Here is a 928654-nt window from a genome sequence, read left to right on the forward strand (position 1 = left end):
AAAAAGAAAACAAAAGTGGAAGGACTTCTTTTACCAGATTTCAAGACTTCTGAGTCACTTATTAGGACGGTATAATATTAGCACAAGGATACAAATATATCAGTGGGATAGAATGGCTTGCCTAGAAACAGATATATGGGCACATAATTTATGAGAACAGTGATACTAAATATAAGAGAGAAAATATAAATGGTGGTGTTCAACTGAATATCCATATGGAAAAATAAAGAACTTGACTCTTACATATACCCAGACACAATCAATTCCAGGTAGATTATAGATCAGAATGGAAAAGGCACAGCAATATAGTTTCTAAAATATAACAAAAGACAACATTTTCATGTTTTCCATGTTAAGGAGAGATTCCTTAAACAGGATACAGGTAATAATAACCATACGGGCAAAAGATTGATAAATTTCACAACATTCAAATAAGGAAATCATGTTCATGAAAACACATAATTATGATGGTTAAAGGCAAGTCACATACGTGGAGAAGATATTAATGATACATTTAACCAAGAATTGTTCATATTTAGAAAAATCATTCAAATTTATATGAAAACTGTAGTTAATACAAAAATAAAACGAACATTAGCTTTGAACACAGACTTCAAAAGAGAGGGTTATCAAGTGACCTACTAGCTCATGAAAAGTTGTTTGAGCTCATTAATAATCAGGAAACTAAAAATTAGAACCACAATGAGATAGATTACATGTCCATCAGGATGGATAAAATATATACATATTGACTGACCATACCAAGGATGTGGAGGCACTAGAACTTTTGTACACTGCTAGTAGTAGTTCAAAATGGTACAACCACTTTAGAAAATATCTTGGCACTGATCAAGTAAAGTCAAAGAATTTCTTATGATTTATTAATTGCACTCCTAACTAAATTTATGCACGTTTTTTCTTGTGTTAAGAATGCCACTGTAACATTATTCATAATTTCCAACCCAATGTCCATTAATAACGAACTATGGCATATTCATACAATAGAATATCATATAACAACCAAATGAATCAATAATACATATCTACATAAATAAACCTGATTAAATCTCAAAAACATAATGTTGAATGAATAAAACTAGAAAAAAAAGAACACAAATAGCATGGTTTTCTTTACACGAAATTTTAAAAAATTAGTGTTGCAAGTTATATGTAAAATTGTAACAAATTATATGTAAAACTGTAAAAAATAATATAAGACAAGGAAACAATTACCATATAATAAGAATAGTGATTATTTTGCAAGGGAGAAACTCTCTAGTTATTAAGAAAAGGTAATATCTTATTTCTTATCAACTGAAAGGTATACTGGTGTATGTATTAAGATAAATTAAGTTATATATCTTTTTTATTTGTGTTTTCCTTTTTTTTCTTATATATCATAACTAGAAAAATAAAAAGATGGTGTGGGAAAAAATTTCTGCTCATAACCTTTCAGCTTTAGTCTATATACCCAGCGGGAAATGACTTACCTAAAAATGACTTATATGACTTCAAAATCTCTCTAAATCTCTTTCAGCACAACCATTCTTTGTTTTTCAACACTTGACTCCCATGAAAAGCAAATCCAAGATGAATTCTACCCAGAACAAATGACTAGACAAAACCAGGCTGTATCTGTTTCCACCCATTATTATAGGATTACAGACTGCAGAGTGCTGTTTGTACCCATTATTATAGGATTACAGATAGTAGAGTGCCTAGAAATATGATTGGAAAAGTAAGCAAGGGTTACATTATAAAAGTTTTTTTTTCTTTTTTCTTTCTTTCCTTTTTTTTTTTTTTTTTTTTTGCTAGGTGTATAAGGACATATGCTTCACCTTGCTCACCTATCATCTGTGGGATATACCAAATATTGCTGAAGAAAAGAATGAATAAATGTATCTGAACTTTAAGAATAATGGATTTCATCAACTTACCTCAATGAGGTCTTGCAGAGGCTAAAATAAGAAAATACATGTAAAGGCACCAGCATGATGCATGATATATAGTATACCCAATGCACATTATTTTTAATTTTTTAAATTAACTTATAGTTTTGAGCAAGTTATTTTTATTTAGGCCATAATTCTAAGTTTAGTAAAATATAAAGAAACTGTCTTAATTTGCTAGGGCTGCCCTAACAAATTACCACAGACTGAGTGACTTAAATAAAGAAATGCATTTTCTCACAGTTCTGAAGGCTGGAGTCAAGGATCAAGTCGCCAGTAGGGTTGGTTTCTCTCCTTCGCTTGCAGGTGCCTGCCTTCTCTCTGTGTTCTCATACAATCTTTTCTCTGTACACACACAACTGTGGTATTTCTTTATTTTTTCCTGTAAGACCAGTCACAGTGGATTAGCACACTGCCATTATGAACTCATTTAACCATAATTACTTCTTTAAATACCTTAAAGTTTCAGTATATGAATTCTGGGGGGACATGATTCAGTCCATCATGGGGACCAAATTAACTTGAAACTTTCTTCCAGCTACAATTTCCAAAGAATCTTTAAAATAGAAAACCATAGATTCACTCAGACTTGCAAAGATATTGTGAAAATAAATATATCTTTCTCCTACATAAAACACTCTCCAAGTCAAACTTCAGTTTATAGATTCACATGTTAGTTGGTATCTCCAATCTCTGACTTTTGTTGTCATTATTATCAGAGAATTTTTAATAAATAACTGCATACATTTAGTTCTATGGTAGGCTGAAGAAGAGTTTTTTTTTGTTGTTGTTGTTTGTTTTTTAACGTGGACCATATATAAGATCCTTAGGGAAAGAGGAAGAGAAAAAAAATTGTGAAGGATATAAAGACTAAGAGATGAATGGATTGGTCTGCAGATACTTCCTAGCAAGGGAAGTCTTTAAAACATATATACACAATTTAACCATGTACAGACATATGGCAAATCACCCTCTTTTTCTTCCTGTGCCGATCCACTAAACCAGATATGAGGTTCTGCCTCTTATGAGCTCTGTGATATAAAGCAATTTTAACTAAGACTTTCTGAAACCCTAGTTTCTTCTACAAAATAGGAATAATTGTATTTAACCTGCAGAAGAGTTGTGAAGATTGAATGTAACAATATGTATGAAAGACCTAGAATATTATAGCGTGTGAAGTTGTTAATAATCTTACGCTATTGAATTTTAGTAAAACCCACATAGCATTTTCATTCACTAATTGGGTGTTCATTGGAAACCAACTGTTGTATCATTCTGACATATTTGTCGTAGAAATAGTCATTAATCATCATAGACGACTTCATACCTGATGGTATCTCTCACTCATCAGCTACTGAAGAACATCTTTTCATCCAATGAGAAAGCATCACAGGGATAAGATACATAAAATTTTTCTTGTTGCTATGTTTAATGCTAGTTTGTTTTAAATAAATGCATTATTATCATTTTAGGTATTTTTAAGTCATCCTTTTATTTTCATACTCGAAGGGAAAGGATCAAGATGCTTTTTAAGTTTTTAATGTATTTCACAATGTTACATAGGTTAATCACTTGCCCTTCCTCATTAAGGAAACCAACTAAATCATAAATTGATTAAAATATGCCAGCAATACTATGAAGTCTCTCAATAATTATGAAAGGGAAAACATAAATAAATGTTTGTAATTCAAAATAGAGATTGAGGTCTGAAGGAGAGAGCAAAATCTATTTACGAAGAGAGGATCCATGACTGCTGGAAGTGGTTTTTCTTTTGGGGTTTGATGGCTCAATTCAATCTAATTTGGGAAGTACAGTAGTCCCCCTTTCCAAGACTCCCAGTGGATGCCTTGAAACCACAGGTAATACCATACCATATATACCTACTATGTTTTTTCCATACATACATATCTATGATAAAGTTTAATTTATAAATTAGGCACAGTAAGAAATTAATAATAATTACTAATAATAGAACAATTTCAACAATATACTGTAATAAAAGTTATGTAAATGTGGTCTCTCTTCTCAAAAATCTTATTACACTGTAGTCACCCTTCTAGTAGTAATGTGAGAGAGAAAATGCCTACACGATAAGGTGAAATGAGGTGAATGAGGTAGGCACCATATTGTAGCATTAGGCTACCATCAACTTTCTGATACATCAGAAGGAAGATCATTTGCTTCTGGACCACAGTTGTCTCAGGTAGTTGAAACCATGAAAAGTACAACCATGGATAGGGGGGTGAAGGGGACTACTGTATTGTGAGAGATATTCTTTAATGGGACATAAGCCATTGGTGAACAGAGTGATGCCTTTGTGACATATCGAGAATCATTTCACAATGAGTATATGGATATGCCTCATTCTAGTTCATGTGTAATGATGTGTTTGTTGTTACCCTGCTGTGACGATTAGATTCTAAAAAGATATTAAATGAAAAGCTAACTAACTAGAAGTTTAGCTCATATCTGTGTTATTGAGGAAAGAATGCCTTTGCCATGCTGTTGTTTTCAGTACAGATTTTTTAAAATTCCACAGTGACTTTAGTTAAACCTTAAGTACTCTCACCTTCATTAAAAATAGAAAGAAAAAAAAAAGCTAGTATTGATTGTTGCATTTATGTATAAGAGTTAAGCTAGGGAGTTAATTTATATAGTGTAGTCCTTAAGAGCTCCTCTCAGTAATTAGAGCCTGGGTTCCAAGCCTGTTTCTGCCGCTTGCTGGCTGCATGCCCTTGTGAAAGATGCTTAACCAGTCTCTGCCTCAGGGACATTTTCAATAAAATGAGGCTAATAAAAGTACTAATCTCAAAGAGTTCTTATGAGTGTTAAGTGAATTGATTTATAAAGCACATAGGCTAGTCACTGGCCCCCAGTAAACTTTAATATGCTTTTTTCCCCATAAACATTAAGGAATCAATATAGGCATGTTCTTAAATCAAAACATGTTTTATTAACAAAAATGTAGTTTTTTTTAAATACAAACTCATTATTTTAAATACTTTGTACAGTATTTGCATTAAGAAATGTTTTTCATATTTTTGACATGTTTATTATCCTAGACTTCACAAGAGCTGTGGTTTGGAATTTGCAAAGACAGTCTACAACTGGGTATGAAATGACTGAATAACAATCTTATTTGCTTGGTGATTTTTATCACTAAAACCAGTTTAATAGAGCCACAATAAATAGTGAAAGTTGTTAATATAGTAGAAATGATTAGTTTAACCATCAGTTTTCTTTATGATTGTTTTACATATACTATCAGTAAAATCTCTTCTTAATCTACTCAATTGTGTATATATGGAGTTAATAAACAATGTTCATAGTCAGAATTTAAATAAAGTTATAAGCTTTGTGTCTTGAGCTCCTAGTGTTTTTGTCTTGTTTAGTTTTTGCCTCTTGTTTCTGAGAATAATAAAGGTTTTCACATTGTCAAGGCTCAAATTCTTAAATTAAACCATATGCCTACCTTTATTCTTACCTATAATGTCATAAATTGCACCAAATTTATAAATGAATTGAATGCAGTTGTATCATTGGGCTACCACTTTATGGAAATGACTTTTAGCACTTAAATCTCACAAGTGCTCTATAGAGACCCACACTTTCAATCTCATAAGTTGGGGTTTTTTTTTGTTTTTTGTTTTTTTTTTTTCTCTTCAGCTTTTAAAGCTCTTTTGTTTGGAAAAGAAACTTTATAATAAAAAAGAAAAGCCCACAGTTGCCTGAAAGTATGTTTCTAGTTTCTTTTTCTTATATAGTGGGATTTCTCAAAGGGAAAATAAGAAGGGAAACAATAAATTTATTTACTGAATAACTTGACTGAAAAAAAAAATTAGGAGATGACAAAATTTACCTAATATGGGTCATAGTATATGACCTAGTCAGTTCACTTGTAGGCATTTACCCATGAGAAATGAAGTATACGTTCACACAAAGACATGCACATGAATGTTCATAGCAATTTGTTTATAAGAGCCAAAACATAGAAAAAAACCCAAATGTTCATAAAAAGGTAAATAGATAAACAAATTGTGGAATATAAAATAAAATACAACTCAGCAATCAAAATAAATGACCTACTGCTACACCCACCAGCGTGGATTAATCTCAAGATAGCTACTCTCCGTGAAAAGAGCCAGTCAAAAACAGTACATACAGTGTGAGTTCATTTACATAAAATTTTAGAAAATGCAAATTAACCTATAATGATATAAACTAGATCAGTGGTTCACTGTGGATGGGATGAGAAAGACAGGAAGGAGCAAGAGAAAAGGATTTCAGAGTGGGACAAGGAAAATTTGGAGATAACGGATATGTTCATTATTTTAATTGTGGTGATAGTTTCATGGGTGTATAAATTTGTTAAGATTATTATATACTTTAAATATGTGCAGTTTATCATATGTCACTTGTGCCTCAGTAAAGATGTAAAAAAAATATATTGGGGAAAAAACAAAATTAACTGAAATTCACCTCTTTGTTTCAATCTACCTTTTTCTAGACTGATTATCTAAGATGGATATCAGAGTGGCCTGAGTGCTCTCAGTAGACTCTATTTATCATCCTGGAATTGCTAGCATATCATTTGACTTGTGGCAGATTATGATTACTTAGCAAAAAAAGGGAATTTTGAGAAGGGAATTCATATCTAACCAGGCCTCACCAAATTTGAAAGGATGTTGGGAGAGAAAGAATAAAAGAAAAGTGAGCACGATCAACTTCTTAAGAAACCATCTGGATAGATTTACCTAGAAAAAATCTTTTGGGGACTTTTCTTAAATGAGAAAAACAAGGGAAAACACTGGCTTTCTTTCAGGATCTTATTTTTTTCCACCAAAAATACCTCTATGCTAAATATTATCGGTATTTTATTTTGAACTATATAAACTAGACCCCATATTAATATAAAGCTATTTAGGAATTGTGTTTCCCTATTAAGCTCTGTCTTGTTAAAATAGATATGTGCCTCATTACAGGGTTCTTCAGGCAGAGTTCAGACTTCTAAGTGATACTTTCCAAAATTCTCTACTATAATCATTTGGTTTCTCTTGACTTCTCATTATCATATTCTAATTATTTGATAAATAATTTCATTAATGTAAACTTGATGCTGGCCATTGTTCGCTATCATTTTAAAAATAGGTGCCCAATTACTCAACCCTCTGTTACAATATGGATATGTGAATTATAAGGCTATCTACTTAAGAGTTTTGTTTTGTTTTGCTTATTGTGTTTATAACACATATAACAAAATATATGCTTTTAACCATTTTTAAATGTACAGCTTAGGATTTTTAAAAATTGATAGATCAGGAGTTGGCCAACTATAGCTCATTAACCAAATCCAGCCAGTCTGTTTTTGAAACTATATCTCATTGGAATATAGTCATGGTTATTTTTACTCATATTTTATATTGCTACAGAGTCAAGAATTTGCAACAGAGGCCATATAGGCTGGAAAGCCAAAAATGTTTAATATCTGGCTCTTTATTAAAAAAACAAACAAACAACTTTCCCACCCTTAGTCTTAAGTAAATAAGTTATTGCTGTCACTTAAGAAAATCCAAAGATTGCTACATTGTTGGTCAAAAGACAGACTCTTGAGCCAGGTCTACCATTAACTGATTATGACAACTGGAAAGCCTTATCACATTTTGGTCTTCAGTCTCCTCAAATTGCATATGTTGGATTAAATAATTTCTACAGTCCCTTCTAACTGAAAATATGCTCACTAAAACATTTAATTCTCTGGTAGAGATGGCTAGTACTTTTGACTCCACTGATAGTGTCTTAATTCTTTGTTCCTTGAATCTTTTGGATATTGAAGAATGTATTCATAAATGAAAATTTCATAATGCAAATTATTGACATTTAAATTATTCATTGAAGTTTACAATATCGATGAGCTAAATACATAATGTTAAAATTCTAATATTCTATAATTAGCTTAATCTTAAAAACATGCTAATCACAGCTGTATTCCTATGCTTTCAGCAGCTCAGCTGAGCTTTATTCAAATACCGTTGTAGGTAAAAACAAAGATTTGGCATGTCTAATGTTTAGAATTACTTCAGATTATCACCCTCACTCTGCATCAGTTCAAACCAAATGGTATCTGATAAGTTAATAGGAAAAATAAATGAGTCTTTTGAAACATGAGAACAAAAGACCCTCTCAGTCATATTTAGAATAGAGGGCAAGAGTAAGAAAAGAACATTGATACCATCTGAAGCAGAGCATTGTTAAAAATATTAAAAGAAACAGAAAACTGGAAACTATGTAGGTATGATTTTATTTTCATGTTTTCTGCAAAGGAGAATGATATTTAAACAAAACTGGAATGTTTATAGGGAAGATGAAACCACAATAAGTGGAACAATGGAGAGAAAGTACCTAGCACTTTAATTTAACTCACAAGTCCAGTTATTGACATTTAAGATACTGAGGTAAGTTCCAGGAGGAACCACAGGAACACTCTTGGCAATGGTGATTTCTCATATAGCATAGAAAATAGAAAGGAGACAGAAGATGGGAGAAGTTTAAATGTTTTGATTTGCAATAAGAAAATTCTAGAAGTTGTCAATCAGACAGTTAGTTGTTTCTCCCTGTCAAAACGTAAAATGAAAGAATGGATGAATTACAGAGAAAACTCTGTTTTTTTTTGTTTTTTGTTTTTGGGGTTTTTTTTAGATTTTATTTATTTATTTTGAGAGAAAGAAAGAGCCCATGCTCAACTGGGGGGGTGGGGCAGAGGGAGAGAGTCTCAAGCAGACTGCATGCTGAACCCAGAGCCCAACACAGGGCTTGATCCCACAATCCTGAGATCATGACCTGAGCCAAAATCAAGAGTTGTACGCTTAACTGACTGAGCCATCCAGACGCCCCTGTATTCTGTATTTCTATGTGCACTTAGGAAGGGTAAAGAAAACCATAATATCCAAATTTGTGAGAATATGTCATGGTCAAATAACCTCATATTCTACTTCAATGGAGTTATCAGAACAGGAGAGCAAAGGACATTATGTTGCTTATATTCAGAACAATATAGAAAAATATCTTAACAGCAAAAGAATGTTTAATAAAAAGGTTTGTAGAAATATACACAAACATCTCTAACCCCTACGCAGCAGCCTGCGTATTCAACAGCAAACATGAAAACAGGAAACACTGTAAAGGTCTTGAATAGCTGAGTAACCTGTTATTATCCAGAAAAATTTTTAAACACTGTTCTTCCACTATATTTGTGAATATATATGCATTTCTTTGATAATACATAAACTATTATGCTATTGGTAATATATTATATTAAAATTCCTTTAAAAATAAGCTGCTATGGACATACATTGACTCTATTGACTCAAAACATGAAAGTCATCCATAACAAATATAAGATTTCTGAAGGTATAAAAAGACTTATAAAACATTTAATAAAGCCACATTATTATAACACTCAAGAAAGTAAGGCTTTATAGGGTAAAGAAAATTCTCCAAGTTCCCACGGATAGCCAGGCCAACTGGAATGCCATCTCTACGTCTAGTCCATTTAATCCTTTGTATTGAATTTGCTAGTTCATTATCACATCTAAACTACAGAACATACTTAGGTAAAAGAATCAAAATAATTCTATATTCATTTGCTCTCTTTTCTATACCTTTATACATTGAAAAGATTACATCAGTAAAAACAGATATTCTTCCCTCCTATTCTACTCATCTTATAGTGTGCATGTTCTAATTAGTCAAAACTTTTCATCACTAATGGTAACTAAAGCTGTACCTATATGTCAGCAGGCAAAAGATGCCTAAAAGTTATGGAAAGAGATATGACATAAAATAATTTTAAATTCAAATTTAAACCCACTAGACAGAGGGTTCAGAGGATTGTTCACTACTTATCAAAGTCTTTGAGGTTTTACTCTCAGGTCTTTTTTTTTTTTTTTCCTTAAGACTACTAAACACTGGAGTAAAATTAAAAACTAAAGTTAGAAAGTAATCAACACTGTGTTTTCTCTTTTAATTGAAAAAGAAAATGCAGTTCTGGTTCAGCAACTGTGGCTTAGAATTTCTTTTAATTCCTCTCCTACCCCTTTCTTTTCAACAAGGTTCTTCATTTAGCTGGTGGAGATAACTAGTAATGCAAGCTTGAGTTAACAAACAAAAAAGGCATTAATAAAAAAGCCTGCATCCTCATTTCTGATATCAGAATTATATTTTTTCTTTATTCAAATAAGAACAAAGGTCTTTACCCTTTCCAGGAATAGAGTCATTATAATCTGTCTTTGTATATTCTTTAGGATTACCTAGATATTTTCTTCGCAGTTCATTAGCTTCATAGTAAGTTTCCCTATTCTTTTATAATTATTCATTTCACTACAGAAAAATGTTTTATCTTGATAGCTAGCTTTAAAAAACTAGGCATTTTAAATATCTCTGGGTTTTGCTCTGTGTTTTTAGAGATAGTTTTCCTTTCTATCAATCAGTGTCCTATCCTTCCTTCCCCACCAAAGGGAAAAAATATGGAGAAGAGATGCATGAAGGTCATCACTGAAGAGTCATAAACCATTGTGAATAATGTCAGAACTATAATTTAATTAGTGCCCCATCTGTCACTTTCTGTTTGACGAGCACTAAATGTCCAATTATCATTTAATATCTGCTCTAATCAGTTCTGGCAAATTTTGCAGGCACACAAGAGATGACATTAATAGATGAAAGTGAGGCTACTCTTGCCACATTATCAGAAAGAAATCTTGAACAGCACTGACTTACAATTGGGAAGGTAAGAATTCATTCCAATTAGTCGTAACGACATTTTATATCAATGATGTTGTGGGGTGTCTACAAAAGAATTTTCTTTGTTCTCACAAGAAGTTAATGAAATAGCTCTATGATTCTTCAAGAATTATTTTATGGATTCTAAAATAAAAAATTAAAATATCATCTATGCACACAACCATCCTTGATGCAATGTCTTTGAAAACCATCTTACTTCTGGTTTAGTCATCTACCTCTTTTAACCTAGTTTTTCCACAAACAAAGGCATTATTAGGCTGCATTGGATCCACACAGAGTTTTGTAAGCAAACCATATGCTTAATGCATTTGGGATATTGTCTTTTGTAAAATAGAAATGTGAGTCAGTAAGGGAGCATAGTTATATAATAGTGAAATGAATAGAAATGTTACAAATTGGTTTCCTATTGCCAAAAAAACAAAAAAAAAATACATCAGCATTCCATTTGGGGCTACTACTGATTATTTTGGTTTAATTTTTCAAAAATTGGAATTATAGACTGAAGACTTTTAATTGTTGTCAAATTATTAAAGGCATGTAATAATTCATGCAACATTCTCATCATCATTACTAACATTTTTCCTACTGATTCTTCCCCATCTTTTGCTTACTTGTAAGATGAGGAAAAAAAAGGCTTTTATTATTGATTGAAAAGGTGAAAACCATCAGGAAATTTCATACTTTTCAGAAAATAATTGCAGCAGAAAAGATTATTTTAAATATAAAAGAAAACTGAGGCCAAGAGAGTTGTTTAACTTGCTTAACACTGGAACAAAGAGTTTTTTTTTATCTTTTTTTTTTTTTAAGATTTTTATTTATTTATTTGATAGACAGAACACAAGCAGGGGGAGCAGCAGAGGCAGAGGGAGAAGCAGGCTCACCGCTGAGACCCCAGGTTCATGATCTGAGCAAAGGCAGACGTTTGACTGAGCCACCCAGGTGCCCCCAAAGAGTTCTTTTTAAATTACTTCTTTCTACAATATTTTATATTAACTACAAATATCTCCTTAAGCAGAATTTAGTATGAGGTACATATCCTCAAGACAAATAAAGCTAGACTCTATTGAACCAACAAGTAAAATTATTAAACTTATCTATTTTGTGCCTGATATTCTAGATACTGTAACCAGAGAGGAAGAATAGAGTTAATTTCACTTAGATTCAAAATAGTAAAATTTTGAGTTTGAGTTATTGGAATTATGGTCTAGCAGAGGAGCTTCTGAAAATAAAGGAGTTTTAGATCATACAGGTTATTTGTATATGCTGATGAAGTAAATATCTAATATTTGACATTTTCCAACACATGGTCTATTCACTGTAGTCTGTTGTGCCTCAACTTACTCCAGCCATGTTTCTCTTCTTTTGCCCAATAATGTATAAGCTGGAATGAAAAAGGACCAGTAATTTATGTCTGTCTGCCTAAAACTTGAGCAATAGTAAAAAGCAAATTCTCAAATAAAACCTCAGGTGTCCCCAAATGTAAATGTTTATAGTCAGTCACAAGAGAGATCAAAGTTCCTTCCTCTTAATTCAAAGATGAATTATTACTTTTTCCTAGTACATGTTTTCATTAACAATCAGTAAAGGCTTTCTTTGATTGGCTGTTCCCTTTAATGAGAAAATACATTTCACACACAATTTGGGGCCCAATTTAAATATTGTTCCTAAATGAAGTGACTTGTATTTGCACAACTAGTTATCTTTCCCATGAAATGCACTCAGGAAACTGAACTCTACATGCCTTCTCGTAGTTGCTAATAAGACAAAGAAAGGTTTTTGATAGGTCCTATCCAGTCATCATGACTAGAAATTTAAAATAAAGCTACTTCCCTTACATTGTATATTTAAACTATATTCCTAGTAGGAAAAAACATCATTACTAATGGATTTATATTCTTATACGATTGAAGCTGAGATTGAGCTGAGTGTGGCTTGATTTTGGCAAAAAATTTGTTAGGCTATTGTGCTTCTGTTTGAGTCCTAATTATCCTGACCACCCGAAAGCACAATTTGACTCAAAGTATTTAGAGAATAGAATCTTGCTTTCTGCACCTTTGGCAAAGAAAGGAGAAAGGGATTGTACCACTACTGTATATGAGGGTGAGTTCTCATTTTGTGTGTCTCTGTGTGTATCCGTTGGCCTATAACTTGTAAAAACCTGTTGAGCATATGAGCCAGAACTTTAATTGTCAGATTTTTAAAACACTAGCAGGGAAATCCTGAGTCACAACTTGAGGAAGTTCTGTTGAGTGGGGGGGGGGGGGGGGGGGAATCAAGCAGCAAATTTAAAACCCAAAGTAATCATTCCCGATAGGAATAGATCATATGAGCCCTTTCCTAGGAGATGGTATATTATTGATTCCAAATACCAGTGTTACAGTGCATACTTCAAAGAAGAGCCTTAATTTCAAGAACAGTACAAGACTCTATAAAAAATGTTTCTGCATTCTTAGCCCTATGTAAACGAAATATTAAGGGTTTTTATTTTTAGTGTTTGGAGCCAAGGGGCTCATTAAGCTATCCCATCAGTATTTGTTCATTGACACTCCTTAACTAAGTAGCTCTAGTGACACATGGTTCATTTTATCCCAAATACCTTGAAGAACCAGTAGCACTTTCCTAAATAGAAAAAAATAAAATAAAATAAAATAAAATAAAATAAAATAAAATAAAATAAAAAAAAGACATGGGTTTCATCTTGGTTTGGAAGACGTGATGCCAGAAGAAGCATCACCTTTATAAGCAAAGAAGGGCTGTCAGAGACTTGACCTAAAGATAGAAACCTGATTTCTCTACTGGTTTACTCACTAGCTTTTATACTCAACTCCTTAGTGGCAACTTCATGTTCATCCCTACTTTACGAAATTCACTTAGAACTAGATGCGTTACTTACAGGAAACTAGACAAAATATTTATGGTACATTGGAGAGCTGCTAACTTCTAGGAAAGGAATATATGGTTTCTGCTTTCTCTGATCTCAGTGGTTCTAAGGAATGGTGAAGTCCTGGGGGTTATCATGAGGGATGATAAGCTTTAAAATAGGCCAGAGCCCTTTAGTCAACAATCTTTTATTTCCCTTGCTCTAAAACTGCAAAATTGCCTCACAACCAGAGGGCATTCACTCCAATTCTATCTAGGCTATTTCATACTAATACTAATTAATTAAACACATATTTAAATCAGATAATCAAATAACAGGAGATGAAGTGTCAAGAGAGGGCATTTCTCAATTTTCTAAAGTTCTGTGAGCTTTAATTAAGACTTCTGAAAATCCGTATCATTCTGTAAATTTACTCTTTTCCCTTAATGACTTGAACTTTGTGTGATTATGAAAGGAAGTCTCTAAGGGCAACAGAGAACTTGGTGGCCACCCATCTTATGATACGCTCCAGTCAGTTTCTAAACTTTCTGCCACTCAAAACAAACATTTAACCAAAAACAGTGCCATTATTCTTACAGATTGGAAAATGTTCTATCAACTCCTATATTTCAGGGAAAAATGGTAATCTGAAATATCCAGATTATAATGTATTCCTAATGTGACTTGTTCTAACCAAACAGGACAGTTGTAAAAGAGCTGGGTTCAGCTAACGTGTATCAAGTAAACATATTTCACAGTAACATTATTATTGTTGAATACAATTGTTATTCACTATGAATTTGGATTAACTCTTTAAAGTCCATAACTGCTGTTTATTTCTGCTTCTTTAAATATAATAATCTCCAGGAGCCTGAAAGAAGTAATAAAACTGCAGGGGAAGCTCATCTACACTATATCCTAAAGGTATTTTGGTGGGCTGAACAAATTGGGTTCCTTGTTTAAAATCTAGAGTGCGTCACTTTGGATTTGTAAACATTAAGCTTCACAACCCTGAGCCTCACTGATTGAGTGCTAACACTTATTTCCAAGTTTTTCAGACAGGCAAAGGTAATTTGACCCATTCATAGGCAGAATCACCAAGAAAGAGCAAACACTGGAACATTTGCAGGAATAAGTACAGTAAATAATATTGTCTTATTAAAATTCAAGCTGTGGCTTCTAAACCAGATGGGTTAGCAGAAATTTTTACATAGCTCATGAAAGAAAATCGCTTATTTGCATTAAAAAAAAAAAAAAAACACTGGAGTTTGGACAACATTCTGAAAAACAAAAATATAGGTGATAATCATGAAAATGTATCTTAAAGAAACATAAGCTGCATTTCTTTTAATATAAATTTATTCCTTTGAATTTAATATAATTTTATCAGACAGAAAAATTGTTTACTTTGCAAGAAATAGGACATGAATAAAAATGTAAAAAAGCTTTTCAATATTAATTTCAATGATTAATGAATTTCAATGTTAAATGAATTTAACATATGCAGGTAAAAAATAAACCAAATGGATAAAGGATATTGTACTTTATTAAAGTGCAAAAATCTTAATGTACCTAAATAAGCATAAAGTGAGATGCTTTTTATTCAGCATGCTCATCAACAACTACTTTATACCCAACAATGGCATGCACAATTTGTAGAAAAATTTAGAAAGAAGAGATTGGTAATTTTTGGAAACAAACATAAGAACAACTGGAAAATGAGACTTTCTCCTCATATTTACAGTAAAAAAACTACATTGGTGACTTTTATATTGTCAATATGAAAAAGCATGTATGGGAATTATAAAAACTATTATTTTTAAGTTTAAAAAAAGGTTTTATGGGTTTCAGAAACAAGATCCACTCTAAGCTTCTTTTTATAAGATGCTTTACACACATAAACATAATTTTAAAACATATTTTAATAAGGTGATTTTAAACATATCACTTTAGTGAAAGACATGGGAGGACAGATAAAATCAACATTTTAAGCTATACTTAGAATACTTCCAAATCACTTATTTGGGTATTAAATCACAATTGAATCAATGGTATGATAATGTGGATATGATTTTAACAGCTAAATGGAATAACAATTTTTTGTTTCTTCAAGTATGTATTTTATCTCCTTGTGGAAATATCTCTTATCCCCCCCCACAGAATAAACAACATGATACAGTGCTGATACAAAATAATTTTAAGTGAATATAGCTTATTGATTTATTAATAATTGCCAACCACTCTGAACTAGACACTATTCTAGACAACTAGGAATTCAGCAGTGATTGAGAACAATTCCCCTCCTTCATAAGGCTTACCGTCAAGTCTCCAGTATTAATTTCTACTTCTCTTTACATTAAGAAGGCACTTTTAACACCAACATTTTCATTATTCACCCCAAACAGTGTTTTGTTTAGTTGTTATTAGTATTCAACTTAAAAGCAAATTGTAATAAAAATTTTGTTCAGGTGAAAAAAAAATAAGTCATTTTTAGTCATTTTATTTCATTTTATTTATTTATTTTTTATTATTTTTTTTATACTTAAGTAGGCTCCATGCCTAGTGTGGAGCCCAACACAGGGCCCAAACTCACGACCTAGAGATCAAGACATGAGCTGAGATCCAGAGTCAGTCACTCAACTGACTGAGCCACCCAGGCGCCCCTAGTCATTTTTATTTTTAAACTGAACCCACCAGAAAATATTTATGACATAGGCAGAAATGTTTATTTTAAGACTAACATGATTGCTCTTTGTAAACTGACTTACTCTATATAAATTAACATAATAATTTTTCCTCTTCACAGTTAAGAAAATTACTTATTTTGGGAGGAGACTAGAATTCCTTGCATACATTGTTTCTTCATTTCATTTTACCATAAGGGCAAATGATTTTACATCCAAAAAGCCTGAGACACGGAGACAACTCAAAAATAACATGAATAAGGTAAAAGAAAATGTACCCAAAGCTCAAGTGTGAGTTATAAAGGCTATGGGTTCCCAACATGGAGAATTATCTCACTCTTCCAAAAGCAGCGGGAGATCTTTCAATTGAATGAAAAAAAATATCCACAATCAACCTACCTATTAATAACAGCTGTCAGTCTTCACATTTTAGAGAAAAATGGCAATGAAGATATAACACATACATATTAAGGGAACTATTTTTGGTTTAGGAGCCTGTAATTTTTGTGTAACAGTTAAAGTGTGCATCTGTTCTCTTATTTCCAATGAGGGAAAAACATGGTCATCATCTGAAACCATTTCAGTGTATTTTTTTTTAAGCAAATGTGCTTTTTACCCAACAATAATTCACTAGACTAGGCATAAAATGAAAAGGAAGAGAGACACATGAGAATTTACAAATTAAACATTATGGCAAGTTTTCTACTTTCCTACGTTTACAAAACAGTTAGCCATTTGTGTGAATCTAGGCCTGCTATTGGTCTGTAAATGCATTACCATGTTCAGGAGCCAGTGTTACCTAAGAAAAAAGCCCTCGAAGCTGGCCTCCTGAAAAAATAATAATAAGGGTATCCTTATCTCCTTTTATTTATCTTATCTCTTTTCTCATCTTTTGTTTCCCTCCATTTATACTGCAGTGACAGCATCAAGTAGCACTCGTGCTTCCAAGCCCTTCCATACATTCTCACCTTCGAACTTCTTTAATTCCGTACATCAGAAAAATACCTGGCCGATCTTTCATTCTCTTTCAGTCTTTAAAATGACTGATATGCTAATATTGTTTACATTATAGAGGGAATGTTCTACAGAGTTATAGAACAGGCTCTGAATTCTGTTCAATGTCTGGAATTTGCACAAAGTACCTCATCGTCCCTCAAATTATTGCATCATTAGAGAGAGGTGAAAGTAATGCTTTAATTTTTAAACAATCTGCAAATCCTTAGAAATGAAATCCAAGCTATCTGAGGTTACCTTGTGAATTCCATATAAATACTGTGTCCTACATTCTTGGTTGTGGATATGCAGAAAGTTATAAAGAGGGCAGGATTAAAAAAAATAGAATGAATTCTAATTTGTCCCTTGAACAATTACAGTAAGGAGTTTTGGCTTTCCAGTTTCCAGTTCATCTTGACTTTTATTTTATTTATTTATTTTTTAATTAATATAATGAGAGTGTATTTGCTTATGTAGAAGGCCTTATCTTCTGAAAACGGTTTCAGAAAAAAGATAGTATAATTGTCCTGATGTCCCCTCCTCCTCCTAACTATATCTTTTAATTAAACATATATATTCAAGTGCATAAAATTTTAAATGTATGAAATTTGCATTTCAATAAAATACTTTAAATTGGTCCTACTATAGAGTCAATGAAAAAATTTAAATCATCCAATATATTATTACAATAGGAAGTTTCCCTTGGGAGCAGGTGACATTAAAAATAAGAACAATTAGGATTAATTGAATTACTGAGCATTAAGGCTGAGACAGGCAGATGATCTGAACAAAACACAAAAGAGTAGCAATATAAATACACCCTCCTGAAAGGAGGCTTTGCTATCCAGAAACACAAGATCCAGCTCAAAGCATGCACATATAATTTTTTTAACAGGAAAATATACATTGTTTTGGTAGATCAAATGAGTTGTGAAGAAGGTCACCAAGATAATCTAAATATCTTTAAATATTACCTTAACTTCATTGGTGTGGTATCTGAGGGTAAGATCACAACACCAGAGATGATATTCAGACAATCACAAGACTGTTTTCTCAGGTTATTGACATTCACTGCATTCATACTATATCACTGAATAAGTTTCCATGGGATAAAATGTTGCTGTGGGTTGGAAATTTTTAAAAACCCATTTAATGTCATAATTTGTAGAGATAAGAAATAAAATATTAAGCACTTATATACTAAAAGAGTAAGGTTCTGGTAAATGTAAAAAGAAAAAAAAACATATGCCCTTACATTTCACAAAGGAATTTCCCTTATTTTACTACTAATATAAACACTCTGCTCAAAATATAAGGATCAATATCCAAGTGCTAAGAAATGTATGGACTAGGACTGCCATAAGCAACAGGTTCTGATAGTTTTCTGGACACTTTCTTGTACATCTTATTGTGTACTACAATACAGTCAGAACTAGTCATCAGGAAAGTTTGCTTATAAAGCTCGTCTCATGGTAAGAAAAAAAAAACTTAGACAAAATAATGAAAATGATGACTGCTGAACCATTTACATACACAGCCATGTGCACTACTTGATTATTTGCCAAAGTCTTGATATTTTTATTGTACAGAATAAGGACAAATCAATATAACATATAAATAAACGATAGCTAACTATATTTAGCAGTTGTTATTTTAGACATTTTAGATTTCATAGAATGTTCTTTTAGTGTGAAAGGGAATATTTACATTATGGAAAACAAGAATTTATAGCTAATAGAATAAATGATTTTTCTAATAGAAATCTGGATAAAATATGGAGTAAAATATCTGTAAAAATAAATTAGCAAGAAGTCAGAATCAAAGGAAAAAGAATGAGTGCATGATAAAAGAAGGAGGAATTATTAGTAGCAAATATCTATGTAGTACTTACCATATGGCAAGCCATGCAACAGGCTTGTTGGTGTGTGTGTGGGTGTTTGTGTATGTATCCCTGATAACAATCCTATTATTCCCACTTTACAGTAAGGAAATTAAGTATAGAGATACTCACTAACTACCCATCATTGATGCAGATCTGGGTGCAAACCCAGGAAACTGATTCCTTAGATGTGATCTTATGTGCTATAAAGCACTGCCCTTTGAGTAATGCTATTAAAGAAAATGTGTAGAAGAGAATATAGAAAACCAAGGAAACAGAAACATACAAAAAGGTCAAATATTACTTTGGGATTAGTTATTGAGACAAGAAAAATAGTTAATATCCCTCCCCATAAATTAATTCTAAAGTTGCATTACTGTCAAGGAAAGGACAGGCAATTTTGTCCTTTCCATTCGAAATCCAATTTATGATGTCCAATGCTGTAAATATTCAGCAATAGCTGTGATCTATAAATATTTAATACAAATGAGGTCATAAGTATAATTCAGACTAAATGCTAATTAAAAAATATAAAGAAGATTGGTAGTTACTTTCCTCCCCAAACTTCCAGATGGTGTTTAATCAGTATACGTGACTATATTTAAGAATAGCATAATTTAAATAATAATTGAAAAGCAATTTGTCAGTTATAGGAAACAGCACTGGTAAAGATTCCGTGACTTTATCACAGTCCTTTTACTACATAGTTCTTCTGCAATTATCCACTTTACTACCAACTTCCTTGCCTCTAGTTTAATAATTCTAGCATATTTTGTCTTTAAAACCTTGAGAAAACAAGTAATATATAAACCACTCAGAGCTTTAAGTAAGCTAGACATATTTAACTACAAGCAATGTAAGAGGACTCCAATCATTTTAATATTCTACTTATGTTAAATAATAATTCCAAAGACAGCAAATCATCTCACAAAGAATCTCAAATGGAAGACATAGGAAAGCATTTAATTGGTTAAATTAAACATCCAAGAACTATTATTAACTGATATCAATAACTTATCCACACACGTTCAACATAATTGAGCAGAGATTAATCAAGTGTTATTGATTTTTGATTATTCCTGTTCAATTAAGTATTATGAATGTTGCATATACCTATATATGCAAATATGCATAGATCTATGCAAATATGTATTATGCATGTGTTTCATATTCCTCAACTTTTAATATCAATTTCATCACTAGCTAAGCTTGAACCACAAGCATAAAAAAGTAATTAATGACAACTTGTGTATATATTTCAACTAATGTCTACCCATTTGGTTCAGTGCAAATTAAATTTCAACGTGTAAGTTTTCATATATAATGCAATGCTGTATTGGGGGAGGGGACTAGACAAATTCACTCATTCATTCATTTACTCATCATTTGAGATAAATGGTTGAGCTTAGTATTCTGAGTCTTCTATCTCAACTGTAACTAAAATCGTGAAAATTCTCATTTAAAAAAATAAGGGGTTGTAAATGTATAAATGCTCCAATAGAGTACTTTGTGTTGTGGTTAAGAAAATGGTGTCTGAGTGTTTCAAGAGTTTAAAAAAAGTCCAGGAATCACCCATGCAATGATTTTATTACGCAAATGAAGAAACTAAAATTTAGAGAGAATAAATAATCCACCAAAGTTTTTCAAATGAGTTTTTGTTAGAATTAGAACTAAATTCCATGCTCTCTGAACCACAATGTATGGCCCTTTAAAGCACTGAAGATTTCCTAAGTTATATTCTCTGGAACAGTAGGGTTCTGATAGATATTAATAGCTAGTCTGAAGAAGAAAAATAATAAATTATATTTCTATATATCCATTAATGCATAATCAGAAATCAAAATTCAAAAATATCCTTTACAATAGCAATAAAATATGGCATACAAAAAGATGCACAATATTTGCAAATCAAAAACTATAAAACAACAAAGACCTATGCAGTAAAGGAAGAGAAATGCTCTATTAATGGGTTGTTAAGATACCAATTTTCCCTAAACTGAGGTACGTTTTCAATACAAACTCAATCCAAATTCCTGAAAGTTTTTTTGTTTTTAAAGCAATTCACAAAGATATTCTAAAACACACATGAGAATGCATAGGTCCTAGAATAGCCAAAATAATTTTTCAAAAGAGGAGCAGTGTTGGAGTACATATTGAGTTCCATATATAGAATGAAATCAAGATTACTACCCAATTTCAGGGGTTTATGTAAAACTGTAGCAATCAATATAGATGGTATCATCTCAAAGATAGACAAATAGATCAACAGAGCTGAGTAAAGGTTTGGTAAGAGACATACATATATGTGGAGAACTTATTTTTGACAAAGATGCAAAGACAATTCAGTAGAGGAAGGATAGTCTTGTCAAAATATGGTGTTAAAATAATTCGGTATCTGTAGGTTAAAAAAAAGAAAGAACTTACTTTATCTTTGTACCACATACACCAATGATCTTAAAACAGATCATAGCCATAAATATAAAACTCAAAACTATAAAATGTGTAGAAGACAACTATGACAAAGACTCTTCAACCTTGGGTTGCACAAAGATTTCTGAGATATAACATCAAAACCATGATTCAAAAAGAACAAATTTAATTGGATTTTATCAAAACTAAAACTTTTGTGCTTTCAAAGGCACAGTTAAAAGAATAAAAAGATGAGCCACAGATTTGGAGAATATATTTGTAAAGCATGTATCTGATAAAGGAATTATTTTCACAATATATAAAAAGCTCACAAAACTCAATATTTAACAACAACAACAACAAAAAAAACACACAACTAGAAAATGAGCAAAATACTTAAACAATTACTTCATCAAAGAGACACAAGTGACAAATAAACACAGGAATGATGGTCAAATTATTAATCATTAGAGAAATGCAAATTAAAACCATACTGAGATGCTGTGAGTAAACACAGTTAGTAAAATGGCTAAGATGAAGAAAGAACAACCATACCAAGTGTTAGTGAGAATACGGAGCAACTAGAACTTTCATACAATGTTGACGGATGTTTAAAATAGCAAAACTACCTTGGAAAAGAGTTTGGCAGTTTCTTAAAAAGTTAATATATCCTTTTAAAATGATAGAGCTATTCTACACCTAGGTATTTACAGAGAGAGAAAAAAAAGCATAATCCCATGCAAAGACTGACACATGAAAGTTTCTACCAGTTTTATTTATAATAGCTAAAAATTGGAAACAATACGAATGTCCCTCAACAAATGAACAGATAAACAAACTGATATATCCCTGTAATGGAATACTACTCTTCAAGATGAACAAACAATTGATACATGCTATAGCATGGATGAATTTCAAAATGTGTGCTGAAAGAAGTCAGACCAAAAAGAGTATGCTCTGTGTTAATCCATTTATACAAAATTCAGGAAATTAAATCAATGTATAGTGACAGAAATGCCAGGAAAGGGAGGTGTAGGAACCAAGGATTACCAAGGGGCATGAAGAAACTTTTGGGGTGAAGTATATTTTTTTTGTCTTGACTGTGGAAAAGATTTCATGGATATTCACATAAATCAAAACATATCAAAATATATACTTATTATGTTAATTTTATCAATTAAGCCACTAAAAAGTGGAAAAGAAATTAAGAATTCAGATCAACAAAAACTGAGAGAGAATTCTTCACTAGCAGATATGCCCTAAAAGAAATAGGGAGTCTTTCATCCTTAAATGAAAGGAAACTAGACAATAATTCAAATACACACAAAAATTATAAGGAATGCTAGTAAAGGCAATTTCAAACTTAAATGTACCAGACAGCATAAATGTATGTTGTTTGTAAGCCATTTATTCTTCTACATAACTAACTACAGAACCTCAAAATACATGAAGCAAATTGACAGAATTGAAGGGATATATATTCAACAATACTAATTGCAGACTACAATGTCCAATGTTTAATAAATGACAGAACAACTACAGAGAAAATCAACAAGGAAATATAAGATTAAATAACACAATAAGCTGATTAGGCCTACAGGGTATCTATAGAATAATTTACCCAATAACCATAGAATACACATTCTTCTCAAATAAACACTAAACATTCTCCAGGACATACTATATGAAATCTCAATATATTTAAAAGTGTTCAACTCATAAAAGGTATGTATGAAATTAGAAATCAATAACAAGGAAATTTAGGAAATTCACAAATATTTAGAAGTTAGACAAAAACTCCTAAATAACCAATGGTCAGAGAAGAAACCACAAAGCAAATAAGAAAATACACTGAGATAAATGAAAAGGAAAGTATAATGTAACAAAATTTATGAGATTCAGTGCTCAGAAGGAAAATTATAGCTATCAAAGCCTGTGTTAAAAGAGGATGTCAAGGCACCTGGGTGGCTCAGTCATAACTCTTGATTTCAGCTCAGGTCATGATCTCAGGGTCGTGGGACTGAGCCCTGGGTCAGGCTCTGTGCTGGGTGTGGAGCCTGCTTAAGATCCACTCTCTCCCTCTGCTCCCCCACCTCTCCATTCTCTCTCTCAAAAAAGAATAAATAAATAAATTTTAAAAATAAAAAAAAGACGAATCATCTCAAATGAATCCCTAATCTTTCTCCTTAATAAACTAGAATAAAAGGGCAAATTAACCCAAAGCAAGCAGAAGTAAATTAATAATAAAGATAAGAACAAAATTAAAACAATATAGGTAGAAAACATGTAATCTGAACAAATTAAAAAATTGGTTCTTTGAAAAGACCATCAAAATTGACAAGCTTTAGCTAGACTGACCAAGATAAAGACAGAGCAATTGATTTACTAAAATCAGGTATAAAAGAGAAGACATTAACACTGCCATCACAGAAATTAAAGGGATTATAAGGAATACTTTGAGCAACTGTTTGTCATCAAATCACACAACTTAGATGAAAGGGACAAATTTCTAGAAAACTGTAAAGTTCCAAAATTCACTCAAGAAGAATTAAAACCAAAGCCACCACATTATACATTAGATCCTCAGAGCTTCTTCATCTTATTAAACGTTCTCACATACACATAAAACAGGTAAATAGGTGACGGATGTGTTAATTAACTTCACAGGGGAATCCTTTTGTAGTGTGTATGTACATCAAATCATCACATTGCACTTTAAATATCTTACTAAAATAGTAAGATATTGTATTTTATTTGTCAATTACACCTCAACAAAGCTGAAAAAAGGAACAAGCAGAAAATCAGAATATATATATATATAACAAATAAAGAGATTGAAATAGCAATCAATTTTTTCCACAAGAATTAGCCCAGGAGTAGATTGCTTCACTGGTCAATTTATCAAACGTTTAAGGAAGAATTAACAACAATCCCTCAAAACTCTTACAAAAAATAGAAGAGAAGGGAATAGTTTCCAAATTATTCAATGAGGTCAGTATTATCTTGATACAAAATCAAACTAAGATATTACTAAAAAACTGCAAACCAATGTCCATTACATATATAGATGTAATAATTCTCAACCAAAACTACCAAATTGAATTCAGCAAAACATGAAAAGGGTTATATACCATGACCAAGTCCTTAACTATGAGAAATTGCATGCTTTCTTCTCTACAATCCAGAACAAGGAAAGGATGTCCCCAGGCATCACTCTTATTTAATATTTGATTGGAAGCCATAGCTTTGTAATAATACAAGAAAAGTAAGTAAGAGGTATACATATTGCGTAGAAAGAAATAATACTGTCCCTGTTCACAGATAACATAATTGCTAATGTAGAAAATTCCCAAGCATAAACAGCAACAATAACAAAGTTCCTGGAACTAATAAGTGATTATCTCAACAGAATACAAGGTTAATATACAAAAGTCAAATACCATCCTTTATATCAGCAATGAACAATTAGAATTTGAAATTAAAAATATAATACCATTTATATCAACACCAAAATAAAATACTTAATTATAAATCTAACAAAAAATGCACAGGATCTGTATGTGGAGAACTATAAACTCTGATGAAAGAAATCAAAGAATACCAAATAAATGGAGAAATATTTCATGTTCATGGATTTGGAGACTCAATATTGTTAAGATATAAGTTCTTCTCAAATTGGCCTATAGATTCAATGTAACTTTAATCAAAATCCCAGGAAAATATTTCATGGGTATCAACAAACTGATTCTAAAGTTTTATAGAAAAGCAAAAACCAAGAATGAGCAATGCAATGTTGAAGAACAAAGTTAGAGAACTGACATTGCTCGGCTTCAATACTTACTATAAAGCTACAGTGATCAAAACAGCATTAGTATTGGGGAAAGAATAGATACATAGATCAATGAAACAGAATAAAATGCCCATAAATAGATCCACACCAGAGTATGTAGCTGATCTTTGTCAAAGGAGCAAAGGCAATTCAGTTGAGAAAGGATAGTCTTTTTAACAAATAGTGTTGTTACAACTGGATGTCCACATGCAAAGAAAAAATAAATCTAGACACAGACTTTATACATTTCATAAAATTAATTCAAAATGAATCATAGACCAAAATATAAAATGAAAACGATAAAACTTTCAGAAGAAATGATAGGAGAAAAATCTAGGTAACTTTGGGTTTTATAATGAGTTTTTAGATACAACACCAATACAAGAAAGAAAAATTGATAAGCTGGACTATATTAAAATTAAAAACTTCTACCCTGCAAAAGACACTGTTGAGAACGAAAAGGCAAGTCACGGACTGGAGAAAATATTTGCAAAGGATATATCTGCTGAAAGACTTGTATTCAAAGTACACACAGAGCTTTTAAACCTCAGCAGTAACAAAACAGACAATTTAAAAAATGGGCAAAAGATATGAACAGATCTCCCATCATAAAGACATACAGATAACAAATAAGCATATAAAGAGGTACTCAACATTATCTGTCATTAAGAAATTGTAAAACCACAACTACAATGTCTAAAATCCGAAAATGAAAAAAAAAATGACATGTATGTGAGGTTACAGAGCAACAGAATCTTTAATTTACTGTTGGTGGGAATGTAAAATGGGAGAGTCACATTGGAAGACAGACAGTTCGGCAGCTTCTCACAAAGCCAAGCAAAATCTTACTAGACAGTGCAGCCATCCTGTTCTGATTGGTATTGCATTTTGATCCAGTTGAGTAAAAAACATATCTATACAAAATTTTGCACATTCTTTTTTTTTTTAAAGAGAGAGAATGCATGAGTTGTAGGGGGGAGGCAGAGGGAGAGAGAGAATCTTAAGTGGGCTCCAAGCTTAGCAAAGAGCCTGACGTAAGGCTCCATCTCACGACCCTGAGATTCTGACTTGAGCCAAAGTCAAGAGTCAGTCGCTTAACTGATTGAGCCACCCAGACCTTGCACCTGAATTCTTATGGTCATTTTATTCATAGTCATAAAAAAACTGGAAGCAACCAAGATGTCCTTCAATAGGCAAGTGGATACACAGGTATGTGCATCCCTATAATGCCACATTATTCCATGATAAAAATAAATGAGATATTAAACTCAAAAAGACATGGAGGAACTTTAAATGTTTATCACTAAGTAAAGGAAGCCAGACTGAAAAGGCTAGATATTACTGCATGATTCCAAATACATGACTTTCTGGGTTAGGCAAAACTACTGGGATATTAAAAAGATCAGTGGTTGCCAGGGATTTAGGGAATAAGAGAGAGATGAACAGGTGAAGCATGGGGGAATTTTAGAGTGATGAAACTATTCGATTTGATATTATAATAGTGGATAGTGGATACATGCCATTACGCATTTGTCAAACTGATAGAACCTGCAGCGCTTATACTATAAAATCTATGCTCTTACACATGTATATTGCAACTGAACAATTATGTAAATAGATGGTGAAAGGTGGGAGGCAGGTTTCTTACTCTTGGACTGGGCATTTATATATTAGCAAAGAGAAAAAGTTAGAATGATCCATGTGGTAATGGATTAGAGTTGAAGAAATCATTAAGACTACACATTTAACTAAGATACAGAAGGTTGCATATAGAAATATTAATAGATATATGCACATACATGTATTAGTATACACATATATTTCCATTCTTTGTCAGTTGAGAGAGTCTAAAAGCAATGATATTCCAATAGCAACAAGCACAACTGGTCCCAAATCTTTGGTCTCTAGTGTCATTCCTTAACAAAAGGAACCAGGGCTCCTTGGAGAAAAGGCTGATTTCAGCTGACTGAATAAGCTCCCAATGGTAAAGCTGGAAAATTGAGCAACCAAATAAGTAACTTAGTATTGGTTTGTAACCTAAAGTTAAAATAAATATCCAAAAGTCCATACTTACATAAATGAATGATTGAAGTAAATTAATAAATAGGGAAGAGAGACAGATTTCCCATGCAGAAGAATTCCAATTAAATTATGTAGATACTCCACCCTGAAGAAAGGGGAGCATAACTCCCCTCCCCACTCCTTAAGTGTGGATTGTGCATAGTGACTTCATTTTCAAGAGTAGAGGTTGGAAAAGGGAAAAAAAGAAGGTTTACAGGGAGAAACCTGACAAACTACTCTAGCCAAGTAATCAAAGTCAACATCAAGTCATAAATCATGTTGATAAAATGTACCCTTGATAGAATGTGATGAAGATAGCACTTTACCTCTGATTTCTTCCTCAGTCTAGTAATGAGAAAAACATCTGAAAAAAATTCAACACAGAGGCATTCTACAAGATACCTGACAAGTACTCCTCAAAATTGCCAAGGTCATCAAAAACAAAGGAAAATCTGAGAAAATGTCACAACCAAGAGGAGCCTATCAAGGTATAACAACTAAATGCAATGTGGTATCCTGGGTGGGATCCCAGGACAGAAAAACATTAGATTAATACTAAGGAAATCTGAATAATATATGGATTTTAATAACAATGTCTCACTATTGGTTCACTAATTGTAATAAATGTACTTTATTAAAATTAGGTGTTAATAACAGGGGAAACTGTTGAGGGATGGTATATATTGGAGCTCTATGTATTATCTGCTTAATTTTTCAGTAATTTTAGAATATTTCTAAAAATAAAGTCTATTAATTAAAAAACCTGTATGAAACCATTTACATAATATTCTTGAAAAGACAAAATTATAGAAATGGAGATCAGATTAGTGGTTGCTGTGATTAAGGAGGAGGTAGGGTTAGGAACAAAGTAGGTGTGGTTATAAAATGGCAACATGAGGGCTGTTGATGGTGACAGAGATGTTCTATACCTGCCAGGATCAATGACAATATCCTGGTAATGATACAGTACTATGCTTTTAGAAGTGACCACTGGAGAAACCCGAGTAAAGGATATAAGGGATCTCTCTTGATTACTTTTTGCAACTGTACAGGAATCAGCAATTACTTCAAAATTAAAAGATTATAATTAAAAAAATAGTCTAGTTAGTATGTTTGTGTAGATATCTTTGTACTTAGGGATTATCAACATTAAATGGAAAATACTTATATTTATTTAAATACTCATTCTTCTCTTTCCCGGCGTCTATTTTGTAAAAGCCCTGTCCTTCCTTCTGTTTTATTTGAAACTTAGAGACATAATTATTCCAAAGGAAGGGTCTTATTTCCATAACAAATTGAGAGCATATAAATAATTAGTCCAAATCCCGTTCTTTTATCCTGACATAAAATTCTTGTCTCTTCTTTGTTGCTGACTCATGGGTACAGCTCCCCACTGTTATGCAGAAGTTGGGCAGATTCCCAAGACTGACTCTTTTGTTCCCAAACCAAACCTTTTCGAAGGCCTCAGGAGGTTGGATCAAGATTCTTGCAGATATTGGCCAACTCAAAATAGCAGGATCCTCTTTTCTTCTTTCAGAATATAGGGCCCCAGAGATTTTACAGCCTTCATCTGAAACACAGGCTGGTCTGATCATATATTCTTTAAGGGGCCGAGAGTACTGCAACTTCCACTCTGCTCTGCTGGATGTAGATGTGTTTTGATAACTAAATTTACAAAATGTAATAGGCTTTAACAAGCACCAAGTTTAGTTAGCTTTGAGAAAGGATAAAGCACAGGCTATATCACAGCATGCACAGCAATAGCACAGTAGGGGTGTGTGATACCTAGGCTCAGCTTCTGATGTCCTAGTGATTTCACACTCAGAATTTGCTTTGGCCACAGGAAATGAAGCTGTATATATGCAGAAAACCTTAGCTCAAGGAAGCCAGTAAGCTGTAGAGTCCCATTAGCCTTCACTACTAGTCACATAGCCTCTTCAGATGTGTATGTCCAGCTCTCATCCCCAAATGCAGTTGCATATCATCAATACTGGATGTCTTTATTCAATAAACAATGCTGCCAGTAAATTTGGTTCAGTAGATATCACTGGCCAGTTCTTATCTATCTTGTATATGGTATAGTAAGTTTTTAACAATTCTGTAGTTTACATTGTAAGGAGAATCCTCAAACATCCCCAAAACTAGAGGAAAAAGCACAGAGCAGAGATTTATCTTTTTTTGGGGGGCGGGCATTAGAGCAGGCTTTAAGGGGCTGTTGCCCTCAGTGCCTGCAGGAGATCCTTTATTTTCTAGCATGTGATGTCAGGGCCCCTATGGAGATGTAGCTCTGGCATGGGATCTAAAAGCCAGATTAGGGTGAGGACAGGGGTGGCCCAACATGGTATGTCAGAGGCCAGGTGAGTTGCAGAGAGTGTACACATGAAGGGGTATTCCAGCATGGTGTAAAAGAACCCAGGTAGAGGAAGGAGGAAATGCATGGAGAAAGGCATCCCAGCTCAGGTTGTCAGAGCCTGAGGGGAAGGCAAAGAGGGTATTCATTATTGACACATAAGAGGTGTCAGAGACTGAGCAAGGTGAGGAGAGCATCAGTGTGGCAGGCAACCTGACAAACGGTTATGTGGGTGCTCTGTCCACTGAGAGGGCCGGACAGTAACAAAACCTTAAGAGCGATGAGCACCCCTACTGCACAGTGTGGCTTCTACATATCATTCTTCACTAAAAGAAACCAGGAATCCTCAGAGAAATGCTGGTTTAAGGGCTGGGGCAAAAAAACTACAAGAAGAGCCTGGCCATCTTGTGCCAGAAAGCAAAGCAGTCCTCAAATAATGCAGATATATTAAAAAGACACTATGCCCAGTGAAAGGGCTTCCCTATGACCAAAACATTTTCTTTTTAAGATTTTATTTATTTATCTATTTGAGAGAGAGAGAGAAAGAGCAGAGGGAGGAGTAGTGGGAGAGGGAAAAGCATGGAGCCTGATGCACGGCTTGATCCCATGACCCTGAGAGCATAACCTGAGCCGAAACCAAGAGTTGGACTCTTTAACCAACTGAGCCACCCAGGCACCCCTGCAACATTTTAAGGATCAAAATTAATAATGACAGTAATAGATCTTAATCCATTGACAAAATAGGAAACCCTGAATCCATTCAAATATAAATAAATAAAAGATGAAAAGTTCGATGAGAAATAAGATACTCATATATTTTCAATCTACTTCCCAACAGAGTAATTATTAATTACAAGAGGAATAAGAGTAACTTTACCCTGGAGAAGTCTCACAGGTACCACCTTAAGCAAATGATCAAAGTGAACATCATCAGTAATGGGACAAAGTGGAACAATGTGCTACCTCATAGGTTGCATTTAAAAAGATAATGAGGTCACCTCTGTAGTATATGTCCCAAACATGTACAAACTGAATCTGATCATGAGGACGTATCACATACATCCAAATTAAAGAACCTACTGAAAATAACTGATCTGTACTTTCAAAATCATGAAAGTTATGGAAAGTTTGAGAAACTGTTTGAGTAAGGGAAACTAAAGAATTATGGTAGGGGTGACTGGGAGCTCTGTCAGTTAAGTATCTGACTCTCGGTTTTGGCTCAGGTTATGATCACAGGGTCCTGCTATCCAGCCCTGAGTGGGGCTCTGTGGCCGTGCAGAGTCTCCTTGTCCCTCTCCCTCCCCCACTGCTCCTCTGGGCTCTCTCTCCCTCTCTCAAAAAAATAAATAAAATCTTTAAAAAAAATAGTATGGTAACTAAGGTCATTATCTCTGATTGATGAAATCATAGATGATTTTAAAGTCTTTTTTAATAATTTTACTCTAACTTCTAATTTCTCTACAAAGAGCAAATAATAAGGCATATTTCATAGGAATCAACAGAATAAAATGCATACAAATAAACAATGTTTATGAATAATTTAAATAGCAGATTAAACTTAAGTAAAAATAAAAACTGTATATTTTAGGCTGTTTATTTATATGTGAATTGTAGTAGTAGGTTCAGAAACCTCAGTGACATTGACATTTGAACTCCTCCAAGCTCCTTCTTCTGTCACATCCTGGGTGAAAGGTAAATATTTTAAAAATTAATTTCTTCCTAGTTTCCTATGACTTGTACAGTGGTAGAGTGAGATGGGTATTTAAACCTGACATTTTACAGGTCATCGTAATAGAGACCAACAAGTAGCATAATGTCTTAAAGAACTGAAGGCCATGATGATGACACTGACTCTGCCACTCACCAATTCAGTCCTCGTGTGCACGATGTTTGATTTCTCTGCATCACAGTTAGTTATTTATCATTTAAAATTAGTGGATGGAACCATGGTTGCTAATGGAATTTCTACATAGAAAACTGTTATTCAACTTTTAATATATGCCCATGCTGTTTAAAAATATTTATACTGCTATATTTTGAAATATGAGTGTATAAATAAGATTAGGAAAAATTTTATTATTTCATAATCAAGTTAATATTTCAGCATAATAAAATTATGTCTCAAAATAAAAGAAGACATTTTCTCATACAGAGTTAATATTTTATTGACCATTACTGATGACCTGGATTCTCTCTTTCATCCTGAAGAGTCTAACTAACCTTAATGTAGTGTAACTAGTTGAAATGTGTTGTGTCATTGCAAATGATCCAATCACTGGATTAGGATTTCTTAACCATATATGAAAATCTTCCTGGTGAAAGGTTCAATTTTCTTGCTGTAAAATGCCTCCAATAATTTAGACATTTGCTATTATTAATAGGCATGTATAAAAGAAAAGAAAAAGAAAAAAGGTATAACTGAAAGATCTATATAATTTTCTATCACCAGTCTTTTTAAATGAGCTTATTTCTCCTATAAAATATGTACCAGGGATATAAAATATTAGCACTCTACCTCTGTTATAAATACTGATGATATCCAAATTTCCTGGCCCAACCGTCCTTCCTCGTTAGATTTCCGGGCTATTTGGAATTCTTTGCTTTACAATAAATACACTCTGATCAATGTCCTTGGGCCTTTTTCAACTACATCTGAATTTGTTTTGCTAACTTTGATTTTCAAATTCCTTTCAGGATATTATTTTAGATTATTGTGCATTCACTTTACATTCTTAAATGTGGTTAAAGCTCCAAAAAGCTCTTCCTAAGACCACCCTCCCCCCACTCCAAATATTGGCCAAATCTACCAAATCTATCATTTGGTATTTTTGGCAATTTTCCATTGAAGTATCTTTATCCTCCATTTTCATCCTTCCTGTCCAAGGAGTTTTACTTATCTCCTTCTTATTCTTTGAATGTTGAACCATCCTTGTAAAACCCAGAATAAATAACACTTGGTTGTAGGGTACGATTCTTTTGATATATTTGTTGGTTTTGATGTGATAATCTTTTGTTTAGGATTTTTATATCTATGTTCATGAGAGGTATCAGTCTGTGATATCGATTTCTTGTATTTTATTGGTTTGTTTTGGTATTAGGGTAACTCTGGCCTCAAAGAACATGTTAGGAAATGTTCCCTCTGTTTTTATTTTTCTGAAAGTGATTGTAGAGCATTGGTTTCATATCTTCCTTAAGGTTTTGTAAATTCACCAATGAAAGCATCTGGGCCTAGTTCTTTCTGTTTTGGAAGGATATTATTAAGCGATTAAATTTCTTTAACAGATATAAGCCTATTTAAATTATCTATTTCTCTTCATGTAAGTTTTGGTAATTTGTGTCTTTCAAGAAATTGGTCCACTTCATTTATCAAATTTGAAGTAACAGAATTATTCATACATTTTTTTATAATCCTGATTATTCATGGAATGATTAAAAGGTAGCCTGTGATGTGGACTGAACTGTGTTGCTTTTAGTTTTGGCAGTTTCTCCTGACATGACTTTAATCTCACTAATTCTTTCCTCAGCCGTGTCCAGTCTACTTATGAGTCTGTCAAAGTCTTTTTTTTTTTTCTTCTGTTACATTTAATTTGATTCCTAAAAATTTTTCTTGATTCTTTCTTGGAGATTCTACCTCTCCTTACATTACCCATCTGTTCTTTAATCCCCCCCCCCTTTTTGGTAATTAGAGCTCAGTGTATTTATCATAGTTTTTATAAATTTCTAGTCTGATAATTTCAACATCTCTGCCATATTTGAGTTTGACTCTAAAGCCTGCTGTTTCTCTTCCAACTTTTTTTTTTTTTTTTTTTTTTTTTTTTGCCTTTTAGTATGCCTTTTCTTTTTAATTCAATGTTGGACATGATGCATTGAGTAAAAGAAACTGAGATAACAACCTCTAGTGTGAGATTTTATGTTTATTGGGCTAGAAATGGGGCTATGTTTACTCTTTGCTGAAACTACAGGTATCAGAGTATAAAATTTTCTCTAGTGCCCTTATTTTTGTCTTTATTATCTTTGTATTTCTCTAGAGACTCTTTCTTTTAAAAGCATGATAGAGCTCATAGAGCACGAACCTTGAAGTTCTTTTCAGATGTATTCCCCTATTATGATACAGGGACCTTGTTGATATCAAGGTAAGATATTGGGGGAAGGGAAACATTCTATATTTCTGTAGAAAGATTTCAGTCTTTTTGTGGGTCTATGGGCCTTGACTGTGGCATCCACAACTCTTCCCAGATTTTTGTCTTCCCTTAGATGAGACAGGAAGTCTAGAGAGGCTTAATCGAGGTATTTTTATTCCTCCACATTGGGTAGGTTCTGGTAAATCCTACATTGGCTAGGATCTGATAACATAAATTCACTTGAGGAAAGTATTTTGTTAATGAGAATATAACACTTTGGATGCCAAATTATTATTTTCCCCTCCCTCTGCCAGATGCATGAAGGGATTTTCTTCTAATCCTTACCAGCCTCCTGGAGGTAAAAACTGACACAAATGTGAGGGTCTCCTAAAGCTAGGTCTCAAGGACGTTTTTTCTCTCAAGTTGGTCCATACTTAGTCTCTAGTAATTAGGCAATTACCTTTTGATTGTCCCTACCAGGCTCCAGCTGCAGCTTCTGTTTCTGGTAACCTCTGATTCTCTGTATACAACTAGCTCTCTAGTTTTTGGGGCAACAAATTGTCTGGTGCCCTCATTCTCTAATGGATGTAAGAATGGTTGATGATCAGATATTATGATTATGGTTTCTAAAACTGGGGTTCTAGTTTAGAGATGAGTGCCGAAGTCTTTACAGATGAATAATATTAAGTCTAGGGGCGCCTGGGTGGCTCAGTTGTTAAGTGTCTGCCTTCGGCTCAGGGCGTGATCCTGGCATTCTGGGATTGAGCCCCACATCAGGCTCCTCTGCTGGGAGCCTGCTTCTTCCTCTCCCATTACCCCTGTTTCTCTCTCTCTCACTGGCTGTCTCTGTGTCAAATAAATAAATAAATAAATAAATCGTAAAAAAAAATATTAAGTCTAGAATTTACAAAATATCCAGTAGAGTGGGGAGGAGGGCAGAATGTGAAAGCATACAGGTGAAACGTGAGTTGATAGTAGTTGTATATGGATGTCCAACACTCTCTACTTTTGTATGTGTTTGAAATTTTCCATAATAAAACTAAATTTTTTTTTCAAATTTCAGGGTGCCTGGGTAGCTCAGTTGGTTAGGCATCCAACTCTTGATTTTGGCTCTGGTCATGATCTCAGCATCACAGGATCAACCCTGCACCTGGCTCTGTGCTGGGCATGGAGCCTGCTTGAGATTCTCTCTCCCTCTCCCTCTGCTCCTCCCCCATCCCTCTCTCTCTCTCTCTCTCTCTCTCTTCCTCTCTCTCTCAAAAAAATGTTTCAAATGTCAAGATACAAAAAGATATAAACAACAGAGAGAAAGAATATATTTGTAAAAGACATACACGATAAAGGACTATTACAAAAATATACAAAGAATACTTAAAGTTCAACAACAAGAAAACAAATAATCTGATTAAAAAGTGGGCCAAAGACTTTAACAGACACCTCAACAAAGAGGATATACAGATAGTAAATAAGCATAGGAAAAGGTGTTTCGCATTATATGCCACCAGGGAAATGCAAATTATAACAACAATGAGATACCACCACACACCTATTAGAATGGCCAAAATTTGGAACACGACCACCACCAAATGCTGGCAAAGATGTGGAGCAACAGAAACTCATTTACTGCTGGTGGGAATGTAAAATGGTACAGCCACTTAAAAACAAAAAATCAGCAGCTTCTTCCAAAACTAAACAAACCCTTACCATATGATTCAGCAATCACACTCTTTGATATTTATCCAAAGCAGTTGAAAATTTATGCTCACAAAAAACCTGCACATGATGTTTATAGTAGTTTTATTTATACTTTCCAAAACTTGGAAGCAACCAAATGTTCTTTAGTAGGTGAATGGTTAAAGAAACTATGGTACATCCAGACAATGGAATATTAATCAGTGATGAAAAGAAACGAGTGAACAAGCCATGATAAAGAATGGAGAAATCTTAAATGCATATTACTAAATGAAAGAAGCCACTGTATGATTCCAACTATATGACATTCTGGAAAAGAGAAAGCTATAGAAACAGTGAAAAAAGATCAGTAGTTACTAGAGATTAGGTGGGAAGGAATAATAAATAGAGCATAGGGATCTTTTAGGACAGTGAAATTAATTATTCTCTATGATACTATAATGGTGAATACATGCCATTATGAACCCATAAAAATACAACACCAAGTGTAAATCCTAATGTAAACTATAGACTTTGGATGATAACGGTGTGTCAGTGTATGTTCATCTATTGTAAGAAATGCCCTTTCCACTCAATTTTGCTGTGAATCTAAAACTTCTCTAAAAAATAAGGTGTGTTAATTTTTTTCTTCAAATTTCTTGTACTTTAACTCATATTGCAACCAACTCATATTGCAACCTCAATATGAGTTTGGACCCAAATAATCAGAAAGGAAAAAAAAAAGAAAGCAACATATGTGTTGGTAGTTTCTTCACTAGTATTCAAGAATCCCAGCTCATTCCACTACTGGATATTTACCCAAAGAAAAGAAAAACATGAATTCTAAAAGGTACATTCACTCCTATGTTTATTGCAGCATTATTTACAGCAAAGAAGCAACCGAAGCGTTCATTGCGATGAATGGATGAAGAAGATGTGGTATAGATATTATAGAATATTACACAGCCATAAAAAGAATGAAATCTGGGTGAAATAGGTGACATGGATTACGTAGTACACTTGTGGTGGTGAGCACTGAGGGATTAAAATAAAAACTTAAAAAAAAAAATGACATCTTGCTATTTACAACAACATGGATGGTCCTAACGGGTATTATGCTAGGTGAAATAAGTCAGAGGAAGACAAATGCCAAATGATTTCACTTATATGTGGAATTAAAACAAAACAAAAAACTAATAAAAAGAAGAAACAGATCTATAAATACAGAGAACAAACTGATGATTGCCAGAGGACAGGTAAGTGTAGGGAATGGGAAAAAAAAAAAATGGGTGAAGGGCAGTGGAGGTACAGGCTTCCAGCTATGGAATGAATAAGTAATGGGGAAGAAAGGTAAAGCATAGGGAAACAGTCAATGATACTGTAATAGAGTTGCACGGTGACAGGTGGTAGCTACACTTGTGGTGAGCATAGCATAAGGTATAGACTTGTTGAATTACTGTGCTGTACACCTGAAATTAATGTAAGCTTGTGTGTCAACTATACTTCAATTAAAAAAAAAAAAAAAAGAATCCTAGTTCAAGTACACAGGTGCTCCTTGGGAGCTGTTTGAACTAAATGCACCAACCAGGGAAAAATCAATAAAGCTGTTTAAATGGTTTCCCAGGGACCGTTGTGATGATGGACTACTACTTTTCTATCAAGACCAATAGCTGCACATATTCTGCATTTTTATTTTTTGGTCCAGGAACAGTAACTAAAGCTATTCAAACACAGACAAATTTAGGACCTAGAGAAACTATAAAGCAAAGCTGGGTATATTCTTTTATTGTCATATCTGGCTGAAAAATAGCTTTAATTTCTGTTTTACTTATACATAATAAATCATTAAAACTCTGAAGCCAGCACCTTTCAAATGTAGGGGTTTGTTTTGTTTTGTTTTTTAATGCAGGAGAACCTGTAGACACCAATGTTCTTAGAAAACTAAGTAACACAGGGGCGCCTGGGTGGCACAGCGGTTAAGCATCTACCTTCGGCTCAGGGCGTGATCCCGGTGTTATGGGATCGAGCCCCACATCAGGCTCTTCCGCTATGAGCCTGCTTCTTTCTCTCCCACTCCCCCTGCTTGTGTTACCTCTCTCGCTGGCTGTCTCTGTCTAATAAATAAATAAAATCTTAAAAAAATAGATTAAAAAAAAAGAAAACTAAGTAATACAGTGTTCCATGTGATGTGGGATGTTACAGTAGATTAGATTGTACTGAATCTAGAGTAATCATTTTAGTTACTAGTCTACAAATTATTTGAAAGTCTGGATGATGTAAGGATGAATTTTCTATTCACAATGAAGGTTAGAGCCTAAGTCATATGTTTTTAAATACTGCCTTCTGGTGAAAATTTAAATGATGGGGCACCTGGGTGGCTCAGTCAGTAAAGTGTCTGACTTCAGCTCAGGTCATGATCCCAGGGTCCTGGGATCGAGTCCTGCATTGGGCTCCCTGCTCAGTGCCTCTCCCTCTCCCTCTGCTCCTCCCCCCTGCTGACTCTCTCTTAAATAAATAAATAAAATCTTTAGATAAAAAGAAAAGAAAAGAAAATATAAATTATGAATAATTTAACGGGTTTTATAAAAGCAATAAATTTAAACACATCTACAGAATTCTTAATCATGGAACTTCGTTTTCCTTACTTAAATGAGTGACCAAGAAATGTTCCCTGATTCACAAATCCATTTTGTTATTTCAAATGGGTAAAAACAAATGAAATAAATCAATTAATGTCATTTTTATACGATTACATAATTTGCAGACTGATCAGATAATATAAAGGAAGATATTATCATGTTTTTAATATTTTGTACTCTTAACAGTTCTAGATTTTACCTATATGATGTCATTTGAAATCAAGGGGCACAAAAAAAATCTATTAGCTAGAGGTGAGATGAATTAAGTATATAATCCACAGTAATCCATTTATCTTTTTATTTAATAAGCATATATGAAAGAGTTATGGTATTCAACACTGTGGCCAGTTCAGTGGTAGATACAAAAGAAGTCAAACGCATTGAGATCTGGAAAGAAAGCAAGAGAAATAAGGTTTGCAGAGCACTGATTCTATGCCAGGTCTTGCTATGAAATTTAAATGTACAACTATACTTAATTTTAAACAACAGTTAGTTCTTATTTAAGCAGAAAAGGCATTTTAAGTTACTCAAATCAAAACAAACTGAGGGCTTCAGGCGGGGTGGGGATGGGATAGGCTGGTGATGGGTATTAAGGAGGGCACGTATTGCATGGGGAACTGGGTGTTATACACAAGTAATGAATCATGGAACTTTACATCAAAAACTAGGGATGTACTGTATGGTGACTAACATAATATATAAAAAAAAACACAAATAGGCATACGTACAAAAGAGAAAAATCTCAGCCTAAATAAAATAGAAAAACATTGGTAATATATAATGTAGGTGGGAAAACTAGGCTGGGGAAATAGGTAGGATGTAGAGAAACTAAACCAGATTTCCTATGGGTGTCAAATTACAGAGTCTATTTGAGATCACTGGCACTAGACACTGGATGTTACCACAAATACCAAAATTATTTCTGCTTCTCTAACTCAAACTGTCCCCAGATTCAAAGTGTCAAGGAGAGAATAAATTGGCTAACCCTACGTCATGTGTCCTCAGCCCTGCTGTCAGAGCTCAAGGAGCATAAGAACTTGGCCTTTGGCTTTTAGAATCAAAGTATGGCCCTTCCTTCTCTGTAAAATTCAAAGGTTACCTTCTTATTTTAAATTATATTAAAATTAAGTTCCATTAGATCTCTGCTTTGATCAGTCTGTAGAAGGGCATGAAATACCTTCACTCCTAAAAATACTAGATAAAATGAAAACCATATATTCTATGAGATAATCAAAAACAAACAAAAAAGAGGATGTACAGTTAATTCCACTGAGAAACCAGTGTTTTAATAGAGCTGAGAGCAATAGCAGTTTTCAAACCTGGGTCCATTACACAGTCTGGGTATAGATGGATGAAGGGACAATCCTGCCAGAGAGAGAGAGAGAGAGAGAGAGAGAGAGAGAATTCTCAGGGACAAGAACAAATCAGTTGAAATTCTGGTAACAGTAAGAGCTGATGAAATATATTGGAAAGAGAAACAACCCAAATACTACTACAATAAATTTCTCAGACCAACAAGTCTTCCTCTACCATTATCCTAATTATGCCAGGGGATAAAATGGCAATGGGGAAAAGGCTAGAAAACACAGAGAAATTACATACCCTTGCATATCATTGCAATACTTGAATTTAGGAGCCCTGCCAGAATTGAATACATAAGTGAATCAAAATAATCTGAAACAGTGTGCCCAACTAATTTCCAGACCAAAATGACAAAGTCAAATGGCAGGGAGATGGGGATTCTAAGTTGGAAAAATCACAGGTAAATTCAATCTAATGTAAGCTTTGGTCCAGTTTCAGCTCAACTTCACTCAAGGACAAATCTAGATGGTTTGATACCCTAATCACCCCCTGGAAAATAAAACAAAATGAAATTTTACTTAGATATCCACTGTTATGTATAATTTCAGAAACATGATAAAACTTAAATTAGTAGGTATCTGTGACCCATAAACAATAATAAAAACAGTCAACAGAAAGACACCTCTAGATGATTCCGTTTTTGGAAAATTAGCACAGAAGAATTTGAAAAGAAATATAAATATGTTGAATAATTTATGGAGAAAGATAGATACAGAAGTAAAGAGATGAGATGTACATGGTATGAAATGGAAATTAAAAGAATCAGAGGAATTACAGAACTGAAAAATATAATATACAAATTTTTAGAAAAGTTATTAAGATATACTTAAAAGAAGATTGGACACTAAGTAAAATATGATACACAAACTCATAGGTCAATCAAAATTAAACAGAGAAAAGGAAATTACTATTTAAACCATAGGTAATAGCAATGCATAAAAAATGAATAATCACAATATAGCATATATTAAAAAACAGGTAAAATGATGGCACAAAGAATGAGGGGGTGACACTAAATACAAGTAGAATATTGTCAAGTTCTTACATTATATGTGAAGTGGTATAATATTTCAATGTAGATTGTGGTAAATCAATCAAACATATAGTAACCCTGTAGTAACCTCCATATTGAGTTAAGATGCCAAGATTCAGAATTAAACTAAAAAATATACGAAATATGCATTTCAGGTTCTTACTAAACTGCATTTTTATTCCTAGTTGTATTTGGTGAATGCTCTCAAAATGTGTCATCTCAATTCTAAACACATCTAGAAGTTGCACTGGGTATTCCCTATGCACATATTTATTAGGGTACACATTACCACAGAAATTTTCAGGTATAATAGCATTTTAAGTTTCAATTATTTAACAATTCAGTATTTGACAAGTTTCAAATACTGTCCATTGAAAAGTTAGATAATTGGAAGGAATTTAGAGGAATTAAACACTTAGTGGGTACTTATCAAAATTTACAATTTATCAACATAGATAACACATTCCCTATTGCCATTACATTGGGGACATAATTAAAATATTGTTCAAGGAAATGTGTAACTACTACTAAAATGATTGGAACTCCAATCATGCTACACAATTGGAAATAGAAAGAAATTACTAAAAAAAAAAAATTTCTGAGAAGATTTGTGTATGTGTCTGGGGATGGTAGCTGGTAAATGTGTCTTTGAAAAAGCTAAAATTTAATGAAACAATGGGAAATGGGAACAAGGCATTCCAGATCTAGGAAAAACAACAATGACAGCGATTGTAAGGACGATGATGACTAGGATCATGAAGATGATGACGATGATTGCTACTTATGTAGTAAAATTTACTTATTTAGCATCCAGAAGTTCCTAATATTACCTTAATGGTTCTTCTAAAACTGAGAAAAATTATTTAATTGTGTACATACAAACGGCTGGTAAGGGATTTCATCTTTAAAATATAGATCACCTTTTTTTTTTTTTTTTCCCCAAACTTTGGTTCTGCTTTTTGAATCCTTACTCTCTGGTGGAAAAATTGGTGCTGGCTTCAAAAACGAAGGCTGATGCCTATAAAGGGATGACTTAGAGAAGTGGCCCAGGAAATAAAAATATTCCTAAGAGACTGGACACAAGCAGGACTCTATAGGGTTATTCCTCCAGCAAAGAACCAATGTTTGATTTAAAGGAGAGAGAGGGGCCCCTGGGTGGTTCAGTTGGCTAAGCACCTGACTCTTGATTTCAGCTCAGGTCATGAGCTCAGGGTCATGGGATTGAGCCCCAGGTCGGGGTCCTTGCTCAGTGTGGAGTCTGCTTGTCCCTCTCTCTCTGTTCCTCCCCCTGCTTGTAATCTCTCTCTCTCTCAAATAAATAAACAAAATCTTTTAAAAAATAATAGAAAACATAAAAAAAATTTCAAAGTCATTTGCATATGCTTCAGAATTTCTGCTTCTATCCTCCATGGAATCAATTCATTGATTTGTTCATTCAACAATCATTGCACAAGTGCCTCCTACATGCAATTGTGCCACCAGGTACTAGAAATACAGACATGATCAAGAATGGCAAAGTCCCTGTCTTCATGAAAATGATGGTTTTGTTCATGTATACATTATATTACTTCAGATTCATTTTAATTTATAATTTATTAAATAGTTTTGCCCTAGGCTAGACTGATTACTGACTCTAATTGATCCAAAATCTGAAAAAAAAAACCCTCTTATAACAAATTGTCTTCATATTTTTCTACGGTAATAGCACATATTCTGCAGAGTGAAGTCACTCGTGAATCATCAAACATGCACTTATTTACATCATCATCACTTTTGTGCAAATGGGTTATATTAAAATACAGTCTTTTATATAAGTTTTAGCTATACACCTTCAATTTTTCACAATAGTTTATTCCAAGTAAATGAAAATTCATTTATTAACAAAATATCCAAGGATAAACCTCTAATTTAGTCAAACAAAACTGTTTTAAAATGTGTTTTTCATACAGTAGGCATTGAATAAATATCAGTCATTGTTAATGATGCAATTCTATATATGTATTGGGATTTTTAAAAATGAAGTAGTTTTGATTATGCTTCTGATTTTTGTCTGTAATAGCCTACTTATCAGCTTATAGAGACTATTATTAAGATACATTACTTTTTGAAAGTGAAATTCTGATGTCAGTATAAATGTACCACTTTTTTTTTTTTTAAAGATTTTATTTATTTGACAGGGAGAGAGACAGCCAGCGAGAGAGGGAACACAAGCAGGGGGAGTGGCAGAGGAAGAAGCAGGCTCCCAGCAGAGGAGCCTGATGTGGGGCTCAATCTCAGGACTCTGGGATCACGCCCTGAGCCGAAGGCAGACGTTTAACGATGGAGCCACCCAGGCGCCCCTAAATGTATCACTTTAATCAAAGGATCTGGCACAGAAAAATATTATGGGATTATTTTGTCTAAGAGGCATGTTTATCTCTCTTATTATAAGGCATACTATCTAGAAATTGTCTCTTTCCCCATGTTAGAGTCAGCCCAACTCTGTGTTGTACACTATGAAATTGAGATTTGGTAACTGAGTTAGGTTATCAATGAATTAACACAGCCAACACAAATGCTTTGTTACCAAAAATTCATGTGAAAGGCTGCATTATTCAAATCAGCCCCAGTTTAGCCATCAACACTGATCAAATTAATTGGGTAATTGCTAAATCACTACTCTGTTTTGAGCTACAAAGACACATTTAGAGCCCCTCTGCTGCATATTTCAAAGCACTGAGAACATTTCTAATCTAAGCGGTACCCTAGAGCCAGAAAGACTTACTGCTACCCTAGAGGGTCATCTACAACCTGGGAATAACACAACTAATAAAAATTTCCTCAGTTTGACTTGAAAATATAAAATATTTTTCTATTTCTCTGGAATCCTTAAGATATATTCTTTCTGAAATCTTATCTCTACAAAATATTCGGAGCCAAACAAATAAACAGTTCAGAAAGCAAAGAAAGTCATTTTAATTAAAACAAGTGCAGGTCTTTTGTTTGTTTTCCCTTTTGAAAAATTCGAAGACTCACAATAAACCTTAATATCCAGATTGTCTTATATATGACATTTGCTTTCATAAACCATGCAGTTATCAAGAGCTAATCCTGTAGAGAAAGTAATCAAGGAAGGTGTTACACAAATGCAAAACATATGATTAAAGAGAGGGAAGGCAAATCTCATGCAAAGAATTGAATATTATAATGAAATTGCCACTGAATGGAGATGTGAAGACTTCAAGCTCAGTTTAATTAGGCCACTGAGTGGAATCCCCTAAGACCAACAAGAATTGAACAGCTAATAATCAGTTTGTTCTTTGCTGATTACCAGTAAATCATGTCCCAAACACAACCCTGGTCCCTTCTCTAATTATGAATACATTTTCAGACCTCTCCTTTAATCTCTGCACTTTTTTATGGGTGCACAAATCTTAATCAGCTATCTGTAAGAGTGCCTACAGCCCTTAGTGTCTTGAAAGGCCTTCCTACTGTTTAGGAAGTAAATATTTGCATCCTTTTGTGCCACAGTGGTAAACATTAGCTGATCTTATGAGGGAAACTAGGAGCATAGGAGGGAAGTGCACATCAATGTAGGGCAGATTCATTCTACATAAAGATTATTTTTCTTTATAAAGTGCTTACTCTTTACGGAAATTTGGAACTTCACACACACACACACAAACACACACACAAGCAGAAAGAAAAATTGCCCATGGTTCTACCATGAAAAAAGAATCACTGATAGTATTTTCATTTTTTCCCTTCCACGTATATTTGGGGGAAGAAATATATGTGTCTCCTGTATGTGTTTATATATACTTATAAATAATATTGTATCCTACTATTAAAAGTTAATAATATATGTATTCTCCAGATATACTTCGTAAATATTTGATAACCACATACTTTTTTCTAAAGTGGTATAACATCATTTATTTTAAAAGTCAGTTATTAGTAATCATATAGTCTGTTTCTCCATTTGATATTATGAATAACTGTTTGATGCCTGAGGATTTAAAAATAATTTTATATTTATGATTATATCCTACAGATATATTGAAAAGAAATGAACTTAATACTTGTTTAAATTGCTTTCCAAACACCAAATTCAAAGAAGCACTCTACTCTCTGGGCTCAGGTTATTTATTTGGTTATAACGATTTCCATTTGTAGAATTCTATTATTCTTTTGCCATTAAAGTTTTTTTTTTTTATCTTTCTGGAGTTTCTTTAATAGCTCAGTTGTGTAGATTCTGAACTCCATACCTGCCACCTTTTTTAAGTATTCTAATGCCAATTTTCTGCTCATCTTCATTCTGGAAATCACTTCCATGTGAGTACATTTCTTCACTAGTTCAGTCTTTGGTGGTGACAATGCTGCTACTAAATATATGCAAAATAACTGTCAATATCTTTATTGATAGCAACAGCTATCATTTATTTATTGAGTGCCCATTATGTACTAGAAAGTTTACAGTGACTTCCTATGAGGTAGAGGTTATTGCCACCATTTTTTTTCCCCCAGAGGAAGAAACTGAAGCTCAGAAAAGTGAAATAACTTGCTTACTACCACCAGCTACCATATAGCAGAGCTAGGTTTCAAACACAGATCTGTGAGTCCAAAGCTTAAGTTAATTTTATTGCATGCTATATCCTCTTAGCCAGAGAGTTAACAATACAGTGGTGCAGAAAGATGGTAAGGCATGGGGGATGTTGAAGTAGGGCATGATGAGTTGGTTAAGAGGTGAAGTGGTAATTCACAAGTTGCCTGAGAGAGCAGACTCTGTAGATGTGAGTCAACCCACCTTCATTCAAGTTCTGTTCTGCTACTTACCAGCTTTATAATATTAATTTAATCTTCCTTGGTCTCACTTTATCTACAAAATGGGGATTATGATAAGCACTTATAGGACTGTCAAGAGTAAGGCATATAAACTGCCTAGTCCAATAACTCCATATCCACCACCATCATCCTCATCCTCATCACTGATGTTGTCATTTTTATAGTCATTACTGTATCATTGATTAAAAGTTCCAAATGCAAATAAGCCTGTGTCAGAAAGCAATTAGGAATGAACAGTTTGTTAGGAAAAAAAAAAAATCCAAATTTTATGCCCATTAATGCTAAATGCCAAGAGGACACAAACCCCATAGGACATGTAGTCCAAAACTCCTGAACTAATATTTGATGATGAAGTTAAAGAAATGTGTGAACTTAAAAATAAAATCTTCCTTTGTTAACAAATGAGATTTGAATAGGTTAACTACGTTGTACCCTTTTTTTCCCCCAAAATAAAATCTTCCTTTGTTAACAAATGAGATTTGAATAGGTTAACTACATTGTACCTTTCCCCCCCCTTATTTACTACTGTATTTGGAAAATCACTTTAATTTTTTAGAGTTTATTTTCTCTTGATTCTTCCAAAAGGAAATTTCTGGTGCTTATTAGATAGATGAATAAGTAAGTGCATTACTATATGTTTAAAGATGTATAAGGCAATAGAATGGACCCTGTGATACACCCCCCAGTTCCCCATGCAGGACAGAGACCCTCATTCCCTCTGCTTCCTGAAGTGTTGAAGTTCAGTATCTCAGAGCTGAGTCCCACTCCAAAAATTGCCCTCAACCTAAGGAAGCTGTCTTGCCCAAGGGTATATCCTCTCCCTGGACACAACCTGCCTCATATGATTGATCCATGGGGGTGGGGAAAGGGTATACGCAAAAGCCTAACTCCTTTGCCTCATTTGGAATACCTCTGAAGACCACCCCAGTTCCAGAGTTCCCTATGGGATTGGTCACAACCTGTGTGGCAACTGCACAGCTATGTATGTTTTCCCTCTGTTCAATTCTGCTTCCCTCACTTCTCACAGATGTTGTTCCCAAGAGCATTCTCCAATAAAATCCTTGCATGCAATCTCAGAGTCTGTTTCCTGAAAATCTAACCTATAGCAGGTAGTTTGCAAAACGTAATTTTTACTTTTTATAACTTCATACTTCTATTAAAGATAAAGTTACTTGTGTATCTAAGCGTATTTAAGATATATCATCACTCTGAGATTGTAAGGGCAAAACAAAAATACTGGAGGCTTAATTCTCACTCAGTCTTTCCTAAGGAAAGATTCACCTCCTCTCTTTTCTTATAGCATTTACTTTAGAAAACGTGTAAGTTTAACTCCTTTATCTGTCTCTTCTAAATGTATGGAAAACTATTCAAAAGGTAAATAACCCTCTCTCGTCTGATTTAAACCAGGAATGTCTTTCTCAAAGACCTGAGAGCCACCTGTTTGAAGTATAAGAATCAGGGGAGATAGCACCCTTATCTCCCAGTTACTAAGGGAAGACAGCATCCTTCTCTCCCAGTTACAGAGGGAAGGTAGGGACCTAATTTTAATGGGCCTCTTGCTCCAAATCACAAAACTATCTCCTGTCATAAAGATTTGAGATGTTTATTCTTCCTTTGGATAAAGCCAATTATCATATAGCATAGATATTCACTCCATTACTAAGTGAATTTAGGATGAACTGTGTGCTGTCAAATCCTTTTCATTGAGGACTAGTTGTTGTGTATCTTGAGAACACATATGTAATGGGCTGGCTTGGCTTGGCTATATAAAAAAGTGAGTTTTCCTTCTGTCATGCAATCTCTTTAACAAATGACATGTGATGAGCATCACGTTGTGGTTTAATGCTTATTCAACAATATTTTTGTTTTGTTTTGTTTTTTGTGGAGAGGTTTTTCTGGGTTGTTAGAAAACTTTGTTTTTAATTCTATTTCCCTAATGATATTACACGATCTTTAATGGGATAAGGCAGAATAATAGTGTTTGCTGTTATGCTTGAAGGAGGGAACTGGCTACAGGAAGTCCTTTAGATATTACAGAACTGGACTCGTCTGAGGCTGGTGACCTAGCCATTATGGTGCTGTTTTTCCATCCAGGCTCAAATTTCCAAAACTGTCAATATTTGTTTTTGAATAAAATAAGAGTATTAGCTCCAGAAGTCCCCACCAGTCAAAATGTTTACAAGATAAGAGGAAGACACCTTCAAGTCATCTCATGACAGACTTGTTTATGGAAGGCTTCAAATACTGATCAAGAGGCTGTTCTCTCATGGCCATGGCAAATAGCACCAAGTACTCACAATTATCTTTGTTATTGAGTTGGGATGTGGCCTCAGAACCATTCTTAATATAGTATCACAGGCACCCACTCCCAATAAATCAGCACTGCCTCTTGAGACAAAACTTCCGTTTTAGTTATAATTTGTGGGATTTGTTAGTTGTGTACTAGAGAAAGTATACAAAGTCTGGGATTCTCTGCTAATTCATGGCAGCAACAGAGATGAAAGAACAGTTAGCCAGCTTGATTGAATCATAGAATATTAGAACTAAAAGCAGGGTGAGGGGACCTGTATGATGTAAAATCTGTGTGCCTCTCTTTCCAGCTTCACAATCAACGATGTCAACTATTTACCCCATGGAAATAGCACACACTACCAATCAAACGTTATTTATTTTGTTGTTGCTTGCTTGTTTGTTTTCCAGAGAGTCAGTTTTCAAACTTTTACAATCATATCATTGGCTGAAAGCTACCAGGCTAAGAAAATTTGAACTAGTGATTGTTAAGACACAGAAGATAGCCTTGGGTGGCTAGATTATACAAATTTGTTAGAATATAGTCAGCATAAAAGCAGGTTTTCTTTTTGTCCTATATCATTTTCCCATATCAGTCTTTTAAAAATATATATATATATATATATATGATTCTTCTGGTAATATTATTTTAATCATCACTAATGAAAATTGGAGTAATTGTTCAAGATACAATGGCTAAAATAATTATTAATATTTTAATAAGTTCTAACAAGTGTTGGTTTCATTTTGTTCAATGAACTCGTACTTCCACATTAGCCATTTCAAATGCTTTCATAAAGGGCTCTTAAGAAGGTCTTCTAAACCCCATTAAAAATGGAGGAAAAAACTAACTCCTCAGGTAAGGGAGGGAGGGACCTGTCAGAGGTTACAGAGCTAAATAAGTTGGTAGAGACTATGGTTCCAACCTACTTTTGGTTCCATGTAAGTGATTTTTTTCTTACACACCAGGCTGATCTCACCTTCAACATCCTTAGATTATAAAAACAGAGAAAGGCATAGCATTACTGGAGGAATCTCTTGAAAGAGTACATAAAGTACTTGGGAAAAAAAAAAGAAAAGAAAAAAGAAAATCCTGTACAACGATTACATCTAGCCACATTTGGTCTATGTGTCTTTCGTTTTAATATTGCATCTTTTGAATGAACTTTTTCATATATTTAACAAAATAAGATATAATGTCTAAAGAAAAAAGAGGAATTAATAGGAAATATAAAGTAAGGCAAATAATATCTAATAATATTGTACTCTTATTACATGTTTGGGTATTGTACTAAGGTGTTTTGTTTTTTTGGTTGTTTTTGTTTTTGTTTTTGATAGAGACAGAGAAAGAGAGAGAGAGCACGCACAAGCAGGGGGAGCAGCAGGGGGAGAGGGAGCCCCACTACGACGTGGGGCCTGATCCCAAGACAGTGGGATCATGACCTGAGTCAAAAGCAGATGCTCAACTGAATGAGCCACCCAGGCACCCCTGGATACTGTGCTAAGTTTTTAACACAACCTTCAACCTGTATTTCTTGAGCTTCCATTTTGAGTCAGCCATTTTTCCAGGTGCTTGGCTAAAAAGTGATCAAAAAAAACTTAAGCCCCTGTTCAAACAAAGCAAAGATTTTGTGTTTTTGTTATACTAACATAAAAACACCGAGACTAAAACTTGAGAAGTTAAGTAAATTGCCCAGGTTCACACTTTTATTTGCAGATCCAGGGCTGATAGAAAGTTTCTTCATTGTTTACAATGCTCTGCTCTTGGCAGGAAAAAAAGGAAGAGAAACTACTCAACATTGTTAAACTACACAGCCTCCAGGAAATGCATATTTCAGTTAAGGCCATATTTAAGAACATATTGATAAAAATGTTATTCTAAAATAGAAGGGCGTGGGTAGAAAGAGAGAGAGAGAGAGAAGGTAGTCTCAAAACAGTATGAAAAAGTGGTTGTAATTGCCAAATTTTTTTACAATTTTTTTAGAGAAGTTTTATGTTCATAGAAAAATGGAGAGGAAGGTACAGAGATTTCCCACATAGCTTATGCTTCTACAGATACATAGCTTCTCCCTTTATCAACATTCCCCATGAGAATGGTAAATTTACGATAATTGATGAATTTACATTGATACATCATAATCATCCAAAGTCTACCAAAGTTTACCTTAGGGTTCACTCTTGATTTTATACATTCTGTGGCTTTGGATAACGTGTAATGACATGCTTCCAAAATTATAGTATTGTATAGAATAGTTTTCTTCACTAAAATCCTCTGTGGTCTGCCTATATCCTTCTTTCCCTCCCCCATCCCTGGTAGCCACCAATCTTTTAATGTACCTATAGTTTTGCCTTTTACAGAATGTCAAAGAGTTGGATTATACAGTATGTGGCCTTTTTAAATGGTCTTCTTTCACTTAGTAATAAGCATTTAAGGTTCTTCCATGTCTTTTTTTTTTTTTTTTTTTTGAGGAGTGGAGGGGCAGAGGGAGAGAGAGAGAGAATCTTAAGCAGGCTCCATGCTCAGCACATAGCCCAATGAAGGACACGATCTCATAACCCTGAGGTCATGACCTGAGCCAAAATCAAGAGACAGATGCTCAACTGAATGATCCACAAAAGCACCCCTCTTCCATGTCTTTTCATGGCTTAATAGCTCATTTCTTTTTAGTGCTAAGTAATTTTCCATTTCCCAGATATACCACAGTTTACCCATTCACCTACTAAAAAACATTTTGGTTGCTTCCAAGCTTTGGCAATTATGAATAAAACTGCAATAAATATTCCTGAGCAAGTTTTTATGCAGATGTAAGTTTTCAACTTCTTTGGATAAAGACCAAAGAGTGCCACTGCTGATTGATATGGTAAGAGAATGTTCAGTTTTATAAAAAATTGTCAAAATGACTTCCAATGCATCTGTACCATTTTTTATCACATCTGTAAAGAATGAGAGTCCCTGTTGATCCACCTTCTTGTCAGCATTTGGTGTTGTCAATATTCTGGATTTTAGCCATTTTAATAGGTGCGTAGTGGTATGCCATTGTTGTTTTAATTCACATTTCTCTGATGACATATGATATGGAGCATGTTTTCATTTGATATATGTATATCTTCTTTGGTGAGGTATCTGTTAAGGTCTTTGGCCCACTTTTTAATCAGGTGTTTCTATGTTTCAGTAAAATTTTATTTATAAAACAAGTGGCAGACCAGATTTAGCTTACAGGCTATAGTTTGTTGACCCCTGTCCTAGAGAATACACAATAGAAACTTGAGGATTATATGACCACACACAATCATAATGTGGCAATATTTTTTGAAACTTAATTCAATACTGCATCTTAATAGACAATGAAATTACATTAGGAATTAAAATTGTTCCCCCCATAAGCTTTGAATTAGAGAACTGGTTTAACAAAAATTCATATATTTTGGAAATAAAATTCCTCTGTAGAATACATAATAATTTAAAATAATAAATAGGATGGAAGTGACAATGCAAGCTTTTTCAGAGATTATATCTCCCAGAGGAAGTTGTGAGCTTTCAGGCATTTATTGAAAGCACATAATTACCTCCTGTGTGCCTCCATCATTTGTCGGGCTCCTTTCACTTTAAAGGCTACTTAAGTATTGGGTTAATTATACAGGAAATACCAGCACAATTCCACTTGTGACTTTTACACTGTCTTGCTCATTCTCCTTAAAATAAACTAAGGCACAAATACAGTAACGTCCCTCATTCACCTTTCTCTGAACAGAGATGAATTTTATCTCTGAGTTTTATCAACAGGACTAACTAGATTAAAAACAGACTGTTTTTAACTTTATAAAAATAATGTTCAAGATATATTTTTTCCAGATTTTGCCTTTTTTAATATGGCAGAAAATAGAAAGAAAACCTCATCGTTTTTTTTTTTTTTTCTCTCATTCTTTCTTCATGCTTCAATAGTTTCACAGTTCATTTCTGGTAGAGGGAGAATAAATTGCCCACTTCTTGGATGGAGGTTCTTGTCTGAAAGGCAATATATCCTCTTTCAGGGACATGTTATGTCAGTAAAAAGTCCTATAAATGAGTTCAGGTAATAGAAAACAGTGCACAGATGACATGTTACAGAGGTGCCTTCTGGTTCCACTTCCTCCCCATATGGTTCTGGAGGTCAAGAGTGGTCTGAGACGAAGTTGTATAATAAATAAAGATCAGAAACTTAATCCTTCATTCTATGCCTTTTCACTACTTAAACTCATTCACAGAAAGAGGCTTTGGAAAGATTCTTCTATTCTTTCCAAAAATTCTTCTATTCTGTAGCTATGTGACCTCGAACAAGCTATTGGTACTCTGAACCATAGGAATCCTCATCTACAAAACACAGCTAATGATACATTCTGCATAGTTCCTTTAGTTATCTTCTCTCAGTGATAGACTCATCTTAAATATCCTCTGCTCAATTTATGGGTCTGGGAGTCAGTACACATTCCTATAAGGCTCCTCAACCAGGGAACCAACCAGGTTTCATTAAGGTTTATCAGTACTGGCAAGAGATAAGAAGACAGAAATAGAAGAAAAGTTTCCTGTTTCCGACTTTTGCTATGATGGCAGTGAGACTGGGGTGATCCCAGAACCTGGCTACCCTGACAAAGGCAGTAGCTTTTCTGAGGTTATAGCCTTTTTCAAGAAGAGATGTCTTTTAGAGAATCCAGGGCCAAGTGACACAGTAGCTCCAACAGCAAATTAGCAGGTAGGCAGTTGTGAGATTCTTTGCACTAGTACACTAGTATCTATTGCTATGTAACAAAGTACTTCAAAACTGTTTTTCACAGCTAAAACAAGCAAAAAAAATTATTATCTCATAGTTTCTGATGATCAGGAACCGGGAAGTAGTTTAGCCAATTAACAGTTCTGCCTCAGTATATCTTACAAGATCATAGTCAAGCTAAAATCAGGCTATGTCACCTGAAGGCTTTACTTTGGTTGGAGAATCTACTTCCACGGTGAGTCCCTCCCTCCCATGACTATGGTCAGGGGTCTCAGTTCCTTTCAGGCTGTTGAGATAACACTTCACTTCCTCATTATGTGAGCCTTTCCATAGGCCTGCTTGAGTGTCACCACAACATGGCAGCTGGCTTCCCCCTGGAGTGAGTGATAGGAGAGACAGAGAGAGGCAGAAGCCACAGTATCTTTTCTATCCTAGTCCAGAAACTGATATATCATTGTTTTGCAATAACTTCTTGGTCACACAGACCAGAAAAGATCACTCAAGGGCATAAATACTTGGAGGCAGGAATACTGGCTTAGATGCTGGTCATTAATTTTCTCCCTTCTGTTCCTAAAGCCTTTCTAACACCTTTTAACTTTCTCCTCCTCTCCCACTTCCTCTTCCTCTCTCCCTCTCTGTCCCTGTTGCACACCTGGAGTGGTTTCTGTTTTCCTAACTTGTCTACAAATCCTTCCTAGCACTTGCACAGAAAGTATAATGTGAGAATGGACAAGGTGTCAAAACCTGGCCTACTGGATGACACTTAATAGGCACTATATTACTCCTACTTTAATAAAGTGAAAAGCATACATCTTGGCCTCCTATAATTCCCCTAGAAGACTTAGACCCTTTATCTTTTATGGCATTCAAACAATTTAGCAGTACCTCCATTATAACTCTTAAGGTGCAGTGTTAAAATTAATCCACTTACACATCTGCATCCCCTTTTAAATTTAAGCTCCGACATGGCATAGAATCTTATTCTATGTTTCTCTATGTCTACAGCACCTAGCACAGTGTGTGACTCATAATAAGCACTCAGCAAATGAGGAGTGAGGAATGTGTGGGCTGAGGGTAGGGAGAGGTGGGGAGGGGTGGTGCTTCTAATCCCCTCCTAAATGAAAAAGGAATAGATGAATTGAACTGAAAATGTGGAGATCACTTAATGAACCATTTGCAAGAGAGTAATATTTAGACACTTTTTAATCTTTGCACCATAAAGGGAGGTGGAAATATTTTGTTCCGCTTTCTATTCTAAAACTTAAATGTGCCTTTTCAAAATTACTTTGATATGCAATTATGCTTATAGAAAGATAATTTTTATTTCAGATAGTCAAGTAATAAAATGTTGGAGTGGGAGGAAGGCAAAAACAGGACCTAATTTTTAAAAATCTTATCATAAAGCAACCTAGAGATTGGAGCTCCCCTTGAAACCATTCATTAGTTCTGAAATACCTGGAGCAAGGTGGGGGATAGCAACTGTGCGAATAAGGACGGGCTGGTTATCTTTTTTGCTTAAATGCCTTTCTTCATAGACAACTCAACTCATTCTTTTGTCAAGGACTGAAGAGGCCAGATCAAGAGCTTCCTAACATCTCAGTGTGGATATGTGTATGTATGTGTGTCTGTGAATGTGTGTGTACATGTTTGTGTGTCTATGTATATCTGTGTATATGTGTGTGCATGTGTATGTGTGTCTGCGTGCGTGTGTGTGTGAACCCACACATACTGGAGGTAGAGAATAGTGAGAGGATTTGACAAGCACTGTGGAAGAAGTAAAGGAGACATTTTCACTATTTGACACACTCCAGGAAAGTATTTCTCCCTCACTTTCACCCTGCAACTCGTAACCACACCTAACTTTGAGGAATTAAAGTGGTACCTAGAACTTTAGCTACAAAGCAGTTTGATAAATCTAGTCCTATTTTTAAACATTCTAATCTCTGCAGCACAGGAAGGCACATAGAAGAAAGTGGGATTTGGATTCAAGTACCATATCTAGCATACTTTAAATTCAAAGTTAAACCTTGTAACTATAAAATTTTGTATTCTAAATTCAGATGTTTTGTTTCTATCTGGTTATACAACTATAATTAATTAACAAGCTTAATTCACATCTTGACATAGCATTGCATCTTTTCTAAGGGTAATTAATTATTCAGGAAAAATAGTATTTAGTTCTCTGTAACTTTTTAAATTTATATATAATTAGAAGGTTTAAGTTGTCTACACTTGAGTAAAAAAAATAACAAAGAATATTCTCTCCAAATTTGTATGCAATTGCATCAGAGAAGCTTAACTCAAACACATTGCTGCTTACCCAGAGACCACATCAGGCTCCCTTGCAGCTGGGCATAGTCATATCTGGTCGGTGAAACAAAGGTGGAAATATATAATTCTTCCAAGGTGTGGCCTTAGAAAGGAGAGAGTGTGTCATTCTCTGCACTCTATCTAGCTGCCTGGAACTTGAATGTGACCATCAGAGGTGTCTTAGCAACCATATTGGACTGTGAACCTCAAGATCACTCCATGAGTCTCTGATGATGGGAGTAAGGGAGGCTATCTGTTTTTCTTTTTCTTTTCTTTTTTTTTTAAAGATTTTATTTATTTATTTGACAGAGATAGAGACAGCCAGCGAAAGAGGGAACACAAGCAGGGGGAGTGGGAGAGGAAGAAGCAGGCTCATAGCAGAGGAGCCTGATGTGGGGCTCAATCCCACAACGCCGGGATCACGCCCTGAGCCGAAGGCAGACGCTTAACCGCTGTGCCACCCATGCGCCCCTGTTTTTTATTTTGATATTCTCAACGAAAGAAACAGGCATAATCTTTGAAACTTAAATCTTGCTTTCGTTCTCAGTTCTGAGCCCAACATAAAATCTCTCATATCACGTTATTCTTGGAAGCTAGCCCAAATTGAGTGCTTGTTGAAGGCTAATCTGACCATAGGACACTATCCAAATGAACAGCCACATACCTACATATTAACATCACCCCATTCATTCATTCATTCATTCGTTCTTTCATTCAGCAACTGTATGTCAAGTGCATCAGTATGTCAGGCATTGCACTGGGCTGTAGTCATCCATACATAATTCAAGCATGCACATGGAAACCTATGACCTCACAAGGCTACAATAGTTTTCTGAGCTATCAAGTCAAATATGTAACCCAAGGCTGCCAAACTTATTAGGACCACAGGCAGCCATTTCTGTTTTATAATGGGAAAGGCATTAAAAGGCTTAGGATTTTAATTTTTTGAAATAGGGATGGGGGAATCATAAAGAGAAAAAATGATTCCTAAGGTTTTTTTTCTTAATTACTTAATTGGTATTCTATTATCATTTACTCTATTAATAATTATTGCTAATAGATACTAGTACTACCTAATTAGCACTCTAAAATTCAAATTAATGTCAGAAATATATTTCCCACCTTATGCCTAGAACCTCAAAATCCCCTTCCACAAATTCTGTTTCCTGGGACAAATATATTCATTGTTACACTACCTCAAAAATTAATAATGAGTGAGATTCTAAAAAAAATGTGGTAAATCTGTGTGTCAGTTCCAGGAGACGCTCGGAAATTGTGGAAGCAAAAGCCTGATCTGGTGGTAAAAGTGGTAGCGGAAATGCAGAAAGGGCAGACTGACTACAAATAATGCAACAGAGAGGAAGAGGCAGCCAAAAATTTTCTGAACTTTGCAATTGTGTCAATGGCTGATTGCTGCATTTTTATATATAGTTAATTTCTGCAAAGTGAAATTTGAGGATGGGGGCTCTTATCCTGGGGAAAACCCATATGCTTGAGGGTAGGGAGCATTAGTTCTTAATTTTGGGGGGGGGAGATTAAAAGCTGTATGTGTCTCAATGGTTAGGTGCCTCTTAGGGGTCTGTGACTCCCCAAATTATGAAAACTCCCTTTATACAGATCTTTTATGTACTCAACACAGGAATGATACAGCCTTCTCTCTTTCATTTGCAATGGCCTCATGTCAAGATCTTCAGAACTACACTTAAACTATTTTTGAGGTAAATAATGTTAAAAGCTGAGGGAGATTCTAGAATATAAATGATCTCCAAGGAGAGTTACAGGAGGCATTATTCTATCATAGAGTTGACAGGATGCCTCTGCTAACTAGGAATGACATGCAGAAGGAGAGGTTTATAACACACAGTGAGCCATAGCCTGTAAGGTCACTGATACAGGGACAACTTAAGCCTGATGAGACAGAGCCTTTATGTAAGTTCAAAGCTAGATCCTCCCAGGATTGCTTTTCATATTGACTGACACCTGAAACACGGGGATCAACGGTGGCACTTTGTAGAGATGAGAAAGAAAGGCAGAGGGGAAGCAAAATGACAAAATGAATTAGTGGGATGTGCCACATATTCAGCTTCTTGGAGACACAAAATCCTTGTAATACAGGATTATAAACCTTTAGCCCTGAAGAGAGGAGATTTATGCAATTGTTATGGGGGGGGAATAAATGATTCAATGCAAACAAACATCAGAACACTTACTATACAAGCACTTTTCTCAGTACGTTGAGGGTAATCTTGCTCTAAATATAGGAAGCCTTTACAAAACATGTGTCTTAACTACATTTATTTTACCTATTATTTTTGCAGCTAACATAATAATTCGTATCCTTTGGTGTCACGTAACATATCGCTATTCCACTTACACTTTATGGGCCTCAACAAGTCACATAGCCATGTCTGAATTCAATAGACAAGTAAACAGCAAACCTACCACATACCTGGAAGGAGACATAGGACAAAATGTGAAGAAAAGAAACATAATAGTTACTGCAAACTGTATCTAAATTTCAATTTAGAATGAAAAGCTAGCACCAAAAAATCAAAACAGAAAAACGAAATAAATTATTAATTTTTAAATGATTTTTCCAAGTTATACCTTTTTTAAAGGGAATTGTATAGGATGTATGTGTACTATATACAGAGAGAGAGGAAGAAGGAAAAATTACCTATAATACCACTCTATTTATTTGAGAGAGAGAGAGAGCGAGAGAGCACAAGCAGGGGGAGTGGCAGAGAGAGAGGGAGAAGTAGACTCCCCCTGAGCAGGGAGCCTGATGTGGGGTTCTATCCCATGAACTCTGAGTTCAGGACCTGAGCTGAAGGAAGACGTTTAACTGGCTGAGCCACCCAGGCACCCCTTGCCTATTGATCTTTAATGACATTCTCATCTACCCTACTTCATTAAAAAATTGTCACATTCTGACTCCACTCTTCAAAATCAACAACTCTCGTATCCCTTTCATTGATCAAAGTATCCAATCCTTTATGAAAAATTACTGAAATTCATTGAGGCCTACGAATTCACCAGAATGTGAGCATAAACAAAACTGGGGTCATTTATTGCTTGCCAGTGTAACCCCAGGTGCTGGGGTTACAGAACAGTGCTGGCACTATTAAGCAGTACTAGATGTTTAATTAATATGTATCATAAATGACTAATGAATGAATGAATGCTTTGGTTCACATCACTGAGCACAAATTATTTGTTAATTCTCTAAAAATTTTCTGTGGTACATTGTTAATGATGAGTTGTTATAATCAAACACTAACAACACTATATAGTCTTTTTTAAAAAGTATTAACCATTTATATAAATGTAATCAGTGTGAATGACAGTTTTGTGACATTTACTGCAATAATAGGTATAATATTTAAGATGTTTTTCCAAAATATTTTCAGTTATATAAAGTGTTGTTTCAATTTTAAAAAGTTAATTAACTTTTATTTCAAAACAACTGAAATTAAGCCTTGTTTCACATTATTTGTTAAAGTTTGTATTTTCCCTGATATAAATGTTTGCTCTCTTTCAACCAATATCTTTGCATTATCTTTTGCCTTATATTATTTATATTAGTCTTTAGTATCTTCTCAAACTAAGGAAAAGAATTCTTAAAACAAAAGAAACATGTCTTCTTTTTATTTTGCTTTGTGTGGGCTTTAGGATATCTCTTAATTATACACTGAAGTAAAATGAAAACTCTATTTGTACAAAAAGTGACCATTTTCAGATGCATTTCAGTTCCTTTTCTACCTTTTAATATACTTCACTAAAATAATGTCAGTAGTAATGTCTTGCATAAAATTTCAGGAAAACATTAACATTAGAGAAAATTTATAATACACACTCTATTCTTTGGGATTTCAGTCTATGGTAATTATTTTCAGGATAATTCTGTCCATACCATAATTATTTTCATGAGTGTTAATGTTATTTATTTAGAAGTACATAATCTCTGTCATTGTCATGGGGATATAGATTTATGAAAGAATATAATAATTCATTAGCTTGAAATGAGTGACAGCATTTATTATATAAAGAATCCAACTTCTATCATTTCAGAACTTAACAAATTCTGAACACATTTTCTTTTTCTTTTTTCTTTTTTTAATTTAAATTCAATTTTAAAGAAAACTTTGAACACTGACTAAAACATAATTTAGCTACAGCTCAGTTGCTCCTTTCCTCTATTTAATTTGCCTCAATTATGTCACTTGCATTGAGGTAAATAGTGTAATTTATTAAAAATGTCAAACTTCACATTTCATGTCCTTGATTGATTTCAGCTATTTTAGAAATTACGGCATTGTACTTGTTGCCACATTTTAGCAAACACCACAGCTTGAAGGACCTCCATTTTTTAGTCTTTATTGTATTTTTTTAATGAAAGCATGGACACTTAAGGATATGTTACTTTCATTGCTATAAATATTTATAATTTTTAAGAGGCCAACAAATTGAGTTACCTTTAATGATTTTTATTTCCTTCATCTCTGCTCACTGTCAAGTAATTCTTTACTACTGAGGGGCTATTCAGATTAGACAAAGTCAACTTTTTTTTTGTTTGTTTTTTCCATATTCAGAATTTGGGGGATTGGCTAATAGAATTTGCCTGGAGAAAAGAAACCAGTTTCTATGTCCAAATACTTTATGAATGCAAGACACAGAAATTATCCTTTCATTGTACAGGACCCAATGTCTGCAGAAGAAATAGAACACACAGGAAGTAGCTGCCTTAGAAACTTAAATATTTTTCATTGCATGTCAATAGCCGAGTTACAAATCAGAGTTTTAACATTAATACAGGATCTTTCTCCATGCACCTAAAAAATAATCATACTTAAATATAAAATTGCAAACATAACTCTATAAATTTATAAATTATCTCATATTCAAAATAGCAACATCTCTTTGAGCTAACTGTCGTAACTGGTATAAAATAATCATTTTGATAACTTAAAAAGACCACACCATTCACAGATGAAGTTTGACTAATAGTAATGGTGATGATGATGATGATGATGATGATGATGATGATGACATTAATATCTCTAAATAGTTCTCAGTAAGTTTGATAATAATGAAGGAAGAGTTGCAATTTATCCTTTCTTTTATTTGTATGTGCCCAATAATTATTAAAACTTTTGGAAGTGGTTAGTTTTATCAGTCTGCTGAGATACTGTTATCTTTGTAGAAATACCTTTTAAATATTATTATTTAGCCTAGCCAATCCTGAGACTTCTACTGGCAACATGCAATTACCCTTCACTTTGAATTCATCATTTAGATAATGAAATATCTACAGTGAGTGTTCCTCTACAAAATGTTTGTCTGCTAGGGAACTTTCTCTGATTAGAACAAGATTAGATTAAAAGATAAAAACTTTTCTCACTGCCTCACAAATAAAAATGTCCTACTGTTAATGCTGTCTTTTCCAAAATACCAACCTTGGCAGGTACTATGGATTAGTTCACTCGCAGTACCCTTTTGATCCTTTCCCCCCATTGCCTTCTTTATGGAGAGACAGAAAATGAAGTACTTGAATTTCCTGTGTCCCTACAGCTTGCAGGGGTGTAAAGGTCTGTGCAACAAAATCTGGCCAATGAAGACAGAGGCTTAAGTCCCAATCTCCTGAGCAGACATCTGGCCTCATTTTTCTCTGGCCTCCTTCTTCCTGCCTGAAATACAGATTTGATGTATGGAATTGTAGGAAGCACCTTCCACTATTAGAACAAAGATAGCAAGTAAAGAGGGAGCAGAAAAATCAGTCTGCATCTTTGATGAATATGTTAAGCAGCTACATAAACTCTGATCTATCTACTTCTGATCTTTTCATTACAGCAGGAAATAAACTCCTTACTTTGTTAAGCCATTTTTTTTTTCAGGTATTCTGTTACACCAACTGGAATCCCAGCCAGTGCACTAGCCCGTCTAAAGGGATGACAAGATGATAAAGGAGAGGAAATGAAGGGATGAGGCACCATCCACAAGAATTTCTGACTTGAACAGAGCTATAAAGAACTGAAAGAGGCCTTAGAAATATTATCAAGTCTTCTCATTTCATAAAAGAGAAAACTAATGCCTGTGGTGGTGAGAAATTACCCACGTTCACCTAGCTTAGTTAGTGACAAAGTAAAACCTAGGTCTCTTGACCATCAATCTTTACCATTCCCTGTTTTACCAAGTTCAAGTGCACCAAGAGCTAGTGCAGATGTCCTCAATGACTCTCTGCCTATTAGTGTGGTCTCTACCCCTCCATTTCACACACAGGAGTGGTGTGATATTTCTCAACACACAGACAGGTGCAGCACAAGGGACCTGGGGAGGATGATTGTGGCACTAGGAAATTTTATTACTTGGAAAATATTTATCTTACACTCCCAATCCTGCCTCCCATCCCCACCCCCAATAAATCTCTTTGGTTTTAATACTGCATAAGTTTTGCTAAAAACTGTAAGAAGAATAAAATGGAAATTAACTTGATCTATTATTCCACATTATGGAAAAAGAGAAGCCCATCTCGTTTAAACAATAGTGATCACCTTAACTACATACATGTATATAGATGTATCTAGATATATGTAAAGACAGATGAAAAACAGAAAGAGAAAGAGACTGTCTCCTAACTGTCACATTTCAAAGTCAAGGCTATTGAAAAGCTCTAGGTCTCTCTCCTTCTACTTTAAGGTTGGTTATCATATAGGAGCCAACAAAGGGTAAAACTTCTGAGTGAACACATGACAAGCAGGACACTAAGTTCCAGGCTTAGGTTCAATGTTGTAGTCCCTGAAAGACTAGAGAAACAGGACAAAATCTAGCTATAGTCCTCAAGAAACTGGGAGAGTAGGCAGGTCATTGAGGCTAGACATCCAAGCACAAGGTGATGAGATGGGCACCCCAATGTAGAATGGGGCTATTTTGTTCTCATAATCAAGGCACCTACTAGAAGCAGGTATAAAACTGCTCTAAATCTCAACTTGATTGTGCTACAAAATGTTTTATGTATTTCCAAGTATTTGCTATTTCTTTTTTTTTTTTTTTATTTTGTTTTTCTCTTTTGGATAGTCTAGCGCTTTGTTTGTCTATTTTGGAACTGAAGTACTATATGGGCTAGCCAATGCTAGTAGTGCCCAATCTACATCTTCTCGACCCACCCTGGAAGCTACTTGTAGTTGTGGTGAGCAATGCTGTTTAAGCTCATGGCTTCCTAGTTCAAGCACCCAGGTCTTTCTGCCTGAAGGCCTTCTCTTGTCACAGGATACACAGAAAATACTTTATAGGTGGGGACCAAATTGTTCCAGCTGTGATAGGAAATTTCTGGATGCAGTGGTTCAAGCAGGACACAGGTGAGGCAAAACACCTTACAGTATAATTACTTTTCTAAAAGGTGAGGTAAGAGAGTGGGAAACAACTGCATTTTTCTCTTTACTGTCGCTGAGTTCAGAAGGTCAGGTTAATTAATGCAAAATATCATCTGCTAGAGCAGAGGGGGTGGGTAGGAGAGAGGATGCAAAAGGGGATCAAGATTTGTTGTAAAGAGCAAAAGGCAATTAATAATTAGCTTCTGACCCTTGGTAGAACCAAGCTCAACACAACAACCTTGCAAACTAGGCTATTAAATAATGAGAGGTTTCTAAATATATTCCTTTAAAGATATCAAAAACTAGGACTGGAAGACTCACAACTAATTTTCTCTTTGGAAAATAGAAACAAAACAAAACAAAACAAAAACAAAAACAAAAACATAAAACCTTTGTGTACCACAGAAGCTCTACCATTAGCTTCACACAGGAAGACAGGGGTAATGATAAGATGGAAGTAGAAGAAAAATAAATGGTAGTTTGTTGAGAGGAAAACAAAAGAGAATGAAGAAGTAAAATATGTAGCCACTTTTCCATTCTCAAAGTTTTAACCCAGAAAGACAGAGATGAATCTGATAAGTGAGGTTGGCATTGAAGTGGAGAAGCGGGATTGGCTTTTCATGGGATTTCAAGCTTTTTCTGATTTATTTCAAACTGTGGCTTTTGTTTCTGATTTGACTCTTTAATATGATCTCTTTCTGCAAAGAGCATCCTTCCCAAATATGCAAAAGGCCTCAACACTATTGGTCATGGTTATCTCTTTTAGAATTGGACTGCCCTATCAAAAGTGGTTCAGACTAGGCAAATCTGTGGAAAGTGGATCTTCAGAAAATAGAACAGTGGTTATCTAAGGCTGAGGAGAATGGGGAAGTGACTGCCAGTGGGGGTAAATGGGTTATTTTGGGATGATGAAAATGATCTAAAACTAGATTGCGATGCAAGTGCACAACTCTGTAAATTAAAAAAAAAAATACATTGAATTATACACTTTAAATGGGTCAATTTTAGGGCATATAAATTATATCTCAATGAAGCTATTAAAAATGCAAGGTCTACAATAGTAGTTTTCAACTATGGGCATTTTTGTCCTCCAGGGGACATTGATTGGTGTATAGACACATTTTTGATTGTCACAATAAATAATTATCTATACGCAAATGTCAGTTGTAAAAGTTGAGAAACACTGGTCTAAAGAAGGGGCCTGAATGAAATTTTATTTTGCTTCTTCTGATACTTTATATTTGCTTCTGCGTTTCCCACAAGTTAGTGCCTTGTGGTCTCCACAATAAATAGGTGCTCTACTCTTTTTTTATGACCCAAATTTTAAGTAATCTATCTTCATGTGTCAACATCTTTTATTTTTTATTTTAGCTTGTTTCTTTAAAAAAAAAATTAATAGACTTTATCGTATGATCCAGTAATTCCACTACTGGGTATTTACCCAAAGAAAAATTAAAACACTAATTTGTAAAAAAAAAAAAAAAATATTATTGCAGTATTATTTACAATGGCCAAGATATGGAAGCAACCCAAGTTTCCATCAACAGATGAATGGATAAAGAGATAAAGAAATATATACAATGGAATATTACTCAGCCATAGAAAGGAAAGAAATCTTGCCATCTGCAATAACATGAATGGATCTAGAGGTTATAATGCTGGCAGAAATAAGTCAATTAAAGACAAATGCTGTATGATTTCACTCATCTGTACAATTTAAAAAATAAAACAAATGAACAAAGAACAAAGAGGCAAACAAAAAACAGACTCTTAAATACAGAAAACAAGCTGGTAGTTTCCAGAGGGGAGGTGGGTGGGGGTTTTAGTGAAATAGGTGAAGGGGATTAACAGTACATTTATTGTGATGATCACTGAGTAATGCACAGAATTGTCGAATCATTATATTGTATACCTGAAACTAATGTAATACTGTATGCTAACTATAATTGAATTTTAAACCAAGTTTTAATAGACTTTAATTTTTAGAGGACTTGTCTCTATATATTCAGTCTCCCCACTATCAACATCCCCCACCAGAAATGAACATTTGCTATAATTGATGAACCTACATTGACACATCACTGTTATTCAAAGTCCATCATTTACATTAGGGTCCACTCTTGATGATGTACATTTATGGGTTTAGATAAATTCCATTTATTCCATTTATAACGGCATCTTCCATTACAGTATCATAGATAGTGGCCATAGTCTCACTGGCTTAAAAATTCTCTATGCTGTGCCTATCTATTCATCTGACCCTCCCCTCTTCCCTCTGGTAAGCACTAATCTTTTTACTAACTGAATAGTTTTGCCTCTTCCAGAATGTTTTATAGTTGGAGTCATACAATATGTAGCCTTTCAGATTGGTTTCTTCTACTAAATAATACACATTTCAACCAACATTCTGCTCTCTACTTCTGTGAGTTTGACTATTTTAGACACTTCACATAAGTGCAATCTTGCAGTATTTGTCCTGTGACTGGTTATTTCACAAGCGTAATGTCCTCATTGTACTCATATTGTTATAACGCTATCACATTTGGAAGGATTTCCTTCTTTTTTATGGCAGAATAATGTTCCATTGTATGTATGTGTACCTGCATGTGTATGTGTGTGTGTGTCTTTTGGTGTGTGAGTGTGTTACATTTTCTTTTTTTTCTTTCTTTTTTTTTTTTTTTAAGATTTTATTTATTTATTCGACAGAGAGAGAGACAGCCAGCCAGAGAGGGAACACAAGCAGGGGGAGTGGGAGAGGAAGAAGCAGGCTCATAGCGGAGGAGCCTGATGTGGGGCTCGATCCCATAACGCCGGGATCACGCCCTGAGCCGAAGGCAGATGCTTAACCGCTGTGCCACCCAGGCGCCCCTGTGTTACATTTTCTTTATCCATTATCTGTTAATGAATATTTAAATTGTTTCCATGTCCTGGCTATTGTGAATAATGCTGCAATGAACATGAGAGTGAAAATATCTCTTTGAGACTTGTACAGTGAATTAGAAAACACTGATGAAACAAATTAAAGACAACAAAGGAATGGAAAGGTATCCCATGTTCATGGATTAGAAGACTCAATATTGTTAAAATATCCATAGTACCAAAAATGACCTACAGATTCAATGCAATCTATCCAAATCCCAATGGTATTTTTTATAGAAATAGAAAAAAAGTCCTAAAATTTGCGTGGAAAGAGAAAAGATCCCAAATTGCCAAAATAATCTTCAGAAAGAAAGACAAAGCTGGAGACATCACATTTCCTGATTTTCCCTGTTTTTTGTAATCAAAATAATATAGTATTGACATAAAAACAGACACATAAACCAATGGAATAGAGGAGAGAGGCCAGAAATAAACCCCCAGTCAACTGATCTTCCACAAGAATGTAAACAATGCACAATGGAGATAGGATAGTCTCTTCAACAAAGTGTTGGGACAACTGGATATCGACATGCAAAAAAAATGAAGCTGAACTCTTATCTTACACTATACACAAAATCAACTCAAAATGGATTAAAGACTTAAACATAAGACCTGAAATTATAAAATTTCTAGGGAAAAAAAAATTGGAGAAAACCTCTTCAACATCAGTCCTAGCAAAAATTTCTTGAATATGACAACAAAAGGAAAAGTAGAAGCTTTTGCACAACAAAGGAAACAACTAAGAATGAAAAGGCAAACTGGGAATCCTGTAAATCAACAGCGAAGAAACAACATAATCTGATTTTAAAATAAGCAAAGGACTTGAATAGATATTTTTCCGAAGAAGATATATAAATGGCAGATAGGTAGATGAAAAAAAAATGCTAAGCATTAATCATCAAAAAAAATGTAAATAAAAAATACAATGAACTATCATCTCACATTCTTAGGATGACTATTAACAAAAAACAAAAGATAAGTGTTGGAGAAATGGAACTCTTATACACTGTTGGTGCAAATGTAGAATGGTACAGCCTTTATCGAAAACATGGCCATTTCTTCTAACTTGCCTGGCACATCAGAGTGTAGAGGTCTAACATGGCTGTCAACTCATGCATGTGCACATTTTTTCTGTAAGTACAAGGTACTGAATATTTTGGGTTTTGCAGGCCCTAAGGTCTCTGCTGCTACTACTCTACTCTGTCCTTATAGCTGGCTGAGAAAACTGGCAGTACCCTGAGTATCACCATAGCTAATACAAAAAGAAGGAGTGGAGCCCCAGTAAAACCTTATTTGCACAAACAGTGTGCCAGATTTGGCCTGTGGGCCATAGTTTCCTGAACCTTTATCAGAAGTATCCACCTCTGGAGATAGCATCTACTTGAGAGCAATGCTTGCTTTATTCCCATGTTATTACAACTTGTGGACATTGACGCTGCCACTTTACCTGGCTTGTTGCTCTAGGACAGGAGGCCCTCACATGAGCAATAGGGAAGCAATCACCGTAGTGTGTGCTATTTTTCATCTCACTTCCAGTTAGCCTTTCCCACTCTGTTTGATTATCCCGAGATTGAAATCCTAAGCACATAATTAAACTCCTTTAGAGTTCAGGCTCTATGACAGACCACTTCTTGGATTATACTGCTTTTTTGTCCTTACTATTTTTTTTTTTTTTTTTTACTCTAAGAATTAAAAACTAAAGCGCCCTCCTCTTTCCCTTCTCCCTATTAGTGGTAGGTCAGAGACCACCACCAATCTTGTCCATTAACTTTCCTATTGCTCTTGAAGCTAGCTCAGCATCTCCACCCACAGTTCATTCAGCAGATTTTGTGTCAAAGCTTTTGCTATAGGATCACTTTTCAAGTTTCTTTTGAGTTGTGCAAGAAACCACATGACAGGAATCTAGCCTGAGAGATCTAGCTTGAAATTCCTGCTCCCATGCTAACAGAAGCTAGGGCAGACCATCAAGGTGAGTGAGGAATACAGAACAATTTCCCAGGGCTTATTTATGTTTCTTCTTCTTTATTTAGCTGCAGACAATGGCATTTTCAATCTCTGAAAAGGCAAAATATATGTTTCCTTGAGTTAAGCTATTGATTGATTTATATTAATCAGTCCATGAGGAAGAATATAAGGCCCAGAGCAGCTGATAGAGGATGAAGGCTTACACCCCTTACAAAAATGTCTGAAAAAGGTTAGACTTTTCTAGCTTTCAATATTGTCTTGGATCTCTAATTTAAGCATTCCAACACCAGGGTACCTTGACATCTAGAGAGAGAAAGATAAAATTATCAGGCACACATGATAACATATGATGCATTCTCAAATGCACCCTGGAAAACTCATTAAATATCCTCCAGTCTTCTCTAATTATCCCAGTGGCCTACCAGGAGTTTCTTGTAACATCATAATAAAGAAGATATTTTTAACTGGCAAATGTAGAAGCTTTCATCAAATTATTTGGGGGCAAGAATTCCATTTCTTGTTAAATAAAAAGATTTCATGTACAGGAGATTCAACATAAGGTAGCAAAGAGCTTTGATTATTATATTTCAGAGCCTGGGAGTCAAATGTAAAAGCTAAAAGAAAATTCTGTTCCTCTGTGGGAGAACACTCCACAGAACAAAGACCTTTTACTACCCAGGACTTTTCTGAGTTTTAGATGTTGATTTTCCTCACTTTTCTTTTCAAGATCAGAATGTCTCTATTAGTGCCTTTTAGACAGAAATCTCATGCAGAGAATTGAAAGGGTACCACAGACTGAAAAACATGACTTATTGTATAGATTACATGCATCACAATTTATTTAATTATAAAGTTATTCCAATTCATGTATATTTTGCATTGGCTAACAGTATCTGTTAAGAGCCTCAAAACTGAATAATAAAAGTGAAAACTGAGTTGATCATTTGCTTAAAGACTGCATTACTGAGCTTTCATTCCTAAATGAGGAAAGGAAAACACAAAGAGAAGGAACATAATTTTATATGGTACCAAATGTATATGTGTTACATATCTGTATATGCATGTGTGTGTGTACACACACACACACAGGACATATATGTATGTGTCTGTGTTTATAAAACTATATACATATATACTTCTATATTTGTATAGAAAGATACACAAAGACTTTTCCTGGTTTTGTAGAGTTTATGGCTCGAGCATTTAAAATTTTCTAGTCTAAGTACAACTGAGACATTATAAGCAAATCATATGTAAAGAAAAATAGAAGTGTTTTATGGAAGCTCCAAAATCTTGAACATAAGTGAAAATTTCAGTTAGGTGCATAGATATATTTTAATATATCTGTATTATTGACTTGCTGAGTATAAATTTAAATAGAATATGATAAAATACTAAATTCATTCTTTCCCCTAGGTAGGGAAACTATTATCAAGCCTCTGATTTGTATTGAATTTTGAGGGTCAATAATAAGGATGGTGGCAAGATAATACTACAGTGTTTTAGTAGATTTTGTTGTGCCAAACTCATCTCTCATAAGAAACATCACATGTTTCCATAAATCATAAACCACTGGAAGCCTCCAACTGTCCAAATCAGGCTCCCTAGGAGTTAGTGTTGAATGAAAATATGACAGAGAATCCCTAATGATCGCTGACTAAATTTAAGAAACTGACACACTGTCAGGATATGTGAGATGGGTGTTGCTCTGGCTGCCAAGAAAAATGTAGTCACGGAAAGAATGACTTTTTCTGTTTGTGATAATGGTTTGTGTGCCATAGCCAGGAAAGAGACACAGTGCAAGGACACACCAAAATGTTCCAGAACATTTGCTCCCAGACAAAAGCAAAATCCACGGGATCTACCTGCCCTGACTCTGAGAGCCATTGAAAAAGTGAAGGTACAGGGAAGGAGTAAAAGTAATAGGCTGATTAGTCCTAAGGAGGAAATATTTCCATATTTTCACAGAGAAGAATAAGGATTTCTTCCCATGTGCCATGCTTGGGGACTGTGAGAGGATAAAGCTCCCTATTTCATTACCTTGATTATGAAAACAGAAGCCTTTTAGACTGAAGACTATCTGTTGGAGCTCTCGACAGCTGCTGTTGGAAAAAGCAAGAGGAAAGCCAGCTGAAATGTGAATCCTTCCTATAAACCCAAGAGATTTATTTAGTTCCCAACCATGATCCAACTGTAGTGAAGTGAAAGTTCAAACAACAGAAGAAATCTTTTTTTTTTTTTTTTTTTTTGAGAGGGAGGGAGGGAGAGAGAGAGAAAAAAAGTAGGAGAGAGAAAGAGTTGGGGTGGGCAGAGGGAGAGATGGGAGAATCTTTAGCAGGCTCCACACCCAGCGTGAAGCCAGAGGCAGGGCTCAATCTCACAACCCTGAGATCATGACCTGAGCTTAAAATCAAGAGTCAGACTCTTAACTGACTGAGCCACCCAGGTGCCCCAACAGAAAATTTTAATTAATTAATTTGAGAGAGATCTCATCTCTCTCACCCCTCATCTATGTGGGGTGAGGGTAGTGAGGAGCAGTGGGAGAGGGAAAGAGAAACTCAAGCAGCCTATGGACTGCGCTGAGCATGGAGCCCATTAAGGGGCTCGATCTCACAACCCTGAGATCAAAATCAAGAGTCAGACACTTAACTGACTGAGCCAACCAGGCACCCCCACAACAGAAGAATTCTTAAGGGTCCATTATATTCAGGAGAAAAATTATTATGGTGATTAAAAACATAAGCTCTGAAGTCTCACACCTGAATTGCTATGGAGCCTCAGACAAATAACTCGGCATTTCTACGCATCACATTCTACATCTGTAAACAGAGTATAACAGTAATATCTAAATCATGGGGATGTTGAGAGAACAAAATGAGTAAATGCACGTAAAGTTTTCAAAAATATGTTTACCATAGAGTAAGCAGGTAATTTTAAACTTAGTAATTTTATGACTACTGCCGTTTCTGCAAAACAGTAAATGAGTAGGCATTTAAAATCACTAATACTTCATGGGAATGCAAACTAGTGCAGCCACTCTGGAAAACAGTATGGAGGTTCCTCAAAAAGTTAACTATCCTACCATCCAAAAATTGCACTATTAGGGATTTACCCCCAAAATACAAAAACACTAATTCTAAGGGATACACGCACCCCAATGTTTATAGCACCATCATCTACAATAGCCAAATTATGGAAGTAGCCCAAATATCCATTGACTGATGAATGGATAAGAAAGATGTGGTGTGTATTTATTTGTTTGTTTGTTTATAATGGAATATTACTCAGCCATCAAAAAGAATGAAGTCTTTCCATTTGCAATAACATGAATGGAGCTAGAGAGCATTATGCTAAGCAAAATAAGTCAGTAAGAGAAAGGCAGATACCATATGATTTCATTCATATGTGGAATTTAAGAAACAAAACAAATGAGCAAAGGGAAAAAGAGAGAGAGAGGCAAACCAAGAAACAGACTGTTAACTATAGAGAACAAATTGATGGTTACCAGAGAGGAGGGGTCAGGAGGATGGGTGACACAGGTGATGAGGATTAAGGAGGCCACTTGAGATGAGCACCGGGTGTTGTATGTAAGTGTTGAATCACTAAATTGTATACCTGAAACTAATACTACACTCTGTTAACTAACTGGAGTTTATTTATTTATATATATATTTTTAAAGATTTTATTTATTTATTCGACAGAGATAGAGACAGCCAGCGAGAGAGGGAACACAAGCAGGGGGAGTGGGAGAGGAAGAAGCAGGCTCATAGCGGAGGAGCCTGATGTGGGGCTCGATCCCATAACACTGGGATCACGCCCTGAGCCGAAGGCAGATGCTTAACCGCTGTGCCACCCAGGCGCCCCCTAACTGGAGTTTAAATAAAAACTTTAAAATATCAACAACACTTCAATGAGAATAGGAATTCGGGTAACAATGGTGAAGGGCTTCATGTTTGATGTCTTCTTCTTCTTCTTCTTCTTCTTCTTCTTCTTCTTCTTCTTCTTCTTCTTTCTTCTTCTTCTTCTCCTTCTTCTTCTTCTTCTTCTTCTTCTTCTTCTTCTTCTTCTTCTTCTTCTTCTTCTTCTTCTTCTTCCTCTTCCTCCTCCTCCTCCTCCTCCTCCTTATTATTATTATTATGTTAGTCACCATACAGTACATCATTAGTTTTTGATGCAGTGTTCCATGATTCATTGTTTGCATATAACACCTAGTGCTCCATGCAATACATGCCCTCCTTAATACCCATAACCCCAACCCCCCTCCTCTCTGAAACCCTCAGTATGTTTGATGTCTTAATCTAGAACCCAAGAAAATAAAATCACTATTTCAAATGCTTTCTCACCTTGAATAATCTCCTTATTAATAACAGAATACACCCAATAGGATATCGGTGTCAGTTTTTACAAAAGAGCAGTGATGGGGAATTAATAAAAACAAGTAATGCAGTTACCATTTTGATCGCTCCTCATCTCCTCATATATTGATAGGTTGACTATAATTTCTGACATGCACACACATACACCTCAACACATTTTGTGTACCTCTTTTCTTAATCTAATGTCCTTTACCTAAAATTACAATTTTAGATTCCATTGACCACCTATCCTATTGCTATGATTTATGTTCATTTTTAAAAGATACCTTTGAACATCTCCAAATCGATCTTTCTCAATAACAATGATTTTGTTTTCTTGAGCAATTTCAATTACTTCATAACGAACTGTGATATTTTATATTTTTCCATAACCAATCCATATAGTCTGTGACCTCACTTCATGAGAATTTGTGAGATTTCTTTTTACATGAGACACCATGTGTGAGGTCACTTGTAATAAATCTCTCCTACAAAGTATCATTATGTATCAGAGTAAGTCTGACAACTGAAACAAAGAAGGTGTGGCTCTCTTTAGATGGATTTTTGTTTACCTTTTTCCCTATTGCCTGCCTCTTTAAAACATGTGACCTATCTGTGGCTCTTGGAGACATGATCACAAATAATGTGTAAAAGAGAGGTTAATTTTTTTCTAAAAGGGGTAAAATTGTGTCCTCTATTCTTGCATTTCCAATAATTTCCAAATATATCTGTATCATATCATCTAGGAAATGGAGCCTTACATTTACAGCATATGCCACAGTCTCTAGCATAAAACCTTTGAAAAGAAGGTGTCAAAAAATCAACTTCAGAAAGATGCTCATTGACTGTTTTCAAAGGCCAAAAAAAGAAAAAAGAAAAGAAAAGAAAAGAAAAGAAAGACAAACTTCCTTATTTTTAGAACTTTAGATCTTTGTATGTAGAATAAGCAAAATGAGTGATATTTCCCAGGATGGTTCTATTTTCTAATTTTCTTAGCCTTTTCCCGTAAGTACACAGTAGTCAGGCTCTGTACTCTAAGCTTTACTTTTACATGTTGTATCAATTAGTGTAACTGTGGCTTAGGTAGCACTGTACTTTCATTTTCAACACCTTGATATGTAACTTTTTGGTGCTTAGACCACTAAATGAATATATAATCAACTCTTTCTCAGTCAGATTTTCACCACAAGTAGGATTTTTTTTTTGGCTTTGCTCTTCTCTTTTAGGTTGAGTCTATCATAGAAAACGAAGCAGGCAACTTTTTCTCATCCTACTTTCCCTAAAACCTGACAGCAAGAAAAAGACAGCAAAAGATCCCAGGGATTGGGTAGTTCTTTTTTCCTCTGCTATGAGACAGGTAGAGAAAACGTATAGTAGAAAATAAAAAAGTCTATTTGTTGGAAGCACAGGGAATGTCGTCCTGGTTCTAAACAGCTTTCAAGATCTTAGGTATCTCAGCACATTAAGGTTCACCTGGAGCAGCAAGGCCAGCACTGCTTCTGAGGACCATCTGAGCCCTCTGGCCCTTCTAATCCACTTTCTCTTCATTGGTGGGCAGAAGAGAATGGGCGGAAGCAGGGAAGAAGAGGCTGCTCCACTCTGGGGTACCACCTTCCCTATTAAGGTTCCAATTCTCAGCCACTGAGTGAGTTTTAAACAATTTTCTGAGGATTGCAGAAATTTTGTTATATTTTTCCACTTCCTAGAACACAGAGAGCTTCAACTTCATGACATCGAGCCTGTCGAGTATAACAAAGGCAGGACATATTTAACACGTGAGGAAAAAGCTGCTCTATCACAGGCCTACACCAAAGTAGATGAAACAATAATAAAATAACAGGTGTCATATAAGATTAAACGGGACATGTATACCTCTCTTAAAATGACCTCAGCTCACTGCTACCAGAGGGCTCATAAAAGCTGCATCAGAAATATGGAGAAGATTCCATGGTTCAAGCACAATTGTATAGCCTTCAAAGAAACCTTAATTAAGTTTCAAGCAACAGGATATGTATCAGCAGATTTTTACATTTATTTATTTTTATCAAGTGAAACCTAGTTACCATGTCCTCCTATGCTAGCACACCGTCACTTTGAGTCATATGAGGTGTGTTCCCTTTCTCCTCAAAAGCAGCTCTCACCCATGTCAAAGCGTACATTGTCCTCGTCAGTAATGTGAAAGCCTATTCAGGCATAGTGACTCACCATGGTCATACTCCATCATACTCCATTACGCCAGCACTTTACTTAATCATTGTCAGCCAGGTCCACCCATTTTTGCTCTTGTCCTGCTACCTTCACACCCACAAATGTAGCAGATGCAAGCATGTCATTAATGACGGTCAATTTTTTTCTTACTTTGCACAGATGGCCGAGTTATTTTTATTCATGAGGAAGCCTCAAATTTCAGATTTTTTAATGGGTAAGAATCTTCCATCGTAAAAGGATCATCAAATTACCTCTTATTTATTCATCATTTTAACCTGTGGTTCTATCCAATAAACTTTTAAAAAAAGATTTGAGTGGAAAGTGTTAATATTCCCATTCTCTAGACTTAGCTATTGTTTTAAGACCATCTTCTTACTTATCAGAAATAAGGAATCTAAGTATAAATACAGTACTACAGTATTATTAACTACCGTACATTAGATTGTATTAGTTATTGCACATTAGTTATTGAATATTAACTATTGTACATTAGAACTCCAGAACATATTCATCCTCATAACTGAAACTTTGTAGCCTTTGACCAACACCTCCCCCTTTTTTCCACCTCCCTCCCCCCAGCAACCACCATTGCACTCTCTGCTTTTAGGAGTTTAAGTTAGACCACTTTTGATTTCACATATAAATTAAAATATGCAGTATTTGTCTTTCTGTATCTATTTCACTTAGCATAGTATCTTCAAAGTTCATTATTGCTACAAATAACAGAATAGATCTTAAATGTCTTAACCACACACACACACACACAGAGGAAAAAAAGGTAACTATGTGAGGTGATGGCTATGTTAATTAGCTTGACTGTCATCATTTCACAGTGTCCAAGTTTATCAAAACATTACATTATACACTTTAAATATATGCAATTTTAATTTTTTTTTAAAAGAAAGAATCTCCTCTGAAGCATGTGTTGTATTTTTTACTTGCAAAATGAGAGTCTCAGCCTGTGTCTACACCACCAAGTACAAATAGAAAAATGTACAGAAATACTTTAAGTTTTTGCTAGCATGTATTCAGTATTTAGTGTGCTTCTCAGTGTTCTAAGAAATTTATATGATTAGCTTACCTTCTGAGGTAGGTGTTGATATCATTCCAATTTTAAAGATAAGGAAACTGAGAATTACAGGGGTTAAGTTGATTTAAGATTGAATTCTGTTTAATACACCCAATTTTGAACTGCAACAGTAACATTTGCTTGCTGGGTGACTTTGAGGAAACTATGTGAACTCCGAAGTTTAGTTTTCCTTCTCTAAATATTGCTGTAGGAATAAAATAACATCTGTAATATGTCTGGTGTACAATAAGCACTCAACACATGATAAATATAATGGTCAGAATACTTACAGAGGGGTATAGTGGGAGAGACTATTATGTGAGTGGCCCTGCATTTATCTACCCCACATCTATTACCACCTAAAATCAACCATCTTCCTTTAGAGCTAGCACTGAATAAATCTGCCTTTCAAGTGTCATATGTAACCATTTATCTCATATACCTCATGATCAGAAGGTGAAGTCAGTGTCTTGTTCACTCCCAGATATGGCTTCCAGAAAATTATATTCTATATTAAAAATAAAATAAACCTACAAAATTCTCCACTACTCCTTTAAGGCATAACCTATCCAGTTACACCACCTTCCCCTCTTTTTAATACAGTTCCGTATTGTTCTTCAGTTATGAATTTTCTCTTCTGGGGTATGTGGCTTAATATCTTCCTTATTATCCTCTTCCATTATCATAGGGGCCTGGGATTTTCTAAAGCCTTCACTAACAACTATTTTGCCTATTCATCTTTTTTTTTTTTTTTAAGATTTTATTTATTTATTTGAGAGAGAGAGAGAGAGCGAGAGAGCACAAGCAGGGGAGCGTCAGAGGGAAAGGGAGAAATAGACTCTCCCCTGAGCAGGGAACTTGATGTGGGGCTCTATCCCATGAACCCTGAGTTCATGACCTAAGCTGAAGGCAGACGCTTAACTGACTGAGCCACTCAGGCACCCCTTGCCTATTCAACTTTAATGACATTCTTATCTACCCTACTTTATTAAAAATTTGTCACACTCTGACTCCACTCTTAAAGTCAACAACTCTCATATCCCTCTCATTGATCATAGCATCCAATCCTTTATGAAAAATTACTGAAATTCATTGAGGCCTTGAATTTATTTTGGTTCCAATTACACTGAATCCTGTAGCCTGTTCCTGGCTAAACGTCCTTCCTTATTCCTCATGCATTTATGATCCATCACCATTGTTACTCTCTTGGAAACACCCTTAACTCTCTGACACTTATGTCCCACTTCCATAGCCCCATCTCACAAACCCAAATTGAGTGTTGGTTGAGAAATTATAATGGACAGAATGTTTTCACTATAAATTCATGATCGGTAACCCACAAGGGAATCCTCAGAGTTGCCAGGCCACCTTGCCAGGTTTTTCTATACATATGGATCTTTCATAGTCCTTACCAACTATCTAATAACTGTGCTACCTTCCTCAGACCTCCACACTGTCCTCTCTTTCCCAGTCTCAATACATCGTCCTCACTTCATAACTCACAGAGAAAACAAACCCCTCGCACTGGCTTCTTCCTCAACTCCCTGCCACCAATTTCCAAGTCTGCCTCCATTTGTACCCATGTTCTCCTTTGTCTGTATTTTTAAAAGGGAAGAGGTTCCCCTCCACTTCTCAGTAACTACCTCCTTAGTGTGTGATCGGTATTTCTTCTTTTTCTATTTCCTCAGGAATCTTTCTCCTTTGATTATACACTTATGATCTTGTCTTCTCCATAATCACTTCCAAATGTGATTTTGTCTTCTCTATAATCACTTCCAAAACAAAAGAAACAAAAACTCTCTTTAAACTCTGTGTTATCTTTCCAGTCATATTTCTATTGGATTTTCCAGCTAAATGTCTTAGGAAAAATTGTTACTTAATAGAGTCCCTTTACCTTCTGAGCCATCTTTCAAGCTTTACTTCTAATTACAAATGAGTGTCCAATGCCCAGCACCATAAAAATCCCTCTGAATTTCTTATATTTTAAAATTATATATATATATATTTTAATACTTTGTATTATATATTTAAATAAATAAAATAAAATAACTTAAATACTTAAATAAAATAAATATGTATATTTCAATTCTAGTCTAATATAACTTTCCATGAGCATTTGACAGACTTGCTTACTTTAACCTTATTGAAAACCTCTTCCTGTTGCCTCTATCTTCTTTAGCCATTTCATTTCTATCTTTTCCTTTACCAAACATCTAAATGTTTGTGATTCTTTGTCCTGAGTCCTCCTCTTTTCTCAATCTGTATTATCTCCTTATGTAATCACATCCTTCGCTAACCAGTGACTGGAAACTAGATGCCACAAATAGCAAGTGGTTGTAGGCTGTAGCTTCTATGGTTGAAGGGTAAGAATCAAAGCCCAAAAGCTAAAAGCTGCTCCTGTCGAGGGATTCGAGCACAGAAGAGCAGTGCATTTTTAGAATGACCCACTACTGTGAGATATTTGCATTTATTAAATCTTTTCCTGAACGTTAAATGTGATTTCATATTTCAGTTTACCAGGTGAAAGCTCTACATCTACTTTTTCGATAATATTCAAAAAATCCCCAGTTGATAATGCTTCAAAGCCATTTAACATGAGACCTCATCCTGGGGATAAAGATATTTTATTAAACTCAACAACAAAAGTACGTAGAGATCATCAAATACCTCAGATTATCATAACCATCCAGCTTTTTGACTTTCAAATTTTGAAAAACTGCATAAAAACTTAACAATAAGTTTAACAACTGTGTGTGTATATATACAGTCGGAGGAAAATAGGAACAAAAGAAGCACTTTTCAGCCTTTCTCATTTAAAAATATTTTCCTGTCCCAAATTCTTAATTTAATACATCTATTTTTTTTGCAAACTAATGAATGGCTCAGATAATAAGATAAACCAATAAGCTTTGGAAATAATTACATAACATCAAATGACTCCCATTTTTCAAGAAAGGAAATATGCATTTTAAAAATAATATACAACTGGGGACGTTTTTCCACATTGAATTCCAGAAATATGCCTGTGTCCAAATAAAAGGAGAGGGGAAGTTTGAGTTCAACAAAAATGTCCTTTCTAGTAAGTTGACTTTACTTTTGCTTATAATTATGAAATAGGGAAGCTGAAGGGACTCCATTTTAAAAAGGCTCAGTCTCTAGATTTTCCTCTAGGCCCTATTTCTGAATAAGTCAAAGAACCTATGTTCCTACTTCAAGAGGGAATCAAGAAGGTGAATCATTTTCTAAGCTTTGTCCTAGACTCCAAACACCTGATAACATCTAAGAAGAGTCAGATCCCAAACATGTTCCAGAACATTAGTTTCAAACAAACCTCAGCTAATGCTGGCATAGATAGTCCTTACCTTCAGTGATTTATGGAAATAACATCTATTATTCACCTGACACTCACCTTTGATTGGACCCTACCCTGAATTCTTGAAGGAACAAGTATCTTAGATCCCTTTCCAATATAAACCCCAAAGCTCAAACGATTATGAGACTCATTCTCCTTTCTTTCCTGAGTCTCCCAGACACTCTGTCTGCTATGCTCTGTCATTCATACTACTCAATAAACACTGCTTTCACTTTCTTCAGCTCACATTCAATTTCTATGTTGCGTGAAGCCAAGGACCCCCAGGGCTGGTCCAGCAGGACATCCCTCTAGGTCCTCGGATCCACACTACCTGCATCAATTAAGCTACTGTATTTTTGCTGAAAGAAGCTGCATATGCTGTGAATAATATCTTTTCATACGATATAGATATGACTTGAAAAGAGCATGCAGTCTATTGTTCTCAATTCTAATCTTAACTCCTATTTTTTCCTAGTGTGAGAATCTTAGAGATGCTAGACATTTGATCAAAGGGTATTAAGATATTAAAGTATGAAGCACACATTTAAGTCATCCATCTTCACCTCTTCTCCAACATCTATAACAAATCATCTCAGCTTGGGCATTTTCAGTGAGGATCTCTCTACAAAGTAACAATTGCCTACATTTATTAATTGCCCATTATGTGCCAGTAAGTTTGCTGAGAGATTTTACATGGGTTATAATAACTGATTTTCTAAACAATCTTTAATTTCTTTAATGACAAATCACCAAAAAAAAAAAAAAAAGGCCAAGAAATGTTGTATTATCCACCTAACATTATAGTGCATTTACTAAGATGTTGTGTCATGATGACCTCATCCTGGGCCCATCTCATTCCCTTCTTAAACCAACATTATTTCTGCAATGCCACGTTGTGTTTTTAATAGTTTGAATTGTTCAAGTTTATACTAGAATAGCATCAAGTATGCTTTTAGATGACCAGTACTTACTGACCTATTTCTCTATTATGAAGCAACATAAAATATTTGTCTTTTAAATCATCATAGCCAAGAATAACAAAGATTTAACCATTTCTTGAAGGGTTATTTTGTGTCTGGCACATTGCTATGTTCTAGACAATTAAGACTGCCTGGGTTGTGTTTCATTAACCCATTTATCCAAATTGTCATATTATTTATCTTTCCATTTAGTCAAATTTTCTGAAATAATCATGCTTTTATGCTTTCTATACTCTTTTTAAAATTCACTTCCTTCTTAACCAATTGCAGTTGTTAAAAACAAGACAACAGACCCAAAATGGAGTTGTATCACCAAACCAAGATTTCAGGTCTAAAATGGAATCTTAAACCAGTCACTCAGGAATCACCTGATCAACACTAGTTAGGTAATCTGCCTGATAGACCCTTATCATTCTCTAAAGAAAAGTGCCTTTGCAACAACAAGCCCTCTTTTTTTGCTAACGTAACTTCCTTGTTCCCTCTCTCTTCTGCCTGTGTAAGTCTTGCATTTTGTATAGCTCTTTAGAGCTCCTTTCTATCTGCTAGATTGGGTGCTACCTGATTCAAATAGATTTTTGCTCAAATAAACTCTTAAAATTTTAATATGCCTCAGCTTATCTTTTAATAAAATCTAACATCTACTTTCACAAATTTACTGAAATTACTTTATCAAATTTATCACTGATGTCCCAAATCAAATAATTTATTTTTTATTCGTACTTTTGTTGATATTTGAAAATACTTATATTTATTTATCTTAAAGCATTTTATGATCATCTTTAGACAATGCACAAGTGGAAAGGTAGTATATCTCATGTGGAATATTCAGGGAGGAAGGATAACGTAATGACCGATGTATTGTGCAAATGACCATTACATCAGTGGAGTGTTCTCAAATGAAGGACAGCCGTGGAGTGGCACGGATTCATGTGTAACATCACTCTTTAAATTTCCCAAAGATCAGAATCATGCCACATTCCTTCATCTTGTACATGACAGGTATTTGCTAAATATTTGTTAATCAATTAATTTTTCCCCTATCTTTTTAGCATAATGTTGGTTTAATTTTTACTACATTAAAGTCAGATACATTAAACCAAAATTTACTCTATACCCAAACTAGATATTCTTCCACATATCAGCATAAGATAAAAAATAATGCTGATTTGCTAATAGCGATATAGGAAGAAAAGTCCCTTTTTTATAGGCTCTTTCTTTATCCTCTGCTTTAACCATTATATTGTACTTTTCCCAAAGCAAGTAAATTTCTAAAAATATGAGGCATTACTTTAGTTTCTTCATTCCTAGAAGTCCCTTGAAGTTCATGAGTGGGATATTTGATAATTATGCAGATAGACATGGATATAAAGTGCTCAATTTGTGCCCTAATCTGTTTCCAATTTCTTAATGCAGTCACTGCCCAGTACATTAGATTATACAGAATTACTACAGCATCTAGTGCTTATAGATTCATAGCCTTAGGGCATTTTTCTGTACCATTTATTAAGGGTGAAAGTAATTAGGAGACAGAATTGATAAAATGGTTATTGTCTCTCTGGTTAAATATCTAGAGTTTTTCCGAGATGAATGCGAAACAAACCAGTGAGAAACAACCCAGGTGATATATTTGGTACATGCTTGCTACAAGTGATGAAATTGGCTTTTCTGGCACCAAGCCTAAATCCTGATGGGGTACAGGGTGTCCTCAACTCTCAATGTCTGCTCTTTTGTTTCCTCCTTCTATAAACACATACGTGCATTTTCCTTTCATGGTATTAACTTTGACACAGAAATATGGCTCTCATTTTATTTTCACAATGCTACCTTTAAAAAGGCAGTATTTTCCACTTAAAAAAATTAAGAGAAATTTTATGTCATGCTAAGAGAAAATGTAGATAGTTTTTTAACATTAGCAGCCTTCCTTGTTGGAGAATTGAACTATTTAAACTAATGAAGCATTGTTGATATCTCTGAGTTTCAGCATGGAATCCAGGAAATATCAGTGATTTATGTCTTGGCTGTCTGACTTTACTACAACAGATGTCATTATGGTACATAATGGTACAGAATAAATTGCCCTAAAAGTGAAACAACATATATATTTCAGGAATCATACGGAAAATACAGCATTGTATCTAACACTGAGCTGAAGGATATATTAATTGGAGAATTTTGTTAGAGTATAAAAAATATTTGAGAAACACTTTCAGAATGATGGTATAAGTACCTCCAAAAAAATCTGCCTCTCCATAAAAGCATCAAGAACACTGTCAAGCATTGTCTGCATCAAATTTTCAAACTCTGGAAATTAACCAGTCTTATAATAATTCAAGGACTGTTTGTGCAAGGAAAATAGCTTTCCCTCAGAAATAACAAAGTTTGGTGGTATTTTAACTTGTGCTATGCCTGTTACTCTTTCCCAGCTCCATAGTAGCCTTGAAGATTAATGGCCTTTTATCCGTGAATTCTAGCAGCCTGGGAACTAGTATTTCCCTCAGCTGAGAGGGATGATGTGTTTGGAAGTCTCCAAAAAGTGCCAACCCAGAAAAATGTTCATTATTTGACATATATGAAAAGCCTTATACTTAGAGTTTGTCTTGACTTGAGCTGACTCAGAGCTTAAAATACAAAACAAAACAAAAAACCCTTATATTCAGAGTAATTGTTGAAATAAAATTAGAGACAATTGTTTAATAAGGCAGATGCCCGAGTTGGTGAAAACAGTTGGAATATAAGAGGTTAACAAAAAATTTTAAAGGTCTGAAGAATGAAATGTCCATAAGGGACTTTGAAAGTCTCTGACATATTCCCAACATCTAGAAGCCTGCACAAAACTACAGAACAATGCCAAATATGTCCAAAAAGGACTTCAGAATATCTTAATCTCTCATCTTCTATTGATCTTCACAAGGAAAAAAATGAAGATTAAGGCAGGATTGTAAACTGTCAAAGTATTGAAAATATGCCCCCAAACATACACAGACCTCTGCTGCAATGGTTGGTAGATTTATTGGTTCAAAGAATTAAAAGAAATCTGTTTCTAATCATTAAATGAATACTAAGCTAAGTCAGCAGAGATATCAGTTAAACACCTATAAACACAAACTTTACAGAATTATTCCAAGAAAGTCACTAAGCAAATAAATAGCAATAACACTAACAAAAAATTCTGGAAGATGAGAATCTAATTTACAGATTTGTTACATTATATTCTTTTAAGAGTCCAGTTTTTAACGAAAATGATTGAGAAATGCACAAGGAAACAGAAAATCATGTCTCATACCTGGGGAAAAAAAATAGTTGGAATTATCACTGAGAAAGTCCAGAGATCAGAATTGCTAGACAAAGAATTTAAATCAGTTCTTATTTCTTTCTTATATTCAGAGAAATCAAGAAAACTATGTCTAAAGAATTTAAAAAGTGGGAAAGTTCTTTCCAAATAGATAATATTATTAAAAAGATAGAAATTACAAAAACCAAACAGAAGTTCTTGAGTTGAAAAGTATAACCTATGAAAAATTTTCTATCTCGGCTTGAAATCATATTTGAGCTGGTTGTAAAAAAAAATAAGTAAATTTGAATATAGAACTATAGAATAATAGAGATGATCTAGCCTGAGGAACAGAAAAAAAAAATGAAGAAAAATAAAAAGAGCTTCAGATCTTCAACTGCACCAACATATGAGCAATGGGAATACCAGAATATAAGCACAAAGACAGAAAGGAAGGAAAACAAACAAACAAACAAAGGAATAATGGCTGAAATTTCCTAACATTGATAAAAACGTGAATTCATACATGTAAGAAGCTCAACAAAATCCAAACAGAATAAATTCAAAGAAGTCAACATTAATATGCATCATTGTCAAAATGCTGAAAGTCTAAGACAAAGAGAAACTTGAAAGAAACAACACAGAAGCGACTCATCACATAAAGTGATTTGCCAATAAGGTTAACATCTGAGGTCAGATCAGAAATCGTGGTGGCCTGGGGCACCTGAGTGGCTCAGTCAGTTAAGCAGCTGCCTTTGGTTCACGTCATGATCTCAGGGCCCTGAGATCAAGACCCACATTGAGCTCTCCGCTCAGCAGTGAAGTCTGTTTCTCCTTCTGCCTCTGCTCCTCCCCTCCCCTCCTCCTGGCTTCATGCTCTCTCTCTCTCTCTCTCTCTCTCTCTCTCTCAAATGAATAAATAAATAAAATCTTAAAAAAAAAAAAGAAAAAAGAAATCATGGTTGCCAAAAGGCAGTTGGATGACGTATTCAAAGGGCTCATAATGTAAACCAAGAATTCTACTGTAAGCAAAGATGTACTTCAAAAATGAAGGAGAAATTAAGACATTCTCAGAAAAGCAAAAACTAACAGAATTCTTTGCCAGAAGACCTGCCATTTGAGAAATATGAATGGGAATCCTTCAAGTCGAAATGAAAAGACAGTAGAAAGTATTTCAAATCCATGTGAAGAAATGAAGAGCATTAGTAATGTTAACTATCAAGGTAAATATAAAACAATATAAATGTATTTTCTTTTAAAATATTTTATTCTATATAATTTAAAAGGCGATTGAATAAAAGATTAAATTTTAAATTGTGTTGATGGGATTATGATGTATAAAGATGCATTTTGCTTGACATTAATAGAACAAAGGATGGAAGAAAAAATGATCTGTATCGAAGCAAACGTTTTGTATACTACTAAAATTAAATTGTATTACAATAAATTAAACTATTTTAAATTAAAATGTTAATTGCAATCCCCAGGGCAATCACTTAGAAAATAGATTAAAATTTTACTAAAAGAAAAAACGAAAAAATTAGTGATACAGTAGAAATATTATTATTTAATCTTATTTAACACAAGAGAAGGAGATAATGGAGAAGATAATCTAACATGATAGAAAGCAAATAGCAACATTGTGTGCATAACCCTTACTTTAAAAATAATTACATTAAACATAATTGGATTAAGGACACTAATCAAAAGACAGAGATTAACAGAATGAATTAAAAATCGGATTCAACTATATAATTTCTTCAAGAGACATACTTAGATTCAAACATAAAATAGATTAAATGTAAAAGGATGAAAAAAGATATACCAAAGCACACAGAATTAAAAAGAGCAGAAGTAGCTATAGTAATATCACATAAAGCAGACTTTAAGGCAAAAAGTGCTGTTAGGCAGAAAGTATGGCATGTATGTATCATAAGAGTCAAATAATCAGGAAAAAATCACAAGTATAAATGTCTATGAACCTAGCAAAAGGATAAAAAAAATGCAAGAAGCAAAAAGTGACAAAACTGAAGGGAGAAATAAATAATTCAATAATAATAATTGGAAACTTCAATGCTCTAAGTTTCACAGTGTTTACAGTTATGTAGAAGAATAAATGACCTACAAACAACATGAACTTATGCTGTCTGGCATAGTTAAGTTTGAAATTACCTTTACTGGTGTTCTTTACATCATTGTGTGTTATTTGAATTACTGGTTAGTGTCCTTTCATTTTAGCCTGAAGGACTCCTTTTAAGTATTTCTTATAGGGCAGGTCTCCCAGCAAGGAATTCTCTCAGCTTTTGTTGATTTGAATGTCTTAAGTTCTCCTTCATTTTTTAACAGCTTAACTGATTTATGACAAGCATACAATAAGCTATACATATTTAAGGTGTACATTTTGTTAAGTGTATTTACACACACACACACTCAAGACTGTGGGGAGGTTTGCACAGTCAACAAAATGAACAGATATTTTATATCCTATTACTAGGATAGCCATAAAATACAGACAGTAACAAGCGTTGGTGAGTATGTGCAGAAACTGAAACCCTCATATATGATTGGTATGACTGTAAAATGATGCAGAACCTTTGAAAACAGTTTGGCAGTTACTCAAAATAACACAGTTACCATATGACCCAGAAATTCCATTCCTATGTATATGCCCAAGGGAAATAAGAAAATATGCCCATGTAAATTATATATATATATATATATATATATAATAAATATATAATAAGTATTAAGTAATATATAAGTAATATATAATAAATATATAATAAGTATTATTCGCAATAGCTCAAAACGTGAAACAACCTAACTGCCTATCAACTAATAACAAAATGTGATTTATCCATACCATGGAATATTATTGAACAATAAAAGCAATGAGTCACTGATACATGAATGGATACTACAACATGATGCACCTTGATAACATAGTAATTGAAAGAAACCAGGCACAAAGCATCACATATTGTATGGTGCCATTTACTTAAAATATCCAAAATAGGGAAATCCTTAACAAAAAGTAAAGGACTAGCTACCAGGAGCTGGGGGGAGGAGATAATTGAAAGTGATGCTAATGTTTTAAAATTAGAGAGTGTAATGGTTGTACATCTCTGTGAATATACTAAAAACCACAGAATTGTATACTTTAAAAAGGTGAATTATATGGTATGTAAATTATGTGAATTATATCTCAAGAATGGTATCATGAAACAATAATTTTTACTCAGCTTCTGAGACCAAGGGACAAAAAAAGAACTCATTCAAGATCCAAGAATTAAATCACAGCACACCAAATAATTTCAAATATGTGTCAAAAATAAAGTCCTCGATTAGGGAATTAAACTTCCTGACTAATAAATTTAGGCCAGCTAAGGTATTCCGGAGAACAATAACATGTGAAGAAATAGTAATAGCCAAAGTATTGAACAATTAAAATGATGGTGGCTGGAAACAGATCTCTGTATTTGGATAGTTTAAATATATCATAAGGATACGTAAGTATTTTCAGAACAGTTTTTATTAAAGTATTTGATGAAGTTAGCCTCCTTTTTGGAGAATGGAAGATCTCTACCTTGAGGTGGGTCATAAGTTTTTATCAATTTCACTAAATTGATATATTTCATGATCATCAAAACCTGGGGGACAGAATTTCAAGGAGTTAAATAAACAGGTTCTGAACAATGGAAGCATTCTTTTCAAAGCTCTAGAACTTTAAATGGAAAAACAGGATCAAGCCACAGGATATTCTTCTACTCTTTCCAAGTTGAATTATTTGTTTCTGCAACTAAAACAGACTTAAGAACTAAACACTTTTAAAAATAAAATAAATGATTGTTATAAAATAAAATTCATGCATGAGATAATTCTTTAGAATGTTTAAAAATTTAAAGGCAGATGGAATTACAATTACTAAAAATATTTTTTCACCTACTTTCAACTAGTACTCATTGTAATCAAAATAAACCTAGAACATGTAATTTAAATCTCTGCACTGTTCACTATTGAACTTCTCATTTGTTTCTCAGCAATATCATGAAAAATCAGAATACAGGTAGTCATTGTGTTTATCTTATATTTTTTTGCTCCAAATATAGTACAGATATGATAAATAATTTTTGCTTATCCTTAGAAACTGATCACCTTGCTTTATTCTGTTTTCTATATGGTAATAAAACTGTGTATTTATCAAATAAGATTTCCACAAATTAGCATGAAATAAAGGACTTTGATGATCTGCCAATCTTTATAATCACATCTCTTAAAGATCAGTCCCCACCTCCACCCTACAGACCCTGAGCTCCCAGCATTTGAAACTACCTCTCTAATGTTACTGCCTGTCATAGCCCATTCCTGGCTTTTGAGTATTCTGGAATGCTATTCCTTCCTGTACACATTAGGTTCCCTTCTTACTCATGATTCAGGGCCAATTCAAATGCTACCTGGCAAAAGAATCCTCCTTTGACCTTGTCAGTAAGAAAAATTAAACATTTCCTCTGTCTGTGCCAATAGCATTTGAATGTATCTTTAGAATACTTATCACATCATTGGGCTTGTTTATCTTTCTGATTAAACTGAGAAAAGAACAGTAACTTTCTATTTTCCTGGAACCTACCCCAATGTCTAGCTCTTATTAGATATTAATGCATATTTGTTGAATGAATTAAGGATGAACAAATTCAAACCAACAAAGGTATGGAGATATATATATATATATATATATATATATATATATATATATATATATATATATATAATTGTCCTGTCTTGTCCAAATTGAGAAATATATAAAATGGGTTGCTTCTGAGAATAAATGAGGAAAGGAAACAGTCTTCTAGTATGTCCTTTATGCCCACAAAACATGAAAAAAATCAGAAAATAATATCTGCAGAAATACAGTCTAGTTACACAAAAAATTTTAAGAAATCACCCATAAGTTTTTTGCATTTTATTTTCCCTTACCTGTGATTAACAGTAACTCCAGTTTGTGTACATGTATGTGTGATAAATATATAAATATATATATATATTTATAAATATATATATTTGTGTTTATAAATATATATACATATTTTACATGTGCATGTAAATTTAGGCTGAGAGGTAGAGAAAGAATCATATTTTTAAAACATGTGAAAACTTCAGGGCACCTGGGTGGCTCAGTCAGTCAAGCATCCAACTCTTGATTTTGGCTGAGATCATAATCCCAGCATTGTGAGATCGAGCCCTTCATTGGGCTATGTGCTGAGCTTGGAGCCTGCTTACGACTCTCTCTCCTTCTCCCTCTGCCCCTCCCTGCTCAGGCCCTCTCTCTCCCTCTAAAATAAAATAAAATAAAATAAAATAAAATAAAATAAAATAAAATAAAATAAAATAAAATAAAATAAAAACATCTTTAAAAAATGCAAAAACTTCAATTTTTATGCCAAACTGTTTCTGCAACCAAGGAGGCATTTTTCCCCATAAATATGCAAATGCAAAACTTGCTCATAAATACGACACTTTTGGGTTATTTCGCCATAGGAATCTGGATAGCATAGAAAGGATGTGTTTCCCCACCCTTCAATTTGAGAGAAATTTTTCTAGAGGTCTCCTGAATATAAAATGTTTGTCAGTACCCAGAGAATTATAAAATATCTGAAACACATTTGAGTATATAACATGTTACACAAAGCTCGGGGAAATTATCCAAATAGTTAAAAATTGATAACATGAACAATTATCTCCCTCCTAAAGTTCATTTCAAAATTAAAAGATTAATTATTTTTAGGATTTAATTTGCTTACATGGCTTGGAATTTAAATGCACTGTAAGAACATTTTTTTCTCCTTAAAAACTAACTTTGGAGTAAGTCATAGGACAAACTGCTACCAACTTGAGTTCAAATTTTCAGTTAAAAGACTTTCCAGAGGTTTCTCAGGAAAATGCCTTTTTAATGAATCAAGCTCAACTCAAACTTTCACACCTAGACAGAGAAATCAGAAGGCTCAATTTTTAATCAAATGGGTTCACAATCTCTATACCCTTATTCTCGTTGTCATATTTGGTACTCTTTTACTTACTAGGTGGGCCAGCAAATATGAAAATGAAGAGAACCTTAAAAGTCAGAAGGCAATGTTTCCAAAATTAGAAATACCATTTATTTTTCTATTTAAAGAAACAACAAGATGTTTATAAGCATAAAATATATGATACATATGGAATAGAACTCTCTTGGCACAATGACATTTAATAGACATGTGCTAAACTCTTACTATATTCTGGGCATCGGGACAGAATAGTAAACAAAGTCAATAAAAGAAACTCTGTCCTCTTAGAACTTATATTCCAGATAGGAAAAACAGGCAACAAACAAATAAATTTGAAAAATATATGGCATATTGTGTAACATTAATTTTATGGGCAAAAATAAAGCTAGGGAAAAAGATATGAAGTGTTGGGGGAAGAGATGGGTTTTTAAATAGAAGGGGCATAGAAGAGTGTATGAGAGAATAATATGTGAGTGTCAACTACAGGAGATTTTGTGGGGGAAGAGCATTATAAGTAGAGTATCAGCAAATGCAAAGTCCCTGAGGTGAAAGTGTACCAAGTATACCAGAAGAACTATAAGAACCAAAATACAATAAATTATATCACAAATATAATTTCAGAAAAAGTGGTGAAGTATATGTGTGTTTAAGAATTTCAGAGATATATTTCCTTTGTCCTAAAATATTAAAATTAAGTCATCTTAATCTATAAATTGACAAATTATTTAATCAACAATTAAATAGGGAGATTGGAATTTTAGTAGCAGTTATGCCACTTAATAACTCGATGACTTTGGGTCAAATAAACTCAGTTTCCTCAGTTATGACATGACGTTGGATATACTTTAAAATTTCTTCCATCTCATACATTACATGAACTGGAAATTTTGAAGATCAATTGACCATCTATCCTGAATAGCTAGTGCAGACGATGTAGTGGGTAAGATACTGTTGTATAAAGTGTGCAGAATTCCTCATGTTTAGGAGCATACCTTGGAGAGGAGAGGAGAGATAGGGAAAAAAGAGAGAGACTGATACTGTGCGCACAGTAAAAAGTGATGTCCTGAAAGCACTGCTGGCAGTGAGGGCTTTAGGAGTTCAGAGCAAGGAAAGATCACTGCAGGTCAGTGATCTAGTAAGTCTTCACAGAAAAGATATTGTATCTTGAGAAATGGTGGACTTGGGCATACATTAACAAAAATTCAAGAGCTGAATGTGATGAATCAATAAATAAATGATAGGATCAGAAAGTTAGTGGTATTAAATCAAGGAAGTGGGCCTCATCTTAATAAAAAGAAAGAACATTGGGCAGCAATTAAGGGGCAGGAAGTCATTTAGTACATTTAGGATCAACTGGATGAAGGCTTGCAGATGGTAGAGAGATTATTGATTGTGAGCAGAATTACAGAGCCCAAACTCTTTCAAAATAATGAAGTTATCTGGTCAAACTCCAGGAAAATCCTGCCCAGACCTATCTGTCCTGAAAGGAGACAAATTCCATCAGATTAGAGACTTCAAGATCTTGGTAATGACCATGACATAATTTTAAGGAAGATTTTAATAAGTGACTATATATTGTTTCAAGCTTAATTTTGATAAATCACCATTTAAATAATAGTTCTTTAAAAATTATAAAAATTTCATAATCTTCATTTTTCTTCACTTTTCACTAATCTTCAATTTTTATAATTGCACCATTCTCATAAGGTTTTAATGTCTAAAAGAGAAATTTGTGTTTTCTTTAAAGATTTTATTTATTTATTTGACGGAGAGAGACAGCGAGACAGGGAACACAAGCAAGGGGAGTGGGAGAGGATGAAGCAGGCTTCCTGCTGAGCAGGGAGCCTGATGCAGGGCTCATCCCAGGATTCCGGGATCATGACGGGAGCCGAAGGCAGACGCTTAACGACTGAGCCACCCAGGTGCCCCAAGGTTTTAATTTCTAAAAGACAAATTTCTTTTTTTCTTTTATCTTTTTTTAAAGATTTTATTTATTTATTTTTGAGAGAGAGAGCGCGCGCACGCGCGCGAGCATGATGGGGGAGGGGCAGGGGGAGAAGCAGACTCCCCGCTGAGCAGGGAGCCTGATGCAGGACTAACCCCAGGACCCTAGGATCATGATCTGAGCGGAAGACAAAAGCTTAACCAACTGAGCCACCGAGGTGCCCTAAAAGAGAAATTTCTAAAAGAGAAATAACTGTTGTTTTGTCAGTTTAGATAAGTTTATTTATACATGTTTATTGAAAAAATAAATAATGGAGTATAGAAAGCACTTGAGAAAAGAAGTAAAAATCTTCCAAAATCACACCAGAGAAAACTATTCTTAATATTTCAAAGCATAAGTGTTGAGTTTTTTTTTTATTCCTGCATATTAAGAACTCAAATTACAATGAATACAGGAAAGGTAAGGTCCACAAAGGTATAAACAATTTTCCAAGGGTTTATATCAATTAATGTTTTCATCTATTTTATTTAAATCCTTTTTGCTTCTGTTTGGCTCTATACCCAAATTGCTGATTTAACTAAGTGCTTCATTTCTGTGCAAGAAACATTGCTTTATATTTTAGAACTTATTATATATTATATAGACCCTTTCTTTTTTGCCATGGATGTCTTGACTTAAATAAGATGGTCAAAACAGAAATGTAGAAAACATGAATATATTGTTATGGGATAAAAATGATTATAATGACCTTTGAAAATGAGAATGCCAATGGAGGGACAATTTGCCACTCAATCATAATGAGTGCATTTGTTGTAGAACACAGACATATGGCAAGTGAAAACTTATTTCTAGAAAACCATACTTATTATGTCTCTTATTCTTTGTTCTAATAAAGTAAGCCATATGGAAGATGTTCTATGTTAAAAGATAAAGTGAGGCATATTAAATATTTTAAGAGTTTATTTGAGCAAAAACTTATTTGAATCAGGGCACATCCAGTCTAGCAAATGGAAAGAAACTCTGAGTAGCTGAAAAAAATGAAGATAGGCAGAAGGGAGCAGGAACAAGATAGTCATAGTAGGCAAAAAAATGGGTTGGTTGTTACAAAGTTATTTTTCCCTAGGTAATGGAAGGAATCTATCAAGCAAGTTACTTAACTAGTGATCAGGTGATTCTTGATTGACTGAGTTAAGATTCCATTTCTGGGAGAACCTAAACTGTACTGAAATTAAGTCTTAGTTCTGTGGACCTGGGCTGCGCATCTGTGACTCCATTTGGGGCCTGCTGTCTTGCTTTTAACTTCTGGTAAGCCAACTTGAAGTCATATATCGTTTAAATCCTGGTGAAAATTAGCCCAATGATTCAGGTAATCAATATTATAAAATTAAAATCTAGAATACCATAGGTGTGAGGTAAATATTAAATGTTGAATGAATGGAAGGGGGATTTATGAATTTGTTCATTGGTCAACATATATGGAGCTCATGCGATAGACCATATGCCGTACTATTATTGGGAAACAGTGATGAACAAAACAATCTTTCCTTTCTAGAAGTTCGCTATATAGTGGCGGAGGAAAAAAAGCAAAGAAACCGTTAAAAACCAGTGTGTAAGTGCTATTAAAAAAGCATGCATGGAAGCACACATTTGCCTGGGTTGTAGGTGGAGTCAACAGTGCTTTGAGTGATGACACACTGAACTGATTTATGAGGGATAAATACAAATTTACTGTAATTGTTACTACTGTAATTTCAATTTTATAAGTGAAGAAAACAAATTTCAGAGGAGTAATTGTCACAGATCTTGCAACTAATAAATAGGAGTTAGAAATAAAAACTTCTGTTTTCTATTTTACAGAACTTTAGTTATCTCATTATATCATACTAACTGATGTAGAAGCAGAGGCCTGGAAGTTTGCTTGAGATCACATAGTTAGGGCAGGGCAACAAAAGACATTTTACATCTAAAGGTCTCCATTATTACTATTTTTTTCTAGACACACAGAGCAGTGGAAATACTTAGACACAAGAATCTATATAATTGAATTAACAGCACCTGTAGCAATAATATCTGGTTAATATCAAAAGTGGGAGAATTGTAAGCCTGTCTCCAGTGTGTGTTCTTACCTCAACTGTGTCCCAAACTTTCACTAACTTTTGGGAGTATCCACCAAATATAACCAGTTGTCATGGACAGATATGGCCTGGAGACCATAGGCCCAGAATGGCCAAGGATATTGTACTGCTGTGGTTTTCTATATGACCTTAGGCACAGCAATCACTTATTCCTCAAAATACAGCCAAAATACATTAAGTACCTACCCAGGAAATGAGACCACACAAGTTGGAGATACCATAGTACACCTAACGAAGCTTTTATGATACAAGGCCCTCTTCTAGTCACTCAGGAACTTTGTTTAAAAAAAAAAAAAATAGGCAATTTCTGAGGATATTTCCAGTCCCAATATTTTATAATTATATATATGAACCTTGCCTTTTTAAACCTCTCTATAACTGAAATGCCATTTTTGGCCAGTAATAAATAAAAGCTGACTAAAAATAATTCTGAATATATCCTTTTATTCTAGTATTTAATCTGTAAAAGTTATTTTGATAATTTGGTGTATCTTTTTTTTTAATCCCATGTGTAGTTACTCAAATGACTTCGTATACCAGAAACTACATGATATATAACCTTTCATAACACTTGAATGTTGCATTTTTCTTAGAAATGAATTTCATCTATTCTGACAGTCTTTTTCTGAAATCTGTAAGCATAAAATTAAAATATCAAACACCAATGAAAATGGTTCTGTGCATTGGAGAAATTTATGCTATGCATTTGATGGGACACTAATGAGAATATTTCTTACTATGTTTGAAATATGTATCTTTTCTGTCCCTTGATTTTTTAGTTAAAATGATACTGAGAAAACAGGAAAATAATCTTAATGAGAATCCAGAAGAAATGCTTTTAAAGTTTATGCCAAACAAACAAAAATCAAAAACTAAAAACAAAAATAAAGAACAAAAGAAAGAGAGAATAATTCAGAATACAAAAGAATCAGAAATTTACAGGAACACTAGAAATCAACTACTTTTTATATCTTCATGACCATCTGTATTTCTTTTCTGATTCCCAAAAACGAACCAACTAATCTTAGAACTATATTTAACACTTCTTCTAGAGTAATATAATAAATCATTTAGATGTAAATTATCTGTTTCTGAAAATATTATTTGAATCCTGCAGTTCACTTTTAGAAGTTAACGTTAACAGTCACATCTCGGTCTCCTTACCTCTATGGAACCTACAAAAGAGTCACTAAATACTTGAGATTTTTTTTTAAGTTTTTGTTTTACATCTGTTTATCTCTGTGTAGATAGTCTAAGTTAAGAATAAATTAATAAAAACTAAAAACTATTTTTTTTTTACATAGGGCCTAAGAACTACAGATACTGTCACCTAGGTAGTAATGTGTAAATTATTTCATTAAACACAATATGTATGTCACAGGCATTTATATTTTCAGGGTATGTATCTGTATCTTCTAAAGTGAACATGAAGTGCTTTTATAAATAACAAGTAATATAAAGGGAAATTGATGTACGCATGTGAAAAAGTAAACCTAAATTCATGGCGGATTTCAAAATCTTTTTTTCCTTTTATGAGAATCAGAGCTCTCTGTCCCCCAATTCAGAACCTTAAATTGAGATTGAGGTGGAGTAGTGCCTTATTCTACACAGGTATAGAAATATGATAATATCCACCACAGACTGGGCAATTACTCTTTAGAACATATTTGTTATTCTCCCCCAAGAAAGCTGAGGTTGAAAAGGTTACCTAATTGTCCATGACCAAAAATCAATAAATGTGGGAGGCAGATTTGACTTTCCACCTGTCTGATAAGAAAGCCCCTACTTTTTCTCTTAGAAGGCTTCTTCCCAGGTGGGAAAATCCTTTTCACATGGAGATGCAGCAGAGAATGAAAAACCTCTTACAAGTGTAAAAAGGTATCTTTTGCTATTGGCAAGCCCACCTTTGTCTAGAAAGGTTTTCTCCAGCACAAATTCCCAGAAATTTACCATCTGTAGGCAACCTTTTTAACTGGGGCTACCGCTGGGGAGATCCTTTCTGCTTGGGTAATTTAGGGACGCATCTACAGACGAGGAAGACGTGGCCAAGAACATCTGCTGTTCTTACATATGAGGGAGGTGAAGAGAGAATCAACAAGAAAGGAGGGCAATGGAACTGTGCTAACTTAGCAATTTGCTTTTCTATTTGGCAGAAAGAACAAATAAATGAACGTATTTTATTTCCTTTGTCACATTTATCAAAGAGCTAAATTAGGATTTGCTGAATAATAGGACAAGTGGCCTAGAGAAGTGATCAGCAGCCTGTCCCTATTAACACCGTGATATATATTCATGAAAGCAGAGGCCGGGTGTCTACCTGTCAGAGGCACTCTAGAAAAGAGTCTTATATTGGTGGGACTTCCAGGTCCTTCCATCTCCTAGATTCAGTAATTCTAATTTTAAAATATGTTTTCATGAATTTTTTTTATTTAGGGCAAAGACGTGGTCGTGGGTAAGAAAAACAACATTTGAATGTAAATGCATTTTAATACATGATGCCCATCAATTCCCTGCCAAAATATTCATTTTATATAGTTAGCATTCTTGTTGTCTAAATATAGTAAGCTTGAATTGGGGGGAAACAATATATTTTATTTTTAGCATGCAACTTAAATGTTAAATTTCCTTTGGTTGATATGAAATACTTTTTATTGCAATAAAATGACACTGGAAGTTCTATCTAAAAATAAATTATGTGACTATAAAATGCATTCATCAGTTATTTTTTCCCTCTTTCATCATTTAATTGCCTGATTTTCCATAAATATGCTAAAAAGGAACAGAATGGATTAGTTGAGCTCAATTTACTTCTCTGGACAAGATCTGAGCAATTAAAGAGATCAATCCTATTTATAATATTTTCTGATTCTAACATTTCCCAGGTTAGAATGTCTTTCTCTTTTTTTTTTGGAATATAAAAGTCCCACATATCACTTTACTAATTAGAAAAGTTTTTTTTTTTAATTCCACTAGCTATGAATATATCTTTCATTGCCATATCATTGAACAAAGTAGGATACTTAAAAAGCAGCTTTAAAGTTAAAGAAAATAACAATAAGCCCCCATATTAACTGTAATCTGCTGAAACATCTTGGTTGGCATCGTGCTATGATAGAGATAAACTAAATCAAAACAGATCTGTTCCAAACTATTTTCAACTTCAGCACATCAAGTAAAATGGCTACTCGTCCCATATGTTGTTTATTCTGAAAGTGAAGGATATTTTATATTAAACATCTGCCTGCATATTGCTTTCATGACCACATTCATCTGAGAAAAAAATTCACAAACTTCATTGACAGCATTTTATGACCTTTAAATATACAATATAATAACATTTTGTTTAGATTGACAATAAACTAGACATTCAGCTTTGATGTAATTTTCAGAGGGCTTATGTTGCCAGGATCCATTGTATATCAGTGTAGAGAAGTCTGAGTGACTACAAACAAGGGAATCAATGAGAGTTTCTTCTTATTTCCTTTACATATTTAAAATTTTAAAAAGCTTTTCAATTCCCCCCTTAATTAGAGGTAATTTTCAAGCTCTTTACCTGACATCTAAAGCCTTTTACACACTGACTCCTATATGTGCTTCAAGGAAATCCCAAGTAACATTTTTAAATCTTTTTTTTTTTTTTAATGAGCTATTCATTTTTCCTTGAGTGTACCTGGAACTGTCTAGCTTTTGCACTTGTTTTTCACACTGCTTCTCTTTCAGCCGCTATGTCTTGCCTTCTGCCTTCTTCTGCCAAAGGAGAACATTCAAAACCTAATCATAGGGCATAGTCTTCCTTGTTTTATAAATCCTATGAAACACTCACAAACTATTGTAGTCCCTGATGATGTTTCTATTCTGTGTATTCCTACAACATGCCTCATTTCTTCTCTCTTTTAGATGCTAATACTGCGGACTTCTTAAAATAATTTTTAATAGTATATATTATAGTATACATAAATTTTATATATTAGTAAATATTATTTACTGTTACACTATCTTATATCTATACACGGAATTCTTAAACAGAGTGTTAACTCCTTGAGGGCAGGAACTACCCAGTATTTTTTTATATCTTTCTTACAGTTTCTAGCTTGGTTACAGTTTCTAAAAATTGGTTAACTTGACATCATAATCTAAGAGTGCAGTTTTCACATTTGGAGAATCAAATAAATTGAGAAAAAAGAAAATTCATTTTAAAAAAAGAAAAAAAGTAATTGGGACCCTCAAAGCAGATTTTACTTATCTCTTAAATGTTACCAAGAAAGGAAAGACCCAGTGTTAGGGGAAGGGCTCTATCTGTGTCTAACAATCTATTCTTAAAAAGTACAATGTTTCTCATCCATATAAATATATATATATATTTGGATCAATTTATTAAATAGTTGAAATGAAATACGTTCAATGATTCCTTTATTGCCAAACAAAAGCATTTCCCCAACAATACAAAGTTCCTCAATATTGGCTGCATGTGAAAATCAGCTATGAAACTTTTTAAAAGGCAGAGAAGCTCAAGTTCCTATTGGAACAATTAAATTAGAATCAGCAGAGATGAATCTCAGGCATCCATATTTCCTTTTAAGTTCTCCAAGTGATTTTAATATGCAGCCAGGGTTAAATGCCAGTGGTTTAAAGGGAGGTATGATGAAGGAAGGAAGGAAGGAAGGAAGGAAGGAAGGAAGGAAGGAAGGAAGGAAGGAAGGAAGGAAGGGAGGAGAGGGAAGGGAGGGGAGGGAGGAAAGAGAAGAAAGAAAGAAAAGAAAGAAAGAAAAAGGGAAAGAAAGAAAGGAAGAAAGAAAAAGAGGAAGGAAGGAAGGAAGGAAGGAAGGAAGGAAGGAAGGAAGGAAGGAAGGAAGGAAACAGAGAGGAAGGAAGGGAGGGAGAAAAAGAGGGAGGGAGGGAGGGAGGAAGGTAGCTGGGAGGGTGCTAACAAGTGAATGAGCTCTGCCTTAAAGACTGATTCAGAGAAATATGGGTACACGCTCTATTCCCATTCTGGAACACAGATTAGAATTTGCCTGTCTCAGATGTGCATGCAACTGCCTATTGGCCCAACCCCATGCAGCATATAAATTCCTATAAATTTCAGTTGCCTCTTCAGCCCAGTGACACAACTCAGAAATATGAATTATTTCTGGACTGTGAGGTAAATAATGATCATTCAATTAAACTCATTTCACTAAAATAAACAATATAGTCTATTCCTAATGCCTCCATATTTTGTTTGATTATTGGTCTCTTGGGTTTGCCTTTATGCTTAAACTGTGTTTTCCTACCAGAAAATGCCTGTGGTCTCTGATTCCACTGATTTCCAACAATATAGAATATAGTTGCAAGAAGTGGACATTGTATAGGTTGATCTCTGTAGGTCTAGAGATAATATAAACAAGGCAGAAAATGGACTGCTATGTAAGGCAACAGAAGCAAAGCCTTATTACTATTATCAGCCAACAAAAGGTAAATTTAACTAAGTCTACCTAAAACAGTGACTCTGGGGATGGGAATAATCTGAGGGTCCATTCTTTTTAATTTGGCAAATTTGGAGAGGTGCCTTGGATAAATATGATGGAAGTGTTCCCTGAACTACTCCTTGCCAAACATTCTCACTTTTGGTTATACATTTAATTATTATGGGATACTTTTAAATAACACTATGTTATAGATCCCATACAGAAGTAAATCAGAATCACTGGGAATAGGGCCTTGCTATCTTTTAAAAGCTCCGTAGGAGATTTTGAGGCACAATAGAGCCAATGACTAGGGTCTGGATATGAAGAATTCTCAGATCTCACATTATCAGTAGATTCAATTTTATTCAGAAAGTGTTGATTAGAAAAGAAATACACCTTTCTGGTAAATTATTAAACAATAATTATAAATAACAACAAGCATTTCTCTAAATTGCATTTGAATTCTGAGCAGCTGAAAACAAAACAAGAGTATATTAGTTAATTTGAAGGCAGAGCAAAAAGAGGTTTCATATTTAAGTCTAGGTCTTTCTCTGCTTTAGTGTTGCCCCTGCCAAGATCCACACTTCCTGAGATTACCTGCACAACTAGTTGTTGTCACTAACATATGACAGAGTCAAGTCAAACAGTTGGGCTGACAAGGTAGACTGAACAACAGTCTTAGTTGATCATGTTGTAGAAAAGAAAATGGTTAAGTTGAGTGACTTCACAATTCTATCACAATGACAGAATTAAATGTTTGGTTGGGTTTAATGGGAAGGGAAAAGGACAGAACTGTAAGCAATTAGTTATCCTTTTTGAATTCCTCATGATCTTTTCGAATCCTCCTATAAACTTTGTTCATTTATTAAACTCTTCAAAAGACTGAATGGCTCTGTGTGTGTGTGTGTGTGTGTGTGTGTGTGTGTGTGTGTTTGTGTTTGACAGATACTCATTGGAAGTTTGAGATTAATATCAAAGATATTTTACCTTTCTATGAGAATATGGGATTGCTAACAAAGATAATACATGAAACAGAACACAGATATCCCCCCAATATAATAACCAGTAACTTTTTGATCATAGCAACATAGAGGACATAGTGCCCAGGATACAATTCCCTCTACTTCCTCTTCTATTCTCTTACATCCATTCTCTTAAACATATGTGAACAGATAAAGCCCTAGACAACCCTGCTAAGCATGTAAATTTTCTTTGTACCTCTTATGCATTGTTTTCTGAATTCATTCCTCTCTTTCCATGACGAGAAGAAATTATTTATTACAAGGAAAATAGCAGAAATTCCAGAATCAGGAGTAGGTCAGTAGGGAACTTAGCTTAAATTAGGGTGGCTATTGAGCTTCTTCTCAGATCACATTTATTCATTATAATAATATAATATAATTATAATAAAATATAATGTAATATAATAATAACTCTGAGTGAGTTAATTCACTCACTCAGAAAACATTAATTGTCCCATGGCATGTGTTGGATTCTGCAAAAACAGCCATGATTTCAGCCACCAAGGAATTTATATCTTCTGAGTAAGGCAGGTTTATAATCCTTAAAATGAATTGTGAAAGATGATAAATTCTATGAAGAAAAATTAAAAAAAATTATCTGAGAGAAATAAGGTGAAATATAAATCAGAATGGCAGCTCCAACCTTTAAAAATTGGTAGAAAAATAAGGAACTAACAATGAAGAATAAAGAGAGAATAAAAAGAATAAAGAAGAATGAAGAAAGGTAGGAGAAAAACCAGAAAAGGGAGAAAAAGAGAAGAAAAGAAAAGGTATTAAGATAAAAGAAATGGGCAATGGTGTTAATAATGTTGGAAAATCAAATAAGCACAGTGTAAAGCGCCCACATGGTTTTACAACCTGAAATCCATCAATGAAGCCAGTTTCAGTGAAATCATTGCTATTGGGCCAATTTACAAAGATGAAGAGTAAATACACAGAAAGTAGATATAGATGTATCTTAAACGAAGGAGGAGGAGGAGGAGGAGGAGGAGGAGGAGGAGGAGGAGGAGAAGGAGAAGGAGAATGAGAAAAAGAAAAGAAGGTGAAGACAAAAATGAAGAAGAAGGAGAAGAAGGAGAGGAAGGGAAAAAGAAGATGGGGAAGGGGGAGGAAGAAGAGGAAGAGGAGAAAGAGGAAGAAGAAGAGGAAGAAGAGGAGGAGGAAAGTATGGATGGATATACTGGGAAGTTCTATAGTAAAGTAAAACATAAATTTGTAGTAAATCCTGAAGGAAAATGTAAAATCACATTTATTTTGGTTTTCTCTTAGAGTTTTTTTTTTTGTTTGTTTGTTTGTTTGTTTGTTTTAATGGCAGATATTAGAACAAGTTTTAATGCTGCTGGGAATAATTTACTAGAAAAGGAAATAGGAAAGATGCAGAAGAGAAAGGAAAAGAGGGAGCATGAAGAATGTAAAGGTAGATATAATCCAGAATCTAGTTGGAAGGACTATCTTCTGAGTCAACACATTTGTTATAACAGAAAACAGAATATGCAGAGAAAAACACAGTGGAATGTCCTTGCCTGATTGTTGCAACTTTTTTAAGCCAAGAATGAGAGTGGGGAGGAGGAAAAAGAAATGAGAGATTTGAGGAAAGAAGAGAAGGTAGGAAAGAATCATATTGAAAGACAAAAGGAAATTCACTAGGAAAATTTAACTGATGTATAAGGTAAAAACATCAGCTGAAAGAGGGATGAGACAGGGAAACAAGGCTGGATGTCGCAGTAAAGATGGTCAGAAATAGTCATTGCTGAGCATGAAAAAGAGGATTCCTAAAATCTTAGACATTGACTTTCCCATTCTAACATATGATAGGCCAATCAATGATCTACAGTAGTAGTTCTCAACTGGGCAACTTCTCCCCACCTCCCATAGATGATATTTGGCAATGTCTAGAGACATTTTCATTGTCATAGTAGTATCTAGTGGATGGAGGCAGAAATGGTGCTAAATATCCTGCAATGTGCATGATGCCCTCTGAATTATCTGACCGAGAATTAGTTGACCCTGTCAATAGTGTCAAACTTAAGAAACTCTGGTCTAGGGGAAGATGATTTTAAAATTTAGAATTTTCTGCTACTGTATGCTAAGATGTTGAAGAAATTTATCATCTTTAGTAGAGATTTTGGTTTCTTTACAAACCTGTAAGTCAAGAAATTTTTCTTAGTTCCTAATTAAACATTTTCTAAAGCAATTTAAGTTCATTTTATTTTATCTCTCCTCAGAGAATTTGGAAATTACCCCCTGACATTTTTAAAAACAATGTTAATAAGTACAACTTGCTAATCACCTCTGCTTCCTTATTCATATATTTTCTAAAACATAGTTCACTTTTTAATCATAGAGGTTTATGTTTTGGATGCAAAAGCATCCCCATGACAATGACTATGAACATAGTCTGGCAGTGTCCCAAAGGCATTCAGGAAAAAATGTAAAGGTCAGTGAGGAAGAAAGTAGTTTCATAAGGTCAACAGCAAGAAAGAGGGTGTTCTAAATAATATTGTAAATGTTTCCCTTAGAATTCTAAATACAAATCCCTATAACACAATGTTAGTATTATGGTAAACATTTCTTAAAGTGAGTGTATTCTATATTATACTTGCCAAAGAACCTATAATTCATCTTGGCTTTGAATAGAAGCTATCGTTATGAATAAGCCAAGAATTAAACACAAACGGAATGAAATCATACAGCCTTACTGTGCTGAGAAAATAGTAAAGGGACAGTCTCAGGGGAACACTTGATGTGAGCTCTGTATTGTCCGTAGGTCAAACTAATAAACATTTAAATGCGACATGCATTTAAATGGGACAATTGTTCCATAAATAAGTTTGAGATTAAAAGGAGATAAAATAAAAATACGTACACATTTGAATAAAAAAATTATATGCTAAAGCTATCTTATTAATAGCAGTAATTAAATTTATTCCATGAATCATCAGTTTCCGACAATTTAAAATCATAGTAATCATGTTCAAAGGAGTTGAAGACTTGAAGATTTCAACAAATACATAGAAATTTTGGTGTCTTGGGATCAAGCAAAACAAGGATTATTTTATGTTTTGAAAATTTAGATAATTTTACTGTAAAAACTTATGAACAGCTCATCCCCTTACCAGTCGCCACATGCAACTAAATGGAATAGAAGTAGATTTAAAAAAAAATCAAACTTTAACAGAAACTGAGTTTTTACTCATAAAGTATTTCTATCGATATTTAAATTAAATGTTTTTAAAAATCTGAGATAATTGTAGCCTCACACACAGTTTAAGAAATAATTACAGAAAGACCTTATGTACCCTTTACTCAGTTGCTCCCAATGTAAAGTCTTCCAAAATTATATGCAATACAGCCAGGAGATTGGCAATAATACAATAAAGATACAACAAGATAACCATTTCTATCACCACAAGTATCACTCATGTTGCTTTTCCATAAGTATACCATTGCCCTACTGCTTCCACTTCCTCCTTAACTGGTGACAATCACTCATCTTCATTTCTAGGATTTTGTAATTTCAAGAATATTATATTAATGGAATCGTAAAGTATGAAAGCTTTGGAAATTGAATCGGTTCACTCATCAGAATTCTCTGGAGATTCATTCCAGCTGATGCATGTATCAATACTTTGTTCATTTTTTATTACTGAGTAATATTCTGTAGTAAGATTATACCAGTTTGTTTAACCATATCCCTGCTGAAAGATATACAGGTTGTTTGCACTTTGGGCTATAATAAATAAACCTGTTATAACATTCAGGTACAGGTATTTGTGTGGACATAAGTTTAAGTGCTGATCCATATGATAGTTTCGTGTGTATTTTTTGAAGAAACTGCCAAACTGTTTTCCATAGTGACCATCCCACAATATAATGAGGAATGTATGAATGATTCGGTTTCTCTGATTCTGCCAGCATTTGGTGCTGTCACCGTTTTCTTTCTTATTCTTTCTTTCTTTCTTTTTTTTTTTTTAGTCATTCTGATAGGCATGTAATGATACTCTGTTATGGTTTTAATCTCCATTTCCCTGATGGGTGATGATGTTGAACATGTTTTCACGTGCTTATACGCCACTTGTATCCTCACTGAAATGTCTCTTTGTGTTTTTTCTCAGTCTCTAACAGATTTGTTTTACTATTGAGTCTTGAGAGTTCTTTATTCTATACATAACCATTTGTCAGAAATACGCAGTTTGCAAATATTTTCTTAGTCTGTAACTTGCACTGCTATCCAGCTGACTGTCTTTATAGAGCAAAAATCAATTTAAATGAAGTCCAATTTGTCAATTTTCCCTTTTATGGATCCTGCTTTTGGTGTCAAGTCTAGGACTTCTTTGGCTAGATCTAGATTCCAAAGAATTCTATTTTTTTTCTAAGAGTTTCATACATTTATATTTTACAATTAAGTCCGTGAAAAAATGTTTTGTTAATTTTTATGTAAGATGTTAGGTTTTGGATGAGATTTCCCCCCCCCCTTATGAAAAGCTATGTTTCCTCCACTGAATTGGTTTTGCAACTTTGTTAAAAATCAGTTGAACATATTTGTCTGGGTCTATTTCTGAGTTCCCTCTTCGTTTCATTGACCTATGTAACTAATTCTCCACCAGTACCACATGTCTTGGTTAGTACTGCTACATGATAAGCCTTAAAGCGAAGTCAACTGAATTCTATTTAATTCTTAATTTTCAAAACAGTTTAGCTACTCTGGTTCCTTTGTTTTTCTATATAAATTTTAGAATAATTGTATCTATGCCTATAGAGCATTTCGCAGGGATTTTCATAGGTACTGTGCTAAAAGCTGCATATCAATTTAGGAAGAATTAAAATCATTACTATACTGTGTCTTCCAACCATGAAGAAGTGGCTCTACATTCATTTAGATCTTCTTTTATTTATCAACATTTTGTAGTTTTCAACATAGTCCTATACAGGTTTTGTTAGATTTATACCGTTTTTTTTTCCATTTTTGAGCAATTGTAAATGTTATTATAATTGTAACTATAATGTTTCTGTGTCCACCTGTTCATTGCTAGTATATAGAAGTACAGTCGATATTTCTATGTTATCTTGTATCATGTGATCTTGCTGAAATCACTTATTAGTGCTAGGATTATTATTTTTTTTTTGGTAGATTTTTTTGAGATTCTCTAAATAGATGATGATGTCATCTGCAAATAGGAACTTTATTTCTCTTTTTCCAATAAAAAGCCTTCCTTCCTTTTTAAAATGTTTTGCCTTGTATTTGCCATATATTTGCCTTATTTTTTGCCTTTTTTTGCCTTATTTCACAGTGTAGAATTTGCCACACTATGTTAAATAAGAGTGGTGAGGATGAACACTCTTACCTTGTTTCTGATCTTAGCAAATAAGTGTTTTCTTTGGCCTGTTAATATGGCGGGTCACAAGATTGAATTTAAAATAATGAGGCTTGCATCCCTAAAATAAACCCCTCTAGGTTTTGAGGCATAATTCTTTTTATACATTACTGAATTCTATTTGATAATGTTTGTGAAGGATATTTGAATTTATGTTCATGGGGGCTATATGTCTGTAGTTAGCTTTTTTGGTACTATCTGGTTTTGTATCAGAGAAATACTCTCAACCTAAAATGAATTAGGAGGCGCTCTTCAATTTTCTGAAAGAGATTATGTAGACTTAGTGATAAATTTTTAATCATTTGGTAGAATATTTCATTTCCAATGAAACTGTCTGAACTTGAATATTGATTTTGGGAATGTTTCCATTGCAGATTTAGTCAATAGCTTAAGAGCTTTCAAACTATTGATTTCATATCGGCTAAGTTATGGGGCATTGAGTTTTTAAGGATTTCTCTATTTTATGTAAGTTACTACACTTATGTGTGTAAGACTGTTTATAATATTCCCTCATTATCTTTTTGATGTCTGTAGAGATATCCTTTGTTCCATTTTTAATCCTGGTAATTTGTGTCTCATTTTTTCTTTGTCAGTTTTGCTAGAAGCTTGTCAATTTTATTAATCTTTTCAATGAACTAGCTTTTGTTTCATTAGTGTTTTGTATTTATTTTGTTTTTAATATAACTGATTTCTTATTCTGTTTATAATTCCCTTTCTTCTGCTTCCTTTAAGTGTATTTTGATTTTTTTTTTTTTTGGTAAATTCTTATGGTATTAACATATTTTCACTAGACGCTTTTCCTCTTTTCTAATGTATGCATTTAGTGCTATAAACTTCATTCTTAACAATGCTTTAGTATGGCCTACACATGTTGTCATGTTGTATTTTCACTATCATTCAGTTAAATATGTATTTTTTAATATTCCCAGAAAGTTCTTGTTTGACTCATGGATTATTTAGAAGTATATTTTTAGTTGTCAATTATTTGGATATTTTCATATAGTCTTTTTTTTAAAGAATAAGTGGCTCTACATTTATTGAGCTGATGGACATTTTAAAAAGCTGAATATTTAACATACACAACTTGATGACTTTGGAAATAATTATAAACCCAAAAATATCACCACAATGGTATTCTTTGACTAACACCGCCCTGCTTTTCCCTCCCACCAGCCTCTGGTAGCCCCATTCTACTCTCTACTTCTATGAGTTTGACTCTCTTAGATTCTTCATATAAGTAGGATCATGTACTTTTTTTTTTTTCATGTCTAGATTATTTCACTTAGCTTAATGCTCTCCAGGTTCACCCAGGTTATCACAAATGGCAAGATTTCCTTCTTTTTAAAGGTTGAATAATATCCCATTGTATTTAAATACTACATTTTCTTTATCCATCATCCATCAATGGAATTTAGATTGCCTCCACGTCTTGGCTATTGGAATGGTGCTATCATGAACATGGAATGCATATATCTCTTCAAGATCCTGATTTCAATTCTTTTGGGTATATAGGTAGAAGTGGGATTGCTGAATCATACTGTAGCTCTATCTTTAATTTTTTTGAAGAACCTCCATACTGTTTTCCATAGTGGTTGTACCAATTTACATCCCCATGAACAGTATGCAAGGGTTATGTTTTCTCCACATCCTTGCTTATCAATGCTTATCAGGTTTTGTTTTGATAGTCATCCTAAAAGGTGTTAGGTGGTACCTCATTGGTGTTTACATTTGCATTTCCCTGTCTCATCTTTTTGATGAAAAATCTGCTGTCATTTGGAGATAACATTCCTCCCCCATCCCAGGAAAGGTGATGATCTTTTTCTGCCAATGCTTTATTTTTTAAATTTGCCTTTAGTTTGCAGAAGGTTGACTATGATGTGTTCTTGGAGTGGATTTCCCCGTGTTTGTCCTACATGACATTTACTCAGCTTCTTGACCTTGCACTTTCATGTCTTTTACCACATTTAGGAAGTTTTGAGCTATCATTTCTTCAAATACCTTTTCAACTCCACTCTCTTTCCTCTTCTTTTGGGATTCTAATGGCATGAATTTTAAGATTTTTCCTTATAGTTCCACAAAGGTTCCCGAGGCCCTATCTCCCTCCACCCCCAATCTATTTTCTGTTTTTCATATTTGAGTCATTTCCATTGTTCTGTTTTAATATTTCTAGACTTCCAGGAAAGATGGTGGAGTAGGAAAACCCTAAGCTTACTTTGTCCCCTATACAACAAGATAACACCTGCATCATTGTAATAATCCAGAAAATGACCCAAAGACTGGCAGAATAGACTACACATTTAGCTGTAGGATTAAAGAAGGTAGGAAGGGTGGCGATGCAGTGGGAGCTAAATGGACCAACATGACTGTATGGGAGAGAGGGGTTCCATGGGTACAGAGAAGAAACAAACAAACCTCATACCAGGCACCCCACACACAGGGAACATGCACAAGGATATAAATCCCCATAACATCTGGCAGAAAGAATGTCAGGAGACAACACAAGGTAAGTACCCTGCAGTTCAGTGCTACTGCATCTCTGAAAAATGCCTTGTCTGATGCAACTCAAGCCCAAGGTAGCCCCAGACTGGCCCATGAACATCACAGGGACCAAACCCTGCAAACAACAGGGAAAGAGAGCCATTGCAGATGACCGTACTGAAGGAAAAAGTGGCTTATCCACAACAGTAAAACACCAGCAACACATATAGGAGACATCACTGAAGTGCCAGGTCCTGGAAACAGGGTACATTGCGCTGCAGGGCACTACAAATCTCTTCTTCATAAGGTCACTACTTTCAAGAGTAGGGAATGTAGCTGACTTTTTTAACAGATAGAAACAGACACAGAGAGACAAACTGAGGAGACAAAGGAATATGTCCAAAATGAAAGAACAGAAGAAAATCACAGCAGGAGAGCTAAATGAAATAGAGATAAGTAATATACCTGATAGAGAATTTAAAGTAATGGCCATAAATATATTCAATGGACTTGAGAAAAGAGTAGAGGACCTCCACAATATCCTCAACAAATAGATAGAAAACATAACAGAAATCCAGATCCAGGAATGACAGAGAGCCCCCAACAAGATCAACCCAAGGAGGTCCATACCAAGAAAATAAAATGACAAAAAGCAGTGACAGAAAATTTTAAAAGCAGCAAGAGAGGGGTGCCTGGGTGGCTCAGCTGGTTAAGTGCCCAACTCTTGATCTCCACTCAGGTCTTGATCTCATTTTTCTTAGAAGAAAAAATAAATAAGTAAATAAATGCATAAGCAGCAAAAGAAAAGAAAATAATTACATATAAGGGAAACCCTAAAGCCAATCAGATGATTTTTCAGCAGAAACTTTGCTGGCCAGAAGGGAGTGGCATGATATATTCAAAATGCTGAAAGAAAAACAAACAGACAAAAACAAAACAAAAGCTGCAGCCAAGAACACGCTATTTATTCAAGGCTATGATTCAAAATAGAAAGAGAGATAGTTTCCCAGACAAACAAAAGTTAGCCCTATGAGAAGTATTAAAAATAACTGGAGTGGAAAGGAAGACCATATGTAGGAGTAAGAAACGTAGGAAGCACAAAAGCAGTAAAATTAATTATACCTATAAAAATCAGTCAAGGGATGCACAAAATAAAAATATAAAAAGTATAACACCATGTACGTAAAACATGGGGGAAGAAGTAAAGAATGGATTCAAACTTAAGCAACAATCAAGTGAATATTGACTGCTTAATCCATAAGCTGTTGTATACAAAGCTAAAACCACAAACCAAAACCAGGAATAGAGGTGCAAAAAATAGAAAGGAATCCAAGTATATCAACTTTAAAAAGCCAGCAAACCATAACAGAAGAGAGCAAGAGAAGAAAGGATCAGAGAAGAACTACAAAAACAAACATAAAACAAGTAACAAAATGGTAATAAATACATACCTATCAATAATTACTTTGAATGTAAATGGATGAAACACTCCACTGAAAAGATACAGGGTGACAGAATGGATAATAAAACAAAACCCATTTATACGTCGGCTGCAAGAGACTCATTTCAGACCAAAAGACACATGCAGATAGAAAGTGAAGAGATGGAATGCATTTATCATGCAAATGGATAGGAAATGAAACCTCAGGTAGCAATACCTATACAGGACAAAACAGACTTTAAAACAAAGACTGCAATAAGAGACAAAGAAGAACACTATATAATCACAAAGGGATCAACTGAACAAGTAGATAGAACAATTGTAAAAATTTTATGCACCCAATACAGGGGCACCCAAATACCCAAAGAAGCTACTAACAAACATTAAGGAAGTAATCAAAAGTAATACAATAATAGTAGAGGACTTTAACACATCACATACATCAATGGAGAGATCATCCAAACAGAAAACCAACAAGGAAACAGTGACTTTGAATGACACATTGGACCGACGGCTCTAACAGATATAGTCAGAACATACTGCACCTAAAACAGCAGAATACACATTCTTTTCAAGTGCCCATGGAACATTCTCCAGAATAGATCACATATTAGGACACAAAATAAGGCTCAACAAATTAAAAATGATCGAAGTCATACCACGAATCTTTCCGACTACAACTCTATGAGACTAGAAATAAACCACAAGAAAAAACCTGGAAAGAACATAAATACGTGGCACTAAACAATGAAGGAATCAACAAAGAAATCAAAGAGGAAATTATAAAGAATATATGGACACAAATGAAAATTAGAACACAATGGTATAAAATCTTTGTGATGCAGCAAAAGCTGTTCAAAGAGGGAAGTTTACAGCAATACAGGCCTACCTCAAGAAGCAATAAAAATCTCAAATAAACAACCTAACCTTGCAGCTAACAGATCTAGAAAAAAAAGAACAAAACCCAAAACCAGCGGTAGGAAAGAAATAATAAAGATTGGAGCAGAAATGAACAAAACAGAAACTTTAATACAATATAACAGAGCAATAAAACCAGGACCCGGTTCTTTGAAAAGATCAACAAATTGATAAACCTTTAAGCAGCTTCATAAAAAAAAAAAAAAAAAAAAAATTGAAAAAAAAAGACAGAGGGGGGAAAGAGGACTCAAATAAATAAAATTAAAAATAAAAGAGGAGAAATAACAACCAACACCAGAGAAATACAAAGGGTTATAAGAGAATATTATGAAAAATTATATGCTAACAAATTGAGCAACCTAGAAGAAATGGATAAATTCCTGCAAACATTTAACCTACCAAAACTGAGGCAGGAAGAAATAAAAAATTTGAATAGATTGATTACCAGCACAGAAATTGAATCAATAATCAAAAAACTCCCAAGAAACAAAATTGCAGGACCAGACAGCTTCACAGGTAAATTTTACCAAACACGTAAGAGTTGATAACTATTCCAAGAAATAGCAGAGAAAGGAAAGCTTCCAAATTTATTCTCTGAGGCCTATATCACTCTGACACCAAAATTAGATAAGGACACTACAAAAAGAATATAACTAAAGGCCAATATCTCTGATAAACACAATGGCAAAAATCCTCAACATATTAGTAAACCAAATGCAATAAAATCATTCAACACAATCCAATCAAATGAGATTTATTCTTGGGATGCAAGGGTGGTTCAATATTCACAAATTAATGTGACACATCATATCAATGAGAGAAAGGATAAAAACCATATAATCATTTCAATAAATGCGGAAAAAGCATTTGATAAAGTACAACCTTCATTCGGGATAAAAACCCTCACCAAAATAGGTTTAGAGAGAATATATTTCAACATAGTAATTGCCATATATGGAAAACTACAGGTAACATCATACTCAAGGGTGAAAAACTGAGAGTTTTCCCCCAAGATCAAGAACAAGACAAAGATGTCCACTCTCACCACTTTTATTCAACATAGTACTGGAAGTCCTAGCCACAGCAATTAGACAACAAAAGAAGTAAAAGGCATCCAAATTGATAAGAAAGAAGTAAAACTGTCACCATTTGTAGATGACATGATACTGTATATAAAAAACCTTAAAGACTCCACCAAAAAACTACTAGAACTGATTAATGAATTCTGTAAAGTTGCAGCATATGAAATCAATGTACAGATATCCATAGCATTTCTAAACACTAAAAATAAAGAAGCAGAAAGAGAAATTAAAACAATCCCATGTACAACTGTACCAAAAATAATAAAATATCAAGGAATAAATTTAACTATGGAGGTGAAAGACCTGTACTCTGAAAACTATAAAACATTAGTACTTTTTTTTTTTTAAGATTTTATTTTATTTGTCAGAGAGAGAGATACAGAGAGAGAGCACAAGCAGGGGGAGCAACAAAGGCAGAAGGAGAAGGAGACTCTCCACTGAGCAAGGAGCCTGATGTGGGACTCGATTCCAGGACTCTGGGATCATGACTTGAGCCAAAGGCAGAAACTTAACTGACTGAGCCACCAGGCATCCCAAACATTGGTACTTTAAAAACTATGAAACACTGATGAAAGAAATTGAAGACAACACAAACAAATGGAAACACATTCCATTTTCATGGATTGGAAAAACAAATATTATCAAGATGTCTGTACTACCCAAAGCAATCTACAGACTGAATGCAATTCCTATTAAAATACCAACAGTATTTTTTTACAGAACTAGAACAAATAATCCTAATATTTGTATGGAACCACAAAAGAACCTGAACAGCCAAAGGAATATTGAAAGAAAAGAACAAAACTGTAGGTATCACAATCCCAGATTTCAAGATATACTACAAAGCTATAGTAATCAAAACAGTATACTGGCAAAAAAAAAAAAAAAAAAAACCCAAAAAACCAACCAACTAACCAAACGAACAAAAAAAACCCCAAAAACCAAAACAAACAAACAAAAAAACAGACATATAGATCAATGGACTGAAATAGAGAGCCCAGGAATAAACCCATGATTATATGGTCAATTAGTCTGACATAGGAGACAAGAATATTCAATGGGAAAAGGACAGTCTCCAACAAATGGTGTTGGGAAAACTGGACAGCTACATGCAAAAGAATGCAACTGGACCACTTTCTTGTGCTATACACAAAAATAAACTCAGAATGGATGAAAGATCTAAATGTGAGACCTGAAACCAAAAAAATCCCAGAAGAAACCATAGATAAAGTAATTTCTCTGACATTGGCCAAAACAATTTTTCTAGATTTGTCTTCTGAGGCAAGGGAAACAAAAGCAAAAATAAACTATTGGGACTTCATCAAAACAAAACAAAACAAAACAAAACAAAAAAAAACCTTCTGCACAGCAAAGGAAACAATCAATAAAACTAAAAGACAATATACTAAATGAATGGGAGAAGATATTTGTAAATGACATATCCAATAAAGGGTTAGTATCTAAAATATATAAAGAACTCATACAACTCCACACCAAAAAACAAAACAAAACAAATAATCTAATTTAAAAATGGCAGAAGATATGAACAGGCATTTCTCCAAAGAAGACATACATATGGCCAACAGACACATGAAAAGATGCTCAACATCACCCATCATCAAGGAAATGCAAATCAAAACCACAATGAGATATCACCTCAGATGTATCAGAATGGCAAAAAACAAAAAACAAAAAACCAAAAAACCAAAAACGAAACAAAAAAATGAAAAAGAACAAGTGTTGGCAAGGATACAGAGAAAAAGGAACTCATCATGCACTGTTGGTAGGAATGCAAACTGGTGTAGCCACTGTGAAAAATAGTATGGAGTTTCCTCAAAAAAGTAAAAATAGAATTATCATTGATCCAGTAATTCCACTACTAGATATTTACCCAAAGAATACAAAAACACTAATTTGAAAAGATATACACACCCCTATGTTTATAGCAGCATTATTTACAATAGCCAAATTATGGAAGCAGCCCAAGTGTACTTCATTAGATAAATGGGTAAAGAAGTGGTGTGTGTGTGTGTGTATGTATACACACACATACATATATATACATATATATTTTGTATATAATTATATATATGTTATATATAATTTATATATATATAATGGAATATTAGTCATAAAAAAGAATGAAATCTTGCCATTTGCAACAACATGGATGGGTCTAGAGAGTATAATGCTAAGTGAAAGAAGTTTGAGAAAGACAAATACACATGATTTCACTTATATGTTGAATTTAAGAAACAAACAAAGAAAAATAGACAAACCAAAAAACACATTCTTAACCATAGAGAATAGTGTGAGGGGCAGGGGATGGGAGAAATAGATGGGGGGATAAAGTGTACTCATCATCATGAGCACTGACTAATGTACAGAATTGTTGAATCATTATATTGTACACTTGAAACTAACATAACATTATGTTAACTATACTGGAATTAAAAAAAAAAAAAAGATTTCTGATTCTTTCTTCTATTACCCCCACTCTGCGGTTAAGACCATCTATTGGTTTTTGTTGTTGTAACTATATATTTTATATCTAAATTTCCATTTGGTTTTCCTTGTATCTTGTACCTTGTGTCCTTGTATCTTCTATTTCTTAACTGAGACTTCCTATTTACTTGCTAAGATATTTTATTTTTCCATTTGTTTCAAATATGCTTGTGATTGTTGGAACATTTATTATGGCTGTTTTAATGTCTCTGTCAGGCAATACAGTTATATTACTGTTGGCATCAATGGATTGCCCTTTGTCAATGACTTGCTGATCTTGGTTCCTGGTATGATAAATGAACATTTAGTGGCAATAGTTAATATATTTATAACAGGTAAATATAACAACAGGAATGGCTCTTAAAAATATATTGCTGACTGATAAAATGTGGGAAACAGATTGCGATACAGTACAATCCTATTAACATAAAATAAGAACACATGGAAACAAAAATGTGCATATTAAAGGAATTTATACAAATACAATGATAAACATTAAGCCCATTAGAAATAGTCGTGTTGTAACTGAAGAGGATGGGATTTTAAAAATATGGCACCAAATGGAACAAATAGGTGGAAATTGAAATATAACTGAAAAATGGTTCGAAGTGACAGTGCAAGTACCTAAAATATTCTCATGCATTGCAATTGGATCAGTATTATTTAAAATGATAGCTCAAGAAAGCCTGATATAAACTTAATATTTAGACATATGAAAGTAACCATGAAGTCTGTGTACTCAAATAAGAACAATTTTTTAAAAATAAAATGAGGTAAGTGTTGGAGAAGTCTAAGGCTCTTCACTGCTGCTTTTCCTTACAGAGCTTTTGTATTTTTTTTTCATTTTTACTATTTGACTCTATTAATTTTATAGATTTTATTTCAGCAAATTTGATTTAATTTAGTAAATTAATTGGTGGTTTCATAACCATGTATATATTACCTGGAGAGCTATCTAGTATTAATAAAGGGCAGGACATTACTAAAAACAAAACCGGAATATCAATTTTATAGAAAGAATTAATTTACTTTAGCAGCGCCAAGGTATTGTACTGATACTTAATAAATATTTTAATATTGATTTACTGGGGATCTACTAAGCATTGTGCCCTTTTTAGGTGCTGGGGTCCCAGCAATGTATCCAAAAGGCAGGGTTCCTGCCTTATTACCAGAACAATAGCCAAGACTTGAATTATTCAGATTATCAAAATAATTCATTTTATTATTCTAGCATTGACCTTCTTTCTGTGGTGTCCTAAAGATAACATATCTTACTTAAAAATCCCTATTTATTTTGAATGGATACAATGGATTATCCAGTACAGACTCATCATGTGGAACATTTCATTAGGAAAGAACTGTCAATTCTTACACATTTCATGTTTCACAATCACCTCAATGATTCTCTGTTTTCCTGCAGTGTTTTATTAGCCAGATGTCATCTCTTAAAGTGTCAGAAAAAAAGGATACATAAGGACATAATAAAATGCACCGCAGACTTTCAAAACAAGTGCAGGTCCTTGCATAGGTTAACATTAGTAACTGATTGCAGCTCCCAGATTTTGCTGTATGTATTTTTAATAATTATTTTTCTTTCCTATGCTATCTTCACTGATGTTTTAACAAGGTATGTTTACTAAAGGCAAGTCCTCCTATGTTAAACCTATCATAATTAATTTTACTTTAAAATCTTGTTTTCTATGGTGTTATAAAATGACCAAAGGTTAATAATATAAACTTGAAAAGAAAATCTCTTCTTTTAGTTAATGCCTAATGCACCCACAAATTTTCCCTCAATAAATATCATTAGATTATTCAAATAATTATATATGATATAATATTTGCAACATTTAAATCAGAAATACACAGGTTATTATATGGGGATATCAACCTAGTCTTGTGCAAGTTCCCACTTACAAATCTAGGAATATACTCAAAGGCAGTGCAAGCAACAACTGTGATGATAGTTATTTAGGATTAGTAAAAATTATTTAAATTATTATCATTAAACAATAATAATAAGTTATTATTTAAATTACTAAATTATTTAAATTAGTAAAAATTATTTTAAAATATTTTTTGTTTTTACCAGCATGGTGGATTATTTACTAGACTTCTATTATTGTGGGAAACAAAAAAATGAATACAATATTTTTTAAGCATGTAAGCATAGATGAGCAAGCAAGAAATCACAGAGATCTTAGAGAAAAAGAGAAAGGAGGACCTCAGAGAAATGTACAGTTGAACTCTGAAGTTGAGATATTTTTAAAGCAAAGTATCATTTTTCAGTACTCACAATGACTTAGCATAAGGAAAACTGGAGGCAAAGCCTAGAGTTTTCCCCAGGTAGCGAGTTTGACAGATTTTCTAGAGCCACCCTCCTCCATCTACCATAAGCTAGGGACCCAAGAGGGCTAAAACATTAGTGCAATGACCAACTAGTCGTAGTGTAGGAAGCTATTTCCTTAACCTGAAAAGGAGTATCTACAAACAAACATCAAACCTATGGATGAAATTTGAAAGCATCTCTTGTAACATCAGGAAAAAAAAAAAAAAGAATAACTAACATCAAAAAATATCTTAAACAGTATAACCATATAGATAAAAGTAATGAGATCTATAAACGTCGGGGAAAAAATTGGTAAATTTGCCATTATTATTTGAATATCTTATCTCATAAAACATTCAAGAGCATCTATAGAAAACATTCTAGAAATAATAAGAGTTTGACGAAATTTTGACTTAGGAGATTGGTGTGCAAAAATTTCTACACTCCAGCAATAACAAATAAGAAAAAGCAATAACGTCTCTATGAATAAATCTAACAAAATATGTGCAAAACATTTATGGAAAAAATGATGAAACATATTAAAGCACAAAATAAAATAAAACCTGAAAAAGAAAGAGTTTATCATATTTGGATTGGAAGGTTCTCTATTAGAAAAGATGTCAATTTTCTTTAAATTAATATGCAATGCAATTTCATTCAAAATCATGATAGGATTTTTATAAGCGCAACAAACTGACCCTAAGATCATTATTCAATATGATATAATTAATATCCATTAACCATTAAGCAAATTGTGAAAAAAGGAAAAAAAAGGAAGAATTTTTCTGACTAAAACATAAAGTAATTGAAGACACCATTGTATTTTTTAAAGAGACAGACAAATAACTCAAAGGAATAAAATAGCCAAAAAACAGATTGAAGCATATATAAGACTTTGGTATGCAACTGGGTAAACCTTAAAATCAGAGGAGATAAGACAGTCTATTTGACAAATCACGTTGGGCAGTTGCATTTTCATAAGAAAATAAAGTAAAATAATATCTTTATCTCTCCCCTCTCTCCTGTCTCTCCATGCTTAATTATAGAAAACAATCTTAAATACTATTAAAACTTTTGGAAACATATACTGAAGGATCTTATTTCTTCAGTGTGGAAAGGGATTTCTAAAGCAAGTTATGAAAAGTAGAGTAAAATGAGAGGTAAGGATATTAATATTCATATTCAGATATTATTTTAGGGAAAAAAAAGCATTCCCTTGCTACCAAATATGGCTGCCATGAAAACATGTCTCAAATCGTAGATGGCAGGAAGCGTAACTGACCAACAACCCCAGATCTGTCGTCTGAAATCTGTCATGCAGTTCATGATGAGGCTGCACTTCCCCCAAGCTTCTCCAGCCAATGACTAAGCACAGCAAATACTAGGGTGATGCATTCTTGGAGACAGTGGACTCCTAGGAGGAGAACTCGTGTGCCTTGAGGACTCTCCATTGTTTTTGCCAAAACATTCTTAGAATTTCTCCACAGTCTTAAATCTTTTACAACTCAACCTTCTTCCCATTTTACCTCTCCAAAGTAGACCTGCCGGTGGTTTGACAGGTCTCCCACCCTCTTCTGATTCTGTGCCAAGTTTTTCTTCACACTTGCTTCTCCTCATGTATAGCAATCTCACTTTTGTGTCTGATTCTCAAAGCACATGAATATGGTGTGGCAAACACCAAGAAAAAAAAAGCAGAAGTACAAGAAGAATGACAGAATATTACATCTAGACAACTTTTGTCTATAAGATGTAATAGGAAATACATGTGCACAAATCAATCAGAGAAGTATGATATGCCTTGCATATTCTTGGAAAAAAATAACTATCATAAATACAATCACCTCTATCAGCAGTTGGGTAACTTTAAAAAATGAGTAGGTAGGAAATATTTTCATTTTCTTCTACCAATTTGCAAAATTGAGAGTGTTACATAGGTTCTTATAAAGCCATTTAAAATGTAACCATTTAAAAATGTAAAATCATTGTAGTTCCAGGTCCGAAGGAGGAGGAAGAAGGAAAAGTAAAGAGGAAGGAGGAAGTAGAAGTAGAAAAGGGAGGAGAAGGAGAAGAGAAAAAGACAAAGATTTTGCCATGACAACAGACAATTGCCTAGATTTTAACTCTGGCTGACCCATCATAAGAAGGGTAAGACTAGTCCAGTCTGTGAATTTAAAACTTTGTGTACCCCTAAAAGAATTCTGAAAAACTGTCTCCATTTGTACATGGTTAGGATGACTCTTTTAAAGTTTTCATCTTAAGTTTAACAAAGGATACAATTACAGCCAAAATTATATTGCACCTGTGCTTTAAGTATGTTTTTATTAAAAATTTGGAGTTGTAGGTTGTTTATTCAATTTATGGAAAATGTATGTCTAAAAATCAAAATGGCAAAGTTAATCTTATCTTTCTCAAATTCAGACTCACTTCATATCAGAAAAGAAGACTTTCTTTTTTGTTGTAAATATCAGGATAAGAATCAGTACCATTAAACTCATCTCAGTTCTGGGGCGCCTGGCTGGCTCAGCTGGAAGAGCGCGGTACTCCTGATGTCAGGGTCATGAATTCGAGCCCCACGTTGGGTGTAGAGGTTATTTAAATAAATAAATAAAAATCAGTTTTGATTTTTAATTCTAAGATATAAATAGAAAGATGGGTAAATGGATATAGAAATGAGAAGTGGGCACATGGACAGATAATTGCTATATAGAGAGGCAGGTAGACACACAGAGAGACAGGAAAAACATTTGCCCCAGAGATTTTTATACTCTGGGACTGTGCCACAACAAGACGTGGAAAGCGTTGGTGAGAGTTACCCTTTTCCTCTGTAAAGCTGTAGCAGGAGGGTTCTGATGAGAAACTGGTGAGAAAAAGCCACACAGATCTGCTAGGTCATATTAGTTTTGGAAAGGGTACATATAGAATTTCACGATCTGGAAGATAATATCTTCCAGCTCTGCCGAGGTACCCAAAAGTAGTTGATTATCTCCATGATTACAAACACCCTAATTTGAAGACCACTAGTCTAAGACACCAAACGCTACACTTACAATAACAGTTCAACACAAAAACCGTTTGGTGGTGATGGCAGTGTTGGTTTGAATAAATATGTAACTCTAAGCTTACAAATTTAGGAAATTCTGTGACACTGCACACCTGTTGTTACTCTCCTTCATTTGATTTTGGATCTGTGTAAATACGTCAGTTGTAGCACATTCTTGCTGCTTGAATTTCTCTGCTATCAGCCTTCTGCAAGGATTAGTCCTTGCACTGGAACATGACAGAAGTCCCTCCATTGGCAGTGCCTGTGATTTATAGTGATGGCTTACTAATTGCTTAAATTTTTCTCCTTACTTAAAAGCTCCAAGGAGGCATGAGACCAGTCTGAGAAAACCATGGGAGGTCAAAAGAAAAATATGATTTTCTACCTCTTATATGGATTTAAACATTCAAATGCAAAGCTAAATTAGGATTTTTGAAATGTATTTTTCTGCAAAAGTAATCACTGAAAGCATAGTAATATGCTTTCATTATATGTAATACAAGTTATCATAGTGGTTTAAAAACTAATAAAAATAAATTAGTTCTCACCTGAGTAATATAGCACACAATAAGATGCAAGATGTTTTTCTTCAGTTCTATTAAAGTTGATATAGCAACCAACTCTCCTCTGAACATTTACTAAGGACCCCTTCTAATGAAATAAACAGACTTTAAAACCCTAAAGACCTGGGGGTGCCTGAGTGGTTCAGTCAGTTAAGCATCCAACTCTTAATTTTGGGTCAGGTCATGACCTCAGGGTTCTGAGATTGAGCCCCATGTCAGGCTCTGTGCTGGGCATGGAGCCTGATTAAGATTCTCTCTCTCCCGGGGTGGTTAGGTGGCTCAGTTGGTTAAGTGTCTGCCTCCAGCTCAGGTCATGATCCTAGGGTCCTGGGATCCAGTCCCACACTGGGGTCCTTGCTCAGCAGGAAACCTGCTTCTCCCTCTCCCTCTGCTGCTCCCCCTACTTGTTCTCTCTCTCTCTCTCAAATAAATAAATACATATTTATTTTTTATGGTTAATAAATATGTAAATTTATTATTTTTGTTATTTTTATTTTTATTATGTTATGTTAGTCACCATCCAGTACTTCATTAGTTTTTGATGTAGTGTTCCATGATTCATTATTTGCGTATAACACCCAGTGCTCATTGCAATATATGCCCTCCTTAATACCCATCACTGGGCTAACCCATCCCCCCACATCCCTCCCCTCTGAAACCCTTGTTTTCCAGAGACCATAGTCTCTCATGGTCCGTCTCCCCGTCATATGTGTCCCCCTTCATTTTTCCCTTCCTTCTCCTAATGCCCTCCATGCTATTCCTTATGTTCCACATATGAGTGAAACCATATAACTATTTCTCTGCTTGACTTATTTCACTTAGCATAATCCCCTCCAGATCCATCCATTTCAATGCAAATGGTGGGTATTCATCCTTTCTGATGGGTGAGTAATATTCCATCGTATATATGATCCACATCTTCTTTATTCATTTGTCTGTTGAAGGGCATCTCAGCTCCTTCCACAGTTTGGCTATTGTGGACATTGCTGCTATGAACACCAGGGTGCATGCGCCCCTTCTTTTCACTACCTCTGTATCTTTGGGGTAAATACCCACTAGTGCAATTGCTGGGTAACAGAGTAGCTCTATTTTTAACTTTTTGAGGAACCTCCATACTGTTTTCCAAAGTGGCTGTACCAACTTGCATTCCCAACAGTGTGGGAGGGTTTCCGTTTTTCCACATCCTCGCCAACATTTGTTGTTTCCTGCCTTGTTAATGTTTCCATTCTAACTGGTGTAAGGTGGTATCTCAATGTGGTTTTGATTTGAATTTGTTGAACATTTTTAGCTATTCATATGTCTTTTTTTAAAAAAATTTTATTTATTTGACAGAGAGAGAGATGGCCAGCGAGAGAGGGAACACAAGTAGGGGGAGTGGGAGAGGAAGAAGCAGGCTCCCAGCTGAGCAGGGAGCCCAATGTGGGGCTTGATCCCAGAACCCTGGGATCACACCCTGAGCCGAAGGCAGATGCTTAACGACTGAACCACCCAGGCACCCCCATTCATATGTCTTCTTTGGAGAAGTGTCTGTTCATGTCTCCTGCCCATTTTTTGACTTGATTATTTGTTTTTTGGGAGTTGAGTTTGAGAAGCTCTTTATGGATCTGGGATACCAGCCCTTTATCTGTAGTGTCATTTGCAAATATCTTCTCCCATTCCGTGGGCTGCCTCTTCATTTTGTTGAGTTTCCTTTGCTGTGCAGAAGCTTTTTATCTTGATGAGGTCCCAAAAGTTCATTTTTGCTTTTGTTTCCCTTGTCTTTGGAGATGTGCCTTGAAAGAAGTTGCTGTGGCCGATGTTAAAGAGGTTACTGCCTGTGTTCTCCTCTAGGATTTTGATGGATTCCTGTCTCACATTGAGGGATTTCATCCATTTAGAGTTTATCTTTGTGTAGTGTAAGAGAATGGTCAAGTTTCTTTCTTCTGTGTATAGCTGTCCAATTTTCTCAGCACAATTTATTGAAGAGACTGTCTTTTTTCCATTGGGTATTTTTTCCTGATTTGTCAAAGATTAGCTGACCACAGAGTTGAGGGTCCATACTTGGGCTCTCTATTCTGTTCTATTGATCTACGTGTCTGTTTTTATGCCAGTACCATTCTGTCTTGGTGATTCACAGCTTTGTAATACAGCTTGAAATCAGGCAACATGATACCCCCAGTAACAAAATTGAAGCAGTGATCAAAAACCTCCCAAAAAACAAGAGTCCAGGGCCTGATGGATTCCCAGGGGAATTCTACCAAACATTTAAAGAAGAAATAACACCTACTCTCCTGAAGCTGTTTCAAAAAGTAGAAACAGAAGGAAAACTTCCAAACTCGTTCTATGAGGCCAACATTATCTTGATCCCAAAACCAGGCAAAGACCCCATCAAAAAGGAGAATTGCAGACCAATATCCCTGATGAATATGGATGCCAAAATTCTCAACAAGATCTTGGCCAATAGGCTTCAACAGTACATTAAAAGAATTATCCATCATGACCAGGTGGGATTTATCCCTGGGATGCAAGGGTGTTTCAACACTCACAAATCAGTCAATGTGATAGAACACATTAATAAAAAGAAAGGAAGGAAGGAAGGAAGGAAGGAAGGAAGGAAGGAAGGAAGGAAGGAAGGAAGGAAGAAAGAAAGAAAGAAAGAAAGAAAGAAAGAAAGAAAGAAAGAAAGAAAGAAAGAAAGAACCATATGATCCTCTTCATTGATGCAGAAAAAGCATTTGACAAAACACAGCACCGTTTCCTGATTAAAACTCTTCAGACTGTAGGGATAGAGGGTATATTCCTCAATTTCATAAAAACCCAGAGTGAATATCATTCTCAATGGGGAAAAGCTGAGAGATTTTCCCTTAAGATCAGGAACACGACAAGGATGCCCACTCTCACCACTATTGTTCAACATAGTACTAGAAGTCCTAGCATCAGCAATCAGACAACAAAAAGAAATAAAATATATTCAAATTGTCAAAGAAGAAGTCAAACTCTCTCTCTTCACAGATGACATGATACTTTATGTGGAAAACCCAAAAGACTCCACCCCCAAAGTACTAGAACTCGTACAGCAATTCGGTAATGTGGCAGGATACAAAATCAATGCATAGAAATCAGTTGCTTTTCTATACATGAACAATGTAACTGTAGAACAAGAAATTAGGGAATTGATTCCATTTACAATAGCACCAAAAACCATAAGATACCTAGGAATAAACCTAACCAAAGAGGTAAAGGATCTATATTCTAGAAACACTTATGAAAGAAATTGAAGAAGACACAAAAAGATGGGAAAACATTCCATGCTCATGGATTGGAAAAATAATATTGTTAAAATGTCTATGCTGCCCAGAGCAAGCTATACTTTCAATGCCATCCCAATCAAAATACCAATGGTATTTTTCAAAGAGCTGGAACAAACAATCCTAAAATTTGTATGAAACTGGAAAAGACCCTGAATCGCTAAGGAAATGTTGAAAAAGAAAATAAATAAGATCTTTAAAAAAAATCCTCTCTCCCTCTCCCTCTGCTCCTTCCCCCTCAAAAAAAAAAAAAAAAGTTTATAAAACCCTAAAGATCTGATTATGAATGAAAAATATAAGGAAAAAAATCTTTGGAGTTTCAATGTACAAAGTAACAAAATGTTTTGATAAAATCTACCAGAAAATGTGACAGAACATGACTAGAGGACTTCCCGGTTAGCTGAAACATCATTTTACAATGGATAGATGCTTCTATAATATGCACTTTGCAGAGAGTATCCAAAACAAACACACCAAATACCACTACTGGTTCCAGGACAGTCAAATAGGTAGTAATACCCAGGATCCTACAGAAACCTGGGTGAGCTTAAGTCTATCAATGTTCTAATTTGTTTCCTTTAAAAATAAATTGACTTGGAACACACACACGCACACAATGTAATTCATCACTTTTATACAATCTAATCTCCAGTACTTACTTAGCATTATATACATGCCATATCATATTTAAGTACCCATTGTTTGTGTACATTTTTATGTACTCTTAGAAAACATGCTCTTCCTGTTTTACTCGAGTGAATTCAGGTTAATGTATATTCTAATAAAAGGACAGCTTATAAAGAAATTCCTAGCAGAAAATAGCTATTTTTGCCTTTGTATATTTTAAAAGGCATGCCTGAATGGTTTACTGAGATATAAAAGTACATAAAAGCTTTATTAGTGTTTTATTAAGGGACTAGATGCATAAAAAATAAGTGACTTCCCTGGTGCCACTCTATAAATAAAAGTGATCTCCCCGGTAATAAATGATCTCTCTGCTCCTTTTGTGGCCTTGCTTCTCAGTCTTTGATTACAACAAAACACTTGGCATTGCACTGCAATCAGCACAACAGATTCTGGTCCAATCTCTGTTTCTAAAAGACCTTGCCTTTTTAGTGAAGAACTTACACAGGAGATCTTGTAGTCATTTTGTTTCCTTTAAAGTTCTCCACTCCTGGTCGAATTTGTGTCTCTGTAAATTGGGCATTTTGGAATGCTTCTTTGGACCAGGCAGTGACTGGGGAAAGATTATGTGGAATGGGACTTCTCTAGAGACTTGATACATCAATCTGCATGTGACACATTAAGCGATGCTGTTTAGAATGTCCACACACACACAACTAGAAATTATTAATGCATGAAAAATGGAAAATAGGTTCAATAGAAAGAGTCCATTATCTAACAAATGATGTGCTTTCAAAGCACATTAAAATCCTACAAATCTTAACAGGACTGGTTTATTAGAGAACAGTTGCTTTGCTTCTGGAATCACTGTTTCAGAGGCAAAGTGTGTCTCATTTCACTTGCGATTTTATAATGAGATTCAAACCAACATTAAAGAGTGGCATATTTGTTTTCTGAAGGATATTCCCCAGGCATGCCCAAAGCCAGGCTGGCTTCCTGTCTGTGCCATTGTTTGCACATTTTGTAAATATCACTTGAGTTTTTCTGTATCCTATCATAAACTCCCAAATTCCAAATGACCTCCCAAATCTACCATACCACAAATGCTGCTTTAATATCTGGGAAGACACAGTTTTGAGATTAAAAAAACAATTCTCTTCAACAAAGGTCACCTAAACACCATCTTCACAAAGGGAAGACATTTCTACTGTCTATTCTATCTCCATTTTGAATGTAGGCTGCCTGCTGCCTACTTTGCATTCTGTTCTCTAAAAGGCTTATTAATGGGGTCTAGAGGGAGGCTGTCAGAAATGGCAGACTGAATCAAGGGATTTTCCTTCAACATCCAAATGACACACTGAAGCTGGAGAATTAAACAGATGACTAACCAGTGCCCTTTTGTCTGAAGATGAAGGTGGGATTGCCAACTTGCAAACCAATGACTGACATTTGGGTGGATTAAACCATCCTGCTATTGTACTGCTAGTTTATAATCACTACTGCTTTCTTGATCTCAAGTGCCTCAGCAAAAGCCTTCTCAGTTCTTAGAGTCATGTTTGTAGAAACCCTCAGCTGAGCTTTTGCTGTAAACATTTATCTACCAAGAAGCAGTGTTCTGACACTAACTGAGAAGAAGCGTTGGCTTCTAGGTATTTAATTAAAACATTAAGGGAAAAAGCTTTCGTGTCAACATTCACAAGTACTTTCCTATAGCTGAGGGTTGCTGTAATTGAGTTTCCCTGCAAATGTGTTCCTCCCCTCCCCAGCCTTCTCTGAGAGCAGCAATAGCTTGAGGTTCACTTTGCTTCATGCTGTTAGTTGTGGCTTTGAGACTTTGCCCCATGCTGTCACTTTCCTGATTCTCTCAATCTGGTTGTTAGCTTTAATTTCTAAAATCAAGATTGGATGGCAACAAGGGGCTTTAATGAAGAGTGAAAAAGTCATTTGTTAAACAGCATTAAGAATTCTTATTTGCACTGCTGTATAATGTGGTCAAGTCAAATGCTTTCTGCTTTTATGAATCATCCAATTTCCTTTGCCACATAATTAATGTTAATAAGGAGAAGGCATTGTATAGGAACTCAATTCATCATAATGGATGCTGGCTCTAGGTGTAGGTTCCTGGGGTGCCACCATTTTCATTTTGAGGTACTGTGAGAACAATTTATTGTAAGGAAGGACATGGAGAACAAATCATATATGGTCGTTTGATTGTTGACGAAGTTCGTACAATAGAAGTACTTAGTTTTCCTTAAAAGTTGCATTTTTCAGTGAAAAGATAGTAAAAAGATATCTAGAAATGCCATATTAGTGCACCTTTCTGAAAAGTATCATTTCTAAAAGCACATTTTTAAGCTACTCTGTGCCTTGGACCATTGAATGTAATAAAGGGAGATTGCCCATGCAATTCTCTTCAATGCATCAAGTCAATTGAGAGAAGAAGCTTTATTCTCCTTTCATAAAATGGAAAGGTGTAGATTTCACAAAACATCTTGAACCAATCAAGATGGTAGCAGCCAAGTGTTGCAGGAAAGATGAAAAAGTAGTTATGGCATCTCTATTAAACTTATGTTCTACATTTAAATGTAAATCATTTATGGGGTTCAGCATATTTGAAAGAGTTCACTCTTTAAAGATCACATGGCTACATTTTTACTTCAACCTCATAATTTAGAATAGTCAACTTTACCTAATTGATATGAACAAGTTGACATGTGAATTCAACAAGTACCTACTGAGGACTTGTTCAATTGCTAGCACTGTACTAAGAAGTGGAAATACACACACAAAAAAATGTAAATATACAAAAAAATCACATAAAGCCCAACTTATAGGAACTATTTTTTATTAAAAGAGAAAAATATTTTTTGAATAAATAAAAATGCAGGCTATGTGTATGTGCTTAATTTAGCACTGTGGTCAATAAAGTAACAGCATTATAGCAGGGGAAATGCAGATACAGTGGCATGCCGGGCTGCATTCCTCTTACTTTCTGCAGTCCTTCTAGCTCACACAATAAGTAGAGTCCTTGGCCAGTTCAAAACTTGAACAAGTAAGAATAAAGTCTGCTTTGACTATAGTAACACTCCAACTGGTTCCCTGCCATTTCCTTTGGTTTCTGAGCCCCTGCCTCGTTGACCTGCCATTTACTTGATTTCTAAAATTGCTTGCCTACCAGACTCTCCTTGGTCTTGCCCTTAATCCTGTTCTTAAGGCAGACACTTTTCTATGTTTTGTACAACCATGATAATGGCAAACACCTGCCTGCCTGCTTCAGGATTCTTCTCACTTGTCAGGATTCTTGTCTACTTTTTTGCCTTATTTTCCTGTGTCCTCCTACCTACTTGGATGTTTGTTTATTGCTGACTGATACATTTCCTAGTGAGTGTCAAACCTACCTGACTTACTACCAATAAAATCTGTAATGAGTATGACCTATTCCCCACAATACATGTTTATTTTGGTCCATCACACTGTCAATTTATCTGAAAAGGGCAATCTATAGTATATACCTTCTAATATATTATCCTTCAGTGCATTCCCCCTAGGACAGGACATGAGAAAGAACCACTTGGGATAAAAGAAGTTTCAATGAGACCATTTTGCTTGACATTATTCTATCTGTTCTCCAGGAGAGTAAATTTCCCTGTGGCTTACCCACTTCAATACTAGTCTCTGTCTATTAACTACCATCTTGACATCTATCCTATTATCAAACCACTCATCTGTACTTACGTATTTTTGGCTATCCAATTATCCCTTTAGAATTCAGTGCAATTCAACAAACACTGATTAAACATCCTCCATGTGCAGGCACCATGCTAAGTGCTGGAAATACAAAGATGAAAATACTGTCCCTGATTCTGCAAAAGTTCTCATGTAATGACTACAGCTCTGTCAAATCTGGAATTAACTCATTTACTACTCTCTTGATCACAGCAACCAGTTTTGCTCTCCCACCAGTGGCAAACTGACACCTTCACTGGTAAATAACCAACACGTGATTCAACTTCCAGGAAGGAAATTCCAGACTCCTTTCTTGAGTATTTCCATGATGAATTCCCTGTGCTAGAGCTTGGAAGATTAAAATTCATTTTAATCAGCTAGTGGGCATGATATTTAGAGATTATGAAACTGATACAAAAGCTAAGTACAACATAATACTCACCCATCTTAAGCAAATTTTTATTATTCTATACAACGTAAGACTATACTACTCAAAGATACTCAACTGAATAAAGACCCAGGAGATTAAATCTAGTGTGTATTCCTGCTCTCCACTATATGCAGTCTGGTTATAACTGCATCTGACCAGACAGGGCATTGTTTTCTGATTTATCTACCAATAACTTGTTTCCTCATTTGTCCAAAGAAGTGTAAAAGCAAGCAGCACACTGAGCCTAATAACTACTACCTAGTTCTTTAGTATTCTTAGCATTCAAAATTCTCAAAAAGATGATTTGCTGTCTCCTCATTTCCTATCCATTCATAACCCACTCCAGTCTGGGTTCTATGCCCGTCACTTGACCAAAATTACAGGCCAATCATTGGTCTTTATATTACAAGATTTAATGGACACTCTTCTATGTGGACCTAACTTAAAACATTGCCACTGGAGATGGTTGGTCATTCTTTCAAAAAAAAGTCCTCACTTTAATCTGGGAGGCCATATTCTCCTGGTTTTTCCTTCTATCTCCCTGACTGCCCTTTCTCAATCTCCTTGTTGGCTAATTTCCCTCCATACTCAAAATGTTTTACATATTTAGTAATCCATCTTGAGTGTTCTTTTCCCCCCATTTTCTCCATGTGCACATTCTCCATTGGTATATCAGTTCTATGGGTTTTTTAAAAAGCATCATGTTCCCAGTTTATATTCCAAATTTATAACTGCAGTATAGAGTTCCAAATTTATATATCTAAGCAAGGCCTCTCCTCTGAGCTCTATTCTCCCATCTCCAACTAATTAGGCATATAGCAAGTAAAGATTGTTCCCATCTTCTAGGGTCATCGTGCCATCCCCCAGGGTAAAGAGAATCTCCACTCCCTCTGTGCTGATACAATGTAAGGTTTCAAAGAGATCAGCAAGGCACTTGTACAGAAACTTTGGAGACTTTGCTAAATTAAAATAGCCCACCTAGATCTGCATGTTTTCTTTATTGCTCATATGATCTTCACAAAATGGTTTTCAGTATAGTTAAGTTTCTGCATTTCACTACCTTTATTGAAGGTCCAAGATATCAGGAAATACTTGTCATCCACATTTGTCTTTTCTATATGCTCTACAATACTTAGAACAGTGGATTTCAACTGTTACTGAACATCAGAAATCCTATGAAGCTTTAAAAAAAATTAAAGCCTTATCTCACCCCCCAAAACTCTGATGTAATAAGTCTAAAGTGCCAGTCATGCATCCCTATTTTTAAGGTTTCATCCTAAATGTTCATCAATGGATGAATGGATTAAGAAAATAATAGAATATTATACAGTCTTTAAAAAGAAGGAAATCTTGGCACTTGTGACAACATGGATAAACCTGGAAGACATTATGTTAGGTGAAATAAGCCAGATGCAGAAAGACAAATAATGCATGATTCCACTTACATGAGATATCTAAAATAGTTAAATTTATACAGCAGAGAATAGAATGGTGGTTTTAGCTGCTAGGGGGTAGAAGAAATGGGAAGATGTTGATCAATAAATATAAAGTCTGAATTATGCAAGATGAATAAGTTTTAGAGATCTAATGTGTAGCACTGTGACTATAGGTAACAATACTGTATTGTATACTTAAATTTGCTAAAAGGGTAAGGTAGATTTTAAATGTTCTCACCACATACACACACACACAAAATAAAGGAAATGGTAATGGTGTGAGGTGATGGATATGTTTATTTGTGTGAGATATATATGTGCACTATATATATTTGTGTGAGATGTTTATACTTATACTATATATATATGTATTATATATATAAAGAAACAATCACCAAAATAATCACCACATCTAGTTTCCTAGATGATTCAGGATACAGCCAGAGTTGCCAAGCCCTGGAGTAGAAGAGTTAGAAGAGTAGATGCTCAAAAACATTTATTGAATAAACCAATCAATATTTTTCGGTAGTCACAGTAAAATAATTAATCACATTACTATTATTTAAAGAGTTGCCTTATTTTCAAAGAACAAAATAAATAAATGTTGATGTACTTGGCAAAAGACCACAGACCTCAGTACTATTTGGAAAAAAAGAAAAAAGAAAAGCTTTTGTGGGTTTTTTTCCAACAAACATAAACAGGCAGTGATTGCAGTGTCCAAAATTAGTAACAGGTACAAAACCCACTTAATGGGAGACCAATTGATTCGGGGTCCTTTTCATTTAGAAGTAGGCATAAATTAACCTACATGATATTGTGCCAACAAATAAGGTTGTAATTTTGATCTAAAATGTGAGTACTTTTAGCCTAGGAAAGCTTACCCTAAAAAAGGAGATCAAAATTGTTTGGATGAAAGAAAAGGAAAACTATGTTTTAATTTCATTTGCTCAATGCATTCATTCTAAAATATTTAACATGAATTTTATAAGCATCTTAGTCAGGTAGAGGAAATTTCAGAAGACATGGGAATAATTTGATGAAAATAGATTTATTTTTCTCAGCTACCCCTGAACTATGTCATTGTAAACTCTTACTTTCAACCCTAATTGAAGAGATCTATGTGAATTTCCTGTATAAAGTGATTTTTTTCATTCAATAGTGACATATATCACCTCTCTTGAAGAATTAGTTAACTGAAAAAGGTGGATTGAAAAGAATCTACCATAATTTACATGTGTAATGTAATTCCCCAGGATGCAATTTTGTACCAGAAAATAGGTAATTTCCTTATTATTGTGAATTACTATGAATTTTAATACCCAAAGAAATCATGAGTTGTTTCCCGAATCTTATTTGGAAGAAAGCTCACTCGGAGTTACTACAGCCCTGCCATATGCCAAATATCATCACATTTCCCTATGTACACAGTGAGTGCTTTAATGTTTGTTAGTAGTATTGCTCCTAATTGTTGATATTGATCCTAGTACAGCAAATAGAAATTAGAGACAAGAACTTCTGAAAATTCCTTAAAGAGTACTGGGGCAATAGTATGAAGGTATTAGTGTCCACTCCTTACCTGCTCCCACCTTATAGATTTCCTTTCCAGACAATTAGAACTCTGGTGTTACCAAAAGGTTAAGACATCTACTCCAGAAATAAAACATATATGAAGCCCTTTTTTATTATCTCGCCCTTCAAAATGTCTGAAATATATCTGTTGTAGGAGTCATAAGTCTTAATTTATTATTTAAGTTCACTTCCTTTCTATTTTTTTCCCTTTTTTGTCTACTTTTTATCATTATTTCCTCACCTGAAGTTGTATTAGAAGTTTTAAAAATTTTTAATGGTTAATAGATTAAATTCATCAATAAAAATAGAAAAGTACCAACATATAACAACAGGTGTTTTAAAATACAGGCCGTTCAGTCTCTGAAGTTGTACATGCATGCATGTAAACACACACACACAAACACTTACACCATGCAAGAGCTCCAAAATATTCAGTTTTTGGCATTTTTCAGAACTATATTATCCATATTAGAATCCAAGATTCTAATAATCTTGATGTCAGTAGATTGAAATTCCAGTCACACATGAGATTTGTTAAAATAGCTGTTATTTTTTGGTATTTTCCACAAAAACAGGTTTTACTGTTAGGGTTTAGAAATAGATTCCTGTGCCAGCAATGACTATAAAGGGCATGCCGAAAAGCATATCCCAGTGGAAACCCCTTTGCCTGATAGGGACTGCCTAAATGTTTAACGACATTAGCTCCTTGCAAACGACATTCATTTCCTGCATATGCAAATTTTCTTAATGTGACCCCCCCATAACAGGTAGAATGTATAAAGTTAATGAAGCCATGTAATTACAATCACTATGGTGACTGCAGTCCCCTGAGAACAATAATGCGATAATATACATGAGTTTTGACTTTCTTTGGAAACAACAGCTTATAACTTGAAAATAGATAGTAAAATATTTTCATTATCGTCCTCTAACCCCTAAGGCAAAAGCAGGTACAAATAGATTATGCTCTTTATTAACTGAAAATAAAATGATAAGAGAAAGCAAAAATACAATGTTAGTAATTGTTTATTTTCAATTTTCAATGCCTTCATCTGGCTTCATTTTAAAGCCTTCCTCCCCCCCACATTTAATCAGGAAAACACCAAAGCCTTTGGAGTCAGAATTTTTTTTCTTAAATCCTGATCTTGTGAATCCCAGGGAGCTACATAACTAGTGTTTATTGCTATTGTGCTAAAATGACATGACTAGTCATTTTCAATGGGATAACAAAGTCCTCAAATATTTCTCAGTGATATGAGAAGCCTGGGAGGGGGAGTGAAAGGATGATTCTTAGGAATCCTTGCTGTGTCGATTTGCTTTTATTATAATTATTTCATGTTTTCTGAAAGAACAGGAAGCAAATACATAACACAGTAGAAAGTCTACAACTCTCTCCCTGTTGGCTTGTTCTGGGCAACTCTTAAGTTCATATTCAACCAAAGTGAGGATGATCATACACAGTAAAGTTTATTAGTAGCTCAGAAGGTTTTTGGGGAGTATTAGATACACTGACACCTGAATTTGTTTCTGTTATCTCACATCTCTGTCCTTTTATTTCCCCAAATACCAAAGAAAGTGTAAGCTTTGTTCTTTTATATCATTCACAACAAAATGTTACATGAGGTATCTCCTATGAAAACACTGAATCAAACAATCTATACCTAGATCATCATATAACATTTATGAATATGGTTCACAACTGAACCTCCCTTTACACACCTCCCAGTCAATCACACTTACTATGACTCTCATTCCTCAGTCACTTAAAATGCAGGGCCTTCTTTAATCAAACAGGTGGTTGTGGGTAAGAGTTGTTGGCGCACAAACATACACTGAGAATTTTGTGTTTCAAATAAATGAGAAATATAGTCACCTGCAAAATGAAAACTAATAAAGATTCAGCTTTATGCAATTATATGCTTTAAAAATTAACCATTTGAAACTGTTTGGAGAACACTAATTGATTTTCTTAATCTTCCAAATGAAATTCAATACAACCCATTAGAGATGGAACTACTCATGGTCAAGCACTGAAAATTTTATGTATATATATATACATAAAAGATATACATATATATTATATAAATATATATGTTGTTGCTTATTTTTCTTAATTAATAAGCTTCATTTCTCCGAGCAGTTTTAGGTTCACAGTAAAATTTACCAGAAAGTACAGAATTCCCATATACCCTCTTGCCACCCCTGTACACATATACACAACCCATCCAACTATGAACATTTCACCCCACAGTAGTATATTTATTAGAATCAATGAATATGATTCTAGAATCAATGAATCAATTGACACACTATTATCATCCACAGTCCATAATTCACATTAGGGCTCACTCTCGGTGTTATACATTCTTTAAGTTTTTGAAAAATGTCTAATGACATCTACACTCCATTGTAGCACCACACAGAATAGTTTCACTGCCCTAAAAATCCTCTGTGTTCCACCTATTCATCCCTTTCTCCCCTGAACCCCTGGCAACTCCTGTTCTTTTTTAGTGTCTCCATAGTTTTGCCTTTTCCAGAATGCCTTATAGTTGGAATCATAAGTGTGTAGCCTTTCCAGATTGGCTTCTTTCACATAATAATACACATTTAAGTTTCTTCCACAACTTTTCATGGCTTGATGGATCCTTTCTTCTTTAGCACTAAATAATATTCCATTGTTTGGATGAACCACAGTGATGTAGCTATTCAGCTAATGAAGGACTTTTTAATTGTGCCCATTTTGGCAATTATAAATAATACTGCTTTCAAATTTTGTGAGTAGGTTTTTGTGTCAATATGTTTTCAATTCATTTCGGTAAATACCAAGGAGTGAATATACATATAATATATATAATATATACATATATAATGTTATATTATATATGTATATATTATATGTGTATATATAATATATATTATATAATTTATAATATATACATATATAATATAACATAATATGATATAATATAATATATAATATATTATATATTATATAATTATATAATATATACTATTAATATATATATTGTGTATAATATATACACATATATATTGGCCTCTGGGTCAGAACAGTAGACTCAGGAGATGGAATTTGTGGATTTAGACCAATGTTTAAAGGCAAAAAAAATTTTTTTAAATTGCTTTTGGCTAATACACTAATTATCCAAAGAACATGTGTGAAAGAATTTAGAAAATAGGAAGTAGCTACAGAGATGTCATTTGGACATGTAACTAGTATATTTATTTGAATAATCTCTACCATATTCCTATGGTGAGAAGGTAAGTACAAAGACTCTGAATTTCCAGGAAATCTGACATTAAGGTTAAAAATGAAATAACTAAAAACACTAGATGTTTTATATTAAGCCGGTCAATTCAATACGATATTTTTTCTGAACAGTGATGCTAAAGGAGATTATCTATCTATCTATCTATCTATCTATCTATCTATCTATCTATCTATCTATGTAACTATCTCCTGGTGTTTACAAAAGATTTAAACTTTGAAAATTAGAGAAATTTCTTAGTCTTCCACCTTGACCCTGACATTAGATGCTGTTTTGTTTATATAGGTGGCAGGTAAGCAATGAAATGGTTAAACATCATCTGGCATATATTTGGGGTCTCTACTACCACCTCCATCCCCTATGTTTAAATCATACTCTAATCAGTTTTTGCCTCCAAAATTCCATCAAACTTGCTTCTGTCAATATCACCAGTGACCTTCACATTATTAATATAATGTTAACTTCTTAGTTCTTACTCTATTTCATCTATCTGCCGCATTGGGCACAGTTATTCACTTCTGCCATCTCGCTTTGCTCTCTTACAAGGTACCATAATCTTTTAGTTTTTCTTCTACCTCACTGCTCTTCCTCCTCAGTGTGCTTGGCAGAATCCTCCTCATTTGCCTCCCCTGTGATGGTGTAGCACAAGGATCAGTCTTTGGTCTTCTTTTCCATCTATACTCGCTTCCTTGCTGATGTCATCTGGTCTCGAGCCCTCACTTATTCCATAGATGTCATTCCCAGTTTTATCTCTCCAGCTAAGACCTTTCTCCTGAACTCTGTAAATATTTGTTGAATTAACAAAAGTATGTTCTTAAAGTAATGGGTATTTGTAGAATAGTCATACAAAGCTTTAAAGAGCAGATGACAATGATTAAGAAATAACAAGCGTTGGCAAGGATGTGGGAAAAAGGAACCCTCATGCACTGAGTTTTTGGAAATGTAAATTGATGCAACCACTGTGGAAAACAGCATGGAGTTTTCTCAAAAAATTAAAAAACAGAAATGCATATGATCCAATAATTCCACTATTGGGTATTTATCCCCCAAAATGAAAACACTAACTCAAAAAGATAGGCAACCCTATGTTTATCGTAGCATTATTTACAATAGCTAAGATATGAAAGCAACCTAAGTGTCTAGCAATAGATGGATGGATGAAGAAGATGTGTATCCACAATGCAATGTTACAGAGCCATAAAAAAAAAGAGAGAGAGAGAGAGAGAGGAAGATCTTGTCACTTGGGACAACATGGATGGACCTAGAGTGTATCATATTAAGTGAACTAAGTCAGACAGAGAAAGGCATATACCATATGATTTCACTTATATGTGGGATCTAAAAACAAAACAAATAAACAGAAACAAACTCATGAATATGGAGAACAAAATGGTCGTTGTAGTAGGGGGTGTTGAGGGGAAGGGCAAAATAGCTGAAGGGGATGAGTAGGTACAAACTTACAGTCATAAAATAAATAAGTCATGGAGATGAAAGAGAGAGAGAGAGAGAGATCACACATCTTATATCAATTTAAACTTGGTTGCATGCAACCAAAAAACAGCCGCAAATTTACTGTAGAAATGTCTCCATTACCACAGGTGAGCTATCTGCAACAGCCTAAAGTTTATAATTCCTTACTTATATCCAATAGGGGGAAAAGCTTATTTCTTTTTCAACCTTCTGACCAAAGAACCAGGATTCTTTCTGAGTAGATCATTTTATATCACGTGCTCATCTCTGAACCAACTGCTATGGCAACTGTGATGGAATTAATAGTGGACCAATTAGAGCCCACTTCTAACACCAAGGTTGAGAGTTTCATAAACAGAGAAGGAAGCATGCAAAGAGTAAAGGAATAACATGAAGCTTGAAAGTGCCTACATTTTGAGGGATTGGTTAACTATCAGTGTAGTTGGTGCATAAATTGCATGAAAGGTTGCAGTGAAGCTGAAAACAGTTTAGCATAAGCACGGAAAGAAACAAAAGCATATTATTTTAAAAGGACAGTTACCATGCTCAAAATGTCTTTCCTTTCTTTGTCTGGGAACTCAAAATCATTAGCCCTAAAGATGTGATGAAGATCAAATTCCATGATGCATCTCGAGTGGATATATGTGCTAACATTTGATTTATTAAAACTAATTGTTTTGTAATGATCACTTAAAGCTTTACAAGGTTTTAAATTCATTAGGAATATATGATTAATTTTTAAGTCCACAACATTCTGATTGAATAAAATCAAAATAAAATACTTTTAACAAGGTTTTATGCTCATTAGGAATATATGTTAATTTTTTTAGTCCACAATATGCTGATTGAATAAAATCAAAATAAAATATTGTTATTGGGAGGTCTAAAGGTAGTTGGACCCTTGGTAGTCTCCTCAAAAAATATGTTTGAAACTCCATTTATTAGGATTTTACGAACCAATATCCCCATGAGGTAATAACGCCAATATCTCCCTAAGAGAACTTCAATATTTGGAGCTTTACATTTTGTTTGAAACTTTCAATAAAAGTTTCAAAATAAGTACTGTATTTTCACTTTTAGCAAAACTGGAAATTACCCTAATAACTGTCATGACTATATAGCACCTACCTGCATTTCTGTGTCCTTATGGACGAAATAAATGGTTAACAAGCTTGTATTTTTACTACTCCTGATTTGCAACAGCAATAGTCCAGAAGCCAGCAATAACATTATTATTATGCTACTGATAATTCTGCCTTGTTTGAATGATAAGCACATATCATTCATCGTTTCCTGTTCAAAAAGATGTTACTGATTTGAACCCACCTTCCTTGTTTCAGAGACACACCATTCTCCATTAAAAGAAAATCTACAAGTATGTCTTTGATTCATTTTATACTTTAGCCATTTTTTTCTTTATTTCTGTTTCCTCACTATATCTGTAATTGAAAATAGTGGCAACTACAACCATGTTCCCAACCCTCACCCAGACATGAAAAAAATGTGTGCATTATTTTTGCAAATTTATTCACTGGATCAGCATAGGAAAAGGAAAATGCCCCTCACTGTTTTGGGTCTCAGGAATTTGTTTGGGTCACATTTGTAATTAAAGAGGATAGCTTATATCCAGACAGCCCAAGCAGCATCAAGTATCCTTCAATAATTGATAAAATAGTTCAGCCTCCATACTTTCTTTATTATAGTCATTCAGTGTTAAACCATTGCTATAAATTCTATCACAAGATCTCTCCTTTCCTGTACTATGATTATGTAGGAAGGAGCTCTGAGATTCCCTTGTCAAATTTATCGCTGACTAAGTGCTCCTATTCTGTTTTATTTCTATGTATGACTCCCCAACCACTTAATGCATTTCAATAAAAATATTTATTTTACTATTTCAATAGCAGACTAGCTCTATGATGTTTCTGGCTGTTCACAATCTGAATAGCATTGAAAACACTATAATGTTACTACTTGTCATTTATAAGCTAACTATCATTTGCACAAAACACTACTATGACATGATAAAATTGGTTCTTGGAAATTGTTAGACACCTGAGAGCAAGCTAATATTGTCTGGAATAGGGATTGGATTGTTCTCTGGAATGGAGTACATTAAGAGTTAAATGACCAAGAACTACTTGGAAAGAGTATTCCCTAATTCTCTCCGCCTTATTGAAGGGAGGATCAGGTGCACATACTTGAAAGAATTATCAACTAGAAAAAGCCTGCAAATACAAATTTAGATTGTATATGCAGACACCAGTTAAAAGTAGAGGAGGAAACACTGCAAAATTGGGTGAAACTATGGATATTCTCACATTTCCTTCAGCTACCTATTGCAGCTTTTAGTTGTGGTTAAGAAGGTTGTCTGAAATATTTGCTCTGGCTTCCTTCCTCCCTGCCAGCCCCTTCTCATTCTCCCTGGTCTCCTTTCTAATTTCCCTGCTTTCTTCTTTCTTTGATTATCATGATATTAGAAAAATCAGTAGCGAATCATGGGTGTTTTATTTTTCAAGGTAAAATTTACACTTCGTATTTAAAATGTATGGAATATATACTTTCTACCTTGATGCCTCCTATCTAATTGTCAAAAGCCTACCATCTCTATTCTATAGGTAAACTATAAAATTAACATGTTTTCATGGAAAAATTAAAACATAAAACAAAGAGGATACCACCTCTTCAAAGGAATTCTCTAGCAATCCTTTGGGCAGAATTATTTTCTTCTTTCTCTGAAAGCCCACAACTCATTTTATGATCGTCCTTTCATTCAGTTCATATAATAATCATGTAAATTTCTATCTACTATTCTAGAATGCAGGCTAAGACCATGTCTTACTAGTCACTGATGGCCCACAGTATATAACATACAAATAAATTCTGATTTTTAAAAAATTCAGTGTCTTTATATATTCCTTAACATTATTTACCACTATGTCTCCAAAATTACAGAGAGACTCCCTTAAAAATAACAGAATGGGAAGCTGAAAAAGAAAAACCCTCTTCCAAGTGAGGTGATATCAGTAGGAACAAGGTAATTAGACTAGGTAACCAAGAAAAAGAAAATGTGTTAATGCTGGGGCACCTCGGTAGCTCAGTCACTCAAGCATCAGACTCTTGATTTCAGCTCAGGTCATGATTTCGAGGTTGTGGGACTGAGCCCTGGAGTAGGCTCTGCTCTCAGTGGGGAGTAGGCTTGGGATTCTCTCTCTCCATCTCCCTCTGCCCCTCACATGCTCTCTCTCTCCCTTTCTCTCTCTCTAAAACAAATGATAAATACATCTTGTTTTAAAAAAAGAAAATGCAATAATGCCAAATATAAGAATTTTAAACAACAGACTTGCTATCATGCAAAATCTCCATCTAGCTTTCAGTTTTCACATCACAGTGCACGTCATTAAAAATGAACAATTTTAGTCTGCTCCCAAAACGGAAAATATAAGCAAAAGAAAGCCTTGGAAATGAAAAACCAACCCTAGAAGTTTACATTTAAAATTGGAAAGGAGGCTTGGGAGGAAAAAAAAAAGACTAATGCCTTATGGTGGTGAAATCTGAATGGTTATATGTTGTAGATTCAATCAGCTGTCAGCATCATCAAGTAAGAACTCCACAGATAGTTAGCAATTGGTATTACTACTTGAAGATTTTACCATATCCCATAAACAAATAACAGTCAGTGTTCCCACGGGAAAAACTACAAGAATGAGAAGAGAAGTTGTTTATATCATCGTAGCTTGAATACTTGAAAACTCATTGTCAGGAGCCAGCAGAACGGAGTGCTTGAAAAGGATTTTGGAGCCAAAAGGACCTTGATACAAATCCAGGTCCTGTCCATGTAACTTTGGGCAATTTACTTAACCTAAATGTTTTCATCTGTAAAATCAAAATACCAATACATATGTATCAGGAGGGTATGTAAGCTACTTACCAAAGGGCCCACGTATATGAACATTAAATGGTCACTACTTTTAGGAAAACTCTGACTTTAATTTGATAGAGTCTCAGATAAAAAGTTTCAGGTCATTACCTTAAAGACAATCCCATTTAATATGAGGAAGAATTTTTCTGATCACGTGGTTAATGAAACACATCAGGACATTAAAATGAGAGGTATAACTTCATACTCACCTCCTACCTCCATTTCTGTAACTGGCAGTCATCCCAGATTCTCTTGGGTGCACTGAGTTTGGAGGGAAAAAAAAAAAAGTTCCCATCAATTCTTAGTGCTGTCATCTAGAAAACAAAAACAAAAACTAAAACAAAAGCATTGGTGTCAAACTAAGTCGAAGATCAAAATGCAAAGGCTGACTTAAAAAAAAAATCCTTTCTACCACATGAATGATTAATTTTATAAAGAAATGAAAATTTTCTGCCCTGAGCACAAAGAATGTAACCATTACTGTGCTATAAATACCCCAGGCGGCATCAGGGGATAGAGAAGGAAAAGGACAGTGAAACTCATGACATCTTTAAAAAGCCCTTTTCTTACAGGGTTCTAAATCAAAAACAGATTATTCACCAAAAGCTTTTTGATACCTTGAAGGGTTTCTTGGCTGTTTCTTTGGAAGCTATCATTCACTAGTTCACACTGATGCAACATTAGCTGTCACTCAGAGATGAACTTAAAATTGCTGCCACATGGATGGAAAATCAGTATCAGGAAAAAAGTGTCTTTGTAAACTCAGAAAACATATTTTCTTTAAAATGGAAAGGCTGACCATGTGATAAATGCTTTTCATATAATGGGTAAAACCATTCTCTGCTGCAGGAAGCACACACCAGCCTTCTGAGACCTGGCAGGTCTCAGATTTTTTTTTCTTCTTCAAATCACATGTAAGATTTAACTTTACTGGGTGCCTTCATAGCACCTACATCTTGCATTTCTCTCCTTCATCTCCCCACTTCCTTTATTCTTCTGCTTCAAGAAAGAGCAATTAAAATAGCTTGTAAGTCAGAAAATAAGGCTTTGAATAGAGATTAAAGGCGACAGGGGTTCTTTGGCAGACATTAGATAGAGAATTAAAGTTTTCAAGAATGCAAAGTATTTTATGGCTGATTCCATTTAATTCAACAAATGTTTGTTGAACATATGTGCACGGCTTTGTGCTGGGCATCATAAAAGGATATGAAGAAGAAACAAACAAGAAATTGACCTTTAAGGGGCTTTAACGTAGAAGGCAAATATTTTAAGTACAGAAATGATTTGCAGTTTGTTGTTAATGCTTTAGTAGATCTAAAGGAGATTTGGACAGATCATTGCTGGCGGAGAGGCATGTGTTGTGAGAAACAAATGAGTACTTTCCAATAGTTTTATCAGAGAAAGCTGAGTAGAGCCTCAGCGATAGTGACAGAACTCAAGGGTCAACAAGGCAGTCTAAATTGGGAGAATGATCACAGCTAATGGATTCTGAGGATGCTGAGATTTCAAGACTGGTCATAGCATAAGATAAATGAGAAGTGATGGGAAAGATGGAGGAAGGTAGGCTGGCATTAGATCTTAGATTTGCATACCAGGCTAGGGAATTTAGGTTACGTAGAGAAGGAGCCTTTACAATTTTAGAGCAGTGAAGTTACATGATCAGAGTTACAGTTTAGGAGATAAATAGAGGGACTGGTTGGTGGTAGAAGACACTGGCAAGGCCAGTTTGAAGATTATTTGGAATAGGGAACATGGAAGCACAGGACTGAAGTTTGTAGTAGGGATGGAGAGGAGGGAACATATTTGGAAATAGCTTTTGAGGATATAATTGACAGAACTTGGTCCTATACAGACGTTGATTTGGAGATTATTCTAAAATTTTAAGACTAAGTTTCTTCAAGAGAAGCGATTTATAATAAATAATTAGGGAAGGGGACGCCTGGGTGGCTCAGTCGGTTAAGTGTCTGCCTTCAGCTCAGGTCATGATCCCAGGGTCCTGGGATCCAGCCCCAGGTCAGGCTCCTTGTTCAGCAGGGAGTCAACTTTTCTCTCTGCCTGCCACTCCCCCTGTTGTGCACGCTCTCTCTCTCTCTCTCTCTCTCTGAGACAAATAAATAAAATCTTTTTAAAAATAAATAATTAGGGAAGAAAGTGGGAATAACAAGACCAGCTTGAGACTGATGGTAACAAGAAGTTAACTATCAGTAGTTTGCTCAGCAAATTTTGGGAAATCCTTATAGGTGTCCTACCAGTACCAGGCATCAGGTATACGAAAAGGAACAGATATAAAGAAAAATATTTTGGGTTACTTTATCAAATGATATCACACAACAATCCTATTTACTGATTGTTGTTATTTTTCTAATATACAGTTTGAAATTAGTTACATATTGAAAAGCTTATGTTTTTACCCAGTCTGGAATTTGAATAATTCTACAAAAATGTTTGCTTTTGCCTAAAGTTCAAATATTCACAGAAATGTAAACATTGAGGATATAAATTTGGAGTGGATGTTTTAACTCATCACAATCAATAAAATGCACAATAAACTCTGGGTGTCAAAGAGAAGTTGATAATTTTTAAAAATTCTGTAATAGTAATATATTACTAATATGTTAGATCCTAGACTGCTCTAAACTTAAAATTTTGACAAACTCAAATTAGGAAGAACAACAAATAGAAAAATATATAGTGTTGATATTTGGTAAGTGGATTACATTTATATATTTGACTTAACACAGAACTTTATTTTAGGGCGCCTTCATTGTGAACTTTCCCAGCATGATTTAATAAAACTGTAGTATGTGAATGAATATACAAACTAGTGTAAGAGTCATTACTTTCATTAAGAATATTACAGTGAATAAATTAACCCCAAACAATAAAACCTGAGCAGTTGATATATGCAAGTCATTTACATCTTGTAGACTCATTTGGGGTAGGGAAAAATAAATGTGTTATGGTGGAGGTTTCATTAGCCCTTGCATTTCAATTGACTTCAAAAGCACACAATAAGAATACAAAGGCAATAAATATCATCCATAAACAAGAATACCATACAGGATTGTGGCTTTTTTTTTTAACAAGATGTTCTGTGCCATTACACTTTAATAGTCCTGCTGAATTTTCAATATGAAAAAAGCTAAAGAGTCCTGCCGTAGTGCCATCACTGTATTCTGCAGCCATATTTTATCCTGCTTTATTACATCACTCTGCATTCAGACCTACGTACATGATGATGCCTCATGGGACATGCCAAAGATGCGGCAGGAAACCTTAAATGTAATATATTGACATCTTTTGGCGTTCTGTACCTGGCACTAAAGAGCTTGGCTTACAGGGTGCAAAATAAATACTCGGTGCAGGTCACATCATAAGAGCATGTCACATCCACCAGATTTATAAGCCTGAGGATTTACTGACAGATACAGATATTTTAAAGGTGTTTTCATTTAGCATCTTACTAGTATCGTGGTAGATATATACTGAAAAGACCTGTTCACTGTACTCTTGGGAGGAGAATAAAGCCAAAAAAGTTTTTTTTGTTTTTTTGTTTTTTTTGACAGCTGGCCTTTGTGCTCCTCTATTTTCACTATATCCTTTGGGGGATAAGATTTCTTTTTAATCCTGTCTAGATCAGTATTATTTTTCAAAAGATTTGTATTTGCTATATCAGACTAGAATGAAAACTCTAGACTTCAGTATCAACAACACTGAGTTAGAATCTCATTGGTGATACAACAAAGAGCTTTAGAGATCAAACTAGCAAAAAAATAATAATAGTTCCTTGTTACAAACATTCAGAAAAATTTTAAATGCTCCTTGAATACAGCAGTTACATAAAAAGGACTTTGGAGACCCTTTTGGGGGCGAATTAATAGATGATAAGCCCTGCTTGTAATAGCTGATGGTGCCCCCAGAATAGACGTTCTGTGGTAGCCCTTCTAGAACCACGCAACAAAGTAATCAGAGACATTCAGGGTAAGACTGATGAGCACAGCCCGGAAAAAAAAAAAAAAAAAAAGAAAAGAAAAAATCTCTCAGCTCCCTGGAGGGTTTGCACTCCAGATTCAATTCAGGTACTTAATCAGGAAAGACATCAGGGCCTGAAAGAACTTATACCTGTCTGCCTCTAACACCCCTACACACCTCACCAGACTCTTCCTTGACTCTCCTCTTCCTTCCGCTCTCAGAGATGCCACTTCCTCAGAGAAGAGTAACTGATCATTCCGCCTAAAGTAGCCCCGCTCCCAACTCATTTCCTTATCACTTTGCCTCATTTGTTTCTTTAAGTTATCAAAATCTGTAGTCATTGGGTTTACAATTTTGTTTCCTTGCTTACCAGTTTATGGCTCTGACACCAGAATGTTATCTCCAAAGAGGGAGGGATCATACTGTATCTCGTGACCTCATACCAGCATCTTGCTCAGTGTAAGGCACATGGTCAGGTTTAATCCATATTTTGGAAGGGGGTTAGAGAAGAAAGATAAACAACTGAGGGAAGGGAAAGGAGAAGTGGAGATAACAGAGAAGAGAAGGGACAGGGAATGGGAGGAAAGGGATGGAGAAAAAGGGGGGGAGGCAGGGGACAAGGGGAGAGGATGGAAACAAGGAGGAAAAAGCAGCACACTACGTAGCTTATAACTCTTTTTGTTTGTTTCATTAGACTTATACTAACTGGTACTAGTGTTTGACTAGGGTTGGATGGCTTAACTGCTTTTGGCTTCACTTTTTTTTTTTTTAATGGAAATAATAACCAGAGTTGCTTGATTGTTGCCTAGTCTAAATGACACAGCAATTGTGAAGCTCTCTGCAAATTGCCAAGCATAATACATAAAACTTTGTAATCTATAAAGCCCTAAAGAAATGTTAGGTATTACTATTAACTGAAGTTACTGATATCCCCACTAAGCATAACTGCACAACCAATGGTTTCATTCTGGTTACTCCTCCATCCATAAACATATTGATATAAGTATATTAAGGATCACTCTTAAATGTATATGGTGTCTTTATTCAATTAACCGGTTGTTAACATAGTACTTGAGCATACCCTTACCACGGAGCAACATCGTAACAATAATAATAAGTTAGATTGCTGAACAGTTATTATAAGCCTGAAACCATTCTACTATTATAAGCTTTTTAAAAATATCTTTAATCTCATTTACTCTTTAGAAAATCCTGTGAGGTAACATTTCATTATTCCTATCTTTAAAGTGACTAAACTGAGGCACAGAGAGATTAAGTAATTTGCTCAAGGGCCAGATCAAGTAGGAGGCAAAAGCTGGCTGTGAAGAGAGTATCTAGCTCCAAGGCTAGCCCTCTTAACCTGTGCTCCACAGGTTTCTTAACATGCAATCTATCTATATGATTCCTCAATTATAAGGCCTATGGAATTGTTCCTGGAAGTGGATCTTGAATTTAGAACTGTGTTCAGTTAATAGACAGAATGGTTCTCTTTTGCACACCCAATAAGAACATAAAATAGTGACAGAGATGCCAGAAATGAAAAAATGTCCAACAATTTTTAAAAGAACTTCCAAAAAACTTTGAAAAGTGGGCCTTGGGTTTAGTCCTGAGATAATTTCTTTACTTTCTAAAAGTCCTCATTTTGTATTTGTTGGTTTGCAAACTGTTCTATGTACATGGAGGGCAAGAAGAGACTAAAGAAAGAGGCTGGCCACTCCAGATTGGTAGGTGGCAGTTTTAAGAAACAAAGGAAATTACTTACAAGGCTCATCTTGGGTAGCCCCAACTGAAAAGAGTTCTGCACCCTCCCACTAGAGTCTTAAAAGCTCATATAGAGGTCTTAACAAGGTTCAGTCATGTATTCAGTCCAGATGGTCTCAACCACTTCTTATTCTCTTAAAGCTACATCCTTGAAACAGTTCCAGCTATGGGAACAGGGGGCAGAATGTACACTCCAAGGGCAGGGGAGAGGGTGAGGAGCCTTTGATTGCCCAGATCTAGCCCATGGGTCAACTGGTGGTCACATCCTCTTGATGACCTCCTCCAAGAGTATTGTGCTTAAAGATTCTCAAAGAAAAATGAGTAAGCATCAGAAACTCTAAGAGGTTTCTACACACTTCCCAGGTTTACTACCATGCTAACAAGATATAATAATAAAGTTTTTACTCTGTGCTTACTAGACACTTAGTTAATCATTTTAACATACACACAAGGCTTCCTAACAACTGACACATATAATATGTTCTCTTGACCTCCATCTTAGTCAAGAAACTATTTCAGTTATTTGCCCAAGGTCTCTCAACTATGTGACTGGTGGATCTGAGATTTAAAACCAAATCAACCTGACCCAAAACACCCAATGCTACCTCAAAACACGTTTCTCACCACATGAATGTGTGCAACACACAGACACACACGCGCGCACGCACACACACACACACACACACACACACATTTTCTCTCTTCCTCAGATTTCTGCTTGGCTAATTAGGGCACTATTGATGCTTTAGGTTTGCACTACAACAGGAATGCTCTAAAAAAAAGTACTTTGCTATTTCTGTATCATATCATGAAATACAGAGTTCTTTTTTAGCATAATTCATGTGCAACAGAGTCTCATGGTATGTAACATCGTAAAACAAAAAGGTATTCCATATTCAAAATGTCTCAAAGTCTGAAACTAAACCTTTCAAATGCTACAGCTTCCACACACATTTTATTCACAATTACTAGTGACGGATATGCCACTAAAGCATTTCACTAATGTCCCCACTTCCTTAGGCCATTGAACATGGCAGCACAACCATTGCCTAGTATACTGAAATCTGTCTTCATCCTCTCTTATAGCATCAAACAATGTTTTTGTTTGTTTGTTTGTTTGTTTTGTTTTTTTCTGTTTTCACTGTGCTGGCTCCAGGAGCCTCTATTAGGGACTGGGAAAACAAATAATTAAAATTGCTAAGAATTTTGTATTAAGTGAACACTAATAAGGTGTCCAAAGGAAAGTAGTGTTGGAAATAGGGTCAGAAGTGAGGAAAACGATGGCCAGTTCTTTTAGACATTCAAAAGTTCTTTTGATAAGATAAAGGGGATGCTAATGCACATAGATTCATGGATCCTTCATTTCTCATTTGTAATAATTTTTATAAAGAAACGCCTCTGCTATGTGATCATTAAGGATCAATGGAAATTTGATTTTAACCTCTCTTCAATCCTCTAATTAAAAGAGCTATCATTCTTATAAAAAATTCCATAATAAAGATATTGCATATTTTAATTATCTACTGAAATTGAGCAATAATATTCCAATAGTTTAAGTACTTTTACTGGAAAATCTCTACATTTTGTGACTAATTTAACAAGCAAAGAAACAGCCCTTATGGCATTTTGTATCTTTAAAGACTTTTATGGGGTGCCGGGATGGCTTAGTCAGTTAAGTATCTGCCTTTAGCTCAGGTCATGATACCGGGGTCCTGGGATTGAGCCCCACATCAGGCTCCCTGCTCAGTGGAGAGCCTGCTTCTCTCTCTTCTTCTGCCCCCCCCCCATGCGAGTGTGTGCTCTATCTCTCTCTTGCTCAATCTGTGCACCTCAAATAAATAAATAAAATCTTTAAAAAAATTAAGACTTTTATAAATATCTAATTGATCCCCATCATGCTTTGGCAATCAGGTATTAATTATTTGCTTTATACAGATGAAGAGCTTGGGTTGCAGAAAACACCTGTGACTTTCCACAGACACCACATCCAAAAGACTATCTGGACTATAACTGAGAAGCTTGGAGAATGATCTGCACCTATTAATATTCATGACAGATTTTGAAAGAGAGAAAGTTTTCAGGATTCTATTCATTTTGTTTTAGGCACCACCCTGAATAAGCGTTTGCCATTATTTCATTGCCATGAGAAAAGAATGACATTAAAACTCAGCTGAGTGTAATTCAGAAGTTGTGGTGACCTACAAATTTAAATTCTGATGAAAATTCTAGTTAAAAAGTGAGATATTAATATTTCTCTTGACTCTTAAATAAATTTACTACTATATATAATGCTCTGAAAAATGAAAAAGATTTTTTATGAATTTTAGGGACAAGTAAAAGCAAGGTACCTGCTCTCACAATTTTTCATCAGGAATTATTTTTTTTAAGAGAACTAGAATAGTGTTGAACTTTAGAAAAATAAAGGTTGCATCTTTAAGCTAATATTTATTTAATATACATGGGTCAGGCAAAGTGTTCAGCATTTTCACAAATGGATTCTAATCTCATCTAATTCTCACAGTGAGGTCAATTTTTCCCTTTATTTGTTGAGAAAATGGGAGAGGTTAAGTAAAGCCCACAATCATACAATCAGCTAGTGGCAAAAATCAGATTTCAAATTCAAGTCTGCTAATTTCACAAATCCCAGTCTCTAAAACTGCCACATGTTAATATCTCTCTATTTTCTTGGGTACCTTACATTTAGGTTGCAGGACTAGAACATTTTAAACCCTCCAGATTAAGTAAAAAGTAACGAAATCAAAAGGAAAGAATATTTGCAGGACGCTTCAAGACTAAAAACTAACAAGGATGTGATGAACGAATTGATCTTTGCCTCTGCTCTCTCTTGATACATGATCTGAATGGGAGACTGAGCAGCGCTCAACTCCAAAGCAAGAGCAAGGCTGCCCAGGCTCCCCTTTCTGTGTTTTCAGCTCTTCTCTGCTCTTCCTTGCCACTAAGTTTTACATATCTTCCATTCAGTTCCTACCTTCTCTCCTCATTGTCTAACTTCCATATGATACCAGGCAGCATGGAGCCACTTGAACCTGGCTTTATTAAAGAAGCTTCTAGTTTGTAACTGCTTACAAGATAGGACCAAAATAAGCACCCAGTGTTCCATGCAATGGCCAGGCTTGTCTGAACTCCAGACTTCTACACCATAGGCCCAGCTTCCTAGGCCCAATTTTACCCAACATAGCACTTTGGAACATCTGGAACAGAGTGGCAAATTTTAAACCTGGGGCTTAATTTGGTTAAGATCGACTCTGCCAATGTGTGTGAGACATTTTAAAAGACAAAAGCAAAGAAACGACTCAAAATTAAGTAGGATAAATGTTTCCACTGCAAATTGCTAAAACCTACTCAGATGCCAGGATAGGCACTTAAGACATATATAGAAATACATGAGACAATGTACCTAGGCTTAATATTTAGGTGGAGAATTGAAATACAGTCACAAGAACCCACGCCTAAAAGTAGCAGAAAGTGTCAAATAAAGAGTGAAGGAATCAGGACATGTACTATGAGTTAAGAGTAGAAAGTGGAGGAGAAAGTTTCCTGAAAGAGGTAGAGTCTTCCTGGTTTTACAGGAAGATGAGTTTCACTTGGATGGGGTGAAACCATAACACAGGCAAGGGCACCACAGCGACCCTGGGGAAAACATCTCATTTTTCTACATATGTTTTTAAATCGGCCTTTTCAGTTTCAGAAATTTATCCTACAGGTACTCGTATTGAGATCACATTCAGTGTGTAGATTAACTCATGGAGAACTGACATCTTCATGACTTCCTGTCTTTCTTGCAAGAACATGACATGATTTTCATATGTCAAAATATCCTTTCATGCATCTCTGTAGGGTTTTAAACTTTTCTGCATTTAGGTCTTGATTATTTTTTTTAGTCATTCTGTTGCTATTATAAAAAATGTTGTTTCTTCAAAGTGAAGGGTGGGGGTTGGGGACTGGGTAAAATGGATGAATGGGAGTGGGAGATACAGACTTCCAGTTATGGAATTAATAAGTCACAGAAATGATAGGTACAGCATAGGGAATATAGTCAATGATATTGTAAAACCATTGCATGATAAGAGATGGTGGCTACATGTGTAGTGAGCGTAACTTAATATACAGAGTTATGAATCACTGTGTTGCACACTTGAAACTAATGTAACATTGTATGTCAACTATACTCAAAAAACAATAAAAATTTAAAAAATTAAGTTCTAAAAATATTTCTTTTGTTATATTTTATAAATTATTGTTTCAAAACAAAAAAAAAGCACTCAGAAAATAGACTGGTGGTGGCTAGAGGCAGGGGTTTGGGAGAAGGGGAAATAAGTAAAGGGTGTCAAAAGGTACAAACTTCCAATTAGAAAATAAATAAGTCATTGGAATATAATGTACAGCATAATGATTATAATAATACTGTACTGCAGGGGTGCCTGGGTGGCTCAGTCAGTTGGGCAACCGACTCTTGATTTCAGTTCAGGTCATAATCTTGGGGTTATGAGATTGAGCCCTGTGTTGGACTCCATGCTGGGTGTGGAGCCTCCTTAAGATTTTCTCTCTCCCTCTGCCCCTACCCACCCCTCATGCTCTCTCTAAAAAAAACAAAATAAAAAATAATACATATTGCATATTCGAAAGTTCCTAAGAGTAGAACTTAAAATTTGTCACCACTTGAAAAAAAATTGGTGCCTATGGGTAAAGATGGATGTTAATTAAATTCATTGTGATCATTTCGCACTATGTACAAATAACAGATCATTATGTTGTATACCTGAATTATGTCAATTATTCTCTTAATAAAAAATAACCAAAAAAAAGACAATGTATATGAAGGCAATTATATTACTCTGTGCCTACCTCACTGAATTCTCTTTGTTTTTCACAAAAATTCAGTTGATTATCTCAGGATTTCCAAATGAACAATCATATTATTTGCAGATAGTGATCATTTTACATTTGACTTTCTAATTCCTATGTCTCCTTTTTCTTCTTCTTTATTAATTACATTAGCTGGCAACTCAGAACAATGTTAAAAAATAATGGTGTAAGGATCATTCTTGTCTTATTCTTTGTTGTAAAAATAATTATATTGTGAAGATGAAGAGCCCAACTGGGCTAGAAGAGTAAGAGGTGGAGAAGAAGGAGAGCTGCATAAGAGTAGTTATAAGACAGAAAGGGTTGGGTGAAATAATTGAAAATCTTGTAAATACAGGAATCCATTGAAAGTTTGTCAGTGAAGAAATGAAGTGAGGTGGTAGAGTCATTTAAAAAGAGTTAACAGTATTGTAGACTATACGTGGAGATGTAGACTATAAAGCGAGACGGGCAGTAAAATTAATCTATAATTTTTTCTTGAAAAGGCTAAATTTCTAAATGGATTTTAATAGTATGCAAGCATTACAAATTATAAATTATAAAATAATGAGACTATCTTTCACTTATAATTAGTGGAATCAAGCTATTCAGAGGCATTCAAGAGCAATTAATTCTTTGATCCACATCTTTTCTAGAGGGGTTTACTTTAAGTGCTGGAAGAATTCAGAGATGTTAAAATCTTGGTGCCCTTTTCCCTAGAATTAAAAATATAATTGAGTAAATATGTAAACTGAAATATACTAGGTCGTATAGGATAAGTACAAGAAATGGTACAAAACAAGTGCTCAGAAGAATGAACTGGGAGAGATGATCAGATGGCTTCATGTTTGTGGCTGAATTTGAACATACACTTGAAGAGAGTGGTCTCTGATTGACGATATGTAATGAGGAGTGTTTATGTAGGACATAGTGTGTATTAAGACACTGCATTTCTGGCTTAAGCAAAGCTAATGCGAAGGGAAAATATCAGGCAATAACAAAAAGAACTATTTGACAGAGAAGGATTTTTGGTTGATTTTTGTTTTGTGTCTGTATGTTTTGTTTTTGTTTTTGTTTTTGGAGAACAGTAAGTCAAAATTACTAAAAAGTTAAATCAAGGACACATGATCCAGTTTTGGAATTTATTTATTCATTATAGGGAAATGAAGAAAATTTTACTGGCAAGAAGATACATGATTAGAGTATTTTTATTTATTTGTTTAATAACAGGAAACAAGAAGAATGGATGTGAGAGGGAGATGCCACTGGCCCTGGCATGACTTTAAAATGTTATAGTCTTTCGTCTCCCGTCTGTAGCCAGTATCACAGGTTTGCAACATCTATTTTCGGTACTTTAGTTTTATGAATGCAAGTTTTGATTTATTTAAATATTGAAAACTAAGACAATTGAAACTTTTACTTTTACATTGCCATGTATTTGTGTGAAGTACTGTCATCATTCAACTCAAATTTAAAATTAATTAGTAGGTCTAAAACTTAGCCCCAAGTGTCCTATTTATAAGGTTTATTCCAATGCAACTTGTAATGTCTTTTTTTTTTAAATATAAATCAATAGCCCATCATATTTTCTTTTCTAAAATCAAGGCTTGGTTAATTTATTCTGCTAGCACATAAGATGCTAAGTAGAACTGCCACTGAACAGGAACTCACAGTCTTAGATAGAACTTGAATAATACATTTTTTAATTAAAGAGGAAAAACAGAAAGCTATTCCCAGAAAGTATAGGGTAGTTATAGCATGAGTCTTGCACTCTATAAAAATAGTTCTTACATTTTTAGTTTCTCTTATAAAAATGAAGAATGAAGAAGCAGACTCATGCTTTTGATAATCACCACTCTGAAAGAGTAAAATCATTCTCCTTGTTTCCCTAGTCGGGTATGTTTAGAAGGGCATAGAAGAGGTAAAGTAGATTTTGGCTTCTCATGCCCCCCCCATATCCTTTCCCCATAGTATTTCCTTCATGAACCTATGACTCATGAAAATGAAGAGTAAATGGCACCAACTTTATGCATACTAATAGTCCCCATAACCCACCCAAATCTGCACTTGCATTGGAACTCTGCTCTATCCCAATGTGTTCAGAGAAGCGAGGGTGACAGCTGACTGGGACATGACCCCCATGGAGAATAGGAATAATTACTAATAGGTTTGTTTCCCTCTATCTCCATTGAGCGTAGGCTATTCTCAGTGAAAATCCAAAGTATTAAATAGAAATTTCAGTTATGTGTAACAGAAGCTTTAGATGTAATAAAAAAGAAAAAAAAAAAAACCTGTTCTTCAAAGCCTTCCTTTCTTTGAAATAGACAAAAAGGAGAGGTGAAATTCATTTGAGAACTGTTCAAAAGCATTATAATCTCAGTAAAAGGGGGAAAATGAAAATATGTTCAAAGCCATCTTTGTTTCTTCAGAAATATTTTACAAATGAAATCAAGGAGTATTTGCTTAGAGCAATAAAGTCAAACTCACCAGAGAACGAAAAATGATACACATGAATGTTTATAGAAAAGTATTCTTCATTTGAAGTAAATTTACTTTACAGAACATTGAACTTACAGGATTAAGGTGAATAACTATTAAGTTTCAGGAAACGGGCAGCCAGGAATGCAAGAACTTTCCACCCGAAATACATTGTAAAGTATATTTTGTAAATATCTTAGAAAATGTGACTCTATTGAGTACTATGATGTAATAATTTATTAATAATCTAGGGAAACATACTCACTTCTAAAATACTAAGAGTATCATGGGCCAGAAGAAGCAACTGTGTCATCCTAATTTTCATTTGTGATCATTTGCCATAACTGGTGCCAGTTTTATGTCGCAATACAATAACATAATAAAATTTCACTGATATTGTTAAAACACATAAACTGAGATGGAGGGATTCTTGCATTCTCAAGGAGTTAACTTCTTTCCTCAATTCATGAAGGAGGAAACTTATTGAACGTTAATAATGCTTGAATGGGGTGAAGAGTATTTCAAAGACATTTGCTCACTAGTTCTAATGCAGAGGAAGTCATACGTGTTCTGAGTGCAGAATGAAAGGGCCATACTCTGCTCAGGGTTCCGAGGTGGGAAAAGTTTCCTGTCTCATCCAATCAAAGTAGTTGATGAAGGGATTCCTTTCAGGCTTGGGAGTGGGAAAGAGGAATAGATATGGGAGGCTAATCTAAATTACAACCGATCATCTTTGGCTAAACAGTGTCTGGTAAGTAGATGAAGTGGGATAAGCAGCATTTACTTATGAGAGAAGAACTTCTGTTTGGAATCCTGTTCTGCTCTATTCAGCTGAGCAATTCCAAGGAAGTTATGACTTCTTCAAGCCACAGTTTCTTCATCTGTGAAATGAGGATAGTAACATCTACCTCTAAGAGTTCTTTTGAACTGCTTATTAAAAAGTAGGAAACTGAACAAAAAGTATATATATATACATATATAGATATGCATGTATACAGATAGATATATATATATCTATATATGAGCACATGAATATATTAATATATGAACTCTCTGGCACTCATTGTACTCGAAGAATAAACACTATGTACATAGGCAGGAAACCGCTTTAGTGTTAAATATTATAGGGAATATACAAATATACATGAAATACCATATGGCTCCTTCCTTCAAAAAAATTTATGTACATTGTTTTTTGCTTACTAACTAAATGCAAATTTAAAAAGTTGCTATTATTACCATCCCTGTTTTATAGATAAGAAAATAAGACACTGAGTAGTAACAAATAGTAGTAGTAGTAGGTGCTGTAGTCCAGAAACAAGATGTGATGTCATCTAAAGTTAGTGATCAGGAAAATGGAGCTATTACAAGGAACTGGCCTATCCACGGATAATTTGAGTCAAAAATTAAAGAAGTAAAAAAAAAAAAAAGTATCTTTGCATAGGAAATGAGCATTAGGCCTCAACCTAGTGGATCACAAGCTTTAGAAAGGGCTATTTTGAGACACGTGCATTAAAATATAGTGGAATTGGTGTGACCATCTTGAAATTGACAGCCAAGCATCTGTAGCTTTGTTATGAATTATTGGTGACACTATCATTTAGGGATTTTTAAAAGTGACAACAGACAGTTGACATAAAATCTGATAATAACAACAAAAATCAATAGATAAAAGGAGAGAGAACCTGGAATTATGGAGGCCCATGAGGAGGAGTTTTCAACTCTTTATATTCTTATAAAAGGGGAAGCAATGTTTACATATGTGTGGAGAGAAAAGAAAGTGATTTCGTGGTGGTCTACAAACAGGAATACAGAGTTTAAAATGATGTTCAAAGATAATATTTTAAAACATTTTATCTTTTGAAGTGCTTTCACAAACATTATCAATAAATTCTCAAATAACATAAAAGGTGGAGCAAAACAGCCATTTCTTTCACTGCTAGATATGAAAATTAAAGAACACAGGGACCACAGAATTTGCTCAGTCACAAATGTAGCAAGTGACAGACAGCAAAATGCAACCCACGTCTGCTATCCCTTAATTACCTGTACTCCACTATATCACACAATCTCTCAAATGCATGTGTCATCGTTCCCTTTTCAGGTTATTTTCTAACTTGCAATGTACTTTCTTTGAGGAGGCTCTTGTGAAATTATAAAAATGATAGTCCTAGAATATTAAGCTTCATGAAAAGCAGAAATGTGCTTTATAAATATTGAATGGTAGACGACTATAAGTATGAAATAGTCATTGTCTATGTTACTAGCAATAATAATACATACTTTTTTTTTTTTTTTATAGAGCTGCTCTTTGAGGATTCTATTTATTTTTAAATCCAGTATTTGGCAATGCTCTCTCCTAATGTGGCCTTTTGTACCAGCTGCTTCCTCCTACCCATAAAGTCTGTTACATTCTATTGGCATAAATAAAGGTAGGAGCCACTTATTCTAAACAAAACAAACAGAAGAGCAAAGATGGTGTTAATTGGGAACCACAGAAAGAGAAACGGTGAGAATGAATGTTGTGAGGATATTTTAAATCCAAAAGAAGAACTGGCTTGATTGATTGTTGGGAATACTCTGTCCATAAGGAAGAGTGGTTCCTAACAAGGATGGATGTATCATCTAAGTGCATACGAAACGGCAACAGCAAGGAAGAAATTGTGATGCATGTAGAGAGCCTTTTCTTTGAACAGTGCCCGCTATGAGACCATGTCAGAAGCCAGTAGAAAGCATTCTCTTATGTATTGTGCAATAAGTAAAATGGCATGATGGAAACAAATATCATCAAGCTATAAGAGGCTACAAATTGTGAGTTCTTTGTTTTCCAAACAAAAGAATTTTCCACTGTCCAAATGTCTGACAAGCACACACTGTATCTTTTACTCACTTGAGAATTTGTTTCAGTTTCCTAATCAAGATGAATTGCTGAAGGATAAGAAAATTATTCTGTAGGAGGATAAAAGACATTTATAGGGTTGGGTATATTAATAACTAATGATTTTAGTTCAGATTTTATTGAAAACAATTGAAACAGATAAGACAATGAATGTAAGAAAAGCATGCTGGAAGCATGCAAATAATTGTGTATTTTCACTTGTTTTCACTTACCAGTAATTTCAAAGAAAATGTGCATATAAATATATAGAAAATATTTATTCCCAAAGCGAATATTGGACTTAACATTTTTCACAGAGAAAAAAATTACAGGAGATACAAATACTTTTGTCCATCATGCTATTACAAAAGGATAAGAAATTCTATTTCATTTCCAAATAACAATAATACCACCTTATGGTTATATGGTACATTTTGTCTGAGAGCTCAAAAGGTCAACTCCATGCAAGGTGTAAAGGATTTTTTTCATTAAAATTAATAACATTCCTAGTGGTGAAAATTCAAAAGTGATAAATAGCATCTGATTTTTGCTGTGTTGGCACAATACCGGCACTGAGAAAAATTTAGAAATTTGTGGCGTCATATTTTCAGATCCATAAATAGATAAAGAGAACCATCTGGAGACTTCTATAAATTTTGCATGAGTTTCTCAGGAGTCAAGTTTGAATCCTAAAGGTTAAAAATATGTCAAATATAAAAGGTTCATCTTCAGCTTAAACTACTCACTTAAGATCATTTAAACTCTTTGCTTAGACTTGAAAATCTGTAGATGGTAATCAATAATTTTCTAGAAATACAAAAGACAAAAATATTTATTGCAATATAATCTGAAATTCTGACATATTTTGTCTGTCATGACATAATTCACATGCATTTCAATATATTCTCATTATACTAGTGAAAATAGTTAAAATAATAATTTGGTCCCAATCAATAGTTATCTGAGATCACTGGTCTTCTGAATATTTTATCTATTTTTATCTTCCCAAAAGGGATTTAGTGATATATTGTTAACAAAGAAGATAAAAGACAAGTTCTATGTGCTTCCTATAGATGTCACTTACCGGTAATACTTAGCATTGACTACACTATAATTTTAGGTGACACTTTAAAATATATAAACATATATTCAAAAGATATTTTATATAACCACCTCTCAGAATTTCAAAGGAAGAATAAAACTTAGGAATCATCTAAACCTCCCTACTTTTTACAGCTAAGAAAACTGGAACACAGAGAAATTAAAGTGACTCTGCTTTAGGTTATGCAATATAAGTTATTAGTACAGCTAGTTCAGAAATCTAGGTCTACTGATTCACTTGGCTTACATTATCTTCAACTGTTGATTTAAGAGTAAATTAAGACTTGTAATTTGCCTATTTGTGTATATTAAAAAGATGTAAGTATCAAGAGCACTAAAATCTTCAGCATAGAACTGTTAATTTCAATAATTTCTTAGATGATTGATTTGATTAGCTTAATCACTATTATGCTACAATTGAAATCACTGTGACCTGAATAAAAAGTGACTGAATTCCAGAGAGTAATCTATACCCATTCATTCATTCAGTCACTATGTAGTAAGTTCCTACTAATTCTAAGGCACTGTTACAGGCATTCAGAGTACAGGGACAAACGAAAATAAACCAATTTTTATGTATTTTTAAGGGAAAGATGAGATAAATATGTTAATTGGTTATAAGTTCTTCGGAGAAAAAAATAATATACTGTGTGAGGAAGTGTAAGGCAGGATAGCATTTCATTTAAATAGAGTGTTCAGGAAAGCCCAAATTTAGATGCTAAAATTTGATTGGTGAGTGAAGAAGCCACAAGGAAGAAGAACATAACTGGCAGTAGAAATAGCGAGTGCTGAAATCCTCTATGGGGAGAATGCCTGGTGTCCTTAAGGAACAGGGATAGTCTAGAGCAGGGGAGTACATGACAGAATGGCTAGGAAGGGAGATTAGAGGAGGGGTAAGAGAGCCATGGACTGAGGAAGAATGTCAGGGTTCTGAGGCGAAGGAGATGTCTTGAACTTTTAGATTTGAAGCCCTGCAAGAGCTTTGAGCAGAGATATGATCTGATCTTTCTTACATTTTAACAAGATCACTCTGATTTCTCTGTTGAAGATAGACTTTAGTGGAACAAGGGTAGAAGCAGGGAGACCAATAGGAGGCTACTGTAATAAAGCAGGCAAAAGAAGATGTGGCATTAAAGACTGTACACCAAAACTCAGTACTCTGGGGAATCCATTCATTACACAAAAAACAGATCAGTCAGGAAACAGACAGATCATTTAAATGGGGTAATCTGAGGTTTTACTAAAAGGATTATTTCCAAGAGTGTGTCAAGGTGTAAAGACATTATTGATAAATAGTGTAATACACTGAGGCAAGTAATAATAGAAAAAAGTACTATCATATAAATCTAAAGAAGCAATGGGAGCAAGATATTACTGGAACCTAAAGAGTACAGCTATGAGGAGAGGGCCTCCTGATGGAAGTCAGCCTTTCTTTTAGGGGCACAGTCAACTGATCACATACCAACAGAGAGACACTCTGGGAAATAAATACCCCTACATCACTCTCCCCCTCAGGATAGAATATAAACTAGAAGCATAAACAGAAGTTTACAACACACTGCCCTAATTCACCCCGAGTATACCCATGTACACAGTAAACTGTTTAGAGCTCACTATATTTTGTTTGAAGAGAATGCATATGTGCAGAAACTTAAAATACATAGATTTCTGAAACTAATTCATGAATATGACTAATTCATTAAAGTTGTTAATGTGTTCTTATTCTTGGGCAACGATGCATAAAATTTATATATTATGGAATTTATTTTTAATGAAATTATTCTATTCAGTATGTCAGCGAAAAAAATGATGTATGTTTAACTCATCTATATGCTACCAAATCAGACATTTAGGAATTATTATTAGGAGTCATTGAACATGTGTTGGGCATTTCAGAGATTTTCTAGAAGATAAAAGCATACTTCATTTATTTGAATTTCTGCTTATCTTAAACAGTTTCTTCTTTCTTCCCTCTTATCCTGACCTTCTTAGTAACCTCAGTTGAAACAGATAGTTCAGAAGCAGGAAAACCGTCCCATTTCTCAAGGTTCAGTTATTTCTCAAGCTGATTCCTACTTTCAGAGTAATTCAGAGTAAACGCAGTACCTCTTATCCCAGTAGAGTTTTTAAACATAGAAAGGAACAACAGTATAATAAAAGTAAATATTACGTTTTATAGTGCTTTTTATTTTTCAAAGCATTTTCGCATGTAAGAACTCAACTGGTAAGGAAAACAGGAGTAGTAAAAGACACGTACAAACTTGGCTGAAGCAGAATCTCTGGGTTTTATGGAAAATAGATGTTGTCAGCAGTTCAAACAAAACAAAACAAACCAGCAAAATAACTCCACCAAAATGATAGTCTAATGCAAGTTCAAATGACTGTAGTTACTCGAAAACCACAGAACATACAATTCAGTGAAGACTAGAGTGTAAAATTTCACAGAGCAGAGGTCAGCCCTTCCATTCCTGTTCTTTCACTTGAACATTCAGATAATCTTCTGCTGTGGTTCCTAGGTGTATTTCCAGTTATTAATAACTGAACTGAACCAGGTGAATAGGAATGGAGAACCTATCTCACTGGGAACTCACTGAAAGGTATTATCTTTTTTTCCCATTTCCTGTACGTCATCAACAAGCAATCTCCAACCCATTCCACAAGAAAGATTTCTTTGATACTTGTTTTTGCTTCTATAAGAAAATATACTCCAGGTCCTACTATGATGCAAGGTCATTAGTTTTTTAGATAGTCCACAAAATTGTATTTAATCTATGATTTATTTGAATTATACTATTACAAGAATTATAATTGCTTACTTTGCTCTAGGAAAATACTATACCAGTTTCAACAGGAGAGTCAGGAAATTGATATGTAGTTCTGGGCTGGCAGAATGGAAAGAATATGTGCTTTAAAATCAGATATTTATTTTGTTTTACAAACACTTAGATATTGCTCATTTTGATATTTTAAACTCTTATAAATGTTAACTTATTTGCTCCTAATAACAACCCCATGAAAAAGGGTTTATCATCACCATTCAAATTTCATGGATAAGGAGCCTGAAGCACAAATAACCAACCAAAAGTCACATAACGGATAAGTGGTAGAGTGGGGATCTTGCAACAGTTAGTCTCTACTCCTATAAGGGAAACATATTGTACCTAAGAAAATTGTAAGATCCAGTATTTAGGTGCTATCACCCTAATGTGCCTGGCACAAGGCCAGGACTTATGGTTAGGTCTTATTAGTTTATATTAATTAGTACCAATAATGTCATCCCCATTTTCCTTCCAATTCCCTTACATTTCAAAAAGACCACTGTAGTTTCCTTCAAACTCATGAAAAGGGTCAAGAATTTTGCTCTTTAGTTGACCGAGCACCAAGAACTGGAAAAGTCATTCATCACCTTTTACCCACTGTCCAAGACTACAAGTGTTTTATCTTCCCTCATTTGAGCATCCTCTCTTGCTTTCCCCCAGGATTAGAAAGGACAAAACTGCAGCTCTCCCTGCTCAGAAAAAAACAGAACCAAGAAATTCACAAACAGCAACAAGAGTTACAACTATGACTCCCTCATACGGAAAGATCAGGAAAACTTCAGGTGTTACTTTGGAATCCTCAGTAGTATGAATTCAGTGTAAGTGGAATGGAGTGTTAGAGGTCATTTAAGCAGTCACAGCATCCACCAGTGTGCATATGAAGATATTCAGTATAATACATAAGAAGATATTCAATATAATGGAAAAAAAAATAAAGAAAAAGACTAAATAAAAATGCCTTGCTTCTTGCCCAGATGGATCATCCAGCTCTGTGACCTTCAACAAGCCAGTTAGTGTAAAGTCTCAAGTTTCTTATTTGCAAAATAAAGGCCATGATAGGTTTCCAGCTCATCTCAGAGTCTACGGGGAATACCTACTCTCTCAATGTTCTGGTTTCTTCCCCCAAACAATGTAATATGCTCAGGATTCTGCCTTAAAACAAACAAAAAACAACCTTGTCTTACCCTACTTTCTTCTCCAAGAATTACCTGATCTCTCCCATTCACTGCCCCATTTATTGAAATGACTAGAGCTGCTGTCTCTACTTCCTTATCCATTCTTCACTTTCTGTTACTCAACAGCTACTGCACTCTGTCTTTGATTAATTCCTTCGTAAAGTCTGTTTTTATTGTGGTCACAAATAACTTCCAAATTCCAAGTCCAATGGAGATTTTTCATCATTACTCAGTAGCAGTCAATACAGTTGGACACTCCTTACTCAGAATACTTTTTTTTTTTGGTACCCTTGATTCAAATTTAAGAACTCTCTTCTATGCCTCCCTTTCCTCACAGTACATACTCTGCAGAGATGATATTGTCCATTACTCTGACTTTAATTTTCCTGTGTATATGTTCTTGTGAAATATCCTGGGCTCCAGTGCAGTATCTCTTGCTCTAATGCCCAGCTGACAACAGCTGCTGATGTTTATAGTGAGTGAAACCTATAACCTATTTCCTGACTTGTCAGGCTAATGATACTCTTCCCTAGCTAGGCAGGCTAATACTCTGACACGTGGTACATTCAGTGGGCTTCAGACCCCAACTGGGCACCCTCTCTGCACCCTCATGGCACTGTGGATACCACAGAGGCATCACAGCTCCCCTTTTTTCCCCTTATCTAAGTTCTTTTACCAAGCTCGATATTCTTTGGTGTGAGGTGGTGAGTCAGACCATATCCCAGCTATCTGCCGCCTCCTTCTCTAAGGCTTAAAGGAAAACTAGAAAGTCCTATAGAAAATGGGGAGTCTGTTTTTGCCCTTTTTCAAGTGGTTATGCTACTGCCTTAGATAACACCTGGGTGGCCACATGTTGTAAATGGCACTCCCTCTAAGGGAACCTTGAAATTTTTCTAATATGTAGCTAGGAAAGTGAGAAACAAACATTCTTGTTTTAGAACTCCTAAAAATTTATCTGGTATTTGTATTGCTAGAATTATGATGTTGTAGACACAGCAGGAGAGAAGGGAAGGACGAGGAGAATGGTTTTATCCTTCACTTTCTGTCTTCCCTAACCAGCTCCCCTCTGGCAATGGGAATGGCTATTTTCATTTTCATTCTCCTCGGTTTACAATTTGCTCTTCCCTTTCCTGAGGCCAAGGTCTCAATAAATACATAATATATTCAACATTACATTATTTGATATATATTCAATAATAATATTCAATACTATGTTCAATTACATATGTCATTATATATTATATTCAATTATGCACACACACACACACACACACACACACACACACACACACACAATTGGTTTTATTTCTCTGGAGCACCCTGACTAATACAAGGTCTTTATGCCCTTGAGTGCCTGTTGATGGATCAAAGGTTAAATGAGATAGTGAAAGTAAGCATGTCTTCTAACTCTAGGGAAGTTTAATATGCGCCAGTATATTAACCAACAGTGAGCTCTGACCGCCTACTTGGCCCACCAGACTGGTGCAGAATCCAAAAGGAAATGTTACTAATATTCTCTATGATACAAAAGGATAGCCAAGTAGATATGTTAGGCATCAATTCACTAAATATCCAAAGACAATTTAGTTTTAATGACTTTTATTGTAGAAATCTGTGATATAACATGATATGACTCTGATCATGTCTTTCTGTGGGATTCTGGAATTTGTGTTAAAGATCACTGAAAGTTTGGAAATGGCATCTCTAAAATTAAAATTGAGTGGCTATAGTCATGTTTATTTGCCAAAGGCATGGGGTGGTGATATAAAAATATGATCTATTTCAGCTGGCTATGCAGCATCTTAATAAACACACTGACTCATGGCTGTGATTTTAGTCACTTGAGATGAGCTTTCTGGATTAAACACTGTTCCCCCTGACTCAAACTCATTTTTTGTCTTATCTTTACTACCTTCTACAAATTTATGTAGACAGGCTGTGCAAATGGTGGAGGGAGGATAAAGAAACCTCTTTGGCTTTGAAAATTTGCATTTTGATTTGTGCGGTGTTAAAATTGTTCAGAGGTGGTTAAAACAGGAAAAGCATCTACCTAGAGGTAAGAACCTGAGTGAAAATGAGAAACAGCTGGGGGTATCCAGCTAAGTGTTTTCCCTATAAATATCCATTGGAATTATTCAGGGAGAAAGAAGACCAAAGGGGGGGGAGTAGAAGTTTGATATACCAAAGGGCTCTAGAAATTGCTTAAAACAGAATTCTTTCATGCTAAAAGTAGGATATATGAAAGTGTTAAGAAGGCAATTATCACCTGTAATCAAAATATCAATTGACTCTATGTGAAAACTAATGGATTTATAAACTCTGAAAGTGAATTATAGCTTCCTCAAGGAAGGGAAATAGTATATTCACCCATTCATTCAAAAATTATTTATTAATAATCTAATGTGACAGGCAGTTGTGTTTCAGTGACAAACTATGAGAAATTGGTGAGACACAAAATAAGCAATGAAACACATGGATAAACAAGATACCCAAAGGCTATGGGAAGTACTGTAGGAGAAATAAGCAGATGTCTAGAGAGGGAAAACAGAAGTTCAAAGTGGGAAAACTTCCAGACAGGATGGTCAGGAAACACCTCTCTCAGTTTGTGACACTTCACCTGAGATCCAAAGAATCAGAAGAATCATGGGAAAGTGGTCCAGGCAGAGCTGAGAGTGGATACAAAGACTGTAAGGCTAGAAAACCTCCAAGTCTTCAAAGAAGACAAAGAACAACAATTCAACTGAAGAAAAAGTGAGGGGAAGCATAATGGATAGAAATCAAGACAAGAGTCAAATCACGTAGCATCATATACATCAGGATAAGGAGTTTTTCAGATTTATTCCAGCACAAAAGAAAGCTATTGAGAAATTTTAAATGGAGAAGTATAGTGTGATCATGAGTGATCTTTCAAAAAACATTTGTTTTGTGGGGAAATAAAAGAAAGAAATGGAAAAGCACTCAGACTAATTAGAAGGGTGTTCTAGGAATAGAGATGGGTGGGGTTGGTGGGGCAGTAGCAGGGAAGACACAGAAGAATGCATTGAATAGACATGTATTTTGGAAGAAAGCTAGAAAACTTGTTTATTGAGCAATTATAATTTAGAAAGTAGTTAAGAATGATTTTTTTTGTCTTGGGCAAGTGATGGTGCCAGTACAAAAATGGAAAATATCTTACAGATGGACAGGGAAATCAGTTGATCTGGTTGGTTTGTTTTGTGTGTGTGTGTGTGTTTTGTTTTGCTGTTTTTTTTTTTTTTTAATAGAGGTCTTTCACTGTATCTTTAAAATATCACAAGTAGGTCCTAGGAATCATCCAGCATTTTGTTTCTATATTGGCCAACTCTTAAACCATAAGGTTTAAGGTTTCATCAGTCTGTTAAACTTTTCCTCTTTTGGAGGTATAGATACCATCTAAACTTCTTCTAATAGTCTTGTTTTTAGCTGTTGTGTCTTGCCGAATCAAAGCAGCTGAATTTGATTCAAGTTCAATGTCATTTTCTTCAAGAATTAATACAACTTTCTGGGCTTGAAATACTGAATAAGCAATGCCCTGCATCATCTGAACCCTGTGAGTGTATTTTTCAATCAAGAAATTTCTAATTTTCAACAAGAGGCCCATTCTAAATAACAAGGTTGATGGGAAGTGGTATAAATCTCTTCCTTTAACAGAAGCCCACTGTGATGCCCTTACTCATGTTGTATACACTACTAGAGATAGTGTGAACAGTAGCCAGGTCCTTTCTATTTCCCTGCCATTTGTCAAAACGTAGCCTCTTTTCATTCTAAGAAGACTGACTTCTACACTGATATGATGGAAGTCCCTCTGCAGAGCTCCTCCTTGGTCCTTGAAAATAACCCTGTGTACTTTCAGACTGATGTTGACATTTTCTGGAATGTTGACAGTCTCATTGCTGAGAATGTTCTTCAACTCACAGTAGATGTAAAAAGCTCAAATGATCTGTTTTTAATGTTTTTTTTGAATTACTCTAGGGGAGATCTCCAAAAAGACAGTTGAATATATGTGACTGAAGCTCAGAGAAGAGATCTGGACTAAAGATAGGAATTTGGGAGTCATCAGCATTTAGGTAAATATTATTTATGGTCATGGAACTAGTTAAGTGCATCTAAGTGCCAGCTGTTAGAGACCAAAGCTAAGTAACATGTATGGAGAAAACCTAAAAAAAAAGTCTTTTGAGGCTAAACCTGAAACTTGAAACCATTTTTGCTAAGAAATCATCAAAGAAGAGTGATCCACACTAAATTTGGGTTTTGTTTCCTGATTCATCTACACCTAAAATTTATTCTATTTAGTTATTCTACTCTATTCATTCTATTTAGTTATACAAGGTCTCTTGCATTATTCAAAGAAGGTCCTGTAATTCTATCACTTTTATATACTATTTTCAAAGAATGAATAACATGTTGCAGATACTGGTGATTTACATGAAGACTTCATTGGAACACTTAAATTTACACATGACAAAGAGCTGGCTAATGAATGTGTTGACAAAGTTACAGCTCAGATAATGAATGACAGAAAGAACTTTCATAAAAACTCAGTAGTTCAGAGTGATGACCTGGAACATTAGAAAGAAATGAAATTAGTTTATATGAAAAGTTACATATTGCAGTTAAAATAATTACTCAAGTAGAAGATAGAGGAAACTTATCGCTGTAATCGCTTTTATTAAAAAAAAAAAATTAGGGGTGCCTGGATGGCTCAGTCATTAAGCATCTACCTTCCGCCCAGGGCATGATCTCAGGGTCCTGGGATTGAGCCCCGCATCAGGCTCCCTGCTCTGCTGGGAGCCTGCTTCTTCCTCTCCCACTCCCCCTGCTTGCATTCCCTCTCTCGCTGGCTGTCTCTCTCTCTGTCAAATAAATAAATAAAACCTTAAAAATAAATAAAAATAAAATAAAGGCTAAATTTCAATTAACTCTGTGATGCAGGTACTTAAAATGCAAATTGAAGCTGTGTGGTAATCAGTTTAAAATCAGATAGACCTGAGGTGTAATCTAGGCCATTACTTCCCAGTACTGGGACTTTGGAGTCTTAATATCTATACAACTTGTCAGATTGTGATGATGATAGTCTAGAAGATAAAGACATGAAGACTTCTTTTTCCACAAATATTGTTTGATGGGATTTTTTTCATGTTACTAAGCATATTAGAAAGTTATTTTAATGGTTGCACCAATAGTCCATTTACTGAAATTTCAAACTATTATTTATCTCACTATTATCCTCTACTTGGCTATTTAGAATATTTTCATTTTACATTATTATTATAATTTATGTTTGTTGTGAATCTTAGCCCTTCAGCTTGTTGATTTTGTGGAAGGAAGGAAGGAAGGAAGGAAGGAAGGAAGGAAGGAAGGAAGGAAGGAAGGAAGGAAGGAAGGAAGGGGAAGAGAGAGAAAGAGAAAAAAGCAATCAGAAGAGAAAGTCCCAAACTGCTACAATCTTCTCTCTTCACCTATTTGCATCTGTGTTTACACACTCTGCCTTCCCATCTGTTAATCTGAATGAACAACCTGTGCTTTCATTGAAGGGCAGGCATCCCTTCCACTGCACACCTGCTCAAACACATCACTCCAGAAATTTTTCTTTCTCTTGGATATTATTATTTTCCTTCTTGACTAAATTAACCCAAGAAAATATAAACATTCTGCTATTTTTCCCATCTTAAAAAATGGGGGAAAAAAGGCAATCCTCAATACCACAATGCGCAATCCCTTAGAGGAAAGCTTCTAAACATTTCCTTTGTAAGCTGTTCTTAGTTCCTTTCTTCCCAGTCTCTCTCTTGAATGCAGTCCAATCAGTATTTCACTGCATACGCCACCAAAACTTCCCTCAAGGTTATCACTATCTCCACATTGTTCGAAGCCAATAATAAATTCTCCATCCCCAGCTTATCTGAACAACCAGCAGTATTAATACGGCTGATGATGGTCTCCTTCATATACTCTTCACTGATCATCAGGATTTACGTGCTCTTCTTTCTCTCCCTATTATACTAGCTGCTCCTTCTCATTTCACTTTTAGTTTTAGGGGCACCTGGGTGGCTCAGTCGTTAAAGTGTCTGCCTTTGGCTCAGGGCGTGATCCTGGCGTTTCGGGATCGAGTCCCACATAGGGCTCCTCCGCTGGGAGCCTGCTTCTTCCTCTCCCACTCCCCCTACTGTGTTCCTTCTCTCGCTGGCTGCCTCGGTCATTTCACTTTTAGTTTTAAATACCTCCATGACCTCCCCTCAAAACTGGAAAGGTCCAAGCCTCAGTTCTAAGGTTAAAACTTCTTCTACCTACACCACTACTGTCCTATGATCTCATCCGTGAATTTGGTAAGCTGAAAACTTGCAAATTTATATCTCCAGCTCAGACCTCTCTGCTGAACTCTGTATGTGTCACTGGCTACCAAACAGGAACAACTATTGTGATATGTTAGCCATCTCAAAGACTAACCTCATGAACTGAACCTCCAAACCTCTAAACCTGGCCTTCCCACAAGCTTTCTAGTAGCAATAAAGAAATCAATAGTCTGTTCTTCCAATTGCCTAAGCCAAAAAATAAAAAGTCATTCACAAGTACTTTTCTTCTCTTATACCTCTTCTCTGTCAGCACATTCTTTTGTTTCAATCTTCAAAGTATTTGCAGTGTCTGAATATTTCTCATTATCTCTGCTACTTCTACCACCACTGATACAAGCCACCATTACCACACACTTGGATTCTCACGATTACTTCTAATTCAGAAGTGTGCATTTGTCTCTGTAGAGCATTGAATAGTAAATATTTTAGATACTGCAGGCCATTAGGTCCCCACTGCAACTATGTAACTCTGCCACATTGTGAAAGCCGCCACCAACAATATGCAATTGAATGAATGTTATTTACTAAAACAGGAAGCTGGCCAGATTTGATCTCTGGGCTACAGTTTGCTAACAACTATTCTGGTTCATCTCCCTGACTATCTTTCTTTCCTAGTATCTGTTTTCAACAGAAGGGCCACAGCAGTCCTTTTGAAATGAAAACCACAGCACATGATGTGTCTACTTAAAACGGCTCCCACTCCCTATTTCACTCATAATAAATCCAAAATTCTTAATATTGCACACATAGTTTTTAAGCAATATGTGCCGTCAATTTCGGTGCCTGTGATCCAGCCACATTGATTTTTCTGCTGGTCTTTGAAATTGCCACATATATGAGGGTATCTTTCTTTTCTATTCCCTCTGTTCAGAGAACTTGATAGAACTCATATAACTGGAGAGCTCAATCTTCACCTTCCTCTGGTCCTTGGTCAAATGTCATGTTTTCAGTGAAGACTTACCCCCCTAAGAAATTATAATTGCCATCCTCCCAACATGCTCCATTCTCTTTCCCTGCTTAATTTCTATTTTTCCATAGAAATTTTCACCACCACCAGCTGATGTGCAAAAAAGTTTAATTTTCTTATTTGCTTGCCCCTCCTCATAATATATTCCCTTAGAATACTGGGATATACTTGAAGATAGTTTTATTATAATTGTTCCTTACCTTATCCCCAGAGTCTAGAACAGTTTCTGCTACAAGACTGAGGACTAGTAAGTAAATATTTGTTGAATGAAGCATTGTAGATGAACAGGAGAAAGGCAAGAGAAGGTTCTTGGCTTAGTTCCACATTAGAGAAATTATTCTATCACATGATAGAAGTTATTTAAGGCTTTTAATGTAATTTGTCAATTTTTGTCTCTAAATTTTTTACATGAAGTTTTGATGTTCTTTCTTCTCCCTCTGTCTCTATGGTGGTTAATTTTTTGGTGTCAACTTTATTAGATTAAGAGGTACACAGCTGGTATAACATTATTTCTGAGTGTTTCTGTGAGGGAGTTTCCAGAAAAGATTAGCATTTGAATGGGTAAACTGAGTAAAGCAGATGTCCCTCCCCACACATGTGCAGGCATCATGCAATCTGTGGAGGGCCTGTACAGGACAAAAAAGTGGAGGAAGGGTGAATTTGCTCTCTCTTTGGTTGATCTGGGACATCAATCTTCTCTTGCCCTCAAACATCAGAGCTACTGTCTCCCAGGGTTTCAGACTCAATCACTGAATCCCATCAGAGGCTCTTCTGGTTCTCCAGCTTAACGACAGCACATTCTGGGGCTTTTAGCCTCCTTAACTGCATAAGCCAATTTCTGTAATAATTCTCTTATGTCTCTCACTGTATCTCTATCTTCATATCTATATCTACTATTAATTCTGCTTCTCTGGAGAACCTTGACTAATACAGTCTCCAAAATGAAAGTGACTATTTCTTTTCTTTTTCTCCAAAGATTTATTTACTTATCCCAGTGAAAGAGAGAGAGAAAAAGCGAGAGAGAGAGAGAGGATGAGGGACAGAGAGAGAGAGAGAAGGGGCAAAAGGGAGAGGGACAGGAGAATCCTCAAGCAGACTCCCCACCGAGTGTGGGGCCAGACCCCACAACCCTGAGATCGTGACCTGAGCTGAAATTCAGAATCAGATGCTCAATCAACTGAGCCACCCAGGTGCCATGAAAGTGACTATTTCTTTAACAAACTTTCAGTATTACCCAACAGAGCCACATGCACAGTCATATGTATACCATGTTCAGTTCACATATTAATCCCTTATTTTCTCCTATTATGCTCATAAATGAAATAAATAGGTCAAATATTTTACTTAAGATCAAAGAACTACAAGGGACTTCTTTGAAGCCTTCTATGAATTTATCCCTCTAAACTCTGATCATTAATTTTGTCGTTGGCTACTCCCAACGACAAGCTAAGCTGAGTGTGCTAACTAATTTAGCTAGTAATTTAGTAACTAATTTAACTGGTAATGCCCAAGATCTCCCAGTTTCAGGTATTAAAAAAAGCTCTGAATGAATGAATGGTTAGCAGTGTGAGAACCAGGGCTTGGGCTGTCTTACTTCACGTGTGGTATTCTTTTCAGTACAGCATGCTTCCTTTACATTTCCCTCACAAATACTTTTCAAAGAGGCAGAAGGATCCCTGGACTTCAACTTCAAAAGACAAATAAAAGCCCTACACACATTACTCACACTCTAACTGGACAACAGATAATTCATGAAATGAAAAGACTAGTAAAAGTAAACCACAGAATTGCCTTTGCAAGGTTATTTTGAAAACCAATGCAATAATAAATTAGTCATTGGCTGAAGTCTGAAAAGAACCTGGATGGAAGAGAGAAGAGCTAGTAGATAAATCCCTTCTACGACTCCATGACTGTGTTAGGTTTTGATTCTTGAACCACTGGCATCAAGTATCACACAGGATGTTTGTTAAGAATTCAGAGTTTGTGATCAGACCTCATCCCAATCTCTGAGTCTCTGGAGTTAACCCCAAAGTCTGAATTCTTAACTATAACAGATTATAACAGATTCTTATATACACTTTCATTTTACAGCCACAGCTTTGCTACTCAAAATGTGCTGCGGAACCAACAGCAAGGGCATCACTTGGGAATGTGCTAGTGATGATGCATATTCTCAGGTCTCTCCTCAAACCTACTGAATCAGAGTCAGCATTTTAACAAGATTCCTGGGTGATTGGAATGCAAATTAAAGTTTAAGAAGCACTACTCTTTAGAGTACCTTCCTATAAGCAATGAAACATAAAGGAACTATGATTTCCCCTATTAGATACTCTCTCTTTACACTTTCCCTTAATCGCCCTCCAATGTTCCTTTAGAGCGCTACATGGAAAATGAGCCATTAATTTACATAAGATGGAATTATGTAATACATAAAAACAGAATGTTAGAAGGGGAAAGGACCTTGGAGAGCATCTTGTTGAACTCCATTTTACAGATGCAGAAAATTAGACCCGGAGAGGTCATCTGGGTTCACAGAGATAACTGATGGCTAAGCCAGGAATACACACTTCAGGCCCCCTGCTTCTGCTATTCTGTCTACTTCAATCATATGCTGCTTCCTTCCAAAGAATTTTACCCACAATTGGGATTTTACTAAAAATTTAGCATTTAACATATAGATTTTTTTTTCAAAGCAAAGTCAAATAGCAGGTAAGAAATCCATTGTGTTAATCAAATGTGATCTCATCATTCTTTCTAAAAAGGGACTAATTACAAAAATGGACTAGACTCCTCTATAATCAGGAAGATTATTTTTTAATCTAATTCATTTTTCAGGATAATTACTCAAAATCAATCACTGTCGGTTTATAACAATAATCAGAGAAGAGTTAGAAAATATTGGTGATATTGCAGGGTTCAATTTCTTCCCAAGATAGGAAGATCAAATCAATCCAGCAACTGGGAATTGCATTACAACTATTTCTAAATGGAGTTTAGCTGCATCATTTTACATTCCAGGCCCTCTGGTCTCCAATGTTCAATTTTTTGTGTGTGGAAAAACATATGCGCAGTGGATATAAGATGGCATTTTAGAACTAATTACAGCCCCTTTCAGCTTCCTAGAGGAGGCTTTCTTAGCACAAGCGAATGCCTTCATTTCTTTCTTTGCTTTTCGTCTAGTCAAAAAGGAATGACAAGTAACTGAGTCTTGAATGATCCTCTTTTGAGTTGTTAAAGAACAAATAAGAAAGGAATGTGCCAGTAAAGCAATAGTACAGTGAATATACATATTAATGATGATACACTCCTACAGGATTTGTTTCTCAAATAAACAACTTGAGCTATTCTGCCTCTCCACCCTAACATGTGTGAAATAATTTAGCATAGTGACTACCGCATGGGTTCTAAATAAATATTATTGTTGTTTTTATAACCCCCAGACCATAATATGAACATTACCCCCTGTATTAAAGTCAGATTTTTTAAAAAGTCTACTTAACTCCTTCAGAAGGGAAAGCATTACATAACTCAAATTGTAAGTGTTTTTACTTAGAAATTGTGGAATCAGGTCAGTCAGGACACAATTTTAAGAGAGGAACCCAGGTGAGTGGATTCAGGTTGTATATATGGAGAAACAAACTGCGCTGACTCATGGTCCATCTGACACTGTTTTTCTGGCCAAATGCTTCATTATATAAAGATTTCTTCTTTGGTATGGCTACTTGCTGTTAAAACTCCTGTATCCCAGTGCTCACAGTGACCTTAAATGTCACAAGGAACAATGCAAGCACAATGTGTTACTATGTATTTACAAGAGACAGATGACTCAGTTGGTCTAAAATGGTTTCACAAGAATTGATCTTGAGATAGCATTAGATATCCATTTGATAAATATTTTGGCCTAATTTAACCTTCACTTTCTTCTCAAAACTGGGGATATAAATATATATTTTAAAAGGTTCCTAAAAGAGATTAATGTTATGCCAAAGGAAACCAGGTGTCTGACTGAAGTCAGATACTCAGTATTACTGATTTTCTTTATCCTTTGCACATACCGGTCTGGTGATAACCTGTGTATCTTCTTGAAAACAGTAAAAACTATAGAACTTGGCAACATCCATTCAGCTGAAGTCACATTACATATCCAAGAGCAAAACAGCCCTGCACTGGGAGTTTGGTAGTTGGCAATCAGAAGGATAGTACCTTTTGACTGTTTGATTATATTATAGTATCTCTATGTGTGCAAATACATTTGGCATTCAGGCTAAAGATACCACAAAAAATTTGATTTTAGGAGTATCAATTGCAAAGAATAAATGACTACCAGAGCTTATATCTTGACCAGGGATTTTTTTATATGAAAGCAATGGTCGGTTGCTTTCTTCATGGTCACCCAATAGTCTCAAATCAAAACCTGATAAAAGTATATAAATAAAAGGAAATCCTCCAAGACTGAATTCAGACATTTTTCTATTTATCCACCTATATTTCACTTAGCTGAGCTAGGAGGATACAATATTCCATTAATGTTGTAGGGCAAAATAGGCTTTAGAATAATGATTCAGTCCAAGGTTCATACTGGGAAATTTTGTAGCATACAAAAATAGTGAAATGTATTATTGAGATCTTTGGGAGTATGTTCTTAGGCTGTGTAAGCACCATGAATTTAATTCAGCAAAACATTTTTCTTTTGTTAGACTTTTCTCTGCTGCTGAGAGAGTTTCAATAAGATATACTTGAATTTTTAGTATACCACAAAAACCAAAGCATATGCTGTAGAATTAGAAATTGGGCTCTTAGGGGCGCCTGGGTGGCTCAGTCGTTAAGTGTCTGCCTTCGGCTCAGGGCGTGGTCCTGGAGTTCTGGGATCGAGCCCCACGTCAGGCTCCTCCACTGGGAGTCTGCTTCTTCCTCTCCCACTCCCCCTGCTTGTGTTCCCTCTCTCGCTGGCTGTCTCTCTCTGTCAAATGAATAAATAAAATCTTAAAAAAAAAAAAAAAAGAAATTGGGCTCTTAAAAAAATATAGCAATAGTCAAGTGAATTTAGTATGCATGCCTGTGCTGCATTAGACACTTAGAAGCTTGAAAAATTAGCTGTACTATAAATAGTGGTTTGATGGTACTGTGGTCCCACATGAACAGAAAATGATCTAATTCATACTAAGAGGTTAAAAAACAAAAACAAACAAAAACAACCACTATTATGAAAGAGAGAACTTTTGGAAGATGGGATTATATTAGTTTGTTAGGGCTGTCATAACAAAATATCACATACTGGGGGGCTTAAACAATAGAAATTTATTTCTCACAACTCTGGAGTCTGGAAGTCCAAGATCTAAGTGTCAGCAGATTTCGTCTCTCCTGAGACCTCTCTTCCTGGCTCACAGATGGGGAGTCTTCTTAGTGTGTCCTATGGTCTTTTCTCTATATGCATGCTCCTCGTTCTTCTTCTCTTATCAGGATACCAGTCATACTGGAATAAGGCCCTACCTTACTGAACTCATTTTAACTTAACCACCCTTTTGAAGAATCTATCTCCAAATACAATTACATGCATCAGGGCTACCCATAAAACCTCATTTAAACTTAATTACTTCCTAAAGTTTCTATCTCCAAATATGATCACAATCTGTGTTACTGAGCATTGAAATTTCAACATATGAATTCAGGGAAGTGCATAATTCAGCCCACAATAGGAACATATCTTTAAGTGGCCAGGAATTGGTTCCTGCTACTATAATTTTACTGCTACAAAACTGATTCCCTTTTACGAACACAGTCACTTATAAAATTCTTGGGTGTTTTGTTACATACCTATCATGCTATCACTCTTGCAGGTCTTTAGGTTGGCTATTGACAGGACATAAGATACTATATTTCTGTTGGACCTTCTAATTGGGATGAAAATTTCTGTAAAAATCTTTTACTTGCAACAGAGTTAATAGCTGAGCATAATTCTAAACAATACATTTGGTATCCAAGTCTCCTTTAAAATTTTCATTGGAACATCTGCTAGGTTTGAACAATGTAGTAACTCTTTCTGTTTCTCTCTTTCACTCTCTCTTCCAAATCAGAGGGTAGAATTAGAACTGTTTTTATAAAAATGTAGTTGTTATTGTTATGTAAATATAGGATTTGAAAGTTTCTCAGAAAGAATCTTTAGTTGGTATTTCTGTATAGATTTAATTTCAAATAAGTTGTAAGCCATATTTAGAGCTATACAACTAATGTAGAAAATAGTAAATTCATTCAATTCTCCATAATTCTGGAGCCCTAAAAGGTGAATTTCTCTCATTGTTTTTGCTACCAAGTATAGGCTTTAAAGAACTTTTCCAGTATTTGCTGCCTCCCAAGGAAGAGTAATTTGGATGTTACATATAGAGAAAATCTCCTTAAAATATTTGCATTATCTTGGCTGAGCAGAGTGTGTGTCCTATGGTAGTGTCCTATGGACTCGGTATTTCTCTCATCATCAGTGTGATAGGCTAGTTATAACCTGACACTGTCTATGACTTTCTCTTATAGTATATTAGGGTGTGACAAGACACCACGTGTCCTTCTGGGTTTTCTTTCATGTAAATCAGGTTTTCATTCTCTCAAAGACAAGAAGGGAGTTCCTTTGAATTTTTCAAGCCACACTGCAAAACTTCTACTTCAATTCTGCTATATTTTACCCTACACTTCATTTTTAAATCTCTATTTCACTCTTTTACTGTTAACAATATTTACTACTAAAAAATTTTAATAGGAGAAGAAGTCCCACTCCAAGAACAAATCAAACAATAGTAAAGATCAAGTTTACATTTTATATAGGAAGATTTATAAAATTATTACAAATATTTTAAGACAAATTATTCATGCCACATATGACTTGGTAAATGTCTAATTTATTTATTTATTTTTTTTTTTGCCAGGGATCGGGGATATTTTCAAGAGTAAGAAAAATCAGTTTATTCTCTTACTTACAAGTAGTTATTTGGTTGCAAGCAATAGACACCAAATGAAAAAAAAAATTGTAGGATACTTTACAGTTTACAGAATTGAAGAAAGAGTTTAGCATTCAGTTCTAAGAAAGAACAGATATCAGGGAAGCTCCAGTGAGCTTAATCTCTTAGAAACTGAGTGCACAGAGAGTAGAACTGATACAAAAATTGGAATTTGTTAGAGATTACCAGATAATATTAAGATATTGCAAAGATTTATGGCAGAAGGATGAGAAAATAAATATCCCTTAACTGAAATGCTATAAAATAATCTATTGTTTAGATCATTGGAAGTACAAGATGGAAGATAAAGAGAAAATATTTTTCCTAGAGAAACGTGCTAAAATAAGCACAGATCACCAAAATGTCTCAATGTTCTAAGATTTTCTTCTAAATTTCAAATCATACTGAATAGAAACAAAGCTTTGAAAAAGTTAATGACTAAAATGGACTAACCCAGAGCCCTATCAGCATTTTCAAGAACTATGTTTTTATTAAAAAAAAAATTCAAAAAATGAGACAAAATACAAGAAATAACATTATTCTTGGCTTGGCTTATGCCACTAAGAACCTGTACCTTATTCTTTATAAAGCAAACGATGTTGATTCAACCAACACTAATCTATTAATGTAGGAACACTGAAGTTACCCAATTATTCAAGTCCATCTACAAACATTCTCCTATTTTATTATATTTAACATTTATGTGATATTATCCAACTCTACATAAAAAGTAAGCATTTATAAAAGATATTACAAAGAACATATTTTATTTGGAAAAAAACGTACATAATGGGTGACTCTCAGGAGAAAAACAGAAAGATGGAATAAATGGGCCAAAATAATATAATTGAAAAACATTACTGAAGCTAAAGAGTTGAACTTAAGGACTTTACAGTAAAAGTTAAAACAAATCATATAAAATATGTTTTTAAAATGTTTTCTTTAGCCTCTTCCATAATAACACTCAACTTCAAAATACAGTATAACAATACCTAAAAAAATTCTGAAAGAAAGGATAGCAGCATAAAAAATTTATACGTAGGCAATTTGTCTTTCAAAAATACAATAACGTATAGGCATTCTCTAGCAAGCTTGGATACTGGTAACATAGCATATATGAAAATTATATTAGATGGTAAACTACATTAGACTAACAGATTAACCAAACTGAAAAATCCTGAAGTAGAGATAATGTGGTGAATAGATTTTGGATATACATAACTATAAAGCTAGTACTCAGTAAAGGACAAAACTAAGGTTTCTTAACTGCAAATAAGCTGCATGTACCTTGACAATTTAAAAATAAAAGTACAATTAAACAATATTAACATAAATATGAAGAAACAGAAATGAGATAATTTCCTCATCATTTTTGTCAAAAATTCAATACAGCCTAAAATTGAAATATAATATTATGAGAAGCATACATAATGAACTCATAACCTTAAGGCTCTTCATAATATTTCTTTTACAAATGGAGAAATTTTAATGTCATTTATTATAAAGAAATATATATCAGAAATTTAACAACTGCTTCAGCTTGAACTTATTTTCCTTTTATAAAGTATATCTTATTTAATGGTTTATATTAAAATCATATGCAATATAATGCCAGTTTTTAAAATTAGTTCTATCTATATGCCTTTATATTTTTATAGAGATAAGTCTGGACCAGCATTACTCAATAGTTAACAAAGGACAATATGTCAAATGCTTCCTGGGTATTTTCTTTCTTTCTTTTTTCCCCCTCCCTTTCTCCATGCATTTTTTGGGACCACTTTGACTTTTTTATAGTAGCTATATATAATTTTAACAGAAGAGAAAATCCATCACTTTTTGAAAAAAGTGTACACTGTATGATAATATATTGAGTGATGGAATATTTAAAATATTAACTCATAACAATATAAACTGGAAGGAATAATTGTACCTATCTTGGAGATGACATGAAGATTAATTGTAAAAACATAGAATAGTTCCAAGCACATAGTAAACATGTAGTATACATTAGCTACTCCTTCAACTAATCACATTTATACTAGTAGAATTGTGATTTTTACTTAAATGAGAATTTGATAAATTGTAATTTGCAAATACTGCTATTGTATGTTTTTTCTCCTGGAAAATGGAAATAACAATAACAACTGAAGCATTATTATGAGGGTTAAAAGAACTCATTAGTCAAATGGAGCTGCTGGGTAGTTGTCTAGGCTACCTCTCTAATTGAGTCAGTCTATTCACCACTTCATTGTACCTATCTATAATTAAATACCTCCTAGGGCTAACGTATTGTGCTAGGCACCCCAGACACAGCGGTGAACAAGACAGATCACTCATAGACATTCAAGGTTTCTCATGAATAATTCCTCATGAATGGTAAATCCTATAATATACAATTTCTAATATCCTGATTAACATAATCAATATTTTCAATGTTGATTGTAAAAGAATTTAAATATTTAAGCTATATTTAAATAAGCTCATTTGCATCCTTTTATAAATTAACATAATTTGCAGTCATAATTTATTGAAAATTTCAGTAAGTTTTTATTATGTAATATGGATTCAAATAGGGTTTTGACCTAAATCCTCATGTATCCCATATCATTTCTTTCAGAAGACTATGAGGCCATACTAAGGAAAAAAGGAGTTGTAAGGTTAAGAGATCCTCATCGCCCAACAACCGATGACTTTTGAGAAACCACCTGTTCTTACTACAATTTAATTACTTTTTGACAAGTTCTCTTAGTGTTTTATAAATTAATAAATTACTTTAATTACAGCAATGCATTTCTTTAGTAAAAAGGCATTATTATATACTGGCTTTGAAAATAATAAATTACCAAATTTATAACATCTAACACAAAAAAATCCAATAATGAACACATTCCTTAAAAATTATGTTTAGTAAGTAGTACAAATCATTACCCAATATAGTTCTTTAAGGGCCAAATTTTAAATTATCTTTAAAATAGGTTATTCTTTAGATAAAAAGTTGAATACTTAAGCTAAATATTTGCAAACCTTCAAACATAGAGTAAGAATATTATATTTCAATGCTCAAGTGTTAAATATTTAATAATAATAATTTGCCAGCTTTATACTATATGTGATTCACATAAATACTTTATTATATTGCTAGCAATTTAGGGAAATGATGTTACTTTTTTAAATTACAATTCTCTACTATATATTTGAGTATTGAATATTATTGAGTATGCTTGTAAATATAAAATTTATAGATTAATTCTGAAATGTTATCCCAATAAAATAAGTTCACCACTGAGAGGAACTGTATCAGAATGACAGCCTTGTTTTAGTCAAAATGTGACTCAAAGTCATTATGGAAAAGCGATATTCCCCTTGGTTAGCCAAGAAGGTGTTGAAATTGGGTAACCAATGAAAACTAAAATGCTATTGAATGAATAGAGAAGCAGAAACATGCAAAGTGAAAAGTGAAATGTTTTGTCACAGGAGGTAGGTAGTATTTTAAGGAGTAAACCAGTAATAACACTGCTAAAGGGAAGTCTTTATCAAAATGCTCCAGCTGAAAAAAGATGCAGCAACTAGAAAGTAAAGCAAGCAGTACAAATTGCCTCTGAAGCAACTTTACTGCCTCCAGAAGGAAATGTTTTCATTGCTGTGGAATTTTTACCAAAAGCATAACGTCCAGACTAGAAAAGGTTCAGCACTCTCAAATGCCTCCAGTACGAACACACACACAAAAAAGTAAAGATTTTCTAAACATCAAATTCACAGCGAATAACAAAATCTACAAATAAATAAGCTAATATCTTACGAATACCACATATGTAATCTTTAGAATTTAACATGATTATTCAAAAAAGATTTTCCTCCAAGAATGTTCTTCAGGAGTGTTGATGAGAAATTATTCTAAGGAGAAAACCTCAAGAGCCAACATAAGGCAACTGGATAAATTAATTATGGTAAGGCCATGGAATCATGAGAGCTTTTTTGGAAAACCCCAGTGAATTGTCTCCTCTTTAATCTCATCTATTTTCATTCTTTCGGCAGAATTTTCTTAGTTCTTTTAAAAGCCAATTCTGTCTTCTTTGATTTTAACAAACTTTGAAAAGTGTTCTCTTTCCCTTATCTCCCCAAATCCCCCTACGTCCTACCTAACTTCTATTCAATTCTTCCCTGAATTCACAAGTCCCAGTTAAGACTCCTCAGATACACCCCTACAGTACAATGAATCTCTGCTCTTATCACCCTTATAACACAATGTCATCTTTTAAAAATTTTCTGTATTGTTCGTTAGATGCTAAGCTCCCTGAGAAAAGCCGCTATATGTACTTTATTCAATGCTATATTCCAAATGCTCGTTACATAGTAGGCATTAAAATATATGTTTAAATAATAGTTCATAAACTTTTTGGTAAGTGAACTGAATTCACTATTCATGTAATAGATAACATATGAGATTTTGTTCCATCAGCCTAAAAAAGGAAGAGCTTATATTGACTAACCTTCCCACCAAATGTAAAGTTTGAAAAATACAAAAATATTCGTCTGGAATCATAGAAGAACAATTCAGGTACTAAGGATTTGAGAGACAAAGGTCCTAGAGAAAAAAATAAAATGTATTGAAAAGAGCCTGATATTCATCACTGCTTTTTTCCTTGGAGTACTTTTTTTTTTTTTTTTCTGAATTTCATTGCAGGGCACAGGGTTCAAACAAAGTTATGGCTTAGAGAATGCACAGTCTTAGTGAATTAAGAAATTGAGAATTGTAGTTCAGGGCTCCAATGAAGCAAGAAGGAAGGTAGGAGCTAAGATCATCCTGGATATAGACAGATGATAAAGATAAAGAGTCTAATATTTTACACAGTTTCCTCAAGGCATTTGGGGATTCCTAAACTGCACATGCATGGGCTAAGTGTTTAAAAGATGGCTGCTAAATCTCACTTTAAAATAGGGTGTAAGTGAGAAAAAAACTGGAGTTTAAAGTCCACCAACGAAGAACATTTGTAAATGCTTTTAAATAAGATCCTAGAAACATTTCAGTCACTGATTGGACAAAGATAATTTTCCTGCAAGGAGGAAATTAAACCCTGTCCTGGACAGATATGGTCAAACCTTATTCTTCAAAGGTTTCATATTTGCAAATTTGTCTACTCACTAAAATTTATTTGTAGCCCCCCAAAATCAATACACAGGGCTTTGTGTTTTTGTTTTTGTTTTTTACAGTCATTGTGGACATGAAAAGACCAATGAAAAATATGAATTGCCCGGCACATTCTCAGCTGAAGTTGAATAGGAGACAGACACTCTGCCTTGTTTCAGTTCTCATACGGTAAAGAAGTGTCCTTTTTGTGGTATATTTAGTGCCACACACTTTGCATTTTTTTTCTCTTTTTGTGATTTCATTGTTTAAAGCAAGCACAAAGCATAGTGCTGATGTGCTGATTAGTGCTCCTAAGTGTAGGAAGGCTGCATTTGCCTTATGGAGAAAATACATGTTAGATAGACGACATTTAGGCATGAGTTAAAGTGCTGTTGCCTAGGAGTTCAATGTTAATGGATCAACAACATATATTAAATAATACATCTTTAAACAGAAACACACATAAAACAAAGGTGTGTGTGATTGATTGATGAGAATACTATGACCAGAAGCCCCTAGGAACCTAATCTTGTGTTTCCTCTAGTAACACTGGTTCAATAACCATTAATTCAGTGACTTTTTAACATGACTACCAAAAATAGTAAGAATTAACTACACCACAATCCAGAGGCTCTAAAATTATTTCATATAAAACAGTAAGCATTTATTTAAAAACACAAGTTGTGGCAGAAAAAGGACCAAGAGACTGAAAGGCAGAAAAAAAAAACCACCCAAAATATACACACATAATAAAATGAGACCCTTAGATAATACAGATATTGGGGTTACCAGAGACAGAAGGGATTATTTTCAAAAGGACTTTATGTATGTATTTTCAAAAGGACTTATTTTCAACAAGACTGATACCTGGCTATTTAGCAAAAACATTGAAAGTTGAAGACCATGGAATGACAGCTCTAAAGGACTGGAAGTAAATGATGGTCAATCTAGAACCTATATCCAATAAAAATATTCTTTTAAAAGTTGGACAAATAAAAACTTTTTTCCACTAAAAAAAAACTGAGAAAATGTGTTGACAGAAGACCCACAAGGTAGAAGGAACTTCAAAAGAGTTCTTGTAGAAGAAATACAATTCCAGATGAAGGTATTATAATATAGAAATAAAGACTACCAAAAAGGATAAATGTGCATATAAATCTAAATAAATATTGACTGTTTAAAACAGCAATAATGATTTCTCATTATTTAAAATATATGTAGTAATGAGATGCATGAGAACAATAAAAAAAAGATCCTTGGAAAGTAGGTCTTACTGACTTTGAATGTCTTCTAAAACTATACTATGATACTGGGCCCCATTACCATCATGAAAGGAAAAGTACCCTATCATGTGTATTTTCTCCACAAGCGTTTATTAAAAACATACTACCTTACTATACCCCATGTATTAAGGAAGGCAAAAAGGAAATAATTATGAAAATGATAGATCTTTCTGCCCAATATATATTTCAATCCAGTACATAATGGAGACTAATATATTTGAAAAACTCAAAGGAAGTCAGTGTAACTGGATTATAATATTTGGAGAAGAGTAATGATAAATGAGGCTGGAGAGATATATCACATTCACATCACTCATAGCTAAAAGAGCCATATTGAAGAGTTTGGTCTTTATCTTGAGAGAAAAAGGATGATATTAAAGGATATTCAACTGCATAGTGCCAAGATCAGATATGGGTATTTCAAAGGATCACTTTGGCTGCCATGCATAGAATAGATTGAGTGATGTTATTACAGTCATTAAGCAGAGACACAGTGGTAGATCTGGCTTGGAAAAAGTGTGGTGGGAAAGGGAAAACAGAAGGGTGGGCAGATTTAAGGGACATTTACTGAGTAAAATCAGTAGAAGGTGTTTATGAATTAGATGTGGGAAGTGGTGAAAAGGTAGGGCAGGGAGGTGGCACTAAGAATAATGTCAACGATTAAGGCTGGCAAGAGTGAACACACACTGATGCCAAACAGTTGAGCAAAACACTTCATATCCTTTCATGTGTGGCTTCCATTCTCATTGCAACACAAAAAGGGGTTTCTCAAAGGTCCTTACTGATATTCTGTCTCCAAAACCAGCAGTTGTTTCTTGGCTTTCCTTCTTGGTGTTTTTTTGTGGCTCTTAATAGGTTCCCTTGGTTTTTCATACTTCTTTGATTATTCCCGATATTGAGTTTTCTTGGAGCATTTATTTTTAGCTGAATTTTTGGCCCTGTTTCCTGTTTTCACTGATAGTACCACTCACCCCCCAGGTAATACAGTCAAAACCTCAAACTCATTTTAATTTGTTTCTTTTACTCTCTTCCATCAAATTGGTTGAAAGTCCTATTGATTTTTACATCTAAAACACTCTCTCATTTATCTTACGTTCTTCAATCTTACACCCTCATTCTACTTCACATATTTCCATTTCTATAGCGCTTACTTCCTTACAGGTCCCACCAACTTCCAATCTATCCCTCCCCATTTCAGTTTACTTATTGCTGACAGATTAACTGTAGATAGCCCCTTAATTTCCCATTGTTGTTAAAAATAATTTGAGTTGGGCTTCTATGATTTACAACCAAGAATCTAATACAGTAAGTTCTTTTCATTATATTTCTTATAGCTAATTATTTATTTGTTACTTATCTAATAAAATTCTTATTTATAATTATTTGCTCAACATTTGTCACTCCTGCTCAGTTAGAAACTCCATGCAGGCGAGGATCATATCTGCCTTGTTTACTGCTCTCCTCAGGTCCCAGCAGAAGGTCAAAATAAGTCAAAGATTAAATCAGTTTTCGATACACATTAAAATACTTGAACAAATATTTTAAATTCTGTTGTACTAAACACCTCAAATAATGGTGATGACAAATTTTCTCTTACTTTTTTTTTTTTTTTTTTGGTTATGGATTAGCCCAATATCCAATATAGAGACCAGCACCTAAAACACAATGTCAAGCCTTGTTTAGATTTTCTGACCAAACCAACCGGTTTGAGTCTCATCTTCAGTAAGGAAGAGCAATCTCAAAATTAACAGTCACAATTAAGCATTTAAACTTCCTCCAGAGGCTCATCATTTAGAGACAAAGCCCTATTTTAAAATGAAATAATATGTATATTTTTAATACTTGTTTTGAAATGTCAGCAAAAAAATGTACACTCTCTGTTTCTGTTTTCCTTAAATATTTAGGTACTTTGCTCCTCCAAACAGATCCATAACCAATTTTATCTTTTAGTGGTTGTCTAAATTCCATTTACATCAATAACTTTTTGTTTTGTTTTCAACTATCAAAGTTTTCTTCAATTATGTGCATATTGGATTTTGTGTGTGTGTGGATTCTAGCAATGGAAATAAGTGCCGTGCTGCATGCGATAGCACTTCGAGAGTCTATTTCACATAAACTTGGCCTGTACTTATGTCTACTGGAGGAAAAGAGAGCAGATGATTATTAAATATAGTCAACATAGATACTTCAGCCAGATCGCTGTGAAATTTGCTTACTTTTTTCAACATATAATCATGAATTCTTCATTTTTCTTCAAATGAATTTTAATAATAGAACTTTTAAAATTAGATTATTCTTTATGCTCTCTACCACCTGCTAGGACAAAACTACAGAAAAAAGCTTATTATCATCAAAATATAATGCCAGCATTAGTACCACTAGAATTTTACAACTTTTATAACACATAGCTGTTTATTTAAAATTGCAACCAGATTTTTTTTCCTTATAAATAGATACAGATATCTTACAACAAAGCATCAGTCAAGAAGATTCTGAATCTCAATTAACCACATCTGCAAAATTAAAAAAAAAAAAAACAATAGTTGTACACTATCTATATTAGTTTCCTTGGACTGCTGGAACAAAGTATCACGATCTTCAATGACTTAAAACAAGAGAAATTTATATTCTCACAACTCCGGAAGCTTGAAGTCTGAAATCAAGGTGTCACAGAGCCATGATCTCTCTGAAGATTCTAGGAGAGGATTCTTCCTAGCATCTTCCTAGTGACTCTCGAAATTCTTGGCACTCATTAGTTTGCAGCTGCATCATTCCAATCCCTGCCTTGACTGTCACATGGCCTTCTCTCCAAAATTCCCTTTTCTTAGAGAACACAGTCATCATGGACTAAGGGCCCAACCTAATCCAGTATGACTGTATGTTTAACTTGATTACATCTGTAAAACCCTATTCACAAATAAGGTCACATTCACAGGTTTGAAAGGACATGAATTTTTGGTTACACGATTTAACCCCAAATGCTATCTAAAGATACACAACTTAAGATATATTTTTAATGTAAAATAATTGAAATACTACACTAAGCATATTCTGAAAAGTAATGGCTAGAGAATATGGAGGTTGGGCACAGGCAGCACAGTGTGATAGATAAGTGCAGCCTCTGGAACCAAACTGTCTGGGTTTAAATCCTGTACTTGACACTAGCTGTGTGACCTTGGGAAAATCATCTCTAGGTCTGATTTTCCTTATCTATCAAATGGATATCGCAAAAGTACTTTTCTCATAAGGTTATTGTAAGTGTACAATGAATTATTTGTAAAATCCTTAGAACTGGAACACAGGTCTAGATAAAAGTTAGCAATTGCTAGATCTAGCTATAGACCTGAAAACCCACAAGAACTTATTTTTAAAAATATCTTGTATTGTGATAAAATTATAGAACATGAAATTTCCCATTTTAATGACTTTTAAGTCATTAACTACATTCACAATTAATTACATTTACAATGCTTTTTAATTATTTTTAAAAATATCTTGTATTGTGATAAAATTATAGAACATGAAATTTCCCATTTTAATGACTTTTAAGTCATTAACTACATTCACAATTAATTACATTTACAATGCCGTGCAAATGTCACTACTAGTTCCAAAATGTTTAGATCACCCCAAAAAGAAACTATGTAACCATTAAGCAGTAAGTTCCCATTGCCCTCTTCTCCAAGTCCCAGCAACCTCTATTCTACTTTTTTCTTTTTCTTTTCTTTTTTTTTAAGATTTTATTTATTTATTTGACAAAGAGATAGACAGCCAGCGAGAGAGGGAACACAAGCAGGGGAGTGGGAGAGGAAAAAGCAGGCTCCCGGCGAAGCAGGGAGCCTGATGTGGGGATCTATCCCAGGACCCTGGGATCACGCCCTGAGCCGAAGGCAGACGCTTAACGACTGAGCCACCCAGGCGCCCCTCTATTCTACTTTTTGTTTTTATGAATTTACCTATTCTAGATATTTCAGAAAAGTAGAATCACACATATTTGCATGTGTCTGGCGTATTTCACTTAGCATAATATCTTCAAGGTTCATCTTTGTTATAGTATATATCAGAACTTCATTACTTCTTATGGCAATAATATTCCTTTTACATACTATTTATTCATTGATCTATTGATGGGCGCTTGGCTTGTTTACAATTTCTATTGTAAGCAATGGTGTGCAAGTATCTATTTGAGTCTGTTTTCCAATTCTTTCAGGTATATCCTTAGGAGTGGAATTGCTAAGTTATATGGGTTTATTTCTAGACCCTCAGTTCTATCTATACGTCTCCCTATATATGCAAATAGAAATATATAGATATATGCCTGTACAACACCATTTTGGTTACTATAGCGTTATAGTAAATTTTGAAATTGGGAAGTGTGAGTATTCCAACTTTGTTCTTTTAAATACGGTTTTGGTTCTTTGGAGCACCTTACAATTCTATATGAATTTGAGAATCAGCTTTTCCATTTACACAAAAAAGTTTGTTCTTTATTTTATTTTATTTTATTTTTTTTAAGATTTTATTTATTTATTTGACAGAGATAGAGACAGCCAGCGAGGGAGGGAACAGAAGCAGGGGGAGTGGGAGAGGAAGAAGCAGGCTCATAACGGAGGAGCCTGATGTGGGACTCGATCCCAGAACTCTGGGATCACACCCTGAGCTGAAGGCAGACGCTTAACCGCTGTGCCACCCAGGCGCCCCTGTTCTTTATTTTAGAAGAAAATTTTCAGTCTTTCATAATTGAGTGTGACGTTAGCTATAGGTTTTCTATAAACGCTCTTTATCATGTTGAGGAAACTTCCTTCTATTCCTAGCTTACTGAATGTTTTTATCACGAAAGGATATTGAACTACCTTATTAAGTGCCTTTGCTGCATCAATTGAGATGATCTTTTTTCCCCCTTCATGTGAGTAATGTGTTGTATTACACTGGCTGATTTTCTTATGTTGGCCCACTCTAGCATTCCTGGGATAAATCCCACTTGGTTACGGTACATAATCCTTTAATATGCTACTGGATTTGGTTTGCTAGCAATCTGTTGAGGATTTTTGTACCTATATTCACACAGAGGATATTGGTCTGTAATTTTCTTCTTACGATGTCTTTAACTGCCTTGATAGCAAGGTAATGTAATGCTGACCTCATAGAATGAATTAGGAAGTATTCCCTTCTCTTCTATTAAATATTCTGTAGAACTCACCAGAGAAACTCTCTGGTCCATGGACTTTCATTTTGGGGGGAGCTTTTGATTACTAATTCAATCTCTTTACTTGTAGCTCTGTTTAGATTTTATTTTTCTTCTTGAGTCACTTTAGATTTAACTGGTCAGTTTAATTTGTTTCTAAGAATTTGCCCATTTCATCTAGGTTAGCTAAGTGGTAACATCCAAAACTCACAGAAATCTCTTATAGTCCTTTTTTTTTATTTCTGGAAGGTCAGTAGTAAAGTCCCTACTTTTTCCTTTTTTTTTTTTTTAAAGATTTTATGTATTTATTTGCCAGAGAGAGAGAAAGAGCAGGAATACACACAAGCAGGGGGAGTGGCAGGCAGAGGGAGAAGCAGGCTCCCCACTGAGCAAGAGCCTGATGCAGGGCTCATCCCAGCACCCTGGATCATGACCTGAGCCTAAGGCAGACGTTTTACCGACCTAGCTACCCAGGCATCCCAGTAATGTCCCTAGTTTCATTCGCGATTTTAGTTACTGGTGTCTCACAAGAACTTTTGAAAAACATTTAATGAACTGATGAAAAACATTTAGATTTCATATTGTCTGGTCCAGCAAATATTTATGCAACTGAAATTTTTTTATTATTCAGTAACAAAAATATTTGACATTTTTACCTCAATAATCCTATGAAAATCATTAGAAATTCGTACATTTAGTGAAAAAGATTTTTTTCAGAATTATTTAAAATACTAACTCTTACCATCTAAATTTAAAGCATTAGGGAATAAATAATACTAACTGTGGTGCCTACCACCTTGCAGGAAATATACAGACAACAAAAAAAATGTAACATCATATTTCATATATTTATTAAAATATAAATCCTCAAAACATAAAAAAGTTTAAAAGGATATAAAATGATGAATAAAGTATAATGGTATCCCTAAGTTTTGAAAGCTGCCACAGGACATGGATTTTTATTTCTGTTTTTCCTTGGTCTTACTGTCTCAGAGAATTCTACACCATAGATGAGCTAAAGATCTGACTTCAAATTCTCTAGCCTATGGGAAGGAACTGAGTCAAGTAAAAAATACTGAATTTTCAGAGGCCTGCGTGTTATTCATGGTATTATGAATTAGCTAACCTATTTCAGCTTGTGCTTGCCTAATTTGTACATCAGGCTATCAGGACCACAATACATTCTCCTGTTTCCAAAACTGTGTTTTTCTGTAAACTTGATCAGCCTTACTTACTCTGTTAAGAATTGTCTAAATTGGAAAAAAAAAAAAAAAAGAATCGTCTAAATTGAAATTGTTGATAGTGCCTTATTGGAAAGAGTGTGACTTTGGTTTTTGCTGATTTTTAAGCGACTTAAAATACTTAATTTTTGGCATTTTCAAATTTTACTATGCCCTGAGGCCTAATGGAATGTAGTGCAATTATAATAAATAGAAACATAAAATTATCTAATTATGTTACATATTTAGAAAAATGCAAAAATATGTTCTGCTGTCTAGATTGCATCAATGCCAGTGAAGCTTGCAATGATCCATCAGTGCCACTCATGCCTCAGGCCACAAAGCTCTGGGGTTTTATTCTCCATCTGAAGAGAGATTAGAAGGCTCATTATCTGACCACTCCAGTTCCGCTAAAGCAGCTCCATCCCTTACTTCTCAGGCACCCTCCCTACATAAGCAGATCCAAAGTGCTTGCTATTCCCAAATTCATAAAACCCAGAGAACTTTCTTGCAAGAAGAATTTAGGCTTATTCTACTGACAAATTTGTTCTAAAGAAAAAAACCTATGAGGCCCAAGAATATACTATTAAAAATATTACTATTGCTACTGCTGCTTTTAATACAATAAAAAAAGCAATCATCTCAAATAATAAACAAAAAGCAAAACAATTCTTCATTTGTATGATAGATACTGCCACTACCAAGAAACCACCTGGTCTACTAGTTTTAAATTCTGGACCAAGACAAGGCAGAGAACGAGCCAAGAATAGCACCTTCCTTTAGGAAACACCAGAACTCGTATCTATCACTTCTACAAAGCTCGGCAGTGGTTGCCATGAGCTACTTAAGCCAGCAGAAGTCTTGCCTTTCAGTTGAAGATACGCTGCCTTAACGCAAGATTATGCCTTCTTAATATGCTCGTCAAAGGCTAAGGATGGTAGTGAAAACTGAAAACTGGTGCTATTGGCGTTCTAAAGTCTTCCATTTCCCCTTGATGGAAGTACATTTAATGTCAAGGAATGAGCTCTCTAAGCCAAGGTGATAGAGATCAAGTATATTCTAAGGCACTGTCGTAAGGCCATTTCTTACTTCAGTATTTTTTCCTCATTTGTTTGCTGTACTTCACCCACACAGAAATTTTACAAGGCTCACACGCAAAACCCTATTGTAAAGTACCAGTTATATAAAGACCAAAACATTATCATAATGGTATAACTGGCCAGTCAAGTGTCTGCTTGGGTAATTGGCTGGCAACTGTACCTTTCTAACTGATATCCAACAGGTAAGCAGTTGTTCAACCAACTGCTTAATAAATGGTTTCAAGTTACCCAAACTAAATAGTATCCATTCCATAGAATCATATTGATATGGACAAATAATCAAGCTAAGTCCCAAGATTTAAAGGAAAAGGAAGTACTAATTTTTGAGACAGGTTGCCATTGTGCTGAAACAATTATTTTGTAATTTATTTCTCACTCAAACCCTGAAAGGTACTTATTTTTATCCCTATTTTACACATGAGGAATTCACACACAAAAGTTAAAAAACCAAGCCCAAGCTCACACGCTTTATGTGTGGGAGAACCCAGATTCAAACTGATCTGCTAACTCCAAACCAAGGGCTCCTTATTCCATGCTGTACCACACTGTTTCTCACTAGCACCAATGTTCACTGCCACCCCAAACTGGCATCTTAATGAAGATGAGGTATATGAAGTCTAGTTTGAGGAAGTACATATCACTGTGATTCCCATTATGAACAAAAACAGAAAAAGAGCTGACTTTTTTAAAAAGATTTTATTTATTTATTCATTCATTCATTCATTCATTTATTGAGAGAGACCTCGCACGCGCTAAGTAGGGAGAGGGGCAGAAGCAGAGAGAGAATCTCAAGCAGACTCCGACCTGAGCATGGAGCTGGCCATGGGGCTCGATCCTGACCTGAGCTGAAATCAAGAGTCAGCGGCTTAACTGATGGAACCACCCAGGCACCCCAAAAGAGCTGACTTTTTAAAAGACTATAGCTAAATGTTGTATAGGCATCATCTCATGTCCTCATAATAATTCTATATGCAGGCTCTTTCTTGTATTAAGTCCATTTTATAAGTGAGGAACTGGTATGTGCAAAAAGATAAAGAAACTCACAGAGGGTTTCTTCTTAGCACATGGTAACAACCTAAAGCCAGAGCTGCTAACCATGATGATGGGGGTTTGTGTGTATTTGTCTGATTTTCACAATTCTTTCATCATATCAAGTCTTTCTTTAAACACGGTTTCCTTTCATTGCCTCTTGTCATACTGTGTTATTGTAATTTCTTGACAAAGAGAGCAGGCAATGTCTTTTTAAAATGTCCAATTGATCACCCACAAATAAGAAACTGGATATTGACCTGTACCTCTCTCAATAAAGACTATGCTAGTATGATAATTGAGCAATAGAACTTTGTCTAACACTTCATTGTTTGTATTTATTCTACATTCATAACTATAAGCATTTTTTCTTGATATAAGTGTAATGACAAGTAGAAATTTAAAAAAAAAATTTAGTAAATATTGGAAACATTACATTTATTGGCTCTGAGGTTAAACACCCAAAGCATGCTTTAAATGTTTGGTCACAGGGTTAACCTATATATACATAGTAGAGAGAATAATAATTAAGTAAATCATCCTATTAGTTAAAATTAAGATATATTATTTGATATAAGTCATCTGCTTATGTTGTACTTTACTTTGCATATGTTCTTAAAAGTCTATGTTTTAGGGATGCCTGGGTGGTGCAGTCAGTTGAGCACAGTTCTTGGTTTTGGCTCAGGTCACCATCTCAGGGTCACAAGATTGAGCCTTCCATTGGGCTCCGTGCTCAGTGGGGAGTTTGCTTGAGGATTCTCTCTCCCTCTCCCTTTGCCCCTCTGTAAGATAAGCACTTCTGTGAGGATCTGAGGAGAAACCTTTGTTTAACTTACAAACAGGATTTTTGGGCTACACAGTCTTTAAAAGAAATTATATGAAAGCCCAGTATAAGTTTCCATAATGTATTTGAATATACATTTACCAACACAATTTGATACTTTATCGTTGGAAGAAAGCAGGACATCGCAGTCAAGGAAGACCATCTGCAAAAATAAGGATGTACTTATTTTGAAAAAAGCAACTGCTGCAGATTGCGTGTCTGCTGCATAAGGTTCAAAGTAAGATGCCATAGCTTATCTGAATGCAAAGGTAGTTTGATTAACCTTCCTGGCATCTCCATTATAATGTGAGCAACTTGAAGGGAAAGACTCTGTCTTTTTCATAGCTGCAAACATGGAATAGCCGCATCATAGGAGCTTGGTTAACATGTAGAGAAAGAAAAAAATATTAAGCAAGCTCCTATCTCTTGCTAGAAAGCATAGACTTATTCTGTAAACAATTTAAAACAAGGTTTTTTGACCAATGAATATACTGATCAGAGTCTGGAGAGAGCATTATATAAGGGAGAAGGAAAAAGTTTGAAAACAGTAGCAATATTAATAAAAAAGACAAAAAAATAGTTGAAAGGCAATATGAATGGGGTATAAATTAAAAAATAAATCAGGGAAATATTAGAAACATTACAAAGGTTAATTGTGGGACTCTGTGTGGCTTTTAAAAGAATGAGGGGAGCCACAAAAATGAGAATGACTTCCGAGCAGTGCCCTATAGAAAATCTTTTCCCTAAGCTCTTAAATTTATATAGGCAACTACCCACTCTCTGAGACTCCCAGACAATTCTGTTTCAGAATTACAAACTAATTTATTTTTGGATCCTCCATGTTCCCATACACATAAATAGTCAACTTGTTTTGTTTCACAATCTTGTCTTCTAACCAATACCACTGCCTCCACAGTCTTGCTCGTACGCCTCTCATTTGATCTCATATAAAAGAGTCCACTAGGCAGAATGCAAAGGTCTTTTTTTTTCATTCATTAAATAGGGAAGGAATAGCTTATAAAAGAGTTGAGTTTTTGAGTGATAGCTTTAGTTTTTAAAATGTTAGAAAGTTTGTGAGTACATACGTATACAGTAAGTATGGAGGCAGGAAGCAGGATGTAAGAACAAAGAAGAAAATACGATAAAATAAGCAAGACAATACATGAGATTCCTAGGTAACAATAACGATCACAGAGAGACAAGAGATTTGCCATTCTCCATTCCTTTTATTTATTTGGTTTAAAAGAAAAAAAAAGTGAGTATAGGATCTAGCTGGGGAGTACCTAAAGGCCATGTACAAAAGTACAAAACAGTTATCTTCTGCTCTTAACACAGTCATAAAGACAGATATTATGAAGGAGGGGTCTTCAGAAAAGACCTTTAAAAATTTCAGAATTGGTATTCTTCTAAGACCCTAAGAGCCAAACCATTTCAGACCGCCTATCCTAAGGTCTGTTAATGACTCTGTGATATATTTGAATCCCAAAATGGATAGCATAAGAGAAAGACAAAGAAAAAAAAAAAAAAAGAAGAATGATTTTAAGAAAAAGAAAATAAGTAGAGATAATGGGACTACAGTAGATGCTGCTGCTGCAGCAGGGGCTTTATTAATGGTGCCAAAAATCTAGTAGGAAATAAATATGAAGAAAATTCTATTCATAATAATGCCAGAATTATAAAACATCTGGGAACAGACAAAACATGAAATATGTAAGAGTATCGGAAGAACACTAGAAAGCCAGACTGAGGGACAAAACCTAAGGACAATAGAGACCCATACACATTACCCTATATTTAAAGATGAAGTATTGCAAAGATGCTGATTCTCCTCCACAGTGAATTTAACCCAATCTATCTCTAGCTAAATACTGAATTGTCTTGGAATATGAGAGACAATTTTACAGTTCCATTGGCATAGAAAGGATATAAAAAGAACAATAACCAAAAAAAAAAAAAAAAAGTGGGAGGACTTGTCTTTCTTTATACTGTAACTTAATTCAAAACAAGGATAATTAAAGGCATATGATTATAGCATGTGAGTGAAAATGGAACAAGAATTCATGTGTGTAGATACACACCCTATAGATCAACATACACACTTCACACACTGCGTATGGATTTAAAATATGATTTAAGTGGCTTCTCCAATCAGTGCATAATGTGTTATTAAATAAGTGGTATTGAGATAATAAACTCATTTGCAAAACAAACAAAAAGATTAGATTCCTATTTCATTGTATTAATTTTCTAGGGCTTTCATAGCAGAGTATTACAAACTGGGTGGGTTAACAACATAAATTAATTTTGCCGTATTTCCGGAGGCTAGAAATACAAGATAAGGGCCTTTATAGGGTTAGTTTTTTGTTGTTGTTGTTTTGGTTTGGTTTTTTTTTTGTTTTCCTGAGCCTTCATTCCCTTGCTTCTAGATGGCTGGCTTCTTCCTATGTCTTCACATAGTCTTCCCTCTGTGTCTATGTCTTAATCTCCTCTTTTTAGAAAGACATCAGGCACGTTGGATTACAGCCCACCCATATGACCTCATTTTACCTTTATTAACTCTTTATAAAGGTCCTATCTCCAAATGCCATCATATTCTGAGGTGGGGGGATATCAACATATGAGTTGGGGGGAGGGGCACAATTTATCTCATAAGCTTCATGAAAAGATCTGTAATTACAATTTTTTATAAGTTTAAAATGTTAAAGTAGGGGAACATATAAATGATATTTATATAGTACTGAAGCAGGTAAAGACTGCCTAAGTTAAGAGCAAAAGCACACACCCTAAAGTAAAATGTGGATAGATTTGACTACATAAATATTAAACAATTTTTTTATGGGGAAAGAAACTGTTAACAAAGTTAAAAGTAAAACCCTGGGGGGAAATAATTACAGCATAGATAGGGAAGTAGCATAAAACAGAGTTAAGCACATGGGCTTGCAAGGAATATATATATATCTTTAATGCTAGCCTATCTGTTATAGCTGTGTGACTTTCTACAGTCTAAGTTTCTCTTGTTCTTTCTTCAATTCTAAAGTGAAGATTACAATAATGCTTAATAGGGTATCAGGAAAATTATATAGGATAATATTTGTTACAAGTTAGTGCAATGACTAAAAAACAGTATGAATAAATAAATATTGGTTAAGAAGGCAAATATTTAATCAATGTATTAATATACATATTTTTACAGTTCTTTTTAAATTAATATAAAAAATAAATACCTCAAGGACAAACTGCTATCAGTCATGAACAGAAAATCTAGTAAAGTGGTACACATGGTGAAAACCATCAGAAACAATATTCAACCTCACACTCAGAATAACAAACAGGCCAGTGCAAGTGGCTTAGAGATGGTTCTAAATTGAACCTAGTTCATACATTATTAATGGGTAATGCCTAGCATATGAAAAGTATCTAATAAATAAGTATGAAATAAATTGTTCTCACTTTAATAATATTGGGCAATAAATTTAAGCCATATTAATGTTTTAGAAGTTAAAAAATAGAATAAACCACAAGAATAAATAAGATTAAAAGAGAAATAATTTTAAAGGAAATAAATGCATGAAGCAAATGACAAGACAGGATTTAAAAGGAACTGTAAAAAAAGAGCACAAATCAAGGCTGTAAAATGACTTATAACAACTCCAAGTCACCATAAGCTAAATATTTATAATAGAAACTCAAAATGGTAATTTAGTAAAATACACCACAAAGAGGACGAAGGGTGGTGGGGAAAGGAAGAATCAATTGGAGTCAATCACCCATATAATTAGAATGAGGTAGTTGCATTTTTCAAAGTCCCATGTTTTGGAAAGCCCCACTTCTAGGAAAAGAGGAGAATCTCACCTTCTTTCCCCACCCTCATTCACCTTTCCCCATGACTCATTCTCCTTTCAGCTCATATTGTCAACACAGGTGCTGTGGCTCTATAATTAAAATAGGATCGGCTGTGTCACTTCCAGTCTCTCCCCCGGCCTGCCTTCCACTATGACAACCTCCTCCTTCATATGTTCAAAACTGTCCTGTCTTGGTTTATTGTAAACAGAAAATGAGATGTTGTACATTAAAAGTACAAAGCAACAGATTATTTTAACATTATAAATATCTGTTTTGAAGAGTTGATTCAAAAAACATCTGACCATTGAGGTTTGAAAGGGTTCTGTTTAAGGGCTCAAATTTCTATCACTTGTTCCTTAGCAATGTATTATCACCACTCCAGTTGCTCATATCTGGAGAACTGAAATGCCAGCCTCCCATAAAGAGAGGAGCAGTTCAAGGACCTCTAAAATCCCAGCCAATAAAAAAGGATAATGAGACCAAAACTAATACCTTAAACTGGAAGATTGAGTATAAATTGATTAAACATCAATGTCTCTTATGTTTCTTGTCCAATCAGTTAGAAGAAAAAAATAAATTAGCCTGAAGTAGGAATAGGGAAGAGAAGAAAAGGAAAGGGAGGCATAACATATGGATCCAAATCACAAAGTAAGAAGATTATAATCCAAGCCTCTGAGAGCTGTCGCTCAGGCCATCAGAGGAAGAAGGCACCTTACTTGCATTGCTAAGCCAGCCCCCTAACTCCCAGGCTAGGTTGCACTCCCCTAGGTCATGCCACCTCCCATTAGCCCCTATGTTTGTTAGCCTGAGTGTTTTACAAGGTGGATCATCTCATCCAGGAATTTATGAAACAGATTTTTGTCATAAGACTGGATCACAGTAAGCAGACAGGGGTAATAAGAAGCTCCGAGTAACAGAGAGCTCATTCTAAATTATTCATAGGAAATATGCCTCCAGACTGAGGAAACATCCCACGTGAGATGAACCCGCATCAGCACACACCTGCCCTATTTTTATTTCCCACTTTGGCTTGACACCTTACATACACAAAGTCTCTCTGAGATTACTGTGGTTTGGTTGATTGCCAATTGCTGATATTACATCATTGAAATGAAAACTACAATTAGCCATGCCTTTGACGTGCCCTGCATAAAGTGGAGATGGCAGAATACGTCCCTGAATATATGTAGCCTACATCCGGCTGTGACAAGGTACAAATCTCTTCTATACTCTGAGCTGCATTACTTGAAGTGTTAATTTCCATGAGCTGAGGGTTTTTTTTAACCCACCAAATTAATTTCCTCAAACACTAAAGTACAGTTGATAATCTTAATAATATAAAATTCTCATTATTTTTCCTAGTTTAATTTTGCCCTATTTACAGCCCATTTAGATAACGCAAATTAAAGAGGCTATTTTTTTTTTTTTTGGTGCTAGACTGTACACTAGCATGTAAATGAGGAATATCTCAGCTAGATAGGCAATTATGCATACCGAATATGTGTTTGTGTCTCTACATACATAAATGCACATATTACCTTGTTGCCAATTCGCAAAAATACAACTGAATGCATTCTTAGGTGGACCCATGAAGACATTTCGCTTTTAATTTCTGAAGTAACAAATTGTCTAGCTCCAGAATGTTGCTTACCATTACTGGTTGTGGCTTTAGGGACAGTTACTTTATTACCTTACTGAACCATACTTCAAAGGAATTAATTAATTGATGCTCTTAGCAGCCTCATCCTGACAAAAACATATGATACTCAAATGTTAAACATGGAACCTCAGATGAAACTGTCAGGAAAAAGCTGAAAGTGGTTATTAATATGGCTTTTGATAAATATCTGTTCAGCCTCACACTGTGCCTCGTCTGTTTTCAACTTGGAAAGTAGTTAATCTGATTGATGAAGATCCCGGTTCAGATTGTCTCCCATGCTGAGTTTAATAACAGCACTTTTTTTTCCAGAAAATATTCTTATTTTTGAGTGAAGACTTTTGTGCATTTTCATTTTACTGTTTTTCCGGAGCACAAGCTTTAAGTAGGGTCCCTGGAATTTCCTAATTCCTACTGTCACATAGCACATAAGCAGGAAGAACTAGTTTCCAGGCCCTAGCTCTTTGCAAAGTGAAGTTCATAAGGATGCTGTCAAATACTAATGCTGACCCTCCAGGCATAGAAGAGCAAACCCATCAGAACAAATTAGGCAGCCAGCACGGATAGGCTACAAACCTTGGCTCATTATCATTATCTACCATCTTCAATGAGCCGTGACATTTTTTCATCATAATTCAAATAGTTCCACTTCTAGATTAAGCACAGACACAGAGATGGCTGATGCAACAGAGAAGGGCTGTGCCCCATGGAATTCACACTTTAAATATGGTGGAGCCACTTAAGTTCTCTCTACCCACCTTGACTGCTTAGTGTTGGCACATATCGCTCTTCCCATTTTAGTGAAAGAGAAATTTAATGCAAGAATATAGTTCAAAAATTAATCTAATTGGAAACAAAGATCAGTTTTGAAATAATTTCTTAATGTCATAGCAATTGGCCATTATGGAAATTCAAGACAAGAATGCAAAATTTGTGTGTGTGTGTGTAGGGGGGGGTCAACCATACTCGAAGAACATGAATATGATTAAATTATGAATCAGTGTATGGTGAGAGAGAAAACTGGCTGCTAAGATTCCTATTCTTTTGGTAAAAGGCCTATAATCATACAGGGAACTACGCTTCTCCATCCATTTCGCTATCACAGATCAAGCAGAGCAAGTTATGTTTGTCATTTTATTTGTAGATGCAGACTTCAATATCCTTACGGACAATCTAGATATATAACCTGGACCTTCAAACTTTGAAAGCTATGTACTCTCACTTGTTCAGCAGTACTTTTTCTGTATCAAGTAATAATGGGTTATTGGATAAGAGGCTTACTGACTTATCTTCAATTATTTTTCAAATGCCCTTCTAAATGCTATGGGTGTCTACGTTCATAAAATTCATATACATGTACACACACTTGATATCTCTAAAACTGTCTTAAAGAAATCATTACTATTTTACATTAACCAATATTGAGTAGATAAGGTCAACACACTGAATTAAAATTGGCCTCTTTCTTTAATGCATCAACTTATTCATAAGGATTGTTGTTTCATATTCCATTTCGTTAGTTCTGTAAATTTAGCACATTTTCAACAATGAATATTCTAAACACAATTTCCCCTTTATAAAATTATCTCTACCCTAGGAAAATATTCCTGGTCATCTGTGGGAAAAAGACTATTTATACAACTTCCTCAATGGAAAAATAACATATAACCTCAAGTTGAAATAATTAGTAGCACTTATGGAAGTATGGCTACTGCTGAGGGAAAAACAAAGCAATTACTATGAATTAAAACAGTCAATGGACAGGTTTATTAATCAGAAGTAGAGTATCACTTAGCTTTAGAGAAGGAATAAGATTGGCAGAAAGATATCAGGACCAAGAAACTAAGTTTCTTATCTGGATTATTATATGACACTGGAAAAGTAAATTTTCCTACTTGATGTCCATAAGAAGAAACAAGATGTTCTCTTCAGTCTCTTTAAATTTCAGCATTCTATGGTAATAATTTTTTAAAATCTATTTTACCTTTTATTTGGTGACAATATTTTAGACAAAAATTAAGGACAGGACTCTGAACTGTATCTTGAAGATGAGGAAATACACGGACAAGAGTGTGAAGAGGTAGCTAAATATGTAGAGGGAAATGCATGCAAAGGCCTACAGGCAAAGAGGATGTGGTACAGAAAGGGAAAGTGAGAGAGTGAGGTTCCCTGCTGGATTGTTGTGATGGGCAGAATTCAAAGACGGCACTCAATTATCCCCACTCATGGTACTTACACTTTTTTGTAATCCCCTTTTCTTGAGCGTGGGCAGGTTTTATTGACTCATGCCTAACAACAAGTAGACTACAAAAAAGTGATGGCTGTCAGTTCCATAATTAGGCTGCAAAAGACCCTGACTTTGATCTTGTTATTGGTCTCTCTCTCCCTCTCTCTTTCTCTGACCAACCACCAACGAAGGAATCAGGATCTCAGGAAACCAGCCCACCAAGAACTGAATTCTGCCAGCAACGACATGAAGATGACACTGCAGACCTGGCTGACACATTGATTACATATTTGTGAGACTCTGACGCAGAGTACTCAGTGAAACTAAGCCCAGATACCTAGAACACAGAATTTGCTAGATAATAAATATGTGTTGTACTAGGCCTGTAAGTTTTGAGTAAGTTATCGCACAGCAACAGATAGCTGACAAGCAGTTTACTGTGCTCAGAACACAATTAAGTGCCTCATACATAGAAAATGCTAAATAGGGAAGCCTGGGTGGCTCAGTCGGTTAAGCATCCGTTTTCGGCTCAGGTTATGATTCCAGAGTCCGGGGATCCCACATCAGGCTCCTTGCTCAGCGGAGAGCCTGCTTCTCCCTTTGCCTGCCGCTCCCCCTGCTTGTGCTCTCTCTCTCTCTCTGACAAATAAGTAAATAAAATCTTTTTTAAAAAGAGAAAATGCTAAATATATTTTTTAGAGTAGGGAAGGAAGGAAGAAGGAAGGAAGGAAGGAAGGAAGGAAGGAAGGAAGGAAGGAAGGAAGGAAGGAAGGAAGGAAGGGAGGGAGGGAGGGAGGTGGGTCTCTAAGTTTATCATGACTAGAAAACATGTCAATATTAACATTTGATTTTTTTTTAACTTAGCATCTTTCAAAATAGTCATTCCTAATTTTAGGAAAAAATGTAAATGACTTCATTTCTGACCTTCGGGGACACATGCCATATAGACATATAAAGTACCTATTTAAGAGGTCTACAGGGAAAGGGGTATCCGGGGAACATCCCAAATTCAATTAAGAAGAGAATGGAAAAAAAAACATTGTCCATATTTAATTAAAGAAGGTGGTAAATTGTTCTCAGTTGGAAGAGAGGTTCTGTAGGGCACAGGTGAAAGAAAGGTTTAGGGAGCAAAGAAGATGAATATAATTTTTTAACTGGGAAAAGAATAATAGCTCAACAGAAAAGACTGAAATTTTGTTGGAGGACAAAAATTACAACTGTGAGGCATGAAGATAAACTGGCCTTGGGTCTTTACAGTTCTGACTTCTCTGAATAGTCATCCTAATCCTGAGAGCATGTCTGACCAAATCCCCATCCCTGTGTGCATGTAATAAACAGAGGCAATGAACATAGTACTTGCTTATGCCAAGATGAGGATTTGGCTTAAATGGTTTCAGAAACAGATATGGTTAAAAAAGTACTCTCATGGAATGTCACCATATCAAGAGATTCTGAATTACCAATATTGCATGATTTATTATTTTTTTATGGAGCTTTTTATCGTCCTTTTGAAGTAATGAAAAAGCCTACCTGTATTCCCAAAAGACAACTGATTCAGAAGGGAGTACAACTACTTATGTGTCTTTAATTAAAGATTAGCCCTTTCTCTATGACACAACAAGTGACACAGTGGGGGATACATGAGGATTAGTGAAAAAGAAAGGTCATAACTCCAAGTCAGCTAGACCAGCCCCAATGGGTAGTTTGTGCTGAAGACAAATTTCTCTTACATGTAAGTTATACGATTGAAAAATCAATACATGGAAAAGAACAGTTACTCATTTTAGTGTGAATATTTGTACTAGGGTATGTTCAATGTCTATATTCAAATGGATTCACCAAAGTCTCTCTCTAATCTACTACAGCAAATACTTAATGTCCCAATTTTATCACTCATGGGCAAAAACCAAGAGAGTTCAATTTTTCAGGATTTCCACGTGGAACCCCTAACCTGATTAAACAAACTATTAGGTTTTCTTAAAACAAACTTTTGCTATTTCAGAATAGTTGTAGATATACAAAATTATTTCAAAGATAGTACAGAGAATTTCTGAACTCCCCACACCCAGTTATCCCTTTTATTAACATCTTACATTAGCATGATACATTCGTTACAAATAGTGAACTAACACTAATACATTATAGTTAACTAATGTCCATATTATACTCGGATTTTCTCAGTTTTTACCTAATGTTATTTTCCCATTCAGGACACCATCTAAAATGCCACATTACCATTTAATTGCCATGTCCCCTTAGGTTCCTCTTAGCTGTGATAGTTTTTGACAAATTTTGTTGTAGTTCTGTTTTGATGACCTTGATAGTTTTGAGGAGTACTGGTCAGGTATTTTATAGAATGCTTCCAAAATTTTTTTATATTTTTTTTCTCCTGATTAGACTAGAGTAATTTATTTGGGGGAGGAAGACTGCAGAGGTAAGGTGTCATTCTCATCACATCATATCAACGGTTCATTTTACCAATATAACTTTTCACTGTTGATACTAATTTGATAACCTGGATTGACATAGTGTTAGGTTTCTCCACTATAAAGTTACTCTTTTTTCCCCTTCCCAAACTGCACTCTTTGGAAGGAAGTCATAATGTACATTTCACATTAAAGAAGTGGGGACTTAACGCTTCAGTTATGTTTCCCAGAAGGCTAAGTAGCTACAAAAATCGTTTGGAATTTTTCCTGCATTGAGGATTTGTCTATTCTCCTCATTTACTCTTTCAATCATTTATGTATGTTAATTCAGACTTGTCTTTATTTTATAATTTTGGTTATAAGTTAATTCTATTTTATTTATTTCGTTGCTCAAATTGTTTCAGTTTTGACCATCAGGAGCTATTTCAATGCCTGTGTCTTTTTGACAGACCTCTGTCATTGTGGATTTTGTTTTTTCAGGGGAAGGTGGGCACTTCCTTCTTTATTGTAGTACCTTGGACAGGTGCTACTAAATGCTCCAGGCTCATGTTGTATATTTCCTACCTTATTCCTAGAGTCGGCCATTTCTCTGAGAAGACCTAGTACCATTTTAGAGACCGGAAGAAACCAAGATTTGGGTACTAGGATTATTGGAAGTTTTGGTTTCATTGAAAATCTCTATTCTAAGAAAAAAAATGTCTACTCTGTATGTCTCAAATGATACTGTCTTAAATTGGGAGTGGGTAGAATGCAAAACCTTAGGGAAAATTTAAATTTTGTATTATAATGATATGACAACCCACAAAACCTGCATAAATGCTTCTCCCTGTGACAGAGCATTTAACACTGAAATACTATATCTGCACAAAAAGAATACACTTTTTTGAGGTATTGCTTCACTTTAGTTGACTATTCCCTTAACTGAAATGTTTAAATGTTGTCCCATACTTTAAATCCAAGTTAGTTGAAGAAGAGGGAAGTGCATAAGGCAGGACAAACATTAATGACTATCGCAGAAATTATAAATTAAAGAAACAATAATGTGTTTTAAAATTAAAATCAGTAAATTTAGTTGCATTATGTTCTTAAGTTTTTCAAAAAAAAAAAAGGATACCATTTGGAAACCTTTGCTTTAACATTAATTTTTCATGGATAAACACAGAAAAATTCCATTATCCCACCAAATTACTCTAAATCTTAAAAATATTAAGTGAATATCAGTGGCATGGAATTGCTTAGTTTCAGCCAAAAAAGAATGCCCTTTTCTGAAAGCCCAGTCTATTAAAACAAGTGCCATTAATTCAAGAATAGGGAATTTAACAAAGAAGAAAAAGACCAGGATACACCATTCTCAGCAGTTATAGGAGGTTATTATTTATTATGATTCCATTCATTTTTTACAAAAGTATAGAGAAACACAAATAGAACTGGTTGCACTACTGGGTATTTACCCCCAAAGATACAAATGTAGTGATCTGAAGGGGCACCTGCACCCCAATGTTTATAGCACTAATGTCCACAATAGCCAAACTATGGAAAGAGCCCAGACATCCATCGACAGATGAACGGATAAAGAAGATGTGGTACACACACACACACACACACACACACACACACACACACACTGGAATATTACACAGCAATCAAAAAAAGAAATCTTGCCATTTGCAATGACATGGATGGAACTAGAGGGTATTATTCTAAGCGAAATAAGTCAATCAGAGAAAGACAATTATCATATGATCTCACTGATATGTGGAATTTAAGAACAAGGCAGAGGATCATAGTGGAAGAGAGGAAAAAATGAAACAAGATGAAACCAGAGAGGGAGACAAACCATAACAGACTCTTAATCTCAGGAAACAAACAGGGTTGCTGATAGGGTAGCTGGGTGATGGACATTGGGGAGGGTGTGTGTTGTGGTGAGCGCAGTGTATTGTGTAAGACTGATGACTCACAGACCTGTACAGACACAGTTCTTGAGGTTTTGGTTCTCTCCTCGTGAATAAGAGATATTAGTATACACTTGTGAAGCATGCAAAATTGCCAGTTTCCCTGACTTTATTTTTATAGAAGTATTTATACATCTAAGTTGAAAAGAAAATGTCTGTTTGTTCACTTTATAAAATCTATCTGGTGATGAATTAATGCTTGGGACAGCTCATCTCCCAAGCTGTTTATCTCCTCAACATTGTGTGCTATCAGAGCATCAGTTTCTTGATCCCACATAATTATTTTAAACCAAATGTAATTAGACAGGAATTTACAGTTTGCTGAAATAAACCTCTGATATGATATGCTAAAGAAATCTTTGCAACTTAGTGAGTTTATAGATTTATTTATATATGTCTATTCAAATTGTCTCTTATTGTGTGACTTTTGGTAGATTGTGTCTTCCAAGGAGTTGGTCCATTTCATCTACATTATCAAATTTGTGATCATAGAGTTGTTCATAATGTTCTGTTATTATCTGTCGAAAGTCCATGGATCTGTGGTAATGCTCCCTCTTTCATTTCTGATATTAGTAATTTGTGTTTTTTCTCTTTTTTCTTAGTTAGCCAGGATAGAGGCTTATCAATTCTATTGATCTTTTCAAAGAATTAGCTTTTGGTTTTGTTGATTTTCTCTGATTTTCTGTTTTCAATTTCATTGATGTCTGCTCCAATTTTTATTATTTCTTTTCCTCTGCTTATTGTAGATTTAATTTGCATTTTTTTTCTAGTTTCTTAAGGTGGGAACTTAGATTATAGAGTTCAGGGTTTTTTTTTTTTCTTTTTAAAGATGCATTCAATGCTATAAATTTCCCTCTAAGCAGTTCTTTTGCTGCATCCCATAAATTTTGCTAAGTTGTGCTTTCATTTTCATTCTGTGTCAATATTTTTAAATTTCTCTTGAGATTTCTTCTTTGACCTATGTGTTGTTTAGAAGTACATTTTTTTCAAATCTCCACATATTTTGGGATATTCTAACCACCTTTTTGTTATTAGTTTCTACTTTAATTCTATGGTCCTTTGAGAGCAGACATTGTATAATTTCTATTCTCTAATTTGTTAAGGTGTGTTTATGGCCCAGAATGTCATTTATCTTGGTGAATGTGTCATGTGAGCTTGAGAAGAATGTGTATTCTGCTGCTTTTGGATGAAGTAGTCAATAGATATCAATTATATATAGTTGATTGACAGTGTTGCTGAGTTCAACTATGTCTTTACTGATTTTCTGCCTGTTGGAGATGTCCATTTCTGATAGAGAGGTGTTAAAGTCTACAACTGTAATAGTGGATTCGTCTATTTCTCCTCACAGTTCTATCAGTTTTTCATCATATATTTTGATCCTCTGTTGTTAGAAGCATACATATTAATGATTGCTATATCTTCTTAGAGAATTAAATCCTTTCTCATTATGTAATTTCCCTTTTTTATCCTGATAACTTTCCCTGCTCTGAATCTCTTTGTCTGAAATTAACATAACTTTCTTTAGATTAGTGTTAACATGGCATACACTTCTCTATCCCTTTAATTTTAATCTATATGTGCAGTTACATTTAAATTCTATTTCTTGTGGGTTCTGTTTTTGATCCATTCCAAAATCCACTGTCTTTAATTGCTATAGTTAGACCATTGACATTGAAGGTAATGACTGATCTAGCTGGATTAGTACATACAGTAGTTGTTACTGCCTCTGTTGCCCTTGTTCTTCATTCCTACTTTTTGTCTTCTCCTTTTTCTGCCTTTTGTTGTTTTAATTGAGCATTTCATATAATTCTATTTTCTTTCCTTTCTTAGCATATCAATTGTACTTCTTTTTTTACTTATTTTATTGGCTGTCCTAGAGTTTGTGATATGTATTTACACTTAATCCAAGTCTGCCTTCAAATAACAGTATACTGCTTCATAGGCAGTACAAGTACCTTACGACAACAAAATTATCCTAATTCCTCCCTCCTGTCCTTTATATCATTGCTGTAATTTGCTTTATATATATGAAACCATATACAACCATATATAAGCCATTATTATTATCTTACTATCCTTAAGTATAGATAGTTGAATATATTGTTGCTATTATTATTATTTTGAACAAACTGTTACACCAAGAATAGAATTTGAAAATGAAATAATTTATTCTACCTTTACTTATTTCTTCTCCAATGCTTTTCCTTTCTTCATGTAAAACCAAGTGTATGACCTATATCATTTTCTTTTTTTTAAAGACTTTTAACATTTCTTATAAGATAGGTCTACTGGGAACAAATTCCTGTATTTTATTTATCTGTGAAAGTCTTTATTTCTCCAATCTTTAATGATAATTTCACAGGGTAAAGAATTGTAGATTGGTGGTTTTTATGTCTCAACATATTAAGTATTTCATTCCACTGTCTTCTTGCTTGTGTAGTTTCTGGAAAGAAGTCACATGTAATTCTTATCTTTGCTCCTCTATACCTAAATTTTACATCCTCTGGCTCCTTCCAAGGTGTTTTCTTTATCTTTGATTTTCTGAAGTCTGAATTTGATAAGATTAGGTGTAGATTTTTTTTTGGCATTTATCATCCTTGGTATTCTCTGAACTTCCTGGATCTGTAGTTTGGTGTCTGACATTAACTTGGGGAAATTCTCAGTCATTATTGCTTCAAATACATCTTCTTTTCCCTTTTTCTCCTCTAGAATTCTTATTATGTCTATGTTATAACTTTTGTAATTATCCTATGGTTCTTGTATATTCTATTATATGTTTCTTTCAGTCTTTTTTCTCTGCTTTTCAGTTTTGGAAGTTTCTATTGACATGTCCTCAAGTTCTGAGATTCTTTCCTTAGTGTATCTCATCTACTAATAAGCCCATCAAAGGCATTCTTCACTTCTATTACACTTTTGATCTGTCAGTTTTCTTTTTAATTTTTTCTTAGAATTTCCATTTCTCTACTTACACTTCCCATCTGTTCTTGCATGCTGTCTACTTTATCCTCCTTTCGAGCCCACATTAATCATAGTTAAGTAAATTCAGATTCTGATAACTCTAGCATCCCTGTCATTTCTGAGTCTGCTTCACATGCTTGCTTTGTTTCTTCAAACTGTGGTTTTGGCCTTTTACTATGCTTTGTAATCTTTTCTTGATGGCCAGACTTGAAGGACTGAGTAAAAGAAACTGAGATAGGCCTTTAGTAATGTGGTGGTAAATATGAGGGGAGGGAAAGCATTTTGTAGTCCCATAATTCTCTTTTAGTGATACTCTGCTTCTGAACTGTGAAATTCATGATTGTTTCTCAGATTTTCCCTGTCATTTTGTGGGACAATATGGCTATAGTGGGTTGGAGTAAAGTATTTCCCTACCCCCACATGGAAAGCTACAGTGGGCTTCGGTTGGTATTTCCCTTCCACTAGGTTATTTAGGCTCTGAAAAAACTTCAGTAGTTTGGACTTTTAAATAGTTTTTCCTATTGTTTTGTTAAGAGCAGGCTTTGTTAAGAAGGACAGAATGCCCTGGCATTATTTCATAATGGTTCCTTTTCTTCTCCCCCTGCTGGAAGCATGAAAGGATTTTTGCCATGAGAACACAGTATAGTTCCCAGAGATAAAACTCACAAAGGTGTAGCCACCCCACCCCCACCCCAATGTTTTTTAACCTCTGTGAGTTGTTCACACTGAGCCCCAACACCTTGTCAAATACAGTTCAGATTTTCCTATGTCGGTACTGGTTCCTGTAGAGATTTCTGCTTTAGAGTTTATGCTCCAATAAGTTGTTATTCTTTGTGTTCCCCTGTTTGTCTATCCAATTTGGTGGCAGTAGTTTGCCCTGTGACCTCACTTCTCTGAATGATCTAAGAAGAGCTGTTGGTTTTTCAATGTGTTCAACTATTTACTTGTTGTTAGGACAAAGGGACACCTTCAATGCTCCTAACATGCTGAATCAAAAACCAAAAGAAAACCAAAACAATTCTTACATTTTTGTGAGTCTCTTTAAGGTAGACTATAGCTGACTTTTAAAATTCTATCTGGAATTATTGTTTTTTGATTGCACACTTTTTGTGGTTATTGATACATTTAGATTTGTTATTTTTCTATGCTTTTTTCTTCTTTTTCCCTTCTTCCTTCTTTCTTATGTTTATTTTAATGCATTCATTATTTTTTCATTCCATTTTCCCCTCTTCTTCATTTTGAATTTATACAATATCTATTATTTTAGTGATTTCCGTAGGATATTTAACAAGAGTTATATTGTTCAATATCTATATGTGCCCCTCTTATACAGTATAAAGAGACAAATCACTACCTTCACCACCTTCTTCCTAACTTAGGAGATAATGTTTTTCAGCATTTTATGTTTTTCCTTTTTTTTTTTTAAGTTTTTATTTATTCATTTGAGAGAGTGAGAGAGCACAAGCAGGGGGAGAGACAAAGGGAAAGGGAGAAGCAGACTCCCCACTGAGCTGGGAGCCTGACATGGGGCTCAATCGCAGGACCTGGAGATCATGATCTCTGCTGAAGGCAGATGCTTATCCATCTGAGCCACCCAGGCACCCCGTCTTTTTTCACATAACACTAGAAATGTTACACTTGGTTTTTCATGGAGAGTCTGTTTATAACACACATATTAACCAGTTTCTTGTCACTGACTGTAGTGTGTCATTGATTCTTGTTTCTCAGACCTTCCAAATTAGATCAAAATCCTTCTCCCTGAAATACATCCTATAAATGAATTTTTGGTGTAAGTTCTATTAGTGTTAAATGCCCTCTATTTCTGTTTGTCTGAAACTGTCTTAATTTTAAGCCCTAACTCTCAAAAGATAGCTTTGCTTATTATATAATTTTAGATTAAAGGATATTTTTTATCAGTACACAGAAAATATGACTCCACTGCGTTTTGTTTCTGCTATGGGTAGTTGGTGGCCCAGTTAATTCCAAATAAACTGGTTTTTTTCCCCTTTCCTTTTCTTTTCTTCCTCTCTGACTTCTAAGAACGTCACTCTGTGGTGTTCTAAGTCTCTCCATGATCTATTTGCATCTGAGTAACATTTTATTTATCCTGTATGAGATATTTAAATCTGGTGGGTTTCCTAAATCAAAATGTTTTGGTCCCTTTGTCATAAATTTTTACTTTGAATATTATATCTCATATGTTTCTTCTATTCTTTGTTGAAAAGTTATATGTTATCATGCTCATCCTAATTTCAATGTCTTCTACCCTCTCCTTATATTTCCATCACTTTATCCTTCTGTGCTACAGCTTTGCAATTTCTTCCTTTTAATTTCTCAAGCTTTCTAATTCCTCACTTGTGTCATTTTAATGTCTAACCAATCCATACTGGTTCTAATTTTCATTTTTTTTATCTTTCATTTCTGACTTATATTTTCCTCATTAAAATATTAAATTAATAATTGTAATACTTAAATACTGTATGGAACTTGTTTCAGTTGTCAATTGTTTTTGGCAGCTCTCTTATGGAGCCTAGGTTCCTCAAGTATTTTGTAATTCTTATCTCTGGTTTGGTTTTCTTACGCTTCATATTAATATTTTCAATTTGGTATTGAAAATGCATTCCTCCAGCAATAATATGCTTTTCGTTGTCAGGCTTCCAGGATCACAACAAAGTCAGAACCATTTTAAAAAGTATTTTGGATTACGGCTTTTGTTTTTCGTTTTGTTGTTGTTTCGTTTTTATCAGATAGGGCACAAATCTATACTACAATCTAGAATTTGCTTTCAAACACTCAAGGAAGAGTTTTCCCCTGTCTATATAGCACCAAGTTTGAATAGACAAGCTTTTTTTTTTTTTACTTTCTATTTTGGGGGTAAGGTTATGTTTAGTTCCCTCTTACATTGCGATTGTATCCATCTGGGGTCTCAGCTATATTTCAGTGTCTCCAATTTGATTTTCTACTTGGGCAGGTGCTAGGATTAGTTCCTTGACCCCTATCTATCTTGTGGCTATCAATACTAGCTTCTATCATCACCAGAGTTAAGGAGAGGTCCAACGGTCCCAAACTGGCTTGAGTACCCTATTCTACCTTTTTGGATTCTAATATTCATACTGTCTTTTGCTTTTTGAAGATTCTTTATTTTCTTCACTAAGCAATTTTTTTTTCCCAAATTTAAATTGTTTTTTTAAACAATTGTTTAAATTGTTTAAGTTACTGTGATTGTGGTTTTCACAGGAAATGCTTATTCAGGGAATCTAGTACTTCAGAACTACAGAAACAGTTCTCAATCTTTTCTTAATCTCTATCAGGATTTTATGCCCACAAATCCACTGAAAACATCCTTTTCACCTATACCAAAGAATCTCATGTTAGCAAACACAAAATCTATTTGATACTCATCAGCACATGACACTGTTACACTTTATTCTTTTTTAAACACCTTTTTCATTGGTTTCCAGGTATCATATTCCCCTAACTCTCCTCTTTGCATACATATTGCTCCTTCTCACAGATCTCTTTCATGTTTCCTCCTTGATTCATTAAAGCATGTATCACAAAATGAAATTATAATAGCTATTTTCTCATTTATTATAACTCCATTAGACTATTAACCACCTTGTCCATTGCTATGTTTCCAGAATTAAAATAATGTCTGGCACATAAAAATGACATACCCATGTGAAAGGCAGCTTGGCTAGTGTTTAAGAACAGTGTGGACGTGAGGGCCAGACTCACTGGGCTCAATCTTCATTCTGCTGTGTACTATAAGCAAGTTACCCAATTTCCCATAGCTTACTGTAAATGTTACTCAACTGTTAAATGGAGATAATAATAGTGTAAACCTTAGGATTAAATTAATTTAACAAAGGTAAAAGGGCACAGAGCAGTCCCTGGTATAAAGTTAACAGTAAGTAGCAACATGCTATTATAGCGGTAGGCAGCAAACAAATGTACCTTGAATTATTTGTGAAATAAACAAATAAATAATTCAGGAATTAGGTATTTTTAAGTTAGAATAGTTGGTATCAGGTCTATTTTCTTTTCCTCTATGAGAAGACACTCTATAAAAATAGGATATACCATTAAAAGAATTAACTATGGATCTGCTTACTCCCAGATCATAAGCTAGAATTTTTATAAATATTTTAAATAAAACAAAGATGTTAAAACACACCTTTATCATTGATTCTATGTTATATTTGATCAATTAAATTAGGTTTTGATGTTCTATACCAAGACCAATTGTCAGATAATCAGAAATAAGTGGGGTAAATAGCACAACATTTCTATTTTTATTCAAAAAAATGAGAAAACAAATATCAATAAATGGCCTTCTTTTATTTCAATGATAATTTTAAATAATTTCAAATTTGACTTGCTCACTCTTTTAGTCAATTTTGAGTAAGTTTTGCTGCAGTAACAAACAAATCCATATTATCAGTGGATTGATCCTAAAGGAATAAAGGATTATTTCTCAATCCTGTCACATTCATTGTAGGCAGGCCACAATTTAGCTTCTTTTCTCTTTATTTCAGGACTCAGGTAGTCTGGAATAATGGAGGAGCCCCATCTAGAGAATTGTCAGTTTGACGACAAAAGGAAAAGACAATATGGCAGAATTGTACAATGGCTCTTAAGGTATATATTTAAAAGTGGCACAAAGCCCCTTTACTCATATTCCATTGGCTCAGGCAAATCACAACCAAGTGTGGTGTCAATTTAGCAGAAACGCCACAGTTGTCTTATAAAAAGGAGCAATACACACCACATATCCAAACATGATATCAAAAGTGTGGGGATGTATAATCCCATCATAGGAAGGGCAAAATTATTTTTAAAGATCTCCCATACCAACATAAAGGATGTATGCGTGTCTGTGATTTGAGTACCTATTTTAAATTATACTAGAAAGCCCATTTCCATGAACAGTAAAGAAGAATAGCCTTCATTATGGTTAATTCATCAATTTAGATAATCTTAATAATAATGCATATTATTACATGAATTATTTGGCTACAGTGATTACCATTAATTGTGAAACTGGCAAAAAAACACAATTTGTATATGTCACAGCCTGTCATTTATTGAAAATAGAATTTAGGGCTCATTGGATCACGGAATTTAGACATTCAGTAAGACTTTCCTCCTTCCAAAGTGTTCTTATATAAGCCATATACATTTTTCTCCTAGTGCTTAGTTAAGAGATTCATGAATAATTAGCTATACAGAAAACTAAGAAAAAAGAAATATTGACTCAGCCTCCTTTATATTTCCATGCAAGATATCCAGAGACAAAGATGCAATAATTTTTGTAATTTCATGGAAATTTTCAGGGGAAAATATCAATTTCATGGCAACATCTAGAGAAATGTGATGATTTCATGCAGATTTAATTCTCTGTCCCTACACCATCCACAAATACAGCTCACATAAATGTAAAAACAGACAGCTTCCTGTAAAATTTTCAGGATTCTAATTATGAAAATGAATTAACAAATGAAATAGAGCATTTTGAAAGTTAGATGGGTGGATTGTAGAAAACTTAAGGGAATGTTTATATATTCTCTTGAAGAAAACTCTTCAAAAATATCAATTTAGATGAAAAAATTATTTCAAATCAAATACAATTCCCCATTGGCAAATTCCTAATTTAATTTTAACACAAAATTGCCAATTTTCCCATAACTAAAACAAACTGTCATCTGACAAGTCAGTTTACAAAATCTAGGAAATGCTGATTATTGATGTAGTCTAAAAACAGACATTCAATTAATTTTTAAATATGTTTTAAAAATATTATACATGACACGACATGACATGACAACCCATGGATCTGTGGACAAATGAATATTGTTCTGTATGACCTCTGTTAATATATCAGGGCATAACCAGCCAGGCCTTTCATTTTAGTGTTTGCCCCACATAAAAATGATAAACCCTTCACTAAATCTGTTCAAGATGCATAGAGTTCTTATAATTGCAGACAGCTAATAAAACAAATACACAAAGAAATAATACAACAAAAATCTTTAGGGCCAAACTACATATTCTTCCAACCTAGAGATTTTCTTCTAGACCCCAATTTAACCCACCTCCAGAACCTAAGGTTTTTTATTCCATTTCAGTTCATTAGAAGACCTCATAAGAGTCACCCCATTTGGGGAGGAGAAGGAAATAAAAGAAGTTAAAGTAGGAATACGAATATACAAGAGGAGACAGCTCCTAGTGTTCTTGAAGTCTCCCAGCTAGGCTGTAGTAACTCAACCTGTCTTGCACATAATGTAGTTATTTGCAGATCTTTAGCAAATATTAAATTACAAAACAATTGTGTCTATAAATATAATGTAATGAGACTGGTGTCTTGATGATGATGAACCAGATCAGAAGTAATACCAAGAAAAAAGTACCAAAAAACACTTGAGTAGGATAACTATTTTAAACTTAACTAAGATTGTGAAAAAGTTAAGATGACTATTTTAAAATCTGCTAAAATTCTGGAAAAATCTGCCTTTTTTCCAGAAACATAACACACTCTGAGTACAGGGACAACCTGTGTATAATTACAATGTTTGCTGCTTTCCTCTGTTCATATGAGTGAAGTCGCGCATTTATGTCCATACATCCATACAAACTCATGAATTATGCCAAAACTCACAACTCAACCATTTTTAGACTTCTACAATAACATAGAAGCATTCTAATGAAAATTCCTAGTGATAAAGATTGCATTGGTTTTCTTTATTAGTGGCAATTTGAAGTGAAATATAGCAATTATTCTCCACATATTTCTCTCCTACCTTCCCCACTTTTTTATGTTGGGAAGGCACATTATTTTCTCTACCATCCTGGTTAGTACTTAAACAATACCTTATTAAGGATATACTCTTAATTATCAAGGATGTTTCCAGAATGTAGCAAGCAAGGAAGACATGGCATAAATAGAGAAGTTAGGCAGGCACTTAAGGCCAGATCATGCTCTGCTTAGGCTGGAGAATGCAGGTCAGACTGTATTCTAAGAGCAAGGGGAAGTATACAATACTGTTTTTATAAACATATAAGGACATAGTCTGATTGACATTTTTAATGTGTCTGTCTGGTGTATGTGGAGAATGGTTTGGAAGTGGGCCTGAATAAAAGCGGGAAAACAAATGAGGCAGAGACTGCAATGGGTAGAAGGCTTTGAATGTCAGGCTCAGGAGCCTGGAGTGATGAGATAATAAAGATTTCCTAGCAGTAGAGGACTAGGACCAGTTTTGTATTTTCTAAGAACTCTAAGAAAGTATATATTGAAAGGCAATAGCGGGTATTAGGCAAATGTGTATATAATATAAGTGTACAGAAACAAGATGGCCTGGAGTAGAGAAATGGCAGTAAGAATGAAAAACAGAATACCTATATGAGAGAAGATAGAAAAATTTGCCCATTTTGTTAACTTTGAGACGGAGGTTAGAATGAAGGGATAAATAAAGCCATTACCAATATTTCATACTAGCTGACTGAAAGGAACAATAATTTGAGAATCATGAGATGTTGAATAGAATTTAGGAGAGCAAGTCAGTTAAATTTCAAAGATGTTATAACAAAGAAAGAAAGAACAAACTGTTGAAGATTATGTTTAGGAAAGTGGTCTAGATTTGAGAGCAATTAAAATAGTTAAAGTCATAAGAACAGACAAATTCACTCAAAGCAAGTGTAAAGATAAAAAAGAAAGACACTGACAGAACTTTGAAGATTACCTATATTTAAGTAATGGGTCAAGGCTGAAAGCACGCTCCAGTTCTCTCTGAACAGCCTATGATAACATCTTACGTAATCAAGTGAAAAATGCATCATTTGATTCAGTACTGATTAATGTCCCAAGACTCAAAATAGCAAAGAAGGACATTTAGTCCCTTCAATATCTAAATAACATCTGATAATCAATATACTCTTAATCATTTCTAAATGTATCTTTCTCTACTGGCCTCATCAATAGAGGAAATTGGACTTTTATATTTTGGCTACTATTTCCAAGGACATCAGATGGTATCCATTGCTAGTAGCAACTTTTTAAAAACTGCAACAGTATGAATACAAATTTTGTAAATGCACTGACATCATCAATTTGGAAATAGCTATTATGAAATAGTAACTGATCATCACTACTGAACACAAAAGAATTAGTTCAGTGAAAGTATTTCCTGTGCTCTAAATTTTGCCATCTCCATTATTTATTTTCTGTATACTGCCATGACAATGATAGATCAGAAAATGGACAGGGATATTTTAATTTCCTAAAGTTGGTACTGTGATCTGGTAAATAGATATGTATTAAAAAACACAAAAACCTCTCAAGTAATAGGTAGGCAAGAAGTACAACTTGAAGCCATGAAATGGAATTATGAAAAAAATTGTTACAGTGTTTCTAAGGTAAAATTTGGACTTTCTGATTCTAGATAAAGGGTTATTATATCCCAAGTGTTAAAGGTGATTGCAGGTGCAAGAAAACAGGGGTCACTTGATGATACTAACTCTGCACTATTTTATTAAATATTTTATTTATTTATTTATTTATTCATTCATTTGAGAGAGAGAGAGAGAGAGAGAGAGAGGAAGAGAGCACAAGCCAGGGGGAGAAGCAGAGGGAAAGGGAGAAGCAGACTCTTGGCTGAGCAGGGAGCCCAATGAGATAATGCGGGGGCTTCATCCAGGAACACTGTGATCATGACCTGAGCTGAAGGCAGATGCTTAACCGGCTGAGCCACCCAGGTGCCCCATATATGCACTATTTTAAAGAAATATTTGATACAATGCAACCCTCATGAAGGCAGCAACTAATTATTTTGCTCACCACTGTGCCTTGCACTGAATAGATTTTGTAATATTTATTAAATCAATACAAGAATAAATATATGAATGCATATAATGCAAAAATTTAGCCACAACACTATTGCAACTCATGCTAAGAAAGATGTTCCTGTCAAAAAAAAGAAAAGGAACCCAAGAAACTCTAATTCCAGATGAAGTGATTAATCTCCATTCTTTCATATACATTCATATCAATGCCCCCAAAACTGAAGTTCTGTTTCACATTTTATGAGTTTCTTGGGAAAATGATACTGACTTGCTTATTTCTCAAATTAATTTTACCCTTAAAATAAAATACAATTTACAACTCTAACATCTCTTTAAATGGATTGGGTCTAATATGTTGTTGATAACAGACATACTTGATTAGACTGTCTAGTTAACCGATAGCACTGGCTAATGTGATCAGTGCATCTAGTTGAAATAGTCAATTATGAAGCTGAGGAAGACAAAATGAAGGCTAATATTTCAGAGTTCTGTTGCAAAGTAAAATAAATGAATAGTTATCCTGGTGTTTGGATTCTGTTTGAAATGTTACATGTGGCATTTTCCAACAAAAGATGCAATTAATGTCATGGCTGGCACTGTCATATTGCATCGGAAACACTTCACTGGATGTCTGTCAAAATCAAAGCAGCTGTCACAATTTAACATAAAAAAAAAACTATTTTAAAGAATTTCCTGTATACTGATGTTAAATCAAACCCGTAATTATACAGATAACAGCAGAAATTCAGCCAGGAAATTAATATATTTTTGCCCAAAAAATAGTTTTGCTTTACCTTTTCTTGAGATTTTTTTTTAATGATGTGACTTGAAAAAAGAGCAACTCACAAAGTTGGTAATACTATTATGACATTAACTTGCCATTCTATGCAGCAAAAGGCATTTTCCCCCCACTAAATGCCATCTTAGATACCTGCCATAAAAGAATGTAGCATTTTATTCCTTATAACTTTTCTATCCTTAGGACAATATGTTACTTCTCTCAGTCTCAAGATTATTGGATTTCTACAAAGACATTCATTTCAGTGATTGAGAAGACATAGCATAGGTAACTCACAAAGCAAGCAAGTGACCTTGCAAATAAAGACAAACCTCAGGGACCAGAGATTATATATTGTCTATTTATGAAATACAAGTACATATTATCTTTTTTTTCACTATTCTGCAAATAAAAAGTCTTTGAACATGAAATTTAAGAGACAATACATTTATGGATCTCTTTAAAGGTTTCAGCTGGAATAATAATTCTTGGAATATAGTTAGCATTTTGCCTGTCCTAGTCCATGAGATAGTTTAAAAAGATAAACTGTAAATGGAACAAGACCAGAACTTTTGGTGTGAATTTGAGAGGGTCATTTTACCTTCCTAATTCCACAATTTCAATTTTCAAAATCGATCCCCGCCCTTCTTTAAGCTTTAGAAAAACAAAACATTATACAAATATTAATAACATACTAGCCCCGAGAGATATTGTAAAAACTGATTTTAAGGTTAAATTAGTAGGGAACCATATCTATAGTATCCTCTTCTCAGATATTAAAACAGCTTTCATTTGAAGTATCTGTCAAAGGGTAATTTTTTTTTTTTTTTTAATTTGATGAGAGCAGGGCCATGAACTTCACTTTACTGTTAAGGAATAAATCATTTTGGTATCTGTGAGAGTAGCTTTCCTTGAAGAATGAATTGAGACTGAGTAGCCCAATTATCTAGAAAAGGATTTCAGAAGACCTTTGTGTTCTCAGAATTTAAGAGATAAATTACCAACTTTTTGGGTAAACTCAGAGGAGGACTGAGTTGAATAAATAGGGGAAAAAGTGTTTCTGAGAATGTTAGCTAGCAGGTGCCCAAGCCACGCCTAATTTAACACTTTCAGGTTCAGCTATCCCAAGGTGAGTGTTTTTGTATATTCACTGAAAGAGCTAGTGTCCGGGCCCTTAAGTTCAGGATCTCGAGCAGGAAGTTCCATTGGGTAGGCTGTCATTGAAGAAGGGAGCCAATCTTCTCTTAAAGACCGCTAAAGAGTCTGCAAGGATCTGAACCTGCGAGAATCATTACAGGGAGACACAGACTTCATCTGTCAGGCCAATCTCAAAACATAATTTTGTTTGGCAGGAAGATGAAATAATAGTAATAAACTAATCACATGCCAGTTGGCCCATATGACCCCATTTGAATTGTCTAAACTATTTTGATTCTTTAACAATATAAAAGATATATGCAAGTTTGAAGGGGAAAATTGCTGATGTTTCTCTTAACATGACAAGTGAGAATTTAGGTAACTGACTGGAAGACATAAGAGAACTGTCACTAATTTTGGGTCCTGAGTTTTTGTCTAAGTACAAAGGCATATAATGGAATATGGAGTAGGGGAGAAGTTCAACCAATCAACCAAACAAAATGAAACAAACAAAAATGAAAAAAAAAAAAAAACCTTTAGTTTGGGATGGGGTATTAAACTCTATGCTTCATTTGGAATTGTGTCATTTAAAAAAAAAAAAAGAGTCACTGGTGGGAATGTGAAAAGGCAGAATCCCCTCTCTAAAAGAGTTTGACAGATTTTTCTCAAAAAACTAAGCGTGCAACTACCACATGACCCAACAATTGCACTCCTGGGCATTTATTCCAAAGGAAAGAAAAGAATAGTCATTTTCACACACACACACACACACACACACACACAGAGTACAAAAAATGTTTACAGCAGTTTGTTTGTAGTCATTAATATCTGGGATCAGCCTAGATGTCCTTCAGCAGGTGAAGGATTAAACAAACTATGGCATATCCATACCAGAGAACACTACTCAGCAATAAAAAAGAACAAACTATTAATGCATACAACAACTTGGATAAATCAGAAAATCATGATGAGTGCAAAAAGCTTAAAGGTTTCATATTATGTATCATAGACTGAATATTTGTGCCTCTCCAAAATTCATACATTAAAGCCCTAACTCCCAGATGCTGTTTGCAGTTGGGTCCTTCAGAAGGCAGTTAAGGTTAGATGAGGTCATGAGGGTGGGGACTGCATGATGGGAACAGTGGCCCTTAAGGAGAGACACCAGAGAGACATCAGAGCTCTCACAAGGAACTGCATTAGCCAATAACTTTATCTCGGACTTCTCAGTCTTCAGAACCATGAAAAAATAAATTTCTGTTGTGTAAGCTATCCAATCTATTGTACTTTTTTATGATAGCAGGAGCAGATTAAGACATGATTTGATTCCATGTATGTACATTCTTGAAATGACAATATTATGAAAATGGAGAAGTGATAAGTGGTTGGCAGGGGTTAAGGAATGAATGGAGGTAGGAGAAAAGAGGCTGTGGCTAGAAAAATGGCAACGTGAAGAACGGCTGTGGTATATGGAAGGTGTTGTGTTATCTTCCCTTGGTCAACGACAATATTGTGGTTATTGTATTAGTTTTGCTGTACTGAAGCAAACAGAGTAAAGGGTACGTATATTGTGTCTTCTGAGTACATGTGACAAAAGAGGGGAGTGGAAAGAGAAAATAATAGGTTCTAGTATTCCCAGCAAAAATAAAAAGCTGTAGGTGAAAGAGGACACAATTTCCAATTGCAAAGAGTAATTACAGAAGACAGAGTCTTCCTTTTTATTCTTACTGAAGAGAGTGGGATTTACAAGGGATTTGGTTTACAGAAAATCCCCTCAAGCAAGCAAATATTCTTTATTTTCAAGATGGATTAGCTTTTTTAGAATAACCCACCAACCATATCAAATGGAGATCTGCCCTCACAAATTGCCAGGGTTTTTATTATTATAGTGATTTTCCCTTTGCTAAAGCATAGAACAACATTTGCTTTATGGTTGCCCTAGCCAAAGTTGCAATGAGGAGAAAGTTTCTGTATCATAGACAAATTTTTGTCATAGATAAAAGTCTGTAAAATATTATTGTCTGTTATGATAATAGAAAGGAATTGATTCTATACTTCAGAATTGAAAGTAAATACCAACCTTCCTCTAACAAAATAAGTAAGTAATTAACAGAGAAACGAACAAATGATCAGATTGAAAATTACATAGTTTCCAATGCAGATATTATCACTTGTCAAAAGGTAGAAAGAGAGAGAAGCAGCTGAACTCTTCACTGTTCTGTTTACTATTTTATCCTTTTACCAAGTAAATTTCCATTAAATCTGGGTGTTATGGGCTGATTTCACAGCAGGAACACCCAGAAACAGACCTTAGAAAGGAAAGAATTGTCTTTTTAAAGTGTAAAGGAATCCATGCATTTATTGATTTTCTTGTCTTTCCCCTCAAATCCTTTGAAATATGATCAAAAAAGTGTCTCCATTTTATATACCACAATTTCCCTTTAATAGCTTTTTCTCCACAACAGAGTCAGAGCTCTGCCTTCCTAACTAAAGAGGAAAAAGCTGTCTCAGAGGAAAAGGTAACAACCAAGCTAAGCTAACCCTAAACCACCATTAAACGTGTGAACATGTGAAAGGTCAGGGAAAGGCAATCTGACGGGTCAGCTGTCTCTGCCGTAGCTACTCTGCCCAGCACGGCCTCACTGGGCCCAGATCTAGATGACATGGTTTATCTTCTTTTACTGATAATGCAGGTACATCTCCTGAAGTTTTCACGGGCATGAAATGTGCTCACATATCACCCACCTACACTCATGTCTCTTCTTACTTTCTATTTTCCAACTTTACTTCGTTGCTTACTAGACCTGATATACCCATGGCACTACATTACCTCCCAGTCCCAGCAGCCAGAAGGAATAATCCTCTGAGAATTCATGTAATGTTTAGGCCATTAAAACATGTGTGTTTTGGGGCGCCTGGGTGGCTCAGTCGTTAAGCGTCTGCCTTCAGCTCAGGGCGTGATCCCAGGGTCCTGGGATCGAGCCCCACATCGGGCTCCCTGCTGGGAGCCTGCTTCTTCCTCTCCCACTCCCCCTGCTTGTGTTCCCTCTCTCGCTGGCTATCTCTCTGTCACATAAATAAATAAAATCTTTGAAAAAAAGAAAAAAAAAGTGTGTTTTAACTAGCTCTTGCTATTTGAATCACACCGAGAACACTCTTGCCAGAGATGTCAACCAACCTAATGTAGGGAAACTTCCAGATATAGGAAATTTGCTCTCTCAAAAAAGCTTTTTTGAAATTATTTTCAGACAGCTCTGACAGGTAGAAATAGCTTTTTTTATATTTAAGTGAAAATATGTGCCTAATGCTTCTAATTCTAGTCTTCGGGTCTATTCAAGATAAGCTAATCCCTCTCTTATTTGACAGCCTGCATAATACTTAAAGACAGTAAACATATCTACTCAAAACTTTCTCTTTATCATGTCTTGTCCCACTTCATTCTGAAATGGTTTTAAGTTATTTTAAGTTCTTTTTCCATCCCGATTTTTAGCTGTTGGATAAGCAACCATTAGACTATAATCTTTTTAAAGACCTGTATCCTAAGTAACTATATTACAGTGGTTAAGTATGGATTCAAATCTCAAGTCTGGCACTTACTAACTCCATGACCTTTGCAAGTAGCCTACCCTTTCATTGCCTCAATTTCATTTGTGAAATACTGATAATACAAATACATTTCCTAAGGTTTTCATATGCTTGAAATGTGCTCATACATGTACAGAATTTAAACAATGGCTAACAAAGAATGCTCATTAAATGTTAGCTACCATTATCACACTCTCTGACATATTCTTAGAAGAGTTAGGTAAGTCAGGACAATCACCACACTCATTCTTCACTAGTCTTTAATGTAATCTAAGTTCTGATTTGACTTGATACTTGGATAATATAGTAACCCACAAAATCTATAAGAATTCATCAAAGCGACCTAAGGACAAGCACATAAGTCCTTGTTGAAGACATTGGTCTTAAACCAGATGTTAAAAAGCTAATAGAATTAAGTTTGGACAGAGCAATACCAGTATCTTTTCAAGTTGAGGGAAAGAAACACATGGTGTGTGCTCCTGGACCAGTAACTAGCAGGCCCAGCTGATGCAGAAAAGGCACATAGTTGACTAGAGGAAGATAATTTTGAAAAGGTCCATGGGGACCAATCTAATTATGGAACACTCTGGGATCTGTTACAGTGAGAGTTCCAGGTAGAGCATGGCCTGTTGTGGTCACTGTCACTTTCAGACATAGCTGAAGCAGAAGAAATTGGATATTGGACTAGTAGTAATGTCTAACATACTGCCTCTGAGGTTTTCAGTTTTTACTAGAAAGCAACCCTTGTTGTTTAAGTTCATTCAACTTGGATTTCCTAGTACTTAGAAGTGAAAAAGGATGAGGGACCATATATCAGTGTTAACAAAAAAAAAAAACATGGATTTGACACCAAATGGAACTGAATAGATCTGTCACTTAAGAGAAAAATCATTTAGGGGTACCTGGGTGGCTCAGTCGATTAAGCATCCTACTCTTGACTTCTGCTCAGGTCATGATCTCAATGTTGTGAGACTGAACCCTGCTCAGTGTGGAGTCTGCTGGAAATTCTCTTTCCGTCGGCCTCTGCCTCTCGCCTCACATGCTCTCTCCTCTCTCTCTCTCTCTCTTTCTCTGTGAAATCAATCAATCAATCATTTTTTTAAAAAAGTGGTAAGTCATTTAACCTCTCTAGTTTCCTCATCTAAAAAACTAACAAAAAAATGGAGAGAGAATCTGACAGGATCATTGTTGGTTCTAAGTAGAAGACATGGAGTAACATTTTTCTGAAGAAGAGATGAAAATACCCAAATTGTCAGAGGTAGAGAAGAAAATGTACAAAATTACCTTTTACGGTTCACATTTACCTTGGCAAATATCTTGTGTATAACTCTGACATTCTTTCTAATCAGAACTATAGAAATGACTATGTACTGGACATATTTTGTTATCCATCCCTAAGTCCCCTGAAGTTACACATTTTGGTCGCTGGTGGGAGCTGCTTTTATTAACATAGGTCCTTGCCCTTTGGTCCATAGCGGATCTCTCTTTTAAAATATATTCCCACATGCAGTTTCAACTCTTCAGCAAATACTATGTTATCATGAGCATGGCGCTATTGACAAGTTTTATGTGACTGAAAAGGAGCATGGACACTATCCTTTTGACAATTTTGCTTAGGGAAATAAACTGAACTCATTCATACCTTTCTGGTTTAATGGCTAAAGAAACTCTCCCCAGAGCCTGGCAATAGCAACTATAGTGTAAATTATTGAATATGGGCCCTGACTCTTTCACCATTACCTAGCCATGCCTCCTTAAAGAGCTTCAGGTTGAATTGCAGAGTAAGCAGGACTCTGGCCCAGAGAAGAATCTCTCAGCAGCAAGAAGAGATGAAAAGAGGTCCATCACAACCTGACTTCTCCCTGCTGCAATGGAGAAAGCTACATTCACAAATGAGTAAAATGAGAAATAAAACAGGAGCTTTCCATCATCACTCCCACTTCCCATCAGGGTCTTGACAGCTTCACTGGGCACTGCACAATATCCTAATGAGGAGGAGGAGAGAAACCCTCTTGGTGAGATCATCATTCCACAAATCACTGTTATTTACAGATGAGGCAAATCTGTCCTTCATCACCCTGCTAGCTATTTCTACCAGCTTTACTTCCTCAGACACAGTATTATTAGGATGACATCTTGGCACAGAAAATGCCAATTCTCTAGCGCTGTAATGACATTTCTGGAAGTACTGTCTAAGAAAATGCTCTATGAAGTCATGTTTTTGGAGGCCAGGTCAGTGACTACAGAACAAAAGAAGTAAACTCACAAAAATGGTATTTTATTACACAAAGAGAAATCATCATAACTAAGAACCTGAAAGCGAAGTTGATAACACTTCCTATTTCCTCATCAGGGAACTAGAATAAGATGGGAAAGAAACCATAGTATTAAATTTCATTCTCTACCCTGTAAAAGAAAAGAATTCTGACTATCAACAAGCAGCAATTATGCAGTATTTGAGGAACAAAAATAAATGAAATGATCACATATAATACAGATACATCAATAGGAGTATCATAACAATTTTAATGGCAGTTTTATATCCATATCTATATGTGTGTAGATATGTGCATTATACTTAACCTAAATTTAGCAGTCATCAACAAAATAATTTATTAAGCACTTAGCTATAAAATTTTAAGATAGTTGCAGGTAAAATTAAGCAAGCAAGCCCAGTTACTGTATTTTAGAAATTGATGATTTCAAGTACACCTCCATAAAACAATGACTACAGTCAGTGCCTTTTTTGTATATATATGTATATATATATATATATTTTTATATTGCCTAGAATGTACTCATTCCTCATCTTCCTGATACTTCATGATTGTTCTCCAATAACACTGGATTTAATGATTTAGATTTAATTTGATTAATGTTAAATTTTAAAATCTAATGAAATATCAATTTAAATAAATCATAATGCTTAACTATTAATGAGATTCAAAAGTTAAATAAATCATAAAATTTAAATATTAATGATGATTGAAAATGTATAATCTATTGAATTCCTTAATACAATGACTATACTTTTTCATAAAACAATACTAAAATCCACACCCTATGGGACACTCCACACCTTCGCCATGTTCTCATTTCCCTCACTGTCAACTAGTAGTGTAGTATCCACGCTGATTTGAAGAACTAGTAGTATCCACAATGATTTTATGTATTTTATTGTGAGGGGATAACTACAAAGGCCTAATACAGCTTCTATTTAACTACATTCTCAGAATGTAATAAATATCAAATAAAATATCCTCCCTTTCTCATGGTATTTTTCTGTGAGAGCAACAATGTTCTCACTCACATGAGGGGAAACAGAGGAGCACTGACTGACTTAAAAGAAGTGAATTGTGAAAATATTTTTTATATTATACAAGAAGAAATGAAAAGAACTATAAATATTTTGACAAATGGTAATTTTTCTAAATTCAAAAGCAATAAAACTAGTCTTGTTGAACAAAACAGAAATTTGTAAAAAATTAAAGTCGCCCACAATCCTTGACCACTCGTACACTGAACTGATATATCTGCTGTATTTTAACTAATCCTCTATGATGTATACCAATCATTTTTAATCTAGTTTTATATTCTTTTAGTTTTTCTTATTATTAGCGATGTTGTAATCAACATTACTACACATAAATGTTTGTATACAAGTGCTAGCCTCTAAACTTTGAATCCGTAGAATTGAAATTGCTGACTGAGGTTTGCACATTAAGAAATCTTAAAAAAAAAAAAACAAAAAAAAAACAAAAAAACAAAAAAAAAAACCTTGGTAGATATAAAGCAAATTTAAAAGTTCAAAAATTTATATTGGCATAAGCAGTATATGAGACGTCCTTTTTTATTTTTTTTTTAAGATTTTTATTTATTTATTTGAGAGAGAGAGAGAGCACGAGCAGGGCAAAGAGGAGCAGAGGGAGAGGGAGAAGCAGGTTCCCCGCTCAGCAAGGAGCCCAACTTGGGGCTCAATTCCAGGACCCTGGGATCATGACCTGAGCCGAAAGCAGACACTTAACTAACTGAGCCACCCAGGCGCCCCAAGAAATCTTTAAAAAAAACTTGACAGATATAAACCAAATTTAAAAGTTCAAAAATTTACATTGCCATAAGCAGTATATGAGAGTCTTCCTTTTTCAATTTACTAAAAACCACTTACCAAAATTTTCTTTCTTTGCCAAACTAGTTAGTGAAAAAAACACAAACCTGTTCCATTAATTTACATTTAGTTAACCATAAGAGTAAGCAGCTTCTAATAGGCTTAGCAGTTTTAATATTTCTTTTTCTGTGAATTGTCTTTTCTTCTTTGTCTGATTTTTCTGTATTTTTATTTTTTAATCAAAACTACATTTAGAAAAGTGAAAAAGATACTATAACAAATACATTAATACTGTTCCCAGTAAACAAAAAGAATTAATGGTAATATGTTAATATTTCCTTATTTTTTAAGAAATGAAGGACCATCTGGGGGGCTCAGTAAGTAAAGCATCTGTTGATTTCACCTCAGGTCATGATCTCAGGGTCCTGGGATGGAGCCCCAGGATCTAGTCCCTCAGTCCAGTCCTGAGTCCAGCATGGAGCCTACTTACAGTTCTCTCTCTCTCTCCCTTTGCCACTCCCCACCCACATGGGCATGTGCTCTTTCTGCCCTAAAAAAAAGATAGAAAGAAAAAGATAGAAAGAAGGAAAGAAAGAAAGAAAGAAAGAAAGAAAGAAAGAAAGAAAGAAAAAAAAAAGAAAGAAAAACTTCACTGATAAGATTGAAATTTACCTTCTCCAATTTTCCATCCCCCGCTTTTGCTCCCTCCCATATATTCACTGACACATATTTGACTATATATGTTCTATCTGTATATTTCTGCTTATATGAGGTTTTGTTTCATTTTTAATAATGTGAATGCTGTCATACAGCACTTACTATCCTATAACTTGGTGTTTTATTTAATATATTTGTTAAAATGATCAGTGTTGAGACTATAGATCTAGTTCATATATTTCAACTGCTATATATTTCATCATATGAATGCATCTCATTTTATTCACCTGTTTTCTTAAAAATTGACATGTGTCATTTTTTTATTTGCCTCTTTAAGACTAAATGAATATTTTTATATCTCTTTCCTTGAATGGCATGTGAGAGATTCTCTAGGGCAGTGCTTCTTCAATTTTAATGTTTACAGAAATCATAAGGGGATCTTCCTAAACTCTAGGTTCCAACTGAAGGTCAGGGGTGAAGTCTAAGAAACTTAATTTTTTTTTTTTTAAGATTTTTATTTATTTATTTGAGAGAGAGAACATGAACGGGGAGGAGGAGAAGAGCAGGGAGTCCGATGCAGGGGTTGATCCTGGGACTCCAGGATCACCACCTGAGCTGAAGGCAGACGCTTAACCCACTGAGCCACCCAGGTGCCCCTAAGAAAGTTCATTTCTAACAAACTTCCATGGAGCTACTGCTACTGTGGATCAAAGAACCTCGCTGTGAGTTGCAAATCCTTGCATATAACTAGAAAAAGGTTTGCTAAGTACAGCATGTGTGCATTTTCAGTTTTACCAGATGTTCCTTAAGTGCCCTCTAAAGAGTTTGAACTAATTTTCAGTACTAGCAAGTGTGTAAGGGAATGCCCCCCCCCCCCGCCACTCTCACCAACCCTTAGCATTATGATACATGTTTCCTTAAAAGTATGTGACACATCAGAACTGGGATTTTCTTTCAATTAATTCAAGCCTATTCTACAAATTTCAATTCATTTTACTTTTTGACTAGACCATAGTTTTGTTCTTTTCTTTGACTGAATCACACACTGCTAGAAATTAAGCCGCTTCTCTTCAAAGAAAACAAGAAATTGCTGGTAATGTCTGATGCTTTAACAATAGTTCTATTCAAATCAGTCACTCTAGACCTTATTATGATTTCATCTATTCCAAAAGATGAGCCAGTTTTTCCTTACTTGAGTTGCATTGCTTGGTAAGTGGTATCAACATAAGCAGAAATAAAAAACACATGACTGTATTGAGGTGACAACTGTCACCTTTTTGATGGCAATTATCAGGTGACACTGGCCTTGGACATATTGTGGTTTCAAAGATGTTTAAATGCAAAAAAAAAAAAAGTGCACTTTATACTAGATAATGGTGAAAAGCCAATTATCTTAGCATTATTTATTGAATAGGTAATTATTTTTCCACTCACCTGTAGTATTTCTTATATTCTAAGATGAACACATACTCCAGTCTTCTTTAAGAATTTCTGTTCTTTTCCAATAATGACCTATTTCATTATTCTTCATCAGTAACAGACTGTATTATCCATTAGAGTATGTGTCTGGATAACTAAATGAGTGCGTCAGCACAACACTGCTATCCTTGTCTTACTCTTATTACCTTTATCATCTTGAATCTTCTTAGACACTACTGTTCTATATGACCTTTAAGTTAGGCTAATCAAGTTCCATATGAAAACCATATTGGGCTTTTGATGGGAATCATAGTGAAAATTGGATATAAATTGGGAAGAACTGATCTTTTAATAAATTGAGCCTTCCCTTCCCTGATTATTTTTCAAGTTGTCTTATATTATTCTTCAGTAGGGTTCTATCATTTTTTTCACTGATATTTTGCACATCTTGAAAAATTATTTCCAGAAACCATATTAGTTCTGTTTTATGGCTATTGTGAATATAATTTTTATTTTCTTGCTGGAAATGCTAGTGATGAAATAATTGTTTTTTTGTATGTTATACCTTTTATATATAACAATTTTGTGATTATCTTATTCTAATCGCATGTCTAGATTCTTTTGGATTTTCTATGCAGACATTATAATGTCCAGAAGAATCAACAGTTTTATCCCTTATTTCCTTTTCCCTCTCTAATCTCTGTATTTTTCTCTAATTGCCTTGACCAGTACCTTTGGTAATACTGAATGGAAGGAGTGACAACAGGCATCCTTGTCTTGTTTCTGACTTTCTTGAAATGCTTTTAAAAATCATGATTAACTTGCTATAGGTAAATATACTTTATCAAATAAAAGCATGTTCTTCCATTCTGAGTTGGCTTAATAATTTTTTTTATGAATTAGTAATGAATTATTAAATATCTTTTGTTTATCTACTGAAATAATTATTGGGTTGTATCCTTTAATCCATTCACATGGTGGTTTGCATCAGATTTTTCTGGTATTGACTCACCTCATTTGTAGAAAATGCTCAATTTTGTCAAGATATTATAAATATATATATATATATAGTTTAGATTTTATTTATTTAAGACAGAGAGAGAGAGAGAGAGCACGTGCATGAGCAGTGGGGAGGGGCCAAAGAGGGGGGAGAAGGAGACTCCCCCCTGAGTAATAAGCACAACTCAGGGCTTTATCCCAGGACTCTGAGATCATGACTTGACCAGAAGGCAGACGCTTAACCAACTGAGCTACCCAAGTGCTCCAAGATATTTTATTTTTTATACACTATTTCAATTTGTCATTTTATTTAGGGATTTTACATCTATGTTCCTTTAGGCTAAGCTATAATTTTAGAGCCTATCAAGTTCTTGCAATGTTTTCCTATCAAGGTAATAATAATCCAATGAAAGGAATTTGGGAAATTTTCCCTTTTTATTCTCTGGAAGGGTTTATATATGATAGGTATCATGTGTTCCTTTGATGTTTGAAAATAAGAATTTCTGATTTGGAGGTTTTTGGAAGGAGATATTTTAAATATTAACTTACAAAACTATGAAAATTCTATTTTTTATTTTTTTTTATTTTTTACTATTATGTTCAATTAACCAACAACATTAGTTTTTGATGTAGTGCTCATCTGAAAACTCTATTTTGATTTATATTACTTACTGAGCTGTTTTTTCCTGGAAAACTGTCCATTCACCTAGATTTTCAAAGAAAGTGACTTAAAGATATGAAGGCCATTTCCCCGCCTTTTTTTAAATTTCAGTTTTGAGGTATAACTGACAAATTTTAAGATATTTAAAGTGTACTTCGTGGTGAGATGACACATGGATATATCATGAAAGGAGGTCCCCCACCTAGTTAATTAACGCATCCATCCCTTCACGTATTTATCTTTTTACCTTTATTTTTTTAATTAATTACTTAATTTTTAGTGAGAACATTTATGTTCTTCTCTCTTAGCAAATTTTAATTATAGAATACAATGTTATCAACTAGAGTCACCATGTTTTACATTAGATACTCAGACCTTATTCATTTTACAGCTGAAAGTTGTTCCCTTTTAAATTATTTTTAAATATGATAAATGCAATTGATCATTACTATAGCAATATAGTACCTTTACCTAATTTTGTTTTCATTCTGGGATTATTATCTCTCTCTCTTTTTTTTTTTTTTTTGGTATATTTTTTAGTATTTCCTCAGGATAAATTCTGTTTTTGTTTGGAAATGTCCTTATTTTGTGCATAAACTTAAATGATAATTTATTCAAGTATAGAAAGATGTGAATAAATATACAAATGGGGGGAAAAAGTGCAGATTGTAAGAAGTGCTGTGAAGATTAGCCACTGGTGACCAAGAGAGGGAATAATGAAGGGTTAGGGTACAATTTACTTTAAGTAGTATACTTAAGGAGGAACCCTCCATTATAGGGCTACTTAAGCTGAGTTCAGGAGCTAAAAATGCAAAGAGTAGTATTAAGTATCTTCGCAAGCCAATCAAAGAGCATTTACAGAGGCTCTGAGTTTGGAGTAGGCATTATAGGACAATGGGAGAATACAGAATACAGGGATATCTGTAGCTCCACCACTGAGAGACAGTGGACTGAGATGAGGTTTGAGAGGGGTGAGGTAGGGCCAGATGATGAACTGTACATCCCACAGTAAGTAGTCTGTATTTTATTCTAAGGGTATAGCTAGTCATTAAAGAGTTTTAATTAGCCGGGATTTGAGATCAACTTTCAGTGACGTGGAGAAACAAAAGTAAGGCATGATACAGAGGAACGAGGGAGTTTGAGGCTGTGGTAGACTTGCTGGCCCAGCAGGGGGTGCAGGCAGTAGAAATGGAGAGAAGGGGATAAATTCGTGGACTAATCTTGGGGTAAATTTTTAGTAATTACCGAGATCAGGAAAGGCAACAATCAAAGCAATTGGAAGACAGTAGTTCTGAGAATTAAAGATAATGAATATAAAATAGGTGGCACTTAGTAGGTATTCAAAACAGTAGTTTTATAGTTTCCTTTGTTTTTTACTTTATTATGTTCTTTTTTGTAATTATAATTTTGACTTTGTGATGATTTTAGCACAACTACTGCAACCATGTAATTCTTGTCATTTATTAAAGTTATGCTTTTAACAACCAGAGCAGTTTATAGATCTATAACTAGTAAAAGCATAAAATTTAAAATAATAAAGCATGCCTTTCTGGCAATGTTTTGCTCCCAGGGAACAATTTGCTACTTTCATAGAAAAATCAACAGTGTATATGTGAGTGTGACAGTGACATATATACCTTCCTCTGTAATAAAGATTTTGAAGATTAAAATTTACTTGTCATTTTGAATGGAACTTACCTAATTAGCTGAATTATATAGATATACTTCCCTCCCTGTGCTTAAAATTATTCTCCAGCCCTATTCCACTAATCACCCATAATTTGAAATTTTACCTCAAGTGGTATTTTCCATTTTTTTTCCAACCCCCATTAGGCAACATTTCACAGTGAAAATCCTTGATACAGACATACTTCCTAATTAATAATTTGATAAATAGAACAGTATGGCAGGTAACAAATATACACACACATATTCTTTGTGCTTTTATATGGAATTGTACACTCTGCTTTAAAAAAGTGTATTATGTAAATAAGTAATATAGAAAAATTAAAGTCAAGGTTTGATTTTTACTGTTTTGTATTACTTGTGGCCTTTATTTATTTATTTTTGACAGCCTGTTAAAGGACTATATAAGATGGTTTAACATATTTCATTCACTTTGATCATCAGTCTATCCTCAAAATATCATTGAGGATTCTACAGAAACTGCTTGGGTCTTCATTAATAAGCTTCACTTCTGGCTTATTTTCTGACAAGATTTTGTGAGTTTTCAGGATTAAAACACTTCAGAAACTAATCCTACTATTTCCAGTGCAAAGGCATTCTCCAGTATTCCCTCTGCTGGTTCCTTTTTCTTAAAAGTGACATGTACCAGTATAAACAAATAACCTGCCAATACGTCATATTGTTTGATATCTTAACACAGAACTGAGTTTTTAATTATTTTACTTCTGAATAGAAAATACTCACATGACACAAAATTCAAAAGATGTAGTATACGCATTAAAACAAATAATACAGTTAATCTCCCTCTACCCCTCTCCCCTGACACCAGTTTCCCTTTCCTGAAGACAACCACTGTCATACATTTCCTGCATCTCCATACAGAAATATTCCAGTTATTTACAAACATATAGGGGGTGTATGTGTGCATGTGTGTGTGTGTGTGTGTATGTGTGTGTACAGTTAACTACTGCTATGCTGTATGACATCCAGAAGTTAGTGGGTTAGTCCTTAATTATACAGTATCAAGGTCTTTTTTTTTTCTCTCTCTTTTCAGGCTATAGTCTCACTTGAGAACATCAAACTTTATCTTCTCCCTCAACACACCCTTTTCCTTATACTCTTGCTGCACTGTAGGTTTGCCTTTCTATAAATGTTCTCTGTGCTTTCTCCAAGGGGTCAGGAAATAGTAGTACGTTTGTGTATGTGCATGTGCCAGAATGACTGTGAGCAACCAAGCTGGTGGAGGCACCAGATAAGTATAATTATACAATAATTGCACGAGCAGGAAGAAAATGAAGGCTTTGTTTTTAAAGGAGTGAACCTGCATTCTGAACCCCACTCCTGTTAACTAGAGAAAGCATGGAAAGAGCTGAGGGTTCCAAAGGCAACAGACTCCATCCACGAGAAAACTTGTATACATTGGAAGGCAAGAGCAGCAAAGTGTCTATAAAGGGCAGGGCCTTTGCCCCACTGGAATGGGAACCCGAAGGCATTTCTGTGGTTAAGTTATCATTAGTGACATCCATGCTGCATGTCCAGCCCAGTTCCTTCTTTGTACATATTGTTAAATAACAATCCCATCTTTTTGTTGCACGGACTTGTGTTTAAGAACTTTATGGAACATAAAGAATTGTTCAGTCTAATTAGATTTACAACCTAATAAAGGGAAAATGCCAAACTGTCATCTGAGTAGGGAGGCACTGACTTTTTTATATATAATTTTTATATCTGAATTTTATTTATTTTTTCCATTTTTTTTAAGTTTTTATTTAAATTCCAGTGAGTAACCATACATGTAATATTAGTTTCTGTTGTATAATATAATGATTCAACACTTCCATACAACACCTGGTGCTCATCAAAACAGCTGCACTCCTTAATCCCCATCCCCTATTTCACCCATCACCTTGCCCATCTCCCCTGTGGTAACCACCAGTTTATTCTCTATAGTTAAGAGTCTAGTTTTTGGTTTGTCTTCCTCTCTCTTTTTTTTCCTTTGCTCATTTCTTCTGTTTCTTAAAACAAAATCATATGCTATATGTCTTTCACTGACTTACTACGCTTAGCACAGTACTCTTTTGCTCCATCCACATCATTGTAAATGGCAAGATTTCATTCTTTTTTAACGGCTAAGTAATATTCCATCATATATCTACATCTATATCTATACCTATTACATCTTCTTTATCCATTCATCAGTCGATGGACATTTGTGGCCTTTCCCTAATTTGGCTATTTTAAATACTGTTGCTATAAACATCAAGATGCTTGTATCCCTTTGATTTAGTATTTTTATATTCTTTGGGTAAATACTAGTAGTGAGTGCAATTGCTTTAATCATAGGGTAGTTCTATTTTTAACTCTTTGAGGAACCTCCATACTGTTTTCCAGAGACACTGACTTTTTAAAAACTATTATTACCCTACAGCTTGGGGCAGAAACATTGAATACTATGTGTTGATTTCAACCTGTAAGGCAGCAAATATATTGTTGCCTGAAGTAGCATGGACTTGCATGGGAAATCACAATAAAATCATGCTTGTAACTTTTTTCAACCTACTATTGCAAATTTTTCTCCCCATCCTCTTTCCGCAATTATTGCTTTTATTTTTTTTTCAAATTTTGATGAATATTTATTACAAACGCCAAAGTTCAAAACACATTTATACTGCTTTGTTAAAAATGAGATACATGAATAAAATACCCAAACAGAGAAACACTCTAAAGGGGTTGAATTTTAGATGTACTTATCTCAGATGAACGTAAGTAACTTGTTTGAAGCATATTGATTTTTGGTTAGAATGGATCTAATTATGCTGAAATTTGCCTGAATGTAAAACTACAGAGGTCAGGGGCGCCTGGGTGGCGCAGTCATTAAGCGTCTGCCTTCGGCTCAGGGCGTGATCCTGGAGTTCTGGGATCGAGCCCCACATCAGGCTCTTCTGCTGGAAGCCTGCTTCTTCCTCTCCCACTCCCCCTGCTTGTGTTCCCTCTCTCGCTGGCTGTCTCTCTCTCTGTCAAATAAATAAATAAAATCTTTAAAAAAAAACCAAAACTACAGAGGTCAGTTCTCCATCGTCCATCCTTGTGACCATAAAATGGATTCGGGGGCTATACAAAATTCCATTTTTGGTTATTCTGATCCTTGATTGATTGATTGATTTTATTTTTTTATTTTTTTTAATTTAAATTAAATTAGCCAACATATAGTACATCATTAGTTTTGGATGTAGTGTTCAATGATTCATTAGTTGAGTGTAACACCCAGTGCTCATCTCATCACATGCCCTCCTTAATGCCCATCACCAATTTACCCCATCCCCCGACCCATCTCCCTTTCCACAACCCTCAGTTTGTTTCCTGGAGTCAAGAGCATGTCATGGTTTGTCTCCCTCTCTACTTTCTTCCCATTCAGTTTTCCCTATGATCCTCTCTGCTATTCCTTATAAAAATACTTTAACACAACTAAAGTACCTAGTGTTACTTTTATTTTTCACATTCCCAATATGCAATGATGGAATGCAATTTCCAAAAGATGGGAAGAAGAGATATAAGAAGAATAAAAGTGCATGAATAAAACATAAACTAATACTATTTCTTAAATAATCAAGGACTGAATTTATTGATATCATGCAATTTAAAGTATGCATAACATCTTTTCTTTGTTATCAAATATAATAAACCACCCCAAAATTTAATGGCTTAACCCAGTAATGATACTGAACTCCTCACAAATCTGCAATTTGAGCAGGGCTTAGTGGGGGCTCCACTCAGTGTCATCTGGGGCAGCCTGAAAACTAGAGATGGAATCACCTTAAAGCTTGCACGTTCATATGTCTGACAGTTGATGCTGGGAAGACTCAAATAGCTGGGAGCTTTAACAGGTAAGGGTCTTCAGGCGTCACTCCTTATCTCTATGTGACCTCTAATTGTGGTCTCTCTAGCACAGCTGCTTCAGGAATCCCAACTTCTTACACAAAACCCTCAGATATGTTTCCTGAGAGAGAATGAACCGGGTGGAGGTTCAATTTCCCTTTAATGACATAACCTTAAAAGTCATGTAATGTCACTTCCACATCAAGGCAATCACAAAGCCCCACTCAGGTTTAAGGGGAGAGAAAATAGACTCCACTTCTTTTGTTTGACAAGTTTCTAGAATATATAGGACCAGAAGTACTACTGTAGCCATTTTTTTTCAAAAAATACCCTCTGCCTTATATCTCAAAGTAGCAACTAATTTTACCCTGTGCTACTTTCTGCCCTCTTTACAATCCTAGCTCCTATGTACTGTTCCTCATGGAAGTAAACAAGTACAAACCATGCAATAAATTGGGCTCTATCACAAGCATGTATTTTCTTGAAATCATATGCACATACATTTGACAGAATGGAGTGTGCACACTACCCATGTTCTTGTGTTTCTTATTAAATTGCTACAGTATTTTCACAAATAAGTCCATTTTTTAAAGTATAAACTTCTTAGCAAATGCAAGTGAATAACTCAATCTGATTCATTATAAAAACCTGGAGCTCAGAAAGTTTTAGAGGGTTAGGTAGAAAAGAGCTGGACAGATGGCAGACTTCACTCTAGCTCCTAGCTTTTGTTTATATCTGATTCAGCTAAAACTCAGATTCATATTTCCTTCTACTTCCAAAGCAAGAATAGCAGGTAGTGGAGAAGATTGATTAAGAAGTTCAAACAGAAAATAAGAAACCTGTTCCAGGACTGCTTTGGGAGGGCTTTGAAGTTCATGCCTGGGGGGAGTTATGAGACTACACATTTAAGCTATTTGTAATGAAAGGAATAGTTTTCGTTTCACCAGTTAAGCTAAATTCTTGCCTTTAGAAATAACTTTTCTCCAGAACTAGTTATCATGGTCTAAAAACTTCACTTTTTTTTTTTTTTTGGTCATCATTTACAGTTTCTCCTGGACCTAAAAATGAGGAATTTTGATATTAGAAATCTACAAAAGGAAGTAATAAATTAATATCATTATGTCAGGAAGGTGACTCTTTTCTCTCATATTTGTATAGGAATATATATTGAATGATATGAATGAACATCTACCTTATTTCAAAATAGTGCATAATCCATATGCATAAAGGAATGTTAAATAATTACAGTGTGAATCTCTAGTAATATAGCAGAAAAAGCCCTGAATTTGCAAATTTGAAACCAAAATTTGATTCCTGAGTCCACTCTTGAGCTGCTCTGTGACCTTGAGCAACTCACTTAACTAACCTTCCCAAATGTAAAAAGGAGATGTTAACTTCCTTACTTCTTGCACTACTTTGTTGTGAGAAAAAAATGGGATGTTACATTGAAATTGCTTTGAAAAATAAAAATAATGGTATGCTTGCATGGCTCTATAGGTAATACTGGACTTGGTATCTTCTTCTCCAAATCTGCCTGATTTGCACCTTGATAAAGCACATCAACATTCACTCAGTCACCAATCCAGGAACCTAGGGTCATATAGACCCTTCCTTTGTAGGTGCTCCCTATTCTGAGTGCCTTTGCATGCTCTCCCATTGCCAGGCCTACACCTTCCCTGTTTCTGGTGCTGACTAAATCAATTCATCATGTACAACATAATTATGAAGCTTCTCCTCTGAGAAAAGCTTTATGACATTCCAGTCACATTATTAGATAAGTAGAAATTTGGGTGAATTTTAAATCACTTTCCTGGAATCCCTTTTATAATACGCTCATTGATTTAGGTTAAAAACTACCTCTAAAGCATTTCTAAGCTGATAATAAAACTGATATATTAAATGTGATAGCCAAAAATAATTAACCTCTTATTGTTAACTTATCACCCTATTTAAGAAAGTCTTAAAAATCAAATTAATGTAATCATGCAGTCTAAACCCTCCTACTTAATACAAACCAGACATTAATTTCAGAATATGAACAAAGAACCAACTACTGATATTTTAGAACATTATCCTAAATAAAAATATCTAAAAGATAAAAGCTAGAATAAAATATGAAATCACATAGAAATATAAATGAAATTTAGAATCTATATTTTCAGTGGTACTGAGCAAAGCATTAATTTTAAGCGCATTCATTATAACAAATCAATAAACTTAAGAAAAATTAAAAATACATGATAAAATGAAATAAAATCAGCTATAAATCATTTGTAAAATCAGAAATCATGAAAAGAAAATAAGAATAAAGTGAATTGTTTTAAGAATCACCAAAATATATTAAGTGTAATTGGACTCTAATTAAACCTGAAAAATCTCTATGAAATGAATTTGTTTATATAAAAAAAAACAAAACAAAAAACAGGCAAAGTATACCTGAAAAGATCAAGAACTTAAAAGGTTTTTGGAAAGTTACCCTAAACATTTCCAGGAATTGAAAAAAGGAACAGTTTATTTTCATATTTAAGAAACTCTGAAAAAATAAGTTATTTAAAAGATAACTCCTAGTCTGTTTTATGGATATGGACCAGACTACCTTGTCTGATATGTTTATACACAAAATTTTTTTATCTAGTTAAAAAGCAGCTTAATAGCAAACTCATGTCTACTATTTGAAGATCTGACTTCCAATTTTTGGCAATGTCCACATGTGGCCTTCCTTTCCTTGCTAACAGTCACCCAGGCAGCTTCCTTTACCTACCAACTGCCCTGAAGCAGGATGTGATTTTAGATGTCTTCTGGGCTTGAAAATATGAATTCCTCATCTGCAAATACGACTATTACTTAAACTACACCATCCCCATAATAGGTTCCAAATTTTAAAATACCCAATCCTTTTTGAGTGATATTGCAACAAATAATTATAAATTATATTGATGTCTGTTTGTTCATTCATTCATTTACTTATTATTTCCAGGCAATATGCAGCATAGAGCACTATTTTGATGTTTATAAAAAATAAAGTATCAGAGAAGTTCCTAGGTGGCAGATATCTAGCACTATACCTATGGGAATGAATGTTGAACCCTTTGAGTCAAACAGCCACAGTCACTCTTCTTTCTTTTTGGAAAGCCAAACATCATCTTAGCAAAAATGCTCATACTGCAATTCCACAGAAATCTAAAAATGCATTCTTTCATAACGAGCCACTAACTCTCAGATTGAGTCTCAGATAATTGTCTAACATAAGGTTTATATTAGCATCATTGAACAAGACAAAATATGCCAATTTTGACAAAGGCTGACTCAACATGTATTTATTAATCAGAGAGTGAATTTTGAAATAGGACCCTAAGACCACAAGCTTTTATGTTTTCCTGACTTAGCCATAGGTTGCATTCCTTTACCAATTACATGTAGTCAATCAGACATGGACACTATGCATCTTAACATATGAGCCAACTGCACATGGAAATGCCTCAGCTCAGTTTCAACTGAAATTGATGAGTGAGCTCAGCAGGCTCTGGAGAAGCTTACACACGAAGAAAGCACCACTATATAAACTTTGCTCTTAAACACTAAACTTTTTATAGTGCCAAACTGCCTAATTAAAAAGGTCAAAGGCTGCAGAAGAGCTGAAGGTCAGAATAATAGCATTAACACACCAGAGATGTAAGGCCCATTCCAGACGCTCTTGTTTAATGTGATATGGAAGGCTTTCATGCTGATTGTGAAACCAAATAAATAGTGGTATATACTCTACACTCCTGAATAGCAATACGTTTACATTATTTTATGAAGGCATTAAAAAAAAAAAAAAACCTGTTTCCTGGAAACAGTTTAGTTACAGTAGCTCCTTGGTACAAATTCCTTAGTCATGAACTTACAAGTCATCAAAAATCAATTCCTTAATATCAGCAGGTTCTTAGACCAGACTTTCTTTATATATGGTATAATCAAAACAGTATAATACCACAGCTTGGAAATATCTCAGCAGAAAACAATAAAGCAGACAGAAACTCAGATAGCTATATATTATTGATAAATTTAAAGTATGTGTCAAGCTGAAATTTCAATAAAATGTGAAAGTCATAATGCACAGCATTGATTTTCATCCACAGAAATTGAGAATTCACTTACATATACCATGGGATCTCACAAATACTTGGAAGCTTAATGCTGAATATAAGATCTGAATAACTGACTATGACATTTCTCTCAGAATCTTAACACCTAAACCTTTGTCCTTCAAACGATTTCATTATCATATCGCAAGTGTTCCGTTCACCTTATACTAAGATCTGTTCCCTTTGAAATCCAGATGCTGATACTAAAGGATGGTTTGGTTTGATTATGTCAATTGTGATCATAGCCTAAATCCCATCTCTTCTTTCATCTTCAGGCACTACTGGATTATAAACTGAAAAAATTGACATTCTATCTCTGTTAACCTTTAGAGATGCTCAAGGAACTACTCCTTGTTTGTGAAGCCATCTAATTGCTAATCTATAATCCTTTTAATATGCTCTGCTTTTTGGATTGATCTATTGCCAGCTGACCTAACACCGCCCATAGCTATATTAATCCTATTATTCACATCCTATTACAGAGTATCAGTGAAACTCTTTAATGAATCCTGAAAAGCTTGCTTGCCAGACACCAATATTAAGGATGATTACACATGTATTCATTCTCTTACTCTTAATTATAAAGCTTCTGATTGTATTAATTGTATTCAGTGGGGTTCATACTTTTTCTTCTCCACAGCTATCTGTGAGCTAACGCTAGGTTTTGAGAAGTATCAGTTTTTCTAAATGTCATTACCATACATATTGTTTTGATCCTTCTCAATGGTAAATAAATTCACAAGATAAAATGTTGTAATATATTTAGAGATTAAATCCTGTTGTAAGGTAAATAAAGTGTATGGGATATGTTAGAATTAAGTAGGGTTTATCAAGAGTAGATAAAATATTCAATAGAAAGGTTTGCATTTTGAGTTTCTGATATATTCACAGTACCATTAATCCCCTAATAGGATGGATAAATCTGTCTTGGATGATAAGCCTACTTGTTAAGGGGAGTACATTCTCTATTGAATTAATCACCCCATATGAAAGCGAAAAGTATCATCAGCCTGCCTGAAAAACTATGATACCTTATCATCAATTTTAGTCTGATGAGTGGCTAAAGAGAATAGGTTTTTTTTTTTTTTAAAGCCTGTGAAATGTACTGGTAATATGACTACTTTTATTTTTTAAAAATCTGAAAAAGCAGATTTGTAGGAAAAAACAATATTGTTGTTGATGATATTACTGTGTTTCATGAAAGGGCGAATGGGGTTTTAAGGTGATTAAAAGTTCTGGGAACTGGAGTTTGTGGTTAGGTACAGAGTTGAAATCTGCAGAATGGAAGCATATGTCCGTACAAGAAGAACTGAGCCAGTACCCAGGAGCTGTCGGTATTGGAAGTACCAAGAATCACTGCAACCTCCCTCTAGAAAATGACACATCGAGAAAGTTGTCAATGTAAAGCTATCATTGCCCTCTAATACATACTCACTTTGCCAGATCATAATGATAGCTTGAGTTGTACTTAAAGACCAGAGTCTTTTTTTTTTTTTAAGATTTTAAGTAATCTCTATACCCAATGTGGGGCTCAAACTCACAACCCTGAGATCAAGAGTTGCATGCTCTACAAACTGAGCCCCTAAAAGACAACAGTCTTAGGCAAAACTTTACATTGGTCTCTCTTTGAGACACTAATCACCAGAACTACCATCATTTTGTTTACTCCTGGGTATTTTTGAGAAAATAGGATGTCAGTAAAATATAGAACATCAGGTTAAATTAAGTGGATATATTTTTAAGTATAAGTATGTCTCAAATATTGCATGTGACAAAACATCTATTGTATATCTGAAATTCAAATTTAACTTGGTATTATGTATTTTTTTTTTTTTACTAAATATGGCATTACTAGAGAAGGGCCCCCAAAGTGTGGAGTAAAGAACAGACAGTCTATAACAATACCACAGGTAATTTTTTAGCTATGGATTTTCCTAGGTTGACTCAACAATAAGATTCCTCCAAAGATGTGGCTTTGTGGGTAACGATATTAAAATTATCCATCTTAAGGTTTCACCATTTTGGTGGACACCTGCTTTTTCTCTTCCTGACTTTACTTTTTAATTTTCACTTTGAAGCAGTATTATTTAACTCAGCCTTTGGAACATGATTTTAAAGAAAGACTATATATAAAAGTAAAGTAATATTGAATTAAATGAGACCTTTCTCTGTACAACTGCAATTTTCAAAACAGCAAGAGAGGGAGATTTTACACAGTAAAGTGAAAGCATTAGAATTGAAACTCAAACCAACTAAAATAAATTCACACTTCAATTGTGACCTTCATAGCCCCCTAAATGCATTTTAAACAGTAGGTTGCTTTTCTTTTTATAGTGGAGAGCTGCATGTAATCATGAAGGAGAACAGCAAATGTATACACTGAGCCAGTTATGTAGGGAACTCGCCAGGTCCACATTCCCCACCTGCCAGCCCTACTTCTTTCCTGATGTGTTTACCTTAGAACTACAACTACAGTTTGATCAGCAGTACATACAAAGTTAAGGTGCAGAAGGCAAATGACTGTTTGCATATACCCTCTTGTAAACATGGCCCATAGTCATTCACTCACTATCTCTGGTATAAAGAGAAGTGCAATATAAAAATATTAGATAGAAATAGTGAGATTTATATGAGTCATTTTCACATAATCCAGAAATTTTACAAATCCCTCTCTTATGGCATTGCTATATTTTATTTGATAGTTTAGCCAATCCTAGCTTTTGGGAAGTCCTTAATACAAAGAAATTACCTTCATATCTAAATATGCGACCTCTTTTTCTGCCTCTCATGATACTCTTACAGATTTTTTTCACTTTTCTCATTGATTTAATTCAAACAATTCCTCAACCCTCTATTACAATAGTAATTATTGTTTTTTCACAGTACATCACTGTTATAATTTAATGTTATAAGTCTCATTAGTAACTTGCTATTATAGATATCATTAAATTCCATAAAGTTTATAGCATCCTACAATTACTCACAAATGTTCAAATTTTGAAAACATTTTCTAAGGAAGGCTATTGTAGAAATGCGGAGAAAAAGATCAAATGCATGCTTGGTAATGGAATCAATGTATATCCTGAAAAGCTCACAGTTTGTGTATATTGAAAAACAAAACAAAACACGCTGGACTCAATGCAACAGGCCAACAGATGAATGGGATGTACCAGCCTTACTCATTCAGTCTACACGATCGAATGTAAAATCTACATTAAGAAGTCAGTAAATACAACTATTAACAGCAAACTACTTTCTAAAAAATATGATAAAAACAATAATTGAGGTCATTTGCTAAAGGACAATTGATCATCTCTTTTTAGACTAGTATTCAAAACAAGATTAACTTTTACTGGGCAAAAAAATATTGCATGGTCAAAAGTAATATGTATTTAGAATGTCAGGAATAAAATATTTCCCTTTGCTTTTTGGGGGCTGTGTTCTTCTATTTTTTTTTTTATTGAATCATTTAAGTTCAAATGTATATATCTTAAGTATAAAACCCCTTGAGTTTTGATACATGTATACACCGCTATAACTACCACCTAATTATAATACATATTTCCATTACCACAGAAAATTCTCTTGCACTTCGTTCCAACCAATTCCCAATCACAAAAAATAACCACTGCTCTGACTCTAAAAGATATAGATTGATCTTGCCTATTTTTCAACTTCATATAAATGGATTCATTCAGTAAGTACTTTTTCCCCCTGCGGCTTCTCTTATCCAACACAGTGTTTCTGAAATTCAACCGTAGATGGTTGCATCCTTCTTTTCATCATGAATAGCATTTCATTTTATCACATAATTTGCTTCTCCATTCTCTAGTTGATGGACATTTGATGTGTTTGCAGTTTGAGACTACTATGGGTAACACTGCTATGGACATTTGTGTACAACTCTCCTGTGGATACAAGTTTTTATTGCTCTTGAGTAAATAATTCAGATACATAGGGTAGGTATAGGTATATGTTCAAATTTATAAGAAAATACCAAACAGTATTGCATGTAGTCCATGGATCATCAAATATCTTCTTAAAGAGTCGCACATCTAATATTTTAGACTTCTTGTGAGTCAATTACAAATAACTCAACTTTGCTATTATAACACAAAAATAGCCAAAGATAATATGTAAGTTAATGGGTGTAATAGTATTCCAATAAAACTTTATTTACCAAAACAGGTGGCTAACCCATGGGCCAAAGTTTGCAAGCTTCAGATCTAGTTCAACAATCTTTGTTTTTTATTAAAGTATGTATTTAGTCCATTGACATTTCATGTAGTTATTAATGTGGTTATGTTTAGGGGCTCACCATTTTGTTATTTTTCTTCTAATCATGCCACCTGTTTTTTTTTTTCTTTGTTTTTCCTTTCCTGATTTCTTTTTAACTGAGTATCTTCTGACATTCTACTTAAATTGTTCTATTAGCTTTTTCTCCATACCTCTTTGTATTATTTAGAGCTAGGGGTTAAATGTGCATCTTCAAATTATCATACCTACTTAGAATTATTCTTGTATCATTTCACACAAAATGTAAGAACTTTGAAGCAACACAATTTTATTTACACCATTCCTAGTGCTACTAAATCATTTAATTAAACATACATTATAAGCATAAAAAGTTATCATTTTTTACTTGTCTTTTAAATAAGAGAAAGGAAAAAAGATATTCTCTCATATTAACTCATATATTTACCAATTATGGTGGCCTCATACCCTTAAATTTTTATCTGGTGTCATTTCCCTTCGACCTAGTGGACTTCTTCAGCATTTCTTATACTGCAGGTCAGCTGATGAAAAATTCTCTTCGTTTTTATTTTTCTGAAACAGTTTTTATCTTACCTACAGTTTGGAAGATTATTTTTGCAGGATATAGAACCCTAACTGAGGTTTATTTTTCTTCGTATTCATCATGCTTGCTCTTTTGCTAATATCGTTGGATCTATATCTTGAGTTTTTCATCAAAACTTTAAAACTTTCAACCATTATTTCTTCCAAAAATGTTGTGCCTTATTGTATTTCTCTTTATCTGTCTGGAACTCCAATTAGACATATTTCATATTGCTTGGTAATATCTCAGAGGTCACTGTAATACTGTTCTTTCTTTTTAAATTTCATTATTTTATGTTTACATTTTTCTGATTGGGTAATTTTTTTTTTAAGATTTTATTTATTTATTTGACAGAGAGACAGCCAGTGAGAGAGGGAACACAGCAGGAGGAGCGTGAGAGGAAGGAGCAGGCTCCCAGTGGAGGAGCCTGATGTGGGGCTCAATCCCAGAACGCCAGGATCACGCCCTGAGCCGAAGGCAGACGCTTAACGACTCCGCCACCCAGGCGCCCCCTGATTGGGTAATTTATATCAATCTCTCCTCATATTAACTAACCCATTCTTTTGTAATCTTAAATTCAAGTGTATCTCCTGAACCTTATATTTTAGAAATTATAGTTTTAGTTTTAAAATTTCCATGTTTATAGTTTCTATTTCTCTAATAGGACCTATATATTTACTCATTATGACTGTCATTTCCTTTAAATTCTTAAGATGTTTTAGGGAGGTATTTTAAAATACAGGAACAATTTTTTTTTCAATAATGTGCCCGTTAATTCATATATAGTCATATGTATATTTATATTAATATATATTCAGTGAGAATTTTTATGTATCCATTATCCAGAGACTATGCTACAATTAATATAAAATATAAAAAGTGTCAACAGAGGACTACATACAGTGTTATGTTAACCTAGAAAGGTAGTTGATCAAGTATGCTTTGGTAAGATTAATAATAAGCTGGTCAGCGAAGCCCTCTCAAAGAAGATAACATTAATGCTAAGCAAGCAATCCTGTGAGCGATCCTTCAGTCTGTGATAATGATCTGGAAATAGTTCCCTTGGCTTTCCAATGATGTGTGAAATGCTCCTGTTGTACCGACTCAGTAAAAGCTAAGACAGTAATTTAACAGAACTATGGGTTCTTTGCAGTATTGCTGGTCAATAGACACACCTATAGTATGGTGTGTCATCTCAGGAGGTAGAAGATGATAGAGCTAAGTGATGCCTTAGATTTTACTTTTTAAAATTATTAATACTGGAAAAGTAACATCATCACCAATTACAATTTTTATATGTGCTACAATTAATATCGGTGTGTGGTCAGTGGAATGACTAGAAATCTCTCAGCTTTCTCTGAAGAAACATCTCAAGAGAGAAAGGCATAATGGCTCTAATTTTTGTGGCATTTAAAAAGACTTGTGGCATCTCAATTATCCTAGAAAAGGTGAACAGAATTATGATAAATTAAAATGTTAATATTTATTATATAATATATGAAATACTATATTTCTGTTCTTTATGCATACTTTATAACAAGTGTATTTAATCACCTCCTATAATCAATGCAATGAGCATGATGTATTTATACAACACAGTTCTATTTTAAAAAAAAATATTGAAGATATACACAATAGTAGTTTCTGTACTTTAAAACATCTATTTACTCAAGACTATGACTTATTTGACATCAATCCTGGCCAGAAACAGAATGAAAGAAAAATAGTTTTATTCTGGAAAATAAGTCATACATTACAATACATAGCATCAAAAAATTAGAATTTTCTTTATATGTATTTATATTGGGTGGAAGGAAGAAGAGAAGATAATATATTTAAGCACAATAAAATACTAGCTTCATTTTATGAGAGGAAAATTTTAAAGCTATATTAAATGGACATTTTTTCTGAAACTTAAATATTGCTTTGAGCATAACATAAATGATAGCATTGTGTTCCTAAAATTTTATCAAATCATCTATTTGTTAATTCATCTATTTGTTAATCATTAATTCAACAAATATTTCTTGAATGTTTCCTTTGGGATAGGCACTGATCACACAAGAGTGAACAAAACAAATTAAAAAAGCGTGTCTTCATGGAATGTGAATTCTAACATCAGGAGTAGAAAATAAGTAAAATAAATAAATTATAGTATTTTAGATAATGATAATTCATACGGTAAGAGCTAAGATAGAAAAGGGGAGGAGAGCACTGGGTCAGTGAGGCAGACTGAGATTTTTATTTAAGATGGCCAGAGACAGTGATATTTAATCAAATACTATAAAGGGAACAAGTGCAAAGGTCCTGAGGTGGATGCATGTTTGGAATGTTCGAGGGAGAGTAAAAAACATCATTGTGCCTCTAGTGAAATGATTTTGTTGGTCTTATAGCCTATTTTAAGGATATTACCTCTTTCTGTAAGACAGAAAGATATTGAACAGGGAAGTGTCATGGCCTGACTTATTTTTAAATGATTCACTGTAGCTACTGTGTTGGAAACAGATGTTAGAGAAGCAAGGACAGAAACTGAGAAACAAGTAAGGATGCCATTGAAGTAAATGGGTAAAAAATAAAGCTCATGACATCTATGCTGGTAGCAGTATTGACTATGGTGAGATGCGGTGAAATCTGGAAACGTCTAAATATAAAGTCAATAGGATATATTAACAGATTGGATTTTAAAAGTGAGAAATAAAGTATTTAAGAATGATTCCAAAGTTCTTGAACTCAGTAATTGGGAAGATGGAGTTGTCATTTATTAAGATAGTAAGGACTATGGATAAAGCAGGTTTAAGGGAAAGATCCAAAGTTCATGCTATGTTTGAAATATCAATTAAACATTCAAATGAAGATGTCAAGCAGGCAATTGGATATAGTAGCCTAGAACACAGGGAGAAGACAAGGATATATATACATATTTGTTTATTTTATAGATATGTAGATATATAGAGACATATAGACATATCATATGAAATAAATATGGCAAATATATACATATCTATATCTACATATTTATTACATATATATATATATATATGACTAAACAGCATAGGGATAGCTATATCAGTTATTGAATCTATTACCTCTTGCCTTTACATCTACTGTTTTTCCTACGTGTGATACTAGCATATTTGTCCCTTGCTGGCTGGTACTGGGAAATGCTTCCTCAGTAGGTTCTAGAGGGACACTGGAGGGGAGTCTCTGTTCTTCCTGGGAATGTGCTCCTTTTAGCATAGTGAGGCAATCAGGAGCATATGGCACCTCTCCACGGGCAGCTTTCTGGAACCCCAGGAGTTGGCTTCCCAGAGTATTGACCCTACAGGCAGTTTCCCTGAGAGTTCCATGATGCAGTATCTCAGTGACTTGCCAATCATCCAGTTGGGCATGGCTATTATCTCTCCAAAAAAATCTGGACCTCATCACTGGGGGAAAGAATTTCTTTTCCATGTTTGTTTCTGTCGTAGGTGATCCGTCTTAGCCCTAGAAATAGTTGCTATTCCCTATATTTGCATTCCTAAATGCTTTAGAGTTCTTTTCCCCTTAGTAGGCAATCCTGTTATGCAGAATAATTCTTTATATTAAAATGTCCCTGTTCAAATTACTATGCGGTTCTGTATTCTGATTTGATTTTCACTGATACCATGGTATTTAAATCTATGAATCTAAAAGAAATAAAGGGTGTTCCATAAGAAAAGAGGTCCAAAAGTTGGGCCTGTGCTCTTCAACATCTAGAGGTTGAAGAGAAAAGGAATACTAAGCAATGGAATATTGGGGAACAGGTGATAACAAGATAGAAGAAAAACCAAAAGGAGACAGAAATCCAAGTTGAAGGAACTGTTTCAAGGGCAAATGAATGATCAGTCATGTTAAATGTAACTGACAGGTCAAGTAAAATAGGAACTGAGAATTATCTATTCCATTTTACAATATGAGTCATTGTAACTTTGACAGTAGTAGATTCCATGACTGCGTGGAGAGAAAGGCAGATATACACAAGTTTAAGAATGAACAGGAATAGGGTGCCTGGGTTGCTAAGTCGATTTAGTGTCAACTCTTGATTTTGGATCAAGTCATGATCTCGGGGTCATGAGATTGATTCCACATAGGGCTCTGCACTCCATGGAGAGTCGGGCTTGAGATCCTCTCCCTCGCCCTCTCCCTCTGCCGCTCCTCACCCCCCTTTTCTCTCTCTCTAAAATGGATAAATAAATCTTAAAAAGAAAAAGAATGAAAGGAAGAAAAGAACTGAGGAGCACAAACATAGGTAAATCATCAGAGGACTTTTTCAGTTAAGGGAGGTATGGTAATGGAGTATCAGGTGAAAGGAAAAGTACAATCTGAAAACGATTATTGTAATTTTATTATTTATGACAGGAGAAATAACAAAATATGTGATTACAAATTTGAGTAATCCTTTTGATGGAAATAATACTTATGTAGGAGAAGCAAGAATTACTGTTTCCCAAATAATTTTTTTCCCCAAATAATTTAGTTAAGATTTGAAATCATTTATAATCGTCACCCAACAAAGTAATGGTCTATTTAGGATTAGAACTCAAGATTCAGGCCCAGGCCCTGACTGCTCCTAGAAAGTCTTTAATGAATCACACATTCTGATGTGAAATATGTTAAATTATACTTTTACTTAAAACATTAAAATATATTAAATTAAATTAAAGCAGTACTTCATTTTGGAAATAGAAACAAAATTACTTCAAAAAAAGTTTTTGAATTTTTATCATTGCTTTAGACAGTATCAGCATTTAAGGATCATTAACTTTAAGGCCATATAACTATATACAATATATGTGTTCATAAATATGAAAAGAAATATGCATAATTTAGGTGTGTGTATGCATATACATATACAAGTAATGAGTGACAAAATAACAATACTCAACACTAAATGGGCCTGTGTCTCCTTACCTTTAATCACACCATACTCACTGCATGTGAATTATCTCAAGGAAAAAGCCAAAGATAGTTCAAGTGGTGTAAGAATTAAAAAAAGTACTATAATATGTCTACTGCTTTGTTATATTTTCTACTTTTGGACATTATGAGAATAAACTGTTAATTTTTTTTTTTTCTGACTGGGATACTTCTTTTCATTTCACACAAAGGAATAATTATCAAATATGGAGCTCCAAGATTCTCCTCACTGCAGTCCAGCTACATAGTATATTTACTTCTCTTTCTCTGAAGAGAATAATTTTGTGTATTGTAGAGGAGATCGTGGAGCCACAATCACCACAGAGCCCCTACTGAATTCTTTCATGTTGCTCAGCCCTGATATTTTCAAAATCACCATTGTGTGAGAAAGTAGCCAATAGTACTCAGAATCAACAGAATCAACATGAATACTATTCTGTCAAGTCCTGTGGATCTTACAAAAGAGTCTCTTTTTCTTTGCTTTATAACACATACTGGCAGTTAAACCATGGGACACTGACAGAAAATAATAATGATACTGATTTCCCCAAGTCAACAGAGTGTTTTACATCCAGCATATTAAATTTTGGTCTTGATTTTCCTTTCTGGAGGATGTAAAGTCTTAGATCCATCTTTTATATCCTTTGTGAAATATGTTAATGCTTTATTTATTGGCAATCTGACTCATCTGATTAATATGCTATAATAAGTACTGCATATACTGACAAAGTTTCTAGGCAAGAGTAGCTGATCATTTATATTTGGCTATATTTTTGTTTTTATCAGTCAATTTTTGCATTAATTACAAGGTATTTATACTGATTTATATAAGCCAGTATCAATAGTGCTCAAAGCTCCCCTTTGGATTTCTGACATCTTCCTCAGCCATGAGCCAAAGGAAATCATCCATGAGAAATCTAGCTAGCTGCTTGGACACCAAAATGTACCTCTCCAAACATTAGTCCCTCCTCAGGTTCAAAGAAGCACTAAATCTATAAGTATGTACAGAATGCAAATGACCTTTAGTTGTCTGCATTTGATTGTCTTGATATTTATCTTTGAACCCCAAGTCATGTATTATATATAATATATTGTGCCCCAAATAATGTTTTGAAGATGTTTATTATGCAGCAGCTTTTGTCTTCTTAAAAACCATGCAAGGTCTCATATAGAATTCAGTAACACACTAATCCATATACATGTAATTTTTCAACATCCTATATGCTTCTGTATCATTTTTCATATTCAAATAGATTTATAAAAATAAACAGTTTCAGACACACGGATGGCTGGTTAGTATGAGTTGCACTAAAGAGCTTCTGAAAGATATTATTATGTAACTTTTAGATTAAAAGATGTTTGTAAATGTTTATGACTATCTGATATGAGAATTGATCGATCTAACAAGCTTAAACTGCATTATGTTTCACAAAACAGTTTTAACCTTGAGGCAAAGCCATCAAAAAGAAATAGCAACATTAATCAAAAAATGGCTCTCCACAATAATTGGAGCTTTAATAAGAATAAGTGTATTGAAGCAAAACAGTTGGTTAACATTGTATACTCTGCTGAATAAGCAAACGTGTCTTTATATTTACTGTAGTAGAGAGGATCTTCCTCAAAATAAGGGACTCAAATCCCTTCTGGGAGCTAAGTTTCACCACCAAACCAGCTCTGTTTTTCTGCTGAATATTTCAATTCAACAAGTATGTATGCACTGGATGATAGGCTAAACTCAAGTCTGTTTGTTTTTTTTTTTTCCTTAGATAATAAAAGGATCAGATCAATAAAATTCTTACTTTTAATATTGTAAAGTAAATGAGATATGTTTCCTGAATTTGTTATGAAATAGCCAAAATTTGTAATTGTTGATTAGCTGTTGTGAAAAGAACACATTTTTATTGGAAAATTATGAGGGTATAATTATTAAATATGTATTGATTGGATAAAACTATGGCCCATTTATGCTATTGTTTTATTTCCAACAAGTTCATCATAGATAGGGGAGTTCAGCTATAAAAAACACAAGAGAAAGTAGCCATTGTACTATAACCCATTACTCATTTTTTTAAAATTAATGTTTACGGACTTTATACTATTATTTCAAGGCTGCCAAATGTTCCCTGGTTAAAATAGGCAAGTTTACGTTATTATTCAACATAGTACTAGAAGTCCTTGCAACAGCAATCAGACAACAAAAAAGAATAAAAGGTATTCAAATTGGCAAAGAAGAAGTCAACAAACTCTCTCTCTTCGCAGATGACATGATACTTTATATGGAAAACCCAAAAGACTCCACCCCCAAATTACTAGAACTCATAGAACAATTCAGTAATGTGGCAGGATACAAAATCAATGCTTAGAAATCAGTTGCATTTCTATACACGAACACTGAGACTGAAGAAAGAGAAATTAGGGAATTGATTCCATTTATAATAGCAGCAAAAATCATAAGATATCTCAGAATTAACTTAACCAGAGAGGTAAAGGATCTGGATTCTAGAAACCACAGAACACTGATGAAAGACATTGAAGAAGACACAAAAAGATGGAAAAATATTCCATGCTCATGGATCAGAAGAATTAACATAGTTAAAATGTCTATGCTACCCAGAGCAATGCCATCCCGATCAAAATATCAATGACATTTTTCAAAGAACTAGAATAAACAGCCCTTAAATTTGTGTGGAACCAGAAAAAGCCCCGAATCGCCAAGGAATTGTTGAAAAGGAAAGACAAAGCTGGGGGCATCACGTTGCCAGATTTCAAGCTATACTACAACACTGTGATCACAAAGACAGCATGGTACTGGCACAAAAACAGACACATAGATCAGAATGGAACAGAAGAGAGAACCCAGAAATGGACCCTTGGCTCTATGGGCAACTAATCTTTGACAAAACAGGAAAACACATCCAGTGGAAAAAAAAAAGTCTCTTCAGTAAATGATGCTGGGACAATTGGACAGCTACATGCAAAAGAATGAAACTTGACCACTCTCTCACACCATACACAAAGATAAACACCAAATGGATGAAAGATCTCAATGTGAGACAGGAATCCATCAAAATCATAGAGAACATAGCCTGTAACCTCTTTAACATCGGCCACAGCAACTTCTTTCATGATGTATTTCCAAAGGCAAGAGAAACAAAAGAAAAAATGAACTTGTGGGACTTCATCAAGATAAAAAGTTTCTGCACAGCAAAGGAAACAGTCATAAAAACAAAGAGACAACCCACAGAATGGGAGAAGATATTTGCAAATGAAACTACAGATAAAAGGCTGGTATCCAAGATCTATATACAACTTCTCAAACTCAATACATGAGAAACAAATAATCAAATCAAAAAATGGGCAGAAGATCATGAATAGACACTTTTCCAATGAAGACATACAAATGGCTAACAGACACATGAAAAAATGTTCAAAATCATTAGCCATCAGGGAAATTCAAATCAAAACCACACTTAGATATCACCTTACGCCAGTTAGAATGGCAAAAATTGACAAGGCAGGAAACAATTGTTGGAGAGGATGTGGAGAAAGGGGATCCCTCTTACACTGTTGGTGGGAATGCAAGTTGGTACAGCCACTTTGGAAAACAGTGTGGAGGTTCCTTAAAAAGTTAAAAATTGAGCTACCCTATGATCCAGCAATTGCACTACTGGGTATTTACTCCAAAGATAACAGACGTAGTGAAGAGAAGGGCCATATGCACCCCAATGTTCATAGCAGCATTGTCCACAATAGCTAAATTGTGGAAGGAGGCGAGATGCCCTTCAACAGATGACTGGATTAAGAAGATGTGGTCCATATATACAATGGAATATTAGCCATCAGAAAGAACGATTACCCAACATTTGCAGCAACATGGATGGGACTGGAGGAGATTGTGCTAAGTGAAATAAGTCAAGCAGAGAAAGACAATTATCATATGGTTTCACTCATTTATGGAACATAAGGAATAGCAGGGAGATCGGTAGGAGAAGGAAGGGAAGAATGAAGGGGGGGTAAACAGAATGAACCATGAGAGACTATGGACTCTGGGAAACAAACTAAGGGTTTCAGAGAGGAAGGGGGTAGGGGATTGGGACAGGCCGGTGATGGGCATTAAGGAGGGCATGTATTGCATGGAGCACTGCGTATTACACGCAAACAATGAATCAAGGAACGCTACTTCAAAAACTAATGATGTACTGTATGGTGACTAACATAACATAATAAAATTTTTTTAAGAAACTAAAAAAATAAAATAGGCAAGTTTAATTCTAGAATTCTAGTGCTCTCTGAATACAACTACTCAAAACATCTCAAGACACTTCCATTGCCAACCTCTTTGGTATCTCCTTTGATGTCCATTAGTTTCTCATTTCTGAGCACTTTTTCCTGGTGCCCTATGTATAGCAGTCTTATACCACCTTCCTAATTACCACATATGCTCATTCCACTCTTTACTTTGAATTGTGAAATTTACTTATGTTGTGAAATATTCTTCAGTTAGCACAAGCCAGGCACTAATTCATACGTTTAGCTTTAAGACCACCTTTGTTTTCTCAGTGTAAGTAAACACATATATCATATACACAGGTGTATCTACATATCACTTTCTTGGGTGAAGAATAAACACAGGTCAATGTATGAATACATAAAACAGTTATAACCAAAGTTCATCATTGTTGTTTCTTTTATTAACAGCTATATTGTAAAGCATAATTCTCTAATATTCTAAATACAAACCTATTGTGTTGAAGCAGTGTCATGCTTTGAAATATTAATCAGATGGGTCTCTTCTGCCAAATGTAAACCAGTACTATTCACATAGTCATATAAATTTCAAGCTGATTATCTCTTACTGAGAGGCAGTAATGAGAATAATATAACAGGGAGATCTAAATTAGAACACAGATATTTTTTCATGACAATAAAAATGCAAATGTGATCCTAATTAGTTAATATGCTAATAGCTCTTCTCTGTTTATAGATAGTAACTCAAGTCTAGCTTGGACTAATACATATAGAATTCTTTCAATTCTCTTCTTCAAAATTAGGTAAGGTTCCTGAGGGTAAGAACAAAGTCTAATCTGTTTTCTGTAACTTTTTCATAGAAAGAAATTGTGCTGTTCAATAAAGATGTGATTGTATCAATATAACTGAAATATTGCCCTAACCTGATACAATCTCAGACTTTCCTCTCAGGTGCTATATTGGTTGAGGAGAAAAAGGCTGGAACACCTTTGACTTTTTTCAGTCAGAAAAGCTATCAGGAAACTTTTCTTGTGAATCCACAGACATTAATTCATTTACATCAGCCACTTAATGTCAGAAATTTCAGTTTTTGAAGATGGTGGACACAGAGCTTCAAGGTCCTCCTATTCTCTGTGTGTCTGTGTATGTGTATATGTGTTAGAAATTATCTATAATAGGGGCGCCTGGGTGGCACAGTGGTTAAGCGTCTGCCTTCGTCTCAGGGCGTGATCCCAGCGTTATGGGATCGAGCCCCACATCAGGCTCCTCCGCTAGGAGCCTGCTTCTTCCTCTCCCACTCCCCCTGCTAGTGTTCCCTCTCTTGCTGGCTGTCTCTAGCTCTGTCAAATAAATAAATAAAATCTTTAAAAAAAATTATTTATAATAAAATTTTATTTTTTTAAGATTTTATTCATTGATTTGACAAAGAGAGAGAAGGAGAGAGAGAGAGCACAAGAAGGCAGAGCAGGAGAGGGAGAAGCAGGCTCCCCGCTGAGCAAGGAGCCGGATACAGGACTCGATCCCAGGACCACAGGATCATGACCTGAGCCGAAGGCAGACACTTAACTACTGAGCCACCCAGGTGCCCCATAATAAAATTTTAAAATGAAAAAGAAAAAATGCCATTCTTCTGTTACAAAGAAATAGATATGCCTTTTCAAAAATCTCTTGGCAAAATTTAGATTGTTTTAAGTGTCTTACAAAACAAGTTAATATTTATAGTTTAGGGTTATTACCTGATTTTCATTCTGTCAAATGTTTCCACTCAAGAAAAGGATATACCAGCATCTACCTTGAAAATATGTAGAAATATTGTAAGTTTTATTGCAACTGGTAGAGTATAATTAGAATAGAATATATATACATATATTAGAAAGAATATATGTTGTACTGGTAATTCCTAAATAGAAATCTGATATGAGCTCTAAGAGATATTAAGAAAGCCATTCCCTTATAACAGAATCCTTTGCCAGGTTACCAGTAACCAGAAAGAGTAGCAAGGATGAAGATGTGACAAAGAAAAAGTAGTTCCTGCCAAGCAGTTACTAAGCAAAGAACTCTTAGGATTTCACGTTGTTGTGTTACTTATAATAATTCAATAACATGGTAAGTGTTTTCCAATTCAAAAACAATTGGAGCTAACGACAAAGCAAAATATACTATTTGAGCGTGACAACCAACTTAACTAGGAGGGGAAATCCTCTTCTGTTTGGAGGAATTGTAATTTTCTCATATAAATAGTTACTATCTATTCTGATGAAGGATTCAATTTCAAGCACAAGAGGAATAAAACATCAGTCTCAGTAATGGATTTCAATCTGGAATGGAAGACAAAAATAGGTGTGTGTATTAAAATATGTTAATTTTAGTGCTCACATAATATCGTAATATGTTTTTAATGTACTTTGACAAACTGGAAACAACCCACATTAACAGAAAATAACAAATATGGTTAGTCTATGTGTCCAGTTGTTAATTTAAAAGCAACAATTATATACTTCTTATCATGTATTTATAATGAAATAGGAGCAAATTAAATTAATCTAAAAACAGTAAGGAGGAGGGTATTGTCGTTGAATTTATCACCACTTCAAAACCTAAAAGAAATAAATGGTAAACAAGAAATCCATTTTATATATATTCTATTACTAGCACAAAAGAGTTCAATTGAATATGTGGAAAAGTTGCCAGAGCCCTGGGAAAATGTACTCTATTTAACCTGTCAATAGCAAACCCCATCAGCGTAATGGAACCAATACTCAGGTTTCCCGAAGTGGGTTGAATGACATTGATAACTCCATTCACAAAGAATGGTCAATATAAAATATGATTTCCTTAATAGAAAAAGGCATAAAACTGATAAACTTTTAATAATGAAAATGTCATAGGTACGGAAGTGCTATGAATCATTCATACTTGACTTAAAGTTAAAAGTGAAAAATGGTACACTTCTTTCCCTTTGCCTATTTTGGAAGGCTTTTATCAATTTGATTTAAGTTGTAACCACAGTAACTTTATTCTGTCCTTAAATGGTATATATGATGGAGTTATGACCAAATGATGAGCCATCATGGATGGAACTAATCTTTAAGAGTATACTTTTCACTAACTGAGCATCATTTCCAGAGATGCCATGGGTATTACTTAGGAATAAGAGTTAACCAAAACACTACATTTAATTTCCATTTTTTCATTTATTCAACTAACCAATATTAAGTACTTGTTTACTAAATGCCAGGCAACAAAGTTAGATCCTATGTATATAAAAAAAAAAACTGTTCAATAATTCTTTCCTTAGATAGTTCAATCATTTAAAGTGGTTACTGAATTGTAGTTACAAGTATTTTGGGGAAGAGGAGATACCTGGTCATTGTTCTTAATAATTTCAGAAAAGATTGTTTTAAATATATAATTGTCTCAATATTGATATAGCAACATGATTTATCTGTCATTTATCTATTATTCATATACGCTTGCTAGTGCTTAGATGTTTAAACATTTCTTAACTGAATTTCTTTTGCAAAGGAGGGACAAGTATTACAATAGGGAAGTTCTAAATATGAGCACAATCCTCTGCATGGAGGTACTTTTAAATCATTTCTCAACAAAAATAATGTTTTAAATAAATCTAACAGAGAACCTTCAGAGTTTCTGTTTCTAGAGCTATGAAGTATTATGCAATTTGCTATAACTTGGGAGAAGAAGCCATTTGGGTTGATTTATAACATCATACTTCTCCCAAAGGAAAAGGGGGTAATCCTTAATATCTATACGATTTGTAGTTAGTTCTTAATATCTCAATTTCCTAAATTAAAGTAGAACCCTTCCTTCACAGGGAAGTGTAGGACTAAAGTGAAAATGTCTGATCCATAGATGGTATTCAGTATATGGTAGGATTTTTTCCTTCACATTTTTACAATTGGCTCAATTTGTAATGCCTGGAAAACTTTACCCATCCCCTAGAGATGGGTAACAAAGGGAGAAAAAAATGTCTTCTGTGGTTTAGATGTGGCCCTCTTGGAATCACTACCTTCTCTCCTAATGGTCAGTAAATGAGTACAAAACTGAGGGATTCAGAGGGGAGGGGGGTGGGGGAGTGGGATAGGCTGGTGATGGGTGGTGGGGAGGGCACGTATTGCATGGTGCACTAGGTGTTATACGCAACTAATGAATCATCGAGCTTTGCATCAAAAACCAGGGATGTACTGTATGTTGACTAACATAATATAAAAAAAAAAAAAATTAAAAAAAAAAAAAGTAAGGCTCAAATGGAAGCCATAGGGAGAAGCCACTGGAGTAGAATTCTGACGGCTTAAATGCTACATCTGAAATAGCTTCATATGCTTAATAGCTTTCCACCCCTCTCCTACCAGCTACATTTCAGAAAAGGGCAAGTTATCAACTTCCTGCCATTTCTCTTCTTGCATGTCTATCCATATTTTCCCTTCAATCCAACTAGAAATAGGAATAAGTGGTTCTCCTCACTAAGCCTACCTCACTAAGGCTTCTTTCTCCCCACCAGCGTACCAGAATTGTTTTAGGGAAGATCAAGGAACTTTTCTATTTTTTTCCCCCTAAACCTAATTAAGGTTTTTCTGTCCTTATCCTTTCTATCTCTCAGCATTGATGACACATAACTGAACTCTTACTGCTTGAAACACTGTCTTTCTCTTTGGCTTCCATAACACCAAAATGCCCTAGTATTTTTTTTTTTTTAACATGTCTGATTTACATCCCCTCTACTTTATCTTTAAATGTTGGAATAAGTTAGTACATGACTCTGCAGCTCCTTCCCACCTTCTCCCTAAATAATACCAATCATCCCACAGCCTTCAATATCACACACCTTTGCTAATGACCTCTTAACTTATATCTTCAACTCCACTATCCATTCTGCCCTACAAAATCATATAGCCAACCACTGTGTTAGCACTATCTCTGCCTCATCTTCCTTATCTTTATAGAACGTTCTTGCTTTTCAGTTGACTCTTCTCTAAGGCATGGATTATAGTTTCCCTTACTCCCTAACCTTTCATATAATCGTAGATATATCATTATAAGTAACATTTCATCATGATCATAAATAACCTGGGATGCATTTCTCTGTGTTCACATCTGGGGGCAGACCTGACCACTCCATGGTCAGCCTGAGCTCTTGGGGCTCAGCATTAGCCAGAGCCCTGGAATCAAACTTGTTCCAACATGTGGCTCTTCTGGAACTTCCTGAGTGCACCTCTTATAGCAGGCAACCCTTGAGGTGAGCACTAAATAGGTGAGTATTAAGATTCTTCTTAGTTAAGAACATGGCTGCTTAATGAGTAGGAATAAGAGAACACACATATTTGGAGAAGACCCCATGCCTATCTACTACACATGCTAAATGTACTAAAATATCCAGGAAAAAAAGAAACCTGAGTTAATCTCATGTCTGCTGGATGTACATTTTAATACTGTTCCTTTTTCCTATTTCTACTCAAACTAGCTGCACAGACTTCTAATAAAGAGACATGAGGATATCAAACTTTCTCAGATAGTACCCTAAGCTTTTGAAATGAAGTCATGTTTTTAAAGTGGAAGTTAATTCCAAGTTAGCTTATGCTTTTTATCCCTAGAGTAGGATAAGTAAGTGTGCAATTGATTTTAATTTAATATTCATGGTGTATTACAGCTGCCAGAGAATATAAGAATTTTTTTAAAGAAAGAAAGCACAGCCTGGACCTAAACTTACTCTTAGAATTACTGCCAGAGTTGCAAGGACACTCTTGAATACTAAAGAGCATGGATATAGGAAATAATTGTATAAACACATTTTTAAAAGGCAGTGCCTACACCAAACATTCAAAGTAGCTATGTGTTATACAGACCTCAAACAGAGCCTTTTCACTATGTCATGATCACTCAGTATAAAAATAACACTGTAGCATCTCCTGATACAAATTTCCACCTGAAACATTTTCACCCAGATCTGGGCTGACTCTTCCTTATTACAGAGTTGCTAGTTCAAATGTCACTTCCTCAGAGGTGACTTCTCTGACCACTTAATTGGGCATAGATCCCTTCCTCCCATAGTACTTAGCACTACATGCAATTATCCTGTTTATTCATGTGGGTTTTTTTTTTTCTCTCTCCATCATAGGAACACACTCAAATATATGCTCTGCAAAAAACATGGAATTGTCTACTTTCATCACTATAGCAATGACAGCGATTCCCTAAACATATGTATAACACATGCCTGTATGACACTGAATTATTTAACTTTTTCTAACAGTCAGTGTCCTCATCTGGAAAGGGAGTCTAAATTTTACTCTACAAGATTGCTGGAGTTAAAATGGAAATAAAACACGTGAAAGTATTTTATACATATAAAAAATCATAACAAATAAATTTAAACTGCAAATACATACTGTTACTGTTAATATATGAAAAATTTAACAGTTTTTACTTTGAATAAGTGGTTCCTAGAACCAGTATGAAACTGTCTGGTTAATATATTGCTCACAAGGTACAATATAAGGGTGATATTATATGGGCCATTATTAAAAAGACTATGTTATGTAAGTCGTATTTATGGCTTGTTTTCCTTTACCACTTACGAATTTCAGGGTTGTTTTTTTTTTTTTTTCCTCTTACTTCTTCCTATAAGCCTTGTCTCAATGTCTCAAGTTCTTTTCCTCCACTCCTTCCTACTAATCTGCTAACTTAGATATGGCTGTTTGATAAATACTGACCTAGCAATATATCCTAGCTATGGCAAATCCTATTGGCTCATTTTCTAGAAAGAGTTTTGACACTTAAAATAATATTCCTTCTGCAATTAGGTCTAATATTTATACATCAATTTACAAAGGGGCTAGTATTTTGATACCCACTCTATCTCATTTTCTTTTTAACCCAAAAATTCAGAGAGCATACAAGAATGCATATGACAGTTTTCCTTTGATCTTCACATCGACAGCAACTTTGTTTTCCTCAATAATAAAATAAATTGGTTGAGGTCATTGAAAAGCAAGTAAGAAGGATATAAGAAACACAAAACAGTAAGTTTATAATGACATATTTTGCTTTCATAAGTGAGTTTTAGATCCCAACCATGTTTTGCAAATGTTTTACTACTCCATAGGATTTTAGAGATTGAAAGGATTCAATGGGATATATAAAGACTAAGAAAATTTTAGGCCATACTTAAATGGCTTAGCTGGGTAAACAATTCACAATTGAGGGAGTTTGTCAGGTATACCAAGGATGATCTCTCAGGTATACCAAGGATGATCTCTCAGCAGCCTCTCAGATCAGAACACATCCACAAATGTCACCTGCCTTAAAACCTTTCATGACCTCTCTAAGCAAGATGAAGCACTTTTTCCTCTTTTTCTTGGTTCACATGAACACCCAAATCTCTCACCTTCTTAAAAACATTTCTTAAATATTTCTCTCTCCCACCACACTGAGAACTCCTGGAAGGCAGAAAGCCTTTAGATTTTTTTAATTGAATAATCATTGAATGAACAGAGTTTTCATAACCTGTATCTATTTTATTATGTTGTTATACAGAACTGTCCTGGAAACCTATGCAGATTTATGGGTCATTTCCCCTCACCACTTTTGTACTTCCAGAATGTTTTATTTTCTGAGGCCTTACATTTGTTTGTAGACATTTCTCCTCTCCTATCTATGTTGTCACACTACATGTACCTGTAGCAACACTTATTACTCTTATGTCTACTTTAATATATGTATACAAAAACCACATACCTACTCCCCAGATTAAAATAAGACTGTGTAGTCACTTCCTAAGTATTTGCCTGGCTAGGACTCTGGGGGATGGACTTTGTCACATCTATCTGGGCTCTTCTGTGACCTTCCTTACTGGCCACAACCTAATATCCTCCTCATTACAGCATATTGAATGAAAGTCACTGTTCTGTCTCAACTATTTATGAGACATCTTACTTGGACATATTTTTTAAAAAGCTATTTCTGACTCTTTAAAATACTTTATTAGAACTTCTAGACATATGCACATGGATAATACACTTATCCTAACATAAAACTAGGGGATACAATTCCCCAAACTGTGAGAAGACGTATATACACACCCACACTCATACATCCAAAGAGTAATGAATACCAAGCAAGATATCTGTTAAAATATCTACAAATAGCTTTAAATACTTCAAGAATTTAGGGCTTGAAACCAAAGAGTAAAACTTGAAACAAGAGCTTGCCAAAGACTGTCATCTATTGGAAGGTCACTAAATATGACTTCATTTATTCAACAGATAATTCTGGAAGCACATTTATATGTCAATGATATTCGAGGCACTGGTATAATGGTGAAAAAGACGGCTGCTTCTGTGTTCTCATGGGTTATATGTATGTTTTGTTTTAGCCTCAGTGGTTCGCATTCTGATCTTTGAATAAACCAACGTCTTTCCCACCACTATGTCTTCACACATGCTTTTGCCCTTCATCTGGAATATTTTACCATACCACCAGCTCAAACCACAACCACAAAATCCATTTTACCTGGCTAGCTCTTATTGATCTCTCAATTCTAAACTTCAGTATCACTTCTTCTCTCAAAGAATATGTTTCCTTCTCATCAAAATTGCGTCCTTCTTTGCATATTCGTTTAAAAAATGTCTCTCCACTGAGATGTAAATCCTAAGATGCAAGAGTCTTACATGTTTTGTTCACCAGTTGGTACAGAGCACCTAGCACAGTGCCTGACACAAGTACCCATATGGCTTTGTTCTTGTTTCTTTTCTTATCAAGTGCTGAAAGACTTCTGTTTCCCTTTCCCCCCCAAGATCAACCACAGAGGAACAAAAGAAAGGAAACAACACATAAACAAACCTGTGAGAAACTCCTGGGTTGATGAGATAGTTTTGTGCTGGTATGGCTTGACTCAGAGCAGGGGGGAAGCCAGAAAAATTGCAGGTGTTTAAATTAAAAGGCACTGCTAGAGTTCTGGTTTTTCTTATTCCTGCAATTTCCTTAGAACCAACAGTGCTTGTCTCCTAATAGAGACTCAGATCCTTTTGCCCAAGCATTTTCATACGTAAATCAGTACTGTACAAATGTCTTTTGCCTTTGAGGAACTGTGAAAAAGATAAAGATATATTTCCTGGAAGCAAAGGAAGATGGACAACCAGTATTTGCCAGTATATACTGGAGCATATTTTCTATACCAAAGTACAAACTGTTACATTGTCTTTATCTTGTTCAATACTGTCTTGATTTCCCCACAAGAGAAGAGCAGGAGTAATCACCATTTTAGAGACGAGTTGAGGCTTATAAATTACTTATCCATATTACAGTGTTACTGCGATATAAACAGAATATAAACCTATTTATATATAATTCCAAGGCACGCGATTTTTCTAATACACTAAAATTCTATTAAGATACTCAGTCATAATACAATGTATAACACCACAGATTATGTGGTGTTCTAAAAGTCAAGTACTGTAAGCAAATATCCCATGAGCCAACACAATTTTTGTTGTAGATTGATTTTTGTTTTTATATATGACACTGTCCAAGAAAATTCTACCATCTAGTAGTCATCACCGGTCGGATTCTCTAAGCAATAGAGTGCAAGTGCTAAAACAAGATAGTCATATAACTTAGACCTAAAAACCCACTCTGGTTTGAGTTATGTTGGTAAAGTAATTATTACCCTATATCCAGTCAACGGTGATCTATTTCGATCCCTTGTGTTTTTTAATAGGATTCTAGCTCTTTTGCTATATTGTTTTTTAATATCACCTAGCAAAAGAATACGATAGACACCACTTAAAACATTGCTGGAAACTCTTCCTACCCATTTGCTGTATGGTTCTAACATATCCATGAAAGTTTAAACAAGCAACAAAATAATGTTACCCAAAGAAGAAAACCTCTTAGTTTGCCATGGCTAATTCATGCTTATATTTTTTTCCTATATTGAAACAATTAAATATTAAAGAAAATGACCAAATATCAGTGAACTTAAATTAAAAAAAAAAAGTTGTAGGGTTAGAATTTAGTGATGTATTAGGTGACAATATTTGCAAATGAAGAATTTTTTGAAAACTTATATATTAGTGATAATGCTGATTTGATACTGTAAAAGTGCACACATCCATTTGCCAGAAGTTCAGGTGCCCTTTTCTTACTTTTCCTTGTCCAATCTTCCATTCTCCCAGAATGTCATTGTATGACAATATGTTAAGACCATGAAACAATGGTTATTTGATTTGGTCATTAACCAATGAGCAATTGTCCATGCTGTGGTGCTATCATTTCAGATGTCTAGATGTGACTAACAAATTGGATTTTCAGGAGTGTCTGGGTGGCTCAGTCAGTTAAGCAGCCAACTCTTGATTTCAGCTCAGGTCATGATCTCAGGGTCCTGGGATCAATCTGTCCCACCCTGTTGAGCTAGGCGCTCAGCACGGACTCTGCTTCACAATTCTCTCTCTCCCTCAGCCCCTGCCCCCAAACTCTCTCTCAAATAAATAAATAAATCTTTTTTAAAATTAAATTTTCATTTCATACTGAAAATGAAAGGGGGAAGCTGGTGTTCCCTATTACACCATCTTGAGGTCTTTAGCCACTTAGTCATTCTTCAGAGAGAAATCCATTTGTAAGGCTACCATTCAGTTTTATTCACTGCCATCACTTTAAGTGATAAGTTGCTTGATCCTGACCCAAAATCCTCAATTAATTTCAATAGCAATTCTGAGTATTATTTAATACCAGGATCAAGAGGGAAGGATTCCATTCTCATTTCACAGCATCTTCTGCTTTCCCAGGAATCATTTTCCTCAGAGACAACTACCTAGATCGACTGAAACAATTGTTGTGAAGGGTTGCTTTGCATCTACTTCATTTTTAACTACTAATCAGAGAAACCTAATTAGATGTGCTATTTTCTTATTCCTCAATTTTTCAAAGTAGAGACTTAAAAAGAATTCTTCCTCACTTGCTCCAATTATCAAGTCTGGTTTTAGTGCAGATATAAAATTTGGGTGTTGATTTTCCTGACACCTCAAACTAAAATTTTCAGGTGAAAAAAATAACTATTAGAAACTTAGTTATTTATAATAAAATTATTACAAAAATTAGCTCTACTTGACTAGATTGCTTTAGAATGAAAGCTTTGAAACCTGTCACAGGTCTTAAAAATAAAATTGCTTGAGTAGTTGAGGAGAACTGTATTAAAATGCAAATTTCCAGCTGTTAATATTTCTTCAAAAACCAATAATCCCTCAAGGCCACCAATATGTCATAATACTTAATGGAAAAATATCCCTTAAGCAGAATGGCCTTTCTAAGTTGACTTTTGATTAAACTTAAAATATTATATGGCAAAAAATTAAAATAAAAAAAGGAACATAAATATAGAACTCAACTGAAATGTCATCCAGTATGCAACTAAATGGAAGGGAGGGGGAGACCCATCTTGTGTCACTAATTTGTGAGTAATACATTCTGCCTGAAGATTAACCAACTCACAACTGGTAACATAAAATATATACCTCTTCACAAACAGCCCAATAATGATTTCTTTGTGTTGATTTATGTATATGCAAGGATGTTCCATTTTGGACCTGGTTAAGAATTATTTTTGGCAACATATACTCATTGGAGAAGATGACAAAAACTAGACATAAGAATTAAACAGCTATATGTACTTTTTAGCTAAGATTTCTAGAGGTATTAGAATATGAAAATACAAAGTTTGTGCAGAGCTTGTCTACTGCTGTAATACTATATAGGATTTGTAAGAAATAATACCCAATTAAATAATTTTATGAAAAATTTTGAACCTTCAGAGAAGTTGAAAAAAATGTACATTGCATTTCTACATATCTCCCACCTAGATTCTACAAATAACATTTTTGTACTTGCTTTGTTACATACCTAAGCACTGGTACATTATAATGAGGGTTTCTTATTCCAGACTGATTGATCCTGAATTAGGAAAGGTCTAGCCAATTCACTAATCAATTAGCTGAGTGGTTAAAAATGGAAAGACTCTCCTTGATATAAAATTTTCTAAAATTCACATTTTGAGTATTTATATTAGGACAATGTCTACATATGGTTAAGGTAATTCAGTCAAATCTGTGATCTAAATGTGTCTGTAAGTCTACTTAATAAGCCAGAAGATGCAAATATATAAAGGGATCACATACTTTAAAACATCTTTGAATTTCTCCTGCTCTAGATTAGATCAAGGATTTTCTTTGTTTAGTTGTTTAACATCTTTAATTGAGAAATTAATCCAATTCACTGATCTTCAATCCAACATATGTAAATATCTCTAAAATTTGTCCTGCCATCCAAAGTGCTTTCTGTCATAGCAACTGCAATTATTCTGCTCTGAGGTGTTATCAACTATCAACTAATGGCAACAAAGGGAACTAGTTATAAATGAATCTGTGTGCTTGTGTATGTATTGATCCATGAAATCCCACATACCCATTCTGTGCTGGACAACCTCACAGGTACAGCTGAATATAAGTGGCCCCAAATTACAAATAAATGACAAGTCATTAAGTAAAAAGTAATGTTTTACATCTGAAATATTCTGATTAAATAAAACACAAATGGTGTTTGCAGTTAAAATTCTATCTGTAAAGGAGCTAAAACTTTTCATTTAACTTATTTAATATTGAATTTGGTCAAATGATCAAGAGTTTTTATGCTACATCAAATGTACTTATTGCTAATTAAAATGACCTTTAAGAGACGCCTCTTCTATTACTTCCCCCTCCTATTTTTATTAGCAAAGTTAGAGCTGTATATGCCTTACACAGTAAGAAAATTAATGACAAATGAAATGAGACTAAATCAGAAACCATAGCCCTCATAAAATATGTAATAAATTTAGACATAATTTTAAAATAAATACTTAGAAGATTCTTAGTTTACCAAGATTATTTGTAAAAAATAAATAGTAAATAAAATTTACTTTATAATAATTCTCAAATTCCCAAGATGAAAAACTTGTGAATATGACAGCTGTTTACAGAATTCTTTTATATACATTTTTGTTTTTTATAATTCACCTATAAAATAAGTAGAGCAAGTAGTTATTTGCCCATTTTCTAAGTGAGTTAAGCTGAGATTCAAAATAACTAAGTGATATACCTAGTTGTCAAAATGGTTCCCTAATTCAGACAGCACTCAAATTTAGGCCTCATTCCAACAACCTTGAGAATATACCTTATAGAGACTTCAATATATTTTACCACCTCTGCGTCATTGCTTTCACTGTTTTTTGTTTGTTTGTTTGTTTTTACCCATATAAAATTGTACAAAGCACTGTTATTTGGAAACATCACTGTACTAACTATACGATGTGACTTGTCAGGGGACAGCAGTCATGCTGACTATATGCCACGGAAGTGGGTTAAACTAATACTATCTCTATTTTGGTAATGATAAAGTTTGTTAACAAGAACTTGCCAAATTTTAGAAATAGAGAAGTACAGAAAGGTTTCGTAATCTACTCAGAATCCCATAGGTAACATCAGGTTAATGCTCAACGCTTATTAATCCAAAGTTCTCCTCTTTTTCTATCCCAGAAAGTCTGATGAGAAGTATTTCTGTGTAGTTTTAGGTGTCAACCTGGTTAGGTTACAGACCTCAGTTATTCAACAAAACACTAATCTAGGTGTTGCTCATAAAGTATTTTAAAGATGAGATTAAGATGTGATTAATTGACTTTAAGTATGGGAAATTATCCCTGATAATTTGTGTAGGCCTGATTCACTAAATTGAAATGGATTAAGAGAACCGAGGCTTTCCTGGAGAAGTAAGAATTCTACCCATGGACAGCAGCATTAGCCTATGCCTGAGTGTTCCAGTCTGCCCTTCCCGACAGCCTGCCCTATAGATTTTAGATTTGTGTAGCCAGCACTCACAAGGGTAAGGCAATTCTTTGCAATGACTCTGTTAACATACATCCCCTACGAATTCTGTTTCTCTGCTTGGATTCTGACTGATACACATTCAAAAACTTAAATGTTCCGGACCTCAGCATCATAAAGTTAATTTCCGTATTAGGAAAAATTTCTTTCTAGAAGTTATTCCTTGTCTGATGAGTGTTCATTTAGTACCCAGTAACTGGCCACCTCTCTACAGTTTGCTAATCATCCAATACATACTATTTGCATATTTACAGGATCTTTAGCAGTGTCCTGAAATGTTTTTGGAACATATTGAGGGCTTTATCTGTTTCTTACTCCAAAAAGAAATAGGAAAAGAAGAAGAGTGTGTGAACGGGATAGGCTGGTGATGGGTATTAAGGAGGGCACGTATTGCATGGTGCACTGAGTGTTATACGCAAGTAATGAATCATGGAACTTTACATCAAAAACTAGGGATGTACTGTATGGTGACTAACATAATATAATAAAAAATTATTATTAAAAAAAAAAGAAGAGTGTGTTACCACCCAGGCCAAGGAAGTACAGAATTTTAGTAAGAAAACAGTAAAAAGTTCAAGTACTGTCAGGATATTCAATTCATTTATGATTGCAGAATGAATTCATGATTCCTAAATCCTCCTGGCTTTGTCATTCAATTACTCATCCTCCATTTAATTATCCTTGATTGTATCATGACACACAAATTGGAAATTGACAAAAGGTCCAGTGAAGGCAAGCAAACTTGCAGGTTTTCAAAGAGTAGCTAGAATGCCATCCTCTAACCAACCAGCATGGACTTCTGGAATCTCAGAATAAAATCATGGTTAAAGAGTTTAGAAATAAGGAATGAAAAAATAATGCAAATAAAATGCAGTTTCCATTTTTCTTTAGAAGTCATGTAGCTAACTCACATGCCTATAAAGTTCATATCCTATTTCTTTCTGTGTGATAGAGCTGCTCAATTATTTGAAGGTTATATTCATATTTTGGGTTCTTTTTTTACTGCGTAGAGGATTTTTCCCCCACATATCACGATGTTTCATCTTCAAATAAAGACTTAGAAAATAAGGATTCACCTAATCAATTGTTACAGATGCCTAAATATCCACGAATATTTCCTTGATTTTAAAGTGATGAAATTGGCCATCACATTCCCATCAATTGCACTGTAATACATGCACAGCAGTTGATAAGATTCTTCATTAGGTACAGGCTATCATAATAAGTAAGCACACATATAATCTTTACACAATCTTCTAATGCCAGAAATATAACAAATCTCCCCAAACAGACCTCTAAAATTATAATGCAATCCATTATGAAAGCCTCCAAATCCTAAAGTTGCTTTCAAGCATAGTTTTGTGCTGCGAGCTGAGTTGCTGATTTTTTAGCTCTCTCATAAAATATTTCTTTTTTCCTGTTTCTGATCCTCTACCTTGCTGGGCAGGCTCATGCCTGGCAGGATTCTTTAGTCCCAAACTAATTGGCAAAAATCCTCCTGGGAAGATGGATTGCCAGCATTTTAACATCTCAGACTGTCTGTGATCTCGCCTACATAAGGGCTATTGGACATAAGCAACTCAATGTTCAGTTTGTCAAATGGCATAATTAATGTAAAACTAGATTTTATTGTTATATTTTTCCTAGGGCCCCCCTGGTGCTTGCATATTAGCATCAGAGTGAATTTCATTATTTTTCTGAGTTTATTATTATTATGTTCAGAACACTTAATCTTTTTTATACATTCAAACTAGAATACCATTCTTTTATTTTCCAAATTGTTCTTGCAGAGATTATGTACTCTCGAAGTCATATTAAATCCTAGAGCAAGGGATAAACTTTGTTTTTTTTCCTAATTAATTCAATTTGCTTATGCATATTTGCTCTGTCTACATGGTTTTTTTTTTGTTTTTTTGTTTTTTTTTTTTGTCTTCTTCTTCTTCTCATTCCATGCTTGGTGACAGTTCTCTAAAAAGAAATTAGCTCAAAGAAAGGAAAAATGAACACCTGTATGTCAAAATAAGTATGCTCTAATACTTAGATGTAGATGACCCCCTCCCTTCCCACCTTGAGGCACTGAAAGCTTCTTGCGTGTAAAATATAATTACAGGGTAATAATAATGCTCTTCTGTCTGACCTGGAACCAAGACTGACTAAGGAACTTGACCTCATGATCTCAATTGTTTTTAATGTCCTCTCAGTTCTTATTTATGGTCCTCTCTTTAGTTTTCTCCTTTTTAAAAATTCTGCTCATAAAGTATTTCAAAGTGATATTTTATGTAACTGTAAATGTGTATCTGATATAAAGAGGATCTGTAGCTAAGTTCATTATTCCAAGTACTCTACATGTTAATGCTGCTAGATTCGGTACAGTGCCCAAAGTGACATGTCTTCCAAAACAAGCAAAGGTCTGTTTCCATAAAACTTATTTATAGAATATTAATACAAGAAATAAAATCCTTGAAAATAACTCACTTATTTTATAATAAATAAACTGCAGTTTATTAATGAAGGTTTTCAAAAATCAATTTGTTAAGGAACTGCCATAGAAGCACAGTCTCCAAAAATCTTATTTTACACAATGTATTCTCTTTGTAAATGACTTAGGGTTAATAAAACAAAAAACATTTAAAATTAAGTTTATTGTGGCACCCGGGTGGATCATTCGGTTAAACGTCTGACCTTAGCTCAGGTCATGATCTTGGGGTTCTCGGATCAAGCCCCACAGGCTCCACACTTAGCAGGGAGTCTGATTCTCCCTCTCCCTCTGCCCCTCCCCCTGCTCATGCTCTCTCTCATATAAATAAAATCTTTAAAAAAATAAAATTAAATAAAAAATAAAATTAAGTTGGTATTAATTTATGTGAACACAGCACAGGTCAAATCTTCTAAACCAAATAAATTCTGGATTTCAGATAGAATGACTCCAAATAAGATTTTATTTCATTTTGTTTTAATTCATAAAGCCATATTTAAAATTTACATACTAAGAGAAGCTACAGTAAGATAAATAGGTTTCAAAATTACTTTCATTTGTATACATTTATGTATAATAAATCTGTACACCTAAATGTGTATATTTGGCTAAATTAATAAAATTATGATATTCCAAGAGCAAAAGTCTATTTCATATCTTTCCACAGATTGATTGGGTTTATGCAAAAATAATCCACGTAATTTTATGGTGACATCTTTATCACTAGAATTATTTACCCTGGCTATCTAAGTAGAGGTTGTGAGAAAGAGGAAGCTAAATTTCTGTTGCGGAAATATAGCAGTTTGCAGGCTGGAAGACCCAGTTTGTTGTAATTTAGATATATCTGGAAAAGGATGGTACATATTAGATATTGCCCAAATATGATTTTATTCAAAGTAATCTATCACAAAAAAATGAATAGATCATTTCATGATAAGATTTTACCGGTGTGACTGTAAAGCAAACATTATCAATCATTTACTCCAGGGTTAGGTCATTAAAAAGAAGAACAAAATCATTGAGCTATTGTTGTTTGAGACAACACTGCTTGAAATTAAGATAGCTAGTTCTTTCATTTTTGTCATTTTCAGGAAGCAATGTTATTTGAACAAAACACCATTTTTTAAAACTCTTTTCATGCAGCAAAGAACTACTATAATTTAAAAATTGCCATTCACTAATCTTCTGTGGGTATAATATCTTATATCCAATAGCAAAGGCTGGCTACCCAAGAAAAACAAAAATCAGCACTGTTCTGTCTGGACATCAAGGCTGATTTATTACTTTGTGAGGTTTAATCAAAGCCCCCACCCCCACAATAGCTTAATTTTTAAAACCAAATTGCTTCTCTATAATTGTTTGTTCTATAATACAATTAATCAGGAGTTGCAGCTTATCTATTTCTCAGTGAAGAAGGGGAATTTTAGTAAGAAAACAGGAGTTCAGTACTTTTATGTAGTTACATAGCAAACACTGCTGGCAAGAAAATTCACCACTGAAGTTCACGTTGCTAATTTCCCAAGCTGCTGAGTGTGCACCACAAAAAGAAGTGAACAAAACTGGCAATGACTTATGTTGGTGAGTTCTATTCAAATTGTTCCTTGTCCCCTTGTCCTCTCTCCTCGAAGACAAAAGGGACAATGTGAAATAGGAGTATCAGGCTGGGAGCTAAGAATCTTGGTTTTAATTGAATTAGATATGTGGTTACTACACAGTCAAGATGATACTGTTGATGTAGGGATGTACAATGAATAGACTAAACCCCAGAAGTGGTCTCGGGGTTGAAGAAACAAGATTCCTTTATTTTCAAAGGACTTCTCTAATTCAGAGAACTTGCCCTAATATTTAGTTTAGGTATGTCCCTGGTGATTTAATTTCATACTTCCTCAATACCTATAAGTATGCATTCCACTAAATGAAATAACTCTGAAATGCAACCTGGAAGTGGCTAAAAAGTAAGGGATCAGCAAACAAAATTAAATAGAAGGGACTCAAAACAACACAGTCCTTACTGAAGTGAGCCAATTCCTTGGACCTTGAACAATATCGCTGGTCACTGGCCCAGATTTTACATAACTTTTATTCCCATAAGTGATATTCTGGTCATTTTCAGTGCTTCTGATGAGACCTGTACACTTTAACTTATAAATTATCTGATAGCTGAGTTTAAAAGTTAGCATCTCATTAGCACCATAGCAATACTCTATCTGAGAACAAGAAGCCCTTCAGTAGTTTTTATATGCTGACAGAAAGTGGCCAAGTGGTTGAAAGTCAAGGATTCAGTGCTCATCTTTCCTCTTTCTTGTTCCAATGGCTACAAAGAGGATTTTAAAGGCGTGGCAGTTAACAGTATCATGTATGCTCAACATCTTCTCATCTACCTGATCTATCCTCTCTCTACTCAATCATCCAAAGCAAGGACGGACTAACTAAAAAATGAAAAAAGAAACAAAGAAAAAGGTAAAGACAACTGATTATCACAATATTAGCCAACATAAAAAAAAAAAAAAAGAAAGAAAAAAAAAGCATGTAGCCATTTGAGAATATGAAGACATGAGATTCAGGGAGGAAAAGCTTCAGAATCAACATAAAACCAAACTAGTTGGTGACCCAGATAAGAGGAACATGAGAAAGATTATCAAGGTGAAGCTAAATTTCTAAAGAACTTCATGGCATCAGGAGCATTTGCACTATTTTTAATATCTCAAAATATATAACATTTATATATTAGTTTGGATTTCCTCTGGGGTGCAACATTAGCAATGGAGTATATCTGAGCTTAGTATTACTTTTATTTTATTTTAGCTCAAATGAGTACACTGGAAATAATACAGGTTTGGGGGGTGTACAGAATGAGTTTGAATATAAGTTCTCCTTTTGAACATACTATTCTCCCTTTCTGAGCCATTTTTTTTAAATCTGTGAAATGAAGTATTAATGTTCACTTCATAGAACTGTTTATGAGAATTAAATGAAATCATTTTTGTTAAATATTGTGTAGTTGTTAATCTATATTCTGCTTTCATAATTTAAGATGAATATTAATGAGATAATGCCAGTAATAGCAATATTTGAACTTGCACTCCAATTCTCCCTAGAAATCATGGCTTTTAATAAAAAAGTCATTATCATGAGAAAAACCATGATTGTTCATCCTCAAAGATGGGGGCCAGTATCTATAAGAGCAAGCCTACTCTAATTTTATTAAGGATGCCCCAAGACTAAGCACTGCAACTTTGTGCGCCTCCTAAAATTTTTGATGAGCCAGTTTAGCTACGAAATGCATAATACAAGAAAAATTTCTCAAAAAACGTAATTTTACACTGCAAGGAACTAGAAACAGAAGAACAAACTAAGCATAAAGTTAGTAGAAGGAAGAAAATCATGATTAGGGCAGAAAAAAATGAAACAGTGACTGGAAAAATAACAGAAAAGATCAACAAAACTAAGAGTTGGTGTCTGAAAAGATAAACAGAGTTGACAAATCTTTAACTAGACTAGCCAAGAAAAAATGAGAGGGCTCAAATAAAATTATAAATGAGATATAAGACATTATAACTAATACCACAAATATACAAAAGATCCTAAGAGACTACTATGAGCAATAATGTGCCAACAAATTGAATAACCTAGAAAAATGGATAAATTCCTAGAAACATACAACCTACCAAGATTGTATCATCGGGGAAACAGAAAATCTGAACATACCATTAAGGAATAAGGAGATTAAATCAGTCATCAAAAACCTCCCACCAAGAAAAGCCCAGAACCAGATAGCTTCATTGATGAATTCTAAACATTTAAAGGAGAATTAACACCAGTCGTTCAAGAAATACAAAAAAGGGGAACACTTCCAAATTTATTTTCACTAGGCCAGCATTATCCTGATTCCAAAATCAGGTAAGATCACAAGAAATGAAAATTACAGGCTGATATTCATAAGCAAAAGAATGAAATCTGACTCCTATCTTATATCACTCATAAAAAATTCACTAAAAATTAATTAGATTTACATGTAAGAACTAAAACTGTAAAACTCCTAGAAGAAAGCATAGGGAAAAAGTTCTTTAATATCAATCTTGGCAATGATTTTTTTGCAGATGACACCCAAAGCACAAGCAATAAAAGCTAAAGTCAACAAGTAAGATAATATCAAACTAAAAAGCTGCTGCAAAGGAAAACTACAACTACAACAACAAAATGAAAGGCAACCTGCAAATGACAGAAAATATTAGAAAACCATATGGCTGATAAGGAGTTAATATACAAAATAGATAAGGTAGTCATACAATGCAACAGCAAAGAACAAATAACCTGATTAAAAAATTGGCAAAGGATCTGAATAGACAATTTCTCAACATCCTAACCATCAGGAAAATGCAAATCAAAATTAACACCTCATACCTTTTAGAATGGCTGTGATAAAAAAGACAAGAGATAGTAAGTGTTGGCAATGATGCAGAGAAAAGGAAATCCTTGCACACTATCGGTGAGAATGTAAATTGGCGCAGCCACTAAGAAAACAGTATGGTAGTCCCTCAAAAAATTAAAAATACAACTGCCCTATGATTCAGCAATCCTACTTTCGTGTATATATCCAAAAGAGACAAAATCGTCCCGAAGAGATATCTGCACCTCCAACTTCACTGCAGCATTATTCACAATAGCCAAAACATAGAAACAACCTAAGCATCCATCCACAGATGAATGAAGACAACATGGTATATATAACGAACTATTACTCAGTCATAAGAAAAAGGAAAAAAAAAAAAAACCTGCTATTTGTGACAATGTGGATGAATTTTAAGGGCATTTTAATAAGTGAAATAAGTCAAACAGAGAAAGACAAATACTATATGATCTCACTTACATGTAGATTCTAAAGAAGTGAACTCGTATCAACACAGTACACTTGTGGTTCCCAGGGACTGGGGAGTGAGGAAAATGAGGAGATGTGGGTCAAAGGGTACAAACTCTCAATTATAAGATGAATCCGTTCTGAGGATCTAATATAGAGAACAGTGACTATAACTGCAATACTTTATTATATACTTGAAACGTGCTAAGAGAATAGATCTTTAGTGTTCTCAGCACACCGGCACACACACACACACAAACACACACATAATGTAATTGTGAGGTGATGATAGATGTGATAACTAACTTTACTGTGGTAATCATTTCACTATATATGTTTATCAAGTCATTATACTGTTTATCTTAAAATTTACATAATGTTATACATCAGTTATACCTCAATAAGTCTGGAGAAAAAATGCAAATACATCTTTTAATTAAATTAACTCCATGGCCCAATGTACACCTGACTGAAAATTAACATTCCATTTGTTACATCCTCAGTTCATTTACCACCGAGAGTTGGTCAGCCATTTCTACTCCCTAGGCGTAGGCCACTTGATTAAAAGTGGGTCCTGACCATCACCACCCTGTCCTCATTGCTGTCACTGCAACTGTTTAGGCCTCTCCACAAGATGCAGAAATTAATGCACTTCCTATATAAGGTTATTCACTAAGTCCTTAGAAAAAAAGAAGTAGCTTATGTTCAGCTTTATCCTAAAGAATTCATTCTCCCACTTTCACATTCAACTTTTAAACTATGAAACACTAACTTAAAAAAATAGGATACACCTAGTATGTTCCTTTGCTTTCATATCCTTTCCTGTAAAATATATTCTGATTTTTTGAACTCTGAATTATTATAAATGTATCTATAATAAAACTTTCAATTTTTTTCTTTGTTTATTTTTTCTTTTACCCTTTGCTTTTTTTCCTACACTTTAACACTACTACATGAATGGCTTCAGAAATATTTGACAATACTGAGAACATGCACAAAGCATTAAAAGGTCTAAAAGAAGCTACACAATGAATAGATGTGCAGTGAAATTTACAAAAATGTGCACTGACATTTTAGGATAAGGCCAAATTGTATTCTTTTTAAAGTACAATAACTAAGGAATATTAAATAATCTGAATCTTGTTCTGCCTGCCTCACACATGAACTTCCTTCTCATTATCTCAAGTGAATTGTTTTGTGAACTTTTGTCAGGCTCACTCAAGCTCTGCTAATGTTTTACTGATGTTTTGATTCAATGTAGCAGATACTTGATCTTTTCTCACATTTTCAAACATCTATTTGAGCCTCATGGGATTTGTTTCCATTACTTTTCCCAGTATGTGCCTGAGTTTGGGTAATAAAAAGCAGGTAACTGTTCACTCTTGATCATTCCATTCATGAAGAGAAGAAAAGGGTACAGATTATTTAAATTATGGCTAATACCAATATATGTAAATCTAATTTTATAAAGTAATTTAATAATTGTTGTCAAATACAAATAAATATGGTCTTCTGTGAATTTTCTTCAAATACAATGACGAATTCTGCATGACCTGACTCTGCTTCCCCCATCTAGCACCTTCCATGGCAATCCCCTCACTCTCTGCATTCATTCTTTGAAGATGCAGCGTCTTCCCACCTGAAGGCCCTTGGACCTGTTTTTCCTTCTGCTGAATGTGGCTTCTACTCCCTCCACTACAAATGCCTTCTCTTTCAAAACATCACTTCCTCAAAGTTGTCTTTGGCTTTATATAGTTCTGTTCTATGGCTGTATATAGTTCTGTTCTCCAGAGACACAGCCAAAAAGATGTGTACATATAAATAGATTATTTTAAGGAATTGCCTCACACAATGGTGGTGGCTGACAAGTCCAAAATTTTCAAAGCAGGCAGGAAACCCAACAGAGTTGATGTGGTCTTAAGTTCACAGGCAGTCTGGAGACAGAACTCTTTCTTCATTGGGGATCTCAGGTTTTTTTCTTATAAGACCTTCAACTGATTTAATGGCCCACACATATATGAAGGATATCCCTTTTACTCAAAGTCTACTGATTTAAAGGTTAATCTCATCGGAAGAATACCTTTAGAGCAATAGCTCTAGTGTTTGACCAAATACTAGGTACTGTGGCCTAGTCAAGATAACACATAAGATTAGTCACCACAGACTGATAATTCTCCAATCAGAATTTGGCCAAGTTCCCCTGTTACAAGCTTTTATTCCTACCATTTTTTTTTCTTCATAGCACCTATAATAATTGTACATCAATGCCCAACTATTTAACTGTGTAATGTATTTTTCCATCTCTGGAATGCTATGTCCATTAAACCAAAAATTCTACTTATCAGTTGTGACATGTTTACAGATGAATCCCCAGGAAACATTCAGTCATTTACTCAATAAGTTTTACAGAGTCCCCTCCTAGTAACAGGCACTGGGAATTTCACAATAAAAAAGACATAGTCTCCACCCTCTTACAGTGTAGTAAGAAAGACAGATGAGTAAACAGGCAGCTTTAACACAGTGTGAAAAGTACATGATTGCGTTCTGTAAGAACATACAGAGACGGGGCACTGAACCTAATCTGGAGGTATTTAGGGAAGGCTCTCAGAGAAAGTGGTATCTAAACTGAGACCTCGAGGAATAGTAGGATTTAACCAGGCAAAGTTACATGTAAAGATGGGGAAAACAACTCACAGGCGAGTAAATACTTGCAATATTCATGAAATTTTAGAATTCTCTATGGCAGGAGAGGATGTTAGGAGTAACCAGAATGTCAGGAGAGGAAGCTAAAGTGAAAAGTAGGGACCAGGTTAAAATCACAGCTGCTAACTTTTACTAAGTATTAACTAGGTGCTAAACTGATTTTGCAAATATTATTTCTTGTTCTGAAGTGAATATCATTATACCATTTTAATGCTAAGACTGAAATGATTAAGAGCACAGAACAAGTGAGTGGTCCTATTCATGTTTGAACCCCAGTCAGCCCAATTTCAAAGCCCACGTCCTTTCCACCTTAATGCAATGCCTCACCAATGCCCAGCTTGGGAAATAGCTAGTGTTCCCTTTTCTAATCCTTTACCCCGGTCCACTTACACATGGCTTCAGAGTAGGATATGATTTCAAACCAAATGAAATGTTACTCTCTTCCAGAATTGAGGATATTTTAATATCCTTGTTTCAACAACATCTAAGAAAATAACTAAATAAAAAGAGTAATGTCAATAACCTTGGTTACAAAACATATAGCAGATAAACTAAAACATGAAACCCTAATGAAACTCTGCTCTTGGACTGTGAAGTAATAATGATACTGTCCTTCCTGCTCACTATCAGAGTTCCAATTTTTTTATATTCCTGGCTCTAATTCCTCCATGTATAGTCCCTCTGACAACTCTGTTAGGTAGTGTTACCATGACTGGTTGGTAGAGTTATTTTTGACTCATTAAAACTGCCAACTATTTGTCTACACTAACACATTCCATGATTTTCCTACATGAATTTTCTCAGAGTCCAGACTTTTATTTGGTTTGTTCAGTGAATTTTTTGTTCATGGTTGTAAAGAGTGTACCCAATTGTGAATGCTATGCCCAATGAAATAATTATAAATAGCCTCTAAAATTAACCTTAACATATTTGTTATGTAAGGTAATATACAAGTGCTTATACACATACATGATCTTAATTCTTAACATTATTCTTGTTTGAGATATTTTTTTAAGAAACTCTTACAAATTTTTCAGAGTCATTCAGAGTCAACCAAAAGAACCATCTAACCTATAGCTAGCACTGAGCTAGGCAGTAAACACACAAAAAAGACAGCTGAATCCTAGGGAAATTTATTGTACTAAACACATTAATTTATCTCTTTTTCCATACCCCCAATGTAAAAAGCTGTTAATTCATGTTGGAAACACTAAAAACCCAGTGGATTGGTGAAATATAGAATTATAAATGAGAGGGTAGGTTGAAAATTTATATAATGACTCCCCCCCTCCCCAGTCTCCACTTCACTTGTCAAAAACCCAGCCAATACCCCTCCCTTACACCATAAGTAAAATATAGGATTTTTTTTTTTTTTTTTTTGAGAAACTTAATCAGAGAATTTCAAGGTTTAGGATTGGCAGGCGCACTTGAAGATGAGGAAGGGTAGAAAATAAGCTATCCTAAAATTAGTGCATACAGTGCAAATCAATATATTAGTTGATAAGGTGAGGCTATAAAATATAAAGAATAAGAAACTAGGGGCGCCTGGGTGGCACAGCGGTTAAGCGTCTGCGTTCGGCTCAGGGCGTGATCCCGGCGTTCTGGGACCGAGCCCCACGTCAGGCTCTTCCACTCTGAGCCTGCTTCTTCCTCTCCCACTCCCCCTGCTTGTGTTCCCTCTCTCGCTGGCTGTCTCTCTCTCTCTGTCGAATAAATAAATAAAATCTTAAAAAAAAAAAAGAATAAGAAACTAGAAGAAATATAGTAGAGGATCTCTAGTTCTGACAATAGCAGACTTCATTGTTTTGGACAAACTATCTCACGATAGCAACTAGAAAAAACTGGACCTTTAAAAAAAAACACAAAAAAAAACTCTACACTATAAACACCAAAAAGCTACCAACATAGCAAGAATTAGCAGGACCAAGAAGAAAGAGAGGAAGCAAAACCAGTAGTCTGAGCCTGAAAATTCTTTTGAGTTTTAGGCATTTGCCATATCAAAATGTCAGCTGAGATGCTGAGAATCTAAGCACGGTTTTCAGTAGGCTCACAAGAGCAGGAAAGAAAACAAGATTCACCATCTTCCAGAGAGGAGTGGTCTGGTAAACATACCACACACTGAATTCTGACCATGAGTGGCCACAGTCTAGGAATACTGTGTACCAGAAATATATTGAACACTGTTAGAAAGTGAAATCCAGAATCGAATTACCTCAATCCTCTGATTGTACTGATACAATCTGTGTGATTACACATGTCTGCAGCCTGACTATCTTTCAGGAGCAAAAATAAGTCGTTCTGTGGGGTGCTGGGTGGCTCAATTGGTTAAGGATCTGCCTTTGGCTCAGGTCATGATCCCAGGGTCCTGGAATAGAGTTCCACATTGTGCTCCCTGCTCCATGGGGAGTCTGCTTCTCTACCTCTCCCCCTTGCTGGTGATCTTCCTCTCACACACTCTCTCTCTCTAATAATAAATAATTTTTCTAAAAAAAAAAGTAAGTCCTTCCTGGATGAATATAATTTCATCAAGAGCTTCAAAATACCTATATGATTTTTCATGTACAATTCTGGGCATGCCATAAATAAATGAATAGGGCATATTAAAGACATGACTGAAAACTAAGAGAATTACTGATATAAACAAAATAAAGCCACATAATGGAATTTTAGGACGTATACTTTAAATGAGTCATATATTCCAAAAATTAAAAGAAAATATGAAGAATTTTGAGAAAACCACAAACTATAAAAGAATCAAATGGAAATACTAGAACTGAAAAGCACATAAGTATTCAATTTATAGGTTTAGCAGACTGATAGACATAACTTAAGACAGAACTTGAAAATTGGAAAGTAAATAAGAAAAAATCTATCCCAGACAGATAAAAGAATGGAAAATACATAGAAGAGCTTAAAATATATGTATATAGTTAAAAGTTCCAACATATGTGTAATTGGAATCCTAGAAGGAAAAGAGAATAAGGCAGAGCAATATTTAAAGAGAAAAAAAAACAGAGTATTCCAAAACTTATATAAAAGTAAAACCAATTGATTCAAAAATCATTATGAGCCTTTCATAAGATAAATATAAACAAAACTTTAAATAACAAAAAACCATTTATGTTTAAAAATCAAGTAAACTTTTAAAAATGAAGTTAAAACACCTAGGCATTATCATTGTAAAACTGCTAAAAAACAAAGATATAGAGAAAACATAAAAATAACCAGAGGAAAAAAAGACAAAATGTTTCAAAGAAGCAAAAATATAATAAAAAAACATTTTCTTAATATAAACAATAGAAGCCAGAAAACAACAGATTGATATTTCAATGTACTAGAAGACAAGAATAAACAAAAAGCATCAACCTACAATTCTATAACTAGTCAAAATAACTTTTTAAAATGAAGACAAAAATTATTTTTAAACAAGCAAAAACTGAGATAATTTATTACCATCAACTAAAAGATGTTCAAAAACGTGTTTTTATGCATAAAGAAAAAGACCCCCAAATTCAGGATGTTTTAAAAAGCAAATCAATGATAAAATATGTGAGCAAATCAAAATGATTCTTGACTATGTATTTAATAACAACAATGTTTTGTGGTGTCTTAACTATATATTGAAATACAATGCAAGACAGCAATGGCATGTAAGTCAGGATAGAGATAAATGATATTAAAGTGTACTAATGTCATTACATTAAATATAAAAGTATCATTAATAACGATCTTTAATAGGGCAAAGTTGTATATTACCATCTCTAGGTATCCACATTTAGTGGATTAGAAACTCATATTGAGAATATATAAAAATTCTCATAGAAGGAAAAAAGGAAAAGATAACTTATCCAGTAGGAAAAAATGGGAAAATAAATGAAAAAAAAAATGAATAGCCATGTCAAGAGAGAAGATATACAAATGGCCAATAAATATGAATAGGCTCTCAACTTCATCAGTGATCTGAGAAATGAAAATTTTAAAGCAGTATAAGACAGCACCACACATTTACAAGAATGGCTAAAATTTAAAGGACTGCCCATACTATGTGTTTGAAAAGATGTGGAGCATATGGAACTCTCACACACTTCTGAGAGCTGGGAGGAATTTGTACAATCACTTGGAAAACTTTTTGGTAGTACTAACAAAATACAAACACATACATTGGGACCCAGCATTCCACTCCAAGAAATGCATCATTTGTGCACAAAAATATATATAAACAACAAGTATATTCATAGCAGCATTATTCATAATATCAGATATTAACAACCCAAGAGTTCATCAACTGCACACTGGATATATAAATTGTGGTATATTTGTATAACGTACAATTTAATATTATATAGCAGTGAAAATGAACCAATTACCCACCACTAGATGGAATAACAATAAATACAGCTCACAAATATAATTTTGAGATGAAAGAAGGCAGACTCAAAAAAATATAAACTATATGACTCTATTACTATGAAGGGTGGGGTTTTTCGGTATGAACATATTTTTATTCCTTGTCTTTTAAATAAAAACCTCAGTCTTTACAACATTTTTTTAAAGATTTCATTCATTTATTTGTCTTTACAACATTTTTAAATCTCATTAATATTGATCATATTTAACAACACCAAACATTATAGATGTTTGCAGGTATTCACCTAAGAAAGTTCTGAAACTGGTTTTATCTGAGATGATGTACTTGCAATTCAGAGCAGCTACCTCCAGTCGGTGGCAATGTCTTGCTTTGTTGTCACCCAGGTATGGTAATATAAATATATACCTTGTCCCCTAACTTCAAATAGTTTCCCTATTCACTTTAATGAGTATGAGATTTTTTTTCTTATTTCCATTTACTACAGAGAAGTTATGATTCAGATGTGACCGACTGTCAGCCAACATTAGAAGTACTGATAGAGGAAAGTCCCTGTTGTGTTATACCTACCCTCCCAATCCCTGTTCTCCTTTCCATCTCCTTTCCTCCTACCTCACCTGCCTCATCCCTAAAGATCACTCTTTCAGAATTCCTGGCTAAGTATCCAAAAGTAGCCCAAGGTCTAGTCTATTACCTTTCCCCCATTAATGCCACTTTGATGGGAGAGTCAAACTTGTATTATCAACTTTATCAAGCTAGGTCTCACAATTGTTTCTCTGGGATTTGAGGCCAGGTGAGTCTTATTTATGTATCCCGCACACAGAAGAATCCCTGCATCCATCTTCTTGCTTTCAAGATCAGTTACTAATCTATCCTCTCTTCAGTGTTCTCTCCAATTTTAATTTTCTGCTTATATTTATTTAAATTTCAAGTCCTACAAATTTTTCCAATTATGCCAAAGATATAAGGAATTCATGATTCATAAATACCACAATTCTACTTTAATCAAAAGATCCATTTCCAGTAGAAAAACTAAAGTCAGTCAAAAGGCAATGTTTTTATCTCTAGGTTCACTGTTACATGCCACTGTTGTCTGCCTGTGTCATTTAATAACCTAACAAAGCATTAGTCCCATCTAGCCAGAAATGCAGGCATGGAAGTCAACAGCAGCGGTAACAGAAGTATCTGTGAGGATAGAAATGTTCTATATCTGCACTGCCCAACACAGTAGCCATTAGCCACATGTGGTTACTAAACACTTAACATGTGACTAATGCACCTAAGTAACTGATTTTTAAATGTAATTTAATTTCAATTAATTCAAATATAAATAGTCACATTTGGCTAGTGGCTATCCTATTAGACAATGCTGGTCTATAGACTAAAATTAGTATGAAAGTATTTCCCAAAGTATGTTCAGGAGAGGAAAACACTGCATATTCTTCTAGTCTTAACACTGCAGTGTACATTAGGAGAGCAAAAGTCCTGAGAAGGCCTGCATAAAAGAAACTGATTTCATTGTTCACGCCATCACTTCCCAAACATATGCAGGCATGCTGACCACCTACGTGGGTTACTGCCTCATGGAACTTTTCTTCTGGGGAACAGATTTTGCACAGTGCAACCATGGAAGTTGAATTTAACAAATTAATAATATTTTTGTGACAAAATAGTAAGTTCAGAAATATGTCTAAAAAGAAACAAATCAGGTAGAACACAAGCTTTGACATGATATTGTCTGGGTTCAAATTCCAGTGCTGTCACTTTCTGGATGTGTCACTTTGGCAATTTGCCTAACACTCAGTTTCCTCATCCGTAATGTAAAGGAAGATGAGTATCTATTTCACAGGACTATTTTTAAGATAAATGCTATAACTTACAAGTTACTTAGAACTAAATCCTGGCACACTGAAGTTCTCAATGAACACTAGGTATTATAATCTGCTGTTCTTTAGCAAGGTTTTTTATTCATCATTCATTATGTTATCAATGTGTCCACAATAAATGTAATTATGTTGATATCAACATGATGATATCAAAATCAAAGAGCATCATCCTAATTCACTCCACCTTTGCTATAAACATTTGAATTACATGAAGAACCAAAACCTTAAAATTTGGAAAGAGAAAACTTAAATAATTGCTGACACAGAAATGTTACGGAGAAAGTCTTCTATAGAAGTCTTTAAAATGAGACCTATCAAAGACTGTCTTACAAAGGCAACTAGGTCTTCTTACCCTGTCTCTTATATGTCTAAGGACACATACAGCGGCTATTTCTATTTGAGTAGGAAAAAACAGTAAAGAAAGAAATATCCATCTGGATGAGATACCATCTTTCCCTCTTTATCCACACATCAACTTTCCCAAATGCATTCTACAAACTAGGATTCTTAGTTATAGGGAGATCCAAAGTTGTTCTTCATATTTTATAATCATCAATTTTCATATGAATGTTAGGTACACAACAACAACAAAAAAGAGCTATTTATTCTGATCAGCAATCGATAATGATTTTTAGCAGAGAGCAGTGTGACACACACATAGATTACATTGATACCATTCAGTTTGGAAGACAGAACAATTACAGGTGTATTTTAAAATTTGTTTTGGCTTGGTTTTTTGCCCATCCCACTCTTGTAATAACCGTCACCATCTCAAGAGCCACTGCCTCTGAAACCACAGGGCAATGAGGGTAAATAAGCATGTCTTTGGCAAATATTTGTATTTACTTAATTGTATTTATGAGATGCTACGGTTGCTTGGCTAAGAAACATCTTTATTAAATTCTCATAATTCAGTGAAGTTAGGTGTTAGACCAACTCACAATAGCTTTTTCTATGTTTCTAGATCTCGGAAAGCTGATACTTGAAGGTACTGTTCTATAGAAGTCACAAAAAAAGCAAAAAAACAAACAAAAAAAACACTATAATAAAGGAGGCTCCTTTACAATAGCTCCTTTCTCAAGGCAAATATTCTCAACGTGAAGCCCATTTATAAAGATTTTTTTATTTCTTGAAGTTTAAAAACAAAATTATGAAAAAAAAATTAGAAATAAATAATAAAAACAAAATTACGAACTTCTTAATGATAAAAGCTTTATATTTGCTTCCTTAAACATGATTAGCTGCTGTTTAGAAATAAAGAGCCCTCTGAAATTAGGAAAAAAACTGGAGCCACAGGAACTTCTCAGTGCAGAAACCTACGAAACCAACATATATTCATCAATACCTTGACATTCATTAGAACATTCTTTCTGGACAAATCTGAGAAGTATAAAAGTTTATTAGTGAGAGTTCCCAAATTTTTGGATTAATACAAAAAATTAGATGCTTTGTCTTCTGACTCAGTGTTCCATGGCTACTTTCAGCCTCCTAAGGTTTCTGGCTCCTTCTTACAGGAATTCAGCCTGCCTGGCAGGAGGAGTTCTTCTGCTGAGGGTCTAGTATATCATCAGCTGAACTGACTGTTTTGTTTGTTCTGTGTAAGCAAAGCTTGTGTAAGGCCATTCTCAGAATCTAAGCCATGGTTGTGAGAAGGATAGCAAAAGAGTATGCTCATATCCAGTTCTCAAGTGTAAGGTAAGGTTATAAATAAGAAGAAATTTCATAAAGACAGAATCCAGTTTTAAAAAAAAAAAAAAAGATCCCTAAAGCTCTAAGGGACGTGGTGCTAGATAGGCTAAGCATGCTATAATTATTAGATTATTTCATTCATACATTCATTTGTCCACTAATTCAAAAGTAATAATTAAGCATCTCCCTTGCACTAGGCATTGGTTTTAGGGTGGTGAATAACATGCACCAAGGGACAAAATATCTACATCTTTCCATAATAACAATTCATTTAGGTAGTAAATTCAATCACAGTAGTGAGAGAAGTTTAAATAATGCACGAGGCTTTCCTCTCATATCTTGGGAAATACGGAATCAAACTTTCAGGTTAAAGCAGACCTTAGACCTTAGCATAATCCATACAGATGAGAAGAGTGCAAAAAGCTCAAATGCCTAGCTCAAGTGCATGTAGCTGAGTCATTCACTGGTGAGTCCTAATTAGATGACAAGTTTCAGTCTAGGACTTTTTCCACTCTAAAATATTTTCTTGTAGTCTTCTGTAAATAATGACCCTTTCCATCACCTTTGGACATTGAACTCAAAGAATGACTCAGATCAGACAAAGACAGAAGAGTTGTACTTTGACAGAACACCAAATGAGATACTGGTGGGTAGAGGAAACTTTGCCATATCCTTAAATCATTTTGTTGACACAACTCCAACTGGGCAGACAGTCAGCCTTGACTTTGTAGCTCTTGTTATCAGGGTTTCCTCTAAGTAGTAGTATGGGGATAAGAAAAGAAAAAAAAAATATGTCTGGTTGCCCAGCACTGCATTCTAGAACAGGTACTGGTAAATTTTTTCCATAAAGAAACAGAGTGTGTATATGGTAGGCTTTGTAGACTAAACAGTCTGTGTCACATCTATTTTTTTTTTAAGAATTTATTTATTTATTTGATAGAGAGACAGCCAGGGAGAGAGGGAAGGGGGGAGTGGGAGAGGAAGAAGCAGGCTCCCACCGGAGGAGCCCGATGCGGGGCTTGATCCCAGGACTCTGGGATCACTCCCTGAGCTGAAGGCAGACGCTTAATGACTGAGCCATCCAGGCGCCCCTGTGTCACATCTATTTAACACACTGCTGTAGTATGAAAGCAGCCACAGACCTAATAAGTAAATAAGAGCATGGCTGTGTCCCAATAAAACTTTATTTATGGATACTGAAATGTGAATTCCATGTAACATTCACATGTCATGAATGATTCCCTTTTGATTTTTTTCAACCGTTTAAAATTGTAAAAATTCTTAGCTCATGAACCGTACATAAACAGGTGGTACATTTTAGTTCATCAACTCCTGCTCTTAGAGGAACATATAGATAATCCAACTGCAACATAAAATGTAACGAGAAAAAAACAAACTATTTTGAGTCCAGTATTGCAATATCCACTAAGACATTATCCTTTATAATCATAGCTGCCCCTCAGATATATTTTTTAAATCTTTTGAAAAAATATTCCCAGTCTTTACAACATAATACTATAAACTTCTTAATGCAAGAGGCTCTTTCTTTTCCCCCCTTTGCACCATGAGCTAGAAGCTCTACAGCTACTATCCTTGTGATTGAGCGTGGCAAGTGCAGTTTCTACAGTCAAAAGCTGTGCTTTTCTTCAGCCTACCCTTAGCCTAAATGGCACCCTATTATACCAATCAGAAGTGTAACAAAAAGTTTCAGTTCTTTCCAAATCTAAAAGAATGATCTGTGGCAAATACAGAATGCCCTTACAAAGCCAAGTAAGGTAATTTGAAAAAAAAAAAAAATGTAATGAGTTTCAGGTTCATGAAATGTGATATTGACAACACCAGAAATAAATTGCTCCTATTTAACTCTAGTCTAGCTCAGAAGAGATGAGCATAAGCCATGCTCCAACAATGCAGCTGATGCCGGACCCTGAGAGACACAGTCTATTAAGACCAAAGTGCTATTAAGGAGACAGACTTACACTGCAAAGTTGGAAGGGGTGGAGGAGAGGAAGAAAGCCTCAATCTATACATCTCAGGGACTTGACAGCACTTGGCTTCTTATAAATCTGTCTAAGTAAAGTTATTAAGTGGCTGAGAAATGTACCATTGGCAGCCAACCTGGGACAACAATGGAAAATGGATAGCCAATAAACAAGACAGACAAGTAAAAGGACCAGGAAAGATGCTTGCTCACAGATTCTGAGAGGTAATAAACACTGCAAATGGGATTTGGGCTTCATCTCTCAGCACCAAGAAATAGCAGATTCTGAATAGACTACATGGCTGCATTATCACCTATTTCCTAAATATGGTTGGGCAAGAAGATCTGAATTCTATTGGAAAATGGTCTGGAATTTATTAGTTATAATAAATGCTCTGAACAAAGTAAAAATAAAGACACCTCCCTCTCCCCCCTAATAAAGACTCAAAGAAAGCTCACTCTTCATGCATTCCAAGAAAAAATTAAGAATAATAAAAGCAGCACAATGTATGCCTTACTTCCCAATTCCTGAGGCCTTACTAACCAAAAATGAAAATATGACCAATATAGTCAATTAAGCAGAAAACTAGTAGTTTAGTGATATATAGAATAAGAGACCAGTTTGATCATTTTACTTCTGCTATCACTTAATCTAAGTTTTGTTGAAATAGCATAATGAAGCACACATTTAGGAAGGCATCTTAAATTTTGCTGCTAAAGTGCCAAATACATGTGCGTGTCACCTTATGGACTAGAAAAGTAGAAAAGTTTGCATAAGGACATTTTGTCTATTGAATCTTGTTTTGCAGGACTTATAGTAAACAAACTAATAAACAAATTGAAGACATGATAGTAGAACGGTAGGAATTCTGCATTCAAACCCTGACTCTACCATTAACTAAATGCATAACTTTTAGCAACTCCATTTGCCTCTCAGCTTCTTCATCTGCAAAATGAATAGATGAAAATTTTTCTAAGAACACTTAAAACTGGCATCGTGACTCTAGAGTGAATGTTGTTTCCAAATGTTTGAAATGTATAATTTTAAAACTGTAAAGAATTCAAAATTTAAAATACCATTTTTTATTAAACAGAAAAATATTGCACAGCATCACTATGAATCAATGCCAATTATCTATGGTTATTTTTAAGCTTAAAATCATTAAAAGTCTAGAATGGATTCTATTAGAGGGTACAAGATGGGCCACATGTTATCCCACAAAAGTGTTTTGATTGGCCTGAACTGTATAAACCAACAATGCGTTTTAAATTTTCTAATTAATTTTTATCTCTTAAAAATATGAAGACCTCTTGAAAGAAAAAGATATCAGATCCAGAAACATTAAGTCTTTATTCCTACACTGAAACAGTAAGCAAAGACATGGCTGTTCTCTTGAGATAGTAAATGAATTCTTCCATTCATCATCATCCTCACTCCTGCTGTTGTCTCCAGATACTGCAGCCCAGTGTCAGCTGCCATTTATCATCACACCTGCACAGTCACTTTTCTTAAAGTGGAGTTCCAGGAAAAATGAAATACCTGGTGGACTCATCTCTCTGTCAAAATTTCAAAATAAAAGAAAGCTCTACCCAAAGGACCCTGGTATTCAAGAAAACTGGAAGAAAGCATACACCTCCTGAGAAGTAAAGACTATCACTACTTATATAATCTGTAAATAGAATGATATGGAAAGAATTCAACTTAGTCAATTAAGGACACCATTTTGCAATAGTCTCCACCTGCTCCACTCATGTATGCTACCTGCTTGGTCCTTATAGGCATTTAATTTTTCAGATCTGGTCTGAAGAGAAAGCTATAACAGCCTGGATGAAGAAAACCCAATGGACAGGAAAGGCATTGGACATCTCTCATAACCCTCTCCCACAAACCACAGCTGCATTTTATTTCCCGGCATTTTGTATAAATTGTTGGATTTTTAAATAATAGATAATCCCAAATGTACACACAGATGCACATCAGAGGATCATCTCCCCAGTTTCTGTGAATGTTTGCTACAAAGAGATGACTTTTAGCTCCAGGAGGATGGATTTCTTTGAATTAAATGAGATGCAGCCATATCACTCCTTTTGCTGAATGAGGAAAGAGTGCCAGGATCCTTGTACTTGGACAGAAATAGACTAGAATAATTCTAAGGTCCACACTGCTAGAAAAGTAAAAGGGATGGGGGAGAACACATGTATTCCTCATAGCATTTCTGAAAATTAATCCTCAAATTAACATTGAGTGACATAAGAGGGGGAAGAATGTATTTAGTCCATCTTACTAATGGCATAGCATTTCTAAAAATTAATCTTGAAATATAGAAGCAGTTGCCACATCTATCTGATCATCAGAAATGTTCTCTATCATACAGACAATCCACAGGAGAACTCTAATTCAGAAGGTCCGGGATTGGACCTCAGTTTCTGTATGTCTTAAAATCCCCCCCGAGTGATTTTTAACCATCATCCAGTTTTGGTAACCACTGAACTATTTTGTATTATATCTATTCTCAATGAGTCCTATAAATGCTCACATTTGTGTACTAAGTTTCTGGGCAATGACACAGACTTTTAAGTATCTTAGTAAGAATTCCCCCTCCACAGACCTAATTAAGTATCTTAGTAAGAATTCCCCCTCCACAGACCTAAGAGAAAGCCTATTCTACAGTCAATGGTAAAAAGAATCATTTGGGATTTATCTTTTTTTTTTTTAAGATTTATTTATATGACAGAGAGAGAGAGTGAGGGATCACAAGTAGGCAGAGCGGCAGGCAGAGGGAGAGGGAGAGGGAGAAGCAGGCTCCCCTCTGAGCAGAGAGCCGGATGCAGGGCTCAATCCCAGGACCCTGGGATCATGACCTAAACCGAAGGCAGATGCTTAACCAATTGAGCCACCCAGGCGCCCCTGGGATTTATCTTTACGTATGATTAGTAGGAAGGCTAATCCTGTGGGATGCTACTTTCATTACTACTAACTGATCTAATCCTCAACCAAAGTCAAGCATTACAATAATGATAATAATAGTAATAGGGATAGTAGCAAAAATAGAAGATTAAAATAACATAGCTCTCCCTCGAGAATTAATATACACCACAAACAAACCTGGACAATGCACATATTTCTGCCTTTGTTAATTGTCACGATTACCCAATGAGGTGTATTATTTTTCCCATTTTATAGACAAGAAAACTGAGGCTTCAGGAGATTAAAGAACTTACAATTTAGCAAGTAAGAGACAGATGAAGTTCAGTATCTGTGAAGCCCAAACCCATGATCTTATCTGCTTCCCTGAGCATTCCTGGCTACAAAAGAAATGGACATCTTTACATGCCTAACTTAGTAATAGGGAGTAAGGCAGTAATAGCACTAGGGAGATTCAGGCTCATTAATTTCTATCTCCTCTCTCCCCTCCTTCACCCATGCTGCCTGAGTGACTGGTTTCTCTATGATGTCAGACAAGGCAGTAACAAGCAGTCTGTCATGGAACTCCCTTCTTGAGTGAAAAGCAACCAAAACTGTGAGAACTTTCCTTTTCACTTCATTTTAAAGTGCACATTCATTTTAAGCTATTGAACTTTTTTCCCTCACTAGTAATACTGGAAAAATACTAAGTAGTCCAGGAGTACCCAGATGAAAAGAAAAATCCCCATCCTATTTTATTGCTTTATTTTATCCTCTTCTTTGATTTGTAATGCATTTCAATTTCATCTGCAATGTGCACTCTCGTTTTTACAGATCAATTAAAGATAACTGGACAAATGCTTGATTATATTCTGAAAGCCAATTTTAATATTACTTCCTGATGAGACTAATCTTATCAAAGCTACAATCTCTCTCATTTTCCTTTTACTTGTTGGAATTTCCAAGTGTAAATCAACCAAGTGATATTTATAATATACACAGAATTCTGTTTATCAGTACTCTATCATGAAAACTAAATAAATAATAAATAATAAAATACAAAACTGGATAAAATGAGCCATAGAACTAAAATTCTAGTAACTCCCTGACATTAAATCAAACCTGAATTTAATATTAGACAAAAGCAAGTACATTTACCAAATGAGTTCAGATAACTTAAACATCAAAGAAAAAAATGTCCAAAGTTTCCAGAAATATCTCAAAAGCAGGAAGAATATCAGCTAGTTTAATTAAGAAAAATTTGTCACCATTTGATACACTTGTACTGGTAAGTCATGACTTAACTATTGTCTTGAGAAATAAAAGATTAAGACAGGGAAGTTAGGAATAGTTGTATGTAACTAAGATATACTTTGAAATGCTACTTCCACATCATCATTAAGACCCCAAGTACATTTAGAAGTACATACAAATTGATATATCTATCCTGAAAGACAATTTTGCAACATATTTTAATAACCTGTACACACCTTTTATCTAGAATTCCACATTTAGTGGTTTCTTCTGAGGAAATTCTCAGCCTCACATAGATAAGATTCCAGGATGATCATCTTTTTTTATTCAAAATACACTGATGTTGAATGATAGGACACTGGTTAAATAAATTATGATACATTCTTAGAATGTAACTAGATTAAAATGATATTGCATATATATTAATAATAAAAAATACATTATTATGCATTCCAAGTATTAATCTGATACATATAACTTAGGTGCAGGAAACCTTACGTGGTTTTGTTTTTCTAAATCATTCAGGCATTATGTCACCCACTTACCAATGAGATTAAAACCTTACTTTAATCATTTGGTGGTGGGGCATCTCACTCTCTAACATAATGTCTCTAAGGGTTTACAAGGTTGAAACTGCTGCTCTTCCTTCTGCTATACCTGGCTGCCCTGGGATCTGCTCTTTGAAGCCTGTGAACCCTTGAGAAACTGGTAGTCTGAGAGGCTAAGCAGAGCCAACCCAGAACCAGCCTCTACTCTGCCCTCAAGGTGTGGATTCAGAGTAACCATGTCAACCTGAAGCCATCCCAGTCCCCACTTACCAACCTTTGGGCAAATGGGCCAGTCTCTGATATCTCCGCAAGAACTTTGCCCACTTATGGGTAAGATCCCTAGATCATATACCATAAGGTCCCACCCATTTCTCTCTCATTGTTCTCCAATGAACTTCTCTGTGCTTACTGATTTTTTTTTTTTCTTGGAACCAGAAAGAGCTTTTCTCCCAAATAACAGTCTGAACAGTCCAGGAAATTAACACTGTCCTCCCCCTAGAACGGGCTTTATTCAGTTCATTGGAGATTGTATGTAAATATTCCAGCTCCCTCACCCCTCTGCAGAGGGTGATGAGATGATTTTGAGTCAGATGTTTTGTACCATTTCATATTTTCCTTACAGAGTTGAGCTCCAAGTGTCCTGTGGGAGCAGGGTGAGTAATGAACACTGTATTGGTCTCCTTCCCTTCCTCTAATCACGTCTCCTCTGTCTTGTTATTTTATGCACTTCCCAAATGAAATCTCTGGTACTCAACTCCCCTTCTCTGTGTCTGCTTCTAGGATAACCTAAACTAACACAATTTTCTTTTCCTTCTAGAGCTCAGCACTTCAGCCACTTCAACTCGAAGAACTAGCCTTTCTCAAAGGATGAAGACAAAGCAAATTCTCCTTGTGATCACAAAATACCAAGGTTCCCAAAGATATCTGATGCCAAGAGAGCCTGCATTCAGGACACAAAAGACTCAGCTACTTTTTTGGAATGGGAAAGGAAATATACTTCTCTAGTTATCTTTCTGGTTTTCTCTAGCCATAGAGAGATTAACAAAAACAAACATCTTGCCCCATATGGCAAAAATATTTCTCTATATTGTACTTCCACAGGAGTAATACAATCCTATTTTTCTTTTCACTGTATCTATATTTATATATAACACAGACATGAGTGGATATGTTACCTTTTTTATGTGAAACAAATCACTCCGTACTTTAGTGGCTTGAAACCACATTTATTCATTCTCACAATTCTTCTGGTGTGGGTTAATTTGTGTGATAACTGCACTCATATCAGACAGCTATGAGAGGACCCATGGGTTGGACCTATTCATGTGTTGGTGGTTGGCAAGTTGTTTTTGAAAGATTTTCTCTAGAATGTATGACTAAGGGTAGAATTACTGAATTGCATACTATCTGCACCCACGACTATATTAGGTGTTGCTAAAGTGCATTCTATTGAGGTTGTACCAATCTGTATTTACAAAGCGTAGGAGAGCTACTATGTTTGTTTGCTGGTTTGTTTCTAAGCAGGTAATTTATTTATTTTTTTATTTAAATTCAATTAGCCAAGGTATAGTACATCATTTTTTTTTTTTTAAGATTTTACTTATTTATTCAACAGACAGAGACAGCGAGAGAGGGAACACAAGCAAGGGGAGTGTGAGAGGGAGAAGCAGGCTTCCCACCGAGAAGGGAGCCCAATGAGGGGCTCGATCCCAGGACCCTGGGATCATGACCTGAGCCAAAAGCAGATGCTAACAGCTGAGCCACCCCAGGCACCCCAACATCATTGGTTTTTGATATAATGTTCAATGATTCATTAGTTCAGTATAACACCCAGTGCTCATCATATCACGTGCCCTCTTTAATGCCCATCACCCAATTACCCCATCCCCTCACTCACCTCCCTTCTGCAACCGTCAGTTTGTTTCCCAGAGTCAGGAGTCTCATATGGCTTGTCTCCCTCTCTGATTTCTTCCCATTCAGAGCTACTTTTTTTTCATATGCCCATCAACATTTGAAACTGTCAGACGTTTTTACTGGAGTTGAAAAACTATCCCACTGATGTCTTATTTTCATTTTCCTGTTTTTTACTGAGAAAACATATTTTTTCATGTTTATTGGACACACAGGTTTCCTTTTCTTTAGATTGTCTCTTTACATATTTTGTCCATTTTTCTTCAGGCCTGCCTCTTATTGAATTCAAGAATCTTTATATATTCTGGGTCTTGTTGTTTTGGGGGTCACAATCATTACACATTTCTTTTCCAACCTCTGATTCATCCTTTAAATATGTATACATACCCGTTTTCTTGGGGCAGGGGGAGGGGAAGGCTTAAACGTAAATTACTCAATTTGTAATAAATTATCAATTTTTCTTTTTATTTTTTCTTTGTTGCTTTATATTTCTTGAGCTTGGATAATCTGAGGCATTAATTATCCAAATGTGGGCATAGAGTTTGAGTCATGCTAGCATCAAAAAGGTACTTAAAAATCATTCCGCAGTGTAACAAACACAAGAAAATAATCATTTTTCTCAATTCTGCAATCTAATTGTATATCTGTTTTATTTTTCTTTCTGGATGTTATATAATGTTCGAAAATCACTTTTTTTTTTTTTTCTGGGACAAGAAAGGGATTTGGTTACATTAATGACAAGCTAATTTTAAATCAGGGAACTTTCACTAAGTAAAATAAGTCAGAGAAAGACAAACAGCAGGTGATTTCACTCATATGTAGAATTTAAGAAACAAAACCAATGAACAAAGAACAGAGAGAGAGAGAGAGAGAGAGGGAGGGAGACAAAAAAAGCAGACTCAAATACAGAGGAGAAACTGGGGGTTACCAGAGGGGAGGTGAAACAGATAAAGCGGATTAAGAGTACACTTACGTTGAGTACTGAGCAATGTACAGAATCATTGAATGATTATATTGTACACCTGAAAGTAGTTCAGTAAATAAATCATGAAAATACATTAAGAAATAAAAAAGGGGCTTCTTCCTTTTTCTATAGAATCTAATAAATCAGACCTGTGTATTAACTCAACTCTAGAGGTTATAGAGTCAACTACCAAAGCTGGGTCTAAAGAGAGAGAAATAATTTCTTGCTAAATAACATTTGTAATTATAGAGCTAAGATAATAATCAAATATCATGTGTCAAGATCTGTGCTGATTAGCAGCACCATCATAAATGAATTCCCCGTCTCATGGTACCCTGCTACCTGAGCTCAGTAGTGGAAAGAGAAAGTTTCCCCTCTCAAACACTAGCATTGCTTCCAAAAGCAGCAAGCAAGGAGAAATAAACTTTTTAAAGAGCAAAGAAAATTTGAGTAAATGAAAAATTCTCTTTATTCCCCTACTCCAAATCATATAAATATCTTTAACATACCAAAATCTAAGTGAAAATAATGAATGTGTAAAGCCTTAAAATGTTCATGCATGTATTTCTACCAGAAAGATATTCCATGAGAAAAGTACGGGTAGTAACTTTGGTATAGATTTTTACAGATAATAGGTACCTATCAAGTGATAATATATATGTACTCTTATAATGGCTACATGTATAGCTTAACTTTGGTGCTGGGCTTGAGATAACTCATGCAGATCTCAGACTGTACACCCACATTTGAAGGTCAGTCCTCTTCTGTTCCATGTTAAAGCATCCCATTTCACACTGGGATTTTTCTAGTGCAAATGAACAGATGACACATATGAAAATAATCCAAGAACCCAAAGGAAAACTAGCAACTGAGCAACCGGTGACAAAAGCCGCCAAACTGAAGAAAAAAATATATAACCTATTTATTATGGAATGTTGGTTTTTATGATAATGGGAGGCAATAGTTAGAATTAGAAATTATACAATATGGAAAAGGCCTTTTTCAAGATGCGCTTACTTATTTCTCAAAATTTTGTTAAACACCTACCACATGGTAGACACTGCTCTCATACTCATGGTTCTTAAAGTCTGTTTGGGATATGGACAACAAACATAAAAAAAAAATACAACTATGTAATAAGACAGTAAAATGTGTTCTGAGGGGAAGGAAGCCAAATAAGAGGGGTGGTTAGTGCTGAAATAAGGGTGAAAGTTGTGAGGGTGTCTTAAATAGGAAAAGAATTTCTACTCAAATAAAATTTGAGCAGAGACATTTGAAATATTTTTAAGATACTGAATATACTTAAGAGATTGATGCCAGCTGGTAAAATATCCCAAGATTCTGTGAGTCAAGATATGACTACCATGGGTAGGCCCTGTTATCAGTGTCAGTTTGCAAAATTTAACTTTAAGATTTTTTAAAAATGTGTCACTATATTAGCAAACCAAAATAGAACTTCTTAAATGGCATATCCTATAGCCATCAACTCTCTCCCATAACACTGGCTGAAGGCCAATGTTATCTTTATATTTTATTAATTCTGCATTTTTGGTGTCCACTGAAGAGGTAAAAAGGAGAGAGGTGAATGGGGTATTGATCTACCCTTCTCCCTCTCTTCATTACAAATTCTCTGAAGGTTCTGTTTGTAAACATAGTAGAAACAGGGAATTAGGAAATTGATAAGAAGAACGGGTTAAAAAATATAGATCATTTTACAGATTTCTTTTTTTTAAAGACTTACTTATTTTGAGAGAGAGAGAGAGAGAACATGCAACACAATGGGGAGAGGCAGAGGGAGAGGAAAAGAGAAACTTAAGCAGACTCCATGCTGAGTACAGAGCTCAAAGTGAGATCATGACTTCAGCCAAAACCAAGAGCTGGACCCTTAACCAACTGTGCCACCCAGGAGCCCCTTTACAGATGAAGTTTATGCTTATGACAAACTTCGACATCTTGCCCTCCTACTGAGAAAAAAAAAATGTTTCCATTTGATCCTTGAATGATAAGCAGAAATTTACTAAGTGAGGTAGGAGGCAGAGAAAGTTTGGGGACAAGCATTTAAGCAGAGCAAACTGCATAGACAGAGGCAAGCCTCTATGAAACACCAGGAATGTCTGAAGAGTAGCCAGTTGTCCTGCATTGCCGGAGCACTGGATGCCATGGGGAAGATGGCACAGAGAAGTAGCCAGGAACATTTCCCATAGGCTTTTTTACACTATTCTAAGGTATTAGCACCTATTCTAAAGGTAATGGAAGACCACTAAAAGATGTAAGTCAGAATTTAAGCATACTGAAATACTAGAAATCATGGTGATTTTCATGGACAATAACAAAGAGAAGAAAATATATTAATATATTTGAAAGATAACAGGAGGCAAAAAAGTGAGGAAGAAGAAAAATTCTAAAAGAAAAAAAAAATCTACCAAATATTTGCTTTCTAACGTTGGACGAATAAAAGCACTAGGCAGAAGTAGTCAGGACGGCAATATCTTCTCTGGTCTGCAATAGACAATTCCTTATAGCTCATGTTACATATTATGATATTTTATACACTAAATGTTTTAAATTATTTATTTAACTAAATTGAGGTATGTAATTCAATTATAAAATTGAAGAAGGGAGTGGTAAGGGGAATGAAATATTCATTAGGAAGTATTTCCCATCAACCACTTGTTCGTGCTTAGATCAAACAGATCTAATAATTTCTTGCTAAATTCATCAGTTTTCATTAGAAGAGTAATTGTAGCTGGTAAAAGGTAATGGTTACAGCATGTTACACAATTAACACAGTGTGAAATGAACTAAAATATGTTCTCTATAGCTGATTTTCTGAAAACACTAGATACTGGGTTTAGGATATATAAATGTAAGACTTTTCCAAACACTCTTATCATTTTGCTAAATCAAATCAAGTCTTATTTATATTTCAACTGAAAACTAATGCTGGCATTTAGACATTATAAAAATTGATAATGCTTTCACAGATTACTCAGGGCTAAGGGAACAAAATTTAATTTTTGTAAATGATCATGATGTCTATATAAAAGACCAGAGGAAATAGCTTAGATCCCCATTGGTAAATCCGCCTACGAGGTCAAAACCTAAAGTGTATATTTCAACCCTGGAAACTCAGGTCTTTGCTTTCTATTTTTCTGTTTATAAAGTCAATGTGAGCTCATTTGAAAAATATGTAAAATAAGGAATAATACTGAGAAGAAAACATAGTAATTATTTTTGAAATATGACTTTAAAGCTTTCTGGTATGTTTTGCCATATGCTGTATTATATTATGTGGTATTACAAATATTATATTGTCTATTTAAATATATGTATATGTATATTACATCAAGAGTATAGTATCTTTATATTTTAATTTTTTGCATTGTAATATACTTTATTGATATATAATTTGGATACAGCATAATACACTGATTTTAAATTTGGGCAATATATACACTAGTCTAAACACCACCACAATCAAGTTATAGATTTTCAACACTTCAAAAATTCCCTTTATAACACTATCATTCATTACTCCCACCCGAGCTCCAAGCTCTTGGCAACCTGATATGCATCCAGTCACCAGAGATTCATTTTTACTAGATTTTCATATAAATGAAATCATGCAGTATGGACTTTGAGCCTGACTTCTTTTCCACACAACAATACTTGATATTCATCCACCTTGTTGTATCAATCGTCTTTTCCTTTATTGATAAAGAGTATTTTGTTGTACGCGTAGAAACAAATTTGTACATTCATTCATCTGTTGAAAAAGTTGGGGTTGTTTCCTGTTCTTGGTTATTGTAAACAAAGCTATAATGAACATATGCTGACATATCTTTAATATTCTGGGTAAATAATCAGAAGTAGAATGCCCCCGTTTTATATGTTCATGTTTAACTGTTTTCAAACATGCTAAATTGGTTTTCAAAGAGGTTGAAGTACTGTATATTCTTAAAAGTGATGTGTAAGAGTTACAGTCACTCTACACGCTCGCCAAAATTTGGTGTTCTCTGTCTTTTACATTTTAGCCGTTCTAATATGTATAGAGTGGGATTATGTAGTGGCTTTAATTTGCATATGACTTGTGGTGTTGAACATCTTTAATATGCTTATAAGTGTTCATATATTTGCTCTGGCAAAGTGTCTTTTCAAGTGCCTGTCCATTTTTTCATTGACACATTTCTTGTCTTCAAGTTGTAAGAGGTATTTATATATTCTGGATATAAGTCCTTTATCAAATAAACATATTAAAAATATTTTCTCTCAGGGGCACCTGGGTGGCTCAGTCAGTTAAGCATCTACCTTCGGCTCAGGTCATGAACCTGGGGTCCTGGGATCAAGCCCCACATTGGGCTCCCTGCTCAGGGGGGAGTCTACTTCTCCGTCTCCTTCTGCCCCTCCCCCAATTTGTGTGCTTTCTCTCTTTCTCTCAAAAAATAAATAAATGAAAAAAATAAAAAATTAAAATAAAAATATTTCCTCTCAGTATGTGGCTTCTACTTCACTTTTCTTAATACCGTCTATCAGTAATCAGGTGTTTTTTATTTTAATGGAGTACAATTTTACAAAGTTCTTCTATTAAGAATTGCACTTGTGCCCTACCTAAGAAACTGTTGCCCGCATTTTTCTCCTGTGTATTCTTCTATAAGATTTATAGTTACAGACTTTTTAAAATTTAGTTCTATAATCCATTTTGAGTTAACATTTGTATGTAGGGTTAAAGTTTGGATATCTCCTCAAATAAATATAAACTTGTTTCAGGGACATTTTTAAAAGTTTAAGAAAAAAACATACTTCTAAATAATATGTGGTCAAAGAAAAAAGAGCTAAAAAGAAATGAGCTATCAAGCCATGAAAAGATATGAAGGAATCTTAAATGCATACTGCTAAGTGAAAGATGCTAATCTAATATAGTAATATGCTATACACTTTCCACTATATGCTACTGTGGAAGAAGAAAACCTATGGAGACATAAAAAAATCAGTGTCTTAATGGTCAGTGGTCTTTTATTCTGTAATGTGTAATCTGTTGTTAATCCAATTTAGTGAAATTTTAATTTTAGACACTATATTTTTCATCTCTAGAAGTTACATTCACTTCTTTTTTATATCCTCCTTTTTAAAATTTTTATGCATTCCATGCATAACAGTTTTTTAACATTTTTGTCTGACAAATTGTATCATCTTAGTAATTTCTTCAACTGCTTCTACTAATTTTGGTCTTGATTTTGCATTATATTTCTTTCTTTACATATCTATTTTTAATTGGACAACTCCTTGTCTCCTTAAATCAGCAAGATTCATAGACTGCATGGATTCTTCTTTCTTGTGTTGCTACCCAGAAACTGCCTCCAGACAGTAAGCCTGGTCGAAAGGAAGGCCCAACATGTTTCTCTTCTCTCAGGGAATCTCAGTTCTGTGTTACCTGGTGCTTGAAAATAGTGGTTTGGTTTGGTTTCCATTTTTTCTACATTTTTCTGTGGAGAGGGTAATAGCATGCTAGTTATTCCCTTATGGCCAGAAGCAAAAGTACACATTTCTTTCTTTCTTCAATTCAACATTATAAATATTTTTCTATTATATGAGTTAGGAATTGAACATGGCTACAAATGACAGAAAACCTAAGCTATGATGGTTTAACCATGAAAGGATTCTTTTGTAAAGGGCAGAAGACACGAATAGACATTTTTACAAAGAAGACAGACATATCAACAGACACATGAAAAGATGATCAACATCACTCATCATCAGGGAAATGCAAATAAAAATTACACTGAGATAACACCTCACACCTCTCAGAATGGCTAAAATCAAAAACACAAGAAACAACAAGTGTTGGCAATAATGTGACGAAAAAGGAAACCTCTTGCACAGTTTGTGGGAATGCAAACTGGTGCAGCCACCAGTTTGGAAAACAATATGGAGTTTCCTCAAAAAGTTAAAAATAGATCTACCTTATGATCCAGTATTTGCACTACTGGGTATTTACCCAAAAAATACAAAAACACTAAATCAAAGGGAGATGGAATCCCTATGTTTATAGCAGCATTATTCTCAATAGCCAAATTATGGGAGCAGCCTAAGTGCCCACTGATAGATGAATGGATAAAGAATATGTGGTGTGTGTATGTGTCTGTGTATATATTATTTGGCTATTAAAAAAAGAATAAAACAAGAATAAAATCTTGCCATTTGTAATGACATGGATGGAACTACAGAATATAATACTAAGCAAAAGAAGTCAAAGACAGACAAATATCATATGATTTCACTCACATATGAAATTTAAGGGAAACAAATGAGCAAAGGAAAAGAAAAAAGACAAACCAAGAAACAGACTCTTAACTATAGAGAACAAACTGATGGTTATCAGAGGAGAGGTGGGTGGGAGGATGGGTGAAACAGGTGATAAGGATTAAGGAGTGCGCTTGTTGAAATGAGCACTGGGTGATGTATGGAATTGTTGAATTACTATATTGTACACCTAAAACTAACATAACACTGTATGTTAATTATATTACAATTAAAATTTTTTTAAAAAGAGCAAGGGTTCTTTTTCACACAGCTAGATCAGAGACAGGTAAAACAATCCCGTTATGCCAGACCCACAATGCCAACACAAATACGGTCTCCTTACAAAATACCACCACCCTCACTATTGCTGTCTTGTTGAAGAAGGCAAAATGGTTGTTCTACCTTCATCTTTGTATTTGTGTTCCAGGAAATGAAGGGGAAAGACAGATGGTAAGTGCTAACTGAATGTGCTCCCACCTAGAACTTCTTCTCACATCTTATTGACCAAAATTATTTCACATATCTACCCCTTGGGATAGGGAAAGCTAGGGAGTATAAATTTGTTGAAACCAAGAACACTGCACATTTCCATATCAAACAGAAGGAACTGGAAGCCACATTTCATTAAATATTCTACAACATTTGCAATACTTGGATCGTATTCTATCGTACAGAAATACTATAATCTTGACTGACTCTCTACTATCCAACATTTAGATGCCACCTCAGGTCTCAGGCATTTTGTAAAAAGTATTTAAATGTTATTTGAATTCTTTTATTTATTATTTCTTTGACAGAGAGAGAGAGCACATATATGCATGCATGATGGGGGGGAGCGTATGAAGGGCTGAGGGAGAGAGAATCTTAAGCAGCTACACCCCAGCACGGAGCCTGACGTGGGGCTCGATCTCACGACCCTGAGATCATGGCCTGAGCCAAAATCAAGAGTCAGATGCTTAACTGACTAAGCCACCCAGGAACTGCCCCCTCACCCTTTTTTTAATAGGGCAATAAGTACAGGTGGTTTACATATGAACTCATTAATTATCAGGAGATGAGAAGCCATAGTAGAAGTGAGAGAAAAGACCTAGATTTTCTGGGGGTTTTCCTCACTCCTTGTCTCCTTATGTCAATGAAATAAATTATCTGTCTTTCATAATGATTTCATTTTTAAAGGAGTATGATAACCATAAGAATGAAAATTAGTCAATACACTTAATTCTAATCAGGTAATACAGATATAAAAATTCATATCACTTTAAAGGTCCCAGACAATCCAAGAATACAATAAAGTATATTTTCTACATGGTATGTAACAAATTGCACAGATATTAATCATAGAATCAGTGAACCACTGAAGCCTGCAGTTCATATATAAGTGGCTTATCAATGCAAGCAGTTACTGACTATCCAAATAAATAGAGATAGCAAACTCACTGGTACTTGTCGGATCTTCAAATATTCCACAATCTCTTTCTTGTTGACTACATTTCCTAGTATTTGTAATGAAAAACTTCAGTGGTGTACAAGTGCATAAAACCCCAGAGACTATAATTCTGCAATGAGAATTAACATCTTAAAATCACAAAAAATAGAATGGGAATTAAATAATCAAGCCAATTCAAACTCAGCTTTTCTTATCTGAGGCTCAGAAATCAAAGCCAGTTTAGGGAATTGAGGTACTACTATAAATTTTTCTCTATTCTGCACAGATTTCCTGTAAAAGTCTGAGGGATGAGAAAGTTGCAGCATTGTCTTATAGTGCCTGCTACATCTCCTGGCAGCTGAAATAAAATGAGTCAAATCTTGATGGAAGGACCCCGAAAAGGTTTCAGACATGCTGTTTGTAATACTCATGAAGTGCTTAAATACAAAGGGAATACACTGAATTCCACTATACTTGTTCTTGCACATTTAGACTCAGCATTAATGCTTGTTGTAGGTCAAATGACATCACTTGCATATATTTTGATGTATGCTCAGAGCCACATCCTTTCATCTGACAAAACTACTTCACTTAAAACTGCTGACCACGCACTGAGTTTATTTTTTTGGTCTTTGACCATTTGTGGTGGCTTAGTTTAGCTATTATTCCTGAGTAATACAGTCTATCTTTTTTTCTTGTTTTCTTTATATTTCCTGACATTTTAAAAATAATTTTAAAGTGAAAGCATCTATATGGAAACAGTCATCTATTACATGTGTTTGCAAAGTTATAATCTGCTGTTTTAAGAGATGTGGTGGTATTTAACAGTGTTAGAGACTTGAGGGTTAAACTTTAGTTGAGATGAAGCCAAAAACTGCCTTTTTATTTATTTACCATAAGAGGGAGATGTTCATGAATTATACTATTTTCACTGCTCAGGTTGTGAACATATACGTGTGCAATGACAATCTAATTTAGCATTTGAGAAGTAATTTCCACATCTAACTTATTTAATTGCACAGTTAGGTATTTTCCTACTACTAAGTCAACTCCTGCTTTGTAATGCCTTTGGTAACTATCTTTAGCATGACACTCCCACCCGCTCTGATCTGGCCCCTCCCTGCTTCTTTCTGTAGGCTCATTTCTTAACACTTCTTCCTCCCATCAAGTTGCTGTCAGTATGATGGTTCTCTCATATGTATGAATCTTTGATCATATTGCATCTTCTTCCTGAAATACTTACCCTATCTTGCCTGCCTGAGCTTGTGAAGATCTACATGTCTTTCTGTATTCTGGTGAAGTTTTACTCTTGGAATGGAGCCTTTTCTGGTTAGCCTATGGCCCATCTTACTAGAATGACCATGTCTTTCCTTGTCTCTTGCTTAACACTTAATAAATGCCCCTTGAGGGGCACCTGGCTGGCTCAGTCTATTAAGCATGTGACTTTTAATCTCAGGGTCATGAGTTCAAGCCCCACACTGAGCACAGAATTTACTTAAAAAATAATAATAGTAATAATAATAAAATAAAAAATACTTTAAAAATAAAAATAATAAAATACTTTAAAAAACAAATGTCCCCTGAGTAAATGAATTGATATATAAATAAATCATATTTGGGAGATAGCACAAACTTAAAATTTTTAAGTCTGCAGTTCCAACTGGATTTTTTTAAATGTAAATGTCTGCTTCGGGAAATTTTTACCAATTTTTAAAGAATTTGAATATCTATCATGTGATAGAATGATGATATGCCCAATGTAGATTCAAAATGAATATAAGACATGATGCTTATGCCTAAAAAATTCAAAATGTAATTGAGGAGACTAGGCTAAACATGATAATTGTTAATTGTTCCAAATTATCAACAGTATAATGGGGTTTTAAAATATCTTATAACTAACATCTGAAATAATACATTCCAAAATATTAAGAGCCTTTCTGGGTCACAGAACCATGGTAATTTTAGCTTTCTTTTTCTCTACTATTTCCTAATTTTACAGGTTTCCTTCAGTAAGCATGAATTATTTTGTAATATTAAAAAGATAAAAATATACTCTTTCTAACAAAAAAAAATGTAAAAGTTAAAAACATCACCATTTTAAGATACCACCTTACAGCAGTTAGAATGGCAAAAATTGACAAGGCAGGAAACAACAATTGTTGGAGAGGATGTGGAGAAAGGGGATCCCTCTTACACTGTTGGTGGAAATGCAAGTTGGTACAGCCACTTTGGAAAACAGTGTGGAGGTTCCTTAAAAAGTTAAAAATAGAACTACCCTATGATCCAGCAATTGCACTACTGGGTATTTACCCCAAAGATACAGACGTAGTGAAGAGAAGGGCCATATGCACCCCAATGTTCATAGCAGCATTGTCCACAATAGCTAAATTGTGGAAGGAGCCGAGATGCCCTTCAACTGATGACTGGATTAAGAAGATGTGGTCCATATATACAATGGAATATTACTCAGCCATCAGAAAGAACAATTACCTAACATTTGCAGCAACATGGACAGGACTGGAGGAGATTATGCAAAGTGAAATAAGTCAAGCAGAGAAAGACAATTATCATATGGTTTCACTCATTTATGGAACATAAGAAATAGGAGATAGGTAGGACAAGGAAGGGAAGAGTGAAGTGGGGGTATACAGAAGGGGGAATGAACCATGAGAGACTATGGACTCTGGGAAACAAACTGAGGGCTTCAGAGGGGAGGTGGGTGGGGGATTGGGATAGGCCAGTGATGGGTATTAAGGAGGGCACATATTGCATGGTGCATTGGACGTTATATACAAATACTGAATCATAGGCCAGTGATGGGTATTAAGGAGGGCACATATTGCATGGTGCATTGGACGTTATATACAAATACTGAATCATGGAACATTGCATCAAAAACTGGGGATGTACTGTATGGTGACTAATATAACAAAATAAAAATTATTTTAAAAATAATAATAATAAAATCACCATTTTAGTAATGTAGATTTAGAGTTGGAAAACACAAATGATAATATTTGGAAAGTCAATTTGACACTATACCAAGGCACATAAAAATTAAATCATACTATCTGACACATAATTCTCCACAAATATACTAAAAATTATAAAAATAGAAGAATGTCCATTATGGTTATAATAATTTAAGAAACAGATGCAAGACGAATGCTCCAAAATAAGTGAATGAATTAGATTATAATATATCATTTTGGTGAATTAATCCGCACTCATTAAAATAATAAAAACTACAGAAACACAGAAAAACATTAAATACTTAAAAACATATAATACTTATTGTAAACTATGGCTATAATAACATAAGGTATAATGTTGGTAAATATGAAAAAATATGCAAAATAAAATATAAAGTTACAGAAAGGTGTTATGTTTTTGTTCTTTTTAAAATTTTTCCTTTAATGTCATGCTTTTGTTGTTATTGTTTTATAACTTGATTACTATAACAATGACTTTAAGTAGAAAGTAAACTATATGATTCAAATAAATCATTTTCTATTATATTTTGTATTTTCAATATGTTTTAAATTCCTTATAAATGAGCTGTGTTCATATTTAATGCATAAATCAACACATATCTAATTTGTACTTAAGTTAAATATTATTCTATATTGTAATATTGCCACGTACATTGTGTTATAATATTTAGAGCATTCCACTTTATTTTATGCTTGTTCTAAGATAACCTATCAGACACTTCATGAGTGTATTTTGTGTAACTGATGTAAATCTTCAAATAGAAGCGCCAAAAATTTCCCTAGGATATTTTTCACATTCTCTCTCAAAATCTTACTACATTATCTCCTATAACTTCATCTCATTCCCTGGTTTGTTGAATCTCAATACATTATCAAATTCGGGAGAACTCCATTGTTAAAAATTCACTCATTCCTTACATTGTCTGGCTATTGTTTTGGTTATCTCTTAAGAAAGCTAATTTATAGAAATAAAGAATATTTTGCTGTTTTTGAACAAAGTGAGAAGAGTCACAGAATCACTTCCAGAAAATCAGGACAGCCTACGAGACTTAGACTAAGAACCTGGGTCTCTCTGAGTATCTCTTTGCAGAGTGTGTACCCATCTAACACCAGATGGATAAAACTGGACAGGATGGCAGATGAAGGGGAAATTCCCCAGTGGGAGAACTGTTTCCCCACTCTCACAGAGCAGGTGTACTGAAGGCAGAAGAGATCAGAACTTGTTAATAGGACAAGCCAAAAAATTCAGGAATTTGCAAATTGAACAGGTGAAAATGTAACTGGTGATAATTGAAAGCTAATTATCGTCAGCTAGCAATTGGCAACCAGGTGTTCTGAGTCACCTAAAAGGCAAAGCAAGGAGGGCTGCGAAGAAATTTGCTTTTGGCACAGATGAGATAAATGAATTTCCTGACTTAAGTTTCAGGATAGGAAAATGATTAGTCTGTTTGTTGCTGCTATGTTTTAGCGTGCCTCGAAGTTAACCACCAAAGAGCAAGTGTTGCAAAGCTAAGTAATTATGGCCTGTGTGTAAGAAGTGCCTTATATTTTTCTAAATTGCCTTTTTCCAAATAAGGCAGGAAATATAGTAACCGCCAAAGCCATATCTGTTGGCTGCAGGCCATCCTGGGAGCATGGCTTTACTACTTAAACAGCACTAAATACAAAAAATCCTAGGAAACAAAGGCTCCAGGCCTATTGATACATTTTATATATTCCTCAGAGGCATTTTTTTAGAAGTTGAAGGTTAGATAAAGTTATGTATTCAAAGTCATAAAGCTAGTAAACAGTAAGCTTAGAATTTGTACTAAAAAATTCCTGATTCTAAAGTCCATGTTTTTTATTATACCATCTTGCTTTTTGATGGAAAATCTTCCATTCTCTTGCTTAAAGCAATAACAGGCTTGGGGCATCTGGGCGGTGGAGTCAGTTAAGCCCCCAACTCTTGGTTTCAGCTCAGGTCATGATCTCAGGGTCATGAGATCAAGTTCCTCATCAGGCTCAGTGGGGAGTTGGCTAGAGACTCTCTCTCTCTCCCTCTGTCACTCCCCCTTTCTCTTTCTCTCAAATAACAAATAAATCTTTTTTTTTTAAAGCAATAACAGGTTTTATTTTCCACAATAACTCCCTGTAATTCCAAATATCCCAAATTATAGGTATCCCAACAATTTTTAATAAAGATCTATATTCAAGTATCACATTTACATAGGAAAGCATACACATCATAAATGTATTGTTTCATGAATGCACGTTCAATGACTGTTCAGTGAATGTATCCATCTAACTCTGCCCAGCCAAGAAGCAAAGCACGAGTAGCAGTTCAGAGACTCCTTTGTTCCCCTCTCAGACACTACCTTTCCCCTCAACAGTAATCAGTGTCTGGACCCTAAAACAAGAGATGTTTCCTTCAAGGAACTGAATTTTATACAAATGGAACCACATAATTTGTACACTTTGTTTCAGCCTTCTTTCACCCTATGTTTGTGAGATTTGTCCTTGCTTTGGGGTTATAAATAATGTGTTCATATCCATTACTATATAGTATTCCATTATATTAATACATCACAACATATTTATCCATTCTACCTTTGGTGAATGTTGAAGTGGATTCCAGTTTTTGCCTATTACTATTAATGCTGTGAACATTTTCTTTAATGAACATATGTATGCATTTCTGACAGTTACAGATCCAGATATGCTACTATTGAGTCATAGGGTTTAGCTAGTTTCAGGTTTTCCAGCTTATCAAACAGTTCTCCAAAATGACTGTACCAATTTACACTTCTACCAGCAATGCATGAGAGTTTCAATTACTCCACAACCTTGCCAATTCCAAGTATATGTCATTTAGTTTAAGCCATTCTGGGAGGCAATTGGAGCTCATGGATTTCAACTGAGACCTAATGAGGTTTAGCCTTGTTCATATCTTATTTTGGCCATTTGAATATCCTCTAATGTAATGTACCTGTTTGAGTATTTTGCCCAATTTTCTGTTAGTTTTTCCATCTTTCTCTTATTGACTTATAGAAGACCATTATATATTCTGATTAAGAGCTCCCTTTTTCAATCATAATATTGTAATAATCTTGAACTCTGGATTTCCTTTTTTACCATATAATAATGACGTTTGGTGAAAAAAACGTTTTTAGTTTTATAAAAGTGTGATATAGCTTTCTTTTGGTAAAAAAAAAAAAAATTGTTTTTTTTTTTTAAGATTTCATTTATTTATTTGACAGAGAAAGAGAGAGAGAACACAAGCAGGTGGAGCAGCAGGCAGAGGGAGAAGTAGACACCCCGCTGAGCAGGGAGCCCAATGTGGGGCTCGACCCAGGACCCTGGGATCATGACCTGAGCTGAAGGCAGACTCTTAACCAACTGAACCACCTAGGTGCCCTGAAAAAAAAAATGTTTTAGTTTTATAAAAGTGTAATATACCTTTCTTATTTTTAAAACTTGGGTGAAGTACTTTTTTGTATATTTAAGAATTCTTTGTATGCCCAAAGGCGGTAAGTAGGCTCCCTTATGATCTTTTTTCTAAGAATTTTCTCATTACTCCTACATTTTCCATTTTAACAGCACAAAAATTGTTCACAATCTCTTACATCTTGGGTGACTCAGTCAGTTAAGCATCCAACTCTTGGTTTTAGCTCAGGTCATGATCTTGGGGTCCTGGGATCAAGCACCATATAAGGCTCCACACTCAGTGTAGAGTCTGCTTGTCCCTCTCCTTCCCCCACTCACACACTCTCTCTCTCTAATATATTAAAAAAAAAAAAAAACTTTAAATTTCTTACCATCTTTAGAAAGTCTATAGAATTTCGAATTATATCTCTTATTACTGATATTGATATTGAAATTTTATAGTCTGTCCTCTCTGCATTTTCCTTACTAGAACTTTGTTAATGTTATTGATCATTATAAAGAATTAATTATTGGATTTCTTAACCCTATTTTAGTTCTGCTTATTATTTTATTGATCTTTTCTATGACCTTTATTATTGTCTTCCTTCTAGCTTCTTTAGGTTTAATTTGCTGTTCTTTTTCTGATGTATTGGGATCAATACTTATTTTTACTCTTGTTTTTAATATATTTATTTAAGGCTATATTTTTCTCTCAGCCATCATTTGCTGCATTCTACAAGTTTTGAAATGGTATTTTTTCATGATCTTTCAATTAAAACCTTCTGTAAATTTCATTTGATTTATTTATTTAACAACAGCTATTTTAGAAGAGTAATACTTAACTTACAATTTTTTAATGTATCTTTATTTCCCTCTTTATTATTAATTTCTAGCTTAATTTCAATGTCAGAAATCATAACCTAGAATATTTCAATTCCTAGAGATTTACTAAAGCTTGCTATACGAAGTGCTATGGGGTCAATTTTGACAAAATTTTCAAGTGTCCTTGAAAAGATTGTGTATTTAGCAATTGTTGGTTATATAACACACACACGTACACACTTCTCTGTTTATGTGTGTATATATTTATATAACATAATTATATGCTTGTATATAAGATACATGAGTAAACTTGTGTATTATATAAACTTGTGTTAATTATATACTTGTTCATTACATTCTTATTCAACATATTTATCTTTTATCTGCTTATTCTATCATTTATTAAATGAAATACATTCAAATCTCAGACTATGATTATGGGCTTGGTTAGTTCTCTCTTACTTTATATGCTTTGAATACATGTTATTAAGTATATGTGAATAAAGAATAACATGTCTTCCTGATATATTAATCTTCTTTTACTCTAAATTATCCCTCTATCTCTAGAATGTGTCTTAGTTTAAAAAAATGTAATTTTTATGATACTAGGTAGCTGTACTAAACTGTCTATCTCTAGAATGTGTTTTAGCTTAAAAATCTACTTTTTATAATATTAGGTAACTGTATTAGCCTTTTCTGGTTATTATCTTTTATAGTTTACTTTTAGCCTTTCCATGACTTTAAATTTAAGCTACCCCTCTTATAAACAATATTTAAATAATTTTAATTTGTTTTATTAGGTCTGGCAATATTTTTATTTTAATTATAGTATTTAGTCCATTTATATTTAATGCAAGTATTAATCATTTAAAGTTTAAATATTACTATTTCATACACAAACACACCTGTATATATTCATGTATAAGTGCCACAAGATATTATTTTTACTTTGATCATTCAGTATTTATTTGACTTTACCAACATAGGTACTCTTTCACATATACAATTTGGTAAATCTCTCAATGGCTTCAGATTGTTTTTGAATTCAGTGTTACTAATTGTTCTTCCTGGGATATTTGGTCTGATACCTTAAAGTCTGTCAAAGCTAGTAAGCTGAAAAATAATTTATGAACCACAAGCAGCACCAGGGGATTCCCTATAGAAAGAAGAATCAGCAGTATCTTGAAAAAAATAGAACTCATTTAAATATTGGAAAGATTTAACAGTTAAGCAGAGGTTTTTATTTTTTTTTTCTATTCTTTTACTTTTTTTAAAGGTTTTATTTATTTATTTGAGACAGCGAGTGAGCAGGAGAGCACAAGTTGGGGGAGAGGGAGACACAGACTCCCCGCAGGAAGCCCGACATGGGGCTTGACCCCAGGACCCCGAGATCATGTCCTGAGATGAATGCAGATACAACCAACTGAGCCACCCAGGCACCCAAGCAGAGGACTTTAAAGTAGAGTTTTGCCTGCAATTAAAATACTTGTATAATTTCTGACCCAAATTAAAAGTAATCACAAAACAGAATTTATATCAAATTTATAGACAGAATATTCACTATGAGTTTCTTTATAACTTTTTTCTTTGTTAGAACATTTTTCTATTTTAATTTAAAAACACATTTGTAGTAAGGAGGGCATGTATTGCATGGTGCACTGGGTGTTATATGCAACTAATGAATCATCGAACTTTACAACAAAAACCAGGGATGTACTGTATGGTGACTAACATAATATAATAAAAAAAAATATTATTAAAAAAAAGAACACACATTTGTCCTAATTTTATCCACCCTCAATGAAAATTGTGTTGTTTCTATTGTAAATTTTCAATTACTTATGAACATGCTTCTGTAGTCCCAGACATACAACTTCATATAGCATATCACATTGTGTTAATAATGTTGTTTACTTGCCAGTCTTTTGTGCTCGGCTATAAGCCTATCATAAGAGACAAAACCATGCTACATATTCTATATCCTCAACACTTAGTACAATAGGACCTCCATAAACATTCAGCATTTTTAAAACCTTTATGCATAAAATAAGATGAAATCAGAGAGGGAAACAAACCGTAAGAAACTGTCAACTATAGGAACCAAACTGAGGGTTGATGGAGGGAAGGTGGGTGGAGGAGGGGTAACTGGGTGATGGGCATGAAGGAAGGCACATGATGTAATAAGCACTGGGTATTATATGCAACAGATGAATAACTGAACTATACCTCTGAAATTGATGATACACTATATGTTAACTAACTGAATTTCAGTATTTTTTTAAAAAGAAAGAAAAAATAAAATAAAACCCTTATGTAAGGATAATCTTCATCAAAATAAAATATTTTGATAGATTATTAAATATTTTTAAGTAATTTCTTCATCTACTCAAAACTACTTGTTGAGTATTGGGCATTAAGTATAGATAATTCCTTTGAGAAGATGCACCACAAAAAGTTGTTATTTTTTGGGTTTTTGTTGTTGTTTTAATGGTAGTGATTTGAACATGCTTAATTGTCACTGAGAATAATCCAGCAGAGAAGGAGAAATTGGGAGCAATTTAAAAAGAGTAAGAAAATAAGCAAGAGCATACAGTTTCTGAGAAGACAGAAGGAATTACTTTAGATTTAGCCAGGAGCACTTGAAGGGCCAGCTGTCCCATTGTATAGGAGGAGAGGATAATGGGTAGAAGAACAATTAAGTTTGAGAATTAGTTCCCTTTTGTCTATTCCTATCTCTTTTGTCTCTATGTATTGAAAGTAAGATAATATGCTGACAGTAAGGAAGTCAAATTGGGAGTGGGATAGTGGACATTAGAGAACTGAGAAAAGCAGAGAAACTTTAAAATATCAATATGGAGGGTAGGAGGATTGGCCAGAGAAATGAACCAGGACTGCTGAACAATGCTAAAAGTTGACATAAAGCTGAAGGTCATGAATTGATAGAAGTAGCCATCTGTTTTATTGTATATTTTCTCTAAAATCTTTGTGTTACCTGAGTACAGGTACAAATAAAGCAGACAGTTGGGTTCATCCAGAAATGGGATTTTGCCAGAGAGGTGTAGCAAAAGGAGAGGGAAAAGGGAATTATAATATTAGTGAGAGTTTTTGTTTTTGCTTTTGTTTTATGTGATAGGCCTTGGAATTTAAACTGGGTATATGAGGGTGGTAAAGAAAGATGGAAGCTGGTAAACTGGGAACTGAGGCAGGGGATGGAAAGAACTGAAAAGATCTAAAAATAGGCATCATGAGAATTATTAAACAAGTAAACTGAAAAGAGAGATTTGGGCCAGAAAGTTGCATTCTTGAATTAGCAATTATAGGATGGAGAACTTATGGGACAGATCCAACTATGGAAGCAGGTTGCTGAGGCACAGAGAAAAAGGCAGTAACTGGAAATGAAAAGGTCAATGGACTGACAAGTGAAAGTGGTCTACTTTCTATATAGATGTAAGAACACTGGAGATTATGGAGCTTCTGTAGTTCAAAGAGAATGAGCCACTCAGCTTTATTCCTGTACTCTCTAGTGCTTCAGACATACCTCTGTGGAACCCCTAATATCAAGAGCTTGAAAAAGCATTTCGCTTAGTGAATGATCTTTTTTTTTTTTAATTCTTTTCCCTTCTTTTTCTGTGAAAGTCAAAGTAGATAACTGTTCAATGGAGGGGGTATCATTTAGGGAAGGTAGCTCCTGAAATGAGACCACATGTCAAACCACAATTACGTAAATCCATTGAAAACCAGTTTGCATATTTTCATTGTTGTGCCACTACTTCAGGATCAAAATGACAATGCCTGCCCAGCACCTCTACTGCTACTTCACCCAAAGCTAAAAGTGGTGTGAGCAGAAGACCATTATCCTTCACCCCCAGGTATAACCCTGGGTCACCTACAGGGGAAAGAAAACGCTCCTGTACCTATAAATCCTCATCCTTACATATGTACTAAAGGGAAGAAACTTCAGAAAGCTTTTGGCCACATGAAAAAGGATGTGTTAAATGGGTTAAATTTTACATGATTTGCTTCTAGCGACATTTATATTCTCATTATGAAGGAAGCAAAGCAATAGACTAAGTTTGTGAAAAGAGAAGAGTAAACAGCACAAATAGAAACAAGACAAATAACCACTTCTGAATTGCTAGCAGAAGGTGAGGAAAGGTTAAGTACCAAGCAGTTTCCAGGAAAGATTCATAGAACTAATTCAGCTTGTTCTACTTTGGCAGAGGAAAATGCAGGTCTCTGTAACCACACCAACAGTTTGGGAAGAAGAGTGAGTCCTCCTGCCCTACAGACAGTAGGTCACAGATATGCCAGGTAATGCTGGATTATTTAAGGGTTCATTATCTTCTTCATGAGTTTCCCCTTAGACCTGTTCCTTATTCATGTCCATGGTTTGGTCATTTCACTGCTCATTAGCATCTAAATTAAAGAGTTAGAACTTAGGTTAAGTTGAGATTTGTTAGATGCTCTGAGGGAGGGGGAAAAAAAAGTGGGAGAGTAGTAGCAGGTTCAGGAATAAGGCTCAGCTGGGCCAATTACTTTCTTCCTGCCCCATGTTCCCTTCTTGAAGAAACTCTTCATTCTCTCTTCTTAGACATCCTGCTCTATACCCCACCGAGTGGACACTGTCTCATGTAACCTAGCCCCCTGGCCTTAAATGATGGAAGTGGGCTAATAGTCGACTCAAGATGAACCAATGAGGATTTCTTGCCTGTGACTGTAGAATTGTGTTACACAGACATCAGCTATTTTTTACTGCGGACTTGACTGAAGAGATGCATCCAGTCCACACTAGGATCTCCTGTTCACACCTAAACAGAGCCAGTCTTTAGACACAGGATAATTGAAACAGGTACACGGAGAGGAGTAGCGCTTAAAGACCATGCAGGCCTGGGGGAAGAAATAGCAGAATGACTGATTTTTCAATTCTTCATTCTTATAGGTCACAATACCCATCAACAACTCCTAAGTCTAACTCCTGCACCTTTCCAAAAAAATCCTCCCACTTTACTTATTTACTTTAAAGTATTTATTTACATTCCAGTTAGTTACCATACATGTAATATTAGTTTTGGGTGTACAAAATAGTGATTCAACACTTCCATACAACACCTGGTGCTCAACATAAGTACACTTCTTAAACTCCATCCCCTATTTTGCTCATCCTCCATGCACCTCCCATCTGGTAACCATCAGTTTGTTCTCTATAGTTAAGAGTCTGTTTCTTGGTTTGTCTCTTATTTTCCCCTCTTTGCTCATTTGTTTTGTTTCTTAAATTCCATAGATGAGTGAAATCACACAGTATTTGTCTTTCTCTGACTGACATTTCGGTCAGCATACTACTCTCTAGCTCCATCCATATTATTTCTTTACTTTTTAAGTAAGTTGAGTTTTGCTCCTTGTATCTCAAGCTTTGTATATACTTACGTATGTATGTATGTATGTGACTGGAGTACTAAGACAACTTGGGACCCAATCAGTATTTGTGAAAAAAATAAATTATTGTCATGTATCAGGAAATGATAGTAACATCATATACTAATTAATAGTCACTAAAGATTTTACTTTATATATATGTATGTGTGTGTGTGTGTGTGTATATATATATATATATGAAAAGTTGAAAAAAAGTGTTTTAAGGGGAAAGAATCTGACAGCTCTATGAAGGATGAATTAGAGGAAATGCCTGAACATTTGATTAATAATGCTGATATACTCTCAGCACAAGGTAGCTTTAGATTTGATTTCATAATCTGCTGCATATTTCACTTGGGGAAAAATTTACATTATGGAGAGAAATAAAATTTGAAAGACATAAAAGATATAATTGAAGAAGTAAAATAAGTCTACCACAGAAGAGAGACATGAGCAGGAAAGGAGGCATCTTTAACACTGAGACTATGACCCAAATCCCAGAGACATCCACCTTCTTGCCTCACCGCAAACAAAATCACCACTACTTTCATAAAAAAGCAGAGAAAAACTCTGATCTTTGGCTCCAATCGTGAATTATTAATAGCAAAAAGAAATGTTACCTACATACCTACCTACATTACCTACAGTATGCCCATCACACCCCAACATCCATTCTCCAATACCGGCATTGCTGAAGTATCAAGGCCCATAAATCCCATCACTGAGTTGTACAATCTCTTTCTCACACACACACTCATCACCACCACCAGCACCACCACCACCACCACGTGATGTTGAACGCCACCCACCCCTAACCATAACAATGTGCCTGATAGGATTTGACCTATGAGGTCCCTGAATAAGATTTATCAATTTCCCTCACTGCCTACAGGATAAAATCTCAATTCTTTAACATGGCAAGCAAGGTTCCTTGGGATCTGGCTCCTGCTCACTTCTCCAGCTTCATCGCATGCCAATTCCTTACACTCTGGCCTTGTTCTAACTCATCTCCATTGTCAGAACTCAACATACTCTATCACCCTGTCCCATTGCACATACTGTACATTCTACCTGGAGTGTCCCACTGATTCAGCTCACCAGACCTATTAGCCACCCTTAAAAACTCAATTCAGATTCACTTCCTCTGGAAACATTCATTATTGCCATTCCTTTCCTCCTCTTTGAGACTGGGCAAGGCATAATTGCTTATTTACTCTATTTTCTCCTCTACTTGACTGCAACTTCTTTACAAGAGGGACTTTGCTTTCTATCCTTCCAGTATCTATTATGAAGCCTAGCCCATAATATATACATGTCAGTTTGATAAATATTAATTTAATTTCTGTTTGGTTTTGATAGTTAATACCTTTAACAAGCTCACTTTGGGCCTTCTATTTACTAGGATTACAATTTAGCTAATAGCTGTTGGGGTATTACTTTGAAGCTGACTTCTTTTATTGGATTATTTTTAGACGTAACAAAGTATATTATTGATATTAATACCCTTCATGATCCAGCCATTCATCTGAACTTTAGAACAGTCTCTCTGCACAAATGAAATATAAATAGTTTTTAAATGTTAATGATATTTTAATAAGGAAAGATAACAATTCTATACAGGACAAGAAAGCTACTCATTAGCTTTATAATTCTAACATTTTAATTAGCAGCAGAAGTAAAAAGACACAGCTTTTTTTATTTTGTCTGGTTTTATTTTGCCCATAGGATGCTGTTACTCTTTCGGAGAGGCAGTTTTGTTTGTATTAGCATATCCTGTCAGGTGTCTAAAACCCAACTCATTACAGAGTTTTGCTAATCTTGAGAAATTCTGCTCATCTTTATTAAGAAATGCTCTCCCAGGAAAAAGACTCCCAAATAGAGAAATCCAACATTAGATGCAAAGCAGTGTAATTCCGCTCAAGATGGCCTGGAAGATGAATCCCATTCATGGATTTTAGCATCCATGAAATTGGAGGAATAAACATACCTTGAAAATGGTTTTATTTTCTTTTAGCAAGCAGGATAGTACTTTCTTGCTTTGCTGCTTCTTGAAAGTTTTTGGATCTTCAAATGGCATTAAAAGCTACAGAACGGAAAACAAAAACTGCAAGCAATTGCCCAGCTAATGTGTGCCTCAGATGCAAAGTCGGGAAAAAGTAGAACATCTTCAAAGAATGTAATCAGCTTGAAATGAGTGATTAAAATTCGATTATCTACCGGTGCAAATTTGTACAACAAATTGCTATCAGCCACGTACGGCCTAGGAACGTACTGGCTTTTTTCAAATCATTTTGACTTTCAATAGAAATAATAATCACAAAGACCTCAAAAAACATTTTTTCAGGTTTGTCAATGCCTAACATATATACTTTTCTGCACCATACATAAGCTTCAAGTAAATTCCCCTCTTAACATAATTATCCTTTTAGTATAAAACTTAAAAACCATTTTAGAGTAGCATTTTCAAAGTATATTCGTGGGATGATGATAATTGAGGTTTCTCAAAACAAGAAAATATTAAAACAAAGATCTGAATAAACTAAATTCTACGTTCAACAACATTCAGAAAACTCAGTAAGCAAAGCTAAAGAGTTTTCTTTATTGTTGGATGTCTTGCAGACCTTACTGGGTGAACATGCATTGTGAACCTCCATGAAGGAAACGGTTTTCCAATCTCATTTGACCAGTAAATCCTTTCTCCAGAAGTACCACAAGAGACTACTTTTCTGCAACATTTCCCTAATAGAAGCCATATTAAATATCTGTGACCAAATGGTAATTAAAACCATACAATCTTCATTGAGTTTTGCTTCTGTGTTTATTTCACTTCAGTTGCTATTAAAATACACTGCAGTGATTCAGGGAGAGCCATCTTAACATGATGTCAAGAGACTTCTAAACATATGGTCTGACCAGTTGGCTTAGATATAAGCAATATCGCTAATGTTGGAAGAAAATAGAAAATTTTCATGAGGTCCATTCTGACCAGCATTTTCACTGTTTAATTCCACAGTTCATCTCTTACCCACATCTACTTCCATTTTTTCCAACCAGATAATAAATTCCTTCTAGATAATTATTCTCAATCCAACTCTATTTGGCCCTAAAACTCTAGAACTCTTAATCTTAAATCACTCATTTAGTAACAAGATCCCAACATAACTCAAAGATGCATAAAGACAATGTTCTCATCTCTCCAGATCTACTAAAGTCCCTTTAATGTCACCACAGAATAACCCCTCTCTTCTAGAATATGACTAGATGGGCACTTAAATGCAGTTAACTTGTCTGTATCTCACTGGTTTTGTTGTTGATTTTTTTCTTTCTCTGAGATTTTAACTTTGAAATAATATAAGTCCTAAAAGGATGGGGATTTTGTATGTTACACTAATCAATATATCCACAGTGCCTAAAATACTGCCTGGCATATAATAGACAGTATAAAATATCATTGGGCGAATGAATTAATTTTAGAAAATAAATTCCCTTATATCTGTGATGTTAGAAACCTCTTCTATTACAAATAAAAGAAAAATTGGCAGAGGCAAGGGAGATTAGCCATTCTGATTTTACTCAACATCAGCTGGATCATTATTGAGTTCTCAGGCTTACATAAAAAATTCTGCCCTTTACAACTATAAATCTTAGGCCAACTAGTATCACCTTGCCCTTTGAAATACAAATAAAATTGGCTTTTGCCAACCAAAAGTGAAAGAGTATCTCAACTTCTCTTAAAATTCTTGGGGGCTTCCATCCCTCCTAGTCATCACTGGTGTCAGGTTCTTTCCTCTTAATTGGTTCAGTCTGTCTTGTTGTCCAATATATATTGTTCCTTTTCTTAACTGAATCACTCCATACCGGAAAGCAACTTGATTCTTTCAGTCTCCCAAACAGCCTATGATATAAGGCTATGTCTACAATTGACTCTTACTGGAGATTAAAGTTAATGAATGAGATTTACATCACAGCAGAATAAATGAACAAGAATTGAATACTCTATCTCAGCTCTTAAAATTCCTTTGGGCACCCCACTACAAAGAATGTGCAACTGGACATTCTTTTTACAGATTCCTGTCTTTTCATCAGGTCACCCTTCCCTGTCTTGCTACTTATTTCTTATGTGGAGATTTGAATGCAGAGATTAGCATGATTTTATCCCAAAGCTTTCTGAGAATTTAAATGAAAAATTCTCAACCAAACTCATTTTCAAACATAATTTTTCATCGTTGAACACTGTCTAACTCCACCTCTCCTCATACCATCTTCAGATAAATGGTCATCCAGGGCTCTGGGATAAAATTTGGGAATGGAATTCTGGAAGCATGAGACTTGTTTGGAGATAGATTTTTACTTGCCTCAGTTCTGATGGATGTGGAGCCATGGGGAAAACTGAGTCATAGTCAAGGTGGAACTTTTCAGAACATCCTTTAAATGTCCCATTTCTTTGGGAATTATTCCATTATAAAATCATGCAAAATTTTTCTAACATCATCTTTTTTCAGCCAAGTTTATTTTGCCTTATGAAAATATAGAAAAGAAAATTTGGAGTATGGAGAAAAATAAAAGAAAACAATTACCCTATTAGCCTACCTTCAAATAGGATCATATTAATCATTTTAGTATATTTTATTCCATTTTTTTCCATATAGAGCCCCTTTATGCCAAGTTGTTAAACCTTTTATGTAGATTCATTGACATATTCTTTTTCACTTACCTTAAACATTTTCATAACTGTTGTATTTTTAACATCTGCACAGTAGTTCATCAAGTAAATATAATCTACTTAATGATTCTCCAAGAAGAGATTTAGCTCCCATATTTTTTCATTAAAAATAATACTTCACTAAACATATTTGTACATAAAATTTGTTCAATATTTAAGATTGTTTTCTTAGGACTCATCCTCAGAACTGAAATTAGTAAGTTTAAAAATAAGAACATTTTTAAGGATTGTGATACTTATTGTCAGTTGCTTTTGAAAAGGTTTTATTATTTTTTCACATTATTGTGTTTAAAACTTTACTACTTCAGCTTTTTTTTATTGATCTGAACCAAATATTTGCTGCTACCAAGGCTGTTGAACTTGAGAATAACAGAGCTGACACAAAGCCTTTGAGTTTGGCATGAGGTCAGTGGAGGCTTCTGAATATCTTTCATCTTCCTCTGTTTGACTAGGATGATCGTTCTCCTGGTTACAGAACAGTCACCTTACAGGCTGTTTCCCAGTTACTAACAAAACATTGTACTTTTAAATGATGGTCTTTGGGGTCCATTGTTTATCTTTGCTGGGCTATACAATGATACAGTTTTCTTTTGTAACATATTTCTAATAGCAAAATTATACATATTTACTGTGAAAAACTGGAAAAATATAGAAAAGTGTAAGGAAGAAATTCTTAATTACTTATAATGCCACCAATTAGCAGTAATCTCTCTTAACACTCAATACATTTCCTTCTGAATGTATTGAAACACACGATGCTACATTCACAGCATTGCTAACAGCATATCGCAATAACCAGGACCATATTGTACAAAGACCTGCAATTCTGAGTTGTTCAGGTAACATTCTATGAGCCTTTCTCATGTCATTACATACCCTTTGAAAATATGAATTTAAAAGCATATAGTATTCCACAGTATGGATATACCATAATTTATTTAACAGTTCTGTTATTAGACATTTAACCTTTTTTCTTTTTCATTTTACATGGTCTTCTTGCATGTTAAGACATGTAATAAATGTCCTTGTACATTAATCTTTGTATGGAATCCTGATTATTACCTAAGGATAAATTCTTAGTGAAGAATTTCTGAGCCAAAGTTTATGAGCATTTTTAAAGGCTTTCAGTACAGACTCTCAAACTGTCCTTCAAAAGGTTCATACCAATCTACTTTCTGTTTTCTGTTACAAGAAGGACAACAGATGGCAAAAATGGAAAAAGTGAGTAAAAGATTATTGAAAATTAACTAATATTTATTAACACCCCACTATGAGCATTTGGGGAAGTAATTTATGCTAAAAAAAAAGGTAATACACAAAAATACATTGAGTCTGAAAAAAAAATTTAAAGCAAGCAATAAGAATTTCTTTAAATTTAAAAAATTAAACTAAATGAAGAGATGTTTCTTTATACACATTTTTGTTTTGAAATTCATTACAGTATGTAGCACTTTTCTTCCAAGTCATTTTTAATACTTTTTCCTAAAATTATTCTCAAAAAAATTTATATAATAAAACTAAGGGATCTTGATCTTTGTGGACAAAATTATACTGCTTAATACAATCCATTACAATAAGCAAAGTGAGTATAGCTCCAAAATGTATGAAATACTTTTAACATCTCAAGGATACAATTACATACAAGAACATATATTTTAATAAGAAAACAATCTTTCTTTTTAGAGAAATTAATAGCAAGGAAACTGCTATTTACCTAGAGCAACATTAAATGGTATAATCTGATTGAATCTAAGTTCATTAGCATGGAAGCTATAGTTTCGATATTGCACTAGGTTCTACTGGGTTATAGTAAGCCATCAGAGAGGTACGCATTCTGGTGAGACAAAACTGCACAAACAATAAAGGGTCCCACAATATAAAATCATATGCCAAAAGAAATGGCTCAAATATAAAGGGAAGAAGAAACAGGGTAAATTGCATATTTTTTAGTTCAAGACAGATAGTTAATTCAAATTATCCAGGAGTGAAGAATCTTTTGAGTACTGTGTTTTATAACTTTGGAAAATGTTTCCATGTGTATGTTTACTGTTCCCCTCAGGGTAGTCCACATATCAATCTAGCTACTATTCCAAACAACAACACATTATTCCTTTAGGCACTAACACCTTAAATTTCTCACTGAAAAAAAAAAATATGGATTAAAATAATTGTTGGACAGACTCAAGTAAAGCAAATAGTTGTGGTTTTCTTACTCAATCTGTAGATAATTTATAGAAAAAGATATCTTTACTAATACTGTAGCCAAGGTATGGTCTATTGCAGAGAGAATAGGAAGGTGGAGTAATCTATATTAACTATAGCTTTAGGAGTTTTAGAAACAGATAGATGCATAGTATCATTATATGCCATCCAGATATGTCTGTGTGCACATTTACTATAATACATATGTATCTACAAAGAGAAATGTGTTCTTCCAGTCATCAAGGATATACCCATTTTATACAAAATGACAGCTATCTAAATCATATGGGAATAAAAAAACCACTTATTACCTACACTGAAATTACTGCTGCAAAAGTCCTATGAATGTTCAGATTTACAGCTTCAACAAGGGCAGAAAGATGGATATACGAAATGAATACCACTACTGCTGACTGCCTAGGGGATGTTAATATGATCAAGGATCACAAACACTGATTAAACACAGGATTTCAGAGTCAAAGCAAACTTAGGGTGTACCATCCAAGTTAGGCATCTAGTCAGTGCATAATGGATCCTATAATGGAACATGCCTCTTCCTTTCTCACGATGGCAAAGCAGACCAAACCCAGTATCGGCCTCCATGCAGGTGGTTTATTTATAACAAAAGAAAGTAGTCAGTTGTGTAAAAACCCCAGAGCTTGCTCATTCTCACCTGTTAAAATTCGCTGAAGTCAGTTAAGAGTTGACCATGGTATTTGGGTTTGTTTTTTGTTTGTTTGTAAATAATGGTAAAATGGCGGATTCTCAGTAATCAATAACCTACAATTTTCAGTGTTTCTCTAATTGAAAATTCTCTTATCTACTTATTATTTTTGTACTTCCCAACAGCCTATTAAGCAGATTCTTTTAAACATGACTTTATTGCAAGTTTCTAATCTTGCTCATGACCTAGGCAATAAAGGTTTAGGGAATAGATTAGGCATTACAGCCTAAGATGCCACTTATTTCCTTAACCTATATTGACCATCTTTTTGCAGACAATTTATGCAAATATCAGTCTGGGGCCAAATGGACAGTAGGCCAAAGGTTTTTATGTATGGCTTCACTTCACTTGAAAAGCTGTTAAAAACTACTGATGCACAGGTTCTACCCGCAAAATACTCATGTAAGTGATGTGAGCTGGGGGTCTGAGTATCTCTATAAAATTTTTAAAACTCCCCTGTCAAATCTAATATGTACGTGGCTAGGAACTGCTGGTTTAGACTAAAGGTGCATTTATGCACACATAAACATAGGCAGTGAAAAAAAAAACAATTATTTATGAATAACTCCAGCTCAAGGACCTTCAAAAGCTATTTGCTTGTTTCTGGGAACTTAAAATAAACAGTATGTGTTGTCATTGGCATTACATTTGTATTCTCAGGTTGAAAGATACCCTGTATTAAAATCAATCAGAACACTTAGCATCCGTGGAGTATCCACTACACGTAAAACACCATGTGAGGTCACTCTGTAAGCTCCATCGTACTCAATCCTTATAATCCTCAGAGGTAAGTTTTATTACATCTATTTCACAGATTAGGAATTTGAGACTCAAGAGAGGTAAAACGATTTGCACTAAGTGAAACCAAAAGAGCTTAAAAAACAAATCCACATAGAACATCTTTCCCAACATCCCTCTCCTTTCCAATTCTACCTCTAATATCAGTAACAAAAACTAATTTGGCTTCATATCTACACATTGTAGACTCAAGTCAGCACAGGTCGGAGTGTGGGAACTGTCCTCCTCAACTAATTAATATAAAGAATTAAATGCTGACCCAATTGTCTGTATTCCAGCTTCAAAAAGATTTCAGTAATGGAGGCAAACTTTAAGAAAACATCCTCAAAACCTTATATTAACTGCTTTCTCTCCCTCTTGGAAGATGTGAATCCAAAATGAGATGCTTCCTGCCTGCTAAAGAGCAGTGGAAACAGAAAGATATTTGAAGCCATAAATATGCTTTGGGGTGATGGTTTACAGGATTTACTTGCACATAAATCACCTCAGAAACAGACTGAATCCCCATACATTTCCATACAATTTTCAGCTACTAATAAATAGCAACCCTGAGCAAAAACACAAGTTAAAAAGAAAAAAAAAAAAAAAGGTGAAAGAACCCAAGACAGTAGAATCCTTTACTATCAGTTGATACACAAAATTTGTTCAGATATAAAAATCTTTCCTCCAGGCTAAATGTTTCACCAGTCTACCTTCAGCTAAAGGGGATGTTTCACCCATAAAATGTCATGCAAATGAGTAGAAGATGAACCTCTTATGAGTAAAGCCCTTAGCACTGAAGTTATCAAATCACTTTTAGAGAGGTTGCATTATCAAGTTATCTCATTCCTATTTCACAAGAAATAGCTTTTCAGAAATCAGGATCAGGTTCATGTTTATTTTCTTCACAATCTCCAGTAACGAACCTCTTATAGAGTCGTTTTTAATATACTGGTTAGTGAAAAAAATATGTCAATGAACACTTTATCTTCAAATTTCAAGTGAAAGAGAAAATTTTCTAGTACTTATGAAAGAGTGATATTCTTCTATTCATACTTCTATTCAGAATTTTTCCAAAAAATTAATGCACCTTAGCACCTTATCTCAAAGTCAAAGAAATGAACTGGATTCAGGTTCAAGGAAACCATCTGGCACAAAATACTAATTCAATCCTTTTTTGCATGAATCATTAATTAAGTCATTAATTCATAGGAGAAAATACGTCTAAAACATTTATTCTCAATAATGTAAATTTCCTCATATTATTATGAAAACGCTTGTTAGGTTTTTTTTTTCTTTTCACTTTTCAATTGACTGCACTGACCCATGTACATGGACTCTGCATTGCACTTAATGAGAAATAACACCACAGTGGAAAGACTAACGAAGGAAGGGTCAAAAGTCTCATGTTCAACTCCCACATTTCTTGAGACCTGTACCTTGATCCAATGATGTAAGCTAATACCTCAATTTCCTCATCTCTCATATTCTGATATTAGGGCCAACCTGAGAAGACAACTCTGATAACAAAATAAAATAACATACAGGAAAGTATTTTAGAAATTGAAAACCCTATTTTCCAAAACATGATCGAAAGAAAATTGGTCCCATGAAGTAGTCTGTGAAAGAAAAGATAGTAGTCAAGTAAGTTTTGAAAATAAGATTCACAATTTATATTCAAAATTTTAATATTTTAAGAACTTCTATAGTCATAGTGAGGAAACTTTTTAGCAAAACTTTTAGCTCAGTATTTCCCCAACTAATGTGACCATGCTATCTTTTGACTGTGAGTGTTTTCTTTTACATGTGCAGCTATACAGTAGAACTTGAACGATGGTTTAGAGTACATTATAAAAAAATATTGTGATACTTTTAAATTAGGATTAATCTGGAGTGAAGTTAAATTTCAGTTAAATATATCATTAAAATTGTTTTATGTTCACTGATTAGCACAAAGATGATGCCCAAAATGTAATGACCAAATTTTAAACACATAAAAAATTCTGAGTTTAAGAGATGTGTTGATATGTGATTTCCCCATATCATCATCATTATGAGTGGTTATAAAAATAAATGGTTTTTTGTTCTAAACAATAATGACCCCAAAATGTTTCTTTTAATGGGGAAAATATTAATTTATTCACTAATCTTTCTAATCTCGCCAATCTTTTTTTATATAATCCCTATAAAAGAGAGAACAGCTCTCCCCTGCCACCACTCCAATACAAATCCACAGGGAAAAATCGGTCTACTCCTAGATGCAGAGTGGTATACCCAACAAGTAATGGGAAGAAACACTGGGTACATTCAGCTCAGCTCCACCCTCTCCTATTTGAGAACAGCCTTGCCTTTTAACAGCAGGGATTCTTCTCAGCTTACTCAGTCTTTCCTGGGCAGGCTGGCTGTATGGAGAAATGTACTGCCCTGACCACTAGATACATCAGCCAAATTCTGGGGTGTGAACATCACATGGATTTGGCTCTAACAATACATCACATCCTTACAGAGAGTTACTATCAAAGAGAGTTGATCTTTTGACCTCCAAATTCATTTTTTAATTTCTCAAACTGTTTAAAATCTGAGTAGAAAAAAATTAGCTATTTTGGGAGGCTCTCTTATAAACCCCAACAATCTCACAAATTCTCATCAAATCCTAAGTTAAAAAGAACAATAAAGTTATCTACTTGCTGCACAGAACATGCCCAGAAATGAGATACTCTTGGAAGAGAACATCAGCTTCACACTAATCTGATATTTTCAAGTTGAGCCTTCAAAGTACTTTGAACTGATCAGGAAAATTCTTTAAAAAAATATCTATATATCTACATATTACGTGAAGAGGTCCAGGACAGCCGCCTCCCCCACCAAATGTGCCATCTTGGCACACAGATTTTTTTAAGCTGAAGGCAATCCAGACTCTGGGGGCTCAAGAGAAACTTTTGCCCCTCTCTTAACTATACAGAAGAATCTCAATTGTAAGTCCTTCCAAAATAAGGGTTACTAGTAAAGATAAATTTTATCTGAGTGACCCATCTGTATGGCAGGGCAAGGATCTAATTACCAAACATCTGCTCTTCTCTTACTGTCCTGTGAATTACATTCCTTTCTTCTGAAGTTCCAGACACCAACTCCCTTCTCCTTAGTTCAGGAGGACATATATACCTTTTTTTTCTAGACTGTCTTTGGAATTTCCATGTCTTTGTGGATTCTCCATATGTATGCTATTAAATTTTATTTTCTCCTATTAATTTGTCTTATGTCAATTTGATTCTTAGTCCAGCTAGAAGGACCTTTAAGGGGACAAAAATTCTTTCTCCCCGACACTAGATATCTAAATATATTGATATAGAGGTATAGAGAAAGAGCTCAGTAAGGTCACTTTTTTCCTATAGAAATATCTTCAGTCTGAGCTCCCCAAAATCCTTTGTTTTTTGTCCTAGAACCAAGGTCGATTGCCTTAATTAAGGTTCCTAGTTAGTGTCATGGCTTTCAGAGAATGCTCAGCTTATTTTTATGCTGTTTCTAATCCCATGTGTAACAATTACATCTGCTGACCTATAAACCCCGAATTGTCTTCCTTCTTTCTCAATCTCATTTCTCTACTTCCCAAATAAATACTCAAACCCTTGTTGCAAGATCTGCTAGAGGGTGAACATGCACTAGAATGCCTTCCCAAGCTATCTACAGGCAAAATATCTTCTTTCTTTGCCAGGGTTAGTAAGGTATATTGCTTTGCCAGGGTTAGTAATGTATATTTTGGGGCACCTTGGTGGCTTAGTCGGTTAAGCACCTGCCTTCGGCTCAGGTCATGATCCCAGGGTTCTGGGTTTAAGCCCACATCAGGCTCCCTGCTCAGCGGGGAGTCTGCTTCTCCCTCTCCTTCTGTCACTCCCCCTGCTTGTGCTCTCTTTCCCTCTCTCTCTCAAATAAAATCTTTTCAAAAAAAAAAAATTAAAAACCATATTATATCATGCTTATATTACATATTATATTATACTATACAATATTATAGTACCAATAATAGGATATAAGTTACTTTTACCCCTCTACAATGTGTCAACTCTTTTTTTAATTCAATTTTTGGAGAAAGAGAGAGAGAGCACATGCAGGCACACAAGAGGGAAAGGGCAGAAAGACAGAGAGAATCTCAAGCAGGCTTCACCTTCATTGCAGAGCTCGATATGGGGTTCAATCTCACAACACTGAGATCATGACCTCATGACCTGAGCTGAAATTAAGAGTCCAACACTTAACTGACTGAGCTACCCAGGTGCCCCTACAATGTGTCACTTCTTAAAAACATTGATCTTAGTGCTTTTAGAACCTAGTAAGATGCCTGGAACATTGTATATACTCAGTAATTATTTGTTAGATGAAATTTTAAAAATATAACTGCAAAAAGGCAAAACTATGGAGACAGTAAAAATATCAGTGGTTGCCAGGAATTGAAGAAGTGGAGGAATAAATAGGCAGAACACAGAAGATTAAGGCAATAAAAATACCCTGTATGATACCATGATAGTAGATATATATCTTTATAACATTTGTCCAAAACCATAATATATATAACACCAAGAGTGAATCTTAACATAAACTATGGACTTTGGATGATTACAATGTATCAGTGTAGGTTCATCAATTGTAACAAATGCACCACTCCAAAGAGGAAGGGATGTTATGTATGTGTGGGGATAGGGGAATATGGGAAATCCCTGTACTTTTCCTTCAATTTTGCTGTGAACCTTTAATTACTATTAAAAAAAAAGCATTCATAAAAAAATTTTAAATACAACTGCAATAATTAAAGAGCCTAGTGTTTGAATTACTATTTGATCTCAATACTTTTTTTTTTTTTTTGAGAGGGAGAGAGAGGGCAGGAAGGGGGAGAAGGAGAGAAAGAGAGAGAAAGAGAGAGAGAATCTTAAGCAGGCTCTATGCTCAGCACAAAGCCCTACATGGGGTTGTATCTCACAATCCTGAAATCATGACCTGAGCCAAAATCAAGAGTCAGACACTTAACTGACTGAGCCACCCAGGTACCCCATGATCTCGTCAAATACTTCTAATAAAGTGAGGAATCATTAACATGTAAAAAAAAAAAAATTATATGTATTTTCTGGGTAAAGCTAAGCAGTGGCTGAAAAATAGAATACTATGCCAAAATTATAATGCTTTCCTAGTTAAATCTCTGGTATTTCACAAACCAATTATTTTTATGTGAAAATCCATATGTTTCTTAAAATAGGTCTTTAAATTCAATTTATGCACTTAAGGTGAAAAAATATTAAAAAATATAGTTTATCTGATTTTCATAGCATTAAAGATTTTTATTTTGCACATTATGCCCTAGTAATGCTAAAGTAGGCTATGTACATGTTCCTATTCTAATATAGTCAGACGCTAGAGTAAATAGTCATCTTGAGGGAGAAAAAAAGATCCTCAAGTCACAACCCTAGTTGTGTCAAACCTCCACCATTATTAGTGGGTATTTAGTATAAATGTTATAGCATGGCCCCTTGATTCAGAATAAGGGTATAGGGGCAGTCGTTAAGCTCAGTCGTTAAGCGTCTGCCTTCGGCTCAGGGCGTGATCCCGGCGTTGTGGGATCGAGCCCCACGTCAGGCTCCTCTGCTATGAGCCTGCTTCTTCCTCTCCCACTCCCCCTGCTTGTGTTCCCTCTCTCGCTGGCTGTCTCTATCTCTGTCGAATAAATAAATAAAATCTTAAAAAAAAAAAAAAGAATAAGGGTATAAATAAAATGCAAGTGCATTTTTAAATGCTAGAAATTCAGATACTACTGTATAACGTTATGTATCTAGGCCATCCCAATGAAATATTTCATGTACGTTATTTGGAATAAACTGCTTATATCACCTTCTTCAAATACAAACTCAGAGATTCTCCATATATTTAGTTTTTAATTTTTAAAAATTTATTCTGCTTTAACTTATTCATTTTTTTAGTATAGTTGACACACAATGTTACATTAGTTCCAGGTATACAACTTAATGATTCAATTTCTCTATATCCTATGCTGTGCTCCTCACAAGTGTACCTACCCTCTGTCCCCACACAATGCTATTAAAATACCACTGACTATATTCTCTACACTGTGCCTTTTATTTCCATGACTGATTCGTTCCTATAGAATTTAATGAAAGCATCAGAACAAACGTAAAGTGTAAAGGTGATTCAGAAGAAAGCATATTCTACAAGGAACCAAAATCTTCAAACTAGCCTTTACTTCTCCAGATCAGTCAACTAGAGCCAGAAATATAATTTCTCAAAATATATGATGAGGTAACCTTCTGGAGCAGAGTCATTCATGAAGGATCTGAAACCTGAAGCCTATCTGTGGAAAACACTCTCAAAAGTTGGAGCTAAAAGTTTTTTACTGAAGGAGAATATGAGTAACACATCATAGTACTGACTGTATGGCTGTTTTTAAGGAACAGTATAAAAATAAATCCAGAGGTAAGTCAATGATAAAGGGATAAAAAAAAAGTACACTATAAAAATGCTAATCAAAAGAAAGGTGGAGCAGCTATATTAATTTTTTAAGTGTACTTAAGATTCCAGAATATTACTAAGACCATAGAAGGATATTTCATAATGAAAAAGTTTTAATTTTTCAGGAAGACACAACATCCTAAATGTGTATGTACCTAATAATTGAAATTCAAAATACATGCAGCAAAAAAACAGTAGAAATGAGAGACAAAATAGATAAAACTAAAATTAATAGTTTCAGGCTTCAATACTCTTCTATCAGCAATGGAAATAATAAGTACACACAAAATTGGTAAGAATACAGAATACTTAAATAGTGTCAACAAATTTGGCAGAACTGACATCACACAAATTCTTGTCAAGTGCATGTGAATCATACACTAAAATAGACCATACGTTGACCCATAAAAGAAATCTCAGCAAATCTATAGAGATTGAAATTATGTAGGTATATTCTCTGACTACAACTGGGTTAAAGTAAATATCAGTAACAAAAAGATGTCTGAAAAATCCACAAATATTTGGAAATTGAACATATTTCTAAATATACCAGGGGTTCAAAAAAGTAACAAGGAAACCTAGAAAATATATTGAAATAAGAAAAAATGAAATCAAAATATCAAAATATAAAGACATAGAGATCAATGGTACAAAATAATGTCTAATAGTAGACCTCACATATACTTTCAATTAATTTTTGTAAAGTTATCAAAATAATTCAACAGGGAAAAGGTAGTTATTTCAATAAATGTTGCTGGAAAAACTGTATGTTCATTTGGAAAAAATATTTCAACTCTTACATTACCTCACACCACACACAAATGCTAACTTCGAATGCATCATAGATCAAAACAAAAAAAGCTAACACTCTAACACCTCTGGAAAAAAATAAAGAGTAGACAAAGATTTCTTAGGCAAGATACCAAAATTCATTAACCATAAAAAATGATATACTGGATTCTGCTCTTCTAAAGACACTATTAAGAAAATGAAAGGCAAGCTAAGACTGAGAGATATTTGCAGTACATATATCTGACAAAGGCTTGTGATCACAAAATATAACTTCTACAACTTAATCATTTAAAAATGGGGTAATGTCAGCAGACACTTCAAAAAAGAAGATATATAAGTAGCAATAGGCATCTGAAAAGATACCCAACATCAAGAGGGACCCTGAGGGAAATGCAAATTGAAATTAAAATCATACCCACTAGAATTGCTAAGAGTAAAAAGAATGACAATACCTAGTATTGGGGAAGACATGGGAAAACTGCAACTCTTACAGACTATTGGTGGGAATGTAAAATGTATAAAACCACGTTGTAAACCAGTTTGTTCTTTTTTCTTAAAGGTAAACATACCTTTATCATATAACCCAGCAATTTTACTCTAAGGTATTTAACCAGAAGAAATGGAAATGTAGGTCCATACGAAGGTGGTTCACAACTGTTCAAAGCAGCTTTATTCAAAATAGCTAAAAATTGGAAGCAACTGAAATTTCCATCAACAGGTACGTGAATAAGCAACTTGTAGTATCTCTACACAATGGATTACTACTTGGAAATTAAGAGAAAAAAAAAACTATTGAATCATAGAACACACAATGAATCTCAAAAAAACATAATGCAGAGCAAAGGAAGCCAGGCAAAAAGAGTACACACTGTATGATTCCTTCTATATGAAATTCTAAAATAAGAAAAAATAATGTCTAGTGATAGAGGGCAAATTAAGTGGTGGGAAACTTGACTAAAGGCATGAGGGAATGTTTTAGAGTGAACTATACACCTAAAAGTGTTGCACTTCATTCTATGTAAATTATACATCAAAAATGTGATTTTAATTTATATTCATAAAATATATAATTTTACATTTATGATTGAGAGCATGTGTCATGATCAAATAAAAGTTACAATTTACATTTGTTTTAATGTGGATTTTGCAGAAGCATTTCCTGAGACAAAGATTTGAATGAAAGTAGTTTATACTGGAAATGATTATAGGAGGCATCAGAAATGGAGTGAAGAAATGAGGGAGGGAAGGGAAGAAATTCAATAAAATGTGCTCCATTAAGCAAATTATTACTGAGGGGTTTGGCAAACAAGTGTACAACTCACACATATACAAGTTATCCCACCTGAAGATCAGTGGTTGAAGGCTACTCTGGTCATTGTTGGAAGCTTGTGCCTGGGTCCCTGCAGAGCATTATTTCCTGGACACTTCTCACCTGCTGTACAGGTAGCATAGCAGGGGCAAGTAGACAGAGAGCATTCTGGAAAAGAAATGCAGGGGCTGGCAGTTGGAAGTTGAATACAGGCTGAAGTGCTGAGGGGAGTAGAGACTTGAATGGGACCCTGTCAGTGCCTGCTACAACATTACCAGAAAACACCCAACAATTCAATACACTGCTGATTCAGAAAGGTTAGCCATATAGATAGGAGAGTTAAAGACAACTTAAGATCCTTTATAGTTTTATTTCCACTTCGTTTTCAAGGCCAACACATTTTTTTTACAACAATAAAGACGTAAGCCACAGGAACTGACCACAAACTTGATATTCAGGTTTACACCATTCGAATATGATGGAAAATGTAAATATCATCAAATGTAGTCATCATTCAATTAAATACACATCGATGTAAAGAGAAGAAAAATAGGAACACAAGTTAGAAATATTCTAATTATTCTTTCCTGCAGTGGTCTCTACTTGGCAAAGAAATACATCTTCCCCCATGATTAATCACTAACAGCAATATATTTAGGGATAAATATGGTATTTAAGACACTTAACTGTTATAACTACCAAACTATTATTATGCAACAGAAGAACACTAAATGTTATCTGAGAATTCTAAGAGAATTTAAATTCGCACATAATGAAGTGGAACAATTAGATGCGTTATTACTTTGTTTTGTTAACAACTTGAGGAAATTTAACATCAACCATTAGAGCCATAACTGTCTGTTCAACCTCCAAATATATTTAAATTTCTAGATGAATATGAATTCTACACATTTAATCTCCAGGCGCAATACTTTTGAATCAATTATCCCACTACAGTATATCTAAATGGATTAAATACATTAGCCAGTGCACAGTGACATACCCAACTACACAATCGATTCATTCTTTTCTACCCATATGAATTAATATAGCATTTCCATTTTGTGATTTGTAGATTCCTTCTCAGTTTTCAAAGTTTTGATTGCACATTTTTAAAGAAACTGAGTTCTGTCTAATGTTAGTACTCAGATTTTGAAACTTTTTTGTACATTAACAGATAATTGCCTTTTTTGTACATTAACAGGTAATTCCAGTGCCAACACCTGATTTTACAGTATGTCTCAAATATGTTTCTAGACATTTTAGGATGAGGTAAATACTTAAAAAATTTATATTATTATTTGTTCAATTTTTATTCAAAGGTTTAAGAGACATTAAAAATGGTCTTTCTTTTCTAGCCACATTAAAATAAGTTTTAAAGTTGCAGATAGTTAAGTATAAAATAGATACACTTTCAAAGTAATCTTACAAAACATCTTTCAAAATTTCCTTTTATTGATTGATAACTTTGGCTCCACCCATCAGATCACAATTCCTTGTCATCCAATTTTGTTGTTCCTGAACTTATTTACTTTGAAAACTTTTTAAATATGATGGAAAATAGGATCTCTCTTCCAAGAAAAAGGAATATACATATAATTTGGGGAGTATCTTAGCCTCCATAAAAGCCAGCTCTGGAACCCCTGCCCTATTTGCAGATTATATGTAGGTCTGCTTCGACATGAGTTGAGTATTGTGGGTTTAAAATTGAACATGAAGAGATTTACATGTTATACTTTTCTATTTACTTTTTCCTTCTAATTTACATAAAAGCAATTTTTCTCTCAAATTTTCAACAATGGATTGATATAAAGTCTTATACTATGTGAAAGAGTTCCTTGTACATTTTTTAAAAGCAATGCCTAAAGAAACTATGCAAATCTCGCAATGCTTCTAAGAACAATAAAAGTAACTGTCAGAATGGACTAAAAGCAGATATACAGATTTTAAAATATAAAATCAATTCTTTCCCTTCCATGGGTTCCAAAGAAATAGAGCAAACTTGTTAATAGAGATCAGAAGGTATGTGTATATCTGTAACTTCCAGTGAATTGAAAAGTTGTAAAATATGTTTGTTTATAGAGCATCTGCTTTTATATGTTACCTGAATACAAAAAAAAAAAAAAAAAAAGGCATCATCGACTCCTCTCTTTCACATATCACAACCAGTCCAACAGTCAACCCTAGGCTCTACCTTTGGAATATATCCAGAATCTAATGATTTCTCACTGCCATTACTGCTACCATTATGGTCTAAATCTGAGCCTTCATCACCTCCTACCTGCATTATTACAGCAGCTTCTTGCCTGGCATCCCTGCTTCCACTCTTCCCCCAAATATTCCATTCTCCATAGTTTGGTCAGAGTGGTCCATTCAAAACATAAGTCACATCTTATCATTCATCTGCCCTAAACCCTCACATTCATTCATCAGTAAAGTCGAAATCCTGCTTCCTTTCTTAGCTCATCTGCTAAGATTCTCTCCAGTGCTCACTCTGCTCCAGACACTCTAGCTAGTTTGCCTTTGCTTAAAAGAATACCAAACAAACCCGTGATTCAGGTATTTATGATTGGTTTTCCCTATCCATGGAATGTTCTTGCCCTAAATATCCATATGACTAGCTCTCTCACTTCCTTCAAATATCACATAGAAGAGCCACTTTTCTAAACCAGCAATATAAAAAATAAAAATTAAATTAAAAAAACCAATAAACCTCTGCACCCTCTCTCTGCTTTGTCTTCATAGCACTTATTACACCAGACATACAATGTATTTATTAGGTGAGTGCTATCTTCTCCCACTAGATTCTAAGATACATAGGGCATGGACCTTGTCTATATTATTCACTGCTGTATTCTTAGGACCTATACCAGTGCATGATACATAGTAGGCATTGCGTAAGTGTGTGTCAAAGAATAAGTGAATACCTGTGTGAAAAGCTACAAAGATGACTCAGTACCACTGCCTCTCAGCCTCCTTGATGTGTCCCACTCCAGAGGCCCTGGAGCCACCTCCTTGGAAATTTAGGGATTCTTGGGACATATTTGCAAATCATGACTCTAGTCTAGAAACATTATTTTGCAGATACATAAGTAGCAGTTCTCAGGGAGAATGGGGAAAGTATAATTGGGAGTGTGATGAAAAGAGCATTAGACTTGAAGCCTGATGAATTAGGTTCAGTCCTATTCTCACTGAAGGGCATTTCCCTTGACAGGGCCCTATAAGATACCCTAAACATTCTATTCCTTTTATTGTGTCAGTATTTGAAATCAATTTGTGCATTTAGCCATGAACTATAAAAAATAGAATGAAAAGGGAGGAAAAAAGAATGATTAAAGGTGTGAGTTGAGATGCCTGGGTGGCTCAGTTGGTTAAGCAACTGCCTTTGACTCAGGTCATAATACCAGGGTCCTGGGATTGAGCCCCGTATCGGGCTCCCTGCTCAGCAGGGGGCCTGCTCTCCCTCTCCCTCAGCCTGCTGCTCCCCCAGCTGCTTCTCTCTCTGTGTCAAATAAAATAAAATCTTTTAAAAACTAAAATAACAAAAAAAGGTGTGAGTTGAAAACACCATTTATCTTCTACCTATCTCTTTTGTGTGTCTATAATTATCCCTTTAATCCAAAACTATTATTTATAAAGATTATTTAAGCCAATATAAAGTTAAGGATTATAGTGGATGGAAAACATCATAAAGGTCACAAATCTTCTTTGTTTTAATAGATTCCTTTGCCCTTAATGTACTTATTTCCATATTAAAACTTCCCTGTTTCAGAATCAGTGTACTAACATCGCATCTTCTATATACTATACATCAAGAAATTCTATCAAATGAGTAAAATAGTATCTAGCAGATGTTAATTTCAAGTCACATAATCAACTGTGGAATAAATGTAATTTTACCTGTCTATAACCTAATTTTTATCTTAAGCCCAAATTCTACCATATGGAGAACACTAAAATCTCAGCCAATTGAGGCCAATTTCAATCTATCTAGGGGTTCTCCCAACCTGTTCCCAAGGTTGCATAAAACTCATGGGGCATGTATAATGCCATGGTGTTGGCAGGAGATGGTACCTGATTCCCATTCGTTATCAGCCCACACTGGCCTCCCCTGGGACACCCGTCCCATCTGGGCTCCAGCAGCCAGTGCTGGGTAGATTGTTCCTGCATACTATACTTCTCTCCACCTCAAGGCCTTGTGGCTACACTGGGCTCTGCCAAGTTTATGACACTCTTGGACATAACAGAAAACTTCCTGCTGTTCTCATGACACTTTTTATACCCCATTCTCGATGGCCTAGATATTCCATACAGCCATCTCAACTCTGAAGCAAGTTTCCTGCTTCCCCAGATTCCATCCCAAAGCGAGAAACTTCTGCTCTCAGATCCTCAAACCCTGAGAGCACAAGCCTTTTTCCCAGATACACACTGGCATTCAAAACCTTGCCTCCAATAATGAATTCCTTTTCTTCATAGTGTGAATAAGAAGCACCTATTCTGAGTGGGGGTCATGAGTGAGGAGGGAACTGACTCTGTATGACCTTAACTTTCCCCAACAAACTCTATTAGACAGAACATACAATTTGTGCTCTAATGTTCCAAGGCCTCCCTTTTGATATACATAACTCAAGCCAAAGGAAAACAAAGCAACTAACAAAGATACTCTTTTGGTCAAACCCAGTAGCTCTGCTAAATTTTTGAAAATAAATTTGTAGGAGCAGCAGAGGCCTGAATGTGGGAAGCTAGAGTTGCCTAAGTCGAGCAAAGCCCACATGGTCCAGAGAAGTAAAGTAAGAAATGTGCACCTGCACCCCAATGTTCATAGCGGCAATATCCACATTAGCCAAACTGTGGAAGAAGCCAAGATGTCATTCTACAGGTGAACGGATAAAGAAGATGTGGCATACACACACACACACACACACACACACACACACACCCACAGGAATATTACTCGGCCATCAAAAAGAATGAATACCTATCATTTACATCGACATGGATGGAACTAGAGGGTATTATCCTAAGTGAAATAAGTCAATCAGAGAAAGACAGTTATCATATGGTTTCACTCATATGTGGAATATAAGAAATAGCACAGAGGATCATAGGGGAAGGGAGGGAACACTGAATGGGAAGAAATCAGAGAGGGAGACAAACCATGAGAGACTCATGACTCAAGGAAACAAACTGAGGGTTGTGAAAGGGAAGGGGGGGTGGGGTAACCGGGTGATGGGTATTCAGGAGGGTACATGATGTGAAGAGCACTAGCTGTTATATGCAACTAATGAATCATTGAACACTAAACCAAAAACTAATGATGCACTATATGTTGGCTAACTAAATTTAAATTAAAAAAAAGAAAAAAGTGTGTATGGAGGCTTGAATGCACTTACATAAAAAGGTCCTGCATGAATAAAATCTAACTGATATCAGAGAAAGAAAAGAGAAAAATCTATGAAAATAAATTTAAAAAGGAAAATAAAGAACTCCACTTGTAAATGCAACTACTCCCTTAGTTTTTTATAACTTATGTAAAGTAAAATATTATACATATTTTAGACTTGAACACAAGTTTTATTTTAATGATAAATTCAATTTTCCCTAAAATTTGGGAAAAAATGAAAAGGTAGATATTAGGCTCAGTTAACAATGAAGGAAGAGTTCATAAATTACATTATAACATGGTAAAATTTGAGAAGGACTCTAGTTAAACCAACGAAATATAACTTGCCTTCATATTGTGCTTTCTCTTAAAGAAAATGTTAATTTTGAACATGAGCAAAACATGAGTAAGAGAAAAAACTGGAACAAGTATCACTGTTAATAGTCAGAGGGCCAGGGGACAACAGGCAAAAACATTAAGATTACTCTAATTCCTGTTTTGTGTATAAAGCTGGGTCTCTAAACAACTTGAGGAAGTAAAGCAAGAAAATGGCTATAATTTGTTGGTGCGTTTGTTCTGAGTAAGATATGGCAAAGGAATAATGAAACGTGTCCGGAAAGATTGAGCAATCCTTCCAAATCCTCCTATCCACTTAAACTTTATAAGTTTAATACCATCAAGTGTTTTTGTTTTCCCTTTGTGAAAAAACCTAATCCAAAGCCTCTAATAGCAGAAGGTCAGAATGACAAATTATGAAAAGGCACAGAGTTGACTGAAAATCGTATTAAAAGGACTTATTTTTTAGAAAAAACCTAAAGCCATGTTGTTGAAAATTTCCTAAACATACAGTAGGATTTCCCTGAAATGAGATTCCCATGCAGAGGCTGGGTAATTCAAAATTACATTATAGCTCTATTCGTCCCTGACCAACAAATTTCGTACTCATCAAGCTCAAAGACACTTCTGGCCCCAAATCAAGAATGATTTCACAAAAGGCGATTTAGAAAACCACACTGGCTACCATGCAGATTGGCACAGACAAGCCATTTCTGCCCGAGCCAGGGCCAGGACTGAATTTGCCACAGGATTCTGAGGTATCCTTCAGCTTTTGTTGAAGAACAAATGGATTATATGAATTTTCATGTCTTTTCCATGTAATATACTCTGCCTATGTTCATATTAAATGTGCTAATTTTGCATGTATTTGTTTTGCAATTTGAAAAACAAACCAAAAAATGGAATAATTAACAGTTTAAAAAGTCAGGCTCTGGAGTCCTAGAGACAGGAAGGACTCCTAGATGTATCACTTAAAGAGTTGTGCCACTTTGGGGGCGCCTGGGTGGAGCAGTCAGTTAAGCGACTGACTCTTGGTTTCAGCTCAGGTCCCGATGGATCTCAGGGTCGTGAATCAGGACCGTGAGCCTGAGCCCTGCGTCTGGCTCTGGACTCAGCATGGAATCGGCTTGAGTTTCTCTCTCCGTCTCCCTCTGCCCCTCCAGCTCCTGCTTTCTCTCTCTCTCTCACGTTCTCTTAATTAATTAATTAAATCAAAAGAAAGAAAGGAAAGAAAGAAAAAAGAGTTGTGCTACAGGACAAGTTAATTCACGTCTCCGGGTCTCAGACTCCTCATTGCAGCAGGGGCCCTGACCAGAGGGCTGTAAAGCATAAATGAGGGAGCGCATAGAAACTTCTCAGCAGAGTAAACGGCTCATCTTTAAGTGTTCAATAAATATTAGCCATTACAAGGGACGTGCACCCCCTTCTCTTTGGGGTGAAGGGAGCAGTAAGAGAAAATAACATTTGCTTACCTCTCTGAAAAAGTTCCCGGGCAGGGTCCGATTCAGATGGTGACATAGGAAGCTCCTGAACTCTCCTCCGCCCACAGTCACTGAATTACAGCCGCATATGGAACAATGTCCTCTAAAAGAACCCTAAAAAGTAGCAGAGCCTCGCCTTCACACTGAGGAGAGCAATGCCACTCTGAAGAAAGGAGAGGCTCACACACAATCTCACTATAAAGCCTACCCCGGGCACTGTGAGCGACAAACCAGAAGGAATGCAAAACCTGGGGCTTCTCTCTAAGGAGCTAAGTTTCCTACCTCACATCGGGCACCCCAACTTTTAACACCTACCCTGAGAGACGAGCCTCCCAGACATCTAACTTCCAACACCACCAGGCTTGCCCCTGCGAGACCCACAAGGCTGTGCGAACTGAGGAGCGGCTCTTAAAGGGCCCGTGCCCAGTCTCACCTGCTCCACGGCCCAGCACAGAGGGAGCCGCGTGAAAAGCGCCCAGATTCTATGCGAAAGAAGCTCGTTTGCTAATTTTAAAGCCCTGGGCTGAGAGGCGGAGATACTGCCTGGGATGGAGGCTAGTGGGAGCCATCTTTACACTCTCCCTCCGCCTTGTTGAAGCTGGCGGGCTCCATCTTTTCTTTCTTTCTTTCTTTCTTTCTTTCTTTCTTTCTTTCTTTCTTTCTTTCTTTCTTTTTCTTTCTTTCTTTCTTTCTTTCTTTCTTTCTTTCTTTCTTTCTTTCTCTTTCTTTCTTTCTTTTTCTTTCTTTCTTTCTTTCTTTCTTTCTTTCTTTCTTCCTTTCTTTCTTTCTTTCTTTCTATGAAACTCAAAAACAAATGGAGACTAGCCTTAAAAAATCCCTGAAGACTTCCAATTATGGAATGAATAAGTCACAGGAATAAGAGGTACAGCATAGGAAATATATTCAATGATATTAATAGCATTGTATGGTGACTAATAGTAGCTACACAGCTAGCAAGCGTAGCCTGACTATAGACTTGTTAGGTCACTGTGTTGTACGCCTGAAACTAATGTAACATTGTGTATCAGCCATATGTCAATTAAAAAAATTCCCTGAGCAGACAAAAGCAGTTTAGTCATACAAACAAAGCTTACTTTAGCTTATTTTGCAAGACTAACCTATCCTGAGTCATTTCTTCCTAATGCCTCTGAAAATCATAAGCAAAACCTAAACTGCTTCCCAAAATTGATATGAGGTAACCACTAACCAATTCCCTATCATTTAAGAAAATTTGAATACCAATCTGTGAAGAATAAACGGTCACTGCCTTGTCAGTAAGTACATAAGCTGCCTTATAACAATATACCCCTGAGCCTCACTCCACATTTTGGTTTAAGTGTTCCTAATTTGCAAACTTTTTGGTGTGCACATAATAAACTTACTAATTAACACTTCAGTAATGCATTGTTTTTACTTCTGTTATTTCTGAACTTTTGACAGTTCAAGGCATCAGAAATGGTATCCAAAGAAGACCTTTCAATGACTCCAAAGCCAGCGAGCAAAAAGGTGCCGGTATCCACAGAGCCCATTCAGTTCACTGCTCTCTTGCTGACCCTGGAGTTTGAGGGTAAGCCTCTTGGACTAATGCCCTCTTTGCATTTTGAGCTCTCCAACTTTATTATGCATGACTGTGTTTTGTTTATTGAATTTTCTTTATAAGTCACCGTATTCTATTTAAAAGTGGGAAAAATACATGATTTGGAATAGCTGTGTTTTGGAATAGCTATTAAGGAACAGGTCATCTCATATTAAAGACGTCCTAAGGAATCTAAAAGCAAAGATGGACTCCACCTAGTCTAAAACACTTTCTTCACCTCTGTCAAAAAAATTGTGCTTCCGCAATGTATACCCACTATGAACCAGGATCTTGTACCTTTTTAGAAAATTGGGGAACTTTGGATAATTTGGAATTGTAGCGGAGAAACCTTAACTTACGTTAAGTCTGTCTTATAGGATGTCCTTGACAAGAGAGTGTCAAACCTCTCAGAGAAAATGGAATGCATTCTTTGATTGGTATCCAGAAGCTTCTAAAAAGATGAAATGACTCCAAAAATAGCTCTAAAAGGATTCTTACACCATGCAAATAAAACCTTTAATAATAAAGTTTGGCCATCGGAGCAGGTAAACTTAGCTTCTTTGTTCATCTTCTAGAAACACAATTTGGATCCAAATGTTCTTTTATAAACTAGTAAGTTTTGATATAGCTAAAATTTTAGAATGAAAACCGTAAGGTCTCTATGTCAGTCTGTAGGTTTATGTATGTCTATGTATATATATTATAGATATGTGATGTTTTTCTACCTCAGATGGCATTGCCAAAATTAATCTGTAAAGAGATCTATTTAATGGCTTAGAGAAAAATAAGAGTTTATATAAAGTATTTCTAAAACTCTCAGAAATATACAAACTAGACCAAATGTTTTTCAAGTTCACATGATCTGAGACAAACTTTGATAGATAAAAGCTAGTTTGTTGATTTCACAAAAACAAGAATGTCTTCAGAATTGTCAACATTAATGTAATGCAAACATACAACTTTTTCTACCTGGGTTTACTAGGTAAATAAGCTCATGCTATCTTTATATTACAAAATTTGTCAACAAAAAGAACTTAAGATGAGCTATCTGATGTCTAATTCAAACATAATTGTTAAAAGCAAGTAATTTAAATAAATGCAAATAAAATTTTATGATAAATTAAAATAAATAATATTGTTTTGGTATTCATTGATTATCAAAATTATTTCCAAACAAAAAGAAAACATTAAAATGTTAAACATAAGTTTATCTTCTTTTGTCTTTTTAAAAATTTTTACAGAGAGAAGATATTTGGATCTATTAGTAAACATGTTTTGTGTCACATTGAAAAATTTACTATGAGAAAGAGTATACTTCAGAAATTACTAAATATATTTATAAATTCGCCAGTTCACAATTGTTTCCTAGGAATTAAGGATTCTAAGAGTTAAGGATTAAAATATGTAATAAAAACTATTAGAAATAAGAAGGGTAAAAGAAAACAACTGTGTATTAAAAGTACATAAGAATGTGATTTTTGGATAAGGAAAGGTATGAAGGACATGAGGGGTTTTTGGGGGGGAAGGAGAGGAAAAAAGAAAATAACTTTGTCTTAAAATAAAATGATTGCTATAGAATGAAAAAGGGGGTGGAGCAAAAGATGAATGGACATTAAAAAGTTGTAGACGGCTTGTGGAAAAGAAATCTTGAGAGAGAATTTTATGTGTGGTCAAGCTAAGATTGGAATGGATTTATTTAAATTTTTTAAAAAGGAGTTTTAATATCAAAAGTGTACTGGTATAAAATTAGAATTTGGTTTTGTCCCTGTTTAAAGGACAAACTTTTCTTAGATTATTAGTGTGCTCTTAATAAATTTATAAACAAAGATTTTTCTTTGATGTAATCTGCCTGGGAAACAAAGATTCTGTGTCTTCTCAAAATACTTTCTGTGTTCAATGTTATCTTTATCAGGTTTTTGACTACTTTAACAAACAAATAAAAAATGAGTTCTCTATTAAAAGAGCTAACTTTCTTTTTACAACAATGTAACTTTCTCTATTTGCCTTAGAATCTTTTGACACTTTGGTTTAATGGATAACTAAGTATTGTTTCATCCTGTTTGATCAAATGTTTTGAATCTTTTGACATTTTTAGCAAACTCCCCCAAACCAAATTCTAAATGAAGTCTTTTTGCCCTCGAATGAACTTGGGATTTTCCAGAGGGTTCCTAGAAGTTCTCAAAAGAGTTGCTCTCTGTCCTTATAAAAAGAAAAATGTTAATTTCTTTAGACTTATTTGTTAAATTTCATGGGAAATGTCAAATAAAAAGTAATATTTAATCTTCTTAGATCATATTTATATGGAAGATATGGGTAGTTAAAACAAGTAATTCAGAAATTAAATTCCTAAAATCCTGGTGTGTTCTGATATAATGTTATCAGTTATAATTTTACTTATTGTTTTACAATGTATGTCACAGAAATAACCAAATTTCCTTATCAATCACATTATAATAAGCTCACACCAGATCTTTAACCACGGCCATTTTTAAGTCTTGTATCATTTATATACAGTTATTGTTTTACTCTGATCCTTTTGCAAAAAGTATTCCTGCAAAGTATTATATCTTCAGGGAGATTCTTAGAAAAGACTCTGACAAGCACAGGATTCTGATAACTTTAAGATCATAACACTGAAACTGGGTTAGAATTTCTAAATCTCTAATGGAAAACTGACTGATTCATAAAGTGGCAAACCCAAGATGAAGCAAAGTAAGAATTAATTATAGGAGACTGAATCAACTGATGGAGGTGATTCTAATTTTTATGACTTCACTTACAACATCGCTGGTTCTTTAATGCTTTGTTTTCTAGATTTAAAGACTGATTCATGGAGAAGTAGAAAATCTAACAGACTGATTACTACCAGTAGGGGATTAAATCAGTAATCAAAAACCTCCCCAAAACAAAAGTCCAGGACCACATGGCTTCATTGGTGAATTCTACCAAACATTTAAAGAAGAATTAATACCAATCCTTCACCAACTCTTTCAAAAAATAGAAGAGAAGGAAACTCTTACAAACTCATTTTATGAGGCCAGCATTCCCCTGATGCCAAAACCAGGCAAGGATACCACAAGAAAAAATTACAGGCCAGTATCCTTGATGAACATAGGTGCAAAATCCTCAACCAAATATTAGCAAACTGAACACAACAATATATTAAAAGGATCACACACTATGATCAAGTGGGATTTAATTCCAGGGATTGGAGAATGTTTCAACATCTGTAAATCAGTCAAAATGATATACCACACTAATAAATTGAAGGATAAAAATATGTGACCATCTGAATAAATCCAGAAAAAGTATTTGATAAAATTCAACATCCATTTATGATAAAAAAAAAACTCTCAACAAAGCCGGTATCAACACAATAAAGGCTATATATGACAAGCCCACAGCTAATATTCAATATTTCCTCTAAGCTCAGGAACAAGATAAGGATGCACATTTACCTCAATTTTATTCAACATTGGAGGTCCTAGGCAAGAAAAAGAAATAAAAGGCATCCATGTCAGAAAGGAAGAAGTAAAAATGTCACTATTTGCAGATGACCTGATATTATAAATAGAAAACCCTAAAGAATCCACCAAAAAACTGTTAGAGCTAGTGAACAAATTCAGTAAAGTAGCAGGATACAAAATCAACATACACATATATTTGCATTTCTATATACTAAGAACAAAATATCAGAAAAAGAAATTAAAAACACGCCATTTACAATTACGTTTAAAAAAATACTTAGGAATAAATTTAACCAAGGAGATGAATATTCTTCTGTACACTGAAAACTATAAGACATTGGATGAAAAAAAAACTGAAGAAAACTCAAAAAATTGAAAGATATTCTGTTCTCATGGTTTGGAAGAATTAATATTATTAAAATGTCCATACTACCCTAAGCAATCTACAAATTCAATATGATTTCTATCAAAATACCAACAGCATTTTTCACAGAACTAGAAAAATAACACTAAAATTTGTGTGGAACCACAAAATACCTTGAATAGCCAAAGCAATCTTGAGAGAGAACAAAGCTGGAGGCATCACACTCCCTGATTTCAAACTATATTACAAAGCTATAATAATCAAAATAATATTAGCATAAAGACAGACACATAGATAATTGAAGAGAATAGAGAGCCCAGAATTAAACCCACAAACATATAGTCAATGAATTTACAACAAAGGAGGCAAGAACATACAATGGGGAACATATAGTCTCTTCAGTAAATGGTGCTGGGAAAACTAGACACCTACATGCAAAGGAATGAAACTGGCCCACTACCTTTCACCGTACACAAAACTTAACTGAAAATGGATTAAAGACTTGAACATAAGACCTAGAACTATAAAACTCTTAGAAGAAAATATAGATGGTAAGTTCTTTGACATTAGTCTTGTGATGATTTTTTTGGATCTGACACAAAAAACAAAGGCAACAAAAGCAGAAATAAACATGTGGGACTACATCAAACTAAAAACTTTTGTGCAGGAAAGGAAATCATCAACAGAATGAAAAGGCAATTTAGTAAACAGAAGAAAATATTTGCAAATCATATATCTGATAATGGGTTAATATCCAAAATATACAAAGAACTCATACAACACCATAGCAAACAAACACAAAATCCAATTAAAAAATGGGCAGAAGATGAGATAGGAAATTTTCCAAAGAAGACATACAGATGACCAACAGACACATGAAAAGATGCTCAACATCACTAATCATCTGGGAAGTACAAAACAAAACCACAAAGAGATATTACTTCATACAGGTCAGAGTGGCTATCATCAAAAAGTCAAAAAATAACAAGTGTTGGCAAGGATGTGGAGAAAAGGGAACACTCCCTTACACTTTTGGTGGGAATGTAAATTAGTGCAGTCACTATGGAAAACAGTATGGAGGTTCCTCAAAAAATTAAAAATAGAACTACCATAAGATCCAGTAATTCCAGTTCTAGGTATCTATCCAGAGAAAATGAAGACAAACTCAAAAGGATATATGCACCCCATGTTCATTGCAGCATTATTTATTTATAATAGCAAGATATGGAAACGTTAAGTGTCCATTAATGGATGAATGGATAAATAAATTGTGGGACACACACACATGCAATGGAATGTTATTCAACCATAAAAAAGAATGAAATCTTGCCATTTATGACATGAATGGACCTTGAGGGCATTATCCTAAGTAAAATAAATCAGAGAAAGAAAAATACAGTATAATCTCCTTTATATTGGAATCAAAAAACAGAAACAAAAACAAACAAACAAACAAACAAAAAGCTCATAGATGCAGAAAAGAGATTGATGATTGCCAGAAAGGGGCAAGGGGTGGCAGACAAAATGAATGAAAGGGGTCCAAAAGTACAAAATTCCAGTTAAAAAATAAACAAGTCACGGGGATATAATCTACAGCACGATGATTATAGTTAATAATACTATATCCCATGTTTAAAAGCTGCTAAGAGTAAATCTTCAAAGTTTTTATCACAAGAAAAAAATTTTTATAACTATGCATGGTGATGGATGTTAACTAGACTTATTGTAATGATCATCTTGCAATATATACAAATGTAAAATCATTATGTTGTACACCTGAGACTAAAACAAACATATTTACCAATTACACTTCAATTTTTTAAAAAGTCCATGAAATATTATCAACTTGATTAGGTGATGTCACTTGGCCATGCTTTCTACTGAAAACTTTTATAAATTGCAAAAAATAAATTAATTTTAAAATTGGGTTTCAGAAAAATGACAAAGTGAATTTTGGCAGTAATAGAAACAACGGCAGATATTTTGAGAAAAATTACTTATTTGGCAATAGCACATTCCAACAACTTTCTTGCATTATTTCTTTAAATAGTCACAATCTCAATGGCCAAGTTTACTTCTCTGTTTGAGTAAAGGAATTTGACCATCAGAGATCAGTAACATTCTAATTGTCTCTTTGGAGCCCTGACATAGGATTAGGAAATAGAAAGCTAGCTGCTGCCAGGTGAGGGTGATGTGAACAGTGCTTCAGGTATATGTCTGAGTCACTAGTTAGAATTTGGAGTAATCAACACCTGGCAACTCCAAAGGCACCACCAATGGCAACAGCCACTCAGCACCCCCACAAAAGACCTCTAATCCTTCTGAATCCATCACTTCTGGGAGCTTTAAAGTCATGCTCCAATCCATCAGTGATAAAAGGCATGTTCCTGAAAATGCAGAACCATAAATATTAAAGTGCTTTTGATCAAACTTGGGGCACTAGGCCAGCTGCTTGGCACCGGTAGTCTTCTTATTTTAGGCTGTGTCACTAGACTTTGCTCACACAAACAAATTGAAACTAAAATTCTCTCATGAGAATTCTGTTCTTTGCTACCCTAGTAAAAAGTGATTGTAAATTTGTTACTTAAAAATATTTCTGATAGTATTGGATATAAAACACAATGATACACAACAATTTTAAATTAAGGATAGTTTTCTTTCTGCTCCCGATCCCTGAAATCAGTCTTTGGTATGCATGGGACTCCTGAGAAAATCCTCCTGTAGTCACCAGCTTTTCAGGATCCAATTCTGGCTTTAAGATACTCAATTTTTGTCTCCTATAAACTAGGTAAATAGATATCATCTTTATGCACCTTAATGTTTTTAAATTTTGTATTTTTAATGCATCTACTAATTTGCATTTTATTTAAATAAAAATGTAAAGATAAATAAGTATAAATAGGTAAATAGATTGATAATTGAATAAATATCAATAAATACCTGAAACTGGTACAGCAACCAAGTTTTTCAAAGGCTTATTAACCCAGCCATTTGATTTTGCTTCAGGCTAAAACTTCGCAAAGTTGATGATGGAGATGCAAATTGCTTTTCCAAAGAGCTGTTTATATTGGTTAAGCTGCTTCTTATATGTAAAACGGTGGGGAAAAGGGAAAAGACAGAACACTTTCTCAGGCTTCTCATGATTTTTTTTTAATCTATGCTGTGCAAAAATATGGCTTACAGTTTATTGCTGAAATGTAGGAACATGAAGATTCCCAGTCCACAGTTTTAAACTTAACAAGTATCTCAATTACTTGCAGAATAATTGCTTCCAGAACTTTAATACTATTCTATTAACAGTTATACCCCTTCCACTCATGCAGAGAAATTCTAACAAGAGCCAGGGACTCAAAAATGCCCAACTGAAACCATGCCATGGCAATGCATTGTTCTTACCATAAGTAGATAAACCAGTAATTTGTATCATTTTTCTTCCATGAGGCAAGAAGCTGCAATAATTACTTCATAATAATTTCAATTTTACTAAAATGTTTCTGAAAAGAACAATAGGTAATGACACACCCATGTTTGCATCAAGTGCTATCTATTTCCCCCTTGCAGTTTTGTTTGTTTGTTTTTTCTGTATCTTAGCAAAGGGGTGAAATTGTATTTAAGATTCTAGAGGTGATTTTCTTAGGGCAACTTAAAATATAATGTGTCCAAATAACAAATAGATTTCTAGCATATTTAAAACTTAACTAACCAGTTTGTTAAAGCAACAAGTTGGTCTAGTAAAGTTTTAATCTAAACCTTAGAACCTTCATATTCATCATGATCCTTGTCTAGAACAGGAAGAGTATATTGGATACAAAGTCCTGTGTCATCATGACTTTTCTATAGTACAGATGGAGGTGTTGATGATGTAGCAATTTGGGAAAAGTGTGTACAGGGCCAGAAAAAAAAGAGTACTGAAAGTTTGGATTTTAAAAAACTGAACTTCTTGTTGGAACTTTACTACATTTTCTTTTTCTTTTAAAGAAAAACTACAGAAATATAATTCAATTCATTGGATGTTAGTTAGCTATGCTCTGTATGTTTATAAAAATGTAAAAGCAACATTTCATGGGGAGGTTAGAAAGCAGGGCAGATGGGTGGAGACTGAAGTGTATTTTTATCTTGATAATCTTGAATTTTGAATTAAAAAAGGACAGATTAGGGGTGCCTGGGTGGCTCAGTGGGTTAAGCGTCTGCCTTTGGCTCAGGTCATGACCCCAGGGTCCTGAGATAGAGCCCCACATTGGGCTCCTTGTTCAGAGGGGAGCCTGCTTCTCCCTCTCCCTCTGCCTGCTGCTCCCCCTGCTTGCGCTCTCTTTCTCCCTGTCAAATAAATAAATAAATAAATAAATAAATAAATAAATAAAATCTTAAAAAAATAAAATGAAATAAAAAATAAAAATAAAAAATAAAAAATAAAAAAAAGGACAGATTAGACCACGTAATGGAAGTCACGGTCCACTAATCAAATGATCCTAAAAAAATGTTTTAAATGATCTTCCTTCTCATTTATTCTCCTTTTTGTTAAGCACAACTAACTTCTAAGTGATCATTTTGATAAATAAATCCCAGAATAACAAGATTTATCTGTAGCAAATATGTCTCACAGCTGGAACTCATGAAGCATTTATTGCCTGTTGTGCCAGAGAGAGTCTGTCCCAACATTAGCTTCGAAATTCCATGGCAAATTAATTAATACATTGATAGAAATGGTTGTCTAGATATATTGGAGAATTTTGAGAGATGGACATTTAACAGAATGATGTGTCTTCGATTTGCAGTTGAAGGCTCTCTTTAGTCAAATCAGTTGCTGAGTTCTCACTTTAGAACTCTGTGGTCTTGTGCTCCCTGTAGTACTTCGATTATTTTCTACATGAAAACATACTTATCCCTATGCAGCATGAAGGGAAGATGAAAATGGGTTAGTGTTTTAATCTGGCTTCTTTGGTTAACCTTTGAGACTCTTCATATCTCAATCCCCCATTTGTGACTTTAAAAATAGGTTACCTTGCATATTTTTTCTGCTGTTTATTTTGCTGGGATTACATACAGTAATTATGTTTTAAAAGAAAGCTTACTATCCATAAACAATGCTATATAGATAAGTTGATCCCATCTGGTATAAGTAAATCAGACACCGAAGTCCTTCACTGCTACTGTAATTTTCTCAGTTGAGTGATTACAGTAGAATCAGAGAAAGTCAGCCAAAAAAATTACCTTCCTCTCGATCTCCCCGCTAAATAAAGACTCTGCACAGGAAAAAAAAAATAGTTATAATATTTCAGAAACCTCAGTCATCTCTTCTGCTCACTGATTTTTTGGTATTGTTGAATCACTAGAACAACAGTAAACCAAAAATGTGTGCAATGCTGTATGCCAAAACCGCTTCCCAAGCTTGAGATTGAAACCCCTAAGTTGTTTTGACTGAGCAACTAATAGCAATTTAGATAGTTCTGTACAAATTTAGAGACATGAAATGCAAAACCATTACTGTATTCCAGCACATTCTTCTTGTCAGAACCACTTAAATCACCATCTTACACAAGCACATATTGAAACTCAACTTTAAGCATTTTATTTTTATGTACATTTCATTTTGTCCAGAAATAAAATATCTAAATACAGACAGACTGTAATGTTGTATATGTATAGCTTTCAACAATACTTGAGCTGAATAAATGCTTTGTACATTAAGTTTGTCTTTTTAATGGAGGTCACAGCTACATTGATAAAATGGATTCCTCATATCCTTTTTTTTTCTTTTTTTAACCAATAACAAGCAGAGACAAGTACAAGTTAATATTAATAAGCAGCTCAAATAACACTTGGTTAAACTATGTACAATACAAACCATTCATACAAATGAAGACTAGGATATTGAATTTGTTACAATATGTGTAGTAAAGATAAGACAGACACTTATAACTTACATGGTGTCTGTCAGGCATTTCCCTTCTTATACAATGATCAGAACTCATTTTAAGCAGCCTTAGCTGGTCTCAACTTTGCGAAAGTCCAATGACTGGTGATGAAAGCTGTAATCCAGTGTCTACCCACATGTAAATTCCAAATGTTTGCTCATCTTTACTGAAACAGGCTCCCTCCATAGAAAAAAGAGCCATCTTAGATTACCTTGAATGTGCCTACTGTATGCTGGAAAAAAGTTACTACACTGTTGTGTTCATAAAATAAAGAATACTGAGCTCTAAAGACACATTTTTTTTCCATTTTAACAAGCATATACTCCTACAGTAGTATTTACCAGTACAGCTACTCCAAGCAGTAGGAATGCATGAATGGGGATTATTGATTAGCATGTACTCAAGACTTTTAAAAGAGATTTCCATAACAGCAAGTGTTAGAAACCATTCACTGTCTAGTTAATCCTTTTGCCTGACAATAGTTTATCCTAAACCATTATGAGTCAGACAATAAAAGCCCTCTTGACAGGAATCGTGACAGATGCAAGCTGAAATGTATATGAATGCGTGTTTGTGTACACCTATGTGTGAGAGCATGTCTTCAAGTGTGCCTTTAAAATCTGTGGTGATTTACAACTATACTGAGAAATGAAGCTGACTGGGCAGAAATTACATCAGATTGTTTTCCACTAGCATATTTGCAGCCAGTTGACGAGAGCAGCAGTGTAGACACATTCCAGGCAACAGATGTGACCTTCTTCTTTGAGGTAACAGCCCTGTCATATGACCTTTAATTCCTCAGGCTTCAGTCTCACCCATGTTCATCCTCATCCAGAGGGGAAGTAAGGTGTGTCGCTGTGGTAGTTGTAGTCGGGGCACACTTTCTGTACTAGTTTATAATCTGTACTATAAAAGGAAATGTAAATACAGATCACCTTAAAGGGCTTGGAGCAGAGCCAGGATACATGACTTTGGGTCTGCTCCTGGTAACAGGTTTTTGAAGGATCATAGTTGCAGAGTGTGTTCTTGGTGGCCTTGTCAACCTTTTCATATTCAATGCGACAGTTAAAGGACTTGGAATCTTTGGCATCAATCACGGTTTGTTGTGCCAAGTCGAATTCCACTATTTTTGTAGGGGGCACCAAGCTGACAGATACATTCCCTTGACCAGTGGAATTATGCCTGAAATAAACACTAAATGTCCCATTGCCATGATCTACAATTTTCCCAGTTATCAACAGGTTTAGCTTCACTGTTTTGATGTTGGAATGAAAATCACCCCATCCAAACATTTTCTTAAACTTGCCCGTCTTAACAATGGGCCTTCGCTTGGCCCTCGGCCGAGGCTCTTGAAGATCTGTGGAGTTCCTCAGCCAGTCCCAAAGGTCTTGCTCAGAATAAGGTTCTGGGGTGTCATATCGCAGGTCTAAATCTGTATTGTTTTCTTTGCCACGAAAAGTCTGTGACAGGAGACGGCTGATAGACAAGTCTTTGCTGCTTTCTGTCCATATGTGCTTTAGTGTGGATTTGCTGCTTCCTGATTTTAGAAGTTCTGACTTTCCACCATTCGTTAAATTGGCACATGTGACCTGGAAATGGAACAGAAAAATGGTGTTTACCTCTCCGTATCTGAGAACACCCAACACGCAGATCCAAGCCCTTTTTCAAAGCTCGGAATTAAATGAGGACACTTCACTTAAATTACCTTCAGCATCTGGCCAATATTTATCTATTAAGACATGATAAAATACCACTTCTCTTTTTATATAAGATGAGAGAGAGGAGGTGAAGGTGGATAAAGACCACTAAACATGACTGAAAGACTATATAAAAACATTGACTTTGACAAGGAAAAGGCCACCTAACATGAGCAAAGCAAACTGAATTCAAACAGAAATCAAACCAAAGTAGTTATTTCTTAGCACCAAAATCCAAACACCTTTAAAATAAAAATTTTACAAATCATTGTTATTTTTCTGCTTCAAAATTACCATAAGCTTTAAAACTGTACAATTCTCAGAAATACATCAACCGAAATCCTAAAGATTTTTGGTAATTTATGCCACAGTGCTATTAGAAAAGTCAGTTCTGCAAAGAGACTCTAGTATATTTTAACTGGTCAAAACAAAACATGTTTTTTACTATCTATTATTAGCATGGAACATATTGTATAAGACATAATGTTTTTATCTTAAGGGACTTAAAATGTGGTCTAGGAAAAGGGACATAAATGAAAACATCTAATACACAACGTCTTGGAGAGAACTGTCAATCTAGAGAAGCAAAAAACACATGGTCAATGACCGAAAGTTCAGGTTGGATTGTGAGAGTCACATCCAGAAACCATCCTCCTGGGACCCTGGTCTTGTCTCTTTGGGAAGATTTAGATCCCCAACTAGACCAGGGATTCAGAGGAACCCTAAATCTAACTGACTGACCAAGCACCCAAATCTGTACTTGACAAATTAACAAGCATTGTCCTTAGCATAGCTCCTATATTTATGCCTTAGTACAGAAGAAATAAAAGAAAGAAATGAGTATCTACAATGCACTCATTAGCCTAAAGTTAAAGCAATGACCTCTGATCCTGACAGGGAAGGCTCAAGGACAGTTGGGAAGACAGCCAAGAACCCACAAGAATCAAAACAGCCAATAAAAAAAAAAAAAAAAACCTTTTAAGATGTAGACTGACTGCCTACAGGGTAAGTCTGCCAAAGAGAGTCCCTCACTGCCCATTAGGAAGCCAAGTTTCACAACAAACCTCCATCTCCAGTCCTATCTCAGACATGAGCCTGACTACCACTCAGCAGCCTCGTTTGGACCTGCTATTCCCCTTTCAAACTGCTCTCAAAATAAGAGGCCATTGCTGAAAAGCTTTTTAATTCAGGTCTACTAGGAATCAGAACTGCATCCTAGAGGTCTCTCTGTAGACTTAGGCATGAAGGCCTAAGGTACAACCCTGGCCTGAGAATAGCCTTTTACTCTATCACTTGTGCTTAAAGGACTCTATCCCAATCCCTAGGGAGTTAGGGCATAAACTTTAGAGTCAGTCTCCCTGGAATCTATGCTAAGCTCTGCCACTGCCAAGCTGTGTACCCTTGGTCAAGTCATTTAACATTCCTCTACCTCAGTTTCCTACATCTGCAAAGTGAGGGTAACAATGGTGACTCCCTTATAGGGTAGCTGAGATATGGAAATGGTTCAAATAATTTAGCTATCTTTACAAATCCCAAGCTGCTGTGTGAAGACAACTAGAGAAAGAAGGTCACCAAATAGTACATATGGAGGTCTGTTTTGAGGGTAGCTTTGCTCTCGATTACATAGCCAAGTACTCAGAACCTTCATGGGATGGGTTTCCCCAGTGACATACTTGCAAGAGGCCTTGGTAATCTAAACTAGAACAAAGTCACTTAGATCTAGTAATATTGCCTTTTCACAGATTCCTCAGGATCAATGAGCTTTCCCACTGCCAGCTGGCAAATAGTCTTATCCCTACGCAGGTCAAATTGAGACAATGTGAGTGGAATGAAGCCATTCCCACCTGGGAAAAACTACCAGCTGAAGCTGGTCTCTTCCCAGTAATGCTAAGCTTAAGAAACCCTGCAAGTTTAGTCCCACACGAACTCACTGCCTCTGAGAGAAAATGGATTTATACCTCACAACTGCACTGTGAAAAACCAAGATTATGCTATTGGGTAGGCTAACACAAAAGCTCTGTCACCATTTCAAGCCACTAGCCTGGGTCCAGTTGCAACTGCTATGATCTTCAAGGCAACTGTTATGTCTTTATAGAAAGATCCAGAAGGCCATTGTGCACAGAAGTTAATGGAGGAGAGACAAACACCGACCAATAGAGAATGAGACCCTGGGGATGGGATGAGGTGCAGAAATAATGCATGGATTGTGGTGGAGGTGCCACATCTAGGGGAAGTAAAGATCGCGCACCTGCACACAGTCTCTAAACTCTTAAACATATCACCCGACCAAAATAAACAAACTTGGGGCAAATACAGGGAATTGAAAAAAGTTTGCATTTGCTGCTGAATTTCCTTTTTTTTTAATTTAAATTCAATTAGCCAAGGTATAGTACATCATTAGATTTTGATATAATGTTCAATGATTCACTAGTTGAGTATAATACCCAGTGTTCATCATATCACGTGCCCTCTTTAATGCCCATCTTTCTTTTAGTGCTAGGTATTTCCCTTTTCGTTCTCCTCAACCCTTGAATTGGTCTCTCTCCTCTTTCCCCCTGAACCCAAACTGTTTCCTGTTTGCGAATTCCTTTCATGCCAAAACATTCCAGAAATGGATCACATCCAAGCAATATGTGAGCAGTAATAGCAAAGTGGCTACCTTATCAAATCCAATTTTTTTAACAAGGACTAAATATTAAGTCTTAACAGGATGAAATTGAGAAGGAAATATCCTTCTGGAAGGGGGTGATGCATAGAAATGTATGAGTTTTCTTAAGGGAAAAGCATGAAATTTCCTACCTATCCTCTCTGCCTGATAATAAAGCCGGTCCTCTATGGGAGAATTTTTACTCTAATATGAAAGATATAATCCTTAGTAGTTCCACAGTTACTATTATATCATTATAATTTACAAAACAAAAACAACTACAGTTCTCCTACTGATTCACTGTAAGACGTGCATTTCAAAGTAACTTTTTCTATAACAGTAGCTATAGTATAAAATTTAAAACAAACATTAATTTATAAGAGTAGTGCAGATCTTTTAGCTTGGGAGTTTATTTTTTGCATATTTGTTTGTTTTATTTTGTCTCAATGAAATCTAATTGATTGGTCAAACATTCAAATCTCCACTTGCTTGATTAAATAAATGTTGTCCTTAACACAGCCTCTATATTTATGCTTAGTACATATGAATTACAAGAAATAAACGCATGGGGACGCCTGGGTAGCGCAGTCGTTAAGCGTCTGCCTTCGGCTCAGGGCGTGATCCCGGCGTTATGGGATCGAGCCCCACATCAGGCTCCTCCGCTATGAGCCTGCTTCTTCCTCTCCCACTCCCCTGCTGTGTTCCCGCTCTCGCTGGCTGTCTCTCTATCACATAAATAAATAAAATCTTTAAAAAAAAAAAAAAAAGAAATAAACGCATGTTCTCTTCTCTCATTTTTACCTGGAATTACCTAAATGGTTTCCCATTCTTTGGGTGACAAGAAAAATAAATATAGGCATGTATTTGATTTTGGTACTTGTATCTCAGCATCAACACAGTTGACTAGGAGAGGGGCTGTAATGAGATGCATCCATGGTGCACTGGCTCATGAAGCAGTAATGAATTGTCCCCCCCCCAAAAAAAAAAGGAAGTAAAAGGGAATTAGTGTGCAATCCACCAGCAGCATATGAGGAGTGAAAGGAAAAAAATGTGGAAGTAGGAGATAGGATTTTAAAGAGCCAATCTATTCAAAAAGGATGCTAAGCCTGACAGGCAGATAAACCTCTGAATTTGGGGTAGAACAGAAAGTTAGTTCTAAATGATACTCTCCACAGCTGTAGTGATTACGAGTGTGCGTTCTGGAGCTAGATGGCCTGAATCCCAATCTACGCCGTTATCTGTAACAGTTATATGATGTAGGCAAGTGGCTCAACTTGTTTACACTTACGTTTTTCTCTTCTAGAGAACAGGAGAAGAAGCCCACCTCCCTCACAGAGCTGCGGTGTGAATCAAATAGGACACTCCATTTAAAGCACTAAGAGCAGTGCCTGGGCCATGGTGACTGTTCAACATTATTACTATTAACATCCTCAAATATTTTAACCTCTGAATCTCACTGGATAATATTTTTGAATAATAATAATAAGTGAATAATAATACAACATGAAAGCAGAAAAATATTTTTATAAGAAACTCTCCCTTTTACATAACCAAAATCCTGAAGTAAACAATTAAAAAACAAAGCATATGCTCTTGAAAGTTCTGCTGTGACAACCAGAGAATATGGCAAGTTCAGTAGATAGTAAAACTCAAGTTAACAAAGAATGAGCGTAAGTTCAGCCATTAAACTGCTCAACTACCAAATGCAATGCATTATTTGTAATGTGAAAGCCTTCCAGTGGTGCTGTCAAGAAACCTCTCCAGAACATCTCAGTTTGAGTACAGAATCAAAGCAGGTTTCAGCTGTAATTATCAACAACATAGTCTTGAATACTCTTATTTCTCTCTTCCCTTCCCTTTCACTGAGGTGAGAAGAGAAGCAGGGCAATGTCTAAAAGAGAATATCAATCATGAAAAACCAAGAAGGGTCCTCAGGAAAATCCCTAGACCTGTTGAGCATAAGCAATCTGATTTATTTTGTTTTATTAGTTCAATAACTATATAGTGAGACTCTGCTAATATTGAGTTAAATAATAGGAATACAGAGCTAAATAAAACATGGTCCTTGCCCTCAAGAAGTTCACAGTCTAAAGGGGAAATCAATTAAGCAAGTAACAACGTGATGTGACTAACACTATGTACAACATTCTAGTAGTCAGAATCAAAGCTGAAAGGTAGAGAAGATGTAGCAGTAGAAATAATCCTCGGATCTAGTAGATAAAAGACACTTAGGAGTTCAACAGAGAGAGAAGAGGCCAAAGGAGATCCAAACATAAGGAACATACTGTGTAAAGCAAGAGTTGAGAAGGGACATGTTAAATGTAAGAATGGAAAATAGCTCCTTACTGCTGAGCCTCAGGGAGCATTGAAAAGGAGGAAAAGGAGAAGTTGTAAGAAGTGGGTAGAACTTGAAGAAGGTGGGCTAGGGTCAAATCATGATGTTCCTACTAAGGCATCTGAACTTAAACTTATAGGTAGTGGGAAATGACTTTTTTTTTTTTTTGCTTTTTGCTTTTTTTGCTCTTTTGCTCTTTTGCTTCTGTGTGTGTGTGTGTGTGTGTGTGTGTGTGTGTGTGTGTGTGTGTTTTGTTTATTTGTTCTGGTTTTAAGTAGGTCATTCTGGATCTAGAAAAATCATTGATTAGACACTGAAGGATTAATTGATAGGGAGAGACCTTGAAGGAAGAATGACTAGTAGAATGATTCATTACATAATTAATTGTGATACTTCATTTGAGAAAGTAAAATGAGACTTTACCAAGGCAATGGCAAAGAAAAAGAGAAAGAAAAAATGGATATGAGATAGTTCAGAGGTAGGATTAACTCAGCTTGATGATTTTTTTGACTAAGCAGGAATATGAAAAGTTGAATTAATGAGTTTCCTGGCATCTGCAGGGAATACAGAAGTAACAAGTTAGCTGGAAAATATAATTAAATCTCAGAGGAAAATTGGAGGTTGAAGTGCCTGCAAGTCATTCTAGTGATGCTATCCAAAGAAAGTTGGTAACATGGGTCTGAATGTCTGGAGAAATGAGAGGGATAGTGATGTTGGTTTTGTAGTATGAAGGGACTGTATTGTTCAGAAAGAACGTGGTGATACAGAAGAAGGTTGGAAACAATATCTAATGCCAGTGCTTTGAGGACAAACAGAAGAGGAGCCAGGATACACAGAGACAAAGGAGGATGTTAGAAAGAAAATATTATTGTAGAAACAAAGAAAAGTTGGGGAGAAGAAAGGCAGGCATGGGCAGATTCAAAATCCAAGCAAAGTTGAATAGTATAAATACTTGGAAGGAAGCCCCTTGACTTCTGAATCCACTACTAACGACCTTACTGAAGCTGGTTTTAGTAGTGGTGAAGAGATGATGCAAGATGAGCAAGAGCAACCGGCTTAATAATACATCTACTCCCAGCTGTGGTCAGGAGTCACCGGCTGACTCATTCTATCATATTGCTTTACATCTTAAGAATTTTCAGTTTCGAAACACATAAATATACACATAAAATTGAAAGATATTGAGCCCTACTGAACAAAAAAATATCATTAAAAAGAAACCTTACTTCCAGAACACCTACTACTATTGATGTTACAAACGTAATAAAAGAGTTTCTTTTCAAAAGTCACCTAAAGATTCTTTAATGTCAGTATATCTGAGTGATAACAGAAGTGAAGACTATGGCATAAAGATGAGCACAAAAGAAAAAGCTGACAACATCTAATGAACCCAATTCCAAAAAGGCAAAGCATTGTGAAACTGTTTCTACAAATAATTTATTCTCTACCAGTGAAAACACCAAATATACTTTCTAACTGAATATAATTTTCCATGTCAAAAGTCACCACGCCTGTTCCAAAGGCGTTGGCTCGCCAGTCCAATGATACCATTTCCACAAATTATATGTGTTGTCTGTCTCATTGTTTTAGAGACACTGAGGATCATAAAGATTCTTAACATGTTTAGACGTATGCAATTTAAAGTACATGTGTATTTAAGAACATCCAAAAATAGGTACAAAGAGAAGGGTCATTTCCTTCAACCATAAACACAGACAGAGCTTGGGTGTAACATGAGAGATTGCCTGGGGCAGGACGTGTGTGTGGGACTAAGGAGAAAAAGATTCCCACTGGATGGTGGAATGTAAGCATGTAAGAGCTGCCACACTTCGATCTATCTAGCTCCTTCTCAGTATATTTCAGGGCCATACTTTTATATCGCTTCCTCTAGTATCTTTTCATAATAGGCTTACAATCATAATGTCAATACATTATCATTTAAGATATTGTTGAAAGATACCACTTTTGAAAAATAAACCATTCCCCAACTATACTGCCCCCTCAATTTTGCTCCTGGCCTTACGAGACAGTATATAAACATTTCACTCCTTTACATATACTATATCCAGTGAGAGGTTCTCCAGATGTTTGTGTACCTCTTTATATAAAAGAGCAATAAGATGCCTTCAAATTTCCACTAACCTGCACATTTTACTGTCGATCTATTACTATTCAATATAAATAATTTCAAGATTACTTTGAAAATTATGTATTTATTTCATCAACTGTATGAATACTTAAGCCAAAAATTTTAAACAACTTGATGCTTAAGCAATATTTTTCAACAGTGAATAACTAATCAACAAAATGGTCTTGCTCTATGATTACTTCATTTTGACAATTTTATGATTTGCTATGTTGAATATATGTTGCATACCATTAACTGCTATTGGATAAGGGCACACCATATTCCAGTCATTGTAATTAGTATTTGATGTATGACATTATATTTTATTTAAACTACACACAGGGGCACCTGGGTGGCTCAGTCAGTTAACCATCAGTTTTGGCTCAGGACATGATTTAAGGGTGGTGAGATCAAGCCCCGCCTCTCCCTCTCTCTCACTAAAATTAAATAAATAATGAATAAACTACACACACACACACACACACACACACACACACACACACACACACACACAGAGTTTAAAGTCAATATTGTTACCTTTAGCTTACACATGGGGATATAGAAACTCAAAAAGAGCTTGACAAGATCATGGCTATTAAGTGAAAGAGCTAACCCCTAGTTACTACACACACTGTGTCCTTTACTTTTAAAAATTATTTTAATCATGCAATTCTACATTAATATATGTTGATCAGAACATTCAAACTAGAATTTATGAAGTAGAAAGTAAAAGGCTGTCTTCATCATCAACCCCTGCTCTCTTAAAATCTCACCTCTCTCTCCAGAGGTAAAACTTGCCAAAATTTGGGTGTATATTGTTTCTAAATATCTTAGTTTTCACATATAAATACTATATATTTAGTATCATATTTTATGAATTACATTGTATATTTCCCTATCAAGAAAACACCTTAGAGATGCATATGTCTTTTTTTTTTTTTTAAGATTTTATTTATTTATTTGACAGAGATAGAGACAGCCAGTGAGAGAGGGAACACAAGCAGGGGGAGTGGGAGAGGAAGAAGCAGGCTCACAGCAGGGAGCCTGACGTGGGGCTCGATCCCAGAACGCCGGGATCACGCCCTGAGCCGAAGGAAGACGCTTAACCACCCAGGCGCCCCGAGATGCATATGTCTTAGTACATTTAGGTATATCATCTTTATTAAAGGGGAATATAAGGTTTTATGATATGGATGGACCAGACTTCCACTTTTTGTTCACCTTTTGTGATAGATCCTTAATCATTACATTGTTTCACAGCCAGGTTACCTCCAGTTGTTTTTTTAACCTTGATTCTACTACTTTTTCTGCCATTGTTGTTTCAGATACCTCACTCCCTCTCTTTTGAGCTGGAATTTAATTTTTTTATATATATGGATTTATGTGATTCTTTTAGAAAGAGTTCATAGGGGATACACTAAGTTGTCCATGCCTAAAAAGTATCTTTATTGGCCATAGGCTTACACTGGTAGAATATTTATTTATCCTTTAATTCATTTTGTTCTGCTTAATTTTTCTCTCTCTGAAAAAAAAAATGAATTTTCTCTATTTCAGGCGTTGTGAAATTTCACAAGGGGGGCTACATGTGCCCAAGGCTTTCTCCAGCCCCTTTTTAGCTAATTTAGAGAAAAATATGCAGGTGCTTCCAGACATGGGGGGCTCTTTTTCATCAGGTTTTCCTAAGAGAACTATTAACTCTTTGAGGGATGTTCTTCTATAGTATGACATTTTGTACCTTGGGGGAGGGAGTACCTCCATAGAGTTATCACTCCATACATTACCTGTATGGTTTATGTTCTTACTTACAACTATTTCAACAGTGAAAGTCATTGTTCTTTAGTCACAATCAAGATGGGGGGTGGCCCTCAGAGATTCCTCTCTTACAAGTTTTGAGTCTGCACTTGACATTGACAATACCTGGAGTGCTTGTATTATATATGATAAGCCAGAGGAAATGGGTTAGTGTCTTAACACATCAAAAATACATCATTTCTTTCGGCTGCAAAGCAGTGCTCCAGGAGCAACAGTGCTGCACTAACAACGGAAAAGCAGAGAAGCAACTCTGTGCCTCTCCTTTAACCTGGTAGGTGCTGGGAGGTTGTATTGCATAGAAACTAAGAAAACAGGCTTTGCAGTCAGAGATCGAGGACTAAATCCAAAATCTGCTACTTTATCACTAGTGATCCCTTAGGACCACATTTTCTCCAGTTAGATGATACCTCACTCGTTGGGTTTTCATGAAAATAAAGTAGATTTTATACATAGTACACATAAAAATATGGGGAAAAGTATGAGTTCAACATGTGAGAGCTATTATGCTTGGCTAGGTTATGAAACCCTCAAGAAAAGGAAAACAAGGCTTTCAGAATGCATACAGCTATTCTATTCCTGGCTCTCACTGGAGACTTTACACCTGCTCAAATGATCCAAACAAACAGAGATGGAAATCAGCATAATTATAACAGCTCTGTGGTCATTTTTAGCAGTAGGTGGTGACAAGCGACCACGCTGATTATGTTACGATTTAGTATTGGCAAATGTGGGCAATAATTTATCTTTAACATAGTAACTTCAAGAGAAGACATTCTAACCAGCCTGAACTTCCATGTCATCCTCAAAAACTAGAAACATGGTGCTCCTATCAGTTTGAAGAATCCTCAAATGGCTAAGAATTTTAGGTATGTTACCCTATGAGTTCTCATGCTCCCATGGAGGATGGCTGACTTCTAACATAGGGTACTAACTGTTCCCAACATTACTGTATTGGAGTCTGTTCTGCGTCATGGATAACTGAGCTCTTCACAAGTTTGTATAACCATAATTATTAGCTTTCTCTTTGATTCGTTTTCCTGTAGGTACTCTTATGAAAACTGTATTTAAAATGTTCTTGGTTCTTTAACTGCAGAGGAAAAAACATGCCTTATGAAGAGCCATGAACTACTGTTTCTGCTCCTGAGAAATACACTTTTTCATCCTGTGAAAATATTGTCCCTTCCTTCATGCTTACTGTATAAACTTACCTAAGTTCTGACACATAAACACATTAATATTGATGAGAAATTAAGAGTAATGATTCCACTTAGCCCCACTTAACCCATTCTCTCAAAGTGTAATTATGGATTATCCAGGTTTGCATTGCAGAAGTTGCTTCTTCTGTTAGTATTTTATATTCCTTCCATTTATTTTTTTTTAAGATTTTATTTATTTTTGCAAGAGAGAGAGTGAGAGAGTGCACGCAGTGGGGAGGAACAGGAGACGCAGACTCCCTGCAGAGCAGTTAGCCCAATCCCAGGACCCCAGGATCATGACCTGAGCTGAAGGCAGAACTTAAACGACTGAGCCACCCAGGCACCCTATTCCTTTCATTTAAAATACACAAGGAGTATCTAGTGTAAAGACCTCTCGGCATGTGGTTAATATAATGAACAAAATATGTAAAATGACATGTTGAAAGACTATTTCTAGGCTGAAATGAAGCCATTTCAGCATCATTTTTTTCATTACCCTTAAAGAGATTTGAATTTGTCAGTAAATCCAGATGTCTTTGAGGAAAAGAGAAATGTTGCATATGTAAGAATAGCTGGTTAGATCTGGGGTCTTTCTTTCTGAATTGAAGGTTAATATGAGTGATTCTCCATAAAAAGTCTTATTATGTGGATGCTAATGAAGGTTTATAGCTCCTTAAAGTTAAAGTGTATGCCTACCTAGAATGTACCAAATGAGGAAGGACTGACTCGCCTTCCAACCCTATTTTCAGCAGCCTATATCTACATACTGAGTAGTAATAATAGTACACCCTACCCAAAAGAAGCTCAAATTTATGAGGAAATAATGACTGATATTTTTTGAGAAAATATGCCTACTTACCCTTTGATTATTAAGAACTTGATCTGGAAACCTTCCGATAGAGGAAATACGTTATATAAATGAAATGCTAGAAACTAGTTATAGGGAAATATCATTCCTGTGCCATTTAGATTCTAAATAGGTTCAAAAATTCTTCTAGGGCATCGTTCATATCAGACTATAATGTGTGGGTGGCACTGCTCAGAGCTTCCCGGGCACAAAGGGACAGTAAGCCAGACAACCAACCCAGAAATACGATAGAGGGCTAAGATCCTGGAAATACAGTCCCTCCATACTCTCATAAAAGTCCTATGGACTGGGAATCTCCTACTTCCTGAAGTGGGACAAATACAATGTTCTAAGAAGATATAAAATCTGGCAAAGGGAATGGACCCCTCACCATTTCATCAAAAGTTGATGATGCTGGAGTTTGAGTTACGTAAAAACTTTTGACACTGAGTAAATAAATATTTTTGGATTATGTCTTGACCAAAGCAAGATGTGGTAAAAACACATACACCCAGAACACCAGGCCCCATCAGCTCTTCAACATAGCTCAAGGAAGATACAACTCACACACAGGGAACTTCAAAGGCCACTGTGTCCACATACACACAGACAAAAACAAAAACAAAAACAAAAACAAAATAATCTCTTGAAAGCTCTTAAACCAACTTTTTTTTTCTAACCCCCCCCCCCCCCAAATTAGCATCCATTCATTGACTTTCTTTCTTATAAGATTCCTAGCACTGGGTAAACACACTGTATCCTCCACAGATGTCTTACCCAGTTACTGCCAGTCTGGAAATCAGATGCACCTGCTGTCCACAAGTCTGGGCTAGATTTCACTTTGATCTTGTCCTATGCCTCTCCCCTATTCCCATGGCATGTGGAATTTCATACTAAAGAGCCGGGTACTCAGGAAAAAGCATATTTAGGCAGAGATATCTCAAACAAATAAAAAGATGGCCTCTGGATTGAGGTGCTATGGCTTTAAGTTAATCAGACATAGTGGCATGCCTGGAGTCCAGAAAGAAAAAGACTTGGCTCTTATTGTTACCAAGGGAATTAAGTAAACAATGTCACTAAATCCAAAAGGATGTTCACCAAAAGTTTATGGTATAGGAAGAGACAGGTCATGAAAGGAATGGAGCAAACAGAGACCCAAAATGACAGTTTTGATGAAAATGTGTATGCAGTCAGAACTCTGAGATCCCCTTGAATTTAAATGTACTTTTTTTTTCGGTTTACATCAGATACCTGTTTTTTACTGTTCTTTTACTTTAATTAAATTTTTAAATTTAATTTCCATATAATTAACATACAATATTATATTAGTTTAAGGTGTACAATATAATTATTTAACAATTCTATAATTACTTAGTGCTTATTATGATAAGTGTCCTCTTTAATCCTCTTCACCTATTTTACCCATTCTCCCCACCCACCTCCCCTCTGGTAACCATCTATTTGTTCTCTATAGTTTAGAGTCTGTTTCTTGGTTTCTCTCTCTCTCTCTCTTTTTCCCTTTGTTTGTTTTGTTTCTTAAATTTCAGACGAGTGAAATCATTTGGTATTTGTCTGACAGGTGTGATATCTCATTGAGAGGTGATATCTCACTGTAGTTTTGATTTGCATTTCCCTGATGATGTCTGAACATCTTTTCATGTGTCTGTTGGCCATCTGGATGTCTTCTTTGGAGAAATGTCTGTTCATGTCTTCTGCCCACTTTTTAATTGGATTATTTGGGGGTTTTTTGGTATTGAGTTGTGTAAGTTCTTTATATATTTTGGGTACTAACCCTTTATTGGATATGTCATTTCCAACTATCTTCTCCAATTCAGTAGGTTGTCTTTTAGTTGTGTTGATTGTTTCCTTCACTGCGCAGAAGCTTTTTATTTTTATGTAGTTCCAATAGTTTATTTTTGCTTTTATTTCCTTTACATTAGGAGACATCTCCAGAAAAATATTGCCAAAGCTGATGTCAGCGGAGTCAAGGAAGAGAAAGTCAAGAGAAGTTAAGGTAGAGAAATTACTGCCTGTGCTCTCTTCTAGGATTTTTATGGTTTCAGGTTTCATGTTTAGGTCTTTAATCCATTTTGAATTTATTTTTGTGTACGGTGTATGTAAGAAAGTGGTCCAGTTTCATTCTTTTGCATGTAGCTGTCCAGTTTTCCCAACACCATTTATTGAAAAGACTAATGAACTTTAAAATGACTTATTACAGCATTAGTAGTTTGTATTGCCATGACCACTGTGGATATAAGGTATCACAGGATAAATGTAAGAAGGACAGGTTGTAATGGTAGAATATCCTTCCTTGGTATGTCCCTACACTCACTTATTTCCAAACTCTGACACAGAGTTTAATTATCCTTTTTCAAAAGAGTTGGGTAACACTCCAGCTGCCACTAGAGGGCACAGCTAGGACATCCTGACAGCTTGTCTTTATTCCTAGTGCTGAAGTCAGGCAGAATTGTTGTCAGCAAGGGTCCCAGAGCTCTTTGAAAGAAGAATGTGGACCAGGAAACTTTGTGGTCACTGATGACTGACACAGTACCTGGAAGCCACCTCTTCTGTGAGCTGCAGAGACCAGGAAGGAGCTACTGTTACTCAAGGAACTACTACAGAAGTCATCACCAACTCAAGAAGCTCTTGCGAGTCTTCAATTCCTGATAGATGGTGTGTTCAGGAATAAGGCATTTATAATTACTTATTTGGAACCAGTCTAGGTCAATGCACCCTATTTCTATGTCTCCAGCCTCATCTTGGCTACTCTTTCCTTTGGCCTCAGAGTTCTGATCACATCTGAACACATTTTTTATATGCTCTTTTTCTTCCAATTTCAGGACCTTTGCACAGGCTGCTTGCCCATCCTTGGAATCCTCAGAATCCATTCCCATTTACTTAGTTGACTCCTACTCATTCTTTAGCCTAGTTTAAACTTCATTTCCACAGTAATCTTTGATCCTCTCAGGGCACCCTGTACTGTTCATTCATGAAAGTAATACTATTATCTATATCCCTCCCTCCCTCCCTCCCTCCCTCCCTCCCTCCCTCCCTCCCTCCCTTCCTTCCTTCCTTCCTCCCTTCCTTCCTTCCTTCCCTCCCTCCCTTCTGCCCTCTCCCTTCTCTCTTTTTTCTCTTTCTTTCTTTCTTTCTTTCTTTCTTTCTTTCTTTCTTTCTTTCTTTCTTTCTTTCTTTCTTCCTCTGAACTGTCATCTCCATGGTAGACCCATCCAATGTCTTGGTAACTTTTTTTTTTTACTACACTTTATAAAATGCCAGGTTCCAAGTAGGTGCTCTACAAATGTCAGCTGAATGAATAAATGTATTTTCCTAGAAAAGTATCACTATTTCTCTTGTATCACTGTGCATGTTTACAGAATTACACAAAGCCTCCATGAAGGTTTACAATATAAGCATGTTTATATCAGAAAATGAGCTGTTTATCTGCTTATGAGGCAAGCTTATCTGCAAAAGGATATCATTATGGGAGGGTGGACACTCCATTCAAAAATGCAAGTCAGTGACCCCTACAGGCCATTACAACCAGTTAGAAATGTCTCAGAAAAAATATCCGAGTAACTGTACTTTCATTTAAATAAAAGTGAAAAGTGAATAAGAACAATATTGCCTAAGTGAATATAACTGCATTTTGAAGGTTTGACAAACATCAGAAAAACTTAACAAACAATGAGCTGTGGTCTCTTGAACAGCAAGAAAGTTAGTGCCATTCTCTGGATTTTCTTTCTTGAATTTCCAGAAATTTGATCCTGAAGATAATAATGAAAGAAAATGCTTATGGGATTCTAAAAGCAGAAGTTCCTTCAACGAGATAGCCTGCCAGATTTTCTGGGGGGCATTTTCTTTGCACTATTCAAGTGTACATTTGTATTGATGAATAATAATTACTTTGAAACAGACAGGCCTGTGTTAGGCTATTTCTTTGCACAAATGTCATTTGCTTGGAAAATGCAGTAGGTTTTATAAATGCGAAGCAATGCAACCAATTTTATGGGTATGTTTGCAAAGGCTCAAAACTGAACTGATAAATGTGTCCATTAACAGTACAAATTAAATTGTTATTAAAAAATGTGAGTCTCAAAGGCATTTTTGGCTTTCCTCTGGCATTGATAGATGGTAAATAAACACACTATAGCTGTGACATTTCTGCTTTGTGTCTATATCACAAAAATCCATGCCTGTTGAGAGTTAGAATCCTGACACACCTGAAACTGAAGGGGCCTCTCTGGACAATGTTTTATAACTTAGGAAGCTGAGTCCCACAGAGCTGAAGTAACTCATCTGAAGTTTATATGGTTGTTAGGGGCAGAGTTAAAACTGTAGTGAAGGTTTACTAGCATCTAGTCCACTTTTTTTGTGTATTCCAAAGTTCACTTTTATTGAGAGCTGGTACTTTTTATCTCCTTCAGAGTTTGTTGAAGCTCTAGAAATCAGGGTTCAACTTCAAAAGAAGGAACTGGCTTTTCTTTGCTAAAGAGTTTCTTAATTTTGTGAAAGGAAGGGCTACTATGGAAATACAGCGTCATTTGCCAGGCCTAAAACAAAAGGCACTAATCTAGTGCATTGCAATTATAGTTTGGGATCCTCTTGGTTGACCGTGTACACAACCTATGCTCAGACTTTCCAAGACTTAAGTCTGAGCAGTGACTGCTCTGCTGAAGAAAGAATCAAAATGAAACCACAGTCACAGGTTAAGCAAATTACAACACAGAGGGAACTACTCTTCCATCTCTAAAAAAGAAAGTGACCTGTATTTCTTTCCAAAAATCTTGTCTATTTCTATTTTTCAGAAGACTTATTTTTATAAAAAAGCAAAGTTGAAGCAAAAGTTTGTCAGTCTCTCTTCTATAAATCCATCCACAAGCATTTGTTAAGTGACGACAATCTCAAAAATTTTCAAAAATTTGGGAACTCATTTTACTCACTTCAAATCCTTCTGTACATCTGCTCATTCCAGAAAACCAACATCAGTACTTTTTACTCTTTAATAAATAAGGGTCCTAGTATTTTGGAGCCCTCTCTTTCCTGCTATGATCTTTGAGAGTCAGTGACTCTCCACAGGGAATGCTAACTGAAAGCCAGTAACATGAGCAGTAATATTGCTGAGAATCATGTTGGGATTGGTGTGTGTTGGGAGGGGGGCGGTTGGAATTTGTACAGTATTAAATAGCATATTTGAAATGCACCAATAATTTGCTTTTTTTATTTTAGTCGATATATTTATTTCATAATTTGACATGTTAAATGAAAATGTGAGATTTGTGTGTTTTTCTAAAAGAAGAGATTAGTTGTAAACAGTCAAAAAATGCATTTTTAAGTGAGGTCATCTTTTACTAAGTGATCTTGGTTCTTTAAATACACTGTGAGGATGATCCATCTTAATCTGAATCTGTATCAAAAATTGTATTTATATTTATATTTCTGTAATTTTAAAATTTTGATATAATTTCCAAATCACAGAAAGTTATAAGAAATGTACATATGCCCTTTACCCAGATACACTAATTAGTTTAATTCGATCATGTTATTTTATTGATCTCTCATTCTCTTATGTATACATGAATGTTTATATATATGTATATGAATTTTTTTTCCAAGCCATTTTCAGAGTAAGTTGGAGACATTATGCCTATTTATCCTTAAAAGGGTTCTGGAAAAAGTTCTAATCTCAAGGGAAAAAAAATTTGTAACTACATATGGTGCAAAATGTCAGCTAGACTTATTGTGATAATCATTTCACAGTATATATAAATATAAAATCATTACATTGTACACCTAAAACTAATGTAACACTATATGTCAATTACCTCAATTAAAAAAAGAGGTCTGAAATAGTTCCTAAGAAAAGTGGCATTATCTTATACAACCGTAATACCACTAACAACATCAGGAGATTTAACCTTGATACATTACTACAACTTAGTCTATCATCAATATCAAATGCCACCCATTGCTCCAACAATATGCATTACATGTTTACTAATTTTTTGGTCCAGGATCTAGTCCAGCATCATGCATTGTACTTATTTGTCATAACCCTTCAGCAGCCTTGATTTCTGTTTCTTATTCTTTACATTCTCATAAAATGTAAAGATTATACACTGATTAATTTGTAAAATTTTCCTTAATTTGTCTGATGTGCACTGAAAATCATTTTCTAATAAAGTTCTAAGGGTTTTAATTGACAAAGATGATAGTGGGGAAGGGGTGTTCCTTGATTTGAGAGTGTAGGGAGCAATGCTTTGAGTAGATGCAGAGAGAAAAATATTGTACTATGTTAAAGCATATCCTTGTAAATTATTTAGACTAATATAATTTTACAGGTAATTAATTTGCATTATATATAATTGTACTATTTTTGACAATAAACTCATTAAACTTTGCCATTTTGTGGCCTCTTTCATTTAACATTTTGTTTAAATGACGCTAATTTTTGTGGGGTTTTTTTTAATCTATTTCCTGTGTTAACTAAACAGTCCAAGGATGACATTCTTTTGTTTGAATCAGAAAGATTTTTAAGTAATATTTGCAGAGTGTTTATCATTTTCACCACATAATCACCATAATATTTGCATAATGTTTGCAATTTTCACTATATGAGTGGATTAATGTTCAAAAACCTTCCTGGGATGTAGATACCAATAACTCAGTGATAGATTGTAGGAAACGAAGGCCCACTGGCAAAAAGACTTCCTTAGAACCATGCATCCAGGAAGGAACATTCAGATTCTGGCCCAAAATCCCAGGGTGGTTCTGCTATTACCAAAAAAAGGTGGTAATACTACATATTGCTATTTAACAAAACATGGTTATTCAGTTCCTTGAATAGGCATGAGCCAACTGAGTTTGATTAAGTAGTGGTCCTCACACTTCCACCTTGGATATAGAACTCATAGTTCAAATATAATCCAAATCATCATCCCCCAAAAAGAGCTAACTAACAAATCACATTATTCATTCCGTACCAGGTGCTCAGGTGTACAAATAATGAATTAATATTTATATCAAGCAGGTGCTTCATGCCAAAGGACAATGTCAAAGCCATAGTCTTAAACCTCAATTTTCTCATTGTAAATTAGAGGTACTAATACCCTTGCCCCAGCTTTATTTTGAGAATTAGAGACAATGTATGTGAATGTTTCTTCTCAATAAATGGTAGATATTAATAACATTTGCTTTAATTTGTATTATTTTTACTCATCAAGATGGCTATATTGATCCATGTAGTTAACTTTGTATGAAAGAATTTAATTTACATAATTTAAATTCATGTAGAAAAAACCTGCACATTTTAGGTGTCTTGGCATAGGGGTAAGAGTGTGGACTCAAGCCAGGCCATGGGCTCACATCCCAACTCTTAAGGCAGATGCCCTTATCCATGGGAATTGCCTAAATGATGACTTTCCAAGTCATTTGGCAACCAAAGAACTGTTATCCTTTTGAAGTGGTAATACTCCAAACATAATATGATTTACACTAATAATTCTAGTTTTAGAAGTGAAAGTATGACTTTACAAGAAACCTGATTCAAACCATAGATTTTTGTTGTTTTCTTCCTTCTTTCCTGTTCTTTTTTTTTCTTTTCTTTTTCATGATACAAAAGATAGAAATACCACCCAGTGTCCACATCAGAGTTGTACTACCCAAGCTGTGACATTTTTGATCTATTCTTTACATAGCATCCCATTAGAGTTCCAGAAAAACCCTTACTTTCTATCATGTCAACGACACCTTCACTGGCCTGGAGCCATCATCAGCTGTTGGAGCACTGAACCATGAAGCAGTATCTCTGTAACTAGGCCAAATAGGCCATGACCTGACAGGCTACAAAGTGGTCATTATCTCCTATTAAATCTGAAATTTGTGCTTTGCATATTTTAAAACAACTATCCAGTTGTGCTGTAGAGGTATTTCTGCCAAATGAATAATTAGATTTTTAGGAGACTATAAAGGGGACCAAAATGCTTTCTACTGTGCCAAAAACAAAGTCAATTCAGATTTCATTTTCTCTCCTCCCCCGTTTTTATCTTCACTCTCTGGCAGTCAGACCAAAAATATTTCAACAACAGATAAACAGACTTCTGTTGCACAATTTACTGTATGAAATCAAGTCTGGGTTGATGTTACATGGGCGCCAAAGCATCCTGCGTTGTGCACTGCGGGCTGCTTTCTCACACAGTTGGGTAGAATGCTGCGGGTGGTCAGCACCTAATATCTGCTTTGTTTGGCTATTGTGATTACAAAGTTTTATAAAATGTAAAATGACTGAATGAGCCACTTAAATGTCAAAGCTCAGAACAAATTTGTTTTTATGCTTTAAAATTTAAGTGTTTTTTCCACCTACTCCCTGGAGATGTCTAAGTAACTCATTTCATACAGCTTTAATGGTAGAGATGCAAGTGACTTTAGAAAGATTTGGAATAGGATTGAAATATAACTATATAAAATATCCTATTAACTTTTGCCCCCTGTTTTACATTTTGAAGAAGATTTTTAACTAAACTCTTGAAGCTCAGTACCTATGATGTCATTAAACATTTTTCACTTCAGTGGATTGTGACTCTGGAAAATTTGCAACTACTCTTTTCAGCAGGGGATTAAACTTTCAGGGAATAAATTAAACTGGGTTAAAATGTCTAACAGAGTTTTCAGATGAGTGCTTTATTCAAGTAGCACAGAGACATGTTAACTTTGAAATGAAACTCTAGTTAGGTAAATAACTTTAGTCAAGAAGCTATTGCTCAGGTGCGGCACTGCTCTAAGCCTACTTTATTAATATTGGTTTGCGATCTTCAGTACGGGTGCAGAAAGGAATTTTAAATGCAATTAAAGCTGAGCTAGAAGGCCACACAACTACGTTTTAATCAAAAGCTGAGTTCAAGCCTGCTTTACATATAATATGTGCAAAGAAAGATCCCTTTTTCACATTAAGTATGACTGTATAAATACTCTATTTTGAGAGCGGGCAAGTGCATTTCAAGGAGAACTACAAAGGAAGAACAGTGCCACATCATAAGGAATGATAGAAGCACCTAAAGAAATATTGTGCTAGGAATAGATTAATATATTATTAAGTATTAAAGTTATGACTTTTTAAACTCTGAACAATCAAGTCAAAATTAATGTGTAGATATGTGTGTGCACATACACATATTAATATGAGCTTTGTATACACACACACATACATGTATACAGACACACAATCCAATTTTTTTTTAATTTTATGGTTTAATATTTATTAGGGAAATCTAGAATCCATTAATCTCAAACCATTTAAAACTAGATGTGAACATTGTAAAAAGCAAGATGATTGTCATTATTCAATCCTATTCACAAATAGTAGCATTAAAAAAGGGCAAGAGTATGGAAAATTAGTATATGTGGAGGCATCCTTAATTCAAGAGCAAGGATGTATCACCCCCGAGGTCATGTTTTTATGCCTCTTTAGGAGCCTATGAAGGGAAAAAAGGAGAGGGAGAAAGATGTAGAAATAGCACAACCTGAGTATGAGAAGTGGCTACATTTTCCTTGCTCTCTAAAATAAATAAACAAATCTTAAAAAAAGAAAAAAAAGGAGGGGGGTGCACCTGGGTGGCTCAGTCGGTCATGCATCATACTCTTGATTTTGGCTCAGGTCATGATCTCAGGGTCCTGAGATAGAGGCCCCAGTAGGCTGGTTCAGGCTCAGCACAGAATCTTCTTGGGATTCTCTCTTCCTCTGCCTCCCACCCCACATGTGCATGTGTGCCCTGTCTCTCTCTCTCAAATAAATAAATAAATCTTAAAGAAATGGCTACATTTTGAATCACATTCAATCAACTGCTTGAAACTGTACATGAAACTGTACATGAGGATGGGTGGTGGGGCAACAGGGCATTTCCTGGAGACTTTCTGCTCTGCTAGTCAACTCTTTAGATGAGGAATCATCCTAGGGGAAGATGAGGAATCATCCTAGGGAAGACCAGAGCGGCCAGTGTCCAGCACAGTAGTGGGGTGGGGTTGGGGAGACATACCAATGGCTCAGGGCAGTGGTTATTTACCAACTAATACAGAAGTATTTCAATATTTTAACACTGGTGCATACTAGCTTAATATCCACCCTGTTTTTTTCATCAGTTACCCTTCATGGTTCATCTCCCTAGAATACAAATATATCTCAACACCCGTTTAACTCCAAAGGCCAAGGAATTCAGAATGGCTAAAAGGCAATGGAAAGCACAGAACCATACTTTCTTTACTATGTGCCCTCCTGTAATGTGTAGGTAGAATTCTTTTGAATTATTCCTATCTGATACCATAAATCAGATCAAAATCTGCTGTAGTTAATTATAAAATGTTATAAGTTTTCTAAGTAAATATTTTTATTAAACTGACCTTTTTATGAGATTATGAAACAATCTTGATGTTTTTTCTTTTTTTATTTCTTTCTTGATCCATTAATCCTAATCCGAGTTCAGGGTTTGGAAAATTAGATTAGCTAAATTTCCTTCTCTAGCACTTGTTTTTTGTTTTTTAAGATTTTATTTATTTATTTGACAGAGAGAGAGAGAGTACAAGCAGGGGGACTGGCAGGGAGAAGAGAAGCAGGCTCCCGCTGAGCGGAGAGCCCGACGTGGGGCTCAATCCCAGGAGCCTGGGATCATGACCTGAGCCGAAGGCAGATGCGTAACTGAGCCACCCAGGCACCCCCACTCTAGTACTTTTTACACGAAGAAGTATAGATCAAATTTAAATTCAGAGCCACCTGGAAGGGCCAATGTTCCTGATGTTTTGGGGTGTATGATATAGAAAAGAGGAAGCTGAAGTTCACCTGATGCTCACATTGCTTCACTACTGTGAGGAAAGTTTTAAAGAATAATCTGAGTTTTTTGAACACCTGGAGATGCCGGTTCCTTCTCTCTGTCTTCACCACATGAACCTCTATCAGTGCTCAGCACCACAAGGCACCATAATCTTAATATGCATATGTCAATCACATTATATGTGCCCAGGACTAAATTTTCTAATCAGGATTTCAAGTCCCAGTAACGCTGCTAATTTGAGGCTACATCTCCGTTCATCTCTCACCTCAACTGACTACTCCTATTTCTCACTCCACGCCTGTAGCCTTATTGTATTCTGATTACAAGTCTGCCATTTTCTTGATATGACATGTTCTCTTAAAGACTTTTATTATCATGGAAAACTACATCAAAACTACATCAAAAACTAATGATGCACTGTACAGTGACTAACATAATAAAAAAAATAAAACAAATAAAATAAAAACTCATCTATTCTGGGTTAATTTGTTTTTCACAACCCCACCTGGCTTCAAATCAAGACTCTGTACAACATTCCAAATAATTTTATTTGGAATTAAAAAACAATAACTTTGGCATTTCTGCCTTTTCACAACTGATTATAGCAGCCTTACAGGAGACCTGGCGCAAAAGTTAGAGAACCACGAGGTCAAGTCTGACTCTGCCACCATGTGACTGTGAGCAAGATGAGATGGCCAACCTCTCTGAGCTACAGACTCCTCATCTGAAATATCAGGGATGCTAATAATATAATCCATAGGGCTGATATAAGAAGTAAATGCAATGGTGTTTGTGAAGTGTCTGGAAAGAGTCATTTTTGATTCAGAGCTGTTACTATTTGAAGGGTCTTTTTAGGTTCCAGTTTAAACTTTTAATATGTGCTTTTCCTCTTTCCCTCATTCTACAGCAGTCTTTCCAAGGGCAGATTAGTCATCTAATTCTTCATATCTTCCCAGGACATAGAGGAATGAATTCTCCATTCAGTGGGCACTCTACCAATATTGACTGACTTTTCAAAGAAGTTTGGACTGCTCATTTGTCTGAGTAGTTTATTTACTTTGCTATCTTAGAGTGTCATAAAAATGTGGCAGTATGAAATCTGGTGAGATTATGATAGTTGCTGACACAAAGATTTATTGTCTAGATGAAATATTTAATGCATGCTTAATTCTAGAAAACAGCTTTGTAAAAATACTGGATATTTTTCTGGAAGAGAGAAAAAGAGAGAACTGACCCTGAAATTAAGCATACTGAATTCAACATTGATTTAGGGACACATACTTAATTGTGTTCACTGTCCATCTAAACATAAAGATACTTGAATCCAGTACCTAATAGGCAATACCAGTGCTGCTGTCACATTGGTACACATTGCTAAACCGAACCCCACCTCTCATCTCTCTTTTGGCAAAGGGTTCAGAAAAACAAATACAAAAACAAAAACCAATATGATCAATCAGGATCTCTGGTTGTGAAACCAGAAAGTGAATGGCAGATAATATAAACATAATTGTCTCACAACTGGAAGGTATTCAAACCAGTATCCCTGACCCCAGGCCTTCTCTGCCCTGATCTACCTTCCATACTATAACCATATTATTCTTCCCAAAATATGCTTACAACATGCCAACTGTACTAAAAAAAAAAAAAAAAAAGCCAATGATTTCCTAATCTCTGCAGGCTATTACTTAGCCTGGCATTCAAACTCCTGAAGGATCAGACTCCTATCTACCTAACCCTGTTTCCTATTAACATTAAAACAATATCCTCAGTCCTTCTCAGTTCAACTCCTTCTTGGACTCAAGTCTTTGTTCATTCTGCAATAATGTGCATTCCCCAGCATGTACATGAGTCCCCCAAACATACAGACCTTTGTACACTCCCATGCTCATACACAATACCCCCTCCCATACCCTTACAAAACATGCATACTCTTCAGGCTCAGCAGCAGTATTGCCTCCTACTATGAATCATGCCAGGTCATACTGATCTCCTTTTTTCTGAACACAGTCCTCGCTGACACCAGTTACCGGACATTTAACCTGACACTGCCTATAACATGGCGCAACTTTTTTTTAGTGTGTATGTCCTGTGTTCCCAACAAGATTATGAGCTTCTAAAGGGAAAAGTTGCTGCCTTCATTTCAACTTCCATGCGTGCCTCAGTGCTAGGCTCTTTGGAAGGATACAGTAAATCCTTTGATGAAAAAAATCACACTATTTTACACAAATATATTTAACCCACTGCTGGACTAGCAACACAATAATAGCTGACTTATTTCAAAGTGAAAACAGAGAAAAGGCAAAGAAAACCAAATATATAAACATCTAGAAGGCCACTGGGGTCAATAAGTAGGTATGTCAATAAAGTTTTGGCTTTCATCTCTAGGAGTATTGGGTATCTAGGTCACTCATATACAGTCATTATTTAGAAATGATTCATTCTTCAGTTTTCCTTTTACTAGGAATACTCCTGGGATATGACTTGAAAGTTATTTTGCTTTATCTAAATTTAAAACTGCTGAATATGGAGGTGTAGCAGAAGGATACAGGAAATAAAATTTATTTTCCATGGAATACAGTATTCTTGCATTATCACAAAACCACATTTGACATGCTTCATTCAATAACCATGTAGGCAAACCTGAAAAGATTTATGTGCTAGGTAGTTGATCACACTTGGCCTTCAATGCCATTCGTTTAACAGGTTTCCCCTTGAGCCTGTTTTACTGAAAAGGAACTCAAGGTTTAATTCCCCAATCCTAGATAAATATGCCTTTTTAAAATGTAAAATGTGAATTGTAGAAAAAGGAGAATGAATCTCACACATTAATAAACCACCCTCCCCACTTTACAAGGAGACTTGATTAAAAGATGAAAATCCACCTCAAGACTTCCAGATAGGCAAGGAGGCCCATTTGTCCCAGCTGCCTGGAGACATTTTAACAGCAGGCACTTGGAGCTTTTAATGAAAATCAGGTTGAACAGTGTGGTATCAGGAAGCTGCCCAACCTGCCTGTCTGCCAGAATAAACTGCTCGACTTTATAGCGCCCCTCCTCTTCTAATCAGGAGCTGAAACACCCCCACGAAGTCTCAGAACTCTTCTTAAAACCAGTTCTGATCCTTAAGAAGAAGGCTTTAAAAACATCAATACAGTCACTGCTTAATTATTCAATTCTGTTCATAGGGCAAAGGAGATTCTTTTCTGACCCCTGCAGTGATTAATTTATGCCCTGAAGCATAAGATTTGATTACCCCTCTCTTAGTATGTATAATGTGCGAGCTGTATGACTGGTCATAAAATTATTCAGCCACCATAGTTGGTTCAATGGCCTCCTGAGACAGTAAGTTCAACGATTTGGCTGCCTGCTGGTAAAGATATATAGCCTGACATTAACTCAGAATTTACCTGCTATCTGTTTTATCAGTACATGTTTGATATAAATGATTTCTAAATTCTTAGAAAATTATTATATACCCAGTTTAAAAAAAGGAGTAGAAAAATAATTTGTCTGTAAAAGACTTAAAGACTGATATTCACCAGTGTGCTCATGAAATGGGATGTTTTAATTGAAGTGAATGTTCTGATTTAGTCAGAAATCTTTTGGGTTTTCCACTCTTGTTTAAAATCTTTATAAAACATATTAGTTCGTGTTTCTGGCTCAGTAAGTACAGTATAGTGTGCTGAGCATAATTAATACTTCTGTGATAACTGTAACTCCCAAAGTGCCTTCAAGATCTTCTTAGTGAACATTAATTATGATGCTGAGAAGGGTAGGTGGTGAAGAGGGAATGGTCTAGGTTTGTAATGCTCAAATCATATAATAAATCCTAGAAATATTTAGGCTGCTGATGTTGGTTTTATTTCTTTATATTTTACCTCATCCCACAAAATATTTGAGGCGTCCAATATACCACATAACATTTTTTTTTTTAATTTAAAGTATCGAGGCAAAAGGAAAATGTGGACAACATACAAATGAACGAGCAAAGGTTAAGAAAAGTACTTTCAAAAAAGCCTGCCATACAGTACTCAACAAATGTAACATGAGCTGTAAGATGTGGCCAAGGCAAATAAAGAAATGGGAAAACGGGATAAACCACAACATTCATGGTGTTCAAAAAATTGAAAAACAGCTATAACAAAACAAAACAAAAAACTTGCTTTGGAGAAATAGTTTTTTTCCTTGATTATGTGTACTCATCATAATAAATTTATTATTTTATAGTAAATTTTATGATAAAATAATTTTATGAGAAATCTTAGATAAAGGGCACTACCGGGTGATGTTGTCCAGTGCTTCTCATGCTTTAATGTGCATATGGATCATCTGGGGATCTGATTGAGAGGCAGATTCTGACAGTATATCTATAGTCAGGGCCTGTGATTCTGAATTTCTAATAAGTTCCTGGGTAATGTCAATGCTGCTGATCCATGGACAATATGTTGAGTAGCAGGATATACAGAATATCAAGGATATTCTTGGTAGCAATCTATCAATAATGAGCATAATTTCCTACAGCATCCCTCAAGGTATGCTGATAGCATAACATCAATGCAATAAGTGAAATTCTGCAAAAGTAATTTTTTGAGGTGGCATATAAAAACACGCATTGAGGCACACATATCTCTTAATATCTACTTTGGCCCAAGGCAAAATTTAAAACACCTTGACAACCAATGGGTGACTCAGGTATCTTTCTTCATGTCAGTGGAATGAATAAACTAATAGCCATTAAGTTCCTCATAGCTGATGATTTTTTTCTGAATGAAGAAAATAATTAAGAATTCTTCATAGACTATGATTTGGCTCTTTGTCACTATAGTGATTCAAAATGTAGGACAAATTCTTTGTAATAGCACATTATGAATATTTTCAGTTTTAAATTAATCCCATGTAAAATTTGCATATTCATAAACATAAATGCATAATAAATAATTTAAAGATTTATGTTTTCTATCCATGCAAAGTTTCAAGCATTGATCATCTTCAAAAGAAAAACAAAAAAAGCTTTTATCTGCAATATTTAAGCAATTATTTTAAACTATGTAAAAATAAAGAATATGAAAGAAAAAAATTTTAAGTTAATTGATTCTATATTATAATTTATTTATTTTTTAATGTAACTCATGGAACAGAATTACAAAGTTAAAAGTAGCCTCCTTTTAGAAAAGAAGGAAATGGAGCTCAGAGAGGTTATATAAATGACTTTATCAAGGTCACACAGCTAACAAATTCCAGAGTTAGGCCTTTGACTGTAAGACCAATACTTGTCTCTCATATGTCACACTGCTTTACTACCATTAATTAAGTTGACCTATAGATCCCAATATCATTGTGATTCAATATGGTGGTAAAAAGAGAAAAAGTGGAAAGAGAAGCATATTCCGTTCATTCACTGAATATGTATTGAGAACCATTAACATGATGGCCATTGACTTGGAAGCAGAAGGGCAGTATGCGATAATGGAGAGGATTGCCAACTCCTCATTGGATACACAGTTTAGTAAAGGTAAACACGCATTTATAATGTGTTTTTACAATACAGCCTGAGGAGTACTATGCTACAAAGGCATGTAAAGCATTGTCAGAAATTAAAAGAGGTGATACTTGAGATGGATTTTGAATGTTAGATATATTTTGGTTAGTAGAATAGAGAAGTTGTGTCTTCCCGAGGCACAAAGGTATGGAAAAGCATACCGTGTTGAGTAATGCCAAATAGGTTCCTTCTAACGATAGGGAATATGGGATGGGGAAAGAGTGAAGAGCTAGAGAGAGATGGAAATCAAGGATCCATGCAGGTTTCTAGCTTAAATAGTAATAGTCAACCTAACAGAGTCAATAAGTCATTAAAACACCTTCATTTTTAGATAATTAAAAAAGATCTAATATAATCAACCTGCCCTTATATGAGGCTCCCCCTCTCCAAATGGGTATGGTGCCACATTGAGGACATAGTGTTGATCTTTGTGGTTATCAGGTTAGTCACTCAGAACTGGCAGCAATCAGACCAGTCTTGGTAAGAGGACATCCATGTTGTTGAGCTCAGGAATAGTCTCTATTTCTGTGGCCCTGACCACTGTCTACAGGCCCACTGAGGAAGAATGAGAATGGCTGAAAAAAGCAGCAAACTGATGATCATAGTATGGGGTCATCTTATCCACGATTACTCAGAGCTGGTTCTTTGTTAGATGCCCTTTTTGAACATTCACATAGAATACAAACATCTTCACACTCTGACCAGTCCAAGAAGATCATGAATTTACCTCAACCAAGTTGAACACTCTTTAGCACTCAAATAGGCATAAGAAATTCCCCCATAAGGCCTTAATTATGCAATGAAAGGGAAGGGGTAATACAGTAGGAATATGTGCAGTAAAAGTCTGAGACCCCTGCTCATGCCTTTTTTTTTTTTCCCTGCTCATGCCTTTTGCATCTGCTGAAGCCTGACCTCAAACTTAGATTTCCGTTAATGATAAATCATAACTGTTCACATGCCTAACGGAATACCCAGCTCGTGATGGAAGCTAAATTTGCATGGTCGTTTGATGGTCCCAGATCAAGCACTGCAATTGTACCAAGGCCTGATCATCTTCCAGGATGCAATTCTCCTTTGTCAGAAGTTCCACAAACATCTCTATTTTCCAGATACAACAAATATTATTGGATCTGATGGCTCATTAAGCTCAAGCAGGAGAGCATTTTGCACTGTTGTGCTACTAACTGCAGAGCCTTTTCAGTTACTCAATAAATATGGTAGAGCAGCATATTTGTGGTATATGCTGTCTTCCAAATCCAAATTAGCCAAGCAAACTTTGTACCATGATAATCTTTGAGAATTAAATTAAGGCAGAGAGAAGGTGTGCTGACACAACCTTAAGGCAAGACTACAAAGATGCACTGTTGATCGTATTAAGTAAAAGCACACTACTGCTGGTGATCTTTGCAAATTGTTACACAGAAAAAGCACTTTTTAGATCAATAGCTGTGTACCAGGTCCAACGGACTGTGTTGATTTGGTTCAGTAAAGAAACCACATCTGGAACCACAGCTGCAAGTGGAATCACTGCCTGATTATATTTAAGATAATCTACAGTAATTCTCTAAGATGCATCCATCTTCTTCAAAGTCCAACCAAGTGAAATAAATGAGGACACAATGGAAATCACCACCACTGCATATTTCAAGTTTTTGATATTGGCACTAATCTGCAGTCTTCCTAGGGATGCAGTACTACTTTAGGTTCACCATCCTGGCAGAGATAGAAAGTTCCAGAAGCTTACACATGCCCTTTCTGCCAGAATAACCCTCACTTTAGGGGCGACTGGGTGCCTCAGTTGGTTAGGCATCTGACTCCTGATTTTGGCTTGGGTCATGATCTCAGGTTGTAGGACTGAGCCCCACATCAGGACCCAAGCTCAGCATGGAGTCTGCTTATCCCTCTCCCTCTGCTCTTCCCCCTGCTCTCTCTCTCTCTCTCTCTCTCTCTCTCTCTCTCTCTCCTTGTCTCTCTCTCAAATAAATAAATAAAAATCCTTAAAAATAATAATAATAATAACCCTCACTTCATGAGTCAGGGCCAATGTGTGGTATTCGACAGTTTCCATATAAGTGTGTTCCAATTATATACACAGATATTAAGGCAATACTCAACAGGGTGTTTTATGAACCCAGTGACGGGATAAGATTTGTCAAAAATATCTTTGTTACTGCAGGATTGAGACTTCAGGCAGGTTTGCATAAACCTGCAGGTACATCATAAACTCCTGTGCCCTAAATACCTTGCTTGCTTCACCCTAGTCCTATCCCTGTGTCACTTGGCCCATATCTCCACTTTGACTTATGGACTGCATTATCATTTTGGGACCCCATGGGTGAGCATACATTTGAGAACATGTTTAGTAATGTCTAAAAATTATGGGTATTTTCCTCTCCCAGGTATATAGATGCTGGTTAGTAGCTGCAGGTCCCTTTGGGGAAAGCTTAGAGAAAAATTAAGCATATACTTGTGACAATATTTCAAGGTTTATTTTTAGGAGGACTTGGCCTCTAGATCTGTGAACTGGCTTAGTCTGGAATCTTGGTGACAGATCAGGACCTTCTCTTATGGTGACTCAAGTTTCTGGCCATCAGACCTGGAGTTTTATCTCCTTACAGTTTAAACAACAATTAATAACGTGCCCATAATCTTTTACTCCTATGGATACCATAATAATTATTTATAATCAAAATATCCATGCAGGAAAAAACAGTATTCAATGCCACTTTGCCTCTGCTGCCTTCCACTAATTCTGTCAAAGGCAATTGACCTTTCCCTTCCAGAATTCCAACATTCCCAGTGAATTCAGGAAGCCTATCTTAATGCCAGCATCTTCCATGATCATCTCTGACTTATAGAAAACAATGAGCTCTGGGGTGTTCTACCTGTTAATATCTTCTCAATGCCCAAATTAAGGAATGTCCTTTGGGCTCTCTCTGGGAATACAGTGTACATGTGTGGTGATGATGGCAGGGAGAGACTGATTGTGACAATCACATAGAAAGTCTACTGCAAAATATCTACTTCCATATGCCTTCTGATTCCTTCCTTGTTATTATGCCACAGTAGTTCTGGAATTTTGACTTCATTGAATGCAGGCTACCATTAACTCAAAGTTTCAGTCAGCTAACCAAATTTGTAGAACTAATTCCAAATGCACAAATTAAAACACTACATCATGAATTTCTACCAAGTTTACCATATCAATAAATTCAGCCTTATCCTGTTATAAGTTTTCCCTCTCAGTCTAAAACTCTTAGGAACTATTCAATATAAATTAGAAAAATCTTACAATTATTCTGGAATATAAGCTATCTCATCCTGGATGAGACTTTATACTTGTTCCCATGTAGTATTCTGAAAGCTAATTCCAGTCATGGGTCTAGAGACAATAGGAGATGTCTGGGATGGGTCTTGGGAAGAATGGATGTCCCCTTACATGGCAAGTGCCCTGGACTTACTAATTACAGGAACATCAAGTATGGGAAGCCTACTGTAATACTGGGTCTGTTTTTAGTGAGGTTAACTCTAAAGCAAAAAGAAATAAGGGAATCTTTTTAGGGCTCTTTTGAGAGCCTTGGCTCTCTCTAATGGTGATCTGAAACAAGGGTTAAAGATATACGTTTGTTATTTTCTTCCTTTAAGCTTCCCAGTGTAGCCATAAAAAGCCATCCCACTCCATAGTCTTTGTATTCATTATCACTGCCATACAAGTCAAGTTCAGTATCCATTTGATCCCCTCAATTTTTTACTTCACTAGATACTTCATCACAGGAATAGTTTAATTAATTGTGTGCCACTGCATACCACAAGCAAGGAGGTCAGCACTACTTTCAAAACAAATAAACCAATGCCCAAATATCATCTTTGAGAACATGTTTCCAGGACCACATCTGGTACTAAGTATGCTGTCATGCAGCATGCTGTCAGGAAAACCATAACCAAACCAAGTATTTCAACAGAGAGAAGATAGAATGGCAAACAGATTTCAGAGGCACTGAAGGACTGAAAAAGCACAAAGGAACACTAATGTAGCAAGGACATAATTATAAAGAACAGCTACCACCTCTAAGGCTAGAAAAATAGAGGGGAAGGATTGTGGCTATCAGGACCTAGAAGCTGATAGAAGGCACTGGACCCAGAGCTCTGAATAGAGGCACTGCCCTGCTGGTGCCCCTAGTTCTGGGGAGATATAATGGATGAAGCTGGCCTAAGAAGGCCAAAAGAAGCTTCTACTCAACTATTGCTAGGTGTATGCTGACAGGAACAGCAGACAGAATATTACCCTCCTAATATCCACCTATTGGCAGAACCTAACAAGAAGCCAATCAGTAAAGAGGACTCTGCAGTCCTAGACCCTTACAACAAAGCAGAGTATGGAAAGGTAGCTTTATAGCCAAGAGACAACAGCTTGATAACCAAATATATTTTTCTATGAAAAAAAACAAAAACACAGAAAAGTTACATGGGGTCAGGAACTAGGTTTTAATCTCAGACACAGCTCTAATGAACTGTAAGAATTTTAGCAGGTAATTTCACCTTTCCAAGCCTCAGTTTCATTTAAAAAAATCACTGTAACAATACCACCCATGTCTTCCTGGCAGGAAGCATAATGTAGGCGCAAGCACTCTGAATAAGTATAGAGTACTATATAATCATAAGCTTGTCTCACTATTATTATCCATACTAAATGGAGCCAGGAAAATAATAGATGAACGAAACTCATAGATAATCTTAAAATCTTCTTTTAGACAGCTTTATATTCTTTTCCATATAACCAGTCTTTACAGGACACAGGTAAAACAGCTCAATAAGCTCCATGTCTAGTCTTGTACAGAGTTGCTAACAAGCAGTAATGTGAATCCAAGGACAGTACCAGGGAGAATCAGAGAATATCAGGAGCTTAGCTAATTCTCCAAATGAATGGCCAGTTTGAGGAACTGAAACATGTTCAAAAACTATATACATTATCTGCTCCTCTCAAAAACCGAACTTGAAAATTTAACTATTGCCTACACAAATAGTAAAGATTACAGTAAAGAATAGGCCAACATAAAACAAATAACAAAATTCAGAACAGAAAGTGTTTTGCTTTTGGTTTTGTTTTGTTGTACATTGAGGTCACAAATAATTATTTGGAAAGGGAAGAGTTAATAGATAAATTGGTACATTTGATTTATACGTTGATAAAGTTAGAAAAACCACAACATTTGGGGCACCTGGGTGGCACAGTCGGTTGAGCGTCCAACTCTTGGTTTCAGCTCAGGTCGTGATCTCAGGTTGTGATCTCAAGGGCTTGAGATCAAACCCCCTGTCGAGCTCCATGCTCAGCACAGAGTCTTTTTAAGACTTTCTCTCCCTCTCCCTCTGCCTCTCTGCCCCACACTCCCACTCTTCTCCTCTCTCTAAAATAAATAAATAAATCTTAAAAATGAAAAAGAAAACCACAAAATTAAATAATGAATACTATAGCGCTTATAAATGCCTATCCGAGACTTGAGTAATTGCCCACAAATCAGAGTTTCATTCTAGACTACATAGAATTAGCAGACTTGACTGTTATTATTTTAGAATTTTGAATGAAAATGAACTCAAAATTAAAATGAAGAATCTCTCTAAAAGTATATGAGCACTTATTCAGCCAACAAATATTTACTATCTTCATGACAAACGCTAGGTTCTAAGGATACAAACACGAGGAAGAGTTCCGATATCTACACAAGTGCTGAGACCCAGTGTGAGAACAATGAACTTTACCTGAAGGTTCTAGGAAAGGATTTTTAAATATGACATTTAAGCTGAATCTCAAAAAAACTGGAGTTTGCAAGTTAGAAGGCAGTAAAAGGGTGGTAAAGAGAAAGGCAGCCACATTGCAAAGGCAGAGAGTCATGAAAGGCAGCCCCATATGAGGCAGATAATAATAAGTACTGCATTGCAGGACTTGGGGATGCAAGGGTGGGAGTAGAGGGTACAGCAGTCAAAGGAGATAAAACTGGAGAAGCCAGAACCAATGCATGAAGGGATGTACTACAATGCTGAGGAGTTTGGACTTGATTCTGTTGGAAGCACGATCCCGATGACATCTTTAACAGGGGATTGAAATGATCTAATTTATTAATTTACACACAACAGCTTCAATTCTCAAATAGAATGTGAATTTGATTGGATAGAAACTGGGGTGGAAGAGAACTACTGCAGTCCCCAGGCAATAGATGACAAGGACCCAGGTGCAAAGTTGCGGAAGTGAGAATAAAGGAAAGGAGTCTGGTCTAGAGATGTTCCTTATATACACCAATAGGAGATGTATGTGAAAGAGGAAAGGCTGGAAGAGAATTTTGAGGTTTTTGATATTGGGAAATTAAGGGTGTAGAGAGTGGCAAAATCTTCCATTCAAATAGAGCAGGAGTCAGCAATTTTTTTCGGTAAAGGGCCAGATAGCTCAGGCTATTTTAAACCTCTGAAAGCCAGACGGTCTTCATCACAACTACTCAGTTCTGCTTTTGTGGCACAAAAGCAGCCACAGGCAACACATGAACAACTAAGTGCGGCCGTGTTCCAATAAGACATTTTTATGGACACCGAAATTTGAATTTCATCTAATTTTCACATGTCATGAAATATTTTTTTTCATTTTCTCTTAAAGATGTAAAAACTATTCTTACCTTTCTGTAAGGCCATCTAAGAACAGGCAGTAGGCTAGATTTGTCCCAAGGACCATAATTTGTCAACCTCTACAACAGAGAAAACATGGGAAGGAATAGCAGTCAGGTCAAGTTTAAGGTGCTGTGGGACATCCTGGTGAGGGTGTACAGAGGCAGGTGTTCAGGTATGGACCTCAGTAAAGGAACTGTCCCAAATGCTCTAAAAACATTGTTCTTCGTGGTCATAAAGAACCAAAATTCTGTGAGAAGGCAAATACAATAGAGAAATGAAAGACCATATCCTACCCTAATGCTGCTTGCAAAGTACTTTTTAATTGCAGGTAAAGCAACATATGAGGATTTTATATTATCAAATCCAGACACTTATCTCTATAATAGGCAGTTAGAAGCCAAGGCCAAAGAGCTAAAGCATTTATGACAGAACTTATAAAAGTAATGAAAGATGATGAGTACAGGAACTGTCCAAGAAGCAAATAATGTTTCATCCTTTATGGGTGAAAGACAGAAATGAAGCTGGATTTAATTATAGAAGAGGAATTTCATTTGTTCCTTGTCAAAAACACCGATGCAAAAGATAAATAGAAGTCATAGAAACCTCCTTCTTTGGCAATATGTAACACTACTGTGCAACATAATGCTTGTTAAGTAACATTCAAACCACTCATAAATGATCCCAAATAGGAATGGTTCATAATTCAATTTGATAAAGAAAGGATGACAGTGTTTTTGGTGCCTCACTGGGACAGCTTTTGGACATGTGCTGCCCTGCCTTTCACAGCCACAGTAATGAAAAGTAAATTTATCTTGAGGTTGCACCTCTTATTTGGTTAAGGCGCAGTATCTCTGGTCCACACTGGATTTTTAACAGATGAAATATTTCCTAAACCAAGTAATTTGATTCTGTGGAGATAGTAACCACAGGCAGTGTAATTAATTTCTTTTATATCTTCAACACAGTAAGAAAGTGGATTTCCCCTTTCTATCCATAAGACAAAGCCAGACACAAATCACCATGAAGAGCAAGGTGCAACGTGAAGATTAAGAAATCTCCTATAATGTTGTGGATCTGAGCTATTCAATGCCTCACAATAAAAGTGAAATGTTAAAAATCAATCTTTGAATACCACGTCCATTTCCAATGCAAAGTGGCCCAAACAAAAGCAGACATATATAGTATTTTAACTTACACATTTCCCCATTGTCAAAACCCTATTAAAAAAAATCCTTTGGACCCTGGGAAACAAACTGAGGGCTTCAGCGGGGGTGGGGGGGGTGGGGGACTGGGATAGGCCGGTGATGGGCATTAAGGAGGGCATGTATTGCATGGTGCACTGGGTGTTATATGCAAATAATGAATCATGGAACACTACATCAAAAACTAAGGATATACTGTATGGTGACTAACATAACATAATAAAAAATTATTATTAAAAAAATCCTTGGATATAGTAACAAAATAGTGGTGATATATTCCTAGCAACTATTTTTCTAAAAAGTTGCAAATTCTTACATTAAAATTAAAATGCTTTGGTGATAGTCCCTAGAACTATGGCTTACAAAACTGTCATGTCTGTTCAAAATTACTTCTCTGCATGAGAATTACTGCCAAGTTAATTCCTTCTCAGTTATTCTTCTACAGAATAATAATATTGTTGATATTGACACTAAAAAGAACATTTTACCAGGTGAATTTCTACAAAGGGAAACCAGAGATAAAAACTGAATAGCTTTTCTAGTAAACAAGTATTAGTTCTAAAATCTTAAAGTAAAAATCTGTATGTGTTTTCTATTTCTAGTAGTCATGAAGCATTTACCTAACCAATAGGAGATAAGCTTGTGATAAGGGGAAGATAATTAAAAACAAATAGAAACTATTTTCAAGTTTAAATTAGAAACCATGATAAAAACCCAGCTCTTTGTGCTAGACAGCCCAACAACTAGAAGTGAAAAAAAAGGCCAAAATCAGGATTTATTCTTCATATAACAGACCAAATATTTATTATATCTATTCTTACCATTCAAATTTAATTATTTTAATTATTTTAATTATTTAATTATTTAAATTGGCTGAATGAACACCTTTATTACTGGTAGAGGGATAGCTTCAAAATACTTTCCTTGGGCTAAGAATGTAAGCAGGACATTCTACTGTAGGAAATAAACTTCGAAAATAAATCCTTACAACTGATGGGTATGATGTAATGAATATGGGCTTTGGAACAGTCTGAGCTGGGTCCAAAATCAGTATCTGTGGCCAATTAGCTACCAGTTCTTGGGAAAATTGCATTACTCTAAGAGATTATCAGATCTAAGTCTATCTAGCTTAACATCAGTCATCACCGGAAACCTATGTTACCCATCATTACCTAGATTTGTGGTTCTCAATTTATCACATTAGTGGTTCCCTTTATATAACAATAGTTCAGCACTCTGAAATAAAATTCATCGATATTTTAACCTACATATTTTTCAAAAAATCAGTATAGTGTCCATAAGATGTACTTCAATATGCAAATGTATGGAAACTACTACTCTCCAAGACATGTTGGTGTCAGATGCTTGTACCTATACAAAGAACCATCAGTAAGATGACACAAATGCAGGTAGATATAGATATGAACTACTGGCCACTTAAATACTATGGAGGCACTGCCATCAATGACTTGATTTTCCAAACTAGTGAACAGCTGCTGGCAGAGTTTTGAACAAAACAAGGACGGTATTTCCTTAGATATACACAATACTTACATTCCCAGAAAATTGAGCATAGACCAAAACTATGCACAAATGACTTATGTTATGTAAATATATAAATTTATGTTTCTATTATTATAAGTAGATCCTTCACCTCTATTACTCTTCAGTTGGATGTTCAAAGATCATATGGAACATGGGTGGGAAAACATGTGACTGTGAAGAACTCACCCACATTGCAACGTATCTCATATCACCAGCTCTAATCGCCTTCTAGTAATTTTTTCCCTCCTCTTCTACTCTTCCTTCCTGCACCACCCTCTCCCCCATCAATTCTTTACTCAACAGACAGAGTAATCCTTTTAAAAATGTTAATCACACTGTGTTACTTGGGCTAAACCCGCCAATGAGTTTCTGTCACATTCAGAATACAGTCCAAACTCTTTTGCATGGCCTTTAGACCCTGAATGATCCTGCCTGAGGCCAACCTCTGTGACCTCATTTCTAATGGTGTCTTTCTCGCTTCATGCTCCAGACACACTAGTGCTCTTGCTGGTCTTAAAACTCATCAAACGTAGTCCAGACTTGGGCCTTTGTATCTGCAGTTCTCTCCGTGTGGAACACACCCACCTGACCCTTTCTCTGGCTCCTGTATCCTACTTGACTTCACCTGGATAGTGAATTTCCCAAAATGGAAGTTTGGTTCACTCTTTCAAATCATCCTCCTCTCCACCTTACCAAGTGGCATACCCAGTTGCTCAGGCTAAAATCTCTGACAATTTTCTTCTTCTTTCCAGCACTTCTATTCACCTAATAAATGAGTAAGTCCTTTTAACTTTACGTCTAAAACATATCCCAAATTTATCACAGCCACTGCTACTCTTCCCATCTGAGCCACTATCATCTCTCACCTACACCATTTCAGAGCCCACCTAACTGCTCATTTATGCTTCCATTCTTACCCTCTACAATCCTTTTTCCACACAGCATCCAGAGAGATCTTCAAAAAGATAAAGCAGATCATGTAACTCCCCCTTTCAAGCTTTCCGCTGACATCTTTCATGCTTAGAATAGAACCCAAACTCTGGGTACCACCGTCTACAAGGACTTTGACAAGCTAATCGCCTAGCCTCACCATTCACCTCTCTTCCTCTTGCTCTTCATGCCACTGGCCTTCTTTCTGGTAAAAGAACAAGTCACGCTCATTCCTACCCTAGGACTTTTGCTCTATCATGGAACTATATGCCTGGAAATTAGTACAACATATATTTGTATGGCTGGCTTCCTCTTATCATACAGGTGTCATTTAAAATGTCACACCCCCAGAGAGATCTTTCTTGACTTACCAGGTCTAAAGAAATGCCACTTACTCTGTCTCACTATATCTTTCTTTATTTTAATCACAGAATTGATCAATATGTGACATTTTTTAGTTTACTTGGTTATTTATTTATTATTATTATTTAATACCAAAGGGGGCACCAAGAAAGCAAGGACCTTGATGAAATTAGCCACAAGTCTGTACACAATGCTTGAATAGTCATTAATCAGAGTGAACACTGAAAAAAAAATCTGCTAAATGCATAAATTAATGAGTAGTTCAGTATTCCAAACAGATTTCCTGAAGAAAATTCCTTAACTTTATGATTTTCAAACTATAGGATGTGCATCACCAGAAAACATGAGTTTGTTTGCCAAATAGCTCAAACCACTGGAAAATGTGGCATATCTTCCTGAAATATCAGTTTTGTGTGAAAGTAATTTAAAACAATACATTTATATAAAAATAGATAAGAATATGTAATGAATTAGAGTATACCACTTACATGAATTTTTAATATAAAACAAAAATTCTGTGAAACTTCATGATTTTAGCAATTGCTAAGCACTGTGATTCTAAATCCCCTGATATATGATGTTATTCTCCCCAGTTTTAAGGAGTACACTGATGTAAAAAACAAAATTAAGAAGCAAAGGAATGATTCCATGAACAATAATTAGAGCAAACAGTTGAGAATGGAGATTTTAATTTAGGCTCCTTTTTAATGCTCTATTTTTAAAATATCACCAGAGAGATAAGCAAAGTTTCCTATATGTTGGGTAATTTCCATTGCTCTGAATCTTAGATTTGTGAGGGCTTTTTTTTTTTTCCTGTTACAGAAAAGCTCTGAGTGCTGCTACTTCCTGTCAGTGGTGGCACCAAATACTTGGCATATTAGAGGTCAAGCTAGAAGACCAGTACAACACATGCCCAAAATTCATTAGCAAAGAATGCCAAAGTGGTCTCACATCTACCTAGTCTTAAGGAAACTAAGAGGTAAGGGTCATCAACTAGCAAAGTGGTTAAATCTGATGATGACAATCTGATAAGTAAGAATAAATAGGTGTTCAACAAGCATTTAGATCAGCAGTAAATTGTAACTTCCACCAAAGCAATGATGACATCTAGAAAGAAAACATCATCACAATAATAATCTTGTTCCACAAACTGCATTCTGTAATACAGTAAGAACAAAGCCTGGCATTGAAAACTATTGCTATCAACCTCTAACAGTGTGACTTTGACCAAAGCACTGACCTCAGTTTCATCATCTGTGATTTAGAGATAATAATACGTGGCTCTTAAGAAGACTGGGAAGATAACATGAGACAGTTTACACCACAGACGTAGCAGCCACCAAGCCCTTAAATTGCAGCTATTATTGTTATAGAATAATGCACCTACTGTTACAAAAATTAAAAGTATCCTATTCTAATTCTAGATTTAATATAAAAGGAAGTTTGGTTTAAATATTAGCAATGAATATTTCATGTTTTTTCTAGAAGAAATTGTTTTAATAAAAGTTGATAGCCTAGTTCTGCCAGACATCCAAAATTATATCCAATACTTTAAAAAGTTTAAGCCCTCTAATACTTGGTTTTAAAGTAGTAACGTATTCAGAGATTTGCTTTGCCAAGTAGACTGAATAATCAACACAATCCCAAATCCTGTCTTAAAGTATTCATTTTTAACTTAATTTAGCACTTATTTTATACTGTATTCTCACTTTCTTCAACTTTTTTTCATGTGTATATCTCTAAGAAGTTAGCAAGCTACCTGAAGGCAGAGACTAGTTTGTGTGACTGCTTTATATGAGTTTCTAGTTACACTGTGGTGAGGTATGGGTTGGCATATGGATGAGAGTGAGGTGAATTTTAGAAGTGTCTTACATTGATCAATTATAACATTATGAACTCCTCTACTTTTTTTTCTTGATGCAATGTGCAATAATCAAATTATGAATCAAATATCACCCTATGAAGAAAATAGACAAGTGTTACTATAACTTGTTTAAGTAGGAATGAAATATTAAGGATTCAGTTTCATGGTTTCTCCAATTTGACATGGTGCTAGGGCTAGGTCCAGACTAAAGTTTTTAAAAAAGCTTTTTTCTCCACTATATTTCAGGTTGAAAAAAAAATGACCATCCCAAAAAATGTCATCCAGTAGTTCCCGCAGCACCATCCTGCTTTATTTTCTTTTGGGACATATAAAGCTTGTTTTCCCAAAGAAAGCTGTGGTTCTTTGACAAGCTCCCATGGCATGGATGACAAAGGACAATTCAAACTTCCCCCATGTGCGTGTAATGGCACCTGATCACAGAGACAACCCTACACCTATGCTTGGGAGAGAGTGGAGTCACGGTTTTTCAACAGCATGGGCATTTTCATAACCTGCAGCTTGAGGAAATGACCTACAGGAGTACATTTGGTTTACCCCAAAATGTTCCAGGAGTGACAAGCCATCATGAGGGTCCCCATTAATCAGGGCTTGCTGGTAGATTCATTATGTATTTGGTAAACAAGACACTGCTTTTTTCAATAAATCGTTTTTACAAACTTAATCTTGACTTGAACCTTCTTTCATAGAGCACTGAGTTTTCCAAAGGTATGTATTTTCCATTACATATTGAATGATTTCATGAGTAACAGGAACCATAAGAGGGGTGACCATGTATTTCGTTGTCCAAACTGGCACACTTTTGAGAGAAAACAGGGAAATTATTAATAATTATTCCAAACACAGGGAAAGAAGTCATGCATTTATCTCGGGAGAAAAATAGCTTAAAACAGCCATATACTCATTTATGCAAACTTGAAGACTAAAACTTGAAAACTGCAGGAAGAAAAAGATTTTCTGTGATGGAGGAAGAGTGATAATGAGATACAAGAGTTGAAGGAAAGAAAATAGCAGAAAAAAAATAATATTTATCCATGGTTTGCTTTGGGTCAAGCTTTTAAACAATAAAAACTCCAACAATAAAGTAAAGTAGTGATAATATGTTAGACAACAATCTGTGACACGGTCATTAGTCCCTTTTTTTAGATAAGAAAACCAACATTAAAAAGGTTAACTTTCTTGCCAAAGACACCTAGATAAAAAAGTCAGGACTTGGATTCAAACAATGTGCCAGCTCATTAAATTTCTTCCAAGGTCACTCTGGTTTCAGCATTACATTTCCATTTTAAAATGTGGAACCTCAGACTCAGAGACAGTGTCCTGTTTGCAGACTCACATATAATACGGAATGTGGACTCAAACTCAGGCCTGCCTGAACTCTAAAGCCAGTGTTTTTTCTACCAAAATGTTGACTGACTTTTGTTCAGAAACAGGTTTTGTTTCGTTGGCTTTAATTTGGGGTTTTTTGTTGCTGTTTGTTTGCTTGCTTGTTTTTGAGGAGACTGGGAAATGGAACTCTTCCCCTCTTCTTGCTTTGACTTTGCTAAGCTCCATTTCTGCTCTAAACTTTTCTCTCCTTGCCTCTCACTTGCCTCCCCCACCCCCATCTCATTCTTTTCTCAGAGCTCCTTCTAAATATTTAATCGAGATGCCTGACCTAGGCTTGTTGGAAACCTTAGCTTACTGGTAAGGAGCTTCAGTGACTTATCCCTCACATCACTGACAGGCTCTGTTTTGTCCAAGGGTGGTTTGTTCAAATCCCCTTCTCTCCTATCCAATTCATTAAGCATGGGTCATCTCATCCTCCAAAGCAACTTATGCCCCCAGCATCCCTTCTGCCATACTTGTCCTCCTTTCAACTTGGCCTGAGAGGTTATCATCATTCTTGTCCAAACAGCATGAAAATCTATGAACTACACGTGCACACAAATGATGCAGGGAGTCAGGCTAACATAAAGCACTCCTTCAACAGGAGCACACTGAGAGGTAACTATGGGGGATTTTCCTACAGTATTATATGAGAAAGTTCAAGTGGCAGTATTCTAGATGAGAGGCCAAGAAAACTAAGGAAGGATGAGGTTGTATAGCAAAGGCACATATAAACCCTTCTTGAGCTCTTTCCTAGGAAGTCTTGTTTGTTTGTTTGGTTGGTTGGTTTTGGAAGTCTTGTTCTAATAATCAGAAAGAAACAATCTTCTGAAGCTAGTCATTGACTATTATATTCATGTAGACTATATTCTAAAGGCAAATACCACAAAACAAGACTTTTCTCCATTCCACCTACTTCCCTCCATCCCTGTCACCAGCACCCTAGTGCAAGCCACTGCCATCTCTCATTGGTGGCACAATAACTTTTCAGTGGTCTCCAGGCTTCCACTCTTGCTTCCTTATGGTGGTTAATTCTCTACCCAGCAGCCAGAGTATTTTTAAAATATGCTCCTCAGATCATGTCACTCTCTCTCTTTTTTTTTTTAAGATTTTATTTATTTATTTGACATAGAGAGAGACAGCCAGTGAGAGAGGGAACACAAGCAGGGGGAGTGGGAGAGGAAGAAGCAGGCTCCCAGCAGAGGAGCCTGATGCGGGCTCGATCCCAGAACGCCAGGATCATGCCCTGAACTGAAGGCAGATGCTTAACGACTGAGCCACCCAGGTGCCCCATGTCACTCTCTTATGTAACTCCCTCCCTTATATTCCATAGCAACTTAGCATAAAATCTGAACTCCTCTTACTGGCTTACAATCACCAACAGGACATTACAAGCCCTTCCTAACAACTTCTCATACTCTCCTTCTTTCCTACTCTAGCTCCCCTGCCCTTCCTCCAGTGCCTGGAATGTGCCAGCCTAGTCCTGGCCTCGGGGCCTGTGGGCTTACTATTCCGGTTTATTGAAATGGTATGTCCCCAGATCTTTGCTTTGCTGATGCATCTTGTCACTCAAACCTAGATTTGAAAGTAACCTCCTCTAAAAGACCATCCTTAACCTGAAGAGCACCCACTCTGTTACTCAAGCATAGTTATCTTGACATAGCATTGCTACTTTCTGTTGGCTTATTTATTTACCTGTTTTGTAGTTGTTTACTGCCTGTCTCCCCTACTAAAAATGTAAACTACACCAGATTAGAGAATATGCCCATCTTACTCGCCATTGTACCCCTTGTGTCTAGAAGAACACTGATATGTAATAGGACTCAGAAAGCATTTGGTGAACAAATAAATAAATTAGTCAACCAATTTATTTATGAATTTTTGCTTTACCTTTATATGATAATCATAGTGGATAAAAAAAATTTTAACGTCTACTTTGCAAGTTAAAAATGTGTATTTGGCAGCAAAGATCTTTTTCTTATAATTACATATGATTTTAAAAAGTATGGTCAAGTTGTGAAAATTCCTTGGTTATATTTTGTGGGGGTGACCTCAAAAAAGTTCCAGAAAGAACTCACAGAAACTATAAACCCTTGCATAAACATATCATAAAAAACTAGCGAGGCCTGTAATTTAGGCTTGGCCCTCCACCAAGGCTGTGACCAACCTTGGTTTAGGAAGTTTCTGATAACATGATATCAATTATAGGATACAAAATCCTGCCTCTAGAATGTTGTTGTATGTGCCTCCAGTTGAACAATTTCATATAATGCAAGGCCAGAACACCTTAACTCTAGAGAGTTAAGACTTCATTGATGGCACAGAACAGGTTAAACGACAAGACTGAGTATTTGCTTACCAATAAAATGTTTGTTTAATTAAAAAAAAAAACTTAATGAAAAGTTAGGAGGCATTTTCCTTAAGGAGTATACCCTATTCTCCAATAGGGTTGGAAAAACACTAGGGCTGAATGAGCCAGATGTCACCCCAATCCATTAGAGTCACGGTCAAGTGACTCTCCCAATTGTTAACTAAAAAGAAGTCTCTGGAGAAAAGGAATAAGTCACTCCTTGAGGAAACCTTATTCAAATACGGATGCATGGCAAAGAAGCAATGCAAGAGCTTGAGAACAGAGACTCATCCAAGCTGGGAAAAGGTAATGTTTTCAAGAAAGTCAGAAAGCCAGGAGCAACAGCACCAGAAGTGGGTTCAAGCCCAGGCTGCAGATTACCCCAGGAAACCTCAAAGGGAAGCATCAGGCCACTAATGTTGACACAGCTGTCACATATAGGGCAGTAAAAACACAAGTATAAAAGGTGAAATATCGATAAGCAGAAATAGCCAAGGTTATTTATTTCCCAAATACGTTGTCAAAAATTCCAGCATATAGAAGGTAAACCACATACAATTTTCACAATAAGAGGTTTTTTTTTTGTTCCAAATCCACTCCATCATATTTGATCATATTGGCACTTCTTGGTTTAACTAAAATTATTTTTGTCTGAACTTATATGTACCTACCAGCATATGCTGAAATGTTTGTTGATCTACTTAATTCCCTGCATTCATTAGTATTCTCCCGTTTCTTGTTCTGTGTTATATATAATGACATTGAAAACTACTCCTGTTCAATCACCAATATTTACTCCTTCTAAAAATATTAATCACAGGTGTCTTCCAAATCAAAGCAACCAACATGTACAATAATTGATTTTAAGATATAAGTAAGACAGCAAAGCTGTGCCAGAGAAGACTAAATAACTCACCAAATTCCCCTGTGCATTGTATGTATATTCCATTTATTGAGTAATAGACTCTCTGTTGCATCTACTGTCTTTAGTGTTCAAACAAGGTTTCTAAGCTGGGAGAAACTACTAAACAAGATAATCAGGTTTTAGGTTTAAAAAATAACCTAAATCCTTCTCATTCTTCTGGCAGATTTTAGCAAGGGACTCAGTAATAATTACCAACTTTGGAAAGCCTGCCACAGGGAGATGAGTCTAGATTGCTTTATTAAAATAATCCAATCTTCTTTCTCAAAATACCTGCATTACTCTATAACAGGAGGAAAGAATCTGAAAAAAGAATTAAAGGTAGGGAAGAAAATTCACATTTACCTAAGCTTATTATGCTCTGTTAGTAAGGTGACAATAAACCCTGATTTGCCTGGCATAAATCTGTTCTATGCCTGTTGTCCCAGTGTAATTATTAACAGTATTGTCCCTTTTTGCTCTCAAAAATTTTGCAATTTAGGCAGTAAATTATATGGTTACCCTGTGTGTTATGTAGCAAGCACTATGTTCATGATGGATCCATAGATCAAAAGAGAGAGAGAGGGGAGAGGGAGAGAGAGAAAGATGTTTCTTTCTATCCTACTCTGTTGCCCAGAGCAGACCGGTATGAACTAACCTGTATTAGTGTGTTCCTTCTGAATGGACTTGGCTAATCAGAGGTACTAGCAGGAAATGGGAGAGTGGGAATAAAGAGAAGTCAGGATATTTGTTCCCTGATCTCACTCCCTGCCTGGCTATGGTCTAGCTATATCCCTCTGCCACAGGCCACAGCTCCAGATGCCTCTCTCCTACAGCAGAGCACTATTTCTGGGTTCTGCAAACTCTTCACTCTCCTTGTTCCTTCAGACCCAGGTATAGCAATGGCTCCCCCGTTGCTAGTCCCAGGATGCTTCATAAGACCTTGTAGATATCCTTTAACCTTGTAAAATACTCTCATTTTCCCATTACAGCGTACCCTGTATTTTCCTCTAAGAAGCTGACCGGGAGAATTTTTTTCTCTCTCTTCATCTACACAGAAATCCTACGTGATAGAAAGCACATGGATTTTACTTGGAAAAAAAAATTAAGGCTCAGAGAAGCTACTTTATTTTTCCAGCTAGTACATGATAGAAGAGATTCAAATCTGGGTGCCCCTGATTCTGAAAGCTCTGGGTTATTCTCCTGTATCAAGTTAATCAAGCTATGTACTCCCTTCCTAGATTAGATAATGAAGGATTCAATAAGCTCTTTATAATTCCAGTGATATACAAACATATACTTATTCAATGAATACTTTTGAAAAAAGTGAACAGTATGAATTAGGTACTACGCTAACTGGGGAAAGCACTAGGAGAAGTCAAAAGAAAGGCCATGGGGGGAAAAAAAGTACCTTGAAATATTAACTGATGTCAATTTTAAAATGTGACAATACAGCAGACAAGAGCTTCTTTAGAAGGATGTGCCTGAAGCAATAATCCAGTTCTGCAATATTTATTGATTACATTCTGATACATTGAAATCTTGGCTGTTAGCTGTGTCCTAACAAGGAAAATCTATGTGCAATTTCAAGTTGGTTTCTCAATAAGACTGTCAGATGAGGAGCTGGATAAGAACAGGACCTATATTTCCCCTTCTCTAGCATGGGTTCCTTCCATTATAAGAATGACTTATCTCTTGATGAGTGCCAAAGTCTTAAAGTAAGGCCTGGGTGGATCAGTCAGTTGGGCATCTGACTCTTGGTTTTGGCCCAGGTCATGATCTCATGGGTCATGGGACTGGCCCCACGTCGGGCTCCATGCTCAGTGGGGAGTCTGCTTGAAGATTTTCTTCCTCTGACCCTCCCCCACTCTCTCTCTCTCTCAAAAAAAAAGAATCCATTTATCCAATTTGAACGCAACGCACTAAGCTCAAACATCATATACTTTCTATCATACTTTCGCCTGCTGTGCCCAGACCAAGGACTTAACGACCTTTAACTATACTTTCCAGTTCTGTTGGGAAACTTTGGATCTAAACAGATGAGTTTGGATAAGGAGAGGAGGACATAATAGTGGAAACAACAACCTAGGATATTGTGGTAATACTGTGTTAATCGCAAAAAAATGAGAATCACATTTACTGAGATACATAATAGAAGAGACCACACTTACTAAAAATGTTGAGTTATCCATAAGAAATGCAAAGGAATTTATGACATATAATGAATCATTAGGCTTACATTAGGGTTATTAATTATGTTAATATTATTAAAAAGTTTATATTTCTATTTTCAAGTTTCTGAATAATGAGTTTTCTCCATTTTAAAAATGTCAGATCCCAGAGAATCTATCAGCTTAGTATGCTCTATATTTTGAAGATACTCTTTTACACATAGAACTATGCCAAAGTAAGCAAGGGTCCCTATCCAAGATGCCAGGAAGAAACAAGTCATAGTGTGCATTTCATAATGAGTAAAAGAGCCACATCAGTTTTCAAACATAGAATCTTTAAATTTCTTGACATAAAAAAAGTTAGGCTAAGATTCTCTTAACCCACTTATTTGACATCAAATCAACTACTCATATACTTGTACCATTTGGAGAAAAAAGACAACAATGATTCCAATTTCATAGTTGTAGAGAAATGAAATTTCATTTATGTGTGTTAAACCTGACCAATAGGCTTACTTCCAGAAAGAAAGAATTGTCAGAATGTGTCAGCAGAGAGGTATCTGTACCCATAATAATGATACTAGCTAATACTGAACATTCACCATGTGCCAGCACTCGACCAGATGAGATACAGATATCACCATATTTCTCCTCAAAAATGTCATCAAGGTTATTGTTTCTATTTCACAAAGAAGAAATGGATGGTCAGTGCAGTTATTTCACTTGCCCAAGGTCACTCTGCTCCTAAGAAGAAATGCCAGTATTTAAACTCATTTCTCTCTGATTCTGTGTCCATGCATTTTGAGGGAAAATGCCAAGAGACATAAATTTGACAGAAACAAGAACCATGTTTCTATGGTTAGAAAAATGAAGCTAAAATGATGTTTCAATACATCATTTTTCCCAACCAAATGTCTTCACGGTGACTTTTAACAAGTTAAAATCAAATGATGAAATGAATAACACTAGATGTAAAATTAATCTCCCTTGATATGAAAAGATTTGATGAAATTTGGATTCCCCATCTCCCCATCTCCTCTTCCTTGGAGTCCTTTTCTCCTTGTTTTTCCCCTGGCTACATAAATACCTCTATTGGCACCTCTACTGGCTCACTCTGGCAGTGCTCAATCCTCTAAAATCCAGACCAACACCATCACCCAGACCTACCTCTTCATAGTTTACCTGTATGGTATCCTCAGCACCTGAGCACTAATGGATCACATACTGTGTAATCTACCTGAATGATCACTAGCGTGAGGGATATTTTAACATATAGTATAACTTTAAGTCAAAGAGGGGGGCTCTTTTTTGAGCTGGAGAGACTTTTACTTAGCACTTCCCAAACCATATCATTTTGATAGTGATTTACTTTGTCTTCATGGAATACCTTGCCAAATAGTGCAAGTTCTTGCCTGTTTTTTCTCATTCAAACAACTTCTTATATGCAGCAAAATCAGCATAATGTGTTTACCATAACATGTAAGTCAGGATAAAGTGTGGCATTATCGGCCATAAGTACAATAATGACGTGAATGACATAAGTTCAAGTTTATCATAAAAATAAGCTGATTTGAAGGAATCTTGTTTTGAGCTACATGTGGTATTCCTGACACAGCAGTGTTCCCATAATTCTCTTCTCTTCTTTGATTTAACAAGATTAACACTAAAGGCAAACCAATGAGAGAAATGAGTTTAAACACTAAAGTCAGGTAATGCCACTTGTCCCTTTGCCATCAGCACATTCATGCAGCTAACATTCTTCGGTTTTCCTCTTACTTACTTATCAGAGCAGGACTCTAATTCTCATATGAGCAATGGCATAAAGAAATTATAGTTTTTCTATGTGCAGATGACCACCTATTCTGTCAGATCTTTCCAGTGGTCCTACGATAAAGCCAGGCACTTTTCTAATATTATTTTCCCAAAGGTCACATCCAAGTGTAACAAATACACCTGATATTTTCTACATTATTTGCATGTAATTTGCTTATGCCTAAACAGACTATGATTTTGAAGAGTACAAATCCAATTTAAATTTTCCTGACCTACCACAGTGAATGATAACTGTGCTTTCCGAATTTTGACAGCAGCACAGAATTTTCATTAGATGTAAGTAGAAAACACCAAACACTTGAGGAATGAAACATATTCTAAATGCAAACTAGAAGCAGGAAGCTTGTAGGCATAAAATATCAAGTGTATGCACTAAACTTAACATAATACCTAACAAGGAACTTTAGAAGTACCTAAACAAATACTGAATTAAACAATGGCTCTTCTTGGTTGAGATGGGAGAGGGTAAAGGGTGCATTATTTATTTTAAGAAGCCAGGAATGCCTCACTACCTCTAACATACCCAATAAAAAATAACTCCTTCAGTTTAGAATAAAATAAGCTGTTAAAAGTAAATACGCTTGATAAAGGAAACCCACTGAGAGTTATCAGTTTATTAAACCTTTTTGTGAATGAGTTTAATGGAGCATTACCAAAGCACAGGATTTGAAGAAACAGGCAAAAACTGCTCCTGGGAGAAAACCCAGGGCCACTGGCCAGAGAGGGAAAAGACAAGAGAGAAGGATAAGGAACGAGATGATAAAGTTCCCCCCTTCAGTACCGCACAGAAGAAACCCCAAATACACTTAATACTGTTAGACAAAGCAACATAGTGAATTTGAGTCTTTTAAAACTCACATTCTAGACTACCTACACTCCAAATCAAATCCACTTATTATTTTTGTTGGAAGATATTTAAACAACATAGCAAATACATTTCATGGAAGATTCAAATGTCACTGAGTGGACAAAATTAATAGCTTTCAAAGAGGTAGGCAAAATGGTTCCAGAGGAATATAATAAACAGCATAGGAGACACTGGATATTGAAAGAAGTGATTTGGAATTTTCTTCTCACGGTGACAAAAGTAAGCATTAGAATATAACTAATGATTAGGTCTGATTTGTTCTTTAAAGTGAAACTTCTTCAAACACATGCAATCTCTTCACACAGTCACAGAACTGTAAGTATGCTAGGTTGTTAGTAAGACAAAAAAACGAAGCTCCGAACACCTAGGATCTCTAGTGTTTCCTACTAGGAAGCCTAGATTTTCTCTTGTATTGTGAGCAGCAGTCTCTTTTTCCAACATACAAACCATCTTGAGACATACTGAAGGGATAGGATTAAGAATTAATAAAATCAGAGTACAGTCTGAGAGAAAACAGTCAAAAAAGTAGAACGACTGAACCTAACCTTTGGCATCCCAGTCTTACATATCAAAGGCCATGTTTCAAAGCCAGGATACCAGTCAAATGTCTTCCTGAAAATGAGTCCGTGTGTGAGGAAACATAGACACACTATAGTGGTGATCACAGCTAATGGCAAAGGTGTCCTAAGCAGAAATAAGAAATTAACAAGCCCAGAAATGGCCTGATCTGTAGGAAACCGCTTCCTGAAAAGTCAAACAGTGAGCCTCACTAGAGGCACTTCACCATTACTAATCCAGCCCATGTGTTCAGCTCATTTCCCAGGGATCTCCTTCACATGTCTGTTACACCAAGCTAAACTGTTCACTGTTCTCTAAACATGATCCAGTTCTTTCATCTCTCTGTACTTGGAAGCCTGCTCCCCACCAAATTTCTACTTCCAAACCCTATCTGAACTTTAGGATGTCACTCACATGCCATCTCTATAAATAGCAATCACAATAGAAATAAGCTCACTTAGCTGAATTCTCAGGATAATCATTATTTTCTACCACAGTGTTTCTTCTTTTCTGGAACACTGTGTATTTCTCATTATCTCTATTAATCTTTAAATTCCTTTGGAGTAGATTTTTCATACTAAATATCACAGTGCCTTGCACACATGTCAATAAATACTTGTTAAATGAATGAGTGAATGAATGACAAGTTAGGATGGTCTATAGAAAGAAAAAGAGATCAAGGAGCCAGGAAAAAACAGGTTGTCACTTTTTTTTCTAATTAAAAGAGCTTTAAGGATTTAGGGAATATAAAAGGCAAATCCAGAAATGATCTTGTTAGTTGTAGCCTCTTACTGGAAGAATATAAGCCATATTGATGCATTTCTTTTTTCTGCCAACTACTATAATATTGCAGTCATCTGACCTATTTCTGTCTAAGAATCCTAAATTATAATGACAAATATCATAGAATATTAGATCTTGGGAAACTTTGGACATGCAGTCCCACTCCTTTCTTCAGGGACATGGGGCCGGTAGCTGAATGAGGAGTAGAGCCCAGATTCCTTGAATTGAAATCAAGAGCTCTTTTTGCTCTAACAAGCTGCCTCATGGTAAATCCATCTTTTCTGATGTCTGAAAATATTCAACATCACATTCTAATGACTTGAACTATAAAAAGGTTAATAGTGTGTGCATTCCATCAAATGGCATATTTTGTGCTACATTTTGAAGAGGCATCACTCATCCTTTATAAATGCTACGATTTCTTCTGACTACTGGTCAATACTTCTATTTATTCCTGTCCAGAGTCTAGTCTGTGGGTACTCATTTCCATTAAGCACCGGGGCATAAGACTATGTTTCAATTTTGTATCTGTATGTTGATCCCACTGACGTATTTCAAATGCAAATTTTTTTCCAATGGAATAAGAGCATAAGAGTAGGAGAGGAAAGTCTTGCCTCTTATTTTTATGCTCTCTTATACAGACTAAAGACATTTGCTAAAGTGAAGGTAATCTCTTATAAGTATTCCAAAGTCTTTATTAAACATTGAAATATAATCATTGAATCACTCTGCTAGTACTGTAAAGAATTTCCAGAGGAATGCAACCCCAAATCCAGTTGTATATCAGAATCTTACAGGATTCTTTTAAAAACACAGATTCTGGGGTGCCTGGGTGGCTCAGTCAGTTAAACATCTGACTCTTGATTTCGGCTCAGGTATAGATCTCAGGGTCTTGGGATCGAGCCCCACGTCGGGCTCTCCTGGACACAAAGTCTGCTTGGGATTCTCTCTCTCCCTTTCTCTCTGCCCCTCCCCCCACTCACACTCTCTCTCTCTCTCTCTCTCTCTAAAATAAATTAATAAAACCTTAAAAATAAATAAATAAAAACATGGATTCCTGATCTCAGCTAAAACTGATAAAGTTAGAATGCATCTCCTAACCACCAACCTAGAAACCTGATCCCGAGGAGATTCTGATGCAAAGTTAGGTTAGGGAATTGCTACTTCAAAGACCCGCACCTCTTACAGAAATCTGAATTCTCTTCCCACTTGTGCATTTCCACTGAGATTTTGCTCTCGTTGCACCAGCCACCCTGGCTGGGAGCAGCGCATTCTCACATGCCCACCCCATGTATCTAAGTGAATTTTAATGTCCCTGTGTTTGGTTTAGGCCTTAGACTCTGACCTCTGCCTCTCCCCAGGATCCTAGGCAACCACACTCCACCCTCATTACCTGTTCTGCCCCTTGCTGCCCTTTCAGTGAGGTAGTCTCACCCTCTACGGCTGAAGGTGATCACTACCTTTACCCCACGACTCATCGAGATAACCCTGCTGCTGGCTTATTCACCCATGACTCCCACTCTCCTCCTCCTGCTTCTTCCCTCTGGCTCCTGATAATCATCTCCAGGACTTTTCCTGGTTTGGGATATCAACTTTCAGGTTTCCAGAAAAGACACATAGCTTCTACCAGTCTCACTGCAATGAATGAAGCATATACCTAGATGAGCTACTCCAGCCTCCCAGGAGTAGGAGATTGACCCAAAGTGGGTGAGGTGGATCAGAGAATGTCTCCAAACCATCTAGGACCCAGCCTGACACAGTACTGATGTTTCTCAAGGATTGCAACCTCCCTGAATTAACAATCACAAACTTCTTAACCTAGTAAGATAATTAAGATTGCATGTTTCCATTCATTTTACATTATGAAATTAAAATCCTTAGATATGACTGTTAATACTGAAGAAATGCCTCACCTCATGTAATTGCCCTTCACAAGCCACATCCCTCTCAGAAGTCCTGTGACCTTACTGTCTAGTCATGGAGACTCATGGTCTGCTGATCCAGTGGAGATGAGGACAATGACACTACCCAGCCTGATGAGCTTTCCCCACTCTGAGTAGTTTTATTAAATGTCATATTAAAACATATGTCACAGGTATACATTACAACAAATATAAGGTCCCTTTGATTTCTGGGAAGCTAAAGCAATTCACATCACTGGTAAAGTTATCTTAAAATATCTCAAAATCACTTAATTTTCAACAAAGAAATATTAATCAATTCCAGTTGAAATTTGGTATTTCTGGATCATATTATCATCTTGATCAAAAAATATGCATTTATTCACAAAAGGTGGTATGATATGATAGAAAGATAGCAAACCTAAAAGGACTGTATTATTATTATTATTAATTATTACTCTGAAAGTAGGCCACTTAATTCTCCCACAAATACCTATTTATCTAACTAATACGTGATACAATAAGAAATATATACTTTTTCTTCATCCCTGGCTCCTGGCACAGAGCTCCTCATACGCTTGGTATTTCCTGAATGATAGAGGTGATAGGAGTCTTCTGTTATTCATAGCAAGTCTTTTTCAACAATACCTGAGTCTATATTAATGAGGTGACTTTTGGAGGGTGAAGGCTGGTTGCCAGAGAAACCAACCAAATGATTAGAGTGTTGGAACCTTTAGCACCTCCCAGACTCCCCAGGACAGGAAAGGGCCTGCCCATCACCAATGGCCGATGATTTAATCAATCCTGTCTATGTAACGGAATCGCCACAAAATCCCTGAACAAAGAGATTCAGAAAGCTACCAGGTTGATAAACACATGGAGGATTTCGGGAGAGAGCATGGAAGCTCTGAACCCCTTTCCTATACCTTGTCCTATGTTTCTCTACCACATGGCTGTTCCTGAGTTGTATCCCTTTTAGTAAACCAAAAACAGTAAGGATAGCACTTTTCCTAAATTCTATGAGCCATTCTAGCAAATTAACAAGGCTGAAGAGGGGATTATACAAACTCCTGATTCACAGCTTGTTGATTAGAAGTACAGGCGACAATCTGGGGCTTGCAACTGGCATCTGACATGGGGGTTGGTCTTGTAAGACTGAACTCTTAGCCTGTGGAGCCTGTGCTAACTCCAGGTACTTTGTGTCAGAATTGCAATGTATGGAAAATTCAGAAGTGTTCAGAGTACAGAAAGAGGGTTTTGTTTTGTTTTGTTTTGTTTTGTTTTGTTTTGTTTTGTTTTGTTTTGTTTTGTTTGCTAGTATAAAGGGACAGACAGGGAGAGCAAAATCTATAAGACAAGCACTATACATTAGAGCCATCTCTGTTACTAACTAGCTGTGTGCCTCTAAGCAACCCACTTTACCTCTCTGAATCCTAGTATACTTATCTGTAGAACAAGGGATTGAACTAGATAGATACTCTCTTAAGGCAGTCCCAGTTGAAATATTCATAAGGTTTCTGATAGCTTGAGATCACTGTGATCCTTTCCCAGCACTAACATTCCATTAATAGAAATTTCCCTCATGGATTATGTGGGAGCTGTTTTAGCACTTCTTTGCTTATACAAGATGCTGATAGCAGGTATTTTCAACTGAAGCTACATCATTAACAGTGGCAGCTCCAGGTGTTACATTCATATCAATAACTCTTACAACGATCTCTGGTATTATGTGAATTCCCCGCTTTGATTATTGCATGATAATTCTACAATTTCCTCAGTCACCACTAAGTCTCTTGACAAAGTACTTCACTTTTTGAAATGTACCTACACCATCTTCCTAATTCTACCAGGAACGTATTTTTGTTTTTGTTTGGTTTTAAAATGCTTTCCTTTTTTTTTTTTTAAAGATTTTATTTATTTAGTTGACAGAGATAGAGACAGCCAGCGAGAGAGGGAACCCAAGCAGGGGGATTGGGAGAGGAAGAAGCAGGTTCATAGCAGAGGAGCCTGATGTGGGGCTCGATCCCATAACGCCGGGATCACGCCCTGAGCCGAAGGCAGACGCTTAACGACTGCGCCACCCAGGCGCCCCTTAAAATGCTTTCCTGTCATCAAATGAGTTTTACTTAAGCATCTATGACTACCTAGAATTTGCTCTTGAATCATTTGGAAAAATCATCTATAAGACATGAGACTTGGTTTGTGCAATACAATCGACAATTCTAGATTATACTGTTTGTAGGAACAAACTCCCTATTTCTGTAACTTTCTGTAACACCTGACATCACACAGCCCATGTATTTTTCACTCACGATGTTCTCTGAACATGCCATTCCCTCCATCTGAACAAACTCTCCTTCTCTGCCCCCTCCACCACCTGCGTATCCTTATCATGTTTAATACATCTCCAAATCCCCAGTACCTGTCATAGGACCTTATGCATGAAATGTCTGAACTGAATTTAACTTCTTTTGTACAGTTACCAACATAGATAGACAAACCCAGAAATGGCACTGAATGAAAGATTTCTCAGGCTAATGATTGTAACCAAACCATGAATGATTACAACCCCATGTCTGAAAAAATAATAGATTTTTAAATAGCCAAATTAGCTTAAATCTTAATGAAGAGACTGTAACAAATACAGCATGATTATGTCCACAAAGAAACAATTCTTCACCCAATTCTGATGCACCTAATCAAATATATATTTATTTTAACCAAAGGACTTTCAACTCACAGCAAAAATAATAAGAATTAATTTATGACAAATAAAAATTAAGAGAGAAAACTGAAAATAGTACTTTATTTTTATTTTTTTTTAAAGATTTTATTTATTTACGTGACAGAGAGACAGCCAGCGAGAGAGGGAACACAGCAGGGGAGTGGGAGAGGAAGAAGCAGGCTCCCAGTGGAGGAACCTGATGTGGGACTCGATCCCGGAACGCCGGGATCACGCCCTGAGCCGAAGGCAGACGCCTAACGACTGCGCTACCCAGGCGCCCCTGAAAATAAGACTTTAATAACAAGTGTTTCTTACCTTACCTGATAACTGTTTCTCAATTAAACACATTAAACTGATTAAGATAAAATTCTGGTCAACACAATTTAAGATAAAATTCTGGCCAATATATGAGATACACAGATAAATAAAATGCAGGTTCTATTTCATAAAGATTTCTAGTACTTTGGTACCTTGAAAATATATTTGTCTAGTCTACAAAGGTGAAAATTATAGTGAAATACACTGAAATGTAAATATTTCTTAACATGTTAGGGGAAACTGCAATATCATGGTGAGTTGAGTAAAGCAAAGATAAATCTAGAAAGATGAACCAAATTAAAGGAGGAGAGGACTGTAAGAAAGAAATAGATGTAATACTAGAGTCCCAGCAACTCAGCTGTGGGGCTATTCTAAATAAATAAAGAAAATGACAACGACAAAACGAGAAAATTATTTATTACAAGTGGTTCATGTGCAGACCACAAACCTGGAGGCAGCGATGACAGTACGCAGCTGCAAATGGAGGAGGCAGCAACCAGTGCAATGTGACCCACTACCCAGCAGGAGGCCCCATGGAACCTGTGAGAGTCTGTGATTCAGCCCTAGCAGTGGGATGAGAGCAGTAAGACATTAAAGAGAGAGAGAGAGAGAGAGAGAGAGAGAGAGAGAGAGATGGCAATCCAGGGGCCATCCCTGTCCCTGAACATGAGCAGGTCTGCCCACTGGTGCAAGCAGCTCCAGTGCAGGCTTCAGTAAGCAACAGCCAGGGGCAGTTCAGATGCAACTGCAGAAAAACCACAATGAAAAGCAGAGACCACTTATGAGAAACTCCCACAGACTCCTGGAGATATTCTGGAACATGGGAGGGTATCTCAGAGAAGCAAAAGGCAAAATCGAAGGTCCAAAGCAGAATACAGGAAAAGGAAACGTTTCTCTCCTAGGGGGAGGGATGTGACAGATATCGGCAATTAGATCAAGCAGCCAGTGGTGGGTTTCACTGAGCTTTTGGTGTTAATGCCAGCATAACTTTCTTATGCATCCATAACCTGGTGAGTCCTGTGTTGCCTTGGGCTACTAGACAACAGTACCAGCAATCTAAGAAACTTAGGAAATCACCTACTGTAGAGAGTATTTGAAATAAGGATAAATTTCTTCCTCCTGTTCAACAGAGGATCTCAGAAATTTCCCCTGGTTCCATCATACTTCCACTTACTCTCCTACTTATTCTTCATTTTTCATTAGAGCCATATAAAATAGAGATGCTTGTATTTTCTGATGCTAAGAATTACTTTTTATAACCTAATATAAACTATATCTGTTCTGCACTAATTTTTTGGGCAACTGATTGGTACTATAATCACATTGATGACATAATAAACTGGACTGAGAGTCCATTTTACCAATTCATTTTATAAGTTTTGAATAAACCTTAATTAATTTACTGCCTGGAAACATGCATGGTTTTATTATCATTACAAATTATCTTGTTTTCATAGCTAAATTTATCTTTGATTTTCTTGTTCCAAATTAAATATATTTGAGCACTTTCAATGTGAGGTCTTGTTTCTTTGGAAACCAAGGATGGGGAGATAGGTTTATCTCTTCCTTTTTCCATTTCACAATTATGGGACGGTCTCCATATGGCCTGGAGCTTTTGTCAGACTTCACATTCTAATACCTTGATCATCTGGTTTTGTGCTATCGTAGGTCTTTTCCTCTCTGGGGAACTTCAAGTCTGTTGCTGGCATCTGTCCCCTGCTTTTCCCTGCAAATGTCTTAGCAAATAATTCATCTAATATCTACTGTTCCTATGAACAAACTAGCACTTTCTCTTTGGTCTGCCATTTCTTAAATGTACTTCTAAATGTCTTTTAACATCTTATCTTAAAAATCTGTGCAGTGTCCATATTAACACTCTGATAACCTTCTATTAAATGGAATCCAACTAAGACATTTACTCTCTCAAGAGTCAAAAAATTTGACAGAAATATAATAACTTTAGGAAATGTTTAGTTTTAGTTTTGTCCCCTAATCCTGCCATCATCAATGTGGTTAAATGTAGCCTATGGAGTTTTTTCAAAAAATTGACCCTTCCTAATTGTTCTCTTAGTTTCATTAAGTCTCAACACCAGATTAGGAAAAATAATGTACATCTAAAAATTTACTGCTCTCTGTTGTCAAGATAACTCTGATCGGTCAGGACACCGCATATGAATACCACGTTCAACCTGTAACACCCTTTCAGAGACTAAAAGTTAAATGAGGCTCCTGAAATAAACAAAATATAAACATCCAATATTTGTTCAAGAACATACATTTACACCAGGGTTAGCTTTTCTACATTGACCCTTATACTTAAGAATAATAAGTAAACATTTTTGTTTACTTTTTTCCCCCTGTAACCACATTGTTTGGCTTTTGTCCAGTTTTTGATAAATAATGAGATTTGAAACAACAGAGTATAAAACTACAGGTTTGCTTCTGGCCTTAAGTCCCATGTCATGAAGTATTAGATTTGTTGAAATTGCCATTCTTGTACCCAGTTAAGCAACTGACCAATAGACACAGCCAAGTTCTATGTAGATAAATAAGCAACCCTTTGAAATCTTGAGTCACCAGCCATCAATTATTTTCTAGTAATGTAAATGAATATATTCAGAATTTCCTCTATATATCATGCATCTCCCTGTACTTAAGCAAAAGAAAGCCAAAGCAATATTTTAAAGAAAACTATTGTATTCCAGTAATACACACACACAAAAAAAGATCTTTTTGTCCAAAAGTCTTTTCCAACATTTTTTTTTTCTTAGCTAAAATAAAAATCACAAGTGAGTAGGTGAAGACTGATTTGGGGCTCTCAGGTGGATCACTCTGCAAATGACTTTAGTTTATTGCTACATATTTTAGCTCACACACTCCAACTAAAGTATAGAGGTCCAGAACTCTGTCCTTTGTTCTGATGGAATATTTTGAACGAAACTCAAACAATGTTTTAAGCTAGTTCTTTTGTGCTATAACACAACAGAAGCTTAGGATAACATGCATTTTAACAGAGTCATAATCCTTTTTGGTTATTCAATCTACAAACACTCTTTCTCAAGGCCGAATGCGAAGTAAGAAGCAACTGCTTTGAAATGTTAATATCCAATAAAACTTTACACATGTATTTTTTTAACTAGCACAGATGTTAGTTAAAAATCTGTTTCAGTGCAACACTGACCACAATAGTTAAATTGTTAAACTGATTAGAAAAACATCTAAGACTGTGCCTGCAATTGTAAGGCCCAGCCCTAGAGCTTGGTTAGTTTACACAGCCAAGCTGCACGGAAATCTTTTGATAATCAGAAGTAGATGGAGCCAAGAGTGGGAGGCAATGAGTGACAAAATAGAGATTAGATGGGAATGTGTGTCCTTGACAAGAGTTGAATTGACTGATTTACTGGAAGCCATTAAACCTTATTAATGACCTTTAAGATATAGGAAAGAGACCCATCCGTGGTTGTCTACGTAAGTCTTTCATATCTTTGTATTTGATCCCCTTTTTAGGGAATATACACTACCCTCACCCTCCTTTAGCTGGATAACTCATAGTCATACTTCAGAAGGCTTCACAGATGACCCATCACCCTCACATGCCCAAGTGCTCACTTAGCATCCTGTACTCATCACGCTGTATTGAAGTCATTCATTAGTTCTGCAGTGATCAGTGAGCAACATGGAAGCAGAGGCTGTATTCCCCATCTATAACCCTATATCAACAACTGATTGCTGAATGAATGAATGAATCTTAAACTCTAAGAAAGGAGCAAGAATTGTGAGGAAGTTATAATCAGGAAAAGACAGCATACTATCTATTGATTCTTGTCCCTAACTAGAACGGGCCTGGTAGAACCAAAATTTATTAAATACATGTTGTACGTCAGGCTATTGCCTTTGTCATCTTAGGCATTTTGAAGTAAGTATCTCAGTCCCATATTAAGGATGAAGAAAACTTAGCAAGAGAGTAAGTAATTTACCCAATTTTACAACAACCAAATGGAAGAGCTGGAATTTGAATCTAGGTCTCTGACTCCAGAGTTCCTATTTCCTCCCCTACACCCAAGACCAGGAAGATTTAGCCTACCTTTGCTTTATTCTATTTTAGGACTTACCCAAGCACACCATGCCCAAAGAACACTGTCAGCAATGGCAGGAAAAAAGTCAGGCTGCTCTGTCACTAAGTTGGCTTAGAAAAATCACATATTTCATCTGGAGCTGAAAATACTGGTAGGGGCTTGGCTGTAAGATACCCCTTGAAATACTGGCATCAGTTTCTAGGTCAGTTGTTCCTGATGAGCATTGGTTCATACCTCATCAGAGTGATGCATGGAATCTCATTAGCTGCATCCCTTCTGTGATAGGCCTCCAGAGAGCATGATTTACTCTTTGGTGCATGCTGCTGGCTGTCAGCATGATTCACCCCAAATTGACAAGAACCTGCTTCATTAACACAGTTACAATCCCACCTCCCTGTCACTATGGTCACATTTTACCAGTTTGTCTACTGATCAGTTTCTCATGTGCCTCTCATCTCTGGCCTTCTGCCTTTTTGAATGCCCAGAGCCCTGAATTCCTTTAGAGTGAGTTTACTTCTCTTTCTGCTTCCAAAGCTTTGCTTGTCAAGCCTCAGACCTTCAGTGGCTCTCCATCTGAATGTACCCTTGTTTCTTAATAGAGATTGACTTACAAGAATGAACTTTCTTTTTAAATATGATACATTTTCTGAACGTAACAAAATAGAGAAAAGGTCCGCAGGGTGGCATAACAGCAATCCTCTCGGGAAACGAATATAAATTTAGAGACACAAAGTGACACAATGAAGAATCAAGATATTCCCCCACGCACTCAGTGTGTGTCTTAGGCAAGTCACAAAATCTTTCCAGTCTCCAGTTTTCCCATTTGTACAATAGAAATACTAATATCTGCCTTGCAATCTGCAGAAAGGATTGAATTGAGTGTGTATGTGTGTGTGTGTGTGTGTGTGGGCATGCCAAGGACTTAGAGTTACATCTTACAACAAAATAAAAGTGTGATTCATGTTTTCACAATAGATTTATACCTCCTTGAAAAAAATTTTTTTTAAGTTTAGGCATGACCCCAATACGGATAGATTCTTACTCTCTCATATGGAGTAGCTCTCCCAACTATAGTTCTCTATAATATCTTTGTCAATGAATAAAGTACTGATAATATTAATCTCCTTATTTTAGGCTCAAATAGTGGCCTTTTCTAATCTTTAAAGATATTCAATGTTTAATCAACATTAGCCATAAAATAATTCTAACAATAACAACACCTAAAAAATATAGAATACTTATTTTTTGCCAAGCACTGCTAAAATCCCTTTACATGTATTAACTCAGTTAATTATCAAGCATGCATACATACAAACTATATTTCATGGAACGATTATAATCCCAAATTTATACATGAAAGCATGAAGTACAAACCAGTTGGGTAGCTTGCTCACAGTAATACAGCTACTAACTGAGGAACCTGGACTACAAACCCTGACACTCAGCTCCAGGACTCATGGTCTTACCCACATGCTACCCAGATTCCCTAACTTGGAAAACACACCTGCAAAACCAATACTTGGCTTTTACAAACAAACATACAACTTCAACCTACATTTGCATTTTTAAGAATATATCCAAAAGATTTTTCTCCATGGTGGCCCCCAACTCAGGAAGATTTACTGATTAACGGAGGCATCAAACTATATTTGAGAACTCAGTGTTATTGTATTTATTTGTTCTAAAACATGTATCTCAGTTGAAACTATATTAATAATGCTTGTTTCTTTCTATTTTTGGCTATCTCTCTCAAATATCTTTTGCTTTTATTTATCATGTATTCCTTTTTCGATAGCTAATTTGAGTCCCTTTTATCAGGCTTAAAATAATTATGTTCAAATTGGCAGTAATATTCTGACACAACATATGAAAATAGAACAATAATGCCTAATAATTATTGAGCATTCATTGTGTGTCAGCAACTATTCTGAGGTGTTTTCCAGATATCATCTCATTTTTTGTACCAACTTTAAGAGGTGAAAATTATTCTAGGGTTTTCATAGGAGTAATTGTAACTTGACAAAGGAAATCCCTGTGCTCAGTGGCAAAGCAAGACATAAACCCGAGTCAGTCTGATACCACCGAATCCATGCACTTTTTACTCTGCCACCTGCCTCTTCCCTTAACAGCACACAGAGGAAAGAACCGACAGTGGGGCTCGGAAAAGTAACACGGAAAGAGATAGCAGAGAGGACCATGGGACACGAAAGGAACAAACTCCTCAATGTTGGAAAGAGAAAAAAGACCCCTCTTGTAACCCACAGCAGTTAGCACATAATGGTGGTGTCACATCTTCCCACATAAAGTTGGTGACTTAGGTCACCTCTATGAAACAATGCTTCTTCCCTGGCTTCGGTCTTCAGTTTTTATTTCCTTAAAATACAAACCTCTTTTACTAATTGCCTCAACCATCACAACAGCTGAGCTGTACAGAGATTGGGAAGCAATTGGACAAGACAATTTTGAATTTCTCTTCCAAATTCTTTTCTAAAGAGGCAACAGAACATTTATTTATTATTTCTTTTATCCTTAAACACCCTCTCCAAAATTGGTGAAATTAAGATTTATGCAATAACCTTATGATAGAGCCAGTACCAGACCCATTTTCCTGAACAGGAGTGCTTTTCTGAACCAAATTTATCTAAGACATTAGAACTATTCAAAATGAGACCTAGAATGACCTAGAGTGACATCACAGAATCATTCCTTCACTGTAGAGAAGAGATTCATTAAGAACTCCAGGAATATAAATAGCCATTCTGTTTTTAAAGGCCTTAATGGGAGGTAATTATACAACCTTCCACAGTCCCACATTCCAATGCTCTAAAATGTTTTTCTCCCTGAAACTGAGGGAAAGCATTGGTATTTTCATTCTTTCTGGCAAATATATGAGAGATAGTCCCTGAAGCCAAACTTCATATTGGCAATCAGAAAAGTGCTCTCAGAATACTCAGGCACATATCTGTCCAAGAAAGCTTCAATGGCTGAAGACAGCTAGGTGCTTAATATGATAAAATCCTTAGTCAAACATATGGTCTTCTCCACATGAAAGTACTTTCCTATAATAGCTCTCCCAATTTTTTTCTTTCTGACATAGAAATCACACTGTTTAAGTAACACAACACACATAAATAGTAGATGCTATTTATTTAACATTTGCACAGAAATATTTTTGCTATTATAATGAGGGATCTAAAACATGTACACTCTTTATTAGAGCCAAATGACACACACCTGGAGTGCCTGACTTGACTTTGTCCGTAGACCATGGTAGGCTCACGTTTTTAGGGATTTCTTATTAAAGAGCATGATGATGATTCAGGGAAATGGGCACATCACAGGAAGGTCAGACCTATGTCAGAGATGCCAACAGTTTGGCGACAACTAGCACACTATATATTGATCTCAAGGATCAGAAAGCAATCCCAGGAGGGGTGGACACAGTAAATGATCTTACAGGTCAGAAATCCTTGGAGAAATAGGAACAAAGCCTTCCCTGTCTCCATCCTCCTATGTTGAAAAAGAAAACTCTTCTATGATACAGGTACTTCAAGTATCAAAAGGTTGTACAAATGCTTTTATATTGTGATATATTACATATCCGACCCTGTTTTATCAGTGACTTTCATTTCTGAGACTACTTTATTTATTTATTTTTAATGAGGACGTCAGGCAGCCTAAAGGTAAAGTGAATAGAAGTAATGTTCAACTGAAACCAGGAAGGACGAATCTCAGTGGAAAGGAAAGGCGGAAAAAGAAAGGGCTCAGATATCGGAATGGGTTTACATGAGAAGCTCTGCATTGGCCAATTCAACAAAAGAAATCTGGAGATCATATAAAGTCCTGAATTTGGGTTAGTGAAGTTCAATCTTATATGAGCTTAAATAAGCCCAATTTGGTTTTGAACACTGGTGTTAGGTAGAAATTTTTAGTAAGAAAAGAGGTGATAGAACTTGTGAGAGATTTCAAGACTGAAAATGTAGATTTGAGAAAAGTGAATTTTCTGGAGAAGAGCCTATTAAAATAAGAGAGCCGAGGACACTGCCTTGAGGACCACCTACATTTAGAGAGAGCGAGAGGAATGAAAAGTCAGAGTGAAAGAAAGATCAAAGGCAGAAGGAAGTTCCTCTCAGAAGATGGAACAGCCATTCCAAATGCCAGATGTCAGTGCGTTGGATGACTAGCAGTCACTGCTAACTCTGAAGAGAGCAATTCCAGTACTTGTTTATAATGAAAAACATCCTAAATGCCTAACAACCAAAGATTGAGCCCTGAAGCTACAGTACAGACAAAATACTAAACAACCATTTAAAATCGCATTTTCAAATAATAAATGAGCTGAGAAAGTTTCATGCTACAGAGATATGCAAAACACATAATATCTACTAATATTGAGACAATTTCACAACAGTATATATATTTTCTCTATATATCATAGTGTACATGAATGTATGAATATATGCTCACACATATTACATATATCTATAAACACCTCTACATCCATAGGCTCCAATACATAACTACAGATAAAAACTAAAATTTATTGTTAACATATAAGATGAAATGTTACCAAATATTAGCTGTGATTACATCCATCTCTGGAGAATGATTAAAGGGGTTGTTGTTGTTTTTTCTCTTTTTTATATCTTTTCAAGTTTCTACAACGAATAGATATCACTTTAAAAAAACAGAAAGAATACAGTAAATGCCTGTCAAGGCAAGGGAGAAGCAATTTCAAATGGGCAGTGGTAGATAACCAATTGCAAGAGATTACAGAGTGAGCAGTTAAGGTGTCTGTGAAGTAAATGTACTCTTTTCACAGGTTTAGCAATGAAAGGCAGAAAGAAAGAGGGCAGGTGTCCTAGGGTCACCAGGGAAGGAGGTTTTCTTGGTCCTAACAGTATGAGAGGAGACAGTGGAGAGAAAAATAAAAGAGAGAAGTCCTGGAGGGAGGAGATGGAATGGGATTAGCCTTGTCTTCCTCCAGCAGACGAAAAGAAGAGAAACAGTGAAAAAAACTGAGAACTGAGATAAAGAGAATGTTTTAGGGATGGAAGGAGAGCATCATATTGGGTGTCCAAAATTCAGTAAAAAAGATAGTGGGATCTTCTTTTAAAAGGAAATCAGAATCAGAATGAGGAGCTAATAGACTCAGATACAGAGACACAATCAGAAATAAAAAGAAGAGGACTACCCCTCTTCAAGAGAGAGGAAGCTATCTCCAAGAATCAAGACTATCAGACATTGAAAACCCGACTGTTTCTGTGTACCATGGGATTAGACTTCCTTCAGCTCAGCTAGGTTTGAGAAATATAACTGGCTCCTCTGGCTGGTGAGTCCAGTAATTAATACACTTTTTAAGAAAGTCCATAAATTAGAATATTGGATTAACATAATTTTTTGAGCCGTATTTTGTCAATTGAGCAACATGGAACAAATTTAAAACAGGTCTTTTAATGGCTAAAATTAACAATACAAGAAACAACAGGTCTTGGCAAGGATGAGGAGAAAAAGAAACACTCATACACTTTTGGTGGGAAAGCAAACAGGTGTAGTCACTGTGGAAAACGGCATGGAGGTTCCTTAAAAAGTTAAAAATAGAATTACCTTATGATCCATGGGTGCCTGGGTGGCTCAGCTTGTTGAGCGTCTGACTCTCGGTTTTAGCTCAGGTCATAATCTCATGTGTCCTGGGATCCAGCCCTGCCTGGGGCTCCTTGCTCAGCAGGGAGTCTGCTTGAAGAGTTTCTCCTCTGCCCCTTCCCCCATTTGCACGCGCGCTCTCTCTCTCACTCTAATTAATTAATTAATTAAAAAAAAAAACTACCTTATGATCCAGCAGTCACACTACGGTATTTACCCAAAGAGTACAAGAACACTATTTCAAAGGGATACATGTACTCCTATGTTTACAGTAGCATTATTTACAATAGCCAAATTATGGAAGCTGCCCAAGTGTCCATTTATAAATGGATAAAGATGTGGTATATATATACAATGGAATATTATTCATCCATTAAAAAAAACGAAATCTTGCCATTTGCAATGGTACGGATGGAGCCAGAGTATAATGTTAAGTAAAATAAGTCATTCAGAGAAATACGAATACCATAGGATTTCACTCATATGTGGAATTTAAGGGAAAAAATAAGAGAGAGAGACAAATCAAGAAACAGACTTTGAATTATAGAGAACAAATTGATGGTTACCATAGGGGAGGGAGGTGGGAGGATGGGTAAAATAGGTGATGGGATTAAGGAGTGCATTTATCATGAGAAGTACTGGGTGATATATGGAAGTGTTGAATGGCTATATTGTACACCTGAAACTAATACTACACTGTATGTTAACTAACTGGAATTAAAATAAAAATGTAAAACAAAACAACTAAACAAATCAAAAACATGTCTTTTAGCCCCAAAATGGTATGGTCTGAAACAGAAGCAGACGTTTGCTATTATTTGTATGCAATGACATATGATCAGCGAACTGTAGATTAAAAAGTTATGGATTTTTGAGCAGGAAGGAACCTTGGAATTCATCTACATTGGGGCCAGGTCAGTAACAATTGTGTGATTCAGACAGATTATTAAGATTAGAGACAGTGATAGGACCCCTGGTAAAATGTTAAGTGTGCGTTCCTCCTAAAGGATTTAAAAAGGAAAATTAGTACATCATGCCTGCCAAAAGGAAGAGAAGAAGAATCAGCCAGAAGACACCATGGGGAACCCTGATCTCTACCAATCCCCTCATTTTTACAAGTTAAGTACATTTGATACTCATGTATATTAAGTAATTCCTTGTATATTAAATGACTCCTAGGTCCCAATTTTCTAGCCCAGAGCTCTCTCTGGGACTGCACCCTGATGCCCTCTGATCTTGTCAATCCTTTGTAGGCAGCCATTTTATCATCCAACACACTGAAATACTGCACCCATAGCAGATCAGAACATTGCATCCATTCCTTCCATTCTTTAGCATTTACTGTGTTATAACCACGAAACATATTGTTAGAGATAAAAACAGATAACATGAATGATCTTATTTAAAAATACCTTCACTTTTCAAAAAAAGGTACAACCTGGATGGAGTTTCCTCAAAAAGTTAAAAAGAAAACTATCATATGATCTAGCAATCCCACTACTGGACATATATCCAAAAGAAATGAAATTAGGATCTTAAAGAGACATCTGTACCACCATGTTCATTGTAGCATTGTTCATAATAGCCAGGATATAACAAGAACCTAAGTGTCCATCAACCAATGAATAAACAAAACAGTGATATAAATATAGAATGGAATATTATACAGCCATAAAAAAATCCTGCCATTTGTGACAACATGGATGAAACTTGAAGGCACTATGCCAAATGAAATAAGACAGACAAAGACATATGCTATATGATCTCACTTATACATGGAATCTACCAAGTCAAACTCACAGAACCAAAGAGTAGAACAGTGGTTACCAGGGGCTGGGGAATGGGGAAAATGGGGAGATGTTGGTCAAAGGGTACAAATTCCAGTTGTAAGATGAATAAGTTCTATACAGCATGGTGGTTATATTTAATAATATTGTATTTTATACATGATATGCATTAAAAGAGTAGAACTTAAGTGTTCACATCACACCAAAAAACCAGACAAACAAACAAAAACTATGTGAGGAGGTACATATGCTAATTAGCTTGATTATGGTAATCATTTCACAATGTATAATGTATGTCACGTCAACACCTTAAATATATACAATTTTTATTTATCAATTATACTCCAATAAAGCTGGAAATAATGCATAACAATTTTTGTTGCATCTTCCAGATATTTAATAATTACATATATTTATGAATATTTAGGTAACAGCACTGGCAGTAGCACACACACCACAAATTGTGACTTGAGGATAACACTACAATACTGAATAGATTTAAAACATTTGCTGTGATTTAATGGGAAAAGTATTGAACCTGAAGTCAGATAGCCATGGTTTAAACCCTAACTCTGAAACTTACTTACTTTCTGTCTGACATTAGGCAAGTAACTTCATTTCCCATTTTTCTTTTATTTGCAAAAGGGCAATACAATAACACTGACCTATTACTCAGAGTTGATGAAGAATTATAAACCTTTCCTTCACAAACATTACAAATACATCTACACATAGGTAAAATTCTTAATTTTGCACAGTTTCCATTTAAGAAATAAAATCATAATTACGTTTGAGGTTGTCATAGTGGACTTTTTCATTCTGGTATAAATAAGCACTCCTGAGCAAGTTCCTAACTTAAGCCATACCTATCTCTAAGGTTGAGGGAAACTGTTCTGTTATGAACTGAATTAAATGACAAGCAAATGCCTGCATTCCTTACTTATGGGAATCATAAGCATTAACATCATTTACTGCCTGTAACAAGTTTACACAGCAGTGTTAAGTCAAATACGGAAAACAGATACAGACTGCATCCCCTGTTGATATGAATATATCCATATACATTTACACACACACACATATATACAATATCTCAAAAAATATGCAATAATCATTGAAACCAGAAATATGAGCCAAAGCATAAGGCACTTATAAAGTCATTTTCAAGCTCCGGAGCAAGTTCTGGTTGGAAGCTACCTAAGAAGTATTTATATTTTTATTTACTTAATATATGTTATTTAATTTACAAACTTATTAAGATTTATTTATTTATTTATTTATTTATTTATTATTTATTTATTTATTTATTTATTTATTTATTTATTTGAAAGAGAGAGGGAGAAAGAACACATATGAGCGAACAGGGGGAGGGGCAGACGGAGAGAGAGAGTCCTGAAGCAGACTCCACGCTGACCACAGAGGCCAACATGGGGCTCAATCCCAGAACCCTGAGACCATGACCTGAGCAGAAAACCAAGTCAGCCGCCCAACCAACTGTGCCACCCAGGAGCCCCTAATTTACAACTTTAAATTGATAGTTTATTACTTTGTACTTGGAATGTTTCAAATATCTGTTAACTCTTCCTCAGTTTCAGGATGCATAATTCCATGTCAGTTAGACTTGGTAGTTTATTATCTGGAAATATGTGCAATGGATTGTTTTAAAATTATCAAGGACCCAGGGCTTCTCATCATTTAGGAAATTGAAAACTTTTAGCAATATCTTTATACCTGAATAATTTTTATCTCCATTTGGTTATTTCTTGTGGTTACTACATATTTTAGGTACGACTGAACCAAGTCATTAATCTCATTTACATTGTGTTTTCTCTTTGTTTTACAGTGCCTTTTTAATGTCTCCCCTTTTTGTTAATGATTGCTCTAGGCAGTTGTTAGATCCACCTAGATTGAGTTCCTTTGATAAATCCGGACTTGATGAGCCAAGTTGTTATTTAAGAATCAGTAGATGCAGGAGATGATTACTTTGATATTACTCAGGATGAAAAAAAAATGTCTTTTTATACCTCATCCTCAGTCCCAGCTGCTCTCCATCACTATCATTTTGTGTGCTGTAACTTGAAAACAACTAAGTTTCAAATTTATATAGTGAGGATAAAACAAGTGATGAAATGTTCTGAGGTTACAAAATGAAGACACCTCAATATTCCAAGTTATTCTTGCTTTGACTACTTATTATTCAGACATGATTTGGAGAGGAAGCAATCACTCTGCTGTCCTTTTCTATGCCACTGAGCAGCTTCTTAATCAAAAGAGATTACCTGAGGAAAAGATCATTCCATCTAAGGCTATGCTATGTATAATGGTGTTAGCCACTTTTTTTTTTAATAAGGGAATGATATATAAATGATGTTCTCTGATTTTCATGTAATTGGAATTTCCCTTCATTTGTAAAATTAACCATTTTTAAGCTAGAAATTTTTGACATCAGAAGACAAATAGGAAAGCTAAAAATCGAATGTTTAACCTTCAAAACTACCTGAAACTGGTTCCTACACTGCATTAAAAAGATGTTTGCCTACTTCCAACCTATCATTGGAAGGGTTATGAATCTTTTCTTGTCTAGTACTGTTGCTTCGCTCATACATAAATATTTTACAATCATCCTTGTGCCAAAGAAGCCTTCAATTGCTATTATTGAAAAATATTTCTGTTCTAGTGAGTGGTTCACAGCTGTCCAATTCATTTTACATTTATATTTCTTGCCAAAAAATGAGTTTTACATTTGAGCCTTATTGATCTAAAAAGTTCAACAAGTTTGGTCTTGTAATTTTAAAAATTTAATAGCCACTCAAATGGGGGAGGGTTTGTTCTTAATTTTGAGCAGTTGCACACACTCTGTGTTCTTACTATCTCCTTTCGAGAGTTTTGCATGTGTGTTTAAGAAAGTTAAAGTACAGTTTTAGTTTGTGCCCATCTCTACTCCTGACTAGTTTTGTGACCATTAGATAGCTACCCAACATTTTTAAATCTCACTCCCTTTATCTGTAAAATAGTTAACAACAACAAAACAAATTAGTGCCTATCCGGTAGGGTAGTTTTGACCTTTAAAATGAGATGATGTACATAAAACATGTTCACAAAATGGGCACAAAAGAAGATAATGGATATATGTTCTGTCATTATCATTATTATTAGCAACTTAAGTTAAAGTAAAATTGCAAGGTGAAGAAAGTCAGGCTGGGTTTTTTTTTTTTTCCAAAAAGGATTATGCGGCATGTACATGTTCCCAGAAGGCCCTCCACCAATTCCATCCCAGTACTTTTCTCTGTATTGTGGAATGTCTGAATCACATGTCTGTGCAACCACTCACACATCTCTAGCACTGGATGATGCGTTGCATCATGGCTGACACTATATGGTTTCCTGTGTAGCCCAGGCAACTTCACAATAAACAATAATTTTGAGTTGAACGAGAAAATAAATCAATGCATTTATTACTAACTTGTATTAATTCATTCCTCTTAAAGGCTTCCCCTAATAGCTTTTAATTAAAAAAAAAATCTAAGAAATAACCCTCAGTACTGGGGACATCCAAAGTTTTTCTAAATAGTAATGTTTCCTGGATTGATAAACCTGCTTAAGTTCCTTTTTATCTCTACTTAGTTATTGTCAGTAGCACTGTGGTGATTGATCTTCCTTTTTTTTTTAAATAAAGATTTATTTATTTATTTGAAAGAGCGAGCGAGAACATGAGTGGGAGGAGCAGAGGAAGAGAGAATCTCAAGCAGACTATATGCTAAGCGTGGAGCTCGATGTGGAGCATGGAGCCCAATGGGATTCGATCTTAGGACACAGATCACAACCTGAACCAAAACCAAGAGTCAGAGCTTAACCGATTATGCCACAGTGCCCCTGGTGATATTCCTTTTCAACTATGTTGATTAGTCTTCAAAACTTTCAGGTTTCTCCTATAGCCTAACAAGTAGAGCTCAAAAACATAGCCACACAAAAGCCACTTGTCACCTGACTTCAAGTTTGAAGTCAAGTTTTTTGCATTTTATCCAGTTTATCCAGTTCATACTTTTCTATTTCAGCCAAAAAAAATTATTCTTCTGTCAACTTTCCCTTTACCACTCTTTATGAGTCACAGATATTCAAATATTAAGGATATGATACAAATCTTGCCCATATAATTTTAGACTGCTCAAAACTAATATATGTTATCCTACAATATTCTCATGCAATTCAAACTATTGTGCCTCCTCACATTGTTTTATAGATATATTATTCTATATTATTTTATCTTCTCATATGTAAAGTAAATTGGTTGCCCATTTTTCTCATACTAGAGTTTGCTACTCTGATACTAGGTCCTGGAGAACAGGACCATATATGACATTATAAAATAATAGATATCTTAGTATCTATTATTTTGTATTTGAGAGCTGTATTTGAAAGCTGGATATAAATAAATTGTTATGAACAAGTGGTGATGTAGGACCAGGATGGATTTCAAATGATGGTTTTAATCTTACTTGATTGCATACTGTACAAATCAATGACAAGGATAGACAAGGAGCTTTTTTTAAAAAATATTTGAATGTGGCTACATTTAATCCACATTTTTTTTAAATTCTCAAAATCAGCTCATAACCAGCAACTAGGATAAAACAGTTTCCTTGGTGCCATGTGTTTCATAAGCACAGTAGATTTATTGTAGCTGCAGTTACAATGTATTCTGATATGAATATATTGATATATTGATATTAGTATATTGATATAAACAAACTGAAATTCAAGAAAGAATTTCTTTTTTTAAGATTTATTTATTTTAGAGAGGGGGGAAGGGGCAGAAGGAGAGGGAGAGAGAGAATCTCAAGCAGACTCCCTGCTAAGTGGGGAGCCTAAAGAAGGGCTCGATCTCCCGATCCTGACATCATGACCTGTGCCAAAATCAAGAGTCAGATGCTTAACTGATTGGGCCACCCAGGCACCACACAAGAATTTCTTAAGTACTCAGCACCACTAATACACTAAATGGAAATCTGTTCATTAAGCAAACACTTATCGAGCACTTACTATAAATTAGACACAATGGTAAGTACCAAAGATAAAAGGATGAATAAAACATACTATTAGGAACTCACCATTTAGGCACTTAGATAATGTATGCATACATAAGTATTAAGACTGATTTGGTTCAAAATTTACATGAAAAGTATTCAGAAATGTACCTAGAAATACTGTATTTCCAAAGTCATAAAATACATGTCTGAAAATGGGTGTGCAGAGTGAAACTAATTTTGATTTGTTTCATTTTACTGAATTTGTACACTCCAGAAAACTACTGCTTTCCCAACATCCCCATTATTATTGAAGCCAAGAAACTTTTACTTTCTGAAGCTTATGATGTTCAAGTTATCCTTGATGTCTTTTGCTGCTAGACTGCTGATTATAAGTGATACCTGAATATTTCACTCCAGCCTGCAGTCCAAGTCCCTTTCAGCTGCCATGACATCGTCTAATTTGGCGCTGGTCTGTACCACTTCCTTCTCACCCCTGCCTCTACCCTCTGCCTGAGAATAGAACAGGGTTCCTCCATTCTCATCTTCCATGTTGCTCCCAAGACAAGTGCTCACACCCTTCTTATGTAAGGAAATGTCCTGCAAATCACTGTGTAAAGCTGTTAGGGAATATCAACAACAATCTAAGTGGGGAATTTTCAAAATACCTAACAAAGTTATCAAATCCAAATGTCCTGAGTATTTGTATCAACAATGCTTTCTCTCACTTCTCCATTCATAGCTCATTTTACTTATAACTTATTTGCTTATTTTGCTTATTTGGTATTTATACTATCTTATGAAATTTATGATACTTTTTTTTTTGCTTTTTTAAATTTGGAATTGCATATTCAATGATTATATGCTTTTATAAGTAAAGTGCTGCATTAGGTAGACACTATGAGACTAAGAAATGAGTGAAACACAATTCCTGCCCTTAAGTAGCTAAGACTATATGTCCTATAGCAGCTAGGGCAACATCATGTACATAAAAGTTAATACACATTTATTGAATCAAAGAGGCACCAACTGTAGAAACTCAATACATCCTCTGCCATACATAATTAGAATGAGGATCAAAATAAAAACTCCATTAATGAAGAACTATAAATTCATGGACAACATGTAGAGTGGTTAAGAGCATAATGAGAAAGTGAATCAGACAGACCTCAGTCAAATCCTGGCTCTACTGTTTACCAGCTATCTAATCTTAGTAAAGTTACTTAATTTCTTTGAGTCCATTTCTTTATTGCTATAATGAAGATTATACCACCTCACTCACAGAATAATAAAAGTAAAATGAGATAATGTAAATAAAGTAATTTACTCAGTGTCTAGCATATATTACGTGTTTAAAACAAACAAGTTTTTATTGATTGTTCATTTATTCTACAAATATTACTAAGGACTTGCTATGTGTTTTTGTAATACAAAAGCAAACAGTATTTAAAAATTCACTGTCAATCACTCCTACTATTCACATTATCAGGAGTGAACTAGAAAAGTCTACCTTGCTACATTTCCTGCATAGACAGATTGATAGTTAGATAGATCTGCCTTGTTTAAGCAACCAAGACATAAGCCAAAACTGAAGCCAATGATATATATCATTTAGATGAAGAGCATTCATTCAATAAAATTTTATCTTACATCTAATTTGTGCCAGCAAATTGCTATGCACTAGAGATACTAGAAATCAGACACCACCAACTCCTATATTTTTTAACTGTATTCAGAAATTGATCAATTTCCAAAAAGAAAAAAAAAAGACACAGTGGAAAGTCTTGCCTTCACGGATAACTGAATTCTCTGATTATGCAATAAACAATCAGGATAATTATGGTTTCTTGCCCTTGGGTCTTCTATATAGCTCCCTTTGCCTTTCATTCCCCTGGGATTATTAGACCGACTGAATCCCTTTTACCCCCAGGAAAAATTTCTCAAAATCATTCAGCTGATACTGTCCCAAATCCTTCTTTCCTGTCCCCAACCCGAATACCCAAAACTCCAGCTCAGAGAGACAGAATGAACCATCATAGATGTCCATAGAATTGACCTGGAATAGACAGGGGTATCACACCTACAATCCTCTCTCCCAAAACACAAAGTCTGTGGCGAAGCAAAGAGGTGACCTGAGTGGGGATAAAAAGATTGGCAAGGATGAGACCACAATCACTGTGGCAATTACCACATGCCTCATGGGATGTTTTATGGGCCACACAAATCATTGTATCAACATCTAATGATGGGCTGATTTTTAAAGGAGTCAGTTTTCCCTTTGTACCCTCAATGTGACACTATATGATAATGAACGTATATTATATGTTCCTTTAGTAGAATGTGGTTTTAATGGTTAAATTCAGATCTATAATCAGGTAATCCCTCAATGTGACAATATGGTAGTAAACATGTATTATATGTTCCTTTAGTAGAATGTGGTTTTAATGGTTAAATTCAGATTAGGAATAATAAAATATTCATATTCATTCTTTGGCCTTTTAAAAAATCAGATCATTTTTCAGAACAGTTGAGCTATAAGTGCTTGAGCCTCTTCTCTTTAACTCCAACTAAAAATCCTTCCTGAATGTCAATTAAAAATGTAAATACTAGCTGGAATCTGACCTTATGAAATCTGTGGTAAGTGACTCACTTGAAAGAATCTAATAGAGTTTGTTTTTGCCAAGAAGAAAAACAAATTTTTGAACACTAACTCTGAATTCTCCCAGGAGAAATGGCAGAAGAAATTGTGACTATCCAAAAGCAACTTGAAGAGTTTGCCAAGAGTTAAGGGCTGGAGAGATCTTTGATTTCTGCTATCCTACTTGCATTGCATCCTCTGAAAATAGATTTATACATCAAGAGAGATGCAAAAAAGCAAAATTGCAATGAAAGCCCAATTAATTACTGACTGAACTTCCATACAATGAATCCAAACAAAGTTAACTAACTCTTAATATTAACTATTAACTAAATGTAAATAATAACACTTTTAATCTACATTTTCCTAATAATAATAGTTGACCCTGGTCATGTAAAAGTATATAGGGGAGAAATGTTCTTCTCTATAAGAAATGGAAGCAAGAAAATAAATGCAGTCCAATGGTACATCATTTTACTGATAAAATGAAAAATCCTCTGCAAATTTCATCTATCAGCTTATGAGCTGACTTAGCAGTTAAGAAAATTCCCTGAGGAGGTAGATGGGCTGCCCTTGTGCCTTTGAGAGGGCATATGTTCTCCAGAATTGAGAGAGGAGAAATCAAACTTAAGTTTAGGTTGTTGTGTAGAGTATACTTAATTGAAAATCCTGCTATTCCTATGATTGAGAAAAACTGTAACATATTTAAGAAAAATCAGAACCCAAAGCTAAGAGAGTGCATGAATATGTGTATACCAAAAAGGTTTGAAGTTATTTGAGCTAAAGTCTTAAGAACTATTTTATGATAGTGCAATGTCTCCCTGTCCAGAGCTGGCAAGCTCTGTAGAAATCATCTAGTCGAACTCTTTGTTTTATGGTTGAGGATACAAAGCAATGTCACAAAGAGCAACACTAGAGTACAAAGCAGCTTTTTAAAATTTCACCATAAAAACAACTAATAAAATGTATATAACCTATAAGAGTCAGATAAAATTATATTGTAATTCATATATACTAAAATGTGTTCAGTTAGGAGCATTTATTTTTAATGAGTGACATTAAGAGATGATTCTGAAGTCAATCAACACTAGTAATTACAGCTATGCATTTAGATTTCTACGAGAACACTAATTTCTCTGTACCATCAAAGTCTCCTAACAAAAACACTGAAACCTAACAGTTACTTATATAGTAGAGGATAGAGGCAGAGAGAAGTATACTTAAGTCATTTTGCCCTTAAGTTGTATAAAAAGCATCATCTGTAGACAACAAACTAAGGTACCTATGTGATCATGAAGGGGAGTAGTTCCCCTAAAGAGGGACTATTTGAATGCTACTCTCCAACAATAAGTTCCATATGGGTAGAAACTTACCTGTTTTGTTTACTATGAAACCCCACTGCCTAGAATAGGGCCTGCCACAAAGTAGTAGTTCAAACCATGTGTTTAAAAAACTGTTATTAGAAACCTCTTGAATTTCTAATAATTGGGAATTAGTTGAGTAAATCTCGGCACATCCATGTAATTGAGTTTGGGCAGATATAAAATGCAAATTTTAGAGGTATATTTATTGACAGGGAGAGACACCCATGATGTAAGTTGTTCTCTATGTTGAATGAATAAAATGAGATTATAAAACCATAAGTCACCATATGATTCCACCCATGTCTGTATATAAGATAAATAAAATAATGGTTATATTCACATATAAATACTTAAAGAAATATATATCAAAATGTAACATTAGTTATTTCTGGGTAGTGGGGATACAGAGAATTTCATTATAGTTTTTTTCTTATGTTTTATGTGCTATAATAATAATTTATTGCTTGTGGAATTTTTAAGTTATTTTTAAAAGGACATTTGGCCCACTGTATGCTTATATGGAAGACTGATCAGGTCAAGCAAAGGTGGAGACTGAAGATAAGAGCTCCAGAAAGTGAAAAGGTCCTTCATAGGTTGGTGAAAGCTTAAAAAGGGATTTTTAAAAATTAAAAATCCTCCTGGGATTAAAAAAAGAGAGAAAAAAAGAGCAGGGAATAGAGTGGGGTATGTGAGGATAAACAGCCCTATATTGTTCTGTGTGCCAGAAAAATAATACCAAAAAAAAAAAAAAAAGAAGAAGAAGAAGAAGAAGAAAAAGCCAAAGTAGAAGAGAGTCTCCAAAAGAAACTTATACTCATTCTCAATAATTTACAGAGTATGTAAAAAAAGAGGATGAGATAAATGTTTTAACCATGAATTATCCATTATAACCATTTGCAAAAGTGGTACTGAAAAACACTTCTAACATGCTGACAATGATCAAAGAGTTGATGATACTCTGATTTGGAACTGTTTTGAAACATTTTCCTTCAAGTATCACAACATGTGATAAAGACAAAACATAAACTTAAAATGATGAACCCAGTTAAATATCCTAAACTCAGTCATCCAAAAGGCTTGTGGTTACAGAGGAATTCTATTTGACAACTTAAAGTTATAATGTCCTAGATTAAATCTCATCTTTTGGCTAAGTCTTCAATGATATATTTCCAACACTGTATTCATGCAGTTTAATTTTGTTCATTTTCTTCACAATTGAACTCATAATCAGTATAATGAATGTCTGATTAAGGCTAAACATTTGCTGCTTTGGTCCATCTTAATGATTTCCACCTTTGTCACCACAGCATTGTCATTTACTTTTTTCTAGTCATTGCTTATACACTAATGAATAATGACAGACATGTTGTTAAAACTGAAATAATGGCTGGAAAAGAATATTGCCACATGGTAACTAGAAATATGCATTAAATGGCAAAGAGGGTAACATATGGTAATGTATAACAGGCAATTATTTTTAAACATAAAAAGAGGAGGACTGCAGGAACCCTACCGTATTCTCATGAACCTCTTCGACTAAGGTTAGGCAGGTATTGGTAGAAGAAAAAGCTGAAACATAGAAACTAACAGACCCACATCAGTGACCAAGACAATATCAAATATCAGACTGCCTATCTTCCTGATTAGTGCTTCAAAGAGACTGTGTCTTTAGATCACAAGACAACCTTTCCCCCAAATTTTGTAGAAATCACATGTGGTAGAGGCTCCCTTAATTAATCTGTTCCTTCCATGTAAATGAAAATCACCTAGCAAACCTTAGTATTTCACTAAACAAACTTCTAATTTGTCATATCTTCAGCTAATAATTTCATTAGGAAAAGAAGAATAAAGGCAGTTTTGGAGATTTCTAATTCATTTTAATCTCAAATCTTACAGATAAAGCATTGAGAAAAAAGTCACTGGATAAAATTTTTCCTATATCAGTCAAAGACCATATCTGTTTCTTCTTTCAATAAAAAAATAAAATAAAAATTGTCCACTGCACCCTATTTGTATAGCTGTCCCAAAACACCAGCTACACAGCTCCTGTGTGATGAAGACAGACTCCCAAATAGATGTGTTTCACTAAGTATTATCATCCAATGTCCAGTTCACTCACCACACATCATGGCTTCTCGGCCTCACCTTAATTTAAGCCCTGTTCATCTGCACAGGGAATAGCACAGAAAAGGAACAGACAGTAAAAGAGCATGTAGGACTTCTCTCTCTGGAAAAATGGTGGATTAGACATCCTTAAAGCATCCCCATTACCAAAAACTGAAAATGTTGGACTTTAAAAATTAAGCTTTCTTAAATATAAAGCTAATTCTGCAAAGAAGTAAGGAAAATACTCATAAAAGACTAATAAACTAGAAGTAAATAGAAAATTGTTAGGAGTAATTTAAGCCTGCAGCTATTATAAGGGTATCTGCAACCCAAGAAATCTATTTCTAATAATTGCTAAAGGGGATAAGAAACAAGGCCTTGGCCCACTTGGAGTAGACTTGAAACCTGAATACATACAGCTAGAAAAAAAGAAAAAAAAAAGCACCTCTTTAAAGAAACTTTTATAGTGAAAAAGCAAATTTTAAACATCCACCGAGGGAGATAATAAGGAATTTTTTTTTCTGGTCTTGGGTCTGTAAGTGCATGTGTGTGTGTATATGCACATGCACAGGTGTGGAGAGGCACAGTGGTTTTGTCTTTGCAAAACAGGTGGGTCCAAGTGTAAATTATAAAATAAAGGAAAAAATAATATTTAAAAAATAAGTTTTTTACATGCTATAAAAATCAGATGACACATAAAAAGCCCTCAAAAAAGTAAAAAAAAAAAAAAGAAGAAGAAAAGAAAGAAAGAAAGAAGAGAAAAAGAAAAAAAATCAAATATATTGGTAATCACAATGAATGTACATGGACTAAACTCCCCAGTTAAAAGACAAAGATGTGCAGAGAGAATTTTAATGTTTTTCAATCTAGCTTTGGGTTTGTTTAAAGAGATGTATGTAAAGGGAAAAACAGAATATTAATTAAATATTATCAAAAGCAAAAGAGTATAAATATATCACATAAGACAAATTTTAAGACCAAAAAAGCACAGTGTTAATAAGGGACCACGTAATAATAATGTTTTAGTCTAAGACAAGGACATACCAATTTGACGCTTGCATTTATTTATCAACATAGCTTCAATTATATATAAAGCAAAAATTAATAGAAATACAACAAGAAATTGGCAAATCCACCATCATAGTATTGGCTTTCTAAAGGTCCCTTTCTCTGTAATTGAGAGATTAAGCAAACAAAAGAAAAATAAATTAGAGTCAGATGTTTCCATGGCAATTAATATATCTAATCTAATAAAAATATATAGAAGTCTCCTCTCAACAATAAGAAACATTTTTCTCAAGTGTACAGGAGGAATTTATGTAAACTTACAATGAAAAGACATAGAGCAAGTTTGGAAAGTTTCTTACCAGCCGTAGGCTTACTTGGACCAAAAGGAAATTAAGATAGGATTCAATAAGAAGAAGATAACTACACATAGCAGAAGATAACACACATATTGGAAACTTTAAACACAACTGTAACTAACTAACAGGTTAAGGATAAATTAGATGAAATGAACTAATTACTTAAAAAGAAATGTAATTACCAAAACTGATATAGGAAGAAAAAATACCTGAATAATTAAGGAATGAAATCAGTGGTTAAAAATCATCACATTAAAAAAAAATCATGCCTAGAGGAAATGTCTACTAAAGTTGAAGCAACACACAATTCCAATGTTACATATATATCACTAGAGACTAAAAATAGTGAACACTCACCAAATCATTTAGAGATATCAAAACCAGACAAAAGCATTTCAAAGAAAATAAAATTATAGACAAACCCACTCATGAATATAGATACAAGAGCCCAAATAAAACGCCAACAAACTAAATTCAATAACATAGATAGATAGATAGATAGATAGATAGATAGATAGATATAGATAGATAGATAGATAGATAGATAGATAGATAGATAGATATAGATATAGATATCTCCAAACTGGGATTATTCCAGATATGAAGACTGATTTACCAGTAAAAAATTTATTAATGCACATCACCATATTAACACATCTAACAAGAAAAATCAGATTGTCTCCTTAATAGATTAGAAAAAGCATATAAGAAAATTAAACTGACATCCAAGATTTAAAAAAAAAACATCAAAAACAATTCATAACATAGGAATAGAAGAGAATGCCTTGAACTTAATAAAAAAATATAACCACAGGGGCGCCTGGGTGGCTCAGTCGTTAAGCGTCTGCCTTTGGCTCAGGGCGTGATCCCAGGGTCCTGGGATCCAGCCCCATATCGGACTCCTCCGCTGGGAGCCTGCTTCTTCCTCTCCCACTCCCCCTGCCTGTGTTCCTTCTCTTGCTGGCTGTCTCTCTCTCTCTGCCAAATAAATAAACAAAATCTTAAAAATATACATATATAACCACAAACAAGGGGGGCCTAGGTGGCTCAGTCCATTAAGCATCTGACTTAGCCTCAGGTCATGATCTCAGGGTCCTGGGATTGAGCTCTGTGTTAGGCTCCTCTTTGAGTGAGGAGTCTGCTTGTCCCTTCTCTCTGCCCTTGCCCCTACCTGTGTGTTCTCTCTCTCACTCTCTCTCAAATAAATAACTAAAATCTTAAAATATGGATAGATAGATAGATAGATAGATAGATAGATATCTCCACAAGCAATACAACAAAACATACATTCATATTTCCCTTAAAAGCGAGAAAAGGATGTTTTCTATTACCATAGCCAGGAAAATGACACCAAAAAATGCAATAAAATGGGTCAGGATAGGAAAGGAAGAAACAATATTGTCATTATATGCAGATTATAAACAGAGAAACCTGAAACAATATACAAATTATAAGAATATGAGTTTAACAAAATTGTTAGATATGACATAAATGTAAAATAATCAATGGCATTTCTATTTAAGTCACAAAGAGTTTTAAAAAGCTTCTCCAATAAGTTCATTTATAATAAGAAATAAAATAACTAATAAATACCCATTAACACATCTAAGGAAAGTGGTGTTTCATCTTCATAGAAAAAAATAAAATCTTTGCTGAAAGATCTTAAAGAAGAAGACCTTTTTAAAAATAGAGTAATTGACCACATTCATGGGATGATTACATTTAAAAATTTCAGTTTTTCAAATTAATTGCTTTAAGGCATATCAAAATCATAATACCTGCAGAACTGTCAGAGAACTTGACAAAACGATACTAAAATGTACACAGAAGAGATGACATACTTTCCCTGCAGAGCTTAGCACTTACTATAAAAATGTAACTAACATAACATGGGATTAGCAAAAAGATGACAAAGAAATAAACAGAACAGAAAGAATTAGACCTACAAATATATGTAAGTTTTGATATATAACATGAGGAATCATTGATCAGTGGGGCAATAATGGTGCTGGAATCTCCATATGGAAAAAAAAAGAAAGAAAGAAAGAAAATCATGTAATTACCTCATAACATATCCAAAAACTCAATTCCAGTTGAAATAAGCACTCAAACATAAGAAATAAAATCTTGACACTTGTAGAAGAAAATATGAGAGCAACTTTAAGATTTCCAGATAAGGAAAGACTGCCATAAGAAGACACAAAGAACACAAACCATGAAGAAAATGATTGAAGAAATTAAAAGATGAATCAAAAACCAGAGGGAATATATTAGTGGTAGATGTGATGTTCAATACATATCATCAAGGAAGGATTGATATCTAAACCTCATTTTAATAAATCCTACAGATAAATTAATAAGACAAAAAGCCAATAAAATGTGCAAGTGATATGAAGAAGGATTTTACAGAAGGAATATGAAAAAATATATGAAAAGATACTCAACCTCATTAGTAATCAAAAAAACTGCAAATGAAAGAGAACCTTATGTGCAACATATTTGCAGAAATGTAAAAACCTGAAAATGTTGCTGAGGATACAGAGCTTGCAAACTTTTGTAAAGGAATTTTGGGAATGTAATAGATACAACCTTTGGGGGGAAATTTTATCTAACAAAATCAAAGACGTGCATCTCATTATCCACCCACTTTAATCCTACCGATAGAAACTATAAGAATTCTGCCACATGTGCATTAGGAGAAAAGTCAGAGAATCATACCAGTATTGATTCTAATAAAAAAAAATCCAGAAATCACTCAGATGTTCACCAATAAGAGAATAAGCATGATCTTCATTCAGCAAAACACTTTACATTTGCAAAAATGACAAACTAGAACTGCACTTATCAATACGGATGAATCTCTCAAACAATTTGTTAAGCAAAAACATAAACTGCCAAGATGACATTTTATTCATGTAAAGTACAAAAAATATGCAAAACTAGATATAGTGTTTAGAGATAAAAACAGATAGTATAAAATCATTACTAAAGGCAACTTGTACAAATTTAAGATTGAGGGTACCACTTTGAGAGGAGGGTAATTATCATAGTATTTCTTATATTTACATATTTTAGATAATTCATATTCATTTTTTAAAATCCTAGTCTTTTAAAGCATGTAACAAGATCAATTCAAGATAGCAGATTGGCACAAATCTTCTTATAAATTCCAACATGGCAGGAAAAAAAAAAGGCCCTAAGAAAACAATTCAACACTAACTGTAGTCATCAAGAAGAAAGGATGTCATAAACAAACCAGAATAAAGATTTCTAGAAGAGAGAATAATGATGCATCAAACAAACAGAAATCACAGTGAGAAAACTGTCAACCCAAATGGCCTGAAAAAAAGGCAATTGCCAAGGTGAGAACCTTTCTTCCCAAAGGAGCTCCAGAGAAAGCAAGCTGAGTCAGCAAATTCAAAGAGCAGGACAATCCTGGGACAATTAATTAAAAGACCATCAGTCAAACAGTTCCTTCTGTGCCAGTATTGGCTTTCGTTCTCCAAGACAAAAAACAAAGCATCTAGAAATACCATCATTTGCTTCCCAGGATAAAACCTTAAGAATTACTTTCCAAACAAAGGAAAATCTTCCCTGAGAGGGCATTTAGCCTAGATATCCAGGCCAGAGAGAAAAACAAATCAAACTTCCTCAAAGGGCAAGGAGATAACTTAGTAGTATGTAAAGCCCAGAAGTGAAATATACCAAATTTTACCCACAGACTTCAGCCTGTTGTTGTCTATGAACCTCAAAGAAAGCCTTTTATGAGCACATATTATTATTTTCAGATAAAATGTGATAGTGGTACAAGACCAAAGCATTAAGTTAAAGAATACGTATATTGATATTAATAAAAGACATAATCCACATAGAGGTTTAAATTTTGTAGATCAACATAGCATTCAAAGTTAACACTTCTGGATATATTAGAAGATACTTTCAGAAGTTATAACCAAATTAATATACCTCTACATAAAAACAATAAAGTACCCCAAATACAATTTTAGTCATTTTAATAATAATCAATCAATAAGCTTATAATAAGTAGACATATAAATTTTGTATGTGACAGAAATTACACATGTTGCCAATTGTCCTTTGTAATAATTATAAAATTTGAACATGTATTAGGCTTACTTAAAAATCTCAATAAATTCATACAAGTGATATTTAAATAAACTGGTCAAATTCTCAGATTAACAACAGAAAGTTGGCCAGAAAATTTCTCAAGCTACCGTAACTGATAGTAAAACAGGAGGAGAAAAGCATGAAAATGTCTCAGAATATCCATTTTGGATTTGTATGAAATTCCTAAAAAACATATTAGCAACAATCCAACAGTTTCTTAACAAAATAATACCTCACAGCTTTAAATGAGTTATCCAAGAATGCAAAATTTTATATATGTATACATATCTATATATACATTTTATGTGTGTGTGTGTGTATATATATAATTGATGCCAAAATAAATTAGCAAAAACTTAACACTTATTCCTGATGTTGACCATTCTAAGCTAGGAATGGAAGGCAACTTCCTCAACTTGAAATATATATGCCCCCACCTCCATAGCAAAATATTAGGAACATCCCATTAAAGTCATAAAAAAGAAAAGAATACCTACTACTACAATTACTGTTCTCCATTGGTTTAGATATCCTAGCCAATGAAATAAGACAAGAAAACATGAAGAATAAATATGGAAATAAAAGAGGAAAAAAGTTAATATTTGTTGATGATAGTATTGCTTACCTAGACTATCCAAGAAAATGTACAGAAAACTTGAGTAAAAATCTTCAATCAAGTGGCCAACTAAAGAACAATTTAAAAAAAAAAGCTCTTCAATATATTATTAGTAACCAATTTAAAAATATTAATAAATCTCAGAGGGGACCAGTCATGCACTCCCCCTCTCAAAAAACCTACCAAATCAAGGAAAAAATGTCCACCTGAGGCATATCATTTTGATTTAAGAATACCCAGGATAAAACAAAAAAGATTTTAAACTTTTCCAGAGAGAATGAAAGGGGTCACCTACAAATGATTTGAAATGAGAATGGCATCAGATTTTTAAAAACAACATTGGAAGCTATAAGATAATAAAGCAATGTCTTTAAAACTCCAAGGCATAAAGGATTCCAAATTGAATGCTATCTTCAGTTCAACCATCAAAAAATTATGAGGCAAGAACTTTCAGTCATGCAAAGTCTCAGAAAAAAAATTTAAAGGAAGCTAACTGAGAATGCTTCAAAATAAAGGACTAGCCCAAGGAAGAGAAGTCCTAGTGGACAGAAGTAAAAGGCATTCCCAGATGATGTTGAAGGAAAGCCCATGGATGGCAGCTACACTGTAGAACTAGAGAACAGAATGGAACCAGAGTTAGAGGGCTCCAGAAGGAATGTGTCCAAGAGAAAGGAAATCAAACTAATATTAACTAACTGATGTGTTTGTTTTATTGAGAGGAGTTTCACATATTTGTTTGTGAGTGTAGGAGATTTATAAAAAACTAGGCAGAGAAAAATAAGAATTATTTACTAGAATAAGGACAAAAAATGTTGTATAAGAATGGAAACAAAGTTACAGAATGTAATACAGCTCATGTGAAAAATATTAGCATAGTCATAATGATGTGCCTGAATAGTGAATTAACTTAAAATGTCATATAACTGTAATGGGGTGGGAAGGAGTGGGACCAGGTAAGAAAGTGAAATTCTTATCACACTGGGTAGAAAGTAAATATGAAAGACAATCCTAACCAATGAACAATGACAACAAAATCTTACCAGTAAAGCATGATATTTAGAAACATACATAGCCAAAGAAACTGCTAAAAATATTGAAAATTCTTGTTTCTGGGGGTGGGAACTGGAGTGCAGTATTGTTGATCCAGAGGTAGACTGGTAAATGTCTAAAATTATGTTCTCTGGGAAAAAAAACCCAAACCCTAATTTGTAGCATGTGCCAATTTCCGTGGCACTCCCGCCAAGGCTGATTAAAAGCTACCAATGTGTCATCCCTGAACACAAAGTTGTGAAGAGACCCATACAACTGTCTCCAGCACATCAGTGTTCCAGATACAAGGACAGGTATTTTGTACTATTTGATGTTAAAACTTTGTACATGTATTACTTCAAAAAATACTTAAATACATTAGTTGGTTCAATTGCTTAAATTTTTTAAAATGATATTCCTTACGTTCCACATACGGGCACTGGGTGTTATACACAACTACTGAATCATTGAACGCTACAACAAAAACTTATGATGTACTATATGCTGGCTAACGGAACATAATAAAAAATATATCTACATATATATATATATATATATATATATATATATATATATGTAGATATATTTATACACACATACATGTAGATACATATATGTATATATAAAGCATTCTTTGTAAATTAAAACAAAAACAAATTTTAAATGATAATAATGATACCCGTATTACAAATAATAAAAAATTATCAAATGCCTAGGAATAGATGCAGTTGGAAATGTTAAGGATCCATACCAAGAAAATTAGAAAACCTAACTAACAGTATTTAAAGGCCAAAAAAGAGGGGCACCTGGGTGGCATAGTCGTTAAGCATCTGCTTTCGGCTCAGGTCATGATCCCAGCGTTCTGGGATCGAGCCCCACATCGGGCTCCCTGCTCAGTGGGAAGCCTGCTTCTCCCTCTCCCACTCCCCCTGCTTATGTTCCCTCTCTCGCTGCCTCTCTCTCTGTCAAATGAATAAATAAAATCTTTAAAAAATAAAAATAAAATAAAGGCCAAAAAAGAGACTTTTTCTTACCTGGCAGATTCCATATAATTAAAATGTCAAAGCTTCACTAATTAATTTTTTAATTAATTGAAACCTTAATCTAATCTAAATAGGCTTTTTAATAGAATTTTATAAGCAGATTCTAAATATAATCTAAAAGAGTAAGAATTATGGGCACCTGGGTGGCACAGTTGGTTGGTTGCATACTCTTGATTTTGGCTCAGGTGGTGATCTCAGGGTCATGAGGTCTAGCCCCGAGTTGGGCTCCTCGCTCAGCAAAGAGCCTGCTTGGGTTTCTCTCTTTCCCTCTGCCTCTCCCTGCCCCCCTTCCTCTCTCTCTCTCAAAATAATAAACCTTTATAATAAATAAAGAGCAAGAATTCTATGAGATTATCACTTAAAAAAAAAGAATAAAGAATAAAGAGTGAGCACCTGCCGTACTATGTTGAAATACACCATAAAGCCATATTCATTTAAAGATGTTATTGGCATAGGCCACAGAAATATACAATACTAATAAATGAAATACTCAAGTGAGTGGGGAGAAATTGGACTGCTCAAAATTACATGAGGAGTAATGGATATTCTTATAGAGAAAATATTAAGTTGAATTATTAATTTAGACCTCTTTGTGATATATTAAAAAATCAACTGCAGATAAAAATCTAGACTTTTTTTAAACTTTAGAAGCAGTTAAAATACAGATTTGTCTTTAAATTTGAAGTTTAATAGATCTTCCTAAATTAGATATAAAAGCCAGAGGCCTTACAGGAAAAGACACACTGAAATAAATAGTAATAATTTCTAGGGACTATATATAATAATCAAAAATTAAAAGGCAAATAACATCAGGAGTAAGGATTTGCTATATACATTATTAATCAATATCTACATAAAAAGTTTCTATAAATCAATGAGAAAAACACAAATAATTGAATAAAAAAAGTAGTCAAAGCACAAGACCAAACAATTCATAGAAGCTAGGTAAATAGCCAATAACATATTAAAAATATGCTCAACTTCACTAATAATTAGGAAAATGCCTAAGGAAATGATAGAGATACAATGTTTTACCCACAAAATTGGCAAAAATTAAAAAGCATGTAGAACAACAGTCTCTTTTTTTTGCACTGCTGGTAGTAATCCAAATTGATACAACTGTCTGGAAAACAATTTAGCAATATCTATCTAAAGTAAAGGATCATGCCTTTTGTCATAGTGTCTGGGGTCAAGGTGTGAAAGTCTGTTGACTGCTAGGCCCAATTTAGCAGATGATTCCTTGTATCTCCATTTGCCTGTATAGATGTAGTTATCAGACTATTCTTTTTTCCCAAATTAAACAAGTTCTAGATAGGTCTAAAGTTTGATAATGTGATATTATCAAAGTCAGAACCCTCAAACTATTAATACCATCATTAATTAGTTACTAGAGGTTTCATTTTTAGTTTATATGAAATATTTTAATAATTACATGATTATTTGTATGTATATGTAGCACTGAAAGAAGAATGTCAATAGCTATCAGTTATTGATAGCTTGCTCCACCCTCTATGTATATTTCATTTTGTAGTTTCAATGCTTTCTTGAGATAAGTATTATTATCCTCAATTTGGAGATGAGGTTTAGAGAGGTTAAGTAACCTGTCCAAAGACACACAGCAAGTTAGTAATTCAAGTACAGATCTGACCATCTCCAAAGATCCTAACTTCTATGTTAACGATTATAAAATAAGAACAGTAAATTAACTGCAAACAGTCAAAAATAATGCAGTCAAGCATGGTTATAGTTATGAATTTTTATTGCATAGAATTAACTACAGGATTCAGTGGTAAAATCACACTATAGAAACATTAAAAAATAATCATTCATTGAATTAATATGTGCAGCACGATACAGACAGAGCAAAGGAGTTTTTAATGTGTTGTTTTCTCTCCTCTTCACAACCTCTCAAAGTGTCTGTTACCTAGCCAAAAAACATAACTATTTATGAAAAATATGATACAAAAATCAGTCCTTAAATAAGGCATTTGTTCATTTTCCCAATCCTCCTTTAAAGGTTCCCCCTGTAGATTATGACTTCTCAATATAACATCTCTTGAGTAATTCCTCGGTTTGCTGATATATTTAAAATAAAATAGCAACAGCCACAGCTAGTATGCAGGCCTGCAGAGTCTTCCTGGCACCAGGAAGATTCTAACTCTCTGCAGCGATCGCTGGTCCACAGTGAATGTGAGCATTTACAGACGGGTGATCCCTCTGCTTTTTCTGATATGTCCAAGACAATGAGGTGTGTAGTGCCAATTCAGGTTCCTAGCTGTATGACATGGTTGCCGAGATGTTTGTTCGCTTTTATTAGTCCACTGTAGATATTGGCTCTCCTCCCAGATTTTCTGCTTTGTTTTCCTAGCTCATGTTTGTTTGGACCATCTGCTTCACTAGATCAGCATTCTTCTCTCCAGGTTCTTCATCTCCATTGCTACAAGTTGGAGTCTTTTTTTTTTTCTTCCCAAGTAACGGCTACCTGAACCTTATCCATTTTTATATTCAATTCTCCAATTTTCTTCAGCAGACTTTTCATTTTTTGGAGAAGACTGTCATTTAATGTGATAGTCTAGAATGGGTTTTCTATTCCAGGTATGGGCTGACTTTATTCAATGCATTTTTTTAACCCAGTAGTACGGTTAAAATAAATTCCTTTGATTTGCCTTATATCATGTCACTGGAGTCCCTCCTATTAACATATTTACCCAGTTGGATAACATATTTCTTTTCAGTCTTAAGCCACATAGCCAAAAGAAATACCAATCTCTATTTTAGCAACAAATTCAACAGAACCAAAAGGCATGTAAGGCACTGTGAGTTCAATCCACACATTAATAAAGGCTAGAGTAGTTCAAAGCCTGAAAGATAACTAAGGCACAAGATCTAAACAAAAAGGAGCCATTAGAGCAGCAGATCAATTTGTGGCAAAAGCAGGCTAACCAGAGACAGTCCAGCCTCACTGACCAGACCAGGAAACGAGTCCGTCCCAACAACAGTGAAGATGAGGGACATGAGGTGTGAAGGACATGGTTTTAAGGGATCATGCACAGAGACAGAGGTCTTGAAAGTTTCTTGGTTTTTGTGTAAAATCTGGCTACATGCCTGTGGTCTGTGCCAAGGCTCTTCTCCCTTAAAAGAGGGTAAACCAAAGTAGTTCAGAAAAACCACTGGAGTACCATACACAAGGTTCCAATGGAGAGGAAGCTAGGCTGTTCAAATAGAGCTGTAACACAAAGGTTATGCTCATAAAATCAAAGCCATAGCCCTAGTTCTGGGACTTGAGACTATATGAACAAAGCTAGCCTCTTATTGAACCTTTAGTTATTACTAAGATTCTAACATTTCACTTATTGTAGGGATCCAATGGCCTTAGAGTCTGATGGATTGAGTCTTCAGTTGGGCCTAAGCAGCCCAAACTAAGAGAAGATGAATGACGCAGATCAGAACACCAAACAGGTCACTATTTAGAGGCCTATACAAATCTGATTTGAGGATTCAAGCTAGAGGTGGAATGTGCCAACACTGAACATATGTTCAAATGGGACTTGTTCTTCATGCCTGTGGCAGACATCATAATTCAATCATAGCATGCTTTCCCACTGAATGCATTCTCTTCATTTGAGATGAAGCCTGTAATTGGTGCCACAATCATAATTGCAACTGGCATTCCATTGGAAGTGAAATCAATTTGCTATCCTTGGTTTGCCCTTTTCTTTTTAATCCTTTGCTGTTAGGTTTTTATGGAAAAATTCAAAGGAATATCATTATCTCCAGTAGGCAGATGTAGTTCCTTTACCTATTAATATGGGGAGAAGGTGGCTGGAAAACATCAGAAGTGCTATTGGAAATTCTGCTGACTGATGAGTACTTTTGCAGGCCAAAAAGTATTTTTTCAGATCTTATCTAGAAGACAGTCGTACAGATAAATTTCTTTAAATATTCCCATAGTGTCCTGAGTTAAACTTTTGTTTAAAAGAAACACAGAGACAAACACAAGGAGCTTTCACTTACATTTACTCAAATATCCCAAAGGGCTGTAGCCGGAGTTTGGCTATTGAGTGAAAGAGTCTCCTGAGTCTATAAGCTCAAACACAATCCTTTTCAGAGTGTAAATGAAGCTGGGCACAATTAGGCAGAAAACGTATCTTTAAAGGAAAAAGAAAGTCTATGCAGGCTGCAGTCCAACTTCAATAAAAAATAAAAGAGAAAGAAAAGCCTTACCCTTGGATAAAGTGACCTTCAGTGGATATAAGTAAGAAACAGTTTTAAGTTTCATGTTCCTTGGATTCTCTCTCTGTCTCTCAAAGAATCATACTTTTTAATATGGAAGAGATAAAATTAATACACATTTTATTTTTTATTTAAAAATTTTTTTAAGATTTTATCCATTCATTAAGAGAGAGAGCATGCTCGTGTGTGCACGATCAGGGGGAAGGGCAGAGGGAAGGTGAGAGAGAATCTGAAACAGACTCCTCTCTTGGAGGGCGGAGCCCTATATAGGACCCAAATGCACAATCCTGAGATCATGACCTGAGCTGAAACCAAGAGTCGGAGGTCCAAATGACTCAGCCACCCAGGTGCCCCAATTAATACACATTTTAAAACTCTACCAGTTAATTGAAACAACTGGGCAACCTGTTCAGTTGCAATTGTAGATATCCTAAACTCAGTTGGGCAATTTTTTAATTGTTAAAAAAAATCTACGTTTCCATTAGTTAAAGACTTAAGACAAATGCTTCCAAAAAAAACCCCAATTCAGTAGAACTAAATATGATTTCCACAAGGTGCTGATTTTTTAAATATATTTTACTTTATTTATTTAAATACTACAAATAAATTCAGACCCAATGTTGCTACATTCTCCAACATTTTAGTAGATAATTGAGCAATGGTTCTTCATCCAAATTATTTATCTTAATACATCCTTATTTTCTTGTTTCTATGACCATGGCTTTGCCCTTAAGATATATCAGTGGTCTTCATAATAGGAGAAGTTCCAGAAACCAATTACTAAGATCTTGTAGAATTTAACAGAATAATTCAAATGGTGCCCAAGAGATTCAGTGTATTTATAACACCAAAAAGAGAAAGGTAGAAAAAGAAACTTGAAAGAAACTCCAAAGTTCTTTTGAGTTCAATAGCTGTCTAACTAAATAAAATGTGATGTGAGATTTTAGGGCAAAAGGCAGCGAAGACTGTTGTGTATTAGTTCTTAAAGAATTGTACCTTCAGCCTGCTAATAGCTGTCATTCCCATAACCTTTGAAGAAATACAAATAGCACCGGAGCTCTGAATTTACCTCTACCTCAGTGATATAGCACTTTTTTTCCTATTTGCAAGTCTTATTCAGCACTTTAGGTTACCTTTTGAAAAACTGCCCACTGGTTGACTGCTTATGATAGATAAGACTTCTAGACTGCTTTTGACAAAAATTATTGCAGATCACTATTTTAACAAATCCCCAATATTAGAACTACATCATCAAAATATTGTTTGTGCTACCTGAAAATATATTGATGGTAGGAGCAAAAGAGTCATTGCTACATGTGATAGAAAGTTACATAGAAATTATTCAGTATTCAAGCACTTCAAAAATGCCTGGTGAAGGAGTTGGAATTTCTAAATTCTGGAGTTCTCAAATATTTAGTCTTGAGAAAATTATCAGAGATTTGAGCCAAAGATGATCTCTCTGTGTCAGCTTGCTTTCCTATTAGGTAAGCAAATAAATATAAGCCCTATCATTTCCTGAGCCATTCCCATCTCAAAGCAAATTACATAGTAACAGGGAAGCAGCTCTCTTTGGAAATAAACATTCTGGACAATTTCTATAATACAGATAACTGCAGAAGAAAGATTTGACTCCAAAAAATTTCATTCTTATTACTTTTAAAATTAATGCAGATGTGCCCATGTCACGGGCCTGAAACACTCAGACAAGTGTGATAGCAAAACAAACTTTCTCTGACCCCCCAAAATGGAAAAATAAACAGAAGTTACCAGGAGATAGATTTCAGCCTAACATCAAACTCAACTTTCAAACAATCAGAATTGTCCTATAATGGCTTCGTTATGGGGAGAAATACCTATTTACAGATGCTCTTAAACAAAAACTTTTTAAGAAATAAGGTAACTGGGCCCAGCATACAACCTAAAAGTTCAGATTCTTAAGCATGTACTTCAGCAAAAAAAGAGAAACATATTTATCTTTTGTCAACCTGACAAACCACTTCCATTAGTAGGCCTCATTTTTTTCATCTACAAAAAGAAGATTCAAGGGGTGCCTGGGTAACTCAGTTGGTTAAGTGTCTGCCTTCAGCTCAGGTCATGATCCTGGGATCCTGGGATCCAGCCCCTGAGTGGGGTTCCCTGCTCAGTCTGTTTCTCTCTCTCCCTCTGTCCCTCCCCTCACCACTCTCTTTCTCTCAAGTAAATAAAATCTTAAAAAAAAAAAAGGAGAAGAAGAAGAAGAGCATTCAAACAAAACAGTAATTGTCAAGTATGTGCATTGTTGTCAGCTCACACAGGGCCAGCCTGATGAGCCATGGACCTTATAAAATTACAACTCCTTTCCTCAGTTCCTATGGGTAATTGGCTGGAAATCTGTTTTTACAAATTACTGAAAGCTACTAAATATCCTCTTGAATGGTTTATTAAATGTTTCTAAAGTTTGGAATTCATAAACAAATGTTGGTACATTACTAGAGCTTACTGAGGCTGAAATTAAGTATTCTATTAAATTTGGTTGTCACACAGCACTGGGGTACAATGTGGATATGCTTTCATATTCTCACAATTTTAGGGAAGGAAGCTTTGTTGCAGATCATAAACAGGAATGTCTTGAGTGGACTGCAGCTTTCACTTGCTGTTATTCTTATTTTAATAATACATTATGATTATATTAACTTCATCACTATTAATTGAGTTCATGTGAGTTGTTGGGTTGCATGTGGAAGTGCATGGATTCATCATTGATAATGTCTGTAAAATACCATTAACTAGTCTTCCACATACTAGACACATGAATCCATGGCAATTTGAAAAAGAATCAGCCATACTTCTACGGCCAAATGATGTAATATTTCATAGAGTAGTAAAGAAGCTTCCCCAAAATATATCTGCTATGTTTCCTTTTCATCACTAGGTACTTGTCTACTAGAATGATCAACTAAATAGAGTATGTCTCAAAAAAATTATAGAAAAGTATATTAAAAATCTAACAAACTGAAAGATTTCTAAGAGCCTTCAGAGCTCAACTTTTTAATTCCAATTCTAAACCATGGAAATCCTTCTCATGTTCAGAAGGGAGATTTGAGAGTGAGTTAACACCATGAGCTACTTGAAGCCTCAAAGGAGCCAGAAGGGAAGCTTTCAGAGAAAAAGATCCAAAGACACAGAGTTATAGATAAGACTTATATGTCAACAGGTAAACAACAGAATCAAGAACAGTAATACACAAGTAAATAGCAATCTTGATAGAGAAAATACTATTGAATGAGGTGTGAGGGTCGCCTGGGTGGCTCAGTCGTTTAGCATCTGCCTTCGGCTTAGGGCGTGATCCCAGCGTTCTGGGATGGAGCCCCACATCGTGCTCCTCTGCTGGGAGCCTGCCTTTTCCTCTCTCACTCCCCCTGCTTGTGTCCCCTCTCTCGCTGGCTGTCTCTGTCAACTAAATAAATAAAATATTTTAAAAAAATACATTGAATGAAGTGTGAGATGTTTTATATCTTAAATCTTGCTTCAAGCTAAAATTCTTTGCTTAGTCATCATAAAGAGATTATCTTAATTCAATATATTTATTTTAAATGAAGAGATTAATTTGAAGACAAAAATTTCAATTATGAGTAAATCCCTCTTCCCCAACCACCAGTCCCTGGAGAAAAAAGGAAGTACAAGGCAATTTTCGAGTTTGCCACAGCCATCTGATGGCAACTCCCTGAACGAAAGCATAAGGTCTCAGAGCTTACATGAGTCTCTTTATCAGTATTGTCGGTATCTCAGGGCTCACTAAAGAATATCCTACAACGTACACACATATAACAGTGTTCTTTGTCAGACGAGGGGACTGAAACCGTGTGTGCTATGAAAGATGCAATAACCATCTTTATCAAATATATTTGAAATAATGTAAAGACATACTAAAAATAAGGATTACGGTTCTCAGCTTCAGGTCTTGACAACAGTTATAAGGTATAACTTGCTTCTAAGAAGAAAACATTAGAAAAGAATGGAATAGAATTAAAATGAGTTACTACCTGGAATATGCAATAATCCACGGCCCTATGGATGTTGACCATAGTACTTGTGAATAACTTAACATCGGGATGAGTGAAATTGTTAAATTGTTTGTGTGTGGTATTTCATGGACACACTACTGACAAAACAACAAAGCAAAGCAAAGCAATTGAAAGTAAAAAAGTTGAAATAACACTAATTCTGTTAATAATGGTATGTTGGAAAAAAATCCCTGCATTTGTACTTTAAAACAATAAGATGAAGTCAAATTATGCATGATCTTCAATCATTTGACTTTGTTTGGATCATTAACAACACATGCAAGAAGAGAACTGAAAAATTCAAGACTTATAAAAACTAGTTCAATATTTTTAATTAGATTGAGCATATTTCTTTTGCTGGTAAAATGACAATTTACTGAGAACATTAATGGATTTTATTACCTATGTTTATAAAATATTTTTATAAATATCACCCCGAAATGTCTGGTTCTGTTTTAGTTCTGTTAGTATCTTCCTCAAAATATTCATTTGTTGTTGTTTTCCTTGGTCAAATCTTGGAGCACTCATGGGGATGCCCTGCATTTGGAACAACATCCAGTACTAGGTGCAAAATGCAGCATTAAATGTTTTGAGAATAGTGAGTAATTACAAAACACTGTACAATTGTAATGCTTCAATGGGCTTTTCGTTCAGTATTGAATTGAATTTAACTCAACCCTTACAATTTTAGAAAATTTCTTAGTAGGAACGACTTTCTATGTGAAGTCTCTTAATGAGCACAGGGCCCAGCACTATAATGTCACTCTCTAATTGAATCTATTATAATAATATTGTGTCGATATGATGCTACTGAACTACCATCAGTAAGACGTACAACGTGAGTTGTTCTGGAGAAGTTCATAGTATATATATATTTTTTCTAAGACCTAGGGATAAAATGTGGGGAAGGAAATATTCACCAACCCATCCATCTTGGCTTCCTTAGCACACTACAGCCAAATCAGGAAAAGAGCTATATAAATTTAAGGCCATTATATAGGTTATTCAGGCCAAAAATGCCTAATTCTCAGGGAGAAGAAGAGTTGTAGGACTTAAATTATCCACAGTGACTGCCTAAGCTGATAAATGTACCAGATAATTTCTAAACTCTCCACTTCACTTTGTCTGTGTAGCTACAACTGTGTTTAGAGAGTCCCACACATGGCTTTAAATTGACTCATTTGTAATATACGGCAGATTATAATTTCATTTATTACTGGGTGTTGCTCTGCACTGTATCATAACTTCAGCCTTTGGACAGCAATCTGAACATTTTTCACCAGTGACCTCTACTTTATAGAAAGTACTATGTAGTTATTACCTACCAATATAAAAAACAATTTCAGTAATTTCAATGAATTATCCACATAACAGCTCACAATATTATTTTAACACAACAAAGTTAAAATGAGTTTGCATTATTTTTAACTAGCTATGAAAATCTATCCAAAGATTTTAAATGAAATGATACCTACTTCAACTGCACAGAAGTTATTATAAGCCTTACATCAGAAAGTACTCATTACGGTTCCTTCTAATTCAACTTTTTTTTTAGCAATTATAAATTGGCTATCATTTCCAAAAGTTGGCCTCAGTTCAAAAATAAACTTTCCAAAGTAATCAAACCTATTTTCAATATCCATGCATCATAATCTTCAAAACTCTTACCTTTTTTTTTTTTAAACTGGAAGCTTTTGTGTGTAAAAGGAATGCTTAAGAAATAATCGTTGCATAATGTTTTCTGTTTCCATATTGGATTTTCATAAACATCTGATTAAAATTTTTATCTGTGATCATAAAATTCTACAATCATGTAGATAAATAATAAACTTAGAATCATTTTGATAATGCAACAGTATTTCTGAAATAGAACCTCATGCACTTGAAGATTTGCATCAGTTCACTGCTTAGTTCTTTTACTTTATCTTCCCCAAAACAGCACAAAGCTATTAGAATGGCTTACTAGATTTATCTTAAATTTTGCCAAGAATTAGAATGCATGTGGCCTTGACCAATCTCATTAGCCTAATGATAGTGAGATATATGAGGCTTTTGTCATCCTACCCCATATGGGGTCTGGCTTCAAGGGAAAATGCAGCCATCATAAAATAACCTCAACGGATAACAACTGCACCACAGTCTGTTCTAAGCAAGCCATCCAATCTCTGCTAAATTTACACATTCTCTTTCCAAACTTAGGTTCTTTGTTTATTCAGAAAATATTTCTTTTTCTTTCTTTCTTCCTTCCTTCCTTTCTTTCTTTCTTTCTTTCTTTCTTTCTTTCTTTTTAAAAATATATCAATCTTTATGTATATCAATCAGGAACATACTTGAGTCTTCCTGAAGATAATGTATACATCATTTCTAGTGCATGAATAGAATCCCTGCTTTCATACCCCATCCTCCTCTTTCTTTACACATACGCAAAAAGGGCTCATTTAAATCAGAGGAAATGAAAGTTCTAGCTTAACTAGTAAATTTTTTTTCAATCAGAAATGACATTCTTGCCACTGGTTTTCCTCTTAAAAAAAAAAGTTTGTTTCAGGGTTTGAGTTATTTTTCCTCTCTTCTCTTCTCTTCTCTTCTCTTCTCTTCTCTTCTCTTCTCTTCTCTTCTCTTCTCTTCTCTCTTTTCTGTTTTATTTATGATGATTCTTCTGACCTTAAATTAGCAAAGAACTATGCATACATGCTCCCAATGTTCTCTACATCTTTGAATCACTAAGAACCAAGTACTTGTGTAGAATTTCACTGAAATTTTGTCTGAAGATAGATGACATTAACTCTAACACATTAGTGACGTTTTTATTTGCACCTTTTCATCTCACTTCTCTGCGAAAACCTTTTGAGGAAATATTCTCAAGTTGCCAAGTCATCCATATATTCTCTCTTTATATTTCCCTTACTTTGATTCAGGGGTAAAAAATCATATCCATTATAATAAAGAGTAATAATAACTTCTGAACACTATAATAATTCTAGTTGTCATAATCTTCTCTCATTTTGACTTTGGCAATTATTCTTATATATATCCAACATAACTGATTCAGTCTGGACATCACTTCTTCCTGTCCTTCTCTTTTTAAAAAAATACTTTATACCCACACTGTGCCTTTCATCTAAAGATCTCAAAGTGGTTCTTTTTCTCTAATATGCCTTTATATTCTCTAGAGAACCAAAGAGGCTATTATTATTATTATTATTATTATTATTATTATTATTATAGCTCTAGCTTTCTTTTCTGGGTGATTCTGGTCTGGTTGCTAAGAAGCATGGATTTGAACACACTCTCTAGCAGCTTCCACTTTAAAACTTCCACTTTTAAAATGGTTATTCTTTTTAATCCATTGAAGTGCATTTGACTATCATTTTTAAAAATCTTTTTTTTAAAGTCAAAATGCAACTCTCTGGAAACCAATGAATCTCATTGCCACGGTATGGTAGGTTCTCTTGCTTCAAGATCTATAATCATTTCTTCAGTGTCAGTAATAAAATGCTTCAGTAACCTCTCCCAGCCCCTTGGCAATCTGCCTACTAGTGTCAGGCCACTCTCCCCTATAATCCTGCTACTCAAAGAGCCAGGAATGATGCTGCTGCTGACACGGTGATTTGGAGCATTGGAGGCCTGGAAGTCTTTTCTGTGTTTTATATAAGATATTAGCTGAAGAATGTATATTGCATAATTAAGTTTATTTCATTGCCAGCTTCCCCTGAGACTATCTTCCCCTCCCGTATCTACTTGCTTATCAACATAGGACCTTTATTTCTACATAAACACGTGGTTTCTGGTCCTGCTTCATTTCATCCAATGAACATTCCCTTGTTACCTTACCCAAGATCACACATGAGTCCCCAGCTACCCAAATAATAGTTGTTGGGACACTAAGTATACATGAAAATTTGCATGAATCAGCAATTTTATTCTTCCTTCCAGGCAGGCCAATTCACCTAAATATGTATTAATCATACACGATGTACAAAGCACTGGACAAGGTACTGGAATACAATGATTAAGAAAATCCTACTCATGTTCTCAAGGAGACCATTATCTAATGGAGATAACATACATAAAAGGAAATATAAACAAGATGGGAGGTGTAGAGTGAGAAGTGTTACAGGATATTAAGAGGATGTACAGAGAAACCCTTAGTCCAGTTGAGGAAGGCAGTGAGGAGGTGAGGAAAGCTACGCAGAGAAAAAGAAAGTCTGAGCAGAGTTATACAAGATGAATAGAAATTAAGTGGGCAGAGTGTGGGAAAAGCATCCCAAGAATAAGGGAGGTATGAATAATGGCTTAGGGATGATAAACACCACATTGCACCTGGGGAATTACTAGTTTGCTGTTATTAAAACCAAAAACCCGAGAGGAGTATGACAGTAGGAAGAATGGGAGACATAATTGTGAATCTGATCTTGAAGAGTCACATGTAGCACTTCGAACTTGCAAAATGGATAATTAAAGAGCACGTTAGTTTTGTATGACCTGAAGCCTCAAACCTGAGTGTAATACTAGTTTGCCACAAAGTACTGGCAAAGTGTATTCATAAAACCTTCTTTATCAGTCATTGTAAAGAGTTATTTAAATAAAAAAGATAACAACCCAAGTGCTTGCTCAGGAGTCCACCAGGGCAGTGAAAAAGTCCTGGGGACCAAGCTGGGTGGGGCAAGTTACCCTCAGCAGGAAGAAGGACCTGGAGTAGGGCAAGTATTAGAAGTTGCCAAAAAGAAAGTAAACCACATGGTAATGAGTATATTCCTTTGAAATGTCATATTTATGGTCCATGAAATTCAACAAAATTATAGGTTATATCAGAGACAAGGACCCAAACTTGTGTGACCCATTATGCATGTCCTACCATGCTGCACCACACCCAGTATGATGTAGATGCTAGCACGTCCCTTCCCACAAGTTTCTCCCTCTTTTCAGGACTGACTTTCCTCATCAGGTAAATGCATTCTTTGCTTGCCAGTCAAGTCTGGTTTGCTTAAAAGAGAAAGGTTAGCAAAAGGTGAAGAAAAAATGGATCTCCCCCAAACATGAGAAATAACAGCACCCTGTATTTCCTATAGGATTACTTAACCAACCAGGAGAAAAACAGTGTCCATATATCACGAATAAGATAACTGATTCACAGACCAAAAGATTATGCAACTAACTGAAGGTCATAGAGAAAATCAGTCATCTCAAGATCAGAGCCCAGGCCTCTGACTCAAGGTTTAAAATCCCTCAGTATGTCACTTATCTAATGGAATGCGGGTTAATCTACAACTGCACGTTGCCAAAATCCTTTCCAAAAATCTTTAGTTTGACATTGATCTAGGATAGCAGATGATGCCTGGATCTTAAGGAAGATTTCAGACTTTTTATCTCTTTTTGTGATAACAAAGATCTGAAAGCTTTGTTAAGAAAACTGGTTATGAGCCAGTTTCTGTTCAAGTCTCTGGTAAGTGTTCTGAGAAATAGGGAACCATAGAGTTAAAAGGAGGGAGATAGTAGATTTCTAAGGCAATGCTATCCTCTTCAGAAGATCTGTAATTCATGTGTTTTATAGTCTACTTGACACTGTGTTCCACAGCATTTCTTCTACCCAGGAAAGGCATGTATCATTCCAGGTCGGTCATTTAAGTAGAATGGTACTGTCTGCATAATTCTTTTCTGCATATATGGACCTAATAGGATTTAGAAAAGTTTATGATGGGGCAGGGAAAACATACTGAGTTTTGAGGAGGTCTTCCCACTAACTTCCTATTAGAAATAGCTACTGATGCCACCCATGACAGTTCCTTAACTCTTAAAAAAAAAAATTTAATATTGGAAACATAAAATTAAAACACAGTTTTGCTTTTCAATCAAGTTACATTTTGTTTGTATCAAAATATTATATGGATATATTTATTAACAACTCCAATAATTTATTATATATCAGTGAGGTTGAAAAAAGAGTAAGATGTTTCTATTCTACATGTGGCCTCAATGGCCAACACAATTGTGACACACAGGATTCTTGAAATGACTCTATAATATGGAACTTCAACTAGTCCTGTCTAAATACTATTTCTTTCCTTAATAGAAAGGCCAATAGAATGTATGTTGGAAGAAATACTGAACAACACTCAGTCCAATCACTTTTTTAGAGAAACAAAAATTGAAGCCCAGGGAAATCTTTTATGAGTTAAGAGAAGGGGGAATGAACCATGAGAGACTGTGGAGTCTGAGAAACAAACTGAGGGCTTTGGGGGGGTGGGGGGGTGGGATAGGCTGGTGATGGGTATTAAGGAGGGCACATACTGCATGGTGCACTGGGTGTTATATGCAAGTAATGAATCATGGAACATTGCATCAAGAACTGGGGATGTACTGTATGGTGACTAATATAACAAAATAAATATTATTTTAAAAAATAATAAATAAATAAGTAAATAGATAAATAAAATTCAAAAAATTAAAAAAAAGAGTCATGACTTGAATCCAGGTTTTGTTTTTGTTTTGCTTTTTTTATTTTTTTATTTTTTTATTTTTTTTTATTCTCCAGACTGCATGGAGGAGCCTTCTTCGACTCAGTTTCTCCTCCTCTTGATGCTGACCTGTGTTTCCCCAATGGACTGTCACACATCCTTATGTAAACCTCTAGCCTAAGTTACAAATGGTCTCTTAGGGGTGCCTGGATGGCACAGCGGTTAAGCATCTGCCTTCGGCTCAAGGCGTGATCCCATCGTTGTGGGATCGAGCCCCACATCAGGCTCCTCCGCTATGAGCCTGCTTCTTCCTCTCCCACTCCCCCTGCTTGTGTTCCCTCTCTCGCTGGCTGTCTCTATCTCTGTCGAATAAATAAATAAATAATCTTTAAAAAAAATGGTCTCTTAAACCTCTTAACTACCTTTTGTTTTTTCACTTTCCAATTTTCTTGACTGTTCTATATCTTTTTATTTTGACAACCTTCACTTCTTTGTAAAACTCTATTCATTCATCTGTTCAAAAAGATTTATGGAAGGCCTCCCTTGACTCTCATGTCCTTCCTCAATTTCTCCATATGCTAATAAGTGATTTCCTTCCGACTTGGCCTGCTCTGTTTGCTTTGCGGGCACCACTTTTTCCTTCCACCACCTAAACATGGGCATTTCTCGAGGCTGTTGTCAGTTTTCCTTTCGAAAACTTCTTTATTCAAAACCTTCATCCAATTCCACAATTTCAGTCATCACCCTCTGTGGCTGAATGGCAAAGTGCCATCTCTAGCCCAGATTTCCTCAGGGCCAGAACTTGGGCCACCTTCCTCCAGCAAGTGTTCAGCAGGAAAGCTCAGATCCACTTGAAACTAACCCCTTCTGAAACTGCATATGTATTCTCCCCCCAATCTACTTCCTCTGAAAACTTTCCTGTCTCAGTACAAAATGTGATGACATCCCTTCAGCAAGGCCTTAACGCCAAGACTCATGCTTAAGAGAGTCCTCTGATGCTTTGAGTTAAACAAATCACCCAGTGTTACCAATTATCCTTGCACATCTGCTCCTTTTCTACTCCTACTGCTTCTGCTTTAGGCTCCAAAGCCTGACCTATTTCTCCCACTTCTCTCTGGCTCAATTATTATTATAAAAGTCTTCACCATATAGAAAAATTAAAAGACTAACAGAGTGGGTACAGTTTGTACCCACAAACTAGATTTAATAATTTTTATTATTATATCGTATTTTCTTTTTGTATATCTGAATCTAGATGTAGGAATAGGGATAGAGATAGGGATGAGTGTGGCTATGGGTTTAGGTATAAATATAAATACAGACATAGATATGATGTAGACATAGACATAGATACAAATACAGATATACATATATACATACACACACATATATCTACACACACATACACACACATATATCTACACACACATACACACACACACATGCATATATTGTGCCCAGCAATTTTAAAGGGGCAGATAATCATGAGACTTCTCAGCACACATCGCACATCTCTTGAGAATAAAAACTTTGTTATAGTACCACAATATCATTATCACAACTAAATATTAACAATAAAATGCTAATATTACCTAAAATTCAGTCCACATTCAAATAGCCTCACTCAGTGGCTCTGTTGGTTGAGTGTCCAACTCTTGATTTCGGCTCAGGTCATGAACTCAGGGTTGTGAGATCAAGCCCCGCGATGCGCTCCACACTCAGCATGGCGTCTGCTTGAGATTCTCTCTCTCCCTTTCCCTCTGTCGGTCCCCCTGCTCACACTTTCTCTCTCTCTCAAATAAATAAATAAATAAAATCTTTTTTTAAAAAAAAGAAAGAAAAAGTAGCCTGATTCCTCCCCAATGGCTCTTATACCTATCATTTATTTTGTTAAACTATGACTCAATCACAGTTCATAGGTTGAAGTTATATTTGATTATCCTATTCTTTGATCTTCTTTTTACTCCCTTCTTCCTGTTTATTCTTCATAAGAGTTTACTTTGTCTAAGAAAATGCCAGATAACCTAAATTTATCTGATTGTTTCCTTGAAATATCATTTCTCTTTTACCTCTTTCCCCTATAACTTGTAGAGGCTTGGCCTGTTCCAATCACTTTCTAATTGGTCCCCTTTATGCCACCTAATTTTCCCAATCTTTTATATACCAAATGAATCTTTCTCTCTACTCTCCTTATGCTTTAATTCCTTTGCTAAAAGCTTCCCTGTTCCCAACCCTCTACACAAACCCCTCCCTACCACCATTCCTCCTGCATCATAAAATCCAGACCCTTTAGTTTTCCTTTTAAGAGCTCCTCAACTTGGTCCTGACCCACTTCTATGGTTTCATCCCTATGCTGCTCGCCTTTTTAAATCCTGATTTCAGACAAACTATTTCTTGGAGTACACAGTGTATTTCCCTATCTCTCTACTTTTACTCTTCCTGACTTCAGGACATTGTCACCTCTTCAAGTCCTACTTTCAAAAACCTAGTTCAAATACTTCCTTCATGAAGCTTCTTCTCCAGACCACTCCAGTGCCTACAATTATTTTCTTCTTCTGAACTCATAGTCCTTAATATGCATGTGTTATCATTCACTTGGCAATTAGTCAAATGTTGTGTCCCACAACAGTTGTTTAATATTTTCTCATAGATTACTCATCATCAAACTATTTAGCCTTTTATGTACTCTTGTGTAACTTTCCACCTTGTCCCTCAACCATATTTTAAGTTCCATTAGTGTACAGTACACACAAAGGCCTTTTTAAGTTGATGCATATATTCGCCTAATAATAGGTACTCAATAAATACGTGTTATCTGACTTACTGATAGACCCTAGAAAAAAATAACAAGACAAATGAGAAATCCAAACTTATAGTTTGGAAAAGGCTTAACCTCCATCAAATCATCACTAATATTCAATAATTACTTTGAATTTTCATACTAACTAGTAATAAATCCAAATGCCAAATTTCAGAGATATACCCTTCAGCCATTGTTGACCTAAAGTAGTGGGGAAGAACTGGACTTTAAGGGGCCTGAATCCAAGTCGCAGCTCTGCCCACACTAACTACATGCCCTTTGTAGGCAAGGTATTTAATTACTTTTACTCTCAGTCTTATTGTCTGTATAGTGGGAATAATGACACTTACCTTCCCAGCTTTTTGGGGAAAAAAAATGAAATAATAATGACACAAGTACATATACTCAATCCCTAGATACTGTGATGTTCTCAAGAATTGTTAGTTGAATCTAATTTCTAAGATTTCACTCTCTTGCTTGAAGTGTAGAAGAAACAACAACAAATCTCATGTTAAAAGAGAGGCTCTTCAAATGCTTGAAATCGAGTCATTCGAAGAATCTGTAGATAGTAACTCTGAATATTAAACCTACCAAAAATATGAATACTCACTGAGCCATGCAGAACACTATCATCAACTTGCTTGTGCAAAGTGACTGCTCCGCTCATCTTAGAAAGGAGAGAGAAGTTCATGAGCAGAGAAACTGCATGAATTTCAGGGGCAGACTGACCTGGGTTTGTTCTGTCTTAACCACCTACAGCCTTAATAAACACATACAACTCTGCTTAAGATGTAGCCAACAATAATATCTACTTCAAAAGTACTAATATTAAGTGAGATAACCCCTATGAAATGTTTAACCTAATGCCATGTGTGTGTAAGTGCTCAAAAGGGTTGTTGTGATGTTGTTTCTCAAAACAAACTCTAAGCAAAGTTCTTCGTTCCAAAGTTGTTCTCAAAAGTAATGCTAGATAGAAATTTCCAAGCTATTTTTTCTCATACCCTACTCCTCTGCCACAGCCTGCCCTGTCGAGTCCCTACCTTCCTCACTCAACATTCTCTCCCATCTCTGAGTCCTTGAATGTGCTGTGCTTCAGCTCCTGGAGAAACTTCTTCCTCTTCATCTGCCCAAACCTAAAGAAATGACCCCATCCCTGCCTTTTTCATGGTGACTGCCATTTTTCAATCTCTGGTGACCTTGTCCTTCTTTGACTTACCCCGCGACATTCATATCATATTTAGTTAAATATGTTGACTAGTACTTGCTTTTCTCTACACAATAATGTATCTTTTCTACCAACTGAATTACAAAATTTTTGATGGCAAGGATGATGTCTTATTCTTAGCCTAGTTCAGTGTCAAACAATAATTATTTGTTGAATTAATATAGGTAACTGATCATGAAACAAGCACCTTTTGGAAACTCAAAGTTTATGTAAAACTTCATATACCGATAGGTTTTACTCATAAGTTATAAATCACCCTTTCAAAGGTAGGAAAAAAATACTTAAGCTGAAAGAAATGGGATCAAATTGGAGTATTCGTTTCTAAATCTCTCCGATCTCCACAGGCCTTTAAAGTGACAAATCAGAAATTTGAATCATTTGGAAAAAGTGCCATTGATTTTTTTTTCTTTTCTTTTCTTTTTTTTTTTTTTTTTTTTGCTTGACCAGAAATATATTAGGATTCTTTAGGCTTTATGACAACAATCTAAGCCAATTATTTTAAGGAAAGGGGAGAATTTATTGGTTTATATAACACTATAGAATTAGTTTTGACTTTTTTAAGCAGTTTGACATCAAATTATATCAGCGGGACTCAGTTTATCCCTCAGCTCTCCTTGGTTCCAGTATCAGCTTCAGGAGATGTCAAGATGGTGATAGGAGCTCCAGTCTGCATGCTTCCTGGTTCAGTTCTAGAAAGGTAGCAATATTCTCTTTCCCAAAAGTCACAGAGAATGTCTCATGAGACTTGGTTAGCTCTGATGGAATCCATGACCACTCTGGAGCCAATCACCATGACAAGAAGACACAGCACACAGACCTGCTAAGGCCCACACCTCCAACCTGGGTCAGAGGTTTTTGTTAGTTGGCTTCCAGGGACCACACAGATGTGGGGAGGGGTGGTTTCTTAGAAGAAAATGGATACAGGTATCAGAGGGTAGGTGAATGCATACCATGGAAACATTTCCAGAACTCACAGGCTGTACATACCTAGTAATCTTCCAATAAAATCATTCTATGACTTAACCAAGTCTATCTTCATTACATGCTAGGACTGTGCTTCCAAGGTTTTTTGAAATCACGGTATACAGAAAATAATAGCAATCCTGTGTTACGCTGAGGGAAGAAGGCAGCCTACAACTAGAAGTCAATGGCTGTCCCATACTGAGAAAGTCACTGTCTCAACACATCACAGCACAGCAGCACATGGCTGGGGAAGCTCCATCCAGGAGGCACATAATATTGTGGAAAGGCCACTTAATCAACTGAAGTCTCAAGTCCTGGCTTTTAGATCAGATCACCATTTAACTTGCTGTAAGTAGTTGAGACAGGTCTCAATTTTTCTGTACCTTTGTGTCCTCACTGGTAAAATAGGGGTCAATAATACCAACACAGCTTACCACAGAGAACGACCGAAAAAAATTACATAAAACAATGCATGTCAGTGTACTTTACAAACTATAGAGTATTACACGAATGTGAGGCATTATTTCTATTTTCTGGGATTCAGTTTTCCATTTGAAAAATAAGCTGGGAGACAGGAGACCTCTATGATACTTTCTTACACTGGATTTATACTATTATCTGATTCTGCTTCATAGCTAAATGAATCCACAGGGGGCAATGAGATGGTTCAACGTAGATACAACCAACACCACAGACACATGTTGGTAGAATAGGCTTGGCCAGGATATACATACTTATAAACTTAAATTACTGATCCCATTACATTAAAGGACATCTGAAAGAGCACTGAGCATCATTTGCCTAAACAAACATAAACAACATAAAACTAGGATTAGCCAAAACCATAGTGAAGGGTTCAGAACAGACATATAATTATAAACTTCAACCCTTAAGCATGAACAAAGGTTAAAAAGAGCACAGAAGCAAATTACAGAAGTTAAGTGAGGGGAACAGAAGACCTGGAAAGCAATCTGAACAAGGAGACAAGACACAGGATGCTGACTAGACAGAGAGCCTGACTTCTTCCAAAATGAAATTATGCTCCTCCAAAGTGCATGCTGCCTCAGAACTATGCCATGAACATCTGGCAAACATAGAAATGTTCACCAGGGCACACACAATCCTAAAATGAAGCTCAATGAGTTCTCAATGTCCTTTGCAAAGGGAAAGAATAACTAACTGATGCCACAAGAATTCATTGATCCCACCTCTCTTGTTCATACTAAACTTTTCCTGCTTAAAAACTGTAAGATATAAAATGAAAAGATTTGAATATTACAACTTCCTCTTTGTAACAGATTCCTACAGTGAAATATGCAGTGGGAGAAGTGAAGGAATTGGGGTCCAGATAACTTCAACAGAGGCACATGTAATTAGACATTACTGGAATTCTGGATAGTATGCTTGGCATAAAAATCAAAAAATAAAATAGAAAAAATACATAGAATACAATGAGTTCTTCTCATGCAGATTCAACATATAAAGATATTGGATTAAATATTTTATATAATCTCAGGAGGCCCTGAAAATGAAAAAAAAAAAATGATACAGTGACGTTACACTTCCGGGAACAGTATCTTAGCAAAATCCTGACTCTCCGTGTCCAGATCTTTTCCCAGTTTTCCAGTGAAATGTAATTAAGCCTCACAAATATCTCAGTGCCTCAAACTTTGTTCCATAATAAAAAAACAGCTAATTTGGCCTCTTCCTGTCAATACAAGGACATAAAGAGTACAAAGGAAAAGTGTATGTGAAAGAGCCTTGGGCTCTTTATAGAAAGTTAATAAAATATTTAATCAGCTTTACATAGCCAGTCATTAGCTGGACATCCAAGTTCTGTTAGCAGCGTGTTAATGTTCTAGATGGATGGATTCAATGGCTACTTTGATCTCCTCTGCTCTGAGAATCAGTGCCACATATACCAGCTATGTGAATAGTCAGTAACTCGGTGACATCAGTTAGTTGAGTGAAATATCAAACCAGGGGCGCCTGGGTGGCACAGCGGTTAAGCGCTTGCCTTCGGCTCAGGGCGTGATCCCGGTGTTCTGGGATCGAGCCCCACATCAGGCTCCTCTGCTATGAGCCTGCTTCTTCCTCTCCCACTCCCCCTGCTTGTGTTCCCTCTCTCGCTAGGTGTCTCTATCTCTGTCAAATAAATAAATAAAACCTTTAAAAAAAAAAAAAAGAAATATCAAACCAAATGCTGTCATTCAAACCTCATATCACTATCATAAAATAAATCCCAAAATGCCCACATCCAAATCATAAAGTACAAACAAGACTAACCATTCTATCTTTTTCAGTTTGTGTTGTTACTATCAAATGAAAGACAAGATATAGGATGGAAAGAAATTAATGATTCAATATGAACAGAAGAACCTAGTAGTTTTTTAATTCCTCAGTGAATAATACTCATCCATTTAGCTAAGCAAGCCCCAAATCTAAGTTACCAATAACACTTCACTTTCTTAATCCCCATATTTACTCTGAGCTAAGGATATGAGATTTACCATAAGTACGTAAAACAGGAAATCATGATGAGAGATTTGAGAAGAGGGTTAATGTGATCTTACTTCCATTTTCATGGGATCACTCTGGGTGAAGAATATAGACTATAAGAGGCAATGGCAGAAATAGGGAGACTAGTTAGAAGCCTACTGCTTCACCTATTTAACCTCTCTACTTTCTTTATATCCCTGTTTCATTTCCTCAGGAAAGTTTTTCGAATCTTCTATATGCTCTTATAACCCATGTGTTTGTCATTTATATAGCCTTGTCATCCTTGCAATTTTATATTTATTTGTGTGGTTATCCAATTAATATTTGTCTCCACTGGTCAATGAATTCTTTCAAAAGGATTCATTCAGGTTTTTCCTTCCCAAATGTCTAGTAGAGTATAGAACATGGTTGGTGTGCAATGAATACTAGGGAAGGGAAAGGAGAAAAGGGAAAAAAAGAAAGGAAGGAAGGAAGGAAAAAAAGAGGGAAGGGTGGAAGTGACAAGAGGGGGAGAGGGGTGTGAGGGGAAGGAGAGAAGGAGAGGAATATATTGAGTTACTTTACCCCCCCCCAAAAAAAGTTACTTTACCAATTCTGGTATAGTTGCTCCAAAATGATGCAATAATCTGGGGCAAACGGGATGATTTTTTGCAAAGGCTATAGGAAAAGTTATTCTCTACCATCTGAGGGAAGTATGGATCATGAAGCAGTTATCAGTAAAAGCTAATATTTAACATTACATCAAAAACTAAGGATATACTGTATGGTGACTAACATAACAATAAAAAATTATTATAAAAAGTATATAAAATAAAATAAAAGCTAATATTTACTGAGAACTTCCTAGGTCCCAGGACTTTATTTATCTTACTGAATCTTCTCAACAGCCTTAAGGAGTTTGTATTATCACATCTTTCAGATGAGTAAATGTACTTAGAGCAGTTAGTTACACAGTCAATAAGTTGCAGAGCTGAGGGTTCAAACCTTCCTGTTTAGCTGCCATGCACACTGCCTCCTGCAGGGACAGTCAATAGGAATTTTATTAAAGATTTACTTCTTGCAATCCCATTCCTGAAAATCCATTGTGTCAAACAAATAGCAGGGTTCAAATGTAGATGAATTTCTGCTGCACATCTAGTGTGTACGTTTCCCCCAACAGAAACAATTCCAATCAGTGTCACACGGTTTCATTTGAAATTTTAATGAGGCACAACAAGCAAAAAGGAGAAAGGGAAGAGAATGGAAAATCAGAGCCATCTAATAGTAGAATCTAAGAAATTGTATTTGCTGCAGTATTAAAGCACAAAACAGAATCTTTCATTTCTAGCACCATTTAAAAGAACTTGGCTTGTTTCACATATTAACAAAAAATATAATTTAATATCACTTTGAGGCATAGAATAATTCTTATTTCAGATGTTCCATAAGAACAATAACTGCCACAAAAATGAATCTCTTCTTTTGATAAATCTTCAGAGAGAAATAGGAGAAAAGTCAATTTAAGACTACATGTTGGAATTCTTTCATCGCAGCCACTTAATGAATCATGCTTTTTCTAAAATATTTATGAAAACTTTCATCATTTAAATATTTTCAGTGAATTTCATTTTTTCCCAAGGAGAAACTATCCTTTTTCCTTAAAAAAAATGTTTATATATATATATATATATATATATATATATATATATATATATATATGGTTAGAGAAAGAGATCAAGATACCTGTATGTATAGGTATATATCTATCTACATCTATATCTGCATCCATTCCTTTCATAAGCAGTTGGCAGGAATGTAAACTGGTTCAACCTTCTGTCAGGCAGTTAAGGAGCACACATCAAGTTCTTATAATGTTCATATTTTTGATCCAATAATACAATGTCTAGGCATTTATCTTATGATAATATAGAAAGATTTAACTACAAGTATAGTTATCCTGGTATGGTTTATAGTAAAAACGTCAACAACAAAGAGGTAATCTATCTAATAAAAAGTGATCAGTCAATAAATTACAGCACATTTGGATACTGGAATACTATGCAGCCGTTATAAATAATGCCACAGAAGCACATTTGTTGATTTGGAACTACGTTTAACAGTATATTATCCAGTGAAAAAAAATGAGTTTAAAAATAGTAAGTATAAGTATAGCATATTTCCACTTTTGTAAAAACACAAATATTATATACAGAAATAAGTCTGAGAGAACAGTTACCGAAACAATATTAGTTGTATATAGAAACTGAGATTATGGAATAAATACATATGTATAAATAAATATATGTATATATATGTGTGTGTGCTTATAATTTATGTATGTGGTGTGCATGTGTATATATAATATATATACATATATATGTGCATACATGATTTTCACATTTTCCAAAGAAAAAAATTGGCCCACGTATATGTTTCTTTCTAGAAAGAAAATTACCAATGTTAATTTTTTTTTGAGATTTTATTTATTTATTTGAGAGAGAGAGAGCATAAGCACAAGCAGAGAGAGAGAGAAAGGGAGAAGCAGACTCTCCGATGAGCACGGAGCCCAACGTGGGGTTCCATCTCAGGACCCTGAGATCATGACCTGAGCCAAAGGCAGACACTTAACTGACTGAGCCACTCTGGCACTCCCCAACGTTAATTTTTAAATCAAATCATTATAGTCAGTTACCTTAAAAAAAAAAAAAAAACTATGAGAAATAAAATGTATACAGCCAAAGTAAGAGCTTAAGATACTTAGTGAAGATACAATTAAAAAAATAAAATTTACCCATCAGTGTCTCCTAATTATATATTGAACCATAGATAAATAATTATTGCTTACTCCTTTCTACAGAGATATCCGAGATTAGCCAATCATTTTACCTAACTGCGTTTTCCCTAGGTCTTTTAAGAATGTTCAGAAGTTACATCAAGTGTCTTTCTATAATAAAAATACCCACTGTGTTCCCATTCAGCTTGTTAAGAAATCAAAGAAAGAAATTAAGTTAGTTTGGCATGATTTGTTTTTGATGAGCCCATGTTGCCTCCTAATTATCACATTATTTTCCTCCAGATGTTTGCAAATTGAGTGAGCACAGAGATTCTCTTTGTTGAAATGCACCATGAAAGCCCTGGACAATAGACTATGTTTGAAAGCTTTTGAGTTACTAGGTTTTCTAGTATTTAAAATGGAGCTTATCCGGCTGGGAAAAAAATGTGCACATACTTTAAAACATGACGATTTAAGTATTAAAGTTGGCTATGTAAAAGTAACAGAGCTAATGATGAAAAAACCCCTCTGAATCCCATATATTAAGAAAGTCCCAGGATCATCTGCTCTTAACCATTCAAACAAACAGAAAGTAGTAGCGGCATGAAAACTGGAACATATGGCTCTAAAAATGCAGATACAAATGTATATGGCTATAGGTAAAAACACACACACACACATATATATCTGCAATTTGAAAACACACTGATCATTTTGATTATGGTTTACTCAGTTTGTGCAGTTTTGCTGCAGCATATAATCCCCTAGTGCACAACTGAGACCTAACTTTCATGCAGGGTAAACAAGGAAATAAAGCTGCATTTTTTCAATGCTTTTATCTAATATCAGCAACAGCCATGAGTGGACAAAACACTTGCCAAGACTGTTGACCTCTGTGTCTCTTTATCTACAAAGCAAGGTTAATGATAGCAGGCAGGGAAAAGAGTTTGATAAATGAATGAGACATACTGTGAAGACAGAATGCTAAAAAAGTGAGTAGTGATCTCATATCAAAAAATCGGACCATAAACATGGAATATTTTAAATACTCACTTTGAACTATAACAGAAGTGAAAGCAAGAGGCACTGTAAGGCTGCAGAACAGATTACGTTCTTTTATAGCCTAAGAGATATAAATGCCCATTAATTCACTCTTGGCAAAATTGGCCATCAATACTTTTATAGATCAAATGTGATAACCCTGAAATGCTTAAAAAATTACAAGGGAAGTGAAGTTCCTCTTTAGTGCTCCTACTAACCCTTACTCAGTCTCCTCTCCTCACAAATATATTTGAGAGAATGAGAGAGAAGTACAGGTTTATAAAATAAACAAACAAACAAACAAAAAGCCCTCTATTGTAGCCTAATTGCCTGAGCTGGTTGATTATATCACTATAAATATTCAAAAGGGAAAAAAGAGAAGGAAGAAATAAAGGGAGGAAAGAAAAGGAAAGGGAAGGGGAAGGAAGGGAAGGGAAAAGAAAACAGAGAAGAGAAACTCAAACAATGAACGTACCTGTAAAACACACTTCACATACTCATTTACCTTTGTAACGCCCTGACTCCCAGAGAATCAACTCTAAATATTCTTCATTATGGAAAACTTCAAAAACTTCACAATCTTGAAATGTTTGTAAGTACATCTGGCTTATTCTGAAATCCTATTTCCTTCCAGAGTTATATATGTGCTGGGAACGTCCTGACACCACAAATTAACTGCCTTAAGTTTTACTGGTGAGACCATTTAAAAACAACTCTCCACGTTGCTATAGACTTACTAGTACTAGTGACAAAGTAACAAAGCCCTGCTGAGAAGCATGCTGAGTAGATGGTTAGCTGTATCTACTCACTAACCAAGGGTCCCATTATCACTTCACCACGAGCTTGATTCAAATTCAGCAAAACTATAAATTCCAACATACCAATAGATCACTTGGAATTATGAAAAAAACATATTTGTTAAATGTGCCACAAGGATTCACTGCACAGAACCAGTCTTAATTTTCCTTTTCCCCCTTTGCTTCACAAATTCCCACTAAGCATTTAGGATTCTCACATGGACTTGTGTTGACTCAAAACTCTCCATGCGATTCCGTCACCTGATTGCTTCTCATAGTGATCCACATTCCAAACCATTCTGTTCCCTTTCTCTGTCAGGATTCTTGTTTTATGCTCATTTCCATACAGGCTTAATCTCTGGCAGGTAATGTGTGTAGAATGGCTGTTCCTCCCATGTAACATATTTATGTTCTAAGATACTTTCTGAAGATGCAATGATTTAAAGAATATTTAAAGGAATATGAGGGTATAATGAGTCCTGGGGCTAGCTAGTAGAGAGAGATTTTGCATAAGAGGACCTCACAGAACCCATTAAGTCGTATCATGTAGACAGCCGCCTGTCCTTCAATAAAAAAGGTCATAAGCTATAATGCCTTGTACTCCTTCTAACATACTAAGTATGATGTAATCATGGGAATGAAGATTTGGAAATAGACAGGACTGGAATAAAAACAAATGGGGAAAATGTTGATAGGTATATAAAATGTCATTAAAATGTAAATTCCTAAGCAACGCCACCTTCTTCTTGTGCTATGGAAGTAGTGCTTGAATTATATATGGCTATGTATGCCAAGCTGTGCTTCGGTTCATAGAAAGGCACTCAGCTCTTTTTGGAAAGTTCAAAGAGAAATATTTGCCACTTCCCTTAACTGGAATTGTCTCTCTGAATGCTGATAGCCAAATGTGAAGTTGCAACCAAAACTGTCTCAAAAGTCTATAAAGTGCATTTATTTCTGTTAGCAATTTTCCACTTAAAATGTTACAAATTCTTCAATGCTATCACTCTAGCAAACAAATAAATCAAAATTAAAGTTCAAAACTCTTACTATGTCTAACAGCAGTGGCTCTAAATCAAACAAGTAAATTTTAATAATGCAATACCTTCTTCACCAAAGGATTTGGAAGTCTGAATGGCAAAATTAATTTTCATTTATCTTAATTACGAAAACGTTTCTCCTTTACCTGGCGTAAAGTAAAAGACAAAGATAGTTCTCCCTTAGAACCACAAAATCAGAAAACTGCAATCTCTGTTACAATGAAATTAATAGAAAAAAAAAAACCCTGAGAGCTTGGCAAATATGCATATTTATATAAATATATATAATATACATATATAAATAAACTAAAGTCATATCTTGTTAGATCATTCCTTTCCACACATAAAATCATGAGACCACTAAAATCCAAGTGCACAATGGAGGATTACTCAGGTGATAAGGATTTTTCTTCGTAATATTAGTTCAAAGATAATTGTCCAAAAACAGTCATCAATAATAACATACTTTATACCAAGAGACATCTTTGTCCCTAAGCCCTTCTGAGAGTATCTCAAAGTAATCCACAGTCACGATCCCAATCTCATTCTCCCTCACAAGATCTGTTTGTGTAACACCAGTTTCTTATTATTTGAGTCAATTCTATGAATTAGCTAAGGATTGTGTTTCTCTTTCTTTCCCCTTCTATTGTCAATCTTTTAGACGATTTCCTCATCATTATATTCTTCAACTACAAAGGATAGAGAAGAACTATAAAGCTCTTATTTATAATGCCTGCTCTATTTTTGGAGTAAAAGGTTGAAGAATCATCAAAAATAATGTTTCAGTTTTTTTAGTTGCTTACATATATTGAGTTTCTAAGCTTTTCCTGAGTAAGCTAGCATAGCTGGTATAATACATTAAATGTACATAAAAAAGATTAGAAAGCCTGACTTTTATCTTTGGACCTAAATTATGGTTAAATAGATATACACATGTATACACATTCTTGGCTCTCATTTAATACTGTACCTACTTACAGAAGTTATTTTAAAATATGATCCCAAACTCCCAAATGTAGTTGTCCATCATACAATATGGCACACTGGGTTTATATATATAAATTATCGAAATGAAATTTATTAAAAATAGTAATTTAATAATAAATTATTATTATTAAAATTTGTATTTAGGACTTCAACATATCTTTTGGAAAACAAAATTCAACCCCTAACAGTACCTGTAAAGACATAGCCAACTATAAAAACCATAACAAAACAAAGATGTCTAGCAAAATATTTTGAAAGTGGAGTGTGAAAAACATTGCAACTGGTTATATGGAATATTCTAAGTATTTCCAGGAGGATTTAATGATGAGTTTGGAAGGAGAAAAACCAAGGTTTTTTCCAGAGCTAAACGACTTCTTGTCCTCTTAGGCAGTTCTCCTAAGAATAAGTTGCAGAAGTCTGTTGCATTAATAACCAAGGGCAAAATGTAGTCTGTAGTAATTATACTGATAACATGATCAACTAATGAAGTTCATTAGTTGATGGAAACAGGGATTTATTGACTTTTTTATTTGCCACTGGTAAATGAGTACTGTATAGCGAGACACCATCCAGGCAAAGTATAAAACAAATGCATTCTTTCAGCATCTCATTGGTCTTAATTAAATTGTCCTTTTAACTCATTTAAGCTAGAATTATCCAGAGCATGTAAAATTTAAATACCTGTTTAAGCAATAATACATATAAGTATTGTATTAATTATGGATAGGCCAATTATTGTTAGGAAATTTAAAACAATCCAAAGTGATTTCACACTGCTCAGGTTCAAATGTCTTTGAATCAATTTTATTAATACTTGCTATATCCTTAAACATCTTGGTCCCAGAACAAACCAGAATCAAAACTCCGAGGAAAACTGCTCAAAAAAGTATGGCCTCAGATTATCAAATTTACTAAAAAATAGATTATATCCAAAAGTTCCAGAAAATAACCAATCTTTAAACTTAATGTTCTACTTCTCAAGATAGAAAAATGTTTAGGAAAAAGAAATAGAGATCTTTCTCAATATTCCAAGAAAATACATGTCATCATTATCTAATCACAGCTTCCCACCAACTCTATGCCCCTTTAGGTTCTTCACATATTGTCATCAGTATCACTTCTTGATTTACACATATTCACCGATGTAACAGGAGATACACTTAGATCTGAACTAAGGACCTTGTGTAAATATTTTAAATTTACAATATAACAGAGAGCCAACCCATTTAACAAGCTTTTAAAAGGCAGAGTGTGGGAGGGCAGCAGTTCTATACCTTTGCCCAATACAAAAAGAAGGTCAAAAACCATGCCTTAGCTTCTAATGCCTGGCAGGGATCATAAGCTGTGCTTGTTCCAGACTGTTTTCCTGATCCCCATTATATTGTTAGCTCAGCAGAGGAAAGAGACAGTTTTTAAAATGTCACAGTGGGAAGTGTTTTAATATTGAGTGGTAAATCCCCAGAGGAAAATGCAAACTATATCCACATTGTTAACACTGCTTTTGAAGCAGGCACAAAATTGTTAAAATAAGTGACTTGGGTTTCTTTGCTTTGGTTGACGTTGTTTGTGGTCTGGGGTTTCTTGGGGGTAGGGAAAAAGAAAGTGTTTTCCATAAAATATAATTATTTTTGTGTTCTTAGGTATTTTATATTGTAGCCAAACTATAAAGAAACCTTCCCTTCCACCTTCTATCCATATTTTTAAGATTAACAAAGTAAAATGTACATAGAACAAATAGTGATGTTAAATTGAGTACTGAACACCTCAAAAGGTAAACTTGTCTGTTGAGCCATGTTTAATAGCATCATTGTAGAGCATTGCTACCCCACCCCCCAGAGGCAATCAACAGTTTTTTATAAATTAAACAGGAAAATTATGAATATTCAAATATGATCTAATTAATGTTCCAGAATGACAAGATCTGTCTTTAAAGGAAAAAAATACAGCCTCATTTTATTCACTGTATTGCAGAAAATAACGAAGACACAACAACAGTTTCTGGAGATTAAAATCAAGAATGGGTGTTTTTACAAGGCTGGAAATAAAAATATTAAGATTGTCTGAAACTTCCATACATCCCCTTCTGATGCCTATTGATGCTCTTCCTTCCTAATCTCATTTGATTTTTATTGTCTCCACTTTAAAAGATTTAACTTATCTATTTTCAAAAGTGCTTAGGTTTTCCATATCCATTGCAACTCCTTTGTAGGCAAAATTGGTATTTTGATCTCTGACGTTGAACATCTGCAAACTAAATTTATATGCATGATAATGACACACAATCATAAAGGATGTGAAATAATCTGTCTGTGTTACAACAGATGTCAATTTTTGTTGCTTGTTATTACTAAAAGGGGAAATGGCGCTCCTCTCTGTGACAAGTAATGTTGCTTCTAATTCCTAGCAATAAATGCACCTAGAATATGTGCAGAAGTGGCACTCAGCCTGAATATCCATCACCGGTTTGATTGTTTAAAATGCATCTGGTCCCTTTGAGGATATATACTGTGATTACCCAGTTCAAGCCTTTTCACACTATTGTATGTGTCATCAAATGACAGTAATGAAAATAACTGCAACCATTATTATAGGTTTTAGGACTTTGCCATCTGTTGAGTATTAGCCTTTGCCATTCCCCAACTGGCATTCCAGTGAGCCAAAATTACAAAGAAGCTACCCTGCAACACTGCATTTTTGTATCACCTTTCATCTTCCACACACCAAAGAGAAGGCATTCCTTAAACAGTCCTACCAGAATCTAGTAATTAAGAATGAATTTGAATGAACTCACTTGATGTTATTTCAAATCTTAAAGTACAAGTATAAAGCCTTAGAGATAAATTTGGCATATGCTATGCAATTCCGAGAATTAGCAGTGATATGTAATGTGACATTTAAGCATCAATCTCAAATGATGGTAAAAATTGTAAAAAATGACAAGTATGTTTTTATTTCCATATAATGCAAATTACTTGAAAATATCCTATATCTCTTATATGAAATGAGTAAATAGGATTAGGCTTATTTTAGGCTACAGACTTCTAACTCCTCAGAATGTCAGCATTTTGACTAGCCACAAATTTGTAAGGAATTTGTGTTCACAAATCCAAAGATGGATACTGGACTATGCTCTTGTCAGCAATAGTCCACAACCATGTTAGAACCTCACTATAACACCTTGTTTTAGAAAGGGATTCAGTATAAATTCCAAACACAAATAGGGTATATATATTACGTGATAAAATATTAGAGATTCCAAAATGCAGAGGAAAAACTATAACAATGAAGCTCAAACCTTGACTGAAAATTCGATTTTCCAATATTGTTAGTCTGAAAGTCCCGTTTGCGTCACTCAATTTAAAAAAAAAAAATCTGTGAGAGAAAAGCAGTCTGCTTTGAACTCATACAGTAAGAAAGCAGGAGCAGTGCAACTAAAGAGAAAATGCAGATGAAAATTTAGCGTGTTCTCCAATTACAACCCCTTATACTCCATTTGTACCCCTCAGAGAGCCCACTTCAGGTTGGGTACACTGTAAGCACTCAAAAGATAGCTATAGAAGATAACCGGAAATCAAAGGACAGGCAACATTAGGAATGGTACGGAGAATGTTGAATCAGTGTTTGGTAACAGCTGAATCCAAATCACTTCCTATTATAAGAAATTAAAAAAAATTTTTTTGAAATTCAAAATTTATTAAGTAGCACATAATCCTGACCAAAAAAATGCTCCTCACATTGAAAACAGCTGCCAGCTCAGTTTTTAGAAAAAGGGATAGAACCACCGTATTTTTTTCACTTTTTCCTACATGCACTGTTGCTAATACAATGAAGCTAACATTCTATCATCACTGAATCTGTCCCATGAGAGAACAACAATTTGGGGCATTCACTTTAAAGAATGCAAAAAAAAAAAAAAAAAAAGATTTCAATATAAATGTATATTTTCTTTTCAGGCCGAATTGAAGACTAATTGTTCCAATTAGTTTGCCAGAAAGTAAATGAGAAAAGAATAAATAAGGAAAAAACATAATCAGGTGTAATTTTTTTAATTAAAGGAAAAACCCAACAAATAAAGGAAGAGGGACAGAGGAGATTACATAGTGTGATAGAAAATAAACCATGCTATTTCCTAATAGGATCTTAGAAAGACTGAGAAAAGTATGTATCTTTCAATGTCACTTAGAGAGCAACCAAAAAAAGTAAAACCATTTTCTATCCAAAAGTAGACTTGGAAAAATAAATTCAACCAGAATAGGTAAAATCTGAAAAATTACCATGAATTGTGGAAGAGCTAAGCAAATGACAAATGACCAAAAAAAAAGCAAAATAATTAAGGCAAAATTGAGTGGTCATCTTAAGTAAATGCGTGGTACTCTGCCTGGAATGTAGCTGATGACACAATTATTGATCCTACCTTAGTGACGATGTGGCCAGCTGAACAGAAAACAAAAATAGTAAGAGGAATAACGTCTCAAAAGGTTATAGTGGCTACTGAGGTCACTAAGAACACTCTGTAATACCAATTGCTGCCTGGAATAATATTTACTTACTGTATTTCTATTCAAAATGCTTTATACTCTAAAGCAAATTTCAAAGTAATGAGCTTATTTTCTTTGAAAACGTTCCAAAGATAAGTCATGGCCCTTTGGTGTTTCACCCATGCACGTCCCTTATTTGTGGTCAATAACAAATGATTCAGTTCAACTAATATCTCTTAGGAATTACCATGTTCTATGCACTTTGCTAGGAGCTGCAAATGACACTAGGTAAATGGGACTCAAATATTGTTGAGTCTGTGCTAGTATAACACCAACCAACAGGAAACATGATGTTGGAGCCATGAAGGTGGCCACTGTCTTTATTTGGATTATAGGAGAGTGGGAAAAACTGACATGAAAGAAGTAATGGCAAGAAATTATAAGAATGATAATCCCCTCCGTCCAGATTTACAATATAATGGAGAAAGCTGGTATGCAAACATAGAGCTAAGGTAAGGCTGACTGAGAGACATGCTTAATAGAGAGAAATGAGCTGTGCAACAGAGTGAGGCAAGGCGTCAATTCTAACTGAGGACATTCTAAGGGAAAGGGGATTTGAACAGGCATAGCAAGATGAATAATGATGGGGGAAGGGCACTTGAAACAAAAGTTCAAGTATCCAGAGCAGTACCTATTCAAATGACAGAGACCAGAGGGTGGATCAAAAGATTTAAGGGAGATGTCAGAAAACCATGAGGGATCTTTAAAAGCCAGGCCAAAAAACTTGAGATTGTTCTATAGGCAAGCCAAGGCAAGTAAAGATTTTTGAATTGAGCGGGTAATGTGATCAGGCCTCTGGCTCAGAAAAAAATTTTGGAAAGCATCTGTGGACCACTTACAAAATAAATACAGAGAGAAATCACTAAAAGAACATACACCAAAATACTCACAAAAGTGGTATTTTTGAACGACAACAGGTAATTACCTCTTTGTTTATTAATATTTTCTAAGTATTTTGCAATGAATGTGAGTGGTGTTTGTATTTTTAAAACAAGTTGTATACTTTTCTGACATAAACGTCCATCAATGTGAATATACTATTTATTATTACAAAAATATAAGAGGTTGGAAGCAGAAAAAAAATCTAAAACCATGTAAGTATTTAACTTTCAGTATCGATTAAGCCAAATGTAGCCATTGGTCTTTGGTCAGGACTTTTACTGAAATTGATTTAAAGCCAAATATTTCTAGCAGCTGGCAAATGATGGCACTTTCCCGAATATCCTGCAGTCTGGTCCTAGAATAGCACTGTGACTCCTTGAGTTACAGGAAGAAGAACCAGTTGGATCACAAATCCGGGAAGTAAGGACATTTCTCATCACTAAGCAGGAAGGTACAGATAAGCACAAGAGTACAATGACTTCCTGTGTTTTAGGGAATTAAGTCCTGACATGATATATTTCAGGGTGACTAGATATCCTTTCAAGAGCTCAGTTCCCATTTTTAATAAAAGGCTATCAAATATAACATTGATGAGGACAAGGATCAACATCACTTATCACTCCTGGCACAATACTACTTGTGCTCCACTTGGGGAGAAAAGGAAAAAGTGAGAGGACTTCTGGGCAATAGCGTCCTGAACAATAAATACAGCACATGGGGAATGTTGGTAACTTCAGGAGTCACTAGATATACCACTTTGGTGACACTGTTTTAGTTCTTTTCCCTTAATATATCATGTAGTGATTTTAGAAAAAAAAATTCTTTTTTTGCTTCCTCTTAGACTAATTTCCCTATGACCTAACACTAGAGTAGATTAAAATTCATATACTAACACCAAGGAACAAGGTCGTGAAAAGAGGAGGTGTCGGTGTGGTGCTCCCATTTCTACCATTTTAGGGCTCTGCGCCTTTCGCAGAACTTCCAACAGCGCTATGTTGGGACAGAGCATCCGGAGGTTCACAACCTCTGTGGTGCGTAGGAGCCACTATGAGGAGGGCCCAGGGAAGAATTTGCCATTTTCAGTGGAAAACAAGCGGCAGCTACTACTTATGATGACTTTGTACTTTGGATCTGGATTTGCTGCACCTTTTTTTATAGTAAGACACCAACTGCTTAAGAAATAAGGATGTTTTGATTAATCCATTAAACAGATGTCAAAAGGAACATTTTAAGAGGTGCAGTCTCTTTGAAAAATGGATCAAACTCTTGAATTGAACATACTCAATATGTTTGTAAATAAACTTATGGCATGAATCCTTAATGCCTCTTCTCTGAAAAAAATAAAAAAATAAAATAAATAAATAAATAAATAAATAAATAAAATGCATATACTAAAAAAGTTTGATTGTATTAAATTTTTTTTATTTATTTAAGTAATCTCTGCACCCAAGGTGGGGCTTTAACTCATGATCCTGACTACAAGAGCGGCATGCCCTTCTGACTGAGCCAGTCAGGTGCCATGAAGTTTGATTACTTTTTAAAGTGATATTTAAAAAAAAAAAAAAAACACTCAAAGAGGAGGAATGATGGCAACATTACATAAACTTCAAGAAGGAAAAGTTTGTGATCACCATAAAGGAAAATGTGTGTATATATATATATATATATATATATATATATATATATATATATATATATATATATATACTTAAAGGAAAATATACACATTATCCTTTAACAAATGGAATACTTGCATTTGCATGATGGCAACATTACATAAACTTCAAGAAGGAAAAGTTTTTGATCACCATAAAGGAAAATGTGTATATATATATATATACTTAAAGGAAAATATACACATTATCCTTTAACAAATGGAATACTTGCATTTGCATGGAGTCTCCTGAAGAGAACAAAGCAATTAATCTATATTATGCAAAAAATCTACATTTTCTTCTCAAATCAATTGTTAGTAGAGAGAAGGTTCAATGAAAGTAAGTGGCCTAAAGTTAAGGACTTAGGACTGGTTGGTCACACCACATAATCCACATATTTGCTTTGAACAACTGTGTCTGATCTTCCCCCAGCCCATCGTGGACAGACAGAGCCTCGAAGTTGCTGCAGGTCCAGACAGCGGAGTGTGCCAGCCAGTCTAGGTCAGAACAATGGCCCTCCCACCTGTCAAGTGAATGGCACAGGAATGCAACCTGAAGCACTGTAACCACATCTAAATAGATCAGAAAGGAGAGCCAACACCATAAAAAGCCAAGTGGGTCAAGCACTAAGTGAGCTGAAGCATAACACGAAACTGAGCCTTACAAAATCCCCAAAGCTGGTTTCCAGGTTTCCAAATTAGCTTTTTACATGGTTCCTCTCAATCCCTGACATGGATCTACCAGGATCCATTAAAAGAGTCAACGCAGGAAAAAAATCGGCACAGGCCCCAGATCAAGCATGTATCCAGTTTCTTACAATTGGTCTTTTTTCAGTAATTACTGAATAAATGAATGAATGACTCCCACTTTTCACTTGAAGACTGAGATCACATAAATACATATTTTCTTAGTAAGGGATTTGTGGAGGTTGGAAAACACCCCTACCACGCCACCTCCTCCCCTCCTCTTCAACTATTAATATTCCCCTCAGATATTTCTTGTTCCCCCACTCCTTTGTTCTTTCATTTCTTAAGCTTTTTCTTCAAAATTAACCTAGTATTGGCTTAATTATCATAACATGACTAAAAGATGCATAAATAATCACTAAAGCTGAAAATTTTTAGTTACTAATAAACTAACACCAATGATTCCTCTCCCTCCAAACACAAATCCCTATCACAAGAGGGTAACACTGGCACAAGTGGATATGAATGAGGTTGGTTAAATAGCACTCTGTAACGGTGCTACTTACCTGCTCCCCTCGTGCTAGCCTGCAGTACTAGCTGAGTAAATCGTGTTTGATGGATAACTTTAGTGAGCTAGAAGTGACTAAACCTGGCGTTTGACAGGCAGATGAGACAGGAAGGCATTAAGTCAGAAAAACAAATTGGTACAAATGTATGCTTGCCAAATAGGTAATCCTGAGTGAGAGCACCAAGAGACATGAAATAGCAGACACAGGTACCTACCAGATCATGGTGGGTCTCATAAACTAAGGCAGGAATCTCAGTCTTTATTTGGGGGTGATGGAACACTATTGTACTTATCGAGGACAGAGGAGAGAGAATGAAACTTGTGAGTTTCAAAGCTTAGTGTGGCAGCACAGTGGAAAATGAGGTAAAAAAGTGAAGGAGACTAGACGATGGGTACACGAATAGGAAAGAGGAGGATTCTGAAGACCAGGACAGAAGCAGTGGTAGAGAACAGTTAAAAAGATGAAATCATAAACTGTAATGACATTTGTGACTGTTATGGCATTCTCTCAGCCTAAATGCCCAACGCTGCTTTTAAAAATCCTTTTCACTCCCAAGGTTTGGCTCAAATGTTTCTTCTTCCATGAAGTCATCTATTCAAGAACTGTTCCTTCATCTGTTCCCCCACAGTCTTTTGTTTGCCCTCTCATAACATTTGATTCTTTCTGCCTTGTACTACAGTTAGCTGTTTACACGTATAATGCCTCCATTATACCACAAACTCCTTGAAAGGGGGTCCTTGGCTGATTCATCCAGTTATCCCCCTTCACCCAAGAATATCTAGCAGAGCGCCTTGCATATAATAGTTTGGATGAATAAATACATAAATTGAAATGCCTCAAAAAATACTTTGCTGGTTTTATATTGCTAGAAAGATAACCAATTCCAGACCCAAAAGGAGGCATAAAATAATAAGGAGCAATCAGGTTAATTTCAGAAGACTCAAACTAGGCTACAGAGAAAAAAGAAGTAACTGGAACACAAGATGTTCCTAGGTAAGCACTGATACTTGTTTCTTTATCAAAATATTTCTCTGTGTATCTCCCTGAAAATCATGACAATAGTAACAGAGATCCAAGGGCATTTTATTTGTAAACTGCAAACAGATAAATACTGGCATTATACAAAGATAACTCCATGAGTCATGGCAAAAAAAAAAAAAAAAAAGAAAGAAAGAAAAATGTTTTCACATCCCGCCTGCCTCTATTCAAACATTAAAATGGAAAAAAGAAAATTCACCCTAATAGTTCCCTAGTTAGGAATAAACACAAGCCCTTGGGGTCCAGAAAGGTTTAGTTATTAAGGAGGGGGGTAAAGTGGCAAAGATAACAGCTTCTCTTTAATTACAACTCTACCACCAAGGAAAGGAATTTATGTTTATTTTCCCCAATATTAACCAAAGAGAAGATTGGATACTGAGTTATTCATTAACAGCTTATCAGGCATTTTGGATCTCATAATTGAGAAGGGATGAAACACAAAAAGAGAGCCATCTAGCACTACTGGCTTCCTAAGAATTCCTCAGTATTAATACCACTCCTCCTAAATCCCTTTGAGGATTGCTGCTTAGATGCTGAGAAAAAATAATTGAACAATTTCATGGTGACATTAAACAGCAGCTCATAATTGACCTCAATATGAATAGCAATAAAGATGGAGAGAATGACATATGCTCTATAACGTGAGTGTGGGCAGGATTCAAATCCTAATGCCTTTAACTCCATCAAGGAAGGAACACAGGAGAAAACTGCTTAATAATCATCCAAAGGCTATTTGCTTTCTAGAGCAGAGCTAGACGTTTTCGTATCACCTCTGCTAATTGACTACACTGAAATGATAGGACCACTGTCTGCAGCAAAAGAACTCTCACATTTGCATGGATCCAGGAATAGACCGATTTGGTAATGCCACTTGTTTCCTAAAAGGGCATTTCATTGGCCAAATCAAAGTGAAGTGTTGTGCAATTTTCTGTATAATCAGCATTAACAGCTGAAGAACAACTGGCCTTCAGAGTAGGAAGGCTCGTTGCCAAGTATAAAGGTTGTAGCTTTTCCTCACCCCTCACTGACCATTCTCCTTTTATACCTCAGGTTTGACTGTAGGAGCAGAGCTTCAGGCATTTACTCACTTCTTTAGACAAATCTGAATCTGGATGAGGAAATAGAGAGAGGCTGTTTGGTTTTTAACATTGACTCCCTGATTATCTGTTCCCACAAAACAGATCATTCAGAGTCAATATTTAGAATATCTGCACATTCAAATGTGCATTAAAGGAAATTCTAGACAAAGAAGAAATACAAAATATTACCAGGTGACTCATCCGGTAACTACAGACTTGATTCAAACTCACTATCTTCCCCCAAGCCTGCTCTTGCTCTTGTAATCTCTAACACAGATCCTCCATCCACCTACTTGCCCATCCCAGAGCTGGTACTGCCCTTGGTTAGATTCCCATACTGAACTCCCACCCCTCCCATCTGACCACCACAAATCTGTTCACATAAGCAATCAAGTTAATTAACAAATCTGACCCTTTAATGACTGAAGCCCCTCATTCTGGATGGAAAGACCCACCTTTTCCGGTTATTACCAATCTCTTTATTCTCATCTCTGGGATGCTCCAACCTCCCCCACCACCACCACCACCACCACCACTCCATTTAATATTTATTGCTACTAAACTACTTTTAGTTACACAAAATCACACTGCAATGCTTGCATTTCCATATACTCTTCCCACTGCCATGAATGTCCATTCCCACTTTGCCCTCTTGGAAAGCTTCCCTTTATCTTCAATGCATTCTTGAGTGTCACTGGCCCTGTAGGTTCCTTCCATAAGACCACCACATAAAGAATATTAACAGTCCCCTTTTCATAGTGGCCCTGCTTTTCGTGCATTTTTGCATCTTTGACTGCATTTACCCTACCATATTAAAATCATGTTTCCTCTTCTCCTGTACTAGATGGTGAGCTCTTAAAGTGCTTCTCCTGAAGTAAAACAGTAATAGGAACATGGGCTCTGGAGCTCCCTGATTTCAAATCCTGGTACCACTTCTCACTGTGTGACCTTGGGCAAATTTCCTAACCCCTTTGTGACTTATCTTCAACCATAAAATGAGGATTATGACAATATATACTTTAGAGAGCTATTGTGAGGACTAGAAAATCTGATTTCTGTAAAGCACAGTAAATGTTTAATGAATGTTACTTTTCAGATTGAGAAGTCAGTGGCATTCATATTTAATCTCCAGCAGACACATGTTAAAGACCTGGACATGATAGCTGGACTGGATTGTGCAAACTGACTTAAGGAAAGAAATAAGGGCAAAGTTCATTCTAATAGAAACACTCTGGCAGTGGCTGACGCAAGATTTTGTAGGCCGTTTTAGCAGGAAATGTTCTTTTAAGGGCCCCAAAACCTAAATGTCCTCATTAAGTCTTTCCAGTGATATTCTGTATCTTCTCAAACATATTCAACCTTTTTAGGGTTTTATCTCTGCCCCAGCACTGTCATTCTTGTCCTGAACAGAACTTCCTCCACATAATTCAGAATGAGCTAGTGAGCTTTCTTACTTACTCACCAGGAAATAACTTTCCAATCTCAGATTCACTGTTCACACCTTGGAAAGAACACAGTTTCACTAGTCCTTAACTTTACCTAATTTTTATATCATTACAAGAAAGGGATAATACGAGACCCCCTGAAAAAATATATAATGTATGAGGGAACACATATTGTGTTTGTCTTTTCTGTGCACACTTTAAACATATCAAACTTCAAGCTTAAATACTAAGTTTTTAAAAGAGTTTTTAAGGTTAATACAATATTAATGTATAAATTCATTCAAGTACTTTAAAAAACATAATCTGCTATTTATCTGTCCTCATGATAACTTTTTAAGATAGAGAACACTTTGTAAAATTGAATCACAAATGGGTACATGACCCATTAAAGTAATGGTGAAGGATGGTCTTTGTTCAATGTTCTTGTCATTAGGACATGAAGGTTTAAAATCCAAAAGAAAAACAGACTCAAATAAAACACAGAAAACAAGAAAGCTAAGCTCAGCTTAAATACTCTTAGAACACTGTGGAATCTGTAGAAGTGGGTTACACCTTCACAACTGTGGGAAAGTACACCATTAGAAATTGAAATTTTTCAAACACCTTCCAAACAAATGCCTAGCAGATTCAGTCAATATCACATACCAAATTACCAATTTGCATTTTTAGTGCTTAATGAATCTCCACAATATTGACTTCAGTATGAAATCCCTATGTGATATATAGATGTAACTTTAGACAATTTCATCAAATTATTTCCAAGTGGTTGTTATTTTTCAGCTTTTCAACTTGTGGTAAATATGACTCTAACACCCACATTTTTCTCAGGTCAAAAGTAAATTATTATTTGTAAATCCAGTCATATTTTAAATGTTCTAAAATTTAGTTTATGCCTTCTTTAAATCTATATTTGTTGTCTTTATTTCATATTTTCTTATATATTGAAGTTGCTTAAAATGATATAAGCCTAAATTCTTAGAATCAAATGTTTATCTGTGTATGTACGTATTTATTTATTACATTGGTTTATACCACAGAAAACTAACTGTAACTTTCAAAACTACAGATAAAAGTGTGTCTCCAAAGAAGATTGTGATGATGCTGTGATTTAAAAAAAAAAAAATGAGGCCAAATTCACCAAGGTGACTTTCAGTTTCTACTTACTGGTATGGAAGTTATAACTTCGTTTCTGTCAAACTAGGTAGTTTTTAGTCAGGTTTAAGAACTCTTGAGTCACCTAGGCTGGCTCATCTTCTGGCTTCTTTGGTTCCTGCCTTACTAATTAATGAAAATACATACTTAGCCTGCAGCAAATGCAGGAACTTTATTCCCAATGAAAATCTAATGAAAAAGCTATGGCTCCGCAAGGCAATAACTTGTTTAAACTTGAAAGCACCAATTGGAAGCAGCATCGATTCTTTGGGGACACCAAGGCTCTATTAAGTACACTCTTCCTTCACTGAACCACAGTAAAGTTAAGTTGACTTCCAAAGAAACATAACTTGCTACCAACTCTCCCTTGAGAAGAGTCCACAGAGGCCAACAAACTTCATTTCTCTTCCCCTTGGGCCTCACTATCGTTTTGTGGCAATCAGCTGCTGAGGTGAGAACCTACTTACTTGATTTACTTATTTATTTCCACAGCCTTGTCCCTCATATAAGCAAAGAGGAACATATTTTTAAGCTTGAATGGCTGCTTTATAGGCACACAGACTATGCATCATGCTGCTGAGGAGCACTGTAGTTAAGAAAATATGTTTTCTCTGTTTCCAGACTTCTAAACAGTATAAAGTAACTCCCTCCTCCAGCTGTTCAAGGCAGTTATATTCTCCAGCTGTTTACCATTTTCAACAATGACATACTTCTGCATGTCTGAAATATAGGAAACTTTAAAACAGCCCTTTCACGTTCCTATCTAGAATAAACATCAAAACATTTCCTCTTCCTACAAATACTACAAAGTGAGAGACTTAATGCAAAACCTCTTTAGTTTGTATGCACCTCATTTTCTCTATATCCTCCCATGCTACATATACCATCCAACCAAAGCGGGGTGGGGAAGGGTGGTCCAGGAAAAGAGGTGCCTCTAAACGCAGGTGATCATTAGGGATCTTGAAGAAGTCTCGCTTTCAGAGAAACCACTTTAAAGCAAATTCCCTAAATCAAAAGTCTTCAAATTTTGTTGCTATCATACCCTCTGGAAGAATTTCAAAACACTATATCCACGGGGCGCCTGGGTGGCACAGCGGTTGAGTGTCTGCCTTCGGCTCAGGGCGTGATCCCGGCGTTATGGGATCGAGCCCCACATCAGGCTCCTCTGCTATGAGCCTGCTTCTTCCTCTCCCACTCCCCCTGCTTGTGTTCCCTCTCTCGCTGGCTGTCTCTATCCTGTCGAATAAATAAATAAAATCTTAAAAAAAAAAAACAAAACACTATATCTACTTCACATTTTTAAGTTGACATCTTAAAATATTATTATAAGCTGATATGTTTGTAAAAGATATGTGGTCTGGTATGTGATAGTGTATATCTGCTTTAACTATACTTTTTGCCAAAACCTTGGTATGGTAATATTCTAGGTCTTCCAATTTATAAAAAATGTCTGCCATAACCAGTACCCTAAATAACAAAGCCAGCTCTCACTGTTAATCAGCCATTTTCTAGATGTTAATATCTCCCTGTGACAACTTTGTCACATATGATTTTAAAATTTTAAGGTAATAGGGAGGGAGATGAAAAGAGACAGAAAGCAAGACAGCAAGACACTGTCTATCCAGGTACTATTTAATGATTATGGATCTTTTCAAGCATTTTCCATTAACTTACTCATTTTTTTAGGTTTTGAAAGCGCTAGCATTTACCTTTAATTGACTCCACAATTTCAAAATAAAAAAACTAAAGAATCCCCCATGGTTTAGAGAACTAGAGGGCAATTAATTCCACAAAGGAAGAGAAATCAACTTTTTTGTGTTTTATGAGATTTGCATGTGAAAACAGATAACATGACACTAATTCTACAGATGTGACATGAGAGTTGCACCTAGAATTTTTATCATATTTCTAATCAGTCTTCAGGGCCGCATTTTGGGAGATAAAACTATATAGGCAATAGAAATCAGATTGCTATGTATTCCCTCAAATCCTACTTCCAAGTCACTTTCAGAGAGATTTTTTGAAGGAAAGATTAGCCTTCAGACTTTTGAATGCCTCCTGCAAGTTCATCACTGTTGTGGAGGAAAATAACACAAATAGAAGAAAGTCAGTCCCTTCCTCTGAGCCACATGCATTCTGGTTGGGGACTAGGATTTATACACCAGAAACAATTAGGAAATCATTCCATGAATCCAACAGAAATGTTAATGTGATGAGACACTTGAGTTAAAGACATGGACGTTGGTTATCTACCAGTCGGGGTTTCAATTCTGGCTATAAATTATTTTTCACTGACCTCAGCTTCCTTGTCAATTAAATGGGGACAATGAGGAGGGCAGAGATAGGCAAGCTACAGCAATGGGCCAAATCCTGCCCAACACCTGTTTTTGTATGATTTAGAATGGTTTTCACATTTTTAAAAGGTTAAATCGGTTTTTTAAGATTTTTTTTTTTTTAATTTGACAGAGAGACAGTCAGCGAGAGAGGGAACACAAGCAGGGGGAGTAGGAGAGGAAGAAGAAGGCTCCCAGCAGAGCAGGGAGCCCAATGCGGGGCTCAATCCCAGGACTCTGGGATCACGCCCTGAGCCAAAGGCAGACGCTTAACGACTGAGCTACCCAGCCGCCCCTAAATCAGTTTTTTAAAGAACATTTCATGATATTAGAAATTATATAAAATTGAAATTTCAGTGTCCAGATATTCAGTTTTATCAGAACAAAGCCACATCCATTTATTTACATACCGTGTATAGCTGATTTTGTGTTAAAACAGCAAAGGTGAATATGATTTCGCTCATGTGTTATTTAAGAAACAGAACAGATGAACACAGGGAAAAGAGAAGGAAAAATAAAATAAGATAAAAATCGAGAGGGAGGCAAACCATAAGAGACTTATAATGTAGGGAATAAACTGAGAGTTGCTGGAGGGGAGGTGGGTGGGGGAGGGGCAACTGGGTGATGGGCATTAAGGAGGGCACTTGATATAACAAGCCCTGGGTATTACAGGCAACTGATGGATCACTAAATTTTAACCCTGAAACTAATAATATACTATGTGTTAACAAACTTGAATTTAAATAAGATCTTAAAAAAAACAAACAAAACCCCCCAAAAAAGTAGCAAAGGTGAATCATGGCAACAGAGGCCATGGGCCCTGCAAAGCCTAAAATATTAATGTCTGGCCCTTTACAGAAAAATTTGCAGAGAAAAACCCTATTGCAGAGAATTAGAAGAAATAATATAAATAAAATGGTTAACACCGAACCTGGCATATAAGCATTCAATAAATGGTAAATGTTACGACTGTTTTGTAAGATATTATAATTTGAAATGACTATACAACTTCAAAGGTAAACAAGGCTACAAAAGGCATGATGTACCCTTTAAGTAAATGGCCATTAAGGCTCCTAAAAAAACTGAAATACAGGCATGGTCTAGCCTATAACCATACAATTCATATAGAGCCTGCCATGTACGCAGGATAGACAACTGACCACCAGAAAGTAACTGTTGCTGTATCATCTATTTCATGACATTTGAGTAGACCATGATTCCATTTTTCAACCTCTTTCCAACCTCAGGACTCTCACCCAGGATGACCCATCTGCTAATGACATCCTTCCCTCTGCTTACCCCGGAGCTCTTTTTCCCCACCCATCAAGTCTTCCCTTAAATATCATTTTCTCAACTACCCCACCCCATCTCCTTTTCCTTCCTAGCACATTTATAATTATAGACTTAGGTGGCAACTTGTTTACGATCATCTGTCTTCCCATTAGATTCTAAACTCTACCAGAAGAGTGATATAATTTGTCTCTTTCACCACTATATACCCAGCTCCTAGAAGACTGAAAGCTGACAAGTATTGCATGAAATCAATGCTTGTAACTCTGGAGGTTGCTCTTAAAGGACAACTTGTCCTCAAACAATGAAGTGCAATGAAGAGACTGTCAAAAAAGAAAATAGCCTTTTCACCCTTCCTTTCAACTCAGAATTGGAAAAATATAATGTTCATTAAGTTGTTAGCAAATTTTCAAAATCATTTACAATGAAAATATTTTGAGTGCCTACTATATTCAAGACACTATTCTAGGCACCAAGGGAAAATTAATTTGCATAAGCTAAAGTGCTGGCTCTTCAGAAGTGCACAGGATAAGTGCAAAATTCTAATACAAGGCAGACTTTGAAAATAATAATGGAAACAAAGTGTTACAGGATTAAGAGGAGAGAAGAATGTTAATTTTGGCTGGAGAGATATGAAAAGTCTTCTTGGAGGAGATGAGATAAAATCTGGGTCTTAAAGCGTGGTAGAATTTCAAAAGGCAACTAGGATCAGAGCATTTCCAGCCCAGTTTGAGAAAAGACACATTCAGGAAAGTACAGAATGTGTTCAGTACCATCTTAGACAATTAAGGGAAAGTGGTGGTTAAAAATAGTTTCTAGAATCAAACAGTTTGAGTACAAATCCTAAATCCACCCCTTACTACCTCTGTGTCACTGAGTAAACTATTTTCTCTCTCCAAGCCTTGGTTTTTCTTATCAGCAAAATGGGAATAATAATGTTACCCACCTCAAATCATTCTCGTGAAGGTCTAATAAGATAAAACACACGAAAATAAAACAATGTTCACCTCATGGTAACAGCTCAATAAATGTAGCGTTCACTATTGTTACTTTCCTTCCTTAGTACCGATAGGTGTAAGAAATAGTATGCTCCTTTCTTCTTTTTGCTTTCCTCATGCTATTCTGAACTAAGCTATTCCCTGGTAGCAAATTAAACATTTTCTGAAACTGTATGAGCACTTTAAAGCTCTTGGGGTGCCATTGTGTACACAGAAGCAACACCTAATTGAATAGTAGCCTAATAGCCCCAGAAAGCTGCTGCAATTAAAAAAAAAAAAAAGTTGAGTTAAAAATAGGAACAGTTCAGAAAGTGGGAGAATGAGCTTCTGTGAATTGTCATGACATTCTTCCTTAACACCCTTTTAAAAAGATCAAAATCTAGCAAAAAATAAATAAATATACAAATCCAAATCGCTCACCAATTCAACAAAATTGGAGTCAATTACTATGAAAAGAGGTTTATGTCCCTAGGAAAAACCAGTGATAAGGGCAAGGAAGACCTAAGTTAAAATAAATACACCAAATCAATGAATTAATGGTTCCAAATGGTAAAAAATGGATTCCATTTTTAACATCTTTTTGTTATCATGAACAGATTAGGTTTTTTTCAAAAAATGTATCACTTTAGTCTCGAATTCTTAAACTACTACATTCTTGGAATAGGGCAGGCACTGTATCCATACAAAAAGAGCCTTAGAAAAGTATCTACAGGACATAGATGAAGGATCTGATTTTACCATGAAATTCCGGAAATAGGATGATTTCCTTTGAGAAATGAGGCAACATCTAAAAATAGCTTAGTTAGTCAACTGTCTTGTATGGCTTAGGTGAGCCTTGACTGGAAGTAGAGGGATTTGCTCCAGGGTTTGGCTAGCCATGATTAGTCTTTGCCTTGTGGCCTGCAGAGAGGCATAGACTTTTCTGGAAGGAAGAAGTGGAGGACTCTGGATACAGTTATATATCTAAATCCATCCCAGCTTTGTCTCTCTAGTGATGCTGGATACTACGTCTCAGTTGCCCCAAAATGTCATTTTAGTGTTGGAATCCAAGCAGATTCACCAACATGGTCAACCTCCAATAACTCTGAAAGGAAAAATGAAGCCATGATGTTGCATTAAGCCTTCAGGTTCACTGCCAGAGCCTTTCAGTGCTATCCAATAGAACTTTCTGCCATGATGAAAATGTTCTGTGCCTGCACTGACCAATAAAATAGCCTCTAGCCCCATGTGGCTATTCTGCACATGAAATGTGACTAGTAAAACGGGGATGGAATTTTTATTTTACTTAATTTTAATACTACTTTCTCCCTCTGGATAGTAACACTTTAGGAACCAATACTGTACCCACAAAAAAATTATAATTTCTAGAAGCTCTGTTCATAAACCTTACACCTTATGGCTTAATATAATAGAAATAATCAGGCCTGACAAAGATAGTTCAGCTCCACCTCTAATTCTCTGATTCCCAGATCCTATTTTAGGCATCTTATACTTTAAGATTAGTCTCCCTTTTTGATTATTCATCTCTAGTCTGCTTTCCACAGCCCAGAGCAGAGGGAAAACATTTTAGAAGTTAAATTTTCTTTTTCTAAAGGTCAGTTATCGAGGTGTGAAAGTGGGCGAACTTTATTCCACCAAAAACTTGTTTTTAATCTTTTTTCTGCACTGATAACAACACATTGTTTTATTCTTAAATTACAAACTTGAACAGTTGAGATATTTTTCCCATGAATTTCTGTATAAGGCTAATATGTATAGGGATAAAAAGAAAGATGATAGCATGCATGTAAATAAACTACATTTATCAAATGTTATTTCTATAATTGTGAACAATGAAGTCCTTGAGTGCTCTGAACTTCTATAATTTTCAACAGCATTTTTTAAAAGATTTTATTTATTTATTTGACAGAGAGAGCACAAGTAAGCAGAGAAGCAGGCAGAGGAAGAAGGAGAAGCAGGCTCCCTGCTGAGCAGAGAGCCCAACTCAGGGCTTGATCCCAGGACCCTGGGATCATAACCCGAGCTCAAGGCAGACATTTAACTGACTAAGCCACCCAGGCACCCCTTACAATAGCATTTTAACTGTACCTCCCCTTTTTCTTTATACTTTTTTTTTTAAGATTGTATTTATTTATTCGACAGAGATAGAGACAGCCAGTGAGAGAGGGAACACAAGCAGGGGGAGTGGGAGAGGAAGAAGCAGGCTCACAGCAGAAGAGCCTGATGTGGGGCTCGATCCCATCACGCCGGGATCACGCCCTGAGCCAAAGGCAGACGCCCAACCGCTGTGCCACCCAGGCGCCCCTCCTTTTTCTTTATACTTTTAAGCCACGTGTAGTTTTATAAATATATTTGACACCAATTAGGGGAGAGTAATTGCTGAGTTCCTTCACTGGAACATACCAGATATACAGGAATGGACTCCCCAGTGCCATCATGCTTGTGCCAGGTGACTCCATTCGATATTGACTGGACACCTGACCCAAGCCAAACCAATCAGACTTTCCTCAAAATCATTCCATTTAGAGCTAAGGGAAGAGAGTCAGTCCTTCTCTAGAGGGATGTGGGATAGCAAGCCTGGTAGCCTTTAGCAACCATGTACCCAGCCATGTGGATGTATGGTCTACTATGCAAGGGGAGGCCAACATGCAGGGATTCCCCTGTCCCAGGGCCCAACTTTCCCTATCCTTCTTGTTTTTCATTAGATGTCCCAATACTGTTCCAATAATTCCTTTTTCTGAGTTAGCTCAAGTTATGTTTTTGCTATCTGAATCTAAGAGTGTTAATCAATATGATATTTATAACAGTTAAAAAATCCACCCCTGAATAAATGCAACATTGTAAGAATTGAAATTACACACACAAACCCAGAAAATTAAAAATGAATGATCTTACAATAACTGTGCTCAAATAAATGTCACATATATTCTGAAGTTTTTAAGAAAGATGCTGCTTAAGATATTATTAGGCAATGATATGCCATGTTCAATTCTCTAACATGTGAATGTTTAATTGTATTTTGAAATTATTTATCACTAAGAATAATAATAGAATTTTTAAAACTTGTAAGCATGATCCCATTATTTATAAAATTATATATGGCTATTTATCAGTTATATCCACCCATTTTCATAGATTCATAAAGAATTGCCTGAATAATTACCTAATGTCAACAATGATCTTTTTTTCGAAGGGCTATATTATTACATGGTGTTTTATCTTTTCCTTCATATTCTTATTAATTAAAATTCTCAACTCAAATCAACTGAAATACCTAGCTCCAGTTATCTCAAACATGGCTTCTGTGTGAATACATAAAAGCGAGGAAGAAAAACCAACCCAAAGAAAGACCTTGGTGCTGCTTCAACAGGAATACAAAAGGTTAAAAAAAAAAAAAAAGATTTGAAAATCACTACTTTTATTCTAAAGACAAATTTCTGACTACTTTATAGTATGTAAAGCTTTTGCTCAATGTATATATATTCTCTTAATATGTCATTCTCTTAATATGTCATTCTTACCCCTAGAATTTTGGGTAATGCTCTTCCTTGATCCACTTTCCGTCTTTCTAACTTGTATCTACCTTTCAGAAATAAATAAAACTTCCATCTTCCTTGGAATCTTCTCTGACCAGCTCAGTACTCAAGGACCTCATTTCCCCCCACAAAACCCATAGTCCTTATTTGTATTCCTGCAGTACAATAGGGCCCTGAGCATACGACATGGGATTCTGTTAACTAAGTTTCTATGAATCAATCCTGAATTCCAAACTAAACTATCTACACTTGGAAGTGCTCACAGATACAGAGAACAGATTGGTGGTTGCCAGACATGAGGGGGTGAGGGGTGGGAGGGGTAGGGAGGAGAAATGGGTGGTGGAGGTCAAAAGGTAAAAAGAAAAAAAAAAGGCAATGCCAAAAATCAGTTCTTAAACCCATTTGTACCACAGTCTCCCTCCACAGTTTAACTTCCTCTCTCACCCTCCAGGGTTCTAGTACAGTTTTCCAGAGTGTCTTTAAATTAGCATTTTCAGTGTTTCAGGTTCCTCAGTGTGTTGGGATTGAAATTTTCATTTGATTTTAGTCAGTCAGTTTCATTCTTATTTAATCAACTAAGACAGGATGTGTCCACTCTGACTTTCTATGTCACTATTTCTTCATCTCTATAGCCAACTGCATTCCAAATCCCACCATTAGAACTGGTAATGGGATAATGTCTACTCTACACTGAGCTTCCTGAATTATTATCTCAAACATCCCCTTGGAAAAATATTTGAAGAAGAATCAGCTTTATGACTCTAGCCAAGTATCCACCTAGTCAGGTCAAGAAGTCATCATTTCTAAAGCTCAATAAAAGCCTCCTGATAAAAACATGGCACTGTCACAAATTGCAAATTGGCATGAAAAAGAATTTGAAAAGATTGCCAAGGCTGGCAGTCTGCCTTCCCTGCCTGATCACTTAAGAGTAACACCAACTAATTGCAAATGCTCCAACATATGTGATGCACACTCATCCTTTTATTTTTAAAACACAAAAGAAGCTTCTTGAAATAAAACAGTCTAGCCAAAGTATACCCCATTACCAGATCGAAGGTAAAAATGCAAATAGAGTCACAAAACTAATTTAAGATTTAAGGCTTCTTGTATATGAAACACTTAGATGTAAGAGTGGCAAGACTGGAGCGTGATCTCCCCGTTCTTAAGATTCTGTCTGAAACCTAACTGTGCCATCGGTAACCCTTGTTATGAATTACCAATGGAAAGTATCTCAAGTTTTACTGAAAGAATTGAGTTACTCTATAAGAAATTCTATACTATAGGAAAGCCCCAGTTCAAGATCCCTAATGAAGGATTGCTTGTAGCAGAAAACACAAAACCAAGTGAACTCTGTACCACCTGGCAGAGCAAGCATGCCTATTTGGACACCCTCAATAGGGATGGGCCCCTGATATCAGCAGTTTGGATTTCTTATAGAAAGGCACCAATAAATTGAAGAGGCACACATCTCTTTATAAAAACACATAAGAAAGAGGCTTGTGGAAGTGTAAGCAGTCCAGATGAAGTATCTCATGTTATCATTTGTTGCAGAAAGAGAATGATTTTCAGAGATTCCCACAAATTATTGACATTTCCCAAAAAAATGGATCTGTAAAAACATTGTGTAGACCTCTTCTTCAGACTTTGAATACTACTAACATTTCTAACATAGAAAAGCAATAAAAATGCAAAATGATAACATTTCTAATGCTGTAGAATAGCTTGAAGTCATTTTTTTAAACATAAAAGAGACATTAGATTATACTGTCAAATGTCTGTGAACCAGTGTCACTGCACTTGTTCCTCTGGGTCCCTCTAGACTTGCTCTCCTTCTCCACAGTTCAATGTCTATTCTATCTTCCAGAAAACAGAAGTGCAACATCCTTCACCAGGGTAATGCAAACCCCAATTCCATCACTAAGTGTTGTGTTATGCACAACTGAAACCTTTTGCAGCTCAGTCTCTCCATCTGTAAAATGGGGATAATAATAACAATAATGACTGCAAACATGTTTTGAATGCTTACAATCTATTGGGCACTGACCAAAGCAAGATCACTTGGCTAGTAAATGGCAGGGCCAGGATTCAAACTCAGACACTGACATAGTGCCCGGCAATTTAGTAGATACTCTCTAAATGCCAGATGTCCATACCCACCCTGTAAAGTCATAATGAATCTGGGTATTGACAGATTATATAGAAGTCAATGCAGAAGTCCTCATTATATCCTTGTGGGTAAGACAGCCTCTTGAACAGATTCCCAAACATGACTTTCACACTCTTCATGGATTGGCTCTGCTAATCTCTCCATTGCCATTTCTCACCATCTCCATCCCCACCTTTAGCGACACCCTCTCCTGACACCATGACCATAAAACTTCACCTCACTCACGTGACCTTCTCCCAAAGCCTTAAATGTATCACAATCCCATCATCTCTATTCTGGATCTTTCGACTTGCTCCTCTCTCTGCTTAGAACACTCTTTTTAACTCCATTTCACCTGACTTATTATTATTTAGTTTAAAATTCGTTTCTATGTGGAGTCTTTTTGAGCCCCTCTCAACCTCCCTCCCAAATAAGCTGAGTGTCACTGCTCTATCTTCTAGCCCTCAACAATTTCCTATTATGGCTCTTAACACACTGGACTGTAGTGGTATGTTTCCCATCTGTGCTTCCCTCTAAACTCTAAGCTCTGTGAGGATTCTGGCATGTTGTGCTTATCACTGTTCCCCCAGTGCTTGATACATACATGACTTTAGTAAATACCTGTTCATTAGACAGGAAGAAAGATGTAAAATATTTTTACAAGAAAATGTAGCAAGAAAAATGTAAAATATTTTTCTTCTCTTCTTCCATTCTAACCCCCTTGTAGAGAGAATTATAATTAGCCTGGAGCATTCTAGAATTTTAGACCAACAATTTCTACGATTGCAGAAGTGGAAGGTGAATATAATGGACTCCCATTTGGTTCCTGAGCACAACTCCTTTTCTTGCTCAGGAGCCTGGCATTTCTCAGGGGTGAAGATATATTCAGAAACCCTAGAGAGGGGCGCCTGGGTGGCACAGTGGTTAAGCGTTTGCCTTCGGCTCAGGGCGTGATCCCGGAGATCTGGGATCGAGCCCCACGTCAGGCTCTTCCGCTATGAGCCTGCTTCTTCCTCTCCCACTCCCCCTGCTTGTGTTCCCTCTCTCGCTGGCTGTCTCTCTCTCTGTCGAATAAATAAATAAAATCTTAAAAAAAAAAAAAAGAAACCCTAAAGGACTGGATGGACTGATGGTTAGGTTAAACAAACAAACAAACAAAAAACAGCCTCCAAATATAAAGAAAAATGTTAAGAAAATAAAAATAACTCCAACTGCCAAGCACCGGAATATAAAATACTTCACTGATAGAAGGGCTGAAGCATGAAGGAAGGAGGTTCCCTAAATGGTCTGGAAGGAATTTAATGAACTTCTTGAGAAGCCAAACAGAGCCCAAGATCATGCATAGCTACTTTTCTCCCTCCCCACAAGAAGGGGGAAAAAATGACCAGCACAAGTCAGCCTGCTTGAATAGAGCAGATTCAGCTTGGATGTCAAGGAACTTCGTTCAAATGCCAATCACCAGAATTCTAAGCTATCCAGAGGTTTGGCTGGATCACTGCCAGTCAGTTCTATGACTGATATCTTTTTCTTCAGACACTGCAACATTCAAAAATAAAAGGAAAATATGTTCAGCTGCTGCCTCTTCAGCAGCTTTGCAATTTTCCAAGGATCATCCCCTCTCCTACTCTCACTCCCCTAATCTCCAAGCAAAGTAATAGCTTCTCCTTGCCTAGAGAAGGAGTCTCTGGTTAGTAATTCGAGAATCCTTGGTCTCCTAATCTTTATCTGCCAGGAATAAATGAGTGCATGTTAGTTAAATGCAAGACCCCATGTAAAACACTCTTCTCTCTCACTCTCTGTCCCTTCAATCTTTCAAGGTGTCATAGACAGTGAAAATATAAACTCCTAATAACAGCAGCTTGTGACTCCCTCCTCTAAACTCTATATTCAATCAGCTCCATCTTTCACCTGTATCCATTCTCTACCAGTATCCAGGCACCCTTATGCACCTTCCTTCTGTTCTCTTATGTGGAAGGTCATAAAACCAATCTTTATTCTCTGCACCCCCTCCTCAGTGAAGCACACCACAGGGACTCAGCTTTATTTGTATTCCTTAACCAGGAGTCTCCACCCATTTTACGCTTTTCAGTTCTTGGACAAAGCAGTTGCAGGATAGCATAGACTCTTCCCAACTGTCTCTTCTCACTGCTCTTGATGACAAATACATAAGTTATTTTTGACATAAGACTTTGCTACCACTCTCTATAGGTAGTGAAGCTAGGGGCATTCGAAGCTGACAAATGCCTGACTCCCTTCTAGACAGTCCCTAGAAGCCCCCAAGCGGTTGACAGGATAGGCTGTAACCAGAGAAGCCTTCGGGTTTTCTGATAGCTACCTGGTGATCGATCCTCTGCAACAGACACTAAAGATGCTTCTCAGAATCAGATGAAACAATCATGAGAATCAAATGAAATCAAATGGATAAAATGAATTACATACTGAATTTTGAGTCATAAAACCTGAATTCCATGAGCATCAGACCAACATCCAAGTTCCTGGCTCTACCACAGATGATTTATAGTTTTAGGTAAGTCTCTCCTTGCCTTCACTGAATCTCATTTCCTTCCTCTCTTCTAAAAGTACGTATTTGGTTGCTTGCAATCTATCTGTCAAGGATACTGTAACAAAGAAATAGTAAATGCTATAAAATGAAAGTGGTGGAAAGAAAACCCAAGTTCAAGTTCTAGTTCAGTCACATAAAACCTTACACTTCATTTCAAGTGACTCCCCTTAACTCTTATAAGCATGTGGTACTACAGGGTCTAGGGTAATGAATAGACAGTTCAGCACCATCTGTCCTTTTCCTTGTCCTACTCCATCTATACCTGACTACTTTCAGTTTTTCAAACAGAGCACACTACTCTGACTTAGGGCTTTATATAACTAGAATATTTAGCCTCACCTTCACCTACTACATTTTTTCCCTCGGATAACTCCCTGAATATTTCAAGTCTCAAATGAATTACGGCATTTTCAGAGAAGCTTTCCTTTACCCTCATTACTTTGGCTTCCCTCTTTTTTTTTCTATATGCTTTCATAGCAACTTGTACTTAAACCTTGGCAGCAAGCATAACTCTTGTAATAATCTAAGTGTTTCAGCCCTCTTCAGTGAAAACAGAGAAACTTTGTCTGCCTTGAGCTCTGCTATGATCCCAGTACCAAGTTCACTGACTGGCACTGAGTAGAGATACTCAATAGAGGAGTAGCTACTAGCTCCTCTTCTGAAATCCTCACTATTTTCAGAGAACTATAGTTATATATATTGTGTGAAAGCACTTCGTAAACTGCAAAAGTAAATTGTTATAAAAACCCAAGTCACTACTATTATCTGTGTATGTTCTGAATTCCAAAAATCTCAAATCGTAACTAAATCTCTACGTGCCAAAGCTATGGCTGAGCTTTCTTTATTACTGACTGAGATATGGCTGAGAAGTGCACACTTCTCAGTGACTACTACCATCCCCTGCTATACGAGGAAGTATGATATGATGGTAGGGACCAGTATCAGAATCTTCTGCAGTGTAACAAATTACCCCAAAACTTTGTGGCTTAAGACAAGAAACATTTATTATCTGTCAGTTTTTGTGGGGAAAGAATTTGGGAGTGATGTGGCTGGTTGTTTCTGGCTCAGGGTCTCTCATAACATTGCAGTAAGATGCCCAAGGTAGCTCACTCACGTGGCTGACTAGTTGGTACTGAACAAAAGCCTCAGTCCCTCTCCACAGGACTGCTTTTGTCCTGCCAACATGGCAATGAGCTTCCCTCGGTGCAAGGGATCCAAGGAAAAAAGATGGAAGATACAATGCCCTTTAAAACCAAGCCTTGGAAATTGCATATCATCGCCTCTGCCACACTTGGTCTGACAAACAGCCAATTCCCAGTTCTCTGTGGGAGGAGACGACACAGCGCAGATACCAAGAGTCAAGGATTACCGGGAGCTATCAAGTCCGGTTTCCATGGACTTTGTCTCTGTTCAAAGTCACTAGAACAGTGCTTCGTGCACAGTATGTGCTCTAAAATCAATGTTTAATGGGATCTATGGATGGAATCACAGATGAATAGATGAAAGGGTGGCCAAGGAGTGGATGTTACTTAGTTTCTGATGCTAGCAATGGAAATATCAGAAGGAATACTGAAGCAATTAATGAGACTATACACACATACTCCCCAAACACCACAGCAAAGATTGTAACTACTGATTTTGGAAAGAGGTGCAGAAGAGGGGTTAGTGATAGTGAGAGAGGACATGCACCCCTGGAGTAATTCTCAAGCTTCTGAATCCAGTCTTACTTCCTCTGAATCCACCTCTTCCTCAGTGAAGCACACCACAGGATATAGATAAATGGACTTTTCTTTTACATAAAAAAAATTGATGAGAGGCTTAGAAACTGCAAAAGTCTGTTTTTTTCATTATTCTTATTCTGGAAATTCATAATTCAGCTACCCTCATGAATGTTATGCAAATTCATTAAACAATACAGGGGGAATCTGAGCTTTTAGCATTCTTGACTAATACAAGCATTACTATAATTATCATTTCAAAGTTCTAATAATAACATTATTTGCATTTTCTTTGACACTGTTTTTTGAAAGAATTTTTAAGTACTTGAGTAAATATTTGTAAATTATGATCATGAAACAGTAAAGGCCACTCAGAGTAAGAAGGGAACATTGCAGACCAGAATTGATTACTTTAATATTCAAGCTTATTAGTTCACTCTAGAAATAGCTCTGACCCCATAGGGGTCAGAGTAGGATAGTATTTCATTGACGATCAACGTCCATTCACATAGAGAACAAGTCAGACAACTGGTAGTTATCCTGGACACCTTCCTCTCCATCACCTCCCTTACCGAATCCCCTAAATCCATTCTATACTTCATTACCACCACCCTGGGCCATCGAAATGAACCCACACAGGTTTCAACGCACATACTGCCATGACTCTACTCTGTACTCCCCTTGACAATCAGACTGACCTTTCTAAAAACAAGATCTATCTTGTCTCTCTCCTTTTCAAAAGTCCTCTATGGATTTTTATTCTTGAATATGCACTGTAGATAAAAATAATTAACATGACCTATAGAGTCATGTATGATCTGGTCCATATATAACTTTCTGCTTCATGCTCTGTGCCCCAGCCTCTTTCAGTCCCTAGAGTACATACTCTTAACATTTTATTCTGTGGTCTAGTTTGTCTAGAATGTCCATCATCACATCCTTTCTTACAAGTCACTTCTTCAAGAAAGCCTTCTCTCAGTGGAAAGGCCTCAGTGGAAATTAGTGCTTCCTGTTATACACTTTATAGCACTATGTATCTCCTTGGTAGCAATTATCACAACTGTAATTTTTACTCCTCCTGGGACAAATTGAATTGTGTTGAACTCTCATTTTTTCCCATTCTTCCCACTCCCACTCCATGGGCACAGACAATGAGTACTGTGTCCATTATTATGCTTTCAGCGCCAACACTGGGCTCAACCCAGAGCTGATGTTCAAGGTGTGCACATGGATTGAAAAAAAAAAAATGAAGATTTCAAATGCATACCAAGAATGTAGTTTAGATTATGGAAGAATTTGCTGCATTTATTTAAGAAAAATAAGGCAAAAAGCAAAAGCATAATATCTTTCTTGATGAGTTCTGGTATTACCATCAATGATGAGGATAAAAAGAGAGAGAAGCTACTTTGGACAATCAGGAAAAGGGGTATCCCAATCCCCAATTTAGGGATTTATTTAGGGAGGTTTTTACAGATTTTAAAATCTTTTTAGATAGCCTGGAAATGTAAGTTTGTTGATGGCAGCTCTTTTCCATTTAGAAGGCCTTCAAACATCCAATAGAGGAGAGAGGGAAAGGGAGAAAGAGAAAATAAGGGGAAAATACTACGTGACAACACAATGCAGAATAGATCCACCAATATCAAAAAAACACTCTACACTGCCTACATATAAATCATTACTACCTAATCTTCACCTAAAAAGAGCCAACTTCCTTAAAAATAAAAGCAGGATGGCTGCCTAATGTCTCACCTTTGGTTAGAATTAAAGACAAAAATATCCAGTGCTTTTCAGAAATACAGGAAAACCCTATAGAAAATTACATTAAATGCAAAAGACCAACCAGATAATGCAAACAGAATAAATATATTCATACTGAAAATATGAACATCCAGAACTTACATTCTTTTTGTAGAAAGCAGCAGACATTCAGGAACAGTGACAGCATTGACTGTGGGTAGAAGTAATTTCATGTACTTCAATTCTTTTTAAAAGGACTTCTATGCTTTCTATCCATTTTAACAAATTCTAAACATGCACTCCAAATTTCTATTAGGACAGTTACATATAAAACAAAAGAATTTTAATGAGTTTTCTCCCCAAAATACCCAGAGGTATAAATCCACATTAAGGATTAATGACCTGTCAACTTGTACTTAAAGGAAAGAAGAGACATTTCAGTTGTAGAAATTTGAAAATAAAAAAGTCTGAAGAAAACTTATCATTTTTCCCCTTTGTGTCATAAAAAGAACTGACCTGATTTATTTGCTTTAGGTTGGCCAAAAGAAAAATGTATTAAATGGTTGGCCTTTTAAGCAAAAATTCATTCTGGGCAAAATTTTATGACAAAATTAGAAAGCCTGGTCAGAAATACTCTTTTAGTCACTTAAATGATATAGCATTAATGTCAGAGTCAAGCATAGTATAAAAGGGAGAGGCTATTTACATTTTAGACTTAACAAAATGTCTCCAGTGACTACTGTAACGTGGAAGGAGTGCCTCACACTCTTAACCAAGCATGTCTGGTGGTAGGTGCCATAAAATACTTGAATAGCTATTTCAAACCACCAATGCAATTTTATCCCTATTTTTTAAAGTCTTATCTATTTCAAGTAAAAGTTAATGCTTAGTTTTCTGATTCATTTACACTTGACGCACGGCCATGCCAAAGAAGCTCTATTTGAGGTGCTATGAATCTCTTTTTTTCCCCTTTGAATCGAGAAGTGATGTTATGACAGCAGGAAACAGAATCCAAAGGCTGAAAAGATCAAGTTGAATTTGAAACTCAGAACCTTCAGTGTTTAAATAGATTCTAAATTTAGAAGCTTGCATTCTCCCAGCCCCAGTATATGTGACACAACGACACGAGGAAAACAACCCATGGAAGAATCATGTTATTGCCAAAGTCAGACAGGGGCTCGTCTTCCTTTTTGTGGGCACACGCTCATATCAGAGAAGTTAACAAATTCCATCTTTTTCCTTCAGAAAGAGACAATCTCCATTCACCAGACTGAGCAACATTAATCTGAGTCCATCCTTGCTCCATGAAAGCATCTGTGTGATGGGAGAAAATAAAATCACCCAATTTTGCCAACAAGATGTAATATAAATCTGGATATCTGAGTAATTTATTTCTTTAACGTTTCATATAAATATTTGGTGTCATAGAGAAACAAAAGCACTTGGGGAAAAAAAAAGTTCACTATACCTGATTTTAAATAGACAATATGTACCTGAATTGACTTTTTTATGACATTTTTGCTCTGCCAGTCCTGCTCTGAGCCAGGAATGGTTACAGGGCACATCATTAAACAAGGAGGTCCTAGAAACATCTTAAATCCTCAATAAATCTTTATAACACTCACAGTTCTATATACTACCGGAGTACACATTAAAAGGTTTCCATGACATAGAGTTGACCTAGCACTCTCTACCTTCCAGGTGCTTTATGCAGTCACTGACAGAAGAGTGTAAAAATCAATTTATGTTCAATAAGGTAAATGTCAATGATATCTTTAAACATGATGAGCCAATGGCATAGTTTATTTCCAGACACTCAAATTTTGATAGCTGATGACCTTAAATATTGTTTGGGCACGATGCAAAAGTTCAGAGACATTTAATGACCTATAATTAACTGGAAGAAAGTTCTAAAGTCAGGCATTCTCCTACTCAGAAGCCTTCTGTGGCTCACAACTGCCTGCAGAAGGAAGGCTCACTGCCATAGCTTGGCATTTAAAATCTTCCATAATCTGGCTTCAAACTACCCTGTTAGCCTGATTTCACCCATCCATCATGCATGCCTTATGTTCTAAATAAACCCAACTATTCCTTGCTGCTGACTACACACCACACTTTCTACCTCTATCCTCCAATGCTCCCTTTCATCCTTTCTGTTGACTCTTCAAATCTAAATAGGGACAATCTACTCAGAAGGCAGTTTGGTAGGACGTGTGTCAAGACCATTAATGTTATTTTGTACCTTAACCCAATAATTCTAGCTATAGATTTTTTAAATGCACAACAATGTATTTTATAATAGCAAAAGAAAAAAAAGACTATGGAAGGTACCTAAAAACCCAAAGTTAGGGGATTATATTAAAAATCATTATTCATATATTATGGATTATTAGTTAGCTGTTTAAACAATGTTAACAGAGAGTTTTTAATGACAGAATGAAATATTTAAGACATATGTGAAGTGGAATAGCAGGATAGAAAATTGCATATACATACACAACCTTAATTATGTAAAAAAATCAGAAAAAGACTGAAAGGAAATATATCAAAACAGTATTGGTATTTCTAGTTCTTAAAATTTGGGGTAATTGTTTTCTGCTTTTATAGGCTTCTCTCTGCTTTATAAAATTTATGCATATATTTCCTTAATATTTCCTTAAAAAAGGATTTTTTTAAATCCTATATTTTAAGATGCTTGTCAGTTATCCTCTGTGAAACCTTCTCAAATGACCCTTGATGGAATTAATTCCTTATTTCTCTGTTGTCCCATAATACTTGGTACTGCCAACTACTTTTTAATCACATTTTCTGTCTGACATTATTTGTTGAATTTAGTTGAGAAAAAAAGACCTAACACAGATCTGTGTCTTAAAATTTCTAAAAACAGACCCAACTGAAGAGGTTTCTATATATATTCAGATGCTACCTGTAATACAGCTTTATTTTCAACATCGTCTTGTTAAATAGAAGCACATCTGTTTAACATCAGAGTCTCCTTTATAAACCAAGCATCAAGCCTACCCTAGGCAGCTCTACATCTGCAGTTTGTTTGAAAACTTATGCCTTAATTATACACTGTCTTTCTACTAAATGCTGTATTAACATTATGGAACAAAGTTCTAAAATGTATTCAGGGGTTAAAAAAATAAACTAGTAATTTCATCATAAGCACAGGAAGAAGAATCATGGCATCATGTTCCTGGCAAGCCTGTTCTGCATTTTTCCTCCAAACTGGATATATAGGTGTTTGTATGAATTAATGTTATAAAGTTTGACAGAACATATTGAAAAATTCTCAGTTTAACCCTTAAACATTAATATTTGCTAGAGTTTGCTGTATTTGCTATATATAGATGTATATATACATATACAGATACTCTTTGTCATAACTAGGGCACTGGGGGAAGTTATCAGATAAAATACATGACACCTATTTATATTTTAATTTCAGATAAATCTTCTTTTAGCATATGTATATCCCATGAAATATTTTGTCTAATATTTTATAATAAAACTGTTTGTATTTATCTGAGATTCAAATTTAACTAGGAGTCCTGTATTTTTATTTGCTAAATCTGGCAACTCTGGGTGGGAGAGTGATTGCATATTCAGAGATTCTACAATCTGGCTTAATAACCTCTCAAACCTACCCCTGGGTAGCACTTCATTTAAACTCAGCAGAGAGTGAACTCAGATATCTGAGTTCTCGACATCCTTCCAAACCAAGTTTTAAAAAGAAAATCCACTAATACTGATGCCAAGAAATCACCAGGAGTCCTTAACCTCTCCAAATTCCAGAGCCTGAATTCTTGCCAAGTCTATATGGGAGCATTACATACAAATTATCAAGCTCTGTTGTGCCTTACAATTTTATTTTTATGCATTTATACTTAACAGAGGAGCCAGGAATGTTTGACTTTACAAGCTCAAAATTTTTTCAGAGTATTTAATGCACACTAGAGAACCAATTCTAATGTGCCCTGTTCTTTTATAGAAGAACAGTAGAGAGGATATGTCTAGCATTTGTCATCATTGGATTCTTACTTGACGTTAAGATAACTACTTTCTTCAGATTTTCTTCTTAATAATGTAACTTCATTTTCCTCAGTCCATTTTTTATGGATCTTCTATGTCCCACAGGCTGTTTAAAATCAACATGCCATAAAATGAATTCTTTTTTTTTTTTTTTTTTTTAAAGATTTTATTTATTTATGTGACAGAGAGACAGCCAGCGAGAGAGGGTACAGAGCAGGCGAGTGAGAGAGGAAGAAGCAGGCTCCCAGCAGAGGAGCCCGATGTGGGACTCGATCCCGGAACACCGGGATCACGCCCTGAGCGGAAGGCAGACGCTTTAACGACTGCGCTACCCAGGCGCCCGCCATAAAATGAATTCTTTTTCTCACCTTTGTTCCCCAACACTTTCCCTTTTCTGCATTCCCAATCACCCATCCAGAAATTTTAATAAGGAATCACAGCTTTATTCTCAGTGCATCCTCTTCAGGACCCCCATACCTTGTCATTCAAATCTTTTCAGTTTCACCTCTTAAATACATCTGGTAGCGGTCCTTATTCCCAGCTTGACATCCCCACTATCCCTGCCTTAGCCCAGGCTCTCCTGGGCTGTCTCCAGATCGGGTTTCTCAAATTTCAATTTGCTCATGAATCGCCTGCATATTTTGTTAAAATTCAGGTTCCAGGGATGGGCCCCAAGAATTCCCATTTCCATCAGATACTTGGGGATACTGATGCTGCTGGTCCAGGAAGCACACTTTGAATAGCAAAGCTCTAGGTTATTTTTATAGACTCCCAGCCAGTCTTCCTTCCATTCTAACTAATCACCACGTTACTGTCACTATTCTGGGTAAAATTTTCATATGACTCCTCTGCTACTGAATTGTCAAGATATAAACCACCCAGGCTACCAATGAGTTTCAGGTGCAGCCCCTCTCCATCCTCCAGACCCATATTCTAAACTCTAATTCCCATGCCACTCCCTTCTGCTGCTGAAACTCTTTTTTCCTACTTCCAGGCCCTTTGCCTAAAATGTCCTTACAGTAATTTTCTTTGCCTGAGTGGCTCCTTCTTCCTTCAAATGTCACACTTCCTCTGTGAAACTTTCTAACATCCTCTCAGCACCAACCCCTGCCACCTGATACGATTACGTGCACCTCTCATAACTGGATGTGTTCGCACATCACTTTGGACATGTCCTGATGACAATAATACGCAGGGCTTTTTATGTTAAGTACTGTTATGTGTATTTTATGTGTCATCCTCCTAACAATCCTATAAGGTAAATAATCCCCATTTTATAGACCATGAACAAAGGCACTACAGGTGACCTTATTCGGAATCACACAATTTGTTCATGCCAGAGCCAAGTTTCAAGCCCAGTCTGATACAAGACTCTGTCATCTTAACCACTGCACCCCACTACCTCCCTGATTATTCTCACTTCAGTTATCAGGTTGAACCATATGAAACCGCTGGTATTTGACCCTTTTATACCACAAAAACACCAATCTCCTGGGATTTAACTTTTCCAAAAATTTAAGAACCATTCATGAGCAGATGCCACATCTTTTTCTTCATAAAAATTCCCTAGATTTAGCACAGGTCTGGCACATACCTGACACTTAACTGGTCTCTGTTAAATGAGGCAAAGATAGCCCCAGCTTCATTTATTGAGGAATGAGTGCATGCTGGACACCATACCATGTGTTTCACATACATTTTCATGTTTAAACCTCATTGCAACATGTACTGTACTCTTATTTTTATAATACAGATGCTAACTCTATAACTCAGACACACAACCAGTAATATAGCAAAGTAGTACCTAAACCAGGCCTATCCTAAGAGATAAGCTGTCAGTCTTCAGTGTTGAACAATGTGAGAACTTGAAGACTATCTATTTTTCTTACCGAGTCAAACTTGAATTCTGGTTTTAAAAATCTCATACATTCTGGGATGAAGACACAGTTCCCTTTGTTGGCTACTTTGTAATTCTTTTTATTTTTAAAAACTTGAAGCATATACAAAAACAGAGACAAGAGCGTAATAATCTCCCATGGATCTATAAGCCAGCTTAAAGAATTATCAGTAATATACCATTCTTCACTTCATCCAACTTCCCACCCTTTGTTTAACACTGTTTTAAAGTAAGTCCCAGATATCATATCATTTCACATGTAAATCCACCAGTATGTTTCTCTAACAGATATCTTAAAGTAGCCACAAGAGAATTATCACACTTAACTAAATTAATAAATATCCCTTCGTATAAATGCTCAATTTTCTTTGATCTCAATTAAAAAAAAATGTCTTCTTACAGTGACATATTTGAATTAGGATCTTAGTAATGTCTACCCATTACACTTGGTTCCCGCTCACTTATTTTTTCTCATGCCATTTATTTGTTGAAGAACTGGTTGCTAGGCCTAGGGGCTTAATTAAATTCAGGTTCAATTATTTTTGGCAAAAATCTTCATGGGGGTGCTGCATATGTTCTATGGCACCAACTGGGATGCACATAATGTCTCGTTGGTCTCAAATTTTGTGATATTAAGATTCATCAGTGGGTTCAAGAATTGTCAGCCTAATCCATTAATTATGCTACGTTCCCACAAATTTTATCAAAACAGTTTTAGAAGCCATAGGCTTCTATTGTAAGGACCAATATTTTAAGAGTTTTTACAATTATTTTTTCCTAATTCTATAATTCCTTTTGCATTTGTAAGTTGAAATTCTTAGTGATTATCAACCCCTTGTTGAGTGGCTCAGTAAATGGGTCAGGGTACGAATGCAAAGATTTTAAACATTACATTCAGTATTGGCTTGGAGGTGGATGAAATTCTCTACTCTTAGAAATTATTATCCATATCAAGACAAACAAAAAGTCCCTCTATTAAACTATAATTGACAGAGAACTCAAGTACCAGTAGGCTACTCGGTTCTTCACAGGACATTCTGGCACTGATTCAATAAATATTTATCTTGTTAAACTAGGATTTTGCTAAGGAAGTGAACTTTCTTTTAGGCATCATCGAAGAGATATTTGATGACCTGTTATTTAACCAAAACACCAAGTTTTGAGATCTACACAAAAAAATAGACTTGTAGTTAAGTGGTTATAATACTGTGGAGGGAAACTTAAATATTTTCCCCAGTACATTAACATAGCCTATTCTACAAAATATAGCCTTTTCTTTATGGATCTTCATGATAAGTTGCTATGCTGGGCACTGTGTAAAAACTTATCATCTAAAACATTTGCACAGAGCATCAGATAAAGAAATTCATAATATCAGGGAGGAGAATGTAGCTAATGAAAGCACATTATTAGTTCCTGTTTGCCTATTCATTGACAAAGGAAACTGGGTCCCCAAAAGAAGCATACAAGGGAAATTTTAAATGTTGAAAGCATCTGAGGAAATTAAAGCCTCACATCTTGGTTCAGAACCAGTTATAGGTATTAGAGGTCTCTACAATTCTCAGGATATTTCTAGTTAGTATCTACATAACTTGCTCTATTCTACTCACCTGTATTTAAAAGGCTCTTGATGAGTATCAATTTTAAAGCCATATGTTTTATCCATCCTTGGAAATAGCATGGGACATTAGGAAAAAATCCTGACCTGCAATTCAGCGGACGTAGCTCCTAATTTCCAGACCCACACTAATAATCTGTTTTTGGACAAATTGTTTCCTATAAACATGAAAAGACTGAATTACATGATGGAAGGCGACTTCCAGCTCAAACTGTCTATAATTTTGTTAAGTGCTACACACAAAAAAAGTACACCATTGAAATTAGTCCAGTGAAATTATGCAACACCAAAAGACCATATGTTCTCCTTGAACTAAAGTATATTTAGATCTATTATGATGGATACCATATTCCACATAGCCTTACTAGCGGACAGGTAACCTCAGACAACAGCAAATATGGTCCACCTCAGAGAAATGTACAGGCTCCAACCTACTGGCACTGAATATCCAAGACAAAGAGAACAACAGAGTTTGAAAAGATTTTGTATAAATCATAATATTTCAATATTTTTTTCATAATTTCACATTTTTCCTTCAAGAGTCATTCAAAACATAATACAAATAAAAACGTCCAAGTTTAGAACATAATAAAGTTTGTCCCTCCTTTATCTTTCCATGTATGCCTGACTCATAGTGGTTCTATAGACATAGACCCAATCCAAAAATGGCACATCAGGTACACAGGTGGCAGTCATTGCAGAACCTGCCCACTGCCTCTTCCACGGAGAAATGTCCTGCTCACAATTCCCAGGCCCAGTATTTACTTTAAGACCCCTGCCAGAGATGATTTGATCAGAGGTGGAAACATAAACCAAAGGCAAGTAATTTAAGTTTAGCAATTGACCTATGAAAGAACCTGTTATTTAAAATAAAAATGGAATAGGGCTTCTCAAGAAGTAGTTTCTGTAAAACCCAAAAGACTTAAAACCGTTATATGGGAGAGCTGAAACCATAGAGTTAGAACCATAATACTTGGCTTCAGCTTAAAGTATAAGGGACCAGAGACAATCAGTTAAAAAAGCCAGTTAATAGAGATGGTTTAATGGAGGCAAGAGAAAAGCAAAGCTTCCATCAGTGATGTCAATGTGGGATAGAAGTCACCGACTATTCAACAGAGAAGCCAGATTTCTCATAATGTTCCCACTGAAATTCAGGGCCACATGGATCTTGGCTCTAGATACCCTCTTGCTTGAAATAATCTGAGTACGTAATGGGTCTCTATCCATTCAACTTAAGTTAAGCAACAGGTTTAGTTTAGGAACAATCTCATGGTCGTATAAAAGAGGGTATCACAGCGCAGTCACATAGAGAAGCTTCCAGTGATTCCATATGGATACATGCCTGACTTATCGGGAGAAGAGAAGATGCCCCAAAACTAAAGAGATTGAAGCTTTTTTGCTGGTGTCTATGGGAGACTCAAAAACACAATACTGTGCTTCCTTGCAAACCAAAGCAGCAAGTAGGAAGCAATAACAACTGGATTCTCTTGACAGCAGAAGCCTTATCCAGCATCATCCCACCTTAGGAGTGGTCAAAAACAATAGAAATTTCAAGGGAAATGTAAAAATTTAAGGCATACAAGGAATCCTCCCCTCCATCCCTAATTCAAATATGTGATGGGAACACCTAAACATACCGACTGAACCCAGAGCTCTTTAATTAGATTTAAGCAACCAATCTGGATTCTACATTTTAATGTTTCTGTTCTCTCATGCTCTCCTTGATGTTTTCGGCTTTAAAAATGTCAAGATTCCATAGTGCATGCACACTTAAAAGATGGGTATCAGACAAACTCTTTTAACAGCTGGTAACTAGACATTGTGGTGACCATTTCATAATGTATACAATTACTGAATCAGTATGTTGTACAACTGAAACTCATACAGTATTATATGTCAATTACTCTTCAATTAAAAAAAAAAAAGACAAACTCTTTCCTGGGAAATACTCCCTAGAAAGAAGAAACTGTACTGACAACGAAAGCACATTTTACTTGTTTTGAAGGGAATCACTCCTGATAACAGTGGGCTGGAATTTATCCACCTTCACTCTCCAGGTCTCTAAGAATAATCAGTAGGAAAAATACACTCACAGCAGGTCACATCTGCTTTGAGGTACCATTTTGTAAGTCAGAGGTGATAAGATGGGAAAGAATCCTCAACAAAAGTTTCCTGTTTTATTTCTACTGCTTGTTACCTCTGGTCCAAAGTTTAAGGGGACTCTTAAAGTCCACTTCCAGAGTGGACCCAGTCCAGCAAATAACAGAAGAAGATTCAATAGAATGACGGCCTGTGCCTCCCAGTACTGGCAGCTGAAGTATCAAGTAAATAAAAAAACAAAATAAGCCTATGCCTCCTGCTTCCAGAAAAAACTCTTTCAAACTCCAGTTTCTAAAGAGCATGGCCCACATGCTTTTTCTAAGCAGGAGCAGCAGTTGACTAGCTCTATTAATAAGATTAAGAATGAAAATGGCCGCACATCACCTTCTTTGAGTTCTGGAATAAAAGAAAAACTCCTGCCTTAATGAATTGCCAGTCAGCAAAGCATTCAGGTGATGCTTATCCTTGTCCCCCCTTCTTGACTTTCTCTTCCCCTCAGGAATTTGGAGTAGATGTTCAATCCAGCAGGGAAACTACAGTGTTTACTAACTGAGATGGCAGCTACAATCCCTCGATTTGAGATATGCCTTCAACTAGGTGATGCCAACTTTCCTTCCAGATGGCTGTTAAGCACCCACAACCAACGACTGACACAGCTTCTGGCAGCAGTTGGGAAGAGCTGTGAGCAATGTCACATCCCGAGGAGAAAGCCAGCAAAATCACATCTTCTATATAGTTATTCTCAAGCACCAGAAGAGTTCTATTTTTATTAATGGGGCCATTTAGAAAAGGCATGAAATTAATTTATTGCTACACTGGTTAAAAATATTTACTTTTTTGTTATCTTTGCAGTTGGCATAAATCTGTTCTGCTAGAAGGGACTGGGATGGCAAGCAGGCAATGAACAAGGAAAGACGACATAGCCCCATCAGAGCAAGTGTTTGGCAAGGTTATTGGTACTCCTGCCCAAGAAGCGAGCGGTTAGCCACAAAGCATGTGCTAAATCTATAATTTCTGTGCTCTGGATGCAATAGGAAGGCTAGAGGGACTCTTAGTTCCGTGCAATGAAATCAAAATGCACATTTCCCTTGCCTCTTGCACAAGCTCAGACTGGCAGCAAGCAGTTCTGCCATTCAATAACCGAAGAAGCATCACTTACTCATTTGTTCTGTGGCCATTTGTTTTGCTCTTTTAATTTCAATGGGCCATCAGTTTTTAACTAAGTTCTCTCCAGGGTTTAGAGTTTGGGCAGGCCAGTTAAGCAGGATAAGTGGCATTCGTGATGTATTTCTGTGTGCATCACTAGGAGAGCATGATGGCCTTGGACTCCAGATAAGGAGACAAAGAATTTGTTGGTGAAGTTTGTCTCAATCTGAAAGGGGGAGGGGCTTCCAAGGGTAACCCCTCCCTCCAACCAGAATCACCTCAAGATAGTTTTACTTCTGAAATTCTTTACCAGCCCTCATATTACATCTCAGTGGTTTTCATGCCTTATTGGTCACAGTCAGAAAGCTCCTCTTAAAGCCTTATCTTAGTCCCTATTGCTTCCTCCCTTCTTCTGTCATCAATGAAAATGGTAACATGAACATGTAATACTTTCAGAAGTTCAGTTTTCTGGTCTCCAAATACTATACACAAATTCCATTGTCCATTCTAGCAGTTAACTAGGTGCTTATGTATCCAAGTTCCTAGTGAATGGGCACTCTCAAAGAGCTGCAAGAATTCAGACCCAACAGCTGAATATAACCCATATAAAATAAGGCTGATTATTACCCTGAGATATCGTTTCTTCCCTTTTTTACACAACATGTTGCTCTTCTTCTAACTAAAAAGTACCATACTCTAAGAAAGCAGCAAAAGATTCCAAGGACCCAAAGTTTAGAACAGGAGCTGACAGTTTTCTTTGCAATGTGTGATAGAGAATTGGTTCCATTTTGACCTTCTGAAGCTTGACTAATCCTGTTTTAAATTCAGAAGTCAATGTTCTATCTTTCTTATAAAGTCAGGAGATTTAATTCAAATAAAAAGCAGAGATAGCTGTATGCTGGTTGGTTAGGATTCATAACTTGATTAAGTACCTACCGAAGCCATTTCTAAACCATGATGCTGGCACTGTTTATTTTCACTTCAAATAACATCCTTTCTGCTAATACAGGTAATACATGCCATTTTTTTAAAACTGGGAAATTCAGGGGAGTAAATAGAAAAACAAAGAAATCCTTCATATTCTCAGAGATAAGTGGAGGTATATCTTTTAAGTCTTTTAAAATATGGGCATATATATATATATACATTTTTAAACAAAATTGGGCTTATGCTTGACATACTGTTTGTATATCATGAGCACTCCCAATTATGTGAAATATTTTCTTAATATTATTCCATCAACTTTATTTTTAAATTAGTTTTAAAGTTTCCAGTTAATATTCTTCAAAAGACTAAAATGTTAGTCATTGATAAGTATCTGTAAAAAAACAAAAACAAAAACAAAAACAAAACCTCATTCAAGAAACTGATGGCTTAAGGAAAAGGAAAACTCATCATTTCACTGTACCCAGAGCTGAACCCAAAGTTACATAGGCAAAGGAAAGTAATTTCATTAATTCCTTTAATGAAATTGACCAATCTTTAAAAACCATGAATCAATGCCCCCCCCCTTTTGCTAACGTGCTTTTGTTAACACTATTCAACTGCATGGCTAAATTCTACTGATTTTGGAGGACCAATCTTTACCTGGGCAACTGCTCCAACCTTTTCTTAGAAAGGCTCTTTCACATCTTAGGAGGAAGCTGAAGAATAATGGTTAAGAATATAATGTTAAAAAAAAAAGAATATAATGTTAATCTTGAGCAAGTTATTTAAACTTAGTGTATTTCCAGTTCCTCATCTGCAAAATGGGGATAAAATGTTTTTCTCTTTCTCATAAGATGGTTACAAGGATCATAGGTCAATATATATCCCATACTTAGAGTGGTGCCTGGAACATGACAGGTATTCATTAAAGCTAAGTGTGATTATCTGTAACTCTCATTTGGTCACTTAATCACCTATTGTTTTATCTTGTTGTTTCTTGGTAGCTATTTTTGTTTTATCCTTTTCTGTAGTTTCACTGTTTTGGTACAACTCTCTTTTTATGAAAATCCTTCCATATTTCCTTGCTGGTGCTCTGCTCTACATTTTCTTTCTCCTTTCTTCCTGTCAAGAACCCTTGGATCTTTACAAAACCTGATTATGCCCTCTAATAGTCTAAGGCTTTGGACTGTCAGCCTGAAGTTAGAGAGTAATCCAGCAGAAAAGTCAGCCTCAAAAGATTTGGTCTGTGGATCTGTTTCTGCCAACAGGCTCCCTACACCATGTGACCCGACCCATTTTATAATCTTTGCTCATTTGTTTTCACCCTTGGGCTGAATGTCCCAGGGCACAGAGAGCCTGTCTCTCAGATGGCAGTTAAGCCAAAAATAAAATCTACTACTACATTCCCTGGTACACTGTTCTAATTAGTGAAAACAGCCCAGAGGAGTGAGGAGAAATTGAGAATCACACAGGCCTCCCTCATCTCTGCGCCTGAGTGTTACAAGCAGAGGTGAGGAGGCTCTACCATGCACCTAAAGGCAATTTCCCACACAGTCAGCTCAGCAGTTGTGAGTGGTTCTCCCTCACCAACCAAATCTCCTTCCTAGAATCATTTTTCTCTTTTAGAGCCTCAAAACACCAAAGCACAAGGAAGCATCGAGTTACAAGTATCAGAGCCCAGCTGAGTCCCTGTGTGTGCATGTGTGTATCCTACTGGGAGAGTATATAGGATTCCTGTAGTTATAATTGGTGCTGCCCTTCGGCTTAGAATTGCATTACTTGAAAAGCAGAGGGGTGGCTGTTGTACTTGTGATCATTAATATTTCAATCCAGAGGGGACTGTTTCCTAAACCCTAGGAGAGGTAACAGAGGTTAGCATGGTGAAACATAGCCAAAATGCCATAACCTGCAGCCAGATGTGTTATGAATAACAATGCATGGAAGAAATAATAAAAACAGATAAAAAGAACAAGCTTCTAGTGTTAAAAAACCTTAGCAAATTGAAGTTTGGTTTAAGTACGTGGGAACTAAATGCCAAAGAAAAGCCCCCTGACCTAAGCAGCTTGCTCAAAGTGGCTGTACGTAATTCAACAACTCTGCCAGGAAAGTTACACACAAAAGGTTGAGAAAAGCAGATCTAATAGATCAACTAATGGCCTGGAAGGAAGTTATAGAACCAGACATCTCATCCCAGACTCCTCTCCACCCCCTCTTCCTTGACATTCCCTCGGGGCCCCATTGCCTTCAAAAAAAAATTTAACTTACACAGTGCAGAAAGGATGATAAATACTTGCCAACGACCTACCATTGGAGGGCGCAACAGAACACAGGTTCAAATAGGCAGCTGCTTCCACTGAGAGCATCTCTGTGACCACCAAGTATACTCCCTTGCAGTATTTCACATCAAATACAGCCAAACAGATCAGATCACCTCTTCTCTAGAATTAGAGTGTGTTCTTTAGAGAGTCGGTGTTCAGCTTCTCTGGTGTTCAAATGCCAGCAGTCTTTGAGTGATCTACTGCCAAGGGGCTAAGCGGGTCTGTGACCATCTTTGGTTTCAGAAAATGAGAAGGTTGGGTCTGAGAAATCAAACTTCACAACTTATAATCTTTTCATAATGATAAACTTCTACATGTGTTGTTACTTTTTAATAAGACCTGACTCTATCGTACCTATTTAAGTAGGTGTTGATGTTCAGAAATGAGTTACGTTAACCTTCCAAATAGAATCCTGTTTGTAGCTGAAGCATCTAAATGAAATGAAGAGGAGCCCTTCTTTGTTTTCTTAATAAATAATGAATGCCTAGATTAAAGGTGGCAAATATATGGCTCTCCCATGACCATTTTCCTCTGTGAAAGGCATGGATGGAATCACCAATCTGGCAATTCTTTCCATCAGCTGGGGTGTGATTTCAGAAAACCAGTGCTTCCAGCAACCACTACAAATGGATCAGAGTTGGCAAGCAAGTTGAGAACTGGACCAGTATGCCATGACCACTTCAAATCGGTGACACCATGCATTCCGTATTCATTGAAATATTTGCATTTCTGTGACAGAAGTCTGTGTCTCTGTAGAGTTATCCTGAAGGAAGAATATCACTAACAGACCTAAAGTGATAGGGGCTACACATAGCTCTGCTTGGGCACCAGGCCCAGCCCAAGCTCTCTATCTAAGCTGTAAAGCTCACATACCTGTGAACTTAACTGCTGAAAGTCTTAGGGAACTCAGCTAAGAGGCAAACATGAATATTCTCATCATAAGGCAATTATAATGATTTACGGAATTAGGAAGAAAATGGAAACCAAAAGCATTTATAGTTTTATTAAATTTTGGGATCCAAACAATAAGTTTGGTTATAAATTTTAATGAAAACATGTGAGACACATAAGACAAACACATGGCTTGCTAATCCAAAGGAAACTGAATACAGATCTCTTAAGCCACAAAGGAAGTGACAGGAGAAAGAAAAGGCATGTTTTTTAATCAAATGAAGATTTTTTTATGTTTATATTGATGTTCTAAATCTATTCGGATGTGATCAATATCCCGTTTTTTTTTTTCTTTTTCTTGTGGTTCACTACACCTCCAATACAAAACAAATAACAAAAAAACTATAGCAAAACAGAGAAGGAACAAAAAGGATAGCAAGTATTGCTGAAACAATTAAAAAGAAAGCAAGCAAGAAAACTAGGCAGTTCAATCAATTCTAACTATAAAATAATTTGAATTCTGCTGTAGGCTGCTGAAACTTAATACAAAAATAACAAAGAGAAATGAAAAAGTTATTAAGTATCAGTAATAGTCACATAAAAGGGAAGGGCAGTGTTCCTAGGTGACTGTGTTCCTAGGGCCAAGGACAAGTTTGGAGCCATCTTCAAAGCTTTGAGGAAGTGAACGTGCCTATAAGAAAAGGCCCCAAGAATAAGGAAAAGACAAACTGGAAGCACTGTCAATAAATATTCTGAATAGTAACCAAGTGTTATTGGTTTCCTCAGTCTCCCAGACATTAAAAAGATAAAAAGACACAAAAGCCTTTTCACCCTTAACCCTTGGTTAACCTTCCCTCTCAAACCTCAGCTGCTCTAACACTTCGGGTCTGGAAAGATGTCCAGGTGGTCATTTGAGAAAAGCACTCTGCAAGAATTACCGATCATACCTTCATTACAAGCAAGAGCTCCCACAGGGACGTGTTCATATTTGTTCTTAAAAAAATACAGATGAAATTCTGCCTCATGAAAGCTACGAACAAAAAAAAAAAAAAACCCATCCAAACATTTTATAAATTATTTTATAATTATAATTAATTATAAAAATTTAAAATGAAACTGTTGCTTAGATATAAATTACAAATGAAAATCTTCTCCCAGATTTTATTAACAAAATAGCAAATTGGGGAAGACAGGAGAAACATTTTAATAACAAGTCTCTATACATGTGTAAAGTACTTCGAGCTTTTCTTTTTACTGCAAGACTTGGGGGGTGGCAGTGGATATTGGTCTACACAGAAGAGATTAAGTGCATTCAAAGCTGGGGATAACCTGGGAAGAACTGATCAGAAAGTAAAGAAGCAATTGCCTGGATTGATTTTCTATATCCCTTCACTTGGCACTAAATCTGCAGGATGCTTTTGCACAAGGAGGAAAATATGGAGCCTAGCATGCTACTGAATACTGAAACATGAACTAAGCTGTTTATGTAGCCACATGTAAGCGATCTGGTATATGGATTTCTTTGGGGATTTGTCCTGCCTTTAGAGGTTAGCAGCTACTTGAGAAGGAAAAGTTTTTACTGCACCAGTTCAGTGCAACACTCAAAATACCTTTAAAGGAAATAACACCAGATGAAAATCTATCACTGCCAGGTACATTCCACACAGCATATTATTTTGTCCGCCCAACTTTTAAAGGTCATTAGCCCTATTCTGCAAACCAGGAAAGAGGGCTCTAAGGGGAGGGGTCAGTAATTCACCCAATATTACAAGGATTGCAAAAGAGTCGCTGGGATCCTGACAAGGTCTGTCATAGGCCCAAAGCAGGGGCACCCTCAGTGTACCATGCGTGACTTTTTCTGAAGGTTTTAAAGGAGGAAGTTAACTGATCTTGTAAGATATTTGAGAGTAGGCCTATTTTAGAGAAAAGGGAACTAACTACATTGTTTTTATTTATTTATTTATTTATTTATTTATTTATTTGGCATTTAAGAGTTTACAAACCATATCTTTTTGGGAATCTGATAAAAGCAAACACACACATATGACCAATGCTGTGCAAAAACCACAGAGGCTTCAAATGCCCCAGAAGCACGTGGACCCAAACCTAGGTTCTTAACCCCTGAACCAATGGCCACTGGCATTTCTGGCATTTCTGTGCTACATTACAACTTCTCACTCTTTACAGTGACTGAACAGGAGAGAGAGTGTGAGTTCTAGGGTTAGACCACTTGGATTAACATTCTGCCTTTGCCATTTGATAGTCACATCCCCGAGCAAACTACATTACCTCTTTACATCTCCGTTTCTTCATCTGTAAAATGGGAGCAATAACAAGTGTCCAACTCATACACTGTGAGACTCAAATGAGCAATCGTGTATAATAAACCTTTTAGCCCAGTGCCTGACAGAGTATGAAACAAATAAATGTTAACTATCATCATTAATGTTGAGAAGGGTTTTGCTATCAAGACGTTTCCTCCCCTTATGCAATGTGACTTTGTATAGTTTTTTTTGTTTGTTTTTTTTAGTAAAGCAACAGTGGCAGACTGTATTTTCCAAATATGGTCAAAACAAACCTCCCATAACATGTGGTCTTCTACAATGTGACCATGCCACTCCCCCATATAGAGGTAGAATCTCTTTCTGATGAAGTGAAGCTGTACTAGTTCTACATGTAGCCCTTCACCTGTTAGCTTTTACTTCCTGTCTTCTGGACTACTCTCTCTTGTAACTCATCCACGATAGTGTGAGGAAGCACAAGTAGCCTCACAGAAGTACCCACATGGCGGAAACCAAGGCCCCCAGCCAACACTCCCAGCTAAGCTCCCAGCCAACAACCAGAGCCAACTTGCAAACCAGATGAGTAAGCAATCTCCAGCCTCCAGGACCGATCTAACTCCACATGGAGCAGAGTTAAGCAGTTCCTTTGAAACTGCCTAAATGGCAGATTATTGTTGTATCAAGTCACTATGTTTTGGGATATGTTGCTATGCACAATAGTAGATAGAATGCAGCACTTTATATAATCACTCTTTTTTCCCACTTTCCTGGAGCTCACCTTCTCTAAGTGTGTCCATCATAAAGATACTTCTTATTTTAGGGGCAACTGGGTGGCTCAGTTGGTTAAGCACCCAACTCTTGATTTCGGCTCAGGTCATGATCTCAGGGTCATGAAATGGAGCCTCACGTCAGGGCTCTGTGCTCAGCGAGGAGTCTGCTTGAGATTCTCTCTCTCCCTCTCCCTCTGCCTCTCCACCCCCACTCAAATAAATAAATAAACTCCTTAAAAAAAAGATATTTCTTATTTTATGATCCATAACTATTGCATGTGTTTAGAGCCTGCTGTTTGCTAATCACTGGACTGTCCTAGATGGAGGGAGAAGGAAAGAATACATTGCATAAGTAAACACATTCTTCCCTTAGGTAGCAACAATATAGTTGAGAAAAATGACTGCCCATACACAGAAGTAACCAAAACACATGGTTACCAAATATTTAACACCAGTGCAGGGTTTACAAATTATAGAAGCCTAAATCAGGTCCATTTGTTCCAAGCACAGACAAAAGGCTAACAGGGAATACATGGTCAGGACCAGCTTAGTTATGAAATGCCTCCCGAGAATTAGATTTAAGCCAGATTTTTCAAGGACAGCAAAAACATAGGGTAGCTATAGAAATGGCAGGCAGAGAATATATTCTGTAAGTTAGAAATGGCTTTGTGAAGGTTCAAAACTAGTAATGAACAAGTCATAGACAAGACCTGTGAAGGAGACTGCTTAAATTCTAGCAGAGGGTCCTTGCCAAGAAGAACAAAGGAATAAGGTTGGGGAGATCGGGACAAGGGGTCAAAAAACCTCTACTCTAAGCTTTTACAACCTGGTGTGCTTTGGCCTTGGGGAAGTTTTTCTTTTCTCCTTTCAGACAGAGGCCTTCTCTCCAGCCCTCAAAGACAAGCAGGCTGAACAGTGACTTAGGCGCTTCTGTCACATAATGCTTGGTCTCTTTACAAACTGGCTTGCTGTGTTTTACTCAGCAGTCTGTGTCATCTCTTTTGTGGAATCAGGATTGCTCAAAATCTAGTCGTATCTTCTGCCTGGTGTCTTCTGTCAGAGGTGTCTAAGCGGATTCCTTACACATCTATCAAAGAGATACACTTCAAAATGGGAACTAAAAGCATAGTGACCATATCAATAAAAGCTGCTCTTAGTTGATTCACAAATGCAGCTGCCAATGGAGTGCTGAGCAGAAAATAACTCCCCCTGGACTTCAGTCTATCAGCTGTGTGTCAGTTTTCTCCAACCAATGGACTGTGTTCACTCCTGACCATTCAAACCAGCTGGTTCTTGACACCAGCATACCTGGGTTACAGGTATCTATCTTTTCATTCAGTGCCTATTATTGAGGACCTACCCTTTATCAGAAATGAAGCCAAACTGTAGCAGTCCTACCACACTGCCATCCAAGGGCTATCCTTCCCTACTGCCAAGTATGGCAGAAAATGGCATCTAGCTGAGTCCTGATCCAAAAGGGACTTAAAGCCCATATAAATCAGGAAATCATGGCAATTTCCCACCAATATGAGATCCCCCTCTAGAATTCTAATGGAATCAAGAAAAAGTTTAAACTGCAGTTATAAAAGCTGAGGTCTTACTATTTCTCAGTGTTTTTTACTTTTTATTTTATTTTATTTTTTTATGTGGAGGAGGGGCAAAGGGAGAAGGAGTGAGAGAATCTTAAGCAGGCTCCACACCCAGCGCAGAGCCCCATGTGGGATGTGATCTCACAACCCTGAGATCATGACCTGAGCCAAAATCAACAGTCAGAGGCTTAACCAACTGAGCCACCCAGGCTCCCCTTTCTCAGTTTTTTTTTTTAAATCTTTAAAATCCTTTTTCACGTATTGTTATAAACCCTATTTTTCTGGTGACCAGACTCAACCATTTCAAGCAGAGAGACTTCCTAGGGAACAAGAGGTTTTAAAATTGAAAAAGCTAAGGAATTCAGGAAATAGATCAGCCACATTCTGTTCATTTTTTTAATGTTAGAACAGATATCCTCAGAGCTTCTTTTCTTCCCAAATACTACTTTGCTTTTCCTGAAAATGAGAAAGGAGGTCGAACTATGAGGAAAATATATATGACATACACTAATAAAATAGGAGTGCTTTCATTTTAAGTGTATGTAGGTATCACAATTCAGGGTGCCGAGGACTGCTGCTACTTACCCACCCACATACATCCAAATATGTGAATAACCCATATGCACAACACCCTCACCTTAAAATGCAAAGAGCACCAAGGGGCTCATCCTGATGGATGTGAGCTGACCTCACACCATATGGTCCACATCCCTCCTCCACTGAGGAGTGCATCGTTTTCAGGTTTGGATCACATCTGTCTCATTAGAATGAAGGTCTGCCCCTGGCTATTATTGTATTTTTAGACAACCTGAGTATTATTCTGAATACCAGAAGGCAAACATCTAAACAATGACAGTAAGCAAACATTTACATATCTTTTCTTATTTTCCTTTGTTTTGGTTTTGTCTTCTTTCTTCATTTTATAAACTCCCGGGGTCCCACATCATGGAGGCTAAGATTTTAGCTCTTAACAAGCTTAGCTCCCACCGTAACCAACTTGCGTATCTCTTAAGACTTTGTGGATTAAAATCACACCCTGGTTATTAATAGGACCTCCAAACACTCAATACTAAATTCCAAAATTAAAGAATTTTTTCTAAGAAACGTATTTGGAAATACAGTTGAAAAATTTTCCTAGTGCCAGAAGAAATCCCAACAGTGACCAGAGAACTAATTCCATGATATGGAATTAATACTATGTCTCAGGTGGGGAGGACCAACGTTCTTTGCAGTCCATTAAACAGAACAAATGATTAAGATAATCATGATTCAAGGGGCACCTGGGTGGCTCAGTAGGTTAAGCGACCAACTCTCGATTTTGGCCCAGGTGATGATCTCAGGGTCATGAGATTGGCTCTGCATTGGGCAGGGAGCCTGCTTAAGATTCTTTCTCCCTCTTCCTCTGCACCTCTCTACCCACACCGTCTCTCTCAAAAAATAAATAAAAATAAAAAGATGGTCATGACTCAAGATAATTGATTCCCTCCTTTGAACATGTTAAGCTTGATGATTCCTGGCGATTCATTAAAAACCCACAGAGACAGGCTATTTGGAAGACTGAAGGACAAAGAAAATACTGAGTGGATAGATCAACTTGACGCTGGACTGCTACCTATATGCTAAATTAGCACCCTGAAGGAGATTGCTGAGCACCCCTCCATCCCTTTAAAACCAATCCTGGCTTAGGACTACAACCTGGGTGTAGTCCCTATAAACCAAATAGTCATGGAACTGGCCCAGGTCAAGCCAAACCTATGCCAAATAATGTTTAATCTAAGAAGCAATTTATTTAGCAATAACCACATACCAGGCAATTTCTGTTCCAGCATTAAATATAGAAAATTACTAGATTGTTTCTGTTTTTCTAATACACATAAGCAAAAAATGCCCACCATCCCCCTTAGAAAAAGATATAAAACATTACATAAAAAGCTACCAAATTTCCAATCCTTTGGGACGTCATCTTTTTAAACTCCAGAAAAGGAGATAACTTTTCTGCTGGAATCCATTCTCCATTCAGCGCATTAAGGTAGAGAAATAGATTAGTCCAGTTCTACCTTTTTCTTTTTCAGCCAAACAGAGCCCGCACAATTTCCTAAGGCAGTCTCACTAAAACTGTCTTCTAGTCATTTTTGATGGAAAGGAATTGTTTGAGGGGCATTTGGTACATGTGTTTCCCCTCTCCTCCATTTTGCAATTGCATTTAATTTTTGTTAAAATGGCTGCCAGAGCTCTAAAAGGGCCCTGTAGGTGATTACTTTTGAACATGCCTCACACTTGACCATAACACCTACATCTTTAAAATGGAAAAAGTATATATATATATTTTTTTCCTCCAATAAGATTTGCTTAAAATGTATATAGCATACGACCTGAAATGTAATCTCCTAGGCAAGGAGTAAAACAAGCAGTTTTCAATTAAGGGTAGTTAAATGGTAACATTAAAGGAATTGTGGAAATAAATACAGTGTAGCAATCACGCAAAAATGAAAAACAAAACAAACTGAATTCTTTTCCTATGTGCTTACAACCAACAGAAAAATCTGACAGTACAGAGTATGCTTTTAAATCATGGAACTGATTGACCATTGTAGGGAGAAAACAGTTTAAGAAATCATAACTTTACACTGCACAAGGTTAATGCCATTTAAAATGCAAAAGCAGGGAGATGGTACCCATATTACCTGGCATTTTCACCATTTATGCACCCAGGAGCAGACGTGTTTATCTTTCACCTTGACATCTGATTGCTGTGCTAATGCCATTTAAAACTAGATGAAAGAAAATTATATTCTCCTAAGGAGTTGACTGACTCTTTTCTCTAAAGAAAAAAAAAAAAGATAGCCATTTTGATTCAAACAAAGTGCTACACAGAAACCTGTGGGCATAAATCGCATCAGGCCTCTATAATTTTTGCTTGCTATCGGTTATTGCCGGGATAATTGCATACGAACAGTATTCGTGTAATTGTCAGCAGTAATACTCCTGGACCAAGGACCAAGGCCTCCTGCAGATTTCTACAAATCATTATTCTCCTTACAGTTTGTGCTTTTTTTTTTTGTTTCTGTTTTTTTTCTCCCCCTGAAGATCACTGGAGTTAAGCCAAATGGAATTATTATTGTCAGACTTGGGAAGATTCACATTAATTTCTGAAAAGTACAGATACATTTTGCAGCTAAGCAAACTTATGCCATTTGTTTCAAAAAAGAGATACCAGAGGGTTGAGGGGGAAAATGTTCAAACAAAATGCGTATCTTAGAAGCTGTGGATCTATTTGAACAAATGGAAACCTAATTTGGTGAATAGGGACAAAGAAGCCATCAGACTGTTTAATTCATAGGGGTTGGATATGGGGAAAGACATTTGACAATGTTCGTACAACTCTGTTTCCTTGATCATTTGTCTTCTCTTCCAAGTTTTTATAGCACATTATAGGAATGCAGAAGCAATGGATTATACACTTGAGAGTCATAAATAAGGCTCAGGAATATAACTATACATACAGAATGCTGTTCCCTTTTTCCAAAATTAAAAACTATAATTCTGCCCTATTTATAACTTACTTTTATATGATATTATAAACATGTTATTTGTTGACTAAATCTTTCCACATTTCTTCTAAAAACAGTCTTAATAAACATGAGTAAAGGAAAAAATTTTTAACTCCCATGAAACTGTTTGATTGGCATTTAGTATGTTTTGCTTTCAACAAGTTTGTCAGATTTTCCAACATTTTGATCATAACATACAATACCAAACACTTATTTAATATTTTAGATCTTAGACAAAGGACTAAGTAAACAATTCCTTTGCAAAAGAGAAAATACAGATGACAAACATTTAAGAAATGGGAATTGGTTGGGATACGATGGTTGGCTAAGTTAATTTTAACTAAGACATTTTTAATGATAATGCCCCAGCATTCAAATATAGAAAATCATGAGAATGAGGATTTGGTGAAACAGATATCCTTTACACAGCTGATAAAACAAAACAAAACAAAAAAAAAAGTTAGTAAGAAATTTCTGTAAAACAAATTTTAAATACATATTAAAGATTTTATTTTAAGCTTCATTTTAAACTTTAGTCTTTGAAAATTTATGCCTATCTTAAGGATGACAATAAAATAATAAAATGTTCAGACGAAGATTCATGTATGAAAATACTTATTATTCAAAATAACAAACATCTAAAAATAATTTAATCATCCAACAATAGAAGCATGTCAAATTAAGTTAAAGCACAATGTACAATGCATTATCCACTCATTCAATGGTGTTTTCAAATCTGAAGTTTAAAAAATATGCAACGATCTGGAGCAATATTCATACGAAGTGAAATACAGATTCAAAACCACAGGTGCATGTTATCCCAAAGTTGTTATAACTATAAATATGCAGAAGAAAAATGTTAACTTATAGTTTCTGAAGAGTGGAATTATAAATGATTTTTATTATTCAATCTGTATTGGTATATTACCTTGTTTTGCATATAATGTATCTATTCAAGAGCCATTGTTTCTGATATAAATAGCATACTTTCAAAATCAAGGAAATACAGAAACGTTATTTTTGCCTGTAAGTCTAGGGAAGAGTTAGTAGGATTGCCCATGTGTCTTTGCCTCTGAAAAAAGATTTTAGGTAGGCAAAACATGGGTTAGCTCTATAAAATGGATGCTTGGAACTCAAGAGTTGAATAGAACGATTCTTCTGGAATGCCATTTTAAAATATATCTAAATTAGTTTTGTTTTAAGTTAAGGTTGCCAGTGAAGTTATTACCATAAGCCAGATCCCTGCAATGTTCTTTTTGCCCCCAAGCATTTCATGTTCTGTCACTTCCCTCTGGAATCACTAATCGTCTCCTAGTTGTTTCTATCCCCTACAGCCACTGATGGCTGTCACTGGAAAGACACATTCTCTAGTGGCATTAGCCAAAAAAAACAGTCAGTCAGCAGCTTGTACCTATCCCTGCTCTCACTAACATCTCTAGATCACCTCAGGCAAGTTTTATAACCACCTATTAGCTGGTTCCCCTCTTTCAAAACTGGGTTGCATTTGATATCACTGAGAAACAAAATAAACACAAATACACCAGATACAAACTTGCATTCTGCAGTTCCAATTCTCACTGTTCAATGCTTAGCGTGTCTTTCTACCTTAAGGAAACCTGATAATTTAGGAGAAACTTGAGAAGTAATAGTAGTTTAGTGGTTACAACCACGAACCCAGACTGGACTTCCTGGTTATGAATCAGCTCTATCACTCACTAACTATATGATCTTAAGTAAACTGTATAGTCTGTCTTCTATTTCCTCCTCTGTAAAGCAGATTCCATGAGTTCACAAACACATATACAGTACTTAAAACTGCTTCTGCTATAGAGCAAATGTTAACAACTATTATTACAAAGCATGCGTCTTCTTTTTTTCCAAGGTTATATATATGTTTACAAAGTTCTTGGTTAAAAAAAGTACAGATTACACTGTAATCTGTTCATAAACAGATTGTTGGTTTATAAACACTTCCATTTTTGATGGAGGAAAAAAAACGGGTTAGTTTTAAAGGTAGCTTACTCAAAACAGGATAACACAATGGAATTGTTTTATACTTAGTTTTTATTATTGATAAAGCCTCATTAAATAGGCTTGGTATCCATAAACTTACTCAGAAAAGAGCGTGGATTAATAAGGATTCCCAAGTAGTTTTGCATGTGTTTATATATGTCTGTAATGTGCAACTCCAGTCCAATAAGAACAGATTTAAAGTGATTACATTTCATTTGAGCTCATGTCAGCCACAAGTTAGCTCAGCACAATTTAATGGTGAAATGCATTGCTTTTTGCACTTAATGAGGCCACATTTGATAAGAGACTCTGGGGAGATCTGGGATCACAAGAGTAATGAAATCCAAAGATTGGGCTCTTGGTTCATTAGGCAATAAGACTTCAATCCAAAGAGAAAGAGACCAACTTGTTAGATTTTTTTCATTTATTTTTTAAGATGCTAGAAAATGACTGGGCTTTTATCTTTCAATTATTAAACAAAGAAGTTTCACAACAACTGTGACTTCAAAATAATTTTTATAAGTGTGATGAATAGTGATCCAAGGCTACACCTACTATAGCATCTTATGAATCACAACTATAATTTAACTATTCTTTTTATTGAGGAAAAAACCGAAGCCCACAAATACAACATGCTTGCCAATGTCAAGAGGGAGGTAGTGTCAAAGACAAGATCAAGTATAACAACAGAAACTGTATTTATTGAGCACTTACAAATCATGTATTAATTTATTCAATCCTCATAACAGACCTATTTAATAGAGGATGAAAATGTAATGGCATAATAGAATTAAGTGGCCAAAGGTCACACCAAACTCTCAACCCCTATACAATACTGACTCCAGTGAACTGGGGAGAAAGTACTTCTCAGGTCAAAGGCAGCATCAGAGCATTATTATACAGTCTGATTAGAAAACCATCAGAAAATACTAATATCCCTCTCTCTCTCTCCATTTCCCAGCATTTACATAACCACTTACTAGTCTTAAGAATTCACAAGTTAACTAGATCAGAGAGTTTTGATATCTAGGAAAAAATAACCTGATAGTAATCACATTCTTCTGGATTCTCTTTAACAAAGAATGGATCTTGTAAGGGTAGAATTTTTCTTGGGGAAAGACTACCACTGAACAGCTTGGTCCCTGAACCCAGGGCAATGCTAAACATGGTACCCAAGCAAGGATGGACTATACTAGACATATTGATCATTGAGGCATATAGCAATGTCCACAAACAGAAACCTTGCTTTTTTTTTTAAAGTGCTGAATGTCACTTTATTAAGTTATGTGACTTCAAAAATGTTGCTAAATACCTCGTCTGAACTGCTGGGAGAATAAGAGTTATACCTTTCTATTCATTCATCTACTCATCATATATCTATTTTGTATAGCTACAGGGTATCTACCACTGAGCTAGGTGTAGGTAGAAGTGAGTTTATTGAGAAGCTAATGTAGCTTCAGCTTCAGGACCCTCATTCGCCTGGGCCCCTCCTAGGGAAGGGCTGGGAGAAGGGGACAACAATGTACTCTCATAATCATGTATTTTGAAAAATTTTGCAAAAGAAGGTACGTTAACTACAATCAATTCAAGTTACTTTCTCTATCACCTTGGATTTCCCTTGTCTCTCACTTCCTCTATTTGTGGCTTTGGAGCAACTGTAGGGATTTTAGTATCCATCTAAGGAGAAACTGAGTTGTGAATAGTTGGACCTTAATGGGATATATTTCCATGTAGACCTCAGTTATTACTAACCATATTTCAGTTTAGGAGGGAGGTCCAGGAACACTCTCACTTCTCAATGTGCCCATTCATCTAGAGTGGCCACATACAAGTCCAAGGCCAAAGTTATTTCACGGTATGAAAAGGCCCTGTAACCCCTGGCACCAGAAGTATGTGAGGAAAGAGACACAAGGTTAAAAATGTATAGAGCCAAATATTATTACTGTCCTTATTAAACTAAAAATGTCAGGGCACCTGGGTGGCTTAGTTGGTTAAGTGTCTCCCTCCACTCAGATCATGATCTCAGGATCCTGGGATCAAGCCCCTCATGGGCTCCCTGCTCGGCAGGGAGTCTGCTTCTCCCTCTCCCACTGCCCCTCCCCACTCCCCCAACCCCCACTCATATGCATGCCCTCTCTCTCTCCCCCTCTCTCAAATAAATAAATAAATAAAATCTTTTTTAAAAAAAATAGAAATGTCCCCTAGAGAATCTAAAACTTTTGAGTTCTCATTAGTGGGCATTAGTTGACAATTTACCAAAACCTAAATAAATGGTAGGGGATGGAAAAAAGATGAGGGGTCACTGGAAAATGAATGAGCAGAAAGGAGACAAGGAAAAGACAAAATATTTGCCCTGACTGAGTTCTGGCTGCTACTAAGTTAGTGATCTGAGAACTTTTAATGAGTATCAGAATCACCTGGAATTTTCTGAGCACTAGTCCAGGCACATTTGAAAACAGAATATCTGTTTGCAAGGCCAGGGAAAACGCAATTCAAAACATTCAGTTGATTCTATGGTAGGTGATCCACAGATCATACTTTGATCTATGGTGACAAATTTCTTAAAAAGCTAATCCAATTCATTCAGCCGGAATATCCACAGCTATATGACCAGAAGCCTGACAACCACCAGTGAAGAGTATCTCCATCTGGTTTTTTGGGGTTTTTTAAAAGATTTTTTATTTATTAGAGAAAGAGAGACCATGAGCAGGTGGGAGGGGCAGAGGGAGAGGGAGAAGCAGGCTCCCCACTGAGCAGGGAGCCCGAGGGACCCAGGGCTCCATCCCAGGACCCTGGGATCATGACCTGAGCAGAAGGCTGATACTTAACCCACTGAGCCACCCAGGCACCCCCTCCCCCAATCTGGTTTCAATAATGATCTGACAGAACCTACTTTTCTCCATGTTTGCAATTTTCTTTCAGGAACTCAATTGCCCTTTGGAGTGAATAGGAGGAACATACGTTAATGTACTCAATTTTGTAAAGGAAGAAAAAACAACTCCAGGAATGTTTGTCTGAGTATTCTTTCAAAGGTTAATGTGTAGATCTTTTTGGCACTTATGCATCTAAATTATTATCCCAAAGTGCACAGTCATAATATATATAAAAAAGAAATTTCTGCTTTACACACTGATCCAAGAACAAGCTTACATGGTGTGCATAATCATTGATATTTTAATTAGCTTGCATCAAAAGATCTCTGACCTTTTGTTCCAATCTTTAGGGTGAAATCAAAAGTGCAGCAGCTGTTCTCCCTACACACAGTGAGCATTTAGCCTACACACAAAAAGGTGACTTTTTTTGTTCATCAACATAATTAAGCCCAGATATTGACTGTCTGTGTCAGACTTTGGCCAAGAGCTAACTTGTATGAGAGCTTGATGTAATCGTATTAAGGGCTGACAGTACTTTGTTGCCATGGACTGAATAAGAAAAATGATACCAATAACGTAGGTATGTATTCTCTACTGCATGTTAATAAGCTAATTGGAGTCTAAGCAGTTGATATTTATAATTTCTATATTTTAATTATAAAAATCTTCAATATTATAATTGCTGAGTATTATTTCCTTTAAATATTAACAACTAATTGACCTAATTGAGCAGAATATTGCTAAGAGCAAATACAGTATTTTGTTTTAACCACAGAAGATCATCTGGAGGTTAGTATTTTGTTTTATTTTAATTAGAACTATTGTGTATGAAGCATCCATATGCATATGTCCTCTAAGTAAAATCCTGTGTTCAACTGTCTAGAAGAGGAAAGCCTTTCCTGATGAAGTTTACACTATTACTTGGAACATTTCTCTAGTGTTATTTTTCTTCTTTCTGCTGAAAAATATTTTATCCTGAGCAATATAAATAATTGGAACTTGAAGAGTAGATGTGCAGTACAGGCAGGTATAAGATCATCTAGCCCAACACCATCATTAATTGATAAATAAAAATGTGCCCCAGATCACAGAGCCAGGACTGGAACTCAACCTACCACTCCCCCAACTCTAACCGCCCTGCCCCTGCACCCCTCCCACCCCTGCTTGCTGCTTCTATTTCGCAAGCTTCTCTTTGGGATAAAATTTTCCTTAAATAATATTTATCTTCTTTTCATTTGGACCCCTACTTAAACTGAAGAGATGTTTCTCTAGCAGCTGTTTGATAATATGTTGCTCATCTGTTAAACTTCAGCTCGTATTTCCTATCCTGGGAGAAGAGAAAGATGCTGTTTTCTTCAGCACAACAGCAAAGATGAGCAGATACTTTTTAAGAAATTATTCTGTTAAGATCAAGCTTGACTAAAGTGGTCCAATAAGCTTCCCTAAGCTTCTACATTCAACAAAACTGGGGGAGGGACAAGACACATTGCATATAACAAAGTATTATATGTATGTGCATTTTCCAAAGGGTGTATCTACATAATTCTCCTTGACTTTTGATAAACCCACAAGGTAAATGCTTCATGTCTAGAATATATATATGTGTGTACATATATATATATGTGTGTGTACATACACACACACACACACACACACACACACATTGGTTTACAGATAATGAAAATCGTTCTTTAAACCATAACATAATGTTCCACTTAAAGAAATAACAGACACTGTAGCACTGAGGAATAGAATAAAAAGGAGCACAATAAAAATTTATATAAATAAAAAAGCTATAAAAATCCATCTAAATCACACCATCACATGCCTTATACATTCTACTTTATAATACTGCACTGTACTCTTAACTTAACCATCCTTTTGTTTAGAACATATGTGTATGGTGTCTTCAGACAGTGATTGTTCCAAATGCAAAGCATCTTCCCATGCACAAATATCTGTTTTGAAAGGGTCCCAAAGACTCTTTGAGTCTTTCCAAGAATTTAAGAATCCAAGAAACTAGGAATCTGTGTCCTTGTCTATATAAAGCAGAGGTTCTCAACTGGGAGTGATTTTGTTTCCCAGGGGACGTTTGGCAATGTCTAGAGACATTTTTTTCAGCACAAGTGGGGTAGAGGGTGCTATTAGCAACCAGGGATTAGAGGCCAGGGATCCTGCTATAATTTCTATAATTCAGAGAACAACGAATTATCTGACCCCAATTATCCAGACCAAATAAGCTAACATAGCAGCTACTATGAGTTCTCTGAAATGACATCAAGTTTTTCCACTTAACTTATTATTGAGAAATGTGAGTTTCAATCTTATCACTTGTGCTGTTACCTAGAGTCACTGGGCAAATTTCTTAGTAAGAGACAACATGTGCAGAAGCAAGAACCCTAGGCTTGGGAGCCTGGAAACTTGGCTTCTGTAGCTGTAGTTCTCTCACTAATTAACTGCATGAACTTGGGTAAGTCACTTAACCTCTCATGCCCTGAACTGCTTTTTCGAAAAATGAGAGAACCGAGCTAATGTTAGAAAGCCCTTATAGCTCTATAATTCTATTATTCAAATGAGAAGTCAAATCACAAGTTAAGAAAAATTAATTAAGACACATGGGTATGCAATCATTGAAAAAAAAAAAAAAAAAACAAGAGTACATACAGTAGTCCATCTTTATCAGTGAGAGATATGTTCCAAGACCCCCAGTGGATGCCTGAAACCACAGATAGTACCAAACCCTCTATACACTGTGGTGCGTTTTTTTTTTATTGCCAAATAAGATTTCATTTATAAATTAGGCACAGTAAAATATTAACAGTATTAATAAAAAATTTATAAAAATATGCTGTAATAAAAGTTATATGAATGTGGTCTCTCTCAAAATATCTTACACTCTACTCACCCTCCTTGACTTGTGAAGATGTGAGATGATAAAATGCCTTACAGGATAAGATGAAGTAAGGTGAATGACCTAGGCATTATGACATAGCTTTAGGCTACTACTAACCTTCTGATGATATGTGAGAAGCAGAATCATCTGCTTCTGTATGGTGGATGGCCTCAGGTAACTAAAACCATAGAAAGTGAAACTGGGGATAAGGGGCCTACTGTACATCAATGTATACTGCACTGTTTCAATAAACTGGTGAGCATTTATTGAGCATGAATTATATGCTTAGTACTCTGCTTGCTGATAAGAAGATATAAAAAAAAATAAGACACTATGCATCTCTTTGAGTGAACTAGATTGAGTTACTGAAATTCACTAAAGTGGTTTTTTTCCCCCCAAGTGTAATATGCAGACCATCACGTCAGGACACCCTGGGGTCTTTAGTAAATACAAATTCCTGATCTCCTAGTCTGAGTGGATTGGGATTTCTGACAATTTGGCCCAACCTTGCATTTTTGCAATCACTCCCAAGTGATTATTACGCATACTATAGTTTAAAACCCATTGAATTAAAAATTAATTAATAAGAGAGTCTGTGTTATACTTCTTTAGTATTGATTATTTACAAAGTTCTATAGGAGTTCTGGGAAAGGAACATTCCTGGTAGGTCAGAGTAGTTGAAGGAAAGTTCAAAGCTGGAAGCTTAAAAAATGGGGTTTGAAAAGCAAAATGGGGGGGGCGGTTCCTGGGTGGCTCAGTTGGTTAAGCATCTGCCTTCAGCTCTGGTCATGATCCCAGGGTCCTGGGATGGAGCCTCACATCCCTTCATCCCCTCAGGCTCCCTGCTCAGAGGGGAATCTGCTTTCTCTCTCCCTCTCTCTCTGCCCCTCCCCCACACCCCCCACCTGTGCTCTCCTGCGAGTGTTCTGCGCTCTCTCTCTCCCCAATTAATAACATCTAGAAAGAAAGAAAGAAAGAAAGAAAGAAAGAAAGAAAGAAAGAAAGAAAGAAAGAAAGAAAGGAAGGAAGGAAGGAAGAAAGGAAGGAAGGAAGGAAGGAAGGAAGGAAGGAAGGAAGGAAGAAAGAGAAAGAAGGAAAGAAAAAGAAAGAAAGAAAAGCAAGATGGGAAGAGCCAGGAAAGGTATTCATGTGGAGTTTCACAATGAGCATAGGGACAGATGTGGGAGTAGATGAGATGTAATTAGAAGTCAATGAAGAGTCCCATAATAGCAGTATTGGTGTTGAGCAGAAATAATAAAGTGAATTAGCTGTATACATGTACGACAGAACCAATTTAAAAATGTCTATCCCCCCCAAAGGGCAACCATCATGAAAAAAAAAATTTCAAAGATGTTTAAATCCTATTTAAATGCTGTCTGACTAAAATGTGTTTCCCTGATTTTTATGCTACATATGCAGTTCGAGAAAAAAATAAAATTATCCCATGCATTAAAATTTCTAGATCTCAAAGTCTCCTAATTCATTTTGTTGCTCAAGAGCACATGGTTATTTGATGAATAAGTCTTATTTCCCTCTAGCACAGACATTATTTTGCCAGTTTAAATTCATACATAAAGGCAATGTTCCTATATTGGCCATTTTTATATGTTCTAATATGGTTTCTCCTCTTGAGGGGTGGGAACTGAGAGGTTTTTTTCCCCCAAAACCCGAAGATATATTCAGTTGACTTATTGTGTAATATAAATAATTTCATTTGTTAATTTGTTATATGGAATACTTCACTGATGTCTAATTTTTTCCCATTGTGGTCAGAGCATATGCTTTTTATGGCCTGAATACCTTTAAATTTATTGAGGCTGTTTTGGCCTAGACTATGATGTCCAATGTCTTCAAACTTGTTGTTTCACACATTTTGTCCATCTTTCGTTGTTTTGAGTAGAAGTATAAATTCAGCCCCTATTATTTCATTTTTACTGAATGCAGAAGTCCTAGTTCAAGTAGATTACTTTAAATATATTATTATGCCTAAAAATTACTTGACTCAATTTCATTAATATTATTTTTAAGCCTTATATGAAAATATCAGCTCTTATTGTAACTATGGAAATAATAGATTGAATTTATAATGCAGTTCTCAATAAGGTCTTAACAGAATTAATCTAATGAATATTTTCAAGCACCACTCTTGTCTGATTCTGATAAGAATCACCATCACCATCCCCATGGTACTGGGGATGTATTTTGAATATCTGAGGTAGAAATAAGTAAGTAATTTGTGATAGGATTTTATATTTTCTGGAATATATAAGACAAAATTATTCTATCAAAATCATCTTTTTGGCTAAGTAAACCATTATATAAAATAAAATATAAAGGTTTATTGGCTTGCATACATTCATAAGAAGAAATGCCCACATAATTAAAGTCACTAATGGAAACATCAGTAATTCATATATTCAGTCTCTGGTCCTAGGAGTTAAAGATGAGAAGAAGACTTGGTTCCCACCCTTCATGAGATAAAGTACAGAAGAAGAATGAGAAGTGTTATCATGTTATAGTAGTGCTGTAAGGTGACAGATGATTGCTACACGTGTAGTAAGCACAGCTTAACATACAGAGAAGCTGAGTCACTATGCTGTACACCTGAAACTAGTATAACATTGTGTGTCAGCTATACTCAAAAGTTTTTTTTTTAATTTTAAATTTTTTATTTTGTTATGTTAGTCACCATACAGTACATCATTAGGTTTTTTTTAAAGGTATTAAAGGTAATTTTATTTTTTTATTTTTTATTTTTTATTTTTATAATTTTTATTTTGTTATATTAGTCACCATACAGTACATCCTGTTTTTGACGCAATGTTCCATGATTCATTGTTTGTGTATAACACCCAGCGCTCCATGCAGTACTTGCCCTCTTTAATACCCATCACCAGGCTAGCCCATTCCCCCACCCCCTCCCCTCTGAAACCCTCAGTTTGTTTCCCAGAGTCCATAGTCTCTCATGGTTCATTTCACCTTGTTTGTCCCCCCTTCATTATTCCCTTCCTTCTCCTACCGATCTCCCTGCTATTCCTTATGTTCCACAAGTGAGTGAAATCATATGATAATTGTCTTTCTCTGCTTGACTTATTTCACTTAGCATAATCTCCTCCAGTCCCGTCCATGTTGCTGCAAACGTTGGGTAATCGTTCTTTCTGATGGCTGAGTAATATTCCATTATATATATGGACTACATCTTCTTTATCCATTCATCTGTTGAAGGGCATCTCGGCTCCTTCCACAGTTTAGCTATTGTGGACAATGCTGCTGTGAACATTGGGGTGCATATGGCCCTTCTCTTCACTACATCTGTATCTTTGGGGTAGATACCCAGTAGCGCAATTGTTGGAGCATAGGGTAGTCAAAAGTTCTTTTAAAAAAGAAGTGTTATCCTGTATTATCATAACATCCAGTTGTAAAAAAAATACTTGCAACCTATATTTTTGGTTGAAGACATGAATTTGGTAATATTAATACAAGCTTAGCAGTAATATAACCAAAATAAGCTTTATTTCCAACACTAATGATTCCTTAAGTTTGTATCTGAATGTCAGAAGAATTCTATTGCCCGATACTACATTTTACAGACATCCTTATAAGTAGTATGTGGGAGTTGCAGTTCTGAAACCACTGTCAGAGTCTTTATACAAATTTTATAGGTAACTCATATTTCTCTGATTTAGGAAAGAAACAAACAGTGAAGATAAATGTAGATAAACTCTTTTTTCTACTTTTTTATCAAAGTAGTTGTCATTTTAAAAGTGAAACAGTACACAAGTGCATTACAAGAAAAAACGGTGGTCTCCCCCACCATGCCCCACTTCCCAGTCCTGTTCTTTAGCTATAACCACTTTCCACTCTTTTAGCTTTTTTTCTTGTAATTACCTTAATGTCTCCAAATATAAATACAGCTTTTTTAATTTATTAAGTTTAGATATTATTTTTTGACTTCTTGTCATTTTAGATGAGAATTTAGTTTTTCACCACCACCCCTCAACAACTTCCCTTCCACCCAGCCATCTTCCTAGTAGAGTGAAGTTACTATTTGGGAGTACACAACCAGCTAACTAATGAACAATGCTGACATTTTCTTTACTATCCATATTTTCTTGAAGTTACTGGTCCCATTTACTTAGATTTACATGAACTGTCACTAATATTTTCTAAGTGTTACCAAAGGTCTATCAAACACCAATAATACTTCTCACACTCAAACACACTGAAAAATCTAACGGGTTCATTTCTTTCCTGGAGACCTCTGTCCTAAGGCCTTTCATCCTCCTGTTCAATCCATACCAGTTGCTGTATCATCTAACATCCAAACTGAACTGCTCCAACAGTATTTCCCAAGACAACCTTTGAACTTGTATCTTTGTCTGCCATGACTGGCAGTATCTAGATCTTCCTTCAAGAATACATGTAATAACTTCTGTATAGGCAATGTGGAGAACTTCTGCCACTTAGCCAGTGTGGGGGAGATGAGGGCAGATAATGACGGTAGGTATTGTTGGTGGGTCTTACCCATGCCGTGAACACTGCCAACTCCTTGATATACATTACATCATTTTTCCTCACTATATCTCTTTGAGCATGGTACCCATTATTATTATGCCTATTTTACAGATGAGGAGACTGAGACTCAGAAACATTCAGACTCAGAAACTTCTCCAATGTCACATAAAGAGTACCAGACCTAGTTTCAAACCCATGTGTTAGCTTCCCCTAACAAACTCATAATCATGTTAGTGCACTATCTCCACAGTGTTTGAAGCCTATTCAGCTCTGATTGCTGGGGGAGAAGACAGGAAGGGCCTAGAAGTTCACAATCCAAAAAAAAAAAAAAAAAAGAGCAACGTGTTCAATTATTTTAAAACATAGTAAATGTAATAATTTAATAATCACCTTTAATCCAAACAGGAGAGTTGGATATATCAATCTTTTGGCATCTAGAATTTAAAATGTCTATAATGGGGGGACGCCTGGCTGACTCAGTTAGTTAAGCATCTGCCTTCAGCTCAGGTCATGATCCCAGGGTCCTGGGATTCAGCCCCTCAGTCAGGCTCCCTGCTCAGCAGGAAGTCTGCTTCTCCCTCTCCCTCTCCCCCATCCTGTTCATGCTCTTGTTTGCTCCCTTTGTCTCTCTCTCTCAAATAAATAAATAAAATCTTCTAAAAAAATAAAATATAAAATGTCCATAATGGAATTCTTAAGTTCACTCACTCACCATCTATGCTTAACCATTTCAGTAAATGGCACCTCCACTGAGCCAATTAACAGCAAAACTCAGCAAGCACCTTTAGCTCCCTTGCACTCTGTATCCAACCCATAAAATAAATCCTCTTGATCCTATTTCCAAGATACATCTCAAACATGTCCATTTCTCTCCACCATTTTCACAATTCTAGGGTAAGCCCCCCCATTCTTGTCTCAGCTATTAATATAGCTTCCTAAATAGTCTCTCTTCTTCCACTGTGGCCCTCTACAGTTTCTACCTAGTGAGCAAAATGACTTTAAAAACAAGTGAATCAGATGATATTAACTCCCTCTTTTAAGCCTACCAATGGTCATAACAGCCTCCTTCCTGAGCTTATTAAGTGCTTTTTCAGATTAATCCAAGAAGGTACAACTAACAACCGTAGTCAGCTGCAACCAATTAGCAAAAGAACTATGGTGCTTTCAGTCACCAGTACAGTTACATGATATGGTTCTCTAAAAGAACAGACAAGGATGCCTGGGTGGCTCAGTCGGTTAAGCGTCTGCCTTTAGCTTAGGTCACGATCTCAGGGTCCTGGGATTGAGTCCTGCTTCAGGCTCCTTGCTCCACAGGGAGCCTGCTTTTCCCTCTGCCTGCCTCTCCCCCTGCTAGTGCTCTCTCTCTTTCTCTCTCTCTCTGACAAACAAATAAAATCTTCAAAAAATAAATAAAAGAACAGACAATGGCAGAAAAGTTCATTGCTTACTAGAACTTCCCAGTGAAAGAACAGAAATATTCTGAATCCATTTTCTTATCACCCAAGAATTCATTTACTGTCACCAACCTTTGCTCCCCTCAGTATGTGATTAGTATTGAACATTAAACACTCTATACCATTATAGGGTTTACACGTGCAAGTCTAACCCCCACATAGAAGATAAATCTTATGTTCTTATTTTAAATCTCCACATTTACAGAGATAAAAGGAAGAAAATGACAAGATGAACAGAGAAGCATGATCTTAGCACTCTAGTAACTCGATCAAGTGGGACAGACTGACATTAAACATGAGTGTGATTACTATTACGGAAGTGGAAGTATAGAACATTTCTGAGCTAGCAGATCAACTGAGTTGAGACCTGAAGAATAAATAGAAGTTACCAGAACCACCTGTGTAAAGGGGACAGTTGGGTGGGATGTGGGAGCAAAGGAGATTCCATTAGAGGCAGACAAAAGATGAACATAACATGATTCTGCCATACATATTGTTTTAATCTTTTCATATGCACTTTTGAAAAACTCAGACTTTTCACATAACCATAAATTGACTGAAATGTATTATTAAAATTTTACCTTGTCAAAAAAAGGCCGTGCCTGACTACCCTACCTGAAAGTGGAGCCCAGTCACTGTTGTTTCTTCTTACCTTTTAAAAACTTTTTAAGTTTTTATTTAAATTCCAGTTAGTTAACATATAGTATAATATTAGTTTCAGGTATACAATATAGTGATTCACACTTTCATACACCTGGTGCTCATCATAAATGTACTCCTTAATCCCCATCCCCTATTTCACCCATCCCCCCACCCACCTTCCCACTGGTAACTATCAGTGTGTTCTCTATAGTTAAGAGTCTGTTTCTTGGTTTGCCTCTCTTTTTCTTCGTTGCTCATTTCTTTTGTTTCTTAAATTTTATGTAAGTGAAATCATACAGCATTTGTCTTTCTCTCACTTATTTTGCTTGGCATAATACTCTCTAGTTCCATCCATATCATTGCAAATAGCAAGATTTCATTCTTTTTTATGGCTAAGTAACATTCTATTGTATATACATACCACATCTTCTTTATCCATTCATCAGTCAATGGACAATTGAGCTATTTCCATAATTTGGCTATTGTAGATAATGCTGCTATAAACATCAGGGTGCGTGTATCCCTCTGAATTAGTATTTTGTATTCTTTGGGTAAATGCCTAGTAGTGCAATTGCTGGATCATAGGTTAGTTCTATTTTTAACTATTTTTCATGCTAGTACTCACTACAACCTGAAATGGCTTATTGATGTTGTTTGGGGTTTTTTTCTTTCTTTACCCACTAGACTCTAAGCACCATGGGAGTAGGGTTCTGTTTGTTATTTTTGTTTTTTCTGTGCTATGTCCCAGTCAATCCCAGTCACCAAGACAATGTCAGCACATATCCACATCAGGTCCATGTAATAGGAATCTCATTTTGATCTCTTTTTCTACTAATAGCCAATGGTAGTCAGCAACACATTATCAAGCGCTTAGATTGAAAAATCCTTTTAATAAAATTTTTGAAAAAATCCTACGTGATTCTACTGTGATAGAAAAAATCCCAAGTGAATCCACGAGATTACTGTGTATCTCTTATGTCCTCATTATTTCCATCGGTTGCTTTTTTGGTACAAACCTAAAGGTGACAAATACCTAGCTATATTCAAACCTAAATCACACCAACTATAAAATACATAATTTAATTCAGAAATCTTTGCTGTGAATCTCTGCGTCTGTCCAAATCTTAACGTCAGCTGGGCATAAGTGATACCAAAGTATCAGGATAAAAAACAAAAACTGTCAATTACCCAAACTTTCGGAAACACTGCATTTCACATTCATTGATCTGGGCATGTCTACATATTAAATGTTATATAGACGCAGCAAACTAGGTGCTGGGCTTTTTGGTGGTGTTGTTTGTTTGCATTTACTTTTTATACGGATATTTTTGTGCCATCATAACAAATCATCAAGACAGAAAAAATAGCGTATAAACCCAACTTAAGGTATAATGGCCTGTGTTATAGTTTTGACCCTACCAATAACTTCAAGCAAATGATTTAACCATGCCTTAGTTTCTTTATCAATCTGGAGTGAAAATACCTACCTGATTATAGAGCTGTAATAGGAATAGAATGATAAAATAAATCTAAAAACACATCAAATATCTGTGAGTGCTATAATTTATAAATGTGAGATACCATTATTATAAGGTATCTTCTTTGGCTTACATAAATAACAAGATTTTCCTCTCCACATTCTCAAGAACTCCATTTTAGAAACTCTGCTTTTATATAAAATATTACGAAATACCTTAATTCTAGAGCCTCCTTTCCCATTAGCTACCAAGCAACTCTTATTATAAGTAGCTTAATGCATCAGTGTGTCAGGGAGATTATTATTATTGTAGAGGATTGTTCCATACTGTCTAAAATGTCTTTATAGCTGGAGGTTTTCAATGTAGTAGTAAATGGATTGCACTGCACTATCCAAAAATAAAAAAAAATAAAAAACTTTGCAATCACTTTATTAAGAAATTGAATGTTTCCAATGGCTCTTTTGCAACATGGTATTTTCATAATTATTCTCTTTGAGGCTCCAGTATCCATTCAGAATCCAGTGTGACCTCTAACTATGTCAAGTGGTAACTAAACAAATACATGAACAGGAAAGAAACTCCATCTATAAAGTGATAGCTTGATCTATAAAATAACACCCATATTGATTTTTGTGTGTTTCCAATGACTTGACTGATATTGTTTTTCATTGAATTAATAAGTTTTGGCGTCATGGAAACATAACATGTTGTTAACATTTGGTCAAAATTAGAAATGAATTTTCTTGCCTGTTTGTTTATTCTGGGGCTTAGTCCTCCAGTTACCCTAGGTTAATTTTCAAGGTCAGTGAACTGAGGCATACTTCTAACAGAGCTCACAGAGTTTTAAAATATTCCCTCTCTCACCAGCCCCTCCTTCCTCCGCTTGGCACCAAAATATTGATCAGCTTTCCTCTCAGTGTCCTATGGAGGTGACCAGGATGATGCCTAGGAGTGAGCAGCAGCCTGAAGAAATAGAAGACTAATTCTGTGAGGTTCTACTTGCAATTAATTTGCTTTTTATTTGAAGAAAGCCTTATTTTTCTGAGTACAAAAGTATTATAAGTTCATTGCGGTACAAAATTCAGAAAAGGCAAAAATTCTAAAGAAGTAAAAAATTACCCACAATCTCACTAGCTGTAGCTAGCCATCAACAATACTAAATTTTCAACTTGGTTTTTAAATATTTCCTTACTGATTTCTCTTGAGGATGCATACTATCCTAGACCAAAACAAACAAAAAAGAAACAAAAATTATACTAATTCTCATTAGTCACCTACTGTAAATTTTGTGTGCGTGTGTATGTACGTGTGTTTTGAAATTGCAGATTATTTGCACCTCTTAAATTCAGTGAGGTAGAGTCTTATTTTAGCGTGTACATGTGTGTGAGTTCCCCTTCACCAATAAACGTATTGGTGCCAGAACATGTAGGAGAACAAGAGGTTAGCCAGGAAGACAACTTCAGTGAAAAGAATGTGTAAAGCCCAAAGAAGAAAGAAAGGTGGGCTCCACCTGGAAATAAGTCCTAATAGCAAATAAAATATGTGGGGTCTGACATCACACGAACCTGCATTCTTGTCTTTGCTCCACCACTTCACTGCTGTGTGATCTAAACCAGGGTATTTAATCTCTATGTGCCTCAGTTTTCTCAATTGTACAAACAGGTATAATTGCAGTATCTACCTAAGATTTAAAAGAGCAAATCATACATGTAAAGCATTCAGAACTGTGTCCCTCAGAGAGTAAGCACTCAGTACATCGTAGCTGTTGATAGTAGCAATAGTACGATATTTATCAGACTGAGCTAAATGTTTTACACACATTGCCTCATTTACTCCTACACTATCCTATAAAGTAGGATTAGATGAGAATATATTCAGAATACTTTATCATCCATAAACTTGAATTACAAATGAGAAAATTGAGGTTTAGAAAAAGATTCATTATCTTGCCCAAGGCCATAAAATTTGTGAGTGATGGAGACCGGGTTCTTAGGGCTTGTGGCTGCAAATGACACTGTTTTTCAAAGTATGGCATTAGGACCACCCTCAGTATAATCAGAACATCTGTAACGGGGCCCAAGAATCTGCAAGTTTAACAAGTTCCCCAGGTGGCTTCTGGCCTCAGATCATGGCTCTTTGGTCCAACTGATCTCCATGGGATAGTCACTTTCTGCCATTTTTCCAGAGATGGCCAACTTCAAAACCTCAATGCAAGCTCAAAATCTCATATTTTGTTCAGCACCCTGTACAAAGCAGGCCCTCAGAAAATACTGAAGGGTAATCTTACAGTAGGTGAGAATATTGCTCCAAGAAGAGACCAACAGGGTACAACATAAGAGCAGGGCTGCAGCAAATGCCTGGTTGTTTTTTTCCCCCCACCTAAAGGTATCTGTTTGCATGTGATTGATTTTTATCTTAAACTTGATGGATTGATGCATAGATTTAATTATATCATGTGTTGTCCCATCAATACTGCTCTGCAGCTATTTTACATTCAGCCTGGGTGCCAGATTGAATTAAATGGTTTTTTTAAAGCCTATAAAGCAGAAAAATATCTTTCCCTAGTTGGTATTTTTTACATATCGGTTACTAAGAGTCTGTAAGCTAAAGCGGGTAGTAAAGTTCATTTGTTAGTGAGGAAGCCAATTTGACTTTTACAGCTATTAATTTTTTATGGGGCACAGGGCAGAATTATTGGTGTTTCTCCTAACTTAGATAACCCTGTAGCTGTCAGGATTGAGGGTACTTCCATTTGGGAAGCAATTATCCTGACCATCACATAGGGGACAAATGATCATAGTTTTCAGGTCCTGGTCATAAGATCCATATACATCCATACACATTCAATGTTACCTACCATGAGCCACCAGAAAAAATCACTGCTATTGCCTTTAAACTAGAAGTAAGATATTATAGGCTTTACAATAGAGTGAAAAGGGCTTGATCATTCAAGAAAAGTCATTGTAACAGCTGAAGCATCACCGAAAGATATTAATTCAACATCTTTCTTGTGTGCCTACTATGTGTTGTGTACTGTTCCACAAATCCAGTTGACAGTAGTGAGAAAAGACAAAAACAGACAAAGGACCCATTTTCATGGATCTCACATTCAGTACTGGGAGTCAGATATTAAATAAAAATAGACTTGTCAAGACTTTTCCATCCATGCTATGATGGAAAATAAGGCAAGATAAAGGGAATAACTGGAGAAGTTCTATTTTAGATAGGGTGGTCAGGGAAGGTTCTGATATAAGGTAACACTAGCAATTATACCATCCACCTGATGTACGTAAGAAGAGGTACCTTAGCTTAGAAGAAGTGTTTAAGGTTTAAGGATTTTTCTACAACATTGCTGTATATGTGAGAACTGTTGCTTCATTCAACAAATAGAATATAACTTATATCTATGTGGCACTACACACATCGACTTATTTTAAACTTCACAACACCTTTTTTTCTCATTTATTCATTCAATAACTATTTTTTGACTGTCTCAATTTTTCCAGGGATTGTGCCAGGGCTGGAAAAATAATACCTCATAGTTATGAAGCATTTACTAAGTGCAAAGCACTTCACATAGCTTTATAGGCTGTTAGGGCAGGTATTATTAACTCCACATCCCTGATAAGACCCAGATGGGTTACAGAATGCCCAAGTTCACGTCTCTATTTAGTGTCAGAGCTCAGACTATAATCATATTTTCTGATCCTTTTTCTAGTTTTCTCAAACTATGACATAAAAACCTTAAATTAAATTCTCTGTCTTATTTTGAGGCCAATGAGATAACGTACATCCCAGAATAAATCTCCCTCACTGTTAAATGAATTTCAAAAGTTATGTAACTGGACCCCTACTTTCAGGCAAATAAAGTAATATTAGCCTCATTTATAGATGAAGCTTTTACCAATAGAATTCAATCAGCCTGGGAAACAGACTAGTGAATTTATAGTATGAACCAGATATCTGAATAGATGATTCCTCTAATCAGAGATTGTCACCAGGGCAGGGAAGTGGACAAGGGGCTCCATGACATTCCTTCCTCTCACTTCACCATAAGACCATCTCTTCTGTTGACTCATCCCTTCCTTTGCCCAACTCTGGCCCCATCAATGCCAGTGTTCTCTGTTGCCTGCAAAAACCCTACAACAGCCCTCTCTCCTGCCTATGCCCTCAGAGTAATCCTCCCGGAACATGTGCTGCTCACCAGGATGGCTGTCCAACTTTTACATACTAAGGCCAAAGATTTTACAAATCCACCCTGTCTCAGCTGACTAATTCACAGAATCTTAAAGAAGAAAAGCCCCTTAGAGATCATCCTATACCGACCTTTGTCATTCACAAATGGGACCCAGAAAGGATACATGACTATGGCTAATTGGTTCTAGAACCAAAGTAGGATGCAGATTCCTCCTTTGAGTCAAATATTCCTTATATTCTACCACATTGTTTTTAAGGTATTAATATTGGGGGGAAAAGGGGGGGTCTCTAATATTAGTATTTGGGTCATTTGCCACAGATTGATAGAAAAGATTTTGGAAGGAGTCTGACTGTTCGGTACCTCTCAACTCACACCCCTTAGCCAGCTACTCTGCCCCTCTATGGGTTAAGTCCACTTGCAACATGCTCCTCGCGATGTTTGGGTTTTTTCTACATCCTATTGAATCATAAGCCCATAGGAAATACCCTGGACTTCTTCCATTGGTTGCAGGGTGACTCAAATAATAAGCTAAAAAAAGTCAGGATTGTTTTCCTCTAAACAATCATATAGATTTCATAAATAACCAGTGACTATTTCAAAGTGCTTAACATAACCAACTTACTTTTGACATGATTAGCATAATTAGCATTACCTTCATTTTAAAAGTGACAAAACTAACACAAAGAAGGGAAAATCACATAACTAGCTGATGGAAGAGGGAGAACAGGAACTAAATGCAAACCATTCCCAGCTAGATATGAATTATTCGGAACCATTTTCTGATACAGGGAAAAAAGGAAGCAATAATAAAAATTATAAACTTTTACTGACCACTGATTATATGCCAGGATATTTCCTAACTCATTCAGCTTCATACCACCCTATAAGCTAGAAATTATTATTATTTTCATTATGCACATGAGAAAACTCAAACTTAGCAGAATTAAAAAATCTAACCAAGGTAATAAAACTTAATAAATAGTAAAGTGAGAAGTTGAACACAGTCCTTCTGATCCTTCAGTCCCCACTTAACCACTATACTGTATTAGTAATGAAACTCTTTCTTGATAGCATGAAGAATGTGTCTTGGCAAGCATAGACCCCTATTATAACTCCTAACTAGTCTATTTATCTCCAGTGTTCTTTCTAAAATACAATCATACAAATGACTATAAAAATGCTAAAATATACTAGCAATGTTTTCCTTTACCTTCCTATATACACCATGCCCACACCTTTACTCATGCTATGCCACCAGCCTTGACTCTCCACTTCCCTCCCTGTGGCAGGCGGAATTTTAGTCCCCTGGTGCCATACCCATGAATATGTTACCTGATGTGGCCAAGGGATTCTGCAGATGCAATTAAGGTTTCTAATTAGTGGCCTTAAAATAGGGAGATATAAATTATTTGTGTGAGCCTTACATGATTGCATGTGCCCTAAGAAGCAGAGCTTTCTCCTAGCTAAGGATACAAGAGGAAGTCTGACATGACAGAAAGGAAAATCAGAGGAGTGCCTGGGTGGCTCAGTTGTTAAGAGACTACCTTCGGCTCAGGTCATGATCCCAGGGTCCTGGGATCGAGCCCCGCATTGGGCTCCCTGCTTTGCTGAGAGCCTGCTTCTTCCTCTCCCACTCCACCTGCTTGTGTTCCCTCTCTCGCTGGCTGTCTCTCTCTCTCTATCAAATAAATAAATAAAATATTTTAAAAAAAGAAAAAGAAAGAAAGAAAGAAAGAAAGAAAAAGAAAGAAAGAAAGAAAGAAAGAAAGAAAGAAAGAAAGAAAGAAAAAGAAAGAAAGAATCAGAGATACAAGCATGAGTTTTCAATGTGCCATTGCTCACCTGATGATGACGGAGGCATGTGCTAAGGAAATAGAGACCAATACTACAATTGTACAGAGCTAAATTCTGCTAATAACCACTGAACTTGGAAAGGGACCCTGAATCTCAGATGAGAACTGCAGCCCCTCCTGATAACCTTGATTTTTAGTGTGATCGAGACGCTAACCAAAGAATCCAGAATTCCCTACTGAACTTCCTACCTATATTTGGGTGTTGTTTTAAACTGGTAAATACAACAGTAAAATAAAACTAACATATTTCCTTCTGCTTTGTAAGCTTTTGTTCTTCTTTCAAGGTCTACCCTGGATAAGACAAACAGATATCTCACCTTAATAGAAACTGAAAATATCAAACAAGTATGTGCAATTTTCTTGACTTCTCTCCCTTCAGCCACCAACCCACTCATTCTACTCAACAAAGTAAAAATGTAATGCTTCTCAAATATAAACTGGAGCTGTTCTTTGAAAGAAAACGAGAGGGAAGAGACCACTGCAAAAAGGGACATATTTTTCATATGCAAATGAGGCATCATTCCAGACAAAGAGTCTTAAAACAAAGACAATTCAATATGGTCCATGCCTTGCACTTCATCTGTGCAGATTTCATGTTAAAACGAATCATGTGTCTGTGAGTGTTGTTTACTTGTGGGATGCAATCTGTTGGAAAAACAAAAGCGTTTCTGCAAGCCAAAGTCATGCCTAAATCCCACCACATCCTCCTGAAATATGTCCAGCCCGCAGCCCCAGGCTGCGTGGGCGCTCCTGCCCACTCCGGCTCCCTACGGAGCTGTCACCACGGCAGGCAGCCCAGGCACTGTGGAGAAGGGCACAATCTGTGCTGCGGGTGGTGGGTACCACCACCGTCCTCACTGCTCGCCCTTCAGGGGAGGAAGGGCCCTTTGCAGGAGAATCTTTTGTTTCCTTCCCTCCTCTCGCCTCTGTTTTCTATAAATGAAACTGCCCCTTCCCACTGCAGCTCCTCTTTCATTCAAAGCAACCAGTTACTGCACTTTTGGAGCTGGGTCAAAGAACCACCCTTGTGAGTTCTGTCAGCTACAAAGTGAAGACTAAAGCAAAGAAAATAGTCTATAGAGGGAAGCCTCTTCCCCAGGAAACTCTTTTCACCAGGCAATCAGTTAGAAATAGATAGTTAGCATGTCACAGATCATTAACACTGGATCAAAATCCATGCGGTCAATTCCCACATCCCATGTTCCTTCCTTTTCCTAACTCTCCCACTAAAAGGTATGGCAAGTTGTGAGTATTTCTTTGCCACGTTTAATCACTGTAGTTGGGCCTCTTAAGGAGGGATAAATGTCTGCTAAACAATTTCAGGTTGGATCCTGGATGAATAAGCTATTTAGAGGACACATCAAAGATTCAGCTAATCCAACAAATTCATTTCTCCCCTTGCCAGAATCTGGATCCATGAAAATATGTCCATTTGGGGGCTCATAGAAAAGCTTCATTCAAAAGTGTCCACCTATACTAATTCATGCCATACTTCTAAATGATTAAGTCTTGCTCTCAACTAATGACACAGGTCCTCCCCTTCTGACTGTGTGGGCCTGACTGTTCTTCTCTGTCAGTTTGCCAAAGCCATACTTGCTGTCATTTTTTTGTATGTAAGTAAGGGATGAGAGGAGAGAGGTAAAGGGAAGCTGATGAGGCTCCAAAACTGGATTCAGGAAGAGTAATCTAGGTTTAACTCAGCCATTCATTTATTTATTCATTCATGAAATCAATATTTGTTGCATGCCTACTCTATACTTGGTCTCCTAGAGATGCAAGGTACAAATTTGAATACAAAAGCTCGGAGAAATACTGAACTAAAGAAAAAAATTATTTAACTCAAGTTTCCCCAAATGTATTTAATCCTTATAACCCTATTTTTTTTTCCTAAGAACAGTTAGACCATCTCAGAGAATTAATATTCCCTGGGACAGTTTTGGAAGTACTATTATGGAGTAAACTGTATTTAATTCTCATTTAAGGGCAAGTGTACAAACTTATTTATCAAATCCTTCAGTCTTTCTCATAAATCCAAAGATTAAAAAACAAACCACTCTAAGAATTTTTATACAGAGCTACCTTGGCTGGGAGGACTCTAGCTTCAAGATGTGGACACTAAAGAGGTCAACTTAGCAATGTCTCCCAATAAAAGGGAATTCTGAGTGTGCCTATCATAATGCACCACATGTGAGAGGAGCAGTAGGCTCCCTGCCTTAACTCTAGAAGGTAAAGGCTTGAGATGGACACTAAATTAGGCCCAGCGTAGCCATAGCAAGTCCTGGAAGAGCACCTTGCCAGCACTGCCAGTTAGGTTCATTCAAGCAATGATCTTTCGAGTGCCTGTAATCTTCAAATTTGAAACACATCATCTCTTATAATTCTCACAACTATTACTGCCTTATTCCCATTTACAGATGCAGAAAGCGGAGGTATCTTGATTTGCGCATGTGACAGAGGTGAGATTGAAATCCAGGTTTGTCTGTCTCCAGAGCCAACATTTTGTGTCACATCATAACACTCTCCAAAGGGAAGTCCCACAAGTGCCCCGCTGACTGTCGAGCCTCCAAGCCTCTGAGTTCAGAACCTAGTCTATCACACTCACTGTCAGAGGCACTATGTGCACACGGGGCCTGGACATGCAGGTAGGAAGCAGCAGTGGATCCAGCTTTGGCCACTTATGGAAGATACAGGCTGAGGAAACCAGGCTTGAGCTGGCAATTCAGCCTTTTAACTAGAAAATTGGTTTCCTGTATCCTAGGAGGAAATTAATCTAAATGACAATGGAATACAGTTAACAATCACAGAATGTGGACTTGAACTTTAAGACCTTAACCAGCATCTTCTGTGCTTTCAAAAGAATGGTGCCAGAGTTGATACAAATTCATGCACATATCTTTCAAAGATTTATCTACCCCATAAAATCAATAATGCATACTCGATAAAATAATATTAACTGCATAAAATAGATTGGGTCCATTTTCTGTGGGACTTTTAACAATGTTGTGACATAACTAGTCATTACATTCAATTGTATGAACTAACTGATTTACAGGCCCAAACTCTGCAATGAAAGTGTGCTGGTACTGTCAAAACTACACACTTCTAGAGAAGTGCCCCATCAGAGAGTGGGACCAAAGGATAGAGCTAGACTCAAGCTAGTATCATTGATTTCACAAGAATGGCCTCCTATTGGGGCGCCTGGGTGGCTAAGTCCTTAAGGGTCTGCCTTCGGCTCAGGGCGTGATCCCAGGGTCCTGGGACCAAGCCTCACATCGGGCTCCCTGCTCCGCTGGGAGCCTGCTTCTTCCTCTCCCACTCCCCCTGCTTGTGTTCCCTCTCTCACTGGCTCTCTCTGTGTCAAATAACTAAATAAAATCTTAAAAAAAAAAAAAGAATGGCCCCCTTTGCCCAGAGGTCCTTATTGTCTTCGTTTGATTATAACTTGTCTTGTTCTCTTCCAAATAATAAACTCTGATATTCTCTATCCTGAATGCAGCCCTAATTTTGAAACATAGACTCTTAATTAAGAACAGTGACAACCTATGTACATACACACTAACAGCTTTTAATATTTAATGATAAGAATTTTTATTTCCTCCCTCTTCTCCCTCCCAAGGCAACAGTGCTAGCGTCCTACTCTGAGGCTCTCCCATGCAGCCATGGAAGTCTTGGCTTACAACATCCTACTACTACCTTCTCAGAACAGCTTCCGTCCTTCCCATCTTCCTCCCATCCAGATCTTCCATACCTTTAAAACCACTTCCACAGACACTGATCTCATCTCTCCTTGTGCTCAGGAAACCTGCTGACCTTACTTCTTATTTGGAGATTATTCTTATTTGCCATTATCTTATATTGCCACTTAATTCTTATAATTTTGTTTAATACTTCATTAGGCAGAATATGCCACACTATGGTGTGGTGTCTAAATAAGAAACCCTACATCTGAATTGTGTAACCCTTCAAAAGTTGATTTTCCACTCACATAAAGCCTGATGAGGATCATTAGGCTCTCTTCACTATTCAGGGGCTCAGAGATCCAAGCCCCCTCCATCTTGGGATGCTGTCATCTCAACACCTGACCCTGAAAGATATCATGGCAAAGGAAGAGAAAGCATGGAGGTGACCTTCTTCCAGTTCTTCAATGTTCCAGCCCAGAAGAGATACACATCATAGCCACTAACACGCAATTGGCTAGAACTAGTCACATAGCCCAGCCACCAGCAAGGAGGCTGGGAAGTGTAGTGTTTCTAAATGTTGCAAAAGAACAAGAGATCTGGATATGGATAAGCCCTAGTATTCTCTACCACAGTGAGTTTATATCATGTCTGCCAAAGAGACTGGGACATCAGTGATACTAACGGCAGTTAAACTGCACTTTGGTTGTTTGGTAGTGGGCTGGCTTGTCTGAGCTCTCTGGGGTAAATCCTTCAGTGCAAGGGACTCATACACATCACTGGGATTCTGCCAGAGATCCTAGAACTGTGCCTCATGTATAATAGAATTGCTTTAGAAAGTATTTATTGATGGGTTCAATCTGAAGACTGACAGGGAAAAACATTATACCTGATCAAGTTCTGTCTCTTCCACAGCTCTTGGCCCCGTTTTCTAACTGCAGAAAAAGTGTAGCTTATAAGACAAATGAATGTGGGAGGGATGTCAGAATTTCTTGTACCTGTCTCAATTGACTACCTGTGAATGCCACAACTTTGAAACTTCCCCCTTCACTGCTTTGTACTCTAGGACAGAATGAAATCAACAGTGATGGACAAGACCCTACCGAGGAGAAAATGAAGTGACAAAACCTGGCAAGAAATGTATTTATGATATAATACAACACAACAGCATATTTCCCTGAATTGGCTTAGACAGAAAGAAAGGCTCAGAGTTGAGACACTGTTATCCCCATTAACAGATAGAGAAAATGATACCTGGAAAGGTTAAGTTTCTTGGTCATGTCAAACAGCCACCCAAGAAAAGCCAGGGAGAGTACCTGCAAGGTTGCAGGCTTGGAGCTGTTCCTATTAAATTAGATGATGTTCATTCGTCACTGACAGCTTTGGGGGAAAATGGATCAATAAGCACTTCCCTTTGGGTCACTTTCCTACTGTGTCGGATTTATATCTGCAAATGTTTAAAGAGTTCCCATTTACCTGGGGTTTTATGACTTTGTTATAATTGCCAGAGCTGAGAGAAAGCTGCCTTCCGTCTGGCTTCTCCTCCTGCAGGGAGCAGTCCAAAAACCATGTCATCTCAATCATAGAACAAAAATGCTTTGAAGGAAAACAAATGCCGCTTTTTTTTTCCTTAAAAAGAAATTGTTGAATTGCCTGGAAAAGTCAGACAGTGACTTGCAAAAAAACCTTTCTTTTAAGTTGTCTAGCTACTGGCAGGAGAGGATGGATCACCGCAATGGATTTTCTGAGTGCCTCATCCAGGTCAGCATGAAAGATTGGAAGATTATTCCAGAGTCTCATGAAACCATGGTCAAGCAGCTTTTTCAGTCCAGATTTCTCAATCTTAAATTTCGAGTCTTACACTCGAGTCTTACACTCCCATCCTTTTTATATAATAGAAAGTATACTATGCATACCTTTATATAAATAATTATTGCTGAGTGTTAGCAAGAGCAAAGTTGGGGAGTAACACTAGCACATTTATCTACAGCTACTTGGTAAGGTGACATCGACTTTTTTAGATATTTTCTCACAAACATTTCCATTTCAACTTACATGTTAATTCATATGCAAGTACATGTCTATATATATATATATATATATATATATATATATATATATATATATATATATAAAATGTATATTCACATTAACAGTGAAAATCAGTAAGCTTTCATTTGCCTTTTTCTTGGTTTTTCTATTGCAACATCCTTCAGCCCATATCTGACTTTCAAGTAATGTACACGTACATGAACAGCAAAAACACGGGGAAGAAAGAGAAGAAAGCAGAAGAAAAGGAATGTTGTTTTACAATTTATCAAGATAGAAGTATTGACAATTCAATTTCATAGAAAAAAAAGCAGTGAATGTGCTTGTTCCGTATTATAACTCTTTCTTTGTGTAGTGTTTCTTTTTCCTCCTTGGAATCCCCTAGTTCAAATGGGTTTTCAGCTTAAATGTGTTCACTGCTAAAAACAAAATAGCATTTGTAGGCTTGGGGAAAGGTTGCTACTAAATCAAGCAACATGGTGAAGCCATTCTGAATTTGCACAAGCAAATTACAGAAGATATAATACTTAATTCTTCAGAACTATAATACACAACAGAGCAGCTTTAATTAATATCTGTGCCATTTGCTTCACCATTTTAAAAAGTGTGTTTTTGAGTGAATTTAACACATTCTATAACATAATTTTCTTGACATAATTTATTTTGAAAATCTTGCCCTTTTAGAGTATACAAAAGTAAACCTGTGTCTATCCCTAGCAAAATAATAAATAATTCAGAATACATAAATAATACTACTGAGGCTGAGCGACACACTGAGGAGCTTGGACCTCCAGAGCACAGAAGAAAGTAATGGAAAGAAGAGACAAATAAAAATTAAATATACTTCCTCCATGCAGGCCTTCTGCTGCATGCCTCACATAAAAACACATATCTCATTGTATTGTCACAAAATCCTATGAAACTGGTATTATTTCCATTTTGAAAGAAAAATAATGGTCAGGAGGTAGGAAGATCTGGGGGAGGAAAACAGAGAATTTAAGAACATGCCCCATATTCCTCCCAACAAGTTTAAGCACAAACTTGTAGGCTCCAAACTCCACGGATTAGAAAGAGCTACACGGAGCTAGAAAATAAATGCATGTTTTACAAATTATTCTGTTTTTACCATTAATGTTCTTTTCTCTTTTTTTAAGAACTGTTATGATTTAGGACAGATACATATGAAAGCACCTTCAAAAAGTGAGACATCACAGTAACTGTGTTGTTGATGACAAAGACATTTCTTATGCAACTCTTAATTAGGACTACACTCCCTCAACATGTCAACAAATATTCCACATCCTGCACCCAGCTCAGTACTAGGGATAATGCAAAAGAAGAAAATAAATTGTTCTTCATATGGAAGAAAATAAATCTGTGGTTTTCCTTGAATTCCATATTGATCTGTAGTCTTTAGTGATATATTCAAAATTCAACTTCAGTAGCATTTTTGCACACCTACTATGCACCAAGTACTGGTTTAGAAAGGCGGATACCTCAGGCTTGCAAAGTACCACAAATACAACTACTAAAATTCAGCACCTAAGCATTGTTATTTCTATCTCCTTTTTATCTGTGTGTCTGACAAATATTGCAATGGAAGAAAGAAACTGCTTCAGGGCATCAAACATATGTGAAACTTCCAATTTTCAATACAATTTTGTTTACCAAAATGCAGTCCCAGGCAGCTCTGTTCACTCCTAACAGTTCTTCAGAGATGTCAGAAATCACCTCCCTAGCCCACCCCCCAGTGCATGTTATCGCAAAGAATTGCCAGGAACTGCCTCTATGTAAACATCCCTAGGAGAGCATAAGAAAAATCAGTGTTGTTCCTCTCCCCTTTGCCTGAGCCTGGCTCCGCTATTCCCATAAACAGAAGCCCAGGCACAAATATGGATAGAGATCTCTTCTGGGAGTGTTCAGTATTCCAGGGCCATATGTTCTTTTTAAAGAGAAACAATCAGAGCACCTCTTTAGTCCTTGTGTATCTCCTCCAAACTCAGAGTCAGATCTGAAGCAGCACACGTGAAAGGTACTGCGCAAGGACCACTCCAAGCTCCGCTTCTCTCTCCTCTACCCAGATAGTGGGCTCCTACAGAAACAAACCTCACATCCGGGAAGCACTGAATTGTGCCCCCTGGCCTCCATGCTGCGGCCACATTCTCTTTCACCCCAGACCCTCACACATGTCCTTTCCTCTGCTTATGATCCTCTTCTCATTCTGACCAATTTATGGAGGACCCTTCCTCTGGGCCCCCACATCTGGGTATAGCTCCCCATGCTTCTGCAGCACTGTGGCATTCCCCTGTAAGGGCCTGGTCGCACTACACTATTGCTCACTACTCAATTGCTGTTCCACACACTAGTCTACAAGCTCAGCTAGGGCAAATACTGCCCCTATCTTCTTCACTATTGCATACTTAGTGTCTCACATTATGCCTGCACAAAACAGGTGCTCAGTAAATATTTGTGGATTGAATGAATCTATCAATCAATTAATGTTACTTTATTAATTGATGTATGTTTTCTTAGATATTAAAAGATGAATCCTATCAGATTGAACCCTAAACAGCAACAACAACAAAACCCTAAGGTGACCAAACATGGGCTCATGATGGGAAAATATCTGCCTTCTTTCTTTTCTAGCTACCTTTCTATACTCTCAATATTGAACCTTTCTGCAGTTATTCATGGTTTTGTTTGATAAAGAGCTTTATAAACCCGTTTGATAGAACTACCCTATGATCCAGCAACTGCACTACTAGGTATCTACCCAAAGGATACAAAAATACTGATCTGAAGGGGTGCATGCACCCCGATGTTCATGGCAGCATTATCAACAACAGCCAAACTATGGGAAGAGCCCAAATCCATTGACTGATAATAAATAGATAAAGAAGAAGGGGGGGTGCGGAATATTACTCAGCCATAGAGAAGAGTGAAGTCTTGCCGTTTGCAATGACATGGATGGAGCTAGAGTGTATTATGCTAAGCAAAATGAATCAGAAAAAGACAAATGCCATACAATTTCATTCATATGTGGAATTTAAGAAACAAAAAATATGAACAAGTGCACAGATTTCTCTCTTGGTTTAAACAGTTTCCAAAATATTGGCAAAGAGAGGAAAACCAAGAAACAGACTCTTAACCATAGAGAACAAACTGATGGTTACCAGAGAGGAGGTGGGGGACGGGAATGCGGCAGCTTGAACAGGTGATGAGGATTAAGGAGTGCACTTGTTGTAACTGAGGGCTTCAGGGGGGGGGGGATTGGGATAGGCTGGTGATGGGTATTAAGGAGGGCACGTATTGCATGGTGCACTGAGTGTTATACGCAAGTAATGAATCATGGAACTTTACATCAAAAACTAGGGATGTACTGTATGGTGACTAACATAACATAATAAAAAATTATTATTAAAAAATAAATTAAAAAAAGGAGTGCACTTGTTGTGATAAGCACCTGGTGATGTATGGAAGTACTGAATCACTAAATTGCACACCTGAAACTAATATTACACTGTATGTTAACTAACTGGAATTTAAATTAAAACTTAGAAGGAGAAAAAAAGAAACAACAAAATAATTCAATAAATATTAGCTATCATGCCAGAGACAAATAAATAAATAAATAAACACATTTCTTGGGAATAAATGACAAGAGATTCATTGCTTTTCTCTCTTCTACCTCTTACTAAAGTTCTAAATTCAAAAGACTCTAGAGTTCTACCTACTCTTGGCCACTTGTATACTTGAACATGTATATAAAGGTACAAATAACTTGAATAGAGCAATTCCCCCAATCAGGTGTTAGTCTTGTACAAATACCTTCCTTGAGGAAAAACCATTACTTTTATTGATCAACTTAATGAAAATCTCAGCAGGATCAAGATATTTCTGGGCCCCAGACAATATCTGAAGACTTTCAAATGATACTTCATATAAAACAATTTAATTTCTAATCAGCAAAAATGGTATTAAATAGTCCTTTAAGACTCACTATAATGTTCTTTGATTTGTATTTGTTTTGTTACTTCACAGTGGACAAGTGAGCAAAAGTTCTTGATCAACTGACTGACTGACTTGTTGAGTGATCACTCAAATACCCTGAGGTCCAAGAGAACACCCTTGTCTGAGTTATTCCCCCACTAAGAAGCAAATCCCCAGTAGATAGAGCATGAGAAATGAGGCAAGGGGAGGGTTGTAATAGGTGATCCAAAATATGTGTAATGGTAGAAGAGGGGAAAAAGGAAAGTTTACTAATGATAGGAAGAAAGGGGTATCTAAAAGAGCCTTGAGAAGTGATGGGATTTGAGAGCTCCTTAAAAATGCCCAAGATTTAAACAAGCAGAACTTGGATAATAGCATATGATGATACAGATGAGCAAACAATAAAATCAAAAGTTTGGTGGCAGGAAAAAGATGACTAAGAAAGTTGTGAATGGTCTAGCTTGGCAAGAGTACCAGATATGTGTACAGGAGCTTGTGAGAAGCTGGGTGGGGGTGGGGTTAGAGAGTAAGAGGGGAAGGGAGGGAAGATTTAGAGGAAAATACAACTATGGAGTAGCAAGTAACCCATGGGCCACAACAAAGAGAAATTTATATTTTATTCAATTTTTCCTGGCCTAGAGGGCCTATGTGAACAGACCCATGTTCCATATGTGAGGTTAATGACATCATTAAAATGTCTTAGTTCTCCCAACTGAAGAACAGGGAAGATGATAAGACCTGCAATAAACACATTTTCCAGCAATGATTCCAAATATGGATTAGGTCTTACCTAAAGCAATTTAGAACACCTTGGTCAAAAGTAGTACAGAGTTCATGAGTTGGATTATTCTTATACTCTTAGCAAAAAGGGGGAAAAAAGCTAGTTTTTACTGTTTGATGAAGATATATATCTATATCTATATCTATATATCTTCTGCTCTATGATAATCAGCCAAAAATGAATCATGCTCATTAAAGTTTTCTCTTGATTTCAAAGACTGTGAAGTAATTTTATAAACAATAGATGACTGAGTCCCTTTAACCAACTGTTCAAGTATCCACCATTTAGCTGTGAAATGTAGCAACTCTCCAGGATCCCATGGCAGGAAATAAAATATTACCCTTTGGAACAGCATTCGGTGTCATGTGCCCCATGATCAATAAATATTAATTGATGATGATGAAACAGAATCGCACAGACCAGTGAGATTTCTGCAGAACTGTTCTCTTATTTATTCCACCTCCCACCTAGACACATCTGCCCAGAAATGCAGACTTTTTGCCTCACTCAAAATCAGTCCCACCCTGGGAAACACTTTCAACCCAGCTAGATCAGAACGTAATGAAAAATGTCATTTTCACTGGCAAGTGTTTTGTAAACCATCTCTTTCTGTCTCTTTCTCACTCCTGTTCTATCTCTTGCGTATGCGTATGTGTGCATGTATATACGCACACATATCCTTTCTGTAATGCTCTGTTTATTCCAATGTTCTTTGGAAAGGGAGAAGAGGCACTTAGTATGCAGCTGCTTCTGTGTGGGACAGAGGACATATGGGCCATGTGAATTAAACTGACCTCGATACATTTGGAAAGTAAGAGAGTAAAGTAAATTTCCTTTAGAGTGTAATCTGTGTTAAATCATCTCAGCTGAACCACTGACTTGTAGCAAGGGAAGGTTAGTGGAGGGGTAGGAAATGTAGTGAGGTGGATATTTGCCAGGTGAAACAGAAGGGCATCGAATTGGAAACCTTGACATACAGGCTTGCAGAGTGCCTGTCTGGATCAGAGCTGACAGTGTAATGCACCAAAGAGGTGGTAGGACCTGCCTATCAGATACCTATACCTTACAACTTTCAAGAATCCACAGTCATGATGTGAGCAGCAGAGGGAGAAGGGAGGTTTTATATACCATCCTGAGGTAGTATGGGCACAGGTTTCTCTCTTGGTTTAAACAGTTGCCAAAATATTGGCAAAAACCCAAAGCTTATCTTTCAAGGTAGAAAGGCCAAGATTGAATCACAAGTCTGCTATTCAGTAAACTTAGGGATGTTACTGGACCTCTCTGAGTCATCCTTAGAAATAAGGATAATAATAATTAACTTACAGGTTTTGTGAATATTAAAGGCTTAATCGCTCGGAGAGGACAAGTAGCTATTATGGAAAAGCAACTCTTCCAAAAACAGGCAACTGAGAACAGGCCAATGTGTAGAGTTACAGGTTGAATTGCGTATTCCCAAAATTTGTATGCTGAAGTTCTAACCTTAGTATCTCAGAATGTGACTTCATTTGGAAATGAGGTTTTTACAGATGTAATTTGTTAAGATTAAGTCATTAGAGTGGGCCCTAATCTGGTGTCCTTACAAAAAAGAGAAATTTGGACACAGAGATACACACAGAGGGGAAACTATGTAAGGAGACACGGGGAGAAGACGGCCACCGACAAGCCAAGAAGAGAGGTCTGAAACAAATTCTCCCTCACAACCCTTAGAAGGAACTAACCCTGCCGACATCTTGATTTCAGACTTCCAGCTTCCAGAACTGTGAGACAACAAATTTCTGTTATTTGAGCCACCCAGTATATGGTACTTTGTTACGGCAGCCCTAGGAAACTGATACATGGAGCAAGGCAAGTCTGGCAAACCACATAACATGCAGTTCCCTGTGAAATCCTTAATGGTGAGCTCAACGGAAATTCAAGGGGTTCAAATGACGCCTACCTTTTTCATCCTATCTCCCACCACGCCTCCAAATGCCCCTTGTTCCCTAAACCCTAATGAAATGTCTGGAGTTACCCAAAGGTATATAATCCCTTACCTGAAACCTTTAGGACCAGATATGTTTTCAAATTCAGAAATTTTCAGATTTTATAGAAGTATTGTAGTGCATGTAGCATATACTATGTAAAACTCCTGGTAGGGTATGATATTATACCCTATAATCAACACATTAATACATTTGCAAATAAGTAGTGAATATTACCACTAAGGGGAATAAATAGAAACTACATGTAAACTCACATCACTTAAGGTCCAAAGTTGCCAAACAAGTGAAGAAAAACCTTCACATCTTAAAGCTTTTGAGATTTCAAAACTTCAGGTAAGGGGCTAAGAACCCATAGATCATTCTATTCCTCCCATCCCTCTACATTTTGCTTCCTTCACCTAGAATGACCATCTGGATATGCCTATACATTTTAGTATTCCATTCTCCTTTGAAATTCCTATGCCATGATTATTACCCAGTTCAAAAAGCACCAATCCAAAGAAATCTTCCCTCATTACTTAAGCATTTGGGCACTTTCCCTGCTTTATTCCATGATACCTTCTAATACACATCTTTATTTGAGCAATTCTCAAACTGAGTGTGTACACATGCAAAAAGAACACCTTTTTTCCAGGTCCTTGGGGTAATGAAGGTCAATAGTATACACCGTCATCTAAATGGAGCACTAAGGGCTACTGGCTAATAAAGCACCAAGTGTACCAGAAGTTTCTAACACTTAGCATTTGCAAATGAAAATTAGTGTTTCTGAGTGTTTCTAAGTAATTCAGTTTTCTACTCAGTTGCATGGCTGCCGTGCAATGTGGTGCTCCTCTACACACATGCAGGCAAATAGACGGGATTTTTGCATTTGAAAGAAAAACACCTTTCTACCAGAACATTGTCGGTATTATAAACTGGATGTAGTTTGCTTTTGTTCCAATTAGTAAAAAGTTACTATTAATTTAACTTCATCATCATAAATTTACTTTAAGTGATTTGGTTTATCCTATAGCATGAAGAAATGTATATCTGGATCAAAATCATTTTATCCTATAGTTTTACATTACTAGACAAGGCAATTATGATTCAAATATGAGACATACATATTACTTATTCTAAAATAAATTCATCACACTCACCTTAAATTTTCTGCCACTGAAAGGGGGGGAAGGGTGGTGTTGGTGAGCCATAGAGCCTTCAGTCCCTCCTAAGTGGGCTGTGTTCAAAAGCTGGAGAACCATTACCTTAAAGTAAGTTATTATACTTTTATTTAACCTCTATATTCTCACTACTTGCCATGTAGCAGGCATTTAATAAATGTTTGTCAACGGACTGAATGAATGAATGCTTTCAGAACCAAAAAGAGCCACAAAAATGTACAGAATTTAGCTTACCACCTCCTCTAGGTATTGCAATGATACAGTGGGTTAAGAGTATTGCATGGTTCTTTGCACTTCTTAAAATATAGAGGAAATTGCAATGTTCTCTTGACTTCTCTTTAATGTTGTATTTGGAGAAGAGCCACAGCAATCCCTCTGGTTCCTTCCTGTCATTTCCTTCAGAAGAGCCAACTCATTTGGGCACTCGGGGGGCTAGTTTGGCAGCTGTCAAGCTCTGGATTATGCATCTTGAGCTCTGGCATCTGCAGCTGTAGTGAGTCTCATCTCTAGTGTCTGCCCTGGCTGGGCTCCAAGGGCCAGAGCTGTAGGCAGGGTCACCCAGTCCTGAGCTGTCAGAACCTCCTGGTGGCTACTTTCTTTCAGTCAACCTTGATAAAAGGAAATATGCCTTCAATTCAATCCCCTGGCCCATGTCTTATTGAAGCTGCCTGCACCAGAACTGAAATTTTGCCAGAATCTTCAGTGGGGTCTACAAACCTGCTGTGTGAGGATTTGAAGCTAAGAATCAAATTCAGCACTGGAACAGAAATAACTGGTATTAGCTGTATTATGTTGGTGCCAGTGGCATAGAGCCCACCATTTCCCTAGGGCCAGAGGGTTAGGGTGCAGGTAGAAAGTCTTTCCCAAATCCTTTGGGTACAATGTGCAGCTTCCGCTTTTGTTCCACTATTAGGCTGCTCATCTCCAGTCTTCACAGAATGAAGGAGACAGTTCAAGGTCTCTAGTTGAATGAGAGATTGGTCTACACTGTACACAATGGCCTCATACCTGAGAGAAGGGGCAGGGTGCCAGACATCACTGGACCCAAGGCCACTTGCAGCAAGAAATCTGAACTCAAAGGCCAGGACAATACTTATAGGCAGTACAATTTCCACACTTAGGAAGGAAATGCAAACTTGTGGTTGGCAGCATCTAACACAAGACTTGTGGCCTCTAAAGAAAAGGAGACAAACTCTTCAGGAATTAACCTAGAAAGTCACCAATACAAAGCCTGGTAATATAGCAAAGATTCATAAATGAGGTATTCATAATACCCCATTTTGCCTGTTATCATTACAAGCTAAAATGTTTCTTTAATGTTGTACACAATGCATTATTTTTTCAGAAAACTTGTCTGTAATTGTAATTCAAGTCTAATTCTTCTTGGATTCTAGTTAAAACCAAGCTCTATTGTTCTACTTAAAACAAGGTTTGTTTGCAAAGTTGAGAACATCTACTGCAGCCTCTCCTTTATTGATCCAAGGTCAAAGAAACAAAGATCAGACTGGTACCACATACTACAGGTATTTATTTCCTAAGATCCCATGACAAAATAAATGGAACCTTCCAGTGAAAGGGTTCAGAAGTTCAAACTTAAACGAATTGGAGCCAAAAGTCAAGTGTTTATTGAGAGAGACTATAGCTCTAGCTAGGAGTAACAAATACCTTAAATTTATACTATTCCCTCACTTTGACTCTACAACAGAATTTTTTAAGTAAATATTAATGGTGGGTATATATAAATATATACACATAGAATATATATAATAGAAGTATCTTTTAAAGTTATATGTCCCTATATTTTAGCAAATATTTATATAATTCCCCCAAAAGGAGCAAGCTTTCTATACTTTTGCTCCATACCTCTTATTGTACCTAAAACCAAAATGCAGTATTTCTTTCAATCATCAAAAGTCAAAAACTTTCAAAATATTGCATCTTTCCCTGTGACCCTGTATTTTTAATGGGGTGAATGCTAGAATTGTATGTTCAGAGTATTTGAAAAAACAATTCCTAGATTCAAGTTCCAATTGTACTGCAAACGTCTCAACCTCCCTGAGCCTCAATTTTGCCATCTGTGAGATGAGATTAATAATAACTACTTCACAGAGTGCTTGTAAGAATTACATGAAATAACATTTGTGAAAGCATTTCACTTAATATTTGTGTACAGTGATACACTTTAGGAATTATTAGTAAGACTACAGTTATACCCATCATTGACTTATAAATAGCCATTTCAGGGCCAGAAATAGGCAAAATGTCAAGTTTATGTTTCTTGCCCCCCTGGCCCCTCCCTTACTGTCACACCTGGATTTTAGCCCTGCTTGGTCCTCACTTGGACTCCCTTTCATATAAACAACTTTCCCGGAGTACGTGGGAACACTGTTTAGAATTGTGCCTGGCACATAAGCATGTCAGGAACAATAGTGAGCACCTTAAAGTTTAGGATTAGCTCTGAGCTAGTGACTCTGAAACAGTAAACATCTAAATAAAACTCTTCGATGCAAGATTTATAGCTAAGGATTTTTCACTAACTCTTTTCTGATGAAGTTTTAAAAAGCCATCATTAAGCAGATGCGTTAAGAAAAAAATAATCACTGCTAATTCTCAGCTACATGGTAAAACGTTGTCCCCCATACTTCCTGTTGCTCACCACACAGAGGGATTGATGAAACATTCCTACATTGGTTTTGCTTTTGTTGGAACATGTGTGAACTATTTCACTGGTGCTAGGGAAGCTCATGCTTACAAACAACAAAAGCAGCACTGGTCACACTGAGGAGACACGGGACGGCCAACGTCCCATCCACCTTCACTATTCTCCTCTCACTAAGATACAACACAAACTTCTGCCCACAGGAGACCCTTGGAAGCTCCCTTGCAAGTTCCACACACAGGGAAGAGGAGGGAGAATGCAACATAGGGGAGCATAAGACTTACCAACAGGTTCTTCAGGGTGACTCTGATTACTCACTCTAGACCCTAAGCAAATGAAGATGTTTATCATCAGAGACAGAAAAGCGAAAAAGAGAGAAAGGAAGAAAGAAAAGACACTCTACATATTACGATATTATTCTTTATGACAAGGCACAAGTTGACACTGTCTTTGGAGAATAAATGTGCTACTACAAAACTAGATGTTTATCCTAGACAACACAATATATTTATTAATGGAGAATTAAGCTACTCAAATTATACAAAATGCCTTTCAAAATTAATTCTATCTTGCAACATTAAATGACCATGACTTGGACTTTTCAATTTTTAAATAATATATGTAAGTTTCGTAGTTCATCTCAGACTGGTAAATAGTAGACTTCGCAGTCATGCCCTAATGGATAATATCATTTCATGAAGGCATCAAAATTACGCAAAGTGTTGGAATTTTGTTTCATGGTGTTTCATGTCTCCTTCAAGCAAATCTGATCATTTAAAAGGAAGAAATATCCACATATATGGAGTTGTTTTCACAAATATCACTTGTTGGGATTGTGTTACAAGAAACTGTGCTGCAAGAATCAGCTTTCTGTTTTGTCAGGAAATCCAGTCCCATTTTCTCTGATGTCCCCACCCCCTCAAATGACCATGGGTATGTTACTAACAGTCTCAGATTGACCCCTCTGCTTTTAAAAGACCCTGACTTGTAACTTCCATGGAGTTTGAGGACAATGAAAAGACTACAAATCACTGTACTTTGTATTTATTTATGCAACACACATCGATCGACCCTATAGTGCACATGGGGCTGGACACTAGGGTTATAAAGAGAAACAGGTGGAGCCTCTACCCTCCAGAATTCACATTCCAGACATTAGATATTTAGAAGACATTAGACATTTAGAAAAATACTCAGCAAATTTGAGATCTCCTACGTGAAGGGCAATTTCTTTTGGTTTGGCTTATACTCTATCCATAATGCTCACCCAAGGGTGAAGAAATATTCACATTTCTCTCTCCATGTTGAGTTAAGAAGGGAGTCTTTAGCAGTAAGTATAGCCCTCACAAAATGAATGCTTATTGCAATAAATGGAATGTGTGTGTTCCCTCAAAATTCGTATATTGATACCTAATCCCCAGTGTGATAGTATTTGGAAGTAGGGCCTTTGGGAAGTGATTAAGTTGTAAGAGTGGAGCCCTCATGAATGGGATTAGTGCCCTTAAAAAAGACACTCCAGAGAGCTCCCTCACCTCTTCCACCATATGAGGATACAAAAAAGGACAGCCATTTATGATCCAGGAAGTAGACTGCCACCAGACATGGGATCTGCCAGGGCCTTGATCTTGGACTTCCCAGCCTCTAGAACAATGAGAAATAACTTCCTGCTGTTTATAAGCCACCTAGTCTAAAGTATTTCATCATAGCAGCTCAAACAGAATAAGACACTCATATCATGTGGCAGGCACTGTTTAAAGCATTTTGCAGATATTTATAACAGATATTTGCTTCATTTAATTCTGGCAATTATCCTATGAGGGTGATAATGTTACTATCATTTCTATTTTACAGATGAGAAAAGCAAACCTTAGAGAGGCAATTCAACATGGCCAATGCCATACAAGTAATGAAGCAAACAGAATGCTAACCTAAATCAAACACCAAAGCACACTAACTCCACATACCCTTAGTGATCTAAGTTTGTTAGCCAAAAACATTCAGATTTTATCTTGGGTTGAAATATACCTATAAATATGCAAATATTCATCTAATTATGATTTTTTTTACAGGTAGAGAGACAACTGAATATATAATAGAAAAATAAAAGCTAAGTCACAATTACTTCAAATTGTTCCACTGAAAAAAAAATCAGCTAAATTTAGTAATAATATACTGGAAACTGTCTAGAGTTGAAGTCAGAAACGTGGGATGGGTACCAGGCACCAGGAATATGAGATCCACTTAAATCAGCTTGGCAAAGCATAAGGATTCTTTGCAAAAGGTGTTCTGATTTCATCATTAATCAGCTTATTCCCCTTTTTCCCTATTGACTGGCCATCTACTTCAATAGAACACTCTGGCTGTTTTCAGAGCTTTCTCATTCAGCCTTTAAATTAGCTAACTGCCCAGCCACAAGGCAGGTAGCAATTTATGCCAAACAAATCATGAGGCAGGAGGCACTGAGGAAAGGCTGCTTATTTTCCTTCTGCTTTCTTGTGAGGGGGGGAGAGTGTGACAAATGTTTGTGGGTTGGTAAACTGTACTAATTTACAAGCCTGCTGTTATCTTTCTAATGTAACACTCCCTAGAGGAGCTCTGAGGAATGATCTAGTTGAAGCTTTCAGCTTCAATCAATAAACTTGGAAGATTATGAAACATGGGCTCCTATTTAATAAAGTAAAATCCTGCTTTTATGCCATTGGGGGAATGATTAATGTTATAAGTGATTTTGAAGTATAAGTTAAAGAAATTAAAACATGAATTAATATATTACTTGTCAAGTTTTATGACCAAAATAATAGTAATAACCAACATTTGTATGGCTCATTACAGCTCAAGGTATCCACTAGGATGCCTTGAAGGCATCTTAAAATCATCACCATCCTCATTGTGGCTACCATTCACTGATCATCAGGCAAGGTCCTAACTGCTTTACCTGTGCTTTACTCATTATTTCCCACTTCACCTTCAAATTCTTTGTCCTTGTAGTGTCTAATCTTAGTGAATGAACCATCATCTATTCAATTATGCAAGTCAGAAATCCAAGAGTCATCTAGATACCACTCTCCCCACACCCTCCAAATATAACACACAACAAAATCCAATCAATTCCATCCCCTAAATTTATTTTTGAATACTCAGCATTATTCTAGATCTACCACAACCACCTTAGACCACCATCTCTGTTGCAATAGCTTCTCAACTGACCTTCTGGCGTCCTCTGCCCTCCCACACTCCCCATTCATCTTCTCAGAGTGGGCACTGGAAATGCAAATCTGGTCATATCATGAACACCTACCCATGCCCCTAACACCCGTCAAGGATTAGGCCCTGAACCATCAGGTGAGCTGCAGAGCATGCAGGGTCTGATGCCTGCTCCCTAGGACCACCTTCTTCCTTGAGCTTTATCCTCCAGCTGCCCCAGCATTTTTTCAGGTCCTACAAATGTACCCTTTCCACTCTGCCACATTGTCCCCTACTCCTTCTGCCTAGAAAGCTAGCACCACCATCTCCTTGCTTAGTTAATGCCAGTTCATCTGTCAACTCTCATCTCAAACATTATCCCCTTAGACAAAACTCTCCTGGCTTTCCTGCATAGACTTCCCACTCCTCACTCAATTAAAATTTCTTTGTTATATGCCCCCATAGAACCATGTTCAATTTCCTTACTATCTGCTTCTAGAGAGCAGGGATGGTGTCTCATTAACATATCTTCACTCAGTAATTGAGCAATGGAAGTAGGTACTCATTAATTACATAATTTAATACACTTACAAATTATACTCCAAAAACCTTTTTCCATTTAATCTTCACAAGAGCTCTATAGAAGAGATATTAGTTAATATTATCCCCATTTTATAAAGGAGGTGATGCAGACTCAGAAAAGCCATATCTCTTACCACTCAGGCCACTGGGTGATGGAGCTAAAGTTCAAACTTGGGTCTTCTGACTCACCGATCCTCCTAAAACATTTTGCTACCTTCCAAATAAGAAACTAAATCATACATTATCACCAGTCAGTATAATGGACTGTGCTAAAAATCAACCCAGGCAAAAAAAGAGATAACAATTATCACAATAATTGTATAACTCAGCAAATGTGCTAAAAATATTGAACTGTCCACTAAGGCAGGTGAAGTTTACGGCATGTAAATTATACTTCACTATAAGTGTTTTTGAAAATCATCATAATTCCTAAGTGACATTTTGGAATTCAACCCAGAAAGCACCTCAAAATGATGGAACACTTAAATGCCTTCTTTTTTTCTAAATTTGTTATTATGTTAGTCACCATACAGTACATCATTAGTTTTTGATGTAGTGTTCCATGATTCATTGTTTGCCTATAACACCCAGTGCCCCATGCAATACGTGCCCTCCTTAATACCCATCACCAGCCTAGCCCAATCCATCACCCCCCTCTCCTCTGAAACCCTAAATGCCTTCTCTAGAGACTAATTTAGTGTTTTTAGAGTATGGCCCTCACACCACATGCACTAGAATCACACTGGGGACTGTAAAAGTACCCATTCCTGGGCCCATTTCCAGATCTACTGAATCAAGATGGTTGGGATCCCAGAAATCTACACTTTTAATTTGCACAGAAAGTGGTTCTTAATGCATATCAAAGTTTGGAAACAGTGATCTATATGCAGCAAGACTACTTTAAAAAGGCAAGTGTCCTCAAGGATAAGGCTAATCACCTGGTTAAGACCTTGTACAGAGACACCTGCCTACTCTTCAAAGTTAACTTTCCAGCAAACAATGAGATTTCTGATAATTGAGAAAAAACACCATGTGTCTTACACTAATAGCTATACACCTAACAGCTATTGAATGTTCAATGTATGCAAAATTTTAGTGAAAGCTGAAATCTCCGGTTAGTCACATGGGAAACCTAATGGGCACAAAAAAGTTCAAGTTTTACAAAAAGTCTTGTGGAAGTTATCTAATAAGTATACACTGTTATATATTTCTCAGGGTGTGCTAATGTGAAAAAATGGGATTTAAAACTATTTCTTTCCGGGGGCGCCTGGGTGGCACAGCGGTTAAGCGTCTGCCTTCGGCTCAGGGCGCGATCCCGGCGTTATGAGATCGAGCCCCACATCAGGCTCTTCTGCTATGAGCCTGCTTCTTTCTCTCCCACTCCCCCTGCTTGTGTTCCCGCTCTCGCTGGCTGTCTCTATCTCTGTCGAATAAATAAATAAAAAATCTTTAAAAAAAAATTAAAAAAAATAAAAAAATAAAAAATAAAACTATTTCTTTCCTAAACTGCTTCCACGAGGAACCTCAATTGAGTGGTTCAGGAATTCAAACTGCAATACTGAACCCTATAAATGACTGTTTTGGCCATTCGGTTACTCTGCAACAAATTAAACCAAACAATAAGGACCTAGAACTGGAGAAGAGCCTTTAAGGATCAAGCAGGATGTTGGCACTGAAAATGAGCCCAGGTCAGTAAAAAAGTTTCAAAGATCAAGCCTTTACTGGAGGTGTGAATGAGACTAGGAATTAGAAACAGATAAAGTCATAGATATACAGAAGCAGACACAGCAGTGGCTCAGAGACCCAACACTCTCTTGATACACAGAAGAATGTAGATTCTTCAGGGCAGAGAAAAACCAAAAACTTAATCCAAAATAACATACAATTAAAAATTTTTTAAGTTTTAATTTTCTACTACATTCAGGGTACCATGCTAGGGAATGTGCTTTACCCTTTCAAAGTTCTGTAACTAGCAGGTAATTTGACCTGATGGACCCCCAGAACCAGTGACTTCTCTGATATGCCTTCCTCTCCATTCATTTACTATTAATCTTGACACAAACACATGTCCCAGCAATGACTAAGAGACATTAGAAACAGCATTTGAATGGCTGTAGACTCTATGATGATGCTGTAATTCATACCTGTCTTCCCTATTCTACATCTTCCCTAAGTAAATGCAATGCAAAGTAGGCCTACTCAAGTCTTATAAACTTGACAATACAAACCTTGAAACCTATATTGATGGCCTCTTGAATTTCAGGAAATACAATTAGCCAATTAGGTAGGTAGGTAGGTAAATAGGTGATGGATGGATGGATAGATGGATGGCTATGATAAACAAATAGAAAAAAGAAAGTAAAGAATAAAATATTGCTCTTGCCTTTAAGGAACTTGTGATCTAATAATAAGGTAGAAATTTAGAACAATATCTCTATCCTAAAAAGCCAACATAGTACTCTAGAACTTCAAAAGAGAAAAAGATTATTTGAAAACAGGAAAGGCTTCGTGGAGAGGAGCTTCTAAGATGATTCTGAGATGAGGCTGGATTGGACTCATGAAGCTGGACAGAAAAGCTTCTGGCAAAATGTACATCTGAAACAAAGGATGGGGCAGGAAACAAGGTTGGAGGGACACTGACAAGTCACTTTAGCTAAGAGACTTGGTGCTAGTAGAAGAGGGAAGAGTTAGAGCTGGAAAGCTGCTTAGTCAGGATCAGCATGTAGAGAGCATGGAAGGCTGCACTGAAGGACTGGGCTTTAATAGGACAGTGCCTGAGGAGCCCCCGGAGACTGTGGAGGACAGTGGCGGTATAACCAGGGCTGCTCTTCACAAAAGCTAACACAGTGATGGTGTTCAAGATGAACTGGAACTCTGATTGGCAGCAGACAGATGGGTATGCAGGCTGTGTTCATAGTCAGGTAGGAGGTACTATGGGTCTGAATTAGTGTAGTGAGATAGAAAGCAGAAAACAGACATAGAAATATATAGGTAAAGAATGTATAGATACAAAATATATAGAAATGTTATAGAGAGAATCAACAGACTGCTCATTCACTCCCCCCCCCCCATATAGAACAGAAAATCTTAAAAGCAAGTAGATCAGAGGTTTGGTTTGGATATACAATTTTAGGAAAGTTAAATAAACATGGAAAACAAACAGGAGAATAATCACATGGGAAGAGCAACAAAAAAAACTTTGTGGTAAAGTTCAAAGATTTTATATAAGGAAATAAACACGGAGCCTGCATAGGGGAGTAATTTAGAGTGGGTGCCAGAGCTAAAATATAAGGATTCAAATCCTAGCTTTGCCACTTACTGTCCATATGACCTTCCTTGGGCAAGTGTCTTAGTTTTCTTATCTGTAAAACAGGGATAATGGTAGTACTTTATCTCACAGAACTGTTGCAAGTTATTCCAGTTATCCATTTATTCCCTCAAAGCTCCAAATTCAACTTTTGTTGCCTACTCTGCACAAATTGAGACGGGTCCTTTAAACAGTTCTCCTTTGCCAACTGGCATGATGCCGAGCATCATCATGAGAGGACCCTGGAGAGACACTGGAAGAGAAAGGGGTTTCCCTACCAGTTCCCACTCATCTCATTCAACAGCCTCCTACTGCTTGTGGTCTTTCCAGTATGAGGCTCTCGTAGGGAATGAGGTTTCCAGTACCCTGCTTCTGCAGTGTGCAGTGGCCAGCATCAGTCAACGCCTAGCACCCAGCAGCCCCCCTGCCACCCTGATACTCCTTGAGCATTACTGCAGCCAGTTCTGAGGTACCACACATCCTTGTAAACAGCTTCCCCCAGCATCCCAGAGGACACGTTCCCAGCACGTTCCACCAGTGAAGCACTTTGGAATCTCCTCCGCTGTCCTGCGTGCCATGGCCACATCCTCTCCACTGAGGTCTGGATCTTAATCCTGGGGCGGGGAGAACCCACTTCTCGGTTTATTTTTTCATTAGGAGCTCAATCTCAACCTGGGGGGTAGTGGCTACTCCTGTATGTGTTAATCCTATACTTTTCAGAATTCTCTTTACTTCTTACCAGGCTATACCTCATAAATCCAATCCCTTGTCATGGCTCTTAATGCTTTAGATTTCACTTCCACTGTTCAAATCACTGTGTGGTTTCTGTCTCCTTCTTGGACCCTGACTGATGTAAGAGGATTAATATAATCTGACTTGTTAAGTGCAAAACAGTTCCTTGTACACTTTTAGAGTGTTTGCTATATAATATTTTAATATGAAGGCCAGAAAGGAATAAATATAATTTTAGATCTAGCATCATACATATGTCTACTCTGACCTGGTATCCTTGGAGAAAGAAAAACTATCTGTTTTCCTTCTATTTCATTTATAGTTTTTGCCATTAAATATACTCATACAATAAAAAAAAATTGCCTGTCATACTAGATAAAGACCAGAAATTTACATTAAATAAGTGATATTATGGGGCGCCTGGGTGGCTCATTCGTTAAGTGTCTGCCTTTGGCTCAGGGCATGATCCCAGGGTCCTGGGATCAAGCTCCATATCAGTCTCCTCTGCTGGGAGCCTGCTTCTTCCTCTCCCACTCCCCCTGCTTGTGTTTCCTCTCTCACTGGCTGTCTCTCTCTCTGTCAAATAAATAAAATCTTTAAAAAAAAATAAGTGATATTATGTGATATGCAAAAGCATATATATTTTAGTGTTTTAATTAATGGGCATAATAGCACTGGCTGGATGATAAACTCAAGTTAACATCTCCCTATTTCATAAAAAGACATTTCTATTTAAATGGTTTCCTGGGGCATCTGGGTGGCTCAGTTTTTTAGGCATCTGCCTTCAGTTCAGGTCACGATCTCAGAGTCCTGGAATCCAGCCCCGTGTCAGGATCTCCACTGAGCTTCTCCCTCTCCCTCTGCCCCTCCCCTACCCCCCACGGGGGCTCACTCTCTCTATTAAATAAATAAGTCTTTAAAACAAATAAATAAATAAAAATAAAAAATAAATGGTTCCCATACAAGATTAAAAATGTATAATACATTATACTTTTCAATGCACTTTCCTCGGATTTTTTTTTAAATTTTACATTCATAATGATTCTAAAAGTACTTAGGGAAGACACTAACCCTGTAATTCCCAACACAGGGACACGGAAGTTGGAAGAGGTTAAATGCTCTCCCTGTGATCCCACACTGCAAATTAGTGATGAATGTGAGAACAGATTCCTGATCTCCCAGTTCTCAGCTAAATGCTTTTTCTCCTTTACCATATTAACTCTGTGACAACCATGATCAAGATTGATTCAACCTCAAATGACATTTTAAATTAACTTTTTCTCTAAAATGTGAAATATTTCAAGACAAGTTTAGGAGATTCGTGCAAGCTAACTTGATGGGTTCTACCTTGGGCCTTACCCTCCAATACCTGTCTCCATCACCAATGTGTCCACAACCCTTGGAAAGACCTTGAATATGTTCTGTTACAGCTCCTTTATCCCTGTGATGGGGACAATGATAGATCTCAGCTTGCCTTTCTGCCTCTGACCCTGGACCCCTCACAGAACGTTCCTGCATCTCAGTTTCTTCATCTCTAAGATGTTAATGACCTCTCACATCATCTATAAGCTTTCTTCTTCCTCTAAACCATTATGATCCTAAAACTGCTAAGTCATTCCCAATCTTACTTTCTTCATCTACAAAATGTACAAATGGACTGGATGTTACATTAAATCCTTGCCAGTGCTCACATGCTTTGATTCTAATACTTGAAACATGACTCCAGAGTCTCAGGACTATTTTAATGTGTGACTTGGGAAAGTGGTTCATCAGAATCACTGTGGAATTTTTAAAAAATAATGCCATCCACTTTATATATTGATTCCAAAAGCTTGAATGGGGTCAGGAATATGTATTTTAAAACGTACCAGGGATTGCATGGCTGGGTGTGAGAATCACGGCTTCCAGGCACTCAAGACTCATTGTTTTATAGTCACCTTGTATAGTACAGCTCCTAAAAGCTTCTGAGAACTGATTATTTGCCATTTCATTACTCGATAACAAATTACAGTTTCTCATTTTTGCATTGTGCACATGAAAAGCCCAACTTCAGTTCAGTGGTGAGAACTGATAGCCACATTATATTATGAAACTTAGAAATGACAGATCCTTAGTGCCTGAAAGAGCCAGATGACAGAAATCGTATCTGTGACAGCTGACAAATTTTCCAAAGCCCTCAAAGCAAAAACCAAAAACATATGCTGAAAAGCCCGACTCAAAAACAAGTATATGAAAGGATTTAATAAGACACCTCCCATGATCACAGAAGCTTAGGGTTATAGAGACCTCATCTATAGTATTTATCTTTGCATGCCATGTTTTATTGGAGACTTCTTGGATCTAAGAGTATAAAGACCTGTATTCGAAATATGACTTTAACTACAAGCTCAGGGATTGCTATCTACTTACTTAACTTTGGTCATATATATGTCTGAAAAATGAAGATGTCCAACTGGAAATGGTCTGCATTAAAATTAAGTGATTCTGTGAAAGGTGAAGTTAAGAGAGTAAAATATGTTGAATTTGATTTTGCTATCAAGATTACAGGTAATGCACCAGCTAGTTCCAATGGTTATAGATAGCGTTATTACCATTTAGTTAAGAAAAAAGTTCCTTTCAAAAATTCCGTATCACAGCAGCAGGCAAAATAAGCAGCCTAGACAATATTGTGTCCTTCAAAAAAGAAGAGGCTTGTGTTTGGAAATAATAATAGCAAGCACTTACATATCAGGCACTGTTATAAACGTTTAAAACACAGCAACTCATTTAATTCTCACAACAGCCAAATAAAGCAGGTAGCATTTCTGAATCAGAGAGATCAGCAACCTGCCCAAGGTCCCACAGCTACGACATGTCAGAATGGAATTCAAATTCATGCAATTTGATCCTAAAGTCTGTGCTCTTATTGTCACGTTCTGCCTCCTCTGAGTTCAACAAACTTTTAAAAATTCCCAATCAGGGACTGTTCCCACAAGTCAATGGGTCATCAGTTTTCCTGAGAAACTGTAAGTAATTCAAGGATCTGATTTCCATGTTTTTACCATTTGGAGTTGTGTGACACATGGGAATCCATGTTGCTGAAGGGATTTAAAATGCAAAAGTAACCACTACTTACGTCCATGTTTCCAGAAAACTAATCTTTCTGCTGTTTTTGAGTCTGTGTACCACCAAACACCAAAAAGCCTTGCCTTGTTTTGCTCTAATTGGGTTCCAGAATCTTGACCCTGATGGTCAGGAAGTTTCTGCCAGTGCAAGTCTACACATAACAACGCCTAGATGCAATATTTTAACTCACAAATATATGAGAATGACAAAAAAGATTTGTCCAGGATGTTAGAACCCACACTCTATTATAAAAACATTATTCATTTTATTTTACAGTTCACTGATTGCATACAAAATAAAGTGTAAAGGATATGGTGAGAGTTTTCTATCTGTGGTTCTCCCTCACAAGAGAAGTGGAGATCACCAATAACTAATGTGGCTACAGAAGGAGTCTCCTCGCTGGTCCAGGCTTCCCCTCTCCCCTGAAGTTTATGGTGGTATGGGAAGCCATGGCTAATCCAGCTGCCCAGGCCCACACTCAAAAGTGTGCAACTATGGCATTGAGAGTAAGGACCCCTAAAATAGACCTTTGAGGCCTGGGTGGGCCTTGCTCCAGTCCAGTTTTTGCTCCTCTAACCTAGTTTCCCACTGGACATCAGTATTGATTGCAAAACTTGGGAGCATCTGTCTCTGGTGAGGAACCTGAGAGGCACTGGGAAAGTGCTGTACTCACTCACTCACTCATTGTACCCTTATCTTCACACTGCTTGTTTTAATAGCTCAATGGTTAACCAAACTGCAAGCAATTTAAAGCTGAATTCAAGTCTCGTTCTTGCTAATCTTTAAACCCCAACAGGCCTTTGTGGGTGGGCACAGCTCAGCTGGGATTGGGATCTCTGCTGTTTGCATCAGGCACCTTGTTACCAAGTCTTTGTCTTTGCCTAGGCACTTGATGAAAGTACAGTCTTGGAGCACCTGGCTGTTTGCTGTGAACCCTGAACCAGGGGAGGCCAGTATAAGACTGTCCCAGCTGGAGGTCTCCTGAGCATTCTGTCTGAGCTGTCTCAGCTGGCAGGAGCATTCTTAGGCTCAACTTGTTCTCTTTTGTAGTGATGATGGGAGGTATTTTTATGCCCCTTCCTCAAGAATGGTCTCTTCCTGCTTGATGTAGAACTGAAAAAGAATCCTCCACTAGTACAGCTCAAAGATACTTCCTGTCTAACAGGATTAGTCACCCAGGTACCTATAAGTGGGGGTTCCCACTAGCATTACTGCTTCATCTCATCTTGCTGATCTGAGGTCTACAGTATGTAGAACCTGTTTACTTCATGCTAAATATTCCCATATCCAAGTTGCTGGAAAGCCAATTACCAAACATTATACTCTCATGTTGAGTAAAACATATACCACCTAATCAGAACTAAAATTCCAAATTTTCAATAAAGCCACCCATGCCCATACATTGTCCATCCAACCCTAACCTAGACTTCATTTGTTCATACCACTCTTTTGACTGACATCACATATTTCCCTTCCCAGAGTCTAAATATTATCCTTTTATCTAAATAAGCTCTGAGAACAACTTGGAAAAGTACCACATTTGGCATCTCCCCTAGGACTTTGCATGTAACAGCTCCTCAAAATAGTGCGATCACTGACTGCTGGCAATACTGAAGTTCATGACAGACAATTATCAGTATCTACAAAGGCAAAATCCCATTGTGCTCTAATTCCCCAGGAGAACTGAAAAAGCGTGTTCCGATAAGAACGAGCAAAATGAGATAGAATTTTCAATATGGATATGACTTTCCACAAATGGAAATTTCAAAAATAGTCAATCTCATCCTTAAATTTCTTTTGGTTTGCAAATGTTATTAACCTCATCCAAGGCTGTGTCTATATGATGGACAGAAACATTTTTGAAAGTGCAGAAAAAGAAATAGGGAGATTGATAAACCCCCTTAAGCTGTCATTAAGTTACTCTAAATATCCAATTTCAGCCTTGACAAAATCCATCAACTCTATTTTTTCTCACTAAACATAAAGCATGCAGCCATGATTTGACCAATTTTCCCTTCTGATTTGGCTCTTCTGCTTGATACCTTATTAGTTAGTGATAGGATCTGGTTGACAGGTGTGATAATGAAAGTTAAATGCTCAGCAAACCCCAGGGATATCACTTTCAAACTGAAGTTGATGTCCATGTAAATAAGTTACTTGTAATAATAATAACTTGCAATATGTACCGTGCTTCACGGTTTAAGAAGCATTTTCAAATATATTAGCTGATTTGATATAATATTCTTATAAAATAAGCGGAGCAGGAATGATTACCTCATATAGAAGAGCATCAGTTGTTAGTATTAACTGCCGTAAAGAAACAGGTTAAATCTTTTATTATTCACATACCTCCTTTATATTTATTATTATTTATTATTATTATTATTATATTTTTTATTTACATACCTCCTTTATATTTATTATGAAAGGCAGCGATGATTAAAGAGATTTATCTGAGTGTGGTAGGAGAGCACTACCCATTTTTTTGCATATGTGCCACTGTCAGACATTGTTGTAGGACAAGAAGGTTTAGCATGCGTACTAATCACCTAAAGGGCTTGAGATTGCTTAAATTTCTAAGTTAGTAGGTCAGGGGCAGGGGAGGAGGAGTTGCATATCTAATACATTCCCAGAGAACACTAATGTGAATGGTCTGGGGACCGCTTTTTGAGAACCGTTTGTCAAGTACTCAAGACACTTCTGTCTCCCACAGATGAAAACCTGAGCAAGTTCCAAGGCATTCCTGCTCATAGTTGTGTTCTCCTAAATTGCAAATACTCTAAATTTTAAACATAATTATAAACATAATCTCAATTCAGGAAGTGGAATGTCCAGTTTATGATATTAATCAAAACTTAATGTTAAAACTCCTCCCCTCTTTCTCTTCAGGCTTTCTCAGGCTGGAAGACAGCAGAGTAAGAAAGAAGGGCCTGACTGGCTTCTGATTCCTCTGCTTCTCATTCCCCACATATACCAGCTCCTCTGTGCTTGATAGAGGGGATCTTAAGGAGGTAGAAAAAAGAAAGATAAAGGGTAAAAAAAGACCTTATATAAACTGGTACTATTGTAATGGCCTTCACACACTCTCACTCAGGCTGTCTGAAATTGACTCTCCAGTAGGTGCTTTAGCTGATTGAGAATCTCAGCGTTGCAAGTTACATGCTACATCTCTGTTCTAACTAGCTACCATCTACTTCTTCCTCAGCTCCTTGAAATCTAATGTTCTCTGTCTAGGTTCTTGCCACGGGGTCCCTCTCTCCCTTCCAGAGGCCCTGTTGGAGAGAACTGTGCCATTAGCTCTCTCTCCTGTGGTTCACCGGAAACACTACCACATATCTTGCCCCAACAAACTCCAGGAGTACACACCAGTGGCAGGGCAGCCACTTCATGCTACTGCCACAGGCCACTTTACCACCCTCATGCATCCTCTAGGTCTTCTCCCAACTGCAAGGAACACATTTCAGGGTCTCCAAGTAGACTTAGGGAAATCTCCCTCACAACGCTTGAGGCAAAGGAAGTAATACACATCCCCATTCCTTGGCATAAGGGGAGGTAGGTACAAATTCACAATGCACTATACCTCTCTTCAATTACATCTCTTCACAAATCTTCACTCCTCTTCCTTCTCCCCAGGCCCTTTCGTATTTTCAGGGTGCGAAAAGGGTTAGAAAAGTGTGGAACTGGCTCTTGATCATTTTCTCTATGAAGCTAACCTATGTAAAACCAGCTTTGGAATTTCTCATCCATTAAATCATAGGTGTGCTGCTTAATTTTAGATGTCAGCTTGGCTAGGATAAGATGTCCAGTTCTTTAGTCAAACACCAATCTCAGTGTTGCTGTGGAGGTATTTTTTAGAGATGACTAACATTTAAATCAGTAGACTTTAAGTAAAGCAGATCACTCACCCTCATGATGTGGGTAGGCCTCATCTAATCACTTGAAGGCCTTGAGAGCAAGTCTACGGTTTCCTGAGAAGGAAGGTATTCTGCTTTGAGACTGCCTCAGGACTCAAGACATTAACTTTTTTTTTTTAAGATTTTATTTGTTTATTTACTTGACACAGAGAGTGAGTACATGCAGGAAGAGCAACAGAGGGAGAGGGAGAAGCAGGCTCCCCTCTGAGCAGGGAGCCCGATGTGGGGCTCAATCTCAGGACCTCAAGATCATGACCTGAGCTGAAGGCAGACACTTAACTGACTGAGCCACCCACGTGCCCCAAGACATTAACATATGCAGGAATTTCCAGCCTGCTGGCCTACCCTACAAACTCTACACTTGCAAATCCCCACAATCATGTGAACCAATTCCTTAAAATAAATATATGTAAATCAATCTCTAGATAGATGATAGATAGATGATAGATAGATAGATAGATAGATAGATAGATAGATAGATAGATAGAGATATACAGCTTGGGGTTGAAAAGTCTTTCTGACTCCAACGGTTATGTTCTCAACACCGTGGAGTATTACCACATGTCCGTAAAACCTGAACCTCTAAATCAGTTGTATCTCATATGTGGATTCACCCATGAAATCATATATGCCTAGAACAAGAACAGTTAATTCAATAATTTAAGCTAAAGATAATTCTATCAACATGATTGAACCAATTGGTTGCCATTTCACAAAAATAAACCATTCAGATGATTGACTGTAGTTTGTATTGTGAAGGTACTTGATGAGGAAATACACTTGTGATAATAGTAAGAAGAAAATTAAAGAATTCATTTTCTGAAATCCTTAGTGATCTTCATACACATTGTATTGTTAAACATCTATGAAAAGGTATTATTAGGTATTTAACACATAAGAAAGGGAGGCTCACAGATGTCAAATAAGGTTGCACAATGAATAACTTTAAATCGTAGCTCCATCAGCAGTAAAATTAAAAAAATACTACCTACCTCACAATTTGATATGAAGAGAGAAAAACTGAATAGTATGAGTAAAAGTGCTCATCACAAGTTTAACACATTCCATGCATTCAAGAAATATTAGTTTCTTTTCCTCTTTGTAGAAATAAATATCTACCTAAAGAAATTATACTTATCTGCTTAAAAATTTTATTCTGCTATAAAAATTCAAGAAGGGATTAGAAAACAAAGTATGTCACCATGTACCTCTTGTGAGCCTGCTAACCACCAGATTCTCCGCTATAGCTTCTGATACTGAACACAGTAAAAAAGCTAGGATTTGTAAGTATGACCCTCCATAAGAGAAAAATTGTTTTAAAAATCAGCTAACTGCTCCATATGTTTTCCTTCATTTTACTTTTGTATTCTCACTCTTACATTAGCAAACAAAATTAGGATAAAATGTCCCATTGTATGTCTATTATCCAGCACTATCCCCATGTTATTCCTGATGCCTCAGACTTGCAGAAAACTCTCTCAACTTAAGAGACAGAGATAGAGCTCACCTGAATGTACACACAAGGCTCTCATCTAACTAGAAGTGGCTGGCATCTTACAGAATTTTTTTTCCCGAGCCAAAAAGTAGACCTTGACCTCCCTAGAAACTTTCCTTGACCATATAATCTTTCTGATTGCATATATATGAGCATTTTATTATGTTGCTGACCTCAGTGAGCAGAAAATAGGCAATTAATTTTCCTCTAATCCCAAAAGCGGACACTTATTCCAGGTCAAGGTGGGAAAATATATTGTAGTCATATAACAATGAAGTTTATACTACTCTCCAGGTTCCTGCTCAAGGTAAATTAGCCTGAACTGTTCCCTCGTTCTATCAGGACAAAATATTCTTTCTTTGCATGGTACAGACAAAAATTCCGGAAGGTTCTGGGAATAGCAGTAAGCAAAGTCAAAGAACAAGGCAGTCTGATCATTTATCACTTACTAACCTGATGCTATTTTTTACATCAGCGAAGTACTAAGTTTGAGCCCTACCTTTCACTTAGCAGTGTTGAAATAACAGAGTTAAAATTGCAAATAATTTAAAACATGCTTCCTTCCATGGCTGGTACAGAAGGCTCAGAAGGCGATATCCCTCTAAGTAAGTTAACTATTGTCACCACATTATTTGGAGACAGAAAAATCCCATAATATGACCCTAGTCATGACTAAAACCTTGTAGTTCAAAGGGCCACAACCCCATAATCACAAATTTGCCCTGCCTCACAAAGACAGTTGAGACAATAGTGGATTATCCATCACATGGTGACCCAAGATAAGACCCTGAGAGGTCGTGGTTAAAACAGGAAGGTTTATTCTTTGAAAATGAACTTCCCATCCTCATTGACTCTGATAGATTACATTTTAGAAGAGTATAAAGAAAAGGCCTTTTCCTTCTTTTTCTTTCTGTCTCTTTCACTTAGAATACTCTGGATACAAGGGAAATAATCAATAAATAGAGCTTCCAGCCAAACTTAAGGGGATGAACTGGTAAATGCTAAGCCTTGGAGCATTAAGAAGGCTCATTGTGCAGTTTCAGAACAATTTCCATGTCATTAGCTCTAACTGCTCCCTCCACCAATGGGACCGACTGTCAGGAACAGCATCAGCATTATTTTGCTTTCCACTCTCAGGCATGACAACAATATAACAATAATGATGATGATGCCACCTTCCTTATGTGTGACATATTCAAGTATATGAAGTTTATTTACATACCAGCTGATTAAGCTCCATGAAGACAAGAATCATGTCTATCTCATGCATCATCATGTTTTCCAAAGCCTGTCAAAACGCCTGTTTGGTATAAATATTTATAGAATAAACAAATTAAATATCTTATATGATCCTCAGAAAACAATGTCCCCTGAAGTGGATTATTAGTTCCATTTTACATAAGATAAAACTGATACTCAGGGAGTAGGCAGTGTGCCCAAAAGTACACACTTTTAAGTGGCTGAGTCAGAAGACAAATTAATTTAGTATTCCAATTCCAAATTTAGTATTCATTCCCCTATAGTGCTGCCAAACTTGATGAGAGCTACATCATGGATAAGGCAAGTAATAAGATTAGCACGTCAAAATGCAGGAATAACTATGCTTCTGAAAAGAATGGCAAAAGAAAAAAATCTAAAACGCTAAGGTCAGATCACAATAAAAGTGTAGTGAGGAGTCAAGTTCAAGAGATTGGTCATTATTAATCAAATTATAGATCAGCCCCAATAGCCACATATTTCCTTGCACTTGCACTCAAGAGACCCTTTTGTAAAACATTCACAGAAAAAGATCAATACCTCTCTGGAGGTAAGTGGCATAAATTATGTCTCAACATATACACCACAGGAGTTTTACTGTGTGTTGTATACAGTAATTGCATTTTATAGATGGCTGTGGAAAGCTTCAGTCCTCATTGATTTTGATCATAAACTAAAAGGCGACAAAAAGGGAAGAACAGCACTTTATATGAAGAAGTCAGTCAGCTGAAGCTGCAAAAGAACATGAAAATTTGGCATGCTGAATGTGATCAATTCATGTTTCTTGGAAAATGAATATAGATATTTGAGTGCTTCCATTATGAGCTGGTGGCAAGGCTTGAACGGTACTATGAGAATCTCTGTTCATCTAATAGTCAGTGGTGGTACCTATCAGCAGGATTTAAGACGACAGGAAGCCAGCCTAAACTAGAGCTCTTTCTAGCTTGCCACATTACGGACGCCATTAGAATGGCTTATGAGCCACATTAACTGAATATTTGTGTTTTTATTATTGCATTTAATGTGTCTTTGGGATTTACAATCAAAATTAAATAGAGACTGTGATGTAATCTGGGACCATCAATATGTCACTAACACTTCTAACTTCCAGAAACATATTTTTCAAGCACTGTTCTCTTGATTTCCTTCATTTCTTCATGCCCTTCACAGCAAGCAATTCTGAAGGGATGTTAATGCAGCATAACAACTCTTTACCCTGTTTCAAGGCCAATTTTGCAATATGGGCAAAATGATTGGAAATAGAGTCCTGAAAACACTGAAACCATCTGTCAGGGACTCAGTTAAGAAGATCCACACTGTTTCACAGCCAAGAACATGGATAAATTATGCCTGGCTGGAAATGTCCAAAGCAAGTGGATTCCCATTCAAACTTATTAGGATAAATTACAAATTTTTTTTATCATTCATTGCCCTGGTAAAATCACACTTTTAGATGATGATAAATCATAAGTTACACTGATGAGGAAGAAAGCCAATGATGTATGTTAGCCAAAAAAAAATTTTTTTTAATAATAAGTAATCTCTAAAGTAGTTGTCACTAAAAGAAACCAAAAGCTTCTGTCAAAATATCTGTAGACCTATTTACATTCATAGACACAATCCTGTGAAATGTTCCTGTGCATTTTGCAAAAATAACCCTGTTAATATTTAATCACAAACTCCAGAAGTACTTGGCTAATATTTATTCATGAAATGTATTTGGTAAAATATTAAAGAACTGGAGGGTGGGGCTGTTGTGATTAAATTATATAGCTTAGGATGTCAAGCCTTAGAATAAGTTAAACACTGCGCCTCCCTCCTCCCTTAAATATTTATTGCCATTGTAAAACTATTGACATATTACAGAGAAAACAGTGATTCTCACATTTTTTTAACACAGATTTTTATACTAGTAAATACTGCTAGTCAAAATGTTACCACGAATGTTGGAACCGATGTGCTTCACAAGAAGCAAAGATCTCCCTGGTTGTGAAGTATAATACCACACAAAATGAATCATCACTTCCACTTCCCTCACTCACACAAGGCTGAGAAGGAGATATAGGGCTCTCTCTGTGAAGTACCAAGTAGAAAGTTTGGTTACAAAGTTGTAATTGGTGAGCTAAATGTGCTGGGAAAACAGCCTGCATATATGTGAGGACAATCTGTACTAATCTGAATACTGTTCATGGATTTTTTTAGCTTCTCTCCATTTATTATTTTTTTTCATTTGGTGTTAATCTAAAGTAGTGCCAGAGTGATTTGGTTAATTTTTCTCTAGGTAATATTCATAGAAGTCCTTTTTATTAATAGAAAGTAGTTAAGTATATTACTTGAAGAATTATGAAATTTGAATGTCCCAATTAGAAGCTTCCCTTGAGAAAGATGTTCCAAGGAGCAAGATTAAGTCATTAGGCAACCCAGAAGGAACCTCCCTCTCAAGGCAAGGTTGTGCATCTCTGGCTTTACCAATGAGGAATCAATAGGACTTGAGTGCAAGAGGAACCAAGAGTCAGGTTCAGAGGATTAAGGTGGAATTTAGCTTAATTAAATCAAGGGCCAAATCACCCTGAACTACATGTCAAGTCAAAATAGCATCCAGCAAAGCTATTGAAATGCAAAGAAATCCTCCCAATCCAACCACTGATACATGACCTATAAACTGACAGATCACATTATGGTAGTACATAAATATTTAGTATGTAATATTATCTTTATAAGATAGCATAGTATGGTATGGTGGAAAAGAAGGAAACAGAAGCATCTACTATAAGCTGATGCTTTCTACGCAGTATCTTCATGAGTCTTATAAGTTAGACACTGTTATTAACATTAAGCAAATTAAAAATAGGAACTGTCCAAGGTAAAATGATGAGTAAAAAAGTTTCCCTAAACAGGTCTGTAGTCCAGTAGCAGGGTCTGATAAGTACCTAGTCCCACCAAGCTGTAACTGATGATCCCTATAAGCCTTGTAACAGCCCTTTGTATTTTTTTAAGATAGATTTATTTTATTTATTTAGTTATTTATTTATTTTAATGAGAGACAGAGAGAGAGCATGAGTAAGAGGGGCTCAGGGAGAGGGAGAGAGAATCTCAACCAGACTCCCCGCGGGGCTTGATCTTATAACCCCAAGATCACGACCTCAGTCAAAACCTTGCAGGGCAAGGTGGTAAGTAAAGTTAAATAAAAAGATTCACCTTTCAGGAAACTCACGTCTTCCATAGTGACTGAAGAGATACAGTACTAACTCATAAGTATCACTCTACTTATGGAGGTAGTCATAAAGTGAAAAGACAAAAAGAAGCTAACCACTGATGGGTCTATCATCCTCCTCACCAGTGAGCTGATGATTTTGAAAAGAAAAAAGAAAAACACTAGTATCAATGGAACACACACTATATGCTAGGCACTTAATGTATTCATCAACAAATACTTATTGAGCAACTATTATATGTCAGGTACTCTGCAAGACTCTCAGTATACAATGGCAAACAAGATAAACATAGTCCTGTCCTCATATGTATAATATCCAGATAGGCAAAATAGACATGAAACAATCATTTAAATAAACAAATATAAATTCTAAATCATAAGGGCTATGAATGAGAAATAATAAAGGACAGGTAATTTAGATAATGAGGAGGTCAGGAAAAGCTTAACTAAGGAAATTTGTATTTAAGGGTGCCTAGGTGGCTCAGTCAGTTAAGCATCTGCCTTCAGCTCAGGTCATGATGCCAGGGTCCTGGGATCCTGTCCCACGTGGGTTCCCTCTTCAGAGGGGAGCCTGCTTCTCCCTCTGCCTACCGCTCCCCTTGCATGTGCACACACTCACTCTGTCTCTCTCTCCATAAAAAAAAATAAATAAAATCTTAAAAAACAAAAAAAGAAATTATATTTAAGCTGAGAACTGAAGTAGGAATTAACCAGATCAAGAAAAATGGAAAGGCTTATCCAGGTACAGGTAATTGCATACCAAAACTCCTGAGATAACAAAGCACCTGATGTGTGCAGGGACTGAAAGATAATAGAGCCAAACATTGAGAATAAAAGCAGAAGAGCACACAGTGAGTTTGGAGAGGAAGTCAGGGGCTACATCCAGTTTAGCATGCATGTAGCATCTCAATCAATTAAGTAAAAGATGTAGGTCTCTATTATGTCTGTCTTACAGACGATGAAACAAAGATTTAGAAAAATTAACAAATTCTCTGAGATCACACAGCTGAGTCAGTGGGAGAGCGCCATCTTATTATAAGAATGTACCCTTTGAGGAAATGTTCCTTCCCTTCCAGATGATTTCTTCCAAGTGAGAGACTCCACCAGCAGAACAGGACAGCCTTTACTCCTGCAGAAGGAGCAACTTCATCCAAAGGGTGGGTTTGGAAGGTGAAATGGGGGCACTCAGAGCCAAGACTCTGCTTCCTCTGTTTCTCTTCTTTAAAGAAGCACACATTTTGCTCTAGCCTTCCACGTGTTATGTTAGGAGTCACACGGTGCCACTTTACTGCCTGTGGCTGATGGCAATTCCTCCTAATTCTGACTTCAGAATGAGGAAATCCACTTGCAAGAAGATAAAAGCCACGCTTTCCAAAGTTTCATCAGAAATAGAGATATTTTGGACTTATCTTCCTGACACCTCTCATTGGTTCAAACACAGGTGGGGAAAGAAGTGATGTTTATGGGGGCATCTAAAATACCATTATATTTTTTTAAATCTAAGAAGTAACTCTTTTTCTAAGCCATTTTATCCCAGCTAGTCAGCTTGGAAAGGGAAAACCAAGTAGTTTGAACTAACTTTTATAAGAAGAGCCAATGCTAGATAAATACCAATAATGTTTAACCTATAAATGGTTCTGGCAGCTACTGTTCTTGTTTTTATGGCATTGATTTGAGCTTATCAACCCTGGCTTCCTCTCATTTTCACAGAGGGTCCTAATCAATACCTGAATCCAAAATGTTCTCTTCAGAAAAATGATTTGTAGTTAATTGCCTCTCGTACACTATCTCTAATGAATTCTTTGAAATGTATTATCCTGAAGTTGAAAAAAACATTTTTCAACACTATATTTAAAACACAGGAAAAGAAAAATTACCAAATGGAAAGATAAGTCTTTTGAGACCCCCTCCCCACCAAAATACTACATCTCTAGCAGATCCCACCTCCATCCCCCACCTAAATCCTGAAAGAGAATTGAATTTCACGGGACCTGGAGAAAAACAGGATAGTTTTTTGTGTCATCCTTCAGTGGAGCAAGGGGACATAATGAGAAATTGAAAGTTTCTTTCAGGGCGTCTGGGTGGCTCAGTCAGTTAAGCGCCTGTGTTCAGCTCAGATCATGATCCCAGAATCCCTGTACTGAGTCCCGTGTAAGCAGGGAGTCTGCTTCTCCCTCTGACCCTCCCCTCTGTTGTGCTTTCTCTCCCTCTCTCTCTCAAATAAATGAATAAAATCTAGAAAGAAAGAAAGAAAGAAAGAAAGAAAGAAAGAAAGAAAGAAAGAAAGAAAAGGGAGGGAAGAAGGGAGGAAGGGAGGGAGGGAGGGAGGGAGGGAGGGAGGGAGGGAGGGAGGAAGGAAGGAAGGAAGGAAGGAAGGAAGGAAGGAAGGAAGGAAGATAGAAAGAAAAAGCAAGAAAGCAAGAAAGAAAAAAAGAAAGAAAGGAAAGAAGAAAGATCCTTTCAAAGAAACTAATGAGATCTCCATGAACAGGACGCTATGGAAGATGAGTTGACAAGTTGTAACTTAGTTTGACTTCAATTTTGTGATTGGTCTCCTAACAAGTGAGCTTCATGCCCATGATTACCTCACCTTGTCTTTCTCTTTTTGGTCAGAAGCTTACATATTGTGCAAATTGCTTAGATGATGGTCTCTATATCTAAGCATAGTATGAAATGACAGAGGTTAAAGGTCATTATTGGTATTTTATTACATTTGGAATGTAATCTAAAGGTAAAAAAGTCTATTACAGAATGATACAATATTTTTCCTGAAAGAAAAAAGACCAATATTTTTATTGAGGAGAAAGAGAAAATTAAACAAACTTACATATGCCCATTTTCCTTTACTACTCCCAAATGTGATGGTTTATTGAAGCTTTTCTAATTTTTAATGAAGCTTAGTTTAATGAAGTTCAGGGTAAATAACCTTGATGCAACTTATGAGGTGTTATGTTGTGTATAGTTGTAAAAAGGGGAGGGTCTAATTCCACTTCATTATTGCTTTAATTACTAAAATTTTAAAAATGTATTTTTAAAATCTTTAACTTATATTTTTCTCACTTTGTTAAGAAGAAATGCTTTGTAGAATTCACACACAAACCCCAAACCTATTCCCTGACAGCTGCCACCACCAAACCCTGAGTCATAGGCATTGCCATCATCCTGCATGATGGTGTAGAACAAGACAAGCTACAGCAAATAAAGCAGACCAAATAGTTCAGGCACAAAAATCAAGCTATTTTGTTGTACCAAACATTAAAAACCCAATAAAATCCTGATAAGTTCCAAGATGAAGTTCCATTTGTAATTTGCTGAGCACATTTTGAAAACAATTCTGATTGTGGGAGATCCTTGAGGCAGAGCTATGTGTTAGTGACCTTTGTAACCCCAGCACAAAGGTACCCCAGGCAACATCCCGCCTAGCACACACACGACACTGAGCACATTTCTGTGGACCTGAAGAGAGAGTATAGAGAATTCAAGGTTTAATGAAACAGATGGGTCCACAGCAAGACAGCTCCATTGACTATAAGAGATATTTCCGAAGTCCTCTATAGTCTACTTCTGAAAGAGAGAAAGAAAGAAAGAAAGAAAGAAAGAAAGAGAGAGAGAGAGAAAGAGAGAGAAAGAAAGAAAGAAAGAAAGAAAGAAAGAAAGAAAGAAAGAAAGAAAGAAAGAAAGAAGAAGAAGAAAGAAAAAAGAAAGGAGTGTGTCATTTACTCTAGCTGCTGGCTGTGCTTGCTTGCATAGGGAAGAGTATAAATTTTCATTATTTCTATAGCATAATAAAAAAGTTAATCAAGGTATTAAGAAATAAGTCTTCCTTGCTCAGTCAGAATTATAGAATATTAAAGACTGAATGGATCTTGAAGAACATCCGGGCTAGTGGTTTTCAAACTGTGTTCCAGGGTACTGCAGGTTCCAGAAGGGTGCGTCTGGGACATGTGCACAAAAGGTCACATAGGCAGGCCTCTGGCCACCCCACTTCCATATAATTTAGAACAGCTCCTCTTATATAGCCCATTTATATATCAGGGTTTCATAAGATTTTATTAGCAAATGTGGTTTCAGATACTAAAAACAATGCTTAACACCCACTCATATTCTTCAACCCTGTAATTTTACAGATATAGATATAGATCCCAAACACCCAAGATGTTGTTAACAATTAGTTACAAGATATAAACAAAAACCCAGACATGCTGAATCCCAATCTAGTGCTTCTTTCACAACAGTATTAACAGTGGGAATTTCAGGTATTTACTTAAAGTACCTAGCATCTAACAGTTCCTGTAAGTCTAGGAAATAGGGAAGCAGAAATTTTCAATATATTATGTTGCTAACAGCTTATATGTGTGTCACACTGGGCAGTTTGCAAAGGCATCCACAACCATTTGTTTATTCCTGCATATTTACAACAAACTGCAAAGTATTTAAAGTGGATAGCCCATTATTCTAATAAGGAAAACTAAGTTTCAAAGAGATCAAATGTAGGTAACTGGTAAGTGGAAGAGCTGAGACAAGAACATAGTTCTAACCATTCTATCCAAGACTCCATTCCTTCCAATACTGGGGCAAGACCAGCTTACCAGTCTCTTGGGCCACTCCACTGTCACTCAAGCACCTCTTACCAAGGACAGGAAAAAAGATGCAACACACAGGCTAACTCAGTGATTGAACATATTAACAAGTATTCTGAGTCTGAGTACTGATTTAGCAGAAAGGAGTCCATGCTCATGATCAATGTCAGCTTTTTGGCACAGGAAGGGAAAAATGGAGCCACGCACATCAAGTCATCATCATCTTTGATTTAAAATGCCAAAAGTTCAAAAGAGACAAAAAGGCTGGAATACTAAGCCTTAAATCCTGAGCTAGCTCTGCTGGGTTAGGCTTGGGAAGCCCAGAAAGGACCTAAAAATCTCAAAGTCATATGAAAAATAAGTGCTTCCAGATATTTTCCTTGCCTAAACAGCTCTCTGCTAAAAACAGAAGTAAGTGGGCCTGACTAGAGGAGGTTTGATTGTGTGGGAAATGGACTTTAAAAAGGGAAATGAAACCACCCTCATCTCACTGAGGCACAATCAGATGGCTGTGTTTGGGCACTGCTGACAGGGGCCAGATTCCACACACTCATTTGGGAAAGCCAGCGAAGCTCACGGAAACACTCTCCCCTGTAATTTAGCCCCAGCTGTTCAAGCTGAGGCTGCTCTTTAAAGTGAAGCAAACTGGCGAAAAAGCTGAAGTTCAGCAGTTTCACTCTGTTGGGCCAAAGCCTCTGCAGAGTCTCAGCCCACGGATTCTGCTACATTGGCCAGATGCTCAGGGCCTCCCAAGCCAGTCTTACAGGGAGTTCCACAAAAAGTCAACAGAACTCCATGTGCATTAGGTCCAGGCCAAAATGAAGCTGTCCAAAGAGGGTACTGGGTCCTGCTCACCCTTTCTGCCACACTGAGTCTGGTCTCTGCAAAAACCCCAGAGGGCTCCTATAACGGAAGCCATCAGGATTCATTTCAGAAACCAGTTATTAGAGACCAAGATAAAGCATGTTTATGGTGGTACAGGGTATTTTTCTTTCAACCTTACAAATGACATTGTTTCCTCTGAATGATAACTTCCTCCCCATAAAATGTCTCTAAGTTACAAACAAATCCAAAAACAATGAAAATGAACTATTTCACCTTTGACCTCTGTGTTTCATATCATAATATTTATTTCATTCCCCAATACTCCTAAATCCTCAAATTAAAAAATCTTTCCCAATTACCATCGAATGTCCTTTTGGAATTTTTTTTTTCTCTCCCAAGGCATTTCTATACCCATGTAATCACCATTGCTGGGTAAATTGCACCTTCACAAATGTCTCTCTGGTATATGCTCCATGACCTAATGCAAAAATGTGCCTTCAGCCCTCTCCAGTCACTCTGGCATTATCTATGAAGCAGTTTATGCTACATGAGTTCTGCAAAGAAGAAAAAAAAGTGTTGACTGGTATAATCATCCCAGGGTATTTCTTTTATTTTCTTAGATATTGACTGAAAAGGTAGACCCTGAATGGAGTTTCAGAAATCTTCATCAATGTCCACAAAAGAGGCTGCTGTGGCTCCTCAGACATTGGAGACAACCCAGTACATGTGGGACCTTCATCTCTGAGCACCACTGTAAAATGAAAACTCACTACTTGAGCCTTTCATGTCCAGTTTCTATCAGTAATTGAAGTGTCTGGAAGATAAAAAGAATCTCACCATGAAATGAAAAAATAATTCCTTTAGAAACATCCATCTTCACAATGACTAAATGTGTGGACCATGATTGCAAACACTTAGTGAGTCACCAAGGAAAACAAGATTTAATTTCTAGGACTGCTTGTGGGGGAGAGAGAGTTTGCCTACCACAATGTATAAGCTTGGTGACTCATTTTTCTTCTTGCAATTCCCAGGTGGCCACCTTCACACAATGGATGGATAGATTAAATAAAGATCAACTCTAGCTTCTGGAAAGTACAGCTTGCAGTCATTGTTAGCAGCTATTCAGGGAGTACTAAGGCATGAGTAAGCCACTTAGGGCAGTGGTTTAGTCCACTGAGATTTATTGCCCAGTTCCCTGACACCCAGTGTTAGAAATTCTGATGACAACAAGCATATAAAGTCACGGTGTTTTCCCTGGAGGCACATAAAATGCAGAAAAATGCTGGGTTCCAAGAGGAAATTATGCCTGTTTTGAACCATGTCAATTCTCTGGAGCATTGGGCATACTCTCACGTAAAGATGGATTTGTCTCTTTAAGTGTCTCTGGACTTTAGCCATCAATAAGATCTCAGATTACATAGATGAGCAAAGGAAGAATCACAGAATTTACTTAGGAGAGGAAATAAAAATCCCACCCAATCTTATTTTCCTTTTTTAAAAAACTTTTTAATTGTGGCACCTGGGTGGCTCAGTCGGTTAAGCATCTCCCATTGGCTCAGGTCATAATCCTAGGGTACTGGAATTGAGTCCCCCATCGGGCTCCCTGCTCAGCAGGGAACCTGCTACTCCCTCTCCCTCTACCTGCCACTCCACCTGCTTGTGCACTTGCCCTCACACACAGTCTCTCTGTCAAATAAAATCTTTTAAAAAAATAATAAAAACTTTTTAATTGTAAAATAAAATACAGAAAACCACAAAAACATATGTAGTTTAATGAGTTATTACAACACAGACATCCTGCAACCACCACATAAGTGAAAATATAGACCTTTGCCAGCCACCTAAGACACTCCATCCATGTGCACCATCCATATCTCAAATTTTCCTCCTCCCAAAAGTTACCACTAATTTTTATAGTAATCACTTTTCTATGATTTTATTACTTAAGTGCACATTCTTAGACCTCATATTTTATTCTTATCCATTTTATTAAATCTGATATATGTTTTAACTCGCTTTTAATGCACAGGTTTCTCAACTATCTTTTTCTTTGCTTTTCAATTTACTTATTCAAGGATCTGGGCATTTGACCTGCGGTTTCTCATAGTCCAGATATTTCTGATAGACATGGTACAGTTCAACATGTTCCTCTGCCCTGTATATTTCCTGAAAATTGGCAGCTGGATCCAGAACCTTGACTACGTTTGGGTTCCAATCCTTTGCAAAGATTCTAATTAGTGTGGTCTTTCATCAAAAAGCACTTAATGTCTGATTATCTCTTTTTCTGTTAGCAGCTGTTGAGCCTTAATACCTAAATCTAGTAATCCATTTGGGGTTTGCAAATGGTGATAATGAAATTTTATCCATTATTTTCCATTTATTAGTTGAAATATTTTATTAATAAATGCTCATCTACTATTTGGCTTCCCAGTGTTTCATATTGGAAAGTCAGGATAAATCTTTGATTCCTTCCCTATGCTTGTCTATTTTCAAGAAAACCAATTGGTTCTCCAAGATATCCAAGTTGGGTTTTTTAAATACAATTATGTATGTTGTGATTTTAAGCATAATTTATAGGGCTTCATTCAATTGCAATTATTATTTCTTTTGAAGCTTAAATTGTTCCAGTGGGAAGCTCTTAAAGTTGGTTCCTGAGTTCTTTTGACATGACCCCAGTAGTTTCTGATATGGTATGACAAGATATTCCAAATTAATCTTATACATTTCTTGCCCCAGATCTACAATTAGCCAATTCTCCAAGTCCCAGTTTCTTTTCATTTTATTTAAATGTGATTTCAAAGCCACCACAATGTGCATGTTAGGTGCACATTTGCCCCTGGGTTGCTCTTTGTTTTTGCTCCTCTCTAACAGGCAGAGATAGGAAATGGATACACATCCATATATTTATACATATGCAATGTTTCATAGGTTCATATTGATATCTGCAATTCAAGAATATAGGTCTTTTTATTCAACTCCTTCAATACTATACTTATATCTCTTTCTTTCACACCAAAAATTATAATTCTCAAAGACACATGGGATGATAGAATATTACATAATTACTCATGTTCTTCTTCCCTTATTAGAAGTATGAGTGTCTCAGAATTAACAATACTAATACTACCACCACCAATATAATTAATGAGAACAGTTTTGAAATGTTTATTTGCATAAGCTTTCTGCATTTGTGTTCCCATGTTTATAAGTTAACCTTTATCTACATTTTATAGCATACTGCCATTTTATAAATACTTGCTCCCTTCCAGCCCTGTTAGTCTTAGTTTTATAACTATATCGTTAATACTCATCAACAGTCCTTATGGCAATGTCTCTCTAGTTATTTTTGTTGTCTGAAGTTCACTCTCTAGAATATTCCTTAGAAAAATTGGAAGGGAACAATACTCTTCGGGTCATTGTATGTTAATCACAGTCTGTGCTCTTTATACTTGAAAGCCAGTTTTTCTACCTATAAAAATCTTCGGGTCACACTTTCCTTTCTTTGAATTTCTTAGATACTCCATTTTCTTCTGGCATAAAACATTACTGTCAAAGAAAAGTATGATGATAATCTAATTTTATTTCCCTTGTAAGTTGCTTTCTATTTTGTCAAGATGTTTAAACAATTTTAGTCACCTAATTTTACTGGAATACTGTCTTGGATTGATATTCTCAGATACATATTCCAATATGTAGTTTCAAATCTTTTTTTTTTTTTAATTTCAGGAAAACTTTCTTGAATTGTAATTTTTAGGATTTGTTCTGGTCTGTTCCCTTGGTATCACTTCTTCAGGGATTCATTCCTATTATACTTATGTTGGATCTTCTTTCTTTCAAAACTTCTTTACTTTTTTCCTTCATTTCCTTTGACCATTAAAATTTTCCTCCTTTTCACCTTACATTTGTTTTAATGAAGGATCTGTTGTGTTGATTCATTTTTGTTTATTCATTTTGTTATTATTATATTTAGTTAGGCTTTATTTCTGAACTGATTTTTCTTTTGTTTCTGATTCTTTCCTAAGTTACATTCCCTCATTTCTAAGTATTTTTTAATTTGCTTTGGTGGATCCATGTATTGAGCCATTTTCTTATTTTTTAGCTTATTTTTAAATGATATATTACAGTTTTTATTCTTTTTAACTATAACTTTTCTGGTGTCTTTTTTGGAGGCGGTGGGAGAAGTGGTAAATTTTTGCAAGTGCCCATGCAAGCTATGCCAAACTAAACAATCCAACTTAAACCTCAGAGAAATCTCCATCTGCAATGTCTCCCCAATCATCACACATTCATTCTTTTATTCATTCAACAAATGTCTAGTGAGTTAACTACTGTATGTGTGCAATAGGTAAAATTATTAATAAGATAACTAATGATTAATAAAATGAATGATTAATGAAACAGACATAGTCTAGGCCATTATAGATTTACAACCTAACAGGGGAGTCAGAAAATCAAACAGATAATCATAATGAAGTCCTTGAAGAAAATCTACCTCTGTGATCCTCAACCTTCTTCTAAAATAACATACATAACGGATAGGACAGCAACAGACAATAGGCTAATTAGGCAGTGATGATTTTTCAGCTCAGTAAATATGTTTCCTTAAGGCAGCACACCAAACAGTTCTCCACATGATTCGGACACAGCCATTCTCCCCACCAACACCGCGGCAGCAAAAGATGACTCTTATGAAGAATCATTGGTCTATATATCTGATAATGGGTTAACATCCAAAATACATAAGGAATTCATACAACTCAATACCAAAAACAAGCAAACAAAAAACAATAATACAATTAAGAAATGGGTGAAGAACCTGAACAGACAATTTTCCAAAGAAGATACATAAATGGCCAACAGGTACATGAAAAGATGCTCAAGATTACTCGTCACCAAGGAAATGCAAATTAAAACTACAATGAGATATCAGTCATGCTGATAGAATGGCCATCACCAAAAATACAAGAAATAATAAATGCTGGAGTGGATATGGAGAAAAGGGAACACTTGTGCACCGCTGGTAGGATTGTAAATGCATATAGTCACTATGCAAAACAGTATGGAGGATCCTTAAAAAATTAAAAACAGAATTACCATATAATCCAGTAATTCCATTTCTGGGAATATATATGAAGGAAATGAAAACAATAAGATAAAAAAGATATCTGTACCCCTATATTCATAGCAGCAATATTTACAATACCCAAGACATGGAAACAACCTAAGTGTCCATCAATCAATGAATGGATAAAGAAGGATGGGATGTATATATACAATGGACTATTATACAGCCATTTAAAAAAACAATGAAGGGGTACCTGGGTGGCTCAGTCAGTTAAGCACTGGACTCTTCATTTCGACTCAGGTTATGATCTCTGCATCCTGGGATCAAGCCCCACATCGGGTTCCTTGCTCATCAGGGAGTCTGCTGGAGATTCTCTCTTTCCCTCTCCCTCTGCCCCTCCCCACTCCCCTCACACACACTCTCTCTCTCAAATAAATAAATACACCTTAAAACACACACATACACACACACACATACAAGGAAATCCTACTATTCGCAACAACACAGAGGGACCCTGAAGGCATTACATTAATGAAATAAGTTAGAGAAGGATGGATATTATATGATCTCACTGATCTGTAGAATCAACACAAAACAAACAACAAAAACACTACCAAACTCATAGAAAAAGAGATCAAACTTGTGATTACCAGAGGTGAGGGCGGGGAAGGGAAATTGGAAGAAGGTGATCAAAAGGTACAAACTTCCAGTTATAAGATAAGTAAGTACGAGGGATTCATGTACAACATAAGGAAAATAGCTAACACTGCTGTATGATATACAGGAAAGATGTTAAGAAAGTAAATCCTGGGGCGCCTGGGTGGTACAGCGGTTAAGCGTCTGCCTTCGGCTCAGGGCGTGATCCCAGCGATCTGGGATCGAGCCCCACATCAGGCTCTTCCCCCATGAGCCTGCTTCTTCCTCTCCCACTCCCCCTGCTTGTGTTCCCTCTCTCACTGGCTGTCTCTATCTCTGTCGAATAAATAAATAAAATCGTTAAAAAAAAAATTAAAGAAAGTAAATCCTAATAGTTTTCATCACAAGAAGAGAATGTTTCTTCTTTTTATTGTATCTATATGAGATGAGGGATGTTAAGTAAACCTATTATGGTAATCATTTCACAATATATGTAAATCAAGCCATCATGCTATACAGTTTAAACTTAAAAAAAAAAATCATTGGTCTAACTCACGCACCTAATGCCAATTAAATGTAGAATTATATTGAGAGGCCCATTAAAGATGTAATAAAATTAGGTACATTTGCATATCCTTTTTTAATTGTATAGTTCACTCTGTCCTATAGAACATTAATATGTGCAGCTACGCAAAAAAGGTAAGAAGGAAAGAGAATCATTGTTGTTTCCCCAGCCATTCTCACCTCAAGGAAATATATATTCATTTAGCTGAAATGATAATCTATAACCATCAGTCACTTGCACTCTAGCAGCATAATTATTTTAAAAAAAAGAAAAGATAAGTAAATACAGGTGGAGAAATATACCAATCTTTGGACAAACCAGAATTTTCTCTTTTTTTATTGGTTATGAGAACTGTAGGAGTTTGCTGTCCCAGGTCATCTACCAGGAGAGTGCCTCCTTAGAGTTGTATCTCAGACTGTCGTCTCTAATATAGAACCAAGAAGAAGAAAAGGAGGAATTCCTCATCTGCTCACTCTCCCAACTACACAGGCACAATGCATTTTGAGGTATTATTTGACATACAGACAAAGCCCAAGTCTCACACAAATGTGACCATATTTGAACTTAGATATCCTCCTTTAGCTAAAATTTCCAGCCAATTATCAATCTGAAATAAACGTGGGGTGAGCGTAAGGAAGGAAGACATTTGTAACCCGCTCCAGAAATCAGCTCTGGGAACAGTTCTACGCTGTTGTTAGATTTTAAATGTAATTATAGATTTATTATCTTTATTAAGGGAAAGCATGATAATATTAACAGAAAGCATGACTTTTGTTGACACAGTTCATAGCTAAAGGAGGAAAAAAACCCAAATACATAGAGTGGCATTTAAGGGTGTCAGATCAGAGAACTTCAGTATAAAAATATCATTTAAAAGTAACTAAAATAATACTATAATTGTTAATACCACTACTAATATCACTAATAATACCAAATATTAATTTGGGAGTCTTAAGGGAAAATAAAATGAGTGAGCATTTGAATACTGTTAGAAAGGGAAGAAAAGGGGTGCCTGGGTGGCTCAGTTGTTAAGTGTCTGCCTTCAGCTCAGGGCATGATCCCAGAGTCCTGGGATCAAGCCCTGCATCAGGCTCCCTGCTCCACTGGGAGCCTGCTTCTTCCTCTCCCACTCCCCCTGCTTGTGTTTCCTCTCTCGCTGGCTGTCTCTCTCTGTGTCAAATAAATAAATAAAATCTTTAAAAAAAAAGGGAAGAAAATGAATTTAGTCTGATCTCAGGTAAGAAATAATTAAGGGTAAGAGGGTTCTGTAGGGAGAGAGCCAATGGCATATCTGTGCTGGGGACATGAAGACACAAATCTAGACCTGAAAGGATAGCAAAAGATTTTTTTTTTTTTACTAACTCAAAGGGATACACGAACCCCAATGTTTATAGAAGCTCTATCTGCAATCGCCAAGTTACAAAAACAGCTCAAATGTCCACCGACTGATGAATGGATAAAGAAGATATGGTATTTATATACAATGGAATATTACTCAGCCATAAAAAAATGAAAGCTTGCCATTTGCAACAACATGGATGGAGCTACAGTGTATTATGCTAAGTGAAATAAGTCAGTCAAAGAAAGAAAATACCATATGATTTCACTCATACGTGGAATTTAAGAAACAAAACATATGAACATAGGGGCAGAAAAAGAGAGAGGCAAACCAGAAAACAGACTCTCAACTACAGAGAACAAACTAAGGGTTACTGGAGGGGAGTTGGGTGGGGGGGGACAGGTTAAATGGGTGATGGGTATTAAGGAGGGCACTTGTGGTGAGCATTGAGTGTTCTATGTAAGTGATGAATCACTAAATTCTACACCTGAAACTAATAATACACTGTATGTTAACAGGAATTCAAATAAAACTCAAAAAAAAATTTAAAAGTAGGTCAATGATTCAGGGAAGAGGGTGATCAGCTAAAAGAGAAATAATCGGGGCTTTCTCACACTCATTTACCACTCAAAAGTGTAGCTAAGACTTTTTTCGTGAACTTCCTTTAAATACATGCATAATGGGAGAAAGGAATACAAAAATCTTTAAAATAGAGAATTAAGAAACCTGCCACAGAAGAACTTAAATTACTTTCAAGATTAACAGTATAATGTTAGTATCATTTCAGACTCACCCCCACTCCCATTTCCCTAAGAAACAAACAAATAAAAATATTCCCTGTTGGCAAGGTGAGTGACAATTGGAAAGGTTGGGCGGGGGTGGAGGGCATGACTATTAGCTGGAAGAGAAACAGAGATAAGGATCATAGAATCTAGAAACCTGTTTGAGGTAACATTTTACTATGACTACGTCTTACTTCAATCATATTGTTTAGCATTCCCTAATCCACAATTATGTATGTGATATCCCATCTTTCTTATTTAATGGGGGAAAAGAGGAAAGGAAAGAAGGGGTGGAGAAGTAAAAGAATAAACATATTGGAAAACACTAGCATCAAGATCCTGAAAGAGGAAAGAAGAGCTTCCCACCAAAGAAGAAACACTTTGAACACTAAAATTTCTCTTATATTCAGTCCTGATTACCATCCTCTGGGCAGCAGACAAGGAAGGTATATGAAAGCAGCCAGCTTCATGTGATTCAAAGAGGCTACTTTTTGGTCTAGTTTTTCAGTATGGCTATTGCTATTTCTTAAAGAGGCTCTCCAATCCATGGGTTTCTTTAATTATGATATAATTATAAATCATGTCTAAATTTGCCTTCATATACCTAACCCCAAATCTTCCCAAATGATCAATTACTTTTAGAACAAAGCTAAGGGGTGAAACTGTATAGTCTGGTTATGGAACAGAAAGACTCCCGTTAAAAGGGAACAACCAAGGAAGCATAAAGTACCCAAGATTCCCTCTGAAGAGAACAAGCAGAAGAGCTTAAATGGAGTTTGTGGAGGACAGGTCAGAATGGAAATCAGGCTTCACATTCTAGAGCTCCCTTTCCAAGAGTTAAACAACTGATGTTTAAGGATTTTTGAAGAAGGAGTCAAGGAAGGTGGAAGCAAAAGCAAAGAGAGTAGCACCTGCAGGAAAACCATGCAAGAAAACAACCAAGGATGGCCCCCCACCACTAGAGGTGGTGGCCAGAACTAGGACCTCACTAGGGACATCCCTTCGCTCACAACTGCTTCTCTCCTTATACGCAGGCCTCGGCTGCATTTATTCTGTCACCTGGGGAGCAGGTTCATGGAAGAACTACTGTGGCTGAAAGTTCTTAATGCATTCATCTCGAACTCCAGCAGAGAGGGAGGAAAAAGCCAGTGGCAGGTGGATAATGTTCTAAAGTTGGAGAGAGGTACATGAAAGTGAGGTTGGAAAAATGAAAAAATGGAAAAGTGTGGGCTTGGATGAAGTAAACTAGAAGAAAAAAAGATGAATGATTAGAGCTGGGTTGAGTAAAACTCTATGAGCTACCAGGCAACTGCTGAAATCATGTGTCCTAATATATGTAGTGATATGAGGGAGATGGTCACAATGATATGATCAACTATAACAGCAAGTTTGGAAACAGTCTGTAGAGTATCTATTCATTTTTGTAAATATGTCTAAACATACAGAGGTTAGGGTACTTGTGTATGCATTATATTATAAGTGTGTGAGAAAGAGATGGATATAGAGACAAAGGCCAAGATGACAGGATGCAGAAAAAAATGCTAGCATGAGTTATTTTGTGTGATGGGATTATGAGAGATTTTCTTCTTTCTTGGGCTTCTTTATATTTTCCAATTTTGTGCAATACATGGGATAATAATAATAAAAATGAGAAAGCTATGCTACTACTTATTTTTCTATATCCTTTCTCCCAACACCCATCTGATGGAAACTTGTGATAAAAACTGTACCAATTGAAGAGGAAGAAAAAAATAACACGAAGCATTCATAACAGTCATCACGACCCCCAAAACTGCCTTCCCTCACCTGATTCTTAATTCCAACCAAATCCTCCCATGCTCCCAATCATCATAAGGCAAGCAAACACCATGAAAAAGAACATCAAACTCAGCTTTCCGACAAGGCAACAGTTAAAATTCATGAGGGTACATTTTGCTGTTAATTGGCCATCCACCATTAGAAACCCGGCTTCTTGATTCAAAATAGTCACAGCAGGCCCTCACAGATTGGCTAATGAGCTGTCCACTCACTGGCGAGTCCAGCTATTCATCAAGCCCCTAGGTAATTTGAAGGGAGCTCAGGATACCTGCAGCAGTTCAAGTGGAAAATGAAATCTGAGTAGCCTATAAACGGGAAATGACACCCTACCCAAGCTGAAAATGTCTGTTCTTTTGGGATAGATTCATCTAGACTAGTCAAATTGGACTAAAAAGTTAACTAAATAGAAGGTCTATCATTGCTGGGGTTTGGCAACTTGCCTTCTCTCCTAGAAGAGCATGACACTTTAATATCTACATCAAGTCACTGTCTACTGCCTCAGAATGACTTTAGAATCTAGTAAATGAGAATATAAACTTACCTATACAGAAAACACAGCATTAGAAAGAACACCGAAAAAATAGGACTAAAGTTTGGTGGAGGGACACAAGATGTTGGAACTGACAGTACAGTACAATAATAAGTAATATGGGGGAAAGCCAATAAGAGACCAATTATTTAAGTGGGTTTTAATCTGAATCTTCCCACCCCATGCCAGTTTCAGACTACAGGAGGTATAAAAGGACATTCAAGCTTAGTAATGTAGGCCAACTGTCATCCCATCAAGACTGCAGACAAATACTCACCAAGCAAAAATCAACAGCAGTGGGGAAAAGGCTTTCTTGTACATTTATGATGGGTAACACAGCCTGGGTGTAATGCATTGGAACAACTAACTTAGATGATGCGGCCTACTTCAGTCAATGATTTTCAAGCCTTGGTTGGGAACAGCTGCACAGCTAAAGCATTTACAGTTCTAAGCACATGACAATGACTATTTTCCCACACGGAAGAATTAATCCAAAATTTGTTCCCCGAAAACTCCAAGTACAGTAATAGTAAGAAAGAGTGGAAAGGAGCATTAGTTATGCCATGTCTAAGCACCGTAACCGGAAGAGTGGTTCTTGGCCCCAGATCATTCTCTGCTTCTGGAATTGGAGGGCAGTACATAGTACTTATAATAACCTACCCTTTTATGTAAGGTCCACAGGGTGATGTCTCAGTGAGAAGAGATTAGCTTTGTTGTTGAACTATAGGAAAACTGGAGCATCAGAGCAGTAATGGCTTTTCCAAACTCCTAGCAGGCTGTTGGAAAGCTGGGACTAAGTACTACTACAAGTGAGTTTCCATCTTTTAGTCCAGATCCTTGTATGCAAGCTTTCTGCCTCCATTAGGCAAGTGGGAGTCTACTGTGGCTAATAAGCAGGTTTCATCCATAACCTAGTTTCACTCATTATTAGGCTGAGAAGGATGATTTGCAATCAGCAACTCTTCTGCCTTGGCCTGGTCATTTCTTCTATCTCCTCCCTTGCAATGGGGGCACTCTTGAAATGTGGTGTCCTAGCCAGAGTCTCTTTCCTACCAGGCAGGTGGGCCCACCCAGGAGGACAGCATCTACAGCATTTCCAGAAGCCTGAGTGTGTGAAAGAACTGGAGACAGTGAGGCAGGCAGCCCAGTGGCAGAAACATGAACCCTGATAAGGACAGCCACAGCCCTCACACAGGCTCTGATACTGATTCAGGGTGACTTTGGACAAAGTGCCCAACCCTTCTGTGACTCAGCCCCTCATGTGTAAAATAGCATTGATCTTATCTCCCTCACTGGGCAGTCTGAGAATCAAATGAAATCATGAATATGAAAGTACTTTGAAAAATGTTCACTCACAAAATTACACAATTTTAGAAGGACCTTAGAGATCATTTAATGCAGTCCCTTATTATAAACAGATGAGGAAACAGTCCCCAAGTGGTTAAATGACTTGAACAATGTCAAACAGAAGCAGAGTTTTTGTACAAGTCAAAGCGCAATTATTATAAATTAGTGCAATTCCGATGTGACTACAAATATATTAATAACTTATTTTTCTTTTCTTCTCAGTACGAAGAGGACACATCATCCATAGAAATAAAAGAAATGATCAGGGCAGCCACTGAGTTTGGAATACATAATAAATGGCTTATTGTTATGACATTGTAAACATGGTAAAATACTATTATTTACATTTTCAGCTTTTGTGGCCACACTGTAGGTCAGCAGAAAATAAATAAATGAATAAAAGTTACCCATTATCCCTCTCTCGGGGAAAAAAATGTCAGTGTTAACATTATGGTAAGCACCATTTATCATGAGATTATACTCTACATACCATTTTATAATCTGATATTTTGAATGAGAAGAATTAAAAATTCTAGTCTAGGGGTGCCTGGGTGGCTCAGTCAGTTTAGTGTTCAACTCTTGATCTCAGCCTGGATCATGATCTCAGAGTCGGAAGACCAAGCCCCAAGTCAGGCTCCTCACTGGGCATGGAGCCTGCTTAGAATTCTCTTTCTCCCTCCCCCTCTGCCCTTCCCCAGCTCTAAAATAATAGTAATGATAAATAATTTTTTAAATAAAAATGCTAGTCTCCATCTTCTAAGACCTGTGAAACGTGTTAATAATGAAAAATATGAAAGAGTAATAGGGCACTTGTTTTCATGAGAAGAGAAACCTCTGTAAAGGTCTTGATCTATTCTCCAGGCAACAAAAGAATATGGATAGCTCGAGAATTTAAAAAGTTAAAAAGTAGTTTCTCCAGTTAGTTGAAGGCCATGGACAAATGCATCCTACTAATATTCCATGCTAAGTCAAGATCTATTCTGTAGTAAGCAACAAAATGAGTTCCTAAGAGAAGTCACTCCTGTTGTATTTACAATCTATTTTCAAAGCATCCCTGACTCAGCAGCTCCTATCCTGAGTAGCAAAACTGAGATATTTTGACTTTTAATAGTCATCTTTCTCAACCCTCTGTCCTTCCATCCCTCTTCTAAACAAAAGACCAGCTTTATGAGAATCTATCTTCTATGTTAATAATACGCCTGACCCAGAAGTTTTACTCCCCACGATCCTTTCTCACAGAGTGAGGGCTCATTCTACTTGTCAATTCCCTTAAACGCAATCGGAGGGGGGTGGGGGATTGGGATAGGCCGATGATGGGTATTAAGGAGGGCACATATTGCATGGTGCACTGGGTGTTATACACAAATAATGAATCATGGAACATTGCATAAAAAACTGGGGATGTACTATCTGGTGACTAATATAACAAAATAAAAATTATTTTTAAAAAGAGTGAAATTCAAAGATGACCATGTTCCATTCCTTGTTCTCTTTAATTCTGAGATGCTAAGCTTGGCAGTTTCACATAAGTTTTTCAAACCAATTTGGATAAAATCAGGCCTGCTGAAGTAGCTCTAATTTTCAGATACAATCCCTCTGGAAACCAAAATACCATCTGCCCACTGCCTAACTGTCCAAAAGGAAACCCAAGAAGTTCCAGGTAGTTACTTCCTTTCCTGACCTTGCCCTAACCTCCAGTTATCTTTCTGCACCACAGAATTTTGTAAGACCCATTTCCATGTCCAGTCCATCCTGCCATTTCCGTGTTTTTATTTAAAAAGTCAATTTTCATCCTCCCAGAGGCATAACTGGTAGGGAAGAGCACAGCTTACAATCATTGGCCTTGAAAACATCATACAAAAGTAGCACCTTGCTACAAAGTGTTTATGGTTACTGCAGGACATTTGAAAGAACTTGATAAAGAGCCATTATAAAAATCCGTGTGAAAACAACACTGTGAAATGCCTTAACAAGGATCTTAAAGGTAGGTGCTCATTTTGTACTCGCCCTCTCATTAACTTCCAGTACAGTCTGCCGCTTCCCTACTGGCCCAGTGAGGCACCAGGTTTCCCTCCCTGAGATCTATCTCTATTCCTACTCTGCACTTATCCCAGTAAAGCTGAAGTTGACCTTAAATGGTTTAAATTTCAAAAGTGATTCAACTTTAAACAAAACATGCATTCTCTGAGAATTTTAAAAATAGTACATCTTGAATAAAGTGAAAAGTTTCCCTTTATAGGAAAATTATTTCCAGATTCAGGATTTGTTAGGAATGTTCTTCTATTACTCTTAACCACATATCAAAATTTCAACTCCCTAAATCCTTCTCATTTTTAGATGACATGTACTAACATCACTGACAAATACATGAAACAATTGGAATCTACATTTTAACCATGTTAGTGCTCATTGTAGTTCTCTATGTGATCCATCTGGCAATGTAAGCACAACATAAACTGCAAATAGAGTCTTTTCTGTGAGCCTGGCAGATTGAACCATAGCCAACTCTAGATTCTTAAGCTAAACTCAATCCAAAAGTACTTTCACTCAGTTTGACTACACCTGAGTTGGATTTTTATAACAAGCAATTCAACTATGTAGACAAGACACACAATCCACATTGTCTAATATTTTCAATATTAAGATATATTCAGAAGCCACGTAGTAGAGTAAGAAGGGCTTGGGCTTTGGAAACATCAGAACTCAGATGGAATCACAGTTCTTCCAATCACAGACCACATAGACTTGAGCAAGCCAAACATCACAGAAGTTCAGCTACCTCATGTACAATTAGAGTAATTATAATGACACATCACAAAGATTGTTACATATAGTAAAAATAATGTATATAAAATGCTCACCATAATGCCTAACCTAAAGTAAATGATGGGGCGCCTGGGTGGCTCAGTCGGTTAAGCATCTGCCTTCGGCTCAGATCATGATTTCAGGGTTCTGGGATCGAGCCCCACACAGGGTTCCCTGCTCAGTGGGGAGCCTGCTTCTCCCTCTCACTCTCCCCCAGCATGCGCTCTCTCTCTCTCTTTCTCTCTCAAATACAAAAATGAAATCTTTAAATAATAATAATAATAATAAAGTAAATGTACACATATCGTCCACTTCTACTGTTAGCAATAATAGTAATGGTATGTATTTTACACTCAACATAGTATACATTTCAATCTGCAATTAGATTGAATTATAAAAATCTCTGAGAGTCTTCATAGTGAATTTATTCTACTTATTCATGTTAACTTATTCAAGATAAGATATAACTTATTTACGGTAAGATGTATGATGTAAAATTATCTGACTCTGATTATTTCCTGAGACCGAAAAAGACCAGTAGTTTCATGAAAAAGCAAGGGGAAAGGGAGTTATTACTGGAGCAAACAGGACTCAGAAAAATAAATAAACAGATGAGAGCATGAAGACATATTTATTCCTCTGTATTATTATGTCCTACGTGATTGTTCTCACAGAACAGAGAGCTCCTAAGCTAGAGCTAAATCAACCCAGCATCACGTGTGGCACCTGATGAGTACTCAATAAAAATGTATTGACAAATAAAGATTATATTTATGTTCATATGACTATTATCATGGAGAGTCTATGGGTCACTATAAGTCATTTTCAACGTCTAGATAAATTCATTGTGCAAGTCTAGAGAAGTCCAAGTCTTAAAATTACAGACATTGCAGGATCTCAAAACTTCGTATGATTGCTTTAAAAAAAATGTTTTTAATGTGTTTTTCTTTTCTTTGTATGATACAAAACTGTAAGGAAGCTGACATGATTTTTCTGCATTTTAATATTTCTTTTTTCTCTATCTTAAAGATACTTGTGATTTAAATATTTACTTTTAGGTAAATTTGAATTTATGATTTAAAAAATAGGGGCGCCTGGGTGGCTCAGTCGTTAAGTGTCTGCCTTCGGCTCAGGGCGTGATCCTGGCGTTCTGGGATGGAGCCCCACATCAGGCTCCTCTGCTGGAAGCCTGCTTCTTCCTCTCCCACTCCTACCTGTGTTCCCTCTCTCACTGGCTGTCTCTCTCTCCGTCAAATAAATAAATAAAATCTTAAAAAAAAATAAGCACTTCAACATAAGCATTTATTTTAAAAAATGATTATTATATCAATATCATAGAAGAGAAACAGTCTTAAAACCACAGATAAAATGTAATAATCTTTAAAACTTGATTAACTGCCTTATGTGTTTTTCCAGAAATAGAAGGATATCTTTCTAGATGAAACCACCTTTCCAGAATTTTATCTCAGGTAATTTTTTACACTAACACAATTAGAATTATAGCTCAAATCTAAGAAGTGAAATTATCAAGATGCTGTTAACTACTAGGGGGAAAGTCACAAATAAAAAAAGAGATATCTTCAACAGATCAACAGCAAGCAACACAGAAACTTAGCCCAAAGCTCCGAACTTTCTTTCTAAGGCCAGGGTTATCTCAGAGGCTTCCAGGGTGCACAACAGAGGTTCCAAGTGCACAACGTTAGGTGTGGGGAAGCATTCTAGGCCACAGTTCCCTGATCCATAGTGAGTAATGGTGAAAAACAGAGTAGTAGAACATGGGACATATCTTAGGTTATACAACACAAGTTCAGAAACAAAACAAACAAACAAACAAAAAAAAACCAGCAGATTTTTTATTCACAGACTAAATCTCATAGACAGAATGAGATACATGAAAACAAATGCAGATTATAGCAAGCATGGCTGTTACCTAATGGTCAGTATTTTCAGAAAAGGGGTTTTCAAAAATAAAATGCAAATAGGCTTTAAATTTTTGAACTGGTTTTAAATCCTCTTCAACTTCTCTATACTCATCCACATACCCATTTTAAAGGAAACTGTAAAAGATAAGATTATTCTTAACCATTTGCTAAGATATTTGTCTGACTTTTATTTTTAATGTTCTAGCCAACTTCTAGATTTGATTTCATACAGCATCCTATATATTACATTCTAGAAGGATTTATGTTTATCATTTTTCCTATAATCTGAAATATGTTTTAGAAATTTTGGGGAAAGCTTATTAAAACATGGTCCAAAACACTTATTTTTTCTGCTTCATTTAAATAGAGCATGCACAGATCACAATTTCTTTTCTCTTTTTTATTTTGTGCAATTCATTTCCCAACTAAATGCTCAATAAACTTTATTAATTAACTGCATACAAATTACAGGCATCCCTATAGAGTGTAATCAATAACACCGATAGCACGAAATGCCCAGAAAAACTGGGAATTGGCCTCAAAATAAATAGCAGTGCTTGGTAGTGAATTTCTAGAAGAAAGAAATAAGCAGAATATCCAGTAATTCCTTTCTTCCAAGAAAATGTCTATTCACAATCATTCACTTTAAATCAAAAAGTTCTGAACTGAGAATGGTTGTTATCTTGTTACTGATCACCCTATTAACCAACTGGTCCTAATTACAACCTGATACCAGTGAAGTTCCAAGATGCTCTAGTGAGATCTAAAGATGCTAGGCTGAAAATACAACATTTTCATATATAGGCTAAAATGCCTTGGCAAAGGTTTAGGCCAGCCCCCTATTCTATCCCTCGTTTAGCTTATATATCTGCTGTCTCAGGCTCATGCTTTTAGAAAATTAACAACATAAAGAGTGTAAGACCTACGAAACTCTGCAAGAAGATTAGGGAAACTCAGGAAATTAGTGTCCTAAGGAGAGCCATAATAAAAGTCTAAGTTGAAAATATCTCAGAACAGATAGGAAGCGTCTGTAAATCATATGCCAACTATATGCAAATGTGCATGATAGGGCCTTAGGGAGATTCTAGAGAGGCCTCATCACCTGATGCTTCTATGATTCCTCATTTAGCAGTATTTAGCTATTAATACCCTTTTATAGTCCTATAAAATACATTGACCTTTTAAACCAGATTTGAGTTAAACTTGGCCACACTAGAAAAGGTCCAAAGCAGTCATAGACTTCCACATAGAAACAGGTACTCTACAAGAGGAGGATTTTGCAGGACTCAAACCCAAATAATAAAAAAATATTCACTCAACAGTAAATATCAGGCAGTGTGCTAAATGTTTTATATTTCTCTCATTTATATTATTCACCCTCAAAACAGCCGTAGGGGCATTACTGTCTCCATTTTATAGATGTAGAAACTACTATAATCTAGAAAGATTAAGGAAAGGGTCCCAGGCTACAGCATTAGCAAGTGGCAAAGCCCATTATCTGAATCAATCCTAATGACTCCAGGTGCTGGGCTCATCACTGCCTTATACCACCTGCCATGCACATCATCGGGAGAAACAAATGGAAACAAAAGTGAATTTTCAGGACTAGGGAACAAAAGACTAGAACTCAGTATCTCCTAAATTTTTTCTGGGTCTGAAATTCTTTTTCTTTTCTTTTTGTTAAATGGGTAATATGAGTAATATCAGAGGAAATCAGATAAAAGGATTTTCACACCTCATCTTCCTTAATAATATATTAAAAACTAAGAATACCTAAATTTATAATGTACCTTCAAATCTTTATCTAGATATGAGACTAAAGAAAAATGGAACATGAATAGATCAGAACTCCAGCAAATGATGCAGACACCTTTATCCTCCCAAAGATGTCTACATTTTATTTTTCTGTTCATAAAAATTCATAATTAAAATTGCAAAGAGCAGCCTAATCTCTTCCCTCATTTTAGTGCCTCTATACATCACTGGTTCTGCTGGCCTAATAAAAAGAGCTCATCTTTCCCATATCAATTGATGTACCAAATAACGGCTAGTGTCCATTTTGTGTACAGACTAGGGCTGTATTTAATATATCAACCCCATTAGCTGCTTAATGCCATTTTCAAGATTTAACAAAGCAAATTCAAAAGCCCATTCAACAAGCTTCCTGACAATATGATGGTCCTAGTCCTGATTTCCTATAACTCATTAATTCTTTTGTAGTTTGTCACCACTTCTTAAGATGTTAACCAAAGTCAAGGAGGGTAAAGAGAGGCCAATAGTACCAAACCCCCTTTTCACTACTTCCCATTTTTCACAGATCATTTCATGAGAAATGACCTGAGTGAATTAAAGCAAACGAAGGAATAGCCTCAAGATCCCCTCTGAATACCTAAGAACAGCCCATTGAAATTGCCCTGTCCACTGGATTAGAGACAGGAGTGAATGGGGATGTAGGATGGGCTTCTCGCCTTCCTCTTCAAGGCCTGGGACAGAGCAGTCTCTAGTTTTGTTAATAGCATACCAATGCCATCGCTTCTGCTCAGGGGGCTGCTGAAGTCCCCATGAGAGTTGCAGTGTGTGACACGAAGCCAGCTATTGCTAAGTGAGGTCTAGGGAATAATTAGAAAGCAGGCATTTTGACTTTTAAATATTCTACTGTCTTTAAGTGGTTTAAATAATTCCTAAGCCTAAGTGCCGCTGGGGAGAGCGGGGGTGTCAGCAGCAGAATGGATGTTGTTGCTAACAGCCAACAGCTGGAAAGGGACTGTGACAATGCCCCCTGCTTTGCAATACTTTCCCGGTATCCTGCGCTACACTGGCTCTGGAATCTAATAGCACAATATGGGAAATGAGAGCTCATCTATCTACTTGTCAGGGGCACTGCAGGCATCCTACATACAAGCCTTCCCAGCTCAACCCAGGCTGAGCTAGACCATGACCTAAAAGGAAGCCTTTCAGGGGCGAGAGACCTTTCATGGTACTTAATACTCCAGGAGGCACAATCCCCAATGTCACCTGAGCAGAGAGGAACAAGTAGGAAATTCCATTATTCTAAATTCCTTATTGAGATCACACTGAAAGGGGGCTGTATCAGAAATTCTAAAGGTAGGGGCGCCTAGGTGGCTCAGTCGTTAAGCGTCTGCCTTCGGCTCAGGGCATGATCCCAGCGTTCTGGGATGGAGCCCCACATCGGGCTCCTCCGCTGGGAGCCTGCTTCTTCCTCTCCCACTCCCCCTGCTTGTGTTCCCTCTCTCGCTGGCTGTCTCTCTCTCTGTCGAATGAATAAATAAAATCTTTAAAAAAAAAAAAAGAAAGAAAGAAAGAAAAAGAAATTCTAAAGGTAAACCAAGTGCTTCTGTAAGGATGTCATTTTAATCTTCTGGATATTTTAATTGGATTTCACTCATGTTTTTCCATCAAACCAAGAAATTCTCATGCAGTTGAAAAGGTTTTTTTTTTTTTAGACTTTGGGAAGACCTCCTGTACTATATATTTTCCTTTTGTCCTTTCTATTATAAATGCCACCATTCCTACTCAGAGCTTCTTCCCCTGCCCCAGACTGCCCAGTTCTAGTATCTATATCCACCTCCTCTTAACTGGTCTCCATGTTTCCTTCTCTCCCATCTGGCCTATATCACACTGCCAGATCAATTTTCCAAAGTACACGTTGATTACATCCTTCTCCTACTCAAAAAACATCAAAAAATCCAAAGTCTAAAACTATTTAGGCTAACTTTAAGGCCCTTCAGAGCATGTGCATGAATCCTTAGCCATAAATGGTGCCAGCCAAGTGAGCAGTACACTCACTATATGAATTCTCTGTAGACTTCCAAGTGAGCTATCAAGGACAGTCTTGAAGGATAAGAAAAGCAAACTGCATGCATTATATATTTACTATGTACCTCTTACTCTACTGAACTCTTTGACAATCATCATTTCATTTTTGTTATCCTGTACCTTAATAAATGAGGAAACAATCTCAATAACTTTCCCAAGTCACCTTAACAGAACAAGAATTCAATTCCAGATCAGCTTGACTCTTACTTTAAAACAAGCATGTTATTTCAAAAGGCCTCATAGGTACAAAGCGCTGCTTTCATATAAAGAGATTAGCTCTGGCCCCAGACTTAAAAGAATGCCACTAAGCGGACTAGAATTTGAATTGTCCCTAAGAAAGGGGTGAGGCATTAACACACAAGTGATAGGTGTGGAAGGAACAGCTTGAGAATGTTCAGGGAATAGGGAAAAGAGGGATTTGAATGGCTAAATGTCAGGAATCAGGGGTCATGGAAAGGATCAGGAGAGTGGGCTAAAAGTCTGGAAGACTGAAATTGTGAAGTGCTTTGAAGGCCTGACTCAGGAGTCTGAATTTTAGTCTGTGGGCATCAAGCAGCTATCAAATAATATAAAGAAGATGCATAATAACTCATTTGGTTTTTAGAAAGAAAAATTACCGAAACAGTGAGAAGGATGGACCGAAGAGGCAAGAGTTCAGTTAAGGACTGTAGGAAAGGCTCTATCAATGGATATAAAGAAGACATCTAAGAAAGAAGGAGATTAAGTGGACTGTTTATTGAGGTGGAATTGATGCGATTTGGCAGCTAATTAGATATGGGAAAGGAGGAAGGGGGAGGAGTGAAAAGTTCTGAGAATTGTCAAACTTGATTACATAGGAGCAGGAAGGAGCCACTAAGGTAGAGACCAAAGAGGAAGAGAAGGAGAAAGAGGAGAAAAGGTTCTGGGAAGATACCATTTAAGGCAAAAGTGAGAGACAGAAATGTAAAACTGGAATTCTAAAGAAAGATCCAAACGACAGAGAAAAAAAGGTGCTGATACGGAGTAGCAGAAATAATAAAACAACAATAACAGTCAACATTTATTAATTGCCTGTTTTCTGTCAGGTACTGTGTAAAACCCCCGTGCATTCTCAGTCCTCAGAACCCTCAGTTTACAAATGAGGGAAGTGAAGTTTCAAAAGCTTAAGTGACTAACCTGACATGAACAGTTCACAGAAAAAGAAATACAAATGGCTTTAAGCACATGAAAGGTACTTGAACTCAGTCAAAATTAAATAAGTGCAAATAATAAAAATGTTACTATATGTCTTCTACAAAAGCTCTAATGGATCAAATACTCAGTGCGGATGTGAGAAACAGCTCACCTATACATCGTTGGTGGAGATATAATTTGGGACAAAACTTTAGGCGGGCAATTTGGAAATATCTAGCGTAATTTTAATTTTCCTGTCTTTTGGCCTAACGATTCCAGTTCCAAGAATTTGCGATATTGGTATATTTGCACATGAAAGCGTGTGTGTGTGTTATTCTTAAAGTTAGCACACAATAAAGTCATTTGGATTTGAGGGAAGTTCGGTGACCTAGATAATAGTATCTACTTCAAATTAATGCTGCTCTTCGAGTCTCTACAAAGCCTTCCTTTGTCTTCTAGGCTCCTTAATTTTTTTCACTTACCTTTTCTATTTTTCTCTTCCTCTTCCATAGAACCTGGTAGTAGCTAAAGTTACTTTTTTGCTCAACTGGTATTTTAAACAAAGTGAGAGGGAGAGGCTGAGAGAAAGGGAGAGAACCAGAGAGTGAGAAAGGGATTTGTGCCAGCTAGCATCTCTTCCTGATCAGGTAATATGGGAGGGAGGATGGAGGACTGAAAGTTGAACATTTAGACAGCAAATGCTGAGGGACAAGGTTTGCTCTCCAAGTGCCCTCCTCCTCTGCAAACCAACACTTCATTATGCCCAAGCAGCCCTCTCTCAGATCCTTGTGTTTTCCCAACACTGTCAATAGACAACAGTCACCTCGTTTTTAGTAAGTCCAGTACTCTGTCATTTTTAATACCTGATATTGCAAAGTTTTGGACACAAAGAGCCAAAAGGAAAGGAAACAGATGAAGAAATGCAATGAAGCCCTATTGCATGCCAGATACTTTCATAGATATTATTTCATTTATTCTTCACAAAATCCTGGGAGATGGTTACTATGATCTCCCTGTTTACAGTTGTGGCAACAGAGGCTTGGCTGTAGTTAAATCATTTTGCCAAAGACAGCCAGCCAGCATGTCTGGCCCAAGGCTCATGATGTTCTACTTTCTGCTTCCCATTACGCCAGGGGACAAAAAACTTGAGTACGAGAAGTAAAAACCATTCAAAACCTTGTGGACTTTTTCCCCCCAACCTAGTACTCATCTGGGAAGATCAGCTCCTAGCAAGTCCAATGCAATGCAGCTGAAAGTCAGCCTTCCCCACTGATAACCTTCTGTTGGTCCCATTCTACTACTAATAAAACAGATTTGCTTCAGGTCTGCTTCTGAAGCAAAGTATCATGCAAAGAGGGATCAATTTTACTATCAAGGATCAAACACCCAACTTTGTATGTACACTGCCACTTGGTTTTTAAAAAACTGATTCTTAATGGAATCTAGTATAAAACAACAACAGGACACACAAAAAAGATATAAAGAGAGCTCCTCTTTACTTTAGTCTTCCTTTGGGAAGTCTGAGGCCATTAGGGAGAATAAATGAAAAACAACAGAGATACAAAATTGATAAATCATAAATGTCAGGTAAAATTAATAAAAGCCCAACTTCAAAAATTTATTCTGGTTAAAAAATGGTATGTCATTCTTATATTTGTAAATAAAATATTTATTAAGTTCCCTTTACATGCAAGGAAGCTTTTTATTTACTTATGTGAACAAAACTAACAGAGAACCTAATATGAAAACAAGAAATGTCACAAACTGAACCATAATCCTAAGGAAATCCACTTATTTTATTAAACTTTGTGGGTCATTACAGCGTAGCTTGGTCTGGCTAAGCATCCATATTTTATATACCTCACAGCTGCTTTCATTTTCAAGGGGTCTCCTGCCCTATATCATTCATTCATGAATTCATTCATGCAACAAATATTTATTGCCTATCTAGCTCTATATTGCTTTCTGTCATTCTCTTCACAGACACGCAGACTTCATAATGGGATTTATATCCACTAACCATCCTTACTTTTTTCCGCCTTAAATTTCCCTTACCTTTTCCACTCCATTTCGATGCTTTTGTCTCCCCAACCTCATAGTTTCTTCCAGCCTTGAGGACCCACCGTGGACAAGTCTAACACACTGGAATGAAAGCTGAAGTCATAAGCAGGGGAAAGTAGTGCATGCATTTGCGTTAATATTTCTAGAGGGAAGAAGATGGCAGGGCACCCAAATTAAACTGAATATGCAGTTTAACATTTCAAAACTCTGGCACTCAAAGTTGTTTTCTCTGTTGATGAAACTGTAATTATACTACTGGGCAATTTAATTAATTTTGTGTTTTAGTACAAAAGTCCACGATTCTGCCTAAATAGAGTTAAATTAATGGAATATAAATCAGTTTGTCACATCTCCAAGAATTTTCATGAAGGGTATTTGGCTTTAATTTGTAAAAGCCAGTAAAGTCTCTACACGATGAAATTAATCATCCTTCTTTCATATCACTTCATCTAGAATTCAGGTAAAAAACGAATAATTTTATGTCCTCATTAACTATTTTGCCTGCAAAATACTAAAATTCTTAGATAAGCATTAAATTATTAGACCACAGAGACGACCTGAGATGTTCATTAAGTTAACTTTTTCCTGCTTGGGGAAAAAAAAATCAAAGAAAAATCATTACTAGATCAGCATCAAAAAGCTACTATATGGGATGGGGCCATTTTATGTAATTATAAGTTCATGGATAAGAATGCCTCCAAGACAATAATCAATTTATAGATTTAGTTGAGGAAAAGCAGGGTGTCATTTGTTCTCTCTTAACCTCGTGCCAAAATTCCATCTCCATGACAAAAAGCATCTTTTCAAACAGTTCCATAAAGTGGTCCTTTTCATCAAGATTATTTCAATCTGCTAAACTGGCAATGCTTCATTCATAATGCCTACTCCACCGAATTCCTACCCCATTAAATTATTAACATATCTCCTTCTCTCTCTCTCTCTCTCTCTCTCTCTCTCTCTCTCTCTCTCTCATCACAGGTTACTCTTTGCAACAACTCAATTATTAATAGTTGAACAAATACCACAATCATTACTTCAAAGATGAGAAAATGGAGACCTAGAAAAGCTGAATGACTTTGACAGCAGTTTACTGTCAGAGAAATTCTAAAGGATTTGAAGTCAGGAGACCAGGATCCAATACTTGTTCCTCCTATAACTAGCTATGTGTTCCTGAATTAGTCACACCATCATTCTGCTCATTTTCCTTACCAGTAAGATGAGGGGCTAGTGTAAATTAACTCCAGGTGTATTTCAGTTCTTAGTTCTAAATCTTGCCCAAGACCGAGAGAATCAGAATTAGGATACAGGTCTTTGATTATTCATCTGGTTCTCTCTCCACTGCTCAAGTCAATAAACCTAAAAGTAAAAGATCCCCCATGCCTCCTTGGAACACCTTTGTTCCTCATGTCACCTCAGCATAGTCCTATAAACTATGAAAGAAAAAGATCAGACTACATGCAGCCTCATTAGACATCAATTAGGACCACTGTAGTATTTTTGTGAGCCAGCACTTATTTTCATAATTTTTAAAAATGTACCAATATAACTAAAACAGGTCTCAAAGAATTAATGAAGACATTTAGTATGACATCATTAGGAACTGTTCCAGGAACCTAGCTCAAGCATTTGATGGGCTGTCTGACCTTAAGCAAGTAAGCAAACTGGAATTTGGTCTGAATAATTGCTAAATGTTTTACAGCTCTAGAATTTTTTTAAAATTTTGATGACTGGCAACAAAGATGATAGAAATGCATACCTTAGTCTTCAAAGAAACACACATGTGCGGGAAGGAGAAGAAAACAGCCTGCACCTAGTCTTTGCCAGAGGGCTGAGAAGCAAAGGATAGGTATGTGAGTACTATGTGGATCCTCACTAAGAGCTCAGTCCAAAGAGAATGCTGAGGAAATCTAAGTATGAAGAATAGAGGAGAGTGCCAGTAGCTATGAGACCTAATGGACCTAAAAGGAGCCTTTTGAGGCTTTCAACTTTTTTTTTTAAGTCCATAAAAATTAGAGCAATGAAAGCATCCTACCAATGAGAAATATGGCGTGTGACTAGACCCTCGGTTTCTCGACTATGTTCAGAATGTGGGCCTCTAGGCCAGGGATGTTACAAATACCATGATTCTTAGCTGTACAGCTTGACAAACGTTTTTTCTCCACTAGTATACCAATTCTGATCCAGCAAAAACAGTCACAGACTGCATCTGTAGGTTCTTCCTTTTCCTCATTTAGAAAGAGGCTCTGTAACTGCCTGAAAAAATGAAACTACTTAGACCAGAGAAGTAGAGATCTGTTTCATTTGCATTAGTTCCCAGCCATTGTAAAATGGTTGCACAACAAAGAACATCTTTAATGCCACAAGAAATTAAGTGGAAAAGTGAAGACATAATGCCTCTTCCATAACTAAAGAAGTTGAAAATACCTCTTAAAAGCCATTTTAAAATGTAGAGAACACACAGCTCCCACAAAGTAGGTTTACTTTTAAGAATTTATTTAGAGAGAGAGAGAGCACATGTGTGTGCTCATGAAGGAGGTGTTCGGAGGGGGAAGGTGAGGGACAAGCAGACTCCACGCTGAGCAGGAGCCCAAGACAGGGCTGGATCCCATAAACACCCCCACACACACATACCCAGATCACAACTAGAGATCACAACCCCAGCTGAAACCCAGAGTTCGTTGCTCAGCTGACTGAGCCCCCCAGGTGCTCCTCCCACAAAGTCCCACAAAGTGTTTTAAATGCCCACCTGTTGAGCATAAATATTCAGTTGATCTTTATGGAAATAAGAGATTCTCTATTCTAGATGTAAGGTAGTATTTGGAAGTCTACCTAGGATAATGTGCTACCATTTTGACAATTTAACATAATTTGAAACTTGGAGAGTCTATTTAGACAGCGGTGGACGGAGAGTTAGAAATCACTGGCAAAGAAACAATTTGAAAATACAAAGTAAAAGCAAAATGTCGTTTTCACCAAGTTGGACCTTAATAAGTGAATAGATATAAAAGGGCAATCATGACTTAAATTAAAAGTCTTATAAAGACAAAAATTGTTCATTTTTGCAGTTAATTTAATGTGGCTTTATGAATTTGGATGTAAAAAGTACAGGAAATAGAAAAATCAATTACTTTTGTTTTTGTTCGTTTTTCTGCTCAAAATCAAACAGACCAGAAAAAAAAGTTATGTTTTTAAGCCTGTTGAATTCCTCTTCCACCATGATTCACTGATTCCTGCTATGACATGTCTGGCCTAGAAGAGAAGCAGATGTCATTCCAATAAGACCTCTGTTTCCTTGAACCTGCATCTCCATTCATCATTTTTGTCACATGCTGAGCACACACAGCCACTTGGACCAGACTCAAGGTCCATAGCCTCTGTGAATTCTAAAGAGATGGGCAGATTATTTCATGAAATTGTTCAAACTACAGCAACCCTGGAATCAAGAAATAATGATAAACAATCACAACAATTATTCCTTATTAATTATTCCCAAGCCAGAAATCAATGAATTGCAATCAGCTCCCACAAGGATAAACCAGAATTCTTTATCTCCCTTACAAATATTGTGCTTTTAGGTAAGAGCCCCCTAAGTCAATACATTAAGCTTTTACCCCTATCTATACAGGGAGTGGTATAGTATTAAATCCTGTAGCTCTCAATTTCTCTTGCGGGCAAGACGGAAGTCAGTAGACTTGAGTTCTAATTCCAACATGTGATACTCAGGTAAGACATTAACTATCCTGTGCCTCAGCTTCACCACTTATAAAATAACTTACCAACACCCAGCTTCCCTAACTTCCCATTTCAGAGCAGAGGTTACATCTAGAAAATTGCCTAATGACTTCACAAAAATGGTGCATACCATTCCAAATAATTATACTTTTCTGTAAGGGTCAGCAAATAACTGATTGGCAAAAAAAATGGCCTTTGGGGGGAAAAAAAACAAACCTGCATTTCATATTTGGTTTAAACAAATGATAAGTACATCAATGTGCATTGTAATAAGCCACTTAATATTTTATAGGTTAGTGGCTTCCAACAGCATCTGATACCAAATATTGGCCCAAACACTTTTGGAAGAAGTAGCAAAAAATGGATGCTGATAAGCATCAGGCAATTTCCTCCCAACCTGTGCTCACAGACAGTTTGCGAATGTTAAAATTTCAGGCTCAAATTCTGATCCTTTCTGGGAAGTGCCATTCTCTCTGGACAGTAAATGGCAACCCAGGCCACAGGGCTGTGCATGCAGATGGTGTACAGAAATAGGGAAGTCTGTTCTGATTGTGAGCTGAAATGCCTGGCTTGGAAATAAAGCTTTACCTTTTACCCTTCCACTAAAGCTGAAACAGCCCTGATTTCCATTAAAAGATCCACTCATTTCTTTTTTCAACGGCACCACAAAAGAAAATAGGACCCGGGATTATTCACAAAGACACAATGTACAGTACACCAATTTTCTTCATGCATGGAATATATTACACCAACTGATTAAAGTCTCAGGATTAGTCTTTTAAAGTGGCCACAAGTTGATCTTTACCTCTTATCAGCCCTATACTACAGTTCTGCAAACACAGCTTTAGTCTCCTTTTGTGAAATTTACATATACGGGAACTAACAATATATAGTTCATGGAATATGGAAAGTAATGTCATGACATACCATTACAAGGTTACTGCTGATAATTTGTGGCACAAACACCAAGCCTCTTCTGGCCCAGGATTCCACAGTGCAGAGCAACTCAAATGATAGCATCAGAGCATAAGGTAGATTTCTAGACTCTATTTTTTAAAAATTGTCCTTGTCTTTTGCATTTACCAAAGAACACAAAGACTTCACATTCTCTTCATACCTCTATTTCCTGTCTGGAACACAATGTACCATAACAAAAAATAGAGAAATTCATAATTTATAAGAAGTGTTAAATTGCTCCATGGGGTTGTAAACTCTGGTTTCAATGTTGGGACTCCAGTGAACACTGATTACTAAAAAAACTGACTCATCCTTCACCATGAACCAGCAGTGTGTCTCTAGAACCATGTTTCTCTTTTTAAAGAATGCTTTTGCACTCATTCTTAATTTTGAGTATATCCTAGATAGAGGGTGGAGAGACACAGCAGGGGTCAAAGAGAGGAGATAACGGAGCACTGGGCTGGCTCATTTGGTAAAGCATGCAACTCTGGATTTCAGGGTCATGAGTTCAAGCCCCACGTTGGGTGTAGAGCCTACTTTACCTAAAAAAAAAAAAAAAAAAGAGGAGCTAGTGGCCAAAAAACATCATCAGAGAATCTTCTACATCCTAATAATCCTAATCCTATCACTTGCCCAGTCATTAGAAGCCAAGTATGGAAAAGATGGATTGTGTAACAAGGGAAGCTTGGCACACAATGCAGGAGAGAAATGCTTCCTTACCTGTGGTCAGTTAGAACTGACCATCTCCTTTAAACTCTAAACTCCTAAGGCATAGAAAATAATCTTATTTCAGCTATATTTTATTGTTCACTTGGCAATCTACCAAGTCACAAAGGCAGTCCTCTAACTTTTTCTTTCAAAATTATATATAAGGCACATGTTAGAAAAGTCATTCACTTCTGGAATTTATTAGGACCAATATCATGATAGTCTTCAGAATAATTATAACATACAATTGAGAAATCCCTCAGCTGAGGAAGTTTAATTAATAAAACACTGAGGTTTCTTAAAGCAAATGTTTTGCTTAAGAGCATATTTGCCCATTTACTATATTTAGAAAAACAACCCTTTGCAAAATACCATTTGGGATATACAGCCATCTTGGAAATCAAAGAGACACGTCTATAAAATTTTTTGGTGATTGCACATGGTTATTTGTTTGCTTGTTTGTTTTTTGCTTGTTTATTTGGGGTGTTTTCCCTGTGGTCTCTCTTCTTCTGATTAAAATATTTAAAATGATTTTCAGATGTTGAATGACTAAGAAAGCAGGAGCGCGTGTCAACTGTTCAGCTCACTGGGCAATACTTTTATGATGATATTTTATAAATATAGAATAATTGCAAATACTAAACATTTTTCTTTCCTTCTCTTTCTTCCTCTCTCTCCCCTTCGTTTTCTCCTCCTAATTCTATAGGAGGAAAAAAAGTATCTTTGAAAAGAAACCTGATGACTCTATCTTTTAGTCCATTTTAGTTTCCAAGCTGAGATGAAACTCCTGATATGTTATATTAACTCTTAACTCTTTCCTTGCTCCTCAGCATTGATCTTGGTAATGTTTTGTTATGGTTTTGGGTTTTTTTCTCCTTGGATATGACACCAAAGTACAAGCAACAAAAGCAAAAACCCACATGTGGCACTACAGTCAATTAAAAAGCTGCACAGAAAAAAAATTATCAACAAAATGAAAAGTCAACTTATGGAATGGGAAAAAAGCTTGAAAACATATATCTGATAAGAAGTTAATATTTAAACTATGTAAGGAACTCATACAACTCAATAGCAAAAAAAAAAAAAAAAGTCTGATTAAAAAATAGGCAGAGGACGTGAATAGACATTTTCCTAAAGAAGACATATAAAAGGCCAACAAGTACATGAAAAGGTACTCAAAATCACTAATCATCAGGGAAATGCAAATCAAAATCACAGTGAGATATATCACCTCACATCTGTTAGGATAACTATTATTAAAAAGAAAATAAGACTGGTGAGTTTATGGAGAAGTGGGAATGCTTGTGTACTATTGGTGGGAATGTAAATTAATACAGTCTCTACAGAAAACAGTATGGAGGTTCCTCAAAAAATTAAAAATAAAATTATCACATGATCCAGCAATCCCAGTCCTGGGTATATATCCAAAGGAGATGAAATCACTATCTCAGAGAAATATCTACACTCCCATGTTCACTGAAACATTATTTACAATGTTCCCAGGACATGGGAACAACCTAAGGCGTGGGGAAAATAGGGATACGTTGGTCAAAGGGTACAACCTTTCAGTTATAAGATGAATAAGTTCTGAGGATCTAATGCACAGCATGATAACTTTATGTACAGCATGGTGACTATAGTTAACAATGCTGTGTTGTATACTTGCAGAGCTTTAATGTTCTCACCATAACAAAAATTGTAACAAAATGGTAATTATGTGAGGTGAGAAATATGTTAACTAACCTTATTGTGGTAAATATTTCTCAATATAGATGTATATCAAGTCATCACTTGTGCACTTTAAACTTATACAATACTGTATATCAATTACATCTCAATAAAGCTGGAAAAAAGGCTATGACAGGGGATTGGCTCCAACACATATTAAATAAAGCTAAACAGTCTTTCTGCTTAACATACTGTTTCTGGTGCATACAGACCAGTAGAATAGAAACAGATGTAAGGATATTTAGTATATGATAAAAGCATCATCTCAAATCACTGAAGCAAATGTGGGATATTAAATAAATGATGGTAGGATGTCTGGTTAGCCATTTGAAAACATAAAATTAAACCAGTACTTTAGGAGCGCCTGGATGGCTCAGTCAGTTAAGGGTGTGCCTTCAGCTCAGGTCATGATCCCAGGGTCCTGGGATCAAGTCCCAGAGCCCCACTTCAGGCTCTCTGCTCAGTGGGGAGCCTGCTTCTCCCTCTCCCTCTGCCCCTCACCTCCCCCCACCCTAACCAGTCATGCATGCTCTCTCTTGCTCTTGCTCTCACTCTATCTCAAATAAACAAAATATTTTTTTTAAACTAATACTTCACACCATACACAAGACACAAATCACAAATGGATCAGGATTCTAAATGTAAGAAAATAAAACCACATGTGTATAAGAAAATATGGAGGAATTCCTATATTAACTAGGTGTAGGCTAAAGTTCTCTATGACTCAAAACCAACAAATAATAAAAAGGTCAATAAATATGACCACATTAAAAAAATCCTTTTAATTAGAAAGGAAAGAAATTCTAACATATGCTACAACATGGATAAAGCTTAAGGACATTTTGCTAAGAGAAATAAGCCAGTCACAAAAGAACAAATATTTTATGATTCCATTCATATGAGGTACCTAGATTAGTCAAATTCATAGAGATGAAAAGTAGAATGGTTGGCTGCTAGAGGCTCAAGGGAAAAGGAAATGGAGAGTTTCCATTTCATGGGTACAGAGTTTCAGTTTTACAAGATGAAATGAGTTCTGGAAATTGTTGCACAACATTGTGAATATACTGAACTGTACACTTAAAAATGATTAAGATGGTAAATTCTATGTTATGCATTTTTTTACCATACTTAAAAATAAAAATAAGTTTTTAAAAGCTAATTTTAAACTCTGTCCTTGCCAGAAACCTGCACAAATTAGATTTCTAGGGGAAAATTCCTCATGAGATTTTTTTCCCAGAAAAGCAAAGTAGGAAGCACACTCATCTCCTGAGCTATCAGAAGGAGCGATCCACATTGATACTTCCTACCAAGGAGGATCCAGTTAACTTTTGCCAGTGCATCTGCAAAACAGAGGAGAATTTGTGCAATGGTTCTAGTATTAATCCCCATAGGCACCTCACCTTACTCACCCCCAACTCTTTTTAATGCTTTACAAGGCACCAACTTCTACAACCCCAAGAAATTCACAAAAAGCAAGACAAGATGCCTACTGTAAAAACAGGTCAAGCATTCAAACAGAGGTATGGAAAATGTTTTCTTCTCCCCTTTTCCCACCACATGCTAAATGGCTTTGCCTAGCTGCCTATCTACTTGCTTAAGTTATCCATCACAAATAACTTCTGAGTAAAGGTATGAAAGAAAAAAACATTAAATCAACATCGCATAGTCACATATCCCAGTCTCAAGCCTTGCAGAGCCCTAAAAAAGGAAGCTGTAAAAGATGGTAGTCAACAGTGTCAATGAAGTTCTAGCCCATAAAGAACTAACATATGAAAGGAGAAAACAATGCCTTCGGAGAATCTAATAAAATTAACAGAAAATGGGGATAGGAAGAATATTCAATAGGAGCTGCTGTTTGAAGTTTCATCAGTGATAGTAACATATTTAGAGAAAAACTGTATCCAAAAGACTGAATGGGTTTGTTCGCATAGAAAACAGGGATTCAGAGAAGCAAGTAGGGTGATGCATGCACACCACTCTCAAGGATAGGAAGGCACAAGACAGAAAAAGAGAACCTTTAGTCTACTTTGGGTTCTGCCATGTCCTCATGTGAAATAACCTCAAAGCGATCTATATATAGAGATAGATAATAAATATAAACAGATACATAGATATATAGATATGTATATGTAGTTTTGATTACTAACTGGACTCTCCAGAGCTACCATATTGAAAGAAATGTGCTCTAATAAGTGTTTCATGTATTGTTCTCACAGGAAAAGGGCATTATCAAAACAATGTTCAGGTTAGAGTGAGTCTATTTCTGACTGTTAACTCTAAAAGCACTGGCAAAGTTTAGTTTCTAGGCCTAGGGCCAAAACAATTTCACCAAGCTGATGCCACTCCGCAGAACCTCAGCTAGTCGGTCTTCTATCAACTTTTATCATGATTGTGTAATGCATAATATTTAATAAAAAATTTTACCAGATTTTTAAATAAAAGAGTATGGGATATGTTCCATGAAGCGCATCATGGTACTAGACCCTGGTTACTACCTGAGTTCCTGAAGAACCTGAATGCTTCATGAGAAAGGGAGTGTAAAAGAGATGGAAATGCTCTTCTTACCTGTTCAACAACCTTTCATAATCCTAAGACTTTCATAAGAAGATTTATAATCCATCTTTCTCAGTCAGCCATTTGAACACTGAGTTACATGTAAGACGACCATATAATTTATCATCTACACCAAGACACTTCTGAAAGTAAGAGAAAATATTTTTTATATAAACAACAGGCATGAAAAGGACTGTCCCAAGCAAACAGAGGTATATTATCATCACAGTCTTATGGCCTTGGTCACTGAATATTCATTACATATCTACTTAGAAGGAGGACCAGTACTCTTCACGATTAAAAAAAAAAAAAACACCTAGAAGCTTTTGAAACAGTGATCTCAATTGATTATTCAATAAACAAAGTAATTTCCCAAAGACAGGAAAACTTAGGATGACATTGGTCTGCTCATCTTCCCAAAAGAATGTGTTCAGCTCAAGGTTAGTAAGAAAAAGAAAATCCTACTGCTGCTGATAAAGCCATCTGTGCCTCAGAGACGGCTGACAGGTGCCTCCAGAAGAAGCAATCAAAAGTTGTTAACGATCAAAATCATGACAATTAAATACAAGGATCTATTAGGGTCTTATTATCCAAATTTCAATGAAAATAATTCAAACACCCTCTTCCCCAAAGAGAAGAGCAGCTACTTTACTTTCTAAATCCATTGGTTGCACTCTGCTTTTCAGAATATAACTGGAATAGCTTGAGCCCTCAAAATTTTTTAAGAGTACACTCTTCTCTCATTGTAGATTTTCAGCCAGACCACTTTTATAACTAAGGAAATGTGTTCTGGGAAGATGTGGCATTTTTAAAAGTTCAAAGTTGAAAACACATATTCTATAAATAAATCTACAATGAAGTGCTAGAAGGTTTATTTCTGATTTCTTATTTAACAAACTAGGAACTAGGCATAAAAATATTGGGCCATAAAATGCTTAAAAAAGTAGATTACTAGAAACTAATAGAACACATTATTATCTATTGAGCCAATGATGGGTCAAATGGCATTTTGAATTCTTGCACAGAATATGAATATGACCTTCATGTATACCATTTACAGAAAGCAATTTTATTTACATTTTTAAATCCACATAAAGGTGAAAGATGATACTGCTGCAAAATGGAACATTTAATTTTTTGCCCCAAGGCATAACTAAGCTCTCCCAAGGTCAAATGTAGCACAAGACTGAAATGAAACCAGGCTCTCCCCCCGCCATCCCATGCCAGAGGGCTTCCACTTAGGGCAGAAATATCTTGGATCTACTTTTATTTTTCAGAAATAGAAAAATTCCTAAATCCAACAGAGTAATTCTATAGAATATTTTGTGAGCATTTTTCCATTTTATTTTTTAAATCATATATCCAGACTATGATAAAAATGCCCAAGCTAAACTAGTTGAATGTTTGGGACTATTCTGACAATAAGGTATTAAACTAAACAGATTTTTAAAAGTTTCTTAGTTTGTATCATCACACAAAGATTTTACTCTTAAAAGAATATGGATTTGCATCTCTGTTTTATATCTGGTAAGCTGTCACAACACAGGACTCATGAGAACAAATGCCACAGGAGAAACTGGAGTTTATGCCTCCTACATGTGGTTCTCCTCTTACAAATAAGCTCTACTCTCCTCTCCCCACCTCCTCCTCTCCAGACATGGCAAGTAATTCACAAAACAGGGGTATGATTTGCTGGAAGAGATACAGATGTTAGGGATCATTTTAAACTCCATCACAGATGACTGTGAGGGTTGTGCTTTATGCCCTGGTCTCACTTATTACCTTACCCTGAGACCCAGGGATCATTTTTCGTATCAGTCAGGTCAATAGATGTAGACGTTCTAAAGAGATTGTGTCCCACATGCTATCAGCACAAGCTTAGGTCACAACCATTAATATCAAACCTGCATTTGTTACCCTTGTATCCCCCATTTGATGGGAAACCCCTCAAGAGTAACTACATCTAATGAAAACTACTACATTACCATAACACCGTAGCAATTTTATGCACACTCCAGCTACCCAAATAAGGTCTACCCAGAGGAGTGGAAAAAAAGAATTGTGCATTAAAGTGGAAAGCAACAGTTACTTCTTCCAAAAACTTTAAAATGAGGCTCATTCTCCTCCCCCTCCATTATGTGTGCCCATGCATGCACACGTGCACACATGCACACACACAAACACATAATATGGTGCAGTAATTTAAAGAATTAGACTGCCTGGGATAGAATATCACCACCTTGCAGCAGAAACATTCTCAATGCCCCCATTTCCTCATCTATAAAATGGTGCATTATTAATGATATGACTAGGATGGGCATAGCAATATCTTAACACTAATGATATTAACAAAACTTTACTGATATTAATAGTACCTACCATCTCATAGGATTGAGAAAATAAAGTGAGAATGAAAAAGAAAATCCATGCTGAAGTCCAGGCACAGTGCTTGGCTCTGAGTATAAATAGGAATGTAGAACATTTTATCACCTGCGGTCATCCCATACCTTTCCCAATTCTCATGTCAAATCCAAGACACAAAATAGTGTTTCTACGTAGGAACTCTTCTTGGGTACCCAGAGCAATGCCTTGGAAGGAGGCATATGGTGGCGGACAGGAGATATCTTGAGCAGCATAGGAGAGGGGTGCCATGGTTCTCATCCTATCAAAGTATTTCATCTAGGACTACTGCGAGCTTACCGTGGTGCCACACCTAGGCATTCAGCTAGAATGAACTTCAATGGAGGAAAGTAGCCTATATCCCCTGGCCAAAGGTCCCTGGACTTTAAAACTAGTAGGCTAGATATTTTGATTACCTTATGTGCAAATTTTAAGAGAATTTCAAGTGTTAAAAGTAATTAAAAGCAATTATTGCTCATAAATATCAATATTTTAAATCAGATCTTAATAAATGTTCACACTGTTTGCCACCTAACATTAAAACGTCACAAGAATTCTCACTCTACTAGACAATCTATTCATTAGGTCTGTCAAAGACTTGTGTCTTCATTTCAAAAACATTTGATTGGTTGCTGTGGAAATAGGCATCTTCTTCTGGCTTTGGTCACAATGGTTACTATTCGCATTAAATACTTATGGCTCTCTGGGCAACACTGGGCAACTGTACAGCAATAAGCAGGTGGGAAACCAAAGATAGGATGGTCCTGGGTAGAGTCAGTCCTTGCATTTCACACATATAAGGGCTGTGCTGGGAGCAGGAGACCCCGGCCCAGACAACCTTCTGTTTAAAGGGTAACAAGACTTTTTTCTTTACTAGCTCACCACTCCTATGTGTCAGGCACCTTTCAAAGCTCTTTATATCACTTTAACTCAGTTAATCCTCAATAATAACTCTATGGGGTAGAAAGTATTGTTAGCCCCATATTACAGACAAGGAAATCAGGGTCTGAAAGGTTAAAAAGTTTGCCCAAAGTCAAAGAACTAATAAAATATATTGCCATTCTCTTCCCCTCCTTTTTCTTAAGAAGTCTTTTTTCAGTGCTGCTTCCCTTAAGAACTGAAGTGAGCCATTTCAGAGAGAAAGAGGGAGAGATACTGGCATGACTGAAAAGGGGCCAGGTCCTCACTGGAGCCCAGAAGTCCTCCACTTTCCCATCAGAACTCCGCTATTTCTACCAAGAATTCGGTGCTGACACTTGCCCAGAGGCCATGACATTACCCACCTAGTAGAAGTAGCATAGTATAATATAGTACAGTATATCTTGGTAGGATATCAGCCATCTTTCGACATGCGTGTTTGCCTTTAAAGCCTCTTCACCATTTGGCCAAAGAACAGAAGCAGGGGAGTGGAATCTATCAATCTGAGACATGTGCATATACATCTGGCCACACATTTATTAGAACCACTCTAATTGTAAAGGATTTCCGTCAAGAATGCAAGGCAGGATTAAACATCTTGGGCCAAATCATTCACTTTTCATGCTTCCACTCTCCAGCACATCTCAGAGAGCAGAGCTGCAGATCCAAAAGTGGCAGTTCAGCTCATCTGTGCTCGTGCCAGATCTGCATTAGTTTGATAACGGCTAGAGGTTATGCCTGGCTCTTCAGTGCAGCTGTTCATAACTCTGCCTTATTAAACATAAAGAAATAAGGTTGAAAATCTAACATGAGGCACTCATCATTCAATTACGTATTTCTTGTGAAAGAGGGAAAAACTCTGCCATGTTCCACAAAATCTCCACATCAATAGCAATTAAGTTTCACATCAAGACCAGAGAAATACCACACTGACTATGCATGAATAACTTCCTTTCAAATGCAATGGTTTGCATCTTTCTCTAAATCTAATACTGTAAAACAATAAATGATGGTGCCCTGGTGCAACAAACGATACACAAATAACTGAAAAAGATATGTGAGTAAAGGTATTTTATAATTTCACTTTTAGAGATCATATAGTCAGCCCTACCACCAACACCACAGCTGCTCCAAGAACAAATCACAACTCACCATTCTACAAATAGATTTAGAATTAAACCTGGGATTAATTATAGTATTTTCATTGAAAACATCTCAAACAAAAAGTATAATGGAATCTTGTAATCCAGCCCATGTTTTTAAGAGTTTTCCATCACACATTGAGCAGCATCAACAATGAATATAGCCAGTCGGTAACTTATAGCGCTATTCCTTATTTAAAGGGGATGTTAACACAACAGTACAAGGGTCATTTTTATGAAGAGGACAAAAAAACAAAAAACAAAACAAAACAAAACAAAAAAAACTCTGACTATTCTAGGTAATATTTGAATGAAATAAGGGGAAGAGGGAAAGTTTTGAAAAAGTAACTATGGTTTTTGGCCATGATAATTCTCAGTTCAATCAGGCAAAAGAAAAATGTTTTATTTTCTAAATAAAAATACAAAAGAAAGAAAGAAAGAAAGAAAGAAAGAAAGAAAGAAAGAAAGAAAAAAGGAAAAGAAAATAGAAGAAAAGAATTCATAGTGAGGCTTATGGCATTGTCTTCAAGATTCATAAACCAAGTGACAGAATAAAGAAAAATGTAGTCTTTAGTGTTTAAAGGAAGAAAAGAATGAGAACCTCCAGTTTTTCTGAACTTTGCCCACATTTATGGAAAGTAGCTGAAGAGATTTATTTTAATAATTACACTACATTCAGATAGTCTTGTTTTTATGAAGTTTGAGGCTAACTTAAAACCTTTATTTTCTTCTTCAAAAATGCATCTTAAATATTCACAGTACACAACTCTAGTAAAACAATAAATGTACTGTTGGTCATTTTAAACAAAATAATAACATGATATTGGAGCGTGGTTTTGTTTTTTTTCTTCACACTGGCCCATGAATCTCCTTGTAATCTGGCAAATTAATAAATGCATCTTTCCTAAAATTTTGGCTGTATATTTCGATGTTGCCCTAGAGTCCTACAATCAGTTTCAAAACTGGTCAGGTACATAAAAGAAGGGGCAGCCTTATGATTAGCACATCAGAGCACAAAGAAGGACAATAAATTTCCATCACATTGTCAAACTCACTCAAAACAATCAAATATTTCACCGAACCATTTACAACTATTGATTGCACACAAAACCTGACTTTATATTCTTCCTATTTTAAGTAGATGTGATATTTTACAAGTGCTTCACAAGTAAGAGAGTGTGAATGTAAAGCAGTCCATTAATTTTATATAAGCTGTTTTATATACCTACGGGTCTCTAATAACATTCAGCTACAAGGTTACAAGAAGAAGAATCACTTTCTAAAGTTCGGTTGGAGAGGCCGCGTATATATACATAACTAAAATTCTAGCTGTCATGCCAGCAGTTTCTCTTTACCAAAATTACTTTCATTCTATGGCTGAAAATACTGACATAAACAGGACAATGGTATAGTGTCAGTTACCAGATTAATATCAAGGAAATGTTACTGTCAAACTCAAATTGAAATTACAAGGCCAGCAACCAGAAAACAAAAGAAGTCCCCACTATAATTTACCAAAGAATCCTTCAAACAGAGATGTACAGATGTATATCTAATCTGGCTCTGCTATGTGTGTGTATGTGTGTGTGTTCAAGTTGGAAATGAAAAAGACTCTTCTAAGTCAGGAAATTTTCTCCAAGCCTTTCTATCATAATTTTTCCTGGTAATAACCTATCTTAGAGAAGAAAATCTGTCATCTCCTCCTTTTTAGACTGTGACTTTCAATTTTATTAAAATTCCTCCTGATCTGCAGTGTGATGTCTTTGTGTTGGCTCTGAAAGGCCATGTAACACAATAATATACATGTGTGTCTTGTGATGGGTCAGGTACAGGGAGAGGCAGAAAAATGTAGGGCCTTGAGGGTGTTTCCGGCTAGCTCTTCCTGCTCAGGTTCCTGCATCATACTGCAACTTTGCCGTGCTAAGCCCAGTGTACATTTTCATTGAGTGGTTAGCCTGGCCTCTTGTTCCACTAAGTTAGTACAAGCTAATAAATGTCTTTTCACTTTATTGGAATCTCTCCTTAAAAAGGCATGACTGTGGGGTCTGGTCTTACAGAGATAGTCTTTTAGACTTGAGAAAAGTAAATTAAAAGGACATTCCTGCTAATATCAAAGCAGGCTTATTACTTCAATATAAGCACTTCCTTAATTTTCCTTCCTCAGCATGCTACATAAATATAAATAAAAAGGCTCTCTGCTGGATGCATGTTACATATATCTCACAGAGTTTAATTATAAAGCCTCTAAAAATGAAGATGGTAGGAAGAAATGATGTCAGTAGATCATACAGTCCTGGTATTGAGTTAGTTGGCTGTCTCTGACAGCATGCAAACAAAGACACTCAGGTAATTACAATATACCATGAAAGGCTGGGCTCTGAGGAAAAGAAAATCCAAGTAAAGGTGAAGGGTATTATTTCTACTTTAGTACTTGGAAGTCCACAATTTTAATTTTTGTTTTCATTACTGTTATTATAGATGTTATTATAATTGTGATAATTTTAATGCAATTAAGGATGTGGAGTTAGTTTTTTTAAGCGCCACACCCTATCTTCTCTGCTAGACTGATCTGTTATATAAACAAGGGATGAGCCAGATGAAGGCCAAGCATTCAAAAATACACAACCACTCACAATACACAAAGACACACACACACACACACACACACACACACACACACACACACTTTGTTGACCTTAAGAGTAATGGCATTGCAGGAAACAGCAAAGACACCCACACAGGAATACAACTTCCAACCCTGCAGCTGCCCATCAGGGGAGGCAGGCAACTTCTAAGAGTGAGAAAGACTGTGCCCAGGAGTGGGGGCTGCACAAGTGGGGAGAAATAGGAAAACGCTATGCAATTCACTAGGCAGGACCCTGGACACTGTAGCGACTTCAATGGGTTAAGGTGGGCCCCATTCCCAGTCTTTAAAAACTGCAGTGGGTTGGACCAAGGGCAAAAGGCCATCTTCTTGCTGCAAAGAGGAAGGCTGGTGTCAGCCAGGCCTTCTAGAAGACGCTGGAGGCGTTGCGCCTGAATCTTCCCTTCCATTCCTATTCAATTACCCGCCTCTCCTCACCTCCAGATTGGTTCTCTTCTCGCGGGTTTGCCTTTCTCCAAGCTAGCTTCTAACACAGGTTGACGGAGCACTGCCTGCCAGACCTCTGCTCCTTTAATACCGCGGGGATTTGCAGAATCCGGTATCCCGAAAGGATTACCTCTTACACTGAGGCGAGAGAAACGGACAGAACTTCTCAGACAACCCTCGCCTTTGACACAGAGAACCCCTAGCGCCAACTCTGGGTACTCCCCGGCTTATTTCTGGACCAAATCAACCGTGTGACCACCGTCAAGGAGGAACTACGCACACTTTAAATGACCGCAGTGTTGGCTCTAAAGGGTTGAGAAAGGCCAGGGGAGAGTGTGCAACAGCAGCCGGAGAAGGGGGTGGAGGAAGGAAAGGGGAGGCGGGACAGTGGTTGTGTATGAGTGTTTGGGGGTTGTTCGGGCGTTTAGGGGCTCTTTGTCTGTTTGTTTTGTTAAGTAAATAAGGAGAAACTTCCCCCTACCCCATCTTTGTTCTAATGATGACAGATTCCACGCTGCATCAGGCCCCACACCGGGGAGCCTAACCACACGGAAAATAATGAGGCTGCATCCCAATTCGTCTGCATTAAAGGCGAGCCAAGCACTTTCGATAGGAAATATATCGATTCTTTTGCCCGAGCCGTGGTTTGTCCTGCTCCCCGTGAATAATTACTGCTCCTTTAGAAATTCATAATAATTACGACTTCCCACCCTCCACCCGCGTCGCTCTTTAAGGGCGCCTGATCCTGGAGGTGTCTCGGTGGCTCCAGCCGCGTTCCCTGCAGGTGGGAGAGAGGGCATGAATCACTTCTCCCCACTTGGTTATACTCTGGCGAGAAAGTTGATCCCCTCTCCGTACCTCAGTTTTCTTGTGTGTCAAACGGGGCTTTTACGTTGTTAAAGACACTTACAGCTCTACATCATTTGATTCACGTTCGTTCGGGAGGAGGGACAGGTTTAACTGTGCGAAGGAATGCGGACAGGGGAGGAGAAAGTGGGGAAAACCGGGACTCACTTCCCCTCAGCCTAAACTCTGAGGTAATCACGTGACGCCACGGAGGTTGGGGGGAAGGGGTGCAAATGAGCCGATCTGGCCACAGGAAACACTGGGGACCTAGCGATCTGAGAACAGTGCTCCCGAAAGACTGGGAGAGGTAGGCGGGTCGTTAGAGTGGCGACTGGGTGGTAGGGAAGTGTCTGCGGAAGGCGCCAAATCTACTTAAGAGAGACCCAGCCCGCGCCGCCGCGACCGAGGAGGGCTGGTTTGCGGACACCCGGCGGGGCGGGGCGGAGCCTGTGGCTCTGTCCGTGGTTCTGAAGAACCACTATGCGGGCCAGTCTTGCTCACCCGCCGGCCACCGACACATTCAATCTCGGTCCCCGCGACCTCCCTCAGAAGAACTGCTGCGCTCCTGCCTGCTGGCCCAGAAGCACCGAAGCTCGGCGGCGTCGACAAAAAGTTCCCCAGAAGCAACGCTTTGGTGTGAAGTCTTGGGGTCTAGACACGAGAGGGCTGTACCTATGTTTTCTTAAACCAGCTGGGATTGCTCGAGGTCACCTGAGGCTAAAAGCAGACAATAGAGCACGCAGCTGTGGCGGCAGCGACTCCGGCTGGCAAACTTCCCGGGGCCCGAACACTCTGCGGCTTTGGTGAGACGACAGGGTTTCCGAGTCTAGGGTATGAAGCCTACGTCGAAGAAAGTGTCTCGCTTCTAACTTTAGAAGACGACTTGAAATGGCCTTTAAAATCAACGGATGGGGAGGGGTTCTGAGACCTCTGTGACAGGAGCACGCCCCCTCCCTCTGTTGGGACGAGGACGCCCAAACTCCCTTTGCGGCCTTCACCGCCACTGCCTCGGCTCTTCCCGTCAAAATCCGTTAAGGTTACGAGGGTGATGGGCCAGGCCTGGCCGAAGTCAGGTTCAACAGGGATGCGCAGAGCCCCCACGAGCCAGTTTCTAAGGAAACACTCGGTATTTCTAAGCAGCAATTTGTCTTATTGTGGGAGAAAGAAGCACTACATGAAAAGCCTCTCGGTTCTCCATTCTCATGCAGATGAGGTGATGCGCTCCGGCTGCGGCCTGTGTATCCCACTCCCCATCGTATTTCCGGCTTGAACAAGAAAATACCCTCATTAATTTAAAGGAAGTAGGAGCGTTAGAAGTCTCTTCCGTACTGGCGCGGGAGAGGCAAGCCGCTGCACTCTCGCTGCTCCTGGGACCCCACGGTGCTCACTCTCCCAGAGACCCCGCTCTGGGCGCCACCTTGCTTTCCACCACCCAGAGCATCCGACTAAACGACAAAGGGACTTTCTGTAACGGAGGGCACCTGAGGAAAGTATTTCTCTCCGTCCCACCCCCACCTCACGCCCGCCAGCCCGCACCTCCATAGTAAACAAAATATACCCAAAAAAAGCTGTTCGCAGAGGGGGTAATTAGGTTTTCAGCCCGCAGCAGAAACGCGGCGCACTCATTAGAAGTTGAAACAATAGCCAGCAACCCTCGAGGGCAGATGGCAAACCTGGAAAATGCGCAAACGCGCTCCTAAGAGCGCGGAGGGGCACGAAGAAGCCGCCAATATATATTATCTCAATAAAAAGGCGCTCTTGGAAAGCTTGCATAATAATTGAGATGGGCGCTCATTTCTGATCTGGGTTGGCATTTCCTCATCTCGAGCTGACAGAGCCAACTCAGGAAATTGCTGGTAATATTCATCTGGGGAGCACTTTCATTAAACGTAATTCATTCGACTTTCACAATAAATTGAGTGACATCCTTACAGCGGAACCTTTTTATCCTTGATTAAGTGCTTGCCAAGCTTTGGTTTCCCACTTTATTGTCACATTCCTTCAAGCGGAGTCGTCAACATGCCAATCGACAGCAGAAAAAATGTGCGCGCCTTGTTTACCAAGCTCCGGGAGGGGTTAGTGCTGACATACAGAAAAAGAGCTGGTCGGAAGCTTGAGTCGCGGATAAATCAAGACCGCAACTTCCTGCACACATGCGTCCGGACCTAAGGAATGGTGGGGAGAAGATTGCAGGGCTAGGCTAAAGAGCGTACCCGCCTTGTCTCCCCGCTGCTCCTGTATGCAGCTGACCCGACCGAAGCCTCGCCAGCCTGACTAGCCCGCCTCCCCTATTAATTAAAATGACGAAGACTGTTTAGGTCTTAGTATGAGATCTGAAGCTCCAGAAGGATTTGGTTGCTTTAAGGGAAGTTTCCAGGATCGAATCAAAACTAGGCACCTTACTTAATAAAAACAAACAACTCAGAAAGAATGCACACTTCCTAACTGGCTACTTAAAAGCATGCACTTTCAGAGCTTCCATTGGCTTTATTTCTGGGTGGAGGAGTGCAAGAAGAGTGTCATTCCTCATTCTCAGGATTCCCTTTTGACTCTTAAAATGAACGCTGAGACAGCCAAGCCCATTCAGTGCTTTTCAGACCCCAGAATCCAAGCGAAGCTGAGGAGCACCTCGGTATTTCAGGACTGGGAGAAACCAGGAAGTCATTCCTTTGCCAATTCCCGGTCCCTACTCCCCCACCCCCTATAAAATCAAAGAAGGCCAACACAGAAAACTGCTTATTTGAAAAAGCAATATCCAAATGCTTTCATCACTCAAATGTCCTTTTGAAAATATTGTCCACGGTGGTTATTACCTGGACAATGCTGTCAATTTCTGCAGTCCGCAGAAAATTTTCCCTCAGATAGAAAAGTAGGACATTGGGCACCGGTCTCAAAAAAATCAACCAATTTCCCTGCCACCAGATATATTTTTCACCCAGACAACACTTTCATTAAGGAGGAAATAGCCATCAACAATTCAAAGCCAAATAGAAATCAACTTCACACAAAGAGGAGCCACGAACTTAATGGCTTTCCGAGAAAATACAGCTGAGAAAGTTGGAGAGATTCTGGTTCTCCCCTTCTAATACTGAAGGCAGTTTCTCCCAGAAGCTATCACTGGAAGGCCCCAGACTACCATAATCCTCCTGAAGTGTGGCAGAAGGACAACCAACCCACATACCAGGGGAGCTGCTTTCGTGGTCAATGGAAAATTGAACACTTCAGGAAAATGGCTGGAGTAGTAGCAACTTTTCCTCCCACAGAGCCCTAGAATATGTCTTGGGACTTATAAGTTTTCATGTACCGCTGCTGGGGCACAGGCTCCTTCAAAAATCTAGGTTTAATCCTATATCAGGAAGGCTGGTCTGGGGTAGAAAATGCAATGGTGTTGGGGAACTTTTAGTACTGCCTCCAAGAACTGGCCTTAATAGAAAACACTGAATAGCCACTGTTAGGTAGTTAATGAACTTTTCTTTTCAGGAATAAGCTCAAACTGTAAAATTTTCAGTGGGCAGTAGCTTAATTTTCATACCTAGTCCAAAGGATAGACATTGGTGGTCTCTCTCCTGCTGCTTTTTCCTCACCTTCCTCAATTCTTAACAGCCACCTTCACGCTGAGTAAAATTCACCCAAACGGTCTGGCTTCTAATAGTGCAGAGGTAGTATTCCATGGATATATTAATCACTCTTTAATCTCTATTAAACAATTGGAGTGCTATTCACATTTTATGGACACTCTAAATTCGAGGGATTAACTGACTCAAAATCTTTTTTAAGGACAAGGTTTAGAAAGAATTTTTCAGTTCTTGCCCATATTGGCTTAAAAAGCAACTAGATTATTAGCAAATTTAATTCCTAGCAGAACTGGTGGGACCTAAATTGGAGGGTGAGGAGCCTCTTCTCATGAAAAGAGAACTGTGGATATGTGACTGATCACAATAACATCATTCAACCCCTTGCCAGATTCTCTGGACTCAATTTCTGAGTAACTTTTTTGTTGACATGCCCAGGGAGTACTCATCAGATTCAGTTCTCAACTCTGAAAATGGCCACAGGTGAGCCACCAACAGACACCTCTGCTTTCTGCTGGGAGGTGCTCTCCCTCTGTGCCCTGGCCTATCCTTCAGTTTGATCCACCAAAAAGAACCCAATGTAGGACTCAACTTTCTTCAGAAACAGAAATCACATTTTCCTAGTTTATCCAGTCTGTGCTTCAATTCAGTTAAAATGCTATCGTCCTGTTACCCCATTCTATCATACTGAAAACATCTTGGAATCAATCCAGAACTGGCAGAAGAATAAAGATTACAGGACCTTTTTTTTTTAATTTCAAACAAGTATTATTATGCCACAGGTTCCTCTCCTGATGAATTGAGACTTTTAAATCTATAATACACAAAATTCAGTAGACAGAAAATTCCCTTGCCTTTATTATTATTTTTTTTTTAATGGTTTCCTTCTTCCCTACATTTACGGCTGGAGTTAGCCCTGTGGTGATTTTTGAGTATGCTAGCTAATAAGCTTCAGAAGGTTACTTTGTAGACACATTTCTAATTAACTTCCCATTGCAGTACTAAATAAGCTTCCAGTTTGATATAGAACAGACTCATCTCTCGATGAACACAAAAACACTCAAAATCCTCAACCTAGAACAGGCATCCAAAGAAACCTGGGCCAAGAAACATTTTGAGAACATTCACTCAAATACAGGCAGAAGAGTGCAACTTAAGAATAGAGCATTGACCTGCTGGATTTTGTTTTTCACAAAAAAAAAAAAATCCCCAATTTGGGAATATTTAAGGTATTTCTCTATAAGCAGAAGCAGGAATGTTTTTGTATAAGAGATACCTATACAAATCTTGTTCCCCTGGACATAATGTGGCAATCACTCCTTGGAAAACATAACTGGGATTTCAGGGGCTTAAAGGGAAAGGTACACTGTGCTATCAGCTAGGAGGCAAGGCATAAATAGAGCACCCTGTCACTTCACTTGTGGTGTGAGCTCATAAAGACATAAAATTACTCATTAAATTCCTTCTTGGTTTATGGCAACTCAAGGAGAAAAAAATAAAATAAAATAATGGTTTTGCCACTCCTGCCTTCTTGGAGTGTAACTTGAAGCAGCTCCTGACAAACTGCATGCATCTATTGCAGTTTCTTCCTAAGATCTGGGATGCTCTAAGATACAGCTACAAACGAATGATAAATTCAGTCACAGTATGTGGTGTTTAATAAAATAGATGGAGAAAGAAGCTTTGACCATTTCTTGGTCTGTCTCACTGCCCTAGAGTTTTATTTAATCAAGGCTCTTCACTTCTTTACCTGCCTAGAACCAACCTGTCCTGACTGCCCAATTCACCCTTTTAAGTTTATTTCCATGGTAAAAACCAGCTCCCTGCTCTTCCAGGAAAATATCTTGGAATTCTGTGGGCAAATCACCATAGGATTACAATCCCTGGAAATACTACCTTGGGTCACAGCCACCAGTCTTTTGTTTTTGTGGTGCCCTGTGGTTTCTAATCCCCAAAACACAAAACAACTTTAGATCGGAGAGAAAAGAATGGACTTCTAAATCGCCTTCTCTATTTTATTGTTCACATTTCGTATTGTTTTGAGTGAAATTGGAAAAATTGTCTCCTTTCTCCGTATTGCCAAAAGGCATTCAGGTAATGAAGTCTGTAACTAAACGGTAATTGAATCAGCATAATTTGCACACTGAATGGTTTTCAAATGCTCCCAGTTTACAATTAAAGGAGAATTAATGCGCTTGTTGTTGAGAACGCAGCGCATTAGAATAAATCCAGCACTGTTGTTGTAATGAGTGGAAAACGGTTTAACTGCCAACAAACACATTTAAAATTTAACACAACGTATTGATTTCACTTCTGCTTTTGATAGATTATTTTCCAGACTATCGAAATAGTTGCTCCAAGCAATAAACTGCACCACAGCCATGAGCCTTTACTGTGTGTGAGTACAGTCCAAGGACGTAAGAACAGTCTTGAGGTTCAGGTCATGACTTAAAGGTACGCAGAGGAAAGGGGCAGGAGGGTTTCCATGGTCAAGGGAATCGTTAATATCCCTTCTCTGTAGCTTTCATTTTGCGGTCCCTCCCCCTTCTTTCAATAAACAATTTCTGTATTTCCTCTGGCCAAACTTTCTGCCCTCTGTCTTTGGGCTCTCAATGTCAGTGAGTAGACTGGACACAGGTGGGAGCAAGAATGATTGAAGATGGGAAATGGGAAGGACAATTTTTGCATTCTGTCTGCGTTCCAGCAGGGGAAGGCACAGACTTCCGCGACAGAGTCAGAAAGGCTGTTCTTTTGGATTGGCTGCCCTGGCTTTCACCTGTTTACCCCAAGGTGTCCTGTAGACGAGGACACTGACGCGCAGCGCCCTCTGGCGTCCGCGGCTCCGACAGTCAGGCGATAAAGATGCAAAGAGGAGCAACACTAAGGGCTCTTGAATTGAAGCTGAAACCCGTGAAAGGCACACACCCTCACATACATATTCACACCCGCGTATACATACACACTCATTAACATACACAGAGTTCACACAACTAGCAGCCCCGCAGTCACATGCACCGGGGCAACAGCTGGGAAACGCTGTCAACTGAAGGGTTGACAACACTTCTGCTCCCGGTCTTGTGGGTTCTGAAGCCCCTGAGATTGAGGGACTGCACCGCCCCACCCCATTCCGTTTTTCCAGCCCGGTCAGAGAGCTCGGCTGCCCCAGCGGTCCTCACCCCTACTCAGAACACACTGAGCCCTCCGTGCACTCCTGTGGCTCAGAAATAAGCGATGGGGGAGCCGGTGCACTGAACACAACTTCGCCAGCAGGGTGCGAGTGTCCCTGGCCCTCCCTGAAGCCAGACATGAGAAATTGCTCTCTCCGTCTTGGCTCCACGCAGTGCTCACAGCTACCAATTCACCTACACCCCCCAGTTCCAACAGTGTGCAAAATCCAGACACCCGAAACTCCACTCCAGAAAGACTCTGGCAGTGGCTTTGCTTAGTATTTTCCTGACAACAAGGTCTGCCATTCCTTAGTAAGGGGCTCGGCCCTGGAACTGGGGTTCGGTTACATGGTGGAAAGAAGAGATTGGGAGGAGAGGGAGGAAAGCCACTACATGTTTGCCAGGGCATCCCTGATCTAACTCTAATCGCTTGTGGTGCTCTTATCTGATACACTTGTCCTCTGTGAACCCTACAAGTCAAACAAAGTTACCTGCACTTCTTTATGCGTCCTATCTCCAAACTGGGGGACTAGGTGGGTGAATTCACTTTCAAAGTCACAGACCTAGGGAGATTCGTGCTCCGCACTCTCTACTTCCATTTTCTTTCGTTTAAACTCTGTGGATGAACTAATGAGAGTTCCATGTATATTCAAACCTTCCTTTTGCCCTCTCTGCCCATAAAGCATCCCATCCCACTATCTCCTCGGTTTCTGGGTGTCTAGGGCGCCCTAGACGCTGTTCAGAATCACGCACAGGAGAGGGGGGACTGAAGCAAGAAATGAGGGTGGGAAACCCGAAAAATCCCGCAGGGATCCAAAGACCAGCTTGCCAAAGTTGTTCCAACACGGTCGCTAGGAACGCTGCTCCGCTGAACTGGCGGTCTCACCCTCCTCCCGCGCGCCCCTGGTTGTCTGTCCTCGCGACGAGGGTGGGATTGCGGGGGCGCCGGATCGGCAGCGACTTACCAAGTAAACGGTGGGCTGCAGGAGGAGAAGCACGTACCAGCACGCAGCCTGCATCCTCCCGCGTCTCAAACTTCCTCGGCGGTGCTTTCGCTGAGTCTTTGTTCCTTCAAAAACATAGATCCACCTGACATCCACTTTACAGAGCAAGGAGCGCTCTCAGCAGCCTAGATACAAATGAAATTAGACATCCCATGACCACGCGGGCAAGGTTAGGCTTGGCGACCAAGCGAGGAAAGGGGGTCGTGGAGGGGAGGGGTGGACCAAAAACCGGGGGGGAGGGCAGGAAAAATTGAAAAGCTAGTAAATCCAGCGCCTGAAATCAGCGAGCGCGCGGTCCGCAGGCAAGCGGTCAGGAGGGTAGGATGATGAGGGGCTCCTTGCGCCCTGCACTCCTCGGGTGCGAGTTCCCGGGCGGTGGAGACAGGAGGTGGCGGGGCACACAGAGCCGCGTGGAGGCTGGTTCCGAGCCCAAGCGTCTCTGGCAGCGAGACCTGCCCTAGTGTTTGATGGCCGGGCGGCTCGGACTTAAAGGCGGCGGCTGGTTCTTCGCCAGCCCTAGCAGTGCTCACACACGTACACACCAGCAGAGAGAGATGGAGAAAGAGAGAGGGAAAGCGAGCTGGAGAGACTGAGCGAGGGGGGCGCGGGAAGAGGAAGGGGTAGGTAGAGCTGACCGGGATTAGGTGCTGGGTATCTTCACACGTTCCGTGGAGTGGGGGTGGAGAAAGGGAATGCAATTTGCATACTGTAAAGCTGGGCTCAGTTTACCCATCCGAGCCCCCTGCACAGAGATACACGCGCATACAAGCACATCTTTGACACTACTTTTTTTCGAGCCAAGGGGCAGAGTCAGTCACTAACTTCCAGAGTGGAAGCCTGCCCGGATCTGTGAGGTCACCCGCCAGGCGCACTCAGTCCCCCAACCAGTGGCCCTCCCGCCGCCCCTTCCCTGTGTCCCACCACCCCACCCCAAAATATCCTCGCCGGGACTGTGGAGGTGAAGTCTACGTACCGCACAGGACTAGGGGCGAAACCGGCGAGCAGGGACCGCTCTGGGCAGGCTCCATGGAGGAGCTACTCGGGCCTGGCGTCTCCGGCGCCCCGGACATGCCCTCCCTGGCGCTTCATCTCCATGCTCAGGCGCGGACCGGTCCCGCTGCCTCGTCCAGCCTTGGCGGAGTCTGCGTCTCAGTGCCCGGGTCGCGCTCAGGCTTGGTTCCGTGGGAGCCTAGGCTTGGCACAGTTGGATTCACGGTGTAGGAAACTTAAGAGGCAAAAGAGGAAGGGGGAAGCAAAGGAGAAAAGAGAGGAAGAGAGAAAGGGAGTAAGAGAGGGAGGGAGAGAGGCGAATGCGCCGGGCGAATGCGCCGGACGGACTGGGACCGCCGGCGCTGGCTCCGGGACGAGCAGTCCGGGGCTCCTTGCTTTCCGAGGCTGCCGAAGGATGGTGGAAATGACTTAAGGGGAGGAGACTGGGCAAGACCTCAGGACTCGAACTCGAGAGATAAAACACCGGCCTTTTGGAAGAAAAAAGCCACAAGGCAAGCGCAAACGGTCCGAGTTTCTGAGTGAGGGGTGGGGTGGCAAGACCTGGAGGCTCCTGGCGCACCGAGCAGCTACACGTCTACCGCGACACTGGGAAACCAGTGAGCCGCTCCGGAGAGGAGTCGCAGGCCCTATGCATGGTCCTGCCCGGCCACTGGGGGACGCTCTGGAGCACGCTGGGGTTCTGGGCGCCGACGAGGTGGTGCTTTCTCCGTAGGTCTGCCGCTCGCGGCGCCTACCTTCCCGACACGGGCAATTACATTGGCACGTGGGTGAACGATTCCTCAGAGACTAATTAATACCCGGAATAAACAGATCCCGCTCCCAGGTTCTCGGTGGGCCGGGCCCGCAGGGAGAAGGGGCTCCCGCGCCGTCTCTGGTGGCCGCAGCACCCAGTCCCCCAGGGGCGTGAGGAGGACTGCGACCGCCAGAGGAGTGGTGGGGAGCGCAGTGGGGCGGTGTGTAAGGCAGGAATGGGTGCAGGAGGGTGCAGGGCCCCCTGGCCCGCCTCGAGCGCGGACTCGGGGCGCCGCGGACCTGTGGCTGCGGGACCCGACGAGGGGGCGCTGCTGACCGCCAGCCATTCAGCGCGCGACAGCCGAGAGGACTGGGCGACCTTGCGCGTTCGACTCCTCGCCGCGGGCTGGGCGGTGCGAGAGGAGTGGGGTGGAGGGGGGACGCGGGTACGGGCTTTGAGCCTTTGCCACCTCCCTCGTTCCTGACACCTTCTACCAACCAGCGTCTCCCACTCTCGGCCTCTCTGCTCTGACTCTCGCTTTCTCCATCTCTCTCTTGCTGTCTCTGAGTATCTTTCTCATTCTATCTCCTTTCTTTCTTGTGCTCTGTGCCTGTCCTTCGGCTGCATCTTTCTACCTCTCTCTGTGGGTCTCTTTCAGGATTTCCGACTCTCTCCAGCTCTGTATTTCCCTGTCTCTACCTCATCCAGCCATTCCTCTCAAACCTTGTCCTTTTCTTCTCCCTTTCACACTCTCCAGCGCACAACCCTAAAGCCAGCTTCTCCCTTATCCGATGAGATCCTGGGACCAGGCCCTTCTAGTGCCGGCTGTGCCGCCAGCGCCTCCTCAGGGTGCCCAGACTCAGTCAACAAGTGTGAGCGGGGCTGAGAGCATTTTCTTCCACCCACTTTGCTGGTTACCTCTCCAAGTCCGCCCTTCACCAGAGCTGGAACTGGAATGATGCTCTCTACACAATGAAAACTCGATTAATAATCTGTAAGAGTTGGGCTGAAATTTATCTCAGGAGCCCTAGTTGATGACATCCAAATACCACCGTGATTTTTAATGAGTCTTAGAGAGTCCTTTCCTCTAGTGTGGATATTGGACACCTCAGGCTCCACCATTTCTGGCTGGTAGAGGGCCCAGACACAATAGGTCCTGGAGGACTACAGGTTCAGTTCCCCTAGAGAAGCTGCCAACCACCCCCCCACACCCCAGCCCCCAACACCGACAATCAGCAGAACCACCCTTTTCTGGAACAAAGGCAGAAAGAACCCCACTGAGACCTTCCCCTGGAATCAGACCTCCAATTTAGATCCCCACTGTAGGACTTACTGCCAGGCACTTTGAGGCCTACACTTTCCCTTCCAGCTAAAAATAGGTCTTTAAAGAGCAAACTCTTCTAATCTCAAAAGTTGTATTCTGCTGCTGTGACCTCTTGGAATTCATTGGGGCATATGCAGAGTAAGGCAGTGAAGCACATTTTCTAAGTGGGACTCTGCAAATGCACTTTGGAAAAAATGCACATTTATATATAGCATAGTTGCAATGTTATCTTGGCTATCTTCATTTACCTGGTTTTTCACATTCTTAAGTTTAAAGAAGAAAAATAAATGTTAAGGCACCCATATCTAAGGCTGAAGGGTCGAGGTAGAGCAAGGGAAGCTTTGTCTGTCTTCACCCTTTAGGATTCAAGAGGCCATCCTAAAATTGATCCCCACTCCTACATGAGTTCCCAGGCCCTCCCAGGCTGGAGTGTGGAGCTGGAGTGAATGTTGCCTGCCTCTCCCCAGATGCCCAGGTACAATGCTGTCAGGGCTGAACTTGGAATATGACCTTTGGGAAAAACGAGAAAGAATCAGGCCAGCTTTGGGATACACCACGTTCTTTTTTCTAAATCTTACTTCAAAAACATTCTGCCTCTAGTGCCATTTAGCCTTAAAAATTACTGCTTATGAAATAGAGAGACGATCAAGGACCTTAAAATCTCTGTCTGAATGGGACTGATTATTTAAGAAAAGCACCACAGGCACCTAGTAATGGGAACTGGTCTGACACTTTGTTCTGTGACAGAGGATGCCAAAGAGCTTTTTATGGTAATGACCTGAGACCTTCTGCCCAGACATTCAACTCTTACTGGATCCTATGAGACACTTGGCCTGAGATATGAAACAGCAGTGGATTGTCACTTTTTGTATCTTTGCTAGAGTCTTCATTTCCTGTAGTACTCAATTAGAAAAGGACACTAAACCAGGTAAAACTTAATCATTGTTTCTGCTAAACCTCTTCAATTTTAATGACATAATATTAAATGGGGTGAGAGGCAATGGGAGACAAGGATGGCTCGTTCACCCTCCATCTTTCCTATTATTTGCTTTAAAAAGAAGTAAAAACAATAAGGACATGATTTTCAGACATTCTTCTGTTTAAAGTGTTACCCCACTCTAAAATATACTCTTAGAATACATCTGCAATCAGCCTTACCAGGACAGGACAAAAGTGTATCCTTAAGGAGTATAGTATTTGCGCCAATTTTTTTCAGGCGTTACCCTGAAAAGTTTATGTTAAGAATTCTTTTGGAAATCACTCTCTAAATTTTGCGTGTGATGCAACTTAGTACACATATAAACTCAGCATCAATTATAACCATGGTAAAAAACAATCCTCTGCCCTCTGCTTTTCCCCAAGCTCAACTGATTCAATCTGAAATGAATAGTATAAAGCAATATATATTCTTCTCCAAGAAATATGTCTTTTAAAAGAATTAAAATGAGCTACCAAAGGAAACAGTGATATTAAACAATTTTCCTGATAATTAAGACCAGAAAAAAATTAAAATTAGAATTCATCTGAGATATACCGATAATTCTGTTAACTGTAATTAGTTGTTTTGGTTGATTTGGTTTGGTTCACTTGTATGACTCTCTTTTTCTGAGGGGGAAAGAAAGGGCAGAAGTTGAAAGTTTGAATTATCTTGGGGCTGGGGAAAAGAAAGAAAGAGATTAACTTCGAGTTCCATAAAACTCTGTCCTAAAATGAACCTGTCTTAAAATGCACAAATATCATCATCTTTTATCCAAAATCCAAATAAAAACAGAAAACGGTTGTTATGAAGCATCCAGCTGTGGTCTTGCCTAGGCTTCAGGCCAAATTATATCACTTTGTACATAGTAACTGCATTGTACCTATTTTTTTCCCTAACAGTGACACAAAACTTATAAGGCATGCATTATCCTTCTGCCTTGACCTCAGTATAACCTGGTATTTGCATGTTGATGACCTTGGAAAAATGCCTGAAGACTCCTCTGGCCTCAATACCTCCCCTTCTATAATGAAGAAGTAGGATTAGATGATGTGTAAAATGCCTTTATTCTATTTTTGTATGATTAAATAAATGTAAAGTCACCTCTGCCTTAAGAAACTTCACAAATGACAATTGTATACTGCATTATGATTTTCAAAAATATTGACAATTTAAAAGAATACATTTTGTTCAGTGCATTGCAAAGATTTTAGGCAAGTGTGTTTCTGGGTTTGAGGACTTTTTGTGCATTTCTTCTGTGCCCCACCCTCGTAACCTTTTTTCAAGGTCAAGGGTTGACTCTATTGTATTAATTACATCATTTTTTTCAAATAAATTGTTTGCACATGTTTTTAATGTCATTGATTTATGAGAATGTACACTCAGAATGGCATCCCTATTAGACTTATGAATATTTGTTTAAAAGACCCATAGCCATTTTCACTACTTTTGTAAAATATTTAAATGTCACTCAGGACAACTAAGAAACTCCCTGGCCCTTCCACACCCCAAGCTATTTTGCTAGTGGAAGGAAAGAAGGATCATTTGCAAAGTGATTTGGTATTTGAATGTAGTAGAACTTGGTTAATAACTATGAGGCATGTGTGCTAAATTACCTTTACAAGAATGCTTTAATAACAAGATCACTGGACTAGAGAGAAAAAATAGCCGTCAAGCTCTGGAATAAAAAAAAATTAAAGAGAATCAAAAAGCTTTATGTAGAAGGCATTTTCTTTTTTAGAGGTAATTTATATGCTCAGTCTTTGAATCCATATTTCATTTATTCTGCTAGGTGAGAACAGAGGATTCTCAAAGGTAGGGTAGTTTTAATTATACTCACAAACTTTAAAAAGAGAATGAGTACAATAAGAGAAATTGAAGAAAGTCGGCATTAAAAAGGCAGTTGAATGCAAAAGATGGGAAGATTGGGTCATTGCTCAAAAATCATAACTAAAATTTTAAAAATATTGTGACTAAGCAAATCTTTGCATTATAATCTAATTACAAAAATTCTTCAAGGTGGTCCCTCCAAGGCTTATTAATTGACAGTTAGTTCCCTGAAGCAGAATCATTAAAGACAAAGAACTTGATAACCAATGTTCTGTTAACAAAGTGAAACACAGTCTATGCTTTCAGCCAGAAAGAACACTAGGGCTCTGAACCACATAGAGGTGGAAGAAATTATGAGGACAAAGGCTGCAAGCCCTGTGGTTGCCTGAATGCTGAAAATGAGGCTGCGAATGCATATTTCATCTCCATAATCTAAAGTCCATGGCTACTTTGAAACACATGTCTTTCCAGCTTTTATCCTGATCTGGTGATATGAAAACAGAACTGAAAACTATAAGATTTACACAGGAAAGGAGCAAATGGCTGCTTCAACCCAAATATCATAATGATAAGAATGTCTTGGATTAAAAAAAAAAAGAATGTCTTGGATTAGACATCTTTTAAATAAAAACTTTCACAGGGATGCAACGACCCCCTCAATTTCACTTTTTAACATCAGATTAATGAAAAAAACTATACCAGAATATTGCCATAATTAACTTCAAGGGTGATGCCATAAGAATCACATAATCTTACATTTTTCTGTTTCTTCTAGCTCTAATAATAAAATGCTTTTGATAAAACTCAAAAGCAAAATGGTGTAACATCAAATTTTGTATTAAACTGGGGGTTAGTTCCTCAAAGGTCCACAGATTTCAATAGGATAATAATGGCTACCCATTTAGGGAGTGCTATTAGGCATATGCCAGGAACCGTGCCCTGGATTTTATTTGCCTTATCCTGCTTGTTTGCCTAGTGATTCTGGGAGCATCAATTTGCAACTTAGTTTTGCAAGGAAACCTCTCACGTTCGATAAGATCTCCTTCCTCACACTCGTTCTCCATCAGCTGACTTCAAATCTGAGTGCTGCTGGACCATTCATTGCCACTGCCCCTGCGTGTAACTCTCTACTTGAGCTTCAGTATCACCATTCCCTCTCCAGATCTTTCAACTAATCTTCCAACCACTCCTTCTCAGATTATCCACATGTTCATCTGCATACATTAAACACTGGTGCTTCTAACGATTCCATCAGTAACTCTTTTTCTCTTTTCATTCTGACCAGGCAATCCTGTCAGTTCCCATGATTGCATTTACTATTTATTCTCAATGACCAACTAGTTCATAAATTCAGCTCTGATATTTTTCTTGACCCAACTATCCAATTGTCCACTTAGATATCCTAGAGATACTTAGAATTAATACGTCTAAAACTGAACACATTATTACCATTACATTACACATTACATAGTCTGTTAGTTGGTGTAACAGATTCTAGAGTTCTCTACTTGTAACAGGATTAAGTTCATGCCCTTTGCCAAGTGACCTCACAGTGGAATGGGGGAGTTTTCTTCCTCATATATGCAAAATTTCTTTCTTTCTCCCTTCCTTATTTCTTCCTTCCTTCCTTTCCTTCCTTCATCTCCTTACTTCCTACAAAATCCTTCTTTAGGATTCCTTTCAATGCTAATCAGAGTCTTCAAAAGGTATATCATGTTTCCAAATTGTTCCTCTGGCCTCCAGGAGAATAACACACACCAGGTAGAAACTGCATCCTTCACTATGGGTCCTGAAATGAAAAATCACTTGGAGCAGACCGGAACCTGACCTGTGACCTGGAGCACAGTCATCAAAGCTAACTTGCAGTCCCACAGATTCAAAAGTGAGCAATAAATGTTTATTGTTTAACTATCAAAATGTTGGCATTATTTGTTTTGGAGCCAAAGTTGACTAATTAGTGACACCACTGCCATATTGGAAAACAAAAGTATCAGGTTCCCTTATGCTTTCTTTTTTTTACTACACATCAAAAATAAAATTACTAACACCTCTCAACTTTTCACATGATTATCTCTCCTCTGCTCTGTCCCTACTACTGACTGAGGCTCATATCATCAGTCACCTGGTCTATGGCAATGGTCTTCTAACTAATCTCCCCCCTTTCAGCTTCTTCTTCCATACATATGTCCTCCTCAGTGCCACCTGGATGACACAACTCAATCATCATACACTTGTTAAAGTCTCTTCACAGCCTCCCACTGCTTACTGAATCAAGTCAAATTTCTTAGCCCAGCACAGAAGACTGCTCTGAGTTGACCTCTGTCCACTCCTTCATCCTCATCTCCTGTCTCCTGGCCCCCACTTGACTGCATACTTCACATTCATCAGTTAAAAGATCTTTAGAGCTTCCAACACACAACTGTATGTCTCAACTTGGGGCCTCTGCACCTTCTTCCTTTTGTTTTGAATCCTCTCACCCCAACCTCTAGATGAACCCCTAATCTTCCTACAAATCTCTGCTCAGAGATCACCTCCCATCCTCTCCACTTGCCCCAGAGATCTGCACACTAAAACATATTATTAAATCAATTACATCATGCTGTTTATACATTTGTCTTCTCTCCTGGACTTTGTCATTCACTTTTGTACCCCTTGCCTTACCTTGGACTAGATTAAATTGAATGTTAAGCCACACTTGGAAAGCACAGTGCCCAGAGAACAGCCTAGTGCACCTCTTAAAAGAAAGTATATCAGAGACTATGGAATAAAAAGTCTTCCTCCATGAAGTATGTAAATAGTACATAATGGAGAAGGTTTTGAGGCAAATCTCAGCCCAGTGAAATTAGTAAAAGTAGCAGGACCAGTGTGGGAGGATTAGGCCAGAAGGCATAAGCTCCTTCACCCCAACACACTCAGAGTCTTCTCAGAATCAGGGGCTGAATGAATAATCTGGTGTGAATGTGTTACTCAGTGACTGATTAACCCCCTCACTTCCAGGACCAAGAATACCTTGGTACCAAAAAGTCCCCAGATATCCCTAAATTCTAGTTTCATCTTGAATGGGTATACCCCAGATCCTATCTCACATTTCAGTTATTTCACCTCTTAATCAGTTTCTTACCCAAAGACAGCAGGGGATGGAGAGAGGAGGGTTCAAGAGAGAAACATGAACATCATCATCATCATAGAACTACCAATTCTGGTAAATGGGGTTAACCCATAGAAAAACAGGATACTAGGCCTTAGGACTCTGGGCTTCTGAATGAATATTTTTGGAAGCAAGTAGAACTATGAGACCTTTGGTCAAGGATAAACACTAGCACTTCTTCCTGTCACAGTTAAACTCCTCACATGATAAACACCAATGGCTCTTGCTTCATGATCTCTAAGGTCTCACTAAACACCCCTGAGTCGTGTCTCCCTCCCTCCGTTGACAGGACTCTAAGGTAACCTGTAGCCTATATTTTACTGGATTTGATGGCGTTTCCCAATTTTCATATCAATTCTCCACAAAATCATCCTTTCTGGGTTTCTTTTCTATGTCTTTGGCAGTTTCTTATCTCTGGTGATGGCTATTCTTACCAACTTTCTCCAGGGTTGTCAGTGTTCAGTCTTTCAAGCCCTTCCCTTTGGCCTAAACTGCACTCTAGTATCTTCAGCCACCAGGGAGCATCTTCATTCAAATGTCCTACTGTTGTCTGACAAACAATGTTCAAGAATGAACTCACCATGGGGCACCTAGGTGGCACAGCTCGTTAAGTGTCCACTCTTGAATTCAGCTTAAGTCGTGATCTCAGGGTCGTGAGAGGGAGTACCACACTGGGCTCCATGTGGATTCTGCTTGGGACTCCCTCTCCCTCTCCCTCTGCCTCTTGCCCCTGCTCTTTCTCTATATATATAATAAAATCTTTTTTAAAAAAATAAGAATGAACTCACCAAAACCACCAATAACCACCCCACAATACAGACACGTGTTCCTACTCACAGCTAAGCTAATTTTCTCTGTACATAGCCTTTAAAGCGTAGAATTAACTCTCATTGTTTTCGTACATATCCCCTGGACTAGTCAGGCACACTGTGGTGTCAAGTCGTCCTTCAGAATATCCATTGCAACCACCTCCTTGCCACTGTAGACCATGTCTTCATCACCTCTTATCTGGACAAGCTACCTTCTGATTTCCCTGGCTATAATCTATTTCCCCAATTAATCTCATTACTGCAAGCGCCATAATGGTAGGGACTATGTCTTACTCACCTGTGTACTTCCAGCACATAGTAGACTCCCAATAAATATTTGCCTGATGCATGGATCAATTCTTTATGCTACCTCCAGCTTATTTCTTAAATAACATATTTGTTGTATTATTCCACTGTGCACACACACACACACTACTTTCATTTATCTTCCCACGTCCATAGCAGTGCTGTTTTTGTGTGTTTTTTCCAATTAACTATTTCTTCAAGAGAGCCCTCACTCAGAAACATGACAAGCAAAGCAGAAACGTAAAGCGTCTCTGGTTAAATCTGGGGTAGAATGCTACATCTACACCTATAGCCGTCTCTATGCCGCCTTCTTTCCTCTGTCCCATCCCCAAGCAATCCTAAAGCTAGTAACTGCCTGGGGTACCCTAAGACAGTAGTTTCCAAACCTTAGTTTGCTTAATTTTCACCTAGAGGGTTTATTAATATTCACATTAGAGGCCCTACTTCCTATTATGGTTTATTAGTCTAAGCTTTGATCCTGAAAAGGATGCATTTTAACAAGCATCCAGGTGATCCTGATAAACAGGCAGAAGAATGCACTTGGAGAGACCTTACCTTAGAAAGTGATGGATTGGAATGTAAAAACCCTATCATACAGGGTGACATCTAAACCTCCTGTGGTAGCAATTAAAGTCAAAGCCTCATGAGAAGATTACAACTGAGTAAAGACTGAAGGAGGTAACAGAATAAGCCATGTGGATATTTGGAGTAAGAGCTATTCAGACAGAGGTGCCTGGGTGGCTCAGTCAGTTGGTTAAGCGTCTGCCTTCGGCTCAGGTCACAATCATGATCCCAGGATCCTGGGAGCATGTCCCGCATTAAGTCCTGAATTGGGCTCCTTGCCCAGAGGGGAGCCCGCTTCTCCCTCTACCTGCTGCTCTCCATGCTTGTGTGCACTCGTGCTCTCTCTCTCTGGCAAATAAATAAAATAAAAAAAAACAGACTGAGAAGTAGTACACACTAATGTTGGAGGAAGCCCGGAAGGAGGAGGAAGCAACTCAGTCAAATGCCTTGGTAAGTCAGGTAAGATTGGAACTAACAACTGAATTTAGAACTAAGGAAGTCTTTGGTGACCTTAGCAAGAGGAGTTTTAGTGAATATGAAGAAGCTGAATGGAGCAAATTCAAGAAAGAAATACAAAAAGTATGAGTGTGTACACAGTGCATATAGGCCAGTCTTTCCGGATGTCCTTTCACCCCTTTTTAATTTCCTTCTACCTGAGTCTCTGTACCATCTAGTACCAATGTACTCATACTGGCATTTTATCATATTTAACCCTCAATGATACTTACTATGTTTGTATCATCTTTCTAATCTGGAAGATCTTAATGGAGAAAATCAGTATCTCCTTTTACATCTGCAACCCCCCCCCCCAGTGAGTTATATAATTCTGCACCTATAGTATTTGAAAACACATGATGAACTAATAAATATTTTCTAATGACATTCTCTACCCCTTGTTCTAGTTCTTCTGGTTATAATCTTAATTATAGGTCAAATTTCTAGTCCTCACTTTGAACTTGAAGGAACTTCATGAAATGGTACTACCCAAAATACATCTTTTAGTATTTTCTTATATAGCCCTCTGCTTTAGTTAAGACAGTTTATTGACCATTTCCTGAAAAGAGAACATTTATTTTTACCTGTCATTTTAATTATAATATTATTCTTGTCTAAAAATTCGTCCTCCAACCCAAGGGCTTTTCTCCTCTCAGAAAGTAACCAAGAAAGAATCCTAATCTCAAATTTTGGTCCTCTTTTTTTAAATATATAGTTACTCCAGATTTTAGACTTATTGTCTATACCTCAACATCATGATCTCTCATATTACCTACTGGATTCAAATATTCTACTTTTATATACATTCCATTTTTTAAAAAAATATCTTAGACCGAGCTTAGCATTTTTAGTTTTGTTTATTCTAACCATCAAATAACACTTTAGGACCAATGAAAAATCAGATGAGAAACAAAATATCACCACACATGAGGACATTTAATGAAAGATTAATATGAGAGAATGCAAAAATAAATGATGAAGGGACGGATGGACAGATGAAAAGGACTTTACAGTTATTTCATTCATCATACAGTATCTTCTTTAATACTCTCAAGAGCCATAGGATGTGGGTAGTATACTTTTTATAAGACTATGATGAAATAGTCTTTTTTTAAAAAGATTTATTTATTGGAGTCAAAGAGAGCAAGAGAGCACGAGTGGGGGCGGGGGGCAGAAGGCAAAGGAAGAGGGAAAAGCAGCCTCCCCACTGAGCAAGGAGCCCAACACTGGCGTTCAATCCCAAGACCTTGGAATGATGACCTAAGCCGAAGTCAGATGCTTAACCGACTTAGCCACCCAGGCGCCCCTATGGTGAAATAGTCTTAAAGAGGTTTATCTGCCCAAGATTATGCCAGGACATTGGAACCTAAATCTCTGACTCTAGAATCCAGCCCTTTCTTATTTCCTTCATATCTGCTTGCTGGATAAAAATATAAAACCACTTAAAACCTAATTCAAAGCTGTTTTCCAACGTCTTCACTTAGATAGAATTGATGAGGTTTTGATGAATTTGTTTTTCAATGAAATTGTAGTTATTTTTTTCTTCTTTAATAACATACGAACTAATTGGTTTGATCATTTAACTTAACAAAGTATCAGCAAAACAAAGTCCACCACTCTTAAACAACTCTGGTTTTGAACACTTTACGTCTCGAAGCATTGTCAGACTACCATTGATTCCAACAGTAATGGTTTACAAGTTTGAGTTTCTGAAAATCAAGATAAAAATATTCTCTGGGAATACATGTCCTCTTTGGAGTGGACTTCTTTCTACCATAAGACCCTCCTCTCAGATTTCTGATCTTAAGAAAACAAAACAAAGAATAGTTTATTAACCAAGTGCTTTCTGAGCCTATATGAACTCCACCCCTCAGATATACTTAAAAAGATGTTCTGTTTACTTCCTTAGTATGGAAACTCTTAGGAATTTTGAAAGTTTTCTTAACCTTCTTAGGTCACTGGGGCACCATGAGAGATCTGAGTTAATAATTTAGTAACAGGTATCCCAACATGATGAAATCGTTCAAGGTTAGCAACAAAAATCTGGCAATCCTATTTGCTTTACTTTTGGTCATGGGCTCTAAGTGAAAAACTAAGAAAAGAAAGTTATATGGCAACACATGATGCTATAAAAGAAGTATATTCTCTAAGAAGAAGAACCAACTAGTTAAGGCAGCCAAGTAGTTCACTCAGCATCCCAAGTGCCCGCCCATGGTGCCCTCAGTCTGTAGCTTATAACCTAAAATTATCTGTCCCCAAACTTGAGTTTATGTTGAGATATTTAGAGGAGTTGTGTATAAAAGTGCTTTAATTTTTAAAATTATCTTTGATGTGGGGTGCCTGGGTGGCTCAGTTGGTTAAGTGTTGAACTCTTGATTTTGGCTCAGGTCACGATCTCAGGATTGTAAGATAGAGCCCCTGTGTCAGGATCCACACTAGGCGTGGAGTCTCCTTGAGATTCTCTCTCTCCCTTTGCCCTTCCCCTACTCATGCTCTCTTTCTCTAAAATAAATAAGTAAAATATTTAATAAAATAAAATTACCTTGACAAATATGAAATCAGGGTAAGTTAAATTTAACTGTATATTAGTTATTTTCTCATTTTATATAACATTAAATGCTTTTTGGTTGTTTTCATGGCAAATTGTGAATCCGCAATGTAGAGATTTTGGATTTCAGTTTCTATAATTCAAAATAAAGATGAACTATATTAGACACATGTTAATTTTGTGAAAAATGATCTCCCAATTGACTAAGATACGATTTATCTTTAGACTATACATTTTTATATTTTAAATCTCAAGTTTACTACTTCTAACTTGTGTCTTAAGGTTTTAGAATCAGTTAATGATAGAATCTTTCCAAGTATTGTGAAGAAATTTGACAAATAGCTGATTGAAAAACCAGGTATATGCTTTCTTTTATCATTTTCAAAAAGAGAATAGAAATGTAATGATAATTAACCCTGCATACTATTTTCTCTTTTGCCAAATCTTAACAGACTACCGGAAAGTGCGAACCTTTCAATGAAAATGGACAAAAATAACCCTCAACGGAATGATTATGAAGATTTTCCTGTTGAAGAGTGAAGATGAAACATGAAAAAGATCAGCTTATGCAGCAGACATTTTTCATTCTTTTTTACAACGTGAGCAAATGGAGGGTGAAGGAACAGCCTTCACCTTTCATCATATGCTCTGCTCTGCTCCAAGATTTACAGCGACCCTTTAAATTAAAAAAAAAAAAAAAGGAAAAAAGAAAAAAAAACTGCACAAAATAAGGAAACTGTCAGTCGCTAGAGCAGTGACTATCAAGCAAATTTTAACATGGATTACAAAGAGTTTATGACTGTTAACAAAACTAAGACCATGACTCTGAGGATCCACAGATCCTCAGAAACAATTTGAATTTGTTTCAAATTCAACAAAATTTGAAAATGGGAACATCCAAAACAAAGGTATGTTGTTTCTGCAATGTAATTTGTTTTGAAAAGTTATTGCCCAGTGAGCACTGTAAAAACTCTATTTCACTCATGACAAAACTGCACTTAGATTTTTAGTGAGTGAAGCCATAGTCAAAAGAGAAAGAAATCTGACATTTGCATCACTTTTAATGTAAAATTTCACACTCTCCTTTATTCTGACAATGGTGTGATTTGTAAAGGCCTCGTAATTGTGGTCAATTGTTACAGTCCTCCAGCGCCACCTAGCGTTTTCCACATATTTCTGTTGCCCAGCTCACCTATTCAACCAAACTAACAATTGCTCACAAAAGTATTCATACATCCTAAGTTAAAGGAATAGGAAGATTTCATAGCTTGATTTTCAAATCTAGTTAAGATATTTTCTGTTATCTTCTTTTAATACTTCTAAATTGCTGAAGGTCTCTTGCTATTTTTATTGAAATGAAAGTCTTTTATATCTTTGGAGTTCATTCCCATTGATAAAGGTTTCGTTAACTAGTGCTTTCCGGTGAACTGATGCAATTATAAGGTGGACTTTGCTTTCTCGCAAAAGGAAAGTCACTTTATGATTGATTCAGTTGAGTATTTTAGAGATTTTAGAGTGGAAGCCTACACATATATGAACTGGGTTTACAGAAGCAGCCACGGAAACATGGAAACAAAGGATGACAATTGAACACCCAATGTTTGTGAACTGACTTGGCTGAGAACACTCTCCAGTTCTTGTTATTAGAAACAGTGGTCACAAAAGGTTAAGGTGGGTGATATCTACTTCCCCACAACCTCATTACCAAATGATAATTGAAAACATATCTCAGATCAAATTATGCCACACCTATAGACCTGTATTAAATACATATTCAATAGCGAGCACATACAAAACTGTTCATATGGTTTAATCTATAAGTTTAACAAAATCCTGGTTCCCTTCTTCCCAGTGCTAACCAAACTGCCTTGTATAATAGATTCACTAGAGGCAAATATGGCAACATCCTTAAGGCAGAATTTTGTTACATTATGACCAGCTTCAGGCATCCAGATTATCATTCTAAACCAATGGCGGGACACAAGGCCACTTAAGAGGTAAAGCTTTATGCACCATCCTTATGGAAGGAAGCTATAGATCTCTAATTTTACTTAATGGTAATTACTGAAAATAATTTTGTCATACAAAGAAAAGGTGGTGTTAAAATATATGATTCACTCCAAGTGTCAAACAGGTTAGGTATGTCACAGAATAGCACCACCACCAACTAAAAATCCCCTTGTTCTTAACACACATGGAAATGAGATGGTCTCTATATGTGCCTCCAGGAAATATCCTATTATTCTGGTTTTCTCTTTCTCAAATCTCTTGATCAAAGTAATTCAACAACCAGAAAAATGTCTTTGCTTCTAAATAAGAAGTGCTAGGATTGGGTCAGATAAAAAGCATTGTCTAAGGAAACAGATTTACAATCTGGATCTTTCTAATCCAGATACACACCAGGGTAATAAACTAGCTTGGTCTGCTCATGGAAAAGCCAAACATTGCTGTGCAACTCCAGTCAGGTAATAGAGGAGGAAGGAGAAATTTCATCATTTAGGCCTGACTAGCTTTTTTTTTCCACTTCCAGCCAAGTCAGTGAGTGGAGAGGAATCTAGACTTTCTACATAACAATTTTAGTTTCTTCATTTACAAAATATGTATGGGAGCAGAAATGTAACAAAGGCATTTGATGCTTGAGAGGAGCTGGGATATCACCTTGTACTCAGTTTTTTAAAAATATTTCAACAGAGACATTTGTTTTGACTTTCGTACCAAAGAAATTTTACAATATTTATAAATTTGTTTTGAAAATAATTAGTAAATATATCATTTTATTTCAATACATTAGGAGATACATCCAGGCTCAAATACTCCTTTCCTATAGGTGATTTGCTCTGTGTGACTTGAAGGATGTCCTGAAGTTCACATGTGCCTAAATATCTCTCCACTTGCTCAGTGAGATGCCATCTTCCCTTCTTGCTGAGGCTCAAATTCTCAACTTTAAAGTCAGAACTCTGATTTAAACAACCTCAAAAGAATCAGTTCTCAGTTTTAAATCCTAGAGGCAGAGGTTGTAAACACCCTAAAAGTGTATGCAAAATATTGTGTATTTATACACATGACCCCCTTTTTGTTTCTGGAAAGTGTGTTCCACAGCTTTAATTAGATGTTCAAGAGTGTCCCTGCTCCGACTCAAAATGCTAATGAGCACTGTCTACAGGATTTAACCAGCCCCTCCAATTATCTTATTATTACAGATTTATCTGTTAGAGTTACCCAACTCTCCTGACAGGACATAGAAAATCCACAAGAAAGTTAGATCTTTTGTAGGTAAGTGCTGCCTTGCATGACCCAGTCTTAAAGTATCAGGTTCTGTGATTAAAATCCATGTTTGACAGGCATGGGCTCTGCAGCGAGGCAGATCTGAGGCTGCAGTTTCTGCTCTGTCATTCACTCCTCATGTGACTGGTTTGAGCCACCTCTACTTGCTGCCTGCATCCCTGCAGTAGCCCAGTGACTGCTTCTGCCCTTGCCCTTCCTCAGTCTGTCCTCAATGCAGCCACCGGAGCATCACTGGAGGTCCTATCACCTCACTCCCCAATCTTCTCATGACTTCTCACATCAGCCAGCAGGAAAGCCAGTGAAGAAAAATGGCCCCAAGGCATGCAGACCCTGCACCACTTCCTCTCAGATCCTGTCTTCTCAGACCTCATCTCCTCCCTTAGATTCTCTTCTCAAACTTAGGGATACTCTCCTGAGCCTCAGGGTCTTTGCAGTTCCTAGTCTATTCCTTGGATGCCCTCAGCTCTCTACTCCCAGGCCACCATTTTGGACAGTCCCCCTCTCCATCCTAAATGACACCACATACACCCGCATATCCCACTGCCGCACTCCCTCTCCCCCTTTACTGCTTCATTGTTCTGCACTGCATCCATCGCCATCTGACATACAGAACTCAGTAGTTCACTTTTCTCTATCTTCTTCAATGCCTAACCACCATTCCCCACATCCTCCAACTTCTAGAACATGGGTGAGCAAACTTTCTTTAAGGGGCCAATTAGTAAATATTTTTGGCTTTGTGGGTCAAATGGGTCTCTGCCACAATTTCTCAACTCTGTTATCACAGGGGAAAGGAGCCACTGACAATATGTAAACAAATGGGTGTGGCTCTGTGCCAACAGAACTTTATTTACCAAACCAGGTAGCAGGTACTGAGTTTGGCCCATGGGTGATAGTTTAACTCCTGCTCTAGAATAATAAACTCCATTAGGCGAGGACATAATCTGCCTTATTCACTATTTTATCTCCATCCTTTGAGGAAGGTCCGATACAAAGTAGTTCCTTAAACATCTGCAGAATGAATTAATGTCTTTGACCACTGTATCAGTTTCTCATTGGTAACATAAGGTAATAATATCAACTGTGGGGTTTATTTAAAAAAAAAAAAAACAGTCCATGAACGTATATCATATGGTGAGCAGAACAGGTAAATAGTAGTGGTTAAAATTATTCTGAACTCCATCCCCCAAGAAGAATACGGAAAGACTGAAAGACAAACAGAATTTAAAGAGAAACCAAAAATATATCTTTGAGGAAATACTGAAGGGAAAGAGGGTATTTTTGTCTGGAGGAAGCCCAGAGGAGGCATAGTCATTGTTTTCCTAAATTTGAAAATTATTTTAAGCAAATAATTTTCTTATATATATATTGTGGCACCAAAACTGGTAGAACTAGGATCACCAGGTAAATATTACATGGAAATAGATGTCTGCTCATTGCAGCGATGCACTTTCCAGTCAACCCTGGAAAGGAGAGACCACATTCATTTTCTTCACCAATGTACCTTAATGCCCTAGCAGGGGGCCTTAATTGAATGGATGAATCAGAATGAAGAGTGAATAATCTAATCTTCAGAGCTGACCAAAGCTAGAACAAGCTTCCTTCATCTGTGCACTAGAAGGTTCAAGAAGGAACTTTGTGACCTCTTGCTAGGGTGCAGCCAAGATACATTGCTAGAGTACACTTGTCACAACTAAAGAATATAGGTGCGTTCCTATGAACTAAACACACTTTGTTCAGATTTCCCTAGCTTCTCCACTAGTGTCCTTTTTCTGTTCCAGGAGCCCATGCAGGATACCCGGTGATATTTAGTTGTCATGTGTTCTTAGGCACCTCTTGACTATAACAGTTTCTCAGACTTCACTTGTTTTTGTGACCTTGGCAATTTTGAGGATATATTTTGAAGTATATTGTAAAATGTCCTTCTATTTAAATTTGTCTGCTTTCCTCATAAATAGACTGTCGTTATGGGTTTGGGAGAGAAAGACCCACGGAGGTAAACTGTCGTTTTTAATCACATTATATCAAGGGCACATGTTATCAGCATGACTTAGGACTACTGATACGAACACTGATGACCTGGCTGTGGCAGTGTTTGTCAGATTTCTCCACTATAAAGTTATGCTTTCCTCCCCTTCCCATACTCTTTGAAAACAAATCAATGCATACCCCACACTCAGGAGTGGGAGCAATTGAGCTCCACCTTCTTTTGTAAAGAAGATGTGTCTCTTCTCCTTATTTGTTTATTCATTCAATCATTTACATCAGTAGGGACTCACAAATATTTATTTTACTCATCAGATTAAAATCCAATATTACCATTACTCATTTTGTTGCTCACACCCTTCCAGCTTTGGCCATGGGGGAACTCCTTCAGGTTGGCTCCTGTGTTACTTAGACATGGTCTTATCTTTTTATCTTTTGAGCATTTCTTACTTTCTGACACTACAAGATGCTCCAGGCTTATTTCCCTTTTTTGTTTGTTTGTTTAGCACCATTTATTCAGTGATCTCAGCTGTTGTTGTAGCTGTTGCACATCAGCCTGTTCTTAAAACATAAAATGCTCTTCAATTCCTCTTGTCCAGGAGAGAAGGATCTTCCAAGTAGCATGCCAACAGAACAGAGACCCTGATGATGCCAGCTTCAATGACGGTGCCATCCAGTGAGGGAGACGGTCATGGCACATTCATGACCGGCTTCCAGAGGTTTTGAAAAAGGAGCCTTTGAGGGCCCAGTCTGCCCAGCATTTAGATGCTGTCAGTGTGGGTTCTGTACTCCTTAATGGTGTTGGGAGGTAGGTTAAGCACTCTGGATTTGGGCTGTGGTTGACTGGTCAGTGGAAGTCTTACTCCAAATTGAAATAATGTCCTCCTGAAACCAGACAGAGACCACAGCCCCACAGATCTCCTCCCCAACCATGAACTGTTCCCCCAACGTGGCCAGAGTAAGATTCTCCCAGCAACGGGATGCCAAGCCCTTCCACAGCTGAATAATCCACTTGCCACCATTTTTATCTGCATCATCCTCCCACATGGTTTTAATTCCTTCTTTGAAGAGATCGAAGTCACTGTGTCTGGGCTCATTTTCTTTCTTTCTTTCTTTTTTTTTTTTTTTAAGATTTCATTTATTTGACAGAGAAAGAGGCAGCGAGAGAGGGAACACAAGCAGGGGGAGTGGGTGAGGGAGAAGCAGGCTTCCCGCAGAGCAGGGAGCCCAACGCAGGGCTCGATCCCAGAACACTGGAATCATGACCTGAGCCAAAGACAGATGCTTAACGACTGAGCCACCCAGGTGCCCCTCTGGGCTCATTTTCTATCTTCCCCATCCTGACTCTAGAATCAGCCACCCCTCTACAGAGCCCTGACTCCTATTTATTAGAAAATAGTATAAGAAACAAGGTCTATGTTTTGAGTATGTGTGTTGTTCCTGGGGTGTTACTGCTTCAGCAGACAAAACTAGAAAAATAAATGTATGTATATTAATCCATACATATGGATTATACATATATATAGCTATTTCTGTCTATCCATGTTTATCTAAAGTTAAACAAGGTTTCATACTGATATTTCCGTCTCTGATCCAGTTCATTCTAGCTTCCCATCCCCCCTCCCTGTTTATCTGTAACTTCCCTCTTCAACAGTAAGAAACCTGCCTCCCATCATCCACCATCCATTTCTTCTTCATTTGTTCAATTCCCGTGTGCACATGCATAGCAGTTTCTGAATTTTTAACCCAAATAGCTACGTTTTTTGACATTATATCACACTTTACATACGTCTACTTATATCTTGTCTTCATGACAATCCAATATATAAATAGGGAGACTAAAATTAGAGCTTTTAAATTACTTGCCCAAAGTCACATATTTACCAAGCCTGGAACTGAAATGTGAACCCAACTCTGTCTGTTTAGAAAGCAAATGATCTTGCTACTTAACATACTGCTTCCAATATTATAAAAAAGGGGAAAACTAATTTGTAATATATAGTTTGAAAATAAACAAACACACTGAGTTTTCATTATAAAAGACATCAGGTTTATTATAAAAACTTGGTAGATTTTATTTATATAGTCATATGTATAGTTTGGTACAGTTTTCTTCTTAAATAACGTTTTTGCATTTCTATACCTAATGAATACTTTGTAAATATAATTTTAATGACGACTTAATGTTCCATCCAGTCAAAAGATCATTATCAGCTTAACTATGTCTCTCTTGTTGGAAGTGTAGACAAGTTTTATATTCCTTACCAACATAAAAAATGCTGAAATTCATTTCACATCTCCAAGATATAGAATTACTGGGCCGAAGTGTTTAAGTTTTCAATGCAGTTTGCCAAATTCCTCTCATAGGAAATTGTACTAATTTAATTCTAATATTATCAGAGTGGTTGTTTCACTGCCACATTTTAATATTATTGTTTCAGAGCAATCTCTACTCTACGAATGGCCATACAAATCTTGTTCTTATCACGAACAAATACAATTTAATTTACTCAACCCTCTACTTCCAGGTATCAAGTGATTCCAAAAAGAGTTAAGCTCTCTGATAGGATTTTGATTAAACACTGAAAAAGTGTGTGTGTCACTTGATATTGTAAAGTATTGTTTTAATCAGTAAATCTTTTGAGAGAATATGCTTCTGTCCTTAAGGCTTAATCTTGCTTTGCTTACCATCATTAATTAAGAAAGAACTCTTCGTAATATCGGTTAAATAAATCAACTTTTGTTTACAACTGTAGTTGCCAGACCATCATGCTCTGATCCTGACCCCAAGCTTACCATGAGGAGTCCCAGAATCAGTATGTGAACTAAGAGTTATTTATAGATTGAATAAATATTATGTGTCATATAAACACAGAAGACTATGTTACCAATGTATGCATATATTATGGTGAAAAATATAAATTTGTTTCAGAACATTCCTAAATTCATAATAGCTTTAGTCTTCGAGTGTTTTCTCAAAAGACCCTAAAAATACAACTGCTGTTATGAAGATTTCAGAGATTAGGGGACATTAAAAACATTTCTTTATATTCAAAAATGTTGAAAATTATTTAAATAGGTGTACACATGTCAATTTGGTGGTGTTAGGTAAGGCAGGCACTTACTGAACACATTAATCCAAAACTCATCCAAAGGATCCCTGTTCATCCTGTGCTCTACACTGGGTAAAAATTTAATTACCTTATCCCTTTCTGAGAAGTTTAGGCAATGTCTTCTTTCAATAAGGAATGCTGCAACAATTTAAAAAAGAAAAAAGTGGCAACGGTACCCACCTTCAAGGCTGAAATTTTCCTCAAGCCCCTAGTATTCAGGGTGAAAGCTAAGCATAGCCAAAATGCTCCCTCAGTTACTTTATGTGTCTATTCAGTCTCAGTCACTGATCTCAGACATTTTCCACAGTGTAGATCAGGGGCATGTGTAGGCAGTGCAGGGTCAAGAGAAATTACAGGGAAGCTGAGCTATCATCAGCTGATGGGGTGGTTTTCTTGGATTCCTTTGTTCCCATTTAAATATCCTCCCAGCCTGAATGACTGTGCTAAGGCAGTCACCAGGCAAGAAAAAGAAGGCTGATTTTTATAAAGAGAAATGGAAGTACCGTTACTCAACTCTGCTGTAAGACCAAGAGACCCTACAGCTTGTTTTATAGGGAAAAGCAGTGAAGTAGGAAATTGCTAATGCAACATCTTTGGAAGAAAGGAACCATGATGATACCAGGCAAAGATGAAGAAATTTTAATACCTACCTAAGCCCCTGCAACAGAGGCTAAAAGGTTCAGAGTATGCATTCATGGAGTGAAATGCCACTTAATTAATTACAGAGTTGAGCTCGATTAGTTTTAAGGAATCTTATGAACAAACAAATGGGGTTAATCCATAGCATTTAGTTAACGGGCTTCATTTTTCTTTGCCAACTTTGATCTGCCATTGCTCTTATTTCTATTAAAACACAGTAGCTATCACATACAACATAGCTTGTAAACATATAGTCTCTGCTCTAGCATCTCATAAAACTTATGTTTTAGGTATTTAGACTGCACTAGACACATTATTTCTTTAAGTCTTATAATAACGTTCAACACATAAGAACTTCCATAGCATATGTAGATATGGATAGCTTTAAGTAAATCCATTTTTAGGTCCTCAACTTCCACTTATATTCTTTTTTAAAACTTATTTGCTTAGCTAGCTGGAAGAAATTAAGCAACAAAATATATAACAATAGTATCAGTTTATCATCCAAAGAATAAAATTAAATATCCATGATTCTGTTGTGACATAAACAAATGACTGAATAAATAAATATATGGAGAAGGACAAATTTTCCTTATATAGTTGCCTGGATATGAGTGAAGCCAAGAAGAAATGAGTGAAAGAGAAATCACCATCAGAATGCTACAGCAATAATTGCTGTGGATAACATCCACTGATGCATGCTAAAATTAGTGGGCCAACTTTAATGAGAAACAGGATTGTTGAATAGCCTCAAAGAATCTCTCCCAAAATATGTAGTAATTACTGTGGTGGTTTTAACATATATCCACATTCTCTGATACTCCTCCCTCCAGGAAGTGGAGTTTAATTTCTCTCCCCTTGAGTGTGAGCTATACTTAGTGATTCCATCAAATAAAAAATGGAAAGGGAAAAACAGTCACTCTTCTGTGGAGAAACTGGCATACACCACTTATTCACATGATCAAAGTTAACATCACCTGTAATAAGTCAGGTTGGTATCATGCACTCCTGATATAATGCAATGAGAGCATTTCACCTCTGGGATGTTCTTCCTAAAAATGCATAACCCCAGTGTAACCATGAGAAAGCATCAGAGAGACTCAAACTGACATTCTACAAAATACCTGACAAGTGTGCTTCAGAAGTGTCAAGGTCATGAAAAGACAAGAAAACACCAAAACACCATCACAGACCGAAGAGTTTAAGAGGACACAAGGAAAACCTGGTGAAATGTGTACCAATCTATAATGTCAATACCAATGTTAATTTCTCAGTTCTGATAAATACACCATGGTTGTGTGAGATGTTAATATTAGCAGAAGCAGGATTTGTTTGTTGTTGTTTTGGAGAAAGAAACACCTTTATTTTCATCAGAAATAATAATGCTGGGGCACCTGGGTGGCTCAGTTGGTTAAGGACCAACTCTCAGTTTTCGCTCCACTCTCACTCAGCAGAGTCTGCTTGAGATTCTCTCTCTCCCTCTGCCCCTCCCCTCATTCTTGCTCCCTCTCTCTCTCAAATAAATAAATAAAATATTTTTTTAAAGTTGTAATAATGCTTATAAACTTATAGAAACCACTTACTCTAAGAGAAAAGAAGCCAGGAATTAGAGTGAAGGTGATAGTAAAATGAGAAATTATACAAGGATTAACCTTAATGGTTATGTTTGCTCGGAGATTAAGTGGTTTAGGGAAAGATTTAGTACGACCCAATATATTCAATGGCTAAAGTGATCCTTCATTTCCTTTGCTCCCTTTTTGGTGGTGGCTGGTATACAGAGTAGTGATCTGCTCTCAAGGTAGCATAATGCACAACAGTAGGTGCCTAGAGGTCAATTATTGGCTTAGAATAGATCCAGGCTATTAACTTCAAGATATGCTTCTATGAAGAGGAGATTTGCTCGTCTGACTTGGCCCACAAACAGTGGCAGGCCACAAGCCACCCATTCTCTGTTGCGAACAAGGTTGCCCTAGTTTCCTAGCAGGACTTACAGATCCTCTAGCCTTCTCCCCTGCAAAGCAGATCTGTAGGCCATAGTGAGACAGGACTCTGGAGCTACAGGCATGGGTAGGAAGAGAGCTCAGCATTCTTATGCAGGTGAAGGGCACATGGAACCTCTCTGGGGCACATGGAACCTCTCTGGACTACTTCCCCCACTTGGCTATAAATCTAAAATTATTTCAAAATTTAAAAAATGTTTTAATTGACATGTTTGAGAATACTTCTGACCATTTTCTTTTTACCTTCTTCCCTTCATAACAACCCTTCTCCCACCTGACAAAAGAAAACACTTCTTCCCTATACTTCATTTGTTGTGGTCAGTTGCCCTAGGGTGTAACACCACCTACAAAGCACAGCAGGGGACAAATCTGAAATGCCTCTGAGGGAGAGCAAAGAGAGAACAGGAAGGAATAATGACCAGAGCTAACCTGTAGCAAATCTCTGTCTCTCTCTCCCACCTACTTCCTTAATTACTCCTAAAAACTTACTAACTTAAGAATTTTAATTCAGAACTCAAAAGGTTATCGTAGGAATGTGGTAATGTACTGATTTGAATTTTTCAAGAATTAAAGTCTAACATTTTTTTCTTGTCGAAAATAACTTTGATCTGGGATGACAAGTTCAACTGCAAGGACTGACTTTGCTAATTAAATGATATGTCAGACATTTGAATCTACTGAATGAGCTAAGTTTGCATATTTGATTCAGATATATTTAAAGTATATACAATAAGCCAGAATATACATCTTCTGCAACTATTTAAAATTGAAAAAAAAATTTATATACCCATTTTTAGATGTGAGGTTGTAAATAATTTTTCAAAATTATTTTGGAAGAATGCAAACAAAAACTTTTGAGGACCAATTCAGTAGAAAGGGAAGAATCGCCTTACCCACTTTACTCATGTGAAGTGGTGTTCTTGAAAGCTGGAAGGGTGTTTGGTCCATGGGAGTGCATCAATCAGAGCTCCAGGAGCCACAGGGCATGCTGGGATAAAGGCAGACGTAGAATAAGATACAACATATGTCTGGACTGCAGAGACTCAGAGGGAGGAGACCAGGTCCCTTACCTACTCTGGTTTTTAACCTGCCTTGGGTCTTGGATCCTTTTGAAATTTTATTACTGTTATAGACTTCCCTCAAAAAATAATGCACATAATTCCATACTCTCTAAATTTGGGGCACAACTTAAGGACCCAGTTAGGGAGCCTTGGTAGACAAGGAATGATAAAAATGTCAATCAGTGTGTTTGAGCATTTTGGAGCATTTTTACACCCATTAAAAAGCTCAGCCCATGTGGAATCATAAAAATGACCTGAGAATGAAGCCATGCTCATGACTAGATATGTCAAGAAGGTCCATCATTAGTCACCCTACCCTCCTCCTCCTGCTCCACCACCATCTCTTTCAATCATTATCCATCTCAGTCTCCCTTCTTCCCTCTGCCCACCCCCACCCTTGCCCAATATCTGAAAAACACTTTTGGATTTTTAGTGTGAACTGAATCTTGGCCAATCACTTAATCTGATAACCTGATTCAAAATGAGAGCCAATACTAGCCTATAAATTTTTAAAGGCTCCCCCCTCTCAACGGACAAATTAAAAAAGGTTCCCTCTAGGAAGATGCAGACCCTCCTGCAGGGACTGTCGAGCAGATAAACACTTTTGTAGATGGAAAACGTTGTCCTTCCTCTGGACAGATGAAGCCCTGCAATAAGGCATAAGTTTTGGTGAACAGTGTGAGCTGGATTTCTGCCCCGCAATCCTGATGTCACCGTTTGAGTTTCCCCTGAAAGCAAAGATTGATGTAAAGTCTTAAGCACAGGTGGTTTCTTTATGGAATATGATTCATGGAGCAGCAGTGAGGGATCAATGAGAGTAAAACAGAGAAAGAGGAAAGAATAATACAAAGATGCATTACAGTTTGCCCCTGCTATGTGTGACTTGTGCTTGATCTTGCTGTAACCTTCTCAGCAGCCTTAGGAAATGTCAAAACTGTTCACCCAGAGACAAAAGAGAGACCGATATATTTTATCCATTAGCTTCTGTTTCCAGTGGTCAAGGATGACTCCACAGATGCACTTTCAGGGTGCACATGCACGGAGGTCAAGGTTTTGGCACTAGAAAAGCTCAGAAGCAGGAAGAAAGATACACGTTAGCACGTGAGGTGAGGTGCTAACAGAGGACACCTATGAGAAGCTACCTGAATAATGCACAGAACCAGTCACTGAAACATGGCTAAGAGGATGCAAAGTGATTCGGAAGAGGTATCCTATACAGGTTTCCAGCACACTATTGAAACCAGCCCCCCTTCCTGACCATATTTGAATCTTCCCTTAGCTCAAATCCTCCCAAATATTCAATGTTTTAATATATTATATTTGCCCTACCTTGAAGCCCACCTTAGAAGAAAATGAGAAGAAAACTGAGATGTATACAGTTTCTAAAAGAGAAAGAAGGGATGAAGAGGCCCAATCAGCAGATAATTTGTTGTTGGACTAAGAACACCCTAGAGAAGGCAGCAACTGAAGCAAAAATGAATCCAAACTACTGTCCCCTTAAATGCTCCAAGAGACTCGGTCCAGAGATACTTTATGAACAAAGTCTTTAAAGTCTTTCCAGAGGGCTGGCAGTATGGCAACCTTCAGTTATCCAAATGTAGTTAGGGAGAACTTGATGTCAGACAGAACTGTGGCAAACCACCTGCTCCTGAGTCCCAGTAGGGAGTGGAGAGAAATCACTGTGCATGTTTTGGACAAATCATACATCCTCATTCAATGTCAGAAATAGTCTTTCAGTCACTGATGGGCCCACAGCACAGGGTGTGGGAATGCAGAGATTCTGAAGGAACACATCCATTTACAAGTACAAGGTCTATAAGAACAGGGAGCAGAAAAGGAAACAGAGTCAGAAGAAATAAGTGGTTGGGATGAGAAATCTGGCAGGTCAAGCTAATGCAGATGAGAGGTTTGACACCTCAAAATGGTTTAGCTAAAAAAATGAAGGGGGGAGGCTAAGCCCAATCACACTGGGGCCACCCAAATGGAATCTTGACCAAATTTCTGCAATAAACACTTCTGGTCCACATTTTTTAAAAAATTAATTAAAATAAATAAAATATAAGTGAACAAACAAACAAATAAATAAAGGGGGAAGATAAAAGGAGATGGTGAGGAATGCAAGAAACAAATGAGATTTAACTAGAAGAACTGAAAATAGTAGAAAGAAAATGGCTAAAGTCAGATGAACACAGAGAGAGCCATGCATGTGCACACAGAGCAGAAACTACAGACACTGGTGCCCTCAGTCTTTGCCTGTGCAGGTGTTCCTACTTGCAGGAAGCCCCACCTAATCCCCAGGCTGAACTGACACCTCTCTTGGGCCCTCCTCTAATACAGTCCTTCTCAAGCTGCATGCAATTGATTGTTTACTTGTCTGTCTCCCCTTCTGAGTGTTCCTTCCTTACAAGCAAGGACCTTGGCTCTTTGTATCAGTGTATAATTCAAAGTTGATACTCAGTGAAGAAATGTTTGTAAAAATAATAAACCACCTATTTTTTCCATGAAATGGAGCTGTGAAAATAAGTCTAGAAAAGTAAAATAGAGAGTGAAGTAGTTTTGGCTAAAGACAAAACAAAACATAATAAAAATATGGAATTCTTACTAAAAATACAGATTCTTTGTTTTCATACCAAGATATTCTGATTCAAACTTTCTATCTCTTCAATTGCAGTTCCAGGTGTAGAAAGAAAGTTCATGGGGCGCCTGGGTGGCACAGCGGTTAAAGCGTCTGCCTTCGGCTCAGGGCGTGATCCCAGTGTTGTGGGATCGAGCCCCACATCAGGCTCCTCCGCTATGAGCTTGCTTCTTCCTCTCCCACTCCCCCTGCTTGTGTTCCCTCTCTTGCTGGCTGTCTCTATCTGTGTTAAATAAATAAATAAAATCTTTAAAAAAAAAGAAAAAGAAAGAAAGAAAGTTCGTGCAGGAAATTCTTGCCATCAAACATTTTCTCAAATTCTGAGAAAACAGTATTTTCAGCTTTCAACTATATATTCAGAAAAACTTTCAATACGAAATAAGAGAAATATGAGATCAAACAGTATTTGTCCTTCTCTGTCTTGCATACTCATATAGTCCACATTTTCTTTATCCATTCATCCACTGGTGAACAGTTACGTTGCTTCCATGTCTGGCTATTACAAATAATGCTGCACTGAACATGGGGGTGCGTATATCTTTTCAAGTTAAGAGTTTTCATTTTCATTTCATTTCACTGTCTTCAGATACATACCCAGAAGTGGATTACTGGATAATATAGTAATTCTTTTTTTAATTTTTGGGGGAAAACTCCATACTGTTCTCTAAAGTGGCTGCACCAGTATACATTCCCACCAGCAGTGCACAAGGGTTCCCTTTTCTCCACATTCTCACCAACACTTATTTCTTGGTGGTTGCCAGATGCAGGAGGTGGGGTGTGGGCAAAATGGATGAAGGGAAACAAAAGGTACAAACCTCCAGTTATGAAAGTCATGAGGATGTAATATACAGCATGGAAACTGCAGTCAATAATACTGTATTGCATGTTTAAAAATTCCTAAGAGAGTAGGGGCGCCTGGGTGGCACAGTGGTTAAGCGTCTGCCTTCAGCTCAGGGCATGATCCCAGCGTTATGGGATCGAGCCCCACATCAGGCTCCTCCGCTATGAGCCTGCTTCTTCCTCTCCCACTCCCCCTGCTTGTATTCCCTCTCTCACTGGCTGTCTCTATCTCTGTCAAATAAATAAATAAAATCTTTAAAAAAAAAATTCCTAAGAGAGTAAATCTTCAAAGTTTTCATCACAAGAGAAAAACTTTGTAACTAAGTATTGTGGCAGTTGTTAACAAGATTTATTGTGGTGATCATTTCACAATATATATAAAGATTGAATTATTATGCTGTACACGAAACAAACCGATGTGGAAGGCCAGATACACAGTGCATGAAAGTCCCCCACAGTGGGAAGTATGTTTAATTTCTTCAAAGAAAAGGTTAATAGTCAAGAAAAAACATGATCAAATATGTTTCATAAAGAACTTTTATTCATTTTCTTGGAAACACTGAAGAGCTGTCCTAAAAAGGGTGGAGCTGACAGGTGGCAATGTGTTGGAGAAGAGAAGGGCATAATGAACCAGCAAAAGCATAACAGAGAATGACTCCAGAGACTCAAATGTACTATTGGGCTGGAGAGTTTCACTGATGGATTTTATAAACAGCTTTGACAGTTTAAGCCCTGAACACAGGTTTAAGGGAAATGGCCAAGTCCACCATACGTGGATAAACAAAGATCTTGACGAAAACAGTGTTATAAAAAAATATCTGGAAATGAAAAGCCTTCCTGTTAATGAATCCAATCAGCATCCCCATCCATTGCTGTGTCTTTCATGACATTGTACACGGAGCAGTCACTTAGCAGGTACTCCCATATTGGCTAAGAGAGGTATCTCCTCAGAGACAAAAAACATGCAGTCCAAAAGAAAGCACCTCTCAGAATTTTTAATCATCATACGAAAAATAGTGGTACCAAGTTAAAACATAAAGGATGGCAAGGGTGTACCTTGGCTAAATCTGGAAAATCTAGAAATATCTAAATTGGTCTGATGCTGTGAGTAGCTCTTCCAAGAGTAAATTTACATGAATGTTATTTGGCTTGAGGAGGGTTTTTTGTTTTGTTTTGTTCTTCTTTTTCTCCTTTCTTGGCATGGGAAATGCTAAGTTTCTTTAATTTTTTTTTTTTTTAAGAGAGAAAAAGAGATCATGGGGGGACGGGGGCGGCGGGAAGGAGGATGGGCAGGGGGAGGAGAAGAGAGAAAATCTTAAGCAGGCTCCACGCCCAGGAGTGAGTCCAACTCTGGGCTCGAACTCACAATGCTGAGATCATGACCTGAGCCAAAATCAAGAGTCAAATGCCTAAATGACTGAGCCACCCAGGCGCCCCACAAAATTTCTTTTGAAGACAAAAATTTGATGTTTTCAAGAAAAAAAATAACGGACTGTTGACAGAAAAGGAAATGTCTTAGGTCAGTGGGAAAGAGGACACAGTGAAACAGAAAAACTCAAACATTGCTTGAGTAAGAATAAATTGGTATAAAATTTTAGAAACCAATCTGACAGTATACACCACACACCCTAAATTTTTTTATAAAACCTTTGACACCCTCAAAACTTTACTTCAGAGAATCTATCTAGGAAATAACTGAACACCAGTGTCATTTAAAATAGCAAGAACACTGAAGAAAAATATCTCAACATCTTTATAAAAAACAATTGGAATTGCAGTAACTGAACATCTTTCCCATCTAGGGGAAATCCCAAGAGGTAAAGAATTCAAGGCCTCGTGACTTGATGGCATTTGCCTACAGCACAGGCTCAATCAATCAGACACTCACACCTGGAATTTTGAATATTCAAAGTGTGACACAAAAAAGCCAGGTGACAGTTGGAAATCAACAATAACTGAGAATGTTTATCTTAGAAATTACTGAATCACACTATTTAAATTCATATCCTCACCATGTGTCATATGTGAAAATTAGGACATTAATTGGAAAGTAACTGGACTTTGAAAATTATACTGAGGATATATACACTATGGACTGAATCATTTCCCTCCAACACTCATATGTGAAGTTCTAACCCCCAGTATGATGGTATTTGGAGACGGGGCCCTGGGGAGGTAAATTTAGATGATTCATGAGAGTGGGGTTTTCACGATGCCATTAGTGCCCTTACAGAAAGAGACACCAGAGGGCTTTCTGTCTCTCTGCCATGTGAGGACACAGCAAGAAGGCAGCTGTCTGCAAGCCAGGAAGAAAGCTCTCATTTGGGAACCAAATCAGCTAGCATTTTGATCTTAGATTTCCAGCCTCCAGAACTGTAAGAAATAAATTCCTGTTGTTTAAGCCACTCAGTCTATGGTATGGTGTTACAGCAATCTAAGCTGACTAGTACATAGGAGAAGATTTGGAGAACTCGAAGTACTCTGCACCTTCAACTGCCACTCTTGTGTAATGAAGCTGTCCCTATTGTATGTGAAGGCCCTCTAGTAACCTCATATAAAGAAGTTGTTTCGCAAGCCAGTTCTCTTTATCCCTCACTTCTTGCTACCACTAGTTTTATAACTAGTGTCAGATCCCAGCATGTTTTGGGATAGAATCACAAAGTCAAACACTTGCAGAAAAGGATTCCATACCAAAAGAATTTCTGGACTCTATAATTTTAAGTCAGAAAAATCTGGGGAATATGTGTGGAAAGAATTCTGAAGGTGCTCAAACAAGTATACTCAGCAGAAGTATGCTCACCAGAGATTCTAGATTTGAGAAATTAATTCAAGCAGTTACAATCTGTTTTAATTAGCGTTTGGAGACTTTTCCTGAAACTTAGGACAGTGGGCAACACTAAATGAAGCTGAGATGCCAAGTAAAAAAAACAAGTTGGTTTATAAACAGGAATAGCTACAAAGAGCTCAGGAAATACAACAATGGAATGGATTAATTATGTGCAATTCATCTACCACCCATCCTCTAGGTCCTTCAAGCCACTCTAACGCCATTAACCAAGGCCTTGAGAAATATGTGGTGAGGACAGTGCTAGCATCTCTGAAAAGCACTTACATGGTTTTTGCCTAAGGCCAGAATACTGAGGGAGACACTGCAGGAAAATGGACCCCCTGAATTCCCTGAGGATTGGAAGATCCTGAGATGACAGAGACTCAGGGGCACTGGTGAACCACCTGACACAAGATAAAAGAGGCTACCACAAACTGAAAGGAGGGCCAGGGTGAAAATTGGAGTGGTTGACTTGCAGTTTTTCTCTTTAACAGAGAAAAATTGACCATGAAGTCTACACCACCAAAATACATGAGCAGATCACCAAAGTGCTTCTTAGCTTGTATAAATGGTAAGTCTCCAGGCTGGTGAAGAAAGACCTAACCTGAGCCACAAGTGCCAATACCTCATGGGTGAAGAGCTTCTTAACTGAAGGAGAAGTAGAGTGTCCTTGAGGAGGACTCAATAGAAGCATTCACTGTGAACCCTCTCCCTGGCCTTCAAAGGAGACCTGTGGCACTGGGGACTTTTGGTCACATGCTAAAGCTAACTTTGAATCTTAGCAACCCAGAGCACCACTGGAGTTCACCTGTAAGGGGCTTATGTAGGTCTTCTGATAAATACAGATAAATCCTGAACAAAGAGCATATCACAGTAGTCCTGCTGGAACCCCCAAAATATCATGGGCATAATAACCCAATTAATAATGCAATAACATGGGTTGTTTCCCTATATCCTGGGTATACTATTGCCAACTCATCAGCTGACAGAATCTCCTTCCTGGCTCCTTGATTTGTGGAACCAAAGAAGTGGTCAATCTCAAGTCAATAAAACCTGAGAAACATTTTTAAAAGCCTGTTTTACTTTCCTGGAATGAAATTCATAAATACAACCAATCTACACACATACTTTTAAACAGAACAACAGAATGACCTACCTATAATATGAAAAAGAAATAAAAGGAAATTAATTTATAATTATGCAATTACATGATTGCATTAGAAGTCATAATGAATTAGTCAGATGCTTGCCCCATACATAGAATCCCTGTGAATGTTAGAGCTGCCAATGAAGACTGACATATGTGGGTCATGTTGGTAACTCAAGGGACAGAAGCAGCATTGCCACTGTTGATGTGATTTTGAAAAATTGGGTGCAAGCCTTAAAAAGTCCCAAAGAAAGAAAGTAAAACCAACTCTCAATTTACACTCCTGAAAGATTCAAGGAATATCAAAACTGTCCAAACATAATTAGTATTTTTGTGAAGGATGTAATTAGTTTAGGCTATAGAATATCTGGAGTGTCATTTGCAATTTGTGCAGGAGTAGGACAATCTTATCTTGTGGAGGTCTGCCCTGCTCATTGCAGGGTGACTAACATTTCTGGTACTGGTCCACTAAAATCTGTGGGCACTGATCAATCATTGTAGCAATCAAAAATGTACCCACAAATTTTCAAAATGTCCCTCAAGGTGGTACCAAGGTTGAAGACAGGTATAGAAAGTGCCAAGAGAGCAAGAGGGGCTACCCAGATGCTCCTGGCATCCTCCCTCTCTGCCCAAATAGTAAATCTCTCGGATGAGTGTCTTCCTCCAAACCAGAAAAATGCAGACAAGGTGATTCCCTTGAGAATATAAGCTACATGACGGCAGGAACCTTTGACTGTTTTGTTTATTTACGTATCTCAGAGGTGTGTCATAGACCTGGCATTCAGTAGGTACTTAATACATATTTGTGGAACAAATACATGGAAAATTCCATTTAACTTTCAGTTTAGTCTGTGCAGAAGACATGAGGGTCTTAGGGAATTTAAGGTAGTGACGACACGTTCACCTCATCAGTTGGTTGCTCTATGTGAAGCTGCTGTTCCAGATGTGCTGTCCTTCCTGAAGCAAATAAACACAGATTTGGGTATCTAGTATGTAGCTTTTAATTTTTTAAAAACTGCTTTTCTCTCTCTCTCTCACACTAAAAGCAGAAAAGTCCAGAGCAGTTTGCTATAATCTGGCAAGGAACATGGTATATTTTTACTATCTATCCCACCTCGGATTCTTATGATCTCTCTAGCTCCGTGCCACAATTTGGTACAAAACAAATTTTTGAACATCACACCCCCCCACAAGACATCATATTTGTCCCCTGTATGGATGATGTCTTGATATGATTTGGAAATCAAAGTAGAAGTTATCCTAGAAACCTTGGGAAGATACCTACATATCACAAAGTGGCATATAAATCACTTAAAAATATAGAAACTGGACTGTTTATGGAATTTTATGGGGGAAAATATCAGAATATTCTCTCCAAGATTACTATGCTATGCAGGTAGCCTCCTACCACAAAGACTGGCACAATGCTTCTCGGGCCTCTTTGTGTACTGGAGGCAACAGTGAAAGATGGCACAGTCAGAAGTGAGAGCCCCATGACCAGGATCCTAAGTGTCCTGAGCAGCATGATCTTGGCTACATCTCATCTCCCTTGATTCTCCAGTCTGCCCATTAGTTCCATAAGTCACCCAAATACCCTTTCAATATAATGCTCTTCTGTTTCCATTAGCCAGAGTTGATTTTTTTTTTTTATTTGCATCCAAGAACCCTCACTGGGTTTGGGTTTATTCAAGAATCCAAATTGGAGAACAGAAAAAATTATAGTTACAATAAGTTCACAAGTATACAGTGAATATTTATATGGTATTAAGTGAAAATAGCAGGATACGAAACGTTATTACATAAGTAAGTCCAATAAATATAAAAACTGTGCATAAAACATTGGAAGAAAAATGTTGAATGGTTTTCTCTGATAATGGGAAAATGGATGTTTTTTCTTTTTCCTTCTATTTCCAATTTTCTATAATGAATGCCTAATTCATTTATAATAGAAAATGCTTATCTTGTAAAAATCAGGTTAGCAGGAAGATAATAAAATTTGAAAAGACTTCATATACTAGAAACTATTAATGTTTTTGTGTGCTAAATTAGAATAAAATCCTTTCTAATAAAAAAATCTGTTGGGATAAATGAATCACTGCAGAAAAGTTTTTTAAGCTCACTAAAAGTCACATGCAGCATCCCTCTCTGGAGCTGCATTTATTACTGTCCCTGCTTAGCTCATGGGAATCACTAAACAGCACTACGACAAAGGAGGTCTAAGGGGTACCTTCGGAGGAGAGACTAGAGCCTAGAACCTTGGTGTGTCTGTTTCCCATTGCTGCTATAACAAAGTATGATGAACTTAGTGCTTAAAAAAACACAAATTTATTATCTTGCAGTTCTGAATGAAGGTCAGTAGTCTAAAACAGATGTTGGCCAGGCTGTGCTCACTCTGGAGGCTCTGGGGGAGAATCTCCTTCCTTGTTTTTTCCACCTTCTACAGGCTACCTCATTCCTTGGCTCAACACCCTTTCCAATCAGTCAGACCTCTGCTTCCATCATCACACCTTCTCTGACTGACCCTCCTGCCTCTCTCTTATAAGGACGTTTGTAATTACGTTAGGCCAATCCAGATGATCCAGAATAATCTCCCCATCTCAAAATTCTTGGCTTAATCTTATCTGAAAAGCCCCTTTGGCTATGTAACATGTTCACGGGTTTCAGGAATTAGGACGTGAACATCGTTTAGGAGGGAAGGCATGATTCTGTCTACCATTCTTGAGCTTTCAAAATCTCAGCTATCAAATAGGACTCATTGACTTTCTGGAATGGGAGAGGGGGTGAATCAATCTTTCCAGGGCAGTTTTCCTCAGTGCATTCCCCAGGGCCTAGGTACTAGTCACGGCATGTTAGGGGCTGCTAAATGAACTGAAGTGACCTCCCCCCACCCCCCATCGCTCAAACAAGGTGTCATAACAAGGCACTTTTAAAAAAATCGTTGCTGGGTTTTTTAAAAGATAGAAGAGTGTTCCTTTAAAATATTCAGGCAGGCTGGAAATTCTTCGTTTTTTTGTTGGGACTTCTTTCTATTGGACTAGTCTATTTTCCTCACAATATCCACCAGGAAAGAGAGTATTACACATTTATGTGGTGACCTCTCCCAATAAAACATTTTATATCTACCTATGAGAGAAGCAAAATATAAGACATGAGTCATAATGCAATTAACCAGGCATCTCGGGGAAAGGAAATAAAAAAAGAAGAAAGCAATAACTAAACTCTCTTCTGGGATCACTCTAGCCTAATAGCAGCAACAGTATATCAGAACAACTAAAGAATCACCTTTTCACAATTATTTTTACAGTATTTTGCCAGTTTAGTTGCACTGGGGAGAAATGTTATATGTCTCGTATGTAGTAACAGGTGATTTCAAGAATTACATTTATGTAGCACTTCATGCTTAAGAAGGCTTTCACATACATAATTTAATGTTATTTAACAGGCACATTAGTGTATTTAATAGAATAAATGTTCACTTTTAATAATATCTTCTATTAACATTTTTGCCTGGCAACAGGGCAGTATTATGGTAATCACTGTAACTACCAGCTTCCCTCCCTACCTGTCAGCTCCCCCCCCATTTAAGCCCTAATCTGCAGCAATTTCAAATTTCCATATGGGAACACTCCCACCATAGCTGATGACAAGTTACCCATGCATCCCTGTACAGAGTTAGGAAGAGATGTGAGATGTGCACAATCAGCTCTTGCAAGTAGATTGAAGTGAGCTCCAGAATATCTCTCCTATTTAGCATTCAAGCTTCCTGCTAATGGACTAGTATCCTAGTAGGCTTAACTAAAGGGAAAATAATTCACCTTTGAGGAAACACCCAAGTGATACTATGAAGCCCAAACCAGCTCTCACAGGAGTTATAGCATGTGGTTGTGCCATGCTCTGCCTACTTGCCCCTTGCTGTTTCTATGGACTCTTCTGGCTGCAGTGGGCGTTAACCTTCAATGGATAACACTTATTATTCTTCTACAGAATACATCCCTCAAGCTACTGGGTCAGCTTGCTTCACCCTCACAGTATTTAGCTAATGACTCATGGAATGCAGGATTAGAAAAGCCCAGTTTTTGGGGCGCCTCGGTGGCACAGTTGTTAAGCATCTGCCTTCGGCTCAGGGCGTGATCCCGGCATTCTGGGATCAAGCCCCACATCAGGCTCCTCTGCTGGGAGCCTGCTTCTTCCTCTCCCACTCCCCCTGCTTGTTCCCTTTCTCGCTGGCTGTCTCTCTCTCTGTGTCAAATAAATAAATAAAATCTTTAAAAAAAAAGAAAGAAAGAAAGAAAGAAAGAAAGAAAGAAAGAAAGAAAGAAAGAAAGAAAGAAAGAAAAGCCCAGTTTTCTTGCCTCAAGTATTTGCCTGTGGGGTAACCCAAAGTCAGTCTCCTCTGGATCTTAGCATGGAATCACACCCTTGGTTCCATCATTCCTTTGTGCTTGTCCAGGGCGCATTTCTTTAGCAAATCACTCATACACTAATCCTCATCTCAGGGGTCTGCTGCTGGGGCACCCAACCTAAGACATGTATGGGGATGATCACACCAGGTTTTCCCTCTAATTTGACCTTGCTTCAACCTCACCCTCTGGATGCTGTAACTAAACTATTCTCCTGACAACTGGTGTAGAATTTATCTAGAATTTCTGGTCAATTATGAGAAGTCAATGTACTTACAAAACAGAATATTTAGTGGATATTTAGGGGGTGGAGTATGGTATCAAATTCTGGGGAAATGTGCATATCAAACTGTTTAATTAAAATAACAGAAATAGGAGAGATTCTTACACATATTTTCTGAAGCTTCTGGCTCCAAGCTGCCCCAACATAAATTAGGGCTATTTAAGCATACCACACACTTCCCGATTATACCCAGTCATGTGAGCAGTATTTCAGAAGATACACAGTGAGAAAGTCATGCCATAACATGGGGGATTCTGTTATTAACATAAGCTAACTAGATCTTCTCTGGCTGGGGGGAAGAAAAAGATCTCTCTGCTCTCAGTGGAAAAGATTTAATTTGTCTTCGGAAACACATTCTATAACTAAGTGGAAAGGTCTGTCACATCTGTATAGATGACGCCAAGTGCACAATGTAATGAGAAACCTCCACAATTTACCCATAACAAAGCCAAGGGAAGACACAGCTTCTGACTTCTAGAGACTTGCTTTGGCTGCACACGCAAAAGAAGAACCCAAAGGAATGCTTGTGTTTCCAGACTAAAATATAATAAAAATCCTACTACCAGGAAATTTTAAAAAGACATTCTCTGCAATGAGCAGTGAGAATTCCTCTAGGTGTAAAAAGCACATGCCTGTTGGTGCACATACCTGGCTGATGTAATACTAATGAAATTGTGTCCTTACTCCATGTGAATCATAACACTGAAACAGGATAAAATGCACAGTTTGGTGGGAAAATGGGAAGATGCAAAAAGACCCCGTAAGAGTCTCATCTATTAGCATTTTCTTGTCCTCTGGAAGAGAGAAGGTTAAATTCTCATACAGCTTATCCTCTGGAAGAGAGAAGGTTAAATTCTCATACAGCTTCTAGAGAATACTTACAAATGCAGTCAGAAAATAAAGCAGATGCTGGCAGCAAGGATAAAAATATGAACAAATGGGAACTATTACAGAACTTTATAATCTGCGTCCACACATGAACTATTACTTCAATTATTGAGAAAAGTGCAGTCCAAACAACTTCTCGGGCCATGCATTCTCAGGCACCTTGCAAATCGCTATTCAAAGATAGCATATAGGAAGTTAAATCTTGAGAGATTCTTTTTTATTTTACTGATTTTATCCACCACCTAATTATAAAATTTTCAGTTTAAGTGGAAAAAAGGTTTCAAAAGAAAAAAATAGATTTTTAAAGTGTTACAGATTAGAAATAGGATAGCAGATTAAAGAATAAAAATTATGAAAAGAACTTTAATATTGTGTTAACTCTGTACACAATGGTGCTGAGGAAAAGAATTACAGAAGCCTGTGTAGGTCATAAAAATTAATTAGAGACTTTATTTACGTAAGACATTACCTATCTAGGCAGATATGACAAAGAGATTGTTATGGAGGTGTGTGTGTGTGTGTGTGTGTGTGTGTGTGTGTGTGTGTGTGTTCACCCATTGCTCACAGAAAGAGAAGTCCAGGGATGAAAAATATGCACATCACACACATATTGGCCTGCAATATGTTATGTTGCATACTTTTTTACTATCAGGGAAATGCAGCTTTACTCAATTCAGTGCCATTAAGGTAGGAAGTAGGTTTCTACATCTAGTAAGAAAAAAGAGAGATAGAGAAATGAAACATTTGAAGAGAAGAAAGTATAGTCAAATGACAAGACCAACCAGCTTCAGAAGCAATGTGCCTTACCCAAAAGAAAATAGATTATTTCTTCTCTTGTATAAACCCTCAAAGGAGCCTTATAACTGTTTCTCCCAAGCCAATTGTTTATCATCTTCCCCACAGAGGTGTATGGGTGGCAACTGAATTGCAATTGCTTATTCCTCCCACTCACTGCATCGGTATTGCCCCTAACCTTCACCTTTCAAGTTGCTCAAATTAAAATCCCACTTCATAGTTAGCACGGTTCTCTCTGGTGGGCATGTGGATAAGTGACAAGAAGGGTGAGAGGCATGTAGTGAAAAACTACAAGCCAAATAGCAAAGCCTGGATGAAACTGCATCATAAAGACATAATCTTTGACAGGGATTGAGTTCAGAGGCTCTTCTAACCCTGTCTCCCTTTGCGCCACACAATGGCACCTTGAGCGTGGCACTGAGCCTCCATCTACTGGCAGACAGAGAGATGTGTGCAGGCAAAATGAGCAGGAGTGTTGGTTTTGAACTGCAGGTGACAGGCTGCTGACAGACTGTAGCCTGACACAAGGCTGGCAAAACACAAAGCACAGGAACTGATAATAAGACACTGTTTGCACCCGTAAATGGGCACCAAGTAAAAAGACATGAAGGAAAGGTCACTAGGTGGAATGCATGACTGACAGAGCCGAAGGAGGTAAAAGTCATCCGTTCTGAGAGGCATCTGCTCAAGGCCAGTAGCCGCGGTGAGCTGGAAAGTGGGGACATCCCATACAGCCTGGCTCCTCACAGCTGTGGCTAAAAGGCAGGTGGTTTCAGGATTCCCCAGCCAGCTGCCACAGGAGACTAATCTTGACACCTATGGGCCTCCAGAGTCCTGTGTAAGGGCTCAGCACTGCTCCTGGGAGTTATTTAATTTTGCTGAGAGCCCACAGTGGGTGGGGATTAGCATTCTGACAATGCTCAGTATTGGGGATTAAGCTGCAGTTGACCCTTCCTGTTATGAACACGGGACCCAGGGTGTGCTCAGAACTCCCAAGAAACTCAGCAGTCCGCACAGTTTCAGGAGGCTGGGTAACAGCTAGAGGAAACTTACCGAAGAGGAAAACTGAAATGACTCACCGGTCTGTTTGAGGTTATTGTAACATAGGTTATGAAAGGAAGAGCCCCTGCACCCTAAGACCCTCCTTGAAGACAAACATCTGAGAGGAAGTGTTCACAGTGCAATGCCCAAATATCCATGGGCATTCGGACTAGACGACCAAGCATCCTTTACTTCATGTCACACTGTCTCTACACGCTCTTCCACTTGGGTAAGTCAGTCACTTTACATCTATGGGGGAGTGTCATGTCAAACAGGCCTCCCAACCTTCTCTTTGTGTGTCGATTCTTGATAGACATCAAAGCCAACATGATTATAAACAGCCTGACAGCTCTATTAAGACAAAGGAAATAATTCTTAACTGCCTCAAAGTATTGAAAACAACTCAGTTTGTCAAATCTGTATTTCAGACAACATTGCAGAAAACAAAATTAAAAAAAAAACATTATTATGAGACTATTATATATTAGTATATATGGAATAAAGGCTGTGTTTTTAAAAGTCCTTTATAAATTCCTTCTCTAATGCACTCTGAGTCAATTCCATAAAGTTGGCCTGTTACACTTAATTCTTTCAAATACCATTATTCTAATAAAGGCTTCTATTGAAGACCTGAATGGATTGTTAAGAACTGTCACCATAAAAATATCATCTCGTGGTTTTTGATATTTTCTAAAAGAAAAGAGCAATCTGAGAAACAAACTGAGGGCTTCAGAGGGGAGGGGGGTAGGGGAATGGGATAGACTGGTGATGGGTAGTAAGGAGGGCACGTATTGCATGGTGCACTGGGTGTTATACGTAACTAATGAATCATCGAACTTTACATCAAAAACCAGGGATGTACTGCATGGTGACTAACATAATATAATAAAAAAATATTTTTTTAAAAAAAGAATGTAACTCTGGCTTGAGTTTAGCTGGATTCCAATCCAATTAGCTTTATAAATTAATAACTCTTAGTATTTTAACAGTAGGTGATGTTGTTTAATTAGTCAGTTTATTGTTTCCAGTCTTAGTTCAGAATTTCACATTCTGATAAGTTGCAGAGTTTTAATTGAGTGGATGAACATTCATCTAGAAAACTGTGCTCAAACTTCTGCCGGAACACTGTGGTAACATTAAGATTCCCAGGTGTAACAAAATTACAATATTCTATCTCCAGAACTCATAGTATTTATGGCAGGCATAAAGACAAATAAGCTGCCTATGGTACTTTGGGCCTGCAAACACCTTTTTCTTTTCCTTTTCTTTTCTTTTTTTCTTTTCTTTCTTTTCTTCTCCCTATCTTTCTTTGTTTCTTCCCCAGGAAAATACATTTTATATATATATAAATATATATATATATATATATATATATATATATATATATATATATATATATATATATATATATATTATGTATGTAGTGGGCATATTGTCCTGGTATATATATATTAGCATCACTCCAAGTTAAAGTCCTGTAGATTGCATGCATCTACATGGCAGAAGCCATGGAGATTGAGCAGCAGCTGCCCCGCTTTGAATGGCCTACATGCTCTTTCATTCTTCTCCATTCTTACAAGGTCCATGCCACTTACTTGCTTTAACCACCTGGCCCCTGTGGGCAGGCACTTATGTCTGCCACTACCTACCCACATACAGGGCCATGCAATGTTTGTCTGACCATAAGGCTCTATCTTTCTTAGAATCTTCCACATCTTTGCAGTAGAGATTCTGCACCTGGGTTCTACAATAACTTTCTCCGCTTTTTTCACCAAGCACATTGGAAATAAAATCAGTTCACCAAATATTAGAATATAAAAGGAATTAAGATCAAGATCGGCAAATGGTTTAGTGCCAACATGTATCAAAATGGCCAACACTGCCTATGATTTGGCCTAAAGATTTAAGGATAGAGGGTGTTATCAAAAGGAAAAGGAGAAAAATGTGACATCCAGGAAAGAAGGGGAAAAATACCTGAGTAAGGAAAAAGACAGAAGCAAACACAAGGAGAGAAAGACACTATCCTTCTGGTAGAGAGACACCTCCAGTGCCACCTACAACTCCCTCAGGGACAGCTCAGGGGCTCCAGTGACACCAGTTACCCACCCTGGATTAAAGCAAAATATTAGAATAAAAATGGATAGGGAGGAGGAGGAAGAAAGAGAGGATTTTATCTACTAGGTAACAATGTTATGCAATCACTTGGAAAATGAGTAGAGATATTCCATTTGCTCCAAACAAATTCATCAAAGAAAAGTAGTTCTCCTGAAATATGTCCATTTCTCTCAAGGTTTTGCTGGTTTGAGTGCTTAAGTAAGCCCACATAATAGTCAGTAATAGACACTAATCTCATCATCTCCTAAACCATCCACTCTGGTGACCAAAAAAAAGCTAGTTTCATTATTTCAGCTTACTTCCAATATTTAATAATACAAGACATTTTGAGGGCACTAACAGGGTTACTTGTCAGGAACTCCTTTTACATAAGGCAAAAAGCACACCAGGAGTGACACTTGAAATTGATCATCCTTTTAGCCATTCTGTCAGGCTTCCGAAAATTAATGAGTGGGCTGCAGAAGGGAAGTGGCTTACCAGAACATCGCACAAATTTGCTGATCCTGACTTGCTGAAATTCTGCTTACCTAATGCAAAGCTAAACACTTCACTTCTCCACAGTGTTTACATTCTACCCAAATCTTCTCTTGGGTTTCCTAAATTCAATATTGCTCCCTCCTCAGGCAGTTACAATGAAATACAAAAGAGCAGCAAAAGTCACTTTCTTTGGCTGATGGAATGACAAATGGATACTTTTCAAACTTAAACTACAAAATCACTGTGCTTATGTAAAAATCAGGATTCCAAATGCTGTATGACATGTATTCAACAATACTAACTGAGTGGCTATGATGTTCAGATTGCTACTTGAGATGGAGTAAGAAACTTACTTGGCTGAGGAAATACTTTGATCAGGAAGGTGTTTCTCCCATGGCAAGGTTTAGCTTCTGCACTCTGTAGGAATGACTTCTGCCATTTTCCGAATATGAGAAACTCAACTGCAGGAGCTGTGGAAAGACAAAATATTCTCTGTCCTAAAATACTGTAATTTACTGGGTTAAAGGGAAAACATAAGTTCAAAAAAGTTAAGGATAACAGCAAGTGAGAACCATTAATAAGGCATTCTCCAAGTTATGACAACTGAACAATAAACACTCCACACGTATTTTTCACTTTCACTTCCCCCTACAAACCCCAGGCCCTGGGTTAAGCCGGCTAAGCCACAAAGCTGTAGCATACAACACTGCCACCTAGTGGGCCTTTGAGGAAACTAACATATCCCACATTTATGAAGTTTTTTCTTCCTTCTTGTTATCTAAAAAGTATTAACAGGTCCCAGAGTTATCTTCTGAATATACTTACTAAAGTCATCTTATAGGCTTTTTTTCTTCTATACTTCTATTACCAAAGTCAAAAAAATTTAAAAACCGTTAACACTGCTGTTAAAAAGCACAGGATTTTGTGTTAAGCTCCTAGGCTCTACCACTTAGCTCGGCAAATTTGAGAAGTTACTTACACCTCCTTGTGCCTCAGTTTCTACCTCTGTAAAATAGACAAAATCATACTATTTACCTTACAGTAATATTGTGAAAAGTAAATTAATTAGTACTTGTGAGGGACTTAAAACAGTACCTGGCACATATGAAGCTCTAATATCTTATTGTCAAAATTACAATAATATGTTCTGATGCTGCTTTTTAAATATTTGTACTTAATCCATACTTTGGGATAAACAGACTTCGTTGCTTGGCCTAGAACCATAACTACCAACTATAATATTGTTGAAATTAGAAAATATGTACAGATTTTTTAAAATATTCTAAACCTTTAGAAAGGATCCTGGTTATAAATTAATAACCATCTGTTCACATTAACTTCACAGAGGCTAAGGAACCACTGAGAGATAAGTGAACAGGATGGGCTGTAGATGACATTAGAAAAGAATAATTTCCTGAAGCATTTGTTTGGGGTTTTGTTAAAATTAGAAATACTGAGAAGCAGAGAATAGAAAAAAGGAGGATATATTCCAAGTGATGAAAATAACATGTGCAAAATCTTAGAGAAATTGAAAGCTTACAATTTAGATAAAGCTTTGCTTTAAAAAAAAAAGACACCTTGGCAATTCAATTTATATTAATGGCTCTTGAATATATATATATAAAAAAAGAATATAAACTCTTTTTCTAACATTCTAGAACATAATACTGCAGTCTTAAAAAGCAAACTGTGATCTAGACCCAAAAAAAAAGTGGAGTGTATTGTCAACATTCTTTTTCCATTATAGCATTTAAAGTGGATGGAAATTGAAAATATTAAAAGAGATCTGCCCTCCATTTTTCACACTGCTCTAAACTGAGCATGAGCTGATGCAGGGGATCGGAGCAGTGCGGGTGGGTAGCAATAGGCGTGTGCATTCACGACAGCAATCGGAATCAGATGCTTAATTTATGTACTCATAGCACATAAAAGAAAAAAATTCAAGCATTTACTGTAGCTGCTGCTGATTACTGACTATTCATTAAAAGGTATTTGGCTTGTGCCAATGTAACCCCAATGTTCTTTGTAAAGAAGAAGTCTATCATGCAGTTTTCCTATAAATTATGCAGGTCCCTGTTCATTCTTCTTCAAAAACCTATGCCCTGCTTCATAATAAAGAGCCGTTTAAAGGTTCTTACACCCTAGGCATTGTGGCTAAAATACTGAAATCACACAATTAAAGGGAAGAAAAACTAAATTAAGCCTCCAAAAAGGGACACTGCCCAAGTTAATGCTTTCCTTGTGCCCAAGTGAAACTCACTCTGACAAGCAGGGCTAAAACGTGTTCTGGTAATTGCTTCTTTCCCCAAGACAGCTGAGTAATTGCTCTGCAACTTTGCCCTCCCAGCACACACACACAGAGTTATCATGATATGATCCCAAAATGACACCTAGACCCAAAGAGCAATGTCTTATAAATCCTGCATTGAAGAAGAATGGGAAAGATTACCAAGATAACTCAGTAGTCAGTCTAGCAGCATCTTTGGCTTTCATCCAGAAAGGAAAGAAACACATCCAGAATGCCTTCAGAACTTAGGCCCTATCTTCTCTAAGACACCATTCCACACAGCCAAACACAATAGACCCAGATGTTTTGGCTGCTCAGTGTCTACTCCAATTGCAAGAGCTGGAGAGTATAAGAAATGTCTTTCTGGATCAGACAAATAGCTTATATCATCAAGTCATCTGTGAAAAGATATGGTCATCCTCCCTGATATCAATCTCAAAAGCGGGAATGTTGACTCTGAAACACCCCTAGATTTATTTCCTTTCCTTAATAAAGCTAGTGTGCATATAATATTGCTCCTTTTCTTCCTAAGTCCTTCCTGATTTCATACGCATATTCAGCTTGTACCCACCTCTTGAAGTTCCAAAAGTTTATAAAGCCTGTTATGATAAATAAGGTCTTATTTGTTTGCCTTAACCTCTTTACTGATGACTGGCACAGTGGTAAGCACACAGATGTCTGGGGAAAAGTGCATACCAACATGAATTGGCTGGATTGGAAATATGCAAGGTCTGACCCCTAAATGTAAATACACCACCTGATTGGTTCCCCTTAACTCCTTAGGATGCCAATCTGAATTTTTGGCTTTCAAGGGCAGACAAGCACATGGTATCTGGGTCTCTTGGCTTTTTAAATATTGATTCCAAAAAAGATGAGATGATTTTCAGTGATTCCACTGGCTTAGGGATATGGTTCTCAACGATAAAGCTGACTGAATTCCTCACAACATGGCATAAAGTCATCTGGAAAATAAATGGGTAGATCTTGCTTCAATCTACTCTAACCTCACTTTCCTAGGAAAAGCAAGTGGATCATAATCTTTTCTCTGTTTCTTTTATCCTCAGTAGACATCAACCCTTCCACATGTCCTCCTGCTCATTATTAAGAATTTCTCCTAACTTTCTGTGACCAATCAAGTAATATTTAAACTCAGAGAAGGGATATGGGATAGGTCACTTATAACTGGGAGACTGTTTGAGAGATAAATTCTAAGACCATCAAGGGAAAATCACCAGAAATCCCAGACTAAATTATGTCTATCCCCAAGCCAAACCCATCTGTCACCAACTAAATGCTGAACTGAATGTCTATGAGCCAATACTCAGGTTTAAAGTAAAGAAATACATGTTATAATAGTTTTCACCCTATGAGAATATCTATTCCACAGACTCACTACTCTCTAAGTAATATCTTAGTTAGGAGAAAAACTCATAATGCTACAAGCATGCCTTGATACACTGATTTTCCCCCTTCCTGAAATATCCACTCCCATTCAATGATTGAACAATAAGGTACCTGCTCCCCCTGGTTCAGAACTACAGATAACATTTGACACTAATGTTCATTTTCCCTCTGCTGCAGTCACAGCTTATCACTCCTATTTGATGGTAGGTAGACACACTGCTTTGACTTATTCTGTTACTTGTGTGACAAAGGCCCCCCAAGGTCAGTGGTTGGATGTCATCCGTCATGTTGCCAATACGTCTGCCATGATTGATGGGGATGATATACTGCAGGGTCCCTGACTTCTGTTACTGTCAGATTTCTTCCTCTCAGTCCCACCAGGACTGGAGCTCTCAGGTACTGTGCCACCTCATCTAACTGTCCCCTGATTACAATGGCTCAAGAACTGGCCTGCTTTTACAGAGCAGTGGGACACAAGGCAGCATAGGACTAGTGTTCTTCTCACTCAAAAAGTGTGCTGACATGTAGGACCTCGGGTGAGAACTCAAACTGAGTTGTAATCCTTTGCTTGAGTGTAAATGTGGAAGATTTTTACCCAAATCCATAGTGCTAATAAATAAACACATCCCAAACATTAAAGTCTGGATGATGTGGACAAGCCCACTAAAGTAACCTCAAATTTTTAGTGAAGTGAGCAATAGATCAGCGAATTTTATAGCTAAAAAATGAAAAAGGAGTAATCTTCTTGTTTTTGTAGATAACATGCAATCTTACAGATACGATTAAAATCCTAACCCTAGGTCAATAAACACAATACTCCCGATTTTCAAGCTTCTCCTCCCGGCAAACCTGACAACTCCAACACAGGCTGAAGCACAGAAGTCGATTATGGGGAAAATGCAACTGGACTGTGTGTACACTTCCTCTTCATCGTCTTCTCCTTTTAATCAATAGCACACCGAGTCTCCAGCTCCTATTGAATTAGGTTTACAAAGCTTTTTTGTTCTCACCTGTCGCTAAGAAAAATCATTCATGGCATCCTGGATCTGAACTAGCAGAGACTGCATGAATCAAAAAGGTAAAAACGTTCCCTCCCCAGGGAGGCTGCCAGCTGTCTCATTGATTCAGCGCTGCTCTTGGCTGATTCGGAGGCTACCCTGGCACCAGTTCCAGAGAGCACCGTATAATAAGGTACCACAATGCAAACTGTTACCAGGGAGAAACAGAACATCTGGTATGGAACAAAGGCAAAGTCCATTGCTAAGAAGCAGCCTGGCTATCCGCGTCCAAGCGTGAATATGCTGGGGCTGGTCACCTGAAAGAGGGGGCCCCTGGAGCCAAATAAGTGAAGGTAAGATAAAAACCACAAGGAAAAAGAAGTCCTGAGAGAGGAATAACATATTATTTTCTCACCATTTCTGTCTAAATGTAAAATGATAGTCTCAAATGGGATACTCTTTCTAAGACCTTTTTTTTTAATTTGACCAAAAACAACAGTAAGAACTGAAATTTTAAAAAGCTGAAATCAGTCTATTTGTGTCTTTATTCTGTATGCGTGTGTTTAATGACTTGAAAGCTTCCTTTGCTATCCTGCTGTTGTAAGCAGAGCTAACGACTGGCCTCTGTTCTGTAGAAATATTTTAACTGCCAAGTACCTACTGATGTGGGCAGTGAAGCTGAGGACAGTGAGAGGCAGCAGCACGCGTGATGCCTACCATACGCCTTGTACCGTGCAGCGCACCTACACCCGGACCTTCAGAGTCTGATGCTGTCCGTGTGGTTTTACAAGCTACTGCTGTTTTTGTTGTTTAAGTATTAAATAACACCTTCAGAAAAGGAGAAGAATTTGACTTCCAACTGCGTTAAAATCCAGTTTTAAAAAAAAGCAAAAAAAAAAAAAAAACCAACCCACTTACCCTGTTGACAAAGCCCCTGTCAGAGTGAGAGTCATTATACTCTACATAAGGTTTGTGTACTTCATTCCTTTCCAAAGCCATCTGTCTGAATTAATTCACTGATAATTTTATCAGTCTCCCCATGCTTTGCCTGAAACCTCTCCATTGCATTTTTTATTCTTCACAGATGTTAACTCTTTGAATGACAGTTTCAACGCAGTTAGAATTTTGATGAAGATACACATTCTCTCTGAAGGATCTCTCTCATATATAACTCATTCCAATTGCCCCGCTGCACCAGCAGTTGTGCTTTCCAACAAAACCTGGGCTTCTCCCGGGCAAAGCCAATGTAGATGCAAAACTGTATCCAGGACACTGCTAAAGAAGCCACCTACAGAGCACCATCCCAGGAACACTCAATACCTATTATTTCAGATGCCTTTTTGGAATCTGGAAATCAGAATACATTTTATAGGGATAATTCCAACCTTCCTTCCTACGTAATTAGGGCATTTAAGATTATCTTTTTAAAATGCAGACCATTAAAATGTATTATAGATCTATTTCAAAATCAGCTATTTGAAGGAATCATTCTTTAAAAAAAAAAGAGAGAGAGAACATTTAAATGCACTTTTAAGGTTGTACATAAATAGTTTATCTCAAGTACATTATCTAATCATTTTGAGGATAGTCTATTTTTAGTTTCCAGATTAATTCAAGGAAAAGGTCTTTGTACAGGTGATGTCACATCCTGCTTTTAATTTTGTCCAATGGGCATTTCTAAGCATCTTTGCTAAACAAGCTGTGATGCTGGGCGCTTTGGGAGGTAGACAAGCAGGCTCACAAAACAACTACTCCCTAAGAGCTTGTGGCCTAGCGGAGAAGATGAGACACAAAACCGACTGTAACTAGTACAAAGTGCTACACAAACAAGCAGGAGAGACTTATTTAACCAGAAACATGGGTGCAGGCTTCATAACAGAGATCCATTTTTACTTGGGCCCTGAAAACTGGGTAGGCTTTTGAGGAGGAGAAATGAGAATGAGAAGGTATCTAGATACTGGGAACTCCATTCATAAGAGCACAGATGTGGGACAATATGGAACAAGTTCTGGGAACACAAAGGGCACCAGTTGGACTGGATCAGAGGGTATCTGAGGGAAGAACCCTGAGAAATAGTTAGATATGTAAGGCAGGGCCGTGATTTGGAGATGAAGAGGTGCCAAAGGTGTCTGAGCAAGAATAAGACCAAATGTGAACTCACTTTCAAAAGATAATGGCCATCCTCTGTGGGATGAATGAGGAAGAAAGATATTAAAGACAGGGAAATTTTAGATGTGTTGTCATAAGGATTAAGGCAAGGGCAGCTGGAATGAAATTCAGGGAATTTGCTCAGACACTCCAACCAAACAGATGGTATAGATATATTCAAATCAAAAGAAAGGTGTGCTGAGCAAAGAAACCTCACTAAAGTGCTTTGCTGATTTCCCTTTTTTGTTGTTGTTGTTGTTCACTGCTGGGTGTCCCAGGTGTTGCCACCATTTCCCAAAGGAACCAATACAGCCCTTTCTGGAAGTGTCTTCCTCAAACTTGTGATTTTTAACCCAAGGTGATGCACCTTTCCTAGAAGTATCATGACACCAGGTTGATGCATAGAGTGTACACAGCAAGCTCCTATTCCATTTCCCTGCTCCAAATGTCCATTTAATATATTGTCCTACAATAGAGGACGTATCAGATATTAAACTGATAAGGACAAATACTATACTTGATCTTAGCCAAAACGCCGAGAAGCAATGGTGATTATTTTTTGGCTATTAATGATCACTGATACCTCTTTCAGAATAGTCAGAAAGTTGCTGACACCCATTTTGTGTTTATATTCTCTGAGCTTTCACTGCAAGACACCATTCTGAAAGCCTGATACATGGACAAGAGAAAGGCCAAGAAAACAAGGCACTGACTCCTCAGTAGCCCAGGTCTAAGTGGCATGACAGGAGGGAATAACTGGAGAGCAAGTCAGTGCCCTAATTAAAATAGTGTAGATACCATCCATAGATTAAAATGTCAAAAATGAAGAATAAAAATGTATCGCTTAAAATTGGGGATGTTGATTATTATTGCCCCTCTAAGGGACAATACGATACAAGAACAGAAGATCCTAATCTTCTCAGGACTTGATTGTGTTAACTTGCACTAATCTCAAGGATAATGTGTGATACTAAACCAAGTCCCAGCCTAGAAAAACTGCATTTATTTATTTATTTATTTACAGATGCATGTGTTGTATTTTTTTTTTCTCAAGTTCTAATTTAAATTCCAGCTAGTCTACATAGAGTGTGATATTAGTTTCAGGCACAGAATCTAGTGATTCATCACTTACATACAACACCCAGGGCTCATCACAAGTCCCCTCCTTATTACCCATCACCTGTTTAACCCATCCTCCACCCCCACCCCCGCCCAGCTCCCCTCCAGTAACTATCAGTTTGTTCTCAATAGTTAAGAGTCTGTTTCTTGGTTTGCCTCTCTTTTTTTCCTCCCTTATGTTCATTTGTTTTGCTTCTTAAATCCCACATATTAGAAAAACTGCATTTAGAGCAAAGTGTATAAATGCTTCCCAACAAGCAACTTAGGGGATAATCTGGCTTAATGTGGTATAGTAGGACTAGCTAGTCATTCACCAAAACACATTCTCCTTTTTTCCTGAGGACATAGCTAGACTACACTTTCTGGCCTCACGATGCATTCTACAACCGACTTCTGCCTAACTGAAAGTGATCACAAATGATGTTCTCCACTTACCAGCCTGAAAAGCATTCAGTTGAGCCTTCATATTCTCTCTTTTGTCTTCTGATGAAGTAGAGGAGCAGAGAACTCCAAGTCTCCAGGGAATGATGGGGACACATAAAGGAAGGACTGTGTGAGGCAGACATTTCCAACAACCTATACTGGAATGTGTTGGGAATGAGACTACTTTCACAAACTGTTACTGTGTTTAGCCACTGAGATTTTGGGGTTGTTTGGAACATCAATTAGCCTGCTCTGGCTGATATACATTAAGGCTTTAGAGTCAGACAAACTTAAGCCTTTGTTTCAGCTCTGTCACTTCACTAGCTTTGAAAACTTGACCAAGTTATTTAACCTCTTAGAGCTTCAGTTCCTTCATAAGTAAAACAGGGAAAATAGCGCTGCTGTGAGCATAAAATAAAATAAAATGTATGTAAATCTATTGGCACTGTCCCTGGCAACAGAAAGCATATAATAGAAGATAGCTATTATTATCATTGGTAGAGGGAAGACATCATTTGTATGCTCTTATTAGCCAGCATTTAAATGGTCTTGGAGAATGCAATAAGAAGGTAGACCTATCAGAAATGTTCCTCTCTAGTATTTTCTAGTGAAGGCAACTACAATTTTATCTTCATCTATTATAAAGAATTACTTCTGATTAAAAGAATATCTTGTTAATCTCAAGGAATGATAAGGAAACCTAAGATTTAGAGTTGAGATTCAAATTCCGGTATGAAATATCTACGTCTGGCCATGATTGAATGACTGGTATGGGAAATATTCTCATTCCAAACTATAAAACTGTAAAAAATATATGAGTCAATTCTTGTCAAGCACTGGACAACAAACTATACAGGGCTGTGATCCTTGACAGAAGATAAACATGTAGGGTGAGCTTCATGTTGACCCTGTATTTCTATGTAGGGCACTTTCTGAAGTACAGAAAGTGGTGATCTCTTTAGTCAGAGGAGACAAAGTTTGGAATTTAGGGTTGCTTAAGAGACTAGAATTTAAAGAGAAAGGTACTTGAGATGGGAAAGATGAAAGAAGTGGGGTCCCCAGAACTCTGCATGGAGGTGCCCTTCACAACCTTGGCCAAGCACTGGACTGCACTAGATGAAGTTTCAGGGTGAAACTCAGTGAGTCCATCCAGGGAACAGTTGCTGGGAAGTGATTTCTGAATGAAGATACCAGAGGTTATAAAGTACTGGGAGACTTTGGAGTCCCCACCAGTCAGGGTGGAATAAAGAGACTTCACTTAGTACTTTGGGCATTTAGTTAAGACTCTACAAAGGCCACATGTTAGAGTAAGTACTATGCCCTAGAATAAGGGATATGCTCTAGAGAGGAAAAAACTGTAAAAGATCCTTTCTAACAACATCTAAAACATCTACAATAGGGTTTCTCATCCTCAGCACTACTGAAATATTGGATCAGATGGTTCTTTGTTGTGGGATGCTTTACTTGTGAACTACAGGATGTTTAGCAGCATTCCTAATCTCTACTCACTATATGTCATCATCAACCCCAAGTTGTGACAACCAAAAATATCTCTCTATATATATACATTGCCAAATGGGGGAAATTACTCTTGGTTGAGAACCACCATTCTACAAGATCTAAGTGATCACTAAGAATTAATTTTCAGCCAGAAAAACTCAAAATTCTGTAAAGAAAGCATCATAAAGTACATCATTAGTTTCTGATGTAGTGTTCCATGATTCATTGTTTGCTTATAACACCCACTGCTCCGTGCAATACATGCCCTCCTTAATACCCATCACCAGGATAACCCATCCCCTACATCAAAAACTAAAGATGTACTGTATGGTGACTAACATAACATAATAATAAAAAAAGAAAACATCATAGTCCATAAATTATGTCTCACCCACAATATCCAGTATACATTTTTTAAAACTGCTATACATGCAAATAAGAAAAAAAAGAAAAAGTATGACCTAAAGTGAATAAAAGTCAATAAAAATAGTCCACCAGAACGAAGTGGGTGCTGACATTATCAGAGAAGTACTCTTAAAGCACTATTATAAACATGTTCAAAGATTTAAAGGAAATGAGGAATAGAATGAGTGAATAGAGAATATCAATAGAGACATTAAAACTATAAGAACCAAATAGAAATTCAAGAACTGAAAAATAAAATATATGAAATAAAAAGCTCACTGGATGAGCTTAGGAGAAAATTGAACAATGGAAACAAAGGGATCAGTGAGCTTGAAGATGGGTCAATAGAAATCACCCTAACTAAAGAACAAAGATAAATATTAATTTTTAAAAATGAACAGCACCTTAGTGCCCTGTGTCAGTAAAAAGATGTTTAAGAGGCATACAATTAGAGTATCACAAGATTAGGAGAGAAAGAGATTGGGCATAAAAATATCTGAAGAAATAATAACCGAAATTTCCCCAAATTTGATGCACAGATCTGAAAAGCTGAGCAAACCAAAAACAGTATAAGTACAAAGAAGACGATACCTGGGCACATGACAGTAAAACAGTTGAACACCAAAAATAAAGACATATTTTTAAGAGCAGCCAAAGGGGAAAAAATTATCACACATAGGAGAACAATAATAGGGATTACACTGACTTCTCATTAGAAACAATGGTGGCCAGAAAACAATGAAACAGCATCTTTAAATGCTAAAAAGGGGACTTCAGCTTCCAGCCAAAATAGAATAAAAAAACAACCTAAAATAAGAAGGGAAATGAAATACATGAAACAATGGTTTTCAAAAAACTGGATATCAGTCAACAAAGGACAGTGATCCCTGAGAGACAGGAAATAAATAAGGTGAGGTTCATGATTGCCCCCATTTTCCTAGCTTGAGAGTTTCCAGACCACTAACAGGGAGGGAGAAACCAGGCAGAGCCCATAAGACTATCCGAGTTGATAAGATGGAGCTTAGAGCCCAGGAAAAATAAGGCACACAGTGTTTGGAGAAAGATTGGCACAAAGAGAACCTTGGAAGTCTCCAGAGAGTCTCCCTCAGGTATTGAGCACAATCGTTTGAGGAAACTAGCTGGTGCCACGGAATTAAAGGAATAGTACCCAGTGGCCTCACAGGACAAGGACCAGTGCCCATTATCACCAGCCAGACTGAAAAGCCACACCATTCGGGGAACATTGGATAAAGTACTCACAAAAGTTTTACATTAGACATGAGGAATAACTAATTATCCCTAGACTAAATGCTGTTCTGGTTACACATAATGAAATTATAAAAGCAAGACCCAAAATGTTCAAGCTGTTTCCAAGTAACTTAACGGCATCCTAGAACAAAGCACAAGAATATTTAAAAGAATATAAAAATATTCAGCACCAAACAAAAAAAAATTCACAGTGCCTGGCATCCAATCTAAATTTACCAGAAATACAAAGAAGCCAGAATACACAACCCATAAAGAGGAGGTAAATCTATCAATTGAAACTAACCCAGACTTAGATCAATGTTAGGATTAACAGATAAGGACACTAAAATAATTATTAAGACTGTATTCCATATGACCAAAATTTTAAGTAAAGACAAAAAAATATTTTTTTTTTAAAGGGAGATTCTCCAAAGCCAGAAATCTGGGGCAATCAAACTGGATAGGAAAACAGCCATGGCTAGGATGAAAAATACACTGGATAGGAATAACAAGAGATTAGATATTTCAGAAGAAATATAATAAACTTGAAGAAGTAACAACAGAAATTATAAAAAATGAAACCCAGAAAGAAAAAAAGAATTTACAAAAATGAACAAATCATCATTCAGTGAGCTGTGGGCCAAGTTTAAGTGGCCTAATATTTATGTAATTATAATCTCTGAAGGAAAGAAAGGGAAAGACCCAAAAATATGCTTGAAAAAAATGATGGCCATAATTTTTCTAAAACTGAGGAAAACCATCAATTCACAGATCCAAGAAGCTCAACAAATCCTAAGAACAAGAAATAGGAATTAAACTACCGAGATATATTAATCAAATTGGTCAAAACCAGTGATAAAGAGAAAATCTTAAGAGCAGCATGGGAGCAGAGGGTCAGGGTGGGAATAAGGAGAGCATGCTGCAATCAATCAATCAATCAATCAATAAGGATGAGAGCATATTTCTCATCCCAAACAAAGCAAGAAAGAAGACAATAGAGCAACACCTTTAAAACACTGAAAGAGAAAAACAATCTGCCAACCTAGAATTCTATACCTAGCAAAAATATTTTGCCAAAAATGAAGGCAAAATAAAGTCTTTCTGAGACATGCAAAAGCTGAAATAAATTATCACCAGAAGATGTGCCCTACAAGAAATGTCACAGGAAGTCCTTCAGGCCAAACAAAAAAAGATATGAAATAGAAATATGGATCTATACAAAGGAATGTAGATTACTAGAAAAGGTAGTTACATGGATAAATATATGTTTCTATTTTTATTTTTTAGATCAATTTAAAAGAGAATATACTATTTAAACAAAATTAATAGCAATATATTATAGGGCTTATAACATATATAAATAAAATGTATGACAAAGAGTCTAAAGGCTAGAAGGGGGAAATGGAAGTATAATTATTACATTATATGGGAAGTTGTCTAATATTGATTCTAAGTAGACTATAAAAAGTTAAGAATGAATATTTTTGTTCAGATCAATGCCTTTTAAAAAACGAGCTATAGTTCCAAAGCCAATATAGGGAATAAAATATAAAAATATTTGATTAACCCAATTTGCAATTGTACTTCTTACTCTCTATGTGACCTTATGTGAGTTATTTCAACTTCTCTCTCTTTTTTTTTTTTTTTAGAGAGAGAGAGTATGCGTTCACAGGCAGGGGTGTAGGAGCAGAGGGAGAGGGAGAGAGGGAATCTTAATCAGGCTCCATGCCCAGCATGGAGCCCAATGCAGGTCTTGATCTCACAACCCTGAGATCCTGACCTGAGCTGAAATCAAGAGTCAGACACTTAACCCAGTGAGCCACCCATGTGCCCCTATTTCAACTTCTCTTAACTTCCATTTCCTCTTCTCCCACTAAGTGTATTTAATAATACTAATTTCATTAAATTGCAAAGACAAACTAGGCTTTAAGTTCACTGGGGAAAAGGAGAATATCTTCTTAATTTTTATATTGCCTGTACCAGGCATAATGTTTGATAGACGTATTTTTATATTTACTAACCTTTTTCTTACACCCTACAACTTGTAAAGTGACTTACTGCCTGGCATATAATGAGTAACAAATATTTTTAAGTGAATTCATTGCAAAGCACTCTACAAAATGATGAAATATAAAAAGACAATAAATGTATCAAATTAATTAAAATGTCATGTATTCCTATTTGCAGCAAGTCAAGGGAGAATTGCACATCTTTATGCCAAAAAAAGTCACATTAACAATATCTGAGGATGGGGGCACCTGGGTGGCGCAGTCATTAAGCATCTGCCTTCAGCTCAGGGCATGATCCCAGCGTTCCGGGATCGAGCCCCACATCAGGCTCCTCCACTAAGAGCCTGCTTCTTCCTCTCCCACTCCCCCTGCTTGTGTTCCCTCTCTCACTGGCTGTCTCTCTCTGTCAAATAAATAAATAAAAAATCTTTAAAAAGAAAAAGAATATTTGAGGATGATACTCCATTTCTCTGCCTCAACAATATTGATATGAATATCAAAATCTACCTTACAAATGTCACCAAAAAAACGTTTATCCTCCAATGACTTAAAACTGTCACAGGTTAAGTCTTGATGACCTCAAACAATTGTTCTTCCCAAGCTAGGTGGTCTCTGAGGGCTCTGGTCTGCAGCAAGTCCACCAAAAGAAAGGAAAACATTAATAGCCTCCATGTCACAGTCACAGATGGCTGCCTGATTAACAGGTACTAGGGCCCTGAAATGTTTGGCTAAGAACCACTTTAATTTAATAGTTAAGTAGGGTCAAAGATAAAAAGCAAGAGTAACTTACTACTTCATATCTAAAAAGATGTATCAGGGGTGTCTTCAGATAAGAGCAATATTTACTGACGTAAAAGGATTCCCACTCACTCCTCTCATAATTAGTAATGGCAATCATCAACTATGGAGCACAAATTCCATCAGACCCTGAACCAAGCACTTTGCATATATTATTTAACTTAATGTTTATAACTCCATTAGACCAAATATTATATATACATTATCACTTTCTGTATGAGAAAACTAAATCTTAGGGACACCTACTGACTTGTCCATATTCACACATTCAGGAGACAGAAACAAACGTGAACAAGGTCAAGTCTGAGATTACTAAATCCAGGCTCTCTTAAATACTTGACCCTATTGCCTTCCTTAAATTTATTGTGGAAATGAGGAAATCTGATATCAGAACAGCATTCACCTAAAGAAGTATATATAATATTGTGTTCTAACATATCTTAATAGTTTATAACCCAGTTAATTTCAGTCTGACATTTTGGGAGGTCTCTAATGATTTACATATAATCTCTTGCTCTTTCTCTCTCTCTCTCTCTCTCACACACACACACACTTTACAATCAGTGTAGTGGATGAAAAGAATATAGCCTTCAAAGTCAGCTAAATTTGTTTCATACTTTGGATCCACGACTTACAAGCTGCATGATCCTGACAGAATATTTACCTTTCTGTTTTGTCATATGTAAAATGAGGATAATAGTGTCTACCCTGTAGAGCATCTTGAGGTTTAACTTAGATAGTATTTGTGACAGGTCCCAAAACAGAAACCGGTAAATATTTCCCATCTTCTTTCCTCCTCCAAAAACTTGAAACCATTTAAAATAAAAGACTCTTACCAAGAAATGACTGGCTTAACTAGGCATCATCCATTGACATGTGGACACTATTGGAGAGCACAGGTCCTGCTTTGGTCTCCAAATAGCAAAGGGCTATGTCTACCTGGTCTCCTCTTACAGGCCCAGTAACCTACCACCTGATGGCAGAAGATATGTGATGAATCGGATGCAACAGGGCATCCTGATAGGGAAGATAAGGCATTCCAGAGAAAACAAACAGTATGGATGCTTCCCAGAGACGGATACAAGACATTATATAGATGATTCCTACTGTCCATGAAAAGTTAACACTTAAGATCTCTTCCAACTCTTAAGAGTTGTAGTCTTACATTTCTCAAGGGAGCTCTGGTCCATGTTAGATCCAAAGTCACACAACTCTGATTCTCAACATCAGGACTAAGTTAGTGTTGATCTAAATTAAAATGATTCTAACTTGAGTATCATAATGAAGAATGACAGAAACCAACTATAACACAATGAATTTTTTTAGTCCATCAGTTCATACAGATATAAAATATATCTTACATGTATGTGTGTTATAAATAATATTTTTAAGTGGGGTGAAGAAGAAAAAGCTCTTCTTTAGAGAAGAATTATAGCTAATATATGACTGAGAAGAGTCAACAGAATTAGAAAATCACCATTGGGAAACCACCACAGTAATAACTGATTCAGGTAAGAATCAGCAGTATATGTCAAAACAAGGGTGAAAGATTGCTGAAGAGGATATTCACACAGTGTGAGTCTCACTTCACTGATTACGTATTAATTTCAAAGAAGAAAAGGTATGTTTGGTAGTGGGAAAATCTGATGGATTTCACCTTAATTAAATGATCAACCTCAGCATCATCAATGAAAGACAAAATGACCTAATAATAATGTGTCTCCTAAGTAGAGGTACTGAGAAGGGTGCAACATCAAGTTTGTAGTATTCCTGTAAAAGAAAAAAACATTTCACCTGAATCAGAATAAAACAATCAGACAAATCCCAATTAAAGGACTATATACAAAGTAACTGATCTTGACTTTTCAAAAATGACAAAAAAGCACCAGGGAACTGTTCTAGGAAGACCCTAAAGAAGCATGAGAAGTAAATTCAATGAATGATCTTTGACTAAATCCTGACTTTAAATTTTGGAAAAAAAAATTTAACCTATGAAAACATTATTGGGACAACTGTGAAATTCTGAATATGGACAGTATATTAGATCATAGTGTTATGTTAGTGTTAGATGTCTTGAATATGAAAATAATATTTGGTTATGTCAAAGAATGCTCATTTCTTAGAAGAAACAAACTGAAAGGGGAATTATCATGAATCCTGCAAGCCTGCACCTAACCTTCAAATTGTTCTGGGAAAAAGAAAGTGTGTGTGTGTGTGTATAATTTCATATATGTGGCTGAGGCCAGAGGAAGGAGCCATTTCTTTCTAACATTGGCAAAGTTGATAGTCTAACCCTTTATTCTTTTGATTTGTTTTTCCAGTTGGACCCAGAGAAGTGACTATCAGTGTATGCATAAACCTGGCTGCTCTGAGCTCTGGCAGCACACTCATTTGTAAGGCCACATGTGGGCTCCACAGGACAGCAGCAGGTAACTTTATTTGAATTTATTCTCCACCTGGAATGGAAGTGGGTCATCACATCCACATCTGAGAAAGGTCAAACTTCAGAGCTTCTCTCAGCACCCAAGCTGTCCTTCCTTGTATTATTATACTTTACAGGACTCCACCAAGTCTATTTTGAGATTTTTTTTTTTTAATGGGGAAGTTGGTATGGTGTCTGTGATCCATTGAAATATATCTGCTAAAGGACAGACTCCAGTATGATGCCCTCCCACTCCCACTGTCCCTTATGCTTGACCCTCAACCATGTTAAACCTGAAACATACACAGGAATCTTTTAGATGTTGAAGAAAGAAAAAAAAAAAAAAAAACCACGGGCCAGGAATTCATTCTGGCATGGACTTTCCTGACAGATTTCCCCTGCTGGGTCTGGACCATCTTTAAGTTCTTCCTTTTTCCTATGCACTTTCTCAGCAGTATGCTATTTGTAAAAGTATATCATGTATCTTCCACTACCATACTAACCAGAATCCAGAAAAAAACACAGGAATTCCCAATGTTTCACGGTGTTAGACAAATCACCTGATCTCTCTGCATTTCTGTTGCCTTACCTCTAAAACAGCAAAAATAAGTATCTCATTGAGTTGCGTGGGAAATGAAAATATAGACTCCCTGCTTGATCAGGAGCTCCTAAGAGCAGGGGTTTCCCCATTTATATTTGTGTCATAGCACCAGGACTTTAAATACACATTTGATTGAATGGCATGCATGAATATAGATGCCTAAATGAAGACAGTCCCCTACTCCCATATAGTCTAGGGAAGAACATTTTGACTAATAGGTTCCAGAGATATATAATATTACAGTTGATGTAGGTAGGTCTTATATCTGTTTGTGTTGCTATTCTGACACTGAATGGCAATAGTTCTTAGCTATAAAATACTGACTTGAGTTTAGCACATACTACATTGCTGTCTAATTAGAGGATTAAGATTAACTCAGTGATAAAAATATTATTCAAATATTTTTGTTAGGACAGGCGTCAGCAACTTTTTCTGTTAAAAAGCCAGATAATAAATAGCTAGGTTTTGAGGGCTATGTAGTCTCTGTCACAACTGTTCAATGCTGTCATTACAATAGGAAAGCACCATGGACAGTATTTAAATGAATGAGCACAGCTGCGTTTTATGGACACTGATATATGAATTTCATATAATTTTCATGTGTCTCAAATATTCTTTAATTTTTGATTCAAACAATTAAAAAAGTTTCTCTGAGCTAAAAACACACAAAAATGGGTCTTTTTGTGACAGGATGTAACATGTTAAGATATTGCGCTAAGATATTACATGAATTTATCATGCATTCTTATATCAACCTAAAATTCAACTTCTGAAATCATGAGTTAAATAGATATTGAACTGAAATTTGTATTTTAAAAAGAAAGAGTGAGGACAGTGATAAGTGTGTCCTTAAAAGGCAATTCTTTTTCAGAAGTTTACTCATTTGTTTTTCACTGTTTTCTAATGACAATAAAAATTTCTAAAACTATCAGTGAAATGTAAAAATTATTTTCACTGTGTGTGATTCAAAGTGATTAAATTAGACCTGCCTCAGGGTGCCTGGGTGGCTCAGTCGGTTAAGCGTCTGCCTTCGGCTCAGGTCATGATCCCAGGGTCCTGGGATGGAGCCCCACATTGGACTCCTTGCTCAGCGGGGAGTCTGCTTCTCCCCCTCTCTCTGCCTGCCACTCTCCATGCTTGTACTCTGTCAAATAAATAAAATCTTTAAAAAATAAATAAGTAAATTAGACCTGCCTCAATAGGTCTTAATGGCTTATAGGTACCACTTAACAACATTATTTACTCATTCACTTTACATAATGATCCCCTAATACTAACAACTTTAGAGCTTCCATGTATTTTTTCAAAAAATATTTGGGGTTTTTTTTCCCTGACATGTGATTATCCCAATTAGGTGTCTGGTATATGTCAACAGCAGAAACAAATCTAGGAACCCAGGAAGAGAATGAAAGTGTATTAAAAAAACTCTTATAAACAAAAAGGGAGCATGTTAGATGATTGTTCACCCTTCTCTTACTGATTTGTTCAAGCCTTCCAGGCTCTATGACTGAAAATCTGTGTCATTTTTTTTTTACATGGTATCACAAGGGGTGGGGAGAATTGGAGTTAATCATTTAACAATTATATACTGTGTTCCTCTTATATGCCAAGGGCTGCTCTGGCATTAGCAAAGCAGTGGTCAACCAATAAATTCTAACTGATTCATTCCAATCCCACATCCGTGGAAAGCTGAAAAGATCTCTATGATTAAGAGAAACAACAGCATAGTGATTAAGAGTATACATGTGTTTTTTGCAGGTAGATACCTTGGATTTAATTCCTGATGCTGCCACTTACTAGCTGGGAGACCCTGGACAAACTATCTGACCTCTGCATGCCTCCATTTCTTTATCTGTAACTTGGGGCTGCAATGTAATTATGACACCAGCTACTTGGAGTTAGGCAAAACCTCAGGTTAAGGGCTCAGGCTTTCACAAGACTGCTCTCACTTCAAAAACTGGCAATAAGCTCAGGGGTTCCCCAGCCACCTCCACTTCTGACTAGCTGGCTAAAAATCTGGTAACACAACTTGTAGAACTCAGGAAAGCACTATACTATTACAATTTTATTATAGCAAAAGACTACAACTCAGAACCAGTGAAAAGAAGAGACACAGGGCATCATCGGTAAGGATACCAAATGCCAAACTTCCATGTCTTCTTCCTGTGGATTAACAACACATCACCCTGCCCACCCAAGCTTTAATGTGTAGAATTCCCCTTAGGGTTTCATTATGTAGGCATGATTGGCTGAATCACTGGCCAAGTGACTGAATTCAATCTCCAGCCCCACCTACCCTCCTAGGAGGTTGAGCTGATGTTGCATGGCTCAAAGACTCAACTCTGTAATCACACATTGGTCTTTCTGGCAGTCACCCCCCATCCTGATACTTGGCCTTGGGTAAGGCCTTGGGTAAGAAGAGCTAATAAATGTAAAGTACTTAAAACACTGGCACTTCAGAAATGTTAGCTACTTTTGTTGACTAAATATTAGATAGTCCTACATACATTCAGTAAGTCCTATTAAATCTAATATTCCTGCTATATTGTCCTCCCTAAGAGAGAGAATCCACCCTGACTTCTTCAAATGTAATAGGCCCCATGGGAGATTCTTGGTAAAGCTGAATTATATGCATTTTTAATCTATCTTTTCAAGATCTATGACAAGTTGTTTTTTTTTTTAAGATTTGTTTATTTATTTATTTGAGAGAGAGAGAGAGTGCAATCAAGTGGGGCAGAGGGAGAGGGAGAGAATCTCAAGCTGACTCGCACCAAGGGTGGAGCCCAACGTGGGGCTCAATCTCAGGACCCTGAGATCATGACCTGAGCTGAAGCCAAGAGTCGGATGCTCAACTGACTGAGCCACCCAGGTTTCTTAATATAGTATCATCATGTACCAGATAGAGCATGTTTTTTACATAAAGCCTAAAAACTGTTGAGTGACTGGGATAATTACTAGCAATCAGTACTCCTAATTAAAACTTCCCGCTATAATGGAACATAATCAACTTATATTTTCTATTTTTCATTTTTTGTTTCAACAAATGTTTAATTAGTACTATTCTAGGTGCTGAGTCTATAGCAGTGAACCAAACAAAGTTATTGCCTTCCTTGAGAGAGAGAGCTTGTATTCTACTAGGAAATTCAGATACTAATTGCATTTTAAAATATTTATTGATATATACATTTAACATATATTTAGTATATAAAACATATACTATACACCTAATATATATAAATATATATAATGATATATAAAGCTGAATAAGGGATGGGATGTGATGAAGTGTTCTGTATCTAACTGAGTGTTCAGAGAAGTTTTTGCTGAGGAGGTAATATTTAAGGAGAATCTGGAATGAAGTAGTTCCTGTATATCCTGACCTGTTTTCTGCTCTGTTTGTGCACCAACAGATCTGCCCCTGTACACAGAGTCTTTCTTCTTCACCTCTATCTAGACTAAACCAGTTGAACCTGTTAATAGATGCCCATTTCTTCCACATGCCAAGGTCAGTTTGAAATTCAATGATGTCCTACACCTACTCATTTTGAGACAGCATCAAATTTAATAAAATTGTAATGCCTATATTGATGTTTTAAGGATTTTAGTCAGAGAGAGTGGTTAAGAGGGTGATTTTGTAGAAAGGACACAGGGGCCAACTTCAGCCAGGCAGCTTAGTAATCCTTCCCTTGAGAAAGCAGCAGAGTTATTTTTTATTTCTTTTTTTATATTCTGCAACTGCAGATTTCAGTTAATACTAAATTACTTATCAGAGAGAGTTTGGAATATGGTTTTCTTTATATTCCATTTGACTTAACATCATTTCTCTGTGGTGAAGTCTCCTTGCTATAAAAGCTCTTTTTATAGATAATTGAACCTGAGAGCAAAATCTAGGCATTTTGAAGGAAATATAGCTGATTCTCTTTCCAGGGGAAAATAATTCTGGCTTTCTTCCTGGAACCAGCGAAGTATGAGGCAAATGACAGTCCTTGATTTCGATCAAAGATCCAAGACTATTCTCTGACAGTTGGGGGCAGATCATCAAGTGAAAGCCTGCCTCATCTACTTCACTGTCTATTCAAGGCATCTAGCTCTCAGATAATAAATGATATGCTACTGAAGCCAATAACAAGGAAAAAATGCATTGATAAACTTCTCTTCACAAAAATTCGGCAGAAATGTTCATCAAACCCAAATTGTGAAAGACATATAGAGGAAAGAGAGAGAGAGGGAGAGAGAGAAAGGGAGGAAGAGAGAGGAGAAGAGGGAGGAAAATAAAGAACAAAAAGAAAAAGAAAAAAATTCATCAGCAAAAAGGATATCCTCATTCATTGTTAAGAAAATAGCACTAGAAACAGATAAATTCCTTAGTTAAAATCACAGAAGGGGTTATGTTCAGCTTTATTACTGGATAGCAGGGTTGTACATTACAGACCATTACAAACAGAATGGTATGAACAAAGCAGCAGATATATACAATCAAACCGTCTATTGAGGCATGGAACCACAGAGCAGAAGCAATCACCATGGAAAGCAGCACAGTGACAATACAATTTTAAATCCATTTGATAGGCAAACTATATCAGTTGAAATTTCTCAGGATGAATGAGTTTAAAACTCGTTATCTGTAGAGCAGCCTATCCCATGATACCACTTTATTTATTCAGATGGAGACTGGAGAATATGGGTAAACATTACGGCTCCAGCCACAACATGTTTTGTAGATAAATCTTGTACAGTATTTGTTCTCTATGACTTTGCATATGGTTTTTTTCAACTGTAGAAGAAAAGAGTGGGGTGTGAAGGGAACAGTGAACGGGATATCTTTAAAAGACACCATGCACAGAACTGTGAAATGGCAACGCGTATTTGCCATGCAGGCCATAACAACACTGGACGGCATTCTGTCATTTAATATCCCCAATTTAGAATTTTAAATAGCTGGGAAACGTTCTAACTTCTTCGAGCAATCTATCAGACAGTAAAATTCAGTATGTCTAAAGGCACCAGTTAGCCAGAACACACAGCAAGGTAACTTCACAAAGTGCAGGTCATAAAATACACATTTGTTTTATGGTTGAATATTCACATTTTCCCTTTATTCCACTGGGAACCCAGTTAGTTTCAGCTGAAAGAAATGAAATGTCCTAAATGGAATGAAGGTACAAAATGTTTCTGTGAAAGTACAATAAAAATAATTCTTGAAGGAACTGTGGTTGGAGAAGGCTGGAAGCATCTTCCATGGAGAGGATGAGAGCTGGAATACAAAATTTAAACATTCAGGGGCGCCTGGGTGGCGCAGTTGGTTAAGCATCCAACTTTTGGGTTTAGCTCAGGTCATGATATTAGGGTTGTGAGATCAAGCCCTGCATTAGGCTCCATGCTTAGCTCAGAATCTGCTGGACATTCTCTCTCCCTCTCCCTCTGCCCCTCCTGCTCATCTGCCGCCACACACATGCTCCCTCACTCTCTCTCTCTCAAATAAACAAATCTTTAAAAAAAAAAAACACCCTTAAACATTCAGTGTAAAAATTTCATCACAACTCTTATGAATGATCTGCAGCTATTCTTTCACTTACTGATACAGATGCGTTTGCACTAGACAAAGGATTCTGTCTTGATAAATGTCTTAACTCTCCTACTGAAGGTTGAACCCTTCATCTTATTTGTCCATTTCTTTGTTTAGTCATGAAAAATTTGCTATTTTAGGCAGAAAAAAGAATACAGTGATCAAAAAGATCTCTATTTCCCCCATGAGGAAGAACTTTTTGGTGAGTTCACTGATTGAGGGATGAAATACGGTGTGGGATATTGGTGTAGGTTCTGGAGTAGGTCTCTTACTCTCCACTTGGTTTTCAGGTTTGTTTTCTTTTTTTCCATCTATAAAACGAGGAATTTAGATTAGATCATCTGAGTCCCATTCAAATGTTCTATGATTTGAGTCTTTGTTAATGCTCTTACAATGGTACATAATTTTTTTAAACTAAGAGAGTTCTTAGCTCATATGAACTACTCTTTATCAAACACATATAGTCTCACTTTCAATCCCCACAACAACCATACAAGGTTGATATTATTTTAACATTGAATTATTTTTTAAGTAAGGAAATAAGCCTAGAAAGATTAAATAAAATTCTCAAGCTTTTACAGTTACGAAGTAGAAGAGGTCTATCAAATCTAGGTTCATCTGATGGCAAAGGTAGGTTCTTAACCACTAAGCCATATTACCACCCATAGGGAATGTGCTAGATCCCAGGACCTCATTTTAGATTTTTTTTTTAAAGATTTTATTTATTTATTTTAGAGAGAGCGAGACAAAGACAAAGAGCACACAGAGGGATGGAGAGTGAAGGAAAGGGACAGGCAGACTCCGCACTGAGCACAGAGCCCAACAGGGTGGCTCGATCTCATGATCCTGAGCCAAAACCAAAAGTCTGATGCTCAACTGACTCAGCCACCCAGGAGCCCCTCATTTTACATTTACAACTGGTAGCTAAACAAGGTCAAGTAACTTGCCTAAGGTCACAGAGCCAAAAGTGTCAGAATCAGAACCTGAATCCAGGCTTATTTTCCTCCAAGTCAGCTTTTATTAATTTATATCACACTATCCATTTTCTGAAGCGACAAAACAGTTCATAAACAACCAGGTTAGCATTCCCTGTGTTTCTAATTATCAGACTTAATAAACATAAATTCAAATAACTGGAGAGACCCTAACGGAAGTCCAGGATAGGTGAATTTTCCAAAAGAGCAAACAAAAATAAAAGAGACTTGATGAGAACTGAAGATTAAATTAAAAGGGCTTTAATGCCATCTGCTTCTCTTTCCATCAATTTGCAACCAAATGGTATCTAAATTCTCTTATTCTCTGCTCCTGGAAATGGTCTAGATCCAAAAATATCCTGAGTCCAAGATCCTCAGAGAGGCTCCCTCCTTTGCACTAACCTTAACTAAAAACATAAGCCATAGAGAAGCAATTTAAACAGACCAACTCCGTTTCCTATGGACGGCTCATCTTTCCTAGCCAAGATGAGCATCTTTTGTAATGGTGAACAGCTTGATGCTTAAAACTTTAGTCAATTTTGAGCTGCCATAAAAAAAAAAAAAAAAAGCAGCAGCTCCTTTGCACAGAGGGAATATGTACATATATTTTGTCCCATCAAAGATGACTTGAAAAGTCTTCTTCCAATTTGCTTTGAGAAAAAATAGCCTTTAAACTGAGATTAAGCAGGGAAAAACTCTCGATAAAAAGGAAAATTTTTCAAAAACTTGCAAGTGACTGCAAAGCCAGTTAACACAGAAAACCTTGTCACCTTAAGTATGCCATTTGTTATCACACATGCTGGAATACATCTATTCATCTTCTTTTAATTGCTTAGCTGTGCTAGAAATACAAAGCAGCTCACTGATGCAGAGACTGTGGAAGAATATTTTGTCATGGAAACTTTGAAAACATTTCAAAGCAGGCGCTCTTCTCTGGTGAAATGAAACCTTCTAGCTGTTTGTTGGGCATTGTATTCAGCTGATAAATGTCTAGAGTAAGATCAGGCCTTCTCTGTGAGTGGCTTTTGCATATATCATCCTGTGCTCCAATATGGCTGAGAAAATTCCAACAATTTCCCAAGCATTGTTTGGGAAAGAGTAGGTTGTCTCTTCTTCCTCCTTTCTTAAAAAACAAAATGACAACTGAGATTATCCCTGAGTCAGCAGGTAAATACCTGGTTGACTCTTGAGTGTATCTGAGACCAATCTGCGGGTATCTTTAAGCTCATCCTTCCTCTGAAGAATTTTGCTGAAACTAAATACTGCACATGTATATCCATTTTTTTAATGTTGTTTACTGAACACCTACTATATGTTTTATGACTCAGGTGCTTTACCTATGTTATTTCATTGACTTTTTAAAGAAATTCTAGAACATCTATCTAAAGATTAACCTAATTTTCATGGATTAATGACAAATTTGGAGGTTAATGACAAATCTAGCAGTTTAATTTTTAATGAGTAACAAAACCACACATCAAAGCCAACCTCCAAAACCGAGTCTTTGCACTTTAACACTGTGCCTGCTTGCTCCTTGTCAAACAGCCCCTGCACTTAGAATATGACAGAGACCTTGAAAGTGGTTTTCTTTTTCAAACCCTTTCCATTCATCAATGATGTTCTACCAAGAATTATGGGAAAGTTATCATCCAGGTCTTCCAAGAGGCATTGCTGACCCCTGTAGGCTCAAAATTATTCCAAAGGAGAAAATGGGCACAGAAATTTTAAGAAACTCAATTTACCAATCTGACCCTTAGCTTCGACATACAGTAGAGTCTTTCCTAAAACTGATCTGAGGAAGAAGACACCTGCAGTTATACCAGCTGAGTTCTCCTTTCCTCATCCCAATCTCCTTTCACAGTTGCTCTTTTCCCATTTTACAAAAGAAAAGCACACCTCCCACTCATACCTTACCTCCTTATGGCCTATTGTCTCAGGGGAGAATTTGAAATATTGCTCCCCACTGAGACACCCTAAGTTCTCCTTCCCATGAGATACACACGGAATCACAATTCTTATTAAGAAATGAGCTTTTTTTAAAGTTTTGCAATACTAATGTACCAAAAATATAGTATGTTTACTTTGGTTTTATAAATTATTAGCTAACAAAAATGTTGTAATAGAAACATTTCAACCCACAGAGCTTTACAGAATTAAGAATAATTCCAATTTATAAACATGTTTTGTTAGAGAAATATGATAGGATGATCAATTTAAAAAACTGTCAAAAATATATATATTTCACACAACTGATGAATTATTGAACACTACATCTGAAACTAATGGTGTACTATATGTTGACTAACTAATTTAAATAATATATATATATTTCATTGGGATAAAACGCTGTGGGGAACTGAGAAAAGAGAACAATGTAAAATGACTCAAAAGAAGAGTTTGTTCTAGTAATTTCAAATGGATGCTGGTGGATATCAAATCACTGTGGTATCAGCTTCCACTGTATATATTTATAAATGACTAGTGTAACACTTTCAATTTTAAAGTGACATAGTTTTAAGGCTAGTTCAGGTCTGCACCAAAAACGCCATATTGATTTGCTATTCTTGACAGAAAATGACAGCAGGACCTAGGACTCATGAAGATGTATGAAAGGCCAATATTCAGACTATAATGAACGCAAGTAGGTTAGTATAATTTCCTCTTCTCCAATCCCATTATATTCATTTCATGAAAAATGCTTTCATATTATACTGTTTCCTCTTCTTGTTAATATCTTTGTCATGTGGGAAGATATCAGCATTTTAATGATTTAGTTATTTAAACTTTCTTGATAATTTCTGTCCCTTGATTGACCCTTCCACTTCACCTCTTCTCCTCTAGTTATAAGAACTGAGGATAAGAATTGTCAGCAAATCAAGTTACAGAGTGTTGGAAAGGTTATTGTGCCAGAAACTGCTATTATCTTTCTGACAAAAATTATAACAAGCATGGGAAAAGGTGCAACTAGAATTCATTAATAACCTACCACTCAGAAACAGGATACCATGGTGCAGATTTTAGAAACACCAGAAATGGTTGCTATTCAAAGAAATGCTGTAATTCATGCTCAGAATTGATTTTCCTAGCCTTTTTGCTGAAACTGTCAATAAACAAAATGGCTACTTAATTTGGCAGTGGTTGGAGTAATATGACGCCTATCGATAAATAAATTAAAAGTTACAACTATTTGCCTGAGCTCTCAATGTAAGGCAACTCAATAACCTTGGAATTCAGTTCAATAAAGGTACATCTCAGCCCTGAAAGATTTTTGTGACAACATTGTTCTCACCTGTGTACTTTTCCCAAAGCATGGGCAGAAACATACACACATGCATACACACACAGATTGCACTGCAATGAAATGACATGATCTTTGAAGGTAACACATATCACTTTCTGAAATGTGTCTATAAATTTAGACTCTATGGACAAATATTATGAGAAAATGGTTTCAAATATACAAATCAGCATTTATTATAAATTACGGATTCATATTCCAAGATTACAAAAATAATTTTTTGCCAAAATTTATCGAGTGCTATCCACCACGCAGTATGCACATTTTACATATCCTATCAAAAAAGCATCATGACAACCCTTTGATAGATACTTTGATTACTTCCATTTTAAACACAAGGCACCCAGGGCTGAAAGGGTTAATTAAATTGCCCAGGGACATTTGGCAAAAAAGGTACAGAGTTCCAACCCAAACCCAGGACTAAAAGCCCTTGATCTAAATCTGCTCTGTCCAATAAGGTGACCCCAGCACTTGAAAGTATACTGTAGAAGTTGAAATGTGCTGTTTGTGTAAAATACACACCAGATTTCAAGGACTTAGAATATAAAAAAGGTAAGATACCTCGAAAATAATTTTTAATTGATTACACTGAAATGACAATATTCTGAATACAATGGATTAAATAAAAATATTAAAATAATTTTTACCATTTTCTTAAATTTTCAATGTAGCCACTAAAATTTTTTTTAATTTTTTATTTAAATCCAATTTAGTTAATATATAGTATATCATTAGTTTCAGGGGTAGAATTTAGTGATTCATCAGCTGCATATAATACCCAGTGCTCATCACATCAAATGCCCTCCTTAATGCATGCCCATCACCCAATTATCCCATCCACCCATTCACCTCCCATTCAGCAACCATCAGTTTGTTTCCTATAGTTAAGAGTCTCTTACGGTTTGCCTCTCTCTCTGTTTTCATCTTATTTTATTTTTTCTTCCCTTCCCATATGTTCATCTGTTTTGTTCTTTAAATTCCACATGAGCGAAATCATACGGTATTTGTCTTTATCTGACTGACTTATTTCATTTAGCGTTAATACCCTCTAGTTCCATCCACGTCATTGCAAATGGAAAATTTTTAAATTATGTATGTGATTTGCCATATATTTCTATTGGACAATGCTGATCTAAACCACTGGGTATAGTGCCATAGCTGTATGTATTTGTGTATGGACGTAATTGTATATATTTTTTAGTCTAAGAGAATATTAAAGTATAAAAGGATATAAAATATTAGTCTACATATTAGTCTATTTCGGCTGCCTTAACAATACCATAGAACAGATGGCTTAAACAACAGAAATTTATCTTCTCACAGTTCTGGAGGCTGGATGAAGGTACCAGAATGGTTTCTGGTGATAGCTCTCTTCCTGGCTTTCTAATGACCTCCTTCTTGCTATGTGCTCACCTGGCAGAGACAGACAGAGCTCTGGTGTCTCTTCCACTTCTTATAAGGGCTCCGGTTCTATTGGATTACAGTTGTATTACCTTTATTCCCTCCCAAAGGCCCCATCTCCAAATACCATAACACTGGAGTTAGGGCTTCAACCTCTGAATTTTCACAGAGGAATCACAAACAATTGATAACAAGTGGTTATTTCTGGATAATAGAATTCTAGATGATTTTTATTTTCTCCTTTATGTTTTCCTGATAATTTTATACAATATTTTTCTTTTTTTATCAGAAAGCACACACATTTTTCATTTTGAGAAACAAAATTTTACAATATTATTGTGATTGGAAGCAATAAAATCATTCTTCTAGGTCCTTCCTCATGTTATTATTTTGTGATAAAAATAGAGAGTTCATCAATACTAGGTATTTATTGCTTATACAGTATGCTACTGTTTCCATGAATATGTTCATTATTTGTAACTTCTGAGTGGAGAGTTGTCCCTGATACGTAAGAGACTCCGGCAGGGCTAGACCACCTGAGACAGTAGCTAGGTCACTCAGAAGTTCTCCCTCTGGCCCCTGGGAGACCCTGGGCCTCCTCACCACAATTCTGGTGGCTCTGGCAGCATGAAAAACCAGGAAGAATAGCTAAAAGTGGAGCATGCTGAAAGATTCCAGGTAGGAAGCTCAATGCCAACACATGGGCAGGCATAAAAACTGAACTTGCGTATTCTTCATGTATTTGAAACATTTACTTTTTGGATATAAATAAGGGATAATAAAAATACACAAAAGAATACATTTGTATGTGTAATATAATAGTATATTATTATTTATATGAATCCTAATGCAATTTTCAGGCTCATTTGACCAGTTTTCCAATGACCAGATTAGCAACCAGGAGCTAAAGACCAAAATATTTTAGGATAATGGGATGCTGAATGGAAGAGACGGATTAGTTACAAGTATTTGATTCTCAACAGATTGCATACCTCCCTTCCTAGCCCCATTCCAATAGCCATATCTGCTAGCTATTGAATAAGAAAGCTGAAATTCTCTTGGGCTATTATCATAGCTGCAGCAGCAATCTTTTAACACAGCGCTTGCTCATTCAACTCCTATTATAATTTCCAGTGAAATAAAATATCACAAAGTCATTCAAATTCATAGACTAAAGATATGTCTGTAGTGACAAAGTAAAGTATAGGATAAAATTCATTATCCTGATAAATTGATGAACATGGACAGTCACTCTGAATAATTTGAACTAAAGGGACCTTTTTTCTCAATGGTTGGATATTTTTGGCCTGATTTATCCACATAATTGCCTCGGCTCCCCATTTCATTTTGCCCATGTCAACACAACGAAGTTGCCGTACTTGATTTTGAAAGCTTCACTATTTCATGTCACGTTAGCAAGAGAGAGGCGCATAGCAAATTCTGGATGGGTTCTTATGACAAATGACTTCTATGGTTTGCACGTGTCTCTTCAATGACAGCTGCTGGGAAGAAACATCACCTCCCAGCTGCACAACTTGATCCTTCTCTCCCTTGTGAATTAGGAGGAATTGAATGTTTGGCTTTAAAGAGGCACTTCGCACTCCTCTCATTGAATATCACAATTGTGCCCGGACGAATGGAAACAAAAAACCCCATCATTGGCAACTGATGGAAGAAAAAATAGTCCTCTCATTACAGAGATAATAAGCAGGATGTTCCCCTGAAGCCTTTCTTCTTAATTCTCCTTATTGTATTTTATTAAATGATGCAGTTTGAAATTAAGACTCTGGCAACCTTCGTGCACACGCTGCATAAACAAGCAAAACAGAAACACAGTTCAAAGAGCAAGTATAAGTCCCTCCCCAAAGCCATCTGCTTTCTTTTTGTTATGAAACTTCAATTCATCAGCAAAACTCTAAAGAAAATATTTATAGCAGAAATGTAAGCCCGCATTCTGAAGCTGCTTCGACACGGCATTAACAGAACACTAAAAAACTTGGTTAGATTATGTCACTTACTAACCAGTCTAGAACTTCATTGAATAAGACCCTCAATGTGCCAAGACCTGTGGCAGCTGCCTCTGTTTCCATATCATTAAATGAAGATAATAGTTATACCAGGCATGCCTACCTCTCAAGGTTGCTGAAAACTATAAAACAAATTAACCGTAAACAAAAAACCCTATAAAACAAATAAAAACATCTGTGTTTGTTTTCCATCAGTAAGCCACCAGAAGAAAATGAAACAGCTATTATTTAGTTACCTTTGCAAAAAAATCTGAATATGATTATAACTTAAAGGAGGTTTTATCTTATATGTCCACTAGCATAAACTTTCTGCTAATTTTTACTCTGGTACATCTAATAAAATGGAGGGAAATCAATGATTCAAGCACAATAAACTTTCCTAATCACACTGAATGACCTAACAATAATACTAACCTAAAATAATACTGACATGTAATCCAAGTTTGCTAAACATGTAATCCAAGTTTGCTAAACATCACTCTGAACTTCCCTTCCTTTCCATTTTCCTCACAACGTATACCTATCTGATGTGATGGTAGTTTATAACCATGGTCTATAGCAAAATAAGACAGGCTCCTGAAGACTTGGCATGAAGAAGAAATAAAACATTGTGTTCAACAGCTAAATTGGCATGGGGATATTTGTTTCCACAGCATATTCTAGCCTAACATATTCTAGCATATTCTAATCTAACAAATTCAGAAACTATATCAGTGATATATCCAGGCCACAGCAAAGAAACCTAAACTGTGCAGCAATGGCTTAGCAGTTAGAATGAGGTCAGTAAGGAAACCAATTTTGGAGGCCAGGAAAATGATAATCCATTTTATGCAGTGTGAAAGCATTTGGTAAAATTATTTCCTTTGGTAATTTAGGAGGCATACCATGTGCTAGCCCGCTGATTTAGGGGAAGAATGTTAAAAGTAAATGTTGGCTGTGTTTGACAAAAGATGACAAGGATAAAATAAGATCATGAAAACCCTCACTGGTTTGCAAACAAGTGAAAGGAATGGCAATAGTTTAGGAATTCTGAGACTTGCAAATTGAAAAAGTGACTACTTCTAGAACCTAAACAATAAAACTTAGGATCTCAGAAGACTAAACAACAAAATCATTGTGAAACTTTACTCTTGGATGAAATGACTCAGGACAAAGATACGATTAAGCATATGAATTTCCACCTGTTCAGTCATCTTCAAGGTAGCCACCATAAAAACTGACAGAAAAATTCATGGAAGTGAGAAGCAATGAAACAAAACAGATTTTAGAATTCTGTCTAGAAAAGAACTTGAGGTGTGGTTACTAGCACATGGAACATACTTGAAGCAAATACATTAGAAGCCTACTATGTGAGGGAACTGCACTGCCAAAGAACCCACAAGTGTGCACTAAAAAAACCATTGACACTTTGAGACTTGCAACTCTTGGTCCCCATGTTCCATAAGAAAGAAGGTCACTGAGAAAATTGTGTGTCTCTCAAGGAGGCCATGTCCCGTAATACCCACTTCAGAGGTGGCTGAAGAGAATAATAAAAAAGAAAGAACATCTCATTGGTACAGCCTGCAGCCACGGAGTACAAAGAATAAAAAACTCCAAGACTCAGAACTAAAGCCTAATTCAGGAACACTCACCACCCTTGGGATAGAGGAGCCTTCACCATGTCTTCCCAGTGGGATTTCATCATTGTTGTGTGGCCCCCATCTTCCCCTTTCCAAGTGAGAATATGTACCATTGCTATTCTGCCCTTTTCCACCAATGTATACCCAGTGGAGGAGGGAAGTGCATACGATTTCCTTTTCATTACATAGGTCACCTGATCAAGAAGAGCTTCAGGTAAACAAGACAGAGAAGCCCATATATTCCATAGAGCTTGATATTGTAACTGCACTGGAATTCAGGAGGTCTCCCCTGAGTCTGTCCTATGTATGTAAAAAAAGGTAGTAACTGGAAAGCCGATGATTAGAAGAGCAGATGGTGGAGAAACTATGAGTGTCCACCTAATATTCATGTATTTCTCTGTATTTCCAAGCCCTCATACACCTATCTAAGTGGGATCATGCAACCAGATTATGCCAGTGGAAGGCAAACAAAAGGAATATGTAACTTCTCAATGAAATTGTCTCTATTTCTTCCCCTATCCTTGCTCTAATAACCTTGGAGAGGCTATATGATCCAAATGCTATAGCTGTATGACAGAGGAGTGGTATAGTGATTATGGTTAATAATACTGTATATATACTTAAAAGTTGCTAAGAGAGTAAATCTTAATGACCTCACTATTAAAAATAAATGGTAATTACATGACATGGCGAAGGCGTTAGCTATGAAGGTAACCGTTTCCCAATATGTAAGTATATCAAATTAACACATTGTATACCTTAAACTTACACAATGTTACATGTCAATTATATCCCAATAATCTGCGGGAAAAGATGATGAAAGAGGGCATCAGATTCTGCATGAGGGAGAAATATGTATTATTTGTGTAGAGTCACTAGGATTCAGGGGTTATTATCATAATATAGCCTAGATTAGATTAACGTATTATGCAACAGAAACTCCATCCTCATCCTCCCACAACATTTTTAGTGAGGTCTATGGTGATGACTAATTTTTTTGGTGTAAATGAATGAGAAGGATGAGTTTGAAAAGATTTTGTGTCTGGGTTAAAGTGAACTGAAAATATTAAGACATGTTGTGCAAACACAGATGTAGTGCAATGAGAAAAAACCAATATATAGGTTACGCTTAACTACCTTTTGGTTCCCAGTGTTCTTTTCTATGGATACAGGGGGCAAATTTCAAAACAACTGCAGTGGGATATCCCAGCTTCATAATGGACCAGGATTTGAACATATCTGGGTATGCCTCATGTAATATTGTGGCAAAATTACAGAAGTGTTTTTGTGGGGAGTTTTTTATGGGGAGTGTTTTAAAGGAGCTCCCAGGAAAGAACTCATCCTCAGGTAGGGAAGAGTTGTGCATGATGAAGCTCCCCCAAGAGCAAAGCCTTAATCATTAATGGGGAGAAGTGTTGTGGGAATAACATGGTATCTTCACTCATTTATTTCCCTGTCCCTAGGTAGACAGAGGGCTGTAAAGAAAACCTGAAATTTATTTAATTTAAACCTCTTCAAGACATTATGTGTATTGACATAGCTTTGATAACCATGTAACAGAGAATAACACAAAATGAGGAGCGAGGCATTTATGCAACTTTGCCACTCTCCCCTTGACAAAGTTCTGGCACCTTAAGCACTGCTTTTCGAAGTCAGAGTACCAGGCAACAGAAGCTAGAAGGGCTGCCACCATTGCAGTTTCAACCTGCCCAGTTTGAACAGCAATATCCAGCAGAAATAGGGGTGGGATCCTGTGGATGCTATTTGGCTGATCACCAGGCTTTTCGTGAGCACTTATAAAACATCGCTTAAGGACCCCAAGAAATAGGGCCAGAGGAAAGGACTCTACCAGGAACCGAATTCTTGAGTGAATGAGTGGAGGATAGAGCTAGGGAAGTCTCATGTATCAGTTAACTTTTATGGTATAAAAACACCCCAAAACTTATTGGCATAATTTAAGAACCATTTATTATTTCTCACAAGTCTAGATGGATTGGGCAGCTCCAGTAATCTGGGCTGGGCTTGCTTTATCTCATCTGGGCTCACTCGTGTGTCTGTGGTCAGCTAACAGGTCAGGTGGGGACATGCTAACCTAGTTGACCTTAGCTGGAATGCCTCAGCTTTCCTCCATGCTTCTCACATCCTTCCAGTGAATTAACCCAGACTTGTCCTCGTTGTGGAGGTAGGGGTCCAAGAGACAGAGAGAGAGAGCAGCGCAAAAGAGCACAGAACTTCTTGAGGCCTACAGTTGGAACTGAAACACCACCCATACCACCCCTACATGTCAAAGCAAATCACAAGGCCCGCTCATATTTAAGGGGTACAAATGTAGACTCCACCTCTTATGGGAAAATCTGCAAAATCAATTGCAAGGGTGGCAAATTCAGAGAGGGAGATGACTGGGGCCATTTCTGCAATCAGTCCACTGCATCTGTGTTACTGCTTTTATCATGATATGGTTTGTGTGAGAGAAACTCGGTTGTATACTCTCCATAAGTTTCCCAGAATGCTAAAGTTAGAAGGATCTTAGTGATCACTGTCTATTCCAACCTCTGAATTTCAGAGAGAAGGAATCTGAGGTCCAGAGAGGTTATGCAATTGGATTAGTTTCTTGTAGACAAAGGAGGACTAGAAATTACTTTTGATTCAGCTCAGAGTTCTTTCAACTGTACTATCTTCTCTTCCAAAGACACTTTTAGGATAGAAAAAAATTTGGTTTTCTTCTTCATTTTTTTCACCCACCACATTTGCCATGAAATTATATAGAAAAATATCAACAGTAGCCAAGGAAGGCTGTTGGTCTTTCAGCTGTGATATCTTACTGACTTGTCCTGCTCTGCTGAGACATGCCTTCTGCCCATAAGTATAGTGCCTAAGACAGTGAACTTCCATAATTCTCATTATCTGTGCTGTCACACAACTGTCCCTCCCTATGGAACCAACCTGCCCCAGAGAGTCCCAGCACTTGCCCAACAATGTCTATATTTGCCTCAACAGTTTATGGTCTTAAGAGAACTGCCCTTGTAAACAGTTGCTAATAACCTTAATCTTACAATTTTCTCTTCCTATTTTGCATAAACAGCTATGATTCTGCTTTCCTCAACTGTAGTTTTTCTCTAGGATCTATACTATAAACCAGAAAATTGAAAGTGCAGTACTTACTTCCCACCTCAAAAGATTATAAACCTATTTAACTGACAAGCTGTTAGAAACACAGCTATTTTTTTTTTCCAACCTGAATGTGAGGGATAGAGGAAGAAGAAAGGTATAACTTTCTAGCAATGTAATCTTGATCCCCTTTAAGGTGTTAGAGCTTGAGGGTAGGCTGGTAGGCCAAGAATATCTGGTGGAATCACACTCCTAAGGACAAGCACGTGTTGAAGTAACTTGTTACTGAAAAGGTCTGTTGCCTGTACACAGAGCATGACAATAGGAAGAAAAACCAGATTTTCAGTCATTTATATGATTCATCCCTGTTTTACGGGCAACCCAGCATAGTTCACCTCATTAGCCATTATAGAGATTTTAATTCTTGAGTTAATCCCATGTTCATTCATCAGAATGATTAATATCTTCCTAATGTAATTTTTAATTAAATATAGCATCACCATTATAACACCCCAAAGATCTAAATAGAGTTTGAAAGAAGACAGACACTATCAACAATGAAAATCAGAAAATTCTTCTCACATTCTTTTCAAAAGGCTGATCACCTATGAAGTAATGAGAATAAATTGTGAGATAATGTAAGACAGATCTAATTAAGATAATGAGCTATGATTATGGACATGATTTTCCAGGGTTAAAGATCTTAACAAAAGGCAATATATGAATATATTTTAAATATCTTCTTTGGTCTACTTACTTATATTAGCAGTATCTCTTAAAAAAAGGAAAATATTCATCAAAAGTAATGACCCTGAGTCTGCTGCAAATGCAGAGTTTTAACTATTTTGCCATTATTTATAGCTTTAATACTTTGACAGACTTTGTAAAAAATCTGCTTTGTATATTTGACTGAAACAGCTTCTTCTTTTTTTTTTTTTTTAATCATGACATTCGAGGGGAAAGAGCCATTAAGATCAATGTTCTCTCCGTACTTTGAAAGCTGTATTATGAAGATGCTAGTACAGATTTAGATGGATATTTCTGGAAGGAACTAATTAACAGCAATGGTAGGCAGGAAAACCAAGAAAAATGTGTGAGTGAGCTTTCTAGGTATGCCTGGGTGCCATCTTTGCTCCTCTCCACAGACAGAACAACAACCACTTAATCTTTGGTCAATAATCTTTGGTTAAGCAGCAGACATAAATATTTCCTGAGAAGTGCAGAAGTGCCATAGGAGAGCCCTGGACAAGTCTTATGGCTTCATTACTTGGTAAAGATTCAGCCTTGCACTTCAAAAATTGAGACACTTCTACTGATACCCACAAAAGCTGATGGCTAGATGGAACTGTGATCCAAGCGGTACTAAGAATTTTGCCCGCATCCTATGCCCAAAAATGATGGCCTTCAAAGGTACAACTCAAAATCTAATCAGTGATGCTTGTCCCAAAGTGGATCCCCGCCCAAAGTCACCTCCAGAGGTATGCCATTCACCACTGCTGTCATTTGCATCAAAAAGCACCACAACCTGAGTCTGTTTCAGACAATGGAGCAAGCAAGTTCAGCACATTACCAGCCAACACAAACAAACAAACTGTTAACTCTGGCACAGTGCTTGACTGCACTGCAGTGGGCTTCTGGGCATAAACTCCCCAACCTCAGGACCCTTCAGCAACAGCTTTTGTGGCTACATCAAGGCCACTTCATTGAAATCTCTCAAGAGCCTAACGCTCTTTGAAAAAAGACAAAACAGAAGGACGGATGTCTGAAAGACATAAATGATGCATTTAAAAACATAGAAATTGTCAGTTCCCTGTTCCTTAGATTTTTATCAAATCTTATTCTGCATTCCTTTTCTCTAGTATACATACTCTCCCCCCCCTCCTTCTCTAGTATAAATCTACACACACACACACACACACACACACACACACACACACACACACACCTGTGTGACACTGTGGAAAGAATATTGCTAATAAGCCAAAAGACTTGCATTTTCTGGTATCAGCACCAACTCTTAGTAGCTGCGCAGGTCTGAGTAAGTCACTTAACCTCTCTGATCTTCCATTTCCTCAACTCTGACACTATGAATACAAAGTTATCTCGTAGGATTGATGTGAGAACTAAATGAGATCACAAAACTTAAGCACATATAAATTTATAAACCTCTAGTCTACATATTCTCAGTGCTGTCAGTATGTTCCCACCATATTAGATAATTTGGGAAGAAAAGTCACTGGATAGAAAGCTTATAACCAGTGATAATTGATGCCTTGAGAAAGTAAAAAAAATGATTTTCAGATTTGGCTTATTTCAAATGCAATCTTCAGGGCCCTACCTAGAGACCTGAAGACCCAGGGAAAGGCTTGAATGTAGGCATTGCAAGAAGTCGTCTTGGGAACATCTTTTCTGAGGACCTACATCCATCCAACACATCTGAATAATGTTACCCATTCTTTCCCTTTAACACCATGCTCATCCTATTAATTTTCTTTCCTCTCTCCTCTCAGGATCCAATAAGATAGAGTAGAAAGAGTATTATGGACTTTGAAGGCCAAGAGATCTGGCTCTGCCATTTATCAAGTTATTCAACTCTCCAAGCCTCAGGTTTTTCATCTGTAAAATGGACTCACAGACATGATGACACTTACTTTCTGGGTCACCTGGGTCACCTGAGTGCTGCAGTTGGTTGGGCATCTAACTCTTGGTTTTAGCTCAGGTGGTGATCTTGGGGTCCGGAGACGGAGCCACACGTCAGGCTCAGCACAGATTCTGCTTAAGACTCTCTCCCTCTCCCTGTCTGCCTCTACCCACCCCCACATGTACGCACATTCTCCCTCTCTCTCTCAAATAAATAAATAAATCTTTTTTAAAAAATTAAAAAATTAAAAGCACTTAGGTTCCTTCAATTGTGCTCCAACAGTTGGAGATTGCTAGCAGTAGCACAAACAGGACCCTCTAGGGAAAAACTCCAAAGTGTTATCCCTGGACTCTCCCATCTTCCTATCTCTGGACTTGTTCCTCCTGGAAGGTGGCATTTCATCACCCCAAGCTCCTAATTTGGGTGGCATCACGTACTGCCAACTGCCCAGTGGACACCATCCATTAATTGCAGTTTCTCCCATATCCCCAAACTAGTTCCTCCCATTTCCTCCAAACCTAAGTTCAGCTTAGCTGATTACTAATTATTATTTATCATGAGGTTGAGAGTGGCTGGCAGCCCATTAAACTTGCAAGGGAAATTTTTCTTTTAAAATCCACATCTAATGCAGTGCTAAAGGAGGAGGTTGGCACTGGCCACACAGTGGAAAGGGTTTGGATACAGGAGATGAATGCCTCCCAGAAAGGTAATTTACCAGTCCACTTAGATGAATATCCCTCTGCCTTTGAGGTCAATGTCAAGCCATGCCATCCCTTACTTGTCCTCTATACTATCCTTTAACACAAATACAGTAAGTCCAAAACTCAATTACCTTCCCTCCCAAACCTGTGTTCCCCATCCTCATGAAGTAAATTGCCGTAACTCTAGTACAATTTGGGAGTTATCTTCACACCTTTCTGCGCCACAACTCAGTCCTGGTTTAAATCCTGGTTTCCGACAATGGCTCCCAAATCAACATTCCTTCCTCTAGTCTTGCTTCCTCCACTCAGCTGTCAACAAGGCAGAGAAAATGGTCTTTCTGAAGAGCGAATGGAATCATTTTATGTTCCTTTTCAGAACCCTTCCATGTGCCCCCCTGACCTAACAGGGCAACATCCAAATCCTGAGCCTTTCATCCTCTGCATTCTCTCCAGCCCTCTCACCAGCCATTCCCAGTATCACACTTGGGGCTCTATGTATGGCTCTGATCTGTTAAACACCCCAGGTCTGTGCACATACTTGCCTCTCAGAGCACCTTCTCTTCCCTCCTCACCTCCTGAACTCCTGCTCATCCTTAGATATTTAACTTCAGGACAATGCTTTCTGGGCTCTCCCTATGCCTTCCCTAACCCTAAGGTCTATCTTACATTATCCTATAATACCCTATCCCTCTCTATCCCACATGTCTCTATTTTGTACAAATCTCTTTTGTAGTGAGTACCCAGTATAGCGTGTTTACAATTACTACTAAGATTATTCGGGCCCTCACTTAGTCACAGAAACTTTGAAGAACTATGCCTTGGTTATCTATCCCCAGGGACTATCAGATAGCAGTCCCTCTAGCCTCCTCTCCCCTGTTCAAATTTTACATAGTTAAGACATCCCTTAAGCAAGGGGGAATTTCATGGTGATGGAGGAATTTGGGCATCCAAATTTCACTTTGCCCAGCAATAGCCACGAAACAGTTGGAAGACAGCGTGAAGTAATGGAAATACTAGTTAGTTGTCTGAATGTCTGAAGTATTGGTTTATAATCCTAAAAATTATTGATACTTACATGGGTCTTGAAGTTGTTGTTTCCCTATTTTCCTTACTTAGTGCCTGAATGTCCAATCCTTGTCTTCCTCCCTTTTCTTTCCTTCCAAATGGAGCTGATTCAACCATGTGTTGAAGAAGTATGTCTCTACACATTACAGGGGACATAAACCTTAAAAATTTGGTTTCAGTTAAAAGCAATGCTATCCCAAAGTACTGCCTCAAGGTATCTCAATGTAGCACAACAGTAATGCCTGTCTATTTTGACACTGCACATAGCGTTATTCCAAAGAAATTATAACTTAGGATTTTTCACCACTACTTTGTGCCTTACTCACATTTCTCTAAAGTTTGATTCTCAAGGTGCTATGCCAATGCTTTTTACTGTTTTGGTTGCCATTTAAGTCACTTTAATCTGACAATCATCCTTCTGAGGACATCAGTCCAGTCTTCTTTGCCGAAAACCTGTATCTGGGAATACTCTGCAAGTAGTAATAGCAAACAAAAAGTACCTCCAGGATTTTTCAACTTACACTGAAATATCAAGCCAACAGCATAAAATGTGACTGTAGAATTGTTGCTGTTTTTCAAGCCCACAACATTTTAAACACTTTCAAACCAATTAGAAATATAAGTACATTCTGTTTTCCTCTGACCTCCAGCATTATATATGTGTATTCACCACCACATAAAAGAGAGGGGTTCTTCTAAGGCAAAAGTGCTGTGCACGAGATCAACTTCACTCAAGGTTTTGCCCATTTCATTAATTTTTGCCCAGGAAGGGAAGGCAATACTTTTACAAGTTATGTACAGGGGTGATTTGTTTGTGGCTCTTTTAGTTGTTGCTATTGCTACTGTTGTTGCTATTATTCCATCTTATACTTGATAGTTTAATTTAATGAAAATTATTCTTATAGCCCGAAAGGATTTTTCTGCATTCTGGATGTATTACTTTACATTCTATGATGATTAATGATTCATGTCTAATACTTGGATGCAAAGGGTAGGTTCTAGTCTAGAGTTCTAAAAGGATATACAGTTCTTCAGCTTGGATCTCACTTTAAAAATATTAGTTATGGCAGTTCATCCAGATATTTTTGTCATGTGGAATTAGCATAACCCAAGCCAGACTGTTTCTAACTTTAGAGCAGGTAAATTTTATTGAAAATATTCATTTTTTCTACAAATGCTGCCTCAAATAACATTGCAAAACACCACCATATGGGAAATGCGTATGTAGTTAAAAACTATGCTTCCATAAGAGCTGATGAAGAATATACAAAGTCCCAAACTCTTGAAGAACAAAGAAATAGAAAAAGCTGACTCTCCAGTGCTCCAGTGTCCCTGAATCGACTAAAGCGGGATGAATGTTGGAACCAGAGACTCCAGAGGCCTTCAGCCATTTTCATGTGAAAATTTAAATTGATTGCTGATCCTTCAGTTCTATAACCGGTGAAGGATAGATTTTATCTTTTTTTGTAGGGAATTTTTTCTAAGAGGTAATGTGTACTAATGAAATAGTACATTGTTCAAACAGGCAAAAAGTATAAGGCAGAGGCAAGAACAACATTTCAAGAAACCTCAGTAACAGTGTTTATCTAGGTTCCTTCGGTCCTCTGCTAGGGCAAGCTCCTCTGCTCAAGGATTTATATCAATTTTCAGATGGAATCTCACTAAAATGTATTACCCAGAGAAAACCCAGCCTAGAATTACTATAGTTAAAATTCAGTATAATAAATACCATTTCATGTAAGGCTTCTACAGAATACAGGTATTTCTATATGCCAAGATTTGTGGACCCAACTTAGCAAATGCTTTATAACAAATAAACCTACCAAAAAAATGGCATCCCTGGCTCCCGAACATGTAAAAGGTTTTCTTTATCATGACCATACCTACTTGTCTGAACTATCCAATTCAGAACTCAATTCACTTCCTTGAAATGACTGCCATGTGCCATTATAGTCCCAGGAGTTGAAAAGAAAAATGGATGCTTGAGGGAGAAGCACCTTTGGGTAAACACCAATCACCGTGGTTAGCACAGATAAGAAAGACGTTTCCATGCGCACCCAGGAATATTCCTTACATCCGTCCCCAGTACAGACAGTTCTACAATTTTGTCTTTGTCCATGATCATTGCAATCCCAGAGCACAGCCAAAGCCAGCAGGTCATTCTGACCTGGCTCAGTCAGCCCCCTGCACCCATGACTCATCCCTCTCCTCCCAAACAAACATCATAATTTAGTTTTCAGGCTCAGCACCCTTTCTCTCCCAAGGCTGCCTTACAAAAACATCTAATGAAACATTGCTTTTAATCATAGCAGACACGGTAATCAATACCAATCTTTCCATTGAAGACAAAATGGGAAATGTTGGATGAAATATTTTTAAAACAGATTCTTAAAGCATCAAAGAGCTAATGAGAGAGTGAGAAATAACCACTCCAAAGGGGAGAGAACCCAGAGACATATAGGCTGCTTTTGCCTGTTCACATTTGTCTAACTGAAAGGGGTAGCTGAGATGCTGAGCTGCACAATGAAAAGCAGCTCCCACAATCAGAGTAGCTGAGGAGACAAAAGTAGAGCTCAAGGCCCATCAAGGTCAGGAAACTTGTTAAAACACCCTCTGCTTTAGGCTGGGACCCCAAAACCTCCACCCTTTGAAAAAAGGGGAATTTCAAAGAAACAAAGCTGTCATTATTCACTGACAATATAATTGAGAATGTAAGGAATTCAAAAGAATCTACGAATAATTTATTAGAATTAATAAGTGAATTTTGCAAGTCACTGAATATCAAGCCAGAATCACTTCTATTTCCGTATGTCAGCATCAAACAACCAGAAAAATGAAGTTTTTGAAACAATGTTATCTACAATAGCATCTACAAGTCAAATATTCAGAAATAAATCTAATAAAAGATATACAAAGCTTTTACACAAAAAAAATGGTAATATACTATTGAAAGAAATTAAAATGCAAATAAATGAAAGGATGTACTATATTAATCCTCCTCAAATTAAACTATATTTTCAGTGCAATCCCAATCAAAATTCCAACTGCGTGTGTGTGAGAGAGACAGAGAGAGCTGACACTCAAGTTCTTATAAAATGCAACAGACCAAGAATAGCCAAGACAAAAAAACATAAAGAAAACAAGGTTGGAGGGCTTACTCTACCAATTAGCAAGGTTTATTATAAAACTAGTGAAATTAAACCAGTATGCTACTGATAAAATAACAGCTAAACAGATCTATAGAGATATAATGAGCCTAGAGAAAACCATATGTATATACGGTCACTTGATTTATGACATATCTGCCATTGTAGAGCAGTGGGAAAGGGTCATATTTTTTAAAAAAATGGTGCTCAGTCAATTGGATATCCATATGGAAAACAATGAATCTTGACCCTTCCTTCACATCATACAAAAAAAATCAATTCCAGGTGGATTGTAGATCTAAACGTGAAAAGCCAAACAATCAAGCATCCCAAAGATAACATAGAAAACAACTTTGTGACCTTGAAGTAGGCAAAGATTTATTTAACAACACAAAAAACACTAACCATAAAGTGAAGATTGATACACTGGAATTCAATAAAATTAACCATTTCTGTTTATCAAAAGACTCACTAACAGAGTAAAAAGGCAAGTCATATGATGAGAGAATATATTTGCAACATCAACAACAAAGGGCCAGTATCCCGAAGGCACAAGAAATGCCTACAAGTCAATATACATGCCAGACAAATGGGCAAAAGACTCAGATACTTCACAAAACAGAATACCCAAATAGCCAACAGACATGAAAAGTTGCTCAACTTTTTAATAATCAGAGAAATGCAAGTTAAAACCACACTTGTGTTTTGTGTGCTTTTCTGTTTGAATGTCACAGTTTGTTAAAAATATTTATTTAAAGCAATTCTTTAAATATCATTGAAAAAGCAACAAAAATATCAAGTACCTAAGGAATAAAACTAAGAGACATGCAAATCTCTATGGAAGAAATCATGAAACTTTGCTGAACAAAATGAAAGAAGACCTAAAGAAATAGGGATATCTACTATATTCATAGCTTGGAAGAATCAATGTTGTAAAGATTTAATTCTCCTCAAAATGATCTACAGGCTCAATACAACTTCAATAAAAATGCCAATAGTTCCTCTGTGTCTGTGTGTCTGTGTGTGTGTGTGTGTGTGTGTGTGTGTGTGTGTCTGTCTGTGTGTGGTTTAACAAACTGATTCTAAGATTAATATGGAGACACAAGAAATCTAAGAATAGTCTATTTCTAGACATCCCAAAAAGGAAAGAACAAGGTGTGGGAAGATTTGCTCTGCTGGATATCAACACTTGACATAAAGCTAAGGTAATGAAGAGATTGTTAGATTGGTGGAAGAATACCCAAATCAAGCAATGAAACTGAACAGAAAGAAGAGAAACAGACCCTCATATACAAATAAACACTTTATGACAAACGTGACATTGCAGAGCAGTGAGAATGTGATCATATTTTCCATAAATGCTATTTGGACAACTGGATAAGCATAAGGGAAAAATAAAATTGGACCCCATCTCACACCACACAAAAATCGATTTCAAATCTATCAAAGACCTCAGTGTAAAAGGCAAAATAATAATGCTTTCAGAAGATGATATAGCAGAATATCCTTAGGATTGTGGATAGAAAGTTACTATACCAAGGACAGAAAGAACAAAAGAATTTTTAAAAAGAAAGAAAGAAAACAACCAAAAATGATAGTAAATCAGACTATATTCAAATTAGGAACTCTGTTCATCTAAAGATGCCATTAAGTGAGTGAAAGGCAAGTCACAGGGTGAGAGGAAACACTAATTGTAGCAACTATAATCAACCAATATAGGACTCACTAAATAAAGAATTTTTATAAATCAGTAAGAAAAGGACAATCTGCTTAAAAACACACAAAAGCCTTAAACAGGCATTATACAAAAGAGAAAATCCAAATGAATAAAACTAAATTTTAGAAAACATCCCTACCCCATTGTGTAACCTTGGAAATGTAAGAAATCCACATGATACAACTAACCTGCCACTGTAATGGCTAAATTTTTTTTCAATTTAATATCAAGCATTTATAAGGGTGCTGACCAATGAAACCTGTCAAATATTGCTGATGACAGTATCAATTAATACAACTGTAAAATAATTTAGCATTGGTAGTAAAGTTGAAGACAAATCCTATAACCTAGAGATAAACCCCCAAGAAACACACACAACAAAAATGTGTACTCTGGGCTCAAATACACATACAAGAATGTTTTATAATATCAATGTTCATAAGTCCAAAAATTTTTTAAATACCCATCAACAGCAGAATATTATAGACCAATAATGAACCACAGTGCACATCGACATAGATGAATCTCAGAAACATACTGTTAAAGAAAACAGACACGTAAGAGTACCAACTGTGTACTTTCATTTATATAATGCTCAAAACTGGGTTAAAATAAATAAATAAACTTTCATAGTATTTTGTAATGCATTCTTCATAGATAACACAATAAAGTAAAATCAAGCGAGGAGGTGCTAACTACAAAGATCAGGGTAAAGATCACCTCTGGAGCAGCAAAAGCGTTTTGATAAGAAAGAGGCATGCTGTGTACATTTCTTAACGTGGATGGTTTTTACATGAGCACTGTTTTACAGCAATTCATTAACCTGTATGCTGATGCTTTAGTCTCTTTCATTTACTTGCTATATTTCACAATTTAAAAAAGCAAGTTAAGAAGAGCAAAAAGGAAAAACAGAGAAAAAATCCTCAGCATCCTACACCATCCAATTTATTTCCCTTTCTTCTCTAGTAACACTTGATAGTTTCTTATTATTTATTTGTTATAATACCATGTTTCCAAACACCCTAAACAACTTGAGGATGTTCATGTGCATTGTCTTAAGCTCTACCTAGCATGAAACAACTTGAAGGCAGGGGCCATATCTTTATCTTCCCTAGTATCTTCCAGAGCCTCTGCACTATGCTCAGCCCAGACCAGGCACTCAGTACGCAAACATGGAAGGATTTGGAAAGACTTGATTTACTGGCTGACCAGATGAATCTCTTTCCACATCAAGCTGAAACTCCCCTTTGCCTGCCTCACCTTCCCATATCACAAAAAGAGAAACTGATGAATTTATTAATCATAACCAAAAAAACAAATTCAGTCTCCCAAAGGAGAAAAAAATTGAGGGAAAAAATGGAAGAAGGTGAATTTCTCCTTATTGTATTCCTCATTTCCTTTTATTTCTAGGTGATCTGAGAAAATGTAGACATTAGTCCTAATTCCTTTCTGGGTCTGAGAGAGCAGGAAATATGTACAGTTGTGGGCTTTTTTTCTAAAGATGTATTTATTTATCTGAGAGAGAGAGAGAGACAGACAGAGTGTGTGCTCATGTGTGGCGGGGAGAGCAGATTAAGCAGACTCCAGGCTGAGAGCAGAGCCTGACACAGGGCTTGATCTCAGGATCCTGCAATCACGATCTGAACCAAAATTAAGAACTGGTTGCTCAATCAACTGAGCCACCCAGGCACACCCCTGTAGTTCTGTATTTTTTATGGCTTTAATATTCCCTGAGGTAAGAGGCATCATTGTCTATGAAATATTTGTGAGATTCTAATAAGAAGTGTTGTGAGCTTCTAAGAATTAATTCAACAAAGTTAGATTGTGTTAAAATAAAGGTAGTGAGATTTGGGATAAAGAGCGGGATGGTCCCTGGGTCAAACTCCATCTCTTCATAGCTGTCTGACATTAGCTAATTTATCCTTTCTGAGCTCCAGTGTCCTCAAATTTTAAAATGGAGATGATATTAACCCTCCACCTAGGTTGCTATGATTAGCAGTGAGATCACACATATAACAGGACTTGGTGGATAAAAGGTTCTAAACAAATGTTCTTTCCTTTCCACCCTCTGCATTTACTGGATATTGTGGCGCAGTCAACTGCCAGTTTGTAATCTTTATTCCTTCTTCCGAAACACAGACTGGTAGACTTGATAAATGAACTGATGGTACAGATGAAAGAAAGAAGCATTCTGAATTCAGTCAAAAAGAAATTTAAGGGGGCACCTGTGTGGCTCGGTCATTAAGCATCTGCCTTCAGCTCAGGGTGTGATCCCAGAATCCTGAGATCAAGCCCCACATCACGCTCCTCCACTGGGAGCCTGCTTCTTCTTCTCCTACTCCCCCGTTTGTGTTCCCACTCTTGCTGGCTGTCTCTCTGTCAAATAAATAAATAAAATCTTAAAAAAAAAAAAGAAAAAGAGAAAGAAAGAAAGAAAGAAAGAAAGAAAGAAAGAAAGAAAGATTGATTTTAAGAATGTGCCAAGTAACAGTCCTGAAATTTCATTATAGAAACCCTAAGAACACAAAATCCCAAAAAGTAGAGAACTTACTTTACATAAATGATACTGATGCTTACAATTGTTTGTAAAGACCCATTTAAAAGTCGTACCCTTGAAATACATCACAATTGTTTTCATATCCCTGATTACAGTGATACTATGAATTCCTATTTTTATTTTAGCTGTCAGTTAATTAACTATTGGGTCTCAAGAAGATGTCTGAATCAGGGGTGCCTGGGTGGCATAGCGGTTAAGTGTCTGCCTTCGGCTCAGGGCGTGATCCCGGCGTTCTGGGATCGAGCCCCACATCAGGCTCCTCTATTATGAGCCTGCTTCTTCCTCTCCCACTCCCCCTGCTTGTGTTCCCTCTCTCCTGGCTGTCTCTATCTCTGTCGAATAAATAAATAAAATCTTAAAAAAAAAAAAAAAAGATGTTTGAATCAATTAAATTCCTGCAACCATATTAATTTATGTAAATCCAACAACTTCATTATTTCAAGATTCTAAGTCAGCACCTTTTTGCATTTTGGCAGTTAGAAAAACTAACAAAAATTACTACATTCACTAGGTCACACTTAAAGATTCTATGTTAGTCAAAAAAGTCAATATTAGCAATTGTTCTTATTTCTTCCATGATGTTCCTTCCAGATTTTTTAGGGCAACAAATGAAAAAGTAAACCTACCTCACTCCCCAGTGACTTGTCCTATGACATTTTTCCCTAAACTAGATTTGAGATCATCTCTGTCTGATTCCATCTTGCTTACTGGGTAATATTTCTTCTGGCCCCAAATATCTGGACTCCAAGTATCACTTTTTTGCTTATTCCTGTCACCTAGAATGCTTTCCTTTCTACCCTACCCACCTTCAAAGTACAGCACCTCTGCACCAAGTCCTCAACAATGACTATCTTTGGAACTCCTACTACATGTATAATCCTACATCATCTTGATCTGCTATTATGGATCTGTCCTATGTCCCTAACTACATTGTAAGTTCTTCCAAGGTAAGGATTGAGTTTGCCCCTTAACCTGTATTCTCCATAGCTTCTAACATAGTAACCCAACAGGCCTGTTGAGTGGGAATGAGAATATAGGAACAAGAGTGTCTGAATTAAATATCCTGCTGCAAAAACTACGAAATGCTAAATGCATCTTAAATCACCATGAGGCTCACCCACAGAAAATCAAAACAGGTAGAGGGAGAGGGGGTGCAAACACAAACACACACAGGGAAGCTCCTTTAATCTTCTTGTCAGAAGTTCTGTTTTGTTTTGTTTGACAAACTGCATATTGTTGATCTCCTCATCTTTCTCTGTCTGAGAGATGAAGAAGGATATTATTGTTTACTCTGGTCCCAGCCCCAGAAAGCTAACTAGGCTGCCTTGTCCACTGGCTTGAAGTGGGTTCCAATGAGGAGTACGAGCAGATTAGAGAGAGTGAGGTCAGGGTAGTTATTCCTCCAACCCGCTCCCGGCGGGGGTCCCCACAGGCTGGCTGCGTCCTTCCACCAAAGGCCTCAGCAGCGCTCTTCACACAGCCTTACCATATCCAAGTCCTGGTAACTCAGTCCCCTCACCTCACCCCTGGTTCTCTATGGCACTAGACCCAGTGCTTTCTCTACGCCCTGCTCATATATCTGCAAAACTCTCTTCAAATTATCCAATTTGAATGGGCTATTTCCTGTCAGGACCAGAGGTGATTTGAGAACTGTGATATCCAAAGCAAAAAGAATAAATGTGATGATTTCTAGAAAGAGGAATAGCAAGAACAAAGGCCCTGAGGCAGGAGATGTAGTGTTCAAGGAACAGCAAGCAGGCCAGTAGGGCTGGAGAGACAGAAGGTTAGTAAGAGATGAACATAAAAAGAAAACAAAGGGCAGTGGCGCCTGGGTAGCGCAGTCGTTAAGCGTCTGCCTTTGGCTCAGGGCGTGATCCTGGCGTTCCGGGATCGAGCCCCACATCGGGCTCCTCGGCTGGGAGCCTGCTTCTTCCTCTCCCACTCTCCCTGCTGTGTCCCCTCTCTCGCTGGCTGTCTCTCTGTCACATAAATAAATATTAAAAAAAAAAAAAGAAAAAGAAAACAAAGGGCAGATAATTCAGGGCTTTGATGGCTATTATAAAGACTTGACCATTTACTCTGGGTGACCACTGGAGAGATTAGAGGAGATAAATTATCTAACTTTCATTTCAGCAGGATAACTGGAAGCTCTATTAACAATAAACTGAAAGGGGCCACATTAAATCTGGAGGCTACTGCATTTATTCTGTCCATGATATATTATTGATGGATTGGTCTGAGTAGTGGACATGACAAGATTGGGTGGATTCTGAATATACATATATAAAATTGTCAGAATTTGTTGACAGATTAGAAGGAAATGTTCTCCTTTCCTGCACTATTTTTCTTTATAGCACTTATTACTTTCTGACACACTACACATTTAACTTTCAGTGTTTCAACTGACCCTCTCACAGAAATGAGAGCTCCATAAAAGTGGGGAATTTTTTGTCCATTTTGTTCACTGCTATACTCCCAATGCCTGATATACAGTAGGCACTCAAATAAACAATTAGCTGAATTGGTTCATCTGAAGAATTTTAATAACTCAATCAAGATATTTTACTCTTGGGGGGGGGGTCTGAAAAAGATGGCGGAGTAGTAGGGGACCTTTTTTCAGCTGGTCTCCTGAATCGAGCTAGATATCTACCAGATCATCCTGAAGACCCACGAAATCAGCCCGAGACGTAGGAGGATACATCTGGATCTCTACAAACGAACATCTCCAGCACTGAGTATTGAGATACGAAGCAGGGAGCTGTGAATCCGCGCACAGATATCGGAAGATAAACGGAAGGGGGAGGGAGCCGCCCTGCTGGGGCAGTAGTCACCTGCACTGGGGAGCGGGCCGGACACCTGGACCGGCACCCGCGAGAAAGCAGGCTGAGACCATGAGCCTGGGAACGCTCACGCAACCATACTGAAAACCGGAGCTCTGAAGCGCTCACTGGAACTGGACTGATACCAGGAGCTCCAGAGTGTGTGCACGGGAACCGGGGGCAGCTGGCAGTGTTAGAAGCACAAAGGACAGAGAAGTGCCAGCCCTGGAAGTGAGGGCTGGGAGAGTGGCTGTGGGGCGCACAACCCGGGACACTGTGGGGTTTTTAGCAGCACCGACAGAAGCAGAGTTAAAGTGGCCAGGGAAGCTCAGTGGAGAGCAGACTGCTATCATTCTGTTCTGAGACAGAGGCTAGGATACAGCTACTGCTGCTCTGACTCTCAGAAGAGTCACAGAAAACCTCCAGGGAAAGCTGCCAGAGAACAAAAGCCTGGAAACACCAGTTCACATTGTGCCCATCCCCATCCCCCCTCACAGGGGACACGGAGACTCTACCCAAACAGGGTTGCCTGAGTATCAGCAGGGCAGGCCCCTCCACCCAGAAGGCAGGCTGAAAAATCAAGAAGCCCACATCCCTAAGGTCCCGATAAAACAAGTGCACATTGCTTGGGTCCTGGCCAATAATTTGAGCTCTGTACATCCCTGCAACCTCTCCTCATCAGAATGACAAGGAGGAGAAATCCCCCCCAACAAAGAAAAGATACAGAGTCTGTGGCCTCTGCCACAGAACTAATGGATATGGATATAACCAAATTGTCAGAAATGGAGTTCAGAGTAACAATGGTCAAGATGATGTGTAGGCTTGAAAAAAATATTAACGAAAATATTAACGAGACTATAGAATCTCTAAGGGAGGAAATGAGACTGAATCTGGCAGAAATTAAAAATGCTATGAATCAAATCCAGTCTAAACTAGATGCTCTGATGGCCAGGGTAAATGAGGCAGAAGAACAAATTAGTGAATTGGAAGATGGGATGGTAGAAAAGGAGGAAAAAACAGAAACTTGGCTCAAAAGAATCCAATCTCAAGAATGTAGACTATGGGAGATTACTGACTCAATGAAACATTCCAATGTCAGAATCATCGGCATCCCTGAGGGGGTGGAGAAAGAGAGAGGTCTAGAAGAGATATTTGAACAAATTGTAGCTGAGAAGTTCTCTAATCTGGCAAAGGAAACAAGCATTCGTGTTCAAGAGACAGAGAGGACCCCTCCCAAGATCAATGAGAACAGACCTATACCACATCACATCATAGTGCAATTCGCAAATATTAGATCCAAGGATACAATCTTAAAAGTGGCCAGGGGGAAGAGAATCCTCATATACAGAGGGAGGAACATCAGAATAATGTCAGACCTGTCTACAGAAACCTGGCAAGCCAGGAAAGGTTGGCAAGGTATTTTCAGAGCTCTAAGTGGGAAGAACATGCAGCCAAGGATCCTTTATCCAGCAAGGCTGTCATTCAGAATTGATGGACAGACAAGGACCTTCCAACGCTGGCAGAAACTGAAAGAATATGTGACCACCAAGCCAGCCCTACAGGAAATATTAAGGGGGGTTCTATAAAAGTAAAAAGACCCCAAGAGTAATAAGGAACAGAAATTTACAATCTATAGAAACAAAGCCTTCACAGGAAACATGACATCATTAAAATCATATCTCTCAATAATCACTCTCAATGTGAATGGCCTAAATGCTCCTATAAAACGCCACAGGGTTGCAGACTGGATAAAAAGACATGACCCATCCATTTGCTGTCTACAAGAGACTCATTTTGAACCTAAAGATACATCCAGACTGAAAGTGAAGGGATGGAAAACCATTTTTCATGTCAGTGTACCTCAAAAGAAAGCTGGGGTAGCAATTCTCATATCAGACAGATTAGATTTTAAACTAAAGACTGTAGTTAGAGATACAAAAGGACGCTATATTATTCTTAAAGGATGTATCCAACAAGTGGATATGACAATTATAAATATCTACGCCCCCAACAGGGGAGCAGCTAGATACACAAGCCAAATCTTAACCAGAATAAAGAGACATATAGATAATAATACGTTAATAGTAGGGGACCTCAACACTCCACTCTCAGCAATAGACAGATCACCTAAGCAGAAAATCAACAAAGAAACAAGAGCTTTGAATGACATACTGGACCAGATGGACCTCACGGATACATACAGAACACTACACCCCAAAACAACAGAATACTCATTCTTTTCGAATGCACATGGAGCTTTCTCCAAAACAGACCATATACTGGGTCACAAAACAGGTCTCAACCAATACGAAAAGACTGAGATTATTCCCTGCATATTCTCAGACTACAATGCTTTGAAACTGGAACTCAATCACAAGGAAAAATTTGGAAGAAACTCAAACACTTGGAAACTAAGAACCATCCTGCTCAAGAATGATTGGGTAAACCAGGGAATTAAAAAGGAGGTTAAGCAATTTTTGGAGACCAATGAGAATGAAAACACATTGGTCCAAAACCTATGGGACACTGCAAAGGCAGTCCTAAGGGGAAAATACATAGCCATCCAAGCCTCACTCAAAAGAATAGAAAAATCTAAAATGCAGTTTTTATATTCTCACCCAAGAAGCTGGAGCTGGAACAGAAGAACAGGCCTAACCCACGCATGAGAAGGCAGGTGATCAAGATTAGAGCAGAGATCAATGAATTAGAAACCAGGAGCACAGTAGAGCAGATCAACAAAACTAGAAGCTGGTCCTGTGAAAGAATAAATAAGATCGATAAGCCACTGGCCAGACTTATTCAAAAGAATAGAGAAAGGACCCAAATTAATAAAATTATGAATGAAAGGGGAGAGATCATGACCAACACCAATGAAAGAGGAAGGATCATTAGAAACTTTTATCAACAGCTTTACACCAATAAATTAAACAACCTGGAAGAAACGGATGCCTTCCTGGAAACCTATAAACTACCAAGACTGAAACAGGAAGAAATTGATTATTTAAACAGACCGATTAATTATGAAGAGATTGAAGCAGTGATCAGAAATCTCCCCAAAAACAAGAGTCCAGGGCCTGACAGATTCCCAGGGGGATTCTACCAAACATTCAAAGAAGAAATAATATCTATTCTCCTGAAGCTGTTTCAAAAAATAGAAACAGAAGGAAAACTACCAAACTCATTCTATGAGGCCAGTATTACCTTGATCCCCAAACCAGGCAAAGACCCCATCAAAAAGGAGAATTACAGACCTATATCCCTGGTAAATATGGATGCCAAAATTCTCAACAAGATCCTAGCTAGTAGGATCCAACAGTACATTAAAAGGATTATCCATCATGACCAAGTGGGATTCATCCCTGGGATACAGGGTGGTTCAACATTTGCAAATCGATTAGTGTGATAGATCATATCAACAAGAAAAGAGTCAAGAACCATATAATACTCTCAATTGATGCAGAAAAAGCATTTGACAAAACACAGCATCCTTCCCTGATTAAAACCTTTCAGAGTGTAGGGATAGAGGGTACATTCCTCAATTTCATAAAAACCATCTATGAAAAGCCTATGGCAAATATCATTCTCAATGGGGAAAAGCTGAAAGCCTTTCCCTTAAGATCAGGAACACAACAAGGATGCCCACTCCCGCCATTATTATTCAACATAGTACTAGAAGTCCTTGCAACAGCAATCAGACAACAAAAAGGGATAAAAGGCATTCAAATAGGCAAAGAAGAAGTCAAACTGTCTCTTTTCACAGATGACATGATACTCTATATGGAAAACCCAAAAGACTTCACCCCCAAATTACTAGAACTTATAGAGCAATTCAGTAATGTGGCAGGATACAAAATCAATGCTCAGAAATCAGTTGCATTTCTATACACAATGAGACTGAAGAAAGAGAAATTAGGGAATCAATTCTATTTACAATACCACCAAAAATCGTATTTATCTCAGAATTAACTTAACCAGAGAGGTAAAGGATCTATGTTCTAGAAACTACAGATCATTCTTGAAAGACACTGAAGAAGACACAAAAAGATGGAAAAATATTCCATGCTCATGGGTCAGAAAATGTCTATGCTACCCAGAGCAATCTACACTTTCAGAGGCGCCTGGGTGGCACAGCAGTTAAGCCTCTACCTTTGGCTCAGGGCGTGATCCCGGCGTTGTGGGATCGAGCCCCACATCAGGCTCCTCTGCTATGAGCCTGCTTCTTCCTCTCCCACTCCCCCTGCTTGTGTTCCCTCTCTCGCTGGCTGTCTCTATCTCTGTCAAATAAATAAAACCTAAAAAAAAAAAAAAATCTACACTTTCAATGCCATCCCGATCAAAATACCAATGACATTTTTCAAAGAGCTGGAACAAACAGCCCTTAAATTTGTGCGGAATCAGAAAAGGCCCCGAATCGCAAGGAATTGTTGAAAAGGAGAAACAAAGCTGGGGGCATCACATTGCCTGATTTCAAGCTATACTACAAAGCTGTGATCACAAAGACAGCATGGTACTGGCACAAAAACAGAAACATAGACCAATGGAACAGAATAGAGAACCCAGAAATGGACCCTCAGCTCTACAGGCAACTAATCTTTGACAAAGCAGGAAAAAGCATCCAGTGGAAAAAAGACAGTCTCTTCAATAAATGGTGCTGGGAAAAATTGGACAGCTATATGCAAAAGAATGAAACTTGACCACTCTCTCACACCATACACAAAGATAAACTCCAAATGGATGAAAGACCTCAATGTGAGACAGGAATCCATCAAAATCTTAGAGGAGAACATAGGCTGTAACCTCTTTGACATCGGCCACAGCAACTTTTTTCATGACACATCTCCAAAGGCAAGAGAAACAAAAGAAAAAAATGAACTTATGGGACTTCATCAAGATAAAAAGCTTCTGCACAGCCAAGGAAACAGTCAAAAAAACTAAGAGGCAGCCCACGTAATGGGAGAAGATATTTGCAAATGACACTACAGATAAAAGACTGGTATCCAAGATATACAAAGAACTTCTCAAACTCAATACATGAGAAACAAATAATCATAATCAAAAAACGGGCAGAAGATATGAACACTTTTTCAATGAAGACATACAAATGGCTAACAGACACATGAAAAAATGTTCAAAATCATTAGCCATCAGGGAAAATCAAATCAAAACCACACTGAGATACCACCTTACGCCAATTAGAATGGCAAAAATTGACAAGGCAGGAAACAACAAATGTTGGAGAGGATGTGGAGAAAGGGGATCCCTCTTACACTGTTGGTGGGTATGCAAGCTGGTACAGCCACTTTGGAAAACAGTGTGGAGATCCCTTAAAAAGCTAAAAATTGAGCTACCCTATGATCCAGCAATTGCACTACTGGGTATTTACCCCAAAGATACAGATGTAGTGAAAAGAAGGGCCATATGCACCCCAATGTTCATAGCAGCATTGTCCACAATAGTTAAATTGTGGAAGGAGCCAAGATGCCCTTCAACAGATGACTGGATTAAGAAGTTGTGGTCCATATATATAATGGAATATTACTCAGCCATCAGAAAGAACGATTACCCAACATTTGCAGCAACATGGACAGACTGGAGGAGATTATGCAAAGTGAAATAAGTCAAGCAGAGAAAGACAATTATCATATGGTTTCATTTATGGAACATAAGAAATAACAGGGAGATCGGTAGGAGAAGGAAGGGAAGAATGAAGGGGGGTAAACAGAAGGGGGAATGAACCACAAGAGACTATGGACTCTGGGAAACAAACTGAGGGCTTCAGAGGGGAGGGGGGTGGGGGATTGGGATAGGCCGGTGATGGGTATTAAGGAGGGCACATATTGCATGGAGCACTGGGTGTTATACACAAATAATGAATCATGGAACACTACATCAAAAACTAAGGAGGTACTGTATGGTGACTAACATAACATAATAAAAAATTATTATTAAAAAAACACAAACAAAAAAAAACAAACAACAACAAAAAGATATTTTACTTTTGTCATGTTCCCTTCTTATTGTGGACTTTATTAATTATAGGCTTGATGTTGTTATCCCACTGAGTCATTTACCATAGCAAATCCACTTTAAATTGATCTATGTTGTTTAGAAAGTGCCACCTACTTGTATAGCTTAGTAGCCCTGCTCTGATAACTGATATAAACAAACAGCTGTTGATGTGCTAGACTTGGAATTAAGTCATCGCTGGGTTATAATCGACTCGATTTAATTAGCATGAATGTCAGGGAGGCACATTCACAAGGGCAGATGGTATAACAACTAATCTTGTATTGAGGTAATGTGCCTGCTCTTTATTTTGAGTATATGATCTATTGATAAAGCTGCTTTGATGTAGCCATTCTGCTGCCAAGATAATACAATGACACCAATCTGAGGGGATGAATTTGAAGCAGGAACATTGTGACACTACCTAAAAACAAACCATCAGATTTCCACCTTGCATTTTCCACCAAGTGATAAGCTTCATTCTATCTCTGAGATTCAAGAGACTGAGGTAGAAGACAGTGTGGGGCCAAGAATGAATGGAGGGATGGGCTGAGGTTAGGTTCCATCTTTAAGGATGCACATGCTTGCCACATGTGCGTGTCTTAGAAGGGGACCTCAATGATTCTAAATGGATTTCTGTCATTCTCTGAATATTCACCTCTATCTCAAATGGTCTGTATACCGAATAATCATTTGGTTATATTTAAATTACTTTAGTTGTTTAATAATGGCAGTTTGTTCTGTTTTGCATGTCTGAAAACAGACTGGTTTCCTTTGCTTCTTTGCAGTCCTTTCTTCTTGTTAGGCCAGGCTCATTTGCTTAGGTTTCTACCAGGCCCCAGGGATGAGGTAAAAAGGGAGGGTATCAGGGCAGAGCTATTTCTTACTCTCAGTTTCAGACACACAGGAAATCCTCAGTTGGATATCTAATGGTTTTTTAGGGCTCTCAATTACATCTAGAACTATGTGAAGGCTCCTCTGTTAAAGACCCAAAGAGGTGACATATACCAAGGGCAAAGAGAAAGGTCACTTACCATTTCTCCAACCAGGTCTAATCTGACAGACGACACCATCCAAGGCACTGCTAACCATAGTGAGTAGCAGCCACAGGCAACCTTCTACCAATTCTTTACTGAAAAGGTAATAATTATCAAGCCAGTTATGCCTGCCTGACACCACAAAACTAGTTTACAATGTTTTGTATGTGCACGTAAACAGAACTGGTACTTGTATTAGGAGCCTGGGCACAGTTTAGCTGGGTTTTCTCTGCAAAGTTGCAATCAAGTTGTTGGCTGGGTATGTTCCTTTCTGAAGTTCAGGGTCCTTTGCCAAGCTCACTTGGTTGTTGGCAGAATTTAGTTCCTTGCAGCTGTAGGACTGTATGTTCCCTACACGGGAACTCTCTTCAAAATCAGGTCACATCATAGGAACTTGCTTCCTCTAGTCTAGCAGGAAAGTCTCTCACCCTAGAGAAGTCCCAGAACCTCTTTCAGGGCTCTCATCTGATTAAGTCTGGCCCAGGCTTGTTGCCATATAGTGTAACTTAATCATGGGAGTGACATCCCAACACCTCTGGCTTATTCCATTGTTTAGAAGCAAATGACGGGTCCTAACACAGTCAAAGGGAGGGTTTAACAGAAGGCATGGATACCAGGAAGTGGAGAACCTTTGGGAGTCACCATCACATCATCTGTCTACCACATCACTTAAGGTTTGTTTGAATTAGTTACATGTTTTGTTGTATGAACTTAATCCATTTTCATTTAAAATCCAGCCATTACAGCAATAAATAAAATAGGAACTCAAAGTTTCTAGCAACTGGCTAGAAGTCAGAGATAGAACACAGTAATTTTGCATTCTGACAGGCTTGACAAAATTTTTATATTCTATTTTACATTGCACATTGTTCTAGGTAAATTAAATAGCTAACAATGACCAGTTCAATGGACCTAGCAGAGGAAACGTTCTAAACCCAATATGTCACTGTTTCAAAAATTGATGGAAAACATATACAAATCAGGACTAGAAGAATTAAGGACTCGTTTACATGAAACCAGAAGGTATTCTTAGTATGGCCTAGAGCTGAGGGGAGGAGGTTATGTTTATATGATCTCCTTAATGTCCTGATCTGTGGAACCCTTCAGAATGCTCTGGACAGCTGTCAAATCGCTTTGCTTTAAGACCACTTCTGACAGATGCCTGGCCAAAGTGACCAAAAAAGTGTAGCTATAGAACTAAGGTGCTAGAACCAAACCAAAACCCTAGAAGATTATGACAACTTATAGGTACTCAATTCTTTTCCAGAAATATAGAGTTCACTGCAGATAGCCCTTATAGTACATATATGATGCTAATATTGCTGTCTCATACTGCCCTATAGATTTTGATATGGAGGACTTATGATTATCTCATTCATTCTGACTCATCTCACTACTATTATGTCCAAAGCCCTGTCCAGTCAGGATGAACGCCTCCCTCCTCCATCTTCCTCTATAATTTTGTATGTAACACTTAAGTTGGCTATTACTATACTCCATTCTTACCAAACTGATAAAATGTGACATGAATCACAATATCAATTCCTCAAAGTATATTAGGCTCTACGTCTTGAGAGAACATCCCAGCCTTATTTCCTTTATCTTCTTCAACTATCCCAAGGAATTTAAATTGCAGCTATCAGGGAAGACCAGAGATAGCATTTTTACATAATGATTTAATAAAAGTGATATTGACTGAAAAAAAATTACACTACAGACCTATTTAATTAACTCAGGGCACTAAAAATACAAAAAAAAAAAAAAAGCCCTTAAACATGCAACTATGAGAGGTCAAAATTCCTTGGACTATATCCGTGTAAATTTAGAATTTGCTTAATCCCCACTAATGCTTATAGTTAATTTAAGATTAATTTATGCCACAGATTTCATGCATCAGCCAAGAAGAAGGAAATGACAATAATTCCACCATATGGAGAAGTGCACTTATAAAACAAGCAATTTATTTAACAAATATTGGTGGAGCACCTACCAGATGCCAGGCACTATTCTATACACTGGGAAAAGTAAACCAGGGTGACAAAGTGCTTGATATCACAGAGATATCTTGGGAGTGTGGGGGCAGGAAGTAAACAGGTAAGTAAATCAATTTATAAGATAATTACAGATTTTGGCAATTATTAAGGAAAAAAATAATAGAGATACAGGAATAGAGTACAATTAGGGGTGTGTGAGGGATAAGGTGGTCAGGAAAGGTTTCTCAGAAGAGGCAATGTTTTAACAGAGATCTCAACTGGAAAGGACAGAACTAAACAAAGATCTGGAGGAAGAATGTACCAGGCTTTGATAAAAGCAGGTTTTAAAACTGGAAGGCAGAAGAAAGACCCATGACCCATGTGGCTGAATAGTGAGCAAGGAAGAGTCGTAAGCAGCCAGTGCGAAGAGAGAGGCAGGAAACAAGATAACATAGAGCCTTAGAAACTCATGGTAAAGAGTCTGGATTTTACTAAAACAGGAGTTTTAGTTATTATACTTCAGAAGTTCAAATACAGCTCTATGTACTTAGACTAAGTGTTTTACAAATATGAACTCATTTAATCACTTAAGCCTATAAGACAAATGCTTTACTATCCCTATTTTTTGGATAAGGAAACTGAGACCCAGAGAGATTTCATAACATATCATCACACATGCCTGTATATAACAGGGCTAGAACTGTAAGTAGGACAAACTATAGAACTGATTTATTTTTAAAGTTCACTATGGTTTGCAATGTGGAGGAGCAAATGTAGGAGGGCAAGAACAGTCCAGGCCAGAGATGATGGGAGCTTAGATTTGGAGATGACAGTGCAGCACATGAGAACATGGTGTCTTAGTCCATCCAGGTTTGCCACAACAAAGTAACAGCATGTTTGCTTCTATAAAGTGAAGCCTGTAATAGCAGAGAGATTATCTACAAAATAGGAAACCAGAATTATGTGACCCACAGACTAAGAAAAATTTTGTTAACCCATTAGAAGCTTAGAGAACACGTAACCCCAAAAGATTAGAGAAAATCTGAGGTTTACAGTGGAGAGAAAAAAATTTGTTTTACCCACATATTCTTTCCAGCCATTTGAAAAAGGCACACAGTAATCTTACTTCATGGTTACTATGCATTGCCCTATCCCTCTATTGCTATCTTTGTGGTATGTACTGTAGGCAGGCCCCGAGCTAGCTGTCTGGAGAGCAAATGCAAATAGGATTTTTAAAAATATATTAAATTATTGAAAGTTGAGGAAAATTCTATACCAGCAACAAACGAGGTGTTAAAATGGAGAATAGCAGGGAATCTACTTAAATAGGGAGGTCAGGGAAGGCCTTTCTGAGAACGGGACATTTGAACTGGGACGCTAAGAAGGACAGAGAAAAGAGTATTCTGGGCAGAGGGAAAATATGTGTAAAAGTTCTCAGATAGGAGAGACTTTAAAAACACCAGCACAGAAAGGGCTTTGTGAGTGAGGTCAGAAAGGTAAGCAGCACTTGAAGGTCACAAAGAGGGAACTTTATTGTTTGTACAACAGGAGGCCCTTAGAAGATTTTACGCAGGAAGATGGCATCATCATATTCACTCAAGCAGTCAGTTAACAATTATATCGTGAACATCTACTGTGTGACAGGCACTACTAGGTGCTCGCACATGCACACCCTAGAATGTGGGAAGCAGTAACAGGTCATCCACTATGCCACGGCTCTGTTTTTTGGGGTTTTTTTAAGATTTATTTATTTATTTATATGACAGAGAGAGAGACAGTCAGTGAGAGAGGGAACACAAGCAGGGGGAGTGGGAGAGGAAGAAGCAGGCTCCCAGCGTAGGAGCCCCATGTGGGGCTCGATCCCAGAACGCCGGGATCACACCCTGAGCCGAAGGCAGACGCTTAACAACTGAGCCACCCAGGCGCCCCTGCTGTGTGCTCCAAATTCATCCTCTCTCTAGACTATATAGAGGAAAATGTATGAGGAAGCAATATTTTTAAAGTACCACTGTTAAGTCTACTGAATTTACTGTAACTCCTAAATGCTTAAGAAAATAACCTAATCTGGGGACATGTGGGTCGCTCAGTCGGCTGAGTCTTGGTTTTGGCTCAGGTCATGATCCTGGGGTCCTGGGATAGAGCTCTGAGTTGGGCTCTGCACTCAGTGGGGAATCTTCTTGAGATTCTGCCCCTTCCCTCCCATGCTCGCTTTCTCTCTAATAACAAATTTTTTTAAAAAAGAAGAACCTAATCTGGTTCATTCACATATCTGCTGAATTAGGGCTCACCGACTCAACGTACAAATGAATAAATACTAGTAAGGCCAACTGCAGCTCTAAATAATAGACTATAAATGCTTCCAGCCTAAAATGGTAAGAGTTCCTAAAGTAAATATTTTCCTACAGTCTCTTATAAATAATTCAGATTTCTGTTTGAACCACCTGGCAGTGTTCCTGGGGAAACTAAACTGAATACACACCTGCCTCTAACTCTACTTCCTCTTTCATAAGCCACAATGGACAAGGATACAGAGGAAAGAGAGGTTCTCTCCATGCTTTCTCTTGTTGGATCCACTTTTTTGTCCACAAACAACCCAAAAACTATATAGACAGTAGTTAAGGAAGAAGGAGGTGAAGAGGAGGAACTGGATAAGGAGGGTCTCACCTTTCCAGAGTTAAGACAGTCTGGGCATGTTGTAAAGACTCACATTTCAATTTCAGCGAAATTCTTTAAAATGTGTTGAGATTCAGGTTTCTCATCTTACATCATGAGGGGGGAAAAAGCAGCAACAGACAGATTAATAAAGATGATTATTGCAAATAAGGTTAATGCATGACAAAAGATAAAAACAGAGCACTATGACAGAGACTGGGAAAGGAGGGAATTCTGAGTAAGCCAGATCATCTGGAGAAGGACTAAGCTGGAGGTGGTGGTCACATCACAAGTTGTGGCTATTCAATGGGGAGGAGGGGGGGAATAGTAAACATCACATAAAAGTGTACTTGCTCATTCATTCATTCCTGTGTAGAAACTAAGAGCTGTCTGACAGAAAGAGAGCAGGATTCAGGAGGCAGGGGAAAGGCCCTCATCCCCATAAGAGGCAAAAGAGGAAATAATAACAAAATGAAAATCAAGACTTGCCCTGCTACTGTCCATACTTACAAAAAGGAGCCCAAACCCAGGCCCATGTGTTTTCAGGTTCTATGCCAGAGGCTTAAGTAGTTGAAGGGTGTGGTTTTGCTTCGGAATCCCTGCTGCTCCAACACAGAGGTTGACACAAGAATAAAAGTTGAATAAGTGAGGGAATAAACAAGTTAATTTTTAAGTTTAAGCCTTGCTAAAAACAAGACAAGAGGACCAGAATGGAGTTGTTTATGCTAAACCCCATGTCACCAAACCAAGATTTTACTTACTTGGAGTCTAGGCTCTCCCAGAAATGCATTTTTAAACCAGTCAGTCGGGAATCACCTCATCAGCACTGGTCAAATAATCTAATGGACCTCTGCCATTCTCGAAAGAGATCTTGCAATAGCCAACACCTTTTGTGCCTTACAGTGTAATCCTTGTTCCCATTCCCTCTGCCTATAAGTCTTTCATTTTGTACAGCTCCTTGGAGCTCTTTTCTCTGTGCTAGTTTGGAGGCTGCCTGATTTGAATCAATCTTTGCTCAAATAAACGATTAAAATTTGTAAAATGCTTCAGTTTATCTTTCAACAGTTCCAGGGTCATAAGGGAAATGAAGGGACCGCCAGCGGCCCTAGGAGCAACCAGACAGAGGTACCTGTTGAGCTTCTTGAATGCGCTGCCTTCTTGCTGCCTCTGCAGGTCATGGCTCAGCCCCTCTAGCACCCTACCCCTGCAGCTTCCAGGTCAGGGCCCTTCAGACTTCGAGCACTTCTTTTCCCAGGCTGGGTCCAAAAACCAGCTGGAGTCAGTCTGCGTCAAACCTGGAAACCGGACGTCCCGTGGATTTGTCTTGAGTCCGACTTGGAACCCGGACCGGTCCGGGGACAGACTGGGTCCGACTTGGAAACCGGACCGGGTCCGGGGTCAGACTGCGTCCGACTTGGAATCCTGACAGTGTCCAGGGACGGCCCGGGTCCGACTTGGAAACAGGACCGGGTCCGGGGTCAGACTGGGTCCGACTTGGAAACCTGACCGTGTCCAGGGACGGCCCAGGTCCGACTTGGAAACAGGACCGGGTCCAGAGATGGCCCGGGTCTGACTTGGAAACCGAACCGGGTCCAGGGACAGACTGGGTCCGACTTGGAAACCTGACCGTGTCCAGGGACGGCCCGGGTCCGACTTGGAAACAGGAGCGGGTCCGGGGACAGACTGGGTCCGACTTGGAAACCGGACCGGGTCCGGGGTCAGACTGGGTCCAACTTGGAAACCTGACCGTGTCCAGGGACGCCCGGGTCTGACTTGGAAACCGAACCGGTCCGAGGACAGACTGGGTCTGACTTGGAGACTGAATTGGATCTGGGGTAAGACTGAATCAACTTATACTGAACTGTGTCCAGTATGAGGCCTCAGGTGAACACTGTAAGGCTGAACAAGCTGGGTAACCTTAGCGAAGATAATCTTGAAATTCAGTGGCTACAACGGAGAACTTTAAAACTAAATAAACTCACCCATTTTGAGGTGTTGTAGAGCTAAAGGGGTCTCAGCCAAGCACTTACGGTAAAAGGTAAAGGAAAAAGTATTTTTCTTCCTCTACAGTTTCTGGTGACCAGGATGAGACCCGCTGGGACACCTCAATCACTCCAAAGGCTTCAGGCAGGATCCTTGGGAAAGTGGCAGAAGCAGCGGCTAAGAATTCTTACCAGTCAGCTCTCCCAGATCTCTTCTCTGTGCAGGAGAGGAAGGTAAAATTTCACGTCCTTCTTTAACAAATTAAGATTGGCAGGCACCAAAAAAAAAAAAAAAAAATTCAGGATTAGAACTTCGAATGGTGACTTGTGGATTGGTTGTTGATCCTTTCTGCCCCGGGACAGCTATAACCTTCTTATTTGGCTTATTTTGTGTCCTGAAAACTTGGCGTGTTCAAGCCATCAAGTCGGAAGCTCCAAAAATAGGGCCAAACAGAAACGTCGCACCCCGTTTGCAGCTAGATACAGCTGACAGAAATGTAGGTTGCGCTCCACTTGCTTCTAGGGTCCTACTGACTGTTGCCAGCTCTCGTTGGAATTGTGTTTTGGGTGTTGTCTGTTGGTTGGTTTTGGTTTTTTGCCTTAGCTATCTTTGGTAGTGGCTCTGGATCTTGAGAGGATATTATCTTTTGTACCCTCTTTGGGGACACTTTTTGCATCCATGGGGTTGTTCAGTACTGCCAGGAAAAGTTACTGTTTGTCCTGGCTGAAACCTTGACGATCAGTCAAAATTGATCTTTGCGCAAAAAAACTTAAAATTTTCAATACGCCTGTTCGTTTTTTTAACAGCCCGCACTAATACAGGCAATTGTATGGCGGCAGCATCACCCGCTTCAGAGGGGTAGGTCCCGAGGAAATTAGAGCTTTGTTTATAGTATTGCATTTGAAAGAGTAAGATTATCAAATTATCATTCACTGAAAAGCATGTTGTTTATTTACCTACTAAACATCATTTAAAAAAAAACTCGTAATATAAAAAAAGAGACCAAGTAGACTTCCACCTGGTCCTTGGAATATTATCTCACGGAACAGGCGGCCATTTTAAAAACCAGCCTTAGGCGGCCGTGGGAAAAGCTCGGCGGTGGGAAAGCTCGAAGACATCTAAAGCCGTCATTAGCATATTCGGCCACCAGGTGTCACCATTGGTTTAAGCAAATGCTCTCGCTCTAGCTCTCGGCCAATTGATCGTTTTGGATCTCAGAGACATTAGATGGCATCTCACCTGGACAGTTGATGAAACAAGAGGCTCCAGTTAGTTCCTAGCTATTTATGGAGAAATTAGTCTAGCATCTTCAGACTCTCTTTCTAGTGTTCTCTGTTCCATGTATTTTTATTAAAAAGAAAAAAAAAATGAAACTACCTCGATGATGCCCTTTAGACTAGTAAACTACAACTAGGAAGAATGATACCAAAACAGTCGTCTGTTCACCGGGCTCAGATCTGGGTTATAGTGTCTGCTCACCTTTTCCCTTTTTAAAAACTCTGAACTCTTGGGGATGGCCAGTTGAAACAGATCTTCGCAAAGGGAAAAGAAGTAGCAAAGAACTTGACAAAGTCCAATTAAAACGTGTTCTTTTTAGGCAGATGATATTTAAACAGTAGTCCCTAAGAAAGCAGTTCATATTTCTGAAATTTACAAATGATTTTTCAATGTATGGGTGTACCGGGGATTACTTTATTCTTTAGTTTCTCTATTTTTTTATTAAGATAAAGAGTGTTAATATCTTTCATTGCTAATCCTCTGGCTTCTCTGCAGATTGACAAATAGTCTTCCGTTTACACAAATCCATTTTCTCTTCAACAAGACTCCTGCATCCTCACCCTCATTCAAATATTCCAACAAGCAATTCTTTTAAATTCCTCCCTCCTTCCATTCTCACTTCTACTGCCTTCTCAGGGAGAAAACATCTGAAAAATTTCTATTTCCTAAAGATACTGCAAAGATACCTTGGAAGTTCCTCACTACATAGAAACCATCAGTATTGGTTTTCCCATTACAAATGTAAATCTCAAACCAAGAAACAATACATAAGAGCAAAGACCAAAGCAGAAAGCAAGGAAGTGTGTGTGCCCAAGATTGGAAGGAAGAAAATCCCAAGTAGGAATTTACTCCTGGCTTGTTCTTATTAAATCACATGATTCTGGTATTGTGTTTTATAGCTCCATGATTTTGTTTTTCCTTTTATTTGGCAAACAGAATTAAAATCACTATTCAAACAAAATGACATGGAATTGTGTGAGCCAAGATGAACAAAAATGCACAGTTGATTTATTTAAGTTCCAGGAATAATAGTCAATGAGTTTGAATAAAATGTGCTGCTAAAAACAGGACATTAAAGATAATTTAAATATATTCAGTGCAGTCATTCATTCCAGTTTCATGCACGTTAAGTAGCTTTTTATCTCTAAGGTGCCATCAGTGGGACTCTCAGACATTCAAAATACCAGCATTATATCATTAACACATTTCTGGTCAATGAGTTGAGTAATGTAGAACTTAGGAAAATATGTATTGCCATTCTCTTTCAAATGAGCTGCATATTACATCCATTAACACAACTATATTGATCTAATTTCGTTATTTTCAGTAGAGTGCAATTTGGAAATATAAAATTGACAGATGAGAACCAAATGAGGAGAGGGGGCTTACACCAAAGATCATAAATTTTAAAACTTCAATAAGGAATATCCTAGATAATTGCCATGTAGAAGTGTTAAGTAGTATGCATTTAGCTTCTTTAAAAAAGAGAAAAATCTTACATGTTTTAACCATTTTATTTCAGCCAGCCTATATCCGTTGGTAGTAGATTGTTTAATCTCCTTCTCAGAGAGCAAGTTTGAATCCAATTAAGTATCTAGGTAATTTATCATATGAACTGTGAGGGTCAAATCAGAGCCTAGATGGATGCTTGGATCCTTCTCCCAGAGATGCTTGCATTAACTGGCCTGACGTGTGGCCCAACCAGATATTTAAAATCTTCCCAGGTGATTCTAACACGCAAACAAGGTTCACAGTCACTACCAAATTTCACATTTTATGCAAATGGATGTTAACATGTTTACTATTACTTAATAAAGAGGTTTAGTTGCAAGTTAGGTTCAGAATGTGCCACGGGGAAATCTTTCAAATTACTGCAAAAGGTGACTGCAAACATTCTTTACAACCAAAGGAAGAACATGGAATTAGTAGATGCACCTTCGTGCATCTCCTAATTAATCAATGGATCCATTACAAAATTCCCAAAAGCCAATTCTTTGGAACTTCCAAAGAACGTTTTTGGTGTTACCAAAAAAGTCAAACCTAAAAAATCTAATATCAGATAATTTGGGGTTAAATACACTTTTCTTTTCTACAGGTGTTCCTAGAATTGATAATGGTGATAGACTGTTCCTGTCCTGTGTAGCATGCAGTATGTTGACTGATTGAAGGAATCACGGGCCTCACAATTCATGGAACACACTTTAGGAAATGCAATCCTGTTACGTCTTTTAAGACAATAATAATTAAGACCTAGAACCAGAATTGTTATCCAGAGATTTCACTCTGCTGATCTGACATACCACTTGCTTTTTAACATTCTCCTTTGGGTATATAGTTATATTACCTTCAAGTATTTGGAAGTCTTCTACCAGCCAGCCAGCATAGGGATTAAGACTACAAACTCAGTAGTAAAATTTACATATAATCTCTCTGTGCCTCAGTGTCTTCACCTGTAAAACAGGGAAATGTATCTCCCATACCTCAGGGTATGTAGTGCTTGAGAAATTTAAGTGATTGACATTGTTACAATAACAAGAGTGACATTTAAAAGTAAGGGCCCGGGGGTGCCTGGAAAGCTCCATCAGTTACCCATCGGACTCTGGATCTCAGCTCAGGTCTTGATCTCAGGGTCATGAGTTCAAGCCCCACAATGGGCTCCATGCTGGGTGTGGAGCCTACTTAAAAAAATTAATAAAAAGTAAGGGGCCAAACTACCGTATAAAGAATTTCAAAGGAAATTTCTGAGAATCTATCCCATGACTTCTGAACCCTCTGACCTACTTTGAGAATATGAATTGAAAAAAGAAAGGAGGAGGAATATTTATGAAGGGAATGCTTTAAAACGAGCTGTTGCCTTGGTAATAGTCTCCACCACCCCACTCTTGAGGATTCAGATGGGTCCACTTGGCCATCCTGAGCGGTGCACCCCTGCACTTTGGGGACCCCAGGCCTGCCATCTGCTTTCTGCTCAGAGGCTCTGGATGATCAGGGATGGCTGAATAACTGCTCTGGAGGCGGAGCCATCTGCATTCCCAGAGTTCTTCAGGGCACAGGCACTCGGGTGTTTCCTGTGGACCAGAGGCAGCTGATGAGAGTCTGCCCCAGTTGGGTCCTGGGGGTGGGGGGGCAGCAGAAAGAAGCTGGAGGTGAGGCCATATTCCCAGGATATAAAGCAGGAGGAGCAGATGGCCACCGGAATTCCAAATGGCTCTGCCAGGCAGCAACAGGGAAACTGTAGGAAAGAGGTCACCAGCACCTAGAAAGACACCACAAAGGTACCTCATGAAGAATCTGCTTTAAACCAAAAGGCCCAACATGGCTGAATAGAAAACGTCTAATGAGGGCCTCTTTCCAGGGCTGACTTGCAGGGAAAACAGGACCAGACTGGGCCAAAGGAGGTTTGCCTGTTAAATCAAGGATAGAGCTTGGTTAATATCCTGGGCCCCCAAATCTAATTACTGAATTGAGCCTGGCTGGTGATCTTAATTGACAGTAGGGTGATCTATTAGCTAAGTATAAGCAGAGAAGTCGTGGGGTCTGGAGAAATTTTCATCCAAGGACACCCAATGATTACTGAATGAATTTTAAAGGGGCAGAAAAGACAGAAATAAAGACCATTTGATGATATACCATGAATCCTGCAAGATAGACATAGTAGGTGTATGTTTTTAAATAGAATGCTTCAGGGGCACCTGGCTGGCTCAGTTGATGGAGTGTGCAGCTCTGGATCTCAGGGTTGTGAGTTTGGGCCCCACACTGGGTGTGGAGATTACTTATCAATGAAAAAATCTTTTATTTTATTTTTTTATGAGGACTTTTATTTTATTTAAGATTTTATTTATTTATTTGACAGAGAGAGAGAGACAGCCAGCGAGAGAGGGAACACAAGCAGGGGGAGTGGGAGAGGGAGATGCAGGCTCCCAGCAGAGGAGCCTGATGTGGGGCTCGATCGCAGAACGCCAGGATCACGCCCCGAGCCGAAGGCAGACGCTTAACGACTGAGCCACCCAGGCGCCCCTGAAAAAATCTTTTAAACATAAACAAACAGCATGTTTCATTAATTCCCATGAATTGAAGGATGATAATATTCTCAGTTTTACATCCATGCTCCTCAGAGTGTGGCCCATGAATCAGCAGCAGCAACACTGGGAGCTTGTTGAAATGCAGAATCTCAGGCTCCCCCCCAGGACTGCTGAATCAGAACCTGCATTTCAACAAGGCCCCCAGGGGATTCATATGTCTATTAAAGTTTTAAAAGCCTTGCCTGATACCATTCAGCTGTCCATAAGAAAGTCTTTGTGATATTTGAATATCTACGAATTGTGACATCACCATTCCATTGAAGTCACTGTAAAGGACTCAAAAGAGCAACAGATACGTTCTAGCACTCTGGCGTTTCCAAAGCTCATTTTATTTCTGTTATTCTCACGGTTAACAGGTTGACTTCTACTCTGATTTAGGTATTTCACCTGTTATCTCACGCACTTAGTGCACATGCAGTGATTGCACAAGTCACGAGAAAACCGAACTCTCACACCTGGTGTTCCTAGGCCACCTTCCAATACCAAAGAAAGATTAGATAGATCAGCATCTGTTATTGAGTAATACACTCTCAGTAGCTTATTCTAGCATTATGGCCACAGAGCTGCTCAATTCTGTGGATAAGTGAGAGGCAGCCTTCCAGATTACCACAGCCTCAGGATAACTTGCTTGGGTGGCCTTATCGGCAGAAATGGAGACTTATTACCTCCTTTGGCTCCTCATAACCCTTTATATCAGCCTCTCTAACTAACTGGGATGCCCCTGGCTGCAAATCAAGAGCAGATTGTCATCTGAGTGTTAGGATAAAACCTGCAAACAGAAGTTTCACTTTAGAGAGCCAAAGAAAATGCAACATGGTACAGGAGAGGCAACCAAGACACAGGCCAGGTGTGGGGTAGCATGGGCTCATGGTACTTGGAGGATACCATTTCATAAATGAATAAATGAAATGAATTGGTCTGGAATGCATATGTTTTACGCTACTTTGTATTTCTAAATCCCTATAGTTCCCTGATGAATGAAATGTATGCAGTATTTCTTTTTTATTCTTTGTAATGCTTGAACTCACCTTATAGCTGGGGAGATTCCATTGTGTTTCAGCAGAACAAAATTGAAATTCAGACAAGGCCATCCTCATAGGATCACTAGCCATGGTTTTAAAAGTTTAAATCTGGGTTCCACCACTTGTAGGCTGTGTAATCTTGGGTAGTTGCCTAACTTGGGGAGCCCCTATCTTTTTCCTTATAAAATAGACTAGTAATGCTTCATCTATCGGGTTATTATGTGAATTAGAGAGGGTAACAACTGTGGAAGTTTGTAGCATGGTGTGGGTACAGAGTAAGTCCTCAATTAGTCACTGTACATTTCTCATGACCGCACCCCGCCCTAGATGCATTATTCTAGCTTTGCTTAAACCTTATCCCTGTCCTTACTAGATTTAACCTCTGAGGGTAATATAAATTGTCTAGTTCCATAAATTATTCACAGAGGCAAAGCATAGAATTAGTTTTATTCTACTTTCAAGTTCATTTGTATGTTCATTCATACATTCATCAAATTTATTTATTGAGCACTTAGCAAGCATCAGATATAATCCCAATATATCCAACTAGAAATAAGCCTTATTAAAAAACAATTCTATAATCAGTGCTAACAGTCAAAATGCTTACTGCTGTGTTGGTCTGCATCAAGGGCCATCTGCATAAAAGTTCATCCCTTCACAGTGTCAATGGAAATGGATCGATATTGAGTATCTCAGGGCTAGAGATCTAAAAATTCTCGTATACGGTTCTCTTCATAACAAAACATATTTGAGTAGAAAATGACAGACATACACATGAGGTCATATTTATGTTCATTATTTTCTTTTTATGTCCTAGGGAAAAAAAAAAAAGCCCCAATATTAGACTAATTCAGAATGTGATGCTTGTCAATGTTTTTAAGCTTCAGTGGGTGAGAAATGGCCTTTCCTAATTACCATCTGAATCTCCAAGATGTTGAGCTATAGATGTCATGATTCTTCCTGAGCAAGACCATTAAGCATAGCGATGGTAACCACACAGGGGGCATTCTGTCTCATCCTGTTCAAGGATGAGTTGCTTGTATTAGGTACTTTTGTATTCACATGTACTTCAAATTTTACCAAACCAAAGCCACACAGAGGGAACAAAGAAAACTAATACCAATGGTCCATAGGGAGCTAGAACACGATTTTAGTCATTGGATTAGAAACAAAAATGATTTAACATCAGTTACAAGTGACTTTATAACCTGTATCCCTGAGGAGGTAAAAGCTATCTAACTTTAAAAAAAAAAAAAAGATATAACCTGTAAATTTTACAGATGCTTTTAACAATAAAGGTAGGAAATGTAAGTGAAAAATGAATCTCAGAAAGGAGGTACTGTTTGAAAGATAAAATATTTTAAGTCCTGGGAACACTGGTGACCACAAAGATGAATAAACCTAGTCTAGACAAGAGTTGTAGACTACAGAGAGGTGATGGATCTTTCCGTCGGGATAGTGTTTGGCAAGGGATCCAACCAAGCAGAAAAGTGAGGAGACCCTTAGGTGGGATGCAGAAGCAGAGCCTGGGGCTTCTTTTGAATTGTACCATATCTCTGGGTTTTAGGAAATAAGCACGCTGAAACAGACTATCAGATGTTTAAACAATGCTCAGAATTGTATTTCATCACATTTAGCTGGCAACAGGGATTTAAAGTGATTCCACAAAGCACTGCAAACCTTCAATCGAGCATAAATAAAGCTACATCCTTCCTCATGATTCAGGTGAGTCATCCTGCATCCCCAGCACTCTGCGTGGCTCAGAGCAAGGATTCTGTAAATATTTGCTTAATGAAGGAGACTGAACTGACCTAGAATTTGTTTAGACATCCTTATGTCCCAAGATTTTGGAATTAATTGTGACTTTGTGTGTGTGTGTGTGTGTGGTATGTTTTCCCTCTAACAGAAATTAAACTAATAAAATAGACTTTATAAAAAGGGCCCAGTAAAAGTTAATGATAGTTTTTACATTATTAAAACAAAAGATCCAACATTTAAAAGACTAAAATAATTATTAATATCATTTAAACTTAAATTCTATTTGAAATAATGAAATTAAAGCTCACTGTGAGGCCCAGGAACCACTCCTCTGCCCCTTGCTTTGATATTTCCCACCCAGGCAGTAAACGGACAAGTGCAGCTTGGCAAATCCTGGCAAGCAGCCGGTACCCTACGCCACAACTCGTAAGAAAACTAGACTGGAGGACACACCTTAGGCCAGAAACCCTAAGTTGTTTTCTTCCACACAAAACTGTCATCTGTTTGACTTCTGATATCAGAGGGGGGATTATTACAGTGTGATGAGAGAAGAGAGCAGTACAAAACCCTTCTGTAGGACCAGGGTAAAGGAAGTCCCAGGTCTAACAAGGAAGAACACACCGTCCCCTTGCCTGACATCGAGCCATCTTGTTCCTTGCTAGCTTATGGGCCAGCAGCCTGTCCGACTGCCATTCTGAGTAACAAGAACGCAGTGGGAACATGGCTAGGCTACTTCTCACATTGGGAAAAAGGCTCCGGCTCTCTTACCATGCCAGAACATGGATTGAGAAAGTAGACGAGGGAGCAAAACAACACACACCAAATACAACTGTGGCCTTCCACAAAGAGACCCTGCCCAGTAGTAAAAATGTGGCTTAATCAATAGGAGAGCCTAACCAATCAGAGTAGCCATTTGACCCTTAGGGACAGAAAACTGAGGAAGTGGTTAGATGCCAAAAAAGGACTCTCCCCAGTGTCTCCCCTCATGAAGAAAAAATGCTAGAATCCCCTTCTCTGTTGGTTGAGGCTGATGAGGGAGCAGAAGGCTGGCTGAAGACAAAGCATAAGCCTACACCCTGCACCCTCCCACTCTCCTGGGTGGGGTACATGATGTTCCTCCAGGAAGTTCCCAACTATCTTCGTGTTAATGCCTTACTAGAGGGGTAAACAACCTTAACTTGACAATGGCAAGGCCTCGGTATCCTGTGAGTCTTCTTTAACATATGAAAGTATTTCTCAACCTCCCTTTTTCCTTACCTCCCCTAACCCCATACTATACAGTCAGCCACCCCTCACAACCCGTGGCAGCAGCTGTTTCTGCCCACGGGTCCTGTCCCCGTGCTTTAATAAACCACCATTTTTTTTAAAGATTTTATTTATTCCTTCGACAGAGAGAGAGACAGCCAGCGAGAGAGGGAACACAAGCAGGGGGCATGGGAGAGGGAGAAGCAGGCTCCCAACGGAAGAGCCTGACGTGGGGCTCGATCCCAGAATGCCAGGATCACGCCCCAAGTCAAAGGCAGACGCTTAACGACTGAGCCACCCAGGTGCCCCTAATAAACCACCATTTTGCACCAAAGACGCCTCAAGAATTCTTTCTTGGTCATCAGCTCCAGACTCCACCCCACTGAACCTCACCAATATTCCACAACCTCATCAAGGCTAGCATGTAAGAGGGGCAGAGATTAAATTTCCCTTTTGTAGTGTCAGAAGTAATGATCAAGGTTAGGGCCTCCAGAATTTATGGAAATTCACCAAAATTAAAGCAAGAGGAAATGGGAGGTTCTCAAGGAGAAAAGCTAAATAATAAGCCCTCACAAAGGGCAAAAACCAAGTTAGCTATGATAAGCTGTAAACATTCATTCCCTCATTCTCTCTGTCTCTGATTCCCCCCACACACACCCCTTCCCTTATTGTCTTGCTAATCACCTCCATTCTTTTACCTGAAACCCACCCCTACTCCCCCCCCCCCCAGTTGTCTTCCTCTGCTGAGTCAAGCAGACACTCCTCTAACACCAACTTAAAATAGCCTAAAAGGAGACTTCAGTTCCCAACTCCATTTGACCTATTAGGTCTAGCATCCACCATTAATTGACAACTTTTCTCTGTTGACATTTAGTTCATATCTCATCAGACCAGTTCATCTTTAGGTCACTAGAGGAGTTATCTTGCACCTGCATATACTAACTAACTTCTCAGGAGTACCTATAAATGAGGCTCTTAAACACATGAGTCTAATCTGGTTCTGAGACCAATTTTGACCACGAAGCAATGGTCAGACACCAGCTGGGTGTCCTACAACTTAAACTGATACTCCCTGGAGATAGCATCAGATTCCACAGGTTAAGGGCTCAGTTCCACAAGATTTCCCTGTCCCTCCAACTCTGATGCCAGTCACCAAGTCCAGGCTGTGTTCCTTTTTTTTTTTTTTTTTTAAGATTTTATTTATTCATTTGACAGAGATAGAGACAGCCAGTGAGAGAGGGAACACAAGCAGGGGGAGTGGGAGAGGAGGCAAGCTTTCAGCGGAGGAGCCTGATGTGGGGCTCGATCCCAGAACGCCGGGATCATGCCCTGAGCTGAAGGCAGACAGTTAACGACTGAGCCACCCAGGTGCCCCCAGGCTGTGTTTCTGACCAGACTGTCTATAAACTAGAGGGTCCCACAGCCCCCTCCTTGGGTTCAGTTCATTTGCTGGAGCAGTTCACAGAACTCAGAGAAACATTTTACTTACTAGGTTACTGAATGACTATAAAAGGATATAACTTGGGAATAGTCAGATGAGAGAGACACATAGCACAAGGTAAAGGGAAAGGGCACAGAGCTTCCATGCTCTCTCCCGAGGCACTCCCTGCCCCAAATCTTCATGTGTTCACCAGCACAGAGGTTCTCCTAATCCTATCAATTTTTGGATATTTATAGAGGCTTCCTTACAATGATTGATGTAATCATTGGCTATTGGTGATTGATCTAACCCCAGTCCCTCTCCCCTCCCTGGAGTTGGGGATGGGACTGAAAATTCCAACCCTCTAATCAGAGTTGGTTTCCTGGCAACCAGCTCCCATCCAAAGGTACTTTGAAAACTCACCTCATTTACATAACAAAAGACACCTTTATTGTTATCCTTTAGGAAACTCCAAGGGTTTTAGGAGCCATGTGCTAGAAATGGGGACAAAGACCAAATACCTATTTGTTATTATAAATCACAATATCACAACTCATAAAATGCTGGCCAGGCCTGGGTCCAATCAGGCCAACGTGGACACTGAGGGCAGCATAGACCGAAGCCGAGAATTCCTCTCATAGCTGTTCTAGGATGCTAGTGTTTTCAGTCGCTCTACCCAGGATCTTCTTCTCAGTTGATCCTCACTGAATGGAGCTGGCTAGTAACAGTAGCTTCCAATTAATTGAGTCATCTGAACAAAATATCCATTTTAAATTTATTTCCTATTTCTGATTCTTTTCTCATAGAGTAATTTATAAAGATCCAGAAATAAAACTTTATTTGCAAAAGGTGAACTTCTAGTGAATGGAATAATTTTAACATGACTGCCAGGAATTTTTCATGTATCTAGCTTTCTTATGCTAGCTGAAATTATTGATCTGACCAAGTCGGTACATAATAAATGATATTAAGTTACAGATTATATTCACCAGTATTTAATTTGGCATTTTAAATAAAATTATTGCCAATAAAATTCATCACATTTTCTGTAATTTTTTTTTTTTTTTGCAGCTCTCAATAAAATTTTATACATGCATAAGACTATACAGATAGAGGATTTCACTGGGAAGTTTTAGAATTATCAGAATTACTAGTGCATTTATCAGTAGTCCTGTCTCTAAGATTTATAAATACACTACAGTCAACTATATAAGAGAATAAGGTTTAAATTAGACTAAGAGATTTTTGTTTTAAGCATACTTTTTGTATGCAACGTTAGAACTATAAAATCAAAAACTTGCAACTGGAAAGGATACAAATAAACATAACCTAACACAGTGTCTGACCCATTTTAAGTGCTCAGTAAATGTCTGGCTGAATGAGTGGACATGGAGAAGACGACACAAATGTGGGATATATAAGTACATATACAAAGAACTATAGAATAACTTCCTTTACATACAGGGGATAGAGGAACATGTTTTTACACTTGGAGATCCTGAAGATGGTAAGATAATAATGTTCAAGTAGCCACTGGAAAGATAGAAAAGTAGAGAAAAATTATTTAGACCAATGTGTGAATATTTACATTCTCCATATTTGATTTGAATAGAAATATTAAAATCCAATAACAATTACAGATTTAATATCTTGAGAAAGGAGGAAATTTTAATTAAAATTTGCAAACAGAATAAACCTTTAAGGAATGCCTCTGGAAAGGAAAGGAATTAATAATAAAAATGCTTGTATAACTTGAAAAAATCAAAAACATGGAAAAAATTAAGAAGAAAAAGATTAATTTATAAAGAGAAATTATTCCAACACAATAAATGTCAATAATGCAATAACAGAGGAACATAACGGGAAGTCAGGAAGGAACCAGTTTCACAGTAATAGGTTTACAGAGAGAGAAAATGTCTACAAGAACCATTAGGAAATTTCCTGGCATAATGTGGGTTAACAGAAGCTGAAAGTAGCATTTATTTTATAGAAAGTATACACACCACAGGACAGCTGATGCATCAGAAAGAGTTATTTAGAGTTGACATTTGCTTCTTGTTGAATTCCTTAGGAGAGCTAAATCTAAATGAGGAATTTCAACTTATAATTTTTAAATTTTGTTTACAGTAATTAGTATATGAAAGATGAAAGGTCAAAGAAAAAATGATTTATTTAAAAAATATGTATCTCTCCATCAAAGTGCTTCATGTTGTTCCAAGTCTTTAAAAACATCTATAAGATATTCCATCAACAAAGATCAAAGAATGATGATATTATCTGCCTATGTAAATCCCCTTTCTGATAAAAGAGAAAAAAGGTAAGTATTATAAACCTCTTCCAATCTCCCTAGAACCCTTAACTTTAAAAATTGGGGAGGGGGATCATTTTCTATGAGGCAAATAATTCAGAAGATCAGGGATATTAAAGTATGTTAATTTGTCCATGTCACCATGAGTGTAGTTTGCTAGTTTACTTCTGAAGCAAATACCATTTATTACTCAAAATAAATAGTTAATGCCTTCCTCCGCTCTAGCATGTACCTACTTTTCCAACACACTTGATCTGTTCCCTACAATGCAAACCCAAAATTAAATGGAAAAGAACAAAGTGAAACCTTATCTTCACCTACAAGAGTGACTCTAAACACAGTAGCAATCATGCCAGACAAAAGAGACATAATTTCATATTTACAGTGTAACATCACTTAAAAGACTTTGAAGTAGTCCTTTAAACAAGGTTAAAGTGTTTCTGGTTGAATTGCTAAACTAGCATTAAAATAAAATAACATGGTTTCTTATTGATTCTGTTTTATTTTTAATGATGTTGGGCTCAACACCTGTCTAGAACAGTAGCAAATCAGACCAGTTCCACGCCCTGGGCTGTGTCTGCATTTTATGGAGAGTAAGAGGAATGAAGGCCCATGACTGTTCTCCCAGCCTCTGACTTTCTCAGTCTTCTGGATTATTTAGTGAATATTTAATAAATAAATGGGTGAGGGAAGGAAGGTAGAGAGGGAAAGGAGGGACGAATAAAAGGGGAAGGGAGAAGAAAGAACAAAAAGAATTTTTTGTGATTTAAGTACTTGACCTATCTCAAAAATCGGGCAAAATAAGCCTACCAAAGGTTATATGGATTCTCTGGGGTTCAGCAGGCAGGTAGCCCCCTATCTGAAAAAATAAATGAATTTCCATCTATTTGTTTCTTGAGGCTTAAAATTTATCATATGTAACAAAGACATTTATACCACTGTCAGTTTTAATGTGATGTTTGGATTATTATAACAGAAATTTAATTTCACTTAGCAGTGTTTCTCAGATGTGATCGAAGACTGGCCGTGCATGGCTTGCCTGGGATTGTGCTCATTTGCACCTGTCCTTCCAGAGTAATTATTAGTAGCAACTCACTTGACTCAGAAGTGTCCTGGTTTAGAAAATAATTTTTATGGTCACTCAACCAATGACCATATGCACTTGAAAATCCTGGTTCTTACTAAAAGTAGAGCTTCCTGGGTCCTGCCTTAAACCTAGTAACTTCAAACCTCTGAGGGGCAGGCCCAGGATCTGCATTTTAACAAATACCCTTTAGGTAATTGTTAGGGCTACAGAAGTTTGAGAACTGCTGCATTAATATATAATAGAGAGTATTAGATTTCAATGAGGTGAAAGATTTCAATGAGGCCAGTAAATGAAAATAAACAGGAAGAGGTGACATTATTGAAGAATACACCTAAAGCCACCGATATATAATTGTGTACATTTGGCAAGTTTCTTTATGGTCTGCATCCACTACCACATCTATCTTTGTCCCAGTGGCAGGGAGATCAGTCAAGCAGTACAAGCGAGAGGAAGCTAACGCTGCAGGATTTCGTCCAGCTTTGGTATTTACATTTGTTTTGCCATCACTCCAGTTCTATGTACAGGAGCCCCCTTATCCACAGGGGATACGTTCCCAAGACCCCCAGTGGATGTCTGGCACTATGGACGGTACCAAACCCAAACTCTACTATGTTTTTTCCTATACATATTCCCTATGATAAAGTGTAATTTATATATTAGGCACAGTAAGAGATTAATAACAATAATAATAAAATAGAACCATTGTAACAATATACTGTAGTAAAAGTTTTGTGAATGTGGTCTCTCTCTCTCTCAAAATATCTTACTGTATTGTACTCACCCTTCTTGTGATGACCTGAGAGGATAAAATGCCTGCATGAAGAGATGAAGTGAGGTGAATGATGTGGGCATCATGACACAACAGTGTTGGGACACTAATGACCTTCTGACCATATGTCAGAAGGAGGATGATCTGCTTCCAGGGCCACACAGTTGACCTTGGGAGCAGAAACCGCGGAAAGGGAAACCACAGATAAGGGGAAACTACTGTATATTTATATCCTGCCCATTCGACCTCATTCTCTCTTTAGACCAGCTACACTTGGCTTCCTATAAAAAACTGGTTAAGCCACATGGTTGTTTTTCATCCTTCTGCAAGTCTTCTGTAGATCCAAATTTTGGCTTTAGAAAAATATAATTTTCCAGTAATTAGTGCTGAGTTTTTTTCCCAGAAACATAAGGAAAGAGAGAGAACAGTGTAACCCCATGAAGGAGGAGATTAGCTTGAAGTCTTCTTTTCTTCTTGTAGCTTTCTTCTTCACAAATAGTTGGATGATTTTTTCATTAAAATTAAGCAACTCCAGGTAGGATCATTGTATACATAGGTTGTCCTTGATCTCTATATAAGTTAACTAATGTTCTCTGATTGCAAGGAACATGAAACAACTCTGGCTAACTTGGCCAAAAAGGGAAGATTGTGGGAAGCATTCTAGGGCATTTCATGAAATCTAAGGAAGGAGTAAAGGGCAGAGTCTCAAAGGGACAAGAAGTGGGGAGGTTCGAGGACCTCAAAGAGTTTACAGATCTCTCTATCAAATTTGCCACTAATGTGACTTGAATCAAATGGCATCCCATCTCTCTGTCTTACCATTTCAAATTTTGATAACTGGGATACAGAACATAGTCAGGGGGCAGCTCCCAGACAGGTATTCATGGCCAGGTAGACAGAATCACATAGCATAGATGTCATCTGGGGCCTATGTCTGTGTGCAAAGGAATAATCTCTCTGGGAAAAAAGAAACTTACTGTCGACCATACAACTATCCCAAAGCCATGTCCTCCAGTTCACCCTCTGGCTGCTTAACAGACATGCTCGCGCATGTGTGTACACACACACACACACACACACACGTCTTTTTTTCCACTGTATCCAAAAAAACCCAACAACTCAAAACACATGATCCAACCAAATCTCACACAACACAATGGGAACAACCAAAGTTACTTCCAGTCACTGCACACAGAGAGGAGATGCTGGCCTTAAAGTCCAGGACCTCTGGCATATGTCCATTCCTCTTCAATTCTGTCAGAATCCTATTTCAGTATTCTACAGCCTATGAACCACATGATAAATTGAACCATTACCTGGATAACATTATATATCCCTGGAAAAAAGAAAGAGACAAGAAAAGAAAAAAATAATCATTATAATTCTCATTTTAAAAGGAAACAGAATAAATACTTAGCAAGGAAAATACTGGTGCAAGCTACAGCCACCCATTCTGCAGGCACTCACAAGAATGACATATGAGATAGATTCCTCCCCTGCTTGTTCCAAGTTTTCCTGGCTTTCAGCCAACACCCCAGCTTGCCAAGGATCTTTGCCCTGATTGCACAAAGAATCCAACATGCCCAGGTGGTAGTCGCAGCTCCCAATTCAACAAAACCTACATTTTTTTTAACCCTTGGATGAAACATTCTCCCAACGAGTACAGAATTACTTAGGCTAAAAGAGTTACAGAAATAATTTTAAAGAGTTAAAGCAAAACTTCTGAAAGTGAAAGAGTAGTTGTAATTATTAGAAATGTCTTCACCCCTAAGTCTTAGGTTGTATTCCAGCTGTGAAAACAATATCAAAGGTATTGGTCACTGGTTCCATTCCTGTTCTACATCCTACAAGTTAGCATACCAATACCACAAGGTGCTACTTCTTAGATACTGTCATGGTTAAGTTTCCAGTAGATCCTTCCAATGAAGCGTGGCTTCATCGGGATGAAAGCGTATTTATATAGTAAGGCCAGGCAGTCAGTAGCCTATTGCCTTGTTTGGCAGTGCAGTGAGTTCACCAATTAAAAACTATGTATTGAATCCTGTGATGCTTTTAAGGCATGTAAGCAGGGAAAGCAAATATAAATCTAGAAAGACTATTCCAGTGATGATAAGCTGTTGCTCCTCCATGATGAAAGGGCATTTCCAACTCAAAAGAATGTATCTGCTGCAGGGTAGTACACCAGGTTCCCTAGAAGTATATGGCTAGTCACCATTGCTAACAGTCTATGATCAGTCTTGGTGGAAGGAAATTTATGTTACTGAGTCTAACCATCACCTCCAATCTGGCCATCACAGCTATTATGTCCATGAACCAATAGACTGGCTCGATGAGGAGGAGGATGACTGACTCCCACAGAAGGAATCATTTTGTACTCCTAGTATTAAGAAACTCTTCTTGGGGCGCCTGGGTGGCTCAGTCGTTAAGCATCTGCCTTCGGCTCAGGGCGTGATCCCGGGGTCCTGGGATCGAGCCCCGCATCAGGCTCCCTGCTGAGGGCCTGCTTCTTCCTCTCCCATTCCCCCTACTTGTGTTCCCTCTCTCTCTGGCTGTCTCTCTGTCAAATAAATAAATACAATCTTTAAAAAAAAATTTAAAAAAAAAATAAGAATCTCTTCTGCAATGATGCGTCTCAGCGAGCATTCACATGGACACACTTATTCTTACTCTAGGCCCATTCTGAATGGTCCAGTCACCCTTCCCTAAAACCTCATTGCTATCAGTTCTCCAGTCTTGATCCTTCCAAGTCCCTAACCATTTAGTCAGACCAGGACTAAAAATGACCCAGTATGTACTCACTTAGCCTAAAAAAAAAGCCAGCTCTTTCCAAAGCCTCCTGTGCTAGTATATCCCCCATTGCCCAAGTCACTCTGGCCTTCCCTCAGAGACATCTCTGACCCCTCCACAATCCAGCAATGAAAGGGTAAATGTCTGGCACCACAGGAGGTCTTCAGCCCCGGTTTCAGTGCTAGATTCCAACTGCCTTACTTGTTACAGATTTTGGAAGTTACCTTTGTGCCAAATAATTAGCTTAAGAATTAGTATAGATCCTGACCTCAGGTAAAGTAGACAAAATGTTTCCTTCAAAGCAAAGTGAACAATAAAATTTCTGCTCAAACTTTAATGACTGTAAGCATTTTCGTTCTCACTTGTAGTGCAGGGCCACCCAGAACAGAAGCACTACCTCTCATCTGTCTGGTGCCAGCATATCATAAAACCATCTGTACAGCAGGCTCAAGTTACTGTCCCTGATCCACCAGGCATAGGAAACTCCCCAGGAGCCTTACGGAAGAAAGCAACATAGGTGTACAACTGCCTGGTTATATAATTTACTGTGTCTTCAGGCTCCTCACGGGCTCAGCCTCACAGGGTTCTCTTCTTTCTCAATCCACTGGCGGTGGAGTACTGCTGGGAATGGCTGGCTCTATGGCTGAGTGTCTGAGACAACACCATTTCATGTGAGGCATCAAGGTACCATGGCTGTCTTATGCCAGATGGTGGAATGATTCGGTCTCTACATGAGCCTAGCCACAAGCCAGGAGTCATCTGCTGAAGAAGAGTTTGCATTTTCCCAAACACAAAGGGTCTCCTTTCTGGTGGTCTTACTGGGGCTTGTTAAAGTCACAGACTCCATATAGCTTTTGGCTGGGCCATAGATCTTTCCAGCAGTACTGGATCCACTAACTCACATGCTTGCAGCCTGGGTGAACTGGTAAGCCCCCTTGCACGTTGGGCCCCACTCCAAACTGGCAGCTTTTGGGTGGCCACCCAGGAAAAGGCCAGCATCTGACTCCTAAAAGGGGCCACACTATGTCTAAAGTCCAAAGAGGACCCAACTCACTGTGCCCGGCAAATTCTCTTCAGAAATTTGTAAATGAATATTGCATTACCTCACATTAATTACAAACTCAATGTTTAACTTCGAAGTGCTAAAATTTCAAAGTGCTGCTGTTCTATTAATCAAACGTGGTTATTTTTCTCATTTAATTCCTTCCTTCCTTATTTAAACTTCGTCTACTTACAAAGAGGATTGAAAGCACCTTGTCATGTCACATTGCTTTTTTGTGATAAAATGGTAGCAAGAAATTGCAGAGTAAAGTAGCACCTTATAAAATTTATTTTATTTTTTTTTTAAAGATTTTATTTATTTATTTGACAGAGATAGAGACAGCCAGCGAGAGAGGGAACACAAGCAGGGGGAGTGGGAGAGGAAGAAGCAGGCTCATAGCGAAGGAGCCTGATGTGGGGCTCGATCCCGTAACGCCGGGATCACGCCCTGAGCCGAAGGCAGATGCTTAACCGCTGTGCCACCCAGGCGCCCCAACACCTTATAAAATTTAAGTAGGGAAGTAAGTTCACCACTTAGCTACATTTAGTTTCTATGTTGTGAATCCATATGCAGCAATCTGCCCATTTGAAAAATTATGTAAGGACTGTTCAAAAGCTCTTAGAATCTTTTGATCTTATAGGAGACAAACAGAATGAATATTGCCCCGCCTAAGTGGGAAATCATCTTTTTTTTTTTTTTTTAAGATTTATTTACTTATTTATTAGACAGAGACAGCCAGTGAGAGAGGGAACACAAGCAGGGGGAGTGGGAGAGGAAGCAGCAGGCTCCTAGTGGAGGAGCCTGATGTGGGGCTCAATCCCAGAACGCCAGGATCACGCCCTGAGCCGAAGGCAGACACTTAACGACTGTGCCACCCAGGCGCCCTGGGAAATCATCTTTTGCCGTGCTCTTTGGAAGCCATCACAGCCAAGACTTTTAAATGTAAATGTGTATCAGGAATTTTTTAACAAATTACTCTTTTGTCTATTCCCTGTAACAAAACTCATAAGTAAATTAACACCAAGATTCTTTTGATCTTTTTAAAGCAATTTTAACACAAATTGATTTTGAGTGCACTCAAAATATGCTCCATTTACTTCTACAAGTATTTAGTGATCACCCACTATGTGCAGGCTCTATGCGAGGCCGTGGAGACATAAGGCCCAGTCAATAAGCTATCAAAGAGTTTATGGTCTAGGGCCACCTGGATGGCTCAGTCTGTTAAGCATCTGACTCTTGATTTTGGCTCAGGTCATGATCTCAGAGTCTTGAGATCGAGCCCTGTGCCCAGCTCCACGCTGGGTGTGAAGCCTGCTTCAGATTCTCTCTCTCCCTCTCCTCCTGCCCCTCTCCTCCTTCTGTTTGCTCTCTCTCTCTCAAAAGAAAAAAAAAAGTTGTTTACAGTCTAGTAGAACATATAAATAAGTAGAAAATTACCAGATAGTCTAAGAGGTCCTAAGACAGGGCTAATAAGAGAGTGCTATGAAATTGGGGGTGAGGGGAGACTTTCCACAGGAAGTGAAATCTAAGCCAAGGCCTAAAAGGAAAAGGAGCCACAAAGACCAAGATGCTACTAAATGAAGGAAGAAGAGTGTGTTCTGAGCAAAGCAAAAGTTATGTGCAAAGGCCCCCAGGGACCAAAGAAACCACAGAAAGCACAGTTATGTTTGGGTCCTTGAAGGCAGTTTGATAAGGCTGGCTCTTAGAATTGGGGTGGTGGTAGTGGAAGGACAGAGAGGGTAACGGAAACATGTGTGGTAGACATAGTTGTTTGGCTCCACTATAGCTCCACTTTCTTTGCTAAATGAATCTCAGATAATTGGCACAGATCCGTTGAATTAAGGACAGCTAGGGAATGAGTCAAGGTAATTCTCACTTCACAATCATGATTCTAGGGTTGGGCAAGTGACCCCGTTCTGGCCAGTCAGTTCTAAGGAGAAATCAGCTGAAGCTTCCCTTCCAGGCTAAAAACAGACCCTCCCTAGGAGAAGGCTGTTGCCCCCGTCTTCCCTGTCTGGAAGGCTCACATAGGTCTTAAAGACTATCTGGAGCTGCTTCTTTCCTTGATCAAGGAAAAGACCCAAAGAATTGCAGAGCTAACTAAGGCATTACCATGTAGTGGAACCGATAAACCATCACTGGAACCATCTCTGTCTTTGTCTGCACTTCTTGGTATATGAGAGAATGAAATGCCTCTACTATTTAAATCCATTTGTCTGTGTTCTGTTACTTGCAGCTGAGTATCTTCCTAAGACTCATATGAAGATGGAACTGAGAAGCTTGGGGCCATATCATGAAGGGCCTTACAGGTTATTCTCATCTAGACCCCTTGTTTGCAGGTGACAGAAACCTATTTCTAACTGGCTTAGGTGACAGTGGGGACTTCATAGGATGTCCTGGGGTATTTTGTGTGATGCAAGGAAGGATGGAAGCTTCTGGAAGCACAGGGGTACAGCCAAGGATTGGGGACAACTCGAATTAAGGCTTCAAATACCACCAGCACATTATTCCCTATCTCTCATCTCTGCTTCTCCCCATGGGCTGGCTTCATTCTTTCTCACTGTTGACTGGGTTCCGGAACACGGTGCGAAACATGACCACTGACAGCTTTCGAGCTTCCCTTTTAGCTTCCACTCTCCAGGAGGAACTAGCACATTCTCCCTCTAATATTAAATTTAAGAAGCCCACTTAATTTTCATGAATAAAGTAGTAGTTCTGGATGGCCAGAACAAGAGGTAACAATTGTACAAGGGACCACCAGAAAATTTAAGCTAAAGAGAGAAATAATTAAATTTGTACTACAGAAAGATGACCTTAGTTTCAGCTACAGAATGGAGTAGGAGGGTGGTTCCAGGAGAAAAGGTAATTTTTAACATAAAAATTAACAATTCACAAGTTTCTATAAGACATAAAATACCAAATATGAAAATCCAATGATCTACCCTTATCAATGTGTTCCTACCAATCCAACATATTTTAGTAGAAAATAATTTACTGTTTATTCTGCAGAAAGTACACATTTTATCTGAAATCAAAGGCAGATGAAGCCTTAGGATGTATAAAATGCTAGTAAATGAAAGCAAACAGTTGGAAATAAAAGCATAGTCATGAAACTAAAAATGTGTCAAATACAATTACACATAACAGTAAAAATAATTAGCCCAAGTGAATTATCAAATATGCTATTAGTGCAACTTAAAGATGAATTGGGAGATTTCAGATATAGGTGTTTTGGGGTTTTTTTTGGTGCCTAGATCTGTTCTAGATGGGTGTTTCTTCAAGAGGGGACCACAAACCAACAAACCAAGGGGAAAAGACAATAGATGGGAAAAAGTCAGGTTGAAGAGGGAAAAGAAAATAGAGAAAGAGAACACCTAGAAGTGTGTTACAGTCACTCCAAGGAGTAAATGGTACTTTCCTCTGCATTTCCTACCACATCACCTTTCTACCACATCACCTTTCCAATAAGGACTATGCCCCCTCCTTAAAAAAACAAACAAACAAACAACAACAACAACAACAAACACGCAGAGAAAGAGAAGGAAAGGGAGTATTTCCTCAATACAAAACCGTTATTTGCTGTAACTTCCCTGATGCAGGCTCCATGCTTGGATTGGCAACAAAAATTGATAGGACTTAGTACTGCAAATTTACCAATTATTAGAGGAAGTCATTAAGAGGACATGACCACTGTTTGACCTGGGAGCTGGACCCAGACAATATGAGACTCTCTACTGCCTGCCATCCTTGAAATGTAAGTTTTTTTCCCCCTGTGGGAGCCATTTCAAGGACATAGCCTTGAGAGAGCAATGTGTTGTTGAGCCTATCTGGATGGTACATGTGACTGAATCCAGTGAAGCCCTCTATATAAGCTCTTAAGATTCTGGTAGGCAGGTGTGAAGATCTGCTTGGCTTGCTGCCACCCAAGTCAAGCCTCGTATGTAAGTTCCCTTGCTTATTAAAACTGTCACCTACCAATCTGGAGTAGTCTGCCACTTTCCTCAGTCAGTCCTTGCCATCCTCATATGAAGGCCAGTTTCAAATTTCACCTGGGGAACTCCAGAGGTTGTGTACCATCCCCCAACCAATGCTGGGTGCCTCTCCTTAGGGTCACTGGATAACAACAGAGTCATGGACCACTACTTGTACTAAGATGAGGCCCCGGAAGGGGAAAGAAGGAAACACAGAATTCCTCACAGTTTTCCATCCAGATCCTTTGAGCCTTCCCTTAGTAGTCTCTACCTTACCAAGCTACCTTAGCTTCTGACTCCATGGAGCCAATGGTTCTCAAAATTTAGTGTGCATCACAATAACTGAGGGAGATGGTTTAAAATTCAGAACCCTGGAACTCAACCCAAAGGTTAATTCACTAGGTCTGGATGGAGTGTACACTGTTGATGAGACCCTCAGGTGTTCCACATGCCCACTGAAGTTTAAGAACGACTGCCCTGGAGAGAGAGATTCCAGATCAGCGGGGGAAACACACATTCTCTGTTTGTTTCTTTTTTTTTTTTTTTAAAGATTGATTGATTGATTGATTTGCAAGAGAGAGAGAGAGAGAGCAGGGGGAGGGGCAGAGGGAGAGAGAGAATCCTGAAGCCGACTCTGTGCTGAGCACAGAGCCTGACAAGAGGCCCGATCCCAGGACCCTAAGATCATGACCTGAGCTGAAATCAAGAGTTGGCAGCTTAACAAACGGAGCCACCCAGGTGCCCCTCTCTGACTTTTTAAAAATGCAAATAGTAATCTCAGACACTGGGAAGGTTTGCTTATGTATCAAGAAGGCCAGGACACATTTTGAAATAAACATTACAAGATTATAAAGACTGAGTGGTAGTAGTAATAAGGAGTGGTATCCATATGGATTCAAATACTTTTTAAGCTATTCTAAAATTGTTTTCTGCTTTACATGATGAAGAGATATTTCTGACATTAACAAAGTGGAACATTTATGACTAAATCTGGTAGGTAGAACAGAAGGCCTAAACAGAAATAACAAACACCGTGGTTAGCAACAGGGCATCAGAATGACATGCTGATCTCAATAAACTTACAGATGCTAGAGTCCCACTCCAGACCTACTGAATCAAAATCTTTGCGGGTAAACCCAAGCCAAGGAAGATTTTAATTCACTGTGAGAGCAGAGAACCAATGCTTTAAACCAGGACCACAGATACACCACTGCCACCTGATGAAAATGTACCCAAACTGTAAGGACAGCTTTCTGAACCGTGGTTTCTTTTGCAAGCTGAACCTACCATACTAACCTGTTGAATGGACCATCACAATTACAACCATTAAAAAAAAAAAAAAAAAGTAAATATACAGAAAATATAAAAATTCTTATTTGCAAGTTTGTTAACCTTTACTCAAAATACACAGGGTTTTATCACATAAGGTGTATTCACATGCATTAATTAGATTAATTCCTAATAACATTTTAGAATGAGAGTTATTATCTATATTTTACTCATAAAGACACAGGCTTAGAGAGGGTTAATGATTAGTCTAATGGTTCCCAAACTTGTGTACATGTTGGGAAATAAATGCTAACTTATTGGGGTGCCTGGGTGGCTCAGTCAGTTAAGTGTCTGCCTTCTGCCCAGGTCATGATCTCAGGGTCCTGGGATCAAGCCCCACATTGGGCTCTCTGTTCAGCAGGGAGTATGCTACTCCCTCTTACTTTCCCTCTGTGCTCTCTCCCTCTTTCTCTCTCTCAAATAAATAAATAAAATCTTTCAAAAAATGCTAACTTATTCGTATATATGAGTCAAAAAATACTAACGCCTGTGTCACAGCCTTAGAGAATGAGATTTAATTTGTCTTGGGTGTGACCCGAGTTTTGGCATTTTTTAAAGAGCCCCCATGAATCTAATTTGCAGACGAATTTGGGAAACACTGGGCCAGCCCCAACTCAGATGGTAATGAACGAGATTGGAGTTCAGGCATTTTGATGTTAAGTTAATGCTCACGAAATTGTATTTGGCATAAATCAAACACAATAATTAACCTCAGCTAAGACTTATGAGTTTCTCAATAAAGCAGGGTTTCCAAATTTCTCTGGCCATAAGAATCACTAAGTTAGATTTAAAAATACAGATTCTTTTTTTTTTTGACAGAGATAGAGACAGCGAGCGAGAGAGGGAACACAAGCAGGGGGAGTGGGAGAGGAAGAAGCAGGCTCCCAGCAGAGGAGCCTGATGTGGGGCTCGATCCCGTAACGCCGGGATCACGCCCTGAGCCGAAGGCAGAGGCAGACGCCCAACCGCTGTGCCACCCAGGCGCCCCTAAAAATACAGATTCTTGACTGTGGACTCTGGGAAATAAACTGAGGGCTTCAGAGGGGAGGAGGGTGGGGGATTGGGATAGGCCGGTGATGGGTATTAAGGAGGGCACATATTGCATGGTGCACTGGGTGTTATATGCAAATAATGAATCATGGAACATTGCATCAACAACTGGGATTGTACTGTATGGTGACTAATATAACAAAATAAAAATTAAAAAAGAAAAAAGAAAAAAAAGAAATAAAAATACAGATTCTTAGGAACTTCCACAGAATTTTCTGATGCTATAGATTTGAAAAGGTCCTGAGGAATGTGCATGTTTCCCAAGTTGTCTTAGTCCGTTTGGGCTACTATAACAGAATACCATAGACTGGGTGGCTTATAAACAACAGAAATCTATTTCTCACAGTTCTGGAGGATGGGAAGTCCAAGATCAAGGCCCTGGCAGGTCCAGTGTCTGGTCAGAGCCCTCTTTCTGTTTTCCTAGACAGCTGTCTTCTGTATCTTCACATGGAGAGGAAGCTCTGTGGGATCTTTTTTATAAGGGCTCTGAGTTAGCTCTCAAAGTCTTCACCTTGAAATATCATCACATTAAGGATTAGGCTTCAACATATGAATTTGAGGGGATGCAAATATTTACAGTTTATAGCACAAGTGCTTACATGATTTTTAGGACAAAATAAGAGTGGAAAAAAACTATAGTAAAGAATAGCACATTATATCAATATTATATTAGTATCAAATGTCAAAGGTAGGTTTTAAAAATGGCTAAGAATTAATGGAGAGACTTTAACAAAACAAAGCCAAGAGAAATAACTGGCCACCCCACCTTCAAAGGATCTAATTGTATACAAACTATTCATTCATTAATACATTTTCACTGATGAATTCATTGATGAATATGTAAGACTGTAGATCTAGGGCATGCTGGTAGATGTGCTAAGGGACACACAAATGAAGAAGGCGGAGTCCTTGCCATCAAAGACCTGATTGCCTGTGTGCATCTCCTATGAAAAAATGCAAATTGCTTGAGCTGGCTCTGGGTTTTAAGTCCAATAGTCTTTATTTTCCTGCTTGAGAAAGTTTTCATTTCAGGTTGCTTCAGGGAGCATTTAATGAGAACTCGAACAAGGATTTAGGAGATATAGAAAGTGTTATGGTAGCAGTGGTAGTAGTGAGAACAGGAGGGCCAAGAGTTACTGGGCACTCTGAACTAGGAGCTGAGGAACACCTTCAGGGACAGTCTGACCCTGGCACCTAGAGACAGAGATAATTCTTGCGTGAATGAATCTGGGGGGGCGGCAGTGAATGTGGGGGATAGTGAACAAGAGAAGACAAGCGGAAATCAGTGTTGGCAGGTGAGCAAGGCAAATTAGGACTGATAAAGGTGTTGAATTTCTTGATTAGGCATTTGATTTTGATGTAACCTTTGGAAGATTTTGCAGTTGGGACTGAAGCCAGCCATAATAGAGTTTTATTAACTTCATACTTAAAGAGTAATTCAAAGGCATGGGTTCTGTCTTCTATTACTTTACACATCACCTTCCCCACTCCAACTCACCATAACCCACCACACCTACACAATTACACACCCATACACGCATGCACACACACACCGAATTATTAGCTTAAAGTAGATACACAAATAAGTACTTAAAATACTTATATTGTGACAATCTCTTTTTTTTTCATATTGTAACAATCTTAACTAACTAAATACACAATCCTGGATGGAAATAAATTTTTAAATTTCAGACAAGAACCAGCCAGAGTTGGAAAGGCAATGGAGGTAAGACCAAGAAAAATGGACAGAACAGTGGAGAGACACTAGAAAAGAAACTGTAGTTTCTTGTAGTGAATCATAAACTTGCAGTGAATGCGGATTTAACAATTAATTGAGTACATGAGGTAAATTACTAGAAAGGAATTCAAAATAATTTTGAGGTTTTTAAGCATGTAGAGATAAATAAGAAAAAGAGCTCTGAGAGGAAAATATCTTAAATGTAAAGTCAATTCATGATCCTTTCTTCCTACTAAAATTTGGACAACCTCTGATCCCCCAGAGAGGTACAGAGATTCCTAGAACCACTGCTAGCATTTCCAACTCCAAATGCCTTTCTGCATGTTTCTAATAACCAGCTCAAGATCATCACCCAGGAATAAAGTCAGTTGAAATGTAAGGAAAAAAAAGAAGAGCTTGAGCCAAAGGTATGGGTCCCTCCAATTAGGGAGCATCTGAGCTTTACCTAAGCAATTCACATTTGTCATGATGACAGCAGCAAGGAGAAAGGAAGCCATGAACTTTTAGCACTTGGAGGAATCTTAAAGGTTAATCTAGACATTAGAAGAATAGAATAGAAAATCATTAAGGAATTTTAGAATATAAACCAGTATTAGATAAACCAGTATTTCCAAACATTTTCAAATGTGAGAACTTGTTATTTTCTCCTAGTGTCAAAATTTAAATTGTCCTCATTTTTGCAAATTGTAAAATACTATGTGTACCCTGCAAAAAAAAGCCAAACATTTACTGAAGAGTATAAATGAAAACCCCCACTTCCAACCGCAGCCAAAAAGAGATCACTCCCCGGAGACAGCCTCTGATAACATTTTAGTGAATATAAATATATAGTAAACATAAAATATTTACTTAAACAGAATCGTATTTCACATGGTGTTGTGCGAGCAGCTATTTTCATTTAAAAAATACCTTGACCTCATTCTCTTTAACGACTGTCAGCATTCCAATATGTAAATGTATTAAATATATAATTTAGTTCACTAAACCTTCCTTTAAATGGACAATTTCCTATTTTCAAGGTTTAACGTTATAAACAGTGTGTTCTGACGCTCATCTTCACGTTTATTTTTGTACACTCAACTAATTATTTCCTCAAGGAAAATATGCTAAAAGCAGAAATGCAAGGTCACAGGTATGTACAACTAACATTTTGTATGTATTGCCAAATTTCCCTCCATAAAAGTGTGTAAAAGTTTTGCTTCTATCCTCCATTTGTGAGAGTATGTCAGTGTCTGTTTCCCATATCCTTAACAAGCCTGAGCACTGTTTTCCACATCTGCCAATATGATAGATGAAAACATTTTAAGTTGAAAAAATGTATTGTAGAATAGTCTATTTTTCATTTTTACTATTTTAATTGCTTCTTTTATGAATTATTTGTCCCTGGCCTTTCAGTTGGATTATTCATAAGGACACTTTTTCAATATAAAAAATTCCCAAACTCTCCCCAACAAAAAAAGGTAATACATACTGATCAAGAAAATACACAATGCAAGGTTACTATTAATTCATTAATAGAGGGACTTCTGATCAAGATGGAATAATAGGTACTGGATTTGTACTCCCTCTTAAAAGCACTTAAACAGACAAAATGCCATTCAAGATATTGGATATTAGGAAAAAATATTTTTCTCCCTCCTTCCACCCACGCCCCTGACAACTGATTTTCTTTTTTTTAACTGTCCCTATAGTTTTGCCTTTTCCAGAATGTCATATAGTTGGAATCATACATTGTGGCTTTTTTCATTTAGCAATATGCTTTTAAGGTTCTTCCATGTCTTTTCATGCTTGATAGTAAATTTTTTTAACACGGATTAATATTCCACTGTATGGATATACCAGTTTGTTTATCCATTCACCTATTGAAGGACATCTTGGTTGCTCTCAATTTTGGGCAATTGTAAATAAAGCTGCAATAAACATCCATACGCAGGTTTTTGTGTGGACATGTTTTCAACTCATTGGGTAAATACCAAGGAGAGCAATTGCAGGATCGTATGGTAAGAGCATGTTTAGCTTTGTAAGGAACTGTCAGACTGTCTTCCGAAGTGGCTGTACCATTTTGCATTCCCACGAGCAACAAATGAGAACTCCGTTTGCTCCACATCTCTCCAGTACTTGATATTTTCAGTGTTTTGGATTTTAGCCATTTTTACAGGTGTGCAGTGATATCTAATTGTTTTAATTTGCAATTTTTAAATAACATGATATTCAACCTCTTTTTAAAATGCTTATTTGCTATCTGTGTATCATCATTGATGAGGGGTCTCTTCAGAATTTTTGCCCATTTATTGAGTTATTCATTTTCTTCTTGTTGAGTTTTATAATTTCTTTGTATATTTTGGATAACAGTCTTTTATCAATTGCCTCCTGAAAATATTTTCTCCCAGTCTGTAGCTTGTCTTCTCACTCTCTTAACAGTATATTTTGTAGGCCAGAAGTGTTGGATTTTAATGAGGTCCAATTTACCCGGTTTTTTTTTTCTTTCATGGAGTATGCCTTTGGGGTTGTATCTAATAAGTCACTGCCATACCTAAAGTTATCTAATTTTTTCCTATGTCATTTTCTAGAAATTTTATAGTTTTGTGTTTTACATTTAGGTCTATGATCCACTTTGACTTAATGATTGTGAAAAATATGAGGTCTGCATTTTTTGGCATGTAGATATCCAGTGTTCCAATACCATTTGTTGAAAAGACTTTTTTCTCCATTGAATTGTCTATATTTCTTTATCTAAGTTTAGATGACTATATCTGCAGGTGTCTATTTCTGGGTTCTCTATTCTGTTCCATTAATCTATTTATGTATTCTTTTGCAAGTATCACACAATCTTGATTACTGTAGCTTCATAGTAAGTCTTGAAGTCAATTGGTGTCAGCCCCTTGACTTTGTTTCTCTCCTTCAATATTGTATTGGTTATTCTGGGTATGGCTGAAGTTTTTCACCATTTGAATTAAATGAGAAACACACAGCACCAAAAAGCTCAACAAAGCCAAAAATTCAAGAAAAAACAATACTGAAGACATCATAATCAAACTTCTTAAAACTAGTTAAAAGTAAAAAAAAAAATCTTAAAAAGCATCCAGAAGAAAATAAAGACAAAGAGGACCAAAGATAAAGATGACAGATTTTATGTCTGAAACAATGTAAGCTAGAACACAACAGAGCAACATCTTTAAAGTTCAAAAAACAACAACAAAAAAGTCAACTCAAGTTCTTTATCAGTGAAAAAATACTTTAAAAACAAAGGTGAAATAGAATTTTTCAGATGTACAAAGCTAAATCATTCATTACCAACATACCCACACTCCAAGAAATTAATTAACGATTTTGTTTTGCAATCACATCATATGTTTTTTTCAAAATTGCTATCTTTATTTCTTAAGGAGGGGTTTTTGTCTGCGGACTTCACTCGTTAGAGATTTGTATCCCATGATCCTTTATATTAACACCAAAGGCCCTCAGATTGAGGCCCTGTGACCCACAGATTGAGAATCATTGTTTTAGAATATAAACTTCATGAAAAATGAAGATCTAATTCAACATCATGGAGTAGATGGATTACTTAGGATAAAGGTTGGGTTGTAATAATATCCAGAAACATAGTGGCTTAAACAATACTGAACTTCATTTCCTTCTCATAAAACAACCCAAGCAGGAGGACCAGAGCAGTATGGCAAATCATGTGGTAAGTTTCTTGCCATCCCCAACATATCGTCCTCCCCTTGTAGCCAAAGGTGATCCAACTAGTGGGAAAGGGGCAAGACAAAGGTGAGGGTGTGTTCCTTTCAAAAGCATGACCCAAAAGTTACATATGAGTCTTTCGGTCATATCCTATTGGCCAGAGCCTGGTCACATGACCATACGGGGAAGCTAGAAAATACAGTCTTCAGCTGGGCAACAATGTATGCTCAGCTGAAATTTATACTACTCTGGGGAAAGGGGGAGAATAAATACTGGTAAATGATTAACAGTCTCTGCCAAAGCAAGTTAGTGACAGAGTTAAAACCAGGAGAGGAAAAGTGCATCTGATTGGGAGTCAGGAAATATGGTTTATAGTCCTAATTCAGCCTCTTACCCCATGATTAAACCAAACGTTTAGCCAATGCATCACCTGAATTACCTTAACTATTTGCACTAGGGTTTATAGTGATTTTTTAAAACTTTCCCTCTGGAGAGGGGGAGAGGAAGACCAAAGACCTAGAAAGTTCCATCCTAATCTTTCAATTAAATCCTGTTCCTTAACATAGTGACACTTTCAGGGATCATTAGCTGTATGTCTGCTATAGGGAACATAGTCTCATATATGAGACCAGAGGCACAGCTCTGGACTCTGGGCTGAGGTTTGCCCAAACCCAGCACAGTTCCCAGTCAAAAGCAGGATTATACCAGATGGCACATGACAAAGTTTTCTACCTACAGTGAATAAGATGTCCCACTTTGATGCTATCACCAACACTTTTCTTGCAGAAGTTCCAATGGATGATACTGGGGGTGAAGAGGTAGAGTGTTATTTACCCAGAAATCTAAGCTGGTATACTGGTTTTACTCTTCAGTGTAAAATAAACCTCCTCTCTTCATTGAAGCCTTAATTTTGAAGGGAAAGGAAGTTAATTTTAATTAACAAAAGTTAATGCTATTAATTAAACATTTGTTCTGTTTTCACATGTGCACACAAATTTGCTTAAAGACATAACTATTGCTGCTGAGAGTATAATAGAAGCTTTGTTTTGCTAGGAGAGAACACAACTGATGACAAGAATTAAACCCAAATTGGTCAAGATACTTAGTTGAGTACATCTAATTCCTCTCTAAATATTACACAATACAGGGAATAAATGACTTCATTTTGCCAATAAAATTTAGTTTAAGCTTTCTTTAAATTTCTATCACTACTAAAAATCAGACAGTTAAGTTTAATAATAATTTTTAAAACATCAGGTTTTTTTCCAAAGTTTATTCTTACAGATTATCTAATTTCAATTTTCCAGCAACTCAAGGAAAAGTGATTTTTGTCTTACTAATGAGCTGAGCTTTGAAGAGATTTATATGTATAGCTCTTATTACATACATTGATAATAATAATAGCTTCAGCTCTATCTTAGCATCTTACTCTAATACAGGTACCATAAGTATATATGATGCTGTCAAAGATGAGTCAGAAAATAAAAGGATTTCAGAGCAGTAGGAAACCATAATTATCTGTCTGGATGAATAGTAAAGCACTCATTTCATTATGGTTCCCATACCAAAAGCGAGCAAGGCATTCTGCCTCACTTGCTCATGTTGGCTGAGAGCATAAGGAGCACTCAGAACATTAAAAATGTGTTTAAAAATATATATCAACATTCCACTGAATATAGTATTATTATTATATTATATATGTCATATACTACATATATTATTGTATTATATGTAGATTTTGTTTAAGTATGTTCATACATTAATACAAATGAGTTGATATACATATATGTGTTGTGTATTTTTTTTTGCCCTAATTGATCATTAATCTACTTTCTGTCTCTGTATATTTCTCTATCCTAGACTTACAAAAATGGAATCATATAATATATGGACTTTTGTGGCTGGCTCTTCTCAATTAGCACGTTTTCAAGGTTCGTCCAAGTTATGGTATGTACCAGTATTTCATTCCTTTTCACAGACCAATAATATTCCATTATATGGATATAATACATTTTGGTTACTCATTCATCCACTGATGAACAGTTGGGTTGTTTCCACCTTTTGACTATTTTGAATAATGCTGCCATAGATATTTGTGTGCAAGTTTTTATGTGGACATAGGTCTTCATTTCTCTTGGATATATACCTTGGGGTGGAATTGCTGGGCCATCTGTTATCTCTATGCTTCATTTAAGGAACTGGTGGACTGTTTTCCAAAGCTGCTGCATCATTTTACATTCCCACCAGTAATGTGTGAAGTTTTCTACTTCTCCACATCCTTGCCTAGATTTTAACTTTAAGCAATATTGCTTTGCTTAGAATGGTGAAACAGAAGGAGAGGAGAGCAACACTCTGATGACATATCAGAAGCCGTATCAGCTCTAGACTACTTTCCAATTTCCTTGATGTGAGAAAAAATAAACCTTTACCTCATTTAATCCACTGCTATTTTGGGTCTCTGTTAATGACAGCCTAACACAATTCCTAATTCTTGTGGTTCTATTAGCACATCTTGAAACTCGGAACCCCTCGAAAAATCATTAAGTTAAATATGTAATGATTTTTTCTGTGGAAAAGTTTTCTTGTCATCTGTTACATTCTGGAAAATGTACATTACTGTATAACTTCCTTAATTTCAGATCCCATCATTCAATAACCATTCTCTTCTTAGAAATTGTTTCAGGTTCTCGGGGCGCCTGGGTGGCTCAGTCTGTTAAGCGTCTGTCTTCAGCTCAGGTCATGATCCCAGGGTTCTGGGATTGAGCCCCACATCAAACCCCGAATAGGGTTCTCTGCTCAGTGGGGAGTCTGCTTCTCCCTCTCTCTCTCTAATAAATAAAATCTTAAAAAAAAAAAAAAGAAATTGTTTCAGGTTTTCAACACCCTGTGGGTGCTTTGTAAGACTGAAACAACTTGATATCCAGAAACAAACAAAAGTTCATAGCTGGAGCAATTTTTTAAATGGAAAAAGCCTTCATTGTGGTGATGCAGAATGAGCATGAGTTTATTATTTCCTTCCTGAAATATCCTAATGTTAGGACAACACTAATAATGATAAAAAGTCATTTAAAGATTTATCTTAAACTGTCTGGGAGCTCAAGGAATTTCAGTGCTGTGTTGACCAGATAGGGCTTGTATCACATATCTGTTCACTTTTAGACACTGTCTTTGAAGCCACTTTCAGCGTCCATGATAGATTGTTTGACTCATGGCTCAAGTTTTCACCCTGGCCTTTAGAAAAGTAAAAGGAAACCTGAGTAATTAGTTACATAAATCAGTTTTCTTGCTCACTTCCCCTTGTGCTTGTGTTCCAGTTATCTGCATTTTGAGGAGATATTGTGAACACACCATCAACCTGCCATTCTACTGGCTCTCTTGTAACAAATTTAAGTATCTTCCAAAAAGCCAGCTTTTGATAAATAGGGTTCCTAATACATTTTCATATAACTAGTAAATCACCACTGGTGGAAAGGAGAACATTACAGTCAGGAAATTTTGTGATCTATTTCTCAGCATTTCAAACAACTGATTGATACATTCGCCCAACATTCATGGAGTACCTACTATATTAGAAATAGCATTTCAGGGGCACCTGGGTGGCACAGCGGTTAAGCGTCTGCCTTCGGCTCAGGGCGTGATCCCGGCGTTATGGGATCGAGCCTCACATCAGGCTCCTCTGCTATGAGCCTGCTTCTTCCTCTCCCACTCCCCCTGCTTGTGTTCCCTCTCTCGCTGGCTGTCTCTATCTCTGTCGGATAAATAAATAAAATCTTAAAAAAAAAAAAAAAGAAATAGCATTTCATTCTGTTAAAAAATGATTTTTCTTTTTAAATCCTGATTTTTATACATTAGGTAATAGTTCTTAGAATCAAATATTTTAAAACAAAATATTTTAATTGTCTTTCATTTGCAAAGAAGCCTTTGTTGCTCATTTTAAAGGGTTTTGTATTTTCCTTTTTTCCTTCTTACAAAGAGCAAAAATAATTTGGCTTGTGTTGTTAACAGGTCACCTTGAATGCTTCTTATAAAAGCCAAATATATAGGAGCAATGTTTTTCTCTTCCAAACTTTGTCTTGAATCTCAGCTTTTCAACAAGTTCCTCTTTTGTAGACCATATTAATTATTTGTAAACATTTATTAAGGACTTGATCTTGGCTCAGCTTTGTATTTTGTGCCATACTACAATAGGCTAAAATGCAACTATGACAAACAAAATCCCCAAAGAATATATCCAAAGAATAATGTCAACTTGTAAGGTTATGTAAATTTCTGGAGCTGTACCATCTTACAAACTTTCTATTAAAATGTCAATAACACCTATACTTTTTCCTCTCTCCATCTTGGCTAGGCACCTTTCTATCTTGATATTAAGCTAAACCTCTCATGGTTCAGACAACCCTGGATTCAAACCCCTGCTCAATATCCTATTAGCTAAATGCCTCAAAGGCAGTCTGGGCAGTGTCTTCATCTGTAAAATAGGGATAATAACTTTACCTACAGCACTGGGTTACAGTAAGAATTAAATGTAAAGTATACAGCATATGCCTGGCACATAGCAAGCAGCCCATTCATATTAGCTGTGGATTTCAAATTTGTTTGCATCATTGCTCAATAACCATCTTTCATTCCACTCTGTTAAATTGTTTCAACCAGTGACTATTCTATGAACTTATTGATAAATATGTAACATAATCAGGGATTGAGTCATAGCACATTGGGATTGCTTTTTTGCCCAGATAATTTTAGGAAGCTCCTATTCCAACACCTTCTCTTTGTGCGATCACCACAGGTGCTCTAAAAGCAAGAGTTTGGTTTTTTTCTTGATGAGAAGATAAAATTACTATAAGTGTCAATAATTTAAGATTAAAAGATATATGACTGTATGGGAATAAAATATATATATACATATACGTACACAATTTTTTTTTTTCACACAGGCTTTTTCCTTTAAGCTCCAAGTTGATTTCCAAATACAGGCCTCTGTAACTTTTCTTAACACTGAAGTCATGAAGTCTCCTGTCTCCAAAAGCCGCAGAAATCTTACGTGGAAGCAAGGAGGACTCATCACGCACAGCACGGAGGGAACCCTGGAGCGCTCGCGGCGGCTCCCACCTGTCGGCCAGGTCATTGTGACGTAAATGCTATGGACACGTGGAACACCTGCGGGAGAGCAGGGGCGGGGTCATCCTGGGCGGCAGATCGAAGCGGGGGATACCCCAGGAGATGGGGGTCGAGGAAAGTCCCCAGGGAGGAGAGAGTGGGAGGCTCACTCCCCCCATCCCGGACCCGCCCCCCAAAAGGTGAGGCCTTCGCCCCTTCGCTCCTCAGGGTGCCCGGGTCCTGCTGGGAGGGGTCGCCCCGCCGGGCGTCTCCTGAGGAGAGACGAAGGGAGGGGAGGCGGCGGCGCCTGGGCCGCGGGCGTTTGCGGGGAGGCGAAGCCGTCCGCTCCCCCCGGCCGCTGCGCTGCGCTGCGGCGCGCACGGGCTCCGCCGGCTGCTATTCCGGCTGGCGGCGACCGCCGCAGGAAGGGCCGGTTCCTGCGCTCCCCCCGCCCCCTTCCCTCGCCTTCTGCTGACGCTGACGTCGGATGAGGGAGCTGGAGGGACGCTCAGACCGCGGCCAGGAGGCTCCTGGGGGCCGGGGCTCCGAGGTACCTGCCCTCCGGGGTCGGGGCGGGGGCGCGCCGGGCGGGCTGCAGGCTGCAGCGGGAGACGCCCGGCAACCGCGGCGGTCGGGGCGCCAGCCTGGGGCCGCTAACTATGCCCTCCGCGGGCGGCGGGTGACAGGCGGGTCGCTTTCTCCGGTCCCTGGTCCCCGTGTGGGAACTGCCACAGCCCCTTCCCCTCCCCCGCCTCCTCTCTCAGGCCTGGGCAGGTCTGGAGGATGCGCGCGCCATGAGAGCGTGCGTCAGCCCCGGGGAGCGGGAGGGAAGCGTTCCGGGCGCCGGCCGCATCTCTAGCCTAGGCGCCCGCGGCACCCCCACCCACGCCCGCCCACTCTACCCACGCCGTGCCTCGCCTTCCCAGCTGTTCCGGCTCCGGGACCCCGAGGTCCCTTCGGGGCAGGGACTGACTTGTTGACAAGTTCACCTGCCCCGGCGCCTGGTGTTTGCTTTTTCTCCTCACCCCATTGCCCACCTTTGGCGGAGGTGGCAGGGAGCAGATGGGTGCCTCTTTATAACCACTAGTGCCAGGAGGCCTGCGCTTGGTTTCCCGCAGGCGAGGTTCTCACTAGCCTAGGACCCGACTGGAGCAGGAGTCCCTAAGCGGGCCAGGTCGCTGCAAACCCTGACTCGTTTCCTTAGGGCGCTGCTGACTCCGCCTTTCCTGCCCTCGGGCTATTGCAGCTCCTGCTTCCTCTAGAAGCGAATATATCCTGTTATTATGTCTGCCTTTGCCCAGAGGCCCCCCTCTACTTCTATTAACCTTTCCCACAGTTTTTTTTTTTTTTTTTTTTTGGAGTGTCCCCAAGACCCCTCATCTTCTCTTTGGGGGTCTCAAAAGTACTATGCCCTTTTGCTGGGAAAAGGCATTAACTGCCTGGTTGGGAGATTTACAATTTAGAAAGAGAATCAGGTTCATTTCTGTTTAGATAGCATAAAACAATCAGCACGAGAAAAGGTGCTGGGTAGCAGCCTTAGAAACTGAGATCTGGTAACTTAATAAAAATTATTAGGGCCTGGAAAATATATCACCAGCTGGTTTGAGAATGATATTGAGTATAGGAAGAAAGGCACATAAGGCACTGGCCATTAAAGTCCTATAAATTATGACTCACTGCAAACGTGTTCATGTCCAAACACTTCAGTAAAGTGTCTCCAGAAAAATCTCGAATTGATTTCTGTGGACCTTTAGTTTAGATTTTCTGAGATCTGAACTGTTCCTGGGGGTTAGGGAGTGAAATAGGAAATGCTTATTAGTTGGAGATCAATGCTCCAGACTCAGTTTCTTACCGTCTATTTAAACCACATACACAGTCTAAAAATACTTTTTAGTGAGTTTTCTTTTTAGGTTTCACCTTTATTCTTGAAATATCCTGTGTAGAGAATACCATAGGGGCAAAATCAGTTTATAATTCTTAATAGTTCAAACATCGCTGTTTCGGTTTAACTGCTATGTATATATTTAATTACTGGAGGTGTGGCTTTCTAATTGGACCATTTTGCACAGTACAGGTAGACAATTCTATTATTAAAGATGAGTATTTAAAAAACAACGGTTGAACAAGCCGAGGTTAAAAAAACTGACTGTGGATTCTCCACCCATGGATCATTAAATGGTGAAGGCACTGGATGGTAAATGCCTAGACAGTTTATTTCATAGCTGTCTTTCCTCAATTTGGTACACTTGAGTATCTGACTGATTTCCATGACCATCTTTATTGTCCTGCGTTTCTCTCCATGTCAACCTTGTGACAGATACAGGAAATTTTGTTGCTCAAAAGAAAATCTTCAAAACTGTCGCACTTTGAATGTATTTGACTAAACGGTATACTTTTTTTTTTCAGGTGCAGGCAATTTTATTGGATGCAGGGAAGTGTGGTTAACTGGTAGGGTCAGCCTGAGTTGGTGTGAAATTTAGAGCTACAGAAACCTCATATAAGAGAAGGTGGGAAAGTTGTTAGACCACAAGGATCAGAAAGAACTTTTCCTTTTTATTGGTTGAGTTCCATGGCTAGAAGCCTGAGGGTAGGTGGCAACATTTAGGATCAGTGCCCTGGTCACAGATGTCCTTTTTATTCCATTTGCACTAATAGATTTATGGGAACCATAGTCAAAGATGCTATCTGCGTGTTTTTGTTCATGAGGCATTACAGATCACTAATTAATTAACCTTATCTCCATCCTCTCCCCCATCTAGAATCTGCCTTAGCAAAGCCTTGAACTTGAAGACAGATACAGGAGAAAATATTTTTTCCCATTTTTTTCCTAAGCCGTCACATTTTGTACCAAAATCATACCTAGCATCGTGGAAGATGTACAGAGGGCACATAGGCTTTGGGCTTCAAAACAACAGGATTGGAACCCTAGCTGCAACACCTAACTAGCCATATGACTTTGAGCAAGTAACTTACACTCTCTATGTCATCATTTTCTTATCTATCGAGCAAGAATATCCACCTTGTGGGGTTGTAGTTGGAATTAGAAATAATGTATTCACATGCTTTTCACATTAAATATAACTCAAGTAATAGCAGTAAATTATTCTTTTACATGCTAAACATATGTGCTATCTGTATCTGAAAAGAATGGTACTGCTGAAAAAGATAGGGAATGTGTTCCAATTTGGTTTCAAGTAGTTCAAGTGTTTTGTAGCAATACTAAGAGCTTGGGCTTTCTGGAATACTCTCTGAGGCTGGGAGATTCAATCTGTGGTCCAGAAACAAAGCAAAGCTAATTTGTTCCAGTGGGGATAGATCTTCCAGCCCCCTGCCACTCAAATGTGATCCATAGACCAGCAACATTGACTTCCCCTGGGAGCTTGTTAGACATGCAATATCTCAACCTGCCCTCACGCGCCCCCTCTCAGGCCCACTGAATTCAAATCTGCATTTTAACAAGATCTGCAAGTGAGTCATGTGTATATTAAAGCTTGAGAAGCATTGTCCTAACCTGGTATTTATCAAACCTTTGTGTCCAGTAGAATCATCTGGGAACTTGTTAAATGTGGACTTCCAGTCTGGCTTCTCTCATCTGCTCTTACCACCTCAGGTGGCTCTGATTCCACCACTCTGAGAAACACGGCACTGAACTCTACCCATCAGAGTGCTCTAAGATGGGACTCTGCCCACTTCTTTAACAAAGCATTTTGGCAAACATGATCTCTTTTTTATATTCAACCCCCTTTGAAGTAAGTAGGTATTATAATCCCTGCTTATAAGAAAATTAAGACTACAGGCATGGTTTACCCTAGATAATGCGTATGGTAGAAGTGTCTTGAACTGCTATAAATGCTAGTGAACCATGTTTTCACTACTCCAGCATCTAAATTAATGTTCTGTGTGTGTGTAAGTAATTTCAAATACTAATGAGTCTCTCCAGAACAGGGATGACTATACATAATAGGGCATTTTATAATGCTTTTAAAAATCTTCCTTCTATATGACTGCAGGCCAGATACTTAGGGTAACTGATTTCGACTTTGAACCATAGCATGAGGATGATGTCGACTTGGCAGTATTTTCAGGATGAGCATAATGTGCATGAAACATACATCTCAGTGTCTGAGAAGTGGTAGTTCCTCAACTAATAGCAACTATTTGTCCCCGTATAAACTTTAGTGAGACAGTGACTTCATGAAAAGCTGAGAAAATTGCATTGCTCATGATGAGAAGTCTTTCCTGCTAAGTCAGATGACATCATTCAGGCCTTTGGCCCAAGCAGAGGATTGGGGTCACTACTCAGTACTCAGCAGGCATTTGTTGTGTGTATGCTGTGTATTACACACTGTGTACTTACTACTGGGAATCCCAAGACAAGACCCACACCCTGCCCTGCCCTGGAGGAACTTACAGACTAGTAAGGGAGACGGAAGAGTCCGCTGACAATTACATTTCAGTGAAAGCAGGGAGGAGATGAAACCCAGGACCAAGGCATCCCACCCAGACAATAGAATGAGAAAGAGCACAAACAGAAAACCTGAGAAGATTCATGAAGGAGGTAACCCCAGAGTTAAGCCTTAAAAGACCAATAGGAATTTGGCAGGTGAAAAGGGTTGAAAGGAGAGAGAGAGAGAGAGCGTTCCCAACACAGTATTCACGTTACAGAGAAAATACTGGCAAACAGTCCTCGTGTCTGGAGCCCAACGTACCTGTGTGTCCTTATTAGCCGAGTGACCTTGGGCAAGTTTGATCATCCTTGAGTTGAGAGAATTAAATGTATTCATCAGGCTAAGGCACAAGACTGGTTTCAGTTATGTGCTGGATAGTCACGGAGGTGGTGGAGGTATTAGAAAACAGAGGACTGATATTAAAAAGTGATTAGAATTCAAGAAAATTAAAGAGGTCAATTTTAGAATACATTTAACAGAAAAGATGTAGAATTGTAAGAGAATGCCTGAAAAAGGATAACTGAATACATTTCAGTACTGTGGGGTGGGAAGCACAAGGTACATGTGTTCAGGAATGGATCACTGAACACGTACATAATGGTATATTGTTAATCCTGAGAGTCTAGATTTGGGAGTGGAAAGGTCCTGTCATTCTGATGGTGAGAGTATTTGTACAAGGAGAGACTACAGAGCATTGCAGCCACTTCCCAGAGCACACATTAAAATCCATTCCATCACTTGCTACCCTCATGATCTCTCACACCCACTGCTCTGTTCCCAGAATAGGGCATGGACACCAATGTCTGAAACCTAATGGTACTTGGGAGAAATCTAGCCTTCTCTGCCTGTTTCTGGAGAAATACACCATAAGCCAGAGACCAAGGAGATAATTGTAATAAATGGTGCTCCCTCTCCTTATTGGTGGGAACCTTACAGCCACCAGAAATCCGTCACCAAGGTTTTGTTGTGCACAAGAACCATGATGGTAATGGATTTAGGACTAACACAGCACCTGAGCCTAGGACTAGGAGAGAGAAACAATTTATAGAAATGGAGCCCATTATCCAATCTGTTTCATCCAGGAGTAGAATGGAGTGGTTAAAAACAGGAGCTCGGGCATCAAAAGCAGACCTAAGTTTACCAGTTTGGGCAAATTATTTTACCTTTCTAATCTTTTTTTCCCCTTACTTGCTAAATGGGGGTGGTATCCCTTTCCTGGTGGCTGTGTCCACACGTGAGATAATGGTGTTAAGTGCTTCCACATGTCAAGTGCTCAGTGAGCGGTAGCACATAATTATTGCCTTTTGTCCAGAGCATATTTACTAAAGGCCTACTGTGTTTCAGTTACTGTGCTACGTGTAAGGAGGCAAAGATGAACCAGTTAGAGTCCCTGCCCTGAAGGGACTTGCAGTGTAGTGCAGGAGATGCAGATGTAATTAGCTCAGTGCGGGAGAGCAATGGGAGTGCAGGGTACCACCTGCATGGGGCAGTTAAGGACTGTAGTTGTGGACAGGAGTGGGAACTCCCTGGGTGTGGAACGGTGGGTGTTCAGTTAGGAAAGCCTTCACTGAGGTGGTAACATTTGAGGAGAGGCTTGAAGTAAGAAGTAAGTTGGCCAATTGGACAAAGGAGGGGAGGGCATTTCAAGGGAAGGAAACTTCACAGAGTCTTGGCATAGTATATTCAGGAAAGCTCTAGCATTCTGAAATGGCCAGAAGAAATAGTTCAGTGTGGAATATAGTAAAATTTTGAATTTTGCATTTGGGTTTTTTGCCAAGAAGTTTGGAATTTCTCTAGTGGCAAGAGAATGCAATTAAAGCATTTGGAGTGGGGGGGGGCAGCATGATTAGATCTGCATATTATAGTAATAGTTCAGACCATGGTATGGAAGATTGGAGTGGGCAGATACAGGCATAGCGTTGCCTCTGAAGGCCTAGACTAAGTTCTGGCTGTCAACATAGAAAAGAGAAGATGTATTTAATAACTTTTTTAGGAGGTAGAATGGTGAGAACTTGGAGACTGGCTGTCAAAGATGGGATAGAAGTCAAGTTTCCAGTTGGGACCATTCAGTGGATTTTGTGCTGGTGATTAACATAGGAGCCACGGGGTGGGAGGATGATTTGGGGATGCAGATGGAGAGAGATTGGTTCTGTTTTAGATGTGCTGACTCTGAAGTGCCTGTGGGACATCCAGGTGAAGATTACAATAGGAAAATGGGAATTTAAACACTCCTCCAGAGCACCAGGTCTATATTTCCATCTCCCTACTATGATCTCCGGAGAGCTGTTTAATTCTGGACTTCAGAATTAATTGGCACACGGCTGTGGGTTGAAGCCACAGAGTGGATTAAATCACCTAGACAGGCGAGTGAAGTGCAGTAGAAGACGACCAAGGTCAGAACCTTGTAGATCACTGATACATGAGATGTAGGCACAGAGAAAGAGGAGCTAACAAAGAAATTAGAAAAGCTTCAAAAGTGCAGTGTTTGCTGAGCAGTTAAGGAAGGGGAGCTTAGTCAAAGGTCAAGTGAGATGAGGATTTGAGTTGGGTTCATAGTTAAAGACTTTCTCTGGCATGGTGGAGAAGGGAACCAGTGTGGGCTTAGAAGAACTCAGCAAAGAGAAGGAAGAGATGGTAAGTGGAGGAAGAAAGAGGTTGAAGAACATGGGCTGAGGGCAGAAAGGGAGGTTGATTAACTTGAAGAGAAAATAGTTGGGCAGGTACAGCAAAGACTGCTGGTAGTTGACTGTTGCCGGAATGTCTCTGTATGGCCTCTCTAGTGTGGCCTGTCAGGAAGAAGTATTCCTAGAGAAAGTACTCCAGCAAGCACTATAAAAGCTGCAGAGAGAAGCTGTCATACAAACTGTTTAGCTTTCATATTATTTTTTGGAACACTGTAGTCAACAGTGCTAGCTGATTCTGTCTTCAGCCATTCCAGCAGGATGAGAAGGGGGAAGGGGGTGAGACCCGTCCCTTCCAGACAAAAAGAAAGGAACAGCACTAGTTATAGTCATGGTGCTGGATAGTTCCAAAGAAGTGAGCAGTGGTGCATGAAGAGTGGAAGCTATGAGAAAAGGTGCCTAGCACAGTGCCAAGAGCCATGATTCCCTACAATGAATGAGGAGGGAGACTGGTCATCATCACCCTGCGGAGTTTTCTTCTACCTGCTGCTCCCTGAAGGCCAGGATTAGTGTCCTTGTACCTACTGCTCTCTCTTCAGTGTTGCCATAGGCAGCATGGGCATCATTGTGAAGTAGGTAAACTTTGCATTGGTGCCAAACCACTCCCTCCTTTCTGCTTCCTGCTTCTCTCTTCCCTGCACTCCTGACTTGGACCTGCACCCCTTTGGACTACTTCCTGGTTATTCTACCTGCCCTACCAGGTATATGCCCATGGCCCTGTCTTTCCTGATCCCCATAAAAAAATCAGTCTTGTGCCTTATTTACTCTGGGTGTTGCTGCTATTTAATCCTATAAGCTTCTTCCCTAAGAAAGTGGAGAGGATCTGGGAAAGAGATCTTTTACTAATTTTCAAATAACACCAACTAGATGACCCAGTGTAGGCAAGGGTGGGCTACATGGAAATATAGAACTTTCTGTCTGCTTCCCTTTGCTGCTTGACTTTTATTTGGACGTCCCTTTCTTGCTTCTCCCTCCCCTGTCAGGGCTGCCTTCATCCCTTGCTAAATCAGCCCAAACTCAAACATGAGTTCCTAGCTATGACTTTACCAAGGAAAGTCCTTGACTAGGGCCATTTCCAGAGAAAGGAGCTGTAATGGTTTGTTTACAGGACCTGTGCAGAGTATAGACATTTTATAAACTACCTATTGGTATGTGTGTATTTCAGTAATTTAAGATGAATGAAAACGGCTTACTCTGTGCCTTGGGACATTTTCTTCAGTCCTGGGTCTCAGTTCTTTCCCCTGTGAAAAGAGGAGATTGGACTAAATGAGCTATAAATTCTCTCCTGGCTCTGAGTGATCCTGCAGAGGCATAAGAAATTACTTGATCATCTCTATTATGTGCTTCATCTTACAAATTTGATGTTAAAGAAAGAACCGTGTAAACATTAGTATCTCCCTAATTATTCTGATTGCTGACATTATGTGTAATTTCATACATTCACACACTTCCATCGTACCTGTAATATTATTAATCATTCATATATTTGTATATGAATAATATACAATGTATTTCATTTGTAAGTATGTATATATACTTTGTATTTGTAGATGTGTATATATATATATATATATATATATATATATATATATATATATATGAGAAGCAGTTTTTATCTTTTCACTTTTGGTGGTTATTGTTTTTGGTTTTTTTTGATGGTCTTATAGTAGTTTATTAACTTCTTATTTCCATGAATCTGATTTGGAACTATTAGTGCATTTTGCACACAGATTTGGGCCTTTTTAAAACAACTTATAATGAAAACGTGGATGCAATTATTATATAAGTCATTTAAAAAAAACTATAAACTTGTGTCTGTATATATATCTATATATACACATATACAGTCTTTGTATATATACATCTATATGTATGTATATGGAATTTTATTTTTGTAATGACGCTTCTTACAGAATAATTATCAGAGATTCTAGGCAGGAAGAATTATTTAAAGGTATTTAATCTGCATAGAATATTGGTGACCTGAGTTATGAAATTAATTTCTAACTCTTTGCTAATTTGCTTAATGCCTTAGACCATGGCTGTCTGTGAAAATATAGTGGCAGCCACATATGTAATTTAAGACATACTAATAGGTACATTTAAAAAAATATAAGGGAACAGGTAAAATTAAATAATATATTTTATTTAACCCATCTGTCCAAAATGTTATTTTAACATAAAATACAAAAATAAATATATAAATATAAAATAGAATTAAATATAAAATAGAATATATAAATATTTATATATAATATAGTGATATAGTTTTATCAAAAATATGAGTATATCCAAGTATGTTGATATAAAGTACATATGCTTTTTATAAATATAAAATATAAATCTAAAATGTGTATTTATCAATCAGACATTTAACTTTTGGGGAGGGTATACTCAGTCTTCAAAATCCAGTGTATACTGAAAGCATGTCTAAATTCAGACTAGCCATATTTCAAGTGCTCAGTAGCCAAAAATGACTAGCGGCTATTGTATTTGGACATGATGTTAGATGGTAAAGTTAACTTATTTCAGGGTTTTCTCCTATAAAAAAACTTTAACATTGGTAAGAGCTTTCCAATTAAAAAATGCAATTTTGAAATATACTTTAAGGAAAATATTTATTCCTATCATTTAATAACGTTCTGTGCTGGCAGTTGAAGGGTGTGTAGTATTTCTTTACAGAAGTTGATTAAGACCTTTGTCTGACTAGGGTGTTCCTTCTTCACCTTTTGAAGTTAAGCTTTTAGAGAAAAAGCCACCATAAGTACTAAAGATTAAAACCCATATGCTAAATTTGAATTGACCTTTGAAAATTATATAAACCAACCTAAATAAAATCAAAGGTGAATATAATTTATAAGCAAGCTTTTTTTTTTAATCTTTTTTTTTTTTTAAAGATTTTATTTATTCATTCGACAGAGATAGAGACAGCCAGCGAGAGAGGGAACACAAGCAGGGGGAGTGGGAGAGGAAGAAGCAGGCTCATACCAGAGGAGCCTGATGTGGGGCTCGATCCCATAACGCCGGGATCACGCCCTGAGCCGAAGGCAGACGCTTAACCGCTGTGCCACCCAGGCACCCCTTTTTTAATCTTTTCTTTAGCAAAGACAGCCTATTTATTCTTTTTCTGTTCCTAGTCTTTTAATCCATTTTATGTTATTTGCTCTTGTGGATTTCTTTGAGGTTTTTTGTTTTCAAATGCCAGCCTCTTTGTTATTGCTGCTATGATTTTTGTTGTCGCACAAAATTCACTATCAATTGTCCTTAGCAAGCCGGGTTGTAAGAGAAAGAAGAGGAAGATGTAGCCCATGCCCCTTTTGAGCCATTTGAGTTTTTTTTCTTTATTTTGTTTTTAGTTTGTTTTTGTGGGGACGTAATATTTTTAACTAATATTAATGGTGAGGATGATAACCTTTTAGAGAATATCTTGGCTTTTTCTTTCAGTTTCTTGGAATGTGAAATGCTGGTTTGGATATTTTCCTTTAAGAAACATCTCTTGAGATAGACGGAGAGGCTGAGGGGAGCACCAGGTCGCCAGCTGGAGATTAGTGTTTCAATCCCAGCATTCTTTATTGAGAACTTGATCTTTAACCTGCTCTTGGACAAGTCGTCTCCATTTTTAGAACCCCAGTTCCTCATCTTTAAAAAGATGTGTTCGTTATCTCAAAGCTTTCTCTTAGATATAAATGTCTCTAAAATTAATTAAAATCAGCTTTATAGTGTTTGTGACCGAGGGCACCCTAGATGTCAGCTAGCCTGGTTTACTGTTTCACAGGCAAGCAAAGTGAGGCCAGACAGGTGAAGTGACGTGGAGGAAGCACAAGTGTGTAGCGTGATCATGGGTTTACTGCTTTTATTTTAAATTGGGAGATAAGTTATGTTGACGTTGAAAATATTTAGTTTAGGAATGTGATTTTAATAGGTTTAGGGAAGCATTGAGCTTAATTAATGCCTGTATGTAGTACTCTGAGCTGCTTGAAATGTGAGTGAAATGATCATATAAAAATGTCCTAAGACTCCAATTCATTAACAGAAAATGCAGATTTTAACAATGATATGCACACATAGGGTTTAAACAAAAACTCATCTTTTAATTGCCTTGAAGGTTACAATTCTGTTTTCCTCTTATAAGATTTGCTGATTCACAAAATTGGGGGATGTGATTGTGTTTTGCTTTTACTTGTGAGTTTATGAAATGTCAAAAATCATTTGCAGAAAAAAAAAGTCACTTGCAGGAGATACAAAACTCAGCTAGAAATAGAATCCATATAAAGTTACATGGAATATTCAAGTAATCATAACTTTATCAAAATCTTAATAGAAAAGTTATGTGATATCTGCAAGATAGGAAAAACACCCATAAAAGCTAGTCAAAATTACATTACTTTTTAAATATTTTTTTTTTATTAAGTAAACTATACCCAACTCACAACCCTGAGATCAAGAGTTTCATGCTCTACCAACTGAGCCAGCTAGGTGCCCCAAAATATTACTTTAATTAATATTTAGCTTTTGAAAGGATGGAAGACTACTTCAACTTCCCACCATCTGTAGGAATTTTTCAATTATGTGATTTGAAAAATAGGTTTTAAATATGTATATATTGTTAATTACATGTGGAGGAATTGTTTTCCCCATTTCTACTAAAACTATTTTAATATTTATTCTTAAAACACACTTCCTTCTCTTCTTGGGAAATTATAAAAATCATTATTGACGTAAGAGAAAGTGACCAAAGATAAACCTCTGGGGAAAAAAAGATGAAAAATAACTTGGAGCAAAAGCAATGTACAAACATTAAGTTATTTTTTAACTCAGTACCTAGAACCTCTGACAGACTTGTATTTCTTCTGTTCATTAGGCAAGCCATCAGGAGCCTGCATTGATGCCCTGGCTCTGAAGCTACTTGGCTTTGTTCTCTCAGACCCGTTAGTCACCTCCCTGGATCACAGGTCCCCGTGTTATTTAACTTATTTTATTTGTTATTTCTTCAGTAATCTACTTGTTTTAATTTTTATTAAAGTGTAATTGATGTACAGTGTTACAATTTTCAGGTGTAAAACATAGTGATCTGACAATTCTATATGTTATCCAAGAAAGGCTCTTTATTCGATTATTTCTCAACTCCCTCTAGGCTCTAAATTATATGACTTAATTAGTTCTAAGACTGCACTGGAGAAATAAACCCAAAGACAAAACAAGATATTGATCACTGGTAATATTTCTAGGTGAGGTTAATCTCTGAAAAAAGGGGAAGATGGAACTGGCAGAAAATTATGTACTTCAGATTGTGTAGTTGGAAGCTAAGTTCAAGAGACATGCCACAGGCTTCCAACATTTGTTATGGATAGTCAGAGATGAGCTCTCTAGCAAACACAGGTCATAGAAGGTGCTCACTAAATACGAAATAAACTGCATTGAGTGTCTACCCTCCAGTGGCTACAGAATATATCTAAATGCTAAAAGGGACATAAGGTGGCCTCAGAGATTGGTCCTTATGTCTCCTCAGTCACATCTCCTCTTTCTTTAAGTTCCTGGAATGCACAACTGCTTATGATTGGTTGCATGAACACACCATGCAATTCTGCTGTGCAAGAATGTGTTCATTGCTTTCTTTCAGTCTGGAATAATTACCACCACCCACCCACACCTTCCCCCTCCACTGCCCCCACTCTTACCCTTCACCTGGCCAGCCTCTACTGATTCTTAGAAGCTCAGCCCAGAGGCCACGTAGGAAGCCAGCTCTGTGTCTTCCCCTCTCTTTTCCTCGAACCCTGGGCACCTTCCTCTGTCATGGCACTCATTCCACATCACAGGCTACACCTGGCATTCCCTGACTTCAGAGTCTCCTTTTCGGTTACACATAAATAGCCTCAAAAGTCTGTAGCATGTAGTGATGTGTTACTGAGGTTTAATTTTAAGTAATTATTCTTTATGTCATCAAAAGTAAGAAACCATTGCTCATGAGACCTTTTACCGTTTTATGTTCTGTGAGGAAAGAAAGGTGACTGCCAGACTGTTCACAGGGGTATCAACTGTAGGACACATCCCAGCTTCAGGAATGTGGGGATGTGAATGGATTTGCAGTTGTTCAGTGATGTGTGGTGCCATGAAGCTGGTGTTTGGGAATGAGTGATTTTACTGTGGGATGATTCAAAAGTACCACTTTGCACCCACATCACTTGAAAAGTGTGTTTCTTATGGGGGGAAAATGGCCCACTTCCCAAAGAAAGCTAAATGCTGGTATGCACAGCAGTGCTGAAGAGCTCTAAGATAGTGACAATTTTTAGTTGGAAATAGGAATTTTGAATAAGTTAGAAAAATGACAAATTTGGCAGTGGCTCAGATCTGCAATTCAAGAGAATCCACCATATGTTCAGTGCAGATACAGGGAAAAGGGATTCTGGACTCAGTCTCAGCTAGTACTTCATCTAATAGAAAAACTGCTCACTGATGGAAGAGAAAAATCTGCTTAAGTTGGAAAGGTAATTAACTTGAGACCTAAAACTGCACAAGATACACAACAGACTTGGAAAATGTGATTCAAGAAAAAGATTATTGAAATATTTTTGTGGATTGAGAGTACTGATACAGTAAAATGTAACTATCTTACCTTTACTCTGAGTAAGGGTTGGCTCAAGAATTTTAAATTCTTTGCATAATTCAAATGTAATTGGAGGTACCATCAGCTAACTCCATAAGCTCATAGAAAAGGGTTCTGGGCGAGAACAAATGTTCAGTGCAGCTGAAGCCAGTCTATGTGGAATGAAAATACTTCCCCGTGTTATATTTCCAAGGAGGAGAATCTAGTATCAGGGTTTAAGGCATCTGAGGACAGACCAATTCCTCTTCTTTGCAGCAATGCATCAAATTGTGTTTAAACCAGGCTTGCTTTAGCATTCTGGGAATGTTGGGGTATTTAGAAAAAAACTTTGGCTTATGTATTGACCATCCAGTGTGTTCCAAATGGCTTTTTCAATGGCTATAGGAAATAAAAAGTTGTAGTCTATCCACATGGGTGAATAAAATTGAAGATACAGGCACAGCAAGCTGTAAGAAAAGCAAAGAGGAAAAATAAGCATAATTATTTTATGGAACCTAAGTACAAACGCTAAATGAAGTATCCCTCATCCCTATTCTCCCAATTCTCCCCACAAGGCAGAATGGCCTGTCAGCCACATGGGTGTGGCTGAGAACAGCTGTGCTCTTAAGGCCTGGCCTTGGTGCATAAGGTCAGTGTACTGCGTCCCCTTCAAGGTGCAACCTGGCAAAGTCTAAGAAGATTAGGTTGGTAGTCTTAGTGTCACCTGAGAAGGTGCTGGCCTTACCAGCAGTTCTACCTCTCAGCAGACATCTTTCCCCTTTAGTACTTGTCTTAGACACAGAGGCCAGTCCTTACTAACCCATCTCCTCACCCTCAGGATTGTTATACCAAAATTAGGAGTGTGTGTGTGTGTGTGTGTGTGTGTGTGTTTAAATAAGTTCTGCGCTCATCGTGGGGCTTGAACTCACTATCCCAAGATCAAGAGTAACGTGCTCTACCAACTGAATGAGGCAAATGTTCCAGGAACTTGCTTTCTATTGATCTTTTAATTCTTGGGCCCCTACTTCTTTGAGTAGGTCTTATTTCTTACTGGCTCATCTGATTTGTTTCCTTGGAGAGACAGAATTTAGTGAAACACAGACATTCATGTGGTCACGTCATGCTGAATTTAACAGTATTGGTGCCTTTTTCCCCCCTTTTGTGGCACTTATGGCATGGCAAGTCCATAAGCAGCTTGATGCTTGCTCTTCTTTGCTTATCTCCCAAAGTAATGTGGCCACAAAACAGAATGTTAGGAAGTCTTCTCTGTGCTATTAAAATGCATGAGACATGATAGCATTCATTTTATAAGTGTCTTGTGGCAGAAGTGGAAATATAGCCTCCTTTGCAGAATCATGAATTGAAGTGTTAGCTAATCATAGACTTTATTGTGTTTGATAGGGAAATGACTTTTCTAACAGCAGATTTCACAAATTTGGGCTATCACAAAGATCTTTTAATAGGTCCCTTGTAAATATCAAGAGGCCCTTGGATCCTAAAATTATGTTTATATGTCTGTCTTCACTGCTTAACCTGCATTGTCCAATACTGTAGCCACTAACCACACATGGCCATTGAACACTTAATGTGGCTAGTCTCAATTGAGATGTACTGTGAACATAATAAACACACCAGATTTTAGACTTGGTGCAAAAACATGAATGCAAAATAAATCATTAGTAATTTTTTAATTACATGTTGAAATAATATTTTAGATCTATTGGGTTAAATAAAATATTTTAAGATTTTTTACTATTTTTACTTTTTAACATTGCTATTTAATCATTTAAAATTACATATGTAGCTCATAGTGTATTTCTCTTGGGCAGAGCTGATTTAGACTATAAGGTACTTGAGGCTAGACAGTGCCTGGTGGATATTAACTAGATGCTCAGTGCATGTTCAATGCAACCAGACTGATGAACTGAAATGAGTGAATGGATAGGAATTATAATGATTTTTTTTTTTTTTTAGGTAGTGATTTTGACACTGTGAATTTGGAAAGTGGTAGAACAAGAGAAGATGAATGTTGTGAGGAAATCTTAAAATGTTTGTTAATTGTCTGTGGGGTATGGAGCTGGAGATGTGAGACCTGACCTGCGGCTGCCTTCTCATGAGATACTCAAATGTGACTTGTAGAGTTGACCTGATTTTGCCACCAGTGATTCCTTTGCTATAGTACCATATTATAATCCAGCAGTTTGTTTAAGATCCATTTCCAGAAAGGATTTTTCGTAGATGCCATTTAGATGTGGTATTCTGACTTAATGTGCTTCAGAATCACTTGTAAAGCCTGTTACAAATGCAGATTCCTAGACCCAGGCCCAGAGATTTTCGATCATTAGGTAAAGGAATGGGGCCCAGGAATTTGCCTGTTGACACCCCAGGAGTTTCCCGTGTAAGTGACCTGTAAACAGTACCTTGAGGAACACTGGTGTCATAATCTAGAAATAACTTAGAAGTTCGGGTAGAAAGGGCTGTTTGCTCAGTGATTTTTATTATCTGTTATTACATTATGAAGAACTTAAATTGTTAAATACTTTAATAATCAAAACTTAATAAAAAAGTTGCAGCAAAGGAAACAAACGTGAAAAAGCAACCCTCTGAATGAAAGTATTTGCAAACCTTAGATAAAGGGTTACTATCCAGAATATATAAAGGATTCCTACCTACAATGCAGTAACAACAACAGCAAAAAATTGCCCAATTGAAAAATAGGCAAAGGATTTGAATAGACATTTCTCCAAAGAAGATATGGATAGTAAGCATGTGAAAAGATGCTCAACATCCCTAATGATCAGGGAAATGCAAATCAAAACCACAATGAGATATCACTTCATATCCGTTAGGATGGCTGCTATCAAAAGAAAAAAAAAAGCAGAAGAAGAAATAAAAGGAAAGTAACAAATGTTGGGGAGAATGTGGAAAAATTGAAACCCTTGGAACACTGTTGGTGGGATTTTGAAATGGTGCAGTCACTGTGGAAAAGAAGTATGGAGGTTCCTCAAAAAATAAAAAATAGAACTACCCTATGATCTAGCAATCCTACTTCTAGGTATATACATAAAAAAACAAAAACAAAAACAAAAAACACCTGGATCTCAAAAGATATTTGTAGACCCATGTTCATTGCAGCATTATTCATAGCCAGGATGTGGAAGCAAGCTAAATGTCCATTAGTGGATGGATAGATAAAGAAAATATGCTTTATATATAAAATGGAATATTATTCCACCTTTAAAAAGAAGGAAAACCTGTCATAGGTTACAGAACTTTGACAACATTATGCTAAGTAAAATAAACCAATCACAATAAAGACAAATACTGCGTAATTCCACTTATTTGAAGTATCTAAGATAGTCAGAGTCATAGAAACAGTAACAATGGTGGTTGCCAGTGGTTAGGGGGTGGAGGAAATGAGTCATTCGATGGATACGGAGTTTCAGCCATGCAAGATGAAAAAGTTCTGGAGATCTGTTACGTAACAATGTGCATGTAGTTAACAGTACTCTACTATACACTTAAAAATTGTTTAAGGATACACTTACGTGGTTTTTACTGCAGTTAAAAATTATTCAAAAAGTATCAACTATCCTAGTAGGTCATGGTGAAATTGGACTCAAGGAAAGAGTATAATTTGTTTCCTTGAACGATACCCTTTCATGAGAAATTTTGTCAGAAGCTGTGCAGGGAACCTGTGTGGGTGTTGAGAAGACTAGAAGTTGGTGGCCTCTGTATGATTTAATGAGTAGAGGGCAAGGCTTACTCATCACGAATGTCATTCCCAAAGCAACTTGTCCACAAACTTGGAAGACTTCCAGGAGGCAGAGAGATGCTGATGACTAGATGTCGTCATTTCAGGTATCTGGACACTCCAGGAAAATTTCTTCCTTCCTTACTCCTGTGCCCACACCTGAGCCCTAGAATTTTAGCACTTTGGTTTACTTCCCTTACAACATTTTTAAAAAGCTTTTTAGCATTTTTAAGATGGTAAAAATAAAACTTTAAAATTTTGTAGTCATTTTAGGGGTACTGATTGCCAGGACCCTCTCTGGTGTAGAGGAAGAACAAGTGGATGGATTCTGTGGACTAGCTGGAAGCATTCATGCACAGAGCTTTCACTCCAGCAGCCAGCATTCTGTGTCTGGCCAGAGGCCATTCCTTTAGGGAGCAAACTCTCCAGTCTTTCCAGAAACCCATAGGCAAGTATGTTTGGGTTGGTTTGCTCCACCCGTGAGGTTGGCTAGCTTTCCTGAGTAGGGCAAAGGGAGTGAAAGACAATGGCATAAGTTACTCCCATATTTACTGATGAGGTGAAAATACAATGGTAGGCTGCTAAAAAGGGAAATAATTGCATTTTCCTCCTTTTAACCCTTCCTAGTATCTCATTTTAGCCTTTAGCCTTTTGTGGTGTGTGTGTGTGTGTGTGTATGTGTGTGTGTGTGTGTGTGTTATTTTCAGTGTGCTCATTGGCTCATTTTTTAGAAATATTGATTATGAAATATTTATTTTGTTTTCTGGCTAACTAAGAACTTTATTTCAAACAAAAGTTAAAAATAAAAAATTGAGAGCTATTTTCCCAGGTGTAGGGAAGAGATCAGGGCAAGGAGTTACCTGTGGCTAGGCCAATACCCTCATATACTGACATGTGATAATTCCTCAATTTCCTTCCTGGTCACTGTGATGTGGAACCACAGCCAGAGCCCACCTGCCAAGGGCAGCTTGGGCTAAGGGTCAGTCCCTGGGAAGGGACATAGGCAGCAGCACGGCCAAAGGCCAACCACAGGATCAAGTCTTAATCACCACGAACTCATGCTTCTCCCCTTCCTGGGCCCCAGAACAAATGAAGAAGCATCAGCAAGTCTATACCCCCACAGCTACCCCCCCCCCATCCCCACCAACTCTACAGTTAACACATGATCCTTTGTATTTCTTGCCTTCCATTTCCCTTGGGTAGATGGGTGAGTTGGTGGGGTTTCCTGGTTTGGGGTTTCTTGTGCTAATCTCTGTATTGTTCCAATTTTAGTATATAGGCTGCCAAAGTGAGCACATTTATAAAATATTTCAAATCTTTAAAGAGGCAGACAGATGCAGTCTACTCACCACTAAGCTTCACAAAGAGAACATTATGAGTACAGTTGAAGCCCCGGTGTACCCCTCTCGAATAATATCCCCCACCCCCTTCTGCTGTCATAACTGCTATCTGGAATTTAGTGTTTATCTTTCCTAGGCAATTTTTATACCTTTACTATATGATATTTGTATGCTTCAGCAATATATAGTATTGTTTTGCATTTTGGGGTCTCATATTTTATGTAGTCTTCTGCAACGTGCTTTTCTCATTCAATCTGCCTGTTTGCTTCTTACACTTCATTTGGAATATTTCTTCCAGTGTTAAACTATTCTCGATACCAGTGTACAGTGTTACCATGTAATAGTGTTTGGCCCTGAAAATACAATTAGAAATGGCTCAGATTGAAAAATTTTATATGTGTCAAATTAACATATAATATAGTGTGTTAACTGTTAAACATATTTGTTTTATTTCAGGTTATAATATAACTTATCCTCTCATGCTTTTTCCCTGCCCCTTCTCCCCAAATCATCAACAGTAGAAAAAGAAGGAGAAGGAAACATGTCAGGACACAAATGGTAAGTAATGCGTTGTCTTTTCCAAAGTGGGAGAGGCTAATGAAAGAGGAAAGCACATAGTATATGCTCAATAAATGTCTGTTGAATAGAAAAATCAAGAGTCACATTAGCAGTAAATAATCTATTAGCCCCTATCCAATATGGGCTATAGTCAAGTTCAACATCCCTTCTAAATGAAATATGGAAACCAAATAACCAAATATAAGTTCTTATGTAACATATATTCTCTAAGAAATTAATTTATGTACAGCGTTTCTCCTGAGAATCTAATGGCTTTTCTTACTACCAGTTTTTCAGATCAGATAAGCTGATATATTTTTTTTAGCGCTTTTTTATTTACAACTTCTTAGTGTTACCAGGGAACTTGATGTATAGCAGCTATAAAATAATGAGTGAACACAGACTCAGACTCATTAATTTATACCTGTGACTTCAACCTTCATGAACGCTCGGGAGGCAATCATAGTCGGGAGATGCTGCTGCTGAATAAAATGTAATCGTGGCCCTGTTCAGCACTGTCCTTTACATGCCTGTAGCACATCTCAGCAGCACGTTGAACTTCTTATACATCTGGGTCTGCCTCACACAGTGTTTCTGAACCCTTTTGAACCCGTGACGCACCAGGCAAGCAGATCTTTGTCATGTTTTATCTCTAATTCGTAGCATGAAAAAAAATGCGATGTATATTTTCATGTTTCAAATGTACAATTAATTATAATAAGGAATAAACTTTTTAATCCCTCCTCTCTCAGTAAAGAAGTAATCAGACCCAAGGCCTCTGTAATATCAAATGTCAAACATTAAGAGAATTTTTGCGTGTCTTAAAATGTAATGAATTTTAAAAGGTAATTAATAAATGGCTGAGGGATTTAGTTACCCTGAGTATCCCCATTTGACAGCCCTCTAACCAAGAGTTGTCGGACTCTTTTTCATAATTATTCCATCTTGGCTCATTAAGACAAAGGGGTGGCTCCATCCTGTGACCCTCATAATGGCTGTCATATCCTGGCAGCTGGCCAGGGAAGTAGGTAGTCACCCACCTAAGAGAGACGGGAGAGCCCCGAGAAGTGGGTCCTTCCTCTCACTCACTCTGCCCCTTCATTGCTTGCTGCCAAAATGCAGGGGCTGCAGAGAACGTTGAATGGAGCACTGGACTTGGATTAAGAGGCCTGGGGGCGCCCGGGTGGCTCAGTCGTCGGCTCAGGGCATGATCCCGGAGTTCTGGGATCGAGCCCCACGTCGGGCTCTTCCACTGGGAGCCTGCTTCTTCCTCTCCCACTCCCCCTGCTTGTGTTCCCTCTCTCACTGCCTGTCTCTCTCTCTGTCAAATAAATAAATAAAATCTAAAAAAAAAAAAAAAAAAAAGGCCTGGATTTTAATCGTGTGTGACTTTGGGCAGAATTCTTAAGCTTTTGAAACCTAAGATGCCTCATTTGTTAAACGACAAAGGTGAGGTGTGTTCACCAGGTCTCTGAAGTCCCTTTGTTTTCTGGTTTTTTTTTTCAAAATGGAATTTTTTTTCTGTTCATCCATGACCTTTCACCAAAAATAAGTAAATAAATAGAAGATACAATACAAAGAAGTCCACCCTGTTCTCCACTTCTAAAAATTCTCTTTCCTTGAAATAACCAATTTTGGAGGGTATATCCTCCCAGTCTTGTAGTGCACATATTATGTAGAGAGATTCTCTCTCTTACATAAAAGTTATATGTTTTTTCTACTCATTTTCTCTGAGGTGAGCTCATAGTAAAATTTTTTTCATTTAAAGTATAGCGGACACACAGTGTTACATTAGTTTCAACTGTACAGCGTAGTGATTTGACAAGTCTATACACATAAAAAAACTTGTAAATAATGCAGAAACTATGAAAGTCCCCCAAATCCTCCTTCACTAATGATAACCTTTGTAAAGAAGTTATTTGCAACCCCTTCTGACTTTTTAAGAATAAATGTGTGGGTTGAAAATTGTAAATGTTATCTGGAAGGAGAGTATAAATCATTAAGTTTCAAGGTACAGGTATTTTTATATAGTGGTGTAAAGCAACTTGTGTTTTAGGACTCAGGTCTGGCACATTTTGATTGCTGATAGCGCAGAGTGGAAGAAAGTACATGTCTGCAGAGAGGAGAAACCAGGGGTCCTGTGTGGACATATGAAATAGGAATTCTAGGGGTGCCTGGGTGGCTCAGTGGGTTAAGTGTCAACCTTTGGCTCAGGTCATGATCTCAGGGTCCTCGGATGAGTCCCACATTGGACTCCCTGCTGAGCAGGGAGTCTGCTTCTTCCCCTCCCCCTGCTCGTGTTCTCTCTCTCTCTCTCTTTTTCAAATAAATAAATAAATCTTTAAAAAACAAAAACAAAAACAGGAACTCTAGACCAGAGGAGTATGCAAACAACGTGGGGAGGGGTGGAGCCCTAATGGCAACATTTCTGTCGATATTTGAGGTGTTCTGGTCTTTTATATAATTCTATTTCATTCTCAATTTTTTTCTAATTTCTTCCTTACATACTTTGTTTTTCTTTTTTAAAAGATTTTATTTATTTATTTAAGAGAAAGAGAGCATGCGCAGGGGCAGAGGCAGAGGGAGAGAGAGAGGGAGAAGCAGACTCCCCACCAAGCAGGGAGCCTGATGGTGGGGCTCGATCCCAGGACCCTAGGATTATGACCTGAGCCAAAGGCAGACACTTAAGTGACTGAGCCACCCAGGCACCCCTTATATACTTTCTTCCTTACATACTTTTTAATTTGATCTTTACTATGTCCTTCCTGAAGAATGGCTTCTTCCTACCTGTATTTTAAACATTTATGTTTAAGAATGTAAGGTTTTAATATCAGAAATCATTAACAGAGCTTTCAAAAAAATTTTTTTTAATTTTCATTTGACTATGGTAAGACTATTTAACATGAGATCTGCCCTTTTAACAAAGTTTTAAGTGTACACTACAGTATTATTAACTATAGGTGCAGTGTCATATGGGAGATCTCTAGAATTTACTCATCGTGCATAATTGAGACCTTACACGCCTTCATTAAGAGTTTTCCATTTCCCTCTCACCCCATCCAGCCTCTGGTAACCGCTGTTCTGTTCTCTGATTCTATGAGTTTGAGCTTTAGGTACCTCTGGGACAGATTTTAAACGTGCTATTTTTCACCCCCTTATCTCTACTTTTCTGCCTTCACGTCAGTGTTGGCCATAGTGCTGGAGTGGAGAGAACTTTGGTGTCCAGCTTTATCGCTGACCCACTGGGTGGTTTGAGCCCCACACCCTACCTGGTTAGGCCTCACTTTCTCTACTTGGAAAAGGAGTATGTCCAATGTGCTGATAGCTAAACTCCTCAAGGTGTAATTTCTTGATGTCCTGCAAAAGCTACTTGATTTCCTCACTAACTTTTAAGGTTTCAGAGTACATTAACATTGGCTAACTTTTTTGGTGTAATAATCACACAAGAAAGTATCTTTGTTTATGAATGTTGTGTAATACAATGTTTAGATAAATTCATTCACACTAAAATAGCTCATCTCTATGAAAGTCAGGAATAAAATACCTCTTTAAATGTGTTTTTTAGCAGTTATCCCTGGGACTTACAGGATCGATATACTCAAGATAAGTCAGTAGTAAATAAGATGCAGCAGAAGTATTGGGAAACGAAGCAGGCCTTTATTAAAGCCACAGGGAAGAAGGAAGATGAGCATGTCGTTGCCTCCGATGCAGACCTGGATGCCAAGCTGGAGGTAAGCTGTTCTTGCTCTCAGTCCCAGCACAGCCCCTCGCCAGGGTCACAGTCCTAGACTGTACAAACCTGGACAAACGTAGGTGTGCTTTATATTTGAAAACATACTGCAAACAACTAGTTCATGAGGAAAAAATCTAAGGTGAGGTAAATTCAATCCCAGCATGTTTTTTAAAAAACCTACAAATTCTCATGTAACCACCAGCATGCTTTAGTTAATTTGTTTTTTAAGTGCTTTAATGCATTGCATGTGGTAAACTCTCAATAAATGTTTGTTGTTTGTTGAAAAAAATTAATGCAACTAAAGAGCCATTGCACAGGATATCAACACTAGGGGTCAGGCAAATGCTTTCATTTTTAAAAAAGAGAAAAGGACAACAGCACAAGATCCTGGAAAGTAGAGTCTAATACACTTGGTATTGAGCCCTGGAAAATTCTAGAATGAATGAACTAAGCAGATATTTAGTTAGACTAGTTAATAATACAGTAAGCTGAATTCCTATCTGGTTGATTCCCAAATACTAACATAACTGGTAAAAGGTGCACTAATCCCTGTCTTGCAGGACATTCTGCCAAGTTTAGATTAAAATTTAAAAAGCATACTTATCACTTCCATGAGAAATACTATGTTACATGACATAAGAATTCAAAATGATCTCTAAATTTAACATACCAGGTTAAGTTAGTGAACTTGAACATTTTACAGGACTAAAGTAAAAAGCCCAGGGTTTCAAAAAACTTCCTGAGAAGGGTGGCCAGGATGGTAGAAACCATGGTTATACTGGAACAGAGAGGTTTAAGGGGAGCCTAGCTGTTGATTGCATAGAAAGTTCTGTCATTTGGATGAGGGATAATTCATTCTATGCGTCTTCGGGGAAAACCAGACCCAGGGTCCCTATTCATAGTATGTATCTCTCATGGAATTATCTCACGTGTTTATGTGTTTGTCTGCCCTCCCTCCACTAAGAGATCCATATCAGCATTATTCACCACAGTATCCTCAGCCAGACACACAGTACCCGTTCAGTAAATAGTAACTGAATCAGTGTACATGTTAATGCAATTAATAATCGTTCCCAACCCTTTCCCCTGTTAGTGGAATTGTTCAAATTGAAGCTGGGCTTCATAGGGGTGTTCTAATGGAGATGGCTATAAGGGAGAAACGTGGAACCAGGAGGTATCTGTTCTGATTTTAGTGTTCTTCATGCAACTGCAATGATTACAAGTTGCATATGCTTTTTATGTCTCGTACCTTTATTTTTTTTCTTTTTAACAACGTAACAAATATAGGCATTATTCAGAAAGAATTGAACATATAATTATCATTATACACAATACAGTAATTTTATATTTATGCTTAGGCTCTTGCAGCATTTTTACTGAACTAACTGTACTTTAATCAAAACAGCCGCTGTCCTAGGCACATAACATCTAAGTACTTATCTGTGACTAATAATATTACATAAATGAGGTTTCTGTCACATGTTTAAACTTGTGTTGATGTTTATAGAGAGAATGGATTCCATCAGTAAATGACATGCAGACCTTTTTGATATGTTCTTACCCTAAGTTATCCACAAAAGGCTAGCTTATGAAACAAGAGCTTTTGTTTCGCTAGCACAGGACAAGTTTCTGTGCCAAGTTATAATAATGGTCAAATTCTACTGTAATTTGTTGGGGGGTTAATATAGAAATGTTGCACTAAGTTTATGTGTCAAAATTGGTTGTTAATAAAATCATTTTCTCAAAAACATCCCTTAAGTACAAGAACAGATAAAACTAACCTGTGACAACAGGCAGGTCTTTTAGGAGGGGCCACAGCAGAGTCACTGGTCAGTGGTTTCTTAGTTTGGGTGTGGTTGCAAGAGTGAATGCAGTTTCCAGACCTGCAAAATGGGAATGTTCCAGAGCTGTGCATTTTACTGCCTTTCATTTACACCTCAGTTTTTTAAAAATGAACAGTGACAACAGAACAGCTCCTGAACATACTTTTTGAACTCCCTTGCTCCTATATTCAGAAATTACTGTGTGTTGGTGGTTTAGGGTCCATAATCCTGATTATCAAGCATTTGTTAAGGAAGAAATTCAGACTGCTGATTTTCTGTTTTGTTTTATGGTAAAGGGTTTTGTGTTTTTTTTTTTTTCTTTCTCTTTTCTAAACAGGTAGAGGGCACAGAGTAATGAAATGAGATTTAGCAAAATTTATATTCTTCATGACCAAGTTTTATTGTATTAAGCATTTCTGGGAATGGTTTTTAATGTTTTAAGTATGTATACATGCATCTATTTTTATTAGATAATTGGTCATATTTATTATGAAGCAGATCATCTGTTTTAAGTCAAGGAGTGAAGTGCTTCATAATACTAAAACACAACTATTACATCACCATGGCCAATAAGCTAAAAGAGAGAGAGGGAAAGCCTCATTAGGTGGCTCTTCAGAGGCAGAATGTTTGCCAGGCTTTCTAACTGATACCAGCTGTGGTCTTTGGCTGGTGGACAGAAGATGGAGAAAGTGTGAAGTATCTGTTTGAACTTCTCTTGAGCTTGTCTGGGTTTTTGAAGCAAAGACCAGGACCACTGTTAGTTAAAATCTAGTTGGATTCTTCTCAGTATAGCCCACATGCTTTTCCCTTACTTTCTTCTGTTACAGCCTTGGCATTACATTAGGTTTCTTGGTATGTCTTATGAAATCATTGGGAAAATAGGGAGTGATAAGGACTGCTAGCTAAACTCCATTTTACCAGATGTCTTCTAAATGGAACATTCAACTAACTGATTTTTGTTTGCTGTTTATAGAGTTTAAGTATACCATAAAATGCATTAGGTTCACAAAATAAGCAAATGTCGTATTTTAAATATGAATCTTAATTGAGGGATCCTACATTTTAAAAAAGGCAAAATGGTAAAAGAAAGAAATTAAATTATGAATGAATATTGGGTCTCCGGTTTACCATGTCTTCTAATTGGGCCCTTCATTTAGGATTTCTGTTTTTCAATAATCTGGAGGAAATCAGTGTTCTGCAGATCTTAATTTAGATCACAGAAATGATGAATTCCAATAAATGTAGATTAATAGGAGCATATTTAAAGACTTTGGTCACAGTTCCTGCATAGTACACCACATAACACAAAGCATACTTAGGCTTGTGATCTTGTTGTCAGTGGGCCAATCAAACACTGTGGTTATGTTCAGATAATAATTTTTATTTCACTGCTATCTTTTAATTTAGCATTTTGTTTGTTTTTTTATTATAGCTGTTTCACTCAATTCAGAGAACCTGTTTGGACTTGTCTAAAGCAATCGTACTCTATCAAAAGAGAATATGTTGTAAGTATACCCTAAGTATGAATATTGATCAGATAAATGGTAAGAAATAGGATATTTTGGCTTAATATATCATTTCATATGTTGAGGAAGTAAGACAAGGAAATTACTATTTAGGAGTGTCTGTCTTTGCTCTTTAATTGGTGGGGAGGAGGGCCTCTAGTAATTTTATCAGAAATCCTTTACATAGATTGTTTATCTTTCAATGCCAGTAACCGTAACAACTTTATATTGGACCTCTCGTGAGTAAGTACATGCCATTTATTTTCCTAATTATAAAAAAGTTTTCTCAGTTTTACGTGTGGGTTTTCTAAAATTTTGGATTGTTTTTATTTGATTGTCCTGACTTTAATATCCAGATTTGTTCCCCTTAAAATGGAGAGAGAAAGCACATACTGGTTATTTATTAACTGTATTTTGTTGACAGCTCGTCTTCATGAGCATTTTTTAAGTTGGAGATTAGGTTATTGGGGAACAAGATTCTGCCTGAAAGTTATTACCAACAGTTACCTCTGAAATGCTAAATATCAAGTTGTGTGTTAGTATGTTTTAAAATTTCCTTTTGTAGGTGATTTAATAGTATAATTTCTATATTTCTGAGACTCGGACATAGGAAGTTTTTCTGTTTCTGACTGCTGCTAGACCTCTTTGCAATAATCACAAAGTAACAATTGGTAATTTTCCTTCATTAGTCTTTGTTAGGACTGTTGTGGGGAAGTACAAAGTCCTAGGATTTAGAGGCAGAATTTCATAAATTTTCTGTTACTGATTACTAAGTGTTTGAGCTAAGACTTCTCCAGGGCTATAATTCCATACTCTTGAGTTCTGAGGAAATCAGGACACACGACACGTATCCCCCACCATTTCTCTGTCCCACATCCAGTCAGTCCTAAATAGCAGTCCATTTTGTCTCCTGAATAGCTTTCAGAGTCTCCTTTCTCTCTCCATGTCTACTATCACTACTTTAGTTCATGCCACTACCATCACTCTGCTACTTGATTTCTGTATCATCTTCCTAAATGATCTCCCTGCGGCACCACGCCGCCCCCCCCCCCAGCCCACTGTCTACTCCACAAAGAGCTCCCAATGATCTAAGCTAGGACAATTTGAACAACAAAAGAAATAACAATAGTATTGGATTATAACCCATAGAGTAAAGTAAATATCCATTAAGTCAGTGTGGAAATAGACAAACAGGGGAGAAAAACTTCTTATAATTCTGGTTGATAAATATAGAAAGAATGAGGGAACCATAAAATCTCCATTAGGCAAATACCACATTAGGTTCACTGGAACATGGCACAATCAGTGAGCAGAAGTTTGAGGAGAAACTGGGTATTTGCATATCGTCATATATTTCCCTTCAAGATTTTTAATAATTACAAAAGGAAGAAATCATAGTTTTACTGTGGACTAACTCAGTAGACATCACCTGAATCAAGTGATTGACGTCACTAGTGAGAATGTGTGTCGGTATCATGTGGTCCTGGTATTCTACACTAAGAAGGCCACTTCACATCTGTGGTTTCCTTCCCCAAAATCTGCAACCGCAGTCTAATTATGAGAAATAAGACAAACCCAAATTGAGGGACATTCTGCGCAATACCTAACCAGTACTCTTAAAGGGCACAAAGGTCACAAAAGACAAGATAGGAGGAGAAACTCACAGATCGATGGAGACTAAGGAATCTTGACAACTTAACCTCAGATCCTGGATTCGATCTTAGAAGACAAGGGACATTAGTGAGGAAACTGATAAAATTCAAATAAGGTTATAGTTTAGTTAATAGTACTATACCGATGTTAATACCCTAGTTTTGATAATTGTACCATGGTATGTAAGATGCTAATGTTAGGGGAAGCTGAAGAAGGGTATACAGGAACTCTGTATTCTATTTACAGTTTTTCTATAAGCTTAAAATTATTGCAAAAAAAAAAAAAAAAAGCTTTAAAAATGTACATTGGATCATGTTGCTTCTCTGCTGTAAAGCTTCCAGTAGAACGTAAGGTGAGATCCAGACTTCCATACCGTAGTCTATAAATTCCTACATGATCTGGCCCAGCTTGCATCTCCAGCCACTTTTGCCCTTACCCACCATGTCACCTGAGGCCTTTTGCACTCACTGTTTCCTCTGTCTGAAATGTTGCCAGCCTCATCATCTCAAGAGTGGCCCCTTCTTGCCATTCAGAGCCCAGCCTAATGGTCACCTGCTCAGAGAGGCTTTTCCTGACCACCCAGCCCAATGCAGCTTCTCTCACTCCCCTTCTCTTATTGCTTCTATCTGGCATTTTTCTTTTTGTGTTTGTGATTATGGATTTTTTTTTAATTTTCTGTCTTCTGTTACACAAACAAAAGCCCCATAAAAGAGGGGACCTTGCGTGTCTTGTCCATCTCTATATTCCCAGTGGCAAGACCAGTGCCTAGTACATATTAGATCATCCATAAATCTGTGCTGAGTGAATTAATGCTGCCAAGCTAATTGGTTTTATAGTTCTTTAGTTCCCTTTTTAGGATACATCTGAAAATCTAATCAGCAATTAAAAATGCACAGGATCTTTTTTGTGTGTGTTTCTGAATTCTTCAGTTAGACCTTTTAAGTGGAAACTGGCAAGTCATCTGATACCTGTGTTGCACCTGAATTTTAAACTTTTATAAATTAATTTCAGTATTTGAATTTTAAAGTTAAAATTAAGGAATGAACATCCCTTCTTGGAAAATGACACTCATCACTTAGTAACCCAAGCTAAAGTCTGATGAGGCCAAAACGTTTTCTGCCTCCCTCTGAGCAACACTGCCAATTAATCAGGGTCCAGCTCTTAAAAGGGAACCTCTTTCCCACCCCAAATTTAATCGTCAAGTGCATAAAATAACAAAAAATAATTTTTCAAATTCTTCAACCAACTTAGACTTATTTAGGAAAGAGTACATTTCACCAACTGTATAATCATTTAGGTAACCATGAATTGGTTTCTTCCTAGCCTTAGGCTAAATGTGTTCATTTGTATGTGACTTGAGACTTCAAGGTAAAAAAGGTGACAGTAGACTCATGCTATTATGAACAAAAATGTGAAATTGCTCTCTATAGGGACATATTCATTGTGGAATTGAGTGAGTCCTATATTAGTAAGTAGAAAGAAGTTACAGAAGGTATTAAAAAACAACAAAACTTCTTATGATTATAGGTGTTTTTTTTAAATCTACATAGAATCATGGCATAAATATCAAATAAGCATTTAAAGCAAAATAAAGTAGGATAGGAGGTGGTAGGGAAAAAGTAAATTGTATGAGGATAATAAGACAAAAATTTTAGTTAATTTAATTTTACAAGCACTTAACAGTTCCCTGAATAAGACTTTATGCTCAGCATGGGGAATCCATAGTTGGATGAGGTCCCTGTCCTGAGAAAGTTAGAGTCTCATTGGATAGATAGACACATGCCCAACCACAAACACTCTAATATCAGATGCCAAGAAGGAGCTGCTGTCACAGAGAAACAGGGATTAACTACTTCATGGCCTTTGAACTTGATTCTTGAGGGACAGAGAGAAAGGAGGGTAGTCATTTATTTCTCAGGAAGAATGGATTCCAAAAGGCTCCTCCTCTGGAATGTTTAGTGTGAACTACAGTCACAAATTATTCCTCTATTCTTCCTCCCCCAATAACTAACAAGCTCAATAACTAGCAAGTATAACCTTCACCTTTGGATTTGTGGTTCCTGGCTAATGCTTTCATTGGAGAGTTTATGGCAGGAATGGGATGCATTCTGGAGGAATTCTGGATTGTTTATGAAATGGGACAAGAATCCTAGTAGCATTTAAAAACCATTTTTAGAGACACATGATGTGTAAATGCATAAATACAGAGATGTGAAATAAGAATAAAGTTCAGATTAAGTCCATAGGAATGCTGTATTTAGAAAAGAAAACATTTAGGAAACTCAGTGTCACTCTTTGCTCAGCTGTTGGTAAATGTGGATTGGGGACCAGTGACTGTGTAACAGTCCACTGTTCCATTGTTTGGAGACCCACTATTTTATAAATCAGCCCCACGTGTAGAGAAACAGAGTGTTTTGTTATTATAAATATTGATGCTATGATTATCTTTCCATATGCAGCTTTGTGCCCATTTCACTAATTCCTTGGAATGTACTCCTAACAGTAGAAGTGCACTTCAAATGATACATAGAATTCTGTAACAGTTTATGTTTACTGCCAAATGAATCTGCAGAAAGCATATACCAGTCACTAGCTCACAGCAGTGCCATCTCAAGTTGTCTTTAAAAATAAGGCCAAGATTGGGCATGACCAATTCACCGTTCCAGCTCTACATTTAAAAAACCCATGAACATGGGGTACCTGGTAGGCTCAGTCAGTTAAGCGTCCAACACTTGATCTCAGCTCAGGTCTTGATCTCAGGGTCATGAGTTCAAGCCCCATGTTGGGCTCCATGCTGGATGTGATGCCTACTTAAAATAAACCCACGAAGACATCAACCTGATTATCCCCCACCCTCAATCCCCACTCCCACTTCCAACCAAAAACCCATGTCATGAGTAAGGTATTGGAATTGCTTTTATTATCAAGTAGAGTGTAACTCAGAAAGCAGAGATCAAAAAGTCAGCGAGAGAGAATAAGCAGAGGAAACTGGCTCTATATTATAGGTAGCCACAAAAGATTCCCACAGTCATACTCGACTAACCCAATTTTTTTATTTCAGCTTGAAGCAGCACATTATCGGCTCTCTTTTCAGTGCAGAGGTCATTTTCTGGTTCTGATTACAGGGCACCAAACGCACTGACAGATGTACTCAAGTGAATTTGATCTCTCCTTTTGTAAATGGAGGGACAGCATGAAAGTTAAGTGGCGGGAGGGGGGAGCTTACCTTGTAGCTTGCCATGTGGATTTAATTTCATCCCGACTTTGCCTCTAAAAGAGTGAGGACCTTGTGGTGTGTCTCTCTGCTCTGTAATAAAAATGCTCATTGTTCATGGCTCCTTTTGGTCTTTCCTTCATCAGTCTTGTCTCAAGAAGAAAACGAACTGGGAAAATTTCTCCGATCCCAAGGCTTCCAAGATAAAACCAGAGCAGGAAAGATGATGCAAGCAACAGGAAAGGCTCTCTGCTTTTCTTCCCAGCAAAGGTGTGTGGCCTTCACTGGGGCTCCATATGGGGGGTCGGCAGAGAATCTGGGATCCACCCAGCCATGGAGGGGACTCTCTTGTTCTCTAGAAGGCTCTTGCTCGAGACTGAGGACCTACTCTGTTCTCAGTTATTAGTGTGTTCTTAACTCTCTGATTAAGATAACATGTATGATTTTTTTTTCCTCCCAATAATTTTTAATTTTTTTTTTTTTCATATTTCTCCTGGTCTCTAGGGAGCATGTTATATGCCAATCACTGTGAGTGCTGCTCAGGCTTATGTTTGACCTTCAGCATTGCTCATAGCAGTCAGTCTGGTCCCCTTCCAGCAGCTGATTAAAGCAGGAGCCTAATGAGACCAGGTGGAAGGGTTCCTTCTCTGCTCTCTGTGGGCCAATTAACTTTGGAGAGGTGGTGTTCACGATGCCCTGAACCATTCTGCTCAGACCCTGGACCAGCAACATCAGCAGCATCCCCTAGAAGCTTGTTAGAAATGCAGAGTCTAGGCCCCATCCCACAACTGCTGAATCCAAATCTGCATCTTAATGAGATCCCCAGTTGATTTCGATGCACATTTAAGTCTGAGAAGCTCTGGTAGAGAGGAAATTGTAGCAGATGAGTGACATTTTTTTTTTAACACTCTCATGACTCATTTTTATGGTTGGTGTAGAATAAGCAAGAGCCCCTGCATATAGTTGCATTTTGTGCCTGAGAAAAGTGACACTCCTTCTCTATTCCTCCTCCCCCAATAACTAACAAGCCCGAAAATGTCACTCACTAATATTAGGCAAGATTATACCTAAATAAGGCATTGCAGGTAGTTTCCAAAAATTTTCAGCTATGAAAATTTCACTTATTCAAATATTCAACATTTTCTTCTAATTTCTCTTCTTTCCCTTCCCTGTGGGCCAAGAACAGGCGAGCAGCCTGTTACACAGGTGTTCCTGTGAAATCCTGAGAAAGGTGGAGTAGAGAAAGACCAACTGTGTCAGTTTCCCATGGTCCCACTCCTGGGTGTGTTGGTTCTGCCTGATAACATTTGGACCCTAACTTTGTGGGCAGTGCCAACTTTCATAGTTGAACAAAACCATGTCCAATAGTTCTGTATCCATTTCCCAAGAAAAGTGTTATTTATAATTTTCAATTGTACCTTTTAATCTTTTTTATAATTGTTTTTCTTTGTGAAAGTAATACTCATTGAAGAAAAGAAAACACAGACAAATCAGAAAAAAATGAAAAAACAATTAGAATTTTACTAATAGAGATGACCCACTTTTAACCCCTTCCTGGATATTTTCTATGCGTATATACTTCCCCCACCCTTACAAGATAATTGGTTCTCAGTCTTTCCGAGAGTAAATTCTCATATGCTAAACATATAATTATCACTAATTTCAGTGGGAAAAATTCTTATACATACCAGTATGCCAAAACTTATATCTGTTTATGGGAAACAAAGCCAAATCCCTGGACACAATCACTACAAGAGTTACCATTACTGATCACATAATTATTTTATAATATGACTCTCCAGTTACACCCTTTCAGAGTTGTGTACCAAATTATCTCCCAGAGCACACATAGGGTACCTTAAGTTTATATAAGCTAACCTTTGGTTACAAATAAAAACAGTAAGAGAAATCAACAAAAACAATGCAAATGATACTTAAAAGTATCACCACTATAAACTAGTAAAGTGCACTATATCCATAATTTTTTTTTTTAAGATTTTATTTATTTATTTGACAGAGATAGAGACAGCCAGCGAGAGAGGGAACACAAGCAGGGGGAGTGGGAGGGGAAGAAGCAGGCTCATAGCGGAGGAGCCTGACGTGGGGCTCGATCCCATAACGCCGGGATCACACCCTGAGCCGAAGGCAGAGGCTTAACCGCTGTGCCACCTAGGCGCCCCACTATATCCATAATTTAATGCAGCTTGGACAACTTTAAAATTTGGGAGGTGACCTCCTGTAAGATGGCTCTGGTTTCATAGCACTCAGGTGCAGACCAAGCACGTGATATCCCAACCAGTCCTCCTAAGCATAAAGTAGAGGATGACATAAAACTCTCACGAAGCTGAATTTTCAGATCTCGAATGGATGTAATTTGGGATATGCCAGAATATATTTTTAATCTAAACAGCATCATGCCATGCAGTTTTTGTATGGTAGTGCTTACTGATCATTTAGCAAATTGGTTTTTTGATCACATAACCATAATACCTTTTGCTGTCCATGTGCACATTTTTAAAAACATCCATACCATAGTATCCCAGGGCATGCCATGATACATTGAACCTGAGCCCTTCTGTCTATTACTTAGGTCACTTCCACATTTTCCTGCTAAAGGATAAATGTCTTTGGAGTAGATCTGTAGATACTTTATTAATTATTCCCTTTGGGGAGATCTTCATCCATGAAGATGTGCACCAGTCTTTCACTGAAGCTTGATGTTTCTGGCTGTTGAGTTTTTCCCTGGTCTAGATGCAGCCCCTGGTAGCACCAGTGAGCAGGTTTTCACCTTTCTAATCTTATATGAAGCAGTTACAGAAAAAAAAATGAGGTGATTTTATATGCTTTTTTCTTTTCTTCAAGATCTTAACATCTATCATCATGTCATTACCTCTTCAAAGGTTCTGTCTAACTTTATAACAGTCAAAGAAACTGAGACTATTTTATTCACCAGACTCTTTTTCAGCCAGTTTAGGGAAATTGGTAAGATCTGAGGGAAGAAAAAGAGGACTCCAGAAATGAACAGGATCCTTAGGGGGGACAGCTGAGGGCTCTTTCTCTCTTTAAATAGAAGTCCCCAGTTTTATAAACCTTCACACCAGCATTTGTTTTTCTGACTTATTTGATAGTCATTGCTACAACTGTGCATTCAGTTTGACGAAAGGTGAGTATTAAAGTTAGTCCAATGGTGATAAAGCACAAGCTTACTTTAAGGCACCAAAATATGTCCGAAAACCACCTGCACCACTTAGGTAGGATGATATGAGCAAACTATTTTTAGAGAAATGCTGACTATTTAAAAGCAGTGCTTTACAGAAAAGAAGAAAACGGGAGAAACTAGTAAAAGGTTTTTTTTTTTTTTCTTAAACTGTTTATTGCCCCCATCTGTAATCTGACAGTGCTGTTGGAACTGCCAAGCACTGACTTCAGCTCACTAACATTACCGTTCTCTTCAGCTTCATAAGTTTGCCTTTAAATTGAAATGTAATTACTCATCTTATTTTTATTTTTTGAACCTATGCCCTGCAACCTCATGGAGACAACTGTATTTTAAGACTGTAAGTCATCTGACATTACTCATGTTGGGTAGGGGAAATAAATATTTCATCCAAAGTTTGATATGCCTCAAACATTTTTTTTGCTAAATAAATAATGGTATGTTACAGCTAACATTATAATTATTTTATATCCACCTCTTTGTATAATATACATTCGTTTATGGTGTAGGATCCTCAAGTTTTGTTTCTCTATAAGGATCAATCATGTAACCTATCTGAATGTGCCTAACATGTAGATCCACAGGGCTTCTCTCCCTTCCTAGACCATTTAAAATTGCTTCTGTTTGGGTCACCTGGGTGGCTCAGTCAGTTAAGTGCCAGACTCTTGATTTTGGCTCAGGTCATAGTCTCAGGGTCATGAGATTGAGCCTCACGTTGGGCTCCACACTCAGCAGAGTCTTCTTGAGATTCTTGCTCTTCCTCTCCCCTCTGCCCGTCCCCCTGCTCACATTCTCTCTCTCTCTCCCCGTCTCTAAAATAGATAGATAGATAGATAGATAGATAGATAGATAGATAGATAGATAATAGATAGATAAAATCTTTTTTTTTTTTAGATAAAATCTTTTTAAAAAAATGCTTCTACTCGTGCTCCATTCTCTGTGACTGTTGGAGCCAGCAGAAGATTGTCCTGGCATTTGGAGAGAAATCCAAAATGACCTAGCAGGGGAGACCCTAATCATGCACAAGTCCATCCCTCCTCAAAGGGCCAGGCTTCAGAGGAGCAGAGACAGGAATGCCAAGAATAGAAGTGGGAAATGGTTATGCCTTGACCTTTCTCCGTTAACACAGGATTGGTTCCAGCTTCAGACCAATACTCTTTGCTCGGGCATGAGACTATTGGAAGTACTTCCCAGTGGTCCAGTTAAATAACAGTAATCTAAGGGATCAGTACATGGGTAATCCGGTTGACTCATCAGTTCATCCATTTCAATCAAATATTTCTGCGGCATTGTCTATATTCCAGGCACTCTTCTAGGCTCATGAATTTAAGATTGGTAAACTGTCAAGGATGCAAATTGCTGGCATGCTTGGTTTCAAGATTATGGCTTTATCCTCTGGTCTAGGTTGTCCTTGAGAAATCCTTTGTGTCGCTTTCACCAAGAAGTGGAGACTTTTCGGCACCGGGCCATCTCAGACACTTGGCTGACGGTGAATCGCATGGAGCAGTGCCGGACTGAATACAGAGGGGCATTATTATGGATGAAGGATGTGTCACAGGAGCTTGATCCAGACCTCTACAAGCAAATGGAGAAGTTCAGGAAGGTAGGAGATTTTATGAAGGTTACCAAGAGGGGTACCTGCTGGAAGGTAATGAGGTGTGATTTGAATCACTCTAGTGAAGAAGACATAACTCAAAAGCACCAAGGATGCAATTAATCATTGCCAGTGTCTTTTTATATGACAGAATACCAATTAATGTGATATATAATTCTCTAAGGGTAAGATCGAAGAGACAGCTGGAAATTGCTGGGATTTAGTAACTAATTGAAGTCGGATTTTCATATAATGTACACTTTTTGTAAGGTTGTCACTTTAAAATGCTTTTTCATGCATAACTAAAAATCAAGATTAGATCAAATGAAACTGGAAAGTGAAGACAGGCTATTGGAGAAATCTTTTTAAATTGCTAATGAATTTTAAAATTAATAGAATAATACTCCTTTGTTTTGTGAAGTGGTTGAGAAGTGGTGGGTTTGGTTGTGGGATTAACTAATGTTCCATCTGCAATAGACCTCTTCAGAAATTAATCTGAAGAAAATAGTTAGCTGAGAAGGTGGGTATGCTCTTAAATTTCCCTGAAATAACTGGTGAGCAGCAGAGGAACAATGTTCTTTTGGTTTTTTAATTATCTTGTGTCAATTTAGCTGTTTGGATGTTTGGCCATACAAGGATATATCCCACCACTAGGTGGCAGTCATACACTGAGTATTTATGAAAATGCAGCGACTTGTGTACAACGTTGGTAGTTCTTTGTTTGGTTGATTTGGATGTATTTCAGGGTGTGGAAGAAAAAAAAATCAAACAAATGTCAGGTTTGACATAATATTATGTCAATTATCTTACTCATTTCAAATGATCCATTCGTAATTAGTGATGTTGCTTAAAATCCCTAGATTTCTTTTAAGGTACATTGGGTAGAGTTGTGAATGGGAAACCCTGCTAGTGCTTATTAGGAAGGGAAGGGAAGCATGTGGGATGGGGGAAAGGAGGGACCTTCTGTTGCTTAAGAATAGGGTCACCAATTCCTGACCTACTATTAGATTGATACAAATTCTTTTAAAAGCCAAATCTTATTTTCATTTGTAATTTGGAGTCCCTCTCTATGAAGGAAATCGGAGTTTATTTTATTTCTGATTATAAATAACCTTAATGTGGTAGCAGCATCTGACTTCTTGGCAGGGCAGATTTCTGAATTCATGGAAAATCTGAACTGAAAAGTAGGCTCACTCATTCTATAAAAGAGAAAATCAAGGGCCAGGCTACATTAGAAATTTCCTGACTTTCTAATCAGGCCAGTAATTTGGTTTGTCTTTGACACTTTATTTGCAGTTTAGAGGAGGATGGAGTGGAGAAGTTAAAACAAAACAAAACAAAAAACCTTATCTGCAGAGAATCATGCCAATCATTTTATATCTACTACCTTCTTTAAGCCTTGCAAGAATGAAGACAATTTAATTTTATAGATGGAGAAAATGATACCTGTGTTAAGTAACTAGCCCAAGGTCGGACAAGGAAATGAAAGTCAGAATCCTAGAAAATATGCATGATTTTTTCCTCAAGAGAAAAAAAAAGGAAATTGACCTAAAACTGACAGTCATTTTCCTAGTAATACCTGTCCTGTGACTTATTCATTCAACAAACATTTATTGAGCACCTTTTATGTACCATATAATAAAAATAAAAATACGGGCACTTGGGTGGCCCAGTCGGTTAAGTGTACGACTCTTGGTTTCGACTCAGGTCATGGTATCATGGGTTGTGAGATGGAGCCCCAAGTTGTTGTTGGGCTCTACACTCAGCAGGGAGTCTGCTTGAAGCTTCTCTCCCTCTGCCCCTCCACCCCAATTTATGCTTGCACTCACTCTCTCTCTCTCTCTCAAATAAATAAATCTTTTTTAAAAATTTAAAAATACAATTATTCTGGAAGGCAGGAGAATTTCACGTGGAATTGTGTTTATTTGGTTTTATTTTGGAGGGCGGTTACTAGTGTGTAACGATGAAATAAAAACCAAGCCCTTCGTCATTTGGTTTGAATGTTGAAACATTACTCAGTCTTTAGTGTCATCGATCTGTTGATTTTGGAAAAATATGGTTTAAAAGAATCCTTTGCCATGCAGAAGTAGCTGAAGAGATGCCTTACTCTACAATCCCATGTGTGCTGGATTTAATTTAATAGCTAGCTGAACATGGTGTACTTTGAATTTAGGGAAAGAATTTTTTTTTTTTAAGAAGTCTGTATTCAGGACCCCATCCTCCTCTATATTAGGCAGGATGGTCCAAGAGGACAGGGAGCAGCTTTGTCTCTTCACTGTCATACCCCAGGGCCAGACTAGCTCCTCGTCAGATTCCAGCCATTGAGTTTGAAGTTCCAGACCCATTGTTTCTCAAATCAATAGGGCATTCTGACCCTATGCAACTCACTTTGTGATGTTTTGGAGTTGAGATGGGTTTTGCAGGTAAGAAGTAGCATTATTAATTTGTGGCTTGCTGCTTTCTTTGTAATGAATTTAAATTGTGGAGTTTGCTGTTTGCTTGGAGTTTATAACATGAAATTTAACTGTGAGCAAGCTTTAGTGTTTAGTCCCAGCAGTATTCCATTTTCAACAGTCTCCATTTATTTCTCAGAAACATGTTACCGAAACTCATTTGTGTGTCCTCTGGGAGAGGGGTCCGGCTGTGGGTGGCTCCTTAGGAGTCACTGTGGGAGGGAGAATTTCAGTCTCTGCAGAGCTAGCTTCCACCTTCACATTTCAACTGATGAATCAGAACTAAAGTAGTATTTTGCCATAAATTCAGCTCTTTGAGTTCACACTCTCTGAGGACACAGAATTCTAATTCATCCTCACAGATGTGATCCCCCTGGTTGAAGTCTTAAGTATGCATTCATTCATTTATTTATCCTCCAGACAAATGATATGGAAGCCCCACTGTGTGCTGGGTGACATGCACAAGGATATAGTAGCAATTGAGCAGACATGATCCCTGCCCTCCTGTAGTCACTTGGGGATGGAGCAAGTAAACATGATACAGTAGGATGAACCGTTGTCTGAGGTGACACATGGTGTCCAGGAACACCGAGGAGGGGCTTCCCGAGGAAGTCACATCTAAACAAGACAGGAAAGGATGAGGGGGAAGGAGCTGGGTGGAGGGAGTTGGACAAATGAGCAGAGTGCCAGGCTGAGGGAGAAACTTTGCCAATGGCCTTTAGATGAAAGTAAACAGAGCACCTGGAAGGACCGGAAAGGTTTTTACAACCAGAGCACAGAAGGCAGAGCAGGTGTGGGAATGGGGGTGCCCGTACTAGGGCAGCTGGAAGGGTAAGCAGGGCCAGACTAGAAGAGGCATCTCCGGAAGCCTGGGGGTATGGGAGGGCATTGAGCCACAGAGGAGTATGCTAACCTCTGTGTTCTCACTAGCTCACCCAGTATGTAAGCTAGAGAAGGGATTGGGAGGACCCAAACTACTGGGGAGATGTGGGGGGACATGGGTGCCCCAGAACGAAGAGGCAAGCAGACCAGAGAAGTGTATGTTCTGCCCTCTCCCACACTCCATAATCACACCGCTTTAATTACAGAGCTCTTCATTCTTCTTAGAAATGAGCAGAATATGTATAAATAAATAGCAAGATCAAGTGTACTTTCCCTTCCAACCATTGCTTTTCTCATCATGTTTTCAAAGTGCTAAAAACTTTTTAAATAACACAGTGAGCATGACCAAAATGATGAATGAAAAACTTAAAATTAAACAAAGCAAATAATCTGTTTTCATTCTGGCACCCTTTGAAGCACATGGGCCTGATGACAGATCTCTCAGCAGCAACACTAATAAGCATTTATTAAGTGCCTATATTTGGGGATGGAAATACAAAGAGGTGGAAAAGCTTGATCCCAGCCCTCAAGAAGGACTCTGCTAGTCATCTGTTCCTTGTCAAAATTACGGTGATAAACAAGACACCTGGAGAGTGTGGCCATATGTAGCTATTCTCCTAAAGACCAAATCGTAGGAAATGGTGGATGGATTTCAGTGCACAGGGCTGGATGGGGTAGGAGCAGTTGGAAGCCCCCTCCTGACAGTGTGCTTCACCCCAGGAGGGAAATGGACGGGAGACTACACCATGAAGTATTTTATGAGCAGTTACAATGTGTGATATATGTGCCCTTTGAAGGCAGAGTAAAAGGGTATGATTTAAAAATAGAAGTCAGCTTCTTGTAGCTGATTACATCAGCTTGAGTTGTGAGCTCACAGAAGAGCTTTTGCAGCCTGATGCCCTTGAGAGAGTCCTCCTGTGGTCAATTAAATGTCTTGTTTTTCTTGAAAGTCAGAAATGGGATGGAGGGTAATTATTCTAAATGGAATAAAAGCTGTGTTAGGTGTAAGAAAATAGTTCTGAATCCTCTAAAGAGATAATATGGAAATGTATACGTGGGCATTTGTTATGAGTCGGAGTCCTTATAGACAAGGACAAGGGAACCAGCGTTTTAATGAGGGCCATTTATTAAATGGCTTAATCAAATCCTACAGCATTTGTCTAGGGTTTCATCACCATAATTCAAAAGGGTATCTAAAAGGTATTGTAGGAAATGTGAATGATACACACTGGTATTTTTGGGCTTGTATCTATTTAAAATAGTGTTAGATTTTGGAGAGCTGTTAATTCACTAAAAGTCCTGTTATCAAAAGATATGTTACTGTTAGAAGGTTTGTTCGTAAATAGCAGTGGCTTAATATGTGAGGCCTTACTGGGGTCATCAGCCAGTGGTGTTCCTGTGTCTGACTGAAGGTTTGGGTCTATAGAGTTTGGTCAAGGGCTAGTAAACAGCAGTATTGACGTTGGAGGCTTTTTTTTTTCCTGTGGACAAAGACTGGGGTTAATTAATTTGACAGTATCATTAATTACTGCTGAAATCATTGGTCTTTGTCAGAGGTCGGACTCTCTTAGCAATTGAGGGCAGGTCCCACGGGAGCAGGAGACGCCACGTAATGCAGGAATATCACCGCTCAGCCATCTCCTTGTTCTGTGTTAAAAGCCTTTCCTTTTTGCCTGGGCCATCCAGCTTTCTGGCTTGCACGCGTGCTCTGCTTCAGTTTGGTGCCAAGGGCAGGGCTGAGACCCCCCAGTAAGTTGTGTTGAGTGAGCGTGGAGAATTTCAGGTTTGGGTCCACACAATAGACCAACCCTATGAGGCTGCTTAAGCAGTGCCTTGATTCCAGGGTTTTGCTTTAATTCATACATAAAAGGGGAGGGTGTGTGACCCATTATCTTTTCTGTCTTTTCTAGGGCTAAAATCCGATGCTCTGGCTTGCATTCTTTGATGAGGTGGAAGTTCCTTTTGTAAAGCTAACTCACTCTTGCACCTGTCTGTTTCATAACCCTCCGTCTTCATTTGCTGGGTTTTGGTGTGTGCTTGTTGTTTGTTTTGGTCGTTTAACTGGGAGCCTATTTTTTTGTGGTCCCCAAGAAAATCAAATCAAGTTGCTAAACCCTACCCTTGGGTGGTGGTTTCTTTATACTACCTAAATGCCATAGGAAAAGAAAAAAAAAAACATGCCATTTTCATATGGCACAAGTGGGAAGGGAATAATTATACCCTTGCTTTCATTTTTGAATTTCATGAGATGAGGCCTTTGGGGCTCTACGTGTCTTGTTGATTTCCCCCCTTGAACTCAGTGAATGGCAAAAATTAGTTTCAGGGTTAAGTCAAGACCATTTGGAATAGCAGGCATGAAACAGATAACTTGCAGACCTGGTGGCCGGCTGGCTGCTGCTCCTGATTGGAAATAGAGAGGAAGGAGCATGACCTCAGAGTTGGGATGGCTCTACCCTCTGTCCCCGGCCCTGCCTACACCAGCTGTGACAGCATGGATGGGTCTAGTGAGCCTGCTGCAATTTTCTCTTTCACTAAAGGAGATATACGTACTAGATGATCACCAAGCTCTCTTCCAGTTATAACATCTTTAATATGCTTTCTCTAAATTGTTAAGCTCTGGTATCATCAAGCTCATCTGTAGAGAAGTGTAGACACTGGTACAGAGCTAACCTGTCCTTTGTCAGTGTCGTGTTTTCCTCCTACTACAGGTAAGTGCTGGTCTTGTTGAGCCTGCTTGATCTTGTTGCTCTAATCTTAGACTCTGGAAAAGAAGAATACTTCACTCATAATTCTTGGGTAGAGGAGACTGAAATTTTTACAAAATGATTCCAATTATCTTTTATTTAGATAATACTTTCGCAAGGGTCGGAAACCTATGGGCCGTGGGCCAGCCACCTGTTTTGAGAAGTCAGGTTTTTATTGTAACATGACCACGCGCGTTCACTGATGTATGATCTCTGGCTGCTTCCATGATAGGGGAGTTGTCTAGTTACAACAGAGACTGTGGTCTGCAAAGCCAAAATACTTTCTGCCCCTTTACAGAAAACTGTTTACGGAAAAGAGTTTGCTGGACTCTGATTTATAGGCACCTCTAGCGCGTGCTGAGGTTAAGACGTTTTAAGAATTTAAAAATGTTTAATTATGATAAAACATAGAACATAAACTTTGCCATCTCAGCCATTTGTAAGTGTCCAGTTCGGTAGGACTAAGTATATTCACGTTGTTGTACAACAGATCTCCAGAACTTTCTCATCTTGCAAAACGGAAACTCTATACCCGTTAAACAACCACTCCCCATTTCCCTCTCCCCCAGCCTCTGGTAGCTATCATTCTACTCTATGTTTTTATGAATTTGACTACTTTAGATACCCTTGTATATGTGGAATCATGCAGTGTCTTTTTGTGACTACCCTATTTCACTTAGCATAATGTCTTCAAGGTTCATCCATGTTGTATCATGTGGCAGGATGTCCTTCCTTTTCAAGGAATAATAATATTAAGTAATAATAATGTAAGGAATAATATTTCACTGTATGCTTATACCACCACATTTTATTTATTCATTACCAGCAGATATATTTAGGTTGCTTCCTGTCCCTTGGCTAGTGTGAATAGTGCTGCTTATGAACATGGGTGTGCAAATAACTCTTCAAGACCCTCCTTTGAACCCCAAATACATAATAAGAAACATAATATCTATCTTATAAATGTTTGTATTACTGAATGAAATTTAATCCTGCCATTGAAAAATGAGACTTAGGCTATGCAAGTAAGGAGTCATTTGATTTTATCATCCTAGAAGATATTGTGTACCCATACTAATTCATAATTTATATTATCTAATTTCTGTAACAATAGTAAATATTGCTATTTTTTAAAAAAAATAGACCTATACAGTACCATAAAAGCAAATGTTTTGGTTTAAAATAGATTTTTTCATGGGGGAGTGAAGAGAAGTACTTCTCTCTTAAGTATCAAATCTTTGCATATGGCATTTCTCCAGTTGTTTGAGGGAAAAGCTTACTTAACTTTCAAGTTTCAGAGTAGACTCTGGACAAAAGTGTGTTATCGAAGTGTGAACTGATCCCGTCCAAGATAGTTTTCCTTTTGCCAAATTGTCTGGCTTTTCTTCCTAAGACTTATTGGATGGCATATGCAAACCTGGTTTCTAGAATTCTGTGGATGATAATATACAAAACGTAAGATTTTACTGAGTAGAACCATCAGGTTCCAGATCAAAATGCTGCCATATAATGAGCCCATTTTATAACAAGGGCTTCTCAGTGCGTTAGCAGCTAGAATGTCTTATATGGATTCATTATTTCCATGTTTCATCATGTTGTGCTTTTGGCTGCAGGGTCAGAGGAGTGGCTGGTGCCCATGACACCCTCCCTCCCTTCCCCCCAGCCCAACCGCAGACTGTTCCATCTGCCTCTGTCTCCTTTTGGTAGCTCCTGAAGAAGGTGTCATTTTAGATTATGCTTAAATGGAAAATCACTGTATTCAAGTAGTAGGATATACTAGTTACTGTCTCTCTAATTTCCGTCTCCAAGTCTGCCCTATCTGTCTACCCCTCCAGATTATCCTCTTCCTTTTGGTTAACAGCTCAAATATCATCTTTCCCGGCTAGTCGTCTTATTCTCTCTTGGCAAACTGGTTGCAATTCTTACCGTCTTCAAGAATTTAGTATAAAAGAAGACAGTTGTGCCCTCATAGGTTAGCTAAGCACTCTGGTTTTGAATGTTTGTGCTTTAGGGATCCATCCCACTGTGCTATTATTCTTATTTTACAAAATGGTGGTTTACTTAGGTACACAAAATAGAGTTCAATTTTATTTAATTTCAAACAGAGGCACTATATCTACTATTTCCTGAATGCTAATAACTTCACAGTACTGTAAGTTACTTTTATTAGAGTTAAAAATAATTTTCTTCAGATATATTCTTCTTTATAACCAGACTTTTCAGTGACAGGAAAAAAAAGTAATGATTTGATGGTTGTCTGAATTGTCACTTTTACATCAGATTGGATTTTTTAATTGGCTGTGGAGAATTAGTATTTCAGAAAGAAAACTCCTAAATCATAATTGCTTTGGGAAAAACCTGTGTTCTGTGTTAGTTTGTCATCGTCAAGGGATATTGAAAGGTTTTGAGCAGTACTTTTTAAATTATTGGGTTATTTTTTGAGAACCCCCCAACAAAGTGTTTCTAACAAAATTTATCCAAGTAGTATTGGTTACATGATGGAGTCACAGACTATTAGTGGTTTCATAGTTCTCCTGTCTCTCAGTAAAACTCAGCATCTTCTTGCATCCAAGTCCTAAGTCCATCTGTACTTAGTGTTTGAACTATCGCAAGAATGAGTTCATAGAAAACTGGTATTTCCATTGACAGTTCTGAGGTTAAAAAAAAAAAGACATTTGATGATTACTTGATCTTCAGAAAACTGACATAATAGTAATCTCAGAAGGAGATTAGCCACGGAGGCCCACATGTTATCCAGCATATGACCTGGTCCGTGGTGGCCCTGTTCACTAAAGCATACAGTTTCTCCACCAGTTTCAACTCACATGTCTCACAGTGGCTTTACTTTGCCTCCTTTAGTGAGTTTTTGGTGAACGGAAAACCTTGAACAGAAAGCAGCTTTAAAATATGTGCTTATTACTCTTCTAGCATAAAATTTTCAGGACAATACCAGGTATAATAGAACTATCCCAAGGGAAAAAATTCTGTTTCATATTCAACAGTTATCCCACACTTAATCATTACACAAGATGAGTGAAATTCACATATAGCCCTAAAATCTTACACTGGCCAATTTCACATGGACTCAGGGAGTCCTAAGAAGAAGCAGGCCCTTGAAAGGCCATTGGTGTAACTTTGACATGAAAATTCCCACATGCATTAATCAGGCTTCTGTTGTTCCCATCAAATGAAATATGATTTTAGGGCTTGGTAACACTTCACAGTTGATTGGCTCTTTCTACCCAACTACCCTTCTATCTGTCCATCCGTCTATTTAAATTCACTCCCCAGCTGTGATCCTGAGACAACCATTGTCATTTAGATGCTGATTCCTTACTGTGGTTCTTCTGGTGACTGCTGACGTTGGAATAAGGGATACTTCTCAAGATAGATTAATTACATAAACAAATTGAGGGATGGGGTTGTGGTTTTTTTTTCTGCTTTGTTCTTTTAAATAGCGCCCCCCCCCCAACCAGGCCTTCAGAGGTAGGACTCTGCATTCTTATAAGCAAACATAGTTCACGGGTATTAGTTCATGTTCTGAGAGAGGTCCAGGCAGAGAAACTTGGAAAATAACCCACATATAGGGAAGAAGAACCACATGAAAAGCCCATAGATTAATGCATGGGAAATAAATAAATTTCTCAAATAGACAGGGAAGCTGAAAAGAAGCTAGCAGAAAAAAATTTATTACGTTTAGGACCTTGTTCCCTTTCAATTGTTTTTGTCTTAAATTAGAGGGAAAAAAACTCACGAAAACCTGGCATAGTTATTGCTTCTGTGGCAGGGGACTAGATTGGGGGATGGGAGACGAGGGATGAGAATGAGGTTGGAGTTGCACCCTACGCCTTTTTTGTGCTTTTAAAAAGCTTGTGCCCTATGCGTGTATTATTCTTCCAATTACATGTATAAAAATAATGAGAATGAATGAGATTTGAGTGAGTATAGATAAGATTTGGTAGAAGGAAAGAATACAGACAGAAAACTCTTAAGTTGACAAAAACAGATGAGAAGCCAGGTTCCAAAGGTGATGTCACATGAGCAGCCGGATGAAGAGTTTGGAGGATGAAGTCATTTTCAAGAGCCATGTGAGGTGGTTAAGTCACTGAAGAGAAGAAGGATCAAAGGCAAATGCCTGAGGGAAACCCACCAAAATCGAGAAAGAGGAGAATGTTTCTTCTGAAAGCCTTCACTGTTCTAAGAGAATTGGAGCAAGCAGAGTTGTGTTTATCCCGAAGGGTTTGGGGAAAAGGTGAGAAAGTAAGCAGATAGCTTTTCCCATCTCCTCTCAGTTGCGTCCTAGAAGGAACAAGTTCTCTGATATGCACCAGTGAGAATGTAGAGAAAATCCTTTCCCAAAAAACAAAGGGGGAGCGGCAGCTGCTTCAGACGGAACAGTCTCCACGGTTTGGACCCCACATTAGGTCCTTGGAGTTGGGCTATAGCATTGTATAGGCTGGTATTTGGTTTCTTAACTTGCAGATTTTCTGCTGGCTTGAATGACGTGTTCTGTGTTCACTGTCCACATCTAATTCTCACGCATGCTAATTAATATACTCAGACAACATCTTGCTGGCACTACAGTATCTCTCTCAACCCTTTTCTCTAAATCTAGCAGTTTCATCAGCTCCTTTTTATTGGTAGCCTTCCAGGTTTTACAGATGAAACCAAGCATACTTATGTGCCTGTGAGCACTGATTTTGTCATTAAAATTTTTGGAGAAGTAATATCAGTTGTCATAAATCAATCTCTATTCGCTTTGGCTGCCTAGTATTTATTTGTTACTAGTTTATTTTTAATACTCTTACAAGGGCCACCTAATGCTCAAGTCTAAAAAGAAATTGAAATACACGCGGATTCTAAACCACACGTCTTTCTGTGCACACATTATGGATTGGGCTCCTGCTGACTGAGTATACATGTCAAAATCAGATATGACTGGAAAGGCATAAGGGCTTCATAGCTACCAGGGCTCCCAGAGACTGCAGAGTGTACTCAGGTTTCATCGAGATTTTATCATGGTCACCATAAATCAGTGTTTTAAAAAGTTGAAAGCATCTTTAATTTTAAAGATTTCCATATCTTCCTCATCCAGACAGTGTAGGCGATGCTTCCTCACCCTCCTTCCCCAAGCCCTGCCAGGAAAAGCCAATGATTTGTAAATTGAAGCTATGTCAGCTCAAGCTTTTATTGGTACTTATTATCCAGGCCTCCGTCTGCTTTTAATTTTAATTCTCTGCTGAAAGAACTAGCTTGGCCTTTTTTTTTTTTTTTCTTAATTTTTGCACGTCTTTCCACTTTAAAAAGCAATGGCTAAAAGTAGTGATGTGAGCCAGACAATGGTTTCCAAAGTTAGCCTCCCTCTTTCCTATCCTCAGTGTATTTTAGGTTTGGGGCAAACCTCTTGTCTTCAGTATTGACCTACTTGCTCTCTCCTCTCCTGGCATGTCCCCATTTCCCCTACCATCCTGCAATTTCAGCTAATAAATCATGTGAGGAAAGTAGACATTAAGAAATTGATGTTAGGAAAGAGGGTTTTGAAAATAAAATGAAGACTTGATCAACTTTTTCACCTATCCTTTGATTGAGAAAGGAAGAACAACATATTTTAATAGAATGTTAAACATGAGTTATGCAAAAGTCAAAATACTGCTCATTTTAAAGATATCTTTTTTATAGTACAAAAGCACAGCAGATATTTAAGTTCTATACTGAACAATATGATCGGTTTATTTATATGAGATAATTAACATATTTGAATTTTTTCCCAGCCAAAGGTTTTTCTTAGCATTCTGCCATATAGATAGATGTAGCAGCTACTTAAATATGTACACAATGCAGAATATTTCTGATTAAATATTTGTAAAATGCTCTTCAGTTTAGAAAGCTGTTTCATATTCATTACTTCATTAAAGCTGCACAGCAGTTCAGCGAGCGCGTGAATTCTTTGTCCCGTTTCACAGCTAAGATGGAAAAGGCAGAGTCTGACTGACTTGCCCATGGCCACATATATGACCCGGGATTTGAACCCAAGTCCTCTGAATCCAAAATCCATGCTCCTCCTACCATTTCTGCCCCAAGTTCTTCCCAATCCAATAAATGGATCTCTGTGTGTGGTGAAGTCTCTGTGGGAGAAAATGTTTTTGTGGTGGAGGAGACCCAGCCTCGCATTAAAGCAGCAGCCACATCTTCCAGAACATTCTGCATCCTCTGTTCTCATTTTCTCTGACCCCAAAGGCCCATTTTACTAGTGCTCTTAAAGAGTATTTGGATTTTTTCTTTCTTCTCACTAGGCCAGCTCATCAATCTGTTTTCTGAACATCTAGTCACATTTCTACATTCGGTGTTTAGTGCATTTCTTCTACCTTGCTGTCTGAGTGCCCTTTTGAGGTGAAATGGCTGGTGTTCAGCATGGGTTCCTTGGGGTCAGATGCCTGAATCCCACAGCAGTGTACTTCAAGCTCAGAGCCCCATGTCTGAACGAATGGTATAAGGCTCATGGATGAAAAGTAGACCTCACAAAGGCCAGCACTCTGTCCAAGGATCCTGTGCATGTTGACTTGTAGGTTTAAAGCCAGTACACTGTAGAAAGACTTTGACTTCTGAGAAGAGAGGAACAGACAGAGACCCTACATCAAATAGGCACAGGTAGATAGCAGGCCTCTCTCTGTGATGCTTCCAGTGAAGGACACACATACAACCAACCCTGACTTAGGGCCTCTATGGCTCCTGTTAAGTATGAGAATCCTCTGAGAAGTGAGTTGGGTGTAAGGAATCCTGGATTCCACCTGAAGATCCTGATTCAGGAGGCCTGGGGTGGGGCCCAGGGGTCTGATTTTTCAGCAAGCTCCCAAGGTGATTCCCTTGCTGAGGAATCCCTTGACCACATCTTGAGACATATTTTCCCAGAGCATCACAGTGGGATGATGACTAATCCATCAAAAAAGGTGATTTTTCTCTAACAAGATAGATGTTCAAAAGGACAGGTGTTTAATGGACAAAGATTTCTCATTTTTAAAGTTTAAAAAAAAATAGAGTATACTTGAATTATATGGAAAAGTCAGTTATATGAAACCACTTGATTCCTCCAGGGGTCCTACTCTATTAAGCGTTATTGTGCTTTTTGGTAATCACCATATATGTTTTCTTAAATCCTAGAGCCTGGAGATTTGTATACCACAGACACTCAAATATACTTATTTTGCTTATCTACAATCAATATGAATCTTGCTAATTAAATCTTTTCTCGTATTTCCACTAAACCCTCCTTAGTATTCTCCAGGCTGACTCAGAAAACTTGAAAAAGCTAGAATGGAGCCTCAGATTAGTTAATATCCAGAATTGATTACTCAAGATCATGCTGTTTTGTGGGCACACAGCAAACAATTCTGAGAATTAATTTATACATGTTCAACACAGGGAATTTTCCAGGAGCAATCTGGCACTTTTAGTGTCCTGATATGCATGTTAAAAAATGACCGCAGCATTACAAATAAATCCCGCCCCCACCCCACCCCCCTGCATCGTTCCTGGTTAGTGTGCTTTGTCTGTGGTCTGTCGCTGGTCCATCTGCTTAGGACTAGATCAGCCTAAGATGGAGAAGACTTCACCACCTGGTCCTGCAACACTGCTGTTGTTGTACTCTGTGGCTTGTTACAGCTAACATTATTCATAAGAAATGATGTCCTGGCTTTGAGGTACTTTCTGTAGTAAGTACCAAGGTGTTGAGAAAGAGTCATGGATGGTATGAAAACAGTACGTCTTCTCATTTGTTGCAGAATGACATTTCTGTTCTTGAAGGGATGGATGAGAGGCTGTGAAATCATAAATGAAGAATGCCAGGAATATAGTACTTTCGCATTTCTTGACAAATGTTCAGCCATTCTTGAATAAGACAAATGAAACTTTGAGTTGAACGTAATAGTAGAAATGATAACAAAATTAGTAAATACATTAAAGATTTCTCTTGTGCCAGCATTTTACTTAAATAAGCTCATTAAAATTCTTCAAAGGATAGATATCATGATCCCCTCTTGACGGACGATGATTCTGAAGCCTGAAGAGGTTAAATGAATCACTCATTGTCACACAGATGGACCAGATGGGAAGGGGTTGTAAATTTACTCCTGTTATCTCCTCATTTTTTAGACCAGAAGTGTTTTCTTTATGAGCGTGCATGGTGGGGACTTCTAGACTTGTCAGTTAAAGGAGGTTAAATATTCTCCCTTTTTTCAGTTTAAATGCTGAATCTTCAAAATGTGTCTCCCTACTAGCACTAGTTTAAGTAGTTTCTTTGGGTCGCTCTTTCAGAATTCCATCCTACTTCTCCCCAGGAGGGCACTGGGTTGACTATGTCCTAGAAGTGGGCAGGGAGGATGGCGTTCTTGAAGCCACGCTGAATCCCCTGGCTCCTTTCTTTGCCTTTGCTGCAGTAAGGCCATTCTGAACTTGCATGGTATGTCCCTGAAGCCTGTGGCTAGGATAAGCCCTGGTCTCTTTCTCAGCTCTGGCAATGGTCTAGGAGCTTCAGCCACCTTCCCTTGATGAATCACCCTAATGGCAACTCAGGCTACCTTAGACTCCAGTTTGGCCTTTAACCCAGGGCCGCTTCCTGGCAGGCTCACCAGTCTGCACCCTCAGTCATCTTCCTCTTCCTTCCACAGGTCAGGTGAGATCTTCTGGGTTTCTTCCTCTCCACACCCCAAGAGCCTAAGGAGATCCTGGGGAGCTAAATTCCACCCTCCCTCATCAGCTGCACTGCTTTACCTGGATGCAGCTGATCCTGTTTGGAGCTGAGACAGGCTTGAGAGGCAATCCCCTTGCGAACTTCCAAGCAGGTAGTGAGGCAGACTACATTCTGCCTTTAGTATTTCTCTCCATGCTGGAAGAGAGGCAACACATACATGAACAGCTGTGCCGTGAGCCATACCCAAAGTCTCGGGAATAGGGAGGAAAGGATTTCTCCGCTATTCACTATTCTGCTTCTTCTGGAAAATTTCCTTACTCCTTCCTTTCATTTCACTAATAGGTGCCTTTTCTTTCTCAAGCTGACTAGCAGGGCATCCCTCAAAAATCGTCACCAGATCCTCTGTCTATCCACTGTCTTTCACTTTCCTCACATTCTGTATAAGGGACCTAGTAAGTTGTCACAGGTGTGTTCATCACTGGATCTCATCCATTAAGCCTGATTTCTCACTTAAGATAACGGGACCCCATAGGTCTCTTCACAGGTAGCAATCCACTTGACATGACATTACCTTCTCTCCATGTCCAGTCTCTCTCTCTCTCTTTTTTTTTTTTTTTTTACTATTTACCTGACTGTGTTGACTCAAAACCTGACATATTCCTTACTTTCATCCCATTTATCCAGTCAGCCATAATATATAGCCCACTGAGACTTCCTTCAGAATGCCCCTTGCCTTGGTCCCTTCCTCTTGTGTCTTATGAAGCAACACCAGTCTTGGATTTTTATCACCTGGGGCTTTAATGAAAGACCTAACAGTTATGACTCCCCCGGTCTTTCTTGCCCCTTTCATATTCCTCTCCCTCCCCCCATACCACATATCCACTCATAGTACCTTCTCTAATGGTCTTGATGGTCTTGTCATGCTGCATCTCTGCTCGAGGATCTGTTGTGTTTATCTGTTAGCCTTGTTCCCTGTGACCTTGCCCACCTTGTCCATCCAGTGCTGGCCCACACTCCAGTTTAACTGGAGGTTCTATAATCAGACCAGGTTACAGCACTACTTGGCAGTAGAGATCCTAAAGGAATTAATGGGGAAGAGTCCTAAGAGAGCTGAAAACATCCTCCCTTTTCTATCACTTTTAAAGCAGTCAGAGGTAGACTCTTTTGGATGTTTTAGATGCAGGAGCCAGTGGATGATCTTGCGTCTTCTTCACATGTAACTGTGTATCTGTCCACATGACAGTTGCATCTGATGAAGAGGTCTGGAAAGCCTTTTGCTTTTAACCAAAGAGGTGAGTACACTATCCCCCTTACCCGACTGTGTTGTTTCTACCTTAGTCATGAAATGTGTGTGCTTCCTCTAGATAGAGACCCAATATACCTTTTGAGGAACTTAAGTGAGACTATGCTTTGTGACTCCCTTTGGTACCTTTTATTATTTTTTTCCCTCTGCTTCAGTTAGAAATCTTGTGTTTTTTGTTTTTTTTTTTTTTTTGTATTCTGTCAAGCATTTTTATATGCCTGTTTGTGAATTAATTGAGAATCCCTTATCACTTAGAGAATAATTCTTGTTGTCAAAAGCACTTTACAACCTTGCTGTTCCTCATGATCTTCCTGCGAATTGAGTAAGCAAGATCTGCCTTGTCCTCTTCACATCTTATGTTGTGCCTTCTGTAAAGGCAGAGGTTTTGCTTCAAACACTGGTCAGGATTCTGGTTCCCCTGAGTCTTTTAGAAAGAGGTTCCCAGAGAGGCAGACTGGCCCTTCTGTGATGAAGAGAAGCTGGAAAATTAATGGGAATGTTGATCAAGGAAAGAATCAGATTTTTAAAAGGAGATGTGAATTCCTAGATGTTTGGCTTCTCTATGGCAATATTTGTGGGTGTTTTTTTTTTTCTTTTTACCATTTTGCTTTTATTTAGGAGCAAAAAGTTACATTTGCAAAAATAGTACTCACTTCAAAGATAAATAGACTGTCAACAGAATCTAGGCTTCCTTTCCATTCTTTGATCTTACTTCGGTGACCAGTTATTAAGTGTGCCCGTTGTGTTGGATACTATGGAAAATAAAACAGATATATAAAATAGTTCCCTCTTCAATTTTACAATTTAGTTGGGGGGATAAGACATACACCTATAAGAGAGACTATGCTTGGTTGCTTGGTCCATGTATGGCATTTCCTTAGATTCCTGTCCCTTCAGAACTTCATGAAGGGACGTGAAGTCCCATCTAAATTGGGTGAACTTGGCACTTTATTCTAAACTAAATGTCTTTCTATTCAAATTAAAATTCATAAGCCAGAGGAGGGAATGATCTCTAATAATAACTACTCACGCTCAGAGTGTTCCATTTTTTTTTTATCTTTCATTTTGTAAGTCATAGCTCCTGTGCCATGAGAGAGACATCATAAGGAGGAAAGTGGAGGCTCCTGGAATGTGATTTACACATGGTCACTTTGGAGAGCCGGATAGAACTGGCACAGACACTTTCCTGGCTGACTCCAGATGGAGTGCCCCTTTCAGCCAGAGCATGACTTGTTTGAGAGCTGGTTATGAGACTGCATTTACCAGTCAGGCTTTCTGCCTGGGAAATAGCAGGAAAGAAGCTTAAAGTTACTTCTGGATTCTAAGGCTGTACTTATGTGAGGGGAAGAGAACAAGGAAAAACAGCATTATGGTGACTACCTTTATATGGGAAATCTAGAGGCACTACCAGGTTTTGGAGAAATGGGGGGGGGGGGAGAGAATGAGGGCGCACAAGCACGGGAGTGTGAGAACACACATGCACCCTCAGAACCAGCAATGTAGCTGCTTCCAGCATTTTTCCTGCCTGTCTTTACATGATTAAACCACAGTTGGAAGCGGTGAGCTACGTTTGAGTGGATGCTTTAATCCAGCAGCTCTCCTCACCAGTCAGCACCTCTGTATCCCATGGCATTTGGCCTGTTTTCTGCATTTTCTTCATTGTTCCAAAACAATTCTGGGGTTTCTCTATGCTCTGCTTCTGGTGCTTTGGAAGTTTCCATCCTCAACTTGGTGTAACTCATTCTCTAAGCATGTGTCAGTTTCCTCCCATTGAGCGCACATGTCGTTAGGCAACCTTGAGGGCACACAGCTTAATGGGAGACAGCAATTTAAAGAAAACAAATCCTAGATTCATGTAAGTGATAGATATAAGTGTGTAGATACCAACATGTAGCATTCCCCAAGGCGTTCCTGGCTATCTGACCATCTCATCACTAGGTGCTATTTTATATAAATTGGACAAGCCAACTACGTTATTCTTAACAAGCTCCCATTAATATCATTATTCAACCCATTGTAATAATGGAAGAGCAGTACTTCAATTCACAGGGGCCATTAAGTGTTAGCATTCACTCATTTAACAAATGTTTTGAGCCCCTACTATGCACAGCACCAGAGATACAATGCTGAGCAGAACAGGCACGATCTCTGCCCTCATGGAACTAATAGGGAGATAGAGATAGACATGCAATAAGTATTTCATACTGAGGAAAACATAACTCAAAATTGTGACATACTCTGTGAAAGAAAATTATAGTGTGCTATGGGAGTCTGTGACTGGAACCTCATTTAGACAGGAGAAGGAGAGTTCTGTTTAAGGTCACTGATTGGAGCTTAGAGCTTGAGGATGCAATGGAATGGTGACAGCCAAGTTTCAAGGGTGAGCTCTGTGTGGAAGTGACAGAATATGTGAAAGTCCTGGGGTGGGAAAAGGCTGGGAGGAGAGAGACCTAGTTTGTGGGAGCATAGTCAGTGGAGGGCAGGAGCCAGGTCATGGAGGACTTTGTAGAATGGGTAAAGGTCTCAGAATTTAAGTTCAAGTACACTGAGAAGTTATTTAAAAAAAAAAAAAAGAGTGAAATGATCAGATTTGTGTTTTTAAATGATTATTCTGTTGTATTTTTGGAAATATACTAACAAATGGGTGAGGAAGGGAATGGAGGACAAGCATGGATTGAGGGAAAACATTAAGGTAACGTTAAGATGACTAATAATGGTGGCTTGGACGAGAGTAGCAGTAATCAGTGTGAAGGAAGGCTGAGGCATTTGAGATCTGCTTTGGGGTTAGCATGTACAGAAGTTGGTGAAGACTTGCCCGTGGGGTGAGAAGAGTTATTTGGCATAGTGGAGAGAGGTAGCATTTACTGAGCCATGGAAGACAGGATGAAAGACAAATTGGACCAGGGATGTACTGTATGGTGACTAACATAATATAATAAAAAATCATTATTAAAAAAAAAAAAAGACAAATTGGAGCACAAGAACAGTAATTCATTCTTTGAGCACACTATGTAGGAGTTGAATATGAGATACTCCCAAGTGGGATTGTGTATTTCATTTTGGAGCCCCACAAAGAGGACTAGGTGAGATATTTACATTTAGGATTTGTTGGTATCTGTGACTGATAACGCATGAGAAAAGATGAGATCCCCTAGGAGAGGGTTTGGAATATGAAGAGAAAAAGGACTGGAATTTCAGCATTTAAGGGTTAGGTATGGGAGAAACCAACGAAATAAAAAAAGCAAGATTATTTGGTGTCATGGTAACCAAAAAAAGTGAAGGTATTTCAAAGGAAGATTCTGTCAACTCTGAATTTCCCCACTGTTATGTAAAGTATGAATACGAACAAAAGGTGTTCCTGGATTTAGCATCAGTCAAATCCACTTTATAGAATTATTGAGTAAGTGTGCATGTGTGGAAGCTTGGATGGGCAGTAGAATCTACGTAAAGGACAGAAGCCTGAGCCTGATTTTTCCTGATAGGAGACACTAAAGCATATTTGACTGCAGATAGGAAATGGGAGGGAGATGGAGTACAAAGTTAATGAAGAGAAAGGGCTGTTGTGGTGCTAGTGTGTCCTCACCTAGGAAACGAGAAGGCTTGGAATACAGAGCCCACACAAAGAGAGTGGTCTCTGGTAGGAAGAGGAAAGAAAGGGGGGGGGCAGACAATGAACTGTGGTGGAAAGATTGTGGATCCGATGGTAGGAAAATTAGGGAATTCTGATAGGATGGCTACAGTTTTTTCCATGAAGTATCAGAAATAGACATCCCCTGAAAATAAAGGAGGAAAAAAAGAGTTGGGTTTAAAAAGGTAGGTTAAAGCATGACATATTTGACTAAAGGAACATTTAGTGGCTTGAGTACCTCGTTGAAGGTAGTCACTAGGACCAATGTGTACAGCTGTGTGGGTTGTGTATTGCACAAGCTTGCCATACCTAAGAGGGGTACTGTTCACATCATAAGGATAGATTTGTATATGTGTTATGACAGGTTAGTGGCAGAGGGCAGTAAAGTATCGTGTTCTTACAGAACCAGATATCACCCCAGCTTCTTGACAGAGAAGTAAAGTGTCCTGAGGAAGGGACATCTTATTTTAATTCACACACAGGCACCATATGAGATTCTTGTATTGGCACTCATGCAGTTATAGGATAATACTACTCTGTCCATGGGTGACTTTTCTTCAGCAGCATACAAGTTACTGTAGGCACAGACATGAGAAGGTGGGTGATTGGATCTATCCATTGTTGGAGTTTTCTAGGCAGTTGTGACATGAGTAGAAACGAGAAATGCTGATAAGAGCCAAAGAAATGGTGCTCGTACAATATAAGCTCGATGAGGAGGAAAAGGAGGAAGGAGATCAGTGGGTCTGAAGCATCAGTGAGAACGAAGCCCTGGCTATTACACTGGGGATTCCTGAGAACGTGAATCCCAAGGATAAGAAGCGGTAATCAAAGAGTATGATATTTGATTGGTGATTTTGGAGGAAGAAGTTTCTGGTAAAGTCAAGGTCGTTGTAAGGAAGGGGAAATTATGCTGATATACTTAGTATGTAGTTAGTAGTATAAAAAATGCTTTACATTTTTTCCTTCAATTGTCAGTATACTTAGTCTAAACTAGAAAAGAAATAATGTACCCGAAACTAAAAACATATGATTATCTCAATTTTCTGCATGTAAGCTCCAAAATACGAGAATAGAAATTAAGTAAAAAGCATGGTCAGTGTTTTAAAATACGTTTTTGTGTACATGTGTTTTCTCAGATGTTGCTTAGCTATTTCTTGGAAATTACGAAGAGGATTTTAATTATTTTGCTCTTTAATGATCTGAAAAATATTTCAGCTCTGTTATTTTAACATATTGGTAAGGCTTGTTTTAAAAATAAGCCATGTGTGTGGGTATGTCTAAGTTAATGCCCAAGGATAGGAAAAGGTAGAATAGAGACTCAATAAATTATTTTTTGAAAGTAGGCTAGCACACTGGAAAGCTACTTAGATGGGATAAAATACCAATTACCATGAATACAGAAATAGCAAAACAAAAACAGAAACAAAAAACAGAAACAAAAACAAAACTTTAGGGATGAAGTTATGGCTTAGCGTAGACATTTAGGGTACATCTAAGCTGAAGTCTGGGAAGTGTATAAAAATATTGTCTTGAATTCAAGAGGGATCAGAATAGTAACCTCCAATATGACTTACAACTGTGTCTGGGATACAGGAATATCTTGTTTCTCCCTAATATTCATGTTCACTTGAATGGATATTTGGATGCTGTTTCAGTTACTATGGCTGAGTAAATTACTCCAAAACTTAGTAGAATGAAACAGCCATTTATCATGCTCACAGGTTCTGTGGGTCAGGAATTCAGACAGGGCACAGAAATGACCCTTGTGACTTCCAAGGCAAAGGACAATACAGTTTCAGACTGGCTTTTTTTTTTTGGGGGGGGGATGCTTGCCCTTAAAACCTAGCCAGCAACCAACATCAACCACCAGACATGTGGGCAGTTTGGGCTTCTTCACAGCATGGTAGCATCACCACATAAAGAGCAAGTTGGAAGCTGCATGGCTTCTTGCCTTGGAAGTCACACAGCATCCTTTCTTTATTCTGTTCATTAAGGCAGTTAGTTACAAAGTCTCTCCCATGTGGGGCTGGAAATACTGCTGTGGCCATTTTTTGCAAAATACACTCTGCCATGTATACCTATCTGTTCCTTTAAGCATTTTTCAAAGGTTATCTTCCTGACATCCATTGGCACACCCCTTTAAAATATATATCATTAGCTGAATTTGTGGTTGCAAAAACTCTGCAAAATGAAAGAACCTCAGGTAGAGACAGGGTCAACCCTCTGAGAACACCTAAAGAATAGTTACCTCTCCTGACTATCCCAAACCTTCATAACCCCCCCTCAACTTAATCCTTTACTCTCACTCTGAGCTCATGACCTTGCCCCCTACTTCAGCGAGTACTACTTGCTTTCTTTCCATGCCCTTCTCATCAAAACTCTCAAAAAAAGTTTCCACTTACCTCTCATAGTTCAACCCAGATGCCCAGATACTCCCCTGAAATGTTTATACCTTCCTAAAGTCCAAATCCTGTCAAGTTTCCCCCCCCCCAAGCTTTATCTTAAGGAACTTCTGTATAATATTTTACAATGTAGGGGCGCCTGGGTGGCACAGCGGTTAAGCGTCTGCCTTCGGCTCAGGGCGTGATCCCGGCGTTCTGGGATCGAGCCCCACATCAGGCTCTTCCACTATGAGCCTGCTTCTTCCTCTCCCACTCCCCCTGCTTGTGTTTCCTCTCTCGCTGGCTGTCTCTATCTCTGTCGAATAAATAAATAAAATCTTAAAAAAAAAAAAATATTTTACAATGTTGACCACTCCCTCCTGCCTCAAACTCTGTGACCTTGACCCTGATATTCTGTATCCTAGTGTTCTTCCTACCTTTGCTGTCTTTGACTACCACCGGTTCCTTTGCCTGCCTTGTTAATGTTGGACTTTCCCGGGGCCCCATCCTTGGCTAAATAGTCTTCATTACTTTTGTGCTTTTCCTGGGTGATCTGTTCATGCTCCTGATTTAACTACAGTTGACTCCAGAATCTCTATTTATCTCTAGCGTAGTCCTCTTCCTCACACCCACCCAAATATGCCGGACTTTCATGTACAGAGGGACCCACACTTTAAAGAAAGGGCATCTAAAACTGATTTCGTCTCCCTGTGCCCCTGTATTACCACCCATCCCCACACCCATAGCAGCTCACTTCTTTATTCTCACTGAAACTAAAAACCTAAGAAATATCTGGATGCCTTACTTTCTTGTACCTTCTACATCTAACAGATAACCAGATTGGTAGATTTTGACCTCCTGAATATTTCCCAGATCCATATCTTCTGTAAGCGTACTATCTCGGCTCTCCTTCAGGCCTCATGACACTTGTCTGGACTACCAGTCTCCACTATGCCTCCCTGCTTCAAGTCTGCTTTCCACACAACCAGTGTGCTCTACATGAAACCAAAATCTAACCACATCATGTCTCTGCTCAGTGGCTGCTAAGGCCGCAGGATTGAGTTCAAGCTCCTCAACATCCCACAAAGCCCTCTGTGGTTTTGCTCTTGTCCAAATCTAGGGCCTTAGCTTACACCACGTCCAGCCTCATATTTTATGCTGCAAAAATATCAAGCTGCTTGGCTTAGTTTCCTCCAAACAATGAGCTGTTTCTTACACTCCTATTGTCTCTTCTGCCAAGAGACAGGCTGAGGTCAATACCACTTCAGCAGGTAGGCGGTTGAAACTGCCTCAGCCTCGACACAGAGAATAGAAACATGCAAAGGAAGGGGTGTGGAGTAGCACAGTGTGTAGGGCAGGATGGGTGGATGTTTGTGACAATGGGTGACATTTACTCAAACCACATTTTCTGCCCTAGGCCATTAGCTTGTATTCTACTTCCATATTTTGGCTTGTGGTATACCACAATCAGTATTGTTTGTCACACGCACAACTTACAGAAACTTTAAATTTCAAAAAGAAAATTCATAGAAATATGTCATTCCAGAACAGTACTCTTCTGATAAAGATCTCTTACAGCAGTCATTTTTGGTGAATGCTCCAATTACCCCAAATGGTTAGTCTAAGATAGTAGTTCTTCAGGTGTGATCCCCAAACAGCTGCATTCGCCATCACCTAGGAACTTGTTCGAAGTGTGAATTCTTGAACCCCACCTTATACCTATTGAACCAGAAATTTGGGGAGTGGGGTTCAGCAACCTGTGTTTTAGTAAGATCCTCCAGGTGATTCTGATTTTTATACAAGTTGGAGAACCCACCGGTCTAAGATGATCTTGATTATTCCATCCTCTCTGTCACTAACTAGTTTTAGAATGTATATAGGCAACCAGATTCTGGTTTGTGAGAGATGAAAGGAGGTCAGTTAGGTAGCTGGGAGCCTTCTGGAAAAAGTGTCTTTGCTCCTGAGAAGGAAACTCAGAAAAAGATCACTTCTGTACTTATCTGGATATTATCATGTCTGAATGTGACCCTGGGAAGTGCTTCAGCTTTCTTGGGATCACAAAGGGTCACAGCTAATGTTAAAGCCAGCATGCTAAGAATGGCCAAACAGGAATTTGGAAAGAACTTCATAGAACCATTGAATTAGCCAACTTTCTTAATTATTTAGTTCTGTTTGAATCAGTTGTCTGATGCTTGTTTAAAACAATAATAAAAAATTTATGTATATACTTAATCTTTATTTATGTGTCTGATATGTAAGCATCTTTACCGTAGACGTCATCTTTGCTACAAGCATTTTTGCCACAAACATTTTCACCACGTAACTAACTGGCCACAAGGCAGTTTTGCCATAAAAGATAAAATCATGAAAAATAAAAGAGGGACATAATGAAAATGTATATATAAAGGTTTCTAAGCATTTTTGCCCTAAGCATCTTGGCGGTAGATATCTGTGCCACAAACATTAGTCTTTATATACATTACTTAAAAGGATATTCATTAAAAAGACATAATGAAACATGAAAAATGAGTAATAAAATTAAAAAGATTTCATCATGAAACAAAATATTTGAATACGTTCAAAATGTATAGCATAGATTCATGGTAATACTATACAAATGTCTGATTTTATTTTATGGATTGTTCCTAAGCACTTGTCTTCAAAGTCTTTTATTCGTACTAGTATACATTTTTTTTTTTTTTGCTTATTGATTTGCCTCCTCATTCAGCATCTCACTTTTTTTCCCCTGAAATCTCTTCCTTCATTAAGAGAAATATCAGTTTCCAGATACTAGAATGCATATTTGTAACTGAGCTTTGTATTGTGTTGTGGAAGTCTTCTACGCTGCTCTTTGTTCTTGGCAGATTGTCACATGTCCATTGATAGACATTCCAAAGTTTAAGGGAAATGCAGGTTCAAAACTCTGCTCCACTGTACAGACCATTGTGAGGGCTAAGATTTATGTAAAATAAAAACAGGAGTACTGCATCAATGGAGAAATGAAATCAAACCGTCAACCAGTTATTTTTTTTTTTTAAGATTTTATTTATTTATTTGACAGAGAGAGAGAGACAGCCAGCGAGAGAGGGAACACAAGCAGGGGGAGTGGGAGAGGAAGAAGCAGGCTCATAGCGGAGGAGCCTGATGTGGGGCTCGATCCCAGAACGCTGGGATCACGCCCTGAGCCGAAGGCAGACGCTTAACCGCTGTGCCACCCAGGCGCCCCTCAACCAGTTATTTTTTATCTCTTGTGACAAATTGCCTATAGCCAATTAGCCATGCAATGAACAAGGTTGCAGCAAAAATGTTTGCAGTAAAGATGTCTATGGCAAAGATGCTTATGGCAAAAGTACCTAGAACCCTTTATATATGTGTGCATTTATTCACACCTAAAGTTCTTCCTTTGTTTCTGTAGGTGACAGTAGATGGTGATTATAATTTACTGTGCAAATGAGGTTCTTTGAAATTAATGAAACCTGGGTGTCCCATTCAATTCCAGAAAACAGTGGTTATGCTTCACTTTAACAATCAAATAATCGTGTTCCAAACCCTTTCCGATTTTTTCTAGATATAGAGGACATTCTCAAGAGACCCTGCTTAGGCACTCTCAACAATCCCTCAAGACTGCTGTGTTCCTCCATTCTACTGTGACTGTTACTTGTGTCCTCAGTCAGCTGTCGGCCCCCAGTCTGCCAGGCCACTTTCCGCAGGTCATCCCTTACCATCCTGTAATGGAAGAGAATTACAATGCAGATGTGTGACTCCTAATCTTTCAGTATTTCATTAGCCAAGTATTTTCAGAGTCCACTTCTAGAGGAGACTCTCTCCTCCATACCCAGCAGGTCCCCATGTCACAGGAGACAGCTTCACTCTGTCACCCAGGAGTGCCAGTGGCCCTGTCTTGCCCTGAAGTGAGGTTCACAGAAGATTAAAGTCTTCCTTGTCTATAAGAGAGACAGCTTTAGAGAGGCAGTTCACGCACAAGGAAGATTAGCATGTACTTTATAAGACAGGGCTTTGTGACTCTGCCTTCTCTCTCACTTTTGCCTCCTTTCCAGAATATGTTCTTGGCTTTGCTTCCATAGAATCAAAGACCTATTAAAGTGCTTTTCCCAAAAACAAAGAAGCAATTTCTCCTTGAAGATGAAATCAGACCTCACTTTCAAGGTTGTTTCCCTTCTTTTTGCTATCAAGGCTTTCAAAAACACGGAATTGAGTTCTTGCTGATAGAGCACTTTACACAAGGACAGAAAGCTGTCTCAAGAGTGGTAGTCATGGGGATAGGAATAAGGAGGAACTTGGAAATAAGGCAGCTATTGCAGCTACCATGTCAGGCTTTTCAGGGAGAACAATGCAACTAGACCTCAAAGACTCTAGAGCTAGAGGGTACCTCAAGGTTTGAAAACTGGCAAAGCTCATCTCTCCCTCAGCAGATAGAACTCGTGGAGTCCTAGTTGAATGCACAACCATTCTCTGAGTCGGTATCTTATTTAGTTCCCCACTGCTAATTATTTCTTTCTGTGTTCCCCAGTTCACATTTCCAGGAGAGAGAATTTGATTGGGCTAGTTCATCAGTGTCTTTTGTGTTTGAGCAGAGCTCTTTATACCAAATGACCTCACAGGTCATTGACCCAGATGGAATGACTCCCTTGGGTCAGGTGACAACCCCAGGTCTAATCAGCTGTGTTGGCGGAATGGAGGTGGGGATGAGGGACGGGGTCACTGGGTAAACTACAAAGCCACTCCTCAGGGAATAGGCTAGGGTTGCTCCTTCAGCAGAGGCTGTGGGTGGAGCACATTGCCTAGGAAGAAACCTGTGGGCCTGCCAAGGGCAATGACTGCAGAATAACCAAGTAGTACAATGCAGTCTTTCCTACAGGGAACACAAGGGAAGTCTGACTTTTTTTTTTTTTTTTTTTAAGATTTTATTTATGTATTTGTCAGAGAGAGAGAAATTGAGGAGAGAGAGAGCGCGCGTGCGGCAGAGGGAGAAGGAGAAGCAGACTCCCTGCTGAGCAAGGAGCCCTATGAGGGACTTGATCTCAGGACCCCAGGATCATGACCTAAACCGAAGGCAGATGCTTAACCAACTGAGCCACCCAGGTGTCCTGGGAGGTCTTCTAATTCATGATAGACATCCACATTTGGACCTCAGCAAGTTTTCCTTTCAGGGCCTCAGTTTCTTCATCTGTAAAATCAGACAGTCCATCTTTGTGATTTCTAAGGACCTTCCATTCAGATCAAAGTTTTACAAGCTTAGGCTTACATGTTTGGAACTCTCTTTAGGGAAAAAAAAAAACAAAATTAGGTACAAGGTCTTAGAAGAGGCCATAAAACTCAAGCTTTCTTAGTTTCATATATAAATCCACCTTCGCTTCTATTTTTAAATTCTGTGGTTCCTTTCTGGTCATTGTTTTGAATTCTGCCTACCTCTTGTGCTCACAGCCTGAGGCCTTTCTGATGAATCCCACACAGCTGGTTTTTAGCTTAATTCCCATTGAACAGTATGTTCCCTAGAGTCCCTTAAATAGACTATAGGCAATTTGGTAGCTTAAGAGGGCAAAAAGAAAAAAAAAGAAAAAAAATTGGTCCACGAACATTTTATAAATTTGAAGTAGAGTGGTATTATGATATTGAAATTAATTAGCATGATTTTTCCAGAAATCTAGTTACTTTCTAAGTATGCATTCTTCAAGGTGCATCCATGTCTTAAAGATAGAGGCAGTTTACCTCAGCTAATGTACCTTCAGGCTCTGAATTTGTTGCTTTGTGTATTAGTGGAATTTGCATGAATTATTATCATTGTGTTGCACTATAATTGCCTGTTCAACAGACACGGATTAGTAACTCCAAAGAGATTGCATGGAAATGTTAAATCTGAGGTGAAAGTACTGATGTATTAACTCAGAATATCTTTATAAATGTAACAGTGAACAATACTCCAGTGGAGGGGGGGGATTGTAAAAGTATATTTGCTGAGCTTGGGTTTCACACAAGCAATCAGAAAGGGAAAGTTGTAAAAGGAAGTATGGCATTATTGAAAAGCCGGGTTCGTTGACTCATTAGTGCATTGTCACTAATGACAAAGACGAAGCTTTGTCAAGTGGGGGCAAGAAAAGTTGATTTTCTTTCATGACATTTTTCACAAAATGTTCAATGGCATATCTATTAAACTAAGGGACATCCCTCCCCAGCATGAAACAAAATGATGCTTTCTTTCTAGTATAAAGTTAATTGGTTTTATTAGCAAAAAACTAAGAGAAGAAAGAAATGAGAGAGGCAGCATTGTGAGTTACTCTCCGAATATCAGTTCCTCAAAGAGTGCAGCTTTTCATTTCTGGGCTGATAAGGTAGGGACCAGGTTTGTTCAGGAAGCCTGGACAATGGTGCAAATGCCTTTATTATTTGGGCTTACTCTTTGCCAACACCTGATGGAGAACACAAATTGATGATCCATTGTTCAGAATAACTTAAAACCATATGTAAATACTTCAGTCGACTATAAAGGAATGTTTTCTAGAGCCCAGTATAGCAAAAGACTGTGTTGGAATACACTTGCCATCATCCCCAAGTGGCACAGCTTTCCAGGTTTTCAGTGGAAATGCCAGTCAGTCAGCTGGTGAACTGTCCGTGGTCTTCAGTCACAAATCTCCATAGTGTTGGTTCATGCTCGGTCTGAATAGGAAGACTCCATTGTCTTTACTCCTCCTCCTGTTCCTCCTCCTCCTTTTTACTGTGATTGGAAAATGGTAGACATAATTTTTTAAAGAATCTGAAACATAGTTTGTATCATTCTTCTTTCTTTTTTATCATGTCTGTTTTTTTCCACCCTTCCCATAGGTACATTATTTTTTAATGCCCATACTATAGGTTCCTAGCAAAACTGAGCCAAAAGTACAGAGAGTTCCCACATACCTCCTCCCTCTACCACACACATTGCCTTCCCCACCATCAGTATATCATATCAGTGTGGTACATTTGCCATAAATGCTGAGCAAGCATAGATGCATTATCAACCAAAGTCTATAGGTTTACATTAGGGTTCACTCTGTGTTACTGATTCTGTGGGTTTTAACAAATATATAATATCATGGATATACCATTATAGTATCATATAGAGTAGTTTCACTAAGCTAAAAAAAAAAATCAAACTAAAGAACTAATACACAATACGAAAAATAAAGCATAAAATGTAACATAATTTTCATACTGATTATGAGCCAAAATATGACAGAGTTGAGACCCAAACATGTCAGTCTTATCAATAAATGTAAATGGGCTTATAACCCCCCTTTTAAAAGGAGAAATTTTCAGCTGGACTCAACAAGCAAGATTCAACTATAGACTGTATCCAGAATAAAATTAAGAAAGGCTAAAAATAAAGGGATGAGCAAAGATGTACCAAGCAAATGGAAATAATAAAAAACAGATGTAGCAATATTGATACCAGAAAAAAAGGATTTTAAAAAGCATTAAATATGACAAAAATACTTCTTAGTGCTAAAAGCCACAATTTACAATGAAGATATAACATTTATGGATATCTATGCACTAAATTATGCCACAGCAACTTTCATAAAGCAAAAAGTACAAGAGTTGCAAGAGAGAGACACAGAAAGAAATGCCTACTTATAGAAGAATTTAATGCACCACCCTCAATATAAGACAAATCAAATAGACAAAAAATAAAGATATTGAAGATCTAGACAGCATGATCATTAAGGGTATATATCATCTTTACACCCAGATAATAGAAAATATACCTTCTTCTTAAGTGTACATGAAGGATTCACTAAAAAAAAAGATACTATGTAAATTGAAATTAGAGAATTTCTTTAAAAATAATAATGAAAAATAATGCATATCAGAATCTGGAACACATATAAAGCAATGATCAAAGAAATATTCAAAGTCTTAAAGACTTAATAAAAATTAAAGATGGCAATAAATGAATTAAAGTTTCAACTTTAAATTCTAGAAAAAGAACAAGAAATAAACCAGAATAAAGCAAAAGGAAAGAAATAATAAAGATAACATACAAATTGAGGGAGAAAACAAAAAAATAGTAAGTCTAATGAATAAATTAATTAGATACACCACTAGCTAACTCAGGGAAAAAAGGGGTAAGGTGCACAAACAAATAAATGACAAAGGGAAATAACTATTGAATCAGAAGAATTTGGAAGTATCATAAAAATCTAATTGTAGATCTTTGCAAGTTTGAAAACCTAGATAAAATAGATAATTTCCTAGAGAAATAGTTCATCAAAATTGACCTCATTAGGAATGGAAAGTTTACACAGAAAAATTCCTTGGAAGAAATAGAGAAAGTTATCCAGGAACTACCTCACAATAAAAGCACCAGACCCATAATTTCATACAGGGAAATCCTGCCGCTCCTTCAAAGACCAGATAAGTCCCTGTGCTCCATAAGTTATTCAACAGTATTATGAGTGAAGAAAATTTCCTGAATTGTTTTTATTAGGCAGCTATATATTCATACCTAAACCTGATGGAATCAGTACAAAAAATTATAGACCAGTATCACTTATGAATATTAGTGTAAATTTTCTAAGTAAAATATTAGAGAATAAAGCCTGATACTACATGAAGAAAATAGTACACCACGACCAGATGGAATTTATCCCAGGGATACAAAGATGGCTCAATATGAGGAAATCTAATAATTTAATATACCTTATTAATCTGAGGAAGAAAATTATATGATTATCTTCATAGATTCCAAAAATCTTTTATAATACTCATCATTCATCCCTGATAAAGTCACTCAAAGAAAAGGAATTGATGAATATTTTCTCTTTTTTTAAAAAAAGATTTTATTTATTTATTTGTCAGAGAGAGAGAGAGAGCATAAGTAGGGAGAGTGGCAGGCAGAGGGAGAAGTAGATTCTCTGCTGAGCAAGGAGCTTGATGCGGGACTCAATCCCAGGACCCTGGAATTGTGACCTGAGCCTAAGGCAGACACTTAACCAACTGAGCCACCCAGGCATCCCGAGTAATTAATATTTCCTGAACATATATAGATACATGATCAAATATAAAATGTGCCTTAGTCTTAAAGCCAGCTTAATGGGAAAACACTAGGAAATAGTACTAAGCGAAGCAAGATTACCCACTATCTCCTTAACATTCAATATTGTACTAGAAGTATTAGCTGATGGAAGTAGACAAGAGAAACAAATTAGAGGCATAAAACTGGAGAAGAAGTAAAACTACCTCTATTTGCAGATGATATCCTCATGGACTTAGAGAGCTCTAAAGACTCAATGGCAAAATCAGGTCAAATAATGAGTAAGGTAGCAGGAGGCTATAAAAGATATAGAGATAGGGAAAACTTTTATAGTATAGTAACAATAAAGAAGATAAAATTCTTAAGAATAAATGTAACATGAAATATTGTAAAATTGTTATAAGGAGAACTGTAAAACATCCTTGAAAGACATGAAAGTAGACTTGACCAAACAGAGGCTACCCTTTACTTGTGGATAAGAATACTCATATAATAAAGATGTCAGTTATCCACAAAGTTAATTTATAATTTAAAACAACCCAATGGAAATAACTAAGTTGATAGTAAATTTTATATGGGAAAAATAAACATGTAAGAATAGCCAGGCAAATACTAAAAAAGAAATGCAACAAGGGAGGGGGTGCAGAACTAGCCTACCAGACGTGTTTACTAAAGTTTCTTTTTAAAAAGTGTACTGGCACATGAATGGGCAGACATTCCAGTGGAATAGAATAGAAAATAAGAATAAAATAAACCCAAGTACATATGGGACTTTAGCATTATGATAAAGATAGTATCTCAAATCACTGGTGCGAAAATGAACTTCTTAACAAATGATACGGGGACAACTGAATAGCCATTTGGCAAAGATAAAATTAGTTCCATATCTCACACCATGCACAAGAATAAACTTCAAATAAATTAGGGATCTAAATGTAAAAAATGAAATGATGCAAGTTTCTCTTTGACTTGGGTGTATACAAAGAATTTCAAATTAGGTCTCAAAATCCAGATGCAATTAAAGAAATTACTGATAAATAAAATTAAAACTTCTATACAGCAAAACAGCATAAACAACGTCCAATGATAACTGAAAAACTGAGAAAATATTTTCAACATATATTGCAGGTAAAGGAATAATATCGCTAATATATGAAGAACTTTCTTTAAATTAATAGAATAAGGTAAAACAAGCATAGAACAAGGGGAAAAGACATGCACAGATAATTTACAGAAAGGTACAAAAATGGCCTTTAACATATGCAAAAAGTATTTAACTTCACTCATGGCAAAAGAATTGCAAATTAAAACCACTTTAACATAACCATTTTTTACCTGTTTCACTAGCAAATTTTAAAAGTATAACACACACTCTCTAGACAAGGCTGTAAGGAAGCTAACTCTCAGAGATACCTGGTGGGGATGTTAACTGATACAGCTCTAGTGGAGGGGAATTTAGCCACGCCTAACAAAATTACCTATGTGTTTACCTTTTGACCCACCAGTCCCACTTCTAGAATTTACCTTGAAGATACAGTCACAAATATACACTAATACTACACATAAGACTATCTAGTGTAACACCACCTTGTTTATAATTGCAAATTATTGGAAATAACCTGAATGCCTATACAGAGGAAAATAGTTGACTACATTACTCCATAGTACCCAGTGGAGTAGTATGTGGCTGTGAAAGAGAATGAGAGACCTCTGTGATACGAAGTGATTTCCAGGATATATAAAATGAAAAAAGGCCAAGTGCAAAGAGTATGTTATCTTCTGTGTAACAAAGAGGGAGAAACAAGAAAATATACATTTATCCCCTAATTTAAGGAAGAAACAGTACAGAAATGAAAAAAACAAAGACCAGTAAAATCAGTTACCTACAGGAGATGTCTGGATGGCAATGGGTGAAAAGGAGAGGGAATGGGGGCAGGATAACGCTTCTCACTACACCAGTTTAGACAGACCTACGTTGTAGAGTTATGTTAATATTTCATGTATTTTTTAAATGAGAGAATAAATAGAAAAGTAAATAAGACCCACAGGATGGTGAGGGACTCTCAAATTGGATCCAAAAAAAACAAATAAAGCAAATTATGTTTCAAATAAGTAATATAACCCTAAGAAGATGGTGAACAAGGCAGGGAGGCCATGAACCCAAGAAGCTTTTGAATCCAGTACTGTGAATATATGCTCTCAGTCTAAAAACAAAAATAACTCTGAACAAATACTGAACTCTTGTTGGTAGACTTTCCTTTTTGTAGAACCATTTTTTGGTATGTTCTAGGATTGAACAAATAAGTTGTGGGTAATGGCAGTCAGGGTTTGAACTTTGGGAGAAGGAAGCTACAATTATGGTAAAAAGAAAAAATAGAATGAACCCTACAGTACTGGATTGCATTGGAGATAGAGGTGTGAACTCATCGGTTCTACTATACACACACATGCACACACATATGCACTTGTACATATATGTGTGTATATATATATATACACACACACACATATATATAAATATAAATGGATATAGGTGTATATAGATATATGTGTTTTTTGTGTGCGAATGCATATGCACACATTTGTTTATGTGTATGTATAAGCATTTTGCAGCACTGTCCTCTAAGAGGGTCTTGAAGCAAATTGCCAAGATCTTTGTTTCTATATACCCCGTTCTCCACTAAAAGGAACTAGGGCCCATGGAGAAGTGCTTGAATTCAATATTGGGGCAGGGAAAGAATCGGAACACCTTGTTATGCCAAAAAGTAAGAAAGCGCTTAAAGAATGATAAAGACATGTCAAAATAACACGGAACTAGCTTGAAGGGATCCCATTGGTGAAATCTGGGATAATGTAATCATTAAAATAAATTACTAATTTAAGTAAATAATGACAGTGAATTTAATACTACTGAATAAAGTAAGGAGCCATGAGCTACACTGATATAAATAAAGTAAACAGAAAAAATAAGGGAGAAGGGAAAATTGCAGTAGAAAGTCCACTAATAAATGTAGCAGGACAGGGGAATTTGAAAATCACCTTTCATAAGCCGTCATAAAAATAAATGATGCAGGCAAGAATCATCCATGAATGCTAAAACTAATTCAATGAAAGTTTGAGAAGAAATAGGATATTTACATCCATATTAGCTACTTTTTATTTACAAAGGGTAAAATAGTATTTCTAAGTGGAGAAACCTAGCCAACACCTTAACCAAAAGATTAAAGTTAACATTGCTACTAATGGGACTAGTCAACAGTATGTGCTCCCTGATATGTTGCACAGAGAAAAAGCCAGAATCACTTTTTCCATATGCTGCCAGAGGCATTATAACATTAACCTAATTATGAGGACACATAGGATGATTCAAAATGTGAACACTCTATAAAATACCTGGCCTGTATAAAGACAGACCCAGGAACTGTCCCAGATTAAAGGAGACTGAAAAATCCCAACAACTAAATGCAATGCATGCTTTTAGAATTTCTTTTGCTATAAAAGATGTTATCTGGACAACTGATAACATCTCAGTAAGGTTTTATGGATTAGATAATATTTCAATATTATTTTTTTTGTAATTATACTGTTTATGTAAGAGGATTCCTTGTTTTTAGGAAATACACATTGAAATATTTAAGAATGAAGCAGCATCATATCCACAACCTACTCTTAAAAAGATCAGAAAAGGGGCACCTGGGTGGTTCAGTGGGTTAAGCATCCGGCTCTTGGTTTCAGCTCAGGTCATGATCTCATGGGTCATGAGATCAAGCCCCACACTGAGCCCTGCATCAGGCTCTACACTCAGCAGGGAGTCCGCTTGAAGATTCTCCCCCTCTGCTCCTCCCCCTGCTCGCTCACTAGTGCTTCTCTCTCCCTCTCTAAAATAAATAAATGAATCTTAAAAAAAAAAATCGGGAAAAAAAATAAAATGTGTATATTTAGAAAAAGAAAAGACAAACGTAGTAAATGTTGAAACTTTGGGAATCTGGGTGAAGGATATCCAGGAATATGAAGAATTCTTGCAGCTTTTCTCAAAGTCTGAAGTTATGTCTGATGACTTCATGGTTTAAACTTTAGTATGCTCTTTTATAATAATAATGGTATCCAAATTAAGAAATTAAGCATTCAGTATATGATGGAATGACACTGAAAAAAAAAAGGCAGCAGTAGAAATTTATATTAGTTCTACATATAATATTATATATAGTAAATACTATAATAATAGTTACAATAATGTACCAATACTAGTCTTTACAAACTTAGTGAAACCTGCTCTGTGTCTTTTCGATGTGGTGATCTAAGGCTGGAATGGTATCAGTCGCATTATGCACAAAGAAAGTGATTTCAGTCATTCTCGTATAAATTGGGGGGGGGGAGCAGATGGAAAGCTGTAATCATATTAGATTATTGAAGTTTATTATGATTGGAGCTTACTGGAGTCAGACAGTGGTTCCTCACATCTGCTAACTGTTCTGTGACTATGGAATAAACAACTCTGATGGCCATTTAGTCATCATCATACTGGAGTCATGTCTCTGAGGAATGTCAGGGCAGTAAAATTTTAGAAGCTAAATGTTTAACTTTCCAGAATGTCTGTGCAAGACAAAGCAAGGTTCACAGAAGCAAACTTCCTTGTTCACTAAACACTCAGCCCAGAGAAATTGAGAGATTGCACATGTAACTGTGAACTTTGCACTGCTGGGTTTATAAACTTTGTAAACCAAAAATAGATTCTGTCAGTGATCCAAAAACTTACATTCTAACAGTAAACTTATGGTGGGTAAAAGATTTTAAATGTTAGATTTAGTTCCTGCTCTTTTCCTCTGCATGTGATTGAGTCAGGTTAAGTGGATTTGAGCTTTGAAGAAGAAACACACTGCTTCTGTAGGATTTTCTGACATCTAAAGAAAGGTACTAAATAACCTGTTCTATTAGGTTTTAGAATCCTCCAGGGGGCACCAGAACATTCCAGTGTAGTTGACCACATTTCATTAAGTCCAGAGAGGCTAACTGTATTACCTTATTATAATTGATTCACCTACTGTAATTTTTTCATTTCCATTAACACTGGGGTTTTTTTGTACACTTGGGTTTTTTTTTTTTTTTGTACATTTGGTTTTACAACATTTATGAGTTTATGGAATATTTTTGCCTCTGAGGAGGTGGAGGAAGGAAAGAGATCATCTCTTGGATGAGCCCCTAAAACCTGGAGCCATGTCTCCTCAGGGTAAATATGAAAGCTTTTAGCCCACTCTGAAAGTAAGGATTTTCCAAATGTTCCTAATCTGGCTGAGGAAAAAAAAATTTTTGATGAAACTGAGAATTCATTCACTTTCTCAGCTTTAGTGCTGTGTATAAGCCACTCTGTTATTATCATTATTAATAATAAACACAGTGAATGTCAGACAGGCACTTCATGGTAGATTTTTATATGAATTTTATACAGAAGTAAGGGGTTGCCAGGCTACTGCATAATATTACTCAGTTCTGGTCCAGGAGTACAAAATTCCAACAGGCCTCCTGAGCCCGTCCCTCCAATTAGTGGCTACTTCATTACGAATAAAGAACCCTCATTACCGTGGGCCTTCAAGTGAAATAGGATCCCCTACCTCTTGAAATCCGCCTTTCTAAGTACAGACAGTTCCCAACTTACAAACAATCCACTTAAGAACCACCAAGGCATTCAGAGGCTGCCTAGCCTCCTGCAGCTGCTGCCCGGGCCCCCTGCCCAGCCCCCCTGCCCAGCCCCCGCCCCACGCTCCTGGTCTGCTCAAGGGAGCTCTGCCCTCCCCCCTGCAGAGCCAGCTGCCCACCTGCCCCCCAGACTGCAGGCTCTGAGCTAGGGGTTCAGTGAGGCCTCAGAGCTACCGCTGGTTTTATAGTTGAGCTCAGCTATGGGGTAAATAGGCTTTTGTGGCCTGGCCTGGGAACCGAACCACCATTTAAAAAAAAAAAAAAAAAAAAGGAAGAAAAAACCTGTCTCCATGGGAAAATGTATTCTGCATTCTCAACAACCAGCCAACAAACATTAGAATGACTGTGGGAGCTGTCTTCATGCTCCTGGCACGGTGAGGAGGAGAAAGGATGGCCCGTGTGTTCTGGGTGCCCAGTCCAACTCTAGCACTAAACCCCCCTGTGGGGCCATTAACCTCTTTGGGTCTCACATCATCTGTCAAACAATAGGATTGGACTAAATGAGTTGTAAGCCTCCCTCTGGTATAATAACTCCAGTTAATCAAAGCTCTACCTCATTTCATTCCTTCATTCGTTCATTCATTCATTCATTCATTCATTCACAGGCATTTTACTCAGGGCACCTGCTTTTGTGTAAGGCTCTGGGCTGTGTTGGGATATAGTCAGGTAATACAGATCCCAGTTCTCCAGGGAGTCAGTGGTTTGTGGCAGAGAAAAACGTGGAAGCAAATGCTTATAATCTAAGCAGGTGCTGTGATTGAGGTGAGCACTGGGTATTGTCAAAGTTCAGGAGGGTGGCATCTAAATCAGATAAAGACTTCCTCAAAGAGGATGCCTCCCTGTTTTGCTCCTGTCTTGGTTTGTTTTGTTTCTCCCCTGTACTCAGTTATCAAGACTGATTCACTAGGAAGCATGGCTTCTGCCTCTGCTGTTCTAACACTTCAGCTTAGTCCCTTGGCCTCTCCAGAGGAATCTTGCCCTCTTCTTGCGTCACTGAGAGGTGGAATGCAGTGGATGCTCCTGCCAAAACCATAAGCTTCCATCCCATGAGTGCTGCCCTGAATGCTGCCTTCTTTCCTACTCTGATGATCCACAGCCTAAAAGACTCTCCTTTCCTCTTCTTGGGGCCTTCCTTGCTCTGACCCCCTTAGATTGCCAACAACTGGTATTCCCAAATTTTAAAAAAAATTCTTCACTCCCAAAATTGTTTTAAAGGTCTATCCACAACTTGTCACCTCTATTTGTAATCCCTGAACTTCTACCAAAACTCCCTTCTGGGCTACCACACTTACTATTAAAAAGAGTAACAATAAAGGTGGTTCTGAAAGGTCATCTTTTATTTGGAAGGTGCTATAACAGTGGTTCATGTTTGAATCTTGACTCTGTGACTTGGTATCTGACATTATGAAATTTTGCCATTATGAAGGTTCCCAAGTGACTATGGAAGAGTAGTTTTGGGGGAGTTCTGTGTGTGCTGCAAGAATGGAAAGGAGGAAAGAAATGAGAGATTTCTGGAGTAGAAATGATGAGGCTTAAACCAGATAAATGTGTCACTATGTGTCATGAAATTGTGACAGGGGTTTTCTAAATGATATTTTATATGTGTATTCCTCAAAAGTACTATAAAAATTAAGTATACTATTTATTTCACACGTGTGAAAGCAGTTTGATAATTATAACTGGAAATAATACCTCAAAAATATGTATTTTTTCATATAAATAACACAGCATGCCAGGAAACTTTTAGATAATAGTTTCCAATCCCAATTCCATCAGGTTCCTTTAGGATGTCTGTAGTATCAGAACCTCCTGGTGCCACAGTGAGGAGTGTCTGCAACCAGGTGCTCCTTGGTTCAGTTAAGGGCTCCACCCCTTTATAGTAGCATAATCTTAGGCAGGTGTCTCAACTTCTCTGTGCTTTGCTGTCTTCATCCAAAAAATGGAAATGATAATATTAATCATACAAGGGTGCCTGGGTGGCTCAGTCGGTTAAGCATCTGCCTACAGCTCAGGTCATGGTCAGGCTTCCTGCTCAGTGGGGAATCTGCTTCTCCCTCTTCCTCTGCCCCTCCCCCTGCTTGTGTGTGCATGTGTGCTCTCTCTCTCTGTGTCTCTCTCTCAAATAAATAAAATCTTTAAAAAATATTAATCATATTAACCTCATGAGATTCTTATGAAGATTAAATCTGTAATATTTGTAAAGTACTTAGAGTGTGATCCATGCTAAGTACAACGGAAACATTCATTGTTGCCCAATTTTAAGTGTTCATTAGATAAGAAATACAACAAAATAAAGAGCCTATAATAGCTCTATCAAGATACTGAATGGCTTGTCTTTTGAGCAATGGGGAGCACATTAGTGAAGTAAGCACTCAATTCTAGGGGTGCCTGGGTAGCGCAGTCGTTAAGCGTCTGCCTTCGGCTCAGGGCGTGATGCCGGCGTTCTGGGATCGAGCCCCACATCAGGCTCCTCCACTGGGAGCCTGCTTCTTCCTCTCCCACTCCCCTGCTGTGTTCCCTCTCTCACTGGCTGTCTCTCACATAAATAAATAAAAAAATCTTAAAAAAAAAAAAAAACAACTCAATTCTAACTAGTTGTCGTATTTCCCCACTCAGTGGCACTTTGGAACCCAGTCACGTGTTGAATGTAACAGAGCTCATCAAACTGAACACATCTGTATCTGAAAGGGAATTCATGGTACTTCCTCCCTGACCTGCCTCTTCTCCTGACCTCCTTGTTTTTGTTGACATAGGCTTGAAATACTAACTTCAGGTTCAACTTCTCCCTCTCCTTGTCTGACACATGTATTTGGTTTCAAAATCTCATCTTTTCTGGAAATCTCCCTCTCCTCTATTCGCTCCTCTCCATTTTCGTAGCAGCCTATACAGCACTGCCAAACCAATCTTCTCAAGTACCTACTACCCCAAGTGAGGTCACTTCCCTGCTCAGGCCCTGTAGTAGCTCCCGTGATGTAAAAAACAGAGCCCTAGTCCTGTTGTTGGGGATGCTGTGCTGCACAAATCCATCCTATTCTCAGTCCCTTTTTCAAGTATTCATTCCCAACAGCCTGTTCTCCAGGGTGACCATATGCATGGTCCCCTTTAAATCTGTTGTCTTGACTTAACTGTTAATGATGCTCCTTTCACTTGCAAAGTGCCCCTGTGTGGACAATAAATTATATGGTCACCCTTCTGTTACCCCTTTGGCCAAACTGTGTATCCCATGATTCCCTCCCCTTTTCCTTTCATCTGGAACGTGCTTCCCTTCATCTGTGCTTATCCAAAAACTTCCTCTTTAAAAAAAAAAACAAACCATTCGTATGTTGCTTCCTCCACTCTTTCAGTTTCTCAGGGCACTTTATATACCATTCTCTTGCCACCTAACACTTTCTACTTTGTATCATGATTATTTACTTGCTAGTATACCTCCTCTTCCAGACTGAGGTCCCTAAAGAAAGAAACCAAGTCTGATGAATGCAGTGTTTCCTGCAGCATAGAACACAGGGTCTTCCATGCCTGGAAAAATAACAGACATCAGTTACTGGGTGCTTGTTAGGCACTAAGCACTGTGCGTATGATGTATAGACACTATAGACCACATCTGAATATATTTCTTTATTTAATCTTAACAAACGCCCTGAAAAGTGCAGTGTCTCTGTTTACTAATTTGGAAACTAAGACTTGGGTTAAATGACTTGTTCCAGGTCACAGAGACAGTACGTCTGGGTACAAATATTTGAATCCAAATTTCTCTGACTTCAAAGAGCATGCTCTTAACCTTTTCACTCCAGGACGCTGGTTCTCAGACCTTAGCATGCAATGCAATCAACTGGGGGGCTTGTTAAAACTTGTGCTGAGCCCCATCCTACTTTCTGACTTAGTAGGTCTGGGGCGCGGCCTGAGAATTAGACTTCTAACAAGCTCCCAGGTGATGTCGATGTTGTTGGTCCAGGAAGCACATTTTGAGAACCACTACATAAGCACAATCATTCATCAGTGAGTAAATGGACGAATGATAGATCATTTGATTTAAAGTTCTCTAAGTCTGCTCTGCACTTTATACATTAGGCACATTCATATATTCAGTTATAATTCTTAAAAGATCAGGGTTAAAATTAAGTTTTATTTTAAATACCAGTTTTACCTGTCTCATAGTATTGTTTAAATTTGAATTGACTTTTTTCTATTTTTTTAACCAAAGAAGCATAGAACTCTTTTCATTTATCTTTTACTTTTCATTCTCTTTTGTATCTTAAAAATAATTAGTTTTAAGTAATGTTAAAGATGGTTTATAGATCTTTCCCCTGTTCCTGTGAGTTAACTTTATCTTCTCTGTACTCTTGGGTATATGTTTAACACAATAGGTTTTTAACACACAGTAGATTATTAGGTATATATGAATTATTTCTCCAAACCAACATGTATTCTGAAGGAATTATTTGTAAGTATCTTGGGAAGAAAGCTATTTTGTGATATTTATATTGTGATATATTCCCCAACGATCATGATTAAAGCAAATTTCCTTTCTTCTGCTCTGTATCACTTCTTTTTTTTTTTTTTTTTTAAGATTTTATTTATTTATGTGACAGAGAGACAGCCAGCGAGAGAGGGAACACAGCAGGGGAGTGGGAGAGGAAGAAGCAGGCTCCCAGCCGAGGAGCCCGATGTGGGACTCGATCCCGGAATGCCGGCATCACGCCCTGAGCCGAAGGCAGACGCTTAACGACTGCGCTACCCAGGCGCCCCTGTATCACTTCTTAACAAAGCAAACCATGATATGAATTCAGCTATTATTTCAGAGTAAAGAGTGGAGCCCCTTCGACATTGAGCATGTTGCATCTTATTGATAAAAGGAACAGCTGGAGTGGAGGCAGTGTCCTTACCGTTTTTGCTCACATCTCATCTTCTTAGCCATTTGAAATTTCCTTGAGTAGGGGTCATGCCTTATGCATCATTTAAAACAGTTTCTATCCCATTTTACCCTCACAAATACCCTTACATGGAGGCATAATTGTGCTAACCACAGGACCTTTCATGTAACTCCCAATAATAGCCTTAAGTATTATAATTTTTAAAAAAGCTTCTGATATACATTCTCTCTCTTGTTTATCTCATGCTTGTTTTCCAAATCTAATGGCAGAAACTCAGAAAAGTTAAATAACGTGCTCAGTATTACAAAGCTAGGACGTTTCTGATCCATGCATAGAACTCAGACCTTCTAGCCCTGGATTGGATGCCCTTTCCACTCCACTACACTGCTAGAGCTTTTAATAACTGCTTGTTGACTGATTCCATGAAATTGTACCAAAACTGCCACCCTCTACAAACCCCACCCCCCAACACACACACCATCGGCTTATTGGATTGGATTGGCTTCTGATATGGCTGCACTGTTCAAGCTATGTAGGCCAGGACCATAGATGACGCAGGAATACAAGTAGCCTTTACAGGAATAAAGATTTGGGGAAGAAGGTGTTCAGAATGATGTTTACCAGACAAGATACAGCCTTCACTTTCTTGGATAAAGATTTTTAGGAATGCAGGGAAATTTTGGTGTCAGTCTCTACTTGATGGTTGCTAAGTTGATCTCCTTCCCCACAGGAGACCAAGAGCTGAGAAAAGCAAACTCAATCTTGTAAGTCAGTTTGCTTAATGTAAGTTCCTTCTCTTGTCTCTGTTTCCCGTTTATTATTCTCAAGTCTCTAGGAAAGTTGTGGTTAGAGGGTCTAGTCTGATTGTGCAGTGGAAAATTAGGGAAATGTCATTGCAAGTCCCTGCACATCCGGTGTTGTTAATGAGGAGCTGTGCCCCGAAGGCACTGGTGATGGAGGCAGCAAGTTCAGGAATACGCCACCTCGGCATATAATTTCCTCGTGTGGAGCTTCTCATTTACGTTGCCAACCTTGGGGTGACAGTGGGTTTCCTTTCCAAAAGAACTATGTAACACAAAAGTGAAATAGAAAGCTATAACATATCATACAAAAATAAATTTTTTTTTAATGAAACAGTTTCAAAAATAGGATAAATCCTGAAGGTTAGATCTGGTGGCTAGTCTAGAAGAATGGTCTTCATTCAAAATAATCTTTTAATTCATTTTTGTTTATTTTTTATCAACAATAAAAATTAGGAAGAAATATAGCACAGCACCCTTAAGACAACCACCAGGATTCCAGAAATACGGGGCATCCTTTTAACTGATTTCACTTTGGGACAGCCTGGTGATTGATCTCTACTAACTCTGGTTTTCATAGAGGAAAAGAATCCCTTCTGCTGTGCTTAAATTTCATAGTAGATCCATCAAGTATTTATTGAGTAATTAAAACATGCCAGGTACTGTGCAAGGCTCTGGAGGTTAAATTGTGAATAAGGCCATCACTGCCCCTGCCATCTTAGAATTCATAGTGTATTAGGGGAGACAGACATTAATCAAGCCATCAAAAGTCTAGTGCTATGATAGAGGGTCTAAAGGATTTTGTTGGGGAACATAGTAGAAATGCTTAGTTCTGTCCCATGGATCAGGATAGGCTTTTCAGAGTTAATATGTTTTAAGCTGAAGACTGTGAGTGCATACTTAGTAACCTGGTAAAAGGAAAAGGGGAGGACAGGAGTTTTTCTGGCAGAATTGTGGGATGTGGGAAAGCCCAGGAAGGGATGACGGTGAGAATAATACAAAGAAATGAAATTAACTGGAACATTATGTTTTTCTACCATTAGCTGTGGAAATAACTAGTGGTAACTTTAATTACATAATAGAGAAGTAGATTCAAAAAACATTGTTCCAGTAATAATATATGCTCAGATATGTTCAACTCTTAGTAAGAAGACTTTACCATTCAGATAATCTTCTAAATAGTTTTCACTGTATCTATATTGTATATTTATTTTGTATGGGGGTTGTGTTGCTTTTATCTTTTAAGGAAGGTGATGCAAATACTTGTAATGCCTCACGTTTTTAAATTAAGCACTGGCTTATTTTCTTAGCCACATTTAAAAACTGAAAATGAAAGGTACATATAACCAAAGACATGCAAGACATCTATACCAAAACTACAAAACATTGCTTAGAAAAATTAAAGGAGACTTAAGGGAGAGATATACCATGTTTATGGATTCGAAGACTCCATTTTGTTAAGATGTCAATATTCTCCAAATTGATCTGTAGGTTAAATGTAACATCAATCCCAACCCCAATGGGAAGTTCACAGGATAATCATGAACTTATATAGAAATACAAAGAACATGGAATACCCAAGGTGATCTTTAAAAAATAAGAACAAAGCTGGAGGACTTACATTCCTAGATATTAAGACTTACTAGAAAGCTACAGTAATTAAGATAGTGTGGCATTGACTAATGAATAATCCAGTGGACCAGTGAAACAGACTAGTAGTCCATAAGCAAACACACACATTACCTGATTTATGTCAAAAGCATTACTGTGATTCATTGGAAGTAATAATAGTCTTTTTGATAAATGATGCTGGGTCAATTGGATATCCATATGGAAAACAACGAACTTGACCTTTATTTCATATCATACACAAAAATTGAGAGATAGATCATAGACTTAAAGTCTAAAGGTAAAATGATAAACCTTTCAGGACAAAACATAGGTGAATATCTGAATGACCTTGGGACAAATAATTCTTTTTTTTTTTTTTTAAAGATTTTATTTATTTAATTGACAGAGAGACAGCCAGCGAGAGAGGGAACACAAGCAGGGGGAGTGGGAGAGGAGGAAGAAGGCTCCCAGCGGAAGAGCCTGATGTGGGGCTCGATCCCAGATCGCTGGGATCACGCCCTGAGCCGAAGGCAGACGCCTAACGACTGCGCTAGCCAGGCGCCCCTGGGACAAATAATTCTTAAACAGGACACAAAAAGCACTAACCGTAAAAGAAAATAATTAATTGCACCTTATCAAAATTAAGAAAGTCTGTTCATTAAAAGAACACTGAGGAAAGATAAAAACTATAGTGGAAGAAGATATTTGCAGTATATATATTCAACAAGGAACTTGTATTCAGAACATCTAAAGAAGTCCTACAAAATTAAAATATTGACCACCTAGTTAAAAAATTGGGAAAATATATGAACAGACACCTGACAAAAGAAGATCTCAAAATTGCCAATATGAATATGCAGAGGTATTCACATTATTAGCCATAAGGGAATGATAATTAAGACCTACCAAGTAGCTAAAATTAAATGAGACTGACCATCACAAATGTTTGTGAGGTATGGAGAATCTGAAACTATTGTCCACTGCTGGTGGGAGTGAAAACTGAAAGAACTACTTTGGAAAACTGTTTGGCATTATCTACTAAAAATATATACTTCTAGGGATATATCCAAGGAAAATGAGCTTTCATATAAAATGCATGTACAAAAATGTTCATAGTGGCATTATTTTTAATAGCCCCAAAGTCAGAACAAACCAGTTGTTCGTCAACAATAGCATGGATATGGGGCGCCTGGGTGGCTCAGTCGTTGAGCGTCTGCCTTCAGCTCAGGGCATGATCCCAGAGTCCTGGGATCGAGCCCCACATCAGGCTCCTCCACTGGGAGCCTGCTTCTTCCTCTTCCACTCCCCCTGCTTGTGTTCCCTCTCTCACTGGCTGTCTCTCTCTCTCTGTCAAAGAAATAAATAAAATCTTTAAAAAAAAATAGCATGGATAAATTAATTCAATAGGATACTATACAGCAATGAAAAATAATTAACTGTGACTACATGGCAGTAATATGGATGAACCTCATGAACATAGTGTTGAGTGAAAGAAACCACACATCACAGAGTATGTAGTATATGATTTCATTGATAGGAGTTTCAAAATCAGACAAAATGAATCAATGGTGATAGAGGTCAGACTATATAGAATAGTGGTTCTATTTTTGAGGAGATATTGGTGAAGTGAAACACAAAGGAGTCTACTGGAATGCTGAAAAGGTTCTATATATTGATCCAGGTAGTGGCTAGGTATACAGTATAAACATATTTTAAAGCATATTGAGCTATACTTTAATGTACTTTAATATAATCTATACCTTAACAAAACAGTAACAAAAACACAAAATCGTCTGAGGAGATAAAAGGGAGGAACAGAGGCATAGAGCATATATGAAAGAAAGCACAGACTAAAATGAGTTTTAGTGGTAATTATTTAGAAGCACTTTAAGAAGAAAAGGACTGTTGTGCTGATGGTGTCTTGTTTGTTTATATCTTCAACTTTCTGATTTCCCCAGCATTTCAAGCATGTATCTTCCAGCCCTAAATATCAAGAAACCTCTTATATGCAAAAATATAAAAAATGACTTTCTCCCTTTCCAAGAAAAGTATAATTAGCATTTGGAAGTTTGGGGGACTTGGGCTGAGACCATCAGAAGTTCACCAGAGAGTCAGGTAGGACTTCTCAGTTCTAATGATTAAAAAACAAAACAAAACAAAAAAAACCCACCAAAGAATTTTTCAGCCATTTCACTCTTTTCAGATTCACCCCACCATACTTATCTTCTGCAGTGTTGCTGTACAACATTTCTTTTAAAATTCAGTAGCATTAAAATGAATTTTTGAACACCTTAGTAATCACCTGATATTATTAACCACATTCTTGTTGATGATCAAAAGAGTAATGGAAATATCAAAACTTTGGATAGCTGATAATTGTCTATGGAAGTGTTAGACTTCAGCCTACTTCCAACATTATGTCTAGCATCTTGTCATTTAACTCTTCTTAATCCCTGTATTAGGTAGAATAGTCTAGGTTAGGCTGTGTTACAGAGAGGCACCCAAAATTCCATAATCCCATGGCTTAAACCAACAGCGGTGTTATATTGTTTTGTTGTTTTTGCTCACCAAATAGTCCTGGGCAGGTGTCCAGGTTGATGAAATAGCTTTCTTCCAAGAAGTTATTCAGAGACCCAGGCTGACAGCAGCTTCGTAATCTTTAAAGCATGCTTCCCAGTGTTCCCTCAATGTGGACATCCCAGTTATCCTGAAAGGAAACAGAGCATGCAAGAACATGTGTAGAAAGTCTTTGTGGGCCAAGCCTGGAAATGGTGTATGTTACTTCTGTTCACATTCCATTGGAAAGAACTTTGTCTCATGGCTACACCTATTTTCAGGGGAGTCTGGAAAATACAGAAGGGCAAATGGATTTTGGTAGATAACACAGCCTCAGTCACAACAGCACTTGGTCATCATACTGAAAATTTGAAATGTTCCCAGGCCTAAAATGACAAAAGGAATTATCACTGATACAAAATGTTAATAGGTTGGGTGTGTACAGAGAACACAAAACCCACATTTTCCAGAACAGCTGATATAAAGCAAATTGGAATGAGTTGATTTCCAGCAGGAAGGAGCACAGAAATGTTACAGAAATATGTTGAATCTGTACACAGAAAATGTTTTAAAGATTTAGACTAATGGGAAATCGAGGAGTTGGAACAGCTTCCTTATTGGCATACAATTACTGTGATAGTGTCTTCTAAAAAAAAAAGACATCAAGTGACAGAATGTCCATCTATAAAAGCTGACTATAAAAATAGAAGCAGTAGACCCAAAGTGATGGTGTGTATTCCTAGGCACCAGGTCAAAAACTAGAATTTTTAGCTCTTACTGTCAATATTGGAATGATGAAATAAGATATGGCCCCTGCCACAAGCTCCCTGGAGGATATAATAGAAGACAGACAATTAAAGCAACAATGACTAGGAGCGCCTGGGTAGCTCAGTTGGTTAAGTGTCTGATTCTTGATTTCGGCTCAGGTCATGATCTGAGAGTCATGAGATTGAGCACTGTGTCGAGCACTGCATTAGGCTCTTCATTGGCATGGAGTCTGCTTGAGATTCTCTCTCTCCCCCTATCTCTGCCCCTCATGTGCTCTCTCTCTCTCTCAAACAAAAAATAATAATAAAATAAAGTAACAATGTGCAGTGTGTTAAGTGTGAGGTAATAGAGGTGTATAACAAAGTGGTGTAAGGGCCTAGAAGAGGAGCACCTGAAATCAGACTTGGGGATTGAAGCGTGCTTCCTGGAAGAGGTAGCACAAGCTGAGTTTTCAAAACTCAGGGACAACAAAGGAGGAGAAATACGGTATCAATGGGAATAATATGTGCAAAGGAAGAAGATGCAATCCCTTTATGATTTGGGAGATTGCACTGGGAGAAAAGGATTAAAGAGAGACAGAGAGAGGCCAAAAATGAAAGTGAAGTGGTCCAGGGCCAGATCATGAGGGGATGGTGTGTAAGTTACAGAGTCTGGATTCAACCTCAGTGTTTGGGCAACCAGTGAAGGCATTGTTCATGCTTCAGTGTTTTTAGATACTCTTGAACATCCAGATCCACTATACTTTGGAAGTCAAGGATAGCAAAATGAACCCATAAAGGGAGAGGCCTGAACTTTTCCCTATTCGCTCTATTCAGGACCCACTGCAGAGTAAATAAATACAACATCTCAAACAAGATAATTTTTAGCCAGTCAGTTCACCTGTTAATTTATCAGTTGATTTGTGTTTGTGATTTATGATTACTTACAGTGAATGACCATCAATATAAAGGACAAACAGGTTTAGCTTGGGCAGCCAAGAGACACAAGCAAGTTCCCCAACCTTTCACAGGGTGCATAAACATGAATAAATGTTCAAAAAGGAATAAAAAGAAAAGGAAAAATGACATATTTTTTAAACCACAATAAAGTACAAGAAATACCAATGGAAAAAAAGGACAGTATTGTAGCCTTTTACTGTCCTGAAATGTGTGCTTCTCAGATAAGAAAGAAATTGATAAAGCAGTTGCCCTGGGCTCAGTCTTGTGACCTGAGTTAATACTTCTACTAATGACCTGAAAGAGGAAGCGAAACCAGTCAGTTACATTTTCTGATGACAGCATTGCTTTCTTAAGTTAAAAACAGAAAGCAGGGGAAAAAAAAGTCCACCAGCTGAGCAAACATTAAGGACGTTGGGACAGTCTGATAGCTAGCTAAATTAATCTGGAATGTATCTGCATATTATAAACTACATGGTTGTGAATAATTTTAACTGTGTTTCCACCAAGGGCTTGAAAACAGATGACCTTTTACTCTTTGATCCTACATCAGTAGATATATTGCATAGTGCATAATGGTTTGAATTTTAAAACAAGAAGCCAGGATCATAAACTGTCAACATATTAGAACGTTTTAATGTAATGAGTGACAAGTCACGAAGAGAAAGAGTAATAGATGAAGTGCCGATATCTCCATTTTGGGTAATATACAGTTGCTCCACTGGTTTGAGATTTGCTACAATTGGGAAAGCAAAGTGATTCGGTGAAATTAACACATCCTGCCCTCCCCTGCTGGTCAGATTGGCTTGGGCAAGTTACCTAATGGTTCTGAAACCCAGTTTCCTTCTCTGTGAAATAGAAACAAAATTTCGGTGTGGGAGTATTGCAAAAATCAAATGAGCGTACATGCATGTGTGTATTTCACCTACTCAGTAAATGGTGTACTGGTGGGGAAGAAGGATAGGGTCTGGGAAAGTCTAACAGTAATTCAGCAAACAGAGCATGCTCTGCTTTTCTTGAAGAGTGCTATTATGTAGTAGGAAAACACGGCCTAATTTATTCACTCATTCAGGTATCCTCTCTTCGTTCAGTGTTTTGCATACTGGCTACCTGGAGGCATATAGCCACAGCCTCATGAAATTAAATATTGTGTAGCTTTCACCCTCATGAAGCTTAATAATCCAGAGGGTAGCTGGGCATACATGGGAGCAGGGAGCACACACCACAGTTCTGTGTCATAAGGGTGTTTGCAAAGTGACTGACTGCAGAGAGGAAAAACTGCTAACTTAGTTGAGGAGCCTTACAGGAAAAGTTTCTCAGAGGAGAAAATGTTTGAGCAGAAACTTAAAGGTTGAGTGAGAGTTACCATGTGGACCATTAGGGGAGGGCTTTCCAGGCAAAGGAATTGTGCAGAAGTGTGGAAGGAAGTTTGGCATGGTGTGGCTGGAGAAGGGAAACTCAGTATGCCTAGAGCATATGGTGCCTGGGAGGTGATGTGGGATGGGCCAAAGGCAGGCTGCAGGGTATGGGTGCGGGTTTGTATGTCACCCAAGAGGAGAGAGCATCCAACCCAGGCGAGGTGCTGGCCTTTCTACTTACCTGCTAGTTGGTTTTAGGCAAATTGTGTTGTACCTCCATTTTCTCTTCTCTACCAATGAGGATAATGTTACCTATCGTGAGGAACTGCAGTATGAAACAGTTATAAAACACTGACCTCCGTGAGGGTGCACTTTTCTTCCTTCTCCTCACCCAGTTTGGAACACAGGATTAAGAGTAAAAAAGGAAAGTTAAAACTTTCTTACCTGGAAACTCAAAAGACAGTGGCCTGTGGGATGGTCCCCCACTTCCCTGAATTATCATTGAGATTATTATTTGATTAAAGTATTCATCCATTGCAATATTTTATACATTCCTAGAACATCACCCTGACACTTTCTTTGGTGTGTTCCACTGTCCTAGTTGACTTTTGCATTCATGATCTGAGCATGTTATAAACCTGAACTTCTAAAGCGCAGAGTAGGGAAGAAATTTGGAGTGATTTCCATTAGTATCTGAAAATGAGAGTCTGAATGAAGGTTGCCTACACGCTTGTGTAACTGAATTGAGATTATGTCAGCTGTATGTGTGCCTTGTCCTGATTACACAGATGGATCCAAAACTCTTGTCTTGAATAAACAGTTTTCATTCATCTAAAGGGAATGCTAGCTGAAAGATTCAATTCAGTCTATAAACTCAGCAGTGACATAGCTGAAAAACCTCAGAATTATCATTGTGTATTTATTATTGCTGAATTATTTAAGTTCAGAATGCGTGTTTAGGAGGAAATGAAGTAAAATGACACATATCTTCCTTGTTTTGGCAAAACCCTGGTAAGTAACCATCATAGCCACACTATTAAACTTGTATAGATTCTTCTCTCTTTTTCCTCTCCTTTTTCTTCGTTTCTTTGTTTGCAACTTCCCTCTCTCTCAAATCAGCGTACTCCCCACCCTCCTTGAATTAGGTTGAGAATCAGCTTGGACAACCCATTCCATTCCTCTCCCTAGTTTGCCACCACACCCACACATTTTTTCCAGCGTCTCACTCCTGCCCCACCTGGTTCATCAGCTGTGGTGCTGAGTCTGGCAAGACCAGGAATTGATCCCTTCTCTCTTATGTCTCCCAGGCTGTGGAAGTGCTTTCTCCAACGCCATCTTAAACCACCTGGGCCCTCTGTTTCCTTGTATCAGTGAAACATGCCTCTTTCTCTGGACTTGTTCTAAAATCTCTCTCTCTCTCTCTCTCTCTCTCTCATTATTCACTATCTTTCTCCTGGTATTTAGTGGTAATTCTCTGAAGTACAGTGTTAAAATGCTGCTGCTAAGTGTGAAAGTGTTTGTTTCCTGCATTATAGAGTATAAGTTTTGTGGGGTTTTTTTCTTGCTGTCTTGAGGGAAAATCCCAAATTACGATGTGTGTGCATGCGCGCATGTGTTTGTGTGTGTTTGTGTATATAGTGGGGTAGTAGGAATGTGTAAATTTTATACGTACATCTAAATATCATTCAATTCCAGTGGGCTAGATTCATTATAAGAGCATAAAGGAAATAATGTATATAAAATGAGTTTTCTCTAGAAACTATGGAAACATAGTTATTAAAACTATTCATACTATCATATGTCGATTTTTAAAATATGGAACTTTCAAAATCACCCACCAGTTGATTAAGAATATCATTTTAGGGGCACCTGGGTGGCACAGCGGTTAAGCGTCTGCCTTTGGCTCAGGGCGTGATCCCGGCGTTATGGGATCGAGCCCCACATCAGGCTCCTCTGCGATGAGCCTGCTTCTTCCTCTCCCACTCCCCCTGCTTGTGTTCCCTCTCTCGCTGGCTGTCTCTATCTCTGTCAAATAAATAAATAAAAACTTAAAAAAAAAAAAGAATATCATTTTATCTATTTGTTAATAAACTTACATTTTAATAAGGCATGTAAACCAAATGTGAAAAGCGTATAACTAAAGACAATGATTATAGTTCTTGAACAAGCCAAGCATGCTCCAGCCTCAGGGCTTTTCCACTCCCCATTCTTTCTGCTCTGAGTGCTCTTTTCCCTGTTATCTTTATAATTTGCTCCCCCTAGGTCTCTGCTCCAAGATCACCTTCTCAGAAAGCTTTTCCCAGACCATTCCACTTTAAACAGAATCCTCTACTACTCCTCCTAAACCCTGGAAATCTATCTTTCCTATGCTGTTTTATTTTCATCATCTAATAAAACATAAATTTACTTTTGTTGTTTATTGTTCCACTTCACCCACTAGAATGTAACCATCATGAAAACAGAGATGTTGCTTTATTCCCTGTTTCTCTGAAGCACCCAGAACTATAGGGGCTCAATTTTTCTTTGGAGGAGAGAAGGAATTCAAGAAGCGAGAATGGCACCAAGTAGAGCTAAAATCTGGACTGCTTTGAGGTTTATGAAACATTCTAGTAACAACAGTACTGTTGTGAGTGTGGAGATAGGCCCACGATTGGGAACAGATGGTTCCCAATATATCCCAAAGGGATATATTACATATCCCTTCTTTGTTAATAAATTTGAATGGTTCAACAATGAGTAACTTTTCCCTCATCAACTATCAGGTCATCCCGCTACAGCACAGTTGGACAGGAAAGGCAGTATAAATGTTTGGTCCTTTGTCAAAATATTGAGTTGGTTCACTTGGCATTTTCAACAGGTGCCCAATGAGGTCTTTTGGTTTTCAGTTAGTTTGTTCATTTCCTTCTTTTTAAGTATCATTTTGAACTCATAGATTTTAATATGTTTGATGGGTTTTCATTGTTGCCGATAATACTTTATTGATGTTCAAATTGTCTTAAGTTTGGCTAGTGAGAGTCTCTTCAGGTTGGCTCTTGGGTCCTTTTGACGTGATCCTGGTAGTGATCTAACTTGCTGTCTTATACAACAAAATATTTCAGGATCATCTTATATATTTCCTGCCCTGGCCCTAGAATCAGCCATTCTGACAAGGATCCCTGGTTATTTTAAGAGAGACATGGTAGGGGCACCTGGGTGGCTCAATTGGTTAAGCGTCTTCCTTCGGCTCAGGTCGTGATCCCAAGGTCCTGGGATCGAGTCCTGCATCGAGCTCCCTGTTCTGCGGGGAACCTGTTTCTCCCTCTCCCTCTGCTTGCTGACCCCCCTGCTTGTGCTCTCTCTCTCACTCTCGCTCTCAAATAAAATCTTGGAAAAAAAAAAAAAAAAGAGAGAGAGAGACATAGTAGTCAGAGACCATGGTCTGGTTGCTAAGAATGCTCATGACTTCTAAGTTAGCCATTATTTTTTACCTTTACTGTGGACAGAACTAGAAAATATATTTTTGGATAATTTAATGTTAATAATGAAAGCAAAGAAAGCAGAACTATTGAACTTCTATTGTATTTTCATTGCCATTCAGGGAAGTGGTATTAAAACTGGAAAGGATAGAAAGTCACTCTTAAGGAAAACTTGCAGCTCAGTCTATAAAAGTGGCTAATACATATTAACTGTATTTAAATACACTTAGATGGATATGTCACAGAAGGAACTCATGTATCCAAGTCCAGAAATACTGCTAGTAAGCTTTGAGAAATCAGAGATGGCAGAAATTACACAATAGGCAAGAATTATCCTATTTGTAAAAGAGAATACTAAAAACTCAAAAATTCAATATAGTAAATTTCACTCTGATTCTTCATCAAATTTAGATCTAATTGCAATATAAATGGCTTTAAGGACTTAGAAAAAAATGGGATTATTCTGAAGCCAAATAGATTCACTTTAACACCAAACTAATGCCATTTTGTGTTACTTATAATATTTTGTAAGTCTCTCATCATTCTCTATTAGATAAAATGGATAAAAATGAGTTAGAGATTGGATTAAAAATAAACAAGACTAAGCTAGGTCTAGTCTCAGGGTGCACTTTAAATATAAAGATAAAAGTAAAAAAAATTTTTTTTAAAGTAAAAAGATTAATATATCACCTGCAAATCCTAATCAAAAGAATTCTCAAGTGGCTATATTAATTTAGACAAAATAGATGTCAAAACAAGGACTTTTATCAGAAATTAATATAATCTTGACGAAATATGATAATCCAAGGAATGGAGATCAATTTAAAATCAGTAAACATAATCTGCTTATGTGAAAAGACCAAAACCACACTATATGATCATTTCAGTGGAACCAGAAAAAACATTTGATAAAATCCAATATCCATTTCTGATAAAAATTTTCAACAAACTAAAAATAGAAGAGAATATCTTCAATCTGTCAATGGGCATATATGAAAAATGTACAGCTAATATCACAATTATGAAAGACTTAAACACTCCCCCACCCACCCCACCCCAAGATCAGGAGCAAGGCAAATATGTTTGCTCACACCAGCTTCTATTCAGCATTATCAAAACTAGTACAATAAGGCAAGAAAAGTAAATAAAGACATACAAATTGGCAAAGGAAGAAGGAAAGCTGCCTATAATCTTAGATAACATGATATTTGTATGTGGATCCATAACTCAATCTATCTATCTAGAGAGAAAATCCTAATGAATCTTCAAAAAAAAGCTTTTAAAACTAATAATTAAATTTAAAAATCATAGGATACAAGGTCAGATTATAAAAATTAATCATATTTTTAGTGAGCAATTGGAACTTTATATTTTTATAGCATCAAAAAATATGAAATATTTTACAATAAATTTAATAAAATGTCAAGGCCTGTACACTAACATCAATCAAACAAAATGCTAAGAGAATTTTAAAAGACCTAGTAAACGGAAAGATACGCCATTTTCCGCAGCCTGAAGATATTGTTAAGATGTCAATTCCAAGTAAATCTGTAACTTCAATGCAATCCTATCAATATCAAGAAAGCTTTTTTAAAGAAATGGAGAAGCTGTCCCAAATATATGTATAGAAATATGAAGAACTTGGAATAACCAAAACAAAAAGAAAAAAGAAAATGTCATGGGACTTACACTACCTGACTTAAAGACTCATTTTAAACTACAGTAATCAAGACAGTGTTGTGTTGGTATAAGGATAGATATATAGATCAAAATAATACAAGAGAAAGCCCAGAAATTGATCCACACTTAACAATGGCTCGTTGATTTTTGCCAAAAATGTACAGACAATATAATGGGTAATTGGATAATTTTTCAACAAACGGTGCTGGAACAATTGGATATCTACTTCTGGGGAAAACAAAATGAACCAACACCCCTACCTCACACCAGCTACAGAAGTTAACTTGAAATGGATCATAGATCTAAATATAATGGCTAAGAGTATAAAATTTCCAGAAGAAAAAACACAGGAAAAATATCTTTATGATGTTAAGTTAGGGAATGGTTTGGTAAGACACAAAAACCAAAAAATATAAAAACAATTAGATATAATCAAAATTAAAAACTTTTCAAAAGGCACTACTAAGCAAATGAAAGGCTTATTGTAGGAATCATTTTGTAATGTATAAAAATACTGAATCACTCTGATGTACACCTCAAACTAATAGGATATTTTATATCTATTATACTTCAATAAAAGCAACTTTTTATTTATTTTTTTAAAAGGATTTAAGCAATTCTTTTTTTTTTTTTTAAGATTTTATTTATTTGACAGAGATAGAGACAGCCAGAGAGAGAGGGAACAGAAGCAGGGGGAGTGGGAGAGGAAGAAGCAGGCTCATAGCGGAGGAGCCTGATGTGGGGCTCGATCCCATAACACCGGGATCACGCCCTGAGCGAAGGCAGATGCTTAACCGCTGTGCCACCCAGGCGCCCCTAAAAGCAACTTTTAAAAAAAAAACTTGAGAAGACCAAAAATGAAAGAAAAAAATGAAAAGCAAGTTAAAGATTTGAAGAAGATATTTTCGAGCTTATGTCTGATAATGGGCTTATATTTAGAACATATAAAGAACTCATAACTCAGTAATAAAAAGACAAACCTAATTTTTAGAAAAGTCAAAAGATTTGAATAAGCACATTACTAAAGCTATGCAAGTGGCAAATAAGACATAAAAAGAATTTCAGCATCTTTAGTCATTAGAGAAATGCAAATTAAAATCATAATGACTGTGACTACACATCCATTAGAATGGCTAGAACTTAAAAGACTGAAAATACCAAGTGTTAATGAGGATATGGAACAAATGGGACTTGGATTCATTGTTGGCGGGAACACAAAATGATGTAGTTACTTTGGAAAACAATTTGGCAATTTTTTATAAAATTAAATACACAGTTACTGAAAGACCTAACATTCCTACTCCTAGATATTTGCCCAAGAGAAGTGAAAAACATGTCCATACAAATACTTGTGCTCAAATGTTTATAGCAGTTTTATTCAAAATAGCCAAACCAAAATGAATATACAAATTACACTGTATCCATGCAATTAAATACTACTCAGAAATAAGAAAGAACACAATGCTAATATATGCAACAACACTGATCTCAAAGGGATTATGCTGAGTGAAAGAATCCAGCCACAAAAAGACTAGACTACATTGTATTATTCCATTGATATGAAACTCTCGTTCCAAGTTCAAAAATCCTTTAAAAAGGGCTCTAATTCATCCAGCTTGAATCAGATGCCTTTCCCTGAATCAGGCAGCCGTGATGTGTTATGATTGACTTAACTTGGGTTAAGATGGCCATCCCTGGGCCAGTCAATGGGAGTGGAGAAATGCCCTATGAAAAGATATACCAGCTCCCATTTAAACCACATGATTAGAATAAAAAGAAGGAAGATTTTTCAGAATGGAGTGAGGATTTTGTTGAGGGAAGATCAAAAAAAAAAAAAAAAAAGATCGCTCCTAAGTCAACAGTTGGCTGCCTACACACATGCATGGTGCTCACAGTCTCTTACACATACTTCCATGCACAATACAGTGTCAGAATTGCTCCTGCCACCAATGGCTAAGTATATGATGCAATCAAGTGATACAGTAAAGTGATTCAGGAAGGTGTTTGGTTCTCTGACCCTGAAGAGGTCTCGGTTCATTGGCCAGCAAAAATGATCTTCTTTTAATGAAGCCAAATATCTGACCTTTTGTTCTCCGAGTGACTTCAGATGGGCTAGACTTTCTCTTGTGGCATCTTACTGAAAGCCAAAAGAAATAATTGGTATATTCTCTGATCTTAAAAATTTTCCCTGGATGTAAGATTGCTGCCTCAGAGGAAAATATGATGAACAAATCAGTTTTAATGAGGGAGGAGTATCGAGAGCTGGTTGGGAAAGAAGCCAAGAATTTTGATGTGGTGTAAGGTGTCCGTGAGAAGTTGATATAAGTAGAAACCTCTGGTGGAAAGGCAAGTTAGATGATGATACTGGGTTTGGAGTGGTTAGATCCATAGGAGTCATCCTCCACAGCCCCCAACATCTAATCCCTCACTAGGTCCTGCCTGTTTTACCTCCTAAATATCTCTGGAATCAGAGCACTTTTTCCCCCCATATCACTATCACTACCCAAGTCTAAAGCTACCATAGATCCATCCTCGTCTACACTCATCTCCTTCCTGCAACCCATTCTCACACTATAATGAGGAGACTTTGCAAATCCATGCTTAAAGGACTCCAATGTTTTTCTGTAGCTTTTAGGATAAAAACTAAAATCCTGAGCATATGCCTCCAAGGACTCCTGCTCTAGGATGTGCCCCAGCCCACCTGTCTTGCCTCCTCTCCTACCATCCTTCTGCTTGCTTTAGCAACCCAGCTACACTGGCTTTCAGGGACCTGCCTTATTGCCCTCATCCCGGCCTTTGCATCTCTGCTTTTCTTGCATAGTTAATCATGTTCCATTCCTCTGAGCACTGCTTTCTTAGAGAATATTCTCTTGGTCAGATTCCTTGGTAAATCATTCTTGTGGAGCAGTGTGGCTTTCCTTTATTCAGTTTGATATTATGCCCTTACTGATATGAAAATGCCCACTGGACTGTCAGCTCCATGAGGGCAGAGACCACCACTGTTTTACTCACTACTACCAGCATGTAGAAATTACTCAGTGAATATTTGATTAACGATTGGATGGATGGATGGTGGGAGGCAGAGCCATTTCCTGGAAGAAAATGTAAAAGTAAGAGTAGGATTGTAGTTTTGCTTTATTTTGTTTTTAAAGGAAAGGAAACATTTAACAAAAAAATTTAAAAACCACTCTCAAATTATTTGGTTGTGGAGTAATATGAAGACCTTTCCCACTGGATGGGGAAGTCAGATTGAAATAAGAGGATGAATAGCTTTGACTTCACCGTATGTAGTTCAAGTTGGGGCTAAGAGGTAGAATTTCAGGTTAGGAGAAATAAGGATAGAGAAAGGCCCTGTAGTTTTGGCACTGAAGATATTGCTTCCTTCTCTGGTAAATTGAATTTCTGCAGCCTGGGAAAGGCAGGACTCACACTAAAGGGAGCTTAATATGTGTGATCATTTCCTAGAGCTTAGAGAATAAGAGGAGAAAGGTGGGGTAACAGAAATAAAACTAAGAAATAAACAAAGGGTACATTTATTTGACTGAAGATATTTTTAAAGAACCTTGAAAACCACAGGAGCTCCTCAAGATGTTTATGTAATTGAATATAATTTATCTGGTATTGAAAGGAATAATAATCAAAACATTTTTCACTTAAGTGCATCTGGAGGCATATGAAATTAGACTCTTGATGGTGGCCTATGCTTGACTGTGTCCTCAGTGCTTTGTCCTCGGGCTGCGGACTGGAAGTGTGTCTTAGAGAGTAGGCATGGAGCACAAAATATTAAATGAACTTTACCATATTCAAAATGCCCAACAGTGTAACATCCTCCTTGTTTGGCAGGGAAAGGACTCAACATTTGGAAACTCAGCAGTGCATTAAGTATTTTAATAATCATTGTTGACACACAAAGCATATGGCCTTTCAGAACTCACTGGGTCAAGTGTTGAAGTCTTCTTCTAGGTTTCTAAAATGACTTTACAAAATTTAAACAAATTAAGGCACATTTCAAAGTATAATAATTCATGAGCTTTGTGTTATAAGCAAGTGAAGTAAGGTTTCTTAAAAGCATATCTACATAAAGGGAAAAGCAAAATCCATAGCCCCGAAAAAAAATTAATTTGCCTTTAATTAGAAGATCTCAAACCTCCCCATTAGCAGGGCAGTCTTGTGGATACCTTGTATTTATTGTTTACTCCTAACTATTCTTGCTCAGATGTCTCCCCTGCATCTCAGAAGCCTTTATTGTCTACCTGTTTATCATTTATATCAGTTATCTGTGACCACAATAATGCTGTGAAATAAGCAACTCTAACATTCAATATCTTAAGACAATAAGCATTTCATATTGCTCACAAGTCTGTGGGTTAGCAGGGCAGTTCTGGTCTCTGCTAGACTCAATCATGAGTATGTGGTCAGCTACAGGGTAGGGAGGGCTTCTGCTCATCATGGGTGGCCTCCCTCACATGTCTGTGGGTCAGCTGGCCAAGGGCTGATCTATTGGGACAACTGGGCTCTCCTTCGTGTGTCTCTTGCTTGCACAAGACTCTCACAGCCTTCCTTCTGGCCAGCTCAGGCATGCTCTCAGGTTTCCTGGGCATATTCTCATGGCCATCTCAGAGAAGCAAGAAAGTGGAAACATGCTGGCATTTTTTTTCAAGCTTCCAGTTTCATCACATTTGTTAACATCTCACGGGCCAAAGCAAGTCACACGCCAAGCTCCGAGTCAGAGTGGGAGGAGCCTACAAAGTTAAAGGGCAAAGGGTGGGAATACTGGGGGCCAGTATTTGGGGCTTTAATGACATCAACATACCCTCCTGCCCTACACCACCCCCAGCATTAATCAATCCCTTATCTGTACTACCTCTGTTCTGCACTTTTAGTTTTATTGTTGTATTCTTCCCATTGTATTATAATATAGTTGCTAATTTGTTTTCTCTAAGAGACTAGAGGGTCCTTATTCCTAAGTGCATTCATTCATAAGTATTTACTGACACATTGCTAAAAGTCTTATTTCTTTATAGATGCCACAGTGCCTAGCACTAGTCCTGACACATGATAAGTGCTCACCAAATATGTGTTGAATGAATCCTTATGTGAAAGTTCATACCCATATTAATCTCCTTCCCCTTCAGAAGAAAAGGGTGGAGACAGATGCCCCTTAGTATCCCAGTTGAGGAAGCCTTCCTGGCCTGAGCAACTGGTGAACCAGTGGGGACTTGCAATGAGGATCTCAGATGCTTTGAAACAGCTTTCTCTTCACATTCTCCCATTTCTTCCCTCTGGAACTTGGGTTTTTAATTAGCAATAATCATGCCTCCGATAAACCTCATTGGCTACGATACTGCCATTGTGCAAAGCTGGAACTTGAGTTTTCCTTTTTGTGTCTCCTTATTCCTCTCAAAGGAAGATAGAAAATTACTCCTTTTAACTAATTCTATCATTTTATAGTCTGTGCCCCCAAGCATCTTTGCCCAGAGTTTCTCTACTCTACAGTGGGAAATGATCAAGCTCCGGGATCTATTTAAGCTCACAGTATGGTCAGTTTGGGAGCAGCTAGATGGCTTCTATTCCCTGGTTTTCCTGGACCTGTAGACCAAAAATACAGAGGAATTCTTAGGAAATGTTTTATATAGCTACAGTTACAAGATCCTATTCATAAAGGATATTAATTCTATCAAAATTGTGTTAAATGCATTGGCTCATTGTTTTCCAATTCCATAGAATCTACAGGAAAAACTTGGGCTCTGGGTAGAATCATAATTTTGAGCTTCTTGATTTTCCAGTGACCAGTGTAAGTTGTTGGAGAGGCAGAATAGTATGGCTTTTGGAGGCAGGCCGGCTAATCCAGAATGGCAGCCTTGCTCATTAGTTACTTCCCCAGATGAATCCTCTTACCCTCGGCAGTCAGAGAGGGTAATAGCAGAGGCTAAAAGAGAATGGCGGGCATGTGGTGAGTGAATTGTATTAATTGTTCAATTGTATCAATTGTGAATTGTATCTATTGTTAAATCGTTTCAACTGTTATATTGTTACAAATGGTAACAACTGTATCAATTGTTGCTATTATTATACCATGCCCTAGAATCTTATAAGCTGTGAATATAAGTAGTAGTATCAGCGGTAAAAATTAATGTTTTATATCAAATAATCTTCATTTTTATTTCTATTAAAAAATAAAGTCATTATTTCTAAAACAACTTTAAAGGTTATACTTTAAAATGGTACTTAGGCACTTTACCTTTTGAAATGGCCTGGAAAATTTCTTCATTCAGTCACCAAATATGTATTCAGCATCTGCTTTGTACCAGGTCACCAGGTGCCAAACACGCAGTGGTGATCAAGGTAGACATCATCCTTGCCTCCTGGTATCCTGTGGTGGAAGAACTATCACTAATGAGTCAGCATTACTCCCAGATTGCAGTTACCTACCTGGGAACTATAACTGCATGGATTATCTGAGATATACTGGTATTTGGCTGGCTTTCCCTGGTTAAAATATAGTGTGGTGATGCTTCAGATTGGAGGAAGGAGAAATTTTGACTTTACCCTTTTTAAAGTAGCTGTATTATTTTTAAAACTTGTTTGATTTTTTTAAGATTTGTTTTATTTATTAGAGAAAGAGAGCAAGCACACACAAGCATGAGTGGGGGGAGGGCCAGAGGGAAGGGAGAGCATCAGCCCAATGCGGGGCTTGATCCCACAACCCTGAGACCATGACCTGAACTAAAATCAAGCGTCAGAGGCTTAACCAACTGGGCCACCCAGGCACACCTTAAAACCTTCCATTTTATTATCAAATAATGTATAGAATTGATATTTCTGAATCTTTTACTGACTTCACTCCATTTTGAACTACATGGCTGAGGGATAGAGGGAATATTGCTTGTGTACATACTCAGTAATAAAAAGTTGAGAGTTTATCAGCTTTTTAGGCTGTGTCACGGTTCTCTTATGTGGTATCCTCAGTTGGATCTTGGAACAGAGAAAAGGACATCAATGGAAAAGCTAGTCACATCTGAATAACGTCCGTTGTTTAGCTAATAGGATTGTGTCAGTGTTGGTTTCTTAAACAAATGTACCATGTTATGTAAGAGTCTGGCAGTAGGGAAGCTGAGTGAAGAATATATGGGAAGTCAGCTTCAAAGAAATATAGGGAAACAACAACAGGGAGAAGGTTATTCCTTGGCCACCGTGCATGTTTCCAGACTTCTCCCCATTGCAGTCATTTAGTGAATGCTTTGAGAGGAGAGGAATTTAAACTTTTGACTAACAAAAATAGGATGGCAAATCTGCTGTAAAGTCATCATATGCGGTGCTGTTGTTGAAGTCCTTTGGAGGTAAAGAATGGATGTTGTAGGATCTTCTCTCTTGCCTGGAATTTTCAAAGGTGTTTTCTTGTATGAGAGAGATAAGCCCTCTCTGGCAGATTTTAACCACTTAAGAGTCTGAGTGGTTCAAAAGTTCCCTTTTACTTTCATAGGTACAAACACAAGTACGCCTTGCCAAAAAAAGCTTTGACAAATTGAAGATGGATGTGTGTCAGAAAGTGGATCTTCTTGGAGCAAGCCGATGCAATCTGTTGTCTCATATGCTAGCAACGTACCAGGTAACAAAGTGATGTTGGTTACAATGAACCAAGAATGTTACGAGGTTTAGGGGGACAGAAAGACGGTGTTGGAGCTAAAAGTATGGTTTGGGCATTTTAAAGTTCTGAATGTCTTTCTCACAATTTACTTTCCACACCTCTCCCTTCTAGTAGACCTGTAGTTTACTCAAACTGAATATTAGCTATTTCCTGTGCACACACTGTGCTTTCTCACTTTCCTGCATTTACTTAGGTGGTTCCGTCTGCCTGAGTGCCTTTCCCCTGCATTTGTACCTTTCCATAGTCCCTTCTATTTGATGTACCAGTCTGAGTATCGCATCCTTCAGAAAGCCTCCTCTGAACTCACTCCGTGTTGTGGCCTCTATTTCCCATGGCGCTGTCACTTACTCATCAGGGGGTCATAATTCAAGGAACTATTAATTTTTGTCTCCTTCTAGCCTGAGGTCCTTCAGGATGGTACTCCTATCCAACAACAGTGCTGTTAGGCACCAACTGAGTGTGGGAAACCAAATTCTGGGTGTTGTAGGAATATAAAAATTAGTAAGACCAAATTCCCTGTCCTCGAGGAACTGAAAGTTTCAGAAGAAAATCAGTGATAGTACATACAGTCTGACTCTATTTTCTGTACTTCAAGGAGAAAGCAGGGTATATGTGCTAAGTGAAATAAGTTCTACAAAATCCAATGAGGGTTTGAAGAGGGACAAATTCAATCAGTGGAGGGATCACAAAAGTAGATTGGTAATGATCCCTGGGTTTTGGGGGATGGATCACATGGGATAAGTACAGAGAACAGAGAGAAAAATGTCCCAAATGGTGGAGCATGATTAGCCATGGGAGGCAGTATTTGGGGGAGGTCTAAAGAGGGGCATAATGAGAAACAAGCCTGCAGAGATAAGTTGGAATCTTCTTGTGGAGGTCCTCAAAAGCCACAGATGGGCACCCTTCTCCAGGGCCTGTGGCTAGAACTGGGTATTCAAAACGTTAATAGCTCCACTGTCTTTCCTTACAGACCACTCTGCTTCATTTTTGGGAGAAAACTTCTCACACTATGGCAGCCATCCATGAGAGCTTCAAAGGTTATCAACCATATGAATTCACTACATTAAAGGTATGAAAGCCAGAGAGGCCATTAGAAAATCTTATGAAAAGTAATGTTTTGTTTACATCACAGACAAGTGTCCAGGGCGGCAATCATCATTATTCCAACAACTTCCAAGGTCAAAGAGGGAACTGTGCCCCCTAGTATAGTCTTTTACTGAATCAGTATTCATCACAGCAATACAAAAACACAACTGGAAACTTGGGGTACATATTGCTGGAAGGTGAATTGTGGTAACTGGTCCTATTACTTTAAATGACTTGTTTGACGTTCTTAAAGGAAAGTTTGTACAAGTCTAGTATACTCCATTACTTTTTAATTATTCAAATATGCTCGCTTGAAAAGGTATTTTTCCTTCCTCTCTTACTTCTGACAAATGTCATTTTATTCTGTGAGTATCATCTAATACAGAATTAGGTTTTTCCATAAGACTACAGGAATATTTTCCAGTAGAAAAAACAACATTAAACTCAGTGATTTCTCAACTCAAAGGGGGATATATGCAAAATATCTGATTCTCAGGATTGCAACTGGATGTGGAATCATTTTGGTTGCTGACGGAGAATGCGTGTCAAGAAGGAAGTGACTTGGGTTCCAAAAGGATTTTGAGAATGAGAGAACACTAGGTACTTTGTGGCCAGGTCATATTTTGGGGAAAAAAAGACCAGGAAAGAACTAGTTAAAGATCACCTTGAAATTGCCTTCCTTCTAATTTTTCACGCAATTTGTAAATGACTGATCACCTTGCTTAAGAAAACATTAAAAAGCATTTTTTTTTTTTTTTGCTTTAACACCTCTCTGATTCTGATTTTGAGATGTTTATAATGTTACTGCATCTATAAAAGTACTAAGACAGAAACCTTTAAGACCCTGGCCCTTTAAATGAAAGTCCCGAGAGGAACCCCAAACAGTGCACTCACCTTGAGATGCACCTGCCTGACTCCAGACAGGACATCTGGCCAGTGAGGTTTGTTCTCCATAATCCTCCTGTCACCTGGTCATTTGCTCATTTATTGGCACTCACTGACATGCTGCATGGTAACTGGATTCAGAATGTGCCCCCTCTTTACTCTCTCGGCTGGATTGTAAGCACTCAAGGGCAGGGACCTTTTATTTCTTACATATCCTCCTTTTTCCAGCCAAATGTTCTGTATCCAGTGAACCCAAAGGCTTTCTTATCACATCAGCAATATTACTGTCATTCGTAGGGCTATGTTCCTTCCCTATAATTTATTACTGTTTTCAGCACCTTAGGAAGCATCTATCCTGACCAAGCCAGATTCATTAAAATTATTACAACTCACACTCTTCACATTTCTTATACAGGCCTGAACAGAATCCCGTCACTTATTCTTTGATAAGGCAGTGTTTTAGGTATTAGGGTGTGTATGTGCATCAGATTTAATTTTGTAATAAACACAATTTCAAAATTTGTCTATTGAAAGATAACTGTGATAAGTCAGCTAGGTGAAAGATGGAATGATGCCTACTGCAAATACAATTTAAAAGAATTTCAGGTTTGCGTTAATTGCATATAAAGTACAATATGAAATTGAAGTTGTGCCACAAGCATGGAAGAATCCTTATGTGTTTCCCTGGCCTCCTGTGCTGAGGAAAATATGGCTCTTTAATTGTTGCCATGATATTTATCCTGCAGAGAGGATCAAGCTGATTATGTTAGAGGATTTCTGGGCAGAGAATTTAGTGAAAGTTTGATGGCAGTGGTTCAGGACATAATTACAAATATTTTGGGCACATGACGATCCATTGCCTTTTATATCCCCAGAGTCTTCCTTAAGTTATGGTTTAAGTAACAGTTTATGGTTTAATTGTAATATAAACTCAGTAGAAATAATATATCTGTTAAGGTATAATATAATTATAGTAATATTAAGAATGTTAAGTGTCCAGTAATCAACCAACTAACCTAGGCTGTTATTACTTTTCTAGAATGCTATTTGTCTAGGCTTTTCAATGATGTTATATTAGAATCACAAGCTAGTCACTAATTATTTTCTTTATGTGGACCTAAACCTGTATAATAGAATCCTGTTATCACACAGCTCATTACTGCATACATAGAGGCATATTACATATCATATTGTATGTCACGCAACATGAAAATGAAAACCACTGATCCCTTATGTATTACCATCAAGCATGAAGATATTACCTGACTTACCAACCTCTTGCACTAATATTTTTTTATACTTGCTTTGTATATAAAATATTTTGATTTGATTGAGTCATTTTCAATATATGTCATTTTCTTCTGAATGGCACTATATATTGATAATGGATATTTTGAAATTTAAATAAATATTTTCACAATTTATTTGTTCTCTGGATTTACCTAAGCAAATAGCCCCTGAAATGTCTTTTGGGACTCTGGCTGGAAAGAAAACATTGTCTTTGGAGAGGTTTGCCAAGCTCTGTTAATGAAAAGCAACCCATTTGTTTTCTTTGCTGCAGGGTGTATTCTGAGTGTTGGTAATTGTGCACTGCAGCTGGATTTCCTGACTGTTAGTTTTATGCTTGATGAAGGATGATAATTAATGTGTTAAACACTCGATGCATCCTGTTTGGAGGGAAGAGTCTTTTGCGGCAGAATTACAGGGATATAACTCATACCCCAGAAGTTTTAAGTTTTATTTCTAATGAGCATTTCTCCAGAAAATATGTGTCATTCTTTCCCAAAATAATTTTATTGTAAAAATGAATTGAGTCTCCACCTCTTACAACTTGAAAAATATCCAAGTGACTATGTTGACATTTTGCAAATATTTTGTGATAATGTTTTATGTGACAACTATTGCTTTTTTAACTCAGGCCTGATATGGTTCTATTAATTGTACCTTTATTGACATAATCCTTCATCATTTATATTTTATGATTTATAGATTTTTGTTACATTTTAAGTTTATGGGAAATTTAGCATTGAAATTTAATATTACAAAAAAATTTTTAATATTACAATTTTTTTTAATCTAAATGCAACAAAGCTCAAATTTAAAGTGGAGAGAACCATCTTTTTAAGTGGTTTCCAATAAAAGAAGCAATGTTCTAATCCCGTATTTTCAAACAGGATATATTCATTGTTTCATTAAAATGCTACCAAATACAGGTATTTTGCATGGGTTATTATTAATATGTTAATTTTATACTGATTCCAAGTCATCTGAGAATGTCTTTCACATGGTAGAAATAGTCACGGAGATAGGAATGAGTATTTCTAGCCATATCTCAAAAGCACTGTCACTTTTTTAGAGAAAGTAATTTAGACTATGAGTTTAAAGCATTTTTTTAGAAAGCTAAATGAAATGCTTCTGTAGGAAAACAGTGCCCTGTCTTAAATTACCAACCCTCAGATGTGGTCATGTTTACTTCATCCTTCCAGGATGCCGTTTACTTACACATTTCCCCACAGATCCAAAACAGGCTTTTCAGAGAAAGCAAAATAAAACAAAAACAAAAGCAAAAGCAAAAGTAAAAAACCCCCTCTGGAGTCGAGTGGCTTTTCCCTGGAAAATCTAAAATTCTATTTGTATCAGTGGTCTTTTCTCCCTTTTTATGTGGGTGGAGTTAGATGTCTCTATAGAGAAACAAGCACTGGGGGCCCTTTGTAGAAGTGGACACACCCACTGGGAGCTGGTTGAGGGGAAGGCATGTCCTTCTGTGTTTTGTTAAAAGAGATCACAGTGCCTATATTTAATGAAAATGGCCGGTAGTAAAATGGATTTCTGTGATGTGCCCCATTCCAGTGTTTTTAGCAGGAAAGCCAGGTGTTCTACTCTGGGTACATGATAAAGCAAAGTATGTAAGGTCAGAAGCCCTGGAGACAGCCAGACCTGGCTTTAACTTTGGCTCTGTCACTTACCAGCTTCATAGTGGTGGCCCCAGTGGTCCCATGGTCGGGGTCACAGGGATGGATTCATCAAGAATTCTATAGTGGATCCAGAAAGCAGCCATTGGCAGTATCCATACAGAGGGTTTTGTTGAGGTTGCCAGGTTCTGTAGCCTAGTGTAAGTTACTTTCTTACTTACTGTTGTCACCCGAGATGATTAGTTCTGCAGTGAGTTTCGTAGGCAGGGCTGTGCATGGCAGTGGGATAGGCGTCACAGACCTCGCCCAGGATATCCCACTCCCTCCCTGACTCCCACAGAAGCCCAGGCAGCTCCATTTCCAAACCTGTGCTTTGGCCCTGCAGGCCCTGCTCTGGGCTGAGAGAATTCCCCCAGGGATAGGAGAGGGCAGGGCAGGCCTGCAAACAAGAAAGGCAGGGAGGCTTCCCACCCTGCAACAGGGCTAATTCTAAAAAAATGCACTTTGGCTTTGCAACTGGCTTTTGCCCTGCACCAGGATTTTTAACTAAGGAAACCCGAATTTGAAAACCTAACTCTGGGCATGTTCAAAAATAACCATTGAAACAGATGTGCCAATGTTCCCTTTCTTCTCTCTTGGGGTCTAGGACTTAGCACTGTTACATGGAACATCATTCTGGAGACCAAAATGCTTTTAGCTTTCACAATTCAAAAAACATCCTTCTCTAAATTTTGTTTTTCTCAAATTTGTATGCCTAACAGCCTTCTTCCACCCACCTCCACGTTTCTCAGTTAATCACTTGAACATTTACCGACAAGCCACACGGCTCTGTAGTTACTTGCTTTGAAAATAAAGCCATAATAGTTTTTATGAAAATTGGGTAAATATCTCTGCGATGCTATTTTAGTTGCCAGTCCCAACATGGCAATTATTCATGGCGAGCATCCAGAATATCCTTGTAGACTTTCAAGTTTTCTCTCAGTGTCATTACTTTATACAGCATTTAGCAGAATGATTCTTCCCCCCAAGCTGCTCCAGCCAGATCATTGCAAAATTGAGATGCATCCAAGTCCATGGGAGAGGAGAGGAGAGGGGGGCTGACCATGGCCACTACTGAGGTCTGAGGTGGGCAGGCCGGAGTGTGGTTGATCACCAGTCTGTCCATCCCTTGTGATGACTGGCATTGGTTCTTCCAGGCAGCTGGTAGCTCAGGCTCTCCTCATAACGATAAGGTTCCTCTCCATCCTCCACTTCTCATTCCCTTACTTTTACTCGAGGGGAAAGGAAAAATATTCTCATTGTGTGGGCAGTTACTTAATGCCAGAAATTCTGCTAAACGTGAGGTGAAGTAACGTCTCAGAGAACCTGTCATGGTATGCGTGACTCTAATGTGCCAAGGTTGGATATTATAATTAATAATACTGTTAGGTTCAGCACTAACATATAGAAAGTGCATATATTTTATCCTCAAATAACTTTGAGAAGTTGGGTCTACTTGGTTCCCGCCCCCTCCGTGTTTCAAATGAAGAAACCGAAGCTCAGAAAGGTCTAGTCATCTGCCCAAGGCCACATGCCCTGTATGCAATAGCTCTGGGAACAGGGATGTTCATGCTTTTCCCACTCTGCCACATGTCATTTCTTCTAGGGGGTACTTCTGGCTGTGAGGCAAGGAGGGCAAGAGAGGGCACAAGTGCCACCTTTAAAAAGTCCAGTTGTAAACTTTCAATTAAAAGTAACAATTTGGAGGCGCCTGGGTGGCACAGCGGTTGGGCGTCTGCCTTCGGCTCAAGGCGTGATCCTGGCGTTGTGGGATCGAGCCCCACATCAGGCTCCTCTGCTATGAGCCTGCTTCTTCCTCTCCCACTCCCCCTGCTTGTGTTCCCTCTCTCGCTGGCTGTCTCTATCTCTGTCGAATGAATAAATAAAATCTTTAAAAAAATAAAAATAAAAAAAAATAAAAGTAACACTTTGAAATGTTTGCACATAGGCGAAAAACATCATCTGTGTAAGTCAGTCCCTCGGATACCTAGGAACCTAGAACCCTTCTTTGAGAGTTTGGAATGAAGTCTTCTTGATCTCTTTCGGCACTTCATATGAAGGAGTTCAGTAAATGTTCTTGGCTTGACTATTTCAATACTATTTCTTGACTAGTTGTAGAATTTTGAAGACCTGGATACAAATATTGCTTCTACCTGTTCGTGGTTGAATGGCCTTAAGCAAGTTACTTCACCTGAGTTTCCATTTCCATATCAGGAAACCAGGAATACAGTGTTTATCTGGGTTTTGTGAGATGTGTAAAACATGGAGTGCAGTACCTAACACAAGATGAGCCCTTAAGACATCTAATTCCTTTTAGACCTTTAAAAATTGTTGGTTGCTCATTTTGATTGCTCACTATGACCCTGGTACTGTGCAGAAGCATTAGCTCCATTAATCCTCAGCATTCCAAGGGATGTATACCTTGTCATTAACTGCATTGTTTTGAGGGGTGACCAGAAGCCCCCAAGGGGTGAAGACCCTTTTCCATGTCACGGCACTACTTGATCTATTTTCGTAGTGCATCTCTTTGCAGGACACCATGAGGCCCTCCCAGTAACAGTTTTCCATCGTATTTCAAAGAAGAAGATAATAGATCTTATTTATGATTGTGTTTATTTTTCTCTAATCTTACTAACTTTTTGTTCTACAGTACAATTCAAGAGTACCTTCTGGTCCTAGATTAACAGTGCTCCTTTTACAGTGTCTTTGTAGATTTCTAACTGCATGGGTGGGGAGGCCACGTGTGCTAAACGTCCATGAATTGTGTGTCTCCTACACATCATCACAGCCTCTGCTTTTTATTCCTCATGTGCTACCAATTATATAAACACAAACATACACACACCCAACCGAGTTCACCATCTTTTAACCATGCCTCACTATTTTCAGCACTTCTATTTCCTTTTATAGACAATCGCTTGGCACCTTCATATGCATACAGTATAATTAATGGAAAGTAGCCTAAGAAAAGTAAATGACGTAATTAAAGATTAGAGAAATGTTACTTGATTGTTACTCGATTGTCAAGGCTAAACTTAAACTTAGGTCATTATATTAGGGCTGGCTGCTAGCCTTTGGTCTGTGAAATTTGTTTTGCTGCGTAGTTTTGCTTTCATTCAGATGAATGTTGCTGTTGCTTTTATTTTCCTAATACAGGAAGTAGTAACTCCCATTATTATATTAAGCTGTTTCCTTTCTAAGACACTTTTGCAAGCTTAGTCTGCGCATTTCCTCTGTCACGCTGATCTTATATATTGTGTGTGTGCTTCCTGAAACCATTTAAGCATTGATGGAAACTATTAGCATGTCAGTGCAGCCTTAAACAGAGAAAGGTTACTTAGTCTGAAAACATTCTTTCCTCTGTACAAAACCTTTCGGTCTTGTAGGATGCTGTATTGCTGCTAATACATAGTGATTTTCACAAGCAATTTTAATGAGGGACCTAGTGGGGTTGGGATTTAGAAACAGAGTGTTTTGACGTTTCATTCCTGGGCGTGGATTTGAATGTGGCTTGTATCAGCCACTGATTCAAAATGGTTCCATCTGATGGCTGCCCTGTCTGTGCAGTCAGCCAGGCCTCTTTGATTCATTTTGCCTGAGCAGGTGTTCATGTCACAGAGAAAATGCTGTCACCCCTGACTTTTACGGATGCTGTAGGGTTAAGCGTTTTCAGCTGAGTTGTGGACTTTAAAATACTATAAAGAATTCACCTCCACCTTTTCATCAAACTTTGGAGACAGCAGTGGTTCACCGTGTACAATATCCTGTATGGGACAGTCACACCCAGGAACTATTGTTGAGAGGGGAAAGGGGACGTGATTAGTCCTCTGTGGTGTTTCAAAGTGCCTCTAAGTTTATTATCTATATTGTTTATCATCTTGGTAAGAAACAACCTCCAAATGTGTTGTTGTGGTTTTTTCCCATTGCAGTATGGAGGAGTATTTAGCTCAGTTAGATCTAAAACTCTTTCTTGCTTCAAAAGATGCCGCTTGAAAATATCCTAAAATTGACAATGGTGATGGTTGCACAACTCTGTGTCTATACCAAAAACCACTGAATCGTGTACTTTAGGTGGGTGAATTCTATGGTACATGAATTATTATATCTCAATAAAGCTGATGATAGATTTCCCACACAAGATTCCTCTTAGCTCAAAATTCTAATATTTAATGAGTAAGCCCAGGTGCTCAGTATTAACGTTGCTTGTAGTTCTATAATCCTTTTCCTGTTATTCCCCTGAGACTTTGCATTCCCTGGCTAAAGAGCTATGATTTTTAACCTTAAAGTTTAACTTTAGGTACATTAATTTAGTAACCAACAAGTATGTATTTAGCACCTCTCTTGAGCGGCAACAGCCAAATTGTTATAGGGACAATGGTAATAGCAGGAAGAGAGGAGAAATTGTAACAGGAATTATTAATAATAAAGTAGCAATTGGAACTGTAGCCATTCTGTTGGTGAAGCACAATAGTGACTTAACTGTGACTGTGGTGACAGGGAGCCAACAATTGAGTCCCTGCTAATGGCCCAACAGGGAAGGGGTTGAAAAGAAGGAAGGAGCGGTTTACATTACAAAGGGATTGTCTGAGAGCTGCTGGAGTGTGGTTATGAGGGGAGGTCGGGCTGGAGACAGAAGGGATGATAACCATGGAGCTGTCAAGGGCATCTCAGGGGCTTAGGCAAGCGCTGTGGCAGTTAGACGCACCCGGCTGAGAACAGACATGTCCTGGCCAGGCCTAGTGCTGATTGAGAAAAGGGAAATGCAATGAGAAGATAATTGAGCAAACCAGGAGGCCTGGACAAAGCGTCGCAGAATTGAAAAGTGCGTCTTGGGGCCATAAGAACCTCAGCTGAAAATACTCCTGGCTTCACTTTCACAAGGACTGGACCACTCTTTGGGGAACAAAGCTGCTGGAATGTGTGTGTGTGTGTGTGTGTGTGTGTGTGTGTGTGTGTGTGTGTGTATAGTGTGTCTGTGTGTATGTGTCTATGTATGAATAAAATGCTGTGATTGGCAGATCTATTGAAAACAGTAAGTCTTTGACATCTGTTGAACTTGTCCTTATGGTTGCGTATTTCCAAAATGCACACACACATGCCCAGCTTTTACCAGATGCTTTGGGGTATATGATTTTAAAAAAAGAAGAACATCTAGACTACAGTCCATACTCCAGTTGCCTCGTGTGTTCCAATACTGTCCTTTATCACATTTCCCCCTCCAGCTGATAATCATGGATCCCATTTAGTTGTCATCCATTGGAGAGATATAAAGGGCAAAATAATATGATGAAGCCAGTGGGGCACAATGTTAAATATTGATGAATGTGGGTAAAGAAATGTTACCCCTGTGTGACCCCTGCTGACCTCTGTATCTTGATCTCCTAAGACTTGTACTTTTGCCCGCTACATTATAATCCCAGTGGATTCATTGTGTTCCTCGACCAAGCCAAGCTAGTCCTTCCTTTAGGCCTTTGCCCTCAGGCCTCCATTTCTCCCTGAGCTGCACAGAATGGCTCCTGCATATCATCTGACTCTCAGCAGAAATGTCACTTCCAAGAAAGGATGTTCTTGCTAAATGAAGTAGTGAAGTAGTATCACTTTGTATGCCCCATGTTAACTCCCTGCCTAGACCCATCACTAACTAGTAATTCTGTTTGTCTTGTTCACCATTGTATCTCCAGCACCCAAACATCACCTGGCTCTTGGTAAATGCTCTCAAACTATTTGTTGACTGAGTGTACTAATCTAAATGTCCAGAAATAGTCATTACCAATGATGGCAATGCCTTTGGGATGTCCTTTAGGCAAGAAGATGCTTCACAACTCCAATCATAGCACATATATTCAATGAAAAAACCTTGGCCCTATGTTAGAAAAATGGTAAATGAATGTATATTTATCTATTTTAATTTAATATCGAATGTTTATGATATATAAAATCTTTTTTATATTCTCTAATGAGGAACATTTTTTATTTATGAAATACCTACACATCTTATATTGCTTAAAAAGACATCTATATGCAATGATTCCAATTATATATAAGTAGTATGAGTATGAAAAAAACAGAAAGAAAATATATGCAAATAATAACTAATTTTGGGGGAAATCAAATTATGAGTAGTTTTTCCTTTTTTTAATTTTCCAAGCATTCTGCATGTGGTCCTATTATTTTTCTAATTTAAAAAATATTTTTTAAGAAACAAAACATAATACAGAATAGATATAATCAAATATGAATAAGCCTGTAAATGCACTTTGAAGATGGGAGGACTTTCTTGAATTTGGTGTGCTTAGTGAATGAAGCTTTAAGGAAAATAGCAGTAATTGATCTGGGCTTTGCAAAGACCGTTCGGACTTTTGAGGGTGGACAAATAGGTAGAACTTTTCTCAGTAAAGAAGCAGAATGAACAAAGACAGGAAGGCAGCAATTAGCACATAGAAGGCGAGGAGGAGACAGGCCTACTCGAATGGAAAGCTCCCATTTGGAAGCCAGTGGGAAACCATCTGGGAGAGTAAGATAGGATCACACTTTAGAAGATCTTTCAAATCAGGCAGAGAGGTTTAGACGAGAAGTGGAAAGAAATAAGGAACTACGGTGGGTTCTCAAGAAAAATGGTAACATGATTACATAGGTGTTATAGGGAAATTATTTTGTGTAAGGAGTGAGACACATAACACCAGTGTCCACCTGGCATCCACAGCAGGCACTGCCACCCATCACAGCTCTGCCCTGCGGAGACTTCTCCAGACCATCTCCGTCCAGCCTGCAGGTAGACGTCCCGAAACTGTCAGTCGGTGTAGGAAATGTGCTTGCCACCTTCTTTGTGTGGGTCACACTAGGCAAGAGAAAGCTGGGAAGGGGAAGGACGACGAGACAGGAAGGCCCAAAGGAGGGATTATAGAGGTTCTAAGATTATAAGCAGGTTAGGTATCTTGACATGTTTCTTGTGTAATTTGTAGGTTTGTGGTTTAATTAGAACCGCAAGTAGAGATCTCTTTTTATAATTCATTATTCAATTATTATGGAAGTGTTTTGCTTTTTCAGGCTTTGACACTGGTGTACAGTTTTTAAGTACTGGATTTTAAAAAAAGTCTTTCCTTAAATATTTAATAGAACTTGAGAACAATAACTCCAAGAAATTATGTTCCAGAAAAAGATTCCCATCCATTTTTAATCTACAAAGATTTGGACGCACCTGCTCTGTCCACTCGTGGGAGTTAACTTGTCAGAATATGTGAAGCCACTGTTTCGGGGTGGTTTTTTTTTTCTTAAAAAAAGGTTTTGTTTTCTCTTATTTTTCAAAAGCTGTTTTTAGATCATAAAATCACAAAGAAAATTAAAAATAAAATGAAATTGTCTCATCTTTGCGGGAGAAAAGCTTCTACTCTGTCAGTGTGTGGGCTGCAAGCAGAACAGAATGTTTATCTTTGCTGCATGTTAAAGATGGAAAATAAAGTTAGCAATAGCCAAAAGGCCTTCTTTTGAATAACTTATCACGAAGGGGAAAGCATAAATCTAGTGGCAAAACAATTCTCCTTTATAGGCTAGTATTTCTTGGATGGGTCTGAGAACATTTCAAATTTCATTTCTGTCTACTTGATAGGATCAAGGTAACCTCCCCAAATCTTAAATTCAGGGTTTGGTTTCTGGACCAGATGCAGTTGAGTTTTTTATTGATCTTTTTTTTTTCTTTCTTTCTTTTTTTTTTTCCCTGTTCATTATCGTGATCAAGAGCTTACAAGACCCTATGAAAAAACTGATTGAGAAAGAAGAAAGGAAGAAGATCACCCAGCAGGAAAGTGCAGAGGCCACCGCGGAGGAGCCGAGTCAGTAAGTCATGGCTACTTTTCTTGGCAAAATCTTTATTTCCACAGGCAAGGGCAGCACAGTCCTCACTGACCAAGTCTGTTGGGGTTCTCAAACACAGGGCAATTGCTTTACTTCTTCACTTCTCTGGGAGGTATTAAAATGAAGCCCAGACTTGTCCTGCACGTGTTCCTGCTAGACCAGGACTCATCCCAATAAGAGACCCATTTCTGGGGTCTTAGAAGGAGCACACTTGTGAGGAGTTGACTGGGACGAGAAAAGGCACACGTCTCCAGTGCTATCTGGCTGTCTGTCTGGTGGCCTCAGCCTCAGCTTTCTGCTCTCTCAGGCTTCTGGTCCCAGTCTGGTCCTTTTCTTACCATCATGTACAAAGTCTTGTCCCAGATAGGAAATCCCCTGGCTTTTCTCTCATAGAAGGAGATAACCTGTGAAATTGCCTCATGAGACACTGAGTACTAAGGTGTTATCATCCAAAAGCATTGGGTTCTGACATTTTGTTTCCTACTGTTCAGACCTTGTGTTTTCTTCCTCTGTGAAGCAGAGAGCAGCTTTGAGTGCAGGAAGTGATGGCTTCATCTCCATTTCTTGCCACTTTACAGAGAAGGTGCCCCCAGTCATTTTACATACGGAGACAAATTTCTCAACATACATGGTGCATGATGTGTCCTGATCTCATTCAGCAAGGAGGTTTCCGTGTGAATCTATGTCCTTTCTACTGAGCTATCAGGGCTTCCAGGAACAGGGTTAGTCTTGACCTGGCTGACCTAGGAAAGTGAATTACCTTACCTCCGTTTGGGATTCTTTCTCCACACACAAAAAGTTAGATGATAATTGTGTGGTAAAACCGGCTTGTAGTTTTACTGTGTTTCTAAAGTTTCAAATATATATTTTTGTCCCACAAAAGTATTTGCTGCCAGCATTAGCCTTTTTAATGTTATTTATTTTTTTAGTGGGGGAAGAGACGGGGCAGGAGGATCTCAAGCAGACTCCCCACTGAGCACGGCGCCCGACGCAGGGCTCCATCTAATGACCCTGAGATCATGACCCGAGCTGAAATCAAGAGTCGGATGCTTAACTGAGCCATCTAGGCACCCCAAGGCTTTTTAATTTTAAAGCTAATACTAGAAAATTCCTTTCGTGTAAAACAAAGACAAGTTTTCACTGTGGGAACAACTATAGAATATGATCTGAATCTAGTACAATTGACTATTTTAGGGGGAAGCACTTTAACCTATTCCTGGTAATAATAGTAATGCTTAGTACCCTTTAGTGAGCACCTACTATGTACTAAGTGTAATGTCAGGTGCTTTATTATATGTTATCTCTACTCATTCAAGGACAACCCTTCATGTAATCAATGCCAATATTTCGTCATTTTTAAATGATAGTAGTGAGGCTCAAAGGAGGTTAAGAGACTGCCTACAGCCCCTGGTGTAGTAAGAGGCAGGACCTGGAATGAGTTCTAGTACCTTCTTTTCACCATATATGTTACTGCAATCAAAATAAAGTATTAGCCTTTACTCAGAAAGGAACCACCCTTGTCTTGATTAGTTTTCCTTAATTTGAGGTTTCTCCATTATTTAGTACATCATTTTTAAAAGCTCAAAAAGTATAATCCAGTAACTATTTTAAATGCAAAATGGAAATTCGGCAAGAATTTTTTTTTTTTTTTTTCAAAAATAGCAGGTAAAGGTGCTTTAGAGGGAGGTTCAAAGGCACTAGCTAAGTCTCAGGGTGGTGGTATATCTCTGCCGTGATCTTAACCGGTGCGGTGAGAGTTCAGTAGGTGACGGTCTTCTGGATTTGAGACTGATCCTGCTTTTTAGCCTTAGGTAATTCAGCTAACCTCCTGAGGTGTCCTCTCCTGTAACAGCAAGAATCGGAATAAACAGCCACTTGCCCATCAGTTTTTTAACTACATTTTTAAAAGTGATAACTGTACAGCATCTATTTTAGTTATACCTAACTGCCCACCTAGATAATTATAGAATGTATGATTTATGATGAAACCAAATTCAGTTATTAAGATGCTACTAACTAGCCTTAGGACAGGAAAAAGCCAGCAAATGTATTTCTTCTTAAACAAATGAATAGCGTGTAAATGACTCTATGTTCATGTGTGTGTGCACACGTCTGCATGTTGTAAGTGCAGTAATATTGTACAGAAAATCTGGCTGTATCATAAAAATAAAATTTTCAGAACTGGATTACTAAACTTTTTTTTTTTTTAATTTTAAGGTTAATTTCATTAGAGGACGAAAACCAGCACAAGGAGTCTTCTAGTTTTAAGAGTAAGTTTTGCTTTTTATTTAGATTGCTTCTGAAATACTACTGCTCAGCAACCAATTCATTTTCTTTTTTGGCAGACTCCTCCTAGGCCTTTCTTCTTTTCCAGTTGGGAAAATTCTATATTAATTTACTTTTTTTTACCATTTCGGTTTTAAATTTTCAAAAGTCAATGATGCCGACTATATAGCATTATTGAGAGAGGGTTTTATATTGTGAGCCAGAAAATAGCACCATTAGTCACTTCAGCAGTAGCCTGTCAGAGGAGCATCCAAAATGGAGAATTAACAGAGAGCGATTTCTTTTACAACAGATGATAACATTTCTGCTATTGCCATTACTAGTTTTAACTGCCATTTGGGCTGTAAAGATAGTTTTAATAAGATTGCATGATGAGATTGGCTGAGTTGGTTTCCACTGTGTTGTGGGGAGGGTATTGGGCTTTGTTAGGAACAGATGGGGAGAGCTCAGACACGGCTCTTGCAGGTAATTCCTGGGTCTGCTCTGTAATGAGTAACACCAGCTTCCTTGGGTGTGCTGACCCTCCGATGGTTGGGAAAGCGATCAGAGTGTTAGTAGATGATGCGATGTGCCCTGAAAGGTTTGTCAGCTATTCCTGGCTCCTGCCATGACGGTCAGTTCTTTCACTGGCTCTTCTCATAATGGAGTGGAGGGTATAGTAAAATGTGGTGGGACTAAGGTGATGTACTACTGAGCTTTTCACTGGGATTCGAATCCGCAGGGATGCAAGGGAAAGCTTTGCAGGTGATATGGAGAGAACTGAAATTACCCCAACCCTCTGCTCAGCCTGGCCCTCTCGGGGGCATATTTGCCTCTGCCTCACTCTACCCTTTGCTGTGGCAGCCCTTCCAGGAGATAGGAGGAGGCAAAGCAGACCCTGGGACTTCCTTTCTCTTCTATTCTTTTCCTCCACCCTTTGCCTCCCTTCTGTCTTTCCTCCTACTTTTCCAACCATTTGCTTCACCTTCTTTATTCTCCTCCCAGTATACTGCTTCAATTGCTTTTCTCTCATCTGCCTTTCAAGTGAAAACAAAGACCTCTCACCTATCTGCCTCTCTAACTTGGCTTCATGTCATCGTTTCGTGCATGCACACCCTCATTTACTCATATATTTATTCATTTGTTCAACTAAGATATTTATTTTATTTTTTTTTAAAGATTGTATTTATTTGAGAGAGAGAGACAGCTAGCAAGAGAGGGAACACAAGCAGGGGGAATGGGGGAGGAAGAAGCAGGCTCCCAGCGGAAGAGCCTGATGTGGGGCTCGATCCCAGAACTCCAGGATCACGCCCTGAGCCGAAGGCAGACGCTTAACGACTGAGCCACCCAGGCGCCCCCAACTAAGATATTTATTTTAAAATTTTATTTACTTATTTGAGAGAGAGAGAGAGCACATGTGAGCAGGGGGAGGGGGGCAGAGGGAGAGAGAGAGAATCTCAAGCAGATTCTACGCTGAGCATGGAGCCAATGCAGGGTTTGATATCACAACCATGAGACCATGACCTGAGCCAAAACCAAGAGTCGGACACTTAACCGACTGAGCCACCCAGGCACCCCTATTCAACAGATATTTATTAAGCACTGCCTGTCTGTCAGACACAGCCATAGGCTCTGGGCACACAGTAGTACACCAGACTTATTCAAACCCTTCCCATGATGGGGCTCCCAGTCAAAAGGAGAAGCAGGTGGTAATCTAATAATTTGCACAAGTAACTGGGCAACTCCAGCTTTGATAAGAGCTGCAAGGGTTCTGGGCATGTGCGATAGGGAGACCTCACCTGTTTAAGGAGCTCACAGACCTAGCAAAGTCAAGTGCCATTGCAAGAGCTATCAGAGTAAAAGAAACAGCCCGGGCAAAGACTATGAGCCAAGGAGGACCAGGAGAAGGTTAGAAGGACACTGTTCTAGAGCATGAGAGAGGGAGCAAGTGGTAGAAAAAGAGAAGCAGGCCAGCCTGATGTTGGCCACGTAAGAGCTCTCTGAGTGTATTGATCCACACCTCCAGCCTCAGTATCTCTTGGGTGTCGACAGCATGAATTATGTTGTGGGAATCTAGAAATAATATAGTTTTGAGGGAAAATGTAAACTCCAGTTTATTACATTTGTTTTCAAGTTACATGTCAGTATAAATCGCATATTTATATGGAAGAATCAGATTTTTTCTTTCTTTGTGTAGTGTGTTCACTTGTTTGTGGTTTTTGCATACTATTTTGAGATTGCAAATGTTGATCACCTTGTTTTATGTATACATAGAATGGAATCCACCATAATGAAATGTCATCTTTTATTTTGTGACCTGCAGAAAGTCTAATGTACACATGAGCAAACCCAAGTTGTTGTTTTTTTTTTAATTACTATTCATTTAGGAAAACCAGAGACAGAGCATGAGCAATGGGGGAGGGTCAGAGGGAGAGGGAAAATTAGACTCCCTGATGAGCAGGGAGCCTGACACAGGGCTCGATCCTAGGACCCCGGCATCATGACCTGAGCCAAAGGCAGATGCTTAACCGACTGAGCCACCCAGGCACCCTGAGCAAACCAAGTTTTAAGGCTGTTGTATTATGTTGTGTATATATACACACACACATATACACAAATACACACTTTATTATTTAGAGCAATTTTTAGTTTACAGAAAATTGGGCAGAAGGTACAAAGATCTCCGTATACCCCCTGTCCCCACATATGCATTATCAGCATCCCCTACCAGGGTAATACATTTGTTATAATCGACGAACCAACACTGACACATCATTATCACTCATAGTTTACATTAGGGTTCACTCTTGGTGTTACACGTTTATGGGTTTTGACAAATGTATAATGACATGAATTCACCACTTGAGGATTATATAGAATAGTTTCACTGTCATAAAACTCCCCTGTGGCTGCACTTTATTCGTCTCGCCCTTCCTGCAAACACTTGGCAACCACTGATCTTTTTACTGTTAACATAGTTTTTGCCTTTTCCAGAATTCTGTATAGTGGGAATTTTGATGTATGTAGCATTTACGGACTGACTTCTTTCACTCAGTGATCTGCCCTTTTTATTTTAGCCAGGCTCCAAATGGCTAAGGCTCATAGCACCGTCAGTAGTCAATTACTTAAATCACACATTTGTCCACGAAAGGAGAATTGTTAGGTCATCGTCATATAGTTTTCTACCAAACAAAGCAAAGATTTGAGGCTGTTAACTCAGAATTCATTGAGAGCCAACAGCTTGAGCAGAGTGTAATCTCAGGACCCCTGTGTCTGTGTGATGAGCTGTGTGTTTAACTTACACTGCAATAGCATTGGAACATACACCATTCTGAATTGGTGATAACCAAATGCACGTGTTCTCTTTACAGCTGAAGATGGAGAAAGCGTTTTATCTGCCTTAGACAAAAGCTCTACACATAATGCATGCTCAGGTAATCTAGATTAAGGAAAATGACTCAATTTTAATAAATTTGACAAACTCCTTACAGAATGAAACTGACTTATAATTTTGTTTTCTTTTCCCTCCTCTAATGGACCTGTAGATGAACTATTAGACATGAAACCTGAGGAAGGTGGTAAGATTTATACATTTCTTTGGGGTTATAATTTAATTTTTTAATGCTGTTTTTATGTGCAGGGAAATGTAATGTTTATCTTTTGAATAGCTTTGCATTCCAAGCAAATTGTTTTGAGGTGACTGTCATTTGTCTTTATAAATGACTTTAAATATGCCCAAGCACAAATTAGTATATATGGATTTGTCATCCTTAGTTTAATTACATAGTGTTCAATTCCTAAAGCTAAAAGTTATGACATCAAAAGTCATATGCTGTAGTAGAAAAAACATGGCTTGCAGAATCAGACCTGGATTTGAGTATCAGTTCTATAAAACTATCTGTATGGCCTTAAGTAATTTGCTTCATGTTGAACTCCTTCAGCCTCAGTTGCTCTCATTTGTAACATGGAACCAACAGCAACAGTTTTGCTGGGTTGTTGTCAGAGTCGGAGATCATGTACATGGAGGGTCTCTCGTGGCCTCTGACACGGGGACACTTGTGAGATGGGAAGCAGTTGAGAAAGTAGCACTGGAAACATTGTCCTGGTGGTAGACTGGGCTGCATCTCTGCTGAGCCTTAGTTAAACAGAGGAAGAGTTTGCCTGGCTAGGGCAGCCACCCAAGTTCAACAGACCTAAAATCACTTAGTAAATAACCCCCCCCCCCAAAAAAGAGAATCCAGAGGCATGGATCTGGATGAGACAGCCATAGTCTTAAGTGACTCCAGGAAATTGAGTGCGTTCAGCCTGGTAGAGCCTTTGCTTTCCATCCTACCAAGGGTTAGCTTCTGATGATTTATCATGAGTCCAAAATACCCCTGAGATTCTGAGACAAACTCCGTAGAGTATCCTCTGTCCTGGGTGACTGGTACACAGTGTGCCCTGGTTTTACAGGTTTCTCACAGGACTGGAAATGGGGCAAGATCATCCTGCAGGCCCCAGTTCACTAGGGCAGACAATTTACTCAATTTGAGCTTGATTTGGGTTTAATCCTCAAAGTGTGAGAGGAAGAAAGTGTGGGAAACAGAAGGCATTGGTTAAAGTTTTTTCAAAATTGGAAAGGCAGTAGAGCTCCTGCATGACGTTTCCAGGTCTTAGGATTATCAACTTGAGGGAAGAAACCTGCTTTCCTTCATTTCTCATTGCAGGCAATATCTCATGAATGTCCCTGTGTATTTTTGTCAGAATGACTACTTATTTGTAAATATTGAAATCACATCAGATTATGTACTTTTTACTTTAAAAGCAAATAATTAAAGCAGACTGTCACTACGTGGCCTCCATTTTCATAAAAACATTTCTCCCTTTGGCATAGGATAGATTACTTTGATGAAATAAAGGAAAATTTCTTATACATTTTTTTTTAAGGGGGAAATATTTCAGTCTTTCAAAGGTGGGCTACAGACAATAGTATAACACTCAGTAGGGGCCCACTGTCTAGTTTTAGCAAATCTCCACATTTAAATTTTATAATTATACTCTTTATAATTATACGTATGTTTCAGCTTGCTTTGGTAGGAAGATTGTTATTTCTCCTGTTGCCAACCTCTTGTTTATGTAATTTGTTCTTTGCTTTTATTATCTCCTATTTAATTTCATTATTTTAATAAACACAATTTTTGAATTAGGTATATTCACATTGGTACATGATAATGATAATAAAACTGTAGGCAATAGAAAACTCTGACTCCCATTTCCACTCTCCACTCTTCTCTATTCCAGTATTCCCAGCTCCATTCTAGCCCTCTGGCATTTCTTAATGTACGCACAAGCAAATATGAGTCTATATTCTCATGTTTCCCCCTTCTTACAAAAAAGGGTTCTTGCTTTTGGATATGGACTTTTTCAACTTGGGTGGTAATGGTACAACAAAAACTAACCCAGAAGTTGTGCATTTCTTCGCAGAATTAAATCAGAAATGCTACTGCCTTGATACATGCTTCCTTTCATAAGCTTCTGCCAGAGCATGTGCTATGGATACACCAGAATAAGACTGATATCTTTCCACTTATTTAGAACTTTCATATCTCATTGGTTTATAGTTAACAGTCTTTGTTTCGTGGAGTGGAGGCTTATATCCTTTTTTGGAGCACTCATGCAATTCTAACAATAGAGAGGTGAATGTATTCTTCTCTAAAATGTGTACTTGTTTCCAGGCAGAAAAGTTGATTTACAGACTGTCTCAGTTAAATGCAGTGTCACATAATCTCTCCTTTCCCTTTATCATGCCAAACCCTAAAGCCCTTCTTGAGGCGTGAGCCATGCTTTGTCACTATCTGACTCTTCTGCACTGGCAACCCCTAGGGCAGCATCAGCTTAAAGATTAACATGACCGCAAGTATAGAAATACCCTGTCAGAGCACAGAACTTGTGGTGACTGAAGAAAAGAGCACGCGATAATTAGTTGACTTCAAAATGTGTGCCCTTCAGAAAACTGCCAGAAGGCCCAAATCCTGAATTAAAGCACTGATTATAATATGCAAGACATTAAACAATCAAGAAATAAAAAGAGCTTAATCCAGGGATGGCTGCCTTTATAGGACTTGGGGGCTATAAGCTCTAGCACCCTGCTGCTTGGGGGCCAGTTCACTCCCACTGGTAATTCTGTTAGACAAGTAATGGCCAAGCTGTGGCACAATGTTATCAAAAAACAGACTGCTTATGACAACAACAAGGAGCCAATTCTCCAGGAACCGTTGCCCAGAAAATCACCCTGATTCAGTGTCATAATAAAATGTGTTTTCTCCTACTAAATAGATGATGTAAATAGAAAACCAATATTTGCCCAATTTATAAAAAATTTTAAGTAAAAAAGAAACTGAGTGACATTTTGCCATAACTTGAAAGTGGCCCTGAAATCACCTTGTGACCACATGTGACAATCCCAACCTCACTTCATGAGTTAGTTGTAACATGTAGAAGTTTTTGTGTTCCTCAAAGTTGGGCTGAGAAAAATAACTAGCAGGTAGATAACAGAAAGCGATGGTACAAAGCAGAGAGAGTTAGATGAATTCAGCCCACCTAAATCTCATTACTTGGATTTATCCAAAAGATTGTTCTCTAGGACAAGATTAACTGAAATTTTTGAGAATTGTAATTGTACACATTACAATTAAAATGTTTTTGTCTTCTGACATTTCCTGGGTTACTACTTTGAAACTTGTGATTCTAAATTCTGGCCAACCATTAGAACAACAAAGAAGGTCATTCACTAGTAGCTTGCTTAGGTCTGGGTGCAGACCATTAGCCCTTAGCAATAATTCAGGCTTATGTCTCTGTGCTTGGTTTCTCCCAAGATGCTCAGAACTCTCTCTTGCGGTTCTCTATATAGAGCTGACTAGGGATCTGATTGCTTCCTCACATGTAGTGAGGCAAAGACTAAGCTTGTTACCTTTTCTCATCAATTTTCCCTTTTGCCTGTCTCCCTCAGCATCTGAGGATGAAATGCTGGCTTTGGTCCTTTTTCATAAGATAATGTCTCACTTTTAAAAGCAAACACCCTACTGTTCTTTCTTGATCACCATGGAGTCAGTGGTGTTCTATATACATTTACTCCTGCTTCAAGTGTCAGGTTTTTCAGTAAGATCGCTTGCTTGTTAAGATCTCCTACTGCAATGGAGGACCAGGGCTGGGGATCATCAAGAAATATTTTTTTAATACCTACTCAGGGTCTAGCACTGTTAGGGTTTTTGTTTTGTTTTTTTGGAGGGTGTGTGTATGTGTGTATCCCAGAGAGTGGGTAGAGATGGATTTTCCCCCATCTGTTATTATTATTAGCTGTGTCTTTTTTCAGCAAAAGGGAGTTTTTAGAAGTAGTATTCTTGGATTCCAAACAAGTACAATTTGTTACCAGAGCCTTTTATAAGGACAAATACTTTTCTCGTTAGACATTTTTGTACGGTGGTTTCCCACCCCATCTTTCTCCCCCATACTCTCTGTTGGGTGATGTGAGGCCTGTGTTGGTTGTTGGGGTTTTTCGTGTGTATTGCAAGTGTGCAGCCTTTACATTAGTCATAATGCTGAGAGTGGGGACCAGGGAGAAAACCAGAGAAACAGAGTCTTCCTGTTTCACACACAGATGAAGGTAACTTATGTGACATTTATCTCGTTGTTTTCCTGTGCTCTCATTTTTGGTCTGTGTAGCTATGTTTCCATCTTCTGGGTTCCTAATTCATGCTGAGGTCATGAAACTCAGTGTGATTTCAAAAATATAACCTGAGTGGGCTGTCACCAGTTTCCCACATTTACTTTCTGTCACCCGCCTTCTGTCTGAACTTAAGAGAACTTCCTCTGTATGTCAGTTTTCACTCTGAAAACTCGCTGGGTCAGAATCAGAGTGCATTGGCTCAGAATCCGTTTTCCTGGGGAATATTTTCCCAGGGGATAGGATTTTTGTTTTTGAACCCTTGGGCAGTGTGAGGCAAACATGCTGAGTGGGTCTGCCATCTCAGCCATTCTGCCATGCTGCCTGCAGCCAAGAGCTTGGCCTGGCTGCCAGTGGAGCCATCTGACCTTAGAAACCCTCAAAACTTTACAAAAGCTTGGATATTCATTTATATATGACATCTTGAACAGGCTTGAGGTAAAAGCAGTGTACTGTACTGAGAAAACATCTTGACCTATGAGCCAAGTGTCCCCAGCCAGATAATCTGTAACTAATAAATTATATGACCTTGGGCAGGTCATCTAGCCTGGGAGTCTTTTTCCTCATTGGTAGAATGAGTTACAGGGGATAAGCTCTAAGATCCCTTTCAGTTAAGTATGGTTCTTCTCTCTAAGCATCTCACTGGGAGAAAACAGCAGGTTCCCAGACAGGAAGGCAGGAAAGCACGATTGAGAAATGGCAGATGTGGTGGAGTTTTGCTGAATCGTAGGCTTCCCCAAAGGAGTTGCTAGAAGAGCTGCATTAGAGCTGGACTTCAGAGGTCCTGAATACCACTGGAAGGAGTGTTACAGAGGAAGCCATTGAAGGTTTTTGAGTAAGAAAGTAATAATCTCACAGCTGACCTGAGCAAAGGTATACAGCGAGAGGGTGCCTTTTATGGAGTGCCAGCAGGCTTGCCAATGGGTAAACCCCAAAGGACCCTCGAGTCAGGAGTTTGTCATCAGAGTTCATAAAACGTGGAATTAGAGATGGAAATTTGAGAATCTTCCCAGGTGAGATTAGAACCATGAGAATAGATAAAATGTTCTGTAGATAATGTAGGAAAGGGAGATACGGCTTAGGAGGAAACCTTAGGGTAACTAGAGTGGGAAGAGGCAGCAGGGACAGTATTGTCAAGGAGATGGAAGGACATCTGAAAGAGCCATTCCATGGAGACCCCAGGAGATGACTGCATTTCCAGAGTGGGCAACAAGGCAAAGTGCCACAGTGGTTGAACAAGAGAAAGGGGGATTGGAATTGGCCACGAGGATCTCACTGGTAACCTTCAGGAGGGCCACTTCATTGTGCAGTGGCGGCCGGAACTTGGCAACAGTCTGCTGAAACAAGAGTGGTTGACAAAGCAGAGTGTGCAGCTGAAGAAGGAGAAGCAACCAAAGGCAACGTTGGGGGGTGGGATGGGGTGCTGGGGGAGACAGGAATCACAAGATTGGCTATTGTTGGGATGTGCACGTCTTCTGAGGTCAAGAGAGGAAGTCTTGGAGTGAGAAAGACTAGAGACGCTGGAGCTGAATCCCTGTGTGGGCAGAGCAGGCTCCCAACAGGAGGGGAAAAGCATACAGTGGGATGATGTTAAAAAGAAGGAAGGAATGCATGAAGGGTCAGAGTCATAGAGCTGAAGGCTGAGAGGTGAGAACTGGAGTTCATTGTGTCTGTTGGCCTCTATTTCTGTAGTAACATCTGGAGTTGTGTTATGTGATGTGAGAGTGAATATGGAGACTCAGGAGCCTGCATGACCATGAAGGGGTTTGGGGTGGTATCTGCAGGTTTCGCACCTGAGAGCTCCAGGAACCCTGGTTCACCCTTGAAGACAAAAGCAGGATGGGGCTCCATAAACCCAGGAGTAACATTTGCTCGGCTCCCTGGGCAGAAGCCCTGACTCCACCTGTGCAGCCCTTACTGGGGCTTCTCTCAAAGAGCTTATTCTCTCTGTGTGTCCCCATTTTCTCACAGTTGAGTTGAATTATTCCCAAAGAAAATGATAGCTTGATTCTTAAGAGCCAACTGACTAGTGTTATTTTTCAAGTCTTGACATGTCTGGTTACAGACCTAAGCCTGTCCTTTCTACTTGTAATTAAGTTTTTCTTACAAGTTATGTATAGTAATTTCAAGCATCTTAATTATCAGAGCAATAATTGGGCTTCCCTGTTTTCTGGTTCAAGTCAGTGCCAGTCTCATTGCTTTTAGGGAAGTGATAAGTTCTCTCAGAGAAAATGTCTACTGTGCAGCCCATTTGAACAACCAGGACACCAAGAGGCCAAATTCAGTGGTTTACCTCCAACTAAATCTCTATTCAGAACTAGCTCTAGATAATATCATCCTCACTGAGGGTTCTTTCCTTGTCAGTCAAGTTGAGTTTGACGGGATACAATATTAATCAGGAATCTTTTGGTTGGAAGTAACAGAAACCTTTCTCTAAGTAGTTTAGCTTTCAAATTAAAAAGAAAAGACCGTATTGGGAATTGGTCCATGAAACTGGGGACATACAGTGATGGACTGACTTCAAGCAAGGCTGGATCCAGGGCTTAGACAGTGTTGTCAGGATTCTCTTTCCAACTCTTGATGCTAGTTTGCCCTATGTTTGGCTCTGTCCTCCTTGGGAACCTCAAAACTGCATCTTTAGAACTTGGAATCTGAAAGAGAGACCCTCCTCCTTCCACCTTCCATATACCAAACTCAAGGAAGCCTCTGGCATGTGCCCGTCCCTGAGCCAGTCACCATGGCCTGAAAAATGAAGGATGCTGGCCAGCCTCGATGAGGGGTGTTGAGGCACCGTATGTGGTGTCTCACCAGGATCCTGTGGAGAAGGTGTTTCCCAAAAGGGAAAACTAAAGAGGAGGAGGGAAGCAATGCTAAGTTAACAAAACCCACAGAAGTCCACTCAATACCCTCACACACAACCGAAACAGTAAAAACAAAGATAGAGCTTTTGCAGTTTCTGGTTGTTTTTGGAAGGCTCAAAGTTTATTATTTATTGTGGCTGATGTTAGTCATGACCTTCCCTGGATTGACATCTTGATGAAGCAGGGAAGCCTCTCCCAGGGTTTGACTTAGCACAGGGCTGTAAAGTGACTTCAGGAAGAATGCACATAATTTCCAGTGCTCATCTAAAGTCATCTCTTCCTCTAGAGTCTACTCTTTGATTTGAATTGGTTCCAATAAAACAGGTTTGGTTCAGCAATCACCTTTTTTCAGTCAGGCCAGGAAGTAAAAGGTTTAGGTATTCCAGTCTCAAGTGAAAGCAGAAAGTACAGAGATTTGTGAAGTTAATATGTGTAAAGGGAGTGACACCGAGAGAGATTGAGAGAGGGAAGGAGGGAGGGCGCATAGCCAGCTGCATGTTGAGGGACACAGCCAAGCTTCCTGCCTGTGTTCACATATTTGGGCTGTCCTACCCTACCTACCTACCACACACAGGCCAAGGTGGGTGCGGGCTGCCCACCCTCCTACTCAGAACTATCTCGCAAGCCTTTACTAAAATGCCATTTCCCTCATCGTCTCACCACCCCACCTTACAGGCTATGTCTCAGTGCAAATTTCTGTGATAACACAAACAATAAGAATACTTAAATTAGAGAGTTGTCCAATTGAAGTGATATTTTGCTGCTATTTTTAAACCATAGTGATAGGAGAGTGACTGAACTCCTTCCTTCCTGGATGTATAGCTAGTCTACCTAGCACATCAAGAATCCTCTCAATCAGAACACCATTATATTAAGTGTGGTTGAAAATATATCCAGTAAAGCTGACAGATAAGCTGTATTCCTTTAAAAAAAAAAAAAAGCCATCACTTACTAATTATCTCATATATTTGAGGAAAACCTGTTAATCTCACTTAATATGACAGTATCAGAATTGCAGTATAGCTCAGAGAAAATATAAATCATGATTATTCCTTCTCTTCATGACTTACAACAATGTTTGCAGTTTCCATGTGGCAATTAGATACCACAGCAAAGCCACAGTTAACAAGACCATCAGTCCTTGGTGTTCAAAATATGTGGAAAACCCAATGAAAAGTCTTATAGTTTTTCTGGTTAGTGATGCCCCCATTCTACTTGTATTCCCTGTTCAGTTTTTTATGTTCATATTGTAAGAATGGATCTCTTCTTTAAAGTCTCCCTTGTGCGGGCACCTGGGTGGCTCAGTCTGTTAAACATCTGCCTTCGGTTCGGGTCATAATCCCCGTCATGATCCCGGGGTCCTGGGGTTGAGTCCCGCGTCAAGCCCTGCGTCAGGCTCCCTGCTCAGTGGAGAGCCTGCTTCTCCCTCTTCTCTGCTGCTCCCCCTGCTTGTGCTCTCTCGCTCTCTCTCTCTTTCTCTCTCTCCCTTGCTCACTCTCACTCTATCTCAAATAATAAATAAATCTTAAAGTCTCCCTTGTGGATAGCAATGAGATTTAAAGGTATATTCCTTTTGGTCTTCCTGACAGTGCTGTGAGGTGGCTGTTACTCATATTATAATTCTACATGTGAAAAAACAAGCCCACAAGAGCTAAGGGTCTTGCTGTCATGAGACAGCAAGTGAAGAATGGTCTCAGGACTTCCCCTCTGGTCTCCTGCTCATTTCAACCCTCCAGGGCTGTGTCTCTGGCCTTCTCTGGGTGGATCCATTATTTGCGCTGTTTTCCTGTCATTCTTTCATTGCTGCCCTCAGGCAAACCAGACCCACCTTTCTTTTGCTTTGGTAAGGACTTGCAGACAGTTGCAGTCAGTTGCAGCAAAGGAGAAATGAAGCCAGAGGCCTTCCCTGGTCTTCCTTGGATGTCCTGACATCCTTTGCTCCTGCCCAGCATGTGACAAGGGTCCTCTCCCCATCCTGGATGACAGGGCAGATTCCCACGTGGTGTGTTGGCTGTGGATTTAGGGCTTGTTGTGTGAGAAGATTCAGGAAGCTATGCAAACAGGGCACTAAAATCTCCCACATGCCTTCAATCCTGGCTTTGCTTCCTGTCTGAGAAATGTTTTGGTGGTAAATTTGCTTGTACATTAAGAAAAAAAACAAAACCCTCGAGTTTTGGTGGAAACTGTTTCAGTACAATTCTAATGATGCTTAGAAACAGAACTTGCTTTGGAGGAATGGGGATGAGGGACCATGGGACTAGAAATTGAGAGGCTATAATGAGAATAATTTATAGTTTGATTAACTTTTTCTTGAATCTAGCCATCACCCAGTCTGTCCCATCCCAGCCCCCACCGCATTTACTCCCAAGGGCTTAGGCCCTGGGTGGTGATGTGTTTTGTGCTCTGTTACTTTGATCAGCTTGCCTGGGCCCAATGGCAGGGACCCCAGACCCCGAAGGTGCTGACAAAGATGACCTGCTGCTGCTGAGTGAGATCTTCAACGCTTCCTCGCTGGACGAGGGTGAGTTCAGCAAGGAGTGGGCTGCTGTGTTTGGAGACGACCGGCTGAAGGAGGCAGCACCCACTGTGGCCCCAGCAGAGCCAGACCCCAAGCCCCAGACAGGCTCAGGATTCCTTCCTTCACAGCTTTTAGACCAAAACATGAAAGACTTACAGGCCTCACTACAAGGTATGTACCATGGGGATTGAAATAGGGTTTTTTTTGTTTGTTCGTTCTTTATTTTTAATTCAAAGGCCTCTTTCTTCCTTCTTTGTCTTTTTAAAATATTTTCTGACTTTTATTTGATATCTAGTGTCTTTTTGTTGCTGTTTTTTCATCTTTGTATTTTTCTTTTATCCAGTGACTTTTTAGTTGAAATCTCAGAATCATATTCGAGCTTTAAGATGTGTTGCAGGGTTTAAGATCTCTTACTTCTCATCATTTTTTCCTCATGTTCACATTTCCTTTTACTAAAAGGTTAGAGAGGTGGCTCTCACTCTTACTGTCTCGCTCTAATTGTAGACTTTTGCACGGCATACTTTCGAGGATCAGATTGTCTTCACAGTCATGGCCCTATTGGCTTGGCCATTCCTGTCCAGACAGTTCTCTGCACTGCTATAGTCATGCCATCTTTCTGGGTGCCAAGTAACATCCCACTGGGATGCTTAACTCTTCTCACATTGAATTTTATCTTGCTGCTTGCTGTGTCTCCTTCCTGGCCCGTGTCTCCTTCCTGGCCCACGCCTCCCCTGAGGATGCTCTCAGCTCAGCTATTTCTGTTGTTTCTGAAACACGTGGCCCAATAGCCCCACGCATCTCGGCCACAGAAGAAATACAGTTGCCACACTGATCATCTGTGGCCAGCAACATTGGTCAGGCTTCAAGGCACGCTGGCTGAGAACTACCAGTCTGGGGAGCACATGGATTTAGAGTGCAGAACTCAAACTCAGATTGAAATTGAAGTTTTTAAGTTCAAGTTTCTAAACAGACCTTGGGAAGGAAACTGTTTTCTAGTATTTCAACACCTCTTTCCTTCTTTCATGTCACCTTAATTGTAAGACAGGAATCGCTATTAAGAAATTCTCAAATCATTTTGGTTTTTCCATGAATTTTGGCTATCTCCTTAATAAGTGTTTATCTGGCATTTAAAGCTGAGAACAAACAGCAGAGCTGGAATGATTAAGTAATTATGAGCTATTAAAAAACCTCAGGTCTTTGGAGATGAGATCATGGACACAGCAGGAGCTGGTGGGCAAGACCAAAAAAAGGTCTTCCCTCTTATTTTATGAAATACACCCTTCCTTTTATTGTCTTCTGTGAGTCCCATTTTATAGCCATGTCGTTTATTTTCAGTAACGGAGTTAGAGATAGGAAGGATAAATGGAATCCAAAAATACTTCACCCTGAGTCTCACCCCTGGGTTTCGCCATCTCTTTCACGGAGCTGCCGATGAGCAATGCTGCCAGTGACTTGAGTTTCACCCCCACCCACCTGCGGTGGAGGTGCTGACAAGCCGTGGGAGAGTTGGAAGGCCAGAGCCAGGATCCACTACTCAGATCTTGGGGCTGCTGGAGGCTCTCCAGCTGTGCTACAAGATGAACCCCATTCATGCCCCCAGCTATGAAGACACTAGGGCCCCTGCTGCCCACAGGAATGGTGGTGGCAGTGCTCCCACTTAGCTTGGGTGGCTGAGTATCATTCACTTGTGAGTGGCCCCCACTGACAGCTAAGAAGTCAGAGCTCCACGCCCTCTTCCTGAGCAGGCAGAGTGAGACCTCAGCTCAGGGCCCATGGCCCCAAATTATGCCTGAGCGTTATGACAGAAGTGATGGCTGTGGGCTTCGTACTTTAGCCTTGTCTCAGATCCAAGGAAACAGCACTGGAGTAACTCAGGGTCTAAGGAGGGAGTGTTCTGACAGTGAGAAATGTAAGCTTGTTGTAGAAAGAGGTATTGTTGTACTGGTAGAGAGAGGTACTACCAAGGGAGGCCATTTATTTCTCAAGCAACCAAAATCTCACTTAACGTTGCCACCCTACTCCTAGCTCCTTAGCAAGTGTCTCATTGAGTTAATAGAAATTTGTTGGGTCCTTCTGGTGTCAGGCACTGGAGATTCATCAGAGAATATAACAGAAAAGGCTTCTGCCTTCCTGGAACTCACGTTCTAATGAAGAGGAGGTAATGGACAATAAACATAATAAAGAAAAATCACAGAGTAGGTTAGAAAGTGATTGGTATTATGGAGGAAATGATTGGTATTATGGAGAAAAGGAAAAATAGAACCAGGGGGATAGAGAGTGTTGGGCGGATGGCCAGGCAGGTCAGGCTGTGGAACTCAATAGGATTCACATGGAGAAGATGAGATCTGAGCAGACTTGCAGGAGGTGAGGGAATCGGCCATGGGAGGAAGGGGACAGAGGGAACCCAGTGCCAGTCAGTGCCTAAGGCAGAACATTCCTGGTGTGGCCAAGGGTCTGCAGGAAGAGCTCTGTGGTTGGAGTGAAGCAGGGAGTCAGAGGCCTGGCCACATAGGGCTTCCTAGCCTTTGGGAGAACTGGGCCTTTTTTTGGGTCCCAGGCAAATTTGGGAACCATCACAGTGTCTTGGACCAGTGATGGACATGATCTGATTTACCATTTAAAAGGATCATCCTGGATGCTTAAATTTTCCTTTTCTCTGCTGATGTTCTGTGAAGACCAGTGTTAAAGGAGTTGTTTTCTTACCTCTGAGTTATCCTGTTTCCTTTGCATGCCAACAGCCACAAATGAATGTCTATGGAACTCAAAATGACTGGAAAAAAAAAAAAAAAAGTGGAACCCAGGTGCTTGAAAGAGGAAGCCCATTTAGCTTCTCCCACACCTATGGATTCCCAACAGGTGCTCCCACAATTCCAGCCCTGATGCTGCCCTGATGCAGGGAACCTTCAAAACAGATATGGTACAAATAAAGAACAGCCACCCTGCTTCGATGACCGATCATGTAATCTAGTTACAACCACCTTCCATGCTTTCGTCAGGACTTTCCCCACCCCCTTAAAAAAGAGGAAAAGATGAGTATTGGCTCTAGATTGTTTTTATTACATCCATGGTCTAGAAAGTCCCTCTATATACATGAATTGCAAAAGCATCTAAGTAACTGTTAAACTTCTGACTCCTCATATTGAAACTGCTTCCCCTGATTATCCAGATCATCTCAAAAACCAAATTAAATAAACAACGGAAACAAATAAGTATTCAAACACAGCATGGAGTAGAAAGGCTCGCTGGCATGTTGGTTTAGTGAAACAAGCAGTGGCAGAGAGTTAACTTACCTAATCCTCACCACACCCTTCCCCGGCAGGTACTATCATCATTTCCTTTTTAGGGCCCGGGAAACTGAGGAACAGAGGAGCTAGGTAATTTGCCTGAGATCATACATCTGGTAGGAGGCAGACAGATTGTGAACCCGAGCCATCTGACTCTGGAGTCTGAGCCTTTCACCGTTCTGTGCGGTTGTCTCTCTGTACCAAGTCTCTGATGGCAAGTATGATTCCTCAGTGGGTTCCTTCAGGCCTCTCCTTGAATGCTCCCAGAAGAGCAGGACTTGTCATGATTAGCGTGGCCCTGCATGTTCTGGACACACACACAGACCAAGGACAAGCGGTTGCCATGGAGGAGGAATGTGGTTGTGGGGAGGCAGGGACCCTGTCGACCACAAAAATTGGATGATGTTCCAGAATAGAATATTTCAAATCAAGACTGTCTATAGAATCTTCGCCTGTGCTAGCAGCCACCCACATCTTCCCTGTCGTGCATTCCTGCTCAGGTTCACCACCATTGTCCTAGTTCTCTGTGAGGTCCAGGTGGGGCTGCATCCTCCAGGTCAGAGTGTCAAGAGAACTGAGGGGAACACTCCAGGCTCCAGCTGCAGCAACCTCTGCTCTCCCCCACCCCCTGCATTTCCCTCCCTTCTGCCCTCCTCACTTCTCCTTCACTTCTTCTGTCTCCTCCCCTCCTGATCTCCCCATTTCCCTCTGCTGCCCCCCTCCTTTCTTTGTGCACTCTCCTACCTCTGCTCCCCTGTGCTCTGGGGGCATAGAAAGGAAGGGAGATTTAGTAAGATCACGATTATATTTTCCTCCTCCTCTCCCCACCCCAGCTTCAAGCTCTGGGAGAGCAAACATAGCCACTTACATTTAGGATGAAGTTGGGCTGAACATTTAAAAGAGAAGTTGATTTTATGTAGGATTTCTAAGAGTTTCTGAAGTTACCAGCATGATAGGGGCTGGGGTTTCCTGTGTCATAGAGTGATGAGAAAATGGTACCTTCCGGAGGCCTCTTAAAGTGACTAAAAAGAGACCTGGCCAGAGGGGTTGCCCACAGTGGAGGCAAGGTGAGGCTGATACGCCTCATTTGACATTCTTCTCCATTCTCCACCAATACCCCAAATTTAATTTAGAAATAGACGCTGATACTGAAAAGACTACCATCTGCTCAAAATAAATGCACCAGGACATCTTTTAATTTAGGATTCTGTAAACCAAAGTTAGGAGTCTTGTTCTACATTCTCACAGACATACAGCCCTGAGTTCCTTCTGGATATTCTTTTGTTTTACACCATGCCTAGGTGCTGTTGCCATCTGGGTGGGTTTCTGTTTAAGGCTAATGTAATGTCAAGCTTTGCATTATCGCACATTCACCTTTCCTCAAACTAAGCTCACCTCTTGCCATTCCTGGCTTAACCTGGTTCCAGGTAAATGATATTTCTGGGACTCAAATGGTGAGAAGGAGAAGACTGTGGGGTGCAGTTAGAGTTTGAACACGGAGTAGGTGCTCTCGGCATGAGCCAGTAGAATTTTTGTTCCATTAAAGAAGCAGCTTGTTGAGGAGCATCCACTGGTCTTAGATTGTGCAGAAGTTAAGTGCCTCGGTTAATCCATAAAAGGAGCCTTGATGATCATCTACTCCACCCTCATTTTATAGATGAGGAAATCAGGAAATCCCAGATAGGTCTTGTGACTTGCCAAGTTGTTGCAGTTTTACATCCACCATTTGCATCAGTTCTGAACTCTTCAGCTTGGCTTACAAGGTCCTTGAGGACCTGACCCCAGTCCCATTCCTGCCTACACTTCCCACACCTTTACTTAGCATGACTTAATAACCTTGTTTTGCCAGAGACCCATATATTATGTCAGTAAGCTGGACTCTAGCCATATCGAACTTGAGTGAGTCTGGCACATGCTCTCTCTCCTCCTTAGGGTGCGTCTCCCACCTCACAGCCATGATGCTTGCTTTTCCTGGCTAAGTTCTCATCCTTCAGGTTCTCAGTTTCAATGTCATTTCATCCAGGGAGGCTTCCTTGACTCCCTCTCCCTGCCAGCAGTCACGGTTAGGTGTTTCTGCCTCCATTCCCTTTACACCCAGTACTTACTCATTCCTCTTCTCTCACATCATTGTAAGGTTGGTGTAATTTTCTGTTTCTTGCTTTTGGTTGTCAGGGGCTGGGCCCATGTTTGTGTTGCTCACTATCATATTTCCAGAACATGGCTGAGTGCCTGGAATACGATAGATGTTCAAAAAAGGACTGGATGGATGGATAGATGGATGGATGGATGGATGACAAGAAGGGAGGGGGAGAACAACAGACATTGAATCACTATGTGCAAAGAAAGCAGTCCTAAACTAATCTCAGGGGTTGTTCCTCATGTCTCAGGATCTGTACCAAACTTCATATTCAGCTTAGATTTATTGGTGGCCTGCTCTCTCTAGCCTCTGTGCTCTCTGGTTTCTCCTACAAGATGCCATTTTACTCATACAACAACCTTATGAGGCAGGAATTTTTATCCACCCTTTGCAGATATGGAAACTGGGGCTCAGAAGGGGAAATGTGAATGGCAGGGTGGTGCTTGGCTACCATGACTGTGGTGTTCCTACTTTCCCCTTCACTGCCAACCCCAACCCAACGCCTCCCAGGCTGTGATCATCAACCCAGCCCCAGCTTTTGCTCTCCCAGCTAGTGAAATTATGTTCATGGTAAAGTGCTCCTCTGGATGGTGTTTTGTTGGCTTCACTTGCTGCTCTAGCTGGCCAGTGTTATTTCTGGCTGATTTATATTTTCCCTTATGTAAGTAAAAGGGGCAGGATTGCTCCAATAAAATTTTATATGTGTTTTCTGCAAATGGGTAGCACAGTTGACGTATCAAAGGGTCTGTGAGCTAGGATCGTCATTTTGTTCACAGAGCTCTCAGCGCTTGCTCTGCAGCCCCCACCCTTCACCACCCTCTCCTGACACAATTACTCTAAGATGGGGAGACATCTTTCTAGCCACACCTTCATGTTAAAAACGCCTCAGCCAACTAACACCAACTAGAGAACAGTTGATGGCAATTACAGGAATATTAGCTACACTAAGTTCTCTTTAAATAGCATTTTTTTCCTGACAGAAACCAAGACATTTGAAATCTGGCTTGGCATTCTATCCATAATTACTCTCATTGCACCCCTCCCCTAAATAATTCCCAAAGTGATATGAGTGAGGGTGACATTGCAGCTGAGCTTAGTGTTTTCTTTCCTTTTCTCTTAGCTGGTGTCCCACCCATACCATTTTCTCTCTCATGCACATATAGTCCATTGTTAGACTTACACTTAATAGCTGTTCTAAGGAACAATGTGACTTGGCAAACTGGCTGTTGTTTCTGCCTCTCACTATGGGGCAAGGGAATAATGATACCCTGTGTCTTTGTGAAAATTCTGAGGTATGTTGTCCCCATCATCTTAGTCCCCAGAGAGGGCATGTCTTCAGACTCATCCTTCTTCACAGCCTCTGCTCCAGAGAAGCCCTCAAATCCAGAGATTCTAGATGTTACTTGTGTGGTTCATGAGTGTTTAGGCGAACAATTAAATTAAATCATCCACAGTTAAAATGAATCAAATTAGAAGCCATTTATTGTCTTTATAAAGGAATATGCCATTATAATCCTTGAAGTAATAGGTTTGAAGTATGATTTATATTTCTGGTACATTTAAAATATGGTTTGATATACAGACATTTTATTTATTTATAACTTTTTAGGAACATGCCCATTATGTAAAGTGAGGGGAGCACCATTTTGACATGTGGATTTATTTCTGCCTCCTTTAGGAATGTGTTCCATTTTGTACTCAGAAAAATACAGTGCTTTGAACCTGCCTTGCTTTTTGAATGTTCTCTGCAACCATTTTAAAAAATGAATGTTGTGCATATTTTTGAAACGGGAAGAATTACCTCATGGCATTCCCACTGTATCAAATAGCATACAGAGATCAGGGAGGGGTTGACTTCTATACCTCTCATTTGGCTTTGCTCTGTGAGTTGGTTCAGATTCTGGAAGTGGGGGACTCCTTGAACTCAGAGAGCTTGATGGGACTGAAGAGCTTGAAACTGCGGGACCTGAGGAGGTGGGGTTTTGAGACAGACTTCTCTGTTTCCTAGGAGGGCCTCTGTCTTTGTCTGGCTCTGGCCTCAGCCAGGATGACCTGATCTTGATGGACATGGTGACCCTTGCAGCCTCCTTGGAGACCACCTATGACAGTGCTTCCCAAACTTGCACTTATGTAACAATCACTGGGGGGTTGTTCAAACAGTTTCCTGGGCTCTCCCCCTAGGGATTCTGATTCACTGGGTCAGGGTTGGTCCTGGTAACTTGCATTTCTAGCCAGCTCACAGGTGGTGCCCATGCTGTTGGTGTGGCCACCACACTTTAAGAACCATTGCTCTAAGAGATTGAGCCCAGGCTTGCAGGGGTTGGTGGAAAGGTTCCATGGGCTCTGCCAAGCACAGGTGGGTCTTGACTACATTTGGTGGTGGGGACAGCATTATAGGGAAAAGGGTAAAATTTACTCAGTTACATTCTATCTCTTTTACCTTTATTTGGCATATTGTGGATCCATAGCTCTAACTTCCCACATTGACTGCTGTTTTATGTGATTTGTGCTTTGAAGTAACGCTCACCGGCCAGTTATCTAGGAACTAGGGAGGTTATGTTACTCCTGGATTACTCCAAATACAAGTCAGTTTTATAAACTGCTTTTTTAAACTATAATTTACATGCCATAAAAATCAGCCATTGTAAAAGTGATTCAAGGATTTCTGGTAAATTTATATTGGGCAATAATCACTGTAGTCCAGCGTTCGAACATTTCCATTATCCCAGAAAGCTCCTTCAGAATCTGGTGCTTTTGATTGTTTATGAATTATGTTAATTACATATTCAAATACCTTTCCAATGAATAGTAATACTTTTAAAAGCCCTGTCTATGTTTGCATTGTTTTAGATCCAATAGATAGATCACAGGCCACCTGTTTCGTTTGTCATTGGTTAGTCTTCATAGAGAAGTTTGTGTGCCACTTGCCCAAAATGAAATAATTCAGCCAGTGAGTATTACAGCATCTACTGTGCCAAGCATTGTTTTGCCATCTTTTAAAATAATGTTTTATAAGTGTACTTCTCATGGTTTAAGAATATTCTCCAAGAGTTTATCCTAATGCAATAGCCATTGTGTGCCAGACGGTGCACTAAAGGATGAATAATACGTGATTCCTGCCTTCAGGAGATTCACAATTCCAGGAAGTGACACAAAAATGCAAACGAATAAATACAGTAAGATTCACTACTTAAGTCTCCTATTAGGCATCTTAGGATAATGGCAGGGGAAATTAATGGCATGAAATTCTGTCATTTTTGTGGCATAGACTCTGTGACTTTCTTGCTCCAGAAGTTGGTTTCACTGCCCCAGCTGAACTGTGCCATCCAAACATGTTGTCTCATGAGGGCCTTATCAGAGACAAAACCTTCTCTGAAGAAAACGCTAGAGCCAGAGCAACCCAGTAAAAGGATACAGTTTTAACAATGCTGGACCCAACAGTGGTGCATCATCTGATGGTCTGTGTTTCACAGTGAGAGTCAAGAATGCACTTAGTTCACAGCACCCTTCCTATACTGTATTAGGTGTTATGGAGCACGTTGAAGAAACAATTTCTTGTCTCGCTGAGAAGACAGGACTTCCACACCAAGAATTAAAGCAGACGTGCAAAGAAATGTTTGGTAAAGTTGTAAATTAAATGCAAGCCATACCCAAATATCTAGCACACGTAGTGAATGCCCTGGGAAATGAGGCTTGCTTCCCCCAAAGCAGGACTGCCGAATGCCACGTACACAGGAGGGGCGGGCAGAGCGCTGGGACGTTACAGATTGTCGGGTTACACAGGCTACATGCCAGTGTAAGATACAGCATCAAGTTAAGGGGGGGCTTTCTTTCCCCTCGTGTATTTGGACTAGACTACCATTTGTTTCTTTGTATTAACTGAACTTCTCAATTTAAATGAGCCGGATAGAAAATAAATGAGCTGGATCATCACGAAGTAGAGAAAACCTGCATTTTATTAGTTATATTGCTGGATTTCCTGGTGGCCACTTTTTTAAGCTTTCTCCATTTATGACAGAAAAGCAAGGCACTTTATTTCCTTGGAATGCTGTGGATAATCTTTGGTGTGACCATGAAGTGATGTTACTTGAGAAGAAAAATGGGCATAGAGCTAAAAGAAAAAAAAGTGTTTTAACCTTAGCAATTTCACCAAAAAAAATTTTTTTCATAATCCGTTCTTTTCCCTAATTTTCCATATTTATGAATTGGGCATGATTATTCGTATCTACTGTCCCCTCAAACCTATCCCAGGTATGAGAATCATGGCGGAAGGGCCTTGTCACACCACCCTTTCCCTTTCTTTGGAGGCCCCTGTGGGTGAGACCGTGTGTGCGCCCAGCAACTGGTGGGGCAGTGTGCCTGCTTTTCCCTAGACCTAACCACCTCTGGTTTTGAACATTAGGCTGGTCAGAGAGCAATGTCAGTCCTCCTCCTACTCCATGGCCAGCACCACAGGCAAGCAGTCCAAATGACAGCAGCCCTGCAATGAAAGGTAATATAGTGTTTTATTCCCTGGAAATGACAGTTGCCTTCCTTTCAACTGGCCTAACACTATTTTCTGTCTTTCCTTACTAATTTCTATTTGAGCACCCGAGGGTGCAAATCAGGGGCTACAAGGGTGGAGAGTTTTACATTCTGACTTTTTCGGGCATAGTGTCCTAATTCATAATTCCCTTTATCAAACCAAATGAGGAGGAATCAAATACCCATCTCCACGTGACTGGGTGCTGCCCAAGATCGGGTGGATACAGCAAGGTAGGAAAGGTTTGCTATCTTTAACTGAAAATACCATTGCCACCACCAAACGAGGCATTTAATTAGTGCTTCTCGGAAAGAGCCGGCTTTCCTTAGTTGTCACAGGAGGGCCTTTCAAGCTCGTGGGACTGTTCTTTTGTGAGATAGGCCCCCAAAGAGAACATTTACTTGACTGAAGATCTCTGTATTTGCAGCTGCCTCTCTCTTTCTTTGGTCATCACCCACTCTGCCTGTGTTGATCACAGGAAGTAACAGGAAGTGTCTTTATCATCCAGAAGCATTCCCATGGTGTTCTTACAGGTCTTGTGCATTGGCACCTGGTTTCCCAAACTCCAGCAGTGGAGGTCTAGGGAATGTGAGGGCTGCCTCTGAAGTCCAGTCGCCTGACTCCTCCTAGGAAGGCCATAGCTACTCTCTGAGGACTGCCCTAGACCTTTGGGAGGGTAGGAGGAAGGGGGAATGGGTGTAGCATATTTTTGCTGGAGATATCTTTAAGATATTTCGAAATTCCCTATCAAGACTAGAGATAGACTCATCCTCTTTAAATCAGTTTTGCCCCATAGTTTCCTGTATGGCTTCCTACATGACTAAAGATGAGTTATTCCCTTTTTTAGAAGTTGTTCCCACTCCACTACCTAATCAAACTATATTGAGATCTCTTAAGTCTGTTTATCATATCAAACTAAGCCGAGTGCTCTGCGGGTTAATTGCACGTGGAATTCAATTAATGTTAAACGGTAATAACTTGCATGTTACCAACTAGCCTTGCTTGCAATAATTTTTACATCTATAATAGATGCATTGATTATCTCACGATAAAGTAATCTATGAGAGATTATTAAAAAAAGACAGGAATCAGAAGTATACCATGATTGGCACATTATCTTAACATTTCAGTGCCATTTTCATGAAAAGACCAAAGGCCCTGTTGATGTGGGATAATCCCATCACCACTCCAATTACTCTGGCATAATCTCTTAGCAGCTTGTCCCACCATCATTTTCCAGACTCTTTAAACCAGATGGCAAGCACATTCCTAGCCGCTCTCAGGGAGAATGATAACCTGTCAGACATTTTCCTTGTGCTTTTGATACTCCCACCTGCTGGGGAAGGGAAAAAAGCCTGGGTCATCCAAGCCAATGAACTTCGATCCTCATGTGGAATGATTTATATAGAGAAGAGCCCCCAGCTTATGTAGAAATCACTTGCATCAGGCACTCATTTGAAAATATTCTCATCTGGAAAAGAATTTGGTTCTCTAATTGTGGCATTCGAGAAGTTAGGAGGGCAGGTGGTTCAGAGAAGGAGCAGCTGAAGGGAGTATCCAGTGGGGGTGAAGTGGAAGGGGGTGTGGGGGCAGTTTAGAGCCCAGCAGGAGAAGGGGGGCATGTCAAAGGCCTCCTTCCTCTGACAGGAGAGGGTAGAAGAAGGCAGTGACCCTGAGAAAGGAGGAGCAGCCAGGCCTAGGTGCCAACCCTCCTCTCGGCCTGGAAGGTGTGGCCACAGTATTTCCCTTGACCCAGCAGATTTGAAAAGATTCCTCCAGCGGACACTGGAAGGCACCTTGCTTCCTCAGCCATTCAGTCTGATTTCTGAAATCACAGTGGTATTTTCTGCTTGTGTTGAAGCAGCACGGTCTGAGGTTTTGGGCAGCTTGGTGGGCGGTGCCATCCACTGGAGCAGGGGTACAGGTGTGGGTTAACACTGGGCTCCTTCTTCACTGAGCTTTAGGCCGTGGTTTAGAATGTTTCTCAGCCAGCCCCCAGGGAGACATGGAATTCCCTAACTAGTTCTAGAGGCAGAGTGTAGTGGGATTTGTCTGATTGAGCAGCAGCCCCCCTTTTCAAGGGGAGCCTGGACACACCTGCCTGCCGCATGGCGAAGGGGGCCTTTGGAAGGGGCCAGCATTCATGTTTTCTCTTCTCTCTCCAGAGCCTGCGAAGGCTGCCTCGGACCTGACTGCCTGGTTCAGCCTCTTTGCTGACCTCGACCCATTATCAAATCCTGATGCTGTTGGGAAAACCGATAAAGAACACGAATTGCTCAATGCATGAGTCTGCAGCCTCACGGAGGAAGCCCACGTGCCACTCCTGGGCCACACACCTGGGGGCACGCAGACGTATGAAGTGATCAGTATGCTGTTTTAATATTTACGTGCCATTTTAATAAAACGAGAGGGTCAGAGGCCCTGTTTATATTGGTATAATTATTTACTCTTATTTGGTATAAAGGGTTTGAGTGTATTCTCTATGTGGATCTAACAATACTGGATTGTCCAGGAGCAGTTTCCAGGCTGCCTGCTCTCCTGCCAACATCTGCATCATGGCTGCTGATGTGTCACTGGGATACTGTGAGATCCAAGTTCAAACCATAAACCTGTTCTGTGTTAGGTTTAAATAATGAGTCCTGTAGCCTCAGAGGCAGCAGGAGGCTAACAGACCTTATATGCCTCCTCATGTACCCCCTGCCTCTGTCGCCCTTAGAAGGTGGCTGCCGGAAGACCCCCTTTCCTGCCGAGCCACCTTCCAGTGAGCTCTGGGTGAAGCCCCGGCCAACCAAAGACACTCTTCCCCAGCCTCTGCCGGGTGGGCTGTGTGTTCTCACGTGGGCAGGGGAGCCGGGCTGCTCTCTGCTGCACGAACCTTTCTGTGGAAAGCAGCCATAGCTGCAGCTGCCACTGTCTCCTTTTGTCTTCTCCGTGGCTGGAATTCAAAAGCATGTATTTCTGGAGTCCCTTGTGATATTAACTGTCTTTTTTTTTTAATTAAATGGCAGAGATATTTGACATGCGAAGGCAAGTTAATAGAGTCTGTTGTGGGGACTCAGTGGGGTGGTGCCATGGGCGTGGGGGCTGGAGAGGGAGGAAGAGGACAAGGACTAGTCCCACCTGTGTGAAGCTATTGACATGACCCCATGCATCGCCCACATACATTACAGGCAAGAAGGGCATGGACTTATGTTGGCTCAGGCAGAGATGGGAGCAGGTTTTGCGTGTGGGCATGTAAGTGGTTCAGACACTCCACCTGTGTGGAGCCCCCAGGGCTGGTGCCTCTCCTCCCTTCCCTGTGTCACCTGTGGCCCTAAGTTGGTGGTAGGGTTGATGATTAGCAAAAATTGGTCCTACGTGCCCAGCTGGGCCAGAGAAGTGTCTGCTGCACTCTTGCAAGCTTCAGTCTCCAGCTCTGAAAGGGTCTCCTGTGGCCACTTCCCCCAACACAGGAATGCGGCTTCTGTGCTCTCTGCGGTGTGCTCTCATGGAAGGACCTGGCCCCAGCAGTAGCCACCGTCCTCTGCAAGACAGCCTTGGGGGACTAGAAAATGTTTTCCACCTCTTCCTTCTCTGTGCAGGAAGAGACCTGAAGGCGAGTTGGGGCTGGGACTCCGTGTGTTATGTGACTGGTGTAGCTCTGCTCACTTCCTGGCCAGCCAAAACTGTCCACAGGGTCTGTTTGTAAGAATCTCACTTAATGACTCCTTAGCCTGGCACTCGTGGTCTTTGAGGACATCAGGATACAGCCCTAGGGCCCCATCCCCCTACCCTCCCACACATACACAGGAAAGCTTGCTGGATCCTTAAGCCCTTCCTCTTGATTCTTGGCCTATGCATTTGCTGCACACTCCACCTGGAATGGCCCCCCTTTCCTTACCCTCAGCTGCCATCACACCCCTATTCATCTCTCAGGAGCTCCTCACATCCCACCTCCTCCAAGTGTAACCCACAGTTTTCCTTCAAGGAACCACCCCTCATCTCTCCTTCCTGCCCTTCTCTGTCTCATGAATAGCACACGCTTGGTGCTCTGCCTGGCCTGGGAGGCCTATGAGTATGCTTCTGCCGCTAGCACTAGGTGTTGCAACCCCAGAGAACAGGGTCCCTGTTTCCCCAAATCTTCTGTATCTCCCCAGTAATAACCACCCTGGAGTCACCTGGCAAGCAATGGACTCATGATTGCTGAATGGAGCTGCCCTGTGTGGAATGAGGATTAAGGACTCATCGTTTCCTCCTGGTTCACATTTGCTTACAGCCCTTGAAGCCCACAGCAGCCGCAGGAAGGAGACGAAGCAGCGAAGCAGGAGGGGTGGACTTGCTCTATCCAGGCTAGAGGCACAGGGAGCTGGTGGGGTTGGGGGGGGAGGCAAAGGGGTGTGGGGTCCTTCTCTGTTGAATGGATCACTTTAAATACTAAGTTGATCAGTGGGTGAAGGGGAGTGGAGGATTGTGGTAGTTGAACAGACTTTACTACAAGTAAAAGGAAAGTACTACACATGGAGGCATTTTCTTCCTGAATTTTCTTTACATTTTTGTTTAAAAAAAAATTTTTTTTTTCAATTGCCGTTCCCATCTGCAATCCACTTGGCCAGGCTCTTGATCCCTCTTGATAGGCGTGTTTTGATCCTGGCTCGCACAAAGCCCCCTCGGCCACCTCTCTAGTTTAAGGAGAAGCAGCTGCGGGCTTATTCTCTTTTAAGCAGTCTGTGTGCTGCTCAGCCAGGGGGCTTCCTTGGGGGCCCACCTCGGGGCCCCTCCCCAGCTGCCTGTAGAAGGACTGTCTCTGGCAGGATGAAGACAAAAGTGCCCCACCCCCTTCACGCCCAGTCTCGCTACTCCCTCATTTTCATCCCTTGTCTCCAGGCCGGTCTGCACCACAATTGCACTGGAACCCTCGGGGAAATTCAGAGAGCACCTGCTCCTTGAAAACTTCCCTGCTGTTTTAGGTGGTCTGCAAGTCTCCTTTCCCTTCTCCTGCTGCCCCAGCCAATATATAAAGAATATTCAAATTTAAGGGAGGGAGCCAGAAACATTTCTCTTTCCTCTTTTCTTTTTCTCCCAGCTGGCATGGGCTTTGGTGCACTTTATAGATTCATTGCCTTCAAAATGTAATTTTAGAAATGTCAGGTTGATTTTGAGTTGTGTGAGAGTGAGAAAAGCATCCGTCAGCTTCAGAATTAGAAAGGCACCAACTTAGAACTTTTTGTCGGAGGCTTATGCCCAAGAAAACGTGGTCTGCTCAGAGTTGGCAGCCCTGAGAACTCTGGGTTGCCAGTGGGCATGTAGAGGGGGCTCACCATCATGCCATCGCCAGTGTGAATGGGGTGTGGGGCCAGGGCTGAGGCCCCTGAGGTGCCGTGGGAGGCTGCCTAGCCATTTGGGTCACCATGCCTTCTGCCCATGCTTCAGCTCCAGGAGCCAGCTAACTCAGCTCCACGCTTCCCTCCCTCAGACTCCACTGCCGAGAGATCCCTCCCTAGGGGCCAACCCTGGCAATGGCTTGGGGTTTAACTATTGGCACTATTGATTTTGCCAGTATACCAAAGTGCATCTGTCTTTGTGATTAACTAGTGTCCTCCAGACAGGCCATGGCAGTTAGTCCTTTGATTCAAACCATCTCTAGTCCTCTGACTGGCACCACGCACAGTGCAGTGATGCAGGTCTCTTCAGTTTTGTTAAAAAATAGACTTCAACTTGGAGCCAACTTCAGTGATTGGCAGTGGCTGCCAAGAATTCTGCACGGGGAAGGATGCTGATAAATGAGTGATGCTTGTGCTGGGGATGGGGCAGGGAGTGGTGGCAATTGCACTGTGTGTTTCCTAACACTGCACTAGACCTTGTCTTTTGTGGGGCTTCTAGAGTTTATTATTACTACTACAACTACTCTCCTCTCCCTCCTCCTTTTTAAATAAATAACTAGGATTCCAGAACCCTAAGAGGGGGTTCTCAAAAAAATCTCAAAAAATACCTAATTACTGAACCCTAATTCAACTTAAACTCATTTAAATGACAACAAAAAATGAGGGTGGAGTTATTTGCTCAGTTAACTGAAAGGTCTAGCTGTATGCTTCAGGCACAGCTGGATCTAGGGGCTCAGGGAGTGGTCTCAGCAATTTCCCCCTCTTCAGCTCCCACCTTTGATTCCCTCTGTGTTGCTTCATTCTAACAGACTTCTCATAAGGAGGCAACATGGCCACCGGTATCTCCAGCCAAAGTCTTGGAGTTGAGCCTGTCTTGAATCCTGTGTCCGGTCTTCAGTCAGCCACTGGAATCAAGGTGGGTGGGGGTGGGAAATAGGCTGTTTCCCCAGCTTTTCATGGGCCTGTCCCTGGAGCCTGACCCCCAAGGACTGGGGATGGAGAAAGGATGGTTCCTCTAGGGGAAACTGTGCTGCTGATACCAGAGGGATAAATGGGTCCTTGGGCAGGAACATACTATGGTGATCTGCTCCAGTTTCCACTGGAATGACCTTGAGGACACCTTTGTGTATTGTTTCCGGAGAGGGTATGGGTCCAGGAGGCTGAAAGAACTGGAATGTTTTCTAGAAGCCCCATTGGAGGCCACCCCCAGCCCTGGGACTAGAAGGCTTGGTGCCCACTGTGCAGCTCTTCTGTAGCTGACAGCCAGGAAGTCAGAAGGGACCACAGAGCTCTGTGCACCCAACCTGCTGATATCCAGATGAGAAAACTGAGGGACGTATTTTAAAAAACTGTAATTTAGTGGGAAACTGGGACTAGAACCCACATTGCCTAACTGCTAGGCCAAGGCTTCTTTTACTTCAAGGGGTTTGCTAGAAACGGAGAGCTGAAGAAAGGAATTCAAAGACATACAAAACTCCCTTAAGAGCCCACATCTTTTCTCTCCTCCCAGCCCTCTCTCTCTCTCTCTCTCTCTTTTTTTTTTTTTTTGCCAATTATTAAACACACCCTTGGGGAATGTACTCCAGGACAGTAGTATAGGGCAGTTGTGAAGAGTTTGGGTTCTGAAGCTGGAGAAATCCGTGGCCGCGCCTCCCAAGTTGAGGCTCCACCAGCTTAAGTCACAAACCCTCTCTGCACTCGTGTTTTCTCTTCTTCCCTGGTAGCATTGTCTGCTAACAGAGTCATTACAGGGACTGAGTTGATGGCCCAAAGATGTGGCACTGTGCTCGCACCCTGTAGCGCACAAGGATGGCCATTCTGTCACAGAAGGTCACTTGCTTGGTAAATGATACTGATAGGGAGTGGGAAGCTGCTCTCTGCCCACGACTTTCTGAGAGACTCTCCAAGCCCATCTTCTGTCCCCATCCTTTATGAACTCGTTCCTAAGCATCACGGGAATGCAGGAAGCTAGTGGAAAAGGACTAGAAGGTCTAATGAATAAGTTGCCCCTGATTTTTCCATAAAGTTGGACAGAATTCTGTGTGGAGACAAGGCGAAATGAAGTGGGTTCTCTGCCAGTCAGAAGGGACATGCTGCAAAACTTGCCAAACTTAAAGGTATTTTTAGAATGAACCACTAACCGGAGTGCTGATCAAAAGAAATTGGGATGCATAGCAATTGGAAGTCCTACACACTGTTGATGGGAGAGCAGAACGGAACAGCCACTTTGGAAAAGTTCAGCTGTTTCACATAAGGTTAAACACACACTTACCATACAACCTGGCCATCCCACACCTAGGAATTCACCCTAGAGGAGAAAGAAAAAAGAAAAAAAAAAAAAATATATATATATATTCACACAAAAACCTAGATGTGAATGTTGGTAGCAGCTTTACTCACAAACACCAAAAACCAGAAACTCGAATATCCTTCCCCTGGTGAATGAGAAACTGTGGTACGTGCATCCAGTGAGCTAGTATTTAGCAGTGAACATGAAGCAACTATTGATTCACACGACCACCTGAGGATTCGTGTTGCTACCGTGTATGCCTGATATGATGCAATGAGAAGGGAACTTCACTTATGTTAGTATTCTTCCCCAAAACTCATAATCCAGTCTAGTCATAAGAAAAATATCAAACAAACTTAAATTGAGAGACATTCTACCAAACACCTGACCAGTGTACCTCAAAAATGTCAAGGTCGTGAAAAACAAGAAAAGACTGAGAAACCACCACAGACGGAAGGAAATTAAGGAGCCAGGACAACCAAATGCCGTGGAGGATCCTGGAACAGAAAAAGAACATTAGTGGAAAAACGGATGAAATTCACATAAAGTCTGTAGTTCCATTAATAGTATTGTCCTAATGTTAATTTCCTAATTTTGACTACTGTGTCAAAACACTATAGCTGTGTAAGATGTTAACATTAGCAGAAGCTGGGTAAGGAACTTTGTACTATCTTTGCAACTTTTCTGTCAACCTGAAAGTATTCCAAAATAAAAAGGTTTTTTGTTTTAAAGGCTATATCCTGTGTGGTTCTATTTGTATGTCATTTTGGAGAAGGTAAACCTATAAGGATAGGCCTCAGATCAGTGGTTGCCAAGGGTTGAGGCTGGGGGGAGGGCTGGACTCCCTCCAAAGAGGCACAAGGAAAAGTTGGTATTGGTCGGAACTTTTCTGTAAATTGTATTTGTGGCTACACAACTGTGTGCATTTATCAAAATCCACGGAACCCTGCACTAAAGCAGGATGAATTTCACGTTTGTGAATTAATCCTCAATAAGTATGGTTTTAAAGAAACGAAAGAAGGAAAGGAATTGGATTCTGGATCTTTCACCAAGTGTTGCTGCTCTACACGGCCAGTGAGCCCCTGAAATAACAAGGGAAGCAGAGAGACTCAGTGGGTTCACAGAGATGGGAGTCTGCTGAGCTGAAAGGTCCACAGAAGATCGCTCTATTCACAGTGTCCTCCTGGGAGGTCTCCCCGATCCGTCTGCAGTGAGTCAGGATAGGCCAGGCTAGGCTTCAGCAGCAATCACCAAGAAATCTCAGTGGCTTATAACCAGGAAATTTCCTTCCTCACTTATGCTCAATTTCCAGTGTGGGTCCGTGGGGTTCTGCCCCACGAACCCCCAGTGACGCCTGCTGATGAAGTGTCACCAGCATATGGCTGGCTGATCACGAGAAACCCCTGAGCTTCTCAGTCACTACAGCAAAGAAAGATAGACCCGGAGCGTCATCGTGCATTGACTGGGCCACGCTTCGTCCAAAGAAAAACACACTTCTCTTCCTTCCACAGCCCACTGGCCAGGAATAGCCACCTGCCTCACTGCCAGGGCCTGGGAGATGGGACAGCATAGACGGAATATTTCATGAGTACTGATATTTCTGCCTTAAAAGGCTCTTGGTCTTTAAAGCTGAGTTTGAAAACCTTAAATAAAATCTAGTTTGTTCAAAAGAAAGGAACGATATATGTGTGTTAAAGGAGGGGTTGTTTTGTTTTCTTTTTGGTAGAGAAGGGTCTGGTAATACTAGCAGTCGTGTCTTCCAGGAGATGAGGCTAGTTCTATGTGAGTGTACTGACAAAGCGTGGTGTTCAAGCCATCAGTGACACACACATCCCCCTTCTAAGCAGTCCTGGCTCCTGTTCTGCTACAAGGGACATGGTCTTAGCTGGTAAGTCACGCTCTCAGCCACAGGAGCTTCTGGTGTCAGCTGACTAGCTCAGGAAGCCAGTGTGGTAGGCCTGGCACAAGAACTTTTCACCCGGAGAGGAGGCAGAGTTTATCAGCTTCTCCCGCCTTTGATTCTGAGCTGGCGATGATACGAAACAATTTGTCAGTTACAAAAGCATAGATACCAAAATTAACAGAAGCAATGCACGGTTACCATGAAGTGATAGGAGCCTTCTGAGTCATCAGAAACCGAGCAGGCAGCAGCAGAGGGACAGTGTAGACAAATACACAGTGGAGGAGAGGAGAGGGCTAGTAGAGGCCAGACCGCAGAAGCAGCCAGGTTGCTTCGTCAGCATGGGCATCCCTGCTCAGCAGCCACTCATCTAACCTGGTCGAGTCCATGGCACCTCTTTCCCTCTGAAAAGAGAACTTCTGGTCTTCATATAATACCTGTGTCCTGCCTTCTGATCATTAATTCATAGGAAATCGACCTGAGGGCCCTGCTGTTCTCAACATGCCCAAATGCTTGCTGTAGAGTGCTCCAGCATTTGGCCATGTTCCTTGAGCCAGGGCTCCCCTGGAGAACAGTATTAACTTCAGTTGATCTCTGAGGCTCCACAGGCTTTGGATCAATGTCTTCCTTTCACCCCTACTCCTCCTTCCTGACATTCTTGTAGCACTTCTGTGGTACGTCCAAGCACGATGAGATGCCCCTTCTCCCACTTCTGGAGTACACCCCCAGGGAAAGATCTCAGGGTTGGATAACTGCTGGCCTTTGCAATCGGGTGAGTGACTTTTCTATAACTTGCCCTAGCAGAGAGCTGGTGACAAGTGCTCAGGAAACCTTTGAAACCCGACAGGGGCCTGCATCCAGACCCTTCTGCCATCAAGGAGGAGGCAGCTGATTTTAGAAATGCCTCACGAGTAGAAGCCCGATTATGTCTCGGCTCTCTGGGGCTTCCTTTTCAGCCACTTCCCGGTGAGCTCTCTTACTGATTTTGGTCTGAGGTGTCTCCTTGCTGGTATTTCTGGACCTGACCTCTGGTGCCCCAAGGGTCGTTACCCCATTTAGAGCATTGTCCACTGTGCCCCTGTCCCTGGCACAAACTGAAGGCCTTCTCAGAACCCAGCACTTGACAGATCCACACCCTTGCTTCCATTCTCTTCCTACGCTTCATTACTATTCCGATGGCTGGGTTATAAACTCTTTCATCCCTGTTATAAACTGTATTTTGGTCTAGGGATTTATGGACCTCTTAGCTTCAAGAGTTCTTCTGTACATCCTCTGAGATATGTAATTTTTGTGTGTGTGAAAGTGCACCTCTGTGGATTTTTTTTTTTTTCCTGAGGAAATGGTCTAGGGCTTCCATAAATTCTCAAAGGGGGTCAATGAACAATAAAAGTCAGAATCATGCTAATCACAGTTTTCACGCCGATGCCGAGGGCACTGATGTGACTGGAACCTCCTGTGAGCACTGAAAGCCTGCCTCGTGCAGTGCCAGTGAGCAGGAGACTGCTCTGGCCACCTTTCCCTGCAGGGAAGTCACAACCATCCTGGACTGTTTCCTCTCTCCTGGCCCTGAATGGCAGAGTCGGCCAGGCACGGGCCTCCGCTGTCAAACTGAGGGGTATTTTTATCCTGCCAATAGAAGCTGCCATCCTGGGTGAGCTGTGACTTGGACTCCAGCTGGAAAGGAAGAAGGTAGCAGGGAGAGAGCAAATCCTGACAACACACGACCCCCAGCTCTCGCTACCTGCATTCTGCTGCCCATCTGTTACCTGCCCTCAGAACCAGCCCCAGGGGAACCCTTGCTGCTTTATCTTGGGTTTCAATGGCAAGCCTGGGGTGAGAGAAGCCCAGAACCAAACAGGCTGGTTTTTCTGCCCTATAAACCAGTCCGTGGTTAAAGACAAATCACCTGGAAAAGACGGGAGTGGGCCCAGGCTGGAGGCTGCAGTGTCCTATTCTTCTGGCCTTGCCTTCCAGGTGTGGGCAGGTAAGGAGAGCTGGACACACAGGTGAGGTGAGCAGGGGAGATGTGGAGGCCTGTGGGAGAACAAGGTGGGAGGTGTACACTCGGGATATTTACATGGCAGCCAGAGTGGTGGGTGCCTGACTGACCCACCTGCTGACCGCGAGGAGAGATGCAAATGACAGTCAACAGCAGAGGAAGAAGTAGGGCCCTACAGTGAATGTCCTTGAGGACATTAGAGACAGATTTTAGGCTCGTGGATCCATGTGTATGGCTTTACTACCTTCACATTTTCTGACCCTACATGGACTATGGAAAATAAAAACAGCTATTATCAATGGGGTGTTCTATGCCAGGCACTGTGCTACATGCACCTAAGTCCCTTTCAACCTCTTAGTTACCCTGCAGAGAATAATTTTTTGGCATGCCGAGTTCTATTTTTTGAATAACAATTCACATACCATAAAATTTATCCTTTTAAGGTGTACGGCTCCATGAGTTTTGGTATATTCACAAGGTTCAGCAACCATCACCATTAACCAATTCCAGAACACTTTTTGTTCCCCAAAGAAACTCTGTACCCATTAGCAATGACTCCCCATTCCAGCCTACCTCAGACTCTGACAACCACTAATCTACTTTCTGCCTTTATGGTTTTGCCTAAACAGACGTTTCCTATGACTGGGATCATATATATGGTCTTCAGCACGTTTTTCAGGCTCATACGTGTTGTATCAGGACTTCATTCCTTTTTATTGCTGACTAATATTCAATTGCATGGCTCTAACATATTTATCCAGTCATTAAATTTATGGACATTAGAGTTCTTTCCATTTTTTGGCTATTATATATGATACTGCTATGAACATTTGTTTACATGTTTTTGTGTAGACATATATTCTTATTGTCTTGGGTCTATACCTAGAAGTGGAATTGCTGGGTCATATGCTTAACCTTTCAAGGAACTGCTAGACTGTTTCCCAAAGTGGCTGCACTATTTTATAGGACCCTCAGCAGTACGTGAGAGTTGCAATTTCTCCATATCCTCACCAACACTTGTAACTACTTGTCTTTTTTGATTATAACCATCCTGGTGGGTATAAAGTGATATCTCATTGTGGTTTTAATTCGCATTTCCCTAATGGAAGGTGGGTATTTGCCCTGCACTGAATTGTATCTCCCCAAAGATTCAGATGTTGAAGCTGTTGCTTGAAATGTTGTGAACCCTGAAGATTCAGTGTATTTGGAGATAGGGCCTTGGGAGGTAATTAAGGTAAAAGAGGTCCTAAAGGTGGGGCCTTATCCAACAGGATAGCATCATAAGAAGAGACAAGGGAAAGGCCATGTGAGGAGCTGTCTGCAAGCCAGAAAGGCTTTCCTAGAAACCAGACACTGCTGGACCTTGATCTGGAGCTTCCTGCCTCCAAAACTGTGAGAAATAAATTTCTGTTGTTTAGGCACCTCAGGCTGTGTTCTTTCGTTATGGCAAAAGCTGACTGAATTATTATCGCTATTTTACAAATAAAGACTCTCAGGCTCATTCTTGTCCGATGGCCAGACCTGGACCATATTCCCTCATGCCACACTGCCTCTGGCTCCCAACATGCGGGAACAGGTGTGGCCTGCCAGCTGACCGAAATCACAAATGGCAACGTGCTGAGACGCAGTTTGGTGAATAAGGGGGAGAAATGTACCAAGAAGGAGAAATAAGCAAATGTCTGAATCCCCAAGTTGCTTCCTGCCCCACAGGCTTATGCCAGCTACATATTCAAAGACGAATGGGAGGAGCCAAATTCTACACTGGTGATTCTCAGGCCAAGGAGCCCACTGCAGCTTGTCTAGGGCCTTGATCTCCAATATTCTCTAATACAAATTCTGGTCAATGTCTGTCTCTCACGCATCCATTTCAGGCCATCTCTGTAAAACCAGACTAAACAACTCTCCGTGAAGAGTGTATTGAGAAATATGGATCACATTCAAAAACAATCTCTTGGCCATTTTCAGGTTTTATAGTTTTCTAAATGAGGCGATTCAAGAAGGATAAATGACAGGACAGATTCTTGGGCTCTCTGGTGCCCACTTCATAAATCCACCTCAATGGAGTGGAGGGCTGGTGGTATGGGCCACACTCCAGGGAACGCTCTGTCCTCTGAACTACAACTTCAGACTTCTCCAAACGCCATTCTGGCTTAAATAATTTAATCCTGTATACCTGAATATGAGGGTGTTGAGGCCGTTCCCCCCCCCCCCGGGAAAGTGGAAAGGGCATGAAACTATATGTATGTTTGGATTCTTCCATTGAACCAGAGTTCACTCTTCCAGGCCTTCTCTCCAAGTCACCTTGATTTTAAGAGATCTGTGGCTCATTTCCAATAAAACTATATTTGTGGCCATATCCTTCCTTTCCTCCCTACTTTCTCCCCTCTCCCTTGATCTGGAAATTAACATGCATTTTCTCTCAAATTATAAGGTTTCTGAGAAAACTTAGGAAAACAGAAATGCTAATGTTAAGGCAAAGTATCCACAACCCAGGCATAACCACTATTAATTTTTGTGCATTCTTCATGTCTTTTTTTTTTTTTTTTTTTTTTTGCTCACATAGATATGTATTTTTACAAAACCAAGAGATCACACTGGTTTGTGACCTGCTTTTTGCCCTTTGGTGTAAGTGCTACCACATTCCTGTTCAGAAAGGACGTACCGATTTATTCTTCTAATAGTAGATGTGAGAGTAACCCTATCCCTTCCATCCCCTTAGCACTGACTATCATCCTTCTTTTTGATCTTTGCCAATTTAAAGGCAACAAATTATTGTTTTGATTTGCATTGCTTTGATTGCTAGTGAGGTTAAATATTTATTTTCCTGTTGATCACTTCCCTTGAATTTTGCCTTGTCTTTATACTAGGGACTATGAAAAGCGGTTAGCTCAGTCCTATCCACTTGCTTTTGCAGACTGGTTGACGGACAGTGAGTGAGAAGGTGGTGTGGGCACAGGGAAGAGGATTGCCAGCAATGCTGCAGCAAGAAGGTCAAGTTGCTTCCTTGTCTTCTTTTATGAAACATGACAACAGGAATACACACTTGTTGGCAGAAAAAAAATTAGGTATTTTAAAAGGACATATGAATATTGTGAAAGCTCACCTCGCACTCTCTTCCCCTTTCCCACAGGCCCTATTCTCCGGGTGTAACCCATCTTCAGTCCCTCCTCCCTTTGTCCCCCTTCCCTGGTCCCGGTCCTCCTAGGACAAGCTGCAATGGTCATGGGCTTAGGGGAGTGATGGGGAGAAAGGGTCAGGGGTTGGAGAAGGAATCAGTTCTCCATACAGCAGCTCCCAGGGTGGTCACAGGGGAGGAAAGCAGGAGAAACCACAGCAGGCTTTCGTCTGGAATCAGATGGGCAGATTGAGAGTGAGTGAAGATTACCCTGTTTGCCTTGATTTCAGTCCATATGGAAAATGGCAGCCTGTTTATTGCAGCACATGAACCGTGTGTGTCCTTTGTTAGCTTTTGTCCCTTGAGTGTAACCCTTTTCCTTTACAAAGTGGAAGAGAAAACCCGAGAAATGGTTTGCCTTTCCTGCATAAAGCCTCCTCCCCATTTGGCAGGTCCTGTGGAGCCCTACATGCACCTTTTATCCTGCCTGCTTCCAGACAGTGGTTTGAAATAACATCCATTGCCTACGGGAAGTTACCCAATTCTGGCTAAAGGAATGTCATCAAAGTCTTGCTTAAAACTGATGCCAAGACTTGCGTAGAATTTAGTGTGAAAGGGGACCCATTCCTTGTTATCAGAAAATCATTTGTAGGGAAAGTGATCTAATTATTCAAATTCTTAGTGTTAAGAAAATGGCTGTTTTAAATGGGAGGGTCCATCACCAAACTGATCCGGAAGCTTTGAAACAATCTTCCTCTCTTTGAGAGATGCAAATGCCTGTGAAATGGAATAGGGCCATTCTAGAACCAGTGGGTCACCAGCATCCTGTCAAGGAAAAGAAACTAAGACATTCGAGTGGAAATATTTCTCATTTTCTTGAGATTCTACTTTTTTTTCCAGCTTTGAAAACTGATCACCTGTCTCACCTCTTTCATCATTTTCCACAGGGAATGCTTTTCTGCAAGGGTTTAATTTCTCCCCCCATTGTCTTCGATAAGATGGTTTAATATTAGATAACTTTTAGCCACATACAGTATATCAGTTGTTCAAATAACAAAATCCTGTATGAGGAAGCTTTGTCTTCAATCTAGTCCAACAGGGGTTTTGTTTTGTTTTGGTTTTAAGATTTTATTTGTCAGAGAGAGGGAGAGAGAGAGAGAGAGAGCACAAGCAAGGGGAGAGGCAGGCAGAGGGAGAAACAGGCTCCCCACCCAGCAAGGAGCCTGATGCAGGACTCGATCCCAGCACCCTGAGAGCGTGACCTGAGCTGAAGGCAGACGCTTAACTGATGGAGCCATCCAGGCATCCCCCAAACAGGGCTTTTTTCAAGAAGTGTTCATTCTAAAAAGGCAAGCCTCACTTTCTGGACCCAGGGAACAGGATGGCATAGCAAGGCCCTAGGTGAGATCTTGGTGGCAGTAATGGGTCGATGTGGCTGGGGAGAGGCACACAGGGCACTGCTGTGTTATATTAGTTGTCTATCCCTGGGTAAAAAATTACCCCCAAACTCAACACCTTAAAAAAACAAACTGCTGATCGCACGTGGTTTCTGAGTACTGAGAACCCAGGTGTGGTTTAGCAGGCCTGGCTCAAGGTCTCTCATGAGACTGCAGCCAAGCTGCTAGCTGGGGTTGCAGTCATCTCAAGGCTCAAATGGGGCTGAAGGATCTGCTTCCAAGCTCACCCACATGGCTGCTGGCAGGGGCCCTCAGTTCCTCGTTAGCTGGCAGCTGTAGCTACTTACCATGTGGGTCTCTCTCCACAGACTTCCTGAGTGTCCTCACAGCAGAGCTTCTCCCACAGCGAGTGATCCACGAAGAGTACACGCCCAAGACAGAAACCTGTCTTTTTGCAACCTGATCTTGGAAGTGACAGCCCATTACTGCTGCATTCCATTCATAAGCAAGTCCAGCCCACACTTCAAGGGGAGGAAAATGAAGCTCTACCTCTCCGAGAAGAGTATCAAAGAATTTGTGGACACATTTTAAAAACCACCACGTGTATGATACAAGTTGCCTTTATCCAGTTTGCTCTTTGGTCTAGGGCAAAGGTCAGTACATTTTTTGTGAAGGACCAGATAGTAAAATATTTTAGGCATTGTGGGCCAGACTGTCTCTATTGCAACTACTTAACTCTGCCACTGTATTGCAAAATAGCCACAGGTAATACATAAGTGAGTGTGGCTTTGTTCCAGTAAGATTTTATTTACAAAAATAGGGATGGGGCAGATTTGGCCACAAGCAGGAGTTGGTTGACCCCTGGTCTACAGTTACAGAGGTTTTTGGAAGTCTAGCATAATAAATGATTTTGTTTCCTTGCCATCAGAATTCCATTTCAAAAGAATTCATCCACAAGACATAGCTGTCTGATCTGCAGCTTGAAATTTAACAGTAAGATAATAGGAAGACAGGCAAATGTGAGAGATTTAGGTGGAGAAAAACTTCAGGAGATAGGATTCCAGTTGTCCTCTGGGAAAAAGGAAGAATTAGAATATAAAGGAAAAGAGCGGATTTGGTAGAACACGGGACAAGCCAGTGTCTGCATTCCATTTAATCAATGATGCAGAGATGAGACAAGAAGTCTGAGAGGAGATGTCCTCTAGACAACCGGAACTGGGGGGCTGGATGATAGCAGTCCACTTCTGATTCAAGGTGTGATTTAAAGGACCCATCTTCACACAGCTCCTCAGCTCCAAAGAGCCCAGAGTTCACCAGAGATATGCAGGGGGCGGGGGAGGACTTGTGAATCCCACAGATGGGGTCTAAGGGAGGAGCTGAGGGAACATGTAGGAATAATGAAACTTCAGAGCTGGAAGGGGTGGGGGCAAATAGTTAATTTTGCACTATTCACAAATAAACTTCAAGTGATTAGTTTTAGCTAACATAAGGCTAAGCATGTATAAATTCTTAGACCTAATTTCCCCCTCCGTGTTCTTTAGGTTTTTGTTTTGTTTTGGTTTTGGTTCCTTAGGTTTAATTTTGCAAATACTAATTTGTTCCTCAGGGCTGTTTATATTAAGCTTATATGACCGAGTGAAGCAGAGACGGAGCTGAGAATTCCACTTTTCCTTCACAGTCACCTGCAGTGGAACTTTCAACCTAAGATAGTTTCCTGCCTAAATTATGTTATCATCCTCAAGAAGGTGGTTGATAAATCTCACCATTAACAAAAGTTACGTTTTACTTTTTTTTCAGCCCAAAACACAGCCATTAGTCATTTTTAAGTTAACCTTAAAGGTAAAATCTTAACCACCTCTTTGATGAGATGTGCTTTGGAAAGGATCACTCTGCTGGTAAGTTATTT

General features: G+C 37.2%; 2 protein-coding genes, 2 long non-coding RNA genes, 1 other non-coding gene and 2 pseudogenes across 23 annotated transcripts; 2 read left to right on the forward strand and 5 right to left on the reverse strand.

The window, feature by feature from the left end:
• Nucleotides 1-1394: 1394 nt before the first annotated feature.
• LOC148110406 (uncharacterized) lies at nt 1395-336944 on the reverse strand. 2 transcript variants are annotated; one of them, XR_015723754.1, is made up of 3 exons: nt 336512-336944; nt 138582-138633; nt 1395-2331 (listed from the first exon to the last, which is right to left on the reverse strand). It is a non-coding gene; the product is annotated as an uncharacterized LOC148110406 (long non-coding RNA). The 2 variants fall into 2 exon arrangements; XR_015723753.1 differs by lacking the exon at nt 1395-2331 and having other exon boundaries at nt 138581-138633.
• Nucleotides 336945-347473: 10529 nt separating this feature from the next.
• Nucleotides 347474-632723, reverse strand: NXPH1 (neurexophilin 1). 3 transcript variants are annotated; one of them, XM_045793163.2, is made up of 3 exons: nt 632417-632723; nt 631405-631568; nt 347474-349431 (listed from the first exon to the last, which is right to left on the reverse strand). In XM_045793163.2, exons 2-3 carry the CDS (start codon nt 631456-631458, stop codon nt 348670-348672), a joined length of 816 nt encoding a protein of 271 aa, XP_045649119.2. In that variant the 5' UTR covers nt 631459-631568; nt 632417-632723; the 3' UTR covers nt 347474-348669. The 3 variants fall into 3 exon arrangements, with proteins under 3 accessions (XP_045649119.2, XP_045649118.2, XP_087717164.1); XM_045793162.2 differs by lacking the exons at nt 631405-631568; nt 632417-632723 and adding exons at nt 383528-383596; nt 394076-394147; XM_087861038.1 differs by lacking the exon at nt 632417-632723 and having other exon boundaries at nt 631405-631862.
• Nucleotides 471185-471608, forward strand: LOC123789241 (cytochrome c oxidase subunit 7C, mitochondrial pseudogene; annotated as a pseudogene).
• Nucleotides 632724-681909: 49186 nt separating the features above from the next.
• Nucleotides 681910-682100, reverse strand: LOC123789704 (U2 spliceosomal RNA). Its single transcript, XR_006778874.1, has one exon. It is a non-coding gene; the product is annotated as a U2 spliceosomal RNA (small nuclear RNA).
• A 92006-nt stretch (nt 682101-774106) lies between these two features.
• Nucleotides 774107-913713, forward strand: ICA1 (islet cell autoantigen 1). 15 transcript variants are annotated; one of them, XM_087861042.1, is made up of 16 exons: nt 774165-774238; nt 786029-786119; nt 793301-793402; nt 796968-797133; nt 800391-800463; nt 805477-805600; nt 809952-810150; nt 872461-872586; nt 873596-873694; nt 885283-885380; nt 887616-887668; nt 891035-891097; nt 891209-891241; nt 900646-900915; nt 910568-910657; nt 912853-913713. In XM_087861042.1, the coding sequence occupies exons 3-16, from the start codon at nt 793386-793388 to the stop codon at nt 912972-912974; spliced, it is 1533 nt and encodes a 510-aa protein (XP_087717168.1). In that variant the 5' UTR covers nt 774165-774238; nt 786029-786119; nt 793301-793385; the 3' UTR covers nt 912975-913713. The 15 variants fall into 15 exon arrangements, with proteins under 15 accessions (XP_087717166.1, XP_087717165.1, XP_087717167.1 ...); XM_045793166.2 differs by lacking the exon at nt 774165-774238 and adding an exon at nt 774492-774588; XM_045793171.2 differs by lacking the exon at nt 774165-774238 and adding an exon at nt 774492-774588 and having other exon boundaries at nt 793363-793402.
• On the reverse strand, nt 838451-877718 carry LOC148110407 (uncharacterized). 2 transcript variants are annotated; one of them, XR_015723999.1, is made up of 4 exons: nt 877563-877718; nt 871219-871350; nt 856794-856932; nt 838451-838951 (listed from the first exon to the last, which is right to left on the reverse strand). It is a non-coding gene; the product is annotated as an uncharacterized LOC148110407 (long non-coding RNA). The 2 variants fall into 2 exon arrangements; XR_015723998.1 differs by having other exon boundaries at nt 871219-871364.
• Nucleotides 870222-870339, reverse strand: LOC123789712 (U4 spliceosomal RNA; annotated as a pseudogene).
• Nucleotides 913714-928654: the final 14941 nt, after the last annotated feature.

The sequence above is a fragment of the Ursus americanus genome, chromosome 3 (genome assembly GCF_024610735.1).
Source record: "Ursus americanus isolate L20-20 chromosome 3, mUrsAme1.1.p, whole genome shotgun sequence".
Lineage (NCBI taxonomy): Eukaryota > Metazoa > Chordata > Mammalia > Carnivora > Ursidae > Ursus > Ursus americanus.

What these genes read in the sequence shown, in the direction of transcription:
- NXPH1 (XM_045793162.2), bottom strand. Translation starts at nt 394,108, where the DNA reads ATGGAATATACATACAATGCACAGGGGAATTTG. An exon ending in ACAATGCACAGGGGAATTTG is followed by an intron (nt 383,597 to 394,075) that starts GTGAGTTATTTA and finishes TCTCTGTTGTAG; the next exon opens with AGGTTGACAAATTATGGTCC. An exon ending in TTAGATGGCCTTACAGAAAG is followed by an intron (nt 349,432 to 383,527) that starts GTAAGAATAGTT and finishes TTCCATTTCCAG; the next exon opens with GTCACATGTGCCAATTTAAC.
- ICA1 (XM_087861039.1), top strand. An exon ending in AAATGGAGAAGTTCAGGAAG is followed by an intron (nt 810,151 to 872,460) that starts GTAGGAGATTTT and finishes TTACTTTCATAG; the next exon opens with GTACAAACACAAGTACGCCT. An exon ending in CATGAAACCTGAGGAAGGTG is followed by an intron (nt 891,242 to 900,645) that starts GTAAGATTTATA and finishes TACTTTGATCAG; the next exon opens with CTTGCCTGGGCCCAATGGCA.